General features: G+C 47.3%; 6 protein-coding genes and 3 long non-coding RNA genes across 18 annotated transcripts; 5 read left to right on the top strand and 4 right to left on the bottom strand.

Moving 5' to 3' along the window:
- Nucleotides 1-5,176: 5,176 nt before the first annotated feature.
- PTPRE (protein tyrosine phosphatase receptor type E) lies at nucleotides 5,177-181,250 on the bottom strand. 6 transcript variants are annotated; one of them, XM_070470420.1, is made up of 21 exons: nucleotides 180,989-181,250; nucleotides 108,827-108,849; nucleotides 50,450-50,577; nucleotides 45,043-45,142; nucleotides 44,682-44,755; nucleotides 42,870-43,006; nucleotides 37,286-37,376; nucleotides 32,800-32,876; nucleotides 31,877-31,913; nucleotides 29,492-29,589; nucleotides 25,647-25,766; nucleotides 24,224-24,387; nucleotides 20,910-21,045; nucleotides 20,498-20,647; nucleotides 20,060-20,153; nucleotides 18,712-18,788; nucleotides 17,783-17,917; nucleotides 14,424-14,549; nucleotides 12,491-12,660; nucleotides 10,623-10,758; nucleotides 5,177-8,036 (listed from the first exon to the last, which is right to left on the bottom strand). In XM_070470420.1, the coding sequence occupies exons 3-21, from the start codon at nucleotides 50,568-50,570 to the stop codon at nucleotides 7,962-7,964; spliced, it is 2,118 nt and encodes a 705-aa protein (XP_070326521.1). In that variant the 5' UTR covers nucleotides 50,571-50,577; nucleotides 108,827-108,849; nucleotides 180,989-181,250; the 3' UTR covers nucleotides 5,177-7,961. The 6 variants fall into 6 exon arrangements, with proteins under 6 accessions (XP_070326521.1, XP_020735005.2, XP_070326519.1 ...); XM_020879346.2 differs by lacking the exon at nucleotides 180,989-181,250 and having other exon boundaries at nucleotides 12,491-12,657; XM_070470418.1 differs by lacking the exon at nucleotides 180,989-181,250 and having other exon boundaries at nucleotides 24,224-24,384.
- LOC139035996 (uncharacterized) lies at nucleotides 44,751-50,086 on the top strand. Of its 2 annotated transcripts, none has more exons than XR_011488671.1 (5): nucleotides 44,751-44,858; nucleotides 45,011-46,309; nucleotides 47,310-47,365; nucleotides 48,833-48,946; nucleotides 49,812-50,086. It is a non-coding gene; the product is annotated as an uncharacterized lncRNA (long non-coding RNA). The 2 variants fall into 2 exon arrangements; XR_011488670.1 differs by having other exon boundaries at nucleotides 45,008-46,309.
- Nucleotides 181,251-194,278: 13,028 nt separating the features above from the next.
- CLRN3 (clarin 3) lies at nucleotides 194,279-210,642 on the top strand. The gene is made up of 3 exons (XM_020879356.2): nucleotides 194,279-194,702; nucleotides 203,571-203,750; nucleotides 210,066-210,642. The coding sequence occupies exons 1-3, from the start codon at nucleotides 194,474-194,476 to the stop codon at nucleotides 210,344-210,346; spliced, it is 690 nt and encodes a 229-aa protein (XP_020735015.1). The 5' UTR covers nucleotides 194,279-194,473; the 3' UTR covers nucleotides 210,347-210,642.
- Nucleotides 210,643-302,078: 91,436 nt separating this feature from the next.
- On the bottom strand, nucleotides 302,079-305,363 carry FOXI2 (forkhead box I2). The gene is made up of 2 exons (XM_020879352.2): nucleotides 304,868-305,363; nucleotides 302,079-304,180 (listed from the first exon to the last, which is right to left on the bottom strand). The coding sequence occupies exons 1-2, from the start codon at nucleotides 305,361-305,363 to the stop codon at nucleotides 303,744-303,746; spliced, it is 933 nt and encodes a 310-aa protein (XP_020735011.2). The 3' UTR covers nucleotides 302,079-303,743.
- Nucleotides 305,364-451,017: 145,654 nt separating this feature from the next.
- NPS (neuropeptide S) lies at nucleotides 451,018-460,004 on the bottom strand. Its single transcript, XM_070469819.1, has 4 exons — nucleotides 459,972-460,004; nucleotides 455,402-455,534; nucleotides 454,215-454,327; nucleotides 451,018-451,197 (listed from the first exon to the last, which is right to left on the bottom strand). The coding sequence occupies exons 1-4, from the start codon at nucleotides 460,002-460,004 to the stop codon at nucleotides 451,018-451,020; spliced, it is 459 nt and encodes a 152-aa protein (XP_070325920.1).
- Nucleotides 460,005-538,196: 78,192 nt separating this feature from the next.
- DOCK1 (dedicator of cytokinesis 1) lies at nucleotides 538,197-1,084,049 on the bottom strand. Of its 2 annotated transcripts, none has more exons than XM_070470415.1 (52): nucleotides 1,083,877-1,084,049; nucleotides 1,026,833-1,026,916; nucleotides 1,019,649-1,019,689; nucleotides 1,015,846-1,015,901; nucleotides 1,013,264-1,013,360; nucleotides 1,009,860-1,010,008; nucleotides 1,006,302-1,006,437; nucleotides 1,005,294-1,005,451; nucleotides 1,003,835-1,003,916; nucleotides 1,003,280-1,003,415; nucleotides 999,594-999,666; nucleotides 996,434-996,576; nucleotides 992,580-992,705; nucleotides 987,751-987,875; nucleotides 986,493-986,591; nucleotides 985,450-985,522; nucleotides 980,563-980,666; nucleotides 979,234-979,417; nucleotides 973,579-973,676; nucleotides 967,043-967,132; nucleotides 966,609-966,709; nucleotides 962,030-962,164; nucleotides 953,789-953,897; nucleotides 904,137-904,207; nucleotides 901,306-901,412; nucleotides 878,007-878,134; nucleotides 874,836-874,931; nucleotides 749,158-749,259; nucleotides 737,782-737,876; nucleotides 655,911-655,989; nucleotides 648,429-648,529; nucleotides 636,594-636,652; nucleotides 624,955-625,103; nucleotides 616,013-616,098; nucleotides 615,671-615,827; nucleotides 608,149-608,189; nucleotides 606,757-606,847; nucleotides 602,398-602,517; nucleotides 586,168-586,257; nucleotides 585,071-585,175; nucleotides 578,453-578,594; nucleotides 578,271-578,349; nucleotides 576,653-576,737; nucleotides 573,129-573,215; nucleotides 570,123-570,299; nucleotides 569,072-569,155; nucleotides 563,147-563,284; nucleotides 555,723-555,868; nucleotides 551,616-551,814; nucleotides 547,541-547,694; nucleotides 544,738-544,895; nucleotides 538,197-539,363 (listed from the first exon to the last, which is right to left on the bottom strand). In XM_070470415.1, the coding sequence occupies exons 1-52, from the start codon at nucleotides 1,083,920-1,083,922 to the stop codon at nucleotides 539,268-539,270; spliced, it is 5,667 nt and encodes a 1,888-aa protein (XP_070326516.1). In that variant the 5' UTR covers nucleotides 1,083,923-1,084,049; the 3' UTR covers nucleotides 538,197-539,267. The 2 variants fall into 2 exon arrangements, with proteins under 2 accessions (XP_070326516.1, XP_070326517.1); XM_070470416.1 differs by having other exon boundaries at nucleotides 996,434-996,513; nucleotides 1,083,877-1,084,048.
- INSYN2A (inhibitory synaptic factor 2A) lies at nucleotides 804,567-867,754 on the top strand. Of its 2 annotated transcripts, XM_020885156.2 has the most exons (4): nucleotides 804,570-805,119; nucleotides 827,002-828,199; nucleotides 849,090-849,161; nucleotides 865,126-867,754. In XM_020885156.2, the coding sequence occupies exons 2-4, from the start codon at nucleotides 827,007-827,009 to the stop codon at nucleotides 865,307-865,309; spliced, it is 1,449 nt and encodes a 482-aa protein (XP_020740815.1). In that variant the 5' UTR covers nucleotides 804,570-805,119; nucleotides 827,002-827,006; the 3' UTR covers nucleotides 865,310-867,754. The 2 variants fall into 2 exon arrangements, with proteins under 2 accessions (XP_070326518.1, XP_020740815.1); XM_070470417.1 differs by lacking the exon at nucleotides 849,090-849,161 and having other exon boundaries at nucleotides 804,567-805,119.
- Nucleotides 1,043,954-1,051,627, top strand: LOC110152012 (uncharacterized). 2 transcript variants are annotated; one of them, XR_002318233.2, is made up of 3 exons: nucleotides 1,043,954-1,044,091; nucleotides 1,048,731-1,048,918; nucleotides 1,050,705-1,051,627. It is a non-coding gene; the product is annotated as an uncharacterized lncRNA (long non-coding RNA). The 2 variants fall into 2 exon arrangements; XR_002318232.2 differs by lacking the exon at nucleotides 1,050,705-1,051,627 and having other exon boundaries at nucleotides 1,048,731-1,049,261.
- Nucleotides 1,084,050-1,107,207: 23,158 nt separating the features above from the next.
- On the top strand, nucleotides 1,107,208-1,114,626 carry LOC139035910 (uncharacterized). Its single transcript, XR_011488561.1, has 3 exons — nucleotides 1,107,208-1,110,432; nucleotides 1,111,868-1,112,067; nucleotides 1,114,103-1,114,626. It is a non-coding gene; the product is annotated as an uncharacterized lncRNA (long non-coding RNA).
- Nucleotides 1,114,627-1,141,332: the final 26,706 nt, after the last annotated feature.

Raw genomic sequence — 1,141,332 nt, 5'->3', positions numbered from 1 at the left:
CCAACCTTTCTGTCAAGACACAATATTTAACTTTAAAATTTTAAATAGTAAAAAGAGTTTAAGGCAGCTTTTACGGCCTCTATATTAAAGCTCATTTCTAAACTCAAGATTAATTTTCTAGAACTAAAGGCCTGCATCACACCCTGTAAGGATTTGGGTTTTTGCAGAGTAGTGTTGGTTACACAAACTGTTCTTTCAAATGACTTGAGATATTTTTTCTTCCCAAACAGGAAAGTGACAATGTGTGTGTCAAGAAAATAAGAACCAGAAGTCGTCGAGACCCTGAAGATATATAGCTAAGAAGTTTAACAGGAGGAAAAAAGTAATGAATTTAGTGATAAGTTGTAGTACAATATTTGCCATAAGTTTTAAAGTGAATTCTGTAAATAATGCTGTTGGGGATGGGGTGGGGTGGTTGTTTAAGGGAAGAAGGCTTAGAATTTTCTAACTCGAGTTTATTCAAAAGCCCCCACATGGAAATTATGAAGGAGACTGCTGAGTCTCCTAAATTAGTAAAACCTTTAAAACTTGAGTAGGGGGGTGGGGGGGGGGGTGATGGGAGTTTGCATCTCGGCCAGTGAAGCCGTGAGGTCTGTGACCGGCGTGGTCAGTCCCCGTCGGCCGAGGGCTCCATCACTTGCCACGCCGCTGTAAATGCTCTGTGTGTGTGTCCTGCGTGTACGTTCGTCCTCCATGCAAATGTGAAAGGCAGGGGCTTCTCTCCAGCACTGGCAGGCAGGCACTCAGGACGCGGGGAGGAATGGGCAGAGGACTAGAGAAACGAGAGTTAGGGTGTCCGCCTTCCCCGTGGGGAGACCGCCGGTCCAGGCACTCGGCTACGGGTCATCTGCTTGCTGCCCTGGCCTCGATGGGAAGAGGCGTGTGATCCGGAGGCTGGTCTGTGATGCCATCTGCAGGGTAACGTGACGCTGTTTGAGGAAGGGCTGACCGCTTGCCTTTTTCACGGGAGGTGTGTGTCTGAACTAGGACTGCTCTCATCTGAGAGGGCGTCGCCCCACTCGGCTGAGGGCCGTTGCCCACGTGCCTCTCGGCCCCACGCTGTGACGCCCCCTGCGCGCTCAGGCCACGTTTTCCGAGTTTCCTCTGCTCTGGCCTCTGCTTTCTCTGCCCACACATGTTGGCCTGACCGCGCGCCTTCCCCTCCGACGGGAGGCGCCACCAGCCCAGACGCCCCGCCCCCAGAAACAGCGGCCGTTTCTGCCGCTCGGAGCTGGAGGCCCTTGCATCTGGTTTTACGCCTGGAGTCCGCCCTTCAGTTTCAGAGCCGCCCATCTCACTGCCGTTTCCCTCTGTCCTCCGGCTCCTCCGTGTTCCCAGGTCAGACGCGAGCGCCCCGTCCCTCCAGGCACCCGTGTACAGGCCTCCCCGTCCGCCCACCGCTCCTGGTGGGGGCGAGGCTGGAGGACGGGAGGGTCCCTGCCCGAGCGCATGGGCTGTCACCCCTGCCTCTGTCCACTCTTGTGTTCCTCCCCGAGTCAGGCGTGGCGAGGTTCACATCACAATAAATGCTTTTGAACAAATGCATGAATCCAGGCACGTCTGTCTGAGTCAGGGGTGTGTTTTTTTGCTATTTTGGCTGCCTTATTAATACAGTTTTAGACGGCTTTGCCTGAAATCGAGAGTTGTCAAGTGGGGCCGGAAGGAAAGTGGGATTCGGACACACAGAAGGGATGGTATTTTAGAAAGTGTAAGACTCTTTAGAAAAGGCCTCTGAACGTGTGAGTCACTTAGGCAAAGTTCTAGGAAACATAAAATGGGAATTTTCTATGATTAAGTTGTTCTGCCAACACTTCAGATTTAGCAATAATTATGAACCTCACATATAGAAAATTTTCAATTAGCTGTGTTCCTGGGGGATGGGGTAAAAAATTAATTAAGAAGCTATTAGGGTTCATTTCTAACCCCAAATCTCACTGAGATATATCAGCATATTTTCTCGCCTTCTTAAGCAAAGTTTCAAGAGCACAAGAAGGGTGGTTTTATTTTATATGGTTGTAGATGCTGAATTAGAGAAGGTCATTCAAACGTGTTTAAAAAAATGCACATCCACAGGACACATCCTTTATTTAGCATTTTTTGGGGGAGTAAGCATCAGAAATACTAACCATTACTATTTAGCAAGGCTAATTGTGTGCTTGAGAACGGGGTACAAGAAATAAACATCCACTTGCTGTGCGATTTGGTAACTTTTCTGAGCCTCAGATTCCAAGGAAGTAGCATCCCTCTGATGGAAAGCTCTCCTTAAATGGAAGCTAGTTTCACTTTATCTCCAAGTTTTCCATGACGTGATTTTTTTTGCTTTAATTTTCTACCAGTCATCTCTTGCCTTCCTTAGTTAAGCCTCTACCCCCCACATGTAGTATTCACGCATGCATACATACACACATGTACCCCCGTTCATTCACACACATGCATACATATGCATGAATACGCAAGGTTTCTTACATATGCGCATATGCACATGCATGTATGTACAGACACACCCATTCACATACATATGCATGGATACACAGCATCACATGCACATACATGCATGTGGTATATTCACATACACATGTACATGCACAGCACACACCTGTTTATCCGCACATATACATACATACACATGGATACACACCCATTCATTCACACACATACCCTTCTCTCTTCCCCACTCCTGCTTCCCTTCAGCCCTGAGCTCAGCTCCAGCGAGACTCCCTCCAAGAAGCTTCTTTCACCCCTAACCTGGTCTCCCGGGCCAGGTCGGCCCCCCGTCTCATGGCCCAGAGTCATGCTGTGGCTCCTGGTGGAATAGAGCACGGTGGAAACTAGGTGCCCGCTTCTCGGATGAAGCTTTGTTAGGTACCCGCTTCTCGGATGAAGCTTTGTCCATCCGGGGTCAGACCACCAGGGTGATGAGTCTACACCCTGATGATCAGGTGCAGGAAGTATCAGATGAAATGATACTAAAACTCAGTATTTGTATTAAAGGGAGGAAGGGGGAAAGAAAATCATACCAAACGAGACAGTGAGTGGCAGAGAGGGGTGGGGCAGAGGGCCGGCTCCCAGCCTCCTGCCTGCACTTCCACAACTGCCATAGCCAGACAGGAACTCCCCCCACTTTCCCCACCCAGCCAGGGGGCCTGCTGGGTCCCGCAGGAACAGCCCTGGTGTTTGGGGGAGAGGACTCCCCACCACCAACCAGGCCTTGTCCTGCTTGCCTGGCCTCCAGAGGAGTCACGCGGGGACTCCGGGACGGGTTTGGTCCAGGCTGCAGAATCAGCAAATGACAGTGCTTGCTGCCCAGAGGCTGGCCGCCCTGACGCGACCAGATTCTGGGAGTGAACTTGCGCGCAAGTCCCAGGGGTAGGAGCCTGTGGTGGGTTGGCTATAACGTGAATAACAAAGGGTCAGTATCCATGTTTTAAACAGAATTATTATAAGTGAATTTGGAGAAGGGAATGTCAACCCACTCCAGTATTCTTGAGTGGAGAATCCCATGGACAGAGGAGCCTGGCAGGCTACAGTCCATGGGGTTGCAAAGAGTTGGATGTGACTGAGCGACTAACACAATAAATGAATAAGGCAAAGTCAGATGATTCAGTTAGGAAGATGGATAAAAAATACAAATTGGTGATTCAGAGATGGAATACATCTCTGTATGTGAAAAGATGCTCAACCCACTAGAAGTTAGGGAAATGCCAATTGACAGGCATTTTTTTTTCTTTTTTTTGCCTCTCAGCTTGACAAGAGCTCAAAGGCTTGCCATTATCCATAGTTAGTTAGGGGAGGGAAACAGAGACCATCCATACCATAGATGGTCTTCACTTAGTGAAAAAGCCACAGAGCCTGCTCAAAGTCACGCCCCTAACCTGCACCATCCAATCCCAGCCAGGTGCTGACCTCCCCTGGCCATCGGCTCACCTGCTGGCCCACCCTGAGATCTGTTACCACAGGGGATGCGTTGGTGTGTTTCTATTTGACAGCAGGCCCCTCTGAGGCAGACCTGGGGTTTGCTCCCTTTCAGCCCCTCCCGCCCTCCTGAACTGCACCCCATCAAGTGGTCAAGTCCACTGGCCCCTGGTTGGCTGGGGCTGCTGGTTTCTATCCTCATGGACCCTCCTCCAAACCTCCTCCTTCTTCCCGCTGTCACCTGCCTCGGGCTGGTCTGCACCTTCCATTCTCCTGCTCTGTTATACTTACGGGGGAAAGAGCCCCCACCACACCGAAAGCAGGAGTGAGATCCCCTTATTTAACAGACATGCAGACAGACCCATGTGTGTGCTCAGTCGTGTCCAACTCTGCGACCCCACGCACCGCAGCCCGCCAGGCTCGTCTGTCCATAGAATTCTCCAGGCAAGAATACTGGAGTGGGTTGCCATTTCCTTCTCCAGGGGATCTTCCCAACCCAGGGATCGAACCCGCTTCTCATGTCTCCTGCATTGGCAGGCGGGTTCATTTTATCCCTAGCACCACCTGGGAAGCCCACAGACCCATAGGGCGAACACAATAGCTAGAGGGTCCATAGGAGCAAACAGCATTCATTGCAGGTGAGTTTTATCAAGTGAAGGGGATTAAAGGTTTTCAGATGATCCATTTTAACAAATATAACAAGGCTTATAAAATTTATTAAATAAATGCAACCAATAATAAAAAGCATATGCTTCAATTTCCACTTTAGGCCCAGAATATCTGAAAGAGGAAGCTGGTGTGTGAGTTAGGGAAGGTGTGAAACTGAAAAAGTGATCTGGGGTCCATAGACACAGATGTGGAAAGGAAGGCCTAACAGGAGTCAACGTTTTAGGAGGAGAAGCAGTGTTGGAAAGGCTTTCTGATCCCACCTGGAAGTGGACTGGGAGCATTCAGTCACCTTCCTTGTATATTCTGAGAAACCACTGTTCAGAGCTCAGAGCTTCTGTTTGGACTCTAGGAGGGTCGCCCTCTGTAAGGCGGTTATAATCCAGGCTTCACGCACCACTCAGGCTACTGAAGACCAGTGCACTGGCCATCACACCCACACATGGGGGCTGTGTCTATGCCCTGTCTGAGTTAAATTTTACAAATCCTAAAATTGTCTACATAAATCCATGCTTACCTCCTAATGAATGTCTTGTCTAGAAGGATTTAAGGCATAGGAATAAGATTAGGAGACTTCACTGAAGAAAGAGACACAGGCTGGAAGTCAAAGTAAAGATTTATCCTTGCAACAGAATGTTTTGGATCTTGCAATTTGCATATACAAATTCAGCAACATTCACTGGCATTGGAATCAGAGCAAGATCAAATGATAAATGGAATAAAACAAAAAAAAATGATAGTTGAAACCAGAATACATACATATAAAGATTGCACATAAATTAAACACAGCTTAGTTAAACACAACAGAAATATCAGTAATCATACATTAAAAAAAAAAAAAGGCATGTCTCCAAACGCTGAAACAGAGGCATCAGGCTCATTTTAAAAAGTTTTAAAAAACACATAAAAATACCTTTTAAAACACTGGTATGCATTCTTCATTCATAGAGCACATGGAAAGAAACACTAAGAGTCACACAGTGACCAATAGAACAAGGAGATCAGAACGGTCGTCTTCTAATCACTATTTGGCATTTGAATGCAACCGCATGCAACAGAGAAAAACGTCAAAGGAAAAATGATTTTACCGGCATGGCGCTGTTCAGTTATGTACAACGGACTTTCTTTGACCCAAGGGGAGGAGGTGCCAACTTTCAGGTCAAGACAGACAGGATGCAGAGTCCTGGGGCGCCCACCGAGGCTGGACTCAGAGCTGCAGGGTGGTGGCGGGGGCCTGGAGGCTGGTGACCGAGCCCCCTGGGAGGCAAGTGCTGCCGCGATTGTGGAGGGAGCAGGGTGCTGCACCCGAAGGCCAGTGGCCTTTGCTGTGTTCTCAGAACCACCAGGGTGGAGCCTCCGTAGATGCGGGTGATGGCCCAAGGGGCAGGACATACACACAAACGGGGTGCTTTCCCGAGGGCACCCCTGAAAAGGTCTCCCTTAATCCAAGACATGAGATGTCAGCTAGACCACGAAAGGGCTTGCAGGATGCTCAGTAAAGGCTCCTGAAGTTGGACCCCCATCCAGGCCCTTGGATGTTACGATCCCTGTGTTGCCATCACTACAAACAGCAGCTCTGCTTCTAGGCTTCGGTGCTCAGTTTTCTCTCTTCCCCTTTAGTCAAAGAAGGACTTCGGGCTCGGGACTTTAACAATGAAAACAAATGGGGCCACCTGGTGCATCTCGCAAAGCTCCCTCAGTGTTGCTCTTTGACCCAAAAGCATCCTCATTGTGCCCAGAAGGGAGAGGGAGGCGGTTGGCGGTGTGGGGAGCGCAGGGCTGCTGCTGGTGGCGTGGCAGCGCTCACAAAGTTGTGCTTTCGTCCATCCAGCCGGGTGCCTCCTCTGACCCTCGGGTGGGGCGTGGAGGAGTGGAAGAATCTTAATTACCTGTGGGCCTGCTGTTAGGACATCACCTACCCTGGGTTGTAATTGTGCAATCAGTTACCAGTGGAAATATCAAATTAGGTCTTTAGATTCATATCTCTTTTAGAAAAAAAAAAATGTACCCCAAAATGCACATGTTAAATGAGTTCAGAAAGGTAGACCAGATGTCTTTTTTTACATTGTGCTCATCTGCTTAGGCACCTGATAATCATAGACAGGTCACTGCTATTGAACCTTTTCATGTTCATCCTCTTTTTTTGGTCCCAGAAGCCAATCCTGTCTGGCAATGAGATCACTATTATCCAGTGTCAGAAGTCTCAATAGGAACCATTCAAAAATAAGTTAGTCTTTAGAGTAAGGATTTCTCGTTCTTTCCTTTTATTAAATATTAAGGAGTGGGACTTAAAAAAAACTGTATAAATCTAGATTTTAAGATTTTTTTTTTTTTTACAAACAGTCTTAACTTTCACAAGAGATTTTTTTAAAATACCAAAACACTTCTCAGAAAGTTTAAAGCATAATTGCTTGTGGTTGCCCGACTGTTTCTCCCAGGCAGGAGCTCCTGGCTTCTCTGTGCATGTCAGATGCGCTATCTGACCTTTTGGAATGGGAAGTGATTTTTTTATTGTGCCTCGAGGTATAGCTCATGACTAGCAGGGCAGAATGGTGGGGTGCGGGTTGGGGGCAGAGGAGTGAGAAGGGCAGTGGGTGTGATTCTCAGGGGGCCATCTGAGTCCACCACCCAGACAGATAGACAGCAAGCAGCGCCAGGGAAGTGAAGCTCTGAGAACTGGTTTGCTGGACCCGAGGCCACACGGCCACTGGACCACTGGCCTTCACATCTCTTTTTGTCTCGACAAGATAGCACAACACAGTCTTGAATAAATGCATTTCTAAGTGTCACCCATAGCCACCGACTACTCCAGTGTGTTTCAGACCTGGACTCAGGTTGTAAAGTCTTCTTTGATCTTTAAAAGGTAAATGTAAAACCACAGCGGCCAAGACTGAGGACTGCAAGACTCCTTGTTTACACCGTGTCTTCATGAACAGTTTGCCTTCAAAAAACTGCCACTGCTCAGGGCTGTGAAATCAACATCAGGAAATTTTCCACTGATTTCTGAGTCCTCGACCGTTTCCTAATGAAGTCGTGGTTAGTGCCTTGCATAAACACACTCGGCATATTAAGATTTTTAGCATTTAGAGGTGTTGACTGCGTGAAGTTAAATGATAGGAATCTAATGAAAAATTAAAATATTTTTTACTGATATTAGCAGAAATATATATTTTGTGGGATATTATTTGACCTTAATACATTATTCCAGTTTTTAAAGGGCATATTTAAGATTTAATAACTGTACAGCAGGTGGCCTTTAAAGCATAACAAAATATATACAAAGAAATTAGGAAGGATATTAATGTCAACTATGAAATAAATTAACATGATTTTTACAAAATATACTGACCATTAAATTAAAAAATATTTTAAGGCAGGAATTTTCATTTGAAATTAGCATAATCAGAAAATATATCAATAAAATCTTGTACCACTTTGTAGCAGAATTCATACTGTTCCTGAAAAAGAAAACCAAGAACATATTAAAATGATATTAAAGATACATTTAATTAATTTAATTAGAACACTAAAGAGAAGACATAAAAAAGTCTGACCAGTTATTAAAATACTGTCTATCCTGATGCATATAAACTTCTGCTACATAATTTAGTTTTTAGGCACACAATGTTTCCAAATAAAGCTATTTTTCTACATAGAAATGTCAGTGTTTCAACTCAGTGTATTTTGGACTCACTCTCTGAGTGAGAGATCTCTAGTTTTCATATTTAAACTAAAAACCACTACTTCGGAATGAAAAAATAATAGCAAACTTAACCTCAAACTTCATAATGCAATGAAAATAATCTATAAAAGTTAAATAAGATGGAAATATAGGTTATTTTTAAACCTAAATTTACACTACAAAAGGGAATTGCTATATATCAATTTTACTAAACTTTAAAAGAATGATGCCTTGTATCTGTGGGTGTGTGCACGCTCAGCTGTGTCCGATTCTTTGTGAATGCACAGACTGCAGCCCGTCAGACTCCTCTGTCCACAGAATTTTCCAGGCAAGAATACTGGAGTGGGTCACCACTTCCTACTCCAGAGTATCTTCCCGACCCAAGGCTTGAACCCCCTTCACTTGTGCCTCCTGCACTGTCAGGCACTTTCTTGGCCGCTGGGCCACTGGGAAAGCCCCACCGCACATCTGCGTGAGGCTCTTAACTTATTTGCACACGTGGACATCGCCTGAATTCTGACCTTCCAGCAGCTCTTTGAGGTTGCGAGACTAGAGGCCGGTGATGGGTTAATGGGGGACCAGTGAGCAGGGCATGTGACGCCACCAGTAAGGAGCACTGAAAAGAAGAAATGAGGACTTGGCTGGTGCTCCAGTGGGTAAGCCTTGGAGCTTCCAAGGCAGGCTGTGCGTGTTCAATCCCTGGTTGGGGAACTGAGATCCCACATGCTGGGCAGTGCGGCCAAAGTGGGGGGAAAAAAAGAAGAAGAGATGAAAGAGAAGGGGAAAATGCAAACACCTGGACTTTCCTGGCAAGCCTACCATGCGAGCAGAAAAACCATGTGAGCACACTAGTAAGCAGGCAGGAGAGTGGACCCCAGTGGTTTGAGGAACAACAGACGGCAGCTACCCTTGCAGACCCTGGTAACTTGCTGGCCCAGTGAATATGGGAGCTGGGGAAGCAGGGGGCCCAAGGCAGGCTCCTGGCCCCCCCCTCCTCTTTCCCAGCACCCTAGGTTCAGCCTCTTACTTAAATTCACATTGAACAAGAATCCACCAGCCTTTGGGTTGGCCAAACATTAGCCCGTCTAGCTCTTCTGGGGTCTCGGGGCCCAGCATGGGACAGAGCTGTGCTTTCCAGGGAAAGAAAGACGGAGCCAAAAGCTGCTGTCCTGTGGTTGCAGAGGCTTTGGGAGAGTCAAGAGTCACTACAGGGTCCTCCCTTCCAGCTACTAAGATCCCATCCGGTCACCCAGCCCTTGGAAGGAAGGAGAAAGTGCCTGCGTCAGGACTGAGTGAGCATAGACAACCAGTGGGCTGTGCCAGGGGGCCTGGGAGGGCAAGTCCTAAAACGGGAAGCCTTGGGGAAAACTCCAATCCTTTGGCCACCTGATACAAAGAACTGACTCATTGGAGAAGTCCCTGATGCTGGGAAAGATGGAAGGGGGGAGGAGAAGGGGACGACAGAGGATGAGATGGTTGGATGGCATCACCGACTCAATGGACATGGGTTTGAGCAAACTCCGGGAGTTGGTGATGGACAGGGAGGCCTGGTGTGCTGCAGTCCATGGGCTTGCAGAGTCAGACACAACTGAGCGATTGAACTGAACTGGAACTGAATTGAGGAAAATATATCCCTAAAGGCATGGCAACCCGCCCCACTGTTCTTGCCTGGAGGATCCCATGGACAGAGGAGCCTGGTGAGCTACAGTCCATGGGGGTCTCAAAGAGTCGGACATGATAAATACTTTCACTTTTTGTGGGAAAAGCAAGGGGTTATAACCGTCTTGAAACTGAACTTGCTGTTGCAGGACAATCACTAAATTTGGTAGGGAGGCATTTCTTCTGAAAACCAGAAAGGGTGGGTTTTCACCACAGAATGAAGGAAAACCTATGGGCAATTGCGCTCTGCATGGATTCCTTAAGCCCCCTGGGCAGCATCTGGAGGCTGAGTGAGACCCAGCCAAGGACAAGAGTCCACATGGCCCGTGGAAGGCAGAAGATGACAAGAATCAGGACTGTAAATGTCACCACTGCTTGTGAACATCTATGTCTGTAAACGTAGACTGGTATCTGCAGGAACAGTTCGCTGACACGCAGCTGGGCCTCTGTCCAACAGGTCTTATCATCCAAAGCCAGGGCTGTGCCCGTCCTCAAGTGTCTGCCCAGAGGACAGACCCCACCCCGACGCAAGGGAGGAGGGGAGTCAGTGACGCTTGACTGTATGCTGTCTGGGACTTTCAGCTCTCTGTCCTGGAAACATAACCTCCCTCCTTCCTTCCTGGTGGGCTAGAGCTCCTTCAGTGCAACATACATCAAATGCAACATGAGACAATTCTCAACCCCTCTGGAAGCCGTTTCTTACCAGGGTTTGCACCATGTGTGGCCTCTGAAGTCGTAAACTCTTCACAGCTTGGAATACGTCTAAAAGCCCCTCAGCCTTGACCCGTTCCAAAATGTTGCTGAGTGCTATGAAAGTCCCCGTCCGCCCCGCTCCAGCACTGCAGAGAGAACATGGGGTGAGACACCGAAAGTCGCCCGCGGGGATGAGAAACCACAGCCTCCACCAGGCCCTGCACGCCATCGCCAGCGCGGGAATGACCAGAGCTCGGATCTTTAACAACCATTGTGTATGTAGCTTGGCTTTGGACCAAGAGTCAGCCAACACAGACATCCTCAAGAACGTGTCTAAATGTAACATGAATCAGATCAGAACCAGGGACGAGTTTTCAAGCTGATGGACCCATTTCCCTTCCTCCTTGTAGAGGAATGGCCATCTCAGAGGATGGCCCCTGGACTGACAGCAGCTACGTCACCTGGAAACTTCTTAGGAGTGAAACTCCACCTCCCTCCCGGTTCAGGCGTAGGGAGCTGCAATCCTGGCCCAGACTGCCCGTGTGTGCAGGGACCACCCTCCGAGACGGGAGGCGTGCAGGTGGATGGAAGGGGTGGCTGGGACAAAGGACAGCCCCTGCCAGGAAGGGTCTGAAAACTGACCCTTCCCAGCAGTGAAGGTCTGCACCTCCTCTACTTAACAGCATCGTCCAGATAAACTTTGCAGGAGCAGACCCTCTTGGGAGAGAGAGCAGGCCTAATGGAGGCAGGCTTGGCTGGCTTCTTCCATGGAGCCCTCGGTGAACGCAGGCCCCAAATCCCGACTGTGGGTTTCGCTCATCTTTGTTTGCATCCCTGGTGCCCGACACCCATAACGTTCAGTCTGGGTTTGTGGAGGCGGAAGAAGGAACTCAGTTCTCCTTTATTCTAAAGGACATCTACGAAGGTACCAGGGACTGAAAACCTAGGTGTGTGCACCCCCTGCTGGCTATGCCTGAAGGGCGCATCTCTGGGTCCAAGGTCAGGAAAGAGGCCAGACCAATCCTCCAGGTTAAGCTGGACTTTGTTGACATGAGGGGTAAGCGGATGGGGGCCAAAGGCAGTCAGAAGAATGGGAGCCACATGTAGACAGAAGCACAGAAGTGCAGTTTTAGAAGCTAATCAGACCCCACCCCAAGATTAGACATCCCAAGCTTCCACAAATCAGACCCCACCCCAAGATCAGACACCCCAAGCTCCTGCAGGAAGAGTTTTGCAAGGGTGGTCAAGGTCCCTGCCAGCAGGGGGGCCTGGCCCAGAAGGAAGGAGAGCAAGCATGTCTCCAGAGGATTCACCCTCTGCCTCGTAAAGCTGTTTATCAAGGTTCTTGCTGGGGGGGTGTCCTGCTGTGTCCAGGTGCCCCCTGGTGGGCCCCTCTGCCCATGGTGGGGGGTGGGGGGCTTGGGAGCCAGGCTGAGTGGTGTCAGGATGGGCTGGGTCTGCGGACCTGCTGTTATGGACCCCAGCCTGGACATTCCTGAGTAGTTCAAGAAAAGCTTCCTGCTGCGCTGGTTGGGCATGCCAGCCAGAGCCCCGCCGGTCTTTCAAAATGAAGGTAACTCAAGTTCAGGGTTTGTCTGAGCTGTGCTTGGAAATGTGTGTATGTGGGTTTTTTTTTTTTTTCTTTTTTTGACGACTTAAAAAGCACACAGACATGTGTCTGAGTTGCTTCCTGACTCCTTTTCACCAACTGCTTCTGCAAGTCTAGGAAGATATTTATGCATTTGTGTTAAGTCTGGGTGCGGGGGAAGGTGAAGAAGACAGTCCAGGGAAGCGGTGCTGCTGGGAGCAGTGGGCTGAGCATGGGGTCTGCGAGGGGCCCACCGGGAGCGGGGCGCCCCGGCCCCGGGGCCCACTTACCTGCAGTGCACGGTGATGGGGTGGTTGCCGGTCTGCTGCTGCTGCTTCTGCACGGCCGCGATGAGGTCAATCATGCCTTTGCCCTCGGCCGGGATCCCGATCTCGGGCCAGCCGTGGAAGTGGAATTGTCTCACCATCCGCGTCTGCTCCTCCGGCCGGGCCAGGGGCTGCTAGGCAGAAGAGTGTCTCAGGGCTGCGTGGTCACAGCCGCCCAGCTGCCCTCCCAACCCCGTCCGGAGGGCATTCAGGCCATAGGCCCGAGCAGCCCATGGAGTTCTCATCTGGCTGGCCTCCCAGATGCTGGCTGCTCGTCGGCTATGGTCACCCTAAAGCAGAAGGTCAGCCGTGCCTCCTCCTGGGTGGGGGTCACGACCATCAGAGGATATTCCCCGGAGCCCCCAGGGCCTGCGAGACCCCGTTACGGAATCCTGGGCAGTTTTGCTTGAGATGACAGGGATCATCCCTTTTTTGTAAGAAGCCAGGACCCATTTCCCTGACAGGTCAGCTGGTAAAGAATCCACCTGCAATGCAGGAGACTCCGGTTAGATTCCTGGGTTGGGAAGATCCACTGGAGAAGGGATAGGCTACCCACTCCAGTATTCAGTATTTTTTTTTCGCATTTATTTTTATTAGTTGGAGGCTAATTACTTTACAATATTGTAGTGGTTTTTGCCATACATTGACATGAATCAGCCATGGATTTACATGTGTTCCCCATCCCGATCCCCCCTCCCGCCTTCCTCTCCATCCCATCCCTCTGGGTCTTCCCAGTGTACCAGCTATCACCCACCTCCCAGAATATTGGAAATAAAAGCAAAAATAAACAAATGGGACCTAATTAAACTGAAAAGCTTTTGCACAACAAAGGAAACTATAAGCAAGGTGAAAAGAAAGCCTTCAGATTGGGAGAAAATAATAGCAAATGAAGAAACAGACAAAGGATTAATCTCAAAAATATACAAGCAACTCCTGCAACTCAATTCCAGAAAAATAAATGACCCAATCAAAAAATGCGCCAAAGATCTAAACAGACATTTCTCCAAAGAAGACATACAGATGGCTAAGAAACACATGAAAAGATGCTCAACATCACTCATTATCAGAGAAATGCAAATCAAAACCCCACTCCAGTATTCTTGGGCTTCCCCGGTGGTTTAGCTGATAAAGAATCTGCCTGCAATGTGGAAGACCTGGGTTCGATCCCTGGGTTGGGAAGATCCCCTGGAGAGGGGAATAGGCTACCCACTCCAGTATTCTGGCCTGGAGGATTCCAAGCTGTATAGACCATGGGGTCGCAAAGAGTCGGACACGACTGAGTGACTTTCTCTTTCAGGACCCACCATGTCCCTTCAAGGCTGGGGATGAGTGGTTTCGGAGCCTAGGGGCCCTGGGTCTTTCTGCGACCCACACGGAGAAAACCAAGTCTTTGGGCAAAGCTGGGTTTCACTGTACCGATCATCTTGAGCTCAGAATCGGAACCCATAGGTGGGTCATTTTACCCATGGTTGACACACAGGGAGAGTTCCCAAGACCTGGCTGGTGGGGGGGGGGGGGGGTGGTGGGAGGCTCTGAGAAGAGGTCTGGCAGAGAACCCCAGGAGGTCTCTGTGGCTTCACCCAGTCATTCCTCCTGCTCTCTGACCCATGGCTGTTTCTCCCAGGGAGTGGGCAGCAGCAGGATGCCTCTTGGGGTCGGCTACTTGGCCCCATCATCTCCAGGCTCCAGCAAGGAGCTTGGGGAACGATCATGGAGGTGAAATCTTATGGGAGATCAGCCACTCGGTAACACAGCTGCCCGCTGCCCACACTGACCAATGACGCGAACGTGGGGATCTGGAACAGTGTGAAGTACAGGACGTTCTGGCACAAAGAGCCCACACGACCACCGCAGGGTGTTCTGTCCATAAGAGACTGAAGGTCTCTGGCAACAATACCTGATTGAAGGTGACCAGGAAGTCTCGTATACTGATGGCTTCAGAAAGGGTATCACTCTTTATTTCGATCGTTATTTCTCCGTGAGTCACTGAGCCCTCTGTTGGCCAATACTGGTAGCATTTATCCTGGGGGATAAAATAAAAATGTTTTAAGTCTCGAAATAAAGAATTTGCTGCCAGCAGTTTTAACAATAGGATGCAGACGTGCTGTCAGACCATTTAATGTATTTCATCTGAACAAGAAAATAGCACATGAACATAAATATGAATGCCACTAGTGCCTGCTGACCAAGGGAACAAAGCAGACAGTCCAGGAACAGACATGAGTGTGTCTCCAACTTTGATACAGAACAGAAACGACATGACACAGAGGAGGGGCCAGTACTGGAGCTGAAAAATCAGCTATCTGTATGGGAAAAGTGAACTGGATCCCTAACCCACCGGCTGCCTGGGCTGATATGAATGCCCTCCTGGAGTTGGGCAGTGTACAACCTACACTACTGTATATGGCAGCCTTGAAGTTTAATAAAAACAAACCAAGGGTGAGACTTGAAGTAAAAAATAAAATTGTGAAAGCTTTAGAAAAAATATCTTTTCATTTTGGGGTACAGATTTACCAAACAAGAACCCCAGAGAGCTAACCAATCATGACAAAGAAGATCTCAATATCAGATTATATTAAAATTAACTCTGTGTCATCAATAAACATTTTGTAGTTGTTTAGTCGCTAAGTTGTATCTGACTCTTTTGTGACCCCATGGCCTGTAGCCCACCAGGCTCTTGTGTCCCTAGGATTTTACAGGCAAGAATACTGGAGTGGGTTGCCATTTCCTCCTCCAGGGGAATCTTCCCCACCCAGGGATGGAGCCAGCATCTTCTGCATTGGCAGGCGGATTCTTTACCACTGAACCAGTTGGGGAATTCCAACAAACACTGAGAGAGTAAAAAGACAGGCCATCAACTGAGATGAGATACTTGCAATACATAAAAGCAACAAGGAATCATTATGAAGAACATATAAAGAAATCTTCTAAATCAATAAGAAAAGTGCAAACAACCCACAAGAAAAATGAGTGGAAGGCATGGACAGACACTTTGCACAAGAGGAAACATGTCATCATCTATAAATAAACAAAGTGATGCCTGACCTCAGAGTGATCAAAGAGATGCAAATCAAGGCCACAAAGATGATATTTATACCTATTCAGTTAACAAAAAGGAGGATGCCAGACAACCCTAGGGATGTCGATGAATGATGTTCACTCTGTGTCCGCTTTGGAAACCGTAACTACTTTGGAAAGCTGTTAGGAGCTGCCCTGCCTATTCAAATGTTCACACACTCTCCAGCGTGGCATTTTTGTCTCTGAACCTTGCGATTCCTCATGCATCATGAGACACATGTGAGAAAATACCCACAGCACTGTTTGTAAAAAAAAACAAAATGGATCAACCCAAACGCCCATGACGGGAGGAGGGGCAAGCCAGAGGATGCAGGGCGTACAGTCTGTGTCGTGGAGCATAAGGAAATAATGGCGAGTGAGTCACAGTTACAGGCAGCAACACAGAAAAATATCGAATGCATAACTCTGAGCGGAAAAGCCAAGTCTCGGAAGACTTATACCTTGTGTGAAAGTCACTCAGTTGTGTCTGACTCCTTGTGACCCCATGGACTGTACAGTCTGTGGAATTCTCCAGGCTGGAATACTGGAGTGGGTAGCTGTTCCCTTCTCCAGGGGATCTTCCCAACCCAGGGATCGAACCCAGGTCTCCTGCATTGCAGGCAGATTCTTCACCAGCTGAGCCACCAGAGAAGCCTACCTTAATGGTACCCTCTCATATGAGGTTGAAAAGCAGACAAAACTAAACACTAGCTTCTTTAGGAATATATATACTCAATAAAAAAAGATTTCTTAAAAAGCTAAGAAAACATCCACTAGGATAGCTTAATTAAAAAGATAATTATAAGTGTTGATGAGGATGGGGAGAAACTGGAATGCTTGTACATTAATGGTGGGGCATCTGCTTTAATGGTTAGAGTTTGCAATATAGTTATGACAGGCCCCAGCAGTTCCACCTACCTAAGAGAAATAAAAATATATGTCCACATAAAAACATATATTTCATTAAAAAAATCCATGAATGTTCAAAACAGTATTCGTAACAGCCCAAAGTGAAAACAACCCAAAAGTCCAAAAACTAATCAATGAATACACAAAATTTAGGGCCATACTATTAAAAAAAATAGCGAGGAACTGATTCATGAATGAACCTTATAAACATGCTAAGTGAAAGTGCTCAATCACAAAAGACAGGCGGTCTGATTCTATTTATATGAAATGTCCAGATGAGGCAAATTCATAGTCAGAAAGTAACTAATCTGTGGTTGCAGGGATTGTGGGGAGGGAGTAGGCAGTGGCTATTCATGGGTATGGGGTGTCTTTTCAGGTGATGACAATGATCTGGAATTAGTAATGTTGTACAACTCTGTGGGTATACTAAAAACCACGGAACCATACACTTTAGAAAGATGAATTGCATGATGTGTGAGTTAAATCCAAACAAAACTGTTTTTAAAAAGCAAAGAAGTCAAAACCCACAAATTCGGGGTAGTGGATACCTCTTGGGAGAACACCTAGGTAAGTATATGTTATCGGCAAAAGTTTGTTTTTCAGTTGGATGATGGGTTCACACGTGTTTATGATGTTATTAAATAAAAACAAGAAGACTCTGTGCCTCTGGATGGATCGCTGGGAGAAAAGAAATATTTAACCCATTCACTTCTACCAGGACTGTATTAATTAGGCACACATTTCAATACCTCTGTCTTTTCATCCCAAGAAAAGTAAATAAGGGTCTTTTTCTTCAACAGGTTGTGATCAAACATGTATTTGTGGCAAAGACAAAATGGCAGAAGTCCAAGGCAGGTTAAAGGCGGCTCAGACAGTAAAGCGTCTGCCTACAATGCGGGAGACCCGGGTTCTATCCCTTGGTCAGGAAGATCCCCTGGAAAAGGAAATGGCAACCCACTCCAGTACCCTCGCCTGGAAAAATCCCATGGACGGAGGAACCTGGTGGGCTATAGGTCCATGGGGTCGCAAAGAGATGGACATGACTGAGCAACTTCACTGTAAATAAAATGCAGGCTGAGAACAACAGCCAGTGGGTAGTTACAGTGAACTGGAGTGGGGAAGGGGGAGTTGAAATAAAACCTTTTTCATTTGCAGCCTCTCTCCCTCCTCTAGTGGCCTGGCCTCACAGCTGATGGCAGGTGAGACCGTCCCAAGGGACAGGTAGTCCAGCACGTGGGCTGCAGCTGGTGCGTGTGAGCGGCCCAGGAGGGGGGCGGGGGGTGAGCTGACCTGCTCTCTCTCCTGGACTTCGGTCAGCATCACGATCGTGTGGCACTTCCACTCCCAGACCATCCTCCAGAAGTCCTCCACCGTGTGTGCCAGGGGCCCCTGGGTGGCGATGAAGTAGTCCTTCTGCCGGTAGCCCTTCGAATGGATGGGAGCAGAGGTTCAAGCCTGGCTTCCTCCCACCGCTCACCCAAGTGGGGACGTGGGTTTAGGACAGCCCAGGGCCTCACGAGGGACAGTATTCTCCAGACTTCCAGGGCTGAGCCGAGCCCCAGATGGCACAAGCTCGGAAAACAGGTCAAGATGCCCCTTCAGCTCTGTGCGGATGTAACGCGGCCCTTGCTTGGACTGGCTTTGATTCTATTAAGAATGCGCCTGTATGTGTCGCAGCTAACTTAGCATCAAAGCAGGGCAGAGAGGGTGCAGAGCTGGAGGAAGTGAGTGAATTCCCCGGTTCCTGGCTTGGGGCCCGCGTGACCCGACTCTGGCACAGCGTCCTCTCGTCTGTAAACCGGAATCCGTGCACAGACTTGACTGCAATGCTGTCTCCCGCCCATTCAGCTCTGCTGTGCCCAAGGCAGCCTGTGACCAGGCCTGAACGGAACTGTGCTGTCCACGCAGAGGTCACAGGACAGAAAGCGCATGCAAGCAGGGACAGAGGGCTGGAGTGCAACAGTGAAGCAAAAGAGGAGTTATGATGTATTAACAGAAAAGCAGCCAATTATTTAGTAGTGCACGTACATCCTCTATTTCAAAGTTCCTCATTCTTTTTTTTTTTCAGCCAGAGTTTGCTAATGAACTGGTTTGGCTTTCTGGGGGCATGTCCACCCTTTCTGATTGTGAAAACAAGTAGAGGAGGAGACCGTGATCACAGGTGAGGGGAGCTGTCATCCTCACCACGCACGCAGGCTCGGTGGGGACCCAGCACTTACGTCTATAAAGGACGCGTTGATGTAGTCCGTGTACTCCTGGCCCCTCTTCATGGACAGAATCACGCGGTTGAAGTCGTCTGCAAAGCAGTGTGTCCCCTGGGTCAGAAGCGACCCCATCCTGCCTGGCAAACTTGAGCTCACTGTTAGGAGCTTCCGAGACACAAAGCTTATGGATAAAATCACTAAATACAGTCAACTACTTGGAAGGTTTCCTTTCTAAACTAGTTTCTTTCAAGTGGCCGGGGGAAGCTGTGTTTTGTGAGGAAAGTTCTCAAATAACTGACTTAATGTCTTCATCGGTCATAAACTGAGATACTGGACTGTGCCTACTCGCTCAGTCGTGTCTGACTCTTTGCAACCTCATGGACTGTAGCCCACCAGGCTCCACTGTCCTTGGGCATTCTCCAGGCAAGAATACTGGAGTGGGTAGCCTATCCCATCTCCAGGGGATCTTTCTGATCCAGGAATCAAACCTGGGTCTCCTGCATGGCAGGCAGATTCTTTACCAGCTGAGCTCCCAGGGAAGCCCCAAATTGAGGTCATTCATACCAAAACGTAAGCATTAAAGTAAATTTAAGGAATCAAAGGAGGGTGGCCAGGCAAGCAACCAGGGGTAGCCTGCCGGAGGCTTCACGGCCATAGAGACCCCGGGGTCTGAGGCTGCAGACGGCTTGCCCAGCCCCACACCCTGCCAGCCTGGGCAGGTCCACGTGAGGTCCTGCTGCTGCGGGAGCTTGGGGTCCAGCAGGGGATGGAAGAGGAGGTCCGGGCGAGCCCTCCCGCCTCCCCGCCCCCTGGGGTTCCTCCGGTGCCTCTGCTCCTACCAGGCTTACAGGCTTTCCGTCCCCCCAGACCCCAGGCTGCCGAGCGCCCGATGCCTCCCTTCCCCACGGTTTGCGGGCTCCAAGGCCTCTCCCTAGAAGGTCTCAGCTGAGAGCCCTTCGGGTCCGGCTGCACAGTGAGGGCCAGGACCCCACTCTGTACAGGGGGGTGTCATGCCTCCACCCAGGCTTGGGGGAGGACGGGATGATGTCTCATAGAATCAGGGGGCACCACGTCAGGCCCGAAGCTCATCCCTCCGCTTCCAGGAAGTCCCCCTCCCTCTCCCGCTTCCAAGCCCGCATCACAAGCTGCCTGCCTGACACCCTACGGGACAGCCTAGGTCACTCACGTCTTCACAGGTGGGCATTCTCTTCCCCACACTTGACAGGGCTCCCCGAGGGCACCCCGCCCCGGACCCCTGGTTTGCAGGAGCGGGTGGTCAACGACCTTCCAGCGACTGAAGCCCCAGGGTACCCGCCTGATGGTGCCTGCCACAAGGGCCTACCCTCCGCGGATGGCCCCTTACATGGAATGATCTGGATGACCCTGGCCTTCTTCATGTTCGCGGGCAGGTTGCCTGTCCTCATGTTCTCCTTCATGATGCGGACATTTGTCAGTTTCTGCAGCCAAGAGAGACACAGCTGCGCAGTTAAAACCTTGATGTTCCCAAGAGACTGCTCAGCCTTCTAACCCCACTGCCATTAAGGACACCCGCTCAGAGGAAACCCCTGTCTCCGTCTCCAGACGCGGCCCGAGTCTTGGGAGATGAAAGGTGCACGTACGATATTCCCCCCACCCCCACCGACATGGGTGCAGAGCTCTGAAAGTTCCCGTGGCTCTTCCGCTGAAAGTCACGGGCGGGACGGACCCCCTCGCTTTTCCAGGGGTTCCTAGGGGAGGAAGCAGCTGCCCCCAGCTTTGTGTGAACGAGGCCGGTCCTCCTGGAGGGCAGGTCGGCGCTTACCCTGAACTCCTCCTCCAGCCCGATCTTGTCGAAGTGGGCGGCGGGGCCGTGCAGCGCCTGCAGGTGCTTCTCCAGAGAGGACACGTCCAGCTCGGTGTCCCCGTAGAGGTAGTACTCCAGTAAGGCTTGGTAGATGAACGTGTACTGCATCTGCGGGGAGACCCAGACAGGCTCCAAGAGGGGGGCCTCGGAGCAGGGGGCCCTTCTCTGTGCAAAGGGGAAGGGGTCGGGGGGAGCGTCAGATGAAGGGCTCTCTGTGGTGACCATCTGCGGCCTTGAGGAGAGCCGGGGTGATGTGGTCCCGGCCAGGCACTGCTCTGCGCGCATCTGACATGCGTCCCGGGGCACTGGGGTTTGCTGAGCCAAGCTCACATCAGCACAGACGGCTGGGACAGAGGAGGGCATGACTCACGTCCGTCTGAACCATCTGAGGCCGCTGATTGCGGATTCTGGACACGAAGTCAAAGACGTCCACTTTCTGCTCTGCGTGCATCATGTCCATCATGGCGTCGATCACTATGAAGGTGCCCGTCCGGCCCACGCCCGCACTTGGGGAGAGAGGAAGAGGCCACGTTGTGAGTCGCCTGTCCCCAGTGCAATGATGGGACCTTGGAACACGCCTGCAGTCCGGACTGGACGACACGCCACCCTCAGCGAAGACGAACCTCTTCACGGCGCAGAAACTTCCCTCCGTCAATAAAGACAAATCCAGGTGAGGCCACCGGAGGGCACCAGAATCTCAGGGACAAGATCTCAAATCTTCCCGGGTCATGTCTGACTCTCTGCAACCCCAAAGACTGTAGCCCACCAGATTCCTCTGTCCATGGCATTCTTCAGACAGGAATCCTGGAGAGGGCTGCCATTTCCTCTTTTCTCTTCCAGGGGATCTTCCCAACCCAGGGATCGAACCCACGTCTCCTGCAGGTCCTGCAATTGCAGGTGAATTGGAGACTACTAACAGGCTTACTTTGGGCTTTCCTGGTGGCTCAGATGGTAAAGTGTCTGCCTACAATGCGGGAGACCCAGGTTCCATCCCTGGGTTGGGAAGATCCCCTGGAGAAGGAAATGGCAACCCACTCCAGTATTCTTGCCTGGAAAATCCCATGGACTGAGGATCCTGGTAGGCTATAGTCCATGGACAAAGAGTCAGACACGACTGAGCGACTCCACTTTCACTTTCAACAGGCTTACGGAAAAGGGCCACTGTCTAAGCTTTGTGTGAATTGTACTGGTAATTTTTCTTCTATTACCGAATGCCATTTCCTCATTATCACTTGTGCAAGTGGATTTTTTTTTTTAAATTGTCATGCTTGATGTGCTTTTCCAGGTTCTTCATAAGAAAAAAGGCCCCCAGGCCAGGTCTGTTGGCCCTGGAGCCAAGGTCATGTAAATGGGGGCCCCAGCTGGCTCTGTCTAGGACCCCGGCCCTGAACCCTGGGCTGGCTGGGGCCAGCTGGTGCTCAGGGGCTCCACTGAGAGGTTTCCTTCCTCGGGAAGCTGCCGATTCCACTCCTGGGCTGGGGTGCCTTTCCCCGCAATGGCCTCCCCACAGAGGTCTCTGCACATCCTCCCCACCTCCCCCATCCCTGTCCATCTAGATCCCCTCCAAGCAGTGCAGGCCATCCATATGTGTCTCCCCAACACCCAGGACTCAGCAGGTACACCAACAAACTCAGCCAACATCCACGGGATGAAAAAACCCCAAATGGTCCAGACCACAACTGCACGTAGCAGCCAAGGGCGCAGGGTCACTAGGTTGAACTGGGCTTGCCCCCAGCACCCCAACCCACTGCAACTTTAGCCTCTTTTTAAAAAAGAAAGTCCTCTTTTAAATGGAAGGTTCACAACTTAAGGAATGAAGCCCCCCTACCATGTTCCTCTTTTGGGGGGGTGAGGATGGTACCACTCTTTCCAGCTAGTCTCCAAAATGGCACTAGACAGGCAGTGAAGACCTGCCCTCTTGGAGACTCCCTGCTCATGACGGGGAGGGAAGAGCGGACGAGAAACGAGGGCCTCCTTCAGGAGTCTTAGTTCTTTACAAACAAAGGAGACGGTCGTCAGGTGCGGAGCCAGGTCAAGACAGCCCACCCAACAGGTGTGTGGAAGGGGCCAGGACATAGCTGACTGCAGGCTGCAAGAGGCTCCTGCCCGGGGGAGGGGGGAGCGGGGGACTTCAGCAGAGGAAAGGGCCAGGCTGGTTCTACCAGGAGAAGCCCCGGGCCAGACGTTCTTCCCCTTCTGGACTCTGGATGCTGGAGTGGAGCTCAGAGCTGCAGCGAGAGACCTCTCCCTGTGGTTTCATCAGGGACCCAGTGGCAGTTCTTTTAAGGGATTGGGGGGTTGCTGAGGGTGAAGAGTGAGTGCCAGAGCACAGAAGGGAATGGCTAAGCCCCCAGCCCCAGGCAGTACACCCTCTGGAGCCCAAGGAGACCCAAGCGAAGGTACATTTGGAGGGATGAGGCTGTCAAGTCCGCTGCATCCTGAGGACCGGGGTCTGCCAGCCCATGGGAGCCTCTTCTGGGATGCTGGGGGGCTCTGGCAGGCTTGAACTCCTGGCGGGAGCCTCTGCTCCCAGGCCTTACCTGGACCACCCATCTGCCCGCATGGGACTCAGCTCGACGGGGATGCAGAGACCAGAGAGAAGGGCATCCCTTCCCCGCAGGCAAAGCAGAACAGAGAAGTCAGGAGCTGCGGTAGCAGCACTGAATTAACACACTCCCCTGGGAAGAGAACTTTTGTGCCATGGCAGAGGCCGGGATTCTCGGCCATAGACGGAGGCAGAGAGCGGAAACCAAGATGAAGGGCAAAAGACCTGCCCCAGCACCATGGCGAGGGGGGAGGCGGGCAGGGGAGGAGCCAGGCACTGAGGTTCCACTAGCACCAGGGAATCTGGAGGCATCAGAACAAAACAGAGCTGAACCACTCCCTGCAGCCAGCCCTGACCCCACGCAGAGGCGGCTCCTTCATCCCCCACCGTCTGGAGCCCAGCCGGCTGACTGTCAGCTGATGGGAACAGGAGTGTGCCTGCCTGCCTGCCTGCCTGCCTGCCGTGGGCCTTTCAAACTCTCCGCCCTGAGGACGCGCTGCTGAGCGGTGTCCCCTCTAACTGGGGCCACCGCGGGCCCGTGCCTCGGAGGGACTTCCCTGCGCAGGGACTCAGGCCGGTGGCCCTGCCCTCCCGGCTAGAGGACGGACGGTCCTGCTCACCGGGTGTCACTCTCCACTGGACACAGGCGGGGTCGTTCCGAGTATCACGGCCCGGCCGGGGACAAGAGGCGCCTGCCCCCCAGGGACACAGGGGCTCTGAATCTGCCACACAGGTGTTCAACAGGAGCGACACACCAACTCTGGCTTTCAGGAAGTCTGAGCAAGAAGGGGGTGGGGGGCTGCCCCCTTGAGAGGGCCAGGCCGGGCTGGACCACGCCCCAGACTCTCCAAAGCCAGTGGCTCAGAGGTGTGTGCAGTGCTAGGTCACAAGGCGCTTGTCTGCTTCCGATACTAAGGATCCCCAACAGGTGGTACTGATGAAGGGCTCTGCCCCCAGGGATGGAGAGCATCCCTCCAGCTCTTGCCCTGAGGGATTTTCTGAGCTGCATCCAGTATCCGGGAGGTACTTTCAGGTCACCCCAGCCGCCCCTCTGCCCACCCTGATGTCCACCCACTGGTCATTTTCCCACTGGAGGCTGGATCCTTCTTGGAGGCCACCCAGCCGCGCCCGGCACGCACCTGCAGTGGACCACGATGGGCCCGGCGTGCGCGGGGTTGAGCGTCCTCACTTTCTTCAGGAACTTGAGCATGCCGATGGGGGTGAAAGGCACCCCGAAGTCGGGCCAGCTGGTGAAGTGCAGCTGGCAGACCAGCCGAGGCGCTTTGCAGCCGTCGGGGAGCTGCTGTGGGGAATGCGGAGACGTGAGGGGGCGGGACGGCCCCGTCCCCCTCCCCACCCGCAGCGTCACGGCTCCAGGACCCCCTCTGCCGTCCAGGCGTGAGCAGCCGTGGGGACCCGTGCAGAGAGGGGCCCATGAGTGAAAAGCGCACGCCCGGGAGTGAGAGCCTGGTGGTTACTGGACACCATAGCAGCGGGAGCAGCAGAGCAGGACCCACGGTCACCCGGGCCAGGACCAGCCAGGCAATGCCCTGCAGCCGGCCCGAGGGCTCACGGGCCCGTCAGCCGGCAGGCTGGCTGCGTCCCCGTTGGCCGCGACTTTATGTTGCCGTGTAACTGCCAACAGCATGAGCTTTCACTCTCAAAAGCAGCTTGATTTGTGGGGAAAACATACGGTTGGTCTACCCTTGGAAGACCCCACCCCACCCCAACCCTTCCCTCGAAACCGCTCTCCACTTTTCTTACCCAGAACCGAGGAGTTTGGTTCTCTGCCCCAAGCCATGGAAAGCTATATAGTGTGTTTGGAGGCGTGTGGGCATGTGTGTGAGTGTGTGTACGCGTGTGTTTCTGGGAGGAGGTAGGCCAAAGTCGGGGACAGTAATATGAGAAAGTTCATCCTCTCTCCTCTTTTGCTGTGGCTTCTAGGAAGCTCAGACTCATATTCTGCGATCTAACCACACCCATTACTCTACCTTTGATTCTTGGTAACACCACCTTCCGCTTTTTTCTAATTTTTTTTTAAGTCTCTGAAATGTCTTATTTCATCTGCCTCGCCTACAGGTGTCTTTATTGAAGACTGCCTTAAATCATCTCGGGGGAGGAGTGACTAGCAGGAAAACAGTTTGAAAAATAATGAAATGTTTCAGATATAATTTCGAAACTGTAAAAAAAAAAAAACAAAAACCTTACGTCTCCATGCCAGAGTGTGAAACGGCCCTGTGTAACTGACTGGGGGACCCCTTCCCACCACCCCCAGGATGCTCCAACTGACTCAACTTCCCCCACCCAGGTGGTCTCTGGGAGCTAGGAGTATCGACCCTGACTCAAGGTCACGTGCACCTGCCTGTCAGCTGCCCCGCAGACTCAGATCTGTGGCCCACAAGGGGCCGTCCCGCCTCCCTGCCCGGCACTGCCTCCAGCCTCGTCTCCGCTTGTGACAGCTGCTGGGGCGGCGGGTATGGGTGAGGCACGTGCTTCCTGTGATAAAACACGCACGTGCGTGTCTCCTCGCAAGCCTGCCTCCGCAGGAAGCCACGCGCTTACAGACTGAACGCAGAACTTCCGGATGGTATAGTCCACCAGCGCCACGCAGTCCTCCACACACACCCGGACGTTCCCGTACGTCCAGCAGCCCTGGTCCGGCCAGTACTGATGGCACTTCTCCTGCGTGCAGCAAGAAGACAGAAACAGGAGGTCTGTGGGGGGCCTTTCATCACCTCGCCGCCCCCCCGCCCCGGCCATGGACACAGGCCTCGCACACTGCCGGCTCCAGGGACACAGCCCTCAGAGGCCGGGACGGTGTGCCTCCGTCTCATCCACGCTGGTTAACGGCCGGACTGAGACCGGCATCGGACCCCTCTGACGCCTCGGTTCCTCATCCCCATACTAACCACACGTACTGCCTGGACCGTCGGGCTGAGCTGCTCTACAGAGCCGGGGACCCACGTGGAAGCGGCCTCACCTGGGTGGGGCTTCGTCAAGCCCCAGAGGACAAACGTGCTCCCCAAACACTGCCCATCGGATTCGGTGGGTCATTATTCGAACTTAATTTGCATCCCACACACCCTCTGTGGAAGAGTCATGGACTCGTTGTCAGCTGAACGCTCCTGACTTTTCTCCAAGGATAAGACGGATGCATGAATTTGTAGAGCTGGATGGGTAGGTGGTCACAGAGAGGTCTTCCTTTGCCTTGCCTCCCCCAAAACTACAAATGGACCACACATGAGAGGATGGGGACTGGTCCTCCAGTTCCTGACCCCAGGGCATCCTCCTGCAAGGAGGGCCTGACGGCGTGAGGTCCCCCTAATGGGGGGACCCCTGCTCCATGGCCGCAGGGGTCAGCGAGCCATTGGCCCTGGACACTACCCACTGGACACAGCTCATAGGCCGGGCCACGAGGACTAATCATCCTATAAAATAGGAGTCAACTGGTATTTATGAGAGCCCAGTGCTCATGTGATGACACCCACCAGCCAACTTCCCCTCCCACGGCCTGGCCCTGGGCAGCTCTGAAGGGACCCCGCTGAGAAGCCCACCCTGAAGGTCATGGTTTGGGGCAGTCTTGGCCTCCCGGGGGCCCTCCAGAGACTCCCGCCTTGACAGACTCTCACGCGAGGACCCGAGGGCTGCTTCTCACACCCCCACAGGGCTCAGCGTGTGTTCTGTTTTCACGCCCTTGGCACCCCCATCTACACAGCGGTCACCACCGCCTGCCACCCCCCACCCCGCTCCGCCCCGATCAGATCATGAGATACCAACTTTCACAACACTGAGCCAGGATGCTGAAGCCAAGGAGACCACAACAGAAGTGTAAGCAATTAAGAAAAGGGGAACACTCTATTGAGAAATGATTTCATCTGAGACACTGAAAATCGAGGCCCAAAGGCAGGCTGAGTCTGAGTCATGGAGATGGAAAAATGCAGAAGGAGGTTGCAGAGAAAGAGCCGGGGGCGCCTCCCGAGCCCCACCGTCCCTGCACTGGTCTCCTCTGTCTCTTGTTTGCAAACAAGCCCCCGAAAGCCTGGCCCAGAAATCAGCTGGTCCCAGGGGACGCCAGGCTCCAGGTCAGCCTCCTCGTCCGGGGCCTGTGTGGCCACAGCATCCGCTCAGAGCTCGGGGACACCTCCCCCACAGCGCCCCTGCTACCCTCCCCACGCCGGGACGTGTCCCTAGCTGGGAACCCTCTGCTTCCGCCCATCACTCTTTCCAGTGAGAGAGCACGGGGCCTGGGCAGGACTCACACGGAGGAGGAGGAGGAGGCTGGCCCTCCCCAGCCCTGTCCCAGCTCCCGTGGAAACAAAAGAAAACCCCTCTCCACTCCCCGAGCGGAAACGGGGTGGGGCTGGAGGCTTTTCCGTTGCTTTTCTGGGTGGAATAAATTAGTGGTTGGGGAAGGGAGCTGAGGGCCACCTCGTGGCTGCCCTCCCTGCCGGCCGGCCTCCCCTCTCCTGCCCCGGCTAAGTTCCCCAAGGTCTGTCACTTTCATCCCGAAGGGCAGCCCCTGGACCCCTTTACCCCGAGCCCTAGCCAAGTGGCCTGGGCTTCCCTGGGGATGGGCCGGCCAGCCCCCGGCCAGTGAGTGACGATGGAGGTCACCTAGGTCCGGCTGCAGCCAGGAGCACACAGGCCCCGGGACAGACGTCTCCTGCCAAGCTGGGTCTCCCTTTTGACCCGCTTGCCACCACCCTGTTTGGGCCCTCGCGCTGGAATATGCTGCTAGCGTCCCGTCTGCCTCCCTGTTCTGCTTTCAACCCTGGAGCATGAGCTCACTTCCGAAAGCACGGGCCCCTGCTTACTGCCGGGAAAGCCCTCGAGCGCCCATCCACGTTAGCCCGATATCCAGGCTTCAAGCCCCGGTTGCTTCCTCGATGCACTTCTAGCCGTTCTGTCCCTGGCGTGGGCATCCTGGTTCTGGGTCCAGCAGATTGCACCCCACCTCACAAACACGCCCCAGCGCGTCCCTCCTGCTTGCATCTGGCATAGCTCCCCCCACCCCACACCCCAGTCTCTAAGACCCAGCAGCACCATCATCCTCTACACGAGCCCTCCTGCCTGGCCCGGCCCAGGATGGGGTGGGGGGCTGTCCCCCTCTCCACCACACCCCCAGAGCCCCAGTCATGCTGTGTCCGGGTTTATTCTACAGGTGTCTGTCCTTTGAGTTGAAAAGTGAGTGCCTCCCAGGCACAAGGATGCCTCAGCATCTCTGAGCCGGACGCGGAGCCCAGCAGGGCCTCAGCCTGGCCTTGCGTCTTGGTCTGTCCCTCCTGGGCCTCCACTGTCCCTGCTGCATTTTATTTTCTGTCTCCATTGTGTTTTCTGTTACCTCCTGACATGACCTACAGCCCCTCACACTGCAGCAGGAATTGCAGGAGGGGTCTGCTCGGTGGCTCACTGCCTGCACCCCACCCGGGGCAGTCCTGACCAGGAGGCACACTTAGGAAATGAATCAGCTTAACTCTTAAATCTTCAGAGATTTCAGGTCCTTATAATGTACACACATTACTTTTTGAAGTTGAAACAGCTAACTGAACACATTTGAAATACCAAATCAACACAACTTCAATACACCTTGTGTTTTCCCAGTGCTTTTCTCTGGTCTGAAAAATAAGGGGGAAATCACTTTTTTTTTTTTTTTTATGGTCTGAGGCCCAATATGTTATGTTCCAAGATGCTAAAAAAATCTCTGTATTAAAATTAATTGCTCCCACCATGGCGTAAGAGCTGGCAGGCCACCCAGGGATAATTCTCAAAAGAAGAAAATCCCTGCATCATTTTTATATCATAGTCTAGGATGTGAGAGTTGGACTATAAAGAAAGTTGAGCACTGCAGTATTGATGCTTTTGAACTGTGGTGTTGGAGAAGACTCCTGAGAGTCCCTTAGACTGCAAGGAGATCCAACCAGTCAATGCTAAAGGAAATCAGTCCTGAATATTCATTGGAAGGACTGATGCTGAAGCTGAAACTCCAATACTTTGGCCACCTGATGTGAAGAGTTGACTCATTTGAAAAGACCCTGATGCTGGGAAAGATTGAAGGCAGGAGGAGAAGGGGACGACAGAGGATGAGATGGTTGGATGGCATCGCCGACTCAATGGGCTGAGTTTGCATAAACTCCGGGAGTTTGTGATAGACAGGGAGGCCTGGCATGCTGCAGTCCATGGGGTCACAAAGAGTTGGACACCACTGAGGAACTGAACTGACTGACTAAGACAGTGAGATCCTGGGAACACAGACAACATATTTCAAAATAAAAGTGCTGTGAGCCCCGAGGTGTTTTTTTGTCTGCAGCGATAAGCAGGAGGAGAAGGGAAAAGGAAGTGGTGAGCATACCCCCAGCCAAGCAGCAGCAGTTGAGAAGAACACGCTGGGGGCCCGAGGCTGGGCTTACCTCTTTTCTTTCTTTCAGATTCGTCAGCATGACGATGGTTGCACATTTCTGCTCCCAGATCATTCTCCAGAAGTCATTCACTGTCTCCTGTTTGGGGCCTGAGAGGAGAGGATGGTCCGTGTCAGACAGACTGGTCTCTGGAGCCCCAGGCTGGTCATGCTGGCTTTTGAGCCTCAGGACGGCTGCCCCCTCCCCACCTGCCCTGAGGAAGGGGGTGATGGGCCCGTTCACTCCCTGCAGAGACGCAGGACTGGAGAAGGGGGCAGCCTCCCTGTCTGGCCCTGCCTCTCTCTCCCTAATCCCCCCCCAGGGGCTGGGAAATCCTCGGGGGCTAAGCGAATGCACCCAGTGGGTGATGATCGTTGGCCACAAACACTATTAAAATGGGAGCTGGTTTGCAAGCTGCCCGTCAAAGTGGTTTGTGGCCACCGAGGGGCTTGTCGAAGCCTCAGAATAAGACCTCCCATCCCAAACCGCTGAATCAGACCGAGTGTGGGGGTGGGGGAAGGGAGAGACACTGCCGGCTGCCTGGCCCACCTGCCATGCCTAACCCCCTTTCCTCTAAAAAAAAAAAGAAAAACATCGCATCTCCCAGCTGCCCTCACAGCTACTGAGGCTGTCTGGTGAGACGTGGGCTGAAGCCCCTGGGGAGGGGATCTGAGCAAAAGATAAAGTGTCCCTGGAAGAAAGTCCTCTGCCTGTTGCTCTCTCTCCTGCCTCACTAGGGACAACAGTGCCTGGAGGTGTGGCAGCCGTTTTGTGACCCTGAGGACGACGCTGCGGAGGGCAGACGGGGGATTAAAGAGGCCCTCTCCCTCACGCTGCTGCCCCGGCCTGGCGCTACTTCCTCTGGACGTCTGCTTGTAAGAATGAAAAGACATTTATTTCTACTGGTGTCAGCCAGTGTTTGCCAGGTTTTCTGACGTTTCTGACGTTAAAAGCTGGGCATGTTCCTGATGGACCGTGGGCTTATGTGTATAGCTCCCTACTTTTCAGGGCAAGTGAAAGTGCTAGTTGCTCAGTTGTGTCCGACTCCTTGCGACCCCCAGGGACTGTAGCCCACCAGGCTCCTCTGTCCATTCTCCAGACTAGAATACTGGAGAGGGTAGCCATTCTCTTCTCCAGGGGGTTGCCCTGACCCAGGGACTGAATCTGGCTCTGTAGCATTGCAGGCAGATTCTTTTATCATCTCAGACACCAGGGGAGCCCATTTTTTGTGTGTGCATTTAAATGTGCACTTAAGATTGTTATCTGCACTGAACGTTGGCACCCACCGCTCTAAAGACTCTTGCCGAGGAATGAGGACGTGCAGGAAACCTGCCTTTAGCTCCATGACCCCCAGCTTCATCAGCCCTGGCTCCCAGGGATGACAGCCCCAAGCAGATGCTGATAAGCTGGACTGAAAGCACTTGAGAACACAGAGGGTCATGTGTGAGGTTTAAGGGCGTCCTTTCACAGGAAGGTCCGCCGGAGGAGGGTATGGCAACCCATTCCGGTGTTCTTTTTGTTATTTTTATTTTTTTAATTTTTTTTCCCCATTCTGGTATTCTTGCCTGGAGAATGCCATGGACAGGGGAGTCTGGCGGGCTACAGTTCATGGGGTCACAAAGAGTTGAACATGACTGAGCGACTAATCCACTTTCACGGCTAAAAGCACCTTCAAGCTTATGGGCTTGAACCAGAAAGTTACTTTACTCCCCTCCCTGCAGCTCTTCCAACAACTTGGAAGTCATGTACAGTTCAGCCGGCCGAGAGAGAGAGAAACAAGATTTTCTAATGCAAGAGAGAGAGAAACTCAAGATTTTCTAATGCAAGTATCAACACGCTGAGACAGCAAGCACTGGACTGTTGGGCGTCTGGGCTTAAATCACAGGCGCAGACACAGATCGTGTGTCTGTCTCTCTGCACACACATGGATGTGTATGACAGACACCCCCACACGCTCCCTGTCTGCCCTGACCACAGATGGGGGCTCTTGCACTTGTTTGAAGCCCTGTGCCCTGGAGGAATTTCATCACCTCACAGTATAATGCTCCTCAAACTCTACGGCGCAGAATGACCTGGGAATGCTGGCTAAGATGCAAACTCAGGGACAGCAGCGGTCAGGGGTGGGGCCTGCATTCCTGACCACCTCCCTGGGGAGGGGGTGCTCCTGGCCCATGGAGCAGACACGCTGAGCGGCAAGGCTGTGAGATTCGTGACACCTTTCACTTCTGCGCTTTGGGAGAGGCTGGACGACTCTGATCAGCTGTGTAAACATAACAGTGCACACACACAAAAAGCCTGTATAACCCCCAGGATGGTTGGCATCAGGTGCGCGAGCAATCGCCTTCCCTGTCATTTTACCAAGATCACGTTCAGACCATCACTTAATGAAAAGCTTACCTTGAGCTGCTATGAATTTATTCTTCTCTTTATAACCCTAGAGAAATAAAATCAGATTTATGAGTTTTCAGAATTGTCATTGTTGAAGGACTTTATTGTTAGGAAAGTAACATGTACTTGTCATGGAGAATTTGGAAAACACAGAAAACTAAGAAGAAAGCTTGCCAGGAGTTTCAGAAATAACGCTATTTTTGTGTATCACTTGCCAGTATTTTTCTATGAATATCTTTCCAGATATGCAAGCAGACACACAGGCACAGATATATATATATATATATGTATATATATATATTAATCAGTTAATAGTTAACACATTCTCTTATACTGAACTTTTATAATAATTCATAACATATTAAATAATCTTTTAAGGCTCAACTAACAGGGATTCTTAATAATCCATTCTAAATGATTTTACTGTAAATCATTTAACTGGTCCCCTCTGTTCTGTTTGGTCGCTAATATAAATCAGTATGGGCTTGCCAGGTGACTCAGTGGTAAAGAATCTGCTTGCCAAGCAGGAGACCTGGATTCGATCCCTGGAGCAGAAAAATCCCCTGTAGCAGGAAATGGCAACCCACTCCAGTATTATTGCCTGGAAAATCCATGGACAGAGGAGCCTGGTGGGCTATAGTCCACAGGGTCACAAAGGGTGGGACACGACTGAGTGACCAAGCCTCAGCAGCAAAAAGAAGCCTCCTGTGGGCTTCTCTGCAACTTAGGAACGAGTCCCCGGCACAGACGCTAATTCAGAAGGCCCAGCGCCTTCACGCTCTCTGTGTAGTGGCCGCTGTGGCCCTCGTGTCCAGGAAAGTGGGGACGAGTTACCTTCCTGGCCCCGGGAAGAAGGGGTCCAGGGGTCACCATCCACACTCAACCCCCAGTGGTCCAGGTGTGAGTGCTGTGCTGGGTTCGGGGGTACTTACATCTATGTAGGAAGCATTGATGTAGTCTGAACATGGGGTTCCATCCACTTGGCTTAAAATCACCCTGGAATGGTCATCTGCAGAAAAAAAACAACACAAAAACCGTGACATTAGGCCTGGGAATCACACGGACAGGATTAAACACTGTGAAGGACGTAACCATGGCGACCGCAGGACAGAAGGGAAGCTCTTCTTAAACGTTCCCAGGAGACGCTGGGTGTCCGGAGGGCAGGGACGCACCTGCTCCATCCAGCACGGGACCCCCACACCCAGGCCAGGCCAGGCCCCAGAAGGAGCAGAACACACCCGGGGCATGATGACAGCAAAGAACTTCAGGGCCCAGGAGTCGGTGTGCCGGCCCTCAGGAGCATTTCCGGGGGCCTCGCTCCCAGGCTTTCAAAGGGGAGCCTGTCCGCCTCTGGACAGGGGGGCGTCAGGCCTGAGGGCTTGGGACTCCAGGCCCCAGAGCTCATGCTAAGGTCTACCGCGGAGCAGGCAGGCACCTGGACTCACATGGATGGACTGTGCAGGACGGGCCACTGCCTGGGTCATTCCGGCCTGTGGTTCCAGCAGTTTTCCAGTGTGCGAGGGCCGACCAGGCAGGGCTGTGTGTGTGTGTGTGAGTGTGTGTGTGTGTGTGGGGGGGTGTGTGTGTGTGTGAGTGGTGTGTGTGGTGTGTATGTGTATTTGTGGGGTGTGCACTGGTGTGTCTTGTATGCAATGTGTGTAGTTGTGTGTTGTATGTACATCAGTATGGTGTGTATGTTTGTGGTAAGTATGTATACATACACGTGGGGAGGTTTTAACCAGGCCCCATATGACTTACATGGGTGCATGTCACTTGGCCTTCACAGGCCCCTTTCTCCATTAAAGAAAAACATTACACATTATTCTGTTTTATGCCTGCATTGCATGCATGCATGCTGAGTCACTTCAGTTGTGTCTGACTCTGTGACGTCAGCCTGACTCTGAGCCCACCAGGCTCCTCTGTCCAAGGGGTTCTCCAGGCAAGATTACTGGAGTGGGTTGCCATTTCCTTCTCCAGGAGATCTTCCCAACTCAGGGATCGAACCCGAGTCGCTTACGTCTCCTGCATTAGTAGTTGCTATAAGGATAAGTATGAGCCAGACTGGGTTAGGTATATATTTTCTTCTGATTCTCAAAGAAGTTAGACCATTTCATGGGTTCCTGCAGGTGGAGCAGCTCCAGCTCTGGGTCTCCACACTGGTGTGTAAGTGGCTGACCACTTACAGGAGTAGAAACATATGAAGGATGCCCAGACCTGGGCCCAGGGCTCTAGGATCAAGCTGCTTCCGGGTTATTCTGTGCCAGGCAGTACACGGAGGGTACTCCGTACGTATTTACTGCATTAATTATTGGATAGTTCTGTGTCCTGATCCCGGCTTTATCCCCTCCAAGTAGCCGGAGGACTGAAACTAATCGAGGAAGGGGTGTGTGTGTGTGTGTGTGTGTGTGTGTGTGGTGTGGGTCTGGGGCAAAATCCTGGGTCACAGACCAGATGTCTCCCCTCTACACAGAGGGCTGCTGGCTTGACCACAAGTGGATGGGCTCGGACACCTGCTGCCTGGACACCATATCCTGCTCCTAGCGGAGGACAGGTCAGGACAGGTCAGCGCAGGTCTGGGGCAGTCACGGCCCGCAGAAGGCGGTCAGGGTGTCAGACCCCAAAGTCACAGTCCGCAAAGGCTCGGCCCTGAGGCAGAAATAGCACCGGTGGAACACGTATCAAGCTAGTTAAACATGATTTGGAACAATTTACCCTTCTGAGGACAGCTATAGAAAGCAGGGGTTAAAAATAGCCTTCTGGTTAGATTTAGCTCTTGCAGTTCTAAGAGCTTCCTGTCTTTTCATTCTAAAAAGTCACACTTCTCTCTCAAAACATCATTTCCTAAACTTATCCCTGGTTGGCGTCTTTTTCCAGAAAAGAGGAAGACGCTCGCTCGCCACCGGCCGTGGGTGGTGTCCCACACCCTCAACACCCAGGCGCCCTGACCTCTGTCCTCAGAGCTGCCAGGGTTCACAGCAGGACCGCTCCTGCCCCAGGGGCATCTTGTAAATAGGATGCACTTACAGGGCTCCCCAGGTGGTGCCCGTGGTGAAGAATCCACCTGCCAATGCAGGAGACTCAGGAGAGGGGGGCTGGATCGCTCAGTCCAGAAGACCCCCTGGGGAAGGCGATGGCAACCCACTGCAGTATTCTTGCCTGAGAAAAATCCCAGGGACGCAGGATCCTGGCGGGTGCAGCCCAGGGAGCTGGACGCGCCTGAGGGGCCACAGTCTCCCTTTCTGTCTCTGCGTGGGGAAGAGGGCGGGGAAGGGAAGGTATACGGGCCTGAGGGGCTTGGGCCCCTGACGTCTGTCTGCCTGGTGACCCGACCCCACCCCGAGTACGAGTAGGGTCTCCCAGGCTTGGGATTGGGGGAGCAGGCCTGGGAGCCCCCTGCACAATCCTCCCGTGATCCAACTGCCCCAGGGCACCTCTGGTCAACCACCCAGGTAAACCAGATTGGCTTCTGGGTCTCACTGATGCCAAAGCCAGATGCCCCCACCTGGCCTCCTCCAGGGCACACCCCAGTGCTTCTAGGACATGGTTCTGTAAATGTGTCCTTGCACCAATGCTTACATAGGACAGGGTCCCCAGGCCCGTGGTAACTGCCAGCACCTCAATTTCCTCTGGCCTGGCACTCCTGGGCCGGGAGGGGCTGGGGCAGGACCCACACTTTCACACTTGCAGAGAATGCCAGCTCCCTTCCATAGTACAAGCCAGAGGATGCGGCTTAGACATGACGGGCATGAAGCAGGCCCTGCTGGGCCCCACTGGCGACCCTTGAGGGGCAGGCTTTGCCCCACCCCGGGCCACCAGAGGTAATTCCCACACCTGGCTGCTAACTCTGCTCCATGGAGCTCAGGCTGAAAGCACTCTTGATCAGCCACGCAAATATTCCCTTTAGAAAGTAAAGGGTTCAGTGATTAGGAGAGAAACATAGGCCAGGAACCTCGGAAAGGGCTTGGCAGTGAACAGGTCCTCCACACACGTCACGCAGTCAACGCACAAACTAAATTAGTTAATTCAACTGAGAACAGATGCTAACTTCCAAATACCCTAATTTTCATTCAGCGCAAATTATGCCAAAGATCCCCAGCATGGCATTTCTTTCCCTTGAGCTGTTCAAGCTACAGAACTTGCCTCTGATAAGCCTCACCCAATTTAACAGCAAGTCCTCTCAGCGTGACCTTTGCCCTGAGTCTAGAACCTGACCCTGGTCTCAGCCACCCTCTCCGCTTGGCCGCGTGACCTGCCATCTCCCTGCTGCTCCCTTGGCTTCCTCTACAAATATGCGTGGCGTAGAAGACGCCTTGGTTAATTTCTCTGGCTTTAGTTGACCCAAGCTCATGGTGGACTCTACACACACACACACACACACACACCCAAACCAAAAGCACAAATAAATCCTATGCATCCAAAATGGGAATGAATTGCTTCTATCAGGTGCTGAAAATCCAGAGACCACATAGATCAGGTGGACCACAGCTTCTCTTACCCACAGGGCAGATGGACTCGATTCTGACCCTAAAAATTCAGCTAAGAGCCACCCCACTGAGGGCCAGCACAGGCTAGCTTGCTCCAACCCCACAGAAGCTCTGCCCGAGAAGGGAGGTCCCCCCTTTGTCGGGCCTCCAATGTGAACTCACTGGGGTCTTCAGAGGCCACCCTTCTGCTAGCCCGATGGCGAAGCGGTCAGGTGGGTCCAGGCTGGAGAAATGACGTCACAACCCCCCACCCCGCCAGGCCAGCTTCTAAAGAGGCAGCTTGGAACTCTGGGGTTCTGTCTTGGCACCGAGGCCCCCCAAGGCCCAGCCCATCCAGCAACGCCCCTGGACAGGTGTGTCCACTCTCTGGCCCCCCGCCAACCCCTGGAGGCCACACCCCCGACCCACGACCCCCATCAGCTGCGGTGGTAAAGACTAGGATGCTTCCAGGCCTTACCACAGAGCTGCCAGAGCCCAACAGCTCTCTGAGCTCCTGTCACTTCTGTCCTTGTACAGGAGCCCTGACTCTGGTGGCCCAGGGCACCGTGCCCAAGATGGGGAGATGCTCAGGACCCCTGGCTGCCCGAGACCAGGGCTCAAGGCTGGGTCCACAGTAAGAGCCCTGCCAGCCGGGGCAGGTGGCATCCTCCTGCCCCCATCCCCTCCCCCGCAGGCAGCCCAGGTCTCAATAGTGAACACAGGCTTGGCAGCCAGACCACGAACGACTCAGGCTCTCAGAGCACCAGGTGGGAGACAGATACCTAGACCTCCACGCGCGAAGGCTAAGCAGGTGTCCCGACCCGGGCCCTGGCCTCTGAGTACCTGGGCGTCTGCTGCCTGGACAGGCAGAATCACCAGGAGCTGTAAAGCAAGGCTGAGAGTCGTCAGAATGCCAATGATCATGCAAAAAAGAAAAAAAAGAGTAAAGTCTTACTGGGGAGGATGTTGGGGTATCGGTTTTTTTCTCTGTTTTCTTCTTTATTGGCCAGTTCAAAAGTTCCTTGCACGTGTCCAGACGGCAGAGACTAGAAGAAAATGCAGAGTCAGCACTAAATGTGAGGAATCCAGCCCTTCATCTACGCAGCCTCCCTACCAAGTGCGGGAATCAAGAAAACGGGTCTCTGAGCAAACTACCTCCCGCACGTTGACCGTCCCTCTGCCCCTGCCCAGAGCAGCCTCTGCCTTGGGCACTAGGCTGGCCCTGCGCGGGGCCGTGATGGAGACACAGGATCACCTTCCCTGAGGACTCCTGTCCAATGGGCCGACGGGGATGCGGACAAAGTGATGACCCGTAGCTGAACCCTGAGCTGCATCCAGGCCACCACTGGGCCCTGCATGGCCAACAAACCCCCGGGACCCAGAAGCCCTGGTCCAGAGCAGGCCCAGCTCAGGGAGGTAGGAGGCGGCTGTGGCAGAGCTCTGATCCAGGGTTGAGGACACAGACGCTGGGGCTGAAGGATGAGGGGGGTGATGGTGAAGGACCGTCCTCCCCTAAAGATGCGGCGTGGACCAGCGGGACAGACACTGCTGCGGGCTCCTTGAAAACGCAGACCTGGGCCCACCCCCCGTCAGCATCGCAGTTACCCACATCCCAGGGGGCCTGCACGCTCTGCCCTAACCCCCCTTTAGTCTTGAGGGGAAATCGGATCGGGGGCTCAGCTAGGGCCCTACGGCTGATGGGCAGCATAGCAAGGATGAGCCTGGCATCCTGACTTCTAGTTCTTTCCACCACTCAGAGTGCCTCGGCTCTTGTTGGAGCCAAACCTCCCACAGTTGCTCGCTGCTGGGGAGGGTCCGTGCTCAGCGTCGGGGGTCAGCGGTGCTCTTCCAAGAGCACAGTGGGAAAGTGCCTTCTGAACCTCCTTCATCATCCAACCTGACCACTGGGTGAACCAGGGGCCACTGGGACTCGAGTAAGCAGTGTTAAGCTCTTTCGAGTATTTTCGATGGGCCGGGCACTGGGGAAGGGCCGAGTCACCGGCCTTTACCAATCACCCAGCAGCAGCTGATACGAGGGCCACCACTCCTGCTCTGCAGATGCGGAAACAGAAGCCCAGGGTGGTTGCGGAACTGCCCAGAGTCACCTGGCTGGCAAGCAGCAGGCAGTGGGGGGCCGGGGGGGGAGCTTGGAGCTGGCGCCTGGACCACGAGAAGGACACTATCTCCCCTGAAGTGTGGGGACAAGCAGGGGCTTCCAGGGTCTGGTGGTCCATGCCCAGGAGACTGGGGCCCAGCCTGGGGTCAAAGTCCTGAGTCGGGGCCCCCTTCTCCCAGGGCGCGGGGTTTCTCCATCACAGACTCAGCCCCTGCCAGCCCGTGCCGTCTCCCTGCTCCACGCCCAACGGCCGCAGGCAGAGGCTCTCTGCAGGTCGGTGTGGAGGCCAGCCCAGTGGGCGCCTGGGCAGGGCCCGTGGGCAGGGTCTCCACCAGGCCAGGACTTCCACGGCCGCGGAGAGCTCTTGGCTCCGCATCAAAGCTCTTAACACTGAGCTTCCTGACCAAACCTCAACACAAAATGTGTGACCACGTTCCAGAGCCTTCTCTTTTTCACCTCAAAGCTATTTTTGACCCCAGCCCTGAAAAGAAAAGAGGCATGAGACCATCTTGGCAGGGTGGCAGGGGGTGGGGGGGGCGGCGCGTGATGTGATGGGTTAGTTAAAACCCATAGAATGCGCAGCTCTGGAACCCTGATTTGACCTTTATCTGTGATCATGAGTCGATATTGATTCATCAGTTGTGACAAATGTAACACACTCGGGCAAGATGTCAATCATTGGGGAAACTGCAAGGAAAGAATGAATGTATGGGAACTTGGTACTTTCTGCACAATTTTTCTGTAAACCTAAATCTGTTCTAAGAATGCTCTATTACAGTTAATTAAAAAAAATAAAAGAAGCCTCCCTTTTCCTCGGAAGGTGAGGGGAGTGCAGGGTGGGGCTGAAGGACTGGCTTGGAGACGTCCAAGTGGTGAGGATGAACTGGCTCTGACACCCCCAGCCATGACCTAAGCACAGAGCTGGGACATGGGGTGACGTTCTGACTCCATGGGCGGGCGGCACAGGGGGCCACAGGGGCACCAGAGGCAAAGCGCCCTGGGCCCCGCACCCCGTTTCCAAGCACACGGAAAGAGCAGGCCAGCGTTTCTCCTGCTGTCAACCACCCGGGAAATCATGTCTCTGAGCTCTGATGGCTCAGGACAAATAACGGAGGTTCCTGGGGGAAGGGGTGGGGCTCTGCTATTCCTGGGCCACTGCCAGTGCCATGCCCGTGGCCCTGACGGATAACTTGTGATCGATTGTCCTGTTATGTACGTTGGTTGAAAAGGGTTGTGGGTTTGTTTGAGGTGAGGTTTCATAGTAGCTCAGTTGGTAGAAAAATCCGCCTGCAATGCAGGAGAGCCAGGTTCGATCCCTGGGTTGGGAAGGTCTCCTGGAGAAGGGAATGGCAATCCACTCCAGTATTCTGGCCTGGAGAATCCCATGGACAGAGGATCTGCAGGGCTACAGTCCCCGAGGTCACAAAGAGTCAGACACGACTGTACCACTAACTTTCCTTTCCTTTCTTTCATCTCAAGGAACGTGCTTGTCGCACACAGCGACAAGCACACATTCCTTTCCCTCGTCCTGGAGTGCACTGTGCCGGGCCCTCCCCTCGGGCGCCTCCCTGGGCCTTCCTGCAGCATTTAGGGTTAGGTCAATTCCAGGCACTGGGCTTGGAATAACCCGCAGGGGAGGGACAGAGGCTCCTGGGAGGAGCTATCTGGAGAGGGGCTCCTGCAAGACTCAACCACGGGCCTGGAACAGCCTTTGTGAGCTCAGCATTCTACCACGGTGAGCGGACGGCCAACTAGACCGTCACCGAAGTCATCCTGAGCAGGATGGCGCTTAGCCTCCGCTCCTGCAGACACGGGACACAGGCCTTAGCTCTTTCACGGGCTGAGACACTCCTGCGGGGGCTGGGATGGCCTCGTTTCACAGACGAGGAGACCGAGGCAGAGGCACAGCACGTTGCCCAAGCCCTCCAGGCTGGTGGGGAGCAGACCCGGGCCAGGCACGTGGGCAACCGGCCTCCTGCGTCGGTGCCTCCATCACCCCACCAAATGGCTCCCAGCGCCAGGTCCTTGTTAAATCAAATTCATGTCAGCTTGGCTTGGCTAAGACGCACGAGTCCAAACTCCTCTGGATCGACTACTCTGGGACCCATCCATCTCCCTGCATAGATTCTGGGTGGGGAGCTCAGGACAGAGGGCGAGAACAGGAACAAAAAGAGAAGTGTGGGCCCGCAGCAAGTGTGGGCACTTCCGGAGCCACGTGTGGGCTGGTCATGGTGGTCACGATGCTCTTAGCAGGGGCTGCCCACTCACTTGAGAGGAGTGGACTGGGGTCCAGAGGGGGGCGGGCCGTCGCTCAGGGTGCCCCGGAGCCAGGACCAGACTACACGTCCTCGCTGGACTCTGACCTCTTGACCTTCCCTCTTGGCCCTTCTCTGAGCGGAGGCAGTGGTCAGGGGGTGGCCGGGAAGGCCACTTAGTGGCAGCGGGCGGGTGAGCAGAGCAAGGAGCTTGCTTTGGTTGCAAAACGGAAAGGAGTATTCTAAAACACCCAGGGTTTAAGAAAAATCACATTTGATTTCAACATCTAAAAAGGCCCTAAATCAACACACACACACACACACACAAATCCATGATGACCAAAATGTCAAACTTTTCAATAAAGGCAGGGTCAGTTAACAGTGGGGTCATAAGCCCTGACGGAGCCTGGGTCACAAGAGACACCAGAGAGGGATCCTGTCTTTATTTACAATTATTAATTGCTATTTTGTTCAACATGGATGGCTTGGATCTATTTTTAAAAGCTGTATGAAAATAGTATTTATCCAGATGATGAGATGTTTTGGTGTCCCTTAACACACTGCGTCTGGGGCAAGTGCCTTACCTGCCTGGCCCTCTTCTCGGGCCCTAACTTCTGAGATTTGTGACTCAGCCGGTGAGTTCTGACTCAGCCCTCCCTCAGCAAGGCCAGTCACCAGCCTCCACATGGAGAAACACAAATACCAGAGGAAACGGGACAAGAAAGAAGGTGGGGAAGCAGTCCTACAGCCGCCAACTTGGATAGTCATTTTGAAAACTGGAGAATTAACTTCTGCTGTCAGGCTGAGAGGCTGCAAAACAATACTGCCTGGAGCTGTCTTTCACTGTGACCTAATTTCCCCCAAAAGGGACACATTTGGAAACAATTAAAAGGAAGCATGATAAAAGCAAAAGAGGACTTGTGTCAAAAAATAAGTCAAAAATACGGTCTAAATGTGCCATCAGCCTGCTGTTCCTTCCAGGGCTGCTTCTGGGTGAAAAGTCACTTGTCTGCAGCCGGAGTCACCCTGCCTTCAGAGACCACAATTGTACCATCTTTGCTTTTCACAAAGTCTGAGCCTCACATTTGACCTGCGAGGTCATGAAAGCATCTTCCCACCCGGCTCGTTCAAGATGAAGGAAACTGGCTTTCAGGAGACGAACTGACATGTTGGGGCAGGGGTGGCACAGTCAGGGTCAGGACCAGGCGGCCCTCCTGCTGGAAAGCCGCCCTCTTTCAGCTCGACACCAGCACATGGACATTTACGAAATGAGGAAGATGCAAAAACGGAGACTCAAAACACGATCAGGGGTAAACACTGAGCAGCCAAATCCGAGACAACCTTTCCCAGTGTCTGTCTGTCTGCTTGTGCATCCAAGCATCTATCCGTCCATCTGTCCATCCATCCCTCTGTTGTTATCTATATGTCTATCTACCTATCCACCTAACTGTCTATCCACTACCTACCTATCTATCTCTCTACCTGTCTCTCTCTACCTATCTACCTATCTGTCCACCTATCTATCTATCTAGCAGCTTCACAATTCATGGGACCTTAAGTATTAGTAACTCAAGGGGATGTGTCATTATTGTACACTTGTATTTTTGTTGAGAGTTAGGAGGATCTGTTTGCTATCAGCAGGCTGGACCAGTTGGTTAAAATTCATCTTAGTTAGCTTTGCCATTGTCAAGTTCATCCAAAACAGCAGAAGCAGGACCAACACCCTGACTAGGGCAGAATCAAAGGGCTGTGGAGGCAGAGAGATGTCCCCTCACGGCCACTCCCTAGACCATCTAACTGAGGTTGTGTAGGGTGGTCTCAGGGTTCCTTTGCTCTCAGCATCAAATTATCCCACGGTCTGCTCGCCCTGGTTATGCACATCATTGGGGTAATGGTGCTACCTTCTTACTTGATTCAGAACTCAGCGCTCAGGGTGTGTGACTTGGAAGGAGGCTCTGAAGCTCCCCCTCAACCATCTCATCTTATCAATGGGGATGAGAGTCAGCGGAGGGCATCGCGGCAGGAACCGGGTTTCCTCGGAACCCCGTTTTGGGGGCTGCGTCATGGCAGATGTGAGCGTTCTGCACCTTTGGGGTAATTTATCGTGTAACACAACACCCCACATCCCAGCGCCCTTCCACACGACGAGACAGAGGGCCCAGACTCACGTTGAACTCCTCCCGAAACCGCTTGCAGTCGTCCGCCGAGCGGGCACGGATCTCGTCCTCCAGGTGCGCCACGGGGATGGGGAAGAACTTCTTCGGCCCCGACGGGGACCTGCTGAGAAGCATCACCCTCTGCTGCTCTGCAGGGTCAACAGAAACACGGGGCCGCTGAGCTGTGCTCCCAGATGGGTGGGTGACTTACTGACCAGATGGACGGACAGCCTCCTGGAGGAATGACACAGCTGGAGGGGGGTGTTCCCCTCAGACCATGAGCAGCGGAAGGCAAACTCTGTCTCCTACAATATACCCTCATCACTCTTCGTGACGGCTGGACAGACCCCTCTGGCTGGTGTTACCTGCTCTTGCCAACCAGAGATGCTTCATCCTCCCAGCTCACGCGCCCACCCACCCACCTGTCCTTCCGTCTGTCCCCTGCTCCTCCTACGAAGGACTTAGGCACCTTCACACTCCAGGCTTGGAACAGAGTTGAGTAACGACAGGTTTCTGGGCACAAACTGGTAACACATTGGGACACTGTCCAGTTAGGAGACCGCATTAGCTTTGTCTTTGTAACAGATAGTCCTGGTTAACAAAGGTAACAACAGTAACCTTCGCAGCAGTTACTCAAATCCCCTCAGCTCCAGGAGAAAAAAGAGATAGCACCCTTAGGTTTTTGAGGGGGAGAGATCGAAAAGGAGAAGGGCCAGACTGCAAGGGGGCCCCCAGACAAGCTGCTTCCACAAACTCAGAGGAGACAGACAGCGACTCCCGGGGGCATGTGCTTCCCGTCCTGGGGAACGAGCCGCTGTCCTCCACGAGGCCACATCACTCCGCAGTCACAGGCGGCAGGGCCGGTCCCCACCTGCAGAGCTGTTCCGACGCCCCAGGGCTCACCCCTCCCGGAGACGGACACTCCAGGATGAGCCAGGCTGCCTCGCCAGCATCACCCTCCTCGCCCCATCCGGGCTGTTGGGACGGGCGTGGCAGGAGCAGGAGGCAGGAAGGAGGGGCTGGAGGCCACGTGCCATCATCTAAGCAGGGTCGCGGGTCCCCCCGGTCCCACAAAACTGCCCCCCTGGGTCTGGCCGAGGTCCCTCGCTGCTGATGACTCTGCGGAGTCTTGGGTCAGTTGTGCAATTCAGGTGAAGTCTGACAGCACCCCTGCTCCCCCAAACCACGGAACAAGTCGGCAGCAAGCTGACTGAGGAAGTTGTAGTCACTGGTGTGAACTGGTAGTTTTAAAAGCTTCTGCCTCACGTACCTCTCTCAAACATCTCAACATGTGGGAAGAAAACCAATGTGCCTTCGTAAAGCGGCATGTACAAGTTAGTAGCTGAATTTTGAACCTAAAATCAGAATGGCAGGGAATGGCCCTGGCCCTCTCTGAGCCTCCACATTGCCCCATCCAGCACCCCACTTTGCAGGGTGCAATTCCCTTCTTTCATCTGATCTGAAAAACATTGCGGATTCGGGGGCGAGGGGGACCATTTTGAGAAGGTTGGTGATGCCCACCTGTCTATCGAAGGCTGATCTAAGACTCCCTGATAAATGTTAGATGTTTCAAAATCCTGTAAAAACAACAGGATGTGAAACACCGTCTCCCTCCAAAGCCACAAACTGAAATGCCTCAAAGGTCTGTTTTACACCGGAGACAAAATGACGAAAGCCCTGAAACGGGGAGGCGCTGATTGTAAAAGACAGCATGATGCCAGGTAACGCCAGATGGGAGTCGCAAGGCTGGAGGGGCTTCTCGTTGAAACGTTAGGCTGCGAGGAAGGCACGCCTCCGCCCAGCCCCGTCCGGGTCCCCCCTTACCTTGCTCTTCGAGGATCCCGTTGGGCATCTTCTTGTCGTTGGCACTGACCACCGCCTTCCTCTGCTTCCGGAACCTTAGAGACACAGACCATTAGGGGGTCAGCCCGGGGAGCCTGCCCAGAGCCCAGGTCCCCGGGGTGACCCGCCAGGGGATACCCAGCAGGGGATACCCACCAGGTGAGCCGGGAGAAGCTGTTTCTGCTGCTCATGGCTGAGCCGCTGCCCGCCCGGTCCCGGGTCCCTGCCCGCCGCCCTGCCCTCAGCCGCCCGGCCCCGCCCGCCCGCCCCCAGTCACGGCCTCCCTCTCCGCATCATTTCCTCCCCAGCAGGTCGGGCGAGTCAGCAGCCCAGACACTCCTACCTGAAGAAGTAGGCGGCGAGCAGCAGAAAGAGCAGGAAGACCAGCAGGGGCAGCAGCAGCCAGGCCAGCAGGGGCTGCGGCGCGCCGGGGGCTGGAGGGCCTGGGGGTGAGGCGGGCCCCCCGTCAGGACTCCCACATGAGGGCGGGGGGGTCCGGGCAGGGGGCGCCCCCCAGCACCAGGCTCACAGGGTGCGGAGCGGCCCCCACCCCGACCGCCCCTCTTCTCTGATGCCAGACCTCGCTTCACAGGCCACCGGTTAGCCCCCATCCCATCAGCCCTTCTTCCTGGACACCAGCGCCCCGCTTCACAGTTTGGAAGCAATCCTTCCCTCTGGACCCTCTTCCCTGAGACCAGAACCCTACTTAAGTTTGTACACCCTCTCCTCCAACAGTCCTTCACCCTGGACACCAGCGCCCCACTTTACACAGCTTGCAAACTCTCTCCTCCCGGAGCCCCTCATCTTGGACGCCGGCTCCCCACTTTACAGGTTTGCCACCGCCCTGGTCCCCGGTGCCCACCCAGGTGCCTCCACTTAGACGCACAGCGGTGTCGCCAAGAAGAACCTGATCTGGGGATCCGGTTACCTGACTGGCCCAAGGCCCCCTGCTGCAGGGCAAGAAAGGCCCAGACCCCCGTGTAGCCTGTTTCCGCAGGTCCTGGGCACCTGACCCTCCCCATAACAGGGGATGGAGGAGAGTGGGGGTGCAGACCCTGCTCTGTCCCAGGACAGGTGGGGAGCCCCCCAGGCCTCCACACGAACTCAGGGCACAGGCCAGCAGCCTGGCCCTTGGCTGGACAGAGACCTGTTGCCACGTGGTGAGCCGGCCTCTCAGAGCTGCGAGCTTCTGATCTCGTCTCTCCTGATCCCGCCTGCCCAGACTCACCCTTGCTCCCCCTTCGCCCCTTTCCTCCACCAGCAGGTCCCCCCCTCCTGGACACAACGTGGCTGCCTGCGACCTGCCCTCCAAGCCCCAATTCCAGCGGGCTCTGGTGGCCTGGCTGCCACCCTCAGACCCCACCTCCTCCCCTGACAGTCACTCAACTCCTGCCTCCTCAGGATGCCCCCTCCTCACCAAAATGCCCTCACCCCCCAAGGAGCACCCCACATTCCAGGGCTCTCCCTCAAGGAACAGGGCTGGGTGGCCCAAGCCCCCAGAGAGGGGCTGCGCACGCGGACAGAAGCGACGATCACAGTGGCAGACGGGTTCCTGCTCTGGCTTGCTGTCAGATGTCGCAGCTGCCTGTCTTCTGGAAGGCGGAGGTCAGGTGGGGACCCCCGGAGACCAGTGGGCTTGGGGAGGGTCTCGGGGAGCTGGGGATGTGCGTGTCTGTCCTGCTGGACTGGCCACATCTCAACCCCAGCCTACTGGGACCAAGGAAAGGGGCAGCTCGAGAGCTTAGTTCTCCAGTTCACCAGAAGGAGCAATCTCTATTTTTATGTAAAAATGATCAGATTTTTAAATATCGGTGAGTAATTCAACCAAAATACAATTTTGAAAAGCCAACCTGGGCCCCCGTGGGCTGGGTTGTGTCCCAGGGCTACCAATGGGCTCTGCATGGGAAGTCAGTGGTGACTAAGAGGAAATTTGAGTCACTTTCTGTTTTCATTTCACACTGAGGTAGCTCAGAGTGGATGGGGCTGAGGGTCTGAGTGGGGGGAGCAGAGGGGCGCTTTCCCAGAGGTAAGTAGGCTGGTGGTCCACTCAGAGCAGCCTTCCCCCCAAATCTCCTCAAACTCTATGCAGCCAGTGCTCCCAGTTAGGTGTGGACAGATGTTCGTGCAAAAACTCGCCCATACACCTGAGGTGTTCACGTGTGTGCACTGGCGTGCATGGAATCTGGTCCTGGAAATTAAAAGTCGGGAGCTGTCCTGGGAGTTCTGGCCTTAGCAGTGCCTCTGCACACTTAAACTTGTGCAGACCACCGCCTGGGATGGATGGCCTTGCGAAGCAGGGGTGGGCAGCGGTGGGTGGGGAAGCCCCTCAGTTCTGCCTCAGACCTGTGTGTGCCTGCTAAGTCACTTCAGTCGTGTCCGATTCTGTGCAACCCTATGGACTGGAGTCCGCCAGGCTCCTCTGTGCATGGGATTCGCCAGGCAAGGATACTGGAGTGGGTTGCCATGCCCTCCTCCAGGGGATCTTCCCAACCCAGGGATCGAACCTGCATCTCTTACGTCTCCTGAATTGGCAGGCGGGATCTTTACCACTAGCGCCACCTGGGAAGCCTCAGCCCTAAAGAGCTGAATCATCAATCACTTTATTTTCAGGTGAACCTAGGACTGGGGAGCCAGTCACCCTGATGGTCCCCTGGTGCCTCCTGCAGGTACATCAACACAACTGCAACATTTCTTCTCTACTTCTGCGCAAAGTATGCCCTGCCGGGTTGAATGTTTTGCTACATGATCCTGCAGGCGCTGAGCCCTGGGCGAGCAGAGGCCAGCTCCTCTCTGCCTGGCCCAGGGAAGCACTGTCCCGAGGGTCCCAGGCTGCAGTGCTTGCTAGTGACCTGGTACGCAGGGGGCTGGCTTGGAACAAGGCAGCGTGATGAATGCAGTTTCTATTTGCTGGCATTTCTGGTCTTTCTTTTCTGTGGTTTTGGATTTCTCTGGGGTTTGAATGTGAAGATGGTGCTGCTAGTTGCCAAAGATGGTCAGGCACCTGGAACTACTCTCCTGGCTGGAGACTTAGGTCAGCAGGGAACCTCAATTCTCCCTGCTCTCAGAGGCCTCTGTAGGATGTTTGTTCAAAGTCAGGAAATCATGTGAAGGCTGGATAGGGCTTGAACTCCTGACCCCAGGCTGAATGGTACCAACTGTAATCACCTTGGTGTACCTCTTCCTGGAGGGAAGTTGATAATTTTTGTTTTCCTGAAGGCTCGCCATGACCAAGTTGTGATGCTTAATTTCATGGGTCAACTTGACTGGCCACAAAGTGCTCAGATAATTGGTCAATACATCTGAGTAATCTGGGTGTTTCTAGAGGGATGCTGTTTGGATGAGAATCAACGTCTGAGTTATTCTGAGAAAAGCAGACTGCCCTCCTCACAGTGGGTGGGCCACATCCGATCAGTTGAAGGTCTGAACTGAACAAAAAGCTGGAGCCTCCCCATGAGTAAGAGGGAATTCTTCCTGCCTGACTGCCTTCCAACTGGGGCATCACGCCTTCTGCTTCTAGAGCAGCCTGCCAGTCTCTGGACTAAAACTAGGACACTGGCTCTGCAAATTTTGGACTTACCAGCCTCCACAATCAAGTGAGCCAGTTCCTTGTAATAAGTATAGGTATAGATATAGGTACACATCTTGTGGACTCCATTTTTCTGAAGAACCCTGACCCATATTCCAAGCGATTCCCTATCACAGAAATCCTGGAGTGTTACGTCTGGGAGTCTCGGGGGAAGGAGGGGTGGGGTTGGAGCAGCAGGGTGGGACTGACAACAGCCCCAGGGGCAGGGGGAGGGGTCCAGGCCCTGCTGGTTACAGGCTCCTGCTGACCCCGCCATGGGTAGGAGCCAGCAGACACAGACAGGCCTACAAGTCTACCTGGGAGGCGTGGGGTGCCCAGGAAGTCCCCATCAGCTCCTCGGGGGCTTAGAACTCACCCAGTGGGACCTCCCTCTGTGTCAGGCACACGACCAAGAAGGAGGTGCCAAAAGATGCTGGACAGCCAGCTCTCTGGGCAGTGAGAGTCTGGCCAGAGAACAGGCCGCCTACAACGTACTCTTCTGCTACAAACAGCCAACACCGAGGAGTCCTCTATACCCCAGCACGGTTGTCTCTCTTAATCCTCGCAGCACTGGCTGAAGTGGGTACTGTTGTTACATCTTGCAAATGGGGACACTGAGGCACAAGGCGGTGCAGCACTCACTGAAGGCCGAGGCCACTCAGCTGCGGAGCGGCAGAGCTAGGTGTGAACAGAGGCGGGCGATTCAGCAGTGCTTGTTCTTGCTTCTCCTCTTCTCTCCTTCCCTCCTCTTCTTTTAACTTTGCGTGGCATTTACTTTGTTTTATGGAGGTGAAAGTTACTAGCTATAAAACACACCCATTCTGAGCACACAATTCAATGTGTTTTAGTAAATTCACAGTCGTGCAGCCATCACCACCATCCAGCTTTAGACCTTCACCAACCCGCTGAGATCCCCCAGCCCATCTGTGGTCAATCCCCGTCCCCCCCAGCCCCCGTCCCAGCCCCGCAGTCAACCACTCACACACGGCTTCCCACAGTGACCGGCCTGTGCCAGGCATTTCGCGCACGCGGAACCATACGCTATGTGGTCTCCCCTCCCTGTCTGGGCACCTAGCATGTTTCTCTTGTCACATGTGTCCACTTCTTTTTCCTTTCCTCCTTTCTAACTTCTGATATATGAAATCAATGAGAGACTAGAGTGAGAAACTGTGTATCTGCCCCCAGACTTTCTTGGATCAACCCTGTGGGTCCGCAGCCCCCCTCCCACCTCCTGCCCGGCCACTCATTCTTTTCCAGGTCACCCTAGACACCCCTCTGCTTTCCTCTGCATACTCAAGTATGCATCTCTAAAACGCACAGATGCCTTGTTGTTCAATTGCTATGTCGTATTTGACTCTTTGTGACTCTATGAACTGCAGCACACCAGGCTTCCCTGTTCTGCACCATCTCCTGGAGTTTGCTCAGATTCACGTCTATTGAGTCAGTGATGCCATCCAACCATCTCATCCTGTCACCCCCATCTTTCTCCTGCCTTCTGTCTTTCCCAGCATCAGGTTCTTTTCCAATGAGTTGGCTTTTTGTATCAGGTGGCCAAAGGATTGGAGCTTCATCATCAGTCCTTCCAATGACTCTTCAGGACTGATTTCCTCTAGGATTGACTGGTTTGATTTCGTTGCTCTCCAAGGGACGCTCAAGAGTCTTCTCCAGCACTACAGTTCGAAAGCATCAACTCTTTGGCACTCAGCCTTCTTTACGGTCCAACTCTCACATCAGTACATGACTACTGGAAAAACTATGGCTTTGACTATCTGGTCCTTTGTCTCTTATTTTCTTTTAAATAAACCTAACTACTCTATACCAATATCTCATCATCCAAAATATTAATTTCTTAGTGAATGTCATTAACCGTTATGTCAGCATTTAAATACCTGTTATGGACTCATCAGTGTTTGTTCAGGATTGGTCTGAATTGGGTCCTGCACAGTGGAGTGTTTCTCCTGCCCTCACCAGAGCTGATCCGACTCTCAGCCCAGTGTTATGCCTGCTGCCTTCTGAGTGCCCAGCTTTGCTCCGGTCACATCCTGGGTGCCTGTTCCTAGCCAGCCTGATTTACAGACTCGCAGCATCAGAAGCAGGCGAGGAAGCCGCTTCTCTGCCCATCACCCCGCGAGCTCATCGGGAGGAGGGGCAGGGGGCCGTGGGGCGGGCGGCAGCGGGGTCTTACCTGCGGTCGTGGAGGTCCAGTTGCTCTGCGCGGCAGCGGTGGTGGTGGTCTCGTTGCCCTTGAGAGCCTTGGCGAGGGGCAGGCTAACACCGGCCAGCAGGAACGGACAGAAGGGCTCCATGGCGACCCTGGAAGAGGCAGGCGGGGCTCAGAGGACTCGCCACCGCCTGTCTGGGGCTGGCCAGCCTCCACAAGGCGGGAAACTCAAGGAAGACACAGAGGGATCCAGGAAAAAAAAACAACAGGGTGGGCTGGGGATCAGGGTGGCGCTGGGGGTGCTTTGGGAGAGGTCTGTCTAGCAGGAGAGGTCTGTGTACCAGCACGATTTTCACCTGCACTTGGGGATTAATTTCAACTTAGAACAAGTCGGGTTAGGAACTCCATAACTACCCTCAGGTTATAGACGCTCCTGTTGTTCAGGTTAATTTCCTCTTTTGTTTGTCTGCTTTAAGGGGGAGACAGGAGGCAAACAAGAACTTGGACGTGCCTGGGGAGAATAGACTCTGAGAACAACACGCAATCTGGGATTCTGAGTGGCAGCTTCACAGCCCTTCAAAGAGGTGGCTCGCCCTGGCTTCTGGATTGCCGCCAGCGGTAACTTGCTGGACGTGTAGGAGCAGCTCGCTGCCCGCCGGGACACAGCGGAGCATTCCTGTGTGGCCTCACGGCGGCATCACTGCCCTCGGGAAGGATCGCGGGCTCAGCGAGGAGCGGGCTGACCAGCCTGTGGTCACAGGACCGGGGGATGGGGCGTGGGGCTCCGACCACCTGCAGAGGGTCCACCTCTGCTGTCCCCCGTGGTCACAACCACAGCCACACACACCCTGGCCCTTATTCCCTGGTGCTGGCCCGGACTGCCTCCCACCTGAGCTATAGGAAAAGGTTCCCGAATACTTCCAGCCCCTGGACATCCACCGGTCCCCACTCCAGAGCCTCACTAACTGTCATAAAGCCCAGCTCTGTCCCCTCACTGGTGAGGTGTGAACGGTGACACGGGGAAGAAGTTCTGGTGTCCTGTCACTGCCCCTCTCGGCCGAGCACTTGGCCTGCGGTATTCATGCATCATCTCATCTTAGCTTCTCGACTCCAGGCTGATGGTCTTGTGTCTGGCTCTGCTCGGGCCTGAGCTCTCAGGGGAAGCAGAGGGAAGCCCCCGCCTGGGGGAGGGGATGGTCAGCTCGTCTGGGAGAACCACTTGGGCACCTTGGGGCAGAGGAAAGTGTCTGCTGGGTGGATGCATGGATGCATGGATGTGGTCCAAGCCTGGACCGCGACGTGGCTCAACAGAGAAAAAGGCTCTTTAGCCCACGAGACCTGCAGGATGTTGCCTGGGACCCCCACTTGGCACTCCGGTTTGCCAAGACGCCAGAGACCCTCGGGAATCCTGACATGACCTCTGAGTGGTGGAGAAAGCCCCCCTAAGCCCCGCCTGCTCCCTGCAGGTGAAGGCGGGCAGTGGCACGTGCTGAGCAGGATCTGATGCTGCCAGGGCAGGTGTGTCCTTTCTCCTGGACGCCCCCCTCTGTTTCATCCATAAACCCATCCATGGTTAGCCTGGGGGCCCAGGCCCACAAGGCAGCACTTTCCTGCAAGAAGCCTCTCTGAGAAATATGAATGGACTAAAGCCAAGAAACACTGGTCCCTCATAATTAGACGAAGCTTCTGAGTGAGCTCAAAACAGCCCCAGTCCTCTCCCAGCAATCACCACTATTAGAATGAGACCATTCTGAGCACATCTACCACAATTAGCCCCGAGCAACTACCATCGTCCCAATCAACACTTCCAGTTTCTCCCTCTCCTTTGTTTCCAAAATATATTTCAGATTTACAAGGCGAGTCACACACACAAAACAGCTGTCATTCTGTGAGCACCTACTGTGTGCTAGGCCTTTTCTATAGGCACCACCCTCACAATAATTCCTCCAGGACTGAGAAACTGAGGCTCCGTAGGGGAACTGGCCCAAAGTCTGTTCAGAGGAAATGCAGGAACCCCGAATGGAACCCAGAACCATTGGAGACAAAAGCTCTCGACCCCCGACAGGCAGCTGTGGGTACGGTGTATTAAATAAACTGTTACTGAGCACTGTCATGATACTCTTAATATATGGATAAAGAAGATGTGGTACAAATATAGAATGGAGTGGTACTCATTCCTTTCACAATGAAATAAGGCCATTTACAGCACCATGGATGGGCCCAGAGGTTATTATACTAAGTGAAGTAAGTCAGAGAGAGACAAATATCATATGACATCACTTAGGTGGAATCTAAAAAAATGATGCACATGAACTTATTTACAGAACAGAAACAGGCTCACAGATATAGAAAGCAAACCTACAGCCACCAAAGGGGAGCAAGGGGGGAAGGAGATAAATTAGCCGCTTGGGAGTAACGTACACACACTATTACACATGAAACAGTAAACAACAGGGGCCGACTACAGAGCGCAAGGAACCATATTCAGTATCTAGCAACAAGCTGTAACGGACAAGAGTCTGAAAAAAGACCCTGATGCCAGGAAAGATTGAAGGCGGGCGGAGAAGGGGACGACAGAGGATGAGATGGCTGGCTGGCGTCACCGACTCCATGGACATGAGTTTGAGCAAGCTCCGGGAGCTGGTGATGGACAGGGAGGCCTGGCATGCTGCGGTCCACGGGGTCGCAAAGAGTCGGACACGACTGAGTGACTGAACTGAACTGAAACTGAGTCTTATATATATATAAGAATATATATAAAACTGAAACAAGGGCTGTGCACTTGAAACTGACAATATTTTAGATTAATGATACTTCAATAAAGAAATGAAAAAAAAAGAAATGAGATCACTAAAAAATATTTGAGTCAACTAATTAATTAGAAAGTATTAATTGGTTTAATACAACACAGAGAGGCAGAACTCCTGAGCGGAGCATTTTTCTCACCAATAGGTCAATTGAAAAACCCTCTCTTTCAAATGTTCAACGTCTACGGGGAGACTGGGAAAGACCAGCTTATCAGGTATCAGACACCATGAGGTCTGAGGTGCCTCCCGGAGCAGCAGGTGATTTGCCCAGTATGACCAGCAGAGGGCACTAAACATTCAGTTCTGTTCAGTTCAGTTCAGTCCAGAGGCTCACTTGCGTCTGACTCTTCGGGACCCCTACCTGTCCATCACCAACTCCCGGAGTTTACTCAGACTCATGTCCATCGTGTCGGTGATGCCATCCAACCATCTCATCCTCTGTCGTCCCCTTCTCCTCCCGCCTTCAACCTTTCCCAGCATCAGGGTCTTTTCCAGTGAGTCAGTTCTTTGCATCAGGTGGCCAAAGGATTGGAGTTTCAGCCTCAACATCAGTCCTTCCAGAGTTCAAACCGACCCCACCACCTAGAGTCTGGAAACCGTACCACTTACACTGTGTGGCCAATGACACCTTGCCAGTCCCCGGCCATTCACCTCAAACGGTTTACACAAGCTACCCGGTAAACACGAATCGGTGCAAAGACAATGCTTCAAACAGTAATCAAACCCACACTGAATCTTAACAATTTGCATTTAATCTGTACTTGTGTGCCCACCAAATGTTAAGTACTGAGGCGCATGAGGCACACTGCTCCATGGAACTGAGATCTTCGAAACGGCTTATTTCCAACAAAGCAGACTTTATTTTTACACCCATCAAAAGTCAGCCAGCTATACAGTGGATTAAAATTGCCCCTTTTAACTCCATCTGATGCCTTTTTAATAGTCTTCTGTGGGAAATGGGGCAGGTAGATGCTGGTCCTGGAAACGGGGAGATGAATACAGTCCCGCCCCTGCCCTAGAGCTGCTCCAGGGAAGGGTGAGCAGGAAACAGGGCCCCCCTCCCAGGCCCCACCCCCAGCTCCAGACGTGTGGCCGCAGCCCCAAGGAAGGAAGGTGAGGGCAGGGCTGCACCTGGGAGGTGGCAGAGGCCGAGTGCAGAGGGGTCCGACCAGGACACAGCGGGGCGGGACAGAGGTTTGGGGGAGGCGGAGGCTGACCTGCTGTCCAGAGAGGGGACGGCTTGGTCTGCTGGAGCTCCAGGACGGGAAGGAAGCAGAGAAGAGCAAAGGTAGAAAGACGGGGCTGCGTCGAGAAGGCCCTCGAGTGCCAGGTTAAAGGGGCCGCCTGGTGTCAGAGTCTTGTTTGCCATCAACAACCTGCGTTATTAGGGTTCCCTGGTGGTCCAGTGATTAGGACTCCGCATTTTCACTGTCGGGGCCCAGGTTCAATCCCTGGTTGGGGAACTAAGACCCCCCCACCCAAGCCGTGTGGTACAGCCGAAACAAAACAGCCCCCCACCCCCAAACCTATGTTAATAGAACCACTGGGGGCATCGAACAAAGATGCCAGTTCCTGGGGCCTAACTCCAGATTCCTGGTGTTTGAAATCCAAATATATGCAGAGTGATGGGGCTCACACAGATTGAACTGAGAAACTTGACTCTGAGCAAGGAGCTGCCAGGAAGGTTTCCAGAGGGACTGAGCACCGGAAGCTTCATGAGCCACCCAAGATGGGGCTGGGGCTGTGGGGGTGTGGGGCGTAAGCCTCCAGGGTGGGGCCTGGGGGCTTGTTAGGAATGCAAGACCTCTCACTCTTCGGAAGATCCCTAGGTGGTTTCTACGCCAGGTGGCGCTGGTGGTAAAGAACCCGCCTGCCAATGCAGGAGACCCAAGAGACTTGGGTTCGATCCCTGGGTCGGGAAGGTCCCCTGGAGAAGGAAATGGCAACCCACTCCAGTATTCTTGCCTGGAGAATCCTCATGGACAGAGGAGCCTGGTGGTCGCTACAGTCCATGGGGTCGCAAAGAGTCAGACACGACTGAAGTGACTTAGCATGGCACACACATTACAACTAGAGATGTGCTGGTCTAGGCGATAGACTGAGTAGGTCTGGACTAAACCAGGTCGTGGGAAGGGAGGGGAGGCGGGATGTGAGGTGGAATCCAGGTGGGTGGCAATCAGGCGATGTGTGAGGAGTGGGCCTCAGAGGGACCAGGAGGTGGATGGGAGGGGACTTCGTCCATTAGCTGAGACAGGGAGTGGGGGCCTCGGGCTGAGGATAGAGGTCACTTTAGCTTGGAGCATGAAACAGGAACACGGGCTACCAATTCCTGCCCTCCCGTGACGTGTGATGGGCTAGCTGAGGTTCTGAGATAAATCACCCCACCGACGCTCACTGAAACCCCACGGAGAGTGTCCAGCTGTCCTGGGGGGGGGGTGACAAGTTGGTTTTCAAGGGGCTGTGGGCCACTCCAGTGGAGACTGCCAACTGGAGTGGGATCTGGGGCTTGGCTGGAAGGGAGCAGGGCTTGAGTTCTTTCTGGGGTCATAGGGAAGGGACAGAGGTGAGGTTGGGGTGCTCAACTTAGGAATGGGGGGGGGAGCTGGTGGAAGACCAGGGCATTTGGGGCTGGAGCCCTTGATGAGCTGGTGCCTTTGAGGAGAGGCTGGCTGGCTGATCCCTCCTGCCCAGAGGGGCCTGGAAGTAAGTGTCCTTCCCAGCTGGCCCTGGGTGTCCTGACGGGCTGAATCAGACTGCCCCATGCAGTCCCAAGAGGGCAGTGTTTTCTTTCTTCTGCTCCAGCCCCTCACACATGGTTAAAGCACCAGGTTCTATTGTTCTCAGGTATAAAAACAGACGGGGCTCCTTCAGAAAGGAGCAGAGGAGGATTTAAAACCACTGCGCTCGCAGCCCTCAGGACGGACATCCTGTAATTTCTCATCTAAACCAGGACTCTGGAGAGGGAAGGAGGGGCGAAAACAATGACAGCTCTGTGCTTTCTACGCAAATCTGAGAAACTCAGCAGTGGCCAGAGGACTGGAAAAGGTCAGTTTTCATTTCAACCCAAAGAAGGGCAAGGCCAAAGAATGCTCAAACTACCACACAATTGCACTCATCTCACACGCTAGCAAAGTAATGCTCAAAATTCTCCAAGCCAGGTTTCAATAGTATGTGAACCAAGAACTTCCAGATGTTCAAGCTGGATTTAGAAAAGGCAGAGAAACCAGAGATCCAATTGCCAACATCCATAGGATCATCGAAAAAGCAAGAAAATTAAAAAAAAAATCTGCTTGTGCTTTATTGACTATGTCAAAGCCTTTGACTGTGTGGATCACAATAAACTGGAAAATTCTTAAAGAGATGGGAATACCAGACCACCTGACCTGCCTCCTGAGAAACCAGTATGCAGGTAAAGAAGCAACAGTTAGAACAGGACATGGAACAATGGACTGGTTCCAAATTGGGAAAGGAGCATGTCAAGGCTGTATATTATTACCCTGCTTATTTAACTTATATGCAGAGTACATCCTGAGAAATCCCAGACTGGGTGAAGCGCAAGCTGGAATCAAGATTGCCAGGAGAAATATCAACAACCTCAGATATGCAGATGACATGACTCTTATGGCAGAAAGCAAAAAGGAATTAAAGAGCCCCTTGATGGAGGTGAAAGAGAAGAATGAAAAAGCCGGCTTAAAACTCAACATTCAAAAAACAAAGATCATGGCATCCAGTTCCATTACTTTATGGCAAATAGATGAGAAAACAATGGAAACAGTGTCAGACTTTATTTTTGGGGCTCCAAAATCACTGCAGATGGTGATTGCAGCCATGAAATTAAAAGATGCTTGCTCCTTGGAAGGAAAGTTATGACCAACCTAGATAACATATTAAAAAGCAAAGACATTGCTTTGCCAACAAAGGTCCGTCTAGTCAAAGCTATGGTTTTTCCAGTGGTCATGTATGGATGTGAGAGTTGGACTGTGAAGAAAGCTGACCGCTAAAGAATTGAGGCTTTTGTGCTGAGGCGTTGGAGAAGACCCTTGAGAGTCCCTTGGACTGCAAGGAGATCCAACCAGTCTATCCTAAAGGAAATCAATCCTGAATATTCATTGGAAGGACTGATGCTGAAGCTGAAACTCCAATACTTTGGCCACCTGAAGTGCAGAGCTGACTCATTAGAAAAGACCCTGATGCTGGGAAAGAGTGAAGGCAGGAGGAGAAGGAGATGACAGAGGATGAGATGGTTGGTTGGCATCACTGACTCAATGGACATGAGTTTGAGCAAGCTCCAGGAGATGGTGAAGAACAGGGAGGCCTGGTGTGCTGTGGTCCATGGGGTCACAAAGAGTTGCTCAGTCATGACTGAGCAACTGAAAACAGCAACATGGTTTCTAAAATATTTAATTATTGACAAGCATTTTGGTGGTATTAAATGGTATAAAAATGGAAATCTATTAATAGCTATGTTCAAAACTATTTTTTTAATTTTGAAGAATTCTAGAAAACAAAATTAACATATCTAAACACAGTTTCAGACTGTAAAGAATCTGCCTTCAGTACAGGAGACCTGGCTTCAATCCCTGGGTCAGGAAGATCCCCTGGAGAAGGGAATGGCTACCCACTCCAGTATTGTTGCCTGGAAAATCCCATGGACAGAGAAGCCTGGTGAGTTGAAGTCCATGGGGGCACAAAGAGCTGGACACAACTGAGTGACTGACCCGTTCACTTTCACACTTCTCACACATTACAGCCATATTCTTTGGACAAAAAACAACCTTTTTATATTGACTATGTGGAAATAAAATAAGAATATGAACATTTATTATCAGCACACATTCACCAGCTCTAATCAGTTTCTTAGCTCTGTCTGTCCTTAATATGTTTCACTTTGAATTTATTTTTTAATATCCTTAATGTGTACACTTCTTCATAAAATTGTAATTTTTTTCGAATTAGCATCTTGTGGGTTGTCATCACTAAAGTGTTTTCTTCCTTCCTTGCTTTTGTAGGAATAGATTTTAATGTTTTCCTATTCACAACCTAGGTTTTCCACAACTGCAATTCACAAAAGTTTCAAAAGCTGACAGCTTTTGGTTTTGCTTTGTGGCTGTGTTTTTTGGTGCTCTATTTGTTGATGACTTATATTAAATTGTAATAAACTACTTCTGTTTCCAAATCATTTAGAAGAGAATAAAACCAAGAGGGCCTTGTTTAGGGGAAAAGTTTACCATCTTTGGATACTTAGGTTGATTAACAAATCATTCTTTGAATGAAATCTGATGATGAGTAGAGAAGAGAAAATTCAAGTTATAAGCTGAAGTATTTAAAAAAATTCAACATCAGCTTCAATCACTTTTGCAGCTATCAGCATTTTTAAAGTCTAACATCTACAGGTCCTATTTTAACTGATGGAACAGTTGGTTTGGACACAATTATAAATTTTTGTACACTGCAATTAATTCCCGGGTGATACATTTACCACAAACACTAAGATTCATCAATGTTGATATGATCCCACAAAGAAAATAACTGTATGATAGACATTGAACTCTTATCCCTTTTGCAGTAACATCGCCCATCACGTCAGGCGCTTACCTTTGATGGAGTGAATTTTCAAGTTGTGGCTGGATTCCATGAAATGGAAAAACAGCAGAACCACCATTAAAATTAACTGACTTTCTGTTTGAAAATGACTCTGATCTCCAACTGGCCTCATCTGATGGTTCGTGAAGTTCGTCTTCTATGAGAGCATTAACACCTAACACCTATTCACCTATCACGGTGAAACTTGCAGCTGAAAATGAGTGAAATTAATGAAGAAGAAGAGCTATTTGATCTAAATGAAAAGTTCAGCGCTTCCTGCATCTTCTATCCATCATCCTTGGGCACAGAGTTCCTAAAAAAGCCACTAACTGAATGCTAATACAGAAGTGCTCTGCAAAAGTACTCAGCAAAACGACAGTGACAAATGGCGGCGACCACACGGTTCTCCCAGCATCTCTCACTAAGGAGAAGGAGGCCCATTGGCCTCCGCTCAGGAGTATGGATGACAGAGAAGAAGGTAGCCAACTTCAAGGGCGGGTGATCCCCGCTGGGTGAACCCTGGACCACACTTCATCCACCTCCCTGGGGTGGGCCGTGGAGATGCCCAAAGATGAGGGGGGTGGACTGGACCTCAGCGGCCAGGTTTACACACACGTTTGATTTCCCAGACCTGAGTTCACTGGCTGCCTGAGTGAGCTCCATAGACCTGCAGCTCTCCGTTGGGTTGACTGTCGGTTCATTCATTCTCTCCTCTTTCAGTGATATTATCCACCGAGTTGACTGTTCACCAAAGTCTGGAGAGACAACCAGAGGAATCGAGCACCGCCCTGCCTCCTTCAGAGCTCATGTTTTGGCGGCAGAAATGAAATAACAGAATAATTACCATGCAGAGCAGCTCCAATTTGCCTGGCGGGGTGGACACATGAGCTGGCATCACCTGGCGGGGATGCCTGCCCCCCACTCCAGGGAGGTCTGAAAGGCTGCCTGGGGAGAGGGGTGTCTTCTCAGTGAGGAGTTGAGCGATCCAGGCTAGGGGTGGGACGAGGAGCAGAGGGCATCACAAGGGAAGCAGGGGCCACGTGCAGAGAACGTGGTCCCTGGGAAGCCCCGGGATCTGCCTGGGATAGGGAGGACCAAGGGTCTCCCCTGGCAACGGTGTGGACGGTTCCCTTAAAGACGTCCAGAAAAAGCTTCCCAGCAGGACTATGGTAAAGTTCGTCCTGCTGGACAGAATGACCCCTGCCCCAGGGGCATCCTGAGGGCAGAGTGGCTCTCACGCGTGTGTCCATCTGGCACAGGGGGTGATGCTCAGTGAACAAGGTGGAAGGAAATAAAACCCTTGGGAAAATTAGAGCAGATTCCATCTTCCCAAAGACTGAAAGGCCGGCTGTGTTGAGTGTCTCTCTTTCTCTCTGTCTCTCCCCTGCTTTCTCTTTCTCTCCAGGGATGACGGCCTTTGCCAGAACACTTCACCTTTCTGATCCTCCTTCCCAATTAGTAAATTAGGAGGATCCAATGAGATAACAAGTGTGATCGAGTCTTGTCAACTGTAACCGTCAACCTGAGCCAGTTGTTAGAACTACTGACCTCACGGTTAGCCAGGGCACCACATGTGTGGCCAGGAACCTTAAACTCAGCCAAGTGACCGCTGGTGTTTTGAGAAGACCTGCTCCCCATCACCCCTCCCCGCCCCTCAGGAAGCAGCCAGAACTGTGGACACAGCCCATGGTGGGGGGAGGGAGGAGGGAAGCTGCTACTGTTTCCATGACTGAGCCCCCGGCCTGCGCCTGGACCCCCACTCCCTCTGCGGTCCTCGTGGAGAACGTCTATACCTTGTCTATTCTGTCTGCATCCGTGTGGACGCTGTGCCCTCCTAGGATGGTCCTTGTCGGGGGAGATGAACTCCCTGTTGCCCCACCAGAGAACAATTTCTCTGCAAGGAAGCTTCAGAAGCAGCTCGGACCGATCCGGCTGTTCCCACGCTGATGCCCTGGAGCCACCGACGAATCAGGTGGGGCCAGGATGCCAGCAGCCCCCGAGCCCCAGGTATGTGTGCCCAGAGGGGCTGGGCAGGGAGCTTAGGCCCGCCCATCATCAGAGCCCCAGTCAGCCCCAACCCGGACACACGTCTTCTCCCTTATCCCCCTCTGCTTTAATGACGGGGCACTCAGCTGTGCTGGGAGCCGGGATCCAGGAGCGGAGCGGGGCTGAGCTTCCTCCAAGCCCCTGCCCCGGGGGGCGGATCCGGGGTCAAGGGCACTGTGTGCCCTGCTCCCCAATCTTTCCGGAGGAGCAGGGGTCACAGTGACCTTCAGGTGCAGCTGGAGGAAGAGACGGTGGAAGAGCGTGGGGGTGGGCACTCAGCCTGGCAGGCGGGGGGCTCAGGGCCCGGGCTGGCTGTGTGGAGGCCTCCCAGGGAGAGGCCTCGGGCGTCCCCAGAAACTGCTGGCCCAGAGGCAGCAGAGCCATGCAGAGCCCTGTCCAACTGCAGACAAAGACGGCTCCTCGATTCCTCTGAGCCTGAACACCAAGGCTAAGGATGGCTGCCCACACCCCCCCACCTCCCTTTCTGGAAGGTTCCGAGGATCACGGATGAGACAGGCTGGGGAAGCTCGTTGTTTTCTAGGATCCCAGTCCACCCTCCTGTGGTCTGCAGAGCTGAGGGAAGCTCCCGGGCCCCCAGCTGAAGTCGGAACCACCCGAGGCCACCTCAGGCCTGCCCGGCTCTGCCTGCAGAGGGGGCGGGGCGGGCAGCACTGGGTGCACCCACTCCCTCCATCTTGGGGGGCCAGGCTCCCTGCTTGCCGCCCGCAGCCAGCACCCGGCTGTGGTCCCAGCCAGGTCGGCCTGACCGGAGGGACCCCCCGGTGCAGGCGAGGGGTCTCCATGTGGCTGCCTATCCGGCCCTTCAGTGCAGGGCGAGCAGAAAGAGAAAGGCCAGCCATCGCCCCCTCTCAGGGGACCCCAGACAGCTTAGGGACCCTTCAAGGCCCACCTGTGCACAAGGCGTGGCGTGCGTGCACAGACGGAGACCGTCACCGCTCCTAGAGCCGCGGCCCCGCACTCCCGGGACAGAGGCACGGGGGCAGCCCCCGGCCTCAGGACGGACCCCGAGGGCAGAAAGGCAGCTTCGCTCCCAGAAAACCAGCAAGCGCCACAGTTCACCTACAGTCGGGGACCCCCCTCCTCACCCCTGCGGATGAACCTGGGGTGCGGGCCGGCCTCCCCCCATCCCGCAGGCCACCAAGAGAGGATGCTGCTGTGGAAAGCACAGCCAGCCAGGTAGCATCCTCAGCCACCTGCCTGGGAAACACCCTGGGCAGCACAGCAGCCCCGACTTACTGAAATCACCCCTTAGAAGACAGGTGAAGCCCCTTCTGCCTGCCAGGCACCAGACTGGGCCCCTTTCTGCCTGACGGGCACGGGGCTGGACCCCCCCGTCCCCAGCCTCCCCACCCACCCTCTGGGAAACCAGGACAACGGCGAGCCTCGGGTCCTCAACTATCTAGCCTGATCCCAACCATGCCTGTGTTCCAGAAAATCAAGAAAATAACCCCAGGGCCGAGATTATTATTATTTTATGCATTGAGGAAGAACAAAATGAAAAAGAAAAATATTTTCACAATAAAAGAGAAACAAACCCAGACCTTTTCCAAGCTTCAGGTGTGAATATGCTTACTTGGATGAGAGGTTTCAGGAACAATCATAAAAACCCCTTAAGCAGGACAATATGCAGACTTAGCAAGTTCCTCCTGTCTCCAGAGTGATCCTGCCTTTCGGAGGAGGCTTCACTTGTTAAAAAGGAAAAGACGCAAAAGGGGGTGCTTTTTATCTGCGCCGGAGAAGGTTGGGACTTAATTGCTTTCGTGCAGAAGCAATAGGACGTGTCTAAGTGCAAAGCCAGGGAAAGACCATTAAAAGGAGACCAGCAAAGAAGTCCATGGACACGAGCGTGAGTAAACTCCGAGAGATCCCGGAGGACAGGGAAGCCTGGCATGCTGCAGTCCATGGGGTTGCAAAAGTTGGACACAACTTAGCGACTGAACAACAACATCAAAGAAGTCCATGTGTCAGGAGCAGAAAAGGGGGAAGACGAGGTGGGGGAAACGGAGGAGGCAAGGCTGAGGAGGGTGGCCGGTCTGAGGCCCCCCATCCGACAGACACCCAGGGAGGCGGGCGCCGCCTCTGCCTTGTTCGGACAAGGACAAAGAGGCGGGGGTGAGCTGCTGGGCCCCGCCCAGGCGGTCAGGGCAGAGAGTGCCAGGGGAGCGAGGGTGCCCTGCAGCCGGAGGCCCGTCCTGGGCTCTGGAGGGTCGGACTTCATGCTGCCCGCGGCGTGCACACACCCTCCACACATGCCGAGCCCAGTCGGGGTTCCTGGGAGACGCAGAAGTCTGGGGGTTCAGGAGGCTGAATTCTGAGCACACCCTGGGGAGGTGGAGGTACCAGGGCGTGGGGAAGCCGTGGAAGGCAGCTGGGGGAGAATGGTGACGGACGCCTCCACCTCCAGCCCCATGCCCACTGCCCGCCAGCCCATGGACACACAGGCCAGGTGCGTGCACAGATGTCTGGCGTCCCTGGGGGATGCACAGAAAGCCTGGAGAGGGGCCGGCCTGCCCTCAGCTCTGCAGACGGAGGCGCCCTCGGGCTCGGCTGGGCAGAGAGGAGCTCGGTGGACCTGCCTGCCAGGCGGACCCTGCCGTGACTGGCATGTCAGCTTTAGCCGTGTGGCTCCTCAGGCGGCAGCCCAGCCGTGGCAAGGAAGGCATCTCCATTCGGGTGGGAGGTGAGGGGCTCAGGAGACCCAGGACCCGCGGGGGTGAGAAGCGAAGGCGGCTCCTCGAGGCAGCTCCCATCTCCCGAGGCCTCAGTGGCAAGCCCAGAGGACGCCTTACGACATCCGCACAAGGCCAGTTCTAACTCACAAACAGCGGATGCGTGGAGACGCTCGGTGCATGGCCAACAGCGGGGCCGGAGCTCAAAAGGGACTCCCTCCCCCTGTGAACGCCAAGAGGACGGGACCAAGCCGGCCGCCCCAGCTCCTGGCACTCCGCGCGCCGGGAGCTGGACTTGGGCTCAGCTCCTCCCATGGGGCACATGCTAGGTGTATACCCGGTGTGAGCGGCTCAGCTTTCCAGCGCGCAGGCCTCCTCCTCCCCGTTCTCTGTCTCCCGAGGGCTGTGTGAATCTGCCCCGCGAGGTGGAGGGCAGCCGGGCAGGTGAGAGGCTTGGAGCAGGTGCGGGGAGGCGGCACCCGGGATGCTGCTGTGCAAAAGGCGCCTGCAGAGCGGCAGGCTCCCCCCATGGGGTGGCAGGCGGGGTGCTCCCTGTCGCTGCCGGCTCCCGAAGGCAGTCTGCCAGCCTTTCCACCCCTGGGAGCTTTGCTGGGACCCCCCGATCCCCAGCCCTCTCTGTAAACACACACCCACCTACAGCCACTCACGCACAGCCCAGGGTTCACCATGTGCCCCCTCTTCTGACTTTCTGTCCATCCTTCTATCCACAGTCTCCACGGAGCAGATGTTAGAGCGACTCCTCATTTTACAAATGGAGGGGACGCTCAGAGAACTCAGGGGCACACAGCGGCTAGGAGGCGTCCCCTGCAGCCCGCACACCCCAAGTTCTCTGCTTCTTTCTGAGGAGTTTGCCTAGGGTGCAGGGGGGGTGACCAGCTTGTCCCAGTGAGTCCGGGAGTGTTCAGCTTTCAATCCAAAAACCCCTTCATGGGGACCTCGCACTCAGATGTCTCCGCAGCATGGAGTCCGCTTGGGGTGGGGGGAGGGCTGGAGGAGGGCGCGAGGCAGCTGCGACTCCTGTTTCTGGAGGAGGGGGCTGCTCCACTGAGCTCAGTCGGGGCTGACACACCCTCTCCCCCCGAGAGTTCCCGGCTGATGGGGTGGGGTTCCGAAGTGCCAAGCAGAGCGCGACTATCGCCATGAACTAGACCCTCCCGCTGCAATCGAGACCCTCCCGCTGTGATCGAGACCCTCCTGCCGTGATCGAGACCCTCCCACCGTGATCGAGACCCTCCCGCTATGACTGAGACCCTCCTGCCATGATGGAGACAGTCCGTAGCAGAGGGGCAGCAGGCTGGCCGCAGCACAGCTATCTACTGTTAACATATTTTATCAGTGAGGCACTCTGGCTAAATGCCGGGTCAGGTATGATGCATCCTTCTGGGCCACTGGGACAGGGAGTAATACGGCCAGGCTGGGTGGCCTCCAGCTTTAAAAGCCAGACCAGGCAGGGGATAGGGTTCTGATGTCTCTCTGAGCTCTGTGTATCTAGGAGATCACAGCATCCAGGCAAGAAAGAGGAAGGATGGGAATGCACCTACAGACTGGAGACATGCTTGGGAAGCAGGAATCCATACAAAACACAGCACCCATATATCAGCATGTCCCCAGTATTCACTGGGGTGCTTACACTAAGACTTATCTACTTATCTACTTATCTCAAATGTCACCTGGCTTCCTTGGCCGGGTTTTAATTTACCATATCTAGCTATCTATGGGCTTCCCAGGTGGCGCTAGTGGTAAAAAACTCACTTGCCAATGCAGGAGACACAAGAGACATGGGTTTGATCCCTGGGTCAGGAAGATCCCCAGGAGTAGGAAATGGCAACCCACTCCAGTATTCTGGTCGGGAAAATTCCAAGGACAGAGGAGCCTGGCAGGCTACATTCCATGGGGTCACAAAGAGTCAGACTCGACTGAAGCGACTTAGAAACATACACACGCTGTCCTAATAGACGGTGCCAGGGTCATGGTCTAGAGCTTGCTGGAAGGAGGGGAGCACAACCCAGAGAACACGGTGACCTTGTGGCGGAGCTGGTTTGGGGGAGAGGTGAGACCATGCCTTCAAGGTCAGGTTTGCAGCTCTGTGAGGTGATGTCCCTCATGCACGTGTGGAACTCCAAGGGAGTTCTGGTTGGAGGCGGAGTTTGGGGGCTGCCAGCAGGCAGGCGACCTTGGCAAAGGATAAAGGACCTGAGAGAAGCAAAAGGGAAAGAAGATATGGGGCACGGGGTCAACGCTGGGACCACGGACGCCTGGAGGCTCCTGGAGGGAAGGGGGCCAAGGAAGAGAAGTCAGGCAGGCGGGGAGAGCCAGGGGACAGGCAGAAGAGGAGCCAGTCCCCGTGGGGCCTGGGGAAAGCAGGGCTGGACTCAGGACCTCCAGGCCTGCAAGTCCTTCCTCCGTGGTGGCTGTGACCCGCAGGACGGCGGCATCCTTTCTCCTGCAGTGACCAGAGCAACAGTGACCGCCGCGCCCAGCCTGGAGTTAGCTTGCTCACGTTCCCTCCCCTTCAGAAGACTACAGCATGAGCTCAGTTCATCCACCCGACAGGACAGATTGTCCAGAATCTGGGCCTTCCTGACGCCCTGTCCGCAAACTGCAGGCAGGACGCTCCACTACACAAACACTAGGGATGACCACGGTCACTAGTAAGTGGCCGGTCCTTGGTCCCAATCTCACATGGCCCAGCCCAGGCAGACACAGACACAGGCCATCCTGACCCTCAGCTGAGATCTCCTGGGAAACTGGGATTGCTCTTAGCAGAACTGGGAGTTTTATTCCAAACATCATAGACTTGGTTTGATGGTTGTGTAAAGTCAAGTCTCATCGCAAAATTCTTTCTGCTTAATAAAGTCAATAGAGTTTGATATTATGATTGGACATACAGCTTTCGCCACTCAACTTTTTCCCTAAAAGGTAGGTAATTTGTCTTCCATGATGGGGCAGAGGGTACCTGACATTTCTCTCTTGTCCCTGTGTTCATGAGGCTAGGGGCTCAAAGGAGACCAGGTGTTCGGGAGCCACCTATAAATGGGCAGGGATTGCTCAGGTACCCAGGGTGCGACTGCGTGGAGGGGCTCAGGTCTGCAAAGCACATGCAGAAACAGGGCTTCCACACCCAGGTTGGCTCTTATAAACCGAGCTTTACATGATTCGAGAACAAGATTTGATCTGTTGGATGAATGGCTACATTCTGGAAGAAAGAGGGCATATGATACGAGCCCTGGAAATTCAACCTCTGCCCATATTTGACTGGTCTCTTGGAAACTGAAGTTATTAGATTCAGGGGAAAATGCAGGTGGCTGTGGACGGACGTCTCGGCTTCCTCATCTAGAGAGTGGGGCAAAGCCTTCCTGTCACTCCGTGCTCAGCTGGCTGTGTGCTGAGCTCACCTCTTAGAGAGAGACTTAGAATCTTAGAAGGGGTTTCCCCGAGCAAAGCAGGGACACCATCAAAGGAGAGGACATGGAATCCCAAGCAAAGCGTCCTTGCTGGGAGCTCCTGACCCTGCTACCCCTGATGCAGACACAGCAGCAGAGATCGGCAGCTGCTCTTCAAAGAACTCGGGAAATCCATTATGTGCAAGAGTGAAATGTCCTTTATGATCCATCTCAGTGCTTTGTTACAGACACTGCTGAAGACCTATGTGCACACTTGTGGATGATACAGAAGCTGATTTCATCAAAGAATTTTGAAACATCACAAGGACAGTGCAAAGCTCCCGTGTATCTGAACCTCTGATGTACTGGTCCACACTGAGCTCCCTGCTGGCTAGGTACTCGGGGCAGGTCGGCTCCAGCGAGGGGCTGAGGACACGGAAGCTTTCTGCCCGAACCACAAGGAAGGACTTGTGAGAACGCTGGCCTGTCAGCAAGTCTCTTAGGGGATAATTTTACTTTTCTATGGACCGTGCACTAATTTGCATAATTCCAATTACTCTTCTTACCCTCTTGAAGATGAAGAAAAAGGGAAGATCTTATTCTTTAAGAATTAAGTTTTTCTCCATTGCAACAGAGACAACGGAGCCACAGATAATTAAAGATCCAAGGACCATTTTCTCCAAAGCACATTTTCACTGACGCCCAAAGCCACAGTTTAATGTGTTTAGACACCAAAGAAGCCACTGACCTATCACCTATTGGAGAACATGAAACATGTTAAGTTTCCATGTTGTTGTTGGTTAGTCACTAAGTCATGTCTGACTCTTTTAAGGCCCCCGTGGACAACTACACAGCAATAATATTTCCACAGTTGGGGCCAACAGGTATGAACTAGAGCTAGACTTTTACTGGATAAACTTTTCCCTATGGAAAAGAAAATCATCCTTTTTGTTATCATAAAAGAACAAAGGGGAAAACAGCTGAAAACCTATAAGCGTCACTTTTCACTCCTGAGCGGAAGTTACGAGATGACAGAGGAAGGCCTCCTCATCTCAAATATAGCAAACAATGTCTCACAATCAGTTGTTTGTAAGCTTCACAGATCATTAAAAATTAATTGTTCTTACACTGGCAGTAAATGTCATTTTACAGAAGATGTAACAGTCCTTGAATCCTTTACCCATTAAAAATTACCGCTTCAGCAGGGACAAGACAGTTCTGTTGGGGCAGTTTGTGTGCCCAGTTGTGTCCGACTCTCTGCGACTCTATAGACTGTAGCCCACCAGGCTCCTCTGTCCATGGGACTTCCCAGGAAAGAATACTGGATCAGGCTGCCATGCCCTACTCCAGGGGAATCTTCCTGACCCGGGGATCAAACCTGAATCTCACCGCAGGTGGATTCTTTCCCACAGTGCCACCTGGGGAGCCACCTGAACAGTCTTTGGATCTTACCCAAAACAAGTATTACTGCAGAGTCACTATTTACCATCCAGGGGAAGATGCCCAGAAAGTTAATGTCTACTGATCGTTGGAAGTAAACAACAATTAACCGACACCAAGCTTCCTGTCTCAGTACTTCCTCAGCTCCTGTTGCTTTTCCAATCAGAAATCACCGTGGCCCTGGGGGAGGGCGCTGCCAATTTGCATGTAGCAAATCTGAACGGTGACCCTCTCTCCCTAGGAAAGGCACTGGGATTATTTTTCCTTCCCATGATGTTGTACTTGAATATTCACGGGGATGTGCCGGTGCTGTGGCCCAAAGCACTACAATCCCACTGAGGGTGATGTGAGTGATGGTGGATTCTTTCTGTCTGAGCCATCATCTCGGGCCCTCGACCACATGGACAGCTCACCCACCTCCAGGGCCCTGCCCCCACCCTGGCAAACCCTGCTCTCCCCACCTCAGCCCTGCCCCCCCGGCTCTGGGGGGTCCCCGCCGGCACCTACAGCTGGTGGGCTTTGATCCGTGTGCCTTTGTGTCTGCTCCTTCTTTTGAACTTGGACGTGAGCTCCTGGGAGTCAGGCCATCTCACGGTCTTGCATTTCTGCAGTGGGGGGTGGGGGGGAGTCTGCAACAGTGTTCCCTCCAGGAACACTGGAGGGGTGTTGTCAGGAGAGACGGGGGGAGCCTGGGCCTCTGCCTGGGGAGGCAGCCAGGGGGAAGGACAGGCCCCCTCCACTCCGAACCAGCGGTAACTCTGCCTCACTGAAAGCCCGGGGAGCACCTATCAGGGCCGTGGGGCTCCACCTGCTGGTGTGGGAAGGCTGTCAGAGGCACAGACACAATTTTCAAACACCCTGGGAGCCCTGACCTGCCCTGCGGCCTCACTCAGGCCCCATCGGGGGTCCTGCCTGGGAAGCACAAGCAGGCGTGCTGGGTGCCCCTGGGGAGCCAGATGCTCCTGATGGAGGAGGGGCTTGGGCTTTAGGAGAGGCGTGTGAGCAGTTCTCCAGGGCTTCAGAATGCCGTCAGGACACCTTCCGGGGGGCCAGCAGGTAGAGACCACTTCCTCCACCTTATGACTTTCATCTGACTTTTATCCCGGCTGCGTCAGTAAATCAATTTGTGACATCCTTCAAACAGTGTCCATAAATAAACCAACACTTCCCTCCCTCCCCGCCTCCAGGGACCATAAACCAACATCCTCCTTCTAATTGCTTGCATACCCCTGCTGCTGCCTTGGCTTAATTTAACTCAGCAAATATGCCAATCGCCTGGGCACAGAGCTCTGCCCATGATCAATAATAAATGCATATGCTAGAATCGTTCCTGAAAATTGAGGTTGATTACACCGGAAATCAAAGACCTTGGGAGAAGAAAATGTAGACTCGACAAAAAAGTCAAATAAAGATAGTGAACCTTCACCTAAAACATCCTCAGAAGAAGCAAAAGGGAAGGGACCCAGCAAGAAACTTGGAATTCCATCGTGTTTCCCTTTCTTTGTTTACCCCCATTAGCATTTTTAAAGTCTTCAGACCTTTCTCTTCCTGCTAAATAAATTGTAGCAGGCAATTCAGGTCCTGTAATGAGTGATGGGAATACTCCCGGGCACAGTGCAACCAGAGATGTCAGCGGGACCCTGGGTACTGACGGGAGCAGGCGATGGAGCCTCGAACGATGGACACTTGGCTTGGAGGACACTGCGTGCCTGCGGAGGGGGACAGCGCTAGCTGTACTTTCTTCTGAGGGCTCCGTTGTGCTAATTCTGGAAACTGTGTGCATTCCGGAGCCCCTGCTCCCGGGGTAAGGGTGGAGAAGGCGTCCTGAGGCTGCATGTGACCAAAGAACGAGGCACCAGCCCTGTCCCAGGAGGCCACAGTCTCTTCCACGCCCGCGCAGCACGTGGACACTGTGTACACCCGAGCCATAGGGTCCCATCACTGGCATCAAAGTCACTCGTGTGCACAGATGATCACGAGTTGAGCGGGGCTGAGATACGGTTTAATCATGCCTCTTCAACCACATGACTCCCAACAAAGTCCATCCGTCTAGGGGGGGCTCCAGGCTGGACAAGGCCCACCACCACCACCCCCAACCCCATGACCCCTGGCCCAGTAGCCTCAGCGCTGTGAGCTTGTCCAAGGCTTTGCTCTTGGTTGTTCGACCCATGTGAAACCTGAGGGAAAGGCACCGCTGAGAGGTCCCAGGAGAGGACAGGTTGGGTGTGGGAGGGCAGAGAGACAGGACTTTCCAGGGCCAGGCCAACCGGTCTGTGCATCCGCAGAAGCGACTGACCATTTCGTCACTCCAAAACCAAGAGTGTCATTTTGTTTTCCCATATAAACTGAAGCGAGGATAGATCCAGATTTATCTAGTTATCCCAGCTCTAAAGCCCAAATTAGCAGCCCACAGTCTGACTGAGGCAGTTTCTTTTAGTCCATTTGAATTGACCTTAAGTAGGTTTCTGCTGTTGGCAACCAAATAGCAGAAATTGAGTGGAAAAAAATTGCTTATACTTGTGGCCTGATTATATATCTGAACTTGAGGTCAAGAGATGCATCAGCAAAATCAAAGTCGAGCAAAATCTGTGCTGCTTAAATCCAGACACTTCAGGGAGAAGGTCTACCATCAACTACCAACCATCAATCACTTTTGACTGTGAGCATAAAATCTCCACCTCTCAACCCCACAGTGATCCCTGCAAAGCCCACGTGTGCACATGTGTGTGTGTGAGTGTGGGTGAACACACATACACAGCCTCCACTTCCCACCAAAGCCTTTGGGGAGCCAGGGAGAGAATTCTGATCTCCCTGCAGAGACTCCTGGCGCTTCCTTGTAACAAAAGTGCCTGCTCAGGGACCATCACTCCTAAGTCTGGGCAAAGCCAGACAGCCCATGCTCACAGCTACATGCGGAGGGCAGGGGTCTCGGGGGGCAGTGGGTGCTGTTACCCTGCACCTTCCGAAGGACCCTAGCCTCACGCCCCTTCCCACATCCTCTCCATTCACCATCTGGCTTTGGTCTGAGACCCCAATCCAAGGAGGGCCTTGGGGACACCGCCAGGGCAGGATGCTCCGGGATGTTTGCCAAGCAACGACTAGATGAGTGAGTGAGTGAATGAGTGGACAGGCTTAATCAGGACACGCCATCAAAGAGCCACAGAATGGCAGACCCGTGCTGCAGGCTGACGTTCTGGCTACGGAAGGCAAATCCCAGAGAGGGCCCTAGACGTGCAGCAGTTACAGAAACAAGAGCAACCTGGAGTGGAGTCTGGCCTTGCGGCTCGCTCCCCAGAACTCTGGGCCTAGCAAAGGCCTGGGACAAGCCTGGGGGGACAGGGAAGCTGGAAACACAATTACTGCACCGTCGCCGGGGGCTCAGCAACTCCGCCCTGCCCTGCTCAGCTTCTGGGAACAGAGGAAACGTGTGCGTCGCCACGGCCACACACATGTGGACTGGGCTGTGTGAATGAGACCCGCTTTGATTGGACCACAAGATGGGAGGTTTAAGAGGCAGGACACAGGGAGCTGGAAGATGCAGATTCCACGTCCGATGTGCGGCCGGGTGGATCTCTTTGCCTGGTCCGTCTACCCGGCCTCTGAGTCCCCTCTGCACTGCAGTCTGATGAGCACACAGTAGGTGCTCAATGTGCGTGCCCAAATACGTCTGCCTTCTGTTTTCTTGGCTGCGTACCTCCCTGCCCACACTCCCCACACCCTTGCAGAGTCAGAGAGGAACAGGATGGACTCCACCAACTGTCTGGCCGCCTGGTCCGGGGTCAAGGTAGGCTTTCTGCCCTCTGTCCCGAAGCCCCAGACCCCGGCCAGCACAGGTCCCAGCAGCAGGGCGACAGGGATGGGCCACTGTCACCTGCTCTGAACAAGGTGAACACGTTCCTCTAAACTGCATTTGAAGGAAAGTCAAAGTCACAGCGATACATTCAACACGGCTCCACTGCATGGGGGTGGGCGCCCTCCTGCCTGTCCTGCCGCGCCCCACGCCTGCTTGGGAGGGATGTGCTTCTCCACCTGGAGGCAGATTGAGAGGCTAAAACTCACTGTAGCACGGAAGTCATATACCCAAGCCTGTCGGTGCAAGGTGACCCACAGACAGTCCAGGTTAGATGTGTGTTGTGTTCTGAAAAAAAAAAATGTTTTAAGATATAATTTTATGTGGTCAAGAGCATAGACTTTAGCCGATGATTTGATGGGTCTCAATAAATGCATACCCCCATGCAATCAAAATGAAGAGCCTCTGCCATTTTTCTAGAAACTTCCTTCTTGTCCACTCTTCCCACACCCCAAGAAGCACGCACTATTTTGGTTTCTGTTTACAGAGATGATTAGCTCCGTTCTTGAACTTCCGATAAACGGAAAAACAATACTGTTTTGTGTCCGGCTTCTTCAATTCAGCAGGTTTCTGAGGCTCGTCTGCGTTGCTGTAGGCGTCGGAAGGCCGCCCCGTTCACCACTGAAGAGCTTTCAGCTGCCGACTGCCCATTCTCCTCTCGATACACATTTGGGTTGTTGCCCAGTCTTTTTGCTATTATGAGCAAAGCTACTATGGACTTCAGTACAAGTCTTTTTGCGGACAAGTGTTTTTCATTCATTTGCAGTGAATGCCTACAAGTGGAATTGCTGTGTTCAAGGATGAGGTGTATGCTGATGACTTAAAAGGATTTAAATTAGCTTGAAATATTTCAAAAGGGGGAAGAATCTACATAACGTCTGGAGATCTGGCTTCTCCTGGGAAAACCAGGTGTGGCCTGAATTCCTGCGAGGCTGTGTGGGTTGGTCCCTCCCTGGAACCTGGACGGGCCCCTACTCCGCCTCCTTCCTCACACAGCCTGTGGCTGCCACTCCACAAAGGGACACTTGGTCCCCGAGTCATGTCTGGACTTAAAGTGCTTCTCTGTCGCCAGCACTTTTGCTCAGAACACCAACGACTGATGCTGCAATCGGGGGCGGGGGGGGGGGGGTGAGCCTGAATTTCCTCCTGACTCAAAGCAAGAAGTTTTTAGGAATGCCAAATGAAACGCTTCCTTTTCAGACCATGACCTGCCGCTGTGGGAGGATTTTCATTTGGTTCCATCTTCTTTAATATGCTGCAGATGCACGGTTTTCTAATCTTCTTTTATTAAAAGTAAATCCACCCTCCTTGCCCAGGTCTCCTGGGTAACTGTCTAATTAGGGCAGAAGGCTGGCCCAGCCCACCAGGGCGGGTCGCTGTCCCTTAAGAGGGAAAGACTTCAAAGTGCCGACATCTTCTGAAAAATGTTAATTGGGAAACAATGTGTATGAATTATTTATAACTGCACCTCTGGTTATTTGGAAGAAAAATTTGCCTGCAGATTGCAACTTGGGAAAGAACTCTCCATGTCTCATAACCCCAAAAACCTCTGTTTCGGAGCCTCCCTGGACACCCCAACCACGGTGGAGACACAACACCATTGATGTGCGGTGGGGCTGTGGGGACCAGGGTCCCTTCTGAAGGCCTGGCCCACTTCACGCCTGAAGCAAGGTCATTTGGGTCTCATCTAAGTGAGTCCACTGTCACTTCATTTATTCATTCATTCACTCCTTCATTCATTCAACTACTGGCACCTACTGTACAACAATGAACAAAGTTAACAAGACCTCCATAAGGGACCCCCTTCAAACACCTCCTCTTTCTACTGTGGGACTGCTTATAGGGTTACTTTTCTCAACAGGCTCTACTCCTGAAAGTTGACTTCTGCCAAGATATTTTCCACCACCAGCCCCAGGGGCACTCAGGAATAAGACTCCCCCTCCATTTCTAAATTATCCCCACAGGTTTCTAGTAGATCCTACCTGGTATCTGTCTAGACCACACAGGTTCAGATCCACAGGACAACTCTATGTTTCCTCTCCTCATAGGGAGTCTATTTTCTCTGCCACCCTCCACTCTGCTAATTGATTCATTTCCCTCTGCTAAGGCTAAACACTTTAAGTAAAATAGTTCCAGGGTTCCATTTTTCGTTATTGATGTTCTGTCGGTAAACTACAATCAACACCATATAATTATGGAAAATTATAACAGCAACACAGCAGTAAACCAAAAAAAGGTACCCTTTGGGAATATTAATAAATAGATACTCTTCTCTTTAATAGAAACTTCATGCCTATTTCATGAAACGGTTTGCTCCCACACTGGGAAACATTATGACACTTATGAATTTTTAAAGGAACACCAATTTGGGTACGGCCAGGAGCCAGTAATAGAGATTTGTTTATGTGTTCATTCATTCAGCAAATATTTACCGAGTGTCTCCTGGACACAGAGCATAGAAGGAGGCCTTATTTAATCAACACGATCGGACAGCGCTGCTGCCTTCAGGGGATTTCCACTCTGACCAGGGACCAGCCTTACTCTGAAAAGAACCTGCACGGGTCAGGGTGGGGTGTGGGGAGTGATGGCGCCAGCCCCCTTGGAAGCCTGATCCCCTCTCGCATTCGACATCCTGGTTGAGATGGATGCCTCAGGAAGCAATAGTCCATTCCTGCCTTTGGGAAGCTGCTATGGGCAGGGAACTCTGCCTCTCCCGTGCCTCACAGAGAGTCTGCACACCCTCAGGACCCCAGAATTGAGCAGAAACCCAGGCGGTCAGAGGCATGGTTGCTGGGAGAAGCTGATGTGCAGGCTCCCTCCTGAGGCTGGGGTCACTTGCTGTTCCCACCTTGGCCAGGAGCTTCACCAGGGTCTTCAGCAAAGCCAGGGTAGAATGTAGCAGTGGGTATTCCAGCCATTGGGTCCTGGGGATGCTGTGTCTATTCTTATGGGCAAAGGGCAAGGAGAAGTTGGGTTTACTGGTCCGGAATCTGCTGGACTCCAGAGTGACCGGACAACAGCTATCCTCAGGGTCATCTTGCTGTCCCCAAATAGCCCTCGACGTTTGCTGGGAGGCTCCATCAGGCAGCCAGCCGGGGAGACAGGTGGCCCCGGGTTCACACCTGGGATCGTCTCCCGGTCACCCTGGCCTCCTCTCTCACCCCTGGAAACTTTCTTCTCCTCTGTGATCTGGGGCACAGTGCCTGCCTGTTAGGATCCGGGGGGTCCTGCTCTGAGCAGAGGGGCACAGCCACACCCCTCGTGATCAGGGTGCTGCCTCTGTGCTAGCATGTTCCAGGCACTCACAGTTGGGTGGTATCCTATGCGGATACAGGGTGCCCCTAAGATGCTCACAGCCTAACGGGAACAGACACACAGTAATGAGTGTTGGAAAGCGGAAGCCTAGAGAGATAGAACTGTCCAAGAACAAGCTTTCAAGCGATTCAGGTATTATAGTTTTATATTTCTATTTTACAGACTCAACTCGCACCGGAATTTGGAAGCATCAAGAACGCAGGCGGGGCGGGCCCCTGTGTCCACGCACGCGCGGTCCCTGGACTCCCGAAGGCAATGGCGCAGATGACCAGCAGATGGCGCTGGCGGGGCGGCCAAGGAACCGTCCCCCTGCACCTGCGGGGCGTCCGGGACCTCGACTCAGAAGGTCCCCACTTCCTTAAGGTCAGCATCCTTCCAGGATCACCCCGGAAACGAGGTTTCTGGTACCTGCGCTGTCTCGCAGGGCAACCGCACCAACGCCAGTGAGATTATTTGTTCTCTAATCAGCTTTCCTGCCGTGCGGTTACGCTGAGTGACTGGTAACTAGAGCTGTGAGACACGTCTCAGTTCCCCACAATGGGTCCCTCACACTTATTTCCCAGCCTGGAATTCTATTTTACAATCTGTGGATACTCTCTCTCTACCTCGGTGAAGAAATTTAACACTTAAACGGACTTCCCTCGCCTGGAGTGCGAGAAACTATAAATCAGACAGCATGCCACGCTCAGGAAATTGGCTTGGTTCCCGCCATCGTGATTCTTCCATACACGTTAAAATTAATTACCCTGGGACCTACAACTCAAAGTACATGCAGGCAAAGTGGTGGACAGGGGCAGAAGCAGCAGCCAATTAAGACGGAAGACTTCCAGGACATGCTGGCCCATCACCTTCCCCTGACTGGGACCAGTTATCAGTTATTTAATAAACCCATTGAGGACAACTGCTATGACATTTGCATTTGGGGGGAAAAGAGACGGAGAGAGAAAAAGAGGCGGGGTGGGCAGGGAGGAGAGGAGAGGGGGTCTGTGCGAGGGGGGAGACTGGACAGGGTGGGGGTCCCTGATCCCGGCGGGGTGACACACCCCGGGGGCAGCTTTTTATTCCTCAGCCAAAGGGAAACACTGGCTCCGGAACCAAGCTGCTCTGCTGACTGGGCTGGCCTCAGGGGCCCCCGGCCCTGCCACGTTCTGGAAGAGATCACCCACCGAGTGTGCAGTCATCTCTGTGTGAGGCTCTGGCCAGGCCGCAAGTGAACAAGTGCTCCGAACCCACCGGGTCCCACGCTGGGACATGGGCCCAGCTCACGACCATCACAGAACCTGGGCCCCGGTGGGTGCCCAGGAGGACTGGCCAAATGAATGCCCCTCCTCACCGTGAGCAGAGGGGCCACACGCACCCTACTTGCCCTGGACGGTCTCAGTTATGCCTGTCTCCAGCCTACTTATCAAGCATCCTCTTTCTCTCCCAAAGCATCAGAGCTTGGACGACCCCCTGTGTGTCCACTTGACTAGGAGGGATGGGTAGAGGTGAGGTCATCACCAGGATGGCACAAGAGAGAAATCTGAGTCTTCATTTGAGAACTGACTCAGCAGATATGGGCTAAATAAATCCCCCTCAATCTAATTAGTGGTATTACACAAGTAGGGTGATGGAGAATCCCCAATTTTAAAATCCCCAATTATCTCATTTCTTCCAGCATCCTTTCAACCACAGCCACTCTCCCAGCAGCATGGCAGGCACTGGAGGGGGCCTGGACCTCCAGTTCAGGGCAACCCGAGCTCCAGCCCACGGGCTGTGTGCCCCGAGGCCAGCTCGCGCCCTCTCTGAGTTTGTAAAATGACAAATCAATGACCTCAGGAGACCAGGGGGAGAGTCTGTAAGATAAGAGAGCCTTTCCACCCTTTCTGGAATGTGGATAAACATTTGTAAGATGTGCTCAGCTCAAAGGCAGCCAAACAGAAGTAACAGAATCCATTTCATTTAGAATCCATCCATTTAGACTTAAGCTCTGAGTGGGGGAAGGAAATCTAAGAGAGGCCTCAGCTTTCAGCCCCAGAGGCATAAAGCCCCAGGAGGGCCCTGCGGGTCTGGGACAGTGAGCCGCCTGGGGTTCATCCACCTGCCAGCAGGGTCTGGCAAGCATGGCTATGCCCAGGCTCCCAAGGGTGCCCTAGACCGACCCACACAGCTCGCGTCCTGGACACCACGGGTCTTCACGCATCCCTATTGTGCAGTGTTCCCGGGGCAGGTGCTCACGGCACAGAGCCGGCTGTGCTGTCCCCAGGGCGGGGGTGAGGGCAGCCCCCTTTCCCAGAGGGGAGCTGTCTGCCACCCCCCAGCGCTAGCCCTGCGAACAGCGAGGAGGTCCCCGAGCTCTGAGTTCCACCCCAAGTCAGCACCGGGAGCAGGAAGTTCAGCCATGCAGCACGTGGGTACCTGAGACAGAACATGAGCCCGTATTTCAGAGACGGCCATTCCCAGAAGCACACTGAGCCATGCAGGTGAGGGTCAGGTGAGGATGCTGAGGCTGACCGTGGCGCTGACGTCACAGAGCACCTTCTCTGGCTCAAGACACGGGTCCAAGCACTTTACACATAAACACACATGATGCTCACAGCAGCTCTCTGAGATGGTACAGGCTCTCACATGCCTGCCCTGCAGCAGAGGACTTTGAGGATCAGAGAGGTTAAGTAACCTGCCCAAGGCCACACAGCCATAGAATGGCAGAGCCTGAATTCAAGTCCAGTTACTCTCCAACAACCAGAGAACAACTTTGGAGAACCACATCTCTGAGGTCAAAATGAGCTCATCAGGCCTGGGAAGTATTCCGAAACACTGTAAAATTTTATCAGGACAGGCAGAGGGAGCACGAGACTCCATCTAAACTGACAAGCATTTCCTTTCAAGATAAATGGACAACACATTCTGTAAATTCCAAAAATTCAATGAAAATATTTACTTTAACTCTCCTACCACCAATATGACCAAAAATAAAGGAAAAAACCCATGAATTGTTTTGGCACTAATGGATGTTAACATGTTGTGGGTTTAAGATTCCAAACAGGTCTACTCAGATGCTTCTTATCTACTATACCTGGGAAATGATCCTGCATCATAAAATAAGTACTTAATAAATATTTGTTCACTGAGGGAATGAAACGGGCCAAAGGTTTACCCAAAAAAAGCCCGAGCTGAATTTTCTTAGATTGGTTATCTCTATAAACACCAGCTTATTGCTGTTGTTCAGTTGCTTAGTTGTGCCCGACTCTTTGTGACCCCACGGACTGCAGCACGCCAGGCTTCCCAGATGCATCTCCTCAAATATTTATCAACACAGAATCGCAGGACTTTATGTCCTTTGAGAGAGACTCCTTGTTCTCTTACCCCCAAGAAAGGAAGAAAAGAAACCTCAAAGAAAATGAATGTCGCAATCTGCTAGGCAGTCAGGTAACAGGAAAATAGGAAACGGGCCCTGAGAGTTGAGTTTATTCAACTGTGTTTAGAAACGCTGAGGTCAAGCAAAGGCTGACCGCCTCAAGCATGATGACACTGGTCGTGGCTGTCTCAGACTGAGTCTCTTTTAAGCAAGGAGCATAGAACTGATGCTTTTGAACCGTGGTGTTGGAGAAGACTCTTGAGAGTCCCTTGGACTGCAAGGAGATCCAACCAGCCCACCCTCAAGGATATCAGTCCTGAGTGTTCATTGGAAGGACTGATGCTGAAGCTGAAACTCCAGTACTTCGGCAACCTGATGCAAAGAACTGACTCACTGGAAAAGACCCTGATGCTGGGAAAGATTGAAGACAGGAGGAGAAGAGGACGACAGAGGATGAGATGGTTGGATGGCATCACCGACTCAATGGACATGAGTTTGAGTAAACTCTGGGAATTGGTGATGGACAAGGAGGCCTGGCGTGCTGCAGTCCATGGGGTCACAAAGAGTTGGACACAACTGAGTGACTGACCTGAACTGAACTGATGAGGAGAAGGAGGGAAGGAGCAGAGAGGAGAATGCTTTAAGGCAGAGCTATCACAGAAAGAAGAGTTTTTTCTGGTGAAAGAGTCTTTCATGGGACTTGGCACAGTCTTGGGGGGCCAGGGGGCTTCATTTTCCTAATTATCCACCATTCTCCAATGAGGCTTCCTCCATTGTTTCATCCACTGAAAGGCCTGCTGATTGCCTTCCTGCTGTATCCCAGGTCTGGCAAAGTCACCCAAACAGAAAGTGAGGACAGGAGCCCTGATCAGGTGTCTCCCAACTCCATGCAGGGAAGCTTTCAATAAAGATGCAATTCTGTATCAACATAGCATCAATATTGCTCCATCGCATCTGTATCTAAAAGCTACATAACAATTCAGCAAGCTTGAAAGACTATGATCCTTCTGATTTCTACTTGGCTCAGACAGGAGGAAACAGATTTAAATTCAGTAGTGATTTTTCAAGTCAAAGTTAGTTAAGTACCTAAGGGACACCTAGAAGTTGATTGTGTGTAAAATTCTTGTGCTTGGATTTTCCCTTGCCTGTGAGTGTCTGCTTTCTCCTCTCTGTGAAATTGTACGCAGGGACTCCAGGTGCCAACCCCAGCTGAGGTCAGAGCTCCAGGGAGAAGGGCAGGGACTCACTTTGGTCTCGCTGTTCAGTTGCTCGGTCGTGTCCAACTCTTTGCAACCCCAAGGACTGCAGCACTCCAGGCTCCTCTTTCCTCCACTGTCTCCCAGAGTTTGCTCAGATTCACGTCCACTGAGTCGGTGATGCCATCCAACCATCTCATCCTCTGTTGCCCCTCCTCCTCCTGCCCTCAATCTTTCCCAGCATCAGAGTGTTTTCCAGGGAGTCAGTTTGCATCAGGTGGCCAAAGTATTGGAGCTTCAACTTCAGCATCAGCCCTTCTAAGGAATACTCAGGGTTGATTTCTTTTAAGATTGACTGGTGTGACCTCCTTGTTGTCCAAGGGACTCTCAAGAGTCTTCTCCAACACCACAGTTCAAAAGCACCAATTCTTTGGTGCTCAGCTTTCTTTATGGTCCAAGTCTCACATCCGTACATGACTACTGGAAAAACCATGAAGTGGTTTGGCGCTAACCGATGTTAACATTAGCTTTGACTATAGGGACGTTTGTCAGCAAAGTGATGTCTCTGCTTCTTAATACACTGTCTAGGTTTGCCATAGCTTACTTTGGTCTTAAGAAACCCAATAATATCATTACTGCCCCCAAGTCCAGCAGTGGAAAAGGATAGACAGCCAACCTGTAACAGATGCCATACTGGACTATGATCCCCCCAAATTCTTGTTTGCCCGGAACCTCAGAATGTGGCCTCTTGGGAAATAGGGTCTTTGCAGATGAAAACAGATCTTCTCATTTGAAGATGAGGCCATAATGGACTAGGGTGGGCCCTAACCTAATGGGTGGTGGCCTTATAAGAAGAGAAGAGATACACACAGAGAAGGACATATATGATTCATAACATGTAATAAATATTTGATCTTCATCCCGGCTCCTGGCATAAGTGTGTTAGTCCATCAGTTGTGTCTGACTCTTTGTGACCCCTTAAACTGTAGTCTTCCAGACTTCTCTGTCAGTGGGATTCTCCAAGCAAGAATACTGGAGTGGGTTGCCATTCCCTTCTCCAGAGGATCTTCCCAACTGAGGGATTGAACCTGGGTCTCCTGCATTGCAAACAGAGTCTTTAACGTTTGAGTTACAGGGAATTCCTATAAATTCCCTTAAAGTCCTTGGAATGTCCTAAGTGATAAGAACACTAGAAGCAACTTTGATTCTATTATTTGATCTCTGACCCTGGTTTCTGACACAGGGCTCCTAAAACCCTTTCAAAGGCCTGGCTGATGGGAGTGTCTTTTGCTCTAATGAGGCAACTCTGCGTGGGCTCCTGAATGGGACCAGTCACTAGAAAGACCAGCCTGTGATGAGAAGCTTGATGTTCTTACCCTTTCTCCCCCCATTCTCTTGAGAAGGGAGAGAGTGCTGGGAACAGAGCTAAAGACCTTGATGCTGGGAAAGACTGAAGGCAAAAGAAGAAGAGGGAGGCAGAGGATGAGGTGGTTGGATGGTATCACTGACTTAAGTGATCTGAGTTTGAACAAGTGCTGGGAGATAGTGGAGGACAGGGAGGACTAGTGTGCTGCAGTCCATGGGGTCGCAAAGAGTCGGACATGACTTGGCAACTGAACAACAACAGTGCCTGGTGATGAAGCCTCCATAAAAAAGTCCCAATAGTATAGGGTTTGGAGAGCTCCCAGGTGGGGTGAACACATCGGTACATGAGTTGGGTGACACCCCCCAGCTCCCCGGGGACAGAAGCTCCTACACTGGGGATGCCCCCAGACCTGGTCCTGTGCCTCTCTCCATCTGGCTATTCATCTGTATCCTTTATCACATCCTCTAATAAGCTGGGAAATGTGCTGAGTCCTGTGAGCTGAGCTGCCAAATTAATCAAGCCCAAGGAAGGGCTTGTGGGAAACTTTGCTTTTGAGCCCATCAGTCTGAAGCCCAGAAGACACCCTGGACTTGCGACTGGCATCTGGAGGGGGAGCGGTCTCCGGGGACTAAGCCCTTCGCCTGTGGAATCTGATGCCATTTGTGGATGATGTCAGAATCCAGTTCCACTGCAGGAGGCCCAGCTGCTGTCACAGAGAACTGCTTGGTGGAGGGGAACCGCCACCCATTAGAGAACCTCCACACATCCTGGGGCCAGGAGCGTCAGAAGTGATGTGTCCTGTGCAGACGTGAAGGAGACGCACTGGAGGAAAGAAAGGCTGTTTTTTTTTTTTTTTTCCTAAAACACCCTGTGAAGATGGAGGCAGAGACTGAGGCAATGCAGCCACAAGCCAAGAACTGCCGGGGGCCATACGAGCTGGAGGAGGCCGGGAGGGACCCTCCCCTGGCACTTTCAAAGTAAGCTGGGCCCCACGGACAGCTAGATTTCCGAGGTCCAGCCTCCAGATCTGTGACAGAAGCATTTCTGCCGTAAGCCACCGCGTCTGTGTTCACGTCCTACAGCAGGCCTGGGAAATGGATACAGACACCAAGCTAAGAAAGTTGTGACGGTGTTTCTAAAATGCCCCTAGCTCCCTGTGGGCCCGTCTGCCCCTTCACTGGCTGTGGGATCCTTCCTGGTCCTTCTTCCTCCTCCCCCACGCCCATCGGTCATCAACCTTTCACGTTCTTCTTGCAGGTAATTTCCCACCTTTCACTCGCTCTGTCTGCTCACCCTGAAGGTCAAGGCCTCCTTCACCCCGTCGGGCAATCATGAGAATTAGGTGAGGAGCCACGAGAAGCAGTGTTGGGTACAACCCCCCGGGCACACGGGGAGGCAGTGGGGGCAGCCAGGCTGCTCTCCCAGCGCTGGTCAGCCTGGTGCCTGCCGCCCACCCTGCGCCCCTTCCCCAGATGGACCAGCCCACAGCCTCCACTCTCTGCCCAGGGACCGTCAGCAGCAGTTCCCACACGCCTGTATCCTCCCAGCAGCATCACAAGATCTGTCTCGTCATTCACTCATTACTGTTAGTCGCTCAGTCGTGGCTGACTCTTTGTGACCCCATGGACTGCAGCCCACCAGGCTCCTATGTCCAAGAAATTTTCCAGGCAAGGATACTGGAGTGGGTTGCCATTTCTCTCTCCAGGGGAGAAGGGACCCAGGGATCCTGATCCAGGGATTGAACCCAGGGATCAAACCCAGGTCTCCTGCATTGCAGGCAGATTCTTTACAGACTGAGCTACAAGGGAAGCCCAAAAGAAACTGAATACATGTATCTAAAAGGAAATCCTGTTATTAGCATAAATAAGAAAACCAGTCTCACTAGTGTATATAAAGATGACCTTCGCAACCAGCTCAGTGGGGAAGGGGAAGACATTCACACTAAACACTGGCCCCGTGGAAAGCTCTTGGGCCAAAGCCTGTTCTGTTACTGTTAAAAAGATGAGTAAAGGTGTTGAAGACACAGTGACATCAAACCAGGCCTCTCCGTTTGAGCAAGAGGAAGCCTGGAAGGGAACAAAGAAGCAAAGGGCTTTTTCCTTTCCTGATTCAGAGCTGTTCACTTCTGTGTTCTGTTGCTACGGAAAACCATCTCAGGACGAGTGCGCATCAAAGGGCCAGAGCAACAGAGTGAAAAGACACCTTGCAGAATGGGAAGAAGTATTTGCAAATCACACATCTGATAAGGAACTAGCCTCCAGAATATACGCAGGGCCCTCAACACTCAACAACAGAAAAACAAATAACCCAGTTAAAAAACAGATAAAGGACTTGAACAGACATTTCTCCAAAGAAGATACACAAATGACCAATAAGCACATGAAAAGATGCTCAGCATCACTAACTGTTAGGGACATTTAAACCAAAAGTGAAATTGAAAGTGTCGGTCGGTCAGTCATGTCCGAGTCTTTGCGGCCCCAGGGACTGTAGCCCGCCAGGCTCCTCTGTCCATGGGATTTCCCAGAGGAATACTAGAGCGGGTTGCCATTTCCTTCTCTAGGGTATCTTTCCTGATTTGGGATGGAACCTGGGTCTCCTGCCTTGTAGGTAGATGCTTTACTGTTCTGAGCCACCAGGAAAGAGAAATGTAAACCAAAACAAACCACAGTAACATACCACTCACAGCCACTAAAATGACTGGACTTAAAAAATTAATAGAAAATAGCAAGTGTTGGTGAGAATATGGAGGCACAGGAACCCTTACACTTTGCAGGTGAGAACGCAAAATGGTGCAGCTGCTGTGGAAACAGTCTGGAGGATTCCTCCAACAGTTAAACCACTCTGTCTCCAGTAACTCCACTCTTAGGTATACATCCAAGAGAACTTAAAACAGGAGCACAAGAACCTGTACACCAATATCCATAGCAACACTCTCTGCTACAGTCAAAAGGCAAAAGACAACCCAAATGTCCATCAACCGATGAGCGGACAAGCTAAATGGAACTGTGGCAAGTCCATACAATGAGATAGTAGGCAGCCACGCAAAGGAATGGAGCATGAACACCGGCTACAGCGTGTGTGACCCCCCAAAACACAAAGGTACGTGAAACAGACCAGACGAGAAGCTCACCTAATGTCTGATTTCATTTGTATGAAAGAGCAGAATCCACCAATCTACAGCCATCAACGGACACAGAAGTCGGATACTGATCGCCAGGGGCTTGGTCGAGGGGGAAATGGGGATTATCTGCTTAATGAGTGCAGAGGTCCCTCGGGGTGATGAGAATGTGCTGAACTAGGTAGACGCAATAGCTGTACAACGTTATGAAGGTAATAAATGCCACTGAACTGCACTCTTTAACATGGCTAGCTTTTGGTTATGTGAATTCTACCTCAATAAAGACAGCATTCCAGGATCACCATGTACTGTACTTTGGGATAACAGGCACCCTTGCCAGTCTGGCTTCCAAGATCCCCATGAATAAAAACATTTGAAAAGACCCTGATGCTGGGAACGATTGAAGGCAGGGGGAGAAGGGGACGACAGAGGATGAGATGGCTGGATGGCATCACCGACTCAATGGACATGAGTTTGAGCAAACTCTGGGAGATAGTGAAGGACAGGGGAGCGTGGCGTGCTGCAGCCCATGGGGTCGCAAAGAGTCAGATATGACTGAGCGACCGAACAATGACAGAGAACATCCAGAGAAGTGAGTGTAGATGACATTGGTTGAGTGCTGTGTACACAAGGCTTTCCACTGTTCACTCATTTGATCCTTACAACAATAAGCGATCAGGACCACTGCTGTCCCCACTTCACAGGTGAGAAAACTGAGGCACGTGACTATTAAGTAATGCAGCTCAGTAGCTGACACAGCATCCCCCGGGTGGGGGCGGGAGGGGTGTTGGAAATGGGGCTGTAGATGGAACATCCCAGTGGGCACGTGGGGCTTCTATACAGGATCCCAGTCTCCACACTCCACGCCCTTTCTGCATTAATCATTTCTCTTGATTAAATACTAGTCCTACATTCTGCAGGTCCCATTGTGCTAAATTATATGGTGAGCATGCTTTGCAAATTACAGTCATGATTAGAAGTTACATGGGAACATTATACTAATTAAGTTGGGTCTCATTCCTTTTGCTCTAATTTTCAAGCCCCAGCAGAACCCCAGTGCCTTATGTCCTTGTGTGAACGGCCATGAATGGATGAAGTAAAACACACTTTCAATTCCCAGCTCTGCAAGATGATTTTAGACTTAAAACTGCTTACAGCATTGTGCTGCCTTCTTTTAAATTTTTTTTAACCCTGTTAACAGGATGAATGTAACCGAGTACAGTTCTGAAATGGAAACCACACAGGCTGCTCTTAAAATCGACAGTGCTACTATTTGTTTTTAATGCCTTAGGAAACATTTTCAAATGTTTTCCCTGAGCACGACTGACTTTTTAGATGTGTTTTCCCAAGAAATACAAATGACTGCTACCCAGTGCACTTAGGAGAACATGAAGAAAGAAATAACAAAAATAGGGACGTTCCACGGAGCCCACTCAGGGCCAGGAGGCTTGCTGAGCACTTTGTAAGAATCTTCTCATCTTGGTCCCTCGGCCACTAAAGAGGAAACTACGCCCTCACAGGGGTCAAGTCACCCCCGAAGTCTCAAAGCAAGGAAGTGATGGCTCAGGATTTGGGCTCCGCATCTGATTCAAAGCCTGCAGTGCTTTTCCCGTGCTTCAAAAGAGGTAGCTACGCATGCGTGTTTGTAGGAAGACAAAACACATCACACGTGAGCCGTGATCGCCCCCAAACATCGCAGAGCCAGCGGATGATGCTTCGTTCACCAGCTCGCGTTCATTTATGCGGAGACGGCTGCATGAACCCCTGTCCGCGGCACGGGCTCCGGCACGGGTAAGCAAACAGGGGTGCAGTCCGCTAAGGGGGGGATCACACTCTGCTCTGGCTCAGCTCTGCTCTGCAGACCCTGGGCTATGGATCTGGGAGGGAATGAGGGCTGGAGGGTGGCTGCCCGGGAGCACAGTCTGGAAATGAAGTCCCAAGGCGGAGGCCGGTCCCGCAGCCTGCAGACACCAGACAGGAGGGCCAAAGGGGTAAGGGAGTTTGTTTACGGGGAAACCAGGTGAGACCATAAGCTCTTCGGCCCTGACACCCTTTGTAACAGGTGAACGTCAAGCCGCCGCGGGTCTGCCCTGCCCACCGGGGGCTGACCGGTACAGGTTCCGTGGTCCCTCGTGCTGAGAACATCCCCATTCACTATCTCCCCAGAGCCCAGGAGCCCCTGGGAGGTCCCGGGGGCAGGAAGCAGAAGGCACAGGTCTCAGTTTGCTTGTGTTGTGAAGGCGGTTCCTCAGGGGGAGTGGGGGTCCCGAGTCGGCCCAGGATCTGGGGGACAGAACAGGAGCACCTCCAGGCCACCTTACGGGCCCCAAAACCACACTGAGGCGGGTGGGATTTAAATTGCATCCGAAGGAGTAAAATCTTATAAAATCTCACCGTGTGCCTAATTGGGACAAAGTACTACGCGAATGGGCTTCCCTGGTGGTATCCAGCGGTTAATGATCCTCCTCGCGACGCAAGGGACACAGGTTCAACCCCTGGTCCAGGAAAGACCCCACGAACTGCAGGGCAACTAAAGCCCACCGGCCGCAGCGGCTGAGCCTGAGCTCTGGAGCCCGGGAGCCGCGGAGACTGAGCCCGCACACCCGGGAACCTGCGCGCCCGGGGAGCGGCGCCTCTGCAGGGAGAAGCCCCGGCGCTGAAGCCAGAGAGCCGCCCGCCTCGCTGCAGCCAGGGAGAAGGCCGCCCAGCAAGGAAGACCCAGCACAGCCAAAAATAAATGACTTTTTACAAAGTGCTATGCCAAAAACAAGTCAGGTTTTCCTTATTCTGAGCCTTTTTCCAGGACATTACAACCACTTAGTGTGAAAGAACAGGAATTTGTAACTGGATGCTCTTTGCTGCCACCTCCCATAGACGTGGCCCTTTGCTCTTTTCCGCATGCTGTCCCATAGAGAACACACACACGCGCACACAACATACACAACACACACCCCACACACATACAACACGCACACACACACATACACACGCTCCTCTGAAACAAAGCACAGCCTGGCAGCACCAACGTTGGTGGGAGGGTAACAGACGCCTTTTCGTATAAGAGGTAAATACCATGAAGCTTTTCACTCTGGCCTTTCTGAAGTGAATTAGCCCCACGTGCTCTCATAGCACAAACAGCAGTGACAAGGCCAAGTTCAAGGTGAGCTGTCGATCCCACATGTGATGCTGCCTATGGGCTCCCTTCTAACAGGCGGGGAGGGGGTGCTCCCAGGGAGGAGGCCAGCCCTGGCTCAGCAGCTTCTGGCCTCTGGGTGTGACCCCGAGTGACCAGGTGGAGTCGTTACGGTAACGCTGAGAGCACCTGAGGTCCCTCGAGGAGCGTGCAGGAGCCTGGAGGGGCCCCCTGTACTTTGCGGGGAAAGACTGACATCCCGGGACAAACTGATTTAAATGAAACACTTCATAGGATGCAACCGAGTATTTTTTCCCCTCATCAGTGAGCCTGTCCTCACCATATGTATCCAAAATCATTCCAGAGTGAGTATCGCGAGCAGTTGAAAAGCAATCTGAGTGTCCATCAAAGATCAGTCTCTGTGAGAACAGATGCAGTTAGAAAATGGTGCAGTCTCAATAGACGCTGCAGGAGAAAGAAAGGAAAGAGAGAGAATGAAAGAAGGAAGCAAAGAAGGAAAGGAAGGGAAAAAAGAACAGTCGGACAAGGAAGGAAGAGAAGGAAGGGAAAAAAACAGAAAAGAAAGTCTCCCGTTTTTTTAATTGGTTAGTCAGTTTTCATGCCAAATATTTCCTAAAATATCTTTACAATTTCCACATTAGCTGAAAGATACATATCCAAAATTTTAAGCACATTCTCTTTGCGTAAAGAACACTTAGATATTACATTTTAAGCAAGGAGAAAGGACTTTCATGTTAAACAGCAATTTAACGCACGGAAAGACATAAAATCTGCACAAATCATTTGGACAAAACTGTTCACTCACCACCTACACGGATGTTACATTTTACAAACTGGTAGCATAAGCTCACAGACAAACTTGACCGAGAATAGAATTGCTATGACATTCCTAAATTAACAGTGAGAGGCAACATTAGATATTGCATTTTAAAAGCTGTTGGAAAATGCATTTTTTCTCCCAACCTAAGCCAGAGACATAAAGAAGCTTCCGGAAATCCCTTTTCCCATCTGTGTTCTGCATCCCCTGATACTTACAGAGCAAGGCTTTCTGAACAGCCCCGAGGTGATCAACTCATTCAAACCCATGTCCATGGCACCGGAGTCTCACTGGCTGACAATCTGAACATTTCCAGGCAGGATTCTGATGCGAAAGGCAATACATAATTTACGTGGGTATTCCCTCTGTAGTTCTCCTTGTGAAGCTAGCAGCTGCCAGTGCCCAGACTATGTCATCAGAAATCAGAGCCCAAAATCCAGCAGGGGAAAAAAAGTGTCAGGAGAGATTGCTCATCTCTAATGGAAATCGACACTCACAAATAAATTTATAATTTGCACTGGTGTCGTATCTTTTTTTTTTTTAAGTTTAAAATAAATCAGGAAGAAAGGTGGCAGAGAAATAGTCCGGCTGAAAGAAAGGCATCTCGATTACTGGCTGCTGCAGTCAGCGGTCCAGGCTGGGTCATCAAAACCCGTGCACTGCGCTTGGAAAGCAGAAGCAGGGAAGACAGTGGGCGTCCAGAAGAGGCAGGGTTCACAGCCCGCAGAGAGCAAGAAAGGACACGGCAAGACCCATCTTGAGTTGCTTCAGATTTCGTTTCCAAATAAAAGTTACCACCAATGCTATCCTTCCCCTTGAATTCCTTCAAGGTGGAACAAAATTGAAATACAACAGAAAGTGAAGAAAATGTGAAGGAAAACTCTAGTACATGTATGGTGCGTGCCTTTCCCCAAAGAGGCTTCCAAGGTAGAAATCTTTTTTTCTAGAGTTTCCCACTCAGCTTGGAGGAAATTCTATTTCAGGCATGATGCTGCTTTGAAGACAGGACTTCTTATAACAGAAAGATCTGTTTTCTCTCTACAGCACTTCCCAAAATAAAAGGAGAAATGGACCCCCAGTTTTTACTCGTCAGCCTGTTATCTGAAATTCTGAAGCTCCCACAGCAGCTGCCTGCTCTGTCCAAGTTCTTCTTTTGCATTAAAGTGGAAGTTTTTTTTTTTTTTTTTTAAACAGAGCTTCTTTCTTTCACATTCTGTGGGTTGAGCTGTATGTCCGGAAATGTGGCCCCTTCATAAAGGAAGTGCCTTCCCCCTGGACGGGCTTATTAGAGCCAGGAGTCACAAAGTTGTGCAGACAGGTCTAACCAGTCACACATCTTTCAGAAGGAACCTGGACACAGCCAAGGTACCAAGCAGCACAATGTCTAGAGGGGGGTTTGCTACAATGTCTTGCTCCGTCACCACTGTGATCAACACTGTCACACTTCCTACCACCAGCCCCAAGCACCGACTTCCTTGTCCTGAGAATTTGTTCTGAGGTTCTGTTCACTGAGTACTTCCTACATGTCAAGGACTGTGCTACATAGTTATATACTCTTTCATTGAAGTCCCAATTATTTTTGCCTCCAATAAAGCAGAAATCCAGAGGTGGAAAGGCCAGGAAAGACGGCAGCACAGGTCGACAACAGTCCTGCTCTATGCGGCGGGACCAGTGACCAGGCTTCCAGCAGCTCCTGGAAGAGCAGCGGGCACCAAATGCCCTTGGTACCTCCTCACCGGCTAGTCATATTGTCACCCTGCCTTCCCAGGCATCTTAGATGATCACATTACTTGTCTGTAAATCCATTCATTTTCTGAAAACGCCGCTTCTAGTTCATTTTCTGTTGATAAGGAATTTCTGAAACAATCATTGGAAACCATCTCTGCTGCAGACAACCAATGCTACCTGCTTGCAACAGGATTTGAGATCTCTTTTATTCCCAAAGGGGGCCATTATTTCCACTGGTTGCCATGGTGATGTGATGCTGCAGTGTCGCTGCCGTGGTTTCACTGCTTTCCGATGCAGTCACACTAGACACTTTAGTCGAACCATTTATCTCACCTCTCGCAGGGTTTTTGGAAAACAAACACCGGACTGTAAAACTTAGACCAGTGCTTCGTCTCACGCAATGATGAATGGGGCCAGCTGAGAGGGTCTTGCATGCCAGCACAGGTTGGCAACACAATTTGAAACAAGGAGAGCGAGCATCCAAAAATACCTTAGATTTTTTCCCTTTGATAATTTAAGGAGAGATTTCTTACTATGTCCAATGACTTAAGAACTGCTTTTCAAAACACAAAAGTAAGGAGTTTGGGATGAACAGATACACACTAGTTCATATAAAATAAACAACAAGGCCCTACCATATAGCACAGGGAGTTGTGTTCAATACCTTGTAATAGCCTATTATGGAAAAATCTGGAAAACATGTATATACATATTACATATATATATATATATATATATATATATATATATACACATGGAGAAGGCAATGGCACCCCACTCCAGTACTCTTGCCTGGAAAATCCCATGGGCGGAGGAGCCTGGTAGGCTGCAGACCATGGGGTCACGAAGAGTCGGACACGACTGAGCGACTTCACTTTCACTTTTCACTTTCATGCACTGGAGAAGGAAATGGCAACCCACTCCAGTGTTCTTGCCTGGAGAATCCCAGGGACGGGGGAGCCTGGTGGGCTGCCGTCTATGGGTTTGCACAGAGTTGGACACGACTGAAGTGACTTAGCAGCAGCAGCAGCATATATACATCTTAATCACCTTTCTGTGTGCCTGAAACTAACACACATTGTAAATAAACTTTACTTCAATTAAAAAAATGGGGAAAAGATGCAGAGCAATAAGTTGCCTGAATCTATTTACTTTGGTATGCAACAAATGTTTATTGAATGCCAGAGGGAAAAAAAAAAGCAAAAGCAATACAACTAGAAATGTGGAACTATACATTTTTCATTTGGGGAAGTTCACATTAACTGAACCTCTGCCATATTCTTTTTTAAAGCAGCAACTTAATACTCCCATTTGAACCTCTGTTATCTTGCTTTTATTCGTAACTAGTAGACACACAGAACTTCCCAGGTGGCGCTAGTGTTAATAATCTGCCTACCAATGCAGGAGATGCATGAGACAAAGTTTCAGCCCCTGGATCGGGGAGATCCCCTGGAAAAGGAAATGGCAACCCACTCCAGCATTCTTGCCTGGAGAATCCCATGGTAGGCTGGTAGGCTGCAGTCCATGGGGTCGCAAAGAGTCGCACACAACTGAAGTGACTTAGCGCGCATGCAGTAGACACACGCATTCACACACAAGTACATATTCGTGTACTTACTTATGAATTCCTGAGGTCTCTAACCTGTGAAGTTTGGCTTAAATAAGAAATGCAGAATACAAGCCTCCCTGCTGGCACAGTGGTAAAGAATCCGCCTGCCAATGCAGGAGACACAGGTTGGATCCCTGGTCCGGGAAGATTCCACATGCTGAGAAGCAGCTAAGCCTGTGAGTCACAATACTGAGTCTGTGGTCAGGAGTCCGCGAGCCAAGCTACTGAGCACACGTGCCGAGAGCCCTTCTCTGCAACAGGAGAAGCCCGTCCGCCGCAGCTAGAGAGGAGCCTCCACTCGCCGCAACCAGAGAAAGGCCCACGCGGCAACAAAGACCCAGCACAATCTGAAATAAATAAGTGATAAAATATTATGTTTCTTTAAACAGAAGTGACTATTACTGATAGGACTTGTCCATCTGTAAGCCCGGATTTCCAAAAGGCTGAACCGTTCAAGTTGGGAACTCACTTTGAACTCAAGGATGCTGGTTCTCTGCAGCTCTGGCCCTGAATCCAGGTTGTAGGAGGGTGTCTCCCCACCCTCCAGGACAGCCCCCCAGCAGAGGAGGGGGGTGGGGGGTCACCAGGGAGATGGTAGGTGGTAGCCTTCCTCTGGAGCACATGGACTCCTCAGCTTCTTTCTCAGCAAAGAAGGATGGATCTGAACACAGGGTGAGCAGTCAGATGTCTGAACTCCTACTGTGAATGGTCTTGAGTGCCAGCTTGGACTCCTTACAAGACAGTGTTAATCAAAAGGGGAGACATCAAAGCACCTGGATTAGGTTTCAGAGACCACTTCTTGGAAAAGGCAGTCATTTACTAAAGCCCAACTTCCAGGAAAATGCCAAATCTAAGTCTGGCCCCAATTCATTAAGTTAATCTGAGTTGAACTCAGGTTATCTGTGCACTCTGGTCTTTTTTTTCTTCTGTCACTAGATTTGCTTCTTTGGTATTTGCTTGTTTTGCCTTTTTCAATTTTTTTTGCCACGACACTAATATTGGCCAGGCTTGAAGCTGAGAAGCCTTGTTGTGTTGGGAACAGAAAGAAAACTCTCTCCACGTAGGAAGGAATGCTGTGGGAGCCTCAGAAACCCAGGCTTCGACAAAGAATAGACACACTTCTCACAACGCCCACTTTACCGAGAAATGAGGGGGCATGGGAGGTTGGGGTTAGCAGATGTAAGCTATTATCTGTAAAAAGGGTAAACAACAAGGTCCTACTGTGTAGCATAGGGAACTGTATTCAATATCCATATCCTATGGTAAACCACAATGGGGAAGAATATTATAAAAGAATGTGTGTGTGTGTATATATATATATATATATATATATACACATGCATATATGCATATGTATGTATGACTGAAACTGTATGGCAGTGAGTAGTACACTGTAAATCAATTACGCCTCAATGAAAAAATTAATAAAAAATAGCAAATAACACCATGGCAAGTTGAGACAGACCATGGAAGAAAGGAACAAGCTTTTTACTTTGGGATCCTTATCATTTTTTCCTGCTTTGTGCGTCTTTTCATTGTGAATGAGGTCCAAAACAAAAACAGAAAGGGAAAAAAAAAGAAGAAGAAATGAGGATTGCAACATTTACAGTGACTCCCAATAGCCAGGAGGGATTCCCAGGCGGCTCAGTGGTAACGAAACCACCCTCCAAAGCAGGAAACACAGGAGATGTGTGTTCAGTCTCTGGCTCGGGAAGATTCCCTGGAGGAGGAAATGGCAACCCACTCCAGTACCCGTGCCTGGAGAATCCCATGGGAAGAGGAGCCTGGAGAGCCACAGTCCACGGGCTCGCAGAGTCGGACACGACCGAGCACACGCGCGCGTGCCAACAGCCAGGATGCATCAGCTGGGGTTGTGTGAGTTCACGGCCCGAGTGTGTGTGGCCTGAGCCATCCCTGCCCCTCTCCGCCTCTTCTTTTAGGGGAAAGAGGAGCCTCCCTGAGCTCAGCTCGGACAGGAAACGAGGCGCAGGGCAGCCGCTGAGTGCTGGGAGGTGCGCTGGATGGGTGAGGATCCATTTACCTGGCTTCCGGACTGAGGCACCACAGTCAGAAAACCTGAGGAATGACTTGAGAAGAAAGTGTATTCTGCTGCTTTCGGACAGAATGTCCAACAAAGGTCAATCAAGTCTATCTGGTCTAATGTGTCATTTAAGGCCTGTGTTTCCGTATTAATTTTGCCTGGATGAGCTGTCCATTGGTATAAGAGGGGTATTAGAGTCCCCCACTGTTACTGTGTTACTGTCGATTTCCCCTTTGTTGGGGGCAGGAATAAGCAAGAGGGAGGTGATATATGTATACAAATGGCTGATTCATCTTGTCGTATGGCAGAAACTATTCCAACACTGTAAAGCAATTATACTCCAATAAAAACGCTTCTCTGGTGGCTGAGACGGTAAAGAATCCACCTGCAATGCAGGAGACCCAGGTTCAATCCCTGGGTCAGGAAGACCCCCCTGGAGAAGGGAGTGGCTATCCACTCCTGTATTCTTGCCTGTTGAATTCCATGGACGGAAGAGCCTGGTGGACTACAGTCCATGGGGTTGCAAAGACTCAGACATAACTGGGCGACTAACACTTTCACCTTTCAAATTAAGCAAACAAAGTACATAAATAAAGTCGCAAAATTAAAAACAAAACAACAACAAAAAAACGTGGGGGGGTTTCCAGTGCTGATCTCCTGGGGGGAAAAAATCCTCTAAGGCAGAGTTTGTATGGTTAGAATCCTGAGTGGTTTGAATAGACTTTGTCTGAAGTTAGTATCAGAAATGGGGGCACCACCGTCTCTCTCCACACTGCCCCCTGATATGTGACATGCAGCCTCCCACCCCCAATCCTCTCCTCGGAGTTTATTTTCTACTGTGGAAGCCATGATTTTAGCAGAGCAGGCTGGAGACAGTGCCGCCTCTCTAGTATCACATGCATGAGTGTCTTCAGCGCAGTTAACCGCCTTTGGTGAAACAGGTAAAGCTGTCCATTTCACAGTGATGGAAGCGTCTGACAGCGCAGGTCCTTCTTGGAGGTGGTCTCTCCCTTCCAGACAATTAGACATCATTTGCTCGCTACGCCACATCCACGCTAGGAATAACACAGGCTTTTTAGGCTTCCCTCGTAGCTCAGTCGGTAAAGATTCTGCCTGCAATATAGGAGACGCAGGTTCGATCCCTGGGTCAGGAAGATCTCCTGGAGAAGGAAACAACAACCCACTCCAGTATTCTTGCCTGGAGAATCCAATGGACAGAGGAGCCTGGCAGGCTATCGTCCACGGGAGTCGCAAGAATGGGCCATGACTGAGCAACTAAAGCACCACTTTCAATCATCTTGAAATGAGAGGTGAAGGGTGCCACTCCCTGGCAACAACATGTCCCTGATGTGAATTTCCCGAAAGAAATCAGACTCTCTGACACCAAGGCTGGCAGCTGAGACAGTAGCAGGTGGAGTAGGTGGTTTGCAGAACTCTGAGAAAGCTCCCTATTTCACGCTAACGCACGTTTTAAAAATAGAGGTCAAAACCATTTCATTCAAGGTGGCCTGGGTGTTTTTTTTTCCCCAGTGCATGTGCAAGCCTGAGCTACGGACAGAATGCCAAATGAGCCAGGTTAAGAACGATCAGGTTCCTGACCTGACAATTTTCCTCTGACGCTCAGCAAATTCGCCACAACGCCAAGAGGGCTTGCTCTAGTCATTCTGTGATGCCATACAGAAGCATTAATCAAACACTGCAGCATCACTGAAAACAGCCTTTCCACGTAGGTGTTGGTAACAATCTATTGCATGGAGCTATTTCTGAAACCACAGAAGCCTTGGGTACGGTCCAGTTCCAAACCCTGCCTGCGGGCTCTGCGCCATCAGCAGAGCACCTGCTGGTGATTCTGTGGAGCTACTCTGGATCCACAGGCCCCGAGAATTTAGGGGCCTCTGGGACCCAAGTCCCTTGCATGGAGGCCCTCCAAAGCTCGGGACTCACTGGCTGTCGGGCAGCCCCTTGAGGGCAGCGCTGGTGGCTGAACCAGGCCCCGATGTGACAGTCACATTGTGGCAAGCCCCTGGGCGGCACCCTCTCTTCCTGGAGGAGGGGGCCACCATGGATTAACCTCCTCTGCTTCAGAAGGGAAAACAACGGCTCCATCCAGTTGATACGGATCTCTGAGAGCTAAGAGATATGCCCACCAAGCAAAGCCACCTACCAGCTTTAAATTTCCGTGTCTTGAAACGGGATATGTTTGCAGTCTTTTATTTTTTCTTGTTTTTCTTTCTTTTTTTTTTACTGTACCATGCAGCATTTGGGATCTTAGTTCCCCAAGCAGGGCTCAAATCTGTGTCCCCTGCAGTGGAAGCTCAGAGCCCTAACCACTGGACCACCAGGGAAATCCGGAAAAGGCGTATGTCTTCAATCAAGCAACTGAGGATGTATTCTAAGAGGACTTATTTTCAGCCACAGACTTTACACACCAGGAAGAACGAACCTGTCCTCAGGACCAATTCCGTGCTGCCGCCTCCCATCAGAGCAGAGTGACACCGTCCCCCTCCCCAGGAGTCAGCAGGCCCTGGTGTTCAGCCTCCTGCCACGCAGATCTGAAGTCTTTCTTCTCAGTGAGGAGAGCCGCAAGCAAGGCTCCTGGCTGAAGGTGCTGCAAAGTTCTGAGGATAAGGAGATGGTGAGAGGCGCCGAGTCCATTCATGACATAAACTGATGCCCCGGCTACAGCCAGGCTCCCTGGTTTTTGTTTTCCGGGATTTGCTCCATCCATCTCCTAGCGGAGACGGCACGCTTGGCCTTTTACTCAACGTGTCTGAAGCTCAGGCAGTGAGGAGGCGGTTTCTGCAGCCGGAGCTCCCAGCATGTGACAGAGCCAGGTCAGACGTCCGAGCTGCAGGGCTCACCAGGGCTGTGAGTTGTGAGGCGATGCTGCTCTCACGCTTGTAAAAATAACAGTGAAGTGGTGAGACCCAGCTTCCAAGTGGAGCGCCTTCCACGAGAATAGGCCGCAAGAATGCCAACAGCTCACCTGCTTGAAATTCAGGGGGTTTGGACCAAACTGAGGGATAACACAACACCCAGTGTTAATTCTGAGATCCTATCCTCCACTATGCGGCAGGGTCAGTTTGGGCTAGCATGACTTATTTGGCACATTCAGGTCTTTGTCATCCTATTTCCTTGTATTTTCTTCAGTCACCCAATCACCCATTCCCCCAGGACTGGGAGGGTAAGGCGATGACACCAGCGCTTGGCACAGGAAGGTGATAATCAGGTCTCCTGGGCGCTGAGAGCTCTGGGTGCCCAGGTGCCCAGCCCTGCCCGCCTCTCTCCCTGGGCCCCGGGGCTGCCCTGAGAGCTGGTCCAGCCATCTCTCCCCACCCTCCATCCTGCGCGGTGCCCGAGAGGCCCAGCTCCCGTGGGGACTTGAACTTGGTCACTCTGCTCAGCGTGTAAACTCACGGTTGATAACAGGTCCTCCTCTTGGCGTGCATGCTCAGCGGCTCAGTCATATCCAACTCTTCTGAGACCCCATGGCCTGGAGCCCACCAGGCTCCTCTGTCCACGGCAACAATACTGGAGTGGGTTGCCATGTCCTCCTCCAGGGGGTCTCCCCTGGCCCAGGAATCGAACCCTCATCTCCCGAGTCTCCTGCATTGGCAAGCAGATTCTTTACCACTTGAGCCACTGGGGAAGCCCCTTCATCTATGACTATATACCTTTAATTGATTGACCTAAAACGTACCCCTTTCAAGGCAGGGAACTTCAAGGCTTGTAGGTGGCTTTGACTGGACAGCCTACTCCTTCGTTCTTAGGAATCCACATGAAATGAACTAGGGGACTGGGAAGAGAACTGCCATTGATAACCCAAATGGGGCTGAAATGTGTAGTTCCGGCCCGGTTTGGGGACCACGGCAGACCCAAACACGGCTCTCCCCTGAGTTCAGGTAGAATGGGGCCAGGAGTACCAGCAGGCCCACCTGACATCTGGCGCAGAGCCACAAAGTCAAACAAAACCAGCTCGGCCTCGTTTGTGAAAGAACTTTACTGGGATGCTTGGGGGTGTGGCGTGTGTGCTCAGTCGTGTCTGACTCTTTGTGACCCCATGGACTGTAGCCCATCAGGCTCCTCTATCCATGAAACTTTCCAGGCAAGAGTACTGGAGTGGGTTGCCATTTCCTCCTCCAGGGGGTCTTCCTGACCCAGAGATCGAACCCGCATCTCCTGTGTCTCCCGCATTGGCAGGCGGGTTCTTTACCACTGAGCCACATTAGTTGCCTTCAATCATTTATTTATATGTCTCTTGCTCCCCAAAGGAGGCAAAGCAGCATAGGGAGTATTAAATCACAATCACTCACTCACACACCAGCACTTGTGTGCAGGCCCAGAGGGACAGGGATCCTGCTAGAAGGCCTCCATGCTAGAAGGGGAGGGAGTGGGTGAATATGGCTTTTCTGAAGAGTAGTGAGTGGGAGAAAGTCCCCGAGGACCGGAAGTCTCATAGCGAGGACTGGCAGTCCTAGAGGAAATGGGGGAGACCTTCCCAGAAACTAATGATGAAAGCCGGGAGAATTGTAAAGATCTAGCTGGAAGTATATCATGTTCCCAGAAGGAAAAAAAAGAAAAAGTCCTTTATTGCAAAACACCCCGGGGGAACATTCCAGTGCCCTGACCGTCACTGCTCACACCAGAGCTGGCCTCAGAGTCTGAGAAGAGACACTCAGAAGGGGCTCAGGGCTTGGGGCTGAGCGCCGCAGGCCGAGTCCTGAAATTTGGAAGAATTTTGTCTCTAAATCTGTGTTTGGCAAAGAGAAGCCTGACAGGACAGCTCTGCACTGTGCCGGGGCTCGGGGGCCTAGACTCACACCTTCTGCCGCCTTCCCCGGGCGGGATCCTGCAGGTCCATTCCTGGCCCCCGATACACATACGTCTCCTGCTGAGTTCCAGAGCAGGCGCTGGGCATCCCTGAGGGTCTCTGCGCCCTGAAAGAATCCCCCTGCCCCAGGGAGCATGACATTAAATGGGAGGTATGAAACACTCTGGCAGGTCTGCAGAGAACCCACTGACCAACGGAAAAAGCTCTTTTCCTACTTTTGGAACAAGCAATCAGGCATCTTGTGTAGACGACCCTGGAGTTGCTAAGTGCCGCCCCAGGCAATGCGGAGAATGCAAAATGTGGTTTTCTTTCTGCTACCCGGTCATCTCCTGAGTCTCCCTGAGACATTCATTCATTTGTTCATTCATCCACGGTACACAGAGGCCTTCCAGGTGCCAGGCCACCACGGAAGATTTGGATTGGAACATTCTGGGTCCTCCAGAAGGTGACACGCCCCCACGTGGCCCAGGCAGCCCTGGGGGCAGATCCATTGTTTTCTGTGCCTCTTCAAGGGTCCAGCCAAGCGTTAGCTTCCTGCTTTGTGTCCCACATTACAGAAATCATGGGAAAAAATAGAAAACAGTCCTTTTTAAAAATACGCATTTTTCTCTAGCTGAAGAGGCAGCTCTATACCATCCGACCATTCTCTGAATTTGGCTTTTCATTCCTCAAGATTAGCATTTCATTCTCTTTAGACCCTGCTTCTGAAGAAAAAACCCTTTCCTGTGGATTTTTGGCGCGCACTGGCCAGGACTGCTGAGACACCACTGACACGGTTCTTCGTCTTTCCCAGAATCTGGTGGAGAAATTTCAGTGAATCATTGTCTCAGGCATCTGCTCACCCTTGGTCAAGCCCACTGGGTTCTGTGATCAGGTGCAATTTCAACTTTTTTTTTTTTTCTCAAATTCCCCAGGGATACTGATATATACAACAGACACATTTTTATGAGTTACAACCCAGCTGAAGTAAAAGTTATTATTTCTTTAACCTCTAAAGTGTGGCTCAGATGGTCAAGAATCTGCCCACAATGCAGGAGAATCGGGTTCAATGCCTGGGTCAGGAAGATCCTCTAGAGAAGAGCATGGCAACCCACTCCAGTGTCCTTGCCTGGAGAATCCCACGGACAGAGGAGCCTGGCAGGCTACAGTCCATGGGGTCGCAGAGAGTCAGACACGACTGAGTGAATAACACGTTCACTTTCAAATTGAGTTTCAGGAAGGGCTTGACCACAATCACAGTCTGATGAAGAATGAAGACTCCCATCTATTTACAGATGTGCAGATGCGGTGCTTGGCATCCTGGCGAGGTTCTGGGTTTCCGTGATGTCTGCAGACAGCAGTGCATCTGCTCAGGGACAGAGGGAGCGAGGCTCCCACTCCAGGCCTGCAGTTTGGCCCTCGGGACAGCTGGTTCTTCTTGAGATTTACCAGGCCTGGGAGCGCTCGCCCTGATGAAGCTGTGTCTCCTGGGCAGGGAAACAGCTGGGGGAAGCCCTCAGCCTGGGCCTAGGATGCTGGTTAAAAGCAGATTGTCCCCAAAGAAAAGGCCTCGTGCACTTTCCAGCATCCTCACTAGGAACACAGATGACTTTTTGGCTATTCATGTTGTACTAGAACTTTTCTAGGATATTCCCTGGTGGCTCAGTAGTAAAGAATCCGCCTGCCAATGCAGGAGCTATGGGTTCGATCCCTGGGTCGGGAAGATCCCCTGGAGAAGGAAATGGCAACCCACTCCATTAATCTTGCCTGGGAAATCCCATGGACAGAGAAGCCTGGTGGGCTGCAGTCTATGGGGTCACAAAAGGCATGACTTAGTGACTAAACAACAATAGAACTATTCTATTGCTTCCGCAGGCCCATCTTGGAGGGACAGAATCCTGGAGCCCTGCAGAGGTGGGTGGTTAAGGAGGTGGGCCGCTTGACTAAAACCACCCAGCCAGTTGGGAGAAACGGTGAGCCTCCTGACCCCCTAGGTGGGCCCCTCCTCTGCTTCTTTGCCAGTAGAGTTCTCTGATCAGACCCACTTCACAGGGCTGCCCAGCTGCCCTCCCACGGCACCCCATCATCTCCCTCTGTTGTTCTTCTCTCATTGGCACCATCTCCTGCTGCCTCCGGGCCTTCCTGGCCCCCGCATGTGCCATCCCGGTGCTCACCCATCTTCTCAGGCAGCGCCGTGGAAATCGACGCGGGGTGCCCTGGGTGCAGGGCAGGCACCTGGACTGCTTCCCTGGAGGCTTCCCTGCTCTCTGCTTGGCCCCAGCAGGAGTGTGTCACAGCAAAGACAGATGGTCTTCACTCGCCATTCATCTCAAGGAGTCAGGCTGAGCTGCCTCTGAGTGGAAGCAGTCTGGCAGGGAGCCCGAGATGGGAACGGAACAGCTCTGCCCCCAAGATGACCCTGGAGCTCCTGTCACTTAAGGTGATGGACACCGGGGTCACCAGACCCCAGCTGGGTGGACAGAGGCCACTTGGGGGAGGCCGTGTGAACCTGCACGGACACTGACTCTCTTACTGGGCTTTCTGTTAGGGAAACCTGAAGCGAAGTGAAAGTCGCTCGGTTGTGTCTGACTCTGTGCGACCCCATGGACTGTAGCCCGCCAGGCTCCTCTGTCCATGGGATTCTCCAGGCAAGAAAACTGGAGTGGGTTGCCATTCCCTTCTCCAGGAGATCATCCCAACGCAGGGTTCAAACCCAGGTCTCCTGCACTGTAAGTGGATTCTTTACCGTCTGAGGCATCAGGGAAGTCCTACCATGTGGCATTGCAAGTGGACTGGATTTGCTGCAACATGGGAAAAAAAAGTTTAAAAAAACTACACAACTTACAAAAACATTGTTACAGAGAGAGGGGTTTTCGGCTGTTCGACAAAGCACCGTCCCCTCCGGTGGAGAACGTCACAGGGTGACATCACTGCCATTTCGTAAGAACCAGCGGAGGCTTAGCGCCTTGTCTTCATGATACGAATGTGTCCCCTCGTCCCAAACCCACATTAGTCAGATTCTATCAAAAATCATTTTTAACAGGAAACATGACTTAATCCTCAGCTGCACAGGAGGAAAACATACAGCCATGGGTAGTGAATCACTCATGAAAAATTAAATAAATCCACCCACGGCGGGAAACAGCACAACAGAATGTCGGTGTTGGCGTCACGTTGGAAGGAAGCCAGAAGCAGGTCCTGGAAATGATGACGCCTCTGAATCTGATCTCGCTCACGTTGTGTGCACTTGAGATCTCCAACTTCATCTCAGCAGCACACGCTTCAAGCCTGGTTTTATTTATTTTTCTGGAGAGCCATCACAAGAGGGGAGCAGAGTGGCACTGATGTTTCCATGGTATCCATGCAGACTGAGCAACTCGCCCTCCTTGTCCATCACTTCTGATGAAAGAGACCCCATCACAGGCCCCCAGAACCCTTTGCCGGGATGGATTGCGAAACAGTGGAAAAGGGACACTTGTTTTTATTAACTAATGCTTCTGCTTAAGTTTTGAAATTTTCAATGTATGTGAGCAACATCACAGAAAGAAGAAGATCGCTTTTCCAAAATTGTTTTCTGGGAGCGAAACGCTCCTTTATAGGTTCCCACGTCTTCTGGGGGACAGTGGGAGAGCTAATACAAATAAGAGGGCAGGGATGAGACAGAACCAAAATAGATGCTTTTCAAAGTGAAGATTATAAAACATTGACATCACGACGTACAAATTTCATCCTGGAAGGGAAGGCGATGGGCCCTGGATATGGAGGATACACAGCAGTGGTTACATGAAGGGCATTTCTGCTGTTAATGCAACATCCAGAGAGGAACCACCCCTGAGCACAGACCTTTATGTCATGAGGGGACCTTTAAAAAAATCCTCACCAGGCTCTCTACTTTTTAGACGAAGAAGGTGTGACTCAGACATGAAGGTACACATCTAATTCATTCAGCTTTCTCCAGCTAAACTCTATTTCTGTCCACTCCTTGTCTGGGCTACTGCGCAGAACACACAATCAGACTTGCTAAAGAAAGGACTCTAATAGAGATCTTACAGGCAGTATTTCCTGAAATCAGAATGAGGATCTACCACTGTGTTTTTTCAAGGTCTGGCACAGTCATGAGCCTGCAGGAGACACCTGATAAACGCTGGGCGAGTGGATGGACAGGCTATTGGCCACAGAGAAAGGAAGCCTGGCAAGAGTGTTGAAGAGATTAGAAACGGGATTCAGTCAGCAGATAACATGTGGAAACATTTTGGAACCCTGGCCAAGATCAACTTAGGCGATCATAAAACTGTTCCCAAATAGAATTATCAACCAGAAAACTGCAGAATCCATGGGACACACTCTAAGTTAGTAATGAGCTCTATTACTTTCATAACAGTAAAATCAAATTTTCCATAAAAATGTGATTTCCATTTTCGACAGGTCTGCCCCTCACTTTTGGAGAGGATGTTGAGTGCTGATTGGTTTCCAGGTTTGAGAGGAGCCTGGCCTCCGTGCAGGGGACACGGGCACCTATGAACCCCCTCCCCACTCTCCACTCACTTCTCCACAGCCCCCCAAGTCTGCTTCCTCATCTTTATGGCAGAAGGGAGAACGCACACCTAGACTGACTCCAGGTGTCGGTGAGGCTCAAGGAGCCAAAGAAAGTGAGCTTGCTTTGCGAACTGTTACCTGCCCCAGGCGCATGTGAGTTGTCAGTGCCACTTAGTTTTCAGGATAAGGCATTTACGACATTATCTGGCAAAACAGGAAATAGATCAAGTCCTGTTTTGGAGAATGATAATTTCCACCAACATGACGTTTAAAAAAAAATTAACTTCTCAACAGCAACACAGTAGCTTTAAAAATATTTATATATATCTAACACCTGAACACAAAATCGGTACCATTTCTGAGAGCAGATCTATCTTGGGAGAGTCATCTGAAATCAGTTAAATACCGTCAACACGTACTTTTAAAATGTTGTTAGAATGCCATTGGCCCCCATCATGAAATAACACAAATCCAAGTTCTGGCTTTGGTTTATGTTCATTTCAGTTCAAAACAAGGAGAAAAGCTACTCAGAGAATCCATTATGAGACGCATTTTGGTTGAGCAATTCCACAGGGATCTTTCCTTTTCCAACATTTTAAATAGTTGATAGCAAACTCTGCATCGTAATAAGCAGTCTTTAAAAAAGTCACTTCCAATTGGCAATTTTGGAAAGAATGCACAGACTCTCACGTTGCCTGCATGTCCCAGTTCACACAGGGACGCCCCCCTCATCCCCGCCGCCCAGGATGGGGTTGCAGCTGGCAGTGAGGCCCCGTGTCCAGTGGGGACTGGTCCATGGTCCTTCCATGGGACCCCAGGACTCCTTCCTGGCTCCATGGCTCAACGGGTCCGAGAACGTTCTCTGTAAGTCACGCCCCCAACTGTTTTATAAATGTCTTATCTTCCTTCCCCCTGCGTCAACGCCGCCTCTCGCCAGGCAGTGGGCACAGATCTGCAGCTGACTACGCCATCTGTCCCTGCAACGTCCGCCACACGGATGGGACAGGCTTGCCCCCAGACGGTCAGCCCCGCCTCGTGAGCCCAGACACCAGCTCCCGGGAGACCTGCTTGCGGCCCGACCACCCAGGCATGGCGCGCTTTCTCACGTGCCACTGGTAACTAAAATGCCACTTCACAAATCTAGTTGCTAAGGGAAATGAAGAGGGTGGTTTTGACTACAAAAATAGAAAATGTCTGACTTAAAACGGATAGGATTTTGATGTGTCATCCAGGCAGCTCAGGGCCCCAGTGATGGTTGGGGATTGTTTTCCTAAAAAGTGAGCCTCACGTGACTTCCTGTCAGCCCCCAAGCAGACGGTTCTCTGGACCATCCCCAAGCACCACTTGGCCCGGCTGTGGCCAAGAATCCAACAGGGCGCGTTAAAACAGTTTCCTGAAGCATCGGTTCCAGATTTCCTGCCCGGGGCGGCACAGAGTTAACCAAAGGGCTTGCTAATGTTTCATTTAATGGAGGCTTCCTGATAATATTCTTTAACCCGGTTTCTAAATACCTTAGGAATGATTGAGGTGGCCAAAAACTTCGCTTGAGTTTTTCTATCAGATGTTACAGAAAAACCCGAACAAAGGTTTTGATCAACCCAAAATATCACATAAATATAAAACACGGCATAATTCCCCGGGGATAAGAAAGGCTGCCCTTTGGCTTCTCTTTACCTCGTGTCCTACGGGGACGATGCTGGGCACCCATCCTGGCCTGAGAGAATCCATGTCTTCCTGCCAGCTGGAAAAGGATTTCGAGAAGAATTCCAGCTCTGAGCCGGGTCTGCTGGGAGCTCAGAGGTGAGAAGTGCGTTTATATAGGAGATCTGTGTTCCTATTTTCCCTAAGCGGAAATTCTGACAGCTCAATAACCCTGCCTTTGCTATATGACAAATGAATACCTAGTAGACGCTTTCAGGAGGCACTTCTTGGAAGAATGTTGAAACTTTCCTGGGGGTGGAAAATGGAAATGGAAATAAGCGAGGGATTAATGCGTTTGTCACCATCAGATCCAAAGGCATTGTTCCAACTGGCTGTCAGCTCCTACTCTCAGTCTGAGGGAAAGGAACTGCTTCATTGTTGGGAGAAACACATTTTGCTTGGACGGGACAGTCCACGCGTGCTAATAAAACCCCCAGGATGTGGCAAATGAAGGAAATAGGAATCGGATCTCTTAGAAAGTTTTCAAATCTCCTGTGCTTTGCACATAAGGCGTCTCTCGTCTTCCTCTAGACTCAGAAGCCGGCTCAGGCCACAGAGCACCTGTTCTGCCAGCAGGAATGCAACCCGAGACGGGCGGAAAGCACGCTTGAGGTGGTCCCCCTGCCCTGGGAAAGCAAGGCCCCTGCCCTTGATTTGAAAACCTTCATATTCTTCATTCCTTTCCTTTCTACCATGATGGCTCTTTAAGCCAACAGCCAGGAAGAAAAAATGACTTGGCAGAGGACAGTCGCCTGTGTTGAAACTGATGAGGTGGAAGCACAGAGCCTCACAGAGGACCAGGCTAGTGAATGAATATTCTAAGTGAATTTTAAAATTAAATTCACCGTTACTTAATATTAACACTTCAAGTGTTCTTTTATTCCTGGGGTATTTCCATGAACCACAGTGAAGTCACCAAAGTGCAGTATCATTTAGTTTTACTTACTGGTGGATACCGTTTGGTATAATAACATATTTAACAAGACCTCAAAGAGCCTGGAGAAAATATTTAAACCTTAATTGTGTATCTTTCATATATTCTTTTTTTTTTTTTCTTTCTCATATATTCTTAATTCTGAAATTCCACTACAGTTTTTAAAACACTAAGCAACCGAGATCCTCAGAGTTGCAAGTATTCCCCAGTTGAGGGAACTTTGGTCATTTTTGACCAATACGAACTACAGTATTACTTCCCAAATCTATTTTTAAATATTGAAAAAAGAAGAAAATATGAGAATGGGTGGTTGTACTAAAAAGACTCCTCTTAATCCAGTTTAAAATTGACCTTTTTTAAAAAAAAAATTCAAATATTAGGCCAGTGTCTTTTTTCAAATGAGAAAATCATGTTATTGCTAGACAAGGAAATGATTTCAATATCCATTATAGTACAGCAAATATATCACTACTTGTTGCATGCCTTCATTATTTTTTTAAATAATTTTATCTATGCATTGGTTTTGGCTGTGCTGGGTTTTCGTGGCTGAGCACGGGCTTTCTCTAGCTGCAGGGTATGAGCTTCTCATTGGGGTAGCTTCTCTTGTTGCAGAATACGGGCTCCAGGGCAGGCTCAGTAGTTGTGGCGCACAGGCTTGGCTGCTCCTTGACATGTGGGATCTTCCCTGATCAGGGATCAAACCCATGTCTCCTGCATTGGCAGGTGGATTCTTTACCACTGAGCCACCAGGAACAAAAACAATTTTATTAAGCGCTTATTCTTGGGGTCATTTCACTTAAATGTCACAGGAATCCTGGGAACTGCTAGCATAAGAGGTTGGCAAGTTCACTCCCCTGGGGCCGCTGGCCCAAGAGTGGACAGTGACCTGGGACAGGCTCCAACCTCAGGGCATGTCCTGTCCCCTGCTCTGCCCAAGGTGACCTATTTGTTTAGCTCTAAATGACTAAAAAAGCAAGTGTCCAACCTCACAAACTAGAAATAAATTCCTTTCTATTAGGTGAAACCCTGAAGCTCTAGAATAGAAGTTCTCAACAGCTGAGCAATGAATTTGCCGTAGCCTAAGACACCTGATTCCAAACAAACACAACAACAGCATAGCTGCGGTACGTAGGCAAGTTCATGCTTCCAACAGACTTCCCTCACACTGAAGAGGAAGATTCTGGAAATCAGAAGCACTCTTAGTAAGGACTCACAGCACCCTAAGCACAACTCTAGCTTCCTGCTGAAAAGGAGGCAGAGGCTGGGACCAGGTAGAGGAGATGCTGCCCGAACCTTTGGCTGCCAAGCGCCCCTGGCGGAGACTGAGGTCAGAAGTCGGACTCCTACACAGACACCCAGCAACTTTCCGGGTAGGGACTTCCGAATCTGCGGCTGGTTTGAGACGGTGGGGGCTAGGGGCCCCCTGGAAGCACAAGTCATGGGCTCACTCAGCTGAGAGTCAGGCTGACCCCGGCACGGCCTGGCAGCGGGTTGACTAGCTGAAAGGGCAGGAAACCCTTGGGCAAGCGGATGTGGCAACTGATGTGGAAGGACTGGTGCTGAGCCAAGAGCCAAGGGAGGCAAAGGTTGGCCACTTCTAACACATCATAATCTGCACCTACTTTCAGAAGGAGATGAGTCTGGGGGCCTGCCCTCCAGTATTTCATTGCAGCATGGTCAGGACCCGCAGCTTTTCATTGGCAGCAGGTATAACATCCTTGCCAACCCATTTGAATGAGCAGTACCTCTCGCTTGGGGTCCTAAGACAAGAAGAGATGGCGGACTTCCTATAATTAAGTGTCCATCCCATTAATATTGTTCCAGTAATGACCCTTCTCTTTGATTCCCACCATGGACATTTGCCCAAGGAAAGCGTGCCACTCAGAACCATCCACATCCAATAATTACCGGATAAAGAACATGGACAACGGAATGAGTTGAGTAAGTAGGAAATGGGAGTTTTCCTCTTCTTTGTCTTGATAAATCACTGACTATATTTAGCATTTTTCGAGATAGGGAGAAACAATCCATATGACCAGAATGTCCTTGATCATACCAGGAAGAACCATAAGCATGAATGCCCAGATGAAAGGCACAGCCTTGAAAAAAGGGGTCAAAGAATTGACCCACCAGCCTTAGAATAATTCTGAACAGAATCAAGGTTTTTCAAACAAGGTGATACATTTGAGAAAGGCAACTGCCCAGCGTCCCCCATCCCGGTTCATTCACGAAAGGCACGCGCACTCAGGAGGGCAGGACAAATGTTACCTGCCCACAGGCTGCAGCCACTTCAAAAGCTCTTAGATGGCCTTCCCTCAATCTCCTTGGGAAGCTTGACCACATAGTTGATTAAGTAAACACATAAAAGGTGATGGTATTTCTTTTCCTAAGTACCAGGACATGGAGGCTGTAGAATATTGCCTCAAAAGGCAAAAACTGATGGAATGCCAACACCATTTTTTTTTACTAAAAGTGCAATCCAGAAAAGCTCCTTTCAGCAGTTTTCCCCACAGCAGATCAATTTAAGAAGCAATTACCATCAAAGCAATTATGTACCCTGTGCTCCCAACAGTGCCCAAGTGTGTGCCGCTGAGATAAGACGAGGCCCTTTTCAGAGTGAGGACAAGTCAGTGAGGGAAAGCGTGTGGACACTGTGTTCTCAACAATGCGTTTCAGGGTTCTGAGCAGCTGAGCCAGATTCAAAACACCAAAACACACACACACATATATATGTGTAACCAAAAGTGTGATACGGGCCTGCTCAAGCCAGTTAAGGCATAAAATTCAAATATAACATGCTGACCACATGGCCTCCTTTCTCTAGAAGATAATGCTTCTCTAACAATGAAAGCCAACACATTTTTTTCCCCACTAGTTAACTACACACCAGAGATGATTTTTGAAAAGTGTTGTACTCACCAAGGGAAAACGAGGGCTATAGTCTGAAAAAGAAAGAGAAAAAAAGAGAGGGTCAGTTTTCTGGTTTAAAAAGTGCTCTTTTTTGCCACTGCTTTCTCTACAGCACTAGTTGAATGCGCTCATTTTCCCCTCATGGTTTGGGACCTTCAGGAGATCCGGGTTCAATTCCTGGGTCAGGACGATCCCTTGGAGAAGGAAATGCAAGCCACCCCAGTATTCTTGCCTGGAGAATCCCACGGACAGAGGAGCCTGGCGGGCTACAATGCACTGGGTCACAAAGAGTCAGACACGACTAATGAACTAACACACACATGCTGACACCTTTTAATGACGATAATAATAACACTTTTCCCCCACAAGTATCAGCCTTCAAGAGCGTCCTGCCCTGAGCGCTCCCGTAGTCTCTGGTTGTCCACTGACGGTTGGCCAAGGAGTGGGGGCATCCTGGATCTGAAGTGCTGGCCTCTGGCCCCCAAGGGCTCCATCTGTCAGGGGCTCCTGCTGTGACCCGCAGTGTCCCTGCCTCCCGAGACACCCCATCAGCCTGTCTCTCCATGGACAGCCTCTTCAAACCCGCAGGGGACACCTCCCTGCACCCAGTTTTCCAGCTCAGTCAGTATCCAGCTTACTCACCGTTCATCTAGCTCTCATGCTCTTTCGGTATTCAGCAACTCTGCTGAGATATCATTTACATCCCATAAAGTCCACCCAATTAAAATATACAATTCGGTGGCATTTAGCACAATCACAGGCTTCCCAGGTGACACAGTGGTGAAGAATCCACCTGCCAAGGCAGGAGATGCAGAAATTGCGGGTTTGATCCCTGGGTTGGGAAGATCCCCTGGAGGAGAAAGTGGCAACCCACTCCAGTATTCTTGCCTAGAGAATCCCATGGACAGAGGAGCCTGGCGAACTACCGTCCATGGGGTCACAAAGAGTCAGACACGACTGGGCAACTGCGCACGCACACAACACCCGAGAAGTCCCAGTAAATCCCCGCATGCACCCACGGGGCACAGTCACAGTCTCACCACCATCCTCACCATCTACTCGGAGCCCACTTCACCATCCCAAAGGAAACCCCCTACCCATTAGCTCCTAATTCCCCCAGCCCACCCTCTCCCCACTCATTAGCCCCAGGCAACCACTCATCTGTTTTCTGATATGGATTTGCCAATTCTGGAAAATTCATATAAACAGGGTCCAAGAGCGACTGGCTGCTTTCACGGAGTATGCGTTCGAGGTTCATCCATGCCATGGCCTGTACTGTTCTGACTCCTTTCTATGGAAGGATACCGTTCCATTATGTGGACGGACCACCTTCTGTTTATCCATTCTGCTCAGCCCAACAACATGACCATGTTCTAGGATCTTGTGTGAGTGGCCAGTCAGGCAGGCTCATGCCAGGGCTGGGAGCCTGAATCTCCCAATGGCTGGAGACCTCACCCTGTTCTCATCACCTTTCTGCCCTGATTGACAGTGGAATCAAGCTTTGATGTCACTACTTTTTACAGCAAATGCAGTACGTGGTGTTTTCCACCAAAATAGACCACTTATCTTAGTCACGGCCAGGATAGATATGTTAAACCAATTACGTTGATAACAAGTTGTTACACTAATTGAAAAGTTGACCTGGGAAGTAGGTTTGAAGCCAAAGCTTCAGAAGCCATAATTCTAATATTGAGGAATCTTGCATCTGTGTATGCGTATGTTTGTGTGTGCTGAGTTGCTCAATTGAGTCCGACTCTTCTGCGACCCCAAGGACTATAGCCCATTAGGCCCCTCTGTCCTTGGAACTTTCCTGGCAAGAATACCGGAGCGGACTGGGATTGCTATTTCCCACTCCAGGGGCTATCTGACCCAAGGATCGAACCTGCGTGTCTTGTATCTCCTGCATTGGCAGGCAGATTCTTCACCACTGTGCCACCTGGGAAGCCCGATCTTACATCTACTTATTCGTAATGATGGAAGACTGAATGCTCCCCCCTAATACTGAGACAGAGGCAAGGGTGTCCACTCTCTCACTCACATTTAATATTGTCTCAGAATTCCCAATCAGTGTGATAAGGCAAGAAAAAAATACATAGAAATTGGAAACGAAAAATAGGAGTTTATGCTCAGATGACAAGATCACATACATAGAAAATTCTACAAATCTACAAAGAAGCAAAGGAGACCCAATCTGTTGTGTAGCCAACAGACTGTGTAACCGAATCTTTTTAAAGTCACAGAGTTTCCAGAGTGCAAAGGAGCCCAGGATCACACAAGTACACCGGGGGGAAAGACAAGTGGGCACTCAGTGTTGGGTGAGGGGGAATCACTGGGGGTACAGAAGTCATTTTTTAGTAGAAATAACTTATTACAAGAGTCCACTTCTTCCAATCCCTCAAAAGAGCTTGGAAGATGCTAGAAAGAGTGACTTCTGGTCTCTGTCTGGGGCCAAGTATGGGGAGAGGCCAGGGGTCCCAGGTACCCTTAATATATCAGGAGGAAATGCTCACAACTCTCTTCCAATACAACGCTGAAGCATCTTAGCGTAAAACAAAACCCCAAGATGTGCAGAAGCAGGCCCGCAGCCTTGAATCAAACCAAACTAACAACCACAAGACCAAAAGACCGGTTGGGTGTAGAAGCAGGTGGGCATGGTGTCAAAGGATGGTTAAGTAAATGAGAAAGTATGATGGACTACATCCTAAACGAGCCTGATTATTAATCATTTTGAATTAAACTTTGAAGTGATTTTTTTTTTAAACAAAGCAAAAATACACGAAACAGTGGGCTCTACAGAGAGATCACACATTACCTTGGCTCGGGGCTCACACATGCTCGCTTGAAACCACAACTACCAGCTTCTCTGAAGGACAGAATTAGAGCAAAAAACCCCAGCAACCAGAATATCCTCTGAAGTCAGCTTTCACCACACAAACACTTCCTTTAGCCCAAGACCCTTGTGCAGATGGCTACTGTCACAGTGGGCCAAGATCTGAAAAGGTGAAATAAGCTCGTTATAAAGTGAGGGAAGAGGAAGCTAGTCCCCGTGGACAAACCCACTCCTCTCGGAAGGGGGTTGTCCCTGGGGAGCTTACAGGGCACAGGGCCGCAGCTGGCTCCCGGTCCTCCCGGAACAGCATGGTTCTCCAAAACAGGAAAGGAGAGACGCTGCCGCTCACTAGGTCCATTGAGCGCCTTGCCCGCTTCACTAGGTCCATTGAGCGCCTTGCTGCATTTGTGGTGTCTAACGCAGAGCCTACGGCCAATCGCAAGAGGAAAGAGGAGTCCCATTTTAAGGATGGGAAGACTGAGGCTAGGTGAGCTTTCTGACCCGTGTCACCCAGAATAGGGAAGCAAGGGCTGCTAACCCAGAGACACTGGGGCCACTCTTGGCTGGCTGCCCAGGGGAAGGCAGCCTACACCGTGGCTTCCTCTGGTTTGCTTGTGTTTTCCTTTCTCATCATCCCCTCACCCTCCAGGGAAGTTGTCACTTCCCCAGGGACCACCTTTCTTTTCCTTACATTCCTAGTGTCTGGGACGCTGCCCGCCAGGAGGAGTGCCCAAAGAAGACTTCTTGTCCAGGGTGACATGGATAGTGGAGAATTCCTTAAAGCCTCTTCTAACTCTAGAAGGGACTTCACTGTGGTCTAAGGGCCGGAAAGATCTAGAAACGCCCAGGCTGGCCACATACTTCCTGTGGGGAAAAGCAGTTCTATGGGAGAGGCTGGGCTCATAGAAGCCTGGGCTTCTGGCCACAGATGTGTGGAAGTCTGTCCCCAGGATGGACAGGGCCAGCCGCTCGGCTTCAGAGAGCAGAGGCAGGGGGATGTGGCCAGCTAGAAGCCTGGGAAAGAGGCTGCGCTGAGCGAGGCTGTGGAACAGGGGAAGTCCACCAAGGGCAGGCGGGAGGAACTCCTCTGGGAAGTGACCCGGCCACAGGGCTGGTCCCGATCGCTCACAAGATACGGAAAGACCCAGTGATGTCACTGTGCACCCAGACCCTGCTCAGAAGAAAGGAAAACGGCACCATGAAGAATCAATCCATCGGGACTGCTCCATTTAAGGCAAACATTAAGATTATTCTGAGTTGTCGAGCTCTGAGCTGGGCAGCCTTTCCAAGCTCAGACAGAAGTGAGAGGTCCTTTCCCTGGGCCTGAAGCATCGTACACATCCCAGTGGTTAGGCTGCATGTTGCCGAGGGTGTATTGACAAGTTTTTCTTTTAAATCGGCGGTGGCATTCTAAAAAAATTTTGGATGCACATTCGCATTTTATGTTTAAGTATGTATATACGTATTTCTATACGTACAGGGTATCTAAAATGTGAACTCTTAGTGATGGGTTAAAATTTTATGAAACAAGGGCACACAAAAAAAATCTAACACAGGCGATTCGATACCGTAAACTCTGGCCTTGGGGTCACCTTTCAGGAATGATCAGACCTTAGAGTGGTGTGCCTCCATCCTGGTGCATTCTCTCGGGCTCTGTGTCCCCCAGAACACCACCTTGCCCTGAAGCGTTGCTCACAGCCCCTGGAAGATCACCAAGTGGCATTCACTTCCAGTCACGGGACACTCCAGCACCACGACCAGGACTGTTAACGTGGATGGGGTCCCACGGGAAGATCCCTACAGCTGGGAGAGCAACTGAGACCCCATTGCATCCATCAAGGGCTGTGGAAATGGAGGAAACCCCCTGAAATGACCCATCGCTGCTTCAGCATCGTGTCCAGGGCAGAGCTCACCCTGCTTCCTGGTGCTGATTCGAAGGACGGGAGAGCAGAGAGCCGCCTCTGAATCATCCGCCTCAAATCCTCGCTGACCTCATAACTCTGCCGAGTCTCACAGCTTCCTTGTTTACCTTCCCGGCATCAGCAAAGCTGTGAGTTTCTGTATTTTCTAATGCACGAAAGGAAAGCTGGAAGTTATGGCTGAACAGGGGAGGTAACCTCCCTGAATGATGAGCAGTTTGGTAGACTCTTCTTCTGCCCATCCTGCAGAAGGGGGAGGGTCCCTAAACCAACGTTGCCAAGGCTGAAAAAAAATCCATTTTCTCAGGCTCCGTTCTGTCACTCTATGACGGACAAGCTGGCCTTCTAAATATTTGGCAACTTTTAACAATTATCCATGGGCAGCTGCTCAGAAGAAGATCCATGCCTGCTTTCCAAGAGCATTTTCTGAAGCACAATCCCTCGCCCCCCAAACGCACATATCTCTAATTACCCCACAGTTGGGGGTCCCCTCTTTGGATGAGGGAACTATGCAAATTAGTAAGCCCAAGACTCCACTTTCAGAAGTACAAACAGCTTCCGGTTTCCACTCTTCCACGCCTGTCTAGGCCATGATCGAAGAGATGTTTCTCTTGGTCTAATGAACGTTCAGCGAAGCTCAGAGAAAATGATTTCTCTCTAATGTTGAAATAGGGAATCCGCGTTTGGAGGTGTTATTTCTTGGACAGCCAGTTTGAAACGCCCTTAATTCTCACCCGGTGGCTCGAGGACTGTGAGCCAGCCGCTGACTGCGTGTGATCACCCTACCCTTCACGGTAAACGGGGGCAAGGTGCAGACGCCCGGGGCAGAGTCGTGTTCTCCAAGGGCTGGGCCACCGCATTAAGTCAAGTTCAGGAGGATCGTTATTCCTGCGGACCCAGGATGAAAGGAAACTTACCATGCGCTTCTTAATTTAAAAATATCAATCGTTGCTGTTATTTAAAATGTCAGTTACCAACAATCATATACAATGGCAAAGGGGCAAGGAAAATGTGCCACCTGGTTCGTAGTAAGAGATGTGTTTGGGGGAGAACGGATGCATATATATGCATGGCTGAGTCCCTTCACTGTTCACCTGAAACTATCACATCATTGTTAACTGGCTATATCCCAATACAAAAGAAAAAGGTTTTTTTTTTAAAAAAAGAAAGAAATACATCAACGTAACATAATGGACTCCGAAAATAGATCCCAATACATATAGTGGTTTACAACAAAAAAAGAGATGCGATCTTATTATTACATAGTAATAAGTATTGTTAATGATAAAGGCAACAGCGCTTCTGCCCGTCAGATTGGCATCAGTAAGAAGAGCCAAATGTGCTGGGAAACACCCGCCTTGGATTGCTTCACAGAGCCTGAAGTTCCCGGGGAAGAATCTCAGGACGTGGAGAGGCCACAGAAGTGGTACCGGGACACTCCCCAACTTGGGGGTCTATGTCCTCCTTCTAAAGCCGCCTTCTTCTAATGCCAAGCTCCGCTTTTGGCATCCTCCTCCAAAAGCCACAGCGTGCTTCTCTCAACATTGTCCAGGGTAGAAATTTCTAGAGGCCTCTTCCCCAGAGAAACTGTGTTTTACGGCCCTCCAGACACACCAAGGTCTCCCCACACCATCCCTTTCCTCACGCTGCTCCCCGACTCAGAAAGCTCCCATCTCCCCCACACTTGCCAGGGGGTGCTGAAGCCCTGGCCTCTCATCCAAGCCATCAGGCTACCTTGGTCTCCTTCCTTCTGCCCCAGGGACACGAAGCTGTTCTCTGCTTCACCCTCTGTCCGTTTTCTTCTTTCTCCAGCCCCACCTTCACAGCAACGTGATGGATGAGACACTGGATGGAGAGACGGCAGCCAGGGTGGCCGTCTCGGCTGCCCTGTGACGTGGGCGGGCACAGTCTACAGTTCACAGCTGACAAAAGCAGGATGCAGACACTCACCCCAAATCCACAGTCTGTGGCGAGTTCGCTGCTTTCTGAACAGAAAACCTTTGTCTCTAACTCGAACCTCTTTGTTACATACACAGTTCTATGCACATACCAGAAATTCAGAAAATACTGGTTGGAAGAATGAGTAAGTGCTTTAAACCAGACGTGACTATTCATTAAGCCTTTACTTATATGCTAGGGTCATGCCAAGCACGGAGGATTTAGAGATTTAAAGTACGTGGATGGAAGCTCCAGGTGTTTACTCTAAAGGAGTCCAGAGACAGGCTGATCAACAGATCATTGAAACGCTGGGGTGAGCAGGTCTGATCTGGGGGCTCTAAGAGTTCTGAGATGACACTAGCAGCCGTAAGCCACGTGGGCTGAAGTCAGGTATTTTCTCGAGGATGAGATTCGCAGGCAGATGACACAAACAGAGGCTAGGAAGCTGGGCAGCTCACTGAGCATTCTAAAAAGTAGCAAATCATTTGAATCCTGGCTTTGACCTCGGAACAAGTCGCTTCCCCTCTTTAAGCCTTAGTTTCCTCCCCTGCAAAATAAGGATACACATCTCTACTGTGCTGGGCTGATAACTGAGAGATGAACCCCATACAGGACCCATGACTGAACTCCGCAGATACCCGAGTCACTGAGAAGGATCTGGAACGTGAGGCAGACAGGGCCTGGGAACCGCAGAGGCATTGGTTTGGGTTTGGGCTGAAGCCACGGGTGGACTGCAGAAGTCTGCCAGCCTGGAGTCCCTTTCTGTTCTCCTCCAAGGTCACTGTGGAGGCTGCAGGGAGGACAAAAGCGGGGGTGAGCTGAGCGTGGACGACGGGTCCCTGATGGTTCAGGTGAGGGGTGGAGAGGTACTCCTGACGTCAGTGGCAGTGGGGATGGAGCTGGGGGCAGGTGACTAGTTACAGACCCAGGGGGTAGAGCCCACCAGCCTTGGGGAATATATGTGAAGAGGAAAGCAAGGGAGGAAGAAATCAAGGTGACCTTGGACTCGGGCACCCGTGTAGACGGTTCGCCACTCCTGGAGGTGGGGTGCTCGTCTCAGAGTCGCCAGGGAGTGATGTGTGTGCAAATCCTGTAGACACACAGAGAATGTCCCCAAGAGGCTGAAAACAGACATCCACATCAAAAGAAAGAGAGAACACCTCTTTGGAAAAGGCACAATCCCCTTTCAGGAACATGGTACCCAGAGCAAAGAAGTTCGTTAGGTATTTTCAAGAAAGGCTTTGAAAATCTGTAAACCAGACAACTGAAAGGTCTACGAATCAACCAGTTATTTTTCCCCAGACCCCTCAAACACTTCCCCTCTCTTTAACTGACTGATCTGAACCATCTAAACTAGCTATACTCTTAAGAATTTGTGGACAATGCACAGAGAAGAGGCTAGCTTTAAAATAACACGGGGAAAGGGAAGACCTCCCATATTCACTGTGTTGTCTTAAAGAGGAAAATTTCAATGTCTTCATCTGACAGCGAGGTCATGATGAAAGGTGAGCTTTGGGGGAATTCGTCCATCACTGAGCTTTTAACAAAAACGTCTCCAGGCTCGATGTGCATTGTCGCTGAGGACAAGCCTCGATTTTCCCCTCAGCCCACCACAGAAGAAGTCCTGTGAACTTGTGATGAATCCCTCCTCCACACGTTAAGAACACTGTGGCATTCATCTGCAAACAAAAACGGCATTATGACACAAATATGCAGCCTCGCATCCGGCAACAATATACTGCCACAGACGTGTCATGTTTGACAGGCATTCTGTTTTGTCTACCTAGAAAGGTCAGCCCTCCTCTTCCTCGGGGAGGCAGCACACCCATCATCCTCCAGGAAAATGGTTTTCTTTCTTTACAGCTCAGTAAATCATTTTCCAATGAATGGATCCGAGCTGCTTCCACAGGCAATCTGTATCGTCCTGGGCACCGCGGTAAACGCCGTGATGTCAGAAGCAGGAAGTGGAATGCGGACCCCAAGGCCCTCCCTGCCTGCCACGTGGCCAGTGGTCTGCCCTGTGGTCCCAGTCCGAGGGAGGAAGGGAAAAGCAGCGCCTTTGAGCCCCAAGTCAGGCCCTGCCCCCGTGGCCACCGGAGGCGGGGTGACCTTCCCGGCTAGGCGACCTCGGGCAGGCCTCTCATCCTCCCTGTCCTTCCACGGCCTCCGGGCAGGAGGTCACGGACGGCCTCAGAGGAAGACCTGAGGTCTACAGCATTGTGAGAAGGAGCTTGTAAACTGTGCAAGTGAGCGGGGAGGTCCAGGTAAGGGGCAGAGCAGGACGGGGGAGGGTCCCTGCTGGCCCCCTGGGGGGTGGCGGTGGGCTGGGGCCACGCGTACAGCGGTCAGAGGGGCACTGATGTCCTTCAGCCTTAAGGCTGGACACACTCACCGCAGGGGCCCTTCTAATCCACACGATGGCCTGGAAGCCAGCTGGGCGAGGTGACAAGGTCAGAAAGAAGTCAAGTCTGAGACCTACCCAGCCGGATTCATGCTCCCCAGCCTGGGGCAGTAAGACCCCCGAATGTTCGGGAATCCTGGTGCTTCAATTCCCCGGGGCCAAGAATCACTTCCTGGGAGATGGGCCGTGTGGGAAGAGCCGCCCCCAGGGCCACGGCTGAGGAAGGGGTCCTGGCCCAGCTGTGCAGAGACGCCTCCTCAGCCACAGGCCGCTCGCTCCCTTGAAAACCACCGTCAGCCCGATGCGTTGCAGCCAAGGACACCGAATAGCCCCATGCCCACCTGCCCTCGGGTTAGGAACTCAGGTCAGGGATTTGGGAGCAAATTCAGCTCCGCGTGATCAGCTCAGAGCTGGTCTCTGAAAAGGCAGAGGCTCTGGGAGCGGGATCTGCAGAAGCTGTGCAGAGTTCAAGGCCAGGCCTGAGCGTGGCAGGACTAAGGGAATCAAGCAGACCCTCTCTCCATCGCCTGGCCACCCCAGGAGGTGTCCCTGACTAGCCTCAGCAAGTGCCCACCCTCCTGCCCACATCTTTGGCCAACAGAAAGCTGGGGGTCTCACTCTAGGGCTGCCAAGTTGCTAACAAACCTCCTTCCATTTTTAAATGGGAAACCACAGGCTCCCGGGAGCCTCTGAGAACCACCTCGTGCGACAGATGCACTCAGGGTGGGACTGGACAGGACCTGCCTTCCCAGGGGGTCTTTTCTGTCCAAGAACTGAAATCACCGTGACGGTGAGCACAGCAAGGCTGGGGCCGCCACGCACGGGCTGGTGTACATGCAGCACTGCTGTGTGTCCAGCCCCGGGCAGGCAGCTTCTCCCTGAAACTCCCTCCCCTTAGACTGAAGACCTCGGCCAGCCCTCCCCGTGACCGAGGAGGAAACGACGCCCTGGGACTGGGTGACATCCCTCAGTGTCGGGACAAACCTCACTCTCCACCCAAGTCTGTTACCGTAAGAGCCGTGTTCCCAAAGCTGCCTCATCCCTCGCCTGACGCCGGACCCCGCCTGTGCAGTGGACTCAGCGGGCTGTGCACGTGTGGGTGACCCTCTGTGCAAACGTGCCAGCCTCTGCGACCACCATGCGCATCGGGGTGTGGCGCTCACAAGGAACGAAGCTCACATCACAGGTCACATTAAGACCCTCCCTAACAACAACGACAAAAAAGACCCTCCCTAACTTCAGTTCCATGTGACACAGAGGCAGGGCCTCTGCGTGTGACAAAGAAAATGGGACTGTGCTGCCGTGTGTTAGGATAGGACGTGCGATTCAGGGTAATGACCCAGGTGACTTTGCTGTGTCACCTACTTTTATTTTATGTACATTAAAAATTTATTTATTTGGCTGCTCTGGGTCTTAGTTGCAGTGTGTGGGATTTAGTTCCCTGACCAGGGATTGAACCCGCCCCCCCCTTCCCCCCTGCATTAGAAACATGGAATCTTAGCCACTGGACCACCAGGGAAGTCCCCGTGTTAACTAACTTTAACGACATAGAAGCCAATCTATCCAACTACTGGCCTTGGATAAATTTCACCTGGGGAATGGGTTATTTTTAAAATGACTAACCGTTCATAACTAAAATGAAATGATCTTTCTCCCATGGGGCTTCCCAGGTTAGCTCAAATAGTAAAGAATCTGCCTGCAATGCCAGAGACATGGGTTCGATCTGCTGGGTCAGGAAGATCCCCTGGAAGAGGGCATGGCAACCCACTCCAGTGTTCTTGCCTGGAGAATCCCATGGACAGAGGAGCCAGGAGGGCTACAGTCCATGGGGTCTCAAAGAGTCGGACATGACTGGCAAATGACTTGAGTAGGAATACTATCCACCTAAAATCTCCAATGGGGAGGGAGTATCAAGTTATTTCATTTATGAATGCAGCTGTAATGGAAAATTTAGAATCCATTTGTGAACTTTGTATGCCGTAGGATTACTGAAAAAAACTGTCAACATTTTCAAGCTTTAGAGTTTAGAATAATAATTTAGAAAAAAATAGGAGACTGTAGAATATTTCCATCTGTGGCTGTAACATGTAATTAGTTGACCAGTAGATTATTTCTTGAATGCCTACTATGTTGTTCTGGAGTAGGAAATGGCAACCTACTCCAGTATTCTTGCCTGGAAAATCCCATGGACATAGGAGCCTGGTGGGCTATAGTCCATGGGGTCCCAATGAATCAGACATGACTGAGCACACATGCACGCAAGCACTCTACTATGTTGACGCATTTGATGACGTGCTTTGGGCCACACAGAAAAGTGCACAGATGAGCTGTCAATAGCGGTGAGGGAAGATCCTCCCATTCGTCCCCCTCCCCCGACTCCAGGCAGCAATGAGGGAGGACAGGTCAGCTGGGTCCTGGGTGGGTGGAGGGCAGGAGGGCACCCCAGTCCCGTAGCTCTGATTCCAGCCAATTCTGCGAATGCAGACCTTTCATCTGCAAAGCTGTGGTTACAGTGAGAGGCTCCACCCCGCCCCCTCCTGCCGCTGCCCTTCCCTGGCTTGGTGGGCTTTGGGATCTAGGGTGCGCTCTGTGCCAGGCAGCAGCTTGGCTCCTGAAGGCCCTGGGAGGACAGAGTCCCCAGGATCCTCACAGTGCAATGGCCCCGACCCGTCCCAGCCCCTCACCTCTGATTCTCCAGGTCCAGAGTCTGCATGTGTGTATGGCGTGCTCCCAGACCACTGTGGGCCAGGGAAACCCCTTGGTTACCCACCATTCTGTGTGCATGTTGTGTGTGTAAGTTGCTCTAGGGAAAAGAAATAAAACAAAGAACTCAACCGCAATGATTTGGGCAAATGAATTCTCGTGTTTGCAGGCAGGGGAGGGGAGACACCCATGCCTCCTTCTGCAAGGCTCCTGACCCTGGATCCGGTGCCCGTGAGCCTGGGCAGCAGAACCCCCTGTAGGCACCAGCATGTCCATGAACGCTGAGGACCGTGGCAGCCGCTCACCCTGGACCTGACCAACCAGATTCTACAGATCCCAGCGCAATCGGCTTTTCTACAGATGCCGAAGCCAAGACACCACCGGGCGTGGGTGTGGATGTCACCTCCTTCACCAGCACAGTGACCCTGGAAGGCTCGAGAGCAGTGGGTGAACCCCGGGCTCCTCTTCTTCCTCCAGAGTATATAACCTTTCATTTATGCTATCCTTATAAGATTCCACTAGAAAGAGAAGGCGAAAGAAATGAAAAAAAAAAAAAACAAAAACAAAAACAGAATTTACTAAATCCTATGCCAAGGTATTAGCTTTCCACCTTTAATTCCGTTCGACATCCTCAGGTCAGTATTTTTTAAATTAAGGGATTAATCCATGCTGCAGAGATAGAAAAAAGATTTCTCCACCTTCTGAAAGGGGGAAGAGTGGGGAGGGGGAATCATTGTTACAAACGCCATCAACTGAATGACTCAGGCTTTCAAAATAAAGTCCTCACAGAACCCAGCACCAGGAAAGTGTCGATGTTTCCTGAAAAACTAGGACGTTCTTTTAATCGTACTGGAACAATACAAGCCATTGTGTTTTCGTTTTTGCCATGTCAGCCAGGAAGCTTAGGACTGAATTTAAGGCACAATTACAATCAAGTCTTATCTCCAGGGAAAGGGAGCTGGCATTTGTGGAATGCCTACTTGTACAGGGCGCTTCCAACCAAATATTTTTAATTGAACGCTCGCAATCGCCCGGTTATTATTCCAGCTCACGGAGTAGAACCGCAGAGTTAAAGAGGCAGACTCCCCAGATCCAAACCTGCCCAAAGCATGAACCACCCTGGCGCCGCGCGGCATCTTGTCCCGCCGGCATCCCAGAAACTTCTCGGAGGCAAAGAGCACAGGTCTCAAGACGTCCCTATGGTAACTCCATCCCCAGGGTGGGAATGATGGGTGCTTCCGGCCCCGGGCTGTGACTCACAGTTCCCTGGTCCTAAGAGGTGGACTCGAGGGGTCCAGGATGAATGAGCACTTTATTGGGTAGACCCAGGGCCAGGCAGGGTCCGCCCAGACAGCCATGCCTTCGCTGGACGTCAGGCCCTGGGTGGTGACCCCATAGGACAATGCCCCTCCGCTTCCCCCTCCATCTCTCACTAGCGGCTGCCACTCTCCGTCATTCCCACTGGCCTTCTCCAGCCCAGAGCACAGATGACTTCAGTGTCCTGGAGATTTCCCAGCAACGCAGAACCCAAAGCACTCTGCTGGATTTGTAGTTATACTGAATGGTAAAGGGTCAGTTCCCATAGCGGTGACGCCTTCCCTCAACACACACCGCGTGTCAGCTGGTCATCTGGTGAGAACTGGCCGCTAAGACGACAACTCCATGACGTACACGGGGACACCAGCCTCCGTAAGGACCAGCTGGGATGCAGCTGAAGCCTCCGTAAGGACCAGCTGGGATGCAGCTGAAGCCAAGCTGCAGAGATTCACTGAAAATCTGCACAATGCCTTGCGCATCATGGGTGCTCACAAAGCATGGAGGGAGAAGGTGGTACACGCTCTCTGATTCCGTTTACATAAACTTCAAAAGCAGATTGAACGAGGGTGAGGAGCAGAAGTGGGGAGAGGGGTTTCCCTGGAAGGTGAGGTGTGGGGGAAGTGGGAGGGAGGCTTGTGTGGGGCAGGGCCTGTCCTGTCCCCTGGCCAGGCTGGTTACTCGGGGGCTCACTCTGTGAAAATGCAAGGTTCTGTGCATTCCTCCCAGCTTGTGTGTTCAGTTCTGTAGGTATGATTTAATTTGATCTGCTATTTCAGATCACTGCTAGTATTACTTTTCGCCCTGTATAAACAAACAAATTAATGAGTGTGGCTCAAAACACCAATTTGCAAATACGGTCAACTGAAAAATGTTCTCACTCTGTCTGCTCCTCACTCAACAGGGGGACAGATGGCCCTCAGCACTGAGAGACTTAAAGCATCGAACGGACAGGACCCCTGGCCTGACTGTGCCCTGGGCGTTTGCTTGTTTGACATCAGAAGCCTGATTTCTTAGAGAACAAGCTTGTTTACCTTTAGTCATGAACTTTATTTGAAATGACTTTTGATCTTATTGTATTTGTTTTTACCTTGTTTTTATTTTTATTTCTAACTTTAACCTTTTTATTTTGCATTGGGGTTGTTGTTCAGTCCCCCAGTCGTGTCTGACTCTTTGCAACCCCGTGGACTGCAGCACGCCAGGCCTCTCTGTCCCTCACCATCTCCCAGAGTTTGCCCAAGTTCATGTCCATTGCATCAGTGATGCCATCCAGCCATCTCATCCTCTGAAGCCCTCTTCTCCTTCGGACCTCAGTCTTTCCCAGCATCAGGGACTTCTCCAGTGAGTCGCTTTAAGCAGCAGATAACCAAAATACTGGAGTTTCAGCTTCAGCATCAGTCCCCCCAACAAATATTCAGGGTTGATTTCCCTCAGGATGGACTGGTTTCATCTCCTTGCAGTCCAAGGGACTCTCAAGAGTCTGCTCCAGCACCGCCGTATGCAGGCATCAATTCTTTGGCATTCTGCCTTCTTTATGGTCCAGCTCTCACAGTCTTACATGACCACTGGCAAGACCATAGCCTTGACTATACGGACCTTTGTTGGTAGAGTAATAGCTCTGCTTTTCAACACACTGTCTAGGTTTGTCATAGCTTTCTTGCCAAGAAGCAAACGCCTTCTGATTTCAGGGCTGCAGTCACCATCTGCAGTGATTTTAGAGCCCAAGGAGAGGAAATCTGTCACTACTTCCACCTTTTCCCCTGCTATTTGCCATGAAGTGATAGGGCTAGATGCCATATCTTAGTTTTGTTTAATATTTAGTTTTAAGCCAGCTGTTTATTTGAAATAACATTTTGATTTTTATTGCATTTGTTTTTACCTTGTTTTAATTTTTTTTTCTAACTTTAAACTTTTCGTTTTGCACTGGGGTACAGCCCATTAACAACACTGAGAGTCTCAGGTGGACAGTGAAGGGACTCAGCCATGCATACACATGTATCCATTCTCCTCCAAACTCCCCTCCCATCCGGGCTGCTCCATACGATTGAGCAGAGTTCCATGTGCTCTACAGTAACTCCTTGTTGGTGATCCATTTTGAATAGAGCAAGTGTAGTGTGTACATGACCTTTCCAAACTCCCTGACTATGCCTTCTTCCCGGCAAACAGAAGTTTGTTTTCTTAGTCTGTGAGTCTCCCGGCAAACAGAAGTTTGTTTTCTTAGTCTGTGAGTCTCTTTCTGCTTGGTGAGTAAGTTTACTTGTAGGGACAGGAATCTCCAACTTGCATGCAAATCTTTATGATGTTGATCCTGACCTTGACCTTGACCCTTCAGTGATGGGAGAGATGGCCTCTTAGGGGCTGGCTGGGTGCTCTGGTCAAAGCACCTGGATTCAGATGCCTCCTCCTGCCAGGGGAGGAGCCAGGACAGCTAGCCTCCCCTTTCTGAGGGCTTCCATTTACAAAATGAGGGGAGTCCCCTTTGCTCTGGGGAGGCGGGTGGGGGGACCGACTAGCCCAGCTTTGCCTGGGAGTTTCTGGTTCTACACTGAAAATCCCATGTGCTTAGTCGCCTGATCGTGTCCAACTTTTTGCGACCCCAAGGACTGTAGCCCACCAGGCTCCTCTGTCCATGGGATTTCCCAGACAAGACTGTTGGAGTGGGTTGCCATTTCCTCCTCTAGGGGATCTTCCTGACACAGGGATTGAACCCACGTCTCTTATGTCTCCTGCAATGCAGGCAGATTCTTTACCACTAGAACCACCTGGGAAGCCCACACTGAAAACCCTAGGGGCCTGTAAACCCCTCAGTTCAGTTCAGTTCAGTCACTCAGTCGTGTCTGACTCTTGGCGTCCCTGTGGACTGCAGGACACCAGGCCTCCCTGTCCATCACCAACTCCTGGAGTTTATTCAAACTCATGTCCATTGAGTTGGTGATGCCATCCAACCATCTCATCCACTGTCATCCCCTTCTCCTGCCTTCAATCTTTCCCAGCATCAGGGTCTTTTCCAATGAGTCTACTCTTCGCATGAGGTGGTCAAAGTAGTGGAGTTTCAGCTTCAGCATCAGTCCTTCCAATGAGTATTCAGGACTGACTTCCTTTAGGATGGACTGGTTGGATCTCCCTGCAGTCCAAGGGACTCTCAAGAGTCTTCCCCAACACCATAGTTCAAAAGCATCAATTCTTCAGCGCTCACCTTTCTTTATAGATCGACTCTCACATCCATACATGAGTACTGGAAAATCCTTCACGCCCTGGCAAACTGAGTGGTCACCCGGCGGGAACGTGGAATGTGCCCGGGAACATTTGTATTGGACCTTCTGTGTATGGGGTCTGGCATAGGCCGTGAGCTCAATAAATACAGACTATCATTAGCAGGACCACAACCTTCTCCCGAAAGTCGCCCTCTGTGTGTGCTTCAACTGTCATGTCTATTGACGCATTATACCCAAGACATCTGCCCTAGACCTCCCTCTCCTTCAGTTTCCTGACCCACTTTAAAACAGAAACACACACACCCATTTGCGTGAACTAGAAGGTTCATTCGAGTGAACTCCCGCTAACTCAGAATGTGAGTGTCCAAAGGGGAGCGGATGCTGGCCAGAGACAGTGAACCCCGCTGACCAGGAGGCAGCGCCTGGCCTGCTGAGCTCCACTCCTCGTGTTAAAATGAGGACGAAAGCCCATCCACATGCTCAGATGCCTGGATGCCGAGTGAAGATCCGGCGCGCCTGCTCATTGCCCTGTTCAGTGAGTGTGGGAGCTGGTACTGCACGCAGCGTGGGGACCAGCATGGAGGCCGGCGACCATCAGAGGCATCTTGGGGCTGGGGACCTCGGTGCTAAGGTCAGGAGGAGGGCAGTGCAGGCAAAGGAGCCAGTGAGACACAGAGGAGACCTCAGTGATCAGGGCTGTCGTTCACGGCCAGCGAACAGGGTCAGACACAGCCCTGACCCTGAGCTGGCCAAGGCCTGAACAGCGGGAACCAGACAGAGATAAGGTTTCTGGGCTCAGACCCTCACTGTATCTGATGAAGAGTTCCGCTGCTCAGCTCAAATTATGTTTGTTTTTTCATCTAATGTCTGGCCACTAAAATACATGGATACTTGTGTTTTAATATAAACTGTAAGAGAAATACAAAAGGAAACTGGTTATATGTTTACATTTACAAAGAGCAAAAGAAAAGAAATCATAGCTTCTTCCTAATGTAAGGAAATGGAAACATTTTTGATCAGGGTCTGTCCCTTACCTTCTACTCCAAATACCTGGGGAAGAAAGGAAAGGAGATGGTTTATAACAGAAAAACTCCCAGCGGAGTGGACGAACTCAATCCATGCTTTTTTTCCACATTTCCACGGGGATGCAAATCAATTTAAGTACTTAAAATAGCCACAGAAAGGGGGAAAAAAGATCAACCTCTATTAGTTACCATGGGAATTACTAATTGAAGCACTTCTTTTGTCTTTTCAAGATCCTTGCCATTCCTGTGACATTTAGAATGATAAAATTAAGGGAGCCAGCATCTATTTCCTGCCATTTGATGATTATAAAAATATCATTATGGAAGTTCAAATTGAAGAAGCTTCTTCGGAAGTAAAACTCACTTATTGTAGCGACATACTTATTAAGGAAATCCACCTTGGACAGAATTTTGCAAGTAGAGTCTAGAATCTTCATAGGGTTATGAGATTTGGGAAAAGAGTCATTTAAAGCCCAAATGCTTCAGGGCATTTCAGTGGGAGAATACATGAAAGGCCGGCTGGCTGGTCCCTGTCACTCACCCAGATCACAGCTTCCTGCCAGAGAGCCTTTCCGAAAAATGCCAACATCTACAAGATTGCTGCTGAGCCCGGGGTTCTGAAAATCAGACATCTGACCATGAGTGCTTCTTGAAAATGAAACTCTTGATGGCATTCATTAGGACAGTACTTTGGGGGTGTGTTTTTTAAATCATTACTTGCACAGAGTCTGCAGTCCCCAAAATAATATTCCCGGATGTTACCAACTTGAGTCTTCACGGGATGGACTGCCATGTAACGCGAGCGCCCTTGGAATACAAGATTGGTTGCTGAGGCACTTGGGTTTAGCAATAAAGAAATAAATCTTTCCCTTAAAATTGAGAACTGTTTACTGTTAGACTCGGGCTGAAAAAACGGAATGAAGAACTTCGCTAATCCTTATAGGTGGCTAGACTTACCATCTATGAAAATAGATTCTTTAAAGTTTAAATTTAATAAAGGGAAAGGATACCCTGGCAGCCAGGAGGAGGCAATGAACTGCAATTACACTGGGTTCAACTTCAAATGCAATTAGCTTTGCAAGGAGTGGTCTGGACAGGAAGGAGGTTGGACAACACAAGGAGGAAGGCTTAAAATCTGGGCCCGATGCTAACCCTGGTTCTCGCTTTAAGAAAATAAGACTGATCCCCTCAACCAAAGGATGAGCAGTAAGAGAGATGGGAGGTCGGGGAACTGGGTTCTCCTCCAAGAGGGAGAAAACACCTTTCCATCTCGGCACAGAGGGCAAGGCAGCTTGGGCATGGAGGTCAGAGACCCTCAGCTGGGAGCAGATGCCCCTTCCTTCCTATTGCAGAGAAGCCAGTGCCCAGGATCCAGGCTTTCCCAGAAGGTGACCATGCGCTGTGGTCTCAGACTGCTGGAGAGCACCCCAGCCCAGCGGCTTCTGCACACACACACTCTGACATGCACACACAGAGACACACACACATACAAACACAGACGCACACAGACACACACACAGACACACAGTTACACACATACACAGACCCCTCCCCACACATACACACAGGCACACACATATATAGACACACAGGCACACACACACACAGACCCCCCCACACACATACACACAGGCACACACATACACACATATATAGACACACAGGCACACACATACACACACCCCTCCCCACACATACACACAGGCACACACATACACACATATATAGACACACAGACACAAACATACACGGACCCCCACACACACATATACACAGGCATGCACACACGCACATATATAGACATACAGACACAAACATACATGGACCCCCCCACACACATACACACAGGCACGCACATACACACATATATAGACACATAGGCACACACATACACAGACCCCCACACACACATACACACAGGCACGCACATACACACATATATAGACGAACATACACACATATATAGACACACAGACACACACATACACAGACCCCCACACACACATACACACAGGCATGCACATACACACATATATAGACACACAGACACAAACATACATGGACCCCCACACACACATACACACAGGCATGCACATACACACATATATAGACACACAGATACATACATACACAGACCCCTCCCCACACATACACACAGGCATGCACATACACACATATATAGACGCACATACACACATATATAGACACGCAGACACAAACATACACGGACCCCCCCACACACACACAGACACACACACACAGATGCACACAGACACACACATACAGACACACACACACAGCCATGCACATACACACACAGACACACACACATACACAGATACACACAGACACAGAGACATACACACACACAGTCACATACACACAGAGACACCTGTGCAGACACAGACACACACACAGACACACACATATACACAGACCAACACATACATACACACAACATACATATACAGACACACAGACACACCCACACATACAAACACAGACACATACACTGACACACACACAGGCACACACAGTCACACACATGCACAGACCTCCCCACACATAGGCACACACACTGCTCATCCAGGAGAGGCAGGAGGAGACCCCTCCAGGGTTGGAAACACTTCTGGACTTGTCAACTCCACTTTGTCACACAAGCGACGCCAAGAAGACTCTTCCTTAGTCATCAAAGACAAAGTGCTCTCATGGACGAAAGCTTTTCTACGTGCTGGGCTCTTTGCCGACAATGGTACGTATAGCCAAAGCTATGGTTTCTCCAGTAGTCATGTACACATGTGAGAGCTGGACCAAAAAGAAGGCTGAGCACCAAAGAACTGATGCTTTCCAACTGCGGTGCTGGAGACGACTCTGGAGAGTCCCTCGGACTGCAAGGAGATCCAATCAATCAGTCCTAAAGGAGATCAGTCCTGAATATTCATTGGAAGGACTGATGTGGAAGCTGAAGCTCCAATACTTTGCCACGTGATGCGAAGAGCCGACTCATCAGAAAAGACCATGATGCTGGGAAAGATTGAAGGCAGGAGAAGGGAGCGACAGAGGATGAGATGGTTGGACGGCATCACTGACTCGATGGACATGAGTTTGAGTAAACTCCGGGAGATGGTGAAGGACAGGGGAGCCTGGCGCACTGCAGACCATGGGGTCACAAAGAGTTGGGCATGACTGGTCCACTGAACAACAACTGAAGAAGATACCAACACAGCATCGATGGGCCAACACAGAGGCACCTCTGGCTCTCAGGCAGTTCACAGGGTGGTGGGGAAGACAGACCGGAATCATGTGTTTACATCAGCAAACAGTTCTTTGAGAGGATGCAACTTGACCCAGACTAGTAGTCAGGGAAGCCTTCCTGTAGGAAGCGACTTTGGCTGAGAGCTGAAAGGAGGCATGGGAGTTAATCAAATGGGAGGGTGGTGGGAGAGAGCATTCCAGACATCTCATGCAACCATCGTGTGGAGAAAGGGTCCACACCTCCGGTCTTGGCTGTATCTGCTGGCCCCAGCCCTCCTGGGGCAGGAGGTGGACCCGGGTATCTGGGTTATCTGCACTTTGACATGCCTGGGGCGGGATGGGGCCTAACTGCCATCTCAGTGGCTGCCTGCCACGGACCCCCTTCCTCAAGTGCATGCGTCCTCCAGCCTCAGCCAAGATTTCTTGGCCCATGCCTGCCCAGTTGGGGTCTCTGGACCCACGTTTCTACTTCCACAGAGGAATCTACAGGTGCCCTGACTAGGCAGCACAGAGATCCCGGCCCTGGTTTCCATGCATGTCCTGTCCACCTGGCCGCTACCTCAGCCTGCAGGTTCTCTGCTTTGGCAAGATGACATCTTGGACCAGACAGCCCTGCATCCTAGGGTCTCTGTCCGGGTGTCACCAGATGTTGAGCAGTGTCCCTGTTCTCTACCCAGTAAATGCCAGCGAAGTCCCTTCCCCCACCTTCCCCGTCACGACAATCAAACGCGTCTCCAGCAAATGACAGGGGTGGGGGATGCAAAATCCCCCACAGTGAGAACCACCGCTGTGGGCCACTCTCCTGACCCCACAGGGCATCCTCGGCCTCACCCACCACCTGTGAGGATGCCAGCCACCTCCAGTCTCAGTTCAGCTCTGGCTGCTTGTGTCCGGATTCGGTCAGAGACATCACCATTTCCAATTCACTCGCCCAGCTCTCAACATAAATCCTGGTATGTATTTCACACTTAACACACGTCTGTCTGTGTGATGAGTGTACTCCTGTAATGGAGTCCCAAACACTCTCACAAGCCTCATCTCCTCTTGCCCATCTGCTGTCATCTAAAGTGCAGAGCTGACCACACCATGACCTTGCTCTAAAACAGTCTCTGGCTCCCCACAGACTGGTTAATGACTTTTCCGAACCATCTCCGACTCATCTCCATGTTTACCTTGTTGCTGCAACCCCATGGACTGCAGCATGCCAGGCTTCCCTGTCCTTCACTGTCTCCTGGAGTTTGCTCAAACTCATGTCCATTGAGTTGCTGATGCCATCCAACCATCTCATCCCCTGCCACTCCCTTCTCCTTTGGCCTTCAATCTTTCCTAGCATCAGGGTCTTTTTCAATGAGTCGGCTCTGCATCAGGAGGTCAACCTGGAGGAGGGAATGGCAAGCCACTCCAGGGTTCTTGCCATGAGAACCCTGTGAGCACTGTGCTTGCCTTGAACTGACCTTAAACCAAATGATTGCTTTTTCCCAAATACCCCTTGCCTCATCTTCAGTGGTAAAGGCTTGAGATTGCAGAGAGCTCGGGCATTGCCCTGGCACGCACCGACGGAGAGGACCGACGGGAGAATGGGACAGGGTGTGGGGACTCTCCAGGGTAAAGCTTTGATGTCCTTTTGAGGCCAGGAAGATAAGCTTTCATCTGTGGCGCTGATCACAGTGATGAAAGCGTCACCCATCCTAACCAGCCAGGGAAGGGAAACATTTACCAACAACTCTCTCTGTCTGGACCTATTTATCAAGTGGTCTAGGATAGGCTATCCCAAAGGCTTGACCCAGAGAGCAGACTGTAGGAAAAAAAAAAAAATCAACCTTCTTGATAGCAAGCATATCAGTCTCTCAGGGCCAGTGGCATGAGCCGTCAGAGGGCTTCTCGGGACCAGATTCATTCCTCCTTCCCCCGCAGAATGTGCGGGGCCCTAACCACGAGCACATATACTCCCGGGTGCGGGGGGGGGGGGGGGGGGTGGGGGGGGGGGGTGGGCGGGGATCCCAGAGACCGCCTGCTGCATCCGCTCCAGGGCACCCAGTGCTGAGCTCTGAACTGGGAGTGCATCCCATGAACACTGGACGTTGTCATCTGACTGTGGCTGATTAAAGATGCAGGGGGCTCGTTCCGACAGCAAGCTGACGGGCAGGGGACGTGGCAGTGCCTGGGAGAACCCTGAGTGGGATCTGCAGGCCTGGCCGGTCTCCAGCCCTGCATCCGCTGCGCATCAGGGCACCGCCCCTGCCCTCCGCATCAGAGTGGCCTCTGTTCCCCAGGGCAGAGCAGCTGCGGGAGGGGACCCGCTCTGCCCTGGACTCGCTGTTGGGTGAGCAGAGCCAACCCACCTGACCCTTGGGCCCAGAATCCCTGGCTGGCCTCTTGGTGCCCTGAGAGTTCTGAGAAAGGACCCGGGACCAGGGGAGGTACACGGGGCATCCCTCCCCTGGATGGGGCAGAGTCTTGTGCCCCGAGTGGCCAGACTTCCCTCGGGCGGGGCGAGGAGGACAGACGGGTTGTTTACTGTGCTTCCCTGTCGTCACCCTAAACTTAAAGGAAGGAAAGATGATGCAGGCTTATTGTCCAGTGAAATTAAAACAACCCAGGAGTACATGAAGGAAAGTTCGGGTCTCTCTCTCAGCCCCTAGTGCGAGCATCTCCTGGGTGGTCATTATGTGACAGGCATCGTGCAGGGCGTGTTTCCTGCTTTCTTTCACTCACCCAATCATTCATTCCCGCCAAGTACTTGCACTCAATGATCGACCTGCCCTGCCCGGCACAGCGCGGGAGCAAGAGGGTCCCGGCCCTGCTCAGCGCGGTTCACCGTCACGTGTGTCCGTGTGTGTGGAGGGGGACGAATGGTGGCACCAACGCACAAGGACGTACATGACAGTGATGAAGGGATGAAGCTGGTGGGGGCAGTCACACGGCTGTAAAGGGCGGCCTCCTGGTGAAGGGGTGACCGCCGTAGTCAAGATGCCTCCATCCCGGGCGTCCGGTCTGTTCACTTCCAGGTGCCAGGCCCGCCCCCCGCAGCCTCCTGGGAGAGCCCCCATCTCTGCCCCCATCTCTACTGGGTCAGTGTCCTGTCCCACCGTCCCCAGTCCTGGGCAGAAAAAGAGGCGTCTTCCCGCAGGGAAGTGCCACGCTGCCATTGGCCTTTACCAGGACCCCCTTCCAAACACCGCCTCCCCGCACCCCGGCCCCGAAGAGAGGGCTCTAAGGAAGCATTTTCAATTCTCCACCACCGGGCGCCTTACGGACGGCTCCCCAACAAGCCCACACTGTTCTCGCTCCCCTCCTGCCAACCCAGCTCCCAAAAGAGGAGGCTGTCACCGCTCACGGTATGAAATAATTAGGCTGCAGCTGGGATATCTTGCTGAATGTCTAATCGTCTTCATTTGTGGAAGCTTGAAAACGAGCACTTATATGCCCCGGAGAAGGCCATATGCGAGCCGGACACGTGCGGAGGAGCAAAGGCCGCCTGAGACCCAGGGCTCGGCCGGGACCGGGGAGTCGCTGGCATCATGTGAATGAGCACTCACAGCCGACGGGGGGCGGTGGGGACCACCTGCTTCCGGGTAAGAAAAAGCCTCACGTTTGGGGTTCATAAATTCCAGCAAGGCCTGGGTGACGGCAGATTCACACTGAGTGAGTTAGGGGTCCAAACGGGACTCGGGTCCACTCCTGGCTCCAGGAACACAGCTACGTGGTGAAAAGGTGTGTGTGTGTCCCCAGGAGCTCCAGGTCAGAGGAGACCAGATGAGACGAGACCCCAGGGACACTGACCCTGGATGCAGATGAGCAAGAACGGATCCTGAGAGGCCTAAGTCACAGCAGAGATGTCATCCTAGGGCCCAAGGCCACCAGAAGGCGATATCACTGACTCAATGGACATGAGTCTTTGCAAACTCCAGGAGATAGTGAAGGACAGGGAAGCCTGGGATGCTGCAATCCATGGGGTCGCAAAGAGTCAGACATGACTTAGTGACGTAACACCACCACCAAGGGAGCACCAGTGGTAAAGAACCTGCCTGCCGATGCAGGAGACATGAGACTCGGGTTCAGCCCCTGAGTCGGGAAGATCCCCTGGAGCAGGAGGCTGCAACCCACTCCAGTGTTCTTGCCGGAGAATCCCAGGGACAGAGGAGCCTGGCAGGCTACAGTCCGTGGGATTGCAAACAGTCAGACATGACCGAGTGACTGAGCGGACAAGACGACATTAGCGAGGTGGAGAGACGTCCTAGGCGTCCTAGGCCTCCCTGCTGGCAAGTGGCTGAGCCAGGGTCACTCCCGGAGGGTCTGGCTCCGGCCATGTCCGAAACCACTATGAAGAATGTGCCTAAAGCGATTTGAACAGCCTGCTGTTTCCCAACAACAGACTTACACTTCTGACTTGCCTGCTAATCCTTTCTTTGCCTTCAGGATTGCCTTCTATCAAGCTAATTTCAGTGGTTATTACAAAATGTATACTAATTAAATCTAAATTATTGAAGATGTGCATTTATAGTTTAGAAATATAAAAAGGTAAGGAATTCAAGAAAAAGAACAGCAGAACCTGAGAAATGCCAATGCTGGCATCTTGACGCAGGGGTCGTCACTGTTAAACAGGTTCATTAGGTGACTGCTGAGTGAGTGAATGTGAAACTGAGCGGTGAATGAGTGAGGAATGAGTGAACTGGGGCGCGTGTGGTGTACTTCTCCACTTCCCTCAAGTCCTAACCTGCAATTAACCCGGATTTTTCTTTTCTAAAAAAAATTAAGAAATAAAGACAAGTTGAATAGAACTGTACCTATTTAAAGAAATTTGAAGCAAAAATTAATAACCTCCAAAATCAGAAAGCACCAGGAATAATATACCAGGTCACTGGTATATTCTATTAAAACCAAACATTTAAGGAAGAAATTATATTATACCATCTGTCTATAATCTCTTCTAGAAAGAAGCAAACGAAATACTTCCTAACTCATTCTATGAAGCCTGCATTACCCTAATATTAAAACCAGATATAGACATTATAAGAAAAGAAAACTATAGACAAATATCCCTCATGAACATAGACTCAGAACCTTCAACAAAATATCAGCAAACAGAATCCAACAACTCATAAAAAAATTGTATACCACAACTATGTAGGATTTATCCTAGGTATGTAAGGCTGGTTCTACATCTGAAAATCAATGAATGTAATCCACCACATTAATAGTCTGAAAAAGAAACATCCTGTGATCATATCAATAAAAACAGAAAAACCATTTGACAAAACATAGCACACATAAATGATAAAAACTCTCAGCAAATTAAGAATATAAGGGAACTTCCTTAACTAGATCGAGAACAGCCACTAAAAAAAACCTACAGCTAGTAATACTTGATAGTGAGAAACTAGAAGTTTTCCCATAAAAATCAGGAACAAGGCAAGCATGTCTCTCTCATCGCTCCTTTTCAACATCATACTGGAAGCCCCAGCTAACGCAATAGGACAAAAAAAAAAAAAAAAAGGAAATACAAGGTGTATTGAATGGTAAGTAAGAAATAAAACTTTTTTTGTTCACAGAAGACAGTAACTCCTTCTGGAAAAAGTCTGGGAGAATTGAGAGGGGGAAAAGCAACCCCTGGAACTAGCAAGCAATTACAGCAGTTAGGAGCAAAAGTCGCTGCTCTTCCTACGCCGGCAATGAACAAATGAAATGTGAAATTAAAGACACAATACCATTCGTACCAGCACGCCCCCAAAGTGAAATACTTAGGTATAAATCAAACAAGGTAAATTTCAAAATCTATGTGAGGAGAACTACAAAACTATAATGAATGAATGAAAAGAATAACTAAATAATACGTATTTCATGTTTATGGGTAGGAAGACATAATACTGTGAAGGTGTTAGTTCTTCCCAACTTGAGCTATTGATTCAGTGCAGTCCCAATCAAGATACCACCAAATTATTTGTGGATATTGACATACTGATACTATGTTTATATAGAGAAGCAAAAGACCCACAATACTAAAAGAGAAGAAAGCTGGAAGACTGACATTACCTGGATTTTATGATTTACCATAAAATTATGGCAATCAAGACAGGGTAATATTGGCAGAAGGACAGAAAAATGAAAGACATCAGAGAGCCTACAAAGAAATCCCCATCACTATAGTCAACGGATCTCTGACAGAGGAACAAAGGCAACACGGAAGCATAAAGACAGCCATTTTCAACAAATGGAGCTTGAGCAACTGGACATCCACAAGCAAAGAAATGAATGCAGACACAGAGCTTACACCCGTCACAAAAAGTCACTTCAAATGGATCAGTCTTAAACGTAAAACTTAAAGCTATAAAACTCCTAGAAGATAACATAGGAGAAAGTCTAGACAATCTTAGATATGATGGTGACTTTTCAGATGCAATACCAGAGACATGATCCATGAGAGAAAACACTGATACTCTGGACTTCATTAAAATTAAAAACTTCTGCTTTGTGAAAGACAATGTCCAGAGAAGAGGAGGCAAACCACACAGCGGGGAGAAGTATTTGCAAAAGGCATATCTGATAAAGGACTTATCAATAATATACAAGGAATTCTCAAAACTCAACAACAAGAAAACAAATAGCCTGATTAAAAAATGGGCAAAATGCCAAACACATACCTCAGGGAAGAAACATACATATGACAAGCATATTAAAAAAAGTTTCTACACACATGCCATCAAGGAAATACAAATGAAAGAAACAAGAGATTCTACCACACATCTACTGGAATGGCCAAAATCCAAAACACTGACAGAGAAAAAGGCTGGCAAGGACATGAAGAGCAGAAACTCATTCACTCCTGGGAATGCAGAATGGCACAGCCACTCTGAAAGACAGTCTGGCGTTTTCTACAAAACCATAAACATACTTTTATCGTGTGATCCCGCAATCATGCTTCTTGGCATTTATCCAAATGAGCGGAAAACTTATATTCACACAAAAACCTGCATACAGACGTTTACTCACAACCGCCAAAACTTAAAAGCAACTGAGATGTCCTTCCATAGGTGAATGAATAAATAAACTGCGATCCATTCAATGAAACACTGGCATTAAAAAGAAGTGAGCTGTCAAGCCAGGAAAAATCATGGAGGAATCTTAAATGCACATCAGAAAGTGAAAGAGGCCAATATGAAATGGCCACATGTAGGTATGATTCCAACCATCTGACATTCTAGAAAAGGCAGAATGATTGACAGTGAATAAAGATTAGTGGTTGCCAGGGGTTAGGAAGGAAGGAGGGATGAAAAAACAGAGCAAAGAGGGTTTTTAGGGCAACGGAACAATTATATAGGACAATGTGGACACATGCCATATGCATTTGTCAAAACCCATAGAGTATAGCATCAAGAGGGAACCCTAACGTAAACATGGACTTTGGATGACAGTATGTCAGCATAAGCTCACTGAGTGTAACACATGTACAGTCATGAAAGTAAAGGACACTTGCTCCTTGGAAGGAAAGTTATGACCAACCTAGACAGCATATTACAAAAGAGCCTCTTGATGAAAGTGAAAGAGGAGAGTGAAAAAGATGGCTTAAAGCTCAACATTCAGAAGACTAAGATCATGGCATCCAGTTACATTACTTCATGGCAAATAGATGGGGAAACAGTGGAAACAGTGGCTGACTTTGTTTTTTGGGCTCCAAAATCACTGTAGATGGTGACTGCAGCCATGAAACAAAACGACTCTTACTTCATGGAAGGAAAGTTATGACCAACCTAGATAGCATATTAAAAAGCAGAGACAATACTTTGCCAACAAAGGTCCGTCTAGTCAAGGCTATGGTTTTTCCAATAGTCATGTATGGATGTGAGAGTTGGACTATAAAGAAAGGTGAGCGCCAAAGAATTGATGCTTTGGAAGTGTGGTGTTGGAGAAGAGTCTTGAGAGTCCCTTGGACTGCAAGGAGATCGAACCAGTCCATCCTAAAGGAGATCAGTCCTGAATATTCATTGGAAGGACTGATGGTGAAGCTGAAACTCCAATACTTTGGTCACCTGATGCGAAGAGCAGACTCATTAGAAAAGACCCTGATGCTGGGAAAGACTGAAGGCAGGAGGAGAAGGGGATGACAGAGGATGAGATGGTTGGATGGCATCACCGCCTCAATGGACATGAGTTTGAGTGAGTTCTGGGAGTTGGTGATGGACAGGGAGGTCTGGCGTGCTGCAGTCTATGGGGTCGCAAAGAGTCAGACACAACTGAGCAACCGAACTGAACTGAACTGAAGCGAACACAGGTACTGCTTTGGTGGGGGACAATGTGTGGAGGCAAGGGCTAAATGAGTCATCTCTTCATTTTCCACTCAGTTTTTCTGTGAACCTGAAATTGTTCTAAAAAATGAAGTTTATTAAGAAAAAAAAACAAACCAAGAGGCCATGGTGTGGGCGTGGTCCCAGCTCAGGCTCTGTGCTCCTCTCTGAAGCCCAGACCTGCCCTCCTCAACCTGCTTGCTCTTCTCCAGAGCTCTCCATGCCTTCCCAGGGTAAAACCTAAACACTTAGCCTGAGAGCCCCTTGATCATGAGGTCCCCACTAACCTGAGGACTCCACCTCTCCACCCCCACATCATTCCCCTGAACTCCAAGAACACTGAGCTTCAGCGATCCACCACCTTCCTCCCACTCCTGGTTCCAGGGTAATGCCATTTTCCTTTGCATACTAAACTTTAAAGCACATGCGATCCAGTACAGACACGTGATAACCCGCAGTGTGTGCCTGAATATCTTTGTCCTTGTCCACAAGGACAGAAGGACAAGTGCTCACGGGTGCAGGCTTTGAGACGACGATGCATTTGTGTATCTTGTTTTTCTCACTTATGAAGCATCACAGACGCCCCTGACCCTGCCAGCCTCTAGAGTACTGACAGATGCCTCCAAAGGGCTGCATAGTGGTCCATGATGCAGAAGTGGAAACAGTCTTTTATCAACCTTTCTATATTGACAGACCTTCACATTTTTAATAAAATTTTTATCTTTTGCTACAGTAAACATCTTTGTGCACATGTTCCCACCTGTTGCTATTCAGTCGCTCAGTTGTGTCTGCCCTTTGTGACCCTATGGACTGCAGCACATCAGGCTCCCCTGTCCTTCACCATCTCCCGGAGTTTGCTCCAATTCATGTCCATTGAATCAGTGATGCTGCCTAACCATCTCATCCTCAATCTTTGTCAACATGAGGGTCTTTCCCAGTGAGTCAGTTCTTCGCATCAGGAGGCCAAGTATTGAAGCTTCAGCTTCTGCACCAGTCCATCCAATGAATATTCAGGGTTACTTTCCTTTAGGATTGACTGGTTTGATCTCCTTGCTGTCCAGAGGACTTGGCCCTGAAATGGAGGCAGAGAGTCTGACTTCTCATCTCTTTCTTCCTACAGCCTTGAGCAGGACTGGCCACTGAGAAGCTGATCAATCCTCCTTCGTAATGGCACAAATGGCCATCACACTCTCACCAGCCATGTATTTCAATGCAATTTTTGCTTTGTGTTTAGGCCCTGTGGCAGAATCTCCCAGCAAATACCTAAGTTATTTAATTTGTTACTGAAGCTAAATTGACACACACTTATTTTTAATCATTTGAGGCTTTCAAAACATTTTATGTGTTTATCCTTTAATATAAACATGGAAACTTTTAGAAGCATCATTTCATTCACCCAAGGACAATTTTCCCAACATTAAGCGCCAACAATGTTAGATAGCATCACTGACTCACTGAACATGAATCTGACAAACTCTGGGAGATAGTGGAGGACAGAGGAGCCTGGCCTGCTATAGTCCCAGGAGTTGCAAAGAGTCAGACATGACTTAGCAACTGAACAACAATGTTACCATGTTTTGGGGACAGTAAAGAGAGAAAATTGAAATTCGTTTGAAGCAAGATAAGAGAAGTTCAAGAACTAAAGTTTAATGGTGTGGGTTTTCTCAGAACGTGCTGAGCTTATGGGATCTTTCCTTTTTAACTTTTTGTTTTGCATTGGAGTATAACTGATTTATAACATTGTGTTAGCTTCAGGTACATAGCAAAGTGATTCAGTTACACATATACATATATTGATACTTTTTCAGGTTTTTTTCCCACATAGGTTATTATAGAATATTGAGTAATTGAGTATAGAGTTCTCTGCACTATACATAAACAGGTACTTGCTGCTTATTTGTCTTACGTATAGTAGTGTCTGTCTGCTGATCCCAAACTTCTAATTTATCTCTGCCCTACTCCTTTCCACTTTGGAAACCATAAGCTTGTTTTCCGTATCTGTGAGTCTGTTTTATAAATAAGTTCTCTTGTACTATTTCTTTTAGATTGCACATATGCGAGGTACCATCTCTATCTTTACCTTTCTCTGTCTGACCTACTTCACTCAGTATGATAATTTCTCGGCCCATCCACGTTGCTGTAAATGGCAGGAGTTCACTCTTTTTCATGACTCAGTAATCTTCCACTGTCCGTATGTGCCACACCCTCTTTATCCAATCACCCGTCTGCGGACATTTAGGTTGCTTTCCCACGTCCTTTCCCAGTTGGCTAATCTTTCCAGCTGGACTCTGACAAGAGGCGCCCAATGAGTGCAGCTCAACCACTTTGTCTGGAAGGTTGGAGGGGGCCTATAAGTCAGCTCTGACGGCCTCAGAAGGCTGAGGGCAGCAGATGTGTTTCTGGAGCAGCTGTGAGAAACAAGGAGGCTCCTCTCTTCTGTCACAGCAGCGGATTATCAGCTTGACCCAGGCAGTTGGAGGAGCCCCACCGCCTCCTCACGCGCCTGGCCTGTCAGCCCTCACCTTCCCACAGGACCGGAAGTCCTTCTCCTGACCCTGACCCATCCCCGTCCCTCTGGGGCTGCCCTCACCTCAAGCCACGGCCTCCACACAGCAGGCCCCTCTCAGGGTCCCTCGGAGACGCCTCAGGGTCACGGAGTCACTCAGATCAAATGGCCCCCAGAGGTGACCCACCACCCTCTCCTCAGCAGCGGCACAGGACCAGAAGAAAGCCCAGGGTCGGGAGGGATGGGGACGGATAAACACAGAGCGCACGCCCGCGTGTCCGTCCACCTCAGAGCAGGCAGACAGGGAGGGGGCGACATGCCGGGGAAGGAAGTGCATCACCACAGGAAGACGGAATGGCTCCGGCCCCACCGTTGGGACTCCAGAGGAAGGCTCGCTCAGCCCCTCGTCTCCTGCCGGCTTGGCCCCTGGGCTGGCCCTGGGGACACCTGACCCATGTCCCCGAGGCCACGCTGCAGCAGAGCGCCTTTGGTGAACGGCCCAGCCCGGGTCGTGCGGAGGGCGGCTCCCTCACCGTCGGAGCTGGCGACGTGTGTCCCGAGCCGGGAGCCCCGTCTCGCTCGGGCCCAGTGCGGGGAAGCGAGGCCCGGGGCCTCTGGGCGAGGAGCCCAGGGTCTGGCTGGCATCCGGTCCAGGTCTGAGGCGCAGGGCCGGACGCGGCCACTGGGTCTGGAGGCTCCGCCACATGGACCCGCTGGCCAGCTCCTCGAGTGAGCACACTGCCCCCGCGTCCGAGTCACGGAGGTGGCTCGGCTCACAGGGGGAAGGCTGCTGCTGGAGGGGGAGACCGGTGAGTCCATCTTCAAGCCCCCTGAGCTGAGCTCGGGGGACACAGGGATGTGAACGAGGGCAGGGCGGGCCCTCAGCGCCCAGGAGAGGAGGCGCTGGCCGCCAGGCAGACGCCATCATGCCTGCAGGCGCTGTGACCCTCCCGACGACCCCTCCATCTCCTCACCTGACCCCTCCCTCCCGCGGCCCACCCCGTGCAAGGTGGTGCTCCCCCTCCGAGCTGCCTAGTTGACCGGGGGCTGTCCTGGTGCTTCCCGCTCTTACCCCAGTCACCTAACTAGTCAACTGACTGACTAACTTAGTCATCTAGCTAAGATACTGCGTCCTGAGAGCTCTGCTTCCTGAATTTGTGGAACCAGCCCACTGACAGCATCCTCTTGTCCGTCAACCTGACTGCACGGCGCCGAGGCCTCTCCCCGAAACGACCTTCCAACTGGTCTTTGCTTCCACCAGCCTCTTGCCCACACGGAGCCAGAAGAGCTGCATGGACACACAGATCCCCCACTTAAATGCCGCACGTGGCTTTCTGCACTGTCCCCAAGCCCCTTACAAGCCCTTCGTGATCTGATCTCGGCTACTTTTCTAGCTTCATCAACCTTTGCATCCAGGGGTAATTCATGCACCTACCTATCCATGCACCTCTCCACCCTCCTGCATCCAGCCACCCATCCAATCAACGTCTGCGTCCCAGAGCTGCTCACCTGGGCCTCACGGCACTCTCATTACGACGACAGTGGCTAAAATCTTCCTCTTAGTCCTAAGTCCTGCTTTATCCCCCGGCTGCTCTCCTAGATTCCCCAGGGCACCCTCAGCACGCTTGGATCTCAGCCCTGCCATCAGTGGGGCCCTCATCTGCGGCCTCCCTCCACCCTGTCCACTGGTTGATGTCTCTGATGGGGACCCCTTCGCCTTCTCTTGAGCTCCCCCCACCCCCGACTTGCGGGAACAGCCCCAGCACTCCTCAGGCTCCCCAGCCCCAGTATCCCAAGGGGACCCCTCCTCCTCCTTACCCGAAGTCTGCAACCTGAGCAGCAGTCTCCCCTCCACGTGCCTTCCCCACCCCGACCCGCGCTGCCCACCCCAGCAGGCAGGCCCAGCTCCAGGCAGGGCCACTGCCAGTCCAGTCTGCCTGTCCAGCTGCTTGGGAGCAGGGCCTCCCCAGCTCTGTCCTGGGGATGTCCGGAATTAGGAGTCAAAGGAGGACAGAAAAACCCCGGGGGAAGCGCTGGCCACAGGACAGAGTAAAGTCATGCAAGTCTCTTCCCCAGTTCCATCTGCCTCAGAAATGAGGTCGGGGGCGCCTCTCCGGCTGGGGAGACCTCCAGACCTCTCCAGGGAGCCAGACTCCCGGCGGGCGGGGTGGGGGTGGGGGTCCTCGGTGCCTGCAGCCTGGCCTGGGTGGGGCGGGGCCTGCACCGTGCTCCCTCCCGACAAGGACTCAGAGTGAGGTGCTCCCAAGCCCCGCCCCTCCTTCCCCACCCTTCCTTCTGTGTGGGAGGACACAAGGTAGGGAATTCCAAGAAGCAACAGAACTGGAGGGATCCCGGCGGAGTGGGAGGCAGCAGCCAGGTGGGGACCAGCTGGGCTGGGCGCTGTTCCTCCACACAGATGTCACAGACACGCGAGATTGGCTGGGGGAAGAATGAGAGCCTCTTGAGATGGTCCTGATTTTTAGAGACGAGCATCCTTTTATCCAAAGCTGATGCAGACACGACCACATTCTGCTCGGAACCACAAATGCAGACAGGGTTTCCTTAAAAGGCCTCTCATCAAGTTTAAAGACTCTTACTGCTTTCGTTAGGACAGGATGTGGTGGTACCTGGCTGAGCAACAAGAGACGGATGAAATGGATAAAAAAGATCACTGAGGTTTCTGCTAGACTGAAGAGGGAAGAAGACAATTCTCAAGAACCCGGGTCTGTGTGATAGAAAAAGAGTCTGGACTCTCCCAGATGCTGTCCTCAGATTCTGGCACCGGTAGGAATTTTTAAATTGTGGTGGAGACTGCTTCCCCTGTGGCTCAGTTGGTAAAGAATCAGCCTACTCTGTGGGAGACCGGGGTTGATCCCTGGGTTGGGAAGATCCCCTGGAGAAGGGAAAGGCAACCCACTCCAGTATTCTGGCCTGAAGAAGTTCATGAACTGTAGGGTCCGTGGGGTCACAAAGAGCCAGACAGGACTGAGCAACTTTCACTTTCAACATAGACCGAACATAAAATTTACCATTTTAAGCCTTTTTGAGTGTACAGTTCAGTGGCATTAAGTCCCTTCACAGGGCCACCTTCACCACCAGCATCTCTAGAACTTTTTCAGCTTCCCAAATGGAAGCCCCAAACACATTGAACATTTCCCATCCCCTCCTCCTCCAGCCTCTGGGAACCTCTTCTCTGCTTTCTGTCTCTGTGAATGTGACCATCCCAGGGACCTCCTCTGAGTGGAGTCACACAGGGCTCATCCTTTGTGTCTGGCTGATCTCACCGAGACCTCAAGGTTCGTCCATTACTACAGCTGTGTCAACATTCCCTTTCCAAGGCTGAATAATACTCCATTGCGTGGACAGACCCCATTTCATTTATCCATTCTTCTGTTGATGGACTCTTTGCACAGCTTGGCTTTCAGGTCTAAAGACAAAGGGTCAAACTGAACTTGATCCAGTTGACCTTTCAAAGACATGGGCCTGTTAGTTAATTCAATTGTCAAAATCAAGGCTATCATATAATTGAATGAAAATTTTTTATTTTATAAAGTTTCGCTAGAGACGGGCAGATGCCCAGCACCCACCCCCATGACTTCCTAATTTCCTCAGTCCTCTTCCAGCCCTAACAGTTTTTACAGCCTCTGATCACAAGCAGAGGGAGTGAGATTCCTGGATTCCCTTTCCTTAAAATGCCTTCCTAGAACGTGAGGGTCTCCTCTCATTACTTCCGGCCGGCGGTCTCCGGCTCCCTGGCAGGTCGAGCGGAGCGTCTGCACAGTTGACGGGACGGCAGGAGAACCAGGCTGCACGGGGCGAGGCTGACCTACTTTCTCCTTGTGAGAAATTATAAGAAGACGCTAGGCTTGGCAGCTAAGTGTCAACATTCTGCTTGTCTCCTTGGCCTTTTTTTTCTCCCCCTAGTGACGCAGTCTACAGCCTCGCAGCGGCTCTGCACTTGACCTGGGGGAAGGCTGGGCTGCCTTGCCGCCTTATGTGTTTCCTGCTCTTCAATCACCTGGCTGCAGGTAAGGGCACCAGGGCCTGAGTCCATGAGTCAAAGGAGACTGGATATAGAGACAGAGCCTTCAAGAATGCCCATGGGGACTCAGGAGATGGAGGAGGCAAGGGCGCACTGTGGAAAGGACAGAGGGATGGATTTCTGGAGGTGAAGAAATGAACCAGGAATGAATCAGTTGTGGGAGAAGGCGACTGCCCAAAGACCACATGCAGCCAGGAGACAGCCTGTTTAACTCACGGTGTAAAGAATATCCTGCTCAGTTGTCTGCATTTTTAAATTATATCATCTACATACACAAAGGAGATGGCCAGCTGATCTTGAAAAATCAGATGTTCCCTGCCCCACCCCGCCGGGCGTACCCTGAGCAGGGCGCCCCCTGTGGTCGGGCGGGTGCTGCTCCTTCCACCCTGGTCCCCTCGCCCCCAAACACACCTGCCTGCCGGGCCTGTGCCCCGTGACCCCACCCAGGGCTAGGGGGCTGGGCACGGGACAGCATGGGCGTGCAGGAAATTGTTCCCCTGAGTACTGGCTGTCCAGAAATCCCAGGGCGAGGAAGAAGGCGGTTCCAGCTGGAAAGAAAGTTTAATCTGACGTTCTCGACTTTTAACATTTGGAGACATTCAGAATCAGTGCACTTTCTGCAGCCCTGGCTCAAGTCCAACCTTTTAAATGGTCTTGACCTTGACCTTGACGTCTGCGGACACTGCAGGGCCTCCTGCTTCCACCAGGCCTGCCCCCCTTCCCATCTGGTCCAGCCCTGTTCCTGGAGTGCCAGCAGACAAATGCCTGCCTCTGCCAGCTCCTTGCCTCCTTCCAGCCGATGTCCTGCCCTGCATGGGCCCCTGGGGGAGGCCCTTCATTGTTGGTTCCCAAGCTTGTGCCGGGTCCCTTCTGAGTGCCAGGGGCCGCCAACAAGGAGGGCGTGAGCCAGAGAGCACTCAGAGGATGGCGGGATGAGGGGCTCAGAGATCAGAAGGGGCCTGGCCGGGACTTGACCCTGGGGCTGAGAAGATAGGATCCTTGCATGATGATGACAAGGGGCCTCTAGGGTGTTTAATCAAGGAAGCACTCAAGTCAGAGCAGAGTTTTCAGAAAGATGTTCCGGGAATGGATGTACGGGGTGGACCAGAAGTATGGGTGGGCTGCCCCCACCTGCCTCTCCTCTTGACAGGGACAGAGTAAAGGGACAAAGTAGGTGATTAAATAGTGAATCCCACTCGGGGACTGTAGATAGAAAAATATGGGAGACCCCTGTAAATTAGTGATTACTCAAGAAAGCAGGTTGGCTTAACCACAAAACCAAGCAGGCTTGCTCAGCAACAAAACCATGCAACAGAAGTACGAGACAAGCCCCCCAAACAATAAAACCACCGTGGCAAGAGACGCACAAGCTTCCCAGTGAGCTCTGAAGGTTAGTGATCCCTAGGACACGCTCTCCGCACGCATGAAAAACAACGATTTGTGGACCTCGCTTGGCCACGCAGAGACAGAAAATCCCCCTGCTCAGCCTGGAGGAGGAAGTGATGGTAGAAGCATGATGTCTCCTCGAGAAAGACAAAGAAGCTCTTCGGCCTCTCCCCACTTTTCTTTGGATTATAAAATCATAGCCCACTAAGTTCTCGGGCATGGCATTTCTTGCCTCCTCCGCTGTAAGCCTCACAAGCGTCCTATTCTAATAAATCACTTCTCACCTACCACCTCGGCTCTCCCTGAATCCTCCTCTGCCCCAAGACATACAGGACTGTGGTTCCGGAGCTCTTCAGAGCCCCCAAAATGCCTCCCCTTCGGGACCCATCTCTTCCCTCTGCTCCTCCAGGTACTGTCACCCTGCCCATGCAGAAAAGTCTCCGAGGTTGTTTTGCACTTCTCACGTATCGGAGCTGCCTGCCCACCTGGACTCGAATCCCAGTGAGGGCTGGGCCATGCTCCCCGCCCCTCAAGTCCCCTGCGTGGAGATACAGTGACCTGGGCTCCACGGACTCTTCGGAGCGTGTGCCACACAGTGGGGCGCAGACCAGAGAACAGACACAGCAGGACAAATTGAGAGGCTAGCACGGGAACACACACATCACCATATGTAAAACACATAGCCAGTGGGCTTTGCCGTAGAGAGCTCAGACTGGGGCTCTGTAACAATCTGGGGGGGGGGGGGGGAGATGGGGTGGGAGGCGGCAGGCAGGTTCAGGAGGGAGGAAGTATATGTATCTTTGTGTGTGATTCATGTTGATGTATGGCAGAAACCAACGCAACACTGTAAAGCGATTACCCTCCAATTAAAAATACATAATTAAAAAAAAAGTGCACTGCATGGCTAGTGATCACAAACAACCCTGTGCGTGGGCCTCTTCTTGGTTTTGTTTTTTTCGAAAATAACTAGATCTAAAATGTGAGATTCCTTTTTGGAAAACTGTACACTGCAGTCATCTCCCACAGTTTAACATGTCCTGTCTGTTTTTGCTACAGGAGACTAGAATGTTCAAAAAAAAAAGAAGGGCGAAAGAATTTGAAAAAAAATCCCCCAAAGAATTCTACAGTTGAAGGATTGATTCCCTTTCATTTATAGGAGGGAAAAGTTCTCAGTCATTTTACTGAGAAAGTTGTACTGTGAAGCGCAAACAAGGGATTTCACTTGTTGAAATACCTGGGAAAGTGTTTCACTGGAATGTTGTGCTATTTAAAGATAATGAACAGTGGGGATTCGTTCACAGCTTTTGTTCAGAAAGGCATTCACAATTTTGTTCGGAGAAGGAAGCAGCTGTCTGGGGTAGCAGGCCTTGCATGTCAGGTTCCTCGAGTTTTTCACAAGAGGTCTGATATCAGGACATCCTAACTCATACCAGCGTGGAGCTCCGTGGGATTTTTCAGGTCCATGTGGGGTTAAGTACACAGATTTGAGGCCTGAGGGTAGAGATATTACCTTAACAGAGGTGGTCGGCTCTGTTTATGTTTTTCCAGTTTGAAATGCAGAAGCAAGGGTACTAATTTCATCAATTTACACACTTCCCATCCATAGCAAAAAAGAATACTAAGAGGTAATATCATGTGAAAGGTACCATAATGCTGCTTTAAAAAAGATAAAAACAAAAGTAATACTGATCCACCAATCTCAGTTCTGGGTAAATATCCAAAGGAAATGAAATCATGATCTCAAAGAGGTATCTGCAACCCCATGCTCATTGCATTTATATATAAATCAAGGTGGAGATGATGGAATATCACTCAGCCTTGAAGAGAGAGAGAAGTCTTGCCATTTCAACAACATGGGCAAACCTGAAGGACATTACCTGAGTAGAATAAGCCAGACACAGAAAACAGACACTGAATTATCTCACTTACATGTGGAACCTCACTTACTTACATGTGGAACCTCACCCACATGTGGAACCTCATTTACTTACATGTGGAACCTCACTCACATGTGGAACCTCACCTACATGTGGAACCTCACCTACATGTGGAGCCCCACTCACATGTGGAACCTCACCTACATGTGGAGCCTCACTCACATGTGGAACCTCACTCACATGTGGAACCTCACCCACATGTGGAACCTCACCTACATGTGGAGCCTCACCTACATGTGGAACCTCACTCACATGTGGAACCTCACCTACATGTGGAACCTCACCTACATGTGGAGCCTCACCTACATGTGGAACCTCACTCACATGTGGAACCTCACTCACATGTGGAACCTCACCTACATGTGGAACCTCACCTACATGTGGAGCCCCACTCACATGTGGAACCTCACCTACATGTGGAGCCTCACTCACATGTGGAACCTCACTCACATGTGGAACCTCACCTACATGTGGAACCTCACCTACATGTGGAGCCTCACCTACATGTGGAACCTCACTCACATGTGGAGCCTCACTCACATGTGGAGCCTCACTCACATGTGGAACCTCACCTACATGTGGAACCTCACCTACATGTGGAGCCTCACCTACATGTGGAGCCTCACCTACATGTGGAGCCTCACTCACATGTGGAGCCTCACCTACATGTGGAACCTCACCTACATGTGGAGCCCCACTCACATGTGGAACCTCACCTACATGTGGAGCCTCACTCACATGTGGAACCTCACTCACATGTGGAACCTCACCTACATGTGGAACCTCACCTACATGTGGAGCCTCACCTACATGTGGAACCTCACTCACATGTGGAGCCTCACTCACATGTGGAGCCTCACTCACATGTGGAACCTCACCTACATGTGGAACCTCACCTACATGTGGAGCCTCACCTACATGTGGAGCCTCACCTACATGTGGAGCCTCACTCACATGTGGAACCTCACCTACATGTGGAGCCTCACTCACATGTGGAACCTCACTCACATGTGGAACCTCACCTACATGTGGAGCCTCACTCACATGTGGAACCTCACCTACATGTGGAACCTCACCTACATGTGGAGCCTCACCTACATGTGGAGCCTCACTCACATGTGGAACCTCACTCACATGTGGAACCTCACCTACATGTGGAACCTCACTCACATGTGGAACCTCACCTACATGTGGAACCTCACTCACATGTGGAACCTCACTCACATGTGGAACCTCACCTACATGTGGAACCCCACTCACATGTGGAACCTCACTCACATGTGGAACCTCACCTACATGTGGAACCCCACTCACATGTGGAACCCCACCTACATGTGGAACCCCACTCACATGTGGAACCCCACTCACATGTGGAACTTCACCTACATGTGGAACCTCACCTACATGTGGAACCCCACTCACATGTGGAACCTCACTCACATGTGGAACCCCACTCACATGTGGAACCTCACTTACATGTGGAACCTCACCTACATGTGGAACCTCACTTACTTACATGTGGAACCTCACTCACATGTGGAACCTCACTCACATGTGGAACCCCACTCACATGTGGAACCTCACTTACATGTGGAAGCTCACCTATATGTGGAACCTCACTTACTTACATATGGAACCTCACTCACATGTGGAACCTCACTTACATGTGGAAGCTCACCTACATGTGGAACCTCACCTACATGTGGAACCCCACTCACATGTGGAACCCCACTCACATGTGGAACCTCACTTACATGTGGAACCTCACTTACATGTGGAACCTCACCTACATGTGGAACCTCACTTACTTACATGTGGAACCTCACTCACATGTGGAACCTCACTCACACGTGGAACCCCACTCACATGTGGAACCTCACCTACATGTGGAACCTCACCTACATGTGGAGCCCCACTCACATGTGGAACCTCACCTACATGTGGAACCTCACTTACTTACATGTGGAACCTCACTCACATGTGGAACCTCACTCACACGTGGAACCCCACTCACATGTGGAACCTCACTTACATGTGGAACCTCACCTACATGTGGAACCTCATTTACTTACATGTGGAACCTCACTCACATGTGGAACCTCAGTTATATGTGGAATCTAAAAATGTTGAACCCAGAAGCAAAGAGTCAACTGGTGGTTGCCAGGGGCTGCGGGTAGAGGAGATGTAGAGAGATCATTTGTAGACACTTTCAGTTACAAGATAAACAAGTTCTAGGGATCTAATGCACAGCATGGTGACTGCAGTTAATAACACTGTATTGTATACTTAAAATTTGCTAAGAGAGTAGAGCTCAAGTGTTCTCACCACACAAACACTAAAAGGTAACCACTTAAGGTGAAGAGGAAAAGTGTTCATCGCTCAGTCGTGTCCGACACTTTGCAACCCCATGGACTGTAGTCTGCTAGGCTCCTCTGTCCATGGGATTCTCCAGGCAAGAATACTGGAGTGGGTAGCCATTCCCTTCTCCAGGGGAACCTTTCCGATTCAGGTGTATACTAATTAGCTGGATTGTGGCAATCCTTTCATAATGTATACATATCAAATCACGTCCTACACCTTAAACATATACAACAAAAAAGCAATGTCAATTTTAAAAATATTCTGGATCAAAGAAAACATAAAATTACTTTAAAAATGTCCATTTAAGCAACAATTAGTCATGACTGAGCTGTGCTCCATGATCAGAGCTTAGAAGATCCCAGCTCCATGCACACGCCTCCTAATTAAGGGGCTGCCAGGCTGGCTCATTCACAACTATTATTTCATTGAGAAATTTTGTCAACTCCCTTCACAACGAAGAAATTGGGTCCCAACACGAAAGCAATTTTACACACGTTATGGCAAGATTCAACAAGTACACCAGGGTGCTTGACTTTTAACCAGCTTCAAACCTACTAGGCTGCTAGTTTTAGACGAAGGAAAATGAAAGCTTTTCTTAAAAAAATACAAGGACTTCTCTGGTGGTACAGAGGATAAGAAACTGCCTGCCAACACAGAGGACACAGGTTTGATCCTTGTTCCGGGAAGATCCCACACATCTCGGAGCAACGAAGCCTGTGCACCCTAACTATTGAGGCCTCACTCTAGAGCCCAGGAGCCACAACTGAGCCCACGCGCCCCAGAGCCGGGGCTCTGCAAAAGAGAAGCCGCCAAAACGGGAAGCCCCCGCACCACCGCAAAGACATCCCCCACTCACCACAACTAGACAAAGCCCGTGTGTGGCAACGAAGACCCAGGCAACCAAAGATACGTGAATAAAATAAACAAAGAAAAGTAAATGTTTAAAAATATGAGATAGTATGATCAAACTGAATATAAGCTATACATCTTTATTAACACCTCCAGGTAACAGCCATGGAGTCTACACACACAGGCACACACACAAACTTACAGGCACATCATGAAAGGCGTACACCAAACTAGCATACACAGAACGGATAAACAACAAGGTCCTACTGTCGGGCACCGGGTGTAGCATCCTCAGTGTTCTGGGATGAACCATAATGGAAAAGAATATGAAAAAGAATATATACATGCATAGCTGAGACACCCTGCTGTACGGAAGAAATGAACACAACACTATAAATTGACTATACTTCAATTAAAAAAAAAAAGATATGCTCAAGAAATTCCCCCTTTTTCCCTCCAGCTGAGATATTGATTCTACTTGGATGAGAAATGATCCTTGGGATTTCTGTCTCCTTATGAGCAAAATGTCATCCCTGGTTGGGCAATTACTAGAACCTCCATTCAGCCTAGAAAGTATAGGTTTCTAACTACAAATTATGCTCATAATTTGATTTTGGCAAGTGCAGATTTGCAAATCACCTGATTTTCACCAATTCCGACATGAGTGAACTGTACAGGATGATGGAAAGGCATTTTAGCCAAATGATTCATGACAAAGTGCAAAGCAGATTTTTTAAAAGAGCATTGTTACCTGAAAAAAAATATAGTGTAAGGGATTTCCTTGGTGGCTCAGTGGGTAAAGAACCTGCCTGCAATGCAGGAGATACAGGAGACGCAGGTTCAATCCCTGGGTCAGGAAGATCCTCTGAAGGAGGGAATGGCAACCCACTCCAGTATGCTTGCCTAGGAAATCCCGTGGACAGAGGAGCCTGGCGGATTACAGTCCACAGGGTTGAACAAGAGTTGGACATGAATTTAAATCACATGTTTAAGACCTTAATCCCATTCATAAAGACTCTGTAGTCAGAGCACCGGAATCGGGCTTCTCGGGTGGCTCAGTGGTGAAGAACCTGCCTGCAATGCTGGGGATATAAGAGGCACAGGCTTGATCCCTGGGTCGGGAAGGTCCCCTGGAGGAGGGCATGGCAGCCCACTGCAGTACTCTAACCTGGAGAATCCCGTGGACAGAGGAGCCTGGCGTGCTACAGTCCACGGGGTTGCAAAGAGCTGGACACGACTGAAGTGACTGAGCACGCGCACTGGAATCAGCACCTTTACTTCTGTGTTGTGTTTCCCAAGCCTTTTCAGGCATAAAAACATCAGAGTTCTGTCTGCAGGAGGATGGGATTGCCTACGAGAGGAAAAGCATATAGATGTAGGGATTATGAGTCTCAGCTCTCAATAACCCTGTCAGTTCCTACACGGGCCAAATCCACTCTACCGAGAATCATTATTGATGCCTTTTACAGGACAACAACAACAAACACCTGGCCATCTTTAAACTGGATTGGAATTAGAAATTCTCAGCTAACAGCCGCCAGAATATCAGAGAATGATTCTGAACAGTCATTGAGTCTGGTAAGCAGTTCTGGGAGTTACAACACCACAAGCCTCGGAGTCAGAATCAGCTCTCTCCTCAAAAGGGTGGATGATCCAGATAAACTCAGGTACATGTCTGTGTGTGCTGTGCATATAGATACACACACACTGGCCACTCTTAATTAAACACCATGAATGTCAAATAAACAGCTCAAATAATGTCAAGTTTCAAATTACATTTTACTTAAAAGACAAACCCCCAATTCACAGGCATTTACAAGACAGTCTTGACGTGAACTTCATTCCAGGCTCACCTCTACTGTGCTGTGATTGCTTGGAAGACTGTCTTGAGTATCACACAGGATACAGTACAGTCACCATTTAAAAGGTGACATCAGATCTCCTGGGATGTCGTACAAACAGAAAGTCATTTTCAAATGCATGTAAGAGATAAGAGGTGGGTGGTGTTCAGTGAAACGTGAAGGGCTGGGCTGCAGTCTGCTCGTGATAGAGCCCATCACGAGTCTATCTTCACTGCCTCTGTATGAAATCATGTGGTTTCAGGGCTTAGTTTAAATGACTGACACCGGAGCTCCTTCCAGGAGCTTCTGCCTTGGTGAGGACCCTAAGCGAGGTCCCTGGGACAGTCCGGCCTCTCAGAAGACCCTGTCCTGGGCACCAGAGGGAGACAGACCTGCCCTGATGCCCTCAGTGTGACTCTGCCAGGTGGCTGGACCCTCTCCAAGCCAGGGGGCCAAAGGGGGCCCAGTGAAACGGGTCCGAGAAGGTGCCCCTCGGTGGAGATGGGTTGGGTCCTGAGGGAGAAGGGTGTCCCCTGGGACAGAAGTGGGAGCAAAGGATGGAGCTGCAGGGTCCAGACGCCAGCTGTCAGGGGGACGGACCCATGTCATAATCCTTTCTGGGGGCAGGGGGCGGGGAGCTGGGGACCCCCGGCCCCCGCAGCACCAGAGGGCTGCTCCAGGGGGAGGACCGCATGGACACTCATGTGTCCCCACTGCCAGCCCCTCCAAGAAAACCAGAGGAGAGAAGGGCAGATGCATGTGGGCACCCTCTAAGTAGTGGAGGCTGGGGTGGGATGGGGCGGGCAGCGTGGGGGCAGGGCGGGCAGGAAATCCCCTCTCAGGAAGGATGCTCACTGTGTGGGCCCCACGTTCAGCGGGGTGAAGGACAAAGCAGATGGAAAGAAGAAGGCTGCCCAGCGGCTGCTGGGAGACATCAGAGATGGCCTCAGAGACACCTAGCTCCCTCCCAACCTCGTGTCCCTAGGGGACAAGCATCTCCTTCCCCATGAAAGGGAACACGAGATAGATGGAGTCTTATGCAAGCTGCGTGGCGTCAGCTTCTGAGTTTCCTAAACCAGAGGGCTTTCCCGTTGGTAAAGAATCTGTCTGCAATGCAGGAGACCCCGGTTCAATTCCTGGGTCGGGAAGATCCCTTGGCGAAGGGACAGGCTCCCCACTCCAGTATTCTGGCCTGGAGAATTCCATGGACTGTATGGTCCATGGGGTGGCAAAGAGTCCGAACTCTAACTTTCACTTTTCCTAAACCAGGGCTGAACTAGGGGGGTGAGGAGGGCCATCCTAAAGATGCTCTTATCCCTGGGGAAGGAAGCAGAACTCAGGGAACCAGAGCCACGGAGCAGACGAGGGTTCCCAGTTTGAAGAGTCAGCCAAGCTCAGTCTGCAGGCAGCATTGTATTTCTTGAGGGTGGATTTCACAGACAAGTTCCAAAGGGCAAATGTGTGTGACTCTCTCACCAAAGCAAAGAAACAGTGTAACACGGGAAAGGCCAGGAGCATCCTCTTAAAATAAGAGCTTCACCCTCAGGCTCTTGATGGGGAAGCAGTGACACAGACTGGGGAACCCACACCCTGCCTCAACGAAGCTGCTCCAGGGCTGAAGAAATGGGGAGGAGAACCCCACCTTTTTTGCTTTTGCTTCCAAGATTATACCCTGCAGAGAACCTTCATGTGAGAAACTCCATCTCCTCTATACTGGTTCCAGAATTTGTCAGAACAAGAGCGGATTCTCTCTCTATGGTTGCTTAATTTGTTCAGGCGCCAAGTCAAGCCTGACTCTTTGCAACCCCATGGACTGCGGCACACAAGGCTCTTCTGTCCTCCAGTATCTCCCAGAGTTTGCTCAGATTCATGTCCACTGAATCAGTGATGCTACCTAAACATCTCATCCTTGACTACATGGGCGCTAAGTCACTTCAGTCGTGTCTGACTCTTTTCGACCCTATGGACTGTAGCCCGCCAGGCTCCTCTGTCCATGGGATTCTCTAGGCAAGAACACTGGAGTGGGCTGCCATTTCCTTCTCCAGGGGATCTTCCCCACCCAGCGATCGAACCCACCCCACCCTGGGGCTCCACTGAGCCGCCTGGAAAGCCCTTCACTAGCAGGTGTCTAACTCTTCCTGATTCACAAATTATCTTCTTAGATGCTACTTCATTAAAGCCTAGTCAGAATTATTCCCAGATAGTAAGACTGAGGCTTGAGAACACAGAACTTGCCCCACACAGCCCAGCCAGAAAGGGAGGGGGACTGGAGGGAGAAACTAGGATCCATTCCCTCTGGGGACATCCCTGGAGGTACAGAGGATAAGAACCCTCGCCAGTGCAGAGGACACAGGTTTGATCCCTGGTCCAGGAAGATCTACATGCCGCAGAGCAAGCAAGCACGTGTGCCAACTCCTGAGCCCCGCACCCGGGAGCTGCGCTCTGCAACGAGAGAAGCCCACACAACTCAACCGGAGAGGAGCCCCTGCTCTCCGCAACTAGAGAAGTTTCAGGCACAGCAACGAAGACCCAGCGAGCCAAAAATAAATAAATCCTTAAAAAAAAAAAGAACCCATGCCCTCTGACCCCAGCGCCAGACCTCCACCACATGGGGGTGATCCATCTTCCCAGGCGACAGAGGTGGTCCTGGGCAAGCCCACCGAGCAAGAAATATGTGTTTAGGGTTCCTTTCTCTGTTAAATGCCAGAGAACCTCAGATACATATTAGGATAGTAGATGATGTCATAATTAACTAGTTTTGCAATATTAATTTGTGGTTATACTGACAAGGAGCTTCCTAGGAAACCTAAAATATGCCATACATTCAAGCAGATTTCCATCTATCCTACTTCGGAATTCTTCCCGAGTTTAATTTGGTCCATGATGTAAACAATCCCTCATTTTCATCTAGAATGTGTGGCATGTTGCTGTTTTCAGGAAAGAGACAAATCATCTTAATTTATGTAAAGAGTATTCCTAAAGATATGTATAATGGAGTCTGCAAGGCGTAAACACCAAATGTGTAAATATCACAGAATTATCTCTGCACATATTGTCTCAGAAATGGAAACAAATCCCTTTGCTGCAAACAGTCACTCAAGAGAACCTTAAATTTTGTCATTTTGATGTTAACGTGGGTGTGGAGGGAGCTGGGAGGCAGAATTTTAAAAATATCCCCCAAGAGTCTCACCCAGCGTGCAGTGATCCGGGTGCTGCTGGGAAGGGGCTTAGCAGGGGTGTCGAGATTCCTAATCTGCTGACTTTAGCATAGGGAGAGGATCCTGAATTCTTGGGGTGGCTCCGGGGTGGTCACAGGAGCACTTTTAAAAGCAGGAAAGGAGCAGAAGAGAGATGTGACGGTGGGGTGAGGCAGGGGTGGGGGGCACAGATGGTGGAAACAGGAGAGGGACTGCTGACTCTGACGATGGAGGAAGCAGGCCTGGAGCCGCGGAGTGAGGCAGCGTCTAGAACCCGGAGACCACCCTCCACCTTCAGCCGCCATGGACACGGACCTCACCTGCGTGACCTGAATGCAGGCTCCTTCATCCCAGGGTCTCCAGCGAGGAGCACAGCCCTGCCGACACATTGATCTCATCCTATGAGACTCCGGGCAGAGCCCTCCAGAGGGAAGCCGTGGGGTCAGAACGGGGTGTTGCTCCAAGCTGCCAAACCGGTGGAAACTTACATGGAAACCAACCGAGATGAGCGGGAAATTGGCCACGGGCACACACGGGCGTGCAAATGAGCAAAAGAGCCTTTCCCTACCCTCCTTTCTCTAAGGGAGACAGACGGGGCAGCAAACACCGCGACGCTGCACCCACGTGAGACCCACAAGCCGGGCCACGGGTTCCGCGTGGTGCTGCCTCACAGCTGTCCCTGCCGCGTCACCTGTGCGGCTCTTCTTCCAGAGGCACAGCTGGGGGGTACTTTCCACATCTCTGATTTCCCAAATTACAAGCACTCAACATATATTTGCATACGCTAATGTGCCAAATGTAAAATGTAGGGCATCTATTTATCACTAAAATTCACTCTGAAGCAATAACTAACACATGGAAGAATTCTTCATCATGGCATCACTTTGGGTGTGTGTGCGCCAAGCATTCATTTTCAGTGCATACACTGCATTTACTTTTCCAACTTTTTTCTTTCCAATGGGGAAGAAGCGAATCCTACCTAAGTCACTTGATTGTAATATAATAAAATATTGTGGCACAAATATCTGTACCTTATATCTTCCTTATATTCCTTAACAGAAGAACCACAAAACAAGACTAATCTGTTGATCATAAATAAGGATATGATTCCTAAAAACGTCAGCCACTCAAGATTATATTGAAACTTGACTCATAGATTCAGATATGACTGAGTCAATATTTAGCTACCCACTTAAAGAGTCTGCAGAGCCTTTAAAAAATAGCTCCAGTAGATTTAAAAAAAAAATTGCTGGGAGATGAGCTCTGCTCGGGAGCTGGATAAAAAAGACAGATCAAGGCAGAAAAATAAGTCAGTCTTCTGTGTCGTGGAGATAATCACAAACAGCCATCAAACACACAGTCAAACTTGTCTCCTGCCTGAAGAAAGAGCTCTTAATTTTGAAGGTGGAACAGCACTATTCTCTTGGAATATGTTGGTTCACTTTTTCCTACAACTTAGGATTTCTTCCATTTGGGTTAAGAATCAAAGAGGGCCAAGGGATTTCATAAATAAAAACAGAAAAATGCTTTACGGTTCACCAAAGAGAAGGGAGGCATAAGGGATCCTGCTCACACCTGAGAGTGATGCTGTGAAATCCTCTTTTATGTATACAGAACAGAAAAAAAGAATGATGATATGCTCTATCATGGGCAAGCTACCTACTGCTTGGGACTCCATGGACTGCAGCAAGCCAGGCTTCCCTGTCCTTCACTGTCTCCCGGAGTTTGTTCAAACTCATGTCCATTGAGTTGGTGATGCCATCCAACCATCTCATCCTCTGTTGCTCCTTTCTTGAAGGGAGCTAAAAATGTAAATACCAAAGATATTTCAAAGATTGTGTGTCTCCCAAGGGTTCTTAATCTTTTGGTGACTTGGATCCTTTTGGTCAGTGAGTGGAGAATATCCTTGGAATAATGTTTTTAACTGCATAAAATAAATTATATAGGACTAACAACTCAATATTTGTAATGGGCAAAATATTTAAACAGACACTATCAAAGAAGATGCACAGTTAGTAAATAAACCCAGGAAAAGATGCTCCAAGACACAGGTCATTATGCAAACCAAAACTGCAACTAGATATTATGACTCACCTATAAGAATGGCAAAATTAGAAAAGTAAACAACTCTTCAAGAAAATTGGAGACATCAAAGGCACACTTCATCCAAGGAGAGAAATGGTATGGACCTAACAGAAGCAGGAAAGAGTAAGAAGAGGTGGCAAGAATACACAGAACTATAAAAAAAGGTCTTGACCCAGATAACCACAATGGTGCGGTCACTCACTTAGAGTCAGACACCTGCAGTGTGAAGTCAAGTGGGCCTTAGGAAGCATTACTAAAAACAAAGCTAGTAGAGGTGACAGAATTACAGCTGAGCTATTTAAAATCCTAAAAGATGATGCTGTTCAAGTGCTGAGCTCAATATGTCAGCAAATTTGGAAAACCCAGCAGTAGTCACAGGACTGGAAAAGGTAAGTTTTCATTCCAATCCCAAAGAAAGGCAACGCCAAAGAATGTTCAAACTACCGCACAGCTGTGCTCATCCCACATGCTAGCAAGGTTACACTCAAAATCCTTCAAGTTAGGCTTCAACAGTACGTAAGCCAAGAACTTCCAGATATACAAACTGGGTTTAAAAAGGCAGAGGAACCAGAGATCAAATTGCCAGCATTCACTGGATCACACAGCAAACGAGGGAATTCCAGAAAAACATCTCCTTCTGCTTCATTGGCTGTTCAAAAGCCTAGACTGTGTGGAACACAACAAACTGTGGAAAATTCTTAGAGATGGGAATACCAGACCACCCAGCTTCCTCCTGCGAAGTCTGTATGCGGGTCAAGAAGCAACAGTTAGAACCGGGCGTGGAACAACGGGCTGGTTCACAATCAGGAAAGGAGTAAGACAAGGCTGTGCCTTGTCACCCAGTTTCTTTAACTCCTATGCAGAGTACATCATGTGAAATGTTGGGCTGGATGAATCACCAGTTGGAATCAAGATTGCCGGGAGAAATATTAACAACCTCAGATAAGGAGATAACACCACTCTAGTGGCAGAAAGTGAAAAACCTCCTGATGAGGGTGAAACAGGAGAGTTAAAAAGCTGGCTTGAAACTCAATATTCAAAAAAACCAAGATCATGGCATCTGATCCCATCACTTCATGGCAAATAGAAGGGGGGAAAATGGAAACAACGACATATTTTCTTTTTTTGGGCTCCAAAATCACTGCAGACTGTGACTGCAGCCATGAAATTAAAAGACACTTGCCCCATGGAAGGAAAGCTATGACAAACCTAGACAGTTTGTCAAAAAGCAAAGCATCACGGTGCAGACAAAGGTCCATACAGTCAACGCCATAGTTTTTCCAGTAGCCATGTACAGATGTGACAGTTGGACCATAAAGAAGGCTGAGCACTGAAAAATTGATGCTTTCAAATTATGGTGCTGGAGAAGACTCTTGAGAGTCCCTTGGACAGCAAGGAGATCAAACCAGTCAATCCTAAAGGAAATTAATCCTGAATACTCATAAGGAAGGACTGATGCTGAAGCTGAAGCTCCAATACTTTGGCCACCTGGTGCAAAGAGCTGACTCACTGGAAAAGACTCTGATGCTGGGAAAGACTGAAGGCAAAAGAAGTGGGCAGTGGAGGATGAGATGATTAGATAGCATCACTGACTCAATGGACATAAGTCTGAGCAAACTCCATGAGACAGTGAAGGACAGGGATCCTTGGGGCAGGACTTAGCAACTGAACAACAAAACAACAGACAATAAGAAATGTTGGCAAAGATGCAGAGCAACTGAAATCCTCCTCCGCTGCTGGTAGGAAAGCAAACAGTACATCACTATGGAGAACAAGTTGCTTTTTTAAAAAAATAACGTTACACACATGTGATTCAGCAATCCCATCCTGCTTACCTATCCAAGTGAAACAAATCTAGATTCACAGAGAAACTTACATGCACATGTTAGAGCCATATTATTAATGTGTGTGTGTTAGTCACTCAGTCATGTTTGACTCTTTGTGACCCCATGGATTGTAGCCCGCCAGGCTTCTATGTCCATAGAGTTCTCCAGATAAGAATACTGGAGTGAGTTGCCATTCCTTCTCTAGGGGATCTTCCGAACCCAGGGATGGAACCTGGGTCTCCTGCAGTGCAGGCGGTTTCTTTACTGCCTGCGCCACCAGGGAAGCCTGGTTTTATTTATAAGTGCCCCCACCTGGGGACAGCCCAAATACAGCCCCATGTGGAGAACGGGTAACCAGAGGTGAGTATATCCATAGAGAAAACACCCAGCAATTCTGACATACGCAACCGCAAGAGTGACTCCTAAACCCATACGCTAAGTGAGAGAAGCCAGACTCAAAAGGCCACATATTGTCTGATTCTATTTATAGACTGTTCTAGGAAAAGCAAACACTCTAGGAATGGAGGACAGATCAATGGTTGCCAGGAGTCAGGGGTGGAGTTTAGAGAGTCTACTGTAAACACACTGCCCGAGAGGCTGTCTAGTTGGGGGGCAAGGCTGGATTCTTGAAGGTGGTGGTGGTTACATATCTCTATGCATTTGGGAAAGCCCATGCAGCTGTACACAAAAAGGGTGACTATTAAATTTTGGAAAAAAATTTAATTGTTCCTAAGTAAGCCAGGCGAAGGAAGAGGAGTATCATATGGTATCACTTTCATGTGGAATCTGAAAAAATGATACAAATGAACTCACCTACAATATAGAAATAGACACAGACATAACAAATTGATGGTCAGCAAACAGGAAGGGGGGAGGAATAAATTAGGAGTTTGGGATTAACATTAACACACTCCCATATATAAAATAGATAATCAACAAGGACCTGCTATATAGCACAGGGAACTCTTGGTATCTTGTAATAATCTCTAAGGGAAAAAAAATCTTAAAAAAAAATATATGTGTAACTGAATCACTTTACTATACACCTAAAATTAACACAATATTGTAAATCAACTATACTTCAATAACAAATAGAAATTAACCATAAACTAAAAAATATATATATACATATACATTCTTCCGACCATGAAAAAAAAAATGTTTAAAGATGTGAGGAATGACAAAGGAAGCCAATTATATGGAAATAAAGGTGTAAATTTTTCCCCTAATCTAAATTTCCAGGCCCTCTGAATTCTATCCATGGGCTGCCAGGAGACTCCAGGTTAAGAATCCCAGAGTGCAGACCAACACACTCAGGGATGTTACCAGAACAGTCCCTATGGCCAAAACTGTTTGGACATGCGTGCTGCGTCGCTTCAGTCGTGTCTGACTCTTTGCGACCTTGCGGCTGTAGTCTGCCCGGCTCCTCTGTCCATGGGAATCCTATAGGCAAGAATACTGGAGTGGGTCGCCATGCCCTCCTCCAGGGGATCTTCCCAACGCAGGGATTGAATCCACATCTCTTACGTCTCCTGCATCGGCAGGCGGGGTCTTTACCGCTAGAGCCAGCTGGGAAACCTGGTGTCCTCACCCCCCTCAAGTGGCACCTGCCGCACCTACAGCTCTCAGCGCACCCGACCACACTGGGCAGAGACGCGTGGGGAGGAAGCACGGTCACCAGGGAACCCTTCGGAGATGCCATGCCGGACCAGCACTCTTGGGCGCAGTGCCCATGGTTTCCTGCTCTTGCGGTCCCCAGCACCTGGCCCAGGTATAGACTTGGTAAACACCTATATTGTTAAACAAGTGAAATATCCATCTTTGTTGATTTCTTTACAAAAATCAATTTTACCTATTTACCATACAACTCATACTTCCAAGTAATTTACTTAAAATACCTTATTGCTTTAACACTAAGTATTTATATAATAATTTTAATTGAATCAGGATTGGTAACTTTATTATTTGGGCTTCCCTGGTATCTCAGCTGGTAAAGAATCCATCTGCGATGCAGGAGACCCCAGTTCGACTCCTGGGATGGGAAGATCCCTTGGAGAAGGGATAGGCTGCCTACTCCAGTATTCTTGGGCTTCCCCGGTGTCTCAGATGGTAAAGAATCTGCCTGCAATGTGGGAGACCTAGGTTTGATCCCTGGGCTGGGAAGATATCTTGGAGAAGGAAATGACAACCCATTCCAGCATTCTTGCCTGGAGAATCCCCATGGATAGAGGTGCCTGGCGGGTTACAGTCCATGGGGTCGCAAAGAATCATATGCAATTAAGCACAGCACAGCATCTTATGACTTTAATACTAAGGATTTATATAATAATTTTAACATGAAACAAGATTGATAACTTTATTATTTACATGACATATACCATGGAAGTAATTAACCTGAAAAATTACAGTTGACAGAATCTAATTACATAAATCACCATGAATGCAAAGCACCTCCTAATTTTTATTTTACAGTGCATATTCAACTCCTTCCCCCCAAATACAATGGCTTACAGTTGTAACTTGAAACATATACCAATCCAAGGTTTAATTTTGCTTTTAAGATTAAGTAGCACATGTGTAATTTAAAAGTGATTTGAAACAGCAAACAATGTCATTGGGCTTACAATTAATGAGGTTTTGACAACTGCAAACAAATTGAATGCATAAATCTATTCACAGCAATCTCTGTATTTAACAGACATGTCACTGTGCGTGACTGTACAGTTAATTTTCATTCTCCAGTGTGAAAGCTGATTTATGGTGACCTTGACCTCTAATATTGCTCTCAGCATTTGGTTCAGTTATGAAAGTTAGGCTGGACAAGGAACATTATGAAATCAAATGCCACGATTTCTTTCCTTCTTTTTAACTTTTTTGGCCGCACCACATGGCATGTGGGATCTTAATTCCCTGACCAGGAACGGAATCTGGCCCCCTGCTCTGGAAGCAGGAAGTCTTAACCACTAGACCACCAGAGAAGTCCCACGATCTTTGTTTGTTCATTTTTTTTTCCTGTGACTTCAGTACAGTCCTTATCTACCAAATACTGTGCTTTCCAAAATGTTATTTCAAAGATGGATACACATTTCCAGGCCACACCTCTGAGTCTGTACTCAGGGTAGGATGTTTCCTAGTTACTCAGCCTTGTAGACGGACTCAGCATAAACACGCATGTTGAGCTAACCCAGCACACAAACCTCTCACACTCCCAGAACAATCGGTTCTAGGTACACAGAGAAAAACCAGTAAAGACATGAAATAGGGGAATGGATTGGCACTGGAACGCTTCCGAAAGAAGGCCACATAGAATCAATACGAACCGATGATAATATGTGCATTTAAAAACGGTTAAAGAACTGCTGTGTCTGCACTAAGGTTTCACCTATTTCCTTCCCACTCAGAAGTTCCAAGCTCTAAGGAAACAAACTGGTCTTGTCAATAACAAACACGATTTACTGAAAGGGAAAGAAGGCCAGGAAGTCGGCACACAGATGAGAACTGGATAAACAAAACAGGAGCAACTGAGAGGCTGCTTTCTCTGTTAAATGAAAGGAATTTTAAGGTTTGTTCAGATGGTTGCGTGAGAATGGCTGGAAAATGAGTGAAGAACAGCAATAAATCTTCTTTTGAAGTTTTTCTCTAAGTATAAATCTGAAGGCTACCACTAACGTAATTTGCGAATCTTGGCGGGGGGGGAAGCAATTCAGGGTTATTGTATTAGGAAGTCAATATTCCCTCTAACAGTTTTTGCAGAGTGCATTAATTTTCTTGGCCAAAAAAATGATGGTGCTTTTTCTGTTTTATACCAAAATATAACACAAAAATATGGGGAAATCCAGTTAGATAACAATAGCAAAATAATAATCATAATAAATAACACACTAAAAGGCACCCAGATTAATGGAAATTACTATCCGCTCTTAAAAGTAATGGCTTTCCAGGTGGCACAGAGGTAAAGAACCTGCCTGCCAATGCAGGAAATGTAAGACACGCAGCTTCGATCCCTGGGTCGGGGAGATCCCCTGGAGAAGGAAATGGCAACTCACTCCAGTATTCCTGCCTGGCGGGTTACAGTCCATAGGGTCACACAGAGTCGGACATGACTGAAGCGACTTAGCACACACTTAAACGTAAAATTAAATCAGGAAAGTAATTCACCCTATGTCCCACCATGGAATCAGAATCATTTGTATTCTGACATACAGAGTAAAATAACCCACTGAAAAATGTTATTTACTGTATGTTCTTTAGCCACATATTTTATTCAATGCGGTGGCCATCTCAGGCTGTCCATCCGGAATTGCAGGAGGCTCAACTCAAGCTGCCTTGGTTCCCAGGCACGTCTCCTCCAAGCTGCTCTGCTCATCACCACCCTGCCTGCCGGGGTGGCGGCCGGCCCTGCTCGGACAGCCAACAGACCTGGGACGGAATCCCCTCTCTGCCACCTTCTAGGGGACAGGGCTCCGAACAACCTGTGTCCCATGTCCAAGGCTTAGTTTTGCTAACCATAAGATGGGCTGACATCTTACACACATTCAACGTTAAGGAAATTCAGCGACACGAAGGGAATCCACTCCATCCTCCAGAGCCTTCTTAGAGGGGGCATCTTGCCATAAGCAGTATGATTCCAGGGTCTGATTTTGTTGTTGTTTTTTAAAAAATTATTAAAAAAGAATCTATGTTTTAATAACACAGTGTCTGAAAATAGAAGTCAGTGCCTCCTCAAGTGTCCACCAATGACACTGATGGGTTCCAACGCTGGAGGAGAAAGGGGTTGAATCAGTCTTACGTGCTACCTTCCTACAGGCATGAGAGACCCGCCCTGGGGTGGAGGCCGCCCCAGCTTTCCTGTCCCCCTTACTCTGTGGGGATGGAGACTTCAGCTATGCACACGCACAGCACGTGGAGGCACCTGAATGGCAGCTGTCTCCTGTGTCTCCCCCATCTCTGCATCTCTCCTCTCTCGAGCAGATTCCGACACCAGCTGCCCGACTGCCCCCGACCCCGCTCCTCATCCGATGGTTCTGCTCGCTCCTGCTCCGCCTGGATTCCTCTGCACACACAGAACCTGCCACGGCCCCCGCGGAGCTGGGCCCATGCCTCTGCCCTGCTCCCCGCGGCCCCCGCGGAGCTGGGCCCATGCCTCTGCCCTGCTCCCCGCGGCCCCCGCGGAGCTGGGCCCATGCCTCTGCCCTGCTCCCCGCGGCCCCCGCGGAGCTGGGCCCACGCCTCTGCCCTGCTCCCCGCGGCCCCCGCGGAGCTGGGCCCACGCCTCTGCCCTGCTCCCCGCGGCCCCCGCGGAGCTGGGCCCATGCCTCTGCCCTGCTCCCCGCGCCCCTCCCGTCCAGGCCCCTGCCCCCAGTTAACCAGGAAACCTGAACACAACTTTTGGAAATGGAATCAAATTTTCCTGCTGTGATGTGGAAGCCTCCCACAGAAGGGAAAAAAAAAAAAACTAACATTAAAGGTGAATTTTCCAAATCTAATTTCCCACAGAACAACTAAAAATGCTTGCTTCTTCCCTTGTTCACCACTAAACACGCTCATGTTAAAACAGCCTTGTGGGCAAGAACAAAATAAAAACAAGCTCTTTAAAAATTTTAATAGCCTGTGCTTCCTTCCAGAAGACAATCAATTACAGTAGAGAAGGAAAAATGAAGAAAACAAACAAACCGTCAGCGTTTTTTTTCTTCCACACAGCATGAGACGCTGCAAACAGTTATACATAAAGCCGTCATGGTCCCTCACTATGAGCAAAAGAGGAAACCTGAAAGTTGGATCCTCTGCCTTGAGAAAACACAATATGCAGAGTCTTGACCTTAAAAAAAATCATTAAGAAGTGATTATTTGTTCCCTAAAAGGATTAGCTGCTTTACAAAAGGATTATCTACAGACTTCTAGAAGGTATTAAGCTTAGCCAGTGTGTATAAACCACGATTCAAATTAACATAACTTTTCAGGAATATATTAATATGTAACACAGGGTGTACTTGGAGACAGAAATAACCCTTGGGCTCAGTACAAATCAGGCAGCACGAATGCCAGTGTTTGGGGGACGCCCTCAGCAGCCTCAACTCTTCCCCCCACTTTTGAGCATCCCTCTTAGGCGCGCCTCGGTGGTTCAGAGCGCTCCACCTCCCGGGCAGGATCCCACCTACACCCCGCCCTCCACGCACCTGCAGCCCAGGTTTTGACGGGGAGGTGACCGGGCTGCAACCATCAGTCTTACCAGGACTGACTCTTTGAGGTGAGTCGTGGATCCAGGGATGTCCTGAAACCGTGGGCAGAGGGTCCAGCTTCCAGAGTCCAGTAGCAGCAACATCCACAGCCCCAGCAGCCATGAACCACAGCCCACATCCTTGCTGAAAGCTTCCGGTGGCCCAGACGTGATTGCAGCTCACTGTGAGCCTTGGCCCTTCCCCTTTTCAGACTGTTTAACCAGCCTTCCAGTTGATTCCAAGGACCACTCCATAACTTTCTGCCAGCTCCTTTTCTCAATTCTGAGCTGTTACTGCTAAAAGCCACAACTAACACACATCGGATAGTAAAAGAATAAAGGTTCCTCACCAATATCTTCCTCATTAGCAGGACTGATACTAAAGCTGAAGCTCCAATCCTCTGGCCACCTGAAGCAAAGAACTGACTTATTGGAAAAGACCCTGATGATGGGAAAGACTGAAGGCAGGAGGACTGAAGGGGATGACAGAGGATGAGATGGTTGGATGGCATCACCGACTCAACGGACATGAGTTTGAGCAAACTCCAGGAGATAGTGAAGGGCAGGGAAGCCCCTTGGTCCATGGGGTCACAAAGAGTTGGACACGACCTCACTACTGAACAACAACAAATAACACGTACTCTTTGGAAAGGACAGGTCATTCTTCTCTGTGTAAGTGGGGCTAACCTGTACGACCAATGGAATATTGCAGGAAAGACCTTGTGACTTCTGACGCTAGGTCTTAAAAGATGTCTCAACTCTGCCTCACTTTCTCTGGGGCCACTGTCTCTGGGGGAATCAGCTGCCTCTCATAAGGATGCTCAAGTGATCCTTTGTATGTCTCCACATGGGAAGGAACTGTGGCCTGCAACCCAGAGCAGACATCAGCTTGCCAGCCAAGGACGTGGGTCTTCCAGCTCCAGCCAAGTCTCAGATATGCTAGCTTCAGACAGGTGTGTGTGTGTCCGACTCTCTGTGATCCTACGGACTGTAGCCTCCCAGGCTCCTCTGTCCATAGCATTTTTCCAGCAAAAATACTGGAGTGAGTTGCCATTTCCTCCTCCAGGGGATCTTCTTGACCCAGGGATTGAACCCATGTCTCCTGCACTGAGGAGGAGGAGAAGAATCTCCAGGCAGATTCTTTACTGATGAGCCACCGGAGAAGCCCCTCAGACAGGTGAGACGAGACAAAATCGGCAACTCTGTTCCGGAGCTTGGAAAACTGAGGTCTGTGCCAAAGGCTGCATTTGGCACAGACCTTATTTCACAGAACCACCTCTTCAGTGCCCGGGAGTGTGCACTGCAAAGTATCCCAGGGACTCCTCTGAAGGCCTCTGCTTAAAACAGCAAGAGTGCTGAGGGCGGAGGTTTTCTGGCTTTGCTCATTCATTAGCGCAGCTACTTTCTAGCAAGCTCAGCTACAGCTGTACCAATGGTCCATTACTTCTAGATGTAAAAATGATACATTGTCAATAGTTTTTCAGTTCAGTTCAGTTGCTCAGTGGCGTCCAACTCTTTGAGACCCCATGGACTGCAGCATGCCAGGCCTCCCTGTCCATCACCAACTCTGGGAGCTTACTCAAACTCATGTCCATCGAGTCAGTGATGCCATCCAGACATCTCATCCTCTGTCGTCCCCTTCTCCTCCTGCCCCCAGTCCCTCCCAGCATCAGGGTCTTTTCCAATAGTTTTCAGGGAAGATGAAAGCACCAAGATGTGTGGGTCAGAGCCAATGTTTCCATGTTCTGCAACCAAATGGGACCCTATTGAACATCTCACCCACACTGTCCTGGTTAATCTTGCAGTTTTTGTTGTGTAGGTCATGAAATAGCTCCTGAACACACAGAGAAAGGGAAGTTAGACAGAGGGGAACAGGCCGGCTGTAGGCTGAGGGTGAAATCCTACTGACAACAATTGTTGTTTAGTCACTCAGTCCTGTCCAACTCTTTTCAACCCAATGGACTGTATCTGGCCAGAATCCTCTGCCCACAGGATTTCCCAGGCAAGAATGCTGGAGTGGGTTGCTAAATCCTTCTCCAGGAGGTTTTCCTGAACCAGGGATCAAACCCACATCTCCTGCATTGGCAGGCAGATTCTTTACCACTGAGCCACCAAAAACTATACATGTGCCAAATCATGCATCTCAAAAACACCTTGTCCACCTTCCCTTGTCCTTCCTGATGAAGAACCAGGTCTGTGACCCTATAAAAGTGAGTCGCACAGTCACGTCTGACTCTTTGCGACCCCATGGACTGTAGCCCACCAGGCTCCTCTGTCCACGGAATTCTCCAGGCAAGAATACTGGAGTGGATTGCCATTTCCTTCTCCAGTGACCCTATCACTCAGCCCCATTTCCAGCCCAAACTCTTTCTTGATAAAAATGCTTAGGAGTTCGTTCCCACATGTTCCTTTGATTTGTTCAGACACGCAGTTTCCCAGAGACATGACCTGCCTCACACCATGGTTAATTGTGTTTTTTATGCATCTTGACACAGTATTTAAACCTCCACCCAAAAGCTCCTTGTATTCGTCATGGATATTTTCCAGCTTAAGCCTCCTGCAGGGAAATGTTCCCCTCCAGCCAGACCAGACAGCACAGCGTTAAACGGACTTTATCCGGATCTGTGCTGCTCACTTAAGGGGCTGAGCTCCTACCGACCAGAAATCAGGCAGGGTGGGGTGAGGGCAAGAGAGCGGGTGCCCCACCTGAAGGTCAGCTCCAATCCTAGGTTCATCCAGACCCTGCCAGAGGCAACAGGAAGTAAAATATGTGTTGTTTGAACTTTGCATTAAAGAAAGACTGTGACTCCAATACTAGGGTATCTTGATAGAATTTTTCCCAACGTGGAAACTCTCCATGGAGCCGTTAGGACTAAATCAAAATGATTCTCCAACCAGGAGCAATTGGGCAAACCGTTCTGGTATGCAGTCCTCCTGGGCTTGTAGCACTCAGCCCTGAGTATCTGCGGTCTCATGGGCAGGGTCTCTCCCACAGCCCCTGGGGGGGCCCCGTTCCCTGAAGCCTGTCCCCCTGGCCTCCTCACGTGATGAGGCAATCGGGTCTTTTTATTTTTTGGAGACTGGACAGCAGCAGGCAGGAAACAATGGGCATTTCTTGGACCAGCTTGGCTGTTACTCATATCAAAAGAATGACATGCCGGCGGTGAAGTGCCAGCTCCCAGGGCCGCTGGCCCAGGCAGGCATGCAATGGGCAGGAAAGCAGCCCGAGGCACGATCCACAGCTGCTGCCACCCGTGGGCCCTCATTCCACAGCGTGAGCGTCCCCGACACAGGAAGGTGAGCTCGGGAGGGCTCGGGGTTCTGGAAAAAAGAAGTCCCGGGGGTGGAAGAGAGCCGAGCGGGGAGGAGGGGACGGGCCAGTGGGCGACCCTGCCTCCCTCCCCATCCGGCCTTAAGAGACCCTGCCACCCTCCCCATCCGGCCTTGAGGTCAGGAGTAGAGTCCCAGGAATTCGGGTTCACTACCAGACAGACGGGCTCTTGAAAGAGAGCCTGGCAGAACTGCAGCTCTAGGGGGTGGGGTGGGGAGGGACAGCCACTCAGCCATCACCACTCAGTGGACATGCCCCCCCGCCACCATGAACACATGCTGCTCCGGACCAACGGGAAGGGAAGAGGCACGGGAGGCCCTCTCGGTCCCGCAGGGGCGACTCCAGGACCTCGGGGCGGTCCCCTTGCCACACATGGTCCCCCGAGCGAGGCTGAGCTGTGCCGCTGGCCTCTGAGGGGAATCCTAGGGGCAGACAGACAGACAGACATGGAAGCCCAGGCCCCAGGTAAAGGTTGCAAGGGCAGGATCTGTACATTCTCTTCAGCACTGGAGCCCCAGCAGCCAGTAGGTCTCCTGTTCATGTTTATTGAATGGATGAGTGGATGGATGTATATACATGGCTATGAGTCTCCTGGGGCTTACGGCCCCCGCCGCCAGCCATCATCACCACCAACACCACCACCATCACTATCATCATCATCACCACCATCACCACCACCATCACCATCATCACCATCATCATCACCATCACCATCATCATCACCACCATCACCACCACCATCACCATCATCATCATCACCATCACCACCACCACCATCACCACCACCACCACCACCACCACCACCACCACCACCATCACCATCACCATCATCACCACCACCACCATCACCACCATCACCATCATCATCACATCATCACCACCATCACCACCACCATCATCACCACCACCATCACCACCATCATCACCACCATCATCATCACCATCATCACCACCATCACAATCATCATCACATCATCACCACCATCACCACTATCACCACCACCATTATCACCACCATCACCACCGTCATCACCACCATCACCACCATCACCACCTTCATCACCACCATCATCACATCATCACCACCATCACCACCACCATCATCACCACCATCATCACATCATCACCACCATCACCACCACCATCACCATCATCACCACCATCATCACCACCACCATCACCACCATCACCACCACCATCCCCTCACACTGCCAGGAACCAACCCTCCAGTGTTTACTTGGTTTAGTCCTCCTTGTTCCAAAACTGTCATCTTTTAAAAAGCAACACTTGAAACTGGCCCCCAGGGCATCCCCAACACCTCATCATGGGTCAGTCTGTCCAAGAGCTCTCATTTAGGATGGAAGTGGCTGGAGCAGGACTGAAAGGGGAGCAGAATGCAAACAAAGGAGATTCCTGAAGATTCCAGCCACCCTCAGGGCAGCACTCAGGACTGGTCCCCTCCCCATGATGGTTCCATTTTGGTCCTATGAGCCATGGGTACCAGGTACCACCTCAACCCCACTGTTAGCCCTGCAAGGCACTGGTGCCTCCTCCACCTGCCCAGGCAGTTGCGGTGCCACCCACTGCCCACTGCCACCATGAAAGTCCTGACCTCATTCCTGGGCCCCTGAAAAAAGCCCCTGACTTTTTCTACCCAGCCACAGGTTGGGATTTCCTGGGGAGCTTTGTGAGAAATGCAGCTCCTGACCTCATGATATGCTGGGGGCTCTGGGACCTGCCCTGTGACTCAGAGGCATGTTCTCACTGGAGAAGACCACCCAGAGACTCTCCTGCCCCCTGCCCACCCCTCATCAACCGCCCCCAACACACATACATCATCAGCGCTTCCCTTCCTCAGAACTCTTCTTTGCCTCCCCCAGCCCAAGACGGAGCCCAAGTCCACCCATTAATTCTAAGGCCACTCCTGGGCAGGCCCAGGGGTCCTCCCATCCTCTTCTTGAGTGGTCCACCCTCTTCCCTTTCCCTGAAGGCCCCAGCCACTCTCCCCTGAAAGATACAGTGGTTTGAGGGGAGCTGCTCCACCCCCGACTCCTGGCAGGACACAGGGCCCCAGCCTGGACAATCAGAATAGGGTGAACCCTGGCCACACTGCAAGCTTTGGGCGCGGTGAGCAACTGAGGCCTGGTGCATCAGAGCCAAGGAGACTCACTCCGGAGTCCACAGCCTCACCTGCTCAGGGTTGGGGGGGTGGGTGGTGGCTCTCTCCTGCGGGGAGGATGGATAGGAGACTGCTGGAGACACTGGAGGAAGAGCCTGTCCTGAGAAGGAGGAAGGGGTGGGGTGTTGACGGCGATGCTGAACCACTGGATCCCGCTCTTTCCCAACCTTCAGTTACGTAAGTAGATGAGGCCCCTCGTGAGATGAACTGTGTTCCCGTCTCTGACACTCCAAGATCCCTGATCACATGGAGCCTGTCTCTCCCAGCCCGTGGGGCGACATCACACTTTCCTCTGCACCGGGGCCCCCGGAAGTCTGGGCGGAGGGTGGGGTTGGGTGAAGAAAGGGGGAGCTCCACCCTGAGGTCCAGACTCTCTAGCAGACCCTCCCACAGATGGCTCTGGAGGCCACAGCCGCACTGGTCACGGAAGTCGTTTCCTCTGCCCCACCATCAGGATCCCACTTCTGGAGAGGGGTGGTGACCGCAGGGCAGTGGCACGCCCACCAGCATCCTGGGGACAGACACCCAGGCTGGGGGCAGGGAGCACAGCGGACCCTCAACCAGACTCGGAGCGGAGGCTGCAAGGAGTTCAACACGGAAGGCACAGCCCGCTCAGGCTCCGGGGGCTGCCCGCTTCCAGGGGGACCCAGGGACTCGTCTCACGGGAGCCTAACCAATGTCTCGTATCAGAGGTGACAGGGGGTGAGCCTCAGGTGACCAGACACCAGTCACTCCACGGGTCTCCATGCACACTGCTGCGGTCAATTAAGCAACAATGACACGCACACAGCCCAGCCATTCCCACTCTGTCGTTCAGGCCATCAGCTCAGAAGTCACCCCGGGAAGCACGGCCACGCTCCCCACCTGGTGGGCCTGCACACAGACACAACACAGCCCATCGAGCCTGGCTGCACCAGCCTCCAAAACACCGGTCGCGAAAGAAAAGTGCCATCTCTGTACAGAACTTACAGATCATTGCCATACTGAAACAAACAAAAAAACGAAAAAGAAAGAAAATCCTCTGCACAGTAAAGTAACTAGGATTGATGTCATTGATTTCTGCCCAGCACTGCCCATTCATTCAGGATGTGCATTTTAATACAATAAATAATAAATCATTTGCTAAACAAAAGCATGCCAGGCACCAGAGGCACCCACGTGGCTGACCGCCTTCTGAAATACCGCGTGGATGCAGCTGGCCGGGCAGAAACCACACCCAGAGGGCCGGGCCGGCGAGATTCAGGCCAGGCAGGCAGAAGAGGCAGGCCTGGGCGTGAGGCGGGAGTCCCTCTCCTCCAGGCTCTGCTGGGGGCTGGCACGTTCGCCTCCTGTGGAAACAGACAGATAGGCTGGGCTTTCGGGTGATGGAAGTAGATGAGGGGCCTCCATTTCCCGAGACCCCAAAGCATGACCAGGGGGTCAGATACGGGAGGGAGGTGAGGGGTCAGCCTGCCCCTTCTCTCATGAGAACATGAGAAGGAGGCTCGGTCCGAGTCGGGTCGTGGTCCTGGGAACAGGCATCGTGATCCCAGCAAGTCTTAGGATGCTCCCCGGGGGACAGGCATCACCCTCGGGCTCTAAACAAGGGGATCACATGGGTCCCCAACCATCTCAGACAGATAAAGCCTAAAACAAAAAGGGCAGAATTGGCGTTGTCTTTCAGTTACTTCTTTATGGAGTTTTTCTTTTCCATTATGATTTATCACAGGCTATTGAATACGGTTCTCTGTGCTGTGCAGTAGGACTTGTCTGATTATCCATCCTATAAATAATACTTTGCATCTGAGAACCCCAAACTCCTACCCATCCCCCCCTCAACCCCCTTCTCCCTGAGAAACCACCAGTCTGTTCTGTATGTCTGATTCAGTTTCATGGATCAGTTCACTTGTGGCATAGTTTGGATTCCACATCAGACAGAGCCCAGATGCTGATAAGGGTCTGGAGAAGGCCAAGCTCTTCCATCTGTTTGGTTCCAGCCTCCTCATTCCTGGGCTCCAGGTCCCCTGAGTCACCCTCCATTCCCAGAGAGGTCATGCCACTTTTCACCGCTGGGCAAGCACAGAGAAGTCTGTCTGGAATGTTCTAGGCCTGTTGGCCGCCAAGAAAACATTCTTGAACATGATGCCAGCTCGCTGGCGAAGCTCTTCCAGGCCCCACTTCACAAGCCCGTGGTGGCATCTCTGCTCCACCTCTGCATCCACGTTTACATTATATATGCCCTGGAAACGACCACTTTTGCCCTCCTATGGGTGTAGGGCAGGGGACTCCAACCTCCAGGATCTAATGTCTGATGATCTGAGGTGGAGCTGATGTAATAACTTGAGAAATAAAGTGCACAGTAAATGTAATGCCCTTGAATCATCCCCAAACCATTCCCCACCTCCCACTTAACGGAAAAATTGTCTTCCACCAAACCTGGTGCCAAAAAGTTTGGGGACCACTGGACTGGAGGGTGCCCCCAGGACAGGGGCCGTGACTGCTTCGTAACGCCAGGGTTAAGCCCGATTTGAGTGCAGCACAGATACTCAACAAATGCTTAAATCCCCATCGTCCCTTCCACATCACCTTACAGGCTGCTTCCCCATACTACCCACATTCAATGAAAACCAAGAAAGATCCTTTGAAAGAATATTGTTGGCTGGCTAAGAATAGGCCTCACTTGGCTCAATTCTGTGCAAAATTATTAAATTTCTGGCTCTTGCCTCTTTATATTATGTTGAGCCAAAATCAGGACTTTGCTCCAAGGAATTTAAATGAGCATACTGATACCATCTCCAATACATGACTGAGCTTTAGCTGATGCTTGTAACATGGCTGAAAAGTAATTTATTGAATTACTGATGCACTTAATAAAGTGCTGCCAAAAGCTCAGAAGGACAGGGTGCTGAGCCAACTGCACTTGAACTTGAAGGACAGGGTGACTGTTTCAAAGCATTTTTATGTCCAGGACTTAAATGTTCAGCTGTTTATAAAACTAAGGCCACTTTCAGAGCCAGGAAAACCACCTCCTGAAGAAAAGTGTCTACAAGGAATGATTTTACTAGTGACAGGCAGGTTTTGAGAAGCTTTGAAATAACATGGTTGCAAAGGAGAGTTTCTTCTGATTAGCCAACTAAGATGGGTTTATTTGTACATGGTTAAGAAGTTAAAATATTTTAATCTCCTTGGAAGAGCACTTAGGTGTCTAGTAGTCATTAAAGCAAGTGCCTTAAGGCAACAGTTTCGGAGCCCAAACTGAGTTACTGCAAACCCTTGAATGTCATATAAGGACACACATATTCTGGCTTCTGGTTAATTCACACTGATTCCCCACCCCTGTCCCCCTGGATTTGTGAGAGAGTTTCTCCTTCTGTGATTCAGTGAGTTTGGTCTAACTGGTAGCCCCATGCTTAAAAGGAGTGACAGGTCACCCTTTTGCTCTCTGAAACCATCTGAGACTACACCCTGGAATTTAATTCCTGCCTACAAGTACCTAGATCCAGGGCTCCCATTCTGGACTGAAAGGGAGTTTGGAGGCCTCCTTAGATGACAATGACTGGAAGATAAAAGCTCAGTTCTGAGTCTCTCTGTCTCCGCTTTGTACCAAGAGCATTAGTATAAAATAGCTATGAGCAGGCCAGCCCTGGGAAAATTGTAAGAAAAACTGACCCCTGGTATCCTCAGAGCCCCTCCTGAGCCATATTTCAAATGACAAAAGAAAAGCTTTATTCCACGACAAGCATCCAGACAGACTGGTGAGTGAGGTGGGGCGGGGGAGTGAGTGAGCGGGGGAGGATGGCCCGTGACATCAAGTCACAGAAGTGGGTGCCCCCCTTCGAGGCCAGCCTGTGGAACAGGAGCAGAAAGCGAGTCCGGGGTTCCCACAGTTTAACGGGGGGCCTGCTGGCCCAGGAGCCAGCGCCGACCAGACTCTGCACCCCCCAACTCCCAGGGCCCTCATGCATGTTGACCGAACAGTCAAGGCCAAGTCTGCTGCAAGCCAACTGAACTCAGTCGAGCCCACCCGTGGGAGCCCCAGGCCAGGGACGCTGCCTGACAACACCAAGGCCCTTTGGGGTGAGGGACACAATAAAAAGGCTGAGTCCAAAGGTCACTCAGAACAACACACTGTAACCAAGCAGCTAGGCGATGGGACAGTCACAAATCCCAGCCGAGAAGAAACATGGAACATGCTGGCCCTCGAGTGCAAATATCGGTGACTAATGTTTGGCTGGAAATGACCAAATCTCAGGACATTAATAACCAAAAATGATGCCTGCGTCTTAGACAGTGGACATGGCGTGACTTGCTTTGAGGACAAAGCAGATGCATCCGAGCACAGATCACAGCTCAGGTCATCTTGAGCCTGGACACGAGGCTGTGCCATCACCGGCTGGCAAGCTTGCTCAGGTGACGGCAACCCTTCCACACGACAGCTCTGTTGGGGACGTGCGATCGTGGGGACATCCCCACGCTGGGGACGTGTAGGCCCATCATGCCTACAAACAGGGAGGACCGCACCACGAGGCATGTGAAGTCACGTGCCCCTAACCTCAGCGCCCAGAGCCCAGCCTTGACCCCGTCCCTCTGGTCCAGTCTGTGCTCTGAGCCCTGGGCTGGGCGCCTCCCAGTGACGAGCGGAGCCCGGGGCTTAGGTTCACTGCTGGTTCTCAGACAGAGTGAAATGACTGCGATCAGGGGAGAGACCTCAGCACAAAGCCTACTCCTCTGGTGCACTCTGGGGTCTGGCCACTTCCCTTGGAAGCTGGGCTATTCTGGGAGCTCCGGGCACCTGGCGAGCATCCTTCATCCCTGGGGAGGATGATGCAGCCACGCAGCTGCCGGGGGAGGGGGGACGCTCAACACTCATTCTGGCACGAGCCCCTCTCCCACGTCACACTTACTGCTGCTAGAGCCCAGCCCCAGGGTCCAGACTAGCTTTCCCATCAATTCCTCACTCCCCACCCAATAAACGTAACAGCAAACACTTGTCCAAAATGCTTCAGGATTTTAGCACATGAAAAGTGAAAGTGAAAACGTTAGTTGCTCAGTCATGTCCAGCTCTTTGCATGACCCCAAGGACTGTAGCCTGCCAGGTTCCTCTGTCCATGGAATTCTCTAACCAAGGATAATTTTTCCCCTTCTGTCCTCAAATGGAGTTTATATTTGTTGCAGGGGGAAAGAAAACGTTGCCCTCTTTTGGGTTATCTCGTCCAGGTTACATTCACTGGCTACACTAACACATCATTGACTGGGGGATTTTTGCAGAAGCTAATGCTTATGGTCAATGATGTGTTAAGTGGGATTCTTGATTGTACTTGAAACATATTTTAAAACACACATTGAAAAAATGTATTTATTTGGTTCTTATTTTCTGGAGATCAATATAAAAGGATATGCTGCTTTTCTGAAAGGTAATGTTAAAAAAAATTTTTTTTTAATTTCATAAGCTTCGACAACTCCTTTGAAGTGTCTGAGGAGTTGAAAGAAAGACATCAGTCTCGCATTTCTGGCTCTGAGCGGGGAGCTGTGTGAGTTCAAAGAGGCTGCGAACCACATCAAAACTCCTGGGTTCGAACACCTGGGTGGGGTGGCCCTTGATGGAGGAGGTTTGGGGAACAGCAGCCAGACGGAGGGAAGCAAAGGAAGCCAGTGTGGTAATCCCCAAACGAGGGCTCTCCTAGCCCGAACCCCGCAGACGCTGCCCCCCCACTGTGCGCCCGCCATCTGTGAAATTCACCAAAACCCCTTACCTCTGTTGCAGCTGATCTAACACCCCCCCATTCCAGAAGGTCACCCAGCACTCTACTGTCGGAGAAAGATGTCAGTGACATGCAACAGTGAGAAGTTAGCCCTCCACAGGAGCCTTCTGCTGTGTCTGGGGTCAGCACGCAAAACTAACAGCACGCTAAAAGTGCCCATGAGCCTAATCATTCTCTGTGTAGGCCCGGCACCCAGAGCAGACAGACACGTGGCCCCCGTGATGGCCCAGCAATGGGAGGCAGCCCAGCTGTGGATGGGGTCCGGGGATGGTGGGGGGGGGTGTGGGGGAAGCTGCACCACCTGGACCAAGTGAGCAGCGTGAAATCGGCCAGCACCCTGGGGTTAGGAGGGGCTCAGAGATGGCCCAGTGCCCACACATCTCTCTCTGGAGACAAGAAGTGTGAAGTTCTGAGGGTTTGGGGGGAAGTCCGTGGCTTCACAGCCTTTATTTCCTAAAATAAATAAGCCCTTCTCTTGACTCTGGGGCCACCCTAGTTCTAGACCATACTGCTTCTTGACCCCGGATCTGGCTGGCTTGCATCTTGCACATAAGCTGGTTTAATCCAGCCTGTGGATGCAGGCTGACGCACATAAAAGACTCCATCTCTGCCTCCCAGATCACTCTAACACTCAAGAGTCAACGATGTGTGTTAAAGAACGGATTGGTTCAAGGCGCACAGTTCATATTATGAGATTAGAATACTAAATCACACAGATCTTACATCCTTGATCAAATTATCATGAAAAAAATAAAGTTAACTGGCATATAGCACGGCACTGACTTGAACGAGCACTTCGGATGGCATACAAAGGGTATGTTATGTATCCGTTAGTGTGGATTCTGCAAACACTAATGACCTTAGGTAGAGGGGTTAGGAAGGCTTTGTGGAGACCCAGGCATTTGAAGTGGCATTGAAGGTATGGGTAGGAGTCCAAAGATGGAGATAAGAGGGAAGGAGATTCAGATTAGGAGGCTGAACAGGCTCCACCTCAGAGGGTCTAGGAAGCCTGGGGGTGCCTTCAGGGAGCATGGACCCATGGGTTCACTAGAAGGCAGCATGCTTGGAATATGCAGGTTTTTCCTAGTGATCATCAAATATTAAGAAGGCCAGTCTTTAACTTAATGGATATATTTGTTCCTGTTTTAACAGCAGAACCTCTATCAGGGTAACTGAAACATTATAAATGGAAAAGACATGTCAAATAAAGGAATGGAAAGTGACTTCCATGGTGTCCTGACTGCTCTGCAACTTGCCTCCTGGAGAGGTCATCTGAGGTCGCTTTGTTCCAGGTCAGACAGTCATTTTAGCAAGCATGTTCAGCATCTCTAGAAGCACTGGCTGTGTGGTCCCTAGGCAGGCGTCTCTTCTCTCCACCAATGTTTAAAAAAAAAAAAAGGGTGGCTGCCTATCAACCACAACAAACATCCCCTAAAAACACACAAATGCCTCTACATTCTCAGACCAGATCTTAAAAATGTTTCCATTTGTCCACTGATGAGTTACCAGAGCCTCCTGTCAGGTACCTGGCTGGGTGCTGAGAACACAGCATTTTCCTCCGGGAAATAACAATCCAGCCCGTCTTTTCCACAGCAGGATGGAGGCTGGTGTGATTAGAAGGATAAAGGAAACATTAGGCGGTGCTGGACTGGGTGGGAGGTCACAGGTGTGATGGGACATGTTGAGTTGGGGGCATTTGCCATCCCAGAAGAAATGTCAAGTGGGCACCTGAGCCTGGGACTTGCAGAGGACAGGCCTAGGACAGGACATGCTTCTGACCTGTTAAAAGCGAGCAGCTTGGCCTGGGGTGATGCCCCCGGAGAGAAAAACGTAGTATAGAGGAGACCCTTATCCATGTTCCAGCTCCACAACTAACCAGCCCTCAACTGTGGTCAACTCATGCATCTGCCTTCAACATGCCCCCTCTGATGGACCCTGGGCCCCCACCCCACGGCCACTGCAGCCCCTCTCCAGGTGGATGATTTGCACACACACATATCCCCCTGGATGGATGGGAGGGGTAAAGCATGAGGACACGGAGCTCCGGAAGGCGCCCGCTGGCTTCCGTGGGGCACCGGCCAGGCCATCTCGGGGCCAGGGGAGGCCCCTCCACAGAGCTGAGAAGTGGCCCCGCGCAGGGCTGCGGGCCTGCCAGCAGCTTCACACCCTCTGCGCCTCCACAAGAGGCCTCCCAGTGGCAGTCACCGGACTTCCTCATTCAGTGCCCACCACCTACGTGGCTGGGGGCGCTGCATGGCTTCGGTTTTACATCTAAAGCCATCTGGATTCAGCCAACGACCCGCCTCCTATAGAAACAAATCTAGATCTTAGCTCTTGCTGACACGCGGAAAGTTTCCAGGGTGGGTGGGGGGCAGTGGCTGGTCCACAAGCATCGCTGACACCAGTGAACAAAGGCCAGAGGTCATGGTCAGAGGCAGTGCCCCATCTGAGAAGGGCCTGTCTCACGTCACCACCTGGCCTTTTGCTCCCCGCAGCCTTCGAGGCTATCCTCAGAAAGCCTGGGCCTCCAACGCTCTTTGCACACGGAGTGCGGCCCCATGCCACAAAGGCTGAGTGACCGCGGCGGTCAGGACACCCACAGCCACCCCTCTGCAGCCTCCTCCGGCTGAGAGCTCTGGGTCTGCAAAGGCTCAGGCCTCCCTTCACCCCCCAGCCCAGCCCACCCACAGTTGAAACGGGCATAGGTCTTTATTTTGCAGAATCAGGATTTCACTGACCTTTGAGACACAAAGCCCTCCAAGCACCCCAGGTCAAGGGGCACCCGGGGTCAGGAGCTGGCTGGACAGGGCCACAGGAACTTCTGAAACACGTGACCAGCCTCTGCTGGTTGTCATCCCGACCCACCACCTTCCGCTCCAGAGCACAACTGAGCCGCAATCCTCTTTCCTGGAGTTTCCTGGGTGGGAACTCTGGTAGCGCGGTCCTCATCCGAGATCGCTGGCACGATACTGCGAGTATAACTGTTTCACCTTTCTAGAAAGGCTTGCCAAGCCAGGAAGGAATTTAGGTCAAGTCCAGCACAATCACTCCGGGCTTGGCTCTGCCTCTCCATCCGAGGGGCTGTCCAGCCCTTCCCAGATGGTCCCGGGGAGCTGGCAGGCTTGGCTCTGTGCTGCGCTCCGGCGCAGGAGCTCTGACAGGTCACCCCGGGGACACCGTGGGCCAGCCTGGGCCAGAGGGGAGTGCCCACCTGCCCCAGCGCTCCCGGCCGCGTCTCTGAAGCCCCGCAGCGGCACCCCACTCCCCTGCCCTCCCTGGGAAGGCCGGGGCGCCCGGGCAGCAGCCCACGCAGCTCGCGGAGTTGGTGCCACTCGGAGTCACTTTCTCCGAAGGCTCGGGTCTGACCCCTGCGTGCTGCAGCCCCCAACATACGCGCCCGCACCCCCTCTGGGTCTCGCCTGCCTTCACACACGTCGCCCTGTCGCCATCGCCACCCGCAGGCACACTCGCTCTGCTGGTCCGTTTACCCAGAGGGAGCCCGAGAGAGCTGCCTACCTGGTCGCCAAGTTGGGCTGGAGGGGGGGGGGGGTACCCCCACCTCGGGGGGCGCGATGGCGGGGGTTGCTCGCTCCCCCAGACGCCGGCACCGGGCGCGCTCCCGGGCCGACAGGGACCCGGCTCGGGGACTCGGCACCCGGGTGCGGCCCCTCCTTCCCGCGGCGTCGGCCGAGGCGGTGTGTCCCCGGCCTGCTCAGGCCGCCCCAGGCGCACGGCCACCCGCAGGGGCTCGCGGGGGCCCCCGGTCCGCGAACCCTCGCGCGCGCACTCACCTCCCGGGAGCCGGGGCGCTCGCGCCGATCCCGCCGCCGCCGCCGCCGCCGCGGCGACTCCGCATCTCCCGGGGCGCCCGCCCGCCGCCCTCCGGGGCGCCCCGCCGTCCCCGCCGTCCCCGCCGGGCGCGCAGGAGGCTCGTGGGGACGCGCGGAGGCCGCGGGGTCCGGGCGCCGCCTGCGTCGCCGCCGCCGAGCAGGAAATTTGTGGGGCCGGGTCCCCGCGGCCGCCGCCGCCTCCTCCGCGCCGCTGGCTCGGGCTCCGCGGCGGGGGCGGGGGCCGGCGCAGCGAGGAGCGGAGGCGACGCCTGGTGCCCGGCGCGGGGAGCGCACCCGGCCCGGCCGCCCTCCCGCCCCGGACCTTGACCCACGCGGCCGCCCCGCGCGCGGGGACCCTGGCCGCGCGGCCCCACTGCCCGGACCCGAGCGAACTGTCGGTACCAGGCTGTGACCCTCTTACAAGAGGGAAAGGCCCTTCCTTCTCAGCCTTGGTCCTAGACACCAGGGACTGGAGTGGCTGGACGCCCGCTCTGGGTCATGCCCTTGGTTCAGGAGGGCAGAGGGCAGGCGCCCAGAACGTAGGAGAGCCCAGAAATCTCTTGAGCTGCTGTCTCCCTCCCTGTAAAGAAGGAATGGGGGTACCGCTGAGTGGATGTTGTACTGTGCTTAATCTGCCTGCAATGCAGGAGACGCGGGTTCGATCCCTGGATGGGGACGATCTCCTGAGGTGGGCATGGCCACCCACTCCAGTATTCTTGGCTGGACAAGAAGGGACAGAGGAACCTGGCGGACTACAGTCCATGGGGTCGCACAGAGTGGGACAGGACTTAGCAGGCAGGCGTGCACTTGTCATTAAGGCAGCAGCCTGCAGGCACAGGAGGAGAAGGGCCTGCCAGGGAGGGTCTGAACCGGGTGTTCTCAGGGACTGCTTTCCAGAAGACTTCCTGAAAGCTCCCTGGAGAAGTTTCAGAGTGAAGGAAATCCCGCGGGGAAGGGCAGAAAGGACACCCGTTGTGTTAACTTGGTTCTGAGCCTTGGTTCTGTGCCCTCCAGGTTAGGCTCTGGCTCCCGCCCTCACGTGGGAGATGCATCCTCCTTGCAGGGACCTCACTCAGGAGGGCTTGTGAACGACAGGACCGATGGTGAGCAGGTGGCACTTAGAGTATGGTACCCTGCCTGCATCAGTAGCCAGCAGACACCTCCTGGGACTCCTGGCACCTGTTCTGGACAGAGCTGTAGTCTCCAAAGGCTGGGGAGGGGGGCCACCTATCGGCTGGGACCATCTGCAGATCTGCAATGCTATATATCCCTTCCACATGGTGTAAAGAGAGATGAAAGAGTGCAGAATTTGAACTCGGCGCTTTGCCCACGCTGTCCCTGGGGATCTTGTCTGGTGCCAGGGCTTTAAATACCATCTCCACGCAGGGAGCTCCAAAACAGCGTAGCCTGTGTGGCCCTCTCCGCCACGCTCTGGCCTCCTGGTTGTCTGCCAGGCAGACCCAGCCCCTGCTCCGACTCTGTTTCTCCGCAGGCTTCCTGTCTCCCCTCGTCCCACCTCTAACGCAGCCCGACGTCCACGTCCTGTCTAGCTCCTAAGTGCCTCTTGACTGTGTCCCCTCCTCTCTGCTCCACCGCCTGCATCTGATGACTACAGGGTCCCCCAACTTCAGACTCATTCTTTTTTTAGGCAGTCCATTGTAAGCACACCATCAAGGGAGACCCCTCCAAATGAAACCAGGTCCTGCCAATTTTCTGCTTAAAAGCTTCCATTCGGAATAAAAGCCATGTTGCTGGGAGGCTCTGCCTGACGTCCCTGGGCTCCAGCCCCGCAGCACCCTCTCTCAGGGTCAAAGTCCAGCTCTTCCCCACCTGGGACTCTCCGCCTTGGTACCTGGCCGGCACCTTCCTCCTGACTGCCTCTGGGAAACGACCCTGCACCACTCCCTTATGCTCTGCATGTGGATGCACACACGAGGTGTATCCCCTTGTTGGGAACACACTGATTCCCTTGTTGGGTGTCAGTCTTTCCTCCCTCCTGCCCCTCCCCCTCCTCAGGGCTGTGAGCTCTGAGACAGTCCACGCTGCGCCTGTCTCCATCACCTCTCCATCTCCAGCTCCTGACACACCACCATAGCTGGGAGGGGCCCAATAAAAGCCTGTGGACTGACAGATCAGAGGCGGAAGGGCCCCAGCTGCAGCGCCAGGCAGCCCGGTCGCCGTGGAGCCCAGTAGGGCAGTCGGCTGCCTCTGGAGCACGCCCTGGGGGGAACAGTTCAGGTCAGGTGGGGCCTGGTAGGCCGGTGACTCCACCCAGCAGTCAGTTCCCAGCCTCGGTGGCCTCCGGAGCCAGACTTCCGCACAGGAGGCGATCATTTCAAACCCTGATGAGCACAGTTTTGCTTGTTAACACTGCAGGGCTGCAAAGGCGGAGACTGTGATGCAAGACGAGAGGACAAGTTGCCTTTGTCAGACATCTGCTGCTGGAAAGTTCACAGCCGGGGGCACATGGCGCGGGGCAGATGGTCCCGCTCTCCCAGTAATGTCCTCTCTGCGGGACCCCAGGGATGTGTCCTGGAATTAAGCAATCTCCCTCAACCTCTGAAGTCTAAAGACATTCATCGCTGTCACACAAGAGCGCGTTGTCAGAGGCATGCATCCAGGGTCACGTTGATTTCCTTTCGGAAGCCCTTTGACCCTCCATATCCATCTTCCTTCCGCCCCTCCTGACATCAGAGTCAGCTCCCTTATTCCCGAGGCTCTGAGGACCACCCGCAGCCTCTTGCCATCCTGAGCACCTATGCACTCTCATCTTTATGACCCCAGAACACAGCCCTTCTTACCAACCCAGCTTCCTCTTTAACCCCCGAAGCACTTCCTGTTTAAACTGTCTTCCTCCCCACATAGGCTCTCCTCCTGCCCCTCTCCCCTCTTCCTCTTCCCCAAGCCCCGCATCCCCTTTCCTTTAAAACACAGCTGGAGGCAGTCTTCCTGGGGCTGGTGAGGGGAACTGTTGTTGTGTGTCTCCCATTTTACTGGAGGACGGGGCCTCTGGATTTCTCTGCAGCAACCCAGATAATGCTCGTCACGCTTTAAGGCCTCAACAGATGCCAGTTAATGTTAAGATGTTGAGGCCAGAAATGGTCTGTAGAAGAAGAAGCAAAAAAGGCAAACTTGGGTCTGTAGAGAGAAACGAGCTTGCGTTTAAACATCGTCCAGAAACATGAACAAAGATTGTTCAGCAGTCGGAGGTAGAAGCAGAAGGACTTGGTGGCTGTCGACCACAGAGCAGGGCCAGGAAGGAGCGCTAGTTTCAGGACCTGCTTCCACACAGAAGCAGTTCGGGTTGGCTACTCCAGTCTCTAGAATGTGCCAGAGTGAGTAACTCGAGGGGATCCAGAACCTTCCATTTTCACATTGCCCATCTATCCTTATCCCTCTTCTTTTCCCAAATTATGCCCAAGTGTTAACATTGACTAACCAGTGAACTCACAAGGCCAGGCCCTTTGCTGGAAATTTCCTCTATTATCACAGAAAAACCAATAATTCTCTCCTCTAGGTCCTCACAGCATTCTAACCCCCTTTTCCCACCTTGGATTACTTTTTGTTGGTGAATTATTGTGTATTATAGAGATCATTCAACATTCAAAAAACTAATGTTATGGTGTCTGGTCTCGTTGCTGTCATGCAGTTGCTAAGCCATATCTGACTCTCTGACACTGTGGACTGCAGCCTGCCAGGCTTCCCTGTCCTTCACTATCTCCTGGCGCTTGCTCAAACTCAAGTCCATCGAGTCAGTGATGCCATCCAACCATCTCATCCTCTGTCTCCCCCTTCTCCTCCTGCCTTCAATCCTTCCCATCATCAGGGTCTTTTCCAATGAGTTGGCTCTTTGCATCATCGGGTGGCCAAAGTGTTGGAGTTTCAATTCAAGGCAAATAGGTGGGGTAAAAGTGGAAATGGTGACAAATTTTAAATTTTTGAGTTCCAAAATCACTGTGGATGGTGACTATAGCCACGAAATTAAAAGACATTTGCTCCTTGGAAGGAAAGCTATGACAGACCTTGACAGCGTATTAAAAAGCAAAGACATCACTTTGCCGACAAAGGTCTATAAGGTCACAGCTATGCTTTTTCCAGTAGTCATGTACAGATGTGAGAGGTGGACCATAAAGAAGACTGAGTGCTGAAGAATGGATGCCTTCAAATTGTGCTGGAGAAGACTCTTGAGAGTCCCTTGGGCACTAAGGAGATCAAACCAGTCAATCCTAAAGGAAATCAACCTTTGAATATTCATTGTAAGGACTGATGCTGAAGCTGAAGCTCCAGTACTTTGGCCACCTGATGCAAGGAGTTAATTCATTGGAAAAACCCTGATGAACAGCCACAATAAGTGTACAATTTAATGAATGAAGACAAATGCTTCTATCAAGATACTGAACATATCACTCTAGAAAAGTCTCTTGTGCCTTTTCCCGAAAAATTCTCCACTTCTCCTAAAGGTAGCTCCTGTTTTGATGTCTGTTACCATAAATAGCTTAACCTGATCTAGGTCTTCATATAAATGGAATCATAGAGTATATACTCTTCCATTTCTAGTTTCTTTCACTCAGCAAAATCTCTTCCAAGTTTCACGGTATATTACCTATATCAACATTTAGGCAATTTATCTAGTAATTTAGGCAATATATCCTTTTTATGTATCAATTATATATCAGTTTTTAAATATATCAATTAATCCAGTAATTTAGGCAATATATCTTTTTTTCCTCTCACTACTTTAAAGATTTTCTCATTGTGATTGTTTTAGAAATTTTATTAAATTACATCTTAGTGCAGTTTTCTTTGTCTCTTTCACAGTTGGGATTAGTCCTGCTTCTTAGTTCATAAAGTATGTCTTACAGGTTATAATATCAGTTTGCCGTTTTCATCAAATTTGGAAACTTTTCAGCCATTATTTCTTCAAAAATGTTGTCTGCTTGTCCCCTTTGTGGGGACTTCATTTATACGTACGTAATGTCTCCCAATATTGTCCCATAGGTCCCTGAAGCTCTTTAAATTTTAAGACTTTTTCCTTCTGTCTGTTTCAGTTTGTCCAGTTTTTACTGCTCAATTTTATCTTCACAGTTTTCAGATATTGTGTCTTTAGGTCTTAGAATTTTTATTTGATTATTTCAAAACTAATTTTTATTTCTTTGCTAAGGTTCTTCATATTGTATTCAGCTCTTCCTTTAAACCCTTTAATATATTCATTATAACACTTCTAAATTCTTGGCTAATTTTAGCATCTGTGTCATCTTTGAGTGTGCGTCTATTGAGTTTTTTGGTCCTTATAGATTTTCCTGCTTCTTTGTAAGTCTATTTTTTTTTAAAATCATTTGCTGGATGCAACACTGGTTAAATCTTCTGTTAGAATAGGTCTGTAGAAATCCTTACTGTAGGGCTAGAATACGTGCATGCATGGGAAGTCACCTTAGTCGTGTCTGACTCTTTGCCACCCCATGGACTGCAGCACGCCAGGCTCCTCCATCCTTGGAATTTTCCAGGCAAGAGTACTGGAGTGGGTTGCCATTTCCTTCTCCAGGGGATCTTCCTGACCCAGGGATGGAACCTTGGTGTCCTGAATTGCAGGCAGACTCTTTACTGTCTGAGCCACCAGGAAAGACCTTAAATAGCAGTTAACTTTATACTTAAAAATCAGGAACACACGTGCATGGCTCAAAATGAAAAAGGCTCAACAAGTATAACCATGAAGAATGTAAGTCTCCTTGCTTCCTTATTCCCCAGACAACCAGTTCGCCTTTTTTGAGACAAACTTAGTTACCGGTTCCTCGTCTGTCCTTCCAGAGTAAACTTATATGCATATGGATTTTCTGTTACCTAAGTTGCATGATGTGGGTATTTTTCCACACTGGTACTTCTAGACTTGCTTTGTTCATTTAGCCACTGGAGCCAAGATGTGGTGCCCCAGAATGTATTTAACTCTGCTTCTGTTTGAGACCACACAGGTTATTCCCAGTCATTTTCTAACGCAGTGTGGAGTATATGTGTCCGTATGCCATTTCAGGCACATGACAGTATGTAAGAATATAGAATTCTCAGTCACCATATAGGCTTTTTCTATTGGAGTATAATTGATTTACAATGCTGTGTTAGTTTCCGCTGTACAACGAAGTGACTCAGCCACGTGTAGACACATACCCGCTCCCTCTGGAACCTCCCTCCCACTCCCCGCTCCCACCCATCGAGGTTATCACAGAGCGCTACACACAGGTTATCACTCTGTGCACCATACAGATTGTCCTTTAAAAACAGGTGAGCAGTCTGTCTCTCTCTCTCATGATTCTCTGGAGGTAAGTTTTCACATACATGAGTATGAGTACAGTGGCCAGTCCACCTGTAATGACAAATTGCTTGATTACTTCTTACATGATTAAAAAAGTTGGAATCAACCCCTTAAGTAAATGGACATCTAGAAATTGGAGTAAATACCACTGGGAGGCCAACCAATAAAGCAATTCAACACTTGCCATGACCTGCTTCAAGCGATGCGTGGAACTCCCACCTAGCCCTCATTCAAAAAATCATAGAGCTTTTTGCTTTGGAAAAAGTGTGTTTTCCCGTCAACTTCTTTGAGAAACTTGAAGACCTTCAACAGGTTCCTAGCAGAAAGAAATGAGTTAATTTTTTTTCACCATGAAGTTAATATCTGTAATCCACAGAAAGTTTTCACTCATGGAATGATTTAGTATTCTCCTGGTTTTTGCCTTACTTTTGGTTTGCTTCAGGAACCAAGGAAAATGTTGGTAATGTAATATAATACAGAATTGAGATACCAAGTAAAGTTTCTCAAGAAACAGGAGATAGAGAACGATTTCTTATCAACTACTAAAGCAGGATAGAAATTTGGTTTTTAAATATTTAGTTGTATGAAACATCGCAATGCCAAGAAAGACTTTTATGTATTAAAAAAATGCCTCTTTGAAAAACAAATGCCATATGATATCACTTACCTGTGGAATCTAAAATATGACACAAATAAACTTATCTAAGATACAGAAACAGACAGACATGCAGATTAGACCTGTGGTTGCCAAGGGAAAGGACGGAGAAGGGTGAAGTGGGAGTTTGGGGTTAGCAGATGCAAAGTATTACATATATAAATATATATATATACATATATATATATATATATATATATATATAGAGAGAGAGAGAGAGAGAGAGAGAGAGACTTGGATAAACAAGGTCCTACTACATGGCAGTGGGAACTGTATTTGATATCCTGTGATAAATCATAATGGAAAAGAATATGAAAAAGAACATCTATGTATAACCGAATCACTTTGCTGTACAGATGAAATTAACACAACTTAGTAAATCAACTATGCCTTAATTAAAAAAATAAAAATTTTAAAATTGCCTTTCTAATAGAAAATTATGATCATATCTAGGTAGTTTCTCTATTAAAACGATCACAAAATACACACACAAACTATGTAAGTTTAGAGCAAAAGTGAAAATGTACATGAATCAATTAAAAATAGTAAAATAAATCCCGTCACATTCTTCAGAGCTCTAGGTGCTGTAAAAGGTGCATATTTGTGAATTTACAAAACATCAACATTTAAAATCCCATATGACAAACAGAAGAAAAGTCAGCAGCCTCAAACTGTAGTAAAAATACAAGACTAACACCTTGTCCTGGTGTGTTATCAGCTAGACCAGCACTTTTCAAAGTGAGAATCCTTTAACAGCAATGCACGTGGAGGAAGGTGGAGATGATTGTAAATGGCAGATAGTACAAAACAGCCATTTTAAAATTTCATATATGAATTTTAGAATTTCATCTAGGAACTGCATTTTTACTCCCAGGTATTTGTTTTCACACTGGTACAGTATCTGATATTTTATTCCAACGAGGCTCATGGAGATAATATCAGAGTTAATCATAACATCATGAATATAGAAAAAAAAAATAAGGAATTCGAGATGGGAATTCACAGATGTCAAGAACTGCCCCAGTGGAGCCGGGATGATGGGCTGGCGGGCCGTCTGGAGTCGGGGCCGCCTCCCGGTCTGGCGTGACCTTCGCCCCGGAGCGGGGTCTTGCTCTCCAGCCCGTGGCTGGTGTTCCAGACTGTGGTCTGCTTGCACCGGCCTCTTTACCACTGGCTCAGACACCACCTTCCTTTTGTCCCCACACCCAGCTATGTCTGCCCCAGCCTAAGTTCATGCAGCCCCAGACCCCGGAAGAGACCCAGGCCTCCTTCCTTTCTCAGCAGAGGTGGAGCAGTCTCCAATGCCCTGTCCTCTGAGCTTTCCCAGCCTGGCTGGAAAAGGTTCTTGACTTGTAGAGGCGTCACAGATCCTACCTCCCCAAACTCACAATGAACCAAAAGCAATTCCAGTAACAAGACCCCCCCTCCCCGCAACTCTAGGATGTAGGTGTGCAGCAGGATTAAAGCTACGAAAACGCCGGGAGACTTCTGGAGCAGAGGCATTTATTTTACTTATGTTTTTGCAATAGTTTAAAGCTGAGAGGATAAAAGTTCTGGACAAGGATGAAAGTTCATGACGGCAGGAGCAGAGCCTAAAGAAACACAGCCGGGAAAGAGAACAAGACAGGTGAGCTGGTCTGTGGCCCTGTACCAGATTTGCATGGGACTTCCATTACCTGAGATGTATGTGAGCTTAAGCCAACTTGATTTACGTATTTTGTCATAGCTCTGTACATTTTTTCTTCCTGGATGCAGCCAGGGAGAAAAAAATTCGAGAAAGTCATCCAGCTGAAAGCTGAAGCTTGGGAAAGATGAGACAAAGTGACCCCAGATAAGGTAAGAAAATTATCAGGGAAATCACTTGCAACATATGAGAACATAGCAATGGTTGGACAGAACTGCCCAGGTTAAAAATAAGCAAGATTAAAAAAAAAAAAAAGCCAAGACAACTATGTAGACATACAGCGAAAGGAAACAAAGACAGGGTAAGCTCCTGGGCTGGAAAATACACAATCCACTGAGTTGTTTTTTTGCGTGTATTATGCTATGTAGGGTTTCCCTGGTGTCTCAGACGGTAAAGAATTCTCTCTGTCGCTCGAACAGTAAGGAATCGGCCTGCAATGCAGGAGACCCAGGTTCGATCCCTGGGTCTGGAAGATCCCCTGGAGGAGGGCATGACCACCCACACCAGTATTCTTGCCTGGAGAATCCCATGGACAGAGGAGCCCGGCAGACTACAGTCCACGGGGTCACAAACAGTCAGACATGACCGACTGACTAACACGACCACTACTGTGCTACGTAAGGACTTATAATGAGAGTTTATTAAAATAAAGAATGAATGATGAGATGGCAAAAGAAGAAAACCCAAATGAAAGGAAAGCTTTAGAGCGAGGGAGACAGACTGAAACTCCAAGCCGCACAATTTTGGATTAAATACGTAAACTAGACTAAGACTTGATTGAAAGATGAGCTAGCCTCACAGAAGAAAGAAACAGTGAGGCCAGGGGAAGAAGGCAAAGAGACCAAAGCTATTAGGAGAGATGGTGGGCGTGGAGGTCAGAGGTAACCCAACGCATTAGTGACTGGTGTGCCTCAAGGTAGGATTTCAATGAATACAGAAATAGGATACAAAAAAAAAACTGTATCTGCAATGAACCGAATGAGATGTTGAAAAGACAATCCCAGAATAAGACGCAAAAAGAAATACAGAACAATCTATACAAAATATATTCAGGTCAAGCCACTGCATTTCATGAATAGAGACTTTTGCAACTATGCCATCAGAAAAAGACAGTTGTAATCAGAGAGAAGAAGTAGAGCTGACCCCAGACTCTTGTGTGGCAGCATTCATTGTTAAAAGACAACAGAGTAATACGTACAAAATTTTGAGAGGAAGAAAATGGGGCAACCATGCTGACATTCAAGAATCAAGACTGACTGCCTCTTCTGACCCTGAAGGAAGAATAGGGACCAGATTGGTCCTTGGCAATAAAGCAGAAAATTACACGTAAAAGGATGGTTTCTAGACACTGGACATCTGGCCACATATGGGCTTTCATTCATGAGAGAAAAGAAAGGAATGAGGTGCGACAGACCCCTGCATCACGGAGTTTCCAAGGAGGAATCTGCAGGGCATGGTGCAGGAGAGGAAGCCGTGGAGAACCAATAGTCATCTCGAGGTGAAGAGACAGAATCGGAGTTTGGGGAAGCAAAAGTGGCTAAAATTGGTGTAAGACTCTGGAGAGAGAAAGAAGCAAAAGCAAGCTCTCGAGATCTGCAGAGGGCATCCCTCGAATCTTTGGTTGAGAGCTGGTCCATACAGGTGGGAGGAAGGTATCTGAGGTCACAGATAAGAGCATCTGGAAAGCAGTGTGACTGACAGTGCTTGGAATTGACACGGAGCTGGGAAGACAGACTTTGTGATAGAGAATCCAGAAAGAGACCCACACGAATGTGGTCATCTGATTTCCAACAAGGACGCCAAGACAATCCACCAGGGAAAGGATACTCTTTTCAAGAAATCAAGCTTAAACGATTGCATACCATATGTATAAGAATGAACCTCAGCCCTTACTTCATGCTATTTTGAAAAAAATTCAAAATAAGAAAATAACCTTAAGTGTAAGAACTAAATTCATGAATATTCTAGAACAAAACAGGGGGAAAATACCTTTGCGATCTTGGGTTAGGCAAAGCCCGCGTTGCAGGCGGATTCTTTCCCAGCTGAGCCACAAGGGAAGCCCAAACATTTAAAGCACAATCCACAAAATGAAAACAATTGGCACTTAGTGTGTGTGTGTGTGTGTGTGTGTGTGCTCACTCACCGAGTCATGTTCAACTTTTTGCAACCCCATGTTCTGTAACCCACCCGCTCCTCTGTCCTGCTGGTACTTAGACTTCATCCAAATTAGAAAATATTTCTCATTGAAAGATACTGTAAAGAAAATAAAAATGCAAGCCAGAGACTGGGGGAAAATGTTTGCAAAACATAAACTTAGTAAAGGACTTATATGCAGAATATACATATAAAAAGCTCTTAAAACTGAACAAAAAGAAGTCAAACCAATTTAAGAAAAGAGCAAAAGATTCAAATAGATACTTCTCCAAAGAAAGGATATAGGTAAAAATTAAGCTCATAAAAAGATGTCCAACACCATTAATATTTGTGAAACCATCAAAACCATAGGGAGAAACTACTAAGCACTTGTTACAATGCCATTTTTAAAAAACACTGATAATAGCAAATGTTGGTGAGGACCTGAAGCAACTGGAAATACCACACATTGCTTATGGGAATGCATATGGGTGCAGACATTTAGGAAAACACTTCTGAGGTTTTTTCAGCAGTTAAGTACATTTTACTGGATGTCTGAGTTGGGAAGATCCTCTGGAGAAGGAAATGGCAACCACTCCAGTACTCTTGCCTGGAAAATTCCATGGATAGAGGAGCCTGGTAGGCTACAGTCCATAGGGTCACAAAGAGACGGACACGACTGAGCAACTTCACTTTCACTGTATGTCCCAGCAATTTTTCTCCTGTATGTTTAAGTAAAAGAAAAGAAAGTGTAGCAAAGAAAGACTGGTACTTAAATGTTCAGAACAACTTTATTCAAAATAGCCAGTTCAGTTCAGTTCAGTAGCTCAGTCATGTCCGACTCTTTGCGACCCCGTGGACTGCAGCACACCAGGCCTCCCTGTCCATCACCAACTCCCGGAGTTTACTCAAACACATGTCCATTGAGTCAGTGATACCATCCAACCATCTCATCCTCTGTCATCCCCTTTTCCTCTTGCCTTCAATCTTTCCCAGCATTAGGGTCTTTTCAAATGAGTCAGTTCTTCATATCAGGTGGCCAAAGTATTGGAGTTTTCAGTCAATAACTTGAATCTACCCAAATATCCATGAACTGCTGAACAGATAAGCAAATTTAGAGGTAGTCGGGTGAATCTCAAACTGGGAAAGGAAGACTACATACTGTAAGGAACAATTTCTATGAAATTCTACAAAAGGCAAAACTGTAGGGCCAGAAAATCATAGAATTGCAACATAATGCAATATTCCCTATAAAAATTGCCACAATTTATGAACTTAATAGCCAGCATTTTCTAGTCCTGTAGGAAAGAGCAATCTCTTCCATTGCTGGCAGGCTTATCAGTGAGAGGCCAATTTGGCTTTGGTATTGAAATGTCCGTTTCAACCAGCAACTCTTAATCTGTTCTCTAGCAAGTTTATATGAACAAAAAAACTAATAATATGCAAAATGGCCAGAAGAGAACATTGTTAAATGAGTGATGGCCTGGTTATTCTACTGGGAAAAATAGACATTATCAACTTATTCCACAAACAAGTTAGGTGCTTTCTAAGAAAAGCACAGGATGAAAATGTACACGCACAATATGACTTTAACTTTAGAGCCAGAGAAAAATTGTTGGTCACTCAGTTGTGTCCGACTCTTTGTGACCTTATGGACTGTAGCCTGCCAGGCTCTTTTGTCCATGGGGATTCTCCAGGCAAGAATACTGGAGTGGGTTGCCATTCCCTGCTCCAGGGGATCTTCCGACCCAGAGATTGAATCCGGGTCTCCTGTATTGCAGGCAGATTCTTTAGTCCCTGAGTCACCAGGAAAGTTCAATATAAAGAATATAATAAAAAGAAGTGTACCTAATATGCTGTGAACATCTATTTATTAACTCAGGAAATGATCTTCTTGACAAATGGAGGACTTCCTCTAAAGGCCAGAAATGGTTGTTTACAAACTATTCACCGCCCAACAGAGAGAAGGGAGTCGCAAAGACAATGCAGGATTGTTCAGGATCACTTCCATCAGAGAACTAATGAGAGAGATGAAACCTCTCAAGTTACAATTTAAATAACGGACGAGTGTGATCCAGTTTGAAAGAGGAAATTTGAAAGGTGCACTTCTTTATCAAAGTCTAAAAATAAGGTGTCAGCTTTCCTCTTTCCAATCCCTAGGACCTGTAGCAAGAGCTTCGTCTCCTTAGGATTTCCTTTGGAAACTTTGTTCGGGTCACATCATTAACCCTCGGCTGGTGGGACTCTGTTGTTGGCTGCTAGAATCAGTAACATTTGAGGGGTACAGGGCGTATTATTTAGGAATTCTAGTTCTGTCCTGATGTGGTAGGCTGATTTTGTTTTCAAGGCCCTTGAAAAAAAGAGTTATAAGTGGGTTGCGTGATTGGTGATGTCTCTGGAAGACTGTGTTTATCCTTTGTTCCTCCCAGTTGGATGTAACCATAGCAACCTCTTACTCCAGACCAAAGTTCAGCACCGTAAATCTTTATGACCCTAGACGCAGTCCAACGTTCATCAGTGTAACCCTTCCTCCTGAAGAGTGAGGTTTTATATTTCACAAGAAAAGTGTGAGACTCCATTTCTAAACACTGGGCTCCAAATGAGAAGGCTCAAAAATAGTATAAAAAGATCTTTGCATTTTTACCCTAGGACCCTTCTTGCCCTGAGAAGATGCCGACAGCGAAGAAAACACTGACGTTCTTCTTCAGCTTCGTCAGCGGCCTGGGGGCGTTCGTCGTCCTTTGCTCTGTTCTGGCGACTCAGCAATGGATCCGCAGTACCATCGCCATCAGCGACTCTTCTTCGAATGGTAGTGTGATCATCACCTACGGCCTCCTTCGTGGGAAGAGCATTCAAGAACTGAATCATGGACTTGCAGAATCAGACAAAAATTTCGAAGGTAATTACAGCTTATTTGAATGCGCACAGTGAGGCTGAATTAACTGGTTAAGAGTCACGTTGTCCTGTATTTGGGTCAAATAGCCCTTCAGAAATAATTTCCTGGTAAATTTTAGTTGGGCTGTAGATATGATGGCATATTTTTAATTTTGAAAATTCACTGAATCACTATTTCAGCTTCCTCAGGTCTGGTTGGGTCTATTAGCAGAACAGTCTAAATCCTTCTAGTAGAGTTGGGTTTAAACAGTGTGTGTTGCTCAGTCATCTCTGACTCTTTGCGACCCCATGGATCTTAGCCCACCAGGTTCCTCTGTCTTTGGGACTTCCCAGACAAGAATACTGGAGTGGGTTGCCATTCCCTTCTCCAGAACAATCTTCACGACCCAGGGATTGAACCTGAGTCTCCTGCATTGCAGGCAAATTCTTTACCATCGGAGCCCACTAGGGAAGCCTTAAACAGCACCAGAGTTTATTGACAAGAAAAAATGAATTAGAAAATACGGGCAATTTCTTATCTCTGTATCTCAGGTTCACTTCTTTCACTGATTTGAATTTTCATTCTTACTTCCAAACTATCTCATTGCTGTTGGAATTGATATTAAATTTCCATCACTTACATTAATTGAAATATTTTACAGAAATTCCTATTTTTTTCTGATTTTTGTATATACTACTGCTGTACTCTCAATGCACAGAAAACAAAAATTCACTGTGAATAAGCAGAATTTAGCTACTTACTTGGCATTCGAAGTTTAAATACATACCATTGCTTTCTAAATTTAAAAACAAAATTTATAAACTATTTAGCACCTTAAATAGATTTTGTTCTGAATGATGTTTCACGTAGCTTACTATATAGGCTTTATCAGGTATTATGCAGTCCTCACCTCTTTTCTTATAAACATACATCATTTTTTTAAAAAAACAGTGTTTCCAATAAGTTTACCAATAAGATGGTAGGTTTATAAGACAGGAAAAGCTCTCAGCTATATTACAGAAGTCTAATTCTGTTCAAGTGCTGATTTGCTTTTTTTTTTAGTATTTATTTTTATTCATTTGTTTATTTGCAGCACCAGATCTTAGTTGTGGGACTAAGTTGTGAGACTCCCACTTAGTTGGGAGACCTTTTATTTACAGCATGTGGCTCTTCAGTTGCTGCATGTGGGATCCAGTTTCCTGACCAGGGACCCAACTTGGGCCCCCTGCTTTGGGACCTTAGAGTCTTAGCCCCTAGACCACCAAGGAAGCCCTAAACTTACATCATTTTCTATCTTATGCAAATGTAATGTTTAGTCCTTACGCCATGCATAAAGTTGGGAGTTTGAGCCTTTGACCTTAACTCCAAGTTCTAACTCTAATTTGTGACTTTATTAATGAAATTATTTCCTTAATTCCAGAGCAGCATAATTATATTTCCAAATTATGAATCTGCCTTTTATACCTTAGCAAAAGCAAAGTCTCTGCCAGTATTTTAGTGGCATTACGTGTCTTCTCTTGTACTGACCTCAGCTCCCCAGGAAAATGAGGAGAATTCACTTCGTGGCAACAAAAGACAGACTTTCAGAGATTCAGTCCCACTTTCAGTTCTGTGAATACCATTTGCAAAACTAAAACTTCCTCTAGCTTCTGAATTTCCAGATACATGTTCAATTTTTAAAATATAAGACAACAGTCTGGGAATTTTTAAATTTTCATACAGTGTCTGTTTACAACCAGTTAGTTCCCAATGGAGGTAAATGGCTTCAATGAGCTCCCTGGCTCCCTGCCTCCTGGGAGCCCAGAGGAGATCTGGGTGGGCCAGCCGGTCTCTAGAGCCCTGTGAGGGTGACGTGAGCACGGTGACTGTCGGAGGGTGGGGGCAGCCGTGGGCAAGGATAACCCTGAAGGCGGCGGGGCCCGGTGGGCGCTGCAGGGCAGTGTGTGCCCACAAAGGAGGCAGAGTATTTGCATTTGCCTTGCCTGGCTCTCTTCTTTTATTCTTGGTCCCCAGAGAGACATTCCAGCTTCAGGTCCCTGCCTCCAGCCACACAGATGTTTAGGCGGCACTCTGCCTCCCAGACACTGAGGTGCTGCTCAATTTCAGGGGTAACAATCTGCTGGGTACCCCTCGGAACCCAGGGGGCCTTCAGTGCTGGTAGCTTTAGCAGCCTTCGAAGTGGAACACTTGCCAACTATCCTTGCAGCGGGGGGAAAGCCACGTAGCCACAAGGTAGACGGTGCCTTGGCTGGTGCAGGTCCCCAGGGAGCAGAATGACAAGCCTGCAGTGAGATGGCTTCCTCAGGACCACACAGGCTCATTTCCAATCAGAAACCAGCCATTGGCAGCGCAGTAAAGTCATTGATATGAATGCCACTTTTCTGCTCTGCACTGATGGATGGCCTTTTCAAATAAGAAGTTAACCAGGTCAGTTTCTTAGGCAGCAAGAGGTCAGACTGAAACCTCCAAAGCGTGATAAATGTTGCTAAAACCCTAGGATTGATCACATGGTGCCAATCTGGGGCTGTTGATTTCTGAAATGAAAGAGCAGCATGAAGCGACGGTGGCTGAGCTCAACGTGCAAAAATAATCCAGCCAACCACGTGTCACTTGGGGAAAATAATCAGTCCACCCTGGGGAGGAACCTCTCCATGGCCTAACTAGACTGTTTGGGCAGCTCAGGTTCTCCAGGAGCTCCACCAGCCTTGTCCAGAGGATCCCAGCTTGTCCGACACCCAGATGAAAAGGGCTGTGTGTCACGAGTGAGCATGTTGCTTGGCTACGCCAAAAGTTCTAGTTATTTAATTTCAGTTCAAAAAACAATCCTCCCTGGGCAGCTGTTACATAAGTGAAGGGCTTGGATTCTGAGTGGAATTGCACAGAGTCCCTGTGTGGACTCACCACATAGTCTTGCTGGGGAAAGACACCCCCACTGGTTAAATCCAGCAAGCAGCCTGCTCTACCTGTAGGGCTAAGGTGTGTGCAGGTTGCTATGAGAACACGGGGGCGTTTCACCCCACACGTGCCTCCCTTCCTCCAAGTCTCTTTCCTTTTTGCTCCCAGGGAACTCAGAGTTGTACTACTGGCTCACATTTAAAATGATGAGAGAAGCTAATCTGCTACAGAAAAATCAAGTAACTGCAAGAACAAAGAGAGCAGGTTTATTTCTCCAGAATGTACAAAAAGCCCCTTCTTACCTCTCCTACCTGCCCAGTCCTACCCCACAGACATCCCGTACTTCCCCTCAGGTAGGAGTGACTTTATTATTTGCCACTAGAGACGCGGCCCCGCTGGGAGGTGGAGCATAAAGGGGCAGAAGAGGCTCCCCCTGCTCTTCTCGCTGAGATGTGTGTGCATGCGTGCTCAGCCGTGTGAGACTCTTTGTGACCCCCATGGACTGTAGCCCACCAGGCTCCTCTGTCCATGGACTGTCCCAGGCAAGATAACCGGAGGTCTCCTCTTCAGCCCACCAAAGGGGGTTGCCATTTCCTCCTCCAAGGGATCTTCCTGACCCAGGGATTGAACCTTTGTCTCTTGCCTTGGCAGGGGGAATCTAAACCACTGCGCTGAGCCACCTTGGAAGCCACCCCCGCACTCCCCAGACTGAGATAACCCTGGTCAATTTCCCAGGGTCGAGGCCAGCAGCTGGGACGTCCAGGGGGAGCTCCCAGGCCACACTCTGGTGTCTGTGGAGTCAGCAAGCTCTTCCGGGGCTGCACTGGGGTCCAGAGACCCAGGAGTTCCGTTGGGTCAGGCCCCTGGTGTCCAGATGCTTGAGTGGGGCGTGGAGGCTGCTCCTGCCCACACAAAAGCCAGCAGCTCTGCCTCAATTTCCCGGGACTTCTTGAAAAGCAGACCAGAAGGGCCAGGTGGCCCCTGGGGCTTGAATATAAATCTTTAGGCCCAGGAAGCACAGACGTTCAGATGACTGTTCACGTCTGCACTGCCCACTGCCCAATACATTTTGGCCTCTTTGCCAGAGCCGCTAGAATCCGGACAGTTGGTTCCAGTTGTGATACGGCTTTCTTGATTCTGATGCTCGGCCCCTCAAAGCAAGAAAAAAAGAACTGAATGTATTTGCTAATTTTATAGGCAGAGAGCAGCTGTCAGATGCTGTGGAGGTTGATTGTGATTTCATTCTTGCTCAACTTTCACCGAATTTCTAGCTTTCACTGTCTGAGTTCTGAGCGGGCTTGGGGGAGAAGGTTGGAGGCTGGAGGGTGCAGGAGATACGGCTGTCACACCTGTGGGGCAGGGATCTCAGAAGGCTGAAATACAGCTTTGAAATGTGGCAGTTAAACTTAAGCCAAATTGTCACATTAATTCATGAAAAGTGGGAGTCACATTGACTCCCCTTTGATGTCCGTGTGGGCTCAGTTGCTCGGTCGTGTCTGACTCTTTGCGGCCCCATGGACTGCAGCCCACCAGGCTTCCCTGTCCGTGGTATTCTCCAGGCAAGAATAGAGGAGTGGGTTGCCAGTTCCCTACTCCAGGGGATGTTCCCAACCCAGGGATCGAACCCAGGACTCCCGCATCTCCTGTATTGGCAAGTGGATTCTTTACCACTGAGTTTCCTGGGAAGTCCCCTAGTGAATTTTACCAATGGTCAAAAAGAAAGCCACACCAGATTGTTCCTTTCTAATTTACTCTAAAATGTGGAATGTTCACCATTCACAAATGACCCTCCATTTACAGATTTAATAAGAAAGTTTCCGGACTTCAGGCACTTGGACACATGAGATTTTTCCCATGCTGAAATTTTTATTTTCTAGTTGTGCTCTGTTGCTCGGTCATATCCGACTCATTGCAACCCCATAGACTGTTGCCCGCCCGGCAGCTCTGTCCTTGGAATTTTCCAGGCAAGAATACTGGAGTGGGTTGCCAGTTCCTCCTCCAGGGGACCCAGGGACTGAATCTGCATCTTTTGTGTCTCCTGCATTGACAAATGGGTTCTTTACCACTAGTGCCATCTGGGAAGCCCTATTTTCCAGTCAAGTATCCAAATTATGTCTCACTGGCTAAGGACAGAGTTCCCTTAGTCCCCAGGAAACTTCCGATCTGGTGCTGGAGCTTCCTCCTTGATGCTCAGGCAGAGCCAGGGGGTCGTGGAACGCAGGAGAAGTAGTTCTTCCCGGGGGGTGGCCAAGTTTGGAAGGATCCACGGCATTTGACCTTGCGTCTTGAAGCAGGTGTGTCCTGCTTCTTGATTTTTCTACCCTGGCGTCATCTTCCACAAGTCGCTAAATAGTTGTGTGCAGCCTCACAGCCTGGCAAAGCACCTCACTCATCTCCAGGGTGAGACAGACCAAGAAGCCAGAGCCCCGGGCTTGAGGGCCGGACCTTGGAACAGTCTCAGTGCAGATGGTCCCTCCCCCAGGAGGGCAGGGCTCCCCACCTGGGCAACAGCGGGTGACGAAGAGGACCATGTTCTCAGTTAAGACAAGGCCTGTCAGAGTTCTTACCGAGCGCATCACCCAGAAGACCTAGCCAGAGTGTGTAAACAAGTGAGCTGTGTGGAGAGCTTAGCCCTGCCCGTGGGTCATTAGCAGAAACGGTGAGGGCCAGACAGCACCGGGGAGGAGAGGACTGGCCCTGTGTGCACTGGACTTTGCCCCCGGGGCCCGGCTCCCCGGGCAGTGAGCTCATGGCCTGCGTGTTGCTGAGCTGGTATTTCCCCCTCCCTTCCTCCCTGGTCTCCTGTGGGGTTGGCAGGGCTGTGGCTGCGCTCACCGGAGCCCACACCCGGGTCTCCTCCCTCCTGGCCGTTTCCTCTCCCGCCTCTGTCCTCTTCTGCAGGCTTCGGCTGCCACGCCCGCCTGCCTTCTGCTCGGCCCCCGCTCCGTCCAGCTGGGGATGCTTCCAGCCCGGGCCGGGCCACATGACCTGGCCATCAGGATGAACTGTCTCATGCACGAGGGTCTTTACGACCACATCCCCACTGCCGGGATGTGTGAAGGCAGACTTGCTGGCTCAAATGTCTTTCACGTCTACCCTCTGTCCGTTGATGACAAATTTAGCTCCTTCACAGACTCCTGCTGATTTAAAACAAAAATGTCTGAGCGACTAACATGTAGGTGTTAGAGATAGACAGAGGATGACGCAGGGAGGGTCACATCTTATCAGGAGAGCTGATCCCATCTGGCCATCACGAATGGGAGGGACAGTCAGACTAGAGTGTGTGTGGATTCAGGGCCAGGGTGGCAGGAGCTTTGGAATCACATCTTATGACTAACTCACTGGGTTTACATCCTCTTTTTAAATATTGGGTAAAGCTCCAGGCAGGAGAGGATGGAGTGCATTCTGCATTGGTCCCAAAGGAGCATTAGAACCCAGGGTTAATATCATAGAAATGCAGGATGAAGAACCTTTCAATGGCTATGATACCACAGCAATGAAAAGGGCCACCTTGCAGACGGAGGGCTCCTTGTTCCCAGGACACGGTCTGGCATGACACTCTGCAGCTCCCCGCTGCACAACATCCGGGGGTCCCCTCTGGCTTCTAGGGCCCTGGTTCCTTAAAACGCACCACCCACAGCAGAACAGGAAAGCGTCTGTGGCTGTTTTGGTTTCTGTTCTTTTAAACTGCTCTAGGTGAAGATGTGAGAAACTCCGGCTCTCTCCTACGGGCCCTGAGAAACAGGAATGAAAAGAAGGAAGCTCGAACTCTTTCTCTCCCACCCCCGCCATGGTTCCTCAGTTCAGTTCAGTCACTCAGCCGTGTCTGACCCTTTGGGACCCCATGGACTGCAGGCTTCCCTGTCCATCACCAACTCCCAGAGTTTGCTCAAACTCATGTCCATTGAGTCAGTGATGCCGTCCAACCGTCTTATCCTCTGTTCTCCCCCTTTCCTCCTGCCTTCAATCTTTCCCAGAATCAGGGGCTTTTCCAGTGAGTCAGTTCTTCACATCAGTGACCAAAGTATTGGAATTTCAGCTTCAACATCAGTCCTTCCAATGAACACTCAGGACTGATATCCTTTAGGATGAACTGGTTGGATCTCCTTGCAGTCCAAGGGACTCTCAAGAGTCTTCTCCAACACCACAGTTCAAGAGCATCAATTCTTCAGTGTTCAGCTTTCTTTATGGTCCAACTCTCGAATCCATACATGACCACTGGAAAAACCATAGCCTTGACTAGATGGACCTTTGTTCGCAAAGTAGTGTCTCTGCTTTTTAATATGCTGTCTAGGTTGCTCATAGCTTTTCTTCCAAGGAGCAAGCGTCTTTTAATTTCATGGCTGCAGTTACAATCTGCAGTGATTTTGGAGCCCTCAAAAATAAAGTCTCTCACTGTTTCCATTGTTTCCCCCATCTATTTGCAATGAAGTGATGGGACCAGATGCCATGATCTTAGTTTTTTGAATGTTGGATTTTAAGCCAACTTTTTCACTCTCCTCTTTCACTTTCATCAAGAGGCTCTTTAGTTCCTCTTTGCTTTCTGCCATAAGGGTGCTGTCGTCTGCATGTCTGAGGTTATTGATACTTCTGGCAATCCTGACTCTGTGCTTCATCTTGCTTGACATTTCCCATGATATACTCAACATATAAGGTAAATAAGCAGGGTGACCATATGCAGCCTAGATGTACTCCTTTCCCAATTTGGAACCAGTCCGTTGTTCCATGTCCAGTTCTAACTTGCTTCTTACCTGCATTCAGATTTATCGGGAGGCAGGTAAGGCGATCTGGTATTCCCTTTTCCTTAAGAATTTTCCACAATTTGTTGTGATCCACACAGTCAAAGGCTTTAGCATAATCAATGATGCATAAGTAGATATTTTTCTGGAGTTCTTTTGGTTTTTCAATGATCCTACGGATGTTGGCAATTTGATTTCCGGTTCCTCTGCCTTTTCTAAATCCAGCTTGAACACCTGGAACTTCTCGGTTCACTTAGTATTGAAGAATTTTGAGCATAACCTTGCTAGCATGTGAGACGATGATAGTTCTTCTGTGTATTCTTGCCACCTCTTCTTAATATCTTCTGCTTCTGTTAGGTCCATGCCATTTCTGTCCTTTATTGTGCTCATCTTTGCCTGAACTGTTCTGTTGGCATCTCCAATTTTCTTGAAGAGATCTCTAGTCTTTCCCATTCTGTTGTTTCCCTCTATTTCTCTGCATTCATCGCTGAGGAAGGCTTTCTTATCTCACCTTGCTATTCTTTGGAACGCTGCCTTCAGATAGGTATATCTTTCCTTTTCTCCTTTGCCTTTCGCTTCTCCTCTTTTCTCAGCTATTTGTAAGGCCTCCTCCAACTACCATTTGGCCTTTTCAATTTCTTTTTCTTGGGGATGGTTGATCACTGAGGAAGGCTTTCTTATCTCTGCTACCACGGTTCCTGCACCTTGCCATTCCAGTGATGTTGTTAGTGTAATATTGAGGACTCTGAAATCTTATTCCCAGTTTAGTTTTTCCTTCTTTCACGGAACGTCCTGGTAAACACTTTACTGAAGGTAGTGGCAGTCTCCTAAGGGGCTCAATGCACAGACAGCTCTTGGAGATGTTCTATAAACGCGTGACTGGGCTTCCAGGTAAGAGTAGGGCCAAGGCGCCTCTGGGATCTGACCATCTTGTATTGTAAACAGCAGAGGGAGCCGGGAAAGCAGACACCAGGGGAGGCTGGCTGGTGGTCAGAGAGAGGAGGGTGACGAAAGCAGGAACTGATGGCAGAGGGCGCAGGGCATCCATGTTTCATTTTACACGTGTGCAGATCCATGTCTGGCGCTCCCCTGCACTCCAGAAATATGGAACTGTTATGGAAAGGCTGAGGGTGTCTAGCCCCAGTGCCTAGGCAGGCGGAATGGGAAGGAGCCCCGGGTGCGGGAGGGTGGATCAGCCCCCGGGCCCAGAGCTGGTCTTTGTGTCCAGGCACCACGTACTTACCAGCCCTTGTTTCAGTTTTAGGGACACTGAACAATTCTTCCGCGAAGACTCTGCACTCGGTGGTCCTCGTGTTCCTGGCCCTTGGCTTGTTCAGTTCGCTGCTGAGCGCCGGGTTCACCTTCTACAACAGTGTCAGCAACCCCTACCAGACGTTCCTGGGGCCAATGGGGGTGTACACTTGGAGCGGGCTCAGCGGTCAGTATCGGCCAGTCCCGGCCTCTGTCCCCTGGTTCCCTCACACGAGGACACACACGGTCACGGTCGGACCCTGGGCATTAAGAGTGTGCTGAGTTGAGTGTGGGGGGGGCTAAGGTTTATTTTTGCAAGCCTACAGCATTTATTCAGCATCTTCAGATGTGTTTCGGGTGCCCTGGGGAAGGGCAGACTGTGGGTAAGGAGGGCGTGTTAGGTGTTAAAAATGTGTAATATACCCAGTCTTTGCCTTAGAGTATCTAGGGTAAGGCGTTAACCAGAAACACTCGCATCAACAAAGCATTCAATGGGCTCCTGCTGCGTGCTTGACTGCAAAGTAGGCTCCATGTGACGTGGAGAAGCACACACGTGCACGCACACACGTGCACATTTATTTAGTCCCCTTCTTGCCCCCATAGAACAGCAGTCGACTTGGCCTAACATCTAAACATGATGGTACAGAGAGCCTCCAAGAATGTCGTTGTGACACATCTGGGCTGACGCCCTTGCTGTGGGCGACCTGTGAACCCCAGGCGTTGGCTGGGGGGTGCTGCGAGGTAGTATTGTCTGTTTGGGGGGAAAGGTGTTGGGGTGGGGAGTGGGAAGTGGGGTCCAGTTGGGGTCACAGTGTTTGGGACTCTCTGAGGGTCTCATGGGTTCTGGGGCCACTGTGTTTGCCCAGGGGCTTGGTCTAGTGGGAGCCTTGTTGCCCCTGCCTGACAGTGGGGTTTCTCCTGCTCCGTCCCTCTCTCCACCATGAGAACTTGATCTTGAGAGTGATCAGAAATGGCCCATCCTACTAATGGGCTGCCGGCCTGGATGAGGCACAAGCTGGAGTCAGGATTGCCAGGAGAAGTATCAATAACCTCAGATGTGCAGATGACACCACCCTTATGGCAGAAAGCAAAGAAACACTAAAGAGCCTCTTGATGAAAGTGAAAGAAGAGCGTGGAAAAGCTGGCTTAAAACTCAACATTCAAAAAATAAAGATCATGGCATCTGGTCCCATCACTTCATGACAAATAGATGGGGAAACGATGGAGACAGTGAGAGACTTTATTTTTGGAGGCTCCAAAATTACTGCAGGTAGTGACTGCAGCCATTAAATTAAGACACTTGCTCCTTGGAAGAAAAGCTATGAGCAACCTAGACAGCATATTAAAAAGCAGAGACATTACTTTGCCAACAAAGGTCCATCTAGTCAAGGCTATGGTTTTTCCAGTAGTCATGTATGGATGCGAGAGTTGGACCATAAAGAAAGCTGAGCACCAAAGAATTGATGCTCTTGAACTGTGGTGTTGGAGAAGACTCTTGAGAGTCCCTTGGACTGCAAGGAGATCCAACCAGTCCATCCTAAAGAAAATCAGTCCTGAATATTCAAGGACTGATGCTGAATCTGAAATTCCAATACTTTGGCCACCTGATGTGAAGAGTTGACTCACTGGAAAAGACCCTGATGCTGAGAAAGATTGAGGGCAGGAGGAGAAGGGGAACGACAGAGGATGAGATGGTTGGATGGCATCACCGACTCAATGGACATTGGTTTGAGCAAACTCTGGGAGTTGGTAATGGACAGGGAGGCCTGATGTGTAGCAGTCCATGGGGTCACAAAGAGTCGGACACGACTGAGCGACTGAACTGAACTGAACTGGACTAATGGGATGGCCCTGGCAGTGGCCTGTGTGTGTGGCAGGCGGTGTATTTAAACACAGACCAGGGACTTTCAGGGACAAGATAGGTGCTCTGGATATTGGGGTATCAGGAAGCCTGATGTGACTGGCTCTGGGCAGCTTCCTGTCCTTCTGTGAGGCCATCGTGACACTGGCCAGTGTAGGCGGCTGGAGGCGCCGCTGTGCTGTGGATCCCAGCAGCGCTGTGCTGAGACCGTGAACCCCTGGCTCTCTGGGGAGGGAAGCCCTGAGCACAGGCCGGGCTCGTGTGAGTGCAGACGCACTTCCTCCGTGGCCTTTTTCAAGCTCCTGTTTGAGGAGCCAGACCCATTCTGGCATGGATACAAGGAAGAGCCTCTCAACACTCTGACCAAACAAGCTGGGATTCCTAAACATCGTGCAGGACAACAGGTGGAAATCCGGGCTGCGCCAGGCAAGCTCGCACACCCGCCTCTCAGCTCCGAGAGTCCGGGATCAGGCTGCTGTAGCCACATCCGCACATGACCAGCCCTTTCCTTTGTTTCTGCGCATTTATGATCAAAACAAGCAGATGCCCAAACCTAAAGCGCATCAGCTGCCGGCCAGGAAGGGGTGTTTGTGCTTCCCATCCCACGGTGGACCTGGAGGAGTTGGTTCCAAACTCAGAGACTCTCACCTGGACACCAGAGTTCTGCGCCCCAAGCTGTTTCTCTGACTGTAGTTCACCTCTGTCAACCAAACCGAAGGCAAGACTCGTCGGCACTCATTGCCAGGATGGAAAAAATAGATTCTTTTAATTTTTGCTCATGCGATGAAGAAGCTAAGGGAAGTGGTGGCTCCAGGTACAGCTGGATCCAGGATCTCAGCCTGAGCCATTAGATCTCCAGTGTTCCCTCCATCAGTAAGTAGCTAGGCTGGTCCTCTTAAAGGCAAGATATCTGCCAGCTCTTTCTGGCCCATCACAGATGTAGCAACCCCAAGAGAAAAGATAACTCCCCCCCCGCCCAAAACCTGACTCCTGCTGAAGTTGGCCTCCTCCATTTCTGGAGCAGTCTCCATAGCTGGCAGGGTTGAATTCACTGACCGGCCCGCCTTGGCTGAGGATACTGACCCCCTGGAGCTGGAGCTGAGGGGGAGGATCTCAGAGGAACATTGATCAGAGGGATGGGTCAGGTGTGGGGCCAGCCGGACAAAATCCACCCGCGTTGCTCCGTCTATACCCACAGGATCCAGAACCCATCCCCCGGTCTCTGCAGGAGAAAGCCCCTGGCTTCAGCGTCTTCCTCCACAGTTGAGTATGAGCTGGCTTTGCCCAGGGCAGAGGCCTAATGCATGTTTGTGGAGAAAGACACGAGAAACAAGGCCAGCAGCCTCCCCACCCCCCAGCCCCCACCTGGTTCTGACAACAAAGAATTGTTTGGCAGGCAGCAAGCTCCCGCCACATTCCTTCGCAGGCTCGGGGCAAGTTCTGACACAGAGTTGCTGTGAGGTGGGCTGAAGCACAGTTGGAGACTTTGATGAGGAAGGCAGAGGTGAGCAGCCTCCAACTCTCACCTTGGGGCCCTTTTGGTTGAAGAACTTGCTGAAAACTCGGGTCCTCTGAGGCTCAGCCTGCAGCAGGCTTTGTGCACAAATACGCCATCTCCGGGTCCCTACCTTGGGTCACTCTGGCACCAGCGGCCAGGGTCAGGCTGCCATCAGGCGCCCTGGAGGCTGAGGGAAGGGCCGCACACGCCTCTCCAGGCTGGGCTTGGACCCAGGCTCCTTGGCTATAGGAAGAAAGGATGTGGTTTGCTGGCTTGTCTCTGAAGCAGTAGGAGGAGATGCTGCTTTGAGGGCAAAAACGTGAAGCGCAGCCTCCCCTCCCGGGCCCCTGTGCCCTCTGAGCCCAGCCGGGCCTGGTGACCCTGACCCCAGGGGACAGAACTGTAGTCTGAGAGGTGCTGGAGATGACGGCGGAGCCAGAGAGAGCACTGCAGACAGTCTGCTCCAACACACTCGGTCCTCAGCCCGGGAACCTGAGAGCAGAGGAATTTGCGTGCAGAACCATTTCCTGTGCTTCTTCCTCACACCTTCATCTCGTGTCTGTCAGCTGATCTGCAGGCTGGAGCCCTTGGTCTGGAGCAAGTTCATAGCAGTACTGTTGAACTTTATGCAAACTTTGTTTAGGTCCTTGTTCAGTTGTTCAAGCTCTAAAACCATCGCTGCATGTCTCCGTTGAAATTCAGTGCCAATGGCATGGAAGATGATTTCACTTCAATAAGGAATCCTACTGGAAAACCACCCAACGTTTCAGTGTCAGAGCCAGGAATTTTAAGGGCTTCCCTGGTGGCTCAGCTGGTAAAGCGCCTGCCTGCAATGAGGGAGACCTGGGTTCGATCCCTGGGTCGAGAAGATCCCCTGGAGAAGGAACTGACAACCCACTCCAGTACTCTTGCCTGGAAAATTCCATGGACAGAGGAGCCTGGTAGGCTACAGTCCATGGGGTTGCAAAGAGTCGGACACGACTGAGCGATTTCACTTTCACTTTCAAAGTGACTGTCCTAGTACAGGATCGTTATCTGTAATTGGCAGGTCGCACGCCCATGGGGACAGGCCTGGGGGGCGGGCGGCGGAAGGCCAGAGCCCTGGGCCCTCGGGGGCTTCTCCATCAGCCACGGGGCTCCCTCTAGGCCTTCTGTCCCAGAAACCACAGAAGCAGGCAGTGAGCAGCGTCCCCTTCCACTGGGGGCTCAGCTCAGCGTCCATGTCCGTTGGTGGGCGCCCCTCGCAGTTCAAGTCAAAGTCGTGACCGTCCACTTCAGAGAACAGCGTGTAGCCCACTTCTGGGTTTTGCTCCCTTCTGACTAAAGCTTTTAGAAGAAACTTCCCAGGAGCAGAACGAGGGATAATTACGGGGTGTGAGAGGCACAAGCTCCGAGGGGAGGGGCTTTGTGCATGCCCACTCCTGTTATTATTAAGAAATAAAAGCATTAGGTTGAAGATGAAAGACTGTCATCACGGGGAATGAAAACTCCTCACCCAGAAGCCCTCTAATTAGGGCCTCTGGAGGGCCATTCCCTGGGTGTGTGTTATAACCAGGGCACGTTGGGTGCAAATGTCCTCCTAGTGTTGGGTAAACGTCAGCGGAGGAAGAGTCAGAGTGTGTGTCCGTCTGGACCTCCATCCTGGGGACTCCTGGACGGCCGCCCAGCATGGTCAAGCCTGACTCCGCTGGACGGCTCCTCACATGTGCAGCACAGCCGTCTTCTGACCCTCCTTCCTCTGCCCTTTGAACCATCTACTGAGACATGACTCACACACTGTGCGGCCCACCCATTTAAGAGTGCCAGTCAGCGGTTTCTGGTGTATCCACAGACCTGTGCAACCATCACCACGGTTGATTTGAGGATATTCTCCTGACCGCGAAAGGAAACCCCTCCCCAGGGCCCCCCACAGCCCGAAGCAGCCTCGAAGCTCCTTGGGGTTTGTAGCTCACCCCCTTCGGAAGGTGAAGATCGAGGTTCAGAGCAATTGAACGCATCTCCCAAGACCTGTGGCTGGAGACCTCGACCCTGCTCTCTCTGACTCCAGAATCACGTTCTAAGCCAAGGGGGCTTTCCAAAGCCAAGACTGAGGAGGCTTCTCTAGTGGAGGACATTGTGAAGAATAAAGGATGAGTTTAGTAAGGAGCACCTTCCTGGTTGCATGCTGCCCCTCGTTGTGGGTGGAATGAGACCCCCGTTGCCAGGCTGGTGTTCATAGCTCCCCAGGTGGGCCTGACCTCTGTATCCAGGGCTCAGGACCCTCCGGACCCCTCCCCATCAGCTGGACGTGCGTCTCCCGAGCCGGATGCCCTGCAGTCCCTGTCCATCACGATGGGTGGATGTTCCGGCTGCCTCTCCTCCTCGTCCTGCCTCAGCCTCCCCACCACCCTGGTCCTCTCTAGACGGTTGTCCTGTGGACCCCCCTGTTCAGTCATTTGTCCCATTGCTCATGCATCTCACAGGCTCAGTCATCACTCTGGGAAGTGGGCAGAGTTCAGCTCGTTCTGAAAGGGCTTGAGCTGAATGTTTGCTCCTGGTCACAGCCGCCCTGCATTATCGTTAGCATCTGGGGTCTAGAGTCTAGCGCGCATCTTTCATTTCTTTTATCTTCTCCCTAATGCCAAGAAGAGAGTAAACCCCAGGGTAGAAGTTCAGTGAATGTCCGTAAGAGTACATGGTTGATAAAGGGAAAAAAGTGACCTTAAAAGTGTATGTTAGCGCATATATATGGGATCTAGGAAAACGGTACAGGTGAAACTATTTTTCAAGGCAGAAATAGAGACGCAGACGTAGGCAACAGACATGTGGATGCAGCGGGGGAAGGGGAGGGTGGGAGGAGGAATTGGGAGATTAGGCTGGACATACACACACCACCGTGTGTAAAGCAGATAGCTGGTGGGAGCCTGCTCTATAGCACAGGGAGTCGGCTCAAGGCCCTGTGGTGACCTAGAGGGGTGGAGGTGTGCGGGAGGTCCAAGACGGAAGGGACATACGTGTGCATGGGGCCGATTCACTTCATTGTACAGTGGAAAGTAACGCAACGTTGTAAAGCAACTACCCTCCAATAAAAAAAAAATCTTAAAAATAAAAATATTCATTAAAATATACCACCACGTTATTTACGAACTCTTTCTTCCTTTCAGCATCCTTCACATTCATAACCATGGTGCTCTTTGTGGGGAACACGCAGTCCAATCATCTCTCGGAAGAGCTGGCCCAGAGGCTGTACCCGCTCTATCCAGCGTCCACTCAGCAAGGGACGTCCCACGCTTACGGATACTCCTTCTGGCTCACCCTGCTGGTCATCCTCCTAAACGCAGTCACTGCGGTCATCGTCATCTTCTACCAGAAGGCCAGATACCGGCGGAAGCAGGAGCGGAGGAAGCCCATGGAGTCTGCGCCGAGGGATGGGATTTTATTCTGAAGTCCGTGTCCTCGTTGGGGGCTAGGTCTGCTCTGTCGTTCGCCGGCTCTCAGAGCAGTAACTGGCTGTGTGGCCGTGTCCGACCGAGAGTCGGTGACAGGTTCGCATCTCATAACACTGCGTTCTTCATAAATGATGCACCCTTGACAGAGGACGCCTCCCGTGAGGGTGGGGAAGGTGAAGAAAAAGCTCTGCGGTCCACGTCGTGTTCAAAGCAGCGCACGCGATTGTGAGCCTGTCGCCCTTCCGACCCGGCCTCACTCTCTTAAGTAATAAAGGCTTGTGTCACACGCCTCCCCTTTGAGTTGCTCAAAGCACTTTGCTACCTGTGACCTCATTCCCCACAGGAGGGACCACGCATTTTGATTTCACTCTGTGAATGGAGACTTGCAGACACAGAAGGATCCAGAAACTGTTTTTCCTAGACCGGGTGTTAGAAGGGAAAGGAGAGACTTAGGGGTGTGTGACCTGGACTTCTGGACCCTCCGCCTCTGATATAACTTAAACCCAGTGGTGGGTAGAGAGACTGGCACTCAGTTTTGAGTTTCCAAGGTGGATTTTTGGCAGGGAAAAAGATGAGGAAGGAAGAAGATCAAGGAAAGATGAAAATTATTGCCCCTCTAGCCTCATGCTAAGAAGGTTAAATATATTTTTGCTTTAAAAAAATTGTTGTTAGTTCAGTCAAAATAGAAATGTCATACTGTGGCGAGTTCTAAAAACCCCATCAACCGACACTCTGCCCGATTGCTGTGGTGTCCCCGACACGGGTGAGTGAGCATCACCCATCAGCAGACTCCTGGAGGCCGGAGGCTCAGTAAGACGTGGGGTCCCGCTCTGTGGCTTGCAGGTATATCCTGGGTCAGAGCCAGGGCAGGAGCACAGTGCAATGATGGATTGCCTTCCAAGCACAGGTGGGTGGAACTAGTTCATGGCTCACGAGAGGACAGTGGGTGACCTGGAATATCAAAAAAAAAAAAACACCAGATGGATTTGGCCTACTTTGCCTGTAGGATATTCTCTTGGAAAATCACTTTGAGAATCTTTTAGGCTTGAATATCCTACAAGTTAGCTGGGGTCAAATATTGTCAGGATTCTGAAATAATCACCTTTCACATTGTGATAGAACCAGAGCCTAAGGGAACAGAATCCCCATGGTGTAATTTACAAAGCAGCAGCTCTTTGGACAGAAGGATACATCCTTTAGGAAACTAGCGGAGATGAACAGTCTGTTCTAGCAATAACATTTTTTTCCTTTGAGAAGCACTGCATACCTGCAATGTGGTGAACATCACGCTAAGCCAGGTTCCCACCCCCAGGGAGATCACTGTTGAACAGTCAAGACAGATATTCAAAAAGCAGCCACTAATTCCCTGTGAATTGTGTACTTAGTCACAAAATTGTGCTCACTCTTTGAAAAGTCAGTACTCCGTAACCTCCCACCCCCAAGTCCCACAAAGCCAAAATTATTCTAATAAATTAATGTATTGTGAAACTGAATGTATTAAAAATATGATTAACCACGGTGAGAATGTTCTCAATTCTTTGAGGCTAAAAGCATCTATGTGCTTTGGAGGCTTGAACTTTATATCAGATTTTAATAATGGGGACGAGTAACAAAGAAGGAAGCTAAGGGTAATAATTGCGTCTCATTTCATGTATAACATTCGTGCAAAGGACACGGCAAGAGGTGAAGCCTGCGTTTACTCATCTCAGCGTTTGAACAGAGCTTGGTGTCTTTAGAGGACAAACTATCTCACTCCTGAGGTCATACATGGATTTGAGGAGACATTTAGGACATAGGAAAATCAGGTAAGTGGAACTGCAGCTCACAGTTAGGGCGATGAAGCGATAGGCTCCCTCGTCACATCTGAAGGTAGAAGGTAAAGAAGCCGCGTGTGTATTCAGTGAAAACCTTCTGAAGGAACAAAGTGGCCGGCTGACTCTTCACAGACACAGGCACTCTTGGAAGGCCCGGTCCTGGCCTCTTCCGCGGTCTCCTGTCTGTGGGGCGGTGAGGGTTGAGTGACTTTTCTCAGGGAGAGAAGTGCCTCTGAGCAGCGCTCTGCTGCTCTTTCATTTCTGTTGTTCAGCTGCCTACTTGTGTCCGACTCTTTTGCGACCCCAGGGACTGCACCCCACCAGGCTCCTCTGCTTATGGAATTTCCCAGGCAAGAATACTGGAGCGGGTTGCCATTTCCCTCTCCATCTTCCCTACCCAGAGATCACACCTTTGTCTCCTGCATTGCAGGTGGACTCTTTACCCCCGAGGCACCAGGAAAGCCTTGCTGTTTTAAACCTACTTAACAAACGTGCATTCTCTTACTTCTGCTTTAATGGAACCAGCGGGAACATTATTTGGCAGGAGTCCAAACTGTTCTATGAAACTTGAATGTTTCAGGGATTGTCGTAGGACCTCCAGTCAACCCATGTGGTTCTGCTATGATGAACTAGGTTACCATGTAGAATACTATGCTCTTCAATTTTGTAAGAACATAGAGGCTATGATAATAATGCTAAAGTTACAAAAGTCAAAGGGATAGGGTTTCTCTAATGAGCTGATGCTTGCAAAGCATGCTGGGAGAAAGAGTAACTTCCAAGTAATCCAGGTTAGCTTGACCATCAGCGTTACAATTTCATTGGATCATCTCACCAAAGCCTGTGGATTGGACTGGGCCGGGGGAGTTGTCTCCTTGGGTCTGACACTTCTCTGGGTCTGAAGGACCATCCTGCCGCCAGCCTCAGATGCTGCATTGGTGCCGCTATATGTGGCTCGTAGCCACACAGGTAGACATCGGCAGCCTCCTGCTTTCTGGTTGGCCTCTTGGAAGCCCTGGAAACTGGCTATTCTGCAAAGTGTAGGCAGACACCTACCAATTTCCAGAACACGTTCTCCTCCTTCCTGCCCTCATCCACCCTGAGTTCATCTTCTTCATCCCTGAAAACAGCCCCTGAGTGCAGACCTGAAGCCAGGTTCTTAGTGGTCTAATCTGATGGCTTTCTACAGCCTGGACCAGGGTACAGGCCCGGCGTGGTGGGAGAGGATGTGTGGGAGAGGATTGTCTAGAGTCAGTTCGGAATTGGAAGCTCCAGCTTGGAGAGGAGCCAGGCTCCTTTGTCCCTGAGCCCCTCCAGGCTCTCCCAACCACGGCACCCGGGTCCCCCACCCCAGAGGGCATTGCATGCATAGGTCCCCCAGCCGAGGGTGCGGAGGGCCAGTGCCTCCCAAGCAGCTGGGGCTGTGGTCTGCTGCCTGGTTCTCAACCTCTGTCCTCACCCCAAGCCCCTCTTCCCCCAGGACATGGGGACACAGTTGGAGACTCCATTTGTAGACTGCTCTGACATCTCATCTTTCCTTTTCTCCTTTGTCTTTTGCGTCTCTTCTTTTCATAGCAATTTGTAAGGCCTCCTCAGACAGCCATTTTGCCTTTTTGTGTTTCTTTTTCTTGGGGATCGTCTTGATCCCTCTCTCTTATACAGTGTCACGAACCTCTGTCCGTAGTTCATCAGGCACTCTGTCTATAAGATCTAGTCCCTTAAACCTATTTCTCACTTCAAGTGTATAATCATAAGGGCTGAATGGTCTGGTGGTTTCCCCTACTTTCTTCAATTGAAGTCTGAATTTGGCAATAAGGAGTTCATGATCTGAGCCACAGTCAGCTCCTGGTCTTGTTTTTGCTGACTGTATAGAGCTTCTTCATCTTTGGCTGCAAAGAATATAATCAATCTTATTTTGATATTGACCATCTGGTGATGTCCATGTGTAGAGTCTTCTCTTGTGTTGTTGGAAGAGGGTGTTTGCTATGACCAGTGCGTTCTCTTGGCAAAACTCTATTAGACAGGGAGGCCTGGTGTGCTGCAGTCCATGGGGTCGCAAAGGGTCGGACACGAGTGAGCAACTGAACTGAACTGATATCTCATAGCTAGCCATGAGAAGCCAGCAAAGCCATCCACTTCTCTGAGCTTCTGTTTTCTCATGATGGAAAAATAATAAGTAATTAGTAACAGAAATGACAACCAGTATGGGATTGAGCAGGGGAAGTCTGCAGTCAGGGTGCCTGGACTGGAGAAGTCAATCTCAGCAGGCCTCATTCTAGTTATCAGTGAAATGGGATCACAGTAGGAGCAGCTTTGCTCTTAGAGATGTGAGAGTGAACTGCGATGAGTGATGTAAAGAGGTCCTGATAACTGAGAGCCAGGCCTCCCCCCACGGACCCAGGAGCAGACAGAGAGAGGTGGCAACCGCAAAAGCTAGAGCCTGTTGCCCCTTTAGCAACCACATTAATAATTCTTCAGTTCCGTCAACGAGCAGCAAACAACTTAAACCCAGGGAGGTTAGTAAACTTGCCCAGGCATCCGAAGCTGGCAAGTGGCAAAGAGACAAGAAACACAGGTCTCCAGGGCCTTGTTCTTTTTTTTTTCTTAACCAATATTTGATTCTGTTCCACAAACATGTGTCTGCATCTGAGTGAGGGTAGAGGCTGAAGGTGGAGGCGGGGGGTGGAGTGCAGGGACCAAGGAAGGGGTCCCCGCCCCTGAGCCCTGCCCAGCAGACCCATGGCCTTCCTGGCATTGCCCGTGGGGCTCAGCCCCTCATTCAGGGGACCTGGATCTGGTTCATTCAGAACAAAAAGGAGCAGCTTGCTCAGGGGAAACAGATCCAACTTGCTTCAAGTACATCCTCTGGCTGACCGGAGAGGGTGGGGTCTCCCTGACATGACCCTCCCAGGCACGCCCAAATGAAGCAGCAGCCGGTGACCTCAGGACTTTGTGCTTTCTTAAAATAGGAAATGAGGTCTACTTAGTCATGCTGACCTGGGTCACTGGATTATTAAAGCTGAACCCAAGGAGGAACCGAGACCTGGGAAGTCTGTGGAGCATTCAACGCCCTGAACACGGTTTTGCACAGAAGGTCAGAACAGCCCAGGCTGCTCCCTGCCTTTCCTGCTCTGGGGGCTCATGACACCCACAGACTGATCATCCTTAGAGCATCACTTAGAATTCCAGACCATGTCCTAGTTGCCAAAAAAGATAAATAAATTTGTCCTTGTGACAGGCTTCAGACCACAGAAGTTTCATTTTCAAAGTGCCTAAATGTTTAGCAGAGACATTACTTTGCCGATGAAGGTCTGTATAGTCACAGCTATGTTTTTTCCAGTAGTCACATACGGATTTGAGCGTTGGACCATAAAGAAGGCTAAGCAAGTGTCAGTGGCTCAGTCACGTCCGACTCTCTGCAATCCCATGGACTGTAGCCCACCAGGCTCCTCTGTCCATGGGATTCTCCAGGCAAGAATACTGGAGTGGGTTGCCATTCCCTTCTCCAGGAGATCTTCCCAACCCAGGGATTGAACCCAGGTCTCCCACATTGCAGACAGATTCTTTACCGTCTGATCTATAGGGAGGAATCAGAAGGTTAGGCGCCAAAGAATCGATGCTTTCTAATTGTGGTGCTGGAGAAGACTCTTGAGAGTCCCTTGGACAGCAAGGAGGTCAAATCATTCCATCCAAAAGGAAATCAACCCTGAATATTCATTGGAAAGACTGATGCTGAAGCTGAGGCTCCAATACTTTGGCCACCTGATGGGAGGAGCTGACTTCATTAGAAAAGACCCTGATGCTGGGGAAGACTGAGGGCAGGAGGAGAAGGGGACGACAGAGGATGAGATGGTTGGATGGCATCACCGACTCAATGGACATGAGTTTGAGCAGAGATAATGAAGGACAGGGAAGCCTGGCGTGCTGCAGTCCATGAGGTTGCAAAGAGTCAGACACAACTGAGCAACTGAACAACAACAAAAATAAAGATGCAGCTAGAAATACGTTGTCTTTTCTGACTACTCACTTAAAGGAACTTTAAAAACAGACACCTCTCCTGCCTCCACCTCCCACTTCTCACTACCCTGCTCACCAATTTTTCACCTTGACCCTTTCCTCTGCCCTTCTGGCTGGCCTGAAGCAGGACACTTCCCCGAAACGGTCAGCTTGGGAATCTCTCTTCTGGAAGGGAGGGTTCTGCTTTTCTAATTCAGCGCACGGATGGTGGGGCTTCCAGAAAAGTGTGGCCCCAGAGACATCTCTGTCTGTCGGTGTGTGCTTCCCCTAAACACCCTACAGGAGAGAGTTCAGTGAATCCTGCTGAAACCAGATACCTCAGATTGGGACTCTAACCCACGTGGCTGGGACTCGAACCCAGCAAAAACCCATGGTCTTCTGAGATCACAGGCCTGGCTTCAGGATCGAATGAAGCTCAGGTTCTTGATGTCTCATTGCAGAAAGAATTCAGTGAGAGACAGAGTGATTGGTAAGAGGTGGATTTATTCAGAGAGAAACACACTCCACAGACAGACTGTGGGCCATCACAGAGGGTGAGTGAGGCCTCGAAATGTGGCGTGGCTGGCTTTTAAGAGCTGGGTAATTTCGTAGGCTAACGAGGAGGAGAATTATTTCAACTATTTTGGAGGGGTGGAGATTTCCAGGAATTGGGGCATGGCCCATTTTTTTGAAACCCAGGAAAATTGGGTACCGGTTTAGAATCAACCCATTTCACAGATGAGGACTGAGGCTTACGCTGGTGAAACGCTGTGTCCGCCTTCCCACAGCAAGGGGGAGATTGAGCAGAGAGAGGTTCCAGCACAGACCGTCCGCCGTGTCTCAGGTGAGACAGGCAGCCTCGGGGCTGGTCCCCTCCAGGTGGCCCCTTGTGTGTTCTCAAAGCATTGCACAAAGTCCCAAGTGCGCATCCAAGAACTGGGCCATGGCCACCATCAGGTGTCCTCCTGGTGTGTGACCCTTAGGGTCAGCTGAGTGGTCTGGATTCTTGACATGCTCAATCATCTTCCTGTAACTTAAAAAGCTGACTGTTTTCACCAGTGTTATCTCTATGATCGCTATCTTAAGACAGACAAGATTCTTGATGGCTCCATCACCCCGCCAAGCAAGGGTTATGTGTTCTGTTGATGGCAGGTGGTGACGTGCAGAAAGCACATGCTTGTGTGTTGAGACTTGGGTCTTAGTGAGGCCTCGGTTACTGAGTGCTTGGTCAATTCAGGGGCTTCACAGGTGGCACAGTGGCAAAGAACCCACCTACCAATGCAGACGACAGAAGAGACGCAGGTTCGACCCCTGGGTCAGGAAGATCCCTTGAAAAGGGAAATGGTAATCCACTCCAGTGTTCTTGCCAGGGAGGATCCCATGGACAGAGAAGCCTGGTGGGCTACAATCCATTGGGTTGTAAAGAGTCAGACGCACCTGAGCATGCACACACTTAGTCTATTGAAGACAGGAGACAGGAGCTGGGAACCTAGCTGGATGGACATGGAGTTCGACCTGATGAGGCTTTCAAGCAGAAACTCTTTGGCAGCATCTTGAAGGGGAACCTGAACTAGCTGGGAATGTTCCCCTGAGAAAGACCTGGCCTTCACCCCGAATTCTGGACCTTAGAGAAGATCTGATCTAATCTGCTGGTCACATAGGAAGGTAGGGAAGCTCCGATCTAGGAATTTGAGAGATTCTCATCTCTGTTTCCTCATTTGAAAAGAAATAAAAGGATAGAAGGAAATTTAAGATGCTTAAAGTTGTTTTTTTTCCCCCTCTTAATATTTTTAAGTTTATTGTTTAAAGAAACATTTGCATAAACAAACAAAAAATGTCAACATGTCAAGGTTCCAAGTACAGGACACATGATAAGTGTTTCTGAGAGAATGTTTCTATCAGTATTTTTTGTGAATTTTGCTGCTATTATATTCCATGAGGATACGATCAGCCTTTTCTGCAGGGGTCTTACTTTGCCGTACGGTGTTGTTGAAACGTTCCCTTTAGCATTTGCCTAACAAAAGTCAAATAATGCCATCCGCAGCAATATGGATGGACCTAGAGATTAGCATACTAAGTCAGATGGGAAAAAACAAATATCACACGATATCACTCACATCACTTACTAAAATATGACACAAATTAACATACCCACTGGAGAAGGAAATGGCACCCCACTCCAGTATCCTTGCCTGGAAAATCTCATGGACAGAGGAGCCTGGTGGGCTGCAGTCCATAGGGTCGCAAAGAGACGGGCACGGGTGAGCGACACACTGACTTACATTTAACCTATTCACAAGACAGAAACAGACCCACAGACATAGAGAACAGACTTGTTTGCCCAGGGGAAGGAGAGCAGGGGAGGGATGGATGGCAGTGTGAGATTAGCTGATGCAAATTAGTATAGACAGGATGGATATACTACAAGGTCCAACTGTAGAGCATAGGCAAATATATTCACTATCCTGTGATAAACCATGATGGAAAAGAATATATAAAATATATATCACTTGCAGCAAAAGTGATACATAGTGTATGGCAGAAATTAACACATTATAAATCAACTACACATCAATAACATAAATTAAAAAAAGGAAAAGCATGCCCAAGAACCTCAAAAAAGGGACAATGAGTGAATGATGATGACAATCATCTACACTTAACAGAATATGAGAAGTTATTCTTTTGAAAAAAAATGAGGATTCTTTGAAATAGATTCCTCCATTTTTTATTGACAAATAAGTGCCCAGGAGTTGGTGGTGTACTGTTGAGGCGACTCCAAGGTCATGTGTCTGGGAGCTCTGGCTTTTTACTGAGCGTCCCGACCCACGCGTGTCTCATGCCCTGCTCTGAATGCAATGCCTTTGGAAGGTTTTTTTGGCTATAATATGACCCAAGTCAGTTAACTGATAAACCGCCACTCCCAACACTGCCCAATGAATGTAAACATCTAGCTTAATACCTTTATGAAGATTTAGTCATCATGGACACCTTCAATTAAATAAAATCTTGTAGAGAATTTTGATCTATCTACCAGATAGATGATGCATCACTTTTTCAGAGGATAGTAGAGATCAGTGGCAATCAAGATGCTCATGGGTGAAGAGCAAACCTTCTGGGCTCAGGAGGACCCTTTGAAGGTGTCCACAGACTGCTTGAGAACCCGAGAGCTTTTCTTCATGTGGGCTGATGCTATCGATAGCATATGAGAAATGAAAACTGCTAAGTGTTCATCTTTTATTTATTGAAAAAGAAATCCATTACATGTTAATGTAAACAACATGGTTTAAAGAAAAATAGCTATTTATAAAATAAAAAACTAATTTAGAGAGAAGAGTGGTATTCTTTTGTATTTTTGTGGATCTCTGCAACGTCTGACTTAACAGAAAATGGCGAGATCCTTCTGTCTGCTATGTCTACCATCTGTCATCAGCTGTCATGGTTGAAGAAAATTTAGCCTTGCATGGAGAGTGGGGTGTTTTATGGGCCTTTATGGGTCTATGCTTTAAGGTCAGTTGCAATGTGGAATCTAAAACCATATGAGTGAATTTTCCCTTCTCTATTACATTAACACATTGCATTCTTTGCACTGGTCTCTTGTGTACTGAGCCTGGATCATTTAACCACGCATGCTTTTCTAACATCAAATATTGGTGACTTAAAAAATACTGGTTCACTGACTTACACAGATCTTCCTAATGTTGACACGTTCATTATAAATACTGAAAACTCATATTTGTTAATTTTACCATCTATCTCATCAGAAAGGCCTTTAAAGATTGGAAAGCTGGTAAGCTCAGGATGGCAGATACAAGTTTTTCAGAATTCTAATCTTTGCTTGAAAGCTCAGATTTTATCATTGGCAACAAATACTGTCAGTTGTTTTCTGTGAGGTGACAGACGCACTTTATTCATTTTTGAGAAAATGTTGCCAAATACCCCACACTGAATAACCATAGTTTGTCAGTCATTCTTTTGAATTGAATGGAGTTGCATGAAAAAGGCAGTAAGTTTAGTTCACAATTCAACCGAGTTCACAAGTGCTTTTCCTGGAGATAATCACCGTGCTTTGATATGTAGCAAACACACTGTGTGCAGATTTCCGTTTTAATCAAAGGTGTCCCTAACTAGAACTGATCCCCCCAACCCCCCACCATCTGGTGGTTTGATGAGTTTATCTTGATTTGTGCCAAAGTGAAAGTGTTAGTCATTCAGTCATGTCCAGCTCCTTTCTACCCTGTGGACCCTGCCAGGCTCCTCTGTCCATGGAATTTTCCAGGCAGGAATACTGAAGTGGGGATCTTCCTGACCCAGGGATCAAACCCTGGTCTCCCGCATTGCAGGCAGATTCTTTACCATCTGAGCCACAAGGGAAGCCCCTGATTTGTGACAAGCTGCAAGCAATTTTACCCACCAGTGCAAGTATCAACCTAGTTCAAAAGGCAGATAACATCTTCCTTTGTTGTTGTTCAGGCCCTCAGTCATGCCTGACTCTTTGCAACCACATGGACTGCAGCACTCCAGGCTTCCCTGTCCTTCACCATCTCCTGGAGCTTGCTCAAACCCATGGTCATTGAGTCAGTAATGCCACCCAACCATCTCATCCTTTGTCACCCCCTTCTCCTCCCACCTTCAATCTTTCCCGGCATCAGAGTCTTTTCTAATGAGTCAGTTCTATACATCAGGTGGCCAAAGTATTGGGGCTTCAGCTTCAGCATCAGTCTTTCCAGTGAATATTCAAGGTTGATTTCCTTTAGGATGGACTGGTTTGATCTCCTTGCAGTCCAAGGGACTCTCAAGAGTCTTCTCCAAAACCACAGTTCAAAAGCATTAGTTGTTCGGCTCTCAGCTTTCTTCAGAGTCCAGCTCTCACATCCATACATGACTACTGGAAAAACTGTAGCTTTGACTAGACCTTTGTCCATAAAGTAATGTCTCTGTAACATCTTACTACTGTGATGAAAATAGTTTTGACCAAAACACAGAGCTCTATGGGAACAATATTTGAAAAGGAAGGTTAGACAGTTTCCAAGATGTAAGTGAGATGTAAGTGTATGTCTTTCAAAAGCCTCAGAAACGGACAGCCATGTCTTTCTCTGTTTCTCCAGAAACTGACAATTCTGGGGGATGGAGACATGTAAGATGTAACTATATCCACATCATGGGATGTAACGAAGCCACTGAAAGTGATGACTGAGAAGAAAAAATGTACAAATAATGTTGTGTGGAAAAGGCAGTTCTCCTATCGACCGGGGTATCTCTCCAGATGGGGGGACGCACTGGGTTTTATTTTTTCTTACATTCTCCTGTGGTTCCTACAGCCGGCATGCGTTACTTTCATATTTGGAAATGATGACCAACATGCTTTCATTCTTTTTAAAAAGGCAGAGGACTTCTCAAGTGGTCCAGTGGTTTAGAACCCAGCTGCCAATGCAGGGGACACAGGTGTGACCCCTGGTCCGGGAAAATTCCGCCTGCCACCGGGCAGCCAAGTCTGTGCCCCATGACTGCTGAGCGCGCGTTCTAGAACCTGTGAGCCACGACTACCGAAGCCTGAGGGCCCGAAGCCCATGCTCTGAAACAAGGGAAACCGCCGCAGTGAGAGGCGTGCTTGCTGCGGCTAGAGAAACGTGTGGACAGCAGCAAAGATCCAGCACAGCCAAAAAGAAATAAAAAATTTTAATGTTAAAAAAGTGAAATAAATAAATAAAATAAAAAAGGCAGAGAACAGGAAACGAGGAAAATCAGCCCCCTGATCACAGGTTCTGTAGGTCTAAGTGTCAGAACCAGAATCATGGAAAAAAGGTAAGATTTGAGTTGTGCAGCTTGTTGAGTCTGAGTCCCGTGGCAAAGCTGAAAGGACAGAAAGATGAGGTTCACCCCCACCGTGGAGGGGGGTCACCAGGATGAGAGATGGTCCAGCCTGGTCATTGTCAGCTAGATGCCGGCAGTGGCCGCTTTGGATGTTTATCAGTAGTATTTGTATCTGTGAACAGTCTCCTATGTTTATCTGCTACAATCCCCAGTGGCAAGAGGTATCTCCCAGGATGACCTTGAAGGTTTCCCACATTCTTTTGGTAAAGTTCTGTTCGCGTCTAAATGTTTACATCTCTCCAAATTCTGATGATGAATCCCTAAACCCAACAGGATGGTACTTGGAGGTGGGCTTTGAAGCAGAGCAGACCCGATGGATATAAATTTGAGCAAACTCCGGAGACAGTGGAGGACAGAGGAGCCTGGAGTGCTGCGGCCCATAGGAACAAAGAGTTGGACAGGACTTAGCGACTGAACAACACCAGACAATAGCAAATATTGGCAAAGATGCAGAGCAAGTGGGATGCTCCTCCACTGCTCGTGTGAAAGCAAATAGTACACCACTATGGAGAACAAAGTTGCTTTTTAAAAATACTGTCACACACATGTGATTCAGCAATCCCATCCTGCGTACTTATCCGAGGGATTTAGATGCGGTCCTGAGGCCGGGCCCTCCAGATGGATCAGGATCCTTATGGCAAACGAAGGGGACCCAGCTCTGTTTGTCCCTCTGTGAGCATGCCCCGAGGCAGGGCCAGGATGTCAGCAAGCTGCTGTCTGGAAACCAGAAAGTGAGTCCCACCAGGAGCTGAGTCCGCAGGGACCTTGGCCTTGGACTTTCCAGCCTCCGGAACTGGGAGAATTCCATAGCTGCTGTTTGAGCCCCAGAAGATGGTACTTTGCTAGCAGCCTAAGCTGACGAACACCGGCTCTTTGGACTAATTAATTAGTGGAAAGCATGGCGAACCTGAGCAGACTGGAGACGCAGAGGTAGCTGTGTTTTCTGATAAGCCCTGGGAATCAGGGCTTATTAAACAAAATGCGTAACTATGCAATGGAATAGTATTCATCCATAGAAAGGACGGAAGTACGGACATTTGTTGCAACATGAACAGGGCTTGAAGGCTTGATGTTCAGTGAAGACTGCAGACACAAGAGTCCATGTGCTGTAGAATTCCATCCATATGCGATGTTCACACCACAGAGAGATCAGGAAAAACAGAAAGAAGAGCAGTGTCACTTAGAGCTGGGAGTGGGGACAGGAGGATCCAAGAGTGATCCATCAAGGGCACAAGGTTTCTTTGTGAGATTGTGAAACTTTTCTAAAATTGTAGTGATAGTTTCACCTCTGTGTGAACATACTAAAAACCATTGAACTGTACATTTTCAATGGGTGGATTGTATGGTATGTGAATTGTATCTCCATAAAGTATCTCTTCCAACAACAAAAGAGAAGACTCTACACATGGACATCACCAGATGGTCAGTACCAAAATCAGATTGATTATATTCTTTGCAGCCAAAGATGGAGAAGCTCTATATAGTCAGCAAAAACAAGACCAGGAGCTGACTGTGGCTCAGGTCATGAACTCAGATCATGAACTTACTGCCAAATTCAGACTTCAATTGAAGAAAGTAGGGAAAACCACCAGACCATTCAGGTATGACCTAAATCAAATCCCTTATGACTATACAGTGGAAGTGACAAATTAATGCGGGGATTTAGGTTTGACAGACAGAGAGCCTGAAGAACTATAGACAGGTTCGTGACATTGTACAGGAGTCAGGGATCAAGATCATCCCCAAGCAAAAGAAAAGCAAAAAGGCAAAATGGTTGCCTGAGGAGGCCTTTCATATAGCTAAGAAGAGAAGTGAAAGGCAAAGGAGAAAAGAAAAGATACAGCCATTTGAATGCAGAGTTCCAAAAAATAGCAAGGAGAGATAAGAAAGCCTTCCTCAGTGATCAATGCAAATAGAGGAAAACAATAGAATGGGAAAGACCAAAGATCTCTTCAAGAAAATTAGAGATACCAAGGGAATATTTCATACAAAGATGGGCTCAATAAAGGACAGAAATGGCATGGACCTAACAGAAGCAGAAGATATTAAGACAAGAGGTGGCAAGAATACACAGAAGAACTGTACAAAAAAGATCTTCACGACCCAGATAACCACGATGGTGTGATCACTCACCTAGAGCCAGACATCCTGGAGTGTGAAGTCAAGTGGGCCTTAGAAAGCATCACTACAAAGCTAGTGGAGGTGATGGAATTCCAGCTAAGCTATATCAAATCCTTAAAAATGATGCTGTGAAAGTGCTGCACTCAATATGCCAGCAAATTTGGGAAACTCAACAGTAGCCACAGGACTGGAAAAGGTCAGTTTTCATTCCAATCCCAAAGACAGACAATGCCAAAGAAAGTTCAAACTACTGCACAATTGCACCACCTCACGTGCTAGCAAAGTAATGCTCAAATTCTCCAAGCCAGGCTTCAACAATACATGAACAGTGAACTTCCAGATGTTCAAGCTGGAATTAGAAAAGGCAGAGGAACCAGAGATCAAATTGCCAACATCTGTTGGATCATTGAAAATGCAAGAAAGTTCCAGAAAAACATCTACTTCTGCTTTATTGACTATGCCAAAGCCTTTGACAGTGTGGATCACAATAAACTGTGGAAAATTCTTAAAAAGATGGGAATACCAGACCAACTGACCTACCTCCTGAGAAAGCTGTGTGCAGGTTAAGAAGCAACATTTAGAACTGGACATGGAACAACATGGATCCAAATAGGGAAAGAAGTATGTCAAGGCTGTATATTGTCACCCTGCTTATTTAACTTATACACACAGTACATCATGTGAAATGCCCGGGTGGATGAAGCACAAGCTGGTATCAAGATTGCTGGGAGAAATATCAATAACCTCAGATATGCAGATGACACCACCTACATGGCAGAAAGTGAAGAAGAACTAAAGAGCCTCTTGATGAAAGTGAAAGAGCAGAGTGAAAAAGTTGGCTTAAAAACTCAGCATTCAGAAAACTAAGATCATGACATCTGGTCCCATCACTTCATGGCAGATAGATGGGGAAACAGTGGAAGCAGTGGCTGACTTTATTTTCTTGGGCTCCAAAATCACTGCACATGGTGACTGCAGCCATGAAATTAAAAGATGCTTGCTCCTTGGAAGAAAAGCTATGACCAACCTAGACAGCATATTAAAAAGCAGGGGCATTTTTTGCCAACAAAGGTCCATCTAGTCGAAGCTATGGTTTTTCCAGTAGTCATGTATGGATGTGAGAGTTGAATTATAAAGAAAGCTGAACGCCAAAGAATTGATGCTTTTGAACTGTGGTGTTGGAGAAGACTCTTGAGAGTCTCCTGGACAGCAAGATGTTTCAACCAGTCCATTCTAAAGGAAATAGACTCTGAATATTCATTAGAAGGACTGATGTTGAAGTTGAAACTCCAATACTTTGGCTACCTGATGCAAAGAACTAACTCATTGGGAAAGACCCTGATGCTGAGAAAGATTGAAGGCAGGAGGAGAAGGGGATGGCAGAGGATGAGATGGTTGGATGGCATCACTGACTCAATGGACTTGAGTTTGAGTAAGCTCTGGGAGTTGGTGATGGACAGGGAGGCCTGGCGTGCTGTAGTCCATGGGGTTTCAAAGAGTTGGACACGACTGAGCAACTGAAATGACCTGAACTGAAAGTTATTTTTAAAGTCTCTTACATTCTCTTTTAGTATTTTTACATAAAATAAACAAACAATTGCTAAAAATGTGGGTAGAAGCCTCCTTTCTACCAAATTTCCGGATCTGTTCCCTTTCCTTCTTCACCAAGGCAGCCACGGTCACGGATTCTGTCCTTCTGTCTATGGTTTAGGTCATTATTCCATAGCTTCAAAGCATCTTTTATTTCCACCACAAGAGTTCTGGGAGACAGAATCATCATTTGCTCATCTCCATTTGACAGATGAGCCAACTGAGGTCCAAAAGGTCAAAATTGAGCTGCCCAAGCTCAAAACTCCAAGTCAACTCCCACAAGACACTATTGTGCCAACTGTGTTACCAACCTGTTTTTTTGTTCCCTATTTTTCCAAGCCTCTTTGGCAAAATCTCACGAGTGATCCCATTAATCTGTTTCCATGAGAAGAACGTTATGCATAACATTAGCAGTGAATGTGTTACACACAGAAATCTCAAAACATCTCCGGTATTTTTCAGGAAGCATTTTTACAGTCTTAAGATGATTTTACAAATCCTTCTTTAAAAGGTGAAAATTGCTATTCTGAACAGCTCAAGCAGACGATCCAGGTTTCTTAAGTAGAACTCGATTAATTCACACCTGCCGGACCTGCAAATGTCACAAATCTCCCAACAAGCCTTGAACATTTTACAGCTTTTGTCTGCAAAGGGTGAGAAACAAGAGGAGCTGAGAGGCTTTGCATTTCACATATTTCATCACGGAGGAAATGGACCTGCTATGAGCCATGAAATATGTGCTCAGAGAGGGATGAACAAAACCCGCAAACTCTGCTAGAATCCCAATTTGGGCAACCCCTGACCACTTCCACCCCAGCACCCCTCTGTGACTCACCCTAAATCCAGCCACTGTGCCTCGGACAAGCCACTGTGGCCGCTGACTTTGGTGGGGCCCCCAGGATCTGCAAGGCATCCTGGGTAGACACAGAGATAGACAAGACTTGGCCCTTGCATTCGGCGCAGTGTTACGCGTTAATTGAGGTTGATTTGCTTCTTTTCAAACTGTGGCCCATAATAGTGAGAAAGAATGTTTTTTTAAGAGGCCCTTTATATCCAGGAATAGAGACACATTGGCTGGGGTCTCAGTGCACGGTGTCTGGCAGATGAGCCAGAGGCCCCGGAACCCCAGCTCCACATGGACAATCCAGGTGCCTGTGACCTTATTTGACCTTATATGGAAACAGCATCCTTGCAGATGGAATTAGTGAAGATGAGGTCTTCCTGGATTCGGGTGGGCCCTTAATCCAGCTTCCCTGGTAGCTCAGTGGGTAAAGAATCCGCCTGCAGTGTGGCAGAGCCTGTTCGATCCCTGGTTTGGGAAGATCCCCTGGAGAAGGAAATGGCAACCCACTCCCGTATTCTTGCCTGGAGAATCCCATGGACAGAGGAGCCTGGCGGGCTACCGTCCATGGGGTCACGAAGACTTGGACACGACTGAGCAACTAACACTTTCACTTTCACACTTAGTTCAGCACGGTGTCCATATAAGACCGGGGGAATTTGGACAGAGAGGCACCCACGGGGGAGACTAGACGCGGGGAGGAGAAGCCGCGCGGGACAAGGCAGAGACTGAAGAGATGCAGCCGCGGCCGGGGTGGGGGGAAAGGGGGGGAGGGGGAAGCCTGGGACCCGCAGGAGCTGGAAGAGGCAGGAAGGTCGCAGGGTCTCGGAGGGAACGTGACCCTTCCGTCACCTGGATTGTGCATTCCTGGCGTCCAAGACTGTGAGCACCGCAGCCCTGGCAAAGCAGCACTCATCCGTCTGAAATCCCAAGGACCCTCCCCCCGGGACCGTGGTCCTCACCTTGCTGAGCGTGGCGACCCGGACTGGGTTTTTTCCCTGCTCCCCGCTGTCCTAGGTGGTCACCCCCACTCCTGAGCCCTGGACCCTAACCCGCCTCCCTGCCCGCCTGGCCTCCTCCATCCCAGGGCCCCCGCAGGGGCCATGGAGCCACGCTTGTGCGTTTCAGGAACACAGGCCTTGCCGTCCCTCCCCGAGAGGCTGTGACAGCGACAGGACCCAGAGCCGAATCGGCCGAGCCCCCTGACTAGTCAAGGGTCTCAATCGGGGGTCCAGACAAGTACCCCCAGGGCTGGAGACGCCGGTCTGCTATTTCCAGGAGCCCGGGGGCCCAGGCCCTGCAGGACCGTCTCAGGTTTCCAGTCCTCTGCATCCTTCTCTCTCCGACTCCGGAGCTTCCGGCCTCCCTGCCCCTCCCGGGGGTGTGGCTCTCCCCCGCGAGGGGCGCGCATCTGGTAGGAGGCCCCCCATCCTGGACCTGGGTCCTTGCGCCCCCTAGTGGTGCATCTGCGGCTGTGCTGAGCGCTCCGGCCGGGCGGGGGGTCCCGGTGACCCAGGGCCACTCCCGAAGGGACGCTCGTCACCTGTGCAGCCGCCAGTGACCGCGATCGCAGGGGCAGGCACAGCCGCGGCACTTCAACCAGAGCACCAGGCCCTGGGTCCCACGGTGCCTCCTGAGAGTGATGAAACCCAGACCTCAGGAGCCCCCGGCCGTCCCCGGCCGACTTGTGGACCCGAGCTAAGGCTGCCGACAGCTTTGCAGAGGAGCCAGAGGGCCCTTTCCAGACTCGGGGCCGCAGGCCTTTTGCTCGCTGCCCATCGGGAGGCAAGGAGAGGGGCTGAGGGCTTAGAAGCTCTAACAGACATGCAGCGGAGTGAATTGGTGCCCATTTAATCTAACTACACATCGGATAGGCTTTTTTTTTTTTTTTTAACATTTTCCAGCTTTCATATTTAATGATTTTTTTTTCAGAAGTATCAGTCCAAGAGGAACTGAAGAAAAGAAACAAGACCTGTCCTTAACCGCTGAGCATTAAGGGATGCACTGGTCTGCATCCCCGCCCAGAAGCAAGTAGATCCTGGCGGGGGTGGGGGTGGGGGTGCTGGTGGTGTGGCTGGGGGAGGTTGGTGTCACGGGCTGTATGCCCAGGTCACGATGCTGACACCTGCTTCAGGACCAGATGCCCTGGGAGACATGCAGGCAAACAGGAAAAGCCCAGAGCTGCCCGCGTGGCTCCTGGGGGAGTCGGGGGCCCCCTGACCGGCTGTGGGGGTCTCTAACGCAACGGCTGTGCCCTGAGGGAGCTGGCTCGGCTGGGAGGGCAGGCTGGAGGCGGGAGTGAGCAGGTTCACCAAAGGCCTGAGTGAATGAATGAATGAACGAGTGTTGGAGTGGGACAGAGGGTGACGGGAGGGACTCCCCGGGGTCAGAGCTGAGCCCACCCCTCATCACCCCTCACCCGTGAGCCCCACCACACCCAGCTGAGCGACGCACGGGGGGCTCCAGGCAAGGAGGGGGCGTCAAGGAGCTTGGCTCTGCTCTCACTGGGTCAGGACCTCATTTCTCAGCCTTCCACTCTCTGCCTGCCCGTCCCAACCCTGCACCCAGGAACTCCCCCCTCAAGTTTTCCTTACTTGGAAGCTGAAGCTCTCGTCGTGGGTCAAATCCAGCCAGGCCCCTGCTTTTGCAGACATTTTACTGGAGCACGGGGGAGCCGGGTGGAGGCCCTGCGGGGTGAAGGCTCGTGGTGACAATGCACAGACCCACAAAGCCCTTGTCTACACGTGAAAGGCGCTCAGTCGTGTCCGACTCTTTGTAACCCCATGGACTATACAGTCCATGGAATTCTCCAGGCAAGAATGGAGTGGGCAGCCTTTACCTTCTCCAGGGGATCTTCCCAATGCAGGGATCGAACCCAGGTCTCCAGCGCTGCAGGCGGATTCTTTACCAGCTGAGCCTCCGGGGAAGCCCAAGAATACTACAGTGGGTAGCCTTTCCCTTCTCCAGGGGATCGTCCCGACCCAGGAATCGAACCTCCGTCTCCTGCATTGCAGGCGGATTCTTAACTGAGCTATCAGAGAAGCCCAGTTAAGGCAAAGCCCTTAACTATTTTCATTTTCATATTTACTCAGTCTCCCGCGCTAGATGCACTTTTCCCGGTCGGAGCAGCACTGTCTCCTAGCGGGTAGTCTGGAAACCGTGTTTCTGGTGAGTCACGGAAATACTCTTTCTAATATATTGAACTTATTTTCCTTTCCCTTCTGGTACCTCCGCTGTCTACTAGAGTCAAGGAAATATGTTTTCCTTTTTGAAATTCGGAGCATGAGTAGGGGAGAGTCTCTATGGGTTCGCGGGGGAGGCCTTAGAAACGATTTTTCGCAACAGCGGGCCCACCGCACCCAAACAGCCCTGGCATCCGCATCCCGCTGCCCTTCCGAGGCGCAGCCACGAGAGGGCGGTACAAGCCCGCGAGAGCGCGGCGGGAGCCCGGCCCGCGGCCCCGCTGCTGAGCACGCGCCCCGGTCTGGCAGGCGGTCCTGAGTTCTCAGCGGGAGTCGCTCAAAGGTCTGCGTCCGAACCTGTGAAGGGACCGTTCTAGTATGTGAGACACACGCTGGAGCAGATGCCCATCTGGATGCTCCCGCCCCCCGGTGACTCGAGATGGCTTGTCTTCAGAGAGTCCATTGGACTACAAGGAGATCCAACCAGTCCATCCTCAAGGAGATCAGTCGTGAATGTTCATTGGAAGGACTGATGCTGAAGCTGAAACTCTGATACTTTGGCCACCTGATGTGAAGAACTGACTCATTGGAAAAGACCCTGATGCTGGGAAAGATTGAAGGCGGGAGGAGAAGGGGATGACATGAGATGACTGAATAGCATCACCGGCTCTATGGACATGAATTTGAGTAAATTCCGGGAGTTGGTGATGGACAGGGAGGACTGGTGTGCTGCAGTCCATGGGGTCGCAAAGAGTCAGACACGACTGAGCGACTGAACTGAACTGCCCTGTCCTCAGAGATACTCCTCCTAGCAGGGTTCTGCGTGGTCCTCCCCTGCAGACTCACATTTATACTGTCACGCTCCCACAGGTCAGGCAGCAAAGGCACACGCCCCTTCAGCTAAGCTGAGTCTTTCTCCGGTGTATTTGATGTAAAGGTCTTGTGTGTGTGTGTGTGTGTGTGAGAGAGAGAGAGACACCCACACCCTGAAACATACATTGGTAAATTCCAGCTGGGGCTTGTTTTGTTTTTCAAGTTGGATTTCTTATTCATTTTCCAGCCGTCTTTGCCAGTAACCCAGGGCTGGGGGGTGGTGACTGATAAAAGCAGTGGATAACTAACAAAAGAAAGTTACGCAGGAAATGAGGAAGGACTGCAAGCCCCCAGCATCATGGTCCTGCTCTTCCCCTCAGTCTGAGGGCCGGTAAGCCGCTGGATCGCTGGATCTCCTTCCTTGGATCACATCTCCTGGGATGAGCGATGGGAGGGCTGGGGGCTGTGTGGTCCTCCCCTCCACCTCTCCAGCCTGGGAACACGGACGGGACCGTGGGTGAGGTCGCCGGGTGATGCAGCCATGGGACACATAGACCCCTGCACCCCAAGGCTGGTGGCCCCCTGAGCAGCTGGACTAACATCCCTCCCCCCTGCTGCGGAAGGTCACCTGCCAGACAGTGGTCCAGGGATGCCTCCACTGCCTTTAATGGGTGTCTCTGTGTGGCTGGTTTTGCTGAAATCCTTTTGAAATTCCATGCCTGTTACATCCGTGTAGATTGGGAGTCTTGGAAACCCCCCTTCTCCCCCGATCTCAAGCGCTGATCTCATCACCCCACAGGGGGCCTCCTCAGCCCCATCTCTCGTGACCTTGAGAACCTAAGCCTCTTCATTCTTCCACACTGTGTTGCTCCAGGCCGTGAGAGTATGCCACTTCCTCCGAGAAGCCCTCCGGGACCTCCTTTGCGTTGTGCACCCTGCGTTTTATTTGCATCTCCTGCGGGCCCACTATGACAGACTGGGGGGAGGGGTGTCTTTCTTGCATGGAGTAAGCTGATTGGATTAAGCAAGCAGCAATGAAATAATTGGCTTCTCCTGAAACTGTCGCTTCTGAACAGAGATGTGTTCCTCACAGTGAGCGGGAATTTTGGTCCCTAACAAGAGTGTTGTTAGAGGCACTATGAACAAGGTCTGCAGCTCTATCAGGACTTAGCGGCGAAGCTGTGGGCTCTGTTTGGGGGGTTTTGTCCCCTTCCCACTGACCAGCCTGCCTTGGGGTCCCTCCCTCTGGGGGCTGGTGTCTCCCCTCTGCATCCAGAGGAGCAGCTCCCTGGGCACCCCACTTCCTTGGGCTGCCCAGCCCTCTCCTTATGGTGGGTGCTCCCTTCTTCCACCTGGGGTCCGTCTTCTCCCAGCAGAAGAGATGGGAGCGTGGCCGGGGGGTCCTTCCACCATGGCCTGCCCTGCTGGACACCGCTTCCTCCTCTCCCGGGATGCTCTCAGACATCCCCACCGAGGCGGGGCCTCGTCACCTCCCGTTCCTCCAGGAAAGCTCTCAGCTCGGAATGGAGACTTCAGAAAGCTCTGCAGAGGCCGGAGAAGTCTTTGCACCCCAGACAGATGCCCCCGTCTCTCTGACCTGCCTCCTCCTTCCTGAACTCCTACCTCCCCATCTGCGGCTCCACACAGCACCTGTGAGCACCTCCGGGCCCTGTGTTCAAGGCAGGCCTCTCAGGGAGCCTCACGCCTGCCCTCATCTCCCCAGCCCTCTTGCAGGGCTCCTGCCGTGGCCCGGCCTTCCCCTGACTGCCTGCTGCCCTGCCCCGGCCCATGGGCCTAGGTGGCCTCATCACCCCACGTGGGGCTGTCCCAGCCCCACCTCCTGTGACCTCAGCCCCTGCTTCCTCCAGGCCATCTGGGCTCCCCTAGCACTGCATCCCAGCCAGGATCCCGTACCCCCATCTCTCTGTGCCCCACTCTGGCTGCAGCCCTCAGGGTGCTTCTGGGGTTAGGAGGCGCTCTGGAGGCGATGTCTGATCCCGGCTTGCCTTTGACATGGGCTGGTGGGACCTGCCCAGAACTCTGCCCACCTCCCCCAAAGCTCAGACCTTCACCCCTACACCCAGCCCAGCCGAAGTGCATCCTCTGCCTGACCAAGCCCCCTGGCGCCTGTGGACAGAAGGTGAGAGGGGCCGCCCCAGAGCAGTGGTCGGGGGTTGACAGACCCCACTGGGAATTTACCTGAAAACCGCGTGCTCTGACCACCTGATGGCATACGCACGCTCAGATTTGAGTGTTCACTTCGTCGATCTCAGAGAGCCGCCTTTATGAGAACCTCTTTCTTCTCTGCCTGTGAGATGGATGGTGGCCACCGCTGGCCCCTGACCGCCTGTCCTACCATGAAGAGCAGTCGCCGCCAGCAAAGCCCCAGGAGTCCCCGATGCAGAAAGCAAGCCACCACGGCCTGCGCCCCTGGGCCCCTGACCACCTCCCCGCCTCCACGCAGGCCTCCTTTCTTCCTGACAGAGGCTTCCACCAGCCAGGGTGCTGCTTGGAGAGACCAGCTCTCCAGTGTGGAAATTGAGCTGTGAAAGTTAATTGTTTTATTGGGCTTTAAAGAGCAGCAGCAGAACAACCCCCCACAGAAGTGCTTGGGAGTTGTTTTCTCATTTATTTTCGTAATGAGTTTTCACTTGGTATTGATTGTCGCGGGCTCTGGGGGTGCGGGGTGGGGGAACCTGTGCCTTGGCCCCTCTGGAGGGCTCAAGAAGTGGAAGGGCAACGTGGCTCCTGGTTTATAATTAATTCCTTTCTTTTTTAAGGAAAGTAATCAGGAGGGCTCTCATGAAGTTGAGTATTTTCCCCGAGTGAAATAGTCTCGGAGGCATCACTCCGGGGTTTCTGGAACAGAGCAGAGCAACTCCTGGAGGCCAGCGGAGCAGAATAGCAGCTGGGGGGGACGGTGATCGGGAGCTTTGCGTTCCTGTGAGTCTTGCTAATCCTTCCTGGAGTGGAAATCTGCTTGCTTTTGGAGCAAAGGACTTCCTTCCCAGACCGAGGTGGGGTGACCACACTGGCTCCCTCCCACCCTCTCTCCCCTCTTTGATGGGATTAAGCGGCTGGGGAGATTCATTTCAGCTAATAGGCTCTGACTGACGGCCTCTGGCGGGGTCAGCTCGGAAACATCCCCCGGCCCCAGGGAGAAACTCACATTTCCTCTTCTTGAAAAATTACTCCTAGCAGGCTCCATTTAAATTCTTTCTCAATAGAAATTTCCCATAAATTTACAGCTCTTAGAGAGTCTCATTTTCTCCAACGGAACCCGAAGAAGGAAAATAGATTCTTCTTTTCTGGGGGAGGTGTCTTTCCTTTCAGGTGTTAAATGTCCATGTGTGATTTATTTGAATGAACACGGGTGGGTTAATTCTATAAGCACGGACCCCAGAGGGGCCCACATTGCTGTAAACGCAGCAGAACTGTTTTGAGACACTGGCCGTGGGACGGCGTTGACGGGCTCAGAGGACGTGTCCGCATCGCCTCCACCAGCTGTCAGCCCAGAGGCTACTGAGCAGGTCCTGGGAAGGGTGAGGACCCAGCGATGCTCAGGGGCTGCGGCGGGCTCTTGCCTGTGCTGGTCAGTCTTCCACAGCCCGTCTTTCTCACCTGCCAGGCCTCTGAGCAGGGGCCACCCCCCGCACCCCTCCCCGAACCCCTGATTCACTCTCTGCCCGGTACCCCCTGCATCCCATCACCAGCACTTTATCTTCCGCTTGGTCTGATTTTCCGTCTCCACCTTCCGGCTCTAAAACCCGAGTTCTTGGAGGGCAGGCTCAGGGCTGGCTGTGCCAGAAACAGCCCCGGACCACAGTCGAGCCTCAGACGGTGGCTGATGGGTGAGCGGAGGACGAGGAAGACCTGGGTGGAGGGCATCTGGTTAAGACAGCCCTGTCTGGCTCTTGGGGGAGCCCTTTGGAGTCCAGACATTAGAGCCCCACCTGCGCTCTGTAGCTCTTGGAGAGGGCTGGAAGGGGGCTCTGGAGCCCACCTCCTGGCCCTGAGGACTGAAGGGAAAAGGGCTGACCCCTTTCTCTCCAGGTCCACATCGTGGGACGGGGCAGGGAGCACCAAGGTGAGCGGAGAAGCCTGAGCATGTTCCCTGATGGGAAGTGTAAGAGGGAGGCAGCGGCCAGGGCTATGGGATGGAAGAGACCACGCTTCTCGGATGCAGACACAGTGGCCAGGCTGGGGGCGGGGTCTCCCGAGGAGCATCCAGCGGGGATGGGGCGTCATCTCCTGGGAACCGCTCCCCGTAGATTCCCAGCGAGTCGGGCACCTTTGGGTGCTTTGTTACACAGCAGTGTCGTCGTTCAGGTGCCTGTAGCCCCCAGCCCCTGCCCCACCTGCAAGCTTGTGAGACAGGGATGGGTCTTGTTGGTCTTGGCATCCCGTGTCCAGCAGAGCGGGCCCCACGCAGGAGGACCCCCTCGACCAGTGACCAGGCAGCACGGATTTGAGAGTGGGCCCCACGGTGCCAGGGTAGGGTGCCTGTGTGTCCCCATGCACTGGGACTCTGCTGGGTAGGGCGACGGGCGAGGACGGAGCTGGAAAAGTGGCCAAAGGCAGGGGCCGAGCATCCTTTCAAAACTGCTGAGCGGCCCCGGGGTCACTCGCCGAGTTCTGTCTTCTCAGGATCTGCCCTGCGGGGCCACTGGCCGCCCCGGCCCGCCGCTGGCTCCAGGTGACAGGCAGCCCCATCCTACACGATTTGGCTGGGACAGGACAGCCCAGTTTTCTTCTTCCAGGTAGATTCTAAATGAAAACTATTCGAGAAAAGAAAGACAGTCAGAGTGCCTCTTGTGGAGTGAATGCAATCCTACAACTGCCGAGGGATTGCCGTCCAAATCCCCGGCACTTCGGGGGTTTGAGGAGAGTACGTGGAAATGTTAAAAGATGAATCTACCCAGCATGTCGCTGAAAACCACGGGGAGGAGATGCTCTGCAAAGGAACATGGGTGTTAGGTTACGTGAAACAAAGCCAGGGAGCTGTGGTGTCCCAAGCCAGAGCTTCTGGAAACCCATCTTATTATGGGCATTATGTAACTTCATAGATGTAATATAAACGTGAACATAATTTCATAGATGTAAAGCTGTGTGTTCTACATGTGTGTATATATGTAATAAAGATAGGCTATAAAATTTGTTATTTTGTATACACGTAAAGGCAGGAGGAGAGGGGGACGACGACAGAGGATGAGACAATTGGATGACATCACTGACCCAATGGACATGCATTTGAGCAAGCTCTAGGAGTTGGTGATGGACAGGGAGGCCTGGTGTGCTGCAGTCCGTGAAGAGTCAGACATGATTGAGTAACTGAACTGAATACATGTAAATATAATCCAATATATAACACACATATTCACTACACCAGTGTGCCTGCTAAGTCACTTCAGTCGTGCCTGACTCTTTATGACTCTCTGGACTGTAGCCCGCCAGGCTCCTTTGTCCATGGGATTCTCCAGGCAAGGATGCTGGAGTGGGTTGCCATGCCCTCCTCCAGGGGATCTTCCTTCCTGACAAGGAGGTCCTTGTGGCTCCTGGGGGTGGAGGAGGGTGTAGGGGGTAGGCCTTCCCTTCGGGAAGGGTGGCTGAAGGAGGAGCAGGTCCCGGCTGGTGGGGCAGAGTTCACTGTTGGAGATGCTAAATTCAGGTGCACGGGGGACGTGGGAGGAAGGCAGGCCATCCAGGAGGTAGATAGACGGTCGTGCTAGCCGGCAGCCCGAGGATGATTGGTGGATGCTTCTGGAGTCATCATTCTGGGGACAGTGGCGGAGGAAGACACATGGGAACACGTTCCTCGGCCTGAACACGAGGCTGAGAGCTGAGCCTGGCAGGTGTGAGGTCTCCGCCGCAGAGCACACTCTCTCCAAGGCCCCAGGAGGCAGTCCCCCTGACACTGCATCCCTGAGAGGGGGGCGGACAGTGGGAGGCCCCCTGCCGCCCCCCAGGACCCTCCTCCCAGCGCTGGGAGTGGCTCTGAGTCCAGCAGACTGTGCCCGAGGAAAAGGTGAACCTGCAGAGGCTCTGATCTGTTTCAGAGCCGTGGGCCGCTGAAGAAGGGGCGGCTGGCAGCCCGCCCTAGAGATCCCTCCCTGTCTAGCTGGAAGCAGAAACCTGCTAACCTCTTCCCCTCCTGCCCTTCCATTAAGCAGAAGGTGACGGGGATTAAAAGGTCCCCAGAGAGAGGAGAACTGTGGGGCTTTGTCCTTTTCTGAGGGAGGTGGGGGCCTGGAACCGTCCCCCCATCCAGGGACTCCTTTCCCTCTTCTGCCCACATAGTTCCACGCAGAGCAGGTTGTAAACAAACTGAGCACATGGACTGGTGAATAATAAAGGATATGCTGAGTCAGGCTTCTGTAGGAAAACTTGCTTTTGAACTGTGGTGTTGGAGAAGACTCTTGAGAGTCCCTTGGACTGCAAGGAGATCCAACCAGTCCATCCTCAAGGAGATCAGTCCTGGGTGTTCATTGGAAGGACTGATGCTGAAGCTGAAACTCCAATCCTTTGGCCACCTGATGCAAAGAGCTGACTCACTGGAAAAGACCCTGATGCTGGGAAAGATTGAAGACAGTAGGAGAAGAGGACAACAGTATGAGATGGTTGGGTGGCATCACTGCCTCGGTGGACATGAGTTTGAGCAAGCTCAGGGAGTTGGTGATGGACAGGGAGGCGTGCTGCAGTCCATGGGGTAGCAAAGAGTCGGACACGACTGAGCGACTGAACTGACCTGAGCTGAGTCGGGTTTCTGTGGGAAAACTTGGAGATGCTACCACTGTGGGCGCTGAGGCGGGGGGAAGCCGATTGCCCCAGAAGTTGCTGGCAAAATGCCTTGCAGGGTGTTCTCTGGGTGAGGGGGCTCCCTCTGCTCTGGCAGGGTCTCCCCAGGTTGACCTCTCACCTCTACCGCACAGGATGGCCCTGGGAACCCAGTTCCGCTCTTTGTCTACAGGGAAGAGAAAGCATCTTGTGCAGACTTTGCAGGAGGGTCTCTGCTGGGCTTCTGCCTTTTCTCATTTACCGCTCATTGTTATTGATTGTATTTATTCTTTGGCTAAAATTCTGTAGATGAGAGACAGAAGGAGGGTGTGGGGCTAGGGTCTTTTATGGGAAGGCCGCAGAGAGTCCTACTCAGGTCCAGCTGGACCGCCTCTCATCACCTTTTTCTTGTTTGTTTGACATTTACTGATGTACTGGCTGTGTTGGGTCTTCCTTGCTGCACAGGCTTTTCTCTAGTCTCGGGGACTGGGGCTCCTCTCTAGCTGCGGTGTGCAAGCCTCTCACAGCAGTGGCTCCTCTGGTCGTGGAGCACTGGCCCTAGGGCGCACAGGCTTCCGTGGTTCTGGCACACGGGCTCAGTAGCTGTGCCCTGTGGGCTAAGTTGCTCCGTGGCATGTGGGATCTTCCTGGACCGGGGATTGAACCTGTGTCTCCTGCATCGGCAGGTAGATTCTTTACCACTGAGCCACCAGGGACGCCCCCTTCGCTCATCTTGTGTTGTCTGGTCTGGACAGATCAGCTGTGAGGTCCTTCAACGGGAAGGTTCACAGCGATCGCTCAGCACATGAACCTTCATCCACTGTTTGTTTACACACCCTTTGCTGAGTGCTGTCTCCTGGGTAACACGGTGCTAGGAAGGACGCAAAGACCAAAGACAGGACTCTGTCCCGCGACCCTGTCGGCATCTCAGGTCTCCCTTAAACCTCTGCACACTCGCCTGCTTTCCGGGTTTACTGAGGAAACAGCTGTAGGATAAATCCTTCCCTGAGAAGCTCTTTTTCAAAACTAGGCACACACACGCACACACGCACACGCACATGCACACACACATACTCTCTCTCTCTCTCACACACACACACATTTTGTTTTGCAGGTCACTTCAGGGTGCCCTAGAAAACCTCAATCATAAAGTCTGCACTTATGTAATGGGAGATTTCCAAATACCATCTTTATTTTAATCTTTGGATATGGGTCTGTGGTTTTCTCCTTCTTTCAAAGCACATATTCATAAAACAGAACAAGAAAACATCTCTTTCAGAGACAGAAGCATCACTCGAGGGAACACCTGAAGTCAGGTTCCCACTTCCAGAGGCATCACGCTGCAATAGGGGCTGACCCTGGGGACAACACTGAGTGTGTACGGGGTCCTCAAGGGGAACCACGGTCACCACAGTCCTGCTTCCTAAGCTGGCTTCCCCAGATCAGGTCAGTTCAGTTCAGTTCGGTCGCTCAGTCATGTCTGACTTTGTGATCCCATGGGCTGCAGCATGCTGGGGTTCCCCGTCCATCACCAACTCCCAGAGCTTGCTCAAACTCATGTCCATCGAGTCAGTGATGCCATCCAACCATCTCATCCTCTGTTGTCTCCTTCTCCTCCTACCTTCAATCTTTCCCAGCATCAGGGTCTTTTCTAATGAATCAGCTCTTTGCATCAGGTGGCCAAAGGATTGGAGTTTCAGCTTCAGCATCAGTCCTTCCAATGAATATTCAGGACTGATCTCCTTGAGGATGGACTGGTTGGATCTCCTTGCAGTCCAAGGGACTCTCAAGAGTCTTCTCCAACACCACAGTTCAAAAGCATCAATTCTTTGGCTCTCAGCTTTCTTTGCGGTCCAACTCTCACATCCATACATGCCTACTGGATCAGGTCACCCAGCAGCAGGTGACCCGCTTTTGGAACAGTGACACCTGCTGATAACCTTGGTGGAGGAGGCCATGCTGGGGGGTCCAGGCCTGTGACTGGCTTGAGTCTGGCCTTGCTCTGTTGCTCATCAGCCCTGGAACCGTGACATGTCGGTTCTGTGGCTCCCGCCTGTTTCACCCTGGATCTGAAGGGTCAGTTTCCTGCAGTTCAGAGACAAATGACTCCAGGATGCAGAGCCTGGGGACCCGTCCTATATCCTTACTGACCTGTGCTTTTGGATTCACCTGGCCCCCTGGTGAAAGCCACTTCAGGGCCCGTAAATCACGCTGACGGGGCACCTGCCAGGCCCGTCTCATCCATCTTTATTCATCTTTCACCAGCTCGGGAAGAGGGCTCAGCCAGTGGGGCCTCCAGCCCACCCTGCCCTCATAGGAGGGGATTTTAGAAGCCCTCAAAACAAACAGAATGAACCTTCTGATGGCAATTTCTCATGGAATTTCTGAGCTTGCCTTCTCCTTCTGAGAAGACACATATCTACCTGAACACATTTACCGGGTGTTGTTGATGGAATGAGATGAACACTCTCCCTCTTGCCCTAGTAACTCCTTGCTGCTTCTTGCGTTAATCTTTAGGAAAAGAATGACTGTTTCTATTGCAAATTAATTGACAAGAGAAATTTTAAAAGCACTGTAATTTACTTTTAAGAATATTGTGGCTTATATACCCCATGAGGAAGGGATGGGAAGCACACAGTGAAAATTCCATTCTCTCCAGAGTAAAGGTTTTGCTCAGATATTGTGTTTAATAAGTCTGTTTAGTAAAATGCAGGGACAGCCTTCTCTTATCAGAACAATTAGGGTTTTCAGCTTTATACGAATGCATGCATGCTTAGTCACTCTGTTGTGTCCGACTCTTTGCGACCCCACGGACTGCAGCCCACCAGGCTTCTCTGTCCATGGGATTTTCCAGGCAAGAATACTGGAGAGGGTGGCTGTTTCCTCTTCCAGGGGATCTTCCCTACCCAGGGATCAAACCCAGGTCTCCTGCACTGTAGGCGGGTTCTTTACCATCTGAGCCACCAGGGAAGCCCTTTCAGCATTATGGAAGGTTTATTTTTGGCCACACTTGGTCTTTTTTGCAGCGAGCAGGCTTTCTCTAGTTACTGGCCCACTGACTTACTTGCCCCATGGCATGTGGGATCTTAGTTCCCCAACCAGGGAGCGAGCCCACGTCTCCTGCATTGGAAGGGGGATTCTTCATCACTGGACCACCAGGGTAGTCCCAGCACTATGAAACTGATACAAATACCTGAGAGCTAAGGACCTGTGGGACGAGTGGTGCTTTGAAACTGAAGCAGAAGCCAGCATCTGCTGGGAAGGAGGCAGCCTGGGAAGCAGGTGTTGGGAGTGGTCCGGAGGGAGCCCCAGGTGATGATCTCCTGCAGACCCCCTGTAACTGGACAGAGCAGTTCTTTTCCTACTGAATATCAACTTTCGGCAAGTCCAGTGGGTTACTTGAGTCCTTGTAGTTGCTCAGTCGCTCAGTCATGTCTGACTCTTTGCGATCCCATGGTCTACAGCACACCAGGCTTCCCTGTCCCTCACCATCTCCCAGAGTTTGCCCAAGTTCGTGTCCACTGAATCACGTCCATTGCATCCTTGAGTCCTATACTTCCCTAAACTGAGGTCTGGGCTGCAGCTCTGGGACCGGAGTCCGGGTCTCCCCTGGAGCTGAAATCCTTCCTCTTCCCCCGGATCCCACTTGGCCCAGTCTTGGCTGCTTCACTTCTTGCCATCACAGAAGGTACCAGAAGAAGCATTTCCACAGAGCTCGCTTTGCACTGCCTGCTCTCCAAGAAGAGTATCTAGTGAAGGGGCACATTTCTTCCCTAAAGAAACTATATCAGGCAAGTGTCCAAGGATCTATCTGTTGTATATTTTCGGTAGTAAAAATTCATCAGGATTTCTTAAACTGGTGTTCTGAGAATTTGAAAACCTTGATAGCACACACACACACACACACACACACACACACACACACACAAAGAAGAAAAGAAAAATGAGAATGTTTGCAGTTTCCTTCTTGTCGTTGTGTCTTTAAACAGAAAACCAGTTGAAACCAACCCAGCTAAGTTCAAGCGTCCCATCCTTAGTACAGTCAGTCCCCTACCTACAAACATTCAAGCTGGGGACTTTCAAAGATGAGAGTGAGCATTCCGTCAGCGTCAGGTGTGAGTGAGGTGGCAGCTGGCCCTCCGCCTCCTGCTGCTGACGACACTTCAGCTGCACCATCTCCCGCCTCCTCTCCCTCCTCCAGTCGCTGAGTCTTCCTGCCTGTTCCCTCGATGCCAGCCCCTGCATGCCAGCTCTTGCACTGAATTACTGTACTTTTCAAGGGACTCTACTGTAAGATTGGAAATGTTTTCTGTGTTCTTTGTGCTTGTTTTTAGGCATCATTTGTGTGAAAAGTATGATTAACCTATAACAGTATGACACTACTATATAGCCAATTGTGTTAGTTGGGTACCTAGGCTAACTTGGTTGAACTTGTGAACAAGCTGGACTTACAAACACGCTCCAGGGATGAAATGTGTTTGTATGTGGGGGACTGGCAGTGATTCACACCCCCAACCAGCAGAAATGAAGGAGAACTGAATTTCTCCTCCAGACTCGTTCAGACTGAATGAAGAGTTTCTAGGATTTTTAAAGCATGAGTGTCACCGCCGTGAGAAAGCTGGACACTCCCTCCATCTGTCTTCTCCTCAGGCTCTCAGAGGACGAGGAAGCAAAGTCCCTGAGTGAAGCAGGCAGGGTGTTTTCCTCTGCACGAGGCGTGCTCTGTGGCCTTCATTTGTCCTGAAAGCAAGGCGACCCTGTTGAGAATCTCCATGGCAGTGGAGTGTAATTGCAGTGAAAAATGAGTCTAAATTAGTGAAAAGACAAATGCTGCCATCTGTCAAGTGACATTTCAATTGTCCTTACATCATCACACATCTTTTATAGTTTGAGCCTTTCAACCCGAAGAAGCGTTTGAACACCAGAGAGAAGATGTACTCTCGATTTGTATTCCCGCTCTGCATGTGAGGGGGCGAGGAATTACACCCTCACATGGATTACACCATCCTGAGAATTTTTCTACCTTCCTTAGGGACTGGCAATTTTTAAGGGCTCTGAATGTGTCTCTGTGACCACTCTCAGCATTGTCAAAGGGACTGGACTTAGGGTTTCCACTAGGAGAGAGAAAGAGACTGTGTGTTCTCAAGGAGAGTGTTTTGGTGTATGTGTGTGTGTGTGTGTGCGTGTGTGTCTTTGTGCACCTACAGAATCTGACAAAGTGGTTGAGAAAGAGGGCTGACTTTATCAAAAGCAGACATCTACATAGACTGATGTAGCACATGTATGTATGACTGGCGGAGCCTTGGCATGGCCCCTTCAGGGAAACTGACCAGAAATCCCAAGGTCTTTTTAGCACCAACTTGCAGGCAGTTTCATCATTTTAGAGCAGGGATTCTCACCCCCAATATGTCACGACTAATATATTGGGCCCGGTGATTCCCTGTCTCAAGGACTGTCTGCTGCATCATAGGATGTTCAGCAGCACCCCTGACCACTATTCACTGGGAGCCAGTAGCATCCTTCCCCACCCTAAGCTGTGACAAGTGAAGATGTGTCTAGACATGACTGCATGTCCCTGGGGACATAATTGCCTGAGTGAAGTCCACCAGTGTACAGACATGTGTGTGGGGGGGAGTGTGTGTGTTTCTGGTGATGGGACATTAAAAGGTTCCACGTATCCCAGAGAGCCCCCCACGGGACTGTCTGTATACAAGCCATCTGACACGTCTCTAAGGGACAGTGATCGCTTTCGTCCTGTTTACCTTACTGGCAGGTGGCTGGCCGGCGTCTTTGGAAAGATCAATCAGATGCCTCTCTGAGAAGCTGCCCTGACTTTGCCTTCGGGCTCTGCCTTCTGCCCCGCTAAGCCCCTCTCCTCCACCCCCACCTGGTCCTCAGGATTCTTTGGGACGATGGGGACAGGGAGTGTTGATTTCAGAAGATGCATGAGCTTAGGGAGCGCCTGGCGGTTCCCAGGACCCACGTCTCTGCCCTCAGCCCTGCCCTTACCCGCCTGGTCAGTCTCCATGGCCCCTGACGCCACTCTCCTGATCGGTGAGGGACAGCTTGCCCCAGGACAAGGCTCCGTCTTCACATTCTTGGAGGCCTACGGACTGTCCTACATCCCCGGGGATGTGACAGCCTGGCCTTGTGCAGCCACATTCTGCCATCCCCTGGCCCCGGGAACCACCTGTGCTCTGGCTCCTGGCGGTGACGCCATTGATAACAAATTGTAAAAAGTTATCATCAAACAGACCATCCTGGAAGTCGGGGGAAACTGAGTCGGGGGCTCACTCGGGGCCACACAGCTCTCGCGGACAGAGCTCCCACTCAGGATGCCCGTTCTGGGTCTCTCTCGGCCACGCAGAGCACTCCATCAGTTGTCCCTTAGGGACGCATCGACCACTCTGAGGTCCAGACCCCAGGGATTCGGAGAGGACAGACCCACCAGTCCTGGCCTTGAGGATTAGAACTTCACGGTGTACGGATGGGGATGGGGTGAGGGGAGGTGACGAGGGACAAAGATCTATCTCCAAAGACTTTTCTCAGTGACCTGCCCACCAGCCAGCCACAGATCGCAGACCACCTGCTCTGCCAAGCATTGTGCATGCATGCATGCTAAGTCTCTTCAGTTGTGTTCGACTCTTTGCTACCCCACAGACTGTAGCCCACCAGGCTCCTCTTTCCGTGGGCTTCTCCAGGCAAGAGTGCTGGAGTAGATTGCCGTGCCCTTCTGCCGGAGATCTTCCCCACCCAGGGACTGAACCTGCATCTCTAATGTCTCCTGCATTGGTAGGCGGGTTTCTTTACCCCCAGCGTCACCTGGGAAGCCTGCCAAGCATTGCACTAGGACTCAAAGATGCAAAAGAGATGGCTCCTTCTCTCCAGGGGCACAAGGTCAAGTGGACCATCAGCGCTGCTGTGGTCAGACATGGGGCCCCTTGCAGAAGTGGGCAGGCAGCTGGCACCTGGCTCCAGTCCCTGGAAGGTGACTCAGGGTCATGATCCCTGAGAGGTCAGCCCCCTTTCCCTGCCAGGATGGGCTTGGCAGAGCTCTGAGTCTGGTGGGCAGAGTTCTGCACCCCCGGGGGAGCCTCCTTCAGAGGACCTTGTGTATTGCTGAGGAATCTAAGTGGTTGTTTAGAGAAAGAATTTAACGACCACCTTTGTGTAAAGGGGGCTTCCCTCATAGCTCAGTTGGTAAAGAATCCGCCTGCAATGCAGGAGACCCCAGTTCGATCCCTGGGTAGGGAAGATCCTCTGGAGAAGGGCTTGACTACCCACTCCTGTATTCTTGGGCTTCCCTTGTAGCTTGGCTGGTAAAGAATCCACCTGAAATGTGGGAGACCTTGGTAAGATCCCTGGGTTGGGAAGATCCCCTGGAGAAGGGAAAGTCTACCCAGTATACTCCAGAATACTCCAGTATTCTGGCCTGGAGAATTCCATGGACGGTACAGTCCATGGGATCGCAAAGAATCAGACACAACTAAATGACTTTCACTTTCACTTTTCATTTCTTTTGTTTAAAGACAAATATCATATGATATCACCTATATGTAGAGGTTTTTTAAATGATACAAATGAACTTATTTGCAAAGCAGAAATAGACTCACAGATGTAGAAAATAAATATATAGTTACCAAGGGGAAAGGGGAAGAAGGATAAATTAGAAGTTTGGGATTAACGTATATACATCGTTATATATAAAACAGATAACCAATAAGGACCCGCAGTATAGCACAGGGAACTAAACTCAATGTTCTGTAAGAACCTATAATGGAACAGAAGCTAAAAAAGAATAGATGTGTATAAATGGATAACTGAATCACTTTGCTGTATTCCTGAAACTAACACAACTTTGTAAATCAACTAAATTTCAGTAAATTTCTTTCTTTCTTTCTTTTTTAGAAAAGAAAGAATTACTTGGCTGAGGACCAGAGCAAGTGAGCTTGAGGACAGAGGCTACGAATCTTCTTAAGCAGTTTCATGAAGATGTTTGTCCTTGTCTCTGCTCCCTGGGGACCAATGTCTGGCTCTTGTCTGTGCCTCGTTCAGGGGACAGAGGATGCTGGAAAGCTGACAACATGAGAAGCTCAACTGGGGAAGCATTTGCCCCTGGAGGCCTTGGCCAGCCCAGGGCCCAGGCAGCAGAGTTACCCCACCAAGCAAATAAAAATATAGGAAAACCAAATTAAATTTGAATTTTGGATAAATAACAAATGGGACATATTTATACTAAAATTATTCGTTGATTCTCAAAAATTCAAACTTAACCTGGCATCCTGCATTTACCTGGCACTCCCACCAGGTGCAGGAGAAGGAAATGGCAGCCACTCCAGTGTCCTGCCTGGAGAATCCCAGGGACGGGGGAGCCTGGGGCGCTCCGTCTGTGGGGTTGCAAGGAGTCGGACACGACTCAAGAGACTTAGCATGCATGCATGCATTGGAGGAGGAAATGGCAACCCACTCCAGTGTTCTTGCCTAGAGAATCCCAGGGACCGGGGAGCCTGGTGGGCAGCCGCCTATGGGGTTGCACAGAGTCGGACACGACTGAAGCAACTTAGCAGCAGGAGCAGTCCACCAGGTGCACTGGGTCAGCTGACTCTCGGGAACTCCCCACCCCCACGTCTTACCCCGGGGGCACCCAAGAGGTGGCCATCCCTCTCAGCCCCACGCTCACTGCCATCGAGTGACCTGAAGTGGTTCATTCATGTCTCAGCTTCCGGGCCAAGATAAGCTTACCCAAGCCATCTCCAAATTACCAGTTCACGATTTCATGTCCCTTTGCGTTTTCAGTGTACCATCCATTACACTGGGCGAGCCCGGTGGCTCAGTTGATAAAGAATTTATCTGAAATGCAGGAGATGTAAGAGATGCAGGTTCAACCCCTGAGTCAAGAAGATCCCCTGGAGAAGGGAATGGCGACCACTCCAGTATTCATGCCTGGAGAATCCCATGGACAGAGGAGCCTAGCGGGGTATACAGTCCATAGGGTCAGAGAGTCAGTCACGGCTGAAGCCGCTGAGCATGCATGCACCCATTGCATTAAAGCCTATACCAGCTGGTGAAAAAAACACCTTCCACGAAGCTGCCTGGTTTATAGATCCAATGCCATTATTTTCCAAACCTTATTCTTCAGGACAGCTGTAGTTTAGACAAAAATGAAATATGTTTTCTCTACCCAAAAGTACATTAAGAATGGCCAAAAGGAAACTGAAAATAGTCTACAACTCTCTTTTCAAAGAAAAGCTACCTGTCAGCATGAAGTAAGGCATGCAACTTGCCAAGCCCAGTATTCAATGAAGTTGAAAATACATTTTAAAATGAAATTTGAGTAATCTCTAGCAAGTCCTTAATTTATGCAACTTACATGGGCTCAGTCAGAAGACATTCTAACAGAGAAACAGCATGTGATTAATGTGCATCCAGGTCTTCCCATTAAATGCATGCTCCAGAGTGGGTGTGGGCAGTGGTACACCTTGAAGGTCTGCAGGTCTCTGCTGGAGGCGGAGGAGTAGGATTCTAGCCCCTAAGGATGCGGATGCAGAGTTGGCCCATGTGGCACCTTGAGATACAAGCTATTTCAACCAGCGCATGTAATGGACCCCCCCAGCGCCTCCCCCCACCACCACACACACACACCAATCTCTAGTAGGACCTTGGTCATTCCAGCCTAAGGGAATGTCGTGTTAGTTTCCAGGGAGGCATCCCCTTAAATAATGTTCAAAGTAATGTTCTAGGCTAATTTTGATAAAACTTTCTCTTTCAAAGATATTTATTCATTAATTTGGCTGTGCCATGTCTTTCTTGTGGCAGGCAGAATCTTTAGTTGCAGCACTCGAAATCTTAGTTGTCATATGTGGGATCTAGTTCCCTGACCAGGGATCAAACCTGGGTCCCCTGCAGTGAGAGTGGTGAGTCTTAGCCACTGGATCACCAGGGAAGTCCTGATGGTCTCTTTAAACTTAGCAGTTAATTATTGACCTCCAACTCAGCACCTCAAAACTTCATAAAATTAGTTTTTACCTCATATTCTCTATTATTATTATCTCATATTGTCTCATGTTGTTCCTGTGGGTCAGGAATTTGGCCATTGCTTGCTGGATGATTCTATCTTGGGGTCTCTTTTGAGGTTGCAGTCAGGATTTCAGGAGGCTGTGCAAGGATTCACAGGGATTTCAGGGACTGACAGTGGGCTGAAGTCAGCTATCTGCAGGCTGGACTTGGGCTCAAAGAACCATGTCCAAAATGATGCCTTCATGTAGGCACTGGTAGGAAGCCTCAGCTCCCGGCCACGTGGAACTCCCCAAAAGACTTCTTGAGCATCCTTACAACATGGCGGCTGCCCTTCCCCATCGCAAAGGAACCCAAACAGAAAACAAAGGACATGCTAGCCCAGGGACCATGCCGCCTTCTCTGTATCGTTCCCATTCTAGTATATGCACCGCTCTACATCTGGAGCCCAGGTGGGTCAGATGGTAAGGAATCTACCTGCAATGCAGGAAACCTGGGTTCTATCCCTGGGTCGGGAAGATCCCCTGGAGCAGGAAATGGCAACCCACTCCAGTATTCTGGCCTGGAGAATCCCATGGGCAGAGGAGCCTGGTGGGCTACAGTCCATGGGGTTGCAAAGAGTCGGACAGGACTGAGCAACTCATACTGGACTACTGGACACCTGAAATGAATACAACATTGTTAATCAACTATACTCCAATATAAAATAAATTAAAAACAAAGTTCTTGAAGCCTTTTGTAACTTGGTCATACCCTCCATGGTCTATTCATTGGCATCGAATGGCAAAATCCAGCCCATGCCCACAGGGAAAGGAATTGTTCTTCACTTGTTGAAGAGAACAGTGTTGGCAAACATGTGTAAATAGTTTAGAACCACCGCAAGGGTGACAAATTCTAAAGCTACTTGCCTAAACCTCAAGCAGGTGGGGTTTCAGGCTTTAGCTGGAGGGAAGGCAAGGGTTGGACCTGGGCTCCTGGATCCTCAGTTCCCAGGCTCTGCCTCTGCTTGGCGACCGAGAGGCTGCCTCTCAGGGTCCTTTGGGGGTCATCCCTGGAAGTCCTGGGCGGGGGGAGTCTCCCCTGTGGCCTGGGAATCTGGAGTGTGAACAAATCTCCCCCAGGGCACTCCCCTCGGTGCCCACAGGGCTGAAGACAGTTGGGGGGAAGGGCTGATGGGGAAGGACAGGCCACATGGGCTCAGGAGCTCCCCTGCCTTCTAGAATCTGAACAGACCGTGCTGAGTGGGGGGAGCCCCTGATGAGTCTGGGAAAGGACATTTTGAGAGCAGCGAGGGCTTGAGAGAAAGGAAGAGGAAGCGAGAAATGACAACACACAGGCTGGGCCCGAGGGACCAGTTTCTGGAGAGGGTGTCGTGGGCAGGGACAGACGGAAGCAGGCTCAGCTCCCAGGTCTCAGCAATTCTGTCTCCGGGGGACAGGAGGTCGTCTGGCCGATCTACTATTCAAGACTAGAGTTCACTCTGGAAGCCCAAGAGCCTCTTCTGGGCCACAGAACCTGGGCCTCAGTGGTACCTGGGGTTGTAGGTTGTACTGAGCAATTCTGGGATGGTCCATGAGAGTATGCAGGGTCCTTGCACCCTTTGGCTACAGAGTCCTTGTCACCCACAGCAGCTTGCTGACAGAGGAGGGTGTCTGCCGGGCTGAGTGGCTGGTGCGGACAGGGCCCAGGAGGGCAGGGAATCCCTGCTTTGTCCGGACAGATGCTCAGCTCTGCTGGGAGCACAGAATCAAGACCCTCGACCTCTAAAAAGCAGGGGAGGGTCAAGTGCTGGGGCCTCACAGCTTGGAGTCCCAGCGTGGCCCCCATGAAGTCTGGCCTCCTTTGGGGTCTTCTGTGGAGGCCCCTTTTGGGCCTGAGCACTGAGGACTCCTCTCCCCAGCCGACTCCCTCAGATGCACGGAAAACCCTGCATGGACACGCAGCCTGCACTCACCCCTTCAAGCAACGTAAAGGCCTGTGAAAGACGTCAAGCAATGAGTCCCGGGGGGTTAACTTTTTCCGCTTAAGCACACAGATTGACGCTCTCTTGTTATACAACCACTGTGGACAACGCAAGCCAGGGGCTTAGGCAACAGAGTCAAGCCTGTTAGCCTCAAGCAGTCGGAAAAACTCAGATTTACTGCTCTTTTTAAATGAAATGGGGATCAGGGTGAGGAAAAGACTAATTTGAGCTAAATTGGCAAATGCTTATAATTTACAAAATTATGGAAAAGTCAAAGACTTCAATTTCCTTTCCATCAAGGCATATTCTGTGGGAAAAGTCAAATTGCCTGATACCTCTGCATTTGTGCTGTTAGGTGCTGGGACTAATTTGAGGGAATTATTTTGTAGAACTATGAGCAGTTCACCCCAGGAAGCCCCTGGAAACTCTCGGGGGCTGCTCTGGGGTGCTGCAAATACAATGAACTTCTATCAGCAGTGATTCACCTTCATTTCCTGGGGGCTGTTACCCTGGCGACCCTCCCGTGGTACCTCACTGCTTCCTAGGTGTTCTAGAATGAAGAGCTTCTCTTCAGAGCTGGGACAGTGCTCAGGTGCTGGATCCTCTGTAGGAAATTGCTTTACTTTCCTGAGAGTAAAATCCCACTCTTACACTGTCCTAAATGGAGAAAGACAAAACTTAATTCTGTGGTCAGAGGACCCTAATGAAGCCAGCGATGAGCACTACGGGATTGTTGTTCCTTCTTTGTCACCAGCCCCCCGGCCCCCCACAATCCATTTCCAGCCTGTCTGACCTGCTCTGTGCCCAGGACACCCACCTCCCTGCTGTGGGAACAGAGACTGTCTGCCCACCTCGAGTCCCAGTGCTGCCCTGGAGGTGGCGAGTCCCTCGGCGACTCTGTTCCTTTGAAATGGGCCCTGTGCACACAAGGGTGTGTCGAAGGGCCCTTCACGTCACAAACATACACACACATCAGTGTACTGTGGGACAAGAGATCACCTCTGTCACTTGAGAAGGGGACTGTAACACCCACCCAAAGTGGGCCTCTCTGTCATAGCAATTATCTTGGAATAAAGGCAACAGAGAAAAGGCAGATGCGGGAAAAAGCTCTTTACTTCCTTAACTGCCTGAAAATAGAGCTTAAATTTCTCTGCTGCAAAGGGAATTTCCATTTATAAAGTTTTCTCCCACCAAGAAGAGAGCGACTCCTGGAGACAAAGTCCATCACCTGAGACAACGTATGTCTGCTCAAGAGGACCCGTATTTAACGCACATGTCCTCCCCTCCCAAGACTCCCCTCCCAACCCAGAGGCCCGATCCCTTTTTCTATTTTTTTTTAAATATAGTTTGAACCATTAGTGCTCACATTATTTACCTACTCCTGCATTTCTGGCTGTGCTGGGTCTTCGTGGCTGTGTGGGCTCTTCTCTAGCTGCAGTGAGCGGGCTTCTCCTGGCAGTGGCATCCTTATTGTAGAGCATGGGCTCTAGATGCACCAGCTTCAGTAGTTGCAGCAGGGGGCTCACTAGTTGCGGTTCTCGGACTCTAGAGCACAGCCCAATAGTTGTGGCTCACAGGCTGAGCTGCTCCACAGCCTGCGGGATCTTCCCGGGCCAGGGATCGAACCCGTGTCTCCTGCATTGGCAGCTGGATTCATTACCACTGAACCAGCAGGGAAACCTCTGACTACTTTTCCTCTGTTTAGTCTAAGATGGTAATTAAGCCTCAATCTCCCGGCTACCTCCAAGAGCCACATTTTTTATTGTAATCTCCCTTAAAACTGGGTTCTTTTTCTTGTCTGGGTTTCGAGGCTGTACCATCTCCAAGAAAAGTCAGAGGAAAGTCAGATTAATTCCTCATCAAATCCTTCCTCTCAAGGGCAGCTAGGTGGAGACTCTCGCATGCTGGAGCATCAGTTCTCGTTGGTGCCCAGGAATCACTTCCTGACTTCTCTTGCTTGATGTTTGGTTCTGGCGGGCCTCACATGGCAGCCCCTGACACATTTGTCACTAGGAGACATGACCTCAGCTTAGCCAAAGCCGCACCATTCTTTGGCACCATTCTAAGGTCATATTTGTTGTTTTCTGCATCTGGCTACAATGGGACATTTGGATAAAACACATAACAAATTTGACTTTGCAACCACTTTAGGCACACAATGGAATGTCAAAGAAATGCTGTTAAAACACTTAGGTTCGATTTAGATGAGATAAGAGACACACTGGAGGATTAGGGGATAAGAACAGAAGATTTTCAAAGAATCTGGTCTGTTGTGAAAAATCAGGTTAATTTTGAATTTGTGATGCCCACAGCTATTTGTTATAAACTGTTGCTCACCATTACTCATATTAATAAAATCAAGCCACCCCCCAAAGTCAAATAGATTGTAATTTGGTTATTTTCACTTTTTAAAATGTTAAAAAAATGATTTAAAATGTTTAAACTATTTTTAGGAAAAAAAGTAAATAGAAAGAAACTACTTGTAAAGTAGCAACTAAAGTGACATTCCACAAAGCATATCAGAAAGTTAAAACAAAAATGAAAAATTTTGCATGACTATGAAGGAGAAATTTCTATAAAATATTCCTGAAATTAGCATCTGTAAATAGGACAGTTATGTCAAATAAAAACAGAATTGAACATGTGTACTATACCATACTACTATTTCAGTTTTCTTTCTAGAACTCCAGCACTGAAAAATTTGAAGGAGGAAGGAGAAACGTACACTGAGTTCATCTATATGTTGTTTTAAGAGAAATGAAATTGATTAATAAGTAAGAATAATTTGCATGATAGCCTTAACATATTGTGAGTTTTTTTTCAGTAAGGGTAATTTATCATGGGAGATCCCATTATAATGTATTAGTATGGTACGTAAAATTGGTGGTTTCTTTGTGAATTTAATCATTGCTTAAAATTTTATTTCCAGTTCCAATTGCTACTGCCTCAGCAAGGCAAACACCCCCCAAATTGAGCTTAAGAAAATACATAACTAAGAACTACATTAACTCTAGAAATGCTGTCTAACTTGGCATTATTGCCTATGCTGCTGCTGCTAAGTCGCTTCAGTCGTGTCCGACTCTGTGCGACCCCATAGATGGCAGCCCACCAGCCTCCCCCGTCCCTGGGATTTTCCAGGCAAGAACACTGGAGTGGGTTGCCATTTCCTTCTCCAATGCATGAAAATGAAAAGTGAAAGTGAAGTCGCTCAGTCGTGTCCGACTCTTCACGACCCCATGGACTGCAGCCTACCAGGCTCCTCCATCCACGGGATTTTCCAGGCAAGAGTACTGGAGTGGGGTGCCGTTGCCTTCATTGCCTCTATATATATATATATATATATATATATATATATATATATATAAAGTGCAACTTTTCTTTTGTAAAATTTTCTTTGTAAAACTCTTGAATATTAAACATAATTTGTGATTTTCCTAAAACAGAGCCAAGGGAAATAGATCTTGTGGGTTAAGTATATAAAAATGTATGGATTACATAGGCATTTTGCTATTCATCTGTATATTGCTAGCCTATAAGAATCCTCAGAAAGGCATAATAGTAATTAAATTTAGTTAAATTTGTTGGTATTTTGTTGGCTTTAAAGCTTTATCTGCACTTTTCTATTTTGTCATCATTTGGATCCATTTATCATGGTAGGAGGATAAAACAAGCTCTACTTAGCAATTTGTTAGCTGGACACATCACATGAAGATGTTTAGATCTGTGGTACTTGGGCCTGCGTCTCTGTGCTTGCTGGGGTCTCAGGACTCCCTTTTCTACCCCCGGGCTCTCTGTGATCCAGTTCCATCCTCTCCCAGCCTTTTCAGGCCCAGAAGATTGTGTTTGTCTCTTGTTACTAGTTGCTGGGGCCTCAGCCTCCTTGGGGGTCTGAAGCCAGCCCATAACTCCAGAAGGGCCCTTTCCTCCAGCAGTTTTCAGATCCATCTTCTTAACGCCCTGCCAGCCTCTCTCTAGAACCCTGACTGATACCCCTGGTGCGTTAGAACATTTAACAACACACCCCATCGTCACGCATCTTGCGTCCTTCCAAAACGCTGCATTTTCTTCACAACACTGATCTCCTCTTGACCTTACAGGATGTCCTGGTGGATGCTGGTTGCTTGTCCCCACCCTGGGCTGGGAGCTCCCCAAGGGCAGGGCTCTGCCTGGTCCTCTGCCGGAGACCCAGAGCCGGAAACAGTGCTGTCACATACGTTCTCGATGAAGATTTACTAAGTGACTTTGATGGAAGAAGGGAGCATATAAGGAAGGTCTCTAATTCTAAACAACGTCTAAAATTCTCCAAGCACTGGCCCAGGGTATGATTTTATATATGTCAGGGAAATGTGAGTGAAAGTGGGAAATGTCTCCAAAGGACCTAGACACCCACCAACCATGGAGAGTCTGACCACAGCCATCTCAACAACAGAATACGGAAATAAACATGTCCCACTTTCACTCACATTTCCCTGACTTATATATAAAATCATACCCTGGGCCAGTTCTGGCTTATGGCAGGCATTCAATCGGCACAGTTTTCCAAGCGTTCTTTTCTTAGTGAAAGAACAGGAAGGGGGCCTTCCCTGATGGTCAGTGGTGAAGACTCCACCTTCCAATGTAGGGGGTACGGGTTCCATCATTGGCTATGACCAACATGCTTGTTGGCCAAAAATACAGAAACAATACTGTAACAAATTTTATAAAGACTGAAAACGGTTCACACTAAAAAAAATCTTAAAGAAATGGGAGGGATTTCTTAAGGTCAGTCCCCACCTCAATTACTTTCTTAGGTCAACTAATTTAAAAGTGGGGTACAGGATGCTAAAATCAATGAGGCTAAAATTGGCTGAGTGGAGAATTATAATCTTAAATGGAAACAAAGAGGCTGTGGATCAGAAGTGCTCCATGTGTCCATTTAAATAGGACTTTTATTAAAACAAGAGTTGCCTGGTGTTTGACTCACCTAGATCTTTTTTTTCTTTCTTCTGTAACAAGCTGCCAAGAACTGTGATGTGTAATCACACAGCAATTATTCAGAGCCTGTGACCTGATGAACAGTGTTTATGTGTTGCAGAGATTCCTGCAAGGAGTGGATGGGATTGTGCCAGGGCTGGGCGGCCTGATGAGGCCCACCCTGATCCCTGCCACTCACAGGAGAGCGTGTTAACAGCTCCAACTAGGGAAATTGCTACTTGGCAGCGCAGGGTGACAAGCAGGCGCGGCAGGACTGTCGGAGCGGCATGGGAAATAAACGGGTGTCGTGGTGAGGTGTCAGGAGGTAATTAGTAACCCCTCGGCTGTCTGTAAACAAACATTTCTGATGCGTGCCATGAAGAGCTGGAGCTATTTTGGTGATCAATTTTGCACTCCCAGGAAGCAGAATTTAATTACTTGTCTGATCTCCAGAGCCCTCCGTCAAGCCTGCACTAACGGTGGGAAACAGACCCCCCCACCCGCAGAGGTGGCAGCTCTTTGGGTCTTTATTGTGACGTTTTTCCCCTCGTTTACGACAGATCGTCTGTCTCCACCAGTTCTTATTTAAGAATAAATATGATTTTTAAGTTTTCATTTCTAAAGTCAATCAAGAAGGCTCAAAGCATCATTGAAAGGCAGCAGGAGATAAATATGACAGTTACACAAGCTTTCACTGAGCGTCTCCTGTGAACTGCATTCCTGGCTCTCTGTAGGGGCTGCGAAGACAAAGCAGAGAAGATCCAGTGGCCAGGCTCCAGGAGCTTATAGTGAAAGGGGAGAGCTGGCCACATTAAACACGAAATGTGAGACAGTTTAGAACAGAGTTCCATTTCCCATCTCGTTTTAGCCCCATCTAACTCCAACACTTTGGCCACCTGATGCGAAGAGCTGACTCATTGGAAAAGACCCTGATGCTGGGAAAAATTGAAGGTGGGAGGAGAAGGGGACGACAGAGGATGAGATGGTTGGATGGCATCACCGACTCAATAGCTGTGAGTTTGAGTAAACTCTGGGAGTTGGTGACGGACAGGGAGGCCTGGTGTGCTGCAGTCCATGGGGTCGCAGAGAGTCAGACACGACTGAACGACTGATCTGCACTGAAGCTTGTTTATTCACTTTTAATTCTGTTTATTTATTTTTTGGCTGCACTGGGTCTTCGTCGCTGTGCAGGATTTTCGCTCGTGGCGGGGGGGCTGCTCTCATGTGGAGCGTGGGCTTCTCTTTCTGGTGGCTTCCCTTGTTGCGAGAGGGCGAGAGGGCTTCAGGAGTTGCATCACAAGAGCTCAGGAGTTGCAGCCGGGCCCTAGAGCACGAGCTCAGTAGTTGAGGCTCACCAGCTGAGTCGCTCTGCAGTGTGTGGGGTCCTCCCCGATCAGGGATGGGACCCGTGTCACTTGAATTGGCGCGCGGATTCCTTACCGCTGAGCCACCGGGGAATCCCAGCACATTTTTTTTTTTCTTTTTAATCTCTGCTTCTGTCTGGGTCTCTGCTGCACCATCTTGGGTCAAAGGGTGAAAAATAACTAGGCTTCACATCACCTTCCAGTTAAGAATTCTTCTCAGACTAACTTGGCCTGGGTATCTTCGAGTTTTCTAGAGTGAACGAATCAGAAAGGTTCAGACCAGCTACTGGCTTCTTTCCTCTGGAGTCAGCTGTGGCCTTTCATCCCATCATTCAGTACAAACAGAGCACCCGACACAGTGGGAGACAGATTCTCCCAGAAGACTGTGGGCCAGAGAAGGCAACGACAGGCCTCCTGTGGACTGGGATACCTGAAACAGGAAGCCTGGGAATGCAGATCTGACGAGAAGAGTCACCGGGTACAGATTTGCCAATGTCCGGGGAACGTGGGCTTAAAGGTGAACATGCTCTCATTTTCAAATCATTCTCTCCAACCTTCGAGAAGTTTTACCAGGAGAGAGATGATTTTTTCAGCCATATGGGTTCAACCTTTCTAGTTTAATACCTGCCTGAAAATTAGGGAGCCTTAAATCTCTCAGTTAATGACCCTGGTCCCTCCTTTTATCTAAGCAATTAAATATCTGCTAATGGCGTACATCTCCCAAAACTAAGAGGGCTTCACCTGTAAATGTATTTTCAGTCAAGCAGCTGCCACAACTCTTTGCCAGCCGCTATTCAAATTGTGCTTTTAATGATCCACAGTGACAATTTTCCTCTTTCTTCTTTGCCCACTTTCTCTGTCGGTCAAAATGAGGCAATAAGACAACCCCAGCGTTGACGTGTGATTCAGAAAACAAAGAGGACAGCTGTGCAGACTCCAACGATCCCAAAGCCATGTGAAGTCCGTGGACGGTCCACAGGGTTTTCTTTTTAAAAGATACATGTGGGCATCTTCCCGTATCTTTGTCTCTGCAGTCGGAGGTGGAAAAGAAGTGATCCTAAGATTCCACGGGCTCTTGGCTGATGAATGCCTGAGATATTCTGACATCTCACTGATCAAGGGAGTGAGACGTGTGTCTAAGAATGCAGGTTTTCTGTAATGCATGTGACCTTTTTATCAATTGGCCACTCTATGAAGCCGGAACACATGGGAAGGTGTGTTTGAAAGATTATATTTCTGGGACTTCCCTGGTAGTCCAGTAGTTAAGACTCACTTCCAATGCAGGGGGCTCAGGTTCAATCCCTGGTCAGAGGACTAAGACCCCACATGCCATGCACCCTCCAAAATGATTATATTATTTAAAGCAAAACAACCCCAACTTTCTCCCTGCCCACCACCCTCAGAGATTTGGTGACAAGGAGCTTCAAGATGTTGGCACAATTTTTAGAACAGAAGGGCTACATGCCCGAACTACACGCCTAGCCTCCAAAATGCAGTAATAGAGCACATTTCTTCAGAACCTTATTTGAAAACAGGTTTGACACTGGTAAGTAGAGAGTGGTTAAGATGAGCTGACGGAAGCTCTGTGCCCTGGGGAGAGGGGAGGCTGGCTTCACCCTTGAGAGGCACACAGAGCAGGGGCAGCGTGAAAGAAACACCGGCAATGAAACCAAAAGGTCAGTGATTCAGCCTTTGTCAGCCCGCCTTCCACAGAAGGAATGAGCTCTGGGTTCAGCCTTTGTCAGCCCGCCTTCCACAGAAGGAATGAGCTCTGGGTTCAGCCTTTGTCAGCCCGCCTTCCACAGAATGAATGAGCTCTGGGTTGGCACCAGCGGCCTGCCTGCCTTCATCTTCTTACAAACTCAGGTTCAGTGCTCAATATTTGAGAGTCAATACTCAAAGGACAAGTGTCAATAGGAAAGGAAAGTTTGCTTTATTCTGGAGGCCAGCAACCTGGGGAGAAGACAGACTCGTGTCCAAAAGCCAACTCCCAACAGCTGGTCAGGGAGTAGGAGCTTCTCATGGAGAATTTCAGGGGTGCAGAGGCGGAAGGGGGCTACATACATGAAAGCACAGTCAGCTCCAAAAATCATCTTGAAATTGGTCCTGGTCAGCATCATCTGGATTGTCTTAAGTATAATTAATCTTCAGCTGCAGGGTGGGATTGTTCCTATTTCCTTAAAACCACTTCTCAGAATCGTGCAAGATGGAGTAGCTTATGCTGTAGCTATAGTCTGGTCATCAAGTAGCTAACTTCTTCCACCTGGTGGAATTTCAGTATCTGCAAAACAGCTCAAAGATTATGGCTCAGAATATTGTCTACAGCCCCCAAGGAGGAGCTCAAGGTACTTGACTTTATTTAATGACTAAACCACGAAGAGTCAGATGCAACTTAGCGGCTGAGCACAAGCAAGGATCTGCTAGTATTTTGTCTTGCTTGACTGTTTTCATTTGCTTCTGCATGTTATCACTTCTCTGATTAAACCTGTTCTTTGGCTAAAGTTTTTCGAAAGGCAGGTGGAGGACCCTGGTGGCGGGTGGGGGCAGGTCTGTCCTGAGAAGGCCCCGCAGGGTCCGGCTCTGCTACTTTCTCTCTCTCTCACTCTTTCCTTCCTTCCATCCACCCTTCCCTTTTTCTCCCTCTCTCCCTCACTCCTTCCCTCCTCTTCCTTCTTCCTTCCTGGTCTTGGTGAATCCCAAACGTCCTCCAGCAGAGGTCACGCTTTCCTTTGAAATGAAGCAAGGCATTTTCGCTTGGAGAATAACTTAGCTGCTTACTCTGGGCTGGAAATTTCCACACTACTTGGAGAGATTCCACAGTGACCCAAGGCCATTGGAGAGGCAGGCGGCATAATCTCAGAAATACAAGATCAGCTGCGCATCACACATCATGATCAAGATGATAACACCCTTGCTGACCATGTCCAGATGCCCAGCACTGGCCTTTCATGAGACCTTTGTGTTTATCCCCTCTCGATGTGTTGGCTGAGATAGTGACGGGGAACCCTGGACATTAGCCTTGCCTTCAGGAGTGTAAGTGTCACTGGGGCTTCATTATCAAAACTATCTTGTCCACAGATGGGCGGGGTCCCATGAATTCCTTAGGACGACTGCTGCGGGGTCTCAGCAGAGTTCTATGGAAGGGTCTGACCTTAGCAATAGCTGTCCAGGTGCTTCTGGTTTGGTGAGTTGTGAATTCATCTTTCATGAGTTTAGGGAGGGCTTCATGGGGGGAGTGAGAAGAGAACACAGCTTTAGGAGATGTGTCAGAACTAGACAGGCAGAGGGAGAGAAGTGAGACATGACTTGGGAAAAGTCTGAGCAATTTGCTGGGGAAGTCACATGGGGCATATTTCTGGGTGACAAGCCCTTTGCCTTCTAGCCCTAAATGTTAAGAGCTAAGACTTACTGAGCACTGCCTAAATCCACTCCTCTGAGCTAAGTACCTTCCATCCATTAGCTCGATTGGGTGCTATAGTTAGGAAAACCAAGGTTAAGTAGCCTGCCTGAGATTGTGCAGCTTCTAAGCAGCAGAGTCTACAGTCAGACCCAGCAACCTAATTGAAGAGACTGAGCTTTTAACCTTCATTCTAATCTGCCTTCTTATCACAGCTCAGCTCACAACACGATCACTCAGCATTGCTTGGACTGGGGAACTGGAGTTTAATACGTTTAAAATATGACCATCTTTTGTCATGGTCAGCTTCCCAATACTACCCAACTCCCTTCAACTTCTTTACACTCAATTTACAAACAGTTCACACACACATGCACACACCCACCTACCAACTTCCATACTTTAAAATGAGCTGTATATAAGTTTCCTAGAGTTTGGCCCTCAAGTACTTGACTGATGTAAATTCGACATCACATATCTACAAAAAGACCCTGATGCTGGGAAAGATGGAAGGCCAGAGGAGAAGGGAATAACAGAGGATAAGGTGGTTGGATGGCATCACCAACTCAATGGACATGAGTTTGAGCAAACTCAGGGAGATGGTGAAGGACAGGGAAACCTGGCGTGCTATAGTCCATGGGGTTGCAAAGAGTTGGACACGACTTAGTGACTGAACAGCAACAACAAATCTACAAACTGAATATCCCAGGACCCCAAAGAGAGATAAGGGCTGGGGATGCCCTGATGCTCCTTCCTCTAAGCTTCCTCATTCCTTGCAAACTATAGTAGTTCCCGCCAGGTATTTATGACCTCCTTGCACTGCTGGTACATGGATTACAAAGTAGAAATAGTCTTCAGTGGCTGATTTTGGGGACAGGAGGAGTTTAACGGTGTCACACAGGAGATGCCATGAACCTCCTTAACAGAGGCCCTGTTTTTCACTTGGACCCCCTACAAATTTCTAAGGGATTTCACCATCTCTCTCCCATCAGCACCGCCCACGGAACCCTGCCCATGGCAGGAGATCTGGGGCAAGGTTTACACTGGAGTGATCACGGAGCAGAGGCCAAGTCTGTCCCAGGAAGTGGTGAAAAAAGCATGATTTCAAGGCTGCTCCCAGCAAGGTGTGAAAATGTTAGTCGTTCAGTTGTGTCCGACTCTTGACGTCCCATGGACTATAGCCCACCTGGCTTCTCCATTCAGGGAATTCTCCAGGCAACAATACTGGACTGGGTAGCCATTCCCTTCTACAGGGGATCTTCCCAACCCAGGGATCGAACCTGGGTCTCCAGCATAGCAGGCAGATTCTTTACTGTTTGAGCCTCCAGGTACCCAAAGGCTAAGACGCACAGATGGAACCCACAGAAGAAAACCCAGCCATAGCTGTGCCTGCAGGCCCTGACAAGGGTTATCACCAGGCCTCCAGAGAGAAGAAACTAAGATCCCACCTCAGGGCCTGCTACCCGCACCCTTCACACAACCTTGCATAAAGATACGCAGAAGAAACACACAAAATTGTCATTAAGAACCACCTAGACCCCAGTCGTTGGCTACCAATGTTTCTGGCTCATCTTGGAGTCTTTAAATAAGAACCCCTTGAAACAGTTTTATATTTTTACCTAAGGGGTCTCCGTGTAACCATAAAAGTATAGATTCTGGAGGACTGAGTGGGCAAACTAGAAAGAAACAAAGCACCCAAAAAAACCCTCTCTCCTACCCTGAGTTTATCCTAGTTGCGGCCATGTGGTCTGACTCCAGGTAGACTTTATGTACACAATCGAACAGGTATGTATTTATTTATTTATTTTTGGTTGTGCTGGGTCTTCGTTGCTGTGGGCAGGCTTCCTCTCGCTGCGGTGGGCAGGGCCTACTCTCTAGCCGGGACGTGAGTGCATCTCATTGCTACGGCTCCTCTTGTTCCCGAGCACAGGCTCTAGAGCCTGGCTCAGGAGCTGAGCGTGGGCTAGTTGCCCCTGGGCACGTGGAATCTTCCAGACCAGGAATGGAGCCCGTGTCCCCTGCACAGGCAGTGTATTCTTATCCACTGGGCCACCAGGGAAGTCCTTGAATGGGTGTTTCTAACCTAGGTTTCTTATGCCTTGCATACATTTGATGGTTTCAATTCACTGTTTAGCTTAGGGGGAGGAGCACAAATGGGGAAAGTTCTTGTACGGGGTGAGCAGGTAGGCATGCTGGAAAATCAGGATCCTAGCCCATCAAATCAGAGATCAGATCAAGATCAGACGGCAATCATTCTCACCCACAATGGACACTCCATGTGAATGAATAAAAATTACACTTTAATTCCATTTCTGAGGATCCTAGTGTTAACATATATCCTACACTACAGAGCCTGTGTACACAGATCCTATATATATGAGTTCTATACTTTATACAGAAACCCAGAGAAAGTCTGGAATGCTGAGCAGAAGAAAAGGCTGGAACATCAAGTAGGCTGAATATAGAGACTCTGAAGGAGCTTCCCAGGTAGTGCTAGTGATAAAGAACTCCTATATTGATAGGAGACATTAGAGACGTGGGTTCGATCCCTGGGTCAGGAAGATCACTCCAGGATTCCTGCCTAGAGAATCCCATGGACATGAGAAGGCTACAGTCCATGGACATCCCAAAGTGACTGAGCACATATGCAGAGACTCTAAAGTATCTCCTTGCATGGAGAGCATCCGGTGAACTATGTCAGATCCAAAGCACTCAAACACTTTGGAATTATTCCTTAAAATCTCTGTGACACAGAGCTTTCTTCTAGAACAACCCAGGACCCAGGTCCACTCGGAGGAGACGGAGGAAGCTAAGTCTTCTGTGTCATCAACTTGGGGACACCCGGTCACTTTTCAGAGAGAGTTGCTTGCCCTAGAGTCCTTACCAAATCTGTGAATTTTCAGTGAAAACTCACGGAAGCCTCAAACTATTCTTTAGTTAGTTCGTGGGGACTGCCTTTTGACTTGACGGTTTGTCATCTCCAATTTTTCCCGTTTTACAGTGATTAACACCTCCAATATTTTTTGGTTAAGTGATGATTTGTTGATTTCCTGTCCTCCCCTTCAGTCTCAGGAATGTTGACACGCAGTTAATTTCAGCTTCTGTTAAATCACCATCGCCCTTAGGGCTCAGATCCCATGGTCCCGGGGCCCTGCTAAGACATTTGAGAGCCAAGGTCTGGGGCAGGGGAGGTGAAACTGGAGAAGCCTGGGGTTTAAACTTACATTATCTGTCACACTGCTAGCGGGAGGTCATGGCTGCACCATTCTGAGATTTTTGGTCTCCACAGCGGGGTGCTTATCACAAGAAAATGTTAAAGGAATTATGCTGTGGGCTTCCAGAGTTACTACATGGATCTCGGGAGAACCAAGAACTGGACTTTTATCTCCTTCCTTGGCCTTCTCTCATCTGTGCAAACCTGAGGTTAAAGTGCATGCGGGTGGAACTCACCCCACGAAGAGTGGAAGCCCCAGGAAGCAGAGATCCGGCTGTTCTCTGAAGGGCTTGAGTCAGTGTTACCCATCGACTCAGAAACTGACCACAGCAGCAAAGGATTCCCTTTTCAATTACTTATAATAGTCAAATCACACACTAGCTTACTCTACACCTTTTTATTTCTCCCTTGTACAGACTCTCCCAGATTTTCCAGGCTCTTTAGGAAATAATTGCCATTCACTCCCTAAATTAACAACTCCTGAAGCTTTTACCCAGTACCAGGTATCACTGGGAGAAGTCAATGGCACCCCACTGCAGTACTCTTGCTTGGAGAATCCCAGGGACAGAGGAGTCTGGTGGGCTGCAGTCCATGGGGTCGCGAAGAGTCGGCCACGACTGAGCGACTTCACTTTCACTTTTCACTTTCATGCATTGGAGAAGGAAATGGCAACCCACTCCAGTGTTCTTGCCTGGAGAATCCCAGGGACGGGGAAGCCTGGTGGGCTGCCATCTATGAGGTTGCACAGAGTTGGACACGACTGAAGCGACTTAGCAGCAGCAGCAGGAGCAGCAGGTATCATTGAAATAAAAAGTATGCTTTTCGTCATCATTTGCTCCTGAGATAATAGAGGTTTTTTCCAAATCAAAGGAGCATTTCTTCATTCAACAAGTTCTTATTAAGCTCCGGAAGCTCAGCTTGGTGCAGACAAGCCCTTCCCGCCATCCATCCTATATGATATTAGTTAAGCAAACTGACATGATATGTGACCAACACACAGTGTGGTGGGAAGTGCTGTGGAGACAGCGAAGCACAGAAGGGGGGCCGGGAGAGCCAGGAGCCTCTCTGGGAAGGCGGCATGTGAGTTTCATTGCCGGGTGCTCCATCAGCAGATCAAGGCTTCTCATGGTGGAGTCTGGGCCGCTGGAAGTTTGGATTGGACTAAACGTGCCTAAAAGCAGTAAAAGGTCATGACTGGAAGTGACCCTGCTCTGTGGCCCTGTCCACTCCCCTTGCAGAGACACCAGCCCCTGAGATGTTAACTGACCAACCGTGTCCCCACTCAGCCACGGGCCCTGCGCACTGTGCCTCTCGTATGGACCCTTAGGTCTGATTCCCTTTCCTCTCCCTGAGAATCTGGAGTCCACTTGCCCTACTCCCCCATGGCTTTCTAGGTTGCTTATGGAGCAACCTCTAATCTTTGTCAGGAACCAAAAGGCAAGCAACACCCTGAAACCATGTCCCTTGTCTTGGACTCAGAATTGGCTGCAGTCCCCCATTGGGGTTCATCAGGTCATCTTCTCTCTGCAATGGAATTCCAGGGGCCACTAGGCAACCCACTTTACCTTTTAGAACAGGTATAGTGCATGCTCCCTCATGCACCTGTCACATAAACTCCTACCTGCCTTGATCTCCAAGCAGGAGGTGAATTACACACGGAAGACCATGCACACCTCTGCTCTTGTTACACACCTGCACGTGTCTTTGGCCGACGTGTGTTATGATGCTACAAGTGCTGGCTTTTCTCTCCATGGTTTTATAATGTCTGTCAAACACCCGTGCCTTCTTTCTACCTGCTTCGGCAAGAGCAGGTGCAGAATTTGACATGTGTAAGTAATTGGGATTCTTCTGCTGTCAGCATGGGCTACAGGGTGGCAGGTCTGCAGCGTTCTATCAGGCAAATCTATGTGGCGCAGGGGCTGTCAGAGCTTTGAGCAAAGTGAGAGTGAGGCTTCTGCTCAACCACCCAGACAAGTCAGGGGACAAAAGAAGACACTCATACTTTGGATGACCTGTCTCCTGAGAACTCTGTATTCAGGTCAAGAAGCAACAGTTCGAACTGGACATGGAAAAACAGACTGGTTCCAAATAGGAAAGGAATATGTCAAGGCTGTATATTGTCATCCTGCTTATTTAACTTATATGCAGAGTACATCATGTGAAGTGCTGGGCTGGATGAAGCACAAGCTGGAATCAAGATTTCTGGGAGAAATATCAATAACCTCAGATACGCAGATGACACCATACTTATTACAGAAAGTGAAGAAGAACTAAAGAGCCTCTTGATGAAAGTGAAAGAGGAGAGTGAAAAAGTTGGCTTAAAACTCAACATTCAGAAAGCTAAGATCATGGCATCTGCTCCCATCACTTCAGGGCAAATAGATGGGGAAGCAATAGAAACAATGACAGACTTTATTTTGGGGGGCTCCAAAATCACTGTGGATGGTGACTGCAGCCATGAAATTAAAAGATGCTTGCTCCTTGGAATAAAAGTTATGACCAACCTAGACAGCATATTAAAAAGCAGAGACATTACTTTGCCAACAAAGGTCTGTCTGATCAAAGCTATGGTTTTTCTAGTAGTCATGTATGGATGTGAGAGTTGGACTATAAGGAAAGCTGAGCACTGAAGAATTGATGCTTTTGAACTGTGGTGTTGGAGAAGACTCTTGAGAGTCCCTTGGACAGCAAGGAGATCCAACCAGTCCATCCTAAAGGAAATCAGTCCTGAATGTTCATCAGAAGGACTGATGTTGAAGCTGAAACTCCAATCCTTTGGCCACCTGATGCAAAGAGCTGACTCATTTGAAAAGTCCCCAATGCTGGGAAAGATTGAGGGCAGGAGGAGAAGGGGATGACAGAGGATGAGATGGTTGGATGGCATCACCGACTCAATGGACATGAGTTTGAGTAAACTCCAGGAGTTGGTGATAGACAGGGAGGCCTGGCATGCTGCAGTCCATGGGGTCGCAAAGAGTTGGACATGACAGAGACTGAACTGAACTGAGCTGATACCTTGGATGAAAAGCTTGTAAGATGCTAGTATTACTGGGGTATTAAAGTTAACATATCATCCTGATCCAGTCATCCTTTAATTCCCTGAGTGGGAGGAAAGCAGTCCTGTGAATAAATAGTCCAGCTTGGTAACTGTTATAAATTTGATAGGATACCAAATCCCATAGGGTTACAGAGAAGAGAAACACAAGCCCTGCTTGGGTTGGAGTCAGGGAAAGCTTTTTACAGGAGGTGAAATTCAAGCTGGGTCTTGACGGATGGAAACTCATTATGGGAGAAAAGAAAAGGCGTTGGGGGAAGTGGGCACACCAAGCATGAAGGCATGGAATTCTGGAAGAAAAGACATGGGTCCAGGAACCAGGAGTCATTCCAGGTGGTTGGAGTCTGAAGTGTGGATGGGACAGTGCACTGAGCGCCAAGCCCACAAGCCAACAGAACCCTGGGGAAAGGGTCTGTGTGTCCCCCTGTTCTTTGCTGGGTGGATCGTTACCTGTGCAAACCCCCATCTTCAAAGGTGAAGACTGTCTCAATCACATGCCCTTCCGAATCATGAACCTACACTTCTCACTGGGCTCCTACGGATGTCCAGAAGTGTCCACTGCTTCCGAGGGTTGTCATCTTTCATGGGTCCACGGCAGAGCAGCAGATTTTCAGCTGTTCTGGAATTGGTGAGCTTTAGCTCTTTTCCAAAGACTGTCTTCGCACACCAGATCTTCCCGGCACCACTGGGCAGCCTGAGCTCTCTCAGAGGCTGTGATCACTATCATCCTGATAATGAGACGGGACTCCATCATGGAGCCAGGCCCCGTTACGCAAAGGCTGCTCAGCTCAGCCCTGGGGTCTCCACTTCACTGTCGGATGCGGCACGGGCAGACCGCTCACTGGGAGCTGGCAGCTCCGCCAGCCCTGAGACAGGCCCGCGCCACTGCAGTAACTCCACACGAGAGCGAAGGGCAGCTCTGGGTGGTTTCCATCTTTCTCTGTGAAGCGATAGAGCTGTTTGAATGTATCTCGGGGCAGGAGCAGAGGGTGGGCAAAGCTGCAGCAGATGTGACAGACGGACCTCCACGTGGAATCATAAGTGCGGAATCCTCCACGTGCTCCTGATGGCTGCCTGGACTGAAGATGGGGACGGATGGAGGCATATTTTCTTTCTCCCTCTGCCTCTGTGTTCCTCCTTCCCAATCGCACCTTTCATGTGAGGAGACAATCAATTAGACGACAGCCAAAAAGCACTCACGTGCTAATCCCTTCTTAAGGAAACCAAAAGCACATTCAGAATCCCTTAGAGTAAACCTCGGTGCAAGGAACAAACCTCACTTAAAAAAAAAAGCCTATTCACATTCTTCCTAGAGTATAGGTTTCATGGCTTTAATTAAAAAACAAGGATCTTATTAAAAACTTAGATTCCATTAAAAAGCACACACAGGATGAACAATCCCACACACACAGGCTCAAAAATAGAGGGCCGTGGATGATGGAGGTTGCATTTAAAAGTACAGATGGAGAGAACCAAATGATTGTCGTGGTAGAAGTGCCCCCAATCTGTCAATCAACTCTAGGAGATTTACTGAGGGCAGAATAGGGCATTACTGCTTAGGATGAAAATAAACAGAGAAGACAGGATCCCTACCCAGTAGGAGAAAAGGCTTTTTTTGAGCAATATTTGCAATAAGTCCAAACAATAGATGTGGTCCAAATAATGGAGTGCACCGTGGAGTGATGCAGTGGACAGCACCCGGAGCGGGGCTCTGACTGTGAACCTGTCCCCCAGACAAGTCGGTTCTGGAGACCCAGCATTCTGTGGTTGCCCGGAGACTGGCAGAGACTGGGAGGCAGAAAAGACTCAGAGGCTGAGCAGTGAGGTTCCAAGACCCCACTTAGGAGTTTACAGAGGGAAAGCGGAGCCTGGTCAAGGGCAAGGTGGGGTGCGTGGCCAGTGCTGGGCAGGAGTCGTCACAGAGAGAGGCAGGAAGTCTTCCCAGGAGACTCAGATGAACCCTCCTCAGTCCCCCGTGGAGGCCCAGGCCTCTGACTGGGCTGTTTGCTTTGCACATCTTCCCAGCTGCTGGCATCCAGAATCAATGGATTCCCAGCACCCTCCTCTCTCAGAGGAACCACAGAGCAGCCACAATTATGATCCCGTCTCATCCACTGTTTCTCTCCCTCCCCCACCCCAGTCCACTTCCGGGTTTATTCCCCCAAATCTTTAGGAAGGAATGCTGTGGGAGTTTCGAGAATGAAACAAAACAAAACAAAAAACACCCCCAAAACCAAACCCTCTTTTGGGCTTTTTCACTAGCCCAGTGGTCTGAGCACCGCCTTTGGAAGCGGAGGTCCTAATGATGCCCACTGGAGGTGACCTTGGGAGGCACCCCTGTCTTTGTCCACTGTATTGACAGTCAACAAGGAAGGAGATGCCCAGCTGTTTAGAATGTCAGCGAAAGCAGGTGTGGTGGTGTTATTCTCACCAGCATAAAAATAATATTTACTGTAAATCCTTCGAGTTGCTTCCTATCTGCCAAACACAATCGAAAAGGAAATTAGCTTCTCTGTTCGATCACAGGTAAGTGACTGGGTGGTCAATTCATTTTCATCCACGAGCTCTGGGCCTTGGGGTGGAAGGAAAAGAACTACAGATGTTGAGCATCAACTCCAACGTCACTGAAGGAAAGCTCTGGTGTTGGACAGCCTAATATTTCAGTCCCCAGAGAGACACTCTGATGAAGAAATTAAGCCAGACTGATTTGCCTCACATCAGAGTTCTGAACACAGGTTTAGGAATGCTGTTTTGTTTTTTCACTGGAAATGAGACCACATATTGGTGTTTACCAGGCTGTAGGCTGTGTCAGAAGCTCAATGCTGTTACTATGGCAACCAGATGCGCTCACACATCTCTGCAATACAGCCTTGGCTTTGCTCGGGCCATTCCCCAAAGTGTCCGGAGGGTTATTTCCAAGTGGTTATTTTGACCTGACATTGCACTTACAAAATCTACAAAAGAACTCATGCAGGGTATTCATCTTAGATTCAGAAAAGCTCAGAAATTTTGCCAAAGGAAAAAAAAAGCGATGGTCACTCAAAAGTCCACGTAAAGTCTAGCTTAGCAGTTGGGCCAAGGTAAAAGTCAGCACATTCTTTACTGAAGAGGCATGAATTTGGTCCAAGAACAAACAAACGAACCATTTTTCATACATCATAGATGAAGTCAATCTTAAAAAAAAAGCCAAGACCCAACACAAGGTCCCAAAGCCTCTGCCTGAGCTTGCAGAAACCCCGGAGGAAACAAAGGAACAGGAGCAGCTAGAAGGAAGAAGAGAGAGGTTTTAGGAAAATAGATACACAGATGTAATCTTGAGAGACTGTTCAGCTCTGCATAAGAGGCTGTGGTCTTTAGCATGACATGGGCTACACTTGCTATAGGTTCTGCTGCTGCGGCTGCTGCTAAGTCGCTTCAGTCGTGTCCGACTCTGTGCAACCCCATAGACGGCAGCCCACCAGGCTCCGCCATTCCTGGGATTCTCCAGGCAAGAACACTGGAGTGGGTTGCCATTTCCTTCTCCAATGCATGAAAGTGAAAAGTGAAAGGGAAGTCGCTCAGTCGTGGCCAACTCTTAGCAACCCCATGGTCTGCAGCCTACCAGGCTTCTCCATCCATAGGATTTTCCAGGCAAGAGTTACGGAGTGGGGTGCCATTGCCTTTTCTGCTATAGGTTCTACCAAGTATTAATTCTGTGACTTTGAGAAGGTTACTTGACCCTTCTGAGTCTCAGTTTCCTTATTGGAAAAGTGTGGTTTATAATTTCCACCTCTGCAGGCTTTGGGGAGAAGCCGGCACCGTACCACAAGCAGCGTGTCATGGATTCTCACATGCAGGAAGTGCTCAGTGACCCCCTGGCTTTCTCATCCACTGTCTGCTGGGTGTTGTCAGGTGAGGCAGACATGCAGATAAACATGTTTCAATTCCTACCATCAAGGAGCTGAACATTTAACTGGGGTGGGAGGAGGGGGATAGGTATTCATTGAATGGTCACGCACCGTGACCAGTCTGAGAGCGGAGGAACAGACCGAGAGGCCAATCATATCAGAGGAGTTGGGAAAGGCCCCGGAAGAAGTGGCCCTGAACCCCACCTTGCAAGAAGCTCCGGAACTTACCGACAGAGATGGAGCTGAAAGGGGATTTTTGGCCAGTATGGCACTGGTGCGGAAAGCGGGACTTCCGGGTGCATGGAGGAGGCTCGAGTGCCCAGAGGAGGTGGCACACTGGGCGGTCACCCAATGCCCTTCAGCACCAGGGTTTCTTAGAGAGTTCCCTGATCCCTGTGTGTGTTTGGGGGTGGCGGGGGTGCTGAGGGAGCATGGTCCACCTTGTTAAAAAATAATCAACACACACTAACCACCAACAGGAAGAAAGACTTCTCTTCGGGCCTGACAAGGACTCAGCCAACGAAAAGTCACAAGTTCCTAGTTCACTCCTGACTTCCCTGTCCCCTCTATAATCTCCTTTCTTTGCTATTCAGTGACTTGCACATGGCTCACCATGGTTGCAGACCACGAATTGCAGTTCTCTGCTGACCCTGAATAAACCCATCTTTGCTGAAGACTATCTGGCAGTCTATTCATTTCAGGTCATCACACCCAAGGTCACACCGTAAATTCTGAAGTAGAGTGGATTTGAACCCAGAAGGTACTGGTGCGAATACCTGTTCTTTTTCTACCATGAGGGTATCACACCATCGTAATGCATAAAAAGTCTTGAGGATAATTTTGTTAAAACCCTATTCTACTAAGAGCACTCACAGAGTGTCAAGTGGTTTGGTGGAAACTCAGAGTAAAGGTATCAATGATACTTCCTGAAAGTGTGAGGTTATGAGGTTTTCTTTCTGTTCTTTGCAAGTTAAAACTTGACTGGATGCCATTTGATTAATGACATAAAATCTCACTTATGAATTAAATTCCAGAAAAGAGCAGTCTCGAGCAAGAGGGGAAGTCAGCCAAGGTGATGAAGAGGGTGTGGGGAGGTTGATGCAAGAATCGCATAGTATCAGAGGTGAGAGCCACCCCCCCTCGGATGAATGACCCTTCTGGCACCTCATTTTTCAGAAGGCCTGGCTGGAGAGTTAGTGGCTTGGTGGAAGCTCCTTGCAGGGCTCCTTTGTGCTTGGCATCAACCTGGCAATGTCGCCTCAAGCAATTCATCCTGAGAAGTCATTGTATCAGAAACTGATTATTTTGATGTGGACCATTTTTCAAGTCTTTACTGAATTTGCTACAATGTTGCTTCTTCTTTTTCTTTTTTTAATGCTTTGGGTTTTCTTGACCTGGAGGCATGTGGACTCTTAGCTCCCCATCCAGGGATTGAACCCGCACACCCTACTTTGGAAGTCTTAACCACGGGCTCACCAGGAAAGTCCCATGAAAGTGACTATTTTGAAGCACTGGTTAAAATGCACTTTGGCAGGAATGGAATGCTGCAAGACCGTGAGTTTAAGAGCAGGACCATGAGTTTAATTGATTACAAGAGGTGGTTTTCTCTTGAAATGACAAGCTGCCATGCGCATTCGCTTTCTGCTGGCACATGTCAGGCAGGCAGGATCTGAGAGTGGGAAGTGTTTGCTCCCTGCGAGTGGGAAGAACATTCGTTAAGGTGACCGATCCCCTCTCTGCTCCTGGGGCACTTCCTGTCCTGATTGATAAGGAAGTATTTAAGGCCCTAACAGGCCCCTTGAAAAGGCTCTCAGCCAGGACTAAACCAGCATCCCTCCCCCAATGCCCTGGGCTCTGGCCACCCTGCCCCATCACTGTGCAAGTCCAGGGCGCCTGCTCGCCCTCCCCCAAGCCAGAGCAGGCACCAGAGTTGGCCCCGGGGCTGCCAGGACAGGGGTCACCATCACCCCCTGCTGTTTCTGCACCCGGAGGGTGGAGGTGTGCTGGGCTGGGCTCTGCCCGTGGACCCAGATGGAGTGATGCCTGGGGTAGAAGCCCTCGGTCTGAAGTGCCTCTCCCCACGGCACCATCTACCTGGCAGGAGGGAGCCTCAGAGTTTTGGTTTTCACGTTTAGTTTCCTGTTGAGTTCATAAATGTTTCTCTGTTTCTGGGGAAACTGCCAATTCCTCTAGTGAGGGGAAAAAAAACCCTTTCAGCAATTTCAAGTGTGATTTGGCCTTTGGACAAAATCCCTAAGAATAAAAATTTCCCAAGGCTGCTTTTTTTTCTTCTGATGAACAGCACCAGTTTCTGGGCAAAATGAACTTTGGGGAAAACAAAAAGAAACAAAAATAACAACAGAAATTCCCTAACTATTGCTTTAGACTAAATGAATGCTTGCCCCAATCCTCCAGCTTTCCAAAGATCACATTTGAGGTATCACTGAAGAACACCGGGCGATTCCCTAGCAGGCACACAGCCTCTGGCCTGGAGGGATGCTCGTAGGAGGGTCTGGTCTGCTGCCAGCTTGCAGGCAAGGAGGCCAACCCTGAGCCCTCCTTCCATCGCAGGAAGGACAGCAGCTGTATAGCATCCTTGGACGCAATTCCCATGGGAAGTCCTGCTCTGCTCCGGGGAGACGAGGTTCCCTGGTCCCCGAAGGGACCCTACCACTTCCCTACTGCTTCATCTCTTCCCAGTTCTCTTAAAGAAGACCCATCTGGTGTCATAATTCAGAGACATTTCTTAATCATGGATAATTTATTTTATCCACCAGGTGACATCCTTCATAGGTGAAGGGAATGTGCAGATAACATTACCCCGGCCTCTCAGTTTTATAAATAAGACCCGAGAAGTCAACTTTCGATTCCAGTCATGGATGGCAGACCTAGAACTAGACCACTGGTCTCCTGACCCCCATCCAGGGCTTGCTTGGCCGAGACGGTCTCCATATTATCTTTTAAGTGGTGGCCAGGTTGGGTTCGGGATTGAGGGGGTTGGAGAGTGGAGGAATAACATGGTTTTGACCAAGTGGAATTGGGAAGTTCAGACCAACTGGCCCTCTAGTCTTCTCTCCCAGACCAAGAGGCCAGTATCTCCAGCTTCAGGCAGGCTTGAAGGGGAAGGCACAGAAACAAGGGCTTAGCTTATGTTGAAGAGTGGCTTAGCTGACTTTCTTCACATGTTTGATTCTCAAGATCACTAAAATGACCAAAGCCTAGTGCTGGGTGGAATTTGTGAATTTTAAGTCGCAAAATGAACCTGTGTCCTCAAGAAAGTGGATGCAATGTCATTGCTTCTGCCATCTTTATCCTATCTGGACACAAGTTGTTGTTCGTGTCCAATTTTCCTCATGTTCTGACGTTCTCTAACACAAGGATGGAGATTGCGAATGTTCGTCCAAACTTCTGTCACCTTTTCATACTGTTGACTTGACGTGAAATTTTAAGCAAGAGCAAGTGTCTGATACTAAAGACTGAAATGTTCATTGAAATGCTCTCACAAACAAGAATGCCCAAAATCGTTGACTTCCAGAGATACTGGAGAACTGTTTTCATGAAAGAAATCTCCTTGACCCCTGGTGCCTAAAGGTGTCTGGGCCTGAGGAAAAAAGACAATAAAGGTATTTGCAAAATGAAAGCTGGAACCCTTCAAAGACAAGTCTGCTCCAGCCTTGGCACGCGTTCCCGTGGGCATTGGGTTTCAGTTGAAAAGTATCAGTAAATAATATTTGTTTTGTAGGTAAATAGTGGGTTAGGAGGCCAAGGAGCAACAACTAGTTTGCTCTGGTTGTATGCAAATTGCCAGCTAAGGCACGAGCCAAGGGCCCTAAGTGGTTAAACCCATATAGCACTGCTGGGCTGAGCCACCCCAGATGGTGTGTGAGCATGCATGCGTGTATGTGTGTGTGTGTGTGTGTGTGTGTGTGTGTGCGTGAGTGCGTAGTTGGAGTGGGGCGATGGTGGTAGTTTAGTCGTTAAGTCGTGTCTGACTCTTGTGACCCCATAGACTGTAGCCCGCCAGGCTCCTCTGTCCATGGGATTCTCCAGGCAAAAATACTGGAGTGGGTTGCCATTTCCTTCTCCAGGGGATCTTCCTGACCCGGGAACTGAACCCAGGCCTCCTGCATTGCAGGCAGATTCTTTACTGAGTGAGCTATGAGGGAAGCCAGAATTCAGAAGCTGTTGTCTCCAGGCAGATGAGTAGAACCCCCTCCCCGACCCACCCCCTGTTTTCGTCTCTTCTTTCTTCCTTCCCTCCTCAGTGAATCCAGCCTATGAAGTATCTCTCCAACCCAGGCATGAAATGATGCTTTCAATGTCTTCTCTTTGCCAACACAAGTTGGGCTCCAAGCCCGAGTGACACGACAGCAGGACTGGCATGCCACTGCTTATCCCTGAATCTCTAGACTCCACGCGCAGAGCTGCATAGGCTAGACACTCGACAAAGACTTGAGGCAGGTTGAAAGAACTGGCAACCCCATCGTCATTTTCTTGATGGCGCAATGCAGGTACGAACTGGCAATGTTCCTTCGGTCCAGTCTGACAGAGTGAGTGAGGCAGAGCTTGGGTGTGCCTTCATCACCTGCTCCCACCCCCACATGCCACTCCCCAGGCTACAAGATCTTTTTTTCACGTCTCACACATTTATTTTGAATTTTGACTAATTTTCCTTGGAAAGTCATGTTGAGGATGAGCTGAGAGTTTGCACACTCTGGCAGATGAAATAGAACTCTTGTTTTGCTTTGATGTAAAAATCATCTGCAAGAGGCCAGTCAGGCCTGGTAAGGTAGTGTTTCCACAAAATCATCCAGGCTTCAGACATCTTCCACCTTCCTTCTTTGCCATTCTCGGGGATCCTGCTCATTCTTGTGCTCTCAAAATGGCTTCTAGGGCTCCAGCCATCAAGACTGTATTCCAGGAGGGCAAAGAGGCAGCACACAACCTGGAAATGCCCTTCGACCTCCAACTTTAAGATTTTTCCAGACCTTCACCAAACGTATTATCATATTTCATTTATCAGAACTTAGTCCCAGGGCTACTGTATTTCCACAGGATAATGAGAAATGCAGATTTTTTTTTTTAAAAACAAGGTATGTCTCCACCTTCCCCAATAGCAATGAGATCTTGTAGACAAAAAAAGAGGAGATTAGCTATTAGGAATGATTATCTCTATGTTCAACTGAAGCACTTAATTGATGAACTTTGAGGATGAAGTCCTATCTCCCATCTACCTAAAACATATATAATCCACTAAATTTAAACATACATGACAATAAAACTTTGGGGATTTTTGTCGTGACTCAGTTATATATGCAGTTTAAAAGCAATTGGGTGGCATTGCTGGGTATTTTTAAAAAAAGATATTGTCTTAGAAAACAGAGTTAGAATTGCAAAAGTTTTAACAATGCATTGTGCTTCATGTCTAAAATTTATTACATTTCACATGACTCCTTTAGAAATGTTTTAAAGAATGTTATTAGTTAAAGGGTCATTAACATGTTAAATTCAGAATTTCATCCCAAAGGTGGAATTACATGATGATGAGATTTCTCGTAACTATTTGAAGAAGGCGGGCTCTTTATGTTTGTGTGTTGACAGCTCCATTTTTATTTTAAGAGCTGCACTTACTGAAATTCATCCATATACAGCATTTTAAAAGCCCTGGGATATGTTCTCCATTTAGCCATCAGCTATTATTTAGACTTAGAATGTACAAAATAGCACAAGGCTCTAGAATGCAGCACTGTAAAGAATTCTTCCTTGCTTTTCTCTGTTGTGTATCGCTGTCTTTAGGGTAACCACTGAAAATCCTGCCAAGAGTTATTTACAGGAACTCCCTGGTGGTCCACTGGCTAAGACCCCATGCTCCCAAAGAGGGGGGCCATGGCCAGGGAACTAGATCCTGCATGCCACAGCTAAAGATCCCGAGTGCTACAGTGAAGACCGAGTGCAGTCAAATAAAAAAATAAAAGAGATAGCTTCAAAGCCACTAGATAAATTACAAATGAAATATAAAAATGTCTGATGAACACATACACATATGCATGCAAGGGAATAACGAAGAGATGAAACATAAACTGACAATAAATAGCAGAACAACAATCTTGAGTCAAATGTCAATGATTAAATTAAAGGCAAACGGACTGAATGCCTGACCAAATGACGGGATAAATTCAAGAACTAATACAAAAACAAATAGACTGAAATAGACGATAAAGACACACTATGAAAATTTGAAACAGAAGTGTCTACATTAGCATCACACAAATACACTTAAATGTATTGGCCACCTGGTGCGAAAACCTGACTCATTTGAAAAGACCCTGTAAACCCATGGCGGATTCGAGTCAATGTATGGCAAAACAAATACAACGTTGTAATGCAAAATAAATACATTAATTAAAGAAACAAACAAACTACAACTACAACAAAATGAAAAGACCCTGATGCAGGGAAAGATTGAGGGCAGGAGGAGAAAGGGACGACAGAGGATGAGATGGCTGGATGGCATCACCGACTCAATGGACATGTGTTTGGATAAACTCCGGGAGATGGTGATGGACAGGGAGGCCTGGTGTGCTGCAGTCCATGGGGTCGCAGAGCCGGACAGAACTGAGCGACTGAACTGAACTGAACTGAACACTTAAATGAACCTGTTTGCAGGGCAGCAGTGGAGACACAGACATAGAGAACAGACGTGTGGACACAGTGGGGGAAGGAGAGGGAAGCATGAATCGAAACTGTAACACTGAAACATATACATCCCCAAACAGATGACCAGTGGGAATTTGCTGTGTGGTGCAGGGAGCTCAAACCCAGTCCTCTGTGACAACCTAGAGGGGTGGGATGGGGTGGGAGGTGGGAGGTGGAGGGAGGTTCCAGAGGCCGGGGACATATGTAAACCTGTGGCTGATTCATGTTGATGTATATGGCAGAAACTCACACAATATCGTAAAGCAATTATCCTCCAATTTAACATTTTTAAAAATTATTTTTAAAAAGACAAGGAATATTACTACAAAGGAGAACACTTTTTATATCAAGGCAGTATAAATTTACTATTTTTGCAATGCAGAACTCTTCTTGTGAAATCAAATTTATCCCTTTCCTTAGTGATTGTGGATTTTGAGTTTTCCCCATTTAACCTGCATCAACTTATACAGAGAAATTCATTTTGATTTTCATCCAGTATTTAAAATTTTTTATTTTTAAAGTGTTTACATCTCTGATCTATTTTTATAGGGATTTAAACTGTAGAATTGTCATTAGAAATTCTTGCCTCAAAATAAACAAAAGGCCTTGATTCAGTGCAACTGAATTAAGCTGACATTTGTTAGTTAAGAATGATCGTATTTTTGCTTGCATTTTCCTGTGCATTTAATTGATGAATAACCAGCACTTTATTGGATATGAAAGCAAAGTTCTCCAAATACAGTCCCTTTTCACGATCAAAGGATGGGAAATTTTACAAGCTTGAACTAGCTTAGGTTCCTTACTACTTTCTGTTAGCTTACTATAAAGTCAGCTGGAAGTTGCTCAGGTGTGGTTTGGGAAGGGTCATTTCTAGAAAAGACTGGTCTGTGACTTTGGTTTCCCAGCGTGATCACAGTCCTTGAGTCCCTCTTTGGAATAAGTCACTTTCAGCGTCTCCCATAACTGTCTAGCGGGTGATGCGTGGCTCCATGCTAAGCCCAGCCCTAAAGCGTGAAGACGGGTCAGGTTATACAGTAGCAATGAGCCAGGCAGACACCCGTGGAGGAACAGATGAGGCTCTCTTGATTCCAAGGGGTTTCCATGTCTGGCTTTTCACAGCTATAATTTCTTAAAGGCATTAGTGAAGTCCTGGCTAAGTTTCTCATTTTACAGAGGACTCAGAAAGTACATAATTCTGTCTTTTTAGAAAACTACTTTCAGGATTAGACTACACATATACCTGTACACACAGACAGTTTATCTTCTATCTCATCTGTCTCTTAGATCAAGATTTACCGCTCTGTTGTTTGGGGTTTTTTTCCCCATATATTTTTATTAGTTGGAGGCTAATTACTTTACAATATTGTAGTGGTTTTTGCCATACATTGACATGAATCAGCCATGGATTTACATGTGTTCCCCATCCCAATCCCCCCTCCCACCTCCCTCTCCATCCCATCCCTCTGGGTCTTCCTGTTGTTTGTTTTGAAATCCAAGTTGATTTGGATATCTATAATTGTTATCAAATAGCATGTGTAAATAGTATATGCAATTTATGTATAAATTATATATGATATTTTATATATATATGTGTGTGTGTGTGTATATATAAATATGGCTTCTCGGTTAGCTCATTTGGTAAAGAATCCACCTGCAATGCAGAAGACCCAGGTTCAATCCCTGGATCAGGAAGATCCGCTGGAGAGGAAATGACAACCCACTCCAGTATTCTTGCCCAGGAAACCCTATGGACAGAGGAGCCTAGTGGGTTACAATCCACGAGGTTGCAAAAACTCAAATATGACTTAGCGACTAAACCACCACCACCACCATATATATGTATATATACATATATGGAGTTAGCTAAAAAGTTTGTTTAGGTTTTTCAGTAAGATGGTACAGAAAAATGTGAACAAACTTTTCGGCCCACCCAATAAATCCTCAATATAAATCACAGTTCCTGTGACATGCAAGTGTTGGAACATGTGAAGACCTCAGAGTCAAAGGCACCAACTCAAACACTTCTCATGTCATACAGGCGCGAAGCCTGGGTAGGAGGAATAGAGACGTTCTTGGAGTATCCCTCGGTACTAGATGCTTTAAGAGACTCAAGAACAGATGTGTACTCCAGTGGTGAGACTAGAGTCTGCTCCCCCTTATCTCTGGAGGTGGGCCTCCCAAAGAATACAGTAGGAAGGGTCCAGAAATCGGTCTTCTGGCTGAGTCCTGATGTGGATTCCTCAAGGTTAACTGCTCAGACAGAGACCAGCCACTCAGACTGTCAGCCTTGCCTTCTGCGTGTGGAAGATCTTAGCGCTTGTCTGGTACACTCATTTATGTGTAACAGCCCAACTGCTCTCATGATGGTCTCGAGCCACACCAGACGGGTTCACTTCCCAGCCCTACACTTGGTAGCAGCGTCATTGGGCAAGTCTCAGACTGCTCTGTGCCTCGGGCGCCTGGTCTGTAAAGATGAGCGAGAAGCCCTACTTCACAGGGTGGGAGGGTTACACAAATCCATTGACAAAAACCAGCTGGAATAAAGTCTGGCACATAGTATGTTAGCTGTTATGATTACAAATAAAGACAATTTTAGAGAAGTCCCAGAACCTCAGAATAAGCAGTTAGCAGGTACTGTGCCCCTACCAAGTACTGGGCACGTTCCAAGCACTTAATCTACATTTCTCCATTCGATTCTCCCAGAACTGCTGTGAGGTGTCTTTTACCGCGGGGGAAAGAGAGACCCAGGGGGCTTATGAATTAAATGATTTCCTTCAAATAATCCTGGTGGTGAATGGAGAGCCAGTGTGTGAAGCCAGTGTCCGGGGACTATGCACTACACCAAAGCTGCTTCTAAAAGAGACCTTTGTGTCTAATCACAGCTTCGTCAGGCCAGTCCTTCTTGGCACCGTCAGGACCCACCCTTTTCCCCTGGGGGTCGAGTCCTCGAGTCCTGACTGCTCAAAGGACTCAGCCCATGTTTAGCCTTTCAGCCTCTTCTTTTATCTACCTATCTACATCTATATTATATCTCTCTATATGTATATATATAGATGTGTGTGTGTGTGTTATTTACTCAGTCGTGTCTGACTCTTTGCAACCCCACGCACTGTAGCCCATCAGCCTCTTGTGTTCAAAGGATTTCCCCGGCAAGAATGCTAGAGTAGGTTGCCATCTCTTTCTCCAGGGGATCTTCCCAATCCAGGGGTCAAACCTGGGTCTCTTACCTTGCAGGCGAATTCTTTACCTTGTGAGCCACCAGGGCAGCCCGTGTGTGTGTGTGTGTGTGTGTGTGTGTGTGTGTGCGCACGCGCATGTGCACACAGTAAGTCACTTCAGTCACGTCCGACTCTTTGCAACCCCATGGACTGTAGCCCACCAGGCTCCTCTGTCCATGGGATTCTCCAGGCAAGAATAGTGGAGTGGGTTACCATGCCCTCCCCCAGGGGATCTCCCTGACCCAGGGATAGAAACCGAGTCTCTTATGTCTCCTGCTTTGGCAGGCAGTTTCTTTACCGCTAGCGTCACCAGGGAAGCCTGCGTCTGTGTGTGTCTGTGTGTGTGTGTGCGCGCGCGTGCATATATTTGGCAGTGCAGGATGTTTAGTTGCAGCGTGTGGGATCTAGTTCCCTGACCAGGGGTCGAACCTGGGCCGCTTGCACTGGGAGCTCCGAGTCTTAGCCACTGGACCACCAGGGAAGTCTCCAGTCTCCTCCAGTCGTGCCCTTATGCTGCGCACTACCACACTGATCTTTCACGTCCCGGGAACACGCTGGCTACTTTCTTGCTTCCAAGTCTTCACACTGTCCTGATGTCAGGAATTCTGTTGCATTCTTGTTCAGCATTTTATTTATACAAAAGTATAAGTCACCATGAAACATAGGCAAAAGGCTTGGAAAACAACCTCAAGGACCTAACAAACCTTCTCTTTGTGAGTGGGCTGTGCTGAAAATTGTCTTACTCTGCGAGAGAAAATAGACAAGGACACAGAATATTTATTACTCGGTGGGCTAAACGCAGAAAGCTGTTTATCTGACTAATCAGGATGAAGCCGTGGATTTAAGGAAGAATCAACCTTACTGTCCTTTGTTCTCTGTCATTAATTAGAGATTCTCTTCTGTGTTCCTTGACATTCAATGTACGGAAGGAATGACTCCCTGAAATGTCAAACTATTTTACAGCAGAGCCTGTTTTAATTTCTTAGGAATATAACCTTTCAAGGAAAGGCTTACGTGAACTCTGAAGTTGGTAAAATATGTTTTCGAAAAGCAGTATGAAATCATTAAAATGTTGATTCCAGGGTAACAGAATATACAGCAATACTTCATAAAAGATGTCTGTGATTATTGGATTACATTGGAAGAAAACACACTCGACTTTTAGCTTTTCTTCTTTTGTTCCTCCAAAAATGGAGCCATACCCCGGGAACTTACTGGCAAGGAAAAAAATATACCCATGTCCAGCTACTTGTTTTTAAAAGGCCTCTGGAAGTTTCTGATACAAAGATACCAGAAAGATGTCTTTCTTCCATCCCCTAAATCCTGTGTCGGAGACAATTTTCTGATGCTTCCAACTGTCACTCCCAGAAGGTGCAGCTCTGTCTATGCCTGTTTGCTCACAGGTCCTAAAGAGCACTTCTCCAAGACAGCACAGCCCATGTGTACACAATTATGAATGCTCAGACCACAAGAAAATGTTTATAGTTGTTGTTCAGTTGCTAAGTTGTGTCTTACTCTTTGTGACCCTATGGACTGCAGCATGCCAGGCTCCTCTCTCTTTCACTGTCTCCTGGAGTTTGCTCAAACTCATGTCCATTAAATTGGTGATGCCTTTCAACCATCTCATTCTCTGTCGCCCTCTTCTCCTCCTGCCCTCAATCTTTCCCAGCATCAGTGTCTTTTCCAACGTGTTGGCTCTCTGCATCAGGTGACCAAAGTGCTGGAGCTTCAGTTTCAGCATCAGTCCTTCCAGTGAACATTCAGGGTTGATTTCCTTTATGATTGATTGGTTTGATCTCCTTTCTGCCCAAGGGACTTTCAAGAGTCTTCTCCAACACCACAGGTCAAAAGCATCAATTCTTTGGCACTCAGCCTTCTCTATAGTCCAGGTCTCACATCTGTACATGACTACTAGAAAAATGATAGCTTTGGCTATATGGACATTTGTCAATAAACTGATGTCTCTACTTTTTAATATATTGTCTAGGTTCATCGTAGCTTTTCTTCCAAGGAGCAAGCATCTTTTAATTTCATGGCTGCAGTCACCATTCACAAGCATTTCAGCAAGGACAAGGAAATGTTTACTGAGCACTTACTATGGGCCAGGCTGCATTCCTACCAGAGCTCCAGGCTTTGCAAGTCACACAGAGTCTCCATCAGATGTTCTTCTTTGTTCTTTCTTTATTTGACTCTGTTTTCGACCCTCTAGAAACTTAAATTGTGCAGTAGTTTGAGCATTCTTTGGCATTGCCTTTCTTTGGGATTGGAATGAAAACTGACCTTTTCCAGTCCTGTGGCCACTGATGAGTTTTCCAAATTTGCTGGCATATTGAGTGCAGTACTTTCACAGCATCATCTTTCAGGATTTGAAATAGCTCAACTGGAATTCCATCACCTCCACTAGCTTTGTTTGTAGTGATGCTTCCTAAGGTCCACTTGACTTCACATTCCAGGATGTTTGGCTCTAGGTGAGTGATCACACCATCGTGATTATCTGGGTCGTGAAGATCTTTTAGGTACAGTTCTTCTGTGTATCCTTGCCACCTCTTCTTAATATCTTCTGCTTCTGTTAGGTCCACACTATTTTCGTTTTTTATCAAACCCATCTTTGCATGAAATGTTCCCTTGGTATCTCTAATTTTCTTGAAGAGATCTCTAGTCTTTCCCATTTTGTTGTTTCCCTCTATTTCTTTGTATTGATTGCTGAGGAAGGCTTTCATATGTCTCCTTGCTATTCTTTGGAACTCTGCATTCAAATGGGAATATCTTTCCTTTTCTCCTTTGCTTTTCACAGCTATTTGTAAGGCCTCCTCAGACAACCATTTTGCCTTTTTGCATTTCTTTTCCATGGGGATGGTCTTGATCCCTGTCTGCTGTACAATGTCACGAACCTCCGTCCATAAACTCCATCACAATAAACTGTGGAAAATTTTGAAAGAGATGGGAATACCAGACCACCTGACCTGCCTCTTGAGAAATCTGTATGCAGGTCAGGAAGCAACAGTTAGAACTGGACATGGAACAACAGACTGGTCCCAAATAGGAAAAGGAATACATCAAGGCTGTATATTGTCACCCTGCTACTTTAACTTATATGCAGAGTACATCATGAGAAGCGCTGGGCTGGATGAAGCACAAGCTGGAATCAAGATTGCCGAGAGAAATACCAATAACCTCAGATACGCAGACGACACCACCCTTATGGCAGAAAGTGAAGAGGAACTAAAAAGCCTCTTGATGAAAGTGAAAGAGGAGAGTGAAAAAGTTGGCTTAAAGCTCAACATTCAGAAAACTAAGATCATGGCATCTGGTCCCATCACTTCATGGGAAGTAGATGGGGAGACAGTGGAAACAGGGTCAGACTTTATTTTGGGGGGCTCCAAAATCACTGCAGATGGTGACTGTAGCCATGAAATTAAAAGTCGCTTACTCCTTGGAAGGAAAATTTTGACCAACCTAGACAGCATGCTAAAAAACAGAGATATTACTTTGCCATCAAAGGTCCATCTAGTCAAGGCTATGGTTTTTCCAGTGGTCATGTATGGATGTGAGAGTTGGACTGTGAGGAAGGCTGAGTGTTGAAAAATTGATGCTTTTGAACTGGTGTTGGAAAAGACTCTTGAGAGTTCCTTGGACTGCAAGGAAATCCAACCAGTCCATCCTAAAGGAGATCAGTCCTGGGTGCTCATTGGAAGAACTGATGCTGAAGCTGAAACTCCAATACTTTGGCCACCTCATGCAAGAGTTAACTCATTGGAAAAGACCCTGATGCTGGGCGGGATTGGGGGCAGGAGGAGAAGGGGACGATAGAGGATGAGATGGCTGGATGGCATCACCTACTCAATGGACATGGGTTTGAGTAAACTCCAGGAGTTGGTGATGGACAGGGAGGCCTGGCATGCTGCAGTCCATGGGATCACAAAGAGTTAGACATGACTGAGTGACTGAACTGAACTGAACTGAAGAAACTTAAAAGCCATTCCTAGCTCTGGGCTATACAAAAACAGGAAATGGACTGCATTTGGCTCCTGGTGATATTTCAAGCTGTTTCGGTAATGATAAATCTAAACACAGCCCCACCCTCCAAAGGTGATGGAGAGTGATGAGTCATCTATGAGGGGAAGTAAGGGGTTATGAAAACAAAGACCCAAAGACCAAACCCAGGGAGGCTTCCTGGAGGAGGGACACTGCCTGTAGCAGGTGAATCGGGGATGTGAGGATGACTGCAGTGGGCACCGTGGCGTGGGGGGGACTGGGGCTGAAAAACTGTGTGTACAAAGTCAGTGAGGCAGCAGAGAAAAAGAGTAAGGCCCTGGATGGCTGCACGCGGTAGACTGGGAGTGCCGTCGTGGCCTGAGGAAAGATAGCCTTTCAATATGGATTTAAAAGGAAGAATGAGTGACTGCAAGGTGGGGAGCCAGGAGGCCAGGAGTCATCAGCCTGGGGCTGCAGAGGTGGGCAGGCAGAGGGGGCCACGGGGCCAGACGGTGTGCACAGCGGGGCAGTGGGGGGAGCAGGGGCGAGACGATGGGGTGTGGACTGACCTTGAGGCCTGCCAGGTTAATAAGATGCCAGAGAGAATCACTGGAGTGTGAGCCTAAGCCCTCTCCTTGTAGGAGAATTGGTTGGAGAAGGGGAGATGGGTTTTGAGATCAGCCTGGGATCTTTCCCACAGCCCTTTGGACCTTCCAGAGATGAATCAAGCCCCCACACTTCCCCACTTGCTTAGTGATGAGAAGCGAGATTCTGCTAACAGACAAAAACTTGCCCAAATTTTTATCCTGTGTTTACTGAGTGTGCCCCAAACCTGGGCCTTGGGGGTCTTGAAGAGTAGCTAGCCTACTTTTTCTACACAGAATTGACAGTCCAGTTAGGGTGACAGGTAGGCAATGCAGCCACAACACAAAGAGTAAAATGAGGTTCATCATTAATTTTAGGAAGAAGTGCTGTGGGAGGAGATGGGATGATCGTCGGTGGGAAGACAGCTTCCCAAAGGCTGGTGCCCGATGCTGGAAGAACTATTACTGCCTCTTCTAATGGAACGTGAATCCAGAGAAAGGTCACAGCTTTCTGGACACCCCGGATATTTCCAGAGGTGAATCTAGTGACATCTGTTTTGATCTGAATCACATGTTGGGAAGAGGAGTGACCAGTGGGACAGTTGTCTTAGTCGTTTAGTCGCTAAGCCGTGTCTGACTCTCGGTGACCTCATGGGCTGTAGTCCACCAGGCTCCTCTGTCCATGAGAGTTTCCATGCAAGGATACTGGAGTGGGTTGCCATTTGCTTCTTCACTGGTGGGGCAGAGGACCTACCTCAGTGCCGTTGGTATCTTAGCCGCCTTGATGGACCTGGCTCCCTATCCATCGGTTCGTGCCTAAAAAGTAAAGCAACGATGCGAACGAATCTTCCCTTTCTTGTGTTATTTCAGGCCAAGAGCAGCCCCTTTCCTGAGTTCTGGAAGGAGCTGCTAACAGTCTCAGGCCGGAAAGATGGGACTGCTTGATTATAATGACCCACACCCCTTACTGAGTGCCAGTGATGGTTCAGGGGAGACCAATGGCAAATTTCCTTTCCCTCAAAAAAGGAACTTTGTGAAAACTGCTTTTTGATGAAGCTTGAAAGATACTAAGAGGTCATTAAAACTCTTTTCCCAGTTTTAAAACTTTTAAAGAATCAGGTAGATTTACAACAGATAAAAACCTGTAGAATTCTAGATCTGATTTTCTTTTTTTTTGGTTATGTATTCGTTGATGAAATGTACAGAAATATGCGTGTGATTTAGCCAGACCTCTGATCATGCCTCTCACTAATATATTTTCTCCATAATTATGGGATCTTCAGTATGATGCTGAACTGGGGCATCGAAGTACAAACGAGATGCCCTTTCACAGTCTACACTGACTAGAGGACCTTCTGTCACCCTCCTGGGAAAACAAAGACCCCAAATAGAGACCCATATTATGGCCCGTGGGGACAACCAGATGAAGAGGGGCCGTCTTGTAATTTCACATAGTTCCTGTAGGTGGAGGACTTGGGTTCTTAGAGAGGAACCTCAGTTCCACCCTTAGGATGAATTACTCCTATTTATAAACTCAGAGAAAGTGAAAGCGTGGGCTTCCCTGGTGGCTTAGATGGTAAAGAATCTGCCTGCAATGCAGGAGACCCGGGTTTGATCCCTGGGTCAGGAAGACCCCCTGGAGAAGGGAATGGCTACCCACTCCAGTATTCTTGCCTGGAGAATTCCGTGGACAGAGGAACCTGGTGGGCTATATAGTCCATGGTGTTGCAAAGAATCAGACATGACTGAGCAACTAACACTTTCACTTTCTTTTCATAAACTTCGGTGAGGTTGAAACAATGAGCCTGTGACCAACAGAGCCTTTAGCTAGCAAGAGAAATGAAATACAGACATTCTTTTTAAAGAGCTTTTTCTTTTGTATTGGAGTAGGGCTTCCCTGGTGCCTCAGAGGTTAAAGCATCTGCCTCCAATGCAGGAGACCTGGGTTCGATCCCTGGGTTGGGAAGATGCCCTGGAGAAGGAAATGGTAACCCACTCCAGTATTCTTGCCTAGAGAATCCCATAGACGGAGGAGCCTGGTAGGCTACAGTCCACGGGGTCGCGAAGAGTCAGACACAACTGAGCAACTTCACTTTCACGTATAGTCTATTAACTGACTCATTGGAAAAGATCCTGGTGGTGGGAAAGATTGAAGGCAGGAGAAGGGGACGACAGAGGATGAGATGGTTGGATGGCATCACCAAGTCAATGGATATGAGTTTGAATAAGTTTCAGTAGTTGGTGATGGACAGGGAAACCTGGTGTGCTGCAGTCCATGGGGTCACAAAGAGTTGGACACGACTGAGGGACTGAACTGAACTGAACTGAGAATCTATTAACATGGCTGTGATAATTCCAGGAGGAGAGCAGAGGGCCTCTGCCACACATATTCATGTATCCCTCCTCCCCCTCATCCAGGCTGCCACATGACGTTGAGCAGACTTCCCTGTGCTCTATAGTTGGTCCTTGTTGGCGACCCATTTAAAATACAGCAGCGTGTACATGTCCATCCTCGACTCTCTAACTATCCCTCCCCCCTCATTTCTCCCCTGGTAATCCTAAATTCGTGAAAGAGAGACATTTTGACACAAGTTTTTGGAGGCTTGTCTGATGGAGGAAAGTTGGATTAGAGGAAAGAGAGAAGCAAATGTCAACCTCCTGCTCCAACTCAAGTCCTGTCACCAGCATGTGACATTGTCATCGGACTGGGCATCTGGGTGTCTGCACCACTGTTGAGACGAGCAAGAAGCCTGGTTTGCAGTCAGTATAGCCAAATTGAGCTACCTTAAGTATTTCATATAAAATTCATTTTAAAGAGATTTTCCTAGTTATATTTTCCTAGTTTATTTCCAATGTTTATCAACTGAGCTGTAAGTCTAAGTGGAAAATATTATTCAGAGAAATGACATCAGGAGAAATAGTCTTAAAGGCTATTTTATTGTGTTTTATCCCTTCTGACTTCAAGAGAATAATAAAACTTGATCATGTTTGTAATCCATGCAAATTTTTCACTGTAAACTTATAGAAGCTGTAAGTTCACTCTCGTGATTATTGTCAGTTAGATATCCGAAGTCAACAGGGAGGATTTAGGAAAGAATTTCGCCCATCAGACATCACCTTCAGAAGCTGTGCTGCGCCATCAGCTCTGAATTACTTCTGCTGATATTCAATGCTTAAGCTTGACTAAATCTGGGTCATGGTAATGCCCCCTATGGCCCAAGTGGTGAGATGTCTCACTTGCAGAAAAGAGACAGAGCAAGATTTACCCCGTGTCTGGCTGCTGGCTCATCATTCATAAAGAATCTGAGTGTCAGTGTCGGGACGGAGTAAATACACCCGTGAAAATTGCCTAGACTCGTTGAAATTGGAGTAAAATAAAAATATGATTAATAGTGGTTGGAGACCCTCTTCACCTGAAACATTATCATGTTGCTGGGAACAGTCTTCCTCAGTGGAAGCACCTATTTCTAGGCCTGGAATGAACAGATGCTCAACATTGGGGAAAGTCAGAAAAAGAAGAGAAGATTCAATGATGATTAAGTGAAAATAGTTGAACTAAGTTTCTCTAAAAAAAGAAAAAAAAAATCTCGCTCCATTAAGCCCTTTCCGTGGGAAGGTCTCCTGAGAGGTTAATCTGGATTCATCTGCCAGCATCTGTCCCCTTGGATTTGATTTCTGGTTCTTTTTCATATCAGTTCTGTGACCAGAGTCATCTCATGTTTTACTGCCTCAATCCCATATGCAACTGATGGAACCTCAGGAATATGGGTCACACGTTCACCCCCAATTCCTCACCCATCTAGCTGCTGTTTCAAGACTCTCAAGCCATAGCTCGCCTAGTTGCTGCCACCAGGGGTGTCTGCTCCTCAGCTCGCATGGTGAATCTCCACTTATCTTCTAGAGCTCACAACGTGAAGTGAAAGTCGCTGTCGTGTCTGGCTCTTTGTTACCCCACGGCCTAAACAGTCCATGGAATTCTCCAGGCTGGAGTACTGGAGTGGGTAGCCTTTCCCTTCTCCAGGGCATCTTTCCAACCCAGGCATTGAACCCAGGACCCAGGTTGCCCACATTGCAAGTGGATTCTTTACCAGCTGAGCCACCAGGGAAACCCAAGAATACTGGAGTGGGTAGCCTATCCCTTCTCCAGGGGATCTTCCTGACCCAGGAATCAAACCAGGGTCTCCTGCATTGCAGGCTGCTTCTTTACCAGCTGAGCTATCAGGGGAGGGCTCACCATGAGGCTCCCTCAGAATGAGGTCTTTGCTGGGCAGACGTTTCCCTGGGGATGACAACAGCCCCCTTTCCCGGTTACACTGACCCTCCTGAATTAGTTACTCCCCTTTCTGATGCTCCTCAGGCTGTTTGCGTAGAGTCCCAAATATATATCAAGCACTCAGTCGAGGATGTTTTAGTTTTTTAAATTTATTTATTTTTAATTGAAGGATAATTGCTTTATGGCACTGTGTTGGTTTCTACCAAACATGGGCGTGAATCAGCCTTAGGTTTACCCACGTCCCCTCCCTCCGGAACCTCCCTCCCATCTTCCCCCCATCCCACGCCTCCAGGTTTCTATGGAGCCCCAGTATGAGCTCCTGAATCATCCAGCAAATTCCCATCGGCTCTCCAGTCTACACACGGTCATGCATGTTTCCCTGTTCCTCTCTCCATACGTCCTAGCCTCTCCCTCTTCCTCCCACACCAGCCGCATCTGTAAGACTGTTCTCTACGTCTGAAGCACTCAGCCAAGGTTTGCCGAGAAAATGATTACATAGGTTTGTTCATAACTTTATCCAAGTCCCTCCAATATAGCATCAGTTCAGTCCCCAAGTAATTAATCTGCCTGGTATTTCCCCCTTCTCAACTATTTAAAATATAGCTTGACTCCAGCTTAATTAACCAGAAGCTGCTGTCTATTGTTTTATGAGGCGAGTCTGCCTAGATTTTAAAACACATTAGTGGAGAGCTTGTTTATCTCTTCTCTCTTCCTCAGTGAGCACACAGCAGTCCTTCCTGTTGGGTCTTCTACATTTACGTCGAAGATGTCCCCAAGAAATAAAAACATGCCAAATGAGACAAACAAATGTTTAAAGATGCATGGGATCCTGCTTATTTTTCCCAAGTTGTGATATTGGTTAATGCAAAGTTTCACTGTTTTCTCAGGGTCTTTCTCTGAGGCCGTGATAATAAGTGTTGAGTGGGAGAAGGCAGACCTAGAAATCTACCAGGTGACCTTCAGGCCGGGAAGAAGATGAAGTCAGTGGGAAGTGCAGATCCTTCCATTTTATAATAGCAAGCGTGGTTTCTGTGCAATAAAATCCCATTTTCAATGAAAAATTTCAATTTTCACGTTGGGGCTTAGTGCGAGAGCTAATGTTTTTTGCTTGCGGTTTTCTGCCAGTATCTCAAATAGCAAGAGGTAAGTGGCAGATGCCTGTTCTCAAAAAAAAAAAAAAAAATCACTTTTTCTTTTGTATCGGAAGAGAAAAAATAGGACAAATCATGCCTTAGGGTATGCTGCGGTCTGAATGTCTGTGTCTCCCCCATTATTCATATGCTGAAATCCTGAAGTCCAAAGCAATGGTTGAGAGGTGGGGCCTTTGGGAGGGGCTTAGGTCCCTGAGGGTAGAATCCTCAGAGAATGGGGTCGGTGCTCTTAGAAGAGACCCCACAGGGCCCCCTTGCCCACCCCTGTGTGGGAGGTTAAGGAAAGAGAGAGCCATCTATCAGGAAAGAGGCCCTCCCCAGACACCAAATCTGCCGGCCAGCACCGTGTTCCTGGGCTGCAGGCTTCCAGAACGGTGAGAAATCTGTTGTCTACAGGCCACCTCGGGTGTGGTATTTTGTGATAGCAGCCGAAAGGGACTGAGACAGGGTGTCAGGTGTCACAGAAAGTGTGCGTGGGGGGCAGGGGCGGGGAGACACGGACAGGGAGCTGACGCATTCCGTCTGGGGGCTGAAGGAAGATCTTTGAGGATTATTCGGGATGCAGTGGAAGATGATGAAAGAGCACAGACACTCAGCAGGGGGGCAGGCCCTGGTGGGAGCGGTGGGAGGAGGATGGCAACCCAAGCAATGCAGGGTCAGACGGCAGAGGACCTTGTGGCCAGGTCCAAACGGTAAGGAATTTGGACTTTATCTGGTATTTTAAGTATAGCGGTCAAAAGACTGGAGGCCACTGAAGTTAGCACACCATTGGAACACCCTAGTCAGAGATGGAAGAAACCTAAGCCAGCCGTGGGGCAGTCAGGATGGAGAGAAAGCCTATGAGTTAAGAGTTCTCTAAGAATTAGGCTTGTTCCCGTGGCCGATTCATGCTGATGTTTGGTAGAAACCAACGCACTATTGTGCAGTAATTATCCTTCAGTTAAAAATAAATAAATACAGTCCAGCTGGAAATAAAATAAGAAGCAGAAAGAAAAGAGTGGATACATATATGTATAACTGATTCACTTTCCTGTACATCTGAAATTAACACAATATTGCAAATCAACTATACACCAATAAAAAATGTTTAAAGTTAAAAAAAATAAAGAATTAGGTTTGTTGACGAAACAGAGGGACGAGGAGGAGGGAGTGGTCCAGAGTGTCGGTGGACCGTGGTGAATCAGCTTGGTGGAGGGCGCACCCAGGTCCAGATGGCAAGGCGGAGTTTGAAAGGCTGATGTGACATCTCCGAGTAGCTGGAGACGCAGGTCAGAAGGAAAAGGACAGCCTTTCCCAGGGACTGTTGTTTCTTGTGTTCACCACCTCACAGCCAGGCACATCATGGGCAGCCGATAAACTCTGAAAAAGATAGGACGAAGGCTTCCAACTTCAGCTCTGTATGTAAAGAGCTTGTAAATCGTCGCTTCCCTTCTCACCACAAGAAACAGTTGAACCCACTGAAGACCAGTGACCTTTCTTCGAGCCCGCAGAGAGCTGAGGTCACGGAGCAGACCGCCACCCTAGGATTTAGAGAGAAAGGCAAACCCAGCATCCCAGCCAAGGCCTGCTTACCTGGAGTAGAAGCCCCTGGAGCGATGAACTGTTAGACACCCTTAATGGGGTGGGGAGGGAGTGGGGGTTCGACAAAGTGCTCAAGGCTGAATACAGGCGAGAATGAGTGAAAAGCCTTCAGGAGGTCACAGTTAGAGGGCTCCTCTAGACTTTCCAGGAACCCCTCCAAGTTATCACAAGGAGCCCAGACAGCCCCTTGAAAGTCAAAAGGAAAAGGACGACTGCTGAGAAACACACTCAGAGTCCTCCCTGATGAGCGCCTGCTCTCCAGGCAGGACGAGCTTCCCCGGAGCCTTGCCTCCCTTGTGTGTGTTTGCTTGTCCCTCAGTTGTGTCCGACTCACGGACTGTAGCCCACCAGGCTTCTCTGCCCATGAAATTCTCCAGGCAAGAACGCTGGAGGGGTGGCCATTTCCCTTCTCCAGGGGACCTTTGGGACCCGTACATCAGACTCTGCATTGCAGACAGATTCTTTACCCTGTGAGCCGCCAGGGAGGCCCATGGTGGGAAAGCATCTCCTGCCTCTAGCGCCCTCTGGTATTTGGGCCTAAGAAAAGTGAGGTGGGTTAGTACGCCACGGGTCACAGCGCAAGGACACAGACACACTCAGAGACTGAGACGGAAACACAAAGTAACAGGTAATGGATTAGAGCCTAAACAACTGCAAGATGCAGGTTTCTAAGGAAGAGGACTTCTAAAAACCCGAGGGCAACAGGGGAGACAAAAACAGAGAAATCTGAAGCTTCGGGCATCTCCAGCAAATATCACATGCAGCCCAGCCTCTAGCCGGATTTAACCATACAACCTCACCATGAAGGCCAATTTATCCAATCTATCACGTTTGGCTTTTGGCAAAAAACAACCAGGCCTGCTAAAAGGCAAAAAAAGTACAGTCTGAGGAGACAAAGCAACATCAGAACAAGTCTCCAATATGACATAGACGTTGAAATTATCAGATAGGTGGTTTAAAATAATTATAATTAATATCATTATGTGAAAGACTTTAATGAAAAATATAGACAACATGCAAAAACACATGGGTTATGGAAGCAAAGAGATGGAACCTAAGAAAAAATTCAAAGGAAGTGCTGGAAATCAAAGAAATAAAGAATGTCTTTGCTTGGCTCGTAAGTAGACTGGCCAAGGAAAGACTCTGTCATCCTCTGAAAAATGTTGGCAAATTTTTTCTGCAAAAGGCAGATGTTAGACATTTTAAACTTAGTGGACCAAGGGGCAAAATCAAGGATATTTTGTGATACTTACACAGCAAGAGAGAAAAGAGATTACCACAAAATTTTGTTGATGACATTCAACTTCTAGTACCTAATTACAATAGAACAAAACTGAGGATGAAAGCTAATAGTCTTAAATAAGTTTATTTTTTTCTGGACATTTTCTGGGCACATTTCGGCAGTTGCTGCTCTCAAACCTGATTTAATGAACTCATCATGAGTAAAAGCAGCTTTTCTTGCCCAGAAACTTGCTTCAATCACAGCTTCATTTTCATTTTTTGAATTTTTGTGAGGAAATTCTGCTGTGGTGAGATGGCATACATTTTCTAATTTTTCTGACCATCGCCCCGAATGAGGAAATGCTGAGTCTGGTAATGCTGATGTAGAGTGCATCCTTCCACACATGTCTGGAGTCACTGCCTGATAAACATGGTCCCTGGCCATAGCAACATAATCCACCCTCTCTTGTGTCTTAAAATTGCAACCCATGAAGTCCACTTCTTACTTCTTTTCCTTTCTTGATACGGGCTTCCCGATGGCTGGAGGATAAAGGAGCCACCTGCAGTGCAAGGGTAACAGGAGACATGGGTTCGATCCCTTGCTTGGGAAGACGCCCTGGAGTAGGAAATGGCAAGCTATGCCAGTATTCTCACCCGGGAAATCCCGTGGTCTGAGGAGCCTAGTGGGTTATGGTCCATGGAGTCCCAAGAGTCGGGGCTGACTGCGCACACTTGCAGCTGTTTTGATATGATGGGTGTGCACCAGTATCAGGCTTCCCTGCTAGCTCCGTTGGTAAAGACTCTGCCTGCAATGCAGGAGACCCCGGTTCTATTCCTGGGCTTGGAAAGATCCCCTGGAGAAGGGATAGGCTACCCACTCCAGTATTCTCAGGCTTCCCTGGCTGCTCAGCTGGTAAAGAATCTGCCTGCAATGTGGGAGACCTGGGTTTGATCCCTGGGTTGGGAAGATGCCCTGGAGAAGGGGAACAGCTTCCCATTCCAGTGTTCTGGCCTGGAGAATTCCATGGATTGTATAGTCCATGGGTTGCAAAGAGTCAGACATGACTGAGCGAATTTCACTTTCACTGGTAGTAAAAAAAAAGTCTTGGAACATCAACATACATGATCCATAAGATGCAGGAGGCTACAGCTATTGATTCTGTATCTGCCGCTGCGATCTGCAGGGTGTGACCAGGAGAACCACCCGGGGTCTCAAGAGCAGTTCTGGTCTCTGAAGCATCACCAGTGCAGCCGTGGACGGCACATAACCAAATGGACAGGGTGTGTTCAGTAAATCTGTGTTTACTGGTGCCAAAAAAATTTAATTTCATGTAACTTTCACATGTCATGAAATACTTTTCTCTTATGTTCTTTTTAAGTTATTAAACAATGTAAAAGAACTCTTAGTTCACGGGTCATACAGAAACAGGTGGTAGGCCAAATACAATCATTTGGAATTCCTGGCTATAACTTTCTGCTCTTTCTTTCCCATTTGAAACTTATAGACTGTATTTCTACTCATTCAATGACATCCCTTAATTTTAAAATTATGCTACTAAATTCTATTTTATAATAAAGAACAGTCGTGTTTCTAGTTTTTTAATCATACGCAGAGAATTATGCCCTTTTATACAATGAAGTCCAAAGACAATGATGTGTGCTTCCTGTGCCTGCGCTTTCTTGGAAATGAGACTCAATGGATCAACATCTCTGGAACTGAATTTGAGGACAGAGAACATGGCTTTTCTCTGCCGCTCCATCCCCTGCTCTTTGTTATAAGAAAGGCAGTGTGGATGGTGGGAAAACCAGGGAGTTTTGGAGTCCGGGTAGTTTAGCTTTAAACCTTGGTCTCGAGCACTCTGCCTCCCTTGGGTGAGTCACTTGACCTGTCTAAGCCTCGCTTCCGCATCTGTAAAGCTGAGTTAGTACCATCTTCCTTGTCCGTCGGCTTTCAGTAGAAGTCATGTCTTTAAGGCCCTTGCTGGCTGTGGGCACTCAGCTCCAGGGCACCGTCCCTCATGACCCAGGCCTGCCTGGGGCATCTTAGAGGATTTCGTTTCCACAACAGCGGTCTGTGTTCCTACATTCAAAACCCCAGCTCTGCAGTTTTGCTTTCTCTCGGAGCTGTCACCTATTTTGCAGCACGTATGAATGAAGCCTCTAAACTGAACATCTTGACTTCACGACATCCCCAGCACCCTGTCTGGATTTATCAGAACCCTTTCCAGTGGATGGTGCACAGGGCAGGCGTCTCAGCACCAGCTCTTGTCATCCTACACCCAGTTATGCTAAAAGTCTTTTTTTTTTTTAAAGTGTAGATGCCCCAAAGGAGCCATGGGGTTGCTGTATGAAAGAGCTCAGGTGAAATCTGAGCCAGAGGAGGGTCCCTCCTGAGAGGTCAGAGGAATTCAAAAACATCCATCTTACTAGATACTGGAAAATGTGTGACTTTTTCCTGTTATAAATCTCATTTTAATTTTGTGCTTGCAATGAATGCATAAATATGATATGTGTACTAACAGACCGACACATTCAAGCCCTGAAAATGAAGAAACATTCCTGTCAGGAATGACAAAAAATTCTTGCTAATGAAGAAATATTATTACTGTAGATTCTTATACGTCTTACATTTCTTACATATCGTTCACATATTGTATATCCTAGCCAGGACATTGTAGAAAAAATTAAAGCAATCGAATGAAAAAAAAAGGTTAAGGATAATGTATTTCTTAAGAATCACATTACAGATGATTCTTTAAAAGTTTTCTTCTTTCCTTCCCTTATAATTTCTTTCTTACATTGCGTTGTTTAAGTAACGTGTCAAATTGTCTTTAATTTCGCCCAATTAAAATGCATGATAAAAAATATACAATGTGATTTATTCTTATTGACAAAAATTTAAAAGCAATAAGTCAAACAAAAGAAAGTAAGTAAAACAGGAAGGCCATTCTGTTGCACTCAGGATTCCAAAAAGAGCAGAAAGAATTAAGCTCCAGCTTTTCAAGAACCCTGAAACAGAAACCATTCATTAAAGTATTAATTCTGTTGTCTTGAGAAGTCTAGCTTCCCTTAAACCGACCTGCCCTTAGGCTGCAAGGACTGACGAGTTCCCAGCTCAGCAGAGCATGGTCCAGTCAAAGGGTGTCCTTTGGCTCAGGTGGAGAAGTTAATGTTGGCCTTAGGCAGAGGCAAACCACCCGTGCGTGCAGAGGTGAGGGCTGCCTGCAGGTGATGAATTGCTGGGACAGATCGGGGCCCTGGGAGCCAGGCAGACACCTGAACACTTCTAGAAGATGCAGTCGAAATTATGAGTCATACACACACTCAGATATGGTATGGACCTAAAAGAAGCAGAAGATATTAAGAAGAGATGGCAAGAATACACAGAACAAAAAAGATCTTCACGATCCAGATAATCACAAGGGTGTGATCACTCACCTAGAGCCAGACATCCTGGAATGCGAAGTCAAGTGGGCCTTAGGAAGCAACACTACAAACAAAGCTAGTGGAGGTGATGGAATTCCAGCTGAGCTATTTCAAATCTTTAAAGGTGATGCAGTGAAAATGCTGCACTCAATATGCCAGCAAATTTGGAAAGCTCAGCAGTGGCCACAGAACTGGAAAAGGTCAGTTTTCATTCCAATCCCAAAGAAAGGCAATGCCAAAGAATGTTCAAACTACCACACTATTGCACTCATCTCACACGCTAGCGAAGTAATGTTCAAAATTCTCCAAGTACGTGAACCGTGAAATTCCAGATGTTCAAGCTGGATTTAGAAAAGGCAGAGGAACCAGAGAGCAAATTGCCAACATCCTTTGGATCATCAAAAAAAGCAAGAGAGTTCCAGAAAAACATCTATTTCTGCTTTATTGACTATGCCAAAGCCTTTGTCTGTGTGGATCACAACAAACTGTGGAAAATTCTGAAAGAGATGGGAATAACAGATCACCTAATCTGCCTCTTGAGAAAGCTGTGTGCAGGTCAGGATGCAACAGTTAGAACTGGACATGAAACAATAGACTGGTTCCAAATAGGGAAAGGAGTACATCAAGGCTGTATATTGTCACCCTGCTACTTTAACTTATATGCAGAGTACATCATGAGAAACACTGGGATGGATGAAGCACAAGCTGGAATCAAGATTGCTGGGAGAAATTGATTGATATTATTGATATAACCTCAGATATGCAGATGACACCACCCTTATGGCAGAAAGTGAAGAACTAAAGAACCTCTTGATGAAAGTGAAAGAGGAGAGTGAAAAAGTTGGCTTAAAACTCAACATTCAGAAAACTAAGATCATGGCATCTGGTCCCATCACTTCATGGCACATAGATGGGGAAATAGTGGAAACAGTGACAAACTTCATTTTTGGGGGCTCCAAAATCACTGCAGATAATGACTGCAGCCATGAAATTAAAAGATGCTTGCTCCTTGGAAGAAAAGTTATGACCAACCTAGACAGCATATTATAAAGCAGAGACATTACTTTGCCAACAAAGGTCTGTCTGGTCAAAGCTATGGTTTTTCCAATAGTCATGTGTGGATGTGAGAGTTGGGCTATAAAGAAAGCTTAGCACCGAAGAATTGCTGCTTTTAAACTGTGGTGTTGGAAAAGACTCTTGAGAGTCCCTTGGACTGCATGGAGATCCAACCAGTCCATCCTAAAGGAGATCAGTCCTGAATATTCATTGGAAGGACTGATACTGAAGCTTAAATTCCAATACTTTGGGCACCTGATGTGAAGAACTGACTCATTTGAAAAGACCCTGATGCTGGGAAAGATTGAAGGCAAGACAATGAGATGGGTTGGATGACATCACTGACTCAGTGGATATGAATTTGAGTTAAACTCCAGGAGTTGGTGATGGACAGCGACTTGCTGCAGTCAGTGAGGTCTCAAAGAGTCGGACACGACTGAACTGAACTGAACACACACTCTATGCCTCTCTCCATCTTTAAGTCTCATTAAGCCCAGGCCCTGTGTGAGGAACACAGAGCATGAACCCATTTGGTCTTTTTTTTTTTAGAATGCAAAGGAAAATATTTTATTTTTTATTTTTTTTCCATTTATTTTTAATAGTTGGAGGCTAATTACTTTACATCATTGCAGTAGTTTTTGTCATACATTGAAATGAATTAGCCATGGATTTACATATATTCCCCATCCCGGTCCCTCCTCGCACCTCCCTCTCCACCCGATCCCTCTGGGTCTTCCCAGTGCACCAGGCCCGAGCACTTGTCTCATGCACCCAACCTGGGCTGGTGATCTGTTTCACCCTAGATAATATACGTGTTTCGATGCTGTTCTCTTGAAACATCCCACCCTAATTCTTCCTGCCTTCTTGGAATCCGAGCCTTATTCTGATAATGGGATTAAGGTCTGGGGAGAGCAGAGGTAATGGGAAAAGGTAGCCTGGAAAAGGCCTTGGCTTCTTTGTCAAATAAGAACTTGTCTGGCCTTGGAGGTGTCAGCTTGGATTCTCTGGGACATTGTTTGTATGGTTACAATTGCTCTCATGTTCAAAGGGAGAAATTAATCAGCCCTTACTGGCCTCAGCATCTCCCCTCACATCTCTGACTCTTCCTACCTGCAGCTCCTTACCCCTTGGTGCCTAGGCTCTCAGCGCACTCTGCACAACAGTTGTCTCCAGGGCTGTGTCTCCTCGTGGGTTGTATCTTCAGGGTCCAGCTGAAAGTCTGGCTCTGTGTAAGGAGCAATCAGGCCTGTTATAGGACAGTGGAAGGCCCACGAAGGGAAGGAGTGTGTACAGAAAGCTTAGGGTCCAACTCTGCTGACTCACGTACTTATTCACTCATTCAACTCTACCCCCCAGGTGTTTGATTAAATAGAGCACGTGACTCCTGCCCACATCAACCCAGGAGAGGACCTAGGCAAGAACAGGGTCTTCTGGAGGTGTGATACAGTCCATCCAGGGGCCGCAGATGAAGAGCAGAGAGACGCCTAACTTCGACGCCAGGGAAGGATCCCTGAAAAGTGAGATATCTCTCAGACCTGAAGGACAGAGTGGGGGGGGAGGGAGTGAGGCAGGTGGTAGATAGGTTCTTGCTATCACAACTCAGTGTAGCTGTGGCCCCTGAAAAACAACCACTTAATCTTCCTGAGCCTCAGTTTCTGCATCAGTGAAATGGGGATAATAATACTTGCCTCCCTGGGAAGTCGTGAGGGCTTAATGAGATGATGTCCAACAAGCAGGTAACAGAGTCCTTGTCACCTTGATGTTCAGCATTGGATGGATGTGCAGGTGATTCTTGGGAGTAGAGAAAGCCTCCAAGACTCATCAATTCAATTAGCTCCATATTAAAGAACAGATATAACTCTGATTTTTGTAATGAAAATCTAATTTAATATTCTATTCATTTACCCTCCGCAAACTGATTGAGATCATTCTCATTCTTAGTGTTCAGTCCCTGATGAGCTTACCAGAGAGAGCAGTCAGCTTATGGCAGGTGCCAGGAAATTAGCCTTGAGGAACGTTCTTTAGCAAATTTTACATTAGATTAAAAGAGAGAGAGTTGTCCAAGCTTCAACGAAAGGATGTACGGATGCACCAAAAGAATTCATACCCAGGGGCCTTGGGGAATAACCAGCTCCAGTCACATGAGTGGCTGTCCCCTGTGACCCTCAGCTGACAGATCTTCTTCTAAGAGTACAGGATTTATGTTAAAGTTTCTGAATAACCCTGTGGAGAAGGGAGCAGACCACACTGGCTCTAGCCCAGGGCAGCGCTCAACTCCTAGCCTAAGTCACAACTAAGTTATGAACCCGAGACGGCAAGCAAGCACTTCCAAGCTTTCAGGGCACAGGAAACACAGCAGTGTGGTAATTCAGTATTTACAAATGAGATGGCTTATGGACTTGATCATAAAGTTGTTGTTTTGGAGCCAAATAGCTGCAGTCCAGCCTGCAACTTCTCCCTGATCTCTCCCTCTCCCACTGGAAGGAGGCCTTGGGAAGGGTATTCACTGCAGGGCTGAATGCAAAGCCGGACGCATAGCGGACACTCAGAAGATTTACTGAACGCATCAGATTTTACTAGGATGTGTGGCCAGGTCCCTGCCGCATTCTGTGATCGTTGCATGTGTTCCTCTTCACCTGAAATCAAACCCTGAGTGCAAATGAGATATTCTCACAGTCCTGTTTGAAAATACTGTGCCTTTGAGGATCATGGGTTGATGCTGTCAGGCTTTTTTCTTGAGGATCCTGGCCAAGGCCTGGCTCTATGATGTGTGGTGTGTGTGTGTGTGTGTGTGTGTGTGTGTGCACGCGCACGTGGACAGGCTCAGCTGTGTACATATGAAAGTGTATTTCTGAGTATGGAGGTTGTGTCTATCAAGAGACCCTTTTAGTTCTCATTAGATGAGTTTCTAGAGATCGTTTAACCCTTTCCCCCTCTTTGTTCATTTTTTAATTTTTGCAATATTGTGTTGGTTTCTGCCATACAACAACATGAATCGTATCCCCTCTGTCTGGAGCCTGCCTCCCTGTCCTCATCCCACGCCTCTCCATCATCACAGAGCACCAGACGGGGCCCTGTTACAGAGCAACTTCTCACCAGCTGCCCACTTTACCCACGATAGTGTATCTATGTTGATGCTACTTCCTCCATTCGTCTCATCCTCTCCTTCCCCTACGGTGCCCACAAGTCCACTCTCTGCATCTGCCTCTCTGTTCCTTTCCTGCAAATAGGTGCATCAGTACCGTTTTTCTTGATTCCATATATATGCATTAATACACTATATGTGTTGTTCTCTTTCTGACTTCACTCAGTATAGGGCTTTCTGGGTAGCTTCAGTGGTAAAGAATCTGCCTGCAGTATGGGAGACCTGGGTTTGATCCCATGGTCAGGAAGATCCCCTGCAGAAGGGAATGGCAACCCATTACAGTTTTCTTGCCTGGAGAATCCCATGGACAGAGGAGCCTGCTGGGCTACAGTCCATGGAGTTGCAAAGAGTCGGACACGACTGAGTGACTAACATTTTAACTTTTCTTTTACTTTGTATAACAGGCTCTAGGTTCATCCACCTCACTAGAACTGACTCAAATCCAATCTTTTTGTGGCTGAGTGATATTCCATTGCATACATGTACTGCATCTTCTTTATTCACTCATCTGTCTGTGGACATCTGGGTTGCCTCCATATTCTGGCCATTGTAAATAGTGCTGCAATGAACATGTGGGTGCACGTGTCTTTTTCAATTATGGGTTTCTCAGGGTATATGGGAGAAGGAAATGGCAACCCACTCCAGTGTTCTTGCCTGGAGAATCCCAGGGACGGAGGAGCCTGGTGGGCTGCCGTCTATGGGGTCGCACAGAGTTGGACATGACTGAAGCGACTTAGCAGCAGCAGGGTATATGACCAGTAGTGGGGTTGCTGGGTCATATAGTAGATTTATTCCTGGTTTTTTTTTAAAGGAATCTCCATATTGTTCTCCATAATGGCTATATAAGTTTACATTCTTACACCAGTCAGAATGGCCGTCATCAAAAAATCTTCACTTAATCCTTTGACTCAGCTTTTCTATCGACAGAATCACAATGAACTTCAGACTCTTGTTTCAGTGAAGAGTTACAATTATTACTATAAGATTATTTCATTGAATAAAGCAAAGTCACTTGATTACACTGGATGTACTTAGGAAATTAAAGATCAGAATTTGAAGATGAATATGGCAAGGCAGCATCACTAAAGTGTAAAATTGTTTTCATCATAGATGGACGCACTCAATATTTAATCCATATGGGAATCCCTATCTTGAAATCCAGTGCCCACTTCTGAAAATTCTAGTTACTAAGTTTTAAAAAATACTTTTAACACATATTTGAGTCTTCATCACAAATGGTTCTTTTCTGCCTGAGGACTTCTTGCCACCCCATTGACAATTTCCGTAGGAGGTAATATCACAATTTACTTTATTACTATGCTGTTTGGTTTTCAACCACCTGAAGATTTCCACTACGGTGTGGCAAAAGGAAAAGAATTCCTAACCACCCAGTATCTTCCCCCTCTGAAGTTGGAAACATGCCATTTCTTTATTTGAAACTATTCAGTGCCACAGAAATGCTGATTCACATGAAAAACTGAGTGTCTCAATGACGCTTGTCGTGTGCCAATACCATCATACCAAGCACTCTTTTTGTAAAGGGTTGCAGTTAGTTTTAAAACTTGAAATTTTCCTCAAGAGAAAAGCCATAGCTTACAGCTCCTACCCTTGATATGCAAAAGCACAGTATTTTGCTACTTCGAAGACCAAAGAGACAAACAGGTGTAGATGGGGTCTGGGTACCACCACGGGGCTCCCAGGCCCAGGGAGAGGATTCTCCTGGCACAGTCCCTCCATCTGTCCAACAGCAGCTGGTCCTTCAGTTGCCCACATGCAGCTTGCTTGGGAACTAAGGTTAAATTCACCAGACCTGGCCCAAGGAAGATATTTAGTTATAAACTGGTGACAAGCTGTTTTGCTTTTCTTACTTATTTTGATTTCAGCAATTTCTTTCTTCTGAGAAAATCTATCTTTGGGATCATGTGAAATGGTTCCCAAGTTGACTGCCCCAGGGCCCAGGAACTGCATTTTGTCTCCCGGCACCCCTCCCCCCACGCTGACCCCCTTCATTGTGAAAATACATCCTGACAAATAAACTGTCACGGAAATGAGATGGTTTCTGATTCCCAAATACCTTGCACTGCTAGAATTAAACTATGCACTTCTCAGAAAGAGTCATCTATTTGGTTATACGATTACTAATTAATGGTATAAAGCAGGAATGGAAGAACCATTTTTCAATATCAAAAATTGATTTTTAGTCAAACAAACTAAAAGTTGAAAGATCTTTGTGAAGCCCTTTCCCCTCCACTTTAACCAAAATACCATTGTTGGAAGAACAAAAATGGCAGCTTCTAACAGCCATGCAGCTTTCATGTGTGATGCTTATGTATACATTTATCAGCCAATTTTCTGAAAGCTCCATTAATTGTAAACGTGTGCATTGTACTTTCCCAGTGTTGTCAAGCTTATTTTTAAAAGTTCCTTTACTCCAAGTTTCCTGCAGAAATCTGGAACACAGAATCTAGACTGAAAATGCTGAAAACCCTGGTGAATCCTTCAAAAATGTACAGAACAACAGGTACATTCAAGTTACAGTCTGTTGGTGTTTATTTTTAGCATTTTTGTTAATTAAATAGGCCTGAGAGAAAGAAGATTCTCTCCTTTTGTAATGTGAGGATTTTCTTTTTCTTTGCTGGTTTTCTTAAATTGTACTACCTTCGCGGGGAGAGCTTAGGGTTGATTGTCCGTTTGGCAGCAAAGTAAGGTAACAGAGCTAGGACCCAGCTCGCCCTCCCCAGCCTGGCGGCAGAGAGGAGATTCGAAGCAAGCCACTGTGCTTCCAGAGAGGCTCAAAGGAACATCGCCGGGGGCTCCAAACTCACCCCAACACCTGGCTTATTCTATTCACACCCAAGCGCCTTCCCTTCCTCTCCCCCACCCCCGCCTTACACACACACACACACACACACACACACACATCAAGATCACAGCTGGCTCAGCCTTAAGAAATCGACAAACCGCGGGCCTTCCTTCCAGCGGCAGCGGCTGCGCTGGGCTGCGCGGTCAGTCTTGGTGTTCACCCGGGAAAACCGTTGCAGCTCCCTGGAGGCAGCGGCTCCGCTCGGGCTCGCCAAATCCCCTGCCCTCCCCCAAGTTCACGGGGTCCTCTCCCGCTCGGCCTCCTAGGAAAGACACTTCTCCTGCGTCCCCAGAGCACAGAGAGTGGGTGTGCCCCGCCAAGAGCCCTCTGCTCCAGGGCAAACCAAATGCGCCACTTTCCCCCTACCCCAACCCCGACCCGGGCGACAGAAACTCGGGGAGCTACCTAGGCCAACACGTCTCCTCCCAAAGGCTGCTGGCTCCAGAGGTGACCTTCTGAGCGAATACAAATGGGGCAGCGGCTTACATGTGCACCGAAGGCTCAGGGGTGGGGGAGCTGGGGCCCAAACTGCGGGGTGAGGGGTGGGCGCAGAGAGAACACGAGTGACTTCTCAGGGTGTGAGCGTGGCGGGGCAGGCGGGGAGGGGGAGGCGGGAAGGGGGCAAGCCTAAACCCAGCCTGAGACTCCAGGGCGCTAGGCACTGCCCCCGTCGGCAACCCCCTCGAGGTGATGACCTGGTCCACAGACTGGGGAGGGAGGTGGGCGTTGAGTGGCAGGGAAGGAGCCGCGGTTCGCAGGACCGCTGGCTGCCCTCCTCCCCCGAGCGCAGCTTCAGCCATCGGGAAGTCCCTCTTACTCCCCTCAGCTCCAGACACCCCTTGCTTCTGACCCTCTAAGGGTGAGGGCACCCACCCGGTCCCCCGGGGGGTGCTCCTGAACCCCTCGGGCTTCCCTGGAGCTCCGAGGAAAGGGCCTGGGCGCCGGGTGGGCCAGGCTGGAAAGGTGGGAGAAAATCCCACCCAGAGCGTTCCGGGGATCCCCAGTAGCACCTATCTAAGACACCAAAGTATCTTTGGGGTTGGGTCAGGCTCCCCGCGGAAAATCTGGGGTGAGTGCCAGCCTGTCGCCCCTTTCAGATGGAACCCTCTAGGAGCGTGGGTTCCAGGGCCAGGCCAACTAGAAGGATGGGGGGGCGGCGCCCACTCGCCCCACCTGGATGGTCGCTGGGTGAGGAGTGCATGGCGGCCTGAGTTCCCTGCAGCGGGACTCTGGGCCCTGCACCCCCAGCCCTGTCGTGACCTCTGCGGGGGGGTTGGGGGGGGGAGCTCGCGGTGCCTTGAGCTCAGCGCCTGTGGACCCCGCACTCGGCACAGTTCCAGGCCTCCCATCAAACTTCAGTCCCCTCCCGGCTGTAGATGAAGTGACCGACGCGGAAGCTGGTGGCCGCCGGTCTGCTGGCCAGCGGCAAAGCCGGGCGCCGGGCCGGGGACCTGGGGGCTGTGAGTGGCGATCGTCGTGGGTCTCCCGAAGGAAAAGTCTCCCGCCAGGCCCCCGGGAAAGGGACTGAAGCCGCCAGCCAGGGCACCCACGGCCGAGGCCAAACTGGAGAAGCAGGCCGCGGCCTCGGGCGCGGGCGTGGACGCCGAGGCCCGCAGGTCAGGGGAGACGGCGCCCAGGGGCTCCAGCTCAGGCGTCTTGGCTCCAGCCAGGCTCTGGGGACCCGACGGTGCGACCGCGCTCGCCTCCCCTCTCCGCTTCCTCTTCCTTCGGAAGTTGCCGTTGTCAAACATCTTCTCGCAGTTTGGATCCAGGGTCCAGTAATTGCCTTTACCTGCGGAAGAAGAAAGGGCCCGGTTCAGAAAAAACGGGGTCTGGCCGAGGTGATGGGGGAGAAGGTGAGAAATGGAGGTCAACTTCTGAGGAATTCCCACCGGCCCCTCCGTGAACCCTCACCCCCACCCCAAACCTTGAGGGGACGCTGTATACCGGATCGGGCGTCCACAGGGAAGGACGACGCCGGGGAAGTACAGAGCCTCGCCGCGGGCAAGGCCAGAGAGAAGGCCTGCGAAGTGAAGAACGGAACCCGCCCTCCTCCGGTCATTGCTTCGCCAGTGGGGCGGATACTTCGCCTGGTCTCTCTGCAGCCTCCCAAAGCGGCATCACCTTTGTCTTAACCTTCGGGGGAGGCGGGGAGCCGCCGTCTTCCCCGCTTTAAGCAGAGGACACGCGCCCCCGAGAGAACCAATTCCCAAGGTCGCCCCGGCAGGCTAGCTCCCGGGCTTCTTCCTTCTCGAGAGCGGGCCGAGAATTAGAGACTCACTTGTCCTGGACAGGAATTCAGGGCGGCGGGGGTCGGCTGGCTTCCTGCAGCCGGTGGGCGGCCCAATCGGTGTCTCCTCCGCACCTCCTCCCGCCTCGGCTCCCCCAGCTGGGAAGCCTGGACGGTCCGGGGCCGCCGGGTGCCTCGAGTGCCCGCAGCCCGGAGTCCTGAACTCGCGAGGGGGCGCGCCTCTGTTACCTGGGTCGTCCTCGTCGCGGGGCACCTTCTTGAAGCAGTCGTTGAGGGACAGGTTGTGGCGGATGGAGTTCTGCCAGCCCGCCTTGCTGCGCTTGTAGAAGGGGAAGTTGCCGGCCACGTACTGGTAGATCTGGCTGAGCGTCAGCTTGCGCCGCGGCGCGCTCTGGATGGCCATGGCGATGAGCGCCGAGTACGAGTAGGGCGGCCGCACCAGCCTCAGCAGCTCCTGCTGGCCCGGCAGGCTCAGCCACGCCAGGTCGGCGCCTGCCAGGCCGCCGGGGGCCGCGAGCAGCGGGCCGGGGGCCCCGTAGGGGGCCGCGGGCACGGGGCCCGGCGCGTAGGGCGCGGAGCTGAGAGCGGGAGCGTTCAGCCACAGGCGCGGGCCGGCGCCCGCTGTGCCCAGATCTCCACGCGCGAAGCCGGAGGGGCGCGCGGCCGCCCGGGCCTGGCCGTGCGGGGCCGCAGAGGGCCCCGAGCCGTCGCCGTATTCGGCCATATCCTGCCGCTCCCGGGCCGGGGCGATGGCTCGGCGCCCAAGCTCACGGGCGCGCCAGCCAGTGCGGCCCCCCGCAGCAGCTCCCGGTGTGGCGGCCGGACCTCGCCCTCCGCCCTTTAAATGCCGTCGGGGGCCCGAGCCCCAGGTGAGTGTCGGCGCGCCGAGCCCCCGCCCGCGACAGCTTTGGAGGAGTGCAGTCTGCATCCCCGCCCCGGGGTCAGCTTTCCGCCCCGCCCAGGTCCAGATGCGCTCGGGCCGAGCCGCTCCGGTAATTCCCAGACCCTGCGTCTCCTGCGCCGCCTGACCCCCGCACCCCGGGCGATGCCAGCCTCGTCAGGCCTTTAGGGCCTCGCGGTCCTGGCTGTCCGCACCCTCCAGCAGCCACCGCGTTTCCTCCTTCAGGCCCCAAGGGTGCAGCGTGGGATTCCCTTCCAACGCGGTGCCCCTTGCTCGCCCGCCAGAGACTCCCTTCCGGCGTCTTGGGGATACCCGCAAGGAGCTAAGGCCCTCCGTGCGAGGCACAGAGTCGAGTCGTCGAGGCGGCGCGGCGGCGGAGGACGCGAGGGCGGGAGGGCAGGCCTGGCTGGAAGCGGACCTTGGCGCTGGAGTCGTCTGATGTCCCCGCGCGATCTGCTCCGAGGTGGACCAGACCGCCGTAAAGGGTGGAGATGCTGGAACCTCACTCGCTTATCCAGGGAGCCGAGATGCGGCCCGGCTAGTCTGCGCGGTGGCCTTGGGCACAGGGTGCCCCGTGGATCGCAAAATCCTCCGCTGGGTTTCCCAGGATGCAGGGAAAACAGGGACGTCCTGGTGGTGGGCCCTGATGCGCGGCGCGGGGAAGACCAGGAGCCCCTGGACCCCTAGTGCCCTCGCTCGGAGGAGCGATAATCCAGGTTCAGAGATAATTAGGGGGGACCCCCGACCTTCAGCGCCCGCGGTGTTAGTACCCGTGTCGGAGAAATCGGTCTCCCCTGGGACTCCCCCAATGTCTCCGCACTTTCCGAGATGAGGAGGGAGCAGGAGGCGGCCCTCGTGTGGGGCTAAAGATTAGACGGAGTGAAAAGACTGGAGCTCTGGGGGAAAGAGGGGCCACGTTGGAGTCTCCTGTTTCTCTCCGTGTGGTCTTAGGCCGGTCAGGTTGTAATTCAGAATTTCATGTCAAACAACCAGTTTGTGGAACTGTTTCATAAGTAGTAGAGGGGAGGGTCCCTCCATTGGCACATGGGACTCTCCTCTAAGAAGTAACAGCCCCTTGGGAAGTGTTGGCGAACTCCACCCATTTCTGGGGGATTGTCTGCTCTTGGAGAGAGTAGAGACCAGAAATCCAGGTATTTTGGCTAAGGACAGAAAAGCAACAGATCCAAACAGTTCGTTGAAGTCAGCTTCTCATCCCTCCCTGCGCCCCCTTCTGGAAGATTTCTAATTGATGTCAAAGGCTTAGGAGATGGAAGACCTTAAGGCCTTTCAGAGCACCACCCCCATCACTGCAGGGATGGTTTAGGAGGGAGGAGGACAGTAGTACTTCGTTTGGGAAGCATGCCCCTGATTTTTGTTGTTTCTGTCAAGAAACAGCAGCCAGAACCATCTGTCTGCCAGTTAAGAGATCTTCAGAATGTCCTCACAATTTTAAACAGTCTCTGTAGACATGACAAGTTTTCTGGTCACTGCCTACCTAGGAGTCCTAAACAGAACTGTTTCTCTCCCTCGCATCTTTAGCCTCTCCTCCTTTCCTTTATTCTCAAAGGTGGCCCCATCCCTCCTCGGTCAGATTTTTGGGTGCACTTGTTTTCCTTCCTCTGGTCCCCATGGAGAGGTGTCCCTGCTTGGTCATGTCCAACTCGCTCCTTGCTTCTCTTCAAAGGTTTGTCTCTGTTGGCTGTTGATGTCCCTTCTGTCTGGAGGACACTCTAGTGCCACCCAGATGGGCATCCACCAACAGGACTCCACTGAAACTGCTTAGACACAATCTCCAGTGGCCTCTGTTAACCCCCTGTCCCCGAGTCCAACGATAGCTCTTACTCATTTTGCTCAACTCTCAGCAGCTCCTGACACTTTGCAGAATCAACACCCTCTTCCCACCGGCTTCTAAACTCTGTCCTCTTGTTTACCTCCTCTTCTCCAGCTCTTTCTCAGACTCAGAGCTCTATTCCAGGCCCTTCCCTCACTCTTTTTGCTTTAATTACTGGCCCTTAACTCATGGTTTCTCAGCCTCGTCACTATTGCCATATTGGGCTGGATAATTCTGTGCCATCCTGTGCACTGTAGGATGTTTAGAAGCATCTTTGACCTCAACCCACTAGATGTTGGCAATACGCCTCTGCTGTGACAACCGAAGATGTCTTAAAACACTGTCAACCATTGCTTGTGGGGCCAAGTCACTGCTGATTGAAAACGTCTGCATTAACTCATGATTCTGTCACCTTTATCATCCATTTGGATGTCTTCCTCTCCAATACCTTGTGTCCCATGCTAATTTATTATCTTCTACATGAGAGCAGCCTCCAGCAGATGAGAGCTGCTCTAGTCCCCACAGCCGTTGAGGAGGTAGGAACTTCAGTCCTACAGCCACAAGGAACTGAATTCTGTCAATAGCAGGAATGACCTCGGAGGAGGACTGAGATCCAAATGCAACAACCAACACTTTATTTTAGCCTGAGCAGAGAACCTGCCATGTTTTGCTTGCTGTTTGACCTAAAGAATGTGATAGTGAATGGGTATTGTTTTAAGCTGTTAAGTTTGTGGTAATTTGTCACAGAGCAAAAAATAAAATAAGAAATTTTAAAAAGCCCTTAAAAATACAACTCCAAAACCTAAAGGGGCCATGCCATCCCAGTTCAGTTCCCGACCTTTGTGGTCAGAAGGAGGTTCTCACTTCTCGTGGGGTCTGTGCCTCCCCTGAGAGAAGCCCTGCTCTGTGCCCTGACTTCTCACTGTCTCCTGTGTAGAACTCCACACAGCCATTGATGTTCAAGGCTGATTAGTGGGGTCTATGTAACTTTTTTAAACATTCAAGATTGGAGAGAACGCAAGGGGTTTTCTGTCGTTGAATAGATCATTTGCAACATCAACAAAAGCTGTCTTTGACTTCTGCAATTCTGTCTACAAAATAATGTCCCAAGTTCTGAAATTAGCTATGGATTTCCGATTCCTCCCTCTAGAAGGGGTCGGGTCAGGGGTCACTGTGGCCAAGAGCCTAGACGCAGGTCAACTGCACTTTGGCTTGAGCCTTGCCTCCATCAATGGAACTTAAGTCAATGATTCCACCTCTGAGTTCCATTTTTTCTACCGCCTGTGAAGCGCTTTGAGGTGTTAGGTTTCTCAATGAATATACATATCCTCTTTCCTTGCCACCCCCGGTAGTTCATAACCAGAATTTACCTCAAACTCTTATCACTTAGAGAAAAACTGAAGCAACATTCAGACTCTGCAGACTTCCAACCTTTTTTCAGCTGACAAATGGAGAAGGTGAGAGCTTTAGTTGCAGATAGACCTGGATTCAAATCCTGGCTGTGGTCCCAAACGCCTGAAGGGGTAGGCTGCTTGACCTTTCCAAGTCTTAAGTTTTCCATCTGCAGAGTGGGGCTAGTGCTGCCCAGTTAATGGGTTGTTATAAAGACTAAGTGAACCGTGCATGCCAAACACGTACACATAAGCATTAAGTGCTTGCAGTATAGGATCTACTGGTATTTCCTCTCTGTCAGTCAATCATTCACTGGTTTGGAGATCCGATCCTGAGTTTACGGTTTATTAAATACAAATTATACAAATAAATACAAACACATAAATACACGTTAAATACACTTTCATACCTAAACGTGTTATCCACATTCTTCACATGAAACTGAGGAAAGGTTTTATTATAATATGTTTTCTCCAATTTTCCCCGAATAACTTTTTAGCTTTTTTCCTTTCAAATCAGAATCCAGTGAGCTCACAAGAGCGGACTTGGACTTGTCAGGTCCCTTTAGTTTCTTTTATTCTAGAACAGCCCCTTGGGCGGTAACTGCAGCCATGAAATTAAATGATACTTGCTTCTTGGAAGCAAAGTTAGGACCAAACTAGGCAGAGTGTTAAAAAGCAGAGACATTACCTTGTCAACAAAGGTCTATTGAGCCAAAGCTATGGTTTTTCCAGTGGTCATGTACAGATGGATCACAAAGAAGGCTGAATATTGAAGAATTGGTGCTTTGAACTGTGGTGCTGGGGAAGACTCTTGAGAGTCCCTTGGACTGCAGGGAGATCCAACCAGTCCATCTTAAAGGAAATTAACCCCGAATATTCATTGGAGGGACTGATGCTTAAACTGAAGTGCAATACTTTGGCCACCTGATGTGCCCCTGATTCTGGGAACGACTGAGGGCAGGAGGAGAAGGGGATGACAGAGGATGGGGTAGTGGATGGCATCATCGACACAAAGGACATGAGTTTGAGCAAACTCAGGGAGATGGTGGAGGACAGGGAAGCCTGTTGTGCTGCAGTCCATGGGATCACAAAGAATCGGGCCCGACTGAGCAACTGAACAACAATACGAACAGCCCCTACCTCGCTCTGCTCTCAAATTGTTTATTTTTAAATGCCTTCAGGTGTTGACTCTTTGAAAAGATCAGTCCCACCATCTGGATATGTCTGTTTTCTCCTGCTAATGTTTAACTTATTACCATATTCCCTCCATTTCCTTTATATAGAAGTTAGATCTCAAAATTGGTGCAGATTCAGGTTACATGGATTTTCCACATCTCATCAGGAAGCACACGATGCCAGGTTGGTCCTCTCTCACTGACTCTGAGTTTCTGTGCATGTTCAGTTGCTCAGTCGTGTCTGATTCTTTGCAGCCCCACGCACTGTAGCCCACCAGGCTCCTCTGTCCATGGAATTTTCCGGGCAAGAATTCTGGAGAGTGTTTCCATTTCCTACTCCAGGGGATCTTCTGGACCCAGGGATCCAATCTGTGTCTCCCGAGTCTCCTGCATTGGCAGATGGATTCTTCACCATTGAGCCAACTCTGAGTTTGATCACTGGGCTAAAGGAGTGACTCTGGAAAGGCAGTTGGGAGAAAACCCGTGGGGTGGTGCTTGGAGATGATAAAAGTTCCCCGGTGGTCCAGTGGTTAGGGCTCTGCTTTCACTGCTGGAGCCTGAGTTCAGTCCCTGGAGGGAGAACTGAGGTCCTACAAACCACGCAGCGCGCCTCCCCCACACCAAAACAACAACAAAAACCTAACTCCTCGTGCAAAGCTATCCTTCCCAGGTGAGAACTGCTATTGATTTTATTTTCCATTAGTGGTTGCTAGCTAAATCAACTCTGTTGGAAGTTGCAAAATATACATTTTCTCATTCTGTCCTTCTTTTACATTCATTGTATCATTTTTTCTGTAAAACAGACCTTTCTGTCATCAACTCAGTTTATCTGGTTTCCGTGAACTGTATATTAAAAAGACAAGAAAATTGCATGATTTTTTCTGTTTATTGATCTATTTTAAAACTAAGGTATTGCTGAAACAGCCATCTTAATTGGAAACAGTGTTTTCATTTTGCTTCTTTGGATTTCCCTGTGAGTATCATTATGGACTCGTAAATGTGTGTATATTTAATATTTTAATAAGTTATCATTATTTTTGTGATATTTATATTGTCCAAAAGAGAGGTTTTGGAAGCCCCTTGGAGCCAGCCACTGTATCCTTTTGACATGGCCCCAGCAGGCTTTGAACTTTTTTTGCTGTTTGATAAAAGCAGATCTGGGATGATTTTGTACTTTCCTGACCCAGATCTGTAATCAGCTATTTCTCCAGTGGGCCCTGGTTCCTTTTTAGAAGGAATAGTATTAAGAAACTAAAATACATGGCATAGGATATTTTGGTGGAGCAGGGATGACATTGCTCATAGAGATTTCAATGGACAAATCTAGGAAATGCATTTTAAAAAATCATGGTTGATATACTTCTTATGAAAGTTTAACCCTTACAAGATTTTTCCTTTTTAAAAAACTTTTACTCTATACCTGTATCTTCTTTCTCTTACACTGGAGATCTGATTTCTAGTAACTTTAGCACAATTAATTATTGCTGATCTCACAGCCTACCTCTGTGGTTTCCAATAACTATATCTGTATCATTATTAGTAGAGAAACTATTGAATGTTTTCTTTGTAGCTCTTTTTATCCTTAAAATACATCCCACTAAGGAAGTATAGTGAAAGGAATATTTTATAAAGTCCCTTGAACATTTTCTTTTCTCTGTGATGTCTGTTGCTGTTTTGGCAGATTGTTGAATTCATTGTAATTTATTCCATGTATGTTTAAAGCCTGGAATTTGCTAAGAAGTTGGGAAGCACCTTGGTCATTGAACTACACCATGATTGTTTTCTTTCCTGTATGTATTTAGTAAATAGACATGGTAGAATTCATAAGGGGGTTTCTTGAATGTTAAAAGTTATGGGAATACACTGTTAGTGGGAATGTAAACTGGTGCGGCCACTATGGAGAACAGTATGGTGGTTATGGAGGTTCCTTAAGAAACTAAACATAGAGCTTCCATGTGACTGCAGTCCCACTCCTGACCATGTACCTGGAGAAAACCATGGTCTGAAAGGATACATGCACCCCGGTTTTCACTGATGCACTGTTTACAATAGCCGAGATATGGAAGCAACCTGAATGTCCATTGTCGGAGGAATGGACAAAGACGATGTGGTACATACTTACAATGGAATATTACTCAGTCAGGAAAAAGAATGAAATAATGCCACTTGCAGTAACATGGATGGATCTAGAGATTGTCATACTGAGTGAAGTAAGTCAGACAAAGGGGAAATAGCATATGACATCCCTTATATGTAAATCTAAAAAGAAATGACACAAATGAACTTATTTACAAAACAGGAAGAGATTCACAGACTTAGAAAACAAATTTACAGTTGCTGGTGGGGAAGAGATAGTTAGGAGTTTGGGATGGTCATGTACACAATGCTATACTTAAAACTGATAACCAACAAAGACCTATTGTTTAGCACATGGAACTCTACTTGATGTTATGTACTGGATGGGAGGGGGTTTGGGGGAGAATGGATACATGTATATGTGTGGCTGAGCCCCTTAGCCGTTCACCTGAAACTATCACAACATTGTTAGCTGACTATGTTTTTGTTTAGTCACTAAGTTATGTCTGACTCTTTGCAACCCCATAATTGGCAATACCTCAATATCAAATTTAAAGGTCAAAAGAGAAAGAAAGTAATGGCAACCTCTGGGATCATGTAAGGATGTTCTAATTTTCAGAGTAATATTTATCATCTTGTATCTCTGCAGAGAGGCAGATACCGTCAGACTGAGTGGGACCATGCTAACAGTGGTTGATTTTGATGTCAAGGAACTGTTAGGTGGATTCAGGTTTGAGTCCTGGTCCCGTCAATTATTAGCTCTTTGATTCTGGATGAGTTAACTTGGGCCTTTATTTTCTTCATCAGTAGTAGAGTAATAGTAACCCTCTCCCAGGTCCTTCCATCCCCACTGGGACAGAATTATATCATGCATATAAAGCACTGTGTACGTGTCCTGGCATAAAATACGTGGCAGTGAATGTTACTAGAGTATCAAATAATAGTGCTTTTTCTCTCTTCACTAGTCTGTTTTTTTTTAAATTTTTTTAAAAAAATGAATATTCCCTTCCTTCATTGTAGCAAACAAACAGAAAACTCCAATATGCTTGGTGGGACAATGATTTTATTCTCTTTAGAATCACGAAATGACTTTGTTTATTCATCTTTCCTCTTCCCTCTGTAATTATGTGACTGTACTGCCATCTAGTGAAAAGTTCTAGAGTCTATTTCCTCAAGTAGCCCCATTTCATAGAGAAAAATCCCATGTTTATGTTGCAAAATGGCTTCAGGTCCATTGCTTCCTTGTTACAAAGGTAGTGAAATAAACAAGAGAAAATAATGTTAATAAGATTCAGAATGCACGGTCATCACTAAAGATGTTTTCAAATGAAAAAAGTAAGGATATAACCTACTCTTCTCAAGGTTTTTTAAACATATTTTTTATGCTTGTATTAATTTTAATGTCAATTTTCATGATCATTCTCTTGAATATTTTTAACATAATAGATGCACAGGGCTTTTTAACAGGTGACGACATTTTGTTGATGAGGGAGACCTGTTTAAGTACCATGAATATTCCTTTGATTTTTTAAAAAAGTGAATAATATACTTGGAATGAGTATAACGTCACACCGATTGTGAAGCTAAGCCCATCCAGTGTGGTGGTGACAGCAGGAGCGCCCGGGAGCCAGAGAAGCAGAGTTCCCGTCTGGGTCGCGCCTCTCCCATCCCGAGTGGCCTTTGGTGGGCAGAGTCCCCATCTGAGCTTCATCTGTAAATGCAGGGTGGAAGAGAGGGTCTCTCATTTTCCATCTGTTGCATCCTTTAATCCTTGGCTACTGGTTTGTGAAAGTATGGCCCGCTCTTTATGGCTATGACCAATGGTGTGAACATCTAAGTCATACTTTTCCTATGAAATGTATATGGCTACACACACAGAATAAATAGATCAGGTTGGAGACTAAGATGCTCCCGACTAATGGATGGGGCATTTCTGCTCCTTCTTTGCTTCCTGCCCAGCTGTAACTCTGAGCTGCCATCTCGTAATGACTCAAGGTCAGAAAATCATTTTCTTTTCGATTTCTCATCTAGTTTATTTTTTCAACTTAATTGATGTCCCCTGATCCCTGACCACTCTGGTTCAGGACTGAAGTGTTAATGTTAGTCTCTCAGTTGTGTCCAACTCTTTGTGACCCCATACCCTGCCAGGCCCCTCTGTCTGTGGGATTCTTAGGCAAGAATACTGGAGTGGGTTGCCATTTCCTTCTCCAGTGGATCTTCCTGACCTGGGGATTGAGCCCTGGTCTCCCTCATTGCAGGCAGATTCTTTACTGTCTGAGCTGAATCGGGCCAGCAAATGCAGAAGGACAAAGGGGCTGGGCTCCTGGCTGCTTCTCCCTGAGATGGAGATGGAGATGATGTGAAATGTTGAAAGGAATAGTGCCATTTGTCCATCACCAGCACTTGGTCTGTTTAGGGGCCACAAAGGGAAGGTCCAGCTGTCATTTCTGGAGATTACTGCCTCTTGAAGAAGAGAGGTCTTCCAGTCCTGGCTGATGCTCAGACTGCTTTTGACTGTTCTCCCGTCCTAACCTGGAGTGTAAACCAAGGATGCTGGTGCCAGGAATCAGAAGAACACAAGAGCTCGCAGCTTGCCGAAGCAGCAGGGGAATCAGCATTTAAGAGCATGGGCTCTGAAGCCAGGAAGTCCTGGCTTTGACTCTGGGTCCCTGCTCTGTGCCTTTGCTTAAGATCCTGAACCTCTCTGAGTCTCATTATACTCGTGTGTAACAGGCATGTCACGGTACTGCCTGCTTCGCTGGGTCACGGGAGGACAAATCAGGTCCTGCAAGCACCTGGTTAGTGCTTAACACACTGTGATTAAAGTCACTAATATACATATATATTATTAAATCAAACATGTTAATATGGGTAATGCAGTACTTACATCTTTATATTTCATCACATATTTTGTTATATGTTGTACAATATATACCTATTGTATGAATACACTATTAATATATTAATTATTTTATGCTGTATAAATTTGGGCTTCCCACGTGGCTCAGTGGGAAAGAATCTGCTTGCTGAGCAGATGACACAGGTTCGATCTCTGGGTCAGGAAGATTCCCCTGGAGGAGGAAATGGCAACCCACTCCAGTATTCTTGCCTGGGAAATACCATGGACAGAGGAGGCTGGTGGGATACGGTCTATAGGGTCGTGAAATAATCAGACATGATGGGGCAACTGAGCACATTATATACATTATTATACACTATGTTATTAAGTAATACATGAAATTAGATTAAAATGTTGAATTAAATATTTATGATAATATATAGCATAATACTAAGTTGTGAAAATTTATTGATGATTTATATATTGAGTTGGTTTCCTGGGATTCCTGGCTGAAAGAGACGATGTTCCTATTTCCACGTAACGATTCCTTGTAACTTGGTCCTCAGCATCTGCCATTTCCATATGCATGTCAATCAGATCAGTCTGATTCTTCTTTCCTTTGTTGCCCTTTCCAAAACTGCAGCATTTCTCAGGGGTTACACCCCTGGAGTTTGCTTGCCAGTATTTTTTAAATCTTTGGATTTCTGCACTTTTGTCAATTTTGCCTGTAGACTCCAGAGATTCTCTCTGGAATGGACTGGTTTTCTCAGCTCATACCCTCTGACTTCCTGGACTTCATTTGAAGGTCCCCTGTGCCCACATCCGCTCAAGCAGATTATGTGCGAGGATCTGGAATTGAACAAAAATGCTGAATCCAGAGGGTTTTCAACCAGAACCCTTTCCCGTGCCAGGCACTGCTTTCTCTCTAGTCAATGGCCGAGCATTGCTCTATGTTCATCAGATTCTCCCAGGGGCCGGTGGGAAAGAAGTCGTTTTCTTTGGCGTTTTAGGAAGTCCCCTGGGTCTGTGGTTACCATTAGCTGCTTCTCACAGAATGGCAACTCTGCAGACATCTGTCCAGTGAGGTTGCACATCTGTACAGAATTGCATTTTAAAAAAAGGAAAGCGGTCTAATCACAAGACGATAATTAGCTGTGTGTCTCTCCAGGAGCAGTGTAGAGGGCGGGGCGTGGTTTGAGGCTGGCCCACTTACCCTGAGGCATCACTGGATGGGAGGGACCCACCTACCCTACACTGGTTATGAGGAACCAGGCTGGTGGTCCAGCCTCCTTTCACACCCAGCCGGGCCTTTTCTGTTTTACTGACACTTCTCTTACTTTAAAGATGCTCCCGAGGGACAGATAGCCTGGTCAGGGAGGAGGATGGGCTGCCCCCAACGCCCAGTTAGGCCACCACCCTTCCCAGTGCCATTGGGCACATCCCTTCAACTTTCCCCAGCCTCGGTTTCTCTATCTGTGAAACATGCCCTATTGCAGAGGGGTTTTGCGAAGGACAAAAAAAGCAGTTGTAAAAGCACTTGTAATATGCTGTCCAAGACTGTGTATTTTTCCCCACCAGAGAAAGAAATCGGTGTTCCTCGCTAAGTCGTGTCTGACTCTTTGTGACCTCATGAACTGTAACCCACCAGACTTCTGTTCATGGAATTCTCCAGGCAGGAATACTGCAGTGGATTGCCATTCCCTTCTGCAAGGGATCTTCCCAACCCAGGGATTGAACCTGGGTCTCCTGCATTGCAGGCAAATTCTTTACTCCCTGAGCCATCAGGGAAGCCCTGAAAAGTAAATATGCACACCTTTTAAAAATAAATCATATTCAATGAAACTTTTAAAAAACCAGTAGCATTTTAAAGGTCTACACTTCTTACCACTTATTTATAAAAGAAGAAAATTATAACTAACTTCAGCGTGATGGGTCTCATTTCTCCTTAGAAATCTATGTGATTGCAGTGATGAGGGCTGGTTACTTTTAAAAACTAACAAATATTTGCTATTTAGAATGCACATATTGTCCATAGTACTCATTTATACTTCTTCCCCTTTAGGTTTTTCTGTCTGTTCTTTCCTTCTTCCAGGACACAAGCCTTCAGAAGCAGCTTTCCCATTGAAGCAGTGTTTCAGTTGTTATTGTTCAATTACTAAGTCATATCTGACTCTTTGCAACCCCATGGATTGCAGCATGCCAGGCTTCCCTGTCCTTCACCATCTCTCAGAGTTTGCTCAAACTCATGTCCATTGAGTCAGTGATGCCATCCGACCATCTCATCCTCTGTTGTCCTCTTCTCCTCCTGCCCTCAATCTTTCCCAGCATCAGGGTCTTTCTAATGAGTCAGCTGTTTACATCATATGGCCAAAGTATTGGAGTTCAGCTTCAGTATCAGTCCTTCCAATGAATCTTCAGGGTTGATTCAGTGTTTCAGTGAGCTTCTGCAAATGGGAGGTTGAACAGGCAGAGGAAGGTAAGAGCTGCTGTATTTCAAATGGTGCCTCCAGCCAAGACAGGGGGCTAGGGCAGCTGTAAGCTCTACCAGGAGCACCTGTGGCCATGGCAGGTGGGCTGAGTCCTTTCCATAGAGTTGGGGGCCAGTAGAACATGACTCTTGGAACCCCGCTCAAGAGAGCAGAGACACTGAGCCGTGGGCTCAGATGAACACTGGCTCCGGCAGGAGGGCAGCAGCTTTCTGCAGCTCCTGATATCTTGTAGCACCACCTTTGTGCGATTAGTTTGTTTTCTAATTCTCTGTGTTAATCCTCTCTGTTCGTAGTACCTGGAGTAGTGTCTGTCTCCTAATTAAACACTGATATTGAAAGTTCAGTTCAGTTCAGTCCCTCGGTCGTGTCCAACTCTTTGTGACCCCATGGACTGCAGCACGCCAGGCCTCCCTGTCCATCACCAACTCCAGGAGTTTACTCAGACTCATGTCCAGTTGGTGATGCCATCCAACCATCTCATACTCTGTCATCCCCTTCTACTCCTGCCCTCAATCTTTCCCAGCATCAGGGTCTTTTCCAGAGTTGGCTCTTCGTGTGAGGTGGCCAAAGTATTGCAATTTCAGCTTCAGCATCAGTCCTTCCAATGAACACCCAGGACTGATCTCCTTTAGGATGGACTGGTTGGATCTCCTTGCAGTCCAAGGGACTCTCAAGAGTCTTCTCCGGCACCACAGTTCAATTTGAGGCTGACTGTTTGATTGTTTTGCTATTGCTGTGTTACTTTTAATGGTATGATTCTGAATCGGGCATTGTGTGTGTGTGTGTGTGTGTGTGTGTGTGTGTGTGTGCGCGCGCGTGCATGCTCACTCAGTCGTGTCTGACTCTTTGTGACTGCAAGGACTGCAGTCCACCAGGCTCCTCTGTCCATGGATTCTGCAGGCAAGAACACTGGAGAGGGTTGCCATGTCCTCATTCAGGGGATCTTCCCAACCCAGGAATCGAACCTGAGTCTCCTGTGTCTCCTGCATTAGCAGGCATAGTCTGAATCAGTGCTACCAGCAAAAATGATAATTCTTCTCATCTGTATGCCCTTTGGAACATACCACACAACCTTACAGATGTTGTCTCATTGTAGTCCATGAGACAGGAAAAGTGGGTGATCTTATCACCTTTATACAAGTAAGGCAACAGAAACCAGGGGTGGTTCAGTCAAGTCCCTAAACTGTCAACCTCCTGCTTCAGGTTTGGTTCACCTCTCTGCAGCTGAGGTGTGGTACCCAGGGACTGATGTGCTAATGTGCATTCACAGTCCTCAAGAAAGCAGTCCCAGGGGGAGAAGGTGACTTCTCCACTTTAAACTTCACAGTCTCCTCCACCCTTGATTCACAGTGCCCTTGGGATGGTTTCTTTTTCCTCAAGGCTTGCCCGTGGTCATCACTAACAGGGTAGCAGCAGCATGGAATGTGCAAGGCTGTGCCAGTTTCTGTAATTTTTTTCTCCTTATCCATACATTCTCATTCTCGTCAATTACCGCAAGACCATGTGCTAATTCTCAGACACCAAGATTGTACTCAATACCTACTATAGGCCGAGATCTGCCAGGTTCTGGCAGGCATGACGCTGTCGAGAAGCCTGCAAGCCCGTGAGGAAGATCTGAGGCAAGCGTCTAACTTCTATGCAGGGCTGCAAAGGACTGGAGGGTGCAAGGGTGTCATATTAACTCACTCTGGAGACACGGTGTTGGCGGGGTCAGGAGGGCAAGAGCAAGGAAGCAGGGAGAGAGAGAGCACAAGTACCAAGACAGAAAACCTAGGACAGAAATTTGGGGTGATGAGGACAGCTCAGCTTGTTATGGTAAGATGTATATGCACTGATGTTCTACTTTTGTCTCTAACCCAGGAACTTTACAAGGTCCTCAAGTTGAGCTGGAGGTGGACATGCCTAAGAAGATATCAAGACTTCTCTGATTCAATTTGTGAGTTATTTTTTTTCTTTTTTTGGTAAAGGTTATTGCTATCTGTACAGAAAAGTCCACAAATCAAGTGTACAGGTTGACAGACTTTCAGAGTGGATTCATCGGCACCCAGAATGTTACAGCATGATGGAGAATTCCAGAAGGACCTCCTGCCCCCAGTTAAGGCTGTCCCACTTGGGGAGTAACCAAGACTGCTAACTCTGATAAGTTGTACCTGGTTCTGAACTTTACATAAATGCTAACATCAGCATGTGCTGTTTTGTCTAGTTCCTTCACTCAAAAATAATTTTTATTGGCGAAATTCAGCTATATTGTTGCAAGGACTTATAGGTCATTCATTCTTCCTTTTTTTCTGTAGTATATTCCACTGTGTGACCATACCAAAATTCATTTACCCATCTCTCTTCTTGGTAAATAGTCACATTGTTTCCAGTATTTTGGCTATTAGATATAGTGCTTCTCTGAACACCTTAGACAAATCTCTGGGTGAAAATGTGTATGAATTTCTAGAGTAAAATTACAGACTCAAGAGGTATGTATATGTTCAGATTTATTATCTATTGACAATTTTCCAAAGGGGTTGTGAAAGCTTATATACCAGCCCCATCTGAAATTTCTAATTGCCCTGGTCCTCGCCAACCCTTGATACGTCCAACTTTTATTGTATTGACTCAATACCCTTGAGTGGATGGAAGATGTAGGATGGGGGGAGATGTCTTTAAGATTCATAATGGTTAGATTCCATAAATGAAGTATCTTGCCCTGAATCCCAGTAATTTAGATTGGCATTGGACTTTCTCTGGATCATGTCACTGAATTTTCAAACCTCTGACATTTTCTTCCCTGATCGCTCATATTTCTAAAGTGAGAGCTTCTTACAGCCTGATGTAGCTAAATACCGTAACACAGACCCCCAAATCCAGGTTCTGGAGGAATACATTTTTTTCCACATACATGCTTTTATGTGAAGAAGAAGTTTAGCAAAAGTGAAATGTAAGACGTGAAAATCTAGTCAGAAACGTCTTCAGACCATTTTTCATTTCTGTTGCCATTTTGACAGAGAAAGACCATGAATCCTTTTTGTATCTGTCTACCTGTGGAGGAGTAACATGGTGGTGATAAATGGCATCACTTTCTGGCTTGGGATTCAATTCAATTCAGTTCAGTTCAGTCGCTCAGTCGTGTCCGACTCTTTGTGACCCCATGAACTGCAGCATGCCAGGCTTCCCTGTCCATCACCAACTCCCGGAGTTTACTCAAACTCATGTCTATCGAGTCGGTGATGCCATACAACCATCTCATCCTCTGTCATCCCCTTCTCCTCCTGCCTTCAATCTTTCCCAGCATCAGGGTCTTTTCCAATGAGTCAACTCTTCACATGAGGTGGCCAAAATATAGGAGTTTCAGCTTCAGCATCAGTCCTTGAAATGAATATTCAGGACTGATTTCCTTTAGGATGGACTGGTTGGATCTCCTTGCAGTCTAAGGGTCTCTCAAGAGGCTTCTCCAACTCCACAGTTCAAAGGCATCAATTCTTCAGCACTCAGCTTTCTTTATAGTCCAACTCTCACATCCATACATGACTACTGGAAAAACCATAACTTTGACTAAACTGACCTTTGTTGGCAAAGTAATGTTTCTGCTTTTTAATATGTTGTCTAGGTTGGTCATAACTTTTCTTCCAGAGAGCAAGTGTCTATTAATTTCGTGGCTGCAGTCACCATCTGCTGTGATTTTGGAGCCCAAAAAGTCTGTCACTGTTTCTATTGTTTCCCCATCTATGTGCCATGAAGTGATGGGACCAGATGCCATGATCTTAGTTTTCTGAATGTTGAGTTTTAAGCCAATGTTTTCACTCTCGTCTTTCACTTTCATCAAGAGGCTCTTTAGTTCTTCTTTACTTTCTTCCATAAGGGTGATATCATCTGTGTATCTGAGGTTATTGATATTTCTCCTGGCAATCTTGATTCCAGCTTGTACTTCATCCAGCCCAGCGTTTCCCATGATGTACTCTGCATATAAGGTAAAAAAGCAGGGTGACAATATACAGCCTTGACGCACTCCTTTCCCGATTTGGAACCAGTCTGTTTTGAATCCTCCTCCACCATGACTTGTAACTAATCAAGTTACCTAACCTAAACTTTAACTTCCTTATGAGTTAAATTGGGAATAAGTCAGCAGTGACCACCCATGGCATTTTATTTAAACATCAAACATGGTAGCTCACATAAGAGCATTTAGCATTTAGGACCAGTTTCAGTAACTGGCCCTCAGTAAGCGTTCAATATTTGTTAGGTTGTGTTCAAACTCACCTTTTGGTGGGTTCCTGGATATTTTGGTATCTATTTTTTAAACTACTATAATAAACTTAAATATATTAATTTTAATCCTGCAGTAATTTTGCTTTTATTTGTTATTAAAATAATATGTGCATAATGCTAAAGATTTAAAGTGAAACTTCAAAATCTCCTCCCCCTCCAATTTTTTTAAAAGAAAAAAGAAAACATTAAAAATAAAAAGATAAAAAAGAAGAATACAAACAAAATTTTCCTTACCTATCACCAATCTGATTCCCAGAGGCAATCACTTTTTAAAATTAAATGTGTCTTTTATTTTTTAAAGTTTTTATCTTATATTAGAGTGTATTTGATTAATAATGTTGTGTTAGTTTCAGATGTACAACAGAGTGGTTCAGTTACACATACACATGTATCTATTCTTTTTCAGATTCTTTTCCTGGTTAGGTTGTTACAGGATATTGAGCAGAGTTCCCTGTGCTGCATAATAGGTCCTTGTTGGTTAGAGCTAAACACTTTTCCTTCTTTCTGTGTTAGATATTCTGAACTTTCCTCTCTAAACTACACGCTTGTACCAGTTTCCCTTTTTAAATTTTTTTTATCAAAGTAATATCATATTATAACAAAAACTTATCTCCTTTCCCACTCACATACTACATTCTGCTTCACAGAAATAATAGCTTTTAAGCACTCTTACCTGATTTTTAAAACATTTACCTCCACATTTCAAATAATATGCAGATATTGTTACTGCCCAATTCATCAATTTTCAGCGTTACCCATTGGCTTTAAGAGAGATGAAATTTTGGTTCACTTATACCTAATCCTCCAACTCATTGCCCCAGTGTGGTCTCTTTATTTTGATTTAAATCATTTTCAGTGTTTTAGCTAGTTTAATTATATAAGTATTACTCACTCTGACCAAACAGAATGGTGTGATTATATTTTATTTAATGTACATTTTTATTTTTCAAAGTTAACAATTGCCTCAGTTTTTTAAATTACATTGTTTTTCTTGAACAGCTGACTGAGTTTTCTAAACCTTCAATACTTCCTCCAAGGCTTATCGGTACAATTCTTTACATAGTCTAACTCGTGAGATAGTAAATTACCTAGCTTGTAGTCTTTCTGGAATCCTTTTAATTAATTTCTCTAAACCAGGCTGTCTGCTATTTTCATGGGAAACTTTCTGTCATTATCCTGGGAATTTTTTTTCCCTCTTTCCTTTTTGATTCTCCTGCTTTCTGTGTCTCATATCTTTCTCTTTCTTGGATTATTCACTTCTTTTAATGTAGAACACTTCTTGTTGCTTCTCAAAAATGGTGGTTGGAAAGTACTTGTTTTTCAGAACTTGACCCTTTGAAATTTCTACCTTCACTTCGATTAGTAGTCTCTTGGGGTATAGATTTATATGTTGGAAATTATTTTTGTGTAGAATTTTGAAGATATTTTCCCGTTATAATCCAGCTTCCAAAACTGCTGAGTTTCTTGATCCTTGGGCTGTGGCGTACTTTTCCCCTTCGAAATATACAAGCTCTTCATTCTGTTCTTGGGATTCTAAAGATTCATGATTATGGGCTTCTACTTCTCTGACTACCTTTCTTTCCAGTGGCTCATGTCCTTTGATTATGACAATAATCATATTTACATTGTTTTTAGATCATTTTACTCCATTCTTCTCTCCTCACTCTTTCTTTAATATCTACTGGCCAGATGTTGGACATCCTACATTGCTCCACTATTTTCTTGTCTTTTCTGTCCTATTCTCCCTTTTCTTATTATTGTTCTATTTCTTGGGAGATTTCCTTGACTTTATGTTTCAATTCTTCTATTAATTAAAAATTTTTCATGGATATTTTTAATAACATTTTTAACCAGAGTACTTTCTTATTTTTTGGCTGTTCCTTTTTGCAGCTTCTTGTTCTTGTTTCATGGATGCAAAATTCTCTCTTACCTCTTTTAGAATATTAGCTATAACTGTTTCGAAACTATCTTCTTCATCCTGCGTTGCCTCTGCTTCCCTCAAATTCATTTAAAGTTTTTAATGTTTTATTCATCTCCATCTTTATCTTTCATATTGGAACCTACCATTAAAACTTTAGTTATCCTTGGCTGATCAATCATATTTGGGAGTAAGGTAATAAAATTGTTGGTCGGTAGTTGCATGTGTGTATATCTGTCTGTGTGTATGTGTATTCAGAAATCAGGGCATCTTTTGATTTGAACTCTGTGTGTCAACTCAGAAAAAAATACGTTATGGAGCTGGGGAGAGAAGAGGACTTATGTCTCACTGTTCATTTTGTGGACTCCTACTTAATCTTCGCCATGTGAGTACGACATTTTTCTCCCATCTTTCTGTGTGTCTGATGCCCTTAGTCTGAGATCCTCTGGTTTAGTGTTTTTTCTTTTTCCTTTTACATCCCACTTATTTAGTTGTCTTTAAAAGAAAATACTAGCGTTATTTCTTCTATGAGTAAAGGTGCTCACAAGCATTGGATGGAATACTTGGTCTCTCATATGGGCTTTTAAGCAAACCATCCCTCTGTCTTTAGCTGCTTAGCCATCCCTGCCTTTCTCTGTTGTAAGTATTTTCTGTTAACACGCATTAGCTCATTCCCAACATGTTGAATCTAAAGTTTTCTAAGGACTAATACTTGGGGACCATATTCTCAGCATTTCCTGCATCCCAGTCCCTGCCTTAATCAGCCACCCTTCTATCCTTGCTTATCTAAATTTCAAAACCTGTGAGAAGCTACAGAATTCCTAAAGCAATGGTTGAAACCAGAGCTTCTGACCTCTTCCCTTTAAAACAGCTAGTCTAGGCATTAGATCGAAACCTCTCTGAGTCAAGACTCAAAGCTTATTTTACCATATTAAGTAACAGGTGAATAATTATGTGTGGGAACCAAAAATGTATTGGCTGAGTGTCTGGGATCTTCGGTTAGTGCAAAGAGTAGTTTCCCAGACACTTAGTGCTGCGGAGGACGTAATGAATGGAAAGACAATCCTCCTTGTGCTTTAGGGAAAGATTCTCCATCTGATTCTCTGCAGGGCACTGCAGGTGTGCAGGTTAGAGAACACTCTCTGGTTCTAAGGAAGCGGCCGACACTGCCTCCCAAGCACTAAACAGACCCATTGGATACCTCTGGGGGGTCATTACAGCATTTCCCTAATGAGCAGCCTCCTGCCTGCCTCCCCCAGCAAAGAGCCAGCCCCAGGTAACTTAATCCTCAGGACACCTTCCCTGATGACACAGAAAACCTGAGAACAGGAGGCTTGAGCAAGGACACAGTTTAATCGTTCACAGTGGCTGGTGAGCCGACACCCCAGATGGCAGGACTCCGCCTGTCAGCAGCTCATCACTCAGAGGGCAAAAGAACCAGGACTTCCCATCAAGTCAAAGCAGGATGGATGAACATGCTTTCAAGAAGTTAACCTGGGGCCTGGAATCTGTGTTGAAGGAATCATCATTTTATTTTCCAAGTCCCTTCCTTTAGTGCAGAGGTGATCAGGTTACTAATTACAAAGGATAGTTCCAGTTCGGAATGAACAGCCCAAACCACCTTTGAACCTTTGTGGTATTAACTTCCTATAATGTGCTAGAGTGTAATTTTGCCAGAAGCTACAGCAGATTGAATCTCCAGGAAGGCTCTCTAGCTCTGTAACAAACACTGACGATGCTTTAGTTGATAACAGAGTTGTTTCTAAAAGAGAAGGTCATGGGCTCAGTCTTTGCTTAAGCAAGGTGGATATGCATTGTTTGGCCCCTTACAAAGCTGCTGCTTTCAGAAAAAAAAAAATCAACAGCTGCATCATGTGTCCTGTATAGTAACTGATGAAACAGCTGTCAAAAACCAGACTGGATCCTTCTGGTTCTGATTTTATCGGAGGCATAACTGGAAAGCACACAGGCTGTTCGGTTTTGGGCAGTGTCCCTGAAGCCCTGGGTGGTGACCCCAACTTTCCTGTCCCCCACTGCCTTGTAGAAGACATGGCAGAACAAAGTGACTTTTTAGAAAGCTCTTTATTTATTCACCAAGTGTTATTTCTGTACATTGCATTTCAAAGAAGGCTTCGTACATATTGTATAACTCCTTTAAATACTGAATTATTTTTTGTAAACAGAGAAAGAGATTTTAAAAAGTGTGTCTTATAGTAATTTTCCTGGTGAGTACATGGACGTGAAATTACTGTGAAGGATGATGTTGTCAGAATGCATTTTATGGGTTTAAAGGCAAGTGTTAAAATATGTTTTTTCACAGATGAGTCATATCCTTAATGTAAGAGATTGTTGCTATTTTTTTCTTAGACTGAAGTAATTGGAGGGGGATTTGTGTTGGTAGAAATTTACTCTTCCCTTAAACTATGTTTTAAAATGTGTCTTGTACACCTGTGAAGAGCAGACTCTTTGGAAAAGACCCTGATGCTGGGAAAGATTGAGGTCAGAAGGAGAAGGGTCAACAGAGGATGAGGTGGTTGGATGGTATCATCAATTCAATGGACATGACTTTGAGCAAGATCCAGGAGATGGTAAAAGACAGGGAAGCCTAGCTTGTTGCAGTTCATGGAGTTGCAAAGAGTCAAACAGAACTTAATGACTGAACAATATCACCACCTTATAAAGTGGAGTGGTTTTTCATTGTTGTTTGATTAAAGTGTTATTAACGATTCTTTCTGAAAACATATTTTTTTAAGAAATAAAATGTCCCAAATCGTTGATATACACTTTCATCTCTTCACTGAAGTTTCAGAAAAAAAAAAAAAAAGGAAGCAGAGACATCTATTTGAGAGTGTACATTCAAAATGAATAGGCAAGCCTAATTTTAGGCCTATCCACCTTGACAGCTCCTTTTTAATTATTTGGTTTTGAACAGATATGCAAATAGAGGAGTCAGAAGTAAAGAATTCACAGTTTAGAAGTCATATCAGGGCTGAAATCACTTGAGGTGCATAGATTTGTAATTCATTCATTACGCTCTGATTCCAGAAATCTATGGTTCTATTAAAAATGGAAACCAGAAACCATGTATAATGGTCAAATCCATATGAATGACGTGCTTGTTTGTAAATGTCAAATGTGAGGAGCCACAGGCGTGCTCTCCACAGAAAAGCCTAGCCTTGCCTGTGAGGGGAGTGTCCACCCACCCCTTGGCACTGGGAAAATGAAGACTTAAATAAACTAAACCTCTAGCATCCTCCTACACAAGTCTTTAGGGGCTAAGATGGCCTTTTTAAAAACACTGTAACAGAGTTTTTTAAACTTGAACTTCCCCCAGTCCTCTTATTCCCAAGTCAGAATCAGTCATGTACTTTATACCAGCTGAGTAATGCTATGGTTTGACCTTGATACAAATGGAGGATGTAAGAATCAAAAAGGTTTATCCTCTAGGGATCGAATGAACCTCGGGATTCTATAGTTGTGTATAACATGAAAGTAGAAAGCACTTAGCCAGGTGAGCTCTGTGTTTTATCTTCTAGATGGAGCAGGACGCTGCGTGGCTGGCTGTTGTCCAGAGGCACTTTCATTAAATCACGGGTTCTCTGAGCCCTCGATGCTCAAGATATGGTGCCATGCAAGCCATTCATCTTCCAGGCTAGTAAACCACCGTATGATCAATTCCTCTGCAAAGGATGGTCATAAACATTTTTCAGAGGTAACTGCTGAATTCCCATTTCATGAAACATCATGAAGTGATGCATTATGATCAATGTTTAATCAAAGACAAGGATTAAAATATACAGCCCAGGCGTGTCATGGCCGAGGAGGTGCCTCTGAAATGCGGGTGCTAAGCAGACATGAAGCAGGTCCAGCCGAGTTGCCAATGGGCCTGGCCGTCTCCATCATGTGGCTTCTGTGAAAGGACTTCAGGCTTCATTTGGCACGTCCTCCCCACTCCGCCCAGCTGGCCCTTGTCCTGTGAAAACTTCACACTCGCACTAACTCATGTCCCTGCTGGAATTCTCTGGCCATCAGGTTTGAACTCACCGGCAGGAGGACTGAGCCACCCACATAGAAACAGGACAGAAATGATGCTGGATGCCTCAGAGACAGTGGTCCGAGAGGGTGCTCTGGGCTGGCCGCAAGCTCCAGGGCTAAGTGGAATTTCTCTTTCTCTCTCTCTCTCAAGTCTCTCCCAACTCTTTGTGACCCCATGGACTATAGGCCTCCGGCTCCTCTGTCCATAGAGTTCCCCTGGCAAGAATACTGGGAGCAGAGAGCCATTCCCTTCTCTAGGGAAGCTTCCCAGCCCAGCGATGAAACCTGGCACTGCAGGCTGATTCTTTACGATCTGAGCCACCAGGAAGAGGCCCAATTCTTTCTCTGTGACCTTTGAAAATAGGAGAGGTGGAGGAGTGGATGTTCTAGAAGCCTTTTCAATTTCTAGGGTGTTGATGTCTCATTGCTATTCAGCTTCATCATAGAGAACCCTGGACAGAATGTGCATACTTCATTATTCACATGGCCCTGGTCAGTGGCACTCATATCACCCTGTTGGGTGCCAGTCTTTCTTGATGCTTTATGAATAATCCTATAATGTGGGGGAAAGGGCATCCCAGGGGCTCAGAGGTAAAGAAGCCACCTGCAATGCAGGGGACTCAGGTTCTATCCCTGGGTCGGGAAGATCCTCTGGAGGAGGGCACAGCAACAGACTCAGAATTCTTGCCTGGAGAATCCCATGGACAGAGGAGCCTGGCGGGCTACAGTCCACAGGGTCGCAAAGAGCAGGGCACGACTGAGCAACTAAACAGTAACAACAAATGGGGAAAGAAGAAAACAATAGTGCACAGTAAAGCCCTCTGATTTCAGAAATCGGGGAGGAGGGAGACTTGCCTTAACAGACAGGACTTGAACATATACAGGAGCTGATGAAGGTTTCCAATTTCAGAATTCCGAGCTCCTATGGAGTGAAGGGCCCTCTCTGCTCCCACGTTCCAAAATCAGCCAGTGGAAGTGATCATCTTTTGATGGGATCATTTCTGGCAGCCAGGATGCCCTTAACTCACCTCTCACTGTCAGCTAACACTCGTTTTCTCTTTTTCTTTTCCTGTTCTTTCTTCTTCCCTCCAAGTGATACACACACGGAGCTGCCCTTGGGATGGGCATTTCCTTTGTGCAACATTCCCTTTATGACACGCAATCCAAAAGCTTCAGCTAGCGTTTCCTCCATGGGTAATTCTCAGCATCTTTGCAGCGTACCTTATGTGGGTGAGTGGGTTGTCGTTGCTGCCTGGCACCTTCAGGTGCACTGATTTCTTTTTTGTGGACTTTTACAGACCCCTGTCTAAATTACCATTTACAAGTGACTTGTGACCTATTGTGTAAGAAAATGACGCATTTTTCTGTATATCAAAGTTTGTGAGTCAGTAATTAGGCTTCCATTCTTGACATAAGCTTTTTTTTTTTTTTTTAAAGTAAAGAAAATCTATACCTAGGTATCATCTTGTTGTTTAGTCACTAAGTCATGCCCAACTCTGAGATCCCATGAGCTTCAGCATGCCAGACTTCCCTGTCCTTCACTGTCTCCTGGAGCTTAATCAAACTCATGTCCATTGAGTGGATGATGCCATCGAGTTTCTACTATTGTTAAATATTTTCTGTTTTTGAGTTGTATTCTGTTAGCATCAGCAGGCTGATAAAATTATGGTAAATGGTATTTTAAAAAGCTAGATAATATACCTTTCAGTGAAAACATAAAGTGCCAAGAACCATTTTAAAAAGCAGTAGTAGGTCAAACTAAAAGTCTATGCATAAACACATGTCTTTATAAACACATATATATGTATATAAAAACAGACATATGCATAGACACACATTTGCATATGCATAAATGTATGTGCGCACACATAGTTTTAAAAAATTATGTCTATTGCTTGGCATTTTGGTTCCTTAATTTCACAGAGTCTCAGTTGCTTATCTCCTTTGCAAGAGTGGATTGGTTTCTTAATATTTTCCTATGGGTTTTTTGCATTTTATTTGCTACTATTGAAACCCTGCCTCATTTTCTCTTGGGGCTGGGTTGGAATGTCAATGAAACATATTAAACAGCAAGAGGAAAAATGACTTGCAACCTTCTCAGTTTTCAATATGTACTTTTATTTATTTTGTTTGATCTCCAATTCCTTTTAACTTTTGTATTTTCACTCATCCTACCAAGAAGTAGATTTCATTGAAAAGTAAAATTTCTGTGGATGTTTAAAACTAATTGAGCTGTGTGTTTCCCACACTCTCAGTTATCCTTTGTAGCAGGAATGCTTTTGTATCTGAATAAATAAATGTCAGCAAGCAAACATCTTGTGTTGAAATGAAATAAAGTCTCCTAACTACATATAAAGCTCAGTATTGTTTTTAAGTTTGCAATCTTTAGAAGATATTTTTCACTCTATGATTCTAATTTTCAGCATACTGTAGTTTGGTTTATAGGCTTGTAGGTCATCTGCGTATTCATTTACTCAGTGAATGAGTTTATTATTATCATTTCAAATTATTTTCGATTGAACTTTGGTGAGGATCACTTGTTACAACTGAATAGATCTAATTTTTATAGTATATGAATTTACCTTCAGCACACTTTTAAAAATGGACTTGGTAAATGTGATTGATGCTATTTCTGTGCTTAGTCGCTCAGTTGGGTCCTGCTCTTTGTGACCCCATGGACTGTAGCCCACCAGGCTCCTCTGTCCCTGGCATTTCCCAGGCAAGAACACTGGAGTGGGTTGCCATTTCCTCCTCCAGGGGATCTTCACTGTTGCCGTGTGAACACTGTCAGCAGGAAGCTGGCACGTGCTGCAGCCAGATCACCTTAGTGGCCATAATTAGTAAATAGGTGGAGAAAAATGTTCACAGAAGTGGACTATTAGAGCAGAATACATTTAAAGCAATTGCTCCTTAAGAGGAGTCCTAATAGATGTTAATGTGTTAAGTGAAGTCCCGTTATTGAATCTATTTCTGCCCTGAAAAAAGATGGACAATACAGTGGAACAGAGTAGCAGATGAACAAGAGAAACAAACTCAAAAGGTAATTTATAATATAATATAGGTAAGCACTTCAACTAAACAGGGGAAGAAAAGATGACTTATTCAAAAGTATAACCAACTATAGACTGGCCTATAGAAAGACACAAAGAGAGAGATTTCTATTTACTTCTTATATCATAATCAGTCCTAAATAGGTTAGAGAGTAAAGCATAAATACAGTAAAATGAAATAAAGCCATAAATGACAAAAACTCTCTACACATGAATTTTTACATAATCTTGCAGTGTGGGAACCCTTCTTAAGCAAGGCATGGAACTCAAAGACATAAAAGAATATTGAAAAGTTCCATCACTTTCAAAATTAAAATTTCAGTGTGATAAGATACGGCAAGTAATGTCAAAAGGCAAATGACAAACTGGGAAGAAATATTTTGCGACACATATGGCAAATTTAGGGCCAATTTCCTTAACTTACAAAAAGCTCATAAAATAAATGCAAGAAAGATAACCCAATAGAAAATGAAACAATAATAGTAAACATAAAGTTCATGGCAGAGAAAGTCTCTGACTAATTAATCTAAGAAAGTCTTAAGCATAATTACATAAACGTGACATAGCATTTAAAAATCTGGGGACTTCCCTGGTGGTCTGGTGGTTTCCAGTGTTTAAGAATCTGCCTGCCACAGCGGAGGACACAGGTTTGATTCCACATGCCGTGTAGTAAATAAGTCTCTGCAGTGATGCCCAGGAGCCTAAAGCCTGCGTTCTGCAAGGAGAAACCACCACAGTGAGAAGCCCACACACAACAACCAGAGTAGCCCCCACCCTCTGCAACTAGAGAAAGCCTGCACACAGCGAGGAAGACCCTCCGCAGCCAAAAAGAAACACCTCGTTTAGAAAACCTACCTGATGGTTAAAAATCTGACAGTAGTCAGTGCTTATTTAAGTGTGAAACCTGAAACCCCAGTTACTATTGCTCAGAATATCCATTATGACAGCAATTTTTAGAGGGTTTTGTTCCAATATTTTACAATTTAAGAAACCATGAACTAAGATTTCTGTTTACACTAATGATGCTTACTTTAGGGGCTTGCCTGGTGGCCAGATGGTTAAGAATCTGCCTGCAATGCAGATGTGGTTTCGATCCCTGGGTCAGGAAGATCCCCTGCAGGAGGAAATGGCAACCCACTCCAGTATTCTTGCCTGGGACATCCCATGGACAGAGGAGCCTGGCAGGTTACAGTCCGTGGTGTTGCAAGAGTCAGATACGGCTGGGCTTCTAACACTACTACTACTGCTAGCTTAGTTTATAGACTAATCCGCATAAAAGAATCATCAGATATTTTTAAAATAATTATTCAAGTGTACTAGAAAGTGACCCCAAAATGAAGGAATGCTGACTGTTGACAGGAAGGGGATGCATTGGGTGATATTTGCATCTCTGGAGACTTTCTCTTGAAGGTGCTCACCAGGCTTTACTGGGTGAGGTGACTAGGAATAAAACAGAAAGCTTTTACTGCACTGTGAGCAAATGAGACCCGAAGCAAGGCAAGAAAGCCCTTCTTCTGCCGGCACATCAGGGCTTGGGGGGCAGAGTTTGGGAGGGGACTTAAACTTCACTTGATCCCTTGGCTGGGCAAAATCGTCCGCTGTACAAACTGCCCAACTGTACACACACCCCTGGAGGAAGCCATGATAACCCTGGAAGGTGGGTGTGACTCTAGCCAAGGGCTCCAGTTTTGACCTTGGACAGCTGTGATCTTTGTGTCTAACCGCGGCCCCCCCTAACTCCATATCACTTGGTAGATATGAGATTTAGAGCAAAATATTTAAAGGCTCCTTAACAAGAGAAGAGAAAGTCTAAATATGACTTTTGCTCATTTATCATTTCTGAGTTTCCCATTGTTTTTCTCTTCAAATGAAAATGTCTAGAGGCATTTAGGTCTTAATGTTCTTTTTCAAAAAGTAGCAACATTATTGAGATATTATTCACATGGAATTCACTCATTTAAACAACTTGATTATTTACTAAAAAGGCAGTTCTGCAACCATTGCCACAATTTTAGAACAGTTTTATCATTCCAAAAAAGAAAACCCCTACTGTTTTAAGAAAACCCAACTGCACGCCCTGACCTAGATACATATTCCGGACACAACAGAAATGAAATCGTAAGATATGTGAGCTTTTGTGACTGGCTTCTTACAGTAAACGTATTATTTTCAAGGTTCACCCATCCTGTAGCATGAGTCGCTATTTTATTCCTTTTTATTGCCAGATAATATTTCATTGCTGGACTTCCCTGGGGGCTCAGTGGTAAAGAATCTGCCTGCCAAGCAGAAGACACAGGTTTGATCCCTGCATCTGGAAGATCTCCTGAAGAAAAAAAAGACAACCCCTCCGGTATTCTTGCCAGGGAAATCCCAAGGACAGAGGAGCCCGGCAGGCTATGGTCCGCGGGGACACAAAAGAGTTGGACATGACTTAGTGACTAAACAACAACAGTAGCTTATTGTATGAATAGACTGCATTTACATCCGTTGGTCAGTTGCTGAATCTCAGGTTTGTTACCATCTTTTAGCTCTTCTGAATATTGTTGCTATAAACATTCATGGACAAGTTTTTGTGTAAACACATGTTTTCATTTCTATTTCTACTTCAGATAAAACCACAAACCTGTGTTTTTATTGTTTAGTCCGCTAAGTCATGTCTGACTCTTTTGAGACCCCATGGACTATAGCCCACCAAACTCCTCTGTCCATGAGATTCTCCAGGCAAGAATACTGACGTGGGTAGCCGTTCCCTTCTCCAGGGGATCTTCCTGACCCAGGGATGGAACCTGAGTGTCCCTGCATTGGCAGGCAGATTCTTTACCATGGAGTCACCGGCAAAGCCCAAAGTCACAAACCCATGTCCTGTTCTAAAGGCCCCACCTAGTTATCTGCAGACATTCTTGCTCCTTTCCTAAGCCCCAGACATATTGACAACTTCCAGCTGCTTGAAGAAACCCCAGCAGGTTCTCTGCCTGGGAAGTTTATCTGCCTAGAATGATCCTCCTGCAGGATTTTCCTGCCTAGACCTACTCCTCAGAGTAGCCGTCCCTGACCCCCTTCAGAAACCAGTCCCCTTGGAATCCTCATAGTACTTGTGCTGTTTTCAGGATAATCTTTACTGCAATCTGTAACTGTTTATCTATGTGATTTTTATTTGTAATGTCAGTCTTCTGAAGGGATAAGTTCTCCTATAGGACAGGGGTCAAGATGCTCTGATTTTCATTGTTTTCCAAGGACTGAGTATAAGCCCTGACATGTGGTTAGAGGGTTGGTAAGTACTGAGTGAATGAGGGAACAAATGAGTGAATGATGCATGGGTGGAGGGATGAATGTATGAGACAGAGGGAGATCTCTTAGAAAAATCCAAAGCCCAGACATCTAGGTCTTAAGAATGGACCAAGACTCAATGTCACAAAAGGGCAGTCTGAGCATAGACAGAAGTGGGTCTCTTGGCATCACTCTCCCTGTGGATTCCAAACATTCATCCCCATTCGCTTCATCCTCTTAGCAATTTAGTGGTTTCTGGTGCTTGATGCCAACCAAGTTAATGCAAATCACATCACAGCCTTGATGTGTCCTTTCTGAGAGCACTAGCAATCAGTTTCCTTCCTGATTACCTCTACCACCATGAATAATTATTAATGTTATTATTAGACTTGAAATGTGACTAACAAACAGCCCTCTCAAAAGGCCTCTTACATTATATATTAAGATCCTCAAGATGTTATTGACATTAGGTTCGTAAGACTGGGAGCTCTCCCTGGACTTTCTTTAAAGGTCGGAGAAGAAAATGGGCTCTTTAAAGGAGGTTTCTAAGACCTTGCTCCTCCAAGGTTAGTTAGTGATAGATTCTGAAATTCTGCTCCCTGGATGCAGAGCGCCAACTCAAGGACTTTGCATATGATTCCTCACTGAAGCTGCACACTACCCCAGAAAGAGGTGGGTGATATCATTATGGCCATCTTGTGGCTGAAGGAACAAGCCAAGTGATGTGAGATAACTTGTTCCAGGACACCCAGGAAACCAGTGGCCGAGCTGGCGGGATCAAACATAGCCAAGACCCACTCTCTCAAGAGCAATCTTACTTGTTGGACTTGAGAGAGAATTCTACTCCTTGACACTATGAAAAATTCCAGCCATGATCTTAAAAAGGTTCAGCAAAGTCATATCCACGGTCTTGCCTTAATCACCGTTCACAGTGTGGGTTACTGAAGAAGAGTCTGGACTACCCTATTTCCCTCATAGGCACCCCTGTGTTCCCCATGAGATTCACACACAAGACCCTTTTCGCCCAAGAGGGTAAACAATCATTGTATCTTTACTATTCTTTACAAGGCTTCCATGGTGGGTCAGTGGTAAAGAATCTGCCTGCCAATGCAGGAGATGCAAGGGACATGGGTTCGATCCCTGGGTCAGGAAGATGCCCTGGAGTAGGAAACGGCAACCCTTCCAGTATTCTTGCCTAATGGACAGAGGAGCCTGACAGGCCACAGCCATGGAGTCGCAAAAGTATTGGACATGACTTAGCTACAAAACACAAACAAAAGCAAATTCTTCACAAAGTGGTTAAAATAAAAATTTAATGTCATATTAAAAATACAATTCTTCTAGATTTATGTAGTTTTATTATCTACTCCTACAAGAAAGCATGAAACTTCACACAAAATAGGTCTTTGCTTAAAAGGGAAGAAATGTGAGGATTTCCCTGCTGGTCCAGTGTTATGATTTCAGCTTGCAAGGCAAGGAGTGCAAGGTCAGTTCCTGGTTGGGGAGCTTTGATCCCACATGTCTCATGGCTGAAAAACCAAAACATGAAACAGAAGCAGTGAGTAACAAATTCAATAAAGGCTTTAAAAGTGGTCGGCATTAAAAAAAAAAAAAAAACTTCATAGAAAAATGAGAGAAATGGGAAAATTGGGTGTATTAAAGATAAGATTTCTTAATTTAGAGGAGCACAACTACTGTTGATGGGAAGATTAGTGAAATACTCAGGAAACTAATTTCAGTAGCAGGGAAGGTGGATTAATTCTTTCCAGATTGTGAGGACATTAGAGAAATAGAGTGAAGGAACCTCCGGGCTTGAGGTGACATTAGAGATAATCTCACTCAATATGTTCATTTCACTGATGAAGATCCAAGTGGGATCACTCCCCGCCTGCACGCCTGACTGTCTCTCTAACACAAGGCTCGTTTGCTGAGAGCGGACTCTAATCTCTGCCATGTGACAATGGTGTTAAATTGGCAAAACAGGAGAGAATTCTCTAGTTCAGTGTGAGTTGGCTCCTGCCTTGTGTTCAAATCGACTTTCTCTTAAAGCCAAAGGACCCTGGGTTAGTTATTCTTTTATGATGTGACTCAAATGTCAAGCTAGATTTTTGTACTGTCTTTTTTTTTTTCCTCTCCAGAAGCAACCATGCATCCCTTAGCCTGACGATCCAGCGATTTGTTGAAGGAAAATATATAACAGAGAAGCTCAAGCAAGCAGATCTGAAGAGGCACAAGAGAAATAAATCATTTTTAGCCCACATGTTACGGATAACTTTGGTAGATAAAATTTATACTGCAAGCATTTTTATTTGCAAGAGAGTCACAAAATAGTTTATACATTTTTTTTCAAGAAAAGATAACTTGAGGAAAGAAAAAATTTGATCTAATATATTCCATGAGTTGAAGTCAATATTTAGAAACTTTTAATTTTCTGTACTTGATAGCAGTTGCCTCACCCACTCTTATTTAGAGTGATTCCTGGATACAGGAAACAAATTGTTTCCGTTTTGTTGTTTCTTTTTACTGTATATTGTTATCATCACTCTACATTACAACACTTAGTATACAGAAATTCAAAAGCTCAATTTCCAACCTTCTCATTAGACTTTGTGTCTGTGTGTGTTGAAAATAAGAATGTTCTCATTCCAAAGCACATTTAATTGAGAGCATTTTGGCTTCATTTTTAAGTCCTAGTCAGAACCATGTGTTACAGAGTCATTTAAAACAGGCTTGAGCTGGGTGATGACCAAATAAATTCATTCCACAAAAAGGAGATCTATTCTGTTGTGTGTTTGGGAATTACGCCTTTTAGCTCATATTTACCACATGCAGCAAAGCTGGCAGCAAGCTGCAGGCTGTGCCGTACTCTGGGGGATTTGGGGAAGGGAGAGAAGTCAAGGACATCTTGCCAGAAAAACGTTTCTACATGAGGCAAAACACATATGTGATGTTCCATGGAAACTTCCTCCCCCCTCGCAGCCCCTCTAAAAGCACCGCAAGACGGGCGACTCGACCCTCTTTCTTTATTCCTCGTTGCTCATTTATTTTGCTCTCGGTCGTGCTGGGTCTTTGTTGCTTTGTGTGGGCTTGCTCAGTCGCCGCAGCCAAGTGATGGCTGCTTTTCTCATCCCAGTGGCATCTTTTGGGGCAGAATACAGACTCTAGGGTCCTCAGGCTTCAGTAGTTGCAGCCACAGGCCCAGCAGTTGCAGTGCACGAGTTCAGTTGCTCTGTGTTCTTATGAGATCTTCCCGGACCAGGGATCAAACCCAGGTCTCCTGCACTGGCAGGCAGATTCTTATCTACTGGGCCACGAGGGAAGCCCCGACACCGTCTTTCTGCCTCTCCCCAGTGACTTGAATGAGAGCCAGGGCCCTGGGTTCCATGAGCTCTGGGTGGACTGACTGCCTGCCTTGGTGAAGGATGGGAGTTGTTGGAATTCATACAAAAGGGCTTTCAGACTCCATTTCTCCAGGTCAAGCTGCCTCTGACCTGAGCACAGAAAATGAATTTCAAGGAAGAGAAGAAAGCTCAGTTTTCAGGTCCCTCAGATTCCTGGCCTCTTCATAAGACCCACTGGCCCTGCAGGAGACCTTCGTGGTAGGTTGAGGAATGTTTTCGTGCCTATGGCAGCCTCCTCTCCAGTGGGTGGTGAGGGGGTTCAAGAAGGTTCCTGGTTCAAGGCGGGTTCCTGGTTGTCTGTGTGAGCAGCGTGCTGCCACTGACAATTCAGGTCTCCTTTCAAGTAATTAAAAGATTTCAACTAATACTGAACACAGGAGAAAGGGGAGGAAATCCAGTGTTAATGCTCTTGAATTTTAGCAGAGTAGATGGGTAAGCGTGGGGGAACTGTGAAGTGGGTAATCCCTAGAATGCTGGAATCAGGAAGGGTTTCAGAAAGTGATGGTGCTAGTGGTAAAGAACCTGCCTGCCAATGCAAGAGACACAAGAGACATGGGTTCAGACTCTGGGTGGGGAAGATGCCCTGGAGGACGGCATGGCAACCCATTCCAGTATTCTTGCCTGGAGAATCCCATGGACAGACAAGCCTGGTGGGTTACATACAGTCCATAGGATTGCAAAGAGTTGGACATGACTGAAACGAAACATTCTCATTCATTCTTTGGAAAGTAAGTATCTGGAACATCTACTCCATTTCATGGATGAGAAAATTGAGACTGTATGGGAAAGAACTTCAAGGTTACGAAGGAAGTTTGCCCCGTTGATCATATACTTTTTTCAACACTGAATATAAAGACTGGACCTTTTCACAAGATGTGGGGACTAGACGCAGCAAGAGATTCTGGAGACATAGGAATAGAGAGGTTGCAGACTCCAAGGCTTAATGGAATCTGGTACATAAAGTAACGGAATGGCTATACGGCTAGTGTTAACCTCAGTGTTGGGGCAGGTGACAGGGAATGGTGGGGTTTCCTATCCAAAGAGGACGGCTCCTATCCAGATCCAGCTGTCATGGTCTCTTAGGAGAGAGAACCAGGGTACCACTTCTTTCTCCTTTCCACAAGAAGCCTGGAAATGAAATGTTCGTGTGGAATTCTCAATTGTAAAATGTCAATAATCAAAATCTGATTGTGAACTTTGGTTTAGTTGAACAAAGCACATCTGCATGGGACTTCCCTGGTGGTCCAGTGGCTTAGATTCTGCGCTCCCGATGCAGGGGACTCAGGCTTGATCCCTGGTCAGGGATCTAGATCCCACATGCTGCAATGAAAGATCCTGCATGCTGTAACTGAGAACCAGTGCTGAGCGTTGCTGAGTCGCTTCAGTTGTGTCCAACCCTTTGTGACCTCATGCACTCTGTCCTCAGGATTCTCCCGACAAGAACCCTGGAGTGAATTGCCTCGCCCTCCTCCAGGGGATCTTCCTGACTCAGGGATTGAACCCGGGTCTCTGATGTCTCCTGCATTGGCAGGTGGGCTCTCTACCGCCAGCACTACTGGAAAGCCCAAGACCCAGTGCAGTCAAATAACTAAATATCAAAAAGAAGAAAACAAAACAAAATACCTGCAGGAGAAGTTTAGCTAGTGACCTATAGTTTGAGACTTCTGGTTTAGAGGGTAAAGAGACCTTGCAGTCCAGAAGCCCTGTCTCCTAGGGGCCTGCCAGCCTATGGACCAAGGACCTTTACAGACACAGAGATCTTTGCGTTCTTGGTTCAAGGGCAGCTGTGAGTCGAGGCTTGAGAGATGAGGTATAGCCTCTTGGCACAAAGAACTTTGTTCAGCTGTTCCTTTTTCCAGTCCCAGCTACAGCACAGACTTCTAAGGAAACTTCCCCATCCTTTGGCATTGCTCAGGCCAAAGAGGTTTCCATTCATTCATGCTGCTGTTAGGGGCTGGATTGGCATCCAGTGTTGGATACAGAGCATGGATGTAATAGGAGCTATTGTTTGGTTGACCAGATGTTTCTTGTAACTCTGAGGTCCTTATAATTTTGCATTAAAATGTTTCTGCATTATGTCGAGGAAACATGTAGTATGTTAACCTACTTCCAAGGAGAGAAGAAATATTCTGTCCTTTCCCTTGAACTCCCAAGTAAGGAAATGCTATAGGGATTTTTAAATGATAAAATGTGTTCGCTTGTTGTACAAATTTGCAATTATTTCCCTACCCTCCAGATAAAAAGAAACAAAACAATAAATGCTAAATTAATACATGTGGCTGTTATCAATGCATGAGACTCAATTTTTTCATTCTTGCTTCTTCTCTTAAAATTTTCTCTTTCCCTTCATGTGTTTTTCCTTGTGAGCCACTTTATTTTCTAGTAATTCCACCCTGCATGACTTGAAATGTGTTCAATAGCCTTTGCCAGTGGAAAGTTTTCTTTATTTCTAACTTAAGAGCTCCCTGTTATGGGTTAAACCTTTATTTATTTTTCCTATAAGGGTTGAGAATGTAATGAGAACTCTGAGATTTAACTCCACATGTGCCACTAATGAATTGCATGCCTTTAGGAAATTCCTTAGCGTCCCTGGGATCTGCTTTTTGTATAAAATCTGGGTGGGGATATATTGGACTGTGTGTTGCTATTACAATATAGGCTGGTTAGTGCAACTGGGAAGGCAAGGAAGGAATTTGCTTTGCCCAGTACTATGCACTTGCTGGATTAGTGCATGGAACATATATTTACTCATGAATAAATTGGAAAAGCAATTCAGTAGGTGCATACGCTGATTGTCAAGAAGCAGTTTTGTGTATGAAAGGTATAATAGTATATCAAACATTTCATTAATGTAACTCTAAAATTAAATTGCAGCCTGACTCCTCTGCCTTATTGTCCAGTTCATTTCATCATCTTTATGAGTTTCTTATGGAGCCTGCCACAAATTCCCTGTATTTCTTATATTTTTTTACCAAAATAATTTCCATCATCTTTAAATGAAACTTACAGAGGTTAAAAATTTCACTTCTATTTACACAATTCAAAACTGATTATTTTACTTTTCTGTTTACTAATAATATTTACACATGTATCAAACTTAGTATAGGTATATAATCATGATAAATATTTTATGTTTTGATTTATTGAACCATTATTTAGCAATCAAAATACACTTTGTGCTTCTTCTTCACTTTTATAAATTTCAGTGTCATTAAACTACGTCATGGGCTTCCCAGGTGGCTCAGCGGTAAAGATTCCACCTGCCAAGCAGGAGATGTGGGTTCAGTCCACATCTGGGAGGATTCTCTAGAGAAGGAAATGGCAACCCACTCCAGTATTCTCGCCTGGGAAATCCCATGGACAGGAGCCTAGAGGGCTGCAGTCCACAGGCTTGCAGAAGAATAGGACACAACTTAGGGACTGAACAACAACAAACCGCCTCACCGGTTATTTCAGCAGCGTTAATATACATCATTCCTAAGACACTCCTACTGGTGTGTGCTTAGGTAGGCATTTTCCAGGTATTAACCTCTTATGCCTGAGTACAAACTCTGAGATCCTGAAACCAAGTTTTGTTTACCATTTGTAATTGTCAATGTTCCATGCAAGAGACCAAAACCAAGATATCTCAAGCAGATAGAGATTTAGTACAGGGAAGTAGTGGTTACACAACTGTGTTGGAAAGGCTAAAGGCTAACAAATGAGGAATTAGAGACTGTCACAGGGACCACTCTTTTAAAGAAAACAGCACCTCAAGAAGCCAAGAAGACTGCCTCTGCCTCACCTCTGAAGATCCATGTCTCCACACCTGGTCTCACTACAGGACTGGCCAAGAAGCAGAGTCAGCAATGGCCTCCACTCACCTCCTCCTTCCTTTGACTCACGCGTACATCGAACTTCTGGGCCGTAATTTGCATCTGGGTTCCCAGCTGCCAGAGAGTCTATAAAATGTGAGTTCTCACCTGTCCAGCCTCTGCACTGAAGCCTTTCCAGTTTCTTCCCACACTGGAAAGAAATGGGTATCGATGTTGAAAGGCCACTTTCATATCACGCACCACCCGTCACATTCCCACTACCAAGAATGATGCTGGGCACAAGGAGCTGCTCAGTTATTCTGTTCTGAGTGATTGTATTAGTAGCTAGGTCTCCTTTTTGAAGGTGTTTGTGGCCCATCTGGCAAAAGATATGATTCCACCTACAATACAAAGCCAGTCAAATGATTTCTCAAGGAAGAAAGTGACCATTCGCTGATTAGAAAGACAGAGACGGACCGTTATAAAGGATTATTATTAATTACATGTGATACTAAAAGATACTTAAAAGTGAGCTCAAACATCATTCTTTAGCACGTGAGTATTCAGTTTTTTTTTAATGACTTCCATAGTGGCTTAGTAGTAAAGAACCTGCTTGTGATACAGAAGACTTGGGAGGAGATGTGGGTTGGATCCCTGGGTCGGGAAGATCCCCTGGAGAAGGAAATGGCAACCCCCTCCAGTATTCTTGCCTAAAAAATCCCATAGGCAGTCCATGGGGTCACAAAAGAGTCAGACATGACTTAGCAACCAAACAACAACAATCTGGTTTTTTCAGCATCATCTGTTGAGGATGGTATCCTTTCCCCATTGTGTAGATTTGGTTCAACAAAATTTTAAAATAAACATTGCTTGAGAAGATGTTGTTGGTTTAAGCTCTGTTAATTTCTGTTGTTTAAACTCCTCAGTTGTGGTCTTTGTTACAGCAGCCCCAATAAAATAACACAAGAGGGATGTTGTGGGGAAAGTGGTTGAAAAAGGCAATTAGGGGCCACATCAAGGAATCTGGGTATTTTGTACAGAACTTACATGAAGAGAGAAGCGAGAGTGATGGTTTGGAGTAGAAAAGGGAAGCACACGCTGTGTGCGTCAGGAAAACGTCAAGCGGAGACCTGGCCGCGGGGGTCGGGATGGGAGACGGGGAGCTCGGGGACTCTCCCGCGGTCCAGGCAGGAGGAGGGGGACCCGGCAGAGGCAGGGCTGTGGGACAGGGGGCCTTGCTGCTGACAGACTTCAAAGGTACCGCAGGGGAGGCGGCCAACCAGCGCTGAGGTTGCAACCCGGCCAGAGCAACGGGGAAGGGATTCCTTTTGGAAAAAACTGGTCTTGTGAAAAAAAAATCCATCCACATGGAAACTGCTCAGTCAGTCATCAGTTTGGGACTGGACCTGAGGGCAAAGGCAGAGATGTCTATTCCAGAGCTGGCAACTTTGGGGTGAAGCTGAAGCGGCCACCGTAGACAGAAGCACCAAAAGCGTCATAGGGGACGGTGGGCAGAAGGAAGAGAGTGTAGTGTTTGCCTGTAAATGAGTCCCACAGGTGAAATTCTCAGACGGCACATGCATATTTTTATGCCTCTTAAGATGTGTTGCTAAGTTGCTCTTGAAAAGGACTGTACCAGTTTATGATGTCACAAACCAGTATTGCACAAGTCGATCATTTACTATTACATTTTACAGTCTATTTGTGGTCTGTGCCTTGAGCCATCATTGACTTCATGGGGTAGCTATTGCTTCTTTAAGATGAACTATTCTCTGAATTCATGACTTGATTTCCTTTGTTAGAGTTACACTGCGGTTCACTTCCTTTGTTGCGATATTTTCCATGATCACCATCCCCGTTGCCATCAGTACCACTATCATGTTAGCAGAAAACCTTGGGCTCACCCAGTATTCTAGGGATGGTTGCCCGGGAAGTCCTAAATCCATGGATGCAGCGGTTGTTGCTGTTTAGTTGCTATGTTGTGTCCCCATGAACTCTTTGCGATGCAAAGAGTGCAGCACGCCAGGCTTCCCTGTCCTTCACTATTTTCCGGAGTTTGCTCAAACTCATGTCCATTGAGTTGGTGATGCCATCCAACCATCTCATCCTTTGTTGCCCCCTTCTGCTCCTACCCTCAATCTTTCCCAGCATCAGTGGCTTTTCCAATGAGTCAGCTCTTCACATCGGGTGGCTAAACTATTGGAACTTCAGCTTCAACATCAGCCCTACCAATGAATATTCAGGGTTGATTTCCTTTAGGATTTGGAAATCCTGGTTTGATCTCCTTGCTGTCCAAAGGACTGTCAAGAGTCTTTTCCAGCACCACAATTTAAAGGCATCAGTTCTTTGGTGTTCAGCTTTCTTAATGGTCCAGCTCTCACATCCATATGTGACTACTGGAAAAACTGTAGCTTTGACTATATGGACCTTTGTTGGCAAGGTGAGGTCTCTGCTTTTAATATGCTGTCATAACTTTCCCTCCAAGGAGCAAGCATCTTTTAATTTCATGGCTGCAGTGTCTGCAGTAATTTTGGAACCGAAGAAAATAAAATCTGTCACTGTTTCCACTTCTTCCCCTTCTATTTGTCATTAAGTGGTGAGACTGAATACCATGATCCTAGTTTTTAGAATGTTGAGTTTCAAGCTAGCTTTTTCACTGTCCTCTTCACCCTCATAAAGAGGATCTTTATTTCCTCTTCTCTTTTAGCCATTAAAGTGGTATCATCTGCATATCTGAGGTTGTTGATATTTCTTCTGGCAATCTTGATTCCAGCTTGTGATTCATCTAGCCCAGCATTTTACACAATGCCAAAGAATGTTCAAACTATTGCAAAATTGTTCTTATTTCACATTCTAGCAAGGTAATGCCCCAAATACTTCAAGCTAGGGATCAGAAATATATGCACCAAGGACTTTCAGGTGTACAAGCTGGGTTTAGAAAAGGCAGAGGAGCCAGAGATCATATTGCCAACATTTGTGGGATGTAGACAAAGCAATGATCCAACAAATGTGCTTGCATATGGGCTTCCCTGATGGCTCAGATGGTAAAGAATCTGCCTGCAATGCAGGAGAGCCTGAGTTCAATCACTGAGTTGGGAAGATTCCCTGGAGGAGGAAACGCCAACTCATTCCAGTATTCTTGCCTGGAAAATTCCATGGACAGAAGAGCCTGGTGGGCTACAGTTCTTGGGGTTGCAAACAGTCAGACATGACTAACTGGCTACCACTTCCACTTCCACTCTGCATATAAGTTAAATAAGCAGGGTGACAATATACAGCCTTGACGTACTCCTTTCCCAGGTTTGAACTGTCCATGGTTCATGTCTGGTTCTAACTGTTGCTTCTTGACCTGCACACAGGTTTCTCAGGAGCCAGGTAAGGTGACCTGGTATTCCCATCTCTTTAAGAATTTTCCATAATTCGTTGTGATACACAAAGCCAAAGGCTTTCATGTAGTCAATAAAGTAGAAGTAAATGTTTTTCTGGAATTCCCTTGCTTTCTCTATGATCCAGTGATGGCAATATGATCTCTGGCTCCTCTCTGCCTTTTCTAAACCCAGATTGTACATCTGGAAGTTCTTGGTTCACAAACTTCTGAAGCCTAGCTTCCAGGATTTTGGGCATTACCTTGCTGGCATGTGAGTGAGCACAATTTTTTGGTAGTTTGAACATTCTTTGGCCACCTGATGGGAAGAACTGACTCATTGAAAAAAACCCTGAAGCTGGGAAAGATTGAAGGTGGGAGGAGAAGGGGATGACAGAGTATGAGATGGTTGGATGGCATCACCGACTCAATGGACATGAATCTGAGTAAACTCCAGGAGTTGGTGATGGACAGGGAAGCCTGGCATGCTGCAGTCCACGGGGTTGCAAAGAGTCAGGCATGACTGAGCGACTGAACTGAACTGAACTGAGCATTCTTTGGCATTGCCCTTGTTTGGGTTTGGAATGAACACTGACCCTTATCAGTCTTGTGGCCGCTGCTGAGTTTTCCAACTTTGTTGACATGTTGAGTGCAGCACTTTGACAGCAGTGGACCTTCATACATCTATTCCCTTCTTTTACAATCTCTGCCTTTTCAGACACTGAATATAACAAGGAATGTGGCGTGAGACCAGCCATGCCCCATACCGGAGTGAGTCCAGTTGGGAACTGAGAAGAGAGGAAACGGAAGCTGAGGCAGCCAAGGAAAAGGAGGCTGGATAGGAAGGAGTATGTTCTACCGATGATCCAGTAGCCTGATACCATCATTCTGTTCAACTAGGGTGCCCCTAGCAGACAAACTGAAGCATGGAAGGATAGATCCGCTTACCTAAGTAGACTCGTGAAGAGCATCCTTTGTGGTCACCAACATAAAGCACCATTCTGAAGGTTAGACATTCTGCCTTGTTTTCCTCAGAACCCAGCCCACAGCTTCAGGATCCGCTGGGCTCAAGTGTGGTCAAGGGAGGTTGTTTCTTGTGCACTTGGAGGCAGAGACTGAGGCTTGGAGAGAGACCCTGAGATCAACCCCACCCATGGGAGCACTCTGAGATCTACTAGACTGCTGCATTGCTCTCCTCTACCTCCCGACCTTCACAATGCGCTTCCTTTATGACAGTTATGTGCCTAATTCAATGCCCAATGCACACGAACACCTCCACCATTGCAAATACTACCTAAAGAACGCGTCTCTGCCACAAGACCAGTTTTGTCCATGGAGCACACTTTGTAGGGTGGACTTTTCCACTTACGGTCTGTGATCCTCCTATGATTCTTTTACCAAGGGCAGTTGCTGTGATGTAAATGCTATGTTTTGATTAGCTTCTGTACATCTGTTAATCCAGTTAGCCGCATGCTTTCCACGCCCAGGATGAGTGGAGTTTAGCTAATGCAGTGCGCATGCGCACAGGGAGTGGGAAGAGATGATCGATGGCCCCACACACGTGGCAAATAAAACGTTTGACAAGCAATCTTCCGTTTTTAATAACATGAAACATTTTGAGGGAAGGGAAACCAGGAGGAAAATAAATCTATTTTTATAGAAGAAGCAACGAAATACCATAGGAGAAGGCCAAGTATGTGTTCAATAAGATTATCAAATTTATAGGTGATTTCAATTATTCCAAACTAATTAAAAAATCTCTTAAGATATTCCACACTACAACCCCCCTGGAAGAAAAAGACATGCAGCAGAGAGCTTGGCTATCTTCTGATTCAGAAACTCCCCAGAGCAAAAGTTCACATTCCTCGCCCCTGACCAAGATGGTGCCTGCAAATTAGAATTAGCCAAAGACATCAAGGTCAGATCGAGCTGCAGATTTATTACAAAGATGACAGGAGATTTAATTTAAAAACAGTATTTCTCTCCGCTCCTTGGAAAGCACCTTCCATCGTGTGGTGCTTGCTGGCTGGTTGTAGACGGGATGGAAGCCTTCCAGTCGCCTTCTAGGGTACCTGGGCTCTTCTCAAAGCCTTGCTTCCTGAAGTAGGGCCATCTTTTGAGTAATACATCATCGGTGTGTCCTGTGCAGATTATTGCACTAATATATCATTAGACCAACAACTTGCTTTGGTGATGGATGGTATAATAGACCCTGGGAGGTGCAATTCACTCGGTGATGGAATGCCCCCTTGTTCTAATATATACTCACAATACTGCCCTTTGGGTCCTCGGCGAAGGCGAGAGGACAGACTTCAGAGTGGGTTTTGTTTAAAGAAGCACAAATGAAGCACTTTACAGTGGAGTGTTCCTTGTAGATCATCCCAGAACATGATTTGTATTCTGATTGTCAGGCGATAAAAGGACAAAAGCATATAAATCCAGCCTTCAGCTAGATTCTAAAAAACCTTTTCTTAGGTAAGCTCTGTTGAAAGTTTCAAAGGGAGCGACCTCTTTAGGACTTGTGTGCCTCAACTACTGGGGCAACACTGGTTGCTCTTTAATGCTCAATGAATGTGTTACCCTTGGTGTCCTGTATGTAAGCTTTGAGTTGAGAGCTACTGCAGTCCTATTTTCTGATAGATTAGGTCCACTCTTAGGTAAGGGGGACATTCTTAAAAGTCAAGCTCTATCAATTATAAGAAGGTTTGATTTCTGCTTTCTTTAGCTATGGATTATAGGTGGGCCCACCTGAGCACAAGAAGTGGGACACCACAGTCATACACAGGTGTCACTCACACCGTCTTCTGCTATTCATAATCCTTTGGGTTGTCATGCAGCCAATCAACTAATGAGATTTCCCAAATGTCTGAATGATTCTTCTATAAGAAGCTCATAACACCAGGGCCAACCTTGGGGTATCTTTTAACCTTTAGGCTTGTTCCAGTTTAAGATTATATCAGTGAATAGGTACAGTGAAAGATATGAGTATAATATACTGACTTATATGTTTTTGATTGTTGCGGAAATGATTAAGAACAACAGTAATCTCATATTGTGTGACTTCCCTGATGGCGCAGATGGTAAAGAATCTACCTGCAATGCCAGAGACCTGGGTTTGATCCCTGGGTCGGGAAGACGTCCTGGAGAAGGGAATGGCAACCCACTCCAGTATTCCTGTCTGGAGAAATCCATAGACAGAGGGGACTGGTGAGCCATGGTCCATGAGGTTGCAAGGGGCAGGACACAATTGAGTGACGAACACTTTCTTCTTAGAGGGGCTTTATAAATGAGGATTTCTAAATGAAGGTTTCTTGGGTTTCTGTCACCCATGAGAACAGTGGTGTGGGATGATTCCAAGAGCATGCTCTTCTTATGTAGAATACAGTTTCTTCAATGGGCTACTTTTTTCTGGAGAGGTGCGCACATTTTGACTTTATTTTTATTTTATTCTGTCTTGCAGAACTTTAAATTTCCTCCTCTTTCTCCATTCATTACCAGTCTCCAAAGTCTCCTCTTTGTTATTCTTTTTCCTTCTGAAACATAACTTTTCAAACTCTCTGCATGGGTCCCAGGTTCACCTTTACGTTTATTCCTGTTAGCGCTCTTGTCTACAAGGGTTCTTTGGCAGTATTTTTACACTCACAGTGAAATTTCTATTTCTGAGGGTAATGTATCTCAGCTCCTTTTGTTCTTTCCTGTGCAGCTTTTTCAGAGTCTTTACCAGTTCTCCTAGCAAAGTTTTGTGGTAGATGTTTGAAAAGAAGTTCTGCTGGATCTTGATATATATGGGTAAAGAATCCACCTGCAATGCAGAAGAGACAGGAGACGTGGGTTCGATCCCATGGTTGGGAAGATCCCCTGGAGGAGGAAAATGGAAACTCATTCAAGTATTTTTGCCTGAAAAATCTCGTGGACAGAGGAGCCTGTCTGGTTAGCATCCAAAGGGTCGCAAAGAGTTGGACGTAGCTGAGCAACTAAGTACCCATCCAGACAGGAGTCCTGTAGCGATCACAGCGTGCTTGGAGAGAGAGAGAACGGAGTTCAGTGTTCTCTGGTTTGTATAGTTTGCAGAAAACATAGGCTTCATGTTGCTTTAGTTGTTCTTGTTGATTGGCCGTTTGTGGCAGATGTGTGGGGATAATCTGTTAAGTGTTCAGTCTCCATTGCTTTGGCTACCGGGAAATTCCTTTGATGCAGTTTTAATTTATTCTTTACACCAGACCATTATAGAAGGGAATAAAAGATAGCTACAGAATAAATGGAATTACTTCTCTTGAAAATTTATTTTTTGTAAAACAAATACTAAAGAGTAAGATACATTTGTTTAGTAAACCTTCATTAACATATGATATAAATTTAATTGCTAATAAAGTTGGAATATCATTTAATATTGTGTATCCTATTGAAAACTTCATGGTTTCTAGAGACAGGTATCAGCAATGAAACCAAGGAGAATTAAGTAGGATTAAACTGAACAATCCACAGGATTTAACCTTGTTGAAAACTTTTCAGTATTGCATGTTCATAAATAATTTCTTAACAGTGATTAGAAGTTCGTTTATACAGTATAATTGTGTTCCATAATGAGTCTTTCTGTTACACAGATAATAAAGACAACTGGGATGTACTTTGGAGAAAAGACTGAAGTTTATTAAAGATATAAATTATGGATTCAACAAATGCAAAATAATAAGTTTGAACCATATTGTTTACATACTCAAGTAATTATTCTCCTATTTTCTTCTAATATCCTGTTGTTATTAAAAATGTTATACCCTATTAATCTTCCTCCACTTTTTCCCAGAGGTAACATTACTATTAAACACAAACACATTTCTATATACTCAGATGTTCACAGACAACCAGGCACCTCGTGAGTATAATTACTAACATTGGTAATGAGGAACAGCACCACTGAAATACAAAAGAGATAACAGACATATCTTCCTAGGCTGTAACAGACTGTTTTCTAATTTTATCCTACAATGTGTGAATTAGGAGAATTTGAACTTGAAGAAAGATAGATGAATAGAAGTTGGAGGGATATTTCCTGTATGCATCTTCGAGCTTGGCAGGAATTCAGGTTAAAGTGGTTTTGAACAACATCTGGCAGCCCGAAGATTTCTGAGGTGTTTCTTTCATAGCCACAGAGAAATCTTGATTAAATGAATCTTCCTTATGGATCTTCGTAATTCCTCGTGAGAGGCATGATCCAAATTAATTTAATGTCACCTGGGGAAAAAGATTAAACTTATTGGCTGAACATCCCTATCTGTGCATAACATCTATTCTCTAAGCATGAATAATCAGGTGTTGATTACAGGATCAATTAAGCTTATTTTAAATCACACCTTTTTCTGAAATTTCTACATACTTTTCAGAGTATGTAGAAAAGGTGGGGGGGGGATGAAAAGGAAATGATTAATTTCAAAAATGTTCTGTGACGCTTTGTATTTTTAAAAATGCACTTGTGAGCCCCTTAAAACTTAACCTAACCCTAATAGGTGACAGAATAGGTACTGACAACCCATGTTTGATACATGGGAACCCACAGCCACAGTAAGCTGCAAAAATCACTTGGCTGCACTAATGTGACTGGGGTTGGGGCAGAAGTGTTCTGTCTCCTCCTTCAGTAGCTTCTCAGTCATATCATTCTGCTTAAGGAAATGGCAACCCACTCCAGGATTCTTGCCTGGAAAATCCCATGGATGGAGGAGCCTGGCGGGCTACAGTCCATAGAGTCACAAAGAGTCGGTCACAACTGAGCAACTTCACTTTCTTTCACTTCACTTTAACTGCTTGCAAATTGATCCAGCATTCTCTAGTTAGAGTTCATTTTGGAAGCTGGCACTAAAGCTTTACTCAACAACCAAGGCATCTTTATTGACTTAGCTCTTGAATTGTTTTTTACTTCACAGAGAAGTTTGGAGAGTGGATGCAGAGAAGGACACATGGAGTGAAAGAGTGAAGACAGTTATTGATCAGTCAATTATAGATGAGCCATTTGATCCCCCCACACACTCAGAATGGCATGTTAGACTGTCCTGTTTTCTGATGACTTGGATACTCCATCAAAGAAACAAAAGTCCTGGATACACTGGGCCTCTAAAACCGTGTGTGCCTAACCATTTTTCAGTTGATAGAGGGACAGCAATTTCTGATGAAACCTTCAGCGTCTCAAGTCATTGGGTGAATTTCCTTTCAAACTATTTTCTGGGCCAAATTTCACCTCTGCTCATAAGTCTTGATCAGATCAATATGAACCCAATGCCCACACTTTCTGACACATTCATCTACATCATTTTTTTTTTCTTTTCCCACTATGGAAAAATCCATCTTTAAGACAAGGGCGAAACATAATTTTTCCATGTCAAAACAGTGCACTCAGAAAATCATATTGTTTTTCTTCTTTTTTTGTCATATGTAATAGACACATTATTTTTACCCAAGGAAGAGTCAGATTTCATTCCTGCAAAGGAAGGGTCAGTAATAAGAACCTGATGAGTTTCAAATTTCTAGTCAGATTTCTTTAAGAAAGGTCGGTGCTTAAATATCTGGTCCTGTGGTCTGAAACCCAATGTGGAAAACACAGACACATATGCAAAATCATATTACTAAGGATTCTCAGCACAGGAGAGAAAATTACTCATTGCATTTTTATATTGGTTTGCACTGTAATTTGGGCTGTGAAGTCAGTATTTGAGGGAAACTATTCAGGGAGGTAAATTCCTTTTGCACTGGAAATTAAGACCCAGTTTTCAGATTCATAGCTTACCCACAGGAATATATCCCAGATAGATATTTAACACACAATACAGCACTTGATTTATTAGAATCCACTTCGTGCCTTTTAGAGGGATAGCAACTTGGTATCTGCAAAATTCACAGCCAAATATGGTAAGTCATATCATTGCTTGCTATGTTATAATGGCAACTATAATTGCTATTGTAATTGAGTCTCCCCAGGTTGTTTTTAAACAATATTTTGATCTAAGTCTGTAAGTATAAAAAATTCTGTTTTCCTCTAGTCTAAAAGTGAGGATAATTCAGGAAGAAGTGCATCTTGCTTCTGTAGGCAGCACACTCGTCACACGGAAGATAAATATACTTGAAATGCATTAAGTTTACTTTTCTGGAATAAGATAACTTTCAATTTATACATAGGTCATAAAATAGCTTTGCCAGCATTCTAAGTAGTTAGTCAGGCTAAAACTGAATCTCTAAAAGTTTGGAATTGTGGCTGAAATTCTTCTAATCAAGAAAATTCATTTCCTGGGTGTTGGACCTTGGCATTCTGATGTATGTGATATACTGAAAATGGTTAGAAAAAAGTAAGTAGATAGAAATATACCTTTGTGTTTCAGCAGGTTGAAGAATTTAGACGTTTTATGACGACTCTTTCTACAACTTGATAAAGTGTTGCATGTGTGTGATTAATTTGGATAAATATGCTACTTTGTTATTTTAATTCTCTTCTTAAATATAAGGTCTAGATATGACTTTCCTTCATCCTCCTTTAAGTGCTATTCTAAATTCTGTTGGAATATTTCTAACTTTAAAATTTTATATTTGATATAACTTGATTTATATCACAGCTCTCTAAGTTAGGAACTTCAAACTTTCATTTTTCTGAAATCATTTTTCATCTTTCCTGAATTCATCATCCAGCTGAATTTAGAGACCTGGACTCCAGGGTAAATCCATCTTCTCAAGACTGAAAGACTTGCCTTCAGGTCTCATGGGTACATTTCACATCTCCCACTTTTATTTCCCATACTCCATCCCTATATACTCATAGTTATTCTAGCAATTTGAGTTCTACTGGCTGAAAAATGCTTGATACACGAAGGCAGTGATCACCAGTTAATTTGGTTCATTCACCCGAAGAGAAGAACTTTGAGAAACAACCTATTCCCTAAAATATTTTAATATTTATATCCAACTTTTTTCACCATATGTGTGAAGTATGCAAACAGGCATCATTTCCAGAATATTGTTAGCCTTTACATTTAAGAATAAAATAGCCTGTCATTCTTTTTCATGGAATCTGATATCATAGTGACTCAATAGCCATTATCACCCATTTGAGAAATACACAAGCTATTATTTAACAGTTAGAAATTATTTATAATGTATACACACATAGGTACAAATGTATATTTTTTTTGTTTGAACTTGCATTGTCATGCCACTTCTGGAACAGAATTTTCTGAGTCTAGTATATTTTTTGATTTAATATCTTCTCTCGATCAGTCTTTGATACTTCTTTATAAAAAACAAATATGACAAATACTTAAATTTCAGTCTTTAAAAAATTTATTGTGATCATAAGCCGATATTATAAAATTTATATCTGCTGTAGCTATTATTAAAACTACTGTTAATATTAACACACAATTGATCAACATAGTGAAAATTTTATAAGTAATTATTAAACATATCAAATGTGTTTGGAAATGCGTCTTTTGATAAAATGAAGATTTTTATAGTCGACTTAAAATGCATAATGAATATGGCTATATATGACATTGTTGGAGAGGTACCAGAGCCTGACTCTATTTTAAAATAGGTGTAAATGCTGAGGGGACTTGTCGACATCAGTGAACAGGTAAATGCTTCATGATAGAAATTCCCTGAAATGCTCTGAGTTATATGTCAAAAATCTTAGTGACTTAAAACTTCAGGAAATTAATTATGTCAGCTGCCATCTTCTATTAATTCCTCCTCTAGTTTTGCTGAAAGCAAAGATTTGGGAAATACATGAACCGAAAAGGGGGTTGGTACCTATTCATTAGAGTGATTCCTGCTCTCAAAATGACCTGGATATTTCCAATTACCCTTTGTGCAGGGCTGGGCTTCACACCCCAGAGCAATATACCAAGTAAGATATAGTCTTTTTTTTCTTTCTGCTAAAGGGAGAAGGTGATTGTGATAGGAAAGAAAGGAAAGGAGAACTTGCCTTCTCCGGGCCATTTTTAAGAAAAAATAAACATAGATGGGGATTCCTTTAAAATCATGGTTGGTTGCATGTCCTTTGGAAAGCCCAGGGACCTGTGTGCCCCACCTGAAGGCGGCTTAGCCAAGGCAACATGGTGGGGTGTTGTGGTCCATGACCTGCACTGTGTAAGCAGGAAGTCCTGGACTCGGAGTAAGGAGAGACCGACGAGACAAGTCTCATCAGGTCCCCTTTGCCTCTTAGTTCTCGCTCTTCATTAACATTTAGCATGCCTGGGAGGTAGCCCAGGAATATGCATTTTAGATCAGACTCCTGGAGCTTTTGTTGTAAGAGTCACAGACCAGTCATCCTTTGAGAAATACTGAATCTTGGGAAAGCGGATGAACTATGACCTTAGCCAAGACCATTCACTCTCCTACCTACTAGCTATGCAGATCCTGGGCCAACAGGTGAGCCTCTCTAAGTCTTAGTGGCTCTGGGCAGCTTTTGGAGGGAAGTGATCCCATGAGGCAGGAGTAAGAGCCGGGAGAGAGAGGGAATAAAGATGCTTCGCTGGGTTGGCCACTGAGGATGGCCGATGTTCCATGCTGCTGGGACTTTCTGAGGAGCCCTGTGAAAGCTGTTTCATGACCATCCACCTGAGGCCAAGCCAAAGAATCATTCTGTCCTCCTTGACTGTTAATTGTCAACACTTTCAGGGTGCACGGTGACAGTACCTGACAGGTTCTCAGCCATGGGGAAGGATGGAGAAGCCCAAGAGGCAAGAAGTAAGAAGTACAATTGTTCAGTAATGGCTCTCCACCCAACATACTAGTATTTAAGTTGTCTGGGTAAGCGATTTGGCATTTTTTTAGAGTACTTTTTAGTGTTCTCTTTTTAAAAACAGTCTCTATTCCCCTCTTGACTTTCAGTTCCCCCTGACAGATTCTCATTCTACAATTTTCAACCGGAAGATCTGCTCCTGACAAACGAGAAGAATAACTTGGCACCTGAACGTCCCCCATCACATCATTAGCGCTGATGGCTGGTCACTTCATTTCCTGCTTATCGCTTTGTTTTCTTTGTAACTCTCAAAGCTCTTAGTTGATCCTTCACTGGGATTCGTGTTTCCTTCAATTCTTGCTGCTCCTTCTAGTCTAACAGATCAAGCATCACCTTCTCATTTAAATAACGCTGACTGTCCATTTAAAATTATATCCCACAGCCCCCTTCACTCCCGATCCTTCTTCTCTTCTACTTCAAAAACAGCACTTAGCACCTGATAACATGCTGAGATTTGCTTATTATTTTTGGTTATGTTTAAGTTCCACAGGCCAGGGGACTTTAACTTTTGGGTTCACTAGCGTATCCCCAACAGTCAGAACACTGCTCACTGACACTTAGTAAGAGCTCAATAAACATGTATTGATTGAATGAATAAATGGCAAATATTTCTGGCACATTACTTAATAGATAAAAGAAGGGTTTGACTTTCAACAAGCATGGAGGAACTTAGTATGGATTGAAGTTTAATGAATGCAGTGACTGTAATCAATGCCTGGGCCTTAGTTGAATTAATAACTTGCCTTGAGAAGAAACGTTTAGAGAGATGCACAGCAAATAGTATTTTTGACTGTTTACCATCAGGAAGAGATGGAGAGCTAGTGTAGGTGGCTGGCTCCCTTCCCGGTACAAACTTGAAGGTGCTAAATAGGGAAAAGGAAACTGTGTCACTTTGGAGAAGGAGAACAAGGCCCAGGCGGACCCCTGGGGACTCAGATGGGGGGGTGGTGACCAGTTTTCAGGGGGACATAGCAGTGAAGGAGCAGTTGGTGGCTGCACTGGGGGAGGAACAGGTCGGGCAGGAGAGGTCGTGGCCCACTCGTCTTGGCTGCGCTGCCCTGGGCTGGCCATCGCTCTCTGCATCACCCACGTGGCGCAGAACAACAGCAGCGTGGGGATGCGCGTGGACCCCGACCGTGGGCCAGCGGAGAGGCCCGGGGGCAGTGTGGGAACCCTGGCTCAGCCCTCCACCTTCTGCAGGCTGGGTGATCAACGTGCAAGGAGAGCTCTCTCCAAAGACAGTCCTCGTGGGACTTTGGTGTAGACACTGCGTGCGGACCACAGGACCACAGTGCGTCGGGCTGAGATGAGAGGAACCCAGCTGCCCCTGTGTGGGGTGCTCTGTGAACTCGATGAACAGTAGCTGTCATTTTCTGAGCACTTACCCTGTACCCGCGCTGCCTGCTCACCACTCAACTTAATGCTAACAGTGACTTTGCAAAATAGGGGGCATGCTCTCATTTTTCAAAGGGGAAGCCTGAGGTTTTGAATGCTTGAAGACATTGTGAGTGTACCCAGCGATACTTTAAAATGGCTAAGAGGGTAAATTCTTGTTGTGTATTATTTTGCCACAATTAAAAAAAAATCATGCCTCAGAGTAAATTAACCATTTAATTACATTTATTTTAAATGGTGATATGTGTCAGAAGAAAGGACTTGGCCCCAGGCCAATGAGAAAGACCCTGCTTTTCCTCCTGTAAGTGGGTTGCATCTTTCCCTGTCTGACATACGCTGCCTTGTACCATGTTTAAAAATATCCCCTCAAAATTCTGGGGCTTATTGTCTTTCCATGGAGCTCTGGAGGGGGCCAGTGAATTGTTCTGGCCCGGGGTTTCCGGTGTGACTCCTCCGAGGGCTGTGGCCATAACAAGGCTAGGCTGGGTTGCAGGGTCTGCTTCCAGGACCGCACGGTCACAGGACCACCAGCCTGGTGCTGGCTGTTGGTAGGGGGCCTCAGCTCCTCTCCACAGGGTTCCCTCATGGAGCCACAGAGGACGTTTGACTGCATAACCTCTGTCCGTCAGAACAAGCGGGTTAGGCAGAACTAACCATGACTGCCATTTATTGAACACTTACGCTGCACCTGTACCATTGGTGAATGCTGTTCACCATTCAATTTAATGCCAACAACAACTTTGCAAAATAGGTAGCAGGTTCCCCTTTTCCAACGGGGGCGTCTGAGGTTTTGAATGATTGATTACACTGTGAGTGTGCCCAGCAGCACGTAAGAATGGCACTAAAGATCACTTTCTCTAAATGATCTACCCTCGGAAGTGGCATGGCATCACGCTTCCACGTCAGATGCCAGGCACCGAGTCTGGTCCACATTCAAAGGAATGTGTTAGGCTCCACTGTTAGAAGGTAAGACTGGCAAAGAATTTGTACATTTTTTATTCAATATGGTTTTCCAATATTTTTTAAATTGTGGCAAAAAAAAAGCAGGTCCAGCTTCAGACGTAAGTAGGTTATGACTTGATGTAGAAGATTAGTACACTTCATGCTTTTTGCTGTGTTCTATACATTTGTCCCCAAACAAAATTTAGATTCGAGGCTTCATTTTAAAACGATAGCTGTATTTTCAGTTGATCAAAGCATGAAGCAGAGGTCAGTATATATAACCGGCATAAAATGGATATTCTCTCATGTGAATATTTCAAGTTAATATTTTGTATACATTCTGATTTTGTGATTTGAATTCCTTTCCAAGGTCTTATTTGATCATATTTTGAGAGTAATCCTTATATCTACTATAAGGTAGATTTATGACTGAAGAATTATAGCATTTTTTGTAAGGTTCACTTATTAGGCTATATATTGAAAAAGAAAGAGAAAAAAGAGAAAGAAAAAAATTAGAATTTTTTTTCAGTTGTTTCCAAAGGATTTACCAAAATTACCTTTCTCTCTCTTTACATATACATATATATAATATATATATAATATATATAATGCATTATAATATAATAATATATACTATATATCATAATATATTATATGTATTATATATATAATATATACATTATATATATATATATGTCCTGGGTGTTCATTGGAAGGACTGATGCTGAAGCTGAAACTCCAATACTTAGGCCATCTCATGCGAACAGGTGACTCATTGGAAAAGACCCTGACGCTGGGAGGGATTGGGGGCAGGAAGAGAAGGGGACGACAGAGGATGAGATGGTTGGATGGCATCACCGACCTGATGGACATGAGTTTGAGTGAACTCCGGAAGTTGGTGATAGACAGGGAGGCCTGGCATGCTGCGGTTCATGGGGTCGCAAAAAGTCGGACACGACTGGCAACTGAACTGAACTGAAACCCAAAATAGCTATATAAAATTTGTAACTATGCATATATATGTTGTTTATATTATTTATTATGCCTATTTTGAGTTTATAGTTTTAGCTTCATAATTTGATAATCTAGATATTTTTTAATTCAGTTGGATAGTAGAGTTTGTCAAAGCTTAAATTTGCATTTAAACATAAATTAAGTTTTATTTAGTAAAATTTGAGGTATGCTTAATTTCATATATTTGTAATGGACATACAATATCAGTGAGAATAACTATTTATAACAAAAGTAAGCAGTCTAGATATTCTTTAGATGCACATTTGATTAAATTGTTGCAATCAACTCCAGCATATTCACGCAGTCACATACATGGACACTCACCTCATTAGGAATAAAGCACATTCTCCAGGTCTTACAGTTTACAATAAACTGAGCGTTTTAGAGCATCTCACCCAGTAGCCCAGGATGTTAACAATCCTAAGGAAACTGGTGGGATTTAGGTTTAATAGGAGCCTGCTGAAGGCTGCTTCTGCTTCTAGAATAAGAGTGACTAAGTGCTATTGTCATAATTTCTTAGGCACAGAGTCCCCAACCTCATATTTCAAATGTATTCAAAAAGGGCATTCAAAAAGGAAAGGAAATAAACAAGGGGATTAAGCCTCTTTGAGTGATACTAAAATATAATCCCTCAAGCATTTAGCACAGCAAGCAATTGATGTGTAATGAATAGAACATCCTGGACAAGAAACGGGACATCTTTTGACAAGGTGAGCATTCTAAGGCCCCAAAGAGAGGTTAGAAAACAATAGTTGCTAAAAGTGTGAAGCGCAGGCAATTCACTGGGGCCATGCTTTCTCTTACTTGGCTTGTCCTGTAAGATTCTTAAAAATTAGAGAAAATGATGGATTTGGATTTGCTCTTGGACAGCTTTCTCTCCTCTTTCCCTGTCTTCCTTTCTTTCCTCACTGTTTTATATATATTTGTAATAAACATATTCTGCATGCTTGTGTGCTAAGTCACTTCAGTCGTGTCTGACTCTTTGCAATCCTATGGACTGTAGCCGATCAGGCTCCTCTACCCATGAGATTCTCCAGGCAAGAGTACTGTGGCGGTTTCCATGCCCTCTTCCAACGGATCTTCCTAACCCAGGGATTGAACTTGCATCTCATGTCTCCTGCATTGGCAGGCAGTTTCTTTACCATTACCGCCACCTAGGAACCCCAAAACTTATTCTGATCACTCTGAATTAAGAAGTGAAAACACAGAAAACCATACAAAGTCCTATGATGCTAACAGAATAATTTAATTCCACCTGGAATATTTGTCTCACTTGATTCTGTTTTTGCCTCGATTAAGGCACACACAGAGACAATTAACTATAAATTTTCCAGATCACATAAGAGTTTATTCAACTCTTCCTACATTCTTCAGCATTTCAATTATTTTTAGTTTTTCTAAATTATAAATAATGCTAAAGTATAATGCATCCTTATGAATACATCCCTCCACCCATATTTAGAATTGCTACCTGCAAGAAGTAGAATTATTGGATCAAAGAGTATAAACTTTTTAAAAATGTAATACCTATTGCAGAATTACACTCAAAGGAATTGTATCATTTTTTGCTGTTCACGTTACCTCACCCTTGCTGGCAGATTAAAATTAAGAGTTCTCCTTACTTTAGTGGAGTGAAATGAAGCCCATTTATTGAGCACACTCTAATTAATCACCTGATGGGGATAATGATGAAAGATCCACCATCTTGGTCCTTGACAGTTTCCCTGTCTAGTGATGTGAAGGCTGCAGGTAACTCTTGTTCCCTTCATCCTTGCAAGGGCAGCCTGCCTGAGCCTCATGGACCAGGCTGAAGGCTCTGGCTTGCTGTCTCCGTCAAGACTGCCCATTGCCGGAAATTTGGCTAATTTGAGGGATTTTTCCACTGTTTCCAAATCTTTGGGGAAGGAGCGGGCAAGGGTCACCAAGCCCTGCAGTCAAAGGTGGACATGGATTCTCTTGGTTGGGTTCCTTTGCAATGTTTTCACCACTATAGCTGCCTAGGCACACTGGGGCCTTACCTGGAACCCACCTGTGGCCCTGAGCAACCCTCTCCAAACCAGTCACTCATTTTTAAGAATAACCCAGTTTGGATTCAAACTGAGAGGAGCTGGTTTCTTTTCCATGGTCCCGTTGTTCTACAGAGGGATGGCTGTTTCTTTCCTGCTTCTCCTGGATCCTGTTGTTGCTGCTGTTGTTCAGTCATTAAATTGTGTCTGTTTCTTTGTGACCCCATGGACTACAGTACGCCAGGCTTCCCTGTCTGTCACCAACTCCTGGAGACTACTCAAACTCATGTCCATTGCGTCAATGATGCCATCCAATCATCTCATCTTCTTCTGTCCCCTTCTCCTCCCACCTTCAACTTTTCCCAGCATCAGGATCTTTTCCAATGAGTTGGCTCTTTGCATCAGGTGGCCAAAGTATTGGAGTTTCAGCTTCAGCATCAGTCCTTCCAATGAATATTTAGTGTTGATTTCCTTTAGGATGGACTGGTTGGATCTCCTTGCAGTCGAAGGGACTCTCAAGAGTCTTTTCCAGCACAATTCAAAAACATCAGTTCTTTGGTTCTCAGCTTTCTTTTTGGTCCTACTCTCACATCCACACAGGATTACTGGAAAACCTGATCAGGATTCTACCTGATCAGAAAAGGTGAGGAGTGGGTGATGGGCTTCTCTGTGCCTTGGGTGTTGTATCTGTAAGGTGGGCATAGCAATCATGGATCATTCTACCTGACTAACGCAGTGTAAGAAATAAATGAGGTAAGATATGGACAACCTGTACCCCAGCATTGTCTCAGCTATACTTTTCAGCACTTCCTCTACAGGTTATTTTGGAACAAATCCTAACCACGTCATTTTATCTATAAAAGCATCAGTATGTATCACTAAAAGCTGAAATATCTTTGTGAAAAAATCTTTGTAGTACCATCCTAAAGGCAATCAGTCCTGAATATTCATTGAAAAGACTGATGCTGAAGCTGAAACTACAATACTTTGGCCAACTGATGTGAAGAGCTGATTCATTTGAAAAGACCCCAATGCTGGGAAAAATTGAAGGCAGGAGAAGGGGATGACAGAGGATGAGATGGTTGGATGGCATCACTGATGCAATGGACATGAGTCTGAGTAGTCTCCAGGAGTTGGTGATGGACGGGGAGACCTGGCGTGCTGCAGTCCATGGGGTGGCAGAGAGTCAGACACGACTGAGTGACTGAACTGGAGTACCATCATCAGACTTTAAAAATGAGCAATGATTCCTTCAAATCAAATATTCAAAGTGTGAATTCTGCATTTTCCCCATCATTGTTTTAAGGTTTTTTTTTGTTTTAAGGTTCATATATGAAGCCAATACACAACAATTGATTTATCTCTTAAGTCTTTTAAAATTCTGTCTCTGTCTCTCTTCATTGCTATTTATTTGTTGAAGAAATATATTTTGAACATAAGGCCTTTTGACATAAATATAGATGTGCATTATGTAATATATAATATATTCTTCCATTGTGTGACTTGCCTCATTGTCTTCTTAGCAGTGCTTTCTTTTAATTGGGGGTTTTTCTTTTACCTTTTTTTATGTTTGTTTATTTATTTTTGGCCACATCATGCAGCATATGGGATCTTAGTTCCCCAGCCAATGATCAAACCCATGCCCTCGCAGTGGAAACCTGAAGTCTTAACCATTGGACCACCAGGGAAGTCCCAGCAGTGCTTTTCAAATATTAAAAATTTTGAATTTTGATAAATTCAAATTTATCAATATCTTTCTTTATGGCTCAGATTTTTGTGTCCTAAGAAATATTTTCCTAAACCAAGGCCATGATATTTCCCCTATGTTTTCTTCTAAAAGTTTCACAGTTTTAGACTTTACATTTAAGTCTATCATTTATGTTAAGTTTTCTGTATGATATAAGTAAAGGGTCAATGCTTGCTGTTTTATATGTGAAGATCCAGATGTTTCAGCACCACTTGTTGAAAAGAATGTTTCCCTCCAGAATTGCCTTTGACAAACATCTGCTGATTTTGTATATGAGGGTTTACTTCTGGATCAAATTTTGTTTATGTCTATTTATCTTTCAGCATTCAGTATTATTCTTATTACTGTAGCTTTATAGTAAGTCTTCCATCATGTAACATAGGTTTATTATTTTAAGAATTACTTTCATTACTCTAGCTTACTTGCAATTCTATATAAATTTTATAAATAGCTTTTCAGTTTCTATCAAAAAAAACCTACTGGAATTTTGATTGAAATTAGATTGAATCTATATACTAGGTCCTAGAGAAGTGACATTTTAATAATATAAAATCTACCAATCCTAACTGAGTATATCTCTCTTTTTATTTGGCTCTTTTTAGATTTATTTTGGCAGTGTTCTGCAGTTTTCAGTGAAGAGGTCTTGTGTGTCTGTGTTAAATTTGTTCCTGAGTACGTTATGCTTTTGATTCTATCACAGTTGGGATGATGTCTTAGTTTTCTATCTCTGGTTCTCTTTCTCGTCCTTTTGACATGCTCTCTCCCCCAGAGTGTCTGAGTCCAATCTTGCTTTCTAAACAGTGAGATGTACTTTTCTTGCCTCAGGCTTAGAATGAAAAAGTTTGTCAGATAATTCTAGTTTCCCCTTTAGTGGAGAATGAGATGTAAAATCAATGTATTGAGTTAAAAGACACTTGAAATACGTCTTATATTACTTAGTTAATATACTGTTGGGTTTATTTGATCCCATTTAATTTCAGTTTTAGGTTTGCTTTTTCCTATTGATTCAATTTCAGTTTTTGAATATGTATAATACTGACTTGGTTCAAAAATCCAAACTGTATGATATCAAAGAAATATTACATCTTCACCTCCTCCATTATTTCCCGTGCAATAATCATCTATTGTATCCTGTGCATGAATTATCCTTCTGAAGGCTTTGGTTTTTGCTACTGTAGGCTCCTTTTTCCCCCTTTTCTTTTACAAGTTTGCCATGATATATAATTTTTTTCCTCTCCATTATGGTTTATTAAAGAATATTGAATATCATTCCTTGTGCTGTATAGTAGGACCTTGCTGTTTATTCACTTTATATATAATAGCTTGCATCTGCTAACCCCAAACTCACAATCCATCCCTCCCCCAACCCCCTGCAGCCTGGCAACCATTCTCTATGTTGGTGAATCTGTCTCTGCTTACCATGATACATATACTGTTCTGCATCTCGTTTTTATCATTTTGTATATCCTGGAGATTACTTCATAGAGAAGAAAATGATCTTTTCATTCATTCATACTGCTCCATCATATTCCTTTAGGCAGATGTTGTTGTCAACTAGCCTCCTCTGAGGGAAATATGGGTTGTTCCACATCTGGAGCTATTGTAATGCCATTATTATTAACCTAGGTATGTGTTGTTCATATTTGTGAAGGTGTATTTTCTAGGCAGGTTTCCAAAAAGATTGCTGGGTCAAAGGTAAATGCATATGTAATTTTGTTAGATATTTTCTAGGTTAGAGTTTCTACTATTTTGTACCCCGTTAACAATAGTTAAGAATAGCCTCCCTAACAAAAATGTTGATTCTCTTACTTATAACTAGAATAAATTCTGAAACTACCACATTTTCCAAAGATTGTGGGATAAAACTCAGAAATAAAACTTGTGATGGTAAGAATCTGTGATGGTAAGAATCCAATAAGGTAGTTAGTGTGTGTGTGTTAGTCATTCAGTCAGGTCTGACTCTTTAAGACCCCAGGGATCAAACCAGGTCTCCTGCATTGCAGGCAGACTCCTTACCGTCTGAACCACCAGGGAAGTCCCGTCCCTGATGTAGTTAAGTTCTATTCAAATCATACAATCAGTGTTTGTTTATTTTAAATAACTTCTCACTGCAACCCAAAATATGTCTCATATTTCTTGGCAATCAAAAGTATACTAGATTGGCCAAAAAGTTTGTTTGGGTTTTCTGAAAGATGGCATGGAAAATCCAAACAAATTTTTTGCCAACCCAGTAATAAGTTAGCTCCTAAACAGATTGAATTTTGGTGGTAGAATAATTTTCTTTTTAATTAACCATGTAGGAAAAGCTTAGTTTTGATGTATATTGAAATTAATGACATTATTCTGACTTTATATCTATTTTATTTATTTTCAAGAGCCAGACACCAGCGTTTGATACATGAACATACAAACACACTTACTGAAGATTGTCACATAACATTCATTCTTGACTTTAATTTTAGTTACACATTAGTTAACTATTATGTCTAATCACACATAATCTCAGCTCCACATTAGTGTATGAATACTAATTAAGTGATGAGACATAACTTGTTGATTTATCTCATCTTCAAAATTAATACAGTTCCTCTGCCCATTTTTTAAATCAAGTTATTTGTGTTTTGCTACTGAACTGTGTGAGTTCCTTACATGTTTTGGATATTAACCCCTAATTGGATATATAATTTGGAAATATTTTCTTCTATTCACAGGTTGCCTTTTCATTTTGTTGGTTGTTTTTCAGATTCATTGTTCAGGATGCTGACTTTCCTTCTTACTGTGGGGGTTCCCTGTTGTACACTGATATTGAGAATAACAGGCCGGGAGATGATTTGGGAACTGCAGGCTTCTGCAGTATTAGCCAGGAGCTGGGGTTGGGGATCTTGAAAGCCTAACGGACAATTCTGTAAATTCGTTGTTTCTACTAAAAAACTTTGCATTATGTGAGCAGGAGTGGAGCAACCCTAAGACTTAGTGATGTACCTAATGAAGAAATAAAAATTCTTGGAAGACAATTATGATTAGATATAAGCATAATTAGAGAAACATTTCCTCAGTTTTAAAAAGAAGCCTGATTATATGCAGATTGAAAATGGCCACCATGTTCCAGACAGAATTAATTAGAAAATAATTACATTTCTGAACAAGATAATTAAAAGGCAGATCCTAGAAACACCTGAGATAGATGAGGTACAGTGCTCATAAGGACAGAAAACTCAGTTGATCTCAGACGTCTTTGAAAAACCAGAGACCAGAAAACAGAGAATCGGGGCTTACATGCTCCTGGGGAAGAAATGTTTCGAGATCAGATTTTATACCCAGCCAAATTTTGCTCATGTGCGAAAGTAATGCAATGATACCTCCAACTGTGCAAGGTTTGGGATACAGTCTTTTAAAGCTCATGTTGACGTATACACCCCAGCTAACAGGGAAACATATTCTCATTAAAGGCTTCAGGTTGGGGTACTTATTAAAGCACAGCTTGTGAGAGGTAAGCCAATTAAACAGACAGCTAAATGTGAATACTCTCCACTAGAGTTCTAGAAAGAATGTACATATAAATAAACCTTTTTGAAACCAGAGAACCACACACCATAAGAAATCATACCATGAGGAATGCATGCTACATGACTGAAATGTGAAAAAATGAAGATAACAATAATTATAGCTTCAATGTGGAATTCTTCCTTTCACTTGGAGCAAGATGAAACAAGAAGAAATAAATTAATTCTTGACTTTTTAATTCAAGAAATGCAGATTTACCTGTTTCTAAGAATGCTTAAAGTTATACTCCATTATTATTTAAAAAAAAAAAAAAGAGAGAAACTACCCAAATATAGTTAAGCCCATGGAGAAAAACTAAACAAAGAAAACAAGCCATAAAATGAAACTAGGTGTAAGATAGGATGAGAGGAAATGAATTGAATATTATCCATTGTGGCAAGAAGTGAAATGTTTTAATGAAATTTATTAAACATGTTCTATGACTTGGATATTTCAAAAAAAACTGGTTTTCACGATTAAAGTGCAGACTCCTGGGCTCTACAGGAGTCAGTTTTCTGAAGTAAGTTTACCAGAAGTGAAAACTTATAGTTGAATTAATTTCTCTGGAAGCTCTGCTTGAGAATCCTGACTTAAATATTTGTAAAAGTTTGGATTATACTTAAGAATATCCAGCTGCATGTGACTTAAAGATGTATAACCAAAAATAAGATTACAGTTGAATGTTACAATCAAAGGATGAATAAACATTGACTAGGCAAATATAAAGCTCAACATTCAAAAAACTAAGATCATGGCACCCGATCCCATCAGTTCATGGCAAATAGATGGGGAAACAATGGAAATAGTGACAGACTTTATTTTCCTGGGCTCCAAAATCACTGCATATGGTGACTGCAGCCATGAAATTAAAAGACACTTGCTCCTTGAAAGAAAAGTTATGACCAACCTAGACAACATATTAAAAAGTAGACATTACTTTGCCAACAAAGGCCCATCTAGTCAAAGCTGTGATCTTTCCAGTGGTCAGGTATGAACGTGAGCTGGACCATAAAGAAGGCTGAGCACCAAAGAATTGATGCTTTTGAGCTGTGGTGTTAGAGAAGAGTCTTGAGAGTCCTTGGACTGCAGGGAGATCCAGCCAGTCCATCCTAAAGGAAATCAATCCTGATTATTCATTGGAAGGACTGATGCTGAAGCTGAAGCTCCAATACTTTGGCTACCTGATGCAAAGGGCTGACTCATTAGAAAAGACCCTGATGCTGGGAAAGACTGTAGGCGGGAGGAGAAGGGGACGACAGAGGATGAGATGGTTGGATGGCATCACCAACTTGATGGACGTAAGTTTGTGCAAGCTCTGGAAGATGGTGAAGGACAGGGAAGTCTGGTGAGCTGCAGTTCATGGGGTCACAAAGAGTTGGACATGACTGAGCAACTGAATGACAAGGCAAATATAATCATAAAAGGAAGGGCCAAATTTATTTCAAACACAGCAAAATTTAATGCCAAAACCATTAAGTAGGAAATGAGTAATTTGATATTGATGAAAGATGTCATTCACAAGGAATATAATAAATAGTGGATGGTGTTGAAATAAAGGAAAAAAACCAAAATATAAAGAAGTTACAAGAGCACTTAACTTTTCTCTCTTTCTTTCCCTCCCCTCTTTGTATCCTAAAACGAGAAACATTCATAAAAATTAGGAGCATATAATACACAATGTGCTGTGCTTAGGCTCTCAGTTCTGACTCTTGCAACTCCCTGGACCGCAGCCCGCCAGGCTCCTCTGTCCATGGGATTCTCCAGGCAAGAATACTGGAGTGGGTTGCCATGCCCACTTCAGGGGGTCTTCCCAACCCAGGGATCAAACCCAAGTCTCCCGCATTGCAGGCGGATTCTTTACCATCAGAGCTACCAAGGAAGCCCGTGAATACTGGAGGGGGTAGCCTATCCCTTCTCCAGGGGATCTTCCTGACCCAGGAATTGAACTGAAGTCTCCTCATTACAGGTGGATTCTTTACCAGCTGAGTCACCAGGGAAAACCTATAATATATAGTAAAAATGACCAAATGAACAAATCAATAAATTCTGAAAAGCAAAAATTATGGTCCAGATCATCAGACTATGCTGTTAAAAAATATGGTTTTAGCTAGCATCTCTTGAATTTCTGCAATGTAGCCACATGTTGGGCTATCTGTATTATATTTGCTATTTCCATCCTTACCCCACACCTTTCAGGCAAGAGTATTATATTTACTCAATGCATTAAGAAACTGTGAATCAGAAATATCACAAAGTTTTCCCAAGGTCACTAAGAGTGAGAACTTTAAGCTGTGTTGGCCTGAACTTTTTGTCTTATCATTACAGCTCATTCATCCATGAATTCAACACATTTTTTGTTTTTTTCTGAGCACCTGTAAGGTGCCAGGCATAGTACTAGATGCTGGAGTCCAGTGATAAACAAAACTCACATGACCTTACCTAATGCTCTTATAAGATGTAAAACAGACATAACAGCAGATATGCATAATTAAAATTTGTGGCACAGGCTAAGGGCACAACCAACTAGAGGCAGGCATTTTTAGACCTTGAGAACAAGGAGGCCTCTGTGGAGGTGACTTCAAAAAGGAAACTTGAAGGATGAGAAGTCAGCCCTGTAAACAGCTGGGGAGAGAGCATTCCTCTCAGGGGAACTATATGTGAAAGGGCTCCAGAGTGAGAGGAGCTTGCTATAGGAGCTAGAAGACCAGAACAGCAGGTCCCAGTGATTGAGAGGAAGGGCAGTGACAACTGAGCTTTGAGAGTGGACAGGCTCTTCGTCTTGAAAGGATTAAGTTGTTAGGATTTTACTTCAAGCAATTAGCAAGGTGGGAGGATCTTCAGAATGGTTGAAATCATCCAGTTCTGTCTCTTGCTACTCCCTGGAGAATTGATTGCGAAGGAAGCAGGCAGAATGATTAGAAATCTACTAAAATAGTCTCACTAAAGTGTAATGATTAATTAGATGGGGTTATAGGAGTAGAAATGGAGAAAGAAAAAAATCAATGCATTCAAGATATGTGTTAGGGATGGAATCCACAGGAATTGGTGATGAATTGAATGTGAGGAAGGATGAAGAAGATGCTAGAATGGCTCTCAGCTTTCTGGTTTGAACAATTAGATGGATGGCAGTACCATATTTAAAGATAAGAAGATATTATTTATCATTTTCCAGTACATGCACATGTATCTGTCCAGAGAAACTAATAAATACTTGAGCTTTAAAAATAGCATAGAGCAATAAAGAGAAATGAATTGATACACCATAAATAGGCAAGGATGAATCCTAAGTGTATCTTAGCTTAGTGAAAGAAGTCAGTCCGGAAAGACTATGTAGTCTAGACTTGATGTCAACTATGTGATAGTTAGGAAAAGGCAGAATCACTATTTTAAAGAAATAAAATTTAGGGCTCCCTGGTGGTCCAGTGGTTAAGGTCCGTGGCCTTGATCTGGTGCAGGGAACACCGGTCAGATCCCTGGTTCGGGAAGATCCCATGTCTTGGAGCAACTAAGCTCGTGTACCACGACCACTCAGACTGAGCCCCAGAGCCTGAGAGCTATGATTACAGAAGCCCACGCGCCCAGAGCTGCTGCCCCACGAGAGCGGCTGCCACGCCCTGCAGCCGTCGGCGGCCCGCTGGCCACAGCTCGAGAGGACCCCGCCTGCAGCATCAAAGACCCACCACAGCCAATAAAAGTAAATAAATCTTTGAAAAAAATAAAATCTACTTTTCTTCAAGTAAATTTATTTTATCAGGCTAGTGTGCAATAGGTGAGTTTGTTAATTAGAAAGTATTTTAATTAGTCTATCAATTTTGTATGCAAATGAATTCATGAAAACACTTTGTTCTCTTGAGTAGTTTAAGCATTCCCTCTCTATCCTTATTTACATTCTTAATTTGCTTTGCAAATTCTTCATTACAAAGGTAAAATTCAAGTGGTCACAAATGAAGACTAGAAATATCTGAATTAATGAGGTTTTCTCATAACTCACTTTTAGACTGTGTTCTTCCTGGTTTCTTCAAAGAGAGGAATTTGGTTCCGATTCCAGTGTCCCCTTGGTGCCTGGCAGACCTCACTGGACTTCCTTCCGGTTCTGTGTGCTGATGTCTTCGCCAGATACGTGTCAATGGCGTCACCTGCAGAAAACGTCGATTTGACTGTTTTTCCCTTAGAAATGAATTTGTACATTATGAAGAGTAAAGGAAAGCAGAAAGCAATATTTTGGAGAGCTTATCACAATTGTTTTTTGCAAATCAAGAGCTTGAAGATTAAATTGTGTTTAAATGTTTATCAACTTTCATCAGAATGTTGACTTCTCTTCAAAAGTATCCATTTGGTTTGCACTCCTGGATTCCTTTCCAGCATCTCCAAGTCATCTGCAACCCCTGACATGGTGGGGGTAGGCTTGTCTCGTTGGTTTAAAGCAGCTCAGCTCACTCCCCCCACATCCCTGCCCTGGTCTTCAGTGTGGACCGCCATGCCTGGTCTCCTACAACCCCCGCTCCTCCACTGCCAAGAGCTTCCCTCCCCTGACGTTAATTCTGTCTGCAATGCTTTTTAATGAGCTCACTCATCAGGGACTCCTTGAGAGCAGAGTCTGGGCTTAATAGAAGCTGTGGACTGAAAAGAAATGCATGACCTAAAAGTTGGGAGTTCTGTTTTATTTGCTGGACTTGCAGAAGACTTAAGCCCAGGAGGAAGACTCCTAGCTCTGAGAGACTGTTCCAAAGAGGCAAGGTAAGGGGCCAGGATATATAGAAGTTTTTGCAACAAAAACCAGGTAGTCGGAGCATCAAAATATCAGTGTTAAAGAAAACCAGGTATCTCAAGTTAAGGAATTTAACACTTTGGGATGTACGGGAAGATGAGAGGGTCCAGACTTAGTGAAATCATTGCTTTGACCTGCACCTCAGTTCTCTGGGGCCAACATCCCATGCTTTCTCATCCTGAGTCTTCCCAGGAGCACCGTCCGGGGTGGCTGCAGGAGGCTGACTGCCAGAAGACGAGCATCCTGTCTCTATCATGAGTTTCTCAGGACTCTCTGTTGGGGCGTCTGTAGTGTGATGGCTTGATAGCTGAAGCATCCCTGCTTACTGATGCAACAAGTAGTTTTTTTTTTAATCAACCTGGGCAGTAGTGGTGAGGGTGGTTTCGCCTTTGCAGCAACCTCAACTCACACCTTAGGTCCAAAGTCCTTATGTAAACCTGACATATCCAGCTCTCTCCCAGCCATCCTTTATGGCTAGTTGTTCCACCCAAGTGTGGTAAGCACATGCTTTGGCTGTAAGAGGTATTCTGGGACCTCAGAGAGACAGTGAGGACAGCATATAAATTTCCTGATTTCATGGCACTCCTGTTCTACGAGGGGGCAAAAAAAACCAAACAGGAATCAAATAATAAACAAAATGATTTCAGAGGCAAGTGATGGAGGTCCAATTCGATCAGACTAAAGCTAAAAGAGAATTGTTTGGGTCACGTGACTGGAAAATCCAAGAGCTAAACCAGCTTTAGGCGCTAGGTCAACAATGTCATGGAGGTTTTGCCTTTTTCTGTTTGCTGTGTCCTGTCGTGCTGGGTTTATTCCCAGTGGTCTCTCTGCTCACAGGGCAGATGGCTTCTGGCCAGGCCTACCATCCCCTTCAGCCTTTTTCTCCAGGAGGGTTCTGGCTGGCCTGGTTGAGTCTCATGCCCATCTCCCAGCCAATCACTGTGGTGCAAAGGGTTTTGGTTTGCCAGCTTGTGTCATGTGCTCACTCTTGGTACCAAGGAGGTGAGTCCAGGCTCTCTCAAATCAAAGGGATTAAATGGGACTACAATGAGGTGGGGAGCTTGGCTTCCCAGGGAGGTGTGCTGGCAGATACACATCTGTTCACCCCACGGTTCTTTCTTTCACAACACTCTGCATCTTAGCAATGATGATCTACTATCACGTGTCCCCGCAAAGCCCCCCAAAGAGGAAAGCAGTCAAAAGAGGAGAGGGACAGACAGCCTGGCTGCAGCTTGCTTGATAGATGAGTTTTTATCTTTGCTTTGGGGAAAGAGTGATATCACAGGCTTGGAATTCATTCATTGTAAATGTCCCATTCACTTGCTAGGCAGGATGGGGGCTCCAGGGTCTCTGCCCCAGGACAGATTCACCCAATCAGAGGGTGAATGCTAAGGACACATTGCAACTCAAAGACAATCCTTCTTTCAGGTTGCAGATGTTATGGACTCCCTCACTAAGCCCTGTTCAAAAAGGAACAGATTGTTTATATCTTTAAAAAACAAAACTCACAGCTGCCCATGTGCTGAATGGGGTCATCTCAGAGGGTTTTGCCAGGGAAGGCCAGCAGGCTGGCATTCATCTCTCCGAGTTAGCCACCGAGAGGCTGTGTTTGCCTGCACGCTGACCTCAAATTCACACGAGGCAGCTGTTCATCAAACAGCTGTCATATCACCATGCTGGGAAAAACGTCCTTGATGCATTTGCTGCCAGCCTCACCAGGTCTTAGGAGAGCAGATTAGAGCCTGCAAAGGGGGGCGGAATGCAAAGCTGTAATTTGAGCCAGGATCTTGTCACACTTACATGCAGCTGATACATTCAGAAATACTATGTGTATATATATATATTTTTTCCGCCTTCTAAACATGCTCTGTTCATTTCAACTGCTTCATTTACTGCCTTTTCCTACCACTTTGGCAGTTGGGTATAATAATGTTAACTGTTGAACTATCTGCTGTTAGCAACCTTTTTTCATGGCATTCTTTGAGTGTTTTAGGCACTTTTGTAGAGAGAAATGTTTCCCTTTCTGTTGTTTTGTCAATCTTGATTTTCTTTTTAGTAGTATTTCATTTTTCCCTGCATGGTTTAAAATCCCCAGTACAAGCAGAGTCAAGCTATCTGCTGATACAAAAAGCCCTAGTTGACTTTATAACATGGCCAGCTCGTTTTGTTATGATGGCATTTGAAAGAAATGAAGATACCTCTGTCTTGAAGTGCTACCGTCTGAGATACTGAGTCCACTCTGGTGCTGTGGGGTTTTTTGTATGTGTTTGCAACTATGAATTATTTTTAAAATTTTTTTTCTTGTTATAAAAAAGGAGAAGATTTCCAGTCTCTGAACTCTGGAGTGATGGTGATGTCCCATTTACGTTCAGCAAGTTGATCCATAAAATGCAATGTGTTTATTAAGCACCTGCTATGACTTAAACCTTTGTGTCTCATGCAAGGGGGGAGGGGATTCAGTGAAGAATTGTTCACCCTCTGCCCTGGGGGAGCCTGCGTCCCAGTGAGAGGGTCAGAGAGAGCAACAGCCCTTAGAAAGCAAAGCAGAACCTGGATATATTATACAATACAGAGAATATAGCCATTGTTTATGGTAAGTTTAAATAGAGTATATTCTATAAAAATATTGTATCGCTGTGGTGGTGTGCACCTGAAACAAATGGAATATTATGAATCAACTATGCTTTAATATTTGTTGATTTATTTTTGGCTGTGTCAGTTCTTCATTGTGGCATATGGGGTCTTCCCTGAAGCAGACAAGCTTAGTTGCTCCCCAGGATGTGGGACCATTGTTCCTCAACCAGGTATTAAACTTGTGTCCCCTGCATTGGAAGGCTTAACCACTGGATCACCAGGGAACTCCCAGTCAAATATACTCAAATAAAAAATAAATAAGGAACACAGAACACTTGGAGGGTTATTGAGTAGAGAGATGCCTACTGCCTCACAGACCACAACACTGGGGGAAGCATTCACTGGGCTTTAGAGAATGAGCAGAATAGATGTTAGTGCATGAAGTGGGCAGTCAGAGGCTCAGCAGCATCAAGCTGCTGGTGTTGAGTGGTCAGGAACATGCAGCTAGCAGTGGTGGTAAGAAGATGTGACTACTGGGGTCAGACTTTGGGAGAACCATGCACTAGCTCAGGAGGATGAAAAGCTTTCCAAGAGTGAGGGATTCCCTGGGCTCATCTGAACTTCAATTTTCTTTTTGGAAGAAGGTGGTCCAGAATATCCTTCCTTTGATGTCCTCATTCTCAGGAGGTGCTTATCAAATAATCTGAGAGTGACTTTCATGGTGTTTGCAATTTATTCTCAAACTGTCCAGCCAAAAAGGTCACACACACCTACACACAGAGAGAAAGAAGCAAAACATTCATAAATGTCAAGCCTAGAAGAAGAATGCATGAATGTTCACTGTACTGTTCTTTTAACTTTTATGAAAATTTGTAAGTTCTTATGACAAAGCTTGTGAATAGAAAAGAAGGCCCCTGGTCTACCAGGCAGGGTAGACCAGTTGGTTATATCTGGGTCTTGGAACTCAGTGCTGCCAGCAACACTCTAACGAACAGTCCCAGTTTCACCATCCATGAGCTACGGGGCTACGGTGTAGACACTGAAACCTCTTGAACATCAGCTTTGTCATCTGTCCAAAGGATGCAGTGACGAGACCTGCTGCCCTCCAGGGCTGTGGGAAGATTAAGGCAGAGAGCTTGCAGTGTGGGGCCTGACACATCCAGCAGCTCAGGAAATGGAGCTGACTATTGTTATTATCACAACTACTGTTACTAAGCTTTATGCTGAAATCATCTAAGTCCTATTTCTGCTCAGCATCCATGATGAGTGTTATAGCTCAGAGCAGCATCCCAATGACTCTGCTGATGCCACATCCTCCAGTCAGTGCTGAGTTATAACACTCAGAGCATCTTGCAGTGAAAAACATGTTCTGTCTGTCCAGCTTGATATATGGAAAGGGCCTCCCAAATAACACTGGTGAGCAGCTTGTGAATATTCAGATCTAAAGTCTATGTCATTTGGTTTAAATTTAAAAAATATTCAAATCAGGTGAGAAAATGGCACTACTCTTTCAACTTCATCAGCAGCCCCACTGTCCTTTTTACAGTTTACTGTTTCTAAACAAATCAAACATTTCGGTGTGACAACAAATTGTCATAAACATGACATGATGGATTTGAAGATGGCCAGAAAAATCTCAAGGCTCATCTTTTCCCTGGGGCATTTTGGCCTCTTCCTCATCCCACTTGTCCCTATGAATGGCTTTACATTGAACCAGGAGGCATTGTGCACAAAAAATGAAAGATTTAAGAGCATTTGCTCAACAAATCGAAAGTAAGCTCAAAAATTCTGCATTAAAGCCATGTGTGTTTTTGCTTTGTCTGCAAGTGTGCCTAAACATACATGTGCACAGGTACCTGAAATGCTAAGAAAATGAAGTGAGCGATTTAGTACATATATTAATACCTGTATAGCTGCAATTTCCCAGGTGGTGCTGGTGGTAAAGAACCCACCTGCCAATGCAGGAGACATAAGAGACGTGGGTTCAATCCCTGGGTCAGGAAGATCCTCTGGAGGAGGGCATGGCGAACCCACTCCAGTATTCTTTTCTGGAGAATCCCATGGACAGAGGAGCCTGGTGGGCTACAGTCCATAAGGCTGCAAAGAGTCAGACACGACTGAAGAGATTTAGCGTGCTCGTATGACTGCAGTACTCCAAGAAAACAGAACTCCAGCTATGGAGGTAACTAAGTACTACAACTAGCTAAGCAAAACCACTTCGGTGCAGCTCCACAGGAATTCTAGGCCACCACAACTCCGTTCCCATTATCCCTGTACTTTTAAGCAGATTTATTTTTTTAGAACATTTTTAGATTTATAGGAAAATTGGGGAGATGGGACTGACAGTTACCAGGTACCTCATACCAATTTCCCCTTTTATTGCATCTCACATTGTTACGATTTGTTTGTTACAACTCACAAACTAATATTGATGTATTTTTAACTAGTCCATGTTTTACTCAGCTATCCTTTGTTTTGTTTTGTTTTTTAACTTAATGTCTTTTTCTTTTCCAGGATTCCATTCAGCGTTGCACTGAGTTATCACGTTCCCTTAGTTTCTTCTTGACTGTGGCAGTTTCTCAGATGTCCCTTGTTTTTGGCGACCTTGACATTTTTTTTAGGCCTGCTCATCTCGTCATTGGCCTCACTTCTCAGCCTTATTTCTAATCACTTTCTCTTGTAAGACAATAAGACTTCAACATTGCTCACATACTTTCGATGGTCTCGCATCATGTCAGAGCAACCGTGACTGACTCGTAGTTATACTACAAAAATGTGCTCATGTTTAATAACAGGTTAGCGCATTTGCATTCAAAACTGCTCTCTGGTAATTAGATATTTTGAGAGGTGTCGTAGACCCCCAATTTTCATTTTATTTAAAATTACAGTTTACTATAATTATAAACATAATCTATTTACATCGGATCATTCTGGTAGCGATTATGCATTATGGGCCTAATTACAACTATCCTGTACTCACACTCCCCTCATGGTGTAAGAATGTAAAAATTGCCAGAAAACTAGAGTTGGAGGAAATTGTAAGAGGGAAGAGCTGATGAGTGGCTTTCCATCCTTCTATTTCCTTGCTTCCAGGTCATAAACTCTTAAGTCAGAAAAGCCTGTGTCAAGAGTCCTTTGCTCTAAACACAGCTGTTAGGCTCTTGACAGTCCATGGGCCTGCTGCTTCCACTTACTTAAAAAGATACCCAAGAGCTCTGTATTAAGCACCTGGCATGAATAGACAAACGCCTGGCCTGTGAGACCCTGGATAGTATTCATGGTAGTTTAGACATTGCAGAAGAAAAGAGTGGTTGAAGACGTAAGAACCACAACAGCCCATAATAAAATACAGAGAGAAAAAGACTGAAAACAATTTGTAGAGAATTAGTGAGCTGTAAGAAAAATTAAAGTGGTCTACTGTATGTGTAACTGAAGTCTGCAGAGATAAACAGAAGGGGGAAAGACAGAAAAAATGTTTTTAAAAGATAGCCTAAATTTTCTAAGCCTTCAAACAAAGTAGATTCTAGGGCAAAGAATATTACCAGAGATGAAGTCATTTCATCATGATATATGGGTCAGTTCATCTAGAATACACAACAATCCTAAACAGTTATGTATTTATTAAGAAAGTTTCCAAATATGTGAAGCAAAAGCCTAATATAATTGAAAAGAGAAATAGACAAGTTCAAAGCTGTCAGAGATTACACTCCTCTGTTCCTGTAACTGCCAGAACAAGCAGACAAAAACTGGAGTAAGGAGATCTGAAATTCACTTTGATATTAATATAGCCAATTCAGCTTTCTTTTGATCAGTGTAACCATGTCTTTTAGTGTCTTGTTACTTTTAACCTATTTCTGTCTTTTCGTTTCAAGTGCATATCTCACAGAGTTGAATAGAACCCCATCATAGTCTAATCAATCACATTGCCATAATCAACAATTTTAGGGCACTCCATCAAACATAGCAGAATATACATTTTTTTCAAGTGCACACAGATTGTTTACCCAAATTAACCAAATTCTGAGCTTTAAAATATATCTTAACACATTTAAAAGGATTTGATTTATGCAAAGTATATTATTTAGCCACAGTAGTATTAAATTAGAAATCTATAACAGAGAGATAGCAGGTAATTCCCAAATATTTGGAAACTAAATAATATATTTTAAAATAATCAGTGGGTCAAAGAAGAAATCAAAAAGGAAACAGAAAGTATTTTAAAACAGTAGTTTCAAGGAAAAACACAGTATTTTTTAAATATGTTAATATATCTGAAGAACAATATGCCAGATTTGCATGATGCAATTAATGTAATACCTGAGGGAAATTTATAGCACTAAAAATCACAATTTATGAGCTCAGGCTCCCCCTTAAGAACATTTAAAAAGTAGAGAGCCACTCAAACCCAAAGTAAGCAGAAGAAAATAGATAATAAAGATCAGAGTGGAAAACAGTGAAATGCAAAATAGGAAGTCAGATGAGAAAAATCAATGAAACCTAAAGCTGTTTATTCAAGAAAATAAAAAAGGTCAAAAAGCTTCTAGCTGGGCTGAAAGAAAAAAAGAGAGCAGGCAAAAATGATCTATATCAGGACTGAAGTACACGACAACAGATTTTATAGGTATTAAAAATAAAGAAAAAAAATAAAAATAAAGGAATATTATGAACAATTGTATGCCAATACATTCAATAACTTGGATAAAATGGATACATACACTGAAAGACATAAAACTACCAAAGTTCACTTAAAAAAGAGGTTAAATTTGTAGATTACAACATCTTCCAGGGAGAAAACTCCAAATGACATCATTAATGATTTCAGGAAGAAATAATACTAATTTTACAAATCCCTCACTGAAGACCTTTTCCCTCACCTCCTTTCACCCAGTACCTCATGCCTGCCTTTCAATAAAAAGATTGAAAGATAACTAAACAACAGACAAAGCCAAGAAGAAGTACATGGGGAAAAAATAGACACACACATCATCAGAACCGCACATCTTACCATTTCCACGGCTCTTACCCTTGTTCCTCAGCGAAGGAAATGGCAATCCACTCCAGTAATCTTGCCTGGAAAATCCCATGGATGGAGGAGCCTGATAGGCTCCTGGTAGGTCCATGGGGTTCCAAAGAGTCGGACATGACTAAGCAACTTCACTCGCTACTCTGGTCCCTGGTCTCTGGTCCCAGCCACCATCAATTCTCTGATTTTTGGTCCTCTTCAATTCTGGTCCCAGTTCTGCTTTACAGTTTAGTGTCTCCTCTCTCATCCCCTGGTCCTGGAAGGCAGGACATCCAAACATGACTTTATGTCCTGAACACTTATCCCTAAACCTGACTTTTGTGATGAGCAACAAAGGCGTGGCTCATACAACTTCCTGTTTGGGGGGAGGCAGACCTGCTGCATCCACTCTTGAAGATTCAGCTTCCTCTCCGACCTGTACATCCTCTTCTGTCCCCCGCCCCATTCCTAGTCTTTTTGGGGAAGGTGGTTTTGGACACTTTCCCACTCTGCACAAGTGCGATTCAACACGAGGCACCCTGAGGGATGGTATCCCAGCTCCTGTCTGGGATAAAGCCCTGGGCAAAAGCCACCGGTGTCTGAGTCCCACTCACTACCCCTCCTGTATCATTACCTCCAGGACTGCTGGGTGAGATCTTCTGTGCAGGATTTATGACATGATTTGTTGTCTTAGTCACCAGGCGTGTCCAACTCCTTTGCAACACCATGAACTCTAGCTGGCCAGGCTCCTCTGTCCATGGGATTTCCCAGGCGAGAATACTGCAGTGGGTTGCCATTCCCTTCTCCAGGGGATCTTCCCAACTCAAGGATTGAATCTGCGTCTCCTGCATTGGCAGGAGGATTCTTTACAGCTGAGTCCACCAGGGAAGCCCTTATGAACTAATAGAGTGGAGTTGGTAAGAAATCCTGCACAGTTATTTCATTTTCCATGCATCTGTCTTTTCTCCCTATGAATTTGCAGGCTCTTTCCGGGCAGGATCTCTGCATCCTCCTTGGTATGCACCGAGCGCTTTGTGCGTGTAGCAAGCCCTCAGTGAGTGCTTTTCTGAACCAGTCACAGCTTTGGTGCTTCAGAGGTGATCTTTCTGCAGCCCGAGACCACTGGCATCTTATCCCTCCCCTGCTTTAGCAGCATTATCTGTCATTGCCTGTTACAGATGGAAATCTCTGCAAACAAAACTCGCCTCTATAATTGAGTTAACATTTCATTATTGCTTTTGATGATGTTTTATTTTACAAGCAAAGCAACATGAAGTGGCTTCTCCAATTTTTTAAAGCAAAATATGAAATGGAGAGTCTTTTTGGGCCAGTAGTTGCATCACATTTTCCTTATTTATCATTTTATAGCAGGCATATTTCTGCTAAAATGGTAGTGATCCTGTGGTCGCTTCTGAGAGCTTGAATAAAGTAGATTTCACACAGCCTTCTAGCTCTCAGTTAATCAGAATTTCAAAAGGTGTGGATATCCATGGGCACCTAAAAGGTTTTTCCTAAAATTACTGTATTTGAGGAAGGTAAATAGTACGTTTCATATTAACCTGTTAACAAAATATATGAAACTGCTCTGATTGTTCTTTTCAATCTTTCCCTTTATAACCTATGTATCCGTGGTCTTACCAGCCCAAATTTTGTCTCCTGTCCCTCAGCTTGTTGGCATCAAATTGCCCTTTAAACCCCCTTTTAAAAAGGACAAATTAACTGTGGTGTATTAACTGCTATTCAGTAAAAAGCAAGGGTTTTCAAAATACTATGCATGAATCTCAATTATATTATGCTGCAGAATAAAAGAAGCAAAGAACAAAATGAAAGATATGACTTTTTAATAGGAATTTCAAAAACTGGCAAAACTAATCTGTGGTAGTAAAAGTCAGACTAGTGGTTATCTGAAAGATGATGAATTGGAAATGTTCAGTATCTTGAGTGGGGTGGTGGTCACCATGGGTGCCTACAATTATAAAACATTAATTAGCTGCTCACTGGAAATGTGGGGATTTTTCTGCAGGTAAACTATATGTCAGTAAGTTATATTGAAAAAGAATCAAGTGTAGACTTCCTTTTACTTCTGGAAAGATGAAGTAGATGTAATTTACCCTCCTTTTCCAACTAAGTACAACTAAATACCCCTGACACTGCACATGCAAAATAAACATGAGAGCACTCTGAAATATGGGGAGAGGAAGGCAAGCTAGTTAGGGACCTCAGGACCCCAGGAACAACAGAGTGAAGGTTCCTTGGGATTTTTTTTGCCTCGTACATCCCAAGCCTGAAGCAAAAGAAGCTGCAACCTGGATCACACATTCATCACTGGTAAGAATAGAAAACGGTCCAGTCAGATGGAAGACAGCCTGGCAGTTTCTTAAAAAAATAGACCTGCAAATACCTCTTGACTCAGCAATGCACAGAGAAATGAAACCTACTATTCACACAAGGACCGGTACACAAACGTGGATAGCAGCTCCATTTACAATAACCCAAAACAGGAACCCACCCAGGTGTCCTCCAACAACCAAGTGATTAAACAGACTGGTGCATCCACACCATGAAAGAGTACTCAGCAACAAAGAGAGAAATGACTGGTTTATGCAGAAACCTGGATTAATCTCCAGAGAATGGCAAAGGGTGGGGCTGGCAAGGGGCTGGTGAGGAAAGCCAATCTGAAAACCCTACATACTGCATGATACTATTTACAGACTTTTCTTGAACTGAGAAAAGTGCAAAAACGGAGAGCAGGTAAATGGTTGCTGAAGGTTAAGAGGTTGTGAGCAGGGGAGAAGTGTGGCTATAACGGGAACATGAGGGATCCTGTGGAGGTGGAGACGCTCTGTGTCTCCACTGTACCAGTGTCAGTATCTGGCTGTGAAATCGTGCTTTAGCTTTAAGATATTTCCCTTGGGGAAAACTGCGGAAAAGGCACACAGGGTCTCTATATGTTATTTTTTACAACTGCATGTGAATCTACAATGATCTCAAAATTAAAAGTTTAATGAAAATTTTTTGAATGTCATAGCACAGTGTGGTTTGACTGGGGAAGGGCAGGAGGGAAATTTATGGAGTTATGATAATGCTTCTTACCTTGCGTGGACTCAAAAAATGATTCACAACCTAAAAGTTGAGAGTTGCGTTTTATTAGGTGGGAATTTTAGGCCTTCAAGCCCAAGAGGTAGCATTTCAAGTAATCCTGAGAGAACTGCTCTGAGGAGGTGAGGGGGAAGCCAGGTTATACAGAGGTTTTGCAACAAGAAGCAGGTAGTTAGAACATCAACAGATGCTTATTAAGTAAAGAAAACCAGATATCCTGAGTTAGGAAATTTAGTACTTTTCTATGTGTGGGAAGATGCAGGAGCCTGGACTCACTGAAATCATTTCTTTGGTATGCACCTCGGCTATCTGGGGCCAGCAGCCTGTGTTTTCATATCCTGAGTTTCGTCAGGGCTCACCATAGGGAGTGGCTGCAGTCTGATGGCTGATAGATGGTAGGTCTTCTTTTCCTTCCTGAGTTTCCTCAGGCTCACAGGCACACCATCTGTGGTGGCTGCAATCGCTGATGACTGTGACAGCCTTGTTTACTGATATGGCAGGAAAAATCCCATTTCTCACTTGATAGGGATCAGAGTCATATAGATGTATGTGCTTGTCAAAACTCAGCAAATGTGTGAGTTTTTATTGTGCACACATGTGCATATTATTGCATAGTCATTTTACATTTTAAAAAAGAAAAAAGAAAAAGTGTCTGGAGCACCAATTCCCTGCTCTAGGAGTGCTGAGAAAGTCCCCAACCCTTCAAGGATAAACTGGCCAAAGCAGATTTGGAAACAGACACCCTGACAGAAAACTCAGCTGGTGGAGAAAGAATGTGCTTGGAGCATCTCACTGGGAGGTGGGATTTGAGGAAACCACCATCCACAAGTTAAGAATTTAACTCAGGACTTTCCTGGAAGTCCAGTGGTGAAGACTCTGTGCTTCCGATGCAAGGGGCACAATTTAGAGCCTTAGTCAGGGAACTAAGATCTTACATGTTGTGTAGCATGGCCAAAAAAATATAAATAAAACTTAAAAAAATGCATATCTCCTTTAATAAAATGAATCTATCTCATGCACCAGAGACCCATCCAGGCCATGTGTACTGTGTGTGTGTGTGTGTGTGTGTGTGTGTGTGTGTGTGCTCAGTCATGTCCAGCTCTTTGTGACCCCATGAACTGCAGCCTGCCAGGCTCCTCTGCCCATGGGATTTTCCAGGCAAGAATACTGGAGTGGGTTGTCATTTCCTTCTCCAGGGAATCTTCCTGACCCAGATCGAATCTGTGTCTACTGCATTGCAGGTGGATTCTTTAACACTAGTGCCACCTTGGAAGCCTCTCAGCTCATGAGAAGGCTATCAGAATGAATGTGTTCACAGAGTTGTGAAATTTACCAAAGTGAAATATTTTAACTCCAGTCAGCTTTGACTTCTGCCTGTTTCTACTGCAATTTCCCCTCATTTTGGGTGGTGTAGAATGGTCACAAGCATTTGGGGGTTGGTTCTAGGACACTGATTGAGGATGCATTTTGTTTGGGTTTCATGGCAGACATGATTTTCAGTTGCCTTTATGTGTGAAGTTGGTGCAGACAGTTTCGAGTCTGCAAAACAAAGAGTTGGAGCCTTACTCAGGCTTTCAGTTCAGTTCAGTTCAGTCGCTCAGTTGTGTCCGAATCTTTGATATCCCATGGACTGCAGCACGCCAGGCCACCCCATCCGTCACCAATCTCATCCTCTGTCATCCCCTTCTCCTGCAACCTTTAATCATTCCCAGCATCAGGGTCTTTTCCAATGAGTCAGTTCTTCATGTCAGGTGGCCAAAATATATCTGGTATACCAAAAACAAAGTTTAGTACATGGAAGGGCTCATAAAGGCTATCGAAAATGAAGTGACTCTTCTTTAAGTCAGGAAAGAGATTGATTAGCAATAAGTATTGGAGTTTTAGCTTCAGCTCAGTCCTTCCAATGAATATTCAGGACTGATCTCCTTTAGGATGGACTGGTTGGATCTCCTTGCAGTCCAAGGGACTCTCAAGAGTCTTCTCCAATACCACAGTTCAAAAGCATCAATTCTTCAGCACTCAGCTTCTTTATAGTCTAACTCTCACATCCATATATGACTACTGGAAAAACCATAGCCTTGACTAGATGGACCTTTGTTGGCAAAGTAATGTCTCTGATTTTTAATATGCTGTCTAGCTTGGTCACAGCTTTCCTTCCAAGGAGCAAACGTCTTTTAATTTCATGGCCACAGTCACCATCTGCAGTAATTTTGAAGCCCCCCAAAATAAAGTCTCTCACTGTTTCCATTGTTTCCCCATCTATTTGCCATGAAGTGATGGGACCAGATGCCACGATCTGAGTTTTCTGAATGTTGAGCTTTAAGCCAACTTTTTCACTCTCCTCTTTCATTTCATCAAGAGGCTCTTTAGTTCTTCTTCACTTTCTGCCATAAAGGTGGTGTCATCTGCATGTCTGAGGTTATTTATCTTTTTCCCAGAAATCTTGATTCCATCTATTGCTTCATCCAGCCCAGCATCTCATGATGTACTCTGCATATAAGTTAAATAAGCAGGGTGACAATATAGAGCCTTGATGTACTCTTTTCCCAATTTGGAGCCAGTCTGTTGCTTCTTTTCCAGTTCTAACTGTTGTTTCTTGACCTGCATGCAGATTTCTCAGGAGGCAGGCCAGGTGGTCTGGCATTCCCATCTCTTTAAGAATTTTCCAGTTTGTTGTGATCCACACAGTCAAAGGCTTTGGCATAGTCAATAAAGCAGAAGTAGATATTTTTTTGGAACTCTCTTGCTTTTTTGATGATCCAACGGATGTTGGCAATTTGATCTCTGGTTCTTCTGCCTTTTCTAAAACCAGCTTGAACATCTGGAAGTTCACGGTTCACATATTGCTGAAGCCTGGCTTGGAGAATTTTGAGCATTACTTTGCTAGCATGTAAGATGAGTGCAACTGTGCGGTAGTTTGAGCATTCTTTGGCATTGCCTTTCTTTGGGATTAGAATGAAAACTGACCTTTTCCAGTCCTGTGGCCACTGCTGAGTTTTCCAAATTTGCTGGCATGTTGAATGCAGCACTTTCACAGTGTCATTTTTTAGGATTTGAAACAGCTCAAGTGGAATGCCATCACCTCCACTAGCTTTGTTTGTAGTGATGCTTCCCAAGGCCCACTTGACTTCACATTCCAGGATGTCTGACTCCAGGTGAGTGATCACACCCTTGTGCTTATCTGGGTTATGAAGATCTTTTTTCTTTAATTCTTCTGTGTATTCTTGCCACCTCTTCTTAATATCTTCTGCTTCTGTTAGGTCCACACCATTCTGTCCTTTATTGTGCCCATCTTTGCATGAAATCTTCCCTTGGTATCTCTAATTTTCTTGAAGAGATCTCTAGTCTTTCCCATTCTATTTGATTTCCTCTATTTCTTTGCATTGAATACTGAGGAAGGCTTTTTTATCTCTCCTTTCTATTCTTGGGGACTCTGTATTCAAATGGGTATATCTTCCCTTTTCTCCTTTGCCTTTCACTCTCTTCTTTTCATAGCTGTTTGTAAGGCCTCCTCAGCCAGCCATTTTGCCTTTTTGCATTTCTTTTTCTTGGGGATGGTCTCAATCACTGACTCCTGTACAATGGCACAAACCTCAACCCATAGTTCTTCAGGCATTCAGTTTATCAGATCTAATCCCTTGACTCTATTGTCATTTTCACTGTATAGTTGTAAAGGATTTGGTATGGTCATACCTGAATGGTCTAGTGGTTTTCCCTACTTTCTTCAATTTAAGTCTGAATTTGGCAATAAGGAGTTCATGATCTGAGCCATGGTCAGCTCCTGGTCTTATTTTTGCTGACTGTATAGAGCTTCTCCATCTTTGGGTGCAGAGAATATGATCAATCTGACTTCAGTGTTGACCATCTCGTGATGCCCATGTGTAGAGTCCTCTCTTGTGTTGTTGGAAGAGGGTGTTTGCTATGACCAGTGCGTTCTCTTGGCAAAACTCTATTAGCCTTTGCCCTGCTTCATTTTGTACTCCAAGGCCAAATTTGCCTGTTACTCCAGGTGTTTCTTGACTCCCTACTTTTGCATTGTAGTGCCCTATAACAAAAAGGAAATATTTTTGGGGTGTTAGTTCAGAAACTTGTGTGCACCAGGACCCAGGAGAATGGAGCAGTGAGCCCACAAGAGACTGACCCAGACTTGCCCACGAGTGTCCAGGAGCCTCTGGCAGAGGCGTGGGTCAGCAGTGGCCTGCTGCAGGGTTCGGGGCACTGAATGCAGCAGTGCCTACATGGGGCCTTTGGAAGGAGGTTGCCATTTTCTTGGTTACCTCCACCATAGTTTGGCTGCAGGTCAAATAACAGGGAGGGAACACAGACCCCTCCCCCCCTTCAACAGAAAATGGATTAAAGATTTACTGAGCATGGCCCCGTCCATCAGAACAAGACCCAGTTTCCCCCTTGGTCAGTCTTTCCTGTCAGGAAGCTTCCATAAGCCTCTTATCCTTCTCCATCAGAGGGCAGACAGACCAAAAACCACAATCACAGAAAACTAACCAATCTCTGATCACATGGACCACAACTTTGTCTAACTCAATGAAACTCTGAGTCATGCCATGTAGGGCCACCCAAGACAGATGGGTCATGGTGGAGAGTTCTGACAAGATGTGGTCCACTGGAGAAGGGAATGGCAAACCACTTCAGTATTCTTGCCCTGAGAACCCATGAACAGTATGAAAAGGCAAAAAGATAGGACACTGAAAGATGAACTCCCCAGGTTGGTAGGTGCCCAATATGCTACTGGAGATCAGTGGAGAAACAACCCCAAAAAGAATGAAGAGATGGAGCCAAAGCAAAAACAGCACCCAGCTGTGGATGCGACTGGTGATGGAAGTGAATTCCCATGCTGTAAGGAGCAGTATTGCCTAGAAACCTGGAATGTTAGGTCCATGAATCAAGGCAAATTGGAAGTGATCAAACAGGAGATGGCAAGAGTGAACATCGACATTCTAGGAATCAGCAAACTAAGAAGGAAATGGGCGAATTTAACTCTGGTGACCATTATATTTACTACTGTGGGCAAGAATCCCTTAGAAGAAATGGAATAGCCATCATAGTCAACAAAAGAGTCTGAAATGCAGTACTTAGATGCAATCTCAAAAACGACAGAATGATCTCTGTTCATTTCCAAGGCAAAGCATTCAATATCACAGTAATCCAAGTCTATACCCTGACCAATAATGTTGAAGAAGCTGAAGTTGAACAGTTCTGTGAAGACCTACAAGACTTTCTAGAACTAACACCCAGGCTTTAGAGGTCTTGAATTCTAATGATCTTAACCCTACAGACTTCCATATGCTCCCAGGGTGTCAGGAATTATAGAGAGCCTAAGATCCTAAGCCCCTTGCATGCCAACAAGTGAGCCTGCCACTGTTTCATGAGATGCTGGTGGAAGACACAAGAGCCCCAGGTTAGAGATGAGGAATACGGCACACACGTCAGACCTTCACTTCCACGGGGAGATTTTATTATCCTGGTCAGGAAACAAATTGGCCCTTTGCCACAGGGACTCTCTCTGTTTTTCACGATCACTTGCAAACATTCTTGGAAAGCTTGTTGTTCAGCTGCTAATTCATGTCTGACTCTGTGACCCTATGGACTGCAGCACACCAGACTCCCTTGTCCTTCACTATCTCCTGGAGTTTGCGCAAACTCACATCTGTTGAGTCAATGAAGCCATCCAACCATCTCATCCTCTGTTGCCCCCTTCTCCTCCTACCCTCAATCTTTCCTAGCATCAGGGTCTTTTCTAATGAATCAGCTCTTCTGCATCAGGTGGCCAAAGTATTGGAGCTTCAGCTTCAGCATCAGTCTTTCCAATAAATATTCAGGGTTGATTTCCTTTAGGATTGACTGGTTAGATCTCCTTGTTGTCCAAGGGACTCTCAATTGTCTTCTCTAGCACCACAGTTTGAAAATATCAATTCTTTGGTGCTCAGCCTTGGAAAGCTAGCCCTGAGAAAAAGCCATCAGTCACTCTACTGAGAAGATGTACAGAAATACTAGAGACCTTGAGGAATTGTTTCTCCAGCATAGAGGTTCACGTACAGGCCTTGCACCTTGACCTTGAGGCAGAGAGTCTGCTCCCAGCCTCTCACAAGCAGTAGACAGTTTCCTATTTCCTTCCTTGAATCTCACCCACTTTTCCCATCTTATTCCTTCACCCTCCATCTAACCAGTCCTTCCCAAGCACATTTATACAGGTTCTTTTTCAAGTTAGTGATTTGACATGAAATTCTGACATAAAAGGTAAAACAATAAGCCAGTACAATGTGAGTACTGACAACAAACTGGTTAGTGAGATGTCATCATTTCAAAGAACAGTTAAGATTAATCCCTACAGAAGAAAACTTGAAAAGTCCCGAAACTTCGCAGCTCCTATTTCAGAAACCTGATAGAGTTTTTCTAAACATGATACTCATTCTAGTTAGTTCATCACACTACCAAAAATGAGCTTGGGAAAGTTAAAAATAAACTTTCTCAACTATCAATAACTGAGAATGAAGATTGCTCCTTCATGACAGAATGAGGACTGGGTTACCTTCCTAGTCCTGATAAAGCCATGCAGTTCACACCACAGCCACTAGCCACAGGCCTGCGGAGCACTTGAGACATGGCTGGTGTGATTGACAAGTGATGTATGTGTAAAACATGCATCAGAGTTTGAAGACTTACTAAGGGGAAAGATGTAAAGTATATCATTAGTATTTTATTAGTAATATGACTAAATAGTCATTGGAAGGACTGATGCTGAAGTTCCAATACTTTAGGCCACCTGGTGTGAAAAGCAGACTCATTGGAAAAGACCCTGATGTTGGGAAAGACTGAAGGCAGGAGGAGAAGGGGGCGACAGAGGACGAGGTGGTGGGATGACATCACAGACTCAATGGACACGAGTTTGAGCGAGTTCTGGGAGGTGGTGAAGGACAGGGAGGCCTGGTGTGCTGCAGCCCAGAGGTTTGCAAAGAGCCAGACGCGACTGAGCTCCCGAAGAAGAACAGTGTTGACGTCATAGTGTAACCAGAAGTGGGGTCCAGCTCCTTGCTGCTCAACAGACATCAAAGAGTCCAGGCTAGTGGAGAGGAAAGTTTGGTTTATTTTGGATGCCAGCCATCAGGGATGGGGGAAGAGCAGACACCTGTCCCAAGGCCAACTCCCTCACCACCCCACTGACCAATCAGGCGACAGGAGCTTTTACAGACAGAGGAAAACAGCCTGTGGAAACAGCACAGTCAGCTCTGACAGTCATCTTCACCTTGGCCATCGGTGGTCCGCCCAGCATCAGAGATACAGTTAACCTTCAGTTCCAGGGCCGGTTTGTTTCGGTTTCTTTGAGGCCGGTTTTCAGAGTTGTGGCAGCTTACATCATGGCTGCAGTCTGGTCGTCATGCAGAGAACCTCTCCACCTGGTGAGCGTTTCAATATCTGTAAGACAGCTCATGGGATACGGCTCAGAACATTATCTCCAGCCTGGAGGAGGAACTAAAGCTCCTTGACCATGATTAATGACTAACCTATTATTATTTGATCTCCTTTAACTGTTTTCCTTTGTTTCTGCATTTTCCCTGATTAAACTTGTTCTTTGGCTAAAGTTTTTGCACAGGCTAACAGGCAGGACGAGGACATGGTGGGGTGGCTGGGGGCAAGGCAAGGGTGACAGGGTTCAGCTCCATTTCAACAACACTTGGGCTAATTCGACATAAATGAAACCTAGAATTAAAATACTTCCACCTCTTCCTTTTTCCCTGTTTTACCCTTTTAAATATGACTACTACAAAATTGAAACCATACATGTGACACATTGGAGATTTGCATGATATTTCTAATGGACAACATTGTTTTACAGAAAGTGATGGGCAAATTGTTTCAGATAAAAAGATAATCAGAGTATGCAGCCAAATACACAGGTGGAGGTTTGCATGATCTTTCTATCATGCAACATTGTTTTACAGAAAGTGATGGCCAAATTGTTTCAGATAAAAAGATAATCAGAGTATGTGGCCAAATACACAGGAAAAAGTATTACCTCTTTTCCTGGATTTTGTAATGTTTGTGGATTTTCCTGGCTCTTAACATTTTTTAATTTGTTGTGATTTATCACTTTACATAAACATTGAATATCTATTTATGTGTTTCTTCTGCAGTCTTCTTCTTGAAGAAGTACCCTCAAATTGCCTAAGTTTTACGTCCCACAAAACATGGATCTTCCCTGGGATTCAGGCTCCACGCTGTGAGGGGCTGGAGAACACTAACCAGTCCAAAGGTGGGCGTCCTGCAAGTCGATTCAGAGATCTTTTACTGTCCTATTTTCCGTTTGTCTCTCACGTGATTCAAAGAAGCTGTGGGGTGAGAGAACGGGTGAGAGAAGGGAGGTGGGGCTGACGGATGGATGGATGGAGAGGGGAGGGGAGGGCAGGAAAGATGGGAACAGAGAGAGGCAGATCACCACTGAGGGAAACACCGCTCTTTATTCTCCAGTCAGTCCAAGGTGCATAAAAGTCCTTCCTTTTCATCAGCACTGATGCTAAAGAACAGGAAAGAGTGAGTTAATGGAATTCAGCTTATATAAATAGAGCAAGAGCGGAGCACCTCTCGAAGGAAAGAAAAATGTTACCATAAAAAAAGGCCGAGCAAATTTGCAGGAGTAGTGATGGGGGAGGTCACCCACAGCTCACTGAGCAGTCTGCGTTTACACTGCAGAAGGACAGACTTGGGAGTTTTCCAGGAAGTGAATTTAAGGACAGTGCAGAAAGGGAGGAATTAAAACAGAGCAAGGTTAACACTGAATCAGAGACTTCCTTAAACTTCAAGCTTGAGCCCCCTGGAGGCAGGGCTGTGCTTTAGCCCCCTAGAATAATAGGAAGTGAGAAAAGAGCAGAAATAGATGCAGAAAGGGAAGTTGGGCATCACTGGGATATTAGTCAATCCAGAGATGTAGTATATAGCACGCTACATACTACCCACTACTCTAGTGGTGGATGGTATGTTGCACATAGGGTATATGTGTACACAGCATAGTAGACAGTGTATGCATATGGCACAGGGCATATATGGTACATATATGTAGCCTGTGCATGTATGGTATAGTGCACGGTATGTGTATGCATAGTCCAGTGTGCAGTGTGGGCAGGGGTGGAAGTGGGCTCAGCTTTAGGATGAGCAATCATCATCACTGCTGCTTTACCTTCTTTTTTTTTTAATATATTGAGCTCAAAATGGTACAGATGCACTTATTTGCAAAGCAGAAATGGAGACACAGATATAAAGAACAAATATGTGGACACCCAGAGGGCAAAGGGAGGGTGGGGTGAATTGGGAGGTTGGAATTGACGTATATGTACTACTATACTATACTAAAATATGCTCTACTAAAATAGGTGTCTGATGAGAACCGACGTACAGCACAGGGCATCCCCCGTGATGCTCTGGGGACCTGGAGGGGAGGGAATTCGCAGAAGAGGGGATGTGTGTATCTGAACGGCTGACTCACTTTGCCATATAGCAGGAAATAACACAACACTGTAAAGAAACAATACTGCAATAAAAATTAATTTTAAAAACGTGCTACCTGAATTTAAACACTTAACCCATTCAGTAGACTTCCGCTATGATGAAAGTGAAAGTCGCTCAGTCGTGTCTGACTCTTTGCAACCCCATGGACTATGCAGTTCATGGAATTCTCCAGGCCAGAATTCTGGCGTGAGTAGCCTTTCCCTTCTCCAGGGGGTCCTTCCAACCCAGGGATGGAACCCAGGTCTCCCGCATTGCAGGCGGATTCTTTACCCTCTGAGCCACCAGATGGTGTGTCATTAAATCCTCTCAGATCTTCTCCAGAGGCTGCCTAGTATCACTTAATTTAACTTTGGTTTCTTGAATTTTGATCTACAGAAATGTCTTCATTTTTTTTTCTTGCTCCTGGGGGATAACCAAAGTCCTGCTCTCGCATCCCTACCCGCCCGCTCCCGCTCTCGGGATTGCTGCTGCTTTTCCATTTCAGTAAAAGTGCTTTGCTCTGCATCTTCATTTCTTCATGGTGATGCACCCTTCTCTGAAACTGTCTCTGAACCTTGAAAGACCTCGAATCCCACAGATTCCCTTCTTTTCAGCTCAAGCAGAAGCTGGTGAAGGAATAGAGCAGGTGAGCCTAGATAAAGAAGGCCCTGGGAAGACCTCTGTTCCTCCTTCCAGCTGGAGCAGTTATGGGGTAAACCCTTTCCAGGGTGAGAGTCACAGAACCCTCTCCCAGTCCAGCTTCACAATGATGTCTTTGCAAAGCCCCACTCCAGTTTTACTAGCTAAGCTTCTTAAAGGAATAGTGTCAGTATTTGAAAAATCTCCTTTCTTTGAGTTATTTGCAACTTAGTTTGAACCTAAGGCTGGCTTCTCAAAGCAGTGTTTCCACAATGAATATCATCAGCCACACGACTTAACAACCGTTGCTATTTAGTTGCTAAGATGTGTCCCACTCTTTTGCAACCTTGTAGACTGTCACCCACCAAGCTCCTCTGTCCATGGGATTTTCCAGGCAAGAATGGAAATGGGTTGCCATTTACTTCTCCAGGGGATCTTTCCAACTCAGAGGTCAAACCCAGGACTCCTGGTTTGGCAGGCAGTTTCTTTACCACTGAGCCATCAGGGAAACCCAACTTAACAATTAACCTCCACTCTATTTCCCAGCTCCCACTGAAAATGGACATGGTGATGTAGCTAGATTCTCACTCCTTTGTTTTTTGCATTTTCCCTTGTATAAAAAAATGTATCTGAATCACAGAATTTTATCCTTTCGCAAAGAGGGAACTCTCTCACCAACAGGTTAGGGAATTACATGCATCCTTGGGGATCACTTAAATTCACATTTAAGTGCGTTTCAAGGTTATCCAGGGAAAGCACAACAAATTGGCATTTTCAGAATCCATTTATGGTCTTGACTTAAAAGGGAGACCCAGGAAGCCTGTTTACAACTTGGCTTTCTGTAATTTGAACACACTCTGATTGCTTGAATATTTTTTATCAATAGAACTATCATTTATTGAATGCCTGTTATGGGAATGGGTCCATGCTAAACAATTTCATTTAAATATTACTGCAACATAATATATCTGGAGAAGAGCATGATCTGAAATATGCACTCTAATATTCACTGTAGCACTATTTACAATAGCCAAGACATGGAAGCAACCTAAATGTCCCAAAACAGAGGAATGGATAAACAAATAAAGTTGTGGTATGTATCTTCAATGGAATATTAGTCATTAAAAAGAATGAAATAATGCCATTTGCAGCAACATGAATAGTCTTAGAAATCCTCATACTGAGAGAAATGTTAGAGAAGGAGATATATGATATGACATCCCTTATATTTGGAATCTAAAATGAAATGATACAAATAAACTTACTTACAAAACAAAAAGAGACTCACTGACTTAAAGAATGAACTTATGGTTGCTAGAGGGGGAAGGATGGGGAGAAGGAATAATTACGGGGTTTGGGATGAATACGCACACACTGCTATATTTAAAATGGATAGCCAACAAGGACCTAGTGTATAACACAGGGAACTCTGCTCAATGTTATGTGGCAGCCTGATGGGAGAGGGGTTTGGGGGAGAATGGATACATTTATATGTATGGCTGAGTCCTTTTGCTGTTTACCTGAAACTCTCAACATTGTTAATCTGCTGTACCTGAATACAAGATAAAAAGTTTAAAAAAACATTGCAGTCTGGGTGCAAGCAGAGCCTTATTTAGAAAAGCTTCGTTTTTAATTCTATTCATTTCAAAATGATCTTTCAGTCTCCAAAATGTCATTCAATCTTCATTTTACTGATAAATCAGTCTCTTCAACTAGAGGCAAAAAGGGGTCCTTAAAAAGAAAAAAGACCCATGTAAGCATTCTAATTCTGAACTGTAATTGGAACCAAGCTTCATTTTCTGATACTATAATTCAGCGGGATCTACAGGAATGGAAGTCAGCTCGCCTACCATTGAGGACATGCAGATTTTGCACTGAGTGTGGTGAGAAAGTCCCACGGTTCCCTGAACCAAAGATTTCAGGAGTCTCCAGTCTTGCGGCTGAAAATCACACACACAGGCATATACGCATAACAACAATAACTCCTTTTAATTGTTTATGTATATTTCTAACCAGCTGTGTGACAAATTTTCATTTAGAAAATTCACTTTCAGCAGGGCAGTAAGAGAAAGGAAAACCTTTGATACCTTAAAAACTGTTAATGATGAGTAATAAACAGAAGCACAAATGAGGTTATTTTGCAAGTCCTGTATAAACAGGGCTTTATTGCCTCTGAAAGAATAATAAATGGATATTGGACTCATTTGTCACTGCTGAGGAGATCTTACACTTGAAGCAGTTTATTAATTTTGGAATGTTTCTCCTCATACAATTTGGAGTGTCACACAACGGGGGTGGGTTGTTTTCATGAATAGCAGTCCTGAGGTGGCAGCTACCATTATTTTCAGTTCAGCTCAGTCATGTCTGACTCTTGGCAACCCCATGGACTGCAGTATGCCAGGCCTCCCTGTCCATCACCAACTCCCAGAGTTTACTCAAACTCATGTCCATTGAGTCGGTGATGCCATCCAACCATCTCATCCTCTGTCGTCCCCTTCTCCTCCTGCCTTCAATCTTTCCCAGAATCAGGGTCTTTTCAAATGAGTCAGTTCTTCACATCAGGTGGCCAAAGTGTATCTGGTATAGCAAAAACAAAATTTAGGACATGGAAAGGCTCATAAAAGGCTACAGAAAGCAAAGTGACTTTTCTTTAAGTCAGTAAAGAGATTGATTAGCAATATGTATTTTTTAACCTAAGAAATGAAAATATTACTCGCTCAGTCGTGTCTGACTCTGTGACTCCGTAGACTGTAGCCCACCAGGCTCCTCTGTCCATGGAATTCTCCGGGCAGGAATACTGGAGTGGGTAGCCATTCCCTTCTCCAGGGGATCTGTGTTCCAATCCAGGGATCAAGCTGGGACTCCCACACTGTAGGCAGATCCTTTACCAGCTGAGCCACCAGGGAAGCCCCCTTTTGAACCTAGGTTAAAAGGTAAACATTTTATTTTCCCCAAAGTTTTGTTTCCAAAGAGCAGCTGTTTAAACAATGTCCTGGGTTATAAAGTACCTGGTATCTTTAATCACCTGTGGCACTTCCGAGTTTAGATGAGGAGACTGGAGGGCGATGGTAGCGGGTGATACAGGAAAGCGGAATGGAGGCTTAGATGAGTCTGGACTGGAGAAACCCTCCACGTGACGTGATGCTCAGCCCGGAGCAGCTGCATTCTCACCAGTTTTCACTCACTGATCTCATTCTCAAGAACATATAATCTCTTGTAAGTTGGTGCAGCCACTGTGGAGAGCATGGAGGTTCCTTATGAAAAATGGAGTTACCGTATGGTCCAGAAAGCCCACTCCTGAGCAAATATCTGGAGAAAATCAGAATTCAAAAGACACCTGCACCCCGATGTTCATTGCAGCATTATTGGCAATAGCTAAGACATGAAGGCAACTTAAGTGTCTATTGATAGAGGAGATGGATAAAGAAGGTGTGGTACATATATGCAAGGGAATATTACTCAGCTATGAAAAGGGATGGAATTGAGTCATGTGTAGAGATGCAGATGGACCTAGATTCTGTTACACAGAGTGAAGTCAGTCAGAAAGAGAAAAAAAAAAATCATCTATTGATGAATACGTGTGGAGTCTTTAAAAAAACGGTTCAGATGAGCCTGTTTGTAGGGCTGGAACAGAGACGTCAACATAGAGAATGGACGTGTGAGCAGAGGAGAGGAAGGGAGGGTGGGAGGAACCGCGAGGTTGTGATCGGCGCACGTACAGGACCGCGTGCAGAGCAGACAGCTGGCGGGAGGCCGCCGGAGAGCGCAGGGAGCAGCGCGCTGGGACGCCCCGCGGGCTGGGCGACGGGGTGGGCGAGGAGGAGGTCCGGGCGGGAGGGATACGCGCAGACACGCAGCCGATTCACTCCGTCATACGGCAGCAACTAATATAATGCTATAAAGCAACGATACTCCAATAAAGAGAGGGAACAAAAAGAGGATATAATCTCTTGAAACACCTTAGGGGCCGTAATTCTGTAATGGGTTTTTAGAAGTATATTACTTTACATTTCATTTCTGATCAGTGTACTAATAATGGTTTTATTCAAATTAATTTTACTATAATTGAGTATGCTGTTTTATAAACATACCTGGCTTTTTTTTTTTTTCATTAAAATGCATGCTTTCAATTAATTTTAAAAGCCAAGGCATAATTTGACAGTGATAAAAATTTAAATGGCATCTGGTGTCACTTTTGGGTTAGAGACCAAAAATGCACATTGAAACATGGGCTGATAGTTAAATACACATGACAGTTGTATTCCTTGGATATGACTAGCTGTTTTGACCTTCCCACCTGGAAGGGGGAGATTGGGAAAAGGAGTCCTCCCTTCATCTTTGGCTGCAGAAATTCTGCTTCCAGTCCCAGCCTTCAACCTCACGCCCCCACCTGAAAACCTTGACAATAGATATTTCCAAACTCATCCTACTGACATTTTAGCTTGGATGACCTTTCATTGTGTGGAGCCATTCTGTACTTTATAGGATGTACTATATTTGGGGGACACCTCTGGTCTCTACCCACTAGATGCCAGGATCCCTTCCCACAACCATGCTGGGACAACCACAGAAGTCTGTAGGCATTGCCAGCGCCCCATGGGGAACAAGCTCTCCCAGAACTGAGGACAATGTTTTATACCATCATCTCGTCTGCTCTCCACGTGGTCCCCAACTATGGCCCATGTTCATCCCTAAGGTAAGGAGAGGAAATTTCATTTTCTAAAAGCATAAACATGTTAAAATTTTGTTTGAAAAATGCTTTGTTTAAAAGATTTTCCCCCAAATGTGCTCAAATCTAAAAAGCAAGTATTTACTTTACACCCATTTTTGCAAAGCATTGAGTTTGTTCATTTTTCTCTATAATTTGTTTCCCAAGCTCTTTTGTTGTTGTTTTTGTTGAGTCACTAAGTTGCATTCAACTCTTCGTGACCCCATGACTGCAGCATGCCAGGCTTCCCTGTCCTTCACTATTTCCTGGAGTTTGCTCAAATTCATGTCCATCGAGTCAGTGATGTTATCCAACCATCCTATCTTCTGCTGTCCCCTTATCCTCCTGCCCTCAATCTTTCCCAGCATCAGGGGGTTTTCCAAGGAGTCACCTCTTTGCATCAGATGGCCAAAGTATTGGAGCTTCAACTTCAGCATCAGTCTTTTCAATGAATATTCAGGGTTGATTTCCTTTAAGATTGACTGTCCAAGCTCTTTTCATGTTTCTTTATCAAACAAACAATTTCTGAATACAGAAACAGCCTACTTGAAGAATATCTTATTTTGCCTTTAATACTTCAAATTTTCCTTTGCAAAAACTGCTCTTTTTGTAAGAGGAGAGAAGGACCTGAGGCTGCCAGTTAATTTAAATTTGTTTCTGTGTATTCACATTAACATTATAAAGATTTGATTTTGCAAAATTTGGTGAGATTTTGCTCCACAATTTTTCCGTTGAAAGTGCAGAGTTATTAATTTCAGAGAAGTGAGATGTATACAGAGATCTCATTTTATATGTTCCCTGCAGTGTCACCATGGACTGTGAATAAAGGATAAGTGCCTTGTGATGCAGACAGCATCTCCACACAGCCTTTACAAGGAATTTGCCACATGCAGAAAGAACACTAGATACATCACCTAACTAATAAGACCAAGAAAGAAATGTCATTTGCTTCTAAATAACCTACTCATTCTCCTTGTTTTCCTTTATAAAATCCTAAGAATTAAAAGGCTTTGGTGACATTTTCCTGAAAATAAGTTACAAACCTGGGAAGTCAAAATGGAATCTTTTTGTTTCACGCAGCTATTTAAAAATAAGAAAGTGTATCTTCATAATTAAATCTGCAGAGTCAGGAAACAGCCAGTTCATAGAAATGCTGCCAATGCAAGGAAAGACAAAAAATAGCTTGAGCTTTCTCAATAAACAAATGGCCCTGAGGATGTCTTCTTTTAACTGGTTGCCTCTCCAGGTCTTTTCCACTAGCACACGTCCTCTAAGACATCTTTGTAGTCAGGTTTCTCTTTGAGTTGTTTACAGCCAACTTTGTTATGTAGAGAAAACTCAGTTTTACTTTGGGTTGGTAAATTTTTGTCCATCTACCCACCCATCTTCTCCAATTATCCATCCCTCTATTCAATTATTTATCAGACATCAGTCCAATGGCTTCTCTTGGCCTCTGTGGGATTTCTTTAGGCTAGGGGCCATAGTAGGTGCAGAGACTGAGAGATTGGATAGATGCTCTTGTTATCACAGACTGTACAGTCTTAGTGGGGGGTGGTGTCTACATATCCTGGGCTTTTTAAGACTACCAGAGCCGTGTCTCTGATAGAAGAATTAAGTATGTATCTAGTAAATGTAGTTTACACAGAACTGGGTAACTCAGAATCTTTTTGTGTTTGGAAGGGGCTGTCTGTATGTTACAAGCATTAGCCATTCCCCATCCTCTTGTTCGAGCCTGCCAGCAATGCAGGAGACCTGGGATCGATCCCTGAGTTGGCAAGATCCCTGGAGAAGGGAAAAGCTACCCACTCCAGTATTCTTCCCTGGAGAATTTCATGGACAGAGGAGCCTGGCGGGCTAGAGTCCATGGGGTCGCAAAGAGTCGGACACGACTGAGCGACTCACTCACTCACCCCCTTGTCTTAAATTTGCAGCAGTGACAGCAACAGGAAGCAATTTCTTCCCAACTTAACCTCTGACCCTCATTTGCTTCTGCGCCCACCTGCCCACTTGCCAAGCCCTTTTGAACAATTGTGCAAGGTTTGCTAATCCGTCACTTCAGGATATGGTAACAAATATTATCAACCCCAGCACCTTTCTTGCCACAGAATTTCTCTGACATACCAATGGCTTTATTCAGTGGAATAAAATTTCGCAAAGAGTTTGTTTTTGAAATTCAATTCAATTTTCTAGTCTAAACGTAGTCTTCATCTTACAGAACAATCAACTGAAAGAAAATCTTTCCTTCTCAAAATGTTAGCTCACCAGAATTCAGTAAAACCTGAAAAGTCAGGTCGACAAGAAGATAATTTATCCCATGAAATGTTCTAATATTAGGCAGCTTCTAAAGCATTTTTCCTGAATATCTACCAATTAAAATTTCCTTGACTATTCCATGAAATTGCCCAGTTAACCACATCATCACTAGCACTTGATGTTCTCATTTTGGACAGTCTGTTTGGGAAAGAAAAACTCAGCTCGCTCGGTGTTTATGCAGATTTTCCTGATTACGAAGGTACATTTTCATTCATTGCCCATTTACATCTCTTTATTAATTGCCTGTTAGAATTCTTTTCCTATGTTTATTTTGAGTTGTTTGGCTCTTTTAATACAGCAGGGTTTGCATGTTGTTTTACATTTTCTAGATTTAAATGAACTGAATTTAAATTTAGATTTTAAAACCTGATCTTGCAACTGAATTCCTCGTCTTCCCCCTCCCTCCAAAGCTTTACCCACACTGGTATTTGCTGACAACCGCATCCTTCCCCTTACTTATTAACAAGCACCCACTTTCAGTCACGTGTAGTGTTCTTAGTTGCTTTTGTAAGTTTACCCTAATGAAAACTTTATTTTGTTGTTTAGTCAGTCATGTCTGACTCTTTTGTTACCCCATGGGCTGTAGCCTACCAGGGTCCTCTGTCCTTGGGGTTGCCCAGGCAAGAATACTGGAGTGGTTTGCCATTTCCTCCTCCAGGAGATCTTCCTGACCCAGGGATCAAACCCACATCTCCTGCATAGCAGGCGAATTCTTTACCACTCAGTCCCTGGGGAAGCCCAATGAAAATTTAATCTCATTATAAATAAAAAGCAAAAGCAGAGTTGCATTGAAGTTGCAGTGCCTCTCTGCCTCCCTCTGCACTTTAAATGCAAATATGGAAGAGTCTTTACACCTTGTTAGAACACACAAATAGACATAAAAAGGACAACCAAAGGTTGGCGGTTTGAGGTCAGGAAGAAATGTGGCATTCACCAAGACTGCTCGAGAACCATCTTCCGTGTTGTGGTTTAAATTCCGTATTTGAACTCACTGTGTCTGGAGGACCACTCACTGGTCCTTCCCCTTGTTATCACAGAGCAACCACCCATATCCTTGTCTGAGGCTAAGCTCCCACATGGGCACTGCAGACCTTCCTCACCCAAGCGCCCAAGAGGACGCTCCAGCAAGATTATCCCCTCTCTGCTCATCACCGGCTCTCCCCAGTCCTGGGTCACCCCATAAACACACACACATCAAACACACTGGACTTCCACTAAGAAAATTCACAAACAAAGCAGCGCAAAGAACAGCAGCAACACAACCTTTTCTAGCGGCATCAGACTTATTCTTTGGGCTCCTTAGAAGCCTGCCAGCCCTTGGAATAGTACCAAGGAGGATGAAAAGGAGGATAAGTCACATGCCATCTTGAAACCAACCTCAGTAGGGGAGGTCAAGATGCAGGGGAATTGCCTTGGGAACTGGGCCAAAGGAGAAACAGGCAACCAAGTTTTTGTATTTGCCATAGCTTTAGAAATGAGAGTGTTATTGTCTCCTTGTGGCTCAGTGGTAAAGAACCACCTACCATGCAGGAGACGTGGGTTCAATCCCTGGGTCGGGAAGATTCCCTGGAGGAGGGCATGGCAACCCTTTCCAGTATTCTTGCCTGGAAAACTCCATGGACAGAAAAGCCTAGTGGACTACAGTCCAAGGGGTCGCAAAAGACTAGGGACATCACAACAACAGCAAACATAAAAAGACATCTTACTAAGAAAGCATAGCTTTTCTTTTAGTCTGGATTTGCCTTGGATACCTCAACCCCAAGTAGACTAGGGTTTGAGTCTCAGCAGCTGGAAAACACGCTGACTGCCCCACTGAGCTCTGGGTGAGGACTGTGGGACGGAAGCGCAGGCTGGAGTGTGAGGAATTCCAAATATGGAAAATGAAAGTGGATCCTAATGGTGGAATTAACTGTAAGGTCCTGATTCATCATTATTCGTGTCAAGGGAGTTTTAAGTCCCTCTAAAACAGATGGGTGAACATAGACTTCTTTTTCGAGAGTCCTTCAGTTTGCTAAAGTAAGCTCATTGCTGATTGGCATGGCCCAGTAGCCCTTGGCTGCATATAGATTTGAACAGAGAGCCTCTTGGCACATTGACAGTAGTTAAAAGAGTACCTGACAGATGGCCCGATTGGTTCAAGTTAGAAATAAACGGGTTTTGGAGAAGTTCTCACCGCGCCAGAGCATCTCACCCATCTGAACTCCAGGAGGGCGGAGGTGACTCCCAGTTGCTTAATCTGCTCCACTAGCTCTGCAGGGAACCCCGGGGAAGGGGGTACCTAGCTGCCCACACAGGGTGAAGCAGGAACTGTCAGAACCAGCTTCTCTTGTCTGCTGGGGCTTGGTATGTGGTTGACACACAGTAGGTGCTCAATAAATGCTTAAAGCCAGACTTAGCTTCTGCTGGTGACCCAGTCTCGTTAAGGTGGAGTCTTTGTCTTGCACTCTGGGAGACACTCGCCTGGCTCATGGGGGACTTGGGGCCAGTGTCAGGCACAGTGTGTCCTCGTCTAAGCCCCGCACGTTTGTACCCCGATTCCTACTCATTCCGGTAATTTCTACCTTTGACCTAGATGCTATCCACTGGGAAATTGTGTAGCTGCTTAATTCCAGTTCCGTGGGTGAGTGTTCTAAGGTAGAAATCCCCTGGCTTGGGTCATCTAGAGCAGGAGTCCCCAACCTCTGGGATGTAATGACTGATGATCTGAGGTGGAGTGGATGTAATAAAAGAAATAAAGGGTGCAATATGTGTAAGGCACTTGGATCATCCCCAAACCTTACCCACTCCCAACCCATCCATGAAAAAATTGTCTTCCGTGAAACCTGTCACTGGTGCCAAAAATTTTGGGGACTGCTGATGTAGAGTCTAGATTCTAGATGGGCATCGGTCTTTGACCCATTCAATATTTCTGTTGAGGGTAACCCCCTGAAGTCCTTCCCTATGAGCTTAGAGTGTTTCCCACTGGAGGGGGTTTAATGTGTGGCTCACAGCTCACCTTCAAACGAGGGCTGAGATTTCGGGAGCAATGTGATTATCACCAGGTGAACTGGTGTTGAATTCAAAAACTGCCCTTGATTCTTGCCAATCAGTTGAAGAAGTTGTGCTCCATCAAGACTTTGTTTATAAAAAATATGACTTAGCTAAGGGTCAGGCACAGAGTTCCCTGATAGCATAGACACGCTGAAGAGTAGAAGGTTTTATGAGTCCCCGTCATTCTTCATTTGCCATTTTAAGGTATAATAATTTTTTTTATGAATTGATTCCCTTTTGTGCTTTTTTAAAAGCTGTCATTGGAAGTTTATTTGGAGGAAGTAAAAACTTGTCCTTGGTGCAAAATCTTGAACTGGAAGCCATTTTTCAAGGGAATATATCACTTCCTGGGCCAGTGTTTGATTACAGAAAATAAAATTGGCCCACACAAGTCAGTTTCACTTCCTGCCGTTGTTGTGTTGGCTCAGTGTCCTGTTTATCAAAATGCAACTTTTGCCTGGTTCCAGCTGCAATGAATTCTCATGACAGAAAGGACTACAAATTTAGCTCTTGCTGAGTTAGTGCCATTCTTCATTTGACCTGTTAAAGCACTGTAATTTAAAAATTATATTTTAGATTGGGAACTTGAAACGTATTGCTTTTAAAAGGGAAGTTAGAAGTCTAACCTTGAAACAAATGAAAATAAACCAGATAATGAAGACATGCGGGGCTTCCCTCATAGCTCAGTCCGTAAAGAATCTGCCTGCAGTGCAGCAGACCCAGGTTTGATCCCTGGGCTGGGAAGATCCCCTGGAGAAGGAAATGGCAACTCACTCCAGTATCCTTGCCTGGAAAATCCCAAGGACAGAGGAGCCTGGTGGGCTGCAGTCCATGGGGTCGCAAAGAGTCGGGCACGACTACTGCTGAAGAGGAGAGTTAAAATTTTACATAACCATCTGCTCCTTCTGCCTCTGTAACTGAGCTTGCCCCTTGAAAGGTTTTGATCACATAGGTCACGTAGTCTCAGAAAGTGGGGACTTGCAATACTAGGAACTGGAGTTTATCTCACTCACTCTTGTCCTGCTCTTTGCAAATGCCCAGCCCCTGCAAACCTGCCTAATCATGCCTGTTCAGGTCAGGCATCCCCCTCTCCATCTTGACTGCTTGTTCCCATCTGCAAGAGAAACCCCTTAGTTTAAACCAGCCTATTAAGAGCTAGTGTTGCCCACTACAGTCTGTCTATAAAATTCTGCAACCCTTTTGTTCGGGGCTCAGAGCTTGGAGTGTTAACTCCTCTGGGTGTTATAAACCTGAGCGTAATAAACCTGAGTTCTCCAACTCTCCGAGCGTGGGGCTTGGTTTCTGCAACATTTCTGGAGGCCCCAGTGAGATTCCAACCATGCCGGCCCCTTGAGCCGTTGGAGTCGGGGCTCAGCCTGGCTGGAGCGAAGGAACCCCAAGATGAGCGAGGGGGCACACCACCTGATACTGTTCCAGGTTCTCTTTTGGACCAGTGTTCCGACTCTCTGGAAGGCCGAGCCCCAACTGGACTCACTGCGGGGCGGACCAACTCACTAGGAGCCACAGGATAAGGTAAGGCCCCGGGGCCAGTCCCCAGGCAGAACCTACCCCAATGGGAGGAAAAAGAGACTGATCACCTCCTGGAGCTCCCAGGAAGGGAGCATCAGTTAAGGAAACCTGGGGACTTGGGAGGAAGGGCGGCATCGTGACTGATAACCTCACTGGGGCTCCCAGGAAGGGAGAAACAGTTAAGGACTGCAGAGAAGCGAGGCATTGAATGATTGTGAGTGTGTGATTGCTGATTGAAATGAGTGAAATTTTTCTTTTTGGGAACTGCAAAACCAATTCTTTTTACATATGCAATTAAAAACAACTAACTTGTTAAAAGGCCTGCCCAGGAAAAGCTTGAAATTAACCCTTTCCTTGTCCTTGAAAGACACAGCCAGCTTTGCCTGAGAAGTCAGCCTAGGACAAGTTAGAACTTCAGGTGAAGAGAAAAAAAGGGCAGGGGGCGCTCAAAGAGATATTTTAAATCTCAAACAGAAAGCTATAAGATCTCTCAGTCTGTCTGTCTGGATTTATATATGTCTCAGTGTATGTCTTGTTTTTCTGATAATATTTTTGAAGGTGTAAATGAGTTCTAATTTATTTGGCCTAAAGAAAAGTAAGTACTTATGAATCAAACAATTCTAAATACAAGAAAAATTAAACTAAATAAATTTCAGGTTCTTGTGAACTGGGAAATATTCAATATTAAATATCTAGCATTAATGTTTTTTTGCTAATCTAATAAGAAAATAGGATGTATGTTTTTAATAAAGAAGTTATAAAAAAATAAAACTGCATTTTATAAAGGGAAAAGAAAGTAGGTCTGACTTACAGGTGGCTGTTATAGAAAGTGATATAAAGGTTTGTGGAAAGTGGACCCTGAAAAAAGTTTTGTGCATGGTTAGGACTGGCTAGGTTTAAGATACATTTAATTAAGTTTACCCAAATGAGTTTAAAGTAAGCTGGTGCAAAAACTTAAATCTGGCCTTTCTCTCTGTTAAGAGGACGTATTTTCTTCAGATGTTGAACTGCTTTTAATACTAGCTTTAAGTTTCTTTACCTCTTAATTGATCGGTTCTATATTTACCTTTGAAATCTTTTATTAACTTTGGCTAAGTAAATAACTGTTATCCACAGTAACTTATATGATCCTACCTGACTGAGTGTTATAAACACTCTCGATATTTATCAACAAAACTTCCTAAATAACTTGACTTCTAGCTAACTTTGGAATGCTTCAGAGGGCCCCTGAGACATCCCAAAGAGCTATTAAGCTACCTGGGTTCACTGGACATGTTAAATTACATGGGAAGTACTGTTAAAGTGGTGAAAAATCTTTCATACACTTTCACCATAGTGTATGATTGATGTTACTAATATAGATATCCTAAAATTATGTGAAATTCATATAGATCTGATATGCCCTGATAAAATATGGTCAATTATAATTCTAGTTATCACATTAAAGTGTTATGACCAGGTTTCTTTGTCAATTGCAATAGAATCAGATTTTAAACACATTTTCTATGGTTTTACTCTCATGCCTTTAGAAGAATACTGTTGGTTCTTAAAGATTTATGGAAAAGACTTTCTACAAATTTTGTTATTAACAGTAAGCTGGTACCAGACAGGGATTTGGTCTTCTTTCTGTTTAGAGAACAAGATTTTCTTAAAATTCAGCTTTTGATAGCAGATTATGAATTTACTTGCCTTTAAGTGATTTATATTTGTTTTTAAAGTCTTTTCGTTACTTTGGTAAAGTAAATAAACATTATGGTACGTGTAGACAAAGTTCATTCTGCTTCTACAAAAAATAACCCCTCATGGTTAGACTTTTGCCATCTTGATGCCCTTAAAACATGGCGATAGTCTGCTCCTAAATCAGGAAATTAAAAATGAATAGAATAGCTGAAAATCAAAGAGCCAGGGCTATGGGAAATCCAAGATGGCTGCTTGACTTTTCCCAACTCCCTGACAGACTCATTTTTATTTGATGGGTTAAAGCCTTACCTGGCTACAGTGTTAATGCCCTGACAATGAGTTCTCAAAAAAAAGAAAAGAAAAGAAAGAAAGAAAAAAATTATGTTTCACTAAATATTAAACTCTAGTTTTGTTAATTAAGGTCTGTGCTTACTAAGACTCACTTCTGAGATAGTTCTTTGTTATGTTATATTGCTAAATGTTTTAATTAAGTTATTAAAAAGGATACTCTAACATTGTTTCTAAAGCTTATCTCAGTAACCAGTCTTTGCTTAAAAGGTCAGATGCTCCATGATGTACACCAGGAGATTAACAATTGGCTATAATCATTTAACTGAGACAGATGACCTGGGGTACACTGGACTATACCCAGTGAAAGTTCTTGACTTAAATTCTTGCTGTGACCTTACTAGTAAATGCTAGCTATATTATTTTCTATGTAGCTTGTTTCAGAAGACTATTTCTTACGTTACCAAATGGTGACTGAGCCTGTGATAAAATGCTGATATGCAGTTTCATATGAGATCGATAATTGTAATAATGTAATTCTAGATATGGGAAGAAGCAACAAGAGGAAATATTTTCCTGGACCAAGAGGCTAGTAAGACAGGTATGGTCCAGAGACTTTTGCTATTTACAAAGCCCGGTCTAGCGACAACACATTGAGTGACCTGTCAGTGGAATCTTTGTTGGACCTGGAAATGGGCTTTCCCAGCACCATGGGCCACAGTGACCATGAAATGCCCCCAAAACATGGTCAAGTATGACTATGAAGGGGCCCTGCTGACTGGAAGTTGGCCTTTGCCAGGTGCCTCTACAAAGATTAAATCATAACCACTACAAGATGCTCACCTTCAACACCCCCTTGAAAAGAGCTCAGGGTGGAGACAAAAAATAAGGCACTCTGTGCTCTGGGGAAAACCCAGGAAAAACAGGCCATCGGAGAGTCAGATATTTTCAGGTAAAGATACTTGAGTCCAAATTCTTGCATCTTCTCATACCTAGAGAAGCACTAATGTCACGAACCAGTGTCTGGACCTGGTTCTCCTAGCTAGCACCTCAGCAGCTTTCCTACTTCTATTAATTTTTGCACCATATATCTCCAACTTTCTGGTTAACTTTATTTCTCCAAGTAGCAGTACAAGAATATCCCCGGCCAACACCCAAACAGTGCTGGAACAAGCTATCTTATTCTGTGAACTCTCATCTCCCTCTGTGAATGCACCCCGAGGTCCTCAGGCTACTCTCCTTTTGAGATCTCATATGGGAGACCACCCCCAGTGACGGGAAACCTTAAGGGAAACCCCCAACAACTAGCTGACCTGGAGATGTCCTGACACCTCCAGGCCCAAGGAAAAGTCTTGAGCCACACTGCCCAAGAAACCTGAGCAAGGACACCCATTCCACTGGGAAACTGGGTTCATTGCCATCAGCCAGGAGATGAGGTATGGGTTAAAGATTGCAAAAAGGAACCACTTCAGCCAGTTTGGACAGGCCCTCACACGGTCGTCCTGGCAACCCCTACTGCTGATAAAGTTATAGTCATAGATGATCCAGAGTCATCCCTTGGATCCACCGTACCAGAGTCAAGAAGGCAAGGACTTCCTGTGATGAGGACACCTGGAAAGCAGTTCAGGACCGCAAAAACCTCCTCAAGGTCCGGTTCCAAAAACAATGACCCAAACCCTCGAAGGATGCTGAGCCCTGCTCCAGTCACCCCTGAAACTGACCTGTCCATGCACGGCAAAAGCTTGAGGATTCCTCAGCCTTGCTCCAGCCACACAGCACCTGGCTGGTCAACACACGGTGGAAGCTTGAGGATCCGGCTATCAAAGTGTCAAGGGAGTTTCATTGTCAACCCTGGCCTCTATCCCTGATTGCTATTATTTCTGTGCTCTTCACTACAGGACTAGCTTCAATCGCACCCCAGGACTGGGATTTGGGTCAGAAGCTCCGGTTAGCTGTCTGTTATCTCACTGTGGTGGGAAGCCTCATTCTTTTTTTTTTTTTAATTAGTTGGAGGCTAATTACTTCACAACATTGCAGTGGGTTTTGTCATACATTGACATGAATCAGCCATGGGTTTACATGTGTTCCCCATCCCGATCCCCCCTCCCACCTCCCTCTCCACCCGATTCCTCTGGATCTTCCCAGTGCACCAGGCCCGAGCACTTGTCTCATGGAAGTCTCATTCTTATTAGATGTCTCTTACGATCAATTCTCTCTACTAACTAAACCGCTCCACAGTATGGCTGACCCCCTTTCATCATAGGCTCAGCTGCTACGGCCATGACAACCCGAAGATGGGGAGGAAACCTCTGGGTGGTGTTCAGTTACGTGTTACGTGCAGGCTGTTTGCAGCCATCGGGTGTCCCTTGCTGTGACAGATGGGGCCACCCCCATCTTTTCTTTGTAGGACAGATGCTTACTTATGTCTACCAGTCAATTAGATGGGCATCTGCGCCTTAGCTTTCCTCACTCCCCAGATGAATATTGTCTCTAACAATCAGACTCTCACCGTACCTCTGGCAACTCACACGTGGTCAGAAAGAGCCTTCCAGTTTATACCCCTACTCGTTGGTCTGGGAATCGCGGCTGGGATAGGTACGGGAATACGAGGAATTGCTTCATCAACCATCTTTTACCATACACTATCCAAAGACTTCACAGACAACATTGAGAGAGTGGCCAAACCTTTAGTGGCCTTACAGGACCAACCCAACTCCCTGGCATAGGTGGTTTTAAAGAATAGGAGAGGGCTAGGCCTGCTGAGAGCCGAAAAGGGAGGACTCTGCCTCTTCTTGAACAAAGAGTGCTGCTTTTATGTAAACCAGTCAGGAACATTCAGGGCCATGGCCCAACTACTAAAGGAACAAATCATAAAAAGGAGAGAGGAATCAGCTAATTCCTGGGGTAACCGGAACAACATCCAGAGCTGGGCATCGTGACTTCTCCCTTTAACAGATCCTCTCCACGATCTTTGCAGCATTCTGGTTTGGCCCTTGTATTCTCAATGCTGTTAACCAGTTCATAACTTCTCGGATTGTATCTATAAAGTTATAAATGGTAATAGTTCAATATAACCCCCTAAATGATGGGGAGCTCTGAATGTCCCACCAAAAACATGAGATGATGCTTTCTACAATGACTGATAGAAGCATCAAGAGGGGGAATGAAAAGAAAAAGTTAAAATTTTACATAACTTCCTGCTCCTTCTGCTTGCCCCTTGCAAAGTCTAGATCACGTAGGTCACGTAGTCTCAGAAAAGTGGGGACTTGCAATACTAGGAACTGGAGTTTATCTCACTCACTCTTGTCCTACTCTTTGCAATCGCCCAGCCCTTGCACGCCTGCCTAATCATGCCTGTCCAGGCCAGGCATCCCCCTCCCCACTGACTGCTGTTCCCGTCAGCAAGCGAAACCCCTTGGTTTAAACCAGCCTATTAACAGCTAGTGCTGCCCACTACAATCTGTCTGGAAAACTCTGTAATCCCTTTGTTCGGGGCTCAGAGCTTGGAGTGTTAACTCCTCTGGGCCCACCGGCGTAATAAACCTGAGTTCTCCAGCTCTCCGAGTGTGGTGTTTGGTTTCTCGAGTACTGGTTTCTGCAACACTACTACTACTAAAGAAGACATTCGGAGCCTTCTGAACGAGGACCAGAGCCATCACTGAGGACTGAGGCAGACTGCCCTTTGACTCTGAAGCTTCAGACATTGAACTTGCCGTACCAGAACGTGCTTCCATCACAGTCAAGATGCCAGAAGCCAGCAGCATCAGCCAATAAAGAAGACATGGGTGTTCTTAGAAAGTTATCTGAAAGATGAATTTTGTCGTTGTGGCAAAGCAAATATGCTTAAATCTTACTGTCTCCTGTTCAACAAAACTGAACAATAAATTATATCAAACCAAGATCATGATGGGATATGTGAAAACAAGACTGTAAGCTGTAAAGAAATCTGAGAATACGTTTGTAGCTAGAAAGGGGAGTCTTTTGACTAGAAACAATGAATGAAAAGTACAAGCAAATAAAACAAAATGAGAAGTTGCTTGTCTCTTCCATCAAGCTTGGTTTCAGAAATCACTTGAACAGTGAAATTTACATTTTAGGAGAAAAACTGCTGAAGCTCTGCCCTATCAGTATGATTGATTCTAGTTTGGGACCAAATACAAGTCACCTTGCTGCAAACATACCCTTCTCGAACCACATGAGAAGAATGCATTTTATTCTGATTAAAACTCACGTTTGCTCAAATAAATGGCTAGAAGATGGAGTTTAACTCAATACTTTCCTTTGCAGTTGGCTGATCCCTTTATATCGATCTATGTTCGCAGCAGTGCTTATGATGATGATACCTATAAACATTAATTTTGCCACAAAACACCTGATGGTTAGATGCGGCCCAGAAAATTTCAATAATCGGTGACCATTTTCCTAGTAATTGCAGAACTGACTGGAGGGAAAATGATGTGCATTTAGATGCACTGAAATGCACTGATCAGGCTATAAAAATGACAGCTGATGTTTTGGTTTGGGTTGCTGAGAAGCAACCTAGGAGATTAAAATAGTTTATGAAGAAGTGGTCCCAGGAGAACTGATACAGGAATAAGGAGGCAGGACCAGAAAGACAAGGATGTCAAGTGAGATGAGCATTGGATGAGTCCCCAGAAGTACAGCTTGGTTCAGTCCCTAGGGGAAACTGTGGAGCTAACTATAGTCAACCCTTGAAGATGCAGGGGTTAAGGGTGCCCACCCTCGGTGTAGTTGAAAATCTGAGTATAGCTTATCATTGGTCTTCCACACAAGTGGTTTCTCTATATGCCCAGTTTTGCATCCTCAGATTCAACCAACCTGCAGATCCCTTAGTCTTGTAGTATTTACTACTGAAAAAAGTCTGCATGCAAGTGACCCCTCAAAGCTCAAAATCCTGATGTTCAGGGGTCAACTGTAGTTCACATCTTGAGTCATTCCTATGAGTGTAAAGAGAGCTGAAGCACTTATGCCGCTCTTTAAGGGCTGACCCTGGGGGATGAACATTCTCAAGCACTTCCCTTCTTTTTCTGTATATAAATAAAGTAGCTGCCACCACAGCCCTCCAACAAAAAAACAAAGACACTACCTAACAGGATAGAAAGGGAGGGCTTCCCAATGGCTTAGCAGGTAATCCATTGCAAGAATCCACTTGCAATGAAGGAGACACAGGAGTTACAGGTTGGATCCTTGGTCCAGGAAGATTCCCCTGGAAAAGGAAAGGGCAACCCACTCCAGTGTTCTTGCCTGGGAAATCTCATGGACAGGAGCCTGGTGGGCTACAGTACCTGGGGTCACAAAGAGTCAGACATGTCTGAGCAGCTGAGAGAGAGGTTAGGTGTGGAACAGGTGTGCATGAAAATGCTAAAGAATCAGAGGAAATGGGCATTATTGACACATCTTCTAAGGCCCATTGCACTATCTAAATCGCACATCTCCCCTCAAATAGCCTATGCTTTGATTTCTGTGTGTTTATGGCAGAGTCTCTCCTAGTGGCCTGGTCAATATCCATTCCCGTTCCCCTCCCTTCCCTGCCCCCTGCTTTTCCTCATTAATAGGGCTTTGATTATGTTTCAGACACCAGGTCTCCTGCTAAAACAGTCACATTTCCAGGCTCCCTTGCAGTTAAAAGTGGCTGAGGTGATGCTTCTTCACCTCCCTTCCTTCACTGAGGTCAGCCTGCAGGGACATTTTGGAACAGGAGAAGACAAGTGTTCTGGTGAGGAGGACTGCCACAAAGGCAGGGCAGTGCAAAGATGGAAATGTGGAATTGCCTAGAGCCTGAAGGCATTTGACCAGCCTTATTTGGTGGCCTCCTAAATTTTTATGTTGTGGGTGAAATAAATCCCAAGCTAAGCTATTGCAGATCATCATTTTCAGAGTGTTATTTGAAACTGGAAATATTCTTAACTAAGGCAGCACTAAACACAGTGGTAAAAGCAATATATTGAATAAAATAGACAGTGCTTTGTGGCTTATTTTTGGTCCAACTTTAATAAAATGGGAAGTGGCCTCGAATTTTTCTCATGATCCATGAATATATTAGCTGATTGTGATGGGAAAAGGCACTGGTCAGGGTTTTCCTCTTCATGGCCAAATTGTTTTTCTTCAAGGAGAAAAAAATAACAGACGTCACTTGGATAAAGGGAATGAATTCATTGTTCATCCGAATGCTAAAGAGTAGCTTGTGGAGATGGTTTATTTTAGCAGATGTTTAACACTCTTAATCAACAATTTCGAGGGAAATTGGAATACATTTATTGCAGATGACAAGATTGTTGAAGATGAGCTTGGGAATTGGATGAAGACAATTGATCATGAAGGGGATTAATCATTGGAGACTGTTGGCTCATTTACATGCGATGAGGCACTGCATTTGCAGCAAAAAAAGCTCATCATCAGCTGCCTTTCCTCACTAAGAAACAGTTGTGATGAGCACGTGGACTGACCACGGCGCACCCCCTGTGCACAGCCCCAAGCCCCTCATCGTGACCTTGCAATGGGAGAAACCGTCAGCTTTTGCCACCAGGCTCTGCGCTCCAGAGAAGTTAAGATGTGTCCCTTTTTTAATTCCTTTGGCCACACGACAAACTTGCAAATATGGAATTAATAATCACAGAGCGGATCGGAGACCCCTTCAGTCAGCCATTTGTGCAAGCAAATTGGCCTCCAATCAAAATAAGGTGTTTTTTGAGATCCTCACTAGAGGTGGCCTAGACATTGCACAGTACAATACCCTGGGCAGCTTTGAGGGTGTCTCTCATCAGAATTGCTCGAGCACTATGGGTAGAAAACTGATTAAAAAAAAACAACTGATGCCATTGATATTCAGGCAATTATGCTGGCCTGGATTCTTGAGATACTGAGCTAACAAGTCAGGAGGTAAAAGGACCTGGACATGGAACCTGATATGCAGAGACAGCTTTTTTGCAGTTCAGTCCAGTTTGGGGAAATTGGCAGAATCACTGCACTAACATTTCATCTGTTAAACAATGAAGCAAAAAGAAAATATTTTGTTCCTTTGTGATATATTTAAGCTATTATTTTTCATGGTAAAGCATGCATAAATACTGAACTGGGATACAGAATTTACTTGTAATTGAGTGGCAGCAAGAAATCCCAATGGGAAGAAAACAACTGAAAAAAACAAAAGATGTTAAAATTTTTTTCCATCTAATTATTCTTTACAGTAGAAGGAATCACTGATATGCCCAGGGTTGTACAGTGAAAGGCAAAGTGGCCCCATGGATATAAAATTTTCCTGAAAGTCTAATAGTTATGAAAAACTAGCATTTTATATATTAAATTTCTTTTAATCTATAAAAATCAGACTAACAGCACAAATATTTTGAAGAAATAAGAGTTATATAAAGGCTTTTAAGTTTTTGTTATGCAACATTAAATTCTAGTACCAAAGGATTGGCAGTTACATGCCTTTCATCCTTTTGTTTATAAAGGAGAACAATTCAAGGGAAAAAGAATACTATTCAAAAATCATGCTGAAATAACTGGATGTCTATATCCAAAACAATAAGCACTGACTTACATTATATTACATATCAAAATTAATTCAGGTGGATGGTTCTAAATGTAAAACCTAAAATCTTAAAACCACTAGAAGAAAACATATGAGGAAACCTTAATGATCTTGAGTCAGGCAAGATTTTGGATATAAGCAAAAACAAGAGCCATAAAAGAAAGGAAAAGATATTTGAACTGCTGTTTGAAATACATCATTTAAACAACGAGAAAACAAGCCATGGATTGGGGAAAATGTATTTTCAAAACACAGAACTGATAAACTACTTGTACCCAGACTATATGAAGAACTCACAAGACTCAAAAGTATTAAGAAAAGAAACAACACCCATGGCTGAAAGTTTGGAAAAACAGGCACTTTATAAGATAGATGGATAGAAAATAAGAACATGAAAAAATGGCCAGCATCATCATTCATTGGGAAAATGCCAATTAAAACTACAATAAGATCCATTGCATACCTTGCTTAACAACTTAAAAAAAAAAAAAAGAAAACAGACAATATCAGTGCTGGCAGGGATACAGAGGAAGTGAAGCACGTACATACCCCAGAGGGGAATTCAACCCTTGAAAATCAGCTTAATAGTCTTTTATAATATTAAATAGACACTTAGTTTTAGTCCCAGGAATCCCAAACCTATCGGTCAGTTCAGTTGCTCAGTAGTGTCCAACTCTTTGCGACCCCATGAATCACAGCACGCTAGGCCGCCCAAACCTGTAGATTTACCTAAAAGAAATTAAGTGCACAAAAATCTTCACACGTATGTTCACAGCAGCTTTATAAATGTCCACCCACTGGTAAATGTAGAAACAGATTGTATTCCTTTCATGTGACCGAATGCTGCTCAGTGATAAAAAGGAACAAACTGCTGATAAATATAAGGACATGGGTGATTCCCAAAAGCAATGCTAATTTTAAGATGTTAACCTCAACAGGCTACTTACTGGATTATTCCACATTTATATGACATTCTGGAAAAGGCAAAACCTTAGAAATACAAATCAGATCAGTAGCTTCCAGGGGTGAAAAGGGTTAAAGGACCAGTTTTCCAAGGGCTACAGGGGATTTGTGGTGTGATGGGAGCATCCTGTTTCTTGAAACTGCCACCGAGGTAGTTTCGTTATTGTATAAGCTTGTCAAATTTGTAGAGCCATGCACCTGAACAGAATGACTGTTACTCAGAATAAATCCTCCCACAGTAAATCTGTGGGGTGAAGGAGGAAAAAGACTTGATAACCAAGTGCAACATGTGACCTCAATTGGATCCTGAGCCAAAAAAAGAAGCACATAAAAAACATTAAAAAGAGGGGGGAGGGGAAAGAGCTATAATGACATTATTGGGACAGTTGGGGGAAAAAAATCAATGAACTGTATATTGGTTAATATTATTGTATAGCCTAAGCAGTGAATTTCTTGGACATGATAAAGTTAACATGATTGTGTAAGAGAGTTTTTTTTTTTTTTTTGGAGTTGCAGGCTGCAATTTTGAGGAGTGAGCAAATATCATTGTGCGTGCAAGTTACTTTGCAAAGTTTTAAATTGTTCAGGAAAAAGACTGTGTGTATGTGTGTGTGTGTGTGTGTGTGTGTGTGTGTGTGTGTTTGGGAGGAGGGCAAGGGAGGAAAGAATATGAGCAAAATATTCACAATTGGTCAAATTAAGTGATGTTCATTATGCTATTCTTTCTATTTTGGGGAAAGGTTTGAAATTTTTTCAAATAAAGACTAGGCAAAAAAAATCTGTTAATCCTTTTTCATCCAACCAGTACGCTTGAAAAAATTTATCCTAAGAGATTAATTAAGGTTATACACAAAGATGCATGAAAAAATATACTTAACACTACAAGATTCACAAAGCTAAAATTTAAAATGTCTGAGATGTCTAACAACACGTGGCCCCTGACACAAAGTGGCACTCGATACATTTTATTGAAAAAAAATGAGTATTGCACTAAAAAATAATGAATAAATTACAGCATAATAACATAATGGAATAACATGCAAACATTAACTGTGTTTTGATAAATATTTAATGAAATGACAAATGCTTATGGTATGTTAAATGAAAAAAGAAAATCAGAACGAAAAACCTGTATATATTAAACCATAGTCTCAAAACACTCTTAAAAAAGGAAAAAAATACATGGAATGAAATTAAACTGAAAATTTAAAGAAGGTTGACTCTGGTGATAGGGTTTATCTTTCCTTTATAGTTCATTCTATTGCCAGTTTTCTACACTGAGTATATTCTTTTCTTTTCTTAACCTCTGAAAAAAGTGAATTTAGCAACAAATGTATCCAGAAGAATGTCTTAAAACAAGTATTGTGGGTAATGAGACAACAAGGATGAGATGATAGCAAGTTTGTATGAGTTCAATACATGCACAGAGAATTAGCAGATTCACAATAATCTACCCCATTATAGCAAAACTTCTGGACTTAAATTGAGTCGCTACCTTCACTGAGAAAACATTTTCAAAAGGCTTTAATACAATAATAGTTGGCTTAAAGCTCAACATTCAGAAAACTAAGATCATGGAATCTGGTCCCATCATTTCATGGCAAATGGATGGGGAAATAGTGGAAACAGTGTCTGACTTTATTTTTGGGGGCTCCAAAATCACTGCAGATGTTGACTACAGCCATGAAGTTAAAAGAGGCTTACTCCTTGGAAGGAAAGTTATGACCAACCTAGACAGCATATTAAAAAACAGAGACATGACTTTGCCAACAAAGGTCCATCTAGTCAAGGCTATGGTTTCTCCAGTGGTCATGTATGCATGTGAGAGTCGGACTATAAAGAAAGCTGAGTGCTGAAGAATTGATGCTTTTGAACTGTGGTGTTGGAGAAGACTCTTGAAAGTCCCTTGGACTGCAAGGAGATCCAACCAGTCCATCCTAAAGGAGATCAATCCTGGGTGTTCATTGGAAGGACTGATGTTGAAGCTGAAACTCCAATACTTTGGCCACCTGATGGGAAGAGCTGACTCATTGGAAAAGACCCTGATGCTGGGAAAGATTGAAGGCAGGAGGATAAGGGGACTCATTGGAAAAGACCCCAATGCTGGGAAAGATTGAAGGCAGGAGGATAAGGGGACGTCAGAGGATGAGATGGTTGGATAGCATCACCGACTCAACGGACATGAGTTTGAGTAAACTCCGGGGAGTTAGTGATGGACAGGGAGGCCTGGCGTGCTGTGGTTCATGGGGTCACGAAGAGTTGGACATGACTGACTGACTGAACTGAACAATAATAGCTCTTTCTAGTTGTGTATTACTCCTATGATGTAGAAACAGCATAAAATAAAACCTTCCATCAGATGAATCAGGGAGCAATCCACCTCTGTTTTCCCAGACTTTTTTGGGGGAACCCCTTGACCCTGGCCATGCTCTGCTCTAACCTGGGTGGCAGTGCAGAGGAAGATCCTCCTTCCAATTTTTTTCCACCTCCAGACTGTTCTTGTGCCAGCTGAGTCACTTCAAAAAGGGGCAAAACTTTTTTTTAAAGAGATATGGCTCAAAGGAGTGTGTACAAAATTTCCAAGTGGAAAATATGTAAAAGTGCAGAGTTGTTTGTCAAGATCTTCCAGCCAGAGGCAGTCCTAGCACCTGAATCCTGTCCCCTCAAATCAAGTTCGGGTCACTGAGTGGAAGCCTGAGGGCCCTGGATTTCAGAAAAAGGTCCTTTTGTGCAGCCAAAGTTGCTGCATCTCCTGAAGGGGAGGGCTGTGCATGGGCCCCAGGTAGCGTGGGGGAAAGAGCTCGGCAGACCTGAAGCACAGTACGCTGTGCTCAGGGTGTGAGTCCGGAAGTCACAGTCCCAGGGCGATGAAGTGGAGGCAAGAGCGTCTAATTTGGGAAAACTAGTCTCAGGAAGGCCTTCCCTGGTGGCTCAGATGGTGCAGAATCTGCCCACAATGTGGGAGACCTGGGTTCCATCCCTGGGTTGGGTAGATCCCCTGGAGAAGGAAGCGGCCATCCACTCCAGCACTCTTGACTGGAAAACCCCTGGACGAGGAGCCTGGTAGGCTATAGTCTTCAGGAAAGTGTTGGGGGTGTGTTTGCTTTGGGGATTTGATCACTACAGTGGAGGAGAAGCTCCAGCTGCCCAGACTCAGGACAAGCAGAGGCGCGAGAGCCAAGCGCATCCTTCTGTGTCTTGGAGAATCTGCTGGGAGGACCAGACGCCTGTGGCAGCGAGGACCTGGGATGCCTGTGAAAGAGCTGGAACCATTTAATAATTGATCACCATCCCTTGCTAAAACTAATACCATGAATTCCTTTAGGTCTTTGTATTATTGAAGTGTCAGGCTGCTTGGGTGTTAGAGGAAAGGTTGGCAGTTCCCCAGCAAAGTTTTTTAAGCAAATTGTCCTTTTAAAAAATTGCAAGACTTTTTTTTGAGATAAAATTTTTTTAATAAAAAATGTTTTTAAAATTTTTTTGAGGGGGCATTATGAAAGCCTGAGAGACACTCAAATTGTTTGCTTTGCACCCTATTTTAGAATTAATTCTACCATGAAATTCAAGTCCCACCAGTCATTTATAATACCTTGAAATGGACACCTGCCCTTAAATAATGTCATAGTGTTGCAAAAGTACTTTTCAAACCTGTGAGCTCAATTGAGTTAAGTATTAAGTGTAGAGAGTTCTACAAATCCATGCAGTTAATAAATGATGTTACAGCTTAATGTGGGTGCTTTGGAATCTTTGAGAGTTTTTATCTTTGTATTTTAAATTCTTAATGATTCCTCTCTCTTTCTTATTAAAGCCTTGTGGAGAAATGAATCCCTTTATTCCAGGAAGTTCTTGACATTTTCCTCTTTAGTTGGAAGGAAAAGGATCCCAGTGAATGCTGTCTCTCTTTCTCTCTCTCTCGCTGACTTCTATCTGAGATCAATTGAAACAACTGGAATTAGGTTTTAGTGTGGAAATTTGGTTGATATGATTGTGGTGTAAGAGTGGGAAATCTATACACTTCTCCCACCCCACCTTACTCTACTGAGTGTCCTGTGCTTTTGGATGTGGGTGCACACACACACACACACACACACACACACACACTCATGGTTGTGGGAAACCTTGAATCATGAGGACAGCTAAAGTCTTCAAGTGATGATTGAAGTCCAACTCTTTAAGTTTAGACGTCAGAAAACAGAGGTTCAGAGAGGCCAAGTAAACTGTTCAATCTCCCCAGCAGGTTCTAGAAGCCCCGAGGTCATAGCCCAGTCTCCTTGTCCTTCTGTCTGGCCATGTGGTGTGGAAGGGACAGGAACTTATGAATCTGAATATCAGCTCTCCTGCTTGCCCAATAAGTGGGCTTCTCTGAGCCCATTTCCCACCCCTAAAGTGGGGCAGGCGTCATCAACCCCACAGGCTGAGAGGTGAGAAGGGTCATGCATCGCAAAGCTTTCTAACGTGTCTTGTGGAAGCAGACTCCGAGAAATGTTGGCCAATCCCTGACCCCTGTTTTCAGTCTCCCTGTGCTGATGCAGTCTTGCATGGATATGGAGGAGATGCAGCTGGCATGGCCAGTCTCCCAGTGGGCACTCTCTGGACATAAGTCCTGACCCACACACACAAAAAGGGACTTTGTAAAGGGATACATTTGGGGAAGACCACACATTGTTCAGCTTTGGTTAATTCTGCATTTTCATGAACAATCAGACCCCATCCTCCAGGACCTATTGAACTAGTGTGGTCAGGAACACCCCAGGCTTTGTGACTCCTGCTGGAGGCAGGTGAAATCAAACCAAACCTCACGAAAACAAAGCAAAAGCCATTTCCAGGGCTGAGAGCCTCCAACATGGCCAACGCTCAGTCATCCCTCCCCACTTTATGGGGTCTGAAGGGCTGCTGCCTCTTGCTCCCACCTGCCCACCCTGGCCCCACGAATGATCCATAATTTATCCCTAGCCCTCCTTCACTGCTCACATGAACTCGGCTTCACTCCCTTCCCTGGAGCCCAGCATTTCCTACCTGCTGAGGAAGAGCTTAGAATGTGCATGGTACACGGAGCATGTTCAGGGTGTCCTTCATGAAACACGAGCTCCCTCGAAGGCTCCCCACCCTCCTAATGGGGACGTCTTCCTGATAAAGGATGTTTCTGAACCAAGTGAGGAGCTCCTGGTGTCGTGTGTGACCCAGATGGATGCATGCAAGTATTGAGATGGTGGCTCCAATTTTATAAAGCTTTGTCAGGTCTTGAGTTCTATTTCATAACTCGTCAGATGTAGCTGTTTAGGATTCTCTCCTCCCCCCCTTTTCTGTTGTTCTGTGTCTTCATACCTAAAGAAATCTTGGGTCATTTAAACATATTCTATAGCCGAAATAACTTCTTTGGGGGTACACCATGCACCAAAGCAGAGAGAAAGCTGGGTTCCATTTCAGTGGAGGAGGAAGGACCGCGCCCAGGACAGAAGACGTTGGAAGCCTCCAGAGGACACTTGCTGTGCTGGTCAGGCCCCTAAACCAGGCGCCCTTCCTTTCACGGAGTGAGGATAACTGTCCCATGAACTGGAGGACGGGCCCTGGGTGATTTACAATTGAAATCAAAAAATTCAATGATTCTGGCTATAAACCATCAGTGTCCTTGAGCATGTTTATACTTTTGCCCAGGTGTGGCCAGCATAGGCCTTCTCCAGATCATTTTTTCTCTTCAAAGGACTGAATAGTAACAGGCATTATGAGATGCAAATAATTTTTATAAAAAGAATAAAAATACTTAAAACTAGACAGTGTGCTCCCTTTTTAAATGAAGGGAAAATGACTCATTCATCTCACTTAAAAAAAAAAAAAAGTTGTCAAAATCATTTATTAACCAGCTGGTGGCAGTGTTTTCACGAAGAAAAGATAAAGTGACATTATGCACACTTTACCTCTGATCCATTTTATCCAGTGTTTAAGAGGAGCGATTTTAGGTCCTTCTTGCTAAAATGCTCAAAATGCTAACTAAACAATGGAAATCAGAGTTCTGGGTAGTTCTTGAATAAGCTTCTACTACCGGGAAGTAACATAAGTTGTATGAGGCAAGGGTATATATACTATTTGGCATCTTTTCCATTGCTGATCCCTTTGTTAAGGTTTATATGAATGGACAGTAGTACCGATTGACTGGAATTATACATCCACTGACTGGTTTACCAGTTGACTACAGCTGGATGATGACTAAGATGCTCTTTTTAAAGTTGAAATATAGTTAATTTACAATGCTGCATTAGTTTCAAGTGTACACTGAAGAGTTTCAGTTATACATGCATGTATATTTTCCTTTTCAGATTCTTTGCCATAACAGGTTATTACAAGATATTGAGTATTTACTTCCCCATGCTATGCAGTAGCTGAAGATGTCTTAAATATTCCTCTTTCCTGTCTTCTAACAAAAAGAAGAGTTGTATCCAGCTTTCTTCTCTAAAATTATCCAATGAATCCTTTTCTCACGCATTTCCTGCAGACAGAACCACTGAGTCATACGTCACAGACAAGCAGAGCACCCTGTTTTATTTCTGTAAGGCAATCAGGTGACAAGCAAGCTAGCATCCTTGCCAACGTTGTAAGTTCCATTATGCCAGAAAGGACTGCCAATCAGGTCTGGGAATAAGGCTGTCCTCCTACTGAAAGGCACCAAAAATATCCACAGTCTTGACCTCTCCATCTGGGAATAGGATTTCACTCCTTCTCCAAGGGACTGAATCCTCCCACCCTCATGTGCTACCAGCGCCATCTGCACTGTCTCCATGTGGGAACTGGATCTCAATCCCACACAGACACACTCAAAGCCGGTGTCTCCACCCAGCAGACTCGCTGACCCCTGGGCTCAGCAGGAAATGCTGAGAGGTACAGAGCAACGTGTCCTTCCGTATTATCCCTCCTCAACTAGAATCTGTGTCTTCCTACTCTCCCTGGGATCTGAATGGAGTTATTTTGTGTTCAGAGTTTTATTTCTAAAGCTATGTTGATGCAACTGGCATTGCATTTAGGATCATCTTTACTAACTGTTGTAAAGTTCCCTTGCCCTCCTTGGCTGCGTGTAAGATGCAAGGCCCTTCATTCCAATGGAAGATTGTGGTCACCTGCCCAGAGTTGCACAGAAAATTACAGAAGGGTGAAACTGGCAGCCTTGAAGTTGCAGTTTTCAGTCCATGAATACTAGTGTGTGTGAGTGAAGGGCACTTTGTTGATTTAAATTTGTAGGAATACAAAACCTGCTCCAAGAACAGGAGAGGCACAACCAAGAACAAATGGGCCTTGAACACATTTCTATCGAGTGGTTACTCCAATCTTCACACTGTTTAATCTCACGTAAACTTGCAAAGATGACTAAGTAAGCATAATGTTTGGAACAAAAGCTGTCACAAAGAGCTTATAGCAAGGCCATCTGAGGACCAGGAGAACCCAATATCCTGCGGGATGCATGAAATGGCCATCAGAGATGAGAAAGCTTCCAAATGCCCTTGAAAGACACCTTGGCTGATGGTCCAGGACACTCATATGCTCATGAGTACTGGGGCCTGGAGGACACATGGCACTGACCCAGAAATGGTGGTAATTGAGTCTGAGCTTCAGATGGTTGCCTGGGAGCTCAGGAAGGCATGGAGAGCACAGTAGTTTCTCCTAAGGATCATGAGATCAAGAAAGAGTTGACTTCATTAAGTGGCTGATTCCAGCTCAGTGTTTGAAAGGCCTTTCTAACAATACAAACCACCCTTTAGACTCTACATAAGTGAGACCATTTCTGCATGAGGTAGTAGAAAGATTCGAGTGGCTGGGTTCCACTCTTTACCAGCTAGATGACCAGTTGGATGTTATTTAACTCTTCTGACCCTGGTGGCTCAGTGGTAAAGAATCTGTCTGCAATGCAGGAGCCACAGGAGGCTCAGGTTCAATCTCTGGGTCAGGAAGATCCCCTGGAGGAGGAAATGACGACCCACTCCCATATTATTGCCAGGAGAATCCCACGGACAGAGGATCCTGGTGGGTTACAGTTCATGGGGTCACAAAGAGTCAGATATGACTGAAGTGACTTAGCAGGCATGCATGGCCCTCTGTGTTACCTGCTCATCCTACTTTTTAGGACTGCTGTCTCTGGTGGCTCAGATAGTAAAGAAACTGCCTGCAACACAGGAGACCCGGGTTCAGTCCCAGGGGCATGAAGATCCCCTGGAGAAAGGCATGGCAACCCACTCTAGTATTCTTGCCTGGAGAATTCCATGGACAGAGGCGCCTAGTGGGCTACACTCCATGGAGTTGCAAAGAGTCAGACATGACTGAGCAGCTAACACTTTCATTGTTACTATCATACTGGCAACATAAGAATGTGTGTCGTGCGTCCCAGTTTGAATTGTCAATGGCATTGCTTTGAAGTGGTCATCTTTTTTAAGGTTCTAGATCAGGCAATTCATCAGGTAATAATAGTTTCATTCGTCAAATGACAAGTATAGTAGACACTGTACTGTGCTTGTTTACGTGATCTCAGAGAATCCTCTCAGGATCTTTGAAAGAATGTTGGAATCCTCATCTCATAAGCAAGGAAAGTGGGGTTTGGAGATATGACATCATTTGCCCAAATGAAGGTTGCGCGGTGCTTAGTTGCTCAGTCTTGTCTGACCCTTCGCAACCCCGTGGACTGGGGCCCGCCAGGCTCCTCTGTCCATGGGGATTCTCCAGGCAAGAATACTGGAGTGGGTTGCCATTTCCTTCTCCAAGGGATCTTCCCAACCCAGGGATGGAACCCAGGTCTCCCACACTGCAGGCGGATTCTTTACCATCTGAGCCACCAAGGACTCCCAAACGAACAGTAATGCCAAAAGTGAAAGTGCTAGTCATTCAGTTCTGTCCGACTTAGGCTTCCCTTGTAGCTCAGTCGGTAAAGAATCTGCCTGCAGTGCAAGAGACCTGGGTTTGATCCCTGGGTTGGGAAGATCCCCTGGGGAAGGAAATGGCAACCCACTCCAGTATCCTTGCCTGCAAAATCTCATGGATATAGGAGCCTGGTGGGCTGCAGTCCATGGGGTTGGAAAGAGTCGGGCATGACTGAGAGACTAAACTTACTTACTTGTGTCCGACTCTTTGTGACTCCATGGACTGTATCCCACCAGGACCCTTTGTCCATGAAATTCCCCAGGTAGGAATACTGGACTGGGTTGCCATTCTCTTCTCCTGGAGATCTTCCTGACCCAGGCCTCCTGCATAGCAGGCAGATTCTTTACGGCCTGAGTCACCCAGTAATCCTGAAATTTAAACCCGAATCCAGGGAACCACTTAGCTCCCCTCCCACTCATCTGTTCTCTGCCTCTCCCACACCCCTTTTAGTGGAGAAAGAGGGTTGATATCCAGTGATTCTGACAGCAAAACAGAAGGAGGGTGGTACACAGATGTATGCACCTGATTACAAGTCTCCTTCCACTGAAGTCCAATAACGTGCAAGAGACCAGCATCCATCTGAAGACGGCTTGCCTCTTACTATTCCACGGAGCCGGACTGCTCCTCTCTCCACACGGCAGCCAAACCTGCAAGTGTACAAGGCTTGAGAAGATCAAAGGGTTGTCTTCAAAAATCTGTTCTAAGAGCTGTAAAATTTTCCTTTAATCTGAATTGTAAATTCTGCAAACACAGCCGTGGTCTCCCAAGTGTACCACAAATGTGTGAACAGCTGGGCCAAAGCAACACTGGTGTTAATTGACTCACCTCAGACATGTCCGTCTGAGCCCAGCCTAAATTGGGAGAACTTGCCTGTGATACCATGTGGTTTGTTAATGAATGATTATAGTCAGTTCAAGAGCGAGCTAAACCCGACAATTAGTGTCTCGAGGAGAGGAGGGGAACTGTGCCGAGGCACTCACGGCACCAAGTCGTGCATCCTGAAGATTGCAGCCTGAGCCCCAGAGCCTGGCCCACCATCAAGACCACGCATCAGTCAACCCAAGGGTCAACCCAACCTCAGTTCTCAGTGGTGAGTGACGGCGCACAGTCGTGTCCGACCCTTAGCGGCCCCAGAGACTGTAGCCTACCAGGCTCCTCCATCCATGGGATTTTCCAGGCAAGATACTGGAGTGGGTTGCCATTTCCTTCTCCAGGAGTTCTTCCCGACCCAGGGATTGAACCCAGGTCTCCTGCATTGTAGGCAGATGCTTTACTGTCTGAGCCACCAGGGAAGTGGTCTCAGTGGAGGACCCCTTTATTTAATCACGCCTGATTCCTCTGATCCAAAGACTCCTTTTTATTCTCGCCAAAGAATAAACTTGCCGTTTTGGACCATGCTGGGGCGGTGGGGCGGTTGGGGGGGGGGGGGGATGCGGGCAAGGTGAGAGGTGGTCACAGAGAATGGGGATAGAATCTGGAGGTCTAACTGCCTTTTCGACGAACTTCTAAAATTCTTCCTTGTTTTAGCCACTCTGCTTTAACCTACTTCCAGTGGTATCCAGTGCCACTTATTGCCGGGCCATCTGAGGATTATGTATTAATAGTAGAAATCGACTTAATTCTACAAGCTTCCCACTGCCAGTTTAGGATGAAATTTTCAGGGTCCACTCGGTCATTTGTCCTTTTCTGTCTTCTTTCCAACTCCGTTATTTCCTGTCTCATTCTCTTTAGCCTTGTGGGTTTAAAAGTTCCTTTGTGGGCTTCCCTGGCGGCTCAGTAGTGAAGAACCCGCCTGCCGATGCAGGAGACGTGGGTTCAGTCTCTGATCCAGGAAGGTCCCTACGGGCGGCGAAGCAGCTAAGCCCGCGCCGCACAGCTACTGAGCCAGCGCTCTAAGCCAAGAGCTGCAACTACTAAGCCCGGGCAGGCAGAACTCCGAGATTTGCAACAAGAGAAGACATCACAATGAGAAGCCCTCACATGGCATTAGAGAGCCAAAGGTAAAATAAATAAACTAAAAAGAAAACAAAGAAATTGATTTCTTTTAATTGTGATTTTAGTGCAATTGATGGAATATGTTAGCAGACACGTGTTTCTCCTTCCGCTTTTATTATAACTGGAAGGCCAATCAATAGCTCCCTGATAAACTTATTAAAAATCAATGTCATCGGCAATCATCTTCTTATGTCTACCTCAAATACAATGTATTAATGTTTGACTCACTTTCTCTTGTTGCATTTTCCATAAAGATGAAAGACAGCTAATCGATGTCTTCCGTGTTCACGTTGTCAGGTATGCTATGAAATCACTATCAAATGTAAATGGAAGCGACTCCTCTCTTTCATTAACAATTGTCTTAATTTTTAATTTGTGCTTAAGTGTAATTTATGATCTATTGTGTTTCCTTAGGTCCTTTTTTTTTTCAGCCCTACTTATTTCTAGCTAGTCAGTTCTTAAAAATAAAGTGAGGTATAAATAAATAATTTATTCATTTAGTCAGTAAGCATTTACTATGGTCCAGTCACTGTGTTAAGTACAGGAGTTGCAAGAGTGAATAAGAAAAATAAACTCTGTCCACAAGGACTTTACAACCTATCCTAGCGGAGCATAGGTTCCAGTGTTTACTTTCTAAACTGCTCATTGAGATTGAACACTAGAGTGACCTGTGTTCTTCAGAATGGCTGTTTCTCAAAAGTGTCTGTGGTCCCTTTGAATTATCTTCTGAGGTTCTCTTCTGCAGCATGATGATACCACTGATGTTTCAAAAATTTCACCAAAGAACTGAATAATTAATATAGATGCTAGGGGAGCAGAGAAGAACTTAGATGTCAGATTCCATCAATTTGCAATAGGAACATCATTGCTCTTGGGACTTCCCTGGTGGTCCAGTGGTGAACAAACTGTCATCCAAGACAGGAGACACAGGTCTGATCCCCGATCGGGAAGCTGAGATCCACACACGTCTCTACTGAGGCAACTACTGAGCCTGCACAATGCAAAGAAGACCCAGCACAGCCAAAAAAAAATTTTTTTTAATGGATCATCACTGTTCTTCTTGGAATACCAGCTTTCAAATGCATATGGAAGTGCCACTGCATTAATTTTCTTTCCCAAATTCTAATGGATGTATAAAAAAGAAAGTAACATCTTATATTCTTCTGTGAGTTGTTATTGTTGTTCAGTTGGACTCTTCTGTGATACATAATTATAATTTTTAATCTTAAAAATTTTACATAATGCATTTAGATTTGCTTGCCACTAAAAGCTGTTAAAATCTTCAAGTGTTTATAATAACCATGTTTGGGACATGGTTATTATTAAAGACATAAAATGAAAAGAGCCAGACATCCAGGAGTGTGAAATCAAGTGGGCCTTAAGAAACTTTACTATGAATAAAGCTAGTGGAGGTGATGGAATTCCCACTGAGGTATTTAAAATCCTAAAAGATGATGCTGTTAAAGTGCTGCACTCAATATGTCAGCAAATTTGGAAAACTCAGCAGTGGCCACAGTTTGGAAAAGGTCAGTTTTCATTCCATTCCCAAAGAAGGGCAATGCCAAAGAATGCTCAAACTACCGAACAATTGTCCTCATTTCACATACTAGCAAGATTATGCTCAAAATCCTTCAAGCCAGGCTTCAGCAGTAAGTGAACTGAGAATTTCCAATGTACAAGTTGTGTTTTGAAGAGGCAGAGAAACCAGAGATCAAACTGCCAACACTCATTGCATCATAGAGAAAGCATCTGCTTCTGCCTCACTGACCGCTCTAAACCTTTTATTGTGTGGGTCACAGTAAACTGTGGAAATTTCTTAAAAAGATGGGAGTGCCAGACCACGTTACCTGTCTCCTGAGAAACCTGTGTGCAGGTCAAGAAGCAACAGTTGGAACAAGACATGAAACAACTGACTGGTTCAAAATTGGAAAAGGAGTACGTCAAGGCTGTGTATTGTCACCCTGCTTATTTAACTTGGATGCAGAGCACGTCATCAAAGTACCGGGCTGGAGGAATCACAGGCTGGAATAAAGATAGCTGAGAGAAATGTCAACAACCCCAGATGTGCGGATGATACCACTCTAATGAGAGAAACTGAAGAGGAGCTAAAGAGCCTCTTGATGAAGTGAAAGAGGAGAGTGAAAAGGCTGGCTTGAAACTCAACATTCAAAAAATTAAGATTGTGGCATCCCATCACATCACTTCATGGCAAATGGAGAAAAAGTGGAAGCAGTGACCAATTTTATTTTCTTGGGCTCCAAAATCACTGTAGACAGTGACTGTAACCATGAAATTAAAAGACCCTTGCTCCTTGGAAGGAAAGCTATGACACATGTAGATAGTATATTAAAAAGCAGAGACATCACTTTGCCAACAAAAGTCCATATTATCAAAGTTATGGCTTTTCCATTAGTTATGTTCTGATGTGAGATTTGAACCATAAAGAAGGCTAAATGCTGAAGAATTGATGCTTTTGAATTGTGGTGCAATAGAAGACTCTTGAGAGTCCCTTGGACTGCAGAGAGATCAAGCCAGTCAGTCCTAAAGGAAATCAACCCTGAATATTTATTGGAAGGACTGATGCTGAAGTTGAAGTGCCAATATTTTGGCCACCTGATATGAAGAGCCGACTCATTGGAAAAGATTAAAGGCAAGAGAAGAAGAGGGCAGCAGAGGATGAGGTGGCTAGACCGCATCACCAACTCAATGGACATGGATTTGAGCAAGCTCAGGGAGATTCGGGAGGACAGAGGAGCCTGGCGTGCTGCAGTCTATGAAGTTGCAATGGGTTGGACATGACCTAGGGACTGAACAACACATACTGCATGAAGCAGACAACTGCAACTGCTGTGCATGTGTATCAGGCTGGAAAACTGGCATTGAACTTGTCCCTCGCAAGAAATGAACCTTGGACATCAGTGTGCTCTGCGGATATACAGAGTTGTGAAATTACCTAAGGATTTCCTAATTACCCAATGGAAGTGGCTACTGAGGCCAAATGTGCCCATAGCTGTACACGGCCAGGAATCCAGGGAAGGCTGTGTGCCCTGAGGCAAGCACTCCTGATGGCTTCCTCTTCCGTGAGAAATTGGCTGCAGTGGTTGTGGAGGCTGGGAAGACTTACAGTTTGCTGTCTACATGCTGGAGACCCAGGAAAGCCAGTGGTATAATCCAACCCGAGTCTGAAAGCCTGAGAGTCAGGGGCTTGATGTCTGACAGCAGGAAAGATGGATATCCCAGCTCAAGAAGAGAGAGAATTTGCCTTTCCTTCACCCTGGGCCATAAACAGATTGAATGATACCCACCCACACTGGTGAGGAGAGAGTTTCACTCAGTCTACTGATTCAAATCCTCATCTTTTCCAGCAACACCCTCATAGATGTACCCAGAAGTAAGGTTTTACCAGTTGCCTGGGCATTGCGGAGCCCAGTTCCGTTGACACACATAATTACCCAGCACGCATCTTTTTCCAACGCTCAGGCCACTGTCCCATTCCAAACACCCGAGGGGAAGTGTGCAGATATCAGGAATGACCGACCCTGATGACCAAGTCCGATGCACAGGGTGGCAAAGCACCTCGCCGCTTAATTGCTCTTCCTCACTGGTTTGCCCTGGCATTTGGGTGTTTGGTGACTCTCTGGGAGACGGGGGTGAAATGAAAGACCAGCGCACAGCCCAGCATGTAATGCACCTCCATGGGATTGTCTGCTGTGAATGGCTCCCTTCTGAGAATCACCCTCCACATCGGGTTTCACCCATGAACGAGATTTGTCCATACATCTCTGTGGCTCATGGGGCTTCCCAGGTGGCTCAGTGGTGAAGAATCCACCTGCTCTGCAGGAACCACAGGTTCGATCCCTGGGTCGAGAAGATCCCCTGGAGAAAGAAATGGCAACCCACTCCAGTGTTCTTGCCTGGGAAATTCCATGGACAGAGGAGCCTGGCAGGCTACAGTCCATGAGGTCACAAAGAGTCAGACACGACGTACTGATTAAACGCAACAACAGTGTTTGGTTCCTATGTGAGATCCAGCCTATTACACACCATGTTTATTCAGAAGAGTCTTCATTCCTGGCCCCAGCCAATTGATCCAGCAGAGGGAACCTCCTTCTCTGTGGTTGAAACTGTTAGATGAGCTCAAGATGGCCCCATACCAAGCTCCATGAGGGAAGCTCTTGTGTAGAATTTAAAAAGGATGAAGTCAACACGGAGGCGAATGGAAGCGAGCTATCCAGACAGAGAGAGTCTGGCTGAGACTACGCCCTGGTTCCGGTGGCTTCAGAGGGTCAGCCAGTCCTTACTCCATATCGTTGTAACACATTTATTCTAAAACCTGTTTGAGTTGGGTCCTTGTTACCTGCCACCAAAGGAGTCTTAACCAATGCCTTCCCTCCCTCTGCAAACATCCTTCGGTTTTCCTCGGGAGTAGCTGTTATGATTTCCTGTGGTTCTTCTTCCTCCAGCACATGAAACCAAAACATCTCGGGAGGCCAGTGTGCCTCTTCCATTGGTGTTCTTTTCCCAGAGCTCACCTGGAGCAGTGATTCAAGTGGGAGTGAGGAAGGGGAGGGACTTCCTTGGCAGTCCAGTGGTTAAGACTCCATCAAACTTGCACTGCTGGGGACGCAGGTTCAATCCCTGGTCAGGGAACTAAGAACCCACAGGCCATGGGGTGCAGCCAGAAAAACAATAATAGTAAAATAAAGTAATAAGGGTCTTAAAAAGAAGGGGAGAAAAAAGGAAAGGAGAGTCTGCTTGCATTAAATTTGTCTTGGAATACCCAGGACATACCTCTGTGAGCCAGCAGGATGACGGAGGCTGACCACCATGAGAGATCTTGCTGCCCTTAGAAAGGAAGCTTCTTCCTCTGCTTATGAAAAAGTTCTTTTGTGGAACATGGAGCCAACCAAGGGTGATTCATCACATTGCTTTCTGCACTGGTCTACCTGCTCATCCAATGTTTCAACAAGCCTCCTACTTGGTGGCAACTGCTTGAGGACTGGGTTCATCTTCTCTTTCTCCATCTCTTCCTCTTTCTTCTTTGAATCCTATCATATACAGTAGAAGTTCATGGCAGACCCTAGCATATTAGCAGATAATGATGTGTCTTCCTTCACCAAGGATCTGATTGTCATGCAATAAGCCAAATGTTTTTCCTGGTCCCCAATAATATGAAAATCTTGTTATACGATTATGCCTATATCCCAAGAAACCAGAATTATTATGTTTCAGTGTTTGTATTAGTGGCTTCTCTTGCTTCAAATCCCAAAACCAATTACAGAACAACCAAAAACAAAAACCACTGCCTTCCTCAGAGGGTTGTGTCTGCATTTTCACAGGAGTTAGAATTTGGACTTTATACTCACAACAAATTGCTGTAAGTGTTAACAGGATTTTGCATTAACTATTGTGTAATATATACTTCTTTTTCTAGTTGTAAATATTTTCTGCAAACTAGAGTACCATCCTACAACTGAATGTGGAAAAAGAATATTGTGCATATAACTTAAGCATAGAAAATTTGTAGCCCAAAGTAAATAGAAATCCCACACAGCCATACCACTATAAGAATTCTAAAAGCTTATGAGTTTTCAAAATATGTAGTCTAACTTTTATAATTACTTTTCTTCTTTCAAGCGGCTTACTATGGAGAAGAGAAGGGGGAGAAGAACAAAATAGATTTTTAAAATCTATTATTCTTGATTTTTAACCTGTTTTGTTCCATCTGTCTCAGATCATTCCACCATGGGGGGAAGGCTTTCTTTTCTTTCACTAAGTCATGTATCTTGGAGATTAAAAACTTTTCAGTAGCACTTTGCACCAGTATTTTCTTAGTGAAAATACCCAGATGGAGGGGTTCTCCTAATCCAAAGGGATTTTCTAAGCCATAGCTGTTTTTCTTTGAAAAATACATTTGATCATGACACAGAGGCATGAGTCAGCATATCCAGGGAAAAAGGAAGACTTTGGATTTAGCTCCAAGCAAAATGCAGAGTCCTGAAGTTTCCCCTAGGCTGTGCAGTGTTAGAACCCCGTGAGGAGCAGAATGAAAGACAAACAGAGCCGTCACTACAGATCACCATGGAGGCCGACTTCAGGCCACTTAGAATTAGGGCTGGAAAATGGAAAACACCCACATGACCCACAAATGTGTAAGTCGAGTGTTTGTAGAACAGTTGAGTCATTTGGCTTGCAATGACATGAGGCAAAACATCAGTGAAAAAATGTATGTCTCTTATGAAGATGTATGGAGAGAGGAGCATGGAGACGTACCTCACCGTATGTAAAATAGATAGCCAGTAGGAATTTACTCTCTGGCTCAGGAAACTCAAACAGGGGCTCTGTATCAACCGAGAAGGGAGGGATGGGAGGTTCAAAAGGGAGGGGATATGTGTACACTGATGGCTGATTCATGTTGAGGTTGGACAGAAAACAACAAAATTCTGTAAAGCAATTATCCTTCAATAGAAAATAAGTTTAAAAATGTATATCTCTTAGGATATTTTATCCTGACTCCTGTGTGCAAGGCTTGAGGTATGTCCATTATGGGCAGACAAACAAAGCCATGAACCCCTTGATCTAGCAACTTGTGGTAGACCACAGGAAGACAGCCAGCTAGATTTCCTGAAAGACAGACCCAACTAGCCCGATGACAAGGGCCACAGCATTGATGCTGACGTCAGTGGTGCTGGGCTGAGATGATGCCAAAAGTCACAGCAACATTTGTTGAGTACTGACTGGGTCTCGGGCCTCATACTGAGTTTTTATATGTCTTGCCTCCATGGGAGGTTGGGATTAGCAGATGCAAGGTTTTCATATAGAACGGATAAAAAACAAAATTTTACTGCATAGCACAGAGAACTATACTCAACATCCTATGACAAACCATAATAGAAAAGAGTATTATAAAGTATGTATATAGGTGTAATTGAGTCACTTTGCTTTACAGCAGAAATTAACATAATTAACAGAAATAGCAGCAATCTAAATCAGCTATACTTCAGTAAATGCCCAAAGTGAAAGTGAAAGCCACTCAATCGTGTTCGACTCTTTGCAATCCCACGGACTGTACAGTCCATGGAATTCTCCAGGCCAGAAAACTGGAGTGGGTAGCCTTTCCCTTCTCCAGGGGATTTTCCCAAACCAAGGATGGAACCCAGGTCTCCCGCATCTCAGGCAGATTCTTTACCAGCCCAATGCCCAAGAGGCACATGAAAAGATGCTCAGCATCATTAATTATTAAAGAAATCCAAATCAAAACTATAATGAGACATCACCTCAAACCAGTCAGAAAGGCCATCATAAAAAAAATCTATGAACAATAAATGCTGGAGAGGGTGTGAAGAAAAGAGAACCCTCCTACATGGTTGGTGGGAATGCAAATTGGTACGGCCACTATTAGAACAGTACGGAGATTCCTTAAAAAACAAAAATAGAACTACCATATGATCCAGAAATCCTATTCCTGGGCATATATCTGGAGAAAAATATAATTCCAAAAGATACACATACCCAATATACATTGTAGCACTATTCCAAATAGCCACGACATGGAAGCAACAGAAATGTCCATCAACAGAGGAATGGATAAAGAAGATGGGGTATATATACACAATGGAATATTACTCAGCCATGAAAAAGCGAAAATAATGCCAATTGCAATGACATGAGGGGACAAAGAGATTGTTATACTGAGTAAAGTAAGTCAGATAGAGAAAGACAAACCTCATATGTTATCACTTACATATGGAATCTAATAAAATAGTTTAAACGAACTTGTTCACAAAACAGAAATAGAGTCAGAGATGTAGACAACAAATTTATGTTTACCAAGGTAGAAAATGGTGAAGGATAAATTGGGAAATTGGGATTGACTAGTACTAGTACATTACTGAGCTTCCTTGATGGGACAGTGGTATAGAATCTGCCTGCAATGCAGGAGAGGCAGGAGGTGTAGGTTCGATCCCTGGGTCAGGAAGATCCTCTGGGGGAGGGCATGGCAACCCACTCCAGTATTCTTGCCTGGAGAATCCCATGGACAGAGGAGCCTGGTGGGCTACAGACCATAGGGTCTCAAAGAATCAGACACGACTGAAGGGACATAGCAAGCAATATATAAAATAGATAACCAACAAGAACTTACTGTATAGCATAGGAAACTCTCCTCAATACTCTGTGATGACCTATACAGAAATAGAGTCTAGAAAAGAGTGGGTGGTGATTCAGTGGAAAAGAATCTGCCTGCCAATGCAGGAGACTCAAGTTCGATCGCTGGGTAGGAAAGGTTCCCTGGGGAAGGAAATGGCCATCCCACTCCAGTATTCTTGCCTGGGAAATCCTATGGACAGAAGAGCCTGGTGGGCTACAGTCCACGGGGTCGCCAAAGAGTTGAACACGACTTAGCCATTAAACCAGAAAATAACTGATTAACTTTGCTGTATAGTAGAAACCAACACAACATTGTAAGTCAAGTATACTCCAATGAAAATTAATTAAAAAGGCTATATAGCTCAACAAAATAAATATTGAAAAAACCTGCAAAATAGTTGCTGTTGCCAAGGACATTTTGCCAAATAGGAAACTAAAGGCTAGAGAAAACAGCAGTGTGCCCGAGGCTGCCAGCGAGTCCATGGTGAGCTGTGACTGCCCCTAGGTCTACGACACGAGCCCAGGATGCTGACAGAGAAGAGATGGAATCCAGGGCGCCTCCATCCCAATCCCACGTAAGTTTGCTCATTGATCTGAGGCCAGGAGCCCAGGGAGATCCGCCCACCTCCACTCTCTTTGCAAAGTCATAGCTGTTTCTATTTGTCAATTAAAGTACTGTTGTACTTCACCTGTCATCTTGCAAATATCTGTCCCTCCTACCTGATACAACGTGCTGCCTCTGAAATGATAGCCTTAAAGAGGCATGAAATACCTTAAAGAGGTATGGATAACAATTTAAACCTTCTGAAAGTTCTCTTAAAATGTTGAATGTAGCTTTTGAAATTAGTTAATTTTAGGAGACACTGATGAAAGCGTAGTAGTAACTGTAATTTTGGCCCTTTGAAAGTCCTTCTATAAATTAGAAATTTCTGGGATCCTGAACAAGAGATTCCGTGTTCTCAGTGGCAAGTTCGTGTGTACTCTGCTTGAAATATAAAAAGTTAATATCATCTGCAAATTCAGAAACAGACAGTGCTTATGATGAGAACTCGCAGAGATACTACTCAAAAAATACAGATTTCTTGATACAGTTGATCTTACAAAACACACTCACAGACTAAGAGAAGGAACTTGTGGTTGCAAAGGTGGGGGAAGGGACGGTTAGGGAATTCAGGATGGACGTGTCCACACTGCTCTGTGTATTAATAAAACCGACAAGGACCTACGTACAGTATAGGGAACTCTGCTCAGTGTCATGTGCAGCCTGGATGGGAGGGGAGCTTGGAGGAGAATGGATACATGTTTATATATGGCTGAGTCCCTTTGCTATTTACCTGAAACTATCACAGCATGGTTAATCAGCTATATCCCAATACAAAATAAAAAGTTTAAAACATCAAGAGGGAGGGGACATATGTATGCCTATGGCTGATTCATGTTGATGTAAGGCAGAAACCAACATAATAATTGTAAAGCAATTATCCTCCAATTAAAAAAATAAATAAATAAAAAATTACCCAGGCTTGGAGGGCTGATGGAGCAGGGTCTTCAAGGAAAGAGTGAAAAGAGCCAAGAGAATTTTGTTGAATACGTAAAGGTCTATATCTTAATTGGGGTGGAGTTGACACAGATGTATGTTTGTCAGATAACGGTAGAGTTAATGAATCCAGTTTATTATACATAAATTATACCTCAATAAGTTGATGACTAATGAAAAGTAAATAAAATTATTGAAAGGTTAAAACAAACAAAAAGTACAGATTTCTAATTAGCTATATGTCCTTGGCTTATCCCTAAGGATCTCAGTTTCATCAACTGCAAAATGGAAATTGCGATATCCTTTCTACCCACGTCAGTTCAGATATTGTAAGTGAACTCTCCTTGAGAAATAAAACGATAACAGCCTGATCCAAATGGAAGACATTATTTTTTTATGGTTATCCCCGCAAAATAAAACAAAAAACTGTGAACGTCTCTCCTCCTCCTCCTCCTCCTGCTCCTCTGTTATGCCACCGTTTTTCATGCTCTTTGGCAGGACTTTATCACAGAAGATGCCACCACCTTTACTATTCCTCACTGCTCCCAATTTATACTAGGCAGAGGTTGAGTGCACATTTGAGATGAAGGGTAATTCAGAGCCTTCTTAGACCCACCCTCGCCCTTGGAGTTTATTAGCCTTCACTTTGCAGCCGAGGGGTGGAAGTCTCCCACCTAAGAGGAGGATTGTTGTTGTTTAGTCGCTCAGTCGTGCCCGACTCTTCTGACCCCACGTGCTGTAGCCCACCCGGCCCCTCTCTCTATGGGATTTTTCAGACAAGAACGCTGGAGTGGGTTGACATTTCCTTCTCCAGGGGACCTTCCCAACCTAAGGATCGAACCCAAGTCTCTGCGTCTCCTGCACTGCAAGCAGACTCTGCCACTGAACCACTAGAGAAGCCCAAGGAAAGAACATGTTAATTTTGGTTGTTGAAAGCTTTATGCAATATTTGCAGTGAAACGGAACCCCGAGGCAGGTTCCTTGGGCAAGTGAAATACTGTGGCCAAGTTATTAGAGAACACCAAAGTTATTTAGTAGAAACCAAGACCTCGGAGGGAGGGCTGACATCTGACTTCAGCAGAAATAGAGAACAACGAAGCTCTCCCTCGGGTCCAAGCTGCAGAGGCGCCCAGGGTGCGGCAGAAAATGTGCCAGCAGCAGGAGGCTACGCTAAAGCTGTTGGAGTGAAAGGGGATTTTACTGGCTCGCATCAAGACGAGTGTTGGCTGGATATGACTTCAGGCATTATAAGCTCAGGCTCCTCAGGTGGCGCTGGTAGTAAAGACCCCGCCTGTCAGTGCAGAAGATGTAAGGGGCATGGGTTTGATTCCGGGGTCGGGAAGGTCCCCTGGAGGAGGAAATGGCAACCCAGTCCAGTATTCCGGCCTGGAGAATCCCATGGACAGAGGAGCTTGGTGGGCTACAGTGCATGGGGTCACGAAGAGTCAGACACGACAAAGCAACTTAGCATGCACCCACATGCTAACTTTGGGGCCTCCCCCTTTCCTCTGGGGCCTGTCCCCATGTCCCTGTATCACCCACTACCATTTTAAGTCCCCTCCTGGGACTTTCCTGGTGGTCCAGTGATTAAGACTCCATGTTTCCAATGCAGAGGGTGTGGGTGTGATCACTGTGTTGGGAAGCTAAGATTCCATGTGTCTCGTAGTGTGTCCAAAATAAAATTTTTTTTTAGTTTAAAAAAATTTTTTTAAAGTCAACTCCCAACATGGAAAAGTGGCTGCCAAAAGGACCTGTTCTCACAGCCCCAGACTGTGGAAGAAAGGGGATTTTCCTTCCAGACAAGTTTAGCTAAAGTCTGGGCTTCAGGTACTCATCCTCACAGCCCATCCTGTGGAGGGGGACTTCGTATGCTGACTGGTCCAGGAGGAAGGGGGGCAGAGCCCCAGGGGACCACAGGTGGTAAAGAGTGTGGGTCTCCGAAGTTAAGTCTTCCCGTTTGGTTCCCAGAAGAAGAGGTGGGTGAGGAAGAGCTCAACAGTTCTCTGGGTCACTACCCAAACCCAGAGAAAGTATAAGAACATCATGACCAAGTCACTTCATAACATCCCCTTGGTTTCTGAAAACAAAGTCCAGATACTGGGCTTGGTGGTTAAAAATCAGGCATCTTGCAGTCCCTAATGGAGAACCCATTTCACGAGCTCTGTCCCTACTCACATGCCTAGCATCCTCAGATTTCATCTCTGGAAAACCCGAGGAAGCTGCCAATGAAAAGAATTTTGCATTTTTTATTTTAGTCTGCAGCGCTGTAAACACGTTCCCTGCCCATACCCCCACAATAGGACAGCGTTTTAGGTTATTAAGAGAGCCCGCCTCACCCTGGTCTTACCCAGGGTTTGCATTTTTGCCAGAGTCTGGAGCTACGCTGAGGATACAGAGTAAGTACTTGACCTACATGTGGTGGTCAAGAGGGTTTCCTGAAGTGGCTCTTCCTAGAACAAAGAAACCATCTACCCCAAAGCTGTGTTCCACCCTTCAATCTCGGGAAGGCAAAATTCTAGTATTTTTGGTTTTTTTTCCTGCTTCTAGTAATTGGTGGTTCATTGTACTCCCCTTCCCAACCGAGAAAATGTTATGGGGACATTGGAGCCCAGTTTTCAAGAGTTCTTTTTAGCAGAAGAGGAGCTAAGAGTGCAGCCTCGCTCTTTCGATCCTGGATGAGTAGCAACCCAAATGCGAAGTCCAGATTAGGGACTGCAGTGCAGAGTATGGCGAGAGAGGCAGGTCGCTCTGAGCTGGAGAGAACACACCTGAAGCCGTGTCACAGAGGAGGAAATTGAACACAAGCAGTGCAATTGCCCAGCTGAGGTTCTGCAGCTAATTTGACAAACAGAAGAAGGTTAAAAATGCAATACGTGGCCTATTTGGGAATGTGCAGCCAACATCATACGTAGAAAGCACTCAGTAAATGAAAACAAGGTTTGGAGTCAGACACAGCTGGCTTCAGCCTTGGCTTCTCGAGGCTTTTGCTCTGTCACCTTGGGCAGCTTAATTAATCTCATTATACCTTTTTGAGATAATACTATGGATGTCACCTTGCAGTTGTGAGGATTACAAGGTAACTTATGCTAAGTGCTCAACAAAATATTTGCCATGGTGATAACTCAAAATGTATGATTATTTTGTTTAAAATTATTATCTTAAGTATTATTTGAATTTTTAAAATATTTAAATTTCAAATATTTTAAAATTATTATTTTGTTTATTTATTGTAAAGTTTTTTTTTTTTTTTAGTCTTTATGGAATTTTCTACAACTTTGTTTCCACTCCATGCCTTGGCCTTTTGGCCACAAGTTATGTGGGATCCCAGCTCTCTGACCAGGGGATGAGCCAGCACCTCTTGCCTTGGAAGGTGAATTCCCAAGCACTAGACCACCAGGGAAGTCCAAAATTTTATTTTTTTAACAAGAGAATGGAAAGAGAACGAGAGTAAATATCCCAAAGCAATCATTTTTGGAAATCAAACAAATTAGAAAATTCTGTTCACCTTCTTAAAGAGTAAAAAAGGACAAAAGATGAAAAGTGAAAGGAGAGAAAAGAAAGAGTTAACATAGATCTGTTGGCCTGAAGATAAAGAGAGTCTCCTTGCAGAAATTAAAAGTATTTTCGACGCTGCAGTTATCAGAATCGACTCTACAGAAACCAAGCTAATGACACTCAGGAGAGAAATGGAAAGTTGCAGGAAAACGTGGAGGCAAAGCAACAGAAGGGCAGAGACCATGGTCGCGTTGGACCCAACAGCTGAGCTCCCCAGTGTCTGGGCTGCACATGTGGGGTCCCCTGGGGAGCCCCAGCCAGGGACGCTGCCCTCGGCGGCTCAGACTCCCTGACGAGGGGCCGCAGGCGTCGGTGCAGCCAACACCCCCTACGCCCCGGTCCCAGGCCCACCCTTGGCCGTTTCTCCCCATGTCACTGGCTGTCTGCATCTGCATCCAACCCCTCCAGGATCTGGGGGGGCTCCCGCTCTCCCTGCTTACAGGCTTAGGTGAAGTGTCCGCGCCGGGACAGGGTTGGGGGCAGGGGCTGGACAACACAGACCAGAAGTGCAGGAGAGGGAGTATCCCTGGGGCAAAGCTTTGATGGGAAGGAGCAAGCAGACCAATGGGACACAGACTCAGCAGACGAGGGCCATGCACCCTCACCCCTTCTCCAGTGACGTGTCCTAAGACCGGTGGTGCCTGGAGCCACAGAATGCCAGCGGTGCTTTGTGATGATGGCACAACCTTGAGTTTGCTATTCCTCACTCTTCGCTTCGCTTGCATTCTCTGTCATCCTTGCTGTCCTGGGATTCCACTCCAAACAGAGGGCAGCTGTGAGGTTTTGCCCGTGTTGGGTGTTCCAGGGAATTCAGACTAAGGTAGTGATCCAACTGTGATAGACACTGGATATTCGATATGGATATTGGGTTCCATGAATTAGAAAATAAGCAAATAGAATTGAATTATAATGAAAAGTTAAACGAAGAGAGCATTCAAGGAAATACCATGACCTAGACAATGAAGAGAGAATGATAAATACTGAGATTTCTGTATTCTGGTAAGATTACTGAACTTTAAACTTTCAAACCGAACTGTTAAAGAAACTGAAAGAATTCTACAAATATGCAATAAGAAAAAACGGGTGACTCACAAGCAAAAAAAAAAAATTAAAGACAGATTTCTCAATAACATAAGATTCCAATAGAAAATGAAGCAATTGAATGTCTACAAAATTTTGACAGAAAAAGAAATGCTAACCTCAAAGTGGTATACTCAATAAGCTGTTATTTACATTAGAAGTCAGCTGAAGGACATTCTAAATATGCAAAGAGGGCTGATGTACCTTTATGTAAATACACTTGAGGATATAATCTAACTCAGCAAGAGATGATGTCCTGGATCAAAGACTTAAATAAAATCTTAAAACCTTTTATTATCTTGGAACGGAAACACTTTCTTTCCCGTGACCTAGTAGCCAGAAAAACTGAAGGAGAAAAACTAAAGATATTTGCAAGCTAATACATACAAATAAAACAAAAATATAATTACAAAATATAACAGAAATGCTTAATAGCCTGTTACATTAGTAAAAATCAATAAGAAATGACATCGAATTGAAAAATGGGCCAAGTACATAAAAGGGCAATTCATTAAAAAAAAAATCCAAACGTGTATATGTGTGTGTAGGTAGGTAGGTTGATAGGCAGATGAAAGATAAATGTTTATCCTCACCCATAATGAAAACTGAAAAAGTGCAAATTTAAACAATATGATATTGCTTTTTACCTACCATATTCCCAAAATTGAAAAAGGTAAGCAATATCCAGTGTTCCAGAAGGGATGTGACTTTTTCAGAGGCCACTTCAGCAGCAGATGTTGACGTTTTAAATGTGTCTACCTGTTCATCAATTTTACCACTTCCAGTGCTTCATCATTATAAGCAATTGGCCAAATGTACAGAAGTGTATATTGCAGCATTTCTCCTATCAACACGATACTGAATGATCAAAATGCCCATTAGCAGAGGATGATTTAAGTTGTGATACACTTGTGCAGTTGTATACAAGGCAGACCTTAAACATAGTGGTATATTTCAACATTGACAGAAATAGAAAGCTATCCATGCCTGTTGTGAATTGATTAAGCAGATTCCAGAACCTGAATTGTGTGACCACATTTATGGACTTCCCAGGTGGTGCTGGTGGTAGAGGACTCACCTGCCAGTGCAGGGGGGACATAAGGGACAAGGGTTCGATCCCCGGGTTGGGAAGATCCCCTGGAGGAGGGCATAGCAACCCACTCCAGTTTTCTTGCCTGGAGAACCCCATGGACAGAGGCGCCCTGAGGGTTACCGTTCATAGGGTCGCAAAGAGATGGACACAACTGAAGCAACTTAGCATGCTCTTATCACATTTATATAAAAATATTCATGCATGCATGTGTGTCTGTGCTCCCGTCTGCATCACAGAGATGTCTGAAAATGCTCAGAGATTACTGATGGGTGGTAAGTTCAGGGTTATATATATGTATATTTTGCTTTTTGGAGGGGTTTTTTTTTGCATATATTTTCTAAATGATTTTTAAATTTATAGTAAGTGAATAATAAGTGTCTTAAAAAAAAAAGACATTGAAAAAATCTTCAGCCAATGGATATTTACTTTCAACCAGTATTGTAGAGTTCCTGGGAAGATTTCCTATTAAGTATCGCTTAACTATTAAGTATAGCTTTGCTATTAAGTCAGCCACCCCAGTCATACCTATTTATGGAGACAAATGGATGACACAATTTGGAACGAACCTGCTGTTCCTTCACAGCTTGCCGTAGCAAGAGGGTCAGTCCCCATCAGTCGACTCTGGCAGAGGCTTAAAGACAGAAGAGCCCAAAGCTGTCGAGTTGAAAGGGGGAGGCTTCAGGTGTGCCCCTATGGGGTCTGTTGGTCTGCAAAAGCCGGAGGGAGGCTGACTAGAACAGGGCATCTTATCTGATTGGTTTGAGAGCATATTTGACTTTTTCTGTTGGTTATGAGCTGGATGTGGGGGTAGAAAAACAACAGAGAAATTGGCAGTCACTGACCAAGTCCTGACCGTTCCGCACCAATTGCTGCAGAAATTGGCTTCCTGGGCTGGCTGCTGCAGAGGCTCGGGTCTGCACTGTCCTAGTTGGTCAGGTTCTTGCTGGTCTGTATCTTTCATCTCTCAATGGATTTCAATTAGTCTACGTTATTGACCACACTATTCCGAAAGGACATAGAAAATTTCCCTCGCAGTCAGCCCTACTGACATCTATAATAGCTTAGTGATATACTTGGGATAACATCGAATCTCTATATCTCTCATCAACAGACGACCTCAGTTCATTGTTCAGTCATACCTGACCCTTTGCAACCCATGGACTGTAGGCTTCTCTGTCCATGGGATTCTCCAGACAAGAATGCTAGAGTGGGTTGCCACACCCTTCTCCAGGGGATCTTCCTGACCCAGGGATCAAACCCATGTCTCCTGGGTCTCCTGCATTATAGGCAGATTCTTTACCGTCTGAGTCACCATGGAAGACTCAACAAACCATATCTGCCTCCAAATCTTCCCCAACTTAATTTGTAAGTGTGAGTTATACCCCATTTCCTATGTGATGTGAAACTGAAATGCTTGGTACATTCTGCAGCAGCTGGCTGCCGTTTACCAAGCAGGCAGAGATGGTGCACTGTGTTAGGTGCTGAACATATATAATCTCACTTCCCTCTCACTGCAGCTTTACTGTCCTGTCACTATGAGTTCCATTTGACAGATGAGGAAACTGAGGCTTGGAGAAGTCCAGGGTCGTGTCCACAGCCATGGAGCTTATCAAGTGGAATGCTGTTTGAGTGCGTATAGGTCTAGCTCAAAGCCTCTGCTTCTGAATCTCAATCAACAGGAGACCTCTTGGCACTGACTTGGCCGTGCACAGCCTGGGTCACCAAAGTCCAGAGGAGCCTAGGCGGAGAACACAGTGTGCTGATTCTGAGCTGCGGATTTTGTTTCTTAAAGGCTATAAAAGCACCTTCATCCATAATTCTTTGATGTACCTGGAGGGTTTCCATCATGGTGGCAGGAAGCAGGATTCCAGCTAATGTCATCCTTTGGCAGTGACCATAATTCACTCTGGTAATCACTGACCCGCTTGCCCAAGGATGTTAGGAGGCCCATCATGGACAGGAAGACAAGAGTTACACACCTCCTGCAGGCTGTCTTTGCCAGTAAAACTTTTAGCAGTTTTACTGCTGTAGAAGGAAATACTCTCTCTCTTGCTTATTTGCAGATAAGTTACTTTCTGATAGCAGGTCGGTGTTAAGTGCAAAGGCAGCTTCCTCATCATTTCTGAATTTTCTGATTGAACTGGAAACAGTCATTTTCTAACTGCCTCTTTGCTCTCTCCCATCAGAACACGTTTCATCACAGGAAACCTGTCTTGGAAATTCCAAATACATCTTCATTTCCTTTCACTGTGCCCTTTTTGCCCAGCTGTCTACCCCATTTCTCTCTGCTCCAGCTGGAGCCAGCTTTTATTCCCAGCCAGTGCCTTTCAAACATGGCTGCACACTCCAGGGAGAAGGAGGCTTTCTTAACCTAAGGGTTTCAGCAGCTGAGTTGAGGAGGCCCCTCCGTTGCTGGAGTTAGACCACCTGGGTCCCCATCTTGGCTCTAGTGCTCACTACCTATGTGACCCTGGGCAGGTTATTAACCTCTCTGCCCCTGATGTCTATCTGTAAAACAAGTCAGTAAGAACCCCTGCCTTAGAAGTATTTTGCTGCATTTTTAAAGGAGTTATGGGAATTGGATAAGCTCATACATGTAAATTTTCAACCAGTGCCTGGCATATAGTAGGACTCCATTAACTGAATTTTCACTCTACATTTAAGCCTTAAAATCAATCTGTCTTCCTCGCAGACTGCCAGTCACCTTTGGTCTGTATCGTACTCCTTGTCAGAGCTCCAGCCTGGAGACAAACGGCTATCTCCCACTGCAAAGGCAGTCACCCATAACTTCTGTATTGACTGTGGTCCCTGTTATCCTCGCCTCCTGGTGTTCCCACCCTTGTGCAAACCTTCCTCTTGATTGTAGACAGGACCTGTAACTTGCTTTTAATCACTATAATAAGGCAAAGGTGAGGGATGTCGCTTGCATGATGGTGGGACATCAGACTGTTGTGTCCATCTGCTGCAGAATTCTCCACCTTGCTGGTTTGGATGAAGCTGGCAGCCATGAATAGCTCAGTGGGAAAGAACCTGCCTGCCAATGCAGATGTACATGCACTTGGATTCCATCCCTCGGTCAGGAAGATCCCCTGGAGGAGGGCGTGACAACCCACTTGAGCATTCTTGCCTGGAGAATCCCATGGACAGAGGAACATGGTGGACCACCCTCCTTGGGGTCACATAGAGATGGATATGACTCAAGAGATTTTGCATGCACATGCGCGCATGTAGCAAAGACTGATGGTAGCCTCTAGAAGCTTAGAACAGTCTCTTGCCAAGAGCCAGAATGAAACTGAGGCACTTGGGTCCCCAGCCACAGACAGCTGAATTCTGCCAACAAATTACATGAGTTTGGAGGTGGATCCTTCCCCTCCTGGACCTTAGGCGTGGCCATGGCCTTAGTGACACCTGTATTGCCATCTTCTGAGGCCCTCAGTTAGAGGAAAGAGTTCTGTCTGGACTCCTGACTGTCACAAGTTGGCAAGTATGTGTTGTTTGAACCACTAAGTTTCTGGTAATCTTCATGTGGCAACAGAAAACCAGTGCACTGTTGGTTCATCAGGGCTCTCCAGAGAAACAGAAAGTACAGGATGTATATGGAGAGAGAGGAGAAGAAGAGGGAAGGGAAAGAAGTGAGAGGTTGCACGCAGCTGGCTCATGCAGTGGAGAAGGTGAGACGTTCAGACACAGGAAAGCTGACAGTGCAGGTCCACGCTGAGTGGTGAGTGGAGAAGACCAATGTCCCGGCTCAAAGACAGGGAGGCAGAGAGAGCCTTTCACGGTACTCGGGCCTTCAGTAGACTGGCTGACCCTCACCCACACCTGGAAGGCCACCCTGCTTTACTCAGGCTGCAGATTCAAGTGCTCATCTCACCCAGAAACTTGGACACACCTAGAAAAATGTTTAACCAAATATTGAGGCTCCCCAAGGGCCGGTCAAAGTGACACATAAAATTTGCTGTCACAAAAGTCAGACAGAGAAAGACAAACATCCTATGATATCACTTACTTGTAGAATCTAAGAAGAATGATACAAATGAACTTATTTACAGGAACAGATCAAGAATGAACTAGTGGTTACTAAGGAGGAGGGTTGGGGAGAGGGACAGATTGGGAGTTTAGGACTGACAAGTCCACATTGCTATATTTGAAACAGTTAACCAACAAGGACCTACAGTATAGCACAGGAGACTCTGCTCAGTATTCAGTAATAATCTAAATGGGAAAAGAATATGAAAAGAATAGATAATCTTATACATATAAGCGAATCAATTGGCTGTAAACTTGAAATTAACAGAACACTATACATGAACCATACTCCAATGTAAAATAAAATTTCTTTTTCAAAACTAACCATCATATACACCTTCTCTGGCTTCTGATTTCCTTTTCTTCTTTTCATGCCTGACACCATTTGTTGTTGTTCGGTCACTACGTCATGTCTGACTCTTTGCAATCCCATGAATAGCAGCAACCCAGGGTTCCCTATCCTCCACTATCTCCCAGAGTTTGCTCAAACTGATCTCCATTGAGTCAGTGTTGCCATCCAACCACCTCATCTTCTTTGCCCCCTTCTCCTGCCCTCGATCTTTCCCAGCATCAGGGTCTTTTCCAATGAGTCCGTTCTTCACATCAGGTGGCCAAAGTATCAGAGCTTCAGCTTTAGCATCAGTCCTAATGAATATTTAGGGTTGATTTCCTTTAGGATTGACTGGTTTGATCTCCTTGCAGTCCAAGGGACTCTCAAGAGCCTTCTCCAGCACCACAGTTTGGAAGCATCAGCTCTCCAAGGCTCAGACTCCTTTATGGTCCAGCTGACTCAATAACTGTGGGCAGTTGGACATCAGAGACCACGGGGCACCTTCAGGCAAACCTGCCGTTTACCAGATATTTGATCTTGATCCCACAGGAGAACACCACTGGGTCTCCCTGAGCTTCAGTTTCCTTGTCTATCCTTGGAGATAAGAGCAATCCAGTGTCCTCTTCCAGGGCCGTGGGGAGCATAGATGGGGCAGTATAGAGAAAGCACTTTGAGCAAAGCCCCAAACCTGGTATGTGGGCATTTGAATATCATGGCAGAGAAGACTGTAACCACACATTGAATCCCACTGACACTCACTTAGCAAAGATGGCTTTAGGTTTTTTTTTTTTTTTTTTTTAAATTTTCTCCATCGTGGGCATTAATGTCGATGGGCAGAGGTTAGCCAAGAAGGCATCAGCCTAAGGCCCAGCCTAGACCTCAACACCACACCATGGAAGGGAGAGGTCAGAGGCAGAAAGCCCAGCAGCTGGACAATGCCTGCAGGGCCTGATCTGGGTCCCTCAAAGAGGTGTCCCTGCATGACTGGATTCATCACAGTTTGTGCAGCAGGAAAGAGCTCCTGCCAGCCTTCTCACTTTTTGTATGGCAAGCAGGAGAATGGATTTGTTAGCTGGGGAAAAATAGTCTGAGCTGAACTGTCAGTTGCTGCAGACAGTGTCTGTAGCCATGGAATTAAAAGATGCTTGCTCCTTGAAAGGAAAGCTATGACAAACTTAGGTGTGTTTGCATGCTTAGCTGCTCAATCATGTTCAACCCTTCACGACCCCATGAACTGTATCCTGCCAGGCCTCTGTCCATAGGATTTCCCAAACAACAATACTAGAGTGGGTAGCTGCTCCCTTCTCCAGGGGATCTTCCCAATCCAGGGATCAAATCTGCATTGCAGGTGGATTCTTTATCATCTGAGCCACCAGGAAAACCCATAACAAACCTAGACAACATATTAAAAAGCAGAGCCATCACTTTTCTGACAAATGTCCATATAGTCAAAGCTGTGGTTGCTCCAGTAGTCATGTCCAGATGTAAGAACTGAACATAAGGAATGTTGAGAGCTGAAGAATCAATGTTTTGAATTGTGATGCCGGAGAAGACTCTTGAGAGTCCCTTGGACAGCAAGGAGATCAAGCCAGGCAAACCTAAAGGAAATCATCCCTGAAAATATTCTTTGGTAGGAGTGTTGTTGAAGCTGAAGCTCCAATCCTTTGGCCACCTGATGTGAAGAGCCAACTCATTGGAAAAGACTCTGATACTGGGAAAGATTGAAGGCAGGAGGAGAAGGGGATGACAGAGAATGAGATGGTTAGATAGGATGACCGACTCAAAGGAGATGAACTCGAGCAAACCCCAGGAGAGAGTAGAGGAGAGAGGCATGTGGCATGCTACATGGGGTCACAGAGGGTCAGATGTTACTGAACAGCAACAAGCAACAACAAGGAAGTTGCATATCCTGGCTTGGCTGTGGGGACTGTTGAGGGGATGTTCAACTCTCAAGAAATGGAAGAAACACAGGCCTCAGAATCACGCCAGGCAGCCCAGGGGGAGCTGTCCAGCACCGAGGCGATGGTCTGTCCTCCATAGAAGAGAATTAAAGCATTCGTCTTCCCTCAACAGGGGAACCTGCCTCTGCACTTAGCATGTGAGTCTCTATGAATATTAGCAGAGAGAAATGCACCTGGAGGGGGAGATGGAGAAAATCCCCCAGATATTTCCTTTTCCTGTTACTGTCTGAGGACCAGAAGGAGATGAGAATATTGAGTGTAGAAATGGGACTTTGATGTCAAACTGCTATATTCTGGGTCTTACTGCATGAGGGAAATGAAATTCAATTGTTTTCAGATTTTCCTTCCCTAAATTGTTGCTTCTTCTGTGACAGTTCAAAAATGAATGAGTCTGAGTGTTTGGAGTGGAAATTTTGTAGCAGACATCCTTGTTTGTTTTTTAATGCTTCTGCATTAGAAATAAATCACTGCCAGAAGAAAAATGAGAAGAGCATCTCGAAAATTCAAGTGTGTGTGTGAGTCAAAAGCTTAATTCTTGTATTTTTTTTGCTTGAGTTTCTAACCAAAAATTTACACACTCATGCATCCTTACCTCAAAATTTGGGATGTTTCCATGGGACTCTCAATAAACGTTTCACATTCCTACATGAGAGAGAATGCAGTGAAATAGAATTTCACCTTTAAGGTGAGTTTTAGTTGATGGGACCCTTTCCCTGATCACTCGCTTCTCAGAATTTGGGGGTTTTACTAATCATTCTGAATGATGCATTTCCTGATGACAGTATCTGAAGTTGTGCCCCTCCTCCTAGTAGAGAAGGAGACAGCAAAGGACAAGGTGGTTGGATGGCATCACTGACTCAAAGGATGTGAGCTGGAGCGAACTCTGGGAGCTGGTGATGGACAGGGAAGCCTGGTGTGCCATAGTCCATGGGGTCGCAAAGAGTCAGACATGACTTACGGAGTGAACAACCATGACAGCCTGTGCCTCTGCCCTCCCTCTCTCACTTCCTCGCTGTTTCTCCTTACCACCCCTCATCTTTGTGTGACATACATAACCTTTTCTCCAACGCCCTTCCCACTCCTCTAAAAGACCAATGAGAGCAAGACGTTGGTCAGTTTTCTTAGCTATTGCATTCCCACTGCCTAAACACTCCTCGGAATACAGCAGGTGCCCAATAAATATTTGCCAAGCGAGTAAATTGGCAAATGAATGGGCAATCCTGTAAGGTAAGTAAAATCAGTCCTGTTTCACAGGTGTTGAAACTTGGGCTCGAAAGGATCCTAGAAGCTTGAGCAAGGTCTTGCAGCTTGGTAGTCAGGGACGCTGAATCCGGGCGTGGGGTGTGTGTGGCCTCGGGGTCTTCGGGGTCCTGCCTTCCCGGGCTCCGCGGTCAGCTTCTCACCAGCGCCCCCCCCCACCTCCGGCGCCCATGGCCTCCGTGTCGCAGTGAAGGGGGCCCCTTCCAGGGCCCGAGGGACGGCGCCTGTCTAACACTCAGAAATGAACTGTCCGAGGAGACACACGTGCGGACAGAGCAAGAGACTACCGGGCAAGGACGCCTAGGTGGAGAGCAGCAGGGTGAAGGGCCCGGGAAGACTGCTCTGCCACGTGGCCCGCAGCCTCAGGTTTTATGGTGATGCAATTAGTTTCTGCGTTGTCTTTGGTCAATCACTCTGACTCAGGGTCCTTCCCAGTTGCAAACACATTGTTCAGCCAAGATTGATGCCAGCAAGAAGGATTCTGGGGAGTGGTAGGACACGCGGCATCTCCTTTTGACCTTTCCCAAACTCTTCTGGTTGGCAGAGGCTTCTTAGTTCCGTGTTTCTTACCAGGACCTCTTGTCGTAAAATAATTCACGCAGATGGTTACTATGGTGCCTGGCCAGCGTGGGGGGTTTCAGTCAGTGTACTTCCCCTAATATCAGGGTTCTTTTCCCGTCCCTTCAATAAACTCTTTCTAGGTAAGAAATGACATTTAAGTGACTCACTGTGAAGTGGATCAAGATGAAGTCACAGTTACTCCTCCCTTGGAATGTTTGCATTCTATGGGCCTTTAACACCTTGCCTGGGGCAGCTGGTTCTAAAGGTGCAATTCAGGCTTTCATCAACACTTCAGTTCAGTTCAGTTCGGTTACTCAGGGGTGTCTGACTTTTTGCGACCCCATGGACTGCAGCATGCCATGCCTCCCTGTCTATCACCAACTCCCCGAGTTTACTCAAACTCATGTCCGTTGAGTCAGGTGATGCCATTTAACCATCTCATCCTCTGTCATCCCCTTCTCCTCCTGCCTTCAGTCTTTCCCAGCATCAGGGTCTTTTCAGTTGAGTCAGTTTTTTGCATCAAGTGGCTGAAGTATTGGAGTTTCAGCTTCAGCATCAGTCCTTGCAATGAACACTCAGGACTGATCTCCTTTAGGATGGACTGGTTGGATCTCCTTGCAGTCCAAGGGACCCTCAAGAGTCTTCTCCAACACCACAGTTCAAAAGCATCAATTCTTCAGTGCTCAGCTTTCTTCACAGTCCAACTCTCACATCCATACTTGACTACTGGAAAAATTATAGCTTTAACTAGATGGACCTTTGCAGGCAAAGTAATGTCTCTGCTTTTTAACATGCTGTCTAGGTTGGTCATAACTGTTCCTCCAAGGAGTAAGCATCTATTCATTTCATGGCTGCAGTCACCATCTGCAGTGATTTTGGAGCCCCCCAAAATAAAGTCTGCCACTGTTTCCACTGTTTCCCCATCTATTTGCCATGAAGTGATGGGACCGGATGCCATGATCTTAGTTTTCTGAATGTTGAGCTTTAAGCCAACTTTTTCGCTCTCCTCTTTCACTTTCATCAGGAGGCTCTTTAGTTCTTTGCTTTCTGTCATAAGGGTGGTGTCATCTGCATACCTGAAGTTATTGGTATTTCTCCCGGCAGTCTTGATGACAGTTTGTGCTTCATCCAGCCCAGCGTTTCTCATGATGTACTCTGCATATAAATTAAATAAGCAGGGTGACAATATACAGCCTTGACGTACTCCTTTCTCTATTTGGAACCAGTCTGTTGTTCCATGTCCAGTTCTAACTGTTGCTTCCTGACCTGCATACTGATTCTTCAGGAGGCAGGTCAGGTGGCCTGGTATACACATCTCTTTCAGAAATTTCCAGTTTATTGTGATCCACACACAGTCAAAGGCTTTGGCATAGTCAATAAAGCAGAAATAGATGTTTTTCTGGAACTCTGTTGCTTTTCTGATGATCCAGCGGATGTTGGCAATTTGATCTCTGGTTCCTCTACCTTTTCTAAAACCAGCTTGTACATCTGGAAGTTCACGGTTCACATATTGCTGAAGCCTGGCTTGGAGAATTTTGAGCATTACTTTACTAGAGAGTGAAATGAGTGCAACTGTGTGGTAGTTTCAACATTTACACTGTCTGGTGACAAAGGGAAGGTCAAAGAGTCAAAAATCTGGTCAACACACCCTTTGACCCCAGGCCACTCTGCAGGCAGCCCTTGGGAGCAGGCAGCCTTGCTCCGAACCCTGCACAAAGCTGGTTCCGAGGACTGGATGTGACCTGGGGCCACTCGGGTGCTACCATCCTGGGGTTCCAAAGATTTCCGTGGAAAACCTTCTGTCATCTCTCTAATGACACTATGTAAACATGACTTGGAAGTCTTTTTTATATTATACACTTTATTCCTAAAACCCTAGCATGAGGTACACTTTCTCCTCTGAAAGCAAGCTGTCCTGCCTGCCAGGTTTCCTCTGCTACAAGTTTTAGAGTGCAAATACTTTCTCACAGGCCTTTTGTCCCACACCACCCCCCTGCCCTGAGGTTAGAATGATATTTCAGATCCAGAAATGGGAAGAGAATTTTTCCAATTATGTTCTTGGTGCTTTATTATTCCAACCAATCCATATAAATGCAAATAGGGAATTAGGAAGATTCCTCTGCAATACAACCTTCTCTCATCCTTACACGATGGACATCATGATTGCCATGAGCTTACTAATGCAGTCACTGTTTTTCAGCTTTGCAGAAGGAAGTGATGTCTATTGGCCTATCTAATTAGCTTCCCCACCAACTATGCTAGGAGGATTTTTTAAAAAGCCAAAAATCAAAAAAACACCACTTTCCCTGACAATCACCTGTCAGATTTTCCACCATTTCTTGGGAGCACCTTACATCTCCTCCAGGAAGCCTCCTGGGGCTGTGGAGCCTGTCTGCAGGCAGGCAGTGGATGGATTCCCTCCTGGCATTTCCAGATGCTCCAAGGAGAGTCCGGGCTTGCAGTGGAGGATAAGGACAGTGGAGGGACCAGTAGAACTGGCAGGGCAGTCCTAAAGCTGCCTTCATAGGGGTGCTGTGAACAGTAACAGGATAATACATGCCAGATGCCTGGTACCTAACGTGTGGGCTTCCCAGGTGGCACTAGCGGGAAAGAATCTACTTGCCAATGCAGGAGACCCGAGAGCCGGGTTCGATCCCGGGTCGGGAAGATCTCCTAGAGTAGGAAATGGTAACCAGCTCCAGTATTCCTGCCTGGGAAATCTCATGGACAGAGGAGCCTGGCGGACTACAATCCACGGAGTTGCAAACAGTCAGACGTGACTGAGCACTCACACATATAGCAGGTGCTCACCAAGGGCCAGCTATTACTCTTATATGCACTTTAAATTAAATTTTAAATATATATACGAATGTATATTGAATGTCCCATAAAATTTATAACTGCCAATTTTTTTCTATTCCCCATAAGTATATTTTTCTTAAATCCATGTCTCTCTTTAGAAATTTGATATTTTCAATAATAATAATAATAATAAAGCAACATCACCCTCATAGACATAAAGGCCAGGACCTCAGGGACAGAAAGCAAAAGGACACAAAAATCCTAAGTCCTAAAATACATTAGGACTTGTTCATCTCATCTGTGTCTATACTGATAGAGTGAAATGGAAAATATAATGGTTTTCTTGGTTAGAACGTCCTTAGTGTTTTTTATAGAATTAAACGTGCACATACATATTTATTAAGGTTATGCATTTGAAGTAATAACTCATCAACCGATGTTGCATTATCCTTTTTTTTTTTTTTAAAGTAATGTCAAGAGTTTCTATGGAAGGGATGCCTGGTCTTCTCTAGAGCAGGAGGGAGTGGGGCTTTAAGAAGCACAGATTAGGAGAACTGACTCACAACGGACTCCCCAACCCCCATCCCGGTCCCCATAGCAACGATGGGTCATCAGTAGTTTTTTGGTTGTCTTGATCTTTACCAGCGATATTTTTGTGTTTTGAGATTTAAAAAGAAGATAAATTTCCAAGACAAAGCCATGATCCATGTCTAAGTTTATTTGATGGAAAAGGGTGGCAAGAGTTAGATCCAGAGGGCTCTGCTCATATTTGCTTCTGGTATCAATCGACTGAGGAAAATACACTTGTGTCATGAGCCTTAACTTTGCTTACTCTCACAACACTTAAAAAGAAGCTGAAATAACACATCCCCAAAGCATTGGCCTTGCTAAGCCATTTCAGAAAACCATGTTGAAAAGAAAAAAAAAAATCAGTATTATATTACAGGCCCAGGAAAAAAAATCACACCATTGTCATCATAGTAAAGACACTCATACTTTTTGGTCAATTTAAGATCAAAGCAAATGTGTCTATCCCTACTCAGGCAAGCTGCTAATTGATCACATAAATATTTTATTCTCCCACAGTGAAAGTTTGACACGGGCTTACATTTTTTAAAACTTACTCTGTACCAGTAAGGAGAGTGAAGATATTTAAGAACTGAGAGCATACCGATACTTAACAATAAAGATATAACTGACTTTTAGCACATTAGTCACACTATACAAAATTTGAGATTAATTCCCAGAGTCCTTTGCACACTTATTCACGTTTTTGCTCTTCGAAAGGAAGTTTTTTTCACCCCTGTGCCGACACCATTGCGAAAGGACCTTTTCATAAGTGTCTTCTCCAAAATTGACTTTAGAAAATCTAGTCCCTCTCTCCTGTCCATCCTGGTTGGGCAGCTGTTCAGCAGAAGGACAAAGTAATCAGATTTTCCAGACACCTGGCAATTAAGATGGGGGAGAGGGAGAGAATACAGCTTTAGGGTTCAAAGCTTATTTCAATCATAACAATTTTCAGAATCTTACGGTGATAAATCCAATATAGCCAATATTCAAAGAGGGTTTTGCTAAAATATTTTTTAAATACAGACTTTATCAAAATACAAAATACTGTTTGAAGCTGTCTACCCTCTTCTCTGAATTTTGTACTACTTACGTGATTGCAGCTATTCAGTATTTGCATCGTATACCCTATAGTTATCTTGTTGCTATTACTTTATAAAGAACCTTTCAAGTGGCACTAATTAGTCTTGGGAATATTTTTTTTAATTCACCGAGAAAAACAACCCATGATAACCAAACTCCAGGCTTCAGTTGCAGTCACTTTCCTTCTGAGGCCTGTCCCGAGTCATTTTCCAAGTCTCTCTCTCCACAAGGATGTCTTTGAACTTGAGAGTCAACATCTTTCTCTCTTGACTTTGGCTCAGTTCCACCAGGGGCTAAAAGGCCTGAATGATGTAAGATGGTACAGGGGACACTTAGCTGTGAGAGAAACACGTCTGACATCTTAGAGCTCAAGTTGGCCATCGAGAACACGCAATTCAATCCCATGCTTTGTAGAAGGAGAAGCTGAATAAAGACCTGAGGGGCATGATGGATAGTCTTTGTGCTATGTGCTTATTTGTATCACCTGATTTTAGCCCCTCAAAAAGCTTTTTTGAAGTTGGTACTATTGTTTCCTTGCTTGTAATTTCCCTTAAATAAGGAAATTAATTACATGGCATATAGGTGAAGCAGGACTTGATTGAGGCATCAGACTCCAAGCCCATGTTTTTCAACTGTGTGAGAGCTACAAGATGAAAGGGGGCTGAATGCTTTTATTATAGATAAAGAATGTTCTACAGTGCCAAAAGCACACATTTCCTCTCCCAGTACAGGAAAACAAGTTTGGTTTGAGAGTGACTTTGAAAGTAAAGATGGGACCAGAGTGCATCTCAAGATTCTCCACCCCCCACTAGGGTGGAGGCTCCCTAAGTGGTCTAGCAATCAGAGCCCCTAGAAAAACCATTCCCACCGGTCTTTGTGGGAATGCATGGGCATTTAGGAGTTTTAGATCTGGAAATAATCAGAGAATTTCAGAGGTATTGGTCATATTTGTCATGGGAAAACCAATCAAAAACTCTTACACTCTATGTCTTACCCTGTGTTAGTAGAGAAGATCTAAGCATGATATAATGCCATCTAGTTTAAATTTCCAACAACAAGGGCCTATGAGTCATTTCAGGAAGGGGAACACTCCAGTTCTTTCCAGAAATTGTCATAATTCCACATTTATATTGCAAACATATATATATATATATATATATATGCATCAATCCTAGTTACAACAGCCCCCAAACATCAATGTGTGTGTGCTCAGTCTTTTGGTTGTGTCTGACGCTTCTCAACCCCATGGACTATAGCCCACCAGACTCCTCTGTCCATGAGACTTTCCAGGCAAGAACACTGGAGTGGGTAGCCCCTCCCTACTCCAAGGGATCTTCCTGACCCAGGGATCGAAACTGTGTCTTCTGCATCGGCAGGTAGATTCTTTACCACTGAGCCACCTGGGAAACCCAAAACATCAGTAAACAGCCCTAAAAAGATACTTTGCTGATCAATGAAGGGAGTCCTTGTCAGACAGACTCATTAACTGCATAATATTGTATATTTGCCTGCTTGATAAACTTTATGAAGTTTACAACAAATGTTATAAAAGTCTCTATGTTCTTTGCATAATCATTCACCCTAAACAGTCAAATTGGCACCATTACTATGTGATGCAGTTATAATGAGAACAAAATTGTCATATGAAAAAACAGAAATATGGAAAATTCAGTGAAGGAAGAAACATTTCATTTATGGACAAGACGATCTCATAAGAACAACAGAAGAAAAAACAGTCTTAATTTTAAAAAAATGCACAAGTGCCTTTGTTCAACAGAAATGTCATGAACAAACCTTCAGGGAAAGAATAGAAAGTAATTAGGAAGGCATTTGAGAAAATATACCAATTTGTGGATTGTTACTCATCTATTTGATCAATGTGTTGTCTTACAGAATCAATGACTAAATTAGTGTGGAATGCTCATAGGAATTAACCAGGAAAAAAGAAACTAGATTAAGTAAACAAGAAATAGAAAAATGACATGCAAAGATTGGTGAGAAGACTCATAATGCAAATAGCTAGATCATTATGTTGGGACATATAGTTATTGTTCAGAATTCATGTGGCACCTCATTGTCTTAAAAGGGGCTTCATAAATTACACTGATTTCAGTAATTACTGTGTGCCATGTTAAGTTTTACTGAAGCAGAGTTAAAGTATAAAAATCTATCAATGACAAAAGGTATTTTAAATTTTTAAGTGAAGTATTGACATAACACAACTGAAATATCATGTAGAAACAGCATTAAAAATTCCAAAGAAAGAAAATGCCATTTTCTAAATGTCTTGATGAGTTCAATGAATACAGTTAGGAGTTCAAGAAAATTCTTCAATAAACGTATGAATTAATATTTCATATTATGTTTCATTGAGAACTGACATATTATCTATATCCTGTATCTGAAAAAGTTACCATTTTTGTAAAATTAAGAAATTTACTGCTTTTGAAAAATAATCCATTGTATCTTTAATATAGTTTCAAGTGTTAAATGTTCACTTTGATTATGAGTTGATGCTTGTGAAACAAACAATTTATCAGGAGCAAAGTAACTTACATTTTATGTTGAAATTATTTTCTTATGCAAGGCCAACTCTTAAATAATTCAAAGCAAAGTTTAATATAACCTGTATTACTATTGTAAAAATCTTCCTTTTTACCTAATTTTATGGTTCCTCATATTTCTTTCATTGTAAGCTCTAATAATAAAGGAAATAACTTTTGTTACATATTTCTAGAGATTATTTTGAATTTACATACTCTACAATTTTAGTTATTTAGTCAAGCATCAAAAATAGAGGCAAAACTCTTACCTTAGAAGGTGAAATTGGACGACACCAGAACACATGCATTGTAGAAATCAACAGAACCAGAATAAGATTGAATTTTAATGAACTGCAGAGTAGGGAAAAAAATTCAGAAAAGTCTTATGCAGGCAAGCATAAATTAAAAAGCGTATACAAATTCAACATTTTTCTTTGTTGAAAAATGCAATCTCTTACCTAATCATTCTGGACTTCCTGAGACCTCTACGGATGGGTGATTTTATTCCCAGATTCCTCACTCTTACTGTCAGATCCTCCTTGGGTGATCCTTTTATACCAGAAAAGTTCAAGAGTGAAAATGTCATCATGTCCCATCATAGGTGACTAATTGATTCTGGCTGAGGCCTTTTGTTCCTCTTAAGTTGGAAAAGGACAATAACATATAGGTGTTGTCATTGACCTACCAACTGCTGACTTTATTTAAAGTTTGCCATTTAAAATGTCCTTCAAAAGCCTTGTCTTCTAGACTAGAGGTCTCAAAAGGAAACAAAAGTTTGTTTAACTCAGAGTTTAAACACTTAAGAAGGATGACATTATTTCCTTAATATCCAGATGTCTATTTTCAGAGAATAATGCAAAAAAAATCCTTACAGGAATGAAGAGCATCAACCCAAACAATGTGCATACATTGAGTTTTCCACAGCAGATGTCCTTTTTTAGGGCTTCCAAGATTAGAGGAGAGAAACAAATGTCTCCCACCCCCTACTTGCCACTCATCCTCCAGATAAAGGGAAGGCACAATCTCTCCTCCCTTTCCATTGTTATTGTTCAGTCGCTAAGTCATGTCCAACTCTTTGCGACCCCATGGACTGCAAAACACAGTCCCCTGTCCTTCACTGTCTTCCAGAGTTTCTTCAAATCCAAGTCCATTTGAGTCGGTGATGCTATGTAGCCGTCTCGTCTTCTGCCACCCCTTACTCCTTTTGTCTACAATGTTTCCCAGCATCAAAGTCTTTTCCAGTGAGTCAACTCTTCACATCAGGTGGCCAAAGTACTGGAGCTTCCACTTCAACATCAGTCCTTCCAATGAATATTCAGCATTGATATCCTTTAGAATTGACTGGTTTGATTCCCTCGCAGTCCAAGGGACTCTCAAGAGTCTTCTCCAGTACCGCAACTCCAGAGCATGAATTCTTCAAGAGCACCCAGTGTCTTCTTTATGGTCCAACTCTTACATCCATCCGTGGCTACTGGACAAACCATAGTTTTGCATCCCCAAAGTCCAGGGCCCGGAGTGCCTGCCACAGCCACTTTGTTCTCTCCGGGCATGAAATTCTCCAGGAAGCCGCTCCTGTCCTTGTGTACCACCTAAATACATGGCATGCACATTAATGACGGGTGTCCACATTAATAAGTGGATTCAGAAGCACTAAGGGTGAACAGATGTTACTGAGGCTCACAGTGGAGGGAAACACCAAGCCCGGTGCTGCTTCCTGCTTGGGTAACCAGTACTTCTGAGACAGAGCCAATAGTTTTGGAATACAAAGCAGTGGAGGAAAATCCTTGCCTTCTCAAGATCAGCATCTTTTGGAGGACAAAGCTGCCCTATGTCTGGGATCTTGGCTGTCCACTGGCCAGTGCTGTATCCCTTTCTTTTGGGAACTACCCTGCAATATGATTCTTATGTGATTGTCAATCACACAGTCACACGCCGCCTTCCACAAGGAAAAGTAGTCCACCTGATTCTCAAGAGAGTCCGGAAATTAGCGCCAAGTTGGGAGCTGGGGCATCTGATCCAAAATCTTTAATAGCCCTTTTGGAGACATTCTACAGAGACTTAAGATACCAAGTGACTCAACACCCATGTTCACTTTTGGTCTCTTCTTAAACTCAGCTAAAATTTTAAAAAACAATGGAGAAAATCAATGAAACCAGAAGCCTATGCTTTGTAAAGATTTGTTTAGCTAGATAGGCCAAAAAATAAAAAAGAGAGAAAATACTTAAATTGTTAGCATCAGAGATGAAAGAAGCAGGATTGCTAATGACAGTTAAAAAACTTAGAACTATGGAGAAATACATGGGTACTCAGTATCTTGTAATAATTTATAATGGAAAAGAACCTGAAACCAAATAAACAGAAAGGGAGAGAAGATGACACAGATAGCATTTTGCTGAGTAGTGAGGAGAAATCGTTGGAGCAGTTTTGAGAAGGGTGTCTCTTGAAATGGAGATCGCTAACAGACCCTCAACAGACTTGAGTATTCGTGGAATGTGTTTCTGTCAGATGTGATGAAGGTGGTACTAACGAAGGAGGATCCACTGGAATGTTAAGAATCAGGTCAACCTCACCTCCCCGCCCCAGTTCCCATGTACAGACTCCTGCTTTGGCAGAAGACCATAGATTTATCCTGAAAAGAGGGTAAATCAGAGGACCTCCTGATGGAGTGACTCCGGTACAGTGGCATTACAGAGTCGTCTCCCACCAAAAGGAAGGTTGAACAAGCGTTTTGCTCAAAGCCGAGAGGCATGCGTCAGTTCTCTGACACAGGTCCAGGCACAGGCCCATTAGCTCTTTGCCCTGGAGACAAGTGAAAGGAAGACTCTTCTCTGAGGTCCGCCCTATGCTGTGAGTGTCTGATGCAAGGTTTTCTTTCAACTAGGATTCGATGGTGGGGAGAAGACAAGCATTTGAGCACTGAGTGAGTGAACTGAAAGTCGCTCAGTCCTGTCCGACTCTTTGTGACCCCATGGACTATACAGTCCTTGGAATTCTCCAGGCCAGAACACTGGAGTGGGTAGCCTTTCCCTTCTCCAGGGGATCTTCCCAAACCAGGGATTGAACCCAGGACTATGGCCTTGCAGCCAGATTCTTTATCAGCTGAGCCACAAGGGAAGCCTGGATGCCTGAAAATGTGGGGTGAAATCCAGGTGTATCTTGGAGCAGGGAGGTGAGACTGGAGTCAGGGGTATCTAGAAAACTCTGCCAGACACTGGTTCACAGGGCTTTGCTTGGGACCACCACCTCCTTTGGTAACTGTGCCTGTCATGTGATGTCCATGACAGGCATTTCTGGCTCGATTGGAACCTGCAGAGACCCATCGTCAACACCAAAAGGGCAGGTTAGTGCTCCATTCAGCCTTGGAATTTAATAGACTTTTCATTGAAAGTTTATCCTCTTATTTGTCACGACACAACCATCTTTGAGTCACCCAAGCTCTTTTCACGTATTTCCTTACGGCATCAGTGTGAACACCAGAGGGAGAAGGGACATGTTCTTTTTGATTTTTTCTTCTCATTGGTCAAACCTGAAGTTGAGACACGCATTCAGAACCGTGTTTCAGAAGTTCAAATACATCATGCATTTTGGACAGAAAAGATCAACAGGAGCCCTTTCTTTTCTAATTTCCAGAGCTTCCTTCCTGTTATGACCCCAAGAAATGTCCCCCAAGCACCACCTTGATCGCTACTGCATTTGGCTCCCTGATGAAAGCAGGACTTGGAAATGTGTTAAAATGATTTTAAGGGAATAAGTGATAAGCTGCAAAAGGTCATCAGCTGAAATTAATTTAGGGTTTTGGTGTCTTAAAAATAATTCTACAATTGATTCCATTGTCCCTAATTATAACACATATTAAGCTCTGCATCTTTCAGCATATATGGAAAAATCAATTTCATCTTAACGGCTTCTTAATTCATACAACTGCTCTATCCTCTGAAAGTATAATTAAAATGCAGAAAGTGGCTGAGTGCATTTTCTGGTTTTATACCAGAGTAGGGGAAATAAAGGCTTAGGCAGAGCTTAGGTTAATTTATTGAAATAAATCATCTCTCTGGTGCCTGGTTGCTCCTAAAATGCTCTGTTAGAGTTTTCACTTGGGCGTTCAGAACAGGCCCAGTGTTGGAGATGGAAGTTCTATGGGAATAAAAGGCAAAGACAATCCAGAAGGTGCTGGTGGAACATAAAAAGTGCAAGCAAGTCTCCTTGCTTCAGACCATCGTATCTCGGTATCGGCGGTGTTGATATTTGTAGCTGATGGTTTTTGGCGGTTGGTTCCTGCGCGCTGGAGGAGGTGGAAGCAGCCTCTTTTGAGTAGAGATCAGTAGCACTCTACCCCGTCCCCCGAGCTGGGACAATGGAAAATGTCTCTGGACACTATCAAATGTCCCCAGGTAGGGGCCTAACCGCCTCCACAGAGAACCACTGTTTAGAGGTAAGTTCTCTGCTCGCTCACTCTCCACAGTGGCGGAGTCCGTGGGCGGACATACATTTCACAAGCGTGGCATCACTGTTGGCTGATGGTATGTTTTTCTTGCTTGGTGATGCATAAAATAGTGGTGTATCTTCTAATGGATAAAATCTTAGGTTCAGAGGAATAGTACTCACTTTTATAAAGGAACTATCAATGGCAGTATTTGAGGCATGTTACTTAATATTACATGTCCATTTAAATAATAACGAAAGTGAAATGAAGCAAAAGTGCTGGTCGCTCAGTTGTGCCTGATTCTTTGCGACCCCTATAGATCAAGCCCACCAGGTTCCTCTGTTCACGGAATTTTTCAGGCAATATACTGGAGCAGGTAGACATTCCCTTCGCCAGGGGATCTTCCTGACCTGGGAATCAAACCCGGGTCTCCTGCACTGCAGGCAGATTCCTACTGTCTGAACCGCAAGGGAAGCCCAATTAAGAACCAAGCATGCTCTTAACTGTTTTCACCGATATACACTCTTAGTTACACACTTCTGCACCTTGTCCTACTCTTCTTACACTTTGGTTTTATTTTAATAATACCCTGAAGTTGTTTTTAAGAAGGCAGATGTCATATTAGACATAGTGTCATCATATCATAAGTGGCATTTTGATAAATAAATTCCATTAATCACTGATGTGATGTCTACGGTATGCTACTGATGCACCTGGTGAACGGCAGCCAGCAGTGGCCTTTATAAGGAAGCATCGTGAGGAGAGGAAAACCTGCTATAAAGCACCTTGTTCTGCCAGAGACTGGACGCCTCCGGAAAGCATTTTCGGGAATGATCTTCGCAGCAGCCAACACTTCATTTATGAATTCATCCAAGCATCAATGAAGGCCCACTCTCTTCCAGGAACTGCGTGAGTTTCTGGGGACGCAGCCATAAAGAAACCCCACAAAGGATAAACGCAGGGGGGAAAGGACAACTCCAAGGTCAGGGTGGGGGTGGGCGCAGCACCTAACAGAACTTGGCCTTGACTGTGAGGAAGGGCAGAGCGGCACGTGCCCCCAGGGGACAGGGAAGAAGCACGCGGTCATCTGAGGACCGGAAGGTGGCTCAGTCTGGTGACCACAAGGATTCACTTGGGATGGCCCAGGGGTTCCCCACGGGGCAGGGTGCACTTGAATCTGAGGCTCATAAATGCTGTCAAACTGGGGAGGAGACCTAATCGGATCTGTGCTTTAGAAGCATGGTCCGGCTGCCAGGAGTGGGCGGCATGGGAAGACTGGGCACTGGGACAAAGAGGCCCCCACCCCAAGGGCTGTGTGGTCAGGGTATAGACAGGATGGTGGGGTGTGCACCAGGGTGGCAGCCCTGGAGCTGGAGAGAAGTAGATACAACTGAGATGTTTGGGGGACAGAAATGAATGGACACCATTAGTGACGAGATGTGTGGGGCAACGGGCTGATTCAGAGTGATCTTTTTCACCAGCTCATCATAGCCACTCAGAAATGCAGCACCTCCAAAGGCCAACAGTGCCCAAGTCCTGACCACACCCTCCCATCCTCCCCATCCCTTCTCCACCCCACTCCTTCTTCTCCAGAGTCTCTAACCGCACAAGCGTCCAGCCGCTGTTCCAGCCGCATCCTCACCATCCTTCACCCCCATCAGGGCCTCTCCTTCTCCGCCACCCAGCTCAGAGACCACAGTCCATCATTACAATGAAGCCCCCCACCCCAAAAGCACCCCCCCTCACAACTGGCAAAACTCCAACCTTGAGTGAATCCATGTGACCCCATCTCTGAGCCTCACTCAGGTTATAACTGTAGCAAAACCTTACAACAGTGGTTCCCAGTCTCATGTAAAGCTTCATGACTCTAGCTCTCCCATGAGCCCCAACCCTGCCCAACCAGCATGATGTATCTGCTAAATAGGCCCCTCCTCTCAGCATGTAAAAAGGAGATTTCATAGCTTCTCTCCTCTAATGCCCCTATGGCCCACGGTCCTCTTTCATGCCACCCCCCACACACACATACACGCAAATCTGTATGTGGGTGTGCGCTCAGTCATGCCCGACTCTTTGCGGCCCCATGGACTGTACCCATGAAGCTTCTCTGTCCATGGAATTTTCCAGGCAAGAATACTAGAGTGGGTTGCCATTTCCTACTCCAGGGGGATCTTCCCAACCCAGTGATCAAACCCAAGTCTCTTGTGTCTCCTGCATTGGCAGGTAGATTCTTTACCACTAGCACCACCTGGGAAGCCCATACAGAATTTTGAGTTCATGGTTTTTTGCTGAGAAAGCAGAGTCAGAGTCAGGCTCTCTTTGATCTTTTCGCTATGAAAACCGCCGACTCCCTCATGTCAGTACCCGTGTCCTGACTCTTGCCTTGCTGTGATGGAGTGAAGTCTTGCTCCTGTTGGGGGCCAGCCCCCCTAATTTCTCAGGAATTTGGTGCCTGTGGTTCTCTCTCCTCCCTCCCCTGCATTCTCTCTGGCTCATAGATTACTATCCCTGAGCCCTAAGTCCCTTCATGCCCCCTACGGAGGCCATTTCCCAGATGATCTGAGTATCGTAAAGAGGGAAGCAGATGAGAGGAAAAGGAACAGGCTTTGCCTGGCCACTGGCGCTGCACCCACCCCCACTGTGGTGCTCTGGGCCAGGGGTGGGGCGCACATCCCCAACAGAACTTCACCTGGGAGCCCCAGCTTAAAGGCTCAGAGTGGAGAAACCCTAGCCCTTCAGGGCTGCTGAGCCGAAAACCAAGGACTTGATTTGCTGAGTGAAGGCTCTTGTCTGTAGGCAGCCCTCCAGGACTCGTAATTCCCATAAATCCTATCTCTCAGGATGACCCTGCTGACTATATTCTCACTCTTAACCTCTCTCTTCATCCTTTTCCCCCAAGGTTTAGACATCACATCCATAGATCCTAGCATCTAGTTTTTACGAGCACCATAGTTATTTTCCAACTATGTACCCATTTAAACTTTACAGTCTTTTATTAGGGTTGTATTCATGGGCAAATAAATACAAGACTCTTGAAACTTTATCTACTGGAAGCTTCTGCCTCTGCCTACAAAATGATGCCAATCTCCCAGCTCAACGAATTTCATGTCATTATCTCTGAGAGGGAGAGTTGTCTAAACTTCAGGTCCCTAAACAGGATGAAGATAAATGTCGACCTGATCCTCTTGTGATTTTGTGGATTTTTCTTTTAGCACTTTGAAAATTATTTCATTGAGAATTATAAAGCTATCAATGAATATTAAGTACATATACTATCCTGCAAAAAGGAACATTAACTTGATTATAAGTATGAAATCTACACTACATACATTTTGGGTTTGGGATGGATGACTTACGATCTATATGCCACAGCAGTTGCATAGCCATGTTACATATTTAGGCTAGCTACTTACAGTCACCTGTGAACATTTCAAAGGTGTCTAACTAATATCTTAGCCATACGATTAGGAACAGATGCTGTAATCCACTTTTGAACAAATGAGAGGTTTTGGAGCCCAATGGATGCATCTCATTTGCTTTAAATATGTGCGTCATTTCTCTTGACTGATGTTCAGTTGAGAAAGATTTGTAATACAGGTCAGATGCTGGCCAGAACGAAAAGGTAAATACCTGAGAAGAGTGGGGAGGAAGGAAGAGAGGCAGGAAATTTCGGGCTTGGAGTTGCTTCATCCAGCTGCTAATCCAGCTGGGTAGGGAAGTCAGAGGGCACGATCTCTCCCCCTGAGGACAGAAATGCCCCCACCCCATGGATGTGACAGGAGACTTAGCACTTCTTCCACATCCTCGTCAACCCTGGTTATTTGTGGTCTTTCTGCTGACAGTCACTCTGTATGGTGTGAGGTGATATTTCATCGGGGCTTTGATTTGCACTTTTCTGGGGATCAGTGATCAGCATCTTTTTGTGTGACCATCAGCCATCTGTATGTCTTCTTTGAAAAGAATATTGAAGTCTTCTGTCCACTTTTTTAAAAAAAATACGGATTCTATTTTATTACTTTGCCTTTTCAGTTAACTTACTATAAAATGATTTGGTCTTTTCTTGAGGTGTATTTGACACATAATATTAATTAGTTTCAGGTGTTCAATTTAGTTATTCAACATTTGTATGCATTGTGAAATGGTCATCCCAATATGTCTGGTAACCGTATGTCACCTTTTAAAATTAACACAGTATTACTCACTACATTTCCCATGCTGTACATTATATCCTCATGATGTATTTATTTTATTACTGGAAGTTTGTACTTCTTTCACTTACTCCACCCTTTGCCCCTCTGGCAACCATCAGACTATTTTCTATATCTATGAGTCTGTTTCTGGTTTTTTTGCTTGTTTGTTTTTTGGATTCCACATATTAATGAAATCATGTGGCCTTTGTCTTTCTCTGACTTATTTCACTTAGCATGATAACCTCAGGGTCCATTAATGTTGTCACAATGACAAGATTTCATTCTTCTTTTTTGCTGGTATTCCACTTTTAAATCCTATCTCTTGCCTCCTTTTTTTTTCCCCTTCAAGAATGGGAATGGCTTCTTTTTGCCTCCATTTCCTGAATTGCAAGGGATTCCCAGAATGATACTGTGGTCCTTCTTAAAAAGGGCAGTGTCACTGCCCTCCCCCAGTGGAGGGTGAAAGAGAAACATGAGTGATCGCTTATACAGGTTACAGTTTTGGTTTCCCTTATTTAACATTCTCAAAATATACCCCAGCTGTACGAGGCTGGAAGACCAGGGAACACCCCTATGAGTGGGGACCTGACGTTATTTCATGTATTTGTGAAGAGACAATGATGATGAGAAAATGTACTGAAATGGGCTAAACTGGCAAAGTCCTTTACAACTGGCTTCCATTGATGAGATACCTAGTTTAGGTGGAGGAAAAAAGTATTAGGAAGTATCGGGACTCTTTGATTGGCAACAAGGAATTCTGGAATGTCCTCTTGATCAAGTTGACCTCAAAGATTTAGTGATTATAAGACAACTCCCAAGGGTCAGAGCTGATGGAGTTTAGGATTCTTTTTTTTATTTTTTATTAGTTGGAGGCTAATTACTTTACAATACTGTAGTGGTTTTTGTCAAATATTGACATGAATCAGCCATCGTTATACATGTATTCCCCATCCCGATCCCACCTCCCTCTCCACCTGATCCCTCTGGGTCCTCCCAGTGCACCAGGTCCGAGCACTTGTCTCATGCATCCAACCTGGGCTGGTGATCTGTTTCACCCTAGATAATAGGATTCTTGACTGTCTGTCTGCCTCCACGCTCTGTCCCAGAGCCTCGCCCTTCTGTTTCCACAGCCCCGTTTCTCCTGTTGCCCAGTGGGACCCTGAGGGGATGTGTTGCAAATCAATCACTGAGCCTCCATTTGCTCTTTTCCTGAGACAGCCTGGGACCTGGGACACTTTGCTGCAAAACTTGCCCCTGGACGCACCTCTCCTTGAGCAACGAAATACAGAGAAAGTGTACGGGACTGAAAAATAACTGTGTGTCTGCACAGTTTGGGAAAATTCTGGACTGAAATATGCAAAGGCCAAAAAAACCTAATGTTATGTCTGAAGAGCCAGGAGCAAAACACTGGGTGTTGGGAGCAAAAAAAACAGTACTGTGCATGCCTCCTGCGCTGGACCCCAGCAAAAGAGTGGGCAAGCCACCTAAGCCAGCCCTGCAGCCTGACCCCTGGACGCACTCCTACCCTCAGCGCACGTAAGAACCGATCTGGGCTCACCTCAGGGAGCGAGCAAGAGCAGCTGTCGTCTGTTCTTGCCCACTCTGCTGGAGCAGGGGCCCCAGTAAAGCTTGCCTGAATTTCTTGTCTGGCCTGTGATCACTTTCTGTTTATTGCGGAAGACCAAGAATCCTAGTCAGCAGTCAGTCTTCCTCCAACACTTCTCCTCAAGTCTCGAGCCGGACTCCGCTTTGTCAGGTCACTTTATCTCCCAGTGGCTGTCCCAGCAGCCTCCTGGAGCACGCTGGGGGTGGGAGGGGGTGCCCTCTCCCCGATGGACTCCACTGCCCCCCCTGAAGCCCCACCAATCCCTCCATTTCTTCGATGGAGAGAGCTCTGCTGGTCTACCTCAAACTCTGCCTGCTCGAGAAATTGGCAATAAAACCCACTGTGGGAAACTTTGCCAGTGAGAGGGGCAATGCTCAAGCCTGCAGAAAGGAACCGTTAGGGTCCCACTGTTCTGCTTCTCCTGCTGCGCCCCGCAGGCAGGAGGCACCCCAGGAGCTGACGCGGCCCGCCTGGGTCCCGCCACAGCCCTTCTTGCTGCATCCATCCTTGTAGGATTCCTCTTACAGTGTCGGAAGCTATCCTGGCTTCTTGACGCGCTGCCACCTTCTCTGAATGTGTATGCTTCAGTCAGAAGATTTGATAAATCAGGGAGGTTTATCAGCCCTTCCTAGGTGGCAAAGTGTAAGAACCCACCTGCCAATTCAGGAGACACAGGTTTGATCCTTGGATTTGGACGATCCCCTGGAAGAGGAAATGGCAACCCACTCCAGTTTTCTTGCCTGGGAAGAAAATCCCATGGACAGAGGAACTTGGTGGGCTACAGTCCAAGGGGTTGCAAAGGGTCAGACACAACTGAGCACATGCGCGCGCGCACACCCACCCACACACACATACACATACACACACACACACAGAGTCCTTTTAATAGTTGCATATCTTTTTCTTCTTTTAAATTCAGGTTTATGGGTGATCCTCAGCATGGAGCAAGGGTGGCCTATGATTGGGGGATTTCCAACTACAGGATTGAGGTAATCCACAAGCGAGGGGCCCAGGGGAAGCACCTCCAGGCCCACTGGGCAGCGAGAGCTGGGAGGACCTTGGAGCAGCCAACTTCAACCCCAGGTTCGAATAGCACAAATCATGTGGTTTTGAAAGATCTGTGAGGACTATTGAATTCTACTCTTCTGGGGATTATTTTACTTATTTTCCATGAATGCCCATTGAAGACTTGCCCCATTCAGCCTAAAGCATCAACACATCTGTGTGGCAGGTCATTCATTTTCTTTACATTCATATATGTGCTCCTGGAGGAGGGCAAGGGATACAGGCAGGAAACAGGACAACCTCACAGTGTTCCGAATGTGACATCGGGCGCCCAGGCCGTACCACCTCTTCTTGGCAGCAACTAGAGTACCTGAGGGTCTGTCCCTGTTTGCTAACACAGCTGGTGATTTCACAGACTGCTCTGAGAGATTCTAAAGGAAGTCGCTGTTTGAGAAAGATGTCAGCATTACGAAAAAGACACCTGACAAAGATGAAACCTCGTTACACTCTGGAATGAAGAGCTCCTTTGGAATCTCAGCTGAGTGTATGATAAATATGTAATTTCTCAGTGCAGCCGCAAGAATGAATTTCCAGTAACACTGTGAAAAAGCAAAGTTGCAGGAACGTGAAGAACATATTATCTAACTTTTAACTTAAATGGCTAACACTCCTTTTTTCTGAATCCCTGCTGTGTCAGGTCCTTGTCAAGCAGGATGCAAGCATCATTCTGTCACCATACCTCAGTGTGGCAGTCCTTGTCACCTCAGGTATCACAGGGGAGCACCCAAGGCCCTGTATAATGAGGGTTCTATGGTTGCAAGAGATAGATGTGGGCCCTAGCTTCATCAAACCTGGAGAGATTGTGGGAGGCTCAGAAATTAATGGAGGACCTGAACATCTATGCCTGGAACATGACTGGGATGACCCAGCATCTCAGTAGCAGGAATACATGGATCAGCAAGGCAGGACTTAGCAATGCTGCCCTGGGGGGAAATGGCCAAAAGAGAAAGAAAGTCAGATTGGCCTGGCTGGGTGACAAGACCATACTAGGTGGGTTCAGAGAAAGCAAGAACAGCTGCATCAGTTGTTCACTCCCTAAATCATATCTGACTCATAGCCCCTGTCCTCCACTTTCTCCTGGAGTTTGCTCAAATTCATGTCCACTAAATCATTGATGACATCCAACCATCTCATCCTCTGTCATCCCCTTCTCCTCCTGCCCTCAATCTTTCCTAGCATCAGGATCTTTTCAAATGAGTCAGCTCCTTACATCAGGTGGCCAAAGTATTGGAACTTCAGCTTCAGCATCCGTCCTTCCAATGAACATTCAGAATTAATTTCCTTTAGGATTGACTGGTTTGATCTCCTTGCAGTCCAAGAGACTCTCAAGAGTCTTCTCCAGTACCAGGGTTCAAAAGCATCAATTCTTGGGAGCTCAGCCTTCTTCATGGTTCAACTCTCACTTCTGTACGTGACTACTGGAAAAACCGTAGCTGTGACTATATGGATGTTTGTTGGCAACATGCTGTCTCTGTTTCTCCATACACTGCCTAGGTTTGTCATGGCTCTCCTTCCAAACGCAACACTGCATCAGAACCACCCAGAGAAGGGGCGGAGCCTTCCCCAGAAGCCAAGCCAAGTGCTGTACCCACAGAAAGCCCAGGGACCCGCAGCTGCCAGCAGCACAGACAGACTCAGAGAGAGCAAGCTCCAGCCTGAGATGCAGCAGGACACAAGACCATGAGGACTGACTTTGGAGCCAGGTGGCCCAGAAGGACCCCTGTCCTGCCAGGTCCTAGCTCTGTGACCCTTGACAAGTGGCCTCACCTCCCTGTGCCTCGGGGTCCTCATCTCTAAAATGCAGCTGATACAAACACCAGCAACTGTCGTGTAAGCTTGTGGTGGTGGGGGGGAGCTTTAGTACAAGTAGAATGCTTAGAACAGGGCCTGGGGCCCCGTGACAGGTCGCTATTATTCTCACAGTCTTGCCCAAGATGCAGGAATCGCATCCTTTGTGGAGTCCAGTGCAAAATTAAAATGTAGGGGTCCTTGTTCAAAAATAGTGGGAATTTCCAGACAGCAACAATAAATAGGGGCTTCCCAGGTGGCTCAGTGGTAAAGAATCTGCCTGTCAATGCAGGGGCTGCAGGAGATGCAGGTTTGATAGCCAGGTAGGGAACATCCCCCGAGAAAAAAATGGTAATCCACTCCGGTACTTTTGCCTGGAGAATTCCATGGACAGAGGAGCCTGGTGGACCCCAGTCCAAGAGGTAGCAAATAGTCGGACTCAACTGAGAGCCCAGGTGTGCACACACTCACACACGCACACAATGGAATACTACTGAGTCATAAAAAGAAAGAACTTTTGCAATTGTACCAAATAAATGGACTGGGGTGGTACTTGCTAAGTGATAACTCAGACAGAGGACAAATCCAGTATGATATCACTTACTTGGAGAATCTAAAAATACAACTCTTGAATATAACAAAAAATGAAACAGACTCAAACATATAGAAAACAAACTGGTGGTTACCAGTTGGCTGGGGAAGGGCACTGTAGAGGTGGGCAGAGGAGTCCACGGGCCTGAAAACAGATAAGCTGAAGTGACTGGGCACGCACATAGCGGTAGATGGCTATACCAGCCCCAGGGCCCCAGGGAGCAGGGGCCCCGCCGGCCTCTCTGGACCACACACACGCGAAAACAGCCCCGCCTGGGTCACACGACGGGCAAAGCTCTAATTTCAACCCTGGACCGTCTCCTACCAAACCTGTGCATCTTCTGCTTCCCTGCATCACCTCTCTGTACGGTTTATCCTTTTCTAAAGGACTACCTCTGGAAAATAGCTGGGTCCTCATGGGAGCCCGGGAAACAAACATCAGAGGCAGAGCGCGATGTGGACAACAGCCTCTGGCTCTTTGGAAGGAAGATGAGCAGCCCAACCCAGAAAACTGTGGACAGGCTAAGATGTGGGCTTAGGGCCAAAAGCAGCCAGACCACCTTGAAACCCCTTATGCTTGTGGTTCTGTGGGGAAATCTGTGGGCAGAGTCAGGTATGACGTGATGGGAAGAAGGTCAGGTGGAAGGTAGAAAGGCCAGCGGAGTTCGGCCCGCAGGATCTCAAGGTGACACTATTTATGAAGAAGCGACTGGCAGGAGGAAGAAGCCACCGAGACTGTAAATGTCAGTGGGAGTCCGGAGTTGACACCTGTCTTCGTCTGCAAAAGCTTCCCTCTGAAAGAAAACAGCGATCTCACAGCCACACACTCCCAGCCAGCATGATGAGCCTTGTCTGAGTCTGAGCCCCGGCCCGGTCTCTGCTCTCGTGTGGACCCTCAGTCAAGGCTCCCAGGCATTCTTGGGGAGGAGGCATTCTGTTCTCACCCACTTGGAACCAAGTCCAAAACTTCTGCCTCGCAGGCATCATTTTCTGGATGCCTGATGGTCAGGAGACAAGTAGTGATCTGGGACAACTTGTTGGAAGGCTGGGAAGAACCAACGCCTTTCTTCCTTCTCCTAAGCCCCTAAGTTCACCATTTTCTAAGAGAGAAAAAAGCAGGTTACCCCCTTCTGAGTCTCAGCGCTGACTGTCCCTGGCTAAACTCCCCGGTGACCATGTGGTCCCTTTCCCGCGCCATCTTCCCAGGTGCCCACCTAACTTCAGGGCTTGTTCTTTCACCTGTGGACGAGGAGTCAGTCTTCTGCTGAGCAGCTCTCCTGTCTCTGTTCTCAGGTTCTGCGTCTGGGTCCCTGGGATGGACTTTCCACAGCTCCGGAAGCAGAGGGCAGAGTGTGGGGAGCAGCCTTCCCCCCGACAGTAGTTAACCAGGGGCGGTCCCTGCTCGGGGGGAAGACTGGCTGTCCTGTCCCTATTTAGGACGATGCTGAGACATCACTTAAGAGGCTCAGCCTGAAGCAGGGCCACATGATGCTTTTCATGGGCCCCTTTCTCCAAATAGAAATATGAAACTTCCTCGGAGAGAAATATTTAAAATTAGATTTTAGGATAGCATTAGTAGAAAGACAAATAGAATCCAGGCCTGATTTTGAAAGAAATTGAAACATGTTTTTGTGAGCCCTGAAAACAGTGTGGTCTCCTCTGCACCTTATGGAGAAGCCAGCGGGGCTGGAGGGACTCTCTGGGTGGGTAGCAAGTGCTCACGTCCTTCCTCCCCCACCTCTCACCTGGATTCTCCCGGGAGCTGGTCCAGCTGACCCCGTCTGCCACTGGCCTCCATGTCCAGCAGTGCATTTCCCACTCTGCTTGTCCATGTGAGGGGTCTGTCTCCCCAAATCTCAGAACCACAGCTTCTCTCATAATACCTCGCCCATGTTGGACCCGTAAGGAAGGGTACGCAACAAACACCAGCAAAATATTGTTGAATTCATCCATTCATTCCCAAACAGTCCTTTGTGAAAAACTGAAGTCTGTAGATACTTTTTATCCCAAAAACCATCACATGGGGAAAAAAATACTGAATCTTAATTCCAAGTTTGAGAAAACAAGGAAGACTATTCCTTTGCATTCCCTTGCTGTTCAACCATTTGGCCTTGGACGGTGCTGACTTTCAGGAAGAGGAAAAAGTCGTTCAGAACCAGGGCTGGGAATTCAGTGGGGGATCAACTAGAGCACTACTATTAGGATAAAGCGTGAGGCATGGCTAGAAGCCACGAGAATGATTCTCTGGAGTTTCAAATAATGTGGCTCTGAAGAGCAGACCAGACAATTGTTTGAGCAATCCCAGACATGCTGGAAAACAAGAGTCGACTCAAAAAGTGATGATTTTGAAAGGGTGTGGCACTCTCCTGTATGCATTGGGTCAGGGTTATATTAACAAGCACATTCTTACCCCACTGTAATCATATTTCATTCAATGTCTGAAATACGGCCTGAGGAGATGATCTGTTAGTTCTTTAAAAATGTGATGTACTTTTCAGAGTTTAAAAACCAACAAAATAGCAGCTTATTCAAGCACATTGGTAATCACCAGTAACAACCTGGGGCGTCGCTAACTCCTTATTGCTATGATAAAGTAGAAATTGGATCACACACACACACTTCATAATTCTTCATTATCACAGCACTGATACTGCTAGGAGGCAGGAACTTCTGTTGATGTGGCATGCAAAGCATTTTTGATCCAGCAAAGACTAAATCTGTATTCAAGTTGGCAACAACCAAGAATTTTCACTCTTTTCTCTATATTGTAGGTCTTTGACATTCTCAAGTCTGATTTTCACATTGGAGCGCTAATCTGTGATTTCAGATAACTGCCTTATTATTGATATTTTCTTCTTACAGTAACACTTCACAGCTCACAGTCAGGACCACATTTTCAGAGCATCTTCATAGGGTAGGTGTGTTCGGCTTCCCCAAGCAGTGCTGCTGTCCTGACTCTGCCCACACCGGGGACTCCGTCCACAATGGGACTCCACCTACAACGAGGAACCAGCCCAGATGGCCTGGGACACCCTGACCCACAGCTACAACTAACTTTCTTTCAGGAACACAGGGACAGCTTGAGACAGGAAGTGGCTTTTCAAAATATGCCGAAAAGATGGAAAGAAAAAAAGATACCTTCTCCTACATTTTGGCTCTTCTACTGATGGGGATTCTCTGACAGTCATTTCATCTGACACCCGTGAACCTGGAGAAAATATTAAAGCCGGTTTGTCCTCTCAGAGGGACCCTTTGCCTGACACAGAAACCCGCTCCCTGTCTGCCTCTGGAGCTTTTTTTTTTTCTGCCTAAGGAAGAGGTGTTGTATCCCACCCCAAGGAAAAACTTGCCCACTGAAGTTCTATTGCTCATTTGAGGGGACAGCATATCTCACTCCTAGATTCTCTGAATTCAGTTTCTTTCCTTTGCCTGAGGAGTGCTTTGCCAACCAGAGCTTTCAGGTTTTTGCATCATGTTGCAGAGGTGGAAAGAGGTGGGGTGTGTCCACCGAGCAGGTGCAGAGAGGCGTCTAAGGAGAAGCCAGGAGCCAAGGGGCACGTGAGACAGGCAGATGGAAGGAGAGGGAAGGTCCTCGGGCACTGTGTAAGCTATTCACGCTAGCGAACACACACGTGAAGACCTGAGTCGGTCTGAAGTGAATTTCTGGTGACTGAGCGGGTACTCGATCTTCTGAGATGAGGCTCTGAGTGTTACGGCTTCAATGGTGATCCATTTCCAACCCAGCCACCCTTCCCTCCTTCAATCTTTATCAGCCTCAAGCTCTGTCAGAACTCAGGCTCTGTATGCTGAATCTCTGTCCCCACTTGATCTTGTCGTCTTCTCGGACATTGTCCTACTGGGGCTTCCCAGGGGGCTCCGTGGTGAAGAATCCACCTGCTAGTTCAGGAGAGGCAGGAGACATGCGTTCAATCCCTGGGTTTGGAAGGTCCCTGGAGGAGGAAGGGGCAACCCACTCCGGTATTCTTGGCTGGGAAATCCCATGGACAGAGGGGCCTGGCAGGCTACGGTTCATGGGGTCACAAAGAGCCGGACATGACTAAGCAACTGAGCATGCACACACACACACACACACACACACACACACACACACACACACTCTGCAAATGACCGTCATCTTCCATCTGGATGAAGACAGCAGCCTTCTAAGTGTTGTCTCTGCTGCCACTTCTAGGCCAGCAGGTACCACGAATCAAATACAACAGACCTTGGCCAGGCATCATCCACAGGCTGCTCCGGTCAGCGGGTGGCTCTCGGCCCACTCTGGTGATGAAGGGCCGACGTTCCTTCCTTGCCAGGACGCCAGCTTCATCTGTGTCCTGTCGCTGCTCTGAAGTCTTGGTCCTGAGACAGCACCTCTCATGTGCTCTCTAGATCTCGATCAGATGCCTGAAAGGGGGACCAGGAAGGAGCCCAGGAGAGGAAGTGGGTTTGGATGAAGAACAGCCATCTCTGCCTTGGTGAAAACAGTGACATTCCCTGGTTGAGGAAAAGGGTTCACAAGCCAACCTCAGTTCAGTCACTACCCACCTGAAAGGCCCAGAGCACTTCACTTTGAGGGTTTAGTTTATCCGTCACATGGGAGTTTGATGAGGCAATGCCTAGGTTCTAAGAAATCATGGTCAATGTTCACTGTGCTTCAGAACCATCCAGAAATGTTGAGGCAGTGCTTTTTAAAGTGGGGCCTTTTGTCTCTGCTGTCATGAGATTCCTCTCTCTCGCTGTCCCTTAAAAAAAAAAAAAAAAAATCCATGATGGAAATTGCTAACAAGTAGCATTAATTGTGAAGATCTTTGCTTCTAAATCCTTAAGCTTTCACTTGTTGTCACTTTCCCTAATTTTTTTACCCATATAGCCATTCCCGGTTGGAATTTTAAACACAGGTAATTGAAAGTGTATCTTGTAGCTGGGTAATAAGTGGAGAGCTTGTCCATCTGTTGGCAGAGAAGGTAGGTACTGTTTACCTCTCCGTTGAATCTGCTTTCTTCAATTTGGTTTGCAGATGGCACCATCTGTTTCCAAAATCCACTTATCTGCAGTTGAGCAAGAGGGTAATAACCTTCCTGGGCTGGATTCAACCGGCCCTCACTTCTGCCCAGCCACCATCCTCCTGTCTCATCTGCAAGAAAGATTGACCATGGACAGCTGGGATCTCAGGTCAGCTCAGCCAGGAAAGAACGCTTTCCTCCAACAAAGGGAATGTATCCGGCTCCCCACACAAACCTCAATCCAGGGAGGAAATAGGCTGGGAGAGCACCCTGAACTGGAGAATCCCAACACATTGCTGTTGCCCAGGAAATGACTCTCTTGGGGAGTGTGTCCTGGGATCAGCACAGACACACTCTGTATATTTTCCTCTCAATGATATTCTCGTCTTGCTGACGTGCAACATATTGAGAAAACCCTGACATTTGATAAAACTTGGATGGCAATCCACTAAATCTGATTAACCCTTTTTAGCATTAACTGTCACTTCCTGCCACCCGCTGCGATGCTGAAAGCTTTAAGCAGGAGTACAACTCATTTCAAGTGATAATACAACATCTCAGTTACAGGGCATCTCACTTTCTAGTGTGTATGGAGAGTGGGGGGAGGTGGCGGGAATAGGGTTTAAACCATCTGGTGTCTTAGCAAACCAGAAAGAACTTCGTAAGATAAGACAGCTGGTTACAAGTCAAGCCAAAGAAAGGTCTGGGGAAAATTAAACACTTATCGATTCATTTAGCTGAGTCATCTGTGAACAATGGTTAAATATGGGAAGATCACTAAGAGAAGAATTACTTCATTGAAATCTGTATGATAGTCAATTCATTCTTAAACACAATTGGTTAAGAATTTGGGATCATTACTGCTGCTAAGCAGGAGGAGAAGGGGATGACAGAAGGCGAGATAGTTCGATGGCATCACTAACTGAAAGGACATGAGTTTGAGCAAGCTCTGGGAGATGGTGAGGGACAGGGAAGACTGACATGCTGCAGTCCGTGAGGCTGCAGAGAGTTGGACATAACTCGGTGACTAAATAACAACAGTAACAACCAGAGTCACAATTGCCACTTTATCAACAACCTATGCTACATGCTCATTTCAAAAATATACAATAAAAAACACTATTGGGGTGCACATAAATTTTCAGTTTTATGTACATAAATTTCAGGTATTTTCCCCCAAATTGCTGAGCACCAGTCTCTCTATCCCACTGGGCTTTCCAGATGGCACTAGTGGTAAAGAACTTGCCTGCCAATGCAGGAGACATGAGAGACGTGGGTCAGGAAGATCCCCTGGAAGAGGGCATGGCGATCTACTCCAGTATTCTTGCTTGGAGAAGCCCAGGGACAGAGAAGCTTGGTGGGCAAAGAGTTGGACATGACTGAAGCAACTTAGCACACACACATGCATACATCCTACCTAAAAAATTAACCTGTACACTAGTGCCAGAGTTGGATCATTGTCATTTTTACATCTCCAACCTTAATAGGAGAGGCTTCAAAATTTTGGAGGCTAGAATATAAAGAGCTCATGCGGAACTGGGAAAATCCAGCAGAAGGACATAAACAAGGATGAGATTCATCTGAATGAACAGGGAACAAGGCAGGTTCACTGCTGGCCCCGGGGCTTCCTGCTGTGAAAAGAGGAGAGAAACCAGACAAGCCTGCTCTCCGAGGGGATTGACAACATACATAAGAAATTTTGGTTCTACTTAAGTCTGTGTTTCTATCGCCATACTCTAAGAACAATAAAACAACACATCTATAAAAGGTACACTCTGTGCCAAGCACCAGGTACTAGGGAATCAAACAATCTTTGTCCTGGTTTCTGTTCTCAAAAGATTTGTAATTGAGCTGGAGGGAGGTACGCAAAAGGAAGATGGGTGGTCCAAAGCCCATGAAAATGCCAGCGGGAAGGGAACTGTGTGATGTCACCTCTACCCCCTGTGCCCAATCAGACAGCACTAACTGATCATGGAACTCATTTTGTCTGAAATGAGTTGTAGTTGCTGGGGTATTTTTTGTTTTTAGTTTTTTTTTTTTGGTGGGGGTAGGGGGCGTGTCCATGGAATTCTCCAGGCAAGAATACTGGCTTGGGTAGCCATGCTTTTTCCAGGGGATCTTCCCAACCCAGGGATCAAACCTGGGTCTCCCACATTGTAGGGTCACCATCTGAGCCACAGGGGAAGCCCATCTTTGCCTTCAACTCAGTATCCTGCTCAGGTAAAACTGTTCCCCTTTCTTTACCCACATTCTGGGCCCCGGTCTTTACAGTTAGCCTCATGATGCTGGTGGGAGAACGATTAATAGACGTCCTAAATCTGGCTGGCAGCGCTCAGAGTGTTTTCCACACATGTTGTTTGCACTGGTCATAAGACATCAGGCTAGGACTTTCCCCAGCATGGGCCCCCACCCAGGAAGCCATGATCAGCTGCGGTTGTCACGTACAAGGACACCCATGTGCCATCCCTGGCGTGGACCGTCTGCTGGGAGGAGGAGCTCATGCCTCTGTGGGTTTGTGTTCACTGATATTTCAGAGGTCAGGCTGCCCACCTCTTTAGAGCTGAACCAGAGGTGACAGAAAGGTTAAAGCTCTTGGGAACAAAGTAGCTGAGTGTGGAAAAATCACTGTAACTCCTCTGGGCGAGTTCAGATTCCCTGATGTAGGGCTGGTGAGGTCTGGGATGTCGTTGCATTCCGGGTGAGAGGTGAGGCCACTTGTTCTTTTTTTTCCCCAACAAAATTCATTTTATTTTTTTATAGAAATGTAGCTGGTTTACAGTATTTCAGGTGTACATCAAAATGATTCAGTTACTCATACATACATATGCTTCTTCATATTATTTTCCCTTATAGGTTATTGCAAGATATTGAATCCCTATGCTATGGTCTGTAGGTCGTTGTTGTTTACCTATTTTAGACATAGTAGTGTGTATCCTTTGAAACCAAATTCCTGGTTTAATCCTTCCAGCCCCACCGCTACCTTCTCCCTTTGGGAACCTTAAGTTTGTTTTCTATGTCAGTGGGTCTATTTCTGTTTTGTAAATAAATGCATTTGAACCATTTTTTGAGATTCCATATATAAGTGATATATGATATTTCTCTGTGTTTGACTTAGTATCATTATCTTTAGGTCCATCCATTTTTCTGCTAGTGGCATCATTTTGCTCTTTTTAATGGCTGTATAATATTCCTCTGTGTGTGTGTGTGTGTGTGTGTGTGTGTGTGTGTGTGTATACACCACATCTTCTTTACCCATTCATCACCTATTCTAAGTCATTTGAGAGGAGATAGGATGAGGGAGTAAGAACTGAGTCCCCATAAACAAATTCAAAGATGAGCAGAGAGTGTAGTCTTGTCTGAAAGGGGTAATGTCAATGTCTCATCAGGCATCTCGGTCCTACCACTTGTCAGGGCTAAAGTATGATCCTTGGGATGGAAATGAGGGCTGAGATGGCTGTGTTTTGACATTGAAAAACAGATATCATAGCAGGAAGTAAGACACTCACATTTTGCATAGACCAGAGGCCAGAAACCCCCAGACTGGAAAGATAATGGGTCCCTGAGATTAGCAGATGCTTATCTTAGGAGCAGAAGCTATCTTTGAGAAAATTCATTCATTCAACAAATATCTCCACAGGCAGACCACAGTGGCAAGCAAAATGGACCTGGACTCTATACTTGGTGGACTTTATAGCCTACTGCAAGAGATGGCATTCTTCACTCACACCCACAAATGGTGACATGCCACTGGGTAATATTCTGATATATTTCTGTACCACTTTTCTATGACTGCTGTAATAAATTACCACAAATGTAGTGTCTTAAAAAGCAATTCAAATTAATTTTCTTAGAGGTCAGAAGCCCAGAATGAATCATATGGGACTAAAACCAAGATGTCAGCAGAATAAGAAAGAAGAAAACCCTGCCATTTGCCACAACAAGGATGGACCTAGAAAGCATTAGGCTGGGTGAGATAAGTCAGAAAGAGAATGACAAATACCTTATTTCACTTATATATGAAATCTAAAAAAGCTGAATTCATAAAAGCAGAGTAGACTGGTCACTACCAGGGCTGGGGAAATGAGGGCACTGGGGAGATGGTATTTAAGGGAAAGAAATTTGCAACCAGCTGATAAATAAGTTTTGGAGATCTAACACACAGCACAGTGATTCAGACAACAATACTGAAAGTGAACTACAAAGCTGCTAATAGACTGGATCCTAACTGCTCCTGCCACAAAAGGGAAATAACAGTTATGAGATGTGATGGACATGTTCATTAACTCTACAGTAGCAATCATACAGCAATATACAAAGTATTGAATCAGTGCCTTGTACACCTTAAACTAACACAATGCTGTATGTCAATGGGGCATGCTTGTGTGCTAAGTCACTTCAGTCTTGTCTGACTCTTTGCGATAGTGTGGACCATAGCCTACCGGGCTCCACTGTCCATGGGATTCTCCAGGCAAGATTCTCCAGGCAGTTCTCCAGGAGTGGGTTGCCATGCCCTCCTCCATGGGATCTTCCCAACCTGGGGACTGAACCAAGTCTCATGCAGCTCCTGCATTGGCAGGCAGGTTCTTTACCAATAGCACCACCTGAGAAGCCCCTGTATGTCACTTATATAATGCATTTGATTTTAAAAAGGTATCAGCAGGGCTGTGTTCCTTCTGGAGGATCCTGGAGAGGATTTCCTTCCTTTGCCTTTTCCAGTTTGTAGAGGCTGCCCCAATTTCTTGGCCCGTGGTCCTTTCCTCCATCTTTAAAGCTTATCCCTCCAAACATTGTTTCTGTTGTCTTGTCTCTTTTTTCTGACTCTTACTCTCCTATCTCACTGTGTAGGGACCTTTGTGATTACATTGGACCCCCTTGGACAATCCAGGAAAACCTCCCATCTCAAAGTACACACCATAGTCACCTCTGCAAAGTCCCTTTTGCACTTAGGGTAACGTCACTGGTTACAGAGATTAGGTTGCAGAGGCGGTCATCTTTGGGCAGCCAGTATCTACCTATGATAATAACTATCTGTTTTCCCTTTTAATTTGTTTTACTTTTTCTGTCTTCTCCATCACTCAAGCAGCAAGAAGGGCTTTCTCTATGGCAGCCCCCAACAACAACAACAAAAAAAAGTAGCAGTGAGAAGATAAGAGGAAACTGAAGCACATGATGGTCTTGAAAGCTGCAGTGTTCAATTCCAAGAGCCAAACCCTTGAGAGAGAAAAGCTGATTTGAATTCCAAAACGCTTCGTTTGGAAAAGCCAAAGCTCAGGTCTGAAGGATGAGGATGCAATGTTAATCCATGTATAATAGATGGGAAGGAGAACTCACTTGTTTCTGTCCAAAAGTGGGTAAAGTCTTGCCCAGCTGGTCACAAGAGAGAGACCAGAGATGACTGGCATGAATTTAGGGCCCTGAGACGGTCACAGCCCTGACCCCTGCTAAGGTCAAAACCCCAGAAGACGAGATGCGCCATCAGCCACCAGGTCCCTGTGGAGTTGCCCTCAAGTCTCTCTGATGTTCGGAGCATCCAGGGGTAGGCATCTCTCCAGACTCTTGTCCTGTGCACCCCACACTTCTGTGCACCCCAAGTGAGGCAGGAGGGCACCTGAGGCATTGTTTCCCTCCAAATGGGAGTGTAAGGGCCTGGAAAGGAGCTGAAGGGCCCCCTGGTTTAGGAAGAGGTGGGGTCGACTGTTGACACACTAGGACAGGACAGGAAGGATGCGCCTCAACCCAGGAGAAGTCAGCAAGGAGCAAGGCCGCCCACACCCCGGGCCAGCCCTGGTTGCCGCAGACACCGGAGCGGCTCCTGCCGGATGGCATCTGCACCACCACCAGAGAGTGGGCGCAGGGGTGAAGGGAGGGGACCCCAAGTGCTTGTGCTCGGACCCCGTTCTGATCATAGTTAAAGCAGAAGGCAACTGCGTTACCTTGAACAGGACTAAGGGGAAATGGGCGGGTGATTTAGGTTAGAGAGAACTCCTAAAACTTAGACCTTAAAACCAAGGGTGACTCTGGTCTCGACGGGTTGAGAGAGGGTCACTCAAGAGGAAAGGGTGAGAGGGGTCCACTCACGGGCAACGATGCTGAGAGGCTGAGATGGGCAGGTTTGCCTTGTTTCATCATCACCAGCTCTCTAATCCCATTTAACACTTTATGAGGCATCAACCCTGCATCTCGTCAGCACCAGGGGGAAGAGCGATAGTAACTCTAAGTAACTGATGGAGACTTGGCCATGGGACGTTCACTCAGTTCAGAGCGCTGAGTGCATCACCTCACGGGCTCATTGCCTTAGGTCTAGGAAGTAGACTCCATAACGTGTCTGCTGTGCATATAAGGACACTGAGGCTCCGAGAAATTGTCACTTGCCCACGGTTCCACAGGGAGACATTCTCTACCTGGCTAGAGTTCGTGGCTGGAGTCCACAACAAAAGAGGTCTGTGTTCACACCTTTCTGAAGGGGGCAGCTGGCCAGGTCCATGCAGAAAGCCCACGGGGAGGAGGGTTTAATTCCCTCAGTCCTGGTGATGCAGAACCACATCTGGATCTCAGCATCTTGCCAGCCGTTCCCTGCTTCTGACACTGGTGTGCCTGCCTTGGGGTGGGGGACAATTCTTAGAGTTTCTGAATAAACATTGCACAATTTTCTACAGTGCCAATATTCCTAGAGGATTTAAGAGAGAGCAATAACGTATTTAATTAGAAAACAATTGTAATGTTTTCTTAATGTGGTCAAGCATACAAGAAGTTTTAGTATAATCAACATATATACAAGCTGAAGGAAGAAGAGCATGTCCAGATGAAAGTTGTCATTGTTCAGTCCTAAATTGTGCCTGACTCTGCAACCCCATGGACTATAGCACACCAGGCTTCCCTGCCCTTCACTATTTCCTGGAGTTTGCTCAAACTCATGTCCACTGAGACAGTGATTATTATTTGAGTCTCTAAATGTACACTTGTCAATAATTCCTTACCTGTCCAGGTAAGTTGTTGAACCATTAAAATGTGAGTTGCATACATCCTGACACTTTAATACTAAATATTTCAATCTGTAGCTCTTGAAAATGTGAACTTTGAAAATAGGGACCTTGATCACAGCTAAGAGTATGAATGGTAGGTTCCCAGTCTTGTCTAATGTTCGCTCATGTTCATATTTCATCTGTGGTCTCCAAATGTGTTTTATAGCTCATCTGCTTTCTCACCAGGAGCCCATCAAGTTTCATGTACTGCATTTACTTAGTTACATTTTCAAATTCTAATAAATTCTAAGTCTGCCACTTATTTTTATCAGCAGCGGCTCTTTGAAAAGACAAGCCCAGTTGCCTCGAATCAACGTCCCATATTCTATATTTGCTCGATTGTTTCCTTGAAGTGAAGCTTAATTTGTCCTTAATTCATAGATTGCCAAGTTTTTACAATTCATATTTTTAATGTCTATATTTTTATAATTTATATTTAATCACAACCAGAGGATGAGAATTAGCTTTGATCCAGGTAACTGTGTATTACATGCATTGTCTCATGTAATCTTCACAACTTGTGAGAAAGACTTCCTGACACTTTTATTATGTCCACTTGCAATGACTTTCATTAGGGGTCAGAATTCCTTGATGCCCTTCACATCCACAAAATTTGCAATGACTTGTCTTTAAAGTGTTCAATCACTTTCCCTTTACCATCTGAGCCACCTGGGAAGACATCCATATATGTGCATCAAGCAGTGTGCATTTTCTGGAGGTATTACATTATGTGCATACTTTCTCCTGAGAATATCAAAAAGGAAAGTATGCAGAAATGCTCTCATTGTTCTTTGATCACTATTTCCCTAGCAGGATGCCAAGAGGAAAAGGCCATGTCTGATTCATCGGTATTTTCCAGCAAGAACCTGCAAGGTGTCTGCCCAGCATAGGTCTCATTGCTTGATAAAGCCAAGTTGAATATGTAAAGGTTCTTGGGAGGAATTGAGATATAAAAGAATGATTTCTCATGGACTCAAATAGCACACTCCATCTCCTCCGCCTTGTTTGGTTTTTCAAAGGAGAACTCTAGACCCCGTGTTCATTGCTTCTCCTGATAGGCGATCCCTTCAAGAGCAACTAAAGAGGCCTGCTGGCATTCAGATAACCACTTAAAGCTGGGGAGCTTATAAAAGACTCTGATTTCGGGTCTTTGCTCCTAAAGCTTCTGATTCAGCAGACCTGGGATTTTGCTCAGAAATCTCCACTTTTAAATACCTATTGGGATGATTCTGAGCAGCCCTATTGTGGGAGCCGCACATTTATTATTATTCAAAGCCAGCTGCAGGGTCAGCACACTTGGAGGGATTCATCCATTGCAAGATAAAAGTTGGATCATCTCAGGCTGTAGCTGAGCAGCTGAGGCGACTCGGTCCTGGCTGCACATCTGAATTACTTGGAGGAGCTTTTTAAAAACAGGATGCTCTGTTCTCTTTCCAAACCACTGGGGTCAGAATTCTCGTGGCAGGGTTTGGGTGTTGTTTATGTTGTAGAGCTTCCCCGGAAGATTCTAGAGCAGCCAAGATTGAGGACAATGGAATTAAACAAACTTGTTTAAATCAGTTTGGACATCAATTTGATTGCCTTGTGTTGACTTTCCAGGTCATTCAGATTAAAAAAAAAGTGGAAAAAAGTGAAGAGAAAGTGAAAGTCGCTCAGTCGTGTCTGACTCACTGTGACCCCATGGACTATAGCCCACCAGGCACCTCTGGCCATGGAACTCTCCAGGCAAGAACACTAGAGTGGGTAGCCATTCCCTTCCCCAGGAGATCTTCCTGACTCAGGGATCAAACCAGAGTCTCCTGCATTGCAGGCAGATTCTTTACCATCTGAGCCACCAAGGAAGCCCTTATCTTAATAACAGCCTTTACCAAGTACAGCCTGTAACATTTTGAACTAGGCAGGGCTAATTTTACCAACGCCATTTTTTACAGACAGAGGAAGCGATGGTACGAAAGGTAAAGAAGTTCGTAAGATAGCACAGCTCCAAGTGATGGAATCAGCATGAAGGCTTTCAGCCCCTGCCCAGGGATTTTGCTCCTGCACCACACAGTCTGCAAGTTAGTCAAGGTTTACTGCTGAGTTTGGTCTCCCTCCAGTTAGAGATTATTTGATAATTGCTTGTTAAAGGTCCCTGTGATTCTTTAAGGTTGACTTTGAGTGGTAGGTAAATGTCTGGGGCAGAGGGGAGAATCCACGTGATCATGTACTCTCATAGAAGACAGTCAGCCAAGGAAGGACTGAATTTTCTGTGATGTCCATAACATACATCTGATTAAAACATGATTCAAAGAGAAAATATCTTCAAAGACAAGCAGCTAAGGAAATCAAAAGTTTGCAGGGAAAGGAATAAATCACTTAGGGAAAGAGAGAGCAAAAACAAGATAACATAATGTATATATTTAGGATCAAGTTTTCTAATTTACTGCAACCTGTAGTACTCTGAATCTGACTACATTGGGTATAATTATTTCTGTCTAAATAATTTTGCAGGCTTGCAGCATAATAACTCAGGATCACAAATAGGAATCAACTCCGCTGTGCTCACAACACAGCAGTAATTACGTTCTTGAGTTGGTACAGCTCCTCACAGCTCACTGCAAAGTAATTATGTTTTTTTTTTTCTTGGTGCAAAGCATATTAACCTGTGGAAATTACAAACCATGAAGTGTAAAAAGAAGTCTGTTTCTAATAGGAAAATACTGAATTTGGCCCACTAAAAATTCCCACCTAAGTGAATTAGCTGGTTCTGTAAGAACTCGCTGAAAGAAACCAGAGGTAAGTTTATCAGCATCTCACTGATGGAGAGGACTTTTCAGTGGACAAGATATGGAAACAGCTAACTCCATGGAAGATCCCCTGGAGGAGGAAATGGCAACCCACTCCAGTATTCTCACCTGGGAAATCCCATGGACAGAGAAGCCTGATGAGCTACAATCTATGGCGTTGCAAAGAGGAGGATACGACTGATTGACTGAGTGTGCATACGTGTCCAATAAAGATAAAAAATGTGCATTTTCTTGTGCAGTATTTCAGATCTATCCAGGTTGATACCTATGGTCTTAGTCATTCACTTTCATGGCTGTATTCTCTAGTCTATGAATATACTATAAATTGTGTATCTACTAGTGGTGGCCTCCAGGGAGTTTGCTAAGATTTGGTGCAGAATTGAGTGAAATGTGACTGAGACGTACCCCAGTGAGTTTCTGCCTCAGCTGTGATGCTTTACTTCTTAAGCTGGATGGTGGTCATGCAATATTTGTTGTGTTAGTTTCCATATCCTTGGTTCATCTGACATAATTTGTAATTTCTATGATGGTTAATTTTATGTGTCAGTTTGGGCTAAAGGATACCCAGGTATCTGATGAAACACCGTTCCTGGGATGTTTCTGGAAGAGATCAGCATTTAATTGGTAAACTGAGTAAAGAGGCCAGCCCTCCCCAAGGTCATGGGCATCATCCAGTCCATTGAGCACTCAAACAGAACGAAAAGGAGGGGTGGGGTTGGCGCTCTCTGCTTGGGCTGAGACATCCATCTCTCCTGCCTCCTCTGAGCTCCTGGTTCTTGGCCTTTCAGTCTCAGACCACGGCTTACTCCACCAGCCCCCGCTTCTCAGGTCTTGGACTCTTTGGATGGAATTGTACTACCAGCTTTCCTGGTTCTTCAGCCTGCAGACGGCAGATGGCAGGACTTATTGGCCTCCATAAACACATGAGCCAATTCCTATAATAAATCTCCATTTTTTCTGAAGAACCCCAATAGTATTTCTTTTTACAAAATTAAAAATACAATTTAGGGAAGATGGCAGGGAGTATATTTGGGGAATTATCCAGAATCTCTGCATAAAAACAGCAGCTGCATTGCAAATAAAAACCCATGGACAAAATTTACAACAAAACTAGGCAGTGAAATATTCCTGAAGACTCCAAAATGCAAGGTGAAGGAGCTCTATGAAGTTAGGAAAGCTATATTTGAACCAAAGTGAAAGTCACTCTCTCGTGTCCGACTCTTTGCTACCCCATGGACTGTGTAGCCTGCCAGTCTCCTCTGTCCATAGAATTCTCCAGGCCAATATTGGAATGGGTAGCTATTCCCTTCTCCAGGGGATCTTCTGGACCCAGGAAACCAACCAGGGTCTCCTGCATTACAGGCGAGTTCTTTACCAACTGAGCTACCAAGGAAGCCCCATATTTGAGCCAAGCCTCCTTTCAAGCCTTCTTCTAAAAGTTAAGAAAAACTGATTTTTCATTACAAAAAAAAAAAAAAAAACCCTAGAATACAATCAGGATCAAATCCAATACAGAGTTACATAAGAAAAAATAGATTATGGAACAGAATAGCATCTTTACAGACAATGAAAGTACTTTAAAAATTCATACTAAGAAAAAAGAAGCCTATTTTAAAATGAGCTGAAAGATATGAAGTAAACAGCATAAGACACAAAAGAACAATGTAAATCAGAATTAGAAAAACTCAGAATGAGACCACAGAACTCAGAAAACACTTGAAAATAATTTTTTACATGTAATTGGAAATGAGGATTAAACTAGAAGGGATGCAAGCATCAATAAGCAAATAATTTCTTAGTAAAAATAGTAGGTTAAAATTAAAAAGAAATAAAATAGCGTTTAAACATTCATGATAATATGATGAATATTAAAGACAGGCAAAGAAGATCCAAAATAAAGACAGTAGTACCTAAAGAAAAATCTAAAGGAAGGATGCAGAATAAATTATGTACACTCTAAGGCAAGGAAACATTCTTGAAATAAAGACAAAGATCTGAAACTACACACCGAAACAGCACACCATTTATCTGAGGATATTGCTACAGAACCAACAAGAAGATATTTTCTAGTAAAATTACTAGATTCACTTTAAGAAAAAAAATCCTTCTGATAACTAAGCAAAAATAAAATGTGATTTATAAGGAAAATAAAATTATATTATTATCAGATGATTTCTCCAGTGCTTGTTTGCCTGCCAGAAGAAAATGAAGTAGCATATTTAAGATATTTAAGGAAATAAAATGTAAGCCAGGATTTTATATACAGCAAAGCTGATATTCAAGTAGAAAGAGCTCAGACAAATGGTTACCAAGATAAAACAGCTCAGAGATTGCTGTTTATGTGAGATCTTCCCAAGGACCTGACTAAGGAAAAAGCTTCAGACAACAAAATGATCAGAGTCATGCACATAAGGACTGTCAGTGAGCATTAAACATATAGTTACTTAAAGAAATAGAAGAAATACTAAATAAGAGCTAAAAGGGAAATATGTATGCAATGGCTCTATGATCTGAAATATAGCTAGAGGATAAGCATAATGAAAAAATTAAATTTTTTTTCAAAATACAGTCGGCAGTAGTATTGGAATTGTCATCATGTAACTCCAGTGTGTAAAAGTGGAATGAGGCCACTTTGGAGTATTCTACCTTTATCATCCCCAGTGTCCTTTATAATCAAGACTTGGTGTAAAAGAATAGAAACTTCCAGATGAAATTGTTGTTGTTGTTTAGTCGCTAAGTCATACTCAACTCTTTGCGACTGTATCCCACAAGGCTCCTCTGTCCATGGGATTTCCCAGGCAAGAATACTGGAGTGGGTTGCTATTTTCTCCTCCAGAGGATCTTACCAACTCAGGGATCAAACCCAAGCCTCTTGCCTCTCCCGCATCGGCAGGTGGATTCTTTATCACTGAGCCACCGAGGAAGCGGGCCATATAGTCAAGGTCCAGTTAGATTCTCTCGTAGCCTTGAAGATAATTTGGAAATATCAGTATGAACTCACAGATTATTATATCTTTATTTGGGGGTGAAATGCATAGATCTTCTGATTCTGTATACTACAGCTATGTACATCCTTTAGCACTGATCATTCCAAGAATCCAAACTGTGCTCCTGAAATATCATTTCCCAGGAAAGACAACTAAGAGAATTTATTGGTACCAGGTCTGGAGCAGAGATGTGTAAGATGAATTTGGAACATCTCGTAACAACCAGATAGGAAAGGGACTGCCACAACTACCTCCACTGATCAAATATGGGATGATTCAAGTGAGCTTCAGTAAGAAAAAGAGTTGCAGTGAACTGAACTCTAACAAATGCTAAATCCTGGAACAAATGACAGGAGTCAATTCACCATCTTGGAAGCTGGGAAAATAGCTTCCAAAAAAGAATCAAAATTTATCCCAATTTGACTATTAAACTATGGCAGTGGATGACCAAATAGCAGGTGGAGGAAATATTCCTTAGAAAATTCTTCCATGAATCCATTGAAATGAAATGGTAGAGTCATGTTTCTATAATACAACCTCCAGTGAATTAAAGGATCAAAGTGTTGAGAACCATGACTGCTAACATTTAAAAGAGCATAAACCAGCTCCTCTTTCCTCCTAATGAACAAACACAACTTGTGGTCTTTGCCAAAGGTGTCTAACCTGAGTCTGATTCATCTGTCAAGTTCCAGGACATGCAGAGAGCTGGGGCATATTGAAGTACACTGTGATCATGCATTCAGCAAAGTCCAATCCGTGGGAAACCATAGGTCAATGATTACACAGATCTTAAGGAAAAGAAAAGGATGTTGATTAGACAAAACTTCAGAAAATGTATTGTTTCAATATATGGGCGGGACTTTCCTGGTGGCCTCCATGGTTAAGACTCCAATGCGGCAAGTGCAGGAATACAGGTTCGATTTCTGGTTGGGAAACTGAGATCTCGCATACCTCGAGGTGCAAGCCATATGGTGTGTGTGTATGCTGCTGCTACTGCTGCTAAGTCTCTTCAGTCATGTCTGACTTTTTTCGACCTCATAGATGACAGCCCACCGGGCTCCCCCGTCCCTGGGATTCTCCAGGCAAGAATACTAGAGTGGGTTTCCAATTCCTTCTCCAATGCATGCATGCATGCTAAGCTGCTTCAGTCGTGCCCAACTGTGCGACCCCACGGACAGCAGCCCACCAGGCTCCTCTGTCCATAGAATTCTCTAGGCAACAGTACTGGAGTGGGTTGCCATTTCCTTCTCCATATGTGTGCATATATGCACACATATATATATAGGCAAGACTAAACTATAATATCTAAAGATTACTTGAGTGACCAAAAAAGACTCCCAAGTGGTGTTGTAACTCAAAGCCAGATAGTAGTAACTTTGGGGAAGAGGGAGGTCTATAATTGGAATGGGGCACTGGAGGAATTTATAAAGTGGCTGAAAAGCTTCTATTTCTCGATTAATGACTGCAGGATTATTTACCTTCTAACAATTTACTAAGCCACTTCATAAATAAATAAACAGCTAGATGGTACAAAGAAGGAAAGATTACTAAATTAGGGATTAGAAGTCCAGGGATTAAAAACACAGCCCCTCTTTTACCAGCTATTTCACTTGGACAAGCCACTGAGCTTTGCTGAGACTTAGTTTTTCTCTTCATCAAAACGGAGTTGAACTTGCCGAGTAATGGTTAAAAAAAAAAAAAAAAAAAATATGCTCCTACCTCCATATTTTTGTCAAGATGGAATGAAATATGATAACGTCAGTAAATTTCTCTGAGCCTCGCTAGCACTGAAAAGATTTTGGGAAATGATCTTGGGACATGAATATGGATCCTAGAGGCAGCTTTGGTTTGGAAATAGGAGTCCTGGATTTGCCAGTCATGGCCTTAGTGACAAGGGAAAATTGTTCCTAAAATGAGGGTAAAAGTCATACTTCCTTCCCTGGGTGACTGACAAAGCAAGAAGATGGGCAGGGACACCCAGTGAACTGCCCACTCACTGCCCACAGGGACACGGCTTGCCTTTAAGCCATGTTTCCAGCCGCCCAGGGAGGGCCCCTTCGTCATCTTTCTGCTTGTCACTCTCCACCACAATGCTTCAACACGGCTCCTGCTATGTTGGAGCACAGATCAACTCTGCAAATGTTCTCATTGGAACACAGACATTCTCATCCCCTACCTCCTTCTTAAAGTGGGAGATAAATAGCCCAGAGGGCAAGACTGTAGATTTGGGGCTTCCATTTACCAAGGTTCAAATCTTATCTCTGTCTCACACCAGACAGATGGCCTTGGGCCTACTCCCTGACTTCTGCAGGTGGTTCAGTTTCCTCCTGGGCAAAAAGAGAACAATATGGACTATTCCATGGAGCTGGTGCTTGGCACAGCCACAGGCTTGGAGTAAGTGTTCAGTGACCAAAGGCAGCTCTCATTATTGCAACAAGGTCCACGTTACAAGCAGCCTCTGAAGTATTGCAAGGGAAGGTGTGTCCCTTACTTAGCACTGACCCTAACAGAGAAAGCTATATAAGTCTCACATTTTGTGTTCAAAATTCACGTGATTTCTTAAATTATTTTTTAGAAGATTTGATTTTTTAGAGCAACTGTAGGTTGACAGCCAACTTGAGGGCACATCCAGAGATTTCTCATATACCCCCAGGTCCCCCACATGTACAGCCTCCCCCACGACCAACACTCTCCACTGAAGCAGTAGATTTGTTACAACTGATGAACCTACACTGATGTATGGTGATCACCCAGAGTCCATGGTTTACATTACAGTTCCCTCTGGGTGTTGCTTCTGCTGTAGGTTTGAACAAATGTGTAATGACACATATACACCACTGTGGTATCATAATGAGTAGTTTCAAGACCCTAAAAATCCTCTATACTCCACCTATTCTTCCCTCCACCCCTTCCTGCCTATTCATTGCTTTTTACATTCTCCTTCTTTGTTTTCTGGGAGAAAATACTTACATATTAAATCTAAGACAAATTGTTAACCTCCTAAGGCATAAAAAGTGATTTAAAAAGGAAACATAAAAGGGTCATAAACCAGTTTTAAAAAATAAACACAAATGCAAAAAGTTTCCAATGAAATAAAGATAAGCAGGGCTTCCCAGGTGGTGCTAGTGGTAAAGAATCCCCCATAACAAGGCAGGAGACATGAGAGATGCCTGTTTGATCCCTGGGCTGGGAAGATCCCCTGGAGCAGGAAATAGTAACCTGGTCTAGTATTCTTTCCTGGGAAATCCTATGGCCAGAGGAGGCTGGTGGGCTACAGTCTATGGGGCCACAGATAGTGAGACATGACTGAGCATGCGTGAATGCATGCAAAGACAAATGATTGTTCCGTATATGAAACACACGCAATCTCAATCATAAAAACAGAAAAGCAAATTAAAGCTAAATGGAAATATTATTTATTACCTATTTTTTTAAAAAAAATACCACTAATACAGTATACTGACGCATATATATGGAATTTAGAAAGATGGTAACGATAACCCTGTATGCGAGACAGCAAAAGAGACACAGATGTATTGAACAGTCTTTTGGACTCTGTGGGAGAGGGTGAGGGTGGGATGATATGGGAGAATGGCATTGAAACATGTAAATTATCACATGTGAAATGAATCGCCAGTCCAGGTTCAATGCATGATACAGGATGCTTGGGCTGGTGCACTGGGATGACCCAGAGGGATGGGATGGGGAGGGAGGTGGGAGGGGGGGTTCAGGATGGGGAACACATGTACACCCGTGGCTGATTCATGTCAGTGTATGGCAAAACCAATACAATGTTGTAAAGTAAAATAAATAAATTAATTAATTTTAAAAAATGCAGATATAGAAGAACACACTCTGTTCATAAGACTGTGGAGAAAACACACAGTTATATGAACTCCAGAAGAATGTGGAATTATCTAGCAAAACTGCTGTTTTTGCCCTTGACCAAATTATTTCTTTTCTAAAAAGCTGTTTTGAAGACACACCTCCACAAATACAAGAACAGTTGTGGTCAAGTTTATTAATTGTGGCCACTTTCTGTAATTGTAGATTATTGGAACTAATCCAAATATCATTAAAAAGAAACTGGGTGAACATGGCATGTCCATGTGATAGAATACTGCGCAGTCATGGAAAAGGTAGGAAAGTCTCTATGTATTGCTTTGTGGGGTTACATGAAGAAAGGTAAAGTGCAGAACAGTATGCATAGAATGATACTTTGGGGGTAAAAAGGACAGGGAAATACAGAGAAATGTATTATTTTCTTATTTTTGACAAAAAGAAACTCTGCAAAGATAGCTGGAAATGAATGAGATGATTGTCTAGAAGCGTTAAGGGAGCAGGAACAAAGTGAGAAGAGAGACTGATGAAAACGTGTTTTCTCAGAGGGGCCCTTTTTTATAAAATTTTGAGTTTTGAATCCTGAAAATCTTTTTATATATTCAAAAAGGAAAATTATATATAAAAGAACAAAACAAAAAGAAAATCAAAGCTAAAAATCAAATGGAATCTATAAAACTAAATACATATCAAGTTGGTAAAATAGTTACACAGAAATGAGTTGTTCTGAGTGACATTTGAACATAATATTCTGTGAGATCTATCACCTCAACAAATTGAACAGCAAATAAATTTAAACTTCCCTTAGTTATTTCCTTGATAGAAATTACATTGGTATAGTAATTTTGATATATTTTAATGTATGTGTAGGGTAAAGAAAATAAGTTAATATGTTATCAGGAACCAAGATATTTACTGTAAGAGAATAGAGGAGCTAGAATTATAAAATCTAAAACATTTGTATATGTTAAATTTAAGTTTCAAGTCATATATTTTTTTAAAAATCCTGGCTTAGCTTACTGGAAGGGTGTATAGGCAATGAACCTACCTAGCACCAAGATCTTTGTCTCTACAAACCATTTTTCCCTATAAGGAGATAAGGTTTCTCAAGGAAGGAAATAATGATTCCAGATAAGAAAAATAGATGGTGATTCTGGGGCAGAATTTTAAGCCGGAAAACACAGAAATACTCCAAGACTAAATGGATCTTGTCAATACGTCCTAGAAATCATCATGGAACCTCACTGGCTAAATGGGAGATGGGTGGCAATCTGAACTTCAAAAAAAAAAAAACAAAGACTAATTCATAGAATAATAAATATCCATGGCTTCCCAGGTGACACTAGTGGTAAAGAACCTGCCTGCCAGTGCAGGAGACATAAGAAACTTGGGTTCGATCCATGGGTCAGGAAGATCCCCTGGAGGAGGGCGTGGCAACCCCCCTCCTGGAATACAGGAGATTCCAGTATTCTTGTCTGGAGAATCCCAGGGACAGAGGAGCCTGGTGGGCTACAGTTCGTAGGGTCTCAAAGAGTCGGACACGACTGAGCGACTTAGCGGTCACAAATGAGTCCATAGGAATACATTGGAGGTGGTAGGGTGGGGGGAATCACTTCCCAGTATTGGAGGTGGCTTTACACCAACTCCTTACTCTGAATATTGGTAAATGAAGCGGGGGGAGAAAAGCATTAACTCTGTGTTTTTTGAGAAACTATAGTTTTACTTCCTGTTTATACTGCCAAGCTCTTCTTTCATAAGATTAATGCTACCAAACGTATATGTGTATATTCTTGCAGAATCACCATTCTGCAGCTCTGAAAGAAATAACTGGTACAAGCAAGAAGAGTCAAATGATTCTAAAGCCATTCTGAAATGTTTGGAACAGAATATCCTGCCTGGTGCTAGAATATCCCCTCACAGATTTCTGACTTCTCACAAGGGGAAAGCCTAGCTTTACAAGGTGAGATCCCACAGACACCCCTCAACAACGCGGTCAGTCTGAGCATCGCTAAGAGAGACATAAGCCAACATCACAGTCCTCCAAGTGATGGTATGACCTGAACATCACCTAGAAAACATTCTTTCCAAAATGTTTAACCTGAATATAACCAGGCCACTGAATGAACTGCCAGTTGACAACAAATTTAGGGAACATATCAAATGGTGTCACAGGAGACAAGCGTGACTTGGAGACGAGCCAAACACTGTAGAATTTAGCAGGTTTTCTTCACTCAGTGGGTCTCCCTGGTGGCTCAGTGGTAAAGAATCTGCCTGCAATGCAGGAGACATTAGAGATGCAGGTTTGATCCCCGGGTCAGGAAGATCTCCTGGAGGAGGCCGTGGCAGCCCATTCCAGTGTTCTTGCCTGGAGAATCCCATGGACAGAGGGTACAGTCCACAGGGTCACAAGAAGTCAGACACAACCAAAGGGACTTAGCACATTTGTATTCACTCAGTATGCACATTTCTGTCCTGGGGTCAAGGCAGAGGTCAAATCCCAGCTCATCCCCAGAGCGCATGTGTTCTGGTGGGAGATACAAGCCTGGTCCTTAGAGCTTTCACTGGCTTTGGAGACAAAAGAAGATAAAATTCTGGTGCAATCACTTATGCTGTAGGACTGAGAAAGTAACTGGATACCTCAAGGACCATCTCCTCACTGTAAAGTGGACCTGATGAAAATGTCAGGATGACTTTTTCTGAAAGAGTCTGTGAGGAACCCGTGGGACAATGCATGAAAAGCACTTAGCAAGATGATTTGGCTCAAGGCAAATGTCCAATACATTTAGCTTCCTTTTTCCGAGGTCCATTCCTCTTTTCATAAAAGCCTGAAAGCCACAGAGTGTTGGAGAGTGGCCCTTATTCCCTGGTGATCACAGCTGGGGGACAAGTCTCATCACAGTCGCCAACTCCACTAACTGAGGGGCGAGTCCAGGAGCCCTGGGTGGGGAAATTTTTTTTTTTTTTTGAGAAAAACACTGGATCTTTCAAAACAGGAATTACTTAACCTGAGCCTGGTGGACCAGAAGGATTGTTTCTCAGAGTTTCTTCAGAGACTTTCTGATTTTCATAGGAGATTTGACACAGAAACAGGTGTCAACTTCTAGAAACTTCTGGCATCAAGGGGAAAATGCTGCTTCTTTTTTCCTCCCAATTGTAATTCTCTCTTCCTAGGTAGCTGATTTGATGAAGATACGGTTGGGCAAATAGAATCAACAACAAGCTACATGTGTTGAGATCTCCCGTGTCTTAGCTGATGTGTGACTTTGAGGCAGAGCTGGTGTAGGAACCACATGGCCATGCTCCCTCTCTATCCTCAGGGGAGCCCACCTTGATTTGGTTGTGGGTGCAAGTGATGACAGCAGTAGGGAGGTGAGTTCAGCCTCCCAAGGCCTGCCTGTGGTTCTCTCTCTGAATCACTTTGAACTGGAAACCCATGAAGGCAGGGGACCTGAGTACCAAGTACCTCCTCCTGGTACCCCCCCCCCACAGTTCAGTTCAGTTGCTCAGTCGGGTCCGATACTGCGACCCCATGGACTGTGGCACACCAGGCCTCCCTGTCCATCACCAATTCCCAGAGCTTACTCAAACTCATGTCCATCGAGTCAGTGATGCCGTCCAACCATTTCATCCTCTGTCGTCCCCTTCTCCTCCCGCCTTCAATCTTTCCCAGCATCAGGGTCTTTTCCAATGAGTCAGTTCTTTGCATCAGGTGGCCAGAGTATTGGATGCCACTAGCATCAGTCCTTCCAATGAATATTCAGGACCAATTTCCTTTAGGATGGACTGGTTGGATCTCCTTGGAGAAGGCTCTCAAGAGTCTTGAGAATACCACAGTTCAAAAGCATCAATTCTTCAGCACTCAGCTTTCTTTATAGTCCAACTTTCACATCCATACATGACCACTGGGAAACTATACATACATGACTACTGGAAGACTTCTGGGTCTGTGTGGGACTCCTCCTCCTGCCCACAGAATTAACCAAATACAGCCTACTTTACGACCAAGGTTTACAGATTTCCACTTATTCACTCTGTCAGTGATGTAAAAGCATTGCAAAGTCGGAGAATCCAAAGTTACACATTTTAAGATACATTCAAAGGGTTCAATAGTGCAAAAATTGCACAATAACATAGCATCTTCCTACCCCAGACTCCAGGGTTTATCCAATGGCTCAGTGGGTAAAGAAGCTGCCTACAATGCAGGAGAAACAGGAGACACAGGTTTGATCCCTGGGTCAAGAAGATCCCCTCGAGGAGGAAATAGCAATCCGCTCTGGTGTTCTGGCCTGAACAGTCCCATGGACAGAGGAGCCTGGCAGGCTACAGTCTATAGGGTCTTAAAGAGTCGGACATGACTGAGCATCTAAGCATGCATAAATAAATACACCAGATTCCTAGTCTTAGAAGAAGACATTGTTCACACTCTCTTTGGTATTCTTTCAGATATTCTCTCTCTCTATATATATATGTAAGTACTATATATGTAATAAATACATATTTTACATATATAAAATAAACTTACACTGAGCTTCTTTATATATTGGGAATATTTATAGTGTCTCACCCACTAGCTGTACGCTAGCTTTCGATGTTGCATTGTGGAAAGACTTCTATCACTTCCTATTTCATTAAGAAAAAGGTTTTATATTTCAAGATTGGATGTTAACTTTTTTAACATATATATTTTGCCACCTATGGAGAAAGCCATTTGATCATTGTTTTTTGTTCAATTGACGTCTTGAATTACATTAACCAAATACATATCTGCCTTATGTCAAATTAACCATGCATTCCCAGGAAAAAAAATGTGGTAGTAGTAGATTTAGGTTTTGTGATATATTGCTAGAATCCATTGCTATTATTTTATTTTAAATTACTGCATCAATATTCATTGCCTTAGTCTTTTCTGTTGCTTCATGTTGTGTTTGTCAAGTTTTATTTTCTATGTAATTCTGGTTTCAGTAAATAATTTAGATTATGTATATTTTGATGTGTTGACAAAATTTACCTCTGAAACTGACAATTCTTTTTTCATAGAAATTATGTATGTTAATACTCTGTGGCTTTGTATTAGTTTTCTATTGCTGCTGTAACAAATAACCACAAATGTAGCAGCTTAAAACAGCATTCGTTTATTATCGCACAGTTCTGTAGGCCAAAATTTCATGCAGGCTCAGCTATGTCTCCTGCTTAGGGGTGTGCAAAGTGGAAATCAAGGCGTCTTCTGGCCTGGGCTCTTAAGTGGACACTCTAGAGGAGAATCTGCCTCCAGTGGCATTCAGGTTGTCAGAATGATTCAGTTCCTGTGGCTGTAGGACTGATGCTCACATTTCCTTGCTGGCTGTCAGTCCAGGTCCACTCTGTTTCTAAGGCCACCGGCATCCCTTGTCATGTGACCTTCCATCTCTGCTCCAGCAGGGGAACCAGGAGTTCTGCTTACACTTTGAATCTCTCTGACTTTCTTTTCTACTACCAGCTGGACAAACTGCTCTGTTTAAGGGCTCATGTGACAAGAAAAAAGTGCATCTACATAATCTCTGCACCTTAAGATCAACTGTGCCATATCACAGAACACAGTCATGGGAGTGATATCTCACCATATTCACAGATTCCAGGGATCAGAGTGGACTATCTTTGGGAGACCATTTTAGATATTCTATTTCAATACTGTAGGTCCAAAGGCTGATTATTAATGTTTTCCAATAAAGCATTCATTCCATCAATGGTATGGGATTCCCCATGGCTCAGATGGTAAAGAATCTGCCTGCAATGCAGGAGACCCAGGTTCAATCCCTGGGTCAGGAAGATCCCCTGGAAAAGGAAATGGCAACCCACTCCAGTATTCTTGCCTGGAGAATTCCATGGACATAAAAGCCTGGAAGGCTACAGTCCCTGGGGTCGCAAAGAGTCAGACACGGCTAAGCAACTAACACTTTCACTTCCACTTTCTTGCACTTTCCATCAATGGTATTTATTCATAGCGTTAATGAAATATACTCTTATTCAAGGGTTTCCCCCATGGCTCAGCAATAAAGAGCCCACCTACAATGCAGGAGATGCAAGTTCAGACCTTGAGTGAGGAAGATACCCCAGAGGAGGGCAAGGCAACCCACTTTAGTATTTTTGCCTGGAGAATCCCATGGACACAGGAGTCTGGGGGGCTATAGTCCTTGGGGTTGCAAAGAGTCAGACATGACTAGAGCATCAGAGCACACATGCACGCACTTTTACTATAGCAATTATTTTAATTATATTTATATCTACTCTATAAACTTTCAGTTTCTTTGGTGATTTTTTCTACTTATGCTTCTCTGGAGTGGGTTTGCCATGCACTCCTGTAGGGGATATTCCCAACCCAGGGATCGAACCCAGGTTTCCCTCACTGCAGGTAGCTTCTCTTAATTATTTTAGTTAGAATTTATCTACCTCACTGCAAAGAACCATCTCTTGAAGTGATATATCCAGCCTATTGGGTTTCTATGTTTTACACATTAATTTCTTTTTTTTAAAATTTATTTATTTATTTTAAAATTTTTTTTTCATTTATTTTTATTAGTTGGAGGCTAATTACCTTACAACATTGCAGTGGTTTTTGTCATACATTGAAATGAATTAGCCATGGATTTACATGTATTCCCCATCCTGGTCCCGCCTCCCACCTCCCTCTCCACCCGATCCCTCTGGGTCTTCCCAGTGCACCAGGCCTGAGCACTTGTCTCATGCACCCAACCTGCGCTGGTGATCTGTTTCACCCTAGATAATATACATGTTTCGATGCTGTTCTCTTGAAACATCCCACCCTCGCCTTCTCCCAGAGTCCACAAGTCTGTTCTATACATCTGAGTCTCTTTTTCTGTTTTGCATATAGGGTTATCGTTACCATCTTTCTAAATTCCATATATATGTGTTAGTATACTGCATTAATTTCTACTTTTATTTTATTATTTCATTATGGTTTTGTTTGTCTTAAATATGGTTTGTTTTTATACTCATTATTTAAATGGCAATTCATTCATTTTCAGCCTTTCTTGTTTCATAACATAGGTATTTAAAGTTATGGAAAATTTTTTAATTCTTTTGCTACTCGGAAGTGTTGACATGTAAAATTTCAACTTTTTTTGAATTTTAATAATTTTTGATTTTTAGGTTTTTTTTTTTTTACTTTTTAATTATTTTAGGAGTTATTGTCTTTACTTCACTTATCATCTTTGAAAGCACTTATTAAAAAATTAAGAATCTGGAACTTCTCTAAGTGTTCAGTGGCTAAGACTTCACACTCCTAATGCAGGGGATCCAGGTTTGATCCCTGGTCAGGGAACGAGATCCCACATGCTGCAATGAAGTGTCTGCATGCTTCAGCTAAAGATCCCATGTGCTGCAACTAAGACCTGGAGCAGCCAAATAAATTTTTTAAAAAATCTTTTAAATGAAAAATCCATGCATTTGCAATTTTTCTACCTCCTCAACACTCTCCATCTCTTGATATTTATACTTAGCTTATTCTACATTTCAAGGGTTGCAATATATGTTCTGTTTCTGTAGACATAATTATCATATTTAAATAAATTCAGTGCTCACCAGCAATCATTACATCCAGATTTTTCCATTTTGCTGAATTTTGTTGTCATGGACTGTTTCAAAGAAGGGCTTGAATATTCTGTATGTACTTATATTACCAAATAAGTTCTTTGAGTTTCTTTTGTTTGATAACAATTTATTCTTTGTCTTTAAATTTCAGACCATCTCTCCAGTTTTTCTTTTGTACCAGCTCTTCTTATTGTTCTTTCCAAGTTCATATTCCATTATCACAGGAGTTTTCTTCTGTCATATCTTTGAAAATGCTTTTAGTTTCATTTCATCTTTTCTTTTTCCCAAGAACACCAGTTTTCTATGCTGTGCATCTCTTTGGTCTGTATTCTATATATAACATTTTTCCCTATAATCTTTTAAACATTCCCTTTTTTTCCACTTTATTTCTTCAGATTTCTTCTTCATATCCCTAACTAGAAGTTTAGCAACATCAGCCTCCTTTTTTTCACTGATTCCAATTTGGCATTTATTTCTGAACTTTTTCTGGTTTTTCTCTTCCATTTATTTCTTAACCTCCCTCAGTTGACTTGTCTCTAGCTTCTGTGTCTTATCATCTGCTTTGGGGTTTTTACAGCTCATTGATGTGTGCTTATTTCAGGGTAACCATACTGTGTTCTGTTTGCTAACCCAGAGAACTGTTTGTCCATGAATATCTGCTGTCTCAGGGCATAATTCTTCAGTTGTGTAATTTGGATCTACATGTGGCTTCAGTTCAGCTGCACAAAATGAAGCAGATCAAAAGCTAAAAGAGTTTTGCTAAGAGAACGCACTGGTCATAGCAAACACCCTTTCCAACAGCACGAGAGAAGACTCTACACATGGACATCACCAGATGGTCAACACCGAAATCAGATTGATTATATTCTTTGTAGCCAAAGATGGAGAAGCTCTATACAGTCAGCAAAAACAAGACCGGGAGCTGACTGTGGCTCAGATCATGAAGTTCTTATTGCCAAATTCAGACCTAAATTGAAGAAAGTAGGGAAAACCGCTAGACAGGCATGACCTAAATCAAATCCCTTATGATTATACAGTGGGAGTGGCATTTGGCTTAGTAAGTTCTTTTTATTTTGCAGTATCATTTTATTTTGCAGTTTTACTTCTGAGATTCATGTAGATTCTTTTTTTTTTTTCTTATTTTGGTTGCTGCTCATCTTTAAATGAGTTCTTTTGAAGTCAGTCATTTGCTCAGAAATAGCATGGGAGATGGGCCAGGAGAGCAAACTGGAAGAGAACTGGAGAACCCCGTCCCACCCAGCAGGAGTTTTCCCTGGTTTACTGAGAAGCAAGTATTTACCAGGTCCTTCTGCTGGTGGTGATGTTTACATCTTTTTCTGTTGATGGAGATCCACGTCTACAGAGATGCTCACCTCCAACTGGCTTTCCTACAACATAACACTCAGACGATCATCTTGCAAACGCACTGCGTCTGCATGAGTCCTGCTTCGGCTCTGCCTTAACCAGAATTCTGCGGTGTCACAACCTGCTCAGGGACACTCCACCAGAACCCAGGATTCCAAGTGGTGTCGTCACTCGGTCCTGCAGATCTTGGTTTCCTGCCTAACATCTGCAGAGCTTGTTCCCTTGCTTGGCACCCACGCTGCATCCTCCTGCTGCTAAATTAGCAGGCTCACAGGTGTGTATCCCCTAGAAGCAATGTTTGCATCCTGGCAAAAAAGAGAGACTTCTCACTGGAAACCCACTCATTTTACAATAAGCCAAGACAACACTTCCAAAAATGTTTCTTTGAAGCCCAGAATTAACAGGTGGGGCTCCAAATACAGAAACACAAAATGGCATCTGAATCTTTGCCGATGTTTATCGTTGATGATATATTGAGTAGGAGTATTAGCATTTTATGTTCTTCCTGAGGTTTTCCACTGCTTGACTTCTGTGAGTCAAGAAAATCAGGCCATACCTCGTAATAGAAAAAAAAAATCTGCCGTCTACTTGTCTTCCTGGGCATTTACACTCTGATCGGACAACTCAGCTGTGATGACAGTATGTCTGATTTCAACCTTCCTGGTGTTAATTGGGAAACTTTGCTGACACATAGCATAATAAAGGTGGAAGTGATGGATGCGGTAAATGATTACATGTCAGAGGCATTATCGGGAGTGCTTAATGTCTAGATCCATTTCCAGCTAATGACCAAGATGGTATTAGGAAATCAGTGAGAGCTAGACACTAGGGTCAGACCACTCTATACTGATGAAACTGATGTAGTGTGGAAATAAAAGTAATAGCTATTGGCAAAAATTAAACTGTGTGACTCCAGTAGGCAGGAAGGAAGCTGGGGGAACACACACAAGTCAGGAGAGCTCAGATCCTGTGAACAACTTTCATCTACAGAAACTGAACAGAGAAGCGCTGGCTTCCTTGAGAGGCCATGATTTGTTTACACAAGTAGCAATACAAACACAGTTGCATGAAAGTGAAAGGCTGATAATAGAAAAGCTTTTGCAAGAAATCACATAAATATGGTGCAACATGAGGAAACGGTCATCTGCACTCTGGAATAGGATTGGGCTTCTGGAGTAATAGGGAATCCGCTTTGATTAGAGACCGTGGTTGATGCAGACTGGATTCCTGACCCTACTCCTTCACTCCTGCTATAGGGTTATATACTGATACAAACACAGGCATGGCCGTGTTACTTTGCAGGCCCTCCCACTGCTGGAAGAATATTCTTCCCCTGCCCATTGTTTGGGTCTTGACTATATGACTGGTTTCGATCAGTGGATGTCAGTGGATGTGACCTGAGCCCAGGACTTAACCCAGGCCTTAGCTGCTGGCATGGCTGACAGCGGTTCCATCCCCAGGCACCTCCCCGGTGGCAGTGCAGGCCTCTGCCCCTCCGTCTTGCTGCTTCCGGTCAGTCCTGCTCACTGCTGCCCAGGTGGGATTTCTGGAGCACCAAGCCCCAGCTCTAAGTACATGCTGGCTTTGGGCCCTTAAAGCAACAACAGGCTCCCGAGCTGTTGTTGGCCCTGACACATCACCCCTTCTTTGCCTCCTCAGCCCCCGGCCAGCGCTGGAGAGAAGACGGAGAGAGTAAGTCTTGGCTCTAGCCTTAAGTGTCACTGGGGAGAGAGCAGAGACACACCCGAGACACAGCCTCAGCTTTAAAATGTGTCGCTCTCTTCTGGTTTAAAGAGAAGTGAGATCTCAAATGTCCCATCTCTGCCCAGACTGGGGTCATCATCCCTCCCCCGTTAGGTCCCAGGTAGGGCTCCTCTTGCCTCCCCAGTCTCTCTGACAGGCCGCTTCCAGCCGGGGTTTGGCACACAGTTTCATCCCAGGAGCGATGAGATGGCAAGCCTCCCATCCTCCGATTCCCCTTTATGTTGCTGCCAAGGTTTCCACCTGCACTTGCGGTGCAGACATGGGTCGGGTCAGGGTCTTCATCTTGGACCCCTGACAGTTGAAACAGCTGATAAACACCATTCTGCACGCTCTTCACCCCTGCCCCCACCTCAGGCATCATGGAGGGATCACAGGAAGAAACCAGTGCCCGGGGCCACCAAGATTAGCGAACAGACAGATGGTCTCCTGCCTGGAAACCCTGACAATGTGCTCGGGCTCAGCTGTGTGTGTGGGTGGAAGGGTGGAATGGGGTGGAGCGTTCTGGACTCGGCTAAGTCTACTCTGAACCCCCACCCAGCCTTCAGGGTGCTACCAGCCGAGGCCTGCAAAGATGCCGGGAGCACAACATGCCTTAAGTAGTTGTGATCACCAAGTCTACGCAGGGAAATAGAGAGGCTCTCTGAATGCACCAATCAGGAGAGGTGCTGCCGGTGGGACTCACAGGCCACTTCAATCAGACAAGATTAATTTTCAAGAGGCAAAAACCACTAGGGAAGATAGGACACGTCCCAGGGGCGGTAGATCTCAGAAGAGTGGAGATCCATTACAGACACAGATCCTTACCGGTGCCAGGACCGCTTCCAGGAGCCCCAGTCTAGACTCTCAGGCCCAGAGCCGGAGAGGGGTGGATCTAAACTCTAACAGGCAGAGTCGGCTCGCTAAGGGAGAACCACACCCAGAGGTGGTCCAGATGTGTACTGCATGAGTAAATTCAGGCCCAGCCCCTTCCTTCTTCTCATCATTAAAAAAAAAAATTAAAAATTAAATCCCCTCTGCTCTAGAGAACAGGAGATGATGCACATCCTTCTATTGCCCAGAAGGGCACGGTGGGCTTGGGAATGTCCTTGAATCTCTGAAGTGGGCTTAAGACACTGTCAGTGACGTGTGCATTGTATGACTGATTCGTACCACATCAGCTATCTGGTTCTTCAGAGGAGACACTGAGAGACTGTTACCTATAGAGGCTCCTGCCTAGGAAATGAGCCCGGAGGACACAGCCAGGAGGTGAATATGGAGAAAGTGTCAGCTCATTACACAGAGCAGACACTTCTAACCTATTCAGGAGCCGAAGGGAGGCTTTCCTGCAACCCGGGAGGGAAGCTCTGGTGAGGCATGAGCAAGGAATCCAATGAGGGTTCAAAGGCTGTCACAGAAGTCACCTAGGGCAATTCACCCAGAGGAGGCTGATGGGGAGTGCAGGGGGGTGGGCAGAGGGCAAAGTCATCAGGGTCCTGCCGGACAGGGAGAAGTGCCTCCATGAAGAATTTGGGGGCGGTGAGCCATGGTGGGACGGGCAAGAGCCCAAAGAGGGACTGGAACGAAGCCAGAGCCTTTAGGATCTTGAGAAAGCAAGAATCTGAGATGGCTAGTCCTTAGAAGATGAGGCAGAACACGTACGGACTCTTGACACCAGGGTCCTAAAAAGGCAGTCCACATGGGATTTTTCGGGCAGTGAAACTAACCTGTGTTCAGTTAATTCAGTAGAGCAGGTTACAGAACTCAAGTAAACCGTTTGCTGATAGATGACCTGTTGATTATTAAAGGCTGTAACTCAGGACTTGCCAGAGAAAGGAGATGCTCGGAGTGGGGGACGGGTGTGGAGCTATGCTGCCCTCCTGAGAGGCAGCTCTCCCAGGACTTCCATGTGTTCACCAGCCTGGAGACCTGCACTCCGGGGTGTCTGTGATGGCTTCATCTTGGGGCCATGACTGATCCAGGCCCTTCCTCTTCTTGGAGACAGGAAGGGGAACGAGAGTTCCAAGCTTCTAACCGTGGCTTGGTCTTTCTGGTGACCAACCTGCATTCTGAAACCATCCATCGTTAGAACTAAGTCACTCCCACTGCCCAGTAAATCCGCCCAGGGAGCCCAGGAGCTCCGCATTGGAGTTGGAGTCAAAGACCAAATATTAGAGCAAAAGATGTTCCTAGTGCCCTGATTACTAAGGAAGGGACAAAGGTTTTAGGGGCCCTTGGCAGGAGCAGGGAGTAGAGACCCATGCATGCCTTTGCTATTATTTCACTGAGACAGGTGATCAGGGAAATCCTTTGTGATGGTCCTTGACCTGTTGCTGGCTTCAAAGAGTGAGGAAGGGGCCACACACCAAGGAAAGCAGGCACCTCTAGAAGCTGAGAAAGATCAAAGAAATGGATTTTCCTCTAGAGTGTCCAGGAGGAACCAGCCTTGCCCACACCTGAAGTTCATTTCAGTGAAACTTGTATCACATGTCTAACCTACTGGACCGTTAGCTAATACATTCATGTTGCTTTAAGCCAATAAGGTTGCAGTAACTTGTTCCTTCCACTTGAGAAAACTAATCTGTAAAGAAATAACACTGACTCAGCCAGTGTTGGTGGAGCACTGTCCATGCGGATCTGTCCTGACAACCACTGTAGACGGAGAGCACCTTATTTACTCCACTTCAGAGGTGAAGCGACTGAGTCACAAGATTACTGCTTCAAATATAAAAGGTGTCGGGACACGAGTTGGAAGGTGGGCGTGTGGAGTCCAGCTGCTTCCCAGCAAGGGTTTGCAGTTAGAAAAGGAAGGAGGTGGGAAGGCCCGCAGACCACCCCAGAGGCTCTGATGCCTCTAGGCAAAGCCCCTAGTGCCTGGGGGAAGAAGCCAGAATGGGCCGCATGTGCCCAGCATCCCTCCAGCTGGAGGTCTCAGACCCTGGGCCTTGGCTCCCAAGGCTCTCTCAGCACGTTTCTCCTCTGGTTGTCTGACTCTCTGGAAGGCCGACTGGTGTTCCATCTACACCTCCTGGCTCAGCGGAAGTTCACCAGCGTGCAGTGGTGACGTTAGCGTGCTGGGGCTCTGGTCCTCCTCCGCCTGCCTGGGTGACCATAACCAGCAGGCATGCAGTTCCTGTCCCAGCAGCCAGCGGAGGTGCGTGAAGTCCAGGCCACGTCCTTCCAGAAGGCTTTGCATCAGCTGATGCAGTGATGCGCTTTGACGGGGCAACACTGTCCTTCTGATGAAGTTACTCCACTGATTAAACTGCTGAAGAGAGTGAGACAGTTTGAAGTTTGTTTGTTACGACTTCTGCTCAGTCGTGTCCGTCTCTTTTGCGACCCCATGGACTGTAGCCCCCCAGGCTCCTCTGTCCAGGGGATTCTCCAGGCAAGAATACTGGAATGGGTTGCCATTTTCTTTCCCCAGGGGATCTCACCAACCCAGGCACCAAACCCTCTTCTCCTGTGTCCTCTGCCTTGCCAGGCAGATTCTTTACCACTGAGCCACCAGGGAAGCCCTGAAATTAAATTATTTTGAACCTCATTTTTTTTTTGCTGTGAAATTCTGGAAACAGTAAAATTGGAAAAATAGAACCCTGGCAATTAAAATTCCTAATAGAGCCCACCTAGATGTCCCTTCCTTGTGAAGCCTGGACCGCTCTAGAGAATTACTGGTTACCTAAAACTAATAGCGGGAAGATTCACCTCTAGATGAGAATGAGTGACCTTTAGAGATATATCAGTGCACCGCCTTTTGTTGGATAATGGGGAAGAAGAACCACCGTTTTGTCTTTGCAGGATGTTAAGTTACCACCTTGGGGAAGAGGAGCCAGGAGATGGGGCGGGGAGAGGAAGGGAGAGTGACAGGGAGTGAAGGGAGATGCTCACGAGACGCCTGGGAATAAGCTGAGCTGAAAACGGGGAAAGGGCACCATCTGACTTACCTAAGAGAACACGGCCTTGCAGTTAAACGACAATCTATACAGTCTATTGCAACAGATACTAATTATGAGTCCATTGTGCGCCAGCAAAGAAAAACAGGGGAGTCCCCCCCGAAGGAGCTCATACCTTGCTGGAGACAGAAGGTGAGCCATCTACAAGCAGAAGCGGAGCATCAGTAACCCCATTGGCATAATTTCTTGTATCAAGAGGTTAAAAGGGAAAACCATATGGCCATCTGCATGGATGCCACAAAGGCCTTTACCAAGATTGCGCACCAGCTTCTGAGAAACATCCTCAGTCCCTGGGGAGTAAAAATAAATTCTCAAAAATTAAGAGCATCTATTAGAAACATCAGGCAGGCACCATCCTTAATAAATAGTCATCAGACGTTCCCATTGGACTCAGAGTGGCAAGCTGCCAGAGATGGGCGCACATCTGTCTGCCCATGTGTGAGCCCCGCCATTGCAATGTTGCTTTTCCACTCATCCCGTAAGTGGCGCTGGGTCTGCCTCGATCACTTGAATATGAACTGGCCTTGTGGCACATGGAAAGAGTGATGTCATGTGAGTCCAAGCCGAAGACCCTGGAGGACTTGGGTTCCTGTCCGAGCACCCGGGGAGCATGCTCTGAGAACGGCCCGGGGGGGCGTCTAGCCTCACCCGCAGGGGATGGAAGACCATGTGGAGCCGACAAGGATGGTCCCAGCTGACAGCCAGAACTGACTGCCCGACTTGTGAGCGAGGCTGTCTTGGGCCACTGTGCCCTGGTCAAGCTGCAGATGACCACCGCGGAACGAGGAATCCAGGTGAGACCAGCGAAGGAGACGCGCCCAGACCAGACTGCTAACCTACCAAGTGATGAACAAATGAAATGGTGGCTCTTCTGTTTTTCTTTTGCAATGAATTTTTGTTGTAGTAGAGTTGCTTTGCAATGTTGTGTTAGTTCCTGCTGTACAACAAAGCGAATCAGCTGTGTGATGCATACATATATATGTGTGCATCCCCTCTGTTTTGCATGTTCTTCTCATTTAGGTGACCGCAGACCACTGAGGTTCCCTCAGCCGTACAGTGGGGTCTCATTAGGTACCTGTTTTATACATAGTATCAGCAGTGTGTGTACACACGCCAAGCCCAGTGTCCCAGTTCATCCTGCCACCTCCCTTCACCCTTGCTGTCCGGATGCCTGTTCTTCATGTAACAGTGGCTGTTGTAAGCCACTCATTGTGGGGTGAGTTGTTGTATGTATTGGTTTGTTAGGGCTGCAGGAACTAAGTGCCCAGCCGGAGTGGCTTCACCATAAAGAGCAGAAAGTATTCTCTCACTGTCCTGGAGGCCAGAAGTCTGGACTCAAGGTGCGGACCGTTCTGAGGACCAGGAGGGAAGGGTTTGTTCAGTCTGTCTCCCCGGCCCGGCGATAGCCATCCTCAGGGTCCACACGGCATTCGCCCCATGTGACCCGTCTCCCCCTTTTTATAAGGACACTGGTCATACCGGATTAGTGTCCACCCTTATGACCTCATTCTGATTTGATTGCTTCTGTAAGGACTCTGGGTTTCCTGGGTGGTGCCAGTGGTAAAGAACCCACCTGCCAATGCAGGTAATGTAGAAGATACAGGTTCGCTCCCTGGGTCGGGACGATTCCCTGGAGGAGGATATGGCAACCCACTCCAGTATTCTTGCCTGGAGAATCCCATGGACAGAGGAGCCTGGCAGGCTACAGTCCACGGGGTTGCAAGAGTCAGACATGGCTTAGTGACTAGGGCACGACTTAGCAACTAAACCGTGTGTAAAATGGACAGTGAGCAGGAAGTTGTTACAGCGCAGGGAGCTCGGATCAGTGCTCTTGATGAAGTAGAAGCGTGGACCGGGCAAGTGGAAGGGAGGCTTAAGCGGGAGGGCGTATGTATTACCTATGGCTGATTCACATTGTCGCATAGCAGAAGTAACATGGCATTGTAAAGCAGTTATCCTCCAAGAAAAGAACAAAACACTCTCTCTTCAAATAAGGTCAGATTCTGACATGCTGGTGGCTATATCAACATATAATTGGGGTTGGTGGGCAAATAATTCAAGCCCTAACATTATGTGGCAATTTGTGACTTATGTAGTAAGGAACAAGAATATTGCTATCATTCAACTTTTGTTCTGAAAGTTTAACTAATGTAATAAGGAAAGAGAAAGAGGCCACATGTTTAAATATTGAAAGGAAAAGACAAGATTATCACTTCTGGAAGATTATCTTACCATCTAATTGAACACTATTGAAACTAAAAAGAGCATTTCCTAAGATTCATATTTTAAAATATGTTTCAAAACCCTTTCCTTTATATCAGCAATAATCAGTTTGAATATATAATTTTAAAGACTATATTTATAAAGAGTTGTAAATAAATGTTCAGATTAGCTTTATTAATAATAGCCCCCGAATAGAAAAAAACTCAAACATCCATCAGTAGTCAAATGTCTAAACAGCAGCGTATTCATGCAGAAATGATTATTCTATGAGGATTATTATTATCCATACTTTTGATGATTATACATATGTGGTATACATATTTTTACATAAAAATGTATTGAAAGTATAAAATTCATCAGCTTAATATGGATGCATTCATTTAATTGTATGTAAATTATGCCTCAATGATATAACTTTCAAAAATTCTAATGTTATTAAAGGGATAAATCTGAAAATATTAGAAGACATTAAATGCCAAAAGAAAATTTAGAAGGATATTTTTATAACCATATGATAAAAAAATTAATTATCATGACAGCAAAGAAAAAGCCACAAATTAAAATTTTATGCTATATGAAACATTTCCAATGATTTGTATATCAAAAGGCATCATCAAAAAAGCTTGAAAATGAGCCGCAAGCTTGGAAAATTTGCAACATAATCGGCAAACAGTGAAGCCTCATGAAAAACCCTGGTTTAGGGTGTGAAGTAAGAAAAGAAAAAACCATTGGAACTATTGGAAGTTAGGAGACACAGGAACGGAGCAGATGGGGATACTAGATCCAAGTGAATCTTCCAGGAAGGAAAACAGGAGGGGCTGGCAGATAGGTCCTGCCTGGGGTGTCCACCCCGGGTTGTGGGGGGCAGTAGGGACATCCCCTCCCGACGTGTCTAGCTCGATGCGTGGTGACCTGGCTTAGCAGCTAAGGTGATAATCAGTAACCTACCTCCTTCCCTCTCGATGTAAGAGTGAGGACTTGTTACAAGCCGCATCTTCTACCCCAGCCGTTCCCAAACCTTTTGGTCTCAGAAACTCTTGACATGCTAAAAAACTATTGAGGATCCCCAACAGGATATAGATTATACCTGTCAATATTTACTCCAGTGAAATTAAAACTAAGAATGCTTCCACATGTTTTGACATCCCTGGCAGTCCAAGTGGTTAAGAATTTGAGCTTCCAATGCCGGGGGACAGGGTTCAATCCTTTATCAGGGAACTAAGACCCCACATGCTGCTTGAGTGGTGTGGTCAAATAAAACAAAAATAATAAAATAAAAACTAAAAGGCAATTATAAAATAGAATGCGTCTAAATGTTTATTAATGCATTTTAGAAGAAGAATAAAGCCATTATGTGTTAACATAAATCATTTTATAAAAATTAGCTATGTTTTTCAAAAGAAAATATGTGATGAGAAGAGTAGCATTCTGCATATCTCTTCAGTTCTGGCTTAATAGAAGACAGTTAAACTGTATCATCTCTTTCTATGTGGAATGTGTTGTGATATGTCGCTTTGGTTAAAGTATATGAAGCTAATAAGACCTCACACAGATGAGCAGTTGGAAAAGAGAGCAATGTTCTAATACCTTCTCAGGTCATTGTGGATGTTCTTTTTCATGCTATACCAAAACTCACCAAGTTGTAGGTTCTAAATGTTTAGTTGCCATGTGGAACCCAAAACCCTATCAATCAACTGCTTCTGCTTCAGTCTGTTACATGCCATTGGTCCATCTTGTATTTGGAATGGATTTTTTTTTCTCTCACAAAACTTTGTCCCATTGTGCATTGGTCATTTGGAAAAATTTTGGTTCACTGAGTTTGCAGGTCTTCCGAAAGCTGACACATTTCATTATACAATATTTAAAAAAAAAATCATGCTTGTTAAAATCAGCACCCATCCCCTAAGTAAAGTTCTGAAGTACCAGGAAGCTGTCAAGCTCCTGGTGGCTGATACAAGGGTTCCAAAATTCCAATTTTCACTTGAAAGCTCAAATTTTATCACCAGCAGAAAAATACTGTCAGTTGCTTTCCTTGAAGTGACAGGCTCGCTTCGTTTCTTTTTGAGAAAATGTCTAGTGAATGCCCCAGTCTGAAGAGCCCCGGCGTGTCTGTCAGTCATTCTTTGAAGGCAAAACGGTGTGCTCAGGGAGAAGTGGCTTGCTCAGCTCTGAACAGAAACGATGGCACAAAGAAATGAAACGAAGTCTTTTCCTTGAGACAATGCTCATTCTGGGGTGGACAGCGGAAATGGTTTATACACATGGCCCAGGGTTAGGAAAGAGATGTGTGCATGAGGGTCAAGATTAATAAAATTAATAGTTTTTGCTGCTTCATTAAGAGCACTTTGAAGTGAACTTGTTCAGTCGCTAAGTCATGTCCGGCTCTTTGCAACCCCATGGACTGTAGCGCACCAGGCCTCCCTGTCCAATAGTTTTTGCTGCTTCATTAAGAGCATTTTGAAGTGAACTTGTTATTGTTCAGTTGCTAAGTCATGTCCAACTCTTGGCGACCTCATGGACTGCAGCACGCCGGACGCCCCCGTCCTTCACTCTCTCTGAGTCTGCTCATATTCGTGTCCAATGAGTCAGTGATGCTATCCAACCATCTCGTCCTCTGCCATCCCCTTCTCTTTTGCCTTCCATCTTTCCCCACATCTTTTCCATGGCGTCAGCTTTTCGCATGAGGTGGCCAAAGTACTGGAGCTTCAGTTTCACCTTTCTAAATTGTTAAGTACATGAATTGGCCATGAGGGCAGTTTGCTGCCACTGCTTTGATTCCTGCTAAGTCATCGGCTACTGTACTTACCAGGTTTTGCATTCTAGCTGAAAATGTCAACACGGAGAAATGGCATCTTAGTATAATTATGAAAAGAGTTTTGACTTCACAGGCTCCCTGTAAGAGTCCCAGACACCTTTAGGGTCCACATTTTAAACACATTTTACTATGACATGCCAAAGAAATAATGAGAAACTTGTTTGCAGATGTATAGTCAAGCAATTCCACTCCTGGATTCTTATCTGGAAAAAAAAAATGAAAACACTAATTCCAAAAGACACCTGCACCCCAGTGTTCATAGCAGTGTTATTTACAGTTGTCAAGGTATGGAGGCAACCGAAGTGTCTAGCCGATGAACAGACAGAAAAGATGGGAGATATATATATATATATTAAGCTACTCAGCTTAAAAAAATGAAATTTGACAATTACAACAACATGGATGAACTTGGAGGATATTATGCTTGGTGAAATAAGTCAGACAGAAAAAGACAAATACCATATGGTGTCATGAATGTAGGTAATCTGAAAAGCAAGCTAGTGAATATAATGAAAAGAAACAGGCTGACAGAGGTAGAAAGCAAACTAGCAGTTACCAGAGGGTAGAGGAAAGGGAGAGGGGAAAAATAGGGGTAGTAGATCAAGAAGTACAAAAACTACTGTGTATAAAATAAATGTTACAGTGATATATTAAACAGCATAAGGAATATGGCCAGCGTGTTATAGTAACTATAATAAATGGCCTATAACCTTCAAAAACTGTGAGCTACTATGTTGCATGAGTGACTGAAAGTCGCTCAGTCGTGTCCGACTCTTCACAGCCCCATGGACTATACAGTCCATGGATTCTCCAGGCCAGAATACTGGAGCGGGTAGCCGTTCCCTTCTCCAGGGGATCGTCCCAACCCAGGGATCGAACCCTCGTCTCCCACATTGCAGGCGGATTCTTTACCAGCTGAGCAGCCAGGGAAGCCCAAGTATGTTGCATACTTTTATAAAATTGCACATCTAACAACAATATTTTTTAAAAAGATGTATGGTCAGGGATGTCAGTTTCAACTTTGCTTGAAACTCTGAAGAATTGAAAATAATCTGAATGCCCTTAGGTGAACAGTGTTTAACTAAATGTTGGTACATCTAAGCAATAAAAAAAAGCAGGCTGGATGTCAGGGGAATCAGACAAAAGCAGAGATCTGTATCCTGGAGTTTTGTTGGGAAGCGCATCCAGGAACATCTCTACGGACAGAGAGGAAGTGGGGCTGAGCTGATGCCATTAAGAAAGAGGCCTCAGCTCATCACACCTTTCAGTGGTACCCAAAGGGCAAGGGTAGCATGCCTCTGCACCCTCCCATCAGGCAGCTGTGGAAGGGGCTGGAACACAGATGCTCCCTGCCTCTGCGTCAGCATCTCTCAGGCTTGCTGTGAGCCAGCAGCAGAGCACGCTCTCGCGCGCGCTCTCTCTCTCTCTGCCTCTGGGACAAAGAGTGCCCTCTTGCTGGAGTACTGAGTCCACTGCAAGCTACTGAGGTGAGGCAATCCTCTAACTTTCGATGTGAAAAGATGTTTTCAAGTGGAATAGAAGTTTGTAGCATAAGTCCACATTCTGCACTGAAAAGCAAGGTCTCAAGAGTTTGTTATAGAAAGGCCTCGAAGGATGAACCACAAACCGTTCACGGAATTGCCTCTGGTGGTAGCATGTAAGAGGAATGTCTTTTTTAAAAACTCCCGGATTCTTCTAAAATTTTAATTACATCTATACTGTTTTTTAGATCCAGGTGGTACTAGCGATAAAGAATATACCTGCCAAAGCAGGAGACACAGGAGATGTGGGTTCAGCTCCTGGGTTGGGAAGCTCCCCTGGAGGAAGAAATGGCAAGGCACTCCAGTGTTCTTGCCTGGGAAATTCCATGAACAGAGGAGGCTGGAGGCCTACAGTCCATGGGATCACAAAGAGTCGGACACGACTGAAGCAACTTAGCAAAAAAAAATAGTACTTTTATAACAATAAAGATATTTCCAGTTGAAGCAAAAGCGTCATGAAAGAAGTGGTCCCTTAGACATAGAAGCGGGAACACAGGTGAAACCCTGCACAGGGTCTGTCTAACCCAGATTCCTCCCAGGTAAGCAGACCTCACCCAGAGAGGCAGAGGGGCTCATCCGTATTGTGCATAAAGCAGCTGAGTGAAGCCAGATCTGAAAGAGACACGTACACCCCAATGTTCATCGCAGCACTGTTTATAATAGCCAGGACATGGAAGCAACCTAGATGCCCATCAGCAGACGAATGGATGAGGAAGCTGTGGTACATATACACCATGGAATATTACTCAGCCATTAAAAAGAATTCATCTGAATCAGTTCTAATGAGATGGATGAAACTGGAGCCCATTATACAGAGTGAAGTAAGCCAGAAAGATAAAGACCAATACAGTATACTAACACATATATATGGAATTTAGAAAGATGGTAACGATAACCCTATATGCAAAACAGAAAAAGAGACACAGATGTCCAGAACAGAATTTTGGAGAAGGCGAGGGTGGGATGTTTTGAGAAAACAGCATCGAAACATGTATATTATCTAGGGTGAAACAGATCACCAGCCCAGGCTGGATTCATGAGACAAGTGCTCGGGCATGGTGCACTGGGAAGACCCAGAGGATTCGGGTGGAGAGGGAGGTGGGAGGGGGGATCAGGATGGGGAACACATGTAAATCCATGGCTGATTCATGTCAATGTATGACAAAACCCACTACAATATTGTAAAGTAATTAGCCTCCAACTAATAAAAATTAAAAAAAAAAAAAAGCAGCTGAGTCCCCTGGATCTAGACTCTTGCCCTCCTGAGTCCCTGTTCAGGTCCCTAAAGCGACAGAAGCAAGTTGCTGAGGGGGACATGGCAGAAGGGCCCTCTGGAGCCCCAGCGCTCTCAGAACTGTGGGCGACGGCGGGAAGGGCCTTCTGAGCAGGAGGAGCCGCCCCAGCAGAGGCTCAGCAGCAGTGAACAGGGAGAAGATCCTGAGGGTAAGAAGGGCAGCCGCTAGGCCTGCCGATGAATGAGAAGCCGGCCGTCAGGCTGGCCCAGTGGCCTGGGCAAAACTACGGCGCCTTCGGCACTCACTGCCCGGGACTGCCCAAGCAGCAAGGCTGGGGGCCCTGGGAAGTGTTTCTGTGGGCCAGCCTCTGATTCTGGGAAAGGATGCATGCTCCAGGAAAAGGAAGCTGGCAGCTCCGCGGTGCAAAAAAAAAAAAAAAGAAAGAAAAGCAGAAGATACCAGCATGGAAAACTGCGCTGTGAAATTGCCATTTCCTCCTCCAGGGGAATCTTCCCAACCTAGGGGTTGAACCCGCATCTCCTGTGTCTCCTGCAATGGCCAAGTGTCTTCTTTGCCTCTGCAAAGTGGACATGTTAGTTGCTGGACTTGGAGAAAAACAGAGCCCTTAGAAATGAGGGCTCTTGGAACCATTTAAGTGACCTTGCGGTGCCATTCCGTGTCTGATCCTGGCCGTGGCGCCGAGGGCCATCACCAGAAAGCATCATCAGTCAGCGGGCTGCCTCATTCTTCCTGCTCCAGTTTCCTGAGGGTCTCCTCCATGCCGACAGGTGTTTGATTGTGTTCGAAATGCACTGAAGCTTCCCATTGCAAGCACGTCTAACCTGCCCACGGAGGTGATCCCAGAAATTTCAAGCCACGTTTGAGGAGATGGAAAAGCGCAGTCAGGAACTTTGAGAAGCTGCTGTAATTGTGTTATTTAATCCTAGCAACACAGAGGAGTCACCTTGGTAAAATTACCTCTCCAAGAGATTCCTGCCAGGAAGTTTAGGACTTAAGTTGACGATTCAGTGAGAACAAGCACAGTGGTGGAGATGGAGCAGGGTGGGCGCCACGGCCGTGGGGGACACACATAGCCTGGCTCAGGATGAAGACGGATCAGCGGGGCACCTGGGGGGACCAGGCCAAGCCGGGGACCCTGGACATGGAGGCAGAGGTTCTGCTGGAGGCATGAATCCCTTCTGCCGGTGGTGCCAACCACAGGCTGTCGCATCTTCTGTTACTGGCTGGTGAGCCCTTTCAGGTCCATGACTCTGGGTAGGACCCCGCTCTGGACTGGGCCAGGTGGCAGGGACTGAGAACAATCTCCATCCTTCAGGAACTCAGAGGGATTGATCCAGAAGCCACATGTGGAGGAAGCTCCAGCCCAGGTCAGGTGCTGTATAATGGGGAAAGCAGAGAAGGACAAGGAAGGCTGGTGCTGAAAACTGGCCTGCTGGAAGCCTTGGCATTTCTGCTGATGAAGGTGGTTTTAAGGGAAGGGAAGTGTTGCCATGAGGCTTTCTGAAATATGAGATGTTTTTCCTGTTTTTGAGCATGACATTGAACACCACTCTCTAGGAGTGTGTGAGCCTGCATTTGGACAGCCCCTCTGCCCTCGTTTACCCTGGAAATGATCTCCCCTGAGCTTCAGAGCTGGCCAAAAGAATGTTGCTATTTGCAATGTCACCACACAGCCTAGATCAAAATCCTGCCTTGGCTCTGCGTTTAAATGCTTTCAAAGTCAAAGGAGTTGAGAAATACTCTTAGAAAAACATGAGGGAGCCCTGCTTTTGAAATAGCTCTCCTAAGAGAGGGCCAGGAATTGCAGAGACTGACTCTACTAGAACCCAGGAGGTGGCCCACTAGAGTCCAGGCAAGGCCTCTTGGAGCCCAGGAGAGGCGGGACTCCATGGGTGGGCTGGCACCCCATAAGTCTGGAGGGCTTGGTGTCCCTGTCTCCAGAGAGAGAGAGAGAGAAGGCCATTTAAGGGGGACATTGGCAAATGGGGAGTCTGCAGAGGGGGCAGAGAGGATGAGGGAGTCTGATCACCATGGAGATGGGAAATGATGGGAAAAGTGAAGTCGCTCAGTCGTTTTGCAACCCCATGCACTGTAGCCCACCAGGCTCTTCCATTCATGGAATTTTCCAGGCAAGAATACTGGAGTGGGTAGCCTTTCCCTTCTCCAGGAGATCTTCCCAACCCAGGGATCGAACCCAGGTCTCCTGCATTGCAGGCAGATACTTTACCATCTGAGAATAAACAATGGGGAAGCAGGGAGGTTTAACCTGGAGAGGAACCTGTGGGACCTGGAAGCCTAGAGGTTTCCCACCAGCAGGAGTTGCCTCTCTGTCGGCACCTCCGGAGAGCAGATGGAGGACCAGTAGTGAAGAGTCATGTGGCATCGTGTGGACTTGGGCTTGGACATCTCGAGGGAGCATTTCTGGGTGGATCATGGCAGACTGAGCAGAAATCATTTCTCAGCAATCACAAGTGCCTCAGCTCTTCCTCATTACTTGTCCTTCCCCACATCTCCCCCTGGAGACAGTGGTGCAGCATCACCACTTGTCCTCAAGCAGGGGACACAGTGGTGACCAGTGGAGACACAGGTCCTATCCTCATGAAGCACATGGTCTAGTCTAGAGCAGCGCTCAGCAAATGACAGCCCTCAGCAGGTCAAGTTCAGCCCACTACCTGCTTTGTGAAATGTTTTGTTGACACCCAGCCATACTCGTTTATTTCAGCAAGATCTGGGATTGCTTTCAGACTAATAGCAGAGTTGAGTCCTTGAAGCTACAATGGAGACCACAAAGCCTACAGTACTGACGTTAATGAAAAGTTTGCCAATCCCAACTCCAGATGAGTAAATGGGCTGTTACAGTTTAGTGTGTAGGCTGGAGAAGACTCTTGAGAGTCCCTTGGACAGCAAGGAGATCAAACCAGACAGTCCTAAAGGAAATCAAACCTGAATATTCACTGGAAGGACTGATGCTGAAGCTGAAGCTCTAATACTTTGGCCACCTGATGCAAATACTGACTCACTGGAAAAGACCCTGATGCTGGGGCAGGAGGAGAAGGGGATGACAGAGGATGAGAGGGTGAGATAATATCACCAACTCAGTGGACGTGAGTCTGAGCAAACTCTGGGAGACAGTGAAGGATGGAGAAGCCTGGAGTGCTGCAGCCCATGGGGTCACAGAGTCGGCGGACACAGCTTAGTGACTAAACAACAGCAATAAGAGTAACCACACCACCTCTCAGGGAGTCTGTGTGTATTAATGGAAATCATTTATGTTGAGTGCTTAGCACAACTCTTGTTACACAGTGAGTGCTCAATAAACCAGAACTACTGATAAGGAGGAGAAGGATATCCAGGATGCTATGGGAGCACAACAATAGCAGCAGTAGGGGACACCAGGGAAGGCTGCCTGGAAGCAGTGATGTCTGAGACGATATTTGGATTCATCGGCATGACCGGGTGAATTCTAGTTCCCAGGCAGGGGAAGCACATGTAAGAGCCAGGAGTGGAAGGTATGATACATTTGTAACAGATCCAGCTTGGCTGAATGAGTGATGGACAGGAGACAGGATGCTGGTAAGTCTGAGCTGGGAGAGCCAAGACACATGGGATTTACCTTGAGGCTATGGGAGTCCAGTAAAGGCTTAACAGGGGTTGGTGTCGCCAGGTTTGCATTTTAGAAAGAATTGCTCTGTCTGCAGCACAGAGAATGCATTAAAGGGGCAGCACAGAAGCTGGGAGGCCCCGTGGCGGGCAGTTAGGGTGTCGGGCCGAACGACGGGGGCAGTGAACACAAGCGTGCGGCAGTGGGGATGGAAGGACACAGGGTCTGGGAGAGCTTGAATGGAGTGGACGTGGGGCTGAGGGAGAAGAAGAAGAAGCCAAGGAGGCATCCCGGTGTCCCAGTGTCCCAGCCGGCAAACCTGGGCGGCGATACGACACTCTGTGAACTAGGGGGTGGGAATGCGTGTTGGTGGACAAGGGGCAAGGGGGCAAGGAAAGATACGGAGGCAGCGGGCACATCGTATCAGGTCGGCAGGGAGCGGAGGGCACACCCGTCACGGTAACTCAGGGAGCATGGCGAACACACCCGTGATGATGCTGGGGGCAGGACTGAAGGGGCAGAAGGATGTGAAGTTGCCAGAAAATGGGCTGGGAAGGTCACCACCACCTCAGGGTCCGAAGGAGAGGGGAGTGATGCAGAAGGGGAGGCGGAGGCAGTCTCCAGCTCTCTAGGGAGGGACCTCGGGAGAAAACCCTGACGTCAGTCTCTCAGTCCCCCACAGTCTCCTGAAGAAGAGGGGGAGGCAGCCAGCCGCCAGCTGGGCACCAAGTGGGGGGCGGTACCTCTGAAGGGCCCAGGCGGCATCCAGGTGGGGCTGTGCCCAGGTAGCTGAGTACGGACACGTGAAACCCAGGGGACCTGAGCTCAGGACACAGAGGTGCCGTCAGCCTGGCTCTGGGGCCGGCAGAGGAAGATCGCAGGGAGGGTCTCCCGAGGGGCCACAGGGAGATGGGAATCGGGAGGGTGTGGCTTCCTGAAGACCTGGGGAAGGGGTGTTTCTCCAAGGGAAAGGTGTGCTGGGTGGAGGGCTGGTCAAAGGGTAGGACCCTGACTCTGTAAACACCCAAGACTTTCCAGGCAGTGCCGAAAGCCAACTGATGCTAGCCACCTTGAGAAAATTCCTGGGCCCCCTGGATCCCCCACTGACTTCATGCACTAACTGAAGCTCATGACATCCCCTCCACGGTGTTAGGGTGACAAATGAGCTGACGACCATCACGTGCTGGAGAGGGACTGGCACACAGTAAGTGAACAATATGTTAATTGCTTCTCCAGACTCTGCGTATTTCTGGAAACGTTCATCTTGCCTCTTCCATCAGCAAAGAAGACTTAAAATGTATAAAGTCAGAGGAAGTAACTTGAGCACTGCAATAGGAGATCAAGACAGATAATAACTCACCCTTCTTCTAAAATAATAACTCACCCTTCTTCCAAGACACTTGAGTGTCTCTTTTAGAGGAACATTTTAATCTGCAGACATTCTGACAATGGAAATCCTTAATGACTTAGAGCAATGAAAGAAACATGTTCTATCAGATAGCATTTCACCTGGTATTTAAAATAAAAACAGAATAAACCTTTTTGTCAGGTTATTCAATCCTTATTTGATGTTGGTTTTAATTAGTTCAAGCTGTAGCTACCTAAATTATCAGAGGAAAAATTAAACCAAGCCTGCTTTAAAATAAAAATTGTTTGGCTACTAACAAACAATCGAAGAGGTCAGGGAGAGGGCATTCTGGTTTTTTTTCAGCATCTCTGAACTGTTCTTGTTCGACAGGAAATATTTTATTGTCAACAGATTTGTTACAAATTTACGAACCATTTTAACCTTTTTCTGTTGCACGGAGAACATTCTCTGATAAAAGGATTTGAAGGAATTGTTCAGAGCAGACCGACCGCCAGCGGTTCTCCCACCCTCCCCGGAGGGCTCCTGGGAGGGTGACGAACTCTGTGGAACAATCACTCGAGTCTGTCGAGGGGAGCGTAATATTTAGGACGTTTAGAAGTCATCTTCGTAATACAATAAATAGAATGAAGCACCAAGAGATTATTCATGCCTATTGACCTATGAAAGTGAAAGAAATGATGTGACCACATTAAAAAAAAAGAGAGGAGGAAATAAAATCCCCTTTATGGAAACATTTTAAAAACACTTTACATTTCATCATTGGTCAAAATGCCCCCCAAATTATTATTGATTAATCTACTTATCCTAAGCAAAACTCGCCTCTGATAATCAGCAGAGGGCAGAGCCATGCCCAACATTTGCTGCTAGAAGCAGAAACATGAGTGTTCACTGAGCTGATTGCATTGTCCTCTTTAGGCAGTAATCTTTGTCAGAGAGCTCTAAAATAAGAGAAAAGGATTACAAATCGCACCATCGCTTTTTTTGCACAATGAGGTAAGTGGAAACATTTTCTTTTGTGTAGAAATGTCATCATCTCACTAATGAGTTTTGAGGATGTACACGAGGATATGATCATTTAGCCAGAGCTACCCCTTCTCGCCTGCAGAACGAAGGCTCTCGAGTCAGTTTCAAGCACTGATTAGACTCTGGCTGTGTGCAATGCCCTCATTAAGCCGTTCAATCTATGACAGGGTTGAGCCAACAAGTATCCGGGGCGTCAGCAGGACGGCAGCAGGCTTTCCATGTTTGGACACGTTTGCGAATTAAAACAGTCTCCTAAAGGGAATTCTGCATTTACAAAACCCTTGAGGACGTCTCTGGTGGCCCAGTGGGTAAGAATCCACTGCCAACGCAGGGGACAAGGATTCAATCCTTGATCCGGGAAGATCCCACTTGCTTCAGAGGAGCTAACCCTGTGCACACAACTGCTGAGTCCATGAGACTCCACTTCGGGAGCCCTGGCACCTGGAGCCTGCGCTCTGCAGCTAGAGAAAGACGGAGAGCAGCAGTGAAGACCCAGCGCGGCCAAAAGTAAACAAACTTAATTAATTAATTAAAAACTAAAAAATCCTTGAAAGTGAGCATCATAAAGAAGAAAGGGTTACAACCTAAGCTCCCTATAATAAAATAAATAGAAAAGGAATTGTGCTCGTATAACATACATTGTAGTGGTAAATATTCTTTCTTAAAAATATCTTTATATAACACCATATGGTATCTTATATTTGCCACATGGAACAGCAGTTAATGCAACTAGGTAAGCATTGGGTAAAAGTTAGAAACAGCATCCCAAGGATCTTAAAGTTACCAGGTACATTAGACCTTTACAGTTCAGTTCAGTCGCTCAGTCGTGTCCGACTCTTTGCGACCCCATGAATCACAGCATGCCAGGCCTCCCTGTCCATCACCAACTCCTGGAGTTTACCCAAACTCATGCCCATTGAGTCGGTGATGACATCCAACCATCTCATCCTCTGTCATCCCCTTCTACTCCTGCCCCCAATCCCTCCCAGCATCAGGGTCTTCTCCAATGAGTCACCTCTTCTCATCACGTGGCCAAAGTATTGGAGTTTCAGCTTCAGCATCAGTCCTTCCAATGAATACCCAGGACTGATCTCCTTTAGGGTGGACTGGTTGGATCTCCTTGCAGTCCAAGGGACTCTCAAGAGTCTTCTCCAACACCACAGTTCAAAAGCATCAATTTTTCGGCACTCAGCTTTCTTTATAGTTCAACTCTCCCATCCATACCCGACTACTGGAAAAACCATAGCTTTGACTAGACAGACCTTTGCTGACCTTCACCAGCAGTAGCAATTCACCTAGTTGGCTACCTGTAGGAACCAGGTAATTTGAGCAAGGCAGTGGATGTCTTTTTAACCTCCAACTGTCAGACTAGATTGAGAATAATGAAGCTTGACAAGACTCAGGTTGAAAAAGGGTTCATCACGACGGATCAGCTACAAGGTCTGAATTTTAACACAAAGGTAATACTGTGCTGTGATTGAAAAGTTAGCTAATCTGTGTGTTTTTCTATAAAACACAGCACTTTGCAGAGGAATGTGCACCCAACCGACACTAGAGTTATTGGCTTTGGAAATACATTATTCAATAAACATTTACAGGTGTATATATTTGAATAACAAGTTATTTTTTTAAAAAAAGAATTTGCCGCTTTGTGTCGCGTACAATGCCCACCCCTGGGGATGCAAAGAGAAGGGAGCCCCAGCCTGTCCTCAGAAAGGAAGGAAGGAAGACCTTGACTCAAACTGGCTGGGACCACTCCAGTCAAAGTGCTGTGAGGAGCCAGGGGTGGTTTGGGAAACACTCTCCTGAGCCCGAGGGTCAGGGAAAGCTTCTCGAGGAGAACATGTCTGTTTTATCTCTTAAGGAGGACTGAGGGTATGACAGAGTGGGGAGGAAAAATATTTCAGGCAGACAGAAGAAAGCAATCATATGTATTTTTAACTGTACTAATATTTTCATATATGTATATGTACATATACACAACTAAATAAGCAAAATAATGTATAAATATATAGAACTTTATACACTTTAGGTAGTACAGCTTATTCCAAAATATACATGGGCCAGGTACAAAAATTGTAAATATTCTAAAAAGTAAAGAATGTTTACTTTTTCACTTTCTCAGATCACAATGCAATCATATTACAAATGTATGATTTGAAAGAAATCTTCAAATAGTTTGGAAGTAAAACTTTTCAGTCCTGAGGTTAACATTTGAGAAAAGAGGAGATCAGAATTGCAATCATAGAATATTTATTTAATAATGACAATGGGAACTTCGAAGTTAAAATCCTCAGTTATACTCTCATATGTTCTTTATTATTAAATCAAAAAATTTTAAACATGCTTATCATTCAACTAAAGAAGTGAAAGAGAAACATAACCTGAGAAAAACATGATGAATAAATTAATCAAGAGAAAAAGAGAAAATAATGAAACTTGAATATATTCTAAAAACTCAAGGCACAGGCAGACCCAAGCACTGTTTCTATAAAAAAACAAAGAGTGAAACAGACAAGCCTCTCGAAAATCTAATCAGGAAAAATGATTGACAACGAAAACACACCATTAGGGGTAAGTAAAGGATATAAGCCAATGCAATCACTTCAAAGATGAAGAATAAGCAACTCTAAAAAAGCAAGGCCTTTTAAAATTTGAATGAAACAGGTGATTGTTTTACAGAAGCACAACTAAACCAAAATCAATTTCAAAAGAAGGTGAAAACAAATAAGCCAAAAATAACTTTTAAATCTATAAAGAAGGTATCACAACAATCAAAACCCCAAGCTCTGATGCTATTAAACACATCTGTCCATCACATTTAACTCCATCACCGTGAATACCGGTGTCCCCACTTACAGAGCGGCCCCATCTCTGTTTCCCTCTGTCTCTCTCCATCTCTGCCTCTCTCTCCATCTCTGCCTCTCTCTCTCCATCTCTGCCTCTCTCTCTCCATCTCTGCCTCTCTCTCCATCTCTGCCCCTCTCTCTCCATCTCTGCCCCTCTCTCTCCATCTCTGCCCCTCTCTCTCCATCTCTGCCTCTCTCTCTCCATCTCTGCCCCTCTCTCTCCATCTCTGCCTCTCTCTCTCCATCTCTGCCTCTCTCTCTCCATCTCTGCCTCTCTCTCCATCTCTGCCCCTCTCTCTCCATCTCTGCCTCTCTCTCTCCATCTCTGCCTCTCTCTCTCCATCTCTGCCTCTCTCTCTCCATCTCTGCCTCTCTCTCCATCTCTGCCTCTCTCTCTCCATCTCTGCCTCTCTCTCTCCATCTCTGCCTCTCTCTCTCCATCTCTGCCTCTCTCTCCATCTCTGCCCCTCTCTCTCCATCTCTGCCCCTCTCTCTCCATCTCTGCCCCTCTCTCTCCATCTCTGCCCCTCTCTCTCCATCTCTGCCTCTCTCTCTCCATCTCTGCCTCTCTCTCTCCATCTCTGCCTCTCTCTCCATCTCTGCCTCTCTCTCTCCATCTCTGCCTCTCTCTCTCCATCTCTGCCTCTCTCTCCATCTCTGCCTCTCTCTCTCCATCTCTGTCTCTCTTCTCTATGACCTTCTCCCTCCCATGCCCCTTCTCCTCTCATAACTCTTCTCTGCCGTAGTCTCCTCTCTGCCCTACTGATCCAGCCCCACATACTTATACAAATGAGTGACTCTGAGGATGTGCATCTTTATTTCTTACTTGATAGAAATTAGTCTTCATCCTTCTTCTTAGATGGTTTGTTTTGCAGTGAGTGGATCATGGTATGGAGACAAAGTAGGAAAACACCTGCAGCCACGTGTGAGTCTGAGGGATGCCCCGAGTGCTTCACTTACTATTGATTCTTATGAGAAGATTTGCTTTGATTCACCCAGAGTTGCTTTCCATGTGGATTTCCAAAAACACATTTGTGGCCAAAAGTTGCTCCTCTCTAAAGCCAGTTGTTCAATAAGGACTCACTACCCTTCAACCACTCAATCACTGCAGATAGTGACTGCAGCCATGAAATTAAAAGATGCTTACTCCTTGGAAGGAAAGTTATGACCAACCTGGATAGCATATTAAAAAGCAGAGACATTACTTTGCCAACAAAGGTCTGTCTAGTCAAGGCTATGGTTTTTCCAGTGGTCATGTATGGATGTGAGAGTTGGACTATAGAGAAAGCTGAGTGCCAAAGAATTGATGCTTTTGAACTGTGGTGTTGGAGAAGACTCTTGAGAGTCCCTTGGACTGCAAGGAGATCCAACCAGTCCATTCTAAAGGAGATCAGTCCTGGGTGTTCATTGGAAGGACTGATGCTGAGGCTGAAACTCCAATACTTTGGCCACCTGATGAGAAGAGCTGACTCATTAGAGAAGACCCTGATGCTGGGAGGGATTGAGGGCAGGAGTAGAAGGGGACGACAGAGGATGAGATGGTTGGATGGCATCACCAACTCAATGGGCATGAGTTTGTGTAAACTCCAGGAGTTGGTGATGGACAGGGAGGCCTGGCATGCTGTGATTCATGGGGTCGCAAAGAGTTGGACACGACTGAGCGACTAAACTGAACTGAACTGAACCCTTCAACCAGGAGCTTTCCAGGTGGCGCTCATGGTAAAGAATCCGCCTGCTAATGCAGGAGACACAAAAGATGTGGGTTTGATCCCTGGGTCGGGAAGATGCTTTAGAGAAGGAAATGGCAACCCACTCCGGTATTCCTACCTGGGAAATCCCAGGGACAGAGGAGCCTGGCGGGCTCTAGTCCATAGAGTTGCAAAGAGTCACGGCTGAGCGACTTGCATGCACGAATCCTTCAGCCAAACTTGCTATGATTTGATGACTTCTCTTGGGCATGTCAGGGGTGGGTGAGACCAGGGAGCTGGCACCGGTTGGGTATCCAGTGGCCCACAGACCCAGGATGGAGTCCCTGAAGCAGGGAGTTGTCTGGGTTGTTTGCCCTGTGGAGTTTTGAGTCCAGCTTGAATTAATTCCTAGGGCAGAGACAGGCAGCAGGAAGCTCTGCCAAAGTGGTCTTCCATGTGGTCCTGTAAGTCAAGCCTGCATTTCTGCCCTGCTTGTTATTTCTATTTCCCAGGGAAGAATTCCTCCTCTCTGACATATTCCACTTTGCAGGGGGAGGGTGTTGTTTAAGCCATCCATCCATTCTGCCTCCCATCCATCATTCTGGCCAAGCACCCAGTCGGGGCATAGGTCCAGGTGCTGAGGAGCTGGGAAGCTAGACCAGCCCCCAGCCCACCCTGACAGGTGGACCATGCCCTGAAGGCTAAAACCAGGCAACCTCTTGCACTCTCTCCTCTCATAACAGGGCGGTATGCACCCTGGAGTAACAAAACCCTTTTCTCAATTACGAATATCATCGTTAGTATTGTGTTCAGCTCCTCTGGAGATGAGGTCTATGATACCGTCTGAGGACACAGCTGGCAGACTTCCTGGGAGCACTGCCTTCACGATGGGTGGACAATATGCTTAACAATCAGGCAAGTCTCAGGGGCTGTGACAGAAGGAGCCGGGTTGAGCTCAGAGAGCAGGGGATGCTGGGAAACTCCTCTGCCTGTTGTGTGGCCCAGCTGGGGAATCAGCATCTACACAACCCGGTTATGAAGTGAGTTCTTCTCTCTGCTGAGCCCCCAGGGACGGCTTTCCTCCATATGATCCCAGACCAACTTCTGAGGAGCTTCCTGACTCAGGGGCCGCATCTCCTAAAAGTTCGCCATGTGACCAGACAAGACAGGGCCTGCAGGGCTGCCTGCAGAAGGCCTTCAGAGGGAAAGCGGGGCTCAGGACTCAGAAGCTCAACAGCGGTGGCATGAATGGACCCGGCTGGCACTGACCAGACAGCTCTCATCGCCAGAACCAGGGAGGCACTACTGTATTCAGCCTGCTCTGGGAGTCCAGCTGTCGTTTTGAAACAAGACCCCCTCCAGCAAGCAGATTCTAGGGTGGACAGAGAGAAGGAGCAAGAGGCTGGACCTGGACTTGGTTCGTAAGGGTGAAAGGCTCTAGACCGTGAAGTCCAGAGTGTTTTCCTGGGTTCATGGAGCTGACTGTGGATCTGTGCAAAATCTGAAATGGAGGATTCTCTGTGCAATAAATACGACTTGGTAAGGCTCACTTTGGCTGTCATGGCCAGGCAGGGCTCCATATAGACCTATCTTAGATTCTGGAATTCATTACTGAGGAGCTTAACGTTTTATCATACAAAGGAGTTCAGCCAGATAGGCACTTGGATGTTTTCAAAGTCGATACGCTCAGGAGAGAGTCATATATTAAAGATTATGCGTTTTTAGGTTTTTTTTTTTCTTGTTATTATTGTTCCTGACCTTGGTTTCTGCTGACTTCTTTTTTCATTCTCTTAAGTTTCCTATAACTTAGTGTGGTGGTTTAACTCATGAAGCAATTATTAGTTGTGTGTTTAATGTAGATAGAACCCAGAATGAGGGGCTAATGCAAGACCAAAAAAGCTAAGGTTATTGAAAGCCAAGTCCACTTTCTTTGGGAGTGGAGTGGGGTGAGCTATGCAGCAGGTGGCAGCTTGGAACCGGGCACCAGGCTCAGTCCGAACTGGGATTGGAAGGAAATGATGGGCGAGGCCCTAAGGACACAAGAAAGGAAGGCGTGAGGTAAGACGGGACAGCGTGAGTCCACGTGCGAATTAGGGATGTGAGAGCTGAACTATAAAGAGAGCTGAGTGCCAAAGAATTGATGCTTTTGAGCTATGGTGTTGAAGAAATATCAATAACCTCAGATATGTGGATGACACCACCCTTATGGCAGAAAGCGAAGAGAACTAAAGAGCCTCTCGATAAAAGTGAAGGAGGAGAGGGGAAAACTGGCTTAAAATTCAACATTCAGAAAACTAAGATCATGACATTCAGTCCCATCACTTCATGGCAAATAGATGGGGAAACAATGGAAACAGTGAGAGACTTTATTTTGGGGGGCTCCAAAATCACTGCAGATGGTGATTGCAGCCATGAAATTAAAAGACGCTTACTCCTTGGAAGGAAAGTTATGACCAACCTAGATAGCATATTAAAAAGCAGAGACGTTACTTTGCCAACAAAGGTCTGTCTAGTCAAGGCTATGGTTTTTCCAGTGGTCATGTACAGATGTGAGTGTTGGACTATGAAGAAAGCTGAGTGCAGAAAAATTGATGCTTTTGAACTGTGGTGTTGGAGAAGACTCTTGAGAGTCCCTTGGACTGCAAGGAGATCCAACCAGTCCAAACTAAAGGAGATCAGTCCTGGGTGTTCACTGGAAGGACTGATGCTGAAGCTGAAACTCCAGTACTTTAACCACCTGGTGAGAAGAGCTGACTCATTGGAGAAGACCCTGATGCTGGGAGGGACTGGGGACAGGAGGAGAAGGGGACGACAGAGGATGAGATGGCTGAATGGCATCACCGACTCAATGGACATGGGTTTGAGTAAGCTCCGGAGTTGGTGATGGACGGGGAGGCCTGGCCAGTCTATGGGGTCGCAAAGAGTCGGACACGACTGAGGGACTGAACTGAGACATGCAGACAATAGAGGGACGTCGGGGAGGCCCCGAGTCCTGCGTCTTCCCACCACTGGTGACCACCAGCGCTCTCTGCTGGCAGACTGTGTGCACTGCAGTTTGCCCTGCGCAGTTCTGGTTTCTGAAGGCAGGGTGTCTCTTCCCTTCCTAAAAAAACCCAAGGCCTTTCCCCCAGCAGGTCCCGCACACAGGTGGAGGGTGTCCGAAGTATTTCCTCTGGCTTGCTGTCCTGTCCTGGTCACTGACGCCTCCTGCCCCTGCACTGGCGTGGCTGGCCTGGGCTTCCGATACTTTACCCCTCCCGTGGGGCAGGGCCTCCTCCCCTGGGACCGTCTTCCCCGTTGACCCTCTGATTCACTGTCCCACAGCCTCTGATGGAGCCCAGGTTTTTTCCAAAGTGTGGAACCCGAGAGGTGGTTTGCGTGGGGAAGTGAAACGTGCACATGGAGGAGATGATGACGCAGGACTCACCTGCCCGTTTCAGCACCGAGGATCGGTAAGCCTGTCACAGACCACACTCTGCCGAGATGGGCCACCTGTCAGTGTGGTTCCTGGGCTGTGTCACACGCCGTGAGGACGCTGTGCCTTTTCCACACTTGGAGCTGCTGCTGAGAGGCCTCCTCCCGTGACCCTGTGCGTGGAGGGCAGTGCTTGGGAGGAGGGGGAGGGAGGCTGAAACCCTCACTGGCCCCAGGAGGATGAGCACATCCTTCTCACCTCCTGCAGACAGCCGGGGGCAGGGTGGAGCGCAGGGTCCTACTCGAAGCCAGTTAGATCCGGGCTAAGTGCTGGGTGTCTGCTCAGCTTGCTCTCCTGTGAGGTGGATATGATCCTGTCTATTAACACAGAGAGTGTCTGGTGCATCGAGAAAGACAAAAACAGATGCTCCACAAATGACCTTTCAGTTTCAACAGCTATTTGTTAGCAGCAGCTTCTAAAGCACCTCGCGTGTGTTTGTGTACCAACACAAACGCACACACGCGCACGCTCAGACACCGGAGGTCACAGGAGACGGACCCCCTGCAGCATCTCCCTGGAACTAAGCAGGGCTCCGCTGAGTCTTCAGCTGCTGCTCAAAGCACCTGCCTGGCCCCATCGCCGTCACTGACGCGGGGAGAGGAGCAGAGGTGGCCAAGCATTCCAGAAACGCTCGCCTGCTCTGTGCAAGCCTCCACCGGCCGCTCCGCAGGCGGAGGTGTCCCGGGAGGAGCTGGGGCAAGGGGGTCCCTCTGGAGCTCAGGAACACTCACTCATTTTGCCACATGCCTTGTGCTCTTTTTTTTAAAAAACATTTTGTTTAAATATAGTTGATTAACATTGTTGTGCTAATTTCTTCTGTGCAGCAGAGATTCAGTTATATATATATACATTCTTTTTCATATGTTTATCAAAGGATGTCAAATATAATACCGGGGGCTCTACAGTGGGATCCGGTTTTTCATCCTTTCTATACATAATCAATTGCATCTGCTAATCCCAAACTCCCATTCCTTCCCCACTCTGCCCCCTTCCTCCTCTGAGGCATCACAGGGAACACGTGTGCTGAGTGAAACACTATCTGGCATGTTGGCATGGAAATGGGACCTTCCTCTGATGGGAAAGACTCAGCCACATCCTAAGTGAAAATTATGAATAATTGAGAGAACCCCCCCCACCCAGTGTGTCCCTACTCTTTCATCCATGTGCAAATACCAATGAGGTGGGGCTGGAGTTATCAAAAGAGTCTGGGAAATTCACTGATGCGAGAGTCAGTGCTTTCAGGATGTGTGGGTCTGGACTCCAACAGCACCCAGAGAACCCCTTCGTTTACCAGCCCGGGGCAAGCTCAGGGTGACGGTGGTCCTGAAAGCCTCGTGCCATCCCAAACAACAGAAGACCTGCACAGCCCGCCCCCACCAAGTCCTGCAACGAGTGTTCCTCGTATCCAGGTGTCTTCTTCCCCGAGAAAGAACACCCACCCACCAACCCATCCACAGCTGCATAACGACAAGTCACTTTCAGTCCCGCTGCCCCATCGCTTCATGCTCCTTGTCCGGCAGAAAGGACAGCAGTGGAGGCAGGGCAGTTCTAAGAGGAAAACTGCTTCTTTTGTGCAACTGTGACCTGAAGAACAGGCAGTGATCCCAGGGAAGCGACTTAACGATGAGTGAGGAGGCACCATCGCCGCTTGGCAGCAGTGGGCATTGCGGTCATCAACAGCTCACGACGCGCCAACAGCTCATGGACATGCCAATAGCTCACGGACACGGCTCACAGACACACCAACAGCTCACAGACACACCAGCAGCTCACGGACATGTCAACAGCTCACGGACACACCAATAGCTCACAGACGCGTCAACAGCCCATGGACGCGCCAACAGCTCACGGACACGGCTCACAGACACACCAACAGCTCACGGACACGTCAACAGCTCACGGACACACCAATAGCTTACAGACGCGCCAACAGCCCATGGACGTGCCAAAAGCTCACGGACGCGCCAACAGCTCACGGACGCGCCAACAGCCCATGGACATGCCAATAGCTCACGGACACGGCTCACAGACACACCAACAGCTCACAGACACACCAACAGCTCACGGACACGTCAACAGCTCACGGACACACCAATAGCTCACGGACGCGCCAACAGCCCATGGACGCGCCAACAGCCCATGGACGTGCCAACAGCTCACAGATGTGTCAGTAACTCACGGACACGTCAACAGCTCATGAACATAGCTCACAGACACACCAACAGCTCACGGATACACCTCCCCCGACAAAGGCAAGTGAGTCATGGGAGCGTGGTCTATGCCCGGATAGCCTAACTGAGGAATTCGATCGAGGCTGGAATCCCAGCTTTTTTCCAGTGAGCTTGGGGACTTTGGCAAAGAGTCTTGACAGACACGCCACCTCCACCGCAAATGGAGTCAGTCACAGTACCCACTCCCCTCGATGCTGATTTCCAAAGTGAGCGAGTCCAAGGTTGTGTCTGGCACTGAATACACGTCAGGTCCCTTCATCTTCTTGGCCAGACCAGGGAGGTGGCCCGGGCGCGCTTGCAGCCGCAAGTGACCCATGCCCGAGAGGAGAGCAAGCTAAACACAGCAAGAGGCAGAGAAGCACTGAAGGTGAGCGAAGAAACAAGGAAATAGAGTAGAAACCAGCTGAGAAAAGTCACCAAACTAAAGGCTGGCTCTTTGAAAAGAGACCAAAGATCAAGAGTTTTCTATGACTCAAGATGGCATTTCCCGTCCCGTCAAGAGATATCTGGAGCCAGAGATGCCAAAGGGGGAGATTTAGCCTTGCCGGAGAGAGGCAAGCCTGGGCATCACGTGGGCCTTGATTGAGACTTGCTGATCTGGGTTTTTTTGGCTCTTTCTAGGAGGCTATGAAATTAATGGCATGTTCTCTAGTGAGTGCAAATTAGGCAGAGGTGCAGGGCAGTTGATCCCCTGTTCAGTTCAGTTCAGTTCAGTTCAGTTCAGTCGCTCAGTCATGTCTGACTCTTTGTGACCCCATGAATCACAGCAAGCCAGGCCTCCCTGTCCATCACCAGCTCCCAGAGTCTACTCACACTCATGTCCATCGAGTCGGTGATGCCATCCAGCCATTTCATCCTTTGTCGTCCCTTTCTCCTCCTTCCCCCAATCCCTCCCAGCATCAGGGTCTTTTCCAATGAGTCAACTCTTTGCATGAGATCCCCTGGGGACCCCTAAATCAGTGGGAATCCAAGTCTAAATGCCCCCACTGCTGACTCACTGTCAGGCTGGGGATAAGAATAAGGGAAATGGCTGACCACCAAAGGGTCAAGATGACTGTGTCTATTGGTCTTACACAGGTCAGAATGGGGATAAGGAGGATTCACTGGTGTGGTGAACATTTACAGTTCACCCAAGCTCTGGTTCTGGAGAAAACAGATGGCTTCTCTCTGCATCCAGCCTGCCCCTTCCCCAGTGGAAAGAGCAAATGGTGCCTGAAGACACAATGCCAGGGACAAAGGCACACGTGGACACTGGGCAGCCAGCCACTCTCCACCTGCAGCAGGAGCTGAGCGTGTGCAGAGGGTCTGGTGGGGGTGGCCCCAAGTGGGCAGGAGGGATGCCCAGGAGGAGAAGGGGCAGCAGCTGGCACAAGGGAGGCAGGGGTCTTCGAAGCAGGAAGACGGCCAAGTCCTTTCTCAGAGGCATCACCCTTCTTTGCCTCACACGTGCCGTAACCACAGAGCAGGAACTCGTGGGGGACACACAGCCCCTCCGGGCTCCTCCTTGCCCACCCAGAAAGAGTCTCCAGTTGCCAGATGGCTTCTGTGGTCTTCAGGGAGGCTGACAGGACCCTGGGAATAAAGAGCGGAGAACTGGAAGGAGGAGAGGCTTCCAACAGAGGGGAGACTGACCCGTGGAAATGTGTAGACACACAAACATTTGGGGGTAGGAAGGTGTGAGCTCTCGCAGAGGTTCTAGAGGGATCAGGGAGAGGGGAAGTGCCTGCAGGGGCTCAGGTGCATTTGGGTGGAGGCTGAAAGGTGACAGGGGTGGGCAGAGGGTTTTTTTTGGGGGTGGGCAGAGGGTATTTTTTTTTTGAGGGGCAGAGGGTATTTTTAAGTTGCTCTGCAGGGCTTTCAAAAAACCTGCCCACTGCTCCTCCCCTTCCATTGGACTCAGTGGATTTCTGCAAGACCATTGACTTCAATTCTTATGCTTTTTTGAACCAATTTTTCTCGAAGATGGAGTCACCCAAGGTCTGGGCTACAGTGTGAAGATGGACTTGGCCCCTTCTGTCAGTGAAGGTACGCACTGGCCAGGCTGGGGAAGACCTGGCCACCCCTGCCCCTAACCATCTTCTTTTTCTTTCATCATAGATATCTGTGAGAGGTAATGTGAAATGGTCACTACCAAATGATTGGCAGGGTAATAACTTTGAGTAGTTAATACACACATGATGTGGTAAGGTACCGTAGCATAAACAGCCATCTTCGGGAACTGCAGTTCTGGCTCATAACAGCATCGTTGTCAGAAAACTAACTGCAGCCCCACGGGCTCCTTTGTCACACTTGTAGAGAGAAAAATAAAGTGGCCCAGTAAAGCAGCCCAACCTGTTGCTGGGTCTTAGTATTGAGTGATGCTTAACACCAGTCGGGGAGGCTTGGAGCCTTAAGAAAAATGAGACTCGCCTACTAAACCACCCATTTCTGATCTGAAGTGAGTTCTAAAATTGTCACCACTGGGACTTCCCTGGTATTCCAGTGGCTAAGACTCCACGCTTCTAATGAAGGGATCCAGGCTCGATCTCAGGTCAGGGAACAAGATCCCACATGCTGCAACTAAGATTCAGTGCAGCCAAATAAATACATAAAAATGTCACCATACAGAAAAACCGGCTATGGGAGGCTGGACATGTGACCAGTGCCTTGTGTCTATCAGATTCAAATTACACATCCTGATGAGTGAAGAATCTCATAATTGAGGATTTTGAGCCATGTGAGCTCAAAAGGGGGACAAAGTTCTGGGTCTGTTTTCCACTTTTCTAAAGCAAGTGTCTTTTACAATTGTGGACCCCACATCACTACTGATGGCAAAGCAGTCAGAAGGATGACCGTGGTGAATGCATGCTCCCTGGTACAGCACAAGGTTTGAAAGTTCAAATTTGCCTCACAGAGGAAGTGGGCCTCTCATTTCCTCTCTGTTGGTACATCACTGATCCTGAAGTCCTGGGAGCTGGGCCTGGAATGACTCTCATATCATTGAACGTTCTCTGTAATTTATTTCATGTAAACCTTCTCTTCACTCAGCAAGGGGGACTGAGGTCCCTGCTCTGCTCAGTTCAGTTGCTCAGTAGTGTCCAACTCTTTGCGACCCCATGGACTGCAGCACGCCAGGCCTCTCTATCCATCACCAACTCCCAGAGCTTACTCAAACTCATGTCCATCGAGTTGGTGATGCCATCTGACTATCTCATCCTCTGTCATCTCCTTCTCCTCCTGCCTTCAATCTTTCCCAGCATCAGGGTCTTTTCCAGTGAATCAGTTCTTCATTTCAGGTGGCCAAAATAATGGAGTTTCAGCTTCAATATCAGTCCTTCCAATGAATATTAAGGACTGATTTCCTTGAGGATCAATTGGTTGGATCTCCTTGCAGTCCAAGAGACTCTCAAGAGTCTTCTCCAACACCACAGTTCAAAAGCATTAATTTTTCAGTGCTCAGCTTTCTTCATAGTCCAACTCTCACATCCATACATGACCACTGGAAAAATCATAGCCTTGACTAGATGGACCTTTGTTGGCAAAGTAATGTCTCTGCTATTTAATATGCTGTCTAGGTTGGTCATAGCTTTTCTTCTAAGGAACAAATGTCTTTTAATTTCACAGCTGCAGACACCATCTGCAGTGATTTTGGAGCCCCCAAAATAAAATCTCTCACTGTTTCCATTGCTTCCCCATCTATTTGCCATGAAGTGATGGGACTGGATGCCATGATCTTAGTTTTATGAATGTTGAATTTTAAGCCAGTTTTTCACTCTCCTCATTCACTTTGATCAAGAGGCTCTTTAGCTCCTCTCTACTGTCTGCCATAAAAGTGGTGTCATCCACATATCTGAAGTTATTGCTATTTCTCCTGGCAATCTTGATTCTAGCTTGCACTTCATCCAGCTCAGCATTTTTCCATGATGCAATCTGCATATAAGTTAAATAAGCATGGTGACAACATACAGCCTTGACGTACTCCTTTCCCAATTTGGAACCAGTCTGTTGTTCCATGTCTGGTTCTAACTGTTGCTTCTTGCCCTGCACACAGATTTCTCAGGAAGCAGGTCAGGTGGTCTGGTATTCCCATCTCTTAAAGAATTGTCCAGTTTGTTGTGGTCCACACAGTCAAAGGCTTTGGCGTAGTCAGTAAAGCAGAAATAGAAGTTTTTCTGGAACTCTCTTGCATTTTTGATGATCCAGTGGATGTTGGCAATTTGATCTCTGGTTCCTCTGTGTTTTCTAAATCCAGCCTGAACATCTGGAAGTTCATGTACTGTTGAAGCCTGGCTTGGAGAATTTTGAGCATTACTTTGCTAGCGTGTGCAATTGTGCAGTAGTTTGAATATTCTTTGGCATTGCCTTTTTTTGGGATTGGAATGAAAACTGACCTTTTCCAGTCCTGTGGCCACTGCTGAGTTTTCCAAATTTGCTGGCATATTGAGTGCAGCACTTTCACAGCATCATCTTTTAGGATTTGAAATAGCTCAACTGGAATTCCATCACCTCCACTAACTTTGTTTGTAGAGATGCTTCCTAAGGTCCATTTGACTTCACATTCCAGGATGTCTGGCTTTAAGTCAGTGATCACACCATTGTGGTTATCTGGGTCATGAAGATCTTTTTTGTATAGTTCTTCTGAATATACTTTCCCCCTCTTCTTAACATCTTCTGCTCATGTTAGGTTCATACCATTTCTGTCCTTTATTGTGCCCATCTTCACATGGAATTTTCCCTTGGTATCTCTAATTTTCTTGAAGAAATCTCTAGTCTTTCCCATTCTATTGTTTTCCTCTATTTATTTGCATTGATCGCTGAGGAAGGCATTCTTTTTTTTTTTTCCATTTATTTTTATTAGTTGGAGGCTAATTACTTTACAACATTGCAGTGGTTTTTGTCATACATTGAAATGAATTAGCCATGGATTTACATGTATTCCCCATCCCGGTCCCCCCTCCCACCTCCCTCTCCACCCGATCCCTCTGGGTCTTCCCAGTGCACCAGGCCCGAGCACTTGTCTCATGCATCCAACCTGGGCTGGTGATCTGTTTCACCCTAGATAATATACATGTTTCGATGCTGTTCTCTTGAAACATCCCACCCTCGCCTTCTCCCACAGAGTCCACAAGTCTGTTCTATACATCTGAGTCTCTTTTTCTGTTTTGCATATAGGGTTATAGTTACCATCTTTCTAAATTCCATATATATGTGTTAGTATACTGTAATGGTCTTTATCTTTCTGGCTTATCTCTCCTTGCTCTTCTTTGGAACTCGGCATTCAGATGGGTGTATCTTTCCTTTTCTCCTTTGCCTTTAGTTTCTCTTCTTTTCTCAGCTATTTGTAAGGCCTCCTCAGACAACATTTTGCCTTTTTGTATTTCCTTTTCTTGGGACAATTCCATCCTTCCATCTTTGCATTTAATTCCCAGTGGTCCTCCCTCAGGGAAGCATTACTTTCCCCAAGGGGTGATCAAGGGAGAAGCTGCAGCCTCAGGCCCCATCTCTGCCCACTCTGTCTCCAGGGCAAGGATAAAGCCTCCTTTGGAGTCTGTCAGACCAAAGGGAGCAGCATCTCTTTACTCCAAGGCTAAAATAATAGGAAGAACCCTCACGTCACTAATATTTCTGAAACACGGAGAGATGAGTCTGATGTTCCTTCTCTATGAAGATAGCTTTGCCTTCCAAAGTTTACTTTTCAGGGGAAAAAACTTTAGCAAGGCATTAAAAACCCACAGACGTCGTCTGTGTTCCCTGCAGAGAAATCAAAAATATGTAGGAGCTTAAAAATAACCCTGCCTTTTCCAGGTAGCTCCTCACTCAATATTAAGTGCCCTCCTCTCCAACGCAAGTGTTCATGATGCTAAATTAACTGTTAACAAGCACTTTAAAATAGTATAATTTATGCTAATTCAGAAATATTCCCGTTCCCAAACTGATTATTTTTAACCTCCCAAATTGCTGTGCTTTTGCATCAGCAGCTGAGGAGTCGGGGCGCTGTGAGCAGGCATCTTTCTGACTTCTGAATTCCTGGTCCTTTCCACACAGGGTTTCCAGGGATGCACACGGCGCGTGCGCTGTGCCCTCTGGCTCTGCTCCGCTGTGATTCTGGGAGAAGGAAGGACGCATGCAGCACTGACCTGTGCTGTGTCAGCCCTTAAGGTCGGGGCCACGTGGGAAAAGTCATCTGCTCCTGTCATGGGATACAGGGCTCAGGATGGCTTGCTGGCCCCTGCTGGGGGTGCACATTTCTCCCCACTCACGCCTCCCCCCAAAATGCATCACAGGCTCTGAAGGTGAGTGGCAGGGGAATGTGTAATTTCCTCGGTTCTGTCTCATCACAACAAAAATTTGAAGCGACGGACCAGCTTTACAGCTCTTGGATGGACCAGTGTTACAGCTCCATGTTACAGCTCAGTTTTATTTAGAAAATAAAGGAAAATACCTCCTCGAGGCGTGAGGGCATGACGACCTAAAAGGAGTGAAGAGAAGAGAGAGAGAGACCCCCGGCCATTTGACTCCTTTTTTTAAATGTTTCTTCTCCTCCTCCTGGGCCTGCCCTATGTAGATTGGGCCAGGAGTGCTGTTTGTCCTACCTGAGGTCCTCACTCCAGCCCTCAGACCTTCTTTTGTTCTATTTTTGCGGGCTTTCCCCTTCCTTGTCTTTTAGCCACAGCCATTCTGGAGTCCTTTTTCCTATTCTATGCACCTAACGGTGAGGACAGCCCCAAAGGCTGTGTGAAAGGCCCTTCTGCTCTTGCCTGCCTGGTCCCCACCACGTGTCCTTCAACAAGCTGAGCTGCTTGCTGGGTGGCCCTCAAGCATGCAAGGCCCGCTGCTGCTGGGGGGGCATGTTGCTTTCACTTGGGTGCAGCCATGATGAGGCTTCATCTAATGGAGTGAAGTTTAGCCCATAGCCATACCGTCTTCCTTTGAGGGAGAGTCCCACCTGCCCCTCTCTTGCCCTCACCTCCCCCTCCTATAGCCCCCCACCCCCTTCCCCAGCATGGACGCCCACCTTGCTCTTGTCCCAGTCGTGGCCCAAAGGCGGAATTGTTTAGGAAAGAAGGGAAGGAAAGAAAAGAAGCTAGATTTTTCAGAGCATGCAATCTCTGAGAAAGTCCTCACAGAGGGAATCAAATGCACCTGGAGTCACCCACGATGAGAAGCAAGCCCACTTGGGGAGATCTGGAGGGGACCCCACAACCGAATGCCGCCCAGCTTCCCAGCCTCCCTCAGCCGCCTCCTCCCTGCTGGTCTTGGGGCCGCTCCCTCACACTGGGGGCTCCCCCACGTGTCTGGGAGGTAGCAATTACTGCTCCTTCCCATTCCTGACTCTCCTGCAAGTCTGTCCAGTCTACCCATTCTCCGGGTGTCCCCCAACGTCTGTGTGAAAGGCCTCTCTGCTCTGCCCTGTCCTGCCCAGTACTCACCACTCGTCCTTCAACAAACTGAGTCCCGCTTGGCTGTGGTCTCATCCATCCGCTCACCAGACTCTGAGATCCGGGAGGACAGGACTGGGTGTCTCCTAGAGCACTGTGCAAGGTACCTGCCATGGAGCTGTAGACGTCTTCAAAATGTTTTATAAAATGGCTCAGCCAGTTACAAGAAATTACAAAGAACAGATGAAACCCAGCCCTCCCCAATGCTAAAAATGTGTTGCACTCAGTCGTTCCGTCGTGTCTGACTCTTTGTGACACTATGGACTACAGCCCAGCAGGCTCCTCTGTCCATGATTTTCTCCAGGCAAGAATATTGGAATGGGTTGCCACTTCCTCCTCCAGGGGATCTTCCCCACCCAGAGACTGAACCAGCATCTCCTGCATTGGCAGGCAGATTCTTTTTACCACTGAGCCACCTGGGAAGCCCTATATGGAAAACAACCGTTGAGTATGAGCAACAGCTAAACAGGTGGCCCCAGGTATACAGACCCAAAGGAGACCAGGGAGGTGAAGAAGCATTGCTATGAAGCCAGAAGGGATGAGATCACTTCCCAGGGTGGGAAGGGCTCCATGACTGCTGGAGGGTGGCAGGATGAATTTTGGACTCTTCGAATCTTGCAAAGGAGTCAAGAGAAGAGAAGGGCAAGAGGGTAGGGCCGCTACCCGAGGCCGTCTTCAGGACTGGCCAGCGCCAGAGCTGGTCTTAGAGGAGAAAGCGGGGCATCCTGCCACTTGGTGAGAGGCTGCAACTCACCCAGGGCCGGCGGGGAGCCCAGACCACAACAGGGTGGACTGAGGTGAAAGGCACCCTGAACCCCTGCTGGGTCATGTGGGACGGTCACGGCAACAGACTCACAATAATTTTGCAGAGAAAACAGTTGCGAGTATTTAAAGTCTTGGTCATGCAAAGTAGCCTCCTATACATGAAACAGTAATGGAGGGTAAAAGACAGCCAAAGGGGATAGGAGGAAGACAGACAGAGAGACAGGGCCAGAGACAGGGACTGGGGACAGGGAGATTAAAAACCGAGAGAGTAAAAGGAATATATCACTGCATTGAGAGGGGCAAGCTGTGCCCTGGAAACTCCTTCTAGAAGGAATGCCTCCAGAAGACACTTGAGGACAAAGAGGTCAGTTTTTCCTTGACTATTTCTGTAGCCCAACTTTGATTGAAAAGGCAAAAAAAAAAAAAAAAAAAATTGTGTCTGCCTAGTTTGAGAAGTTCATTTTTTTTTTGTAAACACACTTACATATTCATATTAGGAAATTTTCTGTAATGTGCATAAAATGTGTCCACTTTTCCTTTCCTGTTAGATTTTCCATGCACCCAGCCCTATGGAGCCCAGTGTGGAATTCCTGGCGACTGGGGGGATGTGGACATGGGGGAGGGTCCTGGGTGGGTTGTGCAGTCCAGGGATTGTCCAGGGAGACTTTGGGGTGGAATTCGTGGTGCAGGGCAAGAACTAGAACCTAGGTGCTGTTCTAGAAGAAAAACAACCGTTTCCATAGGGCCAGGAACCAGTTCTATACACTTCAGCTATAGCTTCTGCTACGTGAAATGCAGACTTTCCAAAAACTCTCTGAGGCTGGGGGCTGGGCCCTCCTAGGTGGGTGGGTCTTTGTCATCATTTTATGGTGGTGAATAGCCAGTTTCTAACATACTCAGTGGAGGATGAATATTCATGTTGGTCAAAGAGTGAAAATTCAAGAAGAAAAATAATCCATGTTCACGTGTATCTAAAATGTCCCAGGGTGGACTGAATATTGACGACAAGTTCGAATAAACTGGGGCACCAGCCGTTGAGCCAGAGGAGGCTCCTCTGAGGCTCCTGGGTTCTGTCACAGCCTCCTGGGAGGCCTGGCTGGAAGGGACGGAGTCACGCCCTAGTGTTTAAGCCAGGACACATCCAGAGAGCATACAGGACCCCAGTGCCTTCCTTGTTTCTTACCACCTAAGCTTCAGAGAAACCTGGGAAGTCTGATGCCTCTGAGGTGGAATGGCACATCCCAGCAGATGAAGCCCTCTCTCACGTTAGACAATAAAAAGGCTAAAAGCAGAGGCTAATGAGGCTTAGCCAGGGGGTCCTGGGGTTGGGTTGAGGAAGCTCCAGCCTGAGCCAGGCTCAGCTCTGCTCTGTCTCTAAGGACGCACAGACAGAGGGGACTGGGGTGTGAGTGCTATCAGGGCTCCGGGTCAGAGACAATTAAACAGAGATGACGAAGAGCGATGTTTGAGGAAGACGCACACGTGTATAAACATGGGTTACAAGCTCTTTAAGAAGGCAGTGTCAACTACAGATTGGCACTTGCCATCTGCTTCTGCAAGGATTAAATCAGGTCGGTGCTGCTGCAGCTGCTGACCTTCAACACTTCCTGAAAAGAGTTCAGGGTGGAGAGCAGAAATGAGGCACTCTGTGCTCTGGGGAAAAACGGCAGAACAGCTCTTCCGATAGTTAAGATATTTTCAGGAGCCGATTTTATGAGCCCAGTTCTTGTATCTTCTCATTTCTAGAAAAGCACTAAAATCCTTCATGGTGATCACTGCTCCTCGTGACTAGCAGAAACCTCCTGCAAAAAACACGTGCTTCATTGCACGTACTCCATTGACCTCCCTCCGCCATCACTTTGGAGCAGTCTCTGAAGTGCTATCTGAGGCCCTGTCTCCCGGGCTATAGTTCTCACTCTGCCCCAAATAAAACTTAACTCACAATTCCAACTCTCACGATGGGCATTTTCTTTTTTTAAGTCAGCAGCAGAATATAAGCAGTGGCTTTTATATTAGACATCAGGGGATAGTAACATAGCATGTCAGACACAGACTTTTTAAACAACATTTTATTTTTTGTTGTCAATGATTAACTTTTGAGCCTACTAGAAGAATATCATGATTATAGTCAATAAAAAAATATAGATGATAGAATAAAATATTAGGTTATACAAAGTTAGTTGGTTTTTTTTTAAATCATTGTCCAGGAACATTTTTAGGGCTTGCGCTTTGGGGGAAAAAAAAAACAAGAAAATTTAATTTGTGTTTCTTTTTTACACTTCCCTCAGTTACAAGTTAAGAACACATATTGAGAATCATTTGTGGGTGCCTAGGACAATAAACAGAAGGACCACAAAAATTAAAACAAGTTCTAAAGACCCTCATATATACAAACTTCTGTACAGAATGAGCACAAGAAGAATTCACCCAATTAAAACCACCGCCTGTAGTCTACATATCCTTCTTTTAAGAAGAGAGAAAATGGATCTTCCTACACTCATACTTATTTTTTCCACTTGATCCAGTATTTTTAATGGTGTCTCCACTCCATAAATTAGTAACTGTTCAGTAGCAGAGAAGTATCCTATTTTAAATTATACCAAGGGAAAGCAGGAACTTCCCGGAAAGGGCTGACCGTGGTTGTCTGATGGAGACGGAAGGAGCCCCCAGCCCACAGGAAGCCACACCACCAGATGCAGCCAGGAGCATTCCATGAGACAGCCTGGGAGGGTCACCTGGGGTCTGGCGGGGAGCTGAGGACTTGTCTGCTGTTAGTACGCAGTTCTAAACTCGCCCTCCTGTACTCAGCTCAGGTCAACTGGGCTCTTTGCTAATGTGTCATCTGGCACAGAAAGTAAGGGCTTTTGGGCAAGACTTAGGCTCTTTCAAGATGGACACACTCAGACGCTGATAACACAACCGCATGTCCTGGGCCTGTACCCGCTTCCTTGCTCCGTGATGCTAAAGCCCGCTCACCCTGTGGCTGGAGACGAAATCCTGTTAGGGAAAAGCAATTGCACTAAAGGTCAGATCACAGGCCCCATGAGGTAAGTGCCAGATGTGGGAGGAGATGCGAGGGAGGGGGAAGGATGCCAGCTCGCCCTTCGGGGGATGCCGTGGCTTCACTGCACGATCCCCGAGTCCACTGAGGTCTGCTTGCGCGTCGTCTTGGGAGGGGGTGGCGGCGGGGTCTTGCTGGGCAGAGGAGGAGGCAGATGCTGGAAGACAGAAAACGAGGGGACAGCTTACTGCTGATGTTCTGGCAGGAGAGACGTGGTCTCCAGGAGGTTCTGACCTGGTAGGGGGCTGGCGGGTGGGGGCAAGAGAAGATTGACCTGCAGCCCTGCGTGGGAACGTCCTCTCCCCGTGACTTGGGGCTGGCAGGTCACCACTCTTAGGACAGGGCTGCTGGTGGCCACAGGCCTTTCCAGGGCCTCTGATGAAGCACTTTTCACAAAGCATACACATCAGACATCTGAACAGCCTCTGAGAAGTGTAGCCACTGCTCTTTGGTGGTGGTTTTAATCGTGCATGCTTGCATGTTCTGTTGTGTCTGACTCTTTGCGACCCCATGGACTGTGGCCCGCCAGGCTCCACTGTCCATGGGATTTCCCAGGCAAGGATACTGCAGTGGGTTGCCATTTCCTCCTCCAGGGGATCTTCCCCACCCAGGGATCGAACCCATGTCTCTAGCATCTCCTGTTAGATCTTCAGTTGTGGCATGCGAACTCTTAGTTGCAGGATGTGGGATCTAGTTGCTAAGACCATGGATAGAGCCCAGGCCCTGATCTGCAGGCAGATTCATCACTGAGCCACCTGGGGTGGTTCTAAAGCCATGTGCTATTGATCGAGGGGCGCCTTAAAATGGACTAGTTTCAGAACTGGGCAGTTGAAATGGTCAAGAACAGGGGAAGGGGGGCAATGCAGGACCCAGGGCCACTCAGGCAGCCTGGCCACGTCACAGCTGAGGCCCCCTGGGAAGAGGACCCACAGGTCCTTCCTCACATCCCTTAAAGATGCTCAGGGAGAAACAAGTCCTCGGAGGTGCTTTCTGGGGCTGGGCGAGAGGCCTGCTATGCTCGCAGAAATGGAAAGGCCCCACAAGAGAGGGTCGGCTGGGCCACACCGGCTCCTGGGGCCACCATGCCCCTGACCTGTTGACAAAACAGGTTTTCTCCCACAGTCTCTTCTGCATCAGTAAATAATAGGGATGAGCAAGGTTGGGGGGATGTTTAAACTCTTCATGGAGAAAGCACAGTTTATCAAGAAATGGCTGCAGCTGTGCTCCAATGCTACAGACAGTCAGCAAAGCAGACCCAGAGACACAGACGTAGAGAATAAACGTACGGACCCCAAGAGGGGCAGCTGGGGTGGGATGACCTGGGAGGTTGGGAGTGACACACAGACATTCCTGTGTATAAAATAGATAACTAATGAGAAGGACAGGGAAGTCTGGCGTGCTGCAGTCCACGGGGTTGCAGAGAATCAGACACAACCGAGTGACTGAACATCAGCAATGAGAACCTGATGAGCAGCACAGGGAAATCCAACAAGGAGAGGATGTGTGTACACGTGCTGCTGACTCACTTCTGTACAATATAAACAAACACAACATGAGAGGCCCTGGGACTGCAGGGAGATCCAGCCAGTCCATCCTAAAGGAGATCAGTCCTGGGTGTTCATTGGAAGGACTGATGCTGAAGCTGAAACTCCAGTACTTTGGCCACCTGATGTGAAGAGCTGACTCATTGGAAAAGACCCTGATGCTGGGAAAGATTGAGGGCAGGAGAAGGGGGCGACAGAGGATGAGATGGTTGGATGGCATCACCGAAACAATGGACATGGGTTTGAGTAAATTCTGGGAGTTGGTGATGGACAGGGAGGCCTGGCGTGCTGCAGTTCATGGGGTCACAAAGAGTCAGACACGACTGAGCGACTGAACTGAACTGAACACAACATGATAAAGTAACTATATTCCAATGAAAAAATTTTTTTTAGTTTTGTTTTTTTTTGTTTTCACAGAAACAGGTGGCTGGCTGGATATAGCCCACAGTTTGCCTTTCAATCTCAAGAATGAATTTACAACTGTAATGGTGACAGGAGACACTGAATGGACCTGCCAGGGTGTGAATGACCACAGGCAGCTCATGCCCTGCTCTCGGCGGGCATGTGGCATGAGCGTGAGGTCACATGTTGACCAGCTAGGTGAATGAACGAGTGAGTGAACAAATGAATGAACGAGTGAGCGAGCAGACGGACAAATACACAGACCAGGATAAGTGGGCACGAGCCACAGGCAGAGCAAAGCAGACGGGCCCACAGCGCACCGTCCTCTGCAGGTGAGAGAGCGCTATTAACAGCCTCTCAGGGCAGGCGCACGTCCAGCAGCGTGAGAAAAGTCGTTTCAAGAGCAGGACGGTGACAAAGCAGCATCTAACTCAGCACCCGAGTTCCTCCTAATTCGCAGACAAGTAAGTACTAAAGTGACCCAGGGCTTAACAGAGAGGAGAGAGGCAAGGTGGAAAATAGAACTGATATAATGATTTTTAGACATCGTAACAAGAGAGGTAAAAGAAGACATCTGTAGTGCTCGGTCATTAAGCCCTGTCTGACTCTTTACGACCCCATGGACTGTAGGCCACCAGGCACCTCTGTCCAGGGGATTTCCCAGGCAAGAACACTGGAGTGGGTTGCCATCTCCTTCTCCAGGGGGTCTTTCCAACCCAGACACGGTAAGAATGGTCAAAAGAGGGACTTCCCTGGTGGTCCAGTGGCTAAGACTCCTCGATCTCCACGCAAGGGGCCCAGGTTCTATCCACGATCCAGCAACTAGACCTCACATCCTGCAACTAAGAGTTCGCATGCCACAACTAAAGAGCCTGTGTGCTGCAACTAAGAAACAGCACAGTCAAATAAATAAACGACTATTTTTAAATAATAATTACTAAAAAGGAAAAAGAATGGTCAAAAGAAACACTGACTTCCAGGTCTGATGAGATGGTTGCTTGTTTACGTGTGGAAGTAGACGGTGTGGGCAAGTGTGAGCCATCTTTAAAGAAAGGACGATTCAAAGTGGCCACAGCTACAGAGCGGACGCCAAGCCAGAGGGTGTTCGGTGGGGGTGACAGGAGGCTGCGGACCAGCACCCACAGAGGGCGAGCGATCGCAAGACTACAGCAGATCTCAGGGCCTGCCAGGGAGGCGCCCCTGGAACCCGGGTGATGCCACCCTGGCCCACAGGCCCGCATCCTGAAGGCGCACGCTTGCTGCAGGCGAGTCAGACAGGAGACCAAGGGCGAGGGTGATCAACAGCGTGGCATCCACAACGCCTTTACGCACGGAGCCAAAGCTGGTGTGTGTCTGCCCTCCCACTAACAGCTGTGGTGGCTTCCCAGTGGCGCAGTAGTAAACAGCCCGCCTGCCAACGCAGAAGACACGGGTTTGATCCCTGGGTGGGGAAGGTCCCCTGGAGAAGCCAGTGGCTACCCACTCCGGTATTCTCACCTGGGAAATCCCAGGACAGAGGCGCTTGGCGGGCTACAGTCCATGGGGTCGCAAAAGGGTTGGACATGACTTAGCGGCTAAACAAAAACAACACAACGCAGAAACTGAGATCACCAAATGTTTCCCCCGAATTGATCTGTAACAAAAATGGATTTGCTCTCACTTTTAAGCTCAGAGTTTTCAGTGTAGGGAGACCCGGAGGGCATTCTTGTTTTTCCAGTAAAATACAGGTATGAAAAGCGAGGGAATCAGCTATCTCCGCTGCTAGGAAAACAACACCCCAACCAATCAACGTTCTCACTCGGCTCCCTGGGTCTCCTTTCATCCTAACCTGTAGTTAAAACCTGCGGGAAGGGTCAAGCTTACACTGTCTCAGTTGCTACCAACCATTCCAGCTGCCTGGCCTCTTCTCCAGGGCTGGTTCCCCATCATGGAATCTCGAGGGACAGAGAGCTGATCCGAAAGTCCCTTGGAAGGACGATCCATTCCTTCAGCACTGAACACGAAGCCCCACTGCTTACTTGGTTTTCTCACACAAAAGCAGCAATCAAATAAATGCAGGGTTGTGAGGTTGTGGTGAGCTCAGTCGCTCAGTCCTATCTGATTCTTCGCGACACCATGGATTGGAGCCTGCCAGGCTCCTCTGTCCATGGGATTTCCCAGGCAAGAATATTGGAGTGGGTTGCCATTTCCTGCTCCAGGGGACCTTCCGAACCCAGGGATTGAACCCGAGTCTTTGCGTCTCCTGCACTGGCAAGCGGATTCTTTACCACGAGGTACCACCTGGGAAGCCCAGTCAAATAAATACACTGTTAATAAATCCCCTCTCTTTCACTCCTCTCACAAGAAGAGAATAAACTTGCAAGAAACTCTGTGAGAAAGTTTCCATTAAAAAAAAAGAAGGATATAGGATTTATATTGTTTTAGAAGGGGAAAAAGAAAGCCCACACCTGCTGTTACGTAAAGAACCTGGGCCACATATAACCACCTCGCGTCTCCGACGTCCACAGGAGCCTGCTGCTGCGTAACTTACTTTATGGAGACTGACCGACCACATCATCGAGGATGCTTTACCCTTCAGCCCGCGAGGCTTTCATTTCGTCAGGCTGTGAACAGAGTGGCCGGGGGAAGGAAGAACCTGGACGGATCTCCCGCCACCGTGGGGTCATTTCAGAGGCACACGCTGACCTCTGCATGTGGCCAGGCCAGCCAACAACAGAGCTGCCCGAGTGACCACGGCCTTGAGGAGCAGGAGAGAAGGTGGGGGACCTCAGAAGAATGTTTCTAGAGCTGCCAGCGGGTGAAAGTGGCTTTTTCCGAGTTTTAGCTGATGTTTGCATCAACAGGCAGGCCCAGAGGCCCGAGCAGGGAGCACACATCAGACCAGATGAATGACAGCTTCTGTGAGGGGACCAGCCTCAGGACGGATGCTTAGGAGGGCCCGAGTTGGCTGATCATGCTGGTGGCAGCCAGCACCCCGAAGCTAAACAGGGTGGGGAGAGGTTTCAGGGCTAGAGGCGGAGCTAGGAATGGGCGACCTCAAGGAGCTGGGGTGCGCTCCAGCTGGAGCCAAATCTCGAGCTCCTCTACAGTTTCTGTGGTGAGCACCCACCCCACCCACAAACGGCCAGTGGGAGAGCGAGGCTGCCTGCAAGAACAGCTGGGACCAGGCCTTCTTCAGGGCAAGGGCAGTGTCCAGGAGCATGACGTGTCCCGCACGTGTGGCATCAGCCAGCCTCTTACAGTGACAAACGTCTTCATGCAAAAAGCTACTTTTCAAAACCAAACTTTCATAAGAATTGCACCTCAAGGGCAACGACCTCCAAGGTCACAAGACTGGCCCCTGGACCCACCGGCTGGAATTCTACCCCCTCTGCACGGTCCCCCTGGGAATGTACGTTCCCATGGTGATGACACAGGACCCCAGACCACACACATCTGCGTTCTAACCACCGCCACCTCTTTCCTGGAAATCAAGCCTTGGCTTGCCCGATGTAAGCACGCCAAGATCAGGAAGGAAAGAAGGAAGAGCTCCTGTCTTGTGGAGGGAAAGAGAGGACGGCTCCGCGTTCCAGAGCCCTGACTTACCCTCTGATGAGGAGGAGGGGGCGGGGGCGTTGGCGAGCCCGTCAAGTCCAGATTCTCGGTCAAGGTCCCGTAGTCCGTGCTGGTGCCTTTGAGAGGCAGAGGGGGCGGAACTTCAGCCACTTCCAGCCCGGTCACGGTCATGCCGTTCAGCTCCAAACCTGGAAAAGGGGAGAATGAGAACGACGCCCCCATTCCCCCTGGGCTTGATGCGCACAGCTGCTTCGTGCCCTCTCGGGAGCGGCAGGGTAGTGGGAACACTTTGCCCCCGAGAAATGCCCGTCAACAGGCAGTGAAGAGAGTGGGAGGGGGCAGAGGAGGCCGGGGCTGCGTCCCCTCCAACGGCACGTTCCAGAAGAACAAGCACAGGATGCCTGAACCCCGAGCTTAAAGGGTGGACCAGACCACTGGAGAAACAGCCATGTCCACCTGGGACCCCTCTGGTCCCTCCTGGACTGCCACGCCTGGGGGCGTCTACACAGCTCGGGGGTCACAAGGACCACCTCCGCCTGGAGTGCTCAGAGTCCGCCAGGTCGCTGCCCCAGCCTCCTACAGGGAGCCGCACTCAGCTGAGTCCAACAACACAGCTCACAGCCAGCCCACCTGCCTGTCAAAACTCACAACAGGAAAAGCCACGATCCTACGAAAGGCCGGCATTAGCGGCAGCTGCTGCTGTGACTACTGCTTTAAATAAGCCAAAGGGAAGCAGCATTGATTTTTTTTAAAGTAAACCAAAAAGGAGTCGTTTTCAAAGGGAGGAGAGATCATTAGGGCAATCTATTTTCTCAGCCTTTGTTGAGACTCTTAAGAAATCATTGCCTTTTATGTTAAAGAGAGAAATGGGCATTTTTGTTGGTGGGTGTCCTACCCGATGATGCATCTGACGGAAAATCATTCATTAGGAACGTGCTCCCTGGGACGAGGGGTGTCAACTGATAAGGAGGCCATGCGGTCAAATCGAGGCCCGAGAAGGTGGCCTCTGATGGAATGACCGCTCTCCTGACTGGCTGGCTGGTTGCTGTTACTCGGCCTTTATTTAAAATTTGCCACTTTAATCATTTTTAAGGGTACAAATTGCACTCAGGTATCTGCTTGAACCCGTGCGTCCAGGTCTCTGGAGTGACTGTCTAGGGGCGGGCTTGCTGGAGGTTGTGGTGAATCTATGTTTAATTTCAAGGGACCACCAAAGTGTCCTCCACTGCAGCGGCAATGTGCCCACTTTTAACTATTTATTTTAAAAAAATCAATAAAATATTTTGGAAGATCTCTGGTTACAGCATAAGGATGTATGAAGTGAAGCTAGGATACCTGTCAGGAGACTGTCTCTCTTCCAACACTCAGAAAGGCCTGGTTCCCTGACGCTCAAACAAGTGGCAGCCCTGACTCCCGACCAGACAGACTGTCTTGGGAATGGCTGCAGCAAGAAGAAAGCAGGAGCTGGGGACAACTGTTGGCGGCCAGAACAAACCACTGCGCAGGGCCGGGCTCCCCGCCCCGTCTCCGGCCACGGGGAGGATGGTGGGTGCTCCTGGCTCTCTCGCCCGCTGCCATCCTCAGTCCCTGCCACCTCCTTCCTGCCAGGACGTCACCTCCCTGGCTGGCCTGACTTCAGGGGTGGAAACGCGGGCACCACTTGCATCCCTCCACAATTCACATGGACTCGGAACGTCAGAGGGCTTCCCAGGTGGGTGGGCAGTAAAGAACCCGCCTTCGATGCAGGAGACACAGGGGACTGCAGGTTCGATCCCTGGGTCGGGAAGACCCCCTGGAGGAGGAAAGGGCAACCTGCTCCAGTATACTTGCTCAGAAAATCCCACGGACCGAGGAGCCTGGTGGGGTCGCAAAGAGTCGGACATGACTGAACGCACACTCAGAACCTTAGACCTTCTTTGAAAAGAGGGTCTTTGCAGAAGGATCTGGAGATGAGATCATCCTGGATTTATGGGGAGCCCTGAACCCCCTCTGAAGTCTCCCATAAGAAGAGGAGAAAACAGCCTGTGAAGAGAGGCAGGAGGACTGGAGGAAAGAGGATGCGAGCCAAGGGGCTCCGAGGACTGTGGGAATCCACCAGAACGCCAGTCCCCAACCTCTGCGGCACCAGGGACCAGTTCGTGGAAGAAGTTTCTCTTCCATGGAGCGGGGATGGGGCCGGGGGTGGTGTGGGGATGATTCAAGGGCATTACACTTACTGTGCACTTTATTTCTATCATTACTACATCAGCTCCACCTGAGATCATCAGGCATTAGATCCTGGAGGCTGAGGACCCCTGCACTAGATGCAAGCAGGACTGTCGATAACTTGATTTCAGACTCCTGGCCTCCAGACTATGAGAGAATAACCTTTTGATATTTGGGGCCACCAAGTCCGCAGGAATTAGGCCGAGCAGCCCTAGAAACCGGGCAGAACTGGAAGGTGAGTTCTACCCTGAGACCCTCAGCATGGCCTGGAAGGGCTCCTTCCTTCCCATTCCTCCTGCACACCCCTCCCCCAGCCCCCGTGGGCTGCATTATCTCATGACACGAAGTGGGGGACGCCCCACGTGCTCTCGAGTGGCCCCCAGCACGCAGGAGGTCCGGAGCGCCAGCCAGGTCCTGCAGGGCCCACCCAAGGAGCACAGAAGCCGGGACTCAGCTGTGGCTTGACCTGCTCCAGTCCCGGGGGACGCTCCCCAAAGTCCAGGCCTCACCGACACTCTCTGCGGCTGCTGGACCGAGAAGAAGCTGGCCTGAAGTGAGAGCCTTCAGCAGGGGGTGGGGGGGTCACAGCGCAACGTCAGGAACTCGCGCGGGACGACGTCTCACTTACTGGACTGCAGGCTGAAGCTGAGCTTGGCCCTCGGCATGACCGGGGGTGGCGTGGACTGGGAGGACGGGGAGGACGGGGACACCGAGAAGCGCCGCTCGCCCCCCATGGCGTTGATCACCTGGCTCTTCGGTCTCTGGGGCCGCAGGGGGCTGATCTGCGTGGGAGGGACAGAGAGCACGTGGTTAGGGTCCGTCCTGGGTGGCTCAGTGGGAAAGAGTCACCAGCCAATGCAGGAGACGCTGGAGACGCGGGTTCAATCCCTGGGTTGGGAAGCTCCCCGGGTGAAGGGCACAGCAACCCACTCCAGTATTCTTGCCTGGAGAATTCCATGGACAGAGGAGCCTGGTGGGCTACAGTCCATGGGGTCAGGAAGAATCGGAGACGACTGAGCGACTGAGCCCTGAACAGACACCTGGGCTGACTTAATGCCACTTCAACAATTCCTCTGTGGAAGTCCTGACCTGCAGTACTGGCACAGATGACCACATCTGGAAATGCGGTCTTGCCGACGGTCAAAGTCAGGTGACGCTGTTACAGCAGACCCTGATCTAGTGTGACTGGTGTCCTTAGAAAGTGGGGAGATTCAGACCCAGACAGAAGTGCATGGGACAGGGCCATGTGAAGATGAAGGCAGAGATGCGGGCAGAGGGGAATGCTGGGCAAGAGGCTGGAGCAGACTCCCCCGCACAGCCTCAGAGGAAATCAGCCCTGCTGGCCCTTGGCCTTGGACGTCCAGCCTCCAGACTGTGAGACCATCAGCTTCTGCTGAAGTTGCCCAGCTTGTGCGATGCCGTTCTAGCAGTCCCGGCAAACTAACCCAGGCCTCACCCCAGTCTCCGTACACAGTCGGTGGGGGGGATGTCACATCCAGGTCTCCTGAACAGGAATGTGATGCGGGCACTGGGTGTGGGGGAGGCCCACCGGGTCGGGAGTGGACTCAATGACCTGCGCAGTGACCAGAACGCCCCAGGGGACTAATGTCTTGGTCTTTCTTGGCAGGTGTGTGAAAGCCTAGAAACTTGCTAAAGGATTTCCTTTATTCACCTTCTCTTTCTTTTCTCACGCTATGCTGTGACTGAATAGGAATTCTTTCTACTTCTCATTGCATTTGTCTTCCCCACCTCTGACTTTCAGATGCACCTGACTTTAACCAGCTAAGCCTTTTCCCGTGTCTGTAACAATGGGAATTTTAATTTCTCTACGTCTTACAACTTGGTCTCAGATTGTTAGGTCTGGGGGAACACAAGCAGTTCAAACACTCTCAGGTAGGAGTTACGAGGACAGTTATTAACCCAGCTGACAAAGAAGAATCAAGATTTCGGCCCCAGGATGGGCAGGACAGGAGGGCAGGGCTTCGGGCGTGGTGTTGGGGCTTGATTCCCCGGGCTAGCTGCAGAGCCGGTGGGTGGCAGCGTGTTTCTCTGAGTGGTCTGCAAAGGCAGGGCCTCCCTGGAGGCTGGAAGGAGGTGAGGAAGGCTTAAGTCCTTTTGTAAGCAGGGCGGTTGAGGGGATGCTGGCCAACAGGCTGGCTTCTGGAACTGTCCTATGCCAACAAAGCAGATTGTGGAGTCCAGGCGGCACCACTCACCTGCAGAAAAAGCCCACTTGCTGTGTGAGGCCTGGGACAGCCTGGCTGAGCTCGGGGGCTCCCCTTGGGCGCATGTGTGTGGGGACTGAAGATGGATTCAGGGTGCTCTCCCCATCCTTCCCTTCCCATCAGGGCACATCCTGACAGCTTAGGGGGCAGGGGATGGTTTACTGGTGAGATGCAAATGGCACATGGAGCCCGCCCCTCCCTAGCTCCAGGCCCTGAGAGGCTCAGCTAGAGGTCATGACATTGCTGATGATGCGAATTCAGGTAGGAAGCTGAACTCAGCCTCAAAGAGGAAGTAGAGAAAGCCTCTGCAGAAGTGGGGGGGGGGGGGGGGGGCAGGTGGGTGCCAAGAGCGCAGCAACCCCCGGGGCCCAGGACACCACCCTGGGGAAGGGGCTGTGGCTGCCCCTCAGTCACCCTCCCTCCCTGAGACCCCTGCCCCCGGCGGACCTGCCCTGTCCTGCAGCACCTGGCCCGTCAGGGGCACACGGAGGCTTGAACAGGAAACTCCAGGTGCCCAGCTGGACCCACAGACTTGCCAGCACCTGTCACCCAGAGGACAGACTGGGACCTGGGCTGGACCAAGAATAGCCAGCCTGCCTCCGGCAAGAAGCCAGGATGCCTGGCCCCTAGCAGCTGTGGCTATTCTGAGACACCTCAGAGGCCGACAGCAGGGGTCAAGGTCCTATGCTCTGGCCTCGGTGGGCTCCAGTGCGTTTTCTGAGGGTCCCCGGGCCCGCTGTGGTTGGGGGGGTGGGGGAAGCGCTTTGGGCTGAACTCAGCCTGTCTCTGCAGGACAGCAGGACCACCGTGGGGAGGGACAGAACTTATACTGTGACGACGGCCGAAGCCGGCACATCCTCTGTCTTCTTGTCTCAGAACTTAATTCGGATCAACTTTGCCACTTGGCTCAAATTCTCTGAGGCCCCCCGCTTTACCATCTTAAAGGAGAGCCTAAGGAGAAACGTATGACAGACTCGCACGCGGTCTCCACTTAGTAAATGTTCCAAACTGCTGCTGTCAGTCTGCCCATCCAGGGAGGGCGTCTGGACACTCGGGAGAAGGAAGAGGGCGCGGGCCCGCTCCAGCAGTGTTGCTGGCCTCCCAGCTTTCCAGAGGAGGGGACAGAGCCCACGGGGGGTGGGGGAAGGGGCGTCATGAGAAACCTCTGGACCGCACGGCGTGAGGCCACATCTGAGTGCTGGCCGCTGACCAGTCCCTCCCCGAGCCCCACACCCTGGGCCGCCTGCTTCTGCCATGAAACACCACAGCCCAGATGCGGTCAGAGCTCTGTCCAAAGGCCTTGCCAGAGCATTCGCCTGCAGGAAGACCATGTGTGGGCTGGGGTCTCCCTTCTCCTCTAGACACCCAGGCAGCACGTGACTGCTGGTCTCCACGACACAGGGTCTGGATGAAACACGCCTTCTGGTGCTGAAGATATAAGCAAGCAGTGAAGTGTGTCTTGTTAAACATTGGTCCCACCTGAGCCCTTTGATAAGCAACTTTCAGTAACCGCCAGGGTGGGTCAGGGGTCGGGGGCTTCCGCCCAGGGCGGGCACATTCTTGGGCACTGTAGAGGCAAAAGGCCTTCCACTGCGAGGAGGTGGTAGCTCCAAGCCCAACTTAACCTTTGAAGCTGATGGCCTGCGAGAGCCTCCTCTTTGCTTTGTCTCCAGTCTACTAATAGCATGTTCTGAATAAAGTTCACCCCATAAGCTGTCCTCAGTTTGTCCCCAGACTCCAAACACTGCGACACTCTGCTGGGAGCATCAGCTGGCATCCCCCCGCCCCCCGCCCCCTCGGCCCAGGCCTGGGAGGAGAGTGTGCCCCTTGGGTTTCCCTGTTGCCACACACCCTGGTCTCTGGAATGAACGAGAATCCCTGGGATCCGTTTTTAATGTCAACTCACCAGCACGAGTTAAGTCCCCCCAAATCCTTGTGAAAGATGGCCAAGGGATTTAAGCATGGAACAGATGAGGCTAGGAGGATAACATGGAACCGCGTATGGCTGGCAGAACCTGCGGGAAGGGGCTTTGGGACTCTAGCTGAGCAGATTATAACACTCCCGCAGAACACTGGCTTAGCAATTTCTGGTCAGGAGCGGGTGGGGGAAATGGCGTTAGCTGGCCTGGAATTACTGTTTCCTGATGACACAAGCACCCTGTTCATCTCCTGAGATGTCTGGGTGTCTGATGAGCGAGTCCCACTTCGCTGCAGACCCTAGAATCCTGTGGGTCTCGCTGACGGCTGGCCCCCTCCCGACCCCTGGCAGATGGGGGGATGGAGGGAAAGACCAGCATCCTCCAGGGAGACGGTCTGCTGGAGCATCGGTTACACAAGGGCAGGGATGCGAGAGACCCTGGATTCTCAAATGACTGTTCACAGCCCATTCAGTGAAATCTGATGGACAGACCCCTCGGCAAAATGTGGAGCAAAGACAGGCCCCCCGCGGCAGCTACCGAGAGCTCCCTGTGAAATTACCGTTTCTGAAAGGATCACAGCCTCAGATTGCTGCAGGGGAATGTCGGTGGGTTTAAATTCTTTATCGAATATCTCTTGATGCTTGCTGTTCCTTTTTTCCTTCTTCTTGTCCTTCTTCTCTTTGTCAGGGTCATCCTTGTCCAGCTTGTCCTGGGACCGGGAGTGCATTTTCTTTGGCAGGAGGGGTTCCAGAGCGAACCTAAAGAAAACGTTGTGGTTTTTTTTTTTCAATCAATGATGTCTTTCTAGGAGAAACTGCTGCTTTCTGCCCTGCGGATCCATGTAAAGTCACTCACAATGAATCAGGTGCTGTCTGGGAACCGCCCAACTTTACAAGGAAAGAAATAATTTTGAAAGGGAGCTCAAGGGCCACCTAAGATACTTATTATTGATTGCCATGGTGATGGTCTTGCATCTCAATAAAAACAAACTGGGGGAAAAAAACAGAACACTTAAACGAAAAGCCTGATTGGATTATGGGATGATGATATTCAGGGGTTATTGTTGATTTATGGCCGGAGGATGGTATTTGAGGTCTATTTCCAAAAAGAAGTTCTCACTTTTTAGAGAGTCACACTGAAATATTTACGAAAGTGAAGAGGAGAAATAGGTAGGTGCTGATGCAAAGAGATGTCTGTATTGGTACACAGGGAGCTTCCACTCGAAAGCCTTTGGTGGCTCGGTGAGAAAGAAGCCAACTCCAGCTCCTAGGGATGTGGAGTTGCCCTGAGAGTTTCAGCCAAGAACTGAGCTTGAGAAGGAGGATTTGGGTCTCAGCTCTGCCACCTAGTGGTGAGGGTCCACAGCCTCTGAGCACCGTGGACTGGACGTCCCCATTCACAGAATGAAATGAAAATGGTATTTAAAAAGAGATGTGACCTCTTCAAAGAAGCGAGTCATACAGTCCTACAGGAGAAACAGCACATACTGTGATTTCTGATTAGAGTGTTTTTTAAAGTGTGGTCCACATCTCATTCCTATATGGTTAAAAAGAAGCAAAATGGTCAGCTGAGAGGGTTCATGGAAGCTCCTTGCCTTCGAGCTGTTCAGGCAGGCCCCCAGCCCCTTGGGAGGGCAAACTCCAGCCCCCGTAATGTGGGATAAGAGGCCAGGTTCCCAAGCCAGCCCATGGGAGCCCCCAGTCCTCACTGCGACCTTCCAAGCCTGACTTCCCGAAACAGCCGGAGAGTAAACTGGTTTCCTCAAGGGGAGAATGATTGTAAGAGAAGGCAACTCAGAGAGCTGGTTGCATTTCCATCCTAGCTGTGGTTTCTTTCAAATTTACTTGTGAACAGGACACGCGAAACTAAAGCACTGCTCTAATCAAAAGACCATTCTAGCAGCTTGGCTCCCTAACTTGAGAGCGGCACCACGGGCGTCCAGGCTGAGCTGGGTCATTCAGAGAAGCACATTTCAAATCCAGCGAAGATGCTGGTCGCTGAGAGAAAGAATCATATCTCCTTCTTTTTGTTAAAAAAAGGGAAAAAACTGGATGGGCAGCGGGATTTGAACTGTAATGGTATTGAATGCAGGCATTGATTATCAATAGCTGCTAACATCACTGCAAGAGAGAGAGTCAGGCATAATGTCCTTCTGAATGGAAGAACCTGTGAAGTCATCCTGCCCCCAAATCAAGCCTGAATCTGCACAAGTCTCTAGATGGGACCACCAACCTGCAGGAAATAGGAGGGACAGGGAGTCACAGTCAATAACACTGTCGGGGATGCAGTCAGAAAAATCTGGATTGCACCAGCAGCAACCTGGAGTTTTCAACAAATAAATTACAAGGAAGAGAAATGAAAAGAAGAGAGTGGAAGGAGGAAATCTATTGATTAAAAGAGAACTAAAGAGATATGGCAGGGCTTCCCAGGTGGTGCTGGTGGTAAAGAACCCGCCTGGAAATGTAGGAGATGTGAGAGACTCGGGTTTGATCCCTGGGTCGGGAAGATCCCCTGGAGGAGGGCACGGCAACCCACTCCAGTATTCTTGCCTAGAAAATCCCATGGACAGAGGAGCCTGGTGAACTACAGTCCACAGGGTTGCAAAGACTCAGATCAGACACAACTGAAGTGATTTAGCATGTATGCAAAGAGGTATGGTAGCCCACTCCAAAGTGGGAGTCTTATTTGGATCAGTTTCAAATAAACTAAAAAAAAAAAAAAAAAAAAAAAAAAAAGGCATTTATGACCCAGCTGGAAATTAAAACCAATATCTGATGATGGTATGGAATGACTGTTCATTTTTCACCTGTGCTAAAGGGAGTTTTTTTTCTTTTTCTAAGTTCCTACCATTTAGAAATCCACACTGAAATGTTTACAGATGAAATCATATGATGCCTGAGACTTGTTTCATATATAATATGGAGGAGTGAGAGGGTGGAACACAGACTGAAAGAAGATAGGCTGGGAGGTGATCACTGTTGAAGTTGCCTCAGAGGCGATGGGCACAGGGCCTCATTATGCTATTTTGTTCCCCGTGAAACTTTTTCATAATAAAAACTTGAAGATGATTGATGAAATACACCAGTGTAGACTTTGATTATGAAGGCATTTCGGGACATCTGGATATGCAATTAGCAATAAATCAACATCCATTAGGTGTTAAATATTACATCTCTTATAAACAACAATAAAAAAAAACCTTCATGATTTTATTCTAGGTTTTACAGAACTTGAGACAATTAATGTAGGGAAATAAAGGATTAATGGACATCTTTTAGCTCGGGGTGAAACCTGTGCTATGAAATTCAGACAAGGACACAAAGAACCAAAGAAGAGGCTGAGCTATAAATGTTTCATATGATGAGAGACAACTGCCAACAGGGTGAACTTTACTCTGCACATCACCAATGCCATCTGAGACCAAGTCTCACTTCTTCCACATTAGTTAGGTAGCTAAGGGTGATAACCCTACGAATGAACAAAAATTTGGGCTCTAATAAAGACGCCTTCTAGTTTAAGGTTAAACAAATATGGCTCCAGGGGAGAAGACAATGATTTCCCCTCATGTGCAGGATGGAACCCTTCCATCTAAAACCTCTAGCTCACTCTTTGCTCTCACCCCTACGTTCCTGGAAATATAAAACCCTTTTCATAACTAGCCTGGGGATTTACTTGGGGAGAAGTTGAATTAAGTTTCTTTAGCAATCTTGCTCTAAGTGACAAGCACACTTGATTTAAATACCTCTAAATTGAGAATTTCCATATGGATTTGCCCTTAAGTAGCAGACACTGACAAAAACTACTGTTAGGAAAAAAAAAGACATGGGAACAGTTTTCCCTCCTCCATTGGGCATGCGAGCTGTTGGCTGCAAAGGGCACTGGGGTTGGAGCTGTCTCTTGGGGTGCTCTGGGAGTCTGTGTCTGCGGGTCACGGGGGCCAGGAGCCTGCGGGTTTGATAAGATGATGGATTATAAACCCAATGGACTTGGACAAACACACAGCTGTGCAGACTCGACAGTAAAACAATGAGAAGTTCTCGGATGTTTAAACTGCATGTGATGTTTTTCTCTTTCTGTATAATCAGAACAAGCTTTACATGTAGGCTACTCACTCAAGACACAAAAACGTCAACATCGAGGCTGTCTTTGCAGAAGACGCAGTGGGAGTGCAACAAAATGTTTACTCGTCTGTTCCATTCTTGTTTCCTTCTTAGGGGCTTGTGCCATCCCGTGCTCAAGAGCAACACTGGGTCTCAAAAAAGATCCTGCAGCAAGAAAGTGGCCCTGCCAGCTTTCAGGGAAGTTTGACAGGCCTGCCCTGGTGTGACACCTGGGAAGTGAGCAAGGGCTGAAAGCATAAGCACCCCGCCGGCAAGGAAGGCAGTTTACCGTTCCGGGACTTGTTGACAAGGACCAGACACCCACTGAGGTTTTATAGTTTGATGGAAGTGGAGCCCAAAGCGAGAGATTGTTCTCGAAAGTTCCTAAGACCCTACAAGTCTTAGTGGCACCATGGTTCTAAAAGTCTTGGATGATCTCCATTTCAAAGGGAGTTTTGAGTTTCAGAAATCCTCTCAACTGTGATGAAAGAAACCCGGGACCCTGGAGAGCTCCTCGCCACCCCTCCAGCCCTCCCCTCCCCTCCCCACTGCTAAGCCAGACTCACCCATCCGAGCCAGGCCTGGAAGGGGTGCTGTCGGATGAGAGGGAGGAGACAGAAGCCACGGACAGAGGCCGGGACGAGGAAGGCATGGTGAAGGATCGGACCATGGACCGGGGGCGGCTGCCTCTTCTGTCATCCAGACTTGAGGGCTGGGTTGGGGCAGAAGGGAGACAAAGAGAGAGACTTGCTTGATGTCCATGCCAAAAGATGTCCAGGCTGGCACGGTCAGACACCTCCGACTGAGTGGTCTTAACAGCCTGGAGTCTATACCAAAGTTCTCCACACTTTCATAAACAGTTCATGTTCTTGTCCAGAGCTGAAGGTGAAAACCATGGTTATCTGGAGATTTTTTGAAATATGATTTGATACCATGAAAAATACCAAAAAGAACTTTCTTGTTGGTTTTTTATTTTTAATTTAAAATGCAGTTTTCTTTACCAAGACCACAATGCTTCACCCTGCTCCAAAGTCAGTACAATGCACTGATCGACCGGGAATTGTAATTTACAGAAAACATCTAGAATGTGACTTACGGACTTTGCAAGATGTTTAGATGAACTGTGTATATCTCTGCATGCTAACAAACCGAGCAGATCACCGAAATACATGGAGACACAGGGACTGAACTTCTCTAGACTAAAATGAGATGCTCCTGCTGCTTAATTAAAGGCGTGTTTCCTTCCCTGCCAGTGACTGGTACAGTAGGTTAGCTGGATCCATGGCTGGAGATGCTAAAGCTCCTCCTTCTCACCAGGAAGTGGACCGGTGATGCATTCTAGAGAAAAACAGTCTGTGGATAGAGTTTTCCACCCTCTGTTTGTCATACAATTGTATATTAACAAATAAGTGTCACTGAAATTCAGCACATGTCAACACCTAATTAGCTACCAAATGCTTGTGTACCTGCCCCTCAAGCCAGATGTTGGCACAGCTGGGACAGCAGCTGGTGCAGAAACTTTTTTTTTTAGCCCTCAGGATGTGGAAATCAAATTTCTGTAGGGCATTCCCTCACTGTGTGGCTCAACCTCCCTCAACCCCAACCCCATGCTACCAAAGCTGGCGTTCATTCAGCCCATCTCCAGTAGAAGAACTGCTTGGGACCAGGGTTGATTACAGATTGTATACCACCCCTGATAAGAGGGCCTATTTTTTAACTATGTTTTGCCCATGAAATACTATTTGATCCATACATGATCTCTTCAATCGTAAAAGGCTCAGCTGACTTGCAGTTGCCCAGGGGGATGGGGGTTCGGGGGGAATGGGATTGGGAGCCTGGGATTAGCAGATGCAAACTATTACACACGAAATGGATAAACTGTACAGTACAGGGAACTGTATTCAACACCCTGTGATAAATCCTAGTGGAAAAGAATATGGAAAATATATATATGTGTAACTGAATCACTGTGCTGTCCAGCGGCATTCAACACAACACTGTAAATCAACTATACTTCAATGAAATAAACTTGTAAAAAATAGCAAAAGGTTCAAAATCGCAACAGAACACTTTAAAGCAGGAGCTGGTAAACGTTTTCTGCAAAGAGGAAAATGACAAATACTTTAGACTGCGGGCCATAACGTCTCTGTCCCAAGCATGAAAACAGCTATACACAATACAGAAATAAATAAGTACGACTGTGTTCCAATAAAACTTTATTTACAAAACAGATGTCAGGCCGTAGTTTGCTGACCAGTGGCTCAATATGCAGCTGTAATCTGCCAGTACTGAGGGTCTAGTCAGCCTTAACTTTAGCACCAATGACGATGCCATTGCCCAACTCTAGGGAGACAGCCTTTGCCGTGATCTGGCTTTTACAAGGCAACTTAAAAGGAAATGGTGACTTGCAGATTTGCCTAAATTGTAAAAATGTTTCTAGAGACTCAAAGTCTACAGTATCTTATTCTCAGCCTTTAAGGTTATATTCCATTTCTGGTGATTATAAAATACTGGCTATATCCCTCCTGTTGCACAATGTGTCTTTGTCGCTTAGTTGTACAATGTATCCACTTCTCTGATGAAATGATCTTCACAGCAGCCAGGGTCAAGGGAGTGGGCACACCAGAGGAGCCAGCCGTGGGCCAGGAGGTGCAGATGGCCACAGGCTGCCCTCGTCCAGCTCTTGGGAAGGCCCAAGCAGCTGCGAACGTCCTGCCCCTAACCACACAGGGCTGGCGATGCGCCCCGAGAGGCAGCCTTGAGTCTCGGTCAGGATGCACGAACATGGATGGGAGGACTGGGAAGGATGAAGCAAGGGGATGGCAGGAGGGGGCTCTGGCCGGGGAGGGCCAGAAGCCACTGGTGGTCTTGTGTCAGCAGGGCACGCACTGAGAGTGGCCCTGGGCCCTCCTCCTGGGCCATTCACCTCGCAGGCCCTTCTTGACCCGGCAGAGCCTCTAGGCATTGAGCAGCCAGGACTTCTGGTTTTTCATCTGAAGCCACCAGGGCCTCCCAGTCCTTATCGGGTAGCTCAATTTTTGCCAGGACATTCTGAGAGAGGGCACATCGGTGCCCCTGCAGCAGGACAGGCAACGAGCTGGGGGCAGGGCGATCACCAGGTGGGAATGCTGGTCCTGGCCCGGACTGCGTGACCTCGCATGAAACAAGGAACCGCTCGGGCACCTAGCTTCCTCCTGAGCACACAGGGGATAGTCATGTCACCTTGAGAGGCTGGCGAGGACGCCCTGCAATGACGCAGGTGACAGGCAGGGCGGCTGCACGAATGGCAGCCTCCAGCGCCCCGCTCGTGTTATAGACACGAAGCACAGACACGCTCCAGCCCCTCACGGGAGCACACGCCCGCCTGTCCCAGGATGCACGCAGTCACCATCCGCATCTCCAGGCTGGTCCGGAAGGCCCCACCTACGCCCACCACGGGTGCGAACTGCCCATGGTGTCCTGGGGATGGCTGGTTTCACTGAGTTTAACCATGGTGATGGGGCGTCGTGGGGGTATGGTGAGACACATGCCCGTTTCACAATCTTCTAGAAACGTCCCTTCCAAATGCTGCACAAGGCCAGCTGTGGGCTGGAAACCCACTGGGATGACAGGCTGGCCCCTGGGAGGGGGGTCTGGGGTGGGTTAGGAGGGAGGGCATGGGGCCAGCTGGGAGGGGGAGAGATGGGGTACTCTAGGACATGCAGCCTCAAGGTCACCGCCCAGAGCCCGGCACCTTGACTGCCCTCCAAGCCTTACCAGCCACTCTTCGCTTGGTTGGAATATTCTGTTGAACTCCAGAATACAGAAGAGGGCGAGGGGAACTTCTCTCTGGAGGTGGGGGTTATCAGCTTACCCTCCCGATGAACACCCCACTTAGCGGCCTCTGAGGAACCCCAGGGTTCCACGGATCCTAGCAAGAAAACCACTGGAACAAGTCTCCCTGGCAATGGTGGAGGGGGCCCTCTTGGTTTTTAGTCGTTTAGTGGTGTTTAGTCGTTCAGATGCGTCCAGCTCTTTTTGGCCCCGTGGACTATTATAGCCCGCCAGGCTCCTCTGTCCATGGAATTTTCCAGGCAAGATGATTGGAGGGGGTTGTCACTTGCTCCTCCAGGGGATCTCCCCAACCCAGGGATCGAACCCGTGTCTCCTCCATCTCCCGCACTGGCAGGCACTCTTTCCTGCGGAGCCACCTGGGAAACCCCGAGGGAGGGCTGGAGGGGAAGTCCTGGAGGCAGGGGTGACGGGTGGGCCGCAGCCCCGTCTGTGGACACCGTGGCAGGGACTCGAGAAGGATGAACAGCGGCTCCTGGCGTCTTGTCTGCTGATGATGGTGGAGCAGGACCAGCTCGGGGAGCAGAGGGGGTGGACAGCATGGGCTCCTCTGGGCACACGGGTGGAGGGGCCCAGAGGCAGGTGGACGGGTGGGTCTGAGCTCAGGGCCGCAACCAGGTGATGCAGAAAGCGATAGAGGATGACCATGGAGAAAGGGCAGGGCCACGGGAGGCTCCCTGGTCTCATCAGACTTGAACGAACCAGAGAAGGAAGGACTGGAGGACAAACTCGGAACCCTCTTTCAGGAGCCTGTGGACAGATACCTCTTGTATGGCCAAGGGCCAGTGAAGGCACAGGGCCAATGCTGAACGTGATTGAGGCTCGTGGCCTCTACTCTGGGGGCCCTAGGCTCTGCACGCCTCCTCAAGCAGCAAGAGGAGCTGGGGGTCCCGTGCTTTCCTTTGGGAAGCGGCGGCTCCTCAGAGCCCAGGGCTGGCAGGATGCAGCCAAAACTGAGCGGGCTGGACTGGGGTCTGATGGAGCTGCTCACGGATTAGGAGTCAGAGGGCATCCACGTCTTCCCTTTCTACGGCTTAGGCTGGCTCAGAAAAATTGACAAAATGGTTTATGTCCTTTCTATGGGGTTTTTATTTTTAAATCCATCTTTTTTTTAAACTGGATGATAGTATATTGCTTTTTAAAGTATTCTGAGATGCTTGAAAGTTCTCAAAGTAGATAAGAAGGGAAAGCTTCATTCCACACTGCATTTTATCACCACATTTTTCAGAGAATGACAGGGTATCAGGCTTCTTGTCTGCTCAAGGGAGGCTGGCTGTAGAAGCTGCCTTTGGGGGTCCCAGGATGAAGGGGGTACTCAGGAAGGCAGCTCCGGGGGGACAAGGCACCATGGGTGGGAAATGCACCCTTACCTAATTCTGTTCCTGATGGCATTCCCAAGATGCTCTGGCTGCCCTACGAAGCAGCAGGACTTTGGTGGAGAAGATGCCGTCTCAGAGTGTGGTGCAAATGGCTTATTGCCAGCTAAGGATGGCAGACCGCCGCCCACATGACAGCCCGCCTTGCTGCCCACCCCCCGCCCCCGTGCTCAAGAGCAAGCCTGCACTGAAATAATGAATCACAGCAGAAGACAGGGATATGAAGGATGTTCTGATGAGCCAGACAGATTTCTGTCATTTTGAAATATACAGGAAATGATTGATCAAAGAGGAAGCGTTTCACTTAGAAAGAGAACATGGAGCTTGCACAAATGCTTATTTCTTAGAAAGAATTAAAAGTGGCGTCAGACTTTGAAAGAGGTGCACCGTGATGCACTCTGAGACTCTTCCGGCCACTCGACGCTGATTGTAATGAGTTGCAAGCTCCAAAGTGATCAAGCGCGGCTCGAGGACTCTGACTTGCATGAGGGGTCCTCCAGGGCGGCCAGGCAGGAGAGCACCCTGATTCCTAAGCCTGTTCATCTGGAGCTGCTCCTGTGGGGCGGACAGTCTTGGATTCCCGCCTGCTGGGTCTTTGGACCACAGCCTGGCAGCTGAGTTACTCTCAGCTCATGCTCTGCTCTGGCCAAGCCCACAGACACCTCATCTGATGGGCACTAGGTCCCGGGCTTGGAGGCACTGGGCCCGTGCATGGCCAGCAGTGCTTGGCGCAGTGTTGGGGGAGTGCAACCCATCTCAGGAAGAGTCCTGCTCCCGACTTGTCTCCAACCACAAGGGCAAGAGAAGAAGAGCTTTGCCACTGACAAGCATGAGGCCTCAGGCTAGGGGACCTTCTCAGCTTCCTCCACCTCTAAAAGAGGTGGAGTTCCCCCACCTCGAAATGTCCATAGCACCTCCTTCCTCAGGCTGCAGTTCCTACTTGCAAAATGAAAAACTCAGAAAGGTCCCAGGCTCATGGTAAGCACGGTAAGTTAGCGTTTGCTAAGTGAGACAGATGTGTGGAAAAAGAAAAAGTCAGTTCAACAGAGAGCAGCAGAGAACTTTTGAGAATGGCAGACAGCTGGAGCTGGGCTAAACAGAAGCCAGAATGGCGTGCCTGGTTGGACATGTGGTTCTTTAGGGGGTAGAGGGCCCTGGGTCCTGAGCAGTGGGATAACCACTTCAGCCTGCCTTCCCTTTGCAGAATAACCTGTTAGACCTGCTTGCAGACACCCCATCCATGCCAGCGGGCATGGGATTCCAGGAGACCAGAAGAGGTCTCACTGCCTCTTTTTGCCACACTGATGCTCACCTCTGAACAGTAGAGAAAGGGGACCATCTGCTCAGCCAGACACCTCCCAAGCCCACAGTCAAGGCTAGGATGCACCAAGATTCCCAGAGGCCCTGAATAAGTACGGAAGTGATGCTCTGAACTGCACACCACGGGAGCACTCTGAGGTGTGATGCCTGGCCCTGCCCCCAGAGATGCTAAGACCCAGATCACGAAGACTGTCTCAAGCCCACCACAAGCCTTAAACCAGCAGGTACTCTGCATCAGTAAGGATGGAAACTCTGCTCAATGTTATGTGGCAGCCTGGATGGAAGCGGAGTTTGGGGCAGAATGGATACATTTATGTGTATGTCTGCTGTGCATCTGAAACTGGGCTTTCCTGGTGACTCAGCTGGTAAAGAACCTGCCTGCCAATGCAGGAGACGTAAGAGACGAGGGTTCGATCCCTGGGTGGGGAAGATTCCCTTGAGAAGGAAATAACAACTGGCTCTAGTATTCTTGCCTGGAAAATTCCATGGACAGAGAAGCCTGGAGGGCTACAGTCCACGGAGTTGCAAAGAGTCAGACACTGGAAACTATCACAACATTGATAATCAGTCATTCTCCAACATTATAAAAAAAAATACAACAAAAACCCAAAACCAAAAAAGACACATACAGTATATAAAAAAATTACCAGCCACTCTTTTATGATGCTCTTGATGTTAGCCCTGGCTCAGAAACCTTACACAAACTCTTAATAAAAGCCCAGGTCTGCCCTTTACCTCGGAACAGAGTCTCCCAGCAGTCCAGGCTCTGTGAGGCCAGGTATCTTTCCGAGTCTGCCCTACAAATTGTCTTCTGCCCAAGGCGTGGCTGTGTCCGCACCAGCCCCTGGCTTGCCATTCAGATTCCTGCCACCAGCCTTTGCTGAGTGGGTCTCCTCTCCGGGCAGCGTCCTGCCCACCTCCTGCAGCTTATCCTTGACCTAGATCGATGGCCACTTCCTCCTTGAACTAAATCAAAGGCCACTTCCTCCAGGAGGTAAGTCTCAGACCTCAGCGAACTGCTCCCCCCTCAACGACTCTGACCTTGGTGTGGGCACAGGCTCCATCTCAGCTACGGGACGTCATGAGTGCTGTTATCCTGTGTGTGGTTTAACCCTCTGCCTATGCTGTGGGATTGGAAGTAGGGTTTCCATGAACCAGCCCGAGGCCCGCAGGTCGATGAGATTTTTCTGTGGCTCCATGACTCTAAGGGGAGATTGCGTTCACAGCCGTGGGCAGGGTATTTGGTGACCAAGCACATTTACTCAGGCTTGCTCACCCAGACGTTTCCAGTTACGGAAAGGAGGTGACTAGGTTCGCTGGCAGAGGACCTGAGGAAGGGGCAGAGGTGCCTTGGCCCACCGCCTAAGCGGGCATCACGGGCAGGACTCGGGTGCTCCGCCCTGGGGGGCTGCGGCGGTCAGACGGCCTGATGCAGCGGCGTGCCCCCGACCCCGGCCACTCACCATGGTGCGCACGCCGTACTGCTTCTCCACTTTCTCCTTCAGCTGTCTGAAACAGGCCTCCATCCTCTCGTGAAACGGCCTCAGTGCCTCCGTGACTTTGTCTCCATGAATCCTGATCCCTTCGGCCAAAAAGGGAATCTGAAAAACATACCGGTTGACATTCCTTATCTCCTGTTTGATGGTCTCGAGGCAGCAATGCACACCGGGCAGAAAGTGGCAAGCCCTGTGCAAAATCCGTCTGTTTTGGTTTTCCAATCACACCAGCTGATGAAATTCATCAGCCAGGCACGCTACTCTCCCAAACCAAAATGTGTAAATGAAACGCATCTGTGTCTTAAATCGGACACGTCTAGTGCGGTGTGCAGTGCATGGCTGTGTCGTTGCTTTGCCTGACTTGCATTTGACCATCAACCCCAGAAGAGACAGGCCTGTGCTTTCCACCTGAATTTGAGAAGAACCGCATTTTGGATTTGTTTGGCTGTAACTTGATGTACTCATGAAGGGCCATGTCACAGTGCCAAGATTCCTCTGTTGAGAATATTGCCTCTATAACCCACTCCAGTATTTTTGCCTGGAGAATCCCCATGGACAGAGGAGCCTGGCGGGCTACAGTCCACGGGGTCACAGAGAATCGGACACGACCGCAGTGACTTAGCACGCACGCACAGCCATAACTTGCAAAGGGCCATGTCGCAGTGCAAAGATTCTTTCGCTAAGAATATTGCCTCTACAGGCAATTGACAGTTCTATTCCAAAATGTAAAAACCGAATTATATGTGATCTATAGTCCTGAAGGGTATTCTTATTTGGAAAGGAAAACCAAATTTATCCTTCCTTAAAACTAAAAATAATCACCTCTCTGCCAACACTGCTGTCACAAATATCCACGCCAACGCTTCACATCGGATCATGGAGATGTAGCTGACCTTTAAACGTGTCGTAGAGACATTTTTATTCCCCGGCCCCAGAGACCCTCCAGAGTCCCTGCCGTTGGGGGTGGGTGTCAGGAAGGCTCCTTTCTTCCCCCAGCTTCTGCATCCCCCGAGGCTCCAACTGGGAGCTACATGCTCTCCAGTGCAATCAAGCTAAGAGGCTGCCTCTTAATAATTTATAATTGAATCAAAATACTGATTAAAAACAGATTTTCTTAATATGACAGAACACGAACGTAGATGAGCAGATTTATTAGTAAGAAGGATAATAAGTCCACAATTGAATTTCATGTGAACAAATTCAAGAAATCTTATCAGGATCAATCAACGCACAAAGTGTATTTGCTGCCATTTAGAGCAAGCAGCTGGAGCCTCTTGCGGTGCTCGGGGCGAGGACGGGTAAGCGAGCCCCCCCCCCGGGTGTGAGCCCCTCAGCCTCCTCTCGGGCGGCACTGGCACAAAGCGTGTTCGGCTGACAGCCGAGTCTCCACCCAAGGTAAACTCCAGGCATCCCTTCCCGGCCATTATCACCAGGAGGACAGTGTGCAGCTAAGATTTCGAACGAGACGGACCTTTTACTTTCCTATGCCTATTACTCTCGCAGATGGCAGCCTCCAGGGGCTAGCTGCAGCTTGTTCAGGTTCAGCAGGAGATGACGCTAACAGAAATCTTTTTGATTCCTGGGGGTCGGCAACGGCAGGCTGGGAACAACATGCGGTGGGACAGGGAATGTGTCCTGTCTACCCTGGACACAGATAGGGGTGCAGCAAGGATGGGGTGCGGTCTCAAGGTGACAGCCCAGCCACTGCAGACACTGAAGGCGTCCTGCTGCAGAATGGACCTTTCTCAAACGTGCAAAATGAAGCCGAGTCATTTCTGTGATTTTTTTTTTGTTGGTTTGCCAAAACTCTTAATTGGCCAGATGCTTGACATCAAAGAAGCTACTTGATGGACTAAAGTGAGGACCTTTTGGTTCAGGGCTTGGGACTGAATGACGGGCAATTTGGCAGGTGAAACTGACCCTTCCACCTGGTCCCCGACCTTGGTCAGTTACACCTTTCCACAAACGGGGTTGGATGGGGCCCTTGTTCTGTGTCCGCTTGGGGCTGAACTGAGGCTATGAATAAAGAGATGCTCTGTGCAAACACTCCAACATACAAGGTGCTTAGCACACAAACGGCAGCCATGGACTGAGGCCTGGAAGGGTCTTTGGACTCCAGCATGCTGAGCATCAACATCTCTCAGGCAGATTCCTGAACCCACAGTCCTGATCTGGTCTAGAGTGGGTCCCAGGAATTGGAGCATCTAAAGAGTTTCCCAGAGCTCAGAGGGGGAGGAGGACGTCCCCAAAGCCACACGTGTCCTCAGGTGCGTGCTCAGTCATGTCCGAATCTGTGCAACCCCACAGACTAGCCTGCCAGGGTCCTTGGTCCAAAGCATTTCCCAGGCAAGACTACTGCAGTGGGTAGCCCTCTCCTTCTCCAGGGGATCTTCCCCAACCAGGGATCGAACCTGTGTCTTATGTGTTGGCAGATGGATTCTTCACCACTGAGCCACCTGGAAAGCCCAGCAAAGTCACATGTTGAGTTGCTCAAAGTGAGCACACGGCCGGCTCTCAAAAGAGTGGCGCTATATGTGAAATCTGCTTCTGTGTGTCTCCTACACGGATTCACGGCCTGCTGGTGGCACAGAGCATTTAGAAGCAGCGCGAAGTGCTCCAGGAGCACCACCCCCGGTGACCTCAGAAAGGCGTGTCATTAGCTGGGGATGGTGAGAGGGTCTAGGCTTTCCTGTCTGTGCATTTCAGAAGAGGCATATGCAGGCACCTCAGCGGGCTCGTCTGAGCCTACACGGATTCATCCTCAGACCCACAGCAGGAGGCTCAGTGAGACAGCTGTATCTGCGGAAAGATGGAGCTGTGCCTTTGAGGAAGGGGCTGGGGCTCGCGGCCGACCTGGTGTCAGCTGCAAACCTGAAGAGCCTCACGCACGCAACCGGCCCCCCAACTCCCGCCTGCAAGGGCTCAGCAGCCTGTGCTTTAGCAGAGGCAACAGCAGAGCCGGGAGCTGCCTGGAGCTCAATAACCAGCCTTCGCAAACGATTTCAGGCACTGAGATAAGCTGACTGTACGTCAGGGATGGAAACTCTGCCCAGGAATCCTTGGGATTCCCAGGAGGAAAACCTCGCTGTGCCCTAATGGAGCTTCAGGGAAGAAAAACAAATCAAACAAATTAACAAAACCAGAAGAAAGCATCCCAGTAACCCCAAACCTCTCTCTGTTACTGACCATATGACTCAATTACTGATATTAAAATATGGATTTTCAAAACATCAGCCAATGAAAGCAAGATCACAGGTAATGTTTTGAATATGTATTTTTCATCACTCTTTGATTTAATGAAGTGGCAGAAAACAGATTTTTTTTTTTCAACTTTCCTGTGAACTGCTTTAAAATTCATCCTTTAATATAGTTATTAGGGTTGATGACATAGTGCTGACATAAAGTTCTCTCTGGGGAACAAATTACTTTCCTCTGTAGGGCCTGAAACTCTTAAAATCCAATTTGCTGTAAAAGCTTACAGGAAAAAAAAATCAATATAACTTTTTGTAGACCAGACTAGTTTTTGTGTAGCAATGGTTTTACAGCCTTCAGTAGAGTTTTGAATTTTGTACCTTTTGGTTCCCTCAACATCTAAAATGGAATCACTCAGACCTGTAAATCCTCTCCATCTTTTTCTTAGTTAGAGAAGGAGACTGCCTACACAAAGCTGGTATCCGGTCCAAAGAAACCATCGTGTAAAAAGTTCCCTTAAATTCAGCACTCAAGGTGTCTTACCAGAGAAGAACTGCAAGGTCAAATTGATATCAAATGCCTAGGTCACACCCATTAGGATGGTTGTTATAAAACAAACAAAAAGAAAACCAGAACATAAATGTTGATGAGGATGTGGGGAAATTGGAACCATGGTGCCTGACAGGTGGTGGGAATGGAAAATGGTGCAGCTGCTATGGAAAACAATATGGTGATTCCTCAAAAATTTAAAAATAGACTCATCACCTGATCCAACAATCCCATTGCTGGGTACATACCCAAAGGAAGTGAAAGTTGGAAACAGAGCAGGTTTTTGTAAACCTGTGCTCATAAAAACACTGTTCACAACAGCAAAAGATGGAAGCAACCCAAGCACCCATCAATGAATGAACAGATAAGTAACATGTGGTCTATACAGACAGTGGAATATTATTCGGCCTTAAAAAGGAACGAGATTCTGAAATGTTACAATATGGGTGAACCTGGAAGACCTATGCCAAGTGGAATAAGCCAGTCACAAAAGGACAAACAATATAAGATTCTACTTATATGAAGTCCCTAGAATAATCAAAATAAGAGTTGAGGATCTGATCCCTGGTTGGGAAGATCCCCTGGAGGATGAAATGGCAACCCACTCCAGTATTCCTGCCTGGAGAATCCCATGGACAGAGGAGCCTGGCAGGCTACAGTCCATGGGGTTGCAAAGGGTTGAACACAACTGAAGTGACTTAGCAGGAGTGCACAGAATAATCAAATGCATAGAGACAGAAAGCAGGGTGGTCGTTTCCAGGGGTGTGGAGCATGGGGAATTATTGTTTATTGGGTGCTGAGTAGTTCTGCAAGATGAGAAAGTTCTGGAGACAATGGTGGTAATGGCTGCACAATGAAGTGAATGGACTTGATGACACTGAACTGTACACTTAGAAATGACTGAGGTGGTCAATTGTATGTTACATACACTTTATCACAACCATATATATACATATATCATATATGTAAAGTAAGTACTTGTAACTTGGCTTGAAACCAAAACCCAGCCCCGCTCTGCCCTAACAGGTCCTGTAACCCACGTGCTGATGGTGGACAAGCCAGGACAGTGAGGCTCCAGGGAGGCCAGGAGCTGGTGCCCACAAAGCGCTCATCAGGAGGAAGAGCTGGGATGCCCGGGCTGTGGTGGGATGGTGCAACCCAGGCACAGGGTAACCCTGGTCTCCACCTCCCTCAGCTCCCTGCCCTCAGCCTGGCACACAGGGCACAGATCAGCAGTGCCCTCCCTGCCTCCCATGGGAGAAAAGGAAGCCTAAAGAGCCAGCTGATGCTGGGCAAGATTGAAGGCGGGAGGAGAAGGGGACGACAGAGGGTGAGATGGTTGGATAACATCACTGACTCGATGGACATGAGTTTGAGTAGGCTCCGGGAGTTGGTGATGGACAGGGAGGCCTGGCGTGCTGCAGTCCATGGGGTTGCAAAGAATCAGACATGACTGAGTGACTGAACTGAACTGAACTGAAAGGAGTCAGCTGCCTGAAGTCCAGAGCAGGTGGGCAGAGCTCCCACAGGAGCTGGGTCTGGACATTCCCACTACACTGGGCTCACAAAGACCCCAGAAGCGCAGACTCAGGAGCCAGGAATGTCCCATGGAGCCCAGGACACCCTCCAGAGATTCCCAGCCTTTCGAGACCACGTCCCTTGAAGGAAGCACCAAGAGTCCTCAGGAGCACAAGGAGAAAAGCCCAAGAATATGCAGAATTACATCTGGGACACTCCCCCCAACCCTGACCACTGGCGGAGGGGATAGGAGGGTGGGCACTTAGTGGTTCCCCACCCCCAGCTGCCATACCACCCACCTGAGACAGGCTGGGGCCATGACTTCTGGGAGTCATCCCCTGACCTCGCCCCCAACATTCTGTTCTGTTGATGCCAAAGATTTTCCAGTGGATACACCAACCGAGGGGAGGAAACAGACTCAGCTCATTTGCAAAAGTGAACACCCTAGGTGTTTACATTCATGACAACGGCCAGGAGTCCAGTTAATCGCAGCCGCAGCGGGTGGGTTTATCCGGTACAAACACGATTGTGTGCACTCCGTGGCGGCTGGCAGGGGTGCTAAGGAGGCCCAAGGGGATCTGCTGCCAGGCTCAGCTTTCCCCACCCCGACCCTACAGCTGCTGAGATGTTTACCTGCCAAGCAATCAGGTCCTTGAGCTTCTCGATCTTCTCGTGGGCCTCGGGGTGCTCCTGCAGGTACCGCTCTGTGAAGAAGGCCTGGTGGGGACACAGAGAGTGGCTGAGCTCACCAACATGCCCCGGCAGCAGGTGGTTTGGCACATCTGAGTTCCCCAGGCCTGGCGAGAGAGCCGTGTGGAACGCAGACCCTCAGCCCTGCCTTAACCAGGCTCACGCCCTCCAGGTGGGGTCTTCTCTACCAAAACATCCGGGAAGGCCAATACAGCTGAAGGACTCTGTTCACTCACTGCGGAGACCCCGTCCACAGAGCCCAGCTAGGCTGCTGCTGACCCCCCAGCTCAGGTCATGGCCGGTATCCCCAGCTGCTCCTGGGCCGTGACTGTCACCTGAGCCTGCTCTGCACCCGAGGATGGCTGGGACGCAGCATCACCTCTCTGTCTCCTCACGGCCCACCTTCGGGCAGCGCCCTTCCTGCCTCAGTTTCCCCTTCATCTAGACCAGAGGGGCTAGCAAACTCTCTCTGTGCAGAGCCTCAACTCTGCTGCTGTTGATTCCGGACAGCCTCGAACAGCCTCGGACACCGAGAAGCGGATGGCCACGGCCACATCACGGCTGCAAATGCCATGCACAAAATCAGGCGGACCCCTGTGTCTAGACCCCCAGCCCATGACCTTCAACTTCAGCTCCCTCTTACTGAGATATTTTTCCAGGGAGATCAGCTGGCTGTCCCCACTGCACCAGTCCCCCAGCTATTCTAAATATTCTAATGCCGTTGTCTTTCACCGCAACTGTATATTTTGGTCTTTGATAACCCCAGGTCTCTGGACAGTCAGGAGGGTCACTCTCCATCAGCACAGCCCAGTAGGGGAGCGGGGACGATGTCCAGGCCAGCCTGCCTGGGTGGGGTCTTGACTGCCCCCGGGGAGTGGGCGGGGTTTGGCCCATTTCAGAGAGCCCTGCGAGGTCTCTGGGCTTGGAGGCGGGGTTTGGAGCGAGCCTGTCCCCGGGGGCGGGGCTGCAGCGAGGAAGTCGGCGTGTCACGTGCCTTCTCGTAGTTGGCAAAGCCTCCCATGACGGCGGGGTCCACGATGCCGTTCAGGAGCATGGAGAGCGGGTTGATGGGGAGGCTGGGGTCGTCCAGGTGCTGCTGTACCATGCTGTTGATCTTGTCGTTGGTCAGCTGCATGGTCTCGATGGCGTTCTCCAGGGGGCTGATCTCCACCTGCGGAAGGGGGTGGACAGAGATGGCTCGGGCAGGCGGCCACACTGCGCCGCGCTCTGCCCCGCCCCACTCCGCCCCGCCCTGCGGGGCCCTTGCCCATGCCCCCAGCTCCTCGCCAGAGGACGGGCGTCCCGACTGTGGCCCGGGCTTCCTACTCCCTGTGTACGTTTCCTTCCAGTGGGTCTTCGGGGCAAGGTCTCTCATCACCCAACAAGAGGAGCCTGGCGTGTGTGTCTTATATGGCTCCACTGACCCGGTCCCCATGTATCCAAAGGCACAATGCAAGGCCACCTGGTCCTGGGGTGCGTGTGTGCCCACACTCACCTGTATACATGTGTGTGCATGCATGCATGTGTGTACACATATGGTCATCCTGGGAGAACACAGCCCCGAGTGGTGCTTTAATAAAGTTGATCTGCTTCACAGATGAGGGCTTTTAGCCACGGTCTTGTCCGCTGCTTGTTTTGAGGAATTTGGGGCAATCTGTCCTGTCCCTGAGGCAGGAGGTCTGGGCACTTTGCAAGCCCCCCTGGACCTGCTTGGTCAGAGAAGTGGTGGGGGGGGGGGAGGGGTGGAGAGGTCCCACCACGGTCTCCACCTGAGATCACGTGCCCTCCAGGAACAAAAGATCTCCCCCAGCCCTGGGGCACCACTTCAGCTGGACCTCACAGGCCTCCCTCGCAAAACCGGCCGCCGGCCAGCAGGACCTTCAGGGCGGGAGGCAGGGCAGTCCACCTCTGCCCACACTGCCAAGGACCTTCTTTCTCTGGGGGCCCCGCAGGACTCCGTGAGGCCCAGCCCCACCCTCCTCTCTGGTTCAGCTCTAACTGCCAGGAGAATGCGATTGGGTTTAAAACAATAACGACACCTTCACGCCTGGCCTCCCTCCAATGGACCCAAGGTTAGGCCCTGGAGCCACGTCCAGGGGTGAACTCAACACAAGATAAGGTGGGCCTTGCCCTCCCCAAGGCCAGTGTGCTGGGTCCTCCCGCCTGTGCCAGGGACCCGAGGGTGTCTTTAGCAAATGGCAAAGCAGAGCTGCCTGTTTTCTTCTTGCTCCAGCCCCTGGGGGCTGTCTGAGAAGCAGAGGGGAGATGGAGGTGCAGAGACGCTCAGAGAACAGACAGTCCTGCTTGCGGCCAGCTCCCGGAACAACTCCCTCAGCGGCTAGGCAGGAAGCCCCTGCTTGTCAAGGAGCCTGCCCATGACCCGATGGAGGGGCGGTGACATTCAGGGAGGAGGCCAACCCTGTGCCGGCCACTGAGGGTGCCCCGGTCCCGCATGCACCCCAGACAAACACGTACCCCAGGACTGGTGTCATAGCCCGACACCTGGCCCGGTCGCACCCTGAACACACCCTCCCGCGCACATAACTCAGCCACATGGACTCTCCAGGGCAGAATTCCCTCCTGACTGACTGCTGACTCCCTGTGGCTGACCCCGCTGGCCTCAAGAAAGAACGGTGTCCTAGATTCATCAAACCAAGAGGGTCAGCTGCTGCCCACACCGTATCCCATGCTGGTCTGTGCTGGGAGGCAGACACACGGCAAGACGGGCCCGTGGTATTGACAGCAGGATTATTTCAGTCATGCCATCCGGGGATTATTCAGTTTCCAGCCCTCTAAGTTCACTAAAAAAAGGGCCAACACAGCCCACAGCAGAACCACATCCTGAAAATCAGGGATTGCCCCTCTCCACCTCGAGCTGTTAAGCGCCTTCCTCGCACACCCTGGCTGGCTCCCAGAATCCCTGATTACAAACAGCTTAGGGGCAGAGGCTCATTAGGAAGATAGGATTGTGCCTGTTTACGGAAAGTCCTGGTGCATCTCCCACCCACGTACATCACCAGCTCCAAACGGTGCCAGCAAAGGCTTGCATTTTTGCCACCTGCCACGCGTCTCCCGAGCCTTTCCCAGCTCAGGGCCCGTCAGGCAGCTATGGGGGCACATAGCCCTTGGGTGGGCTTCAGAGCAGGGGGAGAGGGCGCTGGGGTTTGGGGAAGGGGAAGTGGCTGACCACAGGCACACTGAGCCAGAGGCCCAGAGCTCAGCCGGTGAGGACGAAGGTCAAGATGGAAACAAGGCTGGGAAGAGAGGGTGCAGCCATAATGTCTTAGGATGGATGAATCAGGAGCATCCAAGGGGCCTCATGGTAAACAGAATGGTGGTTCTCACCAGATCCTGCCAGGTAAATACCCAAGGCGTTGAGACACAGGACAAAGCATACATATTCTAACTGGATCTTTTTATACTGACAGTTGTCGGTATGCCGCTGCTGCTATACATTCAACAAGAATCTTTGGCCCAACTCGGGTTCCTGTCATTAAAACTGTCTAATAGCAACGTTTAGCTAATGAGATGCAAGTCATTCTTTCTTTAAAAAGTGTGGGCAGGGGGGAGGGGTATATTCTCAAGCCATTTTTATTTGAAATGAGTAAGTACTATTAATCAAGTTGTTTGTCATGTAAATGACAATAAAACCATCAGGAAGAAAGATCTTAAAACGTGTATATGAACTGGAATTTGTCTTAAACTTTTCATTTTGTGAGCAGAAAGAACTGTCAAAACAGCACAGTGAGGGCTGTGTTTAAATATTTTGTAAGAAGAGATGAAATCTTAATTCTTTGGTTTTGTTCTACATTAGAGGTGGCTGTGATTACAGCATTTCCACTGCAGTATTTGTGGGCAGGGAGAGAGATTCTGGGTTAAGCCTGACATGGGGTCTGCAGGATGTGTGCTGGCCAGGTGAGCAGGTGACAGGCCTGGGGAACAGGCTGGGTCAGACCGTAGTAGAGGGGTGATGGGCAGTCCTTCTGCAGGGGGTACTTACCATGAAAACAGACTTGACCTCAAACCACCTCAGAATGCCAGGAAGTTTATATGCCGTGGTATATATGGTCCTCTCAATCCACATATTCTGCAAAGGGAACACAGACCCAAGGCGGTTAGAAGACGGATGTTGCAGGCGGCTAACAGCTTCTGCCCTCAGGGGGATCTGCTAGGCTCTGGGAGGCAAGGTCACCAGCCACCCACGGTACACCTCACACTCTGCTGAAGCCAGACCATCACACACGACACCTGTTACCTGGCCAGTGGCGCCCACTTCCCTGGTATTTGGAAAAGAAAAATATAACAGATGAGTCAGGAAGAATTATCTGCATCCAAACAGGGGAGGTTCCCTCTGAGTGAGCAGATTTTTGGAAAGGCTCTGATAAGTTTAACATTAGCCTTATTCAGTGTTCAAAAGAAACTTGAGGATGCAAATCCATTGAGGAAGACTGGGCTTCGTAAACGTGACCTTGCACATTCTGATAAAATCAGTCAGCATTTTAATGATTTTTTTTTTTTTGTATGACATATGCTTACATCAGAAAACAAAGACATGGAAGTAGAAGGCAGAAAAATCACCCAGTACCCAGAGATGATGGAGAAGGAAATTCCTGCCTGGGAGATCCCATGGCAGAGGAGCCTGGAGGGGACAATCCATGGGCTGCAACAGCTGGACACGACTTAGCGACCAAACCACCACCACCACCAACCACCCAGAGATTACACCCTAAACTTTTACTATCTACTGTTTAAAGCTACTTATTAAGCATTCGTAAGTGCATACATGTACTTTCAGTGAAAATACCATTTATTAATCTGTATTCTTCCTAAAGAGGCTTTCCAGTTGGAGCAGTGGTAAAGACTCTGCCTGCCAATGCAGGAGACGCAGGTTTGATGCCTGGGTCAGAAAGATCCCCTGGAGTAGGAAATGACAGCCCATTCCAGCATTCTTGCCAGGAAAATCCCACGGACAGAGTAGCCTGGAGGGTTACAGCCCACGGGATCACAGAGTCGGCTACAATGGAGCATACACACACAAGCGTGCACACACTTCCTGAAATGGTACATCTCAGGTTGAGGGAAACTGTATAAGCTGATACACATAATTTCACCTCTGTCCCGTGGTTGCCCTGAACTCCACTGCAGAGTAAACAGCGACCCTCCCATCCTGCCCCCTGCTGCAGGATTTCGAGCTGGTGGTGGCCTTTACCGGCAAAACCGGTAATAATCACTGAGTCTGTCCATAGTGGTCCAGATATACAGAGATGGCATAGAGGAATGGCAGCATTTCCAGAAAACTGGGCTGGAACTTGAAAAGCATTCTCCCCAAACCTCAGACTGCAGAGGAGGGGAAAGGGTAGGCCCCGGCGGGGGGGGGGGGCCTAGGGACACGGGCTCCTACTGCCCCCAGGGGCTGGCGGTCAGGCCCGGTCTGGAGACAGCAGTCTGCACGTTTGGAGCTGCCTGCAGCCACAGCTCACTATTCTCCTCCCTAACGCCCGAAGCCAGCACCCTCCTAGGGGCCTTCAGGCTCCACACTGACTCCTTCCTCCTCCTCTTCTCTGGCCCTGGGTTCCAGAACGTCACCCCCTGGCCAGGTTTGGAGGCGCTGAGCCATTCTGAGCCCCCGGGCTGGCCTGGCAGGGCAGTACATAGGCTTCCCCGCCTTGGGCCCCAGCCTGGCTTCCTGTGGCCACCAAACCCCAGGGCTTATCTGGAAGCCGGGAGCTTTGTCAGGCCCGTGAAGGACTAAAGCCCGTGGCTTCTGAAAGCCTCATCTGCGTGTGGGAGAACCTAATGGGGCCATTACAGGATTTCAGGACCATTTAGAAAAAGCCTGGCTCTAAGGCTTAGCGCAGCTTCAGCGTCAGGAGCCGCGGTTATTCTTAGCTCTGCCCCAACGGCTGCACGCTCGTCGGCAATTTGCCTGACCTCCTTGTGTCTCTTCCTTCACAGTATGAAAAACCTACATGGCTGTGAGATGTGAGAGGCGTGAGGGAAATTCAAGGAGGGCCCGTACATTCTGCCTGGAGGATGCTACATCACGGATCGAGTTACTGCCGAGATGATCAGAGCAGAGATTTCCGTAAAGCCTGGCCCTGGCCTGGGGGAATGGGAGCGGACCTGTCCCTCTCCCCATCACAGACGATGCCACAGTGAAACCCATCACCAAACAGGAGCAGGAAGCCACAGCAACCAAGAAAGAGGGGACTGACTGGGTTTGAAACAACCAGTGTTGACACTGGGGGGTTATTTCCCGACTCCAAGCTCCTGGTTGGCACACAGGAGGCTGGGCTGGGGAGGGAAAGGGCCTTTCAGGAGCTGTGGCTGGAGGCCCACAGGTGTGGCCCTGAGGATGGAAAGACCGCAGGAAACGGAGAACGTGGTAGAAGCTTTGCTGACAGTGCTCTGAGCTGCCCTTTGGGTCAGCAGCAAGGAGCTAGTTCAGCTTTGCCCTCCTGCATCCCCAGATACCTGCAGGCAAGGTGCCTGCCAGGGGACCACAAAGCTAAGGCTGCCTTGAGATGTCGGCCAATCTAGGGATTTCCAGAGGAGGTTTTTCAGGGCAGGAGGAGAGAGAAATAATAACATTTAAAATAAACAAATAATGTTTTATTTCATGCCTTTTCAAGATGGAATCCATTAAACTGGCTGTGTATATATTTTATTTGTATTTATTTATTTTTGGTTTGTTTGTTTTTTAGGCTGCATTGGGTAGCATGCAGGATCTTAGTTCCCTGATCAGGGATGGAATCCCGTGTCTCCAGGCAATGGGGGGGTCCAGAGTGTTAACCACTGGACTTCCAGGGCAGTCCCCATGCCTATATTTTTTTAAAAGGCTGCAAGAACCTGTATTAATATTTCCAGTCTCTAATGCAGTGTTTTTAACAAGGCACAGATGTTCAGCAACGTGTGGAAACATTTGTGATGGACTGTCACACCTGGGAGACTGTACCCGGCATCGCGTGGGCGGAAGCTGAGGATGCTGTTAAACATCCCTCGAGGCTCAGGACGGCCCACACCGTGAGAACTGCCCGGGCCTTTGCCCAGTTGCCTGGGGGCACCCTGCTCCGGCATGTAGTGCCAGAGTGAAGCTCAGGCTGGGCCTGCAGAGTGAGCACAACCCTCCTCCAGGCTGCATGCCCAAACAGCAGAAAGCCACATAAGCACACGGCGCCTCCGTGGACTTCTTCATGACAGAGACGCCAGCACCTGCTCCAGGACTCAGAGCCGAAAGGGAGGCTCAGGTACACGCAGGCGGGAGGCGAGTGTGCTCTGAGCACGGAAAGACTCAAAGCGCCAGTCACCTTCCTACAGCATCACAGGGACCCTGGTGACATCATCTGTGCAATGGTCATCATTTCACTGGATTCGGAGGGGTCGTATGTCAGGATCTCTGCGCATAACGCACACGGGCATCAAACCCTGCACTGTGGGGTCTATGAAGACACGGTTTTTTTGACGGGCAGTTTTGTGACTGGTGGCATGAGGTTGGGGGGAGGGAGGCAGTTTTTGTTGTTTTACCGCAAATTCGTTGTCTGGGTTTTTCTCTCCCTTGCGGATTGGACGAGAATATTCAAATCGCTGGACCTCATTGACTCTGTAGAAACTGTGCAGAGACAGAGAAATCATTAGCTATTTCACCGGAGAAGCAGCCAATTTGCTTTTAGCCCCAGGATCTGGTCTCCCTACATGTCATTGCATCCCTTAAACACCTCCAACCTTGACCTAGAGCAGTAGCTGGGCTGTTGCTCCCCACCAGCCTCACAGGAGAGACGTTGGCAGGTGGAAAAATTACCTTGGATCCTTTGCCTCGTCTCTGTCCCTGCCAACGCTCAGGGGAGAGGAGATGCTGAGTAAGGGTGAAACGGGCAAAAACTGAGAAAAGGTGAGGCAGAGGAGAGAGGCGAAAAAAGCCTTTGTTTTTCATTCATGTGTTTGTTATTTGTAAATTTTAATTCATGCATCAATAATTAATGTATTAAATAATTTAACAAGTTTATTAAACTTCTAAGAATGTATCTTGATTATATTTTAAAGGTTTTGTATATTTTAACTGCAGATCTATAAGAGGCACTTTCTGCAATCACCAAGGGTGGTAGACATGGATGGACAGTTAGCCTTTCTCCCTTGGGAGGGGGTGGATTTCACACACACCCCAGAAGCAGGCTGGGAGGCTTACTCATTTGCCTGCTCTGAAACACAGGTAGGCATTCTCATCAAAGGGAAATACAGGAGCGTGTCCACGGTTCACTATCACTTAATACCTCTCTCTGAGAAAAAAAAAAATGTCACAAAACTTAAAAATCTAAGCCTTATGAAAGATATCATTCCTCAATAAACCAAGTCCTGGTTTATTTCCCATGTTTGCTGAGGAATGGTTAAAGAAATGGTAGTGAATTTTGCAGAAGAACCCAACCTGCCAAACTGTAGGATGTCAAACAGCATATCCTGTGCATTATTTGGCCATCAAAGAGGTTACTTTTTTTCAGTGAACAAGGATCAAGTGGAAAAAGAAACTCTTAACATCAAAGAGATGTCTAGCGTATGTTTCTACACCACTGCTAAGTTAGGGGCAGTTCAATGCAGACACATGCAACCTCACTCAGATTCGGACACCTGGCCTGTGAGTTTGAAAACCCACCTCTGAATCTCATATTACAGAATCACCCTGCTATAGAGGTGAAGAGTCTCTTCACCCCCACCACCTGGTTCTCCATCAGGAGCATGTGTCCGAGTCCCTTTGCCTGCCTTCTGGGATACAAACACTCAGGCCACCAGGCAGGCACACAGACTCAGGTCTCGGGCTATGGGGCGGGGCCTGTGCCCTGCAGAAAAAGTCTAAGGGGGTCTCTCACCTGATGGGTCAGAGGGAGACTGGAGTACCCCTCCTCCCCGACTCTCCTTGTCTCAGTCCCAGGTAAGGGATGGCTTCCCACCCTCCCAGCCACACTTGTTCACATCTTCTTTCCCCACTTTGATGCTGAAGAAAATTAGCTTCCCCTGCTTTTCAAAGCAAACACAGCATCTGAAAAGTTCATCAAAGGCTGACACGCATCCTTCGACAGGTGAAGTTATGAAGAAGAGATCTGTGTACGCCTCTCACCACCCTCCTGTTGGGTCGGGGAAATGGGTTGATTACCTTACAATCTGCTCTGACACAGGCCGGTGAAATTTAGGAGGCAGATCAAGTTTGGGCTTTACTGTGAAGCACTGAATATCTGAAAGTCAAAGGTTAAGGTCATCAACCCCACGTACATTCAACCATCCGAACCAACAGCTTGGCCATCATTTTCTATCCCACGAGGTTGCCTGAAAGGATACATTGGCCGGGAGAGTTTTTAATGTCATCGCCTGGTGGGGATGTTGTCTTCATCTTCTCAGCATTTGGAAACTGAGTCAGTAGCCGAGCTTCAAAATCCTCTCGGCGTTCATACTCTTTCCCTCGATAAATGAACACTTTCCCCTGCAAACAATGACAGGCATTAAACAACACCCCAAGGCAAGGGCCAGGAAAAGTGCACACATAAATGCTTTGGTCTTCAGAATGGGCTGGACAGTGTTTTAAGTGTCACTGAATCGAAGAACAGCTTGTAACTGCAGTGGTCTTACTAATCAAGAACTCAGGAACAGAAGACAGGCAAGTTGATACTGTTGAAGAAGCACTAAAATGGACATTATTGAAGTCTAGTTACACATTCAGCCTTAACAGCAGTGATCAATTGACAAATCATGAAAAACCAAGTGAGCAATTAGTGTCCACATGCTAGTGGGCAGGAAACAGTCAGACAGGGTGAAGGCACTAGGACAAATGGACAATGGTGTCCATATCTTCTTCTTCTTTTTGTTTCCAGGGTGTTGTTATTGTTGTTGTGCAGTCACTAAGTACTGTCCAACTGTTTGTGATCCCATGGACTGCAGCAGGCCAGGCTTCCTGTCCTTCATCACCTCCTGGAGGTGGCTCAAACTCATGCCCACTGTGTTGATGATGTCATCCAACCATCTCATCCTCTGTAGTCCCCTTCTCCTCCTGCCCTCAATCTTTCCCAGCATCAGGGTCTTTTCAAATGAGTCAGCTCTTTGCATTAGGTGGCCAAAGTATTGGAATTTCAGCTTCAACATCAGTCCTTCCAATGAATATTCAGGACTGATTTCCTTTAGGATGGACTGGTTGGATCTCCTTGCAGTCCAAGGGACTCTCAAGAGTCTTCTCTAGCACCACAATTTGAAAGCATTGATTTTTGGCGCTCAACCTTCTTTATGGTCCAGCTCTCACTTCCATACATGACTACTGGAAAAACCATAGTTTTGACTATATGGACCTCTGTCGGCAAGGTCATGTCTCTGCTTTCATTAAGTAGTTTCCATGTTTCCAGAAAGAATTCAAGAGAGCATGAAGTTAAGGTGGGGCCCTGGAGCCTGGGTATGACTTTCCAAGCTGACTCCTACAGGTCACCACCAGGAGATGAGCAGAATCCAAGGGGCAGGGGTCCAGATAAAGCAGAGAGACCCAAGGCTCCTGGGCCCTCTCCTGGTGCTGAGAGGCTCTTATATGAGCAGCTCTCAGTAGTTTCCCGGTTCAGGGGCTCAAATGGCATCCAAGACCCTCCTGTGGCGTCCCAAACGATAATCAACAAGGAGCAGAACGCTCTCCCGTCTGCTGACCGGAACCCGCCGTGCGCGGGCTGGTCCCAGCCTGACCCAGCGGCAGACCCTCCGTGAACTGTGGACGCGCTTCCTCTCCGAGGTCCTCTCAGCGAAGCTGGCCGGTCCCGGGCCCGGCAGCAGCCAGCCCAGCACCGCAGCTGCGCCCGGCCTTGCTCTGGGGCTTCCCGCTGTTGTGAACAGTAAGGGGTGAGGGTCAGGGTCACCCAGCTGGTCGGCAGGGTTCCTGCCTCCTCCCGGAGAGCCCGCAGCTGGGCCGAGTCTACTTCCCGTGTCACGACCTCAGGAAATAAATGCCCTTGACTTAATAAAAGCCAAAAAGAAAAGTCCAGTGGGTGGTGGCTGGACTCCCCTCACTGAATGTTTGGAGTTGTCTCGTGGACAACATTCCATCAACGAAAGACAGAGCAGAGTATAGAGTTCTCCTCCCAAAGACTGAGTTTTGTCCCTTTCCAAGGTCACATCTGTGACCTCCATAAATTCTGAAGAGTCCTCCGAGGGGTTGTTTCGGGTGGTGACCTTGGGGGGTGATCGGGAAGCCCTCTTCTCCGCTCAGGCTGCCTCGTGAGACCTGCCTGGAGACACGGCCACTCTGTAAGTATGTCGGTAAGGAAAGTTCTGGTTCCAAGAAAAAACACGTCTCCATACCTTCATGGATTCAACAGGTCTCCATACCTTGTGGATTCAGTGTGGGTATTCTGAGCAGTAACTGAGTCACCAAAAAAGGTGTCAACGGGCAGCGTGATGCTACAGCTTCAGGAGGTTCCTGAGTCTCCCCGTCCCCACCCATCTTGCCCCATCTGAGGGCAGTCTCAACATCGCGGACCGCGGCAAGGAAGGGACCACGAGCAGAAGCCCCAGGGCCCGAGGAACCAGAGGCCGTGGGCTCTGGGTTCTCCTCCCTGGTCCTGGTTGTTGCTTCCATCAGGGACTCTGGGCAAGAGGCTCCAGGCCGGCTGGTCATCAGTTAGGGGCAGCCTTGTTATCTGCCCTGACCCTGCATGGACGCCAGTGTGGAGGAGGGGAGGAGGGACAGGGCGGGGAGGGGATGGAGGGGGAGGGGGCAGGAGAGGAGGAAGGGGGATGAGGGGGAAGAGAAGACAGACAGACCAACAGTTGGATCCTGCAGATTCAGCTCAAAGTCAAAATAAAACCTGAATAATAAATTTTCGCACACAAAAAATAGAGCTTCCATGAGGCTCCATGTCTCCCTTCCCTAGTCCAAAGTTATTCTGAGTCCTTTTAAATCACGAAAGAGGGAACAATTTAAAAATTGAATGCTTTTTTCCCCACTTTGTGCTTAGGTATGTCTTAACGTGCCCATTACAAGAGAAAAATGTTCTCTTTTCTCTAAAAAAATAATTTCAAGCAGAAACCAAAGTAATACGTAGTCTTAATTAGAAATATAAATACACAGCATGGGCGTCTTTTAAGGCTATAAAAAGGCAAACATTTCAGAAATTCAGGATGATTTAATGCATAACAGGCTACTACAAAACTAGCATGCATTTATTAGGCTTTACACTCGAAGGGAGACATAATAATAAAAGTGTATATAAAGGCTTTAATAGAAAAACACTAGTGAGTTATAGATGGAAACACTAATAACATTTTCTAGAAACATCAATTACTTTGCATTCTGAAGTGGTCCCTTCAAGCCTGAAAACAGGAGGGCAGTGTACATATAGTCAAAGATATTTATTCCCTGTTAGAACCATAAATATTAATATAAATGCAAAACTTCCACATGTGATCAGTTCTGAAAGAAACACAAAGGGGAGGGCCAGCGAGTCTGTCCTCAGAGGCTGTGCCCCCAGCGCCACCTGAAGCGGACAAATACCCTGCCCCCTTTCTGGGAATTGCCAGTGTCATTGTCAGGTCGGCCCCTGACTGGTAGCCTGTGAAGTATAATAAATATCTTGCTATAGCCCCACAAAACCAGCCAGGTGTGGCGGGAAAGTCAGTTCAATATTAATCAAGCCCTCTAAGCTAGTTAGTTATTCCTGCTTTGCAGTGTCCTTTCGACGGGCAGGTGACCCAGCGTGGTCCCTGGAGCGTGCGTCTCGCGTGTCCTCCCGGGAAATCCCTGGCATCAGCTGGCTCGGGGACTGAGAGCTGCTCGGCCCACAGGGTCGCCAGGTCAGGACGCCAGGACAGAGCATGGTGTCCTTAAATCCTAACAGTGTCAACAGAGGGTGATACCCTCCACACCCAGCAGCGCTCAGCTCAGCGTGAGGCGGGGCTTGTCTCTCCCTCTCGATCTTTCTTAGACACGCACACGGAGGCGTTTGTACAGATTCACACGCCTGAGTTAAAGCCTAATTAATTAATTAATTAATTAAAGATTGGCTTTTAACTTAATGTCAAAATCTTCCTTAATTCAGGGCTATAACCAAACATCCTTTATTCATTCTTTGGAAGGGAGGACTTTCTCCAGAGTCTGAGTTTCTGATCAACCACTCTCTTAGGTGTCCACAGCCAGAGCTGCATGACCCAGACTGCGGGGTCAAGGAGAGACTGACCAGCAGCGACAGGGATGGGCCAGATGCCCCAGGCACCCAGCCAGGACCCTGTGTGCGTGGGTCAACCGACAGGTCACCTGCTGGGGCAGGCCAGCCCTGCAAGGGTCACCTGCTGACATCTCTATAAAGAATGACAGGTCTTCGGCAAGTGAGTCCCTTTTGCTGGTGCCAGTGTGAAGGGATGTCTTATACCCTCAGGGACTCATGGGGGTTTGGAAACACTGGGGCCAAAGAAACACACCTCTGAGGCTGGGAGAGTCACCCAGCTGGATATACCGGCCCCAGACACCTGGGAGATCTACCTGCCCGAGACAGGTGTGCCCTGGACACAGTGCCTGCTTCCCTAAAACCAGAAGGATCATGCATGGGCTCCCAGGAGAACAGAAAACCATGTGCCATTAAAAAAAAAAGATCATAAGAAATGACAGCAGACATGGTCAATGGCATCCAAGAAAGAGTTTTTGAGAAATCTAAACAATTTTTGGGCTCCAAAATCACTGCAGATGGTGATTGCAGCCATGAAATTAAAAGATGCTTACTTCTTGGAAGGAAAGTTATGACCAACCTAGATAGCATGTTAAAAAGCAGAGACATTCCTTTGCCAACAAAGGTCCATCTAGTCAAGGCTATGGTTTTTCCAGTGGTCATGTATGGATGTGAGAGCTGGACTATAAAGAAAGCTGAGTGCAGAAGAATTGATGCTTTTGAACTCTGGTGTTGGAGAAGACTCTTGAGAGTCCCTTGAACTGCGAGGAGATCCAACCAGTCCATCCTAAAGTAAATCAGTCCTGGGTGTTCATTGGAAGGACTGATGCTGAAGCTCAAACTCCAATACTTTGGCCACCTCATGCGAAGAGTTGACTCTTTGGAAAAGACCCTGATGCTGGGAGGGATCGGGGGCAGGAGGAGAAGGGAACGATAGAAGATGAGATGGCTGGATGGCATCTCCGACTTGATGGACATGAGTTTGAGTAAACTCCGGGAGTTGGTGATGGACAGGGAGGCCTGGTGTGCTGTGATTCATGGGGTCGCAAAGAGTCAGACATGACTGAGGGACTGAACTGAATTGAAACAGTTCTACTAGGCTCTTTTTTCTTCCTTTTTTTCTATATGAAACACTGTTTCCACCCCTGGGTTGCAAAGATCCCCTGGAGAAGGAAATGGCAACCCTCTCCAGTATTCTTGCCTGGGAAATCCCATGGACAGAGGCGCCTGGGGGCAGCGGGGGGCGGGTCTACCATCCATGGGGTCACAGAGAGTCATACACAGCTCAGTGACTAAACCAGCACCACCAAACAATGGTATTAGTAGGCTAGGCAGCGTTTATTTACAAGATTTCTGGTCTAAAGATTATTAGGTGATTTGACTGATGATCACACTATTTCTTCAATCGTGTCAAAGAGAACATGCTTATTTCAGGGATGGAGTATGATTCCGAGTTCCCAGCACTGGAAATTCATTGCCAGTTTCTCATATAATTTAAAATAAACATGCTTGGAAATTCCCTGGCGATCCAATGGCTAGGGCTCTGTACTCTCACTGCCAAGGACCCAGGTTCGATTCCTGGTCGAGGAACCAAGATCCCACAAGCCACACAGCCGAAAGAAGAAACAAAAACACACACATGTTCATGGCAGCATTACTAATATTAGCCCAGACAACGTCCACCAAGGACGAACAGATAAACAAACTGTGGTGCATCGCCATGAGGGGATATTACTCTTCCAGAAGAAGGAATGAAGCTCTGATACACACTAGCACGTGGATCAGCCTTGAAGACATTATGCTAAGGGAAGTGAGCCAAACACAAAAGCACACATTTTATACGATTCCATTTGAATGGGGTCCGTAGAATCAAGTAAATTCTGAGGCAGAAAGTAAGCTCTGGGCGGGGAGGAGAGACGGCGAAATTATTATTTACTGGGATCGGAGTTCCCGTTTCGGAATATGAAAATAATCTGGAGATGGGTGGTGGGAACAGCTGCATAACAGGGTGAATATACTTAACGCCACTGAACTGCAGACTGAAAGATAGTGACGATGGTGACTTCTACGTTATGCATGGCTGTTCTTGAGCTGCTCAGTCTTGTCTGACTCTTTGTGACCCCATGGACTATAGCCCATCAGGCTCCTCTGTCCATGGGATTCTCCAAGCAAGAATATTGGAGTGGGTTGTCATTTCCTTCTCCAGGGGATCTTCCTAACCCAGGGATTGAATCTGCATTTGCTGCATTGGCAGGTAGATTTCTTGACCACTGAGCCACCAAGGAAGCCCTATGTTATGCATTTCTTACTATAATTTTTAAAATACACATAAATCTCTGAAGAAGAGTTCTCTTTAGAAAAAGAAAGATGGAATGCTTATATGCAGTCAAAAAAAAAAAAAAACACACATTATCAGCCCCTTTCTAGCAACCTGAGCCAAGCACAGAGGTAAGAAAATAATATAGAGAGTCACTTAGCTGGTGGCTCAGTTGGTAAAAAATCTGCCTGCAGTTCAGGAGACCCAGGTTCGATCCCTGGGTCAGGAAGATCCTCTGGAGGAGGAAATGACAAACCACTCCAGTATCCTTGCCTGGAAAATCCCATAGACAGAGGAGCCTGGTGAGCTGCAGTCCATGGGTTGCAAAGAGTCGGACACAACTGAGCGATTTGAGACGCACTTGAGAGGGAAACCAAATCCTTCCTCAAAAAGAGGAGACACTGGCTGCCCAGGGAGCAACGGTGACCCAATCCAAACAGAACCCAGAGTTACCCGAAGGAAGGTGGGGAATCCTTGTCCGTAGTAACCGACGGCAAAATAGTCAGGCTTCGGACGTATCACCTTGACGATGTTTTCATAAAACTGAGCCTGTTTTTTCTGAAAAGAAGAGAAGAAACGCATTTCAGGTTTGAATGGAGTATCTGAGCATCCGTGGGTCTGGATTCTTCCAGCTTTGGCAATTCTAGGGGGTGGGAGGGGTAGAAGGTGGGGGAACGCTGATGCAGGTGTGGAATTTAATCTCACTGCGAAGCTTTTGACAGTACTTTTCATTCATTGCCTGGCATTCAGCAGGCAAATCTGACCAGAAAGCCAAATTCAGCAACCAGTTGTGATTTACAGATGTTTTCATCACCAAAGAGGTGCCAGAGAGACAGCTTTTATTCTGATTCAATGTCTGGTCTTCAGTATTTTTAAAACATGGTATCAGTCAAATAATGGGATACATTAAAAAAAGGACTTAAAAGAGCAGAATTCTGTTCCACATTCATGATACACATTACAACATCGTTAAGTCAATCTTCTGAATACAAAAATGATTCAGCAGAGAAAGCGGTAATTAGAAAGTGATAGCTTTATGAAAGGATAAACGGTTGGGCCACCCTCCATCAGTCCTTCATGGAGACGGGCTCAGAGCTGAAACCACGGGAGCCTCCTGGAGACCTCCGAGCATCCAGACCACTAGACACAGGCTCAGTGGTTGCTCACACGCACGTCCTTCAGAGGCATCTTCGAGTTTGATGACGAAAGCTCAGTGGGGAATGCTGCTGAGCCAGAATCAACCAGCAAAGAAATCAAAACTGTCCTCCTGGACAAAATGAAGGAGAATCCCAATGTTAAAGGAAAAGAGGGACTTCCCTGGTGGTCCAGTGGTTAGGACATGCCCATGCTTCCACCGCCGAGGGCACGAGTTCCAACCCTGGTCGGCGAACTAAGATCTCGCATGTTGCTCAGGGAGGCCAAAGAAATGAATATAAAATAAATGGCTGTTGCATTAAAAAAAAAAAACAAAAAGGAAAGGAAAAATTCCAGAAGAACAAGTTGAGATTGCTTTTTTTTTTTTTTTCAAAGAGAAGTAAAGGAAGACCTACCAGCAGTTCGCTGAGCTGTTCATAATCAAACATTTCGTTCTCATACTGTTCTGCCAGCTCCTTGCCCAGGGCGATGGCCTCCTCCCACATCTGCGAGGGAAGAGAAACAAGGGCAAGAGAAACGCAAACCTGAATCAGGAGCTCAGAGATGGAAACAGCGATACCGCCATTCACGATGAAACAAGCTGGAAACCCGCCTGCTTCACCTGAAGACGCTGGAAAAATACAGATCTTTTCTACAGGCTCATGGCCTTTGGCTTGGGCCTCAGTTGACCAGACTGGTCAGCCACGGGCTCATCGATCATGCTGGCTGCTGTCCCTGGTCAGAGCAGCCAGCCGGCCAGTCCTGCCCCTCCGCAGGCCAGCCTCTGAAGCCCATCTGTCAGGGCAGCCGTGCAGCCCAGCAGGGAAACTGCAGGGCGAAGTTGAGAGCAGCATTTCTGCAGAAACCAAGGACCAGATTTCGGTACTTTCCCAAATCATCCCACTTAAAAGAGTTATGTGTCTGTGGTCAGAAAGACAAGGATCTATTTCAACTCTGATTTAAGGCTTGCAAGAAGATCATGGCATCCGGTCCCATCACTTCATAGCAAATAGATGGGGAAACAATGGAAACAATGAGAGACTTTATTTTTTTGGGCTCCAAAATCACTGCAGATGGTGACTGCAGCCATGAAATTAAAAGACGCTTGCTCCTTGGAAGAAAAGCTATGGCAAACCTAGACAGCATATTAAAAAGTAGAGACATTACTTTGCCAACAAAGGTCCATCTAGTCAAAGCTATGGTTTTTCTGGTAGTGAGGTATGGATGTGAGAGTTGGACTATAAAGAAAGCTGAGTACCGAAGAATTGATGTTTTTGAACTGTGGTATTGGAAAAGACTCTCGAGAGTCCCTTGGATTGCAAGGAGATCCAACCAGTCCATCCCAAAGGAAATCAGTCCTGAATATTCATTGGAAGGACTGATGTTGAAGCTGAAACTCCAATACTTTGGCCACCTCATGAGAAGAACTGACCCATTTGAAACGACCCTGATGCTGGGAAAGATTGAAGGTGGGAGGAGAGGGGATAACAGAGGATGAGATGGCTGGATGGCATCACTGACTTAATGGACATGAGTTTGAGTAAACGCCAGGAATTGGTGACGGACAGGGAGGCCTGGTGTGCTGCAGTCCACGGGGTCGCAAAGAGTTGGACAAGACTGAGCGAGTGAACTGACCCAGGAGGATGTAAAATGTGCCATCGTTTTGAAAGGGAGAATTTTGAATGGTAATAGTTTAAAAGTGGGTTTCCTAATCAGGTAACATTTATTAAAATGCCGATAAACTTTTGACACATGTAGACTAATTTATTGACACATGTGGTAGGCCTGAATTTCCCTTATTTGGGAAGGAAATAAAATACAGTGGTCTACCTGAGAACATGAAAAATTCAGAGGGACTGTCTCCTCCTGGAACCTACCCACCCTCCTCTGTACTATCACAAGGACCCAGGGTTCCCCTCTTTCAAAACTTTGAGTATTAAAAGTGACAACTACGGACTTAGAATTAGCAAAGTGTCAGACCGCCTCACATACTGGGTCCCCAGACATGAACTGCCCACTTCACTGGAAGTATCCCCATAAGTTAGTAGCACCAATCATGAGGGCAAGTGATTTCCAGCTTACTCTTTGCCCAGCAAGATGCCACCTGCATTGTCTCATTACAGTGTCACATCAGGTGGGTGTTAGTATTACACCTGTTTTGCAGATAAGGAAGCTGGGGGTCGGACAGGCAAGCTACCTGCCCAAGGGCAGACAGTGGGGTAGACTCATCGTTTTCCAAAGTTCCTGCTCTCGATGACCGTCTTAGTTGGAGCTGCTGTAACAAAATCCCACAAAACAGACACTTCCCTCTCACAGTTCTGGAGGCTAGGAAGTCCAAGCTCAAGGTGCAGACAGATTTGGGTGTTGGTGAGGGTTCTCCCGACTCGCAGACAGTCGCCTTCTCACTCTATGCTTGTATGGCCTTAAGCAAGATCTCCTTCCTCTCCTCAAAAGGGTACTAATCCCATCTTGGGGGGCCCACCCTCATTATGACCCAATCTAAACATAATGAACCCCCCAAAGCTCCACCTCCAAACACCATCACATGGGTATACCATCACATGGGTGGGGGGGGGAGGGTCAAGGTTGTTCAACATGACTTTTGCAGGAATGCAAGCATTCAGCCCATAACAATGACCTTCTGCCCCTTCCAGCTGCCCTCCACCCCCTCCTCCTGGAATAGGTTTTCAAGGATGCTAAGCTAGTCCCTAACTCCAGGCTCTCACTTGGAACACAGGGAGCCGGTCCCAAACCTGGCATACCCTTGGCACTGAATCCTCACCTGCCTGCCAGTCTTTGCCTTTTCTTAGCAGAACCACCCGGTTGAGGGCCTTACTTATTACTGAATCACCCAATAGACTTAAAATACTCTTTACACAGCTGCTGCTTAAAGACACCATCTGCTATTTTTGATGAGAAAAAAGCTATTCCAAAATTGTATTTAATACTTTGAAAGACATCATACAGATAAGCTCAGTGGAGAGAGAGATTTCAGAGATAGGACCACCAGCTAGGAGACAGAGGAAGTGGCTGAGATGCTCCTTGGAGGACCCCCCGCTTCTCTTCCCAGGAACCCCCTCCTGGCTCCTCCATCCGGCCGAAGCTCTCACCCTCAAATGTCTGCGCCCTCTGAATGTCTCCAGCAGCTGCTCCAGCGAGCTCAGGTCCTTTGCCAGAGTCCCAGCCTCCACCTCTCAGAAGAGGGAGCTTCTCCACTTTTTGTGTTTCTTTTAAGCTCCAGTGACCAAGTCCTCCCTCAGTACATTTCCATTTCAAAGAAATCATCACCTCTAGTTGTAGTTCTTACTCACTGGCGTTTTCTGCAAGCGAACACACCACTCTCTTAGCTGCCTACAATCTTAGGGCTTCTAATTCACTGCTTAATCTGTTTCTAGACAGAGGAGCTGCTTTAGATACCTAGCAAAAGTAATTGTTTCTTTAAAGAGACACAAGTGGAAAAAGAGAACGTTGCTCAGTCGTGTCCGGCTCTTTGTGACCCCATGGACTGTAGCCTGCCAGGCTCCTCTGTTCATGGAACTTTCCAGGCAAGAGTACTGGAGTGAGTTGCCATTCCCTTCTCCAGGGGATCTTCCCAACCTAGGGATCAAACCCATGTCTCCTGCATTGCAGATGGAATTCTTTCCCATCTGAGCCACGCAGCACAGACACAAGTCTTGAGTAAATATTTTATCCAACTCACTCAGGGGTTACATGGCTGTGCTCTTGGTCAGATTTTCTATAAGCACACATGCCTCTCCCCCACCCCTGCATGTTTTAAAGTCTCCTGCGTTAAGGAGATATGCTTCTACTTTTGCTTGGCTAGGGTTCTACGGAGTGTGGGTCACTCATATTTCCTATGTGAATACTTTGGAAAATATTTCCGTGCCAGAGAGAAAACAGATTCCATACAACAGAGATTTAGATTATCTTGGTAAATGAGTCGCTTTAACATGTGTGATTGAACATCCTGCCCTGGCCCTGTTCTTAGTCGTGCCATAGGCCGATGAGGGTCACCACGGCCGCAAATGAAAACAGCACCCTATCAATGCTCAGCTTCGTGTTTTGATTTGAAGTCCGGAATCCATTTCATAGCATCCTTGGCCTTGCAACGTGGAGCACACCCTCCCCACTCCCCGTTTTCATCAGATGATCTTCGGCTACATTCTCTTGAGATGATCACCTTTTATTTGGGAACCTCTGCAAGTTTCATGAACAGAAAATCCCTTTTCCCTCTGATGAAACTTCTTCATTTGAAGCAGCCGCAGAGAGTGTATCAGCAATTGCTTTCTTAGATAAAACTGTGAGGTTGATGAGTGACCAGTTGGGCAGGGAGACAACACTGATCTCTCTGGGTCGGGGAATAAGGGCAGGTGCAAGGCGAGAGGGTAGCCTGGACAACAGCCCCTCAAGAAAAATACAGCCGGGCCACGACCCACCAGGACACTGATGGGGAGCTCTGAGCGGAATCACTAACTAGATGTAAGCCAACCACCAGTCAAGATGTTTCGTGGGATGCTTGAATTTCAGTCACTCCAAAACTTTTCTGGTTTTCTGGGTGGTTGTTGGGAAACGAGTCATATTCTATCACCTTCTAAATTTCCAGGGTCCTGCACAGGTCTCTGACATGTAAATGGATGTAGATTCAATGCTGTGGAAGATTCCAGAGAACTGGTTTAGGGCCATCAGCAGCGAGGGGACCAGGGTGGCCCAGAAGTAGCCTTCCGTCCCGGCAAGCGAGGGCTTCACTGCAGGAGTGATGTGAGTGAGCATCTCTTCCCAGTCCCCTGAAGATGAGGGGCTGGAGTCCTCGGGAAAGATATGTCTCCATGGCAACTCCAAGGGGTGTGGTCCAGCTGGGAGAGGATCCAGCAAGTCCTCTCCTCTGCAGAATGGACACTCCTCCGTGTGGGCACCTCCTGTCCCTCTCACCCTCTCCTTCTCTCCCTGAGCCAAGCCCCATCCTGGCTCTTCCTGCTGTTCTACCTTAGTTTCCCCTGACCTCAGCAAAGGCTGCACACTTTCTGAAGATATTTCTGAGGTCCATCACCACCCCCACCCCTGCAATGAGCTCTCTCACTGTGGTCTGCTCCAAAGCTGCCTGGTTTCACTTAATGACGCCACCCACTCTGAGAGCACACACATCACTGCACCAGCCGCCTGAGAAAGGTGGTTGGATGGGCTGCCTGCCCTCCAGAAGGACAGGAAACACAGCGGGATCTGGGACTTGGGCCAGACTTAAGAAGCCTTGATGGGAGGCTTCTCACACTGACTTGAAGATGAATCCTGCCTTCTGGGGCTGTCAAGTGCTCAGGAATTATTGCCCCTCGAAAGCATGTTCCTCTTTACCCCACAGCAATTCTTTATTAGTCTAAATGGAAAATGATCTGCTCAGTTTTAATACCCCTGGGAGGAAAATAGGAAACGAATAATTTTTTTTTAAAAACAAAGAGATTTTTTGCCTTTTTCTTTAATAAATGACCTTTGTAGTTCTGCAAGCCCTTAGAAAGCCTAAACCAGGCATTGAAAGAGACAGCTGCCTTTTGCTTGGTGGTTTGATCAGAAGGAGAATGGACCCACTCTGCCACTCACCCCTCACTCTGCAGTAATTCCTGGGCACCTGTGATGGGGGTGGGTTCAGAGAGCATAAGGAGGGGTACACACAGTTCTTGGAGGAGGATTTGAGGAAGAAAAGAAACAGGCAGCAGCTGGAGAGGGGAGTTAGAATGAGAGAGAACTTTTTAAAAGATGGGAGAAATAATAGCATGGTTGTAGGCCAGGATGTGGGCTTCCCAGGTGGTGCTAGTGGTAAAGAACCTGCCTGCCAATGCAGGAGACTTGGGTTCAATCCCTGGGTCAGGAAGATCCCCTGGAGGAGGGCATGGCAAACCACTCCAGTATTCTTGCCTGGAGAATCTCATGGACGGGGACTCTGGTGGACTACAGTCCATAGGGTTGCAAAGAGTCAGACACGACCGAAGCATCTTAGCAGGCCAGTATGTATTAGCCAGTAGAGAGGGAAATAGTGCGGCCAGTAGGAAGAAGAGAGATGGGCCGGAGTGATGTCCTGGATGGGCCTGGGGCCTGGGAGGGTGGGAGCAACTTGGACGGGAGCATGGACAGCCGTCCCTGGACCGGAGGGACCGATACAGACCTGCAGCCGAGAGTGCGACCGGCCGAGTGGAGGCCAGAGATGTCCCACACAGCCTGGGGACTGCCAGCTAGAAAATCAATGACTTTGGCCAAGAATTCCCACATGAAGGAGAGAAGCCGAAACACTCAAGAGCTGCTGGAGCCGCCTGGGAGTCAGTCAAGCCTCGCTGGACTGACTGGAAGTCGCTCCCCTGTCGTCTCTGCAGCCACGGGAGGTTTGTGCTCGGGCCTCTGAGTCGTGCTGGGGTCCTGGCTCCTCCAGGCACATGCACGTCTGACCCTGACCCCATATGAGAGGCTGTGCCATCAGCTGACTTCAAGCCTCTGGAGCTGGCCCCTGCCTCTCCTAGTCCCCACTGCCCCCACACCCCGGGCCTGAACCGCTGCCCCAGCTCCCCACCCACAGGGCTTCTGCCACCGTGAGCCCAAATCACTCCCTGGAAGGGGACAGTAAAGGCAACCTCGCTTACGTTCATAAAATCTCACTGGCTCCGTGGGTCCGTAGCTTCAGTCATGTCTGACTCTCTGTGACCCCACGGACTGTAGCCCGCCAGGCTCCTCTGTCCATGGGATTCTCCAGGCAAGAACACTGGAGTGGGTTGTCATGCCCTCCTCCAGGAGGTCTTCCCAGCCCAGGGATCGATCCTGCGTCTCCCGTGACTCCTGCACTGTAGGCGGATTATTTACCACTGGGCCACCAGGGAAGCCCAAGACACAGTTTACAAGTCAGCTTCTGATGAAGTCTGCCCTTTCTCAGGAGGGGGAATCATTCCCATACCTGTTAGGCTGGTAGACTCTGAACCCACCAGTGAGACACTCGGAGGGCAGGTTTTGCTATTTGTCTGCTTAGCCCCGGTGCCAGACTTCTCAGCTCGAGGCAGGCCTTTGGCCACCCCCATCCCCTGTAATTCATGCAGGCAGGAGACTGGGTTGTGGAAACATGTGTGAGGGGTCTTGCAGTGTGGGGAGATGGGGGGAGCAGGGTTGATACCAACTCCAAACCTCGATTTTCTCTGCTCTGACCACAAACGGTTCTTTACTGGGAGCCCAGTCACAACTAACACACGATCTCTATGCTCACTCCAGCCAAATCCTTGCTAATTGAACAGATTCTGGCAAGTATCAGGATTTTCAAAAATTGTGGAAATGCTGAGACTATACCAAGAAAGAGGGTGATGGGATGCTCGTACCTGTATCTCCTCTGACTGACAACTGTGCTTTTAAAAAGGAAACTCAGGGGATGAGAAAATGTCAGCCCCAATACTCAGAAAAGCAATCCAGCCATTTCACTAAAAGTGGAAACTTGCTCCCAAACCCCTATTTTTAGTTCACGGGATGATGTAGGATGCCTCCTTTTTTTTTTTTGACTTGGGCACAAGGCAAAGTGCAAACTTCGTCAAGGCGAGGTTATTTTAAGGGAAGAGAAGACAGAACTCCAGTCGAAAATAGTTCCAGAGCTTCAGACACCACGTGGGCCGTCAGCCATAGGCCCCCTCTGCCAGTGCCAGGCTGGTTCCTGGTTTCTGAGGCGGTGAACATCAGGTTCACCGCCTCCCTCATTCCGACTCCCTTTCCCTGAGAGCAGGGCTTCTATTTTCAACGCGCCCTCCATAGAAGAGCCTGGTAATTTTCAGTGAAGCACTTGGATTAAGAGCTTTATTGAAAATTACTAGGCCTCAACCAAACACAATGAGACAGACAACTCAGAGCATCTTCGGAAGAGAACGCTCGACTGCCATGATAAGACCTGACGGCGGGCTTTCCGGAGGTGCTCCAGCGGGTGGTAAAACAGGAACAGAAAAGGAGTGAGGGCTAATTATTAGCCCGGGAAGGAATAAGAATGAAACGGAAAACAGATGGAAATGACATTTTTTTTTTTTTTTTTTGGAGAGAAAGAAAAAGATGAAAAGACCAAGAGCTGGGCCGAAAGACATTCAAAACTTCTAAACGGTGGAAAAGCAAAAATAAAAGGGTGATTTTTGTGCAGAAGAAATACAGAAAGATAACAGGGCCTAATTCAAAAGCTGGAGTGTCCAATATAATGGAGCAGAAAATCCATTCAGCGGTTGCCGCTTTCTGAGCACAGAGGTGGAGAGACTTTGAATATAATCTGACCCCAGTCCCATGCTGGTGCCCTGGGCTGTCCCCGCAGACGCTGGTGTCCAAGGTCTGAGAGATGCGAAGGACACCGGCTCCTTTAAGGGCCTGTGAGCACAGTTTCCAGGACACAAATCTGCACTGGATTCTGTAGGAACATACGTCCCCTAGGAAGCTGCACACATTGAAAACTCTGAAAATGAGCTCTAGGCTGAGTAAGGTTCCCACCTATTAAGCATAGAGTGAAGGTTTCCTTAACCAGCTAAGGGACAGCCTGTATCAGTGGAGCCATACCTGAGTCACAGCTTTGCCAGGTTCAGATACCATTTATTTTATAATCGTGCGGTCTCTAGCCATCGCTGGTCTTCAAGTTCAGCAGTGGGATGAAGGCCTCTTACCTCAACTGTTTTTGTGCAGCTGCTAAGGCATGTCCGACTCTTTTCGACCCCATGGACTGTAGCCCGCCAGGCTCTCTGTCCATGGGATTTTCCAGGCAGGAATACTGGAGTGGGTTGCCATTTCCTCCTCCAGGGGATCTTCCTGACCTAGGGATCGAACCTACGTCTCCTGAATTGGCAGGCGGATTCTTTAACCACTGAGCTGAATATATGGTTTTAAACCAGAATTGCAATTTTTTCCCCCTAATATAAAACAGGTGTAAAATCAAACCAAAGAAAATTCTTGTGATTTCAATACAATGCAGGAGAGAACTCAAATGTGGGTCTTGAATCAGCAGTGAACTCAGAGTCAATTTCTTTTAGATTTAATTCAGTTTTTCAAATATTCATTTGGGGTAAGGAATATATGCCAACAGGCACGTAACAATGACGCCACCAGTGAGGACCCCAAATGGAGGGGCAGGCAAGCATCAGTTTCCCAAGTGCGTGGATGAATGCACTAGCAGAAACTGTCTTCAACAGTAGCAAAGTCTGGCTCAGAGCAGCACCATCCAATGGAACACGGGCCAAGACACACATGCAATTTTACATTTTCTAGTAGACACATTTTAAAAAGCAGCCTTCATTTTAGTAATATCCCCTATATCTGGAATATTGTCATTTCAACACGTAATCAAAAACACAAAATTCGTGAGATATTTGACAGGCTGCCATAACAAAGTACTCAGGTGGCGTGTATGGTAAAGAACCTGCCTACGAATGCAGGAGATGTAAGAGATGTGGATTCGATCCCTAGGTCAGAAAGATCCCTTGCAGGAGGGGATGGCAACCCATTCCAGTATTCTTGCCTGGAAAATTCCATGGACGGAGGAGCCTGGTAGGTTATAGTCTATAGGTTTGCGGCAAAGAGTAGGATACGACTTACCACACACTCATACACACACACACCAAAGATCGGGTGCCTTAAACACATTTATTTCCTTACTATTCTGGAGCCTAGAAACCAAAATCAAGTTGTCAGAAGGATGGTTTCCTCTGAGGCCTCTCTCCTCGGCTTATAAGGCAAATCCTCAGCTGTGTCCTCAGAGTCCTTGTGTGGTGTGTCTCTGTCTAGATCCCCTCTTCTAGAAGGAGACTGGCCACCTGGATCAGAACCCCTCTCCAACAGAGTCACATTCTGAGGTAGTAAGGTCTGGGCTCCCACACATGAATCTCCAGGGGACACGGTTCAGCTCCTAACAGCATCCTTTTCTCAAGCTGAGCCTTAGAATCCAGTGCATGTCATGCACTGACCGTACACCTCAGTTTGGACTAGCCATATTTCAAGTGCTGATGGCGGCTTGGGGCCCGTGACTCTCATAGCTGACAGCTCAGGTCAGAGTTCCCCATCCTAAGAGAGCTGGCTCCCTGGGGCACCCCTGCCAGGACAGTCCCTTCCTTCCAGTTTCCCTGGGTTGCATCACTTGCCACCTATCACCCATTTTGAGATATTCCCCCCCCCAAGAATCGGCAGATAAAGTGGATAAGGAAGATGCGGTATATAAACTCAGTGGAATAGTGCTCAGTCATAAAAAAGAATGAAATAGTGCCCTCTGCAGCAACATGGATGGTCCCAGAGATGATCATACTAAGTAAAGTCAGATAAAGACAAATGTTATATGATATCACTTATATGTGGAATCCAAAATATGTTACAAATGAGCTTCTTTACACAACAGAAACAGACTCACAGACATAGAAAACAAACTTTATGTTCACCAAAGGGGACAGAGGGGGTTGAGAAGAGGTAAATTAGGAGTTTGGGATTGACATATACACACTATTATATATCATATAGATAACCGACAAAGACCTATTATATAGTACAGGAAGCTCTACTAAGTATTTTGCAATAGCCTAAAATGTAGATGGTTGGAAGGCATCACCGACTCAATGGACATGAGTTTGGGTGGGCTCCGGGAGTTGGTGATAGACAGGGAGGCCTGGCATGCTGCGGCTCATGGGGTCGCAAAGAGGCGGACACAACTAAGTGACTGAACTGAACTGAAAATGTAAAAGAATCTAAAAAAGAATGTGTGTGTGTGTGTGTGTGTGTGTGTGTAACTGAATCGCTTTGCTGTACAACTGAAACTAACTCAACATTGCAAATTATCTGTATTTCAATAAAAATGTTAAGAAAAAAAAAGAATTTCAGTTTGGATGTGCAGAACAGAAATGTGGGCACCCAGTCCTTCCCGATGTCAAGTTCTTCATCTGTAGCAATGACCTCAGCCACTGTCTTATTCCAGAAAAGTCACAAAGGATGTTATTTCTCAAATCACCACATATACCCACACCTGGCAGGTATAATAAGATCATGTCTTGCTCCTATTTCTTAAATGAATGTGTCTAGCACGAAATGCTGAACTTTATCTTCTGCTGTGACCTCCCGTTGACCTCCCTCTCACCTGCCAGGATTTCAGGCATCGTGGCCACCTGTTCTCTGGTGCTCCTCCTTCCATACCGCCTGGCCGGGACATGTCCTTCCCAAGCCCTTCCTAGCCCAAGAAAGAAATTCCATTACAGAGGAACTGGGATCAAGGCCCAGTGCCAAGTTCTGGAGATTGCTCTGTTTTCACATGTCCAGTGGTGTGAAGCATGCAACTGAGGGGTTAGAGTGAATGCTGCCTTTTCTAGAACATACATATACTTAGGTAATTTCCATGTGCCTTGAGAGCCCTTGGTTAGAACCCCAGCTTATCTGCCTGATTAAATGTCCTGGTAGTCCACCTGCTTTACCTGGTACAGGTAGGTGCTGCGAGATGGCCCTCCCCTCTGGGCACTCGCCCACCCACCGAGGCTCACGGTGGCTGCCTGATCTGCTTTAGTCAACGGCATGAGTACTAGGGCTTCCCTGCTGGCCCAGTGGCTAAGACTCTGTGCTCCCAAGGCAGGGGGCCCAGGTTGGATCTGTTCAGGGGGCGAGATCCCATCCGGTGCAACTAAGTTCACAAACTGCAACTGGAGATCCCACATGCTGCACCTAAGACCCGGCACAGCCAAATAAACACACACACACTCACAAGAGCACAGTGTGCGGGTCTTTTCCGAGCTCCGCGTGCAGGGGCCAGGCAGGGCCTCACTGCCCCTTTGAGGCTGTGCTCACCTGGGTCCCCAGAAGCGAAGACAGACAGGAAGCAGGAGTGAACTACCTGGCTTGTGTAGCATCACTGAGACATCAAGAGGTTGAGACCCCAGCTGATTTCAGCCCATCCCAACTGGGGTGGATGATTACTAATTCCTCCTGTTCTTTTGTTCCCAGGAAACTGAATGCTTGTTGATGCTAAAATGACTTTATTTTTTTGCTTCGGAGCTCATCACCCAGGTACTTCAAATTTTGTTTGATGAAATCTCCCTCACCTGCACTCACCCTCATGTCAGCTTCACATGGATGAGTAAACTGTTTTTTTTTTTTTTAAATATTCTCCTGGAGAAGTTATGAGTATTCAAACACGATTTTTCAATCTTTTTTGCCAACACAACCCTAACAACTGCTGTGAAGACAATTATCCTAAACATTGATGAACAAGTTGAATCAAGTTAACCTTCCTGACTCCAGGTAAGCCAAATGCTCACTTTACCAGAACCATCTTTCTGTCTCCTCCAACACATAGGAGTGTGTGAGGACATTCCTTCAGCCCTCTTTTGGCCGAGAATGCTTTATCACTTGAACTGGCTTTTTCCAAAACCAGGATTTTTCAGCCTGGGCACTACGGACATTCTGGGCTGGATGATCCTGCACCCAGGGAGCTGCCTGCCTTCCAGGGCGTCGAGCAGCGTCCCTGACCTTAACCCACGTGATGTCAGTCTCATCCACGCCCCCAGGTGTGTCAACCTGGAAGGTCTCCTGAGGGTCCGGGTCTAGAGCCGCTGCTCTCAACTGAACACGTTCATTTTTTCCCTCCACATGGATCTGGGCTGTGCTATGCTTAGCCACTCAGCCGTGTCAAAATTTTTCTGACCCATGGATTGAAGCCCACCCTTTCCCTTTTGATAGCCCACAAGTCTGCTTCTATGGTTGTGGGTCTATTATATTATTTTATTGATATTGTTATTAACAATAATGTTAGCATCATATTCAATTGGAAGTACAGTGGTACCTTCCTTCCGGAGTTGCCATGGAGACTCATAATGCCTGGGCAGCATCCAGCACAATGCCTGGCACAATGCTTTGCTGTGCTGTGCTGTGCTGAGTCCGTCAGTCAAGTCCGACTCTTTGCAGCCCTATGGACTGTAGCCCACCAGGCCCCTCTGTCCATGGGGACTGTCCAGGCAAGAATAATGGAGCGGGTTGCCATGCTCTCCTCTAGAGGATCTTTCTGACCCAGGAATTGAACCAGGCTCTCCTGCATTGCAGGCAGATTCTTCACCAGCTGAGCTACCAGGGAAGCCCCCATAAAAGGTGACACTGGCTTAAAAAAAAGCAACTCACTTGGTTCCTCAATGCATTATTTACTGAAGGCCAACTGTCTTACTGTCCATGACCATCCCGCATCTGCCAGAAATGATCCTTAAATGCTGAGTATTCACTCATTTGTTCGTTCATTCATCCTCTCATTGATTTCTTTGTCCATCTAACAAATGCCCCCTGCATTATGTGCCCAGCTTGGTCTCAGAGTTAGATCAATGTGCAGGATTAATATGTGTGGTCTCTGTCTTCATAGAGCTCACAGTCTATTGGGAGACTAGCTAAAGAAATATATGTGCAAATTATTGATGTTCAGCTGCTAGGTCCTGTCAAGACTCTTTATGACCCCACGGACTGTAGCATGCCAGGCTTCCCTGTAATCCATTGTCTCCCGTAGTTCGCTCAGATTCGTATCCACTAAGTCAATGATGCCATCCAACCATCTCATCCTCTGTCACCCTCTTCTCCTCCCGCCTTCAATCCCTCCCAGCATCAGAGTCTTTTCCAATCAGTTGTCTCTTCACATCAGGTGGCCAAAGTATCGGAGCTTCAGCTTCAGCCACAGTCCTTCTAATGAATATTCAGGGTTGATTTCCCTTAGGATTGACTGGTATCCAACCTATCCCTGCAAATGGTGGTGAATGCTGCACAGGAAAAGAAGGGGGCATTACGGGCACTGGAGCAGAGGTGACATTAGGCCGAGAAGGGACGAGATGACCAAAGGCAGGGACAGCAGAGGCCGCAGCAGATGAGGCCTCAGAGGCGGGGGCGTGGGCAGAAGACCAAGAGCGAGGCAAGGAGGGGAGCCGCGGTGGGTCGGAGATGTCAGTGCTCAGAGGATGCGAGAGGCCGGGGCGACCGCCAGCAAAGCCGCAGAGCCGGGCTTTCTGGGCCTCTCCAGGGCCTGCCTCCTGCCCATTCCATAGCGCCTGACCACCCCTCTCTAGGGCACTGTAAGCCAGAAAGCCATGCGGAAGTGAGCGGATCAACTTTTTTTAGCAGTTTGTTGAAAAACCAAATTCCTCTGGCTAAGCTAATACAATTTTAATAATTGGCTTTAACCGTGAAACCATCTCATTTCTACAAAGAAATATATTCTGCTCCTCTACGGGACCAAGTATAATTCACCGACCATTTCCAAGTGGCCTCTGGTCAATCCCCATGCTATTCTGAATATTTTGATTTCCATCCCGTATCAAAGATAGAGGGGAACAAGTAAAACACATGTGATCGTTTTAAAAGGGTTTGGTTTATGTTGACAGCCACAGGAAGAGCAGCCGTCATCCCTTCCTGATACAGGTGCTGCCGGGGGGTAAAACTGTGTCCCCTCAAAGGACATGCTGAGTCTCACCCACTGGGATCTGTGAACCTGACCTTACATGGAAACAGGGTCTTTGGATGTAATCAAATTAAGATGCAGTCATACTGGATCGCCTGGGTCTTAGATCCAAACCGATGTTCTTAGAAGAACACAGAGACACACACAGGGAAAACCCTCCCCGTGAATGAGGAGCCAGCAATTGAGAGATACATGTACTAGCCAAGGACTGCCGGCGTCACCAGAAGCCAAGGGCTAGGCAGGGAGCAGAGTCACCCTCACACCGCTCACCGCAGCCTCCAGGACAGCGAGAGGACAGAGTCCTGGTGTTTAAAGGCGCCCAGACGGCAGGACTATGTTACGGCAGTCCTAAGAAATGAATACAAGTGCCTTCATGGGATTCCCTGTTCACTTGTCTCAAAGTGTTTAAAAAAAAAAAAAGCAGGCATCTAGGATGAGTTAAGGGGGTTTCCCCGGTGGCTCAGCTGGTAGAGAATCTGCCCACAGTGCCGGAGACCTGGGTGGGGAAGATCCTCTGGAAAAGGAAATGGCAACCCATCCAGCATTGTTGCCTGGGAAATTCCACGGATGGAAGCGCCTGGCGGGCTACAGTCCATGGCGTCACAGAGTCGGACACGGCTGAGCCACTAAGAGGAGTTAAGGGTCCTGATGAAGGTACAGAACAAACTTAGAAGTCAGTGTGGGAAGATTTTATACCCCGAGGAAACCAAACTTGAAAAAAGACACACGTATCCCATTGTTCATTGCAGCACTATTTACAAGAGCTAGAACATGGAAGCAACCAGATATCCACTGACAGATGAATGGATAAAGAAGCTGTGGCACACATACACAATGGAAAATTACTCAGCCACAAAAAGGAACACATTTGAGTCAGTTCTGATAAGGTGAATGAATCTAGAATCTATTATACAGAGTGAAGTGAGTCAGAAAGAGAAAGATAAAAATCATATTCTAATGCACATATATGGAATCTAGAAAAATGGTAATGAAGAAGTTATTTACAGGGCAGCAATGGAGAAACAGACATAGAGAATAGACTTATGGACATGGGGAGAGGGGAGGAGAGGGTGAGATGTATGAGAGAGTAATGTGGAAACTGACATTACCATGTGTAAAATAGATAGCCAACGGGAATCTGCTGCATGGCTCAGGAAACTCAACCAGGGGCTCTGTATCAATCTAGAGGGGTGGGATGGGGCGGGAGATGGGAGGGAGGTTCTAAAGGGAGGGGATGTATGAATACCTGTGGCTGATTCATGTTGAGGTCTGACAGAAAATGGCAAAATTCTATAAAGCAATTATCATTCAATAAAAATAAAAAAAAAAAAACAACTTCTGAACTGAAGGAACCTTCCACCCCCAGCCTTTTTTTTCGCCCTTAAAGTGTCTGCTAATTAATTAATTAATTTCTTGGCTGCAGCACATGGGATCTTAGTTCCCCAACCAGGGCTTGAACCTACAGTCCCTGCATTGAAAGTGCCAGGAAGACCTACGGAGACCCCCTACCTTTTAAAAATAGTTACTAGTCATCTGAATCACATGAACGACCGTGATGAGCTCTACTGCTGGCTGATGAAAATGATGGCAGGTTTCCTTTTAGTAGAGGTCAACAGCTAAATAAGTTTGTCTGAGCCAATTAACAGAGAGGCCATCAATAAGAGCAGCATTGGTCTTGCCGTGGGGTTAATGTTTCAGTGACAACAGAAAAACTCAACCTGTCAAAGGAATGCATTAGCTCTAACACAGCCAGCGCGTGTGTGCTCACACATACTGTGCTCACAGCCAGTCGTGTCCGACTCTTTGTGACCCTGTGTATCATTAGCCCGCCAGGCTCCTCTGTCCATGGGATTCTCCAGGCAAGAATGCAGAAGTGAGTTGCCACGTGCCCTGGGTTCTTTACCCAGTAGCGCCACCTGGGAAGTCCAAATTTCCCCTAATCAGCGTCCTCTACAAGGACTATAAAAATCCTTATGCTCAGTCGTGACTTTCAGCAGAGCATCTACAAAAGGGTGATTAATTTTTTTTTGGTAGGATTTCCACTTAGAAGCACCAGCTGGAAGGCCAAGCATAAAGCCTTCAGATATACAATCTGCAACAAATTTCTGGTTCCACAAACACCATGTGTGAAAAAAAATGTGTTTACAACATGGCAGGAAGGTGCACACAAAAAAAGAAAACAACAGAAAAGCTGCTTTTTTTTTTTTTTTTTTACCTTGCCTTTGTCGAAGTAGTGGATGATCTCCTGGTAGAGCCGCTCCTTCAGCTGCCCCTGGGTCGTCGCCTGGTACCCATCCCGCTGGGTGAGGTGGGCCGCGCACACGTCCTCCGACCACTGAGGCAAAAGCGAAGCGTGAGTGGTGCCTGGGGTGGGGGGGCCCGGCCCCTGTGACCTTTCCCTCCCCTGGACTCAGAAAGCACAGGAAGCCCTGAATTCAGTGCAGCGATCCAGGTGTGATTCCGGGGACCGCTGGAGCTGCTGTCGTCAGGCTTTCAGGTCTGGAATTGCAGACAGAACCTCTGTGCAGAGGCTTCAAGATGAGAAAACCCACGAGGAAGGCAAAGCTGGTCGAGATTCACACAGAAGAGAAACCCAGCAGGTTCTGGAACGGCCAGCTTGCTGATGAAACCTGGGAACCTTCCAGGTGAATGAGGCACCGGGTGATTTGTGGCTGCCTCCAGTGGGGCTTCCCCAGGCGCTGGCCCGGCACCTGTGCTGCTGAGTGTTCTAATCAACAGCAGAAGGCACGTGGATCCCACACGATTCAGGGCTCAGCTGGTGTCTGTAGATGTGACAGAGGACTGAACGGTACCAAGGAAGGATGCACAGAGGTCTCAGGAAGGAGGGGAGACACCCCAGGTGAAGGAGAGATCATTTAACACCTAAACTCCTGAGCTTGTGCTCAACAAATCCATGGCACTGAGTGTAAAGTTCAATAAACTTCACTGTTTGGTGAGGACCTACTATGTGCAAGGCATGGGCTTCCGGGGGGCTCAGCAGTAAAAACCCTCCTGCCAATGCAGGGGACGTTTGATCCTTGGGTTGGAAAGATCCCCTGGAGGAGGAAACGGCAACCCACTCCAGTATTCTTGCCTGGAACATCCCATGGACAGAGGAGCCTGGCGGGATATAGTCCACGGGGTGGCAAAGAGTCAGATGTGACTGAGCGACTAACCAACAACAATGTGCAAGGCGCCACGTCAAGGATGAGTGTGATTACAGAATGAAAGTGCAAGTTAAAGTATTAGTAGCTCAGTCATGTCCAACTCTGTGCGACCCCATGGACTACAGCCCACCAGACTCCTCTGTCCATAGGATTATCCAGGCCAGAATACTGGAGTGGGTTGCCTTTCCCTTCTCCAGGGGATCTTCCCAACCCAGGGATTGAACCTGTGTCTCCTGTATCTCCTGCATTGCAGGCAGATTCTTCACCACCTGAGCCGCCAGGAGTACGTCTGTAGAAACCATGTCATGGTCATTATGGGCTTCCCTGATAGCTCAGGTGGTAAAGAACCTGCCTGCAATGCAGGAGACCCCAGTTCGATCCCTGGGTTGGGAAGATGCCCTGAAGAAGGGAAAGATGTCCAGTATTCGGGCCTAGAGAATTCCATGGACTGCATAGTCCATGGGGCCACAAAGAGTCGGACAAAACTGAGCGACTTTCACTTTCACTTTTTAAAGGCAGGAGGCAGGACAAGAGGTCTGGGGAGGCTCCCTGGAGTAAAGAATTGGGATGGGCTTGCTCACTGGTTCGACTCTGGAGGTGACGTCTGACCCAGTTTTATGAGAAGACGGGGGGTATTCTGCCAAGAAAGCAGCAGCTTGCAGGCTGCCGGGACCGCAGTTGTGGGGCACCGGATCCAGGGTTGGTAAGGTCACATATGGAGCAATTGGACCAGCCATGGGGCCACATTTTAGGGGGCACAACAAATGGACAGGAACCACTGGGGCAGGGGGAAAGGCCCAAGGGACAGGCCTGCAAAAACGGTGAGGAGAGGCGTGGGGAACATGCAGGGCTCCCTAAGAGGCTGGCTTTCAGAGCACACACTTGCCCCACCTTCCGGAAGCCAGAGGGGCTCCGGGCACCCCAGGAGCGCCCCAGACTGGACCCCAGGGCTCCAAGGGACAGGATGAAGAGCACGGGGCCAGAAGGGCTCCCCAGGTCCCAGGTGTCAAGTAAGAATGAGAAAGCTTTAGACTACTGCAAAGTTTTCCACCTTCAAATGAGACGTGTGTAGCTCAACCACAACCTGGAGTTATAAACTCAATTGATTGTGGCATTTTTACCACGTGGCCAGATTTCGACTTCTGAGGGGTAGAAGAATTGCACGTGATTCTGAACTGTAGCTACAATAAGATAATTAAGAAAGTTCAGAGGTCATATAACTTCCTTGGAGTTTAAAATCACCTAAAAAATTTTAAACACCAAAAGGAGTTATGGTTTATACCTTCTGCTTAAACATTAAGATGAAATAACTTCATTGCTAAAGGCTAAAGGCTGATGTTTTCATTGCCTTTTTTTTTTTTTTTTAAATAGCCTTAACCAAAATAGAAGATCCTATTTGAGGATTTTTACTTCACAAACAAGACTATATCAATCATGGTGAAGAATTTTCATAAAGACACAAGTAACGTTTTTTAGTGTGCTGATTAACCAGCATGAATTCACATTTACTGCAATATCAAAACATATTTAGGAAAAATTGCAAAATGTAATGATGTAAAAGATATGGAGAGCGATTATGTGTATTTAACTGGAAAATTCAAAACCCCAGTGAAAAAGATAATGGAAATGGGCCGGCTGATTTGGTTTGTGAAACATCCTTGTACCATTTGTGAAAAACCCGACTATTCTCAATAAATGCAATTATTAAATAAATGATACTTTACACACACATATACAGTCACATACCACAGAAAAGTGTATGTATGATGAGAGACAGGAAGCGTGGCCCAGCAGCTTGTCAACCTCATTTTAATTTCCCTGGTGTAAAAGAAATATTTCTGTAGTTTCAAAACGGCCTTGTTACTAAAATTTGGGTTTCTAACAAATGAAAGCCGTTAGAATTCAAAGTGGGACAGCTGGTGTGCAGTGACCCAGCTGGAATTCCTAGCTTCAGAAATGACGTTCCTTGGCAGAGTTTTATGTGGTGCAAAACCAAAGGGCTACCACGGATGACTAGAGAGGAGGCTCAGATGGAACCGAGTCTTTGCTGTGCTTGGTTTGGAACGGACTCTAGTTTTCAGGCAGACGTAAATCTCCACACTCCAGCTTCTTTTTATAGTGTCACGCAAGCTACTGGAGAGTTCAGGGCTGGGCCAGGGGCTGGGAGATTGTGGTTGGAGGTTCGCTGACTGACGTGGCCTCTGCCTTAGTCCTCTCATCGTTCAACAGACACTGCGCATCTTTAGCATAATCTCATGCGGTTTTCTTTCATTCAGGGTCCTCTGGTGGCTCAGACGCTAAGAGGGGGAACTGGCTTGAGTTTAGACACAGGATTTCTTGAATGAGTAGTCTTTACGTAGAGACACAACTTAATTCTAATTCTCATAGCTGTTCCTCTTTATCTAGTTCATAATTTTTCAATTTTTCATGAGGATATAATGGAAAAGATGATCTAGTGACTTGCTAAAGTTTTAAAATATAAAACTAGAAGTTGTAAAGAAATTTCCTCATTTATCCAACTACTCACCTGGAGAGCCTTCCACCCACACACCCATCCATCCACCCACTTGTCCAACCATCATTCATCCACACATCCATCCATCTATCCATCCACACATCCATCCATCCACCCATCCACAAAGCCATCCATCCATCCACCCACACACCCATCCATCCACCCACACATCCATCCATCCATCCACCCATACTTCCATCTTTCCATCCATCAATACAAACATCCACCCAGCTATTTACTGTTAGTTCACTCTGTAAGACTAACTGGGCTGAAACTGGACATGGGGAAGAACTTGAATATATTATGGCAACACACACACCCCCCCAATATCCACAGCCATCTGCGTAACAAAATGGTCACTGAGAACTGAAAGCTGTCAACCCAGACTCAAGCTCAGGAGCAACACCCCCAGGAGAGTCTGGCAGGAGGCTAACAAGCACTGATGGACCAACAGGAGATCTCATGGACGCCCTCAGAACACAGGGGGAGAGAAGTCAAGATCTGGTCCCTGCACTGTTCTCTAAGATTACGAGCAGTGGGCTCATCCTCTTAGCTGTTCTAACACAGAAATTCCTTCTTACTGATGTTGCTGTCTGGCATTACTGGGTCCTGTTGTTAGGAATAAAGAAACAGAGGGTCCCTAACTCACTGCAAGCTGACGTTTAAGATGCTCAGTGATAACTTGCTCTGACATCTTGTTAAATTTGCATTCAGTGGAGTCAAATCTATAATCAAAGTACTTCCTAACTCTCTTTGTTAATGTCACTTCATTGAGTCGATATCCATAAAATCTTATAGGTTTACTAAAAGTTTGTCATGGGAAAATCAAATATTAAATGATCTTATAATTTATAACAACAGGATCATCAAAGGATATGGTAAATTTTACTACCTTCAGAAGCTTTGCATGGAGGAGCAGGGTATAGGCGGCTTCAGTATAGTTATCACATTCCTTGTGCAGGTCACAGAGCTTGTACAAATACCTGAGATGATAAAACACAGGTATGTTCTGAAAGCGTCACAAAATAATCTGTGTTGAGAACTGCAACAGCAAAATTCTACTTTCAACAGTAAATCATCTCTATACTTTTGTTTTTACAAAGTTCACAATACCTAATGCCTTGGAAGCTTCTGGTACACAAAGCATTAAGAAAAATCAACCAGAGTAAAAAACAATAGATACATTTTTAAAACTTTAAGTATTCTCTTTTCAGGACAAAACTGAAGATGGCCCAAGAAGGCACAATTGTGCTTCAAGCTTTCTCATTCTTTCTCATCTTTTCCAGACTTTTCTCCATACATTTGAAATGAGCTGACACAATGTTTCATTGTGATTTTTCACATGTCTATTGAGTCCTAATACACACACACAAAATCCATAAAGATACAAATCCATAAGAATAAAGAGCTCCAGTGATCACAGTGAATGTGATCAAAATAATTCTTCAGCCATAAAAAAAAAGGAGGCTTTTTAATACAAAGTAACCTACAACTGGATAAAAGAAACTGATTGTTTTCCCCAAAGTTTATTATATTCACATGTACTGCTTTTAAAGGAGAAAGTTAAAGTCTTAGAAATCAAAAGTTAGAAAATCACACCTTTGTTTATTCTTTATACAAATAAATAGACTAGAGACTCCAAAAAAAAAAAAAAAAAAAGAGAAAGAAAACCTTGCTGAATGTAACTAATCCATCATTAAACACAATGCCATGTGGATCATGTAATTATTCTGGTCTTCTAAATGGTGATCTTGCTAAAATTGACACGGTCACTAAAAGAGACCGATATGAAGAGGGTATCAATCATAGTCCAACATCCTAGTGAAAAAGGCAAGTGAAGCAGAAAAATCCAGCAGAAAATACAAAACTTGAAAATTTTGGTATCCAGGTAAGAATAGACTGAAAAGGCATAATATTGTCTTATTTCTGATGAAGTTAAAACTAGACTTCTCATTTGATCATATGGCTTTCTGTGAAACACTAAAATTTGTAGTGGTGCCTTTTATTATAAGGGTCAGTCAAGATAATCACAAACCCTTTGCAATAATTTGCTTCTGAGCTGACTAAGTATGACCCCCTCCACCCCCAGATCTCCACATCAGCCTGGATACACTGCCCTAGGCTTGACAATACTTTCAGGATCTCCACCAAATTCAAACTCCAGCCTTCACGATTTCCTACAAGATAAACCCCTATGATTATAAAATACTTTTTAGCATGGATTTGACAGACAGAAGTTATCATCAACAGGTCAGGGGTGTAGAGAAGACTGATGCTCACATACCGTATATACATTTCTTCCCTTTCAATCTCTTTGTAGAAATTCTGAAAGAAATCAAACCACAACACTATCTTAAGAAACCAGTTCTATAAAAGGTATCACATGCACATTAAAAATTCACAATTCTCCAACTTGTGTTAAAGACAAACAGACCCAACTCTTTGGATCTGAACCATAAATTCACATAAAATGCAGAAACCACTTACATTGCTCTTCATGTTTTTTTTTTTGGGTGGGGGGAAGAAATTCTAATGAATAAGTTTTCTGTACTCTAAATACTACAGGATGTATATGTTAATTTCAAATTCCTAATTTATCCTCTCCCACCATGTTTCCCCTTTGGTAACCTTAGGTTTGTTTTCTAAGTCTGTGAAGCTATTTCTGGTTTGGAAATAAGTTCATTTATATCATTTTTTCCCCTGATTCCAAATATAAATGGTATTATATGATATTTATCTTTCTCAATCTGATTTATTTCATTTAGTATAATCTCTAGGTCCATCCATGTTGTTGCAAATGGCAAAATTTCATTTTTATGACTGACAGTCCACTGTGTATCTATACCACATCTAAATAGATAACCAACGAGGACCTACTGTATAGCATAGGGAACTATACTCAACATCTTGTAATAACTTACAATGGAAAAGAATCTATGCTATACACCTGAAGTGAACACAACATTGTACATCAACTATATTTCAATAAAATAAAATGAAAAAAATGCCTGGCAAAACATTTTTAGAAATTAAAAAATAAGAGCCATGATGGCGTAAATCTACTTCTGTCATTTGAAAGTCACCCTTTTTCAGTTAAAACAAAGCATTACCCAAAGACGTGATATCTTAACCATTCTTAAACACTACAATTTTATGAGGAGTGGGAGAAAATTCATCTGGGAATAAGCATCATTAACATGACTTAAAGCATGCTGGGTCGAGCCTCACTCACCAAGAACCTTAAGAAGGCAACATGGTGTTGTAACTTGACTGGACACAATAGCCACGGGTCACGTGTACGCGAAGAGAAAGTCAGCTTGCACCTGCCACACACTCCGAGGGCTCAGCAGGCACATGGAGCCAGCGCCACTTTACCGTGTGGAACAGTGAGTGCACACAAGAGCATCTCCATCATCAGGGAGTTCCTACTGGGAAGTGCTGTTCTAGACAGACCTTCCAAAACACAGTATGAAATCCGGTCACTGCTCAGTAAAACACCTTGCGTAAGCACTGATAGAGGAAGGCTAGTCAGCTGATTATCAACAACGGGCTAACCCTACATGTGTGCTCAGTCACGTCCAATTCTTTGCCACCCTATGGACGCTAGCCCGCCAGGCTCCTCTGTTCGGGGTATTTTCCAGGCAAGAATACTGGAGTGGGTCTCCGTGCGCTCCTCCAGGAGACTGTCCACACCCAGGGATTGAACCCGCGTCTCCTGAGATTCCTGCATTGCAGGCGGATTCTTCACCCGTTGAGCCACCAAGAAAGCCCTAATTCTACATATTGTAGACTATTTTCAGATGAGCATAAATATTGCTAATACAGTTACATTTCTTTATGAGAAATCTCTACACTTTAAAATCTTTATTGTACACGAGGCACTAGAAAGGTATAGAATAGTCACCTAACAAGGTCTAAGGTACAGAGACATCACTGCCACTTTCAGTGTGAAATTCGGCACCTGCACACGAAGTGAGAACTCTAGAATGGGGGCCTGAGATAACTAGTGAATATCACTATCATGAACGCATGCAATTATCCAAGAAGATGAAATAGCCTGTTTTATTTCATTAGCCAAAAAAAGACATTGCTTCCACAATCGATCTGCCTGAAAAGAAATGCTAAATACATGCAGAGAGTAAGAGGGGGCGCGTTTAGAGATACGCACTAAGATTTCCACGTTTTGCAGCCTTTCAGCTGTGAGTGTCCCCTGGTTTCAGGTAATGAGGATATTTTTGGCTGAGAACTCAGAGCCACGTAACAAAGGAAAGCTACATCAAAGGCGAAGGATGAGCTGTTCACTTCCAGCTCTGACTCGCCAGTGTTTACAAGCTACAATTTCACACCACTCTCTTTGGCCCTCCTATTTTCAATCCTTTCCAAAGCTTTTGATCATTCTCCTCTACAATTTCACAACAGGGATATCATGCGACTTTCATTCCTCTCCGAGATATGGAAATGTCTTTATTTCCTGCCTGTGCTGAGTTCTGTTCCCTGCCTAGGACTTCAAAACCTCCCTAGCACCAAAGGACGTTCATCTCAAATCCCAATTTCTATGTAAAACTTTCCAGTACCTTGCATAAAAGTTCACACTGCTTAGCGGGAGCCCCACTTCTGGGCGCCCCCACCCCCGTGGTCCTCTCTCTATCCTAGCGCTGCCAGCTGTGTTTCTCCAAGCAACTGCATTGGGATCAGGCCCCCAACTCCAATCCAGCGATGCATTAATCTTTCAGAGCACATACATTTCACTGCGTTTCAGTTTTGTACTCCTTCATAACTAAGACACATCCTATTGATAAGATTTTTAGAGTTCTAGTTGCAACCACCTTAATTAACCTTATAAAGGGGCCACAAAGTACCTGACTTATGTTTGTAAATTAACAATGATTCTACTGCTCTCAGGCACAGATATGACAATTGCATAGACGAGCCAGGGGACATACAACAAAATCATCTACCAGTAACTGAAAACTTGTGTGATTATAAGGTGACAGTGAAATTCTACTTCATTACAAATCCGCATTTTGTCCAGTGGGAACTGTGATCCACTGTGTATACAGACTTGCTTGCAGAGGTCTGTCTACTTATACTGAGCTCAGTCACTTAGTCATGTCCGACTCTTCTCAACCCCATGGACTGTGTAGCCCACCAGGTTCTTCTGTCCATGGGATTTTTCCAGGCAAGAATACTGGAGTGAGTTACCACTTCCTTCTCCAGGGAATCTTCCCGATCCAGAGATCGAACCTATATTTCTTGCATCTCCTGCATTGGCAGGTGGATTCTTTACCACGAGCACCACCTGGGAAGCCCCAAGAAACAGACTCAGAGAATGAACCTATGGTTGCCAGTGGGGAGGGGCAGGGGGAATGGATAGTAGGGAGTTTGGGATAAACATGTACACATTGCTATATTTAAAAGGGATCACCAGCAAGGCCCTACTGTAGAACACAGGGACTCTGCCCAACGTCATGCGGCAGCCTGGATGGGAGGAGAGCCTGGGGGAGAATGGATATGTGGATATGTACGGCTGAGTCCCCTTGCTGTCCACCGAAACTATCACAGCATTGTTAATCAGTTATACTCCAACACAAAATAAAATGTTTAATTATAAAAAATTAAAGGACTTAGGCTACTGGCCAGAATAACAGCCTCTGTCTCTTATCTTTATTTTTTTTAAGTGAAAGTAAGAATACGATGTTAATGAGCCCACACAACTTAGCATGTTCCACCAACTCCATAAAAAAAGGAAAATATCACTGGTTCTAAAGGAGATTTGGCAATGGGCTTATGTTTCTTTATTGATGAATATATTTTATGTTCTTTGGTTTTAACCTTAGGATTTCAAGGTAATTTCTGCTTAGTGATCAGTTGAGTACATTTTATATCTTTCTTAACATATGTTTATACCTCCATATTCATTTAAAGATAGAAAGACTCTTGAGAGCCCCTTGGACTGCAAGGAGATGAAACCATTCAATGCTAAAGGAAATCAGTCCTGAATAGTCATTGGAAGGACTGATGTTGAAATTGAAGCTCTAATACTCTGGCCACCTGATATGAAGAACTGACTCATTGGAAAAGACCCTGATGCTGGGAAAAGGCTGAAGGCGGGAGGAGAAGGGGACGACAGAGGATGAGATGGCTGGATGGCATTACTGACCCAATGGACATGAGTTTGAGTAAGCTCCGGGAGTTGGTGATGGACAGAGAAGACTGGCGTGCTGCAGTCCATGGGGTCACAAAGAGTCGGACATGCCTAAGTGACTGAACTGAACTGAACTGAAGTGAGAAAGACATATTCGTTTCTATGAAACTCTATTTGTTTCATAAGAAAAGTACCAAGATAAAGGTAAAAATGGACCAGGAGGTTAAAAATATATTTATAAGATTAAATGTAATCTTAGCAGTGAATATTATGAGATAGAACATCTACCTGTAAGAATCTAGTTATGTTTCTCCGAAATCCAGAGATCTATTATATTTTTTAAATGAAAGAATCAGGTTGGAATCCATCCTCCCCAGGAAATGGTTAAGAACAGAACACGTGACTCTTCATGGGATGATTCAGGATGTTTCAAGCTGAAGGAAGTGAATGATGTCAGATAGTCTCAGGATGAGAGAGGAACACGGGGTACAAAGTCAGGAACTATGAGCTCAGGTGTCCTCACAAATGCTCACTGTTCTGATCCTGATTCTGATTCTAGTAAAAGGCCCTGTTCAGAGTTCACCACCATATCTCCACTAGGTTTGGCATCCTGGTGCACTCAAAAAGATTGTGCTTGAAACAAAGATTAATAGTAGTCAATCATCAAAGCTGGAAACCTCATCAACATAATAATAATTCTTCCTTCAGGACACAAATGGGCCTCTCGGATCCCCTTAAAGATCAGAGGGAGCACTAGAAAAGGATGTCCATGGTAGGGAAGGATTTTGAAAAGGTTTCTGCTTCTCTCATGCAGAAAAATACTGATTTCTATTTTGTGTTAACCACATTGGCATCATCAAAGTACATTCTTTTGGACAGAGGAAAGAAGGCAGGAAGATAAGAGCTGGGCTTATTTTTGAACAAATGATCGAGGACTTAATTGGGGCAGAGCTCACTGCTACCCCAGTGCACAGTCAGGCTACAGATGCGTGGAGAGGCAAACGGCCAGTGGGCCAGATCTCAAGGACGGAAGCCGGTACTGCCGACAGTGGTCCAAGACCCTTATGAAGCACATGCAAATGTAGTTAGATGTTTCAAGCTCACTCATCTTTCCTCGACCATGTCCAGTCTATTGATGAGACCAAAGGCATTCTTCATGCTGCAGGTGTTCTGGACTTCTAGCATTTCTCTCTTTGATTCTTTCTGAGAGCTCCCATCTTTCTGCTTATATTACCTATTCTTCCACTGTTGCTGTTGTTCCCTCAGTCATGTTCTACTCTTGGTGACCCCCAGGGACTGCAGCACGCCAGACTTCCCTGTCCTTCACCATCTCCCGGAGTTTACTCAAACTCATGTCCATTGAGTCGGTGATGCCATCCAACCATCTCGTCCTCTGTCCACTCGGCCATCCTGACACGCTGGTCTTCCATAATGTCTACTTTTTCTGTGAGTGCCCTTAACATGTTAATAATGGCATGCTAATTCCCAGTCTGATAATTCTAAAATCTTATGTCCAAGTCCAGATCTGATGTTGTGATTCTTCGAACTGTGTCTTTTGCCTCTAAGACACCTTGTAATTTTATGTTGAAAGTGCTAGTTAAAAGGAGCCAGGTAGTGGCTACAGCGGCAGTTTCTGCTCCAGGGAACTGTGATTTTCTGTATCCTCCTGTCTCTCCAATTTGGGGAGCAGGCGTTTTCCCAGTGGATCTAAGATGACTCTAAGAAGAGTTGTTGATTTTCAGTTTACCAGCTTTTTTTCTTGTAGTGAGGATGGGAATAACCACTTCCAAGCTCCCTTACGTACTGGACCAAAAACCTTAAGTCTCCCATGTTTAGATTTTCAAGGAAAAGAAAACTTGCTCTCGTAATATGTATCACTGGCCAAAACAGGTTGGCCAGCCGCAGAATGAAGGGCTGAGACTGCACAAGCTTTCAGCGCCAGCTCCTGGTGGCAAAGTTTAGATTCAATGTTGACACTCAAGTAGAAGGAAGGTAAAAAGTATTCCCTTTCGCTTAACTTTTTAATCCAAACCCCTCTGGTGATTTTCAAGAATGAATGATGTGTCTTGCTCTCTTGGCACAAAAGTCCATTCCCATGAGCTCACAGGGCCCACAAGTCCATACAAACGGGGGAAGTCAGGGCAGGGCTTCCACCTGCTGTCCAACGATCAGGTGGTGATAAGGACAATCCAGGGAAGTAAAGAGAAGAAACCAGAAGCAGTGTTTCCTGGCGTTCCTGCGTCGGGACAGGCAGGGGACACTGACAAAAAGGCTACCAGGGCCAGCAGTCTGTCTGGCTCCTTAAGGGAGCAACAGAGAAGGAAGATGCAGAGAGAGGCAGAGAACTCTGGAGCCAGACGTGGGCTCACGTGGCTCCTTAGGGCCATGAGGTTTGCCAACCACTCCCAGCAACTGAGCTTGCCGTAAAGCTTCCTAAAAGCTCCTTGCCCTGCCGCCTTGCCTGAGGCACCACGACTGCGTCAGGAATGGGGTGTCCTCAGAAGCCGGCCAAGTCCAGTGACCGCAGCTGTGCCAGAGGCTGATGGACGCGGGTGGCCAAGCTCACCCGGGCCTTCCTGTGGCCATGCACGGGCTTCCGGTGGCTGGACCGCAGATCACCACCACCTTGGTGGCTTGACACAATCGCTCTGTGCTCTCTCACCGTTTTGGAGGCTCCAGAGTGAAATCCACGTGTCAGCAGGGCCACGGAGCCTCCAGGAAGAGAACTGCCCCTTTCAGCTGTGCTGGCTCCGGGCGCTCCTCGGCTGTGGCAGCATCCCTGGCATCACTGCTCCCACTTCACCCGGTCTTCTCCTCAGGGTCTCTGTCATTTCCTTTTCTCTCCCTTAAAGAATACCTGTCACTGGACTTACCCCCTTCTGGGTAACCCAGGTCGGTCTCATCTCAAGATCCCGAGTCACAACTGCTACGAGTCTTTTTTCCAAATAGGGTCATTTTCATGTTTCTGCGGATCAGGACCTGGGCATCTCTTCCGGAGGCCACCATTCCCCCCACCACAGTTTACAAGGCTCCTAGTAACGAACACACTTAGGGGACTTCCCTGGTGGTCCAGGGGTTCAGAATCCACCTTGCGATGCAGGGGACACAGGTTGGATGCCTGGTCTGGGAACTAAGATCCCACACGCCGCTGGGGCAACTGAACCCACGGGCCATAATGACTGAAGACCTCCCGTCCTGGAGCCCGTGCTCCGCAACAATAGAGGCCCTCACACTGGAACTAGAACAAGTCCATGCCCAGCGATGAAGAGCCCATGCACTGTAGCAAAGACCCAGCACAGCCATCAATAAGTATTTAAAACAAAACCCACCCAAACTCCCCACTTAGGATTTGCAATCACTGAGGGCGCTCCCTGGTTACAAGACAAGACAGATCTTCTTATCTTCCGAACCAGGGGAAGAACAATTGCGCAGACATCCAGAGCAAAGACGGTTGCACAGACACGCTTATTGTGCAGACACGCTGAAACAGCAGATCTGCAAACAGCCCTGCCTTCCTCGTCCCCTGCAACAGACGAGGAAACAAGCGGAGGAAGCCACACACGGCCCTGCAAAGCTCTGGGGCCAGCTGTCCCAGAGCTCTGAAATTCTTGGTTCATCTCCCAGCTTCCTGGACAGATGGGACATTTAAGCTCTCACTCACCAGCACGTTGACTGTGCAGCTCATGCGGTTTTCTTTGTTCTCATCGTGCATGATGGTTCTATAGTCCAGAAGTCTCTCCATCAGGCGCACGACAAGCTTTACGAAAGTCTCCCCTGTTTTGGCGAGGTATTTGTGTTTCCTGCAGTGCTCCAAGAGGCTGAAAAATAATTACACACACCTTGTTAATCACACTCAGAAAAAGAAACTGGACTGAGGTGCAGTTTAAAATATTTTCCATCATTAACACTTTTAATTATTTCTGGGCTACAAAGTTCATTGTCGTCTAATTACAGTCTCTCTGTCTCCATTCTGACATAAATCCCACTGTTAATCAACACTTACATTTTATCAAATAACACTTTGTACTGCTCATCGCCTCTGCCTCCTTCCACTTCATGATCCAGCTTGGTGATGATCTCATTTTCAAACTATAATTAAACAGAGGAAGCGTAAATAATCAGCATGGTGGCTATTTCATTTCATGACTTGAGTGTCAATAATACATAAATCGTCGACAGATCGTCATTGGAGAGTTGCCCTGGAACTTTGAAGCTTGATTTCATTTAAGAGGTGCCCTTCTCGAACCCCTGGGGGTTTCTGATGGGCCCCTGTCACAGGGAGAATCTTTCATTTCCCTCCCTGGTTGATGAAACCTCAATGCATCTTCTGATCCCAGGAGCAAGAGCCACAGAGAGAAAGACAAGGCAATCGTAAGGGGAAAAAAATCAAGGAGCAACATAGAAAAAAGTCCCAAACTTCATCTTTATGAACAAGTAACAACTAAAATAGCTCCTCGGTTCCTGGAAAAGAACAGACGCTGTGTCACTTGGCAGCAGAGTTCTCTGCAATCTGAAAATAGGCGAAGGGCCACTTCCCTGCCACGCCTTAAGGGACCTCAGTGACACAGCTCATCCTGGACGACAAACGGTAAAAAACAAGAGGGGCCATGCCTGTAAGTCAGACCAGCAGACACCTCGAGAAGGTCCCTCCAGGCCTTTCCTTGAATCCTCCAGAGCCTCTGATTGGATTTCCAGCGTATTATGACGGGAAAGGACCCTCAGGATTGATGGTCTGTCTGTCTCACACTTTCAGAACAGCTCTGAATCCTGGGGAGGTGCGAATCTCCAAAATGTTTTCACGGAGGTCATGGACTCCATGGCTGATCATGCTGGAAATAACTCCTGTAATAATGATGGATGTGCACCCCCCCCCCATATCCTCGTGGCCCCATCTCCATCCCTGGCACATTTCAGAGCCACCTGAATATGGGGATCCGGCCAGGTGAGGGTCCCTGCAGTTACTCACGGATGTGGGACAGGCAGGAATAAGGGGCTGCGAGAGCTTTAGTTCCCGAGAAATGAGGTACCCACACTGAACCCAAAGAAGATGAGCAAAGGGGGAACTTCAGGAAACGAGGGCTGAATTCAGGGTTCACACAGCGAGCAGACACGGCATATATGCGAGGGTCTCTGGGATCCTCCTTTTAAAAAACTATATTGAAGTAGAGCTGATTTTCAATGTTGTGCGAATTTCTGCTGACAGCAAGGGGACTTGGTTATACACGTACATATCCTTTTCCCCTTCTCTTCCACTATGGTTTGTTTTAGAAGACTGAACACAGTTCCCCATACTTGTTGCGTATCTATTCTATATATATTAGTTTGCATCTGATAACCCCAGACTCCCATCCATCTCTCCCCAATCCCCTTCCGCTTGGCAACCACAAGCCTTTTCTCTTGGTTTGTGAGTCTGTTTCTGTTTTGTAGGTAAGTTCATCCATGCCATATTTTAGATTCCACATATCAGTGATGTCCTATGACATTATCTCTCTTTCTGACTTACTCCACTTAGTAGGATCATCTCTAGTGGGATCCCCTTAAAGTATATGCTCAGACACTGCTTCCCCAGGCAACTAGTCCCCTGCTGTTATTGGGATTCCATAAGAATTTAAGCTGCATGAGAAGAAGAATTTTCTTCTCTGTTGGTCTCTGCTGTATTCCCAGCCCCCAGGATAGCCCCTGGCATGGATGATCTAATGGGGTGAATATGCTACATACACAGACATTACTGCATAGAGTTGGTGTTAAGTTGGAGCTGGGGAGGACTTAATAGGGCCCCCAAGCAGCGGGCCAGTAGGTTACTAAGATACAACCTTGGCCACACAAGCCAAGTGGTGAACACACTCATTGCAGTGCTTGTAACTGGTCCATCCAACACTGTCTACTGCACTGCGGACCTGGGGCCCCACTGCTGCCGTGATACCTGCAGTGACATCCCTGTGAAGCAGAAGGCAAGGGGGCTGGAGAGACCCAAGGAGCAGCCTCAAAGCACGACCTTGATCAGGACATGCTGCCTGAAGTCACAGTTTCATCACGCTACGGATGAAACAAAGGCTTAAAACAGGACTGGAGAGAAGTATTGATTCGTGCTTGACATCAAGGACTTAGCAACATCACAAAAACTGGGACTTCAGTAAATCCCTGCAATTCTCTTCTTGATCTGTTTCATTGTCTCCTCCCCCCAGTAAACACCCTCTTTGATTCTGTTGGGCTTAAGAAGTTCAGGGATTTTAGGAACAGAGAAAAAAAGATGGTTCTTTCTACGGAAGAAGAAAGAATGAGTTGCATTTTTTTTTTTTGGTTCACCTGAGGTCTCAGGAGAATGACTTTTACTATATAATAAGAACTGTTGGACACTAACCCACTATTACTCTTCTCTTTACAGAAAAAAACTCTGCAAAAGGTGGTTCTGTCTGGAGACTAGCAGAAGAGAAATGGCTGGCTACTGGACCGAAAGCTGGCGTTTCAAGGCAGCCGCATCTTCCATGATGGCACCATGATGGGGATGCCAGCAATTAAGTGGTGAGTGCTGATTCTTCAGAAGAAACCACCGTGAGGTAAAATAAGACTAAATTTAATTGAGACACACAATTCAATTTCACACATGTTTAAGGAGCATACAACAAAGAAGGCTTAGAGAGTGAAGAAAAACATACCTCATCCTAACACAGGCAGACACACATCGGCACTACAAATTGCTCATCACTAGTTAATCAGAAGGTATTTGAATTTAGAGGCTGCTTTCTGGAAATGGCATGTTTTCTCTGCTTCTCCACAAACCTCGCTGCCACAAAACAAGGGCAATAAAGGAGGCTCCAGCTCCCTAAGTAGGCTGCTTATCAAATTTGACTGATGAATTTAATGTTTTCTAAAAAGAGTGGATGAATGATAAGTAAATCAGAAGAACACAGCTGATCCTAATTTCACTAACCTCAAGTCTAAACTCTGTAATTTGCACAAGTGCTTGGCAACCCTATCCTGTTTATCAGCAAGATTCAATTCCACAGATCTGCAGCTTAGCCTCAAATGCCAGGGCCTTCATCAATTTTCACCAAATATACTAGCATCAGTTCGCTCCTGTGCTGTGAACTGTTATCACAATCAGGATTAAATGATCCTGTCCAAATAAACTGGAGAAAGTACGTTTGCTGAAAGAGCAGGGTTGGTTTTCTAAAAATCATGTTGATTATCTTACTTGTAAAGGCATGCTGTCTGGTAATTTGAAACAGGATTCTCTATGCTTGGGATAAAATTAGCAAGGGTTTACTGTGTTGCTCAGAAGGTAACAGAGGCTCACTCATGTGATAAGCAAAATCATTATATTATCCCCTCTTTTCTGAAACACTAATATCGCTACAGAAATATCCACAGGATGTCTGACTTAAAATATTGAACAGAGTGTCTCTAAGCACCCGATACCAGTGGCCCTATGAGAAAATGAAACCTAAAAGGCCACGTATAAACACAGGGCTTTTCAGAAGGTTGCCGTCAAGCTGAACACAGTGGAGGCTGAACGGAGCTATGCTCGCAGGAGTAATGTATGACATTAACATCATCTTCAACTCAATTAACTTAGGAAGAACCATTGCTTTCACCTCTCAATGCCAACATGAACCATGGGTTATTGGCTCTAACTTAAGAGATGGCGGAATGAAAGGCCTCAGTACAGGATAATCTAAAAAGCCGTTTCTCCTTGGTTTGGAATGCATCATTACTGTTGGGGGTTAGACTTAACATTCTTGCTATACTGCATTTATAAATGCATAAAACCCGGCTTGCATTCTCCAGGTATCCGGGGACATGTTTAGAGAAGAGATCTGGGGTTATGTCAGAGCAAGGCAGGACCAGGATGGAAGGTTGGAACCGGTACCTCACCACACGGGTCAACAGCCGAGAGAAAGCTGAACGCTAGGACTGCGGGAAGCGAAGCACATTAGCAAAAGTTTCTTTGACCCTTCAAGAAAACCTGAGTGCAGGCAAGCTGCTTCTTACTGCACGCTGCCTTACTGTGCTTCGCAGAGACTGCACTTTTACTGGCTGAAGGTCTGCGCCTTGAGCATGTCTCTCCACGCCATTGATCGAACAGCATTTGCTTAGTTCTCTGTGTCAGTTTGGTAATTCTAGCAATATTCCAAACTCTCTACCAGCCTTTAAGACTCATTGAGGGCTCAGATGACGGTTAGCATTTTTTAGCAATAAAATATCTTTTTCCTTTTTAGCAATAAAGTATTTTTAATTAAGGTATGAACATTGCTTTTCTTAGATAAGATGCCATTGCACATTTAAGAGACTGCCGTACAGTGCAAACACAACTTTTATACGAACTGTGAAACCAAAAAATTCATGCGGTTCACTTTGTTGAGATTTCCCTTCATCATGGTGGTCTGGAACCAAACCCACAATATCTCCTGGGCCTGCCTGTCTGACTACACTTTGTCCTAATTTGTGTTTTTTAGAGAAAAGCATCTCACAAGATGCTGGAGGTCTGATCAAGGTTTTAGACCATCCCCTAGTATTAGAGAGCTCCAGAAATTAGATTCTCTTTCGTTCTGTGCCCCCAGATGGAACTGCCTAAGCCAACAGCATTGCAGAACACACCCTTCTCTTTAGCATGACTAGAAGGCTAGGGTAGGGTGGGTGGAAGTCAGTTAACTGTCTGTGTGGATCACATGGCCAAGAGGAAGGCACAGGCTTAGCAGAGAGCATCCTGGTCTCCCACACCCTTGGGGCTCCGTGCTCCCAGGTTGACACCTGAAAAGTAACTGACGCCCCCCCAAATCTATCACTCAGCCTTTACTCCTTGTGCTCAGACACACCATGATTTTGAGGTATATTGCATTCCCCTGGCCTAACCGCTCTGTAAACTTAATTACACACTTAATTAGTCTCTGGCACTCCATAGCCCACGTCCTATCGATAAGGTCCCCACATCCCTCTATGTCTAACAAGCAGGCAGCTCAGTGACCGTGAAGCTTCTGTGAAACACCCAGGAGGCTATAGTCAAGCCCCAGACCTGCAGCAGCCTGGCAGGGGACTGTCTGCTGCGTGGCGACACCTGGCGACACCTGGGACAGGTGCAGCTGTGCCCCTCTGCTCCGCAGCACAGACCGGGGACTGCCTTGGCTGCCTTCATTGACAGTTAGCTCCAGGAGCAAGCCTGCACATAAGGCCTGTGGGTTAAAGGGGATTATGGGAGTCTAGGCAGATCTTTGGGCTTCCCTGGTGGTGCTAGTGGTGAAGAACCCGCCTGCCAATGCAGGAGACGTAAGAGATGTGGGTTCAATCCCTGGGTCGGGAAGATCCCCTGGAGCTGGAAATAGTAACCCACCCCAGTATTCTTGCCTGGAGAATCCAATGGACAGAAAAGCCTGGTGGGCTATGGTCCAGGGGTCACAAAGAGTCAGACACGACTGAAGCGACTTCACATGCACACACTCAGGCACCTCTTTGCTGGAAAGCTTTTATAATAGTAATAGGATTCAGTATCATCAGAACTCTCAGAGTCCAGGGTGTTAGTTTCCATGACCTCATGGACCACTTTTGAGTCTGGGGTTCAGTGAAATGAAAGCCTAATTTGGGGGTCATGTTTCCTTTCTAAGCATCCAAAACAACAGAATCAAGTATTATTTTTTAATTGAAAGCAAGAATAAAGCAATCAACAAAATCCCAACGAACTGAAGAATAAACAAAAAATCACCACCGAACATATTCACATTCATATTACAGTGCAAACTACATTGGCTTTGCCACCAAGAGGCAAAAGCTGCCAACACCCACTGGGCTTATTCAATTATTTGCTTAAGGTAACCAGCCTGGGCAGCAGGAAGAGATTATTCAAACAGGAATTCGCAAACATTTAGGACACAAAGATTACTCATGCTATAATTTTTTACAACTAAATAGGAATTTCTGGAAGTCTTGGGGCATTTTGCTGACCCTCAGGAAGAGGACAGAAAATGGCTCTGTGACCAAAAACACTATATTGTTGTGGAGTCTTTTCCATCCCATTTTTACTAATGGTCTAGAGCCCACATGGCCATTTGCTGCAATTCTTAGCTGTTAGTTCTGTATTTTCCAAAGATAGAAGGAATGGAATTCTTCAAAACACAGGTGCCAAGGGAGAATTTAAAAGGTATGCTTTTCTTCTGAATCAAAATCTAGTGAGGCTGAGGCTCAGAATGTACTCATTTGGGGGGCAGGGTCTGGTGGCTCAGACAGCAAAGAATCCATCAGCAATGTGACAGATTTGGGTTCAATTCCTGGGTTGGGAAGATCCCCTGGAGAAAAAAATGGCAACCCACTCCTGGATTCTTGTCTGGAAAATCCCATGGACAGAGGAGCCTGGTGGGCTACAGTCCATGGGGTCCAAAGAGTTGGACACGACTGAGCAACTAACTCTTTCACTTTCACACTTTCTCGGTAAGACAGGGGAGAGGTTAGTCAAGGCTCATCTTGTCATTACAAGGCTCAGCTGAGCTATGTAATGTGTGCATGCTCAGTCATTCAGTTAATCCCACTCTTTGCAACCCCACAGACTGTAGCTCACCAGGCTCCTCTGTCCATGGGATTATCCAGCAAGAATATTGGAGTGGGTTGCCATTTCCTCCTTCCGGGAATCTTCCTGACCCAGGGGTTGAACCTGTGTCTCTTACATCTCCTGCATTAGCAGGCGGGTTCTTTACCACTAGCGTCACCTGGGAAGTCAGTTGCCATGCCCTCGTCCAGGGGATCTTCCTGACCCAGGGATAAAACCCATGTCTCCCACGTCTCCTGCACTGCTGACAGATTCTTTACCCCTGAGCCGTCGGGAAAGCCTGCCTGCCGACATGAAGCAGATTACTTTCTGGGTGGGAAGGATTTCTAGAACGCAAGGCCACTTGGTACACACGTGAGCCTCCTAGTTAAGACACTCCTGTCTCATCCAAGCTCTTCCACGACGGATCAGATCACGTGGACCTGGTAGGACCTGCCCAGAGCCAATGGTATCAAGGTCAGGAATTGCCTGCAGCCATTTCAAGAGGGTCCCAGGCTACCAGGAGGCTACCATAACCCAGGCCACCCTATCCCACCTCCACGTCATCCTATCCTACTTCCATGCCAGACCCCCAGTGCTCACACATTGGGGAGACAGGACGAGCAACACCCAGGACGCAGGAAAGGGGACACTTATTTTGAAAGAAGATTCCTGCTCCTTCTTGCAGAAATGGAGACAAGGAAGAAGCAGGCTCTTGGGGAACTGTATGTATTAGAACATTCTAATGAAATGCCTGGAGACCCTAGGAGCAACAGCCCTGGGGAACTTTTAAAAAAAGCCAATGTGTAAGACATGGTTTTGAATTCCAATGACGGCGTGAGGCAGCTTAAACTTGAGTGAAATGGCGGGTAGTTCTTCTGAACCCAGCAGGTCACTTCTCCACCGCAACTGTTAAGAGTGTGAACTGCTCACGGCACGTAGTGCACAGGAGAGTCTGAACAGCCCCATTCTGAAAGCTACAGCAACCTCTCAAAAAAGAGGCTCCATCACATGTTCCAAACACTCAAGTTTTGTAAACATGAAAACCTTCATGCCTTCCCCTCCCTCCATTTGGTCTGCACATCTGCTGTGAACGCAGAGCGAATCTAAGCCTTGTTGACGTGCCTAACGACGTTAGGTAATTGAATTGGTGGCAGATTAAACAGCAGTCAGCCAGCCCCGTCCTAGAAGTCCCCTGGATGGGGGGGAGGGCAGGGCAGCCGTGGCTGCCGTTCCGTGCACGTGTCAGCCACACATGTTCCCCAGCGTCGCCGACAAGGCAGAGCGGGCACGCCCTGTGCTTCAGGAGGGGGGCCCCCGGAGGACGAGAGCCGAGCAGAGAACAGAAACTAGTCTCAAAAGATACGGCGAGTGGACACACAAACGCTGTGGCCCAGGAGAGCCTGGAATGGGGGCGGCGGGAGCAGATGGGCCCTGGGGCTGAGACAGAGGAAGAACCACAAGTCATCGCAACCCACCAGCGAGGCCAGGACGGCAAGCCGAGGCCGGGCCGGTGGGACGGGACCCGTGACCCGGAGGACGAGGGGCCTGGCAGGAGCGAGGGCCCTGGGGAAGCAGGAGGTTTGGGAAGGATGGCACGCCCTGCGGCATCCACATGCCTTCACCCCAGGGAGGCTAAGATAGGTCAGTAGAAAATCTGAGCGGTCCCAACGGAAAAGGAAATTGATCATTTCCCAATTCATAAGACCAGATTACTTTAGCAAAGAGATTTTTTTTTCACTGACTTTTTTTTTTTTTGCCCTGATTTTACGTTCAGGGTGTCTTTTCACCTGTCTATGAAGGTACAAACAGAAGATAATATAAATGAACAAATGGCCAAGGATCCTCAACTGAAAATTCATGGCTGTGGGTATGCAGGCTCTTAGTTCCCTGATAGGGATCGAACCTGCACCCGCTGCAGTGGAGGCATCAAGTCTTAACCACTGGACCACCAGGAAAGTCTCTACATATACCTTAAGGAATTTCATCTGTCTCATTGCACAGGTAAGAACACCAAGGCGCACACTTAGAAGAAGAAAGGCAAAGACTTTAGACTTAAAAATAAGGTAACTCAGCAAGAAGCAGCCAGTCAGAAAATAACAGTAAGGTCTGATCAAACCCTCTTCGGCACCTATCAAGGAGGGTAAAAGAGTTTTACCCAGTTTTAATGTGTAAGTAAATCCAGATAAAAGTAACTGAAAGCTAAAAACAAAGAACAATGCTCCATAAAGCTGAGAGCAGTCCTTAAGAACGATAGGCTTCTTCCACAAGGAAAGCCTAGGACTCTTCTCTCTTAAGATGCAGGGAAGTGTTTTCCATATTCAGCACGTGTAACTGCAGAATTATCTATGAGTCCTTTCAAGAGGACACGCCATAGCACCTTGAGAAAGTGGCTTGTCTCCAAGCCACTTACTGCACACCCACATCCTTACCATCTGGAAGCTTCGGGTGGAGTGGAATTCACACTGCATCATGTCGAAGAAGATGGGGATGGTGGCTTTGCGAAGCTCTGTCTCTGGAATCAGCGTCATTTCTAATATGGGACCGACCATCTCTGGAATGAACTTGATCTTGTGTTGACCTTGAATAAAGAAATGCATTATTCAAAAATTTTTTTAAAAAAGGATTCTGAAATGGGCTTCAGTGGACAAAACAAAACTACACAGGTCACTATGATCTGAAGGCTAGGACCTGGAGAATATATATCCATTTCTCATCCACAGGCAACAATTTTGAATGTGTTCAGCCTGTAGTATAAGAAGTGGACAGTACTGTGAATTTTAAGTAAAGCTATTAGAAAAATCCATCTAGTACAGGGCCTGCAGTCATGGTTTGTCTGTTACAGACAATAAATGCCATTTCACAAATAGACAATTACATCACACACATAAAAGGCGTGAGCGGCCAGTGGGTAACCAGGTTTGGAAAGAGAGGGCTGGGAGATGGGACACTGGGCATCTCACTTTGTAGATAATGAAAAAGAGCTGAAGTGAAGGCAGGTAGGGTAGATGGTCTCTTGGGCCCTCTCTGTCTGTAACATCATTTGAAAAACAGTTTACTATTTGGAACCTCTGTAAATAATGTTGAGTGATTTCTGTAACCTTCCCAATGACTGCAATCAAAGAAAACAATGCCAGACCTCAGAATATGAAGCTGTGAAAACAGAAAGGACTCTCTCTTTTTTTTTTTTGACTAATGATGTGATTGGAAAATGCTTGTTTATTTATTTTTAATATTTATTTATTTATTTGGGTCTTAGTTGAGGCCGGTGGGGTCTTCATCGTGTCATGAGGGATCTTTCATTGCAGCTGCGGTGCCCGGGTTCAGTAGCTGAACATGCAGGCTTAATTGCCCCATGGCATGTGGGATCTTAGTTTTCTGACCAGGGATCAAACTTATGACCCCTGCATTGGAAGGCGGATTCTTAACCACTGGACTATGAGGGAAGTCCCCGAAAATGCTTAGTTAAATAACTACTTTATCTTTATCTCACCTGTATTGTCCAGATATAATTTTTTTAAGCATCAGATTATAATATTCATTATGATTCACAGGGCAATAGTATTTTCTTAAAAACCACTTTAGAAAGACCTTCTCAAATACTATTGCCCCATGACTACTAACTAATATTATAGTATTAGCTGACATTTACTAAGTATGACTACAAGACAAGCCTCATGGAAAGAGCCTCACTGATTCTCAACATCATTTTGTGAGATGGTGACCACACCTCCTTCAATTTTAAAAATTGAACTTTAAAAAAAATGTAATAGGCTTTATATTTTATAGCAAAACTGAGCAGAAGGTACAAAGATTTCTCCTACACTCCTACCTCATTAGCACCACCCTCTCCTAGAGCGGGGGCCATTCTGAACTCTGTTTTCCAGAGGAAGAGACTGCAGACCTCCCAACACCAGCGTGCTGTCCACTGGAAACAGCAGGGCAGGATGGGAACCCGGGTCTGGGGTTCTGAAGCCTCGGCCTGTCCCCCATTCCCTGCCTGCTCGTCACGGGATGGCTCCAGGGGAGTGGCTCTCGCCGCCCCTCTAGAATAGAAGGACGCTGGCTGTCCACAGCGCCCCCTTATCTGTCTGTTCTCACAGTCACCCACGGGCAGGGAGCTCCCTAGCGATCCAGTGGCTACAACGGCTTGCACCGCTGAGGTCCCGGGTTCAATTCCTGGTCCGGGAACTAAGACTTGGCTTCACAGCCAAACAAGACAGACACGCAGACACAGACGCAGGGGACAGGGGCCTGTCATTTTCTCTAGTGTTACTGGAGTAACACGCTTCTAAAATGTGTCCCTCAGGAAGTAGAAACTGGCTTCTTTCAGGTTCCAAACCTGTTTATTTTTCTTTTCTATCTCAATTATGTGTTTGGAAATGTTGGTATCATACCTTTTGAGGCCTCTGCTCTTGACTGCTAACTCAAAAATCTGGTTTTTTTTTTTTTCCATTTTTTGCTGCCATTTTGCCTCACCCGGGCAGTGGCTTCCAAACCTTGCTGGACCTAAACTCCTGAGGGCTGAGAGTGATGAGGGTGAGCTTCCAGAGAACCTAAAGTGATAAGAGGCCAGCAGAGGGAAGAAGCTGGGAGACCCCCTCTCTCCCCACCCACACCTGGAAAGAAGATGCTGGAAACCTCATTTCCAAAAAATGGGGGTGTTGGTTTTATGTGAGATTACATGACGTAATTAAATTTAGAGGCAGGGCCTATCCAGAAAGTGGTCTTTTAAAATTCCTGCCTTCTTATCTTTAATTTCAGAACTTCTGATTTATTTTTATTTCACTCCATTATAATTTATATCATTTCTTTCCAACATGTAATAGAAGAATGCATAAGAGTTAAATGCTTGAATGAATTATTTGCAACATTCTGTTATTAAGATTTGTAATTTACCCAGAGTTAATCAATATTACTAATATTTTTACATAATCTGGATATAGAATGGATATAATAAATAATTTAGCTTTCCTTAGAACTCAGCAAATAGAGATTTCAGAAAAGAGAACCATTAAATGAATTTGGTTATTATAAATGAAGACCCTTAACAGAATATATAATCCTCATAAGTGGCCTAAATGAAATATATTCTGAAATTTGTACCGAGTGGACATATACACAAAATGTGACGTTCAAGAAGGAATCTGAATATTACTAAAATCTTACTTTAAAAAATCTTATTAACCTTTACTAAATAAATAATACTTTGGCTAAAGCTCTAATATAATGTGATTTTCATCACTTCCCCCAAAGCTTATTGTTTCTGAAAGGCATGTAACTGATGCAAAGCATTCTCTCAAAAATGCTATTATATTCTGTCTCTCAGGTGTCACTTCTCTTGTATTATGTCTAAAAAAATGCCAGAGCCAGTGTTTCAGAAAACAGATGCTGGTGACAGAAAGGTGTTCATCAGGCACAACTGCAGTATCACAGAGGACTCTGTCACCAAGAGTCTACTGTTCCAGGCTGGGAGGAGAGTATAGGATAGTAACAAGTGGCTGTGAACGCAGGGATTGGAAAGGTTATGTTCCAAAAACAACGGTGTCTCCAATTTCACTGTAATTGTTACAGTGATAATCTCTGATTATTACTCCTCCCATTAACGTAGGACACACCGGCTGGGCACCAGTGATCAGCCTCAGCCACAGTGAGGTCCCCAGACTTTAGCCTTGGAGAACCAATGGTCCTCAAGATGAGAGAGGGCTGGATGCAATTCTCCAGTATTCATCTTTTTTTTTCTCTTGTTCTGGCATTTGCATTATGGATTTCCCCTGGGGCATCTCTTGTTCAAATTTAATGATGAAATCAGGCTTGGAATCAATGGGGATCAAGGTGACTCTTGAACTGTAGACTTTAAGAAAAAGAGGACTTATTTTTCTGTTTGTATCCTTTTGAGACAAAGGAAGAACATGGTAATGATTGGATCACAATGGGACTCTTTCACCTCTGGTCACATCTGCCAAACTCCTGGTTTGTTGTTTGTTGTTGTTCGGTCACTAAGTCATGTCTGACTCTTTGCGACCCCCATGGGCTGTAGCCCTCCAGGCTCTTCTGTCCTTCACTATCTTCCAGAGTTTGTTCAAATTTGGGTCCAAAATTCCTGGTTGCTGCTACTGCTAAGTCACTTCAGTCATGTCCAACTCTGTGCGACCCCATCCCTGGGATTCTCCAGGCAAGAACACTGGAGTGGGTTGCCATTTCCTTCTTCAATGCATAAAAGTGAAAGGTGACAGTGAAGTTGCTCATTGATGTCCAACTCTTCGCGACCCCATGGACTGCAGCCTACCAAGCTCCTCCATCCTCGGATTTTCCAGGCAAGAGTACTGGAGTGGGGTGCCATTGCCTTCTCCGAAAATTCCTGGTTACCACTCCCCAATTCTTAAAACCCCACAGGGAGTCTTTCTTCTCATGACAAAACATGGAGCTTATTCTTTGGGAACCAGACCACTCTGTCTCAGGGAGGGGCTGGCTTCTGCCTTCTGAGCAACCTCCCCCTGGGGTGTCTGGAAAATCTCTTGATGATCACGAGTGTTCAGAAATCTGGGACGTTAAACGTTAAACATCATCTAATCCTGGGAAAAATCTTCGTATACACAAGGGTAGACAAGAGCCAAAATTTCCATCACCCCGTCAAACAGATTCGGCCCCACTGTACATGGGTTTTAATGGGAAACACACAATTTTTCCAAGTCTCCAAAAATACCCCCGAAGGGAATCTCTGCATGACAAATACCCCTGGCCAGCCTGGCAGATAAAGATCTCGCTGCAGGCACATTTGTTCTGGCCAGATCCGAGCGACTGCGGCTCCAGGGTGCTGTATGTAATAAACAAAATGTAAATCGAGGTGAGAAAGGCGAAAGGGAGACGGGGGCTCCGTGGGCTGCTGCAGAGCGCGCTTTGATAAATAACTGAAGAGCTGGGTAAATAAGCACATTTCTCCCCCCTTTTTTGGGAGAGAGTCTGCCTTTGATTTCTCCTTTTGCACTCAAAATATGACAGGTATGGGAGGAAAAAAAAGAACCAGGACATGCTGCTCAGCCCCATGGGGCAGCGCTGTGTCTGTACTTGCATGAAATTCAGGAACAGAGACCCCAGATCCTTGCTCTGATGCTTGCTCTGTACGGAGGCGGGTTCTGAGTCGTGCACACGGCATATAAGACTCAAGGAAAAAGTCTTCTCAGGGTGTATTTGGCTCTGGGTGATAGGTAAGTAATTGTAAGTGGATGAATATATCTGACTTGTATTTTTTTTAATTTTCTCCGTGGAGCTGGCTAGATCAGAATGCCAACATGATCTAGTGGTCCCGAACGTGAACCATTTGGCAAAAAAAAAAAAAAAAAAAATTCTATAAAAAAACTGTGTAGAAAATAGGTTCTGTACATCTTGGGAAACTGAAATGTGCTGTTGTAAATATCCCGAGCAGGGGCCTCAGCAGTGATACTTGACAGGCAGGCTCCAACACGTGAGATTCACAGCAGCAAAGAAAGAGTCAGGTGGCTGGAAGTGACCCCGCAGAGTGACCTCATGGTGTGACTCCCAGAGCTGGCCTTAGCCATTTTGAGGGGCTGCTTGGGCCCGATCTTGTGAGCAGCCGATATGTTTATTATTCTTTTAATTTTCAAAAATAATTACTATTTTATAAACAAGGAACCCAATCAGGTGGGTTGATGATTATTTCTTTTTGTTACTATATTCCTGCCCTTCATGGATCACGGTCACGGTTTAGGTTTACACTTGACCTCCTGGCCGCTTCTTTTGCAGAGTCAAAGGTGCTGCTGCTGCTAAGTCGCTTCAGTCGTGTCTGACTCTGTGCGACCCCATAGACAGCAGCCCACTAGGCTCCCCCGTCCCTGGGATTCTCCAGGCAAGAACACTGGGGTGGTTGCCATTTCCTTCTCCAGTGCATGAAAGGAAAAGTGAAAGTGAAGTTGCTCAGTCGTGTCCGACTCTTAGCGACCCCATGGACTGCAGCCCACCAGGCTCCTCCATCCATGGGATTTTCCAGGCGAGAGACCTGGAGTGGGGTGCCATTGCCTTCTCCAGGTCCCAGGTGAAAAGCTGCCGAACACAGCTCTGATGTGTGAATCACCGTATTCCAATTAGAAATGGACAGGGAGGAACTGGACACATTCTCTCTTAACAGCATCCTTTACATTGCAAACCAAAAGTCTCCATCACTCACTCGACTCAGCCTACTGGGAGCAAAACGACAGGTGATGTTAAGAGAGCCCATCGTGCTGACCAGTGGAGCCTTCATGAAGACCCGGAGATGGCTTCACAGAGAAGCTCAGACTTCCCGGGGGCCATCTCACCTTGCTTCACTGAAATCGCACAGAGCACGTGAGCAGTCAGTTTCAAACAGGGATTCCAGAGATGACCTCCAAAACACTTCGAATTAAAAAAAAAAAAAGAGACAACCCGAGTGTCAGCAGTGCCCATCGGCCTGCTCGGCGGGGGCTCGAGCTGGCTCGTGGAGGCTCCCTCTGTGCCAGGAAGGGGTCCTTCAGCTGAAGGCCAGAGAGGAGGAGACAGTCCTGGGTGAGCTGAGCTGAGACAGCAACTGCTAATCAAACAAGAAGGAAGCATTTCAGCGTGTTAACAACCTGTCTGAGTATCTACCAGGATGGCCGTCTCTTCTTATGCTAAATGAAAAAAAGACTTCCAAGGCATTTTGGAAGGAAGCATTTGAAAACACACCTGGAACTGTCCTTTTAGGGAAAACAGACTAGCTCCCAGTTTGGACTTTAGAATTGACACTGGATAATTCAGAAGAAGGTGCTGCCATTCTCTCAGGAAGGGCCAGGGTGAAAGGTGAGTTCAGAGAGGGCCCTGATGCAGAAGCATGTTGGGTGCCCGCTGTTGGCCCAGCCACAAATGGTGGAGCCCATAGTATACTTGGACCCTGGCATCTGGAAAAGGCCCTGGCCCCCACTTGTCCAGCCAGGAGCAATTCCCTCCATCCCTGCCTGCCCTCCCTTGCCCCTCCCTCGAATGGGGCTATCCATGGAACTTTCCTGGCAGAAGGCCCAAAGTCTCTGACCTGCCAGGAAGCATGACAGATGAACCCGTCAGAGCCAGATCAATTAAAATGAATCACGAGAAGTCCTTCTCCCTATTCTAGGAGCCTGAGCTTTTCCCTACTGAGATCATCATCATCATATATATATATAAACAAGAATTATTGAACTTCAGGCTTGGAAGGCTCTTGGAAGCTTCCATCCAACCTCTTTATCTTACAGCCGAGGAAGCTAAGTGAGGAAAGCCCTGTGAGTCCCGTGACAGAGGCCACGCAGCCAGGCAAGGTCAAGGCAGGAGGGGGGCTGGGGAGGGACTCACTCGGTCTCTTCCCTGGGAACCCAGGGCGCCTGCGTTCTCCCCAGGGATGGCAGGAAGATGGAGGACAGGACAGAGCCTGGAGGGCTCTGTGCTGGGGATGTAGCCAAGATCTTTCACACCGAGAGCCAGTATTTTGATTCTGGACGTTTAAGCTGCTTACTGGGTCCCCTAGCAACTCCAGGACTCACACCCATACATGCACCACACTGGCTAACATTTTAATAGAGAATTTCTTTGTTATATTAACTCTCTTATTAATAAAATTGCTTTCACTGTGCTAATATCTTATCATTTTACTTCTCTTTTTATTGTAGAGTACACGAGATGAGATCTACCTTCTCCAATTTTTACATATACAATACAGCATCGTTAATTGTACATTAATATGTACAACAGCGGATCTCCAGAATGCATGCATCATGCAAAAAGGACACATTTCAGCTTCTGATCAGCACCTCCACCTCCTGGCTTACCCCCACCCCTGGCAACCACCCCTCTGCTCTCTGTTCTATGGGGTTTGACTCCTTTAGAGACCTCATGCAAGAAGACTCATGGGGTGTTTGTCCATCTATGACTGGCTTATTTCACTGGCTTATATAACAATGGTCTGCAGGGTCTTTCTACCTTTTGTATATGACAGGATTTCTCTCTCTTTTAAGACTGAATAATACCTCATTGTGCATATACACACACCACATTTCCTTCACCCGTTCTTCCATCAGTGGACACACAGGTTCCCTCCAAACCTGACTGTTGTGAATAGGGTTGCAGTGAGCATGGGAGTACATATTTTATCCAGATTCTGATTCCAGTTCACTAGGATGAGGAACCTGGAGTAAGACTGCTGGGTCATGGGACAGTTCTATTTTTAATTTATTGAGGACTCTCCCTGCTGTTTTCCAAAGCGGATGCACCATTTTATAATCCCACCAGCCATGTACAATAGTCTCAGTTTCTCTACCTCCTTGAAAACATGTGTTTATCTTTTTTTAATAACAGCCATCCAACTGGTGTAAGGCGACGGCTCACCGTGGTTTTGATTTGCATTTTCTCGATGACTCTTGATGTTGAGCATCTTTTCATTTACCTATTGGCCATCTGTCTGTCTTCTTGGGAGAAATGTCTATGTAAGTCATTGGATCATTTTTTAATTGGTTTATTTGCATTTGTTTGTATTTTTGCTATAGAATTGTAGGAGTTGCTCAAATATTATTGATATCAATTCCTTATCAGACCTGTGGTTGGGAAATTTATTCTCCCACTTCATAGGCTATCTTTTCATTCTATTTTTCCCTTCCTCTGTTGTGTAAATGCTTCTTAGTTTGATGTAGTATACTTGACTTTTTGGTATCGTTTCCAAGAAATCATTGCCAAGGTCAATGTTAAAAAGTTCTTCTCCAAGAGACTCAGATGTATAGAACAGACTTGTGGACTCTGGGAGAAGGCAAGGGTGGGATGTTTCAAGAGAACAGCATCGAAACATGTATATTATCTAGGGTGAAACAGATCACCAGCCCAGGTTGGGTGCATGAGACAAGTGCTCGGGCCTGGTGCACTGGGAAGACCCAGAGGGATCGGGTGGAGAGGGAGGTGGGAGGGGGGACTGGGATAGGGAATACATGTAAATCCATGGCTAATTCATTTCAATGTATGACAAAAACTACTGTAATGATGTAAAGTAATTAGCCTCCAACTAATAAAAATAAATGAAAAAAAAAAAAAGTTCTTCTCCTATGGTTTCCTTTAGGAGTTTTGTGGTTCCAGGCCTTATATTTAAGTCTTTAGCGTATTATGAGTTGATTTTGGTGTATTTTATTACTAAATATTTTATTTATTTTATGCTATTATAAGTGCAATTATTTTCTTAATTTCTTTCACAGTATGTATAGAAATGCCACTTTTTTTCCTATGTTGTATTCTGCAACTTTCCTGAATTTATTAGTTCTAATACTTTTTGGTGGGATGTTTAGGGTTTTGTACATATATGATCATATCATCTGCAAACAGATAATTTTACTTTTTTCTTTCTGATCTTGGTCCTTCTTACTGCATTTTCTTACCTAACTGGTCTGGCCAGGACTTCCAGTATTAGATTGAATAGAAGGGGTGAGAATAAGCATCTTGTCTTATTTCCAACCTTAGAGAAAAGTTTTCAGTTCCTCATCATTGAGTATGATATTAGTTGACAATATAGACCTTTATTATGTTAAGTTACATTCCTTCTATACCAAGTTTGTTGAGTTTTTAGCACAAAAGAGTTTTGAATTTTGTCAAATGCTTTTTCTGCATCTATTGAGATAACCTTACTTATTATCCTTCATTCAATCAATGTAGTGTATCACTTTAACTAATTTGCATGTGTTGAATCATTTTTGCATCCCAGAGATAAACCCCACTTGATCCTGGGGTATGACTCTTTCAGTGTGCTGTTGAATTTGGTTTGCTAGCATTTGGTTTAGGATTTTTGCATCTGTTTTCATCAGAGATGGTGACCTATAGTTTTCTTTCTTTGTAGTGTCTTTGACTCTGGCATCAGGGTAATGCTCATGTCATGAAATGACATTTGAAATGAGACATGAAATGAGACAAATGAAAATGAGTTTGGGAGTATTCTCTCCTCTTCAATGTTTGGGAAAAGTTTGACAAGGATTGGCATTCACATATGACCCAGCAATCCCACTTCTGGGCATACACACCGAGGAAACCAGATCTGAAAGAGACATGTGCACCCCAATGTTCATCGCAGCACTGTTTATAATAGCCAGGACATGGAAGCAACCTAGATGCCCATCAGCAGATGAATGGATGAGGAAGCTGTGGTACATATACACCATGGAATATTACTCAGCCATTAAAAAGAATTCATTTGAATCAGTTCTAATGAGATGGATGAAACTGGAGCCCATTATACAGAGTGAAGTAAGCCAGAAAGATAAAGACCATTACAGTATGCTAACACATATATATGGAATTTAGAAAGATGGTAACGATAACCCTATATGCAAAACAGAAAAAGAGACTCAGATGTATAGAACAGACTTGTGGACTCTGGGAGAAGGCAAGGGTGGGATGTTTCAAGAGAACAACATCGAAACATGTATATTATCTAGGGTGAAACAGATCACCAGCCCAGGTTGGGTGCATGAGACAAGTGCTCGGGCCTGGTGCACTGGGAAGACCCAGAGGGATCGGGTGGAGAGGGAGGTGGGAGGGGGGACCGGGATGGGGAATACATGTAAATCCATGGCTAATTCATTTCAATGTATGACAAAAACCACTGCAATGATGTAAAGTAATTAGCCTCCAACTAATAAAAATAAATGGAAAAAAAAAAAAAGGATTGGCATTCATTATTTTTAAAATGTTGGGTAATATTCACCAGTGAAGGTATCTGGTCCTGGACTTCTCTTTTTTGTAAGATGATTCTCTTTACTCATTATTGGTCTGTTCAGACTTTCTATTTCTCCATAATTCAGTCTTGGTAGGTTGTATGTTTCTAGGAATTTATCCGTTTCCTCTAGATTATTCAGTTTGTTGGCATATAATTGTTCATAGTGTCTCATATGCTCCTTTTTATTTCTGTGGCATCAGTTTTAATGTTTTCTTTTTCACTTATGATTTTATTTATTTGTGTCTCCTTTCCTTTTTTTCTTAGTAATACAGCTAAAGGTTTATCAAGTTTATCTGTTCAAAAGTCCAACTTTTAATTTTAATGAATTTTCCTATCCTCTATTTTGTTTATTTCTGCCCTAATCCTTATTATTTCCTTCCTTCTGCAGACTCTAAGTTTTTGTTTGTTTGTTTTCTAAGGTCCTTGAAGCGTAACGCTGGGTTGTTCAGTGGAGATCTTTCTTGCCAGCACTACAGATCATGGACCTAACTGACATAGACAGAACATTTCATCTAGCAGATGCAGCAGAATACACATTTCTCTCAAGTGCACAAGGAGCCCTTGAGGATATATCACGTTAGGTCACAAAACCACTAACAAATTTAAGAATATTGAAATCATACCAAGCATCTTTTCCTACCACAATAAAGCTAGAAATCAGTAACAGAAGGAAAACTGGAAAGCTCACAAACACATGGAAGTTTAAAACCACACTCCTGAACAACCAATGGGTCAAAGAAGAAATCAAAGAGGAAATCAAAAATTATCTTGAGACAAATGAAAAAGAAAACACAGCATACCAACACTTGGCGAGGCAGCAAAAGCAACACTTAGAGGGAATTTATAGTGTAAAGGCCTGTGCTCATTTCTTATCTTAAACACACACAGCCTTGATTTTGACTGCACAGGCACTCATCCTACCACCACCTAAAGACAGAGCCCAGTTCTGAGCTGGCAGATAAACCCCTCTGAAGGTAGATTATGTGAAACTGAATACAGTAGGTGATGGCAGGCATGCCGTAGGATGAGCTACATGGCTTGATTCATGGAAAATGGAGGAAACGGTAGTGACACCCAGGAGCAAGCATTCCAAGGCAGAGCTGTGCTTGCCTGACGTGAGAGAGGGCGCAATACTGCCTCTTCTGTTTCCTCCACAATCAGGTTTGCTTCCCCTTACTGTGGTCTCCCATCTCTTATTCCCTGAAAGCACTAGCTGCAAAAGGTAGCCAGCAGTTGCTTGGATTTTTAAGATACCACAAAGCTGACAGAAGGGGCCAGCGTCACTGCCCACCACTGTCTCATGATGTTCACTTGCGATGCCCTGAAATCCCAGTTACTCACCGAGGTTGTACCACATGTCCCTGATCTCGAAGCCAATCTGTCTCCGCATATCTCCGTACCTGAAAACCAGTGACAGGAAAAGCACTGAGTCACTCCACGGAGCATTTGGACATCAGACTTGGATTCTTTTTATTTAGTTTTAGTTTTGGCTGCACCATGTGGCATGAAGGATCTTAGGTCCCTGATCAGGTTTTCGAACCTGCAACCCCTGCCCTGGAAGCATAGAGTCCTAACCTCCTGGACCACCAGGAAGTCCAGACTTGGATTATTTTTACGTGCAATGAAAGTCCCCCATCCCTGAGGCCGATAAAGAGGGTGTTGAAGCATCAACTTCTTCTGCCCCCAAAAGGAATTGCAGGAGGAGGAATTCAGCCGAAAACCTCGCTTTCCCATCACCACGGATTACATAAGGTCCTCTCCTCTCTGGAAACATGGGGGAGACGGTGCAGAGAAATTACTCTCCTTTCTTCAATCTCTCATGGCAGGAGAAAGAGAACCTGGTCCCTGGGCCTGAGGGGGAGTTTGTTTTGCATGCATATCATTAGCATCTAGGCACCAGACACCAGATGACACTGCACAGCCCAGCACACAATAAACAGGTCTCACATGTTAAATTAAGCCCTGGAGTCTTAGGCAATCAGACCCGGGAAGGCCTCTTCCGTGGAGCTCCCAGTCCCCATCCTTCTTCATCATTTTCAATGTAAGGAAGGACTTAACACCAAGAGATGCCAACAAACATTCCTCCCCGCCTCCGCCTGTTTTTGTTTACCCCGTGAAAATAAATGCTAATTTTCTTCCCAGTGGGTCAGCAGAGGGGGTGTGTGTTTCATGAGTAAACAGAATTTGATGCTTCAGAAGATAAACCTTTATTAGTTTGTGAGCAATTTAACGTTTCCCTTTATTGCCTAAGGAAAAGGCTGATTATATTAAAAATAATAATTTGCAAAATTATCCCACAGTGCTGCAGCATCGCAGCTGTGGATCAGCGCCTGCCCCGTGCATCCCCATGTCAGCTGACGTGGGACGAAAAGCTCTGAAAATGGATGACCGAGTTGTGACTCCAGAGGCAGAGATCGGGCTGGTACCTCAACAGCCCCAGCTGGTGCCACCTTTCATGAGAGTCTCGTGTGCCCCAAGCACCTGTCTGCCACTTCCAGCAGGAAAGGACTACAGACCCTGTGATTATCACAACCAAGAAAGATGAACACACTCCGCAGCTCGCCTTGGAGAAGTCAACCCTGGGAACATCCCAGTCGGACAGGTGCCAGGAGGCTGCACACATGGAGAAACGGATCAGAGCGGGCAGAGTTACCACCCTTCCTCCGAGGACGAGTGGTCCTCCGAGGTGAATGCAGCACTGCCCAGCAACTGGAGCAGGTAAATTTGGTGAGAGAGAGGGGCTCTCTGCCCGGGTCTGCGCCCACCACCAAGATACAGTCAGCAGGGACCCGGCCACCCTTCGGTATCTATCTGGCACCCCAAAATACCCCAGGGGCACACGATCTGAGCATCAGTAAAGTGTGCTTCCTTTTGAGGCTCGGAGAGCTGTCTTTCATCCCCATTTTGCTCCCCTAGGAATGACAGAGGGGTCCCAGCAGCCCAGGCCAGGCGAGGAGGCGGTTGGCTGCATGATGACTGGGAAGGCCATCCTCCCAGCATTTGCCAGGAGAGGAGGATCGGGGAGGGAAAACCGAGCTCCATTCAGCACAGATGCTTCCTCCCCAGGCCGGGGGGATGCTCGCTGTCCAGGGGGATGAGCTGCTTCTCAGCAGAGCGCATGTCTGGGGTAGCGGGGAGCGCAGCATCACAGGGAGGACCCCGAGAACGGCAACACCCCAGCCCCTGCCTCCAGGTGTTCAGACTGTGGCACAGTGAAGCGGGAAGCCAGAGGCCCAGAGGAGGCGACAGCCGGTCCCGGGGCAGGCGCTGTCAGTTACTAACACAAGCTCTGAAGACCCTTGCAACTGCCAAGGCATTCCTTCCCAGTCTGGAACTGGAGCTCTTGGAAAACACGAGTGGTGAAAGCCAGGCTGATCTCCATCAGTGTCCGAGCCTCCCTGGCCATGACCGAACTCCCTCTCTCAAGTCTTACACTGATTCAGATTAAACCCTGAGGCTCAGAAAGGTAACCCAGCTGAAGCGACGTCACCATTTCGGTCTGGATCACCAGGAGGGGCCCGATGGATGTCTCTAGCCCTCATCCAGCGATGGAATTGATGCAGGGACCACCGGAGAGGGGAGCCGGCCGCGCCCCCTGCTTCTCCACACAGCATCCCTGCTCCCAGAGCTGGCTGAGCGCTGGGCGGGGGGTGGGCTCAAGGATGCTTGCGTCACACTGATCAGTTCCGCTTCACCATCTCCTCTGTGCAAAGTAGGCGTCTTCACAAGTATTTGAGAACAGGGAGGATGAGCAAAGATCTGAGCATATATCCCTCATGGGAGTTAGGCCTCCTGGATAAGGACGCTAAAAATGCCATTTTAATAGTTAAGTAAGACACGGGAGTGCGAGGCTGGTACAGGACGCGTAAAGAGCTCAAAGGTGAAGGACAGGACCGCATCTCCCTGGCAGCAAGATTGATCTTTTCTCCAGCTTTAATAAAGCAGGCGGCTTTGACGAATCCATACACATCTCGGCCTAATCCACAAATGGAGTCACAGCTGTCACCAGAACTTAGGAGGGATTCCTGAACCACTCGGATATCGTCTCCCAAAGAGGAGAGACAGCTGACATGTAGGGGACCTGGGATCCACAGCTGGCGGCCTTCGGATTCATAAGGGTCCATCCTGAAGACTGATGGTCGAGGGAACAGAGCTAGTCCTCGGGGCGGGGGAGCAAGATGACTTGGCCAAGGTCACAGGGCAAGAGGAGAAGAGACTGCAAGTCTGCAGACCCCCACAGATCCCTGTCCCTCCCCCTGGCCCACACCCTGAGGACCAGAGAGGCAGGCATCCACGAGTCACAGCACAGCACCATCCCATCCCTTAAAGAGTGTTTGTTTCGTTTAATTCTTGCGGTAAGCCCACCAGGTGAGGAGAGAGAGGTCCCCACAGCCACCTTCCCACTGAGGAAGCAGAGATTCCTGCTGGTGAAACGACATGCCCATCTCTGCAAAGCTGGGGTCAGCAGGCACTCCGACCACACCCAGATGCCCTGTGCCCACCCACACGGTGAGTGGGCACCTCAAAAAGGCCAGTCCGAGGGGCCCCCCAGGAGGCATCCTTTAGATGTGAGCCTGGGTAGATCTCAGATCCCACATCCAGGCCTATAGCTCTGACCCAAAATAGCATGACTCTGGTTTCCATGGCCTCGTCTCAGCACCTGCTATCCTGAATCTTCACCCTAAGAAGCAGAAACAGCATGTCCACCAGAGACAGTCCAAGCTGAGAGGTCAGCACACCGAGCCCCAGTCTGAGCACACTGGGGAAGTCACCTGACCACTCTGACCTGCGGTCTCTTCATCTACAGTATTGGGGCATTGATGGCACGATGCATGTCTCCCAGGCTTTGGGAAGAATGAGATGTTGCCCTTGTTTGTCTGAGCAAACAATGAAGTCAGGCTGGTCCTTCCTTTAGAAGCTTAGACTGGGCCTCCTCACAGCATCCTCCCCATGGTTTCCAAGGTCACTGACATTAATGTATTCAGCAAGCATCACTCATTGCTTCATGATTTACTGAATATGTCCTGGAGGCCAGCACAGAGCTAATATGGCAACGTCCTATAATGTGGAGAAGAGACACAATCCACAGATGTGTGGGACCTATTAGCATGGTAGCAGAGATGGACATTAAACAGTCGCCCAAGACATGCAAGTATGTGTATGAAGTTTTTCTCGAAGGGCCATGATCATGGTTTGTTAGGAAAAAGAGGAGTGGGTCCAGGTTGGCTGTGGGTGAAGCTCGCTCTGAGAGTAACGCCAACTCTAAGATTTGAAAAAGGAAAGCTGTAATTCAGACTGAGGTGGGACGCAACCAGCAGGTGCAAAGGCCCTGTGGCAGGTGGGGGGGGGGGTGCAGGTGGGTATATGGACCACAGAAGGCAGGGAGGCTGGAGCACAGGGAGCTTGCCTACTCCTTCCCCTTAAGAGGAGGGCTGTGCTGCGAACCAAGGCTTCAGAGGCAGATCGATACATTTCAAAAATTTTTCTTAAAATGAGAAATATACTAAGTGGCACACACATAAATATATGTGCACAAAAGTTTCATGAAATAACGCTTAACTTTACTACCTGCCATGAACTCTAATGCTTTCTTATACTCTATTTCAGTGGGGGAAAAAAAAAGAAAAGAAAGAGGTATGTTGGTCTTGGCTGGTGTCGGTTGAATTGTGTCCTCCATAAAAATCTGTTAAGACCCTAACCTCTGCTGTCCATGAATGAGAGTGTGTCTGGAAGAGCGTCTTTGCAGAAGTAATCCTGTTAGCATGAGGTCATGCAGGATAGGGCAGGCCTTAAATCCGACTGGCACCCTTATCAGGGAAAGGAGACCTTTAAGGACACAGACACAGGAAGGGAGGCCGTGTGAAGGCAAAGGCACAGCTGAGGAGCACGAAGGATGCAGTTAGGAGCCCCAACCACAGCGAAGGATGGGGCCACCCCCAGAAGGGAGGAGAGAGGCAGGGACGAAGCGCTCCCTTTGAGCTTCCAGGAGGAACCAACTCTGTGGATGCCTTGATTTCAACCTCTGGTCTCTGCAACTGGAAAACAATACATTGCTGTTGCTTCAAGCCACTTAGTTTGTGTTCATGGTTATGTTATGGCAGATGGCTCTTAAAAAAATTAATACAACGGCCCGTTAAGTTGCTAGCCTGGTCCAACAAAGGGCTGAAGTGCACAAGGGCTGATACTGAAAAATGCTGTCTTAAGGGGAGACAACAGAATCATCAAGACTTGAGGAGCTCCATCACTGAATGGCTGAGTCTGAAAACAGCGCAGAGAGGCTAAGATGGGAGAAGGAAAACCTATGACGCGGTTCTGGGAGCTCAGACAGGAGCTGGCCGGCAGCCAGAGTCAGGAGCAGGTGGAGGATGGGGAGAGATGGGAGGCATGGAGGGAGCTTGGGGGAGATGATGGGTGGGTTACAACATTTTTGTTTTTATGGGAATGACTGGTAACTTCTGGGAAGGTAGGAGGAGGAGGGACCCCAGACTGATGGTAATAAGCCTTACTAGACACAGGGTCATATGTGTCCTCCACTGCATAAAGCTTTATCATGGTCAATAAAATACCACATCACTAGAAGAAGATACGGTATATATTTACAATGGAATATTACTCTGCCATAAAAATAATGGAATGATGCCATTTGCAGCAGTTTGGATGGATCTAGAGATGGTCACACTAAGTGAGGGAAGTCAGGCAGAGGAAGACAAGTATCATAGGATATTGCTTACATGTGGAATTTAAAATGTAATACAAATGAAATTATTTACAAAATAGGAAGAGACACAGAAAATAAACTTGGGGCTACCAAAGGGGAAAAGGACAGGGTGGGGGCATAAATGAGGAGTATGGGATTAACAGATGCACAGTGCTCTGTATAAAATAGATAAACAACACTGATTCATTATACAGTACAGCAAAATATATTCAATATCTCACAATAACCTATAATGGAACGAAAAATCTGAAAAAAAAATTAGCTGAGCCACTTTGCTGTATCAGTTCAGTTCAGTCGCTCAGTCATGTCTGACTCTTTGCAAACCCATGGACCACAGCACGCCAGGCCTTCCTGTCCATCACCAACTCCCAGAGCTTGCTCAAACTCATGTCCATCGAGTTGGTGATGACATCCAACCATCTCATCCTCTGTCGTCCCCCTTTCCTCCTACCTTCAGTCTTTCCCAGCATGGGGGGCTTTTCCAATGAGTTAGTTCTTTGCATCAGGTGGCCAAAGTACTGGAGTTTCAGCTTCAGAATCAGTCCTTCCAATGAATATTCAGGACTGATTTCCTTTAGGATGGACTGGTTGGATCTCCTTGCAGTCCAAGGGACTCTCAAGAGTCTTCTCCAACACCACAGTTCAAAAGCATCAATTCTTCAGTGCTCAGCTTTCTTTATAGTCCAACTTTCACATCCATACGTGACCACTGGAAAAACTATAGCTTTGACTAGGTGGACCTTTGTTGGCAAAGTAATGTCTCTGCTTTTTAATATGCTGTCTAGGTTTACCATAGCTTTTCTTTCAAGGAGAAAGCATCTTTTAATTTCATGGCTGCAGTCACCATCTGCAGTGATTTGGGAGCCCCCAAAAATAAAATCTCTCACTTTTTCCTTTGTTTCCCCATCTATTTGCCATGAAGTGATCAGATGTTATAATCTTACTTCTCTGAATGTTGAGCTTTAAATCAACTTTTTCACTCTCCTCTTTCACTTTCATCAAGAGGCTCTTTAGTTCTTCTTTGCTTTCTGCTACAAGGTTGGTGTCATCTGCATATCTAAGGTTATTGATATTTCTCCCAAAAATCTTGATTCCAGCTTGTGATTCATCCAGCTTGGCATTTCACATGATGTACTTTGCATATAAGTTTAAATAAGCAGGGTGGCAATATACAAACTTGGTGTATTCTTTTCCCGATTTGGAACCAGTCTGTTGTCCCATGTCCAGTTCTAACTGTTGCTTCCTGATCTGCATACAGATTTCTCAGGAGGCAGGTCAGGGGGTCTTGTATTCCCATCTCTTTTAAGAATTTTCCAGTTTGTTGTGATCCACACGGTCAAAGGCTTTGGTGTAGTCAATAAAGCAGAAATAGATGATTTTTTGTAACTCTCTTGCTTTTTCAATGATCCAACAGATGTTGGCAATTTATCTCTGTTTCCCCTGCCTTTTCTAAATCCAGCTTGAACATCTGGAAGTTCATGGTTCATGTACTGTTGAAGCCTGGCTTGGAGAATTTTGCACATTATTTTGCTAGCATCAGAGATGAGTGTAATTGTGCCGTAGTTTGAACAATCTGTGACATTGCCCTTCTTTCGGACTGGAATGAAAACTGACCTTTCCAATCCTGTGGTCACTGCTGAGTTTTCCAAATTTGCTGGCATATTGATTGCAGCACTTTCACAGCATCATCTTTTAGGATTTGAAATAGCTCAGCTGGAATTCTATCACCTCCACTAGCTTTGTTCATAGTGATGCTGCCTGAGGCCCATTTGACTTCACATTCCAGGATGTCTGGCTCTAGGTGAGTAATCACACCATCATGGTTATCTGGGTCATGGAGATCTTTTTTGTATAGTTCTTCTGTGTATTCTTGCCACCTCTTCTTAATCTCTTCTGCTTCTGTTAAGTCCAAACCATATCTGTCCTTTGTTTTGCCCATCTTTGCATGAAATGTTCTCTTAGTATCTCTAATTTTCTTGAAGAGATCTCTAGTCTTTCCCATTCTATTGTTCTCCGCTATTTCTTTGCATTGATCACTGAGGAGGCTTTCTTATCTCTCCTGCCTATTCTTTGAAACTCTGCATTCAAATGGGTATATCTTTCCTTTTCTCCTTTGCCTTTAGTTTCTCTTCTTTTCTCAGCTATTTGTAAGGCCTCTCAAACAAACATTTTGCCTTTTTGCATTTCTTTTTCTTGGGGATGGTCTTGATCACTGCCTCTTGTACAATGTCATGAACCTCTGTCCATAGTTCTTCAGGCACTCGGTCTATCCGATCTAATCCCTTGAATCTATTTGTCACTTCTACTGTATAATCATAAGGAATTTGATTTAGGTCATACCTGAATGGTCTAGTGGTTTTCCCTACTGTCTTCAATTTAAGTCTTAATTTGGAAATAAGGAGTTCATGATCTGGGCCACAGTCAGCTCCCAGTCTTGTTTTTGCTGACTGTATAGAGCTTCTCCATCTTTCGCTTAGAGCATTCATCTTCTCCTGCGAGAACTCCAAAATTACAACTTGCTGCTGAATAAGGGTCTACAGCAGAATGTTGCATTCCACCAAGAAAAGATATCCCACATCCAAGGGCAAAGGAGAAGTCCCAGCAAGCCTTTGCAATACACCAGAAACTATTGTAAATCAACTATACCTCAAATAAAAGGAATGTAGTATCACTAATTTATGCAAGCCAAAAGCAGTTCACGTAACAGAAGGACCTTGGCACAGGTTACAGCTTGTTGAGTCTATCTCCTCTGGTTCCCTTCTAATTCTTATTATACAGTGAATTTATCTGCAATAATTTGAGCCTCGTGGGGGAAAAAAATAGCACAAACACAAATTACACATCATATTTTCTTTTATAATTTGGAACACTCTACCACAGCTTCCGGAGAAGGCAATGGCACCCCACTCCAGTACTCTTGCCTGGAAAATCCCACGGACGGAGGAGCCTGTTAGGCTGCAGTCCATGGGGTTGCTATGAGTCGGACACGACTGAGCGACTTCGCTTTCACTTTTCACTTTCACACGCTGGTGAAGGAAATGGCAACCCACTCCAGTGTTCTTGCCTGGAAAATCCCAGGGACTGGGGAGCCTGGTGGGCTGCCGTCTATGGGGTCGCACAGAGTCAGACACGACTGAAGTGACTCAGCAGCAGCAGCAACCACAGCTTCTGATTAGGTCACATGCAAAGGCAAGGCTTGTCACTGTGTAGTTCTTCCTTTTGGTCTCCCGAAAAAGTAGTGTGTACAGTAGTGTGTAGAAACTTAACTCCTCACTAATGTTTTAGAACCCAGTGTTTGGAAAGATGATGATTTTTTTTTTTTTAATATGGTATTTGGTCCAGGAGTGAAACCTGTCCTCTAAGAACAGGCAGGTGTCTGAGGATAGCCTTCTATAGTTAAAACAAAACAAAACAAAAAAGAATGAGCAACACTCCGGGACCAAGTTAGGAAGAGGGTAACGGGAACAACACACGTTATTCAGACGAGTTCGCATGCACCAACCCGGGGCTGCCCATCAAGCACTACCCTCTTAGTGGACAGTTTTAAGTGAGCACTTTATGCTTAGATCTGCTGGAGGCCCATTCATGAACCCCTTCCTCTCTCAGAAAGAAGTCTGGTTCTGAACACAGAAGCCCATTTGCAGTCATAGCACCCCATGGTCCACACCAGGACACATGATGTCTTACAGACTAAAATGTCCACACTGGCTGCTAATTCTAAGCCAGCTCTTTCACATTGAACAGAAAATATCCTGACCCCCTGAATGTACAAAGTGCATGGGAGGATGGAGGTGGGGGAATTAATGATGGTCAGGTTTACATTCTGTCGACTTCTCTGTCCTTTGTTAGGAGTCACTAGCGCCAAGGATGTCTGAAGGTGAGTCAGTTAAATGTTCTTATTATGGACTTTGATTCCTAAGGGTTATTTATTTCGTGGTTCATTGCCAAATCTTGTACTCAATTTGGGTTGGACATAATCAGTGCTCTGTACGGTATGGTGCATTCTTTTATGTTACTCCCGTGCGCTTTGGGGAACACCTCTGGAATAAATAACCTAATTATCTCCCTAGCCTAGGTCATCGGGAGGACAAGCAGCATAACAGGAGGGAACGAACGGGCAGATCTTCTGATCCTGGCATTTTCCGTTGTTCTGGGCCACAGGCTGTCGACCAGGAAGATGAGAGCAGCTGAGGGGCCTGCAGAGAGGAAGAGCAGCCGGGGGCGTGTGGGTTCCACAGTGAAGCCCTTGGATGGATTGACAAACCCGGCAGCAGACGGGCTGATGGGGAGACAGTCAGAGGTGATGAAACGGGTCGGCACAACTCCACTTTCAGACTCCCTGGCCTTCTCTTCTAGAAAAAATTAGCCACCTGCATTACAATGTCCGCTGTGCTGGACATCAGCACCCAGCCATTTGCCCAGACCACCGGGGTTAATCCCTGTGTCACCTGGTCCCCTGTGCCTTGCTCCAAGTCCCAAGTGCTCCAGGCCGGACACTCCTTCATGCTGCAACAACGCAGAGCATCTCTGCTTGGAGAGGGGCCACACCCCTGAGGACCCCACGGCCCCCATTGGGACTGGCTGTTCGCTGGCACGACACTTTCTGGTAAACAACTCAGCCACCTTCACCACTGAGGCTGAGCACCACCACATGCCAACTCCAGGTTCTACTTCAATCATGCATTTAAAAAAAAAAAAATCTTTTTATCTTGTATTGGAGCATAGCCACTTAACAATGTGGAAGCTCTCCTAATATTTCTTATGCAGGTTTTGCTATTTAGAAATTAAAATTGTGCATGGATGGTAAAGTGTAAGGTGCAGCAAGAGGCAGGGAAAATGCAACACACATAGATGAACCTGCCTCGCATCTTAGCCACACGGCCTTGTAGGCCAAGAGCGCTCATCACAGACGCTTGAAATGTGGTCTCCTCGGGGGCCTGCCACAGCTACACACTGCGCTGGCAGCCCGGGAAGGGGACCCCTCAGACTGCACCCGAGCTGAGACACTGCTGCAAAGACACCTTTTGGAATGCTGGGGCCTTTTTCCCTCGGGGGATCCTTGAGACAAAGTCAAAGGGGAAATCCGGCATTTCTCCTCTGATGGTTGTGAGACAGAGAATTCTAAAAGCCCAATCAGAGGCCCTGCCGGCTCAGGGAGGGCAGACACCAGCTGGCTGTGTTTAATTTTCCGTGGCTCTGAAGCTCAGAAGGTACAGCATGATGGGGAAGCAAACGTCTCCTTCGGCAGCCAAAGCCCATTTCCTGGAGTTGCTTTAGCTTGAACCTTAAGGCTCTTGCAGGAGCAAGGAAGGGGCCCAGGAAGAGAGGGGCTGCATCCTGAGCTGGAGAATGCTCAGAATCAAACTATTTTATTCTCCAAAATGTGAAGGAGACGTCAGCTCTTTTCAGGTAGATTTCCAGTTTAAACATAGGTTTTCTCCACAGGCATCTCTAAGGGAAGGCTGTGCTGGGAGCTTGGTAAAGACTGGGCCCCATTGTTGGCTGGAGCTGTGTGGATTCCAATCTCACCTCCATGAGGGAGACAGATGCTCCCAGGATACAAGGATGGATGAGCAGCTTGCCCCTTCGGAGACACCTTGGAATCACTAACCTCCAGACAGCGGGCTGGCAACTCCTTGAAACAGTCAGCATGGCACAGAAGGATCACGAAATGATGAACAGGGATGGCTGACTCAGCACCGTGATGTGCTGATGAAACACTGATGTACCGATGAACAGATCCCCCATAAGGGTTCACTGTCTTCCCTCTGAGCACCCACAGAACTGAGAAGATGGTGAAACTGAGGCAGAAAGAAGATAAAGGTCCTCAGAGTGCCCAAGGGTTGCAAAGAACCCCACGCAAGGGTTCTTTTCCTGACCCTGGACCAGGAGATGTTCAGGACGCAGTGCTGAAAGAGCCAGGTAGGAATCTTGTCTTTCCTGGGGCTCCTCAGAGGCTCTTAGGATAATAAAAGGGCGAGTTAAGCCCTTCAGATCTCCTGCTTGGAAGAGGCCCAGGGTCATCTCTGGCAAAGAAGGAACCCCAGACCACTCAGCACTGCACAATGGGCTATCCCACAATGCTAACATGCAATAGCTTCCATCAGAAGCTTCCTGCTTCGAAGCAACACTGGAGAATTGAGCCACACAGCAAACCACACATGGCATGGCATCCTCACAGCACACAGCAAAAGCAGTTATGTCCCCTAACTCTCATCCTGTGCGGCCCTAATAGTCTTGAACGGCAGGGACCGGCAACATACCAGAAGGAATCCGGCAATTTTCAATCCGAACTCCAGGGTTACAAAAGACAATACCCAATTCATGATCTGAAACCACCCTCCCATTACACCATGACTACATCTCAGTTGGTACCAAGTTGGCTTAGAGGCCGTGAGAAGACGATGCAAATAGACTTGCAGGCTCCTGCCCGTGAATCCAGGGCTGCGTGGACTTACTTGTTAAGGATTTTCGCTCTCTTAGCACTTGAAAAATTCTCCAGCTGCAGGGACTCTTGAGTGAGGAAAGCGACGGCCAGGTGAAAATAGTTGTTCCATAGCTGAAAACCAAAAAAGGGGAGATGCTAAGGTGTCGAACTGACTCATACAGGATCTCAAAAACGCTCCGAGACGTTTAGCGTTTGCCCAGCGCAAGCCTGTGAGATGTTTACAAGCTGTGTCTTCTACGTGCACACGGCTGACCAGCCACCCACACTGTGGTTCAGGGCTGACTGTGGACTCTGACAGTGCACGCACTCAAATCCCGCCAGCTCGGCCACTTACTGAGGCAAACAGCCCAAGCTTTCTGTGCCTTGGTTTCCGCAGATAAAGCGGGAACGTCAACAGTACCTATCTGACCTGCTGAAGGATCAAGAGAGTAAAGGTCCCTGGGGCGCCCCTAGCGGTGCCGAGCGGGTGGTGATGACCATGCAACACGTGTTAGCTCTTATCAACATATTACCCACCGGGGGACTTCTGCAGAAACTAATGCCTATGGCTATAATACATCTCAGGTCAATCATGTATTAATATTGTATTATGGAGCCCCTTACCTAACAGTATATAGGTTTCCATAATTTATCATTTTCATGATACTGAAAATATAAATAAACACTAGACGATTGAGAACAACATAAAAAAGACCCAGTAGTCCATATTTCAAGGACAGTTGTTGTTCAGTCGCTAATTTACAGAGGTGAAAGTCAAATTGTTAGTCACTCAGTCTGTTCGATTCTGTGAAACCCCATGGACTGTAGCCCGCCAGGCTCCTCTGTCCATGGGATTCTCCAGTCAAGAATACTGGAGTGGGTTGCTATTTCCTTCTCCAGGGGAATCTTCGCGACCCAGGAATCAAACCTGGGTCTCCTGCATTGTAGGCAGACTCTTTACCATCTAAGCCACCAAGGAATCATAAACAAAGGTAATAATTATTGCATCAAATGAGATGATTATAAAGAGTTACATAAAAATAAGGTGTTAACAATAGCTGACATCTTCAGTTACCAGAGAAATAAGTGGAGCTTTAAGCACGGATGCAGCTAAAGGCTTCATGTATCTGCTATTCTTCATAAGTGGCATTTCTTCAGGACTAGAGCATCTCACCTGGTTGCCAGGGAACCAGCTAAGTGCTGGTCCTCTCAGCTCACAGATGAGGTTCAGAGACTTGCCCCCAAACACAAACACAGAACAGAAAAAGGTGAAGCAGAACGAGGGTCTCCAGTGGCCCACCCCAGACCTCACAAGCCACAGTCTTTCCTGCCCACCAAGGAACTTTCTCTTTTATTTAGGCCCTTTTATTGGGTTGCCAAAAGCTTTAGTGAAGTTTTTCCATGAGGTGTCACGGAAGAAAGCTGAACAAATCTTTTGGCCAATGCAATACAATAAACAAGGTGGCTTAAATCAGTAAAGTACAAGCTTCATCTTTTGTTTTCAGAACGAACACCTGCCCTGACGCCCACCCATCCCCTCGCAATGCCCTTCTCTCACAGCTCTACCAGGGGTCTCTGGCCATGCTGGGGTCAGGGTCACCATAAAAGCAGGACCCAGAACGTATTTTAATGCATACCTGCTGCTCATAGAAATAGCATCAACCGAAATACAAGTGTGTCTTTTTAAATGCCAGCTTCACTAACTCTCTCTTCCTTCCCTTCATTCACATGTGGCCAGGAAGACAGCTGAGCTACAGGTAACCTAAAACCCCACCCTAGGAGATGTTTAGGGGAACAGTGCAGCTGAACAGCCTGAAGAAGGAGGTTCCCTTGTGGACCGCGTGCCTGGACACTCAGCATGTCCACCGGTAAAGCAAGACTGGAGCCCACAGGAGACTTCTGTACCCTGAAGAACTAACAGGCTGACTGCTGTGCGCCCAAAAACTCCCCGGGCCACCGCAGAGCCGGAGCAGGGCTGGGGGCCCCAGGCGCTGGGAGCATCTGGCCTGGGGGAGGTGGGGTGAGGACTTCTGCGACGTCTCCCTCCCAGGGTGCAGCCTGCGTCTACGCCTGGGGAACGTGAGGCGGCCCGCAAAGCCAGGCCCGTGCTCTGCAGATGCGTGGGGGGCAGGACAGCCTGGAAAGAGCGAGGAGCTGCTCAAGCCTGGAGCAGACTAAAGTCACACGGAAACTTAACACAGCGGGGAGGGCGGGCATGTAGGAGCAGCGCAGGGGGTTTTCAGGCCAATGGAACTGGATGCGCCTCATTATACATGTGTCCAAACCCACAGGAATGGACACCACACCTCCAGGGAACCCTAAGGCAAACTAAGCACTCAGGGATTATGATGGGTAAGCGTGGGTCCAGCAGCTGCATCAAATGTACCATCTGGTGGGGGATGTTGAGGGTGCTGGAGGCAGGGCGTCTCAGGGAAATCTCTGTACCTTCCTCTTAATTTTGCTGTGAACTTAAAACTACCCATTAATAAAATACAAAAATTTTAAAAATCACATAGAAACACAGACATTAAAAAAAACCTGTAAGGCTTTCCCTGGCAGTCCAGTGGTTACGAATCTGGGCTTCCACTGCAGGGGGCATGGGTTTGATCCCTGGTGGGGGAAGTAAGATTTCACATGTCGTGCAGTACAGCCAAAAAAACAAAACAACAAAAAACCAACCAACCAAACAAACAAACAAAAAACGCCCGTAAGCTATGCATGATTTGAGCTGTGACAACTAACAGCATTCACGATGCTGACCTGAGAAGCAACAAGTGCCGTGATTGGGTCAACAGTACTTGAACGTGGTCTGGGGGCTGGTGAGCGCTGATAATGGTGTGAGCATCTTGAGTGTGGTGGTCTTACTCTAGTTATGTAGGGGAAGGCCCCTGTTTGCATGAAATATACACTACGGACTGGGGGAGGTGACAGGGCGTCAAGCTGGCAGCTCACTAGGAGAATGTTGAGAATAAGAGCTCTTGGCCCTGTATTTGCTGGAAATGAGAAGCAGCCTGGGGAGGGGCAGAGCGATGCAGAGGGCAGAGCAGCAGCTCACAGGGAGGGGTAGTTTAAAGGAGAAGGAAGTGTCTGCGAACACCAGGGCCTCAAAACAGGGAAACGTGCCTTGTGGGAGGAGCACATGTGGAAGCCAGTCTGGGCCGTGCAGCACCCAGGCCTCCCCCTGGGTATGGGAGGATGAGAACCTCCTAGAGTGGAACAATCAAACCACGCCTTTCAAGGGATAAGGGCCAAAAGAGCTCATCGCAGCCAAGGCGTTGGGCATGAAGGGAGCGTCCCGAGGACCAAATGCACGAAAACAGCACAGAGGGGCGGCAGTGACCTGTAAGACACACTCTCAGCAGCCACCCCTGAAATACACAGCTGTCTCCGTACTTGGCTCAGCACTTGATGGGCAAGGCCTACAAAGATACAAGGAGAAAACCTAACGAAGGACACGAGAAAAGGCATAAATATTCCTGTGTGGGATGGGAAAAAATAAATACTGCCAAGTATTCTCCCAAATGCTGTTACAGTTCTACTACAATCTTTTACGAACTCAACAGAACCCAATTAAAATGTAAACAGCATGTTTAGAAAGCTTAACAAGGTGATCTGGAATTTCACATGGAAGAGGAAATGCACAAAAAGTCAAAATAATTCTGCAATAACATCCTAACCAGGAAGACCTGGCTCTACTAGCTGGGTATAAAACCCACAGTTAATAACACAAAAAACAGAACGGATATACACATGCATCTGTAATTGTGGGTTTTCTTGGTGGCATTTCAAATCATTAGGAAAGAATAATTTATTCATAAAATCATGCAGGGAAAAATAAACTTAAACTCTAGCCTCCAGCAGATGTAGATAAACAACAAGGACAGGGAACTATATTCAATGTCTTGTAATAACCTATAATGGAAAAATGTGAAAAGGAATCTATATACATAGATATATGAATATATAAATCTATATAAAGATATATAAAATTGAATCATTTTGCTGCACACTTGAAGCTAATGCAATGTTGTAAAATAATTATACTCTTATTTTAAAAAAATGATTAAGGAAAAGAAATCACAGATAGATTCAATGTTAGAAAGTTGTTTTTTTTGTTTTTGTTTTTTTTTTTTAAAGCAGAAATACAAAGCATTATCAGATACCAGCTACAAACAAAACAGTTAAATTTATAATCAAAGAAGGATTTGCCAAGCAAAAAATAAAACCCAAAAAGCCATTTAAAAGAACTGACAAATTTGGCTACAGAAAAATTAAATATTTCTATATGATAAACCTAAACCCATGACTAGACTACATCAAGAATTTCAACTTACAAAAAATATGACATATAGCACAATAGAAAAATGAGCAGAGAAAATGGACAGTTCATACTAGAAATCCTCACAGCCAATGAGTACTCTCAACCCAACTAGCAATCAGAGAAATACCAACAAAAATAAGAATCAACAATTTTAAAGAAATTGGTATTAGAGAAGATCTAGACAATGATGCCTCGCAGAGAAGCCTGGTGAGACTACAAATTGCTAGAGTATTTTATGACGGTAATTTATCAGTGTCCATCAAACTTAAAACATCTTACCATCCAGTCTGGCAATTATGCTTCCAGCAGCCAGCAGTGCTGCCCTGAGATGCCTGTCTCACTGTTCACGGAAGCATTGCCTGCACGGGGGAACTGGAAACAGCCTGCAGGTCATTGGTACAGGAAGGCCTGCACCGATGTCGATGCATTTACACTGTGGAATATGACAGAACTGAAAACCACAGAGGGCATGACCCCATTCATGCTTAAAGCCAAAAGAATGCAGGTCTTGGTCCAGATATAGCTGACTCGGGTGTGAACTACTCGAGCCCACTCACAGGCAGACATTCTTCAGTAGCAAAGACCACAGTACTGCACAGTCTGTTGTTGGCTGAGTTATACTCAGATAAACCACCTTCCCCCACCCTCCTGCACTGTTCAAGGGTCAACTGTATATGCTTAAAGAAGACTCACAGATAACACACAATGATTATTCTAAAAGTTAACCAGCATTTGGAAGGAAATCCAAAAAAGAGGGGATATATGTATATATATGGCTTCCTTGGTGGCTCAGACTGTAAGGAATTGGCCTGCAATATAAGATACCTGGGTTTGATCCCAGGGTCAGTAAGATCCCCTGGAGAAAGGAATAACTACTCACTCCAGTATTCTTGCCTGGAGAATCCCATGGACAGATAAGTCTGGCAGGCTACAGTCCCATGGGGTCACAAAAAGTTGGATACAACTGAATGACACTTTCACTTTCTTTTCACATGTATATATAGAGCTAACATTCATTGGAAGGGCTGATGCTGATGTTGTAGCTCCAACACTTTAGCCAACTGATGCAAAGAGATGACTTACTGAAAAAGACCCTGATGCTGAGAAAGATTGAAAACAGGAGGAGAAGGAGACAACAGAGGATGAGATGGCTGGATGGCAGCACCGACAGAACGGACATGAGTTTGAGCAAGCTTATTCAGGAGATGGTGATGGACAGGGGAGCCTGGCATGCTGTGGTCCATGGGGTCATAAAGAGCTGGACACGACTTAGCGGCTGAACAACAACAGCATACAGCTGGGCTTCCCAGGTGGCACTAGTGGAAAAGAACCCCCTGCCAAAGCAGGAGACATCAGAGACATGAGTTCAATCCCTGGGTTAGGAAGATCCCTGGAGGAGGGCATGGCAACCACTCCAGCATTCTTGCCTGGGGAACCCCACGAAAAGAGGAACCTGGTGGGCTACAGTCCATGGGGCCATAAAGTGTCGGACACGACTGAAGTGACAGCACAGAGCACATAGCTGAGTCACTTCACTGCACAGCAGAAACGTACATAACATTGCAAAGCAACTGTACCTTACATCTAAAAAAATATTCTTTGGTATATACTAAGCAATGAATAAATATTTGTTGACATAAAAAAAAAAAGTTTCCCAGCAGAGGGAGAAAAAGGTGAAAAAATGGGAAGGAGGCTTTCCTATTTTATCCAATATGCTGATTTAAATTGCGCAAATATTTCACAAGAATGTATCTGTGTATCGGGACGTGGTAACAAACTTTAAGCAGAGAAAATAATAAAAAATTTTAAACTGAAAATTAGTAATGTTTCCAGATACATAGTACCTGATATATTACTACACACTTATATTCCATAATGCTGATAAAACATTTTTAATTTAATAGAATGATACAAATGGATTTATTGACGAAACAGGCAGACTAAAGCTTTTGAGAACGAGCTTATGGTTGCTGAGCAGAGGATGGGGGAAGGGAGAGTTTGGGATGAATAGGTACACACTGCTGTATTTAACATGGATAAACAACAAGGACCTGCTATACAGCACAGGGAACTCTACTCAGTGTCACGTGGCAGCCAGGACGGAAGCAGGCTTTGGGAGGGGATGGATACATTAATCTGTAAAGCTGAGTCCCTTTGCTGTTCACCTGAAACCTTCATAGTATTGTTTGTTAACTGGCTATACCCCAGTACAAAATAAAAAGTTAAAAAAAATTAAAATAAAAAAATGATATAAGAAATAAGGGCACAGGCACCTAAGAACTTAATCTAATAACCGAGTATCACATTTAGCTCCAAGTTTTCAGAAGACGATGCGAACGGGAAAGCAGATGGGTGTCTAATTTTTGTTATCTGTTAACCCAGGTTTGACTAGGACCACCCTCTGGGTGTACCTAAAGTGGTTCCATTTCTTTCTCTGTCAACAGTTCTACCCAGGAAGCTAAAAACCTGTTTGTACCTGGATGCTTTGATTTGCAAACTTCAGTAAATGAAACTTAATAATAACAAAACCATGATTAGCAGAAATATATCTGAAGTTCAGTGGGAATGAGAGTCCCAAATAGCAGATGCATAGTAAGAAATCATGCCAGGCAAAAATCAATGGATCTTTAAACCATACACACACACGCATACACACGCAACCCACAGCCCTGGAGAAGTAGGGCCTGGACGGGAGGGTCAGCTGACCACAGCCAAGGGCTGATGAGGGGCTGGGACCTTCTGCCTGGTAAAGGCCACTTCAGGCAGCACAGAGCCGGCAGGGAATGTATCAGGGGAAAATAGACCTCTACGCACAAGCTGGGCTCAGCGATGCAGGCCCACGGTGCCTCCCGGGCTGATTCTCATCACATTAGGACGGCCTGAGACAATGTTGGCAGCCACGCCGACTGAGACGCGGCCGCCTCCCTGCTCAGAGAGTCCCTACTTGTCACTCTGATTCAAGACTTTCTCTCTCAAACAGCTCCATCTCCTTCCTCGCTAAATTGAGCAAATGCCCCAAAGGCATCATTTTCAATCCTCGGGTTCCAATAGCACGTATTGTAAGTTCCATTTCCACACCTTAAATGGGAAACCGATTAAGTTCAAGGATTAGAAATATAAGATACGGGCTCAGGCCAGCAATTTGTTTTAACAGGATTTCCCAACAAAGGTTGAGTCTACCCCTTCTCTCACCTGCAGCTCAAAGTTGGCTTGATCCAGAAATTTTTTGTTCAGCATATCCGCATACTGATTAATCGCTCGCAGGAAGACTCTGAAAGATCAAGAGAAAATTACATAATTACACACTTCTGCTCTGGCACCTTTGGAGGTTTGGCATTTCAATTAGCTACAATCTGAGACTGTCTGGCAAGTGAACTCTCTAAGTCCTGTGAAAAGCTGCGAAGTTTTGCCAATGCAAAGCCCAGAGAATTATATGCAGATGTTCTCCAAATTAATCAAGGAAACTAGCAGACGCAGAAGAAAAGAAACACTGAAATAGCCGAGTCTGAAAGTAACATCTGAAAAGTATCACTAAAAAACCCTATTTTTTTTTTTTAAAAGAAGAGGTGCAAATTAAATCTTCTTCTCAAGTCACAATGTATTATTGTTATATTATAAAACTGGCCTTTGATTAGCTGGCTTTTTAAAGTTAAGCATCCAAAAGTGCTGTTACACACACTCTGGTTTGGATTCATTTGGTATGTAGACCAGAAAAAAATGCAGAACAATCTGAAAAAGGTGAGAATCACATTTCATTTGTAAAGAAAACTGAGGACTTAAGCCTGGGACATAGTATCTCACATTGCTCTGAAAGGCCGCTCAGAAGGTGTAAAGCAGGAGCTAGGATACACAGTAGTTTTGCAACAAAGATCGGGCAGTCAGAACTTCAGAAGATTACTGTTAATTAAAGGAAACCTGATTATCCCAAGTTAGGGAATTTATCGGGTTTTCTATAGATAGGAAGATGTGAGTCTGGGATCAAGGAAATCATTCCTATGATCTGCACCTCAGCTCTCTGAGGCCCAGAGAGCTTGCTCATCCTGGGTCCCCTCAGGGCTCACCGCCCTGGACAGCTGCCACATGATGACTTGGTGGGTGCAACATTTCCTTTATTCACTGATGCGGCAGCAACCTATCTTTTTTATCAATAGCTGAAAAATCATGGAAGCTCGGAAGTATGGTTGACCTCAGTATCATGTGTCTGCTAAATGCTAATTTTAGTCACTGTTTACTTGTTTAAATAAAAAAAAAAAAAAAGCTTTAGTAGATATGAGAGTCATTTAACAAGAGTTTCAGCAGGAATTTGAATTCATCCACTCACCGATGGTACCATTGTGAGCACGCAGAACAAAATGTCACACCTTTGCATACCCTGACTTTCACTTTTCTGTGATGAAACATGCAACTCAAGGATGTCCTAAGTGACTCCAGCGCTCAGCCTTTCGCAAGCTTGTTCATTCAGTAGATTTGTCTCATTGCTCTGGAGAGTGTTTACAACAAAGCTTAGTCCAGATCCTTCTTTTTAAATGACCCTTCTCTCTCTGCACAAAGGCAGGATACAAGAGCAGCTAGCATCAGGTCACAGACAATAAACTTCATTATCCTTCTTCTATTTAGACAGCAGGAAGCAGCCACAGAGTGTAAGGGAAATCTAGGTTACTTACTAGGAACTGATGCTGACAATAGGATCTCTTTAGCTATGCATGCCTGGAGAAGGTCCCCGGCCTGGACAGTCCCAGAGCCACTAAAGGCCAGTTAGCCCGGGAGGACAGGGAGAAGACAGGTCCACCCGGGGCCTTAAGGAGGTCTCCATGACCATCTCCCACAGCCACCTCCTGCCTAACACTCGCTGTTATGCAGATTTCTCTGGCACAAGCTCCAAGAAAGAGGATGTGCAGACATCATTTCATTAAGAGACCTATCGGTGGGATTCACGACCAAACGAGTGTGACAAAGGGCCTGTACTGGAGCTTGCTATCTTCGTGGCTGAAGAAAAACGTAGCCAGAGTTACTTGAATCCTCCCGTGAGGATGTTAAGACAAAACCAAGAAGGTCAGATCTGGTGTTTTAAGTGCCTACTCACAGAGAGGCATGGAGATGCTGGCTTGTCCAGGACCAGGAGCATGGCCTAGTCCATCAGCCACAGGGTGGCCAGATTTTGCCATTACAGGATGCCCAGGTAAACTTGAAAAATAGCTCTCCTGGATGAATGCTGTAATTTACTGGGGCAGGGGTGGGGGGGGAAGCTGAATACAGGGTATTGAAGGATCCTGATAAACTAATCGAGGAGCAGGACAAAATCACTAGATTCAGGATTGAAAAAAAAAAGTGAAACTGTTAGTTGCTCAGTCATGTCCAACTCTTTGAGACCACATGGACTGTACTATATTAGCCTGCCAGTCTCCTCTATCTGTGGAATCCTCCAGGAAAGAACACTGGGGTGGGTTGCCATTCCCTTCTCCAGGGGATCCTCCCCACCCAGGGATGCATCCCCGGTCTCTCGCATTGCAGGCAGACTTTGCCGTCGGAGCCACGAAGGAAGCCCTGTACACACAGGTCACCTAGCGACCCTAACCAGCCCCCAGGTTTGGGCTGAGGTTGCCTGTGTCATGTTCAGTCCTCAGAAGTACAAGTTGCTGGTTCAAGCTAAGACACTCTCCCTAGCCCAGGTGACCCCTGGCAGTTGGGTTCAGATAGCATCTGTGGGTGTGCCCTGCACTGACCCCAGCAGCCTGAGGACTGCGCCCCCCAGTGTCAGCGGAGTAAAACGACATCCTATCACGGGCAGGGGCGGGTTACACAATACAAAAACATTAGGCTTATGGCCTTGAACATTTTTTTTTCTGCTCAACTTTTCCTTCAGCTTCAGAACTTGGCTGTTCACTGGAGTATCCCAGGGCCTTTACAAGGTTTCAGGAAGTCCCTCTCTCCAGCCCTCCATGACACTAACAAGTTCACTTAGACATGCATTATTATTACAGGGCTAATTATTGTGCCTCAAGATAGCACCCAAAGAGTTGCAATATGCTACTTCTAATTAAGCCCTGGAACAATTTCAGCTAGTTAAATAAAGATATTGCTCAAAATGACTGGGGAAGAAAAAAAAAAAGATGCCACACAAATAACACGAAGGCTGAACAAAAACTTTTTAATGAACTGACGGCTGAAAAAGAGCAGTGCTGAGAGAGATTCTATAATTTAGATTCTCTATAAATTTTTCAGAAAGCCAGGACAAAGAAACAGATAACATGGAATATCAGGGCAAAATTGAAGGGATGATCAAACAAAAGCATCATCAATGCTGTCAACAAAGGTGAGCGACCTAGGCTACAGGTATCAAAGCCCACATCACCTTTACAGAAGCATCATTATATTCTATGCTTAATACTTGATGGGATTAAAATCTTAGATGCCCCAAGTCCACTTGAAGATAAGTCAACTAAGCAGGCAAAAAGAGACATACATAGAGGCTAACTTTGAGGTAAGAATATTTCCTATCTTCTGTAATTCATGAGTTATTTCTCATACATATCAAGCTAAGGGAGATAAACATGAAAATCACATTAGAAGCTTCTGCAGAACAATCTGCTTTCAGTCAATGATTGTGAAAGATACCGCAGCTAAGCCAGGCGATCGGACAGCAGGATGCCTATTAGCCTGGAGTGAAGGGCTTCAGCCTGGCTCAAGGGAACTGACAAGCAAGTCCTGTCTGTCGGGAGAGGGGTCACGAGGCGGGAAGGGGCTGCAAGTGGGCTCCGCTCTGCGTCCCTGGTGACCCCGTCCACACTGGGCGCCGCTGGCATTGCACTCAAGGACAGAAAAGCCCTCCAGTCTGTTCCCGAATGGACCCGTTTATTCACCACTGGCTGCAGTGCCTAATTGACATCTGGCACATCACAGATGTTCACTAGGTATTAGCCACAGGAAAAGAAGGAAATGATGAATATAGGTGGGTGGATGGACGGATGGGTGGATGGATGGATGGATGATGAATTGATAAGCTGGCTGACCCACATCAGAGTGAAACTGTTTACTTCAGACTGGGACGCAAACATAGCCAAAACCCATGGGCTTCCAACTGAGATCACAGACCTGGTTTCAGAACCTAACGAAGCTCAGGTTCCTGATGCCTCATCACAGAAAGAATTCAGTGAGAGACAGATAGGTAAGAAGTGGATTTGTTCAGAGAGAAACACACTCCACAGACAAGACTGTGGACCTTCGCAGAGGGGAGTATGGTGGCCTTGAAACATGGCATGGTTAGTTTTTATGGGTTGGGTAATTTCATAGGCTAATGAGTGGGAGGATTATTCCAACTATTTTGGGGAAGGGGTGGAAAATGTCAGGAATCGGGCCACCGCCCAATTTTTGGATTTTTGACAGTGCCTTAATTGTCAAGGTGCCCCTGGGTATGTCATTCAGCTTGCTGATTGAGGAACAAGGTCCGGTTGAAGTTTAACTTGTCTGCCATCTTGGAACAATTTGATTCTAATCAATTTATGCTATGTCCTTGGGCTATGTCATTTTTTAAAAAATTGTGCGCTGCCCGCTTCCCACCTTTAAGAAGGCTCAGGGAGCCCAAAATATCTGGTAGCTCCTGGCTGTCCCTGCATTCTGAGATTTTGCTCTGTGGGTTCAGCTCTTAGAGTTTCTTGAAAATCAAATTTTGCAGTAGACATTGGCATTTAATGGCTGGGCATTGTTCCCTTATGCTCCTCTCCACTTCTGGAGTGAGTTCCTGGGCGGAGGGAAACTTGCCTTGTAAAAGGTAAACATCAGGATGCCCCAGAGCATCTGAGAGGACCACTGGCCTCTGTGTGTATTCAGATGCGTTCTGGTCTAAGGATGCATTCATTTATGACTGCACTAAGAGATGTCTCAGAGTCAGCGATGAGTCCAGGAACTCCTAGCAGGCAAACAACACACACGCACACACAGCCTGCTCTCAGGGGGAGACAGAAGCCGCCTTGTGGCAACCTGTTTTTGTTTTTTCACTCTGTCGGGCCCAACTCTTTGCAACCCTATGGACCGTAGCCCACCAGGCTCCTCTGTCCATGGGATTTCTAGGCAAGAAGGGGGAATGGATGGCTGTTTCCTTTTCCTGGGGATCTTGCCGACCCAGGGATCGAAACTGCATCTCCTGGATTGGCAGGTGGATTCTTCACCACTGAGTCACAGGGAAGCCCAGGAAGGGAACACCAAGCCCTGAATCACAACAAGCATAACGTGGGGTCATCTGGGTTGGTGTTGATGCCCCCCATCCATCAATACTGTACATGAACATCAGGACCCAGTGAAGGGAGGTCATGTCTGCTCTTTATAATGTCCCGAGCTTTCAGGAACAGGAGAGTGAGATGCTTGCAGGAGACAGAGAACACAGCGAGGGGAAGGCAGGGAGCAGGGCTGCTCCCCTGCCAGAAAAGAGAGGTCGAGGTGGGGAATGTGAACCAAGCAAGTCCTGTCTCATGCCAAGCCACGAGCGTGAAGTAATTTCTAAAAAATGAAGCTAATGGCGTGAGAACTAAATGCTTTCATGGATACTGTCCCACAGGATCAAAATGATTAAGAAAAAGGGCAAGCCCATCTTTCACAGAGCTCTTTCCAATCATTTTTAACCTACAAAAGGTTTTATTTAAAATCTAAAAAATTTAAAGGTAAAAAACCAAACACAAGAAATAAATAATGTAGGGAGAGCCAGGGGCAAATCTTACAAAGATTCAGAAGCCCTAAGTTCTAGGTGTACAGTCTCTAGACAGTCAAATTATTCAAGGCAATGACTGCAAATAGTATTGTTAATGGCCCCAAGGAAAGAACTTTATCTCACTCCGCTCGGTAAGTGACTCCTGTCCCCAGAAAGTCAGAGTCACAACCTTCACCAGCCTCCCCACAACGTTACTCATTTTAAACAATCTAGAAACCCTGAGAGGCGGAGACCGTTTATTCCCAAAGCTCGTACAACTAAAAACAAAGAAACAAAAAAAACCCAGGAAGTTTTCCTTGATTTCTTTTTCTTCTACCTGGATATTTAACTACAGTGAGTATTCATCTGCTGGAAACAAAGCACTGTGCTATAATTCCTAGTGGTGTCAAATACGAGATTAATTGTCGTCTACACACACACACATCCAATTACAGTTTTAATCTAATTCTGTTAACTATCATATACCTATCTATCCACCCACCCATCCATCCATCTATCTATGTATATATCCATCTATCTACCTATCTCACTCTCTCTTTTACATCCATGTAAACATTTGGTTACCAGGCCTTCAAATGTTGCTCAGGTTTTTGAGATTCTCCTATTTTCAACCAACACATAAAAGTACTAAAGTATGTGCCTTTAAGTTTCCTTGAACTTTGAATCTAAGTGTTTGGGTTGGTTTGTTGTTTTTCTAACTTTGAGATTAAAGGTAAGGACGATGTGTGCCACATAATTCAAAGTCATTTGAGCACTGTGACCTCCGCTGACACTCTACAAAACATTAAGTAGCATTTGCTAAAAAGAGGAGGCAAGCCCTGCGACTTGACTTTGGCACGTGTTGGGGAGAAGTCTGGGTGAGGTGGGGAGAGGCTCTGAGAAGGAGGCAGCTGCTGAGGTCCAAACCTCCCAACCACAGGCGTTTCCCAGAGGATGCCCCACTGGCCCTGCCTCTCCCCCACGTCCCCTCTGTATCCCGGCACAAAAGGGTCCTGATGCCTCCTGAGCTCCATGGGAGACCATCCCCCAAAACTACCTATCAGAAAGCCATGTGTCCTGGCCATCACAGTAGCACAGTCCTAAACAACTGTGTGTGTGAAGAAGGGAACTCAAAAAGCAGAACATAATCAGATGCCAACTGAACTACTGGAAGCTCCTGGCACAGTTACAGCCCCTAAAATGACTTTATTATGACAGGGCTGCAGGCATTTTTGTGTTTCTGCTACCCAGTGTTTGCTGCCAGTAAAACAGGAAGAAGAGGGACCTCATTACTGCAGAGGGAGACGCATCTATGGCGAGATGCCCCAAGCATCCCGGGCACAAGGCGAAGCCCCATGTCTCAAAGGCTGAAGCCGTGGGGCTTCTCTTGTTCCTCCTCTGAACTGACTGTAAGTTATATAATGAGATTGTACAGTTCAATCCGAGGGCACTTAAATACCTCTGGCACCCACCCAACAGTCACTCTGGGGGGAAAAAAAACTGCATCTTTTAACAAAATGTTTTGCCCAAAGTGGTTGGGAAAAAAGGCAACAAATGTAAAGTGACAGAGTCTATCCCTGCAGAACACTGAGTCAAGGAATCGTAGCTGGAAAACTGCCTGAACATGGTTTCCGCATCGCGCAGGAATGCTGGGAAGGAAAGGTGACTTAGGGTGAAGTGAGGGAAGACATACAGAAACTGTGGCTTCAGTCCCACGGGACGGGTGCCTGCCCCCAAACGACGAGTCTCCTGGCACCTCCCACAAGCAACTGGGTGTCAGGTCGGTGTTTAAATAGCATCAGTTGCTACCTCTGGTGGGATCTTGGGTGAAGAATGAAGACCACGTGAGCACAGAGAACTGACTTCTAAGAAAGACCCTGGTGTGTCCTTACGGGGAGCAATGCACAAAAAGTGGAAGGCTTAGGTGAGACATGCCTGCAGTCTTTGTGGCTTGGGAAACAGTGGAGAGACTGGTGTCATGAGAACTTTCTGGGAAGGAGGCTGGAAGTGTCGACGGGGGCCGTGAGAGGTTGTAGACGCCGGGGTACAGAGTTTGCACCTTGGGCGCTGGGCGATGGGGCTCCTGAAGACTATAGCGGGGACCAAGCCAGAAAAGCAGAAGGGTTAACCATCCTTGAATGCATGAGATTTGCTTTGTTTCTTTTCCTAATCAATAAGCCTACAGTTTCCATTAGACTCTTAACTAAAATGCAAATCGCTCTGGACCTTTCTGCTTGGCCGGCCCTGGGAGATTCGGGCGCAGTCTCTGAGGCCCAGGCATCATAGTATCCCCAGGGAGCATCCGCACCAAATTAAGGTCTCATCCCTGCTGGAGGAGAGGGGGTGTCCTGGAGCAGAGATCAGTGGGCCCAGGTCTGCTTGTCCGATATGCTCGATGCACTGGTGCTCTGGACGTGTGTTCCTTAAGTCCCCAGCAAAACTGTGCCTGTTACCCATGAACCACAGCAGGCTGAGGGCCAGACATTCTAAAAGTGGCTGCACCCACCACAGCCCTCCGCTTCCTCTCCCACTGGACCACCCCCCTCACTTTCTGCTGCTTGAGCATCTTCTGAACACCTTGCATGTTCCATACAGTGTTGCTACTTCACAGACATCACAGTGTTTGATGCCACAAGTCTTGTGAGGTATGAATTACCTGATATTTTATAAACCAGGAAATAAAAGCTCAGAGAGGCAGAAAGCATGCTCCCAGTAGGCTTAGAACAAGGTCACAATCGGTCACAATCAGGTAATGCCTTCCTTAGGAAGGTTAATCACCATGGGCAGCATGATACAAGTACAACCCTGCAACTAACTGTGTTCCTTTTACACTGCATGAAGGAAAATTTCCAGCAGAAACAAAAGTAGACAGCAAAGGACCTCTCTGATGGTCCAATGGCTAAGAATCTAAACTCCTAATGCAGGTGGCCCAGGTTTGATCTCCGGTCAGAGAACTAGATCCCACGTGCTGAAACTAAGAGTTTTGCATGCCGAGACTAAATAGCCCATGTGCTGAAACTAAAAAAGGTATCTACTGCACGCTGCAATGAAGATCAAAGATCCCGTGTGCTGCAACTAGACAACTGGGAAAGTCGGTCAGTTGCGTCCAACTCTGCGATCCCATGAACTCTACAGTCCATGGAATTCTCCAGGCCAGAACACTGGAGTGGGTAGCCTTTCCCTTCTCCAACTAAGACAAATATGTAAACAAATAAATATGTTTTGAAAAGTAGACAGCAAAAGAGACCCACGCACTCTTCACTCAGGTTCATCGATTATTACCGTCTGCACATGGTTGATTCATTTCTCCCCAACTTTGTACCCCCTCCCACATTATTATTACTGTTGTTGTTATTTTTAGACATATTTTATTTCTAAGGGCAGCTTTAGGCTCACAGCAAAACTGAATGAAATCTACAGGGAGTTCCCCATTCCACTGGCTCCCCCATGACCAACATCCCGCACCAGAGCGGTACCCACGTTATAATTGTTGGACTTAAAGTAATTCATCATCGTCACGTTCTACGGCTCTGGACAAACGCACAGAGGCACGTGCCCCCCACGACAGAACCACACTGGACAGAGTCACTGCCCAGAAGATCCTGGGGGCTTGGCCAGCTCACCCCTCCCTCCTGCTGAGCCCCTGGGAGCCCCTGATCTTTACTGCTCCATCCTGGCTTTTCCAGGATGGCATACCGTTGACTCCTAGAGGATGTAACCTTTTCATATTGGCCCCTATTATTCCTAGAATGTTTTCTAAGTTAATATTCCCCAGGTTTAAAACCCTTAACATTTAAGGCACTTTACAGCAAGGGCTTGAAACACATTCTCTTGTCAAACTCTTTTTCTAACTCGTCTGAGCAACGTAAGTGCCTGCCTGAGAGAGTTCAAGGTTCATCATGGCCTCAGAGCTCACTCTGCTCCAAAGTGCCCACTAGCGCTCAGGAAGCACATCCTTCCTGCTGGTCTGGGTGCTTGGGGTGGGTCGCTCCGTGGAAGAGGGGATGTTAACACAGATCTCACGAGCTTTTTAATAAATATATGTGTGTGTATATATATTTATTTTCTACATTTAAAAACTGTTAACCTCTGATATTTATTTATCTGGGCTTCCCCTGATGACTCAGTGGTAAAGAATCGACCTGCTAATGCAGGTAATGTGCATTCAATCCCTGAGCCGGGAAGATCCCCTGGAGAAGGGAATGGCAACCCACTCCAGTACTCTTGCCTGCAGAATCCCATGAACAGAGGAGCCTGGCGGGCTACAGTCCATGGGGCTGCAGAGAGTCGGTATGACTTACAGGGACTAAACAACAACAATAATTTATTTTTTATTTATTTATTTTTGGCCATACCGTGACGCATGTGGGATCTTCGTTCCCCAGTCAGGGGTTGAACCCTCGCCCCCTGCGTTGGAAGGCCAGAGTCTTAACCACTGGACTGCCAGGGAAATCCGTCACAAGGCGTTTCTGCGGGCTCCGTGTCTGTGACGCAGCAGCTGTCTCGTGAGCGGCACCGATTACTGCTCTGACTAACACACACACACACGTCTCTCCACGGACAGGGTAACCAGGACAAGCAGCCTCTTCCAGCTGCTTCTCACCAGGCTCACCTGGTTTCTCCCCACACTGTCTACGACCACCTCTCCATCCCTCACAGCACAGTCCCCGAACCACAGCCCCTGGCTTAATTTGTAAAGTGTTTTGATTTCTTATCTTAATAAGGCTTCTGAAAAAAACATGAGAAGATCACGTAACACAGAATTTACTGCCTTACCCATTCCTAAGTGTACGTATAGTTCAGGGGCACTAAATACATTCACAGGGTTGCACGACCATCACGGCCATCCACCCGCAGAACTCTCCATGAAACGGGGACTGTCCCCGTCAGAGGGCAACTCCACTCCCTCCAGCACGCAGCCGCTGGCAGCCACCCTTCTCCTCTGTCTCTGTGAATGGGATTGCTCCAGGGACCTCATACAAGTGGAATCAAGCAGTGCTGGTCATTTCGCATCTGGCTTACTTCACTCAGCATCACATCCTCAGGTCCATCCATGTTGCAGCTTGTGTCGGAATGCCCTTCCTATTAAAGGCTGGACAATATTCACTTGTATGGATAATGACACATTGTATTTATTGCAATTATCCATCACCCATGGATGGACACTTGGGTTGCTTCCCCCTTTTGGCCACCTGGAATAGTGCTGCTATAAACACAGTTGAACAAATATCCTTTCAAGTCCCTGCTTTCAATTCTTTTGGGTCTATACCCAGAAATGGAATTGCTGGGTCATGTGGCAATTCTATTTTTAACTTCTTGAGCAACTGCCAAACTGTTTTCCATAGCAGTTGTACCATCTTACACGCCGGCCAACAGTGCAAGGTTCCAATTTCTATACGTCTTTGCCAACACTTGAGGGCTTTTTGGTTGTTTGTTTGCTTGCTTGTTTTGGATGGCAGCCATTCTAATGGGTGGGAGGTGGTATAAATAAAGCTTTATTAGAACATAGCCACATCCATTCATTGAGAAATTGTCCGTGGCTGTCTTCCCATGACAAACGCAGTGTTGAGCAGTGGTGTCTGCACAGGTACCTGGCCCTTAGCGGTAAGTTCTGCCAACTCCTGAAAAGCTGTGCTCCAATTCTGACCTGTTCTTCATGCAGGGTTTGGAGAGTTCTTCACCTATTTCAGGAGGGAGCCAGGGCTCATGTCTATTTCTTGACATCAGAAAATAAAACTTGTCGATATAAAGGTGTTAAAAAACCCCCTCCAAAGCTTAAGAGTAAACAGCTTCCCTCTTTAAACCAGGAAGTGGTGTTACCAAGAGTTGGGAGAAGAGTGATTTGGAAACCAAGGTCAGCAGGCTCCTTCCATCTGTACCTCGGGGAAACCAAGCAAGTCAACTAAGAAAGTTACATCAGGGCCCAGTTTTCAGGGTGTACAGGATTCCTCCCCCTCTGCCCTCCAGGATCCCCTTCATCGTGCCGTCCTCTTCATCGCCAGTGCTGCCTGCCTCACCTATTAATCACACCACATCACACAATAGGTGCTGAGTGATTCACGGGCACCCTGGGTAAAGAGGGAAAATCCCCAACACAGACACATCCGGGAAGCCTGCCAGCAAACACTAGCAAAGAGACATCTCTATGGGTGGAGGGGCCACGCAAGGGACAGCCACATCCTCACTCTAGAATCAGCCATGGTGAATAAGCAAGGGTCCCGGTTGGCCCCAGAGACCCCCGCCACGAGCACCCCAGCATCCGTCTGGGAGGCCTCCTGCCTCCCCTTCCAGCGTCCTCCTGTTGTCCCTGGGATTACTAGCTGGAGGCTTCAGGACAGCCCTGGTGGGGAGGCTGGGGGCAGAGGAGGCAGGAGGGAAGGGTGACCGCTGGCTGGCCTGTCCCTTGGGCATGGGTGCTGACTGCCCTGGAAGATCGGCTTTCCAGGGTGTAAGAGTGTGTGTAACTGTCACTGAAGTATTTTCTGAGTTCCTAGTATGTGGGAGTAGGGAGTGAGGGGTAGAAATGAGGACTCAAGAGTCTCTCCTTAGTGAGGGAACACTTTGGGAATAAATAGTGGTGATGGCTGCACAATATGGTGAATGGAATTAATGTCACTGAATTGTACATGTCTGCACGATTAAAATGGCAAATTTTATGTTACATGTATTTTAAAGTGGAAGTCGCTCAGTTATGTACGACGCTGCGACTCCACGGACTATACATTCCATGGAACTCTCCAGGCCAGAATCCTGGAGTGGGTTGCCATGCCCTTCCCCAGGGAATCTTCTCAACCCAGGGATCAAACCCAGGTCTCCCACACTGCAGGCAGATTCTTTACCATCTGAGCCACCAGGGAAGCCCAGTATACATTTTCCCTCAGTTTAAAAAAAAAACAAAACACTGGGAGAAGGAAAGAGAACAGGAAACTGCAGCAGCGGGAGTCATGACTTCTCTGTCCACAACCCCAACATCCATATGACTCAGGGTCATGATTTAAAACCAAAACAAACCAGCACAAATAAACAAACAGATGAACAAAAACACTTGGGAATAAAAACTCCTGACCTTTACTCCCCAAAGAACCAGGTGGGGCAGATAGAAAAAGCATGAATATAAAGAAATAGAAAGGACCACAATGACCTGATGATGACCACAATTATCCATCAGAGCTGTTTAAGACCTAGCAAGTCCTTTCTCACGTAACCTGACATGTGAAGTGGTCACTTGACAGGATAACCACTCAGATCCACTGAGAGTCCCTCGAAGCTTTGCTACCTGTGGCAGTCGGCCAAGTATCTTGTATCTGAATCCATGTAGGAAGCCCAGGAAAACAGGAGGCAGTCAGAGGCTGTGAGCCAACTGCAGGGTTCGGGGCAAAAATTCTCAAGAGAAACTAAGATAGTTACCCAAAGAGGGTAATTCTGTCCAGCTGTTTCATGCTCAGAATCACTAGCTATGCCTAGAATTTATTCTGATTCATTTTTAAGACTTGCTAACAGACACTGTCGTCATTTAGCAAACGAGTGTAATTTGTTTTAGGCTCATTTGCCAAAGGCTAAAAACTGGGACGAGGTTTTTTGTCCATTCAAGGGGCTGGGGGCTCACACGGGTGCCCAGAAGCGCCATCTGGCAGCTGGCGAAGGTTCTGCGTTTCTACATCCTCACCACTGTTGAGCTCCTTCTACTCACGGCTTGTCTAGTCTCCTTCTCACTGGGCGGGGGGCCTCTGTACATGGGGTACCCCTGGGAGTGCTCTGTGCCGAATCGTGTCCCATCACTCAGGCTGTGCAGCCTTGGGCAAGTAAACAAACATCCCTGAACCTGTTTTCTTCATGGAGGTCTGTGGATGGGGGACGCAGAGGGCTCAGTGTTTGCAGATGGCCCAGGTCCTACTGGGTGCGTGCATGCTCCGTCGCACAGCAATGTCCAACTCTTTGCAGCCCCATGAACTGTAGCCTGCCGGACTCCTCTGTCCACGGGATTTTCCAGGCAGGTATACTGGAGTGCTTGCCATTTCCTTCTCCGGGGATCTTTCCAACCCATGGGTTGAACCCCCATCTCCTGCGCTGGCAGGCGGATTCCTCACCGCTGCACTGCCTGGGAAGCCTCTGGGTCCTACTACCTGCTCCATAGTTGGCAGGTGTCATCCAGAGTGTGATAAAGATACAAAAGATGGGGCTTCCCTGCTGGTCCAGTGATTATGAATCTGCCTGCCAATGCAGGAGACACGGATCCTATCCCTGGTCTGGGAACTTAGTTCACACAGGCTGCAGAATAACTAAGCCCTTGTACCACAACTACTGAAGCCTGCCCGCCTCGAGACTTCACTCCACACCAAGAGAGGCCATCGCAACGAGAAGCTGTGTATGGCAAGTAGAGTGCGGCCCCTGCTCGCCGTAACTAGAGAACGCCCACGTGCAGCGACGGAGAACCAGCGCAGCCAAAATTAATTAATGAATATAAACAGACACAAAAGGTGATGGCCTCTGCCCTCTTCTCTGCTATATATTTTCAAGGAGATTCTGAAGGATCTCCTTAGCATGCATTGAGCAAGAGAGTTCAGAAGACCAGTGTTCATGAAAGCTCAGCTGGTGTTGAAGCTCTGAGAAAAGCAGAATTCCTGTAATTTCACTCTTTGATTTTACTGGGGCTCAGAATCCTCACCACTCAAACGCTGAGTGGAGGGAAATTTCTAACTTTCCAAGATGGGAATAGTGGCCTGCTGAGGTTCACCCTCTGGTTTTGAGGCTAACAGTGCCGCAGGGCAGTGCACCAGCCCAGGGCCGCAGCTCATCATTGCTCCCATCCAGGCGGGCATCACATGAAGGTCACGTGCCCTGGGGAGGGCTGCCCTCTTCGAAGGTTGTGTGCTGGTGTGGAACAAATTACCGCGACGCAGTGGCTTCAACAGCCATTATCTCACAGTGCCAGGGGTTGTAACTCCCTGTGGGCTAAGTCGGGTCTTCTGTTTGAGGTCTCAGCAGGTCTTGGTCCAGGAGTTGGCCAAGGTGGGTTTTGATATGGAGGTTCTGGACTTCCAGGCTCATTCGGGCAAAAGCCAATTCTTGGCAGTTGTAGGTCTGAGGTCCCCCTTTCCTGCTGCCAGTTGGGGTCCCCTCTTTGATCTTATGGGCCACCCGCATTCATTCTCATCAAATCCATCATCAAGTCCTTCTGATGCTTCACACCCTCCCTTCCTTCTGCCATGCTGCTGCTGCTAAGGCACGTCAGTCGTGTCCGACTCTATGTGACCCCATAGACACCAGGGGTCCCCGATCCCCCAGGCTCCCCGATCCCCACCAGGCTCCCCGATCCCTGGGATTCTCCAGGCAAGAACACTAGAGTGGGTTGCCATTTCCTTCTCCAATCCTTCTGCCATGAGCCAGAGAAAATCCTCTCCTTTTACCGGGCTCTGGGGATGACATAAGGCCTGACTGGATAATCTCCCAATTTTAAGATCAATTAATTATTATATTTGCAAAAAATCCCTCCCTTTCCAGGTGATGCAACACAATCATGCAATGATTATGTATCAGTTCATATGCCCATCCACACTCCAGCAGAGGAGCTTCTCCAAGGACCCTCACTGATAACCACAAACCTCTGCCCCAAACTGGTTTTTCTGGATCCCACTTCCACTTTTATTCTTCTGTAAGCCCCAGAGAGACAGAAAGAGAGGGGTGGGGGGAGGCGGTCATCTTAAAACTCTTTCCTTTGTTGGCACTCCTGCTGTTCTCAGTATTTGTGACAAGAAGAAAGACTCAGCTTAGTGAAGACCCAGCTTAGGGCAGTTGGAAGCTCGAAAGTGCGAAAACCAACCTGAACCAGATCTTGCAAGAATGAAGTGGCTTTTTCAGGATTCCCTTCTCTGCAATCCACCGAGTGACATTTTCTATTAACACACGCGACCTTATTCTAGGCCCAGGATGTTGTCTGATTCCAAGCTCATTTGTTCACTGGATTCAGTGTAGCAACCCAGAACACACGAGCTCAAGAAATGAGTGATGATTTTCCTCCCCAAACAGTCCATAAAATCACCTAAACAGCCGCTCATATTAACATAATTCCTCTGGTTTATCCTAAAGAGGTGAGGCTTTCTTTCTGGCGGGAATAGCATGGCCCTGCCCATCAAGTATGGGACTGGAATTTCCCACACCCGTGTCACAACCCTAAGGGAGGAAATATGAAATAGCTCAATATCCAGCCTCAGAGGTCAGCAAGCCACAGCTCAGGGCCCAAGTCCACCCCTCTGCCTGTGTGTGTGAATAAAGTTCTGCTGGCCGAGAGCCAGGCCCACTCAGTTACAAGTTGCAAACGAGGATGACAGCGCTCACAAAGCTGAAAATATGGCCTGTTATGTAAGCAAATGATATTCAAGGCGAAAAGATATAATTGCCTCTCTGATCTCTAACAGTTTCCACTCCATTCCCTCTGTAAACTAATTAATCCTTCCCTACTTTCTAGTTGAAATCTGTTTACCTTTTACTGTGAAGACCATTTGATCTTGTTTATTCTTTCCTGGACAAAACAGTGAGCACCTCCACACCTTCAACTACAGTCATCAAGCAACCTGAGCATCCTTCTCATCAAAAGCCTTGACAGAGATGGGAAGGCTGAGAGTCAAGCCTCAGTTGGTGCTGGGAGGTAGGTGAGCACAGGGCTTAGAGCAGAGACTCCAGGGATAAATGGTCTTAGATGAAATCCAGACTGTGCAAACCTTGAGCTGATTCCTTGTCCTTGAAATGGATACAAGAGAACATCAACCTGCCACATGGTAAGGTGAAAAGATCTAAAACGTGGACAGCGCCTAGAACGGAGAGAGGAGGTCTGAAAGTTACTCTCAAGCACTTCAACAGAGAGCTCTAGTTGAAGGGATATAGTCCAAGTGCTACTGCAGACAGTTGGTTACCAATCTTTAATCAGAAAACCCATTCCAGAAGACAGCACAAGCTAAGCCTCACCTTGATCCAAAGCGGAAATTCTCGCATAACGTACGTGCTCAGTAGCTCGGTCGTGTCTGACTCTTTGCAGCTCCATGGACTGTAGCCCACCAGGCTCCTCTGTCCATAGGATGCTCCAGGCAAGAGTACTGGAGCGGGTTGCCATTTCCTCCTCCAGGGGATCTTCCCCACCCAGGGATCAAACCCGTGTATCCTGTGTCTCCTGCGTCTCCGGCACTGGCAGGCTGATTCTTTACCACTGAGCCACTTGGGAAACCCCATGAGCATAATAATTATTCATAATAGTTTTCTTTTGTGAACTGTGTGCCGGCTTAATGAACAGTGAACAGAAATGGCCGGTCCTGGCGGAACTCAAGGCTATGCAAGGTAAGTGGATGAGCTACAATCCCGTAGGGACTCTGCTCACTCCTGTGTGAACACGGTGCCTGGTTCCAAGGTGCCTGGTGCTGAGACATGAGACCCAAACCTCAAGCTTCTGCTCTGGTCTCAGGTCACTAGTTTGGAGGACTCTTGCTCCTGATGGTGACGATTAGCTTGCATGAATCTTGCCTCCGGATGATTCTCTCAACCCCAGAAATGACAGACAAGTGGAGCTTCCTGCGGTCTCAGAGCAGACTGTGTGCACTGGCTGTTGGAGAAAGTGTTTCTTAATGAACATCTGTGTGTGGAAGACTTGGACCTGACACTTTCTCTCCCTATAACCTGGTAGTGAAGTGGTGAGTAACTACCTTTAATCCAATTTTAATGATGAAAAATTGATGGTATCTATTAAAAAAAAGATAAAAGAACCTAGAACTTGCCTTTGGTCAGTTCCCAGTTGTAGAGCTCTCTCCCATTCTTACAGAATGCTTGCTTGTAAGGCATGACTATCTGCTTGGGCTCCCCTGGTGGTTCAGACAGTAGAGAATCTGCCTGCAATACAGGAGACCCAGGTTCGATCCCTGGGTAAGGAAGATCCCCTGGAGAAAGGAATGTCAACCCACTCCGGTATTCCTGCCTGGAGAATACCATGGACAGAGGAGCCTGGTGGGCTACAGTCCATGGGGTCTCACAGAGTCGGACACGGCTGAGCGACTAAAGCTTGCTTGCTCCCTTACAGAGTCCAGGACTGGACTTCAGCTTCCATATCTGCAAAATGGGCTTAGAGAGGATGCTGGCAGAGAGATGACACATGGGGTCCCCCAGTCCTGCCCTGGAACCTCAGTGTGGGCCACACAGAGCTGTCTTCTCCGGCTGCCCCTAGGAAATCAACTTTCTAGTCGCTTCTGAATTCTAATATTGACACACTATGGTAACAAATGCCCAATTACTGCCACGCCTGAGATGACAAAGAATGACAGTGAAGGCTGCTTCCTGTCTCCCAGGAGATGCGCCGGGTGCTAGGTTGTCAACTGAATCTGGATGGGTTATTTCTGCTCAGCCCACCTCTGTCATTTCGGGTCCAGGGTTGAAGGCGTCAGAAGCAGACTCCTCTTCCCACACCATGCTCTGAGTCAGCACCTACAACACACTTTTTCCCGAGGGCCTGGGGAACGTCTCTGTTGACCGGCTGTCTCCTGACCCAGAGACAGCACACAGCGAAGCTGGGGAGAGCTGAAGGACCCGGGCACCTCCTCAACAACCTACAACCAGCATCAGGGACTTGCCTGGGGAAGCAGTGGCTAAGACTCTGCACTCTCAATGCAGGGGTCCCAGGTTCGATCCCTGGTTAGGGAACTAGATCCCACGTGCCCCAACTAAAGATCTTGTGTGCCAAATAACTAAATAAAAACAAATGAATATATATATATATATATATATATATATATATTTTAAAATAAAGAAGAAACAGCACCCTCCCTGCAGCAGTTCTTTTAACCTCTGCTGTGGCCCCTCACCCTGGGGTGATGGCACAAGACTCAGAGGCACAGGGCATTATTCCATGTTGACGTGACACCAAGGAGCAGTGAGACAAACACCAGACATCGGCGAAGACGCCGACGCACCATCGGAGAAAAGCGGGAGTGCGCTCATGCCCTGCAGGGACAGGAGCGCTGACACTGACAAGCGACTCTCACAAGCACCCGCTGGGCAGGGCTCACCTGTACACTCAGGTGCTCTCTGCAGGGCACAGGTGGGAACCAGGAGATCAGCCTTTGCCCAGGTCCCCAGAGAGTAGGTGCGGAGCTGCCCGGCCTTACCATGGAGGTGCCCTCTATAGAGAATTTATCGTTGACCTTTAGAAGATACACGAGGGAAACGACAGTTTCTACAGCCTGCCTTCCTTTTCTACAACTGGCTAAAAGGGAATCCATGCACTTGGCTCAAGCCCCAGAAGCATCCATGGGTGAGGCAGCCCTGATGGAAGGGGCAGTCCTGAGAGGCTGGGGAAGGAGGGCGCAAAGCGAGAATGCACACTGGGGCAGAGCCTTGAGAAGAACATCAAACCTGCCTAGAGGAGCGGGTGGGGAAGGTCACATCTCCAGCTTTCCCAGGAAACGTTAGTTTACACGCTGCATCGTGAGGCAGCCATGCGGCATGGTACTGGGTGCAGCTGGGGGCACCACGCTTGGTGGGGGGCTGGGGTAAACTGGAGGGAGCCACAGAACTCCAGGTTACGGAGAAGCAGGTGCAGATGTCATCATTCTCCACTTTACAGGAGAGCGTGGACAAGATGAGGAAGGATGGGGAGAGGAGGTGGGACACTGTACCCATGGGGGTGACTGAATGCATCCTTTATATGTGCATGTATTGGGCTGGATTATTCCTAAGATTCCTGGGGCTATGGTGGGAGTGATGACATCTGGGCATCTAGAATGTGATGCGATGACACTCAGGCACCCGTGTGAAGGACCCAAGGGGAAGCCCTCATCCAGGGTCTCATCTCCGCCCAGCCTTCTGCTCCCCATCCAGCCTCTGCATCCCACCCCAGGGGATGGGCAGGACACTCTAAAAGGCAGACGAGGGAGGAAGGGAACTGGGAAAGGTCCTCAGAGAAGGGGGCGGAGCCTTTTGAAGAGGTCAGAGTAGGAGGGAGGAGAAACACTGTCTCCGTCCTCCAGGCTGAGCCATCCCACTTGCCTGCTGTGTGAAGCAGCATCGCAAATTCACGACTGTAACACATCTAATTGCTTTTTTACGTTGAGATTAAAAAACATCTTTACAAAACTGCCATCTAGAACAAAATCTACGAACATCAAATTAAAACAGGAGGAGGGGGCAGTCGTCCTGCTAGGTGCTGACTTATTCTCAAACACAAGCAGACTTCACTTTCCATACCAGACAGGTATTTTATTCCAGAGAGTGGCAAACGTTTTCTATAAAAGGCCAGATAGTAAATAAATTAGGCTTTGCTGGCCATCTGGTCTCTGTTGTAACTGGTTGTTGACTCTACTGTTGGGGCAAAAACCAAATGATTGTTTGTGGCTATGTATGTGCTGATAAAACTTGATTTATGAACACCGGGACACTCAGGATTCATATAATATTTGTGTGTCATGAAATGTTATTTTGACTTTTTGTTTTCAACCCTTTAAAAATGTAAAATCTGGGGCTTCCGTGGTGGTCCAGTGGGTAAGAATCCATCATGCAATGCAGGCAATACAGGTTCGATCCCTGGTCAGGGAACTAAGATCCTATATGCCGAGGGACAACTAAAGCCACAAGCCACAAATAAGATCCAAGGCAGCCAAATAAATAACAAAATAAAGCCTAAAAATATACATTAACATACATTAAATAGATAGTAATGGAAGTTGGTGTGTAACACAGGAAGCTCAACCCAGTGCTGTGACAACCTAGAGGGGCGGATGGGGGGCAGGGGGAGGTTCCGCCGGGAGGGACATACGCACACCTGGGGCCTGATTCCCGCTGCAGTATGGAAGAAGCCAACACATACTGTAAAACAACCATCCTCCACTTACAAATACATTGAAAAAAGAAAAGAAAATTATAAAGTGCTTAGAATCCTGCCCACTTCAGTTCCAGACCAGTGCAGACTACCTACCAGAGAAGTGTTAGCTAAAAAAAAAAAAAAAAAAAGTATTTTATAGCTTGTAGGTCATCAGTTCAGTTAAGTTGAGTCACTCAGCTATGTCCGACTCTTTGCGACCCCATGGACTGCAGCATGCCAGGCCTCCCTGTCCATCGCCAACTCCCGGAGTTTACTCAAACTCATGTCCATTGAGTCGGTAGTGCCATCCAACCACCTCATCCTCTGTCGTCCCCTTCTCCTCCTGCCTTCAATCCTTCCCTTTCTTTGTAGGCCATGAAAACAAACAAAATTGACACCTGCCCCCGAAAAGGTGGTGAGCAGATCTCGCTGGTGGGTTGCGATTCGCCACCTTCTGGTTTAAACACTCAGGTCTGTCCCGCATTCTCCGAGCACCACCATGGGACGGGCCTGTGATGATCAGGGAGGGGTGATGGATGGAGCTGGGGTGTGGGAGGAGCAGGCGGTTTCTAAGGCGACCAGGCCTGTGCCCAGTGCAAGGGTGGGGTGCGCAGAGGGCGCCTCTAAGGGGCTGGGGTCTTGGCTTCCGGCTCGGGGTCGCTGCTGTCACTCAGGTCACAGGTGGGATCTACCTTTGAAACCGGATCTGAGTCCACGAGCAGATCCTTGGGAATGGACGGAGAACATGAAGAGGAGATTTCAGAATAAGGAGGACAGGCGAGGGCGTGCGGAGGCCAAGCAGAGAGTCTAAGGGAAATGCAGCCTTTCTGGGCAGAGGATGACGAACCCAGGAGGGCAGGGAGGAGGAGAGGAGGGGTGGGGAGAGGCGGGGTCGGCCCCTGGGGGCTGGGCGGACTCTTCTTGCTGCCCCAGCTGTACTGACTGCTCCCTAAATATTTCTGCAGCAGACCGAAGCCCAGAGGAACAGCGAGGCCGAATTTTAAACAGGGGTCTGCCGCCGGTCACCACGGCTGCTCCAGCTCCACCAGCGCTCTCCCCACGTCCAGGCTTCGGGCCCACGGCTCTCCCCTGGCCTGCTGCTCAGCCCATCTGCCTTGAGCCCACTTCTCAGCTTGCTCTCCAGGGGACAGCCCTGTTCCCCGGCCCTAACCTCAATCTGGACTTCCATCGGGTCCATGGCGTTGGATTTGATGCTATCAGCCCTGACGTGCTCGCAGCCATACGGTCACACGCATGGGAGGGAGCCCTGGGCGTGCCGTTCTTACCCAGCCGCTCGCTGGCCGCCGGGGCCGCCGAGTGTCCACAGCCACAGTCTGCCGAGCCAGCCTTCTGGAAAGGCTAGAAATAGATTAAAAGTAAAAAAAAAAAAAAAAAAAGACTCCACATCTGTCTCTGCTTTCCCTGCCAGATTCCTTCTGTTTCTGTTTTTTTTCCAAATGACCCCTTTATCTCTTCCAGGCTCTCACGCTAATCATCTCTGTCTGTGCTAAAGAGGGAGGGGGGCGAGGCAGAGCTTGAGAGTCTGCAAGGTTAGGCCCCAGAATCTTGTCCTCCAGACAGCCACTGGGACGAAGAGAGGGAAAGGAATCATGAGCACAGACTAGGTGCAGAAGTGCTCCGGGCCCTACCTTATTTACCCCCGAGTAAGAGGGGCCCAACAGGCAGAGTCCACTGCCTGTGAAATAAAAAGGATCAGGGCTCCATCACACAGGCTGATTTAAGATTAAGGAGAATCGAGGCATCCCTGGCAGGTCAGCGGTTAAGACTTCACTTTCCAATGCAGGCCGTGCAGGTTCAAGGCGGGTTCAATTCCTGGTAGGGCAGTTAAGATCCCACACGCCTTGGGGCCAAAGAACCCAAACATAAAACAGAAAATGATATTGTAACAAATACAATAAAGACTTTAAAAATGGCCCACATCAAAAGAAAATCTTAAAAAAAGAAAAGATGCAAGATGAGTGGATAAGGGCAAGCATCTTGTTTTTCTTTTTTTACATTAAATTGCTTTTAAATTGAAACCTAGTTGATTTACAATGTTGAGTTAGGGCCAGCATCCGCCTTCCCCTTTACCTAGGCACCCATGAGGCTCCCATGCAGGAAGCAGGCTGTGGCGTGAAGACCGAATTCTGCCTGCTTCCAAGCCCATGCTCCTCAGACACGTTTCATAAAACAACACAGTTCAGACACACGTGGTTATGCTGAGCTCTGCGTCCAAAAGGCCTGGCAGGTCATGTGAGGGCCACCTTCTCACATGACCATGATGGACTGGAGGAGGTAGAATTCAGGATTTTTTTGTTCTGTCTGAGTCTGTGTATGTGTGTATGTGCACTCAGTCACGTCAGACTCTTTGGGATCTCAAGAACTGTAGCCCACCAGGTTCCTCTGTCCGTGGGGTTTTCCAGGCAAGAATACTGGAGCAGGTTGCCTTTTCCTCCTCCAGGGGATTTTCCTCACCCAGGGAATGAACTCATGTCTCTTTTGTCTCCTGCATTGGCAGGCAGATTCTTTACCACTGAGCCACCTCGGGTGCCTCGACATGTGTTGTCTGGTCAACTGCACTCACCCACACCACAGCTCCATTTTCTGTATCTCTCCACTTTTCACCACCTGAAGGCCATGGCCATGGCAGGCATTGACTTGGATGTTAACGGGAGGCCACTGGGTAATCACAGGCTAATGATCACCCACCTTCCTAATGTTAAGTGACTTATTACTCATAAACACATGCGGAAAAGGCCCCGGGAAGCCCCCGCCTGCTGAACACATGCAAGTTAAGCTTCTTAATTGAAAATATAATCTGTATTGCAGAGATTAAAATATATTGGATTCATTTTGGCTCAATTCTTCCCCATTGTCCCACATACATTTTCTTTATGCTACACAATCAAATTAGTTCCCCTGCTACGGAAATTATTTCCACACAATAAATCAATTTTACGGTGAAGCTACGTCTGAATGTCCTATTTAAAGGGAAAGCAAATCAGGGCTGGAAACAATTTTCTTACTGATGCGATCAGTGTTTGTACCATGTGATTTTGGTGATCTCTGCTGGTTTTATCTCTTTTTGAATTCTTAGCTTTCTTGTCTTCCCCTTCGTTGTCCTTGGGAAGGTTTGGTTCAGTGTGGTGGGAGGAAGCAGGTAGGAGCAAGTGGAGGGGGAAAACCTTGGTATTCTGGCTCTGAGCCGGGGATGGCCCATTCCAACCCTCCCCAGAAGTTTTCCCAGACCCCCTTCCAGGAGTAACACAGCCCTCTAGGGGCTCCCTAGTCCCTCATTATATACATTTATTTTTTTCACAGCACTTATTAGTTGCTGATGTTATATAATCTAGTTGTATATTTGTTGGATTAACGGTTGAGCCCTTATCAAAGAGAAGGCAAACCCCATGAAGGCAGGGGCTTGATTCATTCTATTAGCTGTCAGATCCGTCATGTCTACAGCAGAGCCTGGCACAAACCTAGACCAACAGTCATGATCTTACAAAATGAGGCTGATATCAAGGCTGCCACATCGAGGCCAACGTGCAGTGAGCTTTGTTCCTGCTGGAAGGGGGTGAGGGAGGGCAAGTGCTTATCAAAGGTGTCCTTGGGGCCCTACCACGTTGTGGGATGTGTGAACTTGTAGGATGAGCCTAGGCCCCATGGATCTTTCAGCGCCTCCCATGCGCAGGGCCTTTGCACATGCTGTTCCCGTCTCCTAGAGGGTGCCTCTTCCTGCCTGGACACACCTGGTCAATTCCTTCCAATTACTCAGCTCCCAGCCTTCCCAGGCCCACTGAACCTTCACTCATAACCTGCTCTTACAGAACCATGAGCTTCTCCATCAGGGTGCTCAGGTCCTATTTATCATTAGATGCTCACTTCTTTCGTGGTCCAAGCTATGCCCAGCATGTTCCTATGGACCCTCAGCTCCCTGACAGCAGGCTCCGCACCTGCCTTTGCTCACATTTACCCCAGCATCAAGCACTCTATGCAACCCTAGTAGGCACTCAATAAACACTTGAATGGAGAAAGAATGAACCAAGGCTGCCACAAAAATGATCCCCAAGCTCATTTTTCATTTCAAATTCAAATGAGGCTGATTTAGCAATTGCAAATCAGGATCCATCTGATTCCCCGTGTACATCTCCACGTTAGGATGGGAAAAGAGAAGGTTACTAACCCCTGGGCACAGACTGTACCCCTGATAGGCTGTGAGCTGCACAACAGACACCCTACCTGCCTTTAGAATAGGGGCTGATCATGACCCAAAGGCCACCAACTTGCTGGTCCTTCAGCATTGCTAAGGGAGAGCCTACAGGTGCTAGAGCGGCAGCACGTTGCCCTGGTGGGGACCACAGTGTTTCTCACAGCACAACAACTGCCAGGGGCTCAAACACCCTGAGGTGTCCAAGCGAGAACTCAGGTGACCGCCGGGAACACACAGTGTAGGAAGGGCACAAGCATTAGTGGCACACACAGAATACAGGCATGTTCAGAAGTTTGAAAGATTGAATGTTGTAAGATGTTCACTATCTCAACTACCCGAACCCCATGAGATGGCTCTAGGACTTGTCACTGTCTTGAACTGCCAACCCAGGATGCTGCAGCCCAAGCTAAGCTTTCAGAAAATGACCTTCTCAATGCTGCATGTGTGTGTGCTAAGTCATTTCAGTCATGTCCAACTCTTTGTGACCCTATGGACTACAGCCCGCCAGGTTCTCCTGTCTAAGAGATTCTCCAGGCAAGAATACTAGAATGGGTTGCCATGTCCTCCTCCAGGGGATCTTCCCAACCCAGGGATTGAACCCGTGTCTCTTACATCTCCTGCACTGGCCGGCAGGTTCCTTACCAGCAGTACTTGCTAGGAAGCCCCTTCTCAGTGTTACCACTGAATAAACTGGAACTAGAATCCAGAGTGCCTAACTCCGGATGTCAGACATGGTGCGTGTTCTCACCAGCTGACTGTCACTTTTGTGATTATAAATGAATTTAGGTGATCAGAGCTGCAGTGGTCTGCATGAGCAGCAAGACGCCCGGACTCTAGGTGAGATGTTTGAGAATGACCTGTATGAACAGGGCAGGCAAAAGAAGATAGAAAAATCTGTACTATTTCAACAAAGCAATGGATTCCACATTATATATCAAGTTTGAGGAAAACAACAATAGCAACACTGTTTTAATGCTGTTTTGTAAAAGCTGTAGTGGATTCAGCCTTTCTCTAGGTCTAATCAAACTCTGATGCACAGGATGAGCTGAAAGAGCAGGGAACTCGGGATCCTGGAATCAGAACAGAGCGCGTGTCATTGCACCCGGGCCCACAGGCTTGTACAAAAATACACCCTTAACGAGGTCACAGAGTTAAGATGGAAATGGCTGAAATGCATAGTGTGGGCCCAGAAAAACTGTCAGCAAAGTCTAAAAACAGCTTTACTAAGGTCTGTCAAATTGGGGGCAATAATTCAGGAAAATGATACAAGCGCGTATTCAGATGCAGCAGCTCATCTGAGCACAAGGCGGCTTGAGCAACCAGGTTTGGGGGTGAAACGTTTGATCATTTAAGGGGAGTTGCTTTATTCCATGCTGACATTTTTCATGGCCTTAGGATTTGGTGGGCCGGGCGGAGGGGGCTCTGTTCTCTGTGGGGGTGGCTATTTCCAAGTTCACCAGCACAGATGCCTGCACATGCCTTGGGAGTGGGGTGGGGTCGGGAAGTGGGGCTGCCCCAGAGCTGGCAGCTGCCTGGGGAAGGAGGGGGATCCCTGTCTTGAGCCCTAGTCTGTGGCTGCCCCACCCTTGGCATCTGCTTTTTCTGCAGGAAAATGCTGTTTTTCATAGACTCACCCTCAGTTGTTGTCTTGTCAATACTGTCCTTTTGGGTTAAAGTCATACGTCTTTGCTAAAATAACCCATGGTCTGAAAAAACACACCCAAGAAATCACAAAAATAACAGTCCCAACACAGCACTTTAAAATGCAAAAAAGAGAGAAGAAGCAGTGCTTTTTGTTTTTAATGCTCTGCTCAAAATGAATCCAGATAAAAGAAAAACAGAATATGCATGGCTTTTTATACTATCTTCTAAACATGACTTCTGACTTCCAAAAAAAATTAATATTCCCTTCTATTTTTTCGCCAACGCTGAGGAATTTTAGTAGTGAATAAATAAAGAGTCCATCCAGCTCTTTCCCCTGAAATTCTAAATAAAATAAGTATTCAAATGCTTGTTGGCTGAGAGGATGCATAAAACCTTGAAATTCAGCTGATGTGACTTCAGGGGCTGCTCTTATAAGGTATAAAGAAAATAGGGAAAACAGGGTTCAGTATTCACTTGGTAGGCTTGCCATTACAAAGTAAAACATCACAGCCTGGGTGGCTTACAACAGAAATGTACTTCCACACAATTCTGGAGGCTGGGAATCCAAGGTCACAGTGGCGGCAGGGCTGGTTTCTGGCAAGGCCTCTGTCCTTGGCTTGCAGCTGGCCGCCTTCTCCCTTTATCCACAGAAGGTCCTCACTCTGTGTGTGTTTGTGTTCTGATCCCCTCTTCTTACAAGAACACTAGTCATATTGGATTAGTGAAGTGAAGTCACTTAGTTGAGTCAGCTCTTTGCGACCCCATGGACTGGTAGCCTACCAGGCTCCTCCGTTCATGGGATTTTCCAGGCAAGAGTTTGGGTTGCCACTTCCTTCCTCCTTGATGATCTCATTTTAACCTTAATTCTCTCTTTAAAGGCCGTGTCTCCAATACAGTCACATCCTGAGATCCTTGAGTGAGGACTTCAACACGTGAATTCTGTGTTGAAGAACACAATTCAGCCCCAAACAGGTTCACTCCTGTGGGATCTTTGTATATCTTTTTAACAGTCCACAGAACATGGTTACTAGGATTCTCGTACCGGTTTGGTGGTGCTCTTCCCTCTTGCCAACACTCGATGCCACCAAACTCCAGTCCCGGATCCCGGGGGAGGTGGACAGGTCTGCACTGTGCCTGCTGGACAGCACCCTTGGCATAAGGAAGGAAGAGCTGTCTGGTCCAGCTCCAAGACCGGAGGCGCGGCTCAGCACCAGCTCCCGGGTTCTCTGCATTGCTGGCACTTCCCGGGAGCTACAGTCACCATCTCATCACTGCCACCAGGGTATTCTCCCGTCCCTCTGCCCGTCTCCTCGAAACCAGAGCCTAACTTCTTCATCTCCGAATCCCCAAGACACAGAGTGGAGACCCAACACGCCCTCTGAGCACCGAGTGCTACATCGTGTGGGCTCCTGCAAGCGTACATGCAGCACCTGTGCTGGCTCTCGGCGGGGCGAGCCAGGTCCGGGCTCCTCCGTCAGCGAGCATCCAGGTGAGACAGACAAGGCTCCTTTCTCCACAGCCATGTTCTAGAAGAATCTGGGGAGACTCAGACCCCAGCTTCCCTCGGAGGCACTTCCTGAGCCCTTGGGGCCCTTCCCAATTTGCTCACATCATGATTCCTAGTTTTCAACAGAAACCTAACACCAGAGACAAGAGGCCTGTGGCTTTGCCTATCTATGCACATAGATTCAAAATCGCTCAGAGAAGCAGCAGGTCTGGTGCCAGAGAGCATGCAGAATAACTTACAGCAAAAAGGAACCCACTCACGATGGAAATTGCTAGACTTGTTTCGGACTGTCCCCAGCTCCAGCATGATGCTCATCTCAGAAACCAGCAGGTGCAGCTTTCCATGATTCGTCCAGAACACACCCCAGGAGAATCATCGTTCATTTCCAGGTGACCTTGGCCGTTTTATTCCTTTTCCCTTCCCTCAGTTTAAAGTTGAGAAAAAAAATGATCTCCCAAATCATACTTAAACACACACAGACACACAGTGCCAACCGACTCTAAATACCACCCCCTCCCAAGAAAAGCATTTCTATGTCCTGCCCTTCCCTGTTTTCAAGATGCACTAAAAATAGACATCATTGCGATAACCCAGGTCCCTGGAGGAATTTCATGTCATGAGCAGGCTCATCAGCCAAAGTGTAAAAACAGGTGCAAGCGAGATGCTCTGAGTCAAGAGGAATATTTCCAGTTTCAATATTCCTGGGCATGAAAAGTCATTTTCTCTGAAGGGGTGCAAAGCTCTAAAAAACACCACATAAAATCTGTTCCACACAAAACCTCTTAAGAGAACAAATCAATTCCGTACATCAGAGAGTGGCTATACAAAAACACCACACACAGAGACCCAGCTGAAATGCAAACATGCACACGCTCACAGGAGGCCCTGGGAGGGGAGTCTTTGTGATCACAGAGTGGGGCTCTGGTTCTAGATCAGGCCCCTCTGCCCTTGGGCAAATCCATCCCAAGAAAATGCACTTGGCAATACAGCTCCAAAGGGAGGTTCCAAGCAAACCCACGACAGTATCAGAAAATTAGAAATGAACTCATGGACTCGAGGAGGAAATATTCCCTCCGACAAAGTCTCTGATAATGTATGGGGATTTTGGAAACATCATTGACTATTTTGTTGACTTCAAAAAACTCAAATTTGAGCTGTCAGTAGACTACTGCCTTTCTAGTCCCCTTTGAAGTCTCCAAGTCCACTTGTTCGAGGACTTTGGAGAGCATGCCTGCCAGCAGGTTACAGAGAAAGGGGAAAGGGCAAGAGGCCTGGGCTCACCCTCCCTGCCAGCAGCCTGACAAGCACCTTGGCTCCTCATTGAGAGCTCCTGTCTAAAGAATGAGGATAGACAGAGGAGTTGTGTGAGAATCAGAAGCAGAAACCAATGTATTTCAGTGAAAATGAAGCAAAACACACCTTATATTCATTAGGATGGGAATTATCAGGAAGGAAGGAAGGGGAAGAGAGAGAAAAAGAAAGAAAGGGAGAAAGAAAAAAGGAAAGAAGAAAGAAAAAGAATTGTTGCTGAGGATTTGAAGAAATCACAGTCTTTGTCTGTCATAGTAGGGATACAAAATGGGACACCTACTGCCGAAAATCACATGGAAGTTCCTAAAAAAAAAAAAAAAAAAAACAACTAAATACAAAATTATTCTCTGATCCGGCAATCCCGCTTCTGAGTATATACATAAAAGAACTAAAGACAAGAATATGGATTCCTGAGTCCATGAGTTCATTTCTAATTTTCCGATATTGCTGCAGGTTTGTTTGGAACCTCCCTTTGGCGCTGTATTGCCAAGTGCGTTTTCTTGGGTTCTTTAGTTCTTTACTTTTATATACATAAAAGAACTGAAGACACTTATGCACTCATATTCATAGTAGCATTATCCACAAGAGCCAAAACTGGAAACAACACAAGACAATCAACAGATGAGCAGATAAGCAAAATGCATCCATACAATGGGATATTTCTCAGTCTCAAACAGGAAGCAGATTCTCACCTGCTTTAACATGAGTGATCCTTGAGGACACTGTGCTCAGTGAAACAGGCCAATCACACAAGGACAAACCCTGTATCATTTTATTCATATGAGGTATCAAGAGAAGTCAAACTCATAGAAAGCAGGAAGGTGGGTGTCAGGGGCTGGGGGAAGAAAATGTAGAGTTAGTGTTTAAGGGGTGCAGAATTTTAGTTTTACAAGATGAAAAAAATTCTCACACAGTCACATGAATACACTTGATACTAGTGAATTCTGTATTTTAAATAGTTTAAGATGGTAAATTTCATATTATGGATATTTTGCCACAAGTAAATCTTTTGAAGTTTTAATTGAGGGAAAAAAACAAAAGCAACACCACTACCATCAGCATGCCTATGACACAGGAAGTGATCCAAACATGCTTCTGTTAATATCAGCCCTTTGTGGTTCTGTACCAAGGAATCCATTACCACTGATCAGCACTGGCTACTCTTTTGAGTGAACAAACCACAAGTTAATTGTTCTCTTTTCATATTGCAAGATGAGGAAAACCTTATCTCTCTGGATGCCAGGAGCACTGGGCAAAGATTAAAGAAGATTCCCGGATGATCGCTGCCTATAGAATTGGAGGCCAACTCGGATACCCAGAGGGAACGTCAGGGGTCAGTATCAAGACCACGGCTCACAGACTGATCACAGCAAGCTCCGGACTCCTGAGGAAGGGAGCAAGGCTGACTCAGGCCTGAGAAAAGATGGAAAGAAAACAGAACTGAAGGAGTTTAAGCAAATCCTGGACCCCTCACCTGAAAGGGAGGGACACCTGCCTTCTCATCACTGGGGTTGAAGGGAGAAGGGAATGAGTCTCAGAGAAGAGACGGGGGAAACCTTTCCTCCAGGCAGGAACAGGGGAACAGGGTGGCGGAGGGGGGGGAACATCAGGTTGGGTGGGGGCTCATTCCCAGTCAGCTGTGGACAGAACACTCTCCCTAAAGAATGAGTTATTGCTGGTTTGCCTGCAATCAACAAGGATGATGAGATCCTTGCTCCTCAACGTGTATGCCTCCTGGAAGAGCTGCCTCGGAAGAACCTGAGAACTAACTAGAAAATGCAGAGCTCCAGGCTCCTTCCCAGATCTTCTGGATTTGAAGGTGTATTTTGATAACTTCTCCAGGAGATCTGTTCACAAAAAAGCCTGGGAAGGACTGGGGTAAAAGGCCCCCTGGTCCACTCTTCTTCACATCCCAGCATATCCAAATATATGTGCGTGAAAAAAGTAAAATCCACTGGAGGAAAATAAGGTCCAAACTCAACTGGAACCTAAGAACAACACAACTTAAGAACCTCCCTGACGATCCAGTAGTCAAGTAGTTAGGATTCAGCTCCTCCACTGCAGGAGACATGGGCTCGATCCCCCGTCAGGAAACTAAGATCCTATGAGCTACACAGCCAGAAAAGAAAAAGAACAACACGTGTCTGCCTGCATCACACTCATTTCAGATTAATTTTCTGCCATCAGGTTTGGTTGGCCTTTTTCTTTTCTTCTTATCGTCATCTAATAAGACAAAACGGGAGATAAATCAGCGTCCTCGTTTGGGGCGTTAAGATTGTAGTAACGTGTTCTAGCAGCCCACTGGAGTTTATTTCCTTCTATTTCATGACGGCCGAGGCATTAAATGGTCTTACATCATCGGGCTGTCCCTTGCCTTCCCTGTGACCACTCCTGTGGCTTTGAAAATCCAATATGAGACATCATTCTTTATGGCACCCTCCATAGCTGCAAGCAAAGCAATTTTAGAGAACACTTTTCCGAGAACAGTTTCTCCATACTCGGCTTCTGTTACAAATTACTCCCTGGTTTTGACAACACTTATAAAATACGGAGTTTAAGTAATACAAATGAGCTGTCAAATTTCCACAATGTAAACAGTCAGAAAAGTTGTTTCCTATCAACAAATCCATAATAAGCAGCCATAAAGCTCAACGACTGGACTTCCCTGGCAGTCCAGTGGTTAAGACTCCACGCTTCCAATGTAGGGGCTGTGAGTTTGTTCCTTGGTCTAGGAACTAAGATCCCACATGTCTCACAGCATGGCCAAAGAAAAAAACATTATTTAAAAATTATATATTTAAAAAAGACTCAACTACTTACTTGCTACCCAGCCATTCCCACTACCTGGGCAGTGGGAAAGACTTTGGTTGGCTGGAGAGATCTTGAGTGGCTGGGAGAGAACTTGAGACCATTTCCTTCATTTCCCAGAGTAAATTCCCAGGGTTGGTGGTGTCTGGACTACAACACACCCCATCCACAGGAAATCCCAGGTCCTAGATCTCAGAGTTGATTATCATCAGAACTCTAATAAAAAAAAATGCAGAACACAGAATTCCCTTGACTTGAACATAAGATGTGCAGGGAATTTTTTTAACGTTGTGAGTCATCTCATTGACTCCAAAACATTAACCTTGAAAATGAAGAAGGTCCTTCATAGAGGAACCCCAGTAAGTCTTGGAAAGTTAAGGAAACAGCGAAACATGCTTGGAGCTGTGTCATTTCCTAGTTACATGCTGTAGGTAATCCCAAACTGAGATCAGAGAGTGGGCCCCGTGCCTCAGTTCCCCTCTACCATGAATGAAGAGCAGGATGCAGGGTCACGTGTCAGAAAGGCAGTTGGCCAGACGCCCAGGATGCAGACCATGTCCCAGCCAGGTGCTCTTGAGATCAGCAAAAGAAAGGGTGAGCTCAGGTGCAGCCATCGCGCCAGGGACGGCCTTGTGGCAAATCAAGTGGTTCCTGAATTTCCCCAAATCATGAAACCAGCAGGATGGGATTCAGAAGCACAGTCTGAGACTCTCTCTGTGAAACAGAGCAAGCCCGCCCACCACCAAGCAGACAGAACAATGCCAGCCAGGTCCCCACCGACCTTCTCCTGCTTCCAAATGCAGCCTTAAATACAGCCAGTCCACCAGGGGGCTGTCCTATTACCAAGCCAGACGGAGGGCTACCTGCCCAGCCTGTCCACACAGAGCCTCTAGGGAAAGCCCAGAAAAGGAGCTCCCAGGAGAAGGCTGGACCTACAAGGCAAGGCGAAGAAGAGACCTGGACGGGGGCTGTCCCAGAGAGAGCAGCCTTGTCTGACACTCAGAGGGAGGGCGGGGAAGCAGGGGGTTAAATACAAGACCCAGGAAGCAGGCCAGGAGCTCTGCGGCAGGTGTCCAAGAAGCACCCAGTTCAGAGCAGAGCCGCCCTGGGGGAGAAGCCAGGGCCGCAGAGGTAGCTGGCTGCCATGCTGCTGGAGGGTCACCTCCCCCCCACTCCCCACCCAGGATCAGGCAAGGATGCAGACGGCAGACTGGGAACTGTTCACTAGGACAGACAGTGCCTCGACGGGGGGATTTCTTATGAGGATCTGGTGTCCAGTTCAGAGACCATGGGGATAGAAATCATTACAGAGGAGATGAGGACGGGTGGGAAGGACTCACAGTTCCCAGAGAAAGTGCAGACCCTGAAAAGGTAAAGTGTCAGAACATGACGGCGTTGCATTGTCTTTCCACGCCACGTGGTGCAAAGCACCTCTCTGCCCAAGTGTGGAGAAGAAGGAAGGATTCTCAGCGGTCTTTCATAAAGTGACAAAGCTGTCAATCAAAGTGCTGAAAGGCAGAAAAATGAGAAGTGCCTTCAACCTCATGTGGATGGTTCCAGTGAGCTGTTCCCACCTCTTTCCACCCACTTTATATTTGTTACCAAATTAACATTAACAACTAAAATGAAAACACTTTCTTACAAATGAATCTTACTTTTATCCTAAAATGGATCTCAAATTATTGTCAGTATATTGCATCTTTTCAATTATGGCTAACTTAATGGTTACACTTTGCATATAACACATGTAAATATTTTTCTTAATTCTTATCCAGAGAGACATTACTGTAAAATTCTTTTTAGGAAATCAAGACGTTCTGACTCTCAAACTTCAATTTTAATGTCCCCCACGGCTTTACTTTTGGTTTAATTTTATAATAGCTAAAAACCTGACACACAGAGATAAATTTAAAAGCCCCCCAAACAGTGATCCAAGTTTCTCATAATGTAGTAATTATAAACAAAACGTATTTCCCTGATAAATTCCTAAGACCATAAAATGCCAAAGTCTGAAAAGTAGGCCCAGTGCTGAACTCAGGACAAACTTCTAGGTGATAGAGAATACATTCTCACTTGTGACAACACAAACAGATTTTCAGTAGTCGACCTCCTGAAAGATGCAAAGCTCTCCTATGATACCTCAATTTTGGCTTCTACATATGATTACGAACCAGGTTTTAAGAGGACTGCTCACATTCACTGCTCTTGATTATGCAGGCCTGAGGCACTGCAATAGCACATAACACCAAGAATTCATTGTGATCAAAACAATAAACATAGAGACTTGTCCCTAAGAAGAGCAGAGTTTCTAACAATCCACGTTTGAGGTTTTCAAAATTCAATCCAACTCAAAATCAAGTATACATCTAAAATATACTGGAGCTAACCACATAAAACATTTAATCTTGGATTACCTTATTTAGGTACAAAGATCCTACAATCCTGGGTTCAAGCCATCTAGTCAACCAGTAAAGGCCAGGGGCCTGGACTATGAAACAAGCATGTGAAAAGAACCTGGCCCTGAAAAACACTACCTCTGAAACCAACCAGAGGAAGCAAATCAATAAACTCCTACCTCAGTATAGACATGGCACAGCCAATGGACATCTCGATTCTATAACCTAAATGCACTCAATCTGGATTCTCTTCTGAATGCAAATAGATGGCCAACCTAACATAAGATTCTGTTCTAGAGGATACATTTTTCTTTTTTTTTTTTGTAGAGGGTACATTTTTGAGGCTGGAGAGCATGTTCAGCTACTTTTTGCCTCAGATCCCTGAGGGCACATCAGGGTTTCTGCATGGGGTTACCAGATTACCATCCTCTGTCCTAAACTGCATGCCCATAGGGTGGGGCCAGGTCACGCACATCACGGCTATTCCCCTCGAGACCTAGCCCAGGGCTAGGCATGTTTAGGCACTCTTGACCCTGAAAAATCTCCTGAAATCATTTTCAGGGAAACCAAGCTCTCCAGGTCACCCACACCCTCTGCAGAGCCTTGGGGAAGCATGTGGACCAGCGTCCAGGGCATGAAGCCCACTGCAGCAACAGGCTTCTTTCTAGACTCCTGGGCTCTTCTGGCCATTCCTCAGGGCACACAACCCCAAGGTCAGCTGGGCAATTAAATAAGATATGAAGCAACAAATTATGAATGCCCAAAAGGAAGAACTGCCTTTTGAAAACTAAACTGAAAGCTTTGGTGGTGGTGGTGGTTTGGTTGTTAAGTCCTGTCCGACTCCTGCGATCTCAGGGACTGCAGCCTGCCAGGCTCCTTTGTCCATAGGATTCTCCAGGCAAGAATACTGGAGTGGACTGCCATTTCCTTCTCCAAATTGAATGCTTTAGAAATACTATAAAGGTAAATAGCATAGAAAATTCTGCAAAACTAGGCACAGGTGAAACAACTGGAAAAATTAGAAAATGTGAAACTTGCCTAACTCCACTTTAAAGAAATCTGAGACAGAACGGATGGACTCTGCATTACAAAAGTGGATCAGAGGACCCTCATTCACTGACTCTACATCTTGTTGTTGTTTAGTCACTTAGTCATGTCTGACTCTTTGCAACCCCGTGGACTGTAGCCTGCCAGGCTCCCCTGTCCTTCAGCTTTTCCCCAAGTTTGCTCAAGTTCATGTCCATTGAGTTGGTGATGCCGTCTAACCATCTCATTCTCTGCCGCCCCTTCTCCTTTTGCTCTACATAAAAAGATCAGGGGAAAAAACAGTGAAGAGGGTAAATTTCTGTGTTTTATGTAAAAACAAAATAATTAAGAAGTATGATGATCAAAAGAAGAGCTTCCACTTTTTCAATTAATCACCTCACTTCTGGTTTAACCACACTGCAGAAGACACCTTCTACTCCGGAAGACCTTAACATTTAACTGGAAGTCACAAGTGCATAAAAGAAACTTTAGGAAAAGAGCTGACATTTTCCTCTGTGGTATGACTTCTGAAAAGGCAAAAATACACTTGAATTTTGCTCATCATAAAAGAGAAAATTATTTTCTGAAGCACATGAAGGTCCCTGAAGATAATCTCACATCCCAGAGAGCAGAATAACAAGTTGCTACTGTACTTTGTTGTTGTTTGGTCACTAAGTTGTGTCCGACTCTTTGCGACTCCATGGACTGCAGCCCTCCGGGCTCCTCTGTCCATGGATTTCCCAGGCAAGGATGCTGGAGTGTGTTGCCATTTCCTTCTCCAAGGGATCTTCCTGACCCAGGGATTGAACCTAAATCTCCTGCACTGGCACACAGATTCTTTACCACTGAGCCAGGTAAAGGCACAGGGAAGCCCTCTTAGGGTACTACCTCATAGAATAGCATCTTTTTTAAATCATTTGATAACAGTTTTAACTCCGGTCCCTCTGTGCCCCTTGAGCCACGTAGAACTCCACATCCCGAGGGGCAAGAACACGCTTGTGTTCTTTGCACTGCTTCGCACCTGCAGTTCCTTCGCTCCCAGCCCCTTCCACTCTCAAATACTCTTATCCTGTTCAAACTCTTGTAAGCACAACCTGAACTCCCCCAGAGCCAGGCTGGCCCGGCTCAGTCCTTCCAACTGATAAACCTACACTGTTTTGCACGTGCTCCATCCATGCACATCTCATGCACCATGACTGCATAACACTCCCTCATCCTCCACTAAAAAAAAAAAACAAACAGTAAATAAATCCCAGTACCTAACCCAGAAGAAGTCAGTAACTGTTGGGTAATAAGACAAAGTGAAGTGTTGGCAAAGACACTCTCTTTGACAAAACTTGAGTTAGGCTCCTCTAAGCCCTCTTCTTGATCAGGCTTTGACTTTAGTCCCTGTTGCTGCAGCCTTAAGCAACCCAGTTGTAGCAAGTCAGGTCAGACAGAATCCCTCCTCCTCAATGTCTAATTAAAGCCTTCATCCCTCACTTTCCATGTGCAATCAGTCCTCTATATCCACAAGTTCCTCATCCATGGATTCAAATAAGCGTGGCTCAAAACATTATTTTATATAAGGTACGTGAGTATCCTTGGGTTTTAGTATCCACAGGGGATCCTGGATCCAATTACCTGTCTATATCAAGGGACAGGAGCAAGTCACTGGGCTGCCTTGAGCAAGAACCCTGGTAAATTGCTCTAGAGAGATTTTTCCCATAATCTTGCATCAGAACAATGCAAGACTGCACACTTCCCTGATGACCAGGCAAAAACTGTTACAGCTTGGCTGGTAAGCTCTAATTCATCCACCGTATACACCAGGCATTGCAACTTCAGATGTCCATTTATTTTGATCTTTACAAAATTTTCTTAATAGAAAAAATTTCAGTTCCCTGGAAGACTATAAAAGCACCTGGAACAGTTCTTTGTTCAAAATGATAAAAAGTTTTGGGAAGAAATTATGAAGAATTATGAATAATTTCATAATTGTGAAATTATGAAGTTGCCTGAAAAATGGCAAAAGGTATTGGAACAGATCAATGAATCTGCTGCTCAATAAAATTCTTGGTGAGAAAAAAAAAGAATTCCCCAACCCTTTTATTCTCTTAGTAACCCTCCATCCACTCACCCTCCCAACCTGTTCCTTGGCTTCAATCTCCACCTGTTCTTTTTGTGTTCGGAGTGGAGCCTGATCGTTCTCTCCTACTACAAGTCTCTCTCTCCTGCTACTAGCCACCTACCACAGCAGCTCTGAACGGAGTCTTCCTCACCATTTTAACAAGTATCATAATGATTATCTTAACAGTGCAAAGTGTTTTTGTATTTTATTGCAAACTTAAACACAATATTTCATTGAGCAACTTTATAATAAAAAAATTAATATCACACTAGTATTTAAAGAAATTCCCCGATGGCTCAGCAGTAAAGAATTCACCTGCAGGAGACATCAGCTCGATCCCTGGGTTGGGCAGATCTGCTGAAGAAGGAACCAGCAACCCACTCTAGTATTCTTGCTTGGGAAATCCCATGGACACAGGAGCCTGGTGGGCCACAGTCTACGGGGTCGCAAAAGACAACTTAGCGACTAAACAACATTTAAAGAAAAAGGCAGCTTTTCTAGTGACCTCACACCTGCATTTTTATTGCACGTGGAGCTGACATCCCACCTGGAAGCTGGCATGACGAGACTTATTTGCAAATGTTTCTTTTCCATCTGTTTGAAAACCCACACCCCTAGCTCCTTCAGGTACGAACTACACCGAGGTGTAAGACAGTACACTTACAGATTATCCAGTTAAGCACCAAGACTTCAACGGAGCAGTAAAGTTAAAAAGCCAGTCTGGATTGTGGCCCTGGGCACTCCACTTCTCAAAGCACAATGGCCTGGACTTTTGGCACGGCAGCAGGTAAGAATGGATGCTGGGTGAGGTATCCCTGTCATCCTCAAAATGCCTCTAACTATGGAAACAGCTGCAGCTTTGATTCAGAGACAGGCAGAGAATTTTTTTTTTATTTTAAAGCCCCAGGATTCCTTGGGAGAGGAGCGCCAGCCCCACGGGAACTGCACCCTGGCTCCCGCCTCCAGCTCAGAGCCCACCATGTCCATCCAGTGATGCCTGAACACAGGGGTCCCCTCAGCACCTCCCTCACCTGCCTGCCTGCCTGCCTCCCTCATAGGTGCGTGTGGAGGGCAGGCACTTGGGGTTTCAGATGGGTCAAGGTGGGCTTGAACTCCTCCAGGGCAGACTGAGGCTGAGAAACAGGCTGTGGAAAGAGCTGGCCAGCAAGGGACCTGGACGAGCGTTGGAGATTCTCAGCACAGGCAGAAGGGTCCCTGGGCTCCGAGACCCGCTGTACTACCCCGTGGGGTCACCAGAAGGAAACAGGTCCCTGAGACCATCCTCAAAGGAAACTCAGAGGCCTGGGGGAAACACGCTTGCAGCGTGCCTTCACGGACCCTTAAGTAGCTGACTTGATAGAATGTTGCCCACAATGTTCAATTTTTTTTTTCAAATACTGAAACCTGGATGTTACCTGTGCACAGGGGAGCACACAGTGTTGAGGAATTATTAGCCCGCACAATGAGAGGGAAGCTGTTTGGCAAACACTCATCATTCCTCCTACCCATCCCTCGACAAAAAGAAAAAAAAAAAAGCCCTTAGTACAGTGTTCATTAAAGTTAGTTTGACAAACTCATGTTCGCTAAATCAACCAAATATTTGGGTCATTTTGTTAGGGTCAATACACATGCTAGATGTTTTAAAAAGGAAGCAAAATGTACTCTTCAAAGCCCTTGTTGAATCACAGTGGTGTAAAACGGGCTCAGAGAAACTCAACCATTAACCTGCAGATCTAGATAAAACCTTCACTTCAACCCCTGCATTCAAGTGTTTTGCAAGCTGGGCCCGGCGCGCACTCAGAAGTGGATGTCAGCCTCTCAACTGGAAAAAGCTTCCAAAACACTCCTCTGTGTTGATCCTGGCTTCTTTTATAAAGACTCAATCACACAGATGCGCGTTGATTCTGCGAAGACAGAAACCTCGGCTGCTCTTCCCAAGGGAGGTGTGATTCTAACCTCTCAGCTCCAGTGTTTGAAGGAGGCTAGAAGGTTAGGAAAAGCTGGGGTCCGTTCTGGGGACTGTAAGGAGGGGTGCTCCTGGCTCTCACATCAGCCTGGCCACACAGCAGACCTGAAGTGTCTGCCATCAGCTTCAAAACGGCCAGGAAGAAGCTCCGATAGAATACGCTCTGATGCTGCTGCTGCCAAGTCGCTGCAGTCGTGTCCGACTCCGTGCGACCCCATAGACAGCAGCCCACCAGGTTCCTCTGTCCCTAGGATTCTCCATGCAAGAACACTGGAGTGGATTGCCATTTCTTCTCCAAGAACAACCTCTACCACAAACAAAAAGCAAAGAATGTCAGGTGGTGTGGGGGGAGCATGGGGCAGGTGGGGGTGTGAAGCTGGAGAGGAAGAAAGGAAAGCGCTGACACAACCATCCCGGGTGACCAGGGTATAGTCCAGAGGTTCCCCCAAGTGAAAAACCAGAAAGAACGCAAAGGCAGATATACAAGGAGTCCTAGAGCCCGCGTTAAGAAAAAGAAAATACACTGGACCATAATCCCCGACACCAGCACGACTGTGAACTCCATGACCTAATGTGGAGGGGCAGCCCTTTTCTTCTTTCCCCAAAGTATCACCCCCAAGATACTCATTAATTACAGAGCGAAACCTTACAACTTTACAGCGGAGAAACCCAACAGGCACAGTCTTGACCAAGTGACCAAGGTTAACCATCACCAGTAATAAGACTTGTGGACATCGTGCAGGCCCTGATAAGACACCATGAGGATTCAGCGTCACTTCTGCACTGTTCTGACAAGCTCAAACTAATCCTGAGAAAATCCCAGGCTAACCCAAAAGAAAAGACAGGACTGACCGCTGCTCGTCAACTGAAGGCCACGAAAAAGCAAGGAAGGTGGAGAAATTGCCACAGATTCAGTTCACTTCAGTTGCTCAGTCGTGTCCAACTCTTTTCGACCCCGTAGACTGCAGCACGCCAGGCCTGCCTGTCCATCACCAACTCCCAGAGCTTGCTCAAACTCACATCCATCGAGTGGATGATGCCATCCAACCATCTCATTCTCTGCTGTCCCCTTCTCCTCCTGCCTTTAGTCTTTCCCAGCATCAGGGTCTTTTCTAATCAGGGTACAGATTGGAGAAGACTAAGAAGTGGACCCCTAAACACTGGACCGCCTGCTTCTGTTTTGTGACCTGACACAATTTTCCTGGAGGCCAGTCCCAGATGGACGTGGTCTACCTGTTTGCATAAGACCCTCCTATGGTCCCTGGGTCCTTCATTCTAGAATATAATGGCCTTTGCTACTCTGGCTGTCTCTATCTATACCCAGCCTCTCGGGGGCTCTTTTCCTGTTTGGCTTTTTCTGAGGAGCTCAGGAAAGAATCAGAATGATCAGGAAGGCCCCAGGAAGGAGGGATGGGTGGTGGGGAGGAGGGCAGAGGGGAGCAGATGTAGGAGGGAGGTCTTCCAGTTCAACGTCTCCCTCCACATCGTGATCTCTACCTGGCAACTCCCAGGAGCCCAGGTGGGCACGCCCACTCCTTGACTGCTGCCCACCCGCATCTGCCATTGGGCACTGTTGCCAGCTCAAGCCTGACGCTGCCACCAGCCTGTGGAATGTATCCGAGAGAAAAGTCCAGAACTTGCTGAATCCATTGAGGCCAGTGGTTACCTTCCCTTCTGAGGTCCTGCTGGCCTGCCTGCTTCATCACCTCCTCCTAGCACACATTTAAAGTGTGTGCGTGGGGTGGGGTGGGGGGCTGGCTTTGCAGAACCAAAGTCAGCTCACAAAGGCAAGGATGCTCCAAGGAAAGACATGAATACTGGGAGGAATAACACTGCACAGAGACTTTTCTATTTTAAAACCACATCACTGGAAAGGCAGGGGACATGGGATGGGGTGCAAGGCTTGCTCTCACCAGTGGAGACTAGTATGTGGTACAAGGACTTAGTTGAACGGAGCAAGTCCTATCCACCCTCAACCACAGCACAGTGACCTTCCAAAGTGGCCCCAGTGGAACTAGGAGGTCACATTAAAACTCAACCAGAACAGCTAAGGTGATGGCCTAGGTGTCCTAGGACTGTGGTAACAAATGACCACAAAGGGCTGGCCTAAAAGAGCAGAATTATTATCTCTCCCACCCCTGGAGGCCAGAAATCCAAGGACAGGGTGTTGGAAGGCCAAGCTCCCTAAGAAGCCAGCCTGGGAGACTCTGCTCCACACCTGTGTCTTAATGTGTGGTGACTCTGGCCTCCCCTGGAGACACCACTCCAATCACTGTCTTCACTGTCACATACTCTCCCTGTGAGCTGGTGTCTGAGCCTGTTTTCACATCTCATAAGGATACCAGTCACAGGATGAGGGCCCACCCTAATCCAGTGTGACATTTGAACTCGATCACATCTTCAAAGATGCTATTTCCAAATATTCATGGACCAACCCTACTCCAGTAAGACATTTTAACTCGATCGCATCTTCAAATATACTATTTCCAAATGATGCTACATTCACAGGTCCCAAGGGATAGGAAGTCAAGGGACCATGCCAGGGACATAATTCATCCCAACAGGTGCCGAGGCAGGCTGCACACCGTCTCCCCCAAGCTCCTCTGTATCATGTATGTGATGCTTTGTGAATGAAACTTTACGAGTGAAACAATCACCAGACTTCTGTCACCGTCGGGTCCATTTTCTTGTCTCTCATGAGTAGGACTTTGCATTCCTTCCCCAGGCCAAAAAAGGCAGGAAATTGCTGACAAATGTGCCCAAAGGATTTCCAAAATGATGCTTTGCTCACTGCAGGCCCTGGATCTTGCGATATCAACCCAGAGATGTCCGTGAGGTGTTTCTCTTGAAATCAACCAATAGCGGTTTTCTGCGTCTTCATCAGATTGAATGGAACCCGGCTCTGAGCAGACATCAGCTTCTGTGCTCCCTGGGGCAGGAGGTGATCTCGCTTGCGAGACAGTTGATGGCCCAGTTGGGGAGAGAGGAACGCTGAGGGGAAATGCCTTTCGATTGACAATGGTCAAAGCAATTGCTTGGCTCCCTCAAGGAGAGCTGAAGGATACGCCAGTAAATTTAAAAAGAAAGGAAAACTCCCTATTAACTCAACCATGAGAGATAATTTAATGAAGAGATTTCATTTCAGTTAATGAATGATTTATTGAAAATGCAAGCAAATTCACCCTCAGCTACAATTATCACTAGATAATTTCAAAAGAGGGAATGCACTCTCTAATTAGTCACAGTCCTAAACTAACCTTAAACAAAGGGATTTCATCTCTGAAACACTTGATTAGCTGACCTGTGATTTTTGATACTAATTATCATGCAGGTATTATTTGTATGGCTATTAGGTTTTCAGGTCACAGAACATGGTGTCATTACATATACATAAGCAAGACTAAAATGATGGTGTTCATAACTAGGCATAAATGTGATCTGAATAACAGTTTTTAAATTCACACTGATTCACACTTAATGGACTATTTCCCTTACAGATAGGTTACCAGACAGGGTGGGAATAATTACTTTTCCAATATGAGGTTTGGTGAGATAATTAAGTAGTGTTTGTCTCCCCTCAAGATAAAATAAACAAAACCTTGAAATGAATAATCTTCAGATCAGGAAGCAGAGAAGGCATCTCAACAGGTCATGATGGTGGAATTGGAATCTTGTTGCAAAGGGATATTCAGAACTGTCATCACTTTCTTCTAAAAATGCTTTCTGCCTTTCCTGTCTCATGGAACTGACTTTCATTGCAAGGGTTTCTTAAGCTAATGGTAGAAGAGTTTGGTTTTTCAGTATTCCAAGATGCTAAAATCTTACTATAGAGAGTTACTAACATTTATCACTATAAAAGTGATAGGAGAGGCACTTCCTTTCTCTGAGAAACATCATTCTGTTGTTTAATTTGTAGAACTCGATGAGAACACACCCCATCTGAAGCTTCCTTCTTCAGCATCAGTTACACAGGCTGATCCTTCTCTTCTCTCTCCTTCCCTGCTCAATGCCCCTCCCTCTCTCATCTGCCCCTTTCATGAGGATGGTCCTCAAGACAGTGTGCCCCAGATCTAACCACTCACCTGTTCCCCAATCAGGGCTCAGTATTCTCGTGACCTATTGCCTCTCTATCTTCCACCAGGATAACCTACTACTTGCTTCTCGACTTCAGGGCTATACTTGAATGATCTTACTGGTCAGAGCATCCTACCTGTAGGCATCTCAAACTATGTGATCATGCTTGCATGCTCAGGCCCTTCAGTCGTGTCTGACTCTTTGCGACAGCATGGATGATAGCCCTCCAGGCTCCTCTTTCCATGGATTCTCCAGGCAAGAATACTGGAGTGGGTTGCCATGCCCTCCTCCAGGAGATCTTCCCAACATAGGGATCAAACCCACATCTCTTATGTCTCCTGCATTGGCAGGCAGCGCCACCTGGGAAGCACTTCCCAGGCCAGACTTACAACGACTTTCTTCCCCAACAAGCCAACATCTAGAGTGACAGCGCCCTGCCTTGCCATACACCCACTCCTTCCTCATAAGGACGTCACCCAAAGGCTACCACTGCCAGCTTCGCTCTCTTCACCCTCATCACCTGGTCCTGAAATTGGCTGTGCACAGGCCAGCCTTTCCTGGGAACCAAGGTCTGCAGAAGGTCAGCAGTGAGGGAGAGGAGCAGAGAAGACGCTATGCAGCAGCCACGTCCAGCCGCGGGGAGCGGGGCTAAGATCAAGGTCACGCGGGGGCAGGCAAGACCCCACTCCCCTTGGGGGGCCAGGGGGCGACGCGCAAGGCGATGGCAGGTTTCCGCCGTGCTTGCTTGGCGTATGGGCAAGGAGAGAAAAGCAAACTCAACTGCTGGATAATCCTGGGTTGCCAATTACACCACAACTAGTCAAATGTGGGGCACTGACATGGGATGGACAGGGGGCCTTGCTGGGGCCCCGAGGGGAACACGGGACTTCCCAGGAGAGGCAGCTGCCGCCCGCACCGCATAGGCGAGGGGGTGGCTCCAGGTCCCTCACCCTCTTCTTCTGCCTTCTCTCATGAGGAACTGTGACATTTCGGCGTTTTGTAAGAATCTTCATGAAAACCAATTGGATCCTCTGCTTCGTTAATAGAATCGGGTGACACTCGGCATGTGATCAGGCAGGTGTAGGGAGGATGAGATGGCTAGATAGCATCACCGACTCAATGGACATAAGTTTGAGCAACTCTGGGAGACAGTGAAGGACAGGGAAGCCTGGAGTGAGGCAGTCCATGGAGGCGCCAAGAGTTGGACATGACTCAGCGACCGAACAAGAGAGGCAACCCCACACCGATTAAGCACAAAGGCAGAGTGAGAAGGGACCTCAAAAATCATCAACAATAACACTCATTAATTTCATAGATAAGGAAGAGAAATCCCAGAGATGTTAAGAAACTTGCCCTAAACTACACAGCATGCTCTAAGAAAGCCTGAGTCTGTCTACCCAAGGTAGAACCTTCCTGTATTTAACTTTATGTAAAAGCACAATTATAAGTGTCCCATGGGGAGATTTAAATACCACAATCTGACTTTATGGTTTTCACGTTGTCAAGACCTTAATTACACCTCTACAACTGTTTTTAAGAATGAAGACAATGTAACATATTCTGTTACCCAAATGGGTGATCTAGAGGTGAGGCAGGAATCCAGAGCCTTCATCAGCAGCTCTGGGCCACGTTTGTTAAAGGGGCTCCTCTCTGGCCACAAAGCCTTCCCATCATGGTTCTGTCATCATGATTTAAAAATAAGAAAATTCACATTAAATGAAGGCCTGCGTTTCATTAAATGGTACAAACACAGCTCTTTAAAGAAAAGGTTCGGCTTGTACATAAAATCTGTGCAAATCCAAGTCTAACTGCGAGAGGCCTTAACACAAGCAGGCAAGGTCCCCCCGAAGGAACATGAGAATGGGGGCAGGAGAGGTGACATAACTTGAGGTCGGGGGACACGTGGGCTGCGGGGGAAGGCACCCAAAGCTGCCGTGGAGGCCGAGGGTAGGTGAGCAAGCACCGCACACCCATCACGCGGTTCCCGTAGCTTCCCTGAGAAGCCGAGAGGCTCCATGAACAGGAATGCAGGGGGTAGACCAGATGGTCAGAAAGTATCTATCACCACACCAGACATGGAGTCTAGGGATTCACCAGGTTTTTCAAAACTGAAGAGAGACCCCTCACTTTTGCTGCTTTCTTTTCATCTTGTGTTGCTATTCCACAAGTATCTACTGAGTGCCACCTACATGCTAGGCCCTGTGCTGTATCTAAAGGTGATCTGGTCAGAAGTCACCAAACAGGCTCAGAGGGGCTGACCGTGTGGCTCACTGGGCTGACAAGTGCCCCCATCCCCACCACGCCACAACCCCACACCCACCCCTCTCAGACTCACCCGGCAGGTAGAGAGAAGGGTCTGACCTGCCCATGAGGGGAACGGGGACAGGAGGGAAGGAGAGGGATGTGCCTTGGTCAAGGACATGTGTCACATCCACCTCGGGTACAAAGCCAGTGCTCTGTCCCCTGAGAAAGGACCATGAAGGCAGTCTGGGCGGGATGCATCCAAGGAGGATGCCAGTGACCCGGTCCTGGCCCTGCAGGGCCCAGACAAGGGGGCAGCGTTCCTCCAGGACCTGAGCCTCAGGGATGGGAGAGACACAGCTGCCTGAAGGCTGCCATGGAGGGCTTGCTCCGCAGAGCCAGGCCTTTGCTTCTCTTCCACCTAGATCACTGTCCCCTTGGAGACAACATGAAATGCCAGCCAACAGGGTGCCACATCCCCAGGAAGACCACTCCACCAAGTCTAGGTTTCTTCTGAAGATCCAGAGCAGGGGGAGCCCCACATCTGTGAAGCTTCCAGACCCCAGTACCGTCCGGCAGCACCACATGGAAGGCACCCTAGTGGGATGTCGGGACATCCCGGCCTCTAACACCCTGCCACCTCCTCTCTGCATCCTGCCGAGTTCCTGGCCATCAGGTCGGGCAGGGCACTGTGGGCATCTGGGTGTTTTTTAACCCTCAGAGCCTTTGGCGTTACAAATTGAACCTGTCAAGTTGGAACGTTCCCAGCCCTGTTTCTAATGTCCCTAACAACTGCGGGGCAGCAAACGGGTGGCCAGGAGACAGGGTATGAAATCCGTCTGCCAATATCAGCTCTCAGGGGGTCAAGAGTCACTCTCGCATCATCGTCAGGTTTCCTCGGCCAGAGCAACGCGTAAAGCGCGTGGCTGCCACTGAGCCGTGAGAACCGCTTTTATTTCTTCCTAAATGAACGCGGTCGACGGCCTGACACGTGGGCAGGCTGCAGCTTTCAGCAGTCAACAGGAAGGAAAAAGCATCCGAAGAACTTATTTACAAAACAGACACAGACACACAGACATAAAAAGCAAACACTGTTACCAAAAGGGGGAGGCGGGGAACACATTTGGAGTTTGGGATTAATAGATACACATCAGTATACTGTATATAAGACAGACCTACTGGATAGACCAGGGAACTATATTCAATATCTAGTAATAACCTCTAATGGAAAAGAACCTGAAAAAGAATATATATGTAAATATATATCCTAAAGGAAACCAACCCTGAATATTCATTGGAAGGACTGATGCTAAAGCTCCAATACTCTGGCCGCCTGATGGGAAGAGCTGACTCACCCGAAAAGACCCTGATGCTGGGAAAGATTGAAGGTGGGAGGAGAAGGGGACGACAGAGGATGAGATGGTTGGATGGCATCACCAACTCAATGGACATGCGTTTGAGTGAACTCCGGGAGTTGGTGATGGACAGGAGAACCTGGTGTGCTGTAGTCCATGGGGTTGCAAAGAGTCAGACACAATTTAGTGACTGAACAACAATATATGTAAAACCAACCAAATCATTTTGCTGAACACATGAAATGAACCCAACATTGTAAACCAACTATACTTTAACTAAAGGTAAAAAAAAGGTATTCAAAGATGCATGCAATGATGCATGTGAAAATAAGGACTTCACAGGCAGGAACACCACCCCTGGGATTTGTCAGTTACCAAGGTCCTTTTCTCCACAGTGTTGGGAATGGGATGGTGCCTATTGGTCCCTGGCCTTGGTTCAGGGTTATTCGAGGCAAGTGACCCCGAAGCCCTGGGACAAACATCGGGGGCCCATCTCTCCTGTAAAGACACACACAGGCCCAGGAAGCCACCGTTTCACACTTCGGACTCTATGAGGCAGAGTAAGGGAACTCTGCAGCCAGACGGTCAGTGGACATCAACCCCAGTGGGTGTCCCAACCCGTGGAGAGTGGCCAAGTCCATCTGTGTCCAGGGAGGACCCACAGCTTCCTTCCCCGGGGCTGGCACTCAGGGTTGACAGAACCCACAGGGTCTGGAAAGATCCCACCTTGGACAGATGTGGAAGTGCCAGCAAATATTTACAAAGGGTTTAAAATGAGAAGGAAAAAAAAAATCAGAGAGCCCAGGAACAGTCTTACTGGGAATGCATATGACGAGAACTGTGAGAGTCAGTGTCTGCCAGAGAGGGGTCAGAGGCCCACGGCGGCTCAGCTCCACCCAGCGCAGGAAACTGACCCACAGGTACTTGGACACACAGACCCTCCAAGGGTTGGCGGCCGCTCCATCCTGGTCAAGACACAGAGTCTCACCCCAGAGCGGCACCGGCCAGGGCCTGCCGCAGCCAAGGGTTGATGAGAACACCACACAGGAACAGAGGTGGCCCGGGCAGGGGCGGGGGGTTGCCCAGAGAAATCCCTGTCCGGACCAACCCCTGGCCCCCAGCCCTCTTGTTTAACACTGTGAACAAGTGCTGTTTATTACAAGCCTCAGAAGATAGCGCACAGAGGAACTGACAGCATCTTGAGGTGCAAGCCAAGTGGCGGGGAATGCAGGCTGGAAATCGTGTGTTAGAACTGGACGTGGAACCACAGACTGGCCCCAAGTCAGGGAAGGAGCGCGTCAAGGCTGCATACTGTCACCCTGCTTATTTAACTTCTATGGAAATTGTGTGTTAAATTGGACGTGGAACCACAGGCTGGCTCCAAGTCAGGGAAGGAGCGCGTCAAGGCTGCATACCGTCACCCTGCTTACTTAACTTATATGGAAACGGTGTGTTAAAACCGGACGTGGACCAACAGACTGGCTCCAAGTCAGGGAAGGAGCGCGTCAAGGCTGTATATTGTCACCCTGCTTATTTAACTTATATGCAGAGTATATCATGCAAAATGCTGGGCTGGATGAAGCACAAGCTGGAGTCAAGATTGCTGGGAGAAATATCAATAACCTCAGATATGCAGATGACACCACCCTTATGGTAGAAAGCGAAGAACTAAAGAGCCTCTTGATGAAAGTGAAAGAGGAGACTGAAAAAGTTGGCTTAAAACTCAATATTCAGAAAACTAAGATCATGGCATCTGGTCCTATTACTTCATGGCAAACAGATGGGGAAACAGTGACAGACTTTATTTTGGGGGCCTCCAAAATGCCTGTAGATGGTGACTATAGCTATGAAATTAAAAGATGCTTGCTCCTTGGAAGAAAAGCTATATATATATATATATATATATATATATATATATATATATATACCTAGACAGCGTATTCAAAAGCAGAGACATTACTTTGCCACTAAAGGTCCACCTAGTCAAAGCTATGATTTTTCCACTAGTCATATATGGATGTGAGAGTTGAACTATAAAGAAAGCTGAGTGCCGAAGAATTGATGCTTTTGAACTGTGGTGTTAGAGAAGACTCTTGAAAGTCCCTTGGACTGCAAGGAGATCCAACCAGTCAATTCTGAAGGAAATCAGTCCTCAATATTCAGTGGAAGGACTGATGCTGAAGCTGAAACTCCAGTACTTTGGCCACCTGATGGGAAGAGCTGACTCACTGGAAAAAACCCTGATCCTGGAAAAGACTAAAGGCAGGAGAAGAAGAGGACAACAGAGGATGAGATGGTTGGATGGCATAACTGACTCGATGGACATGAGTTTGAACAAGCTTTGGGAGTTGGTGATGGACATGGAAACCTGGCATACTGCAGTCCCTGGGGTCCCAAAGAGTCGGACATAACTAAGTGACCGAACTGAACTGAACTGAACTAATAAAATGGTGGTATTTTAAAAACTCTTATTTTAAGAGGGACAACTAAAATATTTATGTATGAACTGATATAATGCCTGGAATTTGCTCCAAATAATGGTAAGAGAGAAAAAGTTCAGGTGATATCTAGAACCAGCTTAGCAATGGTTTATAACAATTAATGCTGAATGGTGGTTATAACAGAGACACTATACTTCTCTAATTTTCCATATATGTATAAGAAGCTTCCAAAATAAAAAAGTTAAAAAACAAAACACATCGGCACTGAAATACCACTGAAGAAAAAGACACATCACCTTCAGACAAATAGCAAGACTCTGTAGAATAAATAAAAGCCTAAGGGTAGTGGAATAATTGCCTTCAAGAAAATATTTTTTTCAAACAGAAAAAAGTCACTACCAGCCTAAATTTCTTTTCCTAAAATATGTTTCAAAAATGAAATAAAAGCAAAGACATTACATGGTAAAGAAAGAATTCAAAATCAGCAGACCCAGGTATTCCTCAAGCAGGAAAAAAAAGAAAGGATCCCAGATGGAAAGTAAGGGATACATGAAGGTCATGATTTAATCATCATGGAAGGAAAGAAGGTGGAGGCCTGCATCAGAGGCAACCCAGAGGGAAGGCAGGGAGAGGAAAGGCAGAGAGGAGGGCTGGCAGCTGGCATGCTGGGGGCCGAATCAGTCAGAAAGCCCACCAGGGCACTGGGGCCTCCTGCTCGGACCACAGGAGAACGTCTGCTCTGGCTTCCGCAGGATGCTGTGGGAGGGAGGCGCCGCCCCCAGGCTCACCGGAGCCCAAGTCTAGCACACCAGCTCATTGAATAATCCGCTTAGACAGCTCCGCTAAGTTCAGAGTGAGGTCTTTCAGGTAATTGCTTGCTCTAAAGCTGCATCATCGGCACAGAGAGCATATTGTCAGGCACTGAGGCAGAGATGCGAAGAGTGTTCTCCAGTCTGAAGGGCATCCTCAGATCCCCCAAGGCACTGCCACCCAGCCCAGCAGCAGCTGATGGGGATCCCCGTGAGCAGAGGACAGCGTGACCTTGGAGGTCCGACCGCACCTGCTCTCCTGGTTGCCTGGGCCGGTCCCCTGCAGCCGGGACAGACGGCGCCTGGAGTCCACAGCGTGGAGTCCGTCTCTGACCTCCAAGCTGGAGGCTGAGCTGTGAGGCTACCCCCCACCCACTGCCCACGCCAGGAAAGGGGAGGATGTGCCCATGAAAGAGGGCAGGGCCCGCTGATCCGTCCCCCCTTGTCCTCTGCCTGCCTTTTGTCTCTGGAAAACTTTAGTCAAAGAACAAGCTTCATCAGAGAAGTCGAAGAGTACGTTTAAGCAGAAACAAAGGAAAACAGTCAAGGAATAATAGTACTATTAATAGTACCATTAAGCAAACTCAAGGACCTTCAGTTCCTCCTCAAGGCTGGAGATGATGTTCTGTGAGCTGTCCTACCGATTCTGAAACGCTCACCAGGTGGAGAGGTCCACTGCACGATGACCGGACTGCAGCCATGATGTAAGCTGCCACAACTCTGAGAACTGGCCTCAAAGACACGGAAACAAACCAGCCCTGGAACTGAAGGTTAACTGTGTCTCCGATGCTGGGCGGACCGCCGATGGCCGATGTGAAGATGACTGTCAGAGCTGACTGTGCTGTTTCTGCATGTAGCCCCTCGCTCAGTCTGTAAAAGCTCTTACCCCTTGCTTGTCAGGGAGGGGTTACGCCTTTGGACAGTTGTCTGCCCCCCCCCCGCCCCCCCACCAACAGCTGCCAGCATCTGAAATAAAGCAAACTTTCCTTTCCACCAACCGAGACTGTTTATTGGCTTTTGGGTGGTGAGCAGCCAGACCCTACATTTCAGTAACACATACACCAGAAGGTCTCTATTACATCAAGGTCAGCAAGGTCATTTGTGAGCCATGAGCCACTTCACTTTTTATCTTCCAATATCTTCTATAATAAACATGGATTTCTTTCATGAAATTAAGAAACAAATATATTTTGCATGAAATTCAGCACCATAAAATGTGCCTGCTTCACACTCAGATCTAATGCAAGTCCAATCAGAACTTGAAAAAAATTATTTTGGATAGATTTAACAAAACGATTTGAAATTTCACTTGGTAGAATAATAAATTAGAATATTAAAGAAGAATCAGAGGAAGAGTAATAAGAGAGAACTAGTTGATATTAAAACATACCACAAAGCAGTAGCAATTGAAATAATGTAGTCCTGACCCAAGAATAAAAGACTATGTCATAGAAGCAACAGATTGCCTAAAAATGACTAATAATATTATCTATAACATTTTTAAGGACTCACTTTTAAATTACATAGGATTATTTAATAAATGATGTAATAACCAGCTGCAATTTAAAAATCGATTCAGAAACTTTCAGCTCAAAAACTCAAATTCAGACAAAACTAAAATCTTATGTATAAAATGGTAAAATAAAAATAAAACCTAGGATTTCCCTGATGGTGCAGTGGATAAGAATCCACCCACCAATGTAGGGGACACAGGTTCGATCCCTGGTCTGGGAAGATTCCATGTGCTGGGGAGCAACTAAGTCCACGCATCACAACTCCTGAAGCCTGAAAGCCTGGAGCCTGGGCTCCACAAGAAAAGCTTGACAGTGAGAAGACCACTCTCTGCAATAAAGAGCAGGTGCCACTCGCCACAACTAGAGAAAGCCCTCAGGCAGAAACAAGACCCAGGGCAATCAAAAGCAGGTAAGTAAATAAAGCCTAGAACTGAATACCAAATTTGAAAATAGAGGATGCCATAAAGAAAAAGATGCAGAGGCTTGACAAGCTAAAAATTTGGATATAAAATAACAAAAGCAAATTTTAAAAAACAGTCAAACGAGGTAGCAAAAAACAACATGGGAAAACCAGCTGTAGAAATATCAAGTAGGTTGATATAATAACCGTCCAAAAATGCTAATAAAATTCTTAACGAAAAACATTAAACCTCAATAAATAACTAGGCAAAGGATATGAACAGTTTGCAGAACAGAAACTGCAGTTAGAAAATGAATGCAAACTATTTTCTCTTGCAAATTACTCAAAGAGTGGAAATGTAAACAAAACATGGCCACTTTTTGCTAATTAAGAAAACTTTTTTTTTTTTAAAGATAATACTAAACGCTGGCAAGCATGCAATAAAATTGGTAAAAACCCTTTTGGAAAGTAATTCAACAATATGTATCAAATTCCAGTAATCCCATTTCTGGGAATCTGTCCTAGGAAGTAATCCAAAATACAGAAGCCATATGCATGAAGACACTCATCACAATGTTATCTATAACAGAAAAACCTCAAGAGCAACCTAAGTACAAGAAATGAGAGAACATCCTGGCAAGACACCAGGTAGATTAACTCAGCCAATAAGAACGCTGTGATGACAATTCTGTAGTGACATGGAAAACTGTCTGTGATAGACCAGTAAGTAAATCTGTAGAACACAGATGATGCTTATGCCAGGGATGGGCTTCCCAGGTGGCACCAGTGCTAAAGAACCCTCCCACCAATGCAGGAGACATAAGAGATGCAGGTTCGATCCCTGGGTCGGGAAGATGCCCTGGAGGAGGGCATGGCAACCCACTCCAGTGTTCTCACCTGGGGAGTCCCCATGGACAGAGGAGCCTGGTGGGCTTCAGTCCATGAAGTCACAAAGAGTTGGACATGATTGACGTGACTTTGCACGCACGCCTAAGAAAGCAAAATATACATGTAAAATGATCTGCCTGAAACCAATGAGAGAGGAGAATTATATGTACTTTTTTTTTTCACTCCTCTCAGGCTAGATATAGGATGGCTTCATTCCTTGAATAATTACTGAATATAACATATTGAAAGCAAACACTGTGCAATTGTCCTGTGCCCTGGGAGGTTGGGAGAAGGCAGCATGCCTTCTGGAGACTTCTATAACCTCCACGGTGAGAAATCAGGTCAGGACCACAGAATGGGGCCCGGCCCCTGCTCTGGGCTTTGCTCGGACCTCACTGGCTTGCTTGGCTGCAAGTCTACTCTTTCCGTCCACACCCTGACCTGGTCTTTCCAATAGTGACTGCCCGTGGCAGACAAGGAACCCAGCAGCTCCATGCAAGAGCAGGGCCGTGAAAGCACAGCTGGGGAAAGAAAACCAATGATTGATTATTCAGTGCAGCCGAGCAAAACCCCAGTGCAGGGCTCCGTGAGCAGAACTTGCAACTGGCATTCAGGCCATTTTGCAGAGCTTGGCCAAGGGCACCCTAGCCCAGCACAGCTCCAGCAAGGCTCCAGTCTTAGCCAGACACGACCCACAGGAGCATTGAGCTTCCAGCATGTTTTCAACTCACAGGACATGTGGCCCTTGGGTGGAGAACTTTTCATATTTATCTGTTCTCACCTGGTAGGAGGAAAAAGGGTGGGGAAGTAGTTAGTAAACCCGAGTTACCTGGGCCCCCTCTGGCAGACACCCAGCGTCACTCCGCAGAACCTTTTTTTTTTTTCTTCTTTTAAAGTCTGCCACTAAAAAATGACAAATGATTGTCACCCAAACAGAGCCTGCTCTCAGGACACCAGGTGATGTTGGAACAAGTTGAGAGGAGAATATATAGCCAGGAGAATCTTGTTGCTGCTGAAGCAGCAAAGAAAGGAATGATGAAGAAAGGGGAGAGAGTGAGGCACGGGGAAGCCTGGCGTGCTGCGGTGCATGGGGTTGCAGAGAGTCGGATACTACTCAGAGGTGGAACAGCCACAAGATGCCAGGGACGGGGGTGGGGGGACGGAGAGCTGCCTGGAGATGCAGAGCGAACCTGAGCGGGGGGTGTACTGTTTCTTCCCTCGGGTGACCTCCCCAGGCCTACACGGTTTGTTTTCTTCCCCTCCTGGTTATGCTGCCCTGAGATTCCAAAACTCCCCACAGACCCGCCGGTGAGAGGGTTTTCTGGAGTCTGGAAACTTCTCCTTCATGACTCCCTTTCCGGGATGGGTCTCCATCCCCAACTCTTTTGCCTCTCTTCCTGTCTTTTCTATTTTGTCCAACCTCCTTTCCAAGAGAATGTGCTGCCTTTCTGGGTGCCTGGCATCCTCCGCCAGTGTTCAGAAGTTGTTTTCTGGAGGCTGCTCAGCATTCAAATGATCGTTTGATGAATTTTTGGGGGAGAAAGTGGTCTCCCCGTCCTATTGCTCCACCATCTTAGGACCGCCCCCTGTTTTTTATTTTTAAATCAATCTCTGCAGAATTCCGACCACTGTTCCTGGGCAGATCACTAGCTGGTGGTGGCTGAAGTCTTAAGGTTTCTGAGCCCAGGTCCACCAGAACCCAGCTGACGCGTGCTTCCTTGCCCAGCCCTAGGAGGGGGAAGGCGGCCTGCACGTCTCAGGTTCACGGAGCCCACCAGCCACGTCCAGGGGCCACAGAGCTCTGGGCCAGTCACATCCGCCGGTGCCTTTGTCCTTCCCGCCCTCCAGAAAAAGGAAAAAAACAGCTCAGCAGGGGGAAAAGGCCCCGAGGTCATCTGTACTAAACTTGAGGGCCCAGAAGCTTGGAACCTTTCAGAAGATCTGCCTGGCATCCTGAGGAACACGATGTCATCACTGAAAGATGGAGCAACAGCAGACTTTGCAGGCATGTGGGGTTTTGCCATGCAAAGGAATCCGGATCGCAGCTAATAAAGATGTTTCTCCGGATTGCAAACACCAAACATCTCCACTTATTCTCCCAACAGGATCTGAGAATCAAGCAGGCTTTGAAAACCATCTACACACTTAAAATGAGTAAATTTTATCGAATAGGCATTATACCACAATGATGCTGATTGAATTAAAAAGTCACTGAAAGAGGGACTGATCTAACTCCTCTAAGACAACACTTTTGTACAGCAGCAATTGACTATTTCCTCCTCGCACGAGGCGTAAGTTTTTGGTTCCTCAAAGAAACCTGGAAACCTCCCCTACCCCCTAAAATAAAATAAAAAGAAGGTTTAACCACATCAAAACATGAATCATACTTATTTATACACATAAAACTTCACATACTCTAACCAACTCTCAAGATAACATTGTCTTTGCTGAGTAAAAATCGTGTAACAGCCAAAACAAATGAGTCTTTCCTGACATTTTGGGAGGCTGGGGTGAACGTCATGATTTATAAAGAGTTCATAGACCCAGAAAAGGGTTAAGCTGATTAAGAAGTTAGCTGACTGGAGACTAACTCAGCTGAGCCAAAGAGGCAGCTCACCTTGCCCCCAGCAGGAGACTCAGAGGAAGGGAAAACATCTCTACTGAGGATGCAACTGGCATGTAATTTGTATGAAAGGAACATTTTTGCTCAGTGCCCCCATAAAACTTGTACCAGAGCCTCCTAGAATAGAATAGGTGTATAAATACATAGACATATCTGCGAGGGGCAGGAAGGAAAAAAAAGAAAGAAAGAAAAGCGAACATTCATGTTATCTCTACTATGTGCTGCAGGATTTGTGAGCACCGACTGGGGCCCAGGCTCCATTACAGACCTTCGCACATTGGAACCAACAAGACAAGCCTTGCCTGTTTCACTAGGTGCAGTGATAGCCTTCTCCTGCCACAGTCAAAAGTGTCTCTGTTCTCTGCAGGAGCTGGGAATGTATGTTTGGTGGGGTGGCGAGGGAAGGACGAGGGTGCAAAGGAAATTCAGGGTGCTAGTCAGCTGACCTCAGGACCCGAGCTTGTCATCCAGGACTCCCGCAATGCGGCCTGAGCACACGTCTCCAAGGCCCCGTCCTGCTGAACCCTGCAGGCCCCTCTGCTCAGCCACGCCGGGTCACCCACAGATCCCCTGACCCAGGCCCTGCAGGGCTGCGTTCCCTCAAGTCACAGGACTCTTCCCCCGCTTCCTGGCGGAATCCTACTCTCCCCGTATAGCCCATTTCCCGGGTCCCTCTGCTTAGGGTTCCTCCTTAGCCCCTGTGAGAGAAGCCTGCATGGACCCCACAGTACACAGCAGGCACCTCCATCCTGAGACCATTTCTTCCCCATCCCGACAGTTTAGCCTTGATAGTTTCCTCATCCGCCCTAGACTTCCCAGACAGAAGGAGGTAAGCGTGGGGAAGGGTGAGGGCTAGCTGAGCTGGGAGTGCAACGTCTTCCCCAGTCTCTTCCCGGACGTGGCACACCGCCGCTGGCCAGAGGGCAGTCAGGGTCCTCATCCCTGTCGCTCTAGCATCAGGGGTGGGGCCAGGGCCCCTTGAGGGTTAAGGCAGCATCTGCTCACCTGAATCAACTTGGTCCGTCTGGTTGTCTAAGCATCCTGTTCAAATGGGTACCCGATTCTTGAGATGAGGCCGTGTGAGCACAGGGCTGGCCCCGGGAGTCTTCTGCAGGCCTCTGACTCCCTCAGGCCGCCTGAGTCTCCTCCCCAGCAATGCCAGTGGGGACCAGAGTTCAGGAGGAACCCTGTCCCGGCTGGGCACCTGTCAGGGACGTCACACACCCGTGCAGCTCCTGCCACCTGTCCCCAGGGACAGCACTGATCCCCAGCGTGTAAAGAAGCACATGCTCCCTAAGCCCTTCTGGAATAATCCGTCCTTTTTCTGTGGCTCCTGCAGGGTCCAGCGCTGTCCTATAGAAACTCTCCCAGCAAAGGCGGTCTTCATGTCACTACCCAGGGGCTCACGCACTCTAAATTCTGTGTCGTTCTCTCAAACAAGCCACAACTCTCCCCGAGACCACGAGAGATTGTTGTGCCACGCTCAACAAGCTAATCCCCCGTTCTTGGTAACTTTCTACCAATTATGACTTTGGCAACGCCTCTCAGGAAAGCTGCAGCTCTATGAGTCTGCTCCTTGAAGGACATTAAACAAACCCACTTTTCAATTTAAAAATGAGACTGTATCTGTGCGGCAAAGCCCAGGGGGCCTCCACACTGGAAACACAGACAGTCTCCCGCACAAACCAAACAAGGAAGCCAGGGAAGTTATTTAAAACAAACACGCCCTCGACGGAAATACATTAAAGTAAGGCCTTACTGCAAATTCCAACGGACTGACTGGCTAAACTAAACAGTATCAGTGCTTCACCAACCCAAGGAATAAAATAAAAATAAAATAAAACCCAAGGACCATGGGGCTGACCTGACCTTCATTTCCTCTGGACTGTTTTATAAATGGAAAAGCTGAAAATATTCCTGAATTTTCCCAGCGTGGAGTGAAATAAATGTAAGGGAGGGGGAAAAAGACAAAGGTCTTCCATTTCAAACCAATACACATTATCAATGGCCATGTTAAGCCTCCAGTAGATGCTGAAAAACCAGGACACTTTGTATTAGTGCTGTAAGCTGCTAGCTCACTTCCCTGCACATAAATTTGCCTCTGCACTCACTGATCTATGCCCTGAATTCTCTGATGTCGAAGTGCCTGGCAAGAGGCTAAGTTTCTGCAAGAATGGTGAACAAATCAACAAATCGTCAACTTTGTCCCCAGGAGTTGTCAAGCGCCTTAAAGCTATCTGACTGCGAGGTGATGGGAAAGGGTGGCAATGATGCTGTGTGAAATGTCTGGTATTTTTCTCTGTGTTTTTAGGGGAAAAAAAAAATCCTCTTAAAAAACAAACAAACAAAAAAAAAAAAAAACAGAGCTTCACTGCCAGAGCAGAACATTTTACTCAAAGCACAAAAGTTTCTCGCTTTTATAAAAAATACAACATAAAAAATAAATGTTTTAAACCACAAACATATTTCTTTCAACAAATGAAGGTGCTCTCAGAGCATGACGTCTGACTCAATATTCAGGTCATGCTCCTGCAACTCCACCGATACGGACATACTATGGAAAAGCCCCTGCCGTGATGCATGAGAGAGGATGGAGTGAAATGCACAACTTTGCATGTGATGGTCCTTTCGGGGCAGCCCTGCTCTCAAGTGCAAGCACGTGAGCCGCTGCTCTAACACAGCTGCAGCCTGGAGAAAGGGCATCAGGCTGAGAGGACCGTCCTTCTTTCTGTGCTGGCTTCCAAAGCGCGTTGCCAAAAGGCTCTGCAGTGAGCACCGGCATATTTCTTGACTTGAATTCCAGCCACAGTTCTGTCCCCGACAAACATCTTCTCCTTGACCAGACTCAGGCTCTTATGAACTCTCTTCTCGACTAAGCCCTGACCTGTGGGCTTCCATATGCATTCCAGCATTTCCCAGTTTTAGCAAGAACTGCCCCACACCACCCCCCTGCCAATAGCTGATCACCCTGGTCTGCCTTCAACAAGAAGCCTGTGTGGTCAGTTTAGGCAAGATCTCCCCTTTGTTGTTGATTAGTTGCTCAGTCATGTCCAGCTCTTTTGCAATCCTATGGACTGTACCCCGCCAGGCTCTTCTGTCCATGGGGTTTCCCAGGCAAGGATGCTAGAGTGGGTAGCCATTCGCTTCTCCAGGGGCTCGTTCTGACCCCAGAGATTGAACTCATGTCTCCTGCAGTGGCAGGCGGTTCTTTATCACTGAGCCACCAGGGAAGTCCAGAATCTCCCCTTACATCTGATGTTTCATTTCAGTGATTCTACATCCACCGATTCCACTTTACACCTCTGCTAAAGGGTCCACTTTTTTTTTGTTGTGTTCAGAGCGAGTTGAATCCAATTTCTCTCCGCCACTGAAAAAGCCCACTGCGGTGGTCCCTGCACCCATTAGGATGGGCCTGAATGAAGTTTGCCATACCAATCTCTAACAAGTGAAAGTGAGTGTCGTTCAGTCATGTCCAACTCTTTGCAACCCCGTGGACTATACAGTCCATGGAATTCTCCAGGGCAGAATACTGGAGTGGGTAGCCGTTCCCTTCTCCAAGGGATCTTCCCAAGCCAGGGATCCAACCCAGGTCTCCTGAGCCACAAGGGCAGTTCAATGTCTAACAAGGGTGGTGGGTAATTTTTTAACACCCCAAACATTTATTTCACTGACAATGGGGCTGGAAGTTCTATATCGAAAAAATAAGGGGAAAAAATGTTTATTTAAGCAATTACATTACTGGATAATCTCATGCCTTTCTCCCACTCATACCCCAAAGGGTAAAGAAGGTGCAAAGGATGTGAACAATATAACAGGAGGTTAAACCATTAGAAAGTGAACTGTGGCGTTGGGCAAACGTCAGCCTGAATCTGGTCCCCTCTGACTTGTTGGCCGTATAACCTGCTGTGAACTGCTAAAGTCAGTGTCAACATCGGCTCTCTCACCTGCAAAATAAGGACGACATGACGGCCTTCTGTGGCTGCTGAGAGAACTGCAGAGGGTGTGCGGAGCGTGCAGCCCAGGCCAAAGGCTGATAAATACCAAACGCGTTTGCAACAATCTTTATTATTCTGGACGGTAATTCCTGTATAATACACTTACAAGTCTCAGATTACAGTGGGGCTTTGGAAGCTATTTCAAAGCACCATGAGTGCTATTTTATTGTGGAAAAAGTCAACTATATTGATTTATACCCCTCTGGAGAGGACACTACTTTGAAAAAGCACTAATTAAGTATAAAGCGGGAACAGCAGACTCATCAAATGTTTTTGGGGAACCCAGCATGTGCAGGGCACCTAGCAGACGCCCTGCGGGCATTGAGAGGTGGGTCTCACGTCGGGGTCAGTTGGCTCACACCTTAAGCATCCGATTAGGCACTTATTTTTGTTCCCATCATCTTGTAAGCAGCAGATCTAGCCACTTGATCTGATCTCTTGCCTGTCATACAGAAGGAAACTTTTTTTTTGGTAAACAATGCTCAGAGCACCTCATCAGTTTGCTAACATCAGTGATTACATTTTGACAGGAAACACATCCTTTGGAAGGGAAACAAAATAACACTTTCTCCTCTCCTCTCTTTGCCTCCCCCTGCCCTGCCCCTCCCCTGCGGGTCCTGCAGTCTGGGTGGCGCTTTACCACGGGGAGGGTTAGCATGTCACCGGGTACCACGAGAAACACCTCTGTTCTCATACGACCGGCGGTGCTTGACCCCGTGAGCAGGGTCAGTACTCGGGGTTAGGAAAGAACATAAACTTTTTCAGTTAAATCAGCCTTCTTTTACAATTCTTTGAACTTACTTTCCTGGTACTCCCTAAACCTCACGCAATCCTCCTGCAGACTGGATAAGAGATATTTAGAAGAAAAGCCAGAACCCAACACCCTCTGGTCTGCTGAACTCCAGTTCTGCTTCATTTACTACTTTTCTCTCAGACTATAAAAAAATTTGGTCTCATTTTCTAAAGATCTGAGAGCTTACCTGCCTGCCATCTTTGAGAGGTTGGCAAAGAGGTATTCAGAAATGGTAAAGGCCAGTGATCACATAATTGCCAAGACTGTGCTCAAAATTTGATGATATCTCTCTTCTGGGGAAGGACCACCACTATCTAGTTAGGTCTCTTTCTCCTAATGTATTCAGGCTTAAGAAACATCTATATGCACAATCCTTTACACCCTATACCAATTGAGAAGGATGTAATTTTCAGTTTTTAAAGATTTTATTTGATGTGAACCATTTTTAAAGTCCTTATTGAATTTTATTACAATATCGCTTCCGTTCTACATTCTGTTTTTTCGGCCATGAGGCATCTGGGATCGTGATTCCCTCACCAGGGATTGAACCTGCAGCCCCTGCATTGGAAAGCAAAGTCTTAATCATTGAACCACCAGTCAAGATCCCTAATTTTCACTTTAATAGAGATCTTCCCCTCTCAAACCTGGACAGCAGTGACACTACAGGCAACAGTAAATAGCTCTCCTGCACTGTGATCATGTATACTTCTACAGCCAAGAGCAAAAAGCACCCATACATGTCTGGTTTGCACACCCAGGTGTGTGTGCTCCCTGCCTGGCTTACATCCACAAAGCCTGCGATCATAACTGCTTGAATTACTTAAAATTTATATGAAATGAGAAAAATGTGACTATGAAAAGAAAGTTGACTTTTATGTGACAATGAAGTCAAAGCTTTGAAAGAACCAGAGGCTGACTCGCTTTAAAAACTGCTCTCAAATCAGATGGGCGTGAGAAAGCCTTGGAAATCCAGGAGAATTCAAATCACTGTGCCTCTGGTCTTGGATTTTTCACTGTTAAGGGCATGAAAATGCGCTTATTGGAGATGCTTCATGCCAGAAAGACAACGTGAAGTGTTAATCAGTAGACCCATCTTAAAGTGGGCTTCCCTGGTAGCTCAGACAGTAAAGAATCCACTTGCAATGTGGAAGACCTGGGTTTGACCCCCGGGTTGGGAAGACCCCCTGGAAGAGGGCATAGCAACTCATGCCAGTATTCTTGCCTGGAGAATCCCCACGGACAGAGGAGCCTGGTGGGCTGCAGTTGGTGGGGTCATCGAGAGTAGGACATGACTGAGCAACTACCCATAGCATCTTAATGTAAATAAAGTAAAAAAAAGTATGGCAAATACTTCTAAATATTTCAAGATTAACCTTCTTTTCTAAAAGGGAACAGGATTATGTTCCAAATTGAGGTCCACTCCCGACTCTCAACATCAAGGCAGCTGAGATGGGAACCCTTCCATCAGAGCTGCCCCAGCCAGCATTAGCATTTCAAGCTGGACCAGAAAGAGGAGACATGTCTATATGGTCACCATCAGTGAGAAGCATCGAGGCCATTAGGTCCCTAGACTCCATGCACCCTGACCTGCTGCTCGCCAGTAGCCGAAACACGCATCTCATGTGACTGAGGAGCTAGGAAGGTGAAGTCGGCAACAGGAAAAGGCCCATAACACTCAGCACATGATTTCTAAAATCTCTCCATGAATTCTGCAACCAAGCAGTCGAAATATCCAACGGCCTCACACAGACTCAAGAACAACTGGGATGATGCAGGAAGAATGTGGTTCTCAAAATTCTTGCTGCCCCGAGATTTCCTGGGACTGATCAGGAAGCGCCGAGCAGGGCCGTATACTCTGTGCCTCTAAACAAAACAGAGAAAGGATAACAAGCCTCCAGCCTGGGGAGCATGACTATTGGGACTGGAAATGTCCACTGCACCAGAGTGCATCCTGCGTCTGTTTTTTCATCCTTGAAGCCTGGGGGAGGTGATCATAGTCTTCAAAGAGAGAAGATGAAACACAGAGATGCTCAAACCCAGACATCAGAAAGCCCTTGAGTGCAACAGTTGCCGAAGGGAAGGGGGCCCTGGAAACAAGTCCTCTCCAGGGGGCTCTGGTCCCTACTGGTACAGCCGACACCCAGTCCCAGCCTCTCCAGGGACCACGCAGCCATGATGCAAAGATGCGGGAGGAAGCTGGGAGAGGCCTATTTTGACAGACTAGAGGGTTTTGATGGCTAATAGGGTTTGCTGAAGCTTAAAAGACAAGATCCATCTAGAAATGTTCACAGAAGGGTGATTTTACATGAGTTATTTAAAGCAGTGTATCGTGTTAGACTCATCTGCTTGTGAGGCCTCTCCTGGGCTTTACGTAAGAGGGCGGCGTGGACCACAAGGAGTCATCCGTCTGCCCCCGTGAGTGTGGATTAGCAGGAAAAAGGGCTAGAGGGGAAAGCTTCACATGGACAGCACATAGATAGAGGTGCACCGTAACCACTACACTGAAAACCCCTTCTGATAATGTTGTCTTATTTTTAGCGAGAAAAAAACCATGCTGAAATTTTCTCATCGCCCAACCATCACGTCTATGCTTCTGTTGATATGTGTACTCAGTCTGTCCTCTCTCATTACAGTGGATCTGCGTCTGGTTCCTATCAAAGGCCAGCCCCTGCCCTTCCAACCACCCCCCTACCCTGGACCCCACAGTTCTTACTGACTTCCTCCACCAAGCCCAGCACCACCCCTCACCTGTTTTTCTCTCCACTGGACGATTCCTGGGTCAACAATAAACACTACATCCAACCCAGCTGGCATTGCCGTCTTCCGCAGACAGCAGTGTCTCGCTGCATCCTGACAGAGGTGCCGGTCAGCAGGTCCACTCTCTCCATGACCCCGCCCCTCTGCCCCCTTGCAGGTTGGCTTCCTCCTTGACAATTACGGGGATACTGCTCCGGCCAGCAACAGCAGTGACCCCTGCATGGCCGATCGCTCCGGTCACATCTCTGTGATCTTACACATCCTCTCACCAGAATTCAACCTTGCTTTCCCACTCCTGGGTTCTCTCCTTTAATGATATCCCTTCCACTGCTAATCCTCTACATGCACGAGTGTCCTGAGGCTGCAGCCTGGCCTGCATCTCTTCTCCAGGCACACTCGCTCCCCTGGTGGCCTTGATTTTATCCTGGATGCGGGGGCCACCCCACTGTATCTCCTAACCAACCCTTCCTTGGGAGTTCCAGCCTGCATTTTGACCCCTAATTGCAACTTCTCTCCCTGGCCATCTCCCAGACATCTCATTACTAACCAGGCCATGCATTCTCCGTGGGGCACTGTCTCCCCTTGGGGGTGAAAATTGGTTCTCGGGGCAGATGTAGAACATTTTAGACATTACACTGGCCCACAGCCCTCCAGGCAAGTCCCACCCTCCTTCTTAGCACTTAATGTCTCTTATTAACTAAACTTAAATCTAATTTAATCTTTCTCCTTAGGAGGGTGATAATGGAAAAAAAAAAAAAAGAAAAAAGACTGAGAAACACTGAAGTGGGCCAAAACAGAGCTAGCCGCAAACCTGATTTTCCTTCTTGTTAAGATCTCCACCTATCCTTTTCGGTTCAAGTCAAACATCTAAGACTTTCCTTGATTCTCCACTTTCCTTCCCTCCCTGCACACAGTTCACCACAGGCCCACCGGACCCCACCTCCAAATCATGTCCGAAACCCCCATCCCTCTTTCTCTCCCCGGAGACCATCTGAGCTGGGTCACAGCATCTCTTGCCTAGATTTTTCCAGAGGCGCCTAATGGGCCCTCCAACTGGCCCAGCTCCCTCTTTCTCTAGACTTTCAGCAAAGCAACCCAAAGGGCCTCGTAAAAACAAACGTCAGTGATGCCATTTGTCTGACTTAACGTTTCCAGCATCTTTCCATCTCAAAATAAATCTCTGACAGGACAGCACGACCAGCCTTCCTTCTGCTCCTCCTCTCCTGCATCCATACCCACCCCCGAGGAGGGTGGGAGAGCTGACTTGCTCTGGAGCACGTGGGATCTTCCCAGAGTAGGGATGGAACTCACGTCTCCTGCATTGGCAGGTGGATTCTTTACCACTGAGCGACCAGGGAAGCCCTGGGTCACTGTTTTTAACTAGACTTCATGTGATTCAGATTTCACTACTTTTCTCCCCACGTCCGTTTGCTTCCTCCAGGTTACCAGCCAGGGTACAACATCATTTATAGTCTTCCAGTCTGTCCGGGTCCCTCTTGGCTATGACAGTTTCCCAGACTTTTCTTGATTCTTGATGACCTTGACAGGAGCACTTGTCAGGTATTTTGTAGAAAGTCCCTCAGTTGGAGACAGCCTGAAGCTTTTCTCATGGGGAGATTTAGCTGTATTGATGTGCTTGACCCTTTGCTTCCTGCCTATCTCTCCCCAAAACCCTGGACCCCAGATGCCCTTGAACTGTGATGCATGAAACGCCTCAGCTCTTGGAGGCTGAATCAACTCTGCCTCGCTCACCGTGTGCCCCCAGAGCCAGAACAATGCCCATCCCACAGCAAACAATCAATACCTCTGCACTGACACGTGGGCAAGGAGACACACACAGCACAATCGAAGCCACGTGAAATGTTCTCACGCTTTTACAGGATCGAGCAAAATCCTACATCTGTGCCTGAGGATTTCATGCTGGGTTAAGGATGTCCACATGTAGTTAAGATAAAACTCCATCTTCTGTCTATTTGCAACACTTTTCTCCTTATCTCAGGGGGAATAGTGTACTTTTTAGAAAAGTCTTCATTTTTAGAGGCACTCAATTCTTCCCCTATTTCCTGGCTTTGCTTCTTGTTTTTTCTTATATTGAAAGAGGGGCTTCCCAGGTGGCGCTAGTGGTAAAGAACTCACCTGCCAATACAGGAGTCATAAGAGACCTGGGTTTGATCCCTGGGTCGGGAAGATCCCCTGGAGAAGGAAATGGCAACCCGCTCCAGTGTTCTTGCCTGGAGAATCCCATACACAGAGAAGCCTGGCGGGCTTCAGTCCATAGGATCACAAAGAGTCAGACAAAACTGAAGTGACTTAGCATTCTGCAAGTGTGTTAAAAGATCCTGTGTCTCTATTGCAGACCTGTTCTTAGCTTTACAGTATCTTCTGGAATGCTCCCGGCAAGTCAATATTGTGTCCAGTTCCGGAAGGAGGAAGCTGCAACTCCATGAATCAATGAAGTCACCCAAGGCTGTTTTTTCTTTTTTTTTTAATTAATTTTTACTTTGGCTGTGCCGGTCTTCACTGCGGCACACAGGCTTTCTCTAGTTGCAGCGTGTGGGGCTTGTCTGGCTGCAGCTCACGGGCTCGAAAGCACATGGGCTCAGAAGTTGAGGCGCCTGGGCTCACTGGCCCTGCAGCATGTGGGGTGTCAGGTCCCTGACCAGAGACTGAACCCGTGTCCTGGGCATTGAAAGGTGGATTCTTAAGCACTAGACTGTGCAGTTTCTATGTGAAGGATCTCAGGCTTGAAGCTGCAGGCTGAGCCCTGGGCCACAGCTTGGGGCTCATCCATGCCTCCTGGCTTTGCCTGCTGGAGCAGGCGCATCACAGGGAGGAGCTGCAGCCTTCACTAAGACGGACGTCCGTCCACGCCTCTGATGGAAAAGACCGCCAAAGCGCGAAGGAAAAGGCCACGTGGGCAGCCAGGGGAGGGATGAAGGCAGTGAGAGCTGGGACCTCAGCAAGTGCGGGTGTGAGAACGCAAGGGATGTCAAGAATATGCGGGCAGAACTGCGGTGAGAGAGGCGAGCAAAGGCAAGGACGAAGGCGACACAGGTCAGGAGGAGGGCGACCCGATGCCTGTCGTTCATGGGATGAAAAATAGAGACAGCTCAGGTTGCTTACAGAAGGCGTCCCTTTTGTAAATACAGACTGCCAAACTGTAAAGTCTGGGAAAGGGCAAGCTTGAAAGCCCTGTTCTGGCTTCATCCCTTTGTCAAGGACTTCCAGAAGACCAGAGGCATCCTTAAATATCCGCCCCTTCATCTCCACGTCCATCGAATCACAGCTCTTTAAATCCCAAATTAGTGTGCAGCTCTGAGCTAGGGGGCTGGGCTGAAGGTGGGAGAGGACCTGTCTGTCCTTGAATAGCTCAGCTTTGAAGCTGAGACAGGTATTTCAAGACGATGAACCTGGAAATTCAAAGGGAATCACTTGAAAGAAATAAGGCCCGGAATAGAGGGCCACGCAGCAGTGAGGCAGAATAGGATCCCCTCGTCTAAGCCAGACACAGTTATGTGCACACGGCCCCATAAAAGGACCTGAAGGTGGGCTCTGCTGCCCACGGGGGTGCAGCAGGCCCCCACGCGCTCCCCCAAAGCATCCATACACACTCAAGAGTGGGAATAAATGATTCCCTCTTGGGAGCGACAGATTCACAAAGGAACTAACGGACAGCGTGGTGCCTGCTCAGGCTCCTGTCATCACAGGGATGCCTCGTGAGTGTGGATGCAGAGCTTGTCCTTGGTTCCCAAGCCTCATCCCCCCGTCGGGCGGTCCCTAGCCCTGGGAGTATGTGCTCTTGAACTGTCTCTCGGAGAACAAATCCGAAATCCCGTCAAATAAAAATAGTTCCCCTTGAATCTGAACTCAAGAATTTTCACTAACCTCAAGGCAATCGCTACAAAATCAGCCTCTAACTTGGTCGTTGCAGTCACAGCCAGTAATACTTCATGGTCAGTCCCACACGTAGCTGACTGTAGGCTGCTATGAGGCTACCAGATTCCTCTTCCTCTTCCTCAAGCCCAGAGTTCTGAGATCCACCCTGGCCCCCAGCCCTGGCAGGCTCACCAGGCTCCGACCTTGGGCACATCGCTCAAAGGGTGGGTGTCTACTGGACCTCAGCACTTTGACGCGGACGATCACAGCTCCTCTGCTAAGGAGCCCTTCCGTGGCCCCAGGAGACCCTGTCACTTTCCTCCAAGAGAGGTTTGTGGATCCAACACCTCACAGATCTTTAAAGGGTGAACAGGAGTCAAGCTCGAGGGCGATTTTCTTTTCAAGGCTGCACAGACTGGGCAGGAAGACAAAGGGTGCTGCCCAGTGACAAGCCCCAGGCTTAAAACACAGACAGCACACTCTCTTCGGAGGGCGGGAGCTTAGCATCTTTGCAACTTTCATTGTCTGGGGTGGCAGAGAACGCAGGTTTAAAGGCACTAACACTGCCAGGCCAAAAGAGGTTTGAGGGGTCAGAGGAGATGGGCTTCATTCCAAAGGAAGCCCACACACCTCAAGGAATCAGAGAACAGCTTCCTGGAATCTTAAGGGGACACAGAGCAGGGATGGACAACCCCCTAGCCCTGGCTGCCAGGACCAGAGTCTAGACCAAAGGGAAGGCCAATTCCCCTCTGAGGTCAGTGGGTGGGTGTGCACCGCACTTCACGTGCAAGGTTATCCCAGCCACCCAGCAGGGTGGGGTCGGGGCTCTCTCAGGACGGGACGCACTGAATCAGAAAACCCTGCCTCCTGCAGTCCCCACTGGGACTTACCTCCATCCCCTGATCAGGATTCGTGGCAGAGGGCCCGATGCAGACAGCTTGGCTGCTGCCCCACCCGACATGGGAGAGGGGAGGGGCCCAAGCCATGGTAACTGCTGGATCTCCAAGCTCCCAAAGCCCCACCCTCGCATGTCACTAATTTAGTGATGACCATCCAATCATACTCATCACGCGGATGGTGAGGACACGCCCTCTGGCACTGGTGGAGGGCGACTCTTTGCTGGGCACTGGCACAACCATCGTGAATCCTTCCAGGAGACGGTTAGCCTACAGAGGACCAGGGAAAGCCAACCACCGGCCCCAGGCTCCCGTCCGACCGGCAGACGTGTGTGTGAACCCGGGTCTGTCTAACGCTGCAGTCGTCATACTCCTTCTGTAAAGGGACCTCTCACCCGACACGACCCTAGTGACCTTACAACAACATTCCAGAACTGGGGTTCACTTTTCCATCCTTTTGAAATTCCTGGTGGCTCAGACGGGAAAGCGTCCGCTCGCAGTGCGGCAGACCCAGGTTCAATCCCTGAATCAGGAAGATCCCCTGGAGAGGGAAATGGCAACCCACGCCTGTACTCTTGCCTGGAAAATCCCATGGACGGGTGAGCCTGGCGGGCTGCAGTCCATGGGGGTCACAAAGAGTGGGACACGACTGAGCGACTTCACTTTCACTTTCCTTTCCATCCTTTCACCTGGTGATCGTGAGTAACACAGACAGCAGGCTTGTACCACCTTTAGCATGTGACCTTGGGAACACGTTCTGCAATGGAAAACAGAACAAAAGCAGCCGCAGCCTCACCGCTAAGGACAGCGGTAAGAAACGTCCTTAGAAATTAACATCAGGGAGACATGGGCTTCCCCCGGGAGAAAGCAGGAGTTCCGTTCAGATCAGACCCCAAGGACGGTGACATCCATGCTGTCCCTCAGTTGTCTGGGCACCTGGTGGCTCAGACGGTAAAGAGTCTGCCTTCAGTGCAGGAGACCTGGGTTTGATTCCTGGGCCGGGAAGATTCATAGAGAAGGGAAGGGCTACCCACTCCAATAATCTTGCCTAGAGAATTGCACAGGCTACAATACATGGGTTGAAAAGACTTGGACATAACTAAGTGACTAACACACACATGCATACATAAATAGATATACAAATACAAATAGAAATACATAAATAGAAATACAAATACATATATACATATGAGCATACATATATGTGTTTATGTATATGACATATATATTCATAACATATTTGTTTTTGAGTGTTGTATTGTATATATGGTTTCTTTAAGCTGAAAAACCATTCAAATTCACCATATAGGCAGACTCTCAGTAGTAAGCAGGATGTTTGCCTTCTCTCCCCTTTTTCTCGGTATGAAAGACTCACTTCCTAATGCACTGGATATTGGGGAGCTTAGTTCCAGGACGGAACACCCAACCGCTTGACAAACTGCTTGGAAATGCCCGGCCCTCATAAATCACAACAGGCAAACCACGGTTACCTCCAAAAGTCTCACCAAAGAGGGTTACTCTATTCCCTCTAAATCAAGCTTAATTCATGGGTTTAATATCAAAAATAAAGAAATCTCTCCAACATGCAGCTTGCTTCACATACTCCACTTCCAAATCGACTGCAGGTTAACAGCTAATTAGCAAACACCTTGCACACAGTACATTGCAGGATCAGATGGGAATGAGATGGCCGTTTGCTTTAGTGGAGCAATAACATTCAGCCTGAAGAATCAAATCAGACTCCTGACCCTTAATCCCCGGGATGCTGGGGAAATCAGGAAGGCGGCCCGCTCCTGCGTGGCAGGGAAGGGGGAGCTTCTGAGGGAGGGTGAAGCTGCCCCCTGCCTCCCAGCTGCCTAGCCCTGCACAGTCAGGACAGAGGAGGAATCATGAAAAAGGTGTGCAGGGCAAAGGGGCAGGAAGGTCCCCGGGGTGAAGCCACCACGAGGGGCACCGATGATTCCTGCATGCACGCTCAGTCTCTCAGTCATGTCTGACTCTCTGAGACTCCATGAACTGTAGCCCACTAGGCTCCTTTGTCCATGGAATTTTCTAGGCAAGAATACTGGAGTGAGTTGCCATTTCATCCTCCAGGGGACCTTCCTGACCCAGGGATCGAGCCCACGCCTTCTGAGTTTCCTGCATTGGCAGCTTTGACCAGCTAAGCAGTCAGGGAAGCCTACGGATGGTTCAGCCTTCATCAAAGGAGCCAAGCCCCTACAAACCTCCCCCCACCAACGCTTTCAACACATACAACCTACCTACCACATTGCAGGTAAGGAATTCAACCAGAGAACTTCAGATTTTCTGGCTCTTGCATGAAACCTCACTATGTGTTTTCCCCTAAACATAATGAATCAAGAGAGAATAGAGGCTGCCGTGTATAATCATAGCAAAAGAGAGGAGGGGGCTCCCCTAACCACTTCCAAACCTCTGCATCCCAAGCAGCCCCATGTTAGCGATGCGATGGCCACAGGTCAGAAAATTGGGGGAAGATCATTTCTGCCTATGAAAAATGGATTGAATACTGAGAAAAGCAGCAAGTGCTAAAAAGCTACCCATTGATCAGATGGCTGGAGTGCTCCAGGGATGGTAAATATTTATAGTCACAAATTTTAACACTTAGTGCTTTCTATCCCTTCCTAAGACCCTGTGTACCCAAGACACGGAGTCAACGGCCACTGGGTCTTGAGCAGGGAGCAGGGCGTCTCTGATACAGCAATGGGGAAAGAGGCTGGGGGTGCGGGGGCTTTTGTTTTGGAGCCACTAAAATCCACTGAACTGAAAAGAGCAGGGCTGTCAGAGTTCATTCTCTTCCTAAATCACCCACACTGTAGAATCACACAAAATATTTCACTTTACAATATAATTTGTATTTTCAATTTTCTTGCAGCTCTGGGAATTTGACAGGTACAGTATTAAGTAAAAACCCTCCTCTCAAGTCTCGCTAGAAAGGTTAAGAAGAAACAGCAAGCTCCAGCAGACAGCAAGCAACCCCCTGCAGCTGCCTGACCTGCAGTCAGTGGCTGGCTTAGTACAAACACAGGTCTCCCATGTGCAGTTTTATGATACACTGAGAACAAATTTCAATTAAGGAAATTCACTAGCTAATAGAGTCTCAAAAGAATAAGAGGTTTCATTTGTTTATCGCATACCTGCATTTGGAGTTATTTATTTTGTCGACCTAAAAATAACAAGGGTAACTGCGTTTCATTCCTGGAAAAGAACCACTATGGAGTACGTCATGTGTTTTATCAGCTGACCTTGTAATAACATTTCCTATTGACATTCATTCTTTTCAGTCAGTCAGTTAGTCACTGTTTGTTCAGCACCTACTGTGTGTTGGACAGTGACATTGAACTCAGCATCTCCGGGATGATAAGTGATTTCCCCAACATAGCATCCAAGAGTCCTGCACAAATGCACACGATTTCATGAAAACATATCACATGACACATGAAAGCATCTTATACAAACAAAAATGTAGAGAAGTTGTCATAGTCCTAACATTTCAAGTCTATGGAGAAATTATATTAACAATATTATCATTTCTTTATAGACCTACAAAGGTACTACATATGTGATTTAAAAAAAAAAAGTATTCCACTGTCAAGCTGAAGATGGAGACAAAATATTACTCAACTTTATTTCCAATCTTGTGTCTGGAAAAGAAGAGGAGCTTGACAAATAATGATGTCATTCCATGTTCAATCTTCAAGATGATTTCATATCAAAAACTGCATTTCATGGAGCTTCAATACAGGAAAAACACTAAGCCTCACTATCTGTATGGTCACGATGCTTGTTACGACAAATTGACCAGCAGGAAGTCCTCCGAGTTTCTTTCTGCAAGAATCCTCAGAGATTGTTAAATTTTATGTATTCATTCATTTCTGGTGGCTATGCTGGCTCTTTGGTTGCAATGTGCAGGCTTTTCTAGCTGTGGATTGAGGGCCTAGTGGCCCTGAAGCAAGTGGGATCTTAGTTCCCTGGCCAGGGATTGAACCTGTGTGCCCTGCATTGGAAGGAAGATGCTCAACCACTGGACCACCAGGGAAGTCACCTCAATGATTTTTTAAGAAATTTTATCAGACAAAAAATTTTAATGTCAACCAACAAAAGCTACTATTCAGTTGGGTTGGGGGATAAGTCACTAAGAAAAAAGGAACTGCAACACACATCCCTGAAACGAGGCTCAAGGATGCGAGGATAAAGAAGATGTGGTGTATATGACAAAAGGATGCTGCTCAGCCATGAGACAGAAGGAAATCCTGCCATTTGTGACAATATGGATGGACCTGAGGGCATTATGCTAAATGGAATAAGTCAGACAGAGAAAAACAAACACTGGATGATCTCCTATGTATGTAGAATCTAAAACAAAAACCGTAACTCCCCCGTAAGAGGTTCTCACTAATATTTCACACTATGTCTTATGTGCCAGGCATCAGGGAAGGCAGCCCTGGGATCTATGTTCTTATCAGTGTGATTCCAGCACCCGCCTTACTCTCCTCATCATGTGGACCACGCCCACAGGGATCTGCTGTGACGCTGGAGCATCTTGCAGGGCATCTCTGGGAAAACTGCCTTCAATCCTTACCCTATACAGGAAAGCTCAGCCTTGACAACATTAGCAGACAGCTGCTATTATTTATGTTAATGACTCCTGTCTTCACTGGGGTCATGACACAGAGAAGGGGGGCTGAGAGAAGTAGCAATAAGAAGAGGGTCACTGAAATGGATCACACATTTCTATTCATTACTTAACATTGCTGAGACTCAGTTTGTTCATCCATAAAATGGGGATAAAACTGACATTTGCAGGGGATGATTCTTTGCAATAGGTGACTCCAATGTACACTGAAGGATGTTTAGCAGCATCATTGGATTCTACTCACAAGGTGTCAACAGTCCCCACTGTGATAACAAAACTGTTGTCGAATATCCTCTAGGGGGCAAAATCGCCTGTGGATGAGAACCACAAACAGATATCTAACCCAATGTTGGCCACAGGCAAGCATTCAATTACCATGGGTTTCCTCCTCCACATGTTCCAGACTTAAAACAATGACCGGAGAGGGTCTCACATTGCATGCAGACTTTCTTCTAAGTCCCAGAACATCGGAGGTAAAAGCTGAGGATGGAAAGATCTGGGATGCGACCTTAATAAAATGTATTTCCTCCATGAGAGCTGGACCATAAAGAAGGCTGAGCACTGGAGAATGGACGCTTTCAAATTGTGGTGCTGAAGAAGACTCTTCAGAGTCCCTTGGGCTGCAAGGAGATCAAACCAGTCAGTCTTAAAGGAAATCAGTCCTAAATATTTATTGAAAGGACTGATGCTAAAGCTGAAGCTCCAGTACTTTGGCCACCTGATGTGAAGAGCCGACTCACTGGAAAAGACCCTGATGCTGGCAAAGACTGAAGGCAGTAGGAGAAGCAGGCGGCAGAGGATGAGATGGTTGGATGGCATTGATGACTCAGTGGACATGGATTTGAGCAAATTCCAGGAGATGGTGGAGGACAGAAGCCTGGTGTGCTGCAGACAGTGGGGTCACAGAGAGTCCGACACAACTCAGGGACTGAACAACAGCCTTTCCTGCTTTTTGTTTTGCATGGAGAGCAGTCTCACGCATCAGATAAAGAGGGTGTCTGGCTTCATTCCTGCTACAGTGAAGTGCATCCTCCAGCATTAAGTGTCTGCAGGGCGGCCTTGTCGACACCAGCCAAGAGCTCCCCACAAGGTCTGCACCGTCTCAGAGAATCCTTACACTGATTTTGCCCTTTTAAAACTTTCCTCTAACGCAAGCTTCACTAAATAAGAGTCCTGGCTAAGAGTGCTTCATCACTGCCATTCCTTGGAGGGTACGCTGATTTTTCATCTCAGGATTAAATAAAGAGGCAATTTGAAAAGCTGGTATAAAATATCTATGCTGTGTGAAATAAATTGGTTATCAACAACCAGGTAAAATCTGGAATTATCTGTTTTAATTTTAGGCCAATTTATTAAGCAAAAGCAGGCATGCCAGGGAATAACTATATGGAAAATAATAAAATAATTTATGAAAATGTCATGAAGGATAAACAGAACTCCAAAGCACCCTGCACGTGGGCACCTCTTCCTGCCGAGGGGCGCGGAGCAGTCAAGAGTTGTCCTTGAAGCCTGGTGCATCACCATGGCCACCTCTGCCCCAGAAGATCTCATATGCTTCTCGGTGAGACCAGCCAGAAAGGTGCTCAGCCACAGTTCAGGTGAGCCCAGCTCCAGATGCAGGCCTGGGTCTCAGTGCCTGCAAACTGGAATCTGAGCTGCAAGACATCTCTGCTTTAGGCCAATTTTCTGGGAAAGGACCAGGCATCCCAAGGGGCACCAGACGAAAAGAACCCGCCTGCCAATGCAGGAGATGTAAGAGATGTGTGTTCAACCCCTGGGTTGGGAAGAACCCCTGGAGGAGGAAATGGCAACCCACTCCAGGATTCTTGCCTGGAGAATCCCATGGACAGAGGAACCTGGCGAGCTACTGTCGGACACGACTGAAATGACTTAGCACGTCTGTGCACATTGGGAGAGGATTAAGGTTGCCAGAGTAATATTATGAAGTGTGTGAGCTAAGTAAAATGCCAGCATGCTGAGCTCTTGGGAAATTTTCATTCCAGAATGCTTTCATTATACTGACTTTAAATTCCCGTTTCTTCACTCAAAAACAATACATGTATTCTTCCTTTCGGTCCTTAGCTAGTGGTATTGTGACAGAGTTTCTGTCAGCTACTGTAAACTGTTTCCAAGGGAGAAATGATACTTAGGTGTGCTTAAAATCTTCAAGGCACCAGATACACTAAACCTCAAAAGGAACCCCAGTCATTTTCAAATAATAAATTACAAGCATCAACTAAAAGCCCCCGGCAAAGAAAGGAAAAAAGATATTGAGAAGAAACGATTCAAGAATCTCTTGAGCCCCAATGCTTGATACCCTCGCTTTGAATTTGCACAAAGATTTCATCTGCATGCCTTTTCACAGAAGGAGCGTTTCCTGGAAGGGGCCTGAGCTGGAAACAAACCCACTGCCCTCCCAGACTGGTCCGGCTTCTGGCTGGGGCTAGTGCTCTGGCCCTCGAGGCAGGCCCCCAGAAAGCAGGGACCCCCACCTTCCTCCCTCCCTGAGGCAAATGGTACATCTTCTCCTATCCAAGCTCAAGGTGCAGAGCTGGCAAGGACCAAACACGTTCCACAGCAACGAAATCAAATAATACAATACCTGCAACCAATCTACCCTGCGAATTTGCCTTCTGAGCATTTTCATGACTTATCCCTAAGAAACCTGGCATTTCAGAGGTGGAATCCCAAAGTCTTACTGCTCTTTCCTGCCCCAACTATACACCAAATTAATTTTGGCAGACGCATTCATGAGCTTGCCTTCCTGGATGTAGACACATCTGATGAAGACCATTTATCAGTGGGGAAAAACGCATGTCTTCGAGGAGGGAAATAGCTAGACTACAAGAACACGTATGGAGGGCTTGTTTGGTGGCTCAGTGGTAAAGAGTCCACCTGCCAGTGGAGGAGAGATGAGTTCAGCCCCTGATCCGGGAAGATCCCGCAGGCCTCGGAACAACTAAGCCTGTGCGCACAGCTGCTGAGCCTGTGCGCTAGAGCCGGGCGTTGTGACGGCCGAGCCCACGCCCCAGAGCCGGTGGGCCACAAGGAGAGAAGCCACCACAATGAGCAGCCCACGCGCTGGATCAAAGGGCAGCCCCGTCACCGCAGCCAGAGAAAAGCCTGCACAGCGAAGAAGACCAAGCACAGCCACAAATACATGAATAAAGTCACATAAACAAGCATCCATGGAAAACTGACCCAAGGAGAGGAGCCATACATGACTCTAAGTGTATCAATATGTACTGCACACATTAGGTTGGTGGAAACATAAAGCAATGTGTTCATGGGTTGAGCAAAACACTTCTTAGTGCAACAACGCTGGACTCACAGGTGAGGGAGGGAGGAGTAGAAATGAGCCAACACAGTCAAATGGAGGTAGTCTAGAACCCAACCGTGGGCCCGTTATGCTAGACTGTCCTGCCTCCATGCTGCCAAGACCCCAAGACAAGTAAAACCCAGACAAGTGACAGCAATAGCAACGCGATCTCATAAATTCCAAGTGGGGAAGAAATTACAGTGCTTCGTTTCTAAAGTCTTTATTGAATTTGTTACAATATTGTTTCTGTTTTACGCGTTGGCTTGTTGACCCCAAGCATGTGGATTCAGTTCCCCAACCAGGGATCGAACCGGCACCCCTGGTAGTAGAGAGGTAAACCTCCTGGACCACCAGCGACGCCTCGAAAGCTCAGTGTTTGAAAAAGTGCAAATCTAAGATGAAAACCTGACTTCAGATGAAGTCAAACCAGCCGATAATTCTGATTGGTTGGTCTCCAGTATCTGCCTGGCCAGCAACTTGCCAAGACTACATTGGGTAGCTCAGAAAACCCACTACATTCAAGAAGCTTTGGGACAGGTCCAATGATGACCGACTGCTCTTACGGGCCAGCGTGCTGAGCCGTAACATCTCAGGCATATCAAAACTGAAATACTAATGCCCTCCATTTCCTGTGGGCACAATTTTGAGTTCTCAACTGATTCCTTTATGGTGATATTCTCTTGCTCAATATGTTATACATAAGGATCTTCACCATAAATTGCCAGTCTTCCCTGACAAAGTGCAAGGATCTTTTTTATCACCCAGTGAGAATTTTGCAACCCATTATATTTTCCTTCGTGCTTCATCTCCCAGGCAGCTTCAAGCATTTTGGCTTCTCAAAAGTTTCCAGTTTTCTCTATCATTTTACCTGGTCTATTTTATATCCACAGTCTATGAATCCCTACTTGCAAAAATATAACAAGTTCTTTAGGAATGTACATAGGATATTAAATAACAAATTATAAACATAAGCTCCTTTAGGCCTCAGCTGAACATGGACAAAATCAAGAAGAATGAGACACAAAATATACACCAACAGAGAAGGACCCCAGAAAACACTGATACTCACAGCTGCAAACAATGAGAGTTCTGAGGAAGTAAAAGTGATTGTTTAATTTATTTTTCATCCTAAGAGAAGAGGACCTGGGGAGAAGCTGAAACAAGGTAGTTGAATTTTAAAAAGTTCGCTGCAAATTTGAATGGTGGACAGATGTAAGAAATGTTTTGTTTCCATATGAATATGAAAGTCTAATTCTAAAAATCTGAAAATTACACCCAATCCTGCCCCTCTTTCCACTCCATGGTACACAATAGAGATGCCTATCACAGGTACATAAAAGCAGCTGATAACAAATGCTACTTCAAGGTGAAAAAGGAACTCAGTCAAACCAACAGACTCATTTCCTACCAGATCACTCCTCTGCCTTAGAAATATAGTCTGTGGACTTCCCTGGCAGGTACAGTGGCTAAAATCTGTGCTTCCATTGCAAGGGGCAGGGGTTTGATCCCTGGTCGGGGAACTAAGACCCTGCAGTGCAGCCAGAAAACAAAACAAAAATGTAAACAATCTACTCAGGATTGTTGGTCCACAAACACTACTGGGATGACGTCAAGCTCTGAGACCCAAAGGAAGCCAGAGAAACTCAACCAAGAGGTTGCATTCACGTTAACAACCAGAGAGAAGTCTAACAGAGCCACAGCATAGTTCTTCACCATGAGACCAGGCTATACACTCTGCAAAGTGTAAACCTGAAAATTCCAGCTGATCCAAGTTCAAGAGTGGCGGACAGTACTTACATGCCACCAGCGAAGGTCTAGGCTTCCAATACCACCTGAGGCCCTAAATGAAAACTTAGGGTCTGCTTCCCTCTGGGCAGATTAACTAGCACTTCTGCATGCTAATACACAAGCACACATCTACTGTATCTGAACTGTGCTTATCTTAAATGTCATCTCACCATCTGGCTCCCGTACATTCTAGAACAGAGTTATAATGTCAAGCCATCACCAATCACTTGCTATCTTGAACACAGCAGTTGAGTGACTACTGTCCTTTGGGATATTCATTATATCCTATAAATTTGATTCTTGATTTACAAGCTGTGGCCCCAAAACTAACGGACGCTGTTTTTAATTACATTTTACAAGCCCCATGGACTGAAGAACAGTCTATTTGCAGAGGCAAAGCTGAATATTTAAGGGACCATAGAGGCTGGTTCTGTCAGTTTCTGAGCTGTAGGTGGTAAAGCTGCATGTCCAGCTGTGCTGTTAAAACTTAAATACAGACTCCGGAAGCTGCTGGGAATCACTGTTTATCCCAGGGAAGCAAGGAAGTCTGTGATGCCTGCTAGGAAGAGAGGAGCAGGCAAGTCTGGCAACATGTAAGATAACAAGCTTTTACATTATAGGAATTTGTTGTTTAGTCACGAAGTCATGTCTGACTCTGCGGCCTCAGGGACTGCAGCACGCCAGGCTTCCCTGTCCTTCACTGTCTCTCGGAGCTTGCTCAAACGCATGTCCACTGAGTCAGTGATGCTATCGAATCATCTCACCCTCTGCTGCCCACTTTTCCTCTTGCCCTCAACCTTTCCCAGCATCAGTATCTTTTCCAAAGAGCAGGTGGCCAAAGTATTGGAGCTTCAGCATCAGTCCTTCCAATAAGTCTTCTGATCATGAACTCCTTAATAAAGGAATAAAAAAGGACAAATATATAATGACATAGAAACAATCCTCTATGGTATCTAGGTAATTTCTACAGGAAATTATTTTATTATGATATCCTGTCCTAAAAGTCCATAGTAGGACTCCACAGAGCTCAGGAATGGATGTGATCCTCTGCAAGACACACACGTTTAATGGCACCAAAAAGCTTAGTAGGAGCTCCTTGACGTCTATGCTTAGAAGTCATGCAGGCTAGGTAGTAAATCTTAGAGAAAAGTTGTGTTTCAGAGACTATAGGATTAAAAGCAAAGGCATGTTTAAGGGGTGTGTGTGCTAAGTCACTTCAGCCGTGCCCGACTGAACTGGGACAGGGCCACTCTGCAGGGGACATGTAGTGTAAGCCAAGTCCACATCCAGCTGGCACACATCCACTGCCTCCTGACGGCACCCAGAGCTGCCTTAGTTCTGTGGTTTCACTCCTGATGCGGCAGGTCTATCCCAGGTCTGGTTAAATGCAGAGTGTACACCATGTGTGCTAAATTTCTTCAGTCGTGTCCAACTCTGTGCGACCCTATGGAGTGTAGGCCACTGGGCTCCTCTGTCCATGGGATTCTCCAGACAAGAATACTGGAGTGGGTTGCCATGATCCCCCAGGGGATCTTCCTGACCCAGGGATTGAATCTGAGTCTCTTATGTCTCCTGGGTTGGCAGGTGGGTTCTTTACCACTAGCGCCACCTGGGAAGCCCCTAAACGCAGAGGCCCCTACTTATTTCACTGCTAGATGGGAGAGACAGGACAGTCGTTTTCAGCTACAGCATGCAGCAGAGTAAGGAGAACCCAAGTTTTCATGGGGATCCAAGACAGCGGGCTTTGTTTGTCAACATGTTTGTTTTATGTGGAAGATAGGCCACTAAAAACATGAAAACTGCAGCTCTCAAGCCTCATGCTAAGCCGTCACTCAAAAAAGTTAATCCCAACAGAGAAAAAGGAAGAGAAGCCTCTGCTTTAAGTTCCTCACGTTCTGGGTAACGATGCAGATCCCAAAAGACAGCAGGGGCAAACCCAGGAAGCCGAGGCCAGGACCTTTGCTCTGAGCCGCAGGCCACCCCTATCTCTGCAGCTGTGGGAGGCAGCTCCTGGGCCTCCCCACTTCTCCTCGGGTGTCTTCAGATGCACAGAAGGTTTCAGCCACAGCAACATATGACTTCAGAGGGACAACACTCACTGAGGCTCAGCCTTGGCAGAGACCTGCTTAGAGCAGCAGCTGCTGATTCCCAGGGCCCATTTCATCCCTGTTGTCCCAGAAAGTGGGACTTCCCTGGTGGTTCAGCAGGTAAAGAATCTGCCTGCCAGTGCAGGAGACATGGGTTCAATCCCTGGGTTGGGAAGATCCCCTGGAGGAGGAAATAGAAACCCAATCCAGTATTCTTGCCTGAAAAATCCTATGGACAGAGGAGCCTGGTGGCCCTCAGTCCATGAGGTCACAAAGAGTTGGACAGGACTGAACTAAGCATGCTCATTACAGAAAGTATTGTAGCATCATCCAAAAAAGGCAAACGGAAAGATCCTTGCCGCTATGAATCTGCTCATGGGGTGGACAAAATCATTAAAAAGAGGCAAAGTCATCAGGGAAAACGCAAATGAAAACCACAGTGAGACATCGTACACATCTGCCAGAAGGGCCAAAATAAAAATGTCAACAACAGCAAATGCCGGTAAGGAGGCAGAGAAGATGGACATCTCTTCCAGGGCTAATGGGGATGGAGAATGATGCAGCCAGAGTCTGGCAGTTCCTGATAAAACTAAACATGCAATTACCATGCAATCAGCATTTAAAGGCCACAGTAGTGTAAAGAACCTGCCTGCTAAGGCAGGAGATGCAAGAAATGCAGGTTCGATCCAGGGTGGGGAAGATCCCCTGGAGGAGGGAATGGCTACTCACTCCAGTATTCTTGCCTGGAGAGTCCCATGGACAGAGGAGCCTGGGGAGCTGCAGTCCCTGGGGTCGCACAGAGTCTGACACGACTGAAGTAAATCATCACAAGCACAGTATTCACACCCCTGGGACGTTTGTGCCAGAGAAATGAAGACTTAAGTCCACACAGAAAGCTGTACGGGAACGTTCATAACAGATCTATTTGTAACAGATCTATCTGTAACAGCCCCAGACTGAGAAGACACCAGACGTCCTTCAGTGGTTTAAAAAAAAAAAAAAAAAAAAAATGGCTAAACCATCTGTGGTGCATCCATACTGTGGACCACGCTGCAGCCATGAAAAGGAACAAACCGTTGACGCAACAGCTTAAAGGAGTTCCAGAGGGATGCTTGTGGCGAAAGAAATGTTCGGTGTCCTCACCATAGGGGCAGATTTGAGAACATACACCACGTGAAAAACAAATCGTAAGAATGGAAACAATATTGTAAAGTAATTAGCCTCCAACGAATAAAAATAAATGGGAAAAAAAAAACCCTAAAAGATGAAAAAAAAAAAAAGAAAGAAAGGAAACACAGGCATTAAGGCCTATAGTCAAGCTGGGAAATTCTGAATAAGATAGCTAGATTGTATCAATGTCCGTTCTCTGGCTGTAGTTCAGTGCTGCAGTTTTGCAAAATGTTATTGTCAACATTTTACCAGGGTAAAGGGTTCCCAAACTCTCCTGTCTTACTTCTTACCACTGTACTGACTATAGACCGACAATCATCTCCACAAAACTCTCAGTAAGAAAGAAGGGGCAAAAAGAAATCAACCGAAATTCCTTCCAGAAACCTCCTGTGATTGAGAACCCCATGATCTTTGATGGCACTTACAGAAATTACAAAACGCACGTGCTAGAAAACTAACCAGCAGCCCTCACAGGGAGATGATGAACAAGGCACACACTTAATATTTAATAAGTATAATGAAAATGCTCATGATTTTTTTAAGCTGAAATATGTGAAACGCAAACACTTTTCAAAAGCCTCCCATGGAACTGAGAATTGCTTTGGCTAATAAACACATATGGTTAAAATTGGATGGCGAACAGAAGCCCTGGACAAAGGCAGAGTGAAGGATGGATCACAGTTATGTTTGTTTTCTGCGGGGGGCAGAGCCTGAGTTCTCAACCCCAGAGCCCTGCAATGACATAGGAAAAGCACTCAATCTCCAAGCCCACTTTTCCAAAGAACCATCTGCATCGCAGTAGCAGAGCCACCCTGTAGTACCCAGGCAACACAGTCATTCCCACCAGCCATGAATCGGGCACCTCCTCAAGGAGAGCCTCCCCCGTACTCACTTATTTTGCATCATGTTCATGATCACCCAGTCGAATGGGTAGACATTCTTTCCAATGAGGTTCTTAAACATGATGAATGTCTCCATCAGGAAATCCTGAAATAAGAGCAGAACGTTCAAACAGCCCACCGAGAAAAAGGTAAAAACCAATGCCCACCTCTACCCCCAGAATAACTGCATTATAAATGACCTTATTATTTTTACTTTTTTTTTAGCTGAATGAAAATATAGCAGAAGGTAATGAAGATATATTTCACAGAGCTGTATATGACACTTTCTGCCTTTCTGTGTACCTGAGCACCTCATGTCCTGGAGAACTTTTTCAAGGATATATTAAAAGAAAGTCTCTGGTCATGTCTCTCTAATAGCTACAAGGAATAAACCCCTGAAAGTTACATATATTCACACCCTTTCTGCTTAAGGAAACACTTTCAATCAAGTATAACATGCAGGTTATAACTATGTCTTGTATTTACTCTGAGTGAGTGAAAGTCACTCAGTTGTGTCCGACTCTTTGCGACCCCATGGACCATACAGTCCATGGAACTCTCCAGGCCAGAATACTGGAGTGGGTAGCCTTTCCCTTCTCCAGGGGATCTTGCCAACCCAGGGATCTAACCCAGGTCTCCTGCATTGCAGGCGGATTCTTTACTAAATGAGCTATCAGGGAACATTTTAATTATAAACAGGGTCCATCAAGTTCAACCTGCAGTATTATTATCCTTCCCTTTTTCTTACATAATTTAACAAATGAAAGGTTCAGACAGGAACTCCTGACCATCTGCACCTAGTCAGCACTCTGTAAACCAATCGAGCACATGGTCAAGTTGCCAAAGTCGTTTATGTGGCATCATCAATTCCATAAGCTACTCAGTGATGGCTCTCTTGTCTCCTAGATGGTACCCTGGATTTCAGAGCTGAGCCCTGCTTCTGATTAGACTGCTCCTGGCATCAGGAGGGGGTTCCCTACTCCTAGTGGGTCCATTCTGTGCCTGTCAGAATTAGGAGATTTTCTTGAATCTGGCAGTTCAGTGCTTATTCTGAGATCTCCTGAACAAAACAAGCGGGCGTCCTAAAAGCGCACACCCCAGGAACATAGGGCACTTGGCCCCTCAAGATCTGGGTGGAAAGGGGACAAGCGACTGAGAAGTCACATTAGGAAAATGAGGCCGCGGTCACAGACGAGCAAATGAATGGATGTTCCCCATGTATTTCATCTACTGATTCATAATTAGGTGCAATGGCTGTGAAGACCGAGGCGATGGGCAGAATTTAAGCAGCCCAGAAAGCAATTCCCAGCACAGAGGTCTACCCAAGACATTCTTGCAAAAAGACACAAGTTCCATTTGACGGTAGGAATAAGCCAAGGATTAAAGACACCTTCTCTGCCACCTTACCAACAATGGCCAGCTTACAGAGTTACAGCGTGTCATTTCTGCTGCGGGAGGGCTTTGTGGAACCCCTGCCATGAATAAAAACTCCAGGAGCCACCATGATGACACCTGTCACAGTACAGGCCTCCAGTGCAGGAGTGCAGGAGAGGTTAGGATAGAAGGCAAAGTCAAGAGGGAAAAGTGAGCCCTGGGTCCTTCCAACTCTGCCCCCAGGAGCCCCGACCAGCAGGAGCCCCGACCAGCGGGAGCCCCGACCAGCAGGGCTTGCAAGCAAGGGGCATTCTTGCTGCCCCCTGACACAAGGAACACTTTTTCTCCCCAGTTTAATTCCTGAAATTCATATCTCACTACTTAAGTTTCCCTACTTTGTCAAGAGTTTCCCATTTTAATGACCAGGTTGCCCCCTTTGCGGGCTGAGTGTTGTAATTTAGTCACATCTCTATTTGCATGAAATTGCTGGCTTTCTTGCTGATTACTCCTCAAAGCCTAATAATTGAGATACCGGGTCTGGTTTTTATTATTCCGGAAGAGAAGCATATTTTCCCAACACCAACTCCTTTTTTTTTTTTTTTTCTCTAGGAAACACAGTCCCATACTTCATTAGTATGGCTCAGCTATTAAATGTTGGTACTTTGCTGATCAAACAAAATGCTGCAGATTGTGGGAAATGAGGTTTTTCAAGGCTTTCCCTGTTGGTCTGCATAAATTACCAGCCATGGCGGTGGTCCTCACCACTGCATTTGCCGGAATGGCTGATGAAGCTGAACAGGCTATTACAACTGCCTTCTCTAAGTTGACAAGAGGAGTTGGAGGATTTAATACACATTTTGTGAAAATTTCATCATTTTATATCAATCCATTCCTACTGCATTTTTAGTTAGATTGTACACAGGATGTTCCATATAATAAGGGAACAGCTCTAATAAGAGCCATCAATGCATTCCATAGGCAAAGTCTTCTTGTTATAAAACCATCTGCTTCTGTCCATCTCTGGCCCCACCCACTTGGAAAATTGGTCATCATTTTTCACCGGGACTCCCAGAGGGGAAGCCTAGCCCATCTACCTATGACCATTCTAGTCTGTCTTGATTCCCACACTTCATTCAGAGTGACCTCTTCAAATGTGATCAAGGCAACAACACTTTCCCAATCTTCCACTGAACCTACATTCTCAGTGGCTTCCAGATGTTCTTAGGTAAAAGCCAAAGGGTCTTAATCCTCAGAAGGAGGAAGACACGCTTCTCTTAAGTCAAAGAAATAACCATTTCAGACAAAGACCATCTCAGATGCTAAACTCAACTGATGAAAAACTGCTAGAGGATAAGACCTCTGGCAATTTCCTGTGGACACCAGAGTATTATCCAAAGTTTCATGATGATCTTTAAGGGCCACGTATCTCACAACAGAGAGATCCAGATGTCATTCCCTTTTGACCAAGTGATCAAACCCATTATCAACAGTAGTGGTCAGCCTGGAATTCTTAGCCTCCCGACAGACATAACAGGGCATGCTTAACCACACTTCCTTCTGCTTGCCAAAAGGTGAACTTGAATTTCAGATCAAGCTTCCTGTTTGTGGAGGGCTTCCCTGGTGGCTCAGATGCTAAAGAGTCCACCCGCAACGTGGGAGACTTGGCTTTAATCCCTAGGTTGGGACAATCCCCTAGAGAAGGGAAGGGCTACCCAATTCAATCTTCTTGCCTAGAGAATTCCATGGACAGAGGAGCCTGGCAGGCTACAGTCCACGGGGTCAAAAAGAGTAGGACGTGACTGAGTGACTAACACCTTCACTTTCCAGTTCGTGGGACATATGGATTTGAAGAAACAAATCTGCACAAAAGGCAGCAATTGAAAATTACAGAACAGGGCGGGGGGAGGGGGGATGGCACGGGCGAAGTCTGAAAAGCTAATGGCTCTATCTGTTCAAAAGCAAAAAATAAAAATGAAATTGAATTTTAAAAAGTGATGCCATGAAAGGGAAGGAAAAAGAAGGTGGTGAACTTATTTTAGAGAAAAAAAAAAGAGATTAATGAGAAATAAGCAAATATGATGAGCAAATCTGGACTAGATGCAGATTTGAGAAAGCCTGCAATGAAAGACAACAGAGATTGGGAGAATCGAGGGAGAATCTGAATGTAGATCGTATGAAGAGATGATAGTGATGTTCTGGAAGAACAATGAAGCCACTGGACATTGTATTCATCCTTGAGAGCTGTCTGCTGAACCACTTACATGTTTCTCACATTCAGACAGGATTTCGCTACATATTAACAGAAAAAGATATCTAGAGGTACATAAGTGAGTAACTAAGTGGTTAGTCGCTCTGTCTTGTCAGACTCATCGCAGCCCCGTGGACTTTAGCCCACCTGACTCCTCTGTCCATGGAATTCTCCAGGCAAGAATACTGAAGTGGGTTGCCGTTCCCTTCTCTAGCTAATCTTCCTGAGCCAGGGGTTGAACCTGGGACTCCCCGCTTTGCAGGTGGGTTCTTTACCATCTGAGCAGCCAGGGAAGCCCACTAGAGGTAGATAGTAGAGGCCAACATGGCAGAATGCATGCAACCGATGAAGTCAAATGATAGGAATAATGGTTTTCACTGTGCTATCCTTTCAGCTTTCCTTTATGCTTGACATTTTTAATGATAAATAGAGGAAAGCTTGCAAGCCAAATGGGGACACTCACTATGAGATTAGTGGACTGTATCACCATCACCAGTCTGTTTTTGATACACTTCTATAGGTCAGCAAGAGGTTACCACGGGGAGAAGCTGAGTAAAGCATAGAAAAATGCTCTGTATTATTCTTTGACAGCTGCGTGTGCCTCTACAATGCTCTCCAAACAAAATTTTACTCAAAAAATATATGCTTTAAAATAATTAGTGGGAAAATAGTTAATGAATGACATAGTCGGAGGTTCATAACCCTGTACAGGAGGCCATGATCAAAACCATCCCCAAGAAAAAGAAATGCAAAAAGGCAAAGTGTTCTCTGAGGAGGCCTTACAAAGATCTGAGAAAAGAAGAGAAGCAAGAGGCAAAGGAGAAAAGGAAAGATATACCCATTTGAATGCAGAGTTCCAAAGGATAGCAAGAAGAGATAAGAACATCTTCCTAAGTGATCAATGCAAAGAAATAGAGGAAAACAATAGAATGGGAAAGACTAGAGATCTCTTCAAGAAAATTAGAGATACCAAGGGAACATTTCATGCAAAGATGGGCTCAATAAAGGACAGAAATGGTATGGATCTAACAGAAGCAGAAGATATTAAGAAGAGGTGGCAAGAATACACAGAAGAACTGTACAAAAAAAGATCTTAATGACCCAGATAACAAGGATGGTATGATCACTCACCTAGAGGCAGACATCCTGGAGTGTTAGGTAAAATGGGTCTTAGGAAGCATCACTATGAAAAAGCTAGTGGAGGTGATGGAATTCCAGCTGAGTTATTTCAAGTCCTAAGAGATGATGCTATGAAAGTGCTACACTCAATATGCCAACAAATTTGGAAAACTCAGCAGTGGCGACAGGAATGGAAAGGTCAGTTTTCATTCCAATCCCAAAGAAAGGCAATGTCAAAAAATATTCCAACTCCTGCACAATCGCACTCATCTCACACGCCAGCAAAGTAATGCTCAAAATCCTCTAAGCTAGGTTTCAACAGTATCTGAACAGAGAACTTCCAGATGTTCAAGGCAGAAAAGGCAGAGGAACCAGAGATTAAATTGCCAACATCTGGTGGATCATAGAAAAAGCAAGAGAATTCCAGGAAAACATCTACTTCTGCTTCACTGACTATTCTAAAGCCTTTGACTGTGTGGATCACAACAAACTGGAAAATTCTTAAGGAGATGGAAATACCAGGCCACCTGACCTGCCTCCTGAGAAACCTGTAGGTCAAGAAGCAACAGTTAGAGACAGTTATGGAACAACAGACTGGTTCCAAATTGGGAAAGGAATATGTCAAGGCTGTATACTGTCACCCTGCTTATTTAATGATATGCAGAGTACATCATGCGAAATGCTCGGCTGGATGAAGCACAAGCTGAAATCAATATTGCCAGGAGAAATACCAATAACCTTAGATATGCAGATGACACCACACTTATGGCAGAAAGTGAAAAGGATATAAAGAGCCTCTTGATGAAAGTGAGAGGAGAGTGAAAAAGCTTAAAACTCAACATTCAAAAACTGAAGATCATGGCATCTGATCCCATTACTTCATGGCAAATAGATGGGAAAGCAATGGAAACAGTGACAGACTTTACTTTCTTGGGCTCCAAAATCACTGCAGATGGTGACTGTAGCCATGAAATTAAAAGACGCTTGCTCCTTGGAAGAAAAGCTATGACCAACCTAGACAGCATATTAAAAAGCAGAGACATTACTTTGCCAACAAAGGTCCATCTAGTCAAGGCTATGGTTTTTCCAGTAGTCGTGTAAGGATGCGAGAGATGGACCATAAAGAAAGCTGAGCACTGAAGAATACTTTTGATCTATGGCGTTGAAGAAGACTCTTGAGAGTCCCTTGGACTGCAAGGAGATCAAACCAGTCAATCCTAAAGGCAATCAGTCCTGAATACACTTTGGAAGAACTGATGCTGAAGCTGAAGCTCCAGTACTCTGGGCACCTGATGCAAAGAGCTGACTCACTGGAAAAGACCTTGATGCTAGGAAAGATTGAAGGCAGGAGGAGAAGGGGATGACAGAGGATGAGATGGTTGGATGGCATCACCAACTCGACAGACATCAGTTTGAGAAAAATCCAGGAGTTGGTGATGGACAGGGAAGCCTGGCATGGTGCAGTCCATGGGGTTGCAGAGTTGGACACGACTCGGTGACTGAACTGAACTGGACTGAATGGCACAGAAACAGAGATTAGAGAAACAGAAAGACACAAAACCTTCTTGCATGACCTCTGGGGCCCTGTGCAGTTGGACACCCCAGCGCCTATCAAGGCACACCACCCTCATTCTCCCCCACCTACAGCACTCTTTCTCCTCTTCCCACACATTCCACAATCCTCTCTTTTGCAAAAAAGGCTTCTGAAGGCTTCCCTGGTGGTCCAGTAGGAAGGGGACTGGACCATGCAATGCAGGGCACACTGATTCATCCTGGTCAGGGAACTATGATCCCATGTGCCGGGGAGGGACTCAGCCCAGGAGCCTCAGCTGCTGAGCCTGGGAAGCGTAACTAGAGTCCTTGGGCCACAAGGGAAAACCCTGGCAGCTAAGACCAGACACAGTCAAATGAATAATTTTTTTTTTCTTAAAGCCTTTTCTAGGACTTCCCTGGTGGTCCAGCATTTAAGAATCTGCCTTCCGATGCAGGGGACGTGGGTTCGATTCCTCAAGTCTAGGAGCAAAGACCCCACATACCAAGGGGCAAACAAGTCCACGCACCGCCATTAATTACTAAGCTTGCAACCACTGACCTCATGTGCCACAACTAAGCCTCGACACAGCCAAATATAAAGAAAAAAATATCTTTAAACTAAAAAAAAAAATCTTAAAATCTTTTTTAAAGACTTCCCGTCCACCTGACTCAGGCTAGTGTGGCTGATTGACAGTGGCCATTCTCTTGGAGCGTGGATAACCTGGGTTGTCTGACGGACTCCCTGCTAAACTGTGATGCTCTCCACTACACCGGGGGCCTCAGAGCAAGACGTGTCTGCACTGCGGCTGTCATTACTTCCAGTGTGTTAACACAGTCGCTCTTCACTAAGCAGCTTGTGAGTGAACTCACTGTAAAAGGATTTCGCACCCTTGGACTCAGCATCCAGGGTAGAAAGTCGTCAATAGACTTCACCTCTGAGGAATGGTCACAGGGATAAAGAAACAGATGCCCACCGCCAGGCTCCTCTGCCCACTCGTGACAGTCTCTACACAGGCTTGCAAATCACACTTTGGTGGATATTTTCACATGGAACTCAGGGCCTTTAAGACCAGGCCTGCCCAAGAGCAGAAGGCTTCCTAGGCAAGGACAGTCACACAGCGAACATCCTTGCTTTCATAATCCCTGTGAGCATCATCACCGCTTTCCATCAGTTGAGAAGTCACCTTGGACCACGGCGAAACAGGCTGGTGGTTGATGGGGACGGACAAGAAACAAAGAAGGGGCAACAGGCGATATCTACCAGGTGAGACCAAGGCAGGCGTCAGGAGGGGTTCTCAGAAGAGGTTGGACAGATGGAGACAGGAGGCATTTCAGGAAGACAGCCCTGGGATCTCAGAGGGCTGCCTGGCCAGGCTTCCCTAGGTAACCTACGAGAGGACAGAACTAGGAGAGGCCACGGGAAGGAGGAGGAGTGCATGGCAGACTGTGGCTGCCCCTGGGTCCTCCTCGGAGATGAGAAGGTCCCTGTAGGCTGGTTCTCTGAACCTTCATGATCCTGTATCTTGGATTCTCTCAATCTGTAACTAACAAGTATCACTTCTACCCGCAATGTCTGTGGATAAGTCCTTACTCACTCAGTCACACCACAGACATTCCCTTAGGGCCACTTAGCGGGAATTTGGGACACGCGTCAAGAGAACAGTCTGCCCCAGAAGGTCCAGAGTACCCCTCATCACCTCGATCTTACAATGGACACTGAGCAAGTTCTCCACTTGTGGTCCTGACTCTGTGCCTTGGACCCAGGACCGCCAGCAGCCGCATCTTCAGACCAGCATCTCCAATGCAGAAGAACTTAAAGACTCCTCATGGCTGCCCATCCTAAAGGGACTGCTTCTATTGTGACAATTTTGAGCTGAAATGTCCATCCTCTTTCTTTCCTGGCTTAGTCTTTCCATTTCATGCTATGTTCCACCCTCTCATGGTCTGGGGGCCCAAGGGGCCATCTGATAGGCCGTAAAAGTAATAGTTCTGAGGCTGATGACTTTGATGTTGATCAAAACTGCAATTTTGTTTGAGAATGACTCATTCATCCAAAAAAGGACCAAATTTGAAAACCTCAGGTAGCACTTTTAACAAGGAAGTAGTCTTAAGAAAAGAGCTGAGGCTCTTTGCACATTGCAATGCTGATTAACTTCCGATTATTTAACACAAAATACTCTTTTGTTTTTGTGAGCAGTTGTCCAAGTAGAAAAATACTCAAATCCTCTCTACGGATAGTTAACAGACAGGAACCCATTTTACAAAGGTTCTGACAGATTAACAACAATAAAAAAGGTTTACAATCCTTGCAGTATGAATTCGTGATATCCAAACCACAAATGGCATTTCATAATGGAAATAAAATTGTTCGCAAATAATTGATGCTCTGAACCACTGTGTCTACAGAAATAAACTCCTTTGGGAAATCAGGGCCACAACACATAACAAGTATCTGATGATCTGCTTCCTGCAAGGAGAGAGGGTACATGCTTGGAATTCAGGAAGTTACAGTCATTTTTAAACACCATTTTGTAAAATCACTTTTTCATGATATCCTGAAGCTTCCCTATCCACAGAACACTTGAATAATTTGGATTAAATATTTTTAACAGTTTGCATGAATCATATGATTTTGATCACGTGACTAATCTGTAAAGGACAAATGATCTATTGGAGCCCTGAGTTTTCAGCATGGGTAATGCTTCTCCTTCTGAAAAGTTTATCCTTCAGCCTGAACCATTGTCTAGGAAATTGCTCATATAGATTTAGCTACAGCTGCCTTAAAGTTCACATTCAGAAAACTAAGATCATGGCATACAGTCCCATCAGTTTATGGCAAATAGATGGGGAAACAGTGAAAACAGCGGCTGACTTTGTTTTGGGGGGCTCCAAAATCACTGCAGATGGTGACTGCAGCCATGAAATTAAAAGATGCTTACTCCACGGAAGGCAAGTTATGACCAATCTAGACAGCATATTAAAAAGCAGAGACATTACTTTGCCAACAAAGGTCTGTCTAGTCAAGGCTATGGTTTTTCCAGTGGGCATGTATGGATGTGAGTTGGACAGTGAAGAAAGTTGAGCCCCGGAGAATTGATGCTTTTGAACCGTGGTGTTGAAGAAGACTCTTGAGAGGTCCTTGGACTGCAAGGAGATCCAACCAGTGAATCCTAAAGGAGATCAGTCCTGGGTGTTCATTGGAAGGACTGATGTTGAAGCTGAAACTCCAATACTTTGGCCACCTGATGTGACGAGCTGACTCATTTCAAAAGACCCTGATGCTGGGAAAGACTGAAGGTGGGAGGAGAAGGGGATGACAGTAGATAAGATGGTTGGATGGCATCACCAACTTGGACATGAGTTTGAGTAAACTCCGGAAGTTGGTGATGGCCAGGGAAGCCTGGAATGCTGCACTCCATGGGGTCGCAAAGAGTCGGACACGACTGAGTGATTGAACTGAACTGGGCTGATCCTTCTGATGGTCAAACAGGAGGCATGAAATGTTTCACATGGCAAATTAGACTTCACTATGACATGCCTGCTGAAGAATCTCAGGATAACATCACATGTGATATGTTACATGTGTGAGAAGAGTCCTAAATTACACTGCTCCTTAATATTACACAAAAACTAAACATATAACACCTGAGAATAGCCCTACATTAAACTGCTCATTAATATTACACAAAAAGTAAACATATAGACACACCATCACATACACATTCTTGCTCCTTCACTCCTTTGTAAGATTTTTTTTTTCTGATGTGGATCATTTTTATTTATTGAATTTGTTAACAATATTGTTTCTATTTTGTGTTTCAGTTTTTTGGCCATGTGACATGTGGGACCTCAGGTTCCCGACCAGGGATCAAACCCACACCCCCTGCACTGGAAGGCGAAGTCTTAACCACTGGACCACAGGGAAGTCCCCCTTGCCTTTGACAGAAGGAAAACTGCTATGATTTTAAGGTATAAATCCATTTGTGTATCTTTAGAAATTTAAATCCATGTGTTAATTATCTATTATATTATTAAATATTACATATACAAATGTAAATATACATATGCATACACACATATGCATAAATATATGCATATATAATGTCAGCGATTAGTGAGGTAGTTTTTATTAGAATTAATCCTTTGAAAAAATTCTTAAATGCCTTGTCTTTTGACCATCCCTTAATAAGACTGATGTCAAGTGCAATCAATATTGTTTTGGAAACGCTAGAAGAGCTTCCTGTGGTCTGTAGGAATCTAGGGGCCTCAGAAGGGAGTGGAGGGTGGCCATCTACTTGGCAACTCTGCATGCACACTGGCGGTGGCTTCACGGAGGACATCTGCCATATGGCCCTGCGACGTCAGCTTGTCAGGGATGGTGCCTCTAAGGATCCGTTCCTCTTGATTGTACTTCTCCTAATTAAGTTGTATCACAGTCTCACTGAAGATGACTAGAGAATTATTTCCAGAAATGCTAATGAGTCTCCATGATGAGAGCTAATTAATAACGGAGCACAATTTAAGGCTGAAAATTCTCCTTGGCTTCTGCTATCGAGCGTCAATCGATAAATAAACAGGAGCTAATGGTAGACTCTCCGTGGTAACATCTCCAAATTTATCATGACCCCAAAGCATGGAAGAGGGAAGAACAGAAAAAGGATTTTTCTGGGCTGACACCCTGGGTCACTCTCCAGGTCAGTACAAGGAGTGAGCCTATCTCGGGAAGCTTATCTTCTCTCTCTCTCTTTTTAATTTTAAACTTCGTATTTTGTATTGGGGTGTAGCTGATTAACAATGTTGCAGTAGTTTCAGAAGGGATTCAGCCATATATATACGTTGTGTTATCCATTCTCCAAACTCCCCTCCCATCCAGGCTCCCACACAACACTGAGCAGAGATCATGTGTTATGCAGTAGGTCCTTGTTGGTTATCCATTTTAAATAGGACCTTCATCTTCCTACAAACACACCTTTACCTAGACCATCCCTGGGCTTCTGAAGTCAAGCGGAGGCAAATCTAAAATCATATTGAAAATGGAAATGTTGATATCAGCATTTTGCCTAAAATGCTGACCTTAAAACAAGGTTATATGAAAAGGTAGAGTCACACTCACCACCACATCGGTCCTCATCTTCCCAAAAGTCTTGATCAAATGAGCATAATGATAGTCTTCCATCTGTCGTAGAATAGCTGTCATACAGGCCACGAAATTTCCCTGCAAACAAATCATAAGTTACAGTTAGATAAGCAGAGAACGACACCCAAGGGTTGATATAAACTGACAGGACCTTCTCTTGTTTCTCCTCTTCTGTAACAGCAGAGAAGGCAATGGCACCCACTCCAGTGCTCTTGCCTGGAAAGTCCCATGGACGGAGCAGCCTGGTGGGCTGCAGTCCATGGAGTTGCTAAGAGTCGGACGCGACCGAGTGACCTCACTTTCACTTTTCACTTTCACGCACTGGAGAAGGAAATGGCAACCCACTCCAGTGTTCTTGCCTGGAGAATCCCAGGGGTGGGGAAGCCTGGTGGGCTGCCGTCTAGGGGGTCGCACAGAGTCGGACACGACAGAAGCGACGCAGCAGCAGCTGCTATAACACTAGGTTCTCATTAGTTACCTATTTTATACATGTGAAAGTAAAAGTCGCTCAGAGGTGTCTGACTCTTTGCAACCCCATGGGCTATACAGTCCATGGAATTCTCCAGGCCAGAATACTGGAGTGGGTAGCCTATCCCTTCTCCAGAGGATCCTCCCCACCCAGGAATCTAACCGGGGTCTCCCGCACTGCAGGCGGGTTCTTTTCCAGCTCAGCCACCAGGGAAGCCCAAGAAAGCTGCAGTGGGTAGCCTATCTCTTCTCCAGAGGATCTTCCCCACCCAGGAATCTAACCGGGGTCTCCCGCACTGCAGGCGGGTTCTTTTCCAGCTCAGCCACCAGGGAAGCCCAAGAAAGCTGCAGTGGGTAGCCTATCTCTTCTCCAGAGGATCTTCCCCACCCAGGAATCTAACCGGGGTCTCCGGCACTGCAGGCGGATTCTTTTCCAGCTGAGCCACCAGGGAAGCCAGTTTATATGTAACAGTGTGTGCATGTCAATCCCAATCCTTAAAAATGCATCCAAATATACATTAGGTGCAGACAAATACTGTCTGATTCCACTTATACGATTCTACTTAATCTAGAATAGTCTGATTCATAGTCAGAAAGTACATTGGTAGATGTACCAGGGGCTGGGGGTTTTGGGGGTGCAGAGTGGGGAGGGGGAATTAGTGTTTAACAGGGACAGTTTCAGTTTAGGAAGGTGAAAAATTCGAGAGGTGGAGGAGGATGGTGCGAGCTGCTTAGTGCCACTGAACTATACAGTTAACTATAGTTAAAACAGTATGTCACCTCTACCATGATAAAAAATAAAAATAAAAACTGGTCGGGGGCGGGGAGGAGAATTGATGTGAACCAAGAGTCTGGGGTCACAGCCCATCAAGGAGACACCACGAGTGAGGCTGGACAGCTAGGTGACCAGTCACTCCAGCCTCAGCATCTTCTCTTTCGCTACAGTTCTGTCTCTCTGACTCCATTAAATGCTTGCTGATACATGACTGTCCAGTCTGGAAGAAACAAGCTTGAAAGGTTTTCTGCATTAAATATGTGCAAATGGGAGACAGGACTGAGATCACTGCCACTTCTGTTTTGTGCTCTCCGGACAGTCGCTGCCCTTATTATCAGGCCAAGTGTGCATGCAGCACCTCCTCCTGGGCTGTGGCAAAGAAAGGCCTTTTATTTCTCAAATCTGCCTGTATCCCCCTTGGCCAATTTGGAGGCAATCACCAGTGACTCCACAATGAGTTATGGTCCAATTCTCCTCCAGGAGAAGCATGTGGGGAGGAATGCAGCCTCATCAGAATGTAAAGTGGGAGAGGCAGGAATTTCTCATAACAGACAGAGCTGGCAGGAAAGGGAAAGAAGGGGAAAAAAAGAAACCACCAAAGGAAATCAAGACACGGAGAAAGGACGGGACCAGAGCACTGACCAGCGGAAGTGTGGACGTGTTTGCACGTGCGGGTCTGTGCACCTGTGTGTGCGTGCAGACACACCAAGACACATTTGGTCTAGTGACTAGGCAGGGGGTTAAACTGTCTTCTTGCCATTAATTGCAATATATCATTTCTGAGGTTCATGGCTAACAGCATACTAACAACCTTCTTTGCTTTTCAATATTTTTCCCTAAAGTAATGACATTGTAAGAAATATAGGACCTATGTTTTCTCCCATTAAAGCAGTGTGAGTCTGGTAAAATTATAGGATGAGACATACTCTGAGACATGCCCTAATTTTGCCTTGTTAAATGAGTTCACAGATTGTATTCTTTCACTAATTCTACTTTTACAAGCAATATATTTGAATGCCTGGATATCTCTTGTATGAATTTGGAATGCACGCTCTGTAGTGAAATATCAAAGTCCACTATTTTTTTCTGAGCCATTTTATATCTGTAATATACATATATGCTTCCACATGAGTCCTCAGGGAATGCATTATGTAAGTTGGACAAATAAAATAATGATAATATGGTATCTTCCATTTGCCCAGAACTGTAAATTATTTGTGAATGATGATAATTGCTGAAATTTAGATTCCAAGTTGGTGTTCAGGGAAAGAGCTTAAATAATGCTTGTTTTCCACTGGAGGAATGATCTGTAAAATGGCAAGATGTCCATTTATGAAGATGAACTTTTGAAATATGTAGGTGTTTAGCATCTTGTTGAGCACAAGAGAAGCTGCCTTTGTATCTTCTTTACTCTTGATGAAAGCCATCTTTTGGATAACAGTCTTCATCATATTACATGTTGATTGATTACCATGTGTCAAGCACCATGCTGGGGCCATTAGAAACAAGGCCTCATTCAATCACACCACAGATTCTCTTCTTGTTCCCATATTATAGGCAGTAAAACTGAGGCAGAAAAGTGTTCCCCTCTCAATGAAAATATGGAAACCCAGCTGTGAACCCAGAATACCACCTATGAGGTAGGTGCTGAGGAACTGGGCTAATTTTCCAGTTATCCAGATATGCATTTTAATTATTTTTCTGAGAAATTTGAGGTCACTGCTAATGGCCAACATGAAACAGAGATTCACTTTCTCATACTTCTGCAGTCATTAGAGAAAGTTGGGAAGATCATGCAGAAATGGAAAAGGTGACCATAGACAGTGTCCTCAGGTCTCCCCTGACCCAGCTGGCTATGACCTGGACACCTCCCGCCCAAACAAGGAGCTTGTCTAGAACAAGAAGGGTCACCTGCCAGGGGTTCAAATTAATTTTCTACAGGTCAGAGGGTTAAAGATTCGGAATTCCACAGTACAGTCACTGAAATCACAAAGCCAGCCGTGTATAATTCAGAGCAATAGACTCACATCCTATACTTTAAATGTGAAGTTCAAAGTAGAAAGAAGACCCCAGAGCAGTCTTGAAGAGGCAAAGAACATGTGCAGGGAGTAATATCCATGAAAAAACAACACACACACATAGAACATCCAGAGTCTGGCCAGATACTCAAATGGGTGATGCGGACACACTCAGTTGAGGTAGCAGACTGCCACGTAATGCTGAAAAATTCATGCAAGGCAAAGGCCGGAGGAACCGACATGATGCAGAAAATGTAAACCTGAAGAGAACATGGCAATTTCCATAAAGCGAATCCTGGGAAGGCTTCAGTGGCTGGTCAGGAGGTTTGTACATGCATGAGAACGTCACAGAGAGAGCAACTAAACAGCCTCTTGTCTAAGCGACGGGGACTAACGGGAGGGCAGGGGCAGGTCGTCAACTTGAGTTAGAGGTCAAAAGCCCAGCAGATACAATGCACTCCCTACTTAAGGAAACGTTACGGAAGCAATTGGTACTGTTCAGTCTTGCTTAGAGGAAGCAAATTTCTATTTCAGTCCTTTTCTAAGCAGAAATGCTGGACCCCACTGAGAAAGAGGTAATATACCTGTCAAGTTTCACAGAAAGGCTCCCTCTTTCCTTGGGAATGGAGTCCCACGAGAGGGGGCCAGCATCTTTAGAGAAGAAACATGGCGGACACCATGGAGCATGACCGCCTACATGAACTCAGTGGAAGAGCGGTGGGTTTCTAAGGGTGGATGGAAAGCAGGCATTTATGGAAGCTGTATTTGAAACCAATCACACACCAGAAACAGAAATGGGGTGAGCTGCGACACAAAACTTACTCTGCAGGCTCAGAAGAAAATTACTGTCTAATGCCTGGCCACTGATTCACTGGAAATGCATTTAGAAGTCATAGGACACTTTTAGTTTAGACAATGGGTGGGTGGGCAGGTAGGCTGGGGGTGATTGTACAGAATTCTTCCTGGAAGCTGAGCCTGGGGGCTGGGTTCTAGTCCCAGTGGCTGAGTAAAAATAAGCAACTAAATAAAAGTAAGACATATTCCTTATGACTTCAAAGCAATGCAAAATAGGGACAGAGAAGTCAGGAGGCGGTGGCAGAACTTTTCGAAAAATCAGGACATGGAAGCCTCATAAACAAAAAAAATGTGAACTTCATTAGCAATCAGAGATGAAAATGGTATATCATTATTTGCCTGCCAAAATAGCAGAGGGGTATTTAAGTGATGATAATGTTAGCAAGGGCGCAGGGGATGAGCACTCTTAGACACCACTGGTGGGAGCATAAATTGCTATAACCTTTTTAAAAAGCGATTTGGCAATAGGTTTAAAAAGTCTTGGAAAAAAATACTCATCTCCTCAGGGTAATTCTACTTCTCATAAGCCACCTAAGGAAGTAATTCAGAATCAGAAACTTTATGCCCAAAGATGGCCATTGCACCTCTGAAAACATCTCAGTGTTCAACAGCTAGGAACTGTATAAGTAATATGATAGTTTGTAAGATTGCAAGGTAAAATACAGGATGCCCAGCTCAATTTGAATCTCAGAAAAATATGTCCCAAAGATTGCACTGGAAATTTTGCACGTGACATTCATATACTAAGGAAATGATTTGTTGTTTACCTGAAGTTCATTTTTTACTTGCTAGTTCACATAAACATACCATAGTTTTTTGATGAAATATTATGCAACCATCAAACAATAATCATGAAAATATGAACTGTTTTAAATAGCACAAGAAAATGCTCAAAGATGAAAATCAGACGTAATCATGGTACTGACAGTTTTCAGCAAAACAAAAAATATAGCAGAGGAAAAAATAAAAAGAAGAGACAATTGAAAGAAAAGACACCACATAGTCATGAGGGCGGGAAGATGAGTTCAGATTACTTAAAAAAAAAAACTGGAAAATATATTAGCATTTTAGGAGGTGGGACAGGAACTGAGAGAGTAGCACTGCCACAGACACACCACCAAATGTAAAACAGATATCGGGTGGGGATTTGCTGTATAAGGAAGGGAGCTCAACCCAGGGTTCTGTGGCAACCTCCATGGTGGGATGGGGTGGAGGGTGGGAGGGAGGCTCAAGCAGGAGGGGACATCGTTGTACTTATGGCTGATTCACATTCTGCGTGGCAGAGACCGACACAGCACGGTAAGGCGATGATCCCCCAAGTAAAAAATAAACCCTAAAAAAAGGCGGTCGTTAGGTAGACAGCTGAGATCTCCACTTTCTCCCTCTGATCCTTAGTGCCCTCAGGGATCGCCTTATTCTCAAAAAGTCCTTTCCTGGGGCTCCCTCTGCCCACGTGGGCTAGGTCGCTGCTTCTCAAGCCTTCGACTGAACGTGCTCCTGCGCTCTCCTAGAGCTCTTTCCTGGCCCTCCTCCAGTTTCAATCCGGAACACCCGCGCTCTAAGCAGGTGGCCAGGTAGGCTGGAGAAGAGGAGAACGCAGCACCGCTGGGGGAGGGGGGCAGGGCGGGGCAGGCGAGCGAGTGCACGAAGCCCCAGTGGGATACAGAGACAGAAGGCTTCTAGCATAGGTCAGAGTTTGAAGAATGATGGCTTAGGGTGAGTTCCTGTCAATGGCATCTTTGCCACCTTTGCCTAGTCTAGGGTCCAAGACTGTGTACATGAATTAGAAGGAAAAATCCCAAGGATGTGCATTCACAGTCCTGAGCTGTGAAGGGGCGCCTCTTTTATGTAAAGACATCAGGACTGAGTCATGAGGCTCAGAGACTGAAGTTTGACATTGCTCTTCATAATGCCATCCACAGTCCAGAATGCTTCATACGCCCCTGGATCTCACATGTGCATGGGGCCCGCAGCACAGGCAGAAATTCTGTCTCTTCCAAGTGCTCTAAACGCCAAGGGATTTGGGGGAGCTCCAAACCGCACAAGCTGTTGGAGGGGCAGACAGAGCCCCAGGGACATGTGGTCTGGAGGGCAGGCACCAGGCTTGAATAAGACGAGAATCTACTATTTATATCAGGGATTACACTTCTTGGTGGCCAGTGATGACATGTCAAAAATTTTTAATGTGTTTTCACGAAAGCAAGTGCTTTGAAGAGGAATTCTCATTCATATATTTCATTTCAAATGTATCGATGAAAACAAATCTACTTCATAATTACCATCAAAAGTTGAAGAAAAGTAATCCTCCAATGATACTGCTAAAGGACACAGGGCAAGAATTGTAGCAAAGGTGGGAAGAGGTATCACTTGGTGGATTCTAGATGACTTCCATACTGGGGAGCATTTCAGCCAAAGAATCAGTACTGCACGGCAGCATTATGAGGACTAGGATTTGGAAAAGGGAATGTAGTTGGGAGTCGAGTGCTCTGTTTCAAAGGCAATTGTTGTTGTGCGCTTAGTCATATCTGACTCTTTGGGACCCCATGGACTGCAGTATGCCAGGCTCCTCAGTCCACTCTCTCCTGGAGTTGGCTCAAATTCATGTTCACTGAGTCGGTGATGCTATCCAACCATCTCATCTTCTGCCACCTACTTCTTTTGACTTCAATCTTTCCCAGCATCAGAGTCTTTTCCAAAGAGATGGCCCTTCGCATCAGGGGGCTAAAGTATTGGAGCTTGAGCTTCAGCATCAGTCCTTCTAGTGAATATACAGGTTGATTTCCTTTTAAAGGCAGGGGTGATATGAAATAAATCCCCATACAGGTAAGTTCCTGGACAGATAAGGAGAAGCCCTAGAGAACGCAAGGATTTTTGTTTTTAAGAGGGAAAGCCAATGGTGACATGTTTAAAGGTTCTATTTGTTAAAGGAAACTTAAGAGAGAAAAATAGGGAGTCCAGACAGATAACACAAAGAATATCTCAACATGTCATTCACTGGCCCAAAGCATCCTCCAAAACCTCTGTCGAGATGATGTTTGTGAAAAATACACATGGGGGCATCCACATAACAAATTAAAAACAACTGTAAACACAAACTCATCTGTTTCCTCACATTAAACTGACAACAATGTTTCTAAAATTCACAAATGCACAAAGACCAAGAGAATAAGAGAGACAGAACCACAGAGGAGAGAATTCTGGAAGCTGACAAGTGGATGCAGGAATGGTTACTGGCTGTGCTAGAAGCAGGAAGGGAGTGAATATCTATCAGGAATCCTGTTGATTCTGGGCAGAGAGTCCTGGAAAGTCTCGGAAACTGGAGCTGCCAGTTACTCAGAGAGCGAGGCTATGTGTCAACTGGAAATCAAAAGCCCTGATGTCTTTAAAACCTGGCCAATATGTCCACTCCAGCAGGTCCCCTAAGGGGACCAGCTCGCTCCCAGCAGGGAAGCACGTGTTTACCGTCCTGACAAAACAGAAGAGACAGCGGGGCAGGACCACTTGGCTGAGACTGTCCAGTGATAGGAAGCCAATCCTTCTAAGTGCCCACACTGCTCTGCTCAGCTCGGCTCCCAGCAAAGCAGAGAGGATAAGCAGCCCGCACTTAAGCCCCATAGCAAACTGGAACAGGCAACTAGAAGGATCCTCTCTGGAGAAACCGACCAGCCCAAGAGAATACCCACTAGCTTCCCATCGAGGTTCTGACAACATGAGGCCCTGTCCACACGGGCTCCTCATGCAGTGAAGCCCAGAGCCTTCAAGGTCTGTGCATGCACGGGGAACAGAGGGTCTGATCACGACTGCAGCCCTCAGGAGAAAAATTGACCAGACATTAATAAAGGAGGCCAGAGCAAGCAAAAACAGAAGCCAGAGGAATGAAAGAATATCGAGAAAACATAAGAAAAGTCAAAGAACTATCATTACTATCTTCAGGTAGATAAGAGATGATATCCATAAAATAAGAATACAGTATTACAAAAAGAAAAAAAGGGACAGATACAAAGAAATGATTATGGAATGTTTCAGTTGTATTAGCAGAAATAAACATCTTAATAGACATTTTGGAATATACAATTAATGAAATCCTTCAGTAGAACAAGACACACACACACAGTATAAAATCATCAGAGAATCCATTCGGGAGTCAATATTGAATAAATAGACATTCCAGAAAGAACACAGAAAATGGAGAGACAAAAGTACTTTTACAAAATGATAGAAGACTCATTAAAGGATTATTAGAACTAATAAACGACTTCACAGATTTCAGGACACAGGATCAAATTACAAAACTCAATTGTTTTTCTATATACTAGCAATGAATAATCTGAAAATAAAATTTAGGGGAGAAATTCCTTTTACTAAAGCATCAAAACAAACTTAAGAATAACTTAAACAAAATTATATAACACTTGGACCCCCAAAACCAGAAGGTACTCTAAAAGGAAATTAAAGAGGACTGAAATAAATAGAAAGATACCCCATGTTCATGGATTAGAAGACTTAATATTGTCAAAATGGCTATACTCGCCAAATTGAGGTACAGATTCAACTCAATTCCTATCAAAATTCCAGCTGGCTGCTTTGCAGAAATTGACAGGTTAGTCACAGATGACTGTATTTTGCCTGATTTCATTTCTAGACAGTGTCCAGGACAGGCAAGCCCATAAAAACGTAAACTGAGACTTGGGATTGCCAAGAGCTGAAGTTTAAGGAGAGAATGGAGACCACCTACCACTGGGTATGGGTTTCCTTTGTGGGTGACGACAATATTCTAAAATGGATCATGTGCCTATAGTTAAAACCTTATATTCTTACATTAAATAGATGAATTTTATGGCATAAAAATTAGATTTCAACAAAGTTGTCAAAAATTCTTAAATATAAATTAATTAACTAAACAATGTAAGATAATTATTCTAAAATGACAAGCATATCCAAAATGAAAGGGCCCACTGAGGGTCAAACACAATCAAGACTCACATGTGTGAGATTTTGGAATATTACAGATAGAACAATAATTCTCAAACATTCGCGAACAAAAGAAGAGGTCTAGGGGTTAATACTCCAAGCTCCCAATGCTGGGAGCCTGGGTTCATTCCTGAGTCAGGGAACTAGATCCCACATGCTACAACTAAAGGTCCTGCATGCCGAAATTAAGACCCAGCAAAATAAATAAAAATTATGAAAAAAGAAATGCACAAATAGTTGCAAGCATGGACTAGGAACTGATCACGGAGAGGACAGTGAAGGAGGCACCTAATTCTCAGGACAAGTCAAGCCTTTGTAAACCCTCAGATTTAAAATGATAATAACCTACTTGGAAAACCCCTTCCAAATTCTATGATCCTTGTGAAATTATTCTTTCTCTGTGGATTCGTGAAACAGATACAAGGAAGATTTTCTCACCTTTGCTTTGGTCTCTCCATTCATGTATTTTGACATCATGTGAAATCACTCAACCCTTTTAGGATGGGGTTGGGGGTTACGAGGGAGAAATGATATGCAGACAGAGCAACGGCGTAAGACGAAGAGAAGCCAGTGCCCGTGGGAGATACAGCAGAAGACACAAGTCACGGCTGTGCTTTGCAGAGCATTCAACATCCTGTTAACTAAATATGTGCTTAGGCATAATACATAATAAAAAGGCTGAATCAGGTACTGTTGTTAACACTGAGGTTACTGGGAAAATAAATATTCACTCATACCATTTGAACTTACTACATCCTTCCCCAAAATACACTCCATGGTGAAACTGAGGGCAGTCTTTTGTTTCTTCCTCATTTCAAGAAAAGGTCAGTCCCATGAATCATCTGTCCAAAGTACAGTTAATTTTTACTCATTTAGTTTCCAAACTATTGTGATCCTTTGTTTTATAAAGGACCACAGAGTGAGGAAAGTTTGTAAAAAGACACTATACCAAATTAAAAATAGTATGGTTGAGAAACAAAACTAATGTCATCTATTAGCTCCTTTCAACTTCTAGCAACAAATTAAACCTGCATCTTAAATTTAAAGTGAATGCTATAGCTCATATCATTGCAGACACAATAAAGAAAATAATTTAATTTTTAAAACAAAATCAATTTCAACTTTACAGTGGCAGTAATTGTAGGAAGATGTTTATAGGAAAAATATACCAAAAGGAACTCTCTGGATCTCGCATTACCCATAACAATTATTTGCTGCTTATTCAACATAATAAATCAAACACATATTCACATTTGTTATGAAGAATAAAAATAAATTACAATCAAATTATATACAATTATACTTTCTGGTATAAAGAGGAATATACATATATTGCATATCATTTCTTGATATAATTCATTTGTTGCTAACGTAAGTCAGATTACTATAGAAAATTTTTTATTTATTTTCATAAACTCAGTAAATCAGATGATATTAGAACCTTAGAGAGCTTAGTATTTTTCAGATCTTCTCCCATGATATATAGTAACTGTAAATACACTGTAGTAAAAACAAGAGTAATTCAGTCTTAATAAAATTTTGCCTTTGAAGGTGGATCAATAAACTACATATTTTTAAGCTCTCTTTTGTCCATAAAGGACACTCTTGTCATCATGGTTATAGATTAAAATTGAAACTCTTTATTGGATGAAATGAAATTCCTCTCTATGAATCATAAAATGATGCTGTGCTCAATAGTATTTATACTGGTTAGATGAGTGGATGTGGAGAAAACTGTCACATACAAAATGCTTAAAAAAAAAACTAATGAATCATAAGCAGAACAAAATACATTTTGGAATATAAGATTATCTTAAACAGAAGCAATGATAATCTGATTTATAAGATGTTATTTCTTAGGAAATAGTCATTTATACATAAATATATACATCTACAGTGTACAGATAAAGGCTCAAATGCTACCTATCACAATATATCACTAATACCTTGTCTGCTCAGGACTACAAGAGCCCCCAAAATTCTTTTAGCACTAAGTGCCTTGAGGTTTATTTTCTCCTACTATGGGGAAGTGGAACTCAGTCTGGGGGAGGGGGTGGTACCCAAGAGAAATTCTGCAGAGCAATGCACCTGCTGAGCAGGTGTGCAAGAAAACACACGTGGCATGAAAATCCCCCGTAGGGGCTGCATGCCCACCCCATCACCCCTTCCCCATGGCCCTGAGGAAATCAAAGGGTCCTCAGATTCTGAGGCGATGGGGCCACTTGGAACACACCAGAAGAAATTGGGGAGATGAGGCAGAAATGATGAGAAGATTGAAAATGTTGCCGAGTATAAGTGCAACACTCCACAGACCCTCAAAGAGTGGGCGCTGTGCTGACAACACAGAGTTGTGGGGGCTTGGCCAGGTAGATACACACAGTGCCCCCAGGATGAGCACACACGGGGGCCTGGGGCCAAAGGACTAAGTCAGGGCCCAGAAGGGTGCTGGAGGAGACTGTCCTGGCAGAAGTGAGAACACGCGATGAACAACAGGAGCAACGGATCACGACACAGTGGAAGGCCCGTGAGTCTACACTGGTGCTCAGACAAGGGGTCTTGGCAAGGCAGGCAGTGTTGGAAAGAGAGACAAAGGTAAGACCCTGACCTTACAGATCAAAATGTGTATACGGAACCAGAAAATAAGGAAACCAACCGTTCCAATCCCTAAAGCAACGGTTGATTCCAGAAAGGATTCCCTTCTCAATGGGGACTGAAAAGATTCGGATCAGTGTCCTTGGGGATGAAGACCCTCAATCTGAAACTATCACCCCCACATTCTTCCTCATTACAGACTGTGCCCCTGGGTGTGACGGAACACAAAGGACGCATCATCCCCAAGATGGTATTCTGTGCCAAAAATGTGAGATAAAAAGGAATAACATCCTCACCCTAGTTGGGGGAAGGAAGGAAGGAAGATAATTAACTCCTTTTTATACGTCAGAGTTAGAGAGAGTTGGCCAACACACACTTAGGAGAGGAGAAGAGCAAGAGACAGTGATCAGACCCCACGTTAGAGGAGGAGAAGGAGGAGGCGGGGGTGGGGGGTGAAGAGGGGGAAAGGGATGCGGAGGCTGCAGACAAATCCAGGTTACGCGACATCGGGTAAGGCCACTGGCCTGAGCCCTTAAAGAAGGTCAATGAGGAAACTTCATCTGCGGTAGATGTTATATTATAGAATTGTTAGCTTTTGTAGATGCCATATTATTACTGACTATGCAGCAGAATTATTTTCTCAGGAGATGCAAGAAACAATGAGGGACGACGCGCCATCATGTCCATGACAAACTTTTCCTCTGGTGAAAAAATAAATTTACATTTGATATATACAAATACACAATGAAGAGAGGGCAGAGTTAATGCATACCTGACAAACTGTTAATAAAGAATGGATCTAGCTGACAGGTATTCATGTTTTACTGTAATGTTTTTTCAACATTTCCATACCTATGCAAACTCCAAAATAAAATGCTAAGGGAAACAACTTCTACTCACAGACTACTGGAGAAGACACACAAGACAACAGTTCATTAAGACACAATGCCACTAATGTTATAAAAGGCAGCTATTACAGACCGACAAGGAGAGTCTAAGGAGCAAGTATTTCTTTTCCAATCATAGGAATTATTACTGAATATAATAACAGGAAAACAAGCAACGAGTTAGCTATTTTAAGACATTTAGGGAAGGGACAGAGGAGGAGTGAAGCTTCCCAACTCAGAAATATTCACTCAGGAAACTGAGGAGCAAAAATGTAAGTGAATGGAGAGTTTTAATGCTTTTGTATATAAAGCTCCGACACATGCATTCTTCAACGCAAGAACGATTATTTGGACTGCTCACTGTAGAAGTGTTTGCTGGCCTTGACAAAATACTCCTCAGTGACAGTAGTAAGAGTCAAAATATCCCGTCTCCATATGAAACACAGATCTTAATGTCACGCACATTCCTTTCATTATTTTACAATGCTTTTCTTTTTAGGCTAAAGGTTTACAGGTAGATGATAGAAAATTCGCTTACGAGACAAGACTAAAAGGCTTGAGGCAGGCAGTTTATAATAATCACTTGACCCAGATCAAGAATGCTATATAAAGTAGAACAGGCAATTTAAGCTCTCTGAGCCTCAGTTTCCTCATCTGTAAAGTGGGGACCGTAACTTTAAACTCCAGAATTGTTGAAAGATTTAAATTGGTTATTGATGTAAGGATATTAGCTCAGTGTCTGGCTACATACACAAATGCTGGTTATAGTGGTGGTGATCATGATGACAAATAATACAAGAATACTTTAAAGTCACAAAATATGTATATAAAGTCAGGAGACATTCATAACAGAGTCTAAGAATGCTTTAAAAAAAATGGAGATATACTTATGCTCAGGGTCTGGAAGAATCAATATCGTTAAGATGCCAAGTGATCTACAGTCAGCAGGAAGGTATTGTAGAAATTAACAATCTAATTCTAAACTTTATGTGGAAAAGCAAATAATGTGAAATAGCCAAAGAAACTTTGAACAACGTGAAAGGACACACACTGCCTGATTTTAAGATTTATTACAAAACTACAGATATTAAGACAGTGGTACTGGTGAAAGGACAGACCGATAGATGAAAAAACCTGACCACACACACAGGGTTAATGAATTTTCAACAAAAGTGTCAAGAAAATTTAATGAAAAGTATACTGTTTTTAACAAATGGTGTTTTCAAATGATACAATTAGACACATATGAAAAGTCAGAAAGAAAAAGGAGGGAGGCATGGAGGAAAATAGAGTTGACCTATACCCTACATCATATACAAAAGTCAACATAAAATGTATCATAAACGCAAAACCTCTAAAACAGCAGAAATTCTAGATGAAAACTCAAGGAAAAACCTTTCCAGCCTTGGTTTAGGTATATATTTCTTGGGATACAAAACGCATGAAACATACAAGAACAGCTCACATCCTCCTGTTTGTCGGTCTGAAGGCAAAAGGGTCCAGACATTTTGGGCGAACTCTGGCAGTTTTTTACATTCAATCATATACTAACCATAGGGCCCAATCATCCTGCTTCTAAGTGCTCATGCAAGAGAAAGGAAAACATACATCCACACAAAGACCTCTACACCGAAGCTTACAGACTGTCTTAGCCTTAAATGCCAAGCATCACCCTATATGTCTATTACCTGGTAAATGGGTCAACAAATGCTGGGATGTTCATATGATGGAATAGGGCTCAGCAATAAAATGGACATTTTGCTTATCTACTGATAAACAAATATAGATCCTTCTCAGACACCAAGGCTTTCTTTTGTTAAAACAAACAAACAACAACAACAAACTGTGCTAACTGAAATATGCCAACCCAAAAGCTGACAGAGTGTATAAATTCATCTATGTGACATTCTAGAAACACAGACTACAGTGACCAAAGGGAGAAGCTTGACTCCAGAGGGGCATATGAAAATATTCTGAACCCTGTATTTGGTGGGGCTTACACTACTGTACATATCAATCACAATTCAGAAGTAAAAGGGTGAATTTTACTATATGATCTTATGTATGTATATATATGTATGTATGTATACATATGTGTATATATATACATATGTATACATATATATGTGCATATATATATACACACAAAATCATAAAAATAAAAAAATACAAATTGAAAATCATAAAATATCCTATAAGTGATATGCAGCTAATATTGATATTTAGTGGATTCCTTCTTGCTCTCACATATAGAAACAACCTAGTTAATGAACGTAGGATCATAGTTCAGTTACTGTAGCTTTCAAATGGTTCATTATTTTCAGTACAAGCCCTACATCACTACCCTTGGTTTTCACATTTTCCATGGGTATCCATGACAAGTTATTCTTCCACATGAACTTTAGAACCACATTACTGAGTGTGAAAGAAGTCCCCCTGGAACTGACATTGAGATTGCAATGAATTTTTAAATTAATGGAGAAGGCTTATAGATAAACCAGCCTTCTCACTGATACAGACTTGGCGTCTCCCCATTGGTTAGTCTATTTTGACATCATTCAGGAATGTTTTGTGGTTTTCACCACGTGAATCTTAAATAGCGCATGTATTGTTGATTCCTATAGGGAAGAGAGGGAGAAGGCAATGGCAGCCCACTCCAGTGTTCTTGCCTGGAGAACCCCAGGGACGGGGGAGCCTGCTGGGCTGTCATCTATGGGGTCGCATAGAGTTGGACACGACTGAAGTGATATAGCAGCAGCAGCATAGGAAAGAGAAAATTTTTTTCCCCAAAAAAGCTTTTAAAATTTTCACTACATTTTTATCCATATATTTGGGAAAACCATTGAATTTGATAAGTAAATTCTATCATTGAACTTGTCATTACTTCCTGTAGTTTGAGCGGGGACGGATGTTGAAACAAACCGAACCAACATCTGTCAGTAATTTTCTGTTGTCCTTTCCACACCATACAGGCTATGTTTCTGTTTCTGGACCTACTACGCAGGTTCTTACCACTGAGTCAATGCTAAATTGTAATAATGAGAATGAATGTGTTTGTTTTCTTAGAGATTTTAATGGGCAGGAACACCTTTAAGGCCTAATATTTTATATTTGTTTTTAATACTTGAAATAAATTAATTCAACAAATATTTATCGAACACCTGTGCTAAGTTCTGAGGATAAGCTGATGGACAAGATAGATATAGTGCCCTACCTGTCCTACAGAGAGTAAAGTGAAGTGAAATGAAGTGAGGTGACTCAATGGTACCTGACTCTGCGACCCCGTGGACTGTAGCCTGCCAGACTTCTCCGTCCATGGGATTTTCCAGGCAAGAAGCCTGGAGTGGGTTGCCGTTTCCTTCTCCAATATTTGTCTTTACATTGAGATTTAACTGTACAGTGGAATTCTCTGGTGGCTCAGAAGGTAAAGAATATGTCTGCATTGTGGGAGAACCGCAATGTCCCTAGGTCAGTTAGATCCCCTGGAGAAGGGAATAGCAACCTACTCCAGTATTCTTGCCTGGAGAATTTCATGGACAGAGGATCCATGAGAGTTGGACCATAAAGAAGGCTGAGTGATAAAGAATTGATGCTTTCAAACTTGGATGCTGGAGAAGGCTCTTGAGATTCCCTCAGACAGCAAGGAGATCAAACCGGTCAGTCCTAAAGGAAACCAACCCTGAATATTCATTAGAAGCACTAATGCTGAAGCTGACATTCCAATACTTTGGCCACCTGATGCAAACAGCAGACAATGGAAAAGATCTGATGCTGGGAAAGACTGAAGTCAAAAAGAGAAGAGGGCGGCAGAGGAAGAGATGGTTGGACAGCATCACTGACTCAACAGACATGAGTTTGAGCAAACTGTGGGAGTTAGTGAGGGACAGAGGGGCCAGGCGCGCTGCCGTTCATGGGGTCACAAAGCGTCGGACACGACTGAGTGACGGAACAACAAAAAGGTCTACAATGTGCTGATCTGACACATTTATATACTGCAGTACGATCACCACCGAAAGGTTAGCTAACACCTGGATCAAGTCCCATAATTCCCATTTCTTTTTGGTTGTGAGAACACTTGATATCTAGTCTCTTGGATATTGGTTTAAGATAGAATTTACCTATGATGTTAAGGAAAACTCCTAAACTAGAGACCACCTCTCAGAAAATATGTGAAGCTAAACAAATGTAATTATAGATATTATTAAAATATAAGAGTTTTATCATTGAAGAACAAAGAGGTAAGCAATAAGACTATGCATCAGAAGAGCACATAGGGATGCTATTAAATTTTTACTAGTGGAGCAAGAAAGGCACCACTCCCCTCCAAGCTACAGTAAAACCAAACTTAGAAGGGGGACAATTCATTGTAATTCCTATTTCCTGGTAGGAGCATCACGTAACAAACATTTTCAGAGGTACACTATGTGTCAGGAGTTATTCCTGAAACCCTCATGAAGCTCACACTCCACTGGCCCGAGTGTGTTGATAGGGAGCTTATTGTCAGCTGTACTTAAACCTGAGCTTCCCTTGTCAGGGCTGAGGCCAATTAGCATCTTAAGGAGACCCTCTGGGCCACGGGTGAAGGCACCATCACACACGTGGCAAGTACACACTGCAGATACTGTCATAACACATTGTGCCAAAACAAGACAAAACCTTCCAAGATGTTGGGAAAACATTTAAGGGGTATTTCAATCAAAATACACAGCAAGTACCCAGAGTTACATATGCATTACTCACACCCATCTATTTCTACACAGACATAATGAAAACAGGAGAAGCCACAAATGTAGAGCTGTGTTTTGTAATTACCAATTATAATAGTGACCATAATAATTTTAATTAGGAAATATAAGATATTGGTTTTTTGAGATTAATCTTCTTGAACCAAATTCATACATGTTGAAGATTAATTTTTAACATGACAATCAAAGACATACTGGTTATTTGACTCAGGCATAAAAATAAAAAGGAGGCATCACTAATCACACTGGTTTCCCTTCATGTGAACCCCAAGCTCTAATCACAAATCATATTAAGAAGATGCAAATTGGAGGTCACTTTTCAACAGATGTTCAGCCAAGATTTTTTTAATTTTTTTTTTTATTAATCTTCCCTAGATGAGATCTTAACAGCATGCAGTGGAAGATAAATCCACAAAGTCATACTATAATGACTAATTTTAATTACTTTCCAGAATCACCACTTATTTGCAAAATTGGGTATGTTTTTCACAAGCTAATTATCTGGATACACAGTTAAAAAGCTTGCAAGCTGTAATGCTCTAGTTCCTAGTTCCTATCTCAACAAAAAGTGTTATACATGGCATAAGGAAGCCCACTAGTTCTGAACGTAAGTTGACAGTTTCGGTGTCACAAAGAGGCAAAAAGCTGAACTCTAGGCTGATCAGTTAAAGGGAAGCATGATTAATAGGAGGGATTTGAAAGAATCGGAAACCGCACACCACTCCCTGGGAATTCTGGAAGGGAAATCACCATTATTTGGGACAAAACAATCATCACAAATAAAAGTGGCTAATGTGGACCAATGACTGGGTCTACAAGGCCATCCATAAGCTGCTCCACCCCTCGCCAATACCTCTCTGACTCCATGTCTGGTATGATCTGAATTTTATCCCCACTCCAGATGCATATGGTGAGGTCCTAAGGCCCACCAGAATGTAAATGCATTTGAAGACAGGGTCTTGAAAGTGACAATTAGGGTTAAATAAGGTCATTAAGATGGGCCCTCATTCACTCTGACCGGCGTCCCTTACAGAAGAAGAGATTGGGACACAGACACACACAGACACTCCACAGTGGGAGGACCACGTGGAGATGGAGTAAGAAGTCGGAAAAGGGAGAGATGTCAGGAGCAAACTCAGCGGGACACCTGGATCTTGGGCGTCTGGCCTGCAGAACCATGAGGGATCCGTTTCGGCTGTTTAAGCCGCCCACCCTGTGGCTTTTGTCATGGCAGCCCTAGAACCTAATATAAGCTCATGGCCTCCGTCACACTCTCCATGGGGTCCTGGAGCTTGCCCACCTTCTCCCCTTAGAAGGCCTCCCGTGTCCTTTGACCAAGGGCCCTCCCCACGAAGACTGCCTGACTGCCACTCTCTTCTCCTACAGAGCCTGGCTTTGAAACTGCTCCCCCAGGGCTGAGCCTGCTCCATCCCATTTAAAGTTGGAACCTTTCCCAGGCCACAGCACACCCCGTTGTCTTAACCCCACTCTCCTGCACAAGCCACCTTCATATACATTCCCATGATCTCCTACTTATTAAAAACATTGCTCATCAACTCTCCCCACTGGAATATAAACCCCACAAGGGCAGGGATCACTGTTTCACTCACCTACTGAGCCCTAATGACTAGAAAAGAGCAATAAACACTTTGACAAGGTGGATTGAATGTCCTTTCTGCTTTCATTTAAAAAAATATATAATAAAGTAAAAGAAAAGAATGACAAATATAAACAAGTAAAAGAGAAATTAGATCAGCAAAGACTGTAATGTGAAATAAGGAACGATTGATTCTGTCAATTAAAAAGAGAATGTACTCCTGATGAAGTGATAGATTTCTTTCTAGTCTTCTCAAAGATCCCTAAACCTACTGCTAAATGATACTTCTCTAAAGGAATTCATGAACCGAAGTATTTTCGACAATCCACTTGAAATTCGTGTCCTAATTTGTTGACAAAACTACCAGAGTTTTTTGGTACCTAGTAGAACTGTGGTGCTGGAGAAGAGTCTTGAGAGTCCCTTGGACAGCAAGGAGATCAAACCAGTCCATCCTAATGGAAATTAATCCTGAATATTCATTGGAAGGACTGATGCTGAAGCTGACGCTCCAATACTTTGGTCACCTGATTCAAAGAGCTGACTGACTGGAAAAATACCCTGATGCTGGGAAGGATTGAAGGCAAAAGGAGAAGGGGGTAACAGAGGATGAGGTGGTTGGATGGCATCACCGATTCAATGGACATGAGTCTGGCCAAACTCCAGGAGATAGTGAAGGACAGGGAAGCCTGGCTTGCTGCAGTCCATGGGATGGCAAAGAGCTGCACATGACTTAGGGACTGAACCACAGCAAAGTACCATGTTCCTGTTTGCAAAATGTGTCTGCAGTGAAGTTTGCTGTGCGGACATCTGAATGTGAGAAACTACCTTGGGATTCGTGGTCTGCCTGTGTTGGATTCTTTACTGCTGAGCCAGTGGCGAAGAGAATTATTTCACAGCAATTATGGCAACATAAGGACTTATCAAATATGCAAGAAATGTCAACCATATAAATACCTAGCAAGACTCTGATTATATCAAAATTTTCTCAGAATTTTACTGAAGCCATTAGCATCTCAAAATAGTAAATAAATATGTTCTTTTCTCTGTCTGATTTTAGAGATTATCACACACTAGGCAAGAGATGCAGGAGACACTGGTTTGATCCCTGAATTGAGACGATCCTCTGAAGAAGGAAATGGCACCCCACTCCAGTGTTCTTGCCTGGACAATCCCATGGACAGAGGAGCCTGGTGGGCTACAGTCCATGGAGTCACAAGAGTTGCGCATGACTAAGCATGAAAGCTAAATTTCTATTAATCGAAACAAATAAAATCATCTTCAAATTCCTAGTATTTTCATGATTTTATCAGGTAGCAAATCTACTTGATTATTAAAAAAATATCAGCTATATGGCAAGCACTGAAATTCAAGCTAAGCGTCCTGAAGGGAACCAGGATGAACTGGCCAGAGCTCAGGAACATCTAGGCTTCCCTTGTGGCTCAGCTGGTAAAGAATCTGCCTGCAAGTGGGAGAACTGGGTTCTATCCCTGGGATGGGGAGATCCCCTGGAGATGCGAAAGGCTACCCACTCCAGTATTCTGGCCTGGAGACTTTCATGGACTATACAGTCCATGGGGGTTGCAAAGAGTCGGACACGACTGAGCGACTCTCACTTTCACTTTTCACTTTCAGGAACATCCAATACAGCAGGTTTTTGCGATACTCGAAAAGTCCCATCTTGTCACATGCTACTCGGAGGAGCTCTAAGGCTTGGCTTCCAGATCTGAGTGTGTCTGAGCCACAGTGAAAGCTCACTGTCAGTGCCCGGATGGGAGAGTCATGGATTAAAGGAGGCTCATTCCGTTCTGCCAGCATGGAAGGAAGTGTGAGATTCTCACTACCTGGAACCCTGCGCACAGGGGTGAGGCTTAGACATCACGTGGACCCACCCCTTTGTACGTACCACCTGCCCTTTATAACTGCTAGGAAGGAAGTCTTTTCTAACCAGAGGGTGGCATTTCCAGTCCAAGAAGAGTAGGGTCATTTCTGTGAGGACCAGAGTCAGGGTGAAGTGTCCAGACCATCCAATGCAGTCAAGCATTTCAGATCATGGGTTGCAGGCAGATGGCTCAGAACGAAGCCAGGAGAGGACATGCAAGCCCATCTCACGCCCATTTTGTGTCTGCTTCCTGCCCGTCAGATGGGTGCTTGGAGCAAGTTTGAGGACACAAAACAGAGGCCTTAGGAACACTACTTGTAAAATGTGTTGGTTAGGGCCTTCCCTGGTGGTCCAGTGGTTAAGAATCTGCCTTGCAAAGCAGGGGACGCGGGTTTGATGCCTGGTTTGGGACCTAGGTTCCCACACATCACAGAGCACCCTAAGTCCATGGAACTAGAGAATCTGTGGGCCATAATGTAAGATCTGGCAGGCCTAAGACCTAATGCCACCAAATAAATAACTGAATGCTTTTTACTTTTTAACACATGTTGATTAGTCTCAATCACCTTCCCCTAGTGCTCAGGGATCCTTGCAATGGCCAGGAGTCTTCACCAAGAATTCATGCTACCCTGACCCTGAAGAGAAGTTATCCAGGGCAGAAGCTCTGGAGCAATGGGGTCAAAGATTAAGCCAAGTGCAACAGATAAAGGAGAGGCTGGACAGTGCCATCTTTACAAGTGTGTTGCTCCGAGAGTGCTGGAGAGCTGATTGGTGAGGAAGGAGTCAAGAAGATCCGCACAAGGCTAGCTAGCTGCATCCATTCACTCATCAACAGGCGCACACAGCATCATTTGCTGCAGGCCAGGTCCTTTGCTGGGGTTCGGAATAAGAATGGAAATAAGCCACGGATGCCTGCCCCTGTGTCTGGGGAGAAAAGACCCCTTAGAGAGAGCTGTGTATGAGCGTGGCAGGTCAGGATGGGGTGACACCAGTGTTGGCAGGGAACGGGACAGGGTCCCCCCGCCCAGCGGACATGGAGAGAGAAACAGAGGAAATTCAGTCCAGGCAGATCTGTGCTCCCTAATCACCGTGGGGACAGTCCCAGGAGCCTGGGAGCTGGGCGCCCACAGGCCCTTTAAGGGAGCTGATCAGAGGGGGACAGAAGCAAAGATAGGCAGTGACCTCAACGCTCAACTTTATTTGCCTCCAAGTTTCCTGTGTCTGATGATCTAGTCGCTAAGTCGTATCTGACTTTTGTGACCCCATGGACGGTAGTCCACCAGGCTCCTCTGTCCGTGGGATTCTCCAGGCAAGAATACTGGAGTGGGTTCCCATTTCCTTCTCCATTCCTGTGTCGAAGACATAGTTATTCAAATTAGATCCTACCTCACTCCACGAGTACCATCAATATGATGGGGAAAGCTAGTTTCCTATTAGGAAAACTTCAAAACACTTAACGGTTTTGATGCTCACATGGGAAGGAGCATATTGCGTTAACTACTTCTTACGGATGACAGGTTTTATCTGGCTTTCTCTTTGCACTCTCGTGTGCAGGAATGCCATTCCTTCCGTGGCAATTACAGAGAGAAATAGTGAAAAAAGCACTTTTGCAACAACTTATTATTGTCTAAGCTACGTATCGAACAGCTAGAACTCGAAAGGGTAACGTCTCCTAATTCTTTCAAAGCAACCCTCACTCCTTGGAGAGAAATTCTTCAGTCTAATTGTAGTTAATTAGACAAAACTGATTAAGCCCTGCATTTGGTTGCTGGTGGTCTGGATCAACAGAAGATGGTGAACAGAATAAACAGAGAAAAGGACAAGCTTGGCTGCATCCTGTGTTGGGTCCTTTCTCTGGGATCTAAAAGGAAAGAATGGTGATCAGAGAAAATGTCGCGATTCCTAGCAGAGGGCTCACCGTGTGCGCGCCTGTCCTCTTCAGGGACGTCTCTGATACAGCCCTATCTTTGCCTGTACCACTGATGGAGTAAGGGAGTGCAACTCTTTACTTGATTGACTAAAACTCACTCCTTTCCTGTCATTGCCAATAAAATATTCTATTATTTTTAAAAAGTCAGTTTAGTACTTAGAAAATTCAATTATGAGGAGTCTGCTAACAAATTACAATTCTTGTTCCCATCAATTACTTTGCATATTTTTGACACAACATATGACTCCCAAACTTCTCTAGTTCAGATTTACTGGCAGAAAGAGAATAGAGTTAATTGGTGGAAAATGTGGATTTCAGGAAATATTTTGTAAACATAGATTTTACGTATCTAAAGTATGTGTGTGCTACGTCGATTCAGTTCTGTCCAGCTCTTTGCAACCCTATGGACTGTAGCCCACCAGGCTCCTCTGTCCATGGGATTCTCCAGGCAAGAATACTGGACTGGGTTGCCATTCCCTTCTCCAGGGCATCTTCCTGACCCAGGGATCGAACCCGGGTCTCCTGCAATTCCTGTATTGCAGGCAGATTCTTTACTTAACTGAGCCACTGAGGAAGTCCCTCATGTAAAGTAACTTACTCATAAACAGACACAAAAGGACCTGCAGTGACCTTCCTGATACTTCTTGCCTAAGGGCCACATATAACTTTTTTTCTGTTGGAATACCAACAGACCAGCTAACATATTCAGGTTCAGTAAAATATATCTGAACTTCCTATTTTGAGTTTTAGTGATTTTTTTCTATCATATAGTGATGGTTTTTCCAGTACTCATGTATGGATGTAAGAGTTGGACAGTGAAGAAAGCTGAGCGCTGAAGAATTGATGCTTTTGAACTGTGGTGTTGGAGAAGACTCTTGAGAGTCCCCTGGACTGCAAGGAGATCCACCCTAAAGATCCAATCCTAAAGGAGATCAGTCCTGGGTGTTCATTGGAAGGACTGATGTTGAAGCTGAAACTCCAATACTTTGGCCACCTCATGTGAAGAGTTGACTCATTGGAAAAGACCCTAATGCTGGCAAGGATTGGGGGCAGGAGAAGGGGACAACAGAGGATGAGATGGCTGGATGGCATCACCAACTTGATGGACATGGGTTTGGGTAGACTTCGGGAGTGGTGATGGACAGGGAGGCCTGGCATGCTGCGATTCATGGGGTCACAAAGAGTTGGACACGACTGAGCAACTGAACTGAACTGAACTGATACACCTCTTGCTCTTCCCCAAAAATCCTGCATCAAATTCTCATCTATTTTTCCTTGAAATCCTTCATTACAAATAACTTAAGCCATAGTTTTTTTTTAATTACATGCATTTTAAAACATTAGTGTTTTTTAATAGCCATTCTCTATCCTGAAAAACATAGTAAAAAGTTGTCTTTTGGATAGAATTAAAATAGGACATTTTTTTATTAAATAATGGCTTATCAAAAAACCTGATTTTTCAGGGACAGAAAGTAAATACATAAATTTTTAGGAAGGCACATGTGAGCCCAAAGCATAGCCCAAACACATAACCAAGAAAACATTACTATCTTATTTTAGTTTGAGTCTCCAAGCCATTTTGATAAGATAAGCAGCAGAAAGCAAACCTCAGGTGGTGGAATTCTCAGAAGACTATGGTAACTCATTTATCACTCAATAGCAGTTCTTGGCATCATTGAACTTTACCCTTTCACCCTTGGGTGAGCCAAGAAACATGGGGGCCACCTTGATTTTCACTGTCAGTTAATATTCCCTGGCTTCTCTGTGTATAAAACAAGAAGGGTGGGCTAAGGAAAATGGACCAGGGTCATTAAAAATCCAGTGCTCTGTAGAGACACACATCACTCTCCCACCAGCTCAGAGCTCCCTGGGAGCTTGTATATGATGCTTGGGCCTTTCTACCAGTTCCTTGATGAAGAATAATAGGAATTAAATAAGTGGAGAAGAATAATAGGTATTAAATATGTAGGAATTAAAGTACATTAGCAAACTGTAATTATCAGGCTCAAAAAATTGTGGATTAAAAATAGCATGTTATTCAAGGGCATTAAAAGGTGATTTTGATAAGACTAATTGATTTTTAGTTTCCATACAGTAAGCATCCAAAATTTAATGGTTAGCTTTTGTAAATAGTCCTAAGCCACTTTCTTTCAAAATATCCTCACAAGATGCAGGTCTCCATTGTTTCAGTTCTTGTTCTGATCATTAAATGAAATAATGAAACAACTTCATAACTTCATAGTGGTTTTCAGGTATGACTGCTTAGTTGTGACACGTACCATAGCATGTAAGATGCTGACATTGGGGGAGATTGGGTGACAGCTACAGGTGAATGCGCTGTAGGATCTTCACGGCTTTTCTGTGAGTCGTCTACTTTACATTACCAAGGTATCTTTTTAAAATCGGAGAAAAGGCAATACCGAAAAGGGTGGATCTCCACCTAGAGAAACTATAAGATTCATCTACCAAGGAAACATGTTTATTATGTGAAGATTTATGATGAAAAAGATTAACAAAACGAACCTGGCATGAGTTGTCAATCAAACCCAGTGAAGTTTATTCTGAGGTCAACTGGACACACTCTCACTTAAACCGTCTTTAAAACTTGGCTATAGCAAAGGAAGAAATGCCTGAAAAGAGCTACTGAATAACTAAAAAGAAGCAGGTTCACAGATACAGAGAACAAATCAGCGGTTTCCAGAGGGGAGAGGGGAGGGGGAAGGGCAGTACAGAGGCTGAGGACTAAGAAGTACAAGCCGTCAGGTCTAAAATCAGCAACAAAGAACATACCATACAACACGGGGAACATATTAATAGCCAGCATTTTATAATAACTATAAATGCAGTATGAGTTTTAAACTGTGAATCACTATAGCATGTATCTATAACTTAGCTAATATTGTATATCAACTATCATTCAATTTAAAAAAAAGAAGGAAAAAAGATATTTAAATTTCACAACCCCAGAATTTGTGGGTATGCGGAATACATCAGTAGTTCATAAACGTTTATTGTGAAAAAAAGGCAAACTGTGCTGATTCAGGGAATGTGTGTCTTTTTCAGGGATGTGGGGAGACCAGTGACAGAAAGGTGATTTATTAAGCTAATTACACAATTACTTTCAACAGGCTGTTTGTAAGCACAAATCTTGATTAAAAATAAAGGCTGGAAACATCACATGTATAAAATTCGACATCTGTAGCTCTCTGTGCTGCTCCTGGAAGCTCAGAGACAGCAACTTCCCTCCCTACACTCATGGCTCAAGACGGCGAAGACAAAAATACTGCCTAACCCTACTGGAATAGCGTCCCCCTGACAGACGTCACTGGAATCAAGAGAGCATCAAGCATCCTCCGCATAACGCTGCCCAGAGGCCAGGGGCCACAGGGCTCAGCTTTTCACTGTCCTCTGATGGAGGCCTTGCAACAGAAAAGCCGAACATCCCATGATATAGACTGTCCTTCCAAAGGTTTGTTTACTTCAAGAGCTTTTAATTGAAAAAGCACCCAGCTCTGCATCAAACTAAGGAAATAACTGAAGGAAACCCAGTAAAGGAAAGGTAAGCCATGAGGCTCACACGATCATTCTGAGACACGGTGGCTCCAAGCACTGCCCACTTCCCGCGGACAGCTTCCCTGCCCCTCACTCGCTCCGGACAGACTTTAAACTACTGTACCTTTAAATGTCACGTCAGTGGAGAAAGGCGACTGCTCATTACCCAGGGAGATAGCACAAGGATCAATCCAGGACACGGGAACGGAAGGAGCTCGAACCAGACGGCATCTTTGAACACTTGTGTTTGCTTCCGTCATTTATCCCGAAAGCTCTCAGCATTTATTCTGACCCTGTACTCCGTGCCAGGGGCTGGGGGAGAGGTTGAGGATACATGAGAAACATGAAGAGACGGTCTCAAGACTTGAGACGGGGAGGGGACGGTGTGAGCCACGAACAGGGCTGCAGGACAGACAGTCAGAGGGGTAAGAGCCACACCACAGGTGCAGGCCGGGGCCTGGTTAGTATCACAGAGCGGGCTGGGCTGGGGGCAGAGACGGGACAGAATGGAAGAAAGACGGGGTCTCACTCGGCACTGGAATCAAGTGGGCTGAGCAGAAGACCAGCAGATTCCACACCAAGAAGTGCTTTCACAGCCAGCCCTCATCATTCGAGTAATCAAATTCACAGACACAGAAAGTAGAAGGGTGCTGGGGTGCCAGGAGCTGAAGGAGGGGAAGATGAAGAGTTATTGACTAATGGGTATAAGAGATTTAGTTTGGAAGGATGAAAAGAGTTCTGCTGATGCTTGGCGATAACAGTTGCATAAGTGTGTGAATGTACTTAGCGTCATTGAACTGTACACTTAAAAAGGTTAGGCGGTCACTTTTCTGTTTGTATATTTCATCACAATTAAATTTTAAAAATTAATCATCTCTAGAGGACCTAGTACTCCATCCCTTCTATAGACAAAATGGCCAAGATGTGAGTGAGTGGAATGAAATGGGAGATGAGGGAGTTAGAGAAAAACTAAGTAAGTAACCTCAAAATAGCAGTTAGGTAAACCAAAACCTTTACTTCTTTAGGGATGCAATGAACAGAAAAGGAATCCACAAGTTCACACTTTTTAGGACTTGTAGGACTGGAGAAGGCAATGGCACCCCACTCCAGTACTCTTGCCTGGAAAATCCCATGGATGGAGGAGCCTGGTAGGCTGCAGTCCATGGGGTCGCTAAGAGTTGGACAGGACTGAGCAACTTTACTTTTACTAAATTTCCTGCTTGGAGAAGGAAATGGCAACCCACTCCAGTATTCTTGCCTGGAGAATCCCAGGGACGAGAGAGCCTGGTGGGCTGCCGTCTATGGGGTCACACAGACATGTGTGACATGACTGAAGCGACTTAGCAGCAGCAAGACTTGTAGGAATGTATTTCAGGAAGTCCCGTTCAACCACAATGAACTGACAGTTTCTTCTTTGACTCCCAGTATATTTTCACCTAAAAGGAAAACCTGAGGGCAAACCCATAGACCCAACTCAATTTGGAGAACTAAATAAACAAGATCTAGAAATTCAACCCTAATAACACTGATGACCCTTTGGTTTATAAATAAAAGCACAAAATAGGAGGGTAAAAAATGGGGAAACGACCCTGAATTTCAATGCGGCAGAGAAAATAAGCATCAACTGTGCGGAGCAGAGAGAACTGGCTTTGTCTTGGTTAAGTGCAAACTGGAGGGGGTCCTTGCCAAGAGCTTCCTTAGCCAATGGAGTGAGAAAAGTCTGATAAAAGTCCAGTCTCCTGCCCCTACCTGCAGCAGGTAGGGAGAGTATGGAGGTCAGAAGCCACCTGTCCCAGTCTTTGACAACAAGCTACATGTTACCAATTTTTCTTATTTAAAGAAGACTTCCCCACCTCCACCTCCAGCTGAAAAGTAAAAAGTAAAGATTCCTCCAGTTCAAAATTTTATGACTTGATCCTATTTTGCATCAAAGTCATCTGGCTCTACTGTTAGTAATATTAAAAAAAATAGCATATTCTATGTTAACACAACAATATTTTCAATCATGCAGCCTCCCATATACTACTGCATATTAACTCAAATTATGCTCATATTGCTATAAAGGAAATCCTTATTCAAATATTATGATATTCTCTTAGATTAATGAAAGCAATTATATTGTAACATTTTTATATTTCCCATGTGACTTTCCCCTCTGATAGATGGTACCAACATATAATAAATAAACCTTATTCTTCAATATGCAAAAGCATATATGGTCATGCTCACCTTGGCAGTATGCTGGCATTACCTGTCCAAAGCAGGACTTTACCATGGTTTCCAGGAGGGTCTCCAACAGGTAAAATACTGGTTAAGTGACCTTAACATATATCAACTGGAAAGCTTTTCAAGATACCTCTTGGCTGTTTTTTGTTTGTTTGTTTTTAAGAATAGGATGAGAGATCCCTAGCAGCTGAGAACCTCCTGTCAAAGCACAGTAGGCTCAACAGACACACAGGAGGTCTCTCATCCTTTTGGCTTGCTGAAAATTAACATACCATCAGTTTATGAGAATTATAATCCAAACACAGTATCACTAATGAAATAAAACCCAGCATGAAACTGCTTAAACCGCTTACACTAGGCAGTTCCAAGGAAGTAATGTGCAGAATCCAATTAAAAAACCAGTCTTCATCTCGAAGCCAGAAATCAGGGACAAAGTCAAGTTGCACGGAAAGGAGAGGGTCGTAGCAGTTGTCCCAGGAGCGGGTTCTGGTTACAACGGCGCCAGACGCCTGACTGTGGTACGTTTCTTGCTTTTCCCTGCCTGTGCCTTTTCTCTCCCCCCCTCCCCCGCTCCCTCTCTGTTATAACAGAACTTCAGTGAGGACAGGGAACAAGGCTGGTGGGTGTAGCACTAAACATCTGCCACTTAGAACATGGGCATGTGGTAATCACCTAATAAATACAGTGGCAAGTGAATGAATGAGGATCTCCTCCAATCATCCCCCTCTCTACCCTCCTGGCCAGACAACAGCTGGAAGGAAGAGGAGAAATGAAGGTCAGTGCACAGTCTCTTTGGACTTGCCTGGATCAGAGCTATAAGATAAATGGTCAAGAACACCAGACCCTGCCCCTCACACAGACCCGAGGATGGAGGCTACAACCCAGAGATCACTTCCCCAGACAATGATTCCTTAAGACTGTGCGCAAAAAAAAAAAAAAAAAAGACTGTGCTCAAATCCTCAGCTGACTCCATCCATTCCTAGCAGAGCTCACCCATCTGACAACCGAAGGTTTCTATGAATTCCTCTATCTGGTTACAGTTATGAACACTTTTTGTTCTGAAGGCAAAAGAATTTCCCAGCAGGCAAGAGCATCTAGGAAATTAACGAACCAGAATCCAATTACCAGTGAAATCTCGCTTTAGTATAAGGACCAACCTGGGTCCCCACTGTTGGGTTGGGTATCTCAATGGTTGACAAAGCAAAATATGGAATGTTACCAAGAAGGAAAGTGACAGAATTCAAGCAGACTTGTAGAAATGCAAGTTCCTGATCATGCACTGAAATCCATGATTGGCTTAGAATCAAGGCAACTTGTTGTTTACATGTTGCACAATAATACATAAATAGGCATTTAAATCTTTCCTAATTTGTAGGTAGTATTTCATTCTTAGCTTTTAAGCTTGCACTTTAAATATGATTTTCTGTTTTGTTCATCCAATCTCCAAATTGACACCTCCAAATTAAGTCCTCTTTTAAAATGCCTTGGACTCAGCAACATTGCTTGTGGGAGTGAATCCCAAGGAAATAAACCTAAATAGAAAGATGTTTTGGCAGAAAGATGGTTCACGAAACATTCCTTATCCATAAAAATAACTTAAATATTTCAAAGTTGTAAAATAATAAAGAATACTCATCTGGTTGATAAAGTTTATAATTAAAAGTGGATGTTAGGAAGACAAAGCAACAACATGGGAAAAATGCCCGCTGGAGATGAGAGATGAACCACGAGTGAGGAAAGAGGAAGGAAAGGCTTCCAGCAAATGGTGGGACACACAGGTGCAGGACGTACAAGCTTGCAGAGAAGTCAAGATTTGTTCAGGGAGGTGAGAAGCAGACACAAAGGAAGTTGAAAGAAAAATATTAAAAAGACAACATTATAAGGATAGTTATGCGAAAAGATGCCATAAAAAGACAGTGATAAAAAGTGCTGAAAGATGTAAAATAAATAAAAGCTAGGGTCATAAATAAGGGATTAGAGTGTATTGAAAAAAAAACAACAACAACCATGTCGTGAAAGAATTCCAATTTTTTCAGATATAATGTAAACCAGGGAGATTACTTAATCTTTCTGAGGATCAATTTATTCATGCATAAATTTAGGGTGATTATTTCTACCCTCAAATGTTTTCTACCCAAAAATATTGGTTAGACAATGTGTCCTAGCAACAAGAAAAAGGTAATCTGATGCCTGAGAAACATTCAGAAAGATGATGGGCTGTCTGATGGGCATGGGAAGTAGTTATCAGAGGATGCTAGGGATGCCAGGACAGAACAGTTCTGGAAGGGAGGGGTGAGGAGGCAGTGAGGGGGGTGGTAGTTAGAAGTGGCGGCAACAGCTGGGTATTCGCTAGGAATTACCAAATGGTGAACAGAACAAGCTGGAATCAAAATTGCTAGGAGAAATATCAATAACCTCAGATACGCAGCTAGCACCACCATCATGACAGAAAGCGAAGAAGAACTAAAGTGAAAGATGAAAGTGAAAGAGGAGAGTGAAAAAGTTGGCTTAAAGCTCAACATTCAGAAAACTAAGATCATGGCATCTGGTCCCATCACTTCATAGGAAATAGATGGGGAAACAATGGAAACAGTGACAGACTTTATTTTTGGGGGTTCCAAAATCACTGCAGATGGAGACTGCAGCCATGAACTTTCCTCCTTGGAAGGACAGTTACGACCAACCTAGACAGCATATTATAAAGCAGAGACATTACTTTGCCAACAAAGGTCTATCTAGTCAAGGCTATGGTTTTTCCAGTGGTCATGTATGGATATGAGAGTTGGACTATAAAGAAAGCAGAGTGCCAAAGAATTGATGCTTTATAACTGTGGTGTTGGCAAAGACTCTTGAGAGTCCCTTGGACTGCAAGAAGATCCAACCAGTCCATCTTAAAGGAGCTCAGTCCTGGGTGTTCATTGGAAGGACTGATGCTGAAGCTGAAACGCCAATACTTTGGCCACCTGATGTGAAGAGCTGACTCATTGGAGAAGACCCTGATGCTGGGAAAGATTGAAGGCACCTAGAGATGGGAGAGACCCAAGAAGACACAGAAGAGCAAATGCAGCAAGCAGTAAAAAGGTGAGGGGGAGAAAAGAGACACACCTAGAACCAGCTTAGAAAAAGGAGACAGCACACCAGCCTCCAGTTCAGGAGAGAACTGGAGGCGGGACAGACAAAAACAGGTAGTCTGAAATGAGCGAAGGTAAAGGAAACTGACACCATCCGCATCTGCTGACTCGGACGGACATGAGCTCCGTACAAGCCGATCACAGTGGAGGGTCATGTCACCTGCAAGGGAGCACTTGGGGACGCAAGCAGATGCTGAGAACAGTAATAGAAAAACAAAATAAAAAGGTTTATCCTGCAAATATCTATAACCTGCAGTGCCACCTAGCAAAGCAGAGCTGACAGACTAACAGACACACGCCCACTTCCGAAAGGCCAGGGGCACGTCAGGTCCCAGGGAAGGACCGCGAGGCTGGGATTTCAGCCCTGATGGAAACGGTGCCAGTCCCCGCGGGACACCTGCAGAGGATGTGACTCCTCCCGGAAGGGAGAGCGGGGGTCACGGGCACGGTGCGACTACCGTCCACTCAGATCTGAATCTTCCGTCCAGTGAGCAAGGTGGCAAACTTCATCCACATTGAGAAGTAAGGAGAAAAAGCAACACCTCTGAAACAACAGGATGGAGACTTCAGTGTGTTTCCTGCACAGTAAAACCCGGGAGCATGTGAGGGCCTGCTGCATTATTATTAATGCACTGGAGAAGTTCTGAGGTTATCGACAGCAGCCTTTCCCTCAAGTACGAGAGTGGCTTTGAGCCTCTTCATTTTCCAGCAGATGGAACAGTGAGATGGTCCAGCCCAGAGGCTGAAAGGCAAGGTTGCCAAGAACAGGTACACGGATAACTGAATCACTGCACTGTACAGCAGAAATTAAGACAACACTGTAAATCAACTACACTTCAATTAAAAAGTAAAACTTTTTTGAAGACAACCTGCCAACCTCTAAATAAAGGGAATATTTTTAAGTGAATAGAGAAGGAAATAACGTTTATGTCACAAACATTAATAGGTGCAGGCATTTGATAATTTTCAAAATCATACAGTTGCTGAAATTTAAGAAAGCATAAAAGTAAAATGTTTTCTCTTATTAAAATATTTACTTTAATCCCCATTGAAATAGTCATTTGTCACAGGCAGATTCTCTTCTTTAAAAAAAGAAAAGATTAAAGGAGAAATGCCAACATTATGCACCAAGATATTTTAAAAATAGATACATTTGGGGACAGACTGACTAATTACCAGTACCACCTAAATATTTCAGAACAATTTCTCCTATTTTAGGTCAAGGAACCTAAAAAACAAAAAGTTTGGATGAAAGGAAAATGTAATCCGAACCTTCTGACTTGACAACATGTGAAAAGTCTCAGCCCAGGACTCCGTTTATTCTTGATGTAATCTCTGAAAGCATAAACCGTCAAGGAATCCAAATATACATTTTAAGAAGGTAGCCAGCGTAAGCTTTGTTTGGATTTCCAGTGCCTTGTCCTCCACACTTTCAACAATTAGGAAGTACTTTCTTCTTAGGATTACGGTTTACGTGTCTGTATTTGGTTGCGCTTGGTCCTCGCTGCGTGCAGCCTGTCTCCAGTTGCAGCGACTGGGGGCTCCTCTCCGGCTGCCCGCTGTGGGGCTTCTCTGGTCGCAGAGCAGCGGCTCTAGGCGGGCACCTAAGCTCAGTAGTTGTGGACATGCAGGCCTAGTTGCCCAGGGCGTGTGGGATCTTCCCAGACCAGGGGCTGAACTCATGTCTCCTGCATTGGCAGGTGGATTCTTCACCACTGAACCACCAGCAAAGGCTCAATAAATACTATCATGAACAGATGAAATGACTTCCAGATGGCACCTCCTGGGCACCACACTCTCTGAATGAGAAACACCGCTCTGCCACATTTCCTCTAAGTAGCAAGAGGCCTTCCCTAAAAGCTGGGGACGCTTCTGAAGCCAGGCGCTAAACTCCCTTCTGCTTGCCCTTGCTATCCTGTCTGTTCCATTCACTTTCAGATTGGCTCCAGGGGCTCCTTAAATGTTCTGACCAAATATTTACTTCTGTGTGGAGTTCGGCAGAAGAGCTCACAGAAGCTCCTTTCAAACGTGGTCTTTAAAGAGTCAATGGAACAAATGACACCTTGACAAACAGGTTCCAGTAGCTCAGGCGGGACTCCAGTGGGGGTTCCTGGGCTCTGCGTCCCCTGAGGCAGCCAGGACCTGGCCTAACACACGCCTTCTAGACGACAATGGCATTCCTGAACTCTGCAGCTGGCCCCCAGGGACCTGGGGTCCTCAGGGCCATCCCCGGAGCTCGTCTTATTGTCACAGCTGAGATTCAGCTCACAGGAAGCTGAGTCTCCAAGAGTCTACATTTCAGATGCAAAGGTGCAGTCAGATAACTCAGCAGCAGAAACACCGCTGAATATTCAGAGCCACATTTGAATGGAAGAGGTGCAGTTCCTGGAAGGTACAGGGTAATAAAAGGGAAATCTTGCTCTGCTGCTCAGGTTATTTAGATGTTTTTGCAATTGTCTTCTGGGGGGTTTTGTTTGTTTGTGTTTGCAAAGAAAAAAAAAATCAAAACTGGATTTTGACTACTTTGAAAATGTCTACAAATCATCTTATGTGTAGGTAAGGTTTTTCTGCCTTTATATTCTTTAGCTCAGTATAATTTATCTTGAAATCAACCTTGTGGAAGCATATTTTAAGCCTCTGAATGAGATCTGGATACAAAAAATGCCCATCAGTCAAAGAGGATTATCAAAGCCATCCTGTCTATTTCAGGGTCTAAAAAAACAAGGCAGAGCTATTTGTTCACAATCCATCATTATTCGTACCTGCTAGCAGGAACTCAAGATAAACAGGGTACAGAATTGAGTTGAAAATTCTGTTCTAAATTGCCTTGGTTTGATGCTCTGGGCGCCCAGGAGAGCTGGAAGCTCAAGAGAGACAGAGGAGAGTGCCAAGGTTCAGGTCCCAGGATGTCTCCGTCATATAGAAGGGGTGTTTGTACATTAAATGACCCTGTAAATTTAAGTCTGGATTAGGAAAAGAGAAGGGAGATGAGTCTGAGGAGGGATCACAGGGGCTATGTCTGTTTCACGATTACTTTGCAGACTTTTACAGCTTAAGAAGAATGGGGAAGTCTCAATGCCTAAGGATGAATATGCCTAAAAGAGATGTTGACCCAGCACTCTAACCCCAGGTGCATAACCTGGAGAATCTTTCAAACAGGTGTGCCTGGAGATGGTGAGATGGATAATCCTTTTTTTTTTCTTTTTGAGATTTATTTATTTGTTTGACTGTGCTGGGTCTTCGTTGTAGCACACAGGATCTCAGTTGTGGTATGTGGGATCTAGTTTCCTGACCGGGGATCGAACCTGAGCCCCTTGCATTGGGAGTTCAGAGTCTTAACCATATGTATCCAAGCGTGAAGAAGGGATAACTCAGTCATAGCTATTCCCACAGTGGGAATAGTACGCAGTGAAGAACGGGAATGAACCAGAGATGCACCCATCAACATGGATAGATTACAAAACCACAATGTGGAAAGTAAAAAGCTGTCACAGAAGAATATATACTGAATGATTCAAGAACTAAAGCAGGCCAAACATAAGAAAATACTTTTAAGGGATACATAAATGTGTGATGAAATTATACAGAAGAACAAAAGGATAACCCAAAAGTCTGGCTAAAGATTACACCAGAAAATGGTAGAGGGACAGACTTGAGGGCCAAGGGAACATCTAAGGACCCTGAGCTGGAAATGGCATCGAAGCTCACATTAATATTTTTTAAGCTCTGCACACTCACTGCATCGACTCACTTGAATGCATGCATCTGTCATGTTCTTCATCTAGAATCCGACTAGCTGTTTACAATGCTTTTTCCCAAACACCTAACTTCCAAGTGCTGTCTTAAAATAATTCTTCCAGGACTTCCCTGGTAGTACAGAAGGTAGGAATTCGCCTGCCAATGCAGGGAGTCAATCCTTGGTCCAGGAGGATTCCACATGCCACGGAGCAACTAAAGCCCATGCACCACATCTACTGACCTGCACTCTCGAGCCCTCAAGGAGCCTGTGGGCTCCAGGGCCTGCGAGCCACACCACTGAGTCGGCATGTTGCAGCTCCCGAAGCCCACGCTCCTAGAGGCTGTGCTCCACAATAAGAGACGCCACTGCAATGAGAATCCCGTGTACCAGTGAGCAGTCCCTGCTCACTGCAAGCCCTCATGCAACAGCAAAGACCCAGCACAACCAAAGATAAACACTAATAAGGTAATCAATTAGAGAAACTCTTCCACCAGGAAGAGCAAACACAAATGTATTTGCAGCAAAGATAATTAGTATTAATAAATTTGTTCTAAAAAAATTTGGGGAGACATTATATAGCCTTCAGTTTAAAGCAGATGAGGAACATATAAAGACTATTCTGATAAAATAAAACAAAACACTTAGATCTGCATCTGCGGACTGAAGGAACGCCCATGTTACATTGTCAGACGAAAAAAGGCAATTTGACCAAACAACATAGTCTTAACTTAAGATTCTGGGGAAATTTTGCTCCTTGGTCTTTACCCAAAGAAGTTGAAAACCTGGCTTCCCAGGTGGTGCTAGTGGTAAAGAATCTGCCTGCCAATGCTGGAGATGCAAGAGACGTGGGTTCGATCCCTGGGTCAGAAAGATCCCCCTGGAGTAGGAAATGGCACCCCACTCCAGTATTCTTGCCTGGAAAATTCCGTGGGCAGAGGAAACAAGCAGGCTACAGTCCATGGGGCCACAATGAGTTGGATGCAGCTAAGCACACACATAGTTGAAAACTGAGGTCCACATCAAAACCTGCACACAGACGGGAAGGAGCTTCACTCACAAAAGCCAGAACACTGACGCAAGAGGACGCCGTTCAGCAGGTGAATGCTTTAGAAAACTGTGGTGCCTCCAGACAATAGAATGTAATTCAGCAGTTTGGACAAAAAAAAAGAGCTATCACACCATGAAAAGACGTCAAGGAGCCCTGAATGCATGTGACTAAGTGAAAGAAGGCTCATAATTACGATTCCAACTATCTGACCCTCATGCGTCCCTGGCGGCTCAGCTGGCAGAGAATCCGTCTGCAATGTGGGAGAGACCCGGGTTCAATCCCTGGGTTGGGAAGATCCGCTGGAGAAGGTAAAGGCTACCCACTCCAGTATTCTGGCCTGTGTAGTCCATGGGGTCACAAAGAGTCAGACACAGCCAAGCGACTTTCACTTTCACTTTCATCTGACCCTCTGGAAAAAGCAAAATTATGGGGCCAGTAAAAAGATCGATAGTTGTCAGGGGTTCAAATCTCAGGCAGGGATGAATAGCCAAGGCACACAAGACTTTCAGGGCAGCGAAATAATTCTATGTGATGATATAACGGTGCGTATGTGTCATTACACTTTTGTGCAAACTCACAGAATGGAAAATACGTGGGCATGTTGACAGTGGAGGTTCTGTGCATGTGTAAGACCTGGGAGTTTTCTGGAAACCTCTGTACTTTTCCCTCAGTGTTAATGCGAACCTAAAGCTGTTCTTAAAAAAAATCAATGAAGGGTACAGATATGATCATTCTACTTCATAAAAACACACACAAACAAATAACACATCCCCCTGTACTCCTCCCGACAATAACCTGAGCTTACATGTGTAAAGAAAATATGTATGTATATTTAAAAATTGACTAGGTACTTATGAACCAGAAGAAAACCATGCAAAGATACACACCGGGCTGTCAACATTTTGAGTGACAGTGGAAGATGGGAAGGGGGACCGAGGAGAGAAGATTAGATTTGACTTTGTACATCCTTTCATTGTATTTTTCACTCATTACCAAAAAAACATTACTTATTGCTAAAAATGAAAAAAAAAAAAAAGGAGTTTGGGACTTCTTCTCCAAGCAAAAAGACTTCTCCAAAGTTAAACTTCAGAAGCAGGAAATCATCATGGAAGTCAGGTATGGAAAATCAGCCTCAAAGTAAATGCGATATATGTTCTCCATCCTTTGGTGCACAGGGTGGAGTGTGGGGAATTAAAGTACTGACAAAACAAGTCACCTAGCTAGCAAGGACTCTCAAGGACCTTCACAGAGAAACCTCCATCACAGAGGGCACATAATAGGGAAAAAAAAAGAAAAAAAGTAAAGTCATCATTGAGAGGAAAAAAAGTCCACACAAATACCAGAAACACACATAAATGGAACGAGAGCTTCTGAATTACTGGGCAACAAGGTACGTCCACAGGGAAAGGCTTAACTTACCTGGGGAAATCTGAAAGCACAAAGAGAAAATGAAGTAAGGACTCTGGAAGGAAGAAGTCCAGTCCTCAACAGCGCAAGTGCCTGGCTTAGAACCTTAAACCCTTTTCACCTTTTCCTGGAAACCCATTTTCAAATTCTATATGGATTATATCACAGGCTCACATATATTTCTTCAAGCACACCTGTGTACAAAATAACTTATAAAAATAAAGTCTCACTTTCCTTGAAATACAGCCAGTGTTGTCACAGAGTGGCCACATGTACGTTTGCTTCAGAAAACATTTCTTATGAGTGCAAAGAACAAAAGAGTTCTTGAAATCATCTCACACTCAGTCTTAAGCAGATACATTTTTGGAGGCCAGGAAGCAGACAACTGAGAAATCGGTGGGCTGGAGTTAAATAATCCTTCTTCTATTAGGATATTATCTTCCGAGTCCTTGAAAAAATGCACATACAAAAAAATGAGCCACTCACTAGAGGTGAGTATTTTTAAAAATATAAAACAGATAAAATAGAGCTTTACAAATCGCCAAGATGAAACCAGTTTTAAACAATTTTGCAGTATGAGCTTATTCTCCAAATAGATGACTCCTTAAAGGAAAAATATTCTCAAAAGTAACTCATAGACTTCCCTGGTGGCCCAGTGGCTAAGACTCTGTGCTCCCAGAGTGCAGAGGGCCTGGGTTTGATCCCTAGGCCGGGAACCAGATGCCACATGGAGCAACCAGGAGCTCACACGCCCCAGCTAAAGTTCCGAAATGCCACAACAAAGATCTAAGATCCCCAGGTGCTCCAGTGAAGACCCAGTGCAGCCTAACAAAATAGGTCTTTTTTAAAAGTAAATTTAATATGGTTTGCAGGTTCAAATCTCTTTGCTTTTTCTTTCTTACTTTTTAAATTATGAAAATATGCTAACAAATTTAAAGGAAGCTTGGAAAATACAAAGTTACATATAGTGCCACTATATATTACAATTATTTAAGATTTTTAGTTGGCGTTTCATATGTGTTTCGAATGAGCAGCCATGTTTAAAAACAACTGGACTGTATGTGATCTTTAATACCTAGTTTATTTCACATTTTCTGTTTCATATTCAGGGCTCCTATTTCATTTAGTTTATGTTTTCCAATTTCTCTGCCTCTTTTTTTTATGTTCTTTCTCAAGACTTTATCAAGCATAGTAGAAAAGCTTTTGTATACATATAAATATATAAATAGTATGTACAATATAACTTAAGTCTTTTTAAATGATGCTACTTCCAAACTTTAGAATCACGGCACATCTACAGTGCTTTGGAATATGCAGCAGACTTGATAACAAGGACAGGAAATGACCTGCAAGATTTACATCCACATAAAAGAGGCGAAGCTTCGGAGTCAGGACAGGGCGAGAGTTCATAAGAATTGCCCGTACCTGGGGGCACATCCCCGTTAGGGTTCCTGGCCTGACTCAGGGGATGGCTGCAGGTGAACCCCCTGAGATGCCATCTTCCTTTTTACCAACTACATGTATTATTTCTGAATATCTTTTTATAAAAATGATGGTGCCTGAATTTTTCTTATTTGACCAATCATCTAACCTATCATTTCAACCAGAAAAAAATAAAAATCACGGTATAAAAACCCATTAAGAAAAGCTGTTAAATGTCAGAAGCAAATATGACAATCATAAAAAGCACAGAGGATTTTTAGGGCAGTAAAAGTATTCAGCAGGACCCTATCATGATGGATATGTGTCATTACCCACGTGTCCAAACCCACAGAACACACAACGCGGAGCTCTGACTGAGGTATCTATGGACTCTGGGTGATCGTGGTGTGCCAGATAAGTGATCAGCTGTAACGAATGCCCCCTCCAGTGGGGGTGTTGATAGTGGGAGGGAAGAGCGTTCTGGATGTGAGAGGGCAGGGGGTGAATGAGAAATCTCTGTATTCCCCTTGACTGTAATGAACCAAAGCTGCCCTTAAAAAAAAAATTGGGGGAAAAAAATATTCAGTACTGAAAGCCGTTACGTGTCAGAAACAAATTTGCCAATAATAAAAAGCTCACAGACAACGATTTTTCTAAGGAGCACCTGATGCTGGTCAGATCATATCTCAAGACCCCAGATTCACAAACAGGGCCAATCCACCCTCCCTCGTAACGGCAGAGGCTGGCTTGCTTCTCGGTTGCTCAGTCGTGTGCGGCCCTTTATCACCGCATGGACTGCAGTGCACCAGGCTTCCCTGTCCTTCACCATCTCCCGGAGTTTGCTCAAACTCATGTTCACTGAGTCAGTGATGCCATCCAACCATCTCACCCTCTGTCATCCCCTTCTGCCTTCAATCTTTCCCAGCATCAGGGTCTGGCTTGGTGAAGGTCAATAAATAAGTTTTGGGGGTCGCCTGAGCAGGAGCATTTCTCCCCCAGAGGCGTCTGACAGTATCAGCCTGGCACCCGAGACTATTAACCCGCTGAGTCAATTAGAGAAATGCCCTTCCTCACAGAGGAGACAGACAAACCCCATCTGCCCGGTACCTGCACTAGGCGTTCCCTGGCTACGCTGCTGTGACGGGCGTGCAGGACTGGACAGTCCAGCTGGAACTCAGAAAAGCATGCCAAGAGCCGCTGGTTGTAATGCATTAAGTCATGAAGCCCTGGTCACATTTAGCAGCCAGCACCAAGGATACTCTGAGCTTTCATCTCCCTCTTTGAAAGAAACGCTGTCCTGCCTACAGGAATGCAGCAGAGGGAGAGCCTTTGCCTTAGGCTTTCAGCTGCATGTGCTGAGGAATCCTTGGGAAGGGAAACAGAGAGAGAGAGGGACCAGCAGAGGTCATCCTGCTCCCAACCTGGACCCGCAGCTGCTGCTGCGAGGGAGGGGCAGGGCAGAGCGCCTGGCCGGGCACCCGCTCCCAACCTGGACCCGCAGCTGGCTGCTGCGAGGGAGGGGCAGGGCAGAGCGCCTGGCCGGGCACCCGCTCCCAACCTGGACCCGCAGCTGCTGCTGCGAGGGAGGGGCAGGGCAGAGCGCCTGGCCGGGCACCCGCTCCCAACCTGGACCCGCAGCTGGCTGCTGCGAGGGAGGGGCAGGGCAGAGCGCCTGGCCGGGCACCCGCTCCCAACCTGGACCCGCAGCTGCTGCTGCGAGGGAGGGGCAGGGCAGAGCGCCTGGCCGGGCACCCGCTCCCAACCTGGACCCAGGGAGGGGCAGGGCAGAGCGCCTGGCCGGACACCCGCTCCCAACCTGGACCCGCAGCTGGCTGCTGCGAGGGAGGGGCAGGGCAGAGCGCCTGGCCGGGCACCCGCTCCCAACCTGGACCCGCAGCTGCTGCTGCGAGGGAGGGGCAGGGCAGAGCGCCTGGCCGGGCACCCGCTCCCAACCTGGACCCGCAGCTGCTGCTGCGAGGGCCCGTGCGAGGGAGGGGCAGGGCAGAGCGCCTGGCCGGGCACCCGCTCCCAACCTGGACCCGCAGCTGCTGCTGCGAGGGAGGGGCAGGGCAGAGCGCCTGGCCGGGCACCCACAGGTGGCAGCCTGTGCCAGTCACGTCGAGAGGGATGTGAGGACATCCCACTGGCAACCCGGGCCAGACCAGAGAATTCATGGCCGAGAAAGCTGAAGAGGAGGGCCCGAGAAACCGCCTGAATGAGCTCCTGGTGGGTCGGCATTTCTGGATCCTGGGCTCAGTCTGGGAGACCGTCCCAGGAATCCCAGGAAGTTCCCTTCTGACTTGAGCATCTGATGGTGCTCGGTCCCCCATCCTTCAGAATCGATTCTCCGGGAGCCGCCCACTTTACAGGGGGCTCTAATGCCTCACTCCGCCTCCTTGGCGCTCCAAGGCTTGCAGGGGAGTCGTTTGCAGAGGGGAGAAGCAGCCCTTTTTCCCGGGACGAGCACGGGGACCATGTTACGGGCGCCCAGAGCACGTGTTGATGGGAGCGGAATGCAGTCTTTATGGCAGTTTCTATAGGTAATGGGACAATAACCACCAAATTTAAGACTTCATAAAAATTTTCATTCTCACTGTGAGGGAACCAAGGGACTGAGATAGAAATCTTTCTTTTTTTCCCCTGATTTGGGGGGGGTGGGGAAGCCCTGGCAGAGCCTGGTAATGTGTCTGAGTGACTATGAAGCAGGAATGATGACTTATGCCAGCTGCACAGAGGCCAAGCTGAGGATTTCCTTAAGCCAAGTCTCCACGTCCTTGGAAAACAGCGCAGAGGACGCTGAGACCCTTGCGGCCCCGCTGGGGTGAACGAACATGAAAGGGAGAGGTCAGAGGAACCGGAGCCCAGCTGAATTCGAGGGTTAAGGGGCTCTGCGTTATCTGGGTGCCCTGCTCACGGGAGGCTTCCCAGGTGGCCTTAGTTGGAAAGAATCCACCTGCAATGCAGGACACACAGGAGACCTGGGTTTGATCCCTGGGTCGGGAAGATTCCCCTGGAGGAGGAAATGGCCACCCACTCCAGTATCCTTGCCTGGAGAATCCCAGGGGCAGAGGAGCCTGGCAGGCTACAGTCCATGGGGTCACAGCGAGTCGGGCACGACTGAGCAGCTACGCACACCTTGAACTGGAGCCACGCCACTACTGAAGGTGGCTTTAGGCGCAAGTGCCAAGAGCAGAAGGGGCATTTCCGTATTTAACTGCAGTCGCGATCCCTAGGTCTCTCTGAAGTTCTTTCGGTAAATTCTACTCGTAACAGTTGCCGTGGTTGTGGAATGTATTTATTTTTACAACTTATTGGATGAAGTGCTTCTTGGTGTGAATCAACCTCTTGTACCTTGACTACTTTTCTATTTTCCAAATCCATCATTTTATTTTTTTTAAATATTCATTTATATGTTTTTATTATTTATTTGGCTGCATTGGGTCTTAGTTGCCACATGCAGGGATCTTTATTGCGGCACGCAGGCTCTTTGTTGCTAAAGCCCAGGGTCAGCTCTCTAGCTGGGGCAAGCAGGCTTAGTTGCCCCGGGACATGTGGGATCCCAATTCCCTGACCAGGGATCAAACCCAGATCCCCTGCATTGGAAGGGGGATTCTTAACTGCCAGATCACCAGAGAAGTCCCTCAAATCCATCATTTTAAAAGGCAGCTCCAACTACGGGGAAGGGAAGAATGGGTTAAGGACTCCTTGTAAGCATCCCCTCTCTCCGGTGATGTATGACATGAGGTGCTGGATTCTCAGTTCTGACAATGAGGATGCGAGTCACCCTCCCCTCAGGTCCAGGCGAGTCATGGACAGCACCCAGTCACCAAAGACTCCATGGCCTCAAAGCCATCCCAAGCCTCCGCTGTCCCCAGAGCTCCAACTCATCCCTGCTCCTTTCTTCAACCTTCAAGAAACTCTTGAGTATGATTTTCCCACAAAGAATGACCTCAGATTTTGCCTTCTTTTACGAACACCCAGATCAGGCCCTGGGACACACACATACAAAACACACACTTGCTTGCACTTTTCTTCTTCAATTCCAAAGGCAAGGTCGACCTTCTCCTGACCTCTATGTGTTAAACATTCTGATTCATCAAGTGAAACCTTAGTATAAAAATGAAAACTGGTTCTCAAAGCTGCCACTCTTTGTCAGCTGAAGGAGAGTATAAAACCAAAGAATTGCCTCTGGATATTCACAGGAATTTCAGCGCTTCCACGAGTTATGCAGTTAGAAAATAAATTCAAAGTTGTTTCCTTTGGTTAAACACACTTGAGAGAAATGCTGTGTACATAGGTTAAGATCCTCACTGCTAGGAAAACACATGGCTGTTGACAGAGAAAGATTATGTTACCTTCAACTTGCTAAATTACAGTACAATGCACAATGATCTAATTTTAATTAATAAAGGAGCACCATAGTTCTACACAAAACACAGTTGCTATACAAAATTAAATTTTAAAAGTTTACCGAATGTCTTTAGAGATTATCACAAAGTACTAACAGATGATATAATACTGACAAATCTTAAAGTGAGGTGACAATACACAATGAAGTGTACTGAATTCAATGATAACTATGTCACATTTTTGACATGTTAAAAAAATGATCAGAGAACAGGAAATCTCTGCTCCCTGGAATATTCAAATCTAAAGAATTAAGGATAACATTAGTAAGGATATTTGACTGATTATTAACCCTTACTTTTATTAAAAAATCCATGTGAAACTAATACTTAATCATTTTTCATATGGTTACAAAGACCAATTACAGAAGCTTAACCATTTATCTCCATCCTAAAGGAAATCAACCCTGAATATTCGCTGGAAGGACTGATGCTGAAGCGGAAGCTCCAAAACCAAAGCCTCCTTATGCAAAAAGCCAACTCATTGGAAAAGACCCTGATGCTGGGAAAAACTGAAGGCGAAAGGAGAATGGAGTGGCAGAGGATGAGATGGTTAGGTAGCGTCAGCAACTCAATGGGCATGAATTTGAGCAAACTCTGGGAGATAACAGAGGACAGGGGAGCCTGGCGTGCTGCAGTCCGTGGGTCGCAAAGAGACAGGACAGAGTGGCTGAACAACGACAACTACTACTTGTCTCAACTCTTCGGGAACTACTGAAACAAAAGACATCTCACGCAGCCACATAGCAGCTCCAGTATTAAAAGCCTGCAACAAACATATTCCATTTGGTTTCCTGAAGCGCCTAGATAAATCAGCCACAGATGAAAATCCGATAGTATCTGTCCAGCATTGTCTTGAGTTACAGTGTTCCCTCCAGGGGTGTGGAAGTTCAAAGGCAGCAGACTCACACACACGCTTTCCCATGGAAGAGATGACTGAATTTTCATTCCAATATCTACAGTATGCTCAGAGACGACAAAGCAAAATCCTTCTGGAACACAAAGACGAAAATGTTGCCATTCCCAGTTTTGTGTGTTTAGTCTTTGTTTTTTTTCCGAGAATGTGAATCTTGAGGCATGCAACTATTGTCTGCTGCTCAAACGCTAAGAGATAAACTGCTCCATCATCCTATCCTTGACAGGAAAGGACACACTGACTTAACTGTGCACGAATCTCAGAGGAAGCAGTATTACCTAGAATCTAGCGCAAGAGAGAAGCAAAAAGGAAAAAAAAAAACCACTGCTTCATGTGATGAGTCTAATGCTTTATTAACTCATCTTTAAAACGTGGGCCTAAATAAGGCATCAAAGTTCTTCAGAACTACCTATGCTATGTATCAGAGGTCAGAAAACTATAGCCTGTGGACCAGATCTGGCCCACTTCCTGCTTTTATAAATAAAGTTTTATTGGAACTCAGTCATGTCTATTTGTTTACCTATTATCTGCATCTACCTTTCTGCTTCACCAGCAGAGATGAGTTTTTACAACACAGATTGAATGACCCCCAAAGTCAAAACTATGTATCATGTAACTCTAAGAAAAACTCTATCCCCCTCTGCTCTAAAGTATTCTTTCACTTAACAATTAGGTAATAAAGTCACTTTCCTGCTAAGGGAACCCCCAAATGTGATAATCATCCATATTCTCAACATGTATAAGAACAAATGATGTTCTGCTTTCCTGGGGAGAAGGGGACAGTACTTTCAAGCCTACATAACGTTTATTGGTCATTCAGGTACAAGTCGAAAACAAATACTAATATCTATATTTTGTCTCACTGGAAGTTGTTCCCTGATATTTCTGGAGAAGATTCCTGATCACCTACAACTTCTTAATTGTGGTTTTCATGTAAGATTCCAGACCTAGCCAGTCACCTGTGTTCACCCCTCTGTGCTTCCCCCCTCACCCGACATGGTGCTGATAACCATGACCTATGTTCATGGAGCCTTTAGGAAGCTTAAAGTTCTAATAATGAAAGCTCTAGAACTATGAGCCAATGGGCACACAGTGAGTTAACTCAACGAAGATGAGAGAATGAGAGTGGTGGTGTTTTCTCTTTTCCCAGGAAGGCCCAGGATGCAGTAACAGTTAACGAAGGAAAGATGTCGCCCGAAACTGACTACCCTTTATGGAGAAAAGAACCTGATACGCCAAGACCTGTCATTCATCGAAAGTAAATTAGAATATATTTAAATGAAACATTAATAAGCCAATTCACCTATTTATATTAGGGAGAGGAGAGTGTTGGTTATCTTAAAAACAGGAACAAACTCAACTGGTCAAGGCCGGTGAAGCGTTAAGAACATCTTGCTGTACTGTGCTAAGTCGATTCAGTCGTGTCCGACTCTGTGTGAACCCATGGGCTGCAGGCCGCCAGGCTCCTCCGTCCGTGGGATTCTCCAGACAAGAATACCGGAGTGGACTGCCATTTCCTCCTCCAGGGGATCTTCCCGACCCAGGGATCGAAACCACATCCCTTGCATCCCCTGCATTGCAGGCGGATTCTTCACCGCTGAGCCACTGGGAAAGCCCCTAAGAACCCCTTCGTGCATGCCAATTTACCCTAACTCTGAAAGGTGGTGCAGGCAGAAGGAGAACCTTCCAAGGTGCTACACAAGTAGCCCTGCAGTTTATATTCCACTTGCTGGTACTTCCTAACACTGTGGAAAAGATGAGATAAGAGAAAACATGGAAAGCACCCAGCAAAACACAGGGTCCTCTGGGAGACAAGTCTGCCTATTGGTTTAGCTCTGGTTTCTACTGAGTTCATGTCATCTTTTACTCTGGTAAAGACAGGGTCAAGGGCAATTTTAGCGAACCAAGAACACTCACGTTTCGCTCTGATAACCCAAATCTGCTCACTATCCTACTCTGGGAACAGGTACAGACGCCCACCACAAGCAATTTCAGAAGTTTCCAGGGTATATACATGCATTCATATGTGTATATAAACAAGAATGTATGGTAGATGATACTTGAGACAAAAGGTGGAGTCCGGCAAAGTCACATATTAAGAAATTTTGACAACCTGAATCCAAGTGCATAAGAGACAGTGGTTATTTGAAGGCAGGCTTCATCAAAATGAGCCTTTGATAAAGTGAAAGCTATCAGTTTACCTGTTGCCAAGACACCCTTTCATATAAGGAGTTTGTTTAAAGTGGGCTACACCCACGGATGAATAACTTTTAAAATATTGATTCTGTTCTATATTCAAAGGTGGAGATTATGCATGCTTGTCAAGAAATAAAGAGTAAAGAAATCTATGGGAGATCTTTGCATTTTACATGGTATACAGATATTATACTGTGCTTTCCTGGAGCTTATTTAAATTTCATGGCAAATATCAGCCACGTTTCAACACTTACCATAGTATGCATCACACCTTAAGCTGATTTCAGTACAGCAATGTTTTTAAAATGTCCTTTGAGGACTAACAAAGTATCCTTGGCCATCAGAAAAGCCAAGAATTCAACAAAGAACTCTAAACATGCCTAACGTACAAAAGGAACACATTCTTTGTAAATCCACACACTCTGGGCCATGGGCGTCTGTCTCAGTCCACTTATTCGACCAGGAGGAGATGGTAACCACACTGTGATGTGGTTTTAATCTGCTTATTTTCTTATGAGAGATTGTCTAAAATATCAAATCAAATTCACACAATTCGCCCACAACCGCAGAGCCCGAAAACAGAATTCCCAGGGCTGAGACCCAAAATTTGACATCAGAACCCTCATTCCTAGTCCACAATGGAGCTGGGAGCAGAGAAACCTCCAGAAGTGAAAATGCTAATTAACACCCAGGGACCAAAAAGGAAAGAGCCAATAGCTGATGAACCTGAAGGTGAAGATGTCAACTCTACTATTTTCATGGTGTGAATGAATCACAATGCTTATTTTAAGGGACTCAGAAGTATCATCAGCATTTTCATGTGACAATATTTACTCCACTGGAGAGAGGAGGCAGAAGATACCATTAAAACAAATTTCTTCATTTTCATGTTCGGATTCAGTAAACAAAATAAATCATCAGTGAATTTCATCTTCCACTAGAAATTTAGGGCACAATGCTCATAGCCCAGGACAGCCTCATGAAAGGACAATTTTACATTTGCTCCTGCTGATCAAATGGAACAAGGTGAGCCACATTCAGATGGGGAGAGATCTGGAGCATGAGATGGGCCGGGAGGGGACAAATCACAACTGATGAGGACACACTGAACTGAGGCCAAGAGAGGGCATTTGCGGTCTCAGCTATCAGTGTCGAGAAGCCTCACCCACTGCTGAAACGCCAAGCCTCAGTGAACATTTCCAACATTTAACAAACTCCGAAACATTAGATGCTGGGGGGATTGGGTCCATGATGGGAACACACATAGAAATGAGTTCAGATTTCCTTAAAACTTGACACTGAGTAACAGATCTCTCTACTAATGGTCTTCCATCTTTTTGGTGAAACTTCAGTGAATTTCCAAATTCACGTCTCAGTTTTATTTTTTTAAAAAGAGGCTGATTTTCAAGTTGTTTCCTTTAAGCCTCTGAAACAGCTAATGAACACCAGTAAGAAAGAGCTTTGTACAATTTGCCTTCCTGCCTTTCCAGATGGTTGAGTGGTAAAGAATCTGCCTGTCAAGCAGGAGACATGGGTTCAATCCCTGGGTCAGCAATATCCCCTGAAGAAGGAAATAGCAACCCACTCCTGTGTTCTTACCTGTGAAATCCCATGGACAGGGGAGCCTGGTGGGCTACAGTCCATGGGGTCGCAAAAGAGTCAGACAACTGAGTGACTGAACAGCAACAGCAGCAGCTGGAAGGAAATGCATGTTCTGGCAAATTTACAGTCACCAGCGGGATGGAAGGGGGAAGGGATATCTAGAGATTTGGGGAGGGACATGTACACACTGCTATATTTTAAACGGGTAACCCAACAAGGACCTACTGTACGGCACAGTGAACTCTGCTCAATGTTACATGGCAGCCTGGATGGGAGGGGACTTTGGGGGAGAATGGATACATGTATGTATATGTGTGGCTGAGTCCCTTTGCCGCCCACCTGAAACCAGCACAACCTTGTTAAGCAGCTGAGCTGTTTAGCCGCTAAGTCCTGTCTGACACTTCTTCATCCCATGGACTGCAGCCCTCAAGCCTCCTCTGTCTATGGGATTTCCCAGGCAAGGATACTGGAGTAGGCTGCCACTTCCTTCTCCAAAGAATCTTCCAGACCCACAGATCAAACCCACATCTCCTGCATCGGCAGGTGGATTCTTTACTACTAAACCACTTGGGAAGCCTAATAATCAGCTATACTCCAATATAAAAGAAAAAGTTTAAAAAACAGAAGAAATGCATGAGCTAGGATATGAAGACCCCTCCCCTCTTCTGAGCTCAGAGGCCTGGGGGCAGGAAGGGAACCCACCGGGGAGCCGTGGTCAGTGGTGCAGGGACTGCTCTCAGCCTTAATCCTCTGCACGGGATTCCCACCATACGCTCTTTAACCTACCACACTAGGTTCTGTATCAGTATTCAAAAAAAAAAAAAATTAGAAAAAAGAGAACCCTAAACAGCATGTATAAGTAAAATGTCTTTCTTCTGTTTAAATCCTGCAGGAAGTTTAATTTGTATAAGAAATACATCCAGGTTATGTTTTCAGGTATTGCTTTAACGTTAAAGGTGCACTAGTATTAACAGATGTGAACCTTAGAAGCCTTAGAAAGGCTTCCAAGGCCAGCGCATGTCTAGAGTCTTACCGCCGCTCCAGAATGTGCCAAAACCCAAATTAGGCAAATTGGAAATGGGGAGCTCTGCAATCCGACAGCGCAGTGGAATTAAAGTAATGGCCTATTTAATTCTCCAAGGATTCGGCAAAATGAAACAGAGAAACGTTGGTGAAAAACACGGGACTGAAAGTCTGTGTGTGACCTTAGAGGTCACCCAACAGAAACAGACAGGCTTTTAAAAATTCTGTCCTCTTCCCACTTGGAGTTTGGCATGAAGGAGCAAAATGCTTGCTTTCCCACGGATGGCAGCTGGCTACCACATCACCCGTGATCCACCTTACTAAGCAAATAGATCCAGAAGATCATCATAATGCAGCGTCAGGACGCTTAGCCTTAGAAGAGTCTGAGATGGTCTTTAGTGATATATACAGAACATGCATGCTGTGATGGATCCTTCTAATAACCGGTATCCAACAAGGAAAACATGGGTTAAGATCATTGAAGTTACATTGGACAAGCATAATGTACCATCCAAATTTGAGATGGTTATGGTGTATTGCTGTTTCTGAGACTGTTTTTACTCCAAAGTATAACTGATATGGTGATCAGATGAGTTTAGAAGGGGAAGCAATGCCTGGTCAAAAGCACACCTCAGTCAGTGCCTACACAAGTGATGTGCTGTATGACAGTGTGCCATTAGCAGGTGACATTTCTGGTCAGAATGTTCCATGACGGAGCCAAGCCGACCCCATGAGAGCCTGGAAGGCTACAGCCTGCTCTGGACATGGATAGCTGGGGTGGCCGGGAATGGATTCCTCTGGTCAAGGCCACTCCTCAAGGAGGACTATGATGTCTGACCAGCGCATGGTACAAACAAGATAACACTCAACGTGACCCCGCGTGCTAGTACTAAGTCCCTTTAGTCGTGTCTGATTGTTTGCAATCCTAAGAACTGTAGCCCCTCCAGGGTCCTCCGTCCATGGGATTCTCCAGGCAAGAATACTGGAGTGGGTTGCTATTTCCTCCTCCAGGGGATCTTCCCCACCCAGGGATTGAACCCGTGTCTCTTAAGTCTCCTGCATTAGCGGGTGGGTTCTTTATCACCAGCACCACCTGCGAAACCCCTGAGCAAAGCTCAAATTGATTTCAAAAGAATAAATCTGAGTGGGGCAAGGTAGCGCGGTGGCAGCAGGCAGTACTGGATTTGAGTCTAGACTCTGTCACTTCCTAGCTGTGTGACCTTGGAGAAATGACCTGTCTGTTCTTCCTCTGGGAGAAGACTGAAAGAGGATCTGTTTCCTGGCTGTCTTCTGAGGATAACAGGGGATGCTGTGCAGCGCATCAGGCGTGTGGCCTTATGCAGGCACATGACTAAGGAGAACCACCTTTGCTGTCAAACAGGGTTTTATGGAAGGAAAAGAGTGACAGAGAATTCTGTGTTCTCCTTGCCCCCTTCCTTCCTCCATCTCTGTGAATCCTCAGGTGGGCACAGGAGGCAAACAAGGCAATACTTGGACTGGGTACCCCAGGGGAGGTGCTCCCTGGGGCACTGACCACAGGCCTCATGCCCGCCAGGCAGACGGCTCAAGGAAGGGTCATCCCCAGTCTGGACACCAGTGAAGTGGATTAGCAGAGCAGACACTGGAGCAGGAAAGCCATTTTTATCCCTTCTTGACCTAATTCTGGTCAGAGGTGTCATTCCTCGGCCTGGGCATATTACCTGGTTTATGAGGGGTTGCCTTCAGCGGCTCAAAGAGCAGCCAGCATTACCAGCAAGGATTAAGAAAAGCCCTTTAGCTTCTCCCTCATCCGGAAGGGATCTGCTCCCAGCAGATTAGATTTAGATGTGGATAATGAGAAATCCCCACAGACCCCATCACCTAGACCACCCAATGAAGGTCAGCCACATGAGGTCCAGGGTATTTATTTCTCAGCACAGCCACCTAAAGGAGAGGGAGTAGTGATGGAATTGGGGGAGGAGAAAGCCTCTGGGTTTGCAGACCTTGCACATAAGGGGTTTTGAGCGGGGAGAGGGGAGTCAGAAGCCCGTGCCTACCCTTCACCTCTTCTCACTGGCGTGGTGTGTTCAAGAAAACCTCCAACCACTTTTGTTCTCTTTACAAATAAAACCATTCCATTTCCTACAAATAAATGAGATACACAATGATGCGTTAGAGAAAACCAAGAATTGCAACTCGTCTGCCTGATGTTCAGTTTCTCGGAACCAAATTGTGATCCAGGCCAATACTCCATCCCCAGCTGATCATCGTGGAAGGAAAGGGAACCAGGAGTGGGGAGAGCCCCCGGACATGGACCAGGACTCGAGAAACACAGCTCTGATTCCCACCAGAAGGAAAGGCAGTTTTCCTACCAGGACAGTGGAAGAGTCACGCACAGGGCAGTTCACACAGAGGGATACACTTATGATCAGGAGGTCAGTCCTGAAAGCGGGCAGTAAATGAGCAGAATACGAAAAGGCATTCATTCAGAGGGCTTCTCACTAGTCTCCGAGGCTAAAGATGAGGTCCAGCTGCAGCCCCTTTGAACACTAGGTCTTGTTCTTGAAAGAGAAAAGAAAAACGCCCTGATGTGACTGATCTCTTCACTACAGGCTTAGGTCATGCTGAGTTACCTCCCCTCTGTGGGAGCTGAGCACAGCTGAACTGTACCCACATCTTCAGAACTGAAGGACAGAACCAGCAATCACAGACTCAGGCTCACCCAGCAGGCACAATGAAACACCAAAGGACCAGATAGGGAAGCCATCTGCAATGTGAACTATGCTGCAGATGCAACTGAGAGCCAAGCAGACGTCCAGGAGAATGCTAGAAAAACATGCTCCCAAGGAAGGATGCTCCAACATGAGTCTAATCTGAGCCTGACCTACAGCACCTGACTTTTCTCTTGGCTTGAGTTGTGGAGAGAAGGAGGCTTCAGAAGATACAAGTTAATTTCACCGACAGGCTGGTTCAGTGAAAGGGACAGGTTATTGGGGAACTTGTGTGCAGGTACTGGAATGACATGGGGATAATGCCCAGACAGAAAGGAGGCATTCTTGATGAATTTTTCCATAAGTACACAACCATGCGACCACCTGGGTCAAGATGCACAGAAGGCAGTGTGGCTCTGTGTGACTAGTGTGCTCAAAGATAACCATCCTTCTGACATCTACCACCACTGGGAAATTTTGCACCTCTTGGACCTAGTTTCAGTGGAATCATGAGATACTGACTGTTGTGCCTGGCTTCGGCTGCACAAGGTTTGTGAAGATCATTCATGCTGCGTGCATGAGCAGTAACTCCTTTTCCCCGCTGTATAGTATTCCACTGTCTGAATAAAGCCCCCAAATTTTAAGCATTTGGGTTATTTCCAGTTCAGAATTCAGATGGACAAAACTAAGGAACATCCTTTTATGTCTTTGACTGCTATATTCTTGTCTTTTTTTTTTAACACAGAAATGGAGATCTCAGAATTTACTAAACTGTAGAGCTGAAAAGCCAGCATTTCTCTGTATAGCACCTACACACATCTAAGAAGGAAGCAAAAGAAAAGAGATGCAAATATTTTCCTATCATCTGTCTTGTACTTTCTTATAGTTTTATTCTTAGGTGTTTCTGCTTTTGGAAAATCCCACATTAAATGTTTAGCTATTTGGGGGACCTCCTTGGTGGTCCCGGGGCTAAAACTCTGGTGTTTCCACTAGAGGGGCTTCGGGTTTGATCCCTGATCAAGGAACTAATCTGTGCAGCACAGCCAAAAAAAAGTAGCTATTCTTCCCTTTGCCAGGGAAAGGGTTAGATCCTTGACCAGGGATCGAACCCATGTCCCCTGCAATGGAAGCATGGATTCTCAACCACTAGATTGCCAGGGAAGTCCCCAGATAATTTTAATAGACTCAGAAAAACAACTATGTCTACTTCAGCCATGAATAACTAAAAGCAGTCTTGGTGATACGAAAAACCTCAATTACATCCTCTGTTCACATTAAGTGGGTTTTCTCACCTGCCAATTACAGCTTTCCATTTTCTTCCTAGAATTCCACATCGTGTGGATCTCAACACCACTGCCCCCGGAGCGGCATTCTGGCCAGCTCATGCTGCCACCTGTAGCTCTGTTCTGCCCTGCATTTAAGCATTTATGCATTTGTCTTTATCTGTTTTCGCTCATGGTCCCTAAAACTTCAGTTTTCCATTACCAACAGCACGATTTCAGGATTTCCTGGCAGCTTTATTTACAGTGACATGTGTAAGAGATGGAAGACAGATTTCTGTTTTCTGAGTTAGCAGTAAAGCAAAATTTACAGAAAGTTGCCCAAAATCCTTGGAGAGATTATTGCATCCACAGTGGCCACAGCCCACCCCCAGAGGATTATGTTGAAGGCATCCATGGCGACGCTCCCTCCCACCTGGCATTAAATGTCCCTAAGTCCCACACATCCCCAATATCAGTTCCCTTCTGGGAAGAACAGCCGGCTACAGGTTCCCCGCTGCGCACACATCACCTGGCAAATCTCTCCAGCCAGCACGACCAGCACAGTACCAGCCAGAGAAGTAAACAAGCTGAAAATTAGACTGGAGGACTCTAGGTTAAGAGAGGATAATAAAGGGTCCAGTGACAGAGTTTGGATCCACAGGTTCTGGATTCCCTTCTTAGGCATATCTGGATGCCAAGAATTATACAGTTTTGTGCTAATGTAGGAGGGAAAAGCAGCTTTCAGGATGTTTTCCGTGTGTGCGGCATCTGTATGCATCACCCGAAGCATCCAGCTATAGACGAGGCATTTCCTATAAAGGGGTCTCTAAAGAATGGTCACTACATAAAGCACCGACCTAGGCTCAATTCAACTCAGCGAGCCAGGACCCAGCAGAGCCTGAATCGCAGCCCAGAGCTGGTGCTCAGGAAGGAACAGGCAGCAGTGTGTGCAGACCAGCTGAGACTGAACGGCTGAGTGAGTGAAGAGACGTCACCGATTGTCCTCCCAATTCTCCCCCCACCCTGCCCCCCAGCCTGGCACTGCCCTCCCGTTGACCATTTCTCTGACCTTTCTTGGGAAACATCAAATCTAATGAACGTGGCTACTTTCAGGTATGCTCAGAGACTGAACTTCAAGCCCCCGGCCTGAGAAAATTTAGGGAGCCGGGTGGTCAGCGGCTAGCTGGCTGCCTAATCCCAGGCCTCGGCACCAGGTCCCACAGGGATCTGCGAGGCCCCTGGGCCAGCGCCTCTGAGCTCCGAAGACCTCCTCGCTGGTGGATCTGGGGGGAACGGGGTAGCTCCTTTTGCCTCCCCAAGTGAGCTCAACTCTGGCCTGAAACAAACGCAGCAAGTGCCCTGGCCTGGCAGGTGGGCGGTGAGCGCCACTTGGGGGGCGGGGGGAGGGTGGCGGTCTTGGTGCGGAGGCGCCGGTTCCTGAATGTCAGCGGGCAGCAGACGCCGCGGGCGGACTGCCTTTGGTACTCGAGCCAGTTACAAGCAGCCTGCCGGGCAGTCCCCGCTTAGAGGGGCTGACCCCAGGTTGGACCCAAGGCAGGCAGCAAATCCGCAGATGAAGAAGGCAGCCGCCTAAGCCCCCCACGCGCTCCTGATTTCAAAACCGTGCTCGGTTCGGTCGGCCGCCACCGCTGGCAGCCTGGGTGCAGGGTCCCCAGCGACCCCCTCCCTGGAAAAACCGCTGGGTCCCCGCCCTCCAGCTGCTGCTCGGAGGCGGCTCCAGCTCCAGGGCAGGCTCAACAAGTTCCCGGGCCGCGCAGCGCCGCCTGCAGCCCAGAAACCCCGAGGACGCGCCGCGGTGGAGCCCCGCGAGCAGGCGGCGGCCGCCGGCGGCTCCTTCCACCTCCTCCTCGGCTGGGGCTCGGGCGTCGGCGGGCGGGGGGGGCCCTGCACTCCCGCCCGCTCGGCTCCCTCCGGGGCCCCCCCGCCCCACGCCCGCGGCCCCGGCCCAGCCCCACGCCGCCCCCGCCCCCCCCCCCCCGCGGGGCCCGGGGCTCCGCCCGCCTCCCTGCCAGGCGGGCGTACAGGCGGCAGGCGAGCGGCTCCGGCGCCCCGTCCTCCGGCCGCCCGGCTCGGCGGAGTGCCTGGGACCCGGGGGGCGGCGGCGGCGGCGGCGGCGGCAAGGACTTCCCTCCCGCTCCCTCCGCCTCTCCGCCCCCGCCTCCCGGCCCCGGCGCCCAGATCTCGCCGAAGACGATCGCAGTCAATGAGGACATCGGAGGAGCACGGCGCCGGGTGGCTGTGGCTGGCTCCGCCGCGCCGCGAGCGAGCGAGCGCGCGGGCGTCCCCGGAGCCGGCCGAGCCGCTGCCTCGCCGCGCGCGTCGCTGAGCCGGGCCGGAGGGACGCGAGCTGCGGCGCGGGGGGCCGGCCGGGCCGGGCCGGCGGCGGCGGTGGTGGAGGGGGGGCGCGGGCGGCGGGCCAAGCCCCCGAAGCCGAGCCTTCCTCCGAGCGAGCCCGGCGAGCCTCGCCGCGGATGCCCTGCCCGGAGTGCTCCGTGCCGCGCCAGGCTTGCCGGGGTCCGCGGCGAGACATGCCCCAGCCAGGCGCTGCACCGACCTCGACTTATCTGTAAGCCGCCGAAGGTAAGCGGAGCCCCGCGCGCCCTGCTCCAGCGCCCCGGCGCCCGCTGTGCTTGGCCGCGGCCAGAGCACCGCCCGGACGGGCGCCGACCCCAGGGTTCTCGCCCCGCGCCCCCGACCGGGCTGCGCGGAGGACTCGGCAGGCTGCCGGGGGACGGGGCCGCCGGGAGCCGACCGGGCGGCGGGCGGGGGCGAGGGGCGAGGTTACGCAACTGCCTCTGGCCCGGGCCGGGTGGCCGAGGGGCGTCCGGCAACTTTGGCGACGGCCGGCGAGGAGCGGGTCCGTGTGTCTGCGATGTCGGTTCTAGACAAACGCCACAGCCTCCTATAGCACCCAACAGCCCGCGCCAGGCAGAACCGGAGGTGGTGGAGGGGGGCGGGGGGTGCTGGGGGCGGCCCTGGCCCGCGCCGATCTCGAGGTTTTGAAGTCTTTCCCAAACTAAAGCGAGCTGGCAAGTACGGCTGATTAACTTTGGGGGGATGAGTCCGGGCGGAGGGGCCCTGCACCGGCTGCGGAGGAGAGGCGTGAGCACCGCGAAGGCACGATGCCCACGTGAAGTGCCCGTCTCCTCCCGAGGCGCCCGGGCTCGCCCGGGGTTGGCACCTTCCAGGGGCTGCGGGCCAGGGTCGGCGCCCGCGGGGCTTCCGGGGGTGCAGCATCCCGAGTCAGACCCAGGACGGGCATGAGAAACCAACCCAGGCTGCAGACCTAGCGAGCGGGCCAGCCGGCTGGAGAGCCAGGGCAGGAGGGAGGAGGGAGCCCGCGGGCCGGCCCCGCGGCCCGGGGCAGCGCCGGGAGCCCCAAGTCAAGAACGAGAGTCTGCGTCTTGCTGGTTCATGCTCAGGGTTCCCAGCTGGCATCTCCACTGCCAGGATGAAGAGCCTGTTCCTGTGACCTCAGCACAAGGCATGCCACAGGGGGATGGACCTCGCAGTAAGGGGATGCCTGGAGTGGGGGGTGCCTCTGGAGTACACTGGGGCTAGAAGCAGGGCGTTCGGCTCATGTACAGAGAAGGGCCCTGACCCCTCTCCCGCTGCGGGTCTGTGCAGGACGGCTGGACCCTGAACCAGAATCAGCAGTGAAGCAGTTTTAATTTGACCTTGTCTGCTTAGGCGCTTAAATTCTGCGGAGGCATCCCAGGGTGAACTGGCCAAGATGGGGATGGAACTTTGGTCCAGCCCTGCCTTGCCTGGGAACGCAGGAGGTATTTTCACAAGACTACAGCTCAGAGGAGGGTTCAGCCAGCACACCAGGAGGTTTTCCTTGAATAAGCACTAACAAGGGGGTGGGGTCGGGGTGGTGGTCCCTTTCCATCTGCCAGAGAGAGGGGGTATGTCAAGGTTACCCGACTGAGGACTTGATTGAAGACTGCCACCCACATCACCTGACCCGGGCCATTCTCAATGAGGAGAACACGTATGAAATCACTTTAACCTCATTAAGCTTATGCTACAGACCCAGCAGAAAGTATAACCATCATTTCACTTTGCGGAGGCGGAAAGTGCTGGGGTTTTACTATTCACATTTTGTGCTATTTATTACATTCATATTCCTGTTGAATGTGTCTTTTCAAAGAAAAGTTCATATTTATCTTTGCTTTTTTTTTTTTTGCTTTTAGCGAACGTGTTGTTAGCTCAAAGGAAAAATGGAAGTCCTGCCATTTGCATGCCTCACCAGATATTAATAATTCACTATCCATGTTTACTACTTACATTAGATGGCACTGCTACTCATGATGGTTTTATTACAGGCGCATTTGCAGAAAAAAAAATGTCTAGCACAGCCATCACTAATTGCATGATTTTGCATAAATTATGTTAGCTACAGAGAGTTTGAGCTTTTCTTCACTAAATTCATCATTTCCTTAAAGATAAGGTGATCCCGTTTAATTTCTTTAAAGCCCTCCTTAAAGATAGGTGCCCTTGAAAAGCAGAGGTTACCTTTCGATTTACTGGAGTGTATTAGTGTGATTAAGACATTAGCTTTTACTTAAATCAGTCCCATTGTCCTACTGAGACACAGCCACTGCTGGCCACACAGGTTAGTCAGGCCTCAGCTGAAAAGTTGGCACTTTTACTCTTGACTTTGGGGGCTTCTCTGTTCTGCCATAGTTGTTTCCCCTACATGCAGGGTAGGGATTTTCTGTTCTTTATTTCTCCCTCTGTAGAGGGGGAAAAAAAAAAAGAAAAACTTTGTAAGTAAATAAGTTAATTAATCGAAGACTTGTGTATGAAAGGCATCAGAGTACCAGGAAGATTCCTGCACAATGAAATAAGCAGTCAGAAAATAAAAATGATTCTCAGACTGTAGAGCTGGACCCAGCAGAGCAGTGGGACAGATGTGTTCGCTTAGCTCCACATTTGTATTCTCTTGTCTGTTCTCACCCATGGCTGTCTCATTTAGAGCTACAACTACTGAACTCTCTTGTATGAGAAGCAGATTACTTGTGTGGGGACAGGCTGCTTCTCGGGGAATAATAATAAAGAAATCACAGCTACACTGCAAAGCGGCAGTGCTGTGGCCCAGCATCAGTGTAGGGAGGCAGGGATCGGGTCGTCTGGAACTGCGAATTGTGAAGCCCTGGACCAGCCCACCAGGTGCCTGAGTAGGGGCACTGCAAGGCTGCTGCTTACGCAATCAGACGCTCAGGAAACCACAACAGTTGTGCGTATTTAAGGCAAACCAGTCATTTGGGGACTTTGGTCATGATGGTGACTGCCCCAGACAAAACTGGCATGGTTATAGTAGACAGTTCCTTCCTCAACAATTCCCTGACAACCTCCTCCAAGCCCTTCATTCCCCCACCACCAAAATGAGCTGACATAAGTTATGAAGCAGTTTCTTTTTAGTCTCCTCACATATTTGATTTTAATATTTCATAACATGACTTCAATATTTTAAAGCAAAATTTAGTATGATTGATATGACATGACAACACTTTTATTACCAGGGAATTTGCATACAAACATTTGGATAAGTCTTTATCTAATATTTGGGCTGACCTATAACATAAATGTCATAAAGACGTTACACATTTTCATCAATGTATTTTTAAAGTATATTTTTCTTATATATTAAGGACATAACACAGAGATATGGTGCCACATTGTGGGGATCCTGCTGGGATTCATATAAAGACACTACTTAGATGTCAATTCGTATTAAACAGCAAGCCATACAAATTACAGGTTTGAACCTTTGGACTATGTATGATAATGTGTCTGTTTCAGGTTCAGGGGCCCTGAAGTGTCTCCAACCACCCAAGCATCTTACCTGTCAGGTTTACAAAAAACATACCTAGGGAGACATTTCTGGATTCCAAATTCAATTCTTGATATAAACTCTCTCAGACACCCCCTCTACCATAAGCCACTGTAATATTCAGTATGGGTCTGAGTCATACATACTATAGACATCATTCACACCACAATGAATGAATGAGTTGAGGGACTTTGAGTTAGATAAAGATGTTATCAAGTGACAAACCAATGATGTAAATAAAAACAAAAACACTCTAGCCTGCTAGCTCTGTGTCTTTCTACTGGATGCATATTCTCAGCTCTAATTGAGAGAGAAAGAAAATGAACTTGACTACAGAAAAGCAGATAATAGGGACAAGGACTTCTGTTTCTAAATTATAAACCTTTCAGCCAACGCTATGTTTCTAAGGGATTTGTGAAGAACAGTCTTCAAATTCATCATTTGCAGATATTGCTTCTGTAGAGTACTGAACTGATTATTCCAAGTACTGTACATTCACAGACAAGCTCTCTTTGCCGTGTTATCTTGCTGTTAGGAATTGACACCAAAGACGAGCAGAGAGAGGTTCACGTCTACACACTGACCCTTCACCTGAGTTATGCTATTATGGCCATGGCTCGGGTAAAGAAGAAACTTCTTGAAAAATCACAATAGTATGGCAAAAAGCTGGTCAGAGTTTATATTGCAGTTACTATGGAAAATTCCAATTCAATCCTTAATAATCTAGCCTTAGGCATAAAATGAAATGCAGTAAACTATAGCATATGAGAGACATAAGAAAGAGGTTTTGTGATGCCAGAAATACTACGGGCAGGCAGTCCTGCAAATCTGATACTCGCCTCATCAAGACTGCAGAGAGAAAACGCAGGAAGGGGAAGCTGATGGTCTGAGAGCTTCGTTTCGGCTGCTCCGTTAAGAAACTGCCAAGGAGGAATAGCATTATCTACTAGCAACAGAAATGAAACTGATCAACCTTTGTTTGTGTTTCCAGGTCATCATTCCACTGGTGATGTGGGCCCCTCCATACTGGTTGTTCCCTGGGAAGTATCCTATGTTTGTCAACTGTCCAATTCTTTATCTTTTTCGTGTGTATTAAAACTTTAGTAGTCAGACTCAGAACACCCCGTATTATCTGCATTTTGTTCCCTGGAAGCTGCTTGCTTTTGTAGTAAGCGATTTTAGCATCCTTGGAAAGGTAATGGAACTATAAAACCTGGGCTCCGGTAATGGGCAAGCACTGGGAAGTAGATTGATATGCAGATGGCTAGGTCCAGAAAGGAAGGCTGGTCTGTGGAAATGTACCCAGTCGTAGCGGCAGGGGCCATAGCAGGGTGTGAGATATTGCAAGATGAGTGAGCGGTTCTCAAGGCCAGGAGGGCGAGAGGAGGTGGGAGATAGGATCAGGAGAGGACCAGCCGTGTGCTTCGGGGGTTCCCAGGCAGACAGGATGATGACCTCACTGAGAACAGGGGATAAGATGCACACACAAATCCTGCAGCTACGCACGGCTGCTGGGTGCTCAGAGCGAAAGCCTGTGTGGGAAGGTAAGAAGTGACACTGGGCACAGGTCTCAGGGTGGAGATCAGACAGTGAAGAGCAGTTTAAAGCCAGTTTACGAAGGAACCAGCAGGGCAGAAAGGTCCTGTGTTCGTTGGTGATAGGTAACCACCGAATGTTTTGAACGATTGCACACATTTCTAGAAGACGAAGCCTTGACAGCTAGAGACCACCAGAGAAGAGGACTCGGAGATCAGTTGAGAGGGTGTGACAGGTGCTGCTAACTGGCAGCAAAAGTGACTGGTGACCATGGAGATCTATACAAGGGGGCATCTGGGAGAGAGACATCCTGGGTGGTGAGTCTGTAACATGGCAACATGGAGAAGGGACTAAAGATGCTACTAACCCAGGCGGACACGGGGCTTGGGAATCAAGAGAAGCAGAGAAGCCAGGGAGCCAGCAGGTCTGAAGGAAAAAGATAGGATTACTATCAGAAATCGGAATGTGAGTTTCCAACTGGAAACATTATTTTAAAAGATAAGTTCTTCATCATTTCTTGCTTCTTAGAACTTCCATGAGAAATACTCTGAAAGAGGAAAAAACTAGACCAAAGGATTCACACCACAAAGAAATTCTCAAAGGACTAAGAATAGTCCTATGAAATAACAGGTGCTTAATGAATATTTAATGAAGCTATTAACAATAAACCTAGTCAGTGATTTTGCTAGAAATTCACAGACTCCAGATTGGACAATAATTTTTTTTTTCCCTTCCATTTCAAGTTGTACTTGTTTTGAAGTAGGAATTAAAAGGAAGAATCATGAGATGTTGCTAACAATGAAGACAACTTCTAGAGATGCACAAGCTTCAAATCTGGGCCACATGGCGATTAAGGAAGAAAAAAGTATCAAAGGTTTGGAGTTTTCCTTCCCCAAACTCAACCTTATATAGAGCTTCCTTTGGTGAAAATTCACATGGGTAGAAGTTGAGTTTTTAAAGAAAGAATGTAAGTTTAATGACCTAGTAATAGAATTAAGAGTAAAAGAAACAAGGGAGGCAAAGTAAGCCTCAATCCAATAGATTAAATGCTCTTTTATCCCAAATGCTGACAGTTTTTGGCTGAAAGGAATTTTCACCTTACCAAAATACGAGTCTGTTCAGAACAGTGTTCAGAACAGTCCAGAGTCTGTTTAAAACAACTAGAAAACATCTATCTCTTAGCCTTGACCCCACCCCTCAATTTTATATCATGACATATCAATTTCTTTGGTTTTTGTGCCAGACCCACCAATGTATCTCTTCTTTTTTCAAGCAATACCAGAGTGGTTCTAAGATGTGGCTTTTTGCTTTTCTCTTTTTCCCACGTTGAAATCACAAGGCACAAACAACTAGACAACTAGTTTCCCATTAATCATGCACTTACAACTCACATACCTTGGAGAAGTGTGGCAGGGAATCACTCTCCATAAAAGTCCACACACATGCAAGTGTAGAGAGTCTGAACATCTAACAATGCTAGGGCCTTCCCTGGCAGTCCAGTGGCTAAGACTCTGAGCTCCAAAACAGAGGGCCTGGGTTCAGTCCCCGGTCAGGGCACCAGATCCCGCACAGCAAACTAAGGATCACACATGCTGCAAGTAAGACCAGCCGCAGCCAAGTACATGAGTATTTTTTAATGAAAACATTTACTAAAATATTTTAATAAAAATGCTAAGAAGGTAAGTTTCTCACTTTTAAACCATATTTTTCATCTGACTTCTCATGGCATTGAAAAATCCCATGATAACAGCTTTTCTCAAATATTTATTGTCTGTTTTAAAAGTAGTTGTTAGTTCAGAGGGCTTCACAGAAGGACTTTCCCTCCTGGTTTAATTTTTGTTGTTGTTGTTTTTGCTATTTCTAGTCATCTCCATGCACATTATTCACTCTCCTGTAAGTATGTCTCTGCTTTATTTATTGTTTCTATCAGGTTTACTAGTGGGGCAAAAATCCCTAGGCTTAGGCTAAAAGATGGAACTGATCACAGGGTTGTAGAAACTGACCCTCTGAACACACCAGCTGGTCTTGTTGGGCAGGGCAAGCCAAGGGAGGCATCCTTTCTCCAGGAGCGAGGTCAGCCCCTGAGCGAGGGGTAGAGGATGGACTGGAATCTAGGGCCCCTGGCTCTCATTTCGTTTCTCGTGACCATTCAGTTCCACATCAAAGCCTCAGTCCTAACTCTGGATCTAAAGCATCTGTGAAAATGACCACTGGCATGCCCAGTTTTCAAATAAAAACCTAAAACCGTATACTTTATATAATCAGCCATTCAAAGTGGCTTACCAACCTTACAGGTAGTTCTCAAACCTGTTTCTCTCAAATAACGTATCCAGTGTTGTCCACAGATGTAACCTATTCTTAAGTGCACTGTCCTTATCAACATCACTTCATCACCAGCAGCAGCATCACCAAGACCACATACTGGGGGCTACAGATACTAGCCACCTGGGCCCGCATCACAGATCAGAGTGCTTACAGGTGCATTCAGGGGACACTGTCCACATCTGTACTCGCAGTTCTGCCAATCACTATCGGGGTGATGTGGACACAGGTTTACCTTGCAGTCCCTCAGTTTCTCCACCTTTTAAAAAACAATAACTGGTCCATCAGAGATATTTGGTAGATCTTCCCTAGTGGCCCAGTGATTAAAACCAAGTTTTCACTATAGGAGGTTCAGGTTAGATCCTCTATTAGGGAACTACAATCCCACATGCCATGTGGCATGGCCAAAAAAATAGAAAAAAAAACCCAGTATTTGGAGAACGCAGTATTAGAACATGGACAGAGTGAGGCTTCCCTGGTGGCTCAGTGGTAAGGGATCTCAGGTTTGATCCCTGGGTTGGGAAGACCCCCTCGAGAAGGGAACAGCTACCCACTCCAGTATTCTGGCCTGGAGAAGTCCATGGACAGAGGTGCCGGCAAAGAGTTGGAGACGACTAAGCAACTTTCACTTTCACTTTTTTACTCACCCAGGTTATCTAAGCCGAGCAGTGTTCTGAGCTCATTTGTGGAAGGTACAGAACTCAAAAGCAGGCAGGCAGTCTCTACACCTCAGTTCTGAAGCACCCTGTGATATGACAGAGCCAGGAATGATCATGACAAGAAAAGACTAGAATGACAGAATGCCAAAGGGATGACCTTGCATACCCCCCGCCGACTTATAAAATCCTACACGTAAATCATTCATTAATAATCAATCTCCAACCCCTGATCCCTGCTGAGAAGAGCTGTCTCCACCCCCGGAATTTGTAGGAATGGACCGAATTCTAGATGCATTGCATCCCCGGTCAGAATCATCAAGAGAAAAAAAGGTGTGAATATACCTTATTCTGGCTATGGACCTGCCAGGTGACAATTTACTTGGCATTCACCATGTGATAATTAAGCCACATTGCAGAAGACCCGTGTTTTGAATGGTGACAGTCACAGGTCACTCATTGCCCTCCTCTGGGGGGAGAATCCATGTCCACTGTTGATCCAAAGTGGGGCCACGGGAAACTCAGCATGCTGGCCTCAACCCGGGCTCTGTCCGGTAACCAGCAACCCATGGCTAAGTTCATTCTAGAAAAAACATTATAGAAGAGGACGGCTCTCCTTGCTCCCCTGGGACATCACTCATTCATCCTTTCATTCAGTAAATATTTGTGGGTACTTTTTATGTGTCACATGTTGCTCTAAACTTTAGGAATGCCGCAGGAAATACAAGAGAATGAAGAGAACAAAACAAAACCTGGAGACCAGTGGGTCTTAATCTTGCGTGCGTTATCGGAGCAATCTCAACTCCCCCGTCACCACTTTCCCTGGACTGGTGTGGGACCAGTATATGTCTTCTAGAGAGTCAGGTTCAAGGATGGAGACCCTGAGGAAAATGCATGTTTTCCTACTTCTGAGAGAAGAACAGTCTCCCTTAGGATTCTTTTAAAGGCTATCTTTAAAAACACAACAACAAACCTTGTAAAAGCTTCCACTTCTTCAACGCTTATGCTCTCCTCCAAAGTTTCAAGAAGGCCAAGTGTAGAGGGGTCATTTAAGGTTTTGGAAAGACATGTTTTCCTTTAAAAAAACTATTTTTAGGATTCTGAGGGGCACAGAATCATTTCAAGATCAGCAGCAGTACTGCTTACGTGTGGCAACGCCACCTTCCCTTCTGAACCTACACAACATTTCCCTTCTGTTCTCTCTCCCTTTCCCACAATCCCCGTGAAGGAAGAGGTGCCCGAGAGATCAAAAGACAGAAGCCGAGCACAGAGCATTGACTTCAAATGGGATCATTCGTCCAGTCGAACGCTCGCGCTCATTGCGTGCTGGATGCTTCATAAAACGTGAAACTGTGACAGTCTGGCCTCAGTTTCCTGCCCTTGGCTGGAGGGTTTTTTCCCTAAGAGGAACGGTCCAGCTCAGTTCTGGAAGGGAGGAGGAGAGTCGCTGCAGCCGCCTGCTCTGGAGCAGTGCAAAGCCGACGGTAGTGGCTCTCGTCCGCAGAACACTCCGTGCCTCTGCCCCGCTGAACAGCATCTGGGATGTAATTCCCCGAGCACTGCCCCATGCTCTCCGTGCCTGCCTGTCTGTCTGGGCAGTTCCAGGCCTCCCTGTTCCCCTGACATTCTCCCTCTCATTTCATTTCTCCATCTCCCCTTTCCTTCCTCCCCATGTTCATCACAGAGTGGAGTGTAGAATTATTTCTGAGTATCGATTTTATTGAGTGCAGTTTATTGAGTGCAACTTTAATTATGTTTACTCAAAGTCAGAAAAAGTGAAAAACTATTTACTTCACGCAACACTGTAAGGCCAAAGAACACCCACTTGGAAGTGACCCAGTGCAGAGCTGTGATCCCGAACTCTGATTCCCCCCCAAAACATCAGGGGTTCCTCCACTACAGCAAACTCCAGGATTCAGTTAGAAGGCTAGGTTACAATGATTCCACCCTAACATGTTCATGCTATCCCACACGACTGAGATTTTCTAATTAAATTCTTATTTTGCCACAACCGCATCTCACTCCCAAGAAGAAAGCCAGGCAATATAAGAACAAGCCCTACTGGTCACATTTACGGTAGCAAATCTGTTGTTAAGGGCCCTGATGTACTTTAGGACTAAATAGAAAATACACATCACTGCTGAACCATCTATTCATTTTTGTGCGTGTATGGGTCATCTCTTGGTCCTGCATCTGCACAGAAAAAAAAATTAAAGTAATACTTTGTAACAACCAAATTCCAGAGAGTTACAGCAAGGTTCAGAAGATAAAAATCTGTGGAACATGGTTTTTCTTAAACTAATGGAGCTCTGTCCCTTTACCCTTCCATCCATCTGATCCCTACCCAGGATCCAGGCTCCATCCGATTGAGGATCCAGGTTATACAGAAAGAATCCATGGAAACCAATAATATTGAGTACCCACCCTAAACCTTCTTAAAATGCCCTGGGTAAGGCCCCTCCTATGAGGATACTGGGATGAATATCATTATATTCTTTAATTACCAAGGATCAAAGGCTGATTGAGTTCGAGAGAAAGAGAGATGCTTAGCAGAATCTAGTCTGCAAACACATAAGTGTAAGCAGAGAGAACGGACACATCAAAGCAAAGCAACTAGTGCTTGAGGCCCATCTTTCTATGTCTCCCAGGGGATGCCTGCCCTACTCCCCAGGGAACACTCTGGGTCCTTTCTTCTTCCTGCTCCCAGGATGGTCCTCAGCACAGTGGGCTGGTGCTATCCACGGAAGAATGTCTCTTCCATGCTGAGCTACACACCGCTGAGGACTGGGCCTCGTTTTCCTGGGTGCTCAGCGCATGGTATGGTGCCTGCATCACCCTTCACAGGCAGGCACGATTCACTGCGTCTGTGAAAGGGCCAAGAAGACAGGTGTAGCTGGGGGTGGGGGAGAAGGAGGGGGCAGGCAAGACTAGACTTGAACCATTAAAGAGGAAGATGCGGCCAAGCCCAGAACATGAACCGCTGGGAGCAAAGACATGAAGGAGGAGTGACCCAAGTGTGTTCCAGAGACACTGAAGGAACTGGCTTAACCTGAGCAGACAGGCAGCTTGTGAGCAGGCATGAGGCATCTGGGGGATGCGCAGGATGGGAAAGGTTATGGGGACCCTTACAGAAACTGCTGTCTGGAAGTGCTACCCAACTGAGACTAGGCAGGTACTCACAGAGAAGAGAGATGTTTGCGGTTGAAGGTGGGACCGCGAGGATGCGCTGGGTGGAGGGATGGAGAGCTGAGAGCAAGGGACGTGAAAACACCAAGGTCGAGCTTGGGACGGTGAGGATACAAGGAAGACATCAATAGTGAGGCAGTGGGAAGGTAAAGCAGAGATCGGTGGGACCGAGGGACGGCGTGGTTTACGAGGATGAAACTAGGGAGTCTGGCAGGTAAAGCGCTGTCAGAATAAAGGACTCAGAGACACACAGCATCCTGTGATGGACGGGCTGGGGTCTCTCGCAAGCCGAGCTCAGTCCCGCATGTGACACTGGGTGCTTCTGCTCCACGCGCAGCTGGGGTGAGCGCAGTGGCTTCGTTGCTGGGTTGAGTGCAGACCCCTAGGGCCTCAGGCCATTCACCCTGCGTCAGTCCTCCCCGCAGAAGGGCAGAGTCCTCCAGCCTGCCAGACACACTGCTGAGCTTCTCAGGTACAAGGAGGCAGACTTCTAAAGACATTGGAACAGAATGCTGCGGCTGGGGAGGGAGGAAGCATGGCTTCGTATTTTTTATGAAGCTACATAACGTCAGGTACAGAAAAGAGAGCAGTTCACAATAGCTGTTGGTCAAGGAAAAACGTTAAAGAACCAACTGACCCGGGAGAGTAGAAAACCCCATGGGGACTAATGAGATGTCAGATTCATGTTAAGAAATAAAATGTGAAAGTCGTGTGGACATCAAAGGATGTGACACACAGACATTTTTTATTTTCTTTTTCACCTCCCACCCCCCAAGAATATTTGGGGCGCTAAATGCAGAAAGTGCACCCTAAATGCACCTGCAGTTCCAACTATTAGCTGCTACTAGGAATATTCCCTCTGTTTCTACGTCCCCACTGGCTGTGCGCTGTCTCCCTGACACCCTAAGTCTGGTCTACACTGACAGCATCTCTCTTCAGGGTGATGACTTATTTCTGAGGTCCCTCTCATTGTTCATCAGCTGCAGTGGAAGGAAAGGGGTCTTAATTCATTTCCTTAAAGCATGTCCTTGGTCCGCTCAGATTAAATGATTCCTGCATCATTTTGTGTGATAGCACAAGTATCACAGAAAAGGAGAGAGAGTTCAGACCAGGCAACTATCCCACACTGGACCATGGCTGACAAAACGTGAGCCATATATGGGAAGACCATACACGCTGACTCTGACTATGGCTTTTTGTTATGATTCTGACCTGAACAGGCATCCCTCTACTGATAAATAGAAGCTGATTACAGAAAATACTCATTTCTCCCTTTCTTTCGTGGCTTGCTACCTCAGCAGTACACCCAAGACCCTGCCAAGTCTATGGTTTGACCAGGCCAAGGTAACAGGGGAGACACAATGCAATGAAAAACGCACAGGGGATCCGTTTTGATGGTAATAGATGGACACTCCCATGGCCATGCCAGAGAGACGGATAGCATCTTTAACTCTAATTGATTTCCATTGTGGTGAATGGTCACCTCCAAGCAGAAACCCTGCTGGGGTATTCCTATGTGATCTGAGATTGAGCGGGGAGAAGCAGCAGAGAAAACACACTCTTTTGACAGTTATTTTTTGGGGAAATTACTGTTCTAATTTTAGCTTCAGATATATCATGAGTCAAAACATGTCATTTAGTGAAAAAAAAATTATATATAGGTATATATATATATGGATTCATTATAGTTCATTAGTAAGGCAAAACAAGCCCAAAACTCATTCCAGTGTGCACACATTCTCAAAGGAATGAGATTTTCATAAATAATCTAAGGAAGGGAAGCCGCCTCTTTTGCAGCCTACTAATTCCAGCTCTTGCGGTCAGGCCCCACACCATCAACTGATTGTTGCTTAATAACCAGGAGCCTTTGGGGAATAAAGTAGGTGGGCTATTTGCTACATTCATCTACATGCACTCGAGAGCTATGCTCAAAACAAAAGCCCTTATTTCTAACATTTTCTGTAACTGTCATGCTGAAGGGGGAGCGAAGAGGAATAGGGAAATCAGTTCCTCTTTCGAGTCTTACAGATGACTTTGGTGAGTGGCTGTTACCAGTTTTACTGAAATCTTTCTGGACACAGTTAATTAGCAAAGCTAACTGCTGCACATAAAGTTTCCTACGCTGATATAACATCTCAATTGGAGGAGGTTTTTTTTTCCAGTTGATTTTGGCCACCATCATAAAAGGTTGCTAATCCATTTCTACAAATTTAGATTCCATCTGGACAGAGGATAAAGAAAGGTTAATGTCAGGATAAGCTGAACATAGAAAAACTAAGTAAACAGACAAAAAATGAAGAGGAAAGTCTGGTCCAATGAAGACAGCATCTTCTGGCCCTCCTAAAGCCTCAACACCAAACCCAAACATCCACGTAGGAAATGGATGGTTTACTTCCCCTGCTCCCACTAAGTAGAAACAGGCCAGTGAGGGTCAGTTTATGCTTTGCGGCTGAAGTTATGGAGTCAAGGTTTTTCTGAAGGTAAAAATGAGTTGTTGTTTTTCTTCTTTTAAGTCAAGAACTTGCCTTTATTACATTAGAAGGGGAAAGAAGCTCATGTATTTAGTTTGAGGATCAATCATGATTTTGACATTGTTGAGAGTAAAAAAAACACAGAACCTCCTCATAACAACTGATGCTAAAGCTTGAAACTCCAATACATGGGTCACCAGATGCATTGGAAAAGACCCTGATGCTGGGAAAGATTAAAGGCAAATGGAGAAGGAGGTGGCAGAGGATGAGACGGTCAGATAGCATCACTGACTTAATGGACATGAATCTGAGCAGCTCCAGGAGACAGTGGAGGACAAAGGAGCCTGGAGTATTGCAGTCCATGGGGTTGCAAAGAGACAGACACAACTTAGTGACTAAGCTACAGCAACATAACAACTAAAAACTTTTATTATATGAGCATAGAATGCTACTCAATAGATGCATTGCATAAGACAGCAGATATTAAAGCTCTCATTTAAATATTTGCTATTGCCGAAAAGGAAATGTAAACTAGAAACAATGAGTACTGTCAGCAGTTGGAAGGACATAAAACTAACTTGGTCAGAGAGCCCAGGGTCCCCGGGTCACTCTTTGCTCATTCCAGCAAACCTTTAAAAAACATCTGCCCATTGCCATCAAGTGGAGTCCAGCTTCTTCATCCCAGAACCAAAGCATATTCAGAATTAGATCCATAAAAGGGGTTTTCTGAAATCAGAGATATGCACGAGCTGCACGTCTCCATGGAGCAGTGGTTTCTTCTGCCCAGGACCCTCTGTCCTGCTTCCCAATGGATGATCCTCAGGTCTTAATGATGGAGACCTCACGGCAAGCATCCACCCACCCAGGGATGGGGCACGGCTCGGGCATTTCTCACGAAGGGCCACAGCTATGGGGGCTGAGACAGGAGCAGCCCCCCTGCCTAGGGCTCAGTCTCAGAGGCGTGTCAGCATTCTTTTTTTTTTTAACCCCATTTCAGCCTTCATAGGCAATGACCTCTGAAGAAGGGAATACATGTCTGGAAAAATATCATTTCAGTGTATTAAACAAAATTAAACTGGATAATGAATCTCACTAAGACACAGTCCAAAATCTACGGCAGTCAGCTTTGCCCCGAGGAGAGGAGGACGTCTGCTTTGGAAGAATCAATCAGTGCAGTAACCCAGCTCTTAACGTTAACTATTTCAGAAGAAGGATGAATTCACGAACAGGTGTGGGGGTCCCTGTCTCACTTCCCTTTCTTGCCCTGGATGCAGCGCATTAAAACATGGGATATTCTTTTTCATCACTCCCCCGCTCCCAGGAGCCTAACGTTCAGGCATTCCCTCCGCATATAGAATAAAATGCTGACCCAATTAATCCTGAATCCTGGCCAGCATCTTCGACGCCAAGGTGTCTCAACAGCGGGAAAGCCACAAGGAAAACCAATAATATCATGCAGTCCCTATCCAAACTCATCAAGTTGCTGGCCTAGCTTTTCTGCCGTATCCACTGACTGAGGGGACCCTGGGAGGTGTCCTGGCAAGGCTGGCTGGCTCCCCAGCCCCCACCATCAGTGACTGCAATATGCCATCGATATCATAGCTCGAGCCCAGACTGGAAAGCTCCAGGTCCCTGCAGACAGCAAGAACTGAACTCACCCAGTGGAGATTCTGTCTCATCAGCTGCTGAAACCCACAAAGTTTGCCTCAGATGCTCGCTGTAGATTATACGGCAAAACCGTTTGATTTCTAATTAAAACAGATGGCAAACTCCACCCAACCGTGAGTCTTTTCACATATTGATATATCTTCAACTAAACACTCCCTGGCTCTCCCAGCCAATCCACATACATACAGAGGGATGCCTATAGATGTCTACACCTGGGCAGACAAGAGGCAGGAGGTAGGTGCCCCCCAACCCCAGGGTGAAGCGATTGGAGATTCATTCCCTATGGACTTCAGTCGTGTCCGACTCTTTGCGACCCCGTGGACTGTAGCCCGCCAAGCTCCTCTGGCCATGGGATTCTCCAGGCAAGAATACTGGAGTGGGTTGCTCTTTCCTCCCCTAGGGGTTCTTCCCAACGCAGGGATTGAAGCTGAGTCTCCTGCACTGCAGGCAGACTCTTTACAATCTGAGCCACCAGGGAACAGGAAGAGACTAGCAGGACAATTAAGGGAGGAGGAGAAAAGCACAGTAATTAAACTCCAGACCACACAGTTCTCATTCCCGAAGTCAGGAGACCTCCCCGACCACACATGTGCAGAAAGGCTCCTTGGAAGTCAGCGGGGAGTGATGCTCTACCCACAGGCCTTTGCAGTAGAATCCATCTTGGCTAAGAAACGTGTGCTCACACATGGGGAGATCCTGAGATATACCTCATGTGGACTGGGAACCGGGCAAATCAGAATGACCACGAGAAACCCGGAAGAAATACCCATAATAGTAATTCAGACTGCCGTGAGGGTGCGACAGCAATTCAGGGACTTTCCCTCTGAGAGAGTCTATCTACACACACTGCACGCTCTTTCCTCTTAACAAATACGTTACCTGCATCACTCCTTTCCGGCTTTGTGGGAATTACTTTCTGCAAAGCCAAAGGGCCAGGGCCCTTGCCGCTGACCACTGGTCTAGTGGTTAGGATCTGGCCTCCATCTCTGCCTGGGAGCCCAAGTCAGGGCAGTTCGAGCCTACCCGAGATCAGATACACACACACACACACACACACACACACACGAACACCATTAGGATTTTGAAATTCATTTTCTTTCTTTATCCAAGGCTTCCTCAAAACAATAAAAGATGACCTTTGGGAGACTGCTTGTACCCAAATCTAATCATTTCTGGGTTTTCCTTATTCGATCAAAGTGTTTCTAGTTTGCAGAGGCCTGATCCCCTCATGATGCCTAAGGTATGGACCGAGTTTGCTCTTTTTTTTTTTTTAATTGGCAAACAATATAAGGACACTGCAGGTCCTGCGCCCAAACCAACAGAAAGAAGGGGGGGAACCTCCCCAAACGCACCATCCCAGTGCCACGGTGATGACCATTTTGGTTACTTTCTTCCAGTCCAATTTGGTAGATGGCTTTCTTTCACTTGACATTACTTCACAAGCATTTTCCTCCAATACTAAATAATCTTTATAATTATCACTTTAATGGCCGCACTGAGTGAATGTACACCATAATTTACTTAACCGTTTACCTATTGTTAGGCATTTAGTTGCTTCCATCTTTCACTCCTTTAAGCTGGAATGAACATTTTTATATAAGCTATTAATTTAAAGCGGCAGGCAGAGATGACTCTCCATCACTAATCTAAAAATACAGGGTTTATATATTTACAACTCACATTTGATTATGAAATTTAATTTGAGGGTAATTAAGACATTTATATTCCAAGCAGCTCCTTGACATCGCGCACTCCCCGAGCCAGCCAGGCACAACCATGACTAGACGTTTTTACCTCAAGACAGCACAGTCCAGTGAATTCTAAAACACAATTTTCTTTTGAAAAATAAACTTTCCGAACTCCTTCAGCTTTAGAGCCAGTAGTTTAACTCTGACAGTCCCCCACTGAAAATGGCATTTTGGCATCACGATCAATTCAGAACTCCAGGCAACTCGGGTTGAGTCTGCTGCAGGACCACGGATGCTGCTGAGACCTTCGTGGCGGAGCTCTGAGCCAGCCACACCCGGACCCTCTGTGCAAACAGGCCCAGGAAAGGGCCTGCCCCGAGTTCCAGCTGTTTGATGCTTTCTGTGGTTTCCCGTGGGTCATTTCGGGTTACAGAGTTCCCCAGTAGGGAACTTAAAGGGATGGACTGGCTACGTGATTCTGAGCAAGATCCGGAAAAAAATCTAGTGCCTCAGTTTCTCTATGTGCAGCTTGAGGATAACAATAGTGCCATCGCTGTGAGGGTGTCATGAGATCAGGGAGGAAATGAAAGTGAAGTGCACAGGGGAAGACTGGCCTTGGTTTAGGACCCAGACACCAGGAACGCACGGGCTGAATGGGGAGGCTACGCTGTAAGGCGTATGTGAACAAACACATGAAGGAACAATGGAAAGCAAGTGTGCCAGGAAGTTCCACTTGTCGCCTGGACTCTTATCTAGAGAACAACCAGTTTTCTTGCATGACACAATCATTTTCTTTTTTAAAATTTTATCGAAATATAGTTGATTTAGAATACTGTGTTAGTTTCAGTTGTACAGAGACTCAGTTATACACGTGTTTTTTCATATGCTTTATCAGTTCAGTTGCTCAGTCGTGGCCGACTCTTTGAGACCCCATGAACTGCAGCACGCCAGGCCTCCCTGTCCATCACCAACTCCCAGAGTTTATCCAAACCCATGTCCATTGACTCAGTGATGCCATCCAACCATCTTATCCTCTGTCATCCCCTTCTCCTCCTGCCCTCAATCTTTCCCAGCATCAGGGTCTTTTCAAATGAGTCAGCTCTTCGCATCAGGTGGCCAAAGTACTGGAGTTTCAGCTACAACATCGGTCCTTCCAATGAACACCCAGGACTGGTCCTTTAGGATGAACTGGTTGGATCTCCTTGCAGTTCAAGGGACTCTCAAGAGTCTTCTCCAACACCCCAGTTCAAAAGCATCAATTCTTCGGCGCTCAGCTTTCTTTATGGTCCAACTCTCACATCCATACATGACCACTGGAAAAACCATAGCCTTGACTATGCTTTTTAATTATGCTTTATCACAGGATATTGAAGATACTGGGCTTCCTAGGTGGCACAGTGGTGAAGAATCTGCCTGCCAATGCAGGAGCACAAGAGATGCACGTTCGACCTCTAGGTCAGGAAGATCCCCAGGAGTAGGAAATGGCAACCCACTCTGGTATTCTTGCCTGGAAAATTCCATGGACGAGGAGCCTGGTGGGCTACAGTCCATGGGTCACAGAGCCAGACACGACTGAGTGAGCACACGCACTGCATATAGTTCTCTGTGCCGCACAGTGCGACCTTGTTGTTTATCCATCCTGTATATGATGGTTGGCCTCTATTATCCCCAAACTCCCAGACTAAATCATTTTCTTAATGGTAATCACTATAAGCCCGATCCCCCCAGCAAGAAACAGTAAACGAACACCCTAGAAAGCTGTGCCCAACTTGATATGAAAGTGATTCTTAATATCCAGGAAAATTCCTTTGTAAAGCTTTAGAAAATACCCTCAATAGAACTTATAAACTCATCTAAAGGCAAAATAAGTCACCTACAAAAATCCTTGGTGTCATTACTACTAGCAAGATTAGGAGGACTCTTAATATTACCTAAAAAAAAAAAGAAAAGAAAAACCAACAACAAACTAAACTGATAAAAAAAATCTTATTTATCACCATCATTTCTACTAATAAGGAAATTATTTTTATATATTTTGCAACTCTGTAAAACAGAAAGGCGCTTAGGAATTTATTATTATTATTATTTTGCCACTGGCAATTAATTCTTCTGATTTGTTTTATTAGTTTGATGGTTGGGTCCAAGACCAGAATATCTTTCCAAACCAGCAGACTGATGTAAAAAAATTATTTCAGTGCAGTTCTTGGCAAATCGTGATGATGAATAGCATGGTAGGACAAACTTATTCAGACACACATTTTTTAGTCGTGGCAGGGAAAAGGCTGAAAAATTACTAGTAAATTGCTTTTTGTAAAAATGCTCTCTCTTTCAAATTCTCCCTAGTATGAAGGTCTTCTGCAGGATGACGGCACAATACATTCTGACACAACTGGACAACTGAGACTTTAGAGCAGGAATGCAAGCTAAGAGTGAGGGTTAAGGTTCCATTTCCTCATTATCCCCAAGGCCCCCACCCTCTCCCTCACAGAAGGCCTCTGCGTGCATCTTTTTAGCCTCATGGAATAAGTGTCTCTCAACTACATATATATATAATCTACCCTCATCAGGCATGCTCTGTCCCCGTCACCCATGATCTTCTTCAGTCTGTATCTCTGCCTTTTCCGTCTTTCCAAAACTGCCTCATTTTTCAAGTTTCAAATGACAGACATCTCCAAATACCCCCAGTGCCCAGTAGAGCGCCGAAGATGAAAGAAGGCTTGTTCTCTGTCTTACTCGACTCCCCCAGATGTGACTGTTTCAGATCAATTCTTTTGTCAGAGGACACACAGTTGCCATGGGATGAGGACTCACCTCCGTGTTGGCTGAGCTCTGAGCTACATCTTTTGCAGAGTAGAGCCTCAGAGCTGGCACTCTGCATGCCTCCTGGGGAGGTGGGACATTGTGATGCCTTCCTGGTCTCTCACGTGGCTTTCCACCCCTGCCTTCAGGACACACTCTAGCCACCCAAGGTTAAAGGTCTGATGCAGTGGTTTTCGATAGGAGTCAGCTAGGCACCCCCAGGGCTACTCGTCTGGAGACCATTCTGGCTGTCACTTTAGAGTGGGGGTGCTACTGATATCGAGAGGAGAGAAGCCAAGATGCTAACACATATTTTACAAGGCACAGGAGAACCCCCCAACAAAACGCACCTGGCCCATAACACCAAGAGTGCTAAGGCCAGGAAACCTGATGTGATTGGAACCAAGCTCTGCAGGGATTACTTCTAATGTCCTCTAACGTGATTACTGGCTCACTGTTCAAGGCATAATTGATGAAGTACTGCACTTTTTCTCTAAGGCTTTCATTCAGTAACACCAGTGAAGTTCTGGACCATGCTAGTGCCATGCTGGCCTGCAGTGTCAACGTACCCGAGTCCCCAGACTCTGAGTCAGGGGCGGGGGGAGGCGGATCTGTAACTCCCTCTTGGCCAAGGGCTCCGGGCTCCTCCCTGAAACGCCACCCCTGCTGGCCTGCAGTTGTAACTCAGGGCCATAGGGGAGTGCCTGCCTCTCTGTTCACTGGACTCCCGAGGTATGAGAAACTACACGGGCTCGGGGGGAGGGGGGGGGCGCAGGTAGATCAGGATCCTGCCTATGTATCTTACTTGCTGTGTGACTAAGAAGAAGTGACATGCCCTCTCTGAACTCGAGTTTTTGGCTTGCAGTGGGATGAGTGGCACTGAAGGTGTTAAGAACGGCTCTCCCCTACCAGCAGGGCACCTGGAGACCTCACACCCCTGACTCCCAGAGCGGCAGTCACCTGATCACAGGGCCTATGGCACTTCTCAGGAAGTGCTGTGGGAGGGTCCGTGAGGGTCCCTGGGTGGTGACTGGGACATGGCAGCCCGAGCCTGTTCTTGAATCGCTCTCACCGGCTCCTGTCAATGACCCTGCCTCTCTGGGCACCTTGCTTGGACACCAGCGCCCTCCACACCCCAGATTCCTCCCGTCTGCTTTCTTCTTGAACACAGGGAGGGGAAAAAAAGCAACGCTAACTCACAAACGGCATACTTAACTGTATTTTCTTGCTTTCAGTTCAGCCCGCAAGAAAAGTCCTTCCATGTGTGATAAACAGCTGTGAATCTGCCTAATAAAGTGAAGGCATTTTACCCACTGGTATTCCCCCAGAGCAATCACTGGCCACCTGCATCTTTTTAGTTGCATTTAATAATTCAGCCCAAGATGAATCTGCATGATTAACATAAAGCCTTGTGATTTTATTTTCTTTCAGAATTTAAATCCTGAAACAACCACCATTGTGTTCATTTGCAGAGGTTGTGATCAAAACACAAAACTTGATTCTAGAATGAATAATTTATTTTTTTTTTTTAAGTATTTTCAAATACCCCTCTCCACAGAATCAAAGAAAAGAGTTGCTAACACAGACTTTGTAGAAACCGGGAAACCCATGCCCTCACTATGGCTGATGTTAACCCATGAGAAGCAAGCCATACTGCCGAGATTGTTCCCTTTACGGTTTTCCCATAAATCAGCCCGGCCCCCTGTCACATAGCATCCAGAATGGCTAACATAAATAGAGGTAGTTCAGTTCCTCATTGGAGGACTCTCCACATTTATTGGATCAGGAGCCAGAATCCCCACAAAGTCTTTAAGAGAAAACAGCAATTCTCTCAGATTCCAATAATAGATTAATCGGTACCCCTCAAAAAAGTAATAAAAGCCCAAACCAAGTAAGTTGCATTTTGAAAAACCATCTGCCTGTGAAGTGGAGATGTGCGTGCAAAATGGCAATCTGCAAAAAAAAAAAAAAAATCAGAAGAGGCAGAGTCGTTGGGCTTCTTGATGAATATAGTAAAACAGGTTTGTCTAATGGGGAAACATGCCTTACTATCAAAGGAAAAACGAGTGTATCCCACACGGAGAGGGAGGCAAGCTTTAATATCTGAGAAGCATTTCACACTGTGCCTGCCAGGGATTCTCTGCCTGTCTGATTTTCCTTAGCATAAAGGCCGACCCCACCTGTTTAAAAATAATTCGGGAGCAGGCATCCGTCATTCTGGCCCAAAGCCTGCGCTGCCCGTGGTTTGGTGCGGGTTTCTGTTCCACTGACGAGGTCTGTGTTGTATCCGCCTGCAGGAACCATGGTCAGTAACGAACCCAGCAAATGCGTACTCACGACCTCCGCCAGTGAAGTGGAGCCTGCCGCCTGTCTGGCCCTGGAGATGAAATATGCCCTGGATCCCAACCGGCAGATTAAGAAGCGGAATAAAGCCCTGCAGGTGCGCTTTAAGGACATCTGCGAGGCGCAGAACGAGCAGAGGGACACTCAGCTCGCCTCGGGCCCGCAGGGTGAAAAGCGGGAGGCCAGGCCCGCGTCCTGCAGGGCCGCCTATCGCAAGTACATGACCGTGCCCGCCCGGCGCTCCATACCCAACGTCACCAAGAGCACGGGTGTGCAGACCTCGCCCGACCTCAAGAAGTGTTACCAGACTTTCCCTCTGGACCGCAAGAAGGGGACTCTCAAAAGCATCCCAGGCACGGAGGCCTTTAAAAGTCAGAACAACGGGTTGGTAATTGACGGGAAAGAGAAGAGCCAGGAAGGGCCCGGCGAGGAGGCCCGGCCGTGGGGTGCCGGCCGGGTGCAGAAGACCACGGCCTTGGTTTTCCACTCCGACGAACACGTGAACGCGCTGGGGCCGCCCGCCGGAGTCAACTGCGCCGAGCCCTGCAAAACCCCCGACCGGCACAGCTGCCGCGATGCCCGGGTGCAGAACTCCACTCGGTCGTCCTCCCAGGAGCTGGAGTACCAGCTGCCCGGGAAAGCCAGGCAGGGCAGGGCGACCCCGGACACTGAGGAGCCGGCTCCATCGGCCCACCGGAGGGTGTTTAAGACCGAGGTGGCCACGGTGGACGCACCCGCCGCAGGCACCAGGGCCCCAGCGCCGGCCTTGTCAAACTCCGCCCCCTCGAGCGAGTGGTCCCTCTGCCCCGCGGTGGACCTGGAGCGGAGAACCGCCGCGCGGGCCAGTGGGCTCCCGGCCCCTCCGGGCGCCGCCCCAGCCTGCTCGCCCCCGACGCAGTGCCTGTCCCCAGAATGTAGCGAAGAAGACGCCTCCCTGCAGACTCAGGCCCCCTCCGGGCAGGAGCGCCAGCCTTGTCCCCCGGCGCTCGCTGTGGATGAAGAATGCCGACAAATCGTGCCTCACACGGAAGTGGTCGACCTGAAAGCACAGCTTCAGATGATGGAGAACTTGATCAGTTCAAGCCAGGAAACCATCAAAGTGCTCTTGGGGGTTATTCAGGAGCTGGAGAAAGGAGAAGCCCAGCGGGAAGGGTATGTATGCCCCCACCGTCCTGAGGATGCCCGCTGCAGGCTCGCCACCCTCTGCGGGGCGGGGGGCACTGCCAGCCCCCAGAGCCCAGATCCCTGAATGAGACCAGAGCCAGCGCTTCTGAGCGCAGATTCAGCTCTGAGGAAGCGGGGGTTGGGGGTGGGGGGCAGGTTCAAAGGATTCCCAGGTTATTCTGTGATCCTAAAACTCATTCATCCTCACCAGCAGGGTTGACTTGTTGGCTAGCATTCATGGGCCTGGTCTGAACTTGAGTACATTTCAAATGAATGGATGGATCATCCCTTTTTAGCTCTGAGGGCTAAAGGTTTATTACACTGATGAAATACAATAGGTATGCCAGTTCAGAATATCTCATCTTAATAAGAAGCAACTTGCCTCTTAGTAATGGAAAAGAAATTTGGATGGCATTTTGAAAAGTAAATGCTGACTTGCTTATGTTAAATAATTGGAATAACATTGATATTCAGGACTATACCAGGTTTTACATTTTATACAACAGACAATATGCTCCCCCCCCCCTTACTTGGAGCTTACAGAAGCGATGTCCATTCTTAGACAGATGCTATCTGTATATGATTAGGAGAGAGACGCCTTTCTCCACGAGATGCCCTGTGTATCCAGATGGGCAGGAGAGAGAATGTTAACAGCCAGGACTGTCTGCCTCTGACAACAGATTGCTGAACTTTGTTTCCCATCTTTTGAACTTGAAATTGTGCAGCAGTGAATTTAACAACAAATGACCTAAAGATAGGACGTTAGTCTTGAGCCTCTTAGCTAGGAAGGCCAGGCCGTGTGCTAGGCTGATATGAAACAGCCAGCACTGCTCTGGTTCTGTGCTTCTTGAAATAATGTTGTGGTTCACTGGCTTTGTCGAGATGGCTGATCAGCTCTTTCCCACTCACCTGTGATGCTGTCTGGATTCTTCCAGCCCGTGTTTTGGAGGTGGCAACTGAGATAGTGCCCTCTGGCCTCATGTGATTAGCACCCTTCACCCTGTGGGCCCCAGTCCCTGGTTAAGTGAGCTAGCAGCTAGGCCAGCATGATGCTAAGCCCAGAAATGCACTGTCAGGACAGCAAGCCACCCAGTGCACGGGATGGCTGTGACTGAGTTACATCGTGTTTGCATCTTGCAAACTAAAGGGAGGAAACAACCTCTGTGTTCCAAGGTAGCAGAGAAGGCTTAAGGCCTGGCCCCAGAGCCAAGCTGCCTGATGTAGACAGTGCCCTTGGCATCTGGCCTCTCCAGCTTCATGCAGGTGGCCCATCTACAAAAGGAGCTGACGGTCAGTAACCTACCTCCTGCCCCCGCCGCCCCCTGCCTGGCACGTCCTATGACCTGGCATTGTTTGCAGCTGACAGTACGAAGCAAAATGAGTTGCTAGCAAATTGTAAACTAATCTAACAGGAGATTAGTAGTAACCTACCATGACAGAAGGCTTTCAAAAGTCTTTGTTGAATTTTGGGTTTACATCTCCATTTTCATCCCATTTCAATCATTTAGACTTGAATAAATACACAGCCAAAAGCAATACAGTGTGGTGGGTCTATAAGGGATTTGTTGATCAGCAGAGCACATTCCCATAGAAACATAAAAAGCCCAGACAGGACCGATCACAGACCTCAATACAGCTGCTAGTGATTTAGACCAGACAGCAAAACAGAAAGACACCAGCATCACCAAACGGGAAATAAAATTCAGCAAATGGTGTAAAACCAAATGTGTATCTAAACAGCGTGCATCTCATGGGTGTGTATGCCAAAATAAAGCCCTGCACGGGTTGATCATCGATGAACACCCATGCAAGGGCAACTGTGTTCTAGATCGAGGCTCCTTCTATTAGAACAAGGGCAGAGAGTTGTTTGAAATCTGAGTTTTCTGAGGCTGCATCACTCTACCAAGTGGTGTTGAGTTTATTAAGACACATTAGATGGGAATTCTGGCTCTGAGGACTTGGGGCAAGGGCTTCACCTCTCTGTGCCTCATTTCTTCACCTGTCCCTTGGAGCTCATCTCCTGTCTTGAAGCTGGAAAGGGGAGCAGGACAGGAGGTGCTTAACCCAGGGCCAGGGGCCTCTGCATGGTGGCATGAGGGCTGCCTTGCTGGTTAGCAAGGTTGGGTCCTGAAAGCTCTGCACGTTTCCCCTATACCTATGCATTCACTGTGATGAATGTGCCTTTACAAGCTCCATACACAGGCTGACCCCCAGCGGGGTGACTGCAAGCGCTGGGCCACGCTGTCCACTACAGGTGCCATGGGTGGCTGTTGAAATTCAGCCTCAAATTAATCACAAGTGAAAATTCTTTAATCACATCCGCAACCTCACAGGTGCCCAAGAGCTACAGGTGGCAACCGACTCCTACACAAGACAGAGAATATTTTCATCATCATGAAAAGGCCTTGGCCCCAGTATCGCCTGAACAAGGTCCAGTGCCCGGCTCCTAACCTTTTGAGGAGTGGGCACCTTAGATCAAGGCAAAGGATGATCTGACTTAGAAATCAACCTCTAGTTCAGCTGTTGTCTGCACGGGTCAAGTTACTGGTAGAAAGGCAGGACCGTATTGAGGTGAACTCCCACATCCATTCCTAATACAGTAAGTATTAAGCTGCAAGCTTTCAAAGAAGTGAAGGTGCCCCTGTATGCCAGCTGTGGTACTGTACTGTAAGATTAATGTTTTATTTTTTGTGTTTGGTTTTTATGTCTTATTTGTTGGGAAAGTATGATAAACCCATTACAGTCCAGTACTCTATAGCTGATTGTGCTAGCTGGGTACCTAGGCTAACTCTGTTGTACTTACAAGCAACTTGGACTTATGGACATGCTCTCAGAACAGAACTCATTCTTATGTAGGGGACTTACTCTAATCTTCATTTCCACCTCCCTCTCGAGCTCTCTGGATAACGGTGAGACAAGTTGTTTCACATTCCAAGGCCCATGTTGAAGGTGACCGCTCTAGTTCAATGCCCAGGGTCATTCATTCGCCCAGAATTTGAATTTCTGCCACTCTTTTCTGTGTCAGAATACAGTAGGAGACAACAGCCTCAAAGGCGGGCGCATGAGAGGCAAACTCCTTCTCCATCTCCTTCTCAGGGGTCTGGGTGCAGGACAGAGGTGCTAGGGGATACCGATACATTTTTAACCACTGACTCTCCAGGGAGGGGGAGTCAGTCGCATTTGCTGATTTCCATGGTGTGAATGCTATGGTGGCCAGAATCAACCAGCTCACAGAATCCTGAAAATTTAACCTGCTGCTGCCCTGAGCCCCAGACCAGTTCCCCAAAGGGTGTGCCCTGAACAGTCACTTTAAAGGAGGAATTCACAGGACTCACTTTATGTACTCAATCTGAGCTGGAGAATAGGAGTTTTACTAGAATGAGGAATTCACGCGACTTCCTTATGTACTCAATCTAAGCCAAGAAATGGTATCTTATCTTTGCATCTCATGACGGAAAATAGGACAACTCACTCTACTGTATGGAGATTATTACATAGTCATTACGTAACCTGACAAGGAATCTCATGACCAAGTTAAAATACTGGGAAACACTCCAAGTCATCACCCGTGGAGAATGATCAGAATCCAGGTTCATTCCACTTCTCCCCCTATCCCCCACCCCCAAAGCGACGAGAAAGGATCTGCTTTGTATAAAACTGTACCCACAGCCGGAGGAGTCTCAGTCAGGGCAGGAATGCTGTGTGCACTTTTAAAGCTTGCTGCTTTAAAACCAAGTGACACATTTTGCCCCCAAGTTCCCACTATATCATAGGCTTGAGTCAGGCCCAGTGAGGCCTCAGGCTTGCTCTTGTGGGTGAAGTTAGGACCCAGCAAAGGAAGACAGCACACGTTGAACTTGGCTTAGTGTGGCTGTGTGCAAATTATATTGAATGTCTAACTTGAATAGAACTTCTTTGCACTGTGGAGCTTGTTTATGCAAACTCACCATAGAGTTTAAACTGCATTACCAAGTTTGCCAGGCAAGCCGTGTGTAACAGTCCTTCCTCTGTGCATAGAAATGTCTGTTTCACAAACCAAGACCATTTTCAGCAGCTTCCAAATTACTTTTCAGAAGGGACTCTTTCATGACTCTCGTTTGCTTATACAGATTTCTGAAAGGCCTCAGCAGAGAAAGTTTTCAGTGTAGGCAAGTTAATCTCCGCAAGCTTCAATTTCACCTTCTATTAAACAGGGATGCTGGAAGCTTAAAGACGCTGTCCACAAAGGCCTTAGCAATAACCAACACACAGAGGGCCCTGAGAAAGGGGTCTATCCTGAGACACGCCTTTCTGCAACTGGGTGGATGTCCAAAACGTGTTTGAAACCCTGCCTTTTAGTCCCTTGTAGAACGTCTGGGCAATTCACTAAAACGGCTCCCTTTATGCAGTGCAGGCAGCCTTTGATCCCTCTATTTGCGTGAATGCCAAGAATGATCCTGCTTATTTCAAAGCTCTCTGCATTATTCTTGTCTCTTCCCGGGAAGTTCAGGGTCACACAGACTAAATGAGCCAAAATGTAGTCGTTGAAAGCTGAGAAGCTGGCAGATGGGACACTGAGTTTAGACACCCAGCTGATGCTTGCAACAGTCTTAACTCCCCAGGGCAGCTGCGGGCTGCTGGGCAGGTGACCCCTGACCCAGGACTGTGGGGCCGTTGCCCTTGGCTCAGGTGGTGCACCCTCACCAGGCACCCGGGCAGAGATGGCTGCTCACTGCTATCATGATGGCACCCCACACATTTCATGTCTTGAGGGACTCATTGGCTGGTGACAGCCCCATGGTATTCTGGTCTTTGGAGAAGACCTGTAAACAAAATGGGAAGCTTGATCCCAGCCATCCAGCAAGAAGGCAGGATCTGCCGTTGCCCAGGGTGTAACAGGCCCTTCCGTTGGTCGGGTCTCTCCTAGCATTGGGCTCCCCTGGTGGTTCAGCAGCAAAGAATCCACCTGCAATGCAGAAGACCGGGGTTTGATCCCTGGGTCAGAAAGATCCCCTGGAGGAGGGCATGACAACCCATTCCAGCATTCTTGCCTGGAGAATCCCATGGACAGAGGAGCCTGGTGGGCTACAGTCCATAGCGTTGCAAAGAGTCAGACATGACTGAGTGAGCATTCCAGCATCAGCCAGGGGTCACCTGCCGGCCTAGGTGTATGTGGGAGAGGCAGGAGCAGCTGAACCAGGTCACACGGGCCCCTGAGATGTGAGCAACGGGCAGACAGGAAACCCTGAAGCTCCAGCAGCTCTGTACTGACTCAAAGCAAGTGTGAGGCCGTCATATAAGAGGAGGAAATCTTAAATAACCAAGGAGCCCAAGGAGCCTGGTAGCCTGGAGTGGTGGTGGTCTAGTTGCTCAGCGGTCCGACTATTGCAACCCCGTGGACTGGATCCCGGCAGGCTCCTCTGTCCATGGGATTCTCCAGGCCAGAACACTGGAGTGGGTTGCCACTCCCTTTTCCAGGGTATCTTCGCAACCCAGGGGTCGAACCTGGGTCTCCTGCTTTGGCGGGCAGATTCTTCATGGGCTGAGCCACCCACCAGGCAAGCTGCAGCAAGGCTTCTACATCTAGTGCTTCAGTCTCCCCGCCGTGGGCTCCTATCCAGCTTCCCTGGGAAGGGGGTTTCTCCATGGGAGGGGTCCAGGGCACACAGTGATAGGAAAACACAAGCCAAGGGAATTGTCCTGAGATCAGGGGACTTTGAGGACATAGCTCTGGGTGGGTTTGCAGGCATAGGAGACAGGAATAAAGATCTGAGGGACGGTAGACCCAGCATGGAACCCTGCAGTCATGTTTGCTGAACATTGTCTTTCATTTTAATCACTGAAAAGGTAGCCACAGAATGGGGCGGGTGTGTGCGCAGTGTGTGCATGTAGAGATAAGGGCCTAAGCCTACAGGATCTGTGTTTTTTGAGAGATTTCAGGGTCAGTTTCCAATGTAACAGATGTCAGCAAAGTTTTTCTGCAAAGGGCCAGATAGTATCTCTTTCAGGCTTTGCGAGTCATGTGGCCTTCTGTTTCAGTGATTCAGATCCACCCCTGCATTGTGAGCAAAGCCATTCATAGTACATGTGTGAACGAATACGCCCATGGTCACATGAAACGTCACAAAAACAGGTGTGAGCCGGACGTGGGCCATGGGCCAGTTTGCCAGCTCCTGCGACACAGTCTTGTAAATGCAGGGACCACAGTTCCTCAGCTAGAAACCAGGTTAGCATAATGGGTGCAGCGCAGTCTCAGAGGTGACTGTCCTACAGACGGTGTATCATTCATTCACAGGTTCAGAAGGCTTCTGTTAACAGCAAGCGCCTCCAAGTGTCACTGTGCCAGCCAAGGGCCGGGGGCCAGGGGTGTGAGGAGGCATAGTCAAAGAGCTCAGGCCCTCCTCTGAAGAGCCTGCAGGTCACTGACACTCTGTACTAGCCTCCACTTAACTGTCCCCAGCCCATAAAACTGTCAGGATTCTGCTGGGGAACTCTGTGTGTATGTGTGTGTGTGCGCGTGCACACGCACATGTATTATACACATACCTGTAATTTCTATGTATATACATACATGACATAAAAAAGGCCTTCCTCTCCCACCAGCAGCAATAAGAGGTCATCTCAACACCTGGTCATACGATGTGACCTGCTTTCACCTACATATTGATGCTAGATGGAGGGAAATTACATCCTGGCTTCACCTTGTGTCCTTCTATTGACAAATCCCTCAGCATCAGGCAGTCTTCAGAGAGCCCTGTCGGGGGATGAGAAATCTCTGAATTTCCTCTCATTATCCATGCCCAAACAGAATAAATACTGCATCGCAATTACACAGGAAGCATAAGGGGGCAATTTAATTTCAGTCACAGCACAGAACGAACCCACAGGAAAACCCAGCCTCACCGTCGCAGCTAGGGAGCTGCCTGGGGTCACCGAGGTCCCGGCAGGAGGCGTGGGGGCCCCCAGCTCAGAGCCCAGGGAAGCCGAGCACCTGAGGTGACCCTGCCTCAGGCTGGCGGTGCGCCCTTCTGGGAGGGGACTGGGTTGCCCTTGTCCACATGCACCCAGGTAGCTGAGACGGAGGTCTTCCACCTGGTTAGCTGGAATGGCCACAGTTTCCAAGAGGGGCAGGGGCGGGTGCCCTTGCAGTCCTGCCGAGGATCCTGGCATACAGATGTCTCTGGACTGTCAAGCACTGTCTCCCCTGGCTCTGGCCAGGCAGGGCATCACAGAACAGAGTGCTGTGAGCTGTGGAGGGAAGCGGTGCTCAGCTCCGAGCTCAGAAGCAGAAAGGTCCTCCCCCGGCCACCGCACTCCCTTCCTGCTTCAATGGGATGGGCATGTCAGCGCTTCATTAGCTAATGTTCTTGCTACATCAGTTTTGGTGTCTCTGCCCATTTCTTGCAACCCCCAACATTTTAAAACACGCCAGCCAGCAGACGGAGGTTCCCTCCTCCGATGTTTTCTGGCGGAGGTTCTGCAGTCAGCCAGTCCTGAGCTGGAGACTTTGTGCCCATCCTCCCTGCGGTACCTGTGCTTGGGGATGGTTACTACCCTCTCCAGCCTCAGCTTCTGGCTCTGAAAGAAGCCTCTGAACACCAGCCTCCTGGGCTTCCTGGAGACATTAAGTACCATACGGAGGACCGGGCCCTCAGCCCAGGGTTGTGTGTGCGAAGTCGTATCTTTCCAAGTTGTTCTGTTGCTGAGACACAGCCTTCCAGCTGCAAAAATGCAGGCGAGTGATGCAAGGGCGCAGGCAGGACACTTTCAGGAGAGATTCTTGTTTTCCTCTACAGGTGGGTTTATTTCCAAGGATTAGCGGGGGGGAGGAGGAGGTGAGGATTACAGAGGGAAGAGATCGGGCTCTGTACTTGCTTTCAGAGAACTGTGCAGGCCAGGGTTACTTGGTGTCACGGACAAGACAGCTGACATGGAGTCAGGCACGTGGGCTTGTTCCCAGCTCAGCCCCGCCCCTCTGAGCCCCTCCACACGAAGGCAGGACGGTCCACACAAGACGAGGGACCTCAAGGGTCCTTTCTGATCTAAGAACGAATTCTCCAGAGCTGTCCAAGAACTTCAAAATTTCAGCCAGTGCCGCAAAAGAACATACAAGCTGAGAGAGAGAGAGAGAGAGAGAGCAACATAGCCCTCTCTATGGACATTGGTTGACAAATGCACATATGGTGGTCCCTCTGTCAGGTTTTCTTTCTTCCTGTCATTTCATTCATCCCTTATCTCTTCCACTGCTACACATGTTGCAACTGGCCTCTGTCCTAGCTCACAAGCCTTTGAATAGCTTTCAGGGAAACCCCCCCTTTTTTTCTTTTATAACTAACGGCTTTTATATATTTGTGATAAAATATTCAAGTTCCAAAGTCCAAGTATAAGTTATCATGTTTTATGATTTTGAAATAGAAGCACGCATCATATTCTCTTCCACCATTTTCTTTATTTGATACACAGGGCTGTGCCGAGTCTTTTCTGTGGCTTAAATTTATATAACATTGGAAATACTACTTTTAAGTTCTTGAACAATAATAATCCTTCCCATCCTTAATATGAAAAATGGAGCATATATATTTGTGAGGCTATAAAACAGTTTCCAAACTCTTGCTTTGCACTTCATGTAGGTATCACACACTCTTGAAAATGTAATTTAAATAATCTTCCTGTGCAGAATCCCAAAAGAGATTTCAAATACCTCCCTAGCCTTTTAAGTTGGTAGGTGAATAAAAGCCTTGCCACTGAGGCACTAGGCAATTCAGACACCCCATTTGTAGGTAAAATGAGCAATTCAAGGCATGACATGAACGTTTATGGAATTTATGGATTTGTGTCCCAGAATTTGGATTAAAAGAGAGAGAGAGAGAGAGAGAGAGAGAGATGAAATGCAAGTACTTTTCAAATACTTTTTTTTTTTTTTCCCTAAATCCCATGCAATTTCTGCTAAGCTTTGCAAAAATGGTTTGAGCTCTATTTCCCACTGTGCTCTGGGGGCCAGTTCCACTGAAATGAGTGTCTCTGGGCAGAGCACCAACAAAGCTCATCCATTTCGAGCAGCTACAATATGGTGGCCATTCTGCACTGTCTCATTCAATCCCCAAAATAAAACTGTAAGGTAGGAATTGTTTTGACCAGGAAACTATAAAGTTTGGATATGTCAGTAACATCCCCAAGGTCAAAAGACTGGAGGGAAACAGTACAGCCAGAACTCACCTTTAGACCCATCATGCCCCAGTAGCATCCTCTCCCTCTTCTGAAAATGGGAAACTTGTGTGTCTGCACAGACTTGAAGGCACTTTTGTGGTCCTGCAATTCTGGGTTCTTCCTTATACTTGAAAGGGTCAAGAGATTCCTGCACTCAGACCTGGTAAGGTCCTTGTGAATTTATGTCCTGGAGAAAGCATACTTCTTACTCTGGAGGCAGCAGAGAGCACTTTGGAAAGGATCCCAGTAATAAAGTATGGTTTTCAGGATTCCTAATCAGTAAGAGGAATCCCCTCTGAGAGGTAGTTTCAGAAAAATCAAAGCCATTGATCTAGAAGTCCAGGTACTGATCCATCCCTGAGCAGTCTTCCCTGGGGAGGCCACTTCAAAGCTCTCACATATCACCTGTTACCTCAGCGGCTTGGTGAGTGACCACCACGTGCCACCCAGGCTCTACTTTAACCAAATTTATGTCCAAATACATGTGAATAAACACTGAAGGAAAGTTCTCAATAAACCATAAAAGCAAGCAAATGTGTTTTGAAAGCCACATCTGAACAGGCAATTATAAAAAATGAGTTCCTCTAGGTAAAAAAAGTCTAAAAACAGGCATATTTCGACCAAACATGGAGTCAGATTCTTTTGCCAGTATCTCACTGGTTATAGCACTAGACTATCTCCCCAGATAAAAGTCTCATAATTGGATATCAAGAATTTTATAAATGATGACACCAAAAATTTAAAGATTTTTATCTTCCGCTACAAGGGCTCTGAACCATTTGTTCAAAAAACAAGCACAATGTCAAGCCTCTGAAACAAAGCACAAAAGCTTCACAAAGAGGAAGTTCTGATTTAAGATTGTTAACTAATGTGCTCTAAAAAATACATCAGAAGAAATTACGGATCAAAGATAAAAGCTCTGTGGTTATTTACCATCAGAACCACTGCCCCATGCACATCATTAATGCTTTCAAATTAAAGCCTCGGAAAGGGAGATAAATGACAATACTAGAGCTGGAGAAAGACGGCATTCCAGAAGGAAAATTTGTTTTCATACAGGATACTCACATTCCTATTTTCATTCAAGTTTGGTAGCCAGTGCCACCAAAATTCATTTTCATTAATTTTCAATAAATTATAGCTTTAGCTTTATCTCTCCTCCAGGAAATAAGTTAATCAACTCAGCTTCAGCTCAACCCTAAAAAAGTTTTTTCCTTTATTAACAGTTACTCCTGATGCCCTCTAGGGCCAGCGACATTTCTGTCATTATTGTCATCATTTTGCAACTAGCGTCTCCTTGATTTCAGAAATACATGAAAGAAACTGTAAGTTTTGCCCTATTTGTAATATAACCAGGCAATTCTACATGCAAAATAATAATTACCAGCTGCCCCAATTTTTACATATTATGCTTTTTATTGCATGGAAACAGGGTTAGAAAACACTAAAGAAGAAAGACCTGCCCTAATGAGCATGTTCATCTCTGAGTTTGTCTTTGTCCAAACTGGCACACACTTCTGATCGGAGTAAGGATGACTATGCAATAATAAGGATATATCCCCTGTCTTTGTCATGAGGAAGCAGAGAGCTGGGGCAGGGCCTGGGGAGAAGCAACGCTGGAGGAGAAGCAGGCGGCTAAGGGAGACAGCAACAGGGACCGCCCGGCTCCCACCGACCCCCAGGGAGGAGGCACCACATGGCCTAGACCTCCTCAGGCCTGCAGCCACGCTGCACCACTCACCACCATTCCTGTTTCCCTTTCATTCTTTGTAATGAGCACAAGCATTAAACGCTTCCCAAACAGTCAGAGCCTCCCAGAAATATAGTGTCATCACATTTGGGGAGCTGCCGGGCCAATAAAAGTTAATTTGACAACAGCATCTAAAGAAAAGCCACTGCATTCATTTTGAATAGTGTTTCTCACCGAAACTCGTTTACCTGGATTGTTTCTGGGATAAAGAAATGACGTTTCCCCGGGGTCAGCAGGGGAGCTGGTTTAGGTGCAGACTAAGCCATTTATTTTAATAACTAAGTGTGGGAAGCAGGAGATGACTGACCTTTTCCACTTGTTTGGGGGATATTTAAGATTGGATCGTGGTAATACATTAAGACAGATGTTTTCACTGATCCAGCCAGGAACATCGCAGAACTGACCCTACTGTGGGTGGGTATCAGTTAATCCCGGAGAACACTCAGGCAGATTCTTCATTCATTCATTCACTCGTCCATTATTCAGAGTATTTCTTGAGTACTCACTACACTTCAGACCCCAGTGTGAGTACTAAATATCCATCAGGGAACCGACAGACAAAACTCCCTGCCCTCAGGGTGCTGATGTCATGGAAGGGGAAACAGATTAGAAAGCAAAGCCATAATTTTCTGGTATGTTCCATGGTGAGAAGTTTAAAGCAGAGAAAGGAGTAGGGTACTCACTTTCTATTAGTCAGGAAAGAAGCTGCGTTTTTGAAGCATACCTCCAGCCCTGCTCTCTGGAAGGCACCAAACTACAAGTTGGGTGGGACTGGGGAGACAGAAGAAGTCATGTCTGAGGCCACCGAGATGCTCTCAGTCACATGGGAGCAAGATGTCTCTGCCGGACATGGTCAGCATCCACTGTGGAATGCTCCGGAAGACAGTCACAAAAGGGTGCTGGCGATTGGCCAGAAGCCATCCAAGCTGATGATGAACGTCCAGAGGGGCTGGTCCATGCCATGGATGCTGGCGTGAAAGAGCACAGACACTTCTTCTGGTGGTTATACAGCTTACTCCCTTAACGTGGAAGCAAATCCTTTACCTCGGAAATACATGTGCTCTAGATTTGAAGTGTCTTGTGGGCGAGATCTGTGTTTTATTCATCCAAGCAACCACTCCCCAGCAAAGGGCAGTGCACAAAGCTGAGAACAGGAAGCATCCCATGAACTGAACACGCAAACACAGTGAAAGCCATTTGGTTATTCTGGCTAGTTTACAGGACGTGCTTGGAAGTCTGTAATCAGAACACTGCATGAGTGAGCAATCATGTCTGACTCTTTGTGACCCCATGGACTATAGAGCCACCGGGCTCCTCTGTCCATGGTATTATCCAGGCAAGAATACTGGAGTGGGTTGCCATTTCCTCCTCCAGGGGATCTTCCTGACCCAGGGATCAAACCTGCGTCTCCTGCCTTGGCAAGCGGATTCTTTACCCCTGGACCACCTGTGAAAGCCGAGGCAGAACACTACATAGAAATAACCATGATTACTGAAAATTACGCAGATGTGTTTAATAAGCTCACATGGGGTTTACATAAAGAGCTAGTTCATCAAGAGTCCACATCTCAGTTCCTGACTGGGAGAATGGTGCATGCATAATTCTCAGAAATTCACTGTCCGGTGGAAAAAAACTAAGTAAGAGTAAGATGATGAGGGATTAGAAGGGGAAGCGGAAGGTGAAAGATCCAGGTCAAGCTGTGATTGGGCTATGTTCCAAAAACATCATTTCTAAGTAACTTCTTTGGACCACAGAGCAACTTGCAAAAAACCAAAATCATACATGCTGTTGGGGTTCCCAGGCCAGCCCTGAAATTTTTTCTGGCTGTATCGAGACTCAACACAGAATGCTGTAAAATCTAAGAATCCAGTTCGTGGCGTGATTATTCCTTCTAACATGGGACTCCAAAAATAGATCTCCCTTAATGGTTTCAACCAGAGAAACTCTTATTTTACACAAATGGCCTCTGGAACATACATATTCAAAGTCAGGGCGATCACATGAGTATGTCTGGAAGGAAGTATTTGATATCCTTAAATCTCAATGAGAACCCTGTTCTACAAAAAAGAAGTCCAGCGCAGAAAAAAGAGGAAGCCAGGGGTTAATGGTGCTGGCCTTACTCCCTGACCTCACGCCTGCAGGCAGCGGAGAAGGGGAAGAGGGAGACCAGGGCCCTAGAATAAGTGACTGCTGGCTGAAACTCTTTAATACAAATAATGCAGTCAGTATAATCAAGAAACGCTAATGCAGTCACTGCTCTACCATACTCATCGCACTGAACAGAAAACAAGGAAGTGAGTCTTTTAAAATTTTCTGTAAATGTCAAAGAAGATCTGCCAAACTTCGCTGAAACAGAGATCAACCCTCGTAGACCAACTGAGACAACGTCACCTTCCCCAGTCCTTTCGTCTTTCATCGGCTCTGTCATCCATCGCTCCGTGTATCCTAAACCTGACTGCCACCTCTCCTGAGACCGGCAAACCAGGTTTTGGCTGGGCAAACGAGAAAAAGACAAGGCATGTGGCAGTACCAAATGCTAGGAATTCCCGTGGAAGGATGTCATCGGGAGCTGGCTGAAGGGGACCTGAAGAGCGGATGATGGCAAAGAATTCTCAGAAGGGTTCAGAACAACGGACCCACTCAGACATGGCTAAAGGCAGCGGAAAGCAGAGGGTGGCAAAAAGATTTGAGGGGGTCACTGCTAGTCTGTGTTTCTCAAAACACAACCTCGGTTTTTAAAACAAACACACTGCTTTGTCAGCTTGGGGATTCTAGGCCACTAATGAACAAAGAATTGCTCAGCCTAACACAGCAAACCTGCCACTGGCTAGAAAAAGGCTCCTCTCAGCTACTGGGGAAAAAGGGGACCTAGTCAGACCATCACCAGTGAAGCCAGTACTGCCTTCTATTGACCAGTGGGTGTTCTTGGTGTTTGTTAGGAAAATTGACTTCATATTTTTTCAACAAATTTAAATTGGATGTTCCCCCAAATCCTTGCACTTAGTAGCTCAAATGAATAAAATAGATATAATTGAGTTTCCATAGATAAATGAGGAAATTCCAAACTCACTTGAACCACTCAGCTGATACAGGAACTAACTACAATTTCAGGTCATAATCTAGCAAATTCCTAGTGAGAACTCAAGACTTAAAAAAACAGCCAACACTACCGGCAGAGGTGGGCTTAAAATGCAGGAGAGGGTCTCTGAAAACAGCTGAGCCTGACTCTTTTTGAAATTTAATTTCCCCCAACAAAAACAGAGGTATCACTTAATGCCTCTAATTCAGGTCACTTTGAGACTATTAAGCAGAAAAGCCCTTTAAGATGCTGATATAAATGATGGCTCAGTTATCAAGAAAGCACAGCTGGAGCACAAACCTGGCCTAGAATAAGGAAAGGAAAAAAAAAAAAAGTTTTTGGCACACAGTGAGAAAGAACAAGAAAGATCAAAATTAGGAGAATAAATTAAACAGGGGCATCAAATGATGACTGAGAGCAGTGACCACTGTGTAAGCAGACAGCCTAACACACAGCTTTGAGTTAATTCAAAGTGACAGCTCCAATACCCTATGTAACCAGTGTTTTGAAGACCCCAATTAAAGGATCACATCCTGATTTTAGCATCACCCGACATGTCTTTTGCTTACATGCTAGGAGATCTAAACTTACTGAAAATCACCACGTCATTTAAAAGACTAACAGCTTGGCAACAGGGTCACTTGCACTTGCGTCGTGTGCCCCACAGCCGAGGTGGAGGAGGGCCCCCTCCGGGTGATGCTTATACACTAGTGATGCTGGTTGAGAGGAGGATGCTTTTCTGAAATCTAAAACCAAACACTCCATCCACAAGTCCCCAGGGAAACGCAAGAAGAGAATTTTCCTTAGGGAATTTAAGATCTTCTGGAGAAAACAGGGCTGTAGGATGTAACAGGAGAAACACCTCATGAAAGTCAATCCAGTACCAGTGATTACAATTCACAACCACAGAATTACTTCCACTTGCCAGCCATGCTTCTCCTGAGATGCTTTTAACTTTGTTGGAACTTTGCTTCTGATAGCAGGCACAGTCAGAGACATCTTTTTTCCTTTTCCTGACCTTTTCACCAAACAGTTTTCCTGGGGGGCGGGGGACGGTGGAAACACAGAGTTGTCAGTCTCGTCTCAGGCCCCATCTTCAAGGTCTCAGAGACACTGAGCCACTTGGATATGGGGCCAGGAAGAAAGCTTTCCATGACCTTTCTCTGACATTTCGCAGCACCCTCTCCTACCCCCCAGGGCTCTGGTATCTTAGATCTCCCCGTGAGGCCTTCATGAAAAGGAAGATGCTGCCTGTCACTCTAGTCTCCGGCTCCTCATGCCCCTCCCAGGACACAGCCGTGGTTCAGCGCAGGCGGAAGCTGGCTGACATCTTTCTGCCTTGATCATTCCTATGGCTTTGTTATGAAACTTGCCACACCAGCTCTGCCCTTTGCAGCCCCTTCTCCGTTTTTGTTTTTTTTTTAATCCCAGTCCTCATTGTCTCTTTTGTTGTTGATCTGCAACAAAGATAACTGAAGACTTGCAGACCCTAGATTGTTACCAGTGCTGTCTATTTTATATAAATGGGCAAAAGTATATTTTTACATTCAGTAATCTTTTATAATAACATCTAATGAACTGGAGGGGGGAAAAAAAAGAATTGGAGCAGATGTCTGCAGAAGCCAAAGGTAGCTATAGAAACTGGTGAAATGCATTCTGAGTTAAACCTACATATTCTAGACCATTAAAGAAAGGAAGACCCTATGTTTTCTTTGAAAGGGGCTGCCCTAACTAGAGTTCCGTGCTGTCTTCTGTAACGGACACTTGTTATGCTTTCTTTAAAGTACAGCAAGGTCTTCTGAAGAAATCTGTTTCACTACAAAGCAGAAGTGGAAATGACTCTCAAACTGGACTCCACCAAAACTGCTTTATAAAATTAGCTTGAGCAAAGCCTTCTGCTTTAAGAAATCAAGAACAATAATTCCTCTTCCGTGAGCTATGAACCAAGTCCATACTCTTTACATCCCTATTAATTTCCTAACTTGGGTCTGGTGTCCTTTACCTTTCAATAAAGCCCACCCTGACCAGTGAGTGTCCAAAGGGCATCAAGGAAGGAGGGGGCCAGGGTTCCAGCAACGTCCCTGGGTTAGAACCGTGATCTGGAAGAATGGGCGTCAGGAGGTCAGAGAAACGGGAAACACAGCATCTTGGACTCTTGGTGCTGTCCTTGGTGCCGAACGTCATGCTCTCCGCACCCTCCTCTCTCCGCACCTCCCCGGGTAGTACGCATGGCTACATGTACAGGAAATATTGACAAATGGTAACTAACTGTGATGGGACAATAAACAGCACGTGCTGCAAAGATCAGTGCGTTAAAAACACCTACATGTGTACAATGAACATGCTTACCACTGGGATCCAAAGAGGCTCACACTAGGAAGAAAGCGAGGACCAGAAGTGTTCATAATTTATACATTTCACTTGCTTTTCTGCACTCAGTTGGATTTTTTCCCATAGATTTTTCTGTTACTAGACTTCAGTATGGGAACACCGAGACTAACAGCCTTATTTGGTTAATAAAATAATACTGACCAAACACCCAGAGTGTACCAGGCATCATGGCAGACGTGGGATATAAACCCACCTAAGGTATAAGTTCTTCAAAATAAAACAGAAGAGAGCTTTATAAAGGTAGCAATTAATGTGCAAGACAGAAAACGTGGCATTTTTGATCAAGATGTTCCTCCATCTGCAGCTTTGATACCAATGATCTGAGCTCTCTCTTCTTCAAACTTCTAACCACAAAAGACCTCTAGTCACACCATCTCTGGAGAAGGATCTTCCCCAGCAGCTCAGTCTCTGGACGGCCTCTCTTTATGGCAAGGGCCATCCACAAAGATAATCATTCCAGGTGTTGCTTTTATGACTTGTTGCCAAGTGAGAAGGAACATTCCACGACGGCACTCTGTGTTCCCTGTCCTGCAGAAAGAACTTATCTGTTTGGTCTGCATTGGAAGAGCACATCCATTCAGATGCTGCAACACAATCATTCTTATGACCATAAAATTATCAGCGAAGCCAAACCCTACATATTGGAAGCCCCAAGGACAATTAGATGAATTATCAAAGCAATAAGCATACTAGATTACACAAGTTCAGTCCTCTGTAAAGAACACTGTCATGTTTAATAAAACTGCAGTGGACATACCTTGACTGACAACAGCTACCGAAGGCAGCCTGTGACTTAACCACAGGACACAAGATCAACACTTTAACTTTTATCCACAAACTGATCTCTCACTGATAGCCATTTTTATGAACTACCTTTCTGGACTCCAAACATCTGAACCCCTTAAAACAAAAGGTCCCAAACATCTTGAAGGGTCTTCCCAAGGCAAGTTCATGGCAATGAGATCCTGAAAATACTTCTCATGTATGGTGGGAATCTAATGGACCACCAATTTTTCATTTAAATTAGCTTTAAAAAAATAGTGACCACAGACATGTTTCCCTATAAAGTAGATATTATGACTCACTTGCTTCTAATCAACAAACATTAGCAAACCGTGCTGTATTTCAGGCATGAATGAGTTAGGATGGGTTATAAAGAAAAGAAGGAAGAAAAAGGAAATTGAATGAAAATGATATTTTAGAAGGAGAAGAGTAAGAGTTAAAGTTAAGAGGAAGTAGGTTCTGTGTCATCCTGGGCTCTATGTATAAGAAAACAGTGGCTTCCCACTAAATGTAAAACAGATGTCCAAAGAGTTGCCCATTTTACATGATCTGATCTCACCTCCCTCCTCTCTCATGTGCTCCTGATGTTCCAGTCACACTGGCTTTTTTTCTGTTCTGCAGACAAGCCAACATCATTCCCATCATGATGTTCACAAGTGATGGTCCTTTCGTTTGCAAAACTCAACTCCAGATCTGGAGATGACTACCTGCTCTTTTATTATCATCCAGTTCTCTTTCCAGATGCAAGGTCCTCGGTGTGTTAGCCAAAGCCACCCCCCCCCCCCCATGTCCTGTACAGAGCAGTATCCAAACTCTTTCATTCATTCATTCATCTGTTTATGCATCACCCATCTGGTTCTCCCATTCTGTTTTAAGCTTCATGAGGACAAGGGCTCGATCTTATTCCAAAATGTCTCCTTGGCAGGCAGAGTAAGGTCTGACACCTAATAGGCACTTAATAACTATTTGCCTACTGACTATAACAGCACGAAAGTGTGTGCTTTTTACAAAGTGATAAGAACAGTCTGTTCAGAAAGGTCTTTAAAAAGAGCAATTTATCACTGAAGAGCCCCAAGGTCCTGGAAGACAGTTCTCTTGTGCATTTCAGGTGCCTGAAGCCTTTGTCCTGTCACTGTTGGATTCACTGACTATCCCAAGCTGCCAATTATACATAGTGCAGGACACAGGCCCCAAGGTTGGAGCAGGGCGTCACAGAGCATCAGAAGCCTGGGGTCTAAGAATAATGAGATCCCAGACCTGAAGTGTTGCTGTATTCTCCTCTGTAAAATGAGCTAGCGTAATTAACTGCAGGACTCCAGGCTCTAATGTAAGTGAGACATTTGGGAACTCCATGATCCTGGGCGAGGAAGGGGTGCCGTGCCGATGAAAACTGATGAAGATTTGAGATCTGTCCTGAGGTCTTGAGCAGGAAGGTTCTGTAAGCATGGAAGTCAGACTTTCCGCAGAGCCAAGTAAGAGTGCCCCTCTAATAATGGTTAGGAAATGCCCCTGATTTCCTCTGTTTTCTTTTAAAAGCCTAACCTTTAGAATGTGACTAGTGCACACAGGCAACTATTATGCATCCTCTTCGCAGTTGGTGGTCAGTATACACTAGTGCAATACACAAAGGTGCAGTCCCTCGTCTGCAGCCCAGCCTCACAGCTGGACCGCACATCCTGCAGCAGGCATGTCATTGCTAGGACGTGTGCTCAAGTCCTATGCTTATTATCCTGCACACAGCCACCATGGAGAGACATGAGCTTAGGATAGAGCTCCAGAAAAACCAGTGGGATGGAGAAAGGCCTTTTACATATGATAAGGCATGGGAGAATGGAGGCCAGTGTCAGACGGGGAGGAACCTGGTGTGAGTCTGACAAATCTAGAGTCAGAGAGGAAAGCTCAGGAAGAATGTACCCTTGGGGTTTGTTGTCAGGAGGGAAGGGGGAAGGTATGAGGCGCAAGCCCTTTCCTGTTCCCCTCCTGACAGATCTCATGGGGCAGGAAAAGACCCCAGAGGGGCATTCAAAGGTGCCCACTATGGGGGACGGAGGTCAACACAAACGCAGCCACAGGACGTCTCCAATTCTGGCTCAAATATCATGGATAGCAGAGAATGGCGACCCTATAGGACAGAATGTGGTCACCTGGTTAATAAACACAACGCACAGAACTCAAAGGTCAAGTTTAAGTTTAGCAAAGCTCGCTGTGACAACACTGCATGGAGGGGAAAAATCCTTTTGTCAAATGTTTATGTAACACCAAACATAATGAGGAAAACAAAAGTGAGTTTCAATTCAAAATCCATGACGCATGGAAAGAGACGTTTACACAGGGAAGGTGATAAAAATATCCTCTCCCTGTTGACAGAAAACCTTCTGGGCACTATTATTATGTTGAGAAGCTCTCCAAATGTAAATGTGCCCCCAAAGTGTGTGTCTAAGCCAATTCAGATGGAAGCCCTGCTTCTGCTACTAATTTAAACAGGTTCTGGTTATCATGTCTGTGCCTTGGTGCAAAGCAGTATTTATTCAGAATAAAATAGGCCTGCACGTTAAAAGTATGAGAGAGGAAAGGTCAGTAAAAGTGGCAGAAAAAACATTATGAAAGCTCCTCCAAACTAGCTTTTTGGGGTGACTGGGCTGAGGAAGACGTAAGAAAATCCTCTCATTAACTTTTTAAGGCTATGGATGGCAGGGAATGTGGGGGAAGAATGGATATCTGCATATGTACGGCTGAGTCCCTTCACTGTCCACAGTCACAACACGGTTCATTGGCTATACCTCAAAACAAAATAAAAAGTTCACTAAAGAAAATCTTAAAGGCTGTACAACCTTCCACAACAGACTCCCCCCCAAAATAAGGTTCCATCATTTTAATGAGAGGACGGGGAACACTGCCCTACCGCGCCTCCTACATGTCTGGTCTCATAGCTCTGACAGGCTCAGCAGAGAACACAGCCAGAGAGGGTGGCGGAAGGCTTGACAAGGCAGCCCGATATGCTACCACAAGGGTCAGCACATTTTTTACTCTAAAGAGCTAGAGAGGGAGTATTCTGGAATTTGCAGACCAAGGATATTGTAGCTACTTATGTAAGAATTTTCACCATTTTTTACTATCAAAATTGTAAACTTTATGGACACTAAAATTTTAATTTCACTAGCTTTCGTTTCACATGTTCCAAATATTCTTCTTTTCATTTTTTTAAACCATCTACGAACATAAAATCCAATATTAGCATGCTGGAAAAAATCAGGCCGAGAGCAGGATTGACCTGAGGGCCACAGTCTGCAGACCCCTCCTCTCGAGGGCAAAGAGATTGTGGGACAGAAACAAGCCATCAGATCAAGAAGATCTGGGACTGGGACCTTCCAAGTTTCTTTAAAACACCATGAATATCGCTGCCCTGAAACATCCCCAATTCCCCTTGCTTATAACAAAATCAGATTCTTTGCCTCATCCGCTAGGTTATGTCCACATCCTAGATTTTAATTTAAACAGCAGCCGCAGTGGTTGCCCTGGTCGTATACAGCACACGCGGAGACGAGAGCGGAACGGGAAGCGCCTGGCTCGGTCTCCATTCCCGTGAGGGTCGATGGCAGTGGGAAGGCACCTGATGGGAGCTGCGTGCTCTAGAGAGGCCAGGGGCCACCAGCCGCCTCGAGTAATGCTCTCCTGTTCTTATCTTGTAGGCTTTCATATCGGACTGGGCAAGACACAGCTAACTGTGACACATGCAGGAACAGTGCATGTATTATCTATAGGTATGTCAACACTCTCCTCTTCCCGCTTTGTTATCATGAGTGGCAAATGATGTTTACCCACGGATGCGAGAAACGTCTGGGGCCCCGCTGGGATGATGACATCAGACAGAAAACAGTCAAGAGCCTTTCCTGACCTCTACTCTAGGCAGCTTCTAAATAAGCAACCTCAGGCAGAGAGTCATGGGGTGAGGGAGAACATGAACCCATGTATCTTGCAAATGCATCTCAGCGGCGTTTCTGAAATTGGTGTAAGTTTGATGGCTTGTTCCCTCAGAATCGATAGTCGTGAATACTGTACTGTGTGTCCCGGCATGGCTGTGAAATATAAGCCCTTCAGACGGTATAGATCAAAGGCTGCAAGCCACACTGTATGTGCTAGGAGAACCACAGAAAACCCGGTGTGCAGTTTGTTTCCTGCGAAGGCACCAGGGCTGTGGCACTTGGGTTCCTTGGGAAATAATCCCATCTAGGGCTTCTCTGCAGCTCAGCTGGTAAAGAATCTGTCTGCAATGTGGGAGACCCTGGTTTGATTCCTGGGTTGGGAAGATCCCCTGGAGGTGGGCGTGGCAACCCACTCCAGTATTCTTGCCTGGAGAACCCCCATGGACAGAGGAGCCTGGCGGGCTACAGTCCAAGGGGTCGCAAAGAGTCGGACAGGACTGACGGACTGACCACAGGGCTCTGTGTCTGGTCTCACCGTTTCTCAGTCCTAAGTATATTTAGATTATTCACAGTGACAAGAATTCAGCAGGAGCTTTCAACAAGCAAAAACCATGTTAGGCTTTTGGCAATAATTTGGGATTTTAAGATGCAATCATGACCTTCTGAGAGCTTACTACGGGGTTTGTTTTTGTTTTTGTTTTCTTTTTGGAAATGTAATTTTCATAAGCAAAATATGAGAGCAATAAGAGATGTTATGATTTTGTTCATTTTTTAAAAATTAACCCTGAAGAACAATTTTAGTTGATTTGCCAAATTATCAAGAATAAAAAGAAGCTGTATAGTTATATCTCTAAGAATGTGTAAAGGAACCCCTGCTGCTGCTGCTGCTAAGTCGCTTCAGTCGTGTCTGACTCTGTGCGACCCCATAGACGGCAGCCCACCAGGCTCCCCCGTCTCTGGGATTCTCCAGGCAAGAACACTGGAGTGGGTTGCCATTTCCTTCTCCAATGCATTAAAGTGAAAAGTGAAAGTGAAGTCGCTCAGTCGTGTCTGACTCTTAGCGACCCCATGGACTGCAGCCTACCAGGCTCCTCCGTCCAGGGGATTTTCCAGGCGAGAGCACTGGAGTGGGGTGCCATTGCCTTCTCCGAAAGGAACCCCAATCTCAACAAAAAAACAGAAACCCTTCTAAAGAGATCTTCACAGTGACCACCCTCTTATCAAGTAAGCAGAGACAGGGAAAAGGCATAAATGTCTTAATAATAGCAGAAAGCTCACGTCCACCCAGTTGTGGCACCACCGAGTCTCCAGTCCAGACAAGCGCATCCCAGATGGGGCCCCAGGCTCTTTCCACGTCGAGCTGGATCACCTGGTGACTGCTGTGGTTGTGGCAGAAGAAACCACAGGGCAGACAGGAGCTCCGGCATCACTGTAGAGGTTCTCAACCCAGGGAGATTTTGCCTCTCAGAGGGCTTTTGGGAAGGATGGAGGGAGATGCTTTCAGCTGCCACAACTGGGAAATGCTACCATATCGACTAGCTAGAGGTCAGGGCTTGGTGACATCCCTGTAACACATGGCAGCCCCCACAACAAAGAGCCAGCCCACCCAGAATGTCAACTGTGCCACGCCTGAGAAAGCCTGCCTTGCAGGAACCACGGCCTGGTTACAGTCTGGCAAAAGGCACACACTACCTGCTAAGGCCTTGGGGCCCCCTGCAGGGAGCCGGGCCCCCGGCAGCAGCCCTGGCCCAGCCTCTCAGATGCCTGATGTCTCCCCACCATGAACAAGCAGGTGAAAATGAAGCCCCCACGCAGGAGAAGTCAAGCACTCTGAATATAAACCTGCGGAGAAGTTTGGTTGTTGGGAATCTTTTCACTGCATTCATATCATAGGAGAGAACTTTTGAGTCCAACAGTGAAGGGATGTAAGGGACATAAAATGAAACGCCTTCACTCAGCCAGTCAATTAGGCAAAGAAACGAAGAATCGAGAGCCCCTGGCAGAAATATCCTCACCGGTTAGCTTTTGCCGCTCGGGAGCTGAGACGCCTCCAGTCTCCACGCAACAGAGCAGAAGTGAACACAGATTTGGAAAGTGGGCTTGATGACATAAACCCATTGAACATGTTGTGGGTGATTGAAAGAAGAATGTATCTGGACACTCTTCAGTGTGACTGAGGTAATTTAGATAAATTTAGCTATCTATCCAGAAGTAACTTACATTTTTTTTTTTAAAGTGATATTAAAAATGACTCAACAATCAAGGGCAGGAATTAGCCTTGAGGAGTAACTGTTTGGATGTGGCTCACCCAGCAAGCTGTATGAACCCCAGTATGCAGGCCAATGACAAATTTTTCCTAAGAACTGGGAGTTCCAGGACCACAAGAATCTGACAAAATTTAGTAAGGCTCACTCACCCAGTCGAGGGGTCGCTATCACTTGGCTCATCCCCTGCACGCTGGGGACACATGTACTACTCACAGAGGCCTCATCATCAAAGACGCGATGGTAGAAGGCGGTCTGCAGCCTCAGGAACGGGGCAGGGTGGGAGCCCACGCCAGCCACGCCACCCACCCATCAGCTCCCTAAGCATCCCAGGAGAGATGGGACTAGAGAAAAACTGGACGTTTAGCTCTCTCTGTGGGGAAAGTATTTTAAAATGCCCCATTAGCACGTGTGCACGCATGCTCAGTTGCTCAGTTGTGTCTGACTCTCCGGGACCCCATGGACAGTAGACCGTCCAGCTCCCCTGTCCATGGAATTCTCCAGGCAAGGATACTAGAGTGGGCTGTCGTTTCCTACTCCAGGGAATCTTCCCGACCCAGAAACTGAACCCACGTCTCTTGAGTCTCCAGCACTGGCAGGCAGATTCTTTACCACTGAGCCAGCAGGGAGGCCCAACAGAGTGATCAGCAAAAACAAAATTTCCCGACACCCAAACTTCTGCTGCAAAGGGAAGTTACTCTGAAGGCTGGTAACATTTCAGCTGGACTCCCACTGCCCCACAAAAGCAGTCTTCCTGCTGCAAATTCAAACAGGCATCTCCATATTATTACTAAGTTGGACACAGATACTCATCAAACTGTTTCCCAATTTTCCTATCACATTATAGAGGATATAACTTAAAATTATAACCCTAAAATTGAACAGTTACTCTCGACATGGGTTATTGATATCAGCAAGAGTCTTCTGAGCACTAGAGATGATAAGAGGAGAAAGCTCACTTCTGGTCCACTAATTGGAACACCCGTCAAAAAGGAAATCATAAGCATGTTGTTTGAATTTGAATCATAAAAATTGGGGTCTCACATTTAAAGTTATGTCAGTTTTTTGAGGTGAGGACCAGATGTCTTCTGTGCCTGTGGTCACCCCGGCTAGACTTCCACACCCGGCTAGACTTCCATCACCTCGGCTAGACTTCCGAGGTATCCGCCATGAACCACACCCGCTTCCCTGCAGTGGAACATGGTCTTGAGACAGCATCTGAGTTCAGGAGCCTTCTGGATGTCGATCCGCCCCTCCGTTTGTCACACTCAGTACTTTGTAGCAGCCTCCTCTTTCCGGAGCATCTCACCCACAGAAATAATTCCCTCTTGCCTCCAGTGTATTTCAATGGTTTATGTAACACTCAGATAAATCACATCATTTCGATGGTGAGAACAAACAGCATACGCAGATCCAAGCCCAGCATCCTCTTGGTGAGCGCACAGCTGGAGAAGTGAGGACAGAGGGTCGGGGATCAAAGACAGAGAAGCCTCTTTGCCAGGAGCATCCAGCCCCAGGTGGGCGGTGACACTGTCCCGGGAGGCAGAGTGGTGGCGGCTCATCCAGTTCTTGTATTGCCATAGAGCACCAAAGACAGATACAAGAGTGGTAACCAGCAGCTGCTGACACACCCAGATAGATAGGAACCTTCCCTCACGGTTCTCTTTTGCCAAAAAAAGCATGGCGATTGTGGAACAAGGGGGGATTCAGCCAGATGATATCCTCGTATTCATCAGTCCTGTGACTCAATCCTCAAATGTCAAGTGCTTCCTGAAGAATCCAGAAAGGCATCCAGAACTCAATGGGGCAGAAGGACTCACCTGCCCAGGTGACCTTGCTGCACTGCAGTTGGGCAGGCAAACATCTCAGAGGTGAGCCAGAGGAAGTGTCCAGGTTGCAAAGGCTTTAAGAAAGAAGTGCCTCTTTTCTCATGGAAGAAACTGCATCGGCCCCTCCATCAATTCCGGCAAGTACCTCTGTAGAGACAAGGTCATCGGGAGGGGGCAGATTCCAGCTCAGAGTCTCTGCAGTTGGCTCCATGCCTGGCTCCGGCTGCCAGGTCCTCAGCTTCCAGGGCCTGCACCCTAGGCTTCAGGAACGCTCTAGGAGCCCCCAGACCACCATCTGTGCTGCTCTTCCGGGTCCTTCCCATAGGATGCCTGCAGCATCTCCGGGCTGGATAGGTGAAAGGAGCTTCAAAATGAAGACCTCCTCAAACGCCAGAGCCTGTGGTTGTCCCGGAGCCCGGGTGAACACGAGGGCCCTCACAGCTGCCAGTCTCTCCATGGTGCAATTTGTCACACCTGCGTGCTGGCAGGCCCAGAGCCCTGGAGGTCAATGAATTTGACCCCGCCTGTCTTGCATTTACACATTGCTTTTCACCCGAAAACCAATTACTCTCTCCGAGCCATGTAAGAATCCACTGTGTTGCCAGTAACACTTGGCCCAGAGACACGCAAAGGGGGTCGTGTCCAAGACGCGGCCGCCTGCCTGCATATTCAGCAACACAGCCCTTGAATAAATGCGTGCCTCTGCCAGGGATACGTATTTCTCTGTAAAACAGCAAGTCTGCCGTGGAAATATACAGGACACGGAGGGGGAAAAAAGTCAAAGCGACAAAAGATCTTGAAGCAATTTCGGGGAAAGGGGGCCACCAGGAACACAAGCGGAAGGTTGGAGACGTCGACCTTCCTGGGAGGAGAGTCTAGATAGGGGGGCAAGAGGTTAGGGCTCAGCTGCCATCCCCAGTCTTTGGAGGGTGTCCATTAGAGCTCTAAGTCCTGTAGGATTTCGGGAAGGGGTCAGGTAGGTCCTTCCTAGCTCTGAAATCCCGTGAGTCGGTGATCTACAATGATGAAATGGATGGATCTGGGAGCCTCAACAGAAAGTATGCTGTTTACTCGCTCAGCCGTGTCCGACTCTTTGACACCCCATGGAATGTAGGCCACCAGGCTCCTCTGTCCATGGGATTTCCCAGGCAAGAATACTGGAGTGGGGTGCCATTTCCTTCTCCAGGGGATCTTCCCCTGGAAGATCCAGGGATCAAACCAGCATCTCCTACATTGCAGGCAGATTCTTTACCAATGAGCCACCTGGGAAATCCAACAGAAAGTCTACTTGGAGATAAAAGTCTGGGCATTCACAGGCATTTCTCAACTGAAAACATCCATTCCTATACTGGCAAATCAATTTACATAGAGCCAAACCTCCATCCTTGGGCAATGGGTTTGTTCCGCTTTCTAGATGCTGAAACCCAAGCCTCCAAAGTGACATCTTCCATCTCAGGGAATTTGGAGGTGGTTAGCAAGACAACATTTTTTTTTTCCCCTCTAAAATGACATTTCTTCCATTGTGATCTGGACCAATTGTGAAATTCTAATTGAAGACCATCTCAGCATGAAACAAGATAACAAGAGATACAAGTTTTAGTTTTCAGTAGTAAAACTTTTTCTGACTTATCATCCATATTCCCTGTCAAAATAGGCTGTAATTATTTCAGAAAATGTTTGAAGGATAAATTACTAATATAATTTTTGCTCATAAGCAGGAGAAATGCTTTGTACCCACCCTATCTTGGTAAGTCTCTTGTCAGACTAATCTGATGAGTCATGCTAACTGATGACTCATCCTTTGTTCAGATTTTGTTTCAAAAAGGAACAATGCAACATACCATTTTCCCTGCTTAACTGAAGTGGTAAATTCGTAAAATAACACCACAACAAAATGGCCTGAATTCAAATGTGTGCATTGTGATGAGGAGAGCCTCTGCTAGCCTCAATTCAAAGGCTTTGGGGGAATGAAAGCGAGATTTAAAAGATAATGATGATGATGATTCAGATTAATTAAGTAGAAGCTTTACCAGAATTTCAAATCTTCCTGTAAAGTGTTAGAATTCCTACCATCAATACCTTCTGGAGGAGGCTGCCCACACCTGCTTCCTGTCTGTATCCTCAGGGCCACTGCACAGCTGACCTCGAGTGACACTATTAATTATGCAGTGAATTCCTGGGCCTACTCAGCACCCAAAGGGAAGGAAACGCTGCTGATCTGCGGATCACTTTGTTTTCAGCACCCCAGAGGGAGACTGCTTGCAGGATGCTCTGATGTCTATATCATATTTTCATCTTTTGATATGAGCCATTGATGGTCAAGCATAGACAAAATTTCAAACACCATTTTGATAAAATACTCGAGTCCCTTCCATTCAATGTCTGTATGCATTTCTTCAGCAAGCATTTTTCATGGAACTCCCAGGAAATGACGGGCTTGGCCCCGGACAACAGGAGACTGGAGGAATTGGTGAGCCAGCTGAAGACGACCCCACAGAACCCCTACCATAAGAGCCCTCTAACAATAGAGCGGTGACGGTAGGGAACCTCGTGTTCCAAAGGCGAGAGCCACGGACACAGTGAGGAAAGGCAGAGGACGGGGAGCCGACGGAAACCAGGATGCTCCAGCGGGGATGGCGGACTCATAGGAGACAGGACCATCGTGGAGGGGTGCCACGTTAGAGCAGGTCTAGATGCTGGAACACCTCCCCCATCTCCCAAGCTAGAGGGTTAGAAACAACCAGAAGGATGCAGAGGGATGAACAGCCAGAGCATTTCCAAGGATGGAAGGGGAGGGCCTGCAGCTAGCACATAGCACTCATCCCTACAGCAGCTGGGGGACTTTGCAGCGCACTGCAACCTTTAATTGCTTATCAAAGAGGCTCCCAGATTCTGCAAGGTCTTTTCCAAAGAGACTGGAGGATTGCAGGAAAGACGAGAAAAATACTCTCATTTCATGAGACTGAAACAAGGATTTCACAGAATTAACGGTTTGCATTTTCTCAAATCATCAATGGAAATTCATTGCATCATCTGTAAGAACATAAAACAGAAGGCTGCAAAGATTCCACATAAAACGTGCCTGGAAATGTCACTGATCCCAGAGTGTTGCAAAAAGGGAGCTGGTGAGAGTGGCCCACCATCAGGGCAGTCAGCAGGACTGGACGTCTGGAGACTAATGAAGTCTTATTGTTAAGAGAGGTGATTGCATTTGTATGCAGAACTGGGGCCAGTGCTGGCCTGTCCAGAGCCCACTTGGAGTGGAATCTTTGCCGTCTTTGTCATTTAGTGATTATCTCTTAGTGAAAGTGGCTTCCCAGGCCTGCTTCAATTACCACCACTTGTGCATATTAAGTTCTTAAACAACATGAACTGATGTGGAGGAAATTAGCCTTTTGTCTAATACTTAGTGCTCTTGCCTAGAATTTACAGTGAGTGATGGGGCAAGAAGAGATGACAGAAAAGATATCCCTGGATAATATAATACCTTAGGTGATGTTGCTCTGATGTAAGGAAATATGTTTTAATAAAGTAAATTAAAAGTGAGAGAAAAAAATGATTTAATAGACCTCAAAATTCTCCCTGAAAATTCCCCAAACCAGTAATCCAAGCTTTGTCTGTTCTGTTAGAATTCTATTTCTTTTTCCCCAGTATGTAAGGATTAGGTTTGAGTATCTTTAGTGACATTTTACTAACCTTTAGTATCAAAAATTCTAATGTGTAACTGATTACAGCTGTAAAATTGAAAACTGATTACTCATCTCAACATATTATTTGTAAAGCAATTAGTTAAAATGTATTCATCAGGGAAAGGCTAATTATACTGACAGCCCTCCTCTTAAGACCCTCAAAAGTCAAAATTAATGAGGTAGTCATCTATGTCCAAAACAGTGTGAAGGGGTTACATTGTTAGTGTCATGAGCAAGTCATTGTAATTCATTTTTCAGATGACCATGGAAATTTTCCTTCGGGGTAGATATAGCATCCAGTGCTTAAAGCAATGAATGTGTAAAGTTCCTGGGTGACTCAATGACAAGAGAAACCATCTAGAGTTTGCAGGGGTCCCTCAGTTGATACTTCTCCCCCATCAGCTTCCCTGAAGGTACTGGTCCCATAGACATCACATCTCTGGAGAGGCAGTGGGGAGCCCGGGGCTTCAGGCTGGTGACTGGTGACACCATAGGACATGCACCAGAAGCTAATGTTCTTCTGGTCTATCTGCTGAGAGCTGTCACTGGTCCATATCTTGGCTCTCTCTGCTCATGTCAGAATATGGGGAGCTCCTGAGAGCATCTTCAACTCAGGAGGCTTAGAGGAACTGGGTTGCTTTGCACGTTAGCTCAGGCACTGTGACCCCAAGAAGGCATTCTTCTCTGGGCAGCAGACTGTCCATCCTCAGGATCAGAACAGAAGACAAGGTGAAGGCCAAGATCTCGACCGACCCGATTCAGGTCACCTGGCTGGGCGCGTCAGCCCTGGCACCTGCAGGACTCAGTGCAAATGATTTTGAAGAGTCCTGTGTTCTCTCCTTTTAACTGCCGTTACAATCCATGTCCTGCCCAAAGATGTTTGTTCCTTTTTTTTAATTAAAAATGTGTGCTCTTTGTTGAGGCCAGGAACAGCAGCAAATTGGCAGTCCACATTTAATAATTATCCACCCCTTCTAAATATAATCTCTGATCTTGATGACTTGCTAGGAGTGTGGCCTCAGTTACGCTTGATACCACTCTTGTTAATGATCTGGCCCCTTTCTTACCCAAGAAATGATTATGAGTGGAGGTTACAAACAGGATTTAGCCTTTCAGCTTTGACCTCTCTGTGGCTCGAAATGATGGGAGGCTCAAACACAGTTCCGTCATCCCTGTGCGCCTGGCCAGTCCTCAGATTTGAGCACTCTGATGCAGCATGGGTGTAGATCAGTCTTTCTACTCCAGAGGAAGTCACAGGTAAGATAGCAATGGTGGAGCCTCAGTCAAGCCTAAAAGAAATGACTGTTCTCCTGCGTGGGCAGGACACAGAGCAAGATGTATTCAGAAAGCTCACTGTCCAACTATAATTTTAGCTATTTCAGAGTATAATGTATAGTTAGAATAACCGGCTAATGTTTTGCTTTTTATGACCATAATTTCTTTGCCATAGGATATCATGAAAAGGGGATAGATCTTATAGTTCGGGTAAGAATATTATTGAATACCCATTTATTTCTGGTATTTTAAACCTTACAGTGATTCTGCAAGCTTTTATCATGCACCTACTGTATGCAAGAGTGGTGGCAGAAGAGGTTCGTTATAATGAATCATGTCTATATTCATAGTCTTAATACTGGAAACGGTCAGAATGAGATCCATATACATGTAACAGGTATATAGCATATGGGCACATTCTGTGTACATATGTTCACTTTCTAAAGATTATTTTTTGACGTAGACCATTTTAAAGTATTGTTACAATATTGCTTCCATTTTACGTTTTGCTGTTTTTGACCCAAGAGGAACATGGGATGGATCCTAGCTCCCCGACCAGGGGTCAAACCCACATCGCCTGCATTGGAAGGTGAAATATTCACCACTGAACTGGCAGGGAAGTCCCCGTATGTCCATTTTTAATGGATATTATAACTAGGAAACAAAGCATAGCATTCTGCTGAGAATGGAAGTGATGGGATATAGGTTTAGGTCATCAGTCTATTTCAGTAAACCAAGATTCTGTGCTGAGCCTGTCATAGTATTAAAGGCACCACAGACAACGCTGAAGTCAACACGGCCTATCCCTCAATGAATTCATGGAACTGAGAAAAGGAGCTACGATCCAACATGAGCCAGAAGTGCTCTGGTGAACATGTGTAGAGACCCCCAGAAGTTGGTCCAGAGGGGTCTGGACAGGACAGGGAGGGGGCAGGTCTATGTGATGGGTCCAGAACATCCATGGAAGGAAGCAGCAACAGTGACCCAGGTGGACAGGATGAACAGTTACGGAGTTTCAGGTCTCCCTAAGGTGGCTCAGGCACTTGGAAATCGGGCTAGGCTGGGGGAGAGGTGGAGAGAACACACACCGGATGGCTGTTTCTGCGGCCAAAGTGAAAACAGCTGAAGGTCTGCGGGGGCAGAGGAGGTCCCTGGAGCTTGCTGAGAGGCAGCTGCCCCGGACCCAGCAGATGGGAGCGGGCGGGAAGGGCACGTCCAGCCAGACCCCAAGGTGCCCAGCTCGCCAGCTGAGTCTGGGAAGGACGGAGCAGCAGGCCGGGGAAACAATGTGATTCTGGACATGCTGGCTGGATGGGAACCGCCCGGAGTCACATGGAGATGTGTCCTGGGAGGATGGCGGTCTTGGGTCCTGAAGGCACAGCCGGGGTCATGTATGTAAACCAGTGCCCAGAAGTGAAAAGTGACCTGCCTGCTCCACCTGGCCTGCAAGGGGGAGCGCCTGACCTTCAGCTTCCTCTGAACAACGCCGTGTCCTCTGTGGTGCTATCAGACTTGATGTATCATGTTCTGGGGACGCTGACTGTCCCACCCAGACCCACTGATTACAGCCTTCCCAACACTCCAGCGAGCTGGCTGCCCTGGGCTTGCCCAGTTTCCATGCACATTCGGTGGCTCCAAGGAGCCCCCGGCGGTAGGGGCACCTCCACCGTCACATCCCAGCCCTGGAAGCTCCAGTCCCCGAGGGTGGGACCATGTATCCACAGTGGCAGACCGTGAATCAGTCAGAGCCACATGGAGCCCCGGCGACTCGGTGATCTGATGCAAAGAGAAAGAAAAACGGAGGCCTCTGCTCCGCAGCCCAACGAGCCCTGCTGACACTGTCAAGGTTGGAGAAGTCAGAGATCTCAGACTTTTTTCCAGTGCAGGATACACACAAGTGCCTGGGAGCCAAACTCGCCTGCTCTTGACTCTTCATGGCTACCCCCAGGGGGGCTGGAGAGAAGGATGCTCTATGCCCATTTCCCCTTAAATTAACTCAAGGGGCAGGCAGCAGCTTGCTTAGGCAGCTGTGCAGCGCTCGGGTATTTACAGGAGTAGCAGACACCAGAGCCTCTGCGGAGAGGCCAGGACCACACTCCACTGCAGAACCGCGTGACGTCGCGGGGAGAAGCGTTCCTACAAGCCTGGCAGAGACTCCAGGAGGACAATAAAACCCAGGCCAGCAGCCAGAGCAGCGGAAGCCCGGAGCAGACTCCTATTTCCTTGGAAATGGACAGAGTGATAATTCTGTCAGTGAAGTCCCTATACGTAAAACTTCCACTTTCAAGAGAAAAAGACTAACCAAAGACATGAGGTGTGTGTCCCGTGGCTTTAATCATACATCCCAGGGAGTCCTGTAGACACGGCCATCGGCTTTCGTGGGCACGTCGGACAGCACGGCTTCACTGCCCACTCAGCTCTCAGCGTGCACGTTCGGCTGGATGGATGCAGGCAAGGAAAAGAGAGATATAAAAGGTAAACACTAACAGACCCCAGGGGTTCATATCCTGTAAACAGTCCAGGGACCGCTCCTGGATCACCCAGCACAATCTGCAGGCTGCCTTTGAACTCAGGACCAAAGGAGAGAACACCCAGGTTAGGAGCGGCTGGCCTGGCTCCAGCCCCTTCACGTTCTGGCTCAGAAAGTCCCGAGTGAGGACTTCTAGACTGCTTATCCTCTGGAGGCATGAGGGTTCAGCCTGCTGTGTGCATCCATGCAACAGCCCATCACAGACCCCAGATCTCACCTGCGGGGGTCGGGTGGCACCACCAGCAACTTCCCACCTCATGTGTGGCTGGATCCCGAGACCCCAGAGGTGGCAGGAAGCTGTGTAAACCCCCCACGGAGTCCTAAGAAATGAGGAGAGCCCCAGAGGTCAGACTGGAACACTAACACCCTCGTCTGCCTGGGGGATGTGTAACTGGGGCGGCATGTCCCACCCCATGGTGGATGCACATCAGCCTTGATGGAGCTTAGATGCAACATCCTGCAGAAAGCCACACCAGGGCCTATAGCCCACAGGGCAAGTGGGAAGGGACTCAATAGACACTTCCAGGATCTCCTTCGCAGAGCACAGCTGACCACTGGTCAGCGTACCCTCAGACCCCACTCATCCTAAGATCTCACTACAGACCCTTCCAGAAAAGAGAACTTCAGGAGTGGAAGTGGAGGTGGCAAGCTCTGAACAGATCCTGGTGTGCGATCTGCAACAGAAGTTTCAGAATCTTCTTCAATTAGGTTCTGATGGAAGGGAGCCTGGCCAGATTCCACTGGGAGAGGACTCCAGCGCCACGGCCTGGGGGAGAAGCCCTGGTTATCTTTACGAGCAGGGGGCTCCACGGGGGGAAGAGCCAGGGGGCACCTCCAATATCATCGACCAAGACAGAGCAGCCCAGGGCAACTGGGATGAAAGCTGCTACGGGATTTGTCTTTTAAGGCTCATGTGTTAATTCAGTAAACATCACACAGGCGACTGTTGCGGTTCAGGCCCTGCTGTAGGTGCTGGGGGCAGAGACGGGCGGCATTCACCCGGGCACAGCAGCTCCGTTCAGGGGATGGAGACTAAATGATATGGAGCCAAATTCATAATCATGCGTCATCAGTAGAGGGAGCAGAGGGAGAAGAAAGGACGGCTCTGGGGGACCCTTCAGAAGGTGCTAGAAGGTCAGAAGGCCCTGTGTGTCTGGGGACAGAGGGGTGAGGAGTGGCAGCCACCCCCGAGCCAGGGCACGTGCCCCAGGCCGGGGAGAAAGTAACACGGTGACGGCGCCCCCAAACACCGGCTCCTGGACAGTCTCGGCCTCCACAACCACCACTCACACAGGCAGCGTCCTTCTGATCAGGGTCCAGAACCAAAGTGAGGGCCATTGCCCCTCCAGCAGGTGGTGCCCCCATCCCCACCCCCCAGGCCCCCACCGGCCCGCTCACTACATTAAACAGGGAGGCATGCACACAGAAGGAGGCGTCCCGGGCACAGAATCCAAGTGCCCTAGAATGCCCACCGCTGGCTTCCGTCCAAGTCCTCTGAGTGAACCGGAGCAGCAGGTGCGGCTTTATCCTGGCCATTTGGCCGCTAAGACCGAAGGGACCTTTTGCTCTGTGTCAGCTAGAGTCAGCCAGACGATTAACCTTCGGCCACCGCCCTGTCCAGCCAGCTGTCTGCTCCTGACTTGAGGCCGGTGACTCGGTGAGCTCCCTCCTAAACGAGAAAAGCCCCCCCTGGACTGAGCCCTGCACACCGTTCCAACTCGACAGCAGGGCATGGCGCTCCACGGTTTGCCTGGCGGGTGACCGAGCACCGCCCGACAAGTAGGTGCGCTGTCACCTGGGGAGACAGACGGGGAGGGAGGTGCCGGCTCAAGGTCACCTCGCTGCAGGGAACTCAAGGTCACTCCCTCCGCAAAGAAACCTGCTCTGGGCGGCAGCTTCGCGGTCACCGGGGACTACAGATAGGAATCAACTGACAGATGAAGTCGAGTCATCTTGTTAACAAGAACTCAGATTAGATTATGCTGTGATTACATGGTTCTGCGGTGTGATAAATTGGTTAATAACAGGATTCCCACTGTAGATGCTTAATGGGAATTCAATAATTACAGGTACCAGAATGGTACTGTTGGCCCAGGAAATGCTAGCGCCCGCCCTCTGATCTAATAACACAAAACCTATCTGGACCTATTGAGATGGTTATGATCTGGAGAACATGCCTTCAGCACTAAACCTTGACAAATACTAGCCTTGACAAAACGACTCTTTTGTGCCTACGCTACCATATTGGATACCATAATAGCTTATAGACTCAATAGCAAGGACCTTGTTTTCTTTGTTAAATGTCCAAGTTGAAGAACACTTTCATAGGTTGCTGCCATTATACAATTAGTGACCAAACAGATGATAAGGAGAAAATATCTGAATCGCATCTAATAGTTTAGGAAACTTTTATTTTTCAAGGGAGACGGTGCAGGGGGGATCCTTATCCTTTTTCAGTGAGATATCAGGGCAGTCATTATTATACCCCTTCAAGTGAGCGGAACTGAACCTTAAAGAGGTGAAGGCGTTTACCTGAGCTCCCCTGCAGCAGCAAACAGGAAAGCCATGACGGAAATCCTTGTTCTTCCCACTGCAACGATAGCCAAGGCTCCTGTTTCACAAAGGCAGCGCGTCCTGAGGTTTGCACTTTCACAGCTGTCCCCAAGAGGAACCAAACCTCCATCAACCCCTGTTCTAGACTAGCAGGTCACGAGTTCACAGGGTTTTATTCTCTTTCCTATAAACTGCAGTATAATGCAAAGAGGCCATTTGAAATGAAGGGGAAAAAATCATTGTTTTGGGAGCAGAGAGAAAACTAGTCATAAACTTCTCTGATGGTATTTTTAATTTTTCACTAATACAGTCTTTGATGCTAAGAAAAATGGAACAGTGGATTTAAAGCATAAAACGGTCCATTAGATGGGTCTTGAACTTGTTTTTAAAGCTCCAGATAATACAGCTTTGCTGTTTTGTCTTTCCAAAATGTCAAAATGTGGCTAGGATTAATGGTTCTCTAAATCAATAGAATATCATGTTTATAAATGGTTTACGGTTCCACTGGATATAAAATGTTATGAGCTCATGTATTATCATCACTGCTGGGCCTGTACTGAAATCTACTGACATTTCGATGGGCACCCAGATCAGACAGGGAAGGGGCACAGAGGGGAGGTCTCGGAGGTCTGGCTGACACAGCGCCCAGGCTCAAGTTAGGAGGGTTCAGGCGAGGGAAGCAGAAGCGGGCCGGGCCCTTCGCCCCCTGCCTGACCACGGAAGGGTGACACTCGAGCAGGGGGTCCCACCCAAAGTTAGGGGGTCCACAGTGGTCCCTTCCAAAGCCATGGAGACATGGGAGGACTCCAGGCAAGCTGCGGCGTTATTAGGAGAAATGTCGTAACAAACAGGATACACTTACAAATCCGCTTTAATCCTGTCCTTCTAATACAAACACTGTCAACTACTGGCGAATGCCCTTCCCTATGGCTACATGCACTTTATGCACTTTTTGCACTTTATGGCTTCAGCCGTGTAATTACAATTCTACGTTATTTTCACTGAATACTATGTTTTTGACAAAAAAAAAAAACTATCTTTGAGAACGACTGAGTGACATTCAATGGTGTTCACTTGATAAAACACACATTTTTGTATATTTGGGTTCTTGCCACTTTTTCAAGCAGATGAGATTTTGCAAAGGAGCCTAGAAGCCAAGGTCATGTCACTTAACAACAGTTTCAGGTGAGATGAATGGGTTACTCTGACCTTGTGAAAAGTTGCACAGAGCTTCCAAGCACCTGCTGCAAATGTACTAAGATGACCCCTAAACGCTGTATATCTTTGCTTAACTATTTATGCCATGAAGCACATGTATGCAGTTCATTGATAAGCAAAAAGGTTACTCACATGTCACATTTCGGGTTTCAACAGTCTATGCTTTCACACCAACTGTGTACACCAATAAAGCATCAGAGGTTTGCAATGAATGCTAAGTAAATTATTGTCAGAAGAAAGTGAGCTTTTTGGAGATAGCTCATAATGACTGAGAGCTCAAACATATTCTCGCCAATTGCTTAACGTTGAGCCATAAAATGACATCATGAGCATCATCGAAGTGATCATTCCGCGGGTAGGATGGCACCAAGTCTGCTGTCACTAAGAGAGCTCCTCAGACAGGAAACACTGAGCCACTAAATCCTTCCCTCTCTTTGTTTCTAGTGTGGAGCTAGATTTCAAGCAGCAGGAAGACAAACTCCAGCCAGTTCTGCGGAAACTTCATCCGTTCGAGGAAACTCAGGTCGCACCTTCGCCTTACACTCAGGAGACATACTCCTCAACTCCCAAGCAAAAATCCAAAACTGAATCTAAAAAGCACGGACGGTGGAAACTCTGGTTCCTTTAACACTCACGGTGTTTGGAGTCTGAAGGCCGTCTTGAAAACCCACTGGAGTTCAAAGTAAACCCTTTTCCAAAACAAATAGGATGGAGTGAAGGGCGGCTGGGCCGGGCGCCACCCAGTTCTCCCCCTGCTTACCAAAAAGGCCTTTGTGACAGATCAGCTCACAGAGGCAAGGGAGTGCAGGTCATACCTTGCCGGCTGTCTCTGCAGTTCGGGGATGTGGGATGTAAAATCGGAAACGAAACCTAACACAGTCAAAGGTGACACCTAAAATTTCTATGCCCCACCCCCCAGATTGGCAAGGATTAGGTTATCAACCTGCAGACCGGCAGGCTGTCACTCTGTAACACGGCGAAAACTCATAATTATTTTCAAGCCTTTATTTTTTTTAAATACTGAGAAGAAAAAGTAGCCCTTACGTTTGCAAAGGACTTCATTTTTACGTTTAATTTTGCAAATAAGCGGGGGGTGGGTGGGGGGGAGGGGGTGTGCGAGTGCAATTTTCAGCACATCAAATTCCAGAGAAAGCACAATTTTTTTCAAGTGGTCAGAGACCATGAATAATCTCTAAAATGTGACTATATGTATATTTGCCTTCATGTGCTGTAGCGCTAAGCCAAGTGACATCTCAGTGTCACACTGACACCTCAAATTCAGCATCTCCTTCATCTCCAGACCGGCAACATGCTTTCTGCTCCTTCTCCAAATGGCCAGCAGCAGCCAGGAGTCCCCCAAAGTCAGGACATGCTTTTAATCACTGCAAGTTGACAGGGTCAGCGCTATCAGACACTAAGCTTTCATAGATCTCATTTTTCAATCTTTTGGTACCCAAAGGCCAAATGATAAATCCTGGCAAGAATTTGAAAACACACATAGAAATACACAATGGATTATACAGTCACCGATAAATCACAGGCATTCTCTGCCACCAGAAAGTGTTTCTGTGGATCAATCTTTGAGACACTGTTCATCACGAAAGCCTAGCCAGATGTTTGATACCATTCGTTATGCTTCGTAACAGCTGGGGAAGTTCTGACCATCTCAAAGCGAAACCGTGTGCTTAGTTTAGCTGCTACCCACAAACCACCTTAATGTCACCAACATTTAACCTGCTAGTGAGCTGTACTAAATGACATTACCTAGGGGAAAGCTGTGAATCAAATGTTTTTAGGTCTTTTCTAAATGAATCGTGACACTTCGAGTTGTCTTTTGATTACACATTGCGATATAAATCTCAGTTCCTTTATTTTTTCACTCATTCCTTTGCACCTTTGCAGGTACCTTTTTATAGAAATAAAAAGCCCTACTCTATTAATGACTCTATCAAGTTTTGGCTTTTCACAATAGGAAGTAAGCTTCTTCTTTTGCCTTTTTTTGTTTGTTTGTTTTGGGGGGTACAACTTTAATTTTGAGTCGTTTGTGAACGCACAAGGAAACCGAGTCTCCTAGTCTCTGTCCAACCATTTCTTATCTAATCTCATGCTCACACGCACACCTTATTGATCAGATGCCATTAGAATGGTCAACCTTGGTAAAAGGATCCACCTGCATTTCTCAGATTGGAGCTATTTCTTGTCATGCATTTTCCTTCTGACTCAACAGCAAATCTATTTTTTGTTCTAAGTGTTCTGATTCTACAAGGACCTTAGTGGGCTTGAAAAAAAAAAAAGAATGACAGGAGTATCTCATGTAAGCTTTCTTTGGGGGTTACTCCAGCTATCTCGCAGATGTACGCTTTAATTAAAAGAAAAAAACATGCATCTTTTGTGGAATCGATATACGAGGATATGAATCCTTGAATATCACTTAATAGAATTGAGAAATATTTTTGTGCAAGGAGGAGACTGAGTTAAGTTGATCAAATACCACGAAGGAAGTGCAATTGTTCTGTGTAGAGATAAAATTTGGAAAAAAAATGTGTTTCATGTATTTTATACTGTTTTTAACTAAAGTTATAAAAACATGTTTGCAACAAGTTATCTCTCCTTGTGTTTTCAGAATCCCGAGTGTCTCAGTGAATTGAAATAAGGGTGTTAGCAGCTTTCTGCTTAGTGCCATAATTCTGTCTAAACAAGAGGACATCCTCGTAAACAAAGTAATATCACTGTCTGAAGCAGTCTAGACCAAAAAAAAAAAAAAAGAAAAAAAAAAACATTTTCAGAATCTAAAAGGAAACCGAAGATAAATGAATTCCTATCTAAAAATGAAAATATCTTCAGAATAGGAAAAAAATACTTTCAATCTCATTTCATGACTGCAACCTGTCACTCACAGGTGATGACTCTTCTCTTAGAAAGATTTAAGTAAAATCTTTGATACAAAACCAAGGTAAAAAGTACCGTGTTCCCTCATATGTAGATGTACACATGGCATTACGTATAGAGATTAAATTATTATACTTGTCACTAAGTTCTTTATTAATTTTTAAATAAAAAAAATCAAAGGTCATGTTTTGTGCGGCTATTAAACTTATTTCATAGTCTCAATAGTTTGGGGAAAGAGAAGCCATTCATCTAAGGAAATAATAATGAAGGAAGGGTATTCAGGCTGAAGAGAACGTCGCAGAGTCTTCAAAAGAGGAGAAGATTCATAGGGTGTGGGCCCTGCCTACAGCCTGGCCTGGCTGGGGCAGGGGCAGGGCTGGAATCCAGCTCAGACTCTGCTGACCAGGCCACACCCGCTGGCACAGGTCTCGGCTGCCAGGAGGACGTGATGGCTTTTGAGATCAACGGGCACCATGCACAGCAGGTCTGATTTTTGAAGAACCTCGGGGACAAGGACCTCACGGATATTTCCAGGGCAAATCCTACCATCCCCCGCCCTCCCCCAAGGCAGAGTCTACATCATCCATCCAGCAAGTCCCCGGCCCCAGAAACTGGCCGCCTCCTTCCTTTCGTCCTCCCTCCCTGGGATGGGACACCAGCGCCTCCATTGGGCTGAGCACCCTGCCTCTCCCATGAAGACCAGCCCCAGCCAACCTCCTCTCCCAAGGGAAAAGGTCCCCCTGGCAACCTAGGAGAGGAGAGCCACCTCCCGCTCTCACAGGCTCTGCAATAACAAAGTCCGCTGGCAAGGATGGGGCTGAGACAGAAGGCCCCCGCTGCCCTCACAAGTCCCTCTGGGCAAAGAAGGGGTCAGGAGTCAGGATGGAGTCAGGATGTGGAGGAAGACTCCATGCCTGGAGCGCCCGGGGAAATTCCAATCACACTCGACAATCGTCTGTGCGCCACACACTGCTCACACACGTGCTCACCCTGTGCTGCCTCACAGGTCCTCTCTTATAGATAACCAGATTCAAGACATTCTGCACACAGGTGCCCACCTGTCACGCTGCAAGTGTGTGACTAGCCTCCAAGGAGCAGTCCCAGGCCTCTGCATCTGGTCCTTCAGTCTCAGACGATCCCCCAAGCAGAGTATGACCAGGGAAATCAAGATGTGGGAAAACCTTGCTCTCTTGGAAAGGGCACAAGAAGTTGGCAGAAGTTTCCCTCATTCCACGAGTTTGCCGAGATGTCCATTGCCATGGAGACCTGAGGTGTGGCAGTCACAAGCGTCGTTGTTCACGGACCCACACCAGGCTGACTCCAATCTCAGATGGTAACAATGAGCATGCCTGGCAAAGCCATTCTTCTTGGGGTACCACCATGGGCAAGGCAGATCTGAGATACACCACGCTCAGTTCCAACAAAGAAGACGCACCATGCAATTCAAGTGCTTCCTTTGTGCTTCTCATTGAAGACAGCGAGAACAAATAATAAGAGACAGGCCATGAGCCTCTCCATTCCATGCTGTCTGTGAGGACACAACGTGTTTACAAATCCCACCACAGCTGGAATGGTTCTTCGGGAGCATTTTTATCAGCGAGTAAAATTTGACATGATTACATGTCACCTAAAGGTCACAGAAGCTGCCTTCCACACTGATATGTCTCCTTTTATCTAGAAAATCTCTTCATTGGCACACTTGGCAGGGGATAAGCGTGCAACCCATTTATTGGGCGGAAGAGAAGAGCGACCCGATTCAGAAACTGGCGCTAACTCCTCGTGCTATTGTGTGCAGTGTGCGTTCGACAGCTGAGAAGCTCAGGTGCAAGTGGTACACTGCCTTTTAAGTAACTCAGTAATTCACTTAAGATACGGTTTGGGATGAATATGCAAGAATCGCACAGCGTATTTTACCCAGGGAATGACGTGGTCTTGATTTCCTCGGCAACAAATCCGCAGTCAGAAACCAAGCTTGAAAAAATGAGGGCCACAGAAATATGAGAAAGGCAGGGGAACACTGCTGTAACAAATACCAAATGGGAACGAACTGATAAAGTCATCACCACTCACACGTGTACCCACGTCAGGATGACTTTCTGTGAGTCAGATGTCTTCCAAGTAGATTTATTAACAAACACACACGTTAGAGACACTTTTTGTAATACTCATATAGAAAAAGCAGATACTGTCCACTTGAAACTTTTGTATTGTTTTCTTCTGCAAAGCAAGGTTAAGATCAGCACTTTGTTAAAAGCACAATCATACGAAAAGTCCATTAGAACAGGTGTTGCAAAATGAACGCATGTGCGTGGGGACAGAAAGTCTTTGTGAGAAGTCTTGGTGATGATCTCGGTAAAGGGGCTGCATGCATGGGGAGACCACACCTCTTACAGCATTTTTTAAATGCAGAAGCATGTCAGGTCCTTGTAAATCATGCAGATGCAAAGAAAGCAGTGGGTTTTCACTAACAGCATCTTCCCTATCATTGGTGCTACTGTCACAAGGGAATACCGCACCCATCAACCACCCCTACAGCTGGCTCTTAGAGTGGAAACAAAAGAGCTTCCATCACTCAAGTCTAGGGAATGAGGAGGTTTGGTGGTCACAAGAGCAAGTGGTGAACGCAGGCAGAATTTTTCCCATTGCTAAGTCTACTTCTGTCAGTTTTCCAGGGGAATCTTTCTTTTGAAGAGGCCCACATTCTCATGTTAGTGAATTACTAATTTTCAGTCTTCTGCTGTGTATACAGGCCACAGAAAAAATCTTAAAAAGTCCTCACTCAATTACATTTTTAAAGGACCCATTAATGGAATGTAAACCTGATCATCTAAAAGCAGCAGCAGCGGCTCACGTCACAGGAGAAGGAACAGTCATGTGTATTTTCCTCTCTGCTCTCAACCCAGCGTATTTACAGCACTTATCCCAACACAGACACGGGCTGTGTTTGTCCGGGGGTCCCGTGTGAGGGTCAGGGTACCCATGTCACCCACCAGATAAGTAGTCGGGTCACCTGCCCACCAGACAGGAGCACCTGAGCCCCCAGGGCCCCTGCTCGGAGCCGAATACAGTGACGCTGTCAACCTAGAAACCTCTTCAAAGAGGAAGAGAAAAATCAAATCTGAAATCAGACAATGTAAAACTCAGCATCTCAACCCACTATTCTACAGCATCAGACAATCCTGGAATAAAGATAAAATGGCATCTTAAGTCTGTGGTCAGATACTGCAAGTCATCTGTGTTAGGGCCCGTGGTCAACAACCAAGCCATCCACAAGCCTAAACTTGCCAAATGGAGTTCCCTTTGTCAAAAAGGCATCCACTTAGTAGGATCACGGCGTATTTTTATCCTCTGCCTGAGATGCGTTCCAACAGCCCATTTCAAATACGAAGTGGAAAGGTATAAAATGAACTAAAACAAGTGATATGTAACCAACTGCATGGTGTTTATAAGATACCAGATACAGATAAAAGAAAAGGCTTACACTGTACATCACAGCTTAGCCAATAACATGTGAAGTCCCCCAGTTCTCAGCCCTATATATGAATGGATGGGGAAACTGCCAGGCCACAACAGCATCCCCAGCTGATGAATAATTCTGACCAAAACAGAGGTCAGACATCTACTCCTACTGTTGACAATATCATGAAATAAATCATTAAGTGAAGCACAGGTTTTTAAAACTTTTTAAATCACTTGAATTTTTTAGGTCCATCTTCAGCAATCATACAGAACAGGTGAGCTGATTCACGGTTATACCACTTCCATTCCAATGATGCAAAACAGCAGCGCAGACACGTTAAGTCCTGGAATCTCTGTGTCACACTGGGGATGTCAGGCCGACCCCAGGCATGCCGCTCGTTTCCCACTCTAGAGGGGGCCCTGATGAAGTCTTTTTGGCCCATCTTGTCAGGGTGATTTTCCCCCCAGCCCCAGATCCTCCTCTCATCTAAATTCCCAGAGCAGCAACAGTGACATTAAGAAGCCGCCGCACAAATCTGCACGGGAGCCGATGGACAGAGCAAGACCCAGCGCCGGGCAGGGCAGCCTTTCAGTCTCACCGCTCTGCGGCTGTCACCAAGCGGACTCACGGCCCTGACTCCCAGAGAGCTTCCTGAGCACCGCCAGGCGGAAATGGTGAGTGGCCTTTCTGCAAACATCGTGACGTTGTCACCACTCATCAAATAACTATAGGATATTCAGATTTGGGTGGGGTTTTTTTTTTTTTTTGAGAGTCCTTCCCTGACAGCTTAATTCATTTTGCTAACTGCTACTGCTAAGTCACTTCAATCGTGTCTGACTCTGTGCGACCCTATCCCTGAGATTCTCCAGGCAAGAACACTGGAGTGGGTTGCCATTTCCTTCTCCAATGCATAAAAGTGAAAAGTGAAAGTGAAGTTGCTCAGTCATGTCTGACTCTTCGAGACCCCATGGACTGCAGCCCACCAGGCTCCTCCGTCCATGGGATTTTCCAGGAAAGAGGACTGGAGTGGGGTGCCATTGCCTTTCTGGGCTCCTCGTACACACATTAGAGATGTGGGAACTGGGAAGAGTCAGGTTGGGACCTAAGTCCTGTTCCTGCTTCTGGAGACTTCTGCTGGAGACGGGCTGGGTAGGGGTGATGAGCCTCTGTGTGGGAAACATGCTCTACTCCATCCCCACCGTCCCCCCAACTGAGCCCTGAACTCCCCGCCAACCCGTGCCATAGGAGCAAGGCTGCAGCTAGGCCAGACAGAGCCTGGTCCTCGCTTCCTGGCCCCCCTGGTTGACACTGTAAGGGTTCTTCCCAGGAACCCCCGAGGATTCTGTAGACCACAGGCATCCCTCCAAGCCTTTCAGGAAAGCAGCTGCTGATCCACGGTCTGGCCCCTTCTACCTCCAGGACATCCTGGCATTTGGTCCACGGACACAACAGAAGGCAGCAAACAGCAAAGTGTTTACTTCTGTGGGCAGCTCCCCCGCCGAATAAGGATGTGGATCCAGGAGGAACACAGAGTCCTCCTGGGGACCTTCTGGTCCACCACTGAGATGAGGATCACAGGTCTCAGTCTTCCAGAAGAGACCAAAGAAAGCTAGCTCTGGCGCCAAACCAGGGCTCCCCAGGAGCCCTGCTGTGCCAGCTGTGGGTCTGGGGCCATTTCCCACCTCCCTGCAGGACATTTCTGCAGGGGTCTCTGCACAAGGAACGGGAGGATTAAGCCAGGCTCTTCTGTGCATTAACCAGTGCTCAGCACACACAGATGCAAAGACCTGACTCATTGGAAAAGACCCTGATGCTGGGAAAGATTGAAGGCGGGAGGAGAAGGGGCCGACAGAGGATGAGATGGTTGGATGGCATCACCGACTCAATGGACATGAGTTTGAGTAAACTCCGGAAGCTGGTGATGGACACGGAGGCCTGGCGTGCTGCAGTCCATGGGGTCACGAAGAGTCAGACCCGACTGAGCAACTGAACTGAGCTGAGCTGAGCACACACAGAAGTGCTCGAGGAGGGGCAGCTATTACATCATCACTGTTATCACCATGCCTGAGACATGGGACATTTCCCAAAGGCCCCCTGGACCACATGGTCTGAGAAAAGTCACCATGCTCTGCCCACAAGGTCCAGTCTAGATGCTCAGCTTGAGCTGTGAGCATGACCTACAATCTCACCACCTCCCAAGGTACCACCAGACTGCTCTGAGTGTCCTTCCCCCACTCCTCTCCCCAGCGTAACTGCTGACCAGTAGGCTTTGATCTGAGGGGACGGGCTGCCAACCAGACGGGACTGTCTCACCCGCTCACTGGCCACCACGCCAGCCACCTCCCCCGTCTGCCCACCAAGACTGCCTATCACTCACTGGGACTCCATCACCAGTGTCCAGAATGTCCTTCCCACCGAGGTCTCAGCACAGTGACACCAAACTCAGCTCAGCTTCTAGCCACACACCCTTCATTCTACCGAAAGCCCTCCGGAGTTCCACCACGACGGAGTATCCCAGGGGCAGCCAGGGCACAGCCGCAAGGAGACAGGAGCACCGGGACCCTGGGTGCCTCCGCAGCCACCCCACGTCTTCTTCCACGGGGCTCCCTCTCCCCCAACCTATACGAAAGCACTTCCAGTTTACAGAGAAGAAGAGTAACACTGAAGAGCATGAAGAAGCCTGGGAGAGTCCATGGTAAATACCATCAATTTACAAGGAAAAATCCTTAATTTAAACATGTTAAAGCATAAACCAAAAAGAGATGTACCTCAGAAAGGAAAACCTGCACACAACATGTGCTAAAACTCAGAAACATAAACTAGACAGTTCTACCACATGGAAACACGCAAAGGCAGCGATCACTCTCTGTGATGCATCCAAAACCACATGGCACATCCTTCACTGTGATGCAGCCAGAGAAGCCAACACAAGCCCAGTGCCCCATTCCTGCTTTACATCTGAAGGAAACCAATGGGTCAGCATACTTGATCCATCCATGCCCAGGCTACGCAGACAGAACCAAACTCCCCCAAGGGAGACCAGTGTGCCTAGTCTGACTGCCAGTGAAAACTCTAACTGGATTTTTCCTGTTCCTTGATTAGGAAAGTGATTTTTTTTTGAAATAGGATCCACCAAACTTAGTTAAATGGTAATACATACCAGAAATGAAAGGAATTAAATGAGACCTACAAACACATCTTATGCCCATGAAACCAAATTTAACAATCATGATGGTGGCAAACTCTGAGAAAAAGCGCCATAATATGAAACTTGAAAGACTGCCAACATTACTGGTAAAAACCTTGAGAAAAAGAATAGATCCCATGCTTTGTATCCGTATAAGAGGAACATCTACAATACATTAGAGAAGACATAAAATAGCTAACTCGGAGTGCCTCAATTACTTTTTAAGGCCCTTCATAAAATTTTATTAATGGGATCTTAAGTGTAAATACGTAGAAAGCAACTGCCTGGCATATGGGAACTTAGAAGAAAACAAACACCCTTTGCTAGAAGGTAGTGACGACAAAACTGGAACCAAATCCTCTGTCTACAAAACGTGGCTGTGCTTGCTCTTCACCTTCGACACTTGCTTCTAGAATCATGGAAAATGAGCCCACTTAACCTACTAGGCTGTAAATAAATGCATCGCAACTGCTTGCTATATTGTAGTAAGAGACGGTTTCAAAAGGCAGGTGCAAGAGGACCATGTGGATTTTCAAGCTTGAAAGTTAACGACTTTCCCGGGAAAGATGCTGTCAGGAGCACAGAGAGACCCCCACGCGTGTGTCATGGAGCACTTACGATGAGTTCAGAGTCCCGCCCCATGGAAATGACGGTTCGGTTCACTGTCCGGAGAAGCTTCTCCATGATGATCTGGACGTGCCTCTGCGTCGGCCCCTGCAGGAGACACATGCATGTAAACCAACAACTAAGACAGTCATTAACATGCCAGCCCTGCGGCTGTCACAGAATCCATTTACCCTGTAAAGAGTAACTCAATTATAACCCTTAACGAGATGAAAAATGGCCCTTGTCACAAGCAAAAGCCTTCACAAAGAAAACTCAAGGCATTTTATTAATTATAGCCCATTAACGGTAATGTTATATAATCGCAGTAATTTAATTGAAGCAAACCTTAAAAATAAAAGCAAATCTGTTTAAACAATATCATGTTTATGATCCCTGATTAGCTCACCAATTAGCTTTCGAAAGACACTTGCCCACGTGTACACAGAGAGCCGGCAGCTAACAACCACATTGCCCGCGCCGCATGTCAGACCCCAGTAATGTGGGTATGCCTGCATAGAATCGAGTGTTTACATATCACCTTACACAACACCTAGAATTTAGCATGCCGGAGCACCTCCAATCTGTAAAAGTGAGCTCCTTCGTCTCATGTGTGATGGGATTGTTGATTCTTCTTCATGAATTCTCAACGTGTTTAGACTGGTTTTCTAGGTGCTCCTCACAAGCCAAGCAGGCACTGCCTCCTCTACAAGGCTTGGCCTTATGAGTTTTCACTTACAATCTTGTTTTTTTTCACTCTTTTCTGTTTTTAATTGGAGGCTAATTGCTTTACAATATTGTGTTGGGTTTTGCCATACAACAACGTGAATCAGGCATGTATACACACATCCCCCCCTCGTGAAGCTCCCTCCCACCCCCCATCCCATCCCACCCCCCTGGGTTGTCACAGAGCCCCAGTGTGAGTTCCCTGGGTCATATAGCAAACTCCCCCTGGCCGTCTACTTTCCACGTGCTAATGTAAGTGTCTCCACGCTACTCTCTCCATGTGTCCCACTCCCCCCCTCCACCTCTGTGTCCACAAACCTGTGCTCTATGTCTGTGTCTCTGTTCTTGCCCTGCAAGTAGTTTCATCGGCACCATTCTTTCTAGATTCCATTCTTATGCATTAACATATGATATTTGTTTTTCCCATTTCCAACTAACTTCACTCTGTGTAACAGGTTCCAAGTTCATCCACCTCACTAGAACTGACTCAAATGTGTTCCTTTTTATGGCTGAACAATATTCCATTGTATATATATATATATACCACAGCTTCTTTATCCATTCATCTGTCAATGGACATCTAGGTTATTTCCATGTTCAAGCTATTGTAAATAGTGCTGCAATGAACTTTGGGGTACATGTGTCCTTTTAAATTATGGTTTCCTCAGAGTATATGCCCAGGAGTGGGGCTGTTGGGTCATATGGTGGTTTTTTAATTAGTTTTTAAAGAACTCTCCACACTGTTCTCCATAGTGACTGTATCAATTTATATTCCCACCAACCGTGTAAGAGGGTTCCCTTTCCTCCACATCCTCCCCAGTATTTGCTGTTTGTAGATTTCTTGACGATAGCCATTCTGATGATTGAAGTGAAGCAATAACTTCATTGTAGTTTTGATTTGCATTTTTCTAATAACGAGCGATGCTGAGCATTTTTCAAAAGGCCTGGACTGGGATGATTGAAGGCTGGCCTTTGGGTTGAGGCTTGCAAGACCTTTCAAAGGCAAAGCCTAGGAAGAGTGGACATAGCCACAGTCACAATGAACTAATTTACTGTAATTCTCTTTTCAAGCACACCGCCCAGACTCTGAGAAGATAAGCAGGTGTAGCGAAGAAGTGGGCAGGACAGGCATTTGTGTGTATGTGTGTGTGTGCATGCGTGTGCATACCCGCGTGTGTTTGGACTGGGGAGTTGTCCAGAGATCAAATGGGGGAGAGCTGAGAACAAGCCCGACTAACTTAAAAACCTTGATTCATCTGGCCACTGCTAGAAGCAGAGACAGACGCAGCCCTGTACACCCGTCCAGACACACCTAGAGAACCAGTGACTTTACATGTGCGCGCACACGTGCACAAATGCTGATGGCAGGTACAGTGGGGTCGGGAGGCAGAGAGTCAGATGTTCCACATGTGCTTGCACCAGCTTTTTATTAGACAAAAAGGTCAGAGGAGTAAGCATACAATTGAGAAATGCAAAAGAAAATACCATTTAAAAAAAAAGAAACAGCAAAGAAAGCACAGGAAAAAACTGCCAGTACAGAAAGGAACCTGCGAAAAGGGGCAGAGACCTGCTTTCAAAATTCTCAGAAGCACCACTGACTTAAGCAACAACAATTATGCTCATGTATAAAATAAACTAAGTATTATTTATTAGAAATAATGATTGAAAGAAAGTAGGCAATTAGCCTCCCTTTGTTTATTTCTAATTTTTAACATCAAAGCCTCTGACCTTAAATAACAAATCTCAGTCTTGGGAGTCACTGAGCTGAGAAGTCACAGGAAACAAAACAGTATCTTTAATGTAGAAAGACACACATGATAATACAATCATCAGGCTTTGCTTGCTCAGTCGCTCAGTCGTGTCTGACTCTGTGCGACCCCATGGACTGGACCCTGCCAGGCTCCTCTGTCCATAGCATTTCCCAGGCAAGAACACTGGAGTGGGTTGCTATTTCCTCCTCCAGGTGATCCTCCCCACCTAGGGATCAAACCCATGTTCCTGCACCTCCTGCATTGGCAGGAGGATTCTTTACCACTAGGGAAGCCCCATCAAGATTTATAGATAAATAAAAAATAATTTGAGGATGCAACTCTACAGAGAAAAAGAGAAAGGTATTAGTCGCTCAGTCATGTCTGACTCTTTGTGGCCCCGTGGACTGTAGCCCGCCACACTTGCTCCTCTGTCCATGGGATTCTCCAGGCAAGCATACTGGCATGAGTTGCCAGGCCCTTCTCCAGGAGATCTTCCTGACCAAGGACTGAACCAGGGTCTTCTGTATTGCAGGCAGATACTCACCATTAGGGCCACCAGGGAAGGCCCAAAGAGAAAGGAAGGGTGACCCTTAAAATTCAGGCCCTTCCATGAATCAAACGTGATTCGGTCCGCCGAGGCCGGGTCTCAGGAGGATCCCAGGCCCACGCATGCCGCGGGGTCCACGGAGGCAGCCCCACGGTTACTCACCACGTCCTTCCGGTACAGAACCTCAAGGATGTTGCTGAGCAGTTGGCAGCAGGCCTCCAGATCTTCCTGTCTCTCCAGATGGTACTTGAGCTGATCTGTCATCATGGGAAGCAGGATCTCTCTGCAGTCTGCAGGGGACACCGGGTTACAAGTCAGCAGGAGACCCACCAAGACACAGCTCTGTTTGCTAGAAGCTTGTTTTCCTAGCTCGTGACAGGGCACGTTGCACTTATACTCTCTGCAGTGTGAAACTGACATCTGGAGGGGGTCAGGCCAGGTGACTGGGCGGAAATCACTTCTTATCAAATAATTCACACACACACATATTCACATCTGCACATATGTCTGTGTTGTCATCATATAAATATAAGATGACAATTAACAAACACATGCATACAGATACGTATTCACATATATCCCATGGTGTGCACATCGATACAAATGCAAACAAGCATGCGGCAATTTTAACTAATTTTCTGTGCCAATTATGAATTTACTGATTGGCCACTTTAAAAGAAATACCTGTTAAAACATAAATGATTTGAATTGCAACTATTCTTGTTGTCTCCTAGGAGGACCAGAGCATGGTTCCTTTCTGCTTCCATACACCTCCCAAACATTCCTGAGCTTGGCCAGTTCACAACTCACTAACTTCCACACTTAATGTTAACTTGCTCAGGGACAACTTTCTGCTGGGCTCACACCTGCAGAGGACAGTCTGCAGAGGCTGAGAGCTCAGGCTCTGGAGTGAGCTTGTGTGGGCTTAAATTCTGCTGTTTTCCATGCAGGGTAATCTTGGGCTAAGCTGGTTACCTCTCCCAGCCTATGTTTCCTCATCTCTAACATGCACACACTGGCACTAGTTACTCACAGGTTTTAGGCACAAGGTCCTCCTGCAAGGTTAGGCATGAAGGCCTGGGCCTGGCACAGGTGAGATGCTCTGGACAGGTACTTGCTCTCATGATGCGACATAAATACCGGTGAAAAGCACCCCCTGCCCCGGCCTCCTAGACCCCTGGGCGAATGAGTGAGGGAGCAGTGGGGAGCAGGTATTGACCTTGGAAGTGAAAGTTTACCTGCCATTAGCAGGTACATTCACCTGCTGGGAAGAAGCATTAGTATTTCCCCCGTGGGGTGGGCAATCTTAGGCACAAATTCAGGAAGACGGGAGTAGATGACATATTCACAGAGCCAAAGGCAAAGTTCAGGAGGGTGGGGAGAGGAGAAGCAGAATAAAAGACCAGACAGGCAGACATGTTTCATTGTGAACATGATGGGTGAGATGGAAATGGATGAAGAATTGGGAGAAGCTGATGGGGAAGGGATGTGATAATACAAAAGGCCAGAGAGAGCCTCGGCGATGGCACCCAGGTAGGGCAGTGAAGATGGGAGGCTCAGAACTGGCTAGTTAGGTACTGCGATGGTCCACGCAAAAAGTAGGAAAAGACTGACCTCCTGCTGATGACAGAGGACGAGATGGCTGGATGGCATCACCAACTCGATGGACATGAGTCTGAGCAAGCTCCAGGAGCTGGTGATGAATGGGGAAGCCTGGTGTGTTGCAGTCCATGGGGGTCACAAAGAGTTGGACACAACTGAGCAACTGAACTGAACTGACCTCCTGCTACAGTGGTATGTTTGAAAGAAGAGGCCCTGAACAAAAGCATACTGGAGGCAGGCTGAACACAGTGGCTGGTGATAAACTGGAGAGGAGGCCAGGGGCTAAACGAGAGTTAAATAAGACACCCAGTCCAGCGTGACCCCTTGATGAGTCACCCAAGGCAGGATATGACACCATCCAAGGAGAGGAACCTGGGAACAGAAGGGTACCTAAGGGAAGAGAAAAGGACCAGGGTATAGTTTTGGACAAGTTGCATTTGAGTTGCCTGTTGGATATTCAAGTAGCTCCACCTAGTAGGCACATAGAGAGAGCCTTCTAGACCTTAGAGATCTCCGGTCTCACGGACCAAAGAAGCAACAGCTCTTAGACTGTAATGAATACCAAGTGTGTGCATAAGACCATTAAAGAGGAGTATGGAGAATGAGAAGGAAGTACTATGAGTGGCAGTCAGGAGGTTGGTATCAGAACAGGAGATGGAGCGAGCAGTGACGTGGGATGAGGCAGAGATGAGTGACGTCACCCAAATCAAGGGAGGGCAGGTGGCCCGAGAGTGGCAAGAACGGATCCAAAAGAACAGCCCTGGGATGTGGCAACTGAAAGCACCCAGAGTCCTGCTCAAGACGGCTTCCTGGAGTGGGATGAGAAGACAAAACTAGGAGTGCAGACACAGCTCCGGAAGCACAGCTCTGAAAGGAAGGGATTCTGGCGCCTAAGGATCAAAGGTAGTTTGGGTTTTCATTTGTTTTTTAGATAGGACCATGGAAAGGATGCTCGGAAAAAATCACAGAAAAACAACGAACTAGACACAAGAAAGACTAGAGATGAAATGTTGGTTACTAATTGTCTCTTCCTGTGGGGGAATCCCATTGAACTCCAGCACATCCACCCTCCAACATGAGCGATCTGCTGACAACACCAATTCTGATGGCGAAACAAGCTCAGCCACTGTCATTCCCTTTAGAATGCGGAGCACAAGAGAAGACAGCAGAGCTTGGAAACATTAAATATCTCGTGCCTGCTTTTAGAATTTTACATTTTAGGACTTCCAGTGTTAATGAGACATAAAGGCATGTTTTTGCATTAATGTTTTCTGAGTTTTTTTAAATATAAAAAAAAATGAGCCTGCAAACATTGGAAACGTTCCTGAAAGTACGTAGAGAGATTTTGCCAAGAAGTAGGGGCTTCCCTGGTGGTTCAGATGGTAAAGAATCTGCCTGCAATGCAGGAGACTTGGATTTGATCCCTGGGTAGGGAAGATGCCCTGGAGAAGAGAATGGCAACCCACTCCAGTATTCTTGCCTGGGAAATCCCATGGACAAAGGAGCCTGGTGGGCTACAGTCCATGGGGTCGCAAAGAGTCAGACACAACTGAGTGACTAACACACACGTATGGTAAAGAAGACCTAGGGATGGAGGAGGGAGGTGGGTCAGGCAGGGAGATGCAGAAACAGCCCACATCCTTCTGCTCCTCCACTTTCCAGGGGGCTGCACGTAGGAAGCTCATGCTAAGGCTTTTTCAAGCTCCATTTTGATTTAATCCACAGAAAAGGAACTGATAACAACTCCATTTTTCCAGAGGGAGTTTCCTCCAAAGAATATTTGAATATATTGAATATATTCAAGCATATTGAATATATGCTTGCTGATGTCACTGTAACAGGACTCCACACTTGGTGTGCATGCTCAGTCGCTAAGCGGTGTCCAACTCTTGGGGCCCCCCTGGACGGTAGCCCACCAGGCTCCTATGTTCACGGGATCTCCCAGGCAAGAATACTGGAGTGGGCTGCCATTTCTTCCTCCAGGGCATCTTCCCAGGACAGGGATCAAACCTGCCTCTCCTGCCGTGCCAGGTGGGTTCTTGAGCACTGAGCCACCAGGGAACCCGACAAACACTTAGGCAGAGGTAAGTCAGAGATGCTAAAGGGCTGAGCATCTTCCGGCAGAGGCTGGGCAGGCGTGGCTGACTATGATGTCAGGAATTGCAGGCGGGCAGGGCGTGAGAGCACAGTGCAAAGGGAAGGTGCTCTCACATGGGGACCAGGAGAGTCTCTCCTCATCATGGCTCCTGGACATCAGGCGCCACCACACGATTCCTTCCCCTTCCCACCCAGCCCTTCCCACAGCGTCAGTGGTGAACACCCAGCCCCACAGAGAGCATCTCCCCCAAATGCCACCACCCCTTGAACTCATGACAGAAGTGCTCCAAAGCTGAGACGGGCCTGCACCGTCGGAGAGGGCACAAGCATCAGAGAGCTGCCCCAGGACAAAGCCAGTCCAAGGGACAGGCCACAAGATGACCTCATGTCAGTGAATCCAGCCTGAACATGCAGTGCCCAAAATGCTGACCCACTGCATGCACGAACTCCTCAGGCATCCCAGATCCAACGTCTTACTACAAAAAAAGTTCACAAGTTGCACCAGCCTGCAGTAGCTCTGCTGACCTTAACTGCAACACAACATCCAATGTGGGGCTACACTCCAGCTCCCAGAACCCAAGGGGCAGGGCAGGGCCCCCAGCCAAGCCGCCTGAATCCAGCCCTGCCTGCGTTCATCCTCAAGGTCCAAGCGGAACATCTCCAGCTGGAGTCCCCCTTCCCTCCCACCTGAAACACATCACCAGTATGATGACCACTCTTAGTAGGTGAGCCCTCGGCCACCCCGGCCACTTGGTCACCCCCAACAACCCTGCCACCACCGCTCCGGAGGTAAGTCTAATTCCCAAGCAGGTGGAGAAGGAAGGGCCACGAGAAGCTGAGCAGGCAGAGGCAGGTGCTGAACACACAACCAAGGAAAGCACGACCTCGGAGGCTGAGCAAAGCCAAGCTTGGGGGGGATCCCACAGCAGCAGCAGGCCAGGAGGACTTGCCAGGCCAACGGGTCAGCAGGGCTGAGTCCACAAATGACCCTAGAAAATCAGGGGAACACAGCCATGGACTCAGAGACGGCTGAAATGGCTCCTCGGGCCCTGGCAACCCAGAGGCCCTGGCCGCAGTCCATGCCTAAGGCCCCATGTATCTGTGACGCCGGACAGGCAGGGGTGGACTTCACCGTCCTCCAAATAACCGAGTGTGTTGGTGTCATCTGTCAGAATCACTCCAGGGTGAGGGAAGGGATGGCCGCCCTGCCCACCTTCTGCTGGGAGAGATGCCGTCAACCGTTCCTGGCTCCTGGCGTGAACGCCCACTGGCCACCCAGCCCAGAGCTCTGTGATAGCTTTGCTCGTTTATTACCCAGCCTCTTTTGAGGAAAAAGGACCAAATTTTGGACACTTTGCTGCCATTTTGACATGTTTAAAGGCTTTCATTCAGGTTAGTTTCTGAGAACATAAAAATCCATTTGTTTATAACCCTTCATGGGTCCATAGTATCGAGGGATACTATGGAATACACCTGGGATGTTTTCAAGATCCATTAGATAACTGTGGTCCTAACCTTATCACTGCCTCCCACCTCTGGCTGGTCAAGATAAAGGGGGCCATGGGGATAAGCCTACCTCACCAAGAGAATGGAACAAGACCACACGAGCAGGACTTTGGGAGGGTCCAACACTCCTGTCCAGAGGACCACTACCGACCCCTGACCACATGCCCATCACAGGACCAGATCACTGGGAGGGAGCGGCCGCATGCCTGGGGCTTCCGTACAGGCGCACGGACAACACCAGGCATCTCCTGCAGGCCTCCAAGGGCAGAGGGTCACAGGGAAGCAGTGCCTTCAGAAACACGGACCAGGCCTCCCCAGGAAGAAGAGCAACGTCCCAGGTCCTGCAGTGGCTGTGAGGACCACAGCTGGAAGCAGCCCAGGCTCAACTGATCCATGTTCCTGGTGACCTGTGACTGGCAGGCCCCAGCCCAGGCCCTTGACAGACCTGGGGACAAGTGGGTCTCCGGTGCCAGGTCTCAAGACTGCTGGGATGTAAGACTGGCTCTGTGACCTGCCTGTCCCTCCTGGAACACAGTCTCTGCTAGAGGAGAGGTCTGGCTCTCATCCACGGGAGGAGCCCCTGCACACGCACTAAGACCTCAGAGTGGAGGTGCGTGTCTGTGTGTGTGCAGGTGACTTCCTGCACGAGCATGGGCATGTGTGAGCAGGCATGCATATGCTCATGTGGAGACGTGTTCTCTTCCCAACAAGACAGCTGCACAGGACTTTGGTCCACAGTCCTTTTCATGGTTGAAGACAGTGTTTTGCTTGTTTTCGGTGGCGAGCAAGGACTTGCAGCCAAGGGCCACCCTGTCCCAACCTCAGAAGACATCGGGGCAAAGCCATCATAGCCATGATCCCACCTGCCTCTCTGGGGACTCAGCTGCACTGGAGAGTGTCCAAGCCAATCCCAACAGCGGCGCTCAGGCTCACGTGCACATGCACTTGTGTGTGTTTGTGCACACGCGCACACACAGGGGTGTTGATCTGGGTTGCCTGTGACTACAGGTGCCGAGGATCACAGCAGAGGGTCTGCAGTGAGAAGCGGGTCTGCCTCCTGGTGCCGCCCCAGCCACCCAGCAGCCCTCCCCACCCAGAGCAAAATGAACCTCGTTTGACAAAGGACACCCCTGACTCTGCATTTACACTCCTTTCAGCTTTCTCAAGAAGTTGTAGGACCAAGTTTGCAATAACACTAAAGATCCTGAAAATTTTTCTAAGGGGAAACAAAACATCATGAGCATAGAGGAAGGTACCCCCCACACACACAACCACTCACGCACCCACCCACCCACACACCCACACACCTATCCACCCAGCCACTCACACCTTCAATGAGCTGTTTTAAAGCATCAGACATGTATCTGGCAGTTAAGGAAGAGGAACCTCCTATCACATTCTGAGTGTCTCAAATCGGTGACCCCAGTATGTAGAATAGAATACATTTCTACAGCATGATTGGGGCCTATAGTCCCACTTGGTTCAGAATGGACGTCCTGGGAAACTGACAATCTCCCCACTCAAAGGAAAAGAAGAAAAACAATCAAACAAACAAATACTGAAATCAAGAAAACACATTTTAAACCAACTACCCACAGATCATCACATGGAAAAAAGCTGTGACCAATATGTGACTGAAGCCTAGGAACCTCGGTCAGTCTATTTGATTTTGTTTGCTTTTTCACTAAAGTAGGGTCAAGTCCCCTGTGATGAAAAGGACATCTTTTTTTGGTGTTAGTTCTAGGAGGTCTTGCAGGTCTTCATAGAATTGTTCAACTTCAGCTTCTTCGGCATGAGTGATTGGGGCACAGACTTGGATTACTGTCATACCAAATGGTTTGCCTTGGAAACGAACAGAGATCATTCTGTCATTTTTGAGACTGCACCCAATTACTGCATTTTGGACTCTTTTGTTGACTATGATGGCTAATCCATTTCTTCTAAGGGATTCTTGCCCACAGTAGTAGATATAATGCTCATCTGAATTAAATTCACCCATTCCAGTTCATTTTAGTTCATTGATTCCTAAAATGTCAATGTTCACTCTTGCTATTTCCTATTGGACCACATCCAATTTACTTTGATTCATGGACATAATATTACAGGTTCCTATACAATATTGTTCTTTACAGCATCGGACTTTACTTCCATTACCAGTTTATTTATTTGTTTATATAAACAGAGTACATCATGCGAAACACCATGCTGTATGAACCACAAGCTGGAATCAAGACTGCCAGGAGAAATATCAATAACTTCAGATATACAGATGATACCAGCCCTATAGCAGAAAGCAAAGAGGAACTAAAGAGCCTCTTGATGAAGGTGAAAGAGAAGAGTGAAAAAGCTGGCTTAAAACTCAACATTCAAAAAGCTAAGATCATGGCATCCGGTCCCATCAATTCATGGCAAATAAATGGGGAAACAATGGAAACAGTGACAGATTTTATTTTCTTGGGCTCCAAAATCACTGCAGATGGTGACTGCAAACAGGATATCAAAACACACTTGCTCCTTTGAAGAAAATCTATGACCAACCTAGACAGCATATTAAAAATCAGAGACATTACTTTGCCACCAAAGGTCTGTTTAGTCATAGGTATGGTTTTTCCAGTGGTCATGTATGGATGTGAGAGTTGGACCATAAAGAAAGCTGAGCGCAGAAGAATTGATGCTTTTGAACTGTGGTGTTGGAAAAGACTCTTGAGAGTCCATTGGACTACAAGGAGATCAAACCAGTCAATCCTCAAGGAAATCAGTCCTGAAAATTCATTGGAAGGACTGATGCTGAAGCTCTAATACTTTGGCCACCTGATGCAAAAGAACTGACTCCTTAGAAAAGACCCCGATGCTGGAAAGCATTGAAATGCAGGAGGAGAAGGGGACGACACGGGATGAGATGGTTGCACAGCATCACCGACTCAATGGGCCTAAGTCTGGGCAGTCTACAGGAGTTGGTGATGGACAGGGCAGCCTGGTGTTCTGCAGTCCATGGGGTCACAGAGAGTCGGACACAACTGAGCGACTGAACTCAACGAGAGCTGGTTTACTTTACAACGATGTATTAGTTTCAGGTGTCCAGCAAAGTGACCCAGTATACATATATCTGTAAACATCTTCAGATTCTCTTCCATTATAGGTTATTAGAAAATCTTGACTATAGTTCCTTGTGTTATACAGTAGGTTCTTGCTGTTTATCTCTTTTATGTATGAAAGTGTGCTTCTGTTAATCCCGAGACTCACGGACATAAAAAAACAAATTTATAGTTGACAAAGGGAAGGAAGAGGGGAGGGATAAATTGGGAGTTTGGGACTAACAGTCTGATCGATTTTGGAAAAGCCTTTTGGGCTGATTAAAGCTCTGTTTACCCATGCACATAAGAAAATAATAATATCTACCTGTCCCACTCTTTGCCTTGAATCTTGGGCAAGTTACTTCAACTCTTGAAGGCTTAATTGTCCTTCTCTACAAATGGGCATGCTACTGTTAACCCTTCAGACTTATTGTGAGAATCAAATGATGTGAAGTGTGTATCTGGCAAGTAGTCAGCATTCAGTCAAGGGTAGCTGTCAATAACAGTAACGGAAATAATATTATCCTGCAAAGTCAGCTTTTCCAACAAAGTAAACAACAAAATCTCCTGCCTTAGAGTTTGTTAGTAAATAGGGTAGCCAGTGAGCCCTTCAAATACAGCTAGTTTCACTGAGGAGTAGAATTTTCAACTTTAGTTAATTTCATGTAATTTTTTAATTTAACTTTTTAACTTAAATGTGAAAAATGGACACCTGATTCAGTTCTTGCAAACAACTATTTGGAACAACTGAACAGCATGTATAGATGAATCTCCTTTCCTGTGGTGAATTTTACTAAATGTGAAAAATACAGATCGAGAGTCTGTGATGAAAATTCAGCATTCAAACTGAGATATTATATACATGTAAAAACCACACTGGATTTTAGAAAGTTCCTATGGGAAAAAAAAACAAAAAAAGAGTGTGAAACATGCCATTTGTAATATTTAGATCAAGGTCATGTTGACATATTTCAGATGAAATATATTATTAAAATTAATTTCACCAACTGTCTTGTACTTTTTTTTTTTACTGTGGACTGTATAAAATTATAAATTGCGTATATAGCTGGCATTCTATCTCTGTTGGACAGCGCAGTCTGGGAGTGTGCAAGGAAGCAGATGTTGGAGGCCTCCTGTGTGATTTCTCATTTTAATGAACTAGTGTTCATCTCTGGAAGGAGAGTCAAGGCCACAGCTTTCTCCTGGCGGATCATCTTCACACGGACATGACTGCAGGCCTCATCAATGCCTGTTAGTCTGCGTCAAGGCACAGAGCTGACCTACAAGCGAGCCAAAACCAGGCAGCACAGTTGTCCTGGCTTTTCCCTGCCATGCACAGAGTGAATGCTGACAGCCCCGCCCAGATGCCAGGAAGGTGCAGGCAGCCCTGGGCCCAGACCCCTCACAAATCAGCCATGGGGATCAGAGGCCCTGCAACACACCAGCCAGCCTTCCACACCCCCTTCCCCAGTGCGATCCACTCTGATTACAGACAGCAATAATGTGACATCTGCTCATTCTCAGCTGTGGAGGCTGAAGCCATGATGATTAATGCTCTGGTAATGGGCACAGAGCAAAAAATATTAATCTTTATAAAAGGTATTCAACAGGCATCATCAGCTTATAAATGTCCAAGGAGAATATCCGTCTATAACTCCATTACAGCTCTACATCAAAGCAGGATGCAAATATGAGAATGAATCTGTCTGTTTAAAACATTCATTTTATGAACACTGAATAATGTGCTTCTTAATTTTTAGTTTGGTCACATTAAACAAATGATCCATAAAGTGTGTTTAATAACCTTGAGCCTGTTACACAGAACTAAAATCCAGACAAATACTTTTAATGAGAATTAAACAGCAAGAGTCATATAAACGGGGGATGCTTTGCTATCCATCTTTTTCAGACAATCATCCGATTTTTCAACAATCTAAGAACTCCATTCCCACATGATTCAATTTGTTCAAATAACTCTCTCCCGCTATACAAATCTTCCAGATTTGCCAGAAATGCAGAACACAGAGCCAGCAATGGAGAGGATCACAGGAGCAATCTATTCATGTCCCAGTTGTACAGACATGGGGACAAGCAGCCAGTGCAGGGACCAGGCAGCAGCTGAACTAGAATGAGATGTCTGATCCCGAAGCCAGATGACTGTGCGTGTACACATGTGTGTAAACATGTATGATTCGGGTAACTTTACATGTCTAATGCAGATTAAATGTTTCCAAGAAGCATTTTAATTCGCTTTAACTAAGTTGCGAGCATTTAGCAGTACCAGGAGGGTGAATTCACATCAAGTAACCCTGGGGGTATCAGTTTCCCTTTCTGAACTTCAGATCTTGGTCTGTGGAATGGAGTAAACACAACTGCCCTGCTCCGTGTTTCTATTCCTACCAACAGGCAGTCCCTTTGTAAGTATCCTGGTCAGAGGATTCTCTGCACCACTTGGCCAAGTGCTGAAATAATCGGAAATAAGATAATCTGCCTGTCAGCTCTGAGGTACCCAATGTCACAAAACTTTAACTGAGAGAGTGACAGAGCAATTAAAATATCTTGAAAACTGGAAGGGAACAGGGCAAGATACAGACTGTAGAACAAGAGACAAAGAAGTTGGTCAAAGATACGTCTTCTGGCTGAAGCCAAAGGGCCTCCTAAAAAGTGTGTTATCGTTTAAAGAAGGGAGAGGTGTAGCAGATATTTCACATCCTTCCGTTTGGAGAAGTGTAATCATAGCGAGTAACCATTCATTACTATCATGTTGCTGTTGTTCAGTCACTAAGTCATGCCTGACTCTTTACAGTCCTGTGGGCTGCAGCACAGTAGGCTTTCCTGTCTTCCAACATCTCCCAGAGCTGCCCAAGTTCATGTCCATTGAGTCGGTGATACTATCTAACCATCTTGTTCTCTGTGGCTCCCTTCTCCTTCTGCCTTAAATCGTCCCCAGCATCAGGGTCTGTTCCAATGAGTCAGCTCTTCACATCAGGTAGGCAACATATTGGAGCTTCAGCAACAATCCTTCCAGTGAATATTCAGACTTGATTTCCTTTAGAATCGACTGGTTTGATCTCCTTGCAGTCCAGGAGACTTCCAAGAGTCTTCTCCAGAACCACAATTTAAAAGCATCAATTCTTCAGCAAATTCATATTATAATAATAGATATTTTGTCAGATGAAAGAAGAATCACTGCAGAAAAACCTCAAATGAGTCCCATTTAAAAGCAGATGAAAATATTAGTTAAGACTCAAAAATATGCCAGGAAAGATAGTGTGCAAAGTACTGGTCAGACCAAGAATTTGTTCTCTAGATAGAAATGCATCAAGGAGGTGTCTCGGGACATTTGAGAGGACTTCTGCAGGCTTGCCAGCCTTGGGCAGAACCTTACTGTGTGGAAGACGATGAATCAAAGACAGGAAGATGGGGCTGGGGAGTTGTGTGCCTTCATTTACCCAGGTGTGTAAAGGGGACTGAGAATACAGGTCTTGGCCTGTGATGCCCAGCGCACACTCTTCTATCAGCTGCACTAATGATGAGCTATATGGTTAAAAAACAACGCCCAAACCTTATGGTCTGTCCCCTCCATCTTGAGGGAAGGACTATGCCCTCAGGGAGGAGTTTATGCAACAGAAAAAAATAGCAGCTCAAAAGAGAACCCAGGAGACTGCAGGCTGAATTGAGGATCCTCCAACTGTCCCAGGCAAGCTTCTGTAGCCAACATGAGGGACCATGAACTGGGGAGACTCAGAGTCCAAATGCCAGTGTGAGCATGACTGGATGAGGGGCAATCAAGCCGGCCTCTTCTAAGACTGCTCCTTGTGCCAATAATATCAAGCAACAGGGACAGAAGTTCACTCAGAGGTGAGCACAGAACAGAGAACCAACAGACTATCGATAAAGGTTAGACCAACTACACCCTGAGGAACCTGACACCACCAATTTAATCACACAGAAAGAGAGAAAGCTAGGAAAACTCCATAAGCACACGAGCACAACGCTAGACAGCTTATGTTTCATCTATGTATGTGCTTATTTATTCACATACTTGTATTTTATCTTGTTCCATATGGCATTTGAAGCAAATTCCGTTTTCAGAATGCATTACTCGCACCGTGGATGTGAATCAGCTTAAGAGCAGGTAATGGATTTGTAACAAGCGAAGTCCTTAATCAGCACCATGGTGGTGGACAGCTCCCTGCCTGGGACGCTGCTTACAGAGCGCAACTTGCCAGTTAACTCCTGGGTGGTTATCCGTAAATTAAGAAAATTACTCTTTTCCAATTAAATATTTTCAAATGGCTCTGGAGCCTCTCAGAGGACTCAAATTTGCTCACCAACAGTTCTGAGCACATGGTAGGTGCTCAACAAATTATAATGGAATTTAGATGGATATAATTAAGAAACTGAAATTGAGTTCGCCCTCCCAGATTCATTAAACCACCTCTTAAAAAGGCTGCCCTGTTTTAACAAGTGATGTTTTCAAAAATACATACAATGAAAGCTGTAGAATGACATATTGAATTAGGGATGAAAAAAGTACACTATGTTACAGATAAAGATTAGAATTTTCTCAGGGTATGAAAAAATGGAGAAAATTATATTTATATTCCATCATTATTTAAAAAATTAGTCTTTGGGTTTCACAGCTGGTAATGTTCATTAGAAGTCTTCAGCACAACTATCTAATTAAAGTATTCCAGAAAGCTACACAAGTGGTACATTAAGTAACTGTCACATACAACGCTACCAACCCCAATTTTTCTTTCTGTGCAACATCCGTCAAGTTAACAAAGCTACAACAGAGTGGTTCTGGTTTTAAGATCCCTTTCAAGGAAGAGAAATCTCTTTTGAGATTTCTTTATGGATCCAAAGCATGAAGAAGGTATATTTTACTAAAGGTCTGTATTAAACACAGTTTCCCTTTCTACGATTTAAAGCATGACAAACTGATTAACAGGGTAATTTTTTAGAGATATAAATTTCTATTTTGGATGGAATGACGATGAAAACAGTCTAGAAGTCTGAACTCAATAATTCCTACTAGTAGTCCCACTAGGCATCTGAGTCTTTGCCCTCAGATTTCCAAGGGTTGCTGTAACTAATGTTCTCACCTCTGCTTCATAACTGGAAGTCTCAATTACCTGAAAATAAGAATGAGGGAAATAATTTTTAAGCTCTCTAGGCCTACATTTTAAAGAAGCTCTGTATTGTTCAAAAACGGGAGACAAATGAAGTTTGATGAGGCTGATGAACACTGTCTAAAAGGAGCCTGTTCGTTATGTTGAAGGACAGAGCCAAAGGAATGGCCAGGGAATGAGGGAATGACACATTTTCCAACCCCCCTCACTGCAGGATTCCAAACATCAGAGAAAAGAATAGAAAGAAACAAAGGGGCCCCAGAGAACATTAAGCTAAAACCAAAGTTAATTCACCAAGAGGACTAAACCAAACTACTATCAAGCCTAGAGAGAGAGAGTCTTGCCACTAAGTCTCCAAATCTTTATTCTCCAAACCTTGCTACCCTGCGAAAACAACTTATGACACAAGGCAAGTGTATGTAAGTTCTAAAGGAAATACTGTTCATGGGGTTCTCAAGGCAAGAAGTGGTTTACCGATCCCTTCTCCAGTGGACCATACTGTCTCAGCAGGCCTTACAAACAGCTAAGAAAAGAAGAGAAGCAAAAGGCAAAGGAGAAAAGGAAAGATATTACCATCTAAATGCAGAGTTTCAAAGAATGACAAGAGATAAGAAAGGCATTCTAAGGGCTCAATGCAAGGAGATAGAGGAAGACAATACAATGGAAAAGATCTCTTCAAGAAAATTAGATATACCAAGGGAACATTTCATGCAAAGTTGAAAGGACACAATGAAGCACAGAAATGGCATGGACCTAACAGAAGCAGAAGATATTAAAAAGAGGTGGCAAGAATACACAGAAGAACTATACAAAAAAGATCTTCGTGATCCAGATAACCACGATGGTGTGATCACTCACCTAGAGCCAGACATCCTGGCATGTGAAGTCAAGCTGGTGTTACAAAGCATCACTATGAACAAAGCTAGTAGAGGTGACGGAATTCCATCTGAGCTATCTCAAATCCTAAAAGATGACGCTGTGAAAGTGCTGCACTCAATATGCCATTAAATTTGGAAAACTCAGCAGTGGCCACAGGACTGGAAAAGGTCACTTTCCATTCCAATCCCAAAGAAAGGCAATGCCAAAGAATGTTCAAACTACTGCACAATTGCACTCATCTCACATGATAGCAAAATAATGCTCAAAATTCTCCAAGCCAGGCTTCAACAGTACGTGAATTGACAACTTCCAGATATTCAAGCTGGATTTAGAAAAGGCAGGGGAACCAGAGATCAAATTGCCAACATCCACTGGATCATAGAAAAAGCAAGAGAATTCCAGAAAAACATCCACTTCTGCTTTATTGATTACACCAAAGCCTTTGACTCTATGGACCACAACAAACTGTGGAAAATTTTTAGAGATAGGAATACCAGACTACCTTACCTGCCTCCTGAGAAATATGTATGTAGGTCAAGTATCAACAGTTAGAACCAGACATGGAACAACAGACTGATTCCAAACTGGGGAAGGAGTATGTCAAGGCTGTACATTGTCACCTTGCTTATTTAACTTATAGGCAGAGTACATCTTGAGAAATGCCAGACTGGATGAAGCACAAGCTAGAATCAAGATTGCTGGGAGAAATATCAATAACCTCAGATATTCAGATGACACCACCCTTACAGCAGAAAGCAAAGAGGAACTAAAGAGCCTCTTGATGAAAGTGAAAGAGGAGAGTGAAAAAGCTGGCTTAAAACTCAACATTCAAAAAACAAAGATCATGGCATCCGGTCCCAATTACTTCATGGTAGATAGATGGGTGAACAATGAAAACAGTGAGAGACTTTACTATCTTGGGCTCCAAAATCACTGCAGATTGTAACTGGTCATGAAATTAAAAGACACTTGCTCCTTGGAAGAAAATCTATGACAAACCTAGACAGTATATTTAAAAGCAGAGACATTACTTCGCCGACAAAGGTCTAGTCTAGTCAAAGAAGATCTCAGTGATCCTGCTGCAGAAACAAGATAGCACATGGTTCTATGGACTCAGTTGTGATATTTTAAAGAAACAATAAAAACTCTTGATTTGAAAAAAAAAAAAAAAGCTATGGTTTTTCCTGTAGTCATGTATGAATGTGAGAGCTGGACCATAAAGAAAGCTGAGCACCAAAGAATGGATGCTTTTGAACCGTGATGTTGAAGAAGGCTCTTGAGAGTCCCTGGGACTGCAAGGAGATCAAACCAGTCAATCCTAAAGGAAATGAGTCCTGAATATTCATTGGAAGGACTGATGCTGAAGCTGAAGCTCCAGTACTTTGTCCACCTGATGTGAAGAACTGACTTTTTGGAAAAGGCCCTGATGCTGGGAAAGACTGAAGGCAGGAGGAGAAGAGGACGACAGAGGCTGAGATGGTTGGATGGCATCACCAACTCAATGAATGTGAGTTTGAGCAAGCTCCAGGAGTTGGTGATGGACAGGGAAGCCTGGTGTGCTGCAGTCCATGGAGTCCCAAAGAGTCGGACATGATTGAGCGACTGAACTGAACTGAAAGGAAATCTGTCAGTTACTTCTGTCACTTTCAATATGAGAATATAGAAAAACTAGATCCTGAAAGGCAAGGAAATTCAGTGTTACTGGAAATGAGCTTTGCTCAGGTCTCAGGTGCAGAAGCACAGCAGAAAGGAGCCCCTGTGGGTAATAGAATGTCTCCCACTTCAGCTTTTTGCAAGTATGCCCAATGTGCTTGACAAATTTAAGTCAATGCTATCTCAGCTTGATTTCTTTTATTCCAGTTTCTATAACATTAATGTGAAATATTTTTGTCAGCATAAATCCCACACCATGGTGTCCTCCTGTTTATGTTAATTTAATTACACTGAAACCTTTCATTTCTATAATAGGATCGAAGCTTTAATCTTCATAGCTTTGGTCAGATAGGTGGGCAACTATAAAGCTACAAATATACAAAGGATGAAACTTTGACCTTTCCTTCTATTTTAACTTGATTTAAAAGTTGCTCACTCCATGCCACAGACTATTTGGAAGAGTTACCTTTTTGTGAAGCACATAATCTATTTAACCAGCTTTCCAATAGTCAGATCACATCTCTAGACAATGCTTGGAGCCATTTCTGCCCATACCCCGGCTGTCTACACAGGGCAGGATAAAGAGCCGGAGCCCTTCCCCTCAGCCAGGGAACAGGAGCGGGAACAGCCCAGGCGGGTTCTGGACATCAGCATAGGGGCCAGCCCCTCCGCACATGCCATCTACTCTGACTACAAGCTCACATCTGAAAAGACACCCTCCTGAAATGCTGTGAAGGCTAGGATTTGCCTCAACCTATTTGGGGGAGGGGAAGGAATGGATTGGGATTCAGTCAGTTCAGTTCAGTTCAGTTGCTCAGTCGTGTCTGACTCTTTGTGACCCCATGAACCACAGGACACCAGGCCTCCCTGTCCATCACTAACTCCCGGAGTTTACCCAAATTCATGTCCATTAAGTCAGCGATGCCATCCAACCATCTCATCCTCTGTCGTCCCCTTCTCCGCCTGCCTTTAATCTTTCCCAGCATCAGGGTCTTTTCAAATGAGTCAGTTCTTCGCATCAGGTGGCCAAAGTACTGGAGTTTCAGCTTCATCATCAGTCCTTCCAATGAATATTCAGGACTGATTTCCTTTAGGATGGACTGGTTGGATCTCCTTGCAGTCCAAGGGACTCTCAAGAGTCTTCTCCAACACCACAGTTCAAAAGCATCAATTATTCGGTGCTCAGCTTTCTTTATGGTCCAGCTCTCACATCCAGACATGACTACTGGAAAAACCATAGCCTTGATTCGACGGATCTTTGTTGGCAAAGTAATGTCTCTGTTTTTTAACATGCTGTCTATGATTGGGATTAGTTAGGATTAATTTGGGATGAGCAGATGCAAGCTATGAGACATAGAATGGATCAACTACAAAGTCCTACTGTACAGCACAGGGAACTATATAAAATATCCTGGGAATAAACCATAATGGAAAAGAACATGAAAAAGACAGTGAAGGACAGAGGACCCTGGCGTGCTGTAGTCCTTGGCGTCACAAAGAGTCAGACATGACTGAGTGACTGAACAACAAGTGTGTGTGTGTGTGTGTGTGTATAACTGAATCACTTGGCTGTATAGTAGTAATGAACGACATTGTAAATCAACTATATCTCAATAAAATATATTTAAAAATAAAAATATCTAGGGGAGAAGCACTGAGATAAAAACAGGACTATGACTTAATAGCATTTGAAGCCCAGTGAGGGGTACATAGGCATTCATTATTATACTCTTCTTATTTCCCTGTATGTTCAAGTTTTTCTGTAATTGTAACAAAGAGCCATCTTGAACTGTCCCTTGTTGAACTTCTTCTTTCCACAAAACAGGGAAATAATAAAATCAGAAGCAAAAAGACCAGGACCTTAATTTTATACAACTGCTCACAGGTGACCCTCTGTATCTCAAGTCTCTCACCATCTTCCTTCTCTCCTTCTGTTACTTCTCCTTAAAGACAGGTCCTCCCTCCTCCATGATCAACCCACTCAGAGCCCAGCCAGGGAGAGGAGGCCACCTTCCCCATGTAAACACAGGACTTCCCCTCCCTTAGAGCAAGGGAAACCTACATGCATGCCATGCTTTCTTCTCTGTACTGCTCCCCAGGGAAAGACGTGCTGGACGTGAAAATTCAATAAATATGCATCATGAGCCAAGCCCTATTTTGTGGTTGTTATTCATTTCCAAATCCTTGCAACTCCATGGACTAGCACACCAGGCACCTCGGTCCTCCAGTATTTCACAGAGTTTGCTCAAATTCATGTCCACTGGGCCAATGATGCCACCCAACCATTTCATCCTCTACCACCACCTTCTCCTTTTGACCTCAACCTTTCTCCACATCAGGGTCTTTTCCAATGAGTCGGCTCTTCCTATCAGGTGGCCAAAGCACTAGAGCTTCAGCTTCAGCATCAGTCCTTCCAGTAAATAATCAGGATTGATTTCCTTTAGTATTGACTGCTTTGATATCCTTACAGTCCACGGGATTCTCAAGAGTCTTCTCCAGCACCACAATTAGGAAGTATCAATTCTTTGACTGTCAGCCTTCTTTATGGTCCCACTCTCAAATCTGTACATGACTACTGAAAAAACAACAGCTTTGACTTAAAATTGAAATTGTTGGCAATTTGCTCTTTGGTTCCTCTGCTTTTTCTAAACCCAGCTTTTACATTTGGAAGTTCTCAGCTCATATATGAATTGACTTGAAGGCCTGGCCTGCAGGCCCTGTTCTAGAAGCAGCAATAGAGGAATAACAAAGCCATGCTCAAAGACCTCTCATTTTAAGGAAGGACCACAGGAAACAAGCAAGCCAAGAAAGAAAACCAGGCAATGACCACACACTGTGGACAGTGCCAGAGGAGCCACGGGGCAGCATGTCTGGAGTATTTTGTGCACGGTGATCTGAGCACCTCTCAGGGGAAGCTCCCTGTTCAATCCCGTTCAGTGTTTGATCTGAATCTATTTTCTTGCACCAATTTTCTTTCATCATGTATTTGACATGATAATACCTTCCTCAATGAGGACAAGGTCTCATCTGCTATTTTTCTACGAAATCTTCAACAAAAATGAAGAGACATGCCTAACATTTATTGAATGTGCTTTAAATGCTGAGTGCAAATCTCAGTATCACACATGTATCAATCTTCAGGTAATGTAATCTTGGCAAGAAGGAAAGGGCAGCTGGAGGAACTGAAGCCTGGAGGGTAGCTTCACAGAGGTCACTGAGTTAGCAGGTCACAGAGGCAGGATGTGAACGCAGGCAATCTGATCACAAAGTCCACACACGCTCGCAATCCTCTTATAGGCTGCCTGCCCTTGTTACAGAAAAGAGCTCAGAAACACGTAGTTCTTTATTAATGAGGAACCGAAATCACCACCCTGGTGGCTCAGCCAGTGAAGAATCTGCCTGCAATACGGGAGACCCATGTTCGATCCCTGGGTTGGGAAGATGCCCTGGAGAAGGGAGTGGCAGGTCACTCCAGTATTCCTGCCTGGAGAATCCCATGGACAGAGGAGCTTGACTGGCTACAGTCCGTGGGGTCACAAAAGAGTTGGATACGACTGAGTGAATAACACACAAAAAAAATCATTTATAGAAGAAATGATGCAAGCCAGTCAGTCATTTTCTTTTGTAAACAAAGCAAAGGGAGACAGGCAGAACATAAAGGAAAGGCGGATGTGGCCGACGGCCAACCCTGAGCTCCGGGTTCTCTAGAGGTCTCCAGAGGGGCTGAGACACTGTTGTCATCAATCATCTACTGCAGCCAACACTAAGGATGACCAGGTCCACGCTCCAGCTTCTGAACAGCATTCTTATACTAGGGGGAGATTTCTACATTATGAGCTCTGTTTCCTGAATACAGATGCCAGAACTCAAATCCACAGCCACCCTTGCACCTACAATGCAGAATACAGCCTCTGTTCTGCCAAGGAGGTATAGTCTCCTAGGGATGGCAACTGTTAAGGAGCAGCGGGAAGGACAGCTCTGTAAAGATCTCCAATTTCCTCTGGATCAGGGTACAGGATGTGGAGGTAACAGGAGCTGCAAGGACCTGACCCAGAAGGAGCACTGCAACGGGTACAGCTGTGAACAGATGGCAGCGACAATGCCCATGATGTCCAGACCAGTTCAGGCCAAACACAACCGTCTTTGCCAAAAGACACCTCTCCTGCTGTAGCCTAACAAACTCAGCTGGATCCTCTGATTCCTGGTCCTTTAAGAGGACAGAAGAGGAGCAGGCTGAGCCAACCTGCACCCTGTAAGCCTTGGCCTGCTGGGACCCAAACCTGGCAAGGGGCGATGCCAATCTCAGAATTCACTGCCAGCCTTACTGCACCCAAATCAGCGTGCTATTCCCATCAAAGTGAGACTGGAATAACTTTGATATTGGAGGGAGATGGAAAGAAGTGTTTTGGAGCAAAGCAACAGAGTCTGTGCTATGAGAGAAGCAATACATATGCTGATGAGCAAAGACTCACCCCCGGAGCCCAACAGGGGAGCCGGAGGAGCCAGACAGGGAGCCGCTCCAACCACACCCCCCAGAGAACGCGGACCATCCCGTGCCATCAGCAGCTTGTGCTGCTAAAGCTGGTCAGAACGCATTCTAAAAATCTAGACACAAAGAGACATAGTTTGAGTGATTCAAATTGGATCAGGAAAGAGGACAAGGACAACTACATTTTTTACAAATTAACAAGAAACAGAACAAGGGGAGACACAGCCATCATATCTCATCAGAAAATGGTTTGCCTTTAAATATTTATACCCTATGTGGCACAGAATATTTTGCACAAGTAATGACATTGTAAGAACAGACCAACCGGAAGATTTCCAGTGTTATATCTTTCCTGACAAGGAGGTAAGATGGCTCTTGGTAACTCTGAAGATGCAGGGAGCCTGAGGTGAGAAAAATCGAGGCTGTCTTTGCTGTCTTTACCCAGAATCTGAAAACTCAAAGCCTACACATGGCGTCATTTTCACGCTGGACAGCACATCCTGAAATGCTTCCAGGCAGCCAGCGAGTGTCTGGAAGTACATTTGGGGAGCCAATTATGGCTCTGACATCATCTAATAATGGGACAGTTCTAGAGCTGCTTGTAAGACATGAAGCTTCAGGCTAATTTTGGCTCCTTCATCATTGCCCATAATAATTCTGGATTCATTTATTTCCTACAATCTCATTGACTACCTTGGGTACATCTGGCTATTGAGATTAAATTCCAACCTTTGTAATATCGAGAAAGATACTAAGTTGATCATTCTAAAATATGATACATCCTGGTAATTCCCTGTCAAACAAAGCTAAATATTTATTTTTATGCTGCATATTTCTAAAACAAGACTTAAGGCAGTCTAAGATTTAAAAAAAAAAAAAGACTTATAAAACAAGAATGAAAACCAAAATTGAGGACAGTAAAGAGAACAACTGCCAAACACATAGACTGACATAATTCTCAAAAACAAATACTAAGTTTGCCTTCAAGCTATCTACTAGCTAAAACAACATGTGTAAGTTTCCACAGAAGAAAACACTTCCCTGAAATACATTCTCAAAAGAAGATCTATTTTAGTATGTTTAACTGAACCGTTTATGCCTGAGGTCTTTATCCAAAAGGACCTCATTCATTTGGCATGTGGGACAAGAGTTTTCAACAGAAATTTTGAAATAGCTGTCATTTGTCTTCAAGAAGGTCTTCCCTAAAACAACACTCAGTAAAAGCCGACTATGAGAAGAAGTAAAGGAGTGCAGTCGCGTCCAGCTCTTGGCGAGGCCGTGGACAAAGGGGCCCACCAGGGTTTTCCAGGCAAGAGGACTGGAGTGGATGGCCATTTCCTCCTCCGGGAATCTTTCCGACCAGGGATGGAGCCCGCGTCTCCCGCGCTGCAAGCAGAGGCTTTACCATCTGAGCCACCAGGGGAGCCAAGTACAGTTGCCGCTGCTGCGTCGCTTCCGTCGTGTCCGACTCTGTGCGACCCCACAGACGGCAGCCCACCAGGCTCCGCCGTCCCTGGGATTCTCCAGGCAAGAGCACTGGACTAGGCTGCCATTGCCTTCTCCAACACAAGTACAGTTAATCCTTAATAACTCTTACTTTTTGACAATTGTTAACTCAGTAAAGGTGATGGTAGTAGCAGTGGAGGTGTGTGTGTCTTTGTGTCTTAGGACTGGATGATAGGAAGGAGAGATATTAGTAATCTACCTAATAAGATCCAGATATAAAAACTCGGGATTTTACCTGCTGTGGCATCAAGTTCAGTTGATATGGAAAGAAACAATGAGGCTGCGTCTTCACAGATCACCTCTACCACCATGCCCTGCCAAGGGCCCCAAAGAGTCCCCAAGCTTTAGTAACACCTGAAGAATGAGCAATTTAATATCCAGCCTTCCAAGGAGAGCTTGAAATATGGACAGTCGGATTACTGGCTTAAGGAGATGTGTGAGCTTTGAGTTGAAAGCAATGATGAGAGTTGACTTTCTTTTATGCAAGTGACAAATAGAAAGAGAATGATGTTTGGAAGGGCTGCAGAAAGCCACTCACTTCTTGGTTTCATGTGCTTTCTCCAGAAAAACACTCCCACTCATATGAAGTCTTTAACATTTCCTCTTAACCTAAGCCTTAGCCATTAAGTATAGACTACAGGGAATTGTATAAAGTTAAATCAAGAAATAAGATTAAAAGCATAGGGTCCAGTAGTCCAGATGGTACAAAGGATTAACCAGACACACACTGAGTTCTCCACGGGGAATTGAGCTGCTCCATCTCTGAAACAATGCCACACATGAGGGCAGAAGAAAATGAAAGGGAAAGCCAAACAGCTGCACAGAAATGGAACAGAAAAAATGTATGCCGTTCCATCAGAATGTCATTCAACAGTCTTCCCGTCTCCCTCCAATAAATGAGGAAGGCCGTGGGATTATGCAAAGGTCTTAAGCTTTCAATAAAACTTCTTGACAAGTGTAAAATATTAATTCAATCTGTCCAAACAGAAAGAAAGTGATTAATAAAAAAGGGTAGGGAGATAACATGTGGAAACATAAAGTGTCCTCAGGATAAATGAGTTGAGGAATCATTCAAATTCTTTCTCCTTTACACAGGGTTTGAGGAAGCCCTGTCACAAAATGCTAAGTTCAGGCTAAGACAGAACCACTACTTTGATGTTGAAAGAAAATTTGAAGCTTTTCATTACAATCATCTCAATGGAAGTCAGTGATTGCCTCCCCAGGATAGATAATCACACATCTTAAAGGCTACAATGTATGCTGATTATCCAAGGGCCTTGGTATACACCTAAATTCCAAACTACGAGGATTGGTCTTCATTTCTCAATGATCTGTTACCTACAGTAGATGTCAATTACCATTCTCTGGCAAGGGCTAAATCTTCCTTTCTTGTAACGGAGCTGTTTTAATTGGGGGCAACCTCCCCACTCCTTTTGACAAAGAGAGAATTCAGAAGGGTCAAGGTCTCCAGACAGTGATTAATGTGACAATTTAGTGATTCTCAGGGTTTCACTCACCATGCTGTGTGAAGAGGTCACTGTGAATTATTTCAATCAAGCAATACAGCTTCTGAATGGTCAGCAAACCCACGGGAACATTTAGGATGAAATCAGTAAACATTTTGCTGTAAAAGGAAAAACCCAACAGAGAGTTGAAGGATATACTACAAAATGACCCAATAGAATACAAAACCGTACTGAGACGTGAGCTCACTGAATGATCATTAAATGCCACCAGAATGTTGAATGAGGCCCATTATATAATATGGACCAAAATCTCACCCAAAAGAATGATGCTTTATGATGTTATTTTTCATTTCACACCCACTAAAATGGCCATAATTCAAAAGACCACCAATATCAAGTGTTGGCTAGGATGTGAAGGAACCGGGACCTTCATACCATGCTGGTAGGAATGCAATGTAGTGCAGCCACTTTGGAATACTGTCTGGCAGCTCCTGAAAATGTTACCATAGTTACCATGGGACCCAGCATTTCCATCTCTAGGTGTATACACAAAAGAAACAAAAATATATTTCCACACAGAGTCCTGTGCATGAATCAAAGTAACGTTATCCATTACACGTGAAAAATGGGAAAACCCAGATGTCCATCAACTGATGAATGGATAAACGTTTCACCCATTAAAAAAAAAGGAATTTCTGACATTCACAGACCTTGAACACATTACGCTAAGTGAAAGAAGCCTGTCACAAAAGGCCATGTGTTATATGACTTTATTTATCTGAAATGCCCAGAAAAGGCAAACCTATACATACATAAAGATTAGTGGTTGCTGAGCACTGGAGTGGGAGTGGGCAGTGACTCTTCATGGGCATGAGGAATCTTACTGGGATGAAACTGTTCTGACGTTAGATTACGGTAATAGTATAGAAGTCTCCTTCGTGATGTGGGAAAACAAGATGTCTTCAGTGCAGGAAGTCTGTTGTAAACTACAAAATGTAACGTTGAATGCATTTAGAGGTGTATGGGTATGCATTTGTGTTTGTGTGTGTGCACGTGCATGTACAAAAGATAACCGGAAGGATCCAGATCATCATGGAATCATTATAACTTTGAGCTATTCTCCTCTGTGATTTCTTCTGTATCATCACAACATGACTCAATCTTCTAAAGAGGGAAAAACACATCCATGATTTTCAAAGTCACTGAAGAGGAACCCACGCGAGCAGAAAGAGTCAAGGGCCCAAGAGCAGATGGCCCTGGTCCTGGGGAAGGGTGGGGGTGGTCTCCAGGCACAAGGCACATGCACCAGCTGTGAACACGGACATCACCCCTGTAATGAGTGAAGGCCTGGCCCTTGAGCCCCAGGAAGACAGGCCCAGAGTGAAGCCACAGCCCACCCAGCCTCAGCTCCCCGTTCATCCTGTTTCCACACACCTCGGGCTCTCAAACAGCAGCACTCATTGGAAGCACCTGGAGGGGTCTTTGAAGCCAAATGGCTGGACCCCACCACAATCTCTAATTCAGAAGACCTGGGAAGGAACCCAACATTCAGCAAGTCCCGGGACCCGCCGGGGCTGCTGTTGCCTGAACCGCTGTCTGACAGCCGGGCGCGCAGAGACCCGAGCGGGCAGACACAGCGCCCAAGGGTCTGTCTGTTCCTCCTTTTCTCACTGAGCACCTGTTAAGCTAGAACTGGCACTGTCAGTGCCCGGGGGCCGCAAACAAATGTGTCCAGGCAGGACACTAAATCCTCGGGCGCATCAGACACGAGGTGATTCACGAGGCGCGCAGCTCCCCAGGAGCCCCTTGCCCCTCACCCCCGGGCAGGAGTGACCTACGGTAGACATGAAATATAGGAAGGATGGCCACTTTTCATTCCATTTAACCACCCAGGGGACACATGGCCCTTTGTCAATATTTAGGTGGGCTTTTCTGGCTGGTCAAATGGTGCCATCACCTGGGGATAAGTTTACTGTGTCAAATGTTAACTCAAATCGCCAGTCCAGGTTGGACGCAGGAGACAGGGTGCTCGGGGCTGGTGCACTGGGACGACACTGAGGGATTGGATGCGGTGGGAGGCGGGAGGGGGGCTCAGGATGGGGACACATGCACACCCATGGCTGATTCATGTCAATGTATGGCAAGACCACCACAATATTGTAAAGTAATTAGCCTCAAATTAAAATAAATAAATAAAATTTTTAAAAAAACCCAATCAAGGATCAGACAAGGGCCGTGCTGTGATGTCTGGGGTCACAGACCCATGTACCCACTTGCTCACGACACCTTTTTCCAAATGCAGCGACGTCCGCACGGTACACACCTGCGACTGGGTTTAGACAGTGATGACGGCAACACTGGAAGGGGAAAGGGAGGGTTCCATCCCCAGCGTGACTCTGAGGTCTGACAGCCAACGCCCAGCTTGCCTAGAGTTTGGTTTGCTTTGGTTTTGCTTTTTGTATAACCTGAACTGACAACCTCTGGCTCCTCTGTCTGAGGCTCACTGCTCTCGGTCAGGAACCCCCTGGAGAGAAGCTGTGCGGAGGAGGTGAGACGCGAACATTAAACCTCCTGTGTCAAAACGTTTAGGTGCTGAAAACAAAACCCAAACCCAAGAACCACGTGTTGAATTTTCAACTCTAAAGGGTGCAAAATGCCAAATTTGTATTACTTATGCATGAAGCTAAAATTAATCCTCTAAAGAAAATATTGTGACTGTTGATAGATACATAAAGACACAATAAGCTAGAACATGTTCCAGAAGGATCCAGGGCACTGACCTATGTGGACATGAGCCAGAACCCTGGGCATCCCATGAACTAAAGGAGGCCAAGCATGGTATGTGGGAAGCCTTCGCCCTGGGTGCTTCCTTGCTTCCTTACCTGAGCTCTTTGGGATCAAATACCAATTTCACATCGTTGACAATAGTTGGCAAGTATTTCAGCGCTGCCCCCTGCAAACCAAGAACAGAGAAGAACGTTGGGCATCATGCAGTTTGGCAAATGCGAATACAAAGTCGTGATCACTATGAAGAACCAGAGGCACATCAGGAAGGCAACACTTTCCAGATGAGAAGCTGATGGCTGAGCACAACAAAAATAGAGGGGGTAAGAAAAAACCTCTGATCCACAAACAACGGAGATGTTACATGTTTATCCTGACACATAATAATAACAGCAGCATTAGCTAAAGCCAATACTCTTTGCATGCTTACTGAATGCCTGAGAAGTGAAAGTTGAAAGTTAGTCGCTCAGTTGTGTCCGACTTTTTGCGACCCCCATGGACTGCAGCCCGTCAGGCTACTCTGTCCACAGAATTCTCCAAGCAAGAGTACTGGAGTGGGCTGCCAATGAATGCCTATACTGCGCTATTAGCTTTTATGTGATTTTCTCCTTAACTCTAAGGAAGTTATAGCAAAAGAATACCTGTGCCCTCACGCCATCAGATTCACTGCAGCCCTCACACTGTCAACAATTACAGTGATTGCCTTTGTTCCATTCCAAAAACGACTGCCTGTATATCTAGGTCTCTTAACTTGGAACCATTTGCTTCTTTAGTAACTTTATCTCCCATATTTATATTCTGTATCTTCTAGGAAACCCATACTTTCAAACAATAAATTGACGGTAATAACAATGTATCTTAATACATGCCTTGCACTATGCTGCTGCTCTTGTCTTAGTCATTAAGTCGTATCTGACTCTATGCAACCACACGGACTGCAGCCCGCCAGGTTCCTCTGTCCATGGGATTTTCCAGGCAGGTTGCCATTTCCTCCTCCAGGGGAGCTTCTTGGCCCAGGGATTGAACCCATCTCTTCTGCACTGGCAGGCAGATTCTTTACTACTGAGCCACCTGGGAAGCCCCTGCACTGTGGTAAATCCTTATATATTTTATCTTTAATTTCAACATAAATCCTACAGGGAGTTAGCTGTGTTGGAAGGCAAGGTAACTGACAATAGGGATGTTAATGATTTTGCCCCTGATCTCACAGTTAGTACTGAGCTGAGCTAGAATTAAAATTCAGTTTGGTGGGGGACAAAATATTTCCAGTTTGGTGGGAAGCCAGAGCCTCAGTGCCCATCATTTATAGCTGGTTGGGGAAAAGTCCTGGAATTTTAGAGTCCTGACCCTGGCTGGGATTGCCCCCCACCCCTGCCTGACACTCTAAAGGACTCCTTCTATCAGGCTGGGCCCCCCCTTCCTAACGATATGGAGGGAAACAATTTTCATCCAAATATTTCCAGGGGCTGCAATAAAGCTCAGAATCTAATTGAAAAGAGCACTGGATGAACAGACAGTGCCACACCTATTACCAAAAACAGTTGTCAGCATTGTTTTCCAAAAGCAAGTAGGCAGAAACCCACTTTAAAAAGAATACCCTGAGTATATATGGTCAGCTGATTTGCAGCAAGGGGACAAAGGTGCTCCCGCCACCAGCACCAAATGAAACTCCTTCCATACCTCTCTCCCTATATAAAAATTCACTTTCAATCAAACTTAGATCCATAGATCTTCTATTCTAAAAACTATAAAATGGAAGAAGATATCTGTGAATTTGGGCTAAGCAAAGATTTCTTTCACATGACAACAAAAGCATAATCCACAAAAGAAAAAAAATTATCAATTATATGTCATCAAAATAAAGAATTTCTGCTCTTCAAAAGAACTTCTGCTGAGATAACAGATGAACTACACACTAGGAGAAAATAACTGCAAACCACACATCTGATAGATTTATATCCACCATATACAAAGAATTCTTAAAACTCAATAATAAGACAGCAATCTTCCACCCAAAATAGACCAATGATTTGAAGACACACTGTTTACAAAGAAGATCCATGGATGACAAATAGGTACGTGACAAGCTACTCAGTCACTAGTCACCAAGGAAATGCAAATTAAAACTACAGAGACACCACTAACATCTCTTAGAATTGCTAAGCCAAAATAAAACAGAACAAAAGAGTCTGACCAGACCACGTGCTTTCTGCAGATGCTACGGGTCTGAAGGCAAACTGGATCAGCAAGTGTGAGAAAGCACTCCCCACGGAGCCCAGCAATCGCACTCCTGAGAGTGACCCCATGGAAATGCAAACTCGGGTTCACACAAAAGCTTCTATCGGAATGTTTACAATTACTTGAAATTGTCAAAAACTAGAAACAACCTAAATGTTCTCAAGAGGTGAGTCCCTACAACGGAACACTACTCAAGTCATGAAAAATACCAAGATGCTGTTACATATGATGTGGATGAACCTCACATGCATTCTGAGATGTAAGACAAACTCAAAGCTTCAAACTGATTTCATTTTTAGAATGTTCTAGAAAAGGCACAACCAGAGGGAGGGAGCACACCTCAGGGGCTTCCCCAGGGATGGAGTCCGGGGGAGAGCTTACCTCCAGGGAAGGATAGAAGAAGGCAGGGGGTGGAGGAGCTCTCCTGTGTGGCTATGTACAAACTATGCCTTACATTTTCAAATGAACATTCACTGGAGGCAGAGCCATGAAAAATGCCTGAGACAACTCTTGGACCTTTTAACACTGGTATCCAAGAGTTAAGTGGTCAGATTCAAGTAACTTCGAAGATGAGTTCAGGTTTCCTCTGGTGTCACCTGTGAATTTTCTGTAACTGCCAGACACTTCTCTAGGAGCTTGCCTCTCCTGACAATAAGCCCTCAGCACAGCCAAACGAGGGAGGTCTACCGCCAACGCCTTTCACAGATGAGAAGGTGAAGCCGTTTGCCAGGTTGTGGAGCCAGTGTGTCCACCTCCAGGGTCAGAGGGAAACCACCCGCGGAAGCCTCCGTGCTCCACAGTCGAGATGCTCAAGGACAGGGAAGCCGAGTTTACCCGTCAGTCTGCACTCGGGGCTTTCCTGGCAGCTCAGTGGACAAGAATCCACCGGCCAATGCAGGATACACCGGCTCCAGCTCTGGTCTGGAAAGATCCCGCACGTCTCAGAGCAACTACGCCTGTGCACCGCAGCTGCCGAGCCTGTGCTCTAGAGCCTGGGAGCTGCGCCTACTGAAGCCCGTGTGCCCTGGATCCTCTGCTCTGCAACCAGAGAAGCCAGCACAACGAGAAGCCTGCGCACCGCAACTAAAGAGCAGCCCCACGAGCTGCAAGCAGAGAAAGTCCCGCGCAGCAACGCACACCCAGCACGGCCAAAAACGAAATACAGATACAGAAATAATTTGTAAAAAAAAAAAAGTCTGCACAACAGACTTATTGGTGTCTTTTCCCCCAGGGCTAACCCCGTCCTTCAATGCAGACCAGGTCAAGGAATCCCAAACGCTCAGCTTCAAGAGGCAACTTCTGAAAAGAACCTTAAATGGAAACAATTTCATTCCTGTTTCCGAAGTTCTGCTTCAACTACCTCGGAGTTGCTTTGAAAAACTGAAAGATATTTATTGTGACATTTAATAATAAACGTTTGCACAGCTGACCGCTCAGGCCTGAAACTGCCTTGTCTAGTTTGTGAGGGCCCCTGGGGGGCAAGGACCCATCAGCATCACGCGTTTCATCCTGAACCCCACGAAGCAGCCTCTGCCTGCAGCAGGTGATAAATACCAGGTCACAAGGACCAACAGCAGCAAACCAGGCGGGCCTTCGTGGTCCACCCTCGGCTGCCCAGGGATGCCGGGCGCCACGTTAACCAGGCTCCCGAGGGCTCCGCTCCTGACGTCACAGCGACGCCCACAGAGTGAGGGCCATACCCACTGTGACCCCCAAAGGCTGGTTAACAGGGCATCCTGCCGAGTGACCTGCATCCTAGGGACGTCCTGTCTCACAGTTCGTGAGGATTACACAGATCAGAGAGGGACACAAACCCACATCGGTCCTGGAGAACACAACAAGGACGGGCAGGCGGAACGAGGTGAAGGCAGGGGTGTCTCCTCTGCATCCCATCTCTAGCTCCCCATCTCTGGTGGTCCCGGGCTCCACGCCACCCTGCGCTTTGCCGTGGTGGCCACTTCAGCCTCTCTCCTCCAGCCCAGGATCCCAGCCCCTACCTCCGCCTTCAGGGGAAACCAAAACCCTCAGGAGAAAACGGGACTGGCGGCCCTGCCCACCACTCAAGCCAAAACAAATCTGCCCACCTCTGCCCACGCCTCCAGGCGAAGGGAGGCAGCACCCGGCCCCACAGAGGGGCCCCCCCACCCCACCGTCTGCTCAAGGGTCGCCTGCGCTTCCCGCCCTGTGCTCTCCAGGGGGCCCGGTTCTCACCCCAGCGGCCCCTTCCCGACACATGTGTGCCCACCCTGAAACCACCCAGAGCCCCACGCCCCGCACCTCCCTGCCCTGCCCTCCATTCCCGCCCAGGCCCCAGGGACGCCAGGCCCGCCTGCCGCCAGGTGACCTCCCCGTGACACTGCTGTGACCCCTCACCTCTCGGGGCAGCCACTTTCCTCTGTCCCCCGCCCCTCCCTTAAAGGTGGGTGTCCTAGCTGTCCTGTTCTAGAGTTTTCACCTCTGTCCACATACCCCCCAGGAGGACCCCCTCCATCCAGCTTGACTCCTAGTGTCCATCTCTGGGGTCACCTCTCTCCTGAGCATCTCACACACACACACACATACAACCAGTGGCCACTGGTTTCAGGGCAGCCTCACAGATGCTGCAGACCCCCTGCCTCAGATGAGACCCCACCCTATGCCCTGGTGCTCCAGGCTCAGGGCGCTGCACTCTGAAACCCCCAGATCACAGCCTCCTGCTCCGTCTTCCCCACAACAGAACAATCACAGGGCCTGGCAGATCCTCCTGATCCCACATCTGCCTTTACTGCTTTCTCCCTTCTTTCAGCTCTCACCCTGGCCAGGCCACTTCTGTCTCCCTCTGTCAGGAAGCCACGCCCTGCTAAGGAGCTCCTGCCTGCACTCTGAGCACCTCAGGGTCATGGCCCACTCACAGCCGGAGCCGCTTTCCTAAGAGGCAAGTCTAACTGACATCCATGGGCGGTACTGCCCTGCTCCTGACCACCCGGCAGCCTCCAAGGCCCTGGCCCCACCTCCTCCCCAGCTGTCCTGGTCGGCGGCCTCCAACTCCACCTGCAGGACCCTCCCAACCACGTGGAGCCTCTCCCAGTCTCCCCCCTGCCCCGGGCCCCTCTGCTAGGTCCGGGGCTGCGACCATGCTGTTCCCTCTTCCTGGGTCACTGTTCCCATCACTCCTGTCCCTGCCCCCAAACAGAGTTACCTTGGTGACGTCTCAGTCCTTAGCTTAGCCATCGTTTTCTCCAAGGCGCACAGATTCCAGGTTAGGCATCCAGAAACATTACTCAATGGGCCGTGTGTCTGTCTCCCCCAGACCAGGGCCCCGTGTCCGCCTGAGGGCCCTGGACACAGTAAGACCCCCAGGACTCACTGGCTGACAGCTGTTTAGTTGCTCAGCCGTGTCCAACTCTTTGTGACCCCACAGACTGTAGCCCCCCAGGCTCCGCTGTCCATGGGATTCTCCAGGCGAGAATACTGGTGTGGGCTGCCATTTCCTTCTCCAGGGCATCTTCCTGACCCAGGGGTCGAATCCCCGTCTCTTGGGTCTCCTGCTTTGGCAGGCAGATCCTTTACCACTGAGCCACAAGCCGCTGACTGACAGAGGTTTGCACAAAAGCACCTTCATCTTCGACTCTCTAGCTCTCTGCTTTCCACGCACAGAAATGGGCCGTGTCAGCTGATATCCACAATGTATCTCCTCCAGGATGACCAGCTGCTAGAAGAGGCAGGGCGAACCCTGAGGTCCCCCCGCCACCCCAGGCAGCCTAGGTCTCCAGAAGATGCACATGCCATCACCCACTCTCGTTAAGGGCCCAGCCAGCTTTGCTTTGCCCAGTTCTAATATTAGTTCTTTGATGAGATCTCTAAGTGTTTGGGTTTCTGCTCGCGCCTGCAGAAAAAGGCTCTGGGCTCCTTGGTGGAGTCCAGCTGCTCCACTGAATTCAGGTCTCTTTCAAGTGCCCGGGGCTGCAGCTTCGAGAGCCCCTTGAAATGTGAGCTCTGGGCAGACAAGGCGGGGATCCTGCCTGTGATGGAGGCAGCTGGGAGGAATCTCATGTGCAGAAGATGCCTCCAGAAACAGAAGTCCCCCGTGCAGACAGGACAGGGAGGCAGGCGGCCGACACCCAGGAGCCAGGGCCCCACCCTGGACGAAGACTCGGGCTCTGAGCCAAGCTGTTGCCTATGCCAGGTACTGTGTGGACTCAGGAAGAAGGCTCTCTGGATACCCCCCGGTGGGAAAGGAGGAAGGTTAATAGTGGTTAACGGGGTGGCCTCCAGAGACAGTCAGGAGAGTGGAGGGTCCCCGCAGAGATGATGGGACACCCCTAATTCATCAACACTGCTCACAGACAACAGCCAGGGCCACCGCTGGGTGTGAAGACCAGAAAGCATGTGGCTGTGTGCAAACGTGAACACACAAACCTTCTCGGGGCCTTCCCTGGCTGTCCAGTGGTTAAGACTTCACCTTCCAAGGCAGGGCGTGTGGGTTCACTCCCTAGTTGGGGGAGCTAAGACCCACACATGCATCGCGACCTAAAAAACCAAGACATAAGACAGAAGCAACAGTCTAACAAACTCAATAAAGACCTTTATAAAATGGTCCGCATCAAAAAAAAAAAAACAAAAAACAACTTCTTTAATGTGTAAAACTCTCCATTTAGTGAAAACTTGCCTTCATAAAGTCCTGATTAAAGTGGTAAATAATGTATAGAATCATTTGCCAAGTCTCAGAGACAGTCAGGATAATAGGAATACAGAGCACTGGGGAGGTCTCTTTACTGCTGTTGTTTTCTTTGTATCACTTTCGGTAAATCGGTTTCTTCTTCAAACAAGGTCTTGCTCGGAATGGGCAAGGCTGTTTTGAACAGAAGGGGAGAGGCCGGGACCCCACCCAGGCCCTGGCGAGGTTCCCTGTGTGCCACCAGAGCGGCAACCTCAGTTCCCTGAAGGTGAGGGGCGGGGAGGGGACCGGGCCTCGGGGACGTGCCCAAGACTCAGGGCTGAGCTCGGAGGGTCTCTTCCTCCATGTCCTCTGAGGGCACGAGCCGGGGGCCACACAACCTGGGCGAACACACCCCTGGGATGGGGTCTCAGCAGGCACAGAGGCCAGACGAGAGAGGAATGGAGAGGAATTCACTGTCTTCAGCTTTGCATACTCATCTCCTACTTTTTAAGTCATCATTGGACTTATCCATGTTTGCTTTCTAAGGAAGTTTATTCCTTCAGATTTGACTTTAAATGTACCTAAATTAAGGAAATGGCAGCTTAAGCCCTGGCTGGCATTTCTCTTTGAACTTGGTAAGGCTTGACCTGTCCACATGAGGAGGGACTCTAATCCTAAATGTATTTGGGCCTCAAACACAGGGGGAAAAAAATGACCCCCTGACACGCTGAGAGCACACACCTGAATCGCCTGCACACTTGGGCACATGAAGGCTTTAGGTAAAACTGTTAATTACCACCAAGACCTAGAATAGGGCTCCCCGCACCGCTGAGCAGGGACTGAAAGGCCGCAAGGCAGAGAGAGAGACAAGGAACACAACTGCGGCCAGTGGCAACGCTGCTTCTACTTCTGTTCAGGGAAGCACGCTGACTGAAACGCCCACCCTGGCCAGGCACCATGGTCACCATTTGCATGAGGTGTTTCACGACAGGAGGTCCCGGTAAGGAACACGGAACAAATAAGCCACCACCAACCGGAAGAGTTCAGGAAAGGTTAAAAGGAGACACCACCTGTCCGACCACCTCCCAGAATCCTTCTCTCTGGCATCCATCTTGGCTGGACAAGGCAGGCGCCACCAGGAAGGACTCTGAGTCAGAATGACTGGCTAAAGACGACCCGGAAACGAATCCCGTCACCATAAAACCCGAGACTGTGAGCCACGTGGCGGAGCCGTCCTCCTGGATTCCCTCACCCTCCTGCTCGCCTCCCAGGAGCCCCTTCCCAGTAAAATCTCTTGCTTTATCAGCACATGTGTCTCCTCAGAAAATTCATTTCCGAGTGTTAGACAAGAGCCCAGTTTCGGGCCCTGGAAGGGGTCCCGCTTCATGCAACACTTACATTAAAAGACAAGCAAGTTGCTGAGTGTCCCTCTTAATATTAGCATCCTCACGTAACATCCAGGCCGTCAAGAAGTTACGGTATGCACAGAATTACCGTATGATCCAGGAATCCCACTCCTGGGCATTTATACAGATAAAAAACTCTAACCTGAAAGATACATGCACACTACTGTCCACTGCAGCACTATTCACAATAGCCAAGACGTGGAAGCAACCTAGATGTCCATCACCAGACGAAGGCATAAAGAGGACATGGTGCATATACACAATGGAACATTACTCATCAGTAAGAAAATGAAGTAATGCCATCTGCAGCAACATGAATGGGCCTGAACATGGTCACATCAAATGAAGTCAGTCAGTCACAGAAGGTCAAGTATCACATGCCATCATCTATGTGCGGAATCTAAACCAAAATGATGCAAAAGGAAGTGAAAGTGTTAGTCACTCAGTTGCATCCGACTCTTTGTGACCCCACAGACTGTAGCCCACCAGGCTCCTCTGACTAGGGGATTCTCTAGGCAAGAATCCTAGACTGGGTTGCCATTCCCATCTCCAGGGGCTCTTTCTGACCCAGGGATTGAAGCCAGGTCTCCTGCCTTGCAGGCAGCTTCTTTACCGCTTGAGCCACTAGTGAAGCCTGACACAAAAGAACGTACTTACAAAACAAAACCAGACTCATGGAAAGCAAATGCATAAATACCAAAGAGGATGAAGGAGGAGTAGTTTAGGAGCTCCGGACTGGCAGGCTACTCTGTGCAAAACAGGCCAACAAGGGCCTCATGGCACAAGGAGCCATACTCAGGGTCTTATGATAACCTACATGGAAAAGAATCTGAAAAAGGATACACACACATACATATGCATGTGTGTGTGTGTAACTGAATCCCTATGCTGTACACTTAAAACTAACACAACACTGTGAATTAATTACGCGATTTAAAAGAGAGAACCATCTCTGAGAAGGTAACAATAAAGTTAAAAAAAAAAAAGAACTCATGGTATCACAACTCTGAGGAAGCAAAGTACGGTCAGAATTGAATCGAATGGATGGAAAACACACTGAAACCAAAGTCCTAGAGAGAAAGAAATGAAACACGTAAAAGAATTATGACACGGCAGGAAATGCGTAAAGTCTGCTAACTGCTGAAATACCTCAGGTTAAAGAAACTACATTTTACACTCTTCTCTAAGCAAACTTAATTGCCATGCATCTCATGAGAATGCCAACTTAATCCAAACTGTAAAACGAAACAAAACAAAAATGTCTTTTCCATCTAGTATTGGTTTAATGTTGTAAGTGTCTCTCTGTCTAAAAATATTACTACTGATGATGATTAATAGACACTATTTTCGGGTAAAGTTCAGGCTACATTATTCAGTATAATTATTTTAATTAAACCCATTAGCATATCTTTATATAAGATTACAAGAGCTATCGGTGATACAAAATAAGTTTTTCTTGAATAATGTATGAAGCAATTATTAATTTACATATTTCTCCAGAATATGCATAAAAATGATTCCATTTGGAGGTTTTAAGTTAAAATATATATGGTCCACAAATTCTCCTTTCGGACTTCAATGTTCCATCTTTGGAAGATGTGGGACATAGCCAAACAGGCTCAGAAGAATCAGGCTTAGAAACAATTAGCAAACTTTAAGCATTTCCTGCCGTTTAATAGTTCTTTTACGGGTTTCATTTCTTTCTCTCTAGGACTTTGGTTTCAGTGTGTTTTCTGTCCATTTCATTCCGTTCTGACCACACTTTCCTTCCTCAGGGTTGTGAAACCATGAGCTCTTTTTTTTTAACTTTCCTGATACAGATAAGTGTAGTGAGACTAGTTCGGCCAAGAGGTGCCCCTGGACCAGAGCTTGCATCTTTCATAGGGAATAAATTAAACAGAGCAGATGACTGGACATAGTTTCATGTAGTGAAATGATGGAAACATGTTGGAGAGATTCAAGAATGTGACACTCTGAGCCACAGCTAGACACGTAAGAATCCGGAACAGAAAGAAAGACAACGGCACTGACTGCTTCTGTTCCTTACACCACAACCAAGACTACCTACGTCTTCTGTGTCTTAAAGCTAGAAATACCTCTTCTCTTTGTAACCGCGCTTCCTTGAAGCAGACTCTGGTCTTTCAAATAGCATTACCCACCTCGAACGCCAACGCGTTGGTTCATGCAATCCTGAATGACAAGTGAGCAGTCAGAGGAAATCACTAGAGGACTGATTCATGGAGCAGTTTCAGGTTTAACCATTACCCAGTCCAAACCAAAAAGTTATCAAGGAAAGCATTCCGCAGTGAACCCAATGCAAGATCCTACTCCTAAAAATCTATTTGCTATGGCTAATAGTCATGAAATGATGGTCAACACCAGTAACCATTAGTGCAAATTAGCCTCAATGAGATGTTACCTCACATCCATCAAAATGGCTACTATCAAAAAACCAAAAATAACAGGTATCGGCAAACACACTGAAACCCTTGTGCACTGTTGATAGGAATGGTAACGGTATAGCTATTAAGGAAAACAGTATGGAGGCTCTCAAAACATTAAAACTAGAGCTACCATATTGTTGTTGTTCAGATGCTAAGTCATATCCAATTGTTTGAGACTCCATAGACTGCAGCATACCAGGCTCCCTGTCCTTCATTATCTCCCAGAGTTTGCTCAAACTAATGTCTATTGAGTTCATGATGCCATCCAATCATCTAATGCTCTGTTGCCCCCTTCTCCTCCTGCCCTCCATATTTCCCAGCATCAGGGTTTTTTTCAATGAGTCAGCTCTTTGTATCAGGTGGCCAAAGTATTGGAGTTTCAGCTTCAGCATTAGCCCTTCCCAGTGAATATTTGGGGTTGGTTTCCTTTAGAATTGACTGGTTTGATCTCCTTACACATCTTTAGAGACATCACTTTGCCAACAAAGGTCCATATAGTCAAAGCTATGGTTTTTCCAGTAATCGTGTATCGATGTGAGAGCTGGACCATAAAGAAGACTGAGCACCTAAGAACTGATGCTTTCGAATTGTGGTGTTGGAGAAGACTCTTGAGAACTACCATATGATCCAACAATCTCATCCTGGGTATTTATTCAAAAGAAATGGAAGCACAGTATGGAAGATACACAGACACATCTCTACTCACTGCAGCCTTATGTACAACTGCCAAGAGGTGGAAGCAATGCAAACATCCATCAACAGGTGAATGAATAAAGAAAATGTGCCAATACACACCATGAAACATAAGTTAGTATCAAAAACAAAGGCGATTCTGATGCACGCTACTACATAGATGAACTTGAGGGACATTATGCTAAGTGAAATAAGCCAGTACAAAAAGTCAAGGGCTGTATGATTCCACTTATATCTAAAGCAAACTCAGGAACCAAAAGCAGGATTGTGGTGGCCAGGGGCGGGGGCTGGGGAGTAGGGGGTGGTTTCTAATGGGGACAGAGTTTTAGGTACTGCGAGGTGAAAACCTAGAGATCTAGTGAATGTAGTTACACCACTGAACTGTACACTTAAAAACTGTTTGGATGGTAAATTGCATGTTACCTTGCTTGTATTAGAATTAAAAGGAAGCAGATAAAGAACTTGTTATGCCTGCCCTGGAGAATATCCACAGTGAGGAAAGGTCTCACCATGCTTCTCACAGGTCATTTTCACTGGGCAGGACCACTTTTACGACCCTTGGCTCCTGCCCATCAAATGTCAGGTAACCCCTACACAGCACACGCCCACTCACACGAAGAGACTCACTGTCACAATCAAACGATGCCCCTGACTTTCCCAAACAGCCCCTGGTTAAGAACCACGGGGTTAGACAGGCGGCTCCCTCCTGTGTGACTGCATCACAACGGTCCCCAGCGGGCAGAAGCCCTCAGTCCTTCAGTGAGTCTGGCCGGACCCAGACTGACCCTCTGGGCCTCTGGAGGGAGGAGCTAGACCCCTCTGTGCTACTCAAGGATGCGCCCGTGGATGGAGACCGTGCGGAAGCAGGGCTCACGTGCAGCACTGCTCCGTCCTGTCTCCCTCCTGTCAGGGGTTAAGACTCACTCCTGGAAAGAGCTCCTGCACCTGTTTCATCCTGGTTCCCCCATTCTGAGCACTCGGGACCCCAGAAGAGTTTGGTCAAGGATGGAAGGGACTAGAAGATAACAAAGGGCCAGGGGAGCCACCCTGACTCAGGAAGGCAGGCCAGGCTGAGATGCTCAGCAGAGCACAGGGGCCCCAGAGCTGGGACCCCGTGGCAGGACCACGCAGCACAAAGTACAAGGCAAGAGAAAGAGAGGGGGGCCCATCAGCACCTTCCAGAACAAAGCCTGCTTCTCTGGAGCCACCGTGCTCTCCTCAGCCTTCTAAAATCCATTTACTAGGAATTGACTCATGCAAAACAGAGGAGTCTTACCGGAATCTCGGCAAGAACAAATCTGAATTAAATTATGAACTTTTTTTTCCACTTTTTACCAGCACAGCCATATAGCGAGGAGGCCCAGCAAGAAGGGGGCGATCCTTTGAACAGGCCTCCACTGCCTCCAAATTGGTGAAAATTGGTTACCTGTCTAGACAGTTTCCAGGCAGCAAAGCATGCCTTTCAAATGACGGCAATTCTCTGAAACCCACTTGAAATTCAGAGAGGAAAATGGTCCGTTCAGAGCATCGTAAGGGCTGGCACCACAGTGAGGCAGTTTGGAAAACAGTGACTGAAGGACACGACACATCACCCTTGTGTCCACTCATGCGTTGAAGACTCTCACGACGGAGACTTGGCGGAACACAGGCGGGTGGGCCAAAGGGCCCAGCAGAGAAGGCAAGGTGCAGGAGGGAGCCTGACTCCCTCCGCCCTCCCAGCACCCCCCCACAGCTCCCAAGCCCCAGTCTACCCCAACGACCCCCAGAAAAACCATGAGAGGTGATGGTCAAGGCTGTGGAGACACGCAGCATCAGACGCAGCCAAAGAGGTGAAGAAAGTCCTCTCGCAGAAAGAGAGGAAACCATGAAACAAACAAGGGCCCGACACTCAGAGCCAAGCCCTCGCTTCCACTCCCGCCCTAAGCCCACGCCCTGCACATACTGGCTGCCCTGCACCCAGGGCACAAACCAGCCCGTGGTGGGTGGAACTACGGCCCCTCCTCAACAAAACATGCTAACCTCTGGGACCATAGAAACAAACTTACTTAGAAACAGGGACTCGGCAGATGAAACCAAATGAAGATGAGCGCACGTTAGATCAGGGTTGTTTATTTATTCATGGGGCTTCCCAGGTGACTCAGCAGTAAGGAACCCTCCTGCCAATGCAGGAGACAGAGCTTCGATTACTGGGTCAGGAAGATCCCCTGAAGAAGGAAACAGCAACCCACTCCAGTGTTCTTGCCTGGAGAATCCCACAGACAGAGGGGTCTGGCGGGCTACAGTCTATGGGGCCACAGAGAGTCAGACATGACTCAGCGACTACACCACCACAAGCTGGAGGAGAAGAGAGAAGACCCTCAAAGTCTTCAGAGAGAAGGTGGCCCTGCAGATGCCTCCAGAAGCACGAGAGAACACATTTCTGAACCTTTAAGCCATCCAGACTGTGCTCATTTCTTAAGGCAATTCTGGGAAACAAATGCACTTCCCATCTCAGAACCAAAGGAAAAGATTCTCCTGCTCCCTGTAGTGAAAGACGAAAGTGGACTTTTATTTTCCATCTATCTCCAACCAACAGTTTTGCAAAATAAAATTAAGATGATTTTCCAGTAAACCAAAATGCCGCTTGGATGACACAGCAGCGTCCATTACTGCAGACATCTGTCAGCATTTACCGTCAATGCTCCTACTGATCACACTCGGAGGAATAAACTATGCATGGGCAAGGGTCTGAGACCACCCGCTTTGAGTGACACAAAGACCAGCAGGTCCAAGCACCTACCTCCTGCCAGCGGAGGGAGGGACAGGCCTTGATCAGGGATGACAGAGCCAGGATTCCACCTTCCCAGGCTCGAAAAACTGACACATCCTTCCCCACCCGCCTCTCCAGCACACCAGCATTACCGCTGTGGTCACATCAGTGTTTACGGTCTCACCAGCCCTGTCCAAGAGAAACTCCTGCAATGATGGACACAACCTAAGCTGCTCTGGTCAATGTAAGAGTCACTCTGTACACGTGTCTAGAGCACCTGAAATATGCCTAGGGTGACCAAGGAGGAGAAACTCTAGCTTTATTTAAGTTGAAAGGATTTACTTTTAAATAGGGCAATCCAGAGCCGAGCGACACACAGCTGCATCCCGCAATCTGCTCCTTTTATCCCAAAGTTGGCCCCTGAACCCCGGGGTAGGGCAGTATCGATGTCTCTCGGTTTCTCCCAGAGGATGAATCTTGTGAGAATTAAATAGGAACCTGCAGGGAAGAGGTCTGATGCGTGGCCAGTGCTCAATCATTTCCTGGAAGACAGGGTTCAAGTCTTCTTGGCCCAGGAGCCCTCCCATGTCACAGGTTCCACGATTTAGGAGGTTGTAAATAATACTGATGTTGCCATCTTTGATTAGGAATGCTGGGTTTTGACAGGAAGCCCTCCTGTAAAAATATATCTGTTGTGATTTCTAACTTCTCCAGATTGATTTGCTGTCCCAAGCCTCTGACCTCAGGTGTCTTCCTTCTCTTCGTTCTGGACACCCCGTCTCCTGCTCAGGGAAAAATGCTGCATGAACTTGAAACCCTTGCGCCTAGAATCTCAGGGAAGATCCTAGATGTCCCAAAACATCAAAGATAGCCCTGCATTTGCCCTAGAGAGAAACGATTCACATAAAGAAGGCGGGGGCACCTTTCCACATCAACTTGCATGTGTAATTCAGGAGCTCATACAAGAAAAAGAAATGCCCATTCCTCAAGGAATTAAAGAGAATTACCATATAACCCAGCAGTCCACTCTCAACTCTCTTTCTGAAGAACAAAAACAGGTGTTCCAAGAAAACCTTGTAGCAGAATGTTCATAGTAGGAGGATTCACAATAGTCAAAAAGTGAGAACTAATGTCCATCAACTGATGAATAGATACACAAAAAGCAGTCTATTCATAAAATGGAATATGATTCTGCCATAAAACTGAAGGAAGTACTGACACAGGCTACAACATGGATGAAACTTGAAAATATACTAAGAAGCCACGAGACAAACAGATGTAAAAGACAAACATATGGACCCCAAGGTCAAGGGAAGAGGGCTGGGATGAAGTGGGAGATTGTGACTGACATGTATACACTATTGATATTAATACTATGGATAAAATAGGTCCATACAGTAAAGGCTATGATCTTCCCAGTAGTCACATACAGTTGTGAGAGTTGGACCATAAAGAAGGCAAAGTGCTGATGAATTGATGCTTTCAAACTGTGGTGCTGGAGAAGACTTCTGAGAGTCCCTTGGACTGCAAGGAGATTAAACCTGTCAATCTTTAAGGAAGTCAATCCTGAATACTCATTGGAAGGACTGATGCTGAAGCCAAAGCTTCAGCAGTTTGGCCACCTGATGCGAACAGTCAACTCATTGGAAAAGACCCTGATGCTGGGAAAGATTGAAGGCAGGAGGAGGAGCGGGCAAGAGAGGATGAGATGGTTGGATGGCATGACGAATGCAATGTCATGAACTTGGGCAAAACTCCAGGAGATGGTGATGGACAGGGAGGCCTGGCATGCTGCAGTCCACGGGGTGGCGAAGAGTCAGGCATGACTGGGTGACTGAACAACCGAAACAATAACATAGTTAACTAAAGAGAACCTACTTCAGAGCACAGTGAACCCTACGCAGTGCTCTGCACAACCTACACTGGAAGGAAACCCAAAAGGGGGGGGTAAGCACACGCATAGCTGATTCACTCTGCTCGACAACAGAGACTCACACAACATCCAGTTCAGCCGCTCAGTCGTGTCCGGCTCTTTGCGACCCCATGGATCTCTTGATGCAAGTGAAAGGGGAGAGTGAAAAAGCTGGCTTAAAGCTCAACATTCAGAAGACTAAGATCACGGCATCTGGTCCCAACACTTCACGGCAAATAGATGGGGAAACAGTGGAAAACAGTGACAGACTTTATTTTTTGGGGCTCCAAAATCACTGCAGATGGTGATGGCAGCCATGAAAGTAAAAGACGCTTACTCCTTGGAAGGAAAGTTATGACCAACCTAGACAGCATATTAAAAAGCAGAGACATTACTTTGCCAACAAAGGTCTGTCTAGTCAAGGCTATGGTTTTTCCAGTGGTCATGTATGGATGTGAAAGTTGGACTGTGAAGAAAGCTGAGGACCGGAAAATTGATGCTTTTGAACTGTGGTGTTGGAGAAGACTCTTGAGAGTCCCTTGGACTGCAAGGAGATCCAACCAGTCCATCCTAAAGGAGATCAGTCCTGGGTGTTCATTGGAAGGACTGATGCTGAAGCTGAAACTCCAGTACTTTGGCCAGCTCATGTGAAGAGTTGACTCATTGGAAAAGACCCTGATGCTGGGAGGGATTGGGGGCAGGACGAGAAGGGGATGACAGAGGATGAGATGGCTGGATGGCATCAGCGACTCAATGGGCATGAGTTTGAGTAAACTCCGGGAGCTGGTGAATGGACAGGGAGGCCTGGCAAACTGCAATTCATGGGGTCACAAAGAGTCGGACAATACAACATTACTCCAGTAAAAATCATAACCCAATACTAACCAAAATCCAATAAAATTTTTTAAAAATGAAGCCAGACCTAAGAGGCCACATACTTCACTGTGTCACCTACACAACATATCCAAAATAGGCACATTCTTAGAGACAGAAACAGATGAGAGATGGCCAGGGGCCAAGAAAGGGGGTGACAGGGAGTGACCCTAACGGGTTTCCTTCTGGATGGTGAAAATGCACAGGAACCAGGTAGTGGTGACGGTTTCACAGTATCATGAATGTACTAAGTGATTGCCTTTAAATGCCTAAGGTGGTAAATTTTATGTAGGTACATTTCACCACCAGAAAACTAATTAAAAATAAAGCAGAACATGCTGTGCCCCACGCCACCCCCACCGATTATAAATGGCACATGGGACTGCTCTTAGTGATTCAGAGGCACTGTCTGTCCCTCGAGCTGTGACACAGGGGACTGACCCTCACAATGGTTTCCAGCCGAGATAGACCAGCACCCTGGAAACAGCAGGGTGCCTCAAACTTCCTCTAAAATGAGGCATGAAATTAGTCACCGAAATGATGATTCCAATGTCACTGCCTGGTTCACCGGGAAAGCCACGTCTCGCCTCAATCAAGCCACCATCAGCGCTTTAATTAAAGCAAAATGTGAGACAATCCGCCAAAGCAGAAATCCATGGAAACCAGAAAGGAGAGGCACGCAGACATCCCAACACAGACCATTGTCCTGAAATGTCACCCCGGAGACCCCTTCTATAGACTTCCATAGCTGCGTCTCCGCAAACAGTGACGATGCAGGTCAGAGGATTTAAACCACGTGCGTCCAAATTAAGAACTCTGTAAAAATGTACTCAGAGGCAGAGAAGGGGGGATTTTTATCAATGCTGCCCAAACAAAGAAAAGCTTGAGGTTAGGTAATTAAAAATATTTCTGCAGGTCAGTCTCTTCTTCTCCAAAGGAAAAGTTGGTCGGGAAGACTAATTATGGCTATACCAGACACCAGCTCGGGGCGACGTCTCTCCTGGAGACCCGAGTGTCCGGTCCCCTGCTCGCCCACTCGCCCGCCCCTTACCCCCACGGCTGCCCTGGCCTCTCAGCCAACCATCCCCGTGGCCTGGAAAGGCAGGGCCGGCCAGGAGCCAAGACGCAGGCAGCGGGTTCCCCTGGCCGGGGTATACTCTCCTAGAATATTCAATGCGGGGAGCCTGACTCCTCAGTTATCCTGAGGCTCCCCAGAACCAGAAGAGGTTTCCTAGAACCGGAAGCATGCGGGCATGAGACCGGAAAAGGTTCCCCAGTAGCGGAAGCATGCTGGCATGGGGGGTAGACAGAGAAACAGAAGGAAATACAGTGGGTGCACAGAGGACGTAAAAGCAGGAAAGGAGGTGGGGGGCTGCGACCAGCCAGCAAGGAGGGGCATGGCTGAGGAAGCCGTGGGTCCATCTGTCCTGTCTGCATGGAAGAGGAGGACGGAGAGGAGCTCGTAGGCCTGCTCCAGGAACACAGGGGCTCTGAAGGGACGGGGCCCCAGGACGGGGCTCCATGGGCCCAGAGGGACAGGCACGGGAGGAGGAAGTCACAGAGAGACCAAAGCGGGTGGAGCCCCGAGGACAAAGGAACCCTCAGCAGGGTTGTTTCCAGGAGAAGAGGGTCAAGGGCCTGGATCACACTCTGGCCACCTCGGCAAGATCCCTTCCCCTGGGTGGCGGGTGAATCGGTGTGAGGAGGCGGCTCGGAGGTCAAAACCAAGCTCAGGAAACTCATGGGGACCTGCGGTTACAGGGGTGAGTCAACAAGGGGTGTTATAGCACCCATGGACCAGGTGACTTCCAGAAGCCCCAGACTGAGGTGTCAGTAGGTGGGCACCCCCTTGGCTTGTAGACAACCTCCTCCCTCTCGTGGTTTTCCTATGTGTCCATGACTTTTTTCTTTTCTTTTTTTTTTTTTTTTTTGATGTGGACCATTTGTAAAGTCTACAAAGAGTCAGAAACGACTGAGTGACTGGACTGAACTGAACTGAACTGAATTTGTTACAGTACTGCTTCTGTTTTATGTTTCGTTTTCTGGCCCCAAGGAATGTGGGATCTTAACTCCCCAACCCACACACCCCAACATTGGAAGGCAAAGTCTCAACCACTGGACCACCAGGGAAGTCCCTGTCCATGTCTCGATTCCCTCCTCTCACAAGGACATATGGGAACAAGGCCACCCTGACTACTTCACTTCCCCTTAATTGCCCCCCTAAAAGTTTTGTCTCCAAATACAGTCATACTCAGAAGGACTCAGAACAGAGCTTCCAATATGGATTTGCTGGCTACACAATTCAGCCCAAACATACCGTTACCTCTTCTCCCTTCTTTGTGCAAATGTACTTGTTTATTCATAAAAAGATGCTTTTTCCTCTACTTAATGGCATTCTCATTGTTATAAGTTGTTCAGCATAGAGCACAGACAAAACCTCTTTTGAAAGAAAGAAGTGAAAGCTCAAAATCTGCCAACAAATGTGTTCTTTCAAAGAACCTTCTCCAACCATCCCCACCCCAGCCACAGAGCATACAAGCTCCCATCAGGACCACACACAGACACCTGGCGCCCTGGTCTCTAACAACGGCGCCTCGGAGGTCCCTGGAGAATCAGTCCTGGCGATTAGAACCCATGGGTTATGAAACATCAGAGTCGGCATCCTAAGGCCAGAGACTGTGCTTCTGTTCATGACTGAATTCACCACAGGCGCCCAGCATCTGGCACGCGGGAGAGGTCACGGCACACTAGTGGAAGAAAGTGGAAAAGGTGATCATGGCAGGGCGGGGTGGGGTAGGGGGGGTTCTGTCTAGTTCCTGCTGGTTGCTGGACAAGACAGAGAACAAAATCCAGAGCAGGCTGATGTTCTGGAGAGCAACGCCATCCCCACCAAGGAGCAGACGTCATCTGGATGCCAGGACCTGAAGAGCTGGCCCGGGGACTGTGACGGCACACAGAGTAGGCGCACAAGGATGCCCTGAGGACGACGGAATGGCAGACCAAGAAAGACGGCCCCTCTGCACACAGGGCCCTTCCGCCCACTGGGTCTGCTCACCAGCGCTCCGCTGTCCTCCACGCCAGCTCAGGAGCCGCCATGAACTGGGACTAATGAAGTTGCTCCGTTATGTCCAGCTCTTTGCAACCTCATGAACTGTAGGCCTACCAGGCTCCTCCATCCATGGGATTGTCTAGGCAAGACTACTGGAGTGGGCTGCCATTTTTCCTTCTCCAGGGAATCTTCCCAACCCAGGGATCAAACTCAGGTCTCCCACATTGCAGGTAGATTCTTTACCCTCTGAGCCACCTGCCTTGTCCAGTTCCACCTCCTGCTGTGCCCAGGCCACCTCCCAACAAGTGGGCTGGAAGGTTCTCCCTCCTGCCTGCTCTGCCATCTGTACCCGCTTTCCTCAGGGCCTCCTCCACCAGGTCAAGGCACCCACAGCCCCGCATGGCTCCCCAGAAGATGCCGACTGGGGACTTTTCCTGGCAGGGCAGGGAGATGGTGCCCGAGTCCTTTAGAGCCCAGCAGAGCCCGCAGAGCGCTCCATAGATACGGCTTCCGCCACTGCACCCACCAGGTGGGCCAGCCTGGCTCAGTCCCTTCTCGGCTGAGCACCGTCAGGGACCTGGAACCCCAAGACACCCAGCCCCGGCTTCTTTCCCGGACACACGAGACAGCCATAGCCTGGCCACTCCTGGGTGGCTTATCTATCCCCCAGCCATGTTCCAGCCACATTTCTCTCTTTCCGGATTCCAGAGGAAGCCAGGTGGTCCCCCATCCTCCCCTTGGCATCTACCAGCCCCTGCTCCCTGACTCCCTCACTGAGCCCCTGACCGGGCAGCTGAGATGGGCCAGCACTGGCATCCAGCCTTTCTTCAGCTACACACACAGACGCGACCCAACACCAAGACCGGGGCGAGCCGGACCGTGATCTGCTGTGGATCCCACCGATTTGTCCACCTGGCCAGGCTATATAGCACCGAGCTGTCAATCAATCCTGGTGTCCCGTGAAGGAAACTGGCAGACGTGATGATTAACTCCAATCAGCTGACTTTACTCAAAGGAGACCATTCTGGGTAAGCTGGGTGAGCCGGATCCAAAAAGTTGAAAGATGTGAAGAACAGAACTGGGGCTTCTCAGGGGAAGGGAGATGTCTCCCTGAGGACCACAGCGTCAGCTCGTGTCCCAGAGTGTCCAGCCCACCCTACAGGCTGCAGACTTGCCTAGGCGACCCCACGGTCAATGTAAGCCAATTCCTTGCAATTCACAAATATACTAATATACCCCACCAGGACTTCCCTGTGGTCCAGTGGTTAGGAGTTGGCTTGCCAATGCAGGGGACACAGGTTGGATCCCTGGTCTGGGAAGATCCCACATACAGCAGGGCAACTAAGCCCGTGAGCCCCAGAGCCCATGCCCCCCAAGAGAAGCCACTGCAATGAGATGCCCGTGCACCACAACCAGAGAAGAGGCCCACTCACTGCAACTAGAGAACAGCCCACACAGCAACGAAGACCCAGCACAGCCAAAACTAAATCAAAAATTTTAGAAATGTATATACACCCTACCAATTCTGTTTTTCAGTGGACACGGGACTGACATACCTCTGGCACATCTCCATCAGAGCCCTGCGTGGACATGCCTGGACCCCTTGGACCAAGCTCAACTGGCCGGGAAGGGTCTTGCCCAGTTCTGCTGGTCATCCTGGCCCCTGCCCTTCTCCTCCCCCGAAAGGACACTTGGGAAAGAATGGTGGACCAGAAGAGACTGGTGCTCAACAATCACACACTAAATTAATAAAAGGGGAAAACCAGTAAGTGCAAGCACCCCTGCTCCAACTGATTGAGTCACTCACTGACTCACTCATCCAACCAGAACGTGCTGATGAGCAAAGATGAGTTAAAATTCCAAAGGGGATGCTCGGCAAAGCTCTTGAACCCTTGGGAAGAAATCTTTCAAGCACAGGGCTTTCCTTTTTAATAGCTTTGACTCTGGAGGAAGGTGCCGTCTTTGACCACTCAGTGGACAGTCTGTTTCAGGCCTGAAGACCTCCAAACGGGATGCAATTAAACATGAGAGTCACGGGAAAAGGCAACACAAATTCACTTCAACTGACTACCCTCAAACCTGGCTTCAAATCCATTTTTCCAGGTAATGCTAAAAGAAATGAGATATCCCTCCAGTGTTTTCTTTCCTAGGTACAGTTTAAATAAATTGTAAGCACCATAATTGTTGTTACTTTCAGATGCAATAACAGGAATGATAGATCCATTTGAACCAAAACAAGAGTTCAAAGAAAGACATAAAGCCAGGGCAAAATCAAAAAAGCAATGCTGAGACATTTACTATAAACATAAACAGTAGTCAAAGTTAACAGCTTTTAATGCTTGTTGAGGGGTATGTTTAACAGATGTGGGAGGGACATCCTCATTTGCAATCATGAAAAAAATATTTTGCTCCAGAAGAAGACCATGCCAGCTTGCAAAATGGACTGAATGGTAGAGAAAATAGCAGAGAAAACAGTAAACAGTGCAGTAATGAGTGAAAAGGACAAAAGCACCAACCTTCGATTTGTATGAGGTTTGTTATTTGAAGACTCCACAGCATGCCTGCACAGATGATAAATGAAATCTGAGGCACTTGATGGCAGCTAACTGGTTATCAAGTTAAACAAAATTTGGAATGAATTTTACAACTACACTTATAATTGCCACCATCAAAATATTAATAGAAAACCTGCTAGCTTTCACTTGGCATTTGCAAAGGACGGTTTAGAGTGAACCAGAGAAAACTTTGGAATTGAATACAAAAGCAACTGCAAGAAAATAATGACATTTATTGGAAAATAAAATGACATGATCATCAGAGAAAATGAAATAATTGCGGCTCTGGATCTTCAAAGGTCTGGAATTTGACAAACACAAGAGTGTACAAAAATAAAGCTGTGAAGAAGAAAGCTCGAGACTCTCCATTTTGTCCAACATTTGTATTGATAACCAAAAGTCATTTATCTCTTTTAATGACCAATGAATACCAAAATTTTGGATCTACTTAACACAGATGGCCCTAAATGATGCAAATTTTTAGCTCTCTAGTGCCACTTGATTTCATCAGATGCACCTCTCAACAGCTTGGCTGTAATTCCAAACCCCACAGAACCCTTGAGAAAGAGGGGGAGGCAGCAATGTTTCTTGGGAATGAAGTCTGCAAACTAATGTTCCTTCACTGTCTTCACATTCAAGAAGCACCCCCACGCCCACCCCGGTCAACCTTTGATGGTTTCTGGAAGAGTAAGCACCCATGAAAAAATCTGAGGCACTTGATGGTGGCTAATTGGTTATCAAGTTAAACAAAATTTGGAATGAATTTTACAACTACACTTATAATTGCCACCATCAAAATATTAATAGAAAACCTGCTAGCTTTCACTTGGCATTTGTAAAAGATGGTTTAGAGTGAACTAGAGAAAACTTTGAAATGAAATACAAAAGCGTGTGTGTGTACATGTGTGCTAAGTTGCTTCAGTCGTGTCCGACTCTGTGCAACCCCATGGACTGTAACCCACCAGGCTCCTCTGTCCATGGGATCTTCCAGGCAAGAATACTGGAGTGGGTTGCCATGCTCTCCTCCAGGGTATCTTCCTAACCCAAGGATCGAACCCACGTCTCTTACGTCTCCTGCATTGGCAAGCAGGTTCTTTACTACTAGCACTACCTAGGAAGCCCAAATACAAAAGCAAGTGCAAGAAAAGAATTACACTCCCACCCCTCAACAGCAATCCAGCCTTACATGTCCAGGGACCAGCCCCACGTCTCCCCAGTATGGGTCTACAGAGCAATTCCCTTCCCTCCCCCATCCCCATGAGTACCATGAACTGAATCCCAGCATGAATTCCGGGGACTTGATCAACACCAGGATAAATGTGACAAAGCAATGATCCGCTTTATTTGATGCTGTAAATACCACAGAGCTTCTCAGCATCCACTGGAGAAAGTGTTTCCGTGTGCTGCTGGGGAAATGACAAGCCCATCTTCTGAAAACTCTGACGACTTTGGCAAGCGTCCTGTGAACCTAACGTACGTATCAGATCAAGTCCCTGTGCCATGGCCAGTGCTCTAAGGGTGGTTGTCCTTCCACCCAAACCATCTTCCTTTACTTTCTGGAGGCTTCTGGAGTCCACCATGTACATCTCCTGCTGTACCCACTCCCACCTACCCGGCTGTGTGGAACTTCCTATGAGTCAGCTGACCTGCATGTAATACAGTCTCTCATTTTCAAATGAGAGAATTTCAAATTTTGGCCAGTACAAACACATATCCTTTTATAGACAGAGATGAAAGTCAAGTGTCAAATTATAATACTTCATTAATTTAACTATGCACTCCTATATGTAATAATATCATGACATATGAAAATTACTTTAGAAATATTTTTTGTCCACTCTTAGATTTCAAGAAATTATTTTATATTAACTTTTTACTTACCTCTTTAAGTAAGAGGTAAGATATCAGCGTCTTAATCATCATCACTTTTGGTCATCATTTACATCAATCTAAAATGCTTACAATATGGGACTCTTTATGAACCACAGTAATTTGTTCCCAAGCCATTTATATAAAATCAGCAGTTTTATTTTAAATTTACACATTATGTACATATTCATGACCTTTCATGATCTCTGCAATGCAACCAATTACTCTGTTTTTTAAACGACCTTTAAAAGGCTTTATCATGATGACAACATTTGAGTTCACATTAGCAGAAAACGGCAAATGTGCTAAACTCCTTTGCTTCTCTCCTACCCATTCTACCAGGTAACTCGTAAAACTATGGCAAACAAGCATCAAGCTTTCTGGCTAATGTAGTTTAGTGTTTTATTTAAACAAAATAATGAGAAAGATGTCACAGGTTCTTAGAAAGAATATTACTTAACTTCAAGGGTTGGGAGGCAGTTGTGGGGTGCAGAGAGAGAGGCTGGGACATCGAGGAGAACAGGCTGGGCTCCTCTTCTTGAATGTGGGGCCCTCTCGAGATCCGGTTCGTAGGACCTCACAGCAATTTCCTCCAACCTCCCCATGCCAGGACTGCAGGGGCCCTGGTCCTTCTCACTGGGGTTCCCTTACACCCCCTCCGTCACCCAGGGCCTCTTGAGCTGACACCCTCTTATTTTTCTGCATCCTCAGCATCTTCATATTATCTGGCCTTGAGCTGGCGCTGACAAGTATTTGTTGAATGGATACATGAGTAAATAACATCACCAGAATGCTTTTTTTAAAAAACAAAAGAGGGACATAGTAGCCTGGGTTAAGAGATGGGGAACAGAAAGGAAGACTTTGGTAGAAAGAGATCTGAATTCAAAAGTCCTAAAGACTGTGGGCACCCTAAAGTGACCCACCACTGTGCCCCCACTTTCTTTCTTTCTGAAAGTCGCTCAGTGGTGTCCGACTCTTTGCGACCCCATAGACTATACAGTCCATGGAATTCTCTAGGCCAGAATACTGGAGTGGGTAGCCTTTCCCTTCTCCAGGGGATCTTCCTAACCCAGGAATCGAACCCAGGTCTCCTGCACTGCAGGCGGATTCTTTACCAGCTGAGCCGCAAGGAAAGCCCCCACTAGGCTGTGACAAAAGAAGGAAAACGGACATAAAGAAAGGACTTTAAAATAGTCAAATATTTTAAAAATTTAGACCTGTTTCCTATTATGAGATTGGGGCCGTCCTTCTCTAGGAAAGTCAGGAGGTCCTGACTTAGGTAGAAGCAGGTGCAGAACAGTTGATTTTTATTGTTTATCACTAAGCCAGTTTTATAAGCCAGTTTTATTGTTGCTTATCACTAACTTAGTTCTCTGCCCCTGATTATAATGTAATGCAGCTTTGTATGCACCCCCTCCTCCATGTCTTGACCACTGACACAGATCTTCATGCCTAGAATATGACCTGGCAGATACAGGGGCTCAAAAATCCGGCGAATATAATTTTTTTGATCAGTGGCAATTTTTTATAACTGGCTCATCAAATTCCGCTATTGTACAAAACCATCCTGGAAGCCACATAGTAAAAAAAGTCAAGGGTAACAAGGGTTCTTAACCTCCCTCTTTTCCACCAAACCTTCCCCAAATTTTAGGCTGCTCTAAGGCTACCCACTCCATTATTCTGGCCTGGAGAATTCCCCGGACTACAGTCCATGGGGTTGCAAAGAGTCGGACATCACTGAGCATCTTTCACTTCCACCTTCATTTTCTACACACTTAAGAGTCTAGGGCTTGGTGGGACAGGTTAAGAATCATAGCTGATTCTTAACAACTATGTTGTTAAGAAAAGACAGGGTAGACAGGGTTTAATATGCAGAGGGGGGATCAGAGGATGATGAACAATCCAGGAATCAAAAGGCAGAGCCTTTCTAGTTTCCATCCCAACTTGGGCTAAAGTGGTCTCAGAGCCCTGGGAGCTGCCCCAGGCTCCCACCTCCCCATGCTTTCATGAGGTCAAATGCCTCTGGTCAACGTTCTTTTGCAGAATCCTCTAACTACCTTTTCTTCACTATTTCAAGATTGTGTGCCCACCAGGATGTAGCCTGGGGATGGGTGTACTTTCCATAGAAAATCTACTGGAGCATGTGAGGTCTATCCCTTGAACATGGAAATCCTCGTGGAAACCCACTGAAATCCAGGGCAAACCAACATCCTGGGAGACAGTAACTTGCATTCTGGTCTCTCTGGCGTATGATACAGTTAATAAGCGGTCTCTCTGCCCTCCCATCTCAGGAAGGCAGCTCCGCTGTGCTGAACAGAAGACTGCACCTACAGGGCCATTAGCAGCATGTGTAGTTTCCCATTTATGTTTCCAAAGGGAAGCTGTTGGACATTATGAGGATAACAGCCCCGACCCCATTATGCTCCCAGGTCCCTCTCGGGAGAGGGTCTCCACAGTGACCAAATTTAACATTGCAACCTGCCACTCAGAGAGGGGCTTTGGATCAGAGGTCTTTCCTTAACAAAAAAAAATGAAGACAGAATTAATGGTAAGAAGGTAACCAGAAGCCTCCCCAACCCAAGGGAACATACACATTTAGCTGAAAGTGGCTTTATACAGGGCTTCCCTGGTGGTCCAGGGGTTAAGAATGGGCCTGCCTGTGCAGGGCTCAGGGGTTCCGGCCCTGGTCCACGAAGCTTCCACGTGCGGAACAGCTGGGCCTGCGCACCACGACTGAGCCAGCGCTCCAGAGCCCGGGAGCCAGATTTCTGAAGCCCATGAGCCTAAAGCCCATGCTCAGCAACAGAAGCCACCGCCACAAGAAGCCTGCATGCTGCAACTGAAGAGGAGCCCCCACCCGCCCCAGCTAGAGGACGCCCAGGCAGCAACGGAGACCCAGCACGGCCACTAATAAACACATTTCTTAATTATTTAAAAAATGGCTTTATACATTATCTTCCTAGCTGCAATGTGTTACGTTCACATGCCAATGAAGAATTAGTTATCTACAAGTGATGAAACACCCACCACATGGCCAGGGGACGGCTGGGTGAAGAATTTAAGGACAAAGAGGATAAAGGAGGTTTAAAAGAACAGCATTATTTAGTCATCAGACAACAGGACAAAAAGGAAGATCCCCCGAAGGAGCGCATGGCAACTTTGCCACTCCAGTATTCTTGCCTGGAGAACCCCTTGGACAGAAGAACTTGGCAGACTACAGTCCACGGGGTCACAGAGTCGGGCACGACTGAAGTGACTTAGTACACACACACACACAAAAGTACAGAAAGCTCCAAAAAGCAAAATTTGAATGTGCTGCACCCAACAAATATTGACATAGCATTTACATTGTATTTACAACTATTTACATCTCATTTACATTGTATTTATAACTATTTACATAGCATTTACATTGTGTTAGGTATTACAAGTAATCTAGAGATGATTTAAATTATGCAGGAGGATCTGCTTAGGTTATATGCAAATACTACACCATTTTACACAAGGAAGGAACTTTTAGCAGCTACAGAATTTTAATACCTGAGGGGGCTTCTGGAGCTAATTCTCTGCCGATACCCAGGGGTAGACTATGAAAGGGATTTGGAAAGATTTAGATTCATTAAGAATACTGATTTTTTTTTGGTGGCAATATAGCAAAAGAGGAAAAATATTTGTTAAATCTAGACTCACCATTCTGCTTATGACAAGTGCCAGTAACTGGATATTGTGATCAGTAAAACATCTAAGAACACTGTCCCCAGGTTAACAAAGTACAGAGGAATGGATGTCTATACTTTATTTTCTCCTATGTCATAACATAATAAAGGGACAGAAAAATTACTGAGTTCTAAAGCTTTAAACAGCTTCGTAAAAATTTTAAGTATCTTTTAATGGGCTTATTCCTTTTCTTTGCTGTATCATAGGAATCTGTTTGGAAGATTAAGAAATCACCTTAGGAAAAACGGAAAACAGGATTCACTAATTATCTTCCATTTAGCCTTTTATATGAGTAAAGAGGGATATCATTTATAATCATATCCATTATAAAGAATTCAGATTATTCCACTCTGCTTTACTGAGTAGCAACAGGAAGCGTACTTCCTCACTATGAAGTTCAGTTAGTGTGTTGACCGTGTCATTAACTCCCACTGTAACAGCCAAAGGGTTTGTCAAGTCCAAGCGGTGAGGTCAGGAGTCAACACAAAGCAGGCAGTGAGGGGCGGGATGCAGGCAGGGAGCCGGCTAGAGAAAGAGGGACTGGGCCGTGGAGGAAGCAGGGATGCCCAGCGTGTCTGGAGGTGTCCCCGAAAGCCACAGCTCCAGGCGTTTCACATCTCCGTGGACACCAGCAGCAGGTGTGCTTTCTGAGAAATTCTCTAGCCTCCAGTTTATGTGTTTGTAAGGTGCCAGGCCAGAGCTCAATGGAAGTCTTGATCTGCAGGACAAGCAGGATATGCGAGCAATGATCACCAACACATCGGATGGCCGAGGTTTAATAAAAATGTCTTGCAGAGGACTCTGGCAGGAAGCACAGGAGGCCAGGAGGAGCTGGTACAAGTGGCTGCAGCACCAGCAGACACGGACTGTGGGGTCCCCGGGGAGAGACGAGGGGTGCATGCATCCCAGGGAGAGAGCTCTGTGTGCGAAGACTCAGAGGCAAGCAGGAGCGCAGCAGGGCCAGGCAGTGAGGGGTCCTGTCTGAGGCCGCAAGGCGCGGGGGAGGCGGAGTGACGGGGCTCAGAGGCACTCAGGAGCGGACTGCGGGGGCGGAGGGACCACGGCCCGGGCGGCCCAGCTCCTTCCACTCCTGCCAAACGGCTGCTGGCACTGCTGCTTCTCCCACAGAAGCCTCCACCCGTCCTGCTTGCTGCACGCCAGACCTGGGCAGCCACGGACACGGACATGCTGACCCAGCACACAGGCGTGTCCTCCGAGTCTTGGATTCAGGCCAGGAGGTGCACAAGGCTCTTGAAGCCGTTCTCCCTGACATGGTAGCGACCAGTGCGAGCTCCAGGGACCAGCACATAGAGCCCCGGAAAAGAGATGGAAGCAGTCAAAAGACGAGTGAGAGAGGAAAGACCCAGGCTGACTCTTGGGTTTGGTCTACTGAGGGGAGAGCTCCCAGGGACACACTCTGTCTCAGCCCTGGGGCCCTGGAAGCAGTGTGCAAGGTCAGTAACTGCCTATAAGGCAAGAAGTCTCAAATGAACAAAAAGGGTCCACGCAAGTGCAAATCTGCAGGCAGGGACTGTCACACATATAGACTGCAAATCTGCAGGCAGGGACTGTCACACATACAGGCTGCAAATCTGCAGGCAGCCACTTCTTCCCAGGTGAACAATGCTCATGTCTCACGCATCATCAGATCATCCTACTCATGCCTCATCAGATCATTATATCTCCTAATAAAAAGAAATATAAACAGATGGATTGCAAATTCTCTGAAAATAGTATTTACTTTGCCAAAATATAGCACCGTGGGTTCAGGAACATTTCAAATAGAGATGACATGTTTAATTCACAGAGAGAGCAAAATCCCATTTAACTTCCTTGGGGAGAGGCAGGGGCGGCGGGTCACAGAGGGCCAAAAGTAAGATCACACCAGACTCGGAGGAGGTTATGAAAACAATTATGAGCTAATGAGTAGATGCTGGGAGGGTGAAAGGGGAGAGCAGCAAATTGCAGGCTGGCTAACTCTATCCTCGCTCACGACAAATCAGAGACCAATGGTGTCATTTTTAAAATATTAAATTATTGGGTAGGGAACTCCAAATTCAAACACAGAATAAATAAAACTGATTTGTAACAGCCTAGCGTTGAAGACAGGCTGGTAGAGACAGACTCCGCATGAACGATGATGCAGAATCCTAAGGACCTACTCAGGGTTCCTTCCAGCAAGAACATGCATGCTCAACTCAGTGAGATGCAAGAGTCAGTGGGGCCAGATAACCAGAGGGCCATGACTACCCAACCCAACACTCCAGATGATGCAACATTTTCGAATCTGTGGAATAGAGCTCACTCAACTAACTTCTTTTAAACATTCATGTCCATATACACTTAAAAAACTATGCCCCAATACAAGTTGATGATGATATTTGACCTTTCAGCCTATGCAAAGTTTGCTTTGGTGTTCATGATCCAATTTAAAGAGGTGGTCATTTCTGGAGAGAAGATCACAGGCTGGAAATGCAGACAGAACAAGAGAGTACAGGCTAAACCCTTTCCTTTATTTTACGGATGGAACAAGAAAACTCAGGGGTGAAGAGAAATAAACTCACAATATAGAAAACACAGTTACCAAAGGGACTTAGAAGACTGGGATTTACATATCCACACCTCTATACATAACAGATAGATAAGGATCTAATTATAACACAGGGAACTACATTCAGTATCTTGTAACAATCTATAATGGAAAAGAATCTGAAAAAGAATACATATAGGCTTCCCAGGTAGTGCTAGTGGTAAAGAAATCACCTGCCAATGCAGATTTAAGAGACATGGGCTGGGTCCCTGGGTCAGGAAGATCGCCTGGAGGAGAGCATGGCAACCCACTCCAGTATTCTGGGCTGGAGAATCCCACGGACAGAGGAGCCTGGTGGGCTATAGTCCAAAGGGTTGCAAAGAGTCAGATAGATACTACTGAAGCAATTTAGCACGCACGCATACATGTATAACTGAACCACCCTGCTGTATATCTGCAACATGTAGAACACTGCAAATTAACTACACTTTAATTTTTAAACCAGAGCTGCTCAGGCAAATGGGATTGAGAGGTTCAGATTGCAGAGAGAAAAACAGAAATGCACCCAAGACCATCAGTCAACACACCCAGTGTACAAAACCAGTGGCGGGAAAGTTCTTTATTTTGATGGAGATGTGGGTTACATGATTCAATCATTTCTCAAAACTGGAGTAAGCTGGACACATCACATTTGTGCATTTCAACATATATGAATTATACCTCAATTTAAAATTCAGCTTTTGATTAAAGGATTGTAAACAAAATGAAAACAAAAAAAAAAGTAAGTAGACTGAATACTCCAAATAAAAGACAAAGGTTTTGGGCTGGGAAAAACTACATAAATAAAAGAACAAACAAAGGCTGAAAATAAAAGAATGAAGAAGCTATTCTACACAAATGGTTCATACACAGAAAGTGGGTGGAGTCTAATGCATGAGAAACAGTCTAAATCTTCATGCCTCAATAACACAGCTTTCACCATTTTCTGGGTGTCTCCTCCTAATGCAGTGTTCTCTCCACTCCACCAAGAAGGGAAAGGCTTGGCGGTGTGGAAGTTGCTGGCAGAAAAGGAGAGGAAAAAGCCTGCACGGCAGGCTGATAGGCTGCAAAGGTCCCGGACAGGGAGGGGAACCAAGAAGCAATGAAGATGGAGCACAGAGCCATCTTTACGTCACATGATGAATCACGACATGTCATGTTTTTTCATTTGTATTGTCCTGACATGTTTTTTTGAAATGGAAAAAAAAAAAACAAAAAACAATCAGGACATGCCATGTCACATCCTCTAGCAAAGATGACACACTTGGGAAATGGTCGTGATTTTCTATAAATACATTTCACATTGATGCTGTTCAGTCACTAAGTTGTGCCCGACTCTTCACGACCCCAAGAATGGCAGCACGCCAGGCTTCCCTGTCCTTTACCACCTCCTGGAGTTTGCTCAAACTCATGTCCATTGAGTCGATGATGCCATCCCACCATCTCAATCTCTGTCACCCCCTTCTTCTGCCTTCAATCTTGTCCAGCATCAGAGCCTTTTCCAAAGAGTCAGCTCTTCACATCAGGTGGGCAAAGTAGTGGAGCTTCAGCTTCAGCATCAGTCCTGCAATGAATATTCAAGACTGATCTCCTTCAGGATGGACTAGTTGGATCTCCTTCTCCAGCACCGCAGTTTGAAAGATCGGTTCTCAGTGCTCAGTCTTCTTTACAGTCCACCTCTCACATCCGTACCTGACTACTGGAAAAAAATCATAGTTTTGGCTATATGGACCTTTGGCAGCAAAGTAATGTCTCTGCTTTTTAACACATGTCTAGTTTGATCATAGCTCTTCTTCCAAGGAGAAGCGTCTTTTAATTTTATGGCTGCAGTCCCATCTGCAGGGATTTTGGGGCCACTGTTTCCATGTTTTTCCCATCTATTTGCCATGAAGTGATGGGAGCGGATGCCATGATCTTAGTTTTTTGAATGTTGAGTTTTAAGCCAGCTTTTCCACTTCTCCTCTTTCACCTTCATCAAGAGGCTCATGTCACACACACAGGACATAACCTCTCCAAGTGAAGGGAGCACCCTGGGTGAAAAACAAGAGTCTTGTCTATACACCCCAGTGGCTTCCCTGGACAGATGGTCACCAGTCCCTGGTAGGGCTCTCAGTGAGACTCACAAACTCTGAAAGGGGACTTACAAGATTCCAGGGAAACTTATTCTTTTTTTTCCAATTAAAAAACATATATTACTTAAAACTACAAATGGAAAAAAAAAATATCCCATGACACAACTGAAAGAAGGAACAAAGAATTCTCTGAGGTAAAATTTCTAAGAACTTCTGTAATGTTCATATTGAGAGACCCTTGTGGGGGAAAGTCCTTTTTTTAAATTTACCTCTATTGCTTCCTTGGGAAATCCTGGTCTTTTCTAAAAGTGCAATTTTAGATTAAAAAATAAATCTATATGGCAGTGCTAAGGGAGTTAGCTCAGAATCTCAGAGATAACTGTCTGGTTATCAGAACAGGACCACATTCATCTTCTCAGCTCTGAGGCCGTGGGATGGGACCATGGCTGCCTAACCCCCTGCGCCCGAGGCGGCTCAGCACCCGGCTCCTGGGATGCTGTATTCCCTAAACGCCATCATCCCTCCCATGTCCACCTTCTCCTCCTTTTCCTTCTCCCTCCCATTGTTACCCTCTGCCCCCTCTCTGGAATATTCACCCATCTCTACTCCCTCCAACCCTTAGAGCGCTGAGCCAGCCCTGCCTGCTCTGACCATGCCTTATCTGGTGATCTCAGGCCACCTCCACTATTTGTCTGGCCTGCAGGCTCCTATCTGGATACCCAATGTTGCAGTAACACACCAACTCATCTGTTACCTATTCTGGGGTACCAAAATACCTGCTTTCCTCGGGCTTCCCTGGTAACTCAGCTAGTAAAGAACACACCTGCCAATGGAGGAGATGCAAAAGATGCAGGTTTGATTGCTGGGACAGGAAGATCCCTTGGAGAAGGAAATGGCACCCACTCCAGTATTCTTGCCTAGAGAATCTCATGGACAGAGGAGGCTGTTCAGGCTATAATCCACGGGGTTGCAGAGTCGGACACGATTAAGGTTGTATGCATACATGAACTGCTTCCTTAAACTGCAGACAGCAAGCTACACCCTTCTGTGTTTATTCCTCATGGCCTTGGACGAATCCACAACTGGCACCAAATGAGCATTTAATAAACTATTAATATCAATAATCTCAGATATGCAGATGACAACACCCTTATGGGAGAAAGCGAAAGGAACCGAAGAACTTCCTGATGAAAGTGAAAGAGAAGACTGAAAAAGCTGACCTAAAACTCAACATTCAAAAAACAAAGATGGTGGCATCTGGTCCCATCATTTCATGGCAAACAGATGATGAAACAATGTAAACAGTGCCAAAATTTATTTTCTTGGTCTCCAAAATCACTGCAGAATATGACTGCAGCCATGAAGTTAAAAGACGCTTGCTCCTTGGAAGAAAAGCTATGACCAACCTAGACAGCATATTAAAAAACAGAGACATTAATTTGACAACAAAGGTCTGTTTAGTCAAAGCTATGATTTTTCCAATGGTCAGGTATGGATGTGAGAATTGAACCATAAAGAATACAGAGTGCCAAAGAATCAATGCTTTTGAACTGTGGTGTTGGAGAAGACTCTTGAGAGTCCCTTGGACAGCAAGGAGATCAAACCAGTCAATCTGAAAGTAAATCAGTCCTGAATATTCACTGGAAGGACTGATCCTGAAGTTGAAGCTCCAAAACTTTGGGCACCTGATGCAAAAAGCTGAGTCATTAGAAAAGACCCTGATGCTGGGAAAGACTGAAGGCAGGAGAAGGGGACGACAGAGGATGAGGTGGTTGGATGGCATCACCAACTCAATGGACATGAGTTTGAGCAAGCTCCAGGAGTTGGTGATGGACAAGAAAGCCTGGTGTGCTGCAGTCCATGGGGTTGCAAAGAGTCGGACAAGACTGAGAGACTGAACAACGACAATATAAAGTCAAGCAATCCAATCCACACCATCTTTGCATTCATGTCAAAAGCACATGTATATTAAAATACTAAATCTGACAATAACATCATAAAGAGCACAACATGTAAAGCAGACCCAGAGCATCACTCACGGTTGTTTTCTCAGTAAGAATTTAATAAACATCAGGCAAACACCACACAGATGTTTAAGTTACCAAAACATTTTCTTCCCCAAGATTAATCCTCCTGTCCACTCCTAAAAGAGGCACCAGGTCCATCCATACTGTGAACATACAGGCTACAGGCACCTATCCGACTCCTAACACACTAAGACACCAGGCAAGAAGGCAGAGAGGAAAGTACTGGAGTCTTTGAAGAAGTTCTGTTCCCAAAGAGAAACAAGCAGGAGCAATCTCAACCTGGAATGCCCCCAAGAAGAACAAAGAAAGCCGCAGGACAAGGAGGAAGATGAGGAAGGCAGCTGTGGGGCAGTGGGCGGGGCTGGGAGCAGTAGGCGGGGCTGAGGGGCAGTGGGCGGGGCTGGGAGCAGTAGGCGGGGCTGATGGGCAGTGGGCGGGGCTGGGAGCAGTGGGCGGGGCTGGGGCGCATTTGGAGAGGCGGGGCCCAGGTGGAGCAGGCGCCAGAGGCATCCCCAGGACCAAGAAGAGGGCCAGGGGAAATGGAGGGGCCTCAGGGGCCTGGAGGTTGTTAGGAGAACCAGGGCTGCTACCGAGCTCCAGAAACACACGTGCACAGCCTCCCCACACCAGCAGCAGGGACACCGCTGTAGGCCTTAAACCCCAAGGTCCCTGTTGACGTTTGCCCCGAAACCCCTGCTTTCTGGTTCTTTGGCGTTCCCTTAATAATCGCTGCGGATTATCTTGATTGAGCTTTTTGGTGTCATGTAACATCAACTCTTTTTTTTTTTTTTAAGATTATTTTTTGACGTGAACTACTTTTAAGGTCTTTATTGAATTTGTTACAATATTGGTTCTGTCATTTTATGTTTTGGCCAAGGCATACAGGATCTTAGCTGCTCGATCAGGAATTGAACTTGTAGCCCCTGCATTAGAAGGCAGAGTCTTAACCACTGGACAACCAGGGAAGTCTCAGTAGTTCTGAATTTGTCAGCATCTCGTTGGATACTGGTTTGGTCCAACCAGCAAGTCTGTCAACAGGATGGTATTGCCCACTCTGTGAAAAGACAGTTGCTTTTCTGTGTTCCTCACGTACACTGTGTGAGGAAACCAAGCAGGGAACGGCACTGGCCAGGTATTTATCACTGGCTTATTGGAAATCACATGCATAATCCTTATAGAAACAGAAAGAATTCAGACAAGATCATGACCAAGGGGCTGACAGTGAGTAATCTCACAGCAGTAGACTTATGCGTATTATTTTAGAGGACTTTATTCTTTTTTTGTTACATGTCTTTGAGAAGCAATCAAAATAAAGAAATTAAATTTTCATTTAAAAATAGTCCTGTAATTTCTGTTGACTCAAGACTGTCTGCTAGGCAAAGTTTTAACACTGAAGCACAAAAAATATTCAGCTCGCACCCCAGCTCACTGCAACACAGCGCTGCTGGCTGTCCTGGGGGCACCTCTGATTGCAGAGGAAATCGGAGGAACGTGGGAAACGAGAAGGGGTAAGTACCTGACTCACATCCGAGACACACCCGAAGGGGAAATTGCAGTAAATAAATCTTATAACATGGAACTCTACTGAACCAGTGGTATGTCTTCATGTCCCAGAAAAATATGGCAGGAAAAAGAAGGGGCCAACTGGTAGACCACATAAATCAGCAAAGTTATTGTCAAGGGGGATGGAGCCACAGTGCTGCTCCCCTGAAGGGCGCATTGATGGGAACACATCACGAGACTCATGACCCACCAGGAACTAACCAGATGATCTGCCTGACAAATAGCAGCAAGAATAGTGGTTTTTTTTTTAACTTTAAAATAAATCATTTAAAAGTAAAATAATGAAAGGACTTGGCGGTCACCTAATTTCTCAGTCATAGCACCTCTGTACTTAATCTTGAGTGGTGACCCTATAAAATGTGTAATGCCACAATGTGTATTTCCCGGAATTCTATGAAAATCTCATTTTCAAAAATTAATTGCACTTTAGTTACATTTTATTTAATCAGATGATGAGAAGTGCTGCTCTTCCTTAATCACATTGGAGAGAAGACAATTTATGCTTCAAAAAAAATTAGCAAGTCTAACTAAGAATCAATCACTGTATCTAAAGGTTACACAGGCAAGAATGAAACCTGCTTTATTTTAATAAGATATGCCTTTTATAGCCTTTTCTTTCCTTTACCGCGCCCCTAATTCAATGTACCATATTGGATGTGTAGGATTTCCCAAGGGAAAAATAATTCTCCTTGAATTATAAAACTGTCACATTCACAGTTCATAGAGAATAATACTGCTCAGCTTCTCATCAAAACTGTTCTGCCTGGCACAGGATTCTAAAGTTTACAGTTTAATGTATAAGCTGATTTGGGGATATCACAGAAAAGCCATGGGCTGAAGAAGGGGAAGTCAAGGATTGACCTTCCCTCCCAGGACAACTCTGGTTATGGCTTAGTCGCTGAGTCGTGTCTGACTCTTGTGACCCCATGGATTGTTGCCTCCCAGGCCCCTCTGTCCATGGGATTCTCCAGACAAGAATACTGGAGTGGGTTGCCATTCCATTCTCCACAGGACAACTCCATCCCTGCGTAAATTCCTGAAAAAACTCAGATGTGACTTTGCGTGTATGCTAAGTCACTTCAGTCATGTCCGACTCTTTATGACCCTACAGATCATAGCCCACCAGGCTCCTCTGTCCATGGGATACTCCAGGCACTGATGTGAACTTCCCACTCCCCAGCTCCCATATTAACTACATCCCAATGTTAACTACTTGAGCGCTTTTAAAATTCAACATCTAGTCCAAGATTTCATCCATACACACACAGAAGTAATTTATTCCATCATAAAGTTCTGAAAAACAGCTTTAATGAAACTTTGAAATTACTTGATATAATGGAGCTGATGATTTTTTAAGCTCAATTATGAATTTATTTTTTCATACTTTCTAATGCTCTAGCACTAGCCAACTCGTTGTCTCAGTAAAATTCTTCCTGGGCATATTTAAGGGCTGGTCTCTTCTCGGTCTCAGCTTGGCCTACTTAGCATGCAGGTTGGAACACCAAACCTAAATGAAGGCTTTAAGTACCCTTTCCATCAGCCCAGTAGACAGGTCTGGAGAATAGCTACAGAAACCATTCCACAAAGTCACAAATTAGCATTGGCTTCAGCTACACTCACCAATGTCAGGTCAACCCTCCTGCTGGCTGCTTTATCCCTCTCTCTCCACTCTTTGCAGCAGCAAGTCTCTACTTTTCTTTCAACCTCCTCAAGTGTTTTCCTTCCAGGGATGGTCCCTCCTTTATAGGAGGAAGGTTAATGAGGGAGTCTTTCTGAAGATAATTTTAGCCTTGAAAAGCTAGACAGTCAATCTGGGTCCTCTAGGATTATAAATAGTGATAAAACAAATACAAGCCTTGGACTGGTGGTGGCCATTCTTCCCTCAAATAGAGAGAAAAGAGTACTGAACCTGTGTGCATGCATGGTCAGTAGCTAAGTTGGGTCTGACTGTTTCGCGACCCCATGAACAATAGCCCGCCAGACTCCTCTGTCTATGAGATTTCCCAGGCAAGAATACTGGAGTGGGTTGCCATTTCCTACTCCAGGGGATCTTCCCAACCCAGGGATCAAACCTGTGTCTCCTTCACTGGCAAGTGGGGTCTATATCACTGAGCCGCCTGGAAAGCCACTGAGCCAAGAGCAAGGATTTCTTTCCTTCTGGGTGGTGGGGGGCGGGGGGGAGGTTCTCTACATGGCATGTGGAATCTTAGTTCCCTAACCAGAGGTTGAACTCACACCCTCTGCAGTGGAAGCATGGAGACAACCACTGAACCACCAAGGAAGTCTAAAAGCGAGGATGGCTTTCAGTCCCTCCCTGGGCACAGTCATGGCCAAAGCCTTGACCTGCCCAACAACATGGACCAGTTACTGTCCTTCTTTCTGAAGTGAGTATGAATTGAATTTATACATTTAGACTCCTGCAGCTTTCCAGTAAGACCTGAAGTCACAGAGTGTCAGTCCTCTGATGCTGTCCTTCAGTACGGGGTGGAACTTTCTGGACCTTCTGATTCTGGTGTCCCTTTGGAATCAACAGCGACATGGTAACTTGCGGGAATTTTTGACTTGGGATGACTCGGAGTCTATAGATCAAGGTGGAAAGACCCAACACCTTAACGATATTCAATCTTCTTACTCAAGAACTGGAATATCCTGCCATTTATTTAGGTCTTGTTTGAGGTTTACGTTATTTGCAATTAAAAGGGGCTACCATCCACAGAAACTCAGTAAGAACCGACAAACACATTCAAGTGGAAGAAGCAGTCCACAAGCAAAGTACACAGCAGACCCTGCGCCTTCAGTTTCCTGGGAAACCCAGGTTTAGATGGGTCAGACTGCTTTAGACTCTATTTAAAACTCCCTCATTTTTCCTAGAACAAAAATCTCAGGAGTCCCATGGGGCAGCAGCAATGTGAAGATCCCAGAGAAGAGTCAGTGGACCTGGGCTCTAAATGTCTCCGTCAATGACTACTTTTAAAGCACAGTGACTTTGCATGAGCATGTTTTCTCCCCTCCCTTTCCGATGCCTTTTCGTTTTCACTTTCTTTGGGCACCAGGGCGGCACTGGGAGCATCACAGGCGAGGACATGAACCAAGAGGCTCTGATGAGGGAGGGTGCTCCCCAAATGGAAGGCATTAGCATCATCTCTTGGTTCCTAATCCACCTGAACAGAAGCATCAGATACGATCTCTCCAAAGCCTGTGGGAGTCTGGGTTTGGTACTTTCCTATATCATGTTAGGGAACCAAGCATCTAACAGCAACAGGTTCTGTATTTACATAAACACCTCCAGCCACCCAGCCAGCAGCACCACTAAGGAGACAGGAGACAAGGGGAGAAACTGGATGCTGCCTAAAGAGAACCAGAAAACGAGAGGCCAACCCTAAACGACGGTCGTGCAGTTAGAAGCGGCAGGGGGATACCCATGCAAAAGCATGTAAATAAGTTACCAGCACACGAAAGCTGCCCAGGAACCCCTTTTCCCACGATGGAGCCAGGCAGAGTCACTAACACAGCAGCTCTCAGAAAGAGAGAACTTTTAAGCAGGGTCTCAGCAGAAGCCCACCCTCAACGGCTATGTATTGTAGAACCTTCACTCATTTCTTAACATGTCTCTCCATTGTACCTGCATGCTCAGTCGTGTCTGACTCTTCGAGACCTCATGGACTACAGCCCACCAGGCTCCTCTGTCCATGAGCTTTTCTAGGCAAAAATACTGGAGTGGGTGGCCATTTCCTCCTCCAGGGGATCTTCCCGACCCAGGGATCAAATCTGCGTCTCCTGCATCTCCTGCATCAGCAGGCAGATTCTTGACCACTGCGCCACCGAGGAAGTCCTGTCTCTCCATCACACAGTGGCTTAAGCCAAAGATTTGGGAGGGGATGACACCTCCCCCGCTTCTCCCCTCCCACATCAGAGCCACCACCACAGTCTGTAAACGACACCAGCAAGTCTCAACCGCCCTCTCAACACTCGTCACCAATCCAAGAACCCAGTGTCTCAGCCGTAGGCCATTTTGCCCCCAACCCCAACCCCAGGAGACACTTAGCAATGTGCAGACACATCTCTGGTCATCATTCAAGGGACTGCATGTGGTGCGTAGAGGCCAGAGATTCTGCTAAACATCTCTGGTGCACAAGACAGCCCCACAGCCAAGAAGGATGGGCCCCGGGTGTCAAGACGGCCAAGGGAGAGGACCTCACTGTAGTCCAGCCCCATGCAGGACCGATCACCCAGACCTGATGTCAGCCTCTCACCGTATCACTGCTGCCCCATCCATTCTGTAGACAGCAGCCAAACGGCTCTTTGAGAAGCCAAGTCTGGCCTGAGCATGACCTCTCCTGTGGCATCCACGGATCCTGAGCGGGACCACAGGGCTCTGCCCCGACATGCCCCCACCCGCTTCTCTATGCTCTCCCAACATCCCACCCAGTCTCACTACCCATCTTTCCGCCCACATCTGCTGATCATATGGTCAGTCCCTGAAAGCAGCACAGACCTTCTGGTCTGCTCTCCTACCCGGAACTTCTTCCCCCACCTAGTGCTTCTTTCATTCTTGAAACCTTCCTTGAGAAAAAAAAAAAGAAACCTTCCTTGAAACAACCTCCCACCCCAACCAACTCTTCTCATCCCCTGATACGCCTTGTCATCCTATCCCTTATTTCCCTCAAAAGGACTCATTACAATCTCAAATTAGAGATTCATGTCTATGCTGTGCATAAAATCATTCAACTGCACATGTATGGATAGGATGATTTAATTTATATCTGTCTCACTGACTTAAATGTAATCAGCATGAGGACACAGCCCACATCTGGGTCATATATGCTGTGTGTCCAGTGCCTGCCACACAGAACAAACATATGAGTAAATGAAGTTTTGAAACAAATGAGTAAATAAATGAGATGTGCTACACATAAAGCCATCCATGAGACCCACTCAGTTTCACAGAGCACTGAATAAACCCTGACTGCAATGGTGGAAGGAGAAGAGGGTGGGGTTGTGTCTGGTCCGACGGCAGGGGGACGCATAGGAGGCAGAGAGTGCAGGTGAAGGCAGCTAGGAGAGAGACCCCTGAAAGCCAAGGGCATGGGCAAGGAGAAGGTAATCATTTCAAGGACCTGAGCACCGAAGCCAAGAACGAAAAAGGAGCACTTTTCCACCAGTAAACATCACCCAGAGGACAGGACAAGTGGCTGGGAAGGACCTGGAGTCCTGTAATCTCAAATCAGAGGCTGGTCCTCCGACAGAGGTAGGAACATGTGGTAATCAACACGGAGGAAATTCATCACAAAATTAAAGGAAAGATCAATGCCACCAACTACTTCTCAATAAAATCATTCACTACAGGTTTAAAATGCTAAAAGCAAAAATCCCAGTATTCAACAATGGAAAAATTAGGATGATGAAAAATTATTTGATTAAGCAAACGAATGCACATCAATTCAGGCATCTGTTCTGAACTGGTATGGAGCCATTATGATTATAACAACTCATTAATATGGAAAAATGCTCATGATACAATGATAAAAATGGAGTAAAGCAAACTGTATCTAGGTTGTAACAACTGATATAAAAACTCTCACGCATGTGCACCATAACTTGGGTAGAAAGTCAACACAGAAAGGAGATCATGAAATCATGATAAAAGGGGGTAAGGTGAACCTTAACTGGGTTGTAATTGTAAAAACTCTCTCACGCACATGCACCATGACTTAGGTAGAAAAGCAACACAAACTGTTGGTTTGCTGAGAGAGTGGGGAACAGAACATCTTGCTTTCCTCTAAGGCTGCATTTCTGCTATTGCTGCAAAGTCTTATCCACTTCAAAAGGAGGAGAGTGCTAGGAAAAAGTGTCTCCATCCAGACAGCTCCAGACAAAGTCTGCCCACGTGGGTGGTCTCTCAAGTGTCCTAGGACAGGAGCCAAGAAGACTGTGGAATTCCCCACCAGGAACTCTGGCCGGGAGGGAGATCCCAGAAATCCAACACTGGGCAAGTGCTTTCCAAATTATAAACCAGAGGGAGCTGGAAGCCCCCGTGTCAGCTGACTTCAAATCACTTAGCCAGACTCTGGAGCTCTGAGGCGTCTGGAAACCACAGACTGGAAAGCAGCATGGAAATGAACAACTGGAAGCATTCTGAGCCAAAGGTTTACCAAGCAAATGCCCCAGAATATTTTCTTCCCTTTATTTGTTCTTGCTGCTGCTGCTTCTTTTTTGATGTGAGTCATGACTCCACTTCTAAGTGTCTTACCATGTGTATACAAGGAAAACTTGTGAAATCAGAATAATCTAGAACACTGGGCAGTGGAGGGCTAGTACACAGGTGAAGACAGCCTGGAGGGGAATATCAGCACCTGCCCAAACTCCCACCACCACCCCCCCCCACTCCAGGGCAGCCAGGATGGTCCTAGGCATATGAGTCCTGGCCACGCCCACCTCAAAGAGTAGCCAAGTATCAACACCAGCATCACGCCCGACCAAGAATGACTGAGAGGGAATCTGCATTTTCCCAAGACCTCCAGGTGATGTGCGTACATACACTGGGAGCTGAGAAGCTCTAGCCCCTCTGGGGCCCAGACAGTTATGGTCCCAGGGTCAGTGTGGCTCTGATGTTCCTCATTTATTTAGAATACATCCTGATCTCTGATGGTTGCCCCTTGGAAGGAAAGCTATGACAAGCCTAGACAGCGTAATAAAAAGCAGAGACATCATTTTGCCAACAAAGGTCCATATATTAAAAGCTATGGTCTTTCCAGTAATCATGTACAGATGTGAGAGCTGGACCATACAGAAGGCTGAACACTTAAGAATTCATGTTTTCGAATTGTGGTGCTGGAGAAGACTCCTGAGAGTCCCCTGGACAGCAAGGAGATCAAACCAGTCAATCCTAAAGGAAATCAACCCTGAATATTCATTGGAAGAACTAATGCTGAAGCTGAAACTCCAGTACTTTGGTTACCTGATGCAAAGAGCCAACTCATTAGAAAAGACCCTGATGCTGGGAAAGATTGAAGGCAAAAGGAGAAGGGGGTGGTAGAAGGTGAGATGGGTAGATAGCATCACTGACTCAATGAACATGAATCTGACCAAACTCTAGGAGATAGTGAAGGACAGGGAAGCTCGGCATCCTGTAGTCCATGGGGTCACAAAGAGTCGGACACAAAATTAGTGACTGAACAACAATTATGACGGTTCCCATATCCCTCTGGCTGGCTTCCTTGGGGTCCAGAATCATCTGAGCTAAAGGAACTGGACTCAACAGAACTCTCATCTCCTTACCTGATTCAGCCACCAATCCTGCACCGAGACACCAAGGTTACGAAAGCAGGTGACTCCTTAGGATCAAATAGCTCCCGGGGCAACCAACACTACGGTCCAGTCCTCAGTCCCACGAAGCAGAGGAGGAGTGGAATCCCAGACAGAACCAGCATTCTAGCGCGAAGGGCAGGCAATCACATGGAGCACAACAGCCCAGGTGGGAAGGGTGCAGATTCACCAGGTGGGCAGCGAGTTCTGACAGCTCTGTTCCTGACCTCATAGACCTTCAGAGCATTTGGAAATCTGCATGGGCCCAGCTAACCAGACAGAACAAGCTCTTTGCCACAGAGGAAGGGCCTGCCAGGGAGGTTACCGAGGCACTGTTCATGGAGAGGAAAGCTAGAAACAATCTAAGTGCCCAACTGTAGCAGAACACTAGTAAAATAATCTATGACACAACCATGAAGCAATATAACCTTAAAAAAGATGCTTATGGTGGGCACAGTGGGGGAAAGGGAAGATGGGGCAAATTGAGAGAGTTGCAAATTGGCATATGTACATGACCATGTATGAAATAGCTGGCTAGTGGGAAGTTCCAGTATAGCAGAGGAAGCTGAGCTCCACGCTCTGTGATGACCCAGAGCAGGAGGATGGGGAGGTGCTCCAGGGGGAGGGGAGATATGTATACTTGTGGCTCCTTCACGCTGCTGTGCAACGGAAACTTACACAACACTGTAAAGCAGCTATCCTCCAATTAAATCAATAAATGAATAGATGTTCTTCAAAAATACTAAAGGATATATGTAAATGTATGTGGATAAAAGGCACGTTGTAGAAGCATGTATATATAAACATTCACAGTATATGTAAGTATCTGTACACATACCTATGTAATCTCATACATCATCACAGACACATGATGATGCTAAGCAAGGAGGAAAAACCCACAATTAACAAGAAAAACATGCTAACACTGTAATTTATGGTGGTGAGAAGACAAGTGTGTCTTCTTTTTCTTAATTGACTTTTTGGCATTCTCCACTTTTCTAACAAGATCACATTTTACATTTATACTGAGCTCAAGGACACAACAAATCCCTGATTTGTTTAGGGGAACTGGTAAGACTTCACATCCTTATAGAAATCTTGAATTCAGCACATGAAGTGGAAGACAAAGGGGTTCGGGAAATAGGGGCCAAGGGGGAGCTGCTGCTACTAGAGCAGAGGCCCTGAATAGGTCAGCAGCTAGCTGTGAAACCTGAGTTTCTCATCTTCAAGGAAATCATATTGTTTTGTCATCATTCCTGGACTTCCCAGCAGTCTCTAGTGGTAAAGAGCCCATCTGCCAATGCAGGAGACTCAAGAAATGTGGGTTCAATCCCTGGGTCTGGAAGATCCCCTGGAGGAGGAAATGTCAACCCACTCCAGTATTCTTGCCTGGAAAATCCCATGGGCAGAAGAGCCTGGCAGGCTACAGTCCATGGGGTCACAAAGAGTCAGACACAACTGAGCAAGCACAATCATGATCTAAGACATTCAGAGAGATTTTCAGAGGGCAAAAATATTTGAAACTTACAAATCTGTGAGAAGCAGTCATGAACCCCAGATGTCAGTTTAGAAATGGACATAAAGCAGCTAAAACTCCTGATAAGGAAAATTTTTAGATAAAATAGAAGACAAGTATGTGTAGTTCAAGTCCAGATATTAATTTTTAAGGAAATGAAAACCATACTGATTGGAGGGCAAAGATCATCCCACAACTGTATTTACTTCTATGACAGTACAGCTTATTTCCAATGCACTTCCTTCTAGAGAAGGCCAGGCAGACGTGGGACCACCAGCAGTGAGAAAGGCAAGAGACAAGGAAGCCAGTGCCCCAGGAACAAGCCCCTGGAAGGAAGGCAAAGTCTCACGTGTCTGTGCCCAGCTCAGCTCAGCGGCCTCAAATTCAATCCATCCTCGCCCCAGTCCAGACTACATGCTGGGAGGGAAATTCACTGAGCACCAGGAACCTGTGCCTTTACTTGACAATGGAAGACACACAGAAAACTAATAATATTTCATACTAAACCAAACAGGAAAGACAGCGGAAAAAATAGAATGGTAAAGAACGGTGTTTTTCAAGTGTGGGTTGAGATACACTTGCTCTTTAGGAAATAAATTTAGCGCCTGTCAACCAGCAATTTTTTTTTAGTGAAATACATTAGTTCAGAATAGACTAAAGGGTACCAGAATAGAATAGAAAATGCCAGAATACATCACATGGGATAAGGGGTAAGAACTGCTTCATGAAAGACTTTCCAGCTTCACACACACACCACACACACAGCAATGCATTTTTTATTGTGGATGAGGGTCACTGTCACCCTCGACAGAAGATTCTAGAATCCTCTGGGCAGACTGTGCCCAGTTTGCGGGGTAGTCTTTTCTAGGATAATCCCACAGAGCTGTAAGATTTGTGGACTGGAGTTAAAATGTCAGTGCTTGTGTTAATCCTGATGGCTACACCCCAAACGCCCCAAATCTAGCGCTGAGATCCATGTGTGGTAAAGAAACAGAAGCCCCTTCAGCAAACACGGGTGGGGGCCATCACCAAGACCCCAAACTCCAAGAAGCCTCCGGACCAGCCCCACTGAACTGCCTTTATCCTCCTTCCGACAAACCCGACTTCTGGGGCACAATGTCAAAGTTTTTTAATTGCTTTATGCCAAAAAAAAACACAAGGTGGGGGGGACATATCCATTTCAATGAAAAGCTCCATGGGGAATGAAGCTGATGTCTTTACAGCCCTAGAGGATAGGATCCAGACCTGCTGTCTGTCGTTGTGGACGATCGGTCACGGGTCCTGTTTCTGATCCATGGAATCACGGGTGCCCAGGGACACTCTCCAGGGGAACGGAATGTGGCTCTGGAACCAAGCAATCTGGGCCTCCGTCATCCCTACACCCAGTCCCATGACCTCTGGCAAGTTCATTATTAACTCTAGGTATCTTCCTGTAAAATCCATGACTATACCCATGGAACAGGGTTACTCTTATTAAGGATCACAGAAGATGCTAAAGATGAGAAAGCACTCAGAATAGCAAGTGATCAGCGAACATCAGCTGTGGCTGTTCCGGCCCTCATGCTTCTTTCTAGCCACTGTTGGAATCCATCCTTCCAGAGGCTTCTGGGCATCCAGAGGGATGCTCTACCTGTGTCTCTAAGAACCAAAGGCTAGGAGAGTTGGCTGGGTTGACTGTGAAGGTTTCTCAATGGCAGAAACTGGAATCTGATCCATTTCTCCAGGCAGCTGGAGAACATCACGACTTCCTGAGACAAAGAAGGCCATCGCCAGATGTGAGTTTTGGGGGAACGCTGAAATACCGTTGGGGAACCAGATGGTCAGGCACAGCACTGAGGGCATAGAGGGTACCAGAGGGGCTGCCATAACGTCATCCAGAGTCCCTGAGCCCCTCACACCCAGTGGCTCAGCGCAGTCAGGGTCACGGTGAGCAGAGGAAGAGAAAGCAATGGAAGGGGATGCCACGCCTGGCTTGGAGAGGCAGCAGGTGAAGGGTCACTGGGTCACACCTGGAGGAGAGGCAGTGACCACGTGCGGGTGGAGCAGAGAACCGAAGCAGGAGGCACTGGCCACAGGTCCAAGGATCGGCTCCCGGGGAGGAGGACATGGGAAGTGTGACGGGCAGGAGGGTTCCCCGGAGCGCCTGCTGAGAATGTCTGGGGACGGCTGTAGGCAGGTGAAAGGGGCAAGCTGACGCGCAGACAGAAGGTTCTAGACTAAATATATGCTGAAACTTCCACGCGGATTCCGTGTGTTTCCTGAAGTTAACTATGATCTGAATCTCCTCTTGCCTCTCCCTTTATTGAGATGTAAAACGCTAACCTGAATCCAGAAGGTGGGTGTCACTAGTGGCTTCAGGGTGCTCAGAGCGGTCACATCAAGTCACCCTGAACGACACCAGGAAGGCACGGGCCATGCTGACCTCCTAACTCACAAATGGGTGCCTGCAGGTCACTCCCAAGATCAAGACAGCAACCAGGGCCACCCCAGGAAACAAAGTTTCACCCCCAAGGAAGTCTTTTTTCATAATTCCTCTACGTAAGATGACTCACAACTGTATTTCCATTTCCACAGAGCAAAACTTAGAAAGTTAAAAACTACAGAAAAACAGGATCCCATGATGGGAATTCTTAACTTTGAGAAGCTGAGAAAGCACCTATTGTGAAAGAACAAAATACAAAATTAGCAGAAGGGTGGCAACTAACACTCAGTCATCTATCTTGCAGATGTAAGGTTGCATCAATGCACAAACGTCATTGAATTCACTGTGTCTCATAATAGAACACCCACCAAAGGAAGGACTTCCAAGTCTACAGTTACTAAATGTCTTGACATCCAGGGAGGTGGGCAGACACAAGTCAAGCTCTATCTAAGTTAATAATCTAACAGTATATTTAGAAATCTAAAAGAATTTCTGGGCTCAAAACTTCCTGTCATTTGTATCTATTCTTAGACTCCCAGGCTCTGTTTTTTTCCGAAATGCCACAGGATTTAGGAGTTAATGTTCCAAACACACTGTTAATTTTAACCTCAGAACAATAAGGCAGCTTTAGGCAATAAGCTGGACTTCCCTGGTGGCTCAGATGGTATAGAATCTGTCCGCAATGTAGGAGACCTGGGTTTAATACCTGGGTTGGGAAGATTCTGTGAAGAAGGGAATGGCAAACCACTCCGGTATTCCTGCCTGGAGAATTCCACGGACAGAGGAGCCTTGGAGGGCTACTGTGCATGGGGTCTCCAGAAAGTCAGAGACAACTGAGCAACTTTCACTTTCAGGCAGTAAGCTGCCAAAATAATTAAGCCACAACTTGAAAATAGGCACCACACAGCTTTCTCTGTGGACCACCAGCTCTACATGCAGACAGAAATGATACTGAGGGACCACCGCTCCTCCAGACAGCAGCATCAGCTCTGGGATCAAAGGATCACTATGACTCTTCACGTTGAATGATGCTGGTTCCCCTGGTCACAGCAACGTGACACGCACCTGAGCACACGGACATCTTTGCTCAAGACAAAAGCTGGGAAACCACTTTCCCACAACAGTTTTAAGACAATAACCAGAAAGATGCGTTCTGAAATGACACATTAAGAGAACATTCAAAGAGGAAAGTGAGAACACAGCAGGCTACAGGAGCAGTGGAATGAAAGCTACAAGTTAATCATTTGGAAGAGTCTTGTCCTTGGAAAGAATCAGCACGGGCAGCACACGCAGACTACATGGCTTCTTCTGCAGTAAGTCAGGCCACGTGGAAATTTCCGGAAAGCGGGATGCTAGGGAGTGTGGGGGTTCTGGCATGCTCCATGGGCTTTTCCCCACACCCTGCCACCTGGCCCCTCCACCTCTAGCGTGTCCTGAAGACCACCCAGACCCCACCTTTGGTATAAGGCATCTTGACCCCACCAAGGACCACAGGGCAAGAACAGATAATAAGGTGATAAGAAGAGCAGGGCCATGGGAAGACTGGATCCCGACTCGCTTGGAGGATGAAGATGTATCACTATGGGCACAACTTCGCCTGAGGTCTGGCGGATGCCTGGGGCACCTAGAGCCTCAGCCTCCCACTCCTGCTCAGATACTGTGATGCCCTGACAACAGGCACAAAAACATTGTTCTCATCCTCTTCCCCACCCTCCCACGCAGAAAACTGGGACCCTCTCCCCACCAAGAAACAAAGAGCAACGCGAGCGACTTCCCTGGTAGTCCAGTGGTCAAGAGTCCACGCTTCCACTGCAGGGGTCAATGCGTTTGATCTCTGGTTGGGGAACTAAGATCCCACATGCTGAGCGGCGCAGCCAAATTTTAAACAATCAAATTTAATTAAAGAAAAAAAAAAGAGAGCAATGGTAGCAAAATTTAAGAGCAGCTACAGAGGAAGCAAAGAGGATCCATTACAGGCACCACAACTACGGTCAAGGCAAAGCCACTCCTGGGCCTTCTGCTCAAGTCCAGGTTTCGTAGGACACACAGTCCCTGGTTTTCTGGGCCCGCGGGGAACCCCGCATCTAAGAGCAGCCCGGACGCAGTCGATGCTGCCACACCCGAGGGCCTACCTTCACCCGGACGGTCTGGTCCGACACGCTGCTCATCATATCGCTGATGGACCGGAAGAGCTGCACCAGGGACTCCACGAAATCGGCCTCTCCTTTGTTCTCATAGAGCCTGCAAAGGAACACACGGATCTGAGGGGCAGGCGCGTGGCTCACGACCGCCTTCTGCTCCCGCGTCCACGGACGTTAAAGGTGCGGCTTGGCTGGCAAGTCAGAACGTGACAGAACGTCCTCAGCATCCATGGAACATGGGGAGGACTTGGCAGTGAGGGTCGAATCTGGACCACTCAGCTAGGACGGTCTGCCTCCGTGCTGAAGAAGCTAATCTTCAATCGCTCTATTTATTGCCTTTTGTCTTGTGACAGAATACATTCTACAAGGCCGAAAACCAGAGAAATGTAACAAAAAGGGAGGGAAGGAGAGAAAGGGAAAGGAAGAGAGAGAGGAAGGGAAAAGGGAGAAATCCAGCTTTAATGTTGCCCCACAGAGATCCCATTATTAACATTTCAGTGTATATCCTGCCTGTGTGTCTCAAACCCATAATGTCACATAATAGACAAACACAACTAAGTTTAACGTGATTTCAGAACCATTTGAAAATGACACTGTAAAAATAAATGCAAAATTACTTGATTTCAGAGTAAGATACTATATATTATCATTGAATGATATTCTTTCATCATAGAATTGGCGGTTCTAATTTGAAACATTCAAAAGGTAGAACATATTCAATAAATGGATAATAAAGAAGTTGTACATTGGTTCCATGCATGCAAATACATGTTGCTAACTGTAAATAAGTTTCATCTATAAATAATTTATTAGCAGATACTTCAAGCTGCCGTGTTACTAAAAACCAACACATTTGCATTTTAAAATGCTGCAACGCAGATGTTTTATTAATATAGACTAGTTTTCTGCCTAATTAAAAGTATACCATACCTGAAAACTTGTGTACAATGGAAAATTTTGTAAACTAAGTGATAATTAATTACCCTAGAGGTAATCTTATATTTAAATGAGTTCCATTGTAAGGAAACAAAGTCTGTCTAAAATGGGGAATTGCAACCTAGTGTATCTGTTTTGCAAAAGGCTTTCAAAGAGGGGCTTGTATAAACAGTGCCCAACAGTGACACTTAGGAAGTCCTGAACTTCTGCCTGCTGGTAAAATTAAGCAGTTTGGCAGACTGGTGCAAATACTTGGGGAGGTTTCTAGCATGTACTCAGCCATTCTCCTCTACTCTCTCTGCCCCAGTATATCTGCCAAATCCTAAGGCTCAATGGGTCAGGGGACTGAAAATCAAACTGAAAACATCTGTAAAGGAAAGTAGAGTTTTTATCAGTCTCCAGAGATAAAGAACTAATGGCACCCCACTCCAGTACTTGAGCCCAGAAAATCCCATGGACAGAGGAACCTGGTAGGCTACAGTCCATGGGGTCACAAAGAGTTGGACACGACTGAGCAACTTCACTTTCGAAAAATGCCAGGGAGAAGGGCCCAGATAACACAGCAGACTCTCAGTTGAAAGCCCTGGAAAACTGCGTAAGATTGAGGCTTACAAAGGATACACATAGCCTCTGTAGCCTAAAGGTTCAGTCCCACTTTCTCTGCCTAGAAGAGAAAAGATCAGTCCTCTGGAGAAGAAGATCACATCACCTGGGGCTTTGACAGTTGTATATATTCACAGTCCCATATTCAAACAAGTTACTAAACACAGCAAAATACCTGACCATGTGGCCAAATAGTAGAAAAAGACAACAGAAACAGATCCACAGGTGATCAAGATATTGTAGTTAATAAGTAGTTACATCCTGTCACAAGAATATCAAAATAAATATAAGCATTATAGTATTATACTATAAAACAGAAAAGATGGAAAACATAGAAAACTGGAAATATGAAAAATAGAGAGATGGAGAAAACAGAAGGCAAGATAAAAAAATTCTTGTAGAAAAATGAATGTATAAAAAAAGATGAAAATTCTGAAATGAAAATACAATATCTACAATAAAGAACTCATTATATGGGTAAAATTGAGATTAGACAGTGTTATAAAGAGAATCAGTGAAATGGAAGACAATCAACAGGAAAATAAACAGAAGAGACAGAAAACATAGAAATGTATGCTAAGATATGTAGGACATATTGAAGAGAGCCAAGATACATATAATTGAAGTTACAGAACAGAAGAAAATTTCAGGTACAATGTGACAAATGCAACATTAGAAGAGATAATGGCCATGAATTTGTTGAAACTAATACAATCCAAAATTCAAGAAACTCTCAGAATCCAACGCAGGGTAGATAAAAAGCAAACCATTCCTATGCAATCCATAGTAAAACTGCTAATAACTACAGAAAAAAAGAGAAAAATTGCAAACATAGCTAGAAAAAAGTTTTTAAAGACACCATTAGCTTCATAGATATAGCAATAAGTCTGAAAGCTGACTTTTCACCAGAAATGATGGAAACCAAAAGAGAAAACAACACCTAGAAGGAGAAAATAGCTGTCAATCTAGAATTCTATATTAAATGAAAACACCCTTCAAAAGCAAAGATGAAACCAACAATTTTCATAAAACAAAACCTGCATCAGACTTATACCAAAAGAAATGCTATATGATTTCTCTGCACTGAAGGAAAATAATTCTATAGAGTAACATAAAATTAAAAGAAAGATGGAAAAACAATGATAAGTATAAAACATATTAAATGAATGCCAACTATACAAAACAATAATAGCAATGTTTTATGAAGTTTAAGATATTTGTAAACTTGAAATGCATGACAATAATAACACAAGAGAGAGAAAAATGGGACGATGAAAAGAAAATTTTGATTGGTACAAAAGAAGGCAGAAAAAAGTATAATATAGGTGAGCAAAACAGAAAATTAATAGAAAGACAGTTAATATAAACTCAATATGTCACTTAAGTGTATTATATATATATATATATGAACTAAATAGTAAATTAAAATGATTTTTACACTGGATAAAATAAAAAAACAGCTCTTATGTTGTGTATAAGAGACACACCTGAAATATAAGAACACAGAAAGGTTGAAAGTAAAAGAATGGGAAATGGTATTCCACAAAAATACTAACCAAAAGATAAAGGGAACCTTTTCACATTAAGCAGTAAGTTCACAACAAAGAGATCACAGTTCTAAATCTGCATGCCCCCAATAATACAGCTTCAAAATCTACAAGGTACAATTAATGAGTCTTTCTTATATTTAATATTCCACTAGGAATCCCTCAAGAATGAAAATTTAATTATTAATTTCTCTGCTGCCAACCACCATTTAAAAGATATATATGGTAGTATTTTACAGCAAGCACTTTGGAGCCCCTTTCTGTAATGATGGCGAGGTCTCTAGAGACGAATAAACCAAGAGTCACTTGTTCGACCCACATTGAGGTGGGTAAGAGGAAAGGACTCAGATGGCAATTGGTAAATAAACAGACAAAACCTAGTCATCATACGTTGCTCTATTTAAATGCTGTTAAGTAACCATTAACAAGGAACAGCTTGACCTTTGTTTATTAACTACATCCTACAATTGTGGCCGAGGAAATGATAGCAAAATGACAGATCTTCAACTTATTCATGATCAATGACTAACTATTCAGGAAGCTAACACCCGGTGAGACAGGCAGACACTCAAGAAGCAGCAGAAAGACAGAAGTCGGCAATAACTAGCTTCAGTGATGGATTCAGACAGTCTGGTGCAGGCTGCGTCTGTTTTCCGGCTTTCTCGCTAATGTGATCCACCCACACAGAAAACAGACAAGCAAAACCAGCAGAGAAGTGCCCCTGGCTGTCAGGAATCTCTCCGCGGGCTCCCCAAGAACCAGATGTCTTTGGACCAGAGTTTTAAAACTGCTGTTCTCATTTCTAAGCAAACAAACAAGTATGGATTTGTATAGTGAGAAAGCAAGTGGGGTGTGACACGGATTAGTTTCAATATCTTCATCTCCAACATTTCACCCCTTCCTTCTTCAGAAGAATAATTACTGTCAATTAACAGGGAATTTTACAAAGCCACTACATTATGTGAAAACACAGCATACCTGTTTGAAAAGGAGAAGAAAAACAAAAGACCTCCGAGTTCATTTCAACTGCAAATAGAAGAACACACTTGATTCCAGCTGTGAGCACAATTGTTTTTCTCCCAAGGTAACAGATGCTTTGCAGGTAAGAAAACGGGAACCTGAGTTTGCTTTCTCCCTCACCCCTGAAAAAACCATGCGTCAGAGTTGCTCAGAACTTGTTACAAATCAAACATCCCGGAAAACTGGGCAGGACACAGGACGGCTTTTTCCCTAAGCAGTATATACACAATAGGAATATTATTTCATGTCAATGTAATGCTTTGAAAAGACAATGAAGACTACCAAAATGGGTTTCAGGGTGGAGGGTATTTGAGGACAAGAAACAACTAAGAGACTTTAGCCCCATGTCTGTGATTTCAAGACATCTTGGGTTTTTTTTTTTTTTCATATCATAGATTCTTCTCAGAAATCTCAGACTACAGATTGAAATTTAAGTACTATCCTATCTATACAATGCAGCTACAACTATGTTCTAGGTTCCGAGAGGAACATATGTCCTTGTCCACCCTCAAGAATCATAAAGGCGGCCAAGATACACATTTAAGAAACTACAGAGAAACTAAGGGCAATGTACTTTAAAAGTCTGGGACAGTCAGAGCTCCAAAGCCCGTTAGGCTCTTGGAAAGGAAGGATTCTGGTGGGACAGTGTCTGGTGAGATGAGGTCAGGGAATGAGGTCAGAGATGAGATCAGGGCAAGGATCCTGGAAGGTTCATGAAGTCGTCTGGCAACTGCTATACTGGCCTTCTCACCCTTCAGACGTTTTGACCGGAACAGCCTCAGCCCTTGACAAGCACGTAAGCCCAGCAGAGAGACTCCGCTGGGGATCAGGCCTGGCTCCCCCCACTCCAGGAAAAAGGCTGGCACCAGGACCAAGGTCTCTGCCAACATTGTGCAGCCAAGGGCCAAAATAAAGGCATTCCTAAGGATGTCCAAACAGAAAACACTGCCGAGGTCACGGGCAAGGATCGGTTCAGTATTCTACTCCATTTCCGTCTGACACACAGGACTGAATCACCCTTGTGCAACAATTAGGGCTCAAGGGCTTCAAGTCAACGAGAGAGTGGAGACAGGAGTCTCACAGACTGACCCCAAAACTAATGGGGAAGAAAGGCTCTCAGGGGCCTAACTACATGGGATTTACAAAGCTGGGACCTGGGCTCCCAGGAGGCACAGTGGAAAAGAATCCCTGTGCCAATGCAGATTTGATCCCTGCGTCAGGAAGATCCTCTGGAACAGAAAATGCAACCCACTCCAGTATTCTTGCTGGAAAATTGCAAGGATAGAGGACCCTGCTGGGCCACAGTCCAGGGGGTCACCAAGAGTTGGACAGGACTGAGTGCCCACTGCACTGCATCACTAACCTAAGTTAGGGATGTGACGCTGGCAGCTAACAGGAACTCCTGGTTAAAGGCATGAGAAAGAGTGTCAATGCCCATTCAATATATACTTCTCCTTCAGTACTTTACTAAAGGAAATCTGATTTTGTTGAAAGCATCAATAAATTCTTTCCCATCTCCCTTGCATCCAGGATGGTCATGTGACATAGTCTGGCCAATGAGAGGGAAGCACACGACCCACTGCAGGCACTGGGGACAATGTTCTTTAAGGAAAGTAACTGAAAGAGCTGTTGACACCCACCTTCCCTTCTCTGCTGCCTGGAGTGAGGTCCTGACACCAGGAGGGGCAGGAGCCACTCTGGGGCCATGAGACAGACAGAGATTCCTAAGGACGGTGGGGCAGAGAGATAGAAGGAGCCAAGGGCCTGAAATAAGTAACCAGAGACCAAGTGTACAAGCTCCAGACTCTCCCTCTGGGTTCCAGGCCATGTGGGGGAAAACAGTGAACCTCATCTCTTTCTGTAACATGTAGCCAGTCATACTGCTAACCTCGAGAAGATCAATCAAATTCAGTGCTATTTACAAGACCATGGTCGTAAGATCTCATGCCATTTGTATTTTCAGGCTGAAAGAGATTAAGGAGAGACAGAGAGAAACAATTTGTCACTGGTCCACTTGGGTGACCCCAATCTTTTCTAAGCAGCATTATTTTGTAAAAGATTATAGCATTTACAACAATAGCAAGAACACACTGACCTTGAACATACCTTTCTTTTCATTATTAATCTCTGAATGAGAAGGAAAATCAGCAATGTGTTTGAAGAGGAGATGGCGGGCATCAACAAATCCCTGACCCGGGGCCATACTGATCACAAATTGTACGTGATGAAAATTTTTTCACATAAAACATGACATAATCCATACCACCTGATTGTTCCGCTCTTTCAAATTCATCCTGTCACCTTAGTGTAGATGTTATTTTAGAGTAATCAAAGACTTAAAATTAGTGGGGACACATATAAAAGCAACATTTTGTCCAACTCTTTGCGACCCTACGGACTGTAGCCCACCAGGCTCCTCTGTCCATGGAATTCTCCAGGCAAGAATACTGGAGTGGGTAGCCATTCTCTTCTCCAGGGGATCTTCCTGACCCAGGGACTGAACCCGGGTCTCCCACATTTCAGGCAGATTCTTTACCAGCTGAGCCATCAGAGAAGCCCCTAAAAGCAAGATAGAGGCTTCCAGAAAGTTCACTTTTGTAGAAGCAATGTTACTGAAAACTATGGTAAAATACAGGAGCGGGGGGGTATGGGGGGGACCTACTTTCTTAGTCTTTCACACCTTGACAGTGAGAAAATCATCAACAGGTTTGACCCTGACAAAAACAGAAAGCATCATGACCCTCATCAAGATTCGCACCTATCCACAGTAAGCAAAGTAAAAGAATGTATTCTTCAGCCAAGGAGCGGAGCACGATGGCCTCAGACCACGGGTCTGAAACCCCAGGAACCGTGGAGTGAGCGCAGCCCAGGCCCTCCCTGTCCAGTAACACGGGGGCTGTGACCGCTGACCGGGGGCGGGTACCGCCCCGTCTGTGACCCTTACAGCCCTACACACAGTGCCCGCTCCTCTGGCCTCCGTGCCCCTCGGGGCACACAGACTGCACTGTGAACACCTCCCCTCTCCTGCTGGTCCTTCTGGACAGCCAGCTTCAGGCCAACAAAGTGAAGAGTCAGCGCAGAGGCAGACCTGGGTCCACGCTCCCTCCGTGCCCCGCGTTCACTGATACGTTTCAAGAGGGCTGGGCTCTCAAAGGTGACATCAGAGGGACACCGATTCCTAAACTCCATCTCTGTGTTTAGGACTCACACAGGAGCATCGCCCTCCAATAACCAACAAGAACCAGCATCACCCACTGTAGGGCGCCCAAAGCAGCTGCCTCCACAAACAGCAGCAGCAGAACTCAGCTTCAACACCCCAACACCCCGTCTTACCCCGGCTTCACCTCTCTTCATTCAGAGCTAAACACTGTGACCAACTGAAAGCTCATTAATTTTAGCCCCACTCTTTCCTCTATAGATATCTAGGAAAAACACTAATGTTCTCCATAAAATGATGAAGCCATTATTTTAAAGCAGATCAGAAATACCACAATCCACTTTAAAGTTCAAAAACAACTCATAAATTTGCCCAGATAATCCTTGAAATACATCCCTAAGTTAAAACACTGAATGTCCATGCACATGGCCATTTCATGTGTAGGAATCTCTCTCTAGAAACAAAACATGGTTCTAGTTGAAGAAAAGAGGGCGAAAGCCCCACTGTCTTCCCAAGTGAGTTCATTTACCTTGCTGTTTGTTACTGTTGATGTGGCCTGTTTTAATTTTGTATGTTCTCCAAGGGGCTTTTTTCCTCTATAAAATAACACTGAAAAGAACTGCAGAACTCTGGGTGTTCAGTCTGTACTGCCTCGAATAAAATACCAACACTTTCAGGAGACAGTGTTTGACTCACAGGCACAGACTTCAGACTCAGGGCTCGAGACCCAAACTCAGAGCCTGCCTTTTACTCTACTGGGGAGCAGTTAGGGTGACCGTGGACAACTCCAGCCCAGAACCGCTGTCTGTTAACTGCTGTTTCTGCTAGACCACAGGGAAAGGAAGGGGAGGAGGAGAGAAAGGCAAAGAAGAATGAGGCAGGGGAAGGGAGAAGACAAAGGCAGGAAGGAAGGCAGGAAGAAAAGGGTCTCCTCCCAGCCCTCTGGAGAGCCGGCACGGGCACACGTACTGGTTGAACAGGATCCGGGAGCGCACGATGAACTTGAAGATGTACTCTAAAGCCTTCATGGCTTTATACAGCTGGTCACTTATTCCTGGTTTCTCAGCATTGTCCACGTAGTTCCGCAAAACCTTCGTCAGCTTCCTGTTCAGAACGGAAACACACATCAACAACTTCAGACGACTACAGTATCTCGTTTCCTAACTGGGGCAGAAATACACAAGTGGGTATTTGGGTTCTTTTTAGCTGGGTTCACAATTTATCAGTATGCGCATATTTGTGAAATGTGTTCAAAACAGATTAAAAGTGACCCATAAAACAACTCTCAGAGGAGTGAGATCTGAGCATTTAACAAGTACTTTCCAAGTTTTAGATGTCTTCCTAAGCATTTAGGAGTATTATATAATTTATTCTGCACAGCAACATTGTAAGACAAGTGTTCAGTTTTACCCCTAATTTGCAGATGGAGAAGCCCAGGACTAGTGGGTGATCTAGTGTTCCCAATGCTCAACGACCAAATCAAAGGGCTTTTCTGGACAGCCATATCTATTTTCATAATGCTCTCTTGTTTTTAATTAAGTGCTATTTTCAAATGATAGAGGCAGTAAGAGTAATAATCAGTTTTTAATTCTGTCCAAATGTCTACATTTTCTACCACTATGCATGTGTGCTCAGTCATGTCTGACTCTTTACGACCCCATGGACTATATCCCGCCAGGTTCCTCTGTCCCTGGGATTTCCCAGGCAAGAATACTGGAGTGGATTGCCATTTCCTCCTCCAGGGGATCTTCCCAACCCAGAGGCTGAACTCGCATCTCCTGCACTGGCAGGCAGGTTCTCTATCATGAAGTCAACTACGGGCCCACAAACTAATAATCTTCAAGTTAAGCCTTTTAAATCATAAAGGAATAATTAAATAACTTCAGGATATTTTCAGCTTTTGACACGCTTGGCTACACTGTAACTTCAAAAACTAGCAACATATGTAAAACCTGTATGACAACAACAAACAAAATTACCCCTAAGCCAAACTCTTCCACCCCTAACTTTTTCAGTAATCAAGGATTCCTTCTGACTTTTAAATATTCATCAAAAAAAAAAAAAAAAAAACAGCCTGCCAGGGTACTGACAGCACTTCCCATTACGTTGTGAGCCAGTGTGCACCAGCTTGTTATCTGAGATTATTACAAGTCACTCATAAGAGCAACTGAAACTTGGCTTGTGGACGACCTCGGAAGAACCTAAGAGTAACGATTTTACTGATAAATCACAATAAAAAGGCTTTTGGATGACCAAGAGGATGTGAAATCATTTCTAACACTGATCAAGCTGCAGAACTCAAGAACCCTCAAGACGCTATCACAGGAGCCTTCCTGGCAGTGCGTCCTGAAAAAGCGAGGCCAGAAAGATCCCCTCCCCTCAGGCTCCCCTGGCCCCGGTCCTGGGAAGGCATCTACCCTTACATGTCCTGTGATGGTTCTTGAGGCTTGGCAGAGCCTCTCAAGTCCTGGCATAAACCCTGTTTCACCCAGTTTAACGTGCTTTCCCAAACTGACAGGCCCACACACACTGTTCTCTTAAACCCTATTGCTATCCCAAGGAATAGACATTCCATCTGGAGAAGGAAATGACTACCCACTCCAGTACTCTCACCCAGAGAATCCCATGGACAGAGGAGCCTGGTGGGCTACAGTCCATGGGGTCGCAAAGAGTCAAGACACAACTGACCGACCAGCACTTTCACTTTTCACATTCATTCCATAGAAATAGATTTTGGAAATCCTTCCAACAGTGCAGTCAAAGGAAAGAACAAAAAGAAGGAATGATTTGCAAAAAAGTATGACCCAGAATCAGAAAATAAATTAGGAAGTCAAAGGACCCGAATCCACACCCGTCACACCACTTGTAACTATAGAAAGACCAAACTGCTCGGCCCTAGGTGAGAGGAGCAAACGGAAACATCAGTTCAGTGGGGAGGAGGCCCGCACCAGCTCCGGGAAAGGCAGATCTGTGCACAGAAGGAGCACGTCCTGCTGGTTTTCGGGAAGAACCGTCCCCAAAGCTGACGCCTCCCTCCCTCCTCACTTGGTCCAGCCCAGGTCACTCTGCCCATGAACCACCCATGCAGGGAGCACTTGCTCTGTGACTTAGAAGGCTAAGAAGGAACGCCCATTGCCTCAAGTCATTGTTAATTTCTTCTCTTGGAGTTGTTTGCAAAGAAAGGCTACAGATCTCAACATTTATCAAAGGAGAGAGGTAAAGAAACTGCCTGGATGGGAGTCTAACCTAAGCCCCTGCATGCCTCCCCTACAAGCGGGGGAGGGGAGAGACTGTCTGTGATGATGCTTGGTACTAGAAGGTCCCCTGGGCTGGAGAAGGCTACAAACACTTCATTAGGGCAGAGGCAGCCTTCCTGATTGCCTTAGAACTGCGTGAACCTCAATTATCTCCTCTGGCATTTCAAGGCGAAAATATTCAGATTCCAACAGCTGAAGAACCACTTGGGGTTGCTGGTTTGTCAAAACAAGATAAGAACACTTATTTTCCAAAATTAAAATTGCCTTTTCTGCAAATGACAGACTGGACGAGAGGATACGGATTCTCAGCTCCGTCCTGTCGTAATTTTAACAATAAGATGGCACTTTTTGTGTCTTCCGTGGAGTAACCTGCCCAACGCTCCCCAGGTTTGCTTCCCCCTTTGAGAATAAGGGCAAGGGGACGCCCAAAAGAGGACCTGGACTGACCTTGCCACTGTTCTGACTTTCTAAAATGAAAGTAAAAAATCTCATCTGAGAAGAGCTGTTTGGCCCAGTTTCAGTAAAGGAGGATGGAGAAGGTGACAGGAGGAGGCCACACAGGACCCAGAGCAGGGCACAGGCCACCCCCATGAACCCTGCACTGGCTCCTTCTGGTTGCTATAGCGAGATGATGCCACCCGACCGGCAGTCTGCAGGGAACCCTCCGAAGTGCGGGCCAGCTGGGCTTTTCCACCCAGAGAACAGAATGTCTTAAACAGATGTTGATTAGCCAGCAAGCACCAAGCTTGTCACAGCTTGCCCTGTGTGCCTGAGGACACCCCTACTTCCTGCCCACGTCGGGCTCCACCAGCAGCCCTGCAATAAACAAGCACTCGAGCAGATACAGAAGAACCCAAGACTCAGGGACAGGACCTTGAGTTCCCGCAGCCAGGGACAACAGGTTCTGACCCACGTAGGGGCAAGGCACAGGTGGGAACTTCAGTTCAAGCTCCTGGCCCTAAAAGAGAATCACTTCTAAGGAATCTAAGTGAAATGTTCTTTAAAATATTAAACCTTTCCTTTTCACTGCAGCTCACACAGAAAAAGTCTGAATCAGTGCCAATAAATCCCACTGTGAGAGAACGAGGAACTCACCCTAATAATTCTAATAATAACGAAATCTAACTACTGCTTGGTGCTAAGTACCACGGATTATTCCAAACACTTGACATGTTAAGAACTCATTAAAATTCTCAAGAAAACCTACAACCGTGCTGTCGTGCAGATGAGAAGGCTGAGGCTCAGAGACGCTAAGCAACCTAAGCTTGCCAAGTGACAGAGCGGTAACAGAAGCCAAGGCAGCAGGTCCTAGGGTTGTGGCATTGACACCAGGCTTCACACCTTCCCCTGGGAGCCCTCCTAGACCCGACGGGGGCCCAGGTAGGGAGCAGCTGGATGAATGGAGAGCAGCTGGGTGGGGAGTAAGAATCCTAGTCAGTTAGAGCTGAAGCTTCTGGAACAAAGGAGAGGAACTCTTTAAAGAGGAAGAAGAATCTGAATAGGAATATATGTATATATTATACACACACACACACACACACACACACACATAAAACTGAATCACTCTGGTATAAACCTGAAACTAACACCACCTTGCAAATCAATGCCACTTCAATAAAACCAACTAAACGTAAAGAAAAAATTTTAAATAAAGAAAGAAATGCAGGAGTATTAAAAGCCAAAATCCAGATGGAGTTTAAAAACAATTGCCAAACCTGCAGATGTTTTATCTGAACAACATTAATATTCTGGCTCTTTAAACATCACTGAGTAACTAAACCAATTAAAAAGAAAAAACTATTTTATCCGGCTTGATCCAGCAGAACAAAAATAAACAAATCACCTGCAACCTTAAAAAATAAAGAGTGAAAAAATAGATTGAAAAGTCAAGACTGAATTTTATTAATATTCACACTAAATAAACAATAATCTCAAGACAAGACCACATCCATTTATTCATTCATCAAATAGCTCTGAGGAAGCTGCAGTGTGGCAAGCTCTCTGGATCCATATATATCCATTTCATCAAACATAGAGGGAACAACTCAAAGACAAACAAAACGTGTAGTGAAGAACAAGAATTTACTCCAGAATCCTATAATGCATCCCCTATATTTTCCAACAAGATTTTTAGGTCTGTTAAGAGGGAAACAGTAATAAAAATGATCCCAGTAAACTCACCATTGGTGAAAGGAAATGTAGAAAGAACCACAGGCAAAAGTATATGGAAAAGAGTCTTAACAAAAATACAAAAAGAAGAACTGGTTTTAAAACAACAAAAAAGAACTTACGTGTAGGCTAAGGTTGCACTAAAGTGTTTCTTAATGTAGGTTTCCAAAACAGGATTAAAATGCTGAAATTTTCTATCAGCAATTAGTCCAATGATAAATACCTGTTAAATTAATATTTTCATTAGCAAAAGAAATGCAAACCATTTTGGAATCTTCAGTTGAATCACCTGCACCTCTGTGCGAGTCAACTGCACGCTAACATTTTCAGACACAGGCTGGTCAGCCAGTTTACCTCTTCTTCCACTACCAATTACATTTGCCTAACTACAGCGTTCTGTTGCAAAAAACTTTCTACCTCTCAGTTCATTTGCTTTGATTGAGTTTACAACTGAAAATGCTTTCAAGGTTACTGTGATGGCTCCCGCCCCAGCTTCAAAGGTTGCAACATGAAAGCCCCATAATTTCTGAGCAGATGCAAAGTCAAGGTCTCTTACCAGAGCATCAAACACTAATGTATCAAAGGTCTCGCTCTCCGAGTTCTCCATCATGATGTTGAAGAGGGCATCCAAGGTGTCCTGGAGGAACTGGAGGGACACAAAAGGTCAACAGACATATGAAGTCACCCACTCTCCCCAGCCGACTACCTCTGGCAGAATTCCCAACACCCAGCTTTCCCTAACAGCACCTACTACATGCACATGACAAAAATCTGAGATGAGTGAATTCAGAACAAAGACATGCCACCCTAAGTGAAGCAGAGGATGAGCAGCAAGGAAATGCACAGAGCTCATCCCCCGCCCCCATGGGACTGCTCCAACCCTTCTGCTGGTTCCCACCAAGACCAGGAGCGCAACAGCAGCCCTGGGAAGGCTGAATCTGACTTATCCCGTTCACCCTGAGTGGGACCTGAGCTAACGAGTGGGCAGAAGCCACAGAGGAACAAATTTCTAGTTTAATAAAGGATCTTCTGCAAATACAGGTGCAAGGACAGAAGAGCTACGTGATTCTGAAACTAGAGTACAGAGCAGAGGGCCAGGAAGTGCTTAATTTATTTAATAATAATTTAGAAATCCTTTTATAGCCTACTATGTCACCAAATCAATATTACAGCATAGAATGACAAAATATTATGAATATAATTTTGAAAAAATTAGGAGACTTCAAAGTTATGTCACACTAGAAATTATCTTTGAATCCCTCTCCTATTCTCCCTAGAAAGAAGTATAAGATGAAATAAAAAGACTACATTGGAAGTAATGAGTTCCTTGTTGGTGGAGTAGGGCAAAATGCCATACAGTGGACTACTGACCATACAGTGGACTAGTGACTATACAGTGGACTGCTGACCATACAGTGGACTAGTGACCATACGAGGAAATGAAGTGTGTGTATACTCATCGTTAAATCACTATGGATCGGCAGACTGAAACCAGGGTGAGATACCGCTTCATCCAGAGTGTGGTGACTATCACCAAATAGATGGACATCAGTTAAGCATGAGAAAGGCAGAGAGAAACTGGAGCCCTGATATATATGCTGGTAGAAATGGAGAATGGGGCAATGGCTTTGGAAAACCAACTGACAATCCACCAAAGGGTTAAGTGTAGATTTACCATGCGACTCAATAATCTCATTCCTGGGTATAAAACCAAAAGAATGGAAAACATGTATCTACACAAAAATGTGTACACAAATATTCAGAGTAGCTTTATTCACCATGGTCAAAATGTGGAAACAACCCAAGTGTCTGTAACCTAATGAATGGATAAACTGATGAATGGAATGCTTGCACGCTAAGTCACTTCAGTCGTGTCCGACTCTTTGCGATCCCATGAACTGCAGCCTGCCAGGCTCGCTGTTCATGGGATTCTCCAGGCAAGAATACTGGAGTGGGTAGCCATTTTCTCCTCCAGGGGATCTTCCCGACCCAAGGATTGAACCCTTGTCTCTTATGTCACCTGCACTGGCAGGCAGGTTCTTTACCACTAGCACCACCTGGGAAAGCCATATCCATACAGTGCAGCATTTATTATTTAAAGATAAAAAGGAATGAAGTTCTGACACATGCCACCACCTGCCTTGAGAGGATTGTACTCAGGAAAAGAAGTCAATAAGAAAAAATGTTATATATTGTCGCTCGATTTACATAAAGTAGCTGGAATAGTCAAATCTATAAAGACAGCTGGTTGCAGGCAGAGTGGAGTGATGGCCAACAGGTATAGGATTTCTTTTTCTGGTGATGGAAATGTTCTGGAATGAGATTGTTCAGGCAGTTGCACAACTCTCTGGATATACTGAAAGCCAGTGAATTATATGTGTGTGGTATGTGAATTACATCTCAAACACGTGGTTATCGAGAACACAAGGAGGAAGTGAGACAGTCCCACAGCTAGGACAGAGGATGGCTGCGTGAGATCCCTGGACCAGGGCTCCCTTGGCTGCTCAGCCCACACACAGAACTCCAGGGGCTCTCGAGTCCCCAGACGATCTTGAGACTGAGAAACCAAACACAAGGATCTGCCCTCCCGCCAGAGCTCACCCCCTAGCCCCTGTAAAGCTGTGGAAGCTTGCACATTCAGGGTCCCACAGCTCTCTCCTGCTGGCTCAGATGGTAAAGAATCCACCTGCAATGCAGAAGACCCAGGATGGCTCCCTGGGTCCAGAAGATCCCTTGGAGAAAGGAATGGCTACCCACTCCAGTATTCTTGCCTGGAGAAGTCCATGGACAGAGGAGCCTAGTGGGCTGCAGTCCATGGGGTCGCAAAGAGTCAGACACGACTAAGCAACTGACAAAGCTCTTCTTCCCAAGAAAGGACAAGCTCCCAGACATAGTAAGCAATCTAAGACCCGTCAGCCATAAAATCCTCATTCTGTTCTACTGTGCCTCCAACCCCCTATTCCATGCCAGGAAGTGTCACATACAGATGGGCAGGGGAATGAAACCAGCCGGACCAGAAGGCATTCTGGTCTAGACATCCACTGTTCTGTCAACCCCGTAATTATTTAAGCCTGTACCACCTTCATTACTTTTGTATCATTTCCCATCATTTTCAGATTGTAAAAGCTTCGCAAAGGTCAAAACTTGATGCCATCTGCTAATAGACCAATGTTCCTGCCAAGAGACTCCCCAGGTGCCAAGCCCTGGCTTGGCACAGTTCAAGGAAGTAGGTCCACCCGCCCCACCCAGATGAATGACACAGAAACAGGGGCCGGGGCCTGGAGAGCTGCAGAGTGTCCTGAGGGTGGGCCCTCACTCAAGGCCACAAAAGGGCTGCTTTTGACTCCCACCCTCTCTCCAAGACCATCCGCTGAAGACCAGATCACCATTTCATATAAGCAAATATTTTCTCCAAGCAGCATCACTTTTTTCAGATGAGCAAATACTTTCAACTGTCTATCAGGCAATGTCATCTTTCCAGTAAAAGTTACAAATACACAGGGACTTCTCCGGTGGCCCAGTGGTTAAGACCTCATCTTCCAATACAGGGGGTGCAGGTTCAACCCCTGATCAGGGAACTTAGTATATTACACATGCCTTAAGGCCGAAAAACCAAAACACAAAACAGAAGCAATAGTGTAATAAATTCAATAAAGACTCTAAAAAATGTTGCTGCTGTTCAGCTGCTAAGCTGTGTCCAACTCTGCGACCACATGGCCTGCAGCACACCAGGCTTCCCTGTCCTCCACTATCTCCCAGAGTTTGCATGAATTCATGGCCATTCAATCGGTGATGCCATCTAATCATCTCATCTTCTGCCGCTCCCTTCTCCTCCTGCCCTCAATCTTGCCCAGCATCAGGGTCTTGTCCAATGAGTTGACTCTCTGCATCAGGTGGCCAAAGTATTGGAGCGTCAGCCTCAGCATCAGTCTTTCCAATGAATATTCAGAGTTGATTTCCTTTAGAATTGACTGCTTTGATCTCCTTGCCGTCCAATGGACTCTCAAGGGTCTTCTCCAGCACCCCAATTCAAAAAAACCAATTGTTTGGTGCTCAATCTTCTATATGGCCCAACTCTCACATCTGTCCATGCCTACTGGAAGAACCATAGTTTTGACTATACAGACCTTTGTCGGCAAAGTGATGTCTCTGCTTTCTAATACACTGTCTAGATTTGTCATAGCTTTTCTTCTAAGAAGCAAGTGCCTTTTAATTTCATGGCTGCAGTCACTGTCCTCATTGATTTTGGAGCCCAAGAAAAGAAAATCTGTCACTGCTTCAACTTTCTCCCGTTCTACTTGCCATGAAGTTATGGGACTGAATGCCACGGTCTTAGTTTTTCTAATGTTGAGTTTCCAGCCAGCTTTTTCACTCTCCTCTTTCACCCTAATCAAGAAGTTCTTTAATTCCTCTAAAGAGTTCCTAAAAAAATGGTACACATCAAAAAAACCAAAAATCTTAGGAAAAAAGTTACAAATACACAACAGGGAGGTCTTACATAAGTGGACTAAGACCCACAGCCTATAAGTGTTCTTCTGTACAATGGAAAGTAGCCCCACACAGGCTGGGACCCCGTGTGGTCCTTATATGAGTCCGTTCTCCACTCTAGGCCTAAGGATGTTAAGACACGCTGGTGACGGGGAAGAATAAAACTCAGACAAAGCAGGTAAGGGCCAGACAAGTCCTCCAGGCCTGGGCAGTTCCAGTGAACACAGGAAGGGTCACGAGAGAGGTGAAAAATCATCTCCAGGGATGAACAACAGGAGATGATAATAGACCAGCTAAAAGGGACAGAGGAAGGCAATAAAACCAGATGGCTCCAGATTTTCCCTGGTCAGTGTAACAAAAGTTCAACAGAAATATAAGTAATCCCTGACATGATACAGGGGCCGAAAAATGAAAGAGGACACAATTTCATTAACTGTGGGTCTTTTAAAGAAGTGCTGTGAAGTTATTCAGCCAGTTTTCATCTGAATTAGGGAATTCATAGAACCCGGGGAAGTTTAAAATACAATTAACATTGTCCAAGCCAGGACAAGAAGACAAAGGCCGGGAAGAGATGATTAAACTTCGAAGATTAGCAAGGATGTGTTTGAATGGTCATACAATGAATTTAGGAGAGCGACGCCACCGAATTAATTTATACTGAAGCTAACCACACTGCTGTTTAATTGAGACCATTTTAAGTAATTAATTTTTAGAGAGATAAGGGTATCTCCCTCCGTGAGCATCACTCGCGGAGGGGATGGGACGGAGCTAGCAGCAAGACCTGGCGGCGGGGAGCCTGCTCAGGAGCAACCACGAGGCGGGGGGCCAGCCCGCTGCCACCAGCCCGGGTGGAGCCCGTGGCCACGGAGGGGCACTGCCTTCCGTACAAGGAGGTGTCACCAGGCAGACGGGAGACAGGAGAGGCTGAAGAAAATACCAAAAGCACCAACAAGGACCACACTTGAGCGTTCCAAGGGCCCTCCGATCACACCCGTCTGACTGTCCAATCTCAGGTGAAGATTCAGGACGGCACCAGCACTGCTCCACAGCCTGCTCTGTGCGAGGCTAAGAAATAAACCAAGACTGCAGGGGAGGAAAGCAGCTAAGCCCGAGGACTGCAACTTCACGGGGACGACAGGGCTTCTGGGCAAGTCGAGAGCCAGGGTTAAGGACAACAAGGACGGCAGGACAGTGATGAGGATAAATCATGACACTCTTGGACCACCTCCCAGGGCCAGAACCTTCTGCAACCTCCACACGATCATCTGAACAAGGCATTCTGGTTCTGTCCATTTTACGGCAGGGAAAGTGTGTGTGTTAGTCGCTTAGTCGTGTCCAACTCTTTGTGACCCCATGGACTATAGTCTGCCAGGCTCCTCTCCTCTATCCATAGAATTCTCCAGGCAAGAATACTAGAGTGGGTGGCCATTCCCTTCTCCGGGGGATCTTCCCAGCCCAGAAACTAAACCCAGGTCTCCTGCATTGCAGGCAGATTATTTACTGTCTGAGCCGCCCGAGAAGCCCAGCAAAAGCACAGACTACAGCGAGGAAAGCGAGGCTCAAACGAGGTTATTTAACCTATGGCAGCCCCACAGCGAGGGCCCACTGGAGGGGAGCCCAGGGCCCTAGACTCGGATGATTCCAAAGACCATTTCCATCACAGTGAAGCCAGGCCACCCTGCCTGACCAGGGTCCAAGGACTCTGTCCTCCTAGAGGCGTGTGTCAACATCCCGAAGACGCTGGTGGTTTAAGGGGTCAGAGCCAGCGCCCCACGCCGGCAGGTGGCGCTTCATCGCACTTGGCAGGTACTCTGGTTTTTACCGATCCAAGGTTTGTGACAATCCTGGATCCAGCAGGTTTATCGGCCCCAATTTTCCAACAGCACTAGCTCACTCAGTGTCTCTGGGTCACATTTTGATAATTCTCACAATATTTCCAGCTTCTTCATTGATATATTTGTGGTGATGATGTGATCAGCGATCTCTGATACAACTACTACAAAAGGTTTATCAATCACCAAAGATTCAAGTGACAGCATTTCTCTCAACAAGGTATTTTTTAATTAAGGTATGGACATGATTTTTTCTAATTTTGGAAGGTATAGTTTATTTACAATGTGTTAGTTTCAAGTGTACAACACAGTGGTTCAGTCATACATATATATCCATGTACATATAAATATACATATAAATTATATGCATTATATATACATGTGTATTATAATACATATGTATTATACATTGTAAATACTGTAATACATTATATATCATATATTGCTTTTTAGATTCTTTTCCATTACAGGTTTTTATAAAATAATGAGCTTAGTCCCCGCTGTTGTACACGAGGTCCCTGCTGGTTACCCATTTTACATCATACCTAGCTTCTCTGACACGAGGTTACCACACACGCAAAAGACTACAGCAAGGCGTGAGCGTCCCTTTGCTTTGCATCGAGGAACCAGTAATTCATGTGACCTGCTTTCCCACCACAATGTGAAACCAAACCCACCGTATCTTGGAGGCGTGGCTCTACAGTCTTGGGAGGCCGCACCTACACCGGTTCATACACTTTAGGACAACCCAACAGCGTGGGGGCCACGTTACCTTCACCACCTCTCCACCATCCACCTTCATCAGCTGCCTCAGGTTCTGCTGCAGCAGGTTGGTGTTCGATCGCCACTTCAGGAGCCCCAGCAGATCCACTGGAAACAGGAATCGACAATCAGTTCCTCCCAGCAAGGACTGGTCTCCCTCATGCACCCATCACATCAGGTCTCCAGCATCACTTTTTGAACAGAAAAACCAAGTCTCTTTGGAAATGTTCGCCAGCTAAATATTTCAGTACTTTTCTCGAGGCATCCTTGATGCCCAGTGCAGCTGAATTCATTACTTTCAATTACATTTACCATGAAATGATTTACAAACAAAAGCTTCAGAAAGGCAGCTGGGAGCCCGTGAAAGGAAGACCTTTCCACCTACAAGAAGGCAAATCAGAGCAGCAGCAGGCCTGCAAGGCCGCTCCTGGCAGCTTCTCCCCCGCAGTTATTTCCTGCTTGAGAACGAGACTCTAACTTTTTAAGATAAAATAATACAAAATAGGGGCCTCCCCAACAGCTCAGCAGTAAAGAAACCGCCTGCAATGTGGGAGACGCAGGAGATACGGGTTCGATCCCTAGGTTGGTAAGATCCCCTGGAGAAGGAACTGGCAACGCACTCCAGTATTCTTGCCTGGGAAATCCCGTGGACAGAGCCTGGCGGGCCACAGTCCAAGGGGTCGCAAAGAGTCGGACATGACTGAGTGCCTGGGCATGCGATATAAAATAACCAACTCAAATGCAGTACTGAGAATGCAAGGGGACAGTCCCTGAAGGAGACAATAACGCTGGCCACTGCTGTACTGAGCCTGCCGCCCTCACCAAGGCTGGGCCTTTCTGTGAGTCTGTGTTTGTTTCCTAACAGAAAAACCACAGGTTGAATGCAATGGTTTTTGCAGACTAAATGTGGAAGACAATGTTGAGAAATGACATTGTTTAAGGCATGAAGACAGACTCCAAAATATCTCGAGGAAAAGACGTGGGCCTACACAACTCTCACTTGAAGTCATATTAATATCCCATTACGTGAAAAAAACACAATTAGCAAAACACATCTAATGTACTGTTTATGCTCATCAGGAATGAACTTCCTACAGACACTGTCTCTTTAAGAAAAACCCTAGTCAATACTGAAAAGAAAAACAATTTTGACAATAAGGTAGAATTTCAGTGAATACAAGACAACAATTATAATTTAAGGATGTGAAAGTGTTAGTCGCTCAGTCATGTTAGACTCTTTGCAACCCCATGAACTGTAGCCCGCCAGGCTCCTCTGTCCCTGGAGTTTCCCAGACAAGAATACTGGAGTGGGAAGCCATGCCCTCATCCAGGGGATCTTCCCAATCCAGAGATGGAACCCACATCTCCTGCATACTGTCAGGCAAGAATATTGGAGTGGGAAGCCATGCCCTCCTCCAGGGGATCTTCCCAACCCAGGGTTCGAACCCAGGTCTCCTGCATTACCATCTGAGCGATCAGGGAAAGCCCATAAAGATCAAACCACATAAAAGGCATACAGGTGATGAGCAATAAACACACATCCTCGTTGATATGACCTCATCCAAGCACAGGTGTTGAAGGTAAGAGTTACAAACAGGAAAACGTAGGGGGACATCCTAGTGTATTTGGAATATGAACAGCACAGATTCAAGCATCAGCTGGGCCACGCTGAGAGCTGGACCATAAAGAGGGCTGAGCGCCAAGGAATTGATGCTTTTGAACTGTGGCATTGAAGACTCTTGAGAATCCCTTGGACTGCAAGGAGATCAAACCAGCTATTCCTAAAGGAAATCAATCCTGAATATTCACTGGAGGGACTGATGCTGAAGCTCCAATACTTTAGCCATCTGATGCAAAGAACTGACTCATTGGAAAAGACCCTGATGCTGGGAAAGATTGAGGGCAGGAGGAGAAGGGGATGACAGGATAAGATGGTTGGAAGGCATCACTGACTCGATGGACATGAGTTTCAGTAAGCTCTGGGAGATGTTGAAGGACAGGGAGGCCTGGCGTGCTGCAGTCCATGGGGTCACAAAGAGTCAGACATGACTGAGCAACTCAACAGCAACAACAACCACTATATGACCTTGGACAAGTACCTTCACCTCAGTTTTCCTATCTGAACAATGGGTGCATGGTTCCCTGAGTCACAGGGTTGGTGCAAGAATTAAATAGTAAGACGTGGGAAAAGCACTTAGCATGATGCCCGGCGGGAAGACCTGCAGCAGCCATCCATCAAAGAGATGAACATTTTAGTCATTCATCAAGAAAGCTGACATAGTTTAATTTCTAATCAAAAGGGAAGTCATGAGAAAGGCTACATCCTGCTCAGTCACGCTCTCAGTCCTGGGGTTAAGGGAGCTTTCTACCTCATAAGAATTACCAGCAATTTTTTTTTTTTTTAAACAGAGGCTAGTTAATAATCTGAATCCATTCAAGTAAAGCTAGTGGCACTTTGGATTAGAAGGAGGCTGAGGTTCCCCTCTACGCTGTACTTTTGAGAAAAGATCATCACGTTAGTCACTCAGTCATGTCTGACTCTTTGCAACCCTATGGACTGTAGACACCCAGGCTCCTCTGTATATGGAAATCTCCAGACAAGAACGCCGGAGTGGGTTGCTATTCCCTTCTCCAGGGGATCTTCCAGACCCAGGGATCGAACCCAGGTCTCTTGCATTGCAGGCAGATTCTTTACCATCTTCCCACAAGGGAAGCCCTTGAGATATTGGGGAATGAGAGAGGTCAGAGAGGGCAGGGATCTAGGGGGCTGGCCAAGCTCCCCCTCCTCAAAGGTGTCTGTCCACTGCTAACTGGCCCAGCTGTACCCTTCTGAGAACACCTTTGAGGAGGGGGAGCTCGACCAGCCCCTAGGTCCCTGCCCTCTCTGCCCCCTCAATCCCCAGCAGCCACTGTAGTCTGGCCCGTAATAACTCTCCGGGTCAGGATTTCTCTCCTTCTCATTCGGCAGCAAGCTGATTCAGGAGAGGAACCACATCTCCTGCGTTGTTGCCTCTCCCCCATAGCATCCAGCATAATGCTGAGAACAGAGACATTTCACACAAATCTCGATGAGTAATGCAGCCACTCCTTTTCCCTAAGTATTGGACCTTCGCAGGAACAAATCACAGTCTCGGAAAAATGACTCCCTCAAATGAGAATCTGGGACTCAGTGCCAACTGGGGCAACTCCATCTCGCACACGCCTGACACGCCACCATCCCGAAAAGAGGCATCGCTGGCTGGTGTGAAATGAACAACAAAAGACGGGTCCCCCTGGCTCTCAGTAAGCTGCATCGCTGAGAGCTGCAATCTCCTGGTTGCCCAGCAACAGCCCCTGCAGGAAACCAGGGGGCCCTGCCCTCAGACGCAGGCAGGGGACTGCCCTGAGACTGGCGGGACTCGACGAGTCAGGAGGTCAGAGACAGGGAGATGCATCTCCCTGGGAAATTACTTGACTTAATACCTTGGGAATGCCCTGGTTTGCAGCCGCCTTCTCCAGGGACATGCGGGTTAAGGGGCATTCTGTGGGTGGGCCCCACCTACCTGCTATTCCTAGCACTGTTTAATGGGGAAGCATATTCAAATTGCAAACAACAGCTTCCAAACATGCTTCTGGAATATGACCCATAGATAAGAGGGTGGCTTATGACGCAGCAAAGATGAAGTACTTATGAGAGAGGCTGCCCTGAGTTCAATGAGACCCTAGAAGAGGGGTCCCCAACCTCTGAAATCTAAGGCCTGATGATCTGAGGTGGAGCTGAGGTAGCAATCACAGAAATAAAGTGCACAATAGATGCTATGTGCTTGAATCACCCCAAAACCATCCCACCCAGCCCTCTACCCCCCAGTCCGTGGAAAAACTGTCTTTCACGAAACTGGTCCCTGCTGCCAATAAGGTTGGGGACCGCCATCTAGAAGGAGAAGCCAGTCATCAGGCAAGTGGACTGTGAAGGCTGTATCCAGGGTGACATCTGAGTGACATCTGGGTCATCCTTGCTATAACCCAGTCTCAAACCAGCGCTCATCCTGCCGATGGCATCTTTCCCAGGGAAATAAACTTGCAAAACCCCTGCACGTGACCTACCCTTCTCCATGCATGCAGGGGACCCAACGCCCCTGGGTAGGGTTTTCACCTGCTCAGAGCAGGACCCCAGGCTGGGAGAATTCAAAATGCGCCAGGCAAACCATGTATCAAACCATGTATTGTTAGAAAGATGTATCCAAGTGGCCTTCAAGCATCTGAGTGACATGCTACTCTCCGCCACACATTCTCCCCCAACCACCCCCCCACCCTCCAGCCGGTCCCAATTTACTCGTGAGACAAATGGTGAGAAACATAGCTTGCAGAGCCCAGCACAACCAGGCGGAGACAGCAGGCGGGGAAAGTCTGAACAGGTCCCACACACCCCACGCCAGTGCACCCTCCGCTACCAAGCAGGGGCTTCCAGGAGATGGGGCTACTTTTGGCCCCTGATTATCCTGTTAAAGTCCAAATGATGACTGTCCCTTGGGCCCCAGCTTTAAGGACAACCCCCCGGGACACAATTCATGACAACAGACATTAATAATCAAAATCCATATCGGGTGGCTAAGAGAGAAAAATTGGGTTTTCAAGCTCACTTTCAAGATGGCGTGAAGCTACTCAGCACAGCTGTGAGACGGTCACATTCGGGAAGCTGGATTTTTCAGTGTAGGATCAGTGCAGAGGGGCCTCTGCCTCGACCAGACGGTGTGCTCGGAATCAGAAGTGGCCCCTGGCCGGGTGGCCACGCCACAAGGAGGCTGCAAGCAGTGGGGACAAGGCCGAGGAGCCTCGCTGCCCGAGCAGGGACGCCGGGCACCATCTGATGCTGCCTTAAGACCGTGCTTTGGTGTGAGTGTGTCAGCAAGGGGCGCCGTATCTCCCCATCGGGGGGACTAGAAATGTCATCAACAGCAACTTTTAAAACTAAAGCTAACTGGTAATTATTTCAATGAGCAGAGGGGAGAGGGGAAGACCCAAGAGGGTGGAGTCTCACACCCTACAGGTCCTGGAGCCCTCAGAGAGCCCTAGAAGACAGGCATTATAACCAGGACATACACAGGAACACGAGCTTGGGGGCCTGGTTCAAGGTCATTCCCAGGGTTCAAGCCTGGGGCACTGGTCTGACTCCCAACTGTGCCCTTTCCTTTATGCCATGCTACCTTCCCGTGGCCAAAATTCTTTTGCAAAAGTATATTCAGGGACGTCCCCGGTGGCTCAAGGGCTGAGACTCGGCACTCCCAATGCAGGGGACCTGGGTTCAATTCCTGGTCAGGGAACTAGATCCCACATGCAGCAACTAAGATCCGGGGCAGCCAAACAAATAGATATCTAGATACACAGACTTAGCAGCAGCAGATGCACAGATGGATAATTTTTAAGAAAAATCAATCCATCACTTTAAGGTTCATCCCGAGGGTGAAATCAGAATGGGCATTTCAAAGCAGAAGGGATGTCAGCCCCACCCTCTTTCCCCGGTCATCAGCATCCCCACAGGCCATCACAGAGCGAGGGTGTGAAGGGCTCACAGGTGGGATTCAGGCACCTATGGAAACCTCCTGCATCCAGCAGGGAGCATGAGAAAGAGGGGATGAAAGGAGAAAACGTGCAGAGAGGCGTCCCGGTTCCCAGGCTGCACACCCACCGTTCTGGGTCAGCTTGGTGGAACACACGAGCGTGGAGATCTGGAAGGAGTCCTTGCTGATGGTGCAGCTCCCGAGGCTCTGCATGCTCTTGCCGGTGGCCGAGTGGCCCTTCTCCTCCAGCTCGGCCTTGGTGGAGGGCAGGCTCAGGTACGTGCCCGCGTCCTCCAGCTTCTTCGCTTCCGCCTGCGGGTTTAACGCCACAACAGGTCACACACGGCTCATGGAACCAGGCAATTTTTTCCTACCCTCTTAAGATCCTTAATCCTTTGAACCCTCATGATATTTGTTTTCTATTATTTCCTAAACAGTTTGTTTTATTTTTTAATGTTTTATATTGGAGTATAGTTGACTGACAATGTTGTGCTTACTTACAGATACACAACAAAGTGATCCAGTTATACACACTGTTGTTTAGCTGCTAAGCTGTGTCCAACTCTTTTGCGACCTCATGGACTGTACCTCACCAGGCTCCTCTGTCCATGGGATTTTCCAAGAAGAATGCTGGAATGGGGTACCATTCTCTTCTCTAGGGGATCTTCCCAACCCAGGAATTGAACCTGCATCTCCTGCATTGCAAGTAGATTCTTTACCACTGAGCCACCAGGGAAACATATAGTTATACATCTAAATGTGTCTATTCTCGTATAAATTATTTTCCCAACTAATTTGTTATATAATATTGAGCAGGGGACTTCCCCAGTGACCCAGTGGTTAAGACACCTCGCTCCCACTGCAGGGGGCATGGGTTTGATGTCTGGTCAGAGAAATAAGATCCCACATGCTGCACAGCCAATGATAATAATAATAGGAAAAAACAGCCATAATATTGAACAGAGACCCTGTGCTAAATTGCTTATTTTTAATATTTCCCTTGTTCCTCTAGATGAATTCACATTCACAGAGCATTTTTTTAAACAGAATCTAATGTGTTATTATGGACTTCCCAACTGACTCTAGTGGTAAAGAACCCGCCTGCCAATGCAGGAGACCTAAGAGATGCAGGTTCAATCCCTGGGTCAGAAAGATACCCTGGAGAAGGAAATGGCAACACATCCAGTATTCTTGCCTGGAGAATCCCATGGACAGAGAAGCCTGGTGTCCATGGTATCGCTAAGAGTCAGACATGACTTAGCAACTAAAACAAATAAACATCTCCCCTAAGGAACAGCTAAAAAGCTGGTCATCTGAAATGATCATTTTCAGAATTAATCGTTGCTAGAGAGCATTGTTGCCACAAAGATGGGAGATGTCCACTCAGGCCAGGAAGCCCAAAGAGGCTTAAAGCAGTCAACATCAACAGCATCACACCACCAGAAAAACAAACGCACCTTGTAGACGATAAGATCATGCTCCCCGTCCCTCAGGGTGGTCCCATCATAGCGCATGAGCTTTACAAAAGCCAGGGCGAATATCTTCTCAGACTTGTCTTTAGCTGCAACAGAGATCAATAATCATTTTCAACGGCCGCCATGACAAAAATAACATCATAAAATGCCACGAGAGCTGCCTTTCTGAAAAAATGACAAAACTGTTTTGACAGATGTTAAAAGTAAACATAAATACACGGAGATGGAGACAACGTTCACATATCACAAAGGGAAACCCTTGGGCTCAAACTAATCTGTAAACTCGGAGCAGTGTTAGAGTTTCCTCGTGGAAGTTCAAGACGGAACCTGGAGTGAAGGACCAAGAGTAGAAGGATGCTTTTGAAGGGGAACGTGGAGAGAAGTCTGCAATACTGAAAGCCAAGAGTAACTGGAAAGAGCTAAGTGAAGACGGTGTTTGCAGCCTAGGGATTCACAGATAAACAGGGCAGAACACATGGGCATCACAAGTGACCACTATAAGGGGCAAATCCTCCCCTGAGAAAACAAACAGTCAACAGGGAAAATCAAAACAGAGAGATGCCCACCTCGGACCCTCCACTAATGTAAGTCACAGGTGGACTAAGCACCTGAACATGAAATTTCATTCTCTTTGGCGAGGAAGTTCTTCCGCCAAAATCAGCATGGGAGACTCAGTTCTTCATTTTATTCAAGTTTCTACCAAGGAATCACCTGCTTTGAAGTGACCAGCTGCCCAGGAGAGCAAATGCAGACCCTGGTCATACCTAGCACTCAACTGATCGGTCTTCACAATGGCCAGGAGCTGAACTTTTAATAATAATCCCCGTATGGTTGTACTGGAGAAAAGGCCTAAAAGGAAGGTCTTAAGGTTGAATGGTCATAAGGGTGAGGCACACCAGTTCTATCCTCCTCCATGTGAGCTCACAATAAGAAGGTGGCCGTCTGTAACCTTCAAGAGGGTTCCCATCAGACCTGACCACACTGGTACCCTGAGTTCAGACTAGCAGCCTGCAGAACTGTGAGAAATCTCCACTCTTAAGTCACCCAGTCTAAGGTATTTAGATGTGGCTGCCCCAGCAGATTAAGACAAGTCCCTATCACTACCAGATGAGCCAGGCTGTACTGTATGTGTGTGCACATGTGTGTGTGTGCACACGTGTGTGTGTGTGCACACGTGTGCGCCGAGTGTGCCGAGTGTGTGTGTCTGTGTGAAAATTTATCATTAGCTTCATCCACTGGGTTTTTCCATGAAAGAAACGTTATGTATTTTCTGCTATTTCCCCAGTGTATAACGTAGTGCCTGCTATGTATCAGATACTCAATAAACATTTGTTTTAGTTGGGGAGACGCCACCAAACGAGTTCTTTCAAAAAACAAAGAAAAGTTGGGAGCTTGTTACGGCGTTATGATGGAAACAGGGACGACCCAGCTGGATGGTCAGAAAGGTCTCTCTGCGAAGATGGACTACATATGACCCAAGATGTCAACCCTCCAGGAAAGGAGATAACCAAATACAGAGGCCCTAATAGGAGTGGCCTGGCTTGATTGGGGGCTGACAGCCAGTGAGGCTGGTGAGCAGAGGGGAGTGCCGGCTCCAGAGTGGGCAGGTGCCCAATCAGCTAGACATGGATGAGGACTCTGGGCTGAAGAAATGGATGTGTAATGAATTTTCAGAGATGCAAGCACACAGCACGGAGCCACTGAGTTCAAGGCTACAAAATACCTTTAAAATTATACATCCCAGATTCTGTTTTTTAGAGATGAAACAATAGAGGTCCAAGAGCAATACATCTGCCCACCCTGAGTCAGAGGCTCAAAACACTTACTCTAGGACATCACTGCATGAGATACTATATCTCACTGATCTTTGCATTCCTGGAATATAGTAGGTGCTGAATAAATGCTAGCTAATTAGATGGGTGAATGATTGACTAACCAAAGATAAAAGGGCAGATAAAAGCAAAATATATGTTCCTCAGGAATCAAAAAGTAACTTTGTGAAAGGGTTCTTGAAAACATAAAACTTCTCAGTGTTCAAGAGAGAAGGAAGAGATCCTTCCAAGTTTGTGCTGTGCTGAGTCGCTCAGTCGTGTCCGACCCTTTGCGACCCCATGGACTGTAGCCCACCAGGCCCCTCTGTCCACGGGATTCTCCAGGCAAGAACACTGGAGTGGGTTGCCACGCCCTCCTCCTGGGGATCTTCCCAGCCCAGGGATCAGACCCAGGCCTCCCGCATGGCGGGTAGACTCTTTTCCATCTGAGCCATCAGGTTCTAAGCTTGGGCAGACATGAAAAACATTAAAGCCCGTCTCTGTGAAATCAGCCGTGGTTCGAGACACGTGACCACCCCTGCCAGCAGACAGCTTCCTCCAGCCCTACTATTAAGTAGGACAGAATTTAAAAGCGCATCTTTAAATTATTAATACTCTGCCTCTTCACATCAGGAATGGACTGCATTTATCGCATGTTCGTTAGCAGCCGTGACGAGGCAGACAACACATTTACACGTCAGGAGTCACAGGAGAAGACCTCATGCCCCAGAGGGCAGGCTGGGCAGCCCACCCAGCCAGCCCCCCTACAAAGAAGGGAAACTCCCGGGAGGTCGGCCTCAGAAGGCACACATCTGCCCGCATCCACAGAAAACATCATTTGAAGCATCTGGAATTGCTAACACGTTGCAGGACAGCGTTAGACCGCTCACATACCAGCACCAAACTTTCCCAGCAACCCCAAGTGCAGATCCCAGCGTGAGATACCCCGTCACCTGCTTCCAGAAGGGGTAAAGCAACACGTTTTGCTGGGGACAGTAGGGAGGGGGTGCAGTGTGGCCTCAGCTCGCCCCATTTCTGCCCCAGAGTCCACAGACAAGGCGGCAGTTGAGGGCCCCCCAAGGCCCCCATCACTAGGGTGGCCCACCGACTTCACCATCGTCACAGTTGCTATGCTCCGCACGTTCCCCCGACCCCACCAGCTGTGGCCGGGGAGGCTTCATTAATTATGCAAATGTGTCGTGACAGCATCGTGTCTGTAATGAGTACTTAAAACTGACAAGGAAAACAAGGATTTGGGAAATTAAAATGCTACCGAAGAGATCCCTCTGCCCTAGTCTAATCTATCAATTAGGGGGAACGACAGTGTCCTAAAGGGGGAGCGTGCTTCTGCCAGAAGTCCTCCGTGCGTTGGAGAACTCTGCCTGCCCTGCAGCAGGGCTCCCCACCCTCGCCTCCCCTGCAACTCCTGCCCCCCGCCACCACGACTTCCACTGTGCTGGGTGCAGAGCCCACCACAGCCTCCAGGACTTGGCTGAGGTCCATCTAGTCAAGGCTGTGGTGGTAGTCATGTATGGATATGAGAGTTGGACTATAAAGAAAGCTGAGCTTTATAGTTGGACTATAAAAAAAGCTAAGAAAGTTGCTGGGAAAGTTTGCTGTTGGTATGTGAACGGTCTAACGCCGTTCTGCAACCTGTTAGCAATTCCAAATGCATCAGCTGATGTTTTCTGTGGATGCAGGCAGATGTGTGCCTTCTGATGCCGACCTCCCAGTAATCACATATGGATGTGAGAGTTGGACTAAAAGAAAGCTGAGCACCAAAGAATTGATGCTTTTGAACTGCGGTGTTAGAGAGGACTCTTGAGAGTCCCTCGGACTGCAAGGAGATCCAACCAGTCCATCCTGAAGGAACTGAGTCCCTCCTAAAGGAAATCAGTCCTGAATGTTCATTGGAAGGACTGATGATGAAGCTGAAGCTCCAATACTTTGGCCATCTGATGTGAAGAACTGACTCATTGGAAAAGACTCTGATGCTGGGAAAGATTGAGGGCAGGAGGAAAAGGGGGCAACAGAGGATGAGATGGTTGGATGGCATCACCAACTCAATAGACATGAGTTCGAGTAAACTCTAGGAGTTGGTGATGGACAGGGAGGCCTGGAGTGCTGCAGTCCATGGGGTTGCAAAGAGTCGGACATGACTGAGTGACTGAACTGAACTGAACTGATTCTGTGCTCAGCATTGTGCCAAGGGGAGGGCAGCTTCCACTTCGCCTGGTCATCAACCCCCCTGGGCATTCGCTCCTCAGGGTGAGATATTTGGAAACACACACAGAGTCAAGGCTGAGGACCCCCCACACCCCTGTGGCTCTGGGCCCCACAGGGTCATGGGTGATTAACACGACTGCTGAGGCCACCCTTCCCGTGACGCCACTATGTATACAACTGTAGCATCACTCGTGTTTCCAAATCTGAGCTGCCGGATGGATACAGCCCACAAAGGGCAGCAGAGCATCTTCCCCTTATGACTTCGTATTGGTGGCTAACAGAGGGCTACATCCTTAGCAGACAATGAATTCAACACAGCCTAGGAGACAAACTTCATCTTTGATGCTAAATCCTTCTGGAAGGTGAGTAATGCAAACAGCTGTTCCTTCCTGCCAAAGTCTTGGCATCATGTCCAAGGCTGTACCAACACCGGCAAGAAAAGGTCAGCCTGAGTCCCAGATGCCAGTGGCCGCCAGCAAAGCCAGAGAGGGCTCAAGGTTTTCCACACAAACAGGATTAAAAGCAATTTGTGAAATCTGTCTGTTACAGCTTAGTGATTTTCTGACGGATGGGACAGACCCACAAAACAAATGGGAAAGATGAACCCAAGGATAGAGTAGGAAGGAAGGGCACCTCAGTGGACAAATTAGAGAAGAAAAATGAAGAGCTCCGGGGAGCAGCGCAACCAGAGTGGGCAGCACACACAGGACTGGGTTCACCTGGACATGGAGCTGGCGTGTCAAGACCTCCCTGTGTTGCGGTAACCACCATCTAGAACAATCTGGAATATATGCGCAATACACACGGGCTAACGAAGCATGTGGCTACTCACAGTCCTGGGACGATCTGTGCCGGAAGGTAAACCGAAGGTGACTGCGGTTCACATCCTCGATGGGGATGGCCACCTGCGGGATAAACAGGGAAAGTCAGCACCTTTATGCATCTTCCCCGTGATCGGCTTCATTCCGCTGAGACATCGGGGAACACTCCACACACTTCTACCCCACAGGGTGACGATCCTGCACACTTCATCCCCTCTGTGATCTTCCCAAAGGCAAACGCCCTTTGAAAATTTACACCAGATAATCCTGTCCAGAATGCCACACAGTCTGGAACAGGCAGTTCAATTTTTTTTTTTTAAATTTACTGATCCTCACAGTGAAGAGTCGATTTTTTTAAGTTGCCATTTATGTTTTTAGCCCCAATTTGGAGGTACCTATGTTCCCTCCTAACTGTGGAGACCTGCCCTTGGCTGCAGCATGAAGGCTGTTCTTTCAGGACTTAGAGTAAAAGGAAAAAGACCCAATACATGCTGCCTTTAAGCCAAGAGTGTCCGTAATCTCATAGCTAATGTTTGTATCCCAGAGCCAACCACTGGCCTGGTGTCCCAATACCCAAGCCCGTGGAGTGTGGGCTGGTTCACGGTGGGCTGGGCGGGGGTGTCAGGGGGTGCACTAGGAATCTCGGAGCATCACAGCTGAGGTAACAGGATCCAGTTCCCCAGTGATGTCCTCCATGTACTATCACCTCTATTGTTTTTTCCATTTGCTGTAAAGACAGCACACCTTACATAAAACAGACCCGAGAAGAGACAGACAATAGCAGTTTGTAAAGGACTCTGTCATTTGTCTCCAGGAAAGTCTTGCTTTTACATCCAAAAGGAGATGAGAGTAAATGTAAATTCCAAGAAACACCAGCGAGGTTCCTTAGCAACCTTCTTGAACGACTTTGTTGAAAGTGCTCCAGGGCTGGCGGAGGGCACCCACTGGCAGGCAGCCCCAGGGCGGGGGAGGGTGCAAGGGGGCGACAGCCTTGGGATACAAATGAGCATCTCATAACCCACCCCGTGGGAGAACAGGGCCATGGAGATGATACCTTAACCGTCTCAAACCAGCGCGGCTGTTTCACTTGGTAGTAAATCACCGACTTGTACTCTGAAATCGCTTCATCACCAGCGCCCAGGAAAATCACATGCTTGAAAAGAAGCATAAAGAGTTCGCATCAGCCCTCGTACAGCCTGACACTGCATCCATCTCCCTCCTCCCACCCGTTAGATGAGCCAGGAAAAGACACAAGGGCGTCCCAGGAATGCCAACAACCCCGGGGCCCACAGAACACGCCCCACTAGTGACGGAAGGATGGGTCGGGCTGGGGCCGGCAGCCAGCAGAAAACCCTGCTAGCAGACATCTAAGATCCTGATGGCCACACGGTCTGGAGATGCTACTGTCCTCCATCCTCCATGCCCCTAGTAACGTTCACCCTGACCTGCAGGAAACCACCTGCCTCTTGGTGGCTGGAAAAAAGCTCTACAGATCAAAAAGGAGCTGACCATTCTCCATTCACTTCCTCCAGCCACAGACACTGACCACTCGACTCTAAGGAGACAGCATTAAGCCCAGGGGCAGCACGGCCAGTTTCCAGAGAGATGGCAGGGCAGAGCTACTGGATATCGGCCACCCAGAGAGAAAGGACACAACCCCCTCCAGGCAGAGCCGAGCCTCAGGGGCACCTGCAGGACGCTGCTCTGGACCACGTGGGCCCCGGGAAGCCCATGATGCAGCCCTGGTCCAGAGAGGCAGCTGGCAGGGACTCCTGCTTGGGCTCAGCCTCCAGTCCTCACAGGAGGTCGCGGTCTCCAAGTCCCGCCCAGGACACCTGCAGGCAGCCGCGACCACAGTGGACGAAGTCTCCGCGACGACCGCCCAGTAAAGCACAAGGTCAGAGGCCCCGATTCCAGCCCGAGTTCCACCTCTCATGGGTTCTCTAACCTCATTCAAGTTGATTGATTTCTCTGGACCTCAGTTTCCTCCAGGCTCAAAAGATGCTAACAACATATCTGAACATCTAGTGTGGCCGCTCGCCCTCCAAGCCTTGGGTTTACACTGGCAAGCGGGGGCCCAGGAGGGATTTGACAAAGGTGGTCAGGACCCCAGGGACATCCAGAGACCATCCGGTTGCGGGACCCGCTGGAAACCAGCCCTTTTGGGTAAGGGAAAAGGAAGAAACAGCAGAAGAAAAAAAAAACGTTCTTCCCAAGAAACAAGACTGGCTTTCCACATCCCGAAGCAGAGGCAAGGCGCACACGAGGGAGGCAAGACTCCAACACCACAGGTTCAGCTTTGCAACAAATACCTCCAGCCGTTTTCCGTCTTCATCGTAAACAGACACCGTAACTTCGACGTTCTTAGCTGTCGTCTTGCTGCCTTTATCAAAATCTCCTTGAACTAATGTTACATAGATATCATTTCGAACATCACCTGGGGGGGAAAATCATACCTTTGAAACCAATCCATTATTCATCGTGTAACTGTGAATTTTGCCAAACTAACTCCCTGTCTCTCTGAGCAGAGTATCATAAATACTATATTAGGTGATTATGAAGTATTTTCTACAAAATAGTCTCTGCATTTAATAGCATGACAAAGGCAATTTGCATCATCACTGTAAGACTTGCAGGAAAGAGGAAAATGTCTCAGCCTCCAATTATCAGCTCGGCGCTTCTCGTGGGCACGGGGCTCCTACACTCTGTGGGCAGCCTGTGCCCAGAGCAGCTCGGATGCAGTCAGTGGGTCTGCACTGACCCTACCCTCACCCCAGCCCTCAGCATCCATGGCCCACTGCGACCCACATCACCAGCCCTTGTCATCTGTGTCTTAGCAGTCAGCACCCCTAGGATCACCAGCAACTCTGGCCTCCTTTCCATTCCACTAAGGAGTTGAACAAAGAGCGGCATTTGAACCACAAGCCAATGTCCTGAGTTGTGACACCCAGGATTGGGGACTAGGGATGGCTCAAGAAACTTTCTGCAAAGGATCGTCTCTCCTCTTGGCAGGCAGCTGTCCAGATCCTGAACGAGGCCACAGGGAGCAGAAGAAAAGACTCAGGAGTTTGAAAGTGAGACGGGCCTTAAACTGTGCAAAAAAAAATATGACCACACACACGCAACAGATGAGCTCAAGACGCTTCCTGCAGCTGAGAACACACGAAGCCCCTGGTAGGGGTCCGATTGGGAAAACTCTGCAAGCTTCATTAGCAGCATGATTTACAGGAAGCACCGCGACCCTCTGAAGGCTGCTATGCCGACCGTCTGGCCGCCTCCCACGTCTGACACAATTTCCCTCCCCCCGGGGGACACGAGCAAGGGTTCTGTCAAGAGCGGCAAACGACCTGCTTTGAGCAAAGAACAAGGATTCCAGAAGGAAAAAAAAATCCTGCTGGTTTGTTTTCTTTTGCTTTTGAGATGGCTCTATTCTGGCTTTTAATGTCTCTGACTATTAAATTAAGCTTTCATTTAAAAGTCATCATCGCAATAATCCCTGTGGGTGGCTACCGCTGCCACAGCAGCTGCTGGAAGGAAGCAGGGCTGCGATCGCTGAACGGACCACGGAGAAGTTCAGAAGGATGGCGCACGGGGCCAGGGGAGGAGGCGAGGCTGCAGGTCCAGGTTGCTGCTGTTCAGTTGCCAAGTCGTGTCCGACTCCTTGCGACCCCATGAACCGCAGCCCGCCAGGCTTCCCTGTCCATCACCAACTCCCGGAGCCTACCCAAACTCATGTCCATCAAGTCGGTGATGCCAACCAACCATCTCATCCTCTGTCACCCTCTTCTTCTGCCCTCAATCATTCCCAGCATCAGGGTCCTTTCCAGTGAGTCTGCTTTTCACATCAGGTGGCCAAAGTATTGAAGCTTCAGCATCAGTCCTTCCAATGAATATTCAGAGTTGATTTCCTTGCTGTGTGACCTCAGACACGTCGCTTAACCTTCGGGGCCACTCACCACTAAACCGCCTTATCAATCAGGCAGGTGGTCTGCACAATCTCTCCACCTGAAAATTCTATCAGAGCACCAAGGCCGTCATCAAAAAGGGCTACAACAGCTTCACCGGGGGCTTCAGCAGCCAGAGAAGCGGCACGTGCTGGGGAGCAGGGTGGCTGAACCTCAGAGTCTCCTCCTCCGACTGGCCTAGAGATTCTGGCTCCAGTCCAGAAGTAAGATCCCATAAGGAGGTCAGCATACCCAGCGAGCACTCATGACAAGGTCTCAGTAAATGCCTCCTGGGCTCTCATTCTGGGGAGGAAGGAGCTGGAAGCAGACCCTGGGGCCCATCCACACTTCCAGCCACCTTCTTAGCTCAGCTCCTGCTCCCCACCAGGATCCTTCGGAAGGACCCCAGAATTTCCAGTGGGCCACAAGGAGGTGTGAGAAGCAGGGACAACGGTGGCACGGCCATTCTCCCACCATGCAAAGGAGACGTGTGTCTCCATAAACACGCATGTGACTGCATGGCACAGGTTCTACCAGGCTAGACGCAGGGATCTGAATGAACGTGCCCTCCAAGGGTAAGACGCTCCCAGCCTCTCGGCATCCCTCAGCCCCAGAGAACATGGGTGAGTCCCTCAAGCCGGGCTTGCTCACTGCAGGAACACCAAGCGCCGACTCAGCACACACACAGAACAAGCCAGAACAATGGTCAGCTGTACAGTTTCCCCACAAACCTATTAGGAGATTATCTTAGAGGTTTAGACTTACTCTTTAAGTCTGTCAACTGTAAGGGAGACACAACCAGTGTGAACTAGAAGTTTCCCAGGTTTCCCAATCACGTGGAGAGATAGAGGGAGTAGAAAGAACATGCCCCTGAAATGCCCTTAAAATAAACAAAGTGGTAACTCTGAAGCACCGTGGTGCACACAGGGCTCCTGATGTCAGTGATGCTGTCCTCATGTATAAATCTGCATCTCAAATCCATATGTAAGTGATATGGCCACTAGGAGACCAAATTCGTCAGCTGTGTATAGAGCAGACGACTTCTACAAGCAATAGACGTCCCATCGTTTCTAAACGTACAATGTCTCACACTTTCCTCCTATACAGGTGAGACTGGCTAACACTCCATCTAGCCAGTGTTAGATGTCTTTTCCTATCAATGTAACAGCACTGGCAATGAGCCACAGTCGCCTGGAGGGATGGAGGTAACATGTCCCTGACATGCCCTAAAATAAACAAAGTAATAACTCTGAAGCACCTGAGTGACCAGCTCTTCCCTGTGAACCTACAGCAAAGCCCTGCACCAGGGCCACAGGCAAGCGCTGACCACAGGGAGGTTTGGCCTCATTTCCACTGCTCATTAGCCATGTGACTTGAGGCTGTGGCTTAATCATGATGGGAATTAGTTCAACACCCATGTGGAGGCTTCCAAGATCCTTTTGAGGATCAAGCTAGGTAATTAATGGCAGCATTATCTGCAAACCAAAAAGTGTCCCACGGATATCAGGGATAAAGATTCATAGGCTTCCCAAAATCTCATGATATCAAATCTAATGATTAATATGAACGTTATTTGGAAACGGAAGTCATATTGTAAATATCACAGATTAACCTTAATATGGGATGTCATTATCAGTTTAATAAGCTTAACCCCGGTTGGATGGAGGCAGTACTGGTGTGAACCAACACACACTGAGTGGGAATCAGGTGTAAACATCACGGGCTTCTTCACGGAACCTGTATGTTCACCCGATCGGCTGTATGGAACCTGTATGTTCACTCGTGCCGCTGTCCCTTCCTGCTCCTCCTTCCTCCTTTTGATCAGCTCTCCATCCAGACTGTGTCCCTGTCTCCCTCATCCAACCCTTGTCTTTGGGAGGAGCTGCCCCCTCCGGGAAGTCCCAGCGGCTGACAGGCACCTGTCCCCGCCCCGGCCTGTCACTATCCAGGGCGCCCAGGGGACCTGAGCGGGCCGGGTCAAATGGTGATCAGTCTCCCTGTTGGGAAACACTGGGTGGAAAGCATGTCATCTGCTTCAGGACACTGGGATTTGGGAAGAAGATGGATGCCAACAGGACCTGTCCCCAGAGGATACATTCAAGTTGCAAAGAGACAGTGCAGAGAACCACAGCTGGCGGTCCAGGCTGACCCAGCAGCAGGCTCTGTCTCTCTTCCTCAGTCACACGACCAACAAATATGGCCAGGGTGAGGCTGTTTGAGTAGGTCTCGTGCTTTCTGATACTTAAGCTCTAAAGCAGCCTAACTCCAACCAGATCTCCAGGTAGGAGTCATTATTGTTCTCATGCCTGAGAGAACATTATTGTTCTCTCTGAGATGGGGTAACTGCCCAGGGCCACGGAGGGGCAGAGGTGAGACATGCAGCAAGGGGTGTGACACCAGCCTGCACACTCACCACTGAGGCCAGTGGCTGGGGTTTCAGGGGGGTGGACCACTCTGGCGAAGAGTCATTTAACCTGTAACCGACCCAGAGGGCTATTTTCAAAACTTGGATGACACTAGGGTGCATTTACCCAAACTGTACTCCCTGCATTGTGAACATGTTCTGGACAATTCAAACGCTGTTAGGGATTACAGGACAGACCCGGGGCCATCACTGTAAGCCTGCCCCACTGTCGTCATCAGTCCATTCCTTGGAGCCAAAAAGTGAATCCAAACACTCTCTGTGCTTTCAGCCAGGGTAAGTGGGATGTCAGACACCCATGCTTCCCTTCCAGACAAGGCGGGCAGAAGACAAATGGCAGGCATCTTGACTGGGGCGGCAACAGAGCGCAGAGCAGCAGTGGGTTCACTTGTGATCGTGGTGGCGTTTTCCCCAGCCGGCGACTGAAACCACCTGGAGGTCTCAGGGCTGAGTCTTTGGCTGATGCTCATTCTGTCCTCTTGTCCCTGTTACTTTATCACCAGGAGTCGCTCGACACAAGTGCTCCCAGATTATTATTAATATAGCCAAGAGAGACCGCCTCCCCTGGGCCTGATCCCTCGTTAGCTGTCACTCTGACCGCGGTCCTGTCTGCGGAATAACCCACCACCACGCTGGGCTTTACACACTCCACTCTGTCTCTGCTCGCCTGAGTTCCCAGGTACACGTCTCTCTCTGTGGCAAGCTACACAAACACTCCCAATGCGGCTGCATCCAGCACATGCGCAGAAGGACTACAGGATTCATCCGTTCTTACCTGGCATGATGATCTCTGGGAAGCCCGTCTTCCGAGCCACTGCTGTGGTCCTGTCCACCAAATGAGGAAACTCTTTTCTAATCTGATGGATATCTCCAGGAAGTAATTTCAGCGTTACCCACAAACCTAGAAAAGCAACAGATGCGTGAGTCATGTTATATCTCAACATGTTCACATCTTGTACGTTTGCAGAAGTCTTCACGAAATCCACTTCAATGAATGAGCAGTTTTTAATTCACAAGGCAATGCCTTAAGAGAAAATATAGATGGATGAGAAAAAAGAGAGCGGCCAGGGAACAGGAGCCTGGCACGGGGGAGGTACCAGCATCGGACCACCCGGGACACAAATCCCCCATCGGGGTACCCTAAGGACCGGACAGCACCTACGTGCTACCCTTGCCCAGGCCTGATCACTCTTGAGAGTTGATAATATGCTGAAGATAAATCAGAAGGTAGCATTTTGCTGGGAGGGGACTGAGGAGGCTATCATTTACCATTCTCCCAAGGAGGATGATAGCAGACGAGGATTCGGGAGGGACACAGGCAGCTTCACGAACCCATGAAAACACGCAGTCCTCTTGTGCTCTCGAGAAGGGAAACCACGAAATCGGTGGAGTACCAGGATGTGGGCCACCCGTGGACCACCCACACGACAGACGGCAGCAGTCAGGGCGGCCCTCCCTCTGTTTCACAATGTCACAGCAAAGCGGGGACTCCTGCCAACCAACCCCCTTCTCCAAGGGGCAAACAAGGACTTCCAACCCCTCGAAACAAGACGCGAGGATGCCCAGGAGAGAGCACAGGTGACCCTGTGAGCCCTGCCCACCCGCCCGCCCTCCCTCCCTCCACAAAGCTGACTCATTTTGTATAAAACACTCCTGGAACAGCAATCAAACAAGAAGAGGAGAGAAAGCCGACAGGTAACAAAGTCAAAGGCAGGAGACAAAGCAGGGGCTCTGTCAGCTGTTTTCAAGGACATGCCGTCCTGGCGGGGGTGGAAGGGTCACTCTCAGGAGGCAGGTCAGGGTCTCCCCATCCTTGAGTCCTCGGAGGCCTGGCCTGCTTGCCCAGCTCTGCAGGATACCGCCCCCCATCCCCAGTCCATCAGAAGATAACATCAGTACCAGCTTGCTCAACTCATTGATAAACTGATAACTAGGTGACACAGCTTGTTATAATTTAAACACAGATTAAATTTTCCTGTTTATGCTAGGCTTAGAACCCTTTCCTCAGAGGAGGAAATGAGGCCAATTTTCAAAGGAAAAGTGTATTTTAGGTTGACTTTTGCTTAACCAGAGTAACTAAACACAAAGGGAACTAGCATATGCTGTATTTCAAAAGGAGTCGATCCCTGGGTTGGGAAGATACCCTGCAGAAGGGCACAGCAACCCACTCCGCTATTCTTGCCTGGAGAATCCCAAGGTCAGAGGAGCATGGCAGGCTACAGTCCATGGGGTCACAGAGTCGGACACAAATGAAGCAACTTAGCAGGCAGGCATGCACGCATTTCAAACAATAGGCGTAGATGGCTAGACGGACATGAGGATTCAATGTCCAGGTAAAATACCAGGACCTCTGGGTCCAGGGTTAAGAATAACTTGGGCTAAATAGAAAAGATGTTGTCCACTGTGAAAAGGAAAGATGTAGATACAAACCTAAAGTAGGCCAAAGCCTGGAGGCCAGTACGAAAGAGACAGGTCATGTTACTCCAAGTCCTTTCCATGGCTCCATGCACTTGACTGTGACTCAAGGGGTCACCACTGATGGAAATAGGAGCTCCGCTGGGCAAAACCCCAGAGACCCTGCAGCTTGCTCTGTGCTGCATTTACTGGGCCCTGCCCAGCTCTCCCTGGAAAGCACTGAAATAGGCCTGCGAGTGAGCCCTGGAAAAATGTCACCCCATCACTTCTGTTTCAAGGCCAACATGAGCTAGTGACATGGCCCAAGGTCAGCTTGGTTCAGGAAGCCACAATGGTCCATGTGCAAGCAGTCAAGGCCCTTGTCACTTAGCTCTTACCATGACCTGAAACCACCCCTCCTCCCCAAGAAGTCCAAGGAATCGGGGACCCTGGCCTGAGACCATCTCTGTGACACAGATCTTGGCCACAGTAACAGTAAGACTGACAGAGGTGGGGCTTGGTCCTCTTTTTAAGCAAGTTCCAGCTGGCCTGCCACCAGTCTCCACTTTTCCCAGGTGACCCTGTAATAAAAGTGGATCAAAACTCTGATGACACTGCAAGAGGAGCCAGAGGCCTGGGGACCCCGCCCCAGAGTGACTCCAATCAAACAGCTTTAATTGGACCTCTCCGTGGTTTTCAATTAAAGTGCAAATTAGGAGGGCTGGTAATTGATGAGAAGACGGGCCCTGGGTCAGCTGAAAACTGCTCTGTCTACAGAGGACACGGTTCATTAATGTTTTGGGCTGAGGTGTTGGTTTTGCTGTTTTCCGGGGGTGGGGGATGGTGGTTCAAACCAAAAGGAAGTCCCCCAGAGGGACAGGAGCAGCTAATTCCTGCAGAACTTTTTCAGACTTGATTCACACTCTCCCTCAGAACAATGGGAAAAGAATCCAGATAATTATCTCTTAAAAGTCTAGTGATGTAAGGTAACCAGACAAAGAAGCAGGTCCATTCACCTGAGCCCCACGGAGTTCATGCCAAGCCTGCCTCTAATCAAGGACTAACAAGTGGATCGTCCCACCAGTCTCAGGCCTGGGCAACTCTGAAGGTGACTTCCCCTCCGGCTGGAGGCAGGGCCTCAGCAAACACTTGTTTTTCAGCAGCCCTCCCGGCCAGGCGAGTGCCACCTGCCACCAGCCCAAGGTGATTGATTCATAGCCTCTGCCAACAGAAGGTCAGCCACTGGGAAACTTGTCAGTGTGGGATTAAGAACGATGACTGCAGGCCAGGCGAGCAAGGGAGGAGAAATCCCCTCGATTGCAAAGCTGAAGGGGAACTGGTCTGCAAAACGGAACCACTCTCTCAGGGGTATGGAGTGGGGAAGCCCCACCAAACATCATGGCAGTGCATAGCTCACAACACAAGGGAGGAAAAAGCAGCGAGGACAGCGCACACAGGGAGCTGGGCTATTTTGAATGTCTGTGTGTCTCTAAACAGCAAGGTGAAACCACAGGCAGGGGGTAGCTATTTCATTCTCTGCTGAAGTCACTCAAGTGTTCTAACAGCGGAGATGGCTGGAGACATCTGAGGAAGACAAAGGAGTTGCTTCCAGGCCCATCAACTCTGGGCTCTTTCCAAGCGTTTAATCCTAGGATCCTAGTATTTGTATCCTAGTCGATGTTCTCTCATCCAGGAGCTTGGTTCTCTGTAGTGCTTACAAAGATGACCAGTGAGGAAAGCCTCACAGGCTGTATGTACATCAGGGACAATTAGTAAACACCATTACCCTACACCACCACCATTATCAGCGTCAGCAGCATCACCATCATCGGTATCTTTGTAATCATCATTGTCATCTTTGCTATCGGCATCGTCATCAGCATCAATATCAGCATCATCAGTATCATCATCACCATCATCACCATCATCAGTATCACTGTTATCACCATTACCATCATCAATATTATCAATATCACTGTCATCATCATGATGTCATCACCAGAATTATCATTGTGATCATCACCACCATTATCACTGCCGTTACCATGATCATTGTTGTCATCATCACCATCACGGTTTTCATCCACCACCATTATTATCATCATCATCAATATCACGATTCTCACCATCATCCCCAACGTCATGATCATCATCAAACTAAAATTCAAACCACACACTATATTCCCAGGCTCATGCAAATGGACACTTAGAGGAACAAAACCATAGAATACGTACCCTGGCCCTTGTGGTTGACTTCTTTGGCAGCAATGACTTTGTTTATAACAGTCTGAAGGAAGTCATTCTCCCCTGCCACCCTGGGTGAAAAACGGGATGACATGTTCAGCGGCTTGTGTCGAATGGCGTCGTCCAACGCGAGCCTGGAGGGCACGGGACGAGCAAGACCACAGGAGACAAAGGGGTACAGGGACCCATGGGTGACGGTAACAAGGGAACAGAGAGCATCATCACCAAGTGTGGGAGAGAGTCGTCATGAGTCAACGCACGACAAAGGACAGGATAGGTGACAAGAGAGACAGGGAAGAGCATCGATCAGGAAAATGCTGAACCACGCAAGAGAAGTAAAGCAAACAGTCGACTCCATCCCCAGGAAATAAGGGTGCACCAGAGCTACACTCCATGCCTACCAGATAATTTACAAAAAGGGAACTGATCTGAAAGCAACATGACTGAACAGCATTTAATCCCAAGGGATGTTTATGACCATTTCTTCTATTTCAGTAATTCCTGACCTTATCGCATAGGTCAAGCGGTGGGTGCTTTGAAGGGAAAAGCAAAATTAAGATAAAAAAAAAAAGATCCCTCGGACCCAATTGCTTGGGAAGCTTGAGTACATACCCTGCTCCATCAGACTATGTACTCAACATAGCCTAAAATAATTAAATGTGAAAACAATGGCATAGTCTTTCGAGAACACAACAACCATGTCTGAGGAGTTAAAACTCTGACACAATTATGAATATAAATCATCAGTGTTTGGGGGACTCATGGATCAGGAGCTTTTGACAGAAGGTGTACCAGGACTGAGAAAATAAATACAAACAGGCGACATGGGCAAAGAGAAATACCATGTAGCACAGCCAAGCACAACATGCAGTGAGCAAGAAGATAAGTGTATAATGTTTAAAATGATTTCCAGAAACAGGACAAGTGTTATTTATCCTGGGAGCCCACATGACTCAAGGGAGCTGAGGGCTGTTTTCATTTACTTCCCCACGTTAAAAAAGACAGAGAGAGAAAGAGAAATGTACACTATGATTCCTCCCGTAGAACTTACCCTGTGATATAATAAATCAGTTTTAATGGAGCAAAAAATGGGTTTCATTAGCATGGCATTTCCCAAAGAACTACTTTCACTACTTATTTTGCTATTAAAATCATGCTTCTCTTTTGTTTCTAACACTGAACATATGAATCTGGATATCAGTCTTCCCTTAATGGAGCAAGAAGTCACAAACTACAATGCGAGTTGAACATGTAGTTTTTTTAAAGTGGACATTTCACTACAAGACAGAAAAAGCCGGCAGCAACCTGCCATCTCAAGGAGGTCATAACATGTCCCAGTAAAATTTAGATTAGTGAGTCTAAAACTGATAACCCCCTCACTTTTCAAACCATAACTCAAAACAAAATTTTTCTTTGACTTTTCTCATAAGACACTAATAGGGAACAGGTAATTTTAACGCAGTGGTTCATTTGGACATGAAGAAACTCTGAGGTCTAATATCTAAACGGGATTCTAAACAGTACTGGGCTGCACTTTTTTTCTCATGGGCAACTTATTATCATTTCATACTGGTGTGCTTTATTTATTACCACAATATCAACTCATATTCCAAGATGATGTTCCCCTTGTTTACTAAACCAACTTCCAGATTCTGTAGAACCAAGCTCCCTCTGTAACTCTCATCACTGGCTGTGATTCCAAAGTATTAATATCACCACCCAACAGAACATTCCATGATGAAAGGAATGTCCTCCATCAGCACTGACCGATCTGGCAGCCACTAGCCACTTGTGGTCCTGAAGGCTTTAGATGGGACCACTGTGATGGAGGCAGGAAATATCTGATTTCAGTTAATTTTCATGAATTCAAATGGTTACATGTAGCTAGTGGTTAGAGTTGCACAGAAGAATAGCTCTAAACCAATGAAGCCACAACAAACCTTTGCCTCCAGTTGTGGGGGTGAAATACACAAATGTGAACCCCACTTTAGAGCACACTGATGGTTTTCTGTTATTCTAAATTTCTACTGAGCCATGCCTGGGGATGCTGTCTGAACAGATCACCTGCCTGCGAAGGAACCACTCGTTTCCACCTGGAACACGTGCTTCTCCAGCCTGGGACTAAGAGCGTGGTCCATCACGCAGACAGGAAGCCTCCTGCCCTCCCATCCCACCTCCCAGGACAGGATTCCTCCCACCACCCACCAGCGTCACGGGCCTCCAAACTCCCGTGGTCAGCACCTGAAAACAACCCAAACTGCCTAAAATAAAATTTCTCTCAAGCCCGGAATCAAGTAGAAACCAGAAATGAGGAGAAAAGACAAGAACGCAGGGCACAATGACAGGTCACTCTAACTCGATTTATCATTTGCTCCTCTAAGGTTTCACACCGCCAGGAGGAAGCCGCCTCTTGCAATTAACCTAAACCACTCAAATTCCTCCTCCTCTCTCCCCACCTCCTGTGAGGCGGAGAAGTGCCCTTGAAGGGACTACAGACCATTATCCAAGTGCCCTCTCTGGCTTTAATCTCCTGGGAAATAACACCAATTGTTTCAACCTTTTCCACGGGAACTGCCTTCAAATCGGAGAGTCAATTTAATGAAGCTCCCCGGAGTGCTTTCCAAGCTCGCCACGCCTCTCGACAGACTTCGGGTCAGAGCTACATAAACTCTAAACACGGCAAGCACAGGCAGCGTCCACTTGAAGCAACCCAGGGACAGAAAAATTACAAGGATTCTTTCTCGCTTTACAAAAGAATTCAGTCTTATTTTGTTTCGTTTTTTATTTGGAAGACAGCAACTTGTGGTGATGAATTTGAAGTACTGTATTTTGAAAATGTGAATACTTTCAGTTCATCCGTGATGTAAGGAGTTGTTCACGTCCAGAGAGGAACTGTAACTCTGCGTGTCCTACGTGATAAGCCAAGTCTGGGATCACACGTAAAACCTTCTACCTCAAGACCATGACCTTTGACCCAGGTTTCTTATGGCTGCAAAAACGCCCTGCACTAAAAGACTAAGACGTCTCTTTATTATAAAATAATCAATTCCTATTCGTGCTGAATTTATAAACTGAATTATAAAGATAACTATTACAAACACACATTTTCCATATTCTATGGGGTTAAGCACTTGGTTTGTCCCATACTTACGGCTGAAAGGGAATGAAGTGCTGTTTGTCTTCATCATCTACTTTTCCATTTATTATGTCCGTTACATCCATCACTGGAGACAAGAAAAAAAGAGATGGTTGTGCTTAAAGGTTGCCGTTACAGAAAACAAACAAAAGAACTTCAGAATGTCTCCTGACCAAAAAAGCATGAACTGACCAGTGGAATTTTTTTTCTATATTCAAGTTTAAAGCATTTCTACATTGGAAAGACCAATTAAGTTACCCAACCTGCCCAAATAGGGTTGAGGCTTAAAGAGCAAAGCTCCATTTAACAAATTCCTCTATTAACCAACTGGCACCAATGAAGCTTCTTTTCTGCAACAGAACTTGGTGAGATGAGTAAATACTCTATTTTTCTTTACTTATTGACTTCTTTACTTCATTTTCGGCTGTGCTGGGTGGTCACTGACGCCTGCAGGCCTCCGCCAGTTGCGGTGAGCAGAGGCTGCTCTCTAGCTGCCTCTCGAGCGCTCCGGCTTCTCACCGCGTGGGCTCCCCTTACGGTGGAGCAGGGGCTCAGTACTTGTGGCTCATGGGCTTAGCTGCTCCACAGCATGTGGGATCTTCCCAGACCAGGGATCAAACCTGTGTCCCCCTGCACTGGCAGGCAGATTCTTAACCACTGGACCACCAGGGAAGTTGAAACTGAAATGTTCTATCACAAGCGGCATGTGAAACATGGCAAGTGTGATGGAAGGACTGAATTTTTACTTTGATTTCATGCATTTATGTCAAAAGAGCCACCTAGGGCAGGGTGACCTCTCTGGGCAGCACCGTTCTGCAGCCTCATGTCAGTCTCCCGGCCCCCGAATAAGGAAGTAGTCGTAACGTGGCGACGGTTTAGCCACCTTGTGCTGGCATCTGTGGACAGTGTTTCAAGAAACACTTGACATCTAATCCTCACACTTACCTCCTCTACAGTTGAAGAAACTAGACTCAAAGACCTAAACGAATTCGCCCAAAATCTGGTGGCTAGAATATCTCCAAAGCCCCAGCTCAGACCAACACAGTGAAGAACCCCATGAACAGCCCAGGGTGCTGGACACAGGCTCTGTCTCTGCTCAGCCTCCTTACCTGACTGCAGGTAAGTGAGCAACAAGTCCCAGGTATCTCCTTGTGCACAATCCCTTCCCTAATGACATACAACCAAATACTAAATATGGGCAATTTCCATCTCTACCACTCCCCTTCCACCCAAAAAAAGGGAAAAGTGTTCTGTAGGGGGAACAGAAGCATCCCACCTAATGTTAAGATGCTCCTATGCCCAAGACCACATCTTGACCGCCAGTTCCAAACCATCACACACAGTGATTGTTTGAGCCCCAGTCCAATCAGTCTTTCGGCATCTGCAGCAGCATCTCAGACAACCTGCTCTATATGGGCCATAACGAGTGAGTCTGTAGCCAGGAAGCCATCTCCCACAGCCCAGTCTGCAGTAAGCCACCTTCCTGCATCCACAGACCTCTCTGCTACCATGGGGCTCATCTCACCAGCCGACTATGAGGCCCCACGATGGTCCAGCTTTCTCGTCAAAGCTCCCTAGTCTCTAGCCTTGGACACATCTAGGGGCCCAGCAACTACTGGCAAGAAGGCAGCATGTGAGCAAGAAACACACCCTTGGTCTGAGCACCAGTAAATTGAAAGCTGCCTTAGTTCTGCTACTTTCTAGGACTGACAGTCCCTTTGGGGCTCCCCTAGCCCAGAACTCAGCAGAGAAGGCATTGAAATTGCCCATCACCATGTCCTTCCCTCACTGGTCTTGCTGTGGTTAGGATTTTGAGCATTCAAAGGTTCCTGCTGTCAAAGGAAGAAGTAAAGGACTTGGGGGCATCACCTCCAATCCGAGAACCCAGGTATTTCTATTTTCAGGTAGGAGGGTCCATCATAAGGAAGCCAAGCGTCCAGCCATACATAGTCACTATGGGTGTGTGACGGAGGAGGACCTAAACAGCCCAGAAATGTGACATCCCAGGATGCAGGGGCAGAAGGAAGGGGACATCGGGATGCTGCTGACGGAGGAGGGACAGCAAAGGCAGGAAGGCGGGCAGGCACGATGAGAAGTGATGAGAAGCACGAGGCCGGGGCAAAGGGCCAGGTCAGCTCAGAGCGACGCTTCCCCACAGCCTGCTCACAGCAACCTGGCACTGAGCATCCAGGTGGCCAAGATGCACAGCAACTGTTTGCAGGGGCTCATCCTCTGCCAACAGTCAGAAGAGACACAAAGATCCAAGGTCAAGGACAGGCACAGGGTACTTAGGCAAGAATATGTTTTAATAGCTCCCTGGACTGTGTATATGAGTATCTAAGTGTATATGAGAAATATACTTAGGACTGAGAATCACTGCCTTAAAATATGTACCTCTTGTGCCCAAAATGTACCATGACCACAATGCACGATGACATTTACTCCCTCCCTCTCGGAGTGGAGATACGAGTAGCAAGTTGGGAAATACATAAGCAGAATGCTCAGGTCCTTACGTAGCATCTATAGCAACACACCAGCCCACAACTCAGGAGAGCCACCCCTCTGGGCTGAACGTGGGCGGTAAGAGATCACTTGCCCGCTCCCCATCTCATCCCCACTGGGCACTTTGGCTCTGAACCTAAAACTGCCCTAAAAAGTCTGTTTAAAGGGAGCCATGCATGCGTGCTCAGTCACTTCAGTCCTGTCCGATTCTTTGCAACCCTACAGGAGCCCACCAGGCTCCTCAGTCCATGAGATTGTCCAGGCAAGAATGCTTGAGTGGGTTACCATTACCACCTCCAGGGGGTCTTCCCGACCCAGGGATTGAACCCGAGTCTCCTGGTCCCCTGCACTGCAGGTGGATTCTTTCCTGCTGAGCCACTGGGGAAACCCTTAAAAGAGGCCAAAACGAAACTCAACATAATAATGAAAGCCCTGAGCTTCCTGGTGATGCAGATAAAGAACCCCTCCATTGCCGCTGAAACAAGAAATCCAGTGATGTATCAGAAAGGAAGAGTTTTTCTCACGTATGTATATAAACCCCAAGAATCACAAAAAGGACGAGAAATAGAAGGCTGTGCAGTAAACGGCAGCCATCTAATCGTGAGGGAACATCGTTTCCCAAATTGTGAAAAATGAGAGTGACACTGAGAGGTCAGCTAACAAGGACTTCCCAGGGACACTTTCCTGTCCTTCTGCAGAGACGGCCGATTTCTCTCCCTTTTCCTGCATCGTCACCAAAAACAAAACAAAATAGAGCACATGTCCGCAGAGAAAAAAGCCCCTATGTGAAGAGAGCTCTGTCCTCTGTGCTTCTTCTCCTTCTGCCTCTTCATCACTTGGCCTATTCTGTGCAGATTCATTCCTAAATCAGTCCATCACCAGGTCAGAAACACCGCAACCCTCCGTGACTAGCTTCCCTCCAGGAGGAGTATGTGGGGCATGTGGGTCAGGGTCTCCGCCAGGACGCGGGGTCCACTGTCCTATCAAGGACGGGATTTGCGCCCGAAGCTGGTGGGACAAAGACCCCGAGCCACGTGTCGCCGTGAACCCTCACGGAGAAGAACAAACACAAGTTTCTTCTCTCCAACAGACAAGCTTATACACCAAGCGGCCCACGGCCCAGTATTCAACAGCAGCTCGTATTCAGAGCAGAGGTGCTGGTCTCGAGAGCCTTCGGGAACAGAAAGGAAATGGATTACCGGCCACCCCGAAAGGCCGTCGCAGGCCCGAGGTCAGCTTCCGCGTGTTATTGTCCCTCAGCTCCATGCGGCCCACGCGGACGATCTGGCACACAAAACTGATCTTCTCCCTTTTCAGATCTTTGCTTCCCAGGTCCTGGAAATATTAATTTCCACAAATTACTGTGGAGAAGCGCTACTCAAGGCAGGTTCAATTGCAACAGACGGTAGAAAGATAGATTGCCACTCTTCTCTTCCAACCAGTTTTTATAATAAGTGATTCACAAGACAAAGAGCAGCTGAATCACAAAAGTCAATCCGCACTAAATGAATTTAAGATCCAAGTTTAAAAGACATACTCAACATCATGGAGTAGTACATCTTTGTCATGGGGACTCAAAGGGTGACTAGAGACCCAGAAGGTTTCTGGGCAGCTACGTTATTACAGGAAATTAACAAGCAGTCCCGGCATCCCAAGGACCCACGCTCCAGGGTGGTGACAAGTCAGACAGGGGTCATTAAAAACAGTCATTAGAATGGTGAGCAATTCAAAGGAACATCTTTGGATGCACTTACAGTGAAAACAGCTCGCAAATTATGTAATCTGTCTATGTCTTTAGGCAATCCTGAACTTGACCAGCGAACCAGGTAGTTTTCACTTGAAAAAAAAAAAGAAATAAAAGCAAATTAATTTTCCAAACAGAACAGGGAACCAAATGTACATCCTCTGTGACTTTTAATTAACATCATGGAGGTCCATTATGCAGACAATGGCATGGGTTCAGAAATAGCAACCACATCAGATAGAGCAGCTCTGCCATTGACATACAAGTAATTTCCATACAGCATAGTACTCAAGGTCTGCCCGTACAAAATCCCTGAGGTTTTCAGTTCGGATGTCCAGGATTATAACCCGAAAGGACCTATCTGCAGATGGCATTTCATAGTTTTTATTATATTTTTAACAATTTTTTAAAAATTAATTTACAATGCTGTGCTTGTTTCAGGTGTAAAGCACAGCGATTCAGTTATTCATATATAAATTCTTTTTCAGATTCTCTTCCATTATAGTTTATTATAAGACATGGAATATAGTTCCCTGTGCTATACAGTAGGTCCAAGTACAGTGTACTTTATACAGAGTAGTGTGTATACGTTAAAAGTTTTTTTATTAAAAGCATACTTGTTCATTTGGAATGACTACAGTCTCAAATTCACTATTTATTCAAAGTAAAACTTCATGATGATTTTCAAGCCTGCCATAAGCCAAACACGTCCTAAAAATACATATGAAATCCTATGACAAGAAGAAATAAAGTCTTTATCAGAAGTGGCAATGAAATTTGTTCTGTTTTCTGCCATATACTAAGTTCTTAAATTTTCAATAATATGAGTGAAGATTCTGGAGCTTTATACACATACACACACACACACACACTTACTTCACACACAGTCCAAACCATACTTTTTCCATATGGACAAAGAGAAAATTATACCAAGGAACAAAAACAAGAACTAGGAAAGACAGAACATGAGACATGAGAAATGACAGAGACTGGATTCACAATATTTTATTCAACACATATTCACTGACAGACAGCCTTTATGTGGCAGGCACCAATCAAGACACTGTGTCCCATCCAATCACCTTGGAGAAATAATAGTAGGTCAAAGGTCCAGAAATGACATTCACAGAGAACCAAAGCTCGAAAAGGCAACATTGGGATGAGAGCAATGCGGAGTGGGGAGGGGGGCCCACAAACAAAGCATCCCATAAAGACAGAACAGGAAGCAAGACTTCAGTCCTTAAGCCATGCAGTTGCCAGGTTTTGAAAACATTACAGGATTCCAACTCTACGATCAAATATCCACGTCCTTGCTGGAAAGCTGCTCCTGGCCCAGACTCCAGCTGCTTGGGGGAAGTCTGGCCAGCTGATCGTCCCAAGGGCTCCCCACAAAAGGGAGACTTTGGGGGTGATTCTGAGGCCACGTTCCCAGCAGTGACCAAAGAGGAAGAACAGGGGCCGTCACTGACCTGATGAACTTGGACTCCACAGGGTCGTACAGAGACATGAGCACCTCGGCATCTTCTCCTATTTTACAGACCACGTTCTTGAGGTTGACAAACAAGGCCAGGGAAGGCGTGGCGGCAAACTTGGCTTGTCTGTTAATGTCTATGTTCTGCTTCTGAGACTGTCAGTGGAAACAAAACAAGAGGACAGAAAGGTGACACGAGCAACACTCGTGGCTGACGCTTGCTCTGTTCATCCCCTGCAGAACAGAAAACCACGCGAAACCAGTTGCAATAACACAGCAAAGCCCTTCATGCAGCATCTTCCTTGATGTTGTCAAGCGCCCCAGCTCAAAAGCACATGCCCGGGGCGATGATCCCAGTACCGTGAGAAGTTGTGCTGAGTATTTACTTCAGATACAAAACATTGAGGGCCCTAATCAATCAATCAGAATGGAGATTACATGCGCAGTTGCTTATTCAACTTTTGATTCTCCCATCAGGTCACACTCTCTGAGGACATCTCTGTGTTATTCATCATTATGGCCTCAGGACCTGGCGCACCAGAGACGTTTAGCACTTGCTGAATGAATGGATGACTCAATCAGCCGACTGCGTCCTGAGTATTGACTACATACAAGGTTACCATTAATGGCCATGGGAGACAAAAAAGATCAGTAAGATGCATGTTCCCTGCCCTCATCAAGCTTAGACACACCCCTCTCCTACTCCTATAAAAGAGGAAATGCAGAATGGAGTGCTGTTGCCCATGGGTTAAGACCACAAAGTCAGTGTCATTAAAATCCTGTCCCCACTCAAGGGATGAAAAGCCTTCAAGACATCCGCAGCATGTTTTGATGCTGGGCTCCCTTCCATCCATCACTGTCTGAAATACATGCTGAAGCTGGGCCTTTTCATGGTGTAGCTAATGTAATCCTGAGCTTCCCTGGTGATGTTTCACTAATGTTGTAAATTGTTACTGAGAAAAGGTACCCTGGGTGTAAATGGCATGTTAGAGAGAGCTGAACTTACTTTTTCTTCTTGCAATCTTTCCTCCACTTGTTTGGAAGCTACTTCATGAGCTCTGAAAAGACTAATCGTGCTAGTTAGTTCTGGATCCAGAATGTTCCCATCTTCATCTCTCACTACCAAGTCCAAATCAAGGATTCTAGAACAAGAAGAAGTCAGAACTTCACCAACAAACTTCAGTCCTAGCAACTGAGCAAGATGAAATCAAAAGTCAGGGTTACTCTCACAGTATCAGGAAACATAGTTCTGCGAGGTCACTGTCATTTTAACTTAAAATGTATGCCCTTGGAATTAAAAAAAAAAAAAATTACTCAAATGTGACTTCCATTGCTATAGTGACTTTTACTCACAGATCTAGAAAGCCCAAATGAAATGTCTGTTGCTAATTACTACATGAACAATATGGACAGTTAAGCACACACATGCTATGCACATACTGGGGGTGTGTATGTATATAAATTTGTGGTATGTATACACAGCCACATGCACACCCATATACCCAAATATATATACAGTTGGAGGTTGGGGAGAGGTGGGAAGGAGGAAAAGCTGAAGCAGAGAAACACTCACCACTTCCTCTGGTAGGTTCCATGGCACTACTTTCCTTCTACCTACAGTCAGTTCTAATCCCTTCATTAGCCTATCAGAAGATTTTCAATAAAGACATTCTACTGTTTCAACATGGAACATATGGAAGTCATCCACAGCAATGTTAAGAAAACTTTCTGGCCAGATGGCTAAATGTAGTGGCCAACTTAATACACAGGCAGCATCTGGCTGATAAATCTGTCCATCCTATATCTGGAAATGTTTTTTGGCAACAATCTCTCCATTTCCCGTTAGGTGGTTTTTATCACGATTTTATTTAAAGAATACACAAAGGTGACTATATAAAGTAAGAAACCAAGAGTTTTACTAACGGTGGTGTGTTCTGTTTTTCTTTTAATAAGACATGAGGATCTTAACCACAGATGCCTGTTACTTTGCCTTTGGGACTTTTCTTTTTATTGAAAATCTATTGTTGTTCAGTCACTAAGTTGTGTCTGACTCTTTGTGACTCCATGGACTGCAGTGCGCCAGGCTTCCCTGTCCTTCACTATCTCCCAGAGTTCACTCAAACTCATGTCCATCGAGTTGGTGATCCCATCCAACCATCTCATCCGCCGTCACTCCCTTCTCCTCCTGCCTTCAATCTTTTCCAGCATCAGGGTCTTTTCCAATGAGTCGGCTCTTCACATCAGGTGGCCAAAGTATTGGAGCTTCAGCTTCAGCGTCAGTCCTTGCAGTAAATATTTAGGGTTGATTTCCTTTAGGATTGACTGGTTTGATCTCCTTGCTGTCCAGGGGACTCAAGAGTCTTCTCCAGAGCCACAGTTCAAAGGCAGCAGCTCTTCAATGCTCAGTCTTCTTTATGGTCCAACTCTCAGCAGCAAATTTTTTATTTTTTTAACCATAAGACAAAAGAAAACATCTTTTGAAATAAAGATAAATTCAATTAGAGAATGTCTTTTAACAGTTACAAGTCGAAGAGTTGACAAACTGACTTTGCAAAAAAGCCTCCATGTAGACGAACTAACCCCCTACTTCTCTTCTCTGAAGGTCACACACCTGAACGCCCTGTGTGGGTGAGTCTGATAACACATCAGCAGGTTTAGTTTTGTGAGTCGTGCTGAACCACTGCACTATACTTGTGTATGGTGGATATGAGTTTCTTGGACAAAAATCTGTCTTGTTAAGGACTGCATTTCCTATCCAAGTAGTAAATCACGTTTGGAAATACTTCCTTTCCTAACTAGATTATTCCATGACATAATGTATTTTGGTAACTTCCCACAGCCAAATTAAGCAGGTGGTTTCTGGACATAAGTTCAAAATGTGATACTCCAACAGGAAATAAAATCAAAGCTCCAGAAGTTTAGTTTTCAAGCAGGTGGTCTTGAAATGAGTTTCATTGCAACAACATCTAATATCCTAAACCCAGAAGTCTCTGGCTTTCTGGGGGGAAAAAAAAACAAAAACCTCCTGTAGTTAATCCAAACACTACAGCTTACTGATAATGTAGCTTTTAGAAACTTTTCACACTTGAAAGTCTGAATTACCAGAAAGCAGAATTGTTATAATTCTGATTATATAAAATGCTTCTTTCCTTTTTCCAGGTCTTCCCTGGGCTGAATGGCTCGAGGCAAAGCTGTCCTATTTTCTGAGCTTTATATTCTAACACGTAAAATGAGGGGGTTGGACTGAACCAGTAGTTCCCCAATCTGCTGGCCATCACGGTCCAAGTCTATTTTTACAGACAGGGATTTCCAGTCAGCATTCCAGACGTGAGAAATCAGGATTTTAAGAAGTGGGTCCCAGCATTTTGAAAGTTTTCCAAGTGACTCTGATATAGACCAGCATCTGGGGATCATGTGACCACATACTTTTTAAGGCTTCTTGCAGCTCTGGCATTATACGAACAGATAGTCATCCAGCAGAAAAGGGCGTAGCCTCCTCCTGGTTACAGAACCTGGAAGGCCTGAGATGGTTATGCAGAAGACATGCCAACACTGGAACATGCACCTCGATGGGTGAGTAAGCGCCCCACTGCTAAGGGCACTCAAGCAGAGCTGGGCGGTGCCCTGCGATAAGAGGGAACTTTTGCATGAGACTTACTCTGGTAGAACAATTATATGATCTCTCAGAAGTACAAATTTAGGGGGGTGGATTTTTTTTTTCCCAAAAGGTCTCACAAAACTACTAAACCAAAGCACTGGTGCAGAAAACCTCTTACACATGGAGAAAAATCATCTTCCCGATAAAACATACTCGACTCTTCAGACAGCAGTGATGTCCTCAGAGTGATATGGTAAGATGCCAGTGACCCAGACACAGCATAAACATGTCTGCCACCTCAAATGGGAGGCTCCTTGTAAACTCAGCTTGCGTCTCCTCCAAGGTCTTCTTTTGGAGTTCTACCTGATTTTATTTCCAGTTTTCATTTGAATCCATTGGGGAGTGAGACCATTCTGCTTTTGTGTCTTGGCCACGCATCACCCGATCCTGAAAGTCTTGTGAGAAGACATGGTGAGGAGCAAATGCAACCGTACACAGGATGGCAGAGAAAAGAAAAAAAAGACTTGCTGGCTTTATTTTTGTTTGCCAAATCCGGTGTCCCTACACTGGTTTCAAGTTTCAAGGTGCACTTTGAGGTCTCTTCCAACTTTCAGAACATAGGATTCCACAGAAAGAAGCCTGATGCCTGTCACTACACAAAGGACCCTCACGTCTGGACTCAGGGTCGAATGCCGTCAGCAGAAAGGAAAATTTCCTGTTGGGGGAATCACTGTGATGGGGACAGTTTACCCCATCTTCTTGAAGAGAGTATGTTTCAACAATGACTCAGAAAACTCCGGATGCAATAGAAAACACTTCATCCTTTTAAGAAAGAAAACTGTGCCATTATATTGATGTTAGAAATCTTGTTTGTCGTAAGATAGGATTTTAGTCTCCTAAAGGCTTACGGTGATGCCATTATATTTGGTTAATGTAAGCATGAAATCATCTTTTGAACAAACAAACCTGTTTCCATAATCAATTTTGGCAGTGACCTTCTTCTTCAATTCCTTGAGCTCATCCTGCGGCAGAGTTCCAGAAAGAATCTGCGACCGCCACTCGATAAGGTCATAGATCATGTGTCGAACGCTTCGGAACATCTCCCTGTTATCTTGCTAGACGAGGGGGGAAAACCAACCGTTAAGTTCTTGATTTAAAAGAGCATTGTGGTTGTTGTTTATGTCGGATTAATGGTGTTTTTAGCATGGAACTGAACACATTAGATGGATTTGGTTCCCATCACACATGAAAAGATTACAAGGTATAAAAACAATGGACAATCTTCCATATTCAGATCAGCGTTCCAGAGTATGTAGCCCTGCATCCAAAGTGGACCAGGGCAGGATCTGCACTGGGAGCCCCAAAACCAGCCCGTGAACTTCCAGTCTCTGGACCAGAAATGGGCAACCCTTGAAGCTCCCTGAGGAAGTGCCCAGCCTACAGGTCTTGCTTAAGGAATCTTCAGAAAGCCCTTCGCCCAGATGATTCTCAGCACTGAGAAACTCAACCCCGAGCCCTGGCTGTTAGCTGACTACATGAGGACCAAGCCCTAGGCTGTGGTGCATTCTGAACGTGCAGAGAGGCTTCTGCAAGAGGCAATATCTGGATCTACAAGCTCTTGGTGCATTTTCACCAGAAGGGAAACACACATGAGATTCAAACTTCACACCTACTTCTCACTTTCTGCATATTTCGAGGGATTTGATGGTACAAAGAAAAGCAAGTTTTGCAACAGCATGAGAACAATTCATCAAGAAAATGAAGGATTAACCAAAGGAAAATGAACCCAGTGGTTCTTTCCAAGAACAGAAACCTAGGTGAAATCCAACTATTTAGACTTATAAATAGTTTTAGATTTATAAATCTAAATTTATAAAACTAAATCTATAAATAGATTTAGATTTATCTAAATCTGACATTTAGACAAAATTCTAAATGTCAGGGTGCCAAAAAAAAATGTAAATGTGGTCACTGCTACCTTTTAAAATAATGTCTTCTCTGCATAGCTAAACTTCACACCTCCACTCTTTATAGCATTTGACCTTCTTTCTAGGAATTTCTAGGATCCCCTTCACTCACTCATCCTATCACACCCTAACAGATTATTTTCCATCCTATGAGTTTTCCGTGTTAGTATCATCCTAATCTCAAATTCTTATTTATTTATTATTTATTGGCCATGCCATGTGGCTTGTAACATCTTAGTTCCCTGACCAGGGATTGAACCTGGGCCCTAGCAGTGAACGCACCAAATCCTAATTACTCAACCAGCAAGGAAATCCAATAATCTTGACTTCTTAAATGAAAACTAAATAATCAAAACTAATGGTTTATTCTAAAATTACGTTTGTTTCCCTCATCAGTTCTCCTTGTTTATTTTCATAAAGCATTACCACATAACTAAAATCCTTAATATTTTCCTAAACTTGTCTATTGCCACAGAGCAGAGGGAAACAGAACATATAAAAATATTATAAGCAACAAAAACACATGTGCACATATATATAATAAGCGTATTTCTTTGGCTTTGCACAAACCTAACAGTGTAAACCCCTAAGAGGCAAAGGTAGATTTTTTTTAAAGAAAGGAAACCAGGTTTAGGAGTGTCTGTTAAGGAGCTGTATGACTAAAACCATGTCCACCAACATATTAGTCAGCATCGACTCCTGTTTGTTTTGCCATATTTTTGTCTAAAAATTGCTAACATGAAATATCGACTCCAAAATTGCTCAGATTTACACAAAATATTCATGGTTAACTTTACGCCTGTAGGTTTTTGAGAACATTTGATGAACAATTACTGTAACTGCTTATTACTGTGTATTTATAGGAAACCACTGTATAATCAAAAGCAATGAGGCTGCCCAGAGAGCAGCTGTGGGGCTGAGAAGCCTTCTATGTTCCCCAGAAACTGACGCACGACCTTCCCTCCAGTGTCCAAGCTTTGCGCTGACAACAGATGAGGAATCAACACCCTTAAGAGGAATACAGACCTAACAAAAAGGTAATCTTCTGCAAATACGAATTTACATGCAAAGAAAATGGCCCAGAGGGATACGAAATGGAAGGTGTCAGGGCCCCAATCCTGCCGCATTAATAAGGCTTCTTTCACAATCCAGAGAACTGGATATCTCACACGAAGCCAAAATGGAAACCATCTCCCTTGGTCTAAACAGACACTCTGAGACCTCGAAGACTATGTCATTTTCTTCAAATGGTAAGAGGCATTATCTACAGGCAAACAATGTCTGATAGCAGCCATCACCCTCTACTGCATCCATGAAGATGCACCTGCGATGGTTTAAAAGCAAATTTTCATTTTCACTATCGACATACAAACTTAGAGGGAACTCCAGCTCTGGAGGCCTCAGTCGGTGTTCCAAAGTCTAAAAGCAGCCCAGTTCCCTTTTCAGTACAAGCAAAGGTGAAACCCACGGCCCCTTCCTCGACAGCCACGTCACTGCAATCAGCACGGCTGCACATGACACAGAGCTGGTGGGAGGGTCGCAGTCCCCGAGGGTGGCCAGGCTACGGGGGCAAGGCTGCCGAGCAAGACTCGCTCCCACACGTTCTGCTTCTGAGGGTCCCAGAAGAAGGAAAACTAAACCTCTGGCTCAGCAAGGTTCAAAAAAAACCATTGTCTATTGCTAAGCTCTGATTCAAAATCCCATCTTCAAACCTAGAGTCTATTATACAGAGTGAAGTAAGTCAGAAAGACAAATATCATATATTAACACATGCATATGGAATCTAGTGGCTTCCCAGGTTGGTGCTAGTGGTTAAAGAGCCCGTCTGCCGATTCTGGAGACTTAAGAGACACGGGATGGATCCCTGGGTTGGGAAGATCCCCAGAAGGAGAGCACGGCAACCCACTCCAGTAATCTTGCCTGGAGAATCCCATGGACAGAGGAGCCTGGCAGGCTACAGTCCATAGGGTCACATAGACTCAGACACTGAAGAAACAGCACGCATGGAATCTAGAAAGATGGCACTGATGAATCTATCCGCAGGGCAACAGTGAAGACACACACGTAGAAAACTGAATTGTGGACACAGGAGAGGAGAGGGAAGGGGAAGGGGAGGGGGGACGAATTAAGAGAACAGCACAGAAACATACCCGTTACCACATATAAAACAGACAGCCAGTGGGAATGTGTTGTGGGACGCAAGAAACTCAACTCAGTGTTCTGGGACAACCTAGTGGAGTAGGATGGGGTGGGAGATGGGAGGGGGCGTTTCAGGAGCGAGGGCACATATGTAATGAATCACCTGTGGCTGATTCATGCTGATGTATGGCAGAGGCCAACAAAATACTGTAAAGCGATCATCCTCCCATTAAAAAAAAACCCACAAGAGTCCCGTCTTCTCACCACGTAGAGCTGCCTCCAGATGGTAGACCACTCTCGCAGGGTCGTGGTGACCTCCTGTATGAGGGGGAGGTCGCCTGGGATGACCGTTTCATGTTGCCTGGGAGGAAAGCAAAGGGCAGAGACAGTCGAGGCTTCATTAAAAAGAAGGGCACCTTGCCAATTTCACACGCAGGCCATAGCGCGCAATATGGAAGCCAACGGAGAGAAAACATACAAAAAGGACCGAGCCCACGGAGGTCTTCATCCGTCTCTAAGAGCGACAAGTAATTCTGTACAGAGCCCGAGAACGCTCATACATTACCCTCGTGGAAGCCGTCTACCTCACACACCAAGGTAAGATGAAGGAGGCACACAATATCCCATCAGGACGTCAAGGTCTGACAAGTGGGAAGTGTGTTCATAATATGTGTACCCATCTATTTTACAGATGCCATAAATTACCACCAATCTGCGTGGCATTAAAATGCAGGCTTGGGATAAGGTAATTTTTTTTTTTACATTTTCATCCTGCCTAAAACTCACTCTGTGATAATACATGAAGCGGTTACCCTTGGCAAAATATGGGCAAGGTTACAGCTTCCCAGTGTCCACAGGTGCCTGATCCCCAATTCTGATTATCCTCTTTCCCTTGTCTCTCCACCCCAGAAGGTTAACTCTTGCCTTATTCTTGACTCCTGAACTATTTCTGCATTGCTTTTTATCCAATGAACCGCTGTTTTCCAGTTACCTGCTCTGGGTCAGGCATTGCACTAAGCAGGACTCCTAATATTTGGGTCTGAGTCAGAGACCGAATCTGGTGGCCTGGGAAGACAGACCACCTGGGCCCGAGGCCCTGAACAGACAAGGCTCCCACCAACCTGCAATGTCCAGGGGGCACTGAAATAGGTCCCTGAGGCCCAGACCTGTGGGCAGGACCCTGACTGTAGCTCGCAACTGAAATTCAGGGCTGCAAGGACTCAATGATGGGGGGGTTGGGGGGGGTCTCCAAGGAAGAAACACAGGAGTTCATGAGAGAGGGTCAGTCCCTCTGGAGAGGTCTGACCACGTGCACCAGCGGGAGCAGCAGGGACCAGGGAGGGATGGATGGGAGACCGCCCCTCACAGGAGCGCTTTTAAGAACAAGCCTTTGATGGGACATCTTCAGTTTCTCTCACAGGACATGACTGGTTCCCACTGAGGATGTTGATGGAAGTGTGGTTCACTTCGCTCTGTGATGTCATCCTTATAAAGCCCCTCCACTCACAGCGCAAGGACATCTGTCAGCGGCTGGGCTGCCTTCATCTCACAGAGCTTGAGTTCCATGCGAGGTCCACTGGGCTCTTCCCACTGGCCAGGAGGGACCTGGAGCTCAATGAGGCTTCAGTTTCCCACGTGGAGAGGACCTCACTTCACCCACTGCGTCCTGATCTCCGCTCTGGATCCTTCTTACCTTCCTTCCTTAATTGGTCTGATCCATCTCTTGGACTAACTGCCAACTGGGTCGCAGTCTTAACCCAATGTCTGCCTGTCCATCTGTCTGGCAGGGTGTGACTGTACTTATCAAGAATCAACACAGTCCCTTATACCCTTTTCTATTACTCTTCCTAGTTACATTTCACATACACCCATCTGTGTACATCAACGGGCATTGAAAAAAAATGATTCCTATACAGCCCAGCACCCATACTGATCCTGATACAAACTGATGTAAAATACATCAAGAAAATATTTTATTCAATGTTGTTCACAGATTAGGGTAAAAAGTTTCAAAACTTTCCTTGTTTTACTTCCCCCTGAAATTTCACCTACAAAACAATCTCTCAGTAGGAAAAAGACCCTCTTACAGGTCATCACATTGATGCCTCTAAATTATTTTCCTTGTTTTAATGATGCACCATGGAACTTCAGAGCCTAACCTAGTCCTTCTCATATGTTAAAAGTACACTGCCTGGAAAAGCAATTTCGCAATCAGCCGCAGAGATGTGATTATGCAGTAATCATATGATTAGTAATTTTATCATTTACATATTTAATGGAGTGCAAAGATGTAGCAGAGACAAAAAAGGAAAACATTTTACTGTTCCTTCCTGCAAGTTCACACCTGGCTATTCATTTGCCATTCCCGCCTAATGGGTTCCTGTTCTACAAATGTCCTTTTAATGATCTTATACATCAGTTTTATGACCTCTAAGAAACATACATCACAATTAGGCAAAACGTAAATTCACACATACCCCAACCAAGCAACTGTTGCTTCTCTCTCCACTGAATTTGTATCACATCCTGCAAAGTCTTCCAGAAAAATGGATTCAGGGCTGCAGGGGTATGCAGCCTTTGCTAGATGGGCGGCTCCCAGAGGAAGAAGCAGGAATCCACATGGGGTTCTATAAGGCTGACTGTGGTTCCAGTGCTGACTGAAGACTCCCTAAAGGCTCAAAGCCATGTTGTAGACAGCTCTAGATCAGAAGTCCCCCCTTCCCTAAATTCCTGTCACCCTGGATCAAAGGCACCCACTGTCCAACCCCCAAAGTCGCCCTGCGCAAAGCAGCAAGGTCAAATGCAATCACTGCACAACTTCATTTAAACATCAAGACCAGACTCACCCTTTTCCTTCAACTATGGCTTCTTTAAGATGGATGTACGAAGCAGGAAATATACCCTTTGGGAGAAAAAGAGACAGGAGGTTGTAGTATTGATATGAGTACTGACTACCAATCAAACAGCTGCCCACCCCACCCCACCCCGCCGCCAAAAAGGTGGAGGTGGGGATGACTGGATCACTGTTAAATCTGTAAGCCTTTATGCTACGTCACAGCATGTCACAGAAAACAAAGTGTGAAGGATGGCAACTGAATTCGCTTGTGTTTCAAACAGGCTGCAAAAGTCTTAGAAGAAAACAGATGCACTCTGCTTGCAAAGGAAAAATCCCATGGGGCCTTCCAGTGTCTTCTCCGTAGGTCACACCTTGTTTTTACTTCAGACACAGGCAGATCAAAAGTCAACTGATGCCTAAAAACAATTTCTGATGACGGCCTCTGACAGCTCTTCCTTTTGAAATACTAAAATTATCAACAGAAAGCGAGTTTACATGGTTGTCATCACATATGCACTGACTACTTACCTGACACGCAGAGACTCTCATCAATCTCCAAACAGAGGGGGCCGTCCGATAAAATACAAAAATAAGGTACATTTCACCCAACCTGCCTGGCTCCGGTGGGGGGACATCAGTTGATGTGAAGATGATGCTCAGCAACCCCCAAGTGAACAGCACACAAGCCCAACAGACAATTCTGAGGGGACGGCTCCTCAGGAGGACTGTCAGTCCCAGGCACTGTACGTGAAGGGCCAGGAGATTCCCCAAGAGTTTTGGACCTGCTTCCTGAGCAAGCACACCTCCCCTCCTGGAAGGAAGTGGAGGTGAGCACCTGGAGGGCAAGAGTGGGGCCCCGGGCGCGGGGGTCTCAGGCGGCGCGGGGGTCTCGGGCAGCACAAGACAAATAGGGGGTGGCTTCCTGAGATGCCACGCACGCAGCAGGAAGTCAACCAACAGGAGCGGTCACCTGCTATGAAAACAGGAGCTTCTGACTGGGTTTCCCAGGCTTCTGGCCCCAAAGAATTGACACAGGAGATCCAGAAACCACGCGACTCATCCTGCTTGGAAAGGGAGTGGACACTGCTGGTTCCCAACCCTTCTGTCTCCCAGGAAAGAGGCTGCACTTCATGTAAACAAGAATTATCACAGAGAGGGCAGGAGTCAGACAGAAAGACGGAGGCTGGGCAACAAAGAGGATTAGGCGGACCAGCTGCGGGGACACCTCCAGAAGCCAGGATGTGCCCTGGATGCACATTTAATGTCAGTAGGTGAGCACTGGTTGGGGGGTGGGGTACCTAAAGAAACGAGTCTCGTCCATGCCCGCGTCCACAGCTAGAGACCTCCCTCAGTTTCAGTAAAGCTGCTCTCGACAATCATGGGGTCACAGAAGGGACAGTGGAAAAATGAGGCTGGATGCACCTGGAGGCTTGAAATGAGCAACTTCTTCAGCTGGGGCGATCAGGACTGGCCAGATCTAAAGCTCACTTGTGAACACTGGTAAGAGGATGCTTCCAGAACCCAGGGTCAGGGTGAGCAGGAGTCAAGTCCCTTCCCTGCCCCTGCCTGAACTGGGTGGGCCAATGCAAAATCACAGCGTCTCTAAGGTGTCAGTTTCCTCAACTGCTAACGAAGATTTTAGGTGGAACAATAAACACGCCCCTGCCCAGCTCTGCAAGCGACAAAGTCACATCTCTCCAGTAGAAGGCAGGAGGGACGAGGGCTCACGGAGGCACTGGGGAACTAGGCCACACCAGGGAACCAGGAGACAACCCCAGTGGGGAACGTCATGAAAGTGAGGTCGCTCAGTCGTGTCCGACTCTTTGCAACCCCACGGACTGTAGCCTACCAGGCTCCTGCATCCATGGAATTTTCCAGGCAAGAGTACAGGAGTGGGTTGTCATTTCCTTCTCCAGGGGATATTCCTGACCCAGGGATCAAAGCAGGGTCTCCCGCATTGTAGGCAGACGCTTTTACCAGCTGAGCCACCAGGGAAGTGGTTCCTGACACAAATACCAAGTAAGCATCCAAAAATGAACCACTTCCCGGGGCACACCTGACATGTGAAGTGGCAGCTTTGTCATGGGTGGACGGGGGAGTCCGTGAGCCTAAGGTCTTTAATAAAGTCCTCACTTGTGGCTTTCTCAGATGAAACTGAGGTTTTCATCTGCAGGAAAACATTCTTATTTTTTTTTAATTAAAGTATAGTTGATTTACAATGCTGGGCTTATTTCTGCTACACAGCAAAGTGACTCAGTTAGACATATATATTGTTCTTCATATTCTTGTCCATTATGATTTATCATAGGATATTGAATACAGTTCCCCACGCTATACAGCAGGACCTTATAGTTTATCCACCCTACATATACTAGTTAGCATCTGCTAACCCCAAATGATGGAAAAGACAATCAGAGTGAAAACAGAACTTTCTCTGGAGAGAGCTATTCCTCCAGTCACCACGTTGGCCTCTCCCTCGTTCAGACCTCAAGACTTCAGGTCACTGAACATGAGAGACTCACAGCCCAGTTTGAGCTCGGCAGCGTCAGGATGGAGGTCCTGGCTCCCATCTGCAGAGCTGGCTCCGCAGGCTACCCTAACAGCATCTCTCCCATCAGGACAGACTGCCAGAGCTCAGCCTGGACACCTCTGAAGTGACAGCGAACAGAGGATGGATACCTCTCACCTGTCCAGCAGGGCCTGGCTGCAGAGAGTCTGGGGAAAAAACAGAGCAAGAAGGCCCTGCGCTTGGACAGCTGTCCTTCAACAGCCTTAGTCACAGGCTCAGGACCACAGGAGGAGCCCAGCCCAATAAGGAGATAATGAGAGGCCAAGTTAAGAAACAAAAGCAAAAGGAACCATCTGTCAAGCATAATTAGATTTTATAAGGTAACGTGGACAGCCTAACCACAGCTTAGAGTGAAACGGAACAGCCATCATTAGGTTTTGTGAAGCTAAGAATGGAAAAGCCACAACAGAACCACGTACGGGAGTGTCCACGGCAATTGCACGTCTTCGCCCCAGAAATTCAAACAACCACACATGCAAACTGTCCAGGAGGCAGAACCTCTTTCTTTGGCCAGCTGACGTCAGTGGTATAAAAATAATTACAAGCAAGAAGGGAAGAAGCCGGCATGAGCGCTGCAGATCTACGAATTTATCATTAAGGATAACGCAAGACTGAAAACCATGAGCGGCAGCCAGTCTACCCAGATCATTCTCTTACACAACCTGTACTTTGACAGGCTGCAGAATTCTACCAGCTCTCAGGTAGAAGGTCCCAGCTCTCAGGACAACAGGTCAACATCACCCCACACAGCCCAGCCATTCACTCACAGACACGAAGTAACAATTTCTCCATACATGTGCTGTTCAGAAAACCATTTGGGGGCGGGAGGGATGAACTAGGAGTTTGAGATTAACATATATACACTACTTATATAAAACAGATAGCCAACAGCAATACTTGTTCCAACCAAGCACAGTATGGAACTCTGTATTGTGTAATGTATAATGGAAAAGAATCTATAAAAGAATAGAAATATATGTACGTCTGTGTACCTGAATCACGTTGCTGTATACCTGAAATGAACACGACATTGTAAATCAACTATACTTCAATTAAAAAATAAAGTTTTCTAAAAAAATTTTAATAAAGAAAACAATTCAGGGTAGCCCACATTTCATGTATTTTCTTAATTCAGAGAAAGAGATGTATAAGGATAATGCTTCAGCTCCGTGGGACAGAACTGATTTCTTCTCCTAGGGTGATTTATGAAGGGATATGTACTGTGGTTAATAATAGGGACTTACCTTCTTGGACTTTTTTCTTAAGGTGTAACCTCTGTACCACCCTAAACAAACACAAAGGTGAAACAGTTAGTGAAAGGGACACTACAGGGCCCTAACGGCACCTTCCCATTGCCTAGAACTCAATCTGCAGAACCACGGGAGTCAGCCTGCCATAGAATTCAGTCATCCTAAGGTTTGCAGAGATGCTCTGCGTGTTTGTAGAGATCATCGCAAAACCAGGCATGACGCCTGGGCAGGGGCTTCACACAAAGAGCTCCAGCTCCTTCGTCTCCATTGCCCACAGTGTTCCTAAGGGTGGCAACCAGCTCCAGGAGAAGCCGCCCTTTGACCACGGGGCCCTGGGCAGGATCCGGGGTGCGCATTTTCCTGTCTGTCCCTCCGCCGGATGGAGCCGGGTCACTGCCAAGCGCACATACCAACACCCTCAGATCATCAACAGCGGCAACACAACAGAAATCCTATTGAGAGCTGACTTCCTCCCCCTTCGAGACGCAGGGGGGCCTGGGGGGTTACCCTGGAGCAGTCACATTGCACAAAGTACTTCTGTGGCGAAGACTCGACCCCCAACAGGAAGCACCAGGCCCAGGAACACAGGCCCACCTACCCCCTCAGGGGCTGGCCTAGATTCAAGTTCCCATTCTCTCCACGTGGGAGGGCAAGCAAACAGAGCAGAGGACAGAGGCCCAGTGGAAGGGACATTCAATGCCGGGCAGGATCTGACCACACCCTCGGCCCTCCGCTCAGGCTGAGGGCAGAAATCATCCCTGCCAGTGCTCAGGGGTCCACGGCTAGTCACTCACCCCCCCACCGACTCTGCCACACACAGAATGTCTCCCAAAACACTCGAGGGTGCTTCAGGCCACCTCGATCCAGGAAAGGCAATCAAAAGCCTAGACAACTTCCACTATGCTCCCCAGGAGCAGAAGGATACCACCCCCCAACAGAATGACAGACTTGGAAAGCACCAGCTGGGTCAGCTCCCAGAGACTGACTAAATACTAGGGTTTTAAAGAAGGCCGAGTGCTGAAGAATTGATGCTTTCGAATTGTGGTGCTGGAGAAGACTCTTAAAAGTCCCTTGGACTGCAAGGAGATCAAACTAGTCCATCCTAAAGGAGATCAGTTCTGAATATTCATTGGGAGGACTAATGCTGAAGTTGAAACTCCAATACTTTGGCTACCTGATGTAAGGAACTGACTTTGAAAAGACCCTGATGCTGGGAAAGACTGAAGGCAGGAGGAGAAGGGGACAACAGAGGATGAGATGGTTGGATGGCACCACTGATTCAATGCTGATGAGTTTGAGCAAGCTCCAGGGGATGGTGGAGGACATCACATGTCAGAGGAACCTGGTGTGCTGTAGTCCATAGGGTCGCAAAGAATCAGACACGACTTAGCGACTCAACAAAGTCACCAATCATAAAGTAACAAACCGTCATATGCCGGAAATCAGGGATGCGTGAACGAAGGTGCCCAGAAACTGCAAATGGACCTGTATTCCACCAATGACCAGACACCTCTTCCACAGCAATGATTTAACAACCAGAGGAGGAGTGGAAGCAGGAAGTGATAGAGTTAAAATCCTCCAGGGATTATGAACAGATGCTTTCCGCGCATTTCAGAAACGAAGCTGCAAATCACCAGGAGTCTTGCGAAGGATTTGCTAAGACCGAGATTCGACCAGTGAACCCACTTCACTCCTGACAAGTCAACTACACGGTGATAAGGGGGCATGGGAGACAGAATGTCGGGGTCTTGCTGCGTATTTGGAGGATTATCTCCTGATAGCCTTCCACCGTCTCCCTGGGAGGTTTCCATCTGCCCAGCCACAATCAGTGTCCACCTGGGACATGTTCATGGACAGAGAAACGGAAAAAGAGACAGGGTCGATGCAGTAAGCTGTTCAAAAGGCTGTAGTTAACATAGAGGACTGCCCGCTTTCCTGTGATTTTATCCCTCCCGTATTTTCAGTATTACCATGCCCTTTCTTTCCTGAAACTGACATGGGGTGTATGTCCCAGAACATCTAAGGAAATACTTCCAAGAGACAAGAAAAAGACAGAGCCCAAGACAACAATAAGCAAAGTTTATAAACACTGTAGAGAAGAAACCCAAAAGACCTACATATGAATGAAGAGATGGTCAAGCTTACTAATAATCGGATTGAAACACATATCAAATCAACAGTTTAGAACACAATTCGCTAGAGTGAGGAAAGTTCTAACACTGCAGGATTCAAGCAGCCCCGGGCACAGAGAGTGGGGCAGACAGCATAACCAGTGTGGGCAGGACCCTTCTTCCCCAGAGTATATATCCCCGCACCCCGGAGCTGCCACGCATCCAAAGACACTCGCACACCTACCGCGCTCCGCGGGGCAGACGCAGGAGGCCCACAGCCGCACAACCCAGGGAGCAGGCGAGGGGCAGAACGAGTGCCCATCACTGGGGGGGGTGGTCAGTGAAATGTGAGGGTCACACACAGCAGTGAGGGCCAGAGACTGAACGCTTGCAAACAGGGCTGCGTCTTAGAACACAGCAATGATAAAAAAGTAAAAACAGAATGAGCGTTTGTGTGTGTTAGTGGCTCAGTCATGTCTGACTTTTGTGACCCCATGAACTGGAGCCCCTCCAGGCTCCTCTGTCCGTGGCATTCTCCAGGCAAGGATACTGGAGCGGGTTGCCATTTCCTCCTCCAGGGGATCTTCCCGACCCAGGGATTGAACCCAGGTCCCGTGCATTGCGCAGGCAGATTCTTTACCGTCTGAGCCAAATGAGCACTACAACCACATTTATATACACAGAAATATATGCATGCCAGCCAGTACAGGCGACACAAAAACTCACTTCAAACACAGCAGAAGGGTTTCCCAGGAGGGATTAAAAAAGGATGAGGAGCCTTTTTCTTTTCCTTTGTGATAATAGACGGTGGTTTCTCTTATAATGGCTTTCCCAAGCAAAAAAGAAAACCTAAGGTTTCCCTTCTCAAGAATCTTTGCATGTTATTCCTTCCAGCAACTGAGCCTCCAGACTGTATGCAAGAGGCCTCACCAGAGAGAGCAAACGCAGAAATAGATTAAACGCAATTATTTCTAACCTCCAAGAGCAGATTCCCCTAGGACAAGCAAGGCTCGAACCACAAGCAAGGGCAGAGACTGGGGATCAAGGAGAGAGGACAAACCCTCAAAGGCTTCATGGTGGGCAGCAGGGGGACATGAGAGGATGATGACCTAGCTGCTGCTCTGCGGGGGACAGGCCAGGCAGAATGGAGCCAGGAGTAGGGCGATGCATGGCTCGTCGAATTAACAAACTGACTCCCTTCTGCCAGGCAGGGCTCAACCAACCATCTCCAAACAAGAGACACCCGCCCAACGGCAAGAGCAGGTCAGACGTGGTCCTCAAGGTCAGGGAGGGCCCCATCCCGCCCAGGAAGACGGCAGCCACGTCGGTGCTCACAGCAGAGCGTTTCCTGCAGAAGGACCAGCGCCCGCACTCGCAAGCGCAGGGCGGGTAGCAATGAAGACAGGACCAGACAGAACGGAGGAGGGGGCGGGAGTCAGCGAGGAGCCCGGGGAGGCGTGCTCAGACAGAGTCTCCAAGCATGGCTCCAGGTTATAGTCAGGAGGAGGAGGAGGGGGGTGGCAGGTGGGCAGGGCAGCCTCTGCAGAGATCCTCTCACACAGCATCTGAGAAGCCCCCAGCAGCAAGGCTAGGACACACCTGAAGAAAAGCCTGGGGCTCAGGTGAGACAGGGGCTTCCCAGGCGGCGCAGTGGTAAAGAACCCATCTTTCAATGCAAGAGACACAGGAGATGCCGGTTCGATCCCTGGGTGGAGAAGATCCCCTGGAGGAGGAAATGGCAACCCACTCCAGCATTCTCACCTGGGAAATCTCATGGACAGAAGAGCCTGGCAGGCCACAGTCCATGGGGCCGCGAAGAGGTGGACATGACGTAGCGACCAAACAGCAACAACCGGGGTGGGGAATCCAGCTGCCCAAGGAGGGGACACGGGTGCACTTCCTGGTCCCGGAAGACGCCCCATGCCGCAGGGCAACTAAGCCCAGGCAGCACAACTGCTGAGCCCCCCCGCTCTAGAGTCTGGGGGTCCCAACAAGAGAAGCCACCGCAGCGAAGAGCAGCCGCCACTCGCTGCAACTACAGCAAAGTCCACGCAGCAACGACGACCCAGCACAGCCAAAAATAAATAAAAACAGAAGCATTTTAAGTAGTTTAGGAATTGACCTTTAAAAAAACAAAAGGACCTAATCTTATACATCGCCCTTATTAAAAAGGAGAAATAGGCACAGTCAAGCAGCGGGAGATCGCCGCGTGATCCTGAAGACAGAAACCAGGGCACTGTACCTGCGGGCAAGGAATGCCAATAGGAAAGCAAACGAGCAGAAGGCTGGAGAGACCCGTGGGGCAGCCTCGCGTCCTCAGCCCTGAGAAGCAACCAACCCTGCCGACACCCTGACCCTGAACCCTTAGACCTAGAACTGTGAGAGAACATATTCCTGTTGTTTAAACGTGCCACCGAGCCAACACCTTGTTACCTCCGCCCCAGGACACCCAGAGGCGGTCTTCACAAGACCTTCTGTTGATGGATGCTCGTGGAAGGAAAAGGGATGAAGGTGTGTCGTGGAAGAAAACAGATCATGATCGCTTTGAAAAATCTGAATCAAGTTAGAGTCCTGTGTTTTTATCACAAGAGCACCTTCCTAATCTGGGGGAAATGCTGCCGTCCCCCTCAGCACAGCATACACCCCTTGGAGATCCTTCTGGAAATAAGCAGGTGGAAGGACCCACAGCTGCTTGAGCACTGGAGAGTCACTTTATCAACACCGGTGACCTGGGTTCACTTCTGTCTAACTGACCCTGGACACTGCTTATAGGCAGGGACAGACCCGAAAGGACCCCTCAAAGTTCCGCCCACCTCCACGGTGACCCGGAAAGTTTTCTTTGCTCCATGCTCCAAGCCTCCATGAGCCTGAGATGGACAAATTAACCATAACTTGCAGGTAAACTTGTTCTCTGACCCTGAATATGAGGAGTGATCATTTAGAAATCATATTCTCTGGAGCAATCCCAGCAGTATCCTACCCTAAACAAGATCACAGAGAAAAAGGAAATGAAATTTGACAAACGGAAATAAATTTTCTTAGGGGGAAAATGTGAAAGGGGCTGAGAAGAAGAGAATGCCAAAGGCTAACACAATCCACAAAATTTAAACAGAATGAGAGCAAAGAGCAGGAAAACAATTATTCCATTGTAATCCAATGATAATCAAGTCACCAAGTTTCCCAAAAGCAAAACTGCATTCCCCCCACACATTTCTCTGATTGGATTGTAACTAAAACCAAAAAGGCTGTTGTCAAAGAAGGGGAATTGGTTTTCCGTTACAGGGTCTTTGCAAAGACTGGAATATTGTAATCAGCACTTGGAAGATGGATGAGCCCAGAAACCAAATCCTCACTAAAGACTCCTTTATCATGATGTTGGCCAAAACATCAATGCCTGCCACCATTTTTGTTTAAGTTAAATGGACAAAGAGGATCATCGACTCGCCGAAGGATTCTCCTGTTTAAAGAGTGCATTCTTCCTACGAAGCAAAGAACGAGAAGTCACGGCCCCCACGGCCCAGGCTGCACAGGAAATTGCTATCTATTCAGGAATGACATCACTGTCCACTGTTTATTAACCAGGATTTCAAATGCAGCTGACCCGGGGCAGAAATAAAAAAAAAAGATATAAGAGCGTTCTTCCCTTGAGATCAAAAAAGTGTCTGAGATGAGAGGTTTGATTCTTAACCTCTAGCTAATTTCTCTGTTTCCTCCCAGCCACTGGCCATATAAACTGGGAGCACATAAGGCAATCCAAGTGTCAGCTATTAAAACTGAAAATAAGCAGAGGGTACCCATGAGCAGCTACTCATTCACATGGCAAAGGAGCACGTCTATGTCTGCATCACATCCGCTACCAGGGATACGCCACAGAAGCCGATTTCCACCCGCAGTGGGACATTTTTTAGGGTAAAAGGTGCAAATGAAATGGAATTCTAAGCCAGATGGGGAAGTAAGGGACATGGACATAGGTGTTTTAATGGGTTTGTGCTTCTCCAGGAACACGGGAGCAAGCTGCAGCTTGCCTGATGCAGAAGCCGAACGAGGCATCACTCGTGCGCAAAGAGGATTCCGAAGACTAAGTGTGAAGTTCAATCTGTGATTACTACGGGATGTCTGCAATTTTCTCTCCCTGCTCCTCCAGCCCACCTCCTCCTGGGAGGGGTCTGGCTAAACCCGATCTGAAAGCAACTCTGCGGTTGGAATTACCAATTTTAATCAGCTCTCTTTATTCCTTTGTTACATGGGGGTCACCCTTCCAACAGGAAATGGAGCTACCAGCGCCACCACACAGTCTCACAAAACATCCAGTTGTGAGGAATCTAACACTCAAGCCCATCACTGCTTCTTTTCTGTGCAGTGATAAACCACAGCATAAAATGAAAGGGGTCCCGTTTTAATGATTCGCGAAACACTAATATGAAAACAACTGCCCGAAAAACCAAGGACACTGGAAAACCTGGTCACGACCAGGGTATTTATCGGATAATTACTACAACTACTTCACTGGACCACATCGCACGTAGCGGAAACAATCTCTGCTCACCCCTCAGAAAATGGGGCCACAGATTTTTTTAAAAAGGATTTAAGACATGATAATTTTGGTTCCTCTCAGCAAGTTGTTAACAAGTCTAAGTGAGAACATAAAAAGTCTTACCATTCACATCAGACACCTCAAAACACTGAGCCAAATGCTAAAATACCTTAAATGTATTTTTTTAAAAAAACTTTTTTCAAGCAGTCAGTTATTAACAGCCAAGATGTATATACATTCATTTGCAAAGAAAGGAAACAATGGTGTTTTAAAATAATGAAAATGACCATTTCAACAGAAAACTCTAGAGGTTAAAAATTTAGGGGTTTAATTTTAAGTTCATCTTAATTTTGTCTAAAAATGACTTCAATAACAGATAACCTCACCGCTGCCCGTTCCTGACACAGCATCCATTGTGCAAGAAAAGCAGCGGTTAAGTGCTTTCCTAACAAGGTAGTGATTGGCCCATGAGGTTCTGAAAGTGTCCTAACCATACCAATTGTGAAAGGAAACACACCAAAATAAATACGCACCTTCGTATGTCTCCAGGATGTGCACGGCGTCTCCTATTTGTAAAGAAAGTTCATCCACTCCCCGAGCATCATAGTTATAAAAAGCTGTTCAGAGAGAAAACAGCAAAGAAGCTATTAGTAAAGATGAGATTAAGCTGGCTTGTTTCTGCCTCTTTTTAACACTTAAATAGTCTGCCTTTGCCAGGATCATCCTCTCTGATATCCAAAAAACGAGCCTTTCCTTTCAAGAGTCCTCCATTTAAAGCAGAAGACATTCATAACCACTCATGACACCAGGCAAGCACAAGTGGTTTACTGTGGTAAAATGATGTGAAATTTGCCTTTTTAATCATTTTTGAGTGTACACGTCGGTGATATGAGCTACATTCATAATGTTGAGCTCCGTTACCACGATCAATTTCCAGAACTTTTCCATTACTCCAAACAGAAACCCCATAACCATGAAGCAGTAATGCCTCACCCCTCCCCCTGCCAGCCCCGACAACCTGTAACCTACTTTCTGTCTCTGTGAATCTGATTGCTCCAGCCACCCTGCCAGTGAATCACAGAATATTATCCTTTTGTGTCTGGCTTCTTCTGTGCTGTGCCGAGTCGCTCAGTCGTGTCCGACTCCTGGCGACCCCATGGACAGGAGTCCGCCAGGCTCCTCTGTCCACAGGGATTCAGGCCAGAATACTGAAGTGGGTTGCCATGCCCTTCTCCAGGGGATCTTCCCAACCCAGGGATCAAACCCAGGTCTCCTGCATTGCAGGGGGATTCTTTACCGTCTGAGACACCAGGGAAACCCAAGAATAATACTGGAGTGGACAGCCTATCCCTTCTCCAACGGATCTTCCTGACCCAGGAATCGAACCGGGGTCTCCTGCATTGCAGGCGGATACTTTACCAGCTGAGCTACCAGGGAAGCCAGTGGCTTCTTCTACTTAGCACAGTGTTTTCAAGGTGCACGGACATTGTTCCATGGATGAGAACCTCATTTCTTGTCACGGCAGAGTAACGTTTATAGTAGGAAGAAAACTGAAGCTATTGTCAACAACATTTCAATTATCACTTCATATACTAGCATATATTTCCATTTACAGACTTTTCTACTAGATGACTTTTTCCTGTCTATAAGTCAATGACACATGGACTGAGTATTCCTTGAAAATCAAATTGATTTTAAAAGTATCATACAGCCAAAGATGCTATTAAGTCCAAAATAAAATGCATTACAATCAAATAGGCAAAAATATGTCTTATGTTAAGAAGAAATCCTTCAAATTGACAATACACAACACATGTCTGAAATCCCAAACATTTATCTAACATAAAGCAGTTCTGTTCCTCCTAGCTGAGCATGCAAAAGTCATTCCATTAAATTCAGGCCATGCTTTTGCTCAAGAATGTTGATAAAGGGAAATACCACAGTGAAAAAAGGATGCCTACAACTCCCAAATATTCAGTTAGCCCACTCTCACTTTAAAAAATTACAGTGATGTTATTCCTTCCCAATGGATTCTACCTTAAAAGATTTTTCAGACTTGAGGTAAATAAAACTCATCAAAAGATTTCCTCGAGCAGGGTCAAACTTTCACCCATCCATCCTGAACACCCTGCTGGACTAGACTGTCCTTTACAGGCACTGTTAACAGGTCCATCGCTGAAATTCTCCCTGATCACATGGCGTGCAAACGTCTCATGCACGCATGGGGGGCCCTCCACCATCTGACCGACCACCTGGCCTTCCTTCCAACCATACGCTCCTGGTCCCTCCCTGTGTGTCCCTCCTTAGTCTTCCCCCACCAACGGGGTCTTCCCAGCAATGCCCCCTCTTTCAGACGGCCAACTCCATGTGTTGGTTCTTTCAACCCCTTTCTGCAGAAATGCCCAGCACCACAGCACACTTCCTGTTGCAGCTCCATAACCAAGCTATTCAATGTGTTTGTGGTCTCTGGAAGCAGAGAGAATAGGCAGGGTACCACCTCTATCCCTGTAGACCTGAGTGGCCTCCAGCAAATGATCTACCTCTCCCTCATCAGCTTCCCTGGTTGTAAAATAAGGAGACTGATTTCTACCTCATAGGAGCACATGAGTACTTTGTGTCTTAAAGAAAATAATGCTGCCGACGGCTCTGTTGATTTGATGCAATGGGTTGGCCCCCAGTAAACAATCATGCTTAGTCGCTCAGTCGTGTCTGACTCTTTGCAATCTCATAGACTGTAGCCCACAAGGCTCCCCTGTCCATGGGATTCTCCAAGCAAAAATACTAGAGTGCGGTACCATTTCCTTTTCCAGGGAATCTTCCCAACCCAGGGATCAAACCTGTATCCCCTGCATTGCAGGCAGATTCTTCACCATCTGAGTCACCAGGAAACTGTAAACACTCAGTATATTGTAAATCTTTTTATTGTGTTTGGGGATATTTTGTTTTTACTGCTATGAAGACTTCTCTTACTACCAGAATCCTTTTTTAAAAATCCAAAATGAGATTATCACATGAACACAAAAATTATAAAACATCAGTAACCATACATACATAGAAAATTCACTTTTCCCAGGTATTTTCCTATATTTTCACCCAAATTCATAAAATTTAAATGGCCTCAACTGACATTAATGGTTATTAGAAGTTATTAAGTTTATTTAGCATTTTATGGTGAATCTTTAACAAGAAATAACTGCATTAGAGAAAGGAAGCTCAGAACATATGCCAGCCTCTCCCAGCCCCGAAAAACCACTTCCAAAGCCTTTAGAAACTATAAATGCATTTATCACCATTCTTAACAGCATCCCTGCCAGCACGCCTATTCTATTACTGATGCAGAAAAAAAAAAAATGTCAAAAACAATACAAATAAAAGAAAATGAACACGTCCACTGTAAATACATTCAGGTCCATGTGAATTTGTAAGGCCCACACACAATAACCTTTAAGTAGTGGCCTCTCCATCTCTGAAGTAGGCAGAAAGGCAGTTGTGAAAAGCTCATACACGAATAGAAACAATTCTGAGACTCCCCTGGTGATCCAGTGGCTAAGATTCTGCGTTCCCAATGCAGGGGTCCCAGGTTCAATCCCTGGTCAGGGAACTAGATCCCACATGCTGCAACTAAGACCTGGTGCACACAAATAAATAAATATTAAATGGATAAATAAATGAAAGTAGTGGAGGAGCCTGGTGGGCTACAGTCCATAGGGTCACAAAGAGTCGGACACAACTGAGCATGCACGCACAATGGAGATTTAAAGAAATAAACTCAATTGATCAACAACCTTAAAAACAAAGGTTAGAGACATTCCACAATCAACTATGAAAGTGTGAGTCACTCAGTCGCGTCCAACTCTTTGTGAGCCCATGGACTGCAGCCCACCAGGCTCCTCTGTCCATGGGATTTTCCAGGCAAGAGCACTGGAGAGAGTTGCCATTGCCCCCTCCAGGGGATCTTCCTGATTGTGAAATGAGCATTAAAGACCCACAATTTCACAGATGAAGGGGAAGGGGGCCTCAGAGGGTTTATGCCACGTGGCCTCAAAGGACACAGCAGAGCCTGAACCACAATGCTGGCTGCCCCGCCCACAGCCTCAACAATCCCCCGTTTAAAGGCAAAGCAAAGGACTTGACTGTACATTGGTACAGTGTTGAACAAGGAAGCAGGAGGGCGGGGAAAATGTGATAGACAGAATAATGGACCCAGAGATGGTCACAGAATCCAGAACCCTGTAAGGCAAAGGGGCCCATGGCCGATGAGATGCACTTAGAGATCTAGAGATGGGGGTGCTAGTCCGAGGTTATCCGGGGGGGCCCAGGGCAATCCCAAGGTCCCATGAGAGGGAGACCGGAGAGTCACACGAGACATGACCACAGAAGCACAGGTCCAAGTGGAACAAGGCAGGGGCCGCGAGGCAAGGAATGCTGGCGCCTCGAGACACGAGAGAAAGCAAGGAAACAACCCTCCCCGGAGCCTTCACAGGCTCCCCGGAGCAGGAACACAGGCTTGCCTGCCGCAACCTTGAGCCTTTTCACTGTCCAGAACTGTAGGGTTATACACCTGCATTGCTTTGGACCCCTTATATTGTAATTTGCTACAGCAACAAAAGGAAACCCATATACGGAGACACACGGAAAAGGATTTAAAGGCGGTCTTCTGTGCGCGATTCATTCACTGCTGAGCAGGGCCCCCAGGTGCAAGCATCTGAAACGATGAGTCTGAGGGCTGAGGGTCCCCAGTTCCTGGGCGATACAAAAATGAGAACAATGCAGTGAATTTTTCATAAATAAACCCCAAGGTATTCAATGTAAAAGACTATGCCCTACTCTGATCACTTGACCTTTCAAATCTGCCCCTCTTTTGGAAGGGGCGGGTAACAGCCGAGACGAGAAAGACCAGAGGCATCTTCTCCTTTACGAAGGATACTGATGATGGATGGCATCTGGGTTTCCAAATGTCTTTACACGACACAAGCACAGAGACGGCGGCCTTTCTGACGTTTGTCTTCTTTATCTCTCTGGTCTGTTAAGAGGCGGGAACACCCCCGCAAGAGAACAGGGTCATCACGCCTTCATTCACAGCTTCGGAGAGAGCAGCCATCACCTCCCTCTGGCTGGTGGGCGTATGCTTAATCGATTCCCCCTCCTCAAAGCCATTTACCTTTTTTAATAGCCTGACTTGAGACGGGTGTCGCTGGGTATAAATGGACCTTCACGTGAATTTCTCAATCCTGGACCGCAGAGTCCAGGGTAGCAGCTTAACTTGTTACTCGTGTGAAAAGTGAAATGGGAAATGGAGGTGGAGATGGACCCAACTCGAAGATCCTTTCTCAGGACACAGGTTTGTTTTCTTTTGGGGAAGGGGAGGGATTTGGGGGGGGGGGGTTGTTTTTTTTCTCTCAAAAGAGGCAGCAGCAGCCCAGAGTGAGGAAGCACATGGATCTTTTCTTCCAAAATAAAAAATGAGCACCATTGTCCATGCTCCACACAGCTTATATGCATCAGAGACGCTGAAAAGCCAAAGTCATCTCCTCTGCTCAGTCTCCCGATCAACCAAAAAAAAAGGCTGCCTGGGAACAGAAGGAAAGAACTGTGGTTCATAAATCAGAGAGGGGGGCTTCTACTCACATCAAGACTTTTAATAACATTGATGGTGATAATACGGCAGATGAAGATGGTGATGACGGTGATGGTGGTGATGATGATGAAGCTGATGGTGATGGTGGTGAGGGTGATGATGATGGTAATGACAGTGAGTATATTCTCTGGGCTAGCCAGTGGGCTAAGAGCTTCCCTGAGTCACCTGGGAAGCCCAAGTCACATGTTCAGCTAATTCAACCCTTCCAACAGTCCTAGAAGATGGAGCTAGAATTTTCCCCATTTCCCTCATCAGGGTTTATAGCAGCTCAGAATCGGCCCATACATGAGCAGCCAGAGGCCCACCTGGATGAGGGGCCAGAATGCCAAACCCCTGCAGGGTCTCTTCCTCAACCCTACCCCTCTCTGGGCCTCATGTCGCCCTCCTGATGGCTCCCTGAAAATTCCAACATCCAGCCTGCATCCATGACAGGCAAACATGTCCAGGCATTCCTCAAGTCCACCAGAGTCTAAAACATCAGGCTAGTGGATTTCACATTTCTTACACAGAATAACCCAAGCTAGGGTAATTCCAGAAATGCAAGACTGGTTTAACATCCAAAAACCAATCAATTAATTCACCACATTAGCAACAGTAAATAGTAAACAATCACATGATCACCTCATTTGGCACAGAAAAAGAATTCAGTGAAATTTAAATCCTATTCAGGGGAAAACAACAACAAAAGAATTATTTGACTATTCTGACATTTGTTATTGTGGTTCAGTCATTCAGTCATGTCTGACTCTGGGAGACCCCTTGGACTGCAGCACACCAGGATTCCATCCTTCCTTATCTCCCGGAGTTTGCTCAAAATCATGTCTATTGAGTCAGTGATGCCATCCAACCGTCTCATCCTCTATCACCCCGTTCTCTTCCTGCCTTCCATCTTTCCCAGCATCAGGGTCTTTACCAGTGAGTCAGCTCTTTGCATCAGGTAGCTCCAGGTATTGGAGCTTTAGCTTCAGCATCAGTCCTTCCAATGAATATTCAGGGTTGATTTCCTTTAGGATTGACTAGTTTGATCTTGCTGTCCAAGGAACTCTCAAGAGTCTTCTCCATCACCACAACTGAAAAGCATCAATTCTTTGAAACTCAGCTTTCTTTATGGTCCAACTCTCACATCCATACATGACTGGAATGTATATATACATATACATACATGAAAAACCATAGCTTCGACTAGGTAGACCTTTGTCAGCAAAGTGATGTCTCTGTTTTTTAATATGGTGTCTAGGTTTGTCAGAGCTTTCCTTCCAAGGAGTAAGCGTCTTTTAATCTCATGGCTTCAGTCACCATCCACAGTGATTTTGGAGCCCAAGAAAATAAAATCTGCCACTGTTTCCACTTTTCCTCCATCTATTTATGATGAAGTGATAGGACCGGATGCCATGATCTTAGTTAAGGTGGGGGGAAAAAAAACACTACAGTCCATCCGCCCATTTAACAGATGAGAACACAGAGCCATCCAGAGGAGTCACGACTTGCTCAAGGAGGCCCAGTGACAGACAGTAGCCCTGAGACCCTGGGGTGTCCCCACCACCCCATTCTTCCTGACCCAAGCCTTCAACATCTCTCACTGAGATGAAAAATAACATTTGCGCAGATTTCCTATATAAAATCTTTTCTTCTCTCCATCACCAAAGTTACCTTCCTTAAATCTTATTCCAAAACACTACACGATTTATCTTGGTTTCCTGAATCATGGCTAATCCTCCAGCACAGCATCCAAAGCCCAGTGGGACATGATTTCAGTCCATCTTTCCAATCCCCTTCTCCCCTACTCACCCTCCTCCAGCTCCACCTCCTCCCACCCCAGGCCTGCTCCTCCCACTGGGAATGCCACGTCCGGCTCTGCCTTTGAAGACCTCACTTATCTACAAGGGCCGCCCATGCTGGATTCTGACTGTTCCCCCTGAACCACACACACACACACAAAAAGAAAGGTACACTCACACCTGAATTAATTGCTTGCTTCCCAACTGCTCTATAAACTCTGTGACAGCCCACACGTTTGGAGGGTTACTTATCTATCTATCTGTCTTCTCCTCCAGACCGAACTCCTTGGGGACGTAAACATTTGCTCATCATTGGATTTCCCACAGTAGCTAACACCATGCCTTGGAGGCACTCAATAAAAATTCACTGAATTTAACCAGACCACAGAGTCTTCTTCCTTGTGAGGTTTGCAACAAGAGAGAAAGCAAACACTGTATCATGTGTTCCTCTTCAAAATGATCTTGACCCCTACAGACAGATCCAGGAGCCCGAGACGGATTCAATCAATAAGAAAGAGAGACACAACATTAGCTTTCCGGGCTCCGCTGTGGGTCTCTTCCATCTAATGAGATAATCAACCATCAGTGCTCGGGTTCAAAGCTGCCTTCATGCACCAAAGACATGGGCTTGACCACACATCACTTTTCAAAATCAGCTCAGCTCTGAGCTTCTCTCTTTCTTTCACACAGTGTCCCCTTGAAACATGACTTCAGCATTTCAAGGAGCAATTTAAAAGTTAATTAATTCTTTCAGAAAGTCAATTTGTGAAAATTAATTGCTCTGTTTGTGATCTCATTCCCTTTGTCCTGCCATCAGTGGTAAAAAAAAAAAAAAAAAAAAAATTCAACAGCATGCATCTTTTCGGTTCTCAGGGCTGGGGAAAATTCAGGCCGTGCCCTTAAGAGTCCGGGGCACAGGTCCTGGCTGTGCCCCCTGCAGAGCTTCCTTCTAAAAGGCTGGCTGTCTGCTGTCCTTTGGTTTCACAGCTCATCACATGGCCATCTAGTCCCTGCAAACCACAGACATACAGTGTTTCCCAGACTCTGTCCAGCTCCTGCTGTGGTCCCGCAGTGGGCCAGGGCTGATGCTGCAGAGATGGGCAGAACACGATGCTGCCCCAGGAAGTTCGTGCAGCCTGGTCTCTCTAAGGAACACGCTGGACCCATTCAGGAAGAGCAGTGTAGAAAGAATCAGATCATTTATGTACATCCTCTGAACTTGACTCTGGGCAGAGAACAGCTCCCCACCCCCACCCTATATCAGAGCTGGGGGCTGGGTTGCCTAAAGTTTACTGTCACAAAAGAGACTGGCACCCACTCAGTTGCCAGTTTCTATGACCCAGAGCCCGGTCCTTCCACTTCTCTGATTTGGGGGCAGACGACTCAGGCCGGGTTAGAGCCTCCCAGAGCCCTGATCCATGATGACTCAGAGCAGTGTTTTCAGCATCGACTTTACTTGTGCCCAGCACCTAACTACTTGGCACATAGCAGAAACTCTAAAGTGGATGGGAGGAGCAGAAAGGAACCCAGACAGAAAAAAGGATAAGGAGGAAGGAAGAATATTAGAGCTTGTTCCGAAGGATGCTGCTACAAATGTTGTCTCTTTAAAGACATAAAATAAAATGAAATACTTAGGAACGAACTTCACAGGAAAGGCAACACGCTCACACACTGAAAACTACAGAACAGAGCTGAAAGAAACGAAAAGACGTGAAGACACGGAAGGTCCTCTCATACTCATGGGTTGGAAGACTTCATATTGTTAAGACAGCAGCTCAACCCAAAGGGATCTACAGATTCAGTGCGATTCTCATTAAAATTGCAATGACATTTTTGCAGAAATAGAAAAATCCATCCCACAGGAGCCCTAATAGTCAAAACAATATTTAAAAAGCATACAGTTGGAAGCTTCACACTTCCTGATTTCAACACTTACTATAAAGCTCTGGTAATCAAAACAGTGTGGTCACAGACATATAGACTAATGCAATATTAACAGAGAGCCCATAAATAAACTCTCATATATATGGTTGAGTTGTTTCGATGGGAATGTCTAAACCATTCAAGGGAGAAGACTATCTTTTCAACAAAGATGTTGGGAAAACTGGGTACCTGCATGCAAAAAGATGAGGAAACAATCATAAAAAGTAACTGAAAGTAGATAGAAAACCTAAACATGAAAGCTAGAACCACAAAGCTCCTAGAAGAAAACAAAGGAGGAAAACTTGATGGCACTGGATCAGGCAAATATTTCTTGGATGTGACACCAAAAGCATTGGCAACAACAACGACAGAAAAACAGATGCAGCCTTCATCAAAATTAAAACCCCCTGTGCACCCAAAGGAAACTGTCAAAAGAGTAAAAAGGCAACCCACAGAAGGGGAGAAAAATATTTACAAATCCCGTATCTGATAAGGAATTGATGACCAAAATATATAAGGAATTCCTATAATTCAATAACAAAAAGCAAACAATAGTCTAAAAGTGGTCAAAGTACTCAAATAAATATTTCTCTGAAGGTACACAAAGGGCCAATAAGCACATGAAAAGATGCTCAACATCGCCAGTCAAATCAAAACCTACAATGAGCTATCACTTCGCATGCACCAGGATGGCTATTTTTTTTTTTAATAGAAAATAAAAAGTGTTGGTAAAGACATGGAAAAATTATAATATTGCTCGTGGGAATGTAAGATGGTTCAGCCACTGTGTAAAACAGTTTAATGGTTCTTTAAAACATTAAACTTAGAATTAACATGTGATCTAAGAATTACACCTCTGGGTATAAATTAAAAAAAAAAAAACTGAAAGCAGGACCTTGAACAGATATGTGCAGCCATTATTCACAGTAGCTAAAATGTGGAAGCAACCGAAGACTCTGGCAACAGAAGAATGGGTAAGCAAAATGTGGCCTACGCATACAGTGGAATATCATGCAGCCTTAAAAAAGGAGAGGCATGCTGGCATGATACCTTGAAGACATTATGCTAAGGGAAGTAAGCCAGACACAAAGACCAGATATGCTATAATTCTTCTCCCGTGATGTCCCTAGAATGGTTAAAATTCATAGAGACAGAAAGAAGAATGATGGTCGCCAAGAACCGAGGGGGGTGGGAAAGGAAGTGAGTGAGTCATGGGTGGAAGGGTTTCAGCTGGGGAAGATGAATGCCTTCTGGAGATGGGCAGGGTGATGCCTGCCAACCTGTGACTGTGCTTAATGCCATGCACTGTACAACTAAAAATGGTAAACTTATGTCTGTTTTACCATAATAATAAAAAAAATGAGGTGAACAGAAACAAAGACTGATCAAGTGAATGAGGACCCAGCATCTCTCATTTCTGTGAGCTATGAAGCAAACTCCCTGTGGGTGTAGCAGCTTCCCTGACCTGGTTCAAAAACACAAGGTTCAAACCAGAAAGAGAAATAAAGGAAAACGAGGGGTGATGAGCTCAAGGTTCAAAAATACTTCCAACTGCATTTGTGAGTGTGGGTCTGATAGAACCCATGTTTCTAAAACAGATACCACTTTCAAAGTCATGAACTTACTTCTTTGGGGTTTGTATCTTTCTTTTATAGGAATGGATCCTGTTTCCCTGCCAATAAAGTTCCCTGCAGCAAGACTTCATGCAATGTTTGAATATCAGACTCAAGGAACTCATCTAAATAATTAAAGTAGTGGGCAGGGGCCTAGTGAGATAAAGGGAATTGTCTTTGGTTATTCATTATTTCTTTCTGCCTTTTGGATGGAAACAGGTGTGCAGGATGGTCAAGATAAGATTGTGAAAAGAAATACATAAAGGAGTCTTCTATCACATTCTCACTGAAGTGATAGACACAATTCAAAGATATTTTAATATCTTTCTTTAGAATAAAGTATCCTTGTACGCCTTATCCACAACTAGGCAACCACTATCTCATTTCCATCTCATTCAGAGGGATGCACTGGCCCAAACATGCTGGCTGTCTTAGGAAATACGCTGGGTTGTGCATGGGTCTGGCTTTATTTCTCCTCCGTGACAGGAAAAATGAGTCCACTTTTCGACACTTTTGTCTTTCATAAAGTCAGTGCCAGGAGAGAAAACCACTGACTTCATTATGGATGGTCTTTGCAAATCCACCCACAAATCAGAAGAGACTGAGCTGACCTGAAAATTATCTGTTTCTGCATTCAATTTTGCTCCGCGAGAAAGAGATACAGAGAAGAGATACGGGGAGAGATCTAATCTCTTTAATCATCCTGCTTCAGGCAGAAAAATGATGACAATTTGGGGAAATACATGCCAGTGAAACAACCCGGCGCCTACCCCCTCCCCAAGCCCCACCCAGCCACGGACACTTTACAGTGACCTCGCCCCAGAGGAATGAGCAAACCTCAGCACGGCCAGTCCCCTGAGGTTCCCCACAGATGGCACCCACCCGCCACGTGGGATGTGCACCCAGGGCACGGGACACCCAGGGGCGGCGGGTCCACTGAGAACCCTCCTGAGGAAGACCGGCCACTGGGACCCCTCTAAGGCTCACCTTCTCTGCTACGGGCCTGGTCAGGACTCACAACTCCCCGTCACCGGTCAGACTGGTTCCACCTAAAGTAGGCTCTGAAAACACCCACAGGCCTGAGGACTTGAGGCAGAAATGAGCCAGCGCCCCACCACTGAGGACACCTCTGAAGGGAAGGAGAGAGGTGAGAGAATTGGGCTTGAGCCTATTTGTGATTCTCAACAGTAAGACCTCTTCGTTACAAGCCCCAGTTCCTCTTACTGGGCTTAACCTTTGACCTGTTCTATAGAATGGGGTCATGCTTTCTACGCTCTTCTTTTCAAATCAGCCAATCTGATATTAATGGTAATGAATAAAGGGAAAGACAATGGGAACACTGCAGAATGATGCGAATTGGTTTTCTTCATGGCAAAAAACAAATATACATATATATATATATATATATATATATATATATAGCTGTTGCTTAGTCGCTAAGTCATGTCCAACTCTTTACAACTCCATGGATTGCAGAATACTAGGCTCCTCTGTCCTCCACTATCTACAGGAGTTTGCTTAAACTCAGGTCCACTGAGTCTGTGATGCTATCTAACCATCTCATCCTCTGCCGCCTGCTTCTCCTGCGCTCAATCTTTCCCAGCATCAGGGTCTTTTCCAATGAGTCACCTCTTCGCATCAGGTGGCCAAAGTCTTGGAGCTTCAGCTTCAGCATCAGCCCTTCTAATGATTATTCAGGGTCAATTTCCTTCAGGATTTACTCTATATAGGGTAGGGTAGTGCCCACCCCACTCCAGCACTATGTCCCAAAGCCTAATTCTGTCTGGAATGCTCCTTATTCCCCTTCTTCACCTGGAGCCTTGCACCTCCAGGTCATCTAACACCTGTAAGGAACACTTCCCCATCATTTCCCACCCAATGAAGGGGTAAGCGACCCTCACTGGAGCACAACAGCGCCCTCTGCCCACACTGATGAAGTGTCGTCAGAAAACTGCCCATCTGCTACCCACTGGACGACATGCTCTTCATGAAACAGGTACCTAATAAATGGTACCCAATAAATGCCCATCACGTGGGGCCTGCAGAAGGGCCCCTCTGGCTCCCAGTCCACGAGCAGCTCTTCTACAAGACCCTGCGGTAGTTCATCTTTTACCTCTCCACTCCCAGAGTCCTGCCACACATGTCCAGCATCTTTCCATCTGCATCCTTGCTTCACGATGCCTGGCATCGTGTGACACCAGTGTGGACTGGATGAATCGTGTAACAAATCAATACAGATTTTCAAGACAGCAAAACTACTACTTGAATCCTAAATCTGTTGGAAAACACTGCAGTTTTATTTGCATCTATTTCCCACTAGAAAACTCAAGACCAGACCGGGGTCTTAAATAGCAGAGACAAACTCTAACATCTCAGTTCTGACAGCATCACCAGGGAGACACATCCCGGACAGCTGACCGTAGGCCCAGAATAAGCACAGTTTCACCCAGACAAATGGCGCCAGTGAGCCCGCCCAGGGCACCTGCACACACTCAGCCCTGTTAGCAAACCACCCGCCTGGACAGGTTCCGAGGGGCAGCAAGACTGTGCAGGTCTCACCTGGCTCTGGATGTGGAGAAGATGCAGCCCAGGAGACCCAGCCCATCAGTGGCCCACCCTTCCAGGACCCTCGTCGAGAAGAAGAGGCTTGAGCGGAATGTGTCCGTGCCCTGCCTCAAAGGAGGAAGCCCAGGGTTCTGAGATGGCCAGACCCGGGCCACCAGCCTGTCATGTCTGTTTTCTCGGGCACGTGGGAGAGCTTGATCCAAAGGCCTTCCTCCCGCCAAAGTCATCAAGCGTGAGAGCAAAGTCCCCCAAGGACCCAAGACAAATGTTTCCTTAGTTAATCACTTGATAAATCTGCCTTCCACGGACAGTGTGCAGACAGGCAGCAGGCAGCCTGTTCACGGAGCGGGTGCCTGCAGCTGGGCTTCCCTTCCCAAAGCAGACCCCAGGAAGCGATCGCAGATCTCATGTGACGGGGACACACGGGCAGGAATGCAGATCCAAAAACGAGGCAGTAAAGAGACCCGCGCAAGCTGGGAGGGTCTCCCCTGCCTGCCTATTCACCGCTCCAAGTGCTTCGCTCTGGCCGGCCAGGAGCTGCCTTTAGGCCCAGACAGTAACAACCTCCATCCCTCCCACCAGGCTGCTAAGCCTGGGCCTGGTCAGACCCTCTCTCTTGTGACCATGATTGTGAGTTCACAGAACACCCTGCAAGGATGAAGCTGTGTGCCCTCCCAGTAGAACCGGCTACACACTTCTCAGGGCCCAATGCAAATAAAAGAGTGAAATCCCTTGTTCAAAAATGATTAAAAATTTCAAGACAGAATGGCTAGCATCTTTTTTTTTTTTTTTTTTTTGGCCTCATCTCATAGCATGTGGAATCTTAGTCTCCCGACCAGGCATCAAACCTGTGCCCCCTGCAGTAGAAGCTCAGATTATTAACCACTGGACTACCAGGGAAGTCCTGGCTATCAGCTTTTTTAAGAAGGCAAGTGTTGGTGAGAATGTGGAGAAACTGGACCCCCTGAGCACTGACGTTGGGAATGTAAAATGGTGCAGCTGCCATGGAAAGCTTTGGTGGTTCCTCAAAAAATCAAATATATGATTAATATCTGATCCTGATACTGGGAAAAATTGAAGGACGGAGGAGAAGGGGACAACAGAGGATGAGATGGTTTGATGGCATCACCGGCTCGATGGACATGAGTTTGAGTAAACTCCAGGTATTCGTGATAGACAGGGAGGCCTGGCATGCTACAGTCCATGGGGTCACAAAGAGTCAGACACGACTGAGGGACTGAACTGAACTGAATATCTGACTCAGCAATTCCATTTCTGAGTATATATCCAAAAGAAGTGAAACAAGGACTTGAACAGGTGTTTGTAGAGCTGTGTTCACAGTAGTGTCATCCACAATAGACAAATGAGGTCGAAGCAACTCAACTGTCCATCAATGGATGACAAGATAAGCAAAATGTGGTCCATCCATACAGTGGAATATGATTCAGCCTTAAAAAGTAAGGGAATTCTGACACAGGAGACAGCATGAATGAACCTCGAGGACATCATGCTAAGCGCAATAAACGTGCGTGCATGCTCAGTCATGTCCGACTCTCTGTGGCCCCATGGACTGTAGCCCGCCAGGCTCCTCTGTCCATGGGATTCTCCAGATAAGAATACTGGAGTGGGTTGCCATTCCCTCCTCCAGGGGATCTTCCTGACCCAGGGATGGAACCTGGGTCTCCTGCATTGCAGGCGGATTATTTGCTGTCTGAGCCACCAGGGGAGCCCAGGAAGTGAAATAAGTCAGTCGCAAAAGGACAGATACTCTGTGATCCCCTTTATATGCCGTACCAGAGTAGACACACTCAGAGAGACAGCAGAATGCTGGTTTCCAGGGGCTGGGGGTGGAGGCGAGCCACGGCTTCACGGATACAAAATTTCAATTTGGGAAGACCCAGAAGGTTCTGGAGATGGACGGAGGTGATGGTTGCACAACAATGTGAATGGACCTAAGGCCACTAAACTGGACACCCAGAGATGGCTAAGATCATCAATTTAGTGGCATGCATCTTTTATCATAATTTAAAAAATAAGTAAGTAAAAGTGAAGTGCAGGGTACAAGTCTCAGGACGGTGAGTCTGGCTCCAGCTCCCAAGCAGGGTTCCCTTTCCAGGACGAGGCTGCCCCATTTCGCAAGGGCAGTGCTTCTCCAGCGGAGCGCCTGCGAGCCTGACTGCAGTGTTATATTTTAATAGTCATTTCAATTGACTATAAAAATACAGCCTCACATAATAAAATTGCTTTTGCACTGTGGTAGAAATACTTAGCAAGAGATGAGAAATACTTAGCAAGAGGCTATAAAAACCTATTTGCTTGCTTATAGAGCCGCTGCTGAACAGGACAAAAGCAGACGGGGATAAAGGCAGCGGCTCCATCCCAGAACATGCACACAGCAGCGGGTCCACCACGAGGCTCAACACACAGGATCCGCTCAGTGGTTTTCTTTAAAACACTGAACCGAAAAATGACCATCTCTCCATTATTTGTTTCATTTTTAACTTTTATAGCTCCGTCACGTTTGACATCAGCACACACTCATTTCCCTGCAATTCCCCGTCGCTGCCTCTTACTCACCACAGCAGGCTCTAGATAACACCGCAGCTGACCACTGGAGCCACAACACCCACCTCCACCAAAATAGTTCCTCCACCACAGCAGTTTCCCAGGAGAAATCCCAACCACACATGAGGGGCAGGCTACTCAGAGTTCCCACAAGGCCTTTGCCCCAAAGGCATCCAGTGAGAAAGATGGGGGCTCATCAGCACCACCACGAACCATCGTCATCACCAACCATTCCAACATCAACACCCCATCACCAGCAGGACCACCATCAACCACCATCACCAACAATGTCAACATCAACACAAGGGAGTTGCTACCATTCCCATTTCACAGGTAAAGAAACTGAGGCACAGATATGCGAAACTGCCTGCTCGAAGGCACAGGTGTGTTGGATTGGCCAAAACATTCATTTAAGTCTTCCGTAACATCTTACGGAAAGACCCAAATGAACTTCCTGGTCGACCCAACAGAAGCACGGGAACACGGCACTTTGGAGTCAGGCATCAGACCCTGGCATACATGTTGTTACAAAACCACCGGGCGACGTTCTAACCATGTGCCACCCCTGCTCCCCCCGGGCAGCGGGACACTACTCTTCCTCCCTGGTCACCCTCCGCCTGCTGCTCCCTGAATAGCTCTCATAAAGCCAGACGGAAAGATGTCAAAACCAAAGTCACACAAAATAGCATCCATATCACACAAGGACTGTCATAAGCAAACCTTGTCACCAAGTCCTTTTTAGGTGAAATATTCCCTAGTAATACTTTTCCCCTCCAGATCCTTCCCACATCTGTCAAGCTGCTACTCTCCTGTCTACCGTGGATTTATAGTTATTACACAGAAAGGACACTCGATACCCCACATTCTCATCACACAGAGAGATCTATCCGTGTCCCAGCTCTGCCATACTCCTTTGGAACAAAACAGGGGCGCACTGATGGCCTGGGGGGAGAGGGGGTTTGCAAGAACAGAGCCCATCATGTGAGCATTCCTCACCGTCCTACACATTCAGGACCGTCATGGGTGGTTGGGTAGGTTGCTGACTGCAGAAAGGCTCAGGGCATCGACAGGCATTTGTGGGAGGCAGGCCTGGGTGAGGGTCAGGGTTCTGGCGAGCACATCAGCTGGGCCTGCCTTCTCACCAGCTCCAGCCACACCTTGGTTGCTCTGAGGACCAGGCGAGGTGACACAAGACACGCTGGTACACAGTCTCCACCTTGGGAGGGCGGACAGGGGCAAACGTCCCTTGTGAGAGAGCAGAGAGAAAAATAAAAGGACCAGAAGAGCTAATATACTTGCAGAGGCAGAAAGTTTGGGGCTAATCGTAGCTGAATAGCTGGACTCAGGAATCACTTAAGAGGTTGAGACCCTGGGGAATCTTAGTGGCTCAGCTGCTAAAGAATCTGCCTGCCAGTGCAGGAGATGAAAGGGACACGAGTTTGATCCCTGTTGGGAAGATTCCCTAGAGAAGGGCATGGCAACCCACTCCAGTATTCTTGCCTGGAGAATCCCACGGACAGAGGAGCCTGGAGGGCTACAGTCTATGAGGTCACAAAGAGACAGACATGACTGACACACACAAGAATCCAGAGAGATACAGCCTCTGGTCCAGGGTGCTGGCCATCAGACCCTGGACCTGGGATCTTCCCGCTGCATCTCAGGCACTGGAGGACCTCTCCCGTGCCCCAGCACGCCATCCCTGATCCTGCGGTAAGGAGCAAAGGTTTAACATGTATATATAGTTTATATATATATATAATATTTTTTTTTTTTTTTTTTCAGTTTTAGTATCATTGCAGGAGACATAAGAGACACGGGTTTGATCCCTGGGTCAGGAGGATCCCCTGGAGGAGGGCATGGCAACCCACTCCTGTATTCTTGCCTGGAGAATCCCATGGACAGAGGAGCCTGGTGGGCTCCATAGGGTGGCAAAGAGTCGGACACGACAGAAGTGACTAAGCATATTAAATCAATGGGCTTCCCAACGGAGCAACTTTCACACTCTCACACATACTTAATCCATACGAGATACATAATGCTTTTTTTTTTTTTTTTTTTTTTTAGTTTTTAAGCTAGGGAAGGTTGGAGATCCTTTCATCTTTAATAAGGAGCAGTGCTACCCTAGATAAATAGACTTAGATTTCTCATCTTTTTTTAAGAGTTTTAATTACTCTAAAGAAGGGAGCAAAACTGCGGCAAACTGTTTTCCACCCAAATCTGGAGTCAGTGCTGGATGCTTTCATTTCTTCCCCTCTTCCAGTATTATGAAACTCTCAGAGTCAATGCTTGCAACGTCTCTTCGGACATTTGTACTTTTCAACAGACAGCATCACCACTAAGGAACAATGGAGGACAGGATTGCAAATGAATGTCATGTCTAATGTCAGGTTCCACTGTCAGCTCTTCTGCACTTGTCACTGTTTTAAATCTAACTCTGCACATGAAAACCCATGCAAAACCTGTTATGTTGTTCAAAATTTGCAAATAAAAACACCTCTGTGTATAGGCACCTGACTCTGCCTCACCTTCCCCAGAAGCACAGGGGGTTAAATTTGCAAATAAAAACACCTCTGTGTGTAGGCACCTGACTCTGCCTCACCTTCCCCAGAAGCACAGGGGGTTAAATTTGCAAATAAAAACACCTCTGTGTGTAGGCAGCCGACTCTGCCTCACCTTCCCCAGAAGCCCAGGGGGTTCTCCCACACGCTGTGCGAGAATAAAGGGTCTTCCTGTGGGCAGGTGGCCCCCACCCTGGAGCCTGGCGGGATGTGCAGCGGGCAGAGGTGCAGGGTCAGGGAGGGGAGGTCACGGAGCCCTGCCCCTCGAGGTACCCCATCCCTGGCCGAGCAGGCACGGTCTGCCAGCACTCAGGATGTGGGCACCCCTCCCAAAGCCTGCCTCCTACACTGGGGGTCACCTTGCCAGAAAATGCCCATGAGGTTCCATTCAGGCTGACCCCCAGCCAGCGACAGGCTGATGCCAGAACACGGAAGGCCGGCCTGTGCCTCAGTGGGGGAGCCGATCCCGGTGCTTTTCAAGCTGGGAGCTGCTTCTCCTGTCCTGCCTGCATCCCCGTGGCCCTTCAGGCCTCTCCCGGGAGCCAGCCCTGACCCCGCAGCCAGCTCCTGTCAATCACTTGAACAGAATCCCATTCTCAGGCTCTGCTTCTAAGGTTGCAGCTTAGAAATGGGGGTACTCTTGACAAAGACAGAAGTACAACCTCACCAAGGAAATTCGAAGTTCCACAGATTCCCAAAACAAGAGAAAGTTCAAACCATGGGCCAGGAGGAAGTAAGAGAGGGGGAGGAGAGGAGACGGGGCGTGGGGAGAGAGAACAGCTCGACTTTTAACACACATACAGAGAGCTTAAGCAACTTGTCTGCGGTCCCTCAGCTCAGAAGCGGCGTGTCACGGAAGCACAGCCCTAACCACCTCTCCCCAGAGCCTCGCAAGAGGGTCCAGACGATCTCCACCAACCCTGTGTGCGAATGTTAAGAGGGCTGATAAAATGCAGCGTGAAACTCTACATGTGTGTCGATGACCATCAGCCAAAAGCATCTGAGGCATTTTATTTCCTCATTCCTTAGATCAGGAGTCAGCAGCCACAGCCCCAGGGCCGGTCTGGCCTGCTGCCTGTTTGTGCAAAATAAAGTTTTATTATCCACGGTATAATGGGAGAGTTGAGTATTTGCCCCAAAGCGCCCAAACCCCTGGTTTGGAGAATTGAGTTGGGAGGACTCCAGGCCCAGGGAGCATCTCACCCTGTCATCCTCGGCGGCAAGCAGCCTGGGAACACCTCCTTCCTCCCACCACGCCCTGCAGGTTCCTTCCGGGGACCGGACAGGCAACCTGCTCGGATCCACACACCCAACGACAAGGACGGACCCCACCCACCCCTCGGGAAGAAAAGCAGACCCCTCCCCTCGCCCCAAAATGTGAGCACACTCAACGCAGGATGTGTTAAACGAGATTTTTCTCCATGATGTAAACCCTGCCTCCAAGGGGCACCTCCCTTTCAATCTCAGTGTCTGTATGTTCAGGTCCTTCCTACAAGGACCCCGACTGGGAACCGTGCTTCCTACACAATCATCAAGGTGTGTGCAGGGAGCGTGCAGAGAATGTGTCACCTCAGGGAGGTGACATCCCTGGGACCCCCCCCAAAGGGGAGTAACAAAACTCAAGAGACTGGGACTGACAGACCTCTGAGACGGCTCCCACGATCCCACCCACCGAGGGTCACCCGCGTGAGCCCCTCCCTGTCGGCGTCAGCTGGACCTCAGTAGGGGCTTCCAAGCCAATAAAAGGCAGCAGGCAATGGATGTCACGCCTGTGATGAGCTCACTAAAGGCCTCCGCCTCTCTTTTGGTGTGTACGGATCTGTCTCTCTCTCTCATTCACTTTGATAAAACCATCTGCCCTGTTTGAGCGGCCCCACGGAGAGAGCCACGTGGCAAGGTCTCCAGCTAAGAGCCACTGAGGGACCTGCCAACAGCCACTGTGTACGCGTGGAAGCGGGTCCCCTCCCCACGGCTGAGCCAGGAGGTGCCTGAGCCTGACTCGCAGCAGCCTCAGGAGGGTGCCTGAGCTGGAGGACCTTGCAAAGCCGCATTCCTGACCTACAGAAACTGAGATAACAAGCAGTGTGTTAGGCCACCAGGTTTTGACGTGATTCGTCATGCAGTGGCCGGTAACTGACACACAGGAACCAGGGCAGAGCCGGCGCGGTCCCTCTGCTTTCAGCAGCCGGCCGCCCCCAAGCGCCCCAGGCAGGCACACTCCTCTGCAGACGTGTCCTCAGCTCTCCTGCCCACTCAGGCTCCGGCCACCACGCCGCTGGAGCGCGCTCCTCAAGCTCACAGACATCCCGGCCAGAGAGCCTCCATCCGCTCTTCCGATCACTTCCTCCCGGGCCCGCACTCTGCAGGTCTCCCCTCTTCAGTCCCGACCCCTGATGCTCCTCGGGGTCCAGCGGCCTGAACGGTTTCATCTGCCTCAATCTGCCACCATCTCACCATCCACGTGGTAACGTCCAACCCTATCGACGGTGCCCGGTGACTCCGCAGGCTACAAGTGGCCCAGGAACACCTAGCACTCAGCCCTTCTACACGGAGCGGATGCCCATCATCGGAGGCGGCGAAGAAGTCCTGAACGTCCACCCCCGAGTCCGTGCTTCTCCAGGACCACCCACCCGGACACCAGCTGAACCGCCCACCCTGCCCCTCCCCCCCACAACAGTGCATCCCTTCTCCTCCTCCTATTTCTCCCAACTCCTCCTGCACTGCCCCTGCCCAGGCCACCATCCAGTCTCACCCGGATGGCCGCCACAGCCTCATCCCCCTGCCCTTCCAACCACTGCTTACAGGATCCTCCTAGAACCAAACCTGATGACCTTACTCTCCGGCTTCAAACCCCTTGATAACTACTCACTGATCTGAGGATAAAGTCAGATTCCTCAGTGAGGCTTGCAAAGACCCAGCTTAGCTACTGAACCTCAGCTTGGACATCCATCCACCTCTACCCACCCTCAGAAGCATCCAGGCTGAATGTCAATGGGCCATGCACTCCCGTGCCTCTGGGCCATCAGATATATTTATGCTACTCCTACCTACCCATCTTCATCTCATTAATTCATACCTGTTCTTCAAATATCCCACTAAGGTGACACCTCCTCCAGAAAGCCTTCCCTGATAGCCCTTTCTCCCTCTTACCATTCCACCACTCTGTCCTGTAGTCGCCCTCTTACTAGCCATCCTTCCATATCTATCTAGGTCTACACTGTCTCCTCAGACCCAGCCAACTGACTGACATTTTATTAGCACTTGGTAATTATTTGCTGAATATAACTTGTTACAGAAAAACAAACTAAGGCATGCAAGACAGAGGTCATCTGGCCTGAGATCACCCAGTGGCAGACCTGTGATTTGACCCCAGGCAGTCTGGCTACAGAGTCTGTGTTCCCAACCACAGAAATATTAGTCCTTTAAAGAAAGTGAAACAGTCAGATTCAAAGAAGGTCTTAAACCCTTTGTTTGTTCACTTTTAATGACCATTTCTAGATAAAAAGAAAAGAAATCAATATTTTTTAGGATACTAATTAAAATCACAAGTGCTCATGAAAACTGGAAAAAAAGTCCATAACGAGGCTGTGAAACACATAATCTATTTTCTGAAAAGAACTGCCTTGTAAATAAATACCCAGCCAGAGGAGTCATCATAGAAAAGTATCCTCTGCTTTCTATTACAAGCTTCCCAAAAGGACAGATCATGGCTATCTTTTAATGAAGTTTTGTAATGCTGAGTGTCTTTACAGGAAAAATAAGCAGGATGATATGTCTCTACTTCATCACAGGTCCCAGGTTCCCAGAGACGGTGGATCCCTGGAGGCCAGCTCATTCCACTAAAGCCAACTTCCTGCAAATCAGAAATAAGGAGCAGATTCATCCATTACTTTCCAATTCCCATGCTTGTAGGTCTTTCAAGATTTATTTCCACTGTAACAGCAGGCATCCCGCACACCGCTTCAACCGGATATGAAAAGTGAGTTTCACTCCCCTGGCAACAAACCAAAACAGATGCTGGGCTCCCCAATGCTTGTGTCCATAACCCGGACTCAGTACATCCAGACAAGAAGCAGACATCCCAGAGTGCCTGCACACAGCCTGCACCCTCCGGACCCTGGGCTCCTCACAACCGAAGCTCAGCACCCACATCTAAACACTCCAAACAAAGCAGGTTCAAAGACACGCACGGAACCACCGGCAGAATCTTCACATGGGATTTTGAACTCTTAGCATCCCACCTACAGAGGTGTTGAGAAAGTAGAGTAAGTTTTCCAGGAAAGGCAATTATACTCGGACAGGTAAAAACCCACATACTCTGACTCTGACTCTGCCAGATTTTTTGTGTGTCTTGCTGTTGTTGGGTTGATTGGTTTTATTTTCTGTTTGTGTTTTAAAGGATGACTAGAGTCCATACTACTGGACTTCCCTGGTGAGTCGGTGGTAAAGAACCCGCCTGCCGGTCAGGAGACACAGGAGACTCGGGTTTGATCCCTGGGTCAGGAAGACCCCCCCTGGAAAAGGAAATGGCAACCCACTCCAGTACTCTTGCCTGGGAAATCCCACGGACAGAGAAGCCTGGTGGGCTACAGCCCGTGGGGTCACAAAAGAGCTGGACACAACTGAGCAACTAAATAACAACAACAGAGTCCACACAAGCACCATAAGCTGAAAAATGTGATCAGGACTTAGGTACCTGCGATCTTGAGACGTCTGTGTGCAGGTCAGGAAGCAACAGTTAGAATTAGACATGGAACCACAGACTGGTTCCAAATAGGGAAAGGAGTACGTCAAGGCTGCATATTGTCACCCTGCTTATTTAACTTATATGCAGAGTACATCATAAGAAATGCTGGGCTGGAGGAAGCACAAGCTGGAATCAAGATTGTCAGGAGAAATATCAGTAACTTCAGATAGGCAGATGACACCACCCTTATGGCAGAGAGTGAAGAGGAACTAAAGAGCCTCTTGATGAAAGCAAAAGAGAAGAGTGAAAAAGTTGGCTTAAAACTCAACATTCAGAAAACTAAGATCATGGCATCCAGTCCCATCACTTCATGGCAAATAGATGGGGAAAGAGTGGAAACAGTGACAGAGTTTATTTTGGGGGGCTCCAAAATCACTGCAGATGGTGACTGCAGTCATGAAATTAAAAGACGCTTGCTCCTTGGAAGAAAAGTTATGACCAACCTAGACAGCATATTAAAAAGCAGAGACATTACTTTACCAACAAAGGTCCGTCTAGTGAAAGCTATGGTTTTTCCAGTAGTCATGTATGGATGTGAGAGTTGGACCATAAAGAAAGCTGAGCGCCGAAGAATTGATGCTTTTGAACTGTGGTGTTGGAGAAGACTCTTGAGAGTCCCTTGGACTGCAAGGAGATCCAACTAGTCCATCCTAAAGGAAATCAGTCCTGAATATTCACTGGAAGGACTGATGCTGAAGCTGAAACTGCAATACTTTGACCACCTGATGTGAAGAACTGACTCACTGGTAAAGACCCTGATGCTGGGAAAGATTGAAGGCAGGAGGAGAAGGGGACGACAGGGGATGAGATGGTTGGTTGGCATCACCAACTCAATGGACATGAGTTTGAATAAACTCCAGGAGTTGGTGATGGACAGGGAGGCCTGGCATGCTGCAGTCCATGGGGTCACAAAGAGTCGGACATGACTGAGTGACTGAACTGAACTGGACTGAACTGAACTGGACTGAACTTGCAATCTATCTACAAAATGCAATCTCTTTTGCTTGTTTCTGTTCAGGGCTTCGTTATACAGCACAGCATGCATTCATAACCTCAGAACACACGCCATCAAGCTTTCTCTTCCTCTCTGTCCACTAGATACCAATAAAAACGTGAAGCTCCAGTTCTGGAAGGTTAAACTGCTGAAACGCCTTCTGGTGGGATCTCAGGGCAGATGAACCATCAGACAATATTAGAAGACTATCCTTCCAGACAAAGACCTGGCAGATTACTCTGGACCAGCAGGTCCTTGAAATATTGTAATAGAAAAATGTAAATGTACAGCTGATAATTACTTTGGTGGCTTATCCATCTGTTTGCTTTCTCATATATATGGTTTCATGATTACATTTAATCACCCTCAAAAGAATTATCTTGGTAAGTTCACAGAGCAACATAATAGAGTCACTATAATTCAATATACACTTTTGATTTCCCTGATAAGATAAAGAGTCAGCAATTACTGTTTGTTATCACAACTCCAGTTCTTGTCAATATGATTCAAATTTTACTTGATACACTAATTACATAAACCCTGGCCAACTACAGAAGTCCGCTCTTTGAATTATTTGCAGTGAAGAGCTTGTTTACTGAAACAGGTACTTTGAAAAATTACATTGAATATAAAATGCCCCAGATTCCCTCTGTTATCTAATTTGGAAAATCACCCTGGTTTGAAAGAATACGCAGAATGGTGGCACGGATCTCCTCCTCCTCAGGCTGGTTTCTTTCAAACCATTTTCAATCAACTCCCAACAAATTAACCTAAATTAACAAAGCAAAGCAAGCCCCTGAGTCCTCAAATGCCCCGTGGCCTGCCACCATTCCTAAAACCATGCTTAATTCACTGGATCACTTTCTTGTCAGTTACTGAAGCAACCAAAAATGTCCAAATCGGCGGTAAAAATATCACAGATGGGAGGGCTTTCCAAGGTTAGACAGGCGTTTGCATGCATGCTCAGTTGTGTCCAACTCTGTGTGACCCCAGGGGCTGTAGCCCACCAGGCTCCTCTGTCCATGGAATTTCCCAGGCAAGAATGCTGGAGTGGGTTGCCATTTCTTCCTCTAGAGGATCTTGCCTCTTCTGCATTGTCAGGTGGATTCTTGACCACTGTGCCACCTGCGAAGGCATTTGGGAGGAAGCAAAAACTTCCCACTTGCCTCTTTCTGGCCTCTCCTCCAAATCGGTCTTCCCCTGGACTCTCTGCCACTCGAGCCCTGACCCAGGGTGAGGGCCAGCCACCAGCTCATGGTCATGCCAGCCTCCAGCATGACCCCCAGAGAACAAAGGAACCACACTACGGCCACCAAGAGAGGGACCCAAATACAGAAAGGCCTCCTATGTGATTTGTAGGATTATCCGTACAATACCAAAGCACCCAGGAAGAATGCCAGCAGCCACACAAACCCAGGTCTCTGAACTCGTCCATCAGAGAACACTGATCTGGTAACCAAGGGGAGGCTCTTACTGAATCAAGCCATTGCCAGTCATGGAAAGGGGATATGTGTATCCTTAGGGCTGATTCACATTGCTGTAGGCACAGACCAACACAACACTGTAAAGCAATTATGCTCCAATTAAAAATAAATACATAAAAATAAGACACATTTTAAAAAGATCAATATCTTTTTTCAAAAAATTAATTATCTGTATTTCTAAATTTTTTATTTATTTTTTACCTTGGCTGCACTGGGTCTTCATTGCAATGTGCAGGCTTTCTCTAGTTGCAGCATGTGGGATCTTAAGTTTTCCAACCAGGTATCAAACCCACTTTCCATGCAATTGCAAGGCAGATTCTTAACCACTGGACCACCAGGGAAGTCCCAAGATACACACATTTAAATTAAAAAAAGCAAAAATATTGACACCCCTTAAACTTTCAGCCAAGAAATAAATCAAAAGTAAACAGGTATGTGCAAAGATAGAAAAATCTATTCAAAAATGCATAAGGACTCCCAAAATAATACTGAATCTGAACAAAAGCTGCAAGACTCACACTTCCTGGTTTCAAAATTTACCGCAAAGCTATAGCCACCAAAATGGTGTGGTACCAGCATAAGGAGTCACTTCTAAGCCAATGGGATAGAACAGCAGGCCCACCAATAAACCCTCACATGCACCCTCACAACAATGTGAGGTTCAGTTGTCGTTCAGTCGGTAAGTCACGTCCGACTCTTTGTGACCCCAGGGACGGCAGCACGCCAACCTTCCCTGTCCTTCACCATCTCCTGGAGCTTGCTCAAACTCATGTCCACTGAGTCAATGATGCCATCCAACCGTCTCATCCTCTGTCACCCCCTTCTCCTCCCGCCTTCAATCTTGCCCAGCATCAGGGTCTTTTCAAATGAGTCAGTTCTTTGCATCAGGTGGCCAGAGTACTGGAGCTTCAGCTTCAGTGTCAGTCCTTCCAATGAATGTTCAGAGTTGATTTCCTTTAGGATGGACAGGTTGGATCTCCTTGCAGGCCAAGGGGCTCTCAAGAGTCTTCTCCAACCCCACAGTTCAAAAGCATCAGTTCTCAGTGCTCAGCTTTCTTTATGGTCCACCTCTCATATCCGTACATGACTACTGGAAAAAGCATAGCTTTGACTATATGGACCTTTGTCAGCAAAGTGATGTCTCTACATTTTACTATGCTGTCTAGGTTTGTCATAGTTTTTCTTCCAAGGAGTAAGTATCACATGTATGGACAAATGATTTCAAGCAAGACAGCCAAAACCAGTCAATGGAGAAAGGACAGTCTTTTCAACAGTGGTGCCGGGAAGACTGATATCCACACACCAAGGAATGAGGTTGGACCTTTACCTAACACAGTAGACGGAAATCAACTCAAAAGGGATCAAAACTCCATTTCTTCAGGTAAAATACATACACCATATTTTTAAAAAAAAAGAAAAAAAGCTAACAGGTACAACAGGAAAATTTGCAGGAATCCAATTCTCCTGATAGGTTCAATCACTTCTCTTTGATTTTACACTACTATTTTTTGTTCTTTTTAAGTGGGAATTCTGCCTTTTGGGGGAAAGATCTTGCCTTAGCAACACTGAGACCAGAGGTCAGGAAACGGTAGCTCCCACCCAAATCAGCTTTGTCTCCAGTTTGTTTATGGCTATGAGCTCAAGAATGGTTTTCACATTTTTAAATAGCTGGGGGAAAAGAAATCAGAATAAGACTATGTCATGACACAGTTCTCCAAAGAAGACATACAGATGGCCAATAGAAACATTACCAATTACTAGAGAAATGCAAATCAAAACTACAGTGAGGTATCACCTCACTCCAGTCAGAGTGGCCGTCATCAAGTGTACAAATAACAAATGTTGGAGAGGGTGTGGAGAAGAGGGAACTGCCCCTCCTCTTATACTGTTGGGGGGAATTTAAATTGGTGCAGCCAGCATGGAAAACTATATGGCAGTTCCTCAAAAAACTACAAACAGAGTTACCATTGATCCAGCAATCCCATTCCTAGACATAGACTCAGACAAATTTCAAGAAGACACATGGGGGGTTTCCCTGGTGGTCCAGTGGCTGAGAGTTTGCCTCAGTACAGGGAACACAGGTTTGATCCCTGGTCAGGAGACTAAAATCCCACATGCCAGGGGGCAACTGGAGCCCTCGGGCAGCAACTCCTGAGCCCAAGAGTGCAGAGCCCATGGATCACAGCTAGAGAGTCCACACACCACAAGGAAAGATCCCGCACGCTGAAACGAAGACTCAGTGCAGCCAAATAAACAAAGACACGTGTTTCTAAAAGACACATGCACTCCTATGTTCACTGATGCACTACTCACAATAGCCAAGACATGTAAACATCCTAAATGTCCATCAACAGATGAATGCACAAAGACGTGGAGCATATATGCAATGGAATACTGCTCTGCCACAAAAAAAGAATGAAATCATGCCATTCAAAGCACCATGGAAGGACCTAGAGATGACCATACCAAGTGAAGTCAGTCAGAGAAAGACAAATATCACGTGATATCACTTATATGTGGAGTCTTTAAAAACGATACACATGAACTTATATACAAAAGAGAAAGAGACTCACAGTCGTAGAAAATAAACTTAGGATTACCAAAGGGGAAAAAGTGCGTGTGTGTTTGGGGGGAATAAATTAGAAATTTGCGATTAACATCTACATACTACTACTACTATATACATAAAATAGATAAACAAGGTCCTACCGTATAGCACAGGGAACTACTATATTCAGTACCTTGTAACAAACCACAATGGAAAAGAATATGAAAAAGGATACTATATATATGTGTATATACATACATACACATAACTGAATCAGTTTGCTATACACCAGAAACTAACACAACATTGTAAATCAACTATATTTCAATTTTTTTTTTAATTTTAAAGGAATATGTCATGACATACAAAATTCAAACAGAATTCAAGTTCCAGTGTCCACAAATAAAGTTTTACTGGATAAAAACCATAAACTCAGTCAACAGAAACCAGTGAAATGTGTTAATATCACAACTCCTCTTTAAACATCATGGTGTTCTCAATAGAAAATTCTAGATGAAAATCGGCAACATCTCAACAAAGGGTTTTTATGGAGCCACGTAAGAGTGCACACCTTGAAAGAAAAGCTTCCTACGTTTCACAATCCTTATCATCATTCCCTGCCTGTAAGGGCTCCACCAAGTAGACAAGACAAAATGAAAACTAAAAGCCCATAAATTCCAAATAGGCTTGGCTAGCCGTGACACTGAGCCACATCCAAAGTCAACTCAGAGCAGGTGGGAAAACAGATAAAGTCGACACCCATCCGTTAGGCAGGAATAAAACCCTAGAAAGCAGAATCGTGGATTTAAAGCCCAGTCTGGCTACAGTGTATTTCGGCACGTCACGTAACAGTGATTTTTTTAAGATAAAGTTAAAACTCATCTTCAGGTATTTGCAGAATTTATCAGGCTTGGATCCTAAAGTGTTATGGTTAAGAAAAAGCCAACCAGTGATCCACGGCTTCCTGTAGAAAGTGGGGGTCTGCCACGAAGCCACTGGGACGGTGCGGCTGGTGGGTGATGCTGTGCGGGTCACACTCAAGGTCACGACTAAGATCCTCATTCGTCACACAAAGGCATCCCTCTGGTTTCCAGCCTCAACGGTGGAAGGGCGGATAAAAGACGAGGCATGTACCCTGCTATTTGGCTGTGAGTTTGGGGGCAATGAAAAACTGAACGTGGGGAGCTCCCTGGAGGCCGGGTGGTTAGGATTCCAGGATTTCACTGCGATGGCCTGAGCAGAGGTTCAGTCCCCGCGCAGAGAGCTGAGACCGCACAGCTGCGCAGCGCGGCCAAAAGAGAAAAAACAAAAAGTAAACTGAATCATATTTAGACGGAAAGATCATGGTGCATGTAAAATCCGAGCTTATATGTAATTAATGCCACCGTCTTAACAGTGAATAGTGAAACTGAAAGTCTCTCAGTCGTGTCCGACTCTTTGTGACCCCGTGGACTATACAGTCCATGGAATTCTTCAGGCCAGAATACTGAAGTGGGTAACCTTTCCCTTCTCCAGGGGATCTTCCCAACCCAGGGATCAAACCAAGGTCTCCTGCATTGCAGGCGGATTCTTTACCAGCTGAGCCACCACTGAAACATTTAACTTAAAAGTGGCAGGAAGCAACACTGCTCCCAGGTCGGGGTGGCCTGGGCCCTCCCCCTTCCCTGCCCCTCTGACAGGGCAACAATGTTTAAAGAAGGCAAACACCATTACCCCTGTGGCTCAGCGCTCCTTACAGGAAAAGCCTCATCCAGGACCATCACGTCAGCCATGAGATGCTCCAAGTGCCAGCGTCTGTCACATCACAGGACCAGCGTGGACCAGTTTTATCACCTACATGTGTTTCCCCCCAGGTAAAGTCACATTTCCACCTCAACACATCTGCGAGAGCTACAGGTCTCAACACCTGCCTTCCAAGAAACCAATCCAACTGTGGGAAGTGGACACCATCGGAGCAGCGCCTGGCACGTGGGCAGCCCCTTGGAGGTCAGCCCATCCATCAGAGACCCCAACCTGGGCAGTCTACTGCTCTGCGTCCAAAGCCAACATCCTCACTGCTCTCCACCAGCCACCAAAGGCCTGCAGGCTCCCTCCATGTCTATCCACGGTGACCCCTTGGAAACGGTCTAAAGGACAGACATTAGATACACAGGAGGAGAAAGGAGGCATCCTTGGCCCATCAGCGATGGGCACCGACCATCACGCACCGACCTGGGTGTAACCTCCCTCCGGGGTACCAGCTGTTAAGAAAGCTCCCCAGGACCACCAGTTGAAACTAAACTGAGTCTCAGGAGGAGGGACTCGGAGATCGTCTATCAATTCCCCGGGCCTTCCTGAGGCACCGAGGTGTGCATACGCCACTGGCAGTTTGCAGTCCTCCACGGGACAGTCCGCCCCTTATTCCCACTCTGGACCCTTCAGTGTGCATCACCACGCCCTGCATTTCCTGAAGCCACCAGACCAGGCCCCATCCGCTGTTCCAGGACTGACTCCACCCTCCATGTGTCCCCGCATCTTCCCTCCTCCAAGCCTCCAGCTGTGCTTGTCCAGGGAAGCCATGAATTCTGCTTTTCTAGCGATCCTGTTACCCCCGCCGGCTGAGACACTTGAACAGTAACCTCCAGGAGGATCCAAGGGGCAGGAGTTCCAGAGAACTACCTTCTACCCATCACTACTCTAGAATCATCATTCCAGCCCCTAAGAATATGCCTATATGTTCACTCCATCTTAACATAAGACTCAATTAAATTTTTTTTTTTGGCTGCACCACACAGCACATGGGATTTTAGTCCCCTGTCCAGCGATCGACCACCAGGAAAGTCCCCCTGAATGCCTTTTAACAGCTGAATATTTCCTGTTACCTTCCTAATACCTGTCCAGAAAGTCACAGAGTCCACACCAGGCACCACTCCAAGTGCTCCCCACCCTCCTCTCCCTGAACCCCACTCCAGGAGGAAGGCAGGGTCCAGGTGCTCCAGCCTCGTGGCACCCTTCACGGGTGACGACACTGCAGCTCCAGCAGATGCGAGCTGTGTCCTAAGCCAGCCTGAATGCAGGCGTTCTACACGGAACCTCCAGAGAGCTTCTGTGAAGAACCAGAGAAACCTCGGAAAGCTGACCACGCCACTCAACACGCTAGTCCCCCGGAGGCAGAAGGCGCCCCCTCCAGCACATCGCAGGTCAGGGCCTTGTCCTTCCAGCGCCTTCCTTGTCTCTCCAAGTTGAAGCCCATGAGAGGCTTCCCGTGAAAACACACAGATGCCCTTCCCACCGGGGTCACCTGGGAATAGACCGCCCAGACCTTATTTTTGAGGAGCCCCAGTCCTCAGAAAGGGACTGGACTCTTCGGAACTTTATCAGTTCCTGTCTGTCATCTCTGGGAAGCTGGTGAAACTGGATCTTTCCTAGAACCCTGGTGGGCTTCTCCTGCCAGTCTGATCTTTGAGATAAAAGGGGACAATCTCCCCACCTCCCCAGACTGTTTGAAGCTCCCCGGCCTCACTTTATCTTCAGTGAGATGCAGTGTCCCCTCCACTGGCTCCCCAAACTTAGAGGAGTGGCAATTGTCAGCCCAGCAAGTCAAGAGTTAAGGAACTCAGCTTTAGCGGATGGAAGCTTCCAGCAGGTACCCAGAGAGATAATCTCTAGGTAACCTCCAGGTCTCTGCAGGATCTCGCCTGTCCGCAGTCTGCCCTCTAAGCCTGTCCCATAACAACGTCAGGACAGCACAACAGGGGCGTGTCTTCCCAGGGTGTCAGCATACACCCAGGTTTGCGGTCTGTGGTCTTCTATACCTAACTTCCCAGTAACCTTCTGGAAATGGGGTTTCTGCTAACCTGGAGTCAATGGACATGAGTTTGAGCAAACTACTGGAGATGGTGAAGGACAGGGAAGCCTGGTGTGCTGCAGTCCATGGCGTCGAAAAAAGTCAGACACGACTGAGCAACTGAACTGAACTGAATAACCTGGAAATAGATCTAATCAAGATCTAATCTGTTTAGTCAGTTTATTGTGAAACAGTCATAATTAGTAGCAGTGCTGGGTTAAATTTTGTCTCTCCCTCCCAAAAGTTATATTCAAATATCTAATCCCCAGTCCCTGTGAAAATGACCCGCTTTGGAAATTGGATCTTTGTAAATGTAATTAAACTGGGAAGGCGTCATATTGAATTTGCAGTTGTTGTTCAGTCACTCAGTTGTGTCCGACACTTTGCGACCCCATGGACTACAGTACACCAGGCTTCCCTGTCTTCCATCATCTCCAGCAGTTTGCTCAAACTCATGTCCATCAAGTCAGTGATGCTGTCCAACCATCTCATCCTCTGTTGTCTCCTTCTCCTCCTGCCTTCAATCTTTCCCAGCATCAGGGTCTTTTCCAATGAGTCAGTTCTTCACATCAGGTAGTCAAAGTACTGCAGTTTCAGCTTGAGCATCAGTCCTTCCAGTGAATATTCAGGACTGATTTCCTTTACGATGGACTGGTTGGATCTCCTTGCAGTCCAAGGGACTCTCAAGAGTCTTCTCCAACACCACAGTTCAAAAGCATCAATTCTTCGGCGCTCAGCTTTCTTTATGGTCCAACTCTCACATCCATACATGACTACTGGAAAAACCATAGCTTTGAATAGATGGAGCTTTGTCAGCAAAGTAATGTCCCTGCTTTTTAACATGCTGTCTAGGTTTGTCATAGTTTTTCTTCCAAGGAGCAAGCGTCTTTTAATTTCGTGGCTGCAGTCACCATCTGCAGTGATTTTGGAGCCCTGGGCTTCCTACTGTCCTTCTAAGAAAAGGGAATTTTGGACACAGAGACTCAGAGAGACAGAGACAAAGCATCATGTGAAGACAGAGGCAGAGTAAAGACATTCACCACATCCTGCCCACTGTCCACTGCACAAAATGGGGTGTCACGCTGGGTACAAGCTCTCCCATCTGTTAAACTGCCAACGTCTCAAAAAACAACAACAAAAAAAAAACAAAAGACAGAGGCAGAGATTGAGGTAATGCTGCCATAAGCCAAGGACCTGAACGCCCAGGCCCACCAGGAGCCCCAAGAAGACACTAGAGCGAAAATCCGAACCCCCCGAATGAACCCACCGGCCACCGCCTGGTCTGAGACTTCTGGCTTCCAGAACCGTGAGAACGCAGGTGTGGCTGTTCTAAGCCACCCACTGTGTCACAGCACGTTAGGACGGCGGCCCGAGGACACCATGACAGCTGTGGTCCCTGGACCACGCTCACCCCCCGGCAGGCACTGTCCGTGCACTCTGCACCCCTAAGTTCACGTCGTGGGCTGCGTGTGGTAACGAGCCCGAGAGAACACAGCTCACTGCAAAAGTGCCCCCCAGCCCTCTGTCCAGGATTCTATGGTGCTGCCATCTTTGACGCTCAGCCAGCATTTGCTGCGGCTCAGACGGTAAAGAATCCTCCTGCAATGCAGGAGACCTGGGTTCAATCCCTGGGTGGGGAAGATCCCCTGGAGAAGGGAACAGCAACCCCCTCCAGTATTCTTGCCTGGAGAATTCCATGGACAGAGGAGCCTGGTGGGCTGCAGTCCATGGGGTTGCAAAGAGTCGGATACAATTGAGCACCTAACACACACACACACACACACACACACACACACACATACACACACACCAAAAATCTTGCCACTAACTTAAACACAGGATTTCCAAATGGTCTGGCAATTTCACTCCATGGTCTGTACCCAAAAGAACCAAAAACGAGAGTTCCAACAAACAGTTATCCCTGAATATTCATGGCAGTATTATTCACAACACCCAAAAGGTGGAAATAACCCAGATGTCCATCAACAGACACGTGGAGAAACAAACTGTGGAACACATAAATATGGGGAGATATTGGGCTTCCCTGGTGGCTCAGAGGGTAAAAAATCTGCCCGCAATGCAGGAGACCTGGATTCGAAACCTGGGTCGGGAAGATCCCCCGGAGCAGGAAATGGCAACCCACTCCAGTATTCTTGCCTGGAGAATCCCCATGGACAGAGGAGCCTGGTGGGCTGCAGTCCACGGGGTCGAAAAGAATCAGACACGATTGAGTGACTGAGCGTAGCATACAGTGAGATATTACTCCGTCACAGAAAGGAACGAAGCTTTGACACATGCTCCAATGTGGATGAACCTTGAAAGCAATATGCCGAGACAAAAAAGCCAGACAAACGTCACATACCGTATGATCCATAGACCTAAGTCCACAGAGGCCAAACAGAGATTAGTGGCGGCCAGGGCCTCGGAGGAGGAGAGAAAGCGGGGAGAAACTGCTTAACGGGTGAGGGGTTTTGTTCTGGAACGATGTAAATGTCTAAAACGAGACAGAGGAAACTATACAGGGCTCTGAGTGTAGTCGTGCCACTGAACCACGCACCCTATCATGCTTAAGAGCACGCCATGTGCATCTCGCCCCAATACCTCGCTTTTCTTGTAAATCCTGCAACTGATTGATAAACCGACAACAACGTCAGAATGAGCTCCCTTGTCGGCCTCCTCACTCCGCCCACCCCTGCAGCTTTCAGGACCGAGTTCCCACTCACCAGCCCGGCCTGCAAGCCCTTGGCCCACATGGCCCGCCGCAGCCGGGGCAGAAGCTCCCTTGAATGCCTTGCCATCTGCTGCCCCTTCCCAACGTCAGCATCCGTGAGGCCCACCGGGAGTCCTTGGTGAAGCCTCCCAGGGACAGCCCACCAGCCACAACCAAGCCACAGACCCCTTCAAGACCAAGGGCTGACACCCTGAATCCCCATCACTGCAACTGACACCCTAGACTCTTCAGAGCAACTCCAGTAAAAAACCCATGTGACCTGGATGTCGACGTTTAATCCATGCCAACACTAGGGTAGCAACCAGTATTAATCCCCAGTTTACAGGGGAGCAAAGAAGATGCACCGTCCACGGCATGGAGGGGAAGGTAAATTCTAAAAATTACCCAACCAGCAAGGTGGCCAGAACTCGCCCCCAGCTCAGTCCAACTGCAAACAGTCCCTTAACCCTCTGGGACTCAGCTCAACAACTACCCAGCCACAACAGGACCTGACAATGAGCTGCTGAATCAGTTTTGACGCAAATAAACTTGCAGGGATTTTCATCTGTGCCCGACAGACCCACACATGGCTGCAAACCCCAGTTCCTTCCGCCTCCCCAGACAACGTCGCCTTTCATGTTTAGCACATTTTCTTCCCTGCAGTCCTTCCGGACAGAGGCACCACCCTGAAACAAGACGTATGAAAATGCTTCTAGAGATTAAATGCCCGCAGCCAGGCTTCTGAAAGTGACCTGATTAAATACTTAGCCACAATACCAGTCTAGACTCAATAGATCAAACCTTTCTGGCTCAGGGCAACAGTGGCTGTGTGGCAATTGTGCAAAATAACGCTTATAAATGGAAGAAAGGAAGCCCATTTCTTCTGATTTTCTGGTAAATTGGGGGTTGGAGACTTAATAACGCCAGGCCAGTTTACAAGTCAGACAGCAGGCTCCGTGGAGGCCCCCTGGGGGCAGAGACCAGCTATCAGCCCAGGACACAGCTCTGGCAATAAATGAAATGAATCACGGCCAGGGGGATCAATGCCCCCACCCCCAGCTTCCTTAAGCACCTTCTTTCTGAGTGGGGCTTGAAGACCGTCACTTCATTCTGTTTTAAGTTTTTGAATCCAGGGAACGCCCTCACTCCTTTCATCTTTTATTCTTTCAGCTTCTCCAGCAAGCCACTCAACCCAGCTCCAAACCTGATACACACAGCCCCCTCTGCTGCGGTCACTCGTCCTGTCTCTTCTGCTGGGTACCTGCGGGAGGCCCCCCAGGTCTCTATAAATGATACTTGCTCCTGCCAGCGCTCCTAGACTGTCTGGCCCCTGGGTAGGTGCCCGGGGGCACAGCAGATGCCGTCACTCTTAGAGAACGCTCACTTCTGGCATCAGCATCGACTTTACGGCTAGAGAGCAGGCAACCCCGCGCACACACTATGTCTGCCTGGATCTTCGGCGTCCCCAGCACCTCGCAGGGTGTCTGCCATGTAGACTCTGACTCAGCGTCAACTGATGGCGATGAAGGAAGGAAGGAAGGAACTCATCAGAGACGGTCTCTCAGGAGGGAAAGAGATGACCCAGACTTCCCTGGTGGTCCAGCGGTTAAGACTCTTTCCTTCTAATGCAGGGGGCACGGGTTTGATCCCTGGTCAGGGAATTAAGATCCCCTGTGCCATGAGGCACTGTCAAAAAATAAAAAAAAAAAAAAATTAAAGTAAGAGATCACCTACTCAGATGCCAACTGGAGAGCAGGCTGCATCAGAATGTCCCACACACACCTCAGGGCCTTCACCCTTGGGAGGGATGGCCGTCCATTAAGCACTGCCTATTCGCCTCAAGAAACTGGCCAAGAAACTCTGCATCACATCCAAATTGAAGGGAAAAAGCAAATCAAAGAGAGAGTAAAATCCTACCAGCGATACCACACACTTGTGCATGAGACACCACGAGTCTCCAGACAATTCTGTAAAAATATGAAGCAAAACAGACCAGGATACACGGTCTCTGAGCATCACCTTCCTCCCTGAATGAAGACCAGAAACACCTCTGGACCCGTTTCTCAAATGCATCTGAGCCCGAATGCTCTGAATTGGGGCCACCATGACAAATGACTGCAAATGTGGTGGCTACGAATTCTCTCCCAGGTCTGGGAGGCCAAGAGTCCAAAATAAAAGGCGGGGGGAGTGGGGCTCCCTCCTCGCAGCCCCAGGCGCTCCTCGGGGTCCCTTGGCTCCTGCAGCTCAACTCTAATTTCTGCCTCTATCCTCACGTGGTCTCTCGGGGGTCTGCCTCTTCTTACAAGGACCAGACACCTTGAATTAAAGGCCAACTCTAATCTAGAATGACCTCATCTAACTAATTGTGCGTGTATGCATGCTAAGCCACTTCAGTCGTGTGCGACTCTTCGACCCTATGGAGCCTGCCAGGCTCCTCCATCCACGGAATTCTCCAGGCAAGAATACTGCAGTGGGTTGCCATGCCCTCCTCCAGGGGATCTTGCCAACCCAGGGATCGAACCTGCGTCTCCTGCAGCTCCTGCACTGGAAGCAGATTCTTTACTGGGGAGCCACCGGTGAACCCCCTTAACTAATTAACTAAAACAATTATATCTCCAGTGACCCTATTATGAATAAGACAGCTAAGGCACTAGGAATTGGGACTCTTTTTTTGGGTGGGTGAGAGGGGGCACAATTTAACCCATAACATCCTACATCTTCATCCTAGAAATTGGATTAAATGATCCAGGCAAGATCCTGCAAGCATTAGGAATTGTATTCTCCTTGAGTTAATATGTAAATATATGCAAATACATATGCGAACTGGTAGCTTTTCGAAGTTTAATTTTTTTTCTTCTGTCTACTTTTCCTGGATATCTAAATTCAGACTGAAGCTTACAAGTAGCTGAGAACTGAGAGCAAACATCAAGTAATTTATGTGGGAATCCAATGATTCTACTTAATGGCGCTCTGATCTTTAATCTTTTCTTTCTTCTCATTTTTTTTTTAAACCAGAAGACAGAAGTACACTAAACAGAGGTGGCTTTGTCACCAGGGACCTATTTTCAGGCTTAATGTGGTGCCAACAATGGTGTTCCCAAGAACTAAGTGATTAGCGGGTGCTGAGCATTTTACACTTCTGTGACTTCTCCTCTCCACATTTATAGCAAGTGGGTACCATTATTATCCCCACTTTACAGATGTGCAAACTGAGGCTCAGGGTGAAGTAACCAGCCCAAACTCAAACAGGAATCCAGGGGTCTGAATTCAAACCAAGTGGGACTTCAGGGCTAGAAGAATCTCACTGTTACCTAGTTCAATCCCCAGCCTCCACACACACACACACAGACACACACACACACACACACACACACACACCCAGCAGGCTCACCGCACGTCACATCACTGCCCTGAGGGAGCCCTGAGGGGAGGTTCGCCGTCTCCCATCCCTGCCTGTAGGATTCTAGCAGCTACAGGCGCACAGCCTCCCTGAAGGCTCCTCAGGAGGATGCCCACCCTGGGAGGTTACCCAGCAGTCACATCAGCACCGGCCGGGCCCCCCAGTCCTCGGCACTCAGTCACACCCAGGGCTCCTGGTGGTCACTGGGGGCGTTTGTACTTTCGATTTAAAATTGCCATGGGGGCAGGTGGGGTGGGGGGAATGTGGCAGGAAGATTGGATGAAGGCGGTCAACTTCCAGGTGTGAGAGCATAACTGGAAATTCTACTACAGTGCTAGAAGAACTAAGGATGCAATGTATAACCTGCCAAATAAAATTAATTCTGCTGCATGTTATATGTGAAAATGGCTGAAAGGGAATCCTAAGAGTTCTTACCACAAGGAACACCTTTTTTCTATTTTCTTTAATGTATATAAAATGATGTGTGTATGTTAGTCGCTCAGCCGTGTCCGACTCTGCAACCCCATGAGCAGTAACCCACCAGGGTTAGGGTTCTCCAGGCAAGAATACTGGAATGCATAGCCATTCCCTCCTCCAGGGGATCTTCCCGATCCAGGGATCGAACCCAGGTCTCCTGCTTTGCAGGAAGATTCTTCACTGTCTGGGCCACCAGGGAAGCCCAATATATAACATGATGGATGTTTAATAAACACTGTGAGTATCATCTCATCATGTACGTGGTTTAAATCAATATGCTGTATAGCTGACACTTATAGAGTGCTCTCTTTGAGCAAACTCCAGGAGACAGTAAAGGGAAGCCTGGCGTGCTGCAGTCCACGGAGCTGCAAAGAGCCAGACACAACTTATCGACTGAACAACAACAATAGTGCCAATTATATCTCAGTAAAACTGGAAAAATAAATGGATGGATGGATAAATAGACAGATAAAGTAGCCACAGTGTTTTATTCCACACGTGGAGCTCCCCACTGATGTCATGGGACAGACTCCTCTGATCAGGTCTGTACTCCTGGGCAAAGTCAGCCATCCCCTCCCTGCTCGTGAGGGTTCCCCCAGCTTCTGAGATGAACATGGTACTCATTCCATTCACCAAAAGCAACAGTTCAAGAAAATCTCATTCCACTGTTAAAGGGCCGTCTGTACTAAGGGGAACTGGGAGGCGGCGGCAGGGGGTTGGAGGGTGCGCGGGGAGAGATAAATTTGGAATTAATAGATACACACTATTATATACGAAACAGGAAAACAATATGGACCTACTATATAGCACAGGGAACTATATTTAATATCTTGTAATAACCTATAAAAAGAAAGAATCTGAAAAGGAATATATATGCATATGTGTAACTGAATCACTTTGCTTTACACCTGAAAACTAACACAACACTGTAAATCAACTTCCATTTAAAAATGCTGTCTCCACTTGACATTTTAGGTCTTCCTCCCACTTGTCATCTTCTCAGAAAAAGGAAAGAATCAGAAGCTTTCCTGCTCTGGAAGCATCCCACAAAGTTTTTCTAATAACATTGCTTCCTTTGGTCTCAGCTGCCCCTTGAGGTTTTGGGTCGTCCATATAGGTGTGACTATGACACAAACACCCTGCCACGTGTGTTTTAGAAAGGGGTTCATGACCTCTCTGCATGGTAAGAAAAGGTAACAAGAAGGGTGAAGTGCAGAAGCTTGGCCAGGTAATGTTGGGATTTCACCCAGCTTTGTGCATGTATGTGCCTGGGGTGTGTGTCTGTGTGTGTGTATGTGTATGTGTGTGTGTGTGTGTACACAATTAAAAACATTTGAGAGCATAAGCAGAGGGCAAATTAGGCTCACCGCCCAGGCAGTCGGGCTGTAGGACACAAGATGTTGTTGTTTAGTCGCTAAGTCGTGTCTGACTCTTTTGAGACCCTGTGGTCTGCAGTCTGCCAGGCTCCTCTGTTCATGGGATTTCCCAGGTAAGAGTACTGGAGTGGGTTGCCGTGTCTTTCTCCAGGGGATCTTCCCAACCCAGGGATTAAACCCGCGTCTCCTGCCTTTGGCAGGCAGGTTCTTTACCACTGAGCCACCAGGGAAGCCCTGTATGACACAAGAAGCATTTATTTAAAAAAAAAAAAAATGGAAACAAGACTCAACACCACCATTCTATTTCTCCAGGCTGTGATGCAACCGCAAGCACGAGATGAAACATCATTAACTCAGTGATAAAGGCGGGAAGCCCTGTGAAAATTTTATAAGCTGGTCTAAAGTTTGTGTAGGCTGACACATTTAAAGCCAAGCTGCAAAGCTGCTGCCCATAGTTGCAGGTAAGCAGCGGACTTTGGCAGGTAAATAAAAGATCTTTTTTTTTTCTAGATCAATTTTAAGAATGGAAGAATAATGCCATTCTATTGATGCCAAGATTGCTGAAACTTTGTCCTTAGGAAACAGTCCCATCCATCCTTCATTCCCAGGGCCTTAACGTTACTCACTCTGAAGGCTGAGTCCACACTAATCCCACCTTTAAGCGCCTGCCTGTAAATCACAGGCATCACAGAGGGAAATTGTACAGACAAATGCTTTTGAGCCCTTGACCACATGTGGTCCCCACTGGTAACTACTGGTCAGGTAAAAACTGGAGATTTTATTTTCTGTTCAACTGGAGGCAACACGGTTGAAGAGGCAGGAATCCTATGGCATTGGATTTCTGTTAAATCACTTTTTTTTTTTAAACTTTTACTCAAGGTTCACTTCCCCTTCCCCACACCCAGCACTTCAGAGGCCTCTTGTGTTCATTAAAGCTCTAAAGGGGGTCTGCCAGCAAGGGTCCCTGCCCAGCTCCACATTCACACCTCTGGCTCCTCAATTAGAAAACCAAGATGATACTGCCCCTTTGGCTTTAAGAGCCTATGAATTACTACAGAGGTCCCCAACTGCACCAGGGACCAGTTTTGTGGAAGACAGTTTTTCCACGGACTGTGGGCAGCAGGGGGATGGTTTGGGGATGATTCAAGTGTTTTACACTTATTGTGCACTTCACTTTATTTCCATTATTACTACATCAGTTCCACCTCAGATCACCAGGCATACAACCCCAGAGGTGGTAGGTGCATGCTAAGTCACGTCAGTCGTGTCCAACTCTTTGCGACCCTAAGGACTATAGCCCACCAGGCTCCTCTGTCCATGGGATTCTCTAGGCATGAATGCTGGAGTGGGTAGCCACGCCCCCCTCCAAGGGATCTTCCCAACCCAGGGATCAAATTCAAGTCTCTTACATCCCCTGCATTAGCAGGTGGATTCTTTACCATTAATGCCGCCTGGGAAGCAGCTGGGGACCTCTGAATTACCATATATAACATAGATAACAAACAAGGACCCCCAACTGTATAGCACAGGGAACTATACTCAGTATTTTATAATAACCCATTGAAGGAAAAACAATTTGAAGAGAATATACATGTGTACAAGTGCATAGGTATATATTTATACACACACATAGGCATAATGAACCACTGTGCTGTCCACCTCAAACACAACATTGTAAAACAAGTGTGAGAAGTGAAAAAAAGGGGACATGTTCATCACTCAGTCAAGTCTGACTCTGAGCAACCCTACAGATGGGAGCCCGCCAGGCTCCTCTGTCCATGGGATTCTCCAGGCAAGGATACTGGGGTGGGTTGCCATGCCCTTCTCCACCCAGGGACCGAACCCGGGTCTCCCACACTGCAGGCAGACACTTGACTGTCTGAGCCACGAGGGGTGGAATCTAAAACATGACTCAAAGGAGCTCACTGACAAAACAGGCTCAGAGACACAGAGAACAGACTTGAGGTTGCCGGGGCGGGCTGGGGCAGGGCGGACGGCCAGTTTGGGTTAGCAGTCACTAACTATTTTATTCAGAAAGGATATACAGCAAGGTCCTCCTGTCTAGGTCAAGGAAATCCATTGATATCCTGAGACAAACCATAATGGAAAAGAATCTGAAAAAAGAATGCACCCAGGTATAACCGAGTCCCTTGGCTGGACAGCAGAAATTAACACAACACTGTAAATCGACTTGATGTCAATCAAATAACAGAAAGATTTATAAGCTGAGCTGAGCCCGGAAAAGCTTGACGGGGGGGCGGTAAATAAAGGGCATTCCCAGGCAGACAAAGAGCATGTGCAAAGGCACTGTGGCATGCCCAGAACACTCAGCTGGACGTGCCAGCACTTGGGTGAGGACACAGCACCAGGCACAGTGAGGTCGGCTGAACGAAGCCCGCTTCCCTTCTGTACCTGGGAGTCATCCCCAGCCCGGTTCCAGAGCCCATCTCTCCCTTCCCCCGCTCTCCAAGCTGACCCTCAGAGCAATACCCCACCCCCACCCCCAAGAACAATCTGAAGGAACTTGGCCGCCTGGTCACAGCGCCTGGAAGACCCAAAAGCATTCCTGCCTTTGAAAAATGGGCAGTAGAACACACATGACATTAGAAGGACTTGAAAATAAATCTTGTGAAGTTAATAGAAGCACAGCAATTTGGAAGAAAAATAATCACATTTCCCTCCTGCTAAATCATTATTTGCCCCTGGTAAAGTCAATTATGCTAAAGAAAATAAGTTATTATTTTCAGGGGTGGGGCGGGGGGGAATGGGAGTCTTGTTAAGTGCCTTGACTCCAGCAAATAAAACTCCAAGAGCGAATGCTTGACTTCCTATCTTGATGAAGGTCTGTGGGGAGCCTGGACGGTATTTCTTAGACAAGATGTTGGGGGTGGGCCATCACGCCCCTGGTAATCTGTGCATCTCTGCCAGGACCCGACCTCAAGACTGCTGCTTGTCATTCAGAAAGAAGGACAGGGCAGCCTCCCGTGCTGCAGTTCATGGGGTCACAAAGGGTCTGACCCAACTCAGCGACTGAACACCACCACGGAAGAAACACAGCTGTCCCCTGACCACCCGCAGACAGCGCAGGTGCCCGGCTGTGCGTCCCACCCCCACTCCCACAGGCTCCTTCCTCTCAACGCCCTTGCCCAAAGCACTGCCTTCGGAAACAAGTCCTGCAGGTTCCTAACTCTTCCTCCCACAGTGAAAGGAAAGCGAAGTCGCTCAGTCGTGTCCGACTCAGTGACCCCATGGACCGCAGCCTACCAGGCTCCTCCATCCATGCGGTTTTCCAGGCAAGAGTGCTGGAGCGGGGTGCCATTGCCTCCCAAACGTGCGGCAAAGACTTTTCTTCTAACAACACAGGCACTACAGCAAACCACCACGCCACACTACGCTACAGTAAACACACACAGGGTGCTGGGTGGCAGTTGGGGTGACTCCCGTGCCCTGCTATGCCAGAGGGAGCCATCCGGCCCCCAGGGGAACACGTGGCAGTGTCTGGACCTGTCTTGGGTTGTCACCACTGAAGAAAGGGAATTGCTAGTGGGATCAAGTGAGGAGAAGCCAAGGGTGCTGCTACGTACCCAACAATGTACAGGACCAAAATACAGCCAACCCAGAAAGCCACTAGCACACAGATCATGGAAACCCGCGTGGCATGAACTCGCCCATTTAAGCCTCGAGGAACTCTGTGAGGCAGAAACTACTGTCATCCGCAGTCGACAAGGAAGGACAAAGGCACGGAGGGGCTTCAGAGCCCCCAATGCATCGCAACCCAGCGCCGCATCCTGGCTGGGACGGGGCTGCCTCCCCTCGATGGACCTTCTTTGCAGTGATGTCACTGAACACGCGGGGCTTCCCTGATAGCTCAGCTGGTAAAGAATCTGCCTGCAATGCGGGAGACCCCGGTTCGATCCCCTGGAGAAGGGATAGGCTGCCCACTCCAGTATTCCTGGGCTTCCCTGGCAGCTCAGCTGGTAAAGAATCTATCTGCAATGAGGGAGACCTGGGTTTGATCCCTAGCTTGGGAAGATCCTCTGGAGAAGGGAAAGGCTACCCACTCCAGTATACTGGCCTGGAGAATTCCATGGACTGTATAGTCCACAGGGTCACAAAGCATTGGACACGACTCAGTGACTTTCACTTTTACTATCACTGAACACTCCACGGACAAGGCTGTGGGCTTCGGGCTAGTCCCCTCCCCCACATTCAGAGCAGCTGCTCCGAGTCCCTAACCAGGCAACAAGGACTAGGACTCGTGTTCCTGGATCCGTCAGCCCAGAATCTGCTGTACGGGGCTCGGGTTGATGAAATTAAGAGGGAAACCAGTGTGCTGAGATGGTTGGATGGCATCACCGACTCGATGGACATGAGTCTGCGTAAACTCCAGGAGTTGGTGATGGACAGGGAGGCCTGGCGTGCTGCAGTCCACGGGGTCGCAAAGAGCAGGACACGACTGAGCGACCAAACTGAACCGAGAATGCTGTGAGTCTGGGGGAGGGAGGCCTCTGGTCTCTTCCATCCTGACTCCCTGACCCTGGGGCCCTCTCGCCCCTGCCCAGGCTCTCTGCCTGCCGTCCCCTCCTCACCCCTCAAGACTCCTGGTCTCTTGGGGCTGACCACCACTCTCACTGGGGCCTCAGCCCACACACATCCCTGGCCCCCAGCCCCAGGTTGGCAACAACGGGGACAGAGGGACAAAAGGGATCAGGGGGCAAGGCCAGGAGGGGGGTACCCTATGGAGCTAAGGCAGGAAATTGCAGACGGTGCCCCAGGGCCAGCCAGGCAGCCAGCGGGGCAGAAGTGCGGCAGGAAATGCGGCCAAGAAGGCTGGGGAGGGCGTCGTAAAGATTGCCCTTTCCACGCAGGCGGCGGCCACCACAGGCTCAGAAATCCGATGAGAGATCCCAAGAGCTGGGGTGGACACAGCTCAGGGCTCAGAGCACACAGTCTAAGACAAACTGAACAAGTTAGTTTAGGCATGACAAAAAAAAAAACAAATCAAACAGATTCACATCCTTGCAATCCCCAAAGCCCCAAAGACCGCAGAGTTTTGGGTAAGTCACTTAATGGCAAGAATCCAGCGGAGATGAGACATAGGGTAACTCTGGATCCTCAATGTCTAAGAACAAAGCTGGCAAGTAAACAGGAAGGAAGGAAGAGAGGGAGGGCGGGAGGGAGGAGCTGTACCATTTTCTTCTCTGGCTAATCTCCCTGTGGCTGGCGACGGCTGTGTTCACCCCTGAAGTGGGGACACACTCCGTGACTACATCACTGCTCAGCCCTACCCGCGGGTTCAGCTGAGCGGATCATTCAGAATGTTCAGCTGCCCAGAAGGCTAATCAATTATCAGACAACCTGTCACATGTAAAATAAAAGTTACAAAACTTGATGAAAAGTAAAAGCTCACACAGTCCTCTTTCAATTAAAAACAGATGAAAACCATCACCAGATACTACCCATGTTCTCTATCGTAAGTGAATGCCAACACAGCAAGCGAATCCGAGTGGTGCTTCTTCCTGGCACCGGCTCTCTGCACACACGATCTGGGCGGCTCCTCCAGGGTGGCTGAGAGGTGAGCACAGGCTCTGGGACTCTCCCAGCGCCCAGGTGCAGGGTCTGAGGTCAGGGAGGTGGCAAAGGCTGCAGGAGGTGTAGGGCCCAGACCTGAATCCCAGACCTTCTGATTCCTTGTCCAAGTTTCTTTAATATCCCACACCATCCAGCCCCCTCACGTCACTTTAAGTGACTGCAGTTCTGACCAATCCACCTGTCCAGCCCTTTTCAGCACCCACTGAATCATAAAGACAAGCGCTACTTCAAAAAATGAAGATTCATTCACTGCAGCAGCCTTCACAACAGCCAAGACAGGGAGACAATCTCAACATCCATTGACAGACGAAAGGATAAAGAAAGGGGGGTGTGTATATATACAAATACAATGAAATGCCACTCAGCCCTTGAAAGAAAGTAGGAATGAAATAATGCCATCTGCAGTAACATTCAAAAAATGAAGATCATGGCATCCGGCCCCATCACTTCATGGCAAATAGATGGGGAAAAAATGGAAACAGGGACAGATTTTATTTCCTTCGGCTCCAAAATCACTGCAGATGGTAACCGCAGCTATGAAATTAAAAGATGTTTGCTCCTTGGGAAAAAAGCTATGACCAACCTAAGCAGCACACTAAAAAGCAGAGACATTACTTTGCCAACAAAGGTCTATCTAATCAAGGCTATGGTTTTTCCAGCAGTCATGTATGGATGTTAAGAGTTGGACTGTAAAGAAAGCTGAGCGCCAAAAGATTGATGCTTTTGAACTGTGGTGTTGCAGAAGACTCTTGAGAGTCCCTTGGACTGCAAGGAGATCCAACCAGTTCATCCTAAAGGAAATCAGTCCTGAATATTCATTAGAAGGATTGATGCTGAAGCTGAAGCTCCAATACTTTGGCCACCTCATGTGAAGAACTGACTCGCTGGAAAAGACCCTGATGCTTAGAAAGACTGAAGGCAGGAGAAGGGGACAATAGAGGATGAGACGGTGGGATAGCATCACCGACTCGATGAAGATGAGTTTGAGCAACTTCCGGGAGTTGGCGATGCAGAAGGAAGCAGTCCATGGGGTCACAAAGAGTCAGCCACGACTGAGCACCTGAACTGAGCGTGGTGCAGGAACACAGATGGACCTAGACACTGTCACATAAGTGAGCCAGACAGAGAAAGACAAATATGTGTTACCACTTCCATGTGCAATCTTAAAAATGGTGCAAACGAACCTATGTGCAAAAGAGAAACAGAATCACAGACAAAGAAACAAATGTACAGTTACCAAAGGGGAAAGCTGTTGTTCAGTTGCTAAGTCATGTCCCACTCTTTGCGACCCCATGGACTGTAGTTCACCAGGCTCCTCTGTCCCTGGAATTTTCCAGGCAAAAATACTAGAGGGGGTTGCCATTTCTTCCTCCAGGGGATCTTCCTGGACCAGGGATCAAACCCTCAACTCCAGCATTGGTAGGTAGATTCTTTACCTTTGAGCCACCAAAGGGGAAAGGAGGGGTGGATAAATTAGGAGTCTGGATTAGCAGATGCAAATTACTCTATATAAAACAGATAAACAACAAGGACCTGCTATATAGCACAGAGAACTATACTCAACATCTGACAAGAAACTATAATGGAAAAGAATCCAAAAAAGAATATACGTATGTGTGTGTGTATGTATACACACACACGTATACATCTATGAAACAGAAGGTGTACTTTGCCATATACCTGAAACTAACACAACACTGTAAATCAACAATACTTCAATTTACCAAAAAAAAAAAAAGAAAAGAAATGATTCCATTCTTATAAAGAAACAAACGCCAACACTTTGAGGCAGACACAGTTTTCAGCAGGCTTTAGTAAACAACTTCTGAAGCCAGAAGACTTCAACAGACTCAGGAAAGGGATCTGGAGGTGCTAAGTACATCTTAGGGTGGTGAGAATGGAACTGCCAACAAATATGAAGATGACCAATTTAGAAGGCAGCCTTCTTTATGCTCACAGGCCCACTGCCCCTGCCCCAGGACCCTTCTGGGTTAAGTACACAAAGGACATCCTGAAATCCTATAGGACTTAAGCAGTGGAACACACATCAAAGAAAAAGGCAGCAACTGCCCCCACTCACATCCCTTCACGTCTTTGTGGGGGTCTGGCCATCTGTTCTGCCACCGGACTGTCAGGGACTAAAAGGTGTGAGATCTTACAGTCTGGTGTTCAAGGCCCATATTTCTAACCTGTCCACCACAGTTCACGCTGATCAATGGAAAATACGTATTTATAGGAATAGGTGGAGGAGACCCACCTCGTCCTCCTCCGTCGGGACACACAGCAGGACTACATCTCTGAGTCCCACGTGCTGGCCAGGGACAGAGCTCTGAACGCAAGAATGTGAGCAGAAGTGTGGGTTCCAGTCCTGGCCAGGAAGAAATCTCCTGTGAACTGTCCTGCATCTCTGTCTTGCCCCATCCACAAGTTAAAAGGCAAGGACCTGAAGATGCCGGCCGAGGGCAGAGCCACAGAATAGAAAATGCCTTAGATCCTGAATGAGTAGATGGAACAGAGCCCCGGGGTCCCCTCCTCACCCCCACTTGGACTGTGATGTGAAGAAAAAAGGAACTTTCATTGTATGAAGCCAGCAAAACGCTGGGGCTGTTTGTTACAGCAGCTAGTCAACCCTAATTCAGAACAGAAATCAGAACAGTTACATGTGTACCTAAAAGTGTACTTAAGGTATCCACCTTAAGTTAAACAAAATCACTCCAGAAAGCCTATAAACTTTGTATCACACTCCTGAGGACAGGCAGGAGCAACTATGAACAGCAAATGGGCCAGGAAAAAAGACAGAACATTTTCAATGAGAGATGTATCCCTGGAAGCTTCAGGGATCTGCCCTGGGAATCCATAGGAACTCAAGCTGCTGGCCTGATCTCAGTGTGAACATTAAAATTTTAGGGAAGCCATGGAAACATCTCTCCCCATCCTCCACCCGCAGCTCCCAACCAACAGGGGATGAGAAGCAACAGGGTCCACGTTGTTTTGGTTCCCCAGTCAGACTGGGGGCCCAGGCAGAGCCTGAACTCACTAGAGCAGCCCAAGGCTTCTAACAGTCAATAACAAAAGGAACTAACCTTTGCCAAGCACAGCCCAGGGGCCAGGTTTGAGGTGAGCTATCTCTTTATACCCAGAACTGCCCAAGGAGGTTGGCATGATCACCAGTTTTTACAAAGGAGAAAGCTTAAGGCAAACAATTCAGCCAAGTCACTTGGCTAGGAGGAGCTGGAGCTGAGATTCAAAGAGGAATCTCTCCTACCCCAAACCTGTGATCTCTTGGAACACACTGCATGCTAAAAGAAAACATCTTTTTCTCCTTAAGGCACCCAGATGAAAATTTAACAAGCTGATAGGCATCTGTCTGGGGTGAAACCATCTGCCTTTTGAAGGCAGAGAGTACCTCTGTGTATGTACACACAGCAGCCCACCAGCATGCAGGTAGGCAGATGACTGCAGCGTCTTGAGCTAACACGGAGCTTACACTCAATCATCCAGACAACCTGCCACAAGCAACACCCTGCCCTGGCCCGCTAGCTCCTGAGATCAAAGCGCCACATGAGCATGCCGGGGCCACTGCGGGCTGTGCCTGTGGTGACTGTTGGCAGAGCCAGCCTCCTTTCTGGCCGCAGAGTGAAGGGCGGCCCCAGGGGTCCTCTGCTGAGACAACGTAACAGAGCATCTTGGGTACCCAGGGCCTCCTCGCCATCACGGGAGGACTGGGCTTCCGGATCCAGCGTGGCCTGGCCACTCTATTCAAGCCACAAAAACACGGTTGGTAACTAGACTAGAAACAAAGCTAAGGGGGAGGTCTCGGCCTCCTGGGACTCAGCCAGGTGAGCACAGGCAGGTAGCACTCGATAAGTCATCCGTCTACACCACACCCCAGGCTGTGAACCACCACACTTCAAACCTACGCAGCTTCCTCTCAGGTCCCAAATGCCCTGACCTTAAAGTCCTGTCCAGAAGTTCACAGCCAGGAATTTTCACGCCTAACACAGAGACCAAGTCCTAACCTAGATACTGTGAGCCTTGTGACCAAAGCGGGGGGGATTCCACCACGAGCGCCCACCTCCCACCTTTCACCTCCCAGGGGGCCACCCAGCACTGGGGACCCACAACCTTACACAAAAAATCACCCAGACGGTGACCCCCAAAGGCAGAGTGAAACGTAAGAGGAAAGCTTTACTGTCGTGATAATCACACTGTCAGGGGCTGTGTCTCCCAAAACTCAAAGGTTGAAGCTCAAACCCCAGTATCTCAGAATGTGGCAGGATATGGAGACAAGGTCTTTAAATGAGTGATGAGGGCAAAATGAAGTCCTGAGGATGGACTCTCATCCATGAGGGGGGTCTTTGTAAGAGGAGATTAGGACAGAGACACACACGAGGGGGGACCATGGGAGGACACGGCAAGACCTGCAAACCAACGAGAAGTCCCAGAAGGAAACAGCCCCTCCGACACCCGGATCCTGGACCCCCGGCCTCCAGAACTGAGATAAGAAATCCCTGCTGTTTACGCCGCCTAACAGTGTGCACGGGAAGGCAGCAAACCAACAGCCATCCCCCTGCCTCGTATCCACAGGGACTGGTTCTCGGGCACGGACACCACACTCCGCAGATGCGCGAGTCCCTTGTGTGAACAGCACCCCCTCCTCACTCCGCCCCTCTCTGAGGACGACCCCGGGACTCGGAGAGCCTGAAAAGCGAGCGTCTGGGGGAACCGTCGGCCAGCCTCCCGCTCCAGGATCTTCCCTTCAAGCTGGACTCTGGCCCTTCCCCGAGCAAACCTGACTACTTCACCAAATCCATCAGCAGGCTCCCCTCCGTCCAGCACCCAGCCTGGGCTCATATCCCAAATTACACCAAGATCTCCTGCAAGGTGCATTGCAGTGAGGGAAATGCAGACTCCAACCCCAACGAAACACCGCTCAGACTGGGGAAAACAGACAGCACGTGTCAGTAAGGATGCGGAGAGACTGGATCTCACACACACACACACGTGCACGTACATATGCACGCACCTGCACACCTTCACACACCCATGCACACATGTGCACACATGCGTGCCCACACATACCTTCAAGTACACACGCATGCGCATGCACACCTTCACATACACATGCACACATGTGCACACGTGTGCCCACACATACCTTCAAGTACACGCGCATGCGCATGCACACCTTCACATACACACGCGTGCAGACACGCATGTACACACACCTTCACATGCACACACCCATGCACATGCACACATGTGCACATATACACACAGCTGGTGGGAATGTAAAACGACACAGCCGCTGGGGAAAAGTCTGGTATTAATAGTTTCTTAAAAAACCAAACCACCACACAATTCAATAATTGCACTCCTGGGACTTCGCTGGCAGTCAAGTGCTTAAAGACTCTGCGCTCCCAATGCAGGGGGCACAGGTTCAATACCTGGTCTGAGAACTAAGATCCCACATACTGCACAGCATGGCCAAAAAATTTTTAAAAATTAAAAACAAACAAAACACAATTGCACTCCTAGGCATTTATTCCAGGAGATGGGAGATTTCCGTTCACACACACACACAAAAAAAACCTGTGCATGAGTGTTCACAGCAGCTTTACTCATAATAGCCAAAACCAGACATCCATCAACGAATGAATGGTTAAAGCATCTGTGGCACATCCAACACCGCGAGACACTACTTGGCAAAGAAAAGGAACAAATCGTTGATTCACACAGCTACCTGAAGACTCTCTGGAGAATAATGCTGAGGGAAAAAGCAATCCACAAAGGTTACATACTCAAGATCCCATTCACATAACATTCATGAAATTACAAAACTGCAGAAACAGAGGTCAGATTAATGGTTGCCAGAGATTACGGGGGAGGGAAATGGGAGTGGGTGTGGCAACAAAAGTACCATAGGAGGGGTCCTGGGGGCCGGGATGGAGATGCTCTGTATCTTCAACGTCAACATCCAGGTTCTGACTCTGTGTCGGAGTTTTGCAAGATAGAACTTTGGGGAAAATAGGCAACGCGAACATGGGGCCTCTCAGTATTACTTCTTACAACTGCTGTGTCTGTAATTATATGAAAATCCAAAGTCTAATGAAGACAAAAGGGAGAGGAAGGAGTGGAGAAAGGAAAGAACGAAGGGGGAAGAAAGAGAGAGGAGAGAGAGGCAGAGAGAGGTCACAGGGGCCCTTGGGCACAGGCACTTGCTTCTGGGCAGCACCCAGCTCAGGACTCACCACTATTTCCTCCTCTGAGTTTTCACGACCTGCATCCTCAGAGGTCACAAGAACACAAGCAAAAGAACAATTCACACACCCTCAGGCAATCCTGATAACACTCTGCTATTCTGAGCCAACCCTGGCACAACAATACGTTTAAAATGTGTATAATGTTTCCAAAGTAAAATCAGATTTGCAGAAATATAATATGCTCTTAAGTTTTGTTTTTCTGCAACTCCAGTGAATGAAAATGTCTGCATTTCTATTTACTTACGATCAAATATAATTTTTCATCCCCCAAAGTAGCAGCTTGCTTGCTATTCCAGGCAACATGAAGGATCTCTTTGCAGCTCCCACACTCCCAAACTTATTGGAATACTACCCTATTCCTAGCAATTACCATTGCTCAGAGCTAATCTGAATACACACTTCATAATCTCTAATATCAAGCAAATGTCACACTCCCCAGTAGAAAATTAACTTTGGAAGCAGAGTCTTCCTTCAGCCACCATGACTGTCGAATCCAAAGAGGAAATCACTTGTCACCACATTTCTAAACTGCAATTCATTAAACAAAATTACTAAAAGCATTGCTCTGTGGACTGCCTGGCTTATCTCAAATGCTGACCTCAAAGCTTTGTGCTCTGAGGACACTCTCTCAACGGATCCCCACCGGTCTTTGTGGAAGGCAGGCTTGAGTCCCCTTTCCAGATGAGGAAACTGAGGCTAAGGAAGCAGGAATCATTTGCTCAAGGGCCACATGATGATTAAGACCCAGGAGTTGACTATGTCTTGGTGCCTACACCCACATCCCCTGTTTGAGTCTGGCCTGGAGCGAAGAGTGAAGGACACACGGAGGTCAGTCTGCCTCCTGGCAGAGCTAAGGCTGCAAAGAGAATCCAGTCTCACCAGGGCTGCTCGCCACACCACCTCCATTTACGCCCTGCCGCTGCCATAACCCATCACCACGCCCTTGGCAGCTGAAAACCACCCACGTTCGTTATCTCACTGTGCTCCAAGTCAGACGCCCAGTGTTCCTGGGTCTCTGGGCCAAGGTGCTAGCCAGCTGGGTTCTCACAGGAGGCGCTGGGATGAATCTGCTTCTGGGCTTATTGGGGGCGCTGGCAGAATCCAGCTGTGGTTGCAGGACCGACGTCCCCGTTTCCTTGCTGGCTGTCAGCTGGGCCACCCTGAGCTCCCTGCAGTCCTAGCAAGTGGGCCCCTACATCTCCGGGCCAGCAAGGGGGGCATGGAGTCCTTCCCAGGCTCGGGACCTCTGAGTCCACTCCTACCACATCTTTCTACTGTGAGCAGCCAGAGAAAGTTCTCTGCTCAGGGGACCCAGCAGCGCTGCCATTGGGCTCGCTCAGTCGTGTCCGACTCTGTGAGCCCACAGACTACAGCACACTAGGCTCCCCTGTCCATCGCCAAGTCCTGAAGCTTGCTCAAACTCATGTCCATCGAGTCCGTGATACCATCCAACCATCTCATCCTCTGTCATCCCCTTCTCCTCCTGCCTTCCATCTTTCCCAGCATCAGGGTCTTTTCCAGTGAGTCGGCTCTTCACATCAGGTGGCCAGAGTATTGGGGCTTCGGCTCCAGGTGAGTAACTCAGGACTAATCAACCCATTTCAAGGTTCGTAACCGTAACCACATCTGCCAAGTCCTTTCTGCCATGTCACACATCATATTCATAAGTCTTGGGGATTAGGGAGTGGATATTCAGCAGGGGGTGGGAAGGGGCGGGTGGCAGGGAATATTCTGTCCCCCACACCATCAGGGACATGCGAGCCCACCATCCTCAGAAAACTTCCCAGATCAAATACATGGCTTAGTGAATTCTTTTAAGGCAAACACCATCAGGTTGAGAATTAGAACGCTGCATCTTTTCACCTCATCTTAGCAACTAGATCCACATGAACACAATTTTACGGGTGTTGGGACGTTATGACTCAACTTAGTTGGTGGGTGATGGAAAAGTTCATCTGGCCCAACCCCTCAGTATGACTGAGTTAGGTCGAAGTTCATGCCTTGTGTTAAGAAACCAGTCTGTAAACACTGACCCACCAAACTCACGCCCAAGGGGAGAAACGAACAGGGTAGTCAATTGCACAGGTGACCACTGCCCCCCCACACACACCACCAACCCCATGAATCCCGGGGGTGCCGGGATTTCCTGCCTTTGCTGAGGAAGCAAGAGATCAGCTGTTTACTCCCTTCCCGACTTTACAGAATAAATAAATAACTGAAGTGTCTCACAAACAATGCTTCTAACAGAACCTAAGTACTTGCAGACAATGAGTTGTGATTCATGTTTGCAAATGAGATAAGAGTTTTACCATTTTCTCTCCCCGCGTGATCTATTCACAGGCCAAGTCGCTGGAAGCACAGCCCGCCCACAGACCCAAGAGAGCCCATCTAGGGAGACATAGTCCCCTTATGAGGCTCCAGCCAAGAAAGTTTTCTGCTTTGTGAAGGGGTTCTCCAATAGTGTTCCCTTAGGCAGAAAGAGCCAGTTAGCTAGTGGAAATGTATTCCTACATCCAGCACTTCCATCTTCCCAGCCAGCCCAGGCCCTAAGAACCAGGGGACCCCTCCCCAGGCAACGCCCAGACAGGAAGGGAACCTGGCTCAAGCATCCTTGGCCTCCCCCTGCCCTAAATCGGGAGTTCTAAGCCTGCATGCCCTCCTTAAGAGGAGGCATTTAAAGCTCCTTCTGCTGCTCAAAGAGTTGGGTTGTCTTGTCATCTTCTCCTGGTGATGCTAAGAACAGCCCCTCCTGGTCCCCTGCCTGACCGCCACTCACGTCCTTCCCGGAATTGCCTCCAAAACCACCCAGGAAACTTCTCTTCTTTGAAACTCTTCAACTTGGGAGTTTTCTTCAAACCAAGGTATGAGCCCAAGGTGTGACATCAGAAGGCACTGCCATGCATGCGTGCTAAGTCACTTCAGTCGTGTCTGACTCTTTGCGACCCCATGGACTGCAGCCCAGCAGGCTCTTCTGTCCATGGGGTTTCTCAGGCAAGAGTGCTGGATTGCCATGCCCTCCTCCAGGGGATCTTCCCAACCCAGAGATCAAACCCGAGTCTCTTGCGTCTCCTGCATTGGCAGGCGGGTTCTTTACCACTAGCACCACAAAGGCTTCCAGAAGATGTGTGCCTTACTGCAGAAAGGACACAGCCACGGTCGTGCCCAGAGCCGCCTCCCCAGTGGGCAGACCCTGCTCCCTCTGCTCGTGAATGTTCCCTTCGGTCTTGAGACACGAGCCACTACTCAGCCATCCACACCCACAGGGTGCTCACTGACACCATCCAGGTCACCCCAGGAACAGAGAGGATCAAGGTGTCTTAAAACACGGTGTCCTAGGATCAACATGTACACCTTACTATATTTAACGTGGATAACCAATGTGGGCCTACTGTGTAACACAGGGAACTCTGCTCAAGGTTATGTGGCAGCTTGGATGGGAGGCGAGTTTGGGGGAGAATGCATACATGTATCTGTACGGCTGAGTCGCTTTGCTGTGGACCTGAAATATCACAACATTGTTAATCGGCTAGACTCCAATATAAAACACAAAGTGTAAATATATATATATATGGTATCCTAAAGAGAAGCCCTTCCCCATCACCTGGTGGGGGGGTGAGGGAGCTGACCATGAACTCTAGAGCCTCCACCAGGGTTTCAGTGGCATTCATCTGTCCTCGCCTCTGTGAAATGGGGGGGACAGTAAGTAGACCCGGCACACAGGACGAGGGGCCAAGTCCCGAGCAGGACGGTGGTCTCCTGCCCTCTGCCTGCCTCTCCCCAGAGCTCCAGTCTCTCAGTGCAAGGTTCCCCGAGGGTCAGCCCTCAGCTTAAACACAGCATCCCAACAGGCTCCCCGCAGCCCAGACCACTCCCCCCAAGTTGCCGTTGCCCCAGCAGGAAACGCCACACCCCCCAAGCCTCCCTCATCCAATGCAGATGGATGGCGTTATTTCTATGGGTCTGAAACCACCTGAATGCACACAGGAGGCCACTTAGAAGTTTAGAAACAGAGCTGCCATCGGAGCCCAACTCTTGGGCTGTTGACATCTGTAAACAAGCCTGAGTCTCTAAAAGGCGGAGGGAAGGGAATTCAGCCACCGCGGTCCTGAACAGGGCCGCTCCTGTACTAAGACAGCGCCGGCCCAGAAGGGAACTAGGACTGTCTGGGTGCCCACTCCGCATCTCTGGCATCTCGCAGATAAGCCACTGGCATCACAGGAAGAAGAGAGTGCCCTGGGGACAAGCACCACCCGCGGGAGGCTTCGCAGTAGCGGGAGGCCTGAACCAGACCAGCAGCGGGAGTCGGCAGACGCTCTGGGTGACCACGCTGCAAAGCGGGAGTTGGCAGACGCTCTGGGTGACCACGCTGCAAAGGTTCAGAGCCGCAAGGGCAGGGAGGGCGAGGTTCCGGAACCCCAGGGGGCAGCCCCTGCCTCCGGAGGGAGGCGAGGTCGGGCAGGGTCCAGGCTGGCTGAGGAGGTGGTCCAGGGTCTGCTTTGGATCCTGGAGCAGGAGGAAAGAGACTGAAACCCAACTGCGAAACTCTGGAGCTGGGGGACCAGCGCCAGCCCAGACAGAAGCCTTGGGTGGGTAAGTCAAGAGAAGGCAGGAACCCACAGGCCCCGGCAGGCCCCGCCAGGAGGGCTGCAGGGCGCACGGGGCCCAGGGGGGCCGTTTGTTTGGCCCTCAAGGAAAGTGTCTGTCTCTGGAATGTATGTGTACTTGGGCAGAAATGTAAACTTGCAACCGGACTCCCCTCACTCCCCTAAGCAAACGACAAAGAGCCGCAGAGCCAAAACCCGTCCCGCCCTACCCAAGCCCGCTCCCCGGTTCCAGGGACCCCCGGAGCGCCCGGCCGCCTTCCCCAGGGTCCCGCGCCGTCCAGGGCAGGACCGCCGAGCTGCCGGGCCGCGCGATGGGCCGCCCCCGGTCGCACGGGCCACCTCCTCCCGCCCAGCCTCCCGGAGGAGAGCACAGTTCTCCGCTCCGCGATCGCTGCAACTCGAAACGGTCCAACCGGGAGCCCCAGACGCTGAGCACAACTTCACCCGAAAAGCAAGAAAAAAAAAAAAAAGGCGCGGCTGAACAATGCCCCCGGGGGCCTCCCGGCCGGGCCCGGCCCAGCTGGGATCTGGGAGTCCGGGGGCAAGCCCCAGGAGGCTGGAGGGCTCGGCCGCCGCTGCCCGTCCCGAGAGCTGGGTGTCGGGGGGAACACCCTCGGGAGGTGACACAACCCGCCGTGCCCCCCCCCCCCCCAAACACACACACACCGCGTGTCCCCGGCCCGGCTCGCGCGGGCTCCGGAGCGAGCGCGGGGACGGCGTGCGTCCCGGGCGCCGAGTGGGCAGTGCCCGCCGACGGGAGCGCGATCGGACCCCTCGGGCAGGAGGGGGAGGGCTGGGGACGCGGGGCTCCGGGCGCCGCGGTCACTCCGCGTCCCCACCCGGGCCGCCGGCAACAGGCTCCCGGGCGCGCCCCCGGCGGCCCGGAGCCCCGCGCGCGGCGCGCGGAGGTGCTCACCCACGCCGTATTTCTCCTCGCGCTTGGTGGGCACCCAGCGCGTCATGCTGCCGCCCGCGCCCCCCGCGCCCAGGCCGCCGCCGCTGCGCCAGGAAACTCCGCGCCTAGGCCGCCATTTTCCATCCCTCTCGGGCCGCGGCAGGATGGGGTGGAAAAAGTTTGCGGCGGAGGCGGTGTCATGTGGGACGGGGCGGGCGGGGCGTCGCGGGCCGGATGGGAAAGGCCAGGAGCGCCGGCGGGAGGCGGGCCGGTGGCTGGAGGCGGCGGGCGGGGAGCCGCGCGCCCGCCCTCGGCCCCCGGCGCCCCTGCCCCGCGCTCCGCGCCCAAGACCCCCATCCCCAAAGGAGCGCCCCCCGCAGGGGTTGTCGTCTCCTCCTGATCTGCGGGGCTTCTGCCAGTCGGGGTGCCCTCCCGAGGGCTGGATCTCATACACCCAGGGGGTGCACCCTGGCCGGGCAGGGGGATTCTTGGCAATTCGTGGAATTTCTACAGCAGGGAGGTCAGACCTACTCCCAGGGATGGGAGTCCCCGCCCCTGGCTTGGGGGAGAGGCCTGGAGCTGAGCAGCAGGATCCCTGGGAGGAGCCTTCCCCGGAGCGCCTGGTTCATTCATTCATTCGTTTGCCAGAAGTTAACTGAGCACCTACGCTGTGCCGCAGTGCCGGGTGCGCGGAGCACCAACTAGCCAAGCTAGGGGTGGGGAGGTGGTGGGTAGAATAACAAGGGATAGGTCGGCTCCCAGTGCTTGGGTGGACACACCCGAGGAGAGTGGGAAGAGCCGGTGCAATACTGGCCTGGGGGGGCGGGGGGCGGGAAGGTGACCTCTTGCTGGACTGTGGAGTGAGTGCATTGACCCAGAGACCTCAGCCTCCTTTGGTCCCAGAAGCCTCTGCTAGCTGAGAAGGGCTGGAGGTCCGTGACGAGGGGAAGTGGGGAACTGGAGACAGGGTGCTAGCCTGGCTAGGAAACCCCAGTCCCGGCCTGGAGCAGACACACTGGCCTCTTAGGAACTTGGTCTTCACTGTACTAAGCATCCTCAGGCTCTTGTGTTTCCCGCACCAGTAGAAGATAGGGGCTTCAGATTTTCTTCAAGTTAAAACACACGCATTTATTTTTACCATCATTTCAGAAAAGAATAGAAGGATCAAAACCAAGAAAAGGAGGAAGGAGATAGCCTCAGGATGGAATACACTTGGTGTCATGGAATATTAACTGGCTACCTCCTCATGCCCCCAAGAGCTACTGACAATGGCAGTAGGCCGGGGAGTCTTCAAGAATTTTTTCTTTTTTCTGGCTGCCCCAGGTCTTAGTTGCAGCATGTGGGATCTAGTCCCCTGACCAGGGATTGAACCCCAGCCCCCTGCATGGGGAGCTTGGAGTCTTAGCCACTAGACCCCCAGGGGAGTCCCAGCCTTCAAGTATTGGAGGAAGGACGGTAAAAAGATTGGAAAGCTCCGTGGGGTAGGGACAGTGCTGGGGGGGGAGTTGGGAGAAGGGGCTGGTAGGGCCTGGGAAAGACCAGGAAGGCCTGTCACCTGCCTTCCGGGCCACTTTGAGATGGAGAAATCTCAGCATTCCACCCAGAATACAGACTGATTAAATGCTTGAGAATGCCTTAAGAGCTTGTCCGTTTGAGTGTCTGAGAGGCAAACTCCTGTACGCAGAGGGTAACATATGACTTGAGAGTTCACGGGAACAACCACAGATGCATAGAAAGTAACATGCCCTGTTTTACTGATAAAGAACCCGAGTCCCACAGAGGGAAGGGACTGGGCTCCAATCACACGCAGCCACATGCAGGCACTTAAAACCTCCTGTGGAAATTAGAAACCTCAGGAGCTCAGGCCCTGAACCCACAGCCTGGTCACCCAGACCCTTGAAGGTGTGAAGGTGCTGTCCGGGAGAAGCAGGACACTCTGAGACCAGCAACATGATGGCCTGACCTACTCTAGCTCGGAACAGGCTTCCTGAGGAAACAGCACCTGCCCAGACTCTAAGGAAAAACAGAGACTAGTTGGGGGGAACAGCATGTGCAAAGGTACTGGGGTGGAAAGGAGCACAGATGCTTCAAGGGACTTCAACCGTCCCTGAAGCGCAGGAAACCAGAGGGAAAGGCCAGGAATGAGCCTGTAGTAGAAGGGCCTTGTTGGTCTTATCAGGGATGTGGGATTCTGCAAAGAAAACCTGGGAAACGTTTTAATGACACTGATCTCTCTTGTGTCCAATGTTTTGGTTTTGCTTGTGTGGCTACATGTGGAGACATATGGCACATTGCAGTGAAAGACAAGGAGCTTGAGAGCCCCATACACCTCAGAGGCCTGGCCTTCCATTGCCAGCTGTGTGAACTTCTCTCTCCGTTTCTAGCCTGTTCTGCTCCTAAACCTTAGGGCTCTGATAGCTCTGTGTGTAAACTAGGGACAATGATGCAGCCTCTTCTGAGGATCAAAGGAGAAGATACGGCTGCACAGGTGAGACATCTTCTAGTTATGCATGGTTTCCTCATCTGATGCGGCCCCCTGGGTTTTTGCCTAATAACATCATGGTTCACATTTTCTATAATAGTTTCCATTTTCACTCCGATACAAGAGACCCACTGAAAAAAATACATATATATGGCATGGGACTTGCATATTTTTATAAGACTGTCACAAAAATAAATTTCTTGTAACTTCCCTGGTAGTTCAGTGGCTAAGCCTCCTCGCTCTCCAGGCAGGGGGCCCAGATTCAATCCTTGGTCAGGGAACTCGATCCCACATGCCACGATTGAAGATCTTGAATGCTGCAACTAAAGATTTTGCATGCTGCAACAAATACTTGGCACAGTCAAATAATTTTTTAAAAATAAATAAATAAATTTCTGAAACAGAATTTTGAAACTCCAGATGAACCACAGACCATGAGGTTTTGATCCCATTACCTCGGCGTGTGCCCAAGCTTGGCCACCATCCTTGTAGCTCGGAGAGGTTTGTCGGCGTTCCCTGGCTGACTCCAGCAGTGGTCCTATCTTGAGGCTGGAAACTGAGTCTAGGCCTGGCTCCTTGCCCTGTGGTTGCATGAGCTCTAAGTTGGCATCATCTCCAACTCCACGATCCCTGGGAGTTTTAGCGAGTTGGCATTTTTAACTCCTGAGTCGCCGTGGGTGGGTTCCTGAGCTCAGCCATCCCTCCCTGGCATCGGGCAGGAATCGGGTCTCTGCTGGCTTGCAGGTGTGACCCGCCCAAGAGCACTGCGGCCCGCAGCAGGCCAGGCCTGAGGATCAGGGGAGTTCAGACTAGTGCCGCCTCCCAAGATAAGGCAGAATCCTAAGAGGGGGCCGTGAAAAGGCATAATTGACATTGCATTACACGTTATTTAGATTTTGAAAATTAAAATTAATTTGTTTCGTTGGGAAAAGTTTTCCATATTCACAATGCAAACCCAGGAGGTCAATTCAGCGAAATCTTTCCTGGTGGAGGTGCCAGAAGGCACAGTGAATGGGGGAGAGGGGCATGAACAGAGGAGAGTAAGACAGGGATGTGGGGATTTCACGTACTTCATCAAGGGGCTTCATCACAGGCTACTCGGCACCTGAAAAGGGAGGAATGCAGTGTGCAGTGAGGCGTCTACTTGCTGCCGCTTTGATCCAGTAGCAGACGTTAGCATTGTATTACACGACCCAGCATGTGGTCACAGCGCTTAATGTCACACAGAATGAAAAAGTATAATCCCCCTCTCCCCACAAAGAAGAAAAAGTATATTTGAGACTTTAGATCTAAATTCCAGATTACAGGAAAAAGAGAAGACTGAGGAAAAAGTTAAATGACACCACAAGAACCCTTGAGAACCCCAGTGTAGGATAGTTGGACTTAAGATCTTTCAACTTAAGAATGGTGCAAAAGTGCTGTGCATTCGGTACAAGCCTTAGCTCGAATTCTGAATTTTTAGTCTATTCCAATACTTTGGCCACCTAATGCAAAGAACTGACTCATTTGAAAAAAAAACCTGATGCTGGGGAAGACCAAAGGTGGGAGGAGAAGGGGACGACAGAGGATGAAATGGTTGGATGGCATCACTGACTCAATGGACATGAGTTTGAGCAAATTTTGGGAGTTGGTGATGGACAGGGAGGCTTGGCGTGCTGCAGTCCATGGGGTCGCAAAGAGTCGGACATGACTGAACTGAACTGAACCTTTTCCTGGGCTAATAATACAGTTCTATTTCCTGACACTGGGCAGCAGGTGGGAACCCCAGATTCCCAGGCAGCACTTCAGTCAGGAGGGGAAATGACCAGTACACATACAATCATTCTGTACCCAGACAACCAGCTATTCTGCTCTTTACTTCAGTACAGTGTCCAATCAATTACACAAAATGTTCAACACGTTCTTATAAAACAGGCTTTGTTTTGCCCCACTATATGCTAACTTAAGTACTCTATTAAAAAAATATAAGTCAGGGGACACTTCCCTGGTGGTCCAGTGGTTAAGATTCCATGGTTCCAATGCAGGGGACACACGTTCAATCCCTGGCTGCAAAACTAAGATCTCGTATGCCTCGTGGTAGGGTCAAGGATTTTTTTTTTAAGTATTCTAAGCATGTTTCATGTAGAATTGCTAAGTGATGATGTTTGGTAGATTAGGTATGTTAAATATATCTTCAACTTAATGATATTTTCAACTTACAGTGGATGTACTGGGATGTAACCTTATTGTCTGTTGATGAAGACCTGTATAGTTAGATGAAGGTAGAAGGGAGGCTCTTCTATAGGACACTGGTCCGGTGTTTATGAAAGTAAAAGTGTTAGTCACTCAGTCGTATCCAACTCTTTGCGACCCCATGGACTGTAGCCCGCCAGACTCCTCTGTCCATCCATGGGATTCTCTAGGCACGCATACTGGAGTGGGTTGCCATTCTCTTCTCCAGAGGATCTTCCCTACCCGGGGACTGAACCTGGGTCTCCTACAGTTGTGGGCAGATTCTTTACCATCAGAGCCACCAGGGAAGTCCAATAAATCAGTATAATTTAAAAAAAATGAGAGAGAACTGTTCTAGATTTTTAAAGATTTAAGAAATATAAGAAATGCGCTTCTTGACTGCATACTGCTGTTAGCAAACCAACTCTGAGAGTCGTTAAGGACAAGAGAGGATTTTAACTGTGAACCAATAGTAGCTACTATTTTTAAATTATTTATTTTGCCAAGTGTAATAATAGTTATTATTATTAATATAACTATAATAATGGTTATTATTATATCATTATATAATAATATAGATAATATATTAAAAAATCCTTAGGACTTCCCCAGAGGTGCAGTGGTTAAGAATCCGCCTGTCAATGCAGGGGATGTGGGTTCAATACCTGGTCCGAGAAGATCACGGTTGTCTCAGGGCAGCTAAGGCCACGTGCCACAGCTACAGGCCTGAGCTCTAGAGCCTGCGAGCTGAAACTGCTGAGCCCGTGCCCCCTGGAGCCTGAGCTCCGCAACAAGAGAAGCCACCACAATGCAGCAGAGTAGCCCGCGGGCGCCACAACTAGAGAGAGCCCAAGGGCAGCAGTGAAGACCCAGCCCCGCCAAAAAATAATAAATTTCTTGGGAAAAGCCCTTATGTTTTAGAGAGGCATGCTGCCGTGTTTAGAAGTGTGTCATTTACTTCAAAATACTACAGCAGAAGAAAAACAAGAAAATGAAGCAAAATTGTTCAGTCTAGGTGATAGGTTTATGTGTGTTTCATCCTTATGTTTGAAATTGCTTAATAAGTAAAATTGAAGCAGGGGACAGGAAGGACTTGAGATGTGAATACCGGCTTAGGAAACAGTCGCCTGGGCCGGCCTCCCTGCAGTCGCCTGGGCTCTGCCTTACATTCCAGGTGCCCTGCTCAGCATTCTCCGTGAAGATCATTAAGGCAGACCCTTGGTGTTAAACTTCAGCCAGCTCCGTAGAGCAAATAGGATGTTGGGTAGAGGATGCTTCCTGCAGAGCCTGTGTGCCCGGCGGGCAGATGTGCCTGTGAACATAAATGCAGACCAAGCAGTCCTCCCCACGCTGAGCACACACAGAAATGAGCTCTGGGCCCGAGGGCCGGGACGCCTGCACAGAGGGGTTGTCCTTGTGCAGTCACTCGGTCGCGTCCGACTCATTGTGACCCCATGGACTGCAGCACGTCAGGCTTCCCTGTCCTTCACTGTCTCCTGGAGTTTGCTCAAACTCATGCCCATTGAGTCGATGATGCCATCCAACCATCTCATCCTCTGTCACACCCTTCTCCTCCCGCCCTCAATCTTTCCCAGCATCAGGGTCTTTTGAGTCAGTTCTTTGCATCAGGTGGCCAAGGTATTGGAGTTTTCAGCTTCATCATCAGTCCTTCCAATGAATATTCAGGGCTGATTTCCTTTCGGATGGACTGGTCGGATCTTCTTGCAGCCCAAGAGACTGCCAAGAATCTTCTCCAGCACCACAGTTTGAAAGCATCAATTTTTCAGCACTCAGCCTTCTTTATGGTCCAGCTCTCACAGCAGTACGTGACTACTGGAAAAACTATAGCTTTGACTACATGGGCCTTTGTCGGCAAAGTGATGTCTCTGCAGATATCTCTTCAGGAGGGGGAGCATCCTGAAACAGACGGAGCCCTAGGTCCAGGTGGCAAGGCCCGAGATAGTCGAGTTCTTGCCCCTGGAGGTTGGATTTCCTCAGGGTCCAGTCGGCACAGGGTAGTGTTCACAGAGTCAGGCAGACACATGACCAACATCTTGGCAGCTGTCTGACTCTGGGAAAGCTACCTGGGTCTTCCAAGTTTCCTCATTTCCTCATCAGTAGCCTGACTTCTAGAACGCCTGGAAGATTTAATGAGATAATGGTGCAGAGCTTCCACTGGGAGGGGCTCCAGATAAAGTGGTGGTCTTCAGTACCAGACACGAGGCACTGCAGGGCTGTGACCCTGAAGAAGAGAAATGACTGAGGCGCGTCCTATGGCAGCCCAGCTGGCTTCCTGGAGGCAGTTTCTGGGCTGCAGCACAGGAAGGGGAACTAAATTAAGCCTGGGCTCTCACTCACTGAAAATAGATATTAGAGTTCAGAGATGCTGAGGCTGCTAGGACTTGCAGGTCATGGGGCCCAGAAGAAGGGAGGTGTCCACACTGAGAGAGAATTCCAGTGATCTGCAGGAGGGCTCCACTGAGGTGCTGAGTACCATGCACGTGAGGATTGAAACTCTATGAATCTGGCTTTGGAAAGAACACCAGGAAGTAGCAGGCCCCACATAATTCCCAGAGCTCACAGGGGAGTCAGTGTTACCTTCAGCCGCAGTGGACAGACCTCATAATACAGAGTGGAACAAATAGAGACCTCCTAAGGATCTCACCTTCATAGTGGGACTACATTAGACCTAGCCCAAAGGGTGCTCTAGTAAATTATAAAGCCAAAAAGCAAGCTTAGACAAATGAAGCTGAGCCCAAGCAATGTAACAGCATACCATAACAAAGTCCAGTGCTATTTAAAAGAATACAATAAAATCCAGCACCCAGCGATATAAAGCTCACAATGTCTGGCATCCAACCAAAAATGACCAGACATGCAAAGATGCAGGAAAACATGACCTGTAACCAGGGAAACAAAACCCATCAGTAGAAACAAACACAGAAATGACAGCAATGATGTCATTGTTAATAGCAGACAAAGACCTTAAAACAGGGTTGTCAACATGCTCCAAGTGCTCAGAAATGTAGAGGAAAACAGAAAAATGGTGAGGGAAGAAGTGGGACCATAAAGTCGGAGTCAGTGCTCGTAAATGCGAGCAGTGTTATTGTCATGGTGGGATTAGCAGCAGAGGATGAGATGCTTTGAAAGTATCACCAACTTAATGGACATGAACTTACGAAAACTCCGGGAGACAGTGGAAGACAGGGAAGCCTGGCATGCTGCAGTCCATGGGGTTGCAAAGAGTCGAACACAGCTTAGCAACTGAACAACAACAGTAACCTCTGAAGTACCTATTCTCTTCAGGAGATTCTGGGATTCTCCCAGCGTCTTCATTTTAAACTTATTTAGATGAGCCACTTCCGGTCTCAGAGTGCTCACTTCCTTCAGCCGGGGGCCTGGGTGAAGAGGCAGTCAGGAATTATGGTGAGCATCTGCCCCTCGCCCACCCCCCCATCTTTGGGCAGTGCCATTCTGGCTGTCCTTTGGGGACCCACGGTTATGCACTTAAGTTTGTCCCCCAAAATTCTTGTGTTGAATCCCCAATACCCAATACCTCGGAATGTGACTGTAATTGGAAATAGGGTATTTCAAGAGATGATTAAGTTAAAATGAGGCCATTCGGATGGACCCCGCTCAATCTGACTGGTGTCCTTACAAAAGGAAAAAATTTGGATGCACAAAGCAACCTCAGGGAGTCTTCCCTAGTGGTCCAGTGACTAAGACTTCATGCTCCCAATGCAAGGAGCCCAAGTTCCATCCCTAGTCAGGGGGCTAGATCCCACATGCCGCAAGTAAAAGTCGTCTGCATGCTGCAACTAAAGATCCCGCATACCACAGCAAAGACCTGGCACAGCCAAATAAAGAACCATACAGTAAAACGGAAAAGGGAGAGAAGGAGAGATATCAGGGGTGCATAATGGAAAGAAAGGCCATATGAGGACGCCACCTGAAGATGGCCACAGCGAGCAGCTTCAAGGAGACGCCTACCTGCTGGCACCTTGGTCTCAGACTCGCAGCCTCCAGAGCAGCAAGCGGTCCATCTCTACTCCCTGGTTTCTTGCAGAGTCTCCTGCACAGCAGCTGCCCAGGGCCCCCGCTGGCATCCTCACCCACCGTGAGAGCCGGGGCAGGATGTGGGCTGCAGGGTGGGAGTCGGGCCGGCTCCAGGGCCTGGCTGTCGCCATCTGACAGTTCAGACCGCAGAGGCAGCACTTCCTCTCTGGAGCCTCACAGCCTGACCCCTGATCAGAGGTCCTTCGCGGCCACCATGGAGGAGTCCAGGTGAGTGCCAACCTATGAAAGGCAGGCTGGGGCTGCCAGTCAGGGCACTCTGGGGGCTCAGTCACTCGGTCATGTGGCTCTCTGTGACCCCATGGACTGTAGCCCACCAGTCTCCTCTGTCCAGGGGATTTCTTGGCAACAATACTGGAGTGGGTGGCCATTTCCCACTCCAGGGAATCTTCCTGACCCAGAGATCAAACCCGTGTCTTCTGCATTGCACCTGTGAAGCCCACGGGGCTCAGACACACATGCAAACTCACACCCCTGCTTCTGGAGGCCTAGGGGTCTCCAGAAGAAGGAGACATTCATACCACCTGGAGGAATCCGGGAAAGCAGACCAAGAGGTGGCCATCGAGAGGAGAAGGTGAGACATGAGGTGTCACTTCAGGCAAGAGGAGCAGTGTGAGGAGTGGCCGGGGTCTGGAAAACCCTCTGGGCCTGGGATGCCTGGGATGAAGCAGCGAGGTGAAATGAAGAGTAGGGGTGGACATGGGGCCAGAGGGCAAGGCCATGACCCCCAAGCCAAGCGGACAGCAAGACCCAAATCTATGCTTTAGGACGCTCACCCCAGAGGCCCGAGAGACAATGGGCTGAGAAAAAGAAACTGGATCTGGAAAGTGAGTTAAAGGAAAAGGGGGGTGAATTGGGGAAGTCTTTAGAGTTTTGAATTTCACAAATGAAACAGGTGCACAATGACACTTAATTTACTGAGAACATGCCCACCGATGCACTAAGAGCTTGTCATCCTCGTAATAATAACCCAGGAGTTAGGAGCTACTGTTCGCCCACTTTCCACATGAGGAAACTGAGGCTCCTAAAGGTCTCTCTGTAACTTGCCCAGCGCTCACAGATAGGAATGCAGTGGAGGGGACTTTCCCGGTGATCCAGTGTTTAAGAATCTGCCTTGCAATGAAGGGGACACAGACTATATCCCTGGTCAGGGAACTAAGATCCCACATGGCATGGGGCAGCTAAAGCCGCACGCCGCAACTACTGAGCCCTTGCACTCCAGAGCCTGTCCACCGCAACGAGAAGCCTGTGCACCACGATGAAGAGCTCACACAGCCGAGACATGAGAAAAGAAAGGCAATAGCGTTCAGATGGAGCCCAGTCATTGCAGCATCAGATTGCAGACTCTGAGCCACCTGCGTGGATTTGGTCTTGACAACGGCCCATCTGTGGGGTGGACAGGATGGGCGATGCTCTTGTGCCCACTTTGCACATGTTGGCAGGGCCACTGGGCCTGCAGCCCAGGCTCCAGGCTTCTATTCTCAGAGACCAGTGCTCCTTGGATCTCCCTGTCTCTGGGTCGCAGGGGCCCAAAGGCCCTTGTAGAAACTGCGTAATTCTCATTGCCCAGACCACACAGCGGCCACCATAAGCCCCAGTGCCCCAACACCATGACTGATGGAGGTGCAGGCCGGCAGGGCAGCCAGGGCACTCCTCTGAGCCCAGGGCAGCCTGCTGGGAGTGCCCACCACACCCAGAAGGTACCTCCCAGCTCGCCACTCCCCCACGGGCATATGCCCAGTTGGCCAGGACAAAGGCGGTGCTTCTGAACAGACAGGCCCTGCTAACCTGGTGCCCCAAGGACCCACACCCCTCACCTGCCTCCAGCCAGGCCCTGGACAAACACAATTTGCCCAGGCCCTCAGTTCAGTTCAGTGGCTCAGTCATGTCCAACTCTTTGTGACCCATGGACTGCAACACGCCAGGCCTCCCTGTCCATCACCAACTCCTGGAGTTTACTTACACTCACGTCCATTGAGTCAGTGATGCCATCCAACCAGCTCATCCTCCATTGTCCCCTTCTCCTCCCGCCCTCAATCTTTCCCAGCATCAGGGTCTTTTCCAATGAGTCAGTTCTTTGCATCAGGTAGCCAAAGTATTGGAGTTTCAGCTTCAACATCAGTCCTTCCAGTTAACATTCAGGACTGATTTCCTTTAGGATGGACTGGTTGGATCTCCTTGCAGTTCAAGGGATTCTCAAGGCCAAGGATGCCCAGGCCCTAGAGGGCATCTAAAAGGAAGACACCCTAGCCCAGTACCTGTGAGCCTCACTCCCTCTGGGTCAAGGTTCATGCCATCCCAGCCTGGGTCAAATGTCAGTCAGTGAGGTTTTTTTTTTCACCCCCCAAGCAGTTGATCTCCCCTTCTGTAGCACTCACAGAAGCCCTCTCCCCTGAGAGGGCATCTACCTGGACTGACTTACCTGGTCCTCTAATTTAAATTATCTGTGACTGTCCCACAGGCTGGGAGAGAGGTTTTATTCATCTTATCTGCGGATCCTGCACTCAGGGCTCATAAGAGCAAGATGAAAGCCACAATAATACAAAAAGGCAGCCTCTATTGAGCTCATGTATTATCTCATTTAATTATAGCCTATCGTTGCAGATAGCCATGTGGGAGCATTTCACGTATGGCCTGGAGGAGGGTGAGGTGTAATAAATGTCGGCTGCTGTTATCAGTAGAGTCAGAGCTGGGTAGATGGCTGTTGGATGTGAGAGAGTGATTGGGCACCTGGGGTGACTCGGCCTCAATTCTGGGTGCTGCAGGAGCCACACACAAGGCGGGCTCTTGGTGACACAGGCTGGCATCCCTGGCTCGAGGATCCACGGGTGCCCCAGGCCAGGGCACAGCTAAGTTACAGGGGACAGAGCCCACCTCAGTTAACACTTCCTTGAACCTGCACAGAACTCCTGTGACTCAGTGTCATGGAAGGCCCACCCCCCAGCTCTGCTCAAGGAAGACAGCAAGCCTGGGCTCGCAAACACATCCACCAAGACACCCTCTTAACTTTCGGGCCCAGTGGCAGGGCCACGCCCAGACGCAGGCACACACACATGCCTCATGCCTGCCTGTCGCTAAGGACCCATTGTTAAGTCACTAAGCCATCTCTGACTCCTTGAGACCCTAAGAAGTGCAGCACACCAGGCTTCCCTATCCTTCACCATCTCCCAGAGTTTGCTCAAACTCATGTCCATTGACTCGGTGATGCCGTCCAACCGTCTCATCCTCTGTCGTCCCCTTCTCCTCCAGCCTTCAGTCTTTCCCAGCATCAGGGTCTTTTCCAATGAGTCGGCTCTTCGCATCAGGCAGCCAGAGTATCGGAGTGTCAGCTTCAGCACCAGGATACCCGGTAATGAGGAAGCAGTGTCCGGCCCGAGTCAGACACACACGCGGGCCCCGCAGAGGGTCCCAGAGCGTGCCGGGCTCAGCTCAGGGCTGAGTGTGCACAGCACGCCCACTGTGTGCGGGTCCTGGAGACACCGTGATGACCACCCCTCAGGAGCTCCTGGGCTGGAGGGCCCCGGACAAGGAGCAGCTGAGGAAACCTGTAAGTGCAGGTGAGCACAGAACAGCCCCGGGGCGTGCTCCTGAACCCACCCCTCTCCTCCCACCCCAGGACGTCGGCTCGCCCAGCATCGTCTGTGCTACGACTTGCTTAACATTTTTTCCGTAGAAGCCAAAAAAGCAAGTTGATTTTAAAAAGGAGAACTAGTCCTACTTGCCATAAATAGAAAGGAAGTGAAAAATAAAGGGCTGGCTACCTGGAGAGGGAAGTCCGTTCACAGGTCCACGGAAGACCCTCTCCTGTCCCACTCTGGTCTCTGTAAGGCCCCTCACCCCCGAGGGGAGACAGCACTGAGGGGCGGGGGGCCCGGGAAGGCTTTCCAGGAGAGGGTGGTGTTCTGCAGGAGAGGCCTGGTCCTGCAGTGGTCGTGGGGCGGCGGCAGCAAGAAGGGCAAGAGTGAGTGAGGAAGGGCTCCACCAGCAGAGGGCGCAGCAGAGCCCAGGGGTGTGTGCATGCGTGTGTGTGTGTGTGTGTGTGTGTGCGCGCGCGCGCATGTGTCCCTGGAAACTGTTTTGGTCTCTTTTGTGGCTGTGTAGTGTCGGTCACTCAGTTGTGTCCGACTTTGTGACCCCATGGACTGTAGCCCATCGGGCTCATCTGTCAGTGGGCTTCTCCAGGCAAGGATACTGGAGTGGGTTGCCATGCCCTTTTCCAGGGGATCTTCCCAACCCAGGGATCGAACCCGTGTCTCCCACATTGCAAGTGGATTCTTTACCATCTGAGCCACCAGGGAAGCCCCTATGGGCGGCTGTAACAGAATGCAATAGACTAGATACAAACATTTACCTCTCACAGTTCTGGAGGCTGGAAGTCCAAGACCCAGGCTCCCACAGGCTTGTCTGGTGAGACCCACTTCCCGGTTCATGGCACCATCATGCCGTGTCCTCAGGGCAGAGGGAGTTCGGGAGCTCTGCAGGGTCCCTATTATAAGGATGCGGACCCCACTTAGGAGCCCTCCACCCTCATGACCTAATCAGCTCTTTAAGGTCACACCTAGTAATCTCATCACATTTGGGGTTAGGATTTAATGTATGGATTTTGGGGGGGACAGAGACGTCGAACGTGGAGATTCTGTGTTACCAGCAGGCAAAGGCATGGACAGCGGTCAGCAGGGAGCAGAGCCTGTGATGAGACATGAGTTAACCTTTTCTGCGGGGTTGGAAGTGGCACGACCCTGTAGCTGGAGAAACAGAATTCTCCCAAGGCAGAGGCAGAGGTCCAGCCTTCAGTGCAATTTCGGGTCTCTGGATCTGGGGACATACGTTCCAGAAGAAACAGTTCCTGGGCCCTCCTGGCCCCGGCTTCCCCTCTGACCCAACTGCTGGAGAGAGATCAGGTAGAGGGATGCTCAGGAGGCATTTGGGAGAATTCTTTCTGCATCTACCATGCTCAACGTTAACTCTGAGGTCCCCAGTGGCTCAGCCGTAAAGAATCCACTTGCAAGGCAGGAGACGCAGAGACTTGAATTCAATCTCCGGGTCAGGAAGATCCCCTGGAGGAGGAAAAGGCAACCCTCTCCAGTGTTCTTGCCTGGAGAATTCCATCAGAGGATCCTGGGAGGCTACAGTTCATGGGGTTGCAAAGAGTCGGACAGCACTGAGCAACTAAAGAACAACAACACAGAGGCCCCACCCCCGTCAGCCCTGGGTAACCCACGAATAATTTCCAGGGTCGACCTGCAAGGTTTTCATCATGTTAAAAAAACTAAAACTTCTAACTATTTAAAGTGTATCATAATTTCAATATAGGGCTTCCCTGGTGGTTTAGATGGTAAAGTGTCTGCCTGCAATGTGGGAGACCTGGGTTCGATCCCTGGGTCTGGAAGATCCCCTAGAGAAGGAAATGGCAACCCACTCCAGTACTCTTGCCTGGAAAATTCCACAGACAGAGGAGCCTGGTAGGCTACAGTCCATGGGGTCACAGTCATACATGACTGAGCAACTTCACTTTAATTTCAATATGCATGGAATTCCAACTTTGAGTGAATGCAGCTTTCAAGGAGATCTTCATTCCCTATTTTTTTTTTTTTTCCATCTTGGCCAGACTGCATGCGAGGCTTGTGGAATCTTAGTTCCCCAATCAGGGATTGAACCCAGGCCACAGTGGTGAAAACACCAACTCCTAACCACTGGACCATCAGGGTTGGGACCTGATGGGACCATCCCACCTTTTTTTAATTAGCGGAATGAAACAGTTTTAAGAATCAGGTGCTCTTGTATTCTAGGCATCTTTGATATTCTTCTTTGCTTTCCAGTAGAAATAGTAGGGGAGAAATTCTGCAAGAAACAGCATCACTTGAATGGGATTTCCTAAGGCTATAAAATCTATAGCTTGAGGCTCTCCTGCTGCAGGTGAAGGAAACAGTGAAGGAGAGGACTCAGGGTGGTGGTGGGTGGGGGAGCTTTAGGGAAAGGGGGCCTCCTCCCCCCTGTCCCGCTCTCCCTACTGGGAGCGGACAAAGCCTTGGAGTCTTTGTAGCCGACCCCAGGGGCCATGGGGCTCCTAGGGAGTGGACAAGGGTGGCCTGTTCTCTTTTATTTCCCCACGGCACCCACCACACCTGTGACTGAGAGCTAGCAAGACTGAGTGCTTGCTTCAATGATAGAACATTTGAGATATTGATTTGGGTTCATCCCTGCCCGTTTTTTCTTATTCTGCTTTTGGGACAGAGCAGAGGTCTTCCAGACTGTGGTCCTTCCCTCCAGGAGCTCCTGCAGGTAGAAACCTGAGGTTGCTTGAAGTCAAGAGCCCTTCCTAGAAGCTGACTTAGAGAACAGACTTGGGGACATGGCTTGGGAAGGAGAAATGTCAGTAGCTCAGTCGTGTCCGACTCTTTGTGACCCCATGGACTGCAGCCAGGCTCCTCTGTCCATGGAATTTTCCAGGCAAGAATACTGGAGTGGGTGGCCATTTCCTTCTCCAGGGGATCTTCCCAGGTATCGAACCCAGGTCTCCCGCACTGCAGGCAGATTCTTTAGCAGGGAAGCCCCTCTGAGCTTCCTCCCCTCTGGGAGAGGACCGCTGACGGATACACACTGCCATGTGAAAAATAGCGCGTGGGGAGCTGCTGGGTAACACAGGAGCTCAGCTCGGTGCTGTGTGATGACTTCGACGGTGGGAGGCTCGGGAGGGCGGGCATCTGTGTATACACGGTGGGAGGCTCGGGAGGGCGGGCATCTGTGTATACACAGAGCTGATTCACGCTGCTCTAGAGCAGAGACTAACATGACACTCTAAAGCAATTATTAAATGATTAATTAAAGAAAAAGAGCCCCACCCAGGTCCCTTGACCTGCAGCTGCTGTGAGTGTGGGTGGTTCCCTTGGCAGTATTGCCACACCCCCCCCTCTCCACGCCGAGCTTGAGGAGAGTTCCCACCCCCAGACTGAGCCAGTGACTGTACCAGTGACTGTCGGTGGGTGGCACAGACAGGACTTAATGCCTCCGAGTGGGACGGCCGCCCTGCCCCCGCCTCCGGCCTTGGGTCTGTCTGAAGCCGGTCTTCTGGCCCACTTCCTCCCCTGGTGCCCCAACTCCGCTCCTTCTCCCGAGAGCCATCACCTTAGCACAGCATCACTCAACAATAGATTTTCCATTTCGGGCTACTTCCAGAGAAACTGACCTTGGGAGGTTTGTTAAAGAGCCCAGTGTCCAGGGTAGGAGGGAGAAAGAAGAGCATTTGTAGAGCCCGGAGAGAAGGGGGTGTCCCCCCAGGTTGAGAAGGGGACCTAGGAATTCACAACCCCCGCACTGATGCTGCCCGCTTCAGCACGCAGCGCAGGCCTAGGGGAGAGACCCTGACCTCCATGCCTGGTGGGCGGGGATCATGCTGGTGCCAGTGATGGCCAGGGAGATTCCAGTCCCTAGAAGGGGACTAGGAGTGTCCTAGGGCTCAGGATTAGAGGTGACAAGAATTCCTACTTTGACGGGGCTTACCGTCCAGAGAGGGACAGGGGATAAAAGGGCAAATCAGCTAGATGATGGGAGAAGATGACATCTGAGCTGACCTGAGTAAAGAGAAGAAAGTTTGCGAAAAGCTGGGGGCAGAGTGTTTAGATTGAGGGAATGGCAACTGCAATGGTCCAGAGACAGGAATGCACCTGCTGGATGCTGGGCTCAGTCTTGGATGGGGGGGGAGAAAGCCGAAGGTGTGAGTGTGTGGGTGGGGGGAGGGAGGCAGAAACCACGCCTTGGAATTACTCAACATCAGGTATGATGGTTTATTTATATGTGTCTGCTGTGTGCTAGCGCTTAAGTGGCTTCAGTGGTGTCAGCACCTCTGTGAGATTCCATGAACTGCACCTCTCTAGGCTCCTCTGTCCACGGACTTTTCCAGGCAAAGATACTGGACTGGATTGCCATCGCCTCCTCCAGGGGGTCTTCCCAACCCAAGGATCAAACCTCTGTCTCTTGTGTCTCCTGCATTGGCAGATGGGCTCTTTACCACTAGCACCACCTGGGAAGCCCATGAGTGGGCTTCTAATATAGTGAAGATGTCTCATATACACACAATATAGTATATATATATACAATTATGTATTATCTTTCACAAGGATCTCTGCCATGCTGGGCTTGAGCTGCAGGCTGAGGGCTCTGGGACTGCAGGAAGCCTGGATTCCTCCCACTGTCAAGGAGCTCCTAAGACCAAGTGGCTCAGTGGTAAAGAATCTGCCTGCCAATGCTGAAGACACAGGAGATGCGGGTTTGGTCCCTGAGTCTGGAAGATCTCCTGGAGAAGGACATGGTAGCCTCCTCCAGTGTTCTTGCCTGGTAAATCCCATGGACAGAGGAGCTACAGTGCATGGGGTCATGGCTACAGTCCATGGGGTCACAAGGAGTCAAACATGACTGAGTGACTGATTGAGCAGGCACGCATACTGGGTCTGGAACCCTAGCTTTTCTGAGGTTCAGCATAAAGACATCATTCCACTTTTCAGAAATGACAATACATAGTCTTGTTATTCTTTAGGTTCACATCTACACTCACAGGCTCTGGGGGACGGATGCTTCAGCAGGTAAATCTACCTGAGCAGACACCGGCAGTGTCCACAGTTCAGTTCAGTCACTCAGTCGTGTCCAGCTCTTTGCGACCCCGTAGACTGCAGCACGCCAGTCCTCCCTGTCCATCACCAACTCCCGGAGTTTGCTCAAACTCATGTCCATTGAGTCGGTGATGCCATCCAACCATCTCATCCTCTGTCATCCCCTTCTCCTTCCACCTCAATCTTTCCCAGCATCAGGGTCTATTCCAATGAGTCAGTTCTTTTCCAATGAGTCAGTGTCCACGCTGCAGCAGTAAACGGCCTGAACTTTAAGAAAGGCAGCGCTTCATCTTGCTTTGATGCTGGTTCCCCATGCCTTGATGGATGCCCAGGGAAGTTTTTCACTTCAGTAGTGGGGTTAAGGTGTCAAAAGGCAAACCCAACGTCTCTGTAGGGTCCCAGTGGCTGGGTTTGCAAGTCATTGGCCCTAGAAGCTCAGAAGCAAGGTGCCCAGGGAAGGATGATGCCACAGGGCATGGGACGAAGGTGGGGCAGAGCCAAGACAAGTCCACAGTGAAGTCTGCTCCCAGCTACTTGGACCTATTCATTAGTTTGAGGCGGTGAGCCCTTGCCTCACGTCCAGGGGGGCATAGGTGACCTTAAGTGACCAAACTGTATTCTGCTTTTCTAAGGAACTCACAGAATCTTGGATCGTCTCACTGGTTGTCTCAAGCAGTTAATAGAGAAGTACGGTTTTGTTCTGTTGAAGAAACATGACTTAGTCCTGGACCTGAAAGCAGGAGCTGTGTGGGTGAATTTCTCTATTCTGCAGACTAGAAAAGCCACACAGAGCCTGGTGAAACAAAGCATTTTTTACGCATTCTGATTCCTAGAGAGGTTTGAAATGCGTCTGTCTTATAGATATCATTATTCCATAATGTAGAGAACAGGAGACAGATCAGGTCTGAGCTTTCAAAAGGGTGCTTGTCCTTATGGGGTAGAACTTTGTTTTTACGTTTTAAAATCTTTTTGTTACAAAATGAATCAAAAATTCAGAAAACTCCCCAAATCGAATAGATGGCTGAGCAAATTCTTCCAAGGCAAACTTCACTAGGTTGAGAAATAAAGCTCTGCCTGCTCTCCTGAAGCCCCTGCAGATAGATGCCTGCCCCAATCACACCCCCTTCTCTGGTCCCAGATGCGACTGTTATCTTGACTTTTAATTTCTTGTGCTTTTTGTTTTTCTTTTCTTTTTTAAGAAATGTATTTATTTTTAATTGGAGAATAATTGCTTTACAATATTGTGTTGGTTTCTGCCATAGATTGACATAAATCAGCCATCGGTGTGTCCCCGCCCTCCTGAAACTCCCTCCCACCTTCCTCCCCATCCCGCCCTCTTGCGCTTTTTGAAATGAATTATTCAGTCGCCCAAATTTGCATCACTATCCACTCTTGAAGCAAAACTGTTTCTCCATTCACAACACTTCTGACAATAACTATGGCTTGACCACATTCTCCAGTGGTTCTCCAGTTTACCTACACCAGCTGGTGTCCTAGGGTTTAATTCCATCCTGATACTACCTGCCGGAGTTAACCCCACACCCCACAGGTTAAGGGCTGAGTCCCCCAAGACTGCACTCTGATGTCAGGTGCCAATCACCAGGAGTGGCTGCCCAGGTTTCCTGCATTTCTATACAACTTAGCTACAATTCGGAGGTTCTTGCCACTGGCTTCTCACAAGTAATAATTTGCTACATCCACTCAAGGGACTCAGGGACACTACTTACTATTACTCGTTTGTTATAAAGGATACAAATGAACAACCAGATGAAGAGGTACAGAGGTGGGGCCCAGGGGAGGGTCCCAAGGACAGGAACTTCTGTCTCCATGGAGTTTGGAATGCATCGCCTTCCCAGCAGGAGGATATGTTCATGAACCCGGAAGCTCTCCACACCCTTTCATCTGGGGTTTTATGGATAGTCCACTATGTAGGCTCAACTGATTAAGTCTGTGGCCATCGGTAATCACCAAGACTGGGGGATGGGGCTGAAATTTCCAACCCTCTAGTCTGGTTCCTCTGGCAATCCGCTCAGATTTTGACAACCTATATCCTGTCCAGAGACCCCTCAGCTAAGAGTCACTTCATTAGCATGATGGAGAATAGGATGGAGGTGACTTAAAACTAAAAATAGAGCTACTATGTGACCCTGCAAGTCCACTCCTGGGCGTATATCCAGAGGAAAACAGTGTCTGAAAGGATATATGCACCCCAGCGTTCATCGCAGCACTGTTTACAATAGCCAAGACGTGGAAGCAACCTAAATCCATCAGCGGAGGACTGGACAAAGATGTGGTACATACATGCAATGGGATGTGACTCAGCCACGGAAAAGAATGAACTGACGCCCTTTGCAGCCACATGGATGGACCTAAAGCTGATCATACTATGTGAAGTAGGTCAGACAGAGAAAGACAAGTATCATGATAGTGCTTATATGCAGAATCTAAAGAAATGATACACGGGAACTAATTAGTATTCAGAAAACAGAAACAGACTCAGACGTAGAAAACAAATTTATGGTCACCAAAGTGGGAAGCGGGGGATAAATTATGTTGGGATTAAAATATACACACTACTATATATAAAAGAGATAATCAACAAGGGCCTCCTATACAGTGCAGGGAACTAAACTCAATACATTGTGATAACCTATAATAGAAAAGCATCCCCAAAAAGAACACTTATCTATTATATATATATAACCGAATCACATTGATGTACCCCTGAAACTCACACAACATTGTAAATCAGCTATATATCGATTAAAATTTTTTAAAAATCATTTCATCAGCATGCCACAGACACTTAGAGCACTTAGACATTTCTAGGAACTTAGAAGCGCTGTGCTAGGAATTGGTGGGGTGGGGCAGAGGCAGAATATGTATTTCTTACTATATCGCAACTAGAGTCTGTCCAAGTGGTTCAGAAAGTAAAGAATCTGCCTGCAATGCGAGAGACCAGCATTCAGTCCTTGGGTCAGGAAGGTGCCCTCGAGAAGGAAATGGCAACCCACTCCAGTATTCTTACCTGGAGAATCCCATGGACAGAGGAGCCTGGTGGGCTGCAATTCATGGGGTCACAAAGAGTCGGACACGATTGAGTGACTAACAGATGACAGATGATCGTCTTACATTTAAAGCACTTTTGATTTATTTTTCAAGTCTTTTTTACGCTCTAGGTTACTCTTTTTGCCCTTTTGTTTCCATAGTCTCTGTTAAGGGGCACTTGATCTGTAAAGTTTCTCACAGTCTGGGCTTTGCTAATTGCATGGTACAATTTAATATGTTTCTCTGTCCCTGTATGTCTTGAAAATTTGCAGCTGGATCCAGCGACTGGATCAGATTCAGGTTAGGTCCCTTTGGCCAAACTATAGGCTGCACTTCATAACTAGCTGTCTTTCCCTTTATAACGTTTGCAAACTTTGATGCTTAATGCCTTCATCTGTTAAGTTACTAGAGATTACTAAGTTGTGATATGCTAATTCCATAATTTCTTTTTTTTATTTATTAACTGAATTTTTAAAAATGTCTTTATATCTTTTGGCCAAGACACATGCATATGGGATCTTAGTTCCCCAACCAGGGATTGGACCTGTGTACTTTGCTTTGGCAGTGCAGAGCCTTAACCACTGGACCACCAGGGAAGTCCCTGTTTTTATTTTTTAAATCTAGTCATTTTACTAGACCCTGCCTTGGTGCTGGATTTTCTGGGTCAGTAATCTCAGGTGCATACTCTGCTCTTTCAATATGTAGTTTCACATCCCTTTTTTATTTGGGGGAATTTTTCTTGAATTATGTTTTTAATATTTGTTTTCTTGGCTTGCCTTGATTTTGTTCTTAAGGGACTCCTATTATCTGCATGTTTAATCTTCTTTGCCTGCTTCAATATTTGCCACTTTTTCTCAAATATTTTTTAACATTTCTTTTAGATTGAAAATTCTTTTTTAAAAAATCTGCTGTTTCTCTTCAGGCATTATTTCTGTCCACTCACCACTGTGTTCCTTCTAACTTTTATATAAAGTTTTTTTTTCTTTAACTTCTCTTTTCTAAGTTCTGTTATCTCTTTCCTGAGTTTTCCTAAATGCTGTTTACTCATGCATTTTAGCTTATCCTGAAATAATAGGCTAATTTTTATCTCTTCTCTTATCTCTCTCTGTCACACTTTGATCATCTATCTGGATGTTTATTCTGTCCCTTTTGTTCTTTTACTTACAGTCACTTTGTGTGAGGTTTGACTTCATTCCTTGTCTGGTGCTTATTTTTAGGTGGAATTACTCCTCCTGCACTTTATAAGTAAGGCCGTGTCCAGGAAAACTTTTCTAACTCCAAAGAGCACCCTCCTCTGTTGTTTCTGTGCCTTGTTAAAAGATACGGCAATGGCAGTGAACACGGGTACATGTATTTTTTTTAATTATGGTGTTCTCAGGGTATATGCACAGCAGTGGGATTGCTGGGTCATATTCTGGGGTCCATTCCCCTTTCCCATTGAGATCTGGATCTTCTCATCTTTGTCTCTATTGTCCCTGATCAAATATATTCCGTTCCCTGAGGTTTCTCCTCCTTCTGTGCTCTGTTCTGGAGAACCCCTAGCAGGCTCAACATGAGCGCTCACAGGCCTGACTGCCTGGCCCCTCCCGACCTTCTGCCCAGGGGCCCCTGGCAGCCACTTGCTATCGGAAGGGGCAGCATTGCTCCTGGTTTCGACGGCTGTTCTCAGAATCTACCCGTATCTTTGCTTCTGGGTTTGCTTTTAATTATGGCTTTTTTGGGGGAAGGGGGTCCACTTCATGTGGCAAGCAGGATCTTAGTTCCCCAAAGAAAAGAAAGTGTTAGTGGCTTAGTTCTGTCCGACTCTTTGAGATCCCATGGACTGCAGCCCACCAGGCTCCTCTGTCTAAGGAAATTCCCAGGCACGAATATTTGAGTGGGTTGCCATTTCCTTCTCCAGGGGATCTTCCCGACCCAGGGATGGAACCCAGGTCTCCTGCATTGCAGGCAGATTATTTACCTTCTGAGCCACAGGGAAGCCCATTTTATCCCTGGTTGGTTCCCCAACTGCTTGCACTGCAGGGAGTCTTAAACTCCTGAACCACAAGGGAAGTCCCAGTCCCCTCTTTTCATAATTACACTCCAGCCCAAGGTAGCAGGCATGAGAAACTTTGTCTCTGTCATTTTGTAGGTGGAGGGTGAGCAAAGAATATGCTCTAGAAGCTTGAGCTTGGCAAATGAACTTTTCCTAAAAATTAATAGTTTATAATGTGGTTGCATGAATACTTTAAACAAATAGTAGGTTGACTGACTTCATAATTATATCATAGCTGAAAGAAGTGATGTTTCAGTATCACATCTTAATTTGGAAATTTTTGACTTGATTGTAATTTAGGCCCAATTAATAATTTTTAAAGCTTTCATTAAGGTCAATAATAAATATCTAACTCTAAGATATTCTTTGGTTGAAAAGATAACATCTTAAATCTTGGGTAGGTCTGTTATCTCTGTACTAAAATAGAAATGAACTGTAAGTTTATTTTAAATATCACTACTTTTTTAGGGGATGGTTTAAGTGTAAAAATAAATCTTTAAAATGAAGTGAAAATTCATATTTGTGACAGGTGGGGAGAATCAAGTTATGAATCATTTATAGCCCTTGGTGAATAAAAATATTATGAAGAAAAGAACTGTTATAAAGGAATATCACTGTTATTCTTGGGGTTAAATGCCTTGGCTAAACTTGGGGAGACCAAGAAACTGGACTAGAGAATTAAACAGAGGTCGTTGGGAGGTTATTCTTCAAGGGGAAGAAAAAAGAGTTGAGAAAAGACCCTGATGCTGGGAAGGATTGAAGGTGGGAGGAGAAGGGGATAACAGAGGATGAGATGGTTGGATGGCATCAGCGACTCAGTGGACATGAGTTTGAGTAAACTCCGGGAGTTGGTGATGGACAGGGAGGCCTGGCGTGCTGCAGTGCATGGGGTCGCAAAGAGTTGGACACGACTGAGCAACGGAACTGAGCTGATCGGCCAGTTAGCCATTTGTGGATCAGTTTGTTCGACTGTGAGTGCGTGACCCGTGGGATCTGAGAATAACCGGCTGTAGCGTCATCCATGGGCCCATGCGGCCCTTTCTTCACCTGCAGACAACTCCCAGCCCCTGACAGTGCCCCACCCTGAACTCTGGGCTCTGTTTCTTCCTGTCTGCTTGAAGGCTTTCTTCAGCTCTTGCAGCAGGCCTAGGAGCACACAGGTATAACTTGGAGGGAGAGGCGAGCAAGCGCAATTGTCTCCAGGGATAAGCTTCAACCATTGAGCAAGAGGATCGGTGGGAAAATGCTGTACTGACCGTGTCCACCTGGTATCTCAGGTGACCCCCGTGTGGTGACCAAGGAGCATCCTGACCATCAGTGAACCGTCATCGACTTTTCTTTCTTGTTCACTCTCCTCACTTCCTCCCCTGTGCTTCCTGGGATCACCTTCCAAAAAAACTGCTGCTGCTAAGTCGCTTCAGTCGTGTCCGACTCTGTGTGATCCCATAGACGGCAGCCCACCAAGCTCCCCCATCCCTGGGATTCTCCAGGCAAGAACACTGGAGTGGGTTGCCATTTCCTTCTCCAATGTGTGAAAGTGACAAGTGAAAGTGAAGTCGCTCAGTCGTGTCCGACTCTTAGCGACCCCATGGACCGCAGCCTACCAGACTCCTCCATCCATGGGACTTTCCAGGCAAGAGTACTGGAGTGGGGTGCCATTGCCTTCTCTACCAAAAAAACTAGCTTCACTCAAGTCTCTGTCTCTGTGACTGCTTCTGGGAGCAACCAAACTGTGACACTGACTAATTGGGGTTATTTCCAGAAGTCTTCAGCCTCATCCCCTATGTCCAGTCTGAGGCAGGGAGAAAGTCAAAGTGAAAGTCACTCAGTCATGTCTGACTCTTTGAGACCCCATGGACTGTGGCCCATGGAATTCTCCAGACCAGAATACTGGTGTGGGTAGCCTTCCCCTTCTCCAGAGGATCTTCCCAATCCAGGAATCAAACCAGGGTCTCCTGCATGGCAGGCAGATTCTTTACAAACTGAGCTATCAGGGAATACCACTGGGCTAGGAAAGGTGCAGAGAGAAAGCAAGGATTGGTCTATACTCAAATACAAGTTTCTGATGGTAAGTTTGAGTGGGTGTTAGTTGCTCAGTCATGTCCGAGTCTTTGCGACCCCAGGGACTGTAGCCCACCAGGCTCCTCTGTCCATGGGATTCTCCAGGCAAGAATATTGGAGTGGGCTGCCATTTCCTCCTCCAGGGGATCTTCCCGACCCAGGGATGGAACCCAGGATGGAACTCCCACCTTGCAAGCAGATTCTTTATCACCTGAGCCACCAGAGAAGCCCCTGGTTGGTTAGAGCCTGCCTTACAGTGAAGATGGGGCACTGGCTGGCAGAGTCTCTCGGCCTTCAGGTCCCCAAGCAGCAGCTTTTCCTGGGTTCTGCTCCTTCCGGCCCTCACCTGACGGCATGACCTCCCTTGAGCTCTCCCTCTAGGGGGAACGTGAGAGAGTCACAGACATGAGTCCTGCAGCGGGGCACAGTCCTTTATTTCCGGATGTCAGTGAGCATGGAGCCTGCGCTAGTTTACACATTGGCCTCCTGGAAATCGTGCTTATCTGAACTTGTTGCAAAGTCTGGTCAACCCTAGATTCGGTTTCTGCTCCTGCAGTGCTGCTGTCCTGCACCTGGCACGTGGGGGCATCCCTGGGCCACACCTTGAAAAGCCCAGCACTCACCCTGAGCGGCCTCCTGGCGTAGTCACTGCCTGTCTGTTGCCGCAGGAACTTGGAGATGTCGACTTGCTGGTTGGTCCCAGGACTGCCCTGAAGCAAGCTTGATGGCTCAGATTTCCTCCTGGAGCTCCTCCAGAAGGAAGCCCTGCCTCCCAGCCCTTGCAGTTGTGGCTCAGGGCACAGACCCTGTGGCGTCTGTGGGCGTCTCCCCGACGGTCTTGTGTTGAAAGAGTGGGTTGTTCATATACCTCACGGCCTCTGCTTTAATTCAGTCATTATTTTTAAATACCATTAGTTGTTTACATCTCTGCTTTCAGATTCCTTTTTCAATCCCTTTCTTCTTTTATTTTGGTTCATAGCCCCTTTGAGCAAATGTCAGTAGGTCAGGAAAATTGTCTCCCTCCCTGAAATGCGAGTTAGAGCCCCCGGTTTGGCACCATAAAGACGGCTTCTCCCTTTGACTCCTGTGTCCACCTGCATGGTGGCCCCAACAAATGAATCTACCTCCCCTCTACAGCTCTGCTCCAGCCCGGACACTGGCTGCTTGTCTGAATCCTTTTGGTTCAGATGACAGGAGCTGGCATTTTTTAAAAAAGAAGAAAACTGCTGGCAGTCACTGTAATAACAGGCCCTGGCTCAGTCATCCATCCATCCAACTTTCATTCGGTTAACCTGTGTTGCGTGTCTGTTCTGTGCCAGAAAGCACTCTGACCTACCCTCAACGAGATCACCACGTATCTGGGGCAAGTGGACCAGAAAGTATTTTATTGGGAACACGTTGTATGCGCCGGGGATGATGGGCACCCAGAGGAGCAGCCTGGAGCCAGGTCTGAGGACCCGGGAGACTCACCAGCAGAGGTGATGCTACGCTCTAGGGGATGAGTAGACGTGAGCTGGGCAGGGAGGTGGGCAGGGGAGAAAACACCGTTCTGGATAAAGACAACCGTGGTGTGAAAAAAGTGAGGAAGACTCGGAGCCACCTGTGGTCTAGTGGAGCTGAAATGAAGGTCTAGACCGAAGGTGAGGAGTGATGAAGGGGAACTGGAAAGGTGGGAAGGGACATGGTCAAGATGGGAAGAAGGAAGGTCAGGGTGTGAAGGGGGAAGGTCATCAGTTCAGTTCAGTGGCTCAGTTGTGTCCGACTCCTTGTGACCCCATGGACTGAAGCACGTCAGGCCTCCCTGTCCATCACCAACTCCCGGAGTTTACTCAGACTCACGTCCATCGAGTCGGTGATGCCATCCAACCATCCCATCCTCTGTCATAGGGAAGGTCATAGCTGCTCCAGTTTAAAGACTTCTCTTCTAGGCATCTTCTCCTGTCGGGTGAGTCTTAACATGGTGATTGCATTCGTCCTGTACACCAGTCGCAGAGGCTGCAAGGGGAAGGCTGAGCTCCAGATGCCTGTCCAGAGGGTGAGCTGTCTGGGCAGTGGGACAGGTGAGTGTTGCCAGGGAGAAGCGATGCTGCCCGGCCCTGGGCAGGAAGTTAGGATCGGAGCTGATAGAACAGATGGGGGATAAGATAACAGACTACAAAGAGCTCAGGTCCTTCTCAACAAGACTCTGGTTGTTGGCACAATGAATGACCTCATCCCCTGTCATTCGGGAGCGACATGTCCTCAAGCAAGATGCCACACAGGAGCAATGGGATGGTCACAGAACCCACATCTGGACGTTGAGAAGTTGATCATTAGTATTTAGTATAACATGAATTATGTTATCCTCATCAGGCTTTAAGCCAACACACGTCATAAACTGAATTAAGATTTTAAAATATGAATTTTAAGGAGAAAGTCTCTGGCTCTGGGTCAAAGGGGGTCTGAGAGTTCCAACTGATATCAAAGAACAAAACGGAGCTCTAAGGGGAAAGTCCTGCCTATTTTTCACTTAACAAGCCCAGACCTTCTTCCTTATTAGACTGTGTTCATCAGTTCATCAAAGAGATCGCCTCTTTGAACAATAATAGCAGTAAGTTTTGACTCTGCACAGCTGTGGGCCACTCTGACCTCTGGATTATTATACGATAGAGGTTCGTGGAACCTTGCTTGTCTCACTGCATTTTTTTTTAATGCCTAAATTTAAGACCTATGCTTTTGACTTCAAATAAGTTTTCCTACTGAAATATAATCCTGACACATAATTATAGAAAAGTGACAGATCAAAATCCAAGTCTTTATGAAAGAAAAGCCAGGCAGTTGGTCAATGGCACAGTCGTAGAGGTATCACTCACTGCACAGCGCTGAGTGGCCGGCACAAGAGTGACCCTAAGGACAGTCCATGGAATTCTCCGGCCAGAATACCGGGGTGGGCAGCCTTCCCCTTCTCCAGAGGATCTCCCCATGCAGGGATCAAACCCAGGTCTCCCGCATTGCAGGTGGTTCCTTTACTAGCTGAGCCACAAGGGAAGCCCAAGAATACTGGAGTGGGGAGCCTATCCCTTCTCCAGCGATCTTCCCAACCCAGGAATCGAACCAGGGTCTCCTGTGTGGCAGGCAGATTCTTTACCAACTGAGCTGTGAGGGAAGCCCAGGGGTTGAAGAGGAAACACACAATTCCTCGAAGTTTGAGCCCGAGGATTGTATGATGGGCCCACTTATTCTGTGATTCCTGGTGTCATTGATTTACCTTGGAGCTCAGGTCAACTCTGTAGTGTAAAAGGAGCTAATTGCAACGATGAGATTGATTTAGAGGAGGAATTAGAAGAAAATGTCCTTGACTGGTTGTCTGGATATGCCTTTCATTTATCATCTGTCTTTGGGGACAGAAGAATGGTAATCTCCCTGTTCTTGTAGGCTGCTTAGTTCTCAGATAACTTTTGGGGATGTTCTTTTTTTTTTTTTAATTTATTTGACTGTGCTGTGTCTTAATTGCAGCATGTGGAATATCATTGCCTGACAAGGGATGGAACCGGGGCCGCCTCCTTTGGGAGCATAGTCTCAACCACTGGACCACCAGGGAAGCCTTCACAGCTTGATTCCCCTCGGTTTGGGTCAACACAAGCATTTGTCTATTTTCACTCAAGTGCTTCTCAGTGACTACAAAGTTCAGTCCTGCGAAAGCTGGTGAGACCATGGTGAGTGAGCCTGGGCAGACAAATAGCAAACAAATCTCCAAACAGGAAAACAAGGACAGTGATGTCCAGGGCGCTGCAGAGAATGAAATTGGGAGGAGATAACGGAGGGTGGGGATGGGGAGAGGACATTTAAGAAGGGACTCCTGATGCCAAGAGGAGGGGAGTCCGTTCTAAGGAGAGGAACCGGGACACCCAAGCCCAGTGAGAAGGATGAACTTGGTGTGTTTAAGGAGCAGATACACAGCGTGGCGGGCAAAGCTTGAACCAGGGGAGGGTGGCTTAGGGACATAGGTCAGGGCTGAGAGTTAGATGGCCTAGAGACCTGGCAGGCCATGATAAAATTTGGGTTTTATTGTAAATGTGGATTTAAGCTTTGGGTTTTAGGCTGAGAGAAGTATTAATAAAGCATTTAATACTTTAATTTTATTTTTTAATTTTTAATATGTATTTTACCACAAAGCTCTTTGTATTTTTCTGCTTACCTATGAAGAACTTTTTGTCAAATTATTTTATTAAATATATATTTTTTTCTGCCCCCCACCCCATCCCCGCTGCTTTTTTTGTTTGTTTGTTTTGTCTACAATTCATGTAGAACTTCCCCAACCAGGGCTTGAACCTATGCCCAATGCATTGGCATGGAATTTTTCTTTTTTTTTTAATTTCAAATTTTATTTTTTAACGTGGACGATTTTTAAAGTCTTTATGGAACTTGTTACAATATAGCTGCTGTTTTGTATTTTGGCTTTTTTGGCTGCAAGGCGTGTGGGATCTTAGCTACCCAACCGGGGATCAAACCCATACCCCTCTCATTGGAAGGCTAAGTCTTAGCCACTGGACCACCAAGGAAATCCCACATCTAGTGTTTTTAAAATTCTGCCTCCAAGAGTTGAGACATGATACCCGTTGTGTTTAGTCGCTCAGCTGTGTCTGACTCTTGCGACCCCATGGACTGTAGCCAGCCAGGCTCCTCTGTTCATGGGGATTCTCCAGGCAAGAACACGCAGTGGGTAGTCATGCCCTCCTCTGGATACCCATTAGGAGGTGCTGAAGATTCCTGGAGATTAGGGTGCTGAGGTTCACGACAAAGTGGGGGATAAGATAGGACTCAGATAAGATTCAAGTAGGGACAGAGGAAAAGAAGGGATGCCACAAATACTCCCAGATTTCTAGCCTGAAAATCTCGGTGAGTGTTGGAGTGATGATTAGAGAGATGAAGGAGATGCAGGAAGTATGCAGGCTGCAGGCAAAAGGTGGGGGCAAATGAAGAATTCTGCTTTCTTAAGTCTGAGATCACACTTACGCATCTGAGGAGCCCTGTCACTAAGATCTAGAAATCTGGAATTCAGGAGATGAAAGCAGGAGATATGGACCCAGGGGTCAAATACAAGGCATTTAGAGCCTGGAGACAGGGAGGATGAGATGACCCGGAAAGAATGTGCAGAGAGAAAGGGGAGGCAACTCTGAGCAGACCCTGGAGATGCCTTCAGTGAGGGTCAGAAAGAAGGGGAGGAGTCAGCAAAAGGGGACCGGAAGGAGCCCGGAGGAGCAGGCGGGAACTACAGGAAGTGTGGATCCGAGCAGGAATGGGGAGGCGGCATCTCAGCAGGAAGGAGCAGCCGACTGTGAAGGCTGCTTAGAGGCTGGGATAAGGACAGCGGAGGGATCACTCAACTGGCTACATGGAGCCCATGAGTGACCTTGACAGGAGCAGCCATGTTGAGTCATGAGGTCTGTTTGGAGTGGAGTAGGAGACAGAGTTGTTCAGTTGGTCGAGTCCGGCTCTTTGTGACTCCATGGACTGCAGCACGCCAGGCTTCCCTGTCCTTCACTATCTCCCGGAGTTTGCTCAAACTCATGTCCACTGAGTCAGTGATGCCCCCTTCATCCTCTGTGCCCCCTTCTCCTCCTGCCCTTAATCTCTCCCAGCATCAGGGTCTTTTCCAATGAGTCGGCTCTTTGCATCAGGTGGCCAAAGAACTGGAGTTTCAGCTTCGTCCTCAGTCCTTCCAATGAATATTCAGTTGATTTCCTTTAGGGTGGACTGATTTAGCTGAGCCACTTATTTCCAGTTCTGGTCTGCATGCTGATGGGGAAGAAGGAGATGGAACAGGAGAGAAAGCCAGCCCTTGCCGTAAGCAGAGGAGGTGACCTGGAGCACCAGGGGTGCTCACTGAATGGGAGGAAATTCCTGCAAATATGGTGCTCAAGAACCGTGGGGGTCGGGGGGAGCAGGAGGGAGGACCGGGTGTGGCTCCCATGCCCGAGGACTGGGCAGTTTGAGAGGAAACTTTTGGAAATCCTTTGGAGGGCATGGACGGTTAACACAGGAGGACATCTGTCTAGAGGCTGGGAGTGTGTCCTTCTCCAAGCCCGTCCTCCGGAGCTCCTATGACTTCTTCCAAAGTTGCAGTGCTCGCAGTGGATGAGGGGTGGGAAGCGGATCATTTGGGCAGTTTACTTGTGGATTAAAAGGAGGAGGAAGTTGTGCTGGTCTGGGTGCCTCCCAGAGGGCCTATGACATTCATTTGGAAGATGTTCCCATAAGCATCATGGTGTCGAGCTGACACCCCTGGATCCTGAGGGTGTGTGTGGTAGGGAACAGTGGTCTTGCTGGGGTGTGGGGCAGACTTATGTAAGAACTGAGTAAGAGCCTGGAAGGGGTTGAAGACTCTTGAGAATCCCTTGGACAGCAGGAGATCCAACCAGTCCATTCTAAAGGAAAGTGAAAGTGAAAGTGAAGTCGCTCAGTTGTGTCCAACTCTTTGCGACCACATGGACTGTAGCCTACCGGGCTCCTCCATCCACGGGATTCTCCAGGCACGAGTACTGGAGTGGGTTGCCATTTCCTTCTCCAGGGGATCTTCCCAACTCAGGGATCGAACCCAGGTCTCCTGCATTGCAGGCAGACGCTTTACTGTCTGAGCCTTCCTTTAGGGAAGCCCCTAAAGGAAATCAGTCCTAAATATTCATTGAAAGGACTGATGCTGAAACTGAAGCTCTGATATTTTGGCCACCTGATATGAAGAGCCAACTCATTAGAGAAGACCTTGATCCTGGGATAGATTGAGGGCAGGAGGAGAAGGGGACAACAGAGGATGAGATGGTTGGATGGCATCACTGACTCAATGAACATTAGTTTGAGCAAGCTCCGGGAGATAGTGAAGGACAGGGAAGCTTGGTGTGCTGCGGTCCACGGGGTTACAAAGAGCTGGGCATGACTGAGAGACAGCTGGAAGGGGTACTGCGTGGCCCTGCGTGAATCTTCATGAAACAAGATTCAGACCAAATGCAGCCAGATGGCCAAAGCTCAAGTCCCGAATGGCTCCCTGGATGAGGGGCTGCTGGGAGTCAGAGGAGAGAGGTGAGGAAACCAGGAGACATCTGAGGTGCGTCTGTCCTTGGAGACGGTGGCCATGCAGCCAGGTGGCACTGGACCTGCCCTCACTCACCTGCCCGTCATGGCCCTCAGACCCTCAGCTGGATCAGGCTGAATTCTGCTTGAAGTTCTTGCCAGCTATTAGTGTGGCGTCATGGCCAGGTCCCCAGACCAACCTGCATACCTCAGACCACAGGGCCTGAGCCAGACAGTGGGCCCAGGGGAACTGGAGCCAAAGGCCTGAGTTGTTTGGAAATGGTGTCCAGCTGCATTGTCTAAATCTCCCTCATTTCTTCTGCTGCCCATTTGCCTCTGCACACTGCTTCATCATCGTCTTCCAAGGTCCTCTACTTTTCCTGTTCACACTTCCTCTCTGATTCTTGTTTCTTGCCTGTTGCCCCATCATGAGTCATGCCACCCCCTGGCCTGGGCTGATGACTTGCACAAATCCTTTAAGCTGTGAAGTTGGATGACTCAGCAGCAGCCCAAGGGACTGAAAGAGTTAAGACAGGTTTTGTTTATGAAGTGCCTTCCAGGGCTGTAGAAGGAAAGATTCAAGGATTGGAAGTCAGGGCTTTGGGGCAGATGGGTGCCCCACACTGCCACTTCCTAGTAGGGGAATGTTTTGCAAGATATCACCCTTTCTCATCCAGGACTCAGTTGCCCAGGCTATGCACTGTACAAAGCTAGGGTGCTCCACTCATGTAGAAGTCTGGGTGAGGAGCTCCCGCTTGGGTGTGCTATGTGTAACACCCACAGCTCACACACCCTAGCCCTGATCCTCTGAGTCTGCTTCCTTCTCTGGAAAACAGGCTTGATGATCTCATAGCAGAATCCTTGGGGAGCATTATACATGGAACCCTCCAGGTCTGGGCCCAGGGTATTGGTCAAGCACGTGGTAATATGTGTGACCGGATGCCAGATGTGTGTGTGCATGCTAAGTCGCTTTAGTCGTGTTCGATGCTTTGCAACCCTATGGACTGTAGCCCTCCAGACTCCTCTGTCCTTGGGATCCTCCAGGCAAGGATACTGCAGTGGGTTGCCATGCCCTCCTTCGCGGGATCTTCCCAACCCAGGGATGGAACTCACGTCTCCTGCATTGCAGGCGGATTCTTTACCACTAGTGCCACCTGGGATACCCCACTGGAGGAGTAGGAGGGGTCATTGCTCTTGGATGGGTTTATATTCCAGTTTGTGAGGCAAAGCAAACCCTTCAAAAATAACCACAGGGAAGGACTTCTCCAGTCAGTTGTCCAGTGGCTGGGAGCCTGCATTCAATCCCCAATCAGGGAACTGGATCCCTCAGACTGCAACTAAAGATCCTGAATGCCACAATTAAGACCTGGAGCAGCCAAATAAATAATAAATCAAAATTTAAAAAATTAAAAAATAACGATAGGAGTGCATGACCCTTGGGGGGATACTAGGAGGGTCTCGGCCACGTCCACGTGCCTTTACCATTGACCAGCTGGCATTCCAGTGCCAGCATAGTCCTCACCCCGAGTGCTTCTGCTTGCCCATGGAGATGGCTGTTCCCTGTGTGGCAGGTCAGAACTAGAGGCTTTGGGAGCAGGCTTAGCCCATGACTGGTGGGAGTGGGTTCATAAATACTCCACTTCCTCATCCTCCGGGGGGTAGCTCAAAGGCAGGTGTCTTACCCTGGTTCCCAGCAGGACAACATTCCTTCAACCCACAGGGATGCTGGCTGGATAGCGCATCCTTCACTAGCTGCTTTCCTCCCTGGTCTTATCCTCCACACTCTCCTAGCATCCCTGGCACCTGCTGAGTAGCTCCTTGTGTTCCAATTTTCACCTCGAGGTCTGGGTGCCCCCAAACCCGGGCAGCGACCCCCTACTGCGCTCCTGCAGAGTCCACATCCATTCCTGATATGTCATCCCCAGAACCGTGAGCAGCTCGAGGGCTGAGCCCAGGTCTCATTCGACCTCACAGCCCCAGGACATGGCATAACTAGCCCCTGGCCCAGGGGGGACCCCCACTAAATGTGTGTCGAGTGTGTGACATGGTGTGAACCTCACCCACATGGCACATCTCCAGGGCTGAGATGATCTGAGCGAGTGTATTTCCTCAGGAACTGCTGGGGAACACACTTCGTCATTTTCATGGCCAGTTTACTGAGAGATCATTAAAAATTAAGCCTGCATTTTCAGGCAGATTTCATTATAGATTCTGGAGAAGGTGCAGGTGGAAGATTCTGGAAATATGGGGGCAGAGTCCCCAGAGGATTCTTGCCAAGGGGCAGCCCTCTCCTTTCCCCTGAGGACGTGGATGTCTGTAAGCCATGAGCTGCCAGATCTGGACAGCTTGTGCCAGTGGCCAAGGTCTCACTGGGGTGTGTGGGAGGGGAGCCTGGGGTGGCAGCGTGCCTCTCCTGTCCGCAGCAGCTACTCTGGGGCCCCCGATGACCAGCGCACCGCCCGCACCTCGCCATCCCCAGGTAGGCACAGCCTGTGCATCTTGCCCCCACTTCTTCCACTGACTTATTTACTGAAGCACCAATCTGATTAACGTGAATGCTTCATGCCTGGATGATGCTCTGTGTCCAGCTCTGGACCCTCTGCCTGTGGGTAATGACAACTGCTGGCATGTCCCTAGCATGCGTTTCCATGGCTACCCAGCCCCAGGGGTGCAGCACTTCATCTTGATTCACAGGGGATTCCTTCCGGCCTCTTCACGTTGGTGCCGACGTTGCATGGGTCCTGGAGTAGGTCACTGGACTTCTCTATGCCTCACTTTCCTGGACAGAAAAGTGGAGATATTGGAAGATACCGTATAGAGTTCTTGGAGGATTAAATGAGATAGCCTACTTAAAAATGCTGGTCACAGTATGTGGCTTTAAGCAAGTGTTCAGTCAATATAAGTTATCATTGTTATTATCAGCAAAGCCATTTAGTTGGGTCCAGGGATTGCTGTTTGCTCTAGGATCATATATATATATATATATATATATATATATTTTTTTTTTTTTTTTGGCCATGTTACACAGCATATGGGATCTTAGTTCCTCCGCCAGGGATCACACCTGTGCTCCCTGCATTGGAAACACCAAATCTTAACGACTGGACTGTCAAGGAAGTCCTTTGTATCCGTTTTAAAGGCTCATTTGCCCTGGAGGTCCTATATGCATTGTGCTAGACCCCGGTCACCTTGGCTGTGAGAGATTCATTTGCAGTCAGCTGCAGCCGCTTCACCCAGCTCTCCTTCATACCTCAGGGTTGACCAGTCAGCCCTCTTTGGGGCACTTGCCCCATTGAGCTGTCTCCTCTTTACGTCCCAAACCAAGACTAGAGGCTGGCCATGGGAGGACGGAGAGGGAGGTGATGAGAACACACGGGGACTTAGTAACACCTCACACTGGCTCCAAAGCACAAGCCCCGAGAGAAGGAAAGAGCTCGGGGGGAGGAGGTGCCCAGCGACAGTTCCTGGCCTCAGGGGCTTTCCTGCCCCATCCTTCCTTCCACCCTCCAAGACACCTTTGCGCCTGGATGCCAAAGCCCAGGCATGAATGGGCTGTAATGAACCCTTGTGGGGAGACGGCCTTTCTCCTGTCCATCCTTCGCTGTGATGGAGCCTCCAGCCTCTTCGACAGACACTTTTATCACCGTGGCTGACTTCCCTGACTCCCCTGGTCACATGCCACCACAATATTTATGGGCTTGTGGATTGCAGATCCTGATAAGGGGAGGAAGGCTTTGGAGGTGAATTAGATGCCAACAATGCAAAGTTGAGCTGGGCAGGGCTCAGCTCTTGTTAATGTCTCTGTAAATCATCCCATGGCTTCAGGATGCTCAATGTTTTCTTATTCATCTCCATTTTTCAAGGGGAGAGTGTTCAATCTGTCAAGCCAATTCTTTACAAATGGCTTGTCAGTCGTAGAGGCATCATGGACCTATGATTATATCCAAGAGCTGGGGAAGGCTTGACACCTCCCCGTAACGTCCTACTTAGGGTCCTAATTGAGCAGCAATCACTGTCTTCCACGTGCCCACATAGGGGCTGCAGCTACAGAGACCCACAGCAATCAGGCAGGTCCTTCATTTACTGAAGGCAGCACCTCGGTAAGTGTTAATAGTTCCATGGTGGTCAGCACGATTCAGAAGTGTGTCCAGAAGGTCGTAACCAGATCTGGGTGAGAGGAGTGAATTGCCCCAATGACGGCTCATAGAAATTGCTACCAGAGGATGGAGTTTTTAAAAAATATGTTAAAAAAGAAGTTTGAAATTTTTTTTCCAAATTATAGTAAAATGCACATCACATAAAATTTGCCATTTTGACCATTTCTCTTTTTTAAAATTTAAAAAAGTCATTTATTTCCGGCTGCCCTGGCACACAGGCTCCGGGCCGGCCGCTCGCAGGTTGCGGTTCATGGGCTTCTCTTGCTGAGGAGCGCGGGCTCCAGGCTCACAGGCTCAGTAGTTGCGGGGCCGAGCTTAGCTGATCCTCCTGTACCAGGGATCAACCCCACGTCTCCTGCACTGGCAGGTGGATTCTTAACCACCGGACCACCAGGGAAGTCCCACTGTAACCATTTCTGAGGGCACGGGCACGTACTAAGTGTATGTATTAATTTTGTTGTGCAATCAATTTCCAGGATGTTTTCATCTTCCTAAACTGCAGTTCTGTACCCATTAAACCATAACTCCCCTTCCCCCAGTTTCTCTCCTCCCCCTACACCCTGGCATTCCACCTTCTGTCTTTGTGAATTTGACTGTTCTAGGGACCTCATATAAGTGGAATTATACACCATATGTCTTTTTGGGTCTGGCTTATTTCACTTTGCATCATATCTTCAAGGTTCATCCGTGCCATAAAGTGCATCAGCATTTCCTTTCTTTTTAAGGTTGAGTAATATTCCACGGTGTGTATGTACCAGATGTTGTTTATCCATTTGTCCTTTGATGGGCATTTGGGTTGTGGCCATGCTTTGGCTATCGTGAATACGGCAGTTGTAAATATAGATGCACTGACTTTTTTTTTAAAGTCTTGAAGAAGTAGGACTTCCCTGGCAGAGGAAGGCAGGAGCCAGGGAACGTGAGCAGCATATGTAAAGGCACTGGGTCATGACAACATGGTGGCCTGAGGGTGGCTCGTGATTCTGTGTCGCAGGGGCCCACAAGGGTGGTACAGAACGGGAGAAGATGAGGCTGGCCAGCTGAGTGACAGGGAATCATGGCAGGCCTACATGCTACGAGATGGCCCCAAGACACAAGATGTCAGGTTATGAAGGTTGTAATTTGATGCCCTGGGCTGGTTCGGGAAGATCCCCTGGCTAAGGAAATGGCAGCCCACTCCAGTAATTTTGCCTGGAGAATCCCATGGACAGAGGAGCCTGGCGAGCTACAGTCCATGGGCTCGCAGGAGTCCGACACGGCTAAGAGACTAAGCCACCACCACTAATTTGATGCCATATCACCTAGCAGTGGACCACATTAAAATTTTTCTGGATCTCAATGGAGTACACTGAAGTACACAATTTCTACAGTTCTTGATCATCAGTCATGGGGGCCTGAGCTAAGTGTACTGTCTATTGGGCTGCTTATAAAAGTGGTCTAAAGCCTGAGGAAGATTGACACCCCCATTGCACTATGTTGCCAACAGAACTTTCCATAGCTGCCCAGTACTGAGAATTCCCGAGCACTGGAACCCGGTCTGATTCTCATAGCTCTGTGATCCTGGGTGAGCTAGTCAACCCTTCTGAGTCTCAGAGTTCTTGCTTGTTCCATCAAGGATGTGGATAACTTTTAAGATTCCTTAAAGCTCCCCAGAAGCCCATGTACTTATGAATTCTATCGATGTGACTATTAAATATGCTGCTATGCGCCCCTATGGCCCTGCAGGAATATAAATCTACACATCCTTGACCTTAGACAAATTGCTTAACCTCACTTGGTGTCTTTGAATCACCATCTGTGAAGAGGGATGTTAGAAACAGTGCCTTCCTGTTTTTTTCCTGCCGGTAGCTGTATGTATCCATATGTAACTTGCGAAAGAGAGCATTTAGCTGTGTCGGTAGCAATTTATTTCATCACTTCATTTTCTCCACCTCTCAGACCTCCGCACTGAATACACATAACCTTTCCCAGCTCTTTTTCCTGAAGTTCCTGATTTTCATGAGGTCCTGACATCTTCCTTGACTTACGGGAAAATGTCCCCATGCAGGATGACTGTTGCCAGCAGGCTCCTCCTGTCTTGGGGATGCACCAGGCCCTCCCTTGCCTTCTCATCTATCAGGCCTGCCCCTTCTGGGGCAATGCCCTCCTACCTGTGACCACTGGAAGTCCTTCTCAAGCTTCATGTTTCAGATAAAAATCTGCCTGGCCCCCCAAAACCGAGACCACTCAGGAAGACAACTTCTCCCTCCTCCCGGTTGGGATCACTCAGAGTTATCTTATCTTTACTCATGAACTTGTGTGGCTGTTCCTTTGTCTGACGTCGGGTTACCGAGAAACTGTGAGGATTTGTGTGCGGGAAGGTACTGGGAAGAATCTTTCAGATCAGCTCTATGGAGGAGCCAGGGGTGGGAGAAGCAGGGTTGGGTGAAAAAGAGGAGTTTGAACTGTGATACAGGGCTTTTTTTTTTTTTTTAATTAAAAAACTCACATACTATAAAACATACTACTTAACCATATTTAAATAGTACAGTTTAAATATTACAGTTCAGTGGGACCAAGTGCATTCACATTGCTGTGCCGCTCTCACCATCAGCCATCTCTGGAATTTTCCACCTTCCTGAACTGAGACTCTGGCCCCGATAAACACTAACTCTCCGTTCCCCCTCCCCACCCCATCCCTGGCCCCTGGCATCTACCAATGTACTTTCTGATCCTATGAATCTGACTATTGTTGGTACCGTGTAGAAGCAGAATCAAACAGTATTTGTTTGCACCCACTGCACACACCCAGTTGCTCAATCGTGTCAGACTCTGTGCGACCCCATAGACTTAGCCCACCAGGCTCCTCTGTCCATGGGATTCTCCAGGAAAGAATACTGGTGGGTTGCCATTTCCTTCTCCAGGGGATCTCTCAGACCCAGGCATCGAACCTGCATCTCCTGCTTTGGCAGGCGGCTTCTCTACCACTGAGCCACGTGGAAGCACCTACTGTATAGTGCAGTGCATTTTTAAGGAATGCATTATTCCTTGTTATTATTATTGTATGTCTGTGAACAGGTTGTGCCTTCCCCCGCCCCGCCCCCAGGGCCATCCAGTGAGTCCTCATTAGTTGCCTGTCTTATACATAGTAGTGTGTACACGTCAGTCCCGATTTCTCAGCTCATCCCACCCCTGCTTTCCCTCCTTGGTGTCGTACGTTTGTTCTCTGTGTCTGTGTCTCTCGTGTTACTGTTTAACACAAGCATGCTCCCTGGGGCTCTGGAGATGGAGTGACTTCTCGGGGATCACTTCCTTGGCCAGGCCTTTATCTCCCATCATGGGCTGGTTGTTGGATGTGGGCTATCCCCAGGTGGGATGCACGATCTTGGACTTGAGATGGTCTTTGTGATGCTTGGATGGAGACATCCTCTGCCAACACTCTCAGCAGTTGGGAGAAAGAGTGACTCTGTTCTGAAGGGGGGCCCGAGCGGCCCACGTTGACATCCAGCTGAAGCTCAGGGATGGGAGGACACCAGACTTGTGTGTGCGCTCTGACCATCATATTTTGCACAGCTTCTGACGCCTGGTTGCTGTTGTCCAGCCACTCAGCTGGGTCTGGCTCTTTGAGACCCCACGGACTGTGTAGCCTCCTCTGTCCATGAGATTTCCCAGGCAAGAATACTGGAGTGGGTTGCCATTTCCTTCTCCAGGGGATCTTCCTGATGCAGGGATAGAACCCACGTCTCTTGGGTCTTCTACTCTGGCAGGCAGAGTCTTTACCACTGAGCCACGTGGGAAGCCTCTGACACCTGGTAGATCCTTAGTAAACATACGTCAAATGAATGAAGAAATGAGTGAATGAAGGAGCAGCCCAGCGGCATCAACAGATTTGTTGTGGCAAGCAGGATCTTTAATTGTGGCATGTAGAATCTAGTTCCGACCAGGGATCAAACCCAGGCCCCCTGCTTTGGAAGCATGGAGTCTTAGCCACTGCGCCACCAGGGAGGTCCCCTCAGTTCTCAGTTCTACTTTCTGTCTCTATAAGTTTGCCTCTGTTAGGTACCTCATATAAGGATGATCATATAATATTTGTTCTTTTGTATCTGGCTTATTTTACTCAGCATACTATTTTTAGGATAACTGTATGTTAAAACACTTGTCCGAATTTCATTTCTTTTAAGGCTGAATAATATTGTACAGATAGACCATATTTGTTTTTCCATTAATCCATCCACGGACATCTCAGATGTTCCCACCTTTCAGTGCTCATGAATGATGCTTCTGTGAATTTTGCTCTATGTGTATCTGAGTCCCTCCTTTCAGGGTTGCCTCAGTTCATTTTTATACAAGGCTCTTTTTTTGTTTTTTAACCTTCTTTTTCTAGAGATGAACACCTTGGCATGAGGGATTAAAAGCCTTCTGTTTGATATTTTAAACTTTTGTTTATGGGACATGCTAGTGGGACAAGAGAGCCTTTTTGAAACAAGGCCTCTGCTTCAGGCTGTAAACCAAAAGAAAGTGCAACAGGATAGGGAATGTTCTTAACTGTGGCAAATTTTTGCATGCATATGCTTATGTTCTTCGGAGGTGGGGGCGTCAATAGCTTGCTTCAGATTCTCAAAGTATCTACAAGAAATTGGTTAAAGGCTGTTGGATTATAAAATTAAATATAAAAACTGAAATCATGAAAAGCTCTAAGGGACTAAAGGGTGTACATGGGCTTCCCTGGTGGTGGTCTAGTGGTTTTAAGAGGACGTTGGTTTGAACCCGGGTCCGGGAAAATCCCATAAGCCATGGAGCAATCAAGCCTGCATGCTGCAACTCTGGTCACATGCTGAAGCCTGCACGCCCGAGTGCCTACGCTCCTCAACAAGAGAAGCCACTGCGATGAAAAGCCCACGCCCCACAATTAGAGAGTAGCGCCGGCTCACTGCAGTTAGAGCAAAGCCTGCACAGCAACGAGGACCAAAAGTAAATAAGTAAACAGATCTTTAAAAAATAAAGGGTGCACATATCCCCTTCTACCGGGAGGAGCTCCAGGTCCTCTGCCTTCACGTGGCCCCTTTCCCTCCTGTATACCTTTGTGTCCTTTCTTCTTTTAAGGATGCTGGCCTTTGGAATTAGAAACCACTCCAATCCTGTATGGTCTCATCCTAGTGTAATTCCATCTCCAAAGACCCTATTTCCAAGTAAAATAGTCTGACTTTCTGGGGGGACGTGGATTTGGGGGGACACCAATCAGTCCACTCCAGGGGGGCATTACTCTGCCTGCCGTGGATGCGAAAGTGGTCCCTTGAGCTCAGAGTCTTCCTGCTTGGATCACCCACTCCTGGGCCTCAGCTCTGCTCTTGCAGGGACTTGGGGGAGATCCTCAGAGGCCAGAGTGGCCCTGGGAAGCCCGCATTCCTGGCCCCCACCAAAAACTGCCCATCTTCTCCCAACAAAGTGCCCAGGAATTCAGTTCAAGGAAGCATCTCTAACCACCGTGGAATTTCTCTCCTCTGCCGCTGGTGGAGACTTGAGCGTCTGCATAAATGACCACTGGACATGTTGACCTCTCAGGTGCTTCATCTTCTCATTTTCCACCTTCTCTTCGGTCAACTCTCCTTATCTCCGCACTCATGTTCATACCCTTTGCCAGTGGTTCTCAGCCCTCAAAGCAGACTTGTGTGGAGAGCTTTTAAAATGCGCTGATGCTGGGACCTCACTCATGCCCACAGGTTCTGACTGACACCATCCAGGGAAGGCCCAGGCAGCGATGTTGTCCACATTCTTTTGAGCTGCTTCTAATGCACAGCCAGGCTTCTGAACTTCTGTTTGGCTCAATCATTGGAGCTCTTGGAAATTTTTTTGTTTTTAAATCCCTGGTCAGTTGTAGATTTGCAAACATCTCCTAGTCTATCACATTTCTGTTACTTTTGCCAATGAGTGCACTGCTTATCAGACATTCCTGATTCTAATGCACGTCTCTTCTAAGGCTCCATCTCAGTCTTTGTTTCCTGTTTTGTAGCTTACTTCCCGCAATGCTGTCAACAGGACTAAGGTTGCCCTGAATCTTCTACCTGGTCATTGGCCATCAGCAAAGTCCTTGATCGGACGTGTCTGAGACACATGCCCCATGGTTACCATCTTGATGTTGTACATGCTTTGATTGGAGGATCTGAGTACAAGAATGACAGAATATGATGTACATTTTAAAGATCGTGCTGGCTTCTGCATGGAAAACAGACTATAAGCCAGGACAAGAAGCAGGGAGATTTTTGGAGGCCTGGGCACTGACCCAGGTGATAGGGGACCGTTCGACGGGTGTTGCACAGGTCATCTAGGGATGCAAGGTAAAGGTGGCACCTTCAGGACTTGCTGATGCCTGGGATGCTGGTTTCAAGGGAAAGCACAGAATCAAGATGAATCCATGCTTTCAGCCGGGGCATCTGGGTGCCCCGTGTCATTTGGTGAGATGGGCATGCACTGCTGGACGAGTGGGGGTGGAGGGACCTGGAGCTCAGCCTTGGACACGCCAAGCAGGAGAGGCACTGGGTCTTGGTTGCAGCACTCAAGATCTTTCCGGGTCACATGGGCTATTTCACCGCAGTGCGTGAATTCTTAGTTGTGGTGAGTGGGCTTCATTGCCCTGGAGATCTTAGTTCCCAGATCAGGGATGGAACCTGCATCCCCTGCCTTGCAAGGTGGATTCTTAACCACTGGACTGCCAGGGAAGCCCTTGATTAAGGGTTTAGAAATGGGAATATTGTCCTGGGTTGTCTTGATGGCAAGGTAATCACAGTGATCTTTATAAGAGGCTGGAAAAGGGAAGGAAGTGGATTCTCTCCTGGAGCTGCAGAAGGAACACAACCCTGCTGACACTTGATTTTAGTCCAGTAAAAACCTATTTTGGACTTCTGACTTTCAGAACTGTAAGACAATATATTTGTGTTTGAAGCCACTAAGTTTGTGGTCTTTTGCGATAGCAGTCATAGAAGACAAACCCAGGAGATAAATCTCTAGGTGTCTGCATGGTGATGGGGATGGGATGTTCCAGATCTGGTGAAGATCTCTGAAGATGTAGGAGAAGAAGCTGAGAGGTTTTAGGAGCAGAGTCAGTGAGTCAGCAAGAGAGGCTGGGACCCAGAACCTAAGTGAAGGGGCTGAACTTCACCTATGAGGCAGGGAGGCCAGACAGTGTGATGGTTCAGGTGAATGCAGATGGATGGACTTGGTCAAGGGGGGGTAAGAAAGTTCTCACCTGATGGCTTCTGTCTTCTCATTGACATCAAAAGGGAAGGTTATCAACTGAGATGAGGAGGAAGCAAAGAAGGAAGCAAGAAGCCATTATTAAATGGTCCTTTAGGGAGTGGATTTAAGTCATTCTATTCCTGATACCTTTTCTTGCCTTTCTTTTTTTTTTTTCTTTTTTTTGCCATACCATGGAATTTTAGTTCACCACAATAAAAGTGTCGAGTCCTAACCACTGAACTGCCAGGAATTCCCCCAGATAACGGAATTCTAAAAGAAATAATTGGAGACAGGCACAATGTTTTTTACATAAGAACATTTCTAACAACATTGTTTAAAAGAGTAAAATATTGGAAACAGCCAAAAGGGCTGACAAAATGTTATTTATTGAAGAAATATGTTATGTCCATAATGGATTACTCTGCAGCCATTATAAACCATGCTTTAGAGGACCATTTAATTAAATATGAAAATGTACTTACTGTCTTGTTAAGTGAGAGTGGTTCCAAAACAAATATGTACAGAATGAAACCAATTTTGCAGAAATGGTGTATGTAAATATATTCATTGAAAAAGATAGTCAGGAAATAACATAAAAATTTAAATAACGATTATTCCTGGGTGAGGGAATTACAAACATTTCCATTTACCTTTCACATTTTTCTTCATTCTTATAGTAAATAGAAATGATTTTTAATGAAAGGAAAATTGTCAAAAAAGGAAGGACTTGGAAAGCAGCATTTATTGATTAGCTACTAAGAACTCAATAGATTATTTACTGATAAAAGCAACCCAAGAAGTAGGCATTAGTCTCACGGGACTAGTGAGAAAATTAAGGCTCAAAAAGTGAAGTAACTGGGGCTTCCCTGGTGGTCCAGTGGTTAAGACTCCACGCTTCCACCGCAGGTGGTGTGGGTTCAATCCCTGGTCAGGGAACTAAGATTCAGCATGCTGTGAGGGGCATTCAAAAAAAAAAAAAAAAAGAAATAAAAAGTGAAGTAACTCCTTCCGCCACCTGTGATAAGAAACTTTAGAAGCAAATCCAGTTTCCCTTGCCTTTCAGCTTCCTCTGTACCTCTGTACCCAGAGCTCTGCTAACAAGCTCAGGGCCATCCGACCTGGGAGAGGTCACATGTCTGCCTCAGGACCTGCTCTGCGATTAGTGGAAGCAAGTTCTCCTGAATGTCAAGGACTCAGTAAAAGTGGGACTGCAGGGACACTACTTCTTTTGCCACGGACAAGACACGGTAAAAACCCTGAGGTGGAAACACACACACATGTGTGAACACACACACACAAATTAAGTTCAAAGTAAATCCAAGGCGAAGCCATACCTGGTCTGGAATGTTCTATCCCAGGAGAGGGATTCTGTCCAACAATGATTGGGGTCTTTTATGGGTTGAATTATGTCCCCTGGAAAGATGCATTCATGCCCTGGCACCTTGTGAATGTGACCTTTTTGGGGAACTCAGTTCTTTGCCGATGCAATTACTTTAAGGTGAGGTCATAGTGAGGGAGGGTGGCCTGATCCAAGTTCCAGTGTCCATATAGAAGAGGGACGTTTGCACACGGAGACTCAGAGAGACACAGACAGGAAGACGCCCTGTGGAGATGGAAGATGGAGACAGAGACGGGAGTGTTGCTGCCACAGGCCAAGAAAATCGAGGACGCCCTGAAGACACCGAAGCCAGAAGGGAGACAGAATAGGTTCTCCCTCCAGCAGCTGAGCAGATACCAATCTTGTCAGTACCTGGATTTCAGACTTCTGGCCTCTGGGAGACAATCAATTTCTATTGTTCTAAGCTACCAGTTGGCTGTGTTTTGTCCGGGCAGCCCTAGGATACTGATAAATGGTTACCAGGGAAAAAATTGGAGTGTGCTGAAAAGTTTCCGTGAGCACGAGTTTGAGATTACTTCTAAGATGTCTGTTGGCGGTGGAGCTTACCAAGGCAAGCTGTTAGCAGTGGCAGCTCACCATGCCTTTTCTGCTGCCTGGAGGAATCTCTGGATGGTGCTGAGGCAGGAGGTCTGTCCCAAGACTGGAGATTGGAACTTGGGACAAGGGTATTAAACTTGTGGCAAGGCTGCTCCTCAAAATTTGCGGCAGCCAAGGAGGGTTGGACCTCTCAGCAGAGCTGGAGGGAACAGGCCAGGGCGCCAGCATCCTTCCCTTAGCATGTTGTCCTTGCCAGTGAGGCTGCAATGCGCTTGATTATTGCAATGGTTTGTAGAACCGTTTCTAAGGTTACTGAATCTGTTGATCAGGAAAATACAGTTACATCAATGTTGAGGCAAACACAGGTAGGTCTCTTAAAGTGATGGTCTAAGGCTACACAACTAATATGGTAGCCACTAACCACTTCTTTTAAATTACATTACAATTACATCTTTTAAAAGTTCATTTTCAGTCTGTGTACAATAAATCACTTTTTTTTTTTTTTTTTTACTGCACTGTGAGGCTTGTGGGATCTTAGTTCCTTGACCAGGGATTGAACCTATGATCCCTGCAGTGGAAACATGGAGTCCTAACCACTGGACTGTCAGGGAAGTCCCAGTAAATCACTATTTGTGATGGAGGGTTCCATGAGTTTTGACAAATGCGTAGAATCAAGTATCTGCCACTCCAGTTAAAATGCAGAAGTGTTCCATCACTCCAAGTTATTCCATCAGGCTGCTCCTTTGTGGTCAACCTTCTGCCAAGCTGTAGCCCCCGGTACCCACTGATATGTTTTTTTAATCCCTATAATTTTGCTTTTACAAAATTTAAATTAGTAAAAATTAAATAAAGTTAAAAATATAACTTGTTAGTTGCACTAGCCACATTTCATGTGTTCCATAGCCATGGTGGCTAATGGCTACCATTTTGGATGGTACAGATACAAAATAGTTCCATCATTCTAGAAGTTCTATTGTATGGCACTGGTTAAAGTACATGTATTCAGTGATTCTTAAATGTTTGGGGGCCGTATCCCCTCTGAATCCTCTTTCCTGAAAAAGGCACGTTAATACAGACATATAAAAAAATCTGGTGCACATTTTCAGAGCATCTGTTGATCCTTCCAATCCCTTCCCTAGGGGTTAAAATTCCCAAATTTCATGTAAACTTGAAAGTCTGAAAGCATTTTCCTTAAGCCTAGTGTTCTGCTTTGTATCTTCAAGTTAAACAGCAGACCAAGACACTGTCTTGTAATCTTGCTGTTTCTCTTTAGTATGCCACGCTGACAGGCAATTATTCATGGAGATTACTCCACGCACAGCATCTGCCTGCTGGGCTGCCTGCTCTGAGTCGCAGGAATGAGCTTTTGGAAATCATCATTATTAGTAAATATGAATCGGGGGTGTTCGAAGCGACTTAATGGAAGTTCAGCTTCTCTCCCGTTAAATCTTCTTTGTTAAAATGTAATGGTAAAGTCATTTCGGAATAAGCTTAGATAGTTTTTTTTTTTTTAAAGATAGCTTATTCCTTAAAATAGTGTTCTTGGCAATTTTTGCCTGGATCAATTTCACTCTAAAAGCTGCTTTTTTCCATTGTGCAATTTAGGTGCGATACTTGTATTGGCTTACTGATGCTGTCCTGTCCACAGTTTCTGTTTCACGTTGGATCCTGCTCAGCTCCATGGGAAACAGGGGAAAACTTCCTCTCTGGCTGCATGTCCTTTGGTTATAAAATGCCCCATGAAAAGTGGGAAAGGGCCTGGCTTACCTGTTGTGAGGAGATGCTCATGTGTTGGTCCAGGATCACCGTGCAATGTGATTTTATCAAAGGGAAACAATTCAGTGACTTGCCTACACCCCCACCCCCACCCCCCACATACTTCCTTAGTGCAGAATAAACTACAACACTTGAAGAAGTTATCTGGTCCACATTTTAATGTCATCTCTGATAACAAGTCTTGTTCTTTGTTACCCCAGGCATCTTCTGCAATCACCAGACCCCACACCATCTAAGTAACAATGGCTCAACTACCCATTCTGGGCTGTGTGGAAATCAGAAAGTCTGTCAGTTTCTGCAAATGGCTGAGCTTCTCACAAGGGGTCATATCAGGATTCTTGATTCCCTCCTTGGAAGATTCTCCATCTGTGCTCTGCCTCTTGTGACGATTCCTTGTGTCTGCATGCTGGTGAGCCCACCTGTAACCCCAGGGTTCATCACCTTGTTCCAACTGCCTTGAGTATAGCCTCTTTCCACGTGGAGGAACTTTTCCTGATATTTACAGTCACAGGGAGCAGTCCCTTTGCCCACAATTCGGCAAGCATTTGAAAACCCTACCTTCTATACTGCTGTTCTTTTTTTTTTAAGTGATTTAAGATTTTTGTTAATTTCTTTCTTATTATTTATTTGACTGCTCGGGGTCTTAGCTGTGGCATGTGGGATCTAGTTCCCTGGCCACAGACTGAACCCAGGCCCCCTGCACGGGGAGCGTGGAGTCTTGGTCACCGGACCGCCGGGGAAGCCCTTGTCCTGCTGCTCTTAAGGGCGCATTGGGTGCCTCTGCAGAGTAAGCTGGTGTCTTGGCTCCACCCTCCTGCCTTCCTCTGTCCCCTTTCTCTCTTATCTTCCCTGAGGTGTGAATAAATTTTACTATTAGATTTTACTAATGCAGAAGAGCTTGTGCCCTGTCTTCTGGCTCTTGCAGTCCCATAACTTTGGGACTTCATTCCACCCCATAATCACTAGGACTGGGGTTGCTAATGACAGAAACGGAACTCAGGTGAGCTTAAGGGGAAAAAAGTACTCTGTTGATTCATAAAACCCAAGGGAAAATAGCAGGGTGAGGATTGACTTCTGGGCTGATTTGAAGGCCTGGAGTGTTTTCTCTCTGTCCTTTTAGGCTCTCGCAGGGATTTTTTTTTTTTTTTTTTAAACAAAAAACAAACAGCTTTCTCCAGATAGTGGAGACTTGGCATTAGGCAGTCAGGAACTTCCATTTAGCCTACTTGCCTCCAGCAAGGAAATCAAGGCCTTTCCCTGGGGCCTGTGGGTAAAGCACTCCAGACAAAGTTCTGATGGACCCACCTTGGGTTACACACCCAGCCCGGGACCATTCGCGGTGGACAGAAGACAGCCAACTGCCACCTTGGTTGGGTGCCCTTCCCTGCAACTAGGGAAGTAGATTCCACATCCAGACACAGGGGCACAGCTGGTGCACATAGCAAGCTGCTCATCAACATGTTTACCTCCACAAGCGCAGCTCCAGACGGGAAACTGGGGTTAGAGAGCGCAGCACCTTGCAGATCTCATGACTCGCCCACAAGAGAGGTGAGGCAAGAACCGGGTGACTCCCCTTTTCTGCCTCTAGGAAGGGTCTACGTAAACGCGATAGTGAGAGTATTTTGGAAGCCTAGAAATTGCATACGCTTCTCTGCACCCAGAGCTCAGTCGTGTCCGACTCTTTGTGGCCCCATGGACTGTAGCCCACCAGGCTCTCCTGTCTGTGGCATTTCCCAGGCATGAAAACTGGAGTGGGTTGCCATTTCCTCCTCTAGGAGCTCTTCCCAACCCAGGGATGAACCCCTGTCTCTTGTGTCTCCTCCATTAGCAGGTGGATTCTTTGTCACTAGCGCCACCTAGGAACGCCATGCTTCTCTAAAAGGCGCTTTTAGTACAACAAATAAGGCAGGAAGGCTTTTCAAAGTCATCATTTCACTCATCTTATTATGTCCTCCACTCAGGTTGCTCCGGAAAAGGCCTGGATGGACAGAATTTGTCATCCTCTGAATCATTTCCAAAAAGGTGATGCTGTGGCCCTCTCAACACTCAGTATTTAATAACTCTAAGCATCTGGAAAGTCTTCCTTATTTTCCAACCTAAACTCTTCCTGATGCAATTGAAAATCATTTCCCCTCTGTGCTCAGGAAAGGGAAACCAGATGGCCAGTATCCTATGTGAAATAACTTTCAATCAACTTGCTGGAATTAGTGACCCATCAAGCCGTCTTTTTTTCCTCTGGGTTAAGCAGTCTTAATTCCATCAATTTTTTTCCTTTCAGGTCTTGTTTTCCATGTCCTAAATTATCTGACTTTCTCTTCTCTAAAAGAGACTTCCAGTTCTTGTAATTACTCAGTGTGTGTTGACGTGTGGGATGGTGTTAAATACTCATTAGGCAGGAAAGTATCAGCAAAGGGATTTCCAGCATGAAATGAACCCAGCTCCAGGGCGGAGGATCCTTGAGGATGCTCTAAGTATGGCAAAGGTTGGTGGCCCTGCAATCTACCTGTGCCCAACTGGACATTTTCAAAAGTCATAGCAGGTGCTTTCTGATATCTGTTTTACTCATGAGGTATTTTTTGTCCACTCTAAATTATTTGTTGGCATGGAATTGTTTTTGCTGGACCTAAAATGAGAGCATGTTTCATGGAGTAGTTCTAGGTCAATGACCCGGGCAGATCTTTTTGTTCTGCTTTTTTTTTTTTTGCTATGTACCTGGTGCTTAATTAATGAATTAATTCTTGGCCGCCCTGGGTCTTCCTTGCCACACACAGGGTTTTATCCTGTTGTGGGGAGCAGGTCTGCTCTCTAGTCATGGGGCGTGAGCTTCTCATTACCGTGGCTTCTGCTGCTGCAGGGCGCAGGCTGCAGCATGCACAGGGCTCAGGGTTTTCAGCCCAGGGTGTCGTCAGTTGTGGCTCTTGGGCCCTAGAATGTGCAGGCTTCAGGAGCTGTGGTATGTGGGCTTAGTCGCTCCATGGAATGTGGATTCTTTTCGGACCAGGGATCAAACCCATGTCCCTTGCCCTGGAGGCAGATTCCTATCCACCGTGCCACTGGAGAAGCCATTTAACCTTCTGCTGGGTAGCATTAGGAGCCCACCGCACAGGACAGAAGAGGATGTGGCTGAACCTTTTCTCAGATGCAAATCCTCAAATGGCCAAAGCAACCATCCCAATTGCTAGTCAGAAGGACGCACGAGTTCCGATCCACAAACCCTGGGGTCCAAGAAAGATGCACCCAGGAGCAGGAATGTGGGAGGAAGAGCGTCCAGCTTGCTGGTGACATCATGGGTCCCAGGTGAGAGCAGACACAGGAATTCAGTTCTTTCCGTGATGCAGGCATCTGCATCTCAGGCACCCCGTGAGATGGTTCTAAGGGGGGAATTCACAACTGTAAAGTGAATGAAAGTCACTCATTCATGTCCAACTCTTTGCAACCTCATGGACTATAGAGTCCATGGACTTCCTCAGGCCAGAGTACTGGAGTTCCCTTCTCCAGGGGGTCTTCTGAAACCAGGGATCAAACCCAGGTCTCCTGCATTGCAGGCGGATTCTTTACCAGCTTAGCCACTCACAATTTTAAAAGCTGAATGAATAATAAGTGACTGTATGAATGAGTGAATGAATAAATGAATTGTAGGTAATTACAATTGCTAGGGAAGTTTTTTTCCTTTTAATATCTGGAAGTATGTACCATTTTATTCCATTTACTCATTTCACCCCTAACCTCTTGGGCTTCCCTTGTGGCTCAGCTGGTAAAGAATCCACCTGCAATGCAGGAGACCTGGGTTCGATCCCTGGGTTGGGGAGATCCCCTGGAGAAGGGAAGGGCTATCCACTCCAGTACTCTGGCCTGGAGAATTCCATGGATTGTATAGTCCATGCGGTCCCAAAGAGCTGAACACGTTTACTTTCTGGCAACTACCATTCTGTTCTCTATATCTGTAAGCTTTTTTTTTTTTTTTTTTTAAGATTCCATATATAAATGAGACATGCTACTTTTAATTTTTTGAGGGACCTTCACACTGTTTTCCATAATGGCTGCCCCAATCTGAATTCGCATCAACAGTACATGAGGCTTTGGCTTTTCCTTTTTGGTAGTGTTCTTTAGCGGATTACAGGTGGATTCTGCTTCTCCCTCAAGGTGAAGGCTCAAAAAGAATGCCTTACGCTGAGCAGGTTGTGTGCCATGAACTCCAGTGGATGTCTTTCACATCGTTCTCTACGGCAAAGGGGTATCCTGTAGTTGTTCGATGCACAGCCTGCCCAGCTGCACGTGGTTGCCTCATTAGTCTCAAACCCCACAGACCCTCTCGTCAAATTACCGTATCCATCTGTGAATGGGCTCAGCACCATCCACTACAGGAACAGTGAGTGGATCCATGCAGGGAAGCATCTGAGTGTAATAGACAAAATACAAAATTTTATGCAGTTCTGTTAAATTTCTGTTGATATTGGTAGACATCTACCGCCTCATAAACTTTGTTTTCAATTATGTATGCTCATAAGCTGTTCCATTTTTGATATATTTAGGAAAAGTTCAGTCACATATCCAGAATTGTAATGATTTCCCATAAAACATCTGATTCCAAAATTTTGTATCCATATAGCACAAATAACATAATGGCAAGCCAATCATGCTACATATTACCTTCCTTTATTCTGTAGTTAAGGTTATTACAGCTTTCCAAACAGTTTCTTTTCAATATTATAAAGATCCTGGGGGTACAGGCTATTTAAAAAAATAGACATGACTTGAAGGCCCTGTATTTACCTATCTTTCTAATACACATTGTATTACTTCACAGCCTAGTTTGTTCAATAGTATTTGTATGGAAGTGGAACCTTTAAAATTGCTCTCTTGCCCAGGGGTCCAGTACAACTGGGAAAGGTATAGTGGGCAGAACAAAATTCCCAGGTGCTGGATCTGGGTACATCATGATATAGAAGTTTAGCTGGAAGAGAACCAGGTATCTTGGCAGATTCCAGTTTAATCACCTAAAGAAGGAGGGTTTCTATTTTTCTAAAGGAGGGGCTGAAGATGGGTGGTCAAGGGAAGTTTGACATGACCAGGGAGTAACCTTTCTGTTCTTTTTTTTTTTTTTAATTTATTTATTTGCTTTACTTGTGGGACTCAGGATCTTCCATCTTTATTGTGGCACGAGGGATCTTTAATCGTGGCATGCAAACTCTGAGTTGTGGCATGTGGTTCTTAACCAGGATCAAACCCAAAAACCATGCATTGGAAGCTCAGAGTCTTGGCCACTGGACCACCAGGGAAATCCAAATCCTTCTGTTCTAAAGATCTTCACAAAAACTAGCATTGAAGAAAGTCTCTATCCTTTAGAAATGTGGTAAGGAGCATGAGGAGGGCTTCAGGGAACAGTGGGGACACCTGGAACGTGGATGCGGGAGGTGGGCCCACGTGGTGCTAAGTGACAGTGGGTAGGACTCTTCTCATTCAGTCTTTGATGCCCAGAGGTTTCCAAGGGGCACAGCCAGCTCTGAACCCTGTGGGCTGCAGCAGAAGCAGGGGCCTTTCGACTAGGAAAGCTGGCATTCCCTCAAGCGCTCATTTGTTCTCTCACTTGTTTACTTATCCATACACCCATCTCGTTTCTTTACCACCACCAACTTGCCCTGAATCTTTTTTGAAATAATACAGGAAATGAATCAGGAAGTGAGGCAGGCAGCAACGGTGGTACCAATGGCTGCCCCACGTGCTGGTCAGGGAGGTACCTAAGGCACAAACCTGCCTGCAAGATGCTGCCAGACCAGCAGGAAGGTGAGATTCGTGAGGGCAGAGAAGCGACAGTGGACGGCAGGATGATGTCTTCATTAATAGAAAATGGACAGAATGAGGAAGGGTGGCAAACGGGGCAGTTAGACCTCCCCACTGGAGGGTGGGTAGTTTTGTCTAGCCCTAATTATTTCCTGCAGGACCTTCCAAGACCAAATCTTTAATCACATCACTCCTTTGCTTCTAAACTATCAATTGCTCCCTTGTATGTGCAGAATGAATGATAAGTGCCTTGGCGTTGCATTCAAGGGTGTGCCAAAGGGACCCACTTCTATCTTTCTTGAAGGATCTCACAGTCTCTCCCTTCTACCTTTTATGCCCCAACCTGACCTTACTTCTATTTTCTGAATATGTGTTTTGCCCTTTCTCTCATCTTCCCCGAAACTGGCATGGGAATGCTTCCTCCCCCCACCCCTTAGTGCCAGGAGAGGGGTGATAACATGGTGAATCTGCCTGGAAGCCAATGGAGAGCCAGAAAACTGGAGAAGAGAGAGAACCTAGACTTTCAGAGGACGAAGCACTCGTGGCACTATATGGGGCATGAGAGGAGGTGCTATTGGTATCTTGTGTGCAGGATGGCTGAGGGTTAAGCAGACCTAAAAGGGGACCCAGGCTGTGAGCACCATTCATTCACCTGGCCACTTTTTTTCTTTTCTCCTTTATTTTTTTAAAATTTGTTTATTGGAGTATAATTGCTTTACGGTGTTGCGTTGTGCGTGCGTGTTAAGTCGATTCAGTCATGTCCAACTCTTTGCGACCCCATGGAGAGGAGCCCCCCAGGCTCCTCTGTCCATGGGATCCTCCAGGCAAGAACACTGCAGTGAGCTGCCATGCCCTCCTCCAGGGGATCTTCCTCACCCAGGGACCAAACCCGTGTCCCTTATGTCTCCTGCATTGGCAGGCATGTTCTTTACCACTACACCACCTGGGAAGCCCGTATAATGAAGTGAACCGGCAATCTGTATACCTCTATCCCTTCCTTCTTGGACCTCCCTCCCCTCCCCGCCTCACTTGTCTGGGTCATCACAAAGGCGATATGTATACCTCTATCTCCTCCCCCTTGGACCTCCCTCCCCTCCCCACCCCGCTTGTCTGGGTCATCACAAAGGCGATATATATACCTCTATCTCCTCTCTCTTGGACCTCCCTCCCCTCCCCACCCCACTTGTCTGGGTCATCACAAAGGCGATATATATACCTCTATCTCCTCTCTCTTGGACCTCCCTCCCCTCCCCACCTCGCTTGTCTGGGTCATCACAAAGGCGATATATATACCTCTATCTCCTCTCTCTTGGACTTCCCTCCCCTCCCCACCCCACTTGTCTGGGTCATCACAAAGGCGATATGTATACCTCTATCTCCTCCCCCTTGGACCTCCCTCCCCTCCCCGCCTCACTTGTCTGGGTCATCACAAAGGCGATATGTATACCTCTATCTCCTCCCCCTTGGACCTCCCTCCCCTCCCCGCCTCACTTGTCTGGGTCATCACAAAGGCGATATGTATACCTCTATCTCCTCCACCTTGGAACTCCCTCCCCTCCCCGCCCCACTTGTCTGGGTCATCACAGAGGCGATATGTATACCTCTATCTCCTCCCCCTTGGACCTCCCTCCCCTCCCCACCCCGCTTGTCTGTGTCATCACAAAGCCCTGAGCTAACCTCCCTGTGCTATGCAGCAGGGTCCTACTAGCTATCCGTTTTGCACACAGTGGTGTATGTGTGTGAAACCTACTCTCCCAGTTCACCCCACCCACACCTTCTCCAACCCGTGTCCATCCACATGTCCTTTCTCTGTGCCTGCCCCCTTTCTAGCAAGTTCCATCGCTGGATTTCAGAACTACTGACAAATCAAAAGAAATGTGCCCTGAGAGTTCTGGGGGAGATGAATTGCAAGTGCTTGTATAACTAAATGGTACTGTGATAAAAATTTTTTATCCTATCTTTGTGAACTCAAATGACTAATGTTTCAATAAGCAATTTAAAAAGGGATTTTGGTCCCCATGACAGCAATGTTTTAGACATTGTTAAATAAAACCTTCAAGATTTTTCTTTAGAAATGAAACATTATAGAAAGTTGAATATATGAATATAAAATAATAATATATGAATATAGGCTGGTTTACCCTGAGCATACAATCCAGAGCTATGTCCACATAGGGGCACATTAGCAGCAATGGCCACAACCATTGGGTCTCTCTGGCTATCACAGTACTTCCAAGGGCTCTTGGAAAATCCTCCCTACACACACTGGTTACCAGAACCCCTGGAGTGAATATTCTCACTGTGTACGCGGTGAAGTTTCCTTGCAGGAACTCAGAACGGCCCCTCCCCTCTGACCCCAGTAGCTTTGCTCTGGGGCAGCATTTAGGAGTTCCCACCTGACTCCCTTCCTCTCTCCTCTGGACCAGGAGTATCCATAAACCCTCCTCATCCCCTCGCCTTGACTGTTTCATTCCAGGAGCCCCAACCAGAGCTGAATACCGGTGTCAGTCATGGGTTAAGCTCAAGCTGCATTTTAATGAGATGAAAACTAACACGTAACTATTTCTTGTACAGTGCTTAGTCGCTTAGTTGTGTCTGGTTCTTTGCGACCCCATGGACTGTAGCTCACCAAACTCCTCTGTCCATGGGGATTCTACAGGCAAGAATACTGGAGTGGGTTGCCATGCCTTCCTCCAGGGGATCATTCCAAACAGGAATTGAACCCTGGTCTCCCGCACTGCAGGCAGATTCTTTACCAGCTGAGCCACAAGGGAAGCCCAAGTATACTGGAGTGAGTAGCCTATTCCTTCTTCAGCGGATCCTCCTGACCCAGGGATCGAACTGGGGTCTCCTGCATTCTTTACCAGCTGAGCTCCCAGGAAAGCCCAATATTACTTCTCCTACTAGGTACTGAAGCAGTGCCCCCTGAAGTGGAAGCGCAGAGTCCTAACCACTGGACCATCAGGGAAGTCTGATGGTAAATAAATTAGTTATTGATTGTATTATAGAACACCTTGGAAATGTAACAGGAGAGGCAGTGCAGTGGAAAGGCATGAATAACTAACGGGAAAAGCAGGGCAGGGCTTCTGACCCTAGTCCTCCACTGATCCTCTTATCTGCAAACTAACTCAGCCCTCGATCGCTAGAGAGGGGCGGCCGTAGGTGGTGGTGGCCTGCACTTCTCTCAGCCCACACCCCACAGCCCTCCGGGTATGGAAAAGCTTCCAGAACAGGAGGTGTCATGAGAACTCCCTCTTCAGGAAAACCCAAAATAGCAATCACAGCCGGCTGTGGGCAGAGAGGTGACTATAGACCACCTCCTCTCAAAAAAAATCGTTATGATTTCTTTATATAGTAATAGTGGCTATAGAAAACCTAGCAAGCACCAAGAAGCAGAAAGGAGAATCTAGCGTCACAAACTCATCATCCAAAGACAGTTAACAGTCTTGCTGTTTGCTTCGGCTCTTGTATTAGAATTCTTTGATTTTTTTAAAAAAATGCAGCACAACAATAGTCTTTATATAACTTTATATGGCATAGACTAGTTTCCTGTTAATGTTAGATCATAAGGATTTCTAACATTATTATAAATCCTGGATAAACATCATTTTAAATAGCAAGTGAGTGCACTGCAATTCTATTATTTCCGGCATTTAAGCTCCAGATCATTTGTTTTCAGCAATAATAAGCAAATGAATGAGCAGAACTTCCAGATGAGGGGTTTAGAAATGAACACAAACCCCACAGCAGGAGGGTTCCTTTCCTTCTCAACCTCCAGGGGGAGCAGTCACTGGAGCCACAAGGGTTTCCATGCAGCTGATTAACACTTGCCTTTGGGGATCAAATGTCAGTCCACATGCCCCGTGATGGGGGAGGGCTTACAAGCACTTGTTAACTTGTCATTTATTCACTCAGTCATTCGGTCGTTCAGTAAGTACCGTGCACATCCACGCAACAAGTATCATACAGCTCTGAGGGTACACTGGCCAAGCACAATGATGGAGGCTGGTCACCCAGGGCCATGTGGGCTTTCAAGCCGGTAATGGGGAAGGGGTGGCTGGAGCTTCCTGGGGGGCCCTGCTGCCCTTCCAGCAATAGGTAGTGTGTGCAGGGGGACAGGTGGTCAGGACACCCCCTCCCATCCTGCCCAAGTGGCTGATGCATGAGGCTGTCACGGCACGTGTAATTAAAGAGATGTATGCTAATTCCTAACTTGGTTAAGGGATATTAACTTAGACAAATGAACCTCTCCTTTCCCAATAATTGGGTACCCAAACAAACACACGCTTTTCTCCCCAATTAAATGAATGGAAACTTTTAACTCTGGAGCTTGATTTCAGTATGCCCTATTTGTTCCTGGTTTGCACTCCAGTGCTTCCTTTAACTTCATGAAAGCAAACGACACTATAAAGAAGCATAATAAAATCATAACAGTAAAAATATCCTTTTGATTTTTCGGAGGACATAAAATGCTCATTTGCAACGGGGGAAAAAAGACACCATGTTCAGCTCACATGTCATGACGTTTCCAAGAGAATATGGTTTAAAGGGCTCTGGGGATGGTGTCATCCAGGTGGCACATTTCAAAATTGTATTTAACATAAAGCAATAATGTCTCTTCCTTTGGTATTTGACGGATGGATCATACCAAGCAACATTGTGTTTTATTAAATTACAAAGTTAGTGGAAGCAGAAAGTATACTTGATGCATGTATGCACTCTGGTGTAGGCAGTGATTTCCTAACCATGGCATGTGTATTACACATATTGATAGTGAGAATGATGCTTTTAGAGCCATGAAGGCTCTATTATCTTCATGTCTGTGGCCGCGGCCTGTGCATGCATGTAGCTTAGCTGGCCTTGGTGTGACAGGCTGTGAACAGGCTGAGGACTCAGGAAACCAGGCTCTTTTGGTATCTCCTGTAGCCACTGGTTGGAACTTAAGAGGAATTTCCAACAGTAGGGTCACTGGGCCTAGCATAGCCACCACTTTGATGTCTAGGACCTGGCATGATGTGGATGGGATTGTAGCATGCCATGTAGTACAGACCCAT

Source organism: Odocoileus virginianus, chromosome 7, assembly GCF_023699985.2.
Source record: "Odocoileus virginianus isolate 20LAN1187 ecotype Illinois chromosome 7, Ovbor_1.2, whole genome shotgun sequence".
Lineage (NCBI taxonomy): Eukaryota > Metazoa > Chordata > Mammalia > Artiodactyla > Cervidae > Odocoileus > Odocoileus virginianus.
Note: the sequence above shows the minus strand (reverse complement) of the source record. Positions and strands in the feature narration are given on the sequence as shown.

Coding starts and splice junctions, on each gene's coding strand:
- NPS (XM_070469819.1), bottom strand. CDS start 460,004: ATGCGGCTGGAACAGCGGCTGGACGCTTGTGCG. Junction 454,328..455,401: donor TCCAGTAGCCACGGATGGAT/GTAAGAGTTGGA, acceptor TGCCTGCATAAG/ACTTTTCTGAATTTTTTTCC. Junction 451,198..454,214: donor GTCCAATTTCACCTTCTAAG/GTAAGAGTTTTG, acceptor CTTAATTGCCAG/GTGTCTGGAAAATCTGATTA.
- FOXI2 (XM_020879352.2), bottom strand. CDS start 305,363: ATGGCCGAATACGGCGACGGCTCGGGGCCCTCTGCGGCCCCGCACGGC. Junction 304,181..304,867: donor CCGCGACGAGGACGACCCAG/GTAACAGAGGCG, acceptor CTTCTTCCGCAG/GTAAAGGCAATTACTGGACC.
- CLRN3 (XM_020879356.2), top strand. CDS start 194,474: ATGCCGACAGCGAAGAAAACACTGACGTTCTTCTTCAGCTTCGTCAGC. Junction 194,703..203,570: donor ATCAGACAAAAATTTCGAAG/GTAATTACAGCT, acceptor CCCTTGTTTCAG/TTTTAGGGACACTGAACAAT. Junction 203,751..210,065: donor CACTTGGAGCGGGCTCAGCG/GTCAGTATCGGC, acceptor TCTTCCTTTCAG/CATCCTTCACATTCATAACC.
- DOCK1 (XM_070470415.1), bottom strand. CDS start 1,083,922: ATGACGCGCTGGGTGCCCACCAAGCGCGAGGAGAAATACGGCGTGG. Junction 953,898..962,029: donor TCCCGGATCCTGTTCAACCA/GTACGTGTGCCC, acceptor GTTCCTTTGCAG/GCTCTATGAGAACAAAGGAG. Junction 616,099..624,954: donor CCACCCGAAGCTTCCAGATG/GTAAGGATGTGG, acceptor GTTTAATTATAG/TTTGAAAATGAGATCATCAC.
- INSYN2A (XM_020885156.2), top strand. CDS start 827,007: ATGGTCAGTAACGAACCCAGCAAATGCGTACTCACGACCTCCGCCAGT. Junction 828,200..849,089: donor GGAGAAGCCCAGCGGGAAGG/GTATGTATGCCC, acceptor CTTATCTTGTAG/GCTTTCATATCGGACTGGGC. Junction 849,162..865,125: donor AGTGCATGTATTATCTATAG/GTATGTCAACAC, acceptor CTTTGTTTCTAG/TGTGGAGCTAGATTTCAAGC.
- PTPRE (XM_070470420.1), bottom strand. CDS start 50,570: ATGGAGCCCTTCTGTCCGTTCCTGCTGGCCGGTGTTAGCCTGCCCCTC. Junction 44,756..45,042: donor CTCGCCGCCTACTTCTTCAG/GTAGGAGTGTCT, acceptor TGTGTCTCTAAG/GTTCCGGAAGCAGAGGAAGG. Junction 25,767..29,491: donor ATCTGAAAGAAAGAAAAGAG/GTAAGCCCAGCC, acceptor TGCTGCACGCAG/GAGAAGTGCCATCAGTACTG.